The sequence below is a fragment of the Ambystoma mexicanum genome, chromosome 6q, assembly GCF_040938575.1.
Source record: "Ambystoma mexicanum isolate Mex_15411 chromosome 6q, UKY_AmexF1_1, whole genome shotgun sequence".
In the NCBI taxonomy this organism is placed as follows: Eukaryota; Metazoa; Chordata; class Amphibia; order Caudata; family Ambystomatidae; genus Ambystoma; species Ambystoma mexicanum.
This window is the reverse complement of record NC_090937.1, coordinates 347,183,743-348,033,545: the sequence shown is the minus strand read 5'-3', so window position 1 is coordinate 348,033,545 and position 849,803 is coordinate 347,183,743. Positions and strand designations below refer to the sequence as shown.

The window sequence follows — 849,803 nt, the reverse complement described above, 5'->3', positions numbered from 1 at the left end:
CGTGGCGACCTGTTTACTAACTCAGGCGCCTGTGCCAACCACGGTGGGAGGGTCGAGTTCATTCGGCTTCCGTGGTTCGGGGGAGAGTGTCGATCTCTCTTCCTTCCAGTTAGTCTGATTGTGACATGCCTGGAGTACTGTCCACTTTAGTGGGGCTTTTCAGCTGCGGTAGACAGTCCTTGGAATATGGCCAAAGTGCACCACCTGGGGGAACGCCGGCTTATGATATGTATGCGAAATATGGTGTGGGTGCGATAATATTTTGTGAAATTTGGCATAGGCAAACTAGAAAGCAACCCGAACATCAGTGGCCGATTAATGGTAGTTTTGAGATGGGGAGGATAGATAACCTAGAGAGGGTGCTGATTAGAAAGAAAGCGCGACCTGCAGCTTTTTAGACCGTCAAAGATTGGAGGAGGGAAGCGATGCTCCGACTAAGGAGTAGAGAGAAGCATGTGCGTAGGCATAAAACGAAGCTTGAGATAGCAGAAGAGAAGGAAGAGGAGGAGTGGACTGAGAGTCTAAGACGGGAAGGGAGACGGAACCAGATGAACATAGACAGAATATACCCGCAGCGGGAACTACACATAGCAGATGAATTAATGGAACATTTGTTAACTAACACGGGTCGAGGCCCAAAACCAGAATCGAAACCAAACACGCCAGCAGTGACTACGCGGGCCCAACCAGTCGCTCTCATACCACCTCCCGCAGCCTGAGCACTTCCACTCACGCAAGCGTTAACCCAAGCCCCGCCCACAGCACGAGCACTCCCACAAGCGCAGACCGCGGACACACAGTTTCCCAGCACCCAGCAAGGCCCTTCACAGATGCCACCTGTGTCACTTGTCCCATCCGCACCTCCCGCTCTAGAGACAGATTCAGCACCATCCGCCCCTCCCGAAGTCGAGATTGAGACTGGGGAGGCGAGAGGCGGGGCTGAAGGAACAGGATTTGGATGGGTAACTCGAAGCGCAATCAGAAAAGAGAAAGATTGAATTACGATAAGAGGCAGAAATGTACATAGAAGGAAATGATGAGACGGCAGCATTGGCCTCATTGTATGGGTACCGAAGAAGAGACGAGAGACAGGTAGTGTTGGAATGCATGGGGAAATTTTTGGTGGGAGAATGGAAAAAGTTGCTTGACAAATTACCACCACAACGATTGTTAGATTTGAACCAACTAGCATGTTGTAGAATAAAAGATGAAGAAGTGAAGGAACATGTGGATAGATTTCTTGATCTTAAAAATGAGTTGGATAATGAGTATGCCGAAATGTTTGCTGCGCCTGAGTACAGGGGTTGGGATATTAGAAGAGAGGGGAGAGGGACGGTAGGATCATACATAGAGCGGAGACATTCAACGTCATCTGTACAGAGGGCGAGAAATTGAAAGTATGTATACGAGAAGCGGTAAAATGGGTATCAAATCCTAGTATTCCAACAATGGTTATATATGATATATTTGATGAATATTCCATACCAATGAAAAGAAAGGCACTGCAATTGATGGCTGAACATTTGATGGAGAAGGGTATAAAATATAAGGCCAGCCCACCTGAGATACTAGCGGTATACAGGAGAGCATTCGAGCGAAGTACAGGAGAAACGGGCCTATCACTGGATTTAGGAGTACTATTGAACCTAAGAGAAGGGGGAGGGATCGTGAGTGGGGCATTTCCAATGAGAGAGGTCCCGCCCACGTTTGTACCAAAAGTAGAGATCCCTGCGACGGGAACAGTAGGAGCGCAGGTAACACCAGCCCATTTCACCGCCCAGTATGTGCATGTCCCCTTTTCCAGGCAAGAGGTGAATACTATAAAACAGACAATTCCCGATATAAGAAAGAATCCAGCAGGGTTCTATAAGGAAGTGGAGTCAACCATGAGATCAGCAGTGCTTACTATGAGCGATATAGATTTGATTTTCCAAGCCATTTTGCCGGCAGATATATGGAAACAGATGAGGACGGTAGATGACGCGGGGGTTTTTGGCGACACATGGGCGGAGTTACTACTGGAGAATAAAAATAGAAAAGTAGGGGAAAATCCGGGAACCCGCATGGCAGATCTACCAGAACGGATAATGCGGAGATTGAGGGAAATAATTCCAGAAAAAAGGATTCAGTTGGACAAATTAACTACATGTGTACAGGGCAAGGCTGGACTGCCCCAGGGCAGGACAAAGACTGATATGTTTAGGATATTTCTTCTCTGTGAAAGATAGTGAGCTAAAGACTCTGGGTAAGTCTCTCGCAACCAGGACTAATGCCTGGCAGAGGGACTCCCAGGACCCCCCTTGTTAATTTGCAGGGCAAGCATGAGCCAGTAACAGATTATTTCAATAGATTTGAAGGAGTATTCACAGACTTCAGTGGGCAGGATGTGAGCACAGAGTCGGGGAAAAGGCTATTTGTTGATAAATATGTGAGGGGACTAATATCGCCAATTCAAGATATGTTAATGACGTCGGAAAGTTTCTGGGCAGCAAAACGGGTGAGTGAGATATTACACATAGCCCAATATTACGAGAACAGGGTAAATGTGGCGAAAGAAAGAGAGGTGAAGGATAGAATACATTTAAAAACAAGGGTGTTACTGCAGCAGGTCATTGGATACAATAGAGGTAGAGGTAATGCACAAGGCCGGGGAAATTTGAATAATATGCATGGGGTGTCATTGGGATTAAACCAATGTGTGTACTGTAAGGAGGAAGGACACTGGCGAGCGCAATGCCCGCACCTACAGAATAGAGGTGGGTTTGGTCAGAGAAGGCCTCATAGAGGACATCAGGGGTCGAACGGCCCAAGCAGAAGTAACATGCAGGAGCAGCAGGGATATACCAATGGAGGTACTCAAACCCAATCATATGGCCAAAACCAAGCACAACAGAACCAGACATTGAACCAAAGTGTTTCGAACCAAAATAAGGGCGGGCAATGCCAACAGAGAAATGATCAGAGTGGAGGACATCGAGGGGGAAATGGGAATACTTTTGGTACACAACCAAACACGTATTATAGCAGTAGCTGTGACTACACATCGGACGATGTGTTATTTTCGCGATAGGACAGCCCACGACAGGGGTCGGAACCAGTGTCTATTCCCGTGAATCAGAGAGGACCCTACGTAGAAATGAGAGTCGGGAATAAGGAGCACCGTTTCCTTGTAGATACAGGGGCACAGAAGTGTTCGATAGACCACCACTTGGTTCCGGAGATACCACTGTCGGGGCAGAAGAATGTTTCTGTAGGGTTCGCAGGTACACCAGTAATTAACCCCATGCCCGAAGCTGTCCCAATTACAATAGGACCATTTATGGAGCAGTGTCCATTTCTTTTGACAGAGAATTCTGGAGAGAACTTGCTAGGATTACATTTGTTGAGAAAATTGGGGGCAGTCATACATTGTACGGCAGACGGGGTGTTCCTCACGATGTGGCCTCACGATGCACCGGTGATGGAATTCATGTCAAAAGAGTTGCCAGAAGAGTTAAGTGGAGTACCAACCTGTCTGTGGGCAATGCATGATAATGATGTAGGATGCTTGAAAATAGAGCCAGCAAAAATAACTTTGAAAGAAGGTGTAACACTACCACGAATTCCCCAGTATATAATTTATGTTGAAGGTGAGAAGGGATTGAAAAGCATTGTTACTGACCTGGTGAGATTGGGGTTGGTTGAGGAAATTGCAGGGAGCACGTGCAACAGCCCGATTCTTCCAGTTTACAAGAAAGGAGGCAATGAAGTACCCTACCGTTTCATAATTGATCTCCGCACATTAAACAAAGTGGTAGACCCACAATTCCCTTTGGTCCCAGATGTCACAACAATACTGACAATGATACCGGCCACTGCAGAATACTTTAGTGTAGTTGATTTGAAGAACGCATTCTTTAGCATCTCAGTGGATAAAAGAAGTAGATATCTGTTCGCGTTCACTCTAGGAGGTCGATCATTCACATTCACACGCATTCCACAAGGATATACAGAAAGCCCGAGCATTTACAGCAGAGTGCTAAAAGAGCAGCTAGACATGCTAGAACTACCCGAGGGTTGCGTACTCTTGCAGTACATAGATGACTTGTTATTAGCTGCTGACACGAAGGAGATCTGCAAAGAAAGTACTGCATTACTCTTGACACATTTAGCGACCCATGGTCATAAGGCAAGTTTGAAGAAATGTCTTATTTGGGATACCTACTTTCGAAAGAAGGGAGAAGATTAACACCAGAACGCATAAAAAATATTTCTAGTATGCCTATTCCAAAAACTCAAAAAGGAGTGAGAGCTGTAATAGGCATGGCCTCTTATTGTGGCAGTGGATCAGTAATTTTGCGTTGATTGTGAAGCCGATGATAAAGTTGACTAAAAAGGATGCAGAGATGCCTTTACAGAGGGATGAGGAATGTCAGAAAGCGTCTGAGCAATTGAAAGTTGTATTGTGTGCTGCGCCAGTTTTAGGCACTCCCAAATATAAACAGATCTTCAGACTATTTGTGAGTGTGAGTGAAGGATGTGCATTGGCGGTTTTGACACAGGAACAAGGTGGAAGAAATAGGCCGTGCGGCTATTTTTCTTGCGCGTTGGACCCTGTAGCGCGCGCACTACCACGATATTTGCGATCCGTTGCAGCGGCTGCTGCGTCAGTGAAACAAACGGAAGGAATGGTATTGGGGCACACTTTAATTCTGATGGTGCCACATGCTATAGACGTTCTATTAAATAGGACGCAGACGCAACACCTCACCTCAGCTAGACTGACAAGATATGAGCTCATCTTGTTTGCACCCCACATCCAAATTAGGAGGTGTAGCGCATTGAATCCTGCAGAATTAATGCCACTGCCCATAGCAGAAATTGGTGACAACGAATCACCACCCCATGATTGTTTAATTATCACTGAAGAAGAAACAAAGGGAAGGATTGATTTGAGCGATATCCCACAAAAAGAGCCAGATGGGGAGTTATTTTGCGATGGCTCTTGTTTTAAATTACCTGATGGCACATCAATGGCTGCATATGCAATTTCTACCCTAAAGAGAGTTGTAGAGAGCAGAAGGATCCCCTACAATTCGGCACAAGCCGCAGAAATAATAGCACTGACCCGAGCCTGTGAACTCTCTGAGAATCTGAACGTAAATATTTATACTGACAGCCAGTACGCCTTTGGCGTGGTTCACAATTTTGGCCGACTTTGGGCTAAGAGGGGTTTCTTGACATCACATGGAGCCAGGATTCAGCATGGCCCTTTGATTGTGCGATTGTTGTCTGCGCTCACGTTTCCAAAGCGCCTAGCTATAGTAAAGTGCGAGGCGCATAAGAAAGTAACATGCAGAGTGGGAGAGGGAAACGCGTTTGCAGACAGGATTGCGAAGCAAACAGCCATAGATTTGGGGAATAAAATGATGACAGTACAGACTGAGGAAGTACCTTGTATGATAGAGAATGGAGTTGCCACAGTCAAAGAAATGCAGGCTGAGGCCACGACCGAAGAGATTCAGGGGTGGGCTAAGGGCTCTGCTGAGTTAGATTTGGAAGGATGTTGGGTGGACAAGGAAACAAAGAACTGGATGTTGCCAAATTGTTACGTAACTGCAATGGTTATAATGGCGCATAGCCCTACCCACATTTGCGCAAAGAAAATGGTACAGCATTTATCCACAGTATGGAAGAATGAGCACATAAAAAAGAATGCAAAAAGGCTAGTGCAGAATTGTATCACGTGCCTGCAACACAATGTAGGAAAGGGAACCGTGACTCCAGCAGGTAGTTTCGGCCCACCCTCTATGCCGTTTGAGATGGTCCATTTTGATTTCATAGAAATGGAAAGGTGCCAGAACTACAAGCACGTGTTAGTGGTAATCTGTGCATTCAGCAAGTGGGTGGAGGCATATCCTTTAAAAGACTGTACTGCCATGTCCACAGCAAAAGTAATGCTGAAGGAGTATTTCTCCCGGTTTGGGTTGCCTCGTGTCCTGTGGTCAGACAACGGCCCCCACTTTGTGGGCGCAGTAGTGCTACAGATCTGTGCAGGTCTGCAAATAGAGAAGCGATTCCACAGTTCCAGGCATCCCAGTTCTGCCGGGCTTGTGGAGAGACACAACGGAATCCTAAAGTCAAAGATAGCGAAAATTTGCGCTGGGAGCAAGTTGAGTTGGGTGGATGCATTACCCCTAGCGCTGTTCTGTATGCGCACGTCCGTGCAGGCTAAGACTGGGCTCTCCCCTTATGAGATTATAATGGGGAGACCAGCAAATGTATGGTGCGCACCGCAGCCCAGAAAATTATGTGAGGTCGAGCATCCTATGTTAAGCACTTACTGTGGACTTTTAATACAAAAGTTGCGTTTGATTCATCAGCAGGTGCAGGAGGCGTTGCTGATGCGATATACAGGACCGGGGCACTCACTGGAGCTTGGGAGCTGGGTGCTAATCAGAAACTTTGAACGGAAGACAGCATTAGCACCCAGGTGGAGCGGCCCCTATCAAGTACTTTTGGCAACACAGACGGCCATCCGAGTGGACGGACGCAAGGCATGGATCCATGCTACCCATGCCAAAAGGTTCCTAGCGTCACTGAAAACTTTGCCTGATCCAGACGACGAGAAAAAGACAACTGTCTCGGAAACGAAAGAAACTGTTGCCAGTCCAGTGCCACAGCATCAGCCTGAGCGAGAAGTGAAAGTTGAAACAAAGCGCAAACGAGAAGTGAAACTCGAAACAGAGCCTGAGGAGGCTGCCAGTAAGGGGGAAGGGCGAAAAGTGCCCCAACGTTGCTCAGCGGAAACAACATCACTGCCGAACGACACAAACCCTGCATTGCAAACACGAGCAGAAACAACGCGTCACCCCTTTGGCGCCCACCAGTTCTTGCGAATGCACCAAAGCCAGAGAAAGAAACCACATCATTGCCACGACGCCCATTGCTGCCCATCATTGTGCCACAGGCTGACACTGAGCCTGATACTGGAAATGCAAGGGCACTATTCACGGATCATACAATAGCAGGAGTGAATCGATATAATCTGCGGCCTCGACAGGCAAAGAGATCCACAGATCTTTGGTTCTACTCACGGACGGAGTAGGAACCAGGGGCGTAGAGGAGAGAAGTGTGAGAATTGTGCAAGTCGGACAATTCAAAACTCACGGCTCCTCGGTGCGCTTATAAAGTACATGTGTCAGGAGCCAGAGCAGGACAAGCTGGACGCACATAAGTACTAAGGCTGATAGAGTACATGTGTCCTAAGCCAGAGCGGGACAAGCTGGATGCACATGGTACTCTATCAATAAAGAACTGTTCAGAAATCGTCTGAGCAGTGGGAGAAAGAACTAATCTTGCTCGGGAGTGGATAAATGATCCAGGCTGTGAAAAGGCTGGGAGAATTGAACTGTGACATTTTTCGTTGAACTTTTCTGACATCAAGAACGAGAGACATTCACAACGAACTTCGCCAGCAAGAAGGACGATGAAGAACAAGTCAAGACCGGTTTCAGCCTCCTCCTGCACCCCTGCTAAAAAATAATAACTTTAGAGACTGTAAATTTAGGGAAAAAGCATGGTAAAAGGAATAAGGTACTGATTTGGACATTGGTCCTATGTTTCTTAAGTATGATAGTACCAACAATAACAGCTATTACACTATGGTTCCTGGAGTACGTACACCCATTAGAAACACTTTTGCCAAAAACAGCTACTGAAAGCCCGGTTCATGTAATCACTGGTACTTTGCCCCCAATGGAAGAAAGACATAGAGAAGGTTACGGCAACAATACATTGTTGCTCATCATGAACATGACCCATGCGGTGTTAATGAAAAAATATTGCTGGGTTTGGCCCATTTACCACAGCACGGTGGGAAAGGGATAGACTGGTATGCACAACCATTGCCATTGATTTATTCCTGTGAAGTAACGTTACGTGCAATGTTCTTTGGGAAATGGAACAAGAGTAATACGGGTCAGCTAGATGAGACCAATATGAATGAATTTGAGGAAGTAATCATGAGACCTGTGGGTTGTTCCATATTCCAAAAAGCTTGCGTATTTCCACTACAACCTGAAGAGGGAAAATCGAGACCAAATCCATGCCCCCGCACCCAAGCGCATACATAAAAGAACAACAGGAAGAACAAGGAGCGCACTTATCATTTGAACCAGGCCCCAGCGCACCCATGGGTGACAAATATGCTGAAACACACCCACTTCACCAACAGTGCAACTTCCATGCTACATTAGAATCAATGCTGCAATATCAGAATCTACAAACACAAAAATCCCTGTTTAAAGGCTTGCAAATGCCTATATGAATTAACGTGGTCTAAATGCACAGTGTAAAGCTATGTTTCAGGAAAATTACAGCTAAGTTCATTTCACTCACTGAACACTGGCTGCGGGAGCCTTATCAACATTCCTCGCAAAACAAGTCCGACCTGCCAAGGCCGCAAGTTCAAGATAAAATTGCTTTCTGCAGACAGACATTTTTTAATTATCCACAAATGCGAATAAATCACGGCAACCCAGTGTGCTTTTTTTCTTTCTGGGAAAGAAAGACATTTTCTCAAGGACACGCACAACATTGAAACATAACTTGTAACAAGCCAGAGCCCAGGTGCGAACTGCTTGTTCAGCTAAAAGTAATGGGAACAAAGTCACATTGCAACAAGATTAGAATTAGGTAATGGGGGCTGGCACAGCTAAATCAGCCCACTGACGCAGGAGGTTAATATCCAATTATCAGGCTCTCTATAAGGGCTACATATGTAACCCACCACTTTGCAGCCAATAACAGGAGGAGATAGGTTTCTGGGAGCTGATCCAATTCTGTGAGGTCAGCCTGCAGTGTGATTATAAAACTTACTTGCAAGACAGCTCCGGGGGAGACGGCGCCTGAACTCGCGATGCAAGATGGTCTGTGCTTTTCTTTGGCTTTTTTTCTTTTTTCTTTGCCTAGAAATAAATGCAATTTGAAAACATGTTGCTGCCTGCTTGGAACTCTGTTGCATTTCTGGGGGCCATATGGGAGGTGTTGGGGCCTCCCATAGCTGGTGAGGGTATGGCTGCTGGCCCCCCACTGCCCTGGGGGGGGGTCCAGCTTCTCCCCGACAAGTTGGTGCCCTCTGTGAGGCTCATTGCTCATTGTAACATGAGTGAATGAGCTCTGCCTGTGCAAGCCCTGCGGTGGACTGAGCTCCCTGCCGCCGACTCAAGGAAGCTGTGAGACCCTCACCTGCACCTGAAGACCACCGGAAAACGCGTAACCGGCTAAAGGCTTCGGGGGCCACTTGGAAATACCCCGCTTGAGGGCGGGTGAGAGCCCTGCAGGAGAAGGGGTCCGGTGAAGCGCATTGAGGGGGTGTCCAGCAGCGGTGCAACTGCCAGTGCAGCATAGGAAAATGTAAGTAAACCAGCAACATGGGCTCTGAGGGGGGGAAATGTTTAAAGTAGAAATGTTAGTGTTTTTTTTTTTTTTTTTTTTTTTTTTTGGGTAGAAACTGAGGGAGGGATTGTAAATTGGGTGGTGGGTGATTGTACATTGTCACAAAATTCAGCGCATTGGTAGTGATCGGCACGTGAATTGTAGTTGGGACTGGGGTGGTGGCAGTGGTCCCTTCTTGTGTTTTTGAGCATATTGGGTGGGGTAGTGACTCCCTACACATAGAACAGGAGTGCCGCGCTGATTGGTCTAGAACAGGAGTGCCGCGCTGATTGGTCTGGATGGTGATTTCATGTACGGGGTCTGGATTTCCTATGAATTGACGTTATAGATCAATGAGTAGATGAGGTTCCCTGCTAATTGAGCGTTTAGTTCAGTGAGTGGAAGATAGTTGGCTGGTTAAGGTCCCCTGGTGAGGAGCGTATCACGCAGTAGGCGACGCAGTGTGTGCAGTCCAATTATAAGAGTTTATTGTGGTTTACCTTGTTCCAGTTGAGACAGGAAGACAGCTGTGGGGATTGTGGGGTTTTATTTTGGGATTTTTGTGGGGTTGGGAGAAATGGGTTATTGTTCTGTGTATGCACATTTGTCTGTTCATTTGCATTGTGTTTTTAGTTTGGTGACGTCACCTTCAGATTGATGCATAAGGACACAAAGTTTTGATGGTGAGGAGATAGTGGTGTGGTTTTGGATTTGGAGAATAGGTGACCCAGAGGCGGTGTGTGGAAGACACATGCGCAAGATTGTGGGGGTGTGCCGGAGAAGGCAATGGTTTGGTGAAGATGGGTTGCACGTGGAGTGCACTGGCTAAGGTGCGGAGCCAAGAAGGCTCACAGAAGTTGAAAAAATGTTCAATTATCTTCTAACTTTTGCTCCCTGAACAGCGGACTATCGAAATTTTCGAATTGAATAGAGGTAAAATGTATCACACAATACAGAAAGGACTCCCCTTCACTTGTTGTGTAGCACACAGCTTCCATGCTGAGATAAGTCAGTAAAACATAGTGTGCAAAGATTCAAAAGTACTGAAGGTAAATTAAAAAGACCATGGCTGCTCATAGGCGGCTTCTCCAGAAGCGTGCAGCAATCGCTAAGGACACACATACACAGCACTTACACGGGAATAGCTTTAAAAGCACATGGCTACAGTTGAACTGTGTGCACGAAGGAAAGGGAAAATGCGAGGGGTCAGCTGATGCTGAACCAGCGCGAGCATAGGGAAGAGGGGACTCACCCTTCTGAACCTCCGGGAGTGTAATATTTGATGACACAGGGGCAGAGAAAGGCAGATGAGGACAAGTAGGCACAAAATAAATCATTCAAGCATGCGATGGGAGGGGCAGTTAAAAACAGCTTCAACACACACGCACGAGAATCACAATAGCAGTGTCAACAATCACCACAATATGCACCGCCCATGTGGGGAGGATACATGGGGCAGGATGGGATCATTTCAGCAGACACCACAAGCACCAATGCAGGTACTGTCACCACTACATGTACAGACACAACAAATGATAGCACCACTACCCCAGGACTGACTAGAATGACAACACAGGGGCACTGCACAGCAGCCAGCACCCATACAGAACACTGACACAATAGCAATGGTACCGGTTACATGACTGGGTGGGGTCTTGCTGATGGGGAACAAATCTTTCAAAGGACATAGATTGACATTATACCGCTAATAGAACAGCCCAAGACAAACTTGATTTGACTCACTCTGCCACACGCACTAATGCTCCACCTCCCCGACAGAGCGGGCGAGACGCGCGCCGACACACACACACTCACGCACACTCAATAATGCAGAGGACAATTGCATAGGGGTGGTGATAGGTATCAAAACATTTTCTTTTCTGGGTGACAGTGGGGCGACTAGGCCATGCATTAGGGAAAAGAGATTTGTGACATCATGAGCGATGTGGATATGACCACCTTATTAACAGAGAAATGCATAACTTGTTAAACACCAGGCATACACATGTTGAAAGTAAGGAAGATTGTTTAAGAATAATGGGGGTGCACGGTACAGAGGGGGGTGCATAATGATAGCGCATCACAAGAGAGTACATTTAGCTACATTTTCAGCACACATCTTTCAGTGAGGAGACTGGGCTCATGAATACACGATTAACACAGAACAATTAAATTAGACACACAAGGTGGAAGAAGGTGCACTTGAGGGGGGAGGCCTACATTTCATTGACAGTTCACCACAGGAGGAGAGAAATAGGGGTAAAGGGTGGATGATCCATGTTCCCAACAGAATTAATTTGGCGACAAAATAACAGTGCAAGTGGTACTGCCACTAGCGCTTTTGAAAATAACACTGGCACAAATGCATTAGCCAACACACATAGGGAAAGAGGTCATTGCTGCACGAACTGGAGCATAATGGTTGTATTAAAATTTGAGAGCAGATATTGGGGGAGAAATATATATTGTTTAAATGTAACAGTAATTAGAAATATATATTGTTTAAATGTAACAGTAATTACAGTAGTGGAGTAATAAAATACTAGACTAAATGAGTAATTAACAGAGTAGGTAAGCTTTAAAAAGTGGACATGGGGTGGGATAGAGAGAATGAGAGTAAATTGGTAGCGGATTTCATTAGTACCAGCTTAAAGTGCCTGCAGTTCACGGCGAGGCACGCCCTGAGAAGTGAGAGAGGAGCCATAGAAAAAAAAAAAAAAAAAAAAAAGATTTTAAAACCCTGCGATTATCTTAACTAAGTAACATGGTGCACTTAATTTAGAAACACAGCCACCCTATATGACAAATTTACCACCCTGATGTTTCCCTATTTAGCTTGTCAGTGCCTGATGCCCCACGGGACAAAGGCAGGCACTATAAATAGCTTGCAACAAAAGCACAGTAAATATAAAGATCCAAAGGCCCATTTGTACACTAGCACCCAAATTGCATATATATGATCCAAGTGTGTAATGAGTATCTTCACAAAAATTAAGTGCCTACCCATTTCCTGGGTACATTCCGAATTGTGTAATAATTTACAGTCAGACCGCCATTGAACGCCACCAGGTGGTGACAGGATGGTGCATAGGTGTACCATTGGCTCCTCCCACTAGGACACTGAATAGTGTGAGAGTAGTGCAGAGAGGTTAGGTCAAGAAAATGAAGAATATGTAAATTCTCAGGTCTCAAGCGCTTCCATTTCATTTCTCGCCAGATACAAAGGACCCAGGGCAGGCCTGAAGACAACGGACAACCAACACCCAATGGCTATGGACTACAGTGGGACATTTTCCCCTCCTGACAGACTTTGTTAGAAGTGTAAGGCGTCAAGCCCTACAAAGCGGTGGCCACCCTGGCAGCGAGGGAGCAACGATCAACAGGGCCAACGCAAGAGATTTTCATGAACTGCAAAATAGCACGAACACTCCAGAGTTAGGGAAACATGGCCATCCCATGGTCCAACGCACACTAGCAACTAGAATAGGGACTGACACACGCATTTCCAAAGTTTAATTGAGTTTCATATTACATTTTTTGCACCTACAGCTGTAACACTGTTTTGTTTCTTCTCTTTTCCCCGCACATGCAGGTTGTTGCGTATGTATGCTGTTAGAAATGTGTAGGAAATTTCCTTAATGTTATCTTCCATCAGAAACTGTGAGGCCTACTGATTAAAACATTGTGTAGCATTCCCCACTCAATTGCCCACCCTATCAAGAACCTCAGACCCCTTAGAGCATGTTTCCCTGAAGTATATTTCCTTGCTTCCATTGAATAAACAGCCCAAGATTTTCCCTACCCATATTGAGAAATTTTGAAAACACGAAATGTCCAGGGGGAGGTTTGATTTTGCCTTTAGTGATTGTTTAGTTCGCGGAGCTTGAGGTTACTAACAAGTACTAACGTATTAACGCTTTTCTTGCGACTTTCAGGCGGGCAACTTTATCATCTCATCAGCTGCAAGGACCCAGCAGCGTAAGTGGTTATGGGCACGCAAATAAGGACTTTTACCTTCACGATGGGACTATTAATGATGAACGAAATAATGGGGGTGGTACTTTGAAAATTATATGTAATAGTGAGCATTACCGCTGTATCCCCTGCTAACATTCCCTTACCTAAGCAGGAAGAGTTACGGCGTCAGTGGGTGAGGAAAAGCTGCTGCTAAAGTAAGGAGAGTTAAAGGCAGACACAAGGGGAGTAAAACATACACATAACACACATATCAGAAGTGACCAACAATATGCACACATGTACAAAATTGGTAGGGACACCACTGGAGAGAGCTGTCCTGACTGTTCTTTAACATATGCCGGAAGAGAATTGATTACAACAGAAATTACTACAGCAGAGCACGACGCCCATGTATGACAAGGTGCGAAGAAGATTGCAAGGGAAGACAGCAACATTGAGATTGAAAAAAAAAAAATAAAAAAATAAATAAATAAATAAATAAATAATAAAAGAAGAAAGAAAAACAAAAAGAGAGAAGAAAAAATAAAATGAAAAAGACAAAAATATGATAAGTGCCTAACAGTGTGAGAGAAAAGAGCAAAGATGGTCACTGAAGAAGGACGTATACTGTTAAGGTACCAACGTTATGTTACCAGCACAACAGTGACAAGAAGTGGACAATCATGCTGGATGCAAGAAGGTTGAGAGAAGTTGCGAGATGAGAGCAGGAACATCACTGCTTATGGACTACTATTGAGCACATGCATCCAAAGATCAAGAGAAACTACCACTGAATTGGGGAGGAGAGTGTTGATTGGTGCGCATCAGCACGCCCTTGTTGGTGATGACCAAGGAAGATGTGAAGAGTGACACATTAACAAAGATGGAAAACAACGGAAGAAGAGAAACAGACAGAGAAGTAAAAAGAGGGGGGAATTACTTCTCGAGCGAGACAGAAGGATGAGTGGGTGCAGTACCAGCATACCAAAGAATGATCAGCAAAAAATGCATCTGAAAAAAGAAAGCAAAGAACTAGCTAGTGCTTGCATGGTAATGGATGACATCATGACTGCCTGGTTGCTTGAAGGTGATAACGGAAGAACGAGTACCGAGCACAGCACCATGTGCAAGATAGAGATACATTGCAAGAGAACAACAGAAGGAGACATCGGAATGCAAATAAGAGACATGCTGAAAGGAAGAGCCGGACTAAGATAGTGGTGCGCAACATGGTTCCAGCAGTAATAAAGGTGGCCACTCCCTGTGATCAGAGGAAGTACGAAGGGAAGTGAGTGTGGTGGAACACAGAAGGGGAACACTCCTATATGTACTGTTCATCAACAACAATGCAGAAAATTATGGACACTTCAAGGAATTGACAAAGATATGCAGACCGGAAGGAGGTGAATGTTGCTTGGTGGTGTGGTCGACAAAGTCGACCAGAGGGGGGACTGAAGAGGGAAAATCGAGACCAAATCCATGCCCCCGCACCCAAGCGCATACATAAAAGAACAACAGGAAGAACAAGGAGCGCACTTATCATTTGAACCAGGCCCCAGCGCACCCATGGGTGACAAATATGCTGAAACACACCCACTTCACCAACAGTGCAACTTCCATGCTACATTAGAATCAATGCTGCAATATCAGAATCTACAAACACAAAAATCCCTGTTTAAAGGCTTGCAAATGCCTATATGAATTAACATGGTCTAAATGCACAGTGTAAAGCTATGTTTCAGGAAAATTACAGCTAAGTTCATTTCACTCACTGAACACTGGCTGCGGGAGCCTTATCAACATTCCTCGCAAAACAAGTCCGACCTGCCAAGGCCGCAAGTTCAAGATAAAATTGCTTTCTGCAGACAGACATTTTTTAATTATCCACAAATGCGAATAAATCACGGCAACCCAGTGTGCTTTTTTTCTTTCTGGGAAAGAAAGACATTTTCTCAAGGACACGCACGACATTGAAACATAACTTGTAACAAGCCAGAGCCCAGGTGCGAACTGCTTGTTCAGCTAAAAGTTATGGGAACAAAGTCACATTGCAACAAGATTAGAATTAGGTAATGGGGGCTGGCACAGCTAAATCAGCCCACTGACGCAGGAGGTTAATATCCAATTATCAGGCTCTCTATAAGGGCTACATATGTAACCCACCACTTTGCAGCCAATAACAGGAGGAGATAGGTTTCTGGGAGCTGATCCAATTCTGTGAGGTCAGCCTGCAGTGTGATTATAAAACTTACTTGCAAGACAGCTCCGGGCGAGACGGCACCTGAACTCGCGATGCAAGATGCTCTGTGCTTTTCTTTGGCTTTTTTTCTTTTTTCTTTGCCTAGAAATAAATGCAATTTGAAAACATGTTGCTGCCTGCTTGGAACTCTGTTGCATTTCTGGGGGCCATATGGGAGGTGTTGGGGCCTCCCATAGCTGGTGAGGGTATGGCTGCTGGCCCCCCACTGCCCTGGGGGGGGGGGTCCAGCTTCTCCCCGACAAACCCGTGAGAAAGAATACATGAAAAATAACAAGACTAGATAGATTACATAGGCAGAATAGACCAACCCCGCCAGCAGAAAGAACATCAGTAATGACATTTCGGATGAGGGATGAATGGAACAAAGATGCCTATGCAGTGGATCACAGCCCCAAAACTGCTCCCCTATGTCTACAGAAAAAGGGTTCCTATAAAGTAGGAACGTTTAGCAACTGCCTGAACATAGTGGTTTTAAAACATGAAATAGAACCCGTGTACGTGGGAGACCCTGTTTATTTTATATGTGGAGAAAAAGCATATCCATGGTTACCTAGGAACTGGGGAGGTACATGCTACCTAGGTCTACTGTTTCCAGGAGTGTTCCTCTTGGAGACAGCAGAAGTAGCCAGACGAACAAAAGGTAGAACTCAAAGGAATAGTGAGGATGGAATGATAGCAATGGATATAGCCAAATCATTTATACCGTTCTTGTCCCAAATAGAAAACTCTTACAATATAAGAAAACTGTCTGGAATATTACAAAAAACAATAGATTCCACAACGGATATTTTATTGAATATGACGTTAGAAGAAAAAGGAATAAGACTGATGGCACTTCAAAACAGGATGGCTCTCGATATAATATTAGTTGATCGTGGGGGAGTTTGCAAGCTCGTAAAAACTGCATGCTGTGTGTATATAGATGACTACTCCCCTACGATATTTAAAGCGATCCGGAAATTACATGTCATAAGTTCCACACTCTCTACTGAAGCAGGGGGTTGGGGGATAGAATCCTGGTTATGGGGATTATTGCGGTCTTGGGGATGGAAGTTAATTTCGACCTGGTATGTTGAACTGCCATAAAAAGCCTGGGAGAGGCCAAGGGAAGAGTCATTCCCTTGGTGTTTTGTTCTGCCTCAAAGAATCCCACAAGAGGATCATTGGGAAGATTGTTTTTGTGAACATTTATAAGTTTTTTTTTTTTTAAATATATTTATTGATTTTTCAAAAAAAACTTATACAAACAGCATCATCCACATAGCAATCAGTTATATATCCACAATAACTTCCCATTTCCTCCTCCCCCCATGCGAACCCGGACCGGGGTTGCGCGGTCTGCCATTGGTGTTAGGGTGAGCCCGGGCTGTCCGGGTCCTCACCTGAGGTACTGACTTCTTTAGGACGGAACAGGGCTGTCGTGAGGGCTATCCATTGCAAGAGGTCTTCCGAGTCACCTGTCTTCTGCTGTCGCTGTGCCAGCTCCCAGGCCCCGGTTTCAGCCATAGACCACCTACGGAGGTCTTCCCACCATGTCACAAGTCTAGGGGCCCTGGGGCACTTCCAGGCCATTGCGATGCGCCTTTTTGCGAGGATGTACATCAAGTCCTTGAGCCTATTGAGGGGTTTGTTTTTTTTGCCTCGCGGGGATGAGCCCAATAGACATGCCTTAGGGGATTGCACGTCTAGCGTTATGTCCTCCTCCGCCAACCTGGTCTGAATTTGCGACCAGAAGGTTTGTATATCCGGGCAGGCCCAAAACATGTGGGTCAGTGAAGCCGCGGGTTCTTGGCACTTGGGGCACGGAACTACGCCGGCACCATTGAATCTCGAGATGACAGCAGGGGTAAGGTAGGCCCTGTGGATGATGTAAAATTGGATAAGCTGGAATCGGGCATTCCTGGAGACTTTTTTATGGTAATGTGTTATTGTTTCCCACTCCGTGTCTCCGAATAGCGTGTTTAGCTCGGCTTCCCATTTACCCCTGCATGTGAGTTCGTTATGTGTGGTGTTGTCAATTAGGATCTCATAAAGCCTAGAGGTTTCATGTCCCCCCTCTGCAACGCCCACCAAATTCTCAATGGACTCGTGTCCGGCGCATTGGGATTCCGCTTCCGGCCATCGCTTCCTAAGCCTGTCCATCACCGCCCCATGCAAAAGGAACTGACCCAGTGGAACCCCAGTCGACTCGTGCAGTTCGGAAAATGTGTGAGTGCCCTGGTCGTCCATCAGATCGCCCAGGGTGGCAACACCGGAGGGTTCCCACATATTCCGGATCGCCTTCCGGTCCTCCGGTCTAGTGGACATGATGGCGGCTATAGGGATTTGTGGGGAGTAGGGGTCGGTCAACCCGACCGATTTGCAGGCCCGACTCCAGATCCGAGTGCCTAGGCGGATGAGGTATGCATCCGGCGTTTTAGGTATTGGTCTGATCCAGAGGAGGTCCCTAAGCAACCAAGGTGCGTCTGGGGGCTGCAATAGGCGTGTGTCCGTCGTGGCGTCATCGGCCATCCACTGGATCACGTGCTTAAGCTGGGCCGCTATGTAGTAGAGCTCAAAGTTAGGGGTCTTCAGGCCTCCCCTCTCGTACGGTCTTTGAGTTACGTCTAGGGCAACTCTGTGCCTCCCCTCCCGCCATAGGAGTTTCCTACATAGTTTGCTCAGGTCTTTGAAGAAACGTTGGGGGATGTTGTAGGGGACGTTAGTGAAGAAATGTAGAAGACGCGGGAGAGCAACCATTTTGAGGAGTCCCGCCCTGCCAGCCATTGAGAGGGGCAATTTACACCATAGGTCAATTGATTTAGCCAGTCCCTCCCTAGCCCTGCCCGTGTTTAATGCGTGTTCGGCCTCGGGGTCCCGGTGGATCGCGACGCCCAGATATTTGAACGTGGTGGGTTCCCACTTCAGGGCCAGAGGGGGGAGGTGTTCTTTCTCGGTTCCACTAAGTGCAGCCAGGGGGAATAGGCAAGACTTGCCGTGGTTAATCTGGATCCCGGTGCATCTGTGGAACCCATCTAGGGTTTCGAGAATGTAGGGGAGAAGAAATTCGGGATCCCTTAGGTAGAGGAGCATGTCATCCGCATACATGGAGACAAGGTGGTTCACTCCATTTACCACTATCCCCCCGTCTCCATACTCCTGCCTGAGGTATGCCACCACTGGTTCAATCGCCAGGATGTAGAGGAAAGGGGATAGGGGGCACCCTTGCCGGGTGCCCCTGGCCAGACTCCATTTTTCCGAATAGGTGTTGTTGGTTCGCACTCTGGCTGTGGGATTAGTGTAAATGAGTTTGACCCAATTCAAGAAAGCCGTTCCGACCCCCATCTTGTCAAGGGTGGCATAGAGCCATGTCCATCGGACCGAATCAAAGGCCTTAGAGGCGTCTAGGGACACAACTGCATATTTACCGGGCATGCCGTTAGTGCTGTGTATCACATGATGCAGCCTTTGCAGGTTCTCAGACATGGAGCGGCCCTGCATGTAGCCTGTCTGATCTTGGTGTATAAGGTACGGGACGGCTGTACGCAGCCTTCTGGCCAGTAGTGCGGTAAGGATCTTATTGTCTACATTCAGCATGGATAAGGGGCGATATGAGCCGCAGTCAGAGCTTTCCTTGCCGGGCTTAAGTAAGGGGATGATGGTAGCTTCGGTCATGGAGTCGGGGAGGTGACCTGTTTCATACGCCTCGTTATATACTTTGGCCAGTAGGGGGGCCAGTATGTCCTCATAGGTCTTATAAAATTCGCCCGGGAGACCGTCCGGTCCCGGCGTTTTACCGGAGGGCAGTGCCCTAATGGTGGCTGCGACCTCTTCTGGGGTGACGGGGCCTCCGAGGGAATCTGCCAAATGGTCCTCCAGGCGAGGGAGCCTGATGGCGTCCAGGGCATCTTCGATCGCGTGGTCTGGGGGCTGGGCTGGATCAGAGTAAAGGGTTTGGTAATATTGCTTAAACTCTGCGTTAATACCCACTTGCGTGTGAAGGGTCAAGCCGTCTGTATTACAGATGGAGCATATGGGGTGTCTGGGGGTTTCTCGTTTATAAAGCCATGCAAGGAGTTTCCCGGGTTTGTCGCCCAGGGCGTGGTTCCTTTCCGTGAATTTGGCATAGCTGAGCCTCCCCAGCGTCTCCCAGTGTGTTAGGCATGTTTGTTTAAGTTCAATCATTTTCTGCAGGTGGGCGGGATCAGGGGACGGGGTGGCTTCGAGGTCTTGGAGTTCGGTCTCAGCGTGCTCTAGCAGGGTCGTGACGGATTTCAAGGCCCCTCCGGCCGCGGCTATCATTTCCCCTCTAGTTACCACCTTGTAGGCTTCCCATGCTGTGCCCAAGTATCTGACGCTATCAATGTTGGTTTGCCAGTAGTGTATGGAGCCCTCCCTGATTTGTTCATTGAAGGCTTTATCTAATAGCGCTTCGCTTCTTAATTTCCACGTCGGGATGGGGGGCCGGGGGGCTGTGGTCACCCAAGAGGTCATCAGTGGGGAGTGGTCTGAAAGCACCCTGGCCAGATACTGCGTATCTTCAAACCCGGCCACGTGCTCTTCGCTAATGAACAGGCAGTCTATCCTGGTGTGGACCTTATGTGGGGGAGAGTAGAAGGAGTAGCCTCTGATTTCGGGGTTTTGCGCTCTCCACAGGTCTTTCAGGGCATATTGCTGTGTGAGGGCGTTCAGTATCTTGGCGGGTGGGGAGGGGTCGCCATGCTTGTCATCCGATCTATCTATGCGAGGGTTTAAGGTACAGTTGTTGTCGCCTCCCCATATCGTTATACATTTGTTACTCGGGGACAGCCGGGCGTACAACGAACGAAAGAAAACAGTGGCATCATGATTCGGGGCATAAGTGCAAATCAGGCGAACGTCACGCCCCTCTATGGTGCCCTGAATTAGGGCCCTCCCTCCTTCATTGTCCGTCTTGGTGTGGATCAGCTTGACTGGGACAGAGAGGGCAATCCATATCAAGACTCCTCTGGAGTAGGTGGAGTAGGAGGAACCCACTAGGGTACCTCGCCAAACCTTAGCTAGCGCTGCAAGCTTAGGGCCACATAAGTGGGTCTCCTGAAGAAGAGCGATTCCGACTCTGTGGCGCTTCATGTAGGCGTAAACGCGGCGCTGTTTGATGTAGCTGTTTAGTCCCCTGACGTTCCAGGACATGACTCTGATCCTCTCAGCCATAGTCTAGGTGTGGTCGTGTTGCTGTGGGAAGCCTGAGGTTGAGGTGTTCGGTGAACTTGGTCGTCCTGGTAGCAATTCCGCTGCGCTTGGTCCCGGTCCGGTTTATGTCCGATTCAAACTGTGATCCCAACTTGGGGTTCAAACCCCCATGAAAAACAACGTCTAACTTAACTACAAACACAACACGTCTAGCGAGGTTGCCCTTGCTCTGACATCCCCGTTTCTGCCCCATCGGACCGAGGTCTTCCGGTGCCCTACGGGCGGGTGAGCTCACCCAAATTATCCTGGGGATAGGAGAGGGGCTACCTCCGAGGGTGTTATCAGGAGGTGCGCCACGACCAGCGCGGCTCCGGTACCATCAGTGTCGCCACTCTTACTGGCATATTAATGTACAATCGGCTACTGCAGCCAGTAAGTGGTGAGAAGAAGTCCCTTTGTTACAGGCGGCTAGGGCCCGCGCTGCCTCCGTTCAATGTCTGGGATCTGTTCACTGTCCATCCATTCGCAGGCCTCTGCAGGAGTGTCAAATAAACGTGCCTTATTGTTGTGCAGGACCTTGAGTCTGGCCGGGTAGAGGAGTAGGTAGCGCAGGCCTGCCTCCTTGAGTCTTGCCTTGGTGTGGTGGAACTGGGCTCTGCTCCTTTGAACCTGCAAGGTGTAGTCGGGGTAAATTGCAATCTTCGCGGCGTCCCTCTGTATGGAACCGCCCATCCTAGTAAAGGCCAAAATGGCCTCCCTGTCCCTGTAGTTGAGGACTTTGGCTATTATGGGTCTGGATGGGCTCCCCGGTGGCGGCCTCCTGGCTAGGGAGCGATGGGCTCTTTCTATGGTGAAGCCCTGCGACAGTTTCCCAGCCCCAATTTCCTGTATGAGCAGGTTCTCGATATAGTTGGTGGGGTCGCTGCCCTCGATACCCTCGGGCAGGCCGATGATTCTGATGTTATTCCTGCGGGCCCTTCCTTCAGCTTCCTCGGCCCTGTCTTCCAGATTTTTCACTCTTTGCGCCAGAATGTCCACATCCTTTAAGAGTTGAGTTTTGGCGTCTGTGTTGTCCCGGACTTGGATCTCAAGAGCGTCCGTTCTGCCGGTAATGGAGCGCACATCCTGCCTCAATAAGTTCAGGTCGATGGCGACCGCGTCTATTTTGTCCTCCATGGTTTTCTGGAGTGTCTTGATGGCCTCTAGCAGTTGGGAGTTGGCCGGCTCGGGCCTCTCGGAGCCCGACGCCTCCCCAGGGGCTGGAGCCTCCCTGGGTTCGGTCGCTCCAGCGGCCGCGAAGGACTCCATGGTGGTTTGGCGGTGTTTGCTACAGGCGCCCTTAGTGGACATGTCCTGTCCGCGGGATCCGCCAGGGCACTATACGGTTCACTGGCGCCGGCGTGATATGCTTCGTGAGGGGGGGGTTGTGTGTTGTCCGGGCAGTATCAATGGGCCGCTCGGCAGGGCGGTCGGGCCCAATCCTGCCGCAAGGCTCTTCGCTCCGGGCCCAGCAGGGGTGCAGTTAAGGCCGCTCCAGGTGCCCCCCCCCCTCCGACTCCTTACCGCGCTTCTTCGGGACGCTGGAGCGTGAATCTCAGCTTAGGCCACCGCCGCCGCTTCAGTCCGAGTTCCACTAAGGCAGATCCCTGGTGAGCTCCTCTGGGGTCGATCACAGGGCTCCGCTACAGCGCTGGGCCAGGGATCATCATGGCCGCCATTTCCTGCCCTCGCATGGCGTTCTGTTTCTTTTCGCTGGTGCGGGCCAACAGAGGGACGTGAGGTTCCCAAACTTCGACAGCAGGCGGGTCACACCTTCACACGACCTGTGTTCGTTTTTCGGATGACTGCAGTCAAGTTAAGCGATGGTTGGCGGCGGATCCATAATCGTATCGAGCGGAGCTGCGCCGAACACGTCTCTCCTACATGGCGGTTAGCCATGCCCCCCGAACATTTATAAGTTGACCAAAAAAGGAACATTGATACAAGCAAGACCAAGCCAAAGTCCTGGAATTTTGACCTCCCGTCCAGAAGAAGGGAGTCATCCTTCTGGACCAAGACGATCACCACTTTCCTCAGTTTAGCTGAGAAGTTTAAGGCACGGAAATGGGTTTTGACACAAGACGGTGGACTACTGAAATCACTCGGACATCCAGACAGAACCCTTAGTGTCTAGTTGAGGCAGTGAAACCCCTCTTAGAGGTGGGAACAGGTAGGTTTTCCTCCTCATTTCATAACAATAAAAGTTTATAGAATCAATCATTCCACCCGTGTGTGTCTCGTATTTCTGCATCCTTACACTTGATTTTACAATTGCAATATTCACTAGCCTGATAGTCTATTCTAGCCTTGGCATAAAATGTTCCATCTCTTTCAGAGGCCTGTGTACCTCACTGATGACGCCCAACAAGGCTGAAACATGTCTGGGGATGCTTGTGGTCTCGTGCAGAAGGGATGTGACCTAGCAGTTCGGGCTGGACTGCCCCTTTTGGGGTAGGACCAAGCCTGATTTGCATAGGGTTTTTCCCCTTTTGTAATGGCTTGGCAGGCTGAAAAACGATGGTCTGGATGGTTGCCCAGAGCTTTGCCTGTGGTTATGATTAATTCAAAACCTTCCAGCCATCACCTTTCTGTTTTTCTAAGGTCACCCCGGGTGGGACGGGTATGCCCAGACGTGGGTCCCGAGTCTGCCGGGCCTAGAGACCCAAGCTACTCCTCACTGATGACACCCAACAAGGCTGAAACATGTCTGGGGGTGCTTGTGGTCTCATGCAGAAGGGATGTGACCTAGCAGTTCGGGCTGGACTGCCCCTTTTGGGGTAGGACTAAGCCTGATTTGCATATGGTTTTTCCCCTTCTGTAATGGCTTGGCAGGCTGAAAATCTATGGTCTGGAGGGTTGCCCAGAGCTTTGCCTGTGGTTATGGTTAATTCAAAACCTTCCAGCCATCACCTTTCTGTTCTGCTGCTGTATTTGTTGCTGCCTCTCTCTCAAACTTAGGACCAACCAAGTCTCTCTATTCATTCCATCTAGAAACTTAAAGACCGGTGGACATCCAGAGATGAAGAGAGCATCCGGAATGCAGGCTCGCTGAGCTGCGCAGAGGAGGAGCCAGGTCCGAGGCAGACGCTGCGATGGCTGGAACCAGGAGACGGCACAGAGAATGCTGCAGCTTGGACTACGGCGGAACCTTGAGCTATGGAGGGGGCGCTGAGACAGGAAGCGCCACGACCACCACAGCTGAAAGGTACTGACGTCCTGGAACAATGCTCAGGAGAGCATTGCCCGCTTAGTGCACCACCACAAAAATGGCCAGAGAAGCCTGTAGCCCACAAGAGGACGCAAGTGGGGAGGAAAGTGGTCTCTTGTGCTCTCCCCCAGTGTTTGAACTGTTTCAACTGTTTGCTGGTGAGGAGGAGATCGCTACCTGCCTGACTGTGCTCTCTGTAGAGAAGGCATGGTTTCACAAGTATTGACACTGAAACAATGGATACAATTTGCAAAACATGTATTAATAGTTGAAACTCCTATTCTACCCTATAATTAAGATGGCAGTAGTCTCGTCCATCAAAGGATAAACGAAACTGTCCTAGTGGAGTCTGTCAAACCAAAATGGCCTATACTAACAAAACCTAATGCCTGCCCCATCTGTTGTACAAAAAGTGTAAAAAGGAGGAAATGTATGCAAAAGGAACAGTCAGTGTTGAAATGATAATGTGGCTGAACCAGCTCTCCTCCCCACGTTTGTCCTCACGAGGTAAGGCAATCCTTGTAGGCCGGATGACACACTCTGGCTCAACTTTCAACATAGTACACCACCTGGCCTTCCACTGTAAGGAACTTATGGTGTCAACAGTAAAGACCGACATAAGTGATCACAGGTCAAGGGTGTTCATTAAACTGTATATGCGGGTTGGAAAAATGCCTATTCTAAGCCTAAATGTAAGATGGGAGCAAGCTACGACCATCAAATAATAATAAGGCAGTCCTAGTGGCGTTTTGTCAAATAAAAGGGCCTATACTAAGAAAAGCCTATTGCCAATCCTTAAGCTAAATACAAACAGAGTATGGGATAGGATTCACAGGAAAGAAAGAAGTGTTCACAAATAATAAGTCAAGATGTGGTAGTCTGGTCTCCCTTCCCCATGATTTGAGCACGGTACAAGGTAGGACTCTGGAGCACAGCACACGCTTCAGCGTTCCCACCACAAGCTACTAGTTCCACTCTTAGCTTATCAGGCCTTCGGTGGTTGTCTATTTTCTACACAAATGTCTCTTGCATCCAAGGACCTGATGTGTTCAGCAAAATAATAAACAAAAGTTCCTTTCTGCTTACATGTTGGGTGATACCTTTCCGCCCCTTGGTCCCCCTCTTCCGGGCACAGACTCCTCTCGATTGTTAGCCTCCCTCCACCAGGTTCACTATGGCTTTCAACACAATCTTCTTTGTGACATCAATTTGATCCACAAACCTTAATGTCTTTTTGAACAGTTCACTGTGGACATCCCGCTGCGGGTTCACTCTTGTCAACACTATTCATTGGGACTTCAGACTTTGCCCCCTTTTCTCAGCCTCCCTTGGTTGGGTTTACTCTTGCCAATTTTACAATGTCAACTCGCTTCCTTTAGCTTCACAATCCTCTATCGGTCAAAGGCTTTCGACTGTACAGAGGATTTTACTAGACCCCTGTATGACCACTTTGAACCCCTTATCGCCTTTCTCCCAAGGCCTTCTGGTTACGGTAGTTCAGCAACAGGGTAATCGCCCAGAGTTTCCCCGAGTAAACACCCACGTGGTGGTTGACTCTTCTAAGCATGCACCAACATGTGTTTATACCCTCTGTCCCCACAGGCCATCCCCACCCTCTCTGGTCCCCCGTGTTGTTCCTTTGTGCCTCCACCCTCTCCCCTCACACAGGAGTCTGTCCTGATACATTCTGGTTTCACCATCACCGTCTTGTGGCCAATGCTGGATTTTACTTTTATGGACTTCATTGATTCATGGTGAGTCACCCTTTCTCAACTCTCATGCTGGACTTCCTTTGCATCTTGTACTCATGATGGCCCTGAATCATGCTGTTGCCATCTTCATCTTGTATCCTGGCTTGCAACATTATGTGTTACTACTGACTTCTGCAATTGTATTCACTCTCCCCTCTTGCTTCTCTACTCTTTTTGACTGCTTACTCTCTGTTCTCTACTCCCCTCCCCTCTCCCATTTCCTATCTCCTCCGCTCCTCCCCTTACTTTCCTCTATGCACTTAATCTATCAGAATTGTCCCTGGACCTAGTATGATAGCAACCTCGTCTGTTGATCCCCCATCCCCTTACTGGTCCCCCCCCCATCACTATCTGAAACATTGTCAGGCCTAGTACGATAGTCGCTTGTTTTGTTCCTCCCCTCCCTTTCTGCACCTCTTTCCCTCACCTTTTGTTTTTCTCCGGCTCTACCAGAAATGTTGTCAGGCCAAGTACGGTAGTCACCTGTCTGTTTCCATTTCCTTCCCAGTCCCCCCCCGCCCTTCCTTATCTATGTCTTAGCTCTTGCACTATCTGAAATGTCGTCAGGCCGAGTACGATAGTTAATTTCACATCCTTACTGTTCATGGCCTGTAAGAATGTCATTGTATTTTCCCTTGTTCCCTCCCTTGCCTTGGAGCGCTTTGAAACACATTGTGTATAGGCACTATATAAATAAACTATCATATCATATCATATGCTAGCTTCCCCTTGCATATAAACAGTTCTTTTTTACTTTCTTTAATCAGCTGCTGGCTACTTTCATTCAACAAAGTTTGGTTTCTTATCGGCTCCCCCCTCGACTTACCAGCTGGGATGAACCTCTTGGCTTTTCTTGTCTCCGGAGGCAAGGCCGGTACCATGGGGCCAAGTGTCTCTCCCAGGATTGGTTGTCAGAAGAGGGGACCCTGTGTACCGTTTACATCTGCTGCAACACACGCTGCAGAGGTTTCACAGGCGTTGGTCGGAAAGGGCAAGGTAACCTCTCTCCTTGGCACCCTCTCGCTATGCGCCGTCTTTCTTCTCCTCTTGAATTGCTGTGCTGAGTTGGCTTTCTCGTTGTGCGGTCTGCCTTGCTTGCATTGTGCTCTCATGCTCCACCTTTTATTCCCGTGGGGAAGGGAAAGGGCCGTTGGGTGTGTGAGATTCTTGTCAATTTCCTGACTTTGCCTGACCCTGGCACTGGGATATTTCGGGTAAATTATTTTGGTGTTTGTCCGTCGTCTTTAGTGATGTGTGGAAGTGTTTGTGTCGGAAAAGGTGGGGGGGTGGGGGTGTTCGAGTATCCTAAAGGGGTAGGATGGGGAGAAGATGATTTCAGAAAGGTAATTTTGGTATGGTTTGTGAAATGAATAGGGGGGATTATGGGAACAGTAATGTTTTGTCCATGCTGACTGTGGGTTCGGAAAATAACCAAAGGGACATGGTAAAGAATGACCAGGAGTACTCGGGTAGGACACAGGAAAACAGGGACTCTGGGAGAGATATTTTCTGGGTGCAACAGGGTTTGGGATCCCAGGGAATTGGTTATATACAGAGGGGTTGTTGGATCTGGCTGGCCAGGAGAGATTCAATGGGAGGAAGGATGGCAGATGTCGTACAGCCTACAAAGGCCTCAGGGATCTTGTCCTCCTCTCCTTCTTCCTCGGTATAACACTGCGTCTCACCTGGGTATTTATCTGAGCATAACCTATCCAGGTGATCCTCTCTCTCGTCCTCTCGTTGGGTTGGGGTCGGAGAGCATCGAACCTTCTCAGGCCACCTGAATAAGGGATTCTCGAGGTTTGCTTGGGAAAATCCCCTTAGGTTTCTCACACCACACTCAGTTCCTTTTCTCTACTTTTCAAAATGTTTCAACCAAAACAATCACAAGGTCCCCCTCTGGACGTCTGCTTGCTTTCACAGTAATTTGGTAATATGGGTTTATAAACACTGATATTAACGATACATATGGTGATCCATTCTTGTATGAAAGTTAGATCACATTTGTGATATCGTAACCATATTTTTCATTGTGTACTTAGGAACAATGCTATGTGATGCCACTTCCGGTTTTGTCAAGGGGTGAAAGGTCATGTTCCATCGCTTCCTATGATATCTGTTCGGGGGTGGGGTCAAATGACATAACTTCATGTGATGCCACCAGAGGTCACGGGTCATGTGACATCACTTCCGCTACCCCTGCCATTTCGGTTAAATGACGTCCCTGCTCTCATCAACCCACCCTGAATGAATATTTGAAACAGATGGCAGGGAAAATTGAGGAACGAATTCTGAACACCGAAAGGGCAATTGAAGTAGCTTCCGCCCACACATGTGGGTTGTAGGATATATTAACTGTTTCATCACGTTCTAACCGTAGCACTCATGGGGGGCACCCTTGCATAAACCTGTGTGGCCCTTCACTTGGGGCTGGCGTAGACCTTCTGTTAAATCAAGTACTGTTGGATCTTGCCCTAAACAGCGATGGCCCTATAGAGAGGGGTAATGAGAGCAGAGGTTTGCTACATTCATCGCGCCTATAGGGGAATGACAGCATGGTCTCAGTATCCAGTGACTTTAAGATTCTGGACGAAGTCTTGGACAAAAAACTAGACCAGTATTGGATGGCATTTCATTATTAAAAAAATTCCCTTAACATCTACCTGACCATCTCAGATCTCATTAGAGGGATAAAGAACGACCACCTGGATCTTGAACACGTGTTCTCCAGTAGTAGCACGGCCATGGGCAGGGGTTTGGCCTTGGGATCGGTCATTAAGGCACAGGTTAAACCCCAGGGAAGTGCAAAGTCCACAAAGCTAGCATACATTGTGTATATTCCCCCAAGAGTGTTGGAACGCTCGTGAATGGGACAATAGTGTCTAAAGAACCAAAGCAATATAACCTCTCTAAATCAGCATCACACTTAGGCACAGCCACATTGCGGGCGAACCAGGTAATTATTGACCTTCTGCCTGAAGCTGCCCCATTAGTGGGAGTTTTCATTGGCGTTCCTATTTTGGCAGAAGGGGTGGAGGAGACAACAATCTCACTAATAAACAAAACAACTCATTGGATTAACACTCACTTATCTGACATGAAAATCAATCAACAGGGCATCTTGATGGCCAGAAAAGTCTTGTGGGTGGGCAACACGGTTAAACAGGGAGAGGCTGATTGCGTGATTGTCACAGAGGTAACACCAGCTATGCTGGATTATTTGGTCTTACTGATCATCGCAATTTTCTTTTTTGAAATCTGCAAAGGCCTTGACTCTGTGTGAACTGCGTTGGTCATTGATTTTCTCTGAATTTGATTTCATCATCACTTTCAAACCTGGAAGACAAAACGGAAAAGATGACGCGCTCTCAACAATTTCCTGGGAGTTTGAAGTTGGAGGAAGATAAATCGGCTTCTTTGATTGGTGAACGCTGTTACTGTTCAGTCTGAGAAAATTGATTTTGGTTCGAGGGTGAGGCAATTTATGGCAGATGAACGAATGAAGGAGTGGGTTTGAGGAGATCTGACCAGGCATATTCAGGATGATTTTCCAAGAGTGGACGCTTGACTTTATTTGCCTACAGGGGAAGATTCAAGAAGAAGTACTCGGTGTCATGAATCGTGTTTGGCAGGGCATCCCGGCTATCGGAAGACCTTGGAGTTAATTAGGAGAAACATTTGGTGGGAAGGTATGAGGACTGACGTGCTAAAATATGTAAAGACTTGTGAGGTCTACACTAGAGCTAAGGAGGAGCATTGCAAACCAGCAGGATTGTTGGCACCTCTACCCATTCCTGTGTGGCCTTGGCACACCATTTCATTAGATTTTATTGTAGATCTACCCAAGGACCAAAGGTGTACCTCAATTTTTGTTGTTGTTGATCACTTGTCCAAGGCTGGAGATTTCAAATGAAAGGAGCAGTGACAGCAGCTACTTTGGACAAATGCTTTTTTACAAGAGACTGTGAGAATACTTGGTTGCCGACTCAGATCATCTCAGACAGGGGTTCTCAGTTTATATAAAAGTTTTGGAGAGCCTTTTTTAAGATATTGGGAAATGGAAGTCAGGTTGTTCTCTGATTATGTAAGGAAGGCATGGCATCAAAGTAAGACAAACGGTTACCAGTCATTTGGTCGGAAAAAAAAGGTCAACAGGACAAATGGTCGACACCATTTGGTCGAAAGACAAATGGTCGAATTTTTTTTTTTTTGTATTTTCACTTTTTTTTTTTTTTTTGGGGGGGGGGTCCCCCACCCCCTTTTTTTCTAAAAAAAAACCTTTATTTCCCTAAACCTAAAAAATATATATAGAAATTAAAAAAAAATTCGACCATTTGGCTTTCGACCAAATTCCGTCGACCATTTGTCTTTCGATCAAATGTCTTTCGACCAAATGACTGGACAGCAGACAAACACAAGTGACCACAGTTCAAAGGTTTTTATTGAACATTATCAAGGGTGTGATAATTGTCTATCTAAACCTAAATCTAAGATGGGAGCAAGCTACGACCATCAAAATAATAATAATGCAGTCCTAGTGAAGTCTCATCAAAATAAAAGGGCCTATATTAAAAAAACTATTGCCAATCCTTACCGCTATGTTACAAATAGTGTGGGGTAATGTTCATGAAAAGGAAAAATGTTCATAAAATGATAAGTCAGGATGTTCAGGTCATTGGCCTCCCTTCCCCATGTTTTCAGCAGGAGCCAAAGGCGGCTCACTCGAGCATAGCACACTCTTGCGTTTCTTCGGCACATTGACAAAGTTCCTTTTTCCAACATAGGGGCCTTCTATGCCCAACTCTCTTATGTTCACAGTCTCTTGATTCAGAGGGCCTGGTGTACCAAAAACAATAAAAAGTTCCTTTCCAAATATTGAATTAGGGTGATTCACTCTTCACCCTGGATCCCCCTCAGCTGGGCTCAGATCCCTTTTCTTACCACAATCTTTTGCTTGGCTCCCCCTCTTCTTGGCACAGATCCTTTTTTATAAATGTAGCCTCCCTGCGCTGGGTTCAGACCAATCTCAGTTCTTTTTAGCTATCGAAGACTTTCAAAAGTGCATGGGATTTAGCTTGACCCGTTGCAGGACCACTTAGATTTCTCTGTTCAATAATTCCCGCAGGCTCAGTTGATACCAAACAGACCTTTGAATGAGCACCCATCTTTCTACATACAATGTTTCCGCTTGCAACATTGTTCGTAACACAGTCCGATTTGCTATCAGTCTCTCTGACTCACCGGCTGTGTTCACTGGCGCTACTTTGTTGTTGGAGCCAAGGACAGTACCACAGCAAAAACCGCTTCTCCCTGCCTTGGCTATGAATGCAGGAGGGCTCTGTGTACCCCTGACACAAACTGCAACATTGTAAAGCTGTAATTACCGGTATTATGCTTCTTTTCCTCGAGGCCTCTTGAAAGTCGCGGTTCTTCTGCGAAAAGGTCAAGAGTAGTTCCCTCCTTGCAGCCTTCTTTGGTCTCGCCACCTTTCTCCTTGGTTTAAACTGCCATCTCGGAATTGCTTCTTCCTTGTGCGTTTTGTCTTGCTCAGAGTGTGCTTTCATGCTCTGCATTTTATCTGTATGGGGAAGTGTGATGGAAGTCAGGTGTGTGTAATTATCAGTAATTGCCTGACTCTGCCTGACCCTTGTGTTGGGACATGTCAGGTATACGGCTCGGGTGTTAGTCCATTTTCTCTCACAGTGAGCTGTCCGTGAAACAATGTTCGTGTCTGGAAAATGTTGGGTTGAGTTCCTAGGTGTCCTACCTGGTAAGGGTGTTACAAGGAAGGGGATACCGTGTCTCACCGTCCGGTGTTCCACTTCCACTCCCCGAGGACTCCTCATCCAGGTGATCCTCCCGCACTGGTCCACCCCCAGGAACTGGTTCCAATAGATTTGGCCGTGTCCTGGCCACCTGGATGACAGATCCCCGGGGACTAACGGGTGAGACACCTTCAGGTTTCTCACACTTACCACCCCCAGACTAATGGTTTGATTGAAAGAGTGAATCAGGAATTGGACAACTGTTTGAGATGTTTCCCAAAGTCAGAATGTTGTCGGCGTATTTAGTCTGGCTCGCTAAGTTTTGCTATAATAATGCAAGGAATTATACCATTAAGATTTTACCTTTTTTTGTTGCAATTATGGTTTTCATCCTCGCTGCTTGAGATTGGAACCTTTGCTAGTAGCTTTGTGTCCAGAATTGAGTGACCGGATGGGTGAAATGAAGAGGACCTTAGAAAGGGCTTGGTTGGCATTGCAAGGAAGTAAGGAAAGTATGAAAAGATGTGCAGATTTGCACATGCAACAAAATCCCATATATCAAGTTGGAGACACGGTTCAGCTTTCCACCAAGAATATCAGACTTAACAGCAAGAATAAGTTCAGTCCCATATTTATTAGCCCTTTTGAAATTGTTCAAGTAATTCATCCTGTGGCAGTAAAAATCAAGTTGCACTGGGATCTTAAGATACACAAATCATGTCATGTTAGTTTGTTAAATCCAGTGAACATGGGGACACATTTATTCACACCTTCTGCTCCTATTGTCACTGAGTCTGAGGCAGAAGAATTTGAAGTTAAAACAATTCATGATTCTCATAAGAGTGGTGGCAAGTTACAATATTTAATTGATTCAAAAGGATTTGGTCCTGAAGAGAGGTCCTGGAAAGCAGCTGAGGATGTTCATGCCCCACATTTAGTGGCACAATTTCTTGAAACCAGAGGGGAGGTACTGGCGGGAAGCATGCAAAATGTCAGGTTTATGGGTACAGCTGGTCTGTTTGGCGACTTCAGGATCCAATAATAGTAACAGTCAGGGGCGTTGCTAGGTTTGTAAAAGATCCGGGGCTAGAGCCCATGACAAGATTTGGGTGGAGTTGCAGCCTCCAGATTCTGGATAGCAGCACACAACGCCCACACGCTGTCCAGGGTGGCCAGCCAGATCGTGCGATGTATGCTGTTGCATATGTTTAGAACTGAAAAATAGGCAGTCGTTTTGGCCTCGATCCGTTTGGTGGCGAAGGCGTTCAGAAGGCGACTGCTGGTAGCACATGCTCTTACACAGGGGTGACCCTAGGCAACAATTTCAGGGGTTCGGGGAGGCCTAACACTTAAAATGTTGGGAGTGGCACTAACTTCAGAGACTGTGAGGGAGGGGCAAAGGTACTTGTTTGGACGCACCTAACTTCTTTACGCCTTCTAATAAGACCGGTCTAGTGCAGCTCCAATGTTACAAGCAGTTAACTCTCTCCTTCATGTTTGAAGCCACACACTTAAAGACTGCTGTGAGAATGAGCAGTCCCACCTACCCTTCCAATCACTCCCCTGGCATGCAAATACTAACCCCACATCACGATTTCAATTGCCCTAAAATGTATGCAGATGAATGCAAGTGCTACAGTGACGTAGTAATTGCAGGGCTTTTGTTAACAGCGAAACACGGCACCGTTTAAACTCTGTGTCCCGTTCTTCCCGAGTCAACATAGCCCAACGGTGGAGGGGAGGAGGGGACTAGAACCTGATCTGTCCAATGGTGTCACGCCACTGTCCTCACATGTTAGCAGCACCTTTCATGTATGCATGCCATGCAGTGTGCATTCATTCACGAAACACGGATTTACCAATTACGAAGCACCAAGCACTAAACTGTAAAGAAAAGGGCAGATGATTCAACAACTAAAATTCTCCCGAGACTGGCCAGAGACTGAGAGGCATGAAATGCTCTGCGTCATCCCACGCACAGGGCCCCCAGTGAGTCACAGCAAGCAGCGTCCTCCCTTGGCCACCTCGGGACGGGCTATCACAGGGTATTTAAGCTTTGCAGAGGTTGCACAACACTGGGTTACATGGGACACTGAGATCACGTCTGGGGTTTATATCCCGACATTGGCAACACGCAGTCTGAGAAAGTGTGAAGGGGGTGCAGGGAGAGGCGTGGCGGGCAAACCTAATCTGGCGTCTTCGTAATATCAGAGCCCAGGGTCTTCTACATCAACTCTCTTGACTAGTATGCACCACAGATGGACCCTTTTGTCTCTTGGTAAAACACCAAAACGTGACACCCGACTGATTTGTGGCATAATGCATATTCCCACAGATTCAGCCAGCATTTCAGCAGATGGTGAAAGGAGCATTTGTAAGCAGGGAATTAACCAGAGGTTGGTCTAAAAGTGGCTACATTGTTGAATGTGGAGCCAGAAACGTTGTTAGGTTTCTAATCCCAGCACTTCCCCTGCGTCTTGATAGTGTGATCATGAGCACATTCCTGCATTTTCTTGTACTTTCCCTTTAAATTGTTGGGGCCCTAAATATTTTCTTGGGAGCAGGATGCAAGTGGCCTCCGTATGGCGCAGGGGCACACGGAACATGCCAATACCCCAAAACAATATGCATGCGCGTGTATACATTGAACGGCCACTTCTCCACGAGTTTATGGAATATAGGGCAAAGCTATGTACATAAAAAAATGCTTTCACGACTTTTTACATAGTTGTAGCCATTATTCTGTCATGCACTGTGCTTCCTAAATGAAGCCTTTTTCTTAGCAGCATGAGTGACGGCCATGGCATAAGGAGAGGGCCTACACCCGCATGCACATTATGGACTGGCAGACACTGTCTTCACGTTCTTAAAGCTATTAAATTAATTAAGAATATATATATATATATATATATATATATATATATTTTAATTGATTTAGCTGTTATAAACAACTTTTCAATATACAAATTCATAGATTTTAAATTTAAAACAAAAATAAACAATTCATTTTGCAATGTACAGACTCAAGCAGCCAAAATATTATTTCCATTTGACAACAACAGAATCATATATATATATATATAAATATACATAATACAATGTGTACGTGATACAGATTGTCAAGATAATACAGATAACAAGAAGTAAACTAACATTACATTCAATTCATTCATAAAACCAGATTTTCTTTTTTTGGGTAGATAGCCGAACAATTAATTATCACTGTTTTAACGCTGCTTGAGACTTTAACTTTTATATTTTTTATAGTGTTATCCAAATTCAAGGACAGTAAATAATTAGTTAATGCTATATGTGCAAGATAGTTATTAGAGCACAATAAAAAGGACCAACGCATATCTTGGTCAACAGTTTCTAAAATTGAAATCACTTTTGAAAAGTGGATTGATCTTTGGGCAGTTAGTTGGGCGCAGTTACAGACTAGATTTTCAAGAGATTCAATCGTATTAGAGTCCATACAGAATCTACAAGACATCAGTTCTTGAGGTCTCAAGTTGCGTCTTGCTTGGACTTGATAGGTAGGCCATAAATCAAGTCGTGCCCTCAAAAGACCTGCTCTTAATTTTGCCGGTGGGAATTTTAAAAGATAAGCCTCGGGGCTTTTTACTGCTTTAGGTCAGAACCGAAACTTACATGGTTGGCGATACTTTTGACATTTTTCTAAGGTAATGATCTAGTCTAGTTGATATGATTTTTTTTTACTTCTCTGGCTTAGTTATTAGCATATGGATTGATATGTTTGCAGTTGCTAGAGATTCCAAACAGAAATCAATCCATAGTTTTACAAAAGTCTTGAAGGATGATAACATATAGTCGGCAATTATCGATAGCATGTTTGCTTTTTGATTTGCCATTAGGCATTTGCAGAAAAGCATACAGCAACGCCAAGTGTCAACTGCGTGCATGGAAATGAGACCTAATTCATAGCGCAGCCAGGAGCCGGATACACACTGAGGCAAATTGAGCACCGCCCGCCAATATTTTGCTTCAAATCTATCAAAGTATGGATTTTTACAATTCAAGTGTTTCCGCTCCATATAAGATTGAAGGGATTACTTTCATGGTCCAAAAGATTATCGCTGGTTTAATCGTAAATTTCCCAAATTTGTTTAATATGATTTTAGTCTGTGAGGTGGCCGTAGTCAACTTTGCCTCCATGCGCTCGACCTGACTACATGGCTTAAAAGAACCTTCAAAGCCCAAGTAGGTATATGTTGTCACAATTTCTAATGGTGTATTATTTATTGACCACTTGAGCTTGTACTTATGAAGACGATTTGCATGATAGACTACGATCTAGGTTTTTTTGGTGTTAACTACCAATTGGTTCTCAGATAAATATAAGTGGAACGCATCAATAAGGTTCTGTAGGCCCTTCGGCGTTTTTGAAATAAGGACTATGTCGTCCGCATAATTCAGATTAGTGATTTTTTGTCCTTTAAGGGCTGGTGCATCGGATTGAATCTGCAGAAAGACCGTGCTTAGGTCGTGTATGAAATAATTAAAAATTGCTGCAGCTAGTAAACAGCCTTGCTTTAGACCTCCTGCTGTCTTAATTGGAACGGACAGCAAACCCTCCAGAGTAAGTCTTACACGAATCAATGTTGCAGCATGGAACGCATGGATTATGTCGTGGAGATCTGTAGGGCAGCTGTCTCTTGTTAGTTTCGCCATTAGTAAGGCACGGGATACAGAGTCAAATGCGGCATGTAAGTCAATAAATGCAAAGTAAACTGATTGTTTATAGGATTGACTAAGGGCTTTTATTGCATTGAGGGTTAGAAGATTAACACAGGTGCCTAGGCCCGCGACAAAACCTGTTTGATGCCAATCTCGCTTACCACTAGATTCAGTCCATTGATTAAATTCTGCCAATACTAATTTTGCACATTTTTTTCCTGGAGCGTCCAGCAGAGCAATCGGACGATAATTTCGAGGGTTAGAGCGGTCACCCTTCTTGTAAATTGGAACTATTACAGAGCATAGCCATGATGCTGGCAATTTGCGATGGGCCATCACTCGTAAGAAGAATGCATTAAGATTTTTGGCCCAGAGCCTTGGATTTTCTTTCAGAATAGCATTATGGAGACCATCAGGGCCAGCAGCACGTGATGAGCTTAACTTTTGGATCAACTCTTCAAGTAAGGAGGGTGAGCAGTGGATGTTCCAAGAGATGGTAGATTGAATCTTATAGTCTTTAGGCTTAAAGAATGGATCTCTGTATAAATTAGAGAAGTGTGATATCCAGGCGTCCTCTGTTACCGCTCCAGTTTGCACATGGGCTTGGGACAAATTTGAATTATAGTTAAGAAGACGCCATATTTCAGCCGAATTTTTTGACCAAATCGAGGAAAGCATGGCTTCACCATCTTGCTGGAAAATCCAAGCTCGACGCCCACGAATCCTGTTCGAATATTTGCATTTAGCTGTTTTCAATGCGCTATTGATGTTAGCATTATTTGTCGCAAGGATTTGTCTCTTTTCCCTACGGTATTCGGCCTTGTGTGTTTTAATTGCAAGGTCAAATGAATGCTTATGAATTTTTACATTTGAATTTGGTACAATAGTATTCCGAAATGGTTCTAAAAAATCAGTATATTCAATCAATTTATATTAATTGTCTAACTTATGTATTACATGTGAGAACTTCATTAGGTTTCCATGTGACCATTTTAGGCGGTTTTTTGTATTATTAACCATTAGATGTTGAGTGAGCCATTGATTGGTAAGAGGAACAGATGACCAGTTAAACTGTAGTGAGAGAAGGTGATGATCACTTAGTGACTGCGGAATTATCTCAAACAAAACCACTCTACTAAACATAGATTGTTCAACATACATATAGTCGATGATACTTTGACTAATATCACGCTGCCACGTGGGATTCTGAGGTATGTCTCGTTCCACTGAGCCATTTACCACTCGCATATTTCGATCAGTCATTAAACAGGACCAGGTGGAGGAGGCCGTCATCTTGTTTTTGTTAGGAGTGGATAAACAATCCATGTTTAAGTCGCCCACTATGATGGTTTCAGTGATACCAGTTGTTACTGATATTAGATCTAGCAACCCCGTTAACCCCTCAAAAAAGGCCACGTCAGATAGCCCTACTGGGTTACGGTAGATGTTAATAAGTGCTATTATGTGGTCGATACAAGTAATTTTCACTAGTTGCATGAAGAAGTTAACATGCATTCACGCTTCAATTTTAAATCCAAGTTTCTTGTTAGCAGCCGCCATTAAACCTGACGAAGGCCGACCACGAGATCCCATCCTTGCAGGTAATAGTATAACATCAAAATTGTCCCAGGTGGGAGGTTCCAGATACCAAGTCTCTTGAAGGGCAATTATAGAATATTCGGCTAAAGGTTTCAAAGAAATATGCAAGTGGGCATGACCACGAGTATTCCAAGAGGCTATCTTGATAACATGAGGCTGTGATGTGGATAGTGGTTAATTCCTAGGAGCCTGCATGTCATCACGGGAGCTAAAATAAATTTGGGATTGGTGATCAAGGGGGGCAACCTCACGTTTTGCTATGCGATCTGGGTCTTGGGCCAGTAAAAATCCCATATCGAATAAGGTCATCTTGGCCAACCATATTGTGTTTAAAACTATGCCTGAGGGGATCCATAATCTCACAATCGCTGTGGAGGCATCAGTGAGGTATTCAACTTGAGTGATGTCATGTGATGTTAAATCCTCTAATTCAAAGACATCGCTAAATATGTTCAATACACTTTGTCTGTTTAAGTTGAAAGTGGGATAAGGGCCCTCACAGCATTTTAGGATTAGTGTGTGACGGGCTGAGGCAGGAGGAATGGAATGACGAGACTGATTGATGTTAGGATTTTTTCAGCCCATTATTACTGGAAGGGATGGTGTTTCTTTCCAGATTGTATTTTGGGTTTGGTGGCATCTCACAGGGTGCTCATTTAGATACATCCAGGGTTCCATTATTTGTTGGATTCAATGGAATTGCTTGTTGGACCACCGGAGAGGTCCAGGATACTGATTTCGGTTGAGTTTCGGAGGCTGATTTCTTTAATTGTTCATTCTAGTACAGACCACGATCATCCATGTAAGAGTCTAATGCCTTACGCATTTCCCTCAGGATAATGGATCTTTACGATTCATTTTCATTGTTATTAGGCATTGGTAACAGTTTATCTGTAGATGTGACCAAAGCCTTAGTTGGAATCGGGTCATGATTGTTGTCATTGCAGCCAGATTCAAGCACCTCGACCAAGTTGTCCAACGGATCATGGACCGCAGGACCAACAAGAGGGACCTGTCCAACAGCACTCGGTAATACATTAACTGGAATGGTTGGAGCAGGCTTTAGGGCATCCGAAGCCACAGAAAAGGTCGTAGTGATTTTTTTAAAGAAAGCATTCAAGGAAGCTTTTGTCACTTGTGCAGCAGGCATATTCTTAGTTTTTTTTTAGTTGGTGCTCTTGTGATCTTCTTGACCTTTGGAGGAATTGCAGGAGCATTACCAGATGTAGAAGCAGTGACATTCAAGATGGATAATACATTATCCATCATAGGATCGGGTACTTTGAATCCTGCACACTCAACCACAAAGGTATTTGTTGTAGTTGGTTGTGAAAGAGGCAATCTTGTAGGACTTGATGTCATTATATGGGAGATAATGGGCACCACAGGATGCGGGGCATCAGTCAATAGAGCTGGATCCATTGCCATCGGGTTGCCAGTTGGATCACTGCATAGCTTACCATTACATGGATGGAAAGCGGCTTGAGGAGCCAGTTTCACTTTTTGAGTCCATAACAGTAAGTCGTCCAACTTAGCTTCCTGTTTTGTTATTTTTGTATCCAACGCTTCAAAGAGTTTAAACAAGGATAGTAAGGTACTGTTAATTGCTGTCAGGGTGGTTTGTAACAGCAACGGCTGAGTTTCAGCAGGGTCAGCTTGTGGTCGCGCCATAGGGCGACAGGGTGTTGGATGCACATATGATATTGCAGACAAGGAGTGAACTGATAATGGAGGCTCAGGATACACATTTTGGAGAGAGTTTTGAGAATTTCGAATCGAAATTGGAGACTCACACTGACTCGCATAAAGGGAAACCTCTGGATTGTCGGGGGCTTCTGGAGTGTAATTGGTAGACATGGTGGACTGAATAGTGCGTTCAACCACTTGAGGAGGGATATGACAGGGCGAGTTTAACATTGTATTATCAGAGAGTTCTCGCTGTGCCGTTAAGCCCGCCACAGTTCTAGTGAGAGGCCGGTGTATTGGTAAACCAGGGTTATTTGGCTTAAGTGGCTGAAGAGCTTGTACTTCCAGCTGGGCACCTTGTTTAGGGGTTGACAAACACATAGGGTTAAATACTGCTGCACTGGGGCCGCTTGGTGTATTAGGGCATGGTGTCAGCACAATAGACTTGTGAGAAGACTTTTTTTTTTTACAAGTTATTTTGGTTACCATCAAAACTGTTGCAAACGTTTACCGTTGGAGGCATGTCGGTTTTCAATGAGTAAAGCCGACCACGTTTGGACATATCAAAAAATCTAAAAAGTATTTCGCTAAATAGTGCAGCAGTTTTTGCAGGACATACTTTAACTACAGCCTTGTTAGGCACTTTCTTATGAGTAAAGGTATGGAAATGGGCCAGCTTCACTGTCAGCGCAGCAAAGCGGGTAAGCGGTACTCTGACCGGTACTCGCCCGTGTGCGCGCGCGCGCTGTGCGCATGCGCGTACAATTTGTAATGAGGCAGTTCCCAACACAGCCAATCTCCGTGAGAAATGGGCGGTGCTGAAGAGGGTCAGCCAAAAAAAAAAGCACTTCCGGTGCCACAAACGCCAAAGCAAGCAGGGCTGACAGGGCTGACAGGGCTGACACTGACAAACAAACAAAACACAGTGTCACTTTCACTGGGCTAGCAAGTTGTTTCAATAAAGTTTCAGTTGACACAGTTCAGTTCAGTTAGTCACCTTCACAGGGAAAACGTACAAAAACCAAAGTCCAGCGTTCGTGCAGGAGCAGCAGGCAGTGCGGGTAAGCGGTACTCTGACCGGTACTTGCACGTGTGCGCGTACAATTTGTAAGGAGGCAGATCCCAACACAGCCAATCGCCGTGAGAAATGGGCGGTGCAGAAGAGGGTCAGCCAAAAAAAAAAAGCACTTCCGGCGCCACAAACGCCAAAGCAAGCAGGGCTGACAGTGCTGACACTGGCACTTCACAGGGAAAACGTCCAAAAAACCAAAGTCCAGCGTTCGTGCAGGAGCAGCAGGGAGTGCAGGTAAGCGGTACTCTGACCGGTACTCGCCCGTAGAATATATCTAACCTAATCAACACTTGCACACGTGAGGTTTCTAACCTTTTGCAGAAATGCCCTATTCCTCCCTAAGAAAGCACTTCTTGCTTAGCCCCGACTTCCTCGACACACAATGGGAGTTCACTCGTTCTCCAGTGTCGCCTCAGCAACGTGCACCTCACTTATTTCTGTGTTCATTGTTTTCACTCTGGGGGAAATTTCAGGACCTTGTCGTGTTCCCCCAAGCTTCTCACTGACATTGAACCAGGTGTTTGACTTCCCCTGGGCCAGTTTCTTATGAACTGTAGCCCAGACCTCTGTGAGTTATGTTCAATATTAACTCCTATCACCTTTTCCTGCATCTGGGAAAGGTAATTTACCTCATATGAGAGAGGCTGACAGGCAGCATTATGAATTAAACATTTGCCTGCAGGCACGTTTAATAAGAAACATTACATCTCAACATAAGGAAGATAAAGGTGTCTGGGAAACAAGTAGTCATAGTTGCACTTTATCTGTGCGCTAGTTCTGACTTTAGCTTGCATTTGCTCAGGTAAACTGCATTCCAGGTTTGTGTTTAATAATAACTTCTGTTATCGAAATAAAAATATAGCATTCGCGAGGAAGAGGGAGAGCCAGCATTTGCACCTAAAATGGCAGCGCAAGCGTGATAATCGCAGCGCAAGCGTGCCAAAGCCACGTACATCGATTCATGGAAGTCAGTGCGCGTGTAAATCCTGGGATGTGCGCTAAAATCGTGGGTGGCGCACGCAGGCGCACACGTCATTAAACGGCATGCGCTACGCGCTGAGCGAAAGCGCACAAAGCGTAGCGCACACAACAAAAGTGGGCGGAACACAGGGCGTAAAACGCGGAATGGGGAACAACGCGTGAAAATGTGGGCGTTACGGGGGAAGTACAGGAGGTAAATGCTCGCAACACCCACACGCACGCCTACAACAAGTATTCATGGAATCAAACAGGGGAAACGCGTGCGCCAAAAAAGACGCGCTAATCCGGAAACACGTACACCAGCAGGAAGCAGGCGTACGCGGCTCCGCACAGCATAAAAGTTCACGCAAACAACAAACAAGCTCAGACGCCACGATGAATATACCGTTCCTCGCAGCAGTGGTCGTAGGACACCGCAGGAGGAGGATAGCCAGGCCCCGCATTTTTTCACCCAGGACCAGCCTTTTTGGGATGCCGGATGACCAGGTCTATGGGAGGTACAGGTTTCCACCACACATAATACTCGACCTGGTGAGTGAGTGGGAGGATGACCTCACATCACCCACCTTGTGCTCCCAAGCACTGAGGCCCTTGGAAAAGGTGCTCAATGTACTGCACTTCTTGGCTACTGGTTCATTTCTGCGGACAAGTGCCATAGTGGGAGGGTGTCACAGGCCACGCAGTCACACTGACTACACCAGGTGTTGGCCATCATGACTGCACGCTCCTCAGTCCGCAGGCACATATACATGGCCAGAACACCTGCAGAAAGGCAGGCTGCCGTCCAGGACTTTTACGGGGTGGCACACTTCCCCAAAGTGCTAGGTGCCATTGATTGTGCCCATGTGGCTCTACGTCCTCCCAGGGCAACTGAGCACATCTATAGAAACCGCAAGCACTGGCATTCCATCAAAGTGCAGGTAGTATGTGATGCCAAGGGAATCATCACCTCAGTATATACCAAACTATCCAGGGTCCACTCATGATAGTTTCATTTTCAGAATGTCACCCCTAAACCGGGACCTAGAAGCTGGGCGGCATGGCGATACATGGCTGATTGGTGAGTATAAATGCCTCTGCACATGCATGCATGTCAGATACTGAGTAATGTGACAACCCCACTAATGATACCCATCATCACCTCCCCAGGGGACAATGCCTACCCTCTGAGCACCCACATGATGACACCAATTTGGAACCCCACCACACCACCTGAGGTAAGATACAACATAGCCCATATTGCAACCCGGGGCATAGTGGAGCACACATTTGGAGTGCTCAAGTCACGCTTTAGCTCCCTTGACCGCTCTGGTGGGCAGCTGCTATACGCGCCCCCAGTAGTGTGCAGGATCATAGTGGCAGCATGTGTCCTGCACAACGTTGCAACCCGCCGGGGCCTGCGGGTGGACATGGTGGTGCCCCCACATCCCCAACCACATGCACGGCCACTGCGCATGGGAGGTGAAAGGGCATGTGGTGAGGCACCCCGTACCCAGCTGGTGGCTAATTACTTCACCTAAAATCCTACCCCTGTGGAGTGCACACAGCCCTGGCACATACCAGCTAACATTCAATGATGATGACATAAGGGACAGTCAACTGTCACCACCATACCAGCCTGAGATTGGTCAACTGGGAAGTGTTACGTTGTGTGCATCCCTACCTACTTAAAGACAACCAATGCTGTGTCACAAAAAGACACACATTCATGCAGCATGAATGACTACCCCCTTGCAAAATACAACATGAATATAGTGCCATGTCACCCAACTCCTCCCCATCTCAGCTACCCAACACACCATGGCATGTCGTGCAATGTGAAAGCAACCAAATGAATGCACAACACATGACACAAGTGTCACAAAGTGCACTGTCCCAAATGTAAACAGGCCACAGACAATATGCTCCCAGTAATCAATAAGAAACAGCACACATGAACACAAAACAGCAACACAGGATGAAACAGTGGCAAAATATGACAGTACAAAATCAAAGTAGTGCAAGTCTCACAACCTGACTAAGCCAGCACATCCACCCCTTCCAACTGCAGAGTGTTGCTGTCGGGAAAATGTGTCCGTGTACTGCATACACCATGAACTGCACCTGCAAAGGAGACTGCCTTGTGAAGACATGAAGAAGGTACATGTGAATAAGGAGAAAGACATGGATGCACAAGCACATATCAATACACCATGCAGTGTTCAATCCAACAACAATCCCCACTAGGGATGTACACACAGTTTTGACTACAGACTGCCCACACAGCTCATGGGAGCCCAATGTCACTGTGTAAGGTACTGTCACTTTGTCACATCCTTTGCAAGCCCATGGAAAGGGGAAGCAGGAGGGGTGTGTGTGTCAGGAACCCAAGCATCTAACCCAAAGACAGGACAAGCCTGCATGTGCCCAGCTGGAATACACAGTGGATGCCCACGGGTGCCACACAAGGCAATGCACTGTTAAAAAAAAAAAATACAAAAATTAAAAATGGCCATGTGTGGACCGGGGGGGCAGGCCAACCAGGAGGTTCGAGGACAGGGTGCACCCCAACACCCACCTGCGTGGATGTTGAGAAGAAAAAAAATACCTCCATGGGCTCATGGCCTGCACGGCTATGCTACTGTGGGAGAACTGCTGTCGCTCTCTTCACCCTCCGCTGCTACATCAGGAGGTGGCCGTGCTATGGGAGGCAGCCCACGCAAAGCCCTGGTATGGTCCTCCATGACCGCAAGCATGAGGGTGTGGAAGGTTTCGTTCTGGAGGATGATGGTACAGAGATCCCCATGCAGCACCTCACGGGTAGCCTGTATTTCTACCTGCATGGCCTCGCGTGATGCCCGGATCTCCGCACGGGTTGCCTGGAGCTCTGCTGAGAGTGAACATGTGAGCTGCTCCAGCTGCTGTTCTGACCTAAAATTTCAGGAAGCCTCAAGTTCACCCAGAGTCTCCCTGAGGAACTTGTGTTCTAACCTCAGGGCTTCCCTGTGGCCCTGTGACTCTACAGATATGGCTTGGCGCAGAGTCTCCAGTGCCGCCCGTCGGTCCCTGTTGGACGCCAACATGTCCTCCCTGTATGATTGGCAAATGGAGTCTGTTGCCTGCTGTTGGAGCTCCATCTTCCTTTCATGGGGGAATATGGAAGTGGCCACCCTATCCATTGCCTGAGCCATCATTTCACACAATGCTCCCTGTTGTGCTGCTATACAGTACATGGAGTTTTTCCATACAGTATTGCCTGGTGGCACACGGCCACCACGTCGGCGGGGACCACACCTGTTTGGGGCAAGGCGATCTGCACCTTGCTGTGCTGGCACTGCCTGAGGCTGTAGGACTGCATTCCCCCTTTGATCTGCTGGCCCAGGAACAGGAGCTAATGTTGTGGAGTGTGACCCTGCATCCGTAACCGCCAAAGGCGGAGTTACCAAAACTGACATCCCCATAGAGGGGTCTATCCCCGGTGCAGGTGGGTTGGACAGAACAGCATCCCTGCCAGAAACACTCACCTGCGAGGGCACATATGTCTCGCTGTCCGATTCAGCCCCTGAATCATAGAGATCTGGGGAGGTGCACCCAGAGACACCCGTGGACAGTATGGTCTGCAAGAGGATTGTGATTTCACCCACCACCACCCCACGTCCTCCACTGGTGCCCGGTTGTGGCTGAGATTCCTCCTGGGTCTGCACCATCTCCTCCACCTCAACAGCATCAAGTGTGTCGTCACCTGCAAAAACATGAAAGACAACAAATGGAAACGGGCATGAGCACCATAGCACACACATGGGCCTGACAAGCCAGAGATCCAGTACATGAATTACACATGTCCCACAAGCCAATAACCCTGGCATGCATGCACTGTCAATGAGTTGGAAGGGAAGGCAAAAAGCAGACACTGAGGACTCCAAGATGGAAAAGCAACAGATTTGCTGCATGCTGGATAGCACTGGTATCACACATTAGCCTGTGAGTGGCATGTACAATACACATACATGACACATGCCAGCACACAGATGGCACGTAGCATTGCCATGGTACATTTGACAAGTACAGCCATATGTTAGTGAATGAGTACTGTCACCCATCCATGTGAGATGGACATGATGAGATGAAAAATGCTAAATAGTGTGACAAAATACGCATGTGCCACACACTGCAACACATCCAGTGTTCAATTATACAGTGATGGCAGGCAGATTGGTCACTTCAACGTGACAGGAGACAACAGTCATGTTTCACATTCAAACAGGGCCCAAAAATGAATGTGAGCAGGCCCTTACTCAATCAGCCTGAATGGTCAAATCATTCCCGTAACAAGGTAATAAATATGGGCCATTGTGGGGTGTAATCTATGACAGAAGCATGTCACATATGTGGCAGAAAAATGCTTTGTAAAAATGGGAGGATTGAAACAATCAGGCTGAATGAATACTGAAAATGTTGAACAATGTTGTTGCAAGATGACAGTTCAAGGGCAACTGCAGTAATGTGGTGCTAATTGACTACTGTGGTCAGAAGGGATACTGTCATACCCAAATCCAAGGCCAGTGAATGGTTTAGAGGAAGCACATGGGTGACCCATACCACTCATGAGTACACACCCTCACCTGGCACTCAATCAGAACACATCACCCAAGCAACATACACATGGATTACACACACATGCATGGGCACTCACCGGACAATGCTTCATAATCTGGTAGGTCTTCCACGCCTTGGATCTGTTCCTCTGTGACGAAGGTTCCAGCAACAGACTCGTGTTCAGTGAGTTGGTCGTCCTATGGTGGAGACCCACCGCCAGTCACCAGAGTAGAGGCATGATTGGAAGCCAGCTTGTTCTTTGCTCTACGTTTCAGGTCATTCCACCGCTTGTAGCAATCAGCTGTGTGCCTCACAAATCCAAGGGCACTAATGTGGTCCGCGATGGTCTGCCAGTGGGCCCTACGTTGGGCAGGCGTAGTCTTACAGCCTGCAGTCACTACCATTTTGCGGCTATGTGCCAACACATAGGCCACAAGTGCATCAAGTTCGGCATCATTGAAGCTAGGCTTCCTTGAAGTGCCGGAGTGTGTAGCCGTGTCTGGGGTTCCAGCCTGTAGTGCAAGAGCACCCTTCTTCTTGGAAGGTGGTGCGGATCCTGAGTGGCTTACGCCGCTCTGGTCAGTAGGGGCAGAAGCGCAGGTGGACTGGGTACTTGAAGTCCGTAAAGGCACAATGACCAAAGGTCTTGGTGCAGGCATTGGCTGCAGGGTGATGTTGGCAGTGCCAACGTCGGTGTGATGGACCTGGACCGACACTGTCCCGGCTATGAGACTCAGAGCTGGGGTGGATTGAGCTGCAGCTGCCCCTGCAGCCTGCTTACCCTTGCTACTTGGGGCAGCAGATGACATTGCTGCCCCAGATCCACGTGGCCTGGTGACAGGAACTTTCACCGCCACATGTGGCTTAGACTTGGTGACCTGGAAGTCAGTCTGAGAGTCATCCTGTGCCGGTTCAGTTGACAAAATGGGCTGGTTCAACAATGGCTGAGCTGGGATTTTGTCAGCTACATTTCCCAAAACCATTGGGGGTGGGGGCATAGGTGGCCCCGATTGGTCCCCCACACACTGGGCTATAGGGGCACCCTGCAAATCCTGCCCACGTCTCCTACCGCGCCCACCACGCCAACCTCTTTGAGTTCGGCCACCTTTGCCTCCCTTACTGCTTGGTCGCCTCCCAACCATGGCACTGATGTTGTTGTGCGTATGGGAGTTGCAGTGAACAATTGCCCTGGGCAATTGGGGTGAAAGGGGTAGGGTACTAGATGGAATTCATACCCTAGTGCTCTAGCAAGGCTGTCTGTGACCCCTGGGGGAAGATGACGGGTCACGCAACGCACAGGCACCCCAAAAACAAAAGTACACGTGCACGTAACCCCTGGTAGACCATGTGCGTGGAAAAATTAACCTGCACTACGTGGCACCCAGAAACACAAAAATAAGCGTACGCGTGTTACACGCAGCCTACAATGACCACTGAAGGGGTACGCGACACACGGGGGCAACCACAGTTGGAAAATACGTGCGTAACTCACCATCTGCCTTGAAAAAGAACGTGAAAAAGACGCACGTGTGCGTGTTGGAAACACCCCCGCCAAAAGAAGAAAAGAACGCAGTCTGAGGAAACGGAGTACAAACTGGAAACGTTGTGAAGTAATCGCGTGTGAATCGACAAGAAGTACAAGAATCACCCGCTCACTCTCCACAAAAAGCACGTACAAGAAAATGGCGTCATACTCGTACCTTTTAAGCCAGCCCACACGTGCAACGTCACTTACGCGCTAAGGCCCTTTCCTCCAATAGCACGGTGACGTGCAGTTTTCTCACTTGCTGATTCACTATGCACCCGTGTTGTGGGGAACGCCCGCGCGCGTAACGTCGCTTACGCGCTAAGGGCCTTTCCTCCAATTTCACTCTGACGTGCACTCTTTTCATGTGCAAAATCATTCCATATCAAGCTGGCCACGCAACAACACACGGAAGACCATGCTCCTGCCCAGAAGGCCATATTCCTGCCGCCCCGAGCACGCTCCCACCTGCCATCTGCTGCTTCCTGCTTGCCTGCTGCCCACGTGCCCTGCTATTTGGTGCCTGCACGTCAGCCAGGGGTGCAGTTGCTGTGACCACTCCTGCTGGAACTGAAGACTCCCGACTGGGATACCATCGCTCCACAGCCCAGCCCCAGGACCCAGTTGCCCACCCACACCTGCTTCTGGGGTTGCCATGTCGGACACTACACCATCTGGAACCACTGGCAACCCCCAGGCAGAGAGGCAGAGGGCCACCAGCTTCAGTGCCAGGGAAGTTGGTGTCCTGGTGGAGCAAGTCCTGGGGCAGTATGATGCCCTCTTTGGAAGTTCGCACGCCGACAATGAAGGACGGAAGAGGATCTGGATGGACATCGTGACTGCCATCAATGAGGAGGGGGTGGCAGTCCGCGAGATCAAACATGTCCGGAAGCGCTGGGAGGACTTCAGGTCCAGGACCCTCAACAAGGCCCGGTGCCATTTGAAGGGAGTGGATGCCAAGGGGTGCTGGGTCCACCTGACCGACAACCAGATGAGGGTATTGGAACGCATACGCCCAGCGCTCCATGTCCAGGTCCTTGAGGGGCAGACCCGTCTGGAGTCGAGCGGTAAGTGTACATGCATACTGATCAGACGCTGTGCGTGTTGTGGTGTGCCAGGAGTGTGCAGGTTGCACATATGTCTTTGTAGGGACATGTATGGCTGCGTATGTACAGGGATGTGAACCTGCCATATGTGATTCCTATCAAGTGTGAGACACATCGATGGTGTATGTGTAGGTAAGCATGCTGTGCAAATGTATGTGCGGGTGCACACATGTAATGACATATGAGTATGTACTGTGGCATGGTTGTGGTGTCACACATGGATGCTGGTTCATGCTGCATGTATCTGCACTATGTGCATGTGGGTGTATTTGACAAGTGTGCAACTGTGATGCAACATGGATGCATGTGACACTGACATATAGAAGGCTGAATGCGAGATGTGACATGGATGTGTTGGGTGTCCTGACCCACGTTTGAGCTATCATGCTGCAACATTTGGTGCTGTGGGCTTAGAAAATCCAAGATGGCCAAAAAGCCCACATGTGCGCCCGAATCCAGGAGAACCACGCAGTTTGCGCACACCAAAATGGTTGCCTAACTTGCCACCCACCAGTGCGAGCAGGATGGGCCGGGGTGCCATGAGTGAAATGTGTGCCAAAGGAAAAACCGCACTTTAAAATCACCTTTTGTTTCCCTGAATGCCAGCTCAAAATGCCTATTTCAAACATTGCAACATATCCAAAAATCTCACTGAACACCAGCAGACATCTGGCAGAATGAAGTATGTGTGCATACAAAATCTGGGAAGTTGAACAGCCCCAAAACAATGTTCATAACAAGACTGGCTGAGCTCTGCAGGTCTGCAGCAGCCTAACTGAAACTGGATTTAAAACTACCAAAAATCGAAAATGTTTAAATTAACTGAGTGACCTACTTTTGAGTGTCACATAGTTTGTCACTGTTGAAATGTCATAGTTTAGAACTTAGAATCAGTGTTTTAGCTGCATGTGTAAAAATTGTATGTTTGATTTAAACTGGGGGACGAAAAGTGACATTTAGCTGAAACCTGGTTTAACGAAACTGGATTCTGCCTGACAACTTCCCCCCAATTGGAGTGAAACTGGATCCACAGCAGTTCTCAGGCCTGGCTGCATTCTGAGGGGAGGTTACCCCTCTCTGATTGTTTAGTCTCTAGCAGTCCCTTGTTAATTCAAAGGACCCAGGCAGAGGGTTTATTGGGGGGAGGTCATAAATGGCTTCCTCTTGAACAATGGGCCTTCCAGGGCCCAGGCAGATGGTTTATTGGGGGGGCCGTAAAAAAGCTTCCTCTTGGCAGAAGCTGGGAGGGGCAGGGTCTCTGAGCTTGGCAGAAACTGGATAAACTGGTTTCTACACCATGTGACCTGGGAAGACACACCCCTGTTGGCCAGAATATGATTTTAAGAAAGATGTATAACTCATGGTGCGGACTTGTCAAAATTATCTAAATGATACCATAATTCTTGTGATTTTTCTGCCCACATTTTAAGAGGTTTTAGGACCTGGTGGCATGATCTGGGGGGTTGCTAGCGGAAAATAGGGTTTCACTCCAAATGTATGCATGTTAAAAATCTGACACTTCCTTATATGAATGCATACATGCCTTGCGCACATTTGTATAAATTTTAATGACAAACCAATGTTGCATAGCCCACTAAAATCGAAAATATGTTGCCATTTTTGAATGCAAGCCTCCAGGAAGAGCAGAGTTTGAACAGAGTATACCTCATGTGATATGTGATGGGTGCATGTAATTTTAAACAACTGTGTATCTGTGCAATATGTATTTGAATCAAAAATAGATTTGTGGGCAAACTGAACAGGGGAGGATCCTCTGACCCATAAAACCTACAGCATCACTCTGACTCACATTTCCTTCCCCCAATCAAAGCAGTGCGGAAAGCTTGACCAATGGGCAATTGACAGAGGGGCTGGCTAGTGATGCTGCACGCACACCCACTTTCAAAAGACATAAAAAGAGCCACTGGAAGCTAGAGAGGGGATTCAAATCCATTTGCTGCAACACGCTCTGCCAGACCACACAACACCCTGGAGATACCAGATCCAACACTTAGACTTTAAAACTCCAAAGAACTTGATTCAGAACTCAAATCAGAGGCCTAAACCCACAAATTGAGGACTCTTTTCAGCAGGCCTCAGCATCCAGCAAACCTAACAGCGGTAGCAGCATCCAGGAGCTGTGCAGATCAGCGCTGTGTCCAGAGAAAGCTGTGCAGAAAGATCCAGGAGCTGTGCAGAGACGCTGTACCCAGAGACCAGACTGTGCCAGAACCGGTGCCGGACAGAACCAGAGACCAGATCGCTGTGAAGTGCTGTGCGCAGAGACCGTCCGGGGCGAAACCAGAACCAAAGCCATCTTGACCCGATCCGTGAGACCTAGACCTTCCAAATACATTGTGAGTACAGCTAGGACGGTGTGAAACCAAATCTCTTAGTTTCCAGTGATATAATTCAATCTATTTAATCTAAGTAGAACTGCCTCCTAACTGTCACTTGTCAATTCTGCAGCCGCATAGCTGTCACCTGTCATTTTTAAAAGCTGTCACCTGTCAATTTGAGTTACTTTAAATCCGAAAAACTACCTTTATTTAATCGTCCGTATCTCTGGAACCTAGAAACTTGGTTTAACTTTCCTCTGAAAGCTTAGAATCTTAGCTTTTCAATGAACCTAGAACCGACTTGCTACTCCTTATACTTTTGCGAATTTTGCCGCAATTTGCGATTTGGTTAAAAATCCAGCCACGTGTAACCATCAGCAGTCATTTCTTTCCTTGCTAAAAATTTGTTTGCCTCTTAATCACCATCTCTGAATCATTGCTAAAGTGAGCCTGCACTCATCCCAAGTATCTCTCACCCTCCCTGAACCTCCTAAAGGGAATTAAAAGCATTTTCAGCATATTTCTCACTTCATTGTCACCATATTCAAAGCATTTTGCCTGTGTTTCAAAACTCCTATCTGTTGTATAAGCTGCTGAGGGGGAATTGAACTGAATTCTATTTGATTGCATTCCTAAGAACTGTGTGCTCTCCTCTTCATCTCCTTACATTGCATAAAGGGGGGGGGGTGAATTGTCCAAGAAAGTGATTACATTGTCTTTTGCTGAAATCCTATCAAGTTATTTTCTGTACTGCATTTTCATTCCACATTGCATCTATTTGAAACCATAAAAGTATTGTTGCTATCTTATCCATCCTATACCCACTCATCATTGATTATAAAGAAGTGTGCTAGTGCCAGACTATCCATTATTGATTACTGCTCAGATTAAGTGTGATATTCAATTATTTATTCATTATAAAAGTGTGATATATATATATATATATACTGTTTAATTTTTTTTCAAATAAACCTTTTAAACTTGCAAAACAGAACTACTTCTTGGCTCAGTTAGGTTGGGGGGATTCCAAGAGAGGGGTGTTATATAGGGGTAGTCATCCAGAACTCATGAACTGGACATAAAGAGATATCAATAAGGGTTTCCATTCAGTATCCCAGATTAGGCATTGACTTAGCTGTAGTGTTGAATTGAATCCTCTTACAAATTGGGGGCTCGAGCCGGACGTCTGGGTTAGATCTATCACTTGTGCAGATTAATACAGTGTGCCAGCTGACCAGATACACATATCCGGTCGGATCACCACGCTGTGTTACGCTGTAAAGCACTCCTCAAAGGAACGCTCTAAGGAAAAGGTCTGTTTTGCAAAAATAAAATACAAACTTCTGTAAGTCAGGAAGGAACTCAAATTCCAGAATGACGACCTTGGTAGATATGAAAATAGCCAGAGAGCACTTCTTACATAAGCTATTTGTGAGAGGTGAGTGGACTCATCAGGACCAGACGGTCTGGTTGCAGGCAATCGCACCCCAGATCACTGAAACAGGGTCAAATATATGGAGAGACCAGGGTCCCTTACATGTGGCCCTGAGTGAACTATATATGTCCCCTAAGGCCAAGGATGAGCACAACAAGATTGCCAGGGTAGCGGCATATTTATATTTACATATGGGAGCCATGCAGGACAAATGTGCTGAAGGCCAAGATCTGGCGAGTAGGCATTACAGAAGGCCCAATCTGATCTGGACTCTTCTGAGCAGAGGCTGCAGAGGAGCCAGGAGTCAGAAAATGATAGTAGGCAGTATATCATTAAAATAAAAGAGGACATGGATATACTGCAACAGGAAAAGACAGACCAGGATACCAGAATTCTGGCCTTGCAGAATGAACGCCAAGACAGTTTGGACTCCCTACTGCAGAGCCAGAAAAAGCTGGAGCAACAGATCAATTTCAACAGGGCATGCACAGAGCAGGTAGCCACCCTGCAAATCCAACTAGACAGAGAGAAAGAGGAGAGCAATAAACTGATCCTGAAAGACCTGGATACCCAGGCAGAGTTTGATAAGGAGCGCCAGAAAGCTGGTGCCTTCCAAAGGCAAAGGGACGACCTGACGGCACAGATGCAGACTCTTAGTCAGGAAAGGGACACCTTAGGCCAGGAAGTCTGCCACTTAAAAAGAAAAATGGAAGAAAATCACCTGGCCCACCAGGGACTGGGTGACCTACAAAAAGAACACCAGGACTTGCTAGAGCACACCAGGAGGGTGGAGGAGGCTCTGGCAAGACAGGAGCAGGCCAGTAGGGATGGGACTCAGGAGGTAACCCTCCTGCAGCAAAGACTGGCCCAGTGCTCCAGGACCAATCAGGAAACGCAGAGAGAGAATGAGGCTCTCTGCCAGCACAATGATAGGCGCCAACAACAGGTAGCGATGCAGGAGAGACTGATAGTCTAGTAAGGCCTTAACTGAGGAACTGAAGGAGCAGGCTCTTGCATTGCAAGAGGGAGCAGGGGCGGATAGAGACCAGGTTCGCTGGGAAAGGGAAACTCCTGAGCATAACCTCAGGAGCCCTAGTACCAGAGGCCTTTATCTCTCTCAGTCCCTGGACTCTGCCACCCCCATGTCCCCTGGCGCACATGAGCACCGGGCCACAGGGATGGCAGATTACTATCCAGCCAGAAGAATGGGGCTCATAGGCCAGTACCTCCCAGGAATGGATGGGTGGTTATCTGGGTATGGGCACCCAAGCACAGTGCAATTTAGTGGGGAACCCCAGGAGAATAGGCCCATTAAGGGCATCCTGAAAACTTCTGCCCAGTTAGGTCAGTGGGGGGGTACCCATCAAATCCTGGCAGCAAGGAGGAATCTGAAGACTCCTCTGAACGGCGCAGGACACAGGAGACCAGGTCCCCACATTCTGCCAGCCATTCCCAGGCTCGCAGAATCCGGGAAAACCTGGAAGATCAGACAGGAACCTCTGGGAGCAGTGCCTCTGAGTCAGAGGATGAATGGACCAGGGTTACCCGAACCAAAAAGGCCAATAAGGCAAAAAGGGCCTTGCTTAAGGACCCATTGAAGCAAATAAAGGCAATAAGGAGTGTCATCACGCCTTATCACAAGAACGCCAAGTATTCTGTTTGGGAACACTTGGAGCAATACGAGCAAATAATGGAGACTTTCCATTTGAAGGACAGCCAAAGCTGTATTCAATATGTAAAGTGGACCTTCTCACCAGAATACTCCAGTTTCTTTGCGGGGCTGGAGGACCAAAATCATTTAAGATGGTCCACCTATAAGGCGGCCATCTTGAAACATTTTTCTGTTCACAGAAATCCTCAAGAGGCTCGCAAGGCAGCCTACAATTTGCAATGTGGGGAGGATCAGGCCCCACAAGAGTTTGTGCAAGAATGAAAACGTGCTTTTGCGCAGACCACCAGAAGGGTGCGCACAGATAGCAGAGAATTTATCAATACGTTTTTCCATGCCTTACCCAAATACATAATGACCCAGCTCGTGAGAGATTTTCATGAGAAAAGATCTTTAGACTGGGTCATTGAACAGGCTACCCGGATCTATGAGGTGCAGAAGCCCATAGAAAATTAAAATAATGCGCCGAAAACCCCCAAAACCAACAGCACTCCTGCTGCTGCCAAGGTGGCAGAGGTAAAGGTTACCCCCGTTTTAGATTTGGAGATGGGGGGGCCTAAAAACCTGCCTGCACCAAATAATTCACAGCCCAGAAGGCCCTCGGGCCAGTCACAGACAGGGAGTCGAGGAGGTAGTCCCACAAATGGGGTCCCCCGCTCCCCTGACTATGTAAGTCCCCGCTACAAGGGAAACAGACCAATCCTGGGTTATGTGTGGACTCCTCCAGCCCAAGGGGGGGATCCAGCCAAGCACCTGACCCGGGGAACTTCCCTCCTAACTTCCCCCAGGAGGGCAGAAATTCTCCAAATCCTGGGCAGAACTTTTTCCCCAGGTATCCACCCAATTTCCAGCCCCAAAATCATCCATCCTTCTTTCCCCAATTCCCTGAGCCCAGACAACCTAATCCGGGAGAGGGGAGGCCAAGGGTGGAGGGGTACCAAAATCTTCCCAACCAGGGTTACTACCAGAGAAGGGATAGCTACCCTTCCCGGGATCAGCCCAGGGGAGAAAATAGAGCCCCGTATCAGCTTGAGCGGGTTTCACAACTTGAGCGCCAGGTCCAAAATATGGCACGAGATCTGGGTCACATACTGAGGGCTCAACAGAACCCTCAGATGAGCATGCCACCGCAGAATGCCCCAAACTCGGGACCTGGTGCTCCAGAACAATGACGGGGGCAGCACCCCGATAACCCACCGGTTCCCAGGGAGGAGGCACAAGGGGAAGGGGGGTGTAAAGCCTTGGAGGAAGCTTCCTTCCCAACTTGTAAACAGCCCCTGGAAAACCAGGAACCGGAAATAAAATCTCCTACCCCTGAAAGTCTGCCACCCAAGGAGCAGAGAGGAGGTAGGAGAAACAAAGGACCCAAACAGACCCACTTTGTGGAGGAGGTTCAGGTCTTCGAATTTGAGGGAGAGGGATCCTCAGAAGATCCTGGGAAAAGGATCTTCTCCTTCTGAGATGGGGGAACTCCTCCCGAAGAAAAATGGGTCCCAAGCGATTCCAATCCAGACTGGGGAGATATGGAGACTGAGCTACCGCCGCCCATCATCTCATCCCAGAACCCACAATACCGAAATCCCCTGGTTCAAACCCATCCTGGTGACTGCTTCCAAAAAGGGGGGGCGGCCCGGAACCAGGGGAACCCACCATGGCTCTGATCTCCAGTTGCCAACTTTTTCTTTCAGATTCCCAAGACTCTCCACAGAATTCTGCCCAAATCTCTTCGCTAGCAATGTCCAAAACCAGAAAGTTAGCCCACCAGTTGTCTAAAAATGTGCATTATCTGTGCCCCCTTGAGGAGAAGGAGGGAAGATACTATGCCCCGGTACAAGTACAGGGGCAGGGTACAATTTTGGCACTGGTGGACAATGGATCCCAAGCTACCCTCCTGTCCAAAAGGGCCTTTGATGAACTAAATGCAGGAAGGGGGGAGAATTACTGTATTCCTCTCACCTCTCTTCCTGGACAACTGCAGAACTTTGACTGGAAGGAAATTCCCGTTGAGGGGACTGCAGACTTGGACATTAAAATTGGGTGACACAAGGTGAAACACCCGGTCATAGTAGTGACTCCAGAGGGCACCTCTTGTTTACTAGGGAATGACCTCCTGAGAAGATTGTCACCCCTAATAGATTGTGTAAACAAGGTCCTCTGGACCCAGACTAGCCGACCAATAAAACTAAAACAGAGTGTTACCATGTTAGTTTAAACGGCACCTGCCACATGGTTGAACAAAAATCTGACCAAGTAGAATTTCACTTCCGGAACAACCAAACTCCAGACGTGACAGTAATAGCAGTAGGACAACAGACTGGTGATGGGGGGGGTCCTCTCTATTTCTGAAAATCAACCTTCCTTCCAGTTTAAGGTGGTATTCCACACTGGAAGGAAACACCCTGAAATTCTTTACTAATCCACAATCAGAAACTCCCACTCCTATAGTCCAGAAAGATGTGAAATCAGCTCAGAGCCTGGCTGATATTCAGCAAATTGGAGAGCAGTTGTTCATCCCTGTCCGGTTAAATGATGGGAAGGACTCTGTTCTCACTCGAGTGTGTGTGAACAACGGTAAGAGCTTCATCAGCGAAGCCATGTTCCGCCAACTCCCAAAAGATCCAGCCATTCCCACATTCAAACTGATAGACAAATGGGAAATGGACCTGGAAGCACCTCATTCCAAACAGCTCCTGCCAAGCAGGTGTATGCGCAAAATCTCCATTGGCAACAAGAGCATAGTCCATAATTGTTGGGTCGTGCGAGACGTCACTGCTGCCTTTTACTTAGGCAGTGACGTTCTCAATCGCTTTGCCATTAGTTTGGTCCTAATAAACTTCAAAGCTTGGTCCCGATTAGCGGATAATCCCATGGGCTTTGATGATCCAGAAAAAGCATTTAGGTCAGCTCAATTGCTACCTTATGCAGTTGAAATTCAGATTAAAGAGGAAGTCACCATCCCAGAAAGGACCCGACAATTCTCCCTGGAAGTGAAAGTTAAAAGAGGACAACATTTGAAAAACCCTGATGCTTACATACATCTAAATGCTTCTCTCCAACAGCAAGGGTTAGGGGTAAACCCAACACCATTAGTTAACATAGAACATGACACCATTCCAATAGAGGTGGATAACAGCGACTTAAAGAGTATTACTGTAGCCGCAGGCGCGATTATTGGAATGGCGGTTGATGCCCGACATTTTTCCATTGATCTAGGAAACAAACTGTTAGGACCAATCCCCAAGGACTGTTTTGACAGTGAGGACAATACAACACCAGACAGGATTTTTACCCGGCATGGGGGGGAACTTCCTGGTGTACACTTCCTGCCCCTATGGTAAGGAAGATGTGACTTGTGACTTCAGGAGGGATGAGGTGATTTTCCAGGTCCATGAGGGTTGCCTTTCCCACCTGAGGCCTCCAGTCCAAATCAGCACTCTGACCAGGGACTTCTCCACCCAGCTGGAGGAGGCCGCTGAGATAGCCAAACCAGAAGTCTTTCCAGGTTTCAGGCAGATGGTGGAAGAGAGAGTCAACCTAGCTGATGCCTGTGTGACTCTGGAACAGAAGCAAAAGTTGAAACAAGTTTTCTTGGATTTCCAAGATCTCTTTGCGGTAGACTCATATGACTGTGGTCGCACCGACATCCACACCACAACAATCCCCACGGACCCTGGAATGACTCCAGTGTTTGTGAAGCAATATCGCTTGCCTCTCGCATCAATGGAGTCCCTTACTGAAATAATTAAGAACCTGGAGTCCCGGGGAATAATCCGTCCAGTTCACAGCACCTTCAATAACCCGGTGCTGGGAATATTGAAGCCAAACGGCCAGTGGAGACTCTGCGCCGACCTGAGGGAGCTCAACAAACGGGTCCATACTTCCCGATGGCCTCTGCCCTACATTGACCAAGGGCTGGCCCAGATTCAGGGGTCACAGGTATTCACAGCAATAGACCTGACCAATGGATACTGGACCGTGCCTGTCAGTAGGGAGGACCAATACAAACTGGCTTTTACCTTTGGGGGCCAGCAGTACACATGGACCCGGACTCCCTTCGGATACCTCAACTCCGGCAATGAATTCAACATTTTCCTACATAAGGCCATGCCCAACCTGGGTGCGAGGGGTAACCTGGCTTATGTAGATGATGTCCTCATCAAAAGTTCATCTGTGGAGGAACACTTAGCGGAGATCCGTTATGTTCTGACACAGTTGAGGGCCGCCAGAGCAAAACTTTCCTTTCAGAAAGCACAGTGGTGTAGAACCCGTGTTTATTTCTTGGGGCATGAGATTACTCCTCAGGGTCTCTGTCCCCAAGAAAAGAAAGTGGAAGCACTCCAGAAACTGAAAGACCCCACAACTCTGCGGGAACTAAGGAGCCTCCTTGGACTGACTAATTACAGCAGAAAGTTCATTGAGGGCTACGCAGAGATCACTAGACCCCTGATTCATCTCCTGAAAGGGGGGGTCAAGTGGGAATGGGGTCCAGAACAATCCGAGGCAGTAAGACAACTCAAAAGAAGCCTCTCACAAGCGCCCTGCCTAGCTTACCCTGTCAGAAACAAGGAGTTCTTCCTGGAGACAGGGTTCTCTAATACGTGCTTGACGGCAGTATTATACCAAAAGCATGACGAGGTCAATAAAGTATTCTCCTATGCGAGCAAAACTTTATCCTCTGTGGAGGAAAAATTCAACGATTGTGAGAAGGCACTCCTGGCAACGGTGTGGGCATTGAAGAATTACCGCCCGTTCATCCATGGGGAACACATCATAGTGGAGACTCCACACCAGCCTCTGCAATATCTCCAAAGTGACAGAATCCGGGCCGGAAATGTGAGTAATTCCTGAATAACTTCCTGGATTCTGTCAATGCAAGGCTTTCCTGTGGAGGTCAGATATGGCCAAAACAAGAAGAGTCCCCTCGCGCAAGGTCTGGCTGACTTGCATGATTGTGCCAGAGAAAACTGTCTCGAGGACGAAAGTCTAAAAATCAAGGACAACATGGAGGCATACCTTAATTCCCCACACAAAGTCTTTGAAGAGGACAAGTGTGAGGGAATGCCCACTGTCTATGTGGATGGATGCTCTTACCATGTTGACAACGACGGGGAGAAAGAACTGGTGGCCGGCGTAGGGAATGCATGGGTGAATGAGTCCCCAGAACCCTCCGCTGGATACAAAATTGGTCCCCGAAGTAGTCAAGTGGCAGAATTGATGGCTGTGTATCAGGCCATCCTCACTGCTGTCCAACATCAACTCCACAAACTGGTCATAATCACAGATTCTGATTATGTACGGAACGGGTTCGTGGAGCACCTGGTTAATTAGAAAACCAGAGGCATGTTATGTGCTTACAAACCCTTGAAACATGGGAAGTTGATCCAAAACATTGATGATCTGGTCACCTCGAATGAGATGACCATCTATTGGAAAAAGATCAAGGGTCATTCCAAAGTAGAGGGACCAGACAAAACTGGAAATGACTTAGCTGATCAGCTGGCCAAAACCGGGGCCATCCAAGGGGATCTAATTGAGATTGAGTCCCTGTTGGGGGAAATCCAGGTCACTGCTATCACTAGGTCCCAGACAAATGCTCACAATGATCTTTCAATTGCACAATGGAGTAAGGAGACCCCTGATGCTGATTTGATTACCGCTCAGAAGGGGGATCCAATAATTGGTAAATTTTACCAACACGTTGAGGACCCTGAGAACTTTCCCCTGACGGATACCGATTACAACGGGAAAGAGGACCTTAGAGTGTTGATGAAATGTCCAAAAATGTTCCGGATCCAAGACGGTTTGTTGGTAAGGAAATCCCAAGCTGGCCATGATCAGTGGGTGGTTCCTACATCCTTCCGAAGCCTGATGTTAAGTCACGCCCATGATGCGGCTACCGCCGGTCATAGGGGTTTCATACAACACTTGAGATCTTAAGAGAGGTTGCCTACTGGCCACACATGGGCCAGGACCTCAACCAATATTTGAAGGGTTGTCTTGTGTGTGCACAATTTCAGCCAACATCCCTCACACACCGGGCGCCTCTCCAAAAGAAGGGAATGACACTCCCATGGTCAGATTTACAAATCGACTTTGTAGGCCCCGTGATTCGCTCCACTAGGGGGATTAAGTACATGTTGACTGTGACATGCTTGTTTACCAAGTGGGTGGAATGTCTCCCAGCCCCAAACTGCAAGGCAGAAACAGCAGCTGCCTTGATGATTAACCACATCTTTTCCCGTTTTGGTCTACCTCAAAGGATTGAGTCAGACAGAGGTAGCCACTTCACCAGTGAAGTGATGACAAAGATGTGGGAGATGCTGGGGGTCAAGAGAAAGCTACACATTGCTTACAGGCCAGCTTCTTCTGGAGCAGTGGAACGCTACAACCGGACAATTGTGAGCATCTTAAAAAAGTTTGTGGCAGATTCTCGGCCAAGTTGGGATATCCGATTACCTCTGGTCCTAATGGCCATCAGATCTACCCCTTCATCTGCAACCAAAATGTCACCATTTGAGTTGATGACTGGACGCAAGATGGTGCTTCCTCAGCATTTGCTCTACAGAACCCAAGAGCAAACGTTGATAAATGCCTCCACAACTCATGAGTATGTGGAGAATTTAAGGAAACACCTTTAGCATGCTTTTGCCTATGGTCAGCGGAATCTAGAAAGATCAGCCGAGAGCATGAAGACCCACTATGATTTAAAAACTACCCGAAAGGAATATAAGGTGGGTGATCGGGCCTATCTATACAATTTCCAAAGGAACCAGGCCAAACAGCGAAAATTCTTGCCTACATGGAAGGGACCCTTTGAGATTATAGACAAGATCTCCCCTGTGGCCTACAAGATCTGCATCCCCAAAGGCGGTTTGGCAGAGGGGGAAGACAAGTGGGTCCACATAAACCAGTTGAAGTGTTGCCATCCCAGGCACACTTTGCAGCACCTGGAGGAGTCCTCGGTAATCCCAGAGGGTACCGCTCCAGAGTAATTCAATTCCAACCCTAAAAGATCCTACATATAGCCTATCGAATTCTGTGTTTCTCAAGTTTGTGTTCCTGTCTCTTAATTTAAAAAAATGTGCATGTTCATATCTGTTGAGTTCTAAAATATATATGCCACCCCACTATATCAATGGTGGGGGAGAAATGTCCATGAATAGGTATTGCCGCTCCTCCTTTGTCGTCCTAGGAGAAAGAAAACCTGGAGACTGGCCAAGGAGGACGATCCGGAGACCGGGAGCAGAGACCCGAGGGGCCCGGGGTACCGCCCAATCCTCCCATCAGGACCAGCAAGGAGAACTGTATGATCGACTGGAGGGAGGAAAAGATGCTGAACTGTGCCATTGCAGAATTGGAAGAAGATTATGCTGACATACCAGTGCGTGGGTCAAAACCATTGTGCACCCGACTCCCCATCGAATCAAATTCAAAGTGCAGTCGCGTGGGGGGGCTTTGTTGGGTGTCCTGACCCACGTTTGAGCTATCATGCTGCAACATTTGGTGCTGTGGGCTTAGAAAATCCAAGATGGCCAAAAAGCCCACATGTGCGCCCGAATCCAGGAGAACCACGCAGTTTGCGCACACCAAAATGGTTGCCTAACTTGCCACCCACCAGTGCGAGCAGGATGGGCCGGGGTGCCATGAGTGAAATGTGTGCCAAAGGAAAAACCGCACTTTAAAATCACCTTTTGTTTCCCTGAATGCCAGCTCAAAATGCCTATTTCAAACATTGCAACATATCCAAAAATCTCACTGAACACCAGCAGACATCTGGCAGAATGAAGTATGTGTGCATACAAAATCTGGGAAGTTGAACAGCCCCAAAACAATGTTCATAACAAGACTGGCTGAGCTCTGCAGGTCTGCAGCAGCCTAACTGAAACTGGATTTAAAACTACCAAAAATCGAAAATGTTTAAATTAACTGAGTGACCTACTTTTGAGTGTCACATAGTTTGTCACTGTTGAAATGTCATAGTTTAGAACTTAGAATCAGTGTTTTAGCTGCATGTGTAAAAATTGTATGTTTGATTTAAACTGGGGGACGAAAAGTGACATTTAGCTGAAACCTGGTTTAACGAAACTGGATTCTGCCTGACAACTTCCCCCCAATTGGAGTGAAACTGGATCCCCAGCAGTTCTAAGGCCTGGCTGCATTCTGAGGGGAGGTTACCCCTCTCTGATTGAATTACCAAGGGACTGCTAGAGACTAAACAAAGGACCCAGGCAGAGGGTTTATTGGGGGGAGGTCATAAATGGCTTCCACTTGAACAATGGGCCTTCCAGGGCCCAGGCAGATGGTTTATTGGGGGGGCGTAAAATAGCTTCCTCTTGGCAGAAGCTGGGAGGGGCAAGGTCTCTGAGCTTGGCAGAAACTGGATAAACTGGTTTCTACACCGTGTGACCTGGGAAGACACACCCCTGTTGGTCAGAATATGATTTTAAGAAAGATGTATAACTCATGGTGCGGACTTGTCAAAATTATCTAAATGATGCCATAATTCTTGTGATTTTTCTGCCCACATTTTAAGAGGTTTTAGGACCTGGTGGCATGATCTGGGGGGGTTGCTAGCGGAAAATAGGGTTTCACTCCAAATGTATGCATGTTAGAAATCTGACACTTCCTTATATAAATGCATACATGCCTTGCGCACATTTGTATAAATTTTAATGACAAACCAATGTTGCATAGCCCACTAAAATCGAAAATATGTTGCCATTTTTGAATGCAAGCCTCCAGGAAGAGCAGAGTTTGAACAGAGTATACCTCATGTGATATGTGATGGGTGCATGTACTTTTAAACAACTGTGTATCTGTGCAATATGTATTTGAATCAAATATAGATTTGTGGGCAAACTGACCAGGGGAGGATCCTCTGACCCATAAAACCTACAGCATCACTCTGACTCACATTTCCTTCCCTCAATCAAAGCAGTGCGGAAAGCTTGACCAATGGGCAATTGAGAGAAGGGCTGGCTAGTGATGCTGCACACACACCCACTTTCAAAAGACATAAAAAGAGCCACTGGAAGCTAGAGAGGGGATTCAAATCCATTTGCTGTAACACGCTCTGCCGGACCACACAACATCCAGAAGATACCAGATCCAACACTTAGACTTTAAAACTCCAAAGAACTTGATTCAGAACTCAAATCAGAGGCCTAAACCCACAAACTGAGGACTCTTTTCAGCAGGCCTCAGCATCCAGCAAACCTAACAGCGGTAGCAGCATCCAGGAGCCGTGCAGATCAGCGCTGTGTCCAGAGAAAGCTGTGCAGAAAGATCCAGGAGCTGTGCAGAGACGCTGTACCCAGAGACCAGACTGTGCCAGAACTGGTGCCGGACAGAACCAGAGACCAGATCGCTGTGAAGTGCTGTGCGCAGAGACCGTCCGGGGCGAAACCAGAACCAAATTCATCTTGACCCGATCCGTGAGACCTAGACCTTCCAAATACATTGTGAGTACAGCTAGGACGGTGTGAAACCAAATCTCTTAGTTTCCAGTGATATAATTCAATCTATTTAATCTAAGTAGAACTGCCTCCTAACTGTCACTTGTCAATTCTGCAGCCGCATAGCCGTCACCTGTCATTTTTAAAAGCTGTCACCTGTCAATTTGAGTTACTTTAAATTCGAAAAACTACCTTTATTTAATCGTCCGTATCTCTGGAACCGTTTGGGCTAGAAACTTGTTTAACTTTCCTCTGAAAGCTTAGAATCTTAGCTTTTCAACGAACCTAGAACCGACTTGCTACGCCTTATACTTTTGCCGTAATCGCGATTCACGCATTCGCGAATTTTGCCGCGATTTGGTTAAAAATCCAGCCACGTGTAACCATCAGCAGTCATTTCTTTCCTTGCTAAAAATTCGTTTGCCTCTTAATCACCATCTCTGAATCATTGCTAAAGTGAGCCTGCACTCATCCCTAGTATCTCTCACCCACCCTGAACCTCCTAAAGGGAATTAAAAGCATTTTCAGCATATTTCTCACTTCATTGTCACCATATTCAAAGCATTTTGCCTGTGTTTCAAAACTCCTATCTGTTGTATAAGCTGCTGAGGGGGAATTGAACTGAATTCTATTTGATTGCATTCCTAAGAACTGTGTGCTCTCCTCTTCATCTCCTTACATTGCATAAAGGGGGGGGGGGAATTGTCCAAGAAAGTGATTACATTGTCTTTTGCTGAAATCCTATCAAGTTATTTTCTGTACTGCATTTTCATTCCACATTGCATCTATTTGAAACCATAAAAGTATTGTTGCTATCTCATCCATCCTATACCCACTCATCATTGATTATAAAGAAGTGTGCTAGTGCCAGACTATCCATTATTGATTACTGCTCAGATTAAGTGTGATATTCAATTATTAATTCATTATAAAAGTGTGATATATATATATATACATATATATACTGTTTAATTTTTTTTCAAATAAACCTTTTAAACTTGCAAAACAGAACTACTTCTTGGCTCAGTGGGGTCAGGGGAATTCCAAGAGAGGGGTGTTATATAGGGGTAGTCATCCAGAACTCATGAACTGGACATAAAGATATATCAATAAGGGTTTCCATTCAGTATCCCAGACTAGGCATTGACTTAGCTGTAGTGTTGAATTGAATCCTCTTACAGATGGGGATCTCATCACTGCGACAGTTGGTGGAGATGTACACCTGCATGTAAGTCTGGTGGCGTGGGTGCATGTGTTGTGCACTCCCCATGTTTCATGTGACGTCAGGCTCACCTGCGGCTGCTCGTGCTGTTGTTTGTGTATGGATGGTGCTGCCTGGTGCAATATTCCTGTTGATTTGCTCATGTGTGTGATTTGAAATGACATGTGTGTTGGGGAGTGTGATGCCATGTCTGTAGTTTTACACTGCCACTCATGTGCAACTGTCATGTGTGTATCAATGCATTGTACAGTGCCCTGATGCCTGTGTTCTATCTCTCCCTGTCTGCAGCGTCAACTGATGAAGAGGGCGGAGAGAGTGCTGTGGAGCAAAGCGGCAAGGATCGCACCACCAGCTGGAGACGCAAAGCCCAGCTCCCCTCCCACGTTGTCATCTCGTCGGGGAGTGAGGAGTCTGGTGCCGCGTCCCAGACCGCAGCTGCCGAGGGTATGTCCAAGAGGGGGAGGTCGGAGGTGGACTCCTCAGCAGCAGAAGGGGCAGCTGAGACCCCACAGGGTCCGACGGAGGAAGATGGCATGGAGTCATCCAGGTTGGTGGGGGGTTTGGTGGAGGAGGAGGCCGTGGAAGGGACACACATGGGGTCTGGAGGTGGGGATTCCACTGGTGCTAGTGGTGCAGTGCAGGGGCAGGGACAGGAGGCAGCAGAGGCCGCCGCGGAGGTGCCTGTGTGTAATGCTGTCCCCGATCCTGTGACTGCATCATCCTGCACCAGCAGGGATGCCTACGTCCAGACCTGTTTTTAGGGAGGGGATGAGCACACAACAACTGGCCTTCCTCTCACTGCGGACGTGGCAATCCGGGACCGGGTTGAGTCTGTCCTGTATGGGATGGCGTTGCGTCAACGGGGCATGCGAGGTGACCTGCAGTGTTTTCGTGAAGACACTGCACGTCATCTCGTGTGCCTCATTGACCTACTGGGACGGGTCACCAGGGCTGGATTCCTCCGTATGCTGGACCTTATTCGGACCCCCTCCTCACCTGAACCCCCTATGCGCCAGTCGTCGTCCATGCCATCTTCCCACCCATGTATCACCTGGGTACCCTGTGGAGCTGCCTCTGACCCAGCGGCCAGGCTGGTGGAGGACACATCCCTGCCACAGTTGGGAGTCGGACATCCAGCAGGGGTGGCCACCACGACAACTGCACCCCAGCCGGAGGAGTATGTGTAGGCAGCAAGAGCCAGGGCACAGGCACAGCAGCAGCAAGTTGGGAGCGATGATGGCTCAGGGCCATCAACATCGGAGGGGCAGGCATCGGCCAGAGGGCAGGAGGACCCAGGATTGGAAGTGTCTTCCGTGTGGCAGCGGTTGGGCCAGGCCATAGGTGCATAGCAGCGGCAGGCGGAAGAGGCACAGCTCACAATGGTCAGGGCTGAGAACTCCATGCAGAGGGCACTGAGGCGGGCTGAGTGCCTCGAGGCTATTCGCAGGGAGTTGGAGTCCAACATGGCATCGTCCCTGCAAACCCTCGGGGCCATGGAAGAGGAATGGCTCCAGGACATTGAGCAGGAGTTCGATGATGCCCTGGCCCGGGACATCGGAAAGTGAGCCGTCGGACTAGCCCGCCGCCATTGTAAATAGTTTTTAGTGTTAGGTTTCATTTTAGTTTTGCTTTATTTTGGGGTGATTGGACTATGTCCCACACTTTTGTATATAGTTATTTCTTAGGTAGTTTCTTTGATAGGTTTCAGTTCTTTTGTTGGGCTCATGGACCCTTTGAAAATTGCTTGTACATAGTTGGACATTGGATTAATGTGTACATTTTCTTTGGATTTCACCATGGAGCAATGGAATTTGATTTTTACGTTTCCTTTGGATTTGTTTTGGTGGACAGAGTTTGGACCATTTTTCTTTAGGATTTCTTTGGTTTGGATCTACATTTCCTTTTTCATATTTTTGGACATGCATTTAATTTCATGTTTGTATTATTTGTTTGGCTTTCATTTCATTACATTGATTTTGTTCATAATACATTTTGATATTTTAATTTCATGTGTGGGATTCGCTCATTCAGTTCATGCATGTCAATATGTGGGTTTACACGATCTATGGCAAACAGTCTGTGTGACGGACATGTGTTGATGTACATGGTTGACTTTTGATTTGTGTCCTGACATAGGCATGTCGGTGTGGGGTGGATTGGTGAAATTATTGCATGTCAAGACTGGGGTGGCATGCTGTGGTATTTTGGTGCACATGAGGCCCATGATTGTGCAGCTTCCTGTCGTGATGCAGGGGGACATGAGTCGGGGCCTGACCCTCACTGCTGGGTGGATGGGGGTGCTGGGGGATATGAGTCAGGGCCTGCTGGCAGGTGCCCCTCACTGCTGGGGGGATGGGAGTGCTGGGGGACATGAGTCGGTGCCTGCTGGCAGGTGCCCCTCACAGCTGGGTGGACCGGGGTGCTGGGGGACATCAGTCAGTGCTCACTTGTGCCTGGTGACATGTGGGCTGGCTGGGGGGCTTCGCCAGGGTGGATCGGCTGCCTGTGGGGCATGGCCAGGGTTGCAGTGTGTACCCCTGTGTTGGGGTCTGCCTGCAGGCCCTGGGGAGGGGGGAGAGGGCACACCTGGGAGGACACACGCTGCCAATTCGTTGGGGCACACCCCAGAAATACACGTACCCCTCTCGTACAAGGCCAATCGCGTGTGGAAGTTCCTGCGCACCCCAGAAATACATGTACCCCACTCGCACAAGGCCAATCGCGTGTGGAAATTCCCACGCACCCCCGAAATACACGTACCCCGCTCGCACAGGGTCAATCGCGTGTGAAACTTCCCGCGCACCCCCGAAATACACGTACCCCGCTCGCACAGGGCCAATCGCATGTGAAACTTCCCGCGCACCCCTGAAATACACGTGCCCCGCTCGCACAAGGCCAATCGCGTGTGGAAGTTCCCGCGCACCCCAGAAATACACGTACCCCGCACGCAAAGGGCCAATCGCATGTGTAACTTCCCGCGCACCCCAGAAATACACGTACCCTGCTCGCACAGGGCCAATCGCGTGTGAAACTTCCCGCGCACCCCCGAAATACACGTACCCCGCTCGCACAAGGCCAATCGTGTGTGTAACTTCCCGCGCACCCCAGAACTACACGTACCCCGCTAGCACAAGGCCAATCGCGTGTGGAAGTTCCCACGCACCCCAGAAATACATGTACCCCGCTCGCACAAGGCCAATCGCGTGTTAAACTTCCCGCGCAGCGGGGTACGTGTATTCGGAGCGGTGCGTGGGGAGTTTGACAGACATTTTTTTTTCGTGGTTGGGGGGCTGTATGCTGGTCCACTGGCCTGTGCGCCATGTACGGGATTTGTGCGCTGTTCATGGCGCACAGGGAGGGGTTGGGGGCATAACTGGCGCTGCTGCAGGGTCGCTGCGCTACTCTGTGCCACGGCTGGTTATGGATGTTGAAATCCATGAATACGCTGTGCGCGGAAATGGATTTTGGTGCACGTGGCTGGGCCAGACTGCCGCACGCGCACACTGTGCGCCAGCCGCGTGCGCCACTTGTGCGCTGAATTCAATGAATTACCCCCTTAGTTGAGGCGTTCACGTGCCCTCACTTAGTTTGGTCTATGCAAGGAAAATTCCTGATTGGTCCCTTTAACGTTTTGAGAGCAGAACTGAAGAGCCAATCGAACTCCATTTGAGAATGCCAGATGCATAACGAAGACCTCTAATTCACTTTGGGTTCCTATTCAACAATACATTGATTAATAATTGATTTATAAGGCAATCACTGTAAACACACTTTGTGGCGCCATGATTACAAGAGCTCAAAGGCCTGATTTACAAATCGTTTTTCAATGGGAGTGCAACATTGTAATACGTTTTTGGAAATCAGGCCCCACGTGCCTTTCTGAAAGACTGTCAAGGTTTTCCCAACTAGGATGGTGCTATTTATTGCCTGCACGTTTAGTAAAAATACTCGCAAGGGTGCAATATTCTGTTAAAAACAAAAACATGATAAATTAAAAGAAGCATTGGTTGGTCAGAACTAGTTAAATTTCGGAAGCATGTAAAAGAAACTTGAATCTGTCTGGATTGCAGATTTATATTCAGACTGAACGCAATCATTGCAAGTCATGTCGTATGCCGTGGACCACTGCCATTACCTACCTTAGCGCCTGGTGCCAGTGCCAGCATGGGGCACTGCAGCTTCACAGGGGTGGGGGGGCCGGTAAGTGACACAGCTGGGGGGGGTCACACAGTAGATGGTGGCGACTGGCGTCGTCGGGCTCGTGGCACCTTGTGTTCATCTCAGCAGGGACTGGGAGCATGCATCAATGTCTGCAAGCACGGGGCTGGGCGTGACCTGCTACTGGCTTGATCTGCGCAAGTGTGTATGCAGGGAAAGACCCAGGGCACATGCATTTGTGCCTGGGCGGTTGCCGTCTGTCTGCTGCGTAAGTGCAGACTGTCATGAGGCAGCAGCACGAGTAGCAGCCCAGGGCCAGGCGGCAGCTGTGTTCGTGTCACTCACATTTTTAATTGAAATCACAAATGTTGCTACCTCCTGGCCTGCCTGCATGCTGCGTATACCTTTGCTGCCCAGCCTCCTTTCCAGCACTGCAGGCCAGGCGGCAGCAAAAATAATGTTCGGATGTTCGGGCCCGGGGCTAGCCTTTGCTTGTAGCCCTGTGATCTTCATCCGAGGCTACAAGCAAAGGATCCGGGGCTATAACCCCTCTAGCCCCCCCTGGATACTCCCCTGGTAACAGTACTGTTATTCCACATAAGTGGAGTGTGTTAAAACAGAAGGGGAGTAGGAGACCCCTGATTCCCCTGAAATTAATGGTTAGCTAAGGTCACAGTTCACTGGATTGACGGTAAACCACTGGAAACCTGTCATGAACTATGAAAAACACAAAAATAAAGATCCAAGATTATGTGCCCAGTTGAATCAATACATGTTTTTTTGAGTTTCCCTTTCGATAACACGTGTTTCGGCCTTCCTTGGTCTTTCTCAAATCAGGGCTAATGTATTTATATAATTCTCTATATTCAACAATTGGTAAAATTAACATCATTAAACCAAAATATTAGTCCAACTGTACGCACCCAACCCAAACCACAACAAAAACAGGAAAAGCATCCATTGAGAATCATTATAACATCACAGAAAAGAAAATTACATAAAGAATGTACCCATGACAATGTGTTTAAAACACCACAGACAGAGAGATAGGGGTTGGCCTTGGGAATGGATGCATGGGGTGAAAAAATCAACAATTACATATACGATACATCATTGTACGGTCAATGAACAAATGTAAAATAAATAAAATACATGTGGCCGGGGGAGAGGTCCGAGAACAGGACGGAGACAAAAGAAACAAAAAAAAGAGAAAAAGAGGTAAGTATACTGTCTTAAATTCCCCTTTCAAATAAAGTATTCAGAGTTATGTCGCAATGTTACAATGAACTTACCCCGTTTCGGGTTGATTTTGTAATTGTTAGCCTTTTGCTCATGCTCTTGAATTACTGGTGCAATCCCATACTCAAAATTCTGGTGAGGTATTGTATTAATGAAAAGGCCATTAGATCCTATTTTAAAGTTATTAATGATCATATGTTCAGTGTCATAAGCCGTAATGTCTAATTAAGGAACACCAAATAAAAGTCAATACGAAAATATAATAAAGAAAGTATGTCCAAATATGCCATTAACGTTATTGATGATCATGTGTTTAGTTTCATAAGCCGAAATGCTAATCGGATCCTAATTAAGGAACATCAAATAAAAGTCAATACAAAAAAATAATAGAGAAAATATGTCCAAAAGTACCATTACATCTGGTCCATTTGTGCTGGCATTATGTAAACAAAGTACCCTAAATGCTCATCAGGGTCGTATATGCCAGCAGGAAGAGTTGCTAGTAAGTGTAAGTATCTTTGCCCCGTATTACACAGCATGTGTACTGCTAGTCTACGAGTTGTTCATGCAACTTACTCGTGTTAACGTTATATAGTCAGAAGAACTTCCAATACTAGTTGGATTCATTATAAGCAAACAAGGCAAATTGCTGATACGTGAAAGCACCTTTGTTTACACAGCATGTTAACTTACTTATGCTCCGGTCATCCGCGTTGGCTGCCTTCTGTAAGTTCACAGCGTCCGCCGCCATTTTGGGGCTATTTATACGTTGTCATGGCAATACAATGCCACAGCCTCCATTGACACAAAAAGGGGGACTAACGTTTTCCCAGATATTTGTATCCATCTCTAGAGAGGTAACATAAGATGTATATAGAATAGAATACATCTGTGACAACGCTGTCTCCTGTACTATTAGGTTGTTCGAACGTGTGCGGTTGGCATAGCAATGAAGTGAAAACGCCTCATTAAAGACGTAGTTCCGGCCATTCACATTTGGTCTATGTATCCCTTGAATTATGCAATTCTAACTAGAAGTATAGTAGCATTAGTGTTTTCCAAATGTAATTCGGTTTCGTCTTTTTAATTTGGATTACCCCTGACGTGAATAGTAGGAACAATGCATTATGGGAACCGTAGTTTAACGGACCTGAGGTGCAGTCTCTGTAAATCATATACTTACAGTTTTTAAGACGGATATAATACACACAACCCTTGTTACCGGTGTACCTGTAACCGTTCCAAGAATTGGATGCAACAATCTGTATCCGATGGTGTAAGTAAGCCCATATAAAGGCGTACTTGAGATTCTCCTCACATTGGGGTATTCATACTCCCATTAGCTATTTTATTACTCATCTATATTCATTATGAAAAATCATGTGTTGGTAATGGCAAAGATACAGAAATTGTACTTGGCAATCCATAGTTGCCACCTACTAGGTACCAAATAAGAGATATCGCACTCAATCTGTCAAGAGACATATAACAAAATGACATAATTCCTGCATTCTTAAGCAGATATTAAACATTCAAATATGTTGATTAGTGACAATACATTCAGTCTTCCATCCAGGACTGTTATACATAATGTAGTGCTAAAGGAACGACACCATTTCCATATCAAAATTGAAGCCTAATACTGTTGTGTTGAATAAGCAAATCAATCTGGCTTCAGCTTGGTTTAGTGCTTTCACTCTATCACCTCCTCTTTTAGATAATGTTACTTGCTTTAAGCCCACAAATCTAATGAGGCTCTTGTCATCCAATTGGTGTTTCTTTTGCCAATGCATGGCTAACGGTAAAGTCGAATCTTGGCTTCCAATCTTCATCAGGTGCTCCCGAATCCTAATTCTGAGCTCCCTTTTAGTACTGCCTATGTACATTTTTTTGCAGGTACACATTATTACATAAACCACACACTTAGTTCTGCAATTAATCATTTGTTGTATTGTAATGATTTTTCCGTTTCGACCTACTAGTTTCTTTGTTTTGTCATTTGCAAATTTACACATTGTGCAAAATCCGCATTTTCTGAAGCCTGGTTGTTTAGTATTCCACCATGTGTGTTGTTTCCCCTTTTAAGTCTGGTAATAATGATGGGCAAATAATTGATTTCAGAGTACTTGCTTTCTTGAAAGTAGTAGTAGGTCTATCATCAATATAATGGTGTAAATGTTCAAACAGATGGAGTAGGTACCAATGTTTATGTAGGATATTCCTAATTTTTTGATGGTCCTTGTTGTATTGGGTTATAAACACTGTTGTCATTTGTTGTCCTTCTGATTTACTTTTTGGAGTTAACGTGTCCTGTTGACTGAGGTATTTAGTTTTCTCGAAAGCCTTCTGTAAACATTTATTTGGATATCCTTTTTTTAAACGATTTCTGAGGAGATTACATTCCTGATGAAATTTCAGGTCATCTTTGCAATTGGGTCTCGCTCTAATATATTCCTCAAGAGGAATGTTACGAATGGTTGTGTGTTGATGACAGCTGTTAGCATGCAAAATAGAGTTCACTTCGGTTGACTTCCTAAAAGTGTAAGTTTCCAAATGGTCATCTTTGACATGTATGGTGAGATCCAAAAAATTAATTAGATGAGCATTATTCTCTCCGGTGAAGGTTATATCAAATGTATTCTGATTGAGTCTGTCAGTGAATTGCTGAAGTAGTGAGTCTGGTCCATCCCAAATCAAAAAAATATCATCAATATCTTATCCACAGTTTAACTCTCTCCTGAAAGCATGGATCTTGATATACTGTGATTCCTCTAGCATGCCCATGAAGAGGTTAGCTAGTGCAGGGGCATATTTCGTCCCCATTGCTACTCCTTTGAGTTGTTGGTACAAGCAATTGTTAAAGGTGAACAAATTAGAGTCAAGTGTTATTTGTAACATCTCTTTGAGCATGTCAGTTTGTAAATAGTATGAAGCAGAGTCGCTCCTGAAAGCAAAATCGATGGAGGCAAGTGCCCATTTATGCTGAATAGATGTATATAGTGCTTTGACATCCAGAGTAGCCAGTCGAAAGGAATCTTGCCAGGCAAATGATTGGAGTATATTCCCCCTTTTTGTGTCAATGGAGGCTGTGACATTGTATTTCCATGACAACGTATAAATAGCCCCAAAATGGTGGCAGACGCTGTGAACTAACAGCAGGCAGCCAACGCGGATGACCTGAGCATAAGTAAGTTAACATGCTCTCTAAACAAAGATGCTTTCACGTATCAGCAATTTGCCTTGTTTGCTTATAATGAATCTAACTACTATTGGAAGTTCTTCTGACTATATAACGTTAACACAAGTAAGTTGCATGAACAACTCGCAGACTAGCAGTACACATGTTGTGTAATACGGGGCAAAGATACTTACACGTAATAGCAACTCTTTCTGCTGGCATTGACGATCCTGATGAGCATTTAGGGTACTATGTTTACATAATGCCAGCACAAATAGGACCAGATGTAATGGTACTTTTGGACATATTATCTCTATTATATTTTTGTATTGACTTTTATTTGATGTTCCTTAATTAGGATCTGATTAGCATTACGGCTTATGAAACTAAACACACGATCATCAATAACTTTAATGGCATATTTGGACATAATTTCTTTATTATATTTTCGTTTTGACTTTTATTTGGTGTTCCTTAATTAGACATTACGGCTTATGACACTGAACATATGATCATTAATAACTTTAAAATAAGATCTAATGGCCTTTTCATTAATACAATACCTCACCAGAATTTTGAGTATGGGATTGCACCAGTAATTCAAGAGCATGTGCAAAAGGCTAACAATTACAAAATCAACCCAAAACGGGGTAAATTCATTGTAACATTGCAACATAACTCGGAATTTAAGACCGTATACTTACCTCTTTTTCTCTTTCTCTCTTTTTTTGTTTCTTTTGTCTCCGTCCTGTTCTCGGACCTCTCCCTCTGCCACATGTATTTTATTTATTTTACATTTGTTCATTGACCGGTCATTGATGTATCGTATATGTGATTGTTGATTTTTTCAACCCGTGCATCCATTCCCAACGGCAACCCCTATCTCTCTGTCTGTGGTGATTTAAACACATTGTCATGGGTAAATTCTTTATGTAATTATCTTTTCTGTTATGTTATAATGATTCTCAATGGATGCTTTTCCTGTTTTTGTTGTTGTTTGGGTTGGGTGCGTACTGTTGGAATAATATTTTGGTTTAATTATGTTAATTTTACCAATTGTTGAATATACAGAATTATATAAATACATTAGCCCTGATTTGAGGAAGGCCAAGGAAGGCCGAAACACGTTTTATCGAAAGGGCAACTCAATAAAACACGTATTGATTCAACTCGGCGCAGAATCTTGGATCTTTATTTTTGTGTTTTTCATAGTTCATGACGGGTTTCCAGTGTCTTACCGTCAATCCAGTGAACTGTGACCTTAACTAACTATTAATTTCAGGGGAATCAGGGGTCTCCTACTCCCCTTCAACTGTTTGAACACACTCCACTTATGTGGAACAACAGTTCTGTTACTATTATTGGATCCTGGAGTCGACAAACAGACCAGCTGTACTCATAAACCTGACATTTTGCATACTTTATGTAACATTACAGCTTGGCAACTAGGCAGACTGGTGAACGTACCTCATAACAATGGCAGCATATTTAAGGAATCGAGAAGAAGAAACTAAGAATCTATTCACGAAAAAAAGGTGACATGACACATGCATTTTCGAACTTAAGCAAAAGACAAGAAGATCTTTGTTCTAAATTCATACGTCTAGAAAGATTGTCTAAAAAAGAAATATTGGGAGAAAGTCTCCCTGGAGAATTATGTTAAGAATGACCCAGTTCCACGAGGCTTAAGAATACTTATATTTCCCAACTTTAATAATAGTGATGAGAATGATTTGGCAAAAGCATGGTAAGCTAATCTATGCAACAGCTCAATGAAGATGATGGACATACTAATCGAACATGCTACAAGAGAGCATAAAAGAGCAATAGAAGGGATAGAAACCATTAAAAAGGAAATAACGGAGATGAAATCAAGTGAAGAAACCAAACTCAAAAACTGACAAAATCTGATATTTTACAAATATATCAGGATGAAGTGAAAATCAGAAAACTAAGAAAAAGCTATCGTGATGACCGTGATTATAGAGAGGATAGGGTATACACCTTTCAAACAAAATATGACAGTAGTATAAAAACATCATCCAGAAGTTCTACACCGAACACATTTTCTGCCAGTTCGGAAGCTGACTCTGAACCGAATACTGTGGAAGTAGATACCTCACAAGGCAAACAGGACAAAGGTTATATGAACCAGATCAAACGCTACAAGAAAGGGAACAGAAATTTGACACAGAAGACAGTCCGTTTTCAGTTACCACCAATAGTGAATATCCCCAATGTGCCCCCAGGAGGAGAGGAAGGAGGGGGGACGCAGGAAGCGGAGGACAAGAAATCACAGCGGAAAACAAAAGACAGACGAGGGCCAGTTCGAAGGAAATCAGCAAGAACAAATAAATCAAGACTTGGTTATGAGTCTCGCTAAAAGATCCATTACAATAGATGAGAGAAAACTATTGAACAAAGGATTGTCGTTCGCACCAGCAAAAAGCTTACAGGATATTGATAATGTCACAGGTTTACCCCCTTCTCACCTGTCTTTGTTGTTTGTGGGAGTTCTTTGATGGAGTTTTCTTTCGTAGAGTTCGGGTCTTGTATAACCCTGAGTGCCGGTCCTCGGGTTCCAGCGTGCGTTCAGCGTTCCGAGTCCTGGGAACGTTCAGATGTCCGGGAAGTCCGAGGAAATCCAGGAAAACAGTAAAGAGTGCACACGGGAGACGAGTGCACGGAGATCCAGGATGCAAGGAGGACAAAATGAGGGGGAATGAAGGAGGAGGAAATTAGGGGAATCGGGAACCAGGAATCAAAGGAGAAACACAAGCGAACTACGGCAGCACACGTCTAGCCACAGCAAGCAGTAGCGTTGAGACGCACAGGGCCGCGGGGGAGTGTCCGCTTTATAGAACGTAATGCGTACGGCGCGGAAACTGGTAAACAGTATTCCGCGTTCGGTGGCCATGTTGGGAGTACTGTTGAGTGCAAGCCCCTATGAGTCAGGGACCAGGAAGTCCAGAAAGGACACGTCCGATGGTTCATGACAGCATGCCTCCTCCGAAGGCCTGTTCCTCTGGGTTTGCCCGGGTGTATAAGTTGGTACCTTTTGAAGTAGCCTGGGGGCGTTTAGGTTTGAGACCGGTTCCCAGGTGCGTTCACTGGGTGGATAGCCTTTCCACTCCACCAGATACTGTAGCCGACCACGTCTGTACCTGGAGTCACATATTCGGGATACTTCGTATTCTAGCTGGTCGTCGACAACCACAGGGGTAGATCTTGGAGCAGACCGGGAGGTCTGGACGTATGGTTTCATTAGAGATGTGTGAAATACTGGGTGGATCCTCTTCCAGGAGTCTGGTAATTTGAGTCGGAAGGCCACAGGGTTAATGATTTCCTTTATGGAAAAAGTGCCATAGTACCGAGGAGCCAACTTATTAGGTCGTAAGTGTTGAGGCAGTATTTTCGACGATAGCCAGACCTTATCACCCACTGCATAGGAAGGTCCTGGTCTTCTTTTGGAGTCCGCATAGTGCTTGGTGATAGCTCGGGCCCTTTCGAGGTGTTCTTTGGCTTCTTTGTGTACATTGATGAGGGTTTCAATCCAGGAGTCGACTGTAGGAACCGGTGTAGTATGTGGGAGAAGGGATGGTAGAACCGAAGGGTGGAATCCTTGGCTGCAGAAGAAGGGGCTGGTCTTGACAGCCGAGTGATCTGAATTGTTGTAGGCAAATTCAGCCACAGGTATTAAAAGAGACCAATCGTCCTGAACCTCGGTAGTGAAACAACGAAGATACTGCTCCAGGGTTTGGTTCACACGTTCTGTAGCTCCGTTGGTCTGTGGATGATAACCTGAGGAGAGGGCACGTTGGATTCCTAGTATACGGCATAAGTGTTTCCAGAAGTGAGATACGTATTATGGACCTCTGTCTGATATGATCTTGGAAGGGAGTCCATGAAGTCGGAATATGTGTTCCAGGAAGATTCCAGCGAGTTCTGAGGGAGATGGTAATTTATAGAAGGGTGTAAAATGAGCCATGTGAGTGAATAAATCAATGGTAACCATGATAGCTGTATAGCCCCTGGAAGGTGGTAGTTCAACAATAAAGTCCGTAGCAATAAATTCCCAGGGCCTTGTTGGTAGCGTTGGTTGGAGTAGAAGACCCGCCGGCCTCTTGTTATCATGCTTGTTTCGATTGCAGACTGCACAGGCTTGGATGTACTGCTGGACGTCAACTTTCATTTTTGGCCACCAAAATTCTTTGTATTAAACGGAGAGTGTTGGTAATGCCACGATGTCCTGAATGAAGGGTATCATGACAGAGGCTTGTAATCCTTTGTCGCAGTCTCTGTGTGGGAATGACCAGGCCATTGTCCTTGAACAAATACCTGTCCTTGGTTTTAAGATTCCATCGATTCTTCCCAGTAAATTCCTTCCAGATCTCCGAGGACTGGGTTTGAATCCGAATGTCTTCCAGGAGAGTGATTGCTTGAGCTACGAAAATTGTATGGGGAAACATCTTTGGGAAGGATCGATCTTCCAGAGTTTCGTAGTTGGGACGTCGGGATAAGACGTCAGCAATTATGTTGTGTGTTCCAGGTACATGATGGATCTGGAACTGGTACTGGGCAAAGAAGGCTCAAGGGGCTTGACGACTATTCCTACATTCCATGGATTGTAGGACTTGGAGATTCTGATGATCCGTACGGACCTGAACAGGATGTTTAGCTCCCAGGAGTAGATGACGCCACTCTGTGAAGGCTTGACGGATGGCCAACAATTCCTTTTTCAGAAAAGAATAATGGGTCTCACTAGGAGTTAGGGTTCGCGAGAGATAAGCGATGGGGTGTTCCAACTTGTCCTCGAATTCCTGCTTTAAGACTGCTCCGATGGCATAGTTAGAGCCATCAGTCTCCACTAGGAAAGGTCGATCAATGTCAGGTTGAACCATTATGGGGCTTCTGTAAATTCCGACTTCAAACGTTGGAACGCTTCATCTTGGGCTGCGGTCCAGAGGAAGGGAGTATCCTTCTTCAACAATGTAATGATCGGTTGAACTATCTCCGAAAAGGAAGGTATACATTTCTGGTAGTAGTTGGCAAGCCCCAGGAAGGATTGAATCTGTTTCACAGTAGTTGGAACAGGCCAGGATCGTATGGAATTTACTTTTTAGTGCTCCATTCCAATTCCTTCTGGACTAAGAACAAATCTGAGATAGTGAACAGTAGAGACATGAAAAAGGCATTTCTCGGGTTTAGCCAAGAGTTTATGTTCATGTAGCCGTTGTAAGACTGCCTTGACATGTTCTTTATGCTTGAGATGGTCCTTGGAGTATATCAGTATGTCGTCCAGGTAAACTATGACAAAGAGGAACAGCATATAGGAGAACACCCGGTCCATAAAATGTTGGAAGACCGCTAGGGCATTGGCGAGTCCGAAAGGCATGACCAGGTATTCAAAGTGACCAAAGGGTGTTCTAAAGGCTGTTTTCCATTCGTCGCCTTCCTTCATACGGATCAGATGGTAGGCACCTCTGAGATCCAAATTGTTCTGTCGGGTCTATGTTGGTACAACCTCTTCTGTTGTCGACCTAGGTTCAATTGTTTTAGGCTTTTCAGCTGTGTCGCATCTTGTGTGGCACTTGTTGGAGGAACCAATCCCCTACCTCCTTGGTTAGACTCAAAAAAGAGATGGTCTGCCACTCAAAAATTGTGCCACACTTAAGTTGTTTCAAAAACGCAAAAAGCCCTTTATTCCTTGTTTACACGTGTTTCGGCTACTCAAGAGCCTTTTTCAAAACAAATAGGGCATTAACAAAAGAACAATCATATTCTGTGTACAATATTGTTTAAGGATATTAATATGTTAAACCCAACAGAAGAACAAGGAAAACGGAGGGTTATGTAAAATTGTTTCACATAATTATGAAAAATAAACATTACAATTATATTTCACCAAAATACATAAAAGGTGGCATTAGTCAGTCATTAGGGAAGACTGGGTTTGCTCTCACACTGCGCACACAATATCAATTAGAAAGCACAATTTGCTAATTATTTTGAGTGATTTTAATCAACAACGTTGCAGCCTGACACGTGTTTCGCGCGTCATGCTCTTCAACTGAGGCTGCTTCGACATAATTTTGGTGAAAATAATTATTACACAATTTCAAAATCAATAGTAAAAATAGAACAAAAACACCTAGACCCAAAACACATGGAACAGGTAGGGTGTACCAACCAAATTAAAGTCAAAACAACCACAATGCCATAGTAATTGAATAGAAAGTTAGCAATAAGTACATTTGAATTAAACATAAGGTAAAAAACATATTACCAATGGAGTGCGGCATTGTTTGTCAAAGGATATCAGGTTGATAAAGAGAAATAAGAAAATAAATAAAGAACATTAATTGAGGGAAAAGGGTTGCAATGGTGATCAGCCAGAAAGTACATGGGTAAAGCCCAAATTGTATAGGGGTACCTTAATCTTGGTCAATCTGCAAATCTCGTGCTAATGGAAATAATTGCGCAATGAATTGAATTGAAATGAAAATGAGTCAAGGGATAACAAACATTTTTTATTAGTCAAGCGTAAAAAGGGCTTACCAGGTATTGAACCTTAAATAGAATCAAAAAGTAATACGTGGGCTCCCTATAAAACAAGAAAAATTAAAGAAGTTTTTTTTATAAAAAAAAAGATAATTTTGAATGCCTATTAACAGAGATAACGAGCAAAAATATCAGATAATTGAAATTGAAAAATGAAGGCAACATACCAATAACTTGCAGTTGCACGGAGAACGTATTTAGTCAATCAGAGCAATGCTGAAATGTGGCCAAAAATCGAAGTGGTGAACATCCCGTAAAGAGAAAGAAGAGCAAAAGAGAGGCATCAATTAGCAAATTGGATGTTGCCTCCGGTGGTCATCTAGACTAACACAGAATTAATTTAGGTCCCTGTATAGGTTAGGGTTCATCTACAAACTAACTGAGCGATAACTTACCAGCGCGTCCGCTGCTAAATGAAATGAATGGAGCCGCTCGCGTGAGGTTCTGTGTCCATAGTTGAATGGAACAGAAAGGGGCGGCAACAGCGAAGAAGGCCGACACAAACAGTATGGCAAAAGGGCCGACATGTTAAACTAGTGTTGAGCTCTGCAATTGTGCAAAAGAGAAGCAATGGAAAAGATAGTAGGTGAGAAAGTGGCAAAAGCCACTGGTAATTTTTAGAAGTATAATCAACCAGCCAATGGAGCAATCCATTTGAATGGATGAAAAATTAGAAGCATCGTATGCGTATAGAAATTGTAATTTGAGGGCTGAATGTAGCCAGGCCCATGAAATGCACATATTAAAGTGGCAGCTAGGACATCTGGACCAAGGGACCACCGTATTACTTTTCGATTCTATTTAAGGTTCAATAACTGGTAAGCCCTTTTTACGCTTGACTAATAAAAAAAATTTGTTATCCCTTGATTCATTTTCATTTCAATTCAATTCATTGCGCAATTATTTCCATTAGCACGAGATTTGCAGATTGACCAAGATTAAGGTACCCCTATACAATTTGGGCTTTACCCATGTACTTTCTGGCTGATCACCATTGCAACCCTTTTCCCTCAATTAATGTTCTTTATTTATGTTCTTATTTCTCTTTATCAACCTGATATCCTTTGACAAACAATGCTGCACTCCATTGGTAATATGTTTTTTACCTTATGTTTAATTCAAATGTACTTATTGCTAACTTTCTATTCAATTACTATGGCATTGTGGTTGTTTTGACTTTAATTTGGTTGGTACACCCTACCTGTTCCATATGTTTTGGGTCTGGGTGTTTTTGTTCTATTTTTACTATTGATTTTGAAATTGTGTAATAATTATTTTCACCAAAATGATGTCTAAGCAGCCTCAGTAGAAGAGCATGAAGCTCGAAACACGTGTCAGGCTGCAACGTTGTTGATTAAAATCGCTCAATATAATTAGCAAATTGTGCTTTCTAATTGATATTGTGTGCGCAGTGTGAGAGCAAACCCAGTCTTCCCTTATCTTTTACTCTGTGGGTAATTTGGCAGGTTCCCACTATCGCTCTCATCCACAGCCCACCAGCAAGCACCCAAACTCGCCATCCATGCGCTGCACCCTTTAGGGTCCTTTCTCTGCCAATTTTCTTGTTTTTAGTCAGTCATTACAAACAACCATAACACAATACAAAGAGAAAAGAAAAATAATAAAGTGAAAGAAAAATAAAATAAAAATAACAAACAGAGAAACAAAGAAAAGATGTTTTAGCATATTTATACTTAAATGTTCCCCATTTACATTATTTATGTTCTAGTTCAAAAACCTCTTTTATCGTCATTCTCCTTAGTCCTTTTTTATGTCTTGTATTGTAATAAACATTACATTATTTAGTGTGGATTAAAAGCATCTTCCATTTGACACTGTCCATTTTGTGCACTGATATGAGCAAATAAGTAAAGAAAATCAAACAAGATCTCTTACCCGTCTTTTTTCCATAAGTCCCGGGTAAATCCCGATAGTCAAAATAATGCAAAATAGATTTGCAATCCAATTGTATAGTCATCATTCGACCATTTATACACACTTTTTTAACATCTTGCATCATGTGCTCATAGTACTCCCCTCCTTTAGGTTTTTGCCAGTACATCGTGAAAGCAAAAAAGTGGTCCTGTTTAATATTACATAGACACAGTTTTAAATAAGGTGAGTAACCTAAACTGCGCCTCGTTTTTATGCGTTTCTAGGGTCATATTTTTAAATATATCTGTTTCGTGCATCTCTCCGCGTTAGTTTAGTGCAATCCCGTGTTCTGTGCTCCGCATTAAATACTCCTCGTTATTAAGTATGGTTATTTAGTGCATCCCTCCACGTTAGTTTCGGGAATTCCCGCGTTGTGTGCTTAATAGGTGTCTGACAGATAATCCGTGTGTCCACTTACACATACTCTGATGCCCGAATGCGAGCATAGAAAAACGTCTCCTCTCCCCCGTTCAGGCAAAAACCTAAAGGAGGGGAGTACTATGAGCACATGATGCAAGATGTTAAAGTGTGTATAAATGGTCCAATGATGACTATACAATTGGATTGCAAATCTATTTTGCATTATTTTGACTATCGGGATTTACCCGGGACTTATGGAAAAAGACGGGTAAGAGATCTTGTTTGATTTTCTTTACTTATTCGCTCATATCAGTGCACAAAATGGACAGTGTCAAATGGAAGATGCTTTTAATCCACACTAAATAATGTAATGTTTATTACAATACAAGACATAAAAAAGGACTAAGGAGAATTACGACAAGAGGTTTTTGAACTAGAACATAAATAATGTAAATGGGGAACATTTAAGTATAAATATGCTAAAACATCTTTTCTTTGTTTCTCTGCTATTTTTATTTATTTTATTTTTCTTTCACTTTATTATTTTTCTTTTCTCTTTGTATTGCGTTATGGTTGTTTGTAATGACGACTAATGCCACCTTTTATGTATTTTGGTGAAATATAATTGTAATGTTTATTTTTCATAATTATGTGAAACAATTTTACATAACCCTCCGTTTTCATTGTTCTTCTGATGGGTTTAACATATGAATATCCTTAGACAATATTGTACACAGAATATGATTGGTCTTTTGTTAATGCCCTATTTGTTTTGAAAAAGGCTCTTGAGTAGCCGAAACATGTGTAAACAAGGAATAAAGGGCTTTTTGTGTTTTTGAAACAACTTCAGTGTGGCGCAATTTTTGAGTGGCAGACCATCTCACCTCTGAGATCCAATTTCGTGAAGATTACGGCTCCTCTCACCGCTTCCAGGATATCCGAGATTAAGGGCAATGGGTAGCGGTCCTTGAGGGTGCATTGATTAAGACCACGATAATCAAGACAAGGCCTAAGCTCCTTAGTATCTTTCTTGGGAACGAAAAACAACAAAGCTCCCGCGGGGGCTTTGGATGGTTGGATGGTGCCATTTTCTAGGTTGGTATCCAAGTATTCTCAGAGGGCCCTTTTTCAGGTTCTGATAGGATGAACATCCTTCCAAAGGGAATCACTGCCGAGGGTTCAGTATCGATAGCACAGTCTTCAGGTCTGTGAGGGGGTAGGGCTTGAACTATGGCAGTTGAAAACACAGCAGTATAGTCACGATAGGCTCTGGGGACCTGGATAATATTTGAGACTGTGAGTTTGCTGGTCTGTCAGCGTAGCTTTAGAGGATCTTGACGAGGAATCCAAGGATAGGCAGTGAGACATGCAATGTTCGGAGCCAAGAAACAAGGATCCTGCTGCCCAGTTGATGTATGGGTTGTGCTTCTGTAACCAGGGCATACCCAGTACCATTGGATAATGGGCAGACTTTATGATGTCAAACTTGATCATCTCTTGATGATGGTTTATCGAGAGCTGGATCTCTTTGGTTTGCAGGGTGATTGGTCCTGAAGAGAGAGGTTGTCCATCGATGGCCTCTACTGGTTGCATGATGTCTCGAGTTTCATATAGAATGTGGTGGGTAGTGACCCAATCCTGACCTATGAAAACCCCCATGGCTCCACAATCCACTAATGCCAGAATGGGGTAAGTTTCTTTCTTGGATGGCGATAAAGGCCTGCAAGTTCACAAGGTTGTTTTGTCCAGGAGAGTTAAAGGATGGAATAGATGTGGAGCAAACATCTCTCTCCCGAAGCTGTGCTCCGTCTAGGATCGGGAGCTGGCGTTTCCCGAACGCCGTGGAGGGGCCAAAGGACATTCTCTCACAAGATGGTTATCTGAGGCACAGTACATACACAACCCGGTGTGAATCCGTCGCAATCTTTCTTGCAGGGATATGGGTCCACCGAAGGCCCCCAGTTGCATGGGTTCATGGTCTGTGGTTGGAGCAGGAGTGGGCTCGCTTTTAGAGGGAGATTCTGTAGAGGTCTTTTGGTAAGGCATCTTTGTTTTCTTCTTTTCCGCCTTCCTTTCCTGGATTCGAAAGTCTATTTGTAAGGAGAGGTCCATAAGGGCCTGGAAGGAACCTGGGCGAGCTACCCATGCTAGCTCGTCCTTTATTTCTTTGTTTAGTCCTCTCCGGAATAGGGTGAAACAGGCCTCCGGGGACCAATCTGCTTCCTTGGCCAGTTGCTTAAAGCGTGTTACATAGGTAAGCATATCCTGGGACCCTTGTTGGAAATCCAATAGATGTTCTTGGGCACTGTAAACCTGTTCTGGGCGGTCAAACATGATCTTTAGGGCCCGTACGAACACATCATAATCATCCAGGAGGGCATCTCCAGAATTAACTAAGGGCGTAGCCTAGGTTAATGCATATCTGAAGAGATGCAAAATCATAAAGCTCACCTTTGCCCTGGGAGTGGAAAAGTAGTAGGGCTTAAAGGTAAAGTGCACTAAACATGAATCAAGGAAGCCACAAAGGTTCTTTGAGGAGCCATCATATTTATCAACTACTCCACCCAGCAATACACTTTCCTTGGTCGTAGAATCACGTGACAGGACTAGTTGTTTTAATGCGGCATTCTCAGCTTTCAGATTCTGAACTTCTGTGGTTAACTCTTGCATGCCGCGCATGAGGTCTTGAACTGCAGCCTCCATGTCCGTATCCGTATCAGTTTGTCGGCGTCTCAATCTGTCACAGGTTTCCCCCCTTCTCACCTGTTTTTGTTGTTTGTGAGAGTTCTTTGATGGAGTTTTCTTTCGTAGGGTTCGGGTCTTGTATAACCCTGAGTGCAGGTCCTCGGGTTCCAGCGTGCGTTCAGCGTTCCGAGTCCTGGGAACATTCAGATGTCTGGGAAGTCCGAGGAAATCCAGGAAAACAGTAAAGAGTGCACACGGAAGATGAGTGCACGGAGATCCAGGATGCAAGGAGGGGGAATGAAGGTGGAGGAAATTAGGGGAATCGGGAACCAGGAATCAAAGGAGAAACACAAGCGAACTACGGCAGCACACGTCTAGCCACGGCAAGCAGTAGCGTTGAGACGCGCAGGGCCGCGGGGGCGTGTCCACTTTATAGAATGTAATGCGTACAGCGCGGAAACTGGTAAACAGTATTCCGTGTTCGGCGGCCATGTTGGGAGTACTGTTGAGTGCAAGCCCCTGTGGGTCAGGGACCAGGAAGTCCAGAAAGGACGCGTCCGATGGTTCATGACAGCTATCCATATTGACCTGTTCAAATTTATACGTAAACTCAAAAAGAAATTTTTCGCCACAGAGGCTCCAGGTGATTACCGGGCCAAAGAAGTACCTACACCAATCAGTGACTTAACTATACAAGACATCGAAGACACTTTTGTATTACGATATCATTGACAGAAGATGAGAACTTTGAGATACGGAACTTACTACATGAATTACGAATCAAACCAGATCTCTTGACCACTAAGGAGTTGAAAACAAAATCTAAATTCATTCCTCAGTTATCGAATGATAATATTATCGATACATTTTACAGAGCAGTTACACAAGATCTATATAACCTTTCTCAGCACATTACACACGACACAAGATGCCCCACTTTGGAACAGGTCAACCTGACAAAAGGAGAACGGAAAGCTCCCAAGAACCTTTCAGAGGATACCTCCATAGTAATCAAGGAGGCAGATAAAGGGGGCAATATTGTTATTATGGACAGAGAGGATTACCTAACGATGGCTGCTAATCATCTATCAACACCAGGATGTTACAGGCTAATTAACTTTGCAGTGCATCAAGCAATACTAACCAACATTGAGGAATCGATAATGAGCTGGCATAGAAAAGGTTTAATTACTGATGAAGAAAGATCCTACCTTATAACTAAAATTCCAGTAACTCCAACCATGTATTTTCTACCGAAAATTCATAAAGACTACGAAAACATCTCTGAGGGTCGCCCGATTCTTAGTGATCTTGGATGGGTGACTGAAAATGTATCTGAATACTTGGATGGTATTCTGAAACCAAGAGCAAGCCAAGTAAACTCTTACTTACAGGACTCGTCCAGTGTTATCAATATACTTCAATCATTTGCTTGGCAAGATTCCTTTAGACTGGCTACTCCGGATGTCAAAGCACTATTTACATCTATTCAGCATAAATGGGCACTTGCCTCCATCGATTTTGCTTTCAGGAACGACTCTGCTTCGTAATATTTACAAACTGACATGCTCAAAGAGATGTTACAAATAACGCTTGACTCTAATTTGTTCACCTTTAACAATTGCTTGTACCAACAACTCAAAGGAGTAGCAATGGGGACGAAATATGCCCCCGCACTAGCTAACATCTTCATGGGCATGCTAGAGGAACTCACAGTACATCAAGATCCATGCTTTCAGGAGAGAGTTAAACTGTGGATAATAGATATTGATGATATTTTTTTGATTTGGGATGGACCAGACTCACTACTTCAGCAATTCACTGACAGACTCAATCAGAATCGATTTGATATAACCTTCACCGGAGAGAATAATGCTCATCTAATTAATTTTTTGGATCTCACTATTCATGTCAAAGATGACCATTTGGAAACTTACACTTTTAGGAAGCCAACCGAAGTAAACTCTATTTTGCATGCTAACAGCTGTCATCAACGCACAACCATTCGTAACATTCCTCTTGGGGAATATATTAGAGCGAGACGTAATTACAAAGATGACCTGAAATTTCATCAGGAATGTAATATCCTCAGAAATATTTTTTTTTTAAAAAGAGGATATCTGAATAAATCTTTACAGAAGGCTTTCGAGAAAACTAAAAACTAAAAACCTCAGTCAACAGGACACGTTATCTCCAAAAAGTAAATCAGAAGGACAACAAATGACAACAGTGTTTATAACCCAATACAACAATGACCATCAAAATATTTGGAAGATCCTACATAAACATTGGTACCTACTCTATCTGGATGAACATTTACACCATTATATTGATGATAGACCTACTATTACTTTCAAGAAAGCAAGTACTCTGAAATCAATTATTTGCCCATCATTACCAGACTTAAAAGGGGAAACACAACACACATGGCTGAACACTAAACAACCAGGCTTCAGAAAATGAAGTTTTTGCACAATGTGTAAATTTGCAAACGACAAAACAAAGGAACTAGTAGGTCCAAACGGAAAAATCATTACAATACAACAAATGATTAATTGCAGAACTAAGTGTGTGGTTTATGTAAGAATTTGTACCTGCAAAATAATGTACATAGGCATTACTAAAAGGGAGCTCAGAATTAGGATTCGGGAGCACCTGATGAAGATTGGAAGCCAAGATTCGACTTTACCGTTAGCCATGCATTGGAAAAAGAAACACCAATTGGATGACAAGAGCCTCACTAGATTTGTGGGCTTAAAGCAAGTAACATTATCTAAAAGAGGAGGTGATAGAGTGAAAGCACTACGCCAAGCTGAAGCCAGATTGATTTGCTTATTCAACACAACAGTATTAGGCTTACATTTTGATACGGAAATGGTGTTGTTCCTTTAGCACTACATTATGTATAACAGCCCCGGATGGAAGACTGAATGTATTGTCACTAATCAACCTATTTTAATGTTTAATATCTGCTTAAGAATGCAGGAATGATGTCGTTTTGTTATGTCTCTTGACAGATTGAGTGTGATATCTCTTATTTTGTACCTAGTAGGTGGCAACTATGGTTTGCCAAGTACAATGTCTGTATCTTTGCCATCACCAACACATGATTTTTATAATGAATATAGATGAGTAATCAAATAGCTAATGAGATTATGAATACCTCAATGTAAGGAGAATCTCAAGTACGCCTTTATATGGGCTTACTTACACCATCGAATACAGATTGTTGCAGCCAATGCTTGGTAAGGTTACAGGTACACCGGTAACAAGGTTTGCGTGTATTATATCCGTCTTAAAAACTGTAAGTATAGGATTTACGGAGACTGCACCTCAGGTCTGTCAAACTACGGTTCCCATAATGCATTGCTCCTACTATTCACGTCAGGGGTAATCCAAATAAAAAAGACGAAACCTAATTACATTTGGAAAACACTAATGCTAATATACTTCTAGTTAGAATTGCATAATTCAAGGGATACATAGACCAAATGTGAATGGCCGTAACTACGTCTTTAAGGAGGTATTTTCACTTCATTGCTATGCCAACCGCACGAGTTCGAACAAGCTAATAGTACAGGAGACAGCGTTGTCACAGATGTATTCTATCCTATATACATGTTATGTTACCTCTCTAGAGATGGATACAAATATCTGGGAAAACATTATTCCCCCTTTTTGTGTCAATGGAGGCTGTGGCATTGTATTGCCATGACAACGTATAAATAGCCCCAAAAAAGCGGCGGACGCTGTGAACGAACAGCAGGCAGCCAACGCGGATGACCGGAGCATAAGTAAGTTAACATGCTGTCTAAACAAAGATGCTTTCACGTATCCGCAATTTGCCTTGTTTGCTTATAATGAATCTAACTAGTATTGGAAGTTCTTCTGACTATGTAACGTTAACACAAGTAAGTTGCATGAACAACTCGTAGACTAGCAGTACACATGTTGTGTAATACGGTGCAAAGATACTTACACGTACTAGGAACTCGTTCTGCTGGCATATACGATCCTGACAAGAATTTAGGGTACTTTGTTTACATAATGCCAGCACAAATAGGACCAGATGTAATGGTACTTTTGGACATATTTTCTCTATTATATTTTTGTACTGACTTTTATTTGATGTTCCTTGATCAGGATCCGATTAGCATTACGGCTTATGAAACTAAACACATGATCATCAATAACTTTAATGGCATATTTGGACATACTTTCTTTATTTTATTTTCATATTCACTTTTATTTGGTGTTACTTAATTAGACATTACGGCTTATGACACTGAAAATATGATCATTAATACCTTTAAAATAGGATCTAATGGCCTTTTCATTAATACAATACCGCACCAGAATTTTGAGTATGGGATTGCACCAGAGCATGAGCAAAAGGCTAACCATTACAAAATCAACCCGACACAGGGTAAGTTCATTGTAACAATGCGACATAACTCTGAATACTTTATTTGAAATGGGAATTTAAGACAGTATACTTACCTCTTTTTCTCTTTTTTTGTTTCTTTTGTCTCCGTCCTGTTCTCGGACCTCTCCCCCTGCCACATATATTTCATTTATTTTACATTTGTTCATTGACCGTACATTGATGTATCGTATATGTGATTGTTGATTTTTTCACCCCATGCATCCATTCCCAAGGCCAACCCCTATCTCTCTGTCTGTGGTGATTTAAACACATTGTCATGGGTACATTCTTTATGTAATTTTCTTTTCTGTGATGTTATAATGATTCTCAATGGATGCTTTTCCTGTTTTTGTTGTTGTTTGGGTTGGGTGCATACTGTTGGACTAATATTTTGGTTCAAGGAAGTTAATTTTTACCAATAGTTGAATATAGAGAATTATATAGATACATTAGCCCTGATTTCAGAAAGGCCAAGGAAGGCCGAAACACGTGTTATCAAAAGGGCAACTCAATAAAACACGTATTGATTCAACTTGGCGCAGAATCTTGGATCTTTATTTTTGTGTTTTTCAGAGGTACTGGCGGGGGCAAGGCAAGGTTGAAGGCTGTAAATCAGGAGGGGTAGGAGGTTAATAAAGTTGTGGGTTTAGTTTGAATAAAATGAAAAGAATTTAGTGGGGAGATTCCTTAATAGATATTTTTTCAGAGATCTGGGTTACGTTATCTACAAGATGGAGGCTTGGGTTCTGACCCTGGCCAAGATGGAGGTGTGAATCAATAAGAATCTAAATTAGAATGTTGAGGGCTGGTTTGGACTGCTGACCTTTCCTAACTGCCTTTCTGTCACGCTGTTACGGCACTGGTCTCTTTGGCAGCGCTGCCGTGTGTGCAGAGTAATACGATCCAACCTGTCCAAGATGGACGCGGATGTCCGTACCGTAGCTACAGACAACGGTATAGACTCTGCACGCTCCCTAGAGACGCAGATGGCTGCTCACGTGATCCCATTTAGTGAAGGAAGTACGGCTACCCGCTGCGTCGCTACTGCTGATTTCGGCGCTCTGTAAGTTTCACTGCTAGGTTATCCTTTGCTGATTTATGTGAATTTTTGCTCTACTTGACCTCTGCCTACTTACGCTCCTTTCTATTTAGACTCTCCTCTCTCGTCTCAGTTTCATATTGGGCCTCGTTTTTCCCTAGCAAGTCATCCGCTCCCAACATCCATTCAGACTGCCCGCACTCTCGACATTCCCATCCAAAGTAAGTTAGCATCCTTCCAAACACTCGTTCTCCGCATTTCCTTTCCCTATTTGCTTTGGCAGAACGATAATCTCTTTTTCTCTAAGGGTGGGCTAATATTACTTTTTCTGGACCTCAATATTGGAAACCGGTGTTCCTGATCACCTTATAATCCTCAGTATATTCGGAAACTTCCTCCCGTAAGTGCCAGCCTTCTAGTCCTCCTGAATTATTCCGACCTTTTCTTCACTATTGGATTCTTACCTGTCTTGTCTCCACCTATAGAGACTCCATCTCCAATATGAGTTGTCTGTTACACCAAAGACCTCTACTTACCTCAAGACCTCTTCCAGACTATCTGTGAGCGACATTGTCCAGGGTTTTCTTCCCCAGAGGATTTCCCTGGAGGTTTTGCTCCTTCCCACACTGGCATATTATCATTTCCGGTGAGGGGAGAGTAGAGCTTTCTGGGGGGACTTTCATTTCAGCATTTGCATCCTTCATGGGAAGTCGCTGTCAGATCAGGTTAGTGATACTTTTGAGATTTAATGTTGTTCTAAAGGTAACCAGATAGTTACCAGAGTTAACAGAATCTAACACTTTCATCAGAAGCATTCATGAAGTCGGGACGTGTTTTCAGCATCAGGAGGCCTTCCATCAGAATTTGAACTTCACTTTGGTTAAAAACCTTCAGCAACCTTCACATGAATCAACTTACTGGTGGAAGCGCAGCGTTTGTAAAGCTCGGTTCTGAGCAAGTTCAGTTATTGCACAGCGAATTGGTAAAATAGACTACAAGCCACTGTGTGAAACCTGAGGGTTTCTCACTTACTAGTGCATGGGGATCTGTTATCCACGTGGCCAGGACACGGCCATCGCTATTGGATCCAGTTCCTGGGGTTTGACCAGTGAGAGAGGATCACCTGGATGGGGGGGTCCTCAGGGAGTGGAAGCAGGACACTGATGGGTGAGATGCGGTATCCCCCTTCTTATAACACCTCTTGCCCAGCCTACCACGTAAGATACTCAGACACTCTATTCCCCGCCTTTTTCTGACACAAACACTTTCTGACACCACGAAAGACAACGGACTAACACTGAGCCGTTTACCTGTCATGTCCCAACACAAGGGTCAGGCAAATCAGGTAACTGACCAGAATCGCACACATACCTGATGGCCCTTTCCCTTACCCACAGTGATAAAAGGTGGAGCACGAGAGCACAATACGAGCAAGGCAGAACCGCACGATGAGAGCGCTATCCAAGCAACAGCACTTCAAGAGGAGAAAAAAGGTGGTGAGAACCGTAGGGGTGACAAGGAGAGAAGCGACCTTGCCCTTTCCCAACCAAACCTGCGAAGCCTCTGTGGACGGAAACATAAGACCGCGAACAATAGCCAGCGTGTGTTGCAGTAGATGTTAATGGTACAAGAAGCCCTCTTGCACTGATAAGCAGGACAGGGACAGACGCTTGCTACGATGGTACCGTCCTTGACTCGAGAAGCAAGAAAAGCCAAGCGGTTCATCACAGCCGGTGAGTCGAGGGAAGAAACCGAACTGTGTTGAACAAAAGCGGCAAATGATAAAATTAGAGAAGTTCAAAGAACCGTTAAGTTTTTTTTACGGGAAGACCAGCTGCAGAGGGGTCTGGCACCACGTGGATGCTCACTCGAGAGACTCTGGTCGATTCCCCTACTGTTAAAACTACCAATACCAGAAGGCCTTAGGAGAGCCGGAAGGAAAAGGTCCAAGTGGTCATACAGGGGTCTAGCAAAATCCCCTGTACAGTCGAACGTCTTTGACCGACAAGTAAGTAGAAGACGAAGGGAGTGAATCCTGCATAGAGTGAAAGTAGAAGGAACTGTGATTGGCAATAGTTGGCAAGAGTGAACCCGACGGAGGGATGCCGAAGAAACGGGGCTAAGCTTGAAATCAAAATGAAAAGTGTGTTGACAAGAGTGAATCCGACAGAAGGATGTCCACAGTGAACTGTTTAAAAAGACATTAAGATATGTGAAAGCCACAGGAGAAAGTGTTCTGAGGAGAAGCCGTAGTGAACCCAACAGAGGGAGGCTGCCATTCAAGAAGGGTCCGAGCCCGGAAGAGGGGGATCCAAGGGTGAGAAGCCATCACCCCAACCGACACGTGAATGTAACAGACGCTTCTTTTGAATACAAGCCAGGGTGAACCCAAAGGAGGGAGGCTGATATTCGAGAGGGGTCTGAGCCCAGAGGAGAGGGACCCAGGGGTGAAGAATTATCAACCCAAGTACAATCAGAAAGGAACTTTTGTTTATAATTTTGAACCTATCATGCCCTCGGAAGCAACTACCGAAGGTCCTGATATCACTAGGAACTTTTTGTGTATCTGAGCTCGGAAAAGGGGAATCCAAGGGTGAAGGGTCATCACCCAACCTGCTTACTGAAAGGAACTTTCTGTTTGTTATTTTGGCACACCAGGTCTTCGGAGGCAAAAGACTTTTTGTAGAAAAAGAGAATTAATCGATGTTGGCCCTGATGGCTGAGAACGGAACTGTCGGCTCATGCTAGGAAAGCTTGAGCGTGTGCTGTCACACCTTGTCCCATGCTCAAAACGTGGGGAAGGGAGATCCCCGGCTACCACATCCTGACTTATCATTTGTGAACATTTCTTTCTTTCTTGTGAACCCCGTCCCACACTCTTTTTTTGTAATTAGTTGTAAGGATTGGCAATAGGTTTTTCTTAGTATAGGCCCTTTTGTTTGACAAGACGCCACTAGGACTGCCTTCTTATTATTTGATGGTCGTAGCTTGCTCCGATCTTAGATTTAGGTTTAAATTAGGCGTTTTTCCAACCTAGCTATACAGTTTAATAAACACCCTTGAACTGTGATCACGTGTGTCTGTCTTTACTGTTGCCACCATGAGTTCCTTACACCACCTAGAGACTTAAAACTTTATTTTACACAAAGAAAAGTTAATGCAGCAAGAGCTGTGCTTTGAAATACATTTTTGTACTTGAACTGAATATAGTTAATTTTGAAAATACTCACGAACATGTGCAGCGCTTTCAAATATGAAAATTGTTAGTGAGTGCCATAGATTCATTCAGGGGCAAGTCACACAATTATCTCAGTTTCCGCCGGAGTGACACCGTATTATTTCTTTTTTCACTGCAATGTTCTCCAGGCTAGTTGTCGGCAGCGCTGATCGGTGTGTGGTGTAGTTTACATTTGTATCGCTGCCGTCCGCCATTTTGTTTTTCTCCTTTTCTTTCTGATCGCTCCCTGAGGCGCGTAAATGCACAGCAACCATCTCTAAAGGAAAAAAAGAGATAGAAATGACTTTAAGAAAGTGTTAAATCAGCAGTTGGTAGAAGTAAAGGTGCAAGGGAGAAAAATACTGAATTTCAACTTGAGAATTCACAGTGAAGAGATTAAAGGAGAACATGAGTAGCGCCTGCCTTTTAAGCTGAATGTTCATGTGGACAATAGAAAGAAAACTGAAGAACACAAATTGTTGTGGATCCAGTGTAAATAGTAGTTTATTAAATGGAAAATGTAAGCAAATAGGAAGATTTTCAATTGCAGAGGATACACAGGTATTTGGTGAAAATGGGTGAAATATTTTCAGTGTGTGCTAGATTATTTTAATACAATTTTAACTCAACCTTTGATTCCTGTACAAGTAGCAGCCTTGAAGTCGGAAGTGCTCCTGTGTCATTTTTTATTTTATCCCATTCCCTCTAACTTGACCTGTAAACCGCATTTTTCATTTAGTGGTGCACAGAGAAGTTAGATGGGAATTGTGGGGTTCAGCAGCTCCTATGGAGAACGAGAAGCAGGGACCCAGTAGTGATTCCGGACCTTCAGTGCCTTGAAATTGCACAGCTCTCGACTCTGCACTGTCTTGCTTCACGTAATGGATGGTGCTATAGGGAATCCCACCTTTGTCGCCATTATCATATTTTGATGCTTCAAATGTTTAAACATACACTGCTGGGTGAACATAGAGGATTCAGTGTGGTTTCATCTGATTTAGCAGCGTTGCAGGAAAGAATGCACAGAGCCACGGTAGCTGGTAACCCTCTTTATTCACTGTGACAGCGATCTGCCGAGTGCAGGCGAAGATCACCACGCATGCATGAGTGTTGCGTGATCCATATTGGCTGTGCATCCTAGTGAGGAATGGAGCTCTGCTCCATTAACTGTCTCCTCAGGACACGACAGATGTGAGCTGCCTCAGCATAGCCTGGTCAAGCCATCACCAATTCAGTATAAATTAAGCACAAGGAGAGAAGACACAGCTCTTCTTGGGTGCACGCTAGCATAGCTCTCAACCATTTGTGTTGCAAAGGCGGGTGAAATCACCCGATTTTGTTTTTGGCGGGTGAGACGCCCATTAGAATGAATGGGCGTGCAGGAGGCTTGGCGGGTGAGTCAGCCCTTTACAGGGCGGGTGACACCCGCCAAAAGCGGGTGAGTTGAGAGCTATGCGCTAGACTTGTGTGCTTCAGGAGAGTAGTGCAGCCATTGGTGTATGTTCATATGCTGTGCACAGGGAGCACCATCTGTGTTATGGGGTCTGGCTTTATAAAAAATCACGGGAATGTCTGTTGCACCTGGCCCCAGCCAGCAGCACAACATGCCCTATGCTGCTCTTGTTCAAATGGTAGCAAAACATACAATGTGTTATTCACACAGGCCTTCTCCTGCCCATATGTAAAATAGATATGAGGTCAGTTCATGTGTGCAACACGTTTCACGTGTTGCCCTGCGAACCGCCTGCCAAAATGTTGTGGTTTTTTACTTTCTTCCACCTAAAATAGCAGAACATCCCTCCCAGGTGCTGCAAAATGTTGGCATGTGAGTGCCACACAGTCCTAAAAATGCAGCAAATTAAACCTTGTATACGGCAAATCTATGGTATGCAACCCTCTTGTCAACTTCAAGGAAGCGCATTCCCCAACTCCTGCCTTCCCGCTCCCAAGCTATCACGAGGTATTGAAGTGTAAGCTGAGCTGCATAGAACGTAACACGAAAGTCATGTGATGCAGCGGCGTTACAGAGTACTTTCCTCTAATGCAAGCTAACTCATAACACTTCGCCGGTTCCAGGCAAGAAGCTCATAGAGCCAGCTCGTCCAATAGGAACCGGTGGAGGATCAATGACCAATAGGGTACCTGCATCGCACACTCACTGGGATCAAATGTTGCACCGCTATAAGCAATAATCGCCAGGAACCAGTTGCTTGTGCAGAAACAGTAAGATGCTTCGCTGCTTTTCTGGTGCACCCAGTTCGTTTTTCTCTCCTCTGCTTAGCTATAACTATATGTTGACGTTTTTTGTTGTTGTAAATGACAGGTTGTGCTGACAACTTTGTAAGGACCTTAATATCTCCCCTAACAACTCTAATATCACGTCTTTTCGAATTAGCTATGCTTACCTCCCGATTGCGGTCTCCCTAAAAATTGATAGTATCTTATACGTTAAAAGTTGTAAATGTGTTTATTTAGGTGTATGCAGCGCCGGCCGTTCTATTTGCATAGTCTCCAGGCGCTCTGTCGCATCTGAAAAAGAGAGGGCTGTGTTAGGTTAGTGGAGACAGTGGGGCACATGTACGATAACTTTGTTTTGATGCGTGCAGACCGTAAGTACCCCGACTATTGCTTGGAAGTCTGTTTCAGGGTGTCCTGTGTATAACACACAGAGGCCTTTTGAGTCCCGTGAGTGTCTGGGTTGTACGGATACATTGGTTTGGTACTGTGATCTGTAGGCTGATTGCAGCAGTGTGTTCTGTTTGCAAACCTCCTAGGAGGGTTTTTAAGTGTTGTCTGTGTGGGGTTTTCCCCTTTAAGGATGTGGGTCATGACACTGGGCCTCATTACATGTATACCGGTGCGGAAATAGCTGTGCCGTTAGCACTGTACCAGAGTTGCGATGCCGATAACACCGTCACTGCAAGTGACCTACCGTATCTGGCAACCCTGTGACGGGAAACTGCAGCAAGATGCGCCGGCCGTGCCTTAGATACATGCTTGGCATTAGTACGTGCACATTCCGAGCTCCACACACACAGCTCCGTGAATTCTGCGCCAAAACACTGGCATCGCTGACCAGGCACTAACTAGAGTCAGGTGTGCAGAACCCAGCCCACAGGTGCCCAAAATCAGCCCAGGTGGCCTCAATGAGCACTGCAAAAGCACAAAAGGACCACTCTCGCACCCCTTCCCACACTACAAAGCTAGCAGTAGCAGTACTAGAGCTCCAGCATGCAAGCCTACTACTTGAGGAGGCAGTGGGGTAGAGGATGCGGCAGAGGCGCTCGAGGAGAAGGATGGCCATCATGGTCGTGTAAAATAACAATGGCCAGCAGGTTGCAGCCCTCAGACAGCCACCAATACCACACATAAGGGCCACACCCATCAACCTGAGCCATAGCCAGATCCACACCATGTATTGGCTAGACAGGGAGACCATTGCATCCATAGTGGGCCTGATCCATACCCGCCCCTTGCTCAAGGTAGTGTCGTGCTACATTTCCTAGTCATGGGCACCTACCAACACACAGTGGGTGAACTGCATGGGCTATCGCAGCCCTGTTTCTCACATGTTCTGTTGCAGGTCATCAATGCACTCCTGCGTCACGTTGGGGATCACATTGGCTCACCCAGAACAGTTGACCAGGTCAATGCCACTAAAATCACTTTTCATGCCCTTGCAGGAATGCCCAATGTGATGGGTGCATTGGACTGCACACATGTGGAGCTGGTGGCCAGGCATGCCGTTGAGGGGTGGCCAGGCATGCCGTTGAGGCAGTGTACCGGAACAGAAAACTCTACCACTCACTCAATGTGCAGATGGTGTGATGCCCGCCACCTCATCACCCACTTCCATGTCTGATTCCTCGGTTCAACCCATGACTCCATGGTGCTGTGCAGCTGCACGTTGCCAGAGTACATGGCACGTCACAGCAGAGAGCGTACCTGGCTGTTGTGTATCTACCAGAGCATGTGCAATGTTCAATGGTGGTATATGCAACACCTATCAGCAGTGGATGTGTGCAATGCAATGTGCAACACAGTAATAGCATGCCTGAGTACAAGGCCTTGACTGGCGTGTCTCAATTAACCAAACAGATCATGTGCATCCATAACAACATCAAATACGTACATCAACATCAAAAGCACCGCATGTCCCAAAATCCAGCACAAACACAATCAGCACAACCAACAACACCTGATGCACAGACTGATAATACTTATGCATCAGAACACCCCAACTCCATACCACTAGTAGCCAGGTCCCCTGTCTGTTTGAAGTGCACATACACATTTGCACGTTACCTGAATTTCGATTTTTCACCCACACTGATCTATGAATGTGTGACATGCCCATCATAGGGCTATTGAACTTGAACACACACCAGTCTAATTTGTGTGTTTTGTAGAGAAAGGGTCAGAGGTCAATGGTGGGTGTGAATGGGCCATGCCAAAGCGACAACACACCACACACCCACCATGTATATTGACAAGGCGTATTGGCTTAATGGCAATCATTAGGCTGTCATTGCCATCTCCATCCATCCAATTCTTCATATGGTATTTCTCTTTGACTACGTCCACAACCATCATTTTTGCCTATCAGTGATGCTGCTCAAACACTCCCATGCAAAACGTCATGTACCTCAGAATGCAAGTACACCTTCAGGCATGTACAGAGTAAAAAAAAAAAAAAAAAAATTTAAATCTCATTTCAACGCAGATGAACTTCCTTACCAATGTCAGCCATGCCTACTAGGTCGGTGACCCCTGGCAGGGTCTGCCGTGTTGGGCACACCGCTGTGTCGGGCCGAAGACTATTTTCGAGGCCGGTAAACATTGCCACTTACTGATGGCACTCGCACACTTACACCTGGACAAGCCACAATTGCATTTAGCACTTGTCATTACATTGACGACTGCAGATATATATCCCTAAGATCACCCTGATCCTGCGCAAAATGGTCCATACTATGCATGGACATCCAGTCACTCTGACAATGCGCATTTCAACTAGCTAAAAGATGACATATGCTATGTAACCAGTAATTAGCATGTGTAATTTTGCATTGTTTAGTGAACACTATACAGACTGTACCAACATGATACAGGCACAAATATGACATTCTACACTTTCTGTTGCCCCCGTGCTAGTGATGCTGGATATCTTCTGATGACCCCCCATGAGGCAACCACACAACCAGCACGAGCAGGGATACAACTTGCCCATATCCGTACTCATTGTACTATAAAGCAGACATTTGGCCTGTTAAAGGCAAGGTTCCGCTGCCTGAGCAGATTGGGGGCACACTTATGTACAGCCCTGTGAAGGTGGGAAAGATAGTCCTGGCCTGTGCCATGTTGCACAAAATGTGCATCAAGCGCAACATCCCACTGCGCCCCAACATGGACATGCACACACCAGAGGCCGAGGAGGAGGAGAGTGATGATGAACTGCCATTTGCACATTGCCGTGATGGCATGGATGGCCGCGTTGCACGCAGAGAATTGTCTCGGCTATAGATGACATTACACTGTTTCCCCTCCCGTGCCCTCCTGGACATCTGTACTATTGCTTGTGTACAACGGCCAAGTGCACAGGCATTACAACGCCCACTAGCCTGGATGCTCTCAATCATAGCTGTGCCTTCTGGAGGTGCTGCTGGCTGTCTAGGCATCCTGGCATTGTTCCATGCGGCTGAGTCTGCCATCAATTTCCCTCACACTGGGGAAGGGTGGGCCTGTGGGCTAATTGAGTCCATGTGGCTGAATAGCAAAGGCTCATCAGTGCTGTGGTCACCCTGTGTCCACTCCACCACTGTCTGCTATGTCCTCTACAACGCACGCATGTGCACGTGCTTGTGGCTGTGGTGGTGGTGGTACTGCTGCAGCTGTGGTTGCCTGGTTGGGTGCAGCTTGTGGGACCGGTGGTGGCTCAATGGGTTGAGCCTGTGGGACCAGTGGTGGCACAATGGGTTAAGCTTGTGGGACCGGTGGTGGCTCGACAGGGTGTCATGACCTACAGAACGTGCCCCTTTTGGACTTACTGGTCCTTGTCTCAGCGGGGCTTACACTCCCTGGTACTCCCAACATGGCCGTCCAGCGTAAAACACCTTCCTCGCTCCACACGTTGGACGTAGCGTGCTCTATTAATAGACCATGCCCCCCGCGGCTCCGCGCGTCTCAATGCTATTGCGAAGTAGCGACCAGACGTGTGCTCCGTAGCTCGCGGTATTGTTTTCCCTGATTCTGTCTCTTCTAAACTCCATTCCTAGTCCCTCTCCTTTCCTTCTTACTTCCTGGACTCGTGTGCTGTGTAGTGCACCCTCTTACTTTCCCGGATTCCTGGATCGTTGCATCCCGGAACTTTGAACGCACGCTGGAGTCGGAAGAGACTCGTACAGCCTTATTCAAGACCCGATCCGTCCGCAAGAAGGCATCGACCAAGAAATCCAGCAAAGATCGGACTCAGGTGAGAAGGGGGGAACTCCTTGACACAGGGGCAGCTAGGGTGGCAGTGACAGTTGTGCCTGCTGAGGCTGTGGAGTCCTGGGTGGTGGTGTTGGTGGTCCTTTGTGTCTGGCGGCATTGACGGCTGTTGCCCCTTGAGGTGCTTGGATGCGCCTCTTCATTGTCAGATGATGTGCCTGAGGGAGTCAGAAAGGCAGGTTGTCGGTGAACAGTGTGGATTGATGAGGCAGAGATTATGGTATTATCTTGTTTGTGCCTGTGCTGTGTCGGGGACGTGACATGTTGCACACATGCTTGTGTCATGCATACTGTGCGGGTGGATGTGTGATGTCCGTACATGGTAGGGTGGTGTGCTGGAGATTCTGTTGGGATGTACTGACAATTGCTGGGTACAGTGTTGGGGGTGTGGCCTTCACGCTGTGTGTGATATGTTGGGTTGGGGAGGGGTGTGCCATAGATGGGGTCGGCATGCGCCTGCTCTTTGTTGCACACAGGGATAGATGGCCATTTCTGCTCATGTTTCGGGCTGGCTGGGACAAGGGAGTCCCATGTTTCCTTTGTTTGTGACGCTCGTCATTTATGGGTGTAGAAGGAGCTTAGCACTGATGTGACTTTGAGCTAGGGAAGCACGGCGGGCACATGCAAATGATGCAGTGGCAGGGGGATGTGTGTCTGAGTGGCAGCAGAAGCATGTTCTGTTGCTGTGTTTTAGGTGTATTATTGATGTTTTGGTGGAGGGTGTATGTCGCTGTGTACACCCAGGTTGCTGGTCTCTTGGGAGGAGGGGCATGCAGGGCTTTATTGGCGTGGACGATAGTGTTGTGGACGATGCACTGGACATTCATGTCATATGTTTCTACAGTAGTGGGTGCAGGGTGCACAGGGAGGTTGGCATTACATTTGGGTTACGTGTACTCCCAAGCATCTTCAGGTGTTCTGGCTCCGGCCTCTGCACCACTGACCCCCTTTGATGGCCTCGAGGTGCAGCACACTGTTGCACGTCTCCTCTTAGTGCAACAGGCGAATTGGGGATGCACTCCCGCCACCTATGGCCATGCCCCGTCTGTGCTGGGCCAAGAGGAGGTTGTGCACCCTCAAGCGCTGGTCATCCCACCTCTTGTGGCAGTCTCGCACTGTGCAGGGGGTTATGCGGACTGCTGAGACTTTCTGGGCAACCTCTTCGCAGATGCTCTTTTTGCGCAGGTGTGCCTGCGTGCGCTGGTCCTTTGAAAAGATCTCTACAACATGCTATGGTGTCCGATAACATGTTGAGCTCTGCTTCACTGAAGCGTGGCTTGCGCCTCCTGGTCTTAGACTCTTGATGCCATAATACGGGTTGAGTTTTTGTAGTCAGAAGTAGTGGAAGTCGCCTGTGCTTTCAGAATTGTAATGGAATGTGTTTTAGTAAGGGCCGCCAGATGATTTCCTGTTCCGGCGATCACTGTATTTCCGGTCACAGTATTTGCAGTACCGCTGTTACCGGTGGCTCTGGGACTGTGTTGCCAGATTCGGAGTCACCGGCACTGAGAACGACAGTGTTGTCATTTTGGAGGGTTTTGATGGTGTTTCCGGCATGCCGGCACCCCCCGTTTCCAGTATGTCGGAATGGGCGTGCACGCCAACACAGAATCTGCCGGGGATTCCGGCATCATGGGTAGCCCGACACAGTGGTACCGGCATGCCAGAAAATCAGATTTACCAATGACATATTTGTAATGAGGCCCACTGTCATGATTGTAATGAGGCCGCATGGCCTCATGTAGCGGTATGCCCCTTACCCCCCAATTGACAGACACTGACTCGGGTATTCTGTGCGGGCTCTGCCTGATCTCTGGTGCGCATGGGCAGGGATGCCCCTTTTATTCCTGCGATGGAGTTGCATCACTACGTTGCGGCCGTAACGTGACTACGTCACCACACACCTCCTTTTTCATAACAAGTAACATAACATGCAAACCAGAACTGTCAATACTTTAAACACACATTAGCAACACTGTTGAGATCAATAAATGCACCACACCAGTCTCTGGTTTCTATCAGTGCAACACTGGCAGCATGTTAATCATCAAACACATAGTCCTTCAAACGGGACAGACGGCACCTGGATTCTCGTTGGGGGTGCCTCCTACCTGTACTCCCCTGGGGCTTTTCTTCCGGACCTGGGTCAGGATATGTTGGCTCTTGCGGCCTCCACCCGTGATCATTAGTTTAGTCAGCCTTGCCCCTCACTGGGCTCAGATCCACTTAGCTTCTTGAAAAACATAGAATTCCGGGTCACCGCCGTCCTCCCATCGGATGCAGTCACCATTGACCCCTTCACTCCTACCACATCCAATGGCGTTGGGTGATATGGTAGCAAGATCTTACCTCGTGGGTGCCGGTTCCTGACTTGCGCCTTGTCTCCCGTGGATATGTCTGGTGGTCGCAAATTTCCTCCTGATATTCTCCCTCTCATTTCGCATCCTTCGTTCTCCGGCCACCTGCTCTTCATCAATCACCTCTGGGGCCCCATCTTCACTGCCCTGCCAAAACCCACGTGGACACCTTCTGAACAGGGCTTCTGTGGGGACAACTCATGTGGAGCAGTGCGGAGTGGCCCTGTATTCCCTCAGGAACCGAGAGAGCGCTTGATGCAAGGATTGCCCTTGTCCTAAATGCCTTGTTCAGGGTCTGCATGAAGCGCTCTGCCTCCCCATTTGCTCTGTGCCACAATGGAGATATCTCCCTGTGCTTGACGCCACATTCTTTAAAGAAGCCTGCAAAACTCTCTCTGTGAAACGATGGGCCATTATCGGTGCACACCTCTTCCGGGAATCCATGAGATGCAAAGACCTTCTCCACCATCGTTGCAATGTTCTCAAACGATTTCGATTCGACGAACTCCACCTCTGGATACCTGTTCCATTTGTCAATTACCACTAGGAAGTGCACGTCTCTTCCCTACCAATCCAAAATCCATGTGCACCACCTCCCACGGTCCAGTGCCCCTGGGCATCGACTCAATATGGGGTTCTCTCCACACACAATTCTTCACATACTCATCCACCAGCTGTTCCAAGTTGGGGAACCATACCATCATCCTTAAGTGTGACCTGGTATTGGCTGACCCCTGAGGCCCCTGATGATCAAGCGTGATTGCTTTGGTGACCAACGCAGATGACACAACCATCCTCTGGCCTTTCAACAGCTGTCACGAATGGCAACCGTTTAGCACCTCTTCCGGTGGCTCCCTCTTCTCCGAGGACACGCTCTGAATTTAGAACATTTAAACTGTTGAATTCTGGGTGGAGACTTTTTGACAGATTGCCAGGAAAACAGTGTTTGCATTGTGTACGCCGGTAAGGTCACGTGATTAGCATTCGCACGTGAGTTCAAACGCTACGCTTATTAGCTGCGTTGTGAATTCGCTTGCTGCTCTGATCATGTTTCTACTGGGATCTATGTCGGAAGCTGCCCTGCGTTCCTCGCAACCTTTGCTTCCAGCCTTCCTGCGTTCCTCGCAACCTTTGCCTTCAGCCTTCGTGCATCCTCAGCTAGCAGTGAACTTTTGAGCTCCGTGTTAACAGTTCTCTCACCGTTAGCTACTCCTTTGTGCTCCACTCTCGCTGCGTTAATTCAGGACATCAGGCAGCGGGAGCATTACTCCTTTGTGCTCAGTTCTCGCCGCTTTCATTCTTGACACCAGGCAGCGGGAGCATTAACACTGTTTGTTCCTCCGTTCATGCGGCATCTTTCTGAATTTCTACTGGCTGCTAATTGCTTTTTCAGCTACCAGTTTTTCGGCAGTAAAACTGGGAGGTCTGCTGCCACAGGTGTTTCTTGTAAACCATACCGAAGCGTGTTTGCCTCTTTGAAACGTGTTTTCCACCTCCCGTGTGACCAGGAAGAACCCATTGCGGCAACTTACTGGATTCTGCTTACCAAGTGTCCAGTGTTTCCATCTGCAACAGTTCCTTAGGGTTTCTGACTACCGCTGCAATCAAAGACTATCTGAAACCCACGTAAGCTTTAATTATTGTTACTTATTTTTTCCTTATTGATATACCAACCTGCAAGGGCAACAATTGTTCTTTCAATAAGTATGGATATTTAAATTTGCTTTCTAAAGAAGGATTAGTGCACAGACTTTGGACACTACCCTGTGGTGCACCAACCCGCTATCTAGCGTCACCCTCGTGCCGTTCGGGATAAGTCTCCCTTACTAACCTTCCTTCCTTTTCGTTGGTTCTTATTTGGATTATTTCCTTGGTGTTTTGTTGGAACAGTTCAATCCTCTTCAACATCCACAGGTTAGCGGTGGCCTTTATACTTAGAGGAAGAGTAGTTACCCTAACACATATATTCATGATCCATTGTTCTCTCACAGGTTGGTGTTAACTGTTGCTCCACGCCCTTTCCAGTGATTCATCTCTCTGGCTGTGAGTTCAGTCATTTGGAAGGTCTATATTGACTTCTCTACCTTCAAGTTGTGTCCAGATTTCAAGGGATCCAGAAGTTCCTTTCATCACCTGTATCCTTTTATTGGTCATAACCTGTATCCTTTGCAAATCAGTAATAGATACAGTGTTTGATACATGAGAACAGTAGCCCAGATTCCACACTGGACAGTTTGTTCCTCACTTTCCACAGCTGCTCCTGTGTGTGCTTGTCTACCCCAATCGCAGCCCACGTCCCGCCGCCTTTGGCAGAAACATTTTTCTCCTGCAGAGCTATCCGCCAGTTCTTACATGGACATAGAGTTCGGAGTGCTGGACTCCACCACCAGCCTGACAAATTCTTCAACATCCATCTCGCCATTTCCAGACTCCACTTCAGACTTCCCTGGATGTCTGAACAGGTAATCGGTAGCATTGTTCACCCCTGTCCGGTACACCAAATAGACATCATACTCCAATAAGGCCAGCATCCAAAGCTCAATCCGAGCCGTTGGCCTCGATGACGATCCAGCAATGATTGGTAGCAATGGCTTATGGTCTGTCACAACCATCACTGGTCTCCCAACACATAAAGCCTGAAATGCGTGCACCCCCAGGGCACTGCCTGTGCCTCACGCTCAATCTGGGAATACTGCTGCTCTGTTTCTGTCAGTGCTCTGTTCACAAATGCCACAGGTTGCACCTCACCTGTCGAGTTGTGCTGGGTCAGCACAGCACCAAGTCCAAAAGGGCTTGCATCCATCGCGATATCCAACGCTACGGCTTGGTTGAAGAATGCCATAGTGCTGTCGACCGTGAGGGCCGTCTCGATATCCCCGAATGCCCTCTGTTCCAATGGACCCCATTGCCATCCGGTATCTTTCTGTGTCTGAACCACTGCGAAATCTGACGCTGACGCCAGATTCCTGATGAACCGTTCATAGTATGTTACCATACTGAGGAAACTTCTCACCTCTGTGACTGACTCCGGGGACTTCGCCTGTTTAATGTCTTTCACCTTTCTGGGGTCTGACGACACGCCTCCCTTTCCGAAACATGAATCTGAAAAACTAAATGTATTCCTTGAAGAATTCACATTTCTCCTTGTCTACGGTGAGTCTTAGCGACTTGATCCTCAAGTGTCTTTTCTAGCCTCTCCCTGTGTTCAGTGTCTCTGATACTAAAGACCCCGGCCAGGTCAGACTCACTCGACGGCTAATGTTCTGGAAGACCTCAGCGCCCGATGATAAGCCAAAACTGAGCCGCTTATACCTGTATAAGCCCTTGTGAGTTGTGAAGGTTGTAATGTACCGAGACTCTGGGTACAGCACCACCTGATGATAGCCCGCCCTCCGGTCCAGTTTGGAGAAGAATCTTGCTCCTTGTAATTCTGCAATGATGTCATCCAGGGTGGGCGTGATATGCCTTTCCTGCTTGATGGCCTTGTTGGGCAGGCGCATATCCACACAAATCCGAACCGACTCTGGTTGTTTCTGCTTCCGTGCCACAACTATGGGGGATACCTATGTGGTCGGCCCCTCTACTGTCTCAATGATGTCCATCTCCACAAGGCGATCTCCACAAGGTATTCTATCTCCTTGTCCACCTGATCCCTAAAATGAAACGGCACCCTCCTGTGCTTAAGGGCCACCAGGTGGATGGATTCATCAATAGGCAGTTCCACCGGCTCGCCCACCAGTTTTCCTACACCCACAAACGCACTTTAGAACTTCCGCAGCACCTCGTGAATGTCTTCCACGCAGATCCCATAGGCAAAGCTGACCATTTTGAGGGCCTCTGCTGCAGCACAGCTCAGCAGAGTATCCTTACTGACGTTGGTGACAAAACAAATCGCAGCATGATGGTGTTCGCACCATGACCCACTTTCGAGACAATTCCCCCTTTGAGCGGCAGCAGTTGTGTAACTTCATAGGTGAAAATTCTCACTTTTGCCCGGGGTCAAGACTGGCGGGCCGGGCAACGCCTCATAGTGATCCATGGCCATCACATGCACGGATGCCCCTGTATCCAGGATTTAACATCCGTAGACGTACACAGCACATGTCGGCTGCCTCTTCTTCTTGCCCTTTAGGTCACTGAGACTAGTGATTAAGAACACGTCCTCCTCCTCGTCCTCTAGGTCAGGTCCATGGTCCGGCTGGTCCTCCTCTTGATCCACATGGGCTATCCTCGGAAAACGTCTCGGAGTAGACCTGCAACCCTTGGCAATGCCTCTTGGTGTGACCACTGGCCCTGGGGCCTTGCACATGCACGCAAAATGATCGACTGCTCCACATCTCCCACACACTCGCCCTTTTTCAGGACATTAGACCGCGAGCAGGAGGTCATATCCACACAGAGTACAATGAGTTGCCATTTCAGGCCCACTGTCTTCTAGGGCCCATCCCACGCTGTACACCCCTGGCACCCTATCGCGCTGACGTCCTCGAGCTTCACCATTTTCATGGCTCTGTCCATCTTGGAAGCCCTTGTGTCTGCCAGTTCATAGGCTCGCCCCAGTTCTAGAATCCACACCAGGGTGAGCCCTGGTTCCCTGGGGACCTGCTGCAACATCTTTCCAGAGGCACACCCTTGAATTAACTGATTGCGCACCTTCTCCTCTTCATTGTTCCAAGCACATGTGGCCACCAGCTGCCTCAGCCTGCCGTGGAAAGAGTCCAGGGACTCGTCGTCCTGCTTAGCTGCGCACGTTAAGAACCTTTCCTAATCCACGTTCCCAGTGGAATGAAATGGGCCTTCAGAGAGTCCTTTTCAAGCACCGTAGGACTCATCCACCGGCTGCAACGTCTCAAAAATTTTAAATGCTGCTGGTCCTGCAGCGTACAAAAAGGGTCGACTTCGCCTGATCATTCACCTCCCCAACTGCTGTGAAGTACATTTCCAGGTGCTTCAAACACAAGTTCTACCTGGGGTTCTACCTGGGGCCCAGGGCTGCGGGCTCCCCAGATGCATCAGATTCTGGCATTGGAGCCAGTGAACCCTGCTGATGATGCATTTGGACCACTGCCGGAGCACCTGCGGCCGGCGCATGGCCGTCCTGCATGTTGGCGCAACACTCCGCTCAGCAAGTCCACACCGAGCGCACAGGCACCCCCAGTGTATAGAGGGTCTCGCCTTCCCCTCGTGTGCCGACGCTGCTACAGAGCAGATCAGCTCATTCAGCACATGGGTAAGAATGAGCGACCTCCTCATCGCCCTTGTAATGAGGCCTACCACTGACAGACACTGGCTCTGATTTTTCTGTCGGGGCTTCGCCTGCGCTCCGGTGCACATGGCAGGGATGCCCCTTTTATTCCTGCAACAGAGATTCATCACTCCGTCGTGGCCGTAAGGTGTCTACGTCACCACATGATGTGGCTCCCCAATAAAAGGAACCTCAGCAGGTGTCTGTGTCGTTTATTGTGTGGCTGCCGTGTGATCACGGCTATCTGTACCGCTGGCCCGTCCGCCCATGGAGCTAGAGACTGGTTTTGGTGATCCCAGCATATGCCCCTGGCTGTGTGATCTTGGACCTGAGGGCCGTAGCAAGGAGCCCCCTGCATTTGGTGTGGCCGCGTGACCAAGGCATTGGCTTCCCTTGCTGGGTGCCCCCAGCAACTTTGTGGCTGGCCCATGTGCCCACAAGCCAGCCACAACATTGGCAACAAAGGAGAGGGGACTCCCGGCTGTAAAGCGGTGAATACTGAACTGCTCCGTGATCGGAGCTTGAAGAGTCAAGTGCGCAAAGGAGGGTTCTTGCTTTGTGAGTGGCGCCAACGGCAGTGCAGTGGCCTGGTTGCTTCCGGGCTGCAGGTGGTGAATTTCATCCGCTCTGTGATTGGAGGTTGACAGAATAATAAATGTGGAGGAAATTAGGTGCTCGTTAATATATGCCGGCGGCAGTGCATGCTTGCGCATTATAAAGGGGAGAATCAGTGCTCTATGGATCAGAGCTATCATAGGGGAAGGGGAAGCGGAAGAGTTTTTAAATTTTATTTTTGTATTTGTATTTGGTTACAGAAAAAAACCTTTACAAAAACACACAATCTAAAACTAGATGTGCATATACCATAAGCTCAGAGAAATACAATTTTAGGCATTATATCAATACTCGACCTATAAAACGTGTTCCACATTCGATTCTCTTTTTTAACATGTTTTGATTACTTATTAAAACTCAGATGTTCTTACACCCCTCTGGATAGGAATATCCCATTTCCTATTTATTTTTTATTTTTATTTTTTTAAATTTTTTTATTAATTTTCAAACCAAACAACAATACAAACCAAACTCGCAGTGCATTTTACAACAATTCAATGATTAATTACTTGATCATGGTCACTGCTCCCCCGCCCCCCACCTCCCTCATGAGCCTATTTACACCTTGCACTCTGTATTAGCTACCCGTGGCGGGGTCTCATTTCCCGTGGATTCTGTCAGATCTTGCATTGTTCCAAATAATTCTGCTACTAGTGACCTCCATGCCATCAAGGGTCCCGCTTCTTCCTCCCCCCCCTGCGTTACTCGCCTCCTGCCATACCATTGTTTCAGCCTCCGCCCATTTCTGCAACTCCTTCCACCACACCTCTACCCGCGGCTTGTGACACGTTTTCCAACCCATGGCAATCCTTCTTTTAGCAAGCACATATGCTAAATCTTTCAGTTTCCCAACATGTGTGATCTGGGGAACCCTCCCAGCAACCAGGCCCAGGCTGTGTCTATAATGATCGTGACCCCCTTTTCCGCTAGTTTCTGTGCCACTTCACCCCAGAAACATCCAATTACTGGGCATGACCAAAACATGTGTGTCATGCCAGCATTTTCCTCATCGTATTTGGGACATGCCTGTCTTCCAGTATTTGCAAACCTGGATATCCGCAAAGGTGTCATGTATGCTCTGTGTGTTACATACAGTTGTATTTGTTTTAATCTCGCATTCCTAGACGCCTTCTTGTGGTATCCTAGGGCACGTTCCCACATCCCATCTTCTATCGGGGCTCCCACTTCCTCTTCCCAGTCTAATCTCAATTGTGTCAGCTCCTTCCCGACCTTAGTCATCACCATCTCATACAGCCTAGAAATCTCAAGCCCCCCTTCCGATATATCGTATATTGACCCCATGATAGCATCAGGTTCTTCTTCCAATACCGTTTCAGGCCACATTTTCCGAATTCTTTGTACCATTCTATGATATGTGATATATTGGCCTGTATGTAGCCCCGCTTCATCCCCAAGCACCTCGAAACCCTTAATGGTTCCCTCTTGCCACATGTCTCCTAGCATTACCAGCCCCATCGATTCCCAGTGAGCCCTGATAGTCACCCTCAGCTGCGCATCCAACCCCGCCAATGCAACCAGCGGTATTTGCGGGGAGCATGGGAATGGGTCTTCCATCATATGGCATGCCCTACGCCACATCTTCCACCCAAGCATCATCATTTTAGGACGCTCTCTCATTTCAGACTCAGGCAGCCAGATTACTCTTTCAAGTGAAATGGAGCACAATCCTGCCCGAACAACCGTAGTTCAGGGGTCATTTAATCTGAGAGCCATTTGGCCACATATTGCAGCTGGCTCGCCACATAGTAAACTTCGAAATTGGGCAGTTTAATCCCCCCTTTTTCATAAAAGTTCTGTAGCTTCCATAGCGCCACTCTGTTTCGGGTACCGTGCCACAGGAAGTCCCTACACATACTGTTTAATTTAGCAAAGAACTTTTTAGGTATCATGTATGGAATATTACAAAAATAATGCAGGAGCCTAGGTAGGACCACCATCTTCAGCATTGCACCTCGTCCCATCATTGCCAAGGGCAATTTCACCCACAAATTCATACATTTCTCGCTTTTCACAATAGCTACCTCAGTGTTATGCTTATGGACTTCTTCTACCGTGTGGTACACGTCTATCCTGAGATATCGAAAAGAGCTAACCGCCCATGGTATTTGTAGCACCGGTAACCGTCCCACAGGGGTTCCCTTATAGCTGCCCAACGGAAAAAGGCTAGATTTTTGAGGATTAACCGCTATCCCGGACAGCCCCGCATACCTCTCCACCTCCAGAATATACTGGAGATTCTCTTCCGGGTACCTCAAGTATAGTAGCAAATCATCCACATATAAGGATATCAGGTGTCGTTCCCCCCCCTATATTAATACCTATCGTATCATATTGTTGCCTGAGGTATATTGCAAGGGGCTCCAGGGCTAGAATATAAAGAATCGGGGACCAAGGGCTTCCCTGCCTGGTGCCTCTGCTGAGTTGCCATCTTTCGGATATTACTGATCCTGTTCGAACTCTGGCTAGCGGCTCGCTATATAGCATCTTCGCCCATCTAATGTAGCCGGGACCTATCCCATACCCCTCCGAGTCGAAAGCCTTTACCGCGTCTGAAGACACAATCGCCGATTCGCCTTCGGTCTCACTACCCCATTCGATCACCCGACGGAGTCGCCTGTGATTCTGGGTTATGTTCCTATTCGGGACATAGCCCGTCTGGTCAGGGTGCACTAATTTGTTAATTACTCTGCGCAATCTATTAGCTAGGACAGCCGTCAATATTTTGCTGTCCTGGTTCAGCATCGACAAAGGTCGGTAAGAGCCACAGCTATCCGCTGGTTTGTTAGGTTTGGGAAGCGGTATTAGGGCCGCCTCTCTGAGTGATTCCGGCAGCTGTCCCACCTCAAACGCTTCATTAAGCATTTCAAGCATTGGGGGGGAGCACTTCCTCTCGATATACCTTATAAAATTCACTCGGGAACCCATCCGCCCCCGGGGTCTTACTGGTAGGCAACTGTCTCACCACTTCTTCCAACTCCTCCAAAGTGATCGGTGCGTCTAGCTCCTCTCTTTCCTCCCCACTTATCTTGGGCAGTCCTATATCTTCCAGTGTTTCCGTTATCTCTTCATGGCTGTGGCCCTCCTCATCCTCATATAGCCTCTTATAATAGTCCGCAAACTCTTTGTTAACTCCTTCTTGGGTATCTACTACCCCACCATCCTCCCTGGTTATAATTCTGATTGGGGGCCTAGGAGTTTCACTCTTATATAGCCATGCTAAGAGCCGTCCCGTTTTATCCCCTCCCGCATGCTGTTTCTCTATATACTTTTTATAGCTTAGATTGCAGAGCCTCTCCCAATGCTCCGCACATTCCTGCTGCAGCTTAAGAGCCCGTTCCATGTCTACAAGCTCGTCCTGTAAAGGTCTTTCCAGTTCCCTTTCCGTTCTTTGCAGGGCAGCCAGGACCCCGCCTTGCGGGCCCTTTGATTTTGCTATGGCAACCCCCCGCATCACTACCTTGAAGGCTTCCCATAATGTACTTGTCAACGCTACCCGTATTCACCTCAAAGTAATTGGCGATCTCTTCCCATATGTCTTCCCTAAAAACTGGGTCCTTGAGTGTCTCTGCTCGGAGACGCCACGTCGGAATCCGTGCTCTAGGGGGGGGCAATATTGCCACCCAAGAACCAATGGCGAGTGATCTGAGAGGACCCTCGCCTTATATTCTATCTGAGTCATTTCTGTAATGACATCCGACGTGGTGAAGACATAGTCCAGCCGCATATGTAACTGCTGCGGGCGGAGTAATGCGAATATTGCCTTCCATGAGGGAATTGTGTCCTCCACACATCTGCCAGACCAAAGTCATCTAACAGTGTCTGCAGCGCTTTAGCCGCTGGGGCGGGTCTATCAATCTTGCCATCCGACCTATCCACCTTGGGGTTCATTACACAGTTAAAGTCCCCGCCCCAGATCACCGCACTACCCACACACATACTAAGGTTGGTGCAGAGAGTTCTAAAGTATGCTGCCATGTTTTGGTTGGGGGCATATGCATTTACAATACTCATCTCCTTATTCTCCACCAGCCCCCTCAATATGACCATTCGTCCATCTGTCTCCGCCACTTTCTGTAATAGGTGGAACGGGACGTGCGCTGCCACCCAAGTAAGTACTCCTCTAGCATAGGCAGAGTACGACGAGCCCACCACAATCCCTTTCCATTTCTTCACTAGCATCTCCATCTTTTCCCGTGTCAAGTGTGTCTCCTGCAACAGTGCAATATCTATATTCTGCCTTCGCAGATACAGCATGACCTTGTTCCTTTTCAAATAACTATTCAGACCCCTGACATTCCTCGTGATTATTTTAAGATCGCCCATGGCTCGTTAAACATCCTCCTTCTCCCCTACAGCCAATCCCTCCCGCCCGCGCAATACAAATCCAGCCATCCGGCTCTTCTATATAGGCTCATGTTCAAACTTAAACTCCCAACAACTACATACACACCAAGCTCCCCTATACCCTCCCCTCCCCCCACCCTACCCTTCTCCAACAACACCCTCCCCAACTGTTGCCCAGCTCCATCCCTGGATCTTAGGCACCCCCACATTTAGCCCTGTCTTGCACAAGCCTGTGCTCAGGGCTCAGTAGGGTAAAGTCGCCCTAGTGGCCACTCAACTACTAATTCTCAGGGGTAGGTTGCTTCCTTCACGTTGCTCCTAATGTCAATTTTATTACGGTTCAAGTTAACACTATGCAGCTCCAATATGCATTTTATCCACTATATACAGTCCGTGTGGGGCACAAGGCCCGAAGACAACACAATGTCCATCCGGCCTCACTTTTCCCCCCATAACAGAGCCCCCCTCCCACTTACCCCCTCAATGTCTATGAAACCGGCTCCTCAGGCGTCGCTCTCCCGGCAATCTCGATCAGCATCTTGTTCTGGGCAAACCTACAGGTCCAGCCATGATCCCGCCTCCTCCGGTGTATCAGAGAAAAGCGCTCTGCTCTTATGCAGCACCTTCAGTTTCGCCGGGTACAGGAGCGTATACTTAATGCCAGCCGCACGCAGTCTCCTCTTGACGGCCACGTAGCTGTACCTCTGCACCAGCATTGTGTAGTCCGGGTATGCTGTGATGTTGGCGCCTTCTCTATTGTCCCGCCCTTACGGGAATATTCCAGGATCTTCTCTTTGTCTTTATAGTTCAAGATCCTCGCAATTATTGGTCTCGGCGGGGCTCCGGGTCGTTGTTTCCTCATCGGGGCCCAATGCGCACGTTCCACCGTGAACCCCTGTGAGAGCTTGTCTGCTCCAATCTCCTGGAGGATCATGTTCTCCACATAGTTAGTGGGGTCCTGGCCTTCTTCCCCCTCCGGCAGGCCAACCACCCGAATGTTATTTCTCCTCGCCCTTCCTTCCGCCTCCTCCACCCGATTCTCGAGATTGGCAACCTGCTGTTTTAGCACGTGGACCTCTTTTGCGTTATTTGTGCTGACCTCTGTATTGGTCTTCACTGCGCTTTCCAGACCACTCGTTCTCTCCGCCAGCGCCCTAACGTCTTGTCGTAGCAGGGTGAGTTCAGTTCCTACCGCATCTATTTTGTTCTCTAGGGCTGTCTGCAGGTCCGCCATTGCTGAGCCCCATTTGGTGCTCATCTCCGCTATGGCTGCCAGGATCTGATGTTTGTCCCCTTCTGGGGCTTCCTCCGCAGGAGTCGCGACGGTGCCCTGCGCCAATGTGGTAGGGGTCCTCTGCGCCTTCGCTAAGACCTCCATCGTCGGCTGTTTGGTCTTGATTCTCAACCCTTTAGCCGACATAGCGCCACCCTATTTACGTATCCGGATCTAGTTATGCGCTGTTGTGGAGGCACCGCCAGGTTCTCATGTTGTTGGGGTTGTAATCTCCCAACTTGCGCTAATGCTACGGTGCGTGCGATAGCTTCCAGGTGGATTGTGTCCTCCCACGTGTATTCACATATACAATACTTGTTGGCGCATACAGTGCAGGCAGTGTTTGGGTGCACCTTGAGGGTACGTTAGGCCCGTTCACTAATTAGTCACTAGTCCATCCTTTTGTAGCCTCCCAGTGCCTTATTGAAGGATACTGGTCATTTGCAGCCTGCTCGTTCGTTTCTTGCAATTAGTCAACTGTATCCAAGTAGAACTGCCATTAAGCACAATCTGCTGTCACACGCACTGTGCCCCCTCCAACTTGCTCATACCTGAATGAGCGATTGCGGGCCTGTCCGTTATCTGCCCTGCAGAGCTGCAGAGCTTACAAGAACAGCTGATCGCGGCAGGCAACGCTCGCCGCGGGCTTCTCCGATCCGCACCGCGGGTCGCAGTGTATGCGCGGCTCTCCGAGTTGCAGGGCCCAGTTACTCTTCCCACCTCCGGCACAGCCCGATGCTCGCACAATCTGTTCGCATCCGCCACTATTTGTTCCGTGCCCACGAGCACCGTGTTGTCAGTATGTTGCGATCCATCCGCAGAGCATCCTGGCAGACACACACTTTCAATGTGCCCCCAGTAGACAACCGGAGCCCCAGCTGCACATGCGGAACCAGCTCGTTCCCGCAGTTGTGTCCCAGCAGATCAGCCGGCAACTGTAGCCATCCGCTGGGGCAGCCGCTCCATAACGGGGATGCGCTCCTCGGGATCCCTTTGTTCTCGACCGCCGCCGCCATCTTAGCATTCATCCCACGGCTGGCTTCAGGAAACAGTGTCTAATCGGCCACTCCAGAGCTTCGGGCGCACCGTCGGCTGGCACAGGTTCTGTCCAGTGCCTTCACACGCCTCCTCCAATGTTTAAAGCTGCATTCAGATGTAAAAGTTGTGCATTTCTACGTCGGATAAGTTCGCCGGATCACAGAGCTCACAGCCTATTCCATGGATGCCTAGCCACGCCCCCCCATTTCCTGTTATTACCCGTTTCAGTTTTAGCATGTCATATGTAGTTCCATACATTCAATTTCCCCCATTGATACCTTCAGATGAATATATTACAACCTTTCAAAACTTGCACGAAGATGTTTCATAGCCAGATATCATTCTGTTCCAAAAGAATTCTGAGATCAAACCCTCCTCCCGAACATATCTTCTAAGTAGGGCCAGTCTCACAGACCAAGTTCCCTCGCAATCCATTAAGATGTGTCTTAATGACTGATTGCTTGGAATGCCGCATATTTTACAAAGCTTCAGAACTTCGTCCCCTTGATTTCGCTTCATCAGAACTTCCCCAGTGTATTTTGTTTAATCTTATCCTTAGGAAATTGTTTCTCACTTGTCCATGAGGGAACTTTAGAAGGAATTGCGAAAGACAGGCCAATCCTTTTTCAACTATCAAGAATTGGTTTGGAGGATCTGAGGATCTCAATCTCGCAATGGTGTTAGTCCAATCCGTCAGTTCCAACATCCTCTTCACTTTCTGGGGGTTTGTAATGAATGTTTCTAAGTTTAAGTCAATCCTTAACAAAGCATCTTTTACTCTCAATTCTATGTTGCCAAATATCTTGGATGTTGAATTTTCTAAATGTAGTTTAATGTCCCCATAGAGTGTAGTTTTGGGCAGTAAGGATCTCCCGGTAAAGCACGATCAACTTCCATTCCGCCAGGCATCCCAGAGATCTTAGGCCTAACTCAAACCTCAAGCTCCAAATAGGAGTGCACCTTGGAAGTCTGAGAACTTTCTTCCACAAAGATCCTTCCAATTTATTCCAGTTTGAGTTCCAGTTTAAAGGTCTAGCTTCTCGGCCATATACGGTCACTGGGACTGCCTCTGACATATAGAATTTAATCAAGGGGAGGATAGAAAATGTGCTATTTTTTGCATTGTTTCCTCATCTGAGGGATGATCTGTGACATTTTTCCCACTCCTGACTCCACTTTGTGAATAGCTGGGGAGGCATAGATCTTATATCCCAAATAAATCAGTTCATCCACTTGTGGGATGACTTGGCCATCCAAGACCCAACTTGCATACTGGATATTTTTCTGAGGGTGCCTAAAGACTTTAGTGGGTTGATAGACAACCCATTTGCTTTAGCATAGTCGCCCAGTTTGATTAAAAGGCACTGTAGTTCTACTGCTGTCTTGTCAAGCAAGATGATGTCGTCCGCATAGGCCAGCCAATGAATCCTTCTCCCGTTTAACATTGGAATGGCCAATACGGATGACTCCAAGAAGACACCCATGCGCGCTAAAAACAAGTTAAAGAAGAGGGGAGCCCCCAGACACCGTTGTCCCACTCCTCTCTCCACTCCTAATTAATTCAGACAAATGTCCCTGAGAGTCGAGCCGCACTCTCAAAGAGGGTTCTTTATGCAATTCAATCAACATTGCTAACAGTGTTTCTGGGATCCCCCCAGCTTTGTAGCTTTCTCCAGAGCAATAATTTATTGACTTGGTCAAAGGCTTTAGATAGATCGACCCATGCTCCATATAGCGGGGCCTCGCCTTTGTCCATTGTGTGTTCACTTACCAGGTTTAAACCAGGCCATTTAGGCTGGTAGAGAGTCCTTGTCTAAAGCCTGTTTGGTAACGGGACAAAATCTGCGCTCTGTCTACCCGGTGGGAAAGTTCGTTTAGTAGAAGTTTCATGAAGACTTTGCTGTCTATGTCAAGGAGGGCGATCAGTCTATATTTCACTGGACTTAACCAATCGCCCCTCTTGAAGAATGGTATGACAAGCGCCGTCTTCCACGAAGATGGAAATGATTGTCTTTTTGAGATTTCTATGAAAAAGAAATTTAACAACTTAAACCAAAGCCTCGGATCGTTCTTTAAAACCTAATATGTTCGGCCGTTCAGTGCCGCAGCTCTAGAGGATGATGATTTGGCTATTATATCAATGATATATTGCTCGTCAAAGGACAAGTGCCATGGGACATCAAGATGAACACTATATTGGTCCACACTAGTATTTTATAAGGTTTCTGTAAGATATTCCACCCATTTTGGTTCTGAGGCTAGGTTGCATATCACACTATTGGAACAAGATTCTATCTGAGCAACCACTAACCAGAAATGTCTGGAGTTATTTTCCTTTAGTAACCGTAACATCAATTCTCCCTCCTGCTGTGGATGTAGAATCCTGTGATTTCCTGACCAGTGCTTGTACTTATGTAGTTCATAAATCTCAAAATCAGTATGGGTTTTTTAAAGTTTGCGTAAACATTGACTAAATTCCCTTTTTTTTCCTCCAGGTTTCTTTATCAAAGCTGTGGATATGCTTTTGTTTAGTTCCCACTGCTGATTCACTGGGGAGTGAGATAGACCAGATGAATTTTATAAATGTATTGACATTCTTCCTTCCAGATACAGTTTGAGATTTTTCCCAACATATTGTTAAATCTTTTCCCATCCTGTTTATATTTGTTGGCTCGTTTTTTTCCCATTTCTGCCCACCAGGTCTTGCTCATATGTGTCAGGTGGATTATGCGAGCTCCAGTCTTGAATGATCGCTCCCCCATCATGTTTGATTTCCAACATCGATTTCCGAGAAAGGAGACCTGATGAAACAAATATATAATCTATGACCGAGGAGGACTTACCACGGTGCCAGGTGGTAATAGGGCTGTCCTTCCCTCCAGCTCTCCCCATCAGCATTTTTAGACCCCACATATCTAAAAAGTCCATTCAAATGTGCCCTTTTTTGGGAGTTTTCCTCACCGCTGGAGTATCTTTTCCTTGTGTTCGCTCGACACATTCTGCATTTAAATCTCCAGCTAAGATTATATTCAAGTTTCCATGCTCTACCTTTATCGTTATCAATGTCAACAGGGAAGATAATGTTGTTAAGAAAACTTGGAGTTCCGTACAGGCGGGGTTCCAGTAGATATTAATGATGACCAGATCAGGATCTGGCATATCGTACTTTAGTTGAACTTTGCAGGCCTGGATTCCTATGATGTTGTTGAAAATGGGAGTTATGGCTTTTATGGTATAGTTTTTAAAAGCTCTCCTGAGGGTCCTCCTTTTGCTTTCTGTAAGGGTGAAAGGCAATGAAATGAGTAGCCCTCAATCTCTATAGTATTAACTAACCAGGTTTCCTGGAAAAGTATGATGTCAAATAGCTCAAATATCCGTTCTCATCATTTTGGACTTAAATTTGCTGGAACCCCGCGTATTCCAACTGACCAAGTTAACTATCTTGCCTAAAGATGCTGAGTTCCTACTCCCAGTTTTTTGGAGTACTTGGGCTAAAATCTCAGGGAGGATGGACAATGCTTTATCATTAGTATTGATCCCAGAAGCAGGCATTCTTTCATCACTGTGAACCTCTTCTAGTTCCCCACCCCTCCTTCAGCTATCCATCTTTTGATTGACCCTGACCTGAGCATTTCCCTTTGTCGTTTCGATCGGGAGTACAGAGAACACTTTGAATCCTCTGTTCTAAGTCATCTGCATTGTTCATGATCGCCTTCTGTGTTTTTTTTGACGTGAGGCCTATTTCCGTAAGGTAGGAGTCTTTTCTAACGGGAAATCTTACATACTCTGTCCTCTGATGATAACAGAAAAAGTTTTAAATTTTTTTTTTTTTAAATGGGTTAGAATCACAGTTCTACTTAACGATTTATTATGTTGTGTTTGGCAATAGTCTTATCCATAATTTCGCAATCGCAAAATCGTTAATTTCGACCTCATTTTTTGATGTTTTAGATAGAGAGCTATCCTGTATATGTTCATCTACATGAATCGTCTCTGGGGTTTCTTCAATCTCCATCGACTTCCTCAAGCCATTCCATATGCCTGGCAGGATGTTGGACTTTTCTTGGTTCTTTGCCACTGCCTCCTCACCCCCCCCCTCCCCTCACCCTCACCCAAGGCCTGGTTCCAGTTGCAGGAAGATAGGTTCCAGTTCTGTTACTGTCCCCAGCGAGTTGCATTGCAATGTATCAACAACTGGAATCTGCTTAATAGCAGGTAACCTATTCTGTAGGAATATAGGTGCCCAGTTGATGCCTGATGTCAATGGACCCAAGACATTGTCTGTTTTTGTTTTCCCTTGTACTGAGTTATTCATTACTTCAGTTTTCTTTGAGGCAGTTCTCCCTGCATTTTTTGTTGTCTCCTTTGATGGAGTGTCTTGTGATTCTGTTTGCAGACCCACACTTACTTTTAAGATCTTGATGACTTCTGGTGACTCTTCGTTTTCACCTTTCTGTAGCTTCTTAGAGTGCTTCCCCGGTTTATGGCGAACACCCATACTGGGGTTTAATCCTTGAGTCGTTTGAGTCACTTCAGTGGAGCTAACTATGTTCTATATCCACCTTTTCACCGCTCAGGAAGAGCGTGATATTTTTCAAAAGGAGATTTACTCCTGTGTTCTTTACACTCAGATATTTCTGGTTTTTAGATTTTTTTGTTCTTTCTTGGATTGGGGTGGGAGTGTTTTCCATCTCTTTTCTTTTTTAATTCTTCTTCTATAATTTTGGCTAGTTGCGGAGGTCCAAGCTGGCTCTGAGTCTTTTTCCACTGCTATCTACTCACCATGTGAGGGACGATCAGATGAGTTTTTAAGAGCTGAGATAGTTCTTTTTATTAACTCTTGGGAAACTTCATATTATATATTTTTTTCAAGTTTAGGAGGGTTTGTATTGAAGAGATATCCAGGCCTTGTTTGGCCCCTTCAATCCTAATCTCTTTCATAGTCGGAGAAATAATGGAATTAACAGTGCTGAGCCCCACCATTGCAGATTCACATTTTGCCATTTCATTGGTAAATTCCAAGATTATCCCAGCTTGCGACTGCACTTCCATTTTAAGAAGCTAGAAAACTGAGACTTGAATTCAGCACAAACTTCAGTGCCGACAGTGTGCTTTCATTAGTATTTGTTTTTCCAATTTTTCCGTTCCCTGGTATAGGTGTCTGTTTTGAATATGTATTTTCTGTTCTTCTTTCTTGATCTGGGGGAGGCACTTGAAGGATGGCCGAACTTGCATCTCTGCATGTTAGTTCTTCCATAACCCCTCTTTCACTGGGGGTAGTAAAAGGAGCCTCTGCCCCCTCTACGGAAGCTTGCGTAATTTGTGCTGGGGGCCAGGTATGGCCAGAGTCGTCCTCCGCATCATTCAAGCTTTTATTTCTTTTTTTTTACCAAAATGGTCTTTAATTTTCCTTTGCTTTGGATTTTTGTTGTTGTTACTGTGTATTATAATCCACGTTTCCAGCTTTGTGCCAGAGAAGTGTGGACTTCTTTTTCAGACGCCCCTATGTCACCTTGCGAGGAATGATCATGGACGTAAACTTGAGCCTCAGTTATTAGCTTGGAGTTACGTAAAGCAGGGGGCGTATTGGTGGTTGCTAATGGGGGTCCCAGAACCTGTTGGTTGTTCTAGATATGACCCGTCCCAATCAGGTGTATTTATTGGGTCTGGGAGTGATGTACTACAGAGTTTCATTGTGTTGGATCTGCATATGTAGCCTCACAGAAGCAAGGTAGCTTATTTTCCTGGCACGAGCACCGCTTTTTTTATTTAAAGCCCCTCTTCTTATTGCACTTAAAGGTGAGGGGTGCACAGATCCGGCACTGCAGGATGAAGGTGTATATAGCTTAGTTCGTCAGAGCTCGCTCAATGATCGCCCCCAATCTGCCTTTTGTGGTTGTTAAAAACGTCTCCACTAGCAAGTTCTCATTTGGGATGGAGCGCCTCAGGATCGCGGCCAACATGCCCCCAGCCGTCCACCTAGTGAAAACGGCAAGCAGACCAAATAGATTCACAATAAGCTGGGGGCAGAGCAGCGAGGCAAGTGCTGCAGCGTCGGAAGAAACCAAAGTTTGTCTCTGGCACTTTGTACTTAGGTGAGCGAACGAAGGAGTGATGGTCTGATTGCTCACCAGATTGAGGATCGCACATTCAGTTATTCTAGTGCGGTTCCCCACTCCCCCTTCTTAACATGTTTATCAAGGGACACCGGGAGTTCTCTGTTTTTTAAACGTACTTCTGTTCCCTTTTTCCCCTCGCTTACCATTGTTGCTTTTCTTGTCTCAAGCAGCGACACCCATAAACGAGTAACAGTATAGCGGCGTCGGGAAATAATTGAAGAGTTCAAAGACCATCCGACACGCCTAGCACGCAGACAAGACACTGCAACCGACTCCGCGGCCGCTCCGCGGCCTGGGTCGGTATATGAAGTCTAGTGTTGATGAAGATAGAAAGTGGACTACAGTCCCACGCTGTCTCCCAGGAGCAGGCAGTAAGCAAATGAACAGGAAACAGAGTTCTGTATTCGCAAGAAGACTCTGCAACCGACTCCGCCAGGAAGAGAGTCGATTGGGCTCCATGCAAGTAGCAGTGCTGATGGACAGTGTCTGGGCCTCCAGGGCACCGTGTAAGGGTTTACAGAAAGAACACAAAAAAAGTAGTTTTGTTTTCAGCTCCGTGATTGGAGCTCTTCTCATATAAAAAAATAAGGGGGAAAAAGCAGGGTTTGTCCGTATTTGGGGGCTCAGCAGAAAGGACAGGAGGATTATCTGTCAAGGTGTGTTCCCGGGCAAGTTCCCTGCTGTGTGCTCTGGTTCGTAGCTTCAAGAAAGTGCACAATAGACAGTTTTAAGGCATCCAGCACCACGCTCTGGACTCGGTGCGGATGGGTGGTGATTGATTGGGTTGGTGGCCCCATTGTTGGCAGAGCAAGCAAATGCCTAGTGCAGGAAAACATAGGGGTTGCGGCTCCTCATGAGCACTTGTACGCCCCTTTTGACCAGCATCTGCGCGGAAGGCAAGAGGTAGGACCCTGGAGACTGCCTCAAATCAGTCTCCAGCATCTGTGGAAGTGAGTGGGGTGACGGGCAAATTAAACCGCCCACGGAAACACTGTGGCACGCCACTATTGTACATGCACAGGCCATAGGAGCATCGGTTAAGACGCCATGGGAGACAATGTAGATGGAGCACAGGCAACTGGTGGTGCGCATAGTCAGCAAAGACAGCTGGCACCACTTAGTGGGAGTCCCCGCCAGCCTTGGGCCTCATTTGATTGCATGGGTCGTAAGGGGTGAGCTCTATTTCGAGGCAGTTGAGATCAGTGAGCAGGGGTGAAACGGCTGACCTTGCTATATTCGGTGGGTCCCGCAGTCCAAAAATGGTTTAAGACACTGCGACCTAGGGATTTATCGTATGATGCCACCATTGAGGTCCTGAATGATTATTTTATGCACATGATCAACCGTGACTATGAACAGTTCAAGCTAAGGGCAGGAAGACGGAGAAAGCCTGGACACGTTCCATGGAAGGCTGCGGCACATTGCACTATGCTGTGCTTTGGGTAACCACGAGGACAATGAGATTAGGCAACAAATCTTCTTTGTCTGCAGCTCAGTGAAATTGAGGAAGCCGGTCCTCAGAGAGCCTGGTATAACACTGGCCACGATCCTAGGCATGGGCTGGTCCCTTGAACTGGCAGAGTAATAGCGCCCGCCGTGGACATGTCCATGCAGATGGTGAAGCTGGAGGACGTATGTGCTGTAGGAAAATGGCATGGAAGCAAGACCTTCTCCGACCCCGATCACCGGCCGTCTAAGTCGCCACTTTACCAGCCACCTCCTCAAAGGAGGATACCTGACGAGCAACAGGAAGGAGACCGCCCAGAACGTCTGGCTCAGCTGGCATCACCAGAAGGCAGAGGACCCAGATTGGAGGAGAATGAGGATGGGTTATTCCTTTTTTGTGCCCAGGGCGATGATCAGGAGCGTCACCAGCAAGCGTGAATGGACTGAAGTAAGATTCCATAGAGTGAGGAGTTTGATCTAGGATCACCAGGTGACGAGAGGACTGTTTGCCTGCTAAAACGGAATGGGTGCCGGACTGGAATGCATCCAAGGTTGTAATGTTAGTACACATGTTTTGATGTTTACAGTTGTTGTTTTGCTTTATGAAAAAAGAGGGGTGTGGTGTTGTCCTCTTTAAGGATGTGGGTTATGACTCTGTCATGATGTGGCTCCCCAATAAAAGGAACCTCAGCCGGCACGTGCGTCTGTGCAGCAGCAGAATCCCTGCGTGGCAACTGGTATCCATGTCCTTTATTGTTGGCTGCCGTGCGATCACTGCCTGTCTGCACCCCTGGCTTTTGTGCCAATGGAACCAGTGACTGCGGTCAGGGTGATCTAGCAGATGTCACCGGCCATGTGATCAGACCTAAGGGTCGCAGCAGGGTGCCCCCTGCATTTGGTGTGGCCGCCTGACTGCAGCATTGGCTGTCTTTGCTGGGTGCCCCCAGCAAATATGCAGCTGTCCCGTGTGCCCACAGGTTAGCCACAAAAGTATGCATATTGCTTAGGGAAACAGTAACAAAAGCTCAATTACCCCTCTTTTCGTCCGCCTTGCAAGGGAACAGGGACAGAGGGATTTTTTAATAGATTTATTTCTTATCTATCTAGAAGTTGCATAGAAGCATTTCATTATTCAGAGAGCAGTCAAAGTAAAAACACAAATTTTCATAGTTTAAGTTATACACTTTTGTGCTTTCCACAAGGCACCTCCAGACTTAGAAAGAAATACATGAAATTAAAAAGTCCAGCAAAAACATACACATATTCTGCTCGTGGTGTCTAGGGTTAGTAAAGTGACAATTCTGATAAGACACTTTGCCAATTTAATTGTTAAATTTCTTGTTCAGTTTGGGGAAACCAAGACATTAAATGTACAGCATAGAGATTTTAATGCTGCAAAAAACACAATTGTTTTAGTGTCAGGATGTCTACATATGTTTCGGCACACAGTTTGCATCAACACCATCCCTGGTGTTCTGCTGTTTTAATTGTGGCCCTCTTCAGGACGAGATGTTGTTTTTCAAAATGACAAAAGTTCAGAAAACCCCAGGAATTCACGCTATTTTCCAGTGCTGTAAGGAATGGAAATATGGAATTTGTGTTAGTGTTTCGTCTAGAACTCGACTCACATTAAAAGCTCTTCTGGTAAAAGTTTGTGCGACATGGATACAAACTTCTCCACATTCCCACTTGCCACTAACCTTTATATGCTTTTGTAGTCGGACTCAAGATATTTAATTTTATTTGTAGCGACCGGTGGATTCACTGTCATTCCCTGTATGTCATCATACAGTGGATTGCTTTTATCTTGTTTGGGCTTAGTAGTTAGTCCTTTCGTCGAAATAGTTCAGACTTCAAACCTACGGACACAATTTATGTATTGAAATGTTGACGAATCATTATTGCGTTTGTACATATTGATGTTTCCAAGCACAAAAGTCATCTTCATTATTTACTGACCTGATGGTTTTATCGAAGTCATGTATTCCGGTTTGGCACTGGTTGTTTTCACAATTACACGTTTCCCCTGTATGTAATTTCTTAGGGGTACCTTCTTTTTCTATTCCAAAGACCTGTAGGGACAGATGGAATAGAACCTACGTTAGGAGAAATAATCTCAAATTAGCTGTAATATGCTATCCTCCGCTCGTTTGTTAGCGTAATTTCGTTGTTGTTTTTAAGTTTCGAATCTTCGGCGTTTTAGTTTTGTTTACCTTCTGAATGATTCAGTAGGACGATCTTTTCTCATCGCAGTGCAGCTCCTCTCAGTTTCGGCGTGGGAAAGCCAACTCGTTTGAATTTGGTGCCGCAAGAGAGGGGATTGTATTACTTCCGTGTTTGCATGTCATATGACTGCCACGTTCGTGTTTCAAAAAACGCCTATTTCTTTCTTGGTGGCGCATGCGGCCATCTTGGAGGATGTGAGCAAGATAGTGGATGCTCCTTATTTTGGAAGTCTCGATGGTATGTGATTATGTTTTATTCGTTGGAGTGGAATGAAATGATACATGAACACACATATTAAAAGTGTTTTCATAAGGTACAGCCCGTGTGTTTGTTGTAGTTGAAAAAATATATCTGAAAAAAGGCCATACAGACTCAAGACGTTCTCCTCAGAAAAAAATTCCCCACTCAACTGATGAATTGAGACCATTTTTCACTGTATCCAAGTCAAAAATCCACTTCTGTTCACATTTGCGCAGAGCCAAGTCACGGTCTCCACCTCTGTTCGAAATTTGAACTGTTTGAATGATAAACCAGAATATTTCACATGGTTTATGTTTTAGGAGGAGATAGTGGGCAACAAGGGGTTTATTAGGTGTTTGGTTCCTGATGTTAGTCCGATGTTCCCCTATGCGTATTTTAATGTGTCTTTTTGTTTTCCCAATATACAGAAGTTGGCATGGGCATTGGATCGCATATACTACCCATTGTGAATTGCAGTTTGTGAATGATCTAAATTGCCAGATTCTTTCTTTCAATTTTACACTTTTCATATTTTTCGTGAGTGAACAAACCGAACACATACCACATTTAAAATGTCCTGTTACCGGTGGGAAGTCCCAGAGAGTATTCTGTGAATCTGCTTTTTTTACTTGAGGGTATGTATGGACCAAGTTGTCCTTCAGGTACTTCTGTCTTTTGAACGCAAATCTTGGGGGTACTGGATTAAAATCCTCAGTTTTTATAACATGCCAGTTCTTTAGGACTAGTTTGCGTAACTTGTGGCTAATCGGAGTGAAGGTTGTGATACATGTCATTTTTTCCACAGTAGTTTTATTTGGCGGATTTAGACACGTTTCTCGATTTTTATTTTTCGCACTTTTGTATGCCACGTTTATTTGTTTGTAGGTCTTTCAATGCCTGTCTTTCCATCGGGCACAAGTTGTCTTTGGAGAAATTATTAGTGCATAATAGTTTTTTGGTTCCTTCAATTATTTTATTTTCAAAAGCAGCGATGGCTGGACTTATCATGTTGTTCGTGGGGAAAAAGGTCGACGGTGGTTTTAGGCCCGTTTGCCCCAGATATTGCCAACTTATATATGGACTCTGTAGAGACAGAGTCCATTTATCACACTGATAACCCTTTCAAAACTAACATCATTGCATGGTACGGGTACATTGATGATTGTTTTTTAGTATGGAGAGGTCCAAACTCACTCCTGCTGGAATTCCAAGGATGGTTAAATCAATGTAATATAAACATCAAGTTTACCATGTGCCACAATTCAAAGACCATTCCTTTTATGGATTTAGAAATCAGAACAGAGACAGATGGCTTTTCTAACCACCAGCCTATATCGGAAAAAAACGGATAAAAATACACTTCTTGAATTTAAGAGCTACCATCCAGCAAGCCTAAAGGCCAACCTTCCGATAGGCCAATTCCTAAGAGTACATCGCAACTGCACGAATCAAGAGGACTACAGGACACATGGCAAACAACTCAAAAAACGTCTGGAACAAAGAGGATATCCGAAAAAGTATGTAAACGTGGCATACAAAAGTGCGAAAAATAAAAATCGAGAAACATGTCTAAATCCGCCAAATAAAACTACTGTGGAAAAAATTACATGCATCACAACCTTCACTCCGATTAGCCACAAGTTACGCAAACTAGTCCTTAAGCACTGGCATGTTATAAAAACTGAGGACTTTAATCCAGTACCCCCAAGATTTGCGTTCAAAAGACAGAAGAACCTGAAGGACAACTTGGTCCATACATACCTCAAGTAAAAAAAAGCAGATTCACAGAATACTCTCTGGGACCTCCCACCGGTAACAGGACATTTTAAATGTGGTATGTGTTCGGTTTGTTCACTCACGAAAAATATGAAAAGTGTAAAATTGAAAGAAAGAATCTGGCAATTTAGATCATTCACAAACTGCAATTCACAATGGGTAGTATATGCGATCCAATGCCCATGCCAACTTCTGTATATTGGGAAAACAAAAAGACACATTAAAATACGCATAGGGGAACATCGGACTAACATCAGGAACCAAACACCTAATAAACCCCTTGTTGCCCACTATCTCCTCCTAAAACATAAACCATGTGAAATATTCTGGTTCATCATTCAAACAGTTCAAATTTCGAACAGAGGTGGAGACCGTGACTTGGCTCTGCGCAAATGTGAACAGAAGTGGATTTTTGACTTGGATACAGTGAAAAATGGTCTCAATTCATCAGTTGAGTGGGGAATTTTTTTCTGAGAACGTCTTGAGTCTGTATGGCCTTTTTTCAGATATATTTTTTCAACTACAACAAACGCACGGGCTGTACCTTATGAAAACACTTTCAATATGTGTGTTCATGTATCATTTAATTTCACTCCAACGAATAAAACATAATCACATACCATCGAGACCTCCAAAATAAGGAGCATCTACCATCTTGCTCACACCCTCCAAGATGGCCGCATGCGCCACCAAGAAAGAAATAGGCGTTTTTTGAAACACGTACATGGCAGTCATATGACATGCAAACACGGAAGTAAACAATCCCCTCTCTTGCGGCACCAAATTCAAACGAGTTGGCTTTCCCGCGCCGAAACTGAGAGGAGCTGCACTGCGATGAGAAAAGATCGTCCTACTGAATCATTCAGAAGGTAAACAAAACTAAAACGCAGAAGAATCGAAACTTAAAAACAACAACGAAATGACGCTAACAAACAAGCGGAGGATAGCATATTACAGCTAATGTGGAGATTATTTCTCCTAACGTAGGTTCTATTCCATCTGTCCCTACAGGTCTTTGGAATAGAAAAAGAAGGTACCCCTAGGAAATTACATACAGGGGAAACGTGTAATTGTGAAAACAACCAGTGCCAAACTGGATTACATGACTTCGATAAAACCATCAGGTCAGTAAATAATGAAGATGACTTTTGTGCTTGGAAACATCAATATGTACAAACGCAATAATGATTCGTCAACATTTCAATACATAAATTGTGTCCGTAGGTTTGAAGTCTGAACTATTTCGACGAAAGGACTAACTACTAAGCCCAAACAAGATAAAAGCAATCCACTGTATGACGACATACAGGGAATGGCAGTGAATCCACCGGTCGCTACAAATAAAATTAAATATCTTGAGTCCGACTACAAAAGCATATAAAGGTTAGTGGCAAGTGGGAATGTGGAGAAGTTTGTATCCATGTCGCACAAACTTTTACCAGAAGAGCTTTTAATGTGAGTCGAGTTCTAGACGAAACACTAACACAAATTCCATATTTCCATTCCTTACAGCACTGGAAAATAGCGTGAATTCCTGGGGTTTTCTGAACTTTTGTCATTTTGAAAAACATCTCGTCCTGAAGAGGGCCACAATTAAAACGGCAGAATACCAGGGATGGTGTTGATGCAAACTGTGTGCCGAAACATATGTAGACATCCTGACACTAAAACAATTGTGTTTTTGCAGCGTTAAAATCTCTATGCTGTACATTTAATGTCTTGGTTTCCCCAAACTGAAGAAGAAATTTAACAATTAAATTGGCAAAGTGTCTTATCAGAATTGTCACTTTACTAACCCTAGACACCACGAGCAGAATATGTGTGTTTTTTTGCTGGACCTTTTAATTTCATGTATTTCTTTCTAAGTCTGGAGGTGCCTTGTGGAAAGCACCGACTACTTACAAAAGTGTATAACTTAAACTATGAAAATTTGTGTTTTTACTTTGACTGCTCTCTGAATAATGAAATGCTTCTATGCGACTTCTAGATAGATAAGAAATATATCTATTAAAAAATCCCTCTGTCCCTGTTCCCTTGCAAGGCGGACGAAAAGAGGGGTAATTGAGCTTTTGTTACTTTGTTTCCCTCCAGAACCAAGTCCCGTTTTTAGCTCAATCCCCCTTTAACAAAAAATTGGGACTTACCCTCCTTTATACACTGCATATTGCGTAGTTGGTATATGTGTGGCATGCTTGGGCGTAAAGGTCAAAAACGTTAAGTGGAGAGGGTAGTGGCGGACTTGGGGGGCAACTTGGAGCAAAATCCACCAGGCTTATGGCCATGGTGATGTCTCGTTGACTAGATGTGCTTTGGCACCTCGGAGTGGGCTATCATCTCTGGCAGTTAACACAGTGTGCAGCATCTGGTTTGTTATAAGCATTGAGTAACACAGAGAGGAGCGGAAAAGATGGAGAGCATTCAGCAGTGGGCACTGAGTAAAAAGTCGGCAAGACTAGTTCCTGGGGGCAGTGCAGAGTAGGGATTACAGAGAAGGCAGAACTCAAGTTAAGTTTCATGTGGCCATGTGTTGAGAAGGCCCTCCAGTCCTGTCCCCCCCCAGACCCCCTTTGGATTCTGGGACTTGTAGTCTTTTCTCTCCAATTAGAAATTTAGTAAAACTACAATTCCCAGAATTTCTAGCAAAATGAGTCTGGATGGCTTTCCCATGCGCGGCCATGGTAAACTTCAGAGCTTTGTCTAACGATTCAGCATGCTACGAGGTCAAGGTTCAATCATTTCTAGCAGCCAGTCATGTGTAATCACATTGAGGATTGGAGAGCAAGCCACAGTATGGTACAAATTGCATTGAGGGAAAGGCAACAAAATCACAATAGTATGCCGGGAGCAAAACATCAAAGGGGGCACAATTATGGTGTTGTACGCAAGAAGAAAGGTACAGTGGGGCATATGGGAGGAAGCGCAGTAGTAGCATTGGAGTGTGGAACCTAGGAGCAGTATAGTACAAGGTAGAAAGTCTGATTGTGAACAGGTTAGGAAGGGACAGCATTCTAACCACATAGACCAAGGCATAACATGGCCTAGCATGGCATGATAAGGATATGACAAGGCATAACAAAAGGCGCACAACACATGTTTTTCTGTGTTCTGTTATTAATCGGGAAGAAAGGCTGCTTGAAAGATGTAGACCCTAGGCACTGTGAGGAACCTGAAGGCGTCCTCCCCTCTTTTTCTCCAGGAACCTCCTCTCAGGTGGCCAGGGAAAGGCCCTGGCTTTTGGATCCTGACCCTGGGGTGGATATGCAAGGGAGGATCACCTGGGTGGAGGGATCTTGGGGAGAGGACGTCCTTAGGTGAGACATGGTTTCCCCCCCCTTTCCCTTTTCAAAATGAGCCCTCTATCCCCCAAAGCCTTTGTAGGGTATTGTGAACCCTTTCCCTTTTCCTTCTTCCAAACTGCCCCCCTCCCGCGAAACAACACCTTAGTACTGGGACGAGGAAGAGACCAACTAGGAGGACACATCCTTATTTTACTGATACACACACATAGCAGAGACAAAACAGTTATAAAATCCTCCTTTTTATTAAATCAAACCGTTCCAAACATCACTCTGGTACTGATGGAAGAAGAGGGCTAAGGAGGCATACCAGTGGAACAACCAGACAAGTCTGCCTAATGTAGTTCTCCATAGTCAGGCAGCGGAACGCAATGACCCACACCTAGAGCCACTTAACATACCTGATGGATATAAAAATGTGAGAGAAGCGTAACGGAGAGGAAGCTGGAGAACAAAGTGCAGGGAGTGGTGTTGTGCAGGAGAAGGAGACTATAGGCCGTGGGTGGCTGTGCGAGGATCTGGCAGTCCTGTTACCCTCCGGAGCGGGTCTGTGGAACTCCCATTGACCCCAACCGCCGACGCGGTAAGCCTGGAAAGCGAGCAGTGCTCTGTGGAGGATGCGAGGGAGAGGCAGAGTCTGCGGAAGCTGGGAAGCTGAAGAAGCCTGGAGAAGCTCATCGTGAAGGACGCAGGACTGAAGGACGCAGCCATGTGCGACCGGTGAGTGTAAAGCAGATACACGCTCCTACTGGGATGCTCCGGTAACGCATAACAAAGTCCTTTGCGAATGCCAAACGAACAGAAAGTAACTAAAAGTACTTTTGAATGCCGGAGAAAGTACTGTTCAGATAATTATTGAAAGCACTTTTGAATGCCGCACAGAGTACAAAGCAAATTGAATACTCATGAATGGAGTGAAAGCAAAGTATTCCATGAGACAGGAATCAAGGAAGGCATTGCATGAAACAAGTATTGGCAAAGTCAAGAAAATACCAAGAAGGGTATGCAAGTGAGAAACCAAGTATTGGCCAAATCTAGGAGGGAGGCCTCCAAAACAAATATTGGCCAAGTCAAGAGAATACCAAGAAGGGTATAACAAGGAAAACTCAAGTATTGACCCAAAGTTAAAGGGGGGCCCAGGAATGTCAGGCTAAGAGGAAACCTGTGTTGGCAAAAGCCAGAGGACTACAATTTTAACCAATGGCGTATTGGCTAAGCAAGTCACGGTACAATGTCTGAAGAGTGTGACACTGGGGAACCAACTAAACATCACTGTCTGATGGAACAGTGGCCAATTGTTGATGGAAACAGTAAGGTGGTGTATTGGTTGTGTGACCTGTAATGGGCAGACCGCGTTTTCCGACAACTACGTCTAGACAGAGTGCCCTACATGGAAGAAGCTAAGAAACCGAACTGTTTAAGCAAACTTATCCAAGGTATCGCTATGAAAGGGGCTGGGAAGTATCCCCAAAGAACTATTATTTTTGAAAGCTGGAAGATTTGAACTCTTGTGGAAGGAAACCCCAATATTTTGTGAACTACTTTAAACTTTGGGAAGGGGAAGCTGATCCTAAGCCAAGAGCTGTAATGAGCTCTGAACTTTCTTTTGAACACTAATCTTTTTGATGCTAAAATCCCTACACATTGTATACAGTGAGTTGTGAGGGCAAGTATAGGTTTTGGATTTAGACATTTAATTTGGACTTCCTAACTCAGGCTATCCTTAGTTTTCTTTAGGTGGGTAAATCCCACCTTAGCATAGGACAAGTTAGGCCTTACTCCATCCTACATTTTATTTTTTTTATTTTAAATAATTTTTATTGATTTTAACAACATAAACAACCAAAAGACATCAAACAATAAACAGTCATAGGTGCAACAAAAATGTGATACGTCCCTCGCTTCCCTGTTACGCCCACCTCCCTCCCGAGCTTACTCCCCTTCACCATTTTCTATCATATCCTCTAAGGGTGTACTCACTTCTGCTAGGAGTCATCATCTCCAGAGTCGGTCTGGCCCGACTCAAACAGTGTTGCCACTAAGTGTCTCCAAGCCGTCATTGACTCTCCTAGACCATCCCCTCCTCTGTTAACTGCTTCACCCCATACCGCTGTCTCCGCTTCCATCCATTTCTGAAGGTCGCACAACCACACCTCCACCCTCAGTCTATTATTAGTTTTCCAGCCCATGGCAATTTTGCGCTTGGCCAGTATATAGGCCAAGTCCTTAAGTTTTCTCACATGTTTCATCTTGTGTGGCCTGGGAAACCCTCCCACCATGCACGCCCACAGAGATTCCACTTCCAGTTTAACTCCTTTCTTAGTCAAGCGGTGGGCCAACTCCCCCCAAAATCTCCCATTTCAGGACATGCCCAGAACATGTGTACCATTCCCGCATTTACCTCTCCACATTTAGGTCTTGTCTGTATCCCTGCATTCTTGAATTGTGCAATCCTCTGAGGAGTCATGGCCGCCCTGTGGGTAATATACAACTGGATTTGCTGCAATCTCACATTTCTAGACACTTTTTTGTGATACCTCTGGGCTCTCACCCACAGCCCGTTCCCAATAGGTTCCCCGGCTTCCTCTTCCCAGTCCCGTCTCAACTGGATCACCTCTTTACCCACCCTGGACATGAGCAGTATATTCGGGAGACCTCATGGCCCCCATCTGATACATCATAGATCATTTTTATGGCCGCGTCGGGCTGACCTTCCAGTACTGCATCTGCCCATATATATTTTACCATCCAAACCAGCCTGGTGTAAGTGATATATTGTCCTGGTACAGACCTGTGTTTTCAACTAGCGTGTCGAATTCCACCGCTTTCCCGTCCTACCATATATCTCCTAACGTCGCAATGCCATTTGGTTCCCAATGTCTCTGGATTATCTTCTGCAGTTGCTCATCCACCCCAGTTAAAGCAACTAACGGTAACTGTGGGGAACACGGGGCAGGGTTCTCCATAGCCTGGCAAGGCCTCTGCCATAACCTCCCTCCCAATTCCAACCTTCTCTCACACTCCCTTTGTCTTGATTTTGGCAACCAAATCCATTCTTTCAGAAAGAACTGGGCACATTCTGCCTTCAGTAATCTAGACTCCGGTGTCGAGTCATCTGATAACCACCTGACCACATACTGTAAATGGCTAGCTAGGAAATACATCTCAAAGTTTGGTAATTTAATGCCCCCTCTATCATATGTGTTTTGCAATTTCCACAGTGCTATCCTATTCCTAGTGTTGCGCCATATAAATCCCCTGCACAAGCTATGGAGCTTGACAAAGAATCGCTTCATGTAAGGTGTGCTCCTGAAGAAGTGCAACAACCTAGGTAACACCACCATCTTTAGCAATGACACTCTCCCCATCATGGTCAGGGGGAGCTTGGCCCAGAACTTCATGCTGCGTTCAATATTAATCACCGACTTCTCTGTGTTATGTTTATATTCAACCTCGGCTATTTATTTATTTGTATAGCGCTAAAGCCCGCAGGCATCAGAGCGCTTACCAATGAGACAGGACATGAGACAGACAGGATACGGGACAACAAATCACAGTTATAATTCAGTTCTGTGGGGTACTAGAGTTTATGAACTGGTCGGGTAATTATTTGAATAGCAGGGTCTTTAGTTTCTTTCTGAATTGTATGTAGTTAGATTCCAATTTCAGTGCCGCAGGTATTTATTTATTTATTTATTTGCATTTATAAAGCGCACAGAACTGCCCTGGGGCATCGTGGCGCTGTTACAGCAGACTTAGTCATGAACACAAGCATAGGAATGTGTTTACAGATGTAACCGAGTTACATAGTACATTTCACATTGGTAATAAACATTGAGCTTAAAGGTTATGCTATGCTGTGGATACAATGCAAGCATGAGAGTGAATGTGGCAGACTTTAGCGGAATAGGAGGGTTTTGAGGTTTTTACGGAAGGTATGGTATGATTTTTCGTTCCTTAGTGAGGTAGGTAGGGAGTTCCAGTTTTTTGGTGCGAGGTGTTGGAAGCTGGTTCCTCCCGCCCTGGATCTTTGAAACGTGGGGACATCAATCATGTTGGTGCGGTGAGCTCTGGTGGGTCTGATGGAGGCTTTCGGTGTGATTCTTTCTGCGAGATAGGGTGGGGCATCCAGGGATAGGCATCTGTGTGTGATGGTCATGGCTTTGAACAGTATGCGTTCCTTCACAGGTAGCCAGTGGGCATCTCTCCTTGCTTGCGAGATGTGTTCTCTTTTTGGAATGGACAGTGCTGCCCGGAGCGCATTGTTTTGCGTGATTTGGAGTTTTTTTAGGTTGTGGGCGGAGGTGCCTAGGAACAGTGCATTGCAGTAGTCTAGTTTTGTACCTATAGTGGCTCTGGCGATGGACAGGCAGTTTTTGGCGGAGAGAAACGGCTTGACAGCATTTATCATCTTGGTGGTAAGTGCTGAGGAAGAGGCAATGGCGTTGACTTGGCGAGACATAGATAGTGAGGCATCTAGGTGAACGCCTAAGGTTTTAACAGACTTGGAGACTGAGATGGTGGAGTTGTCAATGTTGAAGGATTTGTATTGGGGGGGGAGTTTGTTGAGAATTTCATTGGTCCCTACTATGAGGATTTCGGTTTTGTCCCCGTTTAGGCAGAGGCCGTTGGCCGCCATCCAGGTTTGGATGGCTGTGTAGATTTTGGTTAATGCAGTAGCATCTTCTTCGTAGGTCCCAGTTAGAGGGAGTAGTACCTGCGTATCGTCTGCGTAGTTGGTGTACGCTATGTTACGACAGTCGAGGTCCTTGAAGAGAGGAAGGGTGAATATATTGTAGAGAGTGGGGGCGGTGCAGGAGCCTTGTGGGACGCCGCAGTGGATGGTGGTAGGGGTTGCCGAGGCAGTGTCTGAGAAGACTTTCATGAGTCTGCCATTTAGGAATGAGGCAACCCATGCAATGGCTTCCGGGGAGAAGTGTGCTTCATTTTTTAGGTGCATGCCTAGGATATCGTGGTTGACAAGGTCAAAGGCGGCAGATAGATCCAGTAGGAGAAGGAGTGCCGGTTTGCCTTTATCCATAGTGTCTGCAAGCTGTATTTTCAGATCAAGTAGGGCTGACTCTGTTCCGTGACCTGGTCGGAAGCCTGACTGTCTTTTTCCTAGGATATGGTTGGTTTCGAGATAATCCTGGATTTGTGTGTAGGCCATTTTATCCAGAATCTTGAGCAGGAAAGGCACAGTGGTGATGGGCCTGTAGTTGGTAGCTACTTCAGGGTCGAGGGTGGTTTTTTTTAGAAGCGGGCGCACCCAGGCTTCTTTTAGACTGTCAGGGACAGTGTTGGCTTTGAAAGAGGCATTGATGAATGATTTAAGGAAAGGGGCGAGTGTTTCAGTGCAGTCTTTGATCAGGCTGGCGGGGCAGGGGTCTCCTTTACAATTGGATGGTTTGATCTTGTTCATTATCTCAATAACTTCGTGTTCTGTGACTTCCCTGAATTTGAACGGGGTAGTGGGGGCTTTGGTGGATGTGGTTCCCGAGCTAGGGGTGGGCATGTGGCTCGTGGTGGTGTGAGATTTGAGGTGCAGTGATAGGTTTTTGTGGTGCTCCTTAATTTTTGTTTGTAGGAGTTCAATTTTATTTAACAAGGCAGATTGTATGGAATTGCACCAGATTTGGTCTTTAACAATGTCTTGTGATTTGGTGGCCGGTGTGGTGAGTTCGTTGAAAATGGCGAAGAGTTCTTTGGATTCGGAGCTTGCATTAGCAATTCTATCATTATAAGAGACTGATTTAGCTGTGATTATGGCTTTTTTGTATTGGGCAGTGATTTTTTTGTAGGAGGATAGGGTGGCTGGGGAAGGCGATTTCTGCCAGGAGTTTAGAGCTTTTCTTTTCTGTGAGCGGAGTTCTTTGAGTTCAGTGGAGAACCAGGTGTTTGAGTGTTTGATAGCTTTGGCTTTTTTGGTCTGCAAGGGGGCAATGGCGTCAATGGCGGTGCTTATGGTGCTCTTGTAGATATCTGCTAATTCTGACGGGTCAGATGACTTGAGGTCTGTGGAGAGGATGTGAAGGTGGGGAGTAATTTTATCTTTAGTGAGATTTTTTACACATCTTGCCAGTGCTGGGGGAATGGGGTTAGGTTTGTTTGTGTTAGATACAGCGGGAATAAAGAAGTGAATGAGGTGGTGATCTGACCAAGGAGTCGGGGTGATGGAGCTAATGTCGACGTGACAGTTGTGGTCAGCTATCCAGTCCAGGATACGGCCTTTGTTGTGTGTGGGTGAGGTTATTTTTTGGTCGAAGCCTAGATCTTTTAGGGCTAGTGCAAGAGATTTAGCAGGCTTGTCCTTTTTGTCGTTATACCCCAGGTTAAGGTCACCTAGAAAGATGCTTTTGGAGGTGGGTTTTAGGTTTTCTGTTAGGCGGTGTACAAGGTTCTCATGGAACTCTGTTAGTGGGCCGGGCGGGCGGTAGACTAGGTTGAAAGTGATGGTGGAGTTAGGGGAGAGGGCAATTTTTATAGCTAGAGAGTCTATGTTGTCACCTAGATTGGAGGTGATTTGTCTGGCCTCGAGGTGATCTTTCAGGATGAATGCTACCCCACCACCTACTGAGGAGAGGCGGTCTTGCCGGATAATGGCGTACCCCTGTGGGATAGTAAGGTTGAGGGCTGGCCCTGCAGCGCTGTGCAGCCATGTCTCGGTGATGGCTAGGATGTCGAGGTCCAAGCTAGTTAGGAGTTCGTGAATTTCAATGGCATGGGCAGGGATGGATCTGGCGTTTATGAGGGCACACTGTAGGTTGTGTGTGCGTTGGGCCGAGGTAGGGGTGGTGTTGAGTGGTGTTGCCGGGATGGGGTGCGGCATGGTGGGTTTAGGTAAGGGTGTTTTGACTGTAGGGGGTGGCGTGTTAGTCGTGTTAAGAGTGGTGGGAGGTGCTTGGTGGGTGAGTCTAGGGTATCTAGAACGGAGACCTAGGAGTTGGTTCCTGGTGTGGATGGGTCTAGTGTAGGAAGTTATGCTGGGTGGAGGATGACGTGCTGTGGGGATGCTTTCAGTGAAGAATGATGGTAGGAAGTAGGTGGGAGGAATGTTGGAGAGGAATGCCAGTGGGGCAGCTGGTGAGCTGGTGGATTGTTGAGGCATGGCGATGGTATCGTTCAACATGGCACAACTAGAATCAGAATGCAATGTGGGCAGCAAAATTAGGGCACAGTATGCGACCATAGGGCACAACACAATAGTGTGGTCTAGATACGACCATAAGGCACAACACAATAGCGTGGTCACTATGCGACCATAAGGCACAACACAATAGCGTGGTCACTATGCGACCATAAGGCACAACACAGTAGTGTGGTCACTATGCGACCATAAGGCACAACACAATAGCGTGGTCACTATGCGACCATAAGGCACAACACAATAGTGTGGTCTAGATACGACCATAAGGCACAACACAATAGCGTGGTCACTATGCGACCATAAGGCACAACACAATAGCGTGGTCACTATGCGACCATAAGGCACAACACAGTAGTGTGGTCACTATGCGACCATAAGGCACAACACAATAGCGTGGTCACTATGCGACCATAAGGCACAACACAATAGTGTGGTCTAGATACGACCATAAGGCACAACACAATAGCGTGGTCACTATGCGACCATAAGGCACAACACAGTAGTGTGGTCACTATGCGACCATAAGGCACAACACAATAGCGTGGTCACTATGCGACCATAAGGCACAACACAGTATCACAGTGGCCGCTGGGCGACCGTGGTAACGGTACTATTGTCATATGGCAGCATATTACAGAGTAAGGCAAGAGCATGGTTGGTTGGCTATGGATTGTGCATTAAATATTTTGTTGCAGTTCAGAAGCACAACGGTGCATGTGGGACCTTGGGCGTAGCAATGTTAGAAGGTGCTAGGTCAGGGCTCTAGCTCGAGGGTCGGGAGTGGATAGTGGAGGAGGGGGCAGTATGCTTACCCTGTAGGTGGATTGCAAGGGGTCCTGGCTCTAGGCTCGATGGTGCACTCCACCTGGAGCAGCACGGGCAGAGTTTGTGGCCCCTGGCTCCTGATGCTCTCAACAGGCTCTCAACAGGCCTTAGAGTGGCCTTGTAGCTGGCCGCCGGCGTGATCCGCCTGCCGGCGGATACAGCTGATTTCAACGAGGCTCAGCCTCGGTTTCATCCCGCGCTGCGCCCGGCATACGTGGGTCAGGCGGCGTGTGGGGACAGGGTCAGGCAGGCCCTGTCCGTGTTGATCCTCGTGGTCTCGCTCGTGGTTCCTCTGCTGGGGTGCTGGGGGGGCTCCTGCCCTCGCCCCACGGTGAAGAAAAGTGAATGGGGGTGAACAGGCTCTCAACAGGCCTTAGAGTGGCCTTGTAGCTGGCCGCCGGCGTGATCCGCCTGCCGGCGGATACAGCTGATTTCAACGAGGCTCAGCCTCGGTTTCATCCCGCGCTGCGCCCGGCATACGTGGGTCAGGCGGCGTGTGGGGACAGGGTCAGGCAGGCCCTGTCCGTGTTGATCCTCGTGGTCTCGCTCGTGGTTCCTCTGCTGGGGTGCTGGGGGGGCTCCTGCCCTCGCCCCACGGTGAAGAAAAGTGAATGGGGGTGAACAGGCTCTCAACAGGCCTTAGAGTGGCCTTGTAGCTGGCCGCCGGCGTGATCCGCCTGCCGGCGGATACAGCTGATTTCAACGAGGCTCAGCCTCGGTTTCATCCCGCGCTGCGCCCGGCATACGTGGGTCAGGCGGCGTGTGGGGACAGGGTCAGGCAGGCCCTGTCCGTGTTGATCCTCGTGGTCTCGCTCGTGGTTCCTCTGCTGGGGTGCTGGGGGGGCTCCTACATTACATTTAAGGATACTTCTGCCCAGGAAGGCCTTGCCGAGACCATTCCGCTTTTTTGCTGGAATGGTTTGGAGGAGGCCTTTGTTAGATGATCTTAGTTTTTTGGTTGGTTCATGCCAATTGAATTGTTTTTTTAGATATGCTGGGGCTTTGCCACAGAGGCATCGGTGGACCATAGTGAGGGACTTGAATGTCATTCTCTCCTCAATGGCCAGCCAGTGTAGATCTTTTCTGTCGCTCGTAATGTGCTCCCTTCTTGATTTGCCCGTGATTGCCCTGATGGCGTTGTTTTGTATCACCTGACATTATTTCAGGCATTTGCTACTTGCCCCTAGGAGCAGGGAATTGCCATAGTCAAGCCTGGAGAGTATTGTAGCTCTGGCTATGGTGGTACTTTTTTTTTGATTAAGTAGGGGTCTGATCTTTTTAAGTCATTTTTGGTAGTACTGGCAGTTTCTTTTCAAGTAGGTTATATGGGCCTCAGCTCCAAGGGAGGCCTGCAAGTAGACTCCAAGTGTCTTCACTTTTTCTGATATTGGTATTTGGGCATTTTTAATACAGAAGGACGAGTGTAATGGATTGTTTTTTTCTGGCATGTGCTGATCCAAAGATCATTCGTTTTTTGGTACCATTGAGGCACATCCAGTTGTCCTTCATCCAGCCTCCGGTTGTATGATATACATCAATCCCCAGGTATCTAAAGGTCACAGTCTCCCATTGTATCTGGAGTGTTGGCAGCTACTCAGCTGGTATCCCTTTATACCTACCCAGGGGAAATATATATGACTTCTTGGGATTCACTGTTATTCCAGAAAATGCAGCATATCTATCCATCACTTCCAATATATTTTCTAGATTCTCCTCTGGGTATCTTAAGTATAACAGCATATCATCAGCATACATTGATATCGGATGTAGCCCTCCCTTCGCAGGAAGTCCCACTTCTTCTGTAATGTTGCCTCAAATATATTGCCTTGGGCTCTAGAGCCAGAATAAACAACATCGGGGACCACGGGCATCCATGTCTAGTGCCTCTACCAAGTTGCCACTGATCAGAGATGATTGCACCTGTCTTAACTGGAGCCAATGGCGCACTATATAGCAGGTGCACCCACCTCAAATACACTGGCCCCATGCCTTCTCCTTTTAAGACCGCCATCAACCAAGGCTACTTGACAGAATCGAAGGCCTTCACTGCATCTAATGATAAAATTGCTACCTCTTGTGAGTCCTTTTCCGTTTGTTCCTTGATATGATGGAGCCTCCTAAGGTTATCGAATATGTTCCTATGCGGGACATACCCAGTCTGATCGGGATGTACGAGTCTATTGCTGACTGGTCTCAACCTGTTCGCCAATACTGCAGTAAGTATCTTACTGTCTTGGTTAAGCATGGATAGCAGTCTATACGACCCGCAATCCATGCTTGGCTTGTCAGGTTTGAGGAGCGGGATGATAATCGCCTCCCTCAAGGATTCCTTTAATACCCCATTTTGCAATGCTTCATTTAGCATCGCCCGCAGCGGGGGGAGCAGTTCCACCCTGTATGCTTTATAGAACTCACTAGGTAGTCCGTCCGCCCCCGGTGTCTTATTGGTAGGTAGGAGCTTGATCACCGCCTCCAGTTCCTCTAAGGTAATTGGGGCCTTTAAGAGTCTCCTTTTCTGATGCCTCCAGTTTGGGAAGGCCAATGTCTTCCAATGTGTCTATTATGTCTGTTTCCGTCTCTCCGCTGATAAAACTCTGCAAAACCTTAGTTCACTTCGCTTTGAGTATCAAGTGTTTGCCCATTCTTGTCCCATATTGCTCTAATTTCTTGCCTGGGCGTTTTACATTTGTGCCCTTATCCCCTCCCGCATGCTGTCTTTCTACATATTTTTTGTAGTTTAGGTTGCACAGTCTCCCCCAGTGTTTCTCACAATCCTGTTGCAACTGTCTTAACAGTCCCAATCTTCTCAGGGGAGTGCTTGGCCTTGTGCATGACCTCCTCTAATTTCTTCTCTGCTTCATGTAACTCTCTAGTGATCTCTCCCTGCAGCCCCTTGGATTTAGATATTGCTGCTCCTCTCACTACCACTTTAAATGCCTCCCATAATGTGGCAGCTGACTTCACACTTCCTGTATTTTGTTCAAAATATTCTACGATCTTCTTTTTCAGGTCCTCTCTAAACATTGCATCTTTCAAGGCCTCCGCTCGCAGTCGCCATGTCGGGATCCGTGCTCTGGATGGAGAATACTGCCACTCCACGATCAATGGCGAGTGGTCCGATAGGATTCTATCTTTATATTCCGAACGCACTAGTTCTCCTGTCAGCTCCGATGTGGTAAATATATAGTCCAGCCGTGTATGTAAGTCTTGTGGTGCTGCATAATGGGAATATTGCCTATCCTGTGAGTGATGCATCCTCCATATGTCTACTGGATGAAATTCTCCCAATAGGGTTTCGGAGGGCCTTAGCCGCTGGGGCGGGCTTCACCGCCTTCCTATCTGATCTATCTACCTTGGGATCCAACGTGCAATTGAAGTCCCCCTCAAACCCCCCATATAACTTCCCCTCCCATGTATGGGCTGATTTTGCTATATAAGGTCTTGAAGTAGCCCACTGTGTCCTGTTCGGGGGAATACGTGTTGATGATACTCAGTTCTCTATTTTCCACTAGGCCCTTGATCAGTACCATCCTCCCATCCGAATCTAGGGTGGACTGTAACAGCTAAAAAGGGACCATGTGGTGCTATCCACGTAATAACTCCTCTAGCGTACGCTGAGTATGTCGCTCCTATGGTGGTGCCTCTCCATTTCCTTTCCACTATTTCCTGCTTCTCTTTCGTTAGGTGAGTTTCCTGCAATAGAGCGATATCAATTCTTTGCCTTTTCAAATACATCATGACCTTATTTCTCTTCAAATAACTATTGAGCCCCCTGACATACTATTGAGCCCCCTGACATTCCAGGTAGCTATCTTAAGGTCTCCCATCTTATCCATATCCCGTCCCACAATTTTCCTCCCTTCCCATCCGCTCCATATGCAGTGGCATGTAGGTGTAAACTCGTTCCCTGACTATTGTTACCACACCACCCCCAACTCCCCCACCCCCAACCCAACTCAACTCAAACCCCCATCTACCACCCCCCATTCCACCCTTCCCAACCCCAACCGATGCCAAGCTCCATCCCTGGATCTCGGGATACCCCGCATCTAGCCCTTTTACTGTCAGTACTCGGGACACGGCAGGGGGATACCCCCCTACTGGTGATTCAACTAATCTAACTACTGGGGGTAAATTTGTGCTCCTACATCTCCTGAATTAATGCTATAGTGTGCCATGCACGCCCGACCCATGTCCGACATTGCTCATATGTATATTCCTGTCCAACAAGTCCGCATGATGAGTGTGCAAAATGGTCTGTATCAATCTCTTGCTTACATGCCCAGTGTACCCCTCCAGATTTTTACCGCTACATTAACATCTATCTAACCAGTCAGTAGTGACGCAGATTCACTTATCCTGTCTGCCCCGATCTGGGCTATCCGCATCCAATGGGCAGCCCTGGCCATCCAACCAGCTCACAGCCTCCTCTGGTGTCTCAAAAAAGACCGCCTTGCCCCTGTGTAGGACTTTGAGTTTCGCAGGATACAAAAGCATGTATTTAAAGCCAGATGCTCTGTCGTCTTTTCACAGCCACATAGTTGAAACGTTGTCTATGTACTAGCATGATGTAATCTGGGTACACAGTGATCGTTGCCGATGCTCGATTTATCGTTCTGCCCTTGCAAAAATATTCCAGGATCTTTTCCTTATCCCGGTAGTTTAATATTTTGGCAATAACTGCTCGGGGAGGAGCTCCTGGCTAAGGCTTCCTGGTCTGTGGCCTATGCGCTCTTTCAGCTGCAAATGCTTGGGTGAGCACGCCGGCACCTATTTCTTGTATCGGCATGTTCTCCACGTAATTCATCGGGTCCGAGCCCTCTTCCCCTTCAGATAGCCCAACCACGCGGATGTTGTTGCGTCTTGATCGCCCTTCCGCTTCTTCTGCTTGGTGTTCCAGATGGTGCACCTGTTGTTGCAATATGTGAAAATCCTTGGCGTTGGCAGTGCTGACATCTGTATTGGTTTTTACTGCACTTTCTAAGCCACTTATGCGTTCCGCCAGCGCTCTCACTTCCTGTCGTAAGAGGTTGACGTCCACACCAACCGCGTCGATTTTGAATTCCAGCGCCGCTTTCAGTTCCGCTATGGCTGTATGAATCTTGGTCCACCATGAGGATTTCAGCTCTGTTATGGCATCCATGATCAGGTGATCGTTCCGCTGCAAGGTTGTCGTCTCCTGTGTGTCCTCTTTAGCCTGTGTGGGCATGTTCTGGGATTGCGTTGGTTTGGTGAAGATGTCCATCGTAGGCTATTTTCCTTTACCTTTGCCACTTTTGAGCGCCATTACTCTCGCCGTCCGCTGGCCCGGACTGCCTACTTCTCAAGGTCACATGGCACTAATGCAGCATCAGTTCGTAGGCTGGACACCAACCCCCTCTCAACATTTATCTGGGGCCCTCAGATGGGGCAGCCTCATTCGTTCTTCTTCCCTTCAGTGGACAAGTCCGTCATGGGTGGTGTACCCACGTCACCTGCCCTCAGACTTACTTGACCTTGTGCGTCCACCTATTCCTTAGTGGGGCTCCTCAGTCATTCATTCACCCTATTTCTGTACTTTGTATTATCGCCAATGGGGCGTTCCGCCTGTCGGCTTCCTTATGTATAGTTGTTCACTTCAGCTGTGTTATGTTCTCGATGTGGCCCTTTACATTCATTGATTAGCATCATTCGTGCTTGTAGCGGTACCCCTGCACTCTCCATTGTTTCCCACAGCTCTTTGTCTGTTCAGTGGCGCAATCTTGTTCACTCTGTACATACCTCATGTGGCCACTTATGTAAATAATTGTTTGGTACTGTTATGGTTTTATCCAGTGTTACTGTTTCTATGTGCTCTTCTCCTTTTCAATCTAGGACAAGCTCTCCCTTGCAGCCCCTGCCCTTGTCCTTGAATTCCGATTACAAGTGCATCACCATAAGTCCCACGTTTTGCCCGGTGTGGTGCTTGAAACGAGTGCCCTGCTAGACATCAACCTCCCTTCTCGTGCGTTCGTCAGCTGCAGTACCTTCAGGGGCCTCTACCCATGCTACTTTGTATTCAAGCATTAGCTTCCTCTTATGCACCCGGGAAAGCGAATGTTCCAATCTTGTTTAGGGCGTGGGTTTCTCTCAGTTCAATGTAGACGTTGTTACTCTGTAGACCTTCGGTTTTACTGCCTCTCATGTAGTGGCCGCATCCAGCACAGATTCTTACTGCAAGGGCAGACTTTTCAATACTGGGCGCCCCCAAGCTATGTTCTATAGCCGGTGCGCTTCTGACACGGCATATATTAGGAATGTTTCCATTGTCGTGTAAACACTTATCCCTACGGCCTTCGCTGCACCGCCTTACATCACACCATTTGTCTTCTATCACTGCTTCTCATATTCAGGTGGGACCGGGCGCCACAGCTGGGTTCACCTCCAGGCAGCCACAGGCTGCAGCTGGACAATGCGCTCCTCAATACGGGACTTCGCTCCGGTTCCGTGCGCGCACCCCCCCAGAGGTGCAACCTTCCTGTATTCCAACAGTTGCAACTTCCGCGGATCAATAGAAGTATGCCTTCCTCACGTTATCTCTCTTCTGCAGTTTCATGGGCCAGCCGCAGGCACCGTGCAACAGCCTCTTCAGTTTCGGCTCCTGCTCTTGAAGCACTCCCTTTGTTCCACTGCGGACGCCATCTTGCTTATGCGTTCGTAATGTTACGCAGCCCTTCTTTTCACCGGTATCTCTGCATCCACTCCGAAGTTCTTCTTGTCAGTACCTTCTTCATGATCAGCATACGTTCCAACAACAGTTATGTCATTTTTGTCCAAAATGCATCAGATTCTGCATATGTGCAGGGAAGGATCATGTAGGATCTGCAGGAGCCCTAGTGGATCATGACTTATTCCATGGCTGTTCGGCAACACTCCCCACGCCCCCCACACCCCTCACTCCATCCTACATTTTAAGTTAAATAAAACTTTTTTAAACCAAATTTAAATCTGTTGTCTATGTGTACTCCATGATGCCTTCACAGCGCACACTTCATTTTCCTTATTGTGTTGGTTCACAGACTGAGAGCTGTGTCAAACCTCTCTCTAACTTCCTCAAGTGCTGTGTACAGTGGGCCCTGCTGGGACAATGGCCATTGGGGGAATATAGAGAGTTTGTCAGGGGGTTGGGCTAGGGGCTAGAATCCCTTGTGGGACCACTTCCAGTGCAAGCGTGCTTTGTGATGGGCCTCGCAGCTTTTTTCTTTAGAAGTTGCAAGTAGCTCATTAGATGCTTTGGCAAGCCGAAGTACAGACTTGCAAAAGTCAATTCTTGACAGTACTATAACCTTAGTTACTTCCTTCATATTGTACATTTTAAAGAGATACCACCTAATGTAAGTGGAAATGACCGGTTTTTGAAAGCTTCCTTATCGGTCAGCTGAAGGTGATCTTGTCAAACACGTTGCCCATGTTTTTTACCTAGAAAATGTGTGGTGGTGGGGATCTATAGTAGTTGGTCAGTCACAGGGGAGAATGCAGGGAATGCTGTGACCCAAAAAGACAATTTTGGTTCTAGGTGTATTCAGGAATAGGTGATTGTCATTGATGGACCATACAAGAGCAATTTCTTTTTCTTTTTAAAAAAAACATTTTATTGGCATTTATAGGTTGTAAAGTACAATCTGTTATTCAATCAGTCACGTTCAACATCCTGTTGCCATTGTATAGCAGATATTCCAACAGAAATAGAGCAACAAACAGTAACCGTCTTCCAATATCATATCAGATCTTTCCATTTGTGTTAACGTGTGGGTGCGGGTCCAGTCTATCTTTTAATAAGCACCAGGGTGGCAGTTCAGTCTGGCTGGCAACTCATCTATGTTTTTACATTATTCAATATGTGTGCATTCACCTCAAATCATTTAGGGGGGCATGTCATCGGACGGGAGGAACATGTCTCTTATCAGGGCTTTCCATGCTTCAAATGTGACCCTGATTTCCCCATCATTTCCAGTTGTCCCTGGTCCCCAGGTCTCTGTCTCAGCTGCTGCCCATCTTCACATCTCCCTCCTCCACCTGACGAATTGTGGGCCCGCCTTTGATTTCCATGACATTGCTATCTCCCTCTTTGCGAGTATACACACCATACACATGATTTTCACTATGTGTTTAATTTTACTTAGCTTGGGGTAAGTGCCTACTAGACATTCCTTCGGGGACCATTCGTACCTAGAGACTCCAGCATTCATACAAATCTGCTTAATTTTGGTCCAAAAGCTTTGTACTTTCGTACATGTGCATTAAGTCTGCCTCTTCGCTGTCACACCATGGGCAAGCTGATCTCGTTTGTTTGTTGAAGCTCGCCACTCTTAGGGGATATATATGTTCTATATAGAACATTCATCCGTATCAATCCAAATCTAACATTCCTAGATACTTCCTTGGGATGCATTAGTGCTATTTCCCATTTTCTTTCTGTGATATCTACTCCTAGATCCTTTTCCCACTTATCTTTCAGCGTGTCGGTGCGGGATTGGGCCTGTCATTTAGCCGAGCTTATATTCGTGACACTGGTCTCCACCCATCACTCAAATTGTAAAATTCAGCCATTAGGGGCTTTGCTTCCGGCTCCTCTGGCCATTCAACCCAGTTAGTTTTAGCTGCATGTTTTAGCTTTTGGTACCATAGAAATTGCCCTCTTGGTAATCCTTCTGATTCATACAGTGATTCCAGTTCTCTGAACGAACCTTCCTCATACATGTCTCCCCAGGTGTATAAGCCCAGCCTTTCCCAGTATCTTATGATGTATAAGTCTGTGCCCACTGTTCCCGCATCTGCCAGTAGTGGCATCTCAGGCGAGTAAGGGTGCTCCAGGTGTAAGACTGATTTAACCCTATTCCATATACTCCTGCCCTGTATTACCAGCATAGGATCTCTTCTCATGGGGTTTTGCGGGGACCATAATATTTCTTTCAAATACATTGGGGTGATCAAATTTCTCAGTAGCCCCGTTTCTGTGGTTACATCATCCGATAGCCATTTAGTTATGTGACTGAGTTGCGCTGCCAGGTAGTACTTTTCAAAATCCGGGAGCTGTATACCGCCTTCTTTTCAGGGTAGGGTCAGCGTGGTTAGTGCTATTCTGTAGCGCTTATTTCCCCAAAGAAAATCCCTGACCAATACCTCCAGGGTGCGGAAGAAGGAGGGTCTAATGTAGTGGTATATGTTCTGAAGCAATATAAGAATCGTGGAAGGATTATCATTTTGGCTATCGACGCCCTCCCCATCATTGATAGCGACAGTTTGGACCAGAACTTCATTGAGTTACGTAGGCTTTGTGTCACAGCCACTGTGTTGTGTTTCGTGTGCGAGTTCCGGCGTTGGCCAAATCTGTGCCCCCAAGTACCTGAACTTACAGGATTTTTGCTTACTGAAGTGTATTCCTGAATAGCCTGCGAAATTACCTAGTACTTCCAGTATTGTAGGAGCATTATGTTGTGGGTCACTCGGGTAGAGCAGAAAATTGTCTGCATATAATGATATTATGTGGTATTTCCCACCTATCTTTATTTCTGCATCAAAGAAATGTTTTCTAATGAATATCGCAATGGGTTCTATCTCAAGGATGTAGAGCATGGGTGACAGCGGACATCCTTGTCTAGTGCCCCTCTGAATGTTCCAGGCCTTAGATACCATCTTCCCCGTCTTTACTCTTGCCATTGGATCCTTATACAACACCTGTATCCATCTCACAAAGCTTTCCCCAAACCCAAATGCCCTCAGGAACTCTATTAGCCATTCCCAGTATAGGGAGTCAAATGCCTTAATGGCGTCTAATGACATTACTGCTAAATGCTCCTCTACTTTTTGTGTTTGCGCCATAATGTGTTGTAGCCTGCGTAAATTAGCCGTCGTGTTGCGACCGGTATAAAGCCGTTTTGGTCTTCATGTATCAGACCCCCTATGTCTCTGGACAGACGCTTAGCCAGTATAGTGGTCAAAATTTTGCCATCCTAGTTTAACATAGCCAACGGGCGATTCGAGTTGCAATCTTCCGTTGGTTTATTTGGCTTGGGTATCGGGACTATTAAGGTTCCTCTCATACTTTTTGGCACTGTTCCTACTTCAAATGCTTCCTGGAGCACCTTGTGAAGTATAGGGGCTAGTGTTGGTTCATTTGCCTTATAGAATTCAGGATGGAGTCCTTTGCTACCCGGGGTCTTGCAAGTGGACGGTGATCTAATAGTGTCTGTCACATCATCCAGAGTGATTAGCTCATCTAAAGCCTCCCGTTGTGACTGATCCAGTTTGGGGAATTCTATCTCCTCTAGCTTGCCTAGTATGTCAGCCAATGGCACTGCTTCGTCGTGGGAATATAACTGAGCAAAGAATGCTGCAAAAGTGTAATTAATTGCTTGTTGTGTAGTGTCCCATTTTCTGTTCTAAGCATTGTCGTAGCTCTTCTGGGGTGTTCTCGCCTACGCAGCCATGCCAATAGCCTGCTGGGTTTATCCCCTTCTCTGTGTGTTCTGGTGGTGCATGTTATGTAGTGAAACTTAGATAATCTTCCCCCATGCCTCTTGACATTCAATCCTGGCCTCTGCTAGCTTCACCTCCTCCTCCCTGGTGCCCCAGCTGGTAGACTCTAATTACTTTATCCCGTCCCCTCGTTTCTCCAGCTCCTCTTTCAGTAGTCTCCTGACGCCCCCACACTTGCAGTGACCTCTCCCCTGATTACCACCTTCAGGGTTTCCCATACCGTGCTCCAGTGGTCCACGCTGCCTCGATTAATTGTGATGCATTCTTCCAGTTTATCACCCAGTTCCCCCCTAAAGGCCCTGTCAGCAAGTGTCTCTGTGGGCATTCGCCACATTGGTATGGGGGGCAGGGGGCCTGCCATTGCCCAGTGCATGAGTATAGGGGAGTGGTCAGAAATTGACCGACCCATGTATTGTATCGATTCCACTTGTGGGAGATAAAAAGATAGTCTATTCTTGTGTACAAACCGTGTGGTGAAGAATAGTGTGAGTAGGCCATATCTGTAGTGTGGCATTCCCTCCAAGCATCTGCCAGGTCTAGCTGTTCTAGCATAGTATTCAGCGCCTGTGAAGCCGCATCTGTTCGTGTTCATGGCGGCTCAGATCTATCCATATTGATATCTTTAACACAATTAAAATCCTGACCCCAGATGTACAATCCCATTCTGTGTTGGAGTATCTTAGTGTGAAGCCTGTTCAGGTGTGCAGGTATGCCATGGTTGGGGAAGTATGAGTTTACAATGCAGATCTCAGTTTGCTCAATAGCTTCCCACAGTACCAGGTATCTACCTTCTACGTCCGTCTCAGTCCCTAGCAGTTTGAAAGGCACCCCCTGGATTAACCCAAGTGAACACCCCTCTTGCGTATTTAGAGTAGGTGGCCCTGTGTCCCTGGCCTCCCCAGCAGTCCTTCAGTCTGACCATGGCCTCTGCCGTAAGATGTGTTTCCTGGAGTAGTGCTATATCCACCCTTTTTCTATGCAAGTAGGATTTGATACTGTTACTACGCAAATAGGTGCCCTTCCCGCGCACATTCCACGTCAAAATTTTAAGTTGCACTGCCATATTCAGACTTCAGTACCCCCTTGTTTTGCATCCTTGCCCTCCTTGCCTGCCCCCAGCAACCGTGGCAGAGATCTCCTCTCCCCCACCTCTTCCTGCCCCTACCTCGGCATGTGTCACAAGTTTGGACTCTTCTCACCCACCGTTTCTTATCGTGAAGACATTGGTACAAAGTAAAAAAATAACAGTTAACAAAAAACGAACTGTGCCCAGCAACTGCATTACAACTGCTGTCCTCGGGTGCCCCCGCTCTGTCCCGCCTCGTAAAGGGCGTCCAGAGCGAGTGTTCAAGTTCCGACTAAAGGTCCGCACTGGTCATTCCATGGGGTGAGCCTAACGGGCTGGCACTAGTCCCACATCGTGCCATGTCTTCCCACCCTGACCAGATAGTGCAGTTAGGTCTCCCGTCATTCAACAAGATCATTGGCTTAGCCTCCCTCCCTTTGTGCGCCCTCCTGCATCCAATCAGATGTTTCTTTGTCTAGTTTCTGCGCGAGTCATGCCGTTTCTTCTTCTTCGCCTGCCATGTTATTGTGCTCAAGCCACATATTAGCCGCTGCTGGTGTTTCTAAGAAAATTGCTCTATCTTTGTATATCACTTTAAGTCTAGACGGATACATCAACATGTACTTAAGGTTTAGCTGCAGCAATCTGGTTTTGACTGGGATGAAAGAGTTACTTGCTCGTTGGACTGCTGGGGTGTAGTCTGGGGGTATGGTGATCCTAGCATTGGCTCTATTTATTTCACCTCCCTCGCGTGAGTAACGTAATATAATTTCTCTGTCTTTTCTGGAGTGCCCTGTGCGCTCTCTCGACCGCAAATCCTTGCGAGAGTCGGCCCGCACCAATTTCTTGTTGCAGTAGGGTTTCCACAAAGTTTGTGGGGTTGGTTCCCTCCATTTCCTCTGGGATTCCGAGTAGGCGAATGTTGTTGCGCCTGGATCTCCCTTCCGCATCTTCTGCCCTCTCCTCAAGTGTCTTGTTGCGCCGCTCCAGTTCCAAAACCCTATTTTGTATGTCTTTCAGTGTTGCAGTCGTTTCACGTTGCTCTGACTCTGTGATCGTGACCCACTCCGTGAGGTTGCGTATGTCTTGGCGCATAAGTTGCATGTCTGAATTCACCCCTTCTATTATGATGTTGATGAAGGAGCGCGGCCCAGCTATGGCTTCTAGTATTTGCTTGTCTTTGGCGTTATTGCCTGTAGTCTGCTGAAGCGGTCTACCCCTTTAGTCTCTTGTCGCTGTTCCTTCGATTTAGCTGTGGCAAAGGACTCCATAATGTTGGTTTTGCCCCTTCCCTAGGAGGGTGACATATCCATACACCATGGACTGGTGTAACTGTGGTTCGCCACTCCCAACAGTCTGGGGCTCTGTGTACGCGATTGTTTCTGCTATCTCCCTTTTACAGTCCCTTGATATTTGGCCGTAGTTGTTTTCTGCTTGCAGGTGTGAGTTGTTGGGGGTTTACCCCTCTGTTGGGCCCAGTCGTTTTGTGCCGCTACTGCTGCCCGATGCACTATCTGGTTGCGTGCCTTGCAGGGGCTGTACCGATCCTCTGCCTTGTTTTGCGCCCTCTATGTTCACCACCTTTCTGTTACTCCTCCTTACCCAGCTCAGAGTACAGTGTCGCCAGGGGTAGTGAGCCCCCTGCCTGTGTTTGGATCCTGCGTGCCTGAATTGTGATGTAAGCTGGTGGAGCTGGTTAGTTCTCTGGTCGAGCAGAACCAGAGCTCTGTATTGCTACAGAGCAAGCCCAAATGCACTCTTCAGGGAAGAAAATCCCTCTATTAAGGTAAGTAACTCTAATAGTTTTAGCACGGTATAGGCGAATTGCAGGGTACTGAAGTACCTGGTTGCATTCAAACACTTAATATTAAAAGATAAATAGAATACCCTTTAGTCAACAAACATGACATTAAGAAACTGCAGTAGAAAATGTACATATAAATCAGAGCCTGAATTATAGAGCTAACTCTTGAATTTTTAATTTGTCAAATCCAACGAGTTATTAGAAGTTATAGGATCAAATTTACACAGTGTCCTCTATTAAAGCCATAGGGAGCACATTAGTTCATGTAGCATACAATGTACAGAACTTTTATCAAACATAGGAAATGCCTTACAATGACTGGCATTATGTAAATCAGTCACAAGAATGTATACAGAAAAGTGTCACTTCATACGTTCAGAATCAATAGTTTAAAACAGCATAAACTTCCAGTGGAAAAGTCTTCTTTTTTTTGGGATGTTAGAAAAAGGGAGATGACCGACACGTTTCGGTTCAAAGAACCATCTTCAGGATATAAACGTTCACCGTTCCTATTTCACATCAATATTCATAACAATATGTCGCACACCCAGCTTCAGATTTCTGTGTTTGAGCTCAGTCCGACTTGCTGCAGCGACTGCACTCCCGTGTCAGTGCCTCCCCTTACCCTGTGGATGGCTGTGTAGGCTTAGTTTTCGGCCTCAATGTCCCTTGGAGACACCTTCTCGGGAGGAGTGCCAGTGCGTTCGATGGAACCTTACATCCATGTTCACTAGTGGCAGTGACTGCCCGGGCATCTGTGAGTAAATCCGACGTGGTGCCCAGTTGTGCTCCCTCAGATGAAATGTGCTCCGGTCGGAGCAGCTGCCCTCCTAGCCTCCCCTTTCGTTCTACATGTCAGTAGCTTAATGTCCTGTGTGCTAAGGAGCAATATTTGTGTTCTGGCGTTGGTAAACCAATACCAGCCGGTGTCACGGCTGCGGCCTGCCCTTGATTGAGTGGGAATGATCTGGGCAGTGCCAGGGGGCCACTGGCCAAAGTCCTTGTCGGTTCTCCCCAGCGTCTCTTGCCGGCGCCACCTCTCTGTGAATCTCCAAGAGCTGTCCTGTCTCAAGGCAGTAGACAATCGCCCCAATCTCGCGGCCCCTCTGCAGCCCTCTCACCAGCCGCCCCCGAGATGTCTGCGCTGCAGTTCGGGTGCTGGTTACCTCACCTTGTGTTTTGCACGTCTACGATCCTGCTGCGGGTCTTGATGGTTTGCGCTGTCGTTCAGTAACCGTCTCCACTCTGGCTCGTCTGCCCCCAGTGCATTGCTGCAGCCAGCCGTACCAGCGACCTCGGCTCCTCTCAGATGTGTCCGCAGCAGGCCCAGCTCCACTCTGGTCGCTGCCGGGTGACAGTCTTTAATCTGCGTGCTTCTGGTTCTCACTGATCGTCCCAGCCAGTCTCTGGAACGTTGAGGTGGACCGATCATATCCTCTGGTGGGTCCGCTTCAGACACCCTTCGCTTCGCACCCTTTCTTGTGCTTCACTCATTGTGCACAGCCTTTCCCTTCCTGTTAGCCTCAGGCCGCAGCGCCGCCCGCCATCTTGGCCATCTCAGGGGCTCCGCTTCGGCAGCTTCGCAAGATGGCTTATCAGCTCCGATTTTCTTTGCGATATGTCAGGCGAGGTTCAGAATCGCTTTCCCAATGTGGATGTTCGTTTTTCCCCTCAGTATGCAGCTTTGCCAAGATTTAAAAGGATCGTTAACAGGATCGGGACGGGAGCTCTAACTCAACACGTCCTCACACCATGAGCTCAGGCCACGCCCCCCATACAAGAGGACATTTTATGTGACATTATGGGAAGGTTCCGCAGTTTATTGGCAATTTGCCTGTCATCCAAAGACATTTGGAAAGGTGGTGTGTCTCTAAAGTATCTTTCAGGTGGATCATATAGCGTAAAAGCCATGGTGAAGAAGACTGAGCCTTGAGGTACTCCATCCATGGCAGTGAGGGGCTTGGTGTGAAAGTTACCCAATCTTCCTGTTGGCACTCTGTCCTGTAAGAAGGATGTGATCTATTTAGGAGACATGCCCTGGATGCCCAAAGCAATTTAAAGCCCTGCAACAGGCTTGGATGATTAATCGTGTTGAATGCTGCTGACAAGCTGCAACAAATGCAGCAATTCTTTAGTTGGCACTGTTCAATCTACTGATGAATAAGGAGGCCAATATGAGTTTAGTGGAAGTGGTAAAACATCCAGTAATTACCACTACTGGATGTTTTATCATACCACATGCAGACTTAGTTGATGTACAGCATCCAAAGTCAACGCTATCCGTATCAGCTCACCTCTGCATGCAACAAATACTCGATGCGGAAAATGCAGCATGATCGCATAAGATAACACATGTGAAAGGCCTGGTTAATTACTGGCAGCCAAAAGCAGGCTTAAATGAGTACCAGCTGAAGGAAATCAGTCACTTGGGTGAGCAGTATCGCCACTAACTAACCCCACTAAAAAACTCATCCCTCTGCTTACACTTCTCAAACTCTAAACACAAACATAACTCTACAGCACAACAAACTGCGTGCACTTTACTACATCGTAATAACAAAACAAACCACACATAGCCTGGCACAGCGGCACAGGCCGTCACACCTACGCTCAACGAACTGTGTAAACTGAACTGAAGCTGCTATTGTAGCTCTATTGCACCTTTTTCCTGCTCAGTCCTACTAACTTACCCCACACCTTACCCTCTTACTTTTCTGATTAGCCATACAAATGCTCTCTCTATATAGTGTGATTTAACAGCAAAACCAGGGATATAGTAAAGCAGCCACGAGTATCCTTGTGTAAGCCACTGCTTCCCAGACTACCCCCTGTTTTTGTTTGTTTACCCTTTTGAAGAGGCTCATTCTACGCCTTGTAACACCCTGCCTTCAGGCATGTTGTGATATTTTAAATGTATCATCATCCTTTATCATTGGAGATGCTTTCTTATTCGTTTGTAGAATCCACATGTCAAGGAAGATGGAAAGATGAGTTGACACCAGCTTTCAGTCGCACACCACTCAACCTTGAAGACTAATGCTTAGAATCAACCAGAATGTGGTTTTGGCCCTGCTTACCGTGGCAAGCTCACTATTTCTTCTGTTTCAGTTGTACTACTACAAGTTGTATTTATCACCAAAGGTAAGCATGCTCTTTCTTTTTTACTTTTCTTTCTCCACAACAGTTGTTAAATACACAGATGACTTTGCTCTTTCTCAAGGCCACATGTTTTTAGAATTGGGACAGGCTCAATAGCAGTCAAGGACAGATTGCTTGCCGGCCCCTGCTATAATAGGCTTGTTCAAAGAGCAATAGAGTCGCACAGAAATGGCCATTACAGAAAGCCTTGAAAAGCGCAAAGCATTGCCGGACACCTTTCTGCCTAGCACACCCTCTTTACGCTTACTGTGAAATCTGTTTGAATTCTCTTTACATTGTGTTTAATAAAGTACCAGTTTCTACTGAATAAATACACCTCGGTTCTTAACATAAGTCTGATATAGCCTGTTTAATTAGCAACTTAAAAACCGTAATGTGGAGGTCCATAGATACCAAGTTACAATTACTGCACCCCCCTATGCCCATTGTACAGCTGCGATATCCATGCCTTAGCAGGCAGCCTTCACTCATGGTGCAGCGGTAGCCTGCATCTCACTAAGAGTGCAGATTCTGCCCACTTGACACAAACTCTTAAACTCAAATACAGATTACTTTACTGTGTTTATGTGCTGTCTTGCTTGCTAGTTGCAGATGTTTAATCTATGGTTGCAGGCTTCTCTTTGCAGTCCTTGATCAAGCCTATAGTAACCGTGCCCACATAGTGAAATAAGGTGATTATTATCTATATGGATGATGTCACAGAATGTGGGTGCTACTCGGGTCTCATGATCAATGCGACCAAATGGGTTGTTTTCCCGTTAACGGAAAGTGTGGCATAATATGCGGACAAATGGGGATTCCAATGGCACGTGACACAGACCTGATTCCTGGGGGTTATGATTGCCCAAGACGTGCCCACACTATTCGAAACGAACTACCGCAAAGTACTTGACCTGGCGAGGGAGGCGATCACTAGGTGGAAATGTCTACCTTTTGAACTTATACGGCAGGGTATCTCTGATCAAAATGGTGCTACTCCCTCGTTTCCTATGTGTTTCTCAATGTCCCCATGTAGGTCTCAACTGACTATTTCCCGGGAGGCAAAGACCGTAATCACCCAATTTATCTGGGCTGGTAAGCAACCGAGAGTGGTATGGGATAAACTAACGGCACCTGTACACAGGGGAGGACTGGCGCTGCCAGATCTGGAAACCTACTACTTAGTGGCGCAGGCTGGGTATGCCCTATATTGATTTGGGGGTCAGGGGCAACAGAGACACGTGGAGGTGGAGAGGGCACTGGCTGCTCCCTATTTGTTGCGATCCATTATTTTCACTGCCCCAAGCCGGGGACATAAGGCAACAAACATGGTTGATCTCACCTCTAAAGCCTGGACACATATAGAACAGAGTTCAAGGATGGAAGTCCTCTACTCCCCGGGCTGAAAGCAAGAGGGGCCCTTAATCCACTGGAGGTTTTTCTGTATTACAGATTAAGGACAACATTTTCCCAACCTTCCCTGAAGAACCACTGATAGCCCCAATACTTGATAGGATGATCTCAGAGGGGGTGGGGGGTGAGGGGGGCAACACATGAGTGGTGTCGACCATGTACACCATGTGCCAAGAAGCCAAACTGCAGGAGATGTCACCTAGGGGAAGATGGGAGCGCTCATTGGGACACGAGATCTCTGATGAGGAGTGGAAATATTGTTGTGTGGGCACTAAAAAATCTGCAATAAATGCTAGATATAAATTGATACACTGGAAGTTCTTACATCAATTCTACTACACCCCTAGCCAGATTCACAGCTTTTTCCCAGGGACGCCAACTAACTGTATTAGATGTAATACACTGGTGGCTAATTTCATACACATGAAGTGGCAGTGCCCCAGGGTATACGTATACTGGACAGCTGTACTTGAAATCATTGGCGATGTTATAGGGGTGGGACTTGATATGAACCCCATGATGGTTCTCCTGGGATACACCAAGACTATCTCCCCGAGCAGGCGGTGCTTAGCTGGGCTGCTTTTGTTATTGGCTAAAAGGGTCGCTATGCATTGGAAAGGCCCAGCGTACTCCAAGGTAGAGGACTGGCACGCCGATGTATTGAAATGTAATGATATTGAAGCGGGTTTCCGGGGCTTAACATTGTATCGCGCTGCCCCTTCTAGTATGTGGGACCCATTCATTCACTATCTGCTGCGACAAGCAGGCGAGGATGGCCAAGAACCACAAAGTGCAAGAAGCCCAGTCAACTTGTAACTTGTAATCAGTTTGGACCCCAATTAGCGGGGAAATGGACAACCTATTCCAAATATTCGAATTAGAGAAAGAAAGGGTTTGCTCTCAAACTGCGCACACACATAGAATAATAAGCAATTGCAAATTAAATGAGTGGTTTTAATCAGAATTGGTGCAGCCTGACACGTGTTTCGAGCTTCCCGCTCTTCTACTGAGGCTTAATCTTGGCTAGTGTGTATTTTGAATACAAAGGTAGAAGTTGAGTAATCTGACAAAGTTAGGCGTGGGCTCCCATTATTTTGCAGTTGCACGAATGAATTTTCAGTAAATTATTATCTTGCAGTACTTTCACTGGAGCTCCAGTTCCCCACATAGCAGTGAAAGTACTGCAAGATAATAATTTACTGAAAATTCATTTGTGCAACTGCAAAATAATGGGAGCCCACGCCTAACTTTGTCAGATTACTCAACTTCTACCTTTGTATTCAAAATACACACTAGCCAAGATTAAGCCTCAGTAGAAGAGCGGGAAGCTCGAAACACGTGTCAGGCTGCACCAATTCTGATTAAAACCACTCATTTAATTTGCAATTGCTTATTATTCTATGTGTGTGCGCAGTTTGAGAGCAAACCCTTTCTTTCTCTAATTCCAATTTCCAGTGGGAATTTGGCAGGCTCCTACTCAAGCTCTCAGCCGCAGCCCTATCACAGCCACATAAGTTACCGTTCTATGCGCTGTATCCTGCTGGCCTTTTCTGCCACTTTTTCTTTCTATTCCAAATATTCAACCAGGAATCTGGATGCCCAAACGTTCATCATGTATTGAGGGAGAAGCAAACTGATCATAGACCCCCAAGCTGTCCCACTAGGGGAAGGAGGATGTGGGAACTTGCTATGGGAAAGGACCTGCCCAGACTCACTGCATTGGAACGAGAACTATACTAACTGTGCTTGACATGGGATGCTTCCTACAGTCCACTTATTGAGAACTCGTACTTCTCTTAAATGTATTAATGCAATGTAGTCTGTTGTGTGTTTATGTTTACGAAATGTTAATAAACAAATTATTTAAAAAATATAAGTATCATGACTGGGCCGAAGAAGAGGCTGAGGGATGCTTTTCTTCAGGAGAAAGGGAAACTGCCTCATTAAGGAAAAGTAACCAATCCACTAAGACGAGTGTATTGAAAGGAGAGCACTCATTATGTATAGGAGGAGAACGAGGATGAAAAGAGCAGAGAGTGCAGTGTCTCCAGCAGGGCAGCTTCCCTGCTGATGTGAGCTTGGGAAGAGGCAGAGCCAATCGTAGGACGTGGAACCCTAAAATTCCAAACTTGCTGGGAAGCAAGAGAATGAACACTGAAGGGTCAGCGTACCCAAGAGCCTGAGTGGAGAAGAAATGGTGGTGGCATGACCCTGAGAGAATCTGGGTGGTCAGCTGGCCTGCGCAACAATGCAGAGACCATCTGAGGAAAGCCGCTACAAGTGATGCGGCTCCCTGGTGAGATATCAAGGCAGCCAGAAGAATTGCGAGGACTGCGGGCAAGGGACGCAGAGGGAGCCGGTTCGCAAGTGCAGTGAAGAAATCGGACTGACGCCAAACCCGTAAGAGTCCCACGTCCGTTTTCCAAGAAGAAAGAAGGTAAAGGGGGACCGGGGAGACATGGGAAGAATAACAAAGTATAATATAGAACAAATAACTAGTCAGCATAAATAAGAAAGAAGAGTTACTATATTGGAACTGTGATGAAACCAGCTCGAAACCTCATTGAAGGATATTAGAATATAAAATAATTATCATTATTAAATGTGAACTTTGACAGTTTAGGGGAGAAGAACAAGACTGTTTCCTGGAGGAGATGAAAGTAGAAATATAATGCATTTACTAAAAGTGAACTCTGCTAATGCAAGGAAAGAAAGAATAACATTCCCAAAAAGGGAGGTGAATCAAAGTGAGAGAAACCCAAGGGTAATCTTAATGATTGGAATACCTTGAGTAAAATAGAGATGCAGAAATCCTCAAAAGAGGGGATAGACAAGGTAATTCATTTCTATCCTGGAACGAAAGGAAAACATGGGAAACGCCCAGAATAAGAGTGTGAGATAAGAAAGGGTGAATATTAGGAGTTAAAGGCCCACATAACCTATACAACAAAACAAGTTAAACAAAGTGAAGACTTGTCTAAAGGAGAATGCAAAATTGTCTAATATGAGAAAGGAGTGATCTGAAGTGATGGAGAGTTGCCAAAGAAGAGAATCTATACTAGTGCTGGAAGCACAGAGCAGCAGAAGGAAATCCTTCTCCTGCCTTTATTTTGTTACGCTATTGATGGAGTCAGATGGTAAGGGGTTTGGACGGTGGACTGATTCTTTTTGGACATTGTGAAGACGACTGATGAGCACCTTAGTTATTCTTTAAGTAGGGAACACTCCATAGGGATAGCTTGGCCTTTCTGATAATGTACTTAGAGTCAGCGTCCTTCTTCTGGGCCGTCACACACACACCAATTCTGGGCTACATAGATACTTTTTTTTGTGCCAACAACTTACTGGTCTCAGTGACAACTCATCTGTTCTTAAAGAAAGCGGAAGTATGTTGACCCACTGGCAGGCAGACTCTTGTTTCTCAGTACATCACCTTGGAGCTGCTCCAGAGCTCTGCACCCCAACCCACCTTCACCAACCGGTTTAAATGGCAGACTGCCATTGATGGACTTCCAGGTATATGGGATTAACCTGGCACACTGTTGACATCTAAAGGGCAGCTGTGAACAATGCAATTAATACGTATAGCATTTCAGAATGGTTACTCCACTATGACAATTTTATTCGACCCGCTTTAAAAGTACTAGACTATGCTAGTGGTCGAGTGGATTTCTAGGAGCTTCTAATATCCAGACCTACCTGCTGAAGATGGGAAATGGAAAATCCAGGTTCATGGGGAGAAAACCTTCCAGCAACAGACGGAGTGTGAGCTGCAGGCAGCATGTGTGAGGCAGGACAGACTAATGAAAACCAAGATAGACATGCTTCAGTCTACCTAAACCCAACCCCCATAGTGTCACCATAAGGGAGTGGCTAGAGCCAACCACAGTAGAACCCTCCCCACCATTCACAACTGCAACCTATTGCTTTGGAGACCAACCCATGTGGCGAGCAGGACTCTTTATAAAGAGTTGTTATAAAAGAGGACAGACAGCTTGACGAGAGAAAGGAGTCGAGGACAGTGGAAAAGCATTGTCTGGCGGAGAGCTGGTAATGTATTGGGGAGGAGAATGATGTGGAAAGGGAGCTGTGGAAAGTTGGAGGAAGGATATTATTGGAGGAAATTACCATCTGAACAGGAGGAGGAAGGTGGAGGAGAATGGCTGGAGGAATTTGGGAGAGTTGAGGAGGGGTTGGGAAAGTTACCTGAGGTGCTTGAGAAATTTTAACGGAGATGTGGGATAGCTGTTGAAGATTTTGAGGTTGCGGAAGTATTGTTGGAAGGGTGTTGGCAGAGTCAAGGAGAATATTAAGAGGGTGTTGGAGGAGGTTGGCAAGCTGAAGGAGGAGGTTGGAGCATTTAAATACGAGGTGGGAAGATTGACAAGTTGGTTGGGGTACAGCATAATAGAGGCGTGTAACCTCTTCAACTGCCAGAAGTTGGAGAAGGACAAATCTGGTGACTTGACATTAGGGTAGTGGAAGGCAGGAGATTTGGTGAAGTGAGACATCTATTGAAAGAACAGCTGGGGAAGGCAAAATTCTTTAGGAGGTGGGGGGGAGAAACATCACCAAAAGGCAAACCCAGATGGTGGACTGGCTTAGCGGTGAAAACCCATTCTAAAGGGGAGGAGCCCATGGTGGGAGGATGTAAAAGCACATGGTATGGCTCAGAGGAGAGCAGGACAAGCTGATGGGTCAGGGAGATAAGTGAGGCTGAGAAGGGACCTTAGGGTGGGCATGACAGCCAGGCATACATACAGCTGAACCAAAGACGCCACTCCCAGCAATCCGCAGGGGAGTGTGATGTATCCTGTAGAGTCCTCACAAAGACCCTAACTAAAGTCTCCTCTCAGGTGGCCAGGGGAAAGCAGCCGCTACCAAATCCTAATCCTGGGGTTGGAATTAGCCGGGAGGATCACCTGGCAGTTGAAGGGCCCCAAGGGATTAGGAGTACTCTGTTGGGAGAGACTTTGTATTTGTCTTCCTCAGAGGGAAAGATATTTGTAATACCAGAATATGTAATGGCTTGTTGTTGGAGTGAGGTTTCCGTTCCCAAAGCTGTCCATCGTGTTGGTCCAAAGCTATCCATCTTGTTGGTCGTTAAGACTGTCATACTCAACATATGAAACTGAACATTAATATTCTGGCTTCTTATGAATCTGATTCTCCCTTCAATCTGTATCAATCATTTGTTAAGAGCCAAACTTCCCTTCACAATGTTGCCCACATTTATAGTAGTGAAAACACTTGTAATCAAACGGAAGAAATATGTATGTGGATATGAGAACATTAATATCTCAATTTCTGATGACGCTAAATCTCCTTTAAATTCGATCCAATTATGGAGCCCTTTTAAAACTCCTTTTGACGGTGTAATTAATGATTAAAAGGAAGTGACTCAAGTTGAAGACCATATTCAAAATAAAAGAATTTGAACATTGCCCAAAATACCGGGAAGAGGGATTCAGAGGCACTAGACTGAAAGGCACAATCTACTGGTTCTAATGACCCACACCTGAGCGGGACATTTATATGTAAGATCTCCTCAGGTGTAGGCCATCAGAGGTAGGCGGTGGAGTAATTGCAGAGACCTCACTTTGCAGTGGCAGCAGAAGAAGGGAAGCAGAGACGCCGGAACCTCCCCTATCTTTAGATCGGATGACGGTCCCGAGAGGGTCTCTAACGTTGATGGCCGGGTATGCAGAGGCTGCGCAGTGGGAAGCATTGCTGTGAAAAGCTTTCCCCCTAGAGAGAGAGACTCTTCGTATTGTACATTGTGCTCCAGTGGCAGACGAGCACCAGAGTGCTTCTGGACCAAGGAACGCTGCTTTCCTGACCAACGCGGGCCATGGGAAGTGAACCGAAGCAGTTTGCCGTGCAGGAAGAGGCGGGAGGAAGCAGAAGCACTGTGGCAGCGGAGCGAGCAGAGGCGTACGCCGCAACCAGTGAGTTCACCATTATTGGGTAACCCTGGTTCGCTCCGTAATCACACGCTGGCCACTGATAATTGTTTTGAATACTGAACTGATAAGTTGAAGCAGCATGACAAGCACTTGGTAAACAAAACCAGAGAGGAAAGGTTACAATTGTTACTTTAAAGGCCAACATTATTGCCAAAGTCAAGAGAGGGCAATACTAAAGCAAGTTAACAATAACCATAATTGCCAAAGCCAAGAAAGGGTAATTTTGAAGCAAGATAGTAATACACTTTATTGCCTGAGTGAGGAAGAGGCAATAGTTGGAAAAGACATTAACAAGCATGGTCTAAGCCAAAGAAGAGCAAGTGTGAGGGAGAGAGAGACATTATCAGCATTTGTTTGTTGCAAGAGTGGGAAAACAAGAGTGGCAGGAAAGAAGCCCTCCTGATAGGAAGCATTCAGGAGGGGAGGAGCATAACCGGCATTGCATGTGGAAATCAGAAGAGTGGAACAAACAGCACCAATGTGTATCATGTCTTCCCAGAAGAAGTCGTAGATTTTGATGTTGTTAAAAGTTAAAGACTTTACTAAACTGTTTGTAGTAAACTACCATAGAAGTACTTCCAGTATTTTTAGGAACTGTTAGTCCTGGCAGGCAGGTATACCAGGGCATGGACCTTTTTAGTGTTAGTCCTGGAAGGTTAGTGGACCAGGAAGAAGTCATTGAAGTACTGTGTTGTGGTTAAAGACTGTGATGAAAAAGTGGCAAGACCAAGAAAGTATTTTGTGAACAGTAGGGGAATCATCCTGACAAAACAGTGTTGGTGATACCAATGAAGTGTGGATGTGTTTTTGTTTCCCAAGAAGAAGGTATGTTGAACTCTGTGCTAAAGGTGGAGAGATAAAGACTTGTCGATTAGTTGAACTGTTGGTCAAAGTCCAAGTGAAAGACTTTTGGAGCAAGAAAAACTTTATGATCAGAACCTGGTTACAAAACAGAACTTTTCTATGTTGAACGTTTGTTTTGAAAATCCTGCTTTGAATCTGGGTAAGAGGAACTAACCCAGGTTACAAGGATATATAGTTATTGGGTGTATTTTGGTAAATGTTATTTCTGTTATCTTTGAATTGGCATACATTCCCTTTGAGTTTGATGTATGTGTAAGTAGGATAAGGCAGGGGCAACGCATTTGTCTTGGTAGCAGGACAACGCAGCGCAGCACAGGCTCGAAATCCCGACCCCATGCTTCGAAACCACACGCTGGTATCAAGTGCGTTATAAAATAACAATTATAAGTATGAAGGACAGAATCCTTATGCTAGAGTGATTCCTGATAGGCAGGGACATTCTCTTAAGGGTAGGGATAGTGAGGCGTTTGTCAAACCCTTTTGAGTTAACAAAATGGCATCTTATGAACAACCTTTACCAAGTTGTCCACTCACATGTCTGACCCCTCACAAGAGGCAACAATCTATGAAGATTCTTAGCTGTGACTAGCCAAAGATTTTGATATCCTAGGTCCTACTCCTGAATCAGGTAGTTGGTTTCCAGACCTTGGGGGTCATCACAAGTCTGGCGGTCTGGAAATAAAGTGCTGATAATTCCGATTACTGGTACTTTTTCCGGACGCAGTACTACGAGAGGCAATGCCGGTAACACTGCCTACTGGTAACATTGCATACTGTGCCACCATTGCTGCTAGCACAATCAACAGATAAAACGGGACCTACCGTAAGATGTGCTGGAAATGCCAGCAAGACGGAAATAAGGATAGCGTTTTTTCCAGAAACACTGGCACTGTGGAGCAGGCGGTAAACAGGCCCAGGTGGGGAAGAACAGGCCACAGGTGCACCCAATGAGCTGTGAGAAACCAGAGGGTGTCTCACCCGCTAGTCCCCGGGGATCTCTCGCTCTCAGGTGGCCAGGGCACGGCCATCGCCTTTGGATCCAGACCCCGGTGGTTGCACCAGGGCGGGAGGATCACCTGGATGGGGGGTCTTCAGGGAGTGGGGGTAAGGCAGCCGATGGTGAGATGCGATTACCCCCTTTTTTGTTCGGTATCCAGTCATTGCATCGAATACAAAGCATTGTTTGACAAAAGCATTGAAAAAAAGCATTGAATGCATTTTTTTCAAAGGTAAATGTTTTATTTTAATTATAATGGGTTTTAAGGGGTAAAAAACAGGGGAAGCGGGGGCCATCCATATTTCAAAGAAAAAAAATGTATTCTTTTTTTCGTTGCTTTTATTTTTATACACTAAGGCATTCAATGCTTTGGCATTCGATGCAATCACTATAAACCTTTTTGTTCAACTAACCCATCCTATTTGTTAGGATTCTCTGAGGTCCCAACTCTCGCCCTAACCCCTGTTTTTACACAAACACTGACACTGGGCTGAGGAAGAAGGTGGCTGGGAGTAACAAGACTAACTCTCATACATCGTACTGGACATATCCCCCTAATCGGGTCAGGCACTTGCCTTCAAGTGCATACACCCGATACCAGTGTATACACCTAATACCAATTAGCTCTCATCACACGCATAAAAGGCAGAACTTAGAGAGACACTTTGAGCAAGGCGGAACACGAGTACGAGCATAACTTCCGGGACAAAGGCAAACGTACTGGGGCAGAACGACGGACCAAGGAACAAGAGCAGCTGGTCGAAAATCCCAAGAGTTCCCTACTGGAGGTCGTTGCCTCTGACAGGCCGCAGAAGACACGTGGAGAAGGCCAGATAGCACATCCGGGGGCTGCATTGTGTTCCAAGGACGCCAGCGACCTGGCTGGGTGAACGGCAGAGTTGGGGAGGTGAGCCCAAGCCTGTGGTACTAACCTTGACTCGTGAATGGGAATCGTAAAACCAAGAAAGAAATGCACACAGCTGGTGAGTTGGCAAACAACCTGTAAGACCTGTGTGTGTGTTAAAAAAAGTTTGAAGTGGCAACACTATATATCGCAAGTGACAGCTGCACGCCTGTGGATGAGACGCGAAGAAAGGCAGATCTGTGAATGAACTTTCAATTAAGGAGCGCTGTGAATTCAGCGATACTGAGTAACGGAGTGGTCTGGAGAAAGGAAGTAGCCCACTCGAAAGTCTCTGTGAAAGGTACATTGTTTGTAACGATAAAGTGAATAAACTGCCAAAGCGAAATAAGCAGAACTCCTAGAGAAAGTTAAACTTTGAACTTTTAGTCGAAGTGGTTCTGGGAAGGTCTGTAAAGAAAGCCACGCACAGTCGAAAGCCTTCGATATCCAAAAGCGATCCGAGCCCGACTGATGAAGACCCGAAGTGTAATAAGCTTGGGGAAGGGAGCCCCCTTGCAAAAAGTTTTTAACTTTGTTCTGAAGAGGTCTGAGCCCGAAAGAGGGGGACCCAAGTGAACTGTGTTTTGAAGAGGTCTGAGCCTGACAGGGGGACCTACGTGAACCTTTGTTGAAACATTATTTGGAAGTAGAAAGAGAGACTTTAACGTGGCAGGCCAGGCGGGCCTCAATCCACATTTTGGAACTGTTTGTGTAGAAACCCTGAGCCAGAGTGTCATCCTGCCTACAAGGACCACCTTACTCCATGTGGTCTAACGTGGGGGAGGAGAGCGGATTCAGCCACATTTATTATTTTGAACACTGATTTTTCCTTTGCATACATTTCGGAAGAGGAGCAGGAGGAGGAGGCTTTTGTGTCACTAATATTTGTGAATGTTTTAGATTGTGTTTTTAGAATTTATATTTTGTGTGACAATGGATGGTTCTGTTTAAGTTTTGAGATATTTGTATTTGTTTTGAATAAATTGATACTGTGTTTAAAGAAGTGTTTATGATCCTATGTGCACTCCTTACGTGACTGTTGATAGTTTCTAACTACCTTTTTGTTTAGTTGAGTACTGTTTTCCCAAAATAAGGTAGAGTTTCCACTACGGTGGTCTATTTGGGCTTCCCCCTTTTGTATTGTGCACGACTAACATCAACCACACAAGACAACATTTGGATACGCCGTTCCAATTTGAGCACAGATGGACAGGAACATGCGATGCACTACAGGTACCAGAATGCATCACCGGCATGTAACAATACCCAGCCTATATCTGCACAGTCCCACCTATGCCCATGTAACACATGCCCTGATGAGGCAACAAGCATGCATGCACGCACCACAACTGCATGTGATCCCCAGTCCCATCCAATACCACGGCGTGCACCATTACCCACACACCTTCAGATGTGAAAGTGAACGCCAATGCACAACCTTCATTGCGCAGTGTACACTGTCGCAGACCCATTGTGCCGTGGTAGCACTGCAATGTGGGTAGCACAGGGGTAGGATCCCAGTGGGGACTGATGGGATAGGGGCAAGCTGTCCACGCCATTCCATGAATATCCACATTGGGACCAAAGTGGGGCTTTGCATCTCATGCATTCTGTGCATGCAAGTCCATCACAGTGAGTGCAATGCACTGTGTGCAGTCTCAGCCGTGGCAGGGGCAGCTCAAAATCCAACTCGGACATTGTCGATGCGCAGGCATATGGGCAACTCACAGTATGGCCAGTCAGTGGCTAGTCTGGTCCTAACTCCACCAACCCATCCCTGGTTGACGAACCCTGCACACACAGCATGTCCAGCATTGGCTGTCACAGGGTGCAGCAGGGCGAAAGAGAGCCCCCCAATTCACAATCCCAGGTGCATGTGTCGCACACATGCATCCAAATATGTAAGCACTGTTCATTCACTGGCATGTAATGGCTCGCATTGTGTCCCATTCCTTGCAGGGGATTTAGTTTATCCATTACTGCCGTGGATGATGACCCCTGTGAGAGACCCCCAGACTCGGCAGGAATTTGCCTACATTCGTGCACACATGCAAACCCGGACAACCATTGATCAGACCTTTGGACTGTTGAAGGCACATTTTCGGTGCCCACATCGGTCAGGGGGGCACTCATGTACAGACCAGTTATGGTAGGGAAGATGGTCCTGGCCTGTGCAATGTTGCACAATATGTGTGCATCAGACGCAACGTACCCCTGCCCCTGGATATGGACATGCCTCCAGCAGATGCTTAAGACGATGGAGATGGGAATGCAGCTAAAGACATGCAACGACACCTACACATGGATGTCACAGATGGCCGTAGAGCCCGACAGGAAATTTAGAACTTCTTTTGACCACCCTTCCACTGCACACAACCCATGTCCCTCACTGCATGTGACATGCAGCACCAATAAAGTAGACCACACCAAAAATGAATGTCCAGACATTGCATTCATGTGCGTAATTTTATGTATTGTGAGAAACCTTACTGTATTCTCCCAATAACTCCCTCAGAATCTTCCATTCAGGTTCCAGGGAAGGGGCATCGCTTTTGGATCCCGACCCTGGGGGTGGGCAAGCAAGGGATCATCACCTGAGTGGATCGTCATGAGGGATTCAGAGGAAAATACCCAAGGGTGAGAAATGGTATTCTCCCATTCCCAATAATACCCCAACCCACTGTCCCCCAACCTTCATGGGGTATTTTCAATCATACCCCACCTCCCCCTCCCAACAAGCACTGAGACGAGGAAGATGCAACTAAGATCAATGAAGATTTCCCATAGGAACAACAACTGGCTATAGAAAAAACGACTAATTATCACTCACACCTGACTACACTTGACTATTTTGAGGTGTGGTCTTTTTCCAAAGAATGGGCAATCTGGGGATGTTGTCTGGACCAGTGGCGCCAAGGAGCAGAGAGCAGCAGGACCAGAAGCCTGGAGGAGAACAGCCTCAATGGCTATTGGCTGCGCAACAGGGGTATGCTGCTGGTCCACAAGACCCTTGGGCTGCGTTGCTGAGGCTGATGTTGTCTGGGCTGTGGTGGCGCGGGGTGTGGTCCCCTACCTCTGCGTGGGTGGCTGTGATGTTGAGGATCCACCATGCTCACTGTCAGTGGGTGAGATGGGTATGCAGTTCATCACTTCTGGGTCATCCAACAGACTTGCAGTATACAGTTACGTCATTGTGTGACATTCTGCCTGTACATGGTGTCTGGATGTCAGAACAGCTTTGATGCATGTGTGTGTGGTATGGGGGCACATTGATCGTAGTGCAGGAATGCCTCCTTGGTCAGGTGTGTGCTTCGTGTATGTGCAACTTCTCATGTTGTCTTTGTGCACATGACCAGTATTCATGTCACCATATATGTTAACATGTTTTGGGTGCAATGCTTGGGTTCCTTGCAGCCCTGTACTATGGCCCATTTCATGTAGTGGTTGTGTTTTGGTGTCATGCAATTGGTTCTGGCTCCCGTTTGTGTGTTGTGCATTTCACCGTCAACTCAGTTTTATTGTTTCGATGTGGCATGTTGTACTCCCCAACCTCTGCTTGAGTTCTTGCACCAGCCTCTGCCGCTCCAACTTCCTTGATGCCTTCGAGATGCAGCACTGTGCAGCATTTCTCTCCACAGGACATTCATTTGATTGGGGAGGCTGTCCAACGTCCGGTTGCCAGGCATTCCCTCCTGTGGGCTGTGAGAGCAGGTTGCACACTCTGAGGCAGAGGTTGTCCCACCGCTTGTGACAACCTTTAAGGGTGCGGGGGACAGGGCCCACAGCCGACACTTTCTGTGCCACCTCCTCCCATATTGCTGACTTTCTCCTTTGGCTTGTCCACCTGTGGTCTGTGGCAAAGAGTTTGTTAGCATTTGCCACAATTGTGTCTGTTAGCACTGTAAATTCTGGCACTGTAAAGCGTGATTTCCTCTGACGGACCTCTGGGACGTGTGCCTTGGATGTTCCAGACATGCCAGTGTTTCAGTGACCAGATGGCTACAGGATGTGGGCGTTTTTTATATGGATTGTGTTTTTCAAAAAGGCTGCTGGTGAGCTTCCAGTTCCTGTGATGATGTTTCCTGTACCGGTGTTTCTGTTGCCAGTGTTTCGGTCATTGGTCGCTCCATCACCGGTTTTTCCGTTAATTGCATGGCGGAAACAGTGTTTAAGGCAGGTTTTTTCACGGAAACACCAGCAATAGTTAGAAATGCTGGTGTTTCCGACATGGCAGTTTGCACGCTCCCGCAGAGTTGTAGTGTGCCAGTGATTCCTTCATTGCGGTTGCCAGAAATGATGCTACCAAAATTACAGAATCACCAGCACATTAGCGTCTAACCCGTTATGAGGGCCATTGTGTACACCTTAGGGAAGGATGGTGTAGGAATACTGGACCTCCCCAAGCAAGCCTGCACCTGGACCTTTCTTGTGGAGAAAGACTGTGGAGATCACAACCTTGGGCCCTTCGACCCATACCCCACAAGTTAACTTTGGTATCCTGCACATGAGTTGTGATTTATGCTTTTCCTGTGATGCCAAATGCATTTTATTTGAAATTGAAACTTAAAACCCTATTATAATAAACACATCTTTTTAATATTGTAACAATTGACATTCCTTTAGTGACAGTATCCCTCTCTTCACTGGTGACCAAAATTCTCTACAAGTTCTGTAGCGTAACATAGAATACATTTGGGAATTTGTGAGCGTGGTAGCTCACACATGTGGATGCTATCCCTCTTGCACTGCTTCCACATTTGTTCTGTGCCCTGCATCTCCCAAAGTGATGACCCAGTTTTAATGGGAGTAGGCTGCTCTTTCCTGCTCAATGATTCTAATTTTTGATTTGCGGAATACAGGTCCATGGTCGGATAGTATGACAGGATCTTCTCAGAATTTCAGGCTACCTTAAAGGGACAAGATTAAGGGTTTTCTCTGTGTAACAAGCCCCTACCATGTGACTGGGGTGTGGTGGGGCGAGCCAGGCGACCCTATTCTGCCCCTGTGCACAGTATCACTTAGTGTCTGTTGGGACCAAGCCCCCATGGCCACTGCAGCTGTCGCCCAAGAGCGAAGCAGGAGCCTTTGTGACGCCACTCACCACAGTATAGAGGGTTTTTTGGAGAATTGGTGTGGGTGCCCTTTGGGGGATTTCACCTCAGCTGACAAATTGCTTAGCTTTTGAGGCTCTGTAGCTTCACTTTTGCCAACTGCAGGACTTTTAAAGAAAATACATGCTTTGTAAAGATTTGCCTAAAGTTTATTTTATTGAGCGTCCGTGCCATCTTGTAAATTACCGTATTAGTAAAGAGGGCTGCTAAGTGTGTTCGTTTTATAAAGTTATTATGTTAAATCTTTTGAAAACCACTGAAAAGAATGTTAGCAATTATCCAGAAGGCACCAACTTACTGTATGCCAAATGCAACCTACATCAACATTTGTTGAAAAGAGTTCATGGGCGGCAAGAGAAGGAAGGACTGGGCAGGTGCCAAAGGGGCAATGGAAGATTGTGTGCACAGGCAGGGGCTAAAGATGGGTGCAGATAGAAGAGAGGCCTTTCATATGCAGATGTGCAAATGCCTGGGTATCTGCAAGACTCCAGGTTCAAGCGCTCATATTCCAGCTGTCAAATGAAACTTGTTAGTACTGGATCACTGAGGGAGATACCTTCACTGCTTTTGCGGCTGTACTGTTTAGGGCTATGCTGCTTCCATTTTAGAGGAAGCAAGAGCGTCAGAGGAAACAACTTGGACATTTCAGCTTGAGAAAAATCCTTCTGTTGTCATTGTTCCCGACTGCACTCAGGGAATGAGTGGAAACTACGCAGAGGACAGCGACTCGGTCACATCCGTGTACAACCTCATCGAATCATGGATGGACCACAACTGGCTATGCCTTCACAGCAAGAAAACTGAGCTAATGATCTTTGGCTCCCATCAAGCGCGAGCCAAATTAACCCCTCAATACGAGTCATTCCATATGAAGGAACTCCCACTACAGGAAAGGTTAAGACGCTGGGTACGATCATGAAGGCATCTTTGAGTGCCGATGCTGAGGCCGCGTATGTGACTAAAAACTGCTTGTATCATCTTAGGCTATTAAGAGGTATAAAACCTTATCTTAGTGAAGAGAACTGCACGACAATAGCCAGAGCAATTAGACTATCACGGCTGGACTATGGAAACTCACTAATGCTTGGTGCAAATAAACAGTGCACCATAAAACTCCAGCACATACAAAATAATACCATCAAAATCATCAAGCAGAAATCCAAGTCTGATCACATTAGTAATGCCAGAAGGGAGCTTCATTGGCTGAAAGTGGAAGACAGGGTCCTGTTCAAGGCCATGATGCTTGTCCATAAATGCCTTAATGGGAAAGCACTGGCATAGCTCAAATCAAATGTTTCCAGATATGTTCCAGGCCTCTCATTAAGATCTGCACACAGTGGCCAAATCACAGGAGCCACTCACAAGAGATCCAACGGAATGGGAAAGGCCTTCCCCATACCCGCAGCTGTCAAATGGAATCGTCTGCCTGTAGATCTAAGACTAGAAACCAACCTTCAGGAAAAAGCTGAAAACCTTCTTTTCTATACTGTCCCGTCTCCATGTTAGTCTCTTTGTGTCTGTTGAGTCTTCATGTTTGCGCCCTGATGCCTGCGGGCGACCGGCGCGATACAAATAAATTAAATAAAAGAAAATGAAAGGTTCCTGTTTTCATGAGTATATTCTACAGTTGACTATATGCAATGTTCTTCCTTGCATTTGCAACTGCTTTTCACTCTAACATTTATTGATAGAATAACTGCATGTTTCTATTCACAAGGCCACATTGCTTTAAGTTGAATGAGCGGAATGTTTTGAAAGGCTGGTTAGATTCAGTCTCCTGCTATGAATTGGATACAGCAAATGTTTATTTAATTGTGGTTCAGTCCCCTAGTATCCTGTTGTGAAGTAAGCTTTCCAGTGTTCAGCAAAGTTTGTATGCAGTACCATTTGGGTGCACTACACACAACTCTGACCACAGGTATAGGAAAACCAACCTTCGCTATAAGCTTGTACTACACAGTTTTGGTAGTGTGTTGAGCAGCCAGACTTATCTCAAGAGGGGTCAATGTTAGCTGTAGGGGAGTTACACAGAGATTCACAGTGACTAGTATTGAAATAAACTCGAACACACAAGGTTTCTTGAATACAATATTTTAAATGTATTTATCAGTCAGTTAGAAAAAGCCTTTTTCAGAAGGGAGCAATATAACAGTAACAAGCAAATACACGTCAAAAACACACATTCTGAGTTTCTAAATCAGTAAAGACCCTTTGGGGTGGCCCACAGACACAACCTACACCCTCAGGTGACTTCAATAGCTAGGGTGCTGGGGACATTAATATCTTACTGTTGGCATTTAGAATACTGTTAGAAGTTGTAAAAGGAAAAGGTTATTAGAACAACAAGAGACCACAAATATTCTTAAGCAGGCAAATACTTTTGGATCCCCTAAGCAGAGTCATTCAGTATAACAGGCCAGGCCATAGTCAATGGGCAAAAGTCTTATATAGGATAAAGCACTTCTGGTAGGTAAGTAGAAAAGTCTTTGCACATTGTTTTAGGAGTCTTTGAAGAAAAGAATTATCAAATGTAGGGCCACAAGCTGATTAGACTTGTGAGCAGTAGAAGCTGCAAGCAACTCTACAATCAGAGGTACGTTCTCTCAGACATTACAGTACCTTTGTATTGAAGAAAAAGTGCAGCAGGTGACTTCTGTTCCTGTGCAGCTCTGCAGGTCTCACTGTTCCTGGGCCTTAGTCGTGAGGACAAGAGGGAGGACTTCTGGGGACTCCTGCACTACAATGGGACGGTCACCACTCGCAACAGGCAATCTTTCAAACAAGTAGCACTTCGGTGTTTCAGCTCCTTGGGACTACCGCAAATAGCAACACCGCGGTTCCTGGCTGTTGAGATGGACTTTCCTTGCTTCTGGGGTCCCGCACTCAGTTGAGGGGGCTCAGGCTTGGTCAGTGCTGCTTCCTGGGAGTCCGGAGGATCTTCCTGGAGCTCTTTGCCAACTTAAAAGCAACGCACACAATCTGGTGTTCCTCTCCCTGGCTATTCGGTTTCCAGCAGCAACTCTGTGGAAATTCAACCAGCTCCAAGAAGGTTGTCCAGGTGGCTTACTTTAGAGTTGATTGGTCCCACCAACTCTAGGGGAGAAGTCGTCCTTACAGGGGCTTATGCCGATACGAATTTGGCGTTTGAGCACAGCAGCAGGGCTTCACCAGGCAAAACAAAGGTCCAGGAGTTGCAGCAGGCGTCCTCTGCAAGTTCTACTTCGGTTCCTTCATCCAGTGGTCGACTCTGCCTTCCAAGCCAAAAGCCTTGCCTTTATTCAGTTCTCTCCTATTCATTCCAGCCCAGCTGTCAGTCCCCCAGCAGGGTGGCTGTACTTTCCGGACAGTCAGCCAGCCAATCACTACAGAGTGCATTTGGGTCTCCTAGGAGACTAAGCACTGGGAGTTTCGGGCACCTCCCTCACTTCCTGCCCACCCAAGACACCCTTGAGGCAGAGGGCAGCCTTCACTTGTGAATCCCGCCAAAGGCAAAGCGAACAATGGGACCAAACTTGGTTTGGCACACAGAGTAAATCTCAAGAAGGACCTTTCAACAAGGAAATGGTGAAAACAGAAGACCTGGCCATTTTGACAAAAATGGCACCCTTGGGTGCTTTACTGCACCTGCGAACGCAGCCTGCGGTAAATGCACACCACACGAAACCACTGCTACCAGCCATCCAGTGAGGAAAGGGTAACATAAAAATGTTACATAAGAAGCTAGACAAAGTGGATACTAGGTAACCCCTCCACCACTCTATTGTAAAATAGTGTGTGCTGGGTCTAGAAAGTTACAAATGTAAGTAAAGTCAATTTCACTTTACTGCTCTTGGAAACAGTAGTTTATCCAAGAGAAGTTATTTAATCCTTTGGGAAATCTGAAAGACTTCCCTGTGCCACTGCACTGAAGGTGCAGTGTGACACAATGTAAAAGATGATGCCTATGGAGTCTGTCAGACTCCACAACCAAAAGAAACGCAGAGTACAAAATCACATTAAAATACATGAGAGAGTGGGGAAAAGGGTCTCACTCTCTCCAGGTTAAAAAAATCAAGTCCTCAAAATCCAGCAAAGTTGCTGGGGGTCTCTAAGGTGGAGGGAATTAGCACATTTCTGAGAATTCTCCCTAACACTCAGACTAGTTACCATGGTAAGTAGATTTATTCTTTAGTTTCTTCAGTTACATTGTAAGTCAATGAATGAAAAGAAAGACCCACGCTGCCCACCGCCCTGGCCAAATACTTTGAGCATGATGGGTGGAACACCTGGGTCATAAGAATCCACACATTACTGGCACTATACATTCAGCTGTATGACTGCAGACTTCATACACATTCCCATTCAAACACCTATACAATGCATCTTCCTTCTTTACCAAACACATTCACACTCCAAACAGATGCAACCCATCCCTTGCCTGACTTTTTTTAGGCCTGTCCACCATGACTGCAATGCTTCTTAGGCACCTATCTGGTTCTATTACATGGTCAGGGTCATGGCCCTACCAGAAGGGGAGGAGGAGAGGGCCTCTCCCAGAAGTGTGGTGAGTGATTTTCAGACCAGGGGCTCAGTCTCTGTTACTCCCTCAAATGCCATGCATGCTGCCAATGGTACCACCCTCTGTCACACAATGCCTCCCAGTACTCTTTCTTGCCAGTGCTCTCTTCTCTTGTATATCTTCAACTCACAGAATGCACCTGGAAGAATGAGGAAAACCTGGACCGGAACAACACAAGCAAGAACCCCCGAAATGTGACAATTGACAAGGACTTAAAACTGCTGTCACACACAGAGCAACGATTGGTTCAGAAAGGCAGACGACTTAACATGGCAAAGGAAAAACAAAATTCCATGCACATATTGGCCCACAGTGTCGGGTGAGCGCTGGAACCAATGGGTGAAGTTTAGAAGAAGAAGGCGCAGAGTATAAAAGAGAATCAAGTGAAGGGCAGAGTGTTGGTTGCAGCAGTGAGGTCAAATTGGTGGCAGAATTGGAGCATCATGCAAGGGAGATAATTCACACAGCGAGTGGAACCAGTTGTATATAGTGGAGGGTGAGAAAAGGGAGGGGTGTAAAAGGTGGTTAAGAGAGAGGGAAAAAATGTATGGGGATTAGAGAGATTGAAAGCGAGAGAAAATGTGTGTGGTAGGAGGGTGCAGAGAGTGCAAGGCGGTAGTGGTGAGGGTGGAGTTGAAGTAGGAGGGGTGAAGGTAGTTGTAAGAGATAGGTGGAGAGAGTGTTATAAGGTTGGGGCACAGGTGTAGATGGGAGTGTGTGTGCTGGAGGGAAGTGAGAGCGAGTGAGGTTAGGCGAGAAGGGTGAGCAGGATTTATAGTGAATAAGTCGAATTCAAAAAACTTGAATGCAAAAATGTCGAAAAAAAATGATGTCGAATGTGTTTTTTAAAAAAAAACATTTTGATGGGGGGGGGGTCCCCCCCACACCCCCCCGTTTATTTTTACTAGCTAAAGCCCAAAAAACATGCACATTAAAAAAAACACATTTGAATGTTTTTTTTACATTTTTTTTTCAACATTTTTGGATTCAACTTTTTGCATTCGACATTATGACTGGCTACCGGTGAGCAGGATTCCATATCGCTGGAGGGGTTGAGTAGGATACCATATCCCTGACTAGCAGAGTCTCGAGGGATTAGAATAGTATAGTAAGAAAGGATGGAGAGGAGCTAGGAGGAGAGTGAGTGAGAGTGCAGAATATCTGAAGCACAGGAAACGGACAGGCGGTGAGAAATGGAGGGCATTGGAGTAGAGTGGGAGAGGGAGGGAGCAGGTAGTAGTAAGACACAATACATGCAATATCATGGTTACACTAAAAAATCCAGCTACATGCAATACAGTGGCTACATTCAAAACACAGCTAAATGCAACACAGTGGGTACACTGCATTCAGTTAAATGCAACACAGTGGCAACACTCAATATTCAGCTAAATGCAGTACAGTGGCAACACTCAATATTCAGCTAAATGCAATACAGTGGCTACACTCAGAATTCAGCTAAATACAATACAATGGCTACACTCTCTTGTGGGTGGGTAGGGGGTGAGATATGTTGTACCTTTTAATCAAATCCATTGAACTATCTTTAAGACTTTTTCTTTTCTTGAGGCCATTTGTAACAGTTCCCACACGTCTACAAGGATGATTCATTGAACATTCCTGCTTATGCCTCAGGGAGCACGGAAATGGATAACCCAGTGTTGGAAAAGATTTCTCTTTTGGTAACTTTCCTGCCATGGTTTCTATGGACGTCTTTCTTTTTGCTCTGTTTTTGAACCTGTTCTGACTTTTTGAAGGGAAGTAAAGCCTTTAGCTTCACTTCCCTTATCTTTTGCTCATCGTGTTGTGAGGAAACTGATAGTCCTTCCGACTATCAGTACTGGCAAACTGTTTCCCTTTTGTATTCTTGTACTTTTACACATTGCACACAGCACTTTACAGTGCTGTGCAATGGGGGTCATTTTTCATCACCCTAGATTTTTACATTTAGGACATTTGGTTCTTTTTATATGTGCCTAAAGACAAGCTGGTGGCTGCAGATACATTATTACAATGTGTTATTTCCAGTGTGCACAGTAGCGTTTACTGTGTATGGCTACTAAACGTGTCTAATGCCGAAAATGGCCATGCCACGAGATTTCTGCTCGTTCTTTGGCCATGTTATAGCTTGAACGTCTTCCTGCTTTGCCAGGTCATGCACTTGCCCAGGAAAACTGCTGCTTTCGTAGGCTAGTGACGCCTTTGTGTGTGGCCCAGGAAGGTGGTGGGAATGTCTGGTTCCACTCCACATCCATGGTCCCAGAGCTTAGGTGTGGGGCATCAGTGAAACCAGTAGTTGTCCCTGATTGGACAACTGCTGCCTGTTTGAATGGTGCAGATCCTTGTACTTGGACTTGCTCCCAGCCTGAGTTTTTGTTAAGAAGAGGACTCCTACAGCCATATTTTCAGATCAGCGTTGGAGCCAGGAATCCCTCTTAGAAGAACAGCCGACTGTAGATGTAAAGAAGACTCCTGAAGCCCTTCCAGCATCTTGCCCGGAGAAGCCCTGTTGGACTACATGATCTTTGAAAATCCTAGCGATGCTTCAACCCTTGCACTGGTGGGACCAAACGGTCTCGACTCCTTCTCTGGGATCTAGCCGCCCTGAGCCTTTGGAGGGGTCCCTGGACCATCCTGTGGACTCACCAGCTCTCTTGTGGGCTCCCTCAGTAGAACCATCAGCAGGATGCGGTTGCACCCAGAACTTTGGTAGTCTCCAGCTTGTGGTACAAGTCGCCTTCCCTCTGAATTTGTGTACCAGCATTAAAGGCGTCCTGTCCTAGAGGAGCTTCTGTGACAGTGACTGGAAGGACGCCTGTCATCAACTGTGTGTGGAGTTTGTTGCTTGAACTCCCATTTTCCCCATCCTGAGAAGTGTCCTGAAGAGGCCTTCATCAGTGAATCTTGCCTTTCTTCCTTGCCAAATCGTGCATCTTCCATCTGGACCCAACTGGAAAATCGGAGTCAGGGGGCGGAGGGATAAGTAAACGCAAAGCATTTGTCCCCCAGGCACCCGCATCCTCCATAGGATAACATTGGGAATAAGTACCTTTGTTTCGTAAACCTTCCATTCCACTGCTTTTTGGGCGTCAAACCTGGGTTGTAACTCCTGAAATACAAAAGAACACGTTTCTTACCTAGTAGAATTGTCAAAGTATTTTGATCCATAACTAACACAAGTAAATTAAAACGTCCATATAAACTCCTTTCTCGTCAGAAACATTGTGGCTCCTGTGATTTTTGGGCACAAGGTCCCGTTCTTCTTGGGGATTGGACCGCTGAAGTTGGGGTGAATTCACTTGTGATTTGGTTCCATCATTACTGATTTTTATATACTTGCATGTTGAATGATTGACTTTTGATGCATGTATGAGCCTATTTAAATTGAATTAGTGTGTGCTGTACTGTGTCGACGCATTGAGGGCCCCTGACCCCACTCGCACTCTCCTGAGAATAACCGTGACTGCTCTCCACGTTTACTTTGATTGGGTTTTGGCTAACCTCTCAGAGCTCCTTGTTCACTATAACTAGGTTGGCCTCCTGAAATCTGTCCACCAGGCCAGATTCTATAAATCCATCTTATCACCTGGCACTAAGCTGGAAGGAACAATCTCAGAAATTCTCTAAAGCTCCTGAAGAGCACAAAGAGTGTTAGAGAGGTTCCATTGCACAGGCATATATGAGAAGGCAAGACCCAACATACCTCAGAGAGAAGTGGGTAGTGCCGGGAAACTACGTGACTCTATCACCCACATACCAATGAGGGATGCTAGTCCAAGGTGCTGCTGAAGTTCCATGGGATCCACCATGAAGATCATGGCAGGCATAAGACAATCCAGTACGAAAGTAGCTGTCAGAAAATAATAGCATCAGTCTCAAAAGAAAACCAAGAAGAAATTCACATGGTGTGGTATAGGTTTGGCTGGCTATTATGTGCAATAGAGGATAGTGTCACTAGTTAGTGCAGACAGTGCCCAGGGCGAGCAGCCAATCACAAGACTGATAACCAGGAATAAAAGTCATAGGTTTAAAGCCCTAACAGCACCAGGCAATAGGCAAGGTGAGGACAGGCTGAGAATTGGTACACAGGCAGACAACAAGGAAAAAGTAAATATCAAAGTGCCCTCAACACAGGAACTCTTGTGGTTGAGCGTGGGCTGGACCATTTCTGTTTTGATCCCAAAGATCATCGTCTTGGCGGGTGATGCCAGACGTCTTGGCATGTAGTGCGGGTCACAAGTATACACTGGAAAACAAAAGGCCATCTGTGTACCTGGCTAGTATCGTTTCACAGGGTTACAGAATTATGTGGACTAGAGTGAGCCCGAGAGGGCCAGCCTAAGCCTCTGCCATTTTAGAATTCAGATGTGTACTGTTGTTGGGGACACGGCTGTTGGATTGTGGTTTGGTAATGAGGATCATGGATGTTTTTTGTTGCACATAGTTCACCATGTTCCTGCATATTTGCAGGCTGGTGGTCTTTGTCTGCAAGTCCATGCAGGCAGACAGGCACACAAACCACACAGGACTCCCGAATGGTAAGATCACTGGATCCTAGTTTCGGCAAGGTGTGCCTCGTACTCCAATTCCTGATGACTGAGGATGGTGTTGTCAGGGGTTCTGTTTTGGAAAGGGGCCTGGTAAGGGGTTATCTTATTGCCACTGTGGACTTTTACCAGGGTTCTCTTTTGTCAGGTGTTGGTTTACTTATGTGGGGGATGGGTTATAGTATCCCTACTTTGACTGACCTTGTCAGGGGTTCTGTTCGGAAGAAGGGGCCTGTTATTGATTGGACTATTTTGGAGCTGTATTATGGTATGGCTGTTGTGACTGACCTCAGGGTTTCTGTACAGAGGGAGAGACTTTGTAATATTTGGGCTATGTTGTTGGGGGGAGATTTTGATATTGGTGCTGTGAATTATCTTCTCAGAGGTTCTTCTAAAAAAGGAAGGTCCTGTTATTGGTTGGGGTATGTTGGGGAGGCGTTATGGTATCGCTACTGTGACTAACCTAAGAGGCTTTGTTCGGGAGGGAGGGGAGAGCTAGTATTGCTTGTCCTATATTTGGAAAGGTTTATCGCATCACTACTGTTACTGATCCCTGCCAAGTGACCCAGACATTTGGAGAGTACACCAGTATCCTCTGTGTTCCTCCCAAAAGCCCTTTATCCAGTGGCTTGGGTTGCCCGACCCCCAAGGCCACTCTAGCAACTGTCCACAGGCCCAGGCAGGGACTTTGTCCTAGCCCCCTTCTCAGTTGTCAAGGACCAAATAAGATCACCAGCCCTGGAATTATTGATCTGATAGGGCAATGCTGGGACAACTGATTTAAATATGGTATAATGCAAGAATTTTCTTTTCTTCTTTAAACTGGGTAACAATGTAAAACTAACTTCTGAATGCCATTTTTAAAAAGACGAATGCACTGCTTTATGTAATTATAATAATATGGGTTAGAGACTACAAAATGTGTACTTTTTCCCTCCAACGTTTCTGACCCCTCTTCTCTCAACCTGCTGCAAGCACCTACCATCTACTTTGCCCCCAACCTTTCAATAGGGGAGTCTACATACTGTAGACTGTAGGCCACTTCTTTACCCCATTCTAAATTCATCTTCAGTGCATATTTAGCTTTATCCTTTTCTACCTATTGGGAACTCATTACGTTTTCAGTCAATAGTTCCACTGAATGTTCAGTGAATTGTTCACCTTGTAGTGCTGTGTGCCTTCATTGCTAAAGGTGCATTGAATTTTTTCTTGTTTATTGAATCATGTAGCTGATGGCACCTTTTGAGGTTCAGTCATTAACCATCCCTGAATGGTTCTTGTTGTTTTGTTTCATCTCAGAATGGATCTGCTTTCTCCAAGTTCAAAGGATCTTTCTTGGCACATGAGAGTCCCCGATGGGTAAGCTTGCCGTACCTTTTTTTTTTTTAAAAAACATTTTTTTACACAGTTCAATACGGTCATCAGTCAGTATTTCATTAATAGGGATGACACTATTTGAGAAAAATGACTGAGGTGGCAGTGCCCCTTTCATTGTGACGCAGAATGGCAATGGAGTAATTGCCCACGGTACAGTGAAAAAAATATTTTTGATATGGTGTATGCCAGTTAGATGACTTGTGTAATTTTTCCTCTGCAGAGGAGAAATGATGTATTTTAATGCTACAACAGATGTTGACTATAAATGATCTTTGTCCTGGTGTTTAAAAAAGCCTTTTTGAGTGATCAAAGTAAGTTTTTGTTTTCCTGTTCTGGTGTGAACTCCGAGATTTTATGTTTGTCAAATGCTAATTGGGTAATCTTGGTTCTCCAGCATGGGGTCTGGCATGGATTCACATGCTCATGAATATTCCCCGTCAGGCTGGGAATCCTCGGTAAAGAAAAAATCAGTATCAGTTTAGTTTCTGATCTGTCTTTCGTAGTAGTAACCAATCACTGATCTCTGCGTCATACTGACCACAGCCAATGACTGCCCTCTACCTAAGCCCCGCCTCTGGCAGCCATCTTCCGATTTTTACCGCATGTTCAAGTGTTGGGACTCCTCGTGCTTAGCTCTCGAGCTTTTACTGCGTGTTTCGCGCTTTTTCAGGTGATTTTTCAAATTTTTCGGTTAATCGAGCCTCAAGCTCCACCGTTTCTACTCCCGTTAACGGCTACCCGTTGCGGGAGTTTCCTACGCCCCTCAAGGGTGAAGATTTCGTCGAATCAACTTCTTGGAGGATTCCCGAAGATTCGCGGCCTACTTCGAGATGGCCCAGGATGCGAGTTCGTTGCCCGGACCCAAGCTGTTTCGCAGCTGCCCTGGATGTGGGCTGCAGAATGTGTTTAAGGAAGACGAACATTCGCGATGCCTCTGTCTTCATGGGGACAAGACTCATGTAGAGAAGGACTGCCAGTTCTGCAAGAACTTGTCGGAGCGGACCATGAGGGACCGTCAATCCCGTCTCGCAAGCTGGTTGGAGAAGGGCTCGACGGGTGAGAAGAAGAAGAAAGGGCCCGAGCGGGCTTCTAAGTCCTGTGCGGGCACCGCGGCGACGGGGGCCCAACACCAGGCCAAGCGCCGCGAGTCCGCTGGCTCCGGGAGCGCCGAAAGGTCGGGCTCTTCGGTCGCCAGGCAGGGTGCACCTTCCCCGGCACTGTCAACCACGAGCCAACGCTCCGGTTCGGGGAAGAGAAAGTCCGAGACCCCGGGTAAGCTTCGGGAGAAGCCCCGTCTGATCTCGGAAGATGGGGAGCGAGGCGTCGCCCCTTCCCCGAAGGAGAAGGCCCGGGACGCACCTAAGGTGGCGAAGGCCTCTATCGAGGCTATCGCTGCGACTCTGGCCAAGCCGGCAGAGACACCGCCAGCGGAGACTGCCTCTGGGACTAGAGTTTCCCTGCCGCCAAGGAGGGAATCCTCTTTTCAGCCCATCGTCGTGGCCGCCATGATGGAAGAAGCGAGGGGGGGCACGGTGCCCTCCTCGAGCTCGGAGTCAGCCTCGGAGGAGGAACTGACCGAGGCCGTGAGGAACCTCGAAGTCCAATTCGAGAAGGTTCGATCCCGTCAGGAAGATCCTCGGGAGATAACCGAGGAAGACGACGATGGTGAGGAAGAGCGGCCTTCCCTTCTGGCGCGGCCGGATACTAGGCCTCAGGATGGCTCGGCGGCCATTTTGTCTGCCATTCAGTCCTTATGCTCTGAGATAAGGACGAGATTCCCACGGCCCAGGCCGGAGGACCCGCAACCTGGCCCGTCGGGAAGTCCTCAGAACAAACGACAGAGAACCCAACCCTCTCCTCCGCTTGCCCCCGTGAGGCCTACAGTTCCCTCCTCATCCTCCCACGAGTCGGGAGATGACGGTGCGTTGGGCTTGACGACGGGTTCTGAGGGCGACGACGACGGAACGGGTCTCCCGTCGCACGGGCCTCGCCGCCCGACGAGATTGGCTCATTCCACGCCATGATCGCCAGGGCGTCGGAATTGTTCCAGCTCTGCCCGGAGGAGCAGAAAAAGGAAGGTTTCCTCTATTAGCGCTGGGAGGCGAAGAGGAAGACGGTCATCGCGGTGCCCCTAGTCGATGACATCTGGGAGGAGGGCCTGTCGGTTCTCAAAAACCCCTCCACGGCACCAGCCAAACGGGACCGGTACGAGAAGAAGTACCGGGTCCCCGAAACCGCTCCCCTGTGCCTCAGGGCCCAGCCAACGCCAGACTCGGTCGTCTCGGCGGCGGCTAAGAAGAAAGCGGCGGGGTCAGGAGCCTCGATGTCGAATTCCCCGCCGGACGGCGAGGGAAAGAAGTTGGACGCCATGGGGCGGCGGGTCATATCGTCGGCGGCGACGACAATCAAAGCAGCCAACGCCCTGGCGATCGTGGCCCGTTACGACAGGGAGCTCTGGTATAAGCTGGCCCCCATATTGGACTTCCTGCCGGACGACAAGAGTTCCGAGGCCCTGGAAATACTGCAAGAGGGCGAGGTGGCGTCGGACCACGCCATAACGGTGGCAACCGATATTGCCGATACCGGGTTCCGCCAGCTGGGCAACAGTGTTTGCCTACGACGACGGGGTTGGCTTCGGGCGACTGACTTCCGTCAGGACGTCCAGACCAGGGTGTTGGACATGCTGTTCGACGGCAGCAACTTGTTCGGGAAGGCGGTGGACGAATCCCTCCAAGCCATAAAAACGGACACGGAGACGGCCCGCGCCCTAGGAGCCCTTCAGCAACGACGGCCCTTTCGGAGCTCCGGAGGCAGACAGGGTGCCTCCAAGGGATCCAGCGGTGGCTCGTCGTCCTACCGCCAGGCGGCACGCTCCTCGTCTCAGGAGCCCTACAGGGGTCGCGGCAAGCAGGGAGCGCCTCGCCGCCGTCGGCAAGGTGGCCAGGGCGGCAAGGCCACCACCTCCAAGCAGGACTGAACCGGCCGTGGTCTCGGGCCCCCACCGAAGCACCCTGGTGGGAGGCCGGCTGGCGAATTTCGTCGGCGTGTGGAAGTCCATCTCCACCGACAGTTGGGTGCTGGATACCCTGGCAAGAGGACACTCTATCGAATTCCTGAAGAAGTGCCCTCACGTTCCACCTGTGGCCAGGAAGGAAAATCACGTCCCACAACTGCTGTTGGAAGTACGGGCGATGCTCAGGAAAGGCGCCATCGAGCTTGTCCCGAAGAGGCTCCGGGGCTCCGGGGTGTACTCAAGGTACTTCCTCGTCAGGAAGAAGACGGGCGGCTGGCGCCCCATCCTGGACCTTCGTCGTTTGAACAAATACATCAGATCACAAAAGTTCAGGATGGTCACCCTCCAGCACGTACTGGGACAGCTGGAGGAAGGCTACTTTCTATCGTCGTTGGACCTGGAGGATGCATACTTCCACGTTCCCATCCTCAAAAGTCACCGAAAGTTCCTCAGGTTCGTCGTCCAGGGACGCCACTACCAATTCAGAGCACTGCCGTTCGGATTGAAGTCGGCCCCCAGGGTCTTTACCAAGTGCCTAGCAACAGTGGCGGCGCGGCTGCGCCTGCTGGGGATTCACGTCTACCCCTACCTGGACGACTGGCTCATCCGCTCAAGGACGAGGGAGCTCGCCGTCGAACACACTGCGAGGACCGTCCAGCTACTCACAGACCTGGGATTCGCCATAAACTACCCAAAGTCCCACCTGGTCCCGTCGCAGGTGGCCCTGTTTCTGGGAGCGAAGCTCGATACAGTGAGGCGGCCCCGTCGGAAGAACGGACGAAGACCATTCTAGGCAAAGCGCAGCGCCTGCTAGCGACGGACGTGGCCAGGGTGAGGTCCATCAAGTCCCTCCTGGGGATGATGTCCTCTTGCATCTACCTGGTGCGCCTCTGCAGACTACGGATGCGCCCTCTTCAAGAATTTCTCGACGCCCGTTGGATGCAGGCGACGGGCACCTTCGAAGACAGGGTCCCCCTCAACGAGGTGTTCAGGCGGGCGATCCAGTGGTGGGGCGTTCGAGCGCACCTCACGGCAGGCAAGGACTTTCAGACGCCGGCGTACCAGGAGACGGTGACGACGGATGCCTCCCTGGAAGGTTGGGCCGCCCACACCGGAGATCTCCACGCAAGAGGCCTCTGGCTCCCGGAGGAGAGGCTCCTGCACATCAACGTCCTGGAACTCCGAGCCGTGTTCTGGGCTCTCAAATCGTTCCTCCCGTCGCTCAAGGGCAAGGTGGTGCGGATCTTCATGGACAACACCACGACAATGTTTTACATACGGAAGCAGGGAGGCACCAGATCCCCAGCCCTATCGAAGGAGGCACAGGATCTGTGGCACTGGGCGGTCGCCCAGGGGATGTTCCTGGTTCCCCTCCACCTGGCAGGAGAAAGCAACACCATCGCCGACTTGCTCAGCAGGGAGCTGCGCGCGTGTCACGAGTGGGAACTGCGCCAGGATCAGGTGGATCAACTCTTCTGACGATGGGGCAAACCCCAAATCGACCTGTTTGCAACAGCGACGAACTCGGAAGTGCAAGAGTTTCGCCAGCAGGTTTCCCCAGCCGAGAAGCATGGGCGATGCGTTCTCGTTCCCCTGGGGCGGCCTATACCTGTATGCGTTCCCTCCGTTGCTGTTGCTGCTTCGACTCATCAGCCAGCTCAAGAGGTCCCGGTGCAGGATGATCCTCATCGCACCGACGTGGCCGAGGCAGATCTGGTTCCCGGACCTTCTGGACTTGTCAATGTCCCCTCCCATCAAGCTGTCGGCAGACGCGGACCTTCTCTCCAGAGAAGGAGGCGCCATCTTCCACCACGACCTGGCGTCGCTGAACCTGCAGGCTTGTCTCCTGCAGCGCTAGAGTTTGGAGGCTACGATATACCGGCCGAATGCAGAGAGGTTCTTGCAAAGGCCAGGGCGTCCTCGACTCTCAAATGCTACGGTCATAAGTGGAAGAGGTTCTCTATCTGGTGCCGAGCACAGAAGATCAACCCCCTTCGGATTACGGCCCCTCAAGTGCTGCCGTACCTGCTTTCGCTGGCAAAGTCTGGGCTAGCCCATGCCTCCATTAAGATTCATCTGGCGGCGATCACCAGATTTCTGATGTTTGTTAATCTGCTTAGAATCACATGCTGTGCATAGGTCCGACATCCAGTGGTCACTGCGGAGTATTGCATTTTGTTTTTCGTAGTCGAAAAGGGGACGTCGACAAGGCGTGTCTGAAACACTATCCCTATAGTGACGTGCGTTGTACCCACAATCCCTCACGCGTCGAGGTCCCTCAGATTGTTTTTTTCCGCCCAGCTTCTGGTCGCCTTCACGCGGAGCTCCTCGAGAGACATTGCAACTCGTCGACCTTTGGTCGTTTTTTCTCATAATATTAATAATCCCTCCCTCGACGCAGTTGTAACCTGTTCTCCGCCGAAAAGAATCTTCGACGGAGGGTCGACCGGAGGAAATCCTTCGGCGCTGCCGAACACGTGGCCTGGCCTCGCAGGCCATATACAGTAGGGAGAGTGGGGTCGTGGGACATCTCTGGGTCTTTTCTGAGAATGCCTTTCCCTTTCCCCTTCCTTTCCCTTGGGGTGCTTATCGCGATTTATTGCCTCGGCTATGGAGAGGACACCCTTTAGGTTTTGCCCGCTTTGCAAAGGCAAATTTACTTGGAGGACAAGCATTCACGGTGTAACCGCTGCTTGCCCCTCGATCACAAGGAGGAAGGTTGCGCGGCTTGTCGGCTTCTTAAGCCTAATACTCTAAAAGACCGTAGGGTTAAAAGGTGGGCGGCCTACGCGATATCGAAGGCCGAAGGTTCACCCGCCGCTGCTACCACCGACAGTGACGAGGAACGCGATAACACGACCTCCGCTACGGAAGTCGAAACCCCCTCTAAGGAGCGCTTGTGCGCTTCGTCGTCTGTCCCCGGCCCCGACGGGCTCGGCTCACGCCCTGCTTATGGGGATGAACACCCCGGCGACACTGACGCACACAAAGACTCACATAAGCACACAACCCACGGCTCTTCTTCGTCTAAGACGAAAAGAGCTTTGGTGCCCAAGGAGACGCAGGTTCCACCGGCGGCCTCCTCGGACCGTTCGGGTTCGAAGCCCCTCTCGCAACCGCAGCCGCGACCAGCGACTGGGCTTTCGGCAAATAAGGGCGCCGCCCCCAAACCATCGGCCGGCGCGCATCAACAGAAGGCGCATACCGCCGTAGAGCGTTTGACACCCATAGCGTCAAACGCAAGCTTCCGCCGACAAACGAGTCGCCGACAAACGAGTCGCCGAAAGCTTGGCGAGGATCGCTGTAGCCGACGCCCAGAAGCGTACGCCGAAGAACACGTCGAGCGCTACGCATAAGTCGAAAGACACGCCGAAAAAGCCCGAAGAAAGGCAAGGACTACCCCCTTCAGTCGGGGGGTCACCCAGCACACCTGAAGGTTTTTCGGAGGGCGACGGGACACTTTCCTCGACACTTTCCTCGACGCTTTGGGAGAGGTCGAGCCGTTTCCAGTTAGATGACACTATTTTTCCCCCGCCAGACCGCTCTGGGGTACCCCATGAAACCATGGAAAGACTCCACCTCTGTATGGAGAGGATGGAAAGGTTTATGAATACCCAGACCCCTCAAACTCCCAAGAGGACTAGAGAAGGGCCTCAGGAGGAACCCCAGGGCCAAAAATCCGAGGCTAGTCGATCCCCAGGTGGACACAGCCTCAGACTTCCATAACGTATACGACCTCACTGGGGAGGAAGAATACTTGGAGGAGGAGGATGATTTCATGGACGATCAAGAAGGACAGAACCAGGAGGAATGTCTGGAAGACAGGCCAGACATTATAGAAGAAGGCTTCCGAGAAGACACTGAAGAAGGACCTTCGCACCCCTGGCAATCCCCATCAGTGTATTCCGACACTGATGTCCTAAACCTAAATCCTCCTGACAATTCACCGGTTAGGAACACGTCTCCAATTGACGATCAGCCCACTTTCAATGCACTGTTGAGCAGAGCAGCAGCACATTTCGAACTTGACACTGGGGAGCTCTCTCCAGAATTAGACTTTGTGGAAAAAGTAATTAAAGAGAAACCCCCGGTCAGCCAGACCATTCCCCTCCTAGCTTCAGTGAAGAGAAGAATCATCCCTTCGCTGGCCACTCCCGCATTGATCAGAGGGGTCAATCCGAGAATTGAAAAACTTTTCACTCCTTCTCCCTCAGACCCGCTCTACATTAGGGGACATTCCATTCCAGATTCCCTAGTAGTATCTAATACTAGAAAGAGGGCAGGGGTACCACTTTCCACCAGTGAGGCACCCCCTGACAAGGAGGGCAAAAGGCTATATGCCCTTGCAAAAAGAGTAACTTCTTCGGCTGCCTTCTCAGCAAGAATTGCGAACAACAATTCTTTGCTTGCTAGCTATGCAGACGCGCAGTGGGCCAAACTGCGCAAGGACGCCGAGGAAGCACCGGAGCCTTTACGTACACGCCTACTTTCAACTATTGGCGAAGGAACCCAGGTGAACCAGAGCATTGTAAAAAACTCTCTGGACGCGGCAGAAACAGCGGGACGTTCCCTGGTGCAGGGAATACTCCTAAAACGCCATGTATGGCTGCGCAACTCAGGGTTTAAACCGGAGACACAGGCGTCTTTAATAAATAAACCTGTGGAGGACTCTAACCTCTTCGGAAAAGCGGTGGATGAAGCTCTAGAGATGGCGAAAAAAGAGTTCGATACTATCAAGACTCTTGACCAAATCTCTAAGCCCACTACCAGACGCGGCTATGGCAACAAACGCTTTTTTCGTGGCCAACGCCAACAACAACAACAAAGTCAGCATCAACAATACCCTGCCACCAATTACCAGACCAATAGTGGGCAGTACAGCCAAAGAGGCCAACGCCGGGGTAAAGGGAGAGGTCGGGGATCCACCCCCAGAGGCTCCCAAGCCCCCAACAACTCCAAGTGACGCGAAGATTCGCGTCCCCTCCCATGCAACACCGGTCGAGGGCCGGATAACATCCTTTCTTCCTGCATGGGAGGAGATAACATCAGACCGTTGGGTACTTTCCACCGTAGCCCACGGATACTGTATCGAATTCAACAGTTCCCCATCCTACAGACCCCCGAGGGGACGTCGCATGACACCGGAACATCTTGCCATCCTTCTCCAAGAAGTACAACAACTGCTGGAAAAAGGAGCCATAGAGGTCGTGCCTCTATCTCAGGTAACGGAAGGTATTTATTCAGTGTACTTCCTTGTACCCAAAAAGGATCTAACCATGCGCCCTGTATTAGATCTGCGCCCAGCGAACAAGTTTATCAAACCCCAAAGGTTTCGTATGGTAACCTTACAGGAAGTGATCCCACTGCTTTCTCAGGGAGATTACATGACAACATTGGACATGAAAGATGCATACTTTCATATTTTAATGTTGCCAGCGCACAGAAAATACCTCAGGTTCATGATAGAGGGCAAACACTACCAGTTCAAAGTGCTACCCTTCGGCATAGCATCAGCACCAAGGGTATTCACGAAGGTGCTGGCAGTGGCAGCGGCCCACCTGCGCAGGTTGTCCATCCCAGTTTACCCTTACCTCGACGACTGGCTCATAACAGGGGATTCTTACGAAACATGCTTCTCCAATACCCAAAAGACGGTAGACCTTTTATTCCAGTTGGGCTTCTCCATCAACGAAAAGAAGTCCAGTTTAGACCCCAGTCAAATCAAGCAATTCCTAGGGGCTCTAATTCAAACAAAGGACGGCCTCGTCTTCCCCTCCAAAGAGAGGGTCCAAAACATGCTGTTTCAAATCCCTCAATATGTGACCGGTCGAGAGGTGACGGTACGCAAAGCAATGCGCTTGCTAGGAATGATGGCGTTGTGTATTTATTTGGTACCTCACGCGCGCCTGCGCATGCGCCCAAGGCAAGAGTGGCTCAACAGCCAGTGGTGTCAGGCCAGCGGACTATGGGAGGATCTAGTTGTGGTCTCGCAAGCCTTGGTTCTCTCGCTACGGTGATGGACAAAGGAAAACATGGAAAAAGGGAAACCCTTTGCCACACCCGCGGCGGAAGCCACTCTAACCACAGACGCATCCCTGTCATGATCTCTGCTTCCAAAAGGTCAGGGTTTTCCCAACTCCCTTGGAAGCAGATCCATAACCCAGGTTCCGAGTGCCAACCAGTCCCAATTGGGACCTTTTGGACCCAGTCCTGGCGCCAGTGGCACCAGGCTCATAAATATGCCCAGTCCCAGCGCTGGAAGCGCCGGGCTCATAATGCTTGGGTGGACTTACCTGCAGCAGACCATGCTGCTTACTTTCCTGCCAGTTGAGCCTCTGATCCTCTTCTGTTTGGAACTACTTTTCCTGTTGGGTGGGGCAGGAGCCACTCCCTAGATTCAGAACACTGGAACTCTTCTGGAAAGCAGGAACTCTTTTCTTACCTAGGCGTGGCTGTGGAAGGAGACACCTAAGTACTACAGGAGGCTATTTAAACCACACCCGATGGATGAATCTTGCTTTGGGTTATTCTGCATCCTCTGCAGCAGAACGCTCATCGTGTCTTCTGCATCTGATCCTGGGCCTAAGGAAAAAGGCTTACCATCCTGAATCCAGTCTTCAGCAACACCTATAAAGACAAGAAAGAACAGGTTAGCATTACGGTCTTCAGTGACAGCTCTTCACTTACCTGGTCCATCGGCTGTCACCAACGCCTCGCGCTGCATTCCGGCATCTGAAAGACAAAGGCTTACCTACTCTTCGTGCGCTCCAGAGGTCTTCACACTGCATTCCGGCATCTGAAAGACAAAAGCTTACCAACTCTTCGCACGCTCCGGAGGCCTTCGGCGCTGCATCCCGCATCTGAAAGACAAAACAAGGTGCGTTTAAAGACATTGGGGAACTTTAATACTCACGTGCCATTACTCCTTTCCACATCTAACCCAGTGGGTATTCCGGCACCCTGCAGCCGCTCCGAACTTGTACCTGCAAAATAAAAAGACAGTTAGAGCGCATCGTGAAGCAGGCAACAAGCGCTTACTTACGTGCTTCCAGGCGCTTCTATTCATCACACGGGCTCCATCTTCAACTCACTTCAGCCCGTCATCCGCCATCGCCGGAACCCTGCAAAACAAGAGACATCATTACTAAAGACTTTAAAGACATTAGAATTACTCGAAACTTACAGTTCGTGCAGTAAACCACGGACAGCAGTCCTCTGAAGTCAAGAGGCCTGCTCCCCTTATCCAGTGAAGAAACTGGTTACAGCACCCTGCCCCGAGGCAGATGGAGAGCACAGCGTTCACTTACCTAAGGTGAGAGCGTTAACCTTTGGGGTTCTACAGGAGAAGAGAAAGGGAAGAAGAGAGAGACATTCAATAACCCAGTTCCTTAATCCCATATTTTCTATCTGCAGACATCTTACCCTTCGAGTCAGACATACAGTGCACAGAGGTCCAGCCCAAAGAGCCAGCCGTGTGTTACACATCACCTTTGAAGATACGGTATACGCCCAGTCAAGACCGGCGCCTCTACGGGAATCAGGTGAGCGTTACAATCCCTCACAGGATGGGGGCGCACCTATCCCATCAGACTGCTCACGGAGTGTGGACTCCGAACGTAGCATCCAAACACATAAATCTACTGGAGCTACTAGCTGTGTTCAAGGCGCTAAGAGCCTTCCAGGAACACCTACAAGGCAAAACAGTAATGGTCCTTACAGACAGCACTACAGCCATGTACTACATCAACAAGCAAGGGGCCACCCACACTCCAGGCCTGTCCAAACTGGCCCAGAATATATGGAAGTGGGCTCTCAAACAGGACATGTTCCTACTATCACTACATGTACCCGGGGAACTCAATCTGCTGGCAGACAGTCTCAGCAGAGATTTCCCCCTGCCCGAAGAGTACGAATGGCGCCTGCACGAAGACATCGTCTTCGACGTCTTCACACAATGGGGATTCCCAGAAATAGACCTGTTCGCAACCCTGGAAAACACACAATGCCTAAGTTACGCCTCCAGGTACCCCCAGAACCAATCCAAGGGGAACGGTCTGTCGATGCAATGGTCAGGGAAATTTGTTTACGCTTTTCCCCCGACTCCCCTTCTCAACAAAGTGGTGCACAAGATGCACCAGGAACAAGTGACCATGATACTAGTGGCCCCAATGTGGGCACGACAACCATGGTTCGCTCACTTGATGGAGATGTCTCTATCCCCCCCAGTAAAACTCCCCTGCCCGTACAACATGCTGTCTCAGGACAAGGGCAGGACTCTGCATCCATGCCCCCAGAACATGAACTTGGCAGCTTGGCTCCTGAGATCATAGAGTTCGGACATCTACAACTCCCGCAAAGATGCATGGACATACTCAGGGAAGCCAGAAAACCAAACACTCGCCACTGCTATTCTAGCAAATGGAAAAGATTTGTCATCTGGTGCAGGAGTAAAAGCATCAACCCTATTGACTGCTCTCCCACACATGTGGTCCTATACCTGACCCACCTATTGGATTCAGGTCTAGTGTTTAACTCCATTAAAGTCCACCTAGCTGCACTTTCTGCATACACCACTTCCCAACTCAAAGTGTCGTGGTGGAGGATCCCTGTTATAAAGGCCTTCATGGAGGGAGTAAAGAGAATACACCCCCCGATAGCTGACCCAGCTCCCGGATGGGACCTTAATGTGGTACTTACCAGACTCATGGGCTCTCCATTCGAACCCATGCACAAAGCATCTCTTAAACACCTCACGCTTAAGACTGCTTTTTTAATAGCTATCACCTCCATCAGGAGAGTAAGTGAACTTCAGGCTCTTTCTATTCTAGACCCCTTTGTTACAGTTCACAAAGATAAAGTGGTTCTACGCACTCACCCTAGGTTTGCTCCGAAATTTATTTCTAAATTCCACGTAAACCAATCTATAGAACTACCAACGTTCTACCCATTTGGGAGAAAGGACTCTGCACACACTAGATGTACGCAGAGCGGTCATGTTCTACATGGAAAGAACCAGACCACTGAGGAAGACTAATCAGTTCTTCGTCTCGGTGGCAGCAGGAAGAGAAGGAGATGCGGTTTCAAAATCCACTATTTCTAGATGGATTGTTCAATGCATCACTCTCTGCTATACTCTTGCTAAGAGAGAACTGCCCTTTAGGCCAAGAGCACACTCTACTCGAGGCACGGGGGCATCCATAGCATTCATTGCAAATGTTCCCCTTGAGTCCATCTGCAAAGCGGCTACCTGGAGTTCTGTGCACACCTTTACAAAACACTACTGTCTAGATACACACTCTAGATCTGACTCCCAGGTGGGACAGGCAGTATTACGACACCTTTTCTCTACTGTTCCTTCTCATAACCCACCGCCAACTCCGGGTACTGCTCGCTAGTCTATGCACAGCATGTGATTCTAAGCAGATTAACAAACATCAGAAGAGAATGCATTACTTACCGTAAAAGCATTTCTGATGGTTGTATCTGCTTAGATTCACATGCGCCCACCCTTCCTCCCCGCTCGGATGGAAGGAACATAGACTTCCTTTATATATCTCTCTCTTTTCTGTACTCACTCACGTCTAGAAGGCTCCCTCAGGGCAGAAAAATACAAACAGAGGGACCTCGACGCGTGAGGGATTGTGGGTACAACGCACGTCACTATAGGGATAGTGTTTCAGACACGCCTTGTCGACGTCCCCTTTTCGACTACGAAAAACAAAATGCAATACTCCGCAGTGACCACTGGATGTCGGACCTATGCACAGCATGTGAATCTAAGCAGATACAACCATCAGAAATGCTTTTACGGTAAGTAATGCATTCTCATACCAGAACCACAGGACGGACGTCCCTGTGGTCCCATCGACTGGTAAAAGAGTTTATGAAAGGACTGTTCCGGTCGTTCCCGCCGGTGAAGGCCCCGGCGTGGGAACTTAACGTGGTGCTGACCAGGCTCATGGGGCCCCCATTCGAACAGATGCACTCCGCACCGATGAAGTTTGTGTCGTGGAAGACTGCATTCCTGGTGGCCATTACCTCTGCACGACGAGTGGGAGAGATCCAGGCCCTATCCTGCAAAGCACCGTACTTGACTTTCCATGCCTCGAGGGTGGTGCTTAGGACGCACCCCTCCTTTATGCCCAAGGTGCCGTCGGACTTCCATCTTAACAAGCCCTTGGTGTTACTTGTTTTCTTCCCGTCTCCTTCGTCGCCGGCCGAGAGGACTTTGCACTCGCTGGATGTGGCTAGAGCGCTGAAGTTCTACGTGGACCGCACAAAGAGTTTCCGGAGGACATCACAGCTGTTCGTGAACTTTGGACCTGTGAATCAAGGGAAGGCTCTCTCGAAGTCTTCTATTTCCAGATGGCTCTCCAGCTGCATCATGCACTGCCACCGGTTGGCTAACCGACCGCTGCCAGGCCGTCCGAGAGCCCATTCGACCAGAGCGATCGCTGCTACTACGGCGTTCTTATCTGGTGTGCCCCTGCTGGACATCTGCAGGTCTGCTACGTGGAGGTCGGCGCACACCTTCACGAGATTCTACTGCGTCGATCGGGATTCCAGAGAGGAGTCCAGGGTCGGCCAAGCAGTGCTGCGCAACCTGTTCGCCTAAGGTGAGCCTGGTGAGGAGTTAAGAGATGCTTAATGTTGAGTTTTTTGTATTGCTTAATGTTGAGCCTTTTGCCACCTCCCGTGGTTGTGCATGTGTGTACTGCTATTTATTCTTATATTCATGAGCATGTGAATCCATGCCAACAGACCCCATGCTGGAGAAGGAACAAGTTACTTACCTGTAACTGTTGTTCTCCAGCATGGGTCTGGCATGGATTCACATGCGAACCCTCCCGCCTACACCTCTGCGGCTCTTCACTTGGTCATACTGCCTCTTCACGTGCTACCAAATCTGAAGATGGTTGCCAGAGGCGGGGCTTAGGTAGAGGGCAGTCATTGGCTGTGGTCAGTATGACGCAGAGATCAGTGATTGGTTACTACTACGAAAGACAGATCAGAAACGAAACTGATACTGATTTTTTCTTTACCAAGGATTCCCAGCCTGACGACGGGGAACATTCATGAGCATGTGAATCCATGACAGACCCATGCTGGAGAACAACAGTCACAGGTAAGTAACTTGTTCCTTATCTTTTTTTAAAGGTAAGATTTTATTAGTTTTAGATGTTTTCAGCAATATCTGGAACATTCCGTATTCAACAAGGAAACTTAACAGACATCAGTCAACATTGTCTCCCAGCCACTGCTGTCAGCCACCCGCCCAACCCACTCCATGGGTGCATTCGGGCAAAAGATTAAGTTCCAACAGATCAGGGACGTCGTTTAGGGGTCACCAGAGTCTCCCTTTCGACCTCTAAAAAAAATTTTTTTTTATTCTTTTTTGTTTTTTTTTCTTTGTAATGCAACCTCCTGGCCTGTGCCCAGCACCATGTGGCTCTTTACTTCTGGAGTGGCTGGCTTTCTTTTTCAGGCCCCTTTAAAAAAAAAAGAAGAAAAACAAGTCTAACACTTTGAGCACTGACCCTAAATAAGAAAGAATCGGAATACCAAATAATGTGTCTTTCTGGAATTCTATACAATAATTGCTAGACTCATTAAAGGTTTATTAAAGGTTTATTTCAGGCACACTTCAGGGAGTGAGTCACTGATTTAGTCTGTTCTTAAACGCCTCAACTCAGCCTTTCATCCTTCTGAGGTCGATAAATGTGTACCAATACAGGTTGGGTGATATTGGGTGTATATTTTTTCTATATAAAGCGCTTAAGCGGAACTGCTATATTATAACACATCATTATCATTTGGTCATGGACTTGCATTCACCGTAATTTGGTAATATGGGCCTATACACACTGATCTTAACGATACATATGGTGATCCATTCTTGTATGAAATGTACATCACATTATAGTGATATCGTAACCATATTTTTCATAATGTACAATGCTATGTGATGCCACTTCCTGTTTTGTCAATGGGTGAAAGGTCGTGTTCCATCGCTTGCTGCAATATCACTTTGGGGTGCGGTCAAATGACATCACTTCCTGTGTCATCAGGGGTCAAGGGTCATGTGATGTCACTTCCGCTACCCCTGGCATTTTGGTGAAATGACGTCCCTGCACAGATTATCAAGGAAACACATTGACAGGAAATTGATAGGAAACAGTTTCTAGGACATCTCAACCAGATTGAGGGCTCTTACTCGTACTGGGCGGGACAGAGAGTCAAACGGCGTTCAGACTGACATGAAAGTTAGAAGAGAGTTCCTCATATTGGCAGTGAGCTTTTCCCTGGCAAAAATGTTCCATGCTTTGTCCAACCATAGGGCTATAAACTGTGGTTCAGATCTCCGCCAGCGATGAAGGATTGACCGTTTGGCTGTCAGTATTAGATGTGTTAGTAGTTAACTGTCATACAGCTCTTTCTTTGGGGGCCGTTGTGGCCTAGAATACAGAACAGGGGGTCTTGCAGAATCTCTAAACCATCTCCTCCAGCTTGGATCTGACCTCCAGCCAGAAGTTCTGTAGCCCGGACATCCCCATAAAATATGCAGCAACGTGCCCTCTGCCCCACATCCCCTCCAGCACATTTTTGAATTGATAGGATAGGAGTAGTGTTAACAGGAAGGTGTTTTATACCATCTCGTCAATATTTTGGCCTTTGTCCGGTGCGGGCACATTATGGTGAGAGCCTCCCTGTATATCTTTTCCCAGTCTTCCTGGGTATCGCCCTTCTCAAATCTTTCCCAGCCATCTGGAACTGAAAGTGAATTAATGGCTTTATATAGCTTAGATATCAGACGTTTAGCACTTGCTGGATCTTGGAAGACCAGTTCTAGGGGGTCAACTTCCTGGTGGCCTTCCCCACGTTGGTGGGATGTAGGGCCCAATGTTGAGCCTGCAGATATCTATAGCAATCCTTCTCTGTGAGCCCCAATGCTCTCATGCATTCTTCGAAAGAACTTATTTCCCTTATTCGTAAAGAGTTCTCCCACCTTGCACAACCCCATGTCCAGCCACTGCATGAAACCCCTATTTTACCCGGGAAGAAGTCGTCATTATGGATTAATGTGGTGGAAATGAGCAGGACCCCGCCGACTTACTCAGATTATCCCAAACCTCCAGAGAGACCCTAGTGATTGGGTTGATGTAGAGCCCATGTGCCCTCCCCCATCTTGGCTGCCACGGATGGGTCCATAAGTGGCGCCCCGGCACTGCTTGCTCCATGACCACCTAGAGTCTCTCTGTACCCAGTCAATTACTTGCCTGACCTGCTCTGCTTGGTAATAATTAAAAAGCTTAGGGAAAGATAGGCACCCCCAGGCCTTTTGGGGCATGCAGAGTGTATTTTTTATTTTTTTAAAAAAACATATATTTTTTTTGCTTGCTTCACATTACAAACTGAATGTTTGGCTATACCAGCACTTGTGATTACGTAGATATTTGAGGAAAGCAACAAAAAAGGAAAGGACAAAGGCCTTACAATTAAAGCTAAACAATGCAACTGATACTCGTAACTTACCCTCCTCCCTCCCTCACAAGCCCAACTGCGTTTGCCTATGCTTCCTAGTCTGTGAAGCTGTGTGTGTTAATCGTGTGGTGCTTGCGAACTGCGATTTATGAAGGTGCCAGTGTCTGTGGGCTTGCTGGTGCAGAGTCTGAGATCTCGGGAGCAAATAAAGTCTGCGTCATTGTATTCCAGGACACTATATCCTCAGTGGTCTCGGCTTGTTCTGTATGTGCTGCCCGTTGCCATACTGCTGATTCGGATAGGGCCCATTCGTGTATGACCCGCCACCAGTCGTCTATTCTAGTGCTTGTTGGTGATTTCCAAGACATGGCGATTCTGCGTTTGGCCAAAATGTATGCTAAGTCTTTAATCTTGTGCATATAGCGTGCGTTTTTTGGCCGTGAAAAATGTCCCAATAATCCTGCCGCAGGGGATAGGATATCCAATGTCAACCCATCTCTATTCATTTTAGTTGGAATTTTCTCCCAGTAACCCCTTATGCTCGGGCAAGACCGAAACATGTGCAACATTCCCGCTTCTCTACCGTCGCATCTGGGGCAGCCTTGTACCTAAACTCCAGTAAATCCTGAAATTCTTAGGGGTGTCATCTATGCTCTGTGTGCTATAAACAGTTGGATGAGTTGTAACTTAGTTTCTAGACACCCTCTTGTGATAACTGAGTATTTTTGATCATCCAGAGTCGTGAAAGGGGTGCCCAGTTCTGTCTCCCATTTATCTCTAATTGCCAGTCCGGAAGAAAGCCCTGCAGTAAGGAGTAATGCATATGTTCTAGACAGTACATGCCCGTTATCTGCCACATCATACATAAAGTCTATTGTCAAGATTGTGTTTACTTCGCTATAGGTAGGCCTTATGTGCCATAGCACACTTGATCATGTGATATGTTCGGTACTGGCCTTGGTGCAAGCCTGTATTGCCTCTAAGCTCCTGGAAGGGTATAAAGGAGTTATGATGTATCAGATCACCTATCGTGATTCTAGAATGGCTGGCGGTGGAGTAGCAGCTTAACTTAACTGCTCTGGACCTCTCCCTGTAGCTATTTATATTGAAATTATAATGAGCTCCAAGAAAAAGATTGGGGAAGCAGAAAACCCAGCCTCCAAGAAATCTAAACAAATTCCTGAGATGGAAGAAACCCCTAGCCTTGGAGATGTCTACAAAACCATTCTTCAGGTGGCCCAGGATGTCAGTGATATTAAACTGACAATGGCTGAACTCAATCTGAAAACCGGTCAGCTGGATGGCAGAGTCACAGAACTGGAAAAATCCTCTTCAACTATGAGCACCGAGATTGCTGGCAGCTTCCAAGCATACAAGAACCTACAATCTGACTTGAAGACTGAAAGGGAACAACGCTTGGATTTGGAGATGAGAATCAGAGCAAGAAACATCAGACTGGTTGGTGTAGAGGAATCTGAAGGAGATGAGGAGGGCCTGCCATCCCTAGTCTTACAGATTTTTAAAAACAGTTTCCAGTGCTCTGCAATCAGGAATGAAGACATAGATAATATCTTTCGGATTGGTAAACATCTGGGGAACAGAGCTCGGCATATTATGGTCACTTTTTTACATATAAGATCAAAGGAATGTTTGATGAAAGCTGCCAGACAGGCTGGGAAAGCCTTATTCAAAGGTAGATCTGTTTATGTCTATCCTGATTATCCTAAAGAGATCCTACTTAGAAGAAGATCTTTCCGGAGTGCAAAAGAATTGGCTAATCAACTAACTTTAAAAGCCTTTCTTAGTAGAAATAACGTTCTTACTGTTGTGTTTCCTGATGGGGACAGAAACACATCTGATCCGGCTTTGGCTTTAGATTGGTTGGAAACATACAAGAGGGGCCTTCCAGCGCCTCCCATGAACAGTGAGTGACATTGTTGGTGTCCCCCCGCCCCACCATGTTTGTATATTTTTATTTTTATTTTATTTTCAACAATGTTCTTTTAATATTCGCCTTTTAAAATGGCGCCGCCGGATTTCGGCAGTTCGTATTATTTGAAATTATCGTGGAACCCCCACTGTACCATTCGATGGAATTGCATGTCTATCCCGGCTCGCAGTGACTTTAGATGTAAGGAAAGGACCATTCAATTTGGCGTGAGACGTGTGTGTGTGTGTGTACGTCATCACGGCCATTGAATGCGGAAATGCGGAACCAGCCACAGACGTCAAGAGTGGATGTGTGCGCGGCCGGGCTCCGACAGTGCCCTTCTTGCCTCGATTTCTCGCGGTGGGTGCTGGAAAGATTCTCCCGATTCCCTTGGATGGCCGTGTCTGGACTTTCCAGTGGCGCTTGCGCCCGGGCGTGGCCGAGAACACGGAGAGCAGCATCTTTGCCTTCAGCTCAAGGTATGTGTGCTGTCCAGTGGGGTTCAGTGTTGTCGGGACTGTCTCCTTCATGTCGGAAGCTATGGATGTCCTGGGAGCACTCTGGGCTGCACAGGTTCCCTTGCGGCTCGGTGCCGCGGGGGCACATGGTATTACAAGCCATCGATGGCAAACTGGCCCATTTCGGAAGGGGGGGACTGTTTGACTGCTACATTGCCGATCGGCCTTCCTTCAGTACAGTCATCTTACAAGCATACCGACATCCACTCCTCAATTGGTATGTGTTGAGATATTGTATTTCATGGCTGAGACTACGGCGGCGCCCGGGATGCAGTTCTCCTTTTACTCCGCTGCGGTCACTTTGGCACGCCTTCACTGATTACGAAGTTGGAAAAGTTAAAATGTTAGTTTTATTTCAATTTCGGCAATCTTCACTCCATCGCGAGCCTTGTGGCCACAAAGGATCTGGTCTCCCAGGGGAACTATGGGACAGACTTATGGTCGAGATTAGCTGATTTTAGTACAGGTGCTCAATTACTTTGGCTAGATTAACCATCAGAAGGCACTCTCTTTTCTGTGCTATCCTTCACGTAGTGTATGTGATATCCAAATGTTCCTTTACCCTTTTCCTTTTAACTTCTATTAAGAAGTTGCAATTTAATCGAGGTTTTGGACCATAGTGATGGAGTAGCCTGATGTACGGATATTGATGTTGCATGTTACTGTTTAGATATTCATGAATGGTATGATCTCAGTGCTCTTACATAGTATATATATTTATACATTTGCAGTTACCTTTTCTGACCTTACTGGTTTTTGCACGGTTCTTTCGATGTTAGTGGATAGGTGCAATTTGGTGTGGGGTGGGGTCTGACAGTATGTTTTTTAAGTAGTGTTTGTTTGCTATAACTTTTTGTGTTTTTCAATGTGACTCTTGATGGTGGGGTTTCTTCTTGGGGGGATGACTGGGGTTCGGGTTGTTCATTCATTACCAAATATTGTTTTTCTTTATTGCCAGGGTTTTCTGACCACATAGTTATCTTTTATCGCATCATAGGGAGGGGTCCTGGGGATGGTTCTCAATGTTTTTCAATTTTCTTTTTGGGCTGAATAGACTTCATTGCCTTGTCAGTTCTTTTTGTTTTCTGCTTATTGTTTGTCATTTTTTTTGTGTTCCTTTTCATTTTGATTTTTTTGATATCTGTAGTGTAATGATGACTTCCCACTCAGGTGGGACTTCGGATGACCTACGTATTATCTCCTGGAATGTGAATGGGATCAATAACCTGCTCAAGAAAAAGAAAGTGTTTCAAATGATGCAGGACATGCATGCTGACATCTGTTTTTTACAGGAGACTCATATATTGGGGGATGAAATATCTGGGTTGGAGAGGGAATGGGTTGGTTTAGCTGTTGGCTCTTCCTTTACTTCCAGATCAAGGGGGGTGGTCATTTTGTTTCGAAAGAAATTACCTATAAAAGTTATACGCAAAATTGCAGATCAAGAAGGTCGAATGATTGCGTTGTTGATCGAGATCCAGGGGGAATTATTAACTCTCTGCAATGTGTATGCTCCTACTGTGGATGATGGATCCTTTTTCAGAATGGTGGCACAGACTATTTTAGAGTTGAATAATACTAATGTTCTGCTTGGTGGTGATTTTAATACTGTGATTGATCCAAAAATGGATAAGAGTCAGAGCGGCCGTGTTCTTCGTTGTGATTATCATCACCGGGGACTTAGGTTGCTTTTAGAGTAACATAGTTTGAAAGACATATGGCGTCTTGAGCATCTGGACAAGAGGCAATACAGTTTTTATTCCTGTGCACATGCGGTGTTTTCTAGACTGGACATGTTTTTCACTGGTGGGACAGTTTCAGACAGTTGGGTCTCTTCTGATATTGGTAACATTGTACTGAGTGATCATGCCCCTGTTGTGTTGCAATTGAGACTTAAATTTCAGTGTAAAAGAAGCTTCTTATGGAAAATGAATACCTCTATTCTATTAGATGATGATATTTTAGATCGGATAGTTACTGAAGCTGATTATTTTGTTAAGGAGAATCGCTCAGAAGAGATCAGTGTGGCAAATACATGGGAAGCCTTTAAATGCTGTATGCGTGGTGTGTGTTTGGGGCTGTCTAGTGGTAAACGGAAGAGAGAAGAAGGTAAGAGGCGTGAGCTTGACTTACGTATTGGTGAAATTTCTCGGGATCTGATGTTCGATCCAACAGATTCATTGAAACTTGCTGAATTGAAAAAGCTCAAAAAAGAAATGGAAGATTTTTTGACAATGAGGTCCGAGCGTAGTTTGTTCTACTCTAGGTGTACATATTTTGAGAAAGGGGAGCGTTGTGACAGATGGCTGGCATACCGGCTGCGAAAAAGGATCTCAGAGTCGGCTATTGCTTCCATGATTGACAAGGAGGGTAGGATCACTTTTGATCCAATTAGAATTAACTCAATCTTCCGCGATTTTTATGAGAATCTGTATGGCGATGAGGCTGGTATTACAGGTAGGGGTGAGAGCTTTTTTGGTAATTTGAATTTGCCCAGGATCCAGAATGCTGAGCGTGATAGGCTTGGTGAAATGATAACTATTGAGGAGATTAAAGGCGCAATTTCCGGGCTGAATGTAGGTAAATCTCCGGGGCCGGATGGCCTTCCATGTGAATTTTATAGGGTCCTTCCGAACTCGGCTTTGGAACTCCTGAGAGATATGTTTGTGTCAAGTAGAATTGTTGGGTTGTTACCTAAGAGTACCAATCATGCGTCGATTTCGGTCTTTTTAAAAAAGGATAAGGATTGCAATCAACCAGCAAGTTATCGTCCTATCAGCCTTATCAATACAGATAACAAGATCTTGGCCAAGGTTCTTGCTATTCGCTTAGGACAGTTCATGCCGGTCTTGATAGGGGAAGAACAATCTGGTTTCATGAAGAGTCGGCGTACGTCCAGCAATATCAGGAAATTGTTATTAACCATGGAAATGGCGGACAGACTGGTAGGTGATGCAGTCATCCTGTCCTTAGATGCTGAAAAAGCTTTTGACAGAGTTAATTGGAATTATTTATACTCGGTATTGAGGGAAATGAATCTGGGGGAGGATTTTATTTCCTGGGTAGCTCTTTTATATGCCAGTCCAACGGCTGACGTTAAGACTAATGGAGTGGTGTCGGAATCGTTTTGTTTGAAGCGGGGCACGAGGCAGGGTTGCCCTTTTTCTCCTCTGTTATTTATTTTGGCGATTGAACCCCTAGCTATTTAAATAAAGAATGAACCGATTTTACAGGGCATTGAATGTTGGGGTATGGTGCAAAAGGCATGGCTTTATGCTGATGACCTCTTGTTGGTGTTGCAGAGTTTGGACATATCCCTGCCATGTCTGATGAGGATTTTGTCGAATTTTCATGATTGTTCTGGATACAAGGTTAACCGCCAGAAGTCAGAAGTGTTGCCTCTGTCCAATAGATGTGATAAATCCCTGGTTGAGGGTCTGGGGTTAACTTGGTGTGATAGGCGCTTACGCTACCTAGGGGTATGGTTGACAGTTCCAGTCTCCCGTATGGTTGATGAAAACATGAGTGTGGTAGTACGAGATTGCAAATTGATTTTGGAAAGGTGGTCTTTACTTAAACTTTCACTATGGGGTAAAGTCAATGCCTTGAAAATGAATTTGGCTCCCAAGATTAACTTTATAACCAGCATGCTTCCACTGAGAATAAAGTGTAGTTATTGGAAAGATCTAGACCGCCTTATGCAAGAATTTTTATGGGACAGGAAGCCGCCCAGACTTAGTCTGTGGAAATTGCAGCGTCCAATTTATTTGGGTGGTCTAGGAGTTCCGAACTTTAAGGCCTACCATTTAGCATTTTCTGCTCATTCTTTTGTTCCGTTTTTAGATGGTAAACTGGACGGATGGGCGGTGGCGGAGTCGAATGCATATGGGCCATTGGGCCCGGAAGCACTGTTGACCACTAACACAAAGATCACGGGGGGAAGTCTGTTAACCACGTCCTTTTTGCGCAACTCTTGGATTGAGGTCTTGACTTTGATAGGGAGGGACGCTTTTAAGTGTAAGAATGCCTCTATATGGCTGAATCCTAGGATTAGAGATAACTCCAGGACAATTTTTTGGCCCGATTGGTTCCTAATGAATGTTAAAAAGGTCTCCGACTTGGGGAACGATGATCGGTGGCTGACTGCAGCTGAGCTGAGATAGAGATGGAGTTTTGAGGACTTGTCGGACTCGGCTTATAGATGACTCAAGAGGTCTATCAGTGAGGTGGACTGGTCTGACTCCTTTGACTTGACTATTTTTCTGACGGATTCTAATGGACAGGGAGGTGGTTTAGCCAGTAGGTTATACAAACTTTTCATGTCGTATTTTCGGAACAATGACAATTTACGGGATGTCTGGAGTGAGAGGATTGGGTCTGATATTGATCTTGAGGCCTGGCAGAATATATGCGGAAATGTCTCATTATGTTCACTGAATCTGGGCGAAAGGTCTAGACAAATTAAGATCCTGAACCGTGTGTATTGGTGTCCGGAAACGTTACATAAAAGGGGCATGACTGACGATGCTGATTGTTGGGGTTGTGCTCAGGAAGTGGGAACATTGGAACACATGCTGTGGGCCTGCGAGAGGGTCAAGGCTTTCTGGATAGACATTTGTGATGTGTGTGTCAGAATTTTGGGTGTAGGGTGTGTCCTGGACTTTAAGACAATGATCCTAGGGGAGGATTCCGAGCTGGCTGAAGTCAACTCTTCCCTTAAGAAATGGCTTTTCAGAGCAACCATTGTTGCTAAAAGGTTGATCCTTCGAGGATGGAAAGGTCAGGTCCGTCCGTCATTTGAGGAGTGGGTTCAAGAAATGCATAGCCTGTCTAGTACAGAAAAAATGATCTACAGATTGAAATGTAAATTGTCCACATATGAAAAGATTTGGAACATGTTCAATGATTTTATTTGATCCGTTTTTTCTATATTCCTTGTTGTTCCTCTGTACTTTGGTATTATTTTTGTATATACTTGTAAATAAATAAAAAAAAAAAAAAAAAGATCACCTATCGTAGCGACACTGCATGTTTCCAGTATGTACGTATATTCAGTCTGGTCTGGAGTCTGCCGGGGCTACCGTCACCAGGGGAATTTGAGTGGTAATAACTAACTTGCACGTTCTTTCCAAAGCTGTATGCCCAATGTCGCTAAGTATGGGTAAGGGCTACTTTGAGGTAATTTGATCCACAATATTTCTTTTCGGGTACTAATGCAGTATCATCGGTTGGAGCAATGAGGTATCCAAAGTGGGCTCGTCTGTTTACCAGCCTGCCACAAACTGTAGTTGCCAAGCTAGGAAATATAATTCGTATTGCGGTACTCTAATTCCACCTTCTACATGTTGTCTCTGCAGGGTCGTCAATGCTGTTCTATACCTTTTTGTTCTGCCATAGGAAACCTCTGCACAGGGTATCTAATGTTTTGAAGAAAGCTTTTGAAATATTGTACGGGATATTTATAAAATAATTGAGTAACCTTGGGAGGACCACCATTTTTTTATTTTTTTTTATTTGTTTTTGTTAGAGTTTGTTGCATAAAAGATAACAGCATTACACAGAAAATGTAACTGACATTTGTATTTGTATCGTCGGAAAGGACATTCTATGATAATCCAATCGCACATTTTCAACATTAACCTTACGAACTTTCGGCACAAAAGTAACCCCACTGTGATATAGCAGTATTTTCCAACAATTCTTTCATCTTTTAATAGCGCTGCTCTCCCCATCATTGAGAGAAGTATATTTTTCAAAGCTTTAAGTGTGTTGGCTTCATATTCCGCCCTATGATCGTGGTATATATCATTCCCTAGGTACTTGAACGTATTAGTTTCCACTGTAGTGCCAGTACCGGCAGCCTATCTTGCTGTCTTTTGGCCAGTTTTGCTTGCGTGAACAGGCAGGATTTCTCTACACTGACTACAATTCCCGATAGTGTTGCAAACTGCGATAGGACATCTAATATGGGTTGGAGGTTGTCTTTGGGGTTTTGTACATACAGTAATGTGTCGTCCGCGTATATAGATATTAGATGACGTGTCCCACCTATGTTTAAGCCAGCGTCAATCTATTCGTGCCTCAAGTACACCACATCGGTTTTACGGCCAGAATATAAAGTAACGGTAATAGCGGGCAGCCTTTACTTGTGCCCTTAGCTAATTGCATGGGCTCTGAGAAGTAGCTACTAGTTTTGACTCGGGCGACAAGCTTTGCATATATTAATTGTGCCAACTTGATATATATCTGTCCAATGCCATATCTCTTTAGCGTAGCATAAAGCCATTCCCATCTTATGGAGTTGAATGCTTTTATGGCGTCTAGGACAGCTATCGCACAGTGTGAGTCTGAGGTGTTGGTACTGTCTATAACGTGATGTAAACGTCGTAGATTCCAGGCTATATTCCTACCCGGAACATAGCATGTCTGGTCAAGGTGTATTGGTGTGTTAATTACTTTTTTGAGCCTATTAGCTAATGGGGCTGTAAGAATGTTACTTTCTTGATTTTACATAGATAATGATCTGTAATACCCACAGTCTTGTGGTTTATTCTGTTTAAGAAGGGGTATTATTATTGATTCTCTTGATGCCAAACAACCTACGGAGATTCAGAGCCGTGGACCTGGTAGGAATAAACCCGCACTGGTCCGGATGCACCAGCTGGGGCATATGGGGTAGGAGTCTCGTAACAAAGATCTTAGCAAACATTTTAGCGTCGCAATTTATGAGGGATAGGGGCCTGTATGAGGACATCTCGTTTGACGGGCGTCTGGGTTTAAGGAGCACCGTTATTATAGCCTCTCTCATGGACGATGGGAGCATCCCTGATTCCAGGGCCGCCTCCCACACGGACAGGAGCACCGGGGCCAACTCTTCACTAAGTTTTCGTATAGTTCAGCCCCCAGGCCGTCTGAGCCGGGTGCCTTCCCATTAGCTAGTGATTTTATCGCTTCCTTTATTTCATCGACCGTTATGGCCTGATCAAGCAACAGTTTATGTTCTGTTGACAATCTCGGGAGCGTGATATTATCCAAGTATTCTCCAACCTCCAGTGGTGTTTTCAGATTGTGGTTGGCATACAGATCTGTATAGAATTGGGTGAATTCTTTATTTATACCTTCCTCATTTGTTGTTACTGTGCCATCCACCGCCATTATATTAGAAATTCTGGCATGGTATCTTTCGGCCTTCAACAAGTTGGCTAGAGTATGACCTGCTCTGTTCCCTTCGCCATATCTGCGCGCCCTAACTGGGGTTGCCATGTACAGCAGCTCTCTAGTGGCCAGTCTGTTGAATTCCTGTAAATTATTGTTAATGTCTGCCAGGACATTATCTTTATGTGCGGTCGTATATTGCATTTCCAGTTCGCCCAGCCGTCGTTCTATTTCCGCCAATTCCACCCTAACCGCCCACAGTAGCCCCGTGGACTTGGAGATCAATATCCCCCTCATCCAAACCTTAAATGCCTCCCATAGGGTTGCGCTTCTACTCACTGATTGCTTGTTTGTTTCAAGGAAGAGCTCTACGTGTATCGCTTCTGCCACTGTGGGATCCCTCAGAATATCGGGTGGCGTACGCAATCTCCTGGCCGGGGGCTTTATATTTTCCAGTGTTATGTCTAGAAGGATAGGGGAGTGGTCCGATAGAGTACGGGGGAGCATCTCACTGCTGTGCATCTGGCCCATAAGGGACGCAGATATCGGCCAGTAATCTATGCGGGACTCTGTATCATGGACTGAGGAATAGAAGGAGTATTGTCTTTTATGGGGGTGAAGAGTTCTCCAAGCGTCCACTAGTGTGAGTTGCGATAGGATTTGGTGCAGGACAATAGTGGTTTTGGTGGGGTTTCTGTGTCTGGAGGTGGAGCAGTCCAGTGTGCCATTTAGAATGGCGTTAAAGTCCCCCCCATACCACACGTTCGCCACCAGTGAAGCCCATCTCTTGTATGACACTCGTGTAGAAGTCTGGATCATCAATGTTTGGGCCATATGTGTTCACCAATACTAATTCCTCCCCTGCTATGTTTCCACACATTATCACATATCGACCCAGTGGTTCTATCTTACTTTTTTCATGTTGAAACCCAACTGAGGGGTTGACCAGGGTGATCACTCCTCTCACCTGTGAAGAGTATTCAGTATAGTATCTTTGTAGGCCCCATCCTTTCAAAAGCTCAGTGTTAACTTTCTGCAGCGCATGAGTTTCTTGTAGCATTACTATCTGGGGGTGATGTCGACTGACATAGGTCCCCACCTTTTTTAACTTGGTCTCATTGTTCAGGCCACGTACGTTCCATGTAAGGAGCTTTAGCATCGTCCCTCGGGCCGTCACATTAGGATTAGCCATGTCTGTATACCCACATCACTCTCCATATCTCACTGTTTCTCATAAAAGTTTCCTGTACTGCACTGTCACCACAGTTTTTGAATACTTGTAGGACTCTTCCAACTGAGTCCCAACATTCCAACTCTCCCCAGTCATTCCCACATCGCTCAACGGAGCTAAACATCCTGCAATATTTTAATCCCCTACCCACATCATCAACCCGAACTTGACAATGCTGCCCCGCAAAAAACATTCCCTTAAACAGGTGGAACTTTCCTGAGGGTCACTAGTTGCAGCCATCTGGCCTGCTCTAGACTGAGGCTCATAGCCCGGAAAACAACAGCCTTTGTTCAGTTCGTCTCCGTTGCATAACTTCCAATTTTTTGTCGGGTGGTAGGCGGTCGAGTCTTAACCCCACTCTTCACTCTGTTGGGTCTCGTCTCTCACCCCTCGGTTATGAACTCGCATTTTGGTTCACCACTCGGTCTCCTGGGGGTAATGGGATGGAGGTCTCTAAATATGACATGGCATCTGTGGGGTTCTCGAAGAAGTGGGCCCGTCCCCCATGTTGGATTCTCATTTTCGCCAGGAAGATGAGGGCATAGGGCACATTTCGCATGCGTAGCTGTCTATTCACCCCTTCATAGGATCTCCTTTGCATTTGCACGTTGGTCAAGAAGTCTGGGTATATGTGAATTTTGTTCTCTTCGTGATATAAAGTTCCTTTTTCTCTCGACAGCCGGAGTATAGTGTCTCTGTCCCTGTAATTAAGGAGGCGTGCAATTATAGTTCGAGGGGGAGCTCCTGGTTTCGGGTGCGGTGCTAAGGTGCGGTGGGCTCTTTCAATCAGAAAGTGATCCGAGAAGGAGTCGGCACCTAGGTTGTCTTTCAACAGGGACTCCACTTGTCTCTCCATTGGACCCTTGCCAAAATTTTCCGATACCCCAACAATCCGGATGTTGTTTCTCCGGGATCTCGATTCAAGGTCCTCGCACTTGTTTTGAGTTTTGTGTAATTCTATTCGGAGGTGAGCTATATCTCGACTGTGTTGTGATATCGTGTCCTCGCTTGCACTTATCCTGTTTTCCGCCTCCGTAATACGCGCGCTTTCTTTTTCCACACGTGCCACTATGTCATCCAGTTTTACGTTCACAGCCATGAATCCGTTCTGTACCAGCGTTGCTAGGCGTTCCATTGGGTCAGTCTCCTGCCCATCAGATATCGGTGGTTCCCCCCCCAGCCGCCCTTTGCGGTTGTGAGCTGGTGAAGGTGTCCATTGGGCCAATCTTTTTCCCACCTGCCCCCTTCCTCTCGGTGCGGCCCATGTGTTGCGGCTTCCAAGAAAGGATGGACTGTGTTCTCCCATGTATTGTTGCCCAGAGCCCCGCTATGTGGCACAGGTGTGGAGAGGGGGTATTTCTTTATGTATCCGTCCTTACCATCTGGTGCACTACCAATGTACAGGAATTAATTTCGCAATCCTGCGCTGGTGGGAGCCCCCCCAACCACCACTCTGGATCCTATGTTGAAGGGCTTCGTCGGGGGTTCAGCTGCGCTCAGGAGTAACATGGAAGTTCCGCTGCGCCCGCGCAGTCTAGGGCCTGTGGTCACGGTTGATTATTGCACACTTAAGGATATATGTCTCTTCACCTGGGTGTGTTTTGATGGGCCTCTACGATGCGCTGATATAACCCAGGGTGCTGAAGGGCGATGATCTGATATAACCCAAGGTGCTGTAGAGCTGCGGCCGCCATCCCCCTTTCAAGGTTTATTGCCCCCGTGTCCGTGCGGGCGAAGTTTAGTGGGCCCAGTCCGCAGTTGTGGCGCACAATGCAGGGCCCCTCTTTGTTGCGGCTACATCAATCCGCTTCCCTATCCTTTAGCGCGGAGCTCTCCCCACAGCCCGCAGTCACTTACTTGATGGATGTGGGGGGGGGGTGGGCTCCGGCCCCACTCGCTCCCGGAGACGGCCTGCGTTCACTGGCGAAGGCCGCGGCCAGCTGCAAGCTCTGCTGCGAGGAGCCGCGGGTCGGGAGCTGGGTCAAGCAGCAGCTGCAGCCCCCTCGGCAGGGGAGCAGCACACGGCCCCCACGGAGCCGCGGATAGTACAGCGAAGGGCTGCAGGGCGGGCGCGGGGCTGAGCAGCTGCCACGTCTCCGCAACCGAGAGGCAGTCCACAGCCTCCGAGCCCCTCCTCCCGCTCCCGTCTCCTTTCACGGGACTCGAGGAGCGGTCGCGGGCAAGGCCGCAGTCGTCTCCGGGCAGGCAGTCACTCGGCTTCCTTCTTCTTCGTGGCCAGGATGTTGTGAGTTGCACGGCGCTCCTCCCCCACCTCGGTTCGCCGTCGGGCGTCCACGGAGCCCACAGGCGGCCCGCAGGCCTCCACCAGTCGCTGAAACTGCAGAACAGGATATCTCTGCACCTTGGTCCCGGTTTTTTACAGTATTTCCCCAGTATGTGCGCTGGAACCTCTGCCACCCGAATGTAGCTTCCAGTAGAGCCTAGGACGGTCCTGACAGGATTTTTTTGTAGAAAGGATTGCGTCCGAGCCTGAGCTCTTGCAGTAGGTGGCCATCTCTGATGTGCGCAACAGTGCCCCCCCCGGGAAATTGACTCTTTTAATGACAGATGTGGAAATCCCTTTCAGATTGGCAATCTCTGAGAGCAAACGTAAGACATTAGAGCGATTTAAGCTAATAGCCATATTTTTCAGGATGACACTTTCAAATAAAATACATGTGCCCTTATTCACATCAGACAATGGTCTAATCCTTTGCAATCCATTATCTCTGTGGTGGCTAGGTAAACTAACACCAGTCGGCGCTCGGTCAGCCCCCCTCCACCCATTACTCCTCCCACTTTCATTCACATGCGCAGATTGTAGCATACTTCCCAGCCAAAAACACCCTCCTAGGGGGGCCCTCGTGCCCTGGGGAGTTACAGGCTTAGCTGGCCAAGCCCGCTGCTGAATGGCAACTTTAATTGATTCCCCCACACTAGGTGGAAGTTCACTAGAAAACCAGGGGAGCAGAAGCATGTACATCATCAGGCGGTGGAATCGGATCTAAATGGACACCTTTCAACGGCTCAAATTCCTTGCCTGGGTGAACAGTGACTGCAAGAAAAATCGAGAAGCTTGAGAGTTCAGATTTACAGCTGATCGCCTTTTAGATTTCCTCTTTGAAGCCCCTCTCCTTTTCCATACTTTCCTTCCAGAGAGTTTAGGCATGTCTTTATTTTTAGTTCTATGGCCCAAGGGGGTATCTGATGGCACAGTAATAACTTTTTCCTGGAGTGAGGTCGGTTTCCTTTTGGGAATCGACAAGCAGTTCTGCCTCGATGGGCTACGAATTCCCTTTGTCTTATCGCAATTTTGTAGTCTTGTTAGTAGAAATGTTTTCAGGATCACATAATATGAAACTGTCCATTCATTTTGGCTCAATATGTGACTGGATCAGCTTCTGGTTTGTCGTCCCGCTGCCCCTCCCCTCCCATGGAAATCAATTAATTCCTCTTACGTTTGGTCCATTTATTACTCTCTGATTCTGCTTCTCGATCACACTCTCTGGACCTTTAAGATGTTTGTGTCAGTCAAGCCACGAGTAAACAATAACTCCTTAGCTATGGCATGCAGTTTTATATTATCAAATTTGAAGAGGAGTGATTCCAAAAGTACTGCATTCGATTTTGTTTTTAGTTTCAAACTCTCATATAGAGACCAGTAGGTTATGGGTTAAAGGGTCGAATACAAAGGATCGAAATGCAATACATTCGAGTCAAAAGGACCGAAAAAAAAGGACCCATTTTTTAAAATATTTTCTTTAAGGCCCCCCCATCTCTCCCAAACCCACGTTTTTAGGCCAAAAACCATTCATTTTACCTATACCAAAGCCCCCCAAAAAATACATTAAAAAAAGGCATTCAGTCTTTTTTTTTTCTCGGTCCTTTTGACTCTAATGTATTGCATTCGATCCTTTTGTTTGATTCTTCAAACATTCCCATATGGGTTGTCTGTTCATCCTTCAATCTTTCTACTTTGTACTTGCTTCACGGAAGTGATATCTGTGTAGTTTGTGGATGCAGTGCTCCACCAGAGCTTGTTTGTGGTCATGCCACCATGTACTCTTCTCTCAGGGTCAGAATGCCTTGCATTAAGTTAGTTTCTCTGCGTCTCTCCTCTCTGACGCTGCACATATTGAATTTCATTTGGGTTTCCCTTCTGCATCGGACGCTGCATGTCCAGAGTTTCTGCAGCGTTCCTCAGCAAACTGTTTTGAAACTCGCAAGGTTTCTCTGTCTCAATGTCTCCGCCACCCATTTTTATTATGCTGCATTGTTACTTTCCCAGTGCAGCATCAAAGTCCTTCCTTTCTTTCTGCTGCATACTCTGTAAGTTTCCCATGAGTTTCTTCGTCTCAGTACAATACAAGTTCTTCATTACAGGCACAATTAAAGGATTTGACAATAAGAAATCCTAGTTCTTCATATTTTCTTCCAGTAAAGGTAGTTGTGGGTGAGATATTATGTGGTTTAGAGAGTTCCTCATAAGAAGGGGAGTCCTTGTCCCCACAGTGGGAGTCTCTTTCAGTGAGGTTGTGCTTGCCTCTATCCCTAGGGAGGGCATTGCGGAGCAGGCTCACCTCCCTAGCCTCCCAAGAAAAGGCTCCCCTGGGGAGAAGTGACAGAATCCCGTGATTCGCCACATACCTTTTCCCTCCTTTGATTGGCTTCCCCTTCATTGATGGGAAGTCGACTAACGAAGTCTACATTTTCCTGTGCTTGTCCTTTTTGATGCTGAGATGCAGAAAGGCTTCAGGTTTAAGGACCATCTCATGATTCAGGCGTTGGTATAATTTCTTAAATTCATCCATGTTAGGGGAGAATGATCAGTGACCAATCTGAACTTTCTGCCAGTCCATTAATATTTGAGGTGTGTTACAGCCCACTTGATTTGCTAATGCTTCCAGCACAATTGTTTCATAATTGTGTTCCCTTGGATATAGTCTTCTACTGGTGTATAACACTGGGTGTTCTATACCATCATATACTTGGGATAACGCTACTCCGAGTCCTGTTTTGGAGGCATATGTTAGAAGGATGAACTCGCGATTGAAATTCCGGTACCTTCAATACAGTTTTGCTACACAGAATGTTCTTTAGCCCATTGAAACTTCTTGATCTTCACCATTCCAAATAAATTTTTGGGGTTGTGGATTTTTTAGCTTGTCTGTGAGGTTGGTGGCTATGCTGGAATAGTTTTGGATAAATAGTCGATAATAGTCGGTTAGTCCCAGAAAAGCTCAAAGCTCCCTCTTAGTTTTGGGCATTGGAGTGAGTCGGACAGCTTTAACCTTTTTCGATATGTCGTTCTACCAAACCATTGTCTATAAAACATAAAGCCCAAATGTTTATCTGCTGATTGTGCTAAATGGCATTTCTGGGGATTGGTAGTCAATCCATACTTTCGTAGGTCCCTGATGAATTCATAGAGATGAAGAACATGGTCTGTCCAACTCTCGCTATGTATGATATCGTCAAGGTAAGCGCCACCGAAGTGTGTAAATGTGCCAGGCACCTGATAAAGGCCTTATAGAAGAACCTTAAATTGAAATAACCCCTGAGGAGCCGAGAAAGCCGTTTTCTCTCGCTTTATGGGATTAAGAGGGACCTGCCAATAGGTCAGTCGTGGAGATATATTTTGCACACCCTAGTTTGTTTGAGATTATTTATCTGAAGCATTGGATAATTGTCAAATAGGGAGCTTGATTTACGTTTTCTCTACTCAATACAAAATCTCAACGATTTATTTGGTTTTTGCTGCTAACACGATGGGGGAAGACCAAGGCTTTTATCATATCCTCCAACTCTTTTTCTACTATTTTTCTTCTGGTTTCGGGGATCCTGTTAGGTTTTAAATTTACAATTTTTCCCGGGGGAGTTGTGATGAATGAAATGAGACGTTTTTTACTCTTCCCTGATTGATATGCGAACAATTCAGGAAACTGAGCTATTCAGTCCCCAATGTCTGCCTGTTGAGATGGTAACTGGTCTGGGGAAACGATCTTGCCCAGGATCAGTGAGAAGAGTAGCTATCGTTGGAATCCTCACTGCAATCTACTCTTCACACCCTAAGGTATATGACATGGTATTTTTGCGTTGTTAGTCGCCTATCAGTTTGGGGAAACAAGGTAATCAAAGAGGCCCCGTTTTTTCAAGGTGCTTTTATGAGCCAAACCATCTTAACACCATTTTCTTTGCAGATGTTGGTAGTAAAACTAAGACTGATTGTCCTACAGAGCAGGTATGGGGGATGACCTTTCTATCACAATTTTCCCTTTGGTGTTCTTAGGCCTGTTTTAAATGTTTCAGACAATTTCTCTCACCATTGTCATATGTTGACGTAGGTTCTGTGCGGTTTGAGAAATGGGTAGAATGGCCTCCCCTCTTTCTTCCCATGTCTCTCTGAGCATATCCAACACATCAGGTGACTCTCTCCCATAAATTAATTCAAATGGTGAATACCCTAAAGAGGTTTGAGGTGTTTTTCTTAATGCAAACAGGGCCCACAGGATCATGGTATCTCAGTTTTTCACATCCGCCTCCACCAGTTTGCACAGAATCCTTTTTAGCTTTACATTAAAACGCTCCACTAGGCCATCAGTCTGAAGGTGGTGTACTGAAGTCCTTAGTGTTTTTATATGTAGGATTTCCTTTTACTTTGGACATGAGGCGAGACCTACAAGTGGTGCCGTATCAGTTAGTATCTCTTCAGGGAATCCTACCCGGGAAAGAAATGGTATTAAATGCTTTAGGATTTGTTGAGTAGTATTGTATCTCAACGGGAAAGCCTCAGCATATTGTATGGCATTATTGACAATGACTAGAATAAATCGATTACCCAACGTAGATGTTTCTAAGAGTCCATCTATATCCATTGCTATCCTATAAAAGGGAATGTGTCATTAATGTATATAAGAATGCCACTATCATGGCCCAGGGCTCCCAGCCCAACCTCCTCTTTCTTGACAGGCATCTCCCCTCACGCATTAACTTCCTCCCTCCTCCTGCAGCCTCCCTTTCTGTCACCCCCCCGGCCTTTTCACCCCACTGCGACAGAGGTACCCTGCCCCTGTAACCCGCCTCGGAAGACCTTTAAAGGTGGCAACATTCTTCACCTCGCTATGCTCAATTCTCGCTCTGCTGTCAAACACTCCTCTGACATCTTTCACCTCCTTGAAGACTTTGACTTCGACGTCCTTGCTCTCACTGAGACGTGGTACTATGCCAGCTCTGTCGCTGCTTTTAACACTCTCCTACCCGAGGACAACAAGATACTCTCCAAACCCAGACCCCATCGGTCTGGAGGTGGTGTGGCTCTTATCTTTACTGAATGGGCCCCTGCCTCTGTCATACCCGCTCAATCCTACACCTTTGAATGTTTTTTCTGTATGCTCTGTGTCTCCTCTTTCCTCACTGCTATCTTTTTTATTTATTTTTATTTGGTTTCACATGGTTATACATTAGAGAAAACCCTTTAGCCATTCTTCCTTTTAACATAAAATTCTTTGATTGCAGTTCCAGTCCTATTCCTCGTAATACTCAGTTTACCCGGACAAGAGCATTCTTTTGTTGCTGGCTTCAACCCTGTCGAAGATTGATATTAACAGTTTTATCAGTGCAAGAGTGATCGGGATTCTATCTCCTGCCAAGAGTAGTCTCCACCAGTCTCCACAGACCTCGATCTGTATTTGCTGATCTATTTGCCCATGCACTTCATTCTGAAGTGCATTGTAGCAGGACAGAGTAGTACAAGATGTTTCAGTGACTCTTTTGATTCTTCTCCTTGGCAGAGTCTGCACGAGACGTCTCCACTGTTGCCAGTTCTTGGCCTCAATATTTCACTGGTAAGAAATAAGTTCAGCCTAAATCTCATGAATTAGTCTCTGTAGTACCAGTTTGGAAAAAGTTGAAGATATTTAGGTAGTGAGTTTAGTCTTATTGCTTCCTGCAGAGGTTTCCCATATAGTTTGTAAGCTTGTCTTTCGTCCTGTGTTGTTATCCAGTCTTGTAAATATAGTTTTTTAATTTTTTTTTTACCTTGTCCGGGTTCTCTAACAAGGTTTTTTCAGATTCTCCCAGATCTATTATGATAGATTGTCGCATGGTTTTCCACTCCAAAAGTGTGGTTTCAGTGTTTTTTTCCAAAGAGGTCTTCAATACCACAAAGCCTCCCTTCAGGGATTCTTCAATACACTTTCTGTGAAGGGAGAGAGATTTCCATGAGACTATGACCTTCAGCGATGTTAAACCCAATTCCATGCAAATTGCCTAAATTGGTGTTCTTTTAGGGATTCGTAGTACTTTCTTCCAAAAGATTCCCTCAATCTTTGGCCAGTTCTCTGCCCCCAGAGAGAAGGAGATTTACGTTCTGTCAGTTAAAATCGGCAGGACCTTCATACGATGGAAGGAAACCAGCAGCCTTATCGAGAACCCACAAAAGCTCTTGAGCAGTAATCTTCCCTGACCCGCCAAGCTTTTTGCTTTCCTTCTTAACAAGTCCAATCTTTGGGCGTCATTTTTGCTTGTGTTTAATCAGACTCCAAGATAGGTACATAAATTTACCACTGGCATTTTTTCTCCCAATAAGTATCATGCCTTGGGTCTTTTCTGACCTCGGCCAGTGGTTTCTCCAAAGATCATGATCCATGATTTTTTTGGCTTTATTAGGAGACCGTTTTGTCTCTACGTACTTTTGTAGAGCATCTAGTTGTCTTTGTAAGCCCACTGGCGTCTGGTCCACAAGCACGACATCACCGTATTGCAATCGACCCACTACAGTATCAGCAATTTTCTGAGGAAAGCATTGGATGTCTATGAAGGCATGGTTTAGGTCTGATATGAATACGTTGAATAGTTCTGGTGCCAAAGGGCAACTTTGTTTCAGCCCTTTGTTAGCTGGAATTTCACTTGACTGCAAACCTGAACCATTCATCCTCACTTTGATAGTAGTGCCTGAATAAAGATCTTTGATTGCTTTCAGGACATCATTAGGGCAGCCCGACTGTTCAAGTTTGTTCCATAAGTTTGGCCATTTTACGGTATCGAAGGCCTGTGTGAGGTCTATAAATGCTATATACATCTTCAGCTCTTTCATCCTCTCTTCTCAGGCCTTAAGGATGTTAATAATGAAGATGTTGAGAGATGTTCCTACTCCCTTTACGGACCACGTTTGGCATTCGGCCCGATGGCCAGACGTAGAGCTCCACTTCACAAGAATCTTCAGGATCAACTAGGCAAATACCTTACCCGCCACGTCTAACAACTCAATTGGTTGGTAGTTGCTCGGATCACACCTGGCCCCTTTCTTATAAATCGGGATAATCACTGATGACTTCCATGTTGCTGTTTTTTTTGTGATTTCGTAATATGTCCAAATAGATTGAACAAAAATAGGGACCATTGTGTCGTGTCCTGCTTTAACATGTCTGGTCCTGGGGCTCTTGAATTGGTGGATCTTTTGATCTCCTGTATAGAAGTTGTGTCGATGCCTAGATGATCCCAAGCTGTGTTCTTTCTTCTCAAGCGTGACTCCTCCAGATGTTCGGTCGAAAAATTTATCGAAATGTGTTTCCCATGCCGTTGCTGATATAGGGTTCAACAATAAAGCGTCCTGTGGGGTGTCTAACCCATTTATTATGGTCCACATTTCAGCCGTTTTATTGGTACTGATCTTCTGCAGCATTACTTCCGGGTCCCTCTGTAAGAAGCTTTTCTTGTATAGTTTGTACCAGTTACGATAATGCTGCTTTAGTTTATGTATTGTCCAAGTCGCCTGTTTGTGTAACCCACGAATGTGATGATTAAGGATCATCTTTTTCTCAACAACCACCGGATCATAGACGTGGCGATAAGTAATATTTGGTCTGTTCCCGCTCCCCTTCTTTGTTTCAAAAGCTTTGAATAAACGTGAGTAGTCGATAGCCTGGTCTCCCCTTTAGTATTTAGATGGAGTATTGTCAGTTTGAGCTTTTCCGTGAGCCCAGAAATGTAATTTACCTTGATCTTCAATCTATTCCTTCCAGGGTTAATGCCCAAATCCTCGTTGTAGGTTTCTCCTTTTAGCTGGTTTAATGGAGCCCATGTCAGACTTGGCAGATTATGGTAGCTTGAGGGCATATCCTTAACTTTCAGAGATCGAACTGCCCTAATCATATTTCGTGAAGTACAGATGTAATCAAGAGTGTGGCCACCAGACTTCCCTTTTCTTGTTATTTTTCCCAGTATATCGCCCCGATGGCTACAAGTATGTCTCTCGGGCAGAGGGTCTTTCTCCATACTTGTCCTCTTTTTTTCTGCTTCCGTTGTTACTAATGAATTAGCCTCGATTTCCAGTCCGTTTTTGTCAAGGCATATGCAATTTAAATCGCCACTCGGGATGAACCAGGGTTCTTTCCATTTTTCTCTCAAACTATCAATTCAATCTGCCACCTGGTCTGGGAAGTTACTAATATCCCCTCCTGCCGGGTTCCGATATAGGTTCACGAGGATCAACATCTTATCAGACTTTTTTGCTCCTTCGTAAACCTTTCCCACCAACAATTGGATATATGGGTTAGGGGTTTGCTCTTCTAAGAGGTTAAATTGAAGTTGATCTTTGATGGCAATCAAGAGGCCTGACATTAGCCTTCCTCTAACTTCTTTTACGGCTGAATTGAAATAGACTCTATAGCCGTCTAAGATGGGTAGCTCTCTCAGCCATGTCTCTTGCAGACAAATTGCATCGTAATTTTAAATGTTCATGTATTCTTGTGAAAACCGATGGGAAATCCCATAGTATTCCAGCTTGCTAATGTCAGGGGTTTATCATCCAGTTTCACTTGGCATTATGATGCTTACATTTTGTCTGCCAATAAGCCCGCCAACCACTTCCAGTTCTCCTTGGTTCCCTCCTTTTCTTTCAGTCTCTTGCACCCGTCCTGTATGATCATCTTGAGTTCCGTCTCAATTTTTGATCCAATTTCTCTGCGTTTGTTGGAACCTGTTTCCTTCTCATTCTCCTATTCGAACCTCATGGGCCGTGATTCTTTGTGCTTCCTTCTTGATCATGTATCTTCCATTTTCAGGGGTTCTGGCTCTATAAGATCGAAGCCCAAAGGTCTCAGACGACGAGCCTCGTCCTTTAGGATTTGTTTTATCAAGGGCGTGGACGAGTAGAGGAGCACTTATTCGTCCTCTCTTCTTCCAGAAATTCAATTATAACCAGGTCGTCTGATGTCAGCAGCTTTTAGCTTGGAACATGGTGAAATAGCTGAATCACGTTGGCAATTTTCAAAATTAGGCCATCATCTGCAGGTATCATTCTTTCCATTACTAAACCTTCTAATGGATTGTGTCCTCCAACGTATTCCTCATCTTTGACATGTTAATGTCCAGCTTCAGCTGCCTCGGATTTTCTTTTCCGGCATAGGGCGCCCTGCCTTGATGCCGTTGAGTCGATATCCCTCGAAGCCCTCCGTTGAGGGTGACATCATCGGAGAACACATATAGCACACACTCCGCCCGTTGGCCCCAGTTCAGTTTTTCCACTACAGTATTTGCTTCGTCTAACGAGAATCAGCGCGCCTCATTGACTCGTTTTCAAGAAATTCTTTGAAAATCCTTCGATATGTCTTCATGTTCGACACCATCAACACCGAAGACCGGTTTTAAAAAATGCTCGGACTCCGGGTCCAAGATGTCCCTTACCGACCTGCACCCTGTCTGCTGGTGGTGCCTCGGGGAGGACCACGACACGGCCAGTTGTTCAAAGTGTCAGTCCATAACAGGAAAGGCGTAGAGGAAGCGCAAGAGGAAACTCCAGGTAGGAAGAACACCCAAATCCCCTAACTCCCGACCTGCTAAGCCATCGACCGACGAATGGAGAGGAGACTCTCCTCGGAGAAAGAAGGCAAAGTGCTCTGGGTCTCGGAGTGGCTCCCACCACTCTTTGTCATCGGCGAAAAAAAGAGGAGGCGGCACCGGAGGTCGCCTTCGTCAAGTCTTCCGATGACTCACCCAAAAGTGTTGCATGTCCCACAAAAAAAATCTACCCCAGCCGAATAGGAAGCTTTCTGAAAGGAAATGTTACAAATATTTGAAAAACAAGCTCATGCTCCTACCGAGCCTTCAAAGCTCGGTAGGAGCATGACCTTGGATAGCTCTCGCTCGAAATCCTGCGTGCCCTCGAGCCCGGGAAAACGGCCTGACAAACATTGGGAGCCTTTGAGGCTGCCTTCCAATGAAAAGCACAAAGAGAGGTAGAGGTCCTCGATACCATTGAGACCTTCGACGTCATCAAAACCGTCAATGCCAGCCGTGTCCTCGACATCTGCCATGCCTTCGACGACGGTGTCTTCGACACTTTCAGGGTCTCGAAATCGACAGCGATAACTTTGAAAACAGCTACGCCACATACAATGGCTGTTCCATTGAGGCCAAGCGCCCATCCTCAATCAACGCCAATAAAGCCTTCGATGCCATTGAAGCCTACACTAACTTTATCTGAAAAAGTTTATACTCCTTTACCCAGAAAGGAGTTTTTCAAATCACTGTCTTCAATCAATGAAGATGAGGACTGCTCTGATGGGGAAGATGATCCTTTTGGGTTGTAATATGGGACACCCAATGCTCGAGAGTGTCTGATATCAGAGGAGTCCAGGATTAAAGATCTATATGACAATTTACAGTCTGTGAGTGGAGTTGATGCTTCACCCGAACTGGAGTTTGATAGGCCTGAGCCTGGCATCCATGCCGACGCTCCATACAGACAACTCATGTCCAGAGTTGTAGAGTACTTAGTATGGAGCAGACCACCACTCCCTTATGAACAGGAAGATCTAACCAATATTTTGGATAAAGGTCCTCAGACAGACCCTATTTTGCCCTTTCTAATGGCATTACAAAAGAGGGTGGCTTAAAATTAGGAAACTCCGGAGACCAATCTGGCAGTTAATAAGAATCTAACAAAAAAAATTGCCCCTCCAGTAGTGACCCCGACTACCCGTCGAAACACCCCACTCCAGAGAGTTTGGTGGTTCAGGCGGCTACAGCAACTTCAAAACAGGCAGCGTACCCTAACATCTCTCCTGATGGGGATGACAAGCATGTAGATGGATGGGCGAGAAAGGTATTTTCAGCAGGGAGCATCGCACTGAAATCGGCCAACTCCACCTGTGCCCTGGCAACATTTTCGTATATAATCTGTGGGATTGCATATCTATGGTGGCAGAGCATATTCCCGAGGGGGACGAAAGGGATGGCTTCTTGGCTATTGTTAAGGACGGCAAAGAAGCTAATTGTGAAGCCCTTCAGTCAGGATTGTATACTGCGGATAGTGTAAGCAGATCCATGGCTACCAACACTGTGATGCGCAGATATGCGTGGTTGAGGAAGTCTGGTTTTGCACCAGATGTGCATCCTAGGCTTCTCAACATGCTTTTTGGGTCACATCTTTTTGGCAGCAAGGCTGAAGAGTGCCTTGAGAAGTTGCAGACCTTGAAGGCTGCAGCCAAGACTTTAGGCGCAGCTGCTGGGCAACCTCAGCCTTTTCATCCTAGGGACCAACCTTGGACGGATAGATATTTTCGCCACTACTCCTCAGTTCGAAGGGCGAGAGGAATGGCCAGTCAAAGGAGCCAAAGAAGGTTTCCTTGTGGTGGACGAGGTAGAGGTGCCAAGCCAGCTCAAGCAACAGCCTCCTTACCATCGGCTTCTGCAGCAGCCACCACAAAACCACTCTGAGGTCTTCAGTAACAGTACACCAGTTGGGGGGCAGGCTGTCTCAGCATCTGCAAGAATGGCGAGACATTACTTCAGATGCTTGGGCTCTGGAAACGGTAGCCATGGTTACTGCCTTCCTTTCATAAGATATCAGAAAAATCCACCGGGGAGCCGTTCTTTGATGGTTCCGGATCTGCTGCTTATGCAGGAAGTTTTAAACCTGCTGGAGAAAGGTGCCATAGAACCGGTAACTGAGAGGAACAAGGGATGGTATTCCCCATATTTTCTGATCCCCAAAAAGGACAGAGGACTGAGACCCATCTTGGACTTGAGATACTTGAACAAGTTCCTCAGGAAGGACAAGTTCAAGATGGTCACACTTTCTCATATCTTTCAGGCCCTCCAACTTCAGGATTGTTGGCTGTTATTGGACCTCCAGGATGCTTATTTTCATGTGCCTATCCATCTCAAGCACAGAAAATACCTGATGTTCGTAGTTGGCAGTTCTCACTATCAGTTTTGGGTTCTGCCTTTCGGGCTGACCTCCGCCCCAAGGGTTTTCACCAAACTGATGGCGGTGGTGGCAGTGAATCTCAATAGAGGGGGTGGGGAGATTCACGTCTACCCCTACCTGGACGATTGGTTGATCTGGGGGTGTTCTCTCGAACAAGCCCTGATCTGAAAGTCACCTGCCACTCTCTCCACAGATTGGGCTTCTCCCTCAATTACAAGACGTCCCATATGACACCTTCTCAACAGCTTCAGTACATCAGGGCTGTTTTGGACACATCCTTGGGAAAGTGCTCGCCACCCGAGGTGAGGGCTCAAGACATTCCTCAGATGGTTACCAAATTTCAGAATGGCCAGGATCTTCCGGCCTTCGATTTCTTTAGGTTGCTCGGCCTCATGGCATCCTGCATTTTTCTGGTGCCAGAAGCCCGATTGAGAATGAGATCCCTTCAGTGGGCACTAAGAACACAATGGTCCCAATTTTCAGGAAAAATTTCGGACCAACTTCAGATTCCAGACAAGGTCTCACAGGATCTTCTGTGGTGGGCCTGCAGGAAGAATATTCTGAAGGGGGAAGCCTTTTGGCAAACATGGGCAGAGATTACAGTAGTGTCGGACACCTGACTCACGGGGTGGAGAGCCCATGCCAACGATCTGAACAGTCAGCGGTCATTGGTCTCCATCAGAGTCCAAACTACACATCAATCTTTTGAAGCTGAGGGCAATCAGACTTGCGCTGAAGGCCTTCCTGCCCTCAGTCACTGTATTGTCCGTCATTATCAGGACATTCTTTCCCTGGACAGTCATGATCACAGCCAGAGGCCATGGTCTTAATTCAAGTGGTCAGGCCAGGTGGGATACATTGAATAGATCAGTGGGTCAGACGTGGGCGTTAGCTTGGCACATATGGCATTTACACCACTCACAGCATTGAAATACCAAAGACTCCCATAGATTATCAAAGCGGTTCAATACTCATTAGAGGGCCGCCTAGAAGGTCATGAATAAACTGCAGCATCGACCCAGTCATTTGTCATAGAGAGCTACTTAAGCTCCGCCCCTGCTGGAACGCGCGCTTCGCGTTTTACCCACTGACAGCAGTGCAATGCTACTGGTGCTGCAGCTCACAGAATCTGAGGAAATAAAAGAAAAGAAATATTAATTCTATAAATGCTCACAGACTATCCACAGATAAGACTTACCTGACAGAAAATTCCTTCACTGCAGCCTTTCAGTTGAAGAATATTCTTTCGTCACAGAATCTCCTCAGACCGCAGTCCTCTCTCTCAGCCGCAGCACCTTCCAAAGGTTTTTCTCAGCATTCCCGACGACCTGCAGAAAAAACAAGGTGTTTGGTTAAAACGAACATTACAGAGTTTTAAGTGAAGATAATTTCTAGGTGCCTACGTACCTGAAAGTTTTTCCTCTCGGTAGTTAGCCGCGCTTCTCAGCAGAAGGGTGCAGCCTTTTCAGATAAGACGAACTTACGCTGTTCAACGTATTCTCTTCCTGATTACCCGCGCAACCATTCCGCAACCAAAGATCCTTCCTGGATAACGAAATCTCGTATTTAGATAAGTGCTTCAGCAGTAACACCTGCGCCAACTTCCCATAAGAAGCAAGGTGTCCATACTTGTCTCCTTACACCTTGAACTTTCAGCAATCTCTTTTTCCTCCAAGAACCTATAAAGAGAAAAGACAAACTAAATAGTTTTGAATGAGAGATCTCTCCATCTTAGAAAACTTTTAAAATCACAAATACAATAGTTATCCTCATTTGTTTTTTCTGTCAAAAGACTTAATACTTTAAAGACACTTGCCTTCAAAGTCTTCCAGAGTTCTACAGCACTCCTATCTTCAGAACCACAATTTCAACGCGCCCCTGTTAGACAGCAGGATGGAGAGCTCCATAAATATAAAACACAGATGAGGGTGTGTGGTCCCAGATACAGAAGGGAGTTAATTTCTGGGTGAAGTTAGTCAAAAACTCTCATTAGTTATCACCCCACTTTACACTTACAGTACCACTATTCTATTTATCTATATGTCTTAACAGGAAAAGAATCTAAAGGCTTCAGTGTAGCAGGTCAACAGGTCCAAGATCAGTACGCTCCCGGGGAGTCAAGGTAAGTGTTACAGTGGCCATGTATTACCTCAACAAGAAAGGAGGTGTAGGGTCACTACCACTGTGCAGAGAGGCAATGCAGCTCTGGTACTGGGCAATTCAAGAAGGAATCTCTCCATCAGAAGTTCACCTGGCCGTAGAGGAGAACACTGCAGCGGACACTCTGAGCAGGCAGAGCACAGTCTCCCACGAGTGGTAACTAGCTCAGGAAGTCCTTCAAGAGATCTTCACCCTTTGGGGAACCCCTCAAGTAGATCTGTTTGCGACCGAGGTGAACCGGAAGTGCAAATGATATTGCTCAAGGGAATTTCCCCCAAGAGGAGCTCTGGGAGGTGCGTTCATACTGGATTGGGAGTTTCCACGACTGTACGTGTTTCCTCCGGTCCCCGTCATTGCTCACGTGATCAGGAGGTTGAGAAGTTCAGGAAGTACATGATCCTAATTGCCCCGAATTGGGCCAGGAGGATGTGGTACCCGAACCTTCTAGACATATCTATCTGCCCTCCGATACGTCTTCCACAGAGAGAGGATCTTCTCTCGCTAGAAGAGGGTCAGGTTCTCCATCCAGAGGTCAACATTCTCAACCTTCACGCTTGGTTTCTGAAAGGTTGAGATATAAGGATTTGGACCTCCCAGATGACGTTATGGAGGTGTTGCTTTCGGCTGGAAGACCATCAACAAAATCCTTGTACCGTTGGAACAACCAACAACTTTGTCAACAAAGTTGGATAACCACCAGGGGGTGCAGAAGCTCGGCTGCCTGACCCGGCGTCTCCACACCTCAGGCTGTCCAAACCTTAAAAAAAGCAGTTTTTACAGCAATTCCTCTTACTCCACTTGGTGTTCCTGCATTCCTTCCTCCGGTCCAAGTTCCACCAGGAATCGGATCTTCTCTCCAGCTCTGTAACGCCGGCCGCTTCCTCTGCGACCAGGCCTCTTCCCGCCTTCATCCCACGCGGACGCCCAAGACCTCTGCCTGCTGCACCGGTCCAGACGTCTCTGGGAATTGGACCTCCCCTCCAGCTGTGGACTCCAGTCACTTCAGCGGTGGCCAGGCCTCTTCCCGCATCCATCATACACGGGTGCGCAGAGCCTCTGCCTGCAGCTCCGAACCAAACTCAGAACAATCTCGTGCCATACCTGGGCAGCCAGGCCCCTACCCACTTCCATCACACGCGGGCGTGTGCCTGCTGCTCCGGACCTGACCCGCTCTCTCCTCTATCAACGAGACGCTGCAGCCTTCCTGCTTCAATCCTGTCACGCACGTCTTGTGCGTAGTGCCTCTGCTGGCAGCTCCGGACTTACTCAGACCAACCCGTACCAATCCCGAGCGGCCAGGCCCCTTCCCACTTCCATCACACGCGGCTGCTCAGGACCGGATCCGCTCTCTCTGTCAGCGGGATGCTGCAGCCTTCCTGCTGCTGCCCTGCCGTGCACACCTGTGCTATGTTCATTGCCCTGTCCTCTGTGGGCCTGCGACTCCATCGGGTCCTCCACTGCCGTGCTGAACACTCCTCCTCCCGCCCTTCACTTGTGGAGAGTGCTGCACCTCCGCCGGCAGCCTTTGTCTCTTCTCCACTACCTCTCTGCGGGCAGCCGTCTTGACCTTCTCCTACTGTTCGGCACCGGCCCTCTGTGTTTGTGTGGCTTCTCATGCGGGCTGAAGGAGCTGCTCTCCATCTGAGGGTCGCTTCTGCCGTGCACTTCCTGCTCCTGCTGCACCCTTCGCGCAGTCGCTGGCTGCTGTGCCTCATTGGGAGGACTGTTCCTCCATCTGCTTCACGCCTTCTGGCGACTTGACCCAGGACAGCTCTGCTTTTTCCTGAACCCCCCTCACTGTTCAGCCCCTCTGCACTCTTGGGTTGTTTCGGCTGTGCCTTCTCCAGCTCCTGCTCCTTGCCTCGTTGCCACAGGTTGCTGTGTCTGCTGCCCTTTCGCCGTGACTGGCCTCTCTCCTCCACTGAGTCCTCCCCTGCCAGTACCTGTCTCCTCGTCACCAGCCTCATGGAGATATTGCTGCTGGTTCCTCTCATCGCTTTCCCCTGACGAGTGGCGGTTGGCCGCGGACCCCTGCTGCCTCGGGGCTCTTTGTATTTCGGCCCATCTGCTTCCTGTTGATCCCTCCCCAACTACTTACCCTCCTCCAGGGCCCTTACTCACCACGTACTGCCCACCACTACTGAGCCCCTTGGGTCAGTAGGATAACTGCCTTCCCCTGGACCCTTCCAGTTTGTTAACCCCTACTGCCTCCTAGCTTCTTCATATACCTCAGACTGCCCTTTACCACTAGAGACTCTTTGAACGGTGGTCCTCCTGCTTCCAATGCTTCCACTTATACCCGGTCCCTCGGCCCTGTGGCCAGTCTGTCATCACCTGCTCCCGTCCTGACTGCCGGCTACCCGCTACCCCCAAGGCTCCTCATCTACCACATACTGCCTGCTATCATCTGCTACTTTCAGAACCGTGATCCACCTGCAACCACCCGTGGACTCCTACCTACAAGGTTCTTCATCCACCACGGACTCCCTGCTACCATCTGACCTTCTGATCCGTGGACCTCCTGCTTGTACCTAAGCCCATTCTACTTCTATGGTCCGCCTGTCACCACCTGGCCCTCCCTATCTGTTGGCCTCCCAGCCACCTACCGGATTCCTCATCTCCCATGGACCGCCTGCTACCACCTGGGACTTTCTGAACCGTGGACCTCCTGCTACTACCTAATTCTGTGGCTCGCCGGTCATCACCTGGCCCCTCTTATCTGCGGACTTCCCAGCCACCTTCAGGATTCTTCATCCCCCATTGGCCATTTGTTACCATTGAACCTTTCTGAACAGCGATCTGCTCGCTTCTACCTGGGCTCTCCTGACTCCTAACGCACCACTTCTAGTTCACTTATTTACCCACGACCCCCCCTCCCCCGCTCCTGACCCCTATGATCTGAGGTTCACTTACCCTGGCCCTGATCGATTTATCTCCCCATTGACACATTCCTTCTCTCTTCCACTCTTTCTTCTTATACACCTTCCCCCTTCTTCCTCTTTGTTGGGACAGTTTTTCTGAAGTGCTACCAACTTCTTCAAACCCATTCAACTGAGGCAGTACAAGACTCCACTCTTAGTATAATACTGTACCACCTGAGTACATGGCAGCGTAGGCCGAGCAGCCAGGCTTATCTTAGGAGGGAGAGAGGGCAGTAGACACAGTACAAGTGAAATTGTAATACAAATGATCCAAAGAAACACTGAAACACTATGTATTGTAAAAATAAAGGATTTATTTAAAGACGGGTAGGCCCAGATAAATCTAGGGGTAAGTACTAAAACATTATAAGAAATCACAGTATAAAAACACCTAACGGTAGTTCTAGGGAAGTCGAAACCTTGTTATACACATTTAGTATAGGTCAAGCCTATTCTTTGGGAGTAAAAGACCAATGGTTACTTTCAGATTACATTCAGTAATACAAAGGCAGTAGGCCCTTCCAGTTGTACAGTGACTCTTGGAACAAATCACGTCAACTGGACAATATACTTTTGGTGAATAGTGAAACACTTATCCTAGGTGCAGTAAAAACCTATTACTACTTTTGTCATAACACACAGTTATACCAGGTGAGTAAAACCGAGCAGCGAAGGGGTGTACCGGCAGCAAATGAAGACCAATGAAGACCTGAGTGGGTCGTGACATGCTAAACGGGTGCAGAGTAGAGGAGGGCCCACTTCGGGCGAGGAGAGATGGCGGTCAGCAGAGCTCCCTCCACTCCCTCCCGCCCTCAAGGGGGCTGCCGGGGACTTCTCAGCTGCGGTCACGGCAAGCCCGTCGGCTGTCGAATATTCATGAGCACATTGCGGTCCTCCACTGAACAACTCCAGCCATACAGCATCCAGGGACGTCATTTCACCAAAATGCCTGGGGTAGCGGAAGTGACATCACACAACCCTTGACCCCCTGATGACATCACAGGAAGTGATGTCATTTGACCCACCCCAAAGTGATATCGCGGGAAGCTGTGGAACACGACCTTTCACCCGTTGACAAAACAGGGAGTGGCATCACAAACCATTGTACACTACGAAAAATATGGTTACGATATCACAATAATGTGATGTACATTTGTATTGCTCTCCCCAAAGTGCACGGAACAAACGTAAATCACCAATGCAATTACAGAGCAAATACTTTGAACGTAGACAGATGCAATAACTCACAGCCACGCATTCTTAGAAGATAATCAGCTCTTATACGGCTATTTATTCAAAGCTTAGAAGTACATAGAAATAACTCACAAACATAATATGGACATAAATCACAGAAGAAGTAAAGAATTCAAAAGAAAATACATCACTGCAAGCGTAACAGAATTCCTCATCTCGCCCAGAAGCGGCTGGAAGACCCCAGGAACAGCCAGGTCGAGAGCACCACAGCTCACAGGAGGGCCGGACGTAAGCGTCCTTCTCTGGCTGAAGTCTCACCTGACCACTTCCGGGCTTCCGCATATATACACACTCCACAAAGGGGAGTCAATTCTCGAACCGTCTGGAAATTGCACTTGCGCAGTTGAGGAACAGCCGTCGGTTGCCAGCTGGGTCAATCGAGAGCTCCCCCCAAGAAGCGTAGTGCCTCCCTTCTCTAAAAACACGCTCCACGGAGAACAGTAGCAAACCATAACAAAGTTAGCTTTCCCAGCAGAAATGTCCTTGACTGCATACCAGGTTTGGAAAGCATGTTTTTCTCAGCACCGTGAATCTAACACTCAGCAAAATGTGTGCAGCTTTTCACTGCAGCATGAAGTAAATATCCATCATGGCTCCGAGCGCTCCCAGAATGCATTGCGCACCAGCGCCATTTTAGTTAAAGCATAACAACATTTCATACAGGAATGGAGTGCCATATGTATCATTAAGATCAGTGTATATAGGCCCATATTGCCAAATTACTGTGAATGCAAGCAGACGTCCATGACCAGATGATAATGATATGTTATTATATAGCACTTAGGCTTAAGCCTGCATAGAAAAAATATACATCCAATTTCACCCAACCTGTGTTGGTACTCCTTTATCAACCTCAGAAGGATGAAAGGCTGAGTTGAGGCGTTTAAGAACAGACTAAATCAGTGACTCGTGCCTGAAATAAACCTTAAATGAGTCTAGCAATTATTGTATAGAATTCCACAAAGACACATTATTTTGTATTCTTATTCTTTCTTATTTAGGGCCAGTGCTGAAAATGTTAGACTTGTGACACTCCTGTTCTTATTTTTTTGTAATTTTGTTAAGGGTCTGAAAAAGAAAGCCAGCCACTCCAGAAGTAAAGAGCCACATGGTGCTGGCCACAGCCCAAGTGGCTGCATTACAAAGAAAAAGAACGTTTTTTACATTTTTTTCTTTTTGACAGAGGTCGCAAGGGAGACCACAGAGGTCGCAGTTGCGACCTCTGACGACCCCTAAATGACGTCCCTGACAGCATCATCATGTGGATTTCGGCAGTCTAGGCAGGGTGTAGCAGTAAATAAAAAGCTGCCTGCACCGGAGCTCTGCCACCCTGCAGTCATCAGGCTCGAGCTCTCGAGTGCCCCCCAACCCCTATATAAAACACTTTGATATAAGTGTGGCTACCACAGTGCTTCCTGAATTCCTGGCAAACAGACCCCATGCAGGGCAGTGCTAATATGCCCAGCTAGTGTAAAATGGGGTGAGCAACTGCTCTAATAGAATTTCCAGGTCAGTGTAAATCTGCCTTCTGTTTCTAAGGTATTGGCACTTTGCAAAGTTAATCACAATTCTAATATTATTGTTGTTCTTTTGTGTTTTGAGGACATTAATCGTATTATAAGCCTTATTGTTCACATTTGTTTACTGTGGTCATGTAGTATTTTTGTATTTCTGTTACTGATGTTTGGAAAATCACTGAACTGAGGCAAGTACAAATTTAGGCACGACACATTTCAAAATCTTTGTACTTTTTATGGCCAGGTTCAGGGGACCCTTTGGTGGATAAGAAAGAGGAACCAACAGCTGGATTGATACTGTTTTGTCTGTTGCTTTATCCATTGCTTTAGTCTACTTTTATAGCATTGCCTTTTAGTATGCATGGGATTTTGATGGTGTTTAAGCCTCATCCGTTTAATGAGGTTTCAGTGATTGACACAAAATCACATTGGCTATTTGTTAAGGATTCCAATTGGGCGTCACACACGGGACCAGGACACTTAGCCTGGTATTTGGTGCTCAATAGGGATGCTTTTTCTTTCATCAAATTTAGCCGGTACCTGATTCTTCTCACACCACCTTTTACAAATACCCCAGGTCACAATGGATCATGAACCAGGCCGGTTGGCGAAAATACAATATTTATTTAGTTTTAAAATTCACAAAAATCACACACATTTTAATATTGGGCAGCAATCACCAATGGGGTGATACTGACAATGGAAATTGAAGCAATGCACTTGGTTAACATACTTGTAGAACATATCCAAAGCACAAATGAATAGGAACACTTTTTGAATTAGGATAGATAGCACCAAAGGTAAGGTTTTCCCCTGCAGTTTTCCCTGAACCCACAAATAATCAAATTCTGAGTGAATAGAAGAAAGCAGCAGGTAGTCAGGAATAAGAGGCAGCAGAATCAGAATCCAACCTTCCCTCAAAGAATAAGAGGCAAAGGCCTAAAATGACACTCGGATTTTGTAAATAATTATATGTGTGCTGAAATAATGAAATAATGGGATGCATATGTTTATCGCAGTATTAGAGATGTTATCTCACTATCAACCATAAACTAAGGTATCACAAAAGCATACAGTTCACAAAACAGATTGAAATTGAAAACCCAGTGCAGCTGAATTCTCACAGAATCATAATGCGTTTTTTTGGCAGGGGAAGAGATGCACAGCACAGTGAGAATGTAGAGGTGAAAAGAGGGGTATAGCTGGTGAATTGAGAGATTTGGAAGGTATAATGAGGTTCGTTTTTAGGAAAATAAAGCAGTTAAAAATGAGAAAATCGGTTTTGAAAGAAAGGCACATTTTACTTAAACTAAATTATTTAGACTATATTGTTAAAGAGTGACAAAGTAAGATCCAAGGTTGATTCGCGACGTGAACCTTGTCACCCCAGCATACAACTTTATATGGAAATTAATTAAATTACTCAAAATATGACTAAGGAGTTACTCGAGCAGATGAATGAAAGAATTGCGCTAACACTAGAAAATAAGAACAGGGTGCACAAAGAATTAGAACAGTCTATGCAGGTTATCAGGGTATGGATAGGGTCACTTGGATAGTGGAACAAAGACAAAAGTTAAGATGGGGTAGATATGTGCTTGGAAAGATGGTGCAGCCATCTTTTTGTAGTTGCAAAACGCAGTTTTTGGTGTGAGGCAGTGGTGCTCAAAGGAGCCAGCGCAGCCATTCTGCAGTTTCTGCTCAAATGTAGCTTTTGTTATGGATGGGAGTACTACTGAGTGGATAAATATATCCCACACTATTGCCTCCCCTATCCTGACAGAACTACTGTGAGCGTATCTTCTAGTTTTACTGTGTCATATTGTGTTGGCATACATTGATTGCTAGCTTTGGATTCCTAGAAGTGCATTGACTGTTAGGAGCATATTGAAATATATTATTGCTTATCTTGGGAATTGCTTATCATTCGGCTATGCTTGTTTTAATGCTCATAAATTGGCTCTAAAAGAGAATACATATATGTAAATGTTAGACAGATGTGTGAGATCATTCTTAATTTGTTCTATTTTTTGGGGATAAATAGGCACTGTATTGCAAGTGTAAGCACTTGTTTTAGTGATAACATGATACAACTGTGTAGGAAGGTTGGATCCCATTTAATGCAAAGCACGTACACAAGAATAGTAAGGAATGGTTCCTAGAATTCAGCAGGTAGGCCGTCACCAGTTCTGCTGATAATAGTGAACCTGTCATGTGCACTGGGGTAGTGGGTTCTCTAGCCAGAAATCCACACATCTATCTCGGGAGCCTTGTCTTGGGTATAGCACTATTCTCTGCTTCAAAACCTGCCACAGCCCCACTAGGGTTTTCTGGTTGCCTCTGTTGGGGGAGGTCAAGCTCTGGCAAACGTGCTATGATGAAAGTCATGTCATTATTGCACACATGCAAATATATGGAAAATAACGAGCACAGTTTTCAACCCTGCTGCCTGATCCTCTGTTCACTTATAGGGTCTGTCAGCACCCCAGGATCCCACAGAGCCAAAACATGTTGCATTCACCTCCCCTTTACTGACAATACGTCCTCAGGTGGCATTCCTGCAGGAGAAACACTCTGATAAATATATGCCACGTAATACCAGGCCTGCAGTTAGGGGGTGTTGAGGCGCCTTGGTCGCTGTTGCTCTTATTCTACTTTTGTCCATAAAAACACAACACCTCCCCCACCGATCCTTCAAGATATCTGTTTTTACTTTGGTCAAGCAACAGTTTGGGTCGCTCCAGCAGCCGTGCACCTGACAATGTGACTCTTGCTCCTTGAGAGAGAGGCAGAATCATAGAGTGGGACAGAGAGGGAAAGAGATCTGAGACAGAGCTAGATTTGTATTCATTGTGCTTATATAGCGCTTTAATCCAAAGCGCTTTACATAACAAGATACATAGAAACTTATAACAGTAGAAGCAATTTACAAGACATGAATCAAACCAATAAAACAGTAGTTAGGGCAATAAACCTGTGAGGGCAAGTAAGGGAAGGAGGAGGGGGTGGGGAAGAGAAGGAGGAGAGGGTGTTAGGATGAAGAGGTAAGGATGGAGAGGTAAGGTAGAGGGGGGGAAAGGAGCGGGTAGAGAGAGGTAAATAGGGGAAGAAGTGAGGGAAGAGAGAGATGAGGGGCGTAAGGGTATGGAATGGAGAAGGAAAGATTTCAAGGAAGAACGGAAGGAGGAAAAGGTGGGGATGGAGAGAGGTAGGGATTTCCAGTGTAGAGGGGCTACGAGCTGAAAGCAGCAGAAACGACAGGAGGCACATGGGGAAGGGAGGACAGTGAGAAGGAAGGGGTGTAGAAGGAGATGAGAGAGGAGAGATAAGGGGGTGCAAGATCATGGAGAGATTTAAAGACAAGACAGAGAAAATGAAATTTAAGTTGGGAGTGGAAGGGAAGCCAACCAAGGTAAGAAAGCGAAGAGGAAATGGAGTCGTGAGGAGCAAGGAGACAGGGGGGTGCGGATGGCTGAGTGGTAGAGGGATTTGAGGGGGGCGAGATGAGATGCAGGGAGTCCAAAGAGGATAGAGGAACAATAGAAGAGGCGAGACAAGATGAGCGAGGATATTAAAAGATTAGTGGCATGGAAGGTGAGAGAGGAGCAGACTTTGTGAATGTTGAAAAGGTGGTAGCGGCAGGCGCGAGATATAAGAGAAATTTGGTGGGAAAAAGAAAGGGAGGTGTCAAAGTGAATGCCTAGATTGCAAGCGTGGGCTGAGATTGAGATTTCTATATGATATGCCAAGTAAATTTTAAATATCTCATAGTGGAAAAGGAGAGTTTAGGTTACTGCCTATAAAAAGGGGAAGTTGGGAATGGCACACTATTCCCAACAGTCACTTTAACTATAGCATGAATTTAAACTACTTACAATTTAAAGTGATTGTTGTGAAGTAGTAGTTTCATTTGTAGTGTGTTGACTTGTTTATATTAGGCCAATATTTTATTGTCTGCTTTCAACGTTTCCATTCCCACTCTTTTTTTAGAATGTTTTTTTCCCACTGATTGGACTTTTCTTTTTATAATCATGTTTGCGTTTTCCCGAAATGTAAAAACATACTACCATTAGGTGTGAATGCAACAGTGGTGTGTTTCGTGTATGCTGTGCACGTGTGTTTTTATATGTTCACTGTATTCCACATGTGGTGCTTGTTCCATATGTTTGAGTTCACGGACATCTCATGAATGTCATGGATCGTTTGTAGGTATGTAATATATGTGTGGTTATCTGTGCGTTTATGCTTGTCGTGATGGTGTCACACAGTGTGAATGAAGTCATATTGAAGGGTTTTTACTTTTGAGTGTGCAGTACGATTTACAATGTGGAATATATTTTTGTTCTGTTGTTTTCTTTGCATATTTCGATTGTGTGTGTGAGGATTATTTAGTTGTATTTGGGGTATGAGTTGTAATACCATGTGTGGCATGTGTTTTTCTTCTGGGCGTCTAGAACCAATGCCTCTGTGCAGTCAGCACAGATGCAGATGGTTGAAGGAGCTAGAAGATGGAAGTATGTCATGGCCAGAAGCTGACTACAGAGATGCTAAGTCAGTTATGACGTACACAAATGGGCCCGGCTATACTGATGCATACAGATTCCTCTCACAAAGCTTCCACATTTCCCCAGTAAGATCACAACCCATTACCACTGAGGGCCATAAAAAGGGAGTGGAAAAAACACATGGTATGCAAAAGCTAATTTTGCAGATGTAAGAATGTGCTGAGCGCACAAGGCTAAAAGATACCAAAATGGTCTTGACACTGAAATGGACATTGCTGCCACAGGCCTCAAAAACCCACCAAATGAAACCGCTAATCGCCCATAAACCAGGCCAGTGAAAGGCATGGCCCCAAGATTGTAATTCCAAGGTAGCATGCAGCGTTTGACGAAGGAGAAAATGGCTCCAAAAGTAGTACCACTAAGAGAAATGGTGTGTTATAGTGGTCTGAAAGATATGGAGCTAGAAGGCTGCATGGTGCTCAAAGGCAACAAGATGTGCAGGCAGTTCAAGCATTAAGACGAACAGAGTACACCGTACAGGTGCAGGAGGGAGCCAGGTCCTAGCGCTGTGGAGCTCAGGCAGCTTAGCAAGGACACCCAACTCGGTTCGAAATGGGCCCGATGCTACGAGAGGAAAGAGACTCTGAGTATCCTAGACTCAGACACTGAAGCATATTGGTATATCTACTAAAAGGAATCCACTTCAGAGACACTCGCACTTCAGGGAGCATGAAGGATATGAGTTGAATAATAGGAGAAGCTAGCTTAGGGGAAAAGAAAAGGGCAGACGATGAGAAATGTACTACTTACTACAAAATCCCTTGGGTAGAGGTTATCTACAGGCCTGTGTTACAGGTGAGGCAGAATGTGTCTGGAATGTCATCATGGATTTGTCAGACTACACAGGCCGCCACTGATGGTAACCAAATGACAATCGGACCAAATATGTCACGGTAATGAAGCAGTCAGCAACACGATTTACCATTAAAACACAATACGACGAAGATTAATGTTTTCTCGTTGAAACATTTGACGATTCAAAACCTATATTCCTTTCCAATCATGAAACAAGTGAACAATGCAAGCATAGTATGGAAGCACCCACTCTTGCAAGGAGTTCTGAATTGCAAGAGATATAGTTCCACACCAGATGATCCCCTTTTTTGTCCCCCTTATTTTAAATCCTAACCCGTCCCAGAGCTGATTCCATGATCCCTGCCACAAACCGACAGTGTGTGTCCTCCTGTGTCCACACCATCACAGAGGCGTATAGATACTAGAGGAGATAGCTTGCGCTTAAGCCCAGGCCCTACTATTGGAGGGTGATATTGCGGCCATCACTATCATGAAAAGCAGGCTGGATGCAGAAGGGAGAAAGGCAGCCATAGGGCTGGTTGTCAAAAGTTCATTTTGGCTCTCAGAAGTAGGTTTTCACACTGAAAAATAAGCTAACATTATTTTGCCATTCGATGACGAAAACGGATTTACCAAAACAAGTGTATGATGATTTGGCAAAATCTAAAAAGGAACATGAGGATGCAAAGTCTTTGGGAGCAATTTTCAGTAGCCCATTCTGGATCAGATATTCCTGCTGCTAGGAGAGCATATAAAGACCATTAATCGCCATGCTTCACAGGTTTCAAAAATCAGATTGAAGGAGTGGGAGCTAAAACCAGCTCCTGTGTGTCGGGCATCACCCATTAGGCAGGAGATACTGTAAGGAACCAGGAGCACGTACACAGTGCACTGCAAATCTAGCTTCTACATGAGATGCACACTTTTGTTTTTTTTTTGTTTATTAACCCAATTTGGGTTTTTTACAAAATCGATGTGCCATGGCGAACTGTATTTCGTCTTATCGAGGCTACTCAGGACACCACTCAAAGGTCCGCAGGTCCGGTTTAACATTCAGGTTCGGGCGTCAGCTTTGTCAAAATGGAAGAAGCGGGACCAAGAGCACTTGCTTTCGCAAGGGCTAGTTCGAGAACTTTGGCTGCCGCTCTAGACCATCTCGTAGAATCGCCCGAAATCAGTCGAAACCATATTGTTTCTTCATCAAGTGTCGTAGGGCAGGTGACGAGTGGTGCCAGGTGAGCCTGCCTTTCTGCCGCGAGTCCTGCACAGGGGGTGAGGAGATGTCGGACTGACTCTATTTGGTCAGCTAGGCCACAAACCCGGCAGTTTGATGTTTCTGCAAGGGCTCTGGTGGCCAGGATTTCTCTAGTGTGAAGTAGGTTTAAACTGGCCCGCATAAGTAATTTTCTCAGCTTGTTCTCGGAATTTTTCACAGTATCTCAGCGGGACCTTTGGCCGGTTGTGAGTTGGTGGCAGATCTTTTAGAGATGTATACTGGAGTATTTTTTCGTTGGTATGTATCCAGTCTTGTTGTGAAAGTTTTAACTTAACTCGTCCAGGGTTTGAGATGAGGAGGTCTTCACTGCAGAGGACTTCATCTAGTTTTTCCTCAATTATTTTTGCCCAATTCATTAGAGGTAAGCAAGTTCCTTTGTTCAATTCAGCTCCTAGTATTCGAAAGATCAGGAGGGTGTCAGAAGTCAGTATTTTTCTGTAGAGTAGAATTGCACTTTGGAGTACTACCGAGGCTAGTGATTGGAGACCAAGGTCGCGACGAATGGCTGGCATGGGGGCTGAAGCTGGAAGACCGAAGACCGAAAACCGATTTCAAAAGATAGCCTTCAAGTCTGGACCAGAATTCCTCAGGTAGGTTTAGATTGGCTGCCATGCCGTATGTTATTGCCGGGACTACCTTGGTTTTGTAGAATTGTAGTACAGGTGTCCATGAGAACTTGCCGAATTTTCTGTCTACTGCTCGCGATTGGGCTGTTAGGTTTCTCATCTTTGCCCATAGTGAGGCTTGAAGTGAGTTTTCATTCAGAGAGTTGTCTAATTGCATACCCAGATATTTAAATTCATCGACCACTTCGAGTTTTGTTTCCTCAAGGAACCAGCTAGGACTTATCTTGGCTTTTTTTGCGTTTTTTGAGAAGGACAAGATTTTCGTTTTGTTTTTGTTAATTTGGAGGTTGTTTTCTTCCATGTATTTGGACAGATTTGTTAGTTGTCTTTGGAGGCGAATCGCAGTCTGGTCCATCAAGATCAGGTCATCTGCGTACCAGAGTCTTGAGACTTTCGATGTGCCCACTTGAGGGGGAAACGATCTTAGTGTTTTTTCCGAGTCTTGGAAGTCCCCGATGAAGGCAATAAACAGGGCTGGGGCTAGGGGGCAGCCCTGTTTTACACCGCGTTCTGTGAAGATCTGATCCGAAAGTACTCCTTGCTGGTTTAGGCAGACTCTGAGCGAAGTGGTTGCGTGAAGTGCCATTATCGGTGCAAGAATCGGAGCCGGACATTTCCAGGTAGATAGCTTTTTCCACAGTTTTTCCCGATCTACTATGTCAAAGGCCTGGGAAAGGTCCACCATTGCCATGTGGACCTTCGGTGCTCCTCTCTTTGCTTTTGCTTTGATTATGTTCAAAATTAGCAGATTGATCGCCGTCCCAGCTCCCTTCTGGAAGCCTGTTTGGAAGATGTCGACTGCCGGGGAGGAGCTTGCCCAGTCCTTAAAGCGGCGTAGTAGCAGCGACGCATAAATCTTCCCTATGATATCAAGTAAGACTATGGGTCTGTAGTTGGCCGGGGTACTTCTGTCGCCTTTTTTGTAGATGGGCACCAGTACTGCCTCTGTCCAGGTTTTGGGAATTTGTTTGATTTTTTGAGCTTGATTGAATATTTCACCAATAGCTCGTGTCCACGCCAGTGGATGTTTCTTCAGGTCGGTATTCGTAAGGCCGTCTGGCCCCGGGGCCCTCGAAGATTTGAGATTCATGATCACTTCCCTAATGTCATCGGTAGATAAGGGGATCCATGGAGAATCGGGGAGAGCTGCTTGCGACAGAGATGAGGTCGAGGGACTGCAGTATAGCTCCGTGAAATGCTGGATCCACTTTTGCTCAGGGACGCAGCTAGAGAGTGAATTTGCCCTTTGTCCATTTATTGATTTTAAAAGCGACCAAAAGTCACGAGTGTTTCTTATAGCCCTAGTGTGTGGCATTGCATCGGCATCGTTCTGGTACATTTGCAGTCGCTGTTGTTTTAGCCACGATTTGTAGAGCCTATATTCTGATATATATATATGCGGTCCAGGTTTCTGGGGAGTCTGTTTTTAGAGCCATTTTTTTTAGTTTGTTTACTCTCTGCCTTTTTGTCGCCACTTCTTTATTGAATGAGTGCGTGGGCTGACCGGCATTTTTCCCCGCAAAGTTCACTTTGTGGGGGGCCAGGAGGGAGACGTACTCCTGTCTTTTGTCGCATTTCTCATCCCTTACTTGAGCAAATTTCATGGAAATATTGGACGCAAAGGATCTTACATTGTCGGATGTTAGGCGAAATCTGTTTTGTCGCAGGTTTGACTCAATGGCTGCTGGGTAAAGAGATCTTGTTACAGCTGTCCCGTTCCACGACAGTTTGAGAAGATTGTGATCACTTTCCTTTGTTTTTATAACTGTGAAGTCGCTGAAATAAGGTATCAGCCCTTCTGTGATAAAAATATAATCCAGAGTGGCGGCCGAACTCAATCTTTCCAACGTTGGAATTCGGGACCCTTGGTCTCGAAGAGATGACACGTTATGGAACTTTCTCATTTTCATTAGGAGGCACCATGCCCGTTCTTTCATCCATCGTTGATTTGGGACTTTGTTCGTCTTTCATTTTTCCTTCGCATTTGGCGTTCAGGTCGCCACAGATTATGATATTTGGAACTTTTCGCTCCACCGTCAGGTCATCAATTTGGTTGGCAACCATGGTACAGAACTCAGTAGTACTAGTTTTGGCCGGGTTCCAGTACAAATTTATTATGCCTAGTTCCAAGTTTATCCAAACGTCTCTGGTTTGATCTTGGTGGAACCATGAAGTCAGCGTAGTTAGCATTCCGTAGGCCTCTGCTATTTTTCCCTTGGGTGTGATCCCGGAGCCTAGACGGATTGCTGTTAGTACGCCTCCAGAGGGGCGGCCTAGGATAGACTTGGATGCTGCAGAGGCTTCTATTACATAGCCGTCCATGGAGGGCTTATGAACCAGCCATGTTTCTTGTAAGCATATCAGCTCGAAAGTGCTCAGGTTTACATCACTTGGCGTGGTTAGGTGCCGGTACCCTCTCGTATTCCAGAATGCCATGTGTAGGGTGCTCTTTGTTCGAAGATTTGAGGGACCGGTATTGAGCTTCTTTGTAGAATTCGGTCCCTGTGTTTGTTGCTATCTCTTTTGGTTTCGAGAGAAGGTGTCCATGATCCATCTCCATGGTTTGGGTGCAGATGGTGCACTCAGTTCTTTTCTGGATATAATCTCTCTTGTATTTTCAGTCCTAGACTCTCTTTGATCTCTTTTCTCCTGATTTTCTTGGGTTTTTAATGTAACATGGTTTTTGCCTGGACTGGTAATGGGTGGAGTAGTTGAGTTATATCGCCATCGCCGTTCGGTGCCATATGTCAGGTTTTCACTCCTCGGGGTCTTCTGTGCGTATCTTTCTCTCCGTCGTTCCATGCCCTGGTTTGAGCATTCCCTTTTGTCTCTCGTTCTGTCAGGATTGTCCTTTGGTAGCTTCTGGAGGAGATGTAGTTTGAGGCCCAGTTTGTGAAGGTCTTTTTGGACTTCCGTTGTGAGCTCCATCGCTACTTTACTTCTTACGTGGAGGTAAGCTTTCGCTCTATGTTCGCGATGGTAAGGTTCGACCAATATTAAGTCGTCCGATCTTAGGTGGCAGAGCTTGTCTATTTTTCCCAGTCTATTTAAGACTGTTCTGCGATTTAGAACCAGGTAGCTGTCCTTGGCCGAAATTTGTTCCAGCTTGAAGAGTAGTGCCCCTTCGAGTTTTCTGTCTTTATTTGCGACAGCCTCCTGGAAACGTCTCGGCTCCTTCCTAGAATGAAGTCGCGGTCTAACTGCGTGATGTGATCTGTTGTATTTTTGATCTTGATCTTTTCGTGACTCGTTTTTAAAATTTTCATTTGTATTCTTTAGATTTCTTAAAGCTTCTGGTGCAGTAGACTGGGAGTTTGAGCGTAATCGTTGGTCAGTGTAGTCGTTAGACACCTTGTGATGCTATATTTTCCCCCCTATTCCTGGGTACGGTCAAGATCTTGTGAGTGGATTTCTTGAGACTGTTTCGGTGGGTCACCTCGCTTCGTCAGAGATGGTGAATCTAGTTCCCTAGCATTTGAATACTGTGATATGTTTTGCAGGTCTGAGGATGAGTTTGAGTCCACACTTATTCTAGGTGTGTCTGCCATATCCGTCTGCTCCAAGTTTATAGACGTTGAATTTTTAGCAGCTTCCCCTTGGTTTAGTGACATCTCCGTTCCCCTGATAGAGCTCCGTGTAGGCGAAGTTTCTGTCAGTGATTCCTCCACACATAGGAGCACGGACGCTTTAGTGCAGTTTTTTCTCTTTTCTTTCGCCTTCCCCCTGGGTAAAAACTTTGGCGGGGACAGTAGCAGTGGTGTGACCGAATGCAGTTTGGTCTTTGGGGGCATTTTTGCGAAGATAGGGGCTACTTCTATGTTCCTCTCAGTCTGGGTGGTCGGTGTGGCTTTCGTCAAGAGTTCTATGCTTTTGTTTGAAAGACCACCTCTCTTCTGCAGTTCTGTGGTCAGATTGTCAATTTTTTCCTTTAATTTTGCATATATGTAGTTTGAATTTCTTTCAGTGGCTGTTAGATAGCCTTCAACAAAAATCAGCTTGTCCTTTAGTTCGCTGATCATTGACGTATTGTCTTTCAAGGCCTCATGTATCGATTCATACAGCTTTCCAAAGGGATTTAAGGCGATTGAGAATGCCGACATCACCGATAGGTCTTTTTTCTTTTTCGAGGGAGAGTCACTTTCCGACGTGAGGTCTTTTTTCTTTTTCGAGGGAGAGTCACTTTCCGACGTGATTGATGCAATAGTAGGGCATCTGTTTTTAAGCAGGGTATTTGATTCTTTGGAACCCTGGAGTACTATGAATCTTTCCGAGAGCCTTCTTTCTGAAGTTAATGTATTGGGATGTATTGCCTGCAGCAGATTTTCTAACACTTGATTCGGGTTTCCTTGAATATGTGGCCGGGTTCACGCGAAGTTATCTGTCTGCTGGTTGAAGCAGAATTTTTGGGTCAACTTAGGTAAGCTTGGGGTGGTCGAAAGGTTTGGAAGAGTTGCATTTGATGTCTTTGACGGACTTGGGGGGTCTTCGACTAACTTATTGGCAAGATCTGCTTCCTTTTCAGGCGAGTCCTGTTGGCTTATTTCTTGATGCAAGACTTTTGATGGTGTTGGTCTCATTGAATCTAAGCCCCGCGATGGTGCAGTGCCGAGTTTTTCGCGTGGTGGTGCCGTCTGTATTCGACCTTGGAGAGTTGAGTCGGTTTTTCTGGCTTTGTTCGATGGTGAGTTATCCTGGATAGCCTCCAAGATTTCCGCATCTGACAGTTCAGGTTCTTGGCCTAATTTTCTTTTATGCTGCTTCAGAAAATATTCCTTGAGAGTTTTCAGGTTCATCGAACTCAAACTGCCTTTGTGCTCCCCTTGGGATTTAGCGGTGAATTTTTTCTGTTTCTTTGACCTAGTATTCCCCATTGTTTGGTTCTGATTTGAGCTCCCATTATTGAACAGAGTCTTTGGGACCTGAAGTGATTTCTTAGGGGCTTGTCCCCGCTGCTCAATGTCACTCAGCTGTGCTTCAATCACAACTGGAGGCGTGCCTACAGCCGGGTTTGGTGTACGAGTTCTCGTAACTGAGTCCCGATCCTGGACTGGAGGTTCACGCGCCACTTTTGACCTTGTGGTCTCGGTGTTGACTTGGGGGGTCTTTGGCCGACTCTCGGTCCGTGGTGCTAGCCGCTTTTGGTTCGGCATCCACCTCTGACACCTCTGACACCTCCGACACATCCGGCTGTGTGTTAGGCGCAAAGACCTCGTCCTCCGATTCCGTGTCCCACGAGTCAATCGGACTAATTTTCCGGGTGGTAGGTTTCGGCCTGTAATGATGCGACCCCCTTGAGAGGCCTGTGTGATGTACTTGGATCTGAACTGTAGTAGCTATGGGACGGGTGTCCGTTTGGCCAGTCTCGGCTGTTGCTGGTACGCTGGCCAACGGGTCCTTTAGATTTCTCTCGGTCTTCTGGTCTGGGCTGTTTGGCTGGCGCGGTGAAGCGTACGAGCCCGCCGAAGGGTCGAGATGATCGGGGTGATTGTTCTTGTCAAGACTTTTGTGCGGCTGATTTGGAGTCGTCGAGCCCGGCCGATCAGATCCCAGCCACGACCGTCCTCCGACGGCCTCCGGCAAGGAATCACTCGTCGAGACGGTGATTGGACCGGGCATAGAGGACCTTCTTGCAACCGGGCTAGATGGGCTTTTCGTACTAGCCACCGATGGTAAGGAGTTGTTGGATCAAACGGCATCTTCCGGCGCCCCTGCCCGCCCAGTTTTCTTCGTCCGACGCGATCCACATGTGAGTTCCGGCGAGGGAGCGGGAGAGGGGAGCGCGCCCGAGGCAATTTTGTGCTGGGCTCTTTCCCTACTGGCGGGGATAGCTGCTGTTGAAAGCCCTTTCTCGCATTTCCGGGCCCTATCAGGCACTTTTGTAAGGTCTTGATAGTCTGGATGTAGATCTTGGCCTGTTTTGCTACTGCGTAGACGTCGGCTGATGTCGTCCTCCGTGGGTGATAGTGGAGCCATCTATGATGGGCGAGTGGCAGCGGGGTTGAGGGAGGTGGACCGGGTCGTATCTTACCTCCAATCCAACCCAACTCCCGACACCAGACACAAGACACACTGCTCCGCACACCGCGCCGCGCTCCGTGCCTGCGCGGTGTTTTTGTAGCACGTAGCACGTAGAATCACTGGTAAGCGAAGGCGGACAGGAAAGAAAATCAGAGTGTGACCAGCAGAGTCCTGTCCTCACTCCTCACAAGAAACACTGCTCCGCACACCGCGCCTGCGCGGTGCTTTTGTAGCACGTAGCACGTAGAATCACTGGTAAGCGAAGGCGGACAGGAAAGAAAATCAGAGTGTGACCAGCAGAGTCCTGTCCTCACTCCTCACAAGACACACTGCTCCGCACACTTTAACTTTTTGCCCTTTTTGTTTGATCTGTTGTGTTTAAATGTGTCCTAGATGTGTTATAATTCTTCTTTATTTACATTCTCAAACTCTCAAAGTTATTATCACATGTAGATGTGTGTAAGGTACCAGTTGGCATAGTAGCCAAATGTAGCTCCTGGTAACTGTTAGTTTTAAGCTAACCAGGCTCTCCTAGGACAGAAACAGGAGAGAAATCGCTCCCAGCAATTCCGAACCCTGATTTATCAACATCTCTTAATGGCCCTAGCACCATCATGACTGCAATTCCCACAGCTGATCGCTGTAAGGAAGGCATGGTATCAAAGTAAGACAGACACAAGTGATCACAGTTCAAGGGTGTTTATTAAACTATAAAATGGGTGAGATAAACGCCTAAGCTAAACCTAACTTTCAGATGAGAGCAAGCTACGACCATCAAATAATAATAAGGTCCTAGTGGAGTCTAGTCAAATAAAAATGTGTTTTTTGTATTTTATTTATTTATATAGCACACCAGGCCCAAGGGCATCCGGGCGCGTTACTAAGGTTATATAGCAGCTTGACACATGCAGACATAATGTACAGGTTAAATGGCAGATTGACAGAGCATAAAATACTAGGTAAAATACAGTAAGGAAAAAGAAGCATCATTTACAATCATAGAAGTGTGATAGGCGAGACCAAGCACAAGTTTGTGCAGGTAAAGATGTAGGCAAAATGTTTACAGGATATATACACAAGCAGCTTTATACAGTAAAGCAGAAAGCACAGGTGGTAGCTAAAGGCATGCTAATGCTGAGCACGGTCTTGGGCAAACAGCCATGCTTTGGCCTTGCGTTTGAAGGCAAGGAATGAAGGTTCAGCTCTGAGAAGGTTAGGGAGTGAGTTCCAGAGTTTCGCAGCGAGGACTGGGAAGCTAATCCCACCTGATCTTTGTAGCTTGAAACGAGGTATGGAGAAGCAATTGGCTTGGGCAGACCTGAGGGGTCTGTTGGACCAATGGTGAGCAAATCTGCAGACCTGGTAGGTAGGCGGTTGGTTGGCGAGGCATGTATGCGTCTGGGCGAGTGTTTTGAGTGATACTCTGTGATACAGGAAGCCAATGAAGGCTCCGCCTGGTGTCAGAGATGTGATGGTTCCTGGGGATGTTTAACGCAGCTCTGATAGCATTATTTTGGATAATCTGTAATTTGTTGAGATTGCATTGGTTTGTGCCTAGGTAGAGGGCGTTGCAGTAATCGATTTTGGACATAACCAGGGTCCTGGCAAGTGTAGTGCAGTTGACTGGTGTGAGAAAGGGTCAGCCGGCAGTGATGAGCTTGCAGGTGTAGGCTGCGGCCGAGGAAACTGTGTTAGTTTGTCTAGAGAGGGATAATGTGGAATCAAGATATATACCAAATGTTTTGGTGTCGTTCAAGACTTCAATGATGTTGCCATCAATGACTAATGATTTGAAGGGGGGGGGTCTAATTTGTTAAGTCTCTGATGGGAGCCCAGGATGAGAAGCTCTGTTTTTTCGTCATCGAGACAGAGTTCATATTGAGCCATCCAGGCTTGGATGACTAGGTAGATTGTGTTTACGGCTAGAGTGTCAGCTGTATGATTGCCGGTGATGGGGAGAAGTATCTGGTGTCATCCGCATAATTAGTGTAGGTGACACCCAGATAATCCAAGATATCGAACAGTGGTTTCGTAAACACATTGTAGAGTGTAGATGAAACACACGACCCTTGTGGTGCCCGACAGGGGACTGGTGATGGATTGGCAGCTGTGGTGGGGGAGAAGACCCTCATGGATCTATTATTCAGGAATTAACTGATCCAACCCGTGGCTTTGTCTGAGAATTGTGCAGCTAATTTGAGGTGACGACAGAGGATTTGATGGTTTACCAGGTTGAAAGCTGCTAATAGATCAAGAAAGAGTAGAAGAGCCAGCTTGCCTTTGTCTTTTAGGTCTTCAATCTGGGTTTTGAGGTCAATAAGAGCTGTTTCCGTACCGTGACAGGGACGGAAGCCAGATTGTCTAAGGCCCAAAAGTTTGTTGTTTTCCAGGTATTCTTGGATTTGCAGGTAGGCTGCCCGATCCAAGATTTTTAATAGGAATGGCACAGTGGTGATAGGCCTGTAATTAGTCGGTATGATAGCATCTAATGTAGGTTTTTTAAGAAGTGGGATGACCCACTCATCCTTCAGATTGTCTGGGACAATACCTGTGCTAAACAAGGAATTTATAAATGCAGTGTTGAATGGGGCTAATTTATGTGAAGCCTCCTTGATAATAGGGGCTGGACATAGATCACCCTGGCAGTTGGAGGGTTTGAGATTGTTGATAATATTTTCAACTTGCGTGATAGAGAGGGTTGAAAAACTGAATGGTTTATGAGTGTGAGTGCTAGGGTTAGACATCTCATGCTGGGACTTGTCTTGCGAGTCAATCTGGAGGGAGATTTTGTTTTGTTGTTGAATTTGGCTTAAAGTGTAGCTATTTTACAATGGAGCGCCTTCTGAATATTGAAACACCAGGTACTGTCTTTAGTACACGTATCTGGTGGGGTGACCGGGGATTCCAATTCTTTTAAGATCTTAAACAACACTTTGGTGTTAGATTTGGCTTGTGAGATGTGCTTGTTATAGGTGTCTTTTTTGGCCTGGATGATAGCCTCTTTGTAGTTCAGGGTGGCTAAGGGGAGAATAGCTTTGTTCAATTCAGAGGGATTGCTTTTCCAGTGGGCTTCTAGGTTGCGGTTTTCTTTACAAAGAACCCTCAACTGCGCTGTGAACCAGGAGTTGAGGTGAGCGCGTGGTTTAGGTTTCCTAGATTTAATGGGTGCAATAAATTCAACAGCTTTTAGCATGGTCTGATTGAATGCGTCTACCAGGATAGTAGGATCAATGCAAGAGGAAGAGTATTTGTTGAGAGTAGGGAGGAGAAGTGGGAGCAATTTTTCACATGTTATATTTATCTTATTTCTTGTGCACATTGCGAGTGCGATGTCCGGCGTAGTGTGAGAACTTGAGATAGCGTTTTCTGCTGGCATGCTAAAGGTAATTAGGTGGTGGTCAGTCCACGCACAGGGTTGGTTAGACTCAATATTGATTTTGCAGTTTTTGTCTGCAAGCCAATCAAGGGTTCTGCCCTTAATGTGTGTTGGTTCACAGATATGTTGTGTAAAACCTAAGTTAGTGTATTAGCAATATCAAGTGCTGTGGCTTCATCAGGATCTTGGAAACCAAGGTTGAAGTCTCCTAATATAATTTGCGATTTAGGTTTAGTGTTGTCAGCAAGGCTGTAGGATATATCTTCTGCAAATGTAGATATAGGACCGGGAGGCCTATAAACAAGGTGAAGTGTGATGGTTTGGTTAGGTGATATGGCTAGTTTCACAGAAAGTAGCTCGGCTGAGGGAGTCTGTTGAATGGGGGATATACAGAGGCTAATCAAGTTTTTGTGAATGAAGGCAGTGCCACCTCCTTTAGTTTGGCTGGTGTTGCGACCATTTCTGATAATGGTATATCCTATGGGGATGGCTAGAGTTAGAATTGGTCCTGAGGCGGCATGGAGCCAGGTTTCTGTAATGGCGATGAAGTCAAGGTCATGTGTTGTGATCAGGTCGGCTATGTCCAGTGCGTGGGCAGTAAGGGACCTGGCATTAATCATTGCCCCCTTGATTGCACTCTTCTGTGGGGATGGGATACTAGCATTGAGTTTGGTGTTCATAGGTGTGGTGGGTAATGGAGTGGTGAGAGCTCTAGCAGGATGTACTGAAGGGTTAGAATGCTAGGTAGTGCCAGTGTGGCGGTGAGAGGCATTTAAGAATCTGGAGCCTAATCTAAGGTTGCGTATAAGTAGTGAGCATGGTTGGTTGGGAGTGGGTTTGGTAGCTAAGTGTTTGAGCCAAAGGGCTGGTGAATTAAGGTAGGGGTTGGCAATGGGCGGTGAGGAGGCCTCTGCTGAGCTGAGCTATGGTGGTTCTACATGATAAAAGGCATGGCAGAAGTGTGCAATTGTCCATGTAGGTTGGAAGGCCTTGTGTACCCAGGGTGTGTAATGTAAGAGAGCATTGGGAAGGTGTGTGTTGTGGTATATAATGGTTCAGATGGTAGGGTACTAGGGTTTATGGTAAGTGACCACGTTAAGGATAATAACTTGAGAATGAATGAAGGTGTGAGATAGTTTGTATTATATATAATCTGTGTGATGCCAAAGCACAGTGGCGTGTTCTGACGTGAAAGTGTAGTGGTATTCAAATATTGGATAATACTATATAGTAGTTCTAGCAATGCTGCACGGGTGCAGTAAGTCCTAAACAGTGCACCAATCTCAAAGCACGGTGAGTTGAATCAGAATGGCTAAAATTAGAGAGGATCTGGGGTAGGATCACAAGGCATAGTCGCCGAGTAGGGGGAATATGTAATAGGTGCAGGTTTGGATGCGGTGGGCTAGCTCAGTTTAGTACCTTGGGCGTGTACATAGTGTAGATGCGTTGGTCAATTAGCTTAGCGTCATAGAGTATGTACAGTATGCACAGGATTGGAACAGAAAAGGACCTACACTAAGGCCAATCCTTACTGCTACGCTACAGGAGAGTTGGGATAATGTTCGCAAGAAAAGAAAGAAACGTTCACCAAATGATAGGTCAGGATGTTAATGACCGGGGTCACCCTACTCCACGTTTTTATCACTGGACAGTGCTGGGCTCTCAAGCGCAGCACATTCCTGGGGTTCTCCAGCACAAGCTTACAGTTCCTTTTCTCTATGCCAGGGCCTTCTGTGTCCAAGTCTCTTTTCATGCAAAGTGTCTTGCTTTCGAGGGCCTGATATGCAAAACAACAAAACAAAAGTTCCTTCTGTTAACCTTTAGGTCGGGTGATTACCCTTCACCCTTGGATCCCCCTCAGCCGGGCTCCGATCCTTCTCTGTGGTCAGCCTCCCTCAGTCAGGCTCAGACAAACCAGAGCACTTTCCGATTCAAACAGAGACTTCCGAAGGGTGATCTCGTCTCGCGGGGGCAAGCGCAGACTTCATACCATCACATTTTGCACAGCGTTCCCCTCAGGCGGGCCCAAACTCCTGTTTTACAATAGCAAAACATCTGCCATGTGTCAAGGACTTTCGATTGTACAAGAGATTTGGCTCGACCTTTGTATGACCACCTTAACACGTTAAGACCTTATACCAGCCTTCCCTGTGGCCTCTTGGTACTTGCAGTTTCTTTACTGACAATGTTCAACACAGTCTCTTTGTTCAGGAGAGGGGTACCAGCCAGAGACCTTCGACTGAGCGCCAACATGGCGCCGGACCACTCTATCTCTGGTACCAAGTTTGTTCATAAAAGACCTCTCGTCTATTTATCTTCTTAACGTTCCCCCTGCAACCTTGAGCCTAACACAGTCTGGTCGACTATCGGGTTCTTCCGACTCACCGGCTGTGTTGAACTCGTTGGTGGTTCCTTTGCCGCTGGAGTCAAGGACGGTACCTGATGGCAACCTTGTCTCCCCGCCCTGGCTATCGGTGCATCAGGGTGCCTTGTACCGCTGACATCCATCACACCTCCCAGTTCTATGTTTCTTTCATCGGAGGCTTTGTGGGTCTGGGTTGAAAAGACAAGGGCAAGTCCCTCCGTGACGTCTATTCCGGTCTCGCCGCCTTTCTCCTCTGTTTGAACTACTGTTCTAGAATGGCTGCTTCCTCGTCCGTTCAGCCTTGGTCGGTGTGTGCTCTTGTGCTCCGCCTTTTATCCCTATAGGGAAGGGAAAGGAAAGGGTAGTCAGGTGTGTGTAGTTGTCGGCAATCGCCTAACTCTGGCTGAGTGTTGGAACATGTCAGGTAACAGGCTTGTGTATTAGTCCATTGTCGTTCACTCTTTGAGGAAGTGTTTGTGTTGGAAAAAGGGGGTTGGGGATAGAGTCTCTAAGTATCGTACTGAGCAGGATGGGTAAAAGGTGTCATAAGGAAGGGGATACCGCGTCTCACCCTTCGGTGTCCCAGCACCACTCCCCGAGGACTCCCATCCAGGTTGTCTCCTGCACTGATCGACCCCCAGGAACTGCATCCAGTAGCGATGGCCGTGTCCTAGTCACCTGGATGACAGATCCCCGGGGACTAGCTGGTGAGACACCTTCATGTTTCTCACATCACACAAGGACAGTACTGGTGAAATAGGCATATAGGTTGAGGAAGTGGGTTGGGAGGGACCTCTAAGTGAACACCATTCCCAAATCAATGACTGCCAATTGATGATGCTCTCCCGCACTACTCCCTTGCGTGGTACAATTGCATTTTATGCCCAAAGGTGCGAGGGAATCACCACTGCCAACTGGGTGATGAATACTTTAAGACAACGCTACTGCATTGAGTGCCACAGGAAAACATGCAATTTAGACTAGGCCCTCTCCCTCTACTTATAGCAAAGATCAAAGCCCCATTTTAAAAGGAGCCACGGAGGAGGTACTAGAGGAATAGAGGAAAGGAACACTGTACATTTTCCACATATTTCCTTATTTCAAAGAAAGATGGGACATTAAGGCCAATATTTCACCAGTCGACAGATTTGTGAGGTCTGTGATGAATCCAGGGAATTTGTCACTTCTCCCCATGGGTGAGCCACCCCCTTTGGGACTAGGGAGGCGAGCCAGCTAAGCTTAACACCCCCTAGGGTATAGGGCAAGGGGATCCAACTGGTGGTACTCCCCGTTAGTGGACAATGAATCCCCAGAAAGGGATTTAAATGATCCTCCCTCATGTAAAAGGTGCCATGAGTTTGTTGGCTGGAAACGGATTGACCAGTATAATTGTACTTATGTGTCTTTAGAAATGGCTGGCGTGGTTTCTAACCCTTTTATCAGACCCTTGTTATGAGAAACACAGAATCAAGGGATCATCCAATCTCATGTCAACTTGAGCCATAAAGACGCTGCAGGAGCAACACCAGAGAAGAAGGATATGGAAGGGGAATTCCTGTGGAGCGAGTTGCAAGAAGACATCCTCCTGGAGGATGGAGTCACACAGCAGCTCGACGCAGAAGGCGTTAGGCCTGAAGGAGCCCGCGGAACGATGTTCTCTTCAAACCGGTCTGCCGTCAGTCTGGCTCGACTGAGCAAATAGTGGAGCACTGCCCAGACCACAAGCAGTTGACCGGTACCTGCAGTCCATGGCACTGACGAACCAGTGAGCCCACGGCTTCAGAGTAGACCAACATAACAAACCAACGTGGGGAACACTGGAAGAGGCCGAACCATGATTCTGTAACAGCCGAAGAGACGCCTCCTCTGAGGATCGCTCCCACGACAGAGAAGGTAGGCAGCTGTTTCTGTTAGCAGGGATGAGATACCAGAGAACCCTATGCAGAGTGAAAGCAAAACGACTCCAAGAAGGGGTAAGAGAGAGAATGCCCCACGGCACAGTGAGAAACCAGGAGACCCCTAGGTGGGGGTTAAAGCCAAACGGCCCCATGAAGGGGTAATGAACACAATAATCCTCAACAGGGCAAAAAAGTCCAGCCCTCAAAAGAGGGTGGAAAAAACAAAACCCCAAAAAGGGGTGAAAGAACCAAGACAGGAAGTTGGTGACAGAGAGGTACGATCCCAGGGTTGATTAAAAGAAACCATACTCCAGATTGAAGAAATCGTACAAGCAAACGAGGAAGACTTGAAACACATTCATATTGGAACTCTGAATGATCTAGCCATGCACAAGACCTGGAAACTTGAGAGACATTTGCTTGGGAATTGGAAGCCAACCACCATTTCCGCTATTTAGAAAGAAACCCTTTAGAGACCTGTTCTGGTCAACATTTAGTTAGTCCTTTTTATTAGTGGTATGGTGAGTTATCAGTGGTAGAGTTAGAGTGGTAGAGTTAGATTTGGCTTTTGGGACAGAGGACTGTTAGGTCTGTGAAACGTACTGATGAGCACCAGTTAGTCTTCTTGTATTTCTTATTTAGACGGGGCCAAGATACACTTCAGAGATGGGTGAAAATTAGGCATTCTTCTTAATTTAAATAAAATCTTGACCTCTTGTCTGCTTTCTGAGTCTGACGTACCACAGGTGATACACTCCAGAAAGTACTTCCCTTATTATAGCAGTTACACTATCTGATAACATTCGACCAGAAAGATGCTTAGTTTGGTATTTCAGCACATCACATGCACCTTACATTCAGTTCAAAGTGCAACTTTTTGAAATAACAAAGGCACCAGGAGTGTTCACAAAGGTGTTTTTTGGAGGTGACAGCATATTTATGTAGATGAGAAGTACATGTGTATCTGTTCTACAACAATTCACAGTGCACATTCTACAACCTTAAAATTCTCGTTAAATGTAGGAATATAAATTCTTAACCTATCATAAAGCAAAAATATCTTGAGAGCAATGCTAAAGTCCCAAGTTGTAGTTTCCTACTATGCTGTATGAGGTTAGAGTGCTGAAAACAAGACGTATTTCTTTAAAGTATATTTATTTGTATACACTTCTATTTAATGGCCCCACCAGCCTTAGGATGCTCCACGCCTGCCGTCTCCAAATGTACTTCTCCCGCTTCCCCCCACGCTCTTGACTCTCACCACATTCTCTCACTCATGTTCTCATTTCACCCTCTGAAAACAGAGTGATTATACATATCACAGTGTTGTTAGTTTTATAAGGTCTTACATAAAAGAGAGGGACAAATTCTGCCAGACGGTGGCAACAGTTTCATATTCTTGTGAACCATTTAAAGCCGAGCACTGTTCATGTGTTTGGGCATGATTCCAGTCACTTCATTTTGTATTGGTCTGTGGCACTGTACCCTAGTACATCTAGAACTGGTACATTACTTTTTATTTGCCGCTAATAACAGCATGTGATATAATGCTTTGGTATTTCCTGCTAATGCAGGACTTGAATATGATTCCACAGTGATGTCTGTTGATGGTTTGCGGCACTGTATGGATCTTGATGCATCCAATACTTGTATCTGTAGTTCCATGTCTTTTCCGCGTGGGATGTTTTTCCGCTGGGTTTTTGACTGCGATTTATTTATGAAAAAACCCATCAATTTTTTTAAAAATTAATTTGGGGGGCCTCTCCCCCAATCCCCCCATTTTCATTAGTTTGTATTTATTCCCAAACACCCACACCCCATATATATAATTTACTAACCCCCCTAAAAAATGTGATCTTTTTAAAAAAAAAAAATATTTGCGGCAAAAAATCCTGCGATGAAAGGACGTTGTACCACCCGTAGTACCTATACCTATTTTGTTGAAGCCCGCTGAGGCAGTGTGGCACAGTGATCAAAAGAGAGAGCTCTATTAGAAAACACTGCTTCAAACTGAAACTTCTTTACAAATGACTGGGGGAGGGATTTGAGCGCATCTGTCCTCACCAACAATTATATATCTTGAAACATTAACAGTCTGCATCGGAACGTTGATCATTTGCATATAGTGTAGCAGCCTGTAATACTAGAATTAGGTATCTGTTTAATGCGTAGATGTTCATGCACAAGTGTTAAAACAAACGGTTGCTTTAGTAGGTGACTACCGGTATTGTAGGTCAGGCGTACATTTGTATCGCACATTCCTGCCGGAGATGAGCTACGTTCTTCTCCTTGTGGTATAATGGAAATGTGTTGCTGTAGAGTTGATGATCTTTACGTTAAGAAAACAAATCATTGATCATTGTTCTTTTCCTCATTCCTGAACAGCGTGCAGTTAGGAAATTTATCGGTTTAGTATCGAGCCATAACGTCCCTGTGTTTCTCATTGATCCCCTGGTCCTGGGACTGATTGGCAGGGACCTGGAACAGATCAAGAGTTCTCCTGGCAGCATTCACCCTGAATGCAAGTATTTATGTTCTCCGCGGGAATTCACTACTTTTGCATTGTTGGACAAATTGTGGAAACATGAGGTAAGTGTTCATTATTTCCCATCAAAGTGTTTATGCTTTAAAAATCTGTGGTGCCATTATTTCAGTGTGTGCTCTAAAAATGGATAAAGAAATCCCTCTTGACTTGCACTTTTACGTACAACTTGATTCAAAACTTTCATATTTTGTGCCAATAGAAATGTGGATATGTAATTGATGTAATTTGGCCTAGTGCTTGTGTAAATGGTTCCCTGTAAGTAGTTGTTGTATCTCCACTAATACGATCTATCTTTCTGGCAAGGTTAAAGGGGGAAAAAGGGAACTTTTATTTGCTGCTGTGTTCTTGTCATTTTCAATTTGGGCTTGTGTGTATGTATGTATAAAGTTTATGACTTTATGCATGGATGTGCTCTATACAAATTGTATTTTAATAAACATTGGAGGTAGTCCTCTGTCCTTTGTTGAATCCCTTATCAGCTTCTGTTTAATGCCATGATCCTCCTTTGCCATCCGCCCTTCTTGATCACTTCCTTTATGCCTCTGCTCCTCCATCTGCTATATGCATCCATTAATTTGTTCTCCCTTTGCCCACCAACCCCGCTGTATACATCATCCATACAAACCTCTGGTGGGCTACTTGTTCACCTATCTCCCCTCTCCTTTGTTTTTTGCGCTTTTTAGCCTTCTGCATACCCTCCTCTCATTAGCTTATTTTCTTCTTATTGGGTGGTTTCGTTTTGAGTCGTCTGGTTCTAATTACATCATGTACTCCTCCTTTTCAATTTCATCTTGTTGCATTTTTTGCTGCATGCTCATGTTGCTTCTAAGACTTGGATGTGCTTCTGTTTCTATGTCACTTCTTCACGCGTTTCTGTTCCATTAAACCTTCTTTTTTCTGGTCCTCTGTATAATATTTATGATGAATCCAAATTAAGTCGGATGGCACCTGAGAACAAAACCAAGAAAATCCTTGGGTAGTGTTCATAAACAAGAATCTTCACCTTGCTGAAGCTCGCTGTCCTCTACAGCACTAAATTTACGGAAAGTTAGACTAGAGAAGCGTGACGAATCCAGGGAATTCGTTTAATCTCCCCAAAGTGGAGCCACCCCTTTGGGACTATGGGGGTAAACCCAGTACATTTAACACTCCCTAAGGGACACCGGGCAAGCGGGCTCTCACTGGGGGTGGCTCCCCCTCTCTTAGGGGATAAGGAATCTCCAATTAAAGCTATTACCAATCCTCCCTTTAGCTCAGAGTTCCAAGTCTTTGTTGGATTTATGAGGGTTAAGAAGTACTATAATGTGCAGGGCCCTTTAAAGGTGACTAGCTTGGTTTCTGACCTGGTTCTGTTAACATCCATCTTTGAAGAACAGCACCAATGTTGTCTCCTCTCTCGTTCCAAGAAGGAACAAAAGATATCTGAGACCCATGCAGCAGCCTGCTTTGACTGCCTGGTCTTCAGGCGGTCTGTCTCTGTCTCTTTCTTTCTTTCTTTCTTTCTTTCTTTCTTTCTTTCTTTCTTTCTTTCTTTCTTTCTTTCTTTCTTTCTTTCTTTCTTTCTTTCTTTCTTTCTTTCTTTCTTTCTTTCTTTCTTTCTTTCTCCCCCCCCTCCTGGGGGATCTTAACATCCATCTTGACTCTCCTGACTCTTCAGGACCTTTCTGCAACCTATGTGACTCTCTTTCCATTCTGCCCTCTAGTCCAACACACACTGCTGGTCACAACTTGGATGCTCTCAACTCCAGACATTCCTCGCACTACCTCACTCTCCTGGACTTATCATTCTCTTCTCCTTTAGCAATGGCACACCCTACACCACCTCCTGTCTTCAAAGTCATCTGAACCATGAAAAGAGTGTCCGCAGCCACCTTTGCCTCCACTTACTCTCCCCCTTCTACACCTGCTGCTGATCCCCACCCTGATACAGCCCTCTCTAACTTTCACTGTTCCATCTCCCATTCTTGCCCCTGTCATGAGGGTCTGACTGATGCCTGCTAAAAAGTGCAACTCTTGGTACGACTCTGATCTGGCTGCCCTTAAACGCAAGTGCAGAGCAGAGGAACAGAAATGGGGATCTTCAAATGCACCCTGTGACAAACTGGCCTGCCGGCTTCTTCAAAGGCATTATAGACTCTGCATCTGCTCCAAGAAACGAGTCTGCATTCAAGCCTGCATCTCCGTTGCATGCCCTTTGCTCAGCCCTGGCGGCACACTTCACCGTCAAAATACAGGACATCCTATCCTCTCTCTCTTCTGCTCCTTCCCCCCTCTTTTCTCCTCCCTCTCCCCTGTCACACCTGATGAGGTCTCTAGACAAGTCCGATCTATGAAAGCCTCTTCCAAACAGGTGGATCCCTGCCCCTCCAATACCATCAAGGACCTCTGTAATCTCTCTTTCGCCACTAGAGTTTTTCCCTTTCCTCGCAAGCACTCTCCTGTGCACCCTCTGCTCAAAAAACCCTCTACCAACCCATCAATTCCGACAAACTATTGCGCGATCTCCATCACCCCTTTACTCGGGGAAACTCCTGGAGAAGCTGGCTATCACTCAACTTAGCCTCCATACTGAATCTGTTGGTTGTCTCCATGACCATCAGTCTGGCTTTAGAGCATCTAAAGGCAGGAAAATTGCTCTTCTGAACACAGTGAAGTCCTGCTATCAAATCTTCAATCCAACTCTTCCTCTGTCCTCATTCTTTTCAACCTCTCTTCTGCTTTCGATACGGTAAACCACAACATCCTGATCACCCGTCTCTGTGATTTCTCCCTGACCAGCCCTCCCAGGTGGAAGTCGGGCCCTTTCTCTTCTCTACCACTCTCTCTACTTGTGGTGTCCCGCAGGGATCTAACCTTTCCCCCTGATTCTTCAATATCTACATGGCCCCTTGGCCCACAGGATCTCTACCTTTACCTTTAACTTTCAGTGTTATGCGGATGACACACAGCTCTCTTTCAGGCTACCCTCGGCCTCCTCTTCCTCCTCGCTCATCTCCGACTGTCTATCCTCAATTCAGGTTTGGTGTGCTGCGAACGACCTATGCCTGAATGCCAGTAAGACAGAGATTGTTGGATGGAACATAAAGTGTGTGGATGAAACGGGTGAAGTGGGTGGAATAGATGAAGTAGGTGGACGAACGCATAACGTATGTGGATGAACGGATGTCATATGTGGATGCAACGAGTGAAACAGGGTGTATGGAACGGGTCAAGTATGTGGATTGATGATGCATGGAGAACGGATGACATCGGTAGAACGAATGAAATGAGCAGACCGAGTGATGAAGGGGTAACATGCATAGATCGAATCAGAAGGAATACATAGAACTGATCGAACTGATAGTGTGCATAGAACTGAGCGAGTACATGCAACGGATGGAATGCACAAAACAGATAGGGAGCATGATATGACACAGTACAAAATGACTATACTATATGGAACGATCTGGAGTGAATAAAACGATTGAAGTGCATAGAATAGCTTGAGTGCATAAAATGGTTGTTGTGCATAAAATTGTTGTATGCATGGAACGGTTTGGAGTCCTTGAAACGGTCGGAACGCATGGAACGGTCGGAGTGCATGGAACTATTAGAGTGTGCTTGATCCCAAGCACATAAGGTAAACCACCATATCACATCTCCACGCTTACTCTCTTCTTTACACCATCACTCAACTAGGACACAGCGATACTATGACACCATTCGGTATAGCTGTTCTCATACCATCACTTGCCTCATACTCCCCATCATCCTAACTAAACACAGCTGGTCACACACCCTCCGGCCTAGGCATTCTCCTCCGGCCTAACGCAGTCAGAATCGGTCTGGATAATTACCTCCAAGAACGAACACATACTCTTGACCTCCCAGCTATCACACAAATGCCACAACTGCTGCACACATATCCGGTGCTAACACGCACCTTATGACCCTCTCCTCTCTCTAATGACTTGAACTTCGGTTCCCGAGAGCGTTCAACCTCCCAGCGACTTGAGATCATACCAATGGTACATAAGGCGCTATATAAATGCAAAGTAACATAACTGCTCCCGCTTTCCCAATTTCTCACTGGCCCTGCCTCCCTTGGCCCTGTGCCCTCACCTACTGAGGAGGCAAAAATTCTTGGTTTTCTTCGACTCCACTCTTTCCTTCTCTTCTCACATCTTAGATATCTCTAGTCCAGCTATCAACTGCACCTCCTCAGAGGTATCCTACCTTGTCTCACTTGCCCCAGAGGCTCAGAACCTCGAGAGCCCTGGTTCTATCTAGGCTGGACTATTGCAACAGCCTCTTTCTCAATCTTCCTACTTCTACTCTCTGTCCTCTAAAACTCATCCAAAACAGAACAGCAAGACTTATCCTTGGCCTCAAGCCCTGGTACCGCATCTCTCCGGTGCTGAAATCCCTCCACTGGCTCCCCGTGGCTGCAAGGATCAAGTTCAAGACCCCCTGCATAATCCACAAGGCTTTCTGGGGCCGGGGCCCGCACTATCTACAACGCTCTCTTCTTAAATACTCTCCCTCTAGAGGCCTCTGATCGTCCTCCAATTCTCTGCGGGTGAGCCGCTTCGACAGAGATTTGGGGGTATAGATCTTTATCCTCTGCAGGTGCTTCCCTCTGGAACAGCCTCCCTGCCTCTCTCTGTCTTGAGCCGCAGCACCTTAAGTTTTGGAAATGCCTCAAGACCTTCCTTTATTCTTCCTCCTTCTCTCTCCCTCTATCCTGCTAACCTCCTTTCTTTTCTCTCCACCCTCCTTCTCCTCCTTAACTCTGTTCAGTTTTTGCTGACTAGTTGCCTGTTTCACTTCCAGAGCCTACAGGTCCCAAGCTCCCTGCCAGTCTTTTGCACTTGGCGTCTGGGCCGCTGCACTTTTATCAACATTACTGCACTTTCAGTTTACGCTCCTTGAGTGGGGCAAGCTCTCTACACTTAACCCAGGGCTGTGCTGGACCAAACTCTTTGTTATCCCGCCACCCTCCCCCCAACTCCCATCTCTTCACCTCCGTCTGTACGTATGCATGACCTTAATGTACTAGGACCAGTTAGTTCATCTGTCCGTTCCTCCCTACCCCCCAACACCGTTTTCCACCCCCCCATCCCGAGCTTGGTCTCAACTGTACCACTTCATGCACTTGCACTAGGAGAAATGTTGTCAGGCCTAGTATGCTAGTTTTTCTGTTTAGATCATTTGGAATCTTCAAGCACTAAGAATGATTACTGTATTCCCTTGTTCCCTTCCCGCCTTGAAGCGATTTGAAGCACTTCACCTGTGTATAAGCGCTATATAAATAAACAATCAATAAATAAGCAGAGTGAGCCAGCCTGAGGGGGCGAAACACAGAAGCCTGCGCTGGAGTACAGGGGGAAAGTCGCCCTTCCAGGAGGAGCCTGGATACAGGACCACGCAGAGAACGTGTTAGGTAGAGGAAACCCAGAGCTGTCAAGAATGCTGACAAGTGCAGGAAGGCAGAGAGCCTGAGAAACGCGGAGCTGCCTTACTGGGGGAGAAGCAAGACGCCGCCAGTGGCATACCGGCGTCCAACCACCCCAACCCTGAAGTCCTGTTGTTCGTAGGCAGGAGGAACCGAAAGAGGAGATCCGACCATGAAGACGTAGGAGTCCCGGTTCCACAATGAACGGAGAAGCTGCCTTTCCCAATGAGCACTGCCGTAGGAGAACAGGTACGTGCCCTGCCCGAAAAAACAGGAGGAGGGTGGTGAGGCACTGAAACCGCACACTAGGGGCTGAGCCAGGGAATACCCATGAGGGGGTGAAAGCAACCAGAGAATCAAACGACCTGAGAGGTGGGATAGCCCACGAGGGGCTGAGCCACAGAATACCTTGTGAGGAGGTGAACGCCATACTGTATCCAGACAGCCTCAAGGGCCTGGTAGTCCACGCTTTGCTAAATGATGTGAAAAGCCAGAGGAGGATAAAAGACCCAATAGGGGTGAACGGACAATTGGGACTCATCAATACTGTTCTTGCCAACAAGGAACCGGTTTGGCGAACCAGTTTCTCCAATGTGGATATTCACTTTTTGAACTGATAAAATCGGTCGAATATCAGTCCCAAGCAACCTTCTCTATGAAGAGAGGGAAACTTGAAGAACGCAACTTTTAACTTTAAGAGCAGGCCAGAGTCTGAGAGGGAGAGAACCAAAGGCACAATTGGGTTGGGGACAGAAACCAGCCACCTTGGAGCAAACCCAGAAAGGCAAAGAATTTGCAGTTTAGTTTTAGTGGTAGGGATAGAGCATAGGCTAGAATAGGTTGGGACAGAGGATGGAATTTTTGTTAGTCATCCGGCGAGCACCAGTTTGTTGTTGTTTTTTTAAAGTTGGGGAAACCCATCATCATAGATAGAGATATAGTTGAGGCCTTTTTTTCTTTAAAAAACTTGTTGAACCATGTGTTCTTGTCCCTCTCCTATGTCTGACTTACGACAGAAGTAATTTCACCTTTCTAGAGGGCACTAGCGAGGCCTTGTTTAGACTAGTATGAACAGTTCTTGTCCCCCCCACAGTATAAATGATGTTGGTGAAGTGACACTAATATGTTAAATGTATAAAGATGTGAGCTCTATTCAGAGGTGCACCCAGCTGTCGACATTACTTCCATTCAAAAAATAGAGAAGGTGCTTGACTGGTCTGTCCAGGTACAGAAATTGGTCACATCAAGAGTTAGCGTGGAACTGGATTGAAATAAAAAGTTTAGGGTTCTCAAAGGCTACATCACATTAGTGAATCAGACTTGTATTTTATTAGGGTATTTATTGAGCAGCGACCTAGTTTCGGGAAGCAATGGAGTGCCTTACAATCATAGGGTGAAGGACCCATTTAGGGAACCAGAGAAAACACGGAGTGGGTAGCAAACAGGGGAGGGTGTGCATGGGCTGTTTGGTAGCAGGGGATCGACAAGCAATTGTACATTATGGACTGTGCAACAATGAAATGGGCTTCATTCATATGTGAAACTTGCTAACTCTGTCAAATATTTTGTAGCCAGGTGTCATTTTTAGGTACTGCGTTTTTACCAGAAACTTTAGGGAGTGCTGACACAAGTTTGTTCTTGCCAAGCTATTTAAATTGAAGTATTTTATTATTTTTCAAAATAATTTGCTATGGTTGCTTAGGGGTGTCACGGTATTGGTTTCATGGCGCTATGATAACCTTCTTGCCAAATAACGGTATATCATGGTTATCGCGGTATAGCAGGTGGAGTTAACTAATCTTAACAAATATTTTCTTAAAGGTCATAAATTGTCAGCATTTTGAAACTTGTCTCTGAACATTTTTAGGTGATCCTCCAGGAATCGAAGGCGGCTGCAGATTTGGTCTTTTATGGCGCTCACTCATTGATCACCTTGAATGAAAGAGTGACTAGTGGAAGTGTTAAAATGCCCATTTTGAGCAATGAGCTTGCTGCTCAGTGACAGGTCATCGCTTAGAAAATCGGCCTCGACCTGCATTATTTTGGAACCACATGGCATGGGCATCATGACCCCTTGCTGTGATCAGTCATAAAAGTTTATGTTGATAACGCTTTTTCCCATTAAAGGGAGAAAATTCACTTGTGAGGTCTGAAAGCCCATGTCATTGTGTTTCTTTTGTCAAAATGTCATAGCCAACACACACTCGCTGAAAGGTTGCATATTGATCAAATCACTATAGCTTGTTTACCATCTGCCTGGTGTATTTTAAAGGTCTGATATTGGAGTCACCACTGACCATGAAATCCTAACAGGACAGCGTTCAGTGGGCGCTGTTGATTTCTTTCATTACATGTTCATTTACCGTCTTAAAGATAGTGGCACAAAAACATTTTGAAAATGACAAAGTTAAAATACATATCGGCACAAATATGGCCTAGACCACCACCTCACCACAGCCCTATCATTACCATTTTCCCCAGGTCTGCGCGCATTAGGACCCTTGTCATGCGAGTTGAGACGGAGGAATGCTTTCATGGGTGGTGTCACAAATCGAGGATAGACCCGAGAAATATCTCACCTCCATTGCTCTGGATTTAATGTAGAATCTGTCCTGCCTGCTTGAGTCCAGTGCCATATGCCGAAGGCAGGTAAAGGATCAAGCGAAGCAACAACTCTAGTGCCAATGTACTTATCTACAGGGAGGACAGTGGGGGAGGGGGTGGTTTATAAACTAGCACAAAGCACTGATAGGCCCAGTGTTCATACAGTCTACAGAGCTAACGTTTTTTGTGGACATGCATTAGAAGGGCATCCAGTTCATTCCCCCCTTTTGAATTCTGTGATGTGTAGTTCCCCATCTTTCAAATTGGTGCCAAAACTACAAATCGGCTGATCTTTAACACGACTACTGATCACAGAGAAAGAGCGGTCACAGAATCAAAGCTGCATTTACTAATGTGGCCTCACTTTCCCTATGCTCTTGTCTGCCAAACAAGCCCCCCTTGGCAGACGCCACATCCCACAGTGCAAGATCTCTGTAATGAAGTGAATGATCTGACCATTGGGAGCTCTGGAGTGGCCCAGCATCACAGCAAGCAGAGGAGAATAGGATGATTTCACCAGGGTCACCAGGGAGTGAATGAGTTGATTGACAGTGATTCGGAGCCAATAGGTCGAGGGGAAGAAAGAAAGGTGTCTTTCTCTAATTCTGGCGTTGATGTTGGTTGTTTTTGAACAGGGACCGAATCCAGAGGAAGAGGAACCGTCATATGAATGGGCGTACTGAAAGGCCCTAAGTAAATCCCGTTGAAAAGGAGTTGATCTGGCACCTATTGTGCCGTTATTGATGAGGAGGAAGCCCGTTGGCCGAAATCCGCAAGTTGAGAAGACACGGGTCGTGTCCTGTTATAAGAAGTGTGAGCGTGTGAGACGAAACGCCTCACCGTGTAAAGGCGAAGAGGGAGACTCGCAGCTCGTCTCGGCCCCCTCCGTTGTGTGGGAGGAGTTCGGAGGCGAAATCCTGATGACGAGCGGTTGGCCGGGGAAACCCCGAGAAGACGCGACGCTATGCGTAAGAAAACAGCTGATGTGCTGCTGATCAAGAGAGTGAATGACAGAGGAGCCGGAGAGTCGTTCCACGGCGTTGCAGCGGCTGATCGAGGGGAGAGGTGTAATCCGGAAGGGAATTACCGTAGCTGCCGAGGATCTCGTACGAAGGAAAGTGCAGCGGAATGACAGACGGTGAGCCGCTCAGTGTATGGGGAGAGGCCCTGTAACGAAATTCCTTAGACTATCCGTTCCCGTACACAGTGGCCAAAAGGGGGAACTGCAGCCATACTAAAGTATAAACTGGGGACAGCTGGGGAACTAGGATCCCGTGTGAGACGTCCAGCATACCCTGCAATATACTATAAGGGAGAGCATCTTCTTCCCCATCTCTGCAAAGACACTCAATATTAAGAAGGGGGAAATGAACAGAGATAAGTGGGGAATGAGCAAAGAACATATCTGAGGGCAGAGACTGTAAAGATCGTTTTTTAACACAAAGTGGAGAAAGATTGGCAAAAGAGGATAGATCTCCTTCCTAAAAGAAAATCCTTAAGCTAGGGTATCCAAGAAAACCTTTCAACAGGATAACTCGCCACCTACCACAGATTCCTACGCAGAATCCTTACTTCTGATGAGACTTTTATTCACTTCATGTTAGGAGTTTTCTGAATAAAAAAAACCTGTTTAATTAACCAAACGGCCTCATGAGTGTTTATCCCTCCCGCTAAGTTGTGACAGTGGACATGCATTAGAAGGGCATCCAGTTCATTCCCCCCTTTTGAATTCTGGGATGTGTAGTTTACCATCTTTCAAATTGGTGCCAAAACTACAAATCGGCTGATCTTTAACACGACTCTACTGATCACAGAGAAAGAGCGGTCACAGAATCAAAGCTGCATTTACTAATGTGGCCTCACTTTCCCTATGCTCTTGTCTGCCAAACAAGCCCCCCTTGGCAGACGCCACATCCCACAGTGCAAGATCCAGACTGTGCAGCACTTGCTTACTGCAGCCTTTCCAAATCAGATTGAAAAGCTCACTTAATAGCTACAGGCCCTAAAACGGTATACCGGTATAAATAACGTGACAGTTATTATAGTTCAATTAAGCTGTTCACAGTATCTATAACGGTATACCGTTATACCATTACACCCATAGTTGCAATAGAGTACTCTTGGGTGTAATGAGTCACAAGATCTGCAAACAAAAGTATTGTGTATACTTAAATCTCAAATTGCTATCCTGTTAGCTTGTGCCATCTTTATTCTCTAATGTGTTTATATAATTTGGTGGTAAATCCTGAATTTGCGTTTTTTGCACTAGGTTAGCCTATTCCAGACTGCTGAGAAAATGGGTTTCCAGTGGCTGGAGATCCGGGGGAAAGACCCACGCCTGGAAGGGATGGATGACCTTTCGGGGACTGAAATCCCCTTGCACTACATCTTCAAGCTGACTGCTCACACCATCCATGTGGTTGTCTTTTACGAGCGGAGTGGTAACTACCTGTGGCATGGCCCATTGCGTCTCAAACAGCATATGGACAGAAAGTTTGTACATTTCCGCAAGCTGCAGTATGGCCGCTATCCTGGAGCCTTTGACAAGTAAGATTTAGATACAACAATGTATGGTCGTGCGTCCCAGAAGTCACTTTCTGGCAATTGGAGATTACATTTACCGATGTTTTCTGTTCTATCCTTACATTCATATTCAATGTTCTAAGGTGCCCTCCTCACACAAGGAAAATTTTAAACCACACTAAAGTTAACGAGTAAGGCATCTCAAACACCTGCTACAAAGGATCTCCAGTTTCAGCATCTAATCTAACACACTTCAAAAGTTGGCTGAACTTATGCATTTTCTTTGGTACCTTACTGTGGAATGTGTAAGGAAGGCATAGAATCAAACAGTAATACAGACACAAGTGATCACAGTTCAAGGGTGTTTATTGAACTTCAATTGGGTTTGAAAAACACTTATTTAGTTCTAAATCTAAAGATGGGAGTGAGCTACGACCATCAAATAATAACTCAGTCCTAGTCTGTCAAAGTAAAGGGCCTATACTAATAAACATATTGCCTATACTTCCTTCTAATAACAAATAGTGTGGGAAACCATGTTGTGCAAAAGAAACGTGTTCACAAAACGATATGTCTGGATATTCAAGCCGTTGGCTTCCCTTGCCCACGTTTTCAGCAGGGGATAAGGCAGCAAACTCGAGTTTAGCACACACTCTGGCTTCTCGAGGGTGCAGTTCAAGACTTCAACATCAGGGACTTCTGTGCTAAAGCCTCTGCCATTCAAAGTCTCTTATTTCAGAGGGCCTGATGCAAAACAACAAAACATTAAAGTTCCTTTCTTCACAATATTTTCACTTATACAACTTCTCGGGTGATTTACTGTTGACCCCGGGTTCCCCTCTGCTGGGCCAAGACCCACTTTAACACAAACTCTTCAACTGGTCTCCGTCTGCCGGGTTCGTCCCCGGGTATCTCTGACACACAATACAGGATTCTTCAGCCTGGTTTTCTGGTCTTACGCTTTCTATTCTCTAGATCTCTGGAAAGTAATGGTTCCTTGTCAAAAAGGTCAAGGGAATTTCCCTCCTTGCAATCCCCTTCGGTTTTGCCCTCTTTCCTCCTGTTCAGCCAACGTCTCGAAACTGCTGTTTCCTCGTGTGCTTTGCCCCGCTCAGAGTGTGCTCTAGTGCTCCGCCTTTTGTCCGTGTGGGGAAGTGTAATGGAAGTAAGGTGTGTGTGATGGTCAGTAATTGTCTGACCTCGCCTGACCATTGTATTGGGACACGTCAGGTATACTGCTTGGGTGTTTTCTCTCATAGCGGGCATAGTGCAAAATTGTTTGTGTTGTAAAAGGGGTGCGGGGGGTTGATTTCCTAAATATCCTAACTGGTAGGATGAGGTAAAGGTTTTACAAGGAAGGGGTGATACCGCGCCTCGACATCCACTGTCCCACTCCCCGAAGACCCCCCCCGCCCCCCAACCCAAGTGATCCTCCCGCACTGGTCCACCCCCAGGAACTGGATGCAAACGTGATGGCTGTGTCCTGGCCACCTGGATGACAGATCCCAAGGGACTAGTGGGTGAGAAACCTGGTTTCTCACAAATGACAAAAACACGTATTAATAACAGCCTGTAGTACAAGACTTTATTTTTCTGATGTTGAGTGGAATATCATGTTTTACACTATCGATTTCCAAAGTAATTGTGGTGTTGTCAAAAGTTCTTATTGTTTGAATAGCCAACAAATGCTCACACATGCAATTGCTGATTCACGTTCAAAGCCTCATATATAAAAAGTAAAAGATAACCAGATAATATATTCCTGTAAGGGATCCTATGGTGCCACAGCCTAATTGTAGTATTTAATTGTTAGGTAGAATCCTGTGCAGTTCCCTTGGGGAACACTGCAAAAACATTAAGACTACAGGAGTAAGGAGTAAACCCAATTGGTAGCAGTCTGCACCACCCAGATTTACCTGGTAGCTGTGGCTGAGCAGTCAAGACTTCTCTCAAGAAGAGTAGGGCAGTATGCAGAGTATACACAATATGGCCAAAACACAGTAGAGCAAACAAACACTGACCAGAGCTTTGTATAAAAAGTATATAATTATTTATTTAAAACACACTTTATGGCATATACTAGCACTCTCAATCAAAAGCAAATTAAAACACAGTCAGGTAAAGTATGCACACCTCCCTTAATAGTTATCAGACAAGTCAGGGTTAAAACACTACTATTTGTTAGAACAGATGTGGGCGCTCAACCAAGATGGCACTCTGATAATGTAGTTAAAGGGAGAGAAAAAGGCAGAGCATAAGAATAAAACAGTGCCCAACACTTTTAGGAATTCAGAGCAGGGGGAGAAAGGCAGGTTATACTGTAGAGCCAGAGTTCATAGGCCAGGCCCACTTTAAATGGAGCAAAGCGAAATGTGCCCAGGATCACACAGTTTAAGGTGCACTGAAAGTCTTTGCGGTGTGTTCAAAAGAGGTTGGGAAGATTCAAAAGATATAGTTAGAGGGCCAGGAGCCAACCCAGTTTAGAAGCCAAGGATTTAAGGGTCACCTTTAGCAATCTGTAGAAGGGGAGGCCAGGCAGGACAGAGTACCTTAAAGAGAAAGGAAGCTCCAGCGGGGGCAGTTGTTCCTGGCAGTGGTTGAAGTTCATGGTTCCGACCAAGGCAAGAGAAGATCTCGCCGAGGAGGGAACGTGGAGTCGTTGCACTGCACAGGGATGAAACCAGCCGCAGAGTTCCCGTTTAAAAGGTGCAGTCCTTTTATTCATGGTCAAAAGTGGTGAGCTTGGCTATCTGGCCGCCGGGGTGCTTGGCACAGGCGATTCGACCAAGAGACGTCTTTGGAAGGCGAAAAGGGCGAACTGGTTGATCCCACAAGCTCAGGGGAAGAAGACTCGTCCAGTAGAAGATCTTCTCTTGTCGTCGATAAAGTGGTGAGGTAGTTGCAGCAGGGCTTCACCGGTGTCGTCGTCGTTGCAGATGGCTCAACTTCTTCTCTCTTCGGATTCTTTGGTCCTGTGGTGACTTCTGAAGTTCCAGTCCCAAAGGCCCTGCTTTTATGCAGAAAAACCCCCATTCATCAGCCTAGCTGTCAATCACACATGCTAAGTGGTGAGCCGGGCGGCTCACCACTGGGCCAATCAGAGTAGAGTGCGACTTGGGTTGCTAAGGCAACGGAGTCCAGGGTGCCAATTCCCCCCTCCACCCTTCCTGTGGAACCCAGACAGAGTGGCACCATTTGGAGGGCTTCTGTGGAGAAGCCCGCCAAAATAGTGGATCAAAGGGCTCGACCATGGTCAGAGTTACAGAGACGGACACAAACGCCATTTTAGAATCGAGTTCTGGCAAAAAGAACCAACCGGTGATTTAATATTAAATAAATAAACTGGCGGTATCTTTAACATTGCACCAAAAAGTGGTGCGTTTAAAATCAATGGGAAAATCCCATAGAGAATATTCCGGTGGAATATTTTGCGTGGTAACCACTGCCACCAGCCAGAAACTCGGGGGACGGGATAGTGCCCCCTCGAAAACAGGCCGAGGGGCAATCAAATTACCCCTTACCAGCACTTCCACAATATGATGGTTTGTACAGGTTCTGTTCACAATTTTGGACTAGTAAAGCCAATGGTGACTTTACATGCCCTTGGAGACAGTAGTCAGTCCCAGGGTGTGGCGTCTGTTTGGGGGTCACTGTGACACTGTACTGATGGTGCTGTCTACTACACATACAGAAAAACAGATGATACCCTCTGGAGTAAAAAGAAACCCCATAGCCCATAAGCACATAACAAGTCAAAGACTTACCTCAAATCATGCCTAAGAGTGGGAGTAAAAGAGTCTCACTCTTAGCAGGAGAAAAAAACAAACCCCAAAAATTCCGCAAAGCTGCTGGGGGACTCACTAGGTTTGGGAAATTAGCCTTATAAGAGAATTCTCCCTAACATTAATGTATTTGGTTCGACATTTGCTCTTCTAAAACCTTTTCAAGACTTCTTCTTAGAATTTGCTTTTTTGCTCCAAGGTTATTTATTCAATGCATATTTACCTGTTGCTACAGTTATGCATGCTAAAACAAAATGTCGAAGTGAGCGACTGAGGTCGAGGCTAGCAGAATTGGGGGTGAGAGGTATGGGGAGTGCAGGGGACCAAGGCAAGGGAAGCAGAGAAACATAGGTAAGGCGTGCTGCAAGGAAAGTGGTGGTAGAGGTGTGTAGTATAGTGGGGGGGGGTCCTCCCATTAAGGATTTGGCAGAGGCAGTGAGCAGTATTGTTGGAATGGCTGAATGCCAAAAAGGCAGCTAGCGTAATGATTTGGGCACCAATGTGCAAATTTGATGTTTGGAATGGAGCGATGAATGGAGCGATGACAAAGCATGCATCAATCGTTTATTTGTCATGGGAGAAAGTCCGGCTTTTAACCAGGTGTGAGGAAAACATGTAGAACCGTTTGACACCATAAAATAGAAGACACGTAGGGGCTTATTGCCAGACGGGCATGATACCGAACACTTTATTTCTCTACATGGCCTAGGGCACATATAAATAAAAAATAAATTGAACCTCACTAGTGATGTGTGTTCTAAAGACAGTACATCTTTTGCAGATGTATAACTAGAAATGAAAGGGAAGCACAAGGGAAGAGGAAATGTCAATAGGAACAGGCATCAGGAACGAACAGGTGTCGGTAGTGCCAAGGTGCCTTGACTCCAACCTACTAGCCCATGTAACACAGGAAGATGTGGATTATTTCCCACCGGAAGAATTTAAGATAAGGTTGAAGGTGCCTGGGAAGACTACCCCATGGATTCCACAGCGGATTAGAAACAACCCTTATTTCCCCCGCAACATAGGGCCCGTGTAATTACAAGCAGTAATGAGGTGGATGTCCACAAAGCTCACAAACAACCGTCAACGAGCAGCAGCTCCCAAAGTAAGTGTGGCACGGGTGGGGAGTAGAGCAATTATTCTACTCCGGAAAACCCTGGCACTCAACATTTCCTTGCCTCCCAAATGTGAACATTAGCCTGCGTCGCATCTAGATAGGATTGTGAATGTTAGCAATGCCGCACGGACATTAGCCTGTGCCAGACCCAAACAGGATTGTGAATGTTAAGCTGTCCATCTTTTAGAGAGAAATGTGAACATTAGCCTGCGCCGCGTCTAGATAGGAATGTAAACGTTAACAATGCCGCACTTGGTTTCAGTTGTGAACATTAGCCTGCGCCAGACCTAGTCAGCAATGTGAATGTTAAGCTGGCCATCATTTTATTAGCCTATGCCAGGCTAGAACGCAGCTAGCCGAGCACATTCCGGCCTATTTGCTCGCATATGAGTCCTTTTAGGCCTAACGCAGCCAGAGCCCAGTCTGGGTGTCCACCCATCAGACTGCATACATCCAACTGATATGTTCAGCACCACACCTAACACTAGGATGCAACTACCATCCGGCAATTCCATCAGCTGCACAGGTATCTGTTGCACCCACGCACCCTACAACACTGTCTCTCTCTCTCTCTCTCTCTCTACTGACTAGAACTACGGGTCCCGAGGGCGTTCAACCTACCATCGTTTTGAGGTCATACCAATGATATATAGAGCGCTATATAAATGCCAAGTAACATAACATAACAAACAAGGAGGACAAGGAACACGTTTTTTTTAGTTATGAGTAGAGTATACAGCTATCTCACATTGTATCCCTGTAATGTAGTATCTGAGCAAGCAAGCAGCAGGTGATGTAGCACATCCACTTCAGAATCTGAGGTGCCTACAGATGGAGAGCAGGTGCAAACATGCTATGGGGAAGAAGATGGTTAGTATCACAGCACACATTATACACATTACAACGCCATTTCGTTACTACGGTGTATGATGGAGTGAAATGGGAGGGTATGCAACAGTTAAAAAAAAAAATGCTGCATGAGATCGTCAAGGCAGGTGCACAGGCAATATTGTGTAAAGGACAACTTGCCTCAAGTACGGCAATCAAAAGCAGCATTGGCGCACTGGACTAAAGGCACGCAAACTACAACAACTGTTATGAAGAGGTACGGCTAGCTGTGGTAACGGGCTTTCACCCAGAGACTGAAGCCACTGTGATCAACATGCCCTTTGGAGGTTAGAACCTCTTTGACAAAGAAGTTGGCGAGGCGTTGGAGAAATCAAAATAGAATGAAGTGATGCACTCACTAGGGGCATTCCACCAGACTTTTTTGGAGAAGGGAAGTGCCCTTGGCTAGAAGACGGTATAGGAATCCGCTGACTCCAAGCAACCAGCAGTTTTGTCAGACCATCATAGCCTGCAATGCACATGGCCGCACAGCCAACAAGCTGGCCAAGGCAATGTTTTTTTTAAACATTATTTTGTATTTTTTAAAAGGGGGTTTTTTTCGGTTCGTGTTTTTCAAACCTTTTGCCTTTAGCATTACATTCGTAGTAAAAAAGCACACAAAGTACAAGAGCTTATTTCAATTAGTGACAATGAAACAAACATTATTACAAATGTGACCAAAGTGGATAGACTCAAAAAAATAAATAAAAATAAAAACAAGCAAAACAGAATCGTTTGTACTTCAATTCACACAATATCTCCAAAATCATCATTTCACAGAATTGTCGATATTAGAGGCATTGATTTTCTTAAAAATTGCTAACAAAAGTTTCACCAGAGCCAGTGTTAATCGGAGTCGTTGTCCTCTTAACCGTTCAAGCCACCATTCGTCAATTGTTTGATACGGAAATTTACAGGTAATCTCCACCATTAGTTGCGTTCTTGTTGTGTCAATTTCTGGTCAGAATAAAACCAGATGTTTCAGTGATTCTGTTGTGTCATCTTGTTGACATAATCTGCATTTTTGAAGATGTTTAAATTTTGCATTGATTATTTCTCTGGTAGGAAACAAGTTCAACCTGAACCTCAGGTATTGATCCCCATACAGCGTGTTTGGAAAGATTTCCAAGTATTTTGGTAAGGTGTTCAGTTTTCTTCCTTCAATGAACGATTTCCTGTATAATTTCAGGTTATATCTTTCTGTTTGTGTTTTGATCCAGTCCTGAATATAGAGTTTCTTCTTGATTTTATCAGGGTTTTTCCATTAGGGTCTGCCTAGATTCGCCTATGTCTGCAAGAATAGCGAGACATAGTGTTTTCCATTCAGACAATGTTTGATTATGGCCCTTGTTGAGTTCATTACATAGTGGTTGAAAGTCGCTGTTTCGGGGTGGATCGACACATTTGCGGAATAGTGCCAACGATTTCCAAGTTATTAATTGGCTGAAGTGCAAGGAGAAGTGTTTCTACGGTGTTCCTCGGTGGACGCGGTGGAGAGGCTTAACTACCTACTGAGGAACTAGCGGGTAGCAACGGACCCGGCGGGGATAAAGACATCAAGTAAGAGAGGGGGTTATGAAAAGTGGGGGAGGTGTGCACGTGATACAGCGCTCACAGAAAATGAAGAAGTAAAGGTAAACTATAGAAAAAGCAGCTGGACGGACAAGCGGCTATTATTCACTCTGCACTTACATTTACTTGCCTTCCTAGTGAACGGATAGGTGAACAAACATACACAGGGCACACTGAATCAGTTCACAGCGGACCCTGTTCAGACGCCGGAGGAATAAGGGTCGAGGACAACAGCACGCCAACTGACCGCTTGGAACGTAGTGAGTGTGCTGTGAGTGTAAGGGAAGCTTCTTGCTAGCTTCTCGATAGGGTCTTCGTTTGTTTTCTTTTAGTCCTCTGAGTGAACACTGTAGCTGAAAAAACATGGAGGGGCTATAATAGGCTAATACCCCCGAGACAAAGTTTACTGGGTTAAAAAAGAAGAGAAGCAGCAGGATTTAGCACAGCAGAGACTGGACCCTTTGATCTGCTGGGCAATTGAATTTAGCCTTATCGAAGTATGGATGGATGACTGCATTTTGGAAGCAATGACGGGAGGAGTTGGGAACAAGTACGACAATGGGCATTACGAAAGCTACAGACAAAAGGGACAATAGGGAGGACGAGGAGGAGATTAAAATCTGTTCCGAAATTGACTTCTCCTTAGACAATATGATCCCGGTCCAGTCCAAGGCCCCTCTAGTAGTTAAAGGCTTTCCACTGACCCCTACAGTTGAAATATTTAATAGAACTGCTTCACACTAGAATATTCTCCAGAAAGACCTGGTTTCTGAAGATCAGGTCTTGGCAGATGGTTCAGTAGCCATAAATAGCAGGACAGATACCACAGTGGAAAAGAGAAAAACACTCAGTGTTAACTCTGAGTGTACTATGGGATCCACTGATGATGCTCCATTGGGGGCTGCACCTCCAACAAACTCAAAGTCCTCTACTTACAAAACTTCACCCCACAATCACATGTACACCTTTGGACTTAAGGCAAGAAAAGCCTTGTGTAATCTCCACGCCCAGGCTCCTTCAATAAGTGCATGGAAACCCTGGCGAATAACCCCTGCGGTGCTGGAAGGGAACCAATGCTTCCACTACAACAGGAAGGATTTACCACACGGGCGGGAAGATCAAACACTAAAGGATGGGTTGACTGAGTGGAAACAACCAGAGGGCTCTCGAGCTATTGCCTCCCGTGAAGCCTCCATATTGGAAGACAACAGCACACGCCCAAGGGAGATAGCTGCCACTGGAAGACTGGGACAGATTGGTATTCCTGGTGATTTGTCAACAGGAGTGGCTCTTAGGGAAACTTTATCAGTACAAACTGCCCTATCAGTAAATAATGGGGAAAATGAGCAGCACCAAACTGACCTTGCTCCACCAAAGAGGAAGACACACTCCATTAAGCGTCAACCGACTTTTACAGAAGAAGTTCCATCTTACTCACTAGATGAGGATCTGTTAATGGACTTAATAGCTTCCCAAGTGGAAAAACGCAAGGACGAATTGAACAACTCAAACTCAATTGACCCAAAATTGATTACAGCCTTTACCGTAACATTGGCTCCCTTTATGAAGCTGATGGAGTCCCAAATGAACAAGTTAGAGACCAAACCACAGTCATTGCAATGTTGCATAGTAAGATTTACGTGGCAGGATTCATTACTGCGATCAAAACCACTTTAGACACAAATAAAGATCAAGCCACTAACATAAAATGTATATTGGAGCCTATTATCCTGGATAAAGAAAGGTGATCTGAACGATTCTTTTTGAATTCACACTTACAAAATCCCCTAGTTTGTGAGAATAAAAACCAGGGCTCTGCCATGCTGCGGAGGCCATTGATGGGCGACAATATAGGGCACAAGAAGTCCCAGGAAGTGAACAGCATTGCTTCCAACCTCGACAAACAGGATGATATAAAAGTAGTGGTCATGGATGAAATTGGGGAGGAGAGCACCAAAATACTCCCCAATGTGTCGATGCTGGCATAAAAACAAGAGACTGACAGACCCTTGACTGAAGTGGACAAGAGTGAAGATAATTTGCCTACTCCCCAGGCGTCGCCAAAGAAATTTCACATTTTTAGTAAACTAGGAGAGGGGGACAAAGACACAACTAAGATCTTGGATTCCCTGCAGACTAAGAGACTGGCATTTAGGAAGAAATTGGGACAGAAAAAAAAGAGGTGCCAAAGAAATACAACAACAAACAACCTTGACAAAAAGTAGGGCAAAGGCAGTCCCGGGTAAGCAGGATTTAAAAAAAGAAATCTAGGCCCATAGTTTGCAACATTACTACACCGGAAGAACTGGAGATCTTTGATAGAACATCAAATAAGATAACGGAAAGTAATAGGGCCATAGATGCCCAGACTGGGGCTGAACAGCTCATTACTAAACCTCAAACTCAAGATCACGGAACGACACAAGAGGACAATATTGACGAAGTGCTACTCAACGTACTCTGATGAAATAAAAGTAGTTGGTTCAAATACTCCCGAGTTACATCATCGGAACAGAGATTTTGAAAGAAGACACCAGAACGAGGAAATAGAGGGGCAGTCCTCGGAAATTGAAGAGGAGCTCGGGCCGGTAAACCTAAATTCCGTTATCACTAAAAAAAAAGTCAGTAAGATTTACAGGCAATGAAAGGTCCGTGTCATCAAAAGACTATTTAAAAGAACGTGACCTGAATGTCCCCTCTTCTACAAGATCTTCTCCTGTAAGGGGTATGGATAACCTGGATCTGGAATGACTGGCAATTGAAGAATATAAAAATTGGGACCAGAAAAGAAAAGGCACCAGGACAAGGAACGAAGTCATCCAAACACCTGGATGGAGGCAAGTAACAAAGGTGAACAACAACATTAAAATCACACGGACGATTGAGAAATGTGATAATACACTTGCCTCTCGTTTTCTTCTAGAAAGGGTTCTAAAAATCAACGACCATTTAATCTTGAATCGAACCAACGTCGTGAGACTTTTGGGTACAGTGGATGAACTTGGGTACATCCAATCAAGAGACTTACTTTGGATAGAATTTCCCGAGGAAACGCATCTAGACAAACTTTGTGGGGGACGACAAATGGATGGACAAGCCCCCCCTTGAGGTGGCGCTCGCAAGTCGACTTGGAAGTAAGACAAAAAACTCAAACAAACGAGCTGGGCTAGCAATGATACACAAAGGGAAGACTGAAGCTGGCTTGCAAGGACTCTAGCCACTAAATCATAATGTTCACAGAGTGCAGATGCCTTCCTGTTTGAAAAATTGACTATTTGTTCTTGCAACACTAGGGGTTTTATGCACCTCTTTGGACAAAGGGATTTAGAATTCGAGAAATATGATCTGCTGTGTTTCCAGGAAACCTGGTTTACTGCTGATCCAACCTTGGAGGGGTACAACATTTTCTTGAATCCAGCCACAAAAGAGATGAAGGGGAGACCAATGGCGGGTCTTGTCATCGCCAATAAAAGAGTCAATGGATGGCCAAAGTGTTATCTTCAGAACCCGTCACCATTAGTCCAATTTGTGGTGTTGGAAAAGAAAATCTAATTTCACAAGTGGCACCTTTTTAATTTGCAACCTCTATTGGAATCCCGCCTCTCCGTTGGCAGCAAATCTACTTGACACTGTTACGAGTTGTATAGATGAGATCAGAGTGAATTACAACAATGTAGACATCTTGGTGTGTGGGGAGCTAAACATGGAATGTTTTAATTCCAGGAAGGAGCTGATAATACTCCAAACAAACATTAATTCTAAGATCTTAAAGAGGTCCTTTGTCTGAGAGAAGCTTTGGAAAAAAGAAATATTAACGTAATGAATGGCAGCACAAAGGGTGACATTCCACCAAAAGCGAAGTGGAAGAGAGGACACCAGTCCAAAATACTTAATGATTGTTTGCTTCAGAGACACTCCCAGGGCAAATGGGTCGCTTTTAAGTTGTTACCTCTGTAAACGGTGACCATAACTTGCTGGAGATGTTTGGGACGGAAGTGAGGGGACGATCAGGGGAAGCTGCACAAACGACCTACACACCATGTATTGAGGTGACGGCAGGCCTTAACCGGCTAGGAATCCCACCTGACGCCATTAGGTGACCGACTTGGTTGTTCGCATCGGACAACAGCAAAGTGGACCATGGTATTGAGACATTGCTGCTTCAGTTTCCCTTGGCACTTAAAGCATACCAGGTCAAGAAAGTTACAGGCCTGAAACAGGTCTGTACCAGACAACACATATATAACCAGGAGATTGCAGACCGGAAAAAGGCTCTGAAAAGACTCCGTCGGCTGCAGAAAAAAGGAAGCACACCGGATCTAAGCGAGGTTATAAGATATGAAAAACAATCTTTTAAGAACTGGCTCAAATTTTACTGGTACCGTCTCCTTCAATCGGATGGGGAGAAAATGCTGTACCTGTTAACCAACAAAAACACAGTGGAGATCTGGAAGCTATTGAACAAGTTTACTGCTCCACAGGATGCTATCCTTGAGAACTCGGTTTCATCCTCTACTTAGGAGAATCACTTTGCGGGCCTATTTTCCAGCTCAATAATTGAAGGTCACTGCATGGTAACACCTTCAAACTCAGACTGGAGTTTTGAATTTGACAATGAAGAGATCCTGTCACTAATAAAAAAAGCAAGTTCCTCTAGGGCGGCCGGCCCTGATGGCCTGACAAATGCCATATTAAAGGAGAACCCAGAGGGTTTATAGTCATAAAATCAAAAACCAAAATGTCGAAAGTCAAAAAATCGAAAACATAATGTTGAAAAAAAAGTCACATTTCTTTTTTTATTATGTTTTTTATTCAAAATGGGGGGGGGGTTCCCCCCCTCCCAAACCCGTTTATTTTATTTTTTTGCTTTTACCTTTTTTTTTTTTTTTTTTTACATGCGGGACCCAAATAATAAATATAAATAAAAAAATAAATCATTCGACTTTTTTGTTTTCGACATTATTTTTTTCGATTTCTGTGTAATATGACTTTTTTTTTTTTTTTTGATGTTATGACTGCACACCAACAATGGTCCGAGTTCATGGTCCTATTATTCTAAGAAATTAAATAGACCAAAAAAATTCTGAATTCTTTGCCTAAGTCAATAGTAATGCCAGTCTACAAAAAGGGCGATAGGTCAGATCCGACTAACTAAAGACCTATCGCCCTTTTGGATGTAGTGGGCAAACTGTTTTCAGCAATTCTCTTAAAACATCTTGATAAATGGTCGTCTACAAATAACCATCAAGATCAATGGCAGTCGGGTTTCAAAAAGGGGACGGGAACAGCACTGAATTTGTTCCTCATAAATTTGTTCAAATCCCGGGCAAAAGCGACTGGACATAATAAGATCTACATCGCTTCAATAGATCTGGCACACGCATTTGACTCTATGGATAGAAACCTGCTGCGGAAGAAGCTGAGAACTTGGGGTTGTCCGACTGACCTGAGAGAGGTTCTGGAGCAGTTACACTCAGGCACAACGATAAGAGTTTGGCTGGATAGGGCTGGAACATTGGCAAAAGAAATCCGGACCACTAAGGGGATTATACAAGGATGTCGTTTGGCTCCTGCAATTTTCAATGTATATACAACCGACGTAGAGGAGGCATTTGAGGATGTAAGATGCTTCCCACCAAACATTGCTGGAACACCAGTGGGAAGACTCCTCTATACGGATGACCTCTTGCTCCTTGACCAAACCGAGATAGGATTACAGCGACAACTGAATGCTTTGTCAACATACGTGGGAAGAAACGCATTGTCTATAAATCCCAAAAAATCCCAAATTCTGGATGTTGGTGATGCAAGGGGCTCTAGAGGTTTAAAGAGGAGTTGGAGCCTGCAAGGGGAGAAAATCCCAGAGGTACTGTCAATTCAGTACCTAGGTCTAACATTAAATACCAGCCTGGTCGACTCCCATGGAGAAGCCAATGTGACATTAATATAAAAAACCTGGCCACTCAGGCGAGAATAATCAACCGTAAATACAGTAAACTCTGCTTACTTTCGGTAATCAACTTTTACAAGTTAAAGGTGACGCCTATCCTTACTAATGGCTCGGAAGCCCAACTGCAATTTTCAGGGTCAGTTTGGTCTCAAGTGGAGGGATGTTTTTGGCTACGAGTTTTGAACATGCCCAAATCACTTCCAATAGAGCTGATAAGAAGAGAGATGGCACAGTCTCACTCTACACCATTATGGTGTGGAAATCACTGTCTTTTCTGAGAAAGTGTTTGATTCCCCCAGGAAAAGGGGGCTTTGAGGTACTGAATAAGGCCCTGTCTACCAACTGTGAAAAGTCTCTCAATGAATGGAGGAACATGTGTGGTGAAATCCTAAAAAGCATTGTGCTAAATGAGGAGCTGTTGATCGCAAACCTGGACCTTGTACCTTGTAAAGAGAAAATTGTTTGATCTGGATTGGATATCTACAGGGGAAAGAATTCACACTAAGAAAAGTGGCTAAGGGATAACCCGAGATAATAGGAAATGATATGAAATTCCCAGATATTTAACTAAATCCCCCTCACCAGTTTTGAGGCAAGAATTGGAGACTACGCTTTAACCTATATCCGACCAGGGAAGTGATGGAGAGACGGAAACCAGCACTGGTGCGCAACTACACTTGTCGGCTCTGTCAGGGGCCTCGGGAAACTCTTGCACACCTGGTAACAGAATGCAGAGAACTGACCGACTTGAGAACGAGGCACTTGAGCCCACTTTTTCTGCACTCAACGACATTTATTCCCAACGAACTTTGGGTTTATCTGAATCAGGGGAGGAGAACTACTGAAATGTTAGCATTATTATCTTTTGTTACAATTTTTTTTTTAATATAGTTAAGGAGGCTGCCTTAGTGCAATGAACTGATATACTGAGAATACTCTTTTCTTGGTCCTTTAATTGCGTTTCTTTTTTTTTTGCTGGAAAAATTGAAGTTATAATGGTGGGTTTTCTTTCTTTTTTCTTTTTATTTCTCCTTTTTTTTCTTTTTTCTTCTTTATCTAGTTTTATTTTTATTTTGGATTGATTAAAGCTAATATGCTTAAATAAATACAAAACATGATTGTGTTAATTGAAGTTAGGCCTAATTCCATGCGCAAGGCTTGGATTGGCATACTTCGCGGAAATCGCAGCACTCTTTTCCAGAATAAGCCTTCAATTATATCCAACTCTGGGAACTAAATGTGAACACAGTTTCTGCACCGTAGGTTAAGATGTGGATGACTTTGATCTGGTAGAAAGATATCAAAGGTCTCAGGGAGAATTCACAATAGCGTTTCAGTAGGATTCTGCCTTGGCTGGCAAAATGTGTTGCTTTGGCTCTTAATTGGTCCAGTCTAGGTTTGTCGCTCTTGCTGTTGTTAATGCACAATCCTATGTAAGTCGCAACTGAGAAATCACAGAACTGTGAGTTGCTGAAGTTATTTGCTGCTCAAGAGCAATATTCTTACAATCAATGATGTTATTATCAATCTGCTTCGGCTGCGTGCTCTTATGATTTTTGATCATTTGGACTGGTGTTGGTTCGTCCAGAGTAATTGTCATTAGCTTTATTTGCGGCTCGCCTTCCAATTCATTTACCACTATACTAGGTCTTTTGGTTAAACACGCAGTTACAGTATGTGAATTAATCTTTGCTTCGTCAATGCAAATTGTAGGTTTCAGTTGCTGTTCAGAGCCGATGTGGAGCAGCCCTACTGGTTTCTTGGTCCACATTGGTTTGTAGGTTTCATCATCAACTCGCTCCGAGTCTGACGAGTCAGGTTCGCACGTAGAGTCTTCAATGTGCGAGTCTTCTGAGTCAGACTTCCCTGATGTCGTGATGGATTAGGTGGACAAGTCCATTAAATTGGTGTCAACAATGTCAACAGATTGTATGGGCTCACTCGTCGTCGTGCTTGTTACCTGAGGTTTGTAAATTGTATCCATCCGAGTTGCCAGGGATATCCTGTGATTAGAACGAGGCAGTGTGATATTTTTAATGAATGTTTTGCTTCCATTCGATTTTTGCCTTGTTGCGGCTGGCAGGTTCTTGGCTTTCTTCCTTTGTATAATTACTTCAGAGGTTTTGGCTCTTTTCTGTGTACGTTTTTCCGCCTTTGTCACTTTGGAGGTTATTGTTATTCAGTTTGGTCTATTCGTAGCTGATTGATTAAATATTGGACACATAATCGGCCCTCCAGCTGCTTGTCTCATCTTTGCAAGCTCTTCATCATTTTGTTTTGGATTTTGAGTAAGATCTATTGGGTTAATGTTATTATGCAGATCGTTCAAATGTGCTACTATCCGTGTATCAGCTTGTAAATTCTTTAATGAATGAGAAAGCTTAGATTGTGATACTTGTGAATTAATTGTGGATGGAAGAGGCTTTAGTTGTGATACTTGTTCTAAGAGTGTGGCACTCGGTTGATTCATAGTGGGATTAATTATGGAGGGTTTTAGAGAGATAAACGGGTGATGATTTCAAGCTCAAATAGTAGATCTGTTTGTACTGCAATGGATGTCCCTTTCTTTTGTACCATAGAAGGAAGGGGCAATGTCTCTGTGAGTTATGGTGGACGTAACAATCGTTGTGCTTGTTTTTCCTTTATGATGGCGGTCTAAGATGGTATGTAGTAAAGTTGTGACTTTAGCTTTGCTTATGTCAATACTCTGTTGGACCCCACTTTCAAATCCTTCCACATGTATCATTTTTGAATGATGCATGGCTAAGACGGTTGTGTGGTCCTTTATCTGCTCGCCAATTTGTTCATACAGTTTCATAAATGGTGCTAGAATAGCTGTTAATGTCGAGATCAATATAAATTCACTATTGGCTGGTGGGTAATCTAGATTTGTTCCTTCCGTGAACATTTTTTCTTCTGTTTGGGTTGTTTTAGGGCAGTTGAGTTTGCCTTGCTTAGTCAGCGCCTTTTTAAGCTCCTGAATTGGAGGTTGGTTCAATGCCTTCGAACTACTTATCTTTGCCCTGTCAGGTTGATTAAGATCTGGAGGCGATCTGCATTGTGGGGCCGACTGTTAGGGAGAATTCTCTCTTTAGGCTGAATTTCCCAACCAAGTGAGTCCCCCAGCAGCTTTGTTGAATATCTGGAGTTTGTTTCTTTCTCCTGCCAAGAGTGAGACTTTTTCTTCCACTCTTGGACATGATTTATGGTGTTCCTTTGACTGTTAATGTGTTTTATGGGCTATGGGGTCCTTTACTCCATAGGGTCTCAGGTGTTTTTACTATGTGTGTTACACAGCACCCTCCGTGCCGTAACACGGGTGTCATAGTGACACCCCACCATAGACTTCATACCCTGGGACTGACTACTGTCTCCCAGGGCATGTAAAGTCACCATTGGCTTTACTAGTCCCAAATTATTAACAGAAACCAGTACAAACCATCATATTGTGGACGTACTGGTCGGGGCAATTCGATTGCCCCGGGGTCTGTTAGTCGAGGAGGCACGTCTCCGTCCCCCCTGATCGAGTTTTGGCTGGTGGCAGTGGAAACTACTTTTATATTCGACCGCGAATATTTCCCTATGGGATTTTCTCATTGTTCGAGGCTACCAACTTTAATTATTTAATTCTCATAGCCTCGAACATACCGCCGGTTTATTTATTTAATATTAATTTACCGGTTGGTATTTTTTTGCCAAGACTCGATTCTAAAGTGGCGTTTGTTTTCTCTTCTGTGACTCCAACCCAAGTCGAGCCCTTTGTTCCACTTTTTGGCGGGCTTCTCCACAGAAGCCTCCAAAAGTGGTCCCGCTCTGTCTGGGTACCACAGGGGGTGTGGGAGGGGGTTTAGGCACCCTGGACTGAGTTACCTTGGTAACTCAAGTCGCACTCTTGTGTGATTGGCCCAAGTGCTCACCACTTAGCATGTTTGATTGACAGCTAGGATGAGTGAATGGGGGTATGCTGCATAAAAGCAGGGCTTTGGGGACTGGAACTTCAGAAGTCGCCACAGGACCTGAGAATCCGACGAGGGAGAAGCTGAGCCGACCTACCACGACGACACCACCGGTGGAGCCCTGTGGAACCGACTCACCACTTCCCGACGAGAGAGAAGAACTCCCGGCTGGAGAGGCTTCTTCCCCTGACTGGTGGGCACAACCAGTTTACCTTCTTTCTTCGCACCCCAGACCGGTTTGTGGTCGAACTGCCTGTGCCAAGCACCCCGGCAGCCGGATAGCCACTCACCACTGAACCACAAATCAACAGACCGCTCCTTGTACCTGAGAAACTCCACGGCTGGTTTCTTCCCTGGCAGTGCAACGGACTCCTATCTTCCTCCCCGACGAGATCCTCTCTTCCCCCGGACGAAGCACCGACTTGCATCCGCTGCCAGGAACAACTGCCCCCGCACTGCCCCCGCTGGAGTGTCCTCATCACTTCAAGGTACCGTGTCCACCAGGCCTCCCTTTCTAAAGATTGCTACAAGGTAATAATAACTCCTTAACCTTCTGGACTAGGCTGGCCGCCTTGACCCTCTAACTGGTCCCTTTCTTTGATCCAACTCCTTTTTGGAACCGGTACAAGACTTTTGTGCACTGCAACCGTGTGACCTTGGACACATTTCGTTTGGATCCTCTTAAGCGGGTCCGGCCTACTGACTCTGAATTCCTAGTGTTACCTTGCCTTCCTCCCTTGTTGTGTTCGTGAAAAAGTGTTGGGATCTGTTTCAATGTATTCTCTGCTTTTCTCTCCCTTTTAAAACAAATTATTAGAGTGCTATCTGCGTTAAGCGCTCACCGCTGTCTGAAAATAAGTGGGGCTTTACTTAAGACTTGTCTAATATTCTTTGAAGGGAGTGTATATCTTTTAGTGGTCACTGAATAGTGTTTTTGAATTGCTTACTATTGGTGCCTGTGTGTTTTTCTAGATGTGGTTTTAAATAAATAATTATATCTCTTTTACACCAAGCCCTGGTCAGTGTTTACTTGTTCTATTGTGTTCTCTTGACCTATTGCAAATACTCTGTATACTGCCTAACTCTTCTTGAGGGAAGTCTGACTGCTCAGCCACAGCTACCAAGTGAATCTGTGTGGTACAGACTGCTACCAATTGGGTTTACTGCCAAACACCTGTAGTCCTAAATCTTTTGCAGTGGTCCCAGAGGGAACTGCACAGGTTTCTGCCTAACACCGACGAGGACCACCTTTCAAGGTGTGGTTTTGTTTTTGCAGGCCCCTGCTGGTGGGCCTCAATTTTTTGACGATTAGTGAATTCATCTCTGGACTCCATGCTAAATGATGATTCTAGGAGTAGTTGATCAGACATTTCTGAATAGCCATTATTAAAGTTGTTAGCGCTGTTGATTTTGTTAGAGGCGCCAACTTGCTCCATAGATATGGTCTGTTGAACCAGGACAGTGTTTTGTGGTACTGGTTGGGACTGCTTCCATTCAGCATTTTTATAATGGAAAATGTTTTCTGATACTGAATCTAATTGAGGTTTTAGACATTGGTTTCCACGAGTTGGAAATGTTAGGGCGTTTTGCAAAATATTTAGCTGCACGTTGTTCGTGGAATGAAATGTTGTGCTTTCTTTTAAGATCAAGTTTACTCGTTTGTTTAGCCTTTGAAATTGACCCTTCGGAAGTGGTGTTTGACACCGGTAAGGGCTCAGAACACAAACTAATTAGGCATTGATCTTGTGGTTGGCGGTCATTGCTGCCGGAGCAGGGAGTCTCAGAAAAAATTGCCTCTGTAGTGCACTGCACACCGGCAGCTTTGGTGTCCACTTCAACAGATGAGGCTGCAGCGACTGTGCCCCAGGCCCCGTGCTGCACGAAGTGCGGCACGATGGACGGCCTGGGGAGTTAGGCGCAGGGTGGGGGGAGCACAACAGGCAGGAAAACAAAAGGGAGGGGCAGCCGGAGCGGCGCCCCCACCCGCGGAGTACCTCAAAGACACACAAATAGGTGGAGGCAAGGTGGGAAAGTAACGGGGGGGGGGGGGGACAGGAAGAAGCACCGGCCCGCAATCAGCACAACAAAAGGCAGAAGGGGTATAAATACCCCAGAGAAGCAGGACCAAGTCACAACCAGGTTAGGAGCTCACCTCACTCGGGTAAGCTCCCAGGGCCTGGAGAAGGCGGTAAAGGATTCGTTTTCCACCCAACCCGCCCTACAAGAAAGGAAGGAAGGAGGAAAGCCGGAACAGGAACGCCGAGTACTTTTTTCACGGTACACGGTATAAGAAAAGTCGTAGGCGGCGGCACGTGTCCAGGAAAGGATGCCACAGGACAACGAAATGGAGGCTAAAGGAAGGGGGGCATCCCAACCCCTGGACACGAGGTGCCCAAAAAGTGTTAGCTACTGTACAGTTGTCATATCCAGTGTATAGCGTCATTTGTTGTATATAATAAACAGGCCTACGGCCACAATTTTTTCCACGCAAACAAACTGCACGCATTATCATTTCTGGGTCAGGGCATAGAACACCAGGACCAAGAGCAGGGGGGGAACCCACACTACTCAGCCTATGACAGCCGGGCCATCGTGGGTGCAGCTGCCGACACCCATTTTGCAGTGGGGGTCTGACGCCCCGGCAACGCAGCCACCATACAGATCATGGGCGCCCACAGCTTCCCGCGGACGCCCAGCTGCGGCCGCGGCCGTCCTGCTCTCCCGGGTCCAAGCATCTCTCTCCATCGGTGAGTTTAGTGTTGTGGTTGTTTTTTTTGGTGTGAAGTTTGAAGTTTTGTCCGCCAAATTCCAATCATTTCTGATTTCATCAGTGTTGATGAATGTCTCTGCGTGCGTACGCAAATGAAGTTGCTCATTGAAGTTAATTAGAGGTTGTAAGGTGTTAAAGTGTGAACAAGTTGATGCAATGATATCGACTTCAACAGTGAAAGGTGGTGGATTATTGCCAGGAATTTTAAATGTGGAGACCGCAGATAGTGAGTCTGTTGTGGGTGGCTTTTCCACGTTTTCCTCCACTGTATTTGAAGCGGATGGTCTATTATGTAAACAGGCGCCTGATGTGTCGCACTGTGCCACACACTGTACTTCGCACTGTTCATTACATACTGGTGTGACTCTTGGTATTTGTTCATCAGGAATGTTACATGGTCGTTTGTCCTCCGTTAAGGCTGGCTCAGCAGTGGGGGGTGGGGATTTGCTGCACTTGCCTCTAAATCAGCTGGCATCTTAGAGTGTGGGGTCAGGGGAGTCGGAGGTACGAGGATTTAATCAGTCAAACTCGTAAGGGAATTAGGTGGGACTCACCGCTCTGAGGTCTGCAAGACTGCTCAGCTCCGTCTGAGAACGCTTCGCATTATGGTAGCTTGTTTTAAACACCTCCTCTATGGTCAGCAGAAGCAAGAGTAGAAAGACTCAAATTCACAGTCACTAGTCTCTCCACTGCAAGACTGCCCACCTCTGTCCAGCTCTGTTCGCGGAAACGTAATTGCAAGTTAGGGATGAGGTAAGGTCCCTGCCTCTCCTCACAGGCTCCTTGGGTGTATATCCCCAAAGCCTCTGGTCAACCTAGAATGGTTGTTGAAGATGATATCCTTTTCCTTTGGCATTATCAACCTAATCCCTCTGTTTCAATTCTGTGGTCACTAGGTAATGTGTCTTTCCTCCAGGTTAAAAATCCACAAATAGTGGTTCCAAAATTGTTTTTATATCGCAGGCACGATCTCGATTGTGAGTATCTGCTTGCTAGGAAATCGGTTATAAGACGCAGAACATCTATCTTCAGAGTTTATTTTCCATTCAAAGTCTATTTGACTTCTATTTTAAATTTCCAGGTGGTTCTACAAAATAACACGAAATGTCTTTTTATTTTTTATTTGTTTGGTTTACAAAAAACCTTTAACAAAAAGATAAATGAACAACAAAGATGATTACACAATACATAACATTATAAAAACGGAATAATTGGTACATATTCACTTTAAAAAGATGAAATACAATTCATAAGCATATAAGATGAAATACAATTCATAAACATATAATTCATTCAAAACTTCCACCAGATTAGCAGCATCACATTTTCCCACCAAAATTGCTAAGGTAAATTACCTAAAATAGATTCAAATTACATAAATTCAGTCATAAAACCTGATTCTCCATACACAACCATGTCATAAAATTGCAGACAAACATGGCAGCATAATTTTAACCCAAATTCAAAGACTTCAGAAATGATGCAACTGCAATTCCATCTGAAATATTATGCATACCAATACATTGTCGCCATAGGGACACTGTTTCAAACCAGTCAATGGAGTACAATAACTTCCCCAACAGGACTGCCCCCTGTTCCTTTAAAGTGTCATACTTCAATAATAGGTACTTACTAGTTTCTAAAGTATCTTTCTCACCACAAAGGTGACATGCAACATCCGTTGGGGAAATAATTCTTCTTTTCAACATAGTTCAAAAGTAAGCTTAGCAGCAATGTTCGGTAAAATCGATTTGGAACTTGGTTTAAAATCATAGCGATTGTGCCTTGCTTTTTATGTTCATGTGAGAGATGGCATAGCAAAGGATACAGGTGAAATCGATCAAATCTCACAGACCAATGTTAATGCGTATAAGGTGTTCTTAAATTTGTCTGGGTTTAATGTTAAATGTGAACGATTCATTGAGAGCTCACTCGGAATGTTATCACAAATTGTTGCAATAGATTCAGCCACATTAATCGGTTTACAAATAGCAGTCTCCACCTGACACAAACACCAAGTGAAAGCCAACCCAACTCAAATTTAATAGCAGAGACTGTAATGCAACTTTTTTTTTTTTTTAATTCAATTTTATTGGTTTTTCATGGCAACAGAGCGTTAATACAAAATATGACATTGGGGCACTGGCCCGTGCCAACTCCCATTAGAGAACCATAATACTCTGCTGTATACACCCTCCCTCCCTCCCCCCTCCCGCACAAGACCCCCAATGATAGGGCACACGATCCACATCACCATGATTATCCTTTTCGGGCAGTTCCAACCGGGCATACAAGGAACAAACATTAGTGAACTTTACTTGGGAAAAGTACAATAAGTCTTATGCCACGACCAGTTTCGGGCCTGGTGGAGTGCTCCTGTTAAACCCCTGCCTCGTCCTCTACGTTAGAGAACGCCTCCATGAATTGTAGCCAGTCGGTCTCAACCTTCGTGCTGGAGCCATGTATTGCTGCTGTTAATCTCTCCATAAAATAAATGTCCTTGGCCACTATCACCCATTCCCTCCTCGAGGGGAGAGATGCCCTCTTCCAGGTCCTGGCCCGTGCAGCTCTGGCTGCCAACAGCAGGAAGTGAGTCAGGTCCGGGAGTTTCTCCCAGTGGTCGTCCCTGTGTCGGAGTCCAAATATTAGTGGAAATGGCTCTAATGGGTAAACCCCCTCTCCCGCCTCCTTAAGCCAGCTGAGCACTTCTGACCAGTAGACTTGCACTTTCTTGCAGGACCACCACATATGCCAGTAGTCGGCTCTTTCGCCACATCTGTGCCAACACAGCGGGACGGTGTCTGGGAACATCCTAGAGAGGGAGATCGGGTCATACTGCCACCTATGGAGAAGCTTGATGGCGTGGGACTTGTACTGGCATGAGATAGATGTCTTAAATGCCCTGCTACATAATTTCCCCCCAGAGCCCATCTCCAATGGCACAACCCAGGTCCCTTTCCCATTTCCCTCTGAGGCTTTTAGTCGTTCACTCGCGGGAGGTTAGCAGTGCTCTGTACAAGAGGGAGATGAGACCTTTCATTTCTGTGTGGGAGTGTAGAATTTTCTCAACCGGGATAAGCCCTCTTTGTATGCAAGTTTTTAGTTTCAGCTTCATTAGGATGCCCTTGAGGCGAAGGTATAGAAGCGGGGAGAGCCTGCCTTCATATAGTCACCGTAATTGCGATCATGTGGGGGTCACAGCTTGCCTAGTTACTTCTATCCTCAGATAATGTATGTACGAGGAGAACATGTAAAGCCTTGTAGATCTGGTGGTTGAGTCGTTTTGTGAGTCAAGGGGAAGATCTCCGATTTACTGCAGTTTACTTGTTATCCCGACAGTGCACCGAACTTGATGACATCTTGCATAATCGGAGCTAGATCATTCTGCGGGTTTCTGACATACAGGATGGTGTCATATGCATATAGGGATATTATCACTGGGGCGCCTGCTCGCCTGATCCCCCCCCCCCCGTCCCCCGCGCCCTCTTATGTGAATGCTTATACCTAATGAGATCTGCCATGGGCTCTATAGCTATAGCAAACCCGGAGAGGAGACAAGGGGCACCCTTGCCAAGTGCCTTTCTATTGCAATCCTTTCTATATTCGACATTGTATTGTTGGTACAGACCCTGGCAGTAGGTGCCATATAGAGCAACTGGACGCAGCCCTACAGATAAGGGTGTATCGGCCACTTTTACTCCCAACAAATAGGCAAATACGTAAGAAAATAAAGACTGTGAGTGAAAATACTCCCAACATAAATGGAAAAAGCCACATAGGAGCCTGTTGTCTGCTTTCATCGACACAGCTCCATGAATATGTTTGGACCAATAGAAAACGTAGTGCCACAAGAAGAAACTTCTGTTATAACTGCCTGATCTGAAGAGGTAAAACTATCTTCTTAATGTGGAGGAATTCCTTTGTGCAAAGAATTATTAATTTCAAAACATTTCTATTTTACAGTTGGAACCTATTTTTACTTTTTTTTTATAAACAATTGTTATTCATTTCAACAAACAAACAAAAGGAACCAGACAGTGAACAACAATATACATTCCATGTGTCATGCGGTTTCAAGATATGTCCACCGCCTCCCCATTGCCCCCTCCCCTATTTCGAGCTTACCCCAAATCACTGCCTTCTACCACTCTATCTGAGGACACCCCTTCCTCTGCTTCCCCTGAGGAGCCATCGTCTTTTAGGCCAATCTGGGCAGGCCCAGTCAGTGTAGCTACTAAGTGCCTCCACGCAATCAATGTCTCCACTTATTCATCTCCCCCTCTATTAACTGCTTCATTCCACACCACCGTTTCCGCATCCGCCCATTTCTGAAGGTCGTGCCACCAGACTTCTACTTTTGGTCTATTACTTGCTTTCCAGCTCATGGCAATTCTCCGCTTCGCAAGTATATAAGCCAGGTCTTTGAGTTTACGCACATGTTTCAATTTACGAGGCCTGGGGATCCCCCCACCATGCATGCCCACAAAGATTCCACCTCCAGCCTAATCTCCTTTTCGGCCAAACGGTGGGCCACCTCCCTCCAGAATCTCCTTATTTCCAGGCACGCCCAGAACATTTTTTTTTTTTAAATATATTTTATTTTATATATATAAACCACACAACATTACAACTTGAACATAAATAAACACGTTTAACAGCAAACAACACTGCAATCCCCATCCCTCCCCCCTATGAGCCTGTATGGTGTTCGCCATTGGTATCCGCTGTGGGCGAGGGGGCGTCAGCACTCTCAGAGTCAATTGAAGCTGACCCCGTTCCAAACAGTTCAGCTATCAACAGTTTCCATGCCGCAAGAGAGCACATTTCCTCGTCCTCCCCTGCGATACTGGCATCTCGCCACACAGCCGTCTCGGCCTCCGCCCATTTTTGGAGATCCCTCCACCAGACCTCCGTTCGTGGTTTATGACACTCCTTCCAACCCATGGCAATCCTACGTTTAGCAAGCACATAAGCCAGATCTTTCAATTTATCGACATGTCTAAGTTTACGCGCTCTGGGATATCCCCCCAGTAAGCAGGCCCAAGCTGAATCCACTTTGAGTGTAACACCCTTTCCTGCCAGCTTCTGCGCCACTTCGCCCCAATAGCTTGCAATTACTGGGCACGCCCAAAACATGTGCATCATGTCTGCATTCTCCTCGTCGCACTTGGGGCACGCCTGGCGTCCAACACCCCGAAATTTGGATATTCTCAAAGGGGTCAGGTATGCTCTGTGCGTTATATAAAGCTGTATTTGCTTGAACCTGGCATTTCTCGATACTTTTTTATGATACCCAAGGGCTCGCTCCCACAACCCATCTGTCATCGGGGCCCCCATCTCCGTTTCCCATTCCAGTCTCAAGTGCCCTAAATCGCTCCCAGCCTTCATCATCAACATCTCATACAACCTAGAGACCTCGTGCCCGCCCTCCGATGTGTCATATAGTATCTCCACCGGGGCATCCGGTTCATCGGCCAGGGTAGTTTCGGGCCACCTATTCCGGATCTCCTGCACTATCCTGTGATATGTCATATATTGACCCCTGTGCAGTCCCGACCCTGCCTCTAATTCTTCGAACTCCAAGATGGTCCCATCCTGCCAAATATCTCCCATGGTGACCAACCCCACTGACTCCCAGTATATCCGAATGGTTGCCCTGAGCTGCCCATCTCCCCTCGCCAGTGCGACCAATGGGAACTGCAATACACACGGCAAAGGGTTGCCCATCATCCGGCAGGCCCGTTTCCACATGTTCCGTCCCAAAGCTAGCATACTAGGCCGCTCCCTCATGCATGCATTAGCCACCCAGATCACCTCTCGCAAGTAAAAAAGGGAGCAATCCCTCCCAAACAGCCTGTGTTCAGGGGTCTCTTCATCAGAGAGCCACCTGGACACATATTGTAGCTGCGCTGCTACATAATATGCCTCAAAGTTCGGCAGCTTGATTCCGCCCTTCTCATAGAAGTTCTGCAGCTTCCACAGTGCGACTCTGTTGCGCATGCCGTGCCACAGGAATTCTCTGCAAACACTGTGTAGCCTCACAAAAAACTTCTTAGGAATCATGTAGGGGATGTTGTTAAAATAATGCAGAAGCCTGGGCAGCACCACCATTTTAAGCATGGCTCCTCGGCCCATCATCGCTAGTGGCAATCTTTCCCAGAACCTCATACATTTCTCGATCTTCCCCACAGCAAGTTCAGTGTTATGCTTGTGCTCTTCCACGGTCGTATGATACACATCAATCCCCAAGTATCTAAAGGATCTCGTCGCCCACGGGATCTGCAACACTGGCAACCTCTCCACTGGAGTCCCCACATAGCCCCCCAGCGGAAATAGAGTGGATTTCTGAGGGTTTACCGCTATACCGGACAACCAGGCGTACCTCCCCATCACCTCTAAGACATACTGCAAATTTTCTTCTGGGTATCTTAGGTATAACAGCATATCATCCGCATACAGGGATATAAGGTGACACTCTCCTCCCACCTCGATGCCGACCGGGTCATATTGCTGCCGGAGGTAAATCGCCAAGGGTTCTAGGGCCAGGATGTACAACATAGGGGACCAAGGACACCCCTGCCTAGTGCCTCTGCCCAACTGCCATCTCTCTGACACCACTGCGCCCGTACGGACCCTGGCCAGTGGTGCACTGTATAACATCTCGGCCCACCTAACATAACCTGGTCCCATCCCGTACCCTTTCAGAGCCGCTAGCAGCCAAGGCCATCGAACAGAGTCGAACGCCTTAACCGCGTCCAATGCTACTATCGCCATTTCGCCGTCCTCACCACCACCCCACTCGACCACCCTGTGGAGGCGCCTGTGGTTGTGAGTGATGTTCCTATTAGGGACATAGCCCGTCTGGTCAGGGTGGATCAACTTGCCGATCACTCTACGCATTCTAGTAGCCAGGACAGCTGTCAGGATCTTACTATCTTGGTTCAACATCGACAGGGGCCTCTAGGAGCCACAATCATGTCCCGGTTTATTTGGCTTGGGGAGCGGTATTATAATCGCCTCCCTAAGTGACTCCGGCAACCATCCCATCTCGTACGCTTCGTTGAGCATTTCCAACATGGGCGGGAGCACTTCCTCTGCATAAACTTTATAAAATTCACTGGGGAACCCATCTGCCCCTGGGGTCTTACTAGTGGGCAACTGTCTCACAATCTCCTTCAGCTCTTCCAGGGTGATCGGAGCATCCAGCTCCTCTCGCTCCTCATCGCTGACCTTGGGCAAGCCTACATCTTCCAGCACTTCGTCTATCTCCTCCTGGCTGCCCCCCTCGCAATCTTCGTATAGGACCTTATAGTATTCCACGAATGCCCTGTTCACGCCTTCTTGGGTGTCTACCTCCTCCCCCTTTTCATTGGTTACCATTCTGATCGGGGATCGTGGGGTCTCACTCTTGTACAGCCAAGCTAAGAGTCGGCCCGTTTTATCTCCCCCCGCATGCAGTCTCTCAGTATACTTTCTATAATTCAAATTACAGAGCCTGTCCCAATGTTCCGCACACTCTTGTTGCAATTTAGAGACCGCCTCCGCATCTGTCCCACCACCTTTCAACTCCTCCTCCAGCGCAGTCTCAGCTCTATGCAAATCCGCCAGGACTCCCCCCATCAATCCCTTAGACTTCGCAATGGCGATCCCCCGCATTACGACCTTAAAGGCCTCCCATAAGGTGCCAGCCGACTTAACGCTCCCTTTATTCACCTCAAAATAAGCAATTATCTCTTCCCTAATATCCTCTCTGAAGGCGGGGTCTTTGAGCGCCTCCGCCCTTAGGCGCCATGTTGGTATACGCGCTCGTGGGGGATACAGTTGCCATCGCATGACCAGGGGTGAGTGGTCAGAGAGGACCCTCGCCCTGTATTCTATATGGTCGCACTCCGCGACTATGTCTGGCGTGGTGAAAAAGTAGTCAAGCCTCGTGTGCAGTAGATGCGGAGCCGAATAGTGCGAGTATTGTCTCGCGCTCGGGTGTTTCGCTCTCCACACATCAACTAGGCCAAAATCCGCCAGCAGCGTCTGCAATACCCTAGCCGCCGGACCGGGCCCAGCCATCTTGTCATCCGACCTATCCTCCTTGGGGTTCAACACGCAATTAAAGTCACCACCCCATATCACCGTGCCCCCCATCCCAACACTGAGCTTGGTGCACAGCGTCCTAAAATATGTCGCTGTTTCCTGGTTAGGCGCGTATGTATTTACAATGCACACTACTTTGTTCTCTACCAGCCCCCTCACCATAACCAACCTCCCATCCTCCTCCACAACCTCCTCAATTAGCTTGAATGGGACGTGTGGCGCCACCCACACCAGCACTCCTCTGGCATAGGCGGAGTACGTTGATCCTACCACTGTTCCCTTCCACTTCCTCCCTACCAGCTCCAGTTTCTCTCGCTTTAGATGTGTCTCCTGTAGCAGGGCTACGTCTATCTTCTGCCTCTTGAGATACAACATGACTTTATTTCGCTTGAGGTAACTGTTAAGCCCCCTAACGTTCCACGTTAGTATCCTAAGGTCTCCCATGGCCTATCAGTAGTTTCCTCTCCCCATCCAAGGCAATCCCTCCCCACTTTGCGAACGCCCACTCCCGGTTTCACCCTCAGGCTCATACAAAAACTAAAACTCCCCCCCAAACCCCTACCCCCAACCACTGCCCAGCTCCATCCCTGGATCTCAGGCATCCCTGTGTTCGGTCCTCCTTGGAAACCCAAATAGAGAACCCGACAGGGTGTCACCCCACTAACAGTGACTAAACTAAACACAAAAAGGGGGTGTGAAGGGTGGCTTCAGGCGGCTCCACAACTTCGCAACCATGTCCGCGCAAGGACCACGTTTCATAACCCCTGACGCGCGCATGTTCTCAAGCGAGTTCAGTGACTATAATCTAGTCCCAATGTTCATGACCCGACCGGGCCTACAGCGTTACTTATCTCGTCCTTTATTTTCCACCGGCCGTCTGAACATCTGACTCCTGAGGGCAGTTGTGTGCATCCAACCACTCCATAGCATCCTCCGGGGTGACAAAGAACAGTAGCTTGCTCTGAAAGAAAACCTTCAGTTTGGCCGGATAGAGCAACATGTATTTAAGCCCCGCTTCCCGCAATCTCCTCTTCACCGTTCCGAAGTTCATACGACTGCGCTGTACCTGCAGGGTGTAGTCGGGATAGGCCGTTATATTCGCCGCTCCTCGTTGTATTGTGCCTCCCTTGCGGAAGTGTTCAAGGATCCTTTCTCGGTCCCGGTAATTAAGGATCTTAGCTATCACTGGCCTGGGCGGGTTTCCCGGTGGTAGCTTCCTAGTTAAGGCCCTGTGCGCTCTCTCAACCGCAAAACCCTGCGACAGGGTGCCTCCCGTGATCTCCTGCAGTAGCATGTTTTCAATAAATTCCGTTGGATTGTGGCCCTCAGTTCCCTCCGGCAGGCCTACGATGCGAATGTTGTTCCTCCGGGCGCGCCCTTCTGCCTCCTCCGCCCTACTCTCCAAGTTGCCCACGCGTTGCACCAGGGCATGGAGTTCACGCTTATGCACAGCGCAGTCCGCCGCGGTAGGGCCCAATTCTTTCTCCAAAGTCTCTGTACGCTCTGCCAGGGTACGCACGTCCTGCCTTAGGAGGTTCACGTCCTCCTGCACTGCCCCGACCTGGAGTTCCATTGCGGTCTTCAGTTCAGCCACAGCGAGCTGGAGCTTGGTCTCCCAGGTCGCTTTCAGGTCTGCGATCGCAGCGAGGACCTCGTGGTTCGCACCCCCGGCGGCCATTTCCTTGGCTTGCGTTTTGTCCTTGCTTTTGGCTCCGTCTGGGCCGGGAGGCGTTTTAGCGTATTCGTCGAGCGTGTGCTGTTTGGTCTTCGCTCTCAGGGGCTTGTTAGACATGTCTCACGTCCTTCAATCCCCGCTCGGATCTGGGGCAGGGTTTCACAGTACGCTCTGCGGGTGCCCCATTGTTATCACCACTTCTCTGACACTAAGTTCCTCTGTCCTCCGGCACCCCCGGCCATCTTGTCTGTTACCTAGCTAGGCCAGGTCGCGTCTCACCCTCTGAGGTCCACTTTAGGCCACAAAGGGCCCGGGGCACAGTTCCCGGTCACACCGCACGATCCGGGTATAAAGTATCTTCGATCAGGCCCTGCTCCCTTCCCAGGTCCACGCCGTCGGCCTCGCAGGACTGGGTGTCCTTAATGACCTCGATGCACCCGCGTCATGCACCTACACCATCACCATGCTCCAGTGCGACCGACAGGCGCCCAGATCAAGCACCCCTTTGTTCCTTCGTTCGGCGGCGGCGGCGGCCATTTTCTCGTTCAACGCACTCTCGCCTCCAGATCTTCTTTTAGCTTTTTGTTGCGCTCTCACGGTGCAGGCCCGTGTCGAAACATAACCTCACGTTCACCTGAGATTCATGCGCGCAGTCATTTCGGTCTCAGCCAAATTGCATCGGTCCTTGCACTGTTTTCAGTCGGATAATGTGCGGATCTTCGGGAGCCCCCGTACAGACACGTCCTTTCACATGGCTTCCTAGCCACGCCCTCCAGGCACGCCCAGAACATGTGCACCAGTCCTGCATTCTCCTCCCCGCATTTAGGACATATTTGTGTTCCTGCATTCTTAAACCTTGCAATCTTCTGAGGGGTCATCTACTCTCTATGGGTAACATATAACTGGATTTGTTGCAACCTTGCGTTCCTGGACACTTTTTTGTGGTATCCTTGTACCCTCATCCACAACCCATCACTCATAGATTCCCCAGCTTCTTCCTCCCAATTCCGTCTCAGCCGAGTTAACTCCTTTCCCACCTTTGACATCAGCAGTTCGTAGATTCGGGAGATCTCTTGGCCTCCGTCTGACATATCATAAAATGTTTCTATGGCCTTGTCGGGCTGACTCTCCAGCACTATTTCTGATCAAGTGTCTTCTATCTTCGGCACCTACCTAGTATAAGTGATCTACTGTCCCTGGTATAGTCTGGTGTCTTCCACCAGTGTATCAAACTCCACCGCCTTCCCCTCCTGCCACACATCTCCCAGCGTTGCTATACCAATTGTTTCCCAATTATGCCGGACTATCCTTCTCAATTGCTCATCCACTCTATTCAGCGCCGCTAGTGGCGCCTGTGGGGAACACGGGTACAGGTTCTCCATGGCCCGGCAAGCCCGTTGCCATTTCTTCCTTCCCAAGTCTAACATTCTTGTCCCTCCGCCTAGCTGTGATTTTGACAACCATATCCATTCTTTCAGGAAAAACGGGACACATTCAGCCCTTAACAACCTGGACTCCAATGTGGAGTCTTCCGATAACCACCTCGCCACATATTGTATTTGGCTGGCCAGAAAGTACATCTCGAAATTGGGCAATGTAATGCCCCCTTGGTCATACGTGTTTTGTAGTTTCCATAACGCTATTCGGTTCCTAGTGTTGTGCCATATGAACCCCCTACATATACCCTGGATTGTAGCAAAGAATCGCTTCGGTCTCATATATGGTATATTCACAAAGTAGTGTAGCAGCCTAGGCAGCACCACCATCTTTAACAGTGCCACTCTCCCCATCATGGTCAAAGGGAGCTTGGCCCAGAACCTCAGGCTGTTTTCAATGTTAGCCGCTGCCTTCCCTGTGTTTTGTTTGTATTCAACCTCTACACTGTAATGTACGTCAATCTCCGGGTATCTAAAGGTCCTGGTCTCCCATTGTATTTGTAATACTGTCAGTTCCTCTCGTGGTATCCCTTTGTATCTACCCAGGGTAAATATACATGATTTTTTGGGGTTCACTGTGATGCCGGACAGCACCGCGTATCACCCCTTTACTTCCAGAATATATTGTAGGTTCTCTTCAGGATATCTCAAATACAACAGCATGTCATCAGCATACATTGATATCAAATGTTCCCCTCCCTTCGTCCTGATCCCCACCTCTCCGTATTGTTGCCTCAAATATGTTGCTTGGGGTTCTAGCACTAAAATAAACATTATCAGGGACCACAGACATCCCTGTCTAGTACCCCTACTGAGTTGCCATTGATCTGAGATGGTCGCTCCCGTCCTGAGTCGAGCCAGTGGTTTGCTGTACAGCAATTGGACCCATCTGAAGTACGTGGGCCCAACCGTGTATTCCTTCAGGGCCCCCATCAACCAAGGCCATTAGACAGAGTCGAAGGCCTTCACTGCATCTAATGAAATTATTGCAACCTCCTGGGGGTCCCTTTCCGTTTGTTCTATAACAAGCCTTCTGAGATAGTCGGCTATGCTTCTGTGCGGAACATACCAGGTCTGGTCAGGATGTATGAGTTTATTGATAACCGGTCTCAGCTTATTTGCCAGCACTGCCGTAAGTATCTTGCTATCTTGGTTAAGCATAGATAGCGGTCTATATGATCGCAGTCCATGCCTGATTTGTTAGGCTTCAGAAGCAAGTTGATAATTTCCTCCCTCAGAGACTCCGGCAGCACTCCCCTCTCTAACACCTCGTTTAACATTGCTAGTAGCGGGGGGAGCAACACCGCCTTGTACGTTTTGTAAAACTCGCTAGGGAGTCCGTCCGCCCCCGGAGCTTTACTAGTAGGTAAGAGCTTGATCACTGCTTCCAGTTCCTCTAACGTAATTGGGACTTCTAAATTCTCCCTCTCTGCTGACCCCAGTTTGGGAAGGCCAATGTCCTTCAGTGTTTCCATCACATCAATCTCTTCCCCCTCATCAACATCCATATACAGTTGCTGGTAGAACTCTAAAAAGCTTTTATTCACCCTTTCTTGGATATCTAGCATTTGTCCATCCATCCCCCGTACAGCTCGGGTTTCTCATTCTTATACAACCAGGCTAACAACCTGCCCCATTTATCTGCCTCTGCGTGCTGTCTTTCAACATATCTTTTATAGTTCAGGTTGCATAATCTCTCCCACTACTGCCTGCAATCCTGTTGCAGTTGTTGTATGGTCACAGCCTCCTCTGGGGAATGCCCTCCCTTGCGCATTATTGTCTCCAATTTCTTTTCTGCTCCGTGTAGCTCATGCATTATTCCACCTAGTAGGCCTTTGAATTTAGATATTGCCGCCCACCTCACCACCACCTTAAATGCCTCCCATAGTGTGCCAGCCGATTCTATGCTCCCGGTATTGTTTTCGAAGTATTCCACTATTTCTTCCCTTACGTCCTCTCTAAACCCAGTATCTTTCAAGGCATCGGCCCTAAATCTCCATGTCGTGATCCGGGCCTTGGGCGGTGCGTACTGCCATACCACAATCAATAGTGAGTGGTCTGAGAGGACTGTCGCTTTGTATTCTGACTGCACCAGTTACCCCGTCAGCCCCGGTGTCGCAAATATGTAGTCTAACCGCGTGTGCAGGTTTTGTGGGGCCGAGTAATGAGAATGTCTATCTTGTGGGTGGTGCATCCTCCATACGTCAGTTAGTCAAAAGTCACTTAGTAGGGACTTCAGAGCTTTTGCTACTGGGGTGGGCTTCTCCATCTTCTTATCTGATCTGTCAACCCTGGGATCTAGCGTGCATTTAAAGTCCCCTCCCCAAATAACTGCCCCCCCCCCCCCGATATATTGGCTGATCTTGCAGTATAGGGTTTTAAAGTAGCTAGTAGCATCTTGGTTCGGGGCATACGTGTTGATAATGCTCAGCTCTGTTTTCCACTATTCCTTTTATTAGCACCATCTTCCCATCTGGCTCTATGGTGGACTGTAACAGCTTAAAGGGGACATGCGGTGCTATCGGCATATGCCGAATATGTTGCTTCTATGGTGGTCCCTCTCCATTTCCTCCCCACCACTTCCTGTTTTTCTTTTGTCAAGTGAGTTTCCTGTAATAAATCAATATCGATTCTCTCTGTCTTCAAATACATCATAACCTTATTCCTCTTAAAATTACTATTGAGCCCCCCTGACGATCCAGGTCTCTATCTTGAGGTCCCCCATCTTATCCATACCCCGTTCCGCCCCTGTCCTCCCTTGTCTTCCGTTCCATGTGCAGTGATTTATAGGGGTATGCTTGCTTCCTCCCTTTCCTTACACCCCCTTACCCCCCCCAAATACCCCAACACACAACTGTTGCCCAACACCCTTAAACCCCAACACTACCCAACTGTTGCCCAGCTCCATCCCTGGATCTCGGGCTACCCCCTTTCCCAGCACTCGCTGGTACACAGGTCGCAGCAGGAGGATACTATAATTCTAATATCCTAACTGAACTACCTACTGGGGAGAGATTGTGTTCCTCAGTACTGCTCTAATACAATATCGGTGCATCCCGCTGTCCAAATGTCCTCAAGTGACTGGGGTATCTAAGCCCCTTCATTGAGCTCTTTATACTATTTTGGCTTCTTTTGGATAATGTCCCAGTCCCAAAGTCATTATCTCTAGACAAACTACTACTCAACATCAACCAATTAATCCCACCGCAAACCATGGAAGAGACACTAATTCACTTATCCGTTCTATCTGCCGTATGGCCGTCTGCTCCCTCAGGCTAGTTCATATAGTACGATGTGGGAACACTACAGTCCCAAAGTCAGTTTCTCTCATCACCATACAACTCTATAAACAGTAGGTTCACTTATCCATTCTGCCCTCCGTCCGGTCATCTGCTCCTGCTGGACAGTTCTGTGCGTCCAGCCACTCTGTTGCGTCCTCCGGGGTCTCAAAAAAGAGGGCCTTGTTCTTAATGCAACACCTTCAGTTTTGCTGGGTACATCAGCATGTATCTAGACCTGCTTCGCGCAGTCTCCTTTTAATGGCTCTGTATTGCATTCGCTGTCTTGTACTAAGAAGCTGTAATCTGGGTATGCCGTGACGGCAGCAGACGCTCTGTGTATTGTTCCTCCCTTTCGAAAATGCTCCAAAATGTTCTCCCTGTCTCTGTAGTTCATTATTTTGGCTATGATCGGTCTTAGGGTGCGGGGGGCTCCTGGTGGTGGTTTCCGAACCAGCGCCCTATGCGCTCTCTCCACTGCAAACCCTTGAGTGATCGCTCCTCCTTTGATTTCCTGTAGTAACATGGTCTCGACATAATTGGGCGTGTCTGGTCCTTCTTCTCCCTGCGGGAGCCCTATAATTTGTATATTGTTTCTACGTGCCCTTCCTTCCGCTCGTGCCTCCAGGTTGTGCACTTGCTGTCGCAGTGTATGTATTTCAGTGGCATTCGTCGTGCAGCTGGTGGTAGTAGCCTTCAACTCTTTCTCCAGTACACTTGTACGTTCCGCCAACCCCTTCACGTCCTGCCTCAGCAAGTTGAGGTCCACTTTCACCGCGTCAATCTTGAATTCCAGTGCGGTCTAAAGTTCAGCCAGTGCGGCATCTTACTTAGCCTCTCCTGGTTCCTTCAGGTCTGCAATTGCTTCCAGAATCTGCTGGTCATCCTGTTGCTGGGTCACTTCGCCTTGCTTATGCTGCCCCTTCTTCTTCTCGGCATCCGTTATTTGTGGAGATTTGGCAAAGTCCTCCATCGTCGACTGCTTTCCTTTTCCTTTGACCAGCCTGGCGGCCATTCTTCACCTGGGATTGTCTATCTGCTTTGGGCTGGCGTCTGTGCCTCGTCACAGTGTTCTACGGCGCCTGAGCACACCTCGCTACCTTACCTTCCAGAAGGCGACCGCCCGCTTGGTGCGCCGTATGGGAGTACCACCATTGTCAGCCGACTGCTGTCTCGTGCCTCTGTGTGCCTGTAGTTTCTAGGTCCCAGTCTTTTATGGGCTCATTACTCATGTCCCATTGTCTAGGGTCCAGTCCCTCTTCACCTCCCGCCAGTCTGTTTGTATCCGTCCACTCTGTGCCCTTGCTTATGTGGTAGGTGTTGCTGCGCCCCTCCTCAGGGGGCCGTCGCTACGTGCAAGGGTCAGTAGTCCCCTCACCCCCAACTGTTGCACTGCTCCGTATCACCCTCATGGTCCTGAGTTGGAGACTCTGTCACGTTGCCCTCAGGGTTTCAGCAGTTGTCCTCCACGTTCCTGCCTTCTTCCTCCTTGGTTCTCCTGGGCCCTACCTTCGCCTCCTCCTTCGTCTAGTGGTTGCTTGTCCGCTTTGGGTGTTGCCCATATTCCCCTAGCTTCCCAGTGGCCGTCCCTGCTGGCGCCCCTCAGCGAGCCTCCAGTATCACCTCTGCTTCTCTAGTTTTCATTCCTGCGGTGAACCAGCTGCGTTACATAGTAGCTCCTCTTTTACAATATGCGGGCATTTCTACTGATACACGTGTCAGTTTCACCCTTCAAAAGAGCACTGTAACTGCAACTGTAACTATTGGCGCCACTTCTGTTGCAATCCTCGTTCCTCAGCTGACCAGGCTTTCCTGCGGGGAGACAAGTTTTCACTGAATAGAGGCTAACCCAAACAGATGTTTCGCGCATGACAGAATGTCCGGGTCTACGTCTGTGCCATATGATCTCAGTGTGTGGGCCGTACCTTCAATTCTGCAGTTTTGTTTCCTCTCTTGGGCCCCATGAGGTTGCGAGCCTCCCCAGTCACCGCTCAGCTTCGTTCCTCTTAATGTGAAGGCCATCCGGTGCACTTAGAATTTCCTGGGGTCTCCAGCACGCACAACACTGCTCATCCGCGTTCAGCCGGTCCTCTGCACCGTGTCAGCGGGGGTTCTCGTGCCTGATAGCCTCATAGACAGGCACTGTTTTTTTCTGCTATGCCTGATCTCTCATCATGCGCCGGTCCAGATCTGCCTCGTTATCTACAGTGCAGCTCTCGTTCCCGCAGCGCAGCTGTTCCACAGCTTGTTCCTTTGTTCTCCGACATCCGCCATTTTGGTTATTCTACTTCACAGATTCCGTAAACTTCTCCAGAGTATATTTCACTAACTGTTCTGCGATTTTCACCGGATTTACGGTCCCATTCTGCCCCGTGCATTCATGCCTCAGTAGTGTCAATTCAGCAACTCGCAGGTTCCGCGGAACGCACCTAAGCTGAGGATCATTAAAGGATAAGCAGGAGCACCTCAAAGTCATGTCTTCTCCCATGGCCATTTACCAATGCCCCTCCCCCCCCCCAACCTATTTTTACTTACTTAGAAAATACTCCCTTTGGGAAAGAGACTTACATTTGTACTCTGTAAAAAATCGTTTTACTCCCACTTTTAAAAAATAGGGAGTTAAATACCCCCCTTCAAAATCTTATCTGGAGCAGTGACTGGACATATGACAGAAAACTCTGGCTGAACCCACATTTTACAAGGAGTATCGCCATGTTATCGAATCAAAATGCCTTTTGAATGTCTAGTGTAGCTGCAATTGCGTGTTCTTTGGTGCATATATGCTCCATTATTTTAAATAGCCGCCACCGATTAAGAGTGGTAGAGCACCCGGGAATAAATCCTAATTGATGCAGGTGTATCGTGTGATGTCAGTCTGTTCGCCAGGATCTTTGCAAATATTTTGACATCCGTGTTTATTAGGGAGAGCGGTCTATAGGAGCTACAATATTCCACTGGCTTATTTGGCTTAAACAAAACTGTTATAACCACCTCTCGCATGGTAGTTGGCAAGACTGGGACTCCAAGGCTTCTTCCCACACTTTAGGCAAATAAGGACTTAATGATAGTTTTGCTTTGGTTATAAAACTCAGCTGTCAGGCCATCAAAAACTGATACCTTGTGCGGAGGTTATCAATGGCTTAGACAATCTCTTCAAGGGTGACCAGAAGATCTAACTGGGAGCTTGCTTCTCGTGACAGCTCTATAAGTGGAAGATTCTCTGGGAACCTTTCGTTGTCCATTTCTAGGAGTGTCATTGCATTTGTATAATTTAGAATAGAAGGGATGAAACACTGCATTAATATCTGCACTATGGTCCACTAGAGCGTCAGCCTTGTTTCTAATAAGCGGTATGCAGTTACTCCCTCCAACCTGATGTATTGCCCAAGCTAACAGCCTCCCGGGTCTCTCCCCCTTCACATATCTTCTTGCTGGTGTGGTATAGGAAATTTCAATTCCCTCTCTTCATTTTTCCTAAACTCATCCACTGCATCCTTGACCGGCGCAAGCGTTGCTCTAGGGGGATTTGAGGTGTGGCCTAGCTGCAGCCAGCACAGGTCTTCCTCACAATTCTTAATGTGATGCCTAATCACTTGAGCACCCCAAATTCCGTGGCCATGGTGATGCCTCGCTTGTATACTTTCAAGGATTTTCCAAAGTGTACTCAGACCTCATTTGTGTAAAAAAAAATAACTTAATATAATCCTGTATATTGGATTCCAAGACTATCTTGCAATGCCTCCGGCATGAAGCTCCATCTATATATTTGATCAGAGAGACCAGCTAGTTTCAGGGTGATGAGGATAGGCGAGTGGTCTGAGTAGGTTCTGTCAAGAATCTGGCCGGTGGATGTCCCATTCATGAGCACGGCCGAGACTAACCACATACCTGTTCTAGACAAGGAGTCGTGGACAGAAGAATAGAACTTGTATGCAAGCTGGGCGATTACCCGATTAGAATGTTTCAATACTTCAGAATGAGGACGCTGGCCTGTCGCTGGTGACCCTTGTTGCCTCAGGAACCGAATTCTTGTGAACCTATAGACATGATAGCGAGTGGCATAGACCCCAGGAGACTTGTCTGTAGACTGGATAAAGCATGTCAGGCCAACCAGGTACCTGTCAATGGGGCCAAAGCGAAATGGGAGAAAGATTTAAAGATTGTAATATAGGGCGAACAATGGCTACACTGGTGTCGCTTAACAAGAGGTCTCCCTTAACTTAAAGTTCAGATGAATACAATTTAAAATACTCCAACTACATTATACCCCCGCACGCATTTCACAATTTTGACCAAATACCAGTAATGAATGTATGAAATGTGGTATGGCTGCTGCTGTCAATTTTCTTCCTGCCCTGACCCACTGTGTTCCACCTACTCCTCACCTGAATCACTGGTTTCTGGACTCAAGTGCCGGCTTGAAGTCCTTCTCCTTTTTGTGAAGGTAGGATCTACCTCGAGAGGAAGCCACAGTGGCTGCCTGTGGACAGCAACCCTGTGGCCCCTCTCCCGAGGAAGGCCAAACCCGTTGAAAAAGCCCGATAGGCACAAAAAACCCCGGTGTAGGAGATGACTTGTGGCAGTGAGATGTCTTGGAAAGTTCGAGGTCCACCTGCTAAACAGCGCAGTTCACCAAAAGATAAGTCCACAGCAGTGTAGAAGGACAAAATGGGCATACTGCGAGTGAGGGCTGTTGCAGTACGGAGAGGTCCGCAAAGGTGCAAAGATAGCAGCACCGAGGAAATCCAAGGAGGGTTGGCTCAGGTCAGAGAGCAATGGAGGAGAGAGCTGACCGTACGAGGGCAAAAGAAACCTCTAAGCGGTCGGAGAGAACGGTAAGTGCTTGTCTCCAAGAGAGACAGAACAGAAAGAGAGAGACCAGAAAATGGGAAACAGCGAAGCCCAGAGAGATGGGTGAGCGTGGAGACTCAAAGCTTAATAAGAGAAAGGGGGATAAGGAGAGAGCGAGAGGAAAAGGAAAAGAAATGAGGAAAGACTGAAGGGGAGAGCCCCTGAGTAAAGGTGAAAGGGAGAGAGAGTGGTACTGCGGGGCTATACCCGTCAACAAAGAAGCCGGCAAGGGAGACCGGCAGAAGCCAGGAGATGCTGCGAAAAAAGGATAGGACGTTCCATGAATAGGAACAAAGAGGAAAACTCACAGCGTATCACTGCAACAAAGGGCAAGGGAACGTAGTGGTTGCAACGCGCCAGCTGCTGGGAGTTCGTGGGCTAAGAACCTCCCGGCAGTGGCCATATTGGAAAAAGACTAGACCGTAACGAGGGGACCATGGAAAGCGTAATGGAACAATCAATGGCGGGCCAATCTCCATTTGTGCCATATGCGCCAAAGCCCTGGGCGCATGACAGCTGCAGACTCACTTCATAGGTACTGAAACTGCCCACCGATTACTCAATTCTGGCGGGGTTGGCAGAGGTCCTAGCTAATAATAAATTATCCCCTATGCTCCCCCCAACCCTAAATACCTACTGGGAGATATTGGGAAGGCCACTGTGAAAATTCACAGGTTTTTTAACCCGTGTTGAATGATTGCTATAAAAAACTATTCTGAAATACTGGAAATCCAGAACAGCCCCTAGTGTAACTGAATGGCTCAGAGAACTACCCTATGTTAACGAGAGGGAGGAAGGATACATTGTGTCGACTGTGCCCAGATGTAGACCAAAGGACATTTGGGGTCCGTTTCGGGACTACCTATTGCAAATGAACGATGCAGAAGGGTGGGCTGGAACGACACGTTAGCTCTTATGAGTGTGCAACAATATACAACAACCAACACTATATCATATAACAAGCTGATAAATAGTAATAATTGAATGTCTGCATTATTTTATGTTGCAATTTCTCCGTCCATATGGTTTGTCATTAAAGTAACGTGTCTGCTACTATGTTAAATAAAAGTTTATGAAAAAGAAAGGTATTGTGGGAGATAAAATGTTTTTTCCTCTTTGCTTGTTCTTTTTTAGACCTGAGCTGTTCTTGGTTTCTCTTGATGGCCTAAAAGTTAAAATCCCCCAAAATCTCTCACGATTTCAAGAAGAGATTGCTACAGCGCAGGTTCTTGAATGTAGGTACCGAGAAGCACGAGCTTTCTTTCAGGTTAGTGGTTGTCACAGTAATTTTCTGCTTATCTGAATTCAGAAGCAACAGAAATTGGCCTTGAAACTTCATGTAAAAATAGTGATATTCTTTAGTCCTCATCATTCACACTTGCTCATTTCTCCTTAAATGAACTTTTTAATATAGTTGAAATGACATTAGTCTGTTTCCCCCTGAATGCTTGCTGGCCTGTGTGTTATGCTGGTCTTTTACACAGTTTGTCTCTTTCTCTCCTTGATGCACATACAATCTGACCAAATTGGAGCCATTGCCTTTTCAATGACCTGTTTTTCTGCTTGTGATCTGCAAGGTGTACCTGGTCCCGTTTGCTTGGGGAAAAAGAATGTTCATAAAAATCGACCCAATACTGCTGCAATTGTTTTTGTAATGTGGTTGTTTCCTGGAGCATAATTTCTACATTTTGACTAGGAAAAGCCAAACGTTATGGAAGATGTCCTGGTAATCTGTGGGGAAAAGGACTGTAGGGTACTGTAGCATTTGAAGCAATTTGTAGTTTCTCATTAAGTGCAGGGCCCAACCTTGACATTTTTCTGTAGTTCTCTGTAGGGCAAACATTTCACTTGTCCATTTCTGTTTTCACTATCTTGCCAGAGAAAGGATACAAGTTACTCTTTACTAAATCAGGACTTCCTGACACAGTGCCGGGCACATTCTTTAGCAAATATGTCCAGAAGGGGGCCATCCATGTCCTTAGCGTTCCATAGCCAATGTGAAAGAAGTGAACCTTAATGCAGTTAATTATTATGTTTGATTATGAGTATTAGCCATTCTCTAGCATTGGATATTTCATAGATTAGTTTGCTTTGAAGATTGCAAGAATCCTAAGCAGCATGAATATTTGAATTGTTTGGCGAAACCCAGAATAATGTTCACCTTGGTGAACTTGTGGGTTCTGGCTTCATACAAGAGAAGACGAGTGATGCTTTATGCCGCATAAAGAAAGGGTGGATGTGCAGCTGAACCCGCTCAATGGACCAGCCACCCAAGACCCTCACCTGCTTCTCCTAGGTTTGCCTCTTTTCTGTGACTGAGAAGAACTAACAGCCTAACACACAAATGCGCACGCACACTCATACGCACCCCGGTGCATCCTTGTTTGCACATTTTTTTCAGACTGCTCAGTGCCTTCTTGCTGCTGGCATTTTCTCCTGCCTGTGTCCTTTTATCACGACTGAATTTCCAAGAACCATATTTTTATTAAAGGAAGTTGTACAGGATGGGTCAATGTCATGCTATGGAAAGGGTTATTATGGCTTACCAACCCAAGACGTCGGTTCCTTCTACTGTGCAAAGTGTCCTCAAACGTACTCTCACCGACTCTCACTCTTCTCTCTCTTCCCCTCTCTCATTTCCTGCACCCTTTTCCCTTCTCCAATTCTTACAGTTCAGATTCTAGTTCCTTAATTTGTTCACAGTTATTCTTGAGGGCTCCTGGCTGTCGCCTTTAAACTCTGTGCACATGGAGGAGCTCCCCAGAAGCATTGGGTAGAGCTGAGCTATATGCCTTAGAATAGGTTCCTTCTTCTAACAAACATTTTAAATTAAGTGCTCGTCGGGTTGTCGTACAAAACTCAACTTTGTCCTCTGTCCAAACCTAAGCTATCCTTCTAACTGACCCTCCCACTAGCAAAGGAAAATAAACTTAGCCCAGAGGAATCTTCTTACGCCCTCTCGCTTGGCATATGCTGGCTGGTACATGACTCTCTCCCATCCATGTCTCTGGAAATGTTCCTTTAGAACCCCCCCGGTTTCACATACAGTTTAAGCAAATAACAAGTCTCTTGGATTCCAACACAAATATAACTGGTGTACTCCTGTGCCCTAGCAGCAAGTCTTGGGTCTTGCCTTTTTACACATTCAATAAAAAGAAATCTCTTAGATTTGTAGATCTTTCAATTGGTCCATTGCTGTCTCCCAGTCAACCTTCGAGGACATCTCAGGTTTATGCCAATAGTAAGGTCTTATGGTTCAATGGGGACCGTCTGTTTCTACTTGAGGATGGGTTTGCAAGGTTGTAAGTTTCCACCCCGTGGGAGTGGTTGGGATTTGTGGCCTGCACTAGACTCTGGGCTCTCTCTGCCAGGTTTTCCCCCCGTTTGGTTCATTTGCTTCTGTTAGGTAAGATTGTATGCTGTACCCTTTAGGTGCACTGCAATAACCCTGACCTCTTGGCAATAGTGGCCCAGCCTTTGATATAAGTCTGAACTACACAGGTTGGTAGTGTGGCTGAGCAGCCAGGCTTATCATAAGAGGTGTCAATGTGAGCAGTAATGTTGTGACACAGAATTTCACAGTACAGTTATTCAAATAAACACTTACACTCAAGGTTTCTTGATACAACAATTATTAATATATATGTAACACTTATAATACACTTCAAAACACACTCTGTTTCTCTAAATCAGATGATACCCATTCGGGATGGCACACAGACGCTTTCTACACCCTCAGCTGACTTAAATAGTTAGGACACTGTGGATATTTATTTATCACTGGTACATTTAGAGCAATACTGAGTTTGGTGTAAAAGCTCGAAGAGAGGAATAAAACAAAGGTTAACAAGTAATTCACAAACAGGTAAGTACTTTTTGTAACCTTGGTTTTACCCTTTCCTGGGGAAAAGATAAAGCACAGAGTCAAAGGTAAGACGAGTTACTCAGGGAGCAAGGGCAGCCAATGTTAATTGCACAATGTCAAGGGGAGCTGAAGATCTTCTTTGGAGGTAGGTAAAAAGTCTTGCACAATGTTTTTAGAAATGTTTGTAAAATTAGAACACTTGAAGGGCCACAAGCTGGGAGGCTTGTGAAGGGAAAAAGCTTTAGCAACTCTGCAAGGTAACCAAGACAGGTGTCAACTGAGACCAAGTAAGTCTACACAACGAGAGGTAAGTTCTCTCAGACTTTACAGTACCGTTGGTTAGAAGAAATGGTTCCATCTGGCTTCTGTTCCTGTAGAGCTCTGCAGATCCTGTTGTTCCTGAGCCTCAGTCGTGGGGACAAGAGGGAGGAAGTCTAGGGACTCCTGATCTGCAATGGGAAGGTCAGCGGCAGCAAAGGGCAAACTTTAATTCAGCGGTCCTTCTGCGTTTCAGCTCCTCGCGTCTGACAACAAATAGCAACACTGCGGTTCTCGGATACCACTTCAGACTTTCCTTGCTTCTGGGGTCCAGCACTCTGTTGAGGTGGCTCACGCTTGGTCAGTCCTGCATCAGGAAAGTCCAGAGGATCTTCCTGGCGCTTGGGTCCGACTTAAATGCAACACACACGATCTGGTGTTCCTCTCCCTGGATCTTCAGTTCCAGCAGCAGCAGCAGCAGTGGAAATGTAACCAGCTTTGAGAGGATGTCCAGACGGTCTTACTTTGGAGTTGACTGGTCCCACCACCTCAAAGGGAGAACTCATCCCTGCAGGGCTTCTCTAGTCGAGGGGAATTCGGAGCTTCAGCACAGCAGCAGGGCTTCTTCGGGCAAAACAATGGCCCAGGAGTTGCAGCAGGCGCTTCTTCCAAGTTCTTCTTTGGATTCCTTCGTCCAGTGATCGACTCTGCCTTCCAAGCCAAAAAGCCTTGCCTTTTATGCAAGTTTCTCCCATTCATTCCAGCATAGCTTCCAATCACACAGCAGGGGGGCTGTCCTTGCGGGACAGCCTGCCGGCCAATCACCTTTGGGTGCATTCCTGTAACCAAGGGGATTAAGCACAGGGAGTTTCGGGCACTCGTGAAGCCCACCTAAGACAAAACGAACAAAGAGACCAAACCTGGTTTGGCGCGCAGAGTTAATCTCAAGAAAGACCTTTACAACAGAAAATGGTGAAAAAAGAAGACCGGGGCCATTTTGATGAAATGGGCACCAATGGGTGCATTACCGTGGCGAACGCAGCCGAGGTAAAAACACACAATGGTAGTGAAAAGTAAACCACCGCCACCAGCCATTAATTGTAGAAAGGGTAACATAAAAATGTTACCTGAGAAACTAGACAAAGGGGATGCTAAGTAACCCCTCCACCACCCTATTGTAAAATAGTGTGTGCTGGGTCTAGAAAGCTACAAAATGTAAGTTAAGGCAATTTCACTTCACTGCTCTTGGAAACAGAAGTTTCACCAAGAGAAAGTATTTAAACCTTGGGTAATTCTAAGAGACTTCCTTGTGCAACTGCACTGAAGGGGCTGTGTGACACCATGTAAAGATGATACCTATGAAGTTTGTCAGACTCCAAAGTCAAAGGAAACAGAGAATAAATCACATTACAATTACATGAGAGAGAAAAAGTCCTAAAGTCCAGCAAAAGAGATGGGGGTCTCTAAGGTAGAAGGGAATTAGAACATTTCTTAGAATTCTCCCCAATAGCTTCTCTGAACCCTTCTCTGGTATTTCTCTTAAGCTCTTGTTTCTGTGAATCCCTTGCCTGGTCTGTCTTCCACGTTCACACTCTTTTGGAGTTTTGTTTGCTTTCTGGCTTCTACTAGACCCCCTTGCAGGTTATGGCTATCTGGTTTACATCCTTTTGGTATTGGTCTTGCGTTATGGCTTCTCTTAACCCCTTGTGGGTTTTAACTTCACCTGCTTTGGGTATTTTGCTCCCTTTCTGGTTTCTAATAACCCCTCACGGGTTCTGGCTCTTAGGTTCCCTGTAACGGCTCCATACGTTACGCAATGACCAGGGAAATCATTGGCAGATGCATTTGCAAGGATCACTATGGCAACGATGGAAACAAGCTTACCTATCCAAGATGGCCACCGGCCGTAACTACGCATACTACACATTGCATTGGATCCCTAGCAACAATTACCCGAAAGCTGTGGTAAGCTACCCGTTGCAATCATCTCCGTGTTGCCTAAACGCTGTTAAGTTTGTGCTTTCTTGTGCTTCTTCTCCCGTATTCCGTTCCTCTCTTCTCCTGGCTCTCCCCTGGTTTTCGCTATGTGGTTCCACGGAACTCGCTCTCCCCTGGTTGCCGCTGCGTGGTTCCTCTGAACTTGCTCTCCCCTTTACTTTCACCCTCTGCCTGGTCCCTCTGCTTCGGCCATTCTTTCTGGATCCAAGCTTTGTTCCGAATACATTTTCGCTGATTTCAACATCTTTCCCATGCTGACTGCCCGCGGTCCTTACCTGCTACAGTTATCATCTATAGGGCACGGCAAGAAGGGTTTTTCCTTTTGAGACCCAGCTCTCCGGGTGGCCCCCATGCCTCCAGGTCTCACTCTGGGTTGGCACGGTGGCGACCCGGAGTGATAGGCCTTATCTATTCTCTACAAAAGACGGGAAGAACTGGAAAGAAGATTCCGACTCCGACTCCAAGTCAAAGATGGTGAGACAAAAACCTGACATTCACCCACTTTTTCTTAATCTTTGAGGTTTTAGAGGCCCATCTTAGGCACTTGGTTCGCTTTCACATTGTTTCGGCTCTTTGTCGGAGCGACTCAGAGCTCAACCGCCCTCCTCCCTCTCCTTTCCAAGAATCAAATACCTGTGACTCTGTGGTGGCGTTCTTGGGGCAGGCAGTGGCTTCCTTTCGATGTGGAACCAGGCTTCTCGAGTTGTCTGTTCCCTGTTTCTTCCTCCAGGTGCCGCAGTTCAGGCACACTTGTCTTCCACCTCACTCATGGCTCGGTCTCGCTCCTCACGAGACCTTTGTGCTTGCGGCCTTCTGTGCTCCTTGGCTTGGCAGTGTTCCGCCCACCATGTATGAATCCTGGTCCTGCCTCCAGGATGTGTCAGTGGCTTCCGTTCTGCACGGTCTCTCTGATTGGCTTGCTCCCCACGGTCAACTGCTCCTGTCATCTAGGTGAGTGTCAGTTCCCAGGCAATCAGGGTCTGCAGCAGACGCTGAACCGCACAGACGAAACCAGCTACAACCAGAGTATTGCAAAGGGAAAGTGGATAAAATAAAAAAAACAACACAGCCTCTTCTCCACCAGTCTTGCAGTTTGCATATGGGAAAGGGAGTTGGGCATGAGACATAGAGAAACTTGTAAAAGTGTAAATTAGCATTTCATCTCTTTCAGAGAAATCACCCCAATAGCTTTCCCTGTGTAACTAGTGCTCTCCAAATTACCTGTGTTCCCCTCTGTGGTGACAAAGAATGAAGAGACTGACCGAGTGGTGCCATAGTGGTTGCTGTAGACTTTTAATACATCAAACCTACCTTTCCCCAACACTACAGGGATTTCCTTACCTAAACTAGAAAACTCTGGTGCTCATCACAAAGTCTTTGTGAGTCGAAACAAAAAGGAACTGTCCCAGTCACAAATGTTCCTACTCTATCCCTGTCACTACAACAAAACCCCATAATGTCCAGCTAATGTTTGTAATCCAGGAGAATGACTCCTTTCTCCTGAATACATAGCGTAAAAATGCCTCTCAGGTTGTTCAAAGCAAAAGTTCCATAAAAGTGTGGGTTCTCCGTAAACCAACAGAAAATCATATAGTTAAAGTTCTTGTGGGGCAAGGAGAATGACTCCCTTCTCCTAGTTGGTTCCTCAATGTCTGTCACAGTTCTTAACAAGGTTTGTAGTTCCCATATGACGGTTTTCACAATCTCTTGGTTTTGCACCTTTCTTGCTCTGCTCCCACTGGGATGATGAAGCCGTTCCTGGAGCCCCTCTTGACTTTTCAATATCACCCTTTTGTGGAATTGACCTGGGAACTGTATCACAAAATGGTTTACGTTTTTCTCTATTTCTTTATGGGTTACAGTCTCGTAACTTCCCACTCCCCTCCCGGACTTGTACGTGTTCCCATTACCTTCTACCCGGGAACTCTTAACTGGTTTCGCCAGGGGTCGCGGGTTTGCTCTTCCTACTTGAACTTCTTCCTTCAGTAGTCCTCATCTGTATCTCGCCTCTCTCACATCAAGTTGTTGTGGGCTGCCTCGGTGTCGCTGTCAGATCCCTTGGTCCTGCCATGGTAGGTTGCGCGTCCTCCACGGTCTCCCTCCTTCTACTGATAATCACCTACATGGTTCTCTGAAGGCTATGGTCGGCAGTCTCTGCACCATTGTCGACCGCCCAGTCCACCCCCTACAGGTCTTGCCACCACCTCTCATTCTGACAGGTTTATCACGCCAGTTCACAACCGACTCGCAAAACACTTCTCTGGCATCCCGCTATTCCTCTTCTCAGCCTTGGAGACAAGCTTTGTTGCAGTCTCCCGAAGGCCTACGTCCGCTTTCCAGGTTTTGTTGTAACCTACTTGGTCGCCTGGTTATCCTTCTGATCGTATCATAGCTTCCAGTTTGCCAGAACAGCACGGCCCATTGACGGACAGGTCAGAGGATCACTAGGAACAGCGTAACATCCATCCTATTGACAGCAGCTGTTCTAGCCTTTGTCCTGCTTGAATTTAGTGTTTTTGAGCACTTCTTTGTCTCAGTACCTATGTCAACAGGAGGGTTCGATGTTTTACAATTACGCATGATTAAGATTTGGTCGTTTTCGTAAGCCTACCTGTTGGAGATTTACAGGGACTTTGCCTCCCAATTACGCCCTTATCCTCACGAGAGAAGGCCCTCTCCATGAGATCCTCCTGCATGTTACCACCCCTAGGGGGACTATTGGTTAGCGGCCTCACCTCCCTAGCCTCATGGAAAGCGCATCTCCCCTGGGGAGGAGTGACACCATCTGAAGGATCGTCGCACCTCCGAAGGGGTAATTAGAAGAGTCTCTGAGATTGCTCAGGTTAGTTCTGAGATAAGTTTCACTTTTCTACCAGTAAGTTTTTCCTCACAAATGTAACTATTTACAGAAGTTGCTAAAGCTAAATAAAGAATTTGTAATGGGCAAGTTCCTACTGTAGAATATTTTCACAAGAGTTCAAAAACTTCAGCATCTTATTGTTTCAAGCCTTAAAAACTCATGTTGAGTTTACTCCACTGAGTGTATGATAAATAGTGTGGCTCATTTAAGAAACCTGAGCTGCCGGCATCAAAACAAACATGGTAATTTCTGATGTAAAACGCACCTGGACACTGCACATTTTTCGCACGCTCTCAGGTACTCCTGTTGTGTTTTTCTGCCAAGAAGTTGTGTGTTCCTGTGGGCCTCATCTGCTACAATATGCATCCGAGGGAACGCGGCTGAACAACGCTAAATAACATACGCACAAGTCTGATGCCGTGTAATTGTGGAAGCGCGATAAGCATGCAGACTGCTAAGCAAGTTAACTGCACAATGGCAGTGCTGAAAAGATTAAGTTTCTTCATTCAGCACAATTCACAAAGTATTAATTCCGGACTGTCCAGCACGGAAAGATCCAACATAAATCTACGCTGTGCTCCCAGCGTGAGGTTTATATTGTCCCTCGCTGCCTGGAACATGATTCTTCAGTCGGGAGTCTTTCTTCCAATGTTTTTTGCTGTTTCCACAAAGATTCTATTCTACTGAGGTCAACTCTCAGTCACTGTAAACGTTTTTATTGTTTCATGAATAATATTGTAAACTTCAAACTGGGCATTAAAGGAGTGTTTCTAAAACATGACCTACAGGATCTAAAGCGAAGGATGAGAGGCATTTTAGAATGCCTTACAAATTCCAAGCTAGCCTTGCCCAATCATTGCCTGCATTTATTTTCTCCATCTTGGGTTGGGGAAAGGTAACCTTCCTATATAAAGGAAACAGTCAAGGAAGATTACACTAAACATCTTATAACCCCAGGCCCCAAATCTTTCCCCCACATTTCTAGCATAACCACCTGCTGTTGGTACACCGTCCGCCGCACCTGTGCACCCTGCTGGGATGCCTGCAAGACCTGACAGTACCCCCAACCCCTGCAAGGCCGTGTCACCAAGGATATTTAACATGAAACCTTGCCATCAAACGGGGGGCGTGAATTTCAGAGGCTGCTTCCCAAGACCTCTGACATACTACAATACTCCTTGCACCCTTTGTTGAGATGGATTTCTAGAATCTGGCCTGGTGGACAGATTTTAGGAGGCCACCCTAGTTACAGTGAACAGGGCTAACCTCTGAGAGGTTAGCCAAAACCCAGTCAAGGAAGTAGTGGCGAGCAGGCAAGCTATTCTCAGGAGAATGTCAGAGGGGTCAGCGGTCCACAATCGGTACACACAATAATTCAATAATGTAGGCCGGTAAGAACAAACATAGTATATTTATTCTAGGCCCAAAACACACACTAGAAAATTATTGAACAAGCAGGTGATATTGCACAACAATTATATACATTATAAACATATATACAGTCACCATAGGTTCTTAGAAATGCATTCAATAACTTAATCAACAAAAGAAGGTAAGTGTTGCAGTAAGATGTAACCAAGTCACAAGAATTATACCCTAACTTCAGAAGTTCAGTTCCTATGAAGAGTGGGGCCTTGTGCCTAACGATCACAATGCTTTTCTGATGTAGGTAAAGTTCTTTTGTTGGTGAAAAGTTCCAGAGAAAATATTCAACAAAGGTTACTGGTAGGTAAAAATGTGTGTTTATCTTTCAGATACAACTGCTTTAGACACGACTGATCAAAAAGCAGTGTAATGGAATACCTCCATTTTATTTTAAGGTATGTTCGAAGGAGAACTTGGTGGAACAAATGCGATGCGTTTACCTACCTCCTGAATCCGATTTTCCCAGAGCACTCGACTGGGAGTCGCTGGATGTAGGTTATCCTGCTGTTGGTTCCACTGAGAGGTGCCCAGGAGCTGTGGGTGCAAGGATTCTTCCGGTCGGTTCCAAGAGCAGAGTGCAACCCTTGGCGATGAAGAAATGCAGAAGGCACCAATGCATACCTCTTCAGGACACTTCATCAGACGGGGGGAAAGTGAGTTCCAGCGACGGCCAATGCAAACGGGCAGTAGCAGGCATCCTTTCAATCATGGTTGAAGACCTTCCAGAGCAGGATCCCTGGAACATGGGAGGCTGAAATTCACCAGAGAAGCGACTTACACCTCAAGCTGGTGACCACTGTAGGTCTGGCGACGAATGCAGAACAGCGATGCTTCTAGCAAGGTAGCTCACTGAAGAGCTGGTCAGTCCACCAGGTGCTCCAGGGACACTTGCAAAAGCTCAGGAGGGCTGGATTCTCGAAAGCGTACAGACTGGTTGGTCCCAGCAGTCCAATTGTTGAAGCACTGCTGGTGGCCTTTGCAAATTAGGTAGTCCAGCAGGGCTTCACCAGGCTAAACGCAGGAAGGCATGCTGGGCTTGTTCTGGAGTTGTCCACGGATCTTCCCTTGGCTGCTCTTCTACACAGGATACTTGGCTCCAACGCTGATCGGAAGAAATTACTGCAGGAGTCCTCTTCTTAGCCTAGATTCTGGCTGGAAGAAAGTCCAAGCCCACCAATAGTAACAATCTGCACCATTTAAACAGCTAGCAGGTGTCCAATCAGGGACAACTGTGTGGTTCACTCATGCCACACGCCTGTACTCTCAGGCACCACAGATATGGAATGGTTCCAGGCAGTCCCACCCCCTTCCTAGACCACACACAAAGGCATCACTAGCCCACGAAAGCAGCAACTTTCCTGGGCAAGTGCTTGATCTTATATGGGATTTCCTGACCTGGCAAGGCAGGAAGGCTGAACAACAATATAGCTGAAGAATATGCGAAAAATCTTGTCATGGCCTTTTTAGGGCCCTATTGACGTTCAGTAGCCATCCGCGGTAATCGTGAATATGCACACTAGAAATAACACAAATTGTAAAAATATAATTGCTGCCACCAGCTTGTCTTTAGGTACTTATATAAGTAAACAAAAATCCCAAGCTTAAAAGACTAGCGTGATACATAAGTAGGATCTACGTGATGATTGACCGCCGCAGAAAAATGGCAAGCTGACATTTTTGCATAACGAACAATATGAATGCCCTTATCCCCTCTACCGACCACCCCTTTACCCATTTAAAATTATACCCAAATACCCACACTTGCCTGCTTTCGGCTCCCTGTGTCTGGCTTCTCCCTGCGACGTCCGTTCCATCACCCAATTATGGGTGGGAACTCATGCCGCTGGATCTGTTCTAGTTTTTTTCTTTATTGTCCCCTGCAACTCCTGAAGCCATAATGTTGAACAGGGAGAGCCGAGAACCCCCCCTGCAATCCCTGCTCCCCTTGTTCGATATTTTTGAAATTCGTAATTTTTTACCAAGCAGAATGCGCATAAAAAGCGCATTCAGCTTTTTTCTCTTGAGATTTTCGGGAGTAACGACATAAGTATCCCCACTGCATTGTAAGATGCTGGGGGCACTGTTAAAATGTTACCTAAAAGGTAAAAGGTCAAAAGGGAAACAGTTTCCCCGTACTGATAGTATGAGAGGCTGATCTGTTTCCCCATAACAATATGAGCAGGAGGCCCGGGGAGTGAAACTGAAGACTTCACTTCCCTGTAAAAAGTCAGGACAGGTTAAAAAGAAAAAGCAACAAGTTTGGGAGTCCATAGAACTATGGAGGGAAAATTGCGAAAAGGGAAATCTTTCCTAACACCCATCTAGAATCCAGAATGTCTGCAACCTCATATTCCTCAGAGTTAGCAGCAGAAATTATTGGGGGTGGTCTGTTAGCTATTGTTGTCCCTTCCTGAAAAGGTTTCATCAAACTGACATAGAATGAGGGATGACTCTTTAGGCCCTTAGACAACTAAGTCTAATTGTCACCATATTGATTACTCATTCAATTTCAGAGTGACCAATAAACTTAGGACTGGACTTATTTCTTCCTCAACCTCAGATTCTTAGTTTACAACAGAACATTTTCCCATGCTGCATGATTTGGGCTTGCATGTCTTCTACAATCAACAAATAACTTAAACTTCCTTTTACTGTCTTGCGAAGCAGTGATAGCTGTTAGCAGATTCTCTTGCATCATCGCAAATCTCTTTTCTGCACCACGGTAAGAACACTCCCTGAAAAATCTTGGATAATATCCATGATTTAAAAAGAACAGGGATAAAGTGATCAAATCTGTAACTAATTTGTTGTAACAAAACTGAGCCAGCCAAACCAAGTCCCCCAACTTTTCGGTAAAGGAAGATAATGCCTTAAATACTTTTCTAATTCTTGGTTGACTCTTTCAGTCTGCTGATTAGTGTGAAGGTGGCATCCAGAAGAGGTACAGATTGTCCTGTTCAACATGCACTCCTCATTACATAATGATAGTAAAATATTAAAATTGCAAGAATTGCGAGGATAACTTTTAGTGATGAATAGGAGATAGTCAATGTCATATCTATTGGTTTTTATTGCATGAAGGGTGTAGTGAAATTATAGCCAACTGTTACGCTCACCTGGTATCCACGGGGGCGCCACACGATACTGGATGGAGGTCAAAGCGCTATCCCGGACCCCTCTGCTTGGTTATGTGCCAGACATTGGGTAGCGCCTATAGCAGGAGAATGGAGGGTTAAGATACTAGTTCTGTGATGGGTGGGCTCCGACCTTCCTCTGGTCCAAATCCCCTCCCTTGGGGTTATTGTTCACCTTAGGTTTTTGTGCTTTGAACTCTCCGTCCTGCGTCTCTGTGCAGGGGCGCGTGGTTGGTGCGGGCGTTCCGTGGACCTAGTTGCTTCACTGGTCTGTGTGCCCTTATGTCGGGTCCGGACTGGCTGTGACTCTGACTCCGCTTACTGTCTTCCAGGTGAGTTATAATGTCTTTTCCGTCCTTATTCTGTCTCTTTCTTCCCCTCTGTTTTCTCTGTCTTCTCTACGTCTTGCTCCACTACGCTGTTCCCTAACACTGTCCCTTTTTGTTTTCACAGGGATGGTTGCGGTCTCGGAGTTGCTGCGCCGATGGCGAAGACCACAGTGAGTTATTGATACGTGGAGCGCTGCACTGTTTATTGGTGTTAATGTTAATGTTAATGTTAATGTTAAAGGTCATTTGTACCGCGCACTATCACCACCGGAGTGGTCCCCTGGCGCTCTGGCGGCTCTGAAAGAGGGAGGGAGGGGTGGGTTAGTGGGTGGAGGCTGGAAAAGTGCAAGATTGCAGTGATGTGCTGTTGGCAGCCTCAGCCCGGTGGTTCCGTCGGCTGGGCCTGGGGTGTATGCGGCCGGTAGTCGTCGTGTGCTGATGTGCGAGTCTATGTGTGTTTTTGTTTTGTTGTTGCAGTCTAGTGAAGTTCGTGCGGTTTGCTGTGCTGGAGGTTTGTGGTTGTTTGGTTTGGAGTTTGAGAGGTGTATGCAGAGAAGGAAGTTGTTAGTGGTATTGGTTAGTTGGCATCTCTATCCTGGATTGAGCCGGTTGGGCTTGTGTAATCTTACACGACGGGATGCTTGTACACCCTGTGCTTCAGGAGGTACGTGCTCGTTTTTTTTTTTTTTTTCTCCATTCGAGGCCGTTTGAGGATTTAGCTGTCTCCTCCGCCCGCTCCCTTAATAACTTTGCATGCTCCTCACCCCCCCACATGACTAGCGCAGCTGCTAGTGTCCATACTTCCGTTTGTGTGGTGATTAGTTGTGTCTTGTCCGTTCCACAGCTCGTGGTACCTAGTTGTGGCTGTACGGGTGATGGGGGATGGTGAGGGTTGGCTGGAGTCGTTGCCTCCGTCTCCCTGGGTCTCGCAGGTGGACCCCTGTGTCAAGGTCCTTTTTGTTGAGTCATTTGTCTTATTGTTGTTTCGGTTTTAGTCTCTGGTTTTGAAGAGCCAGGTTTTTAGTAATTTTCTGAATTTGAGGTGATCTTTGGTGCTTTGCTAACCTGTGTTCTCTTCTCTTCTTTGTACAGGTTGCAGTGATGTTCCGGAGTGATGAGCGATTGCAGCGCTGCTTGCCCCGGTAAGTGCTTTGTTAATGCTGACCTTGTTCCTTCTCCCTTGCAGGTTGTGGTGAAACCCGGAGATGGGCGAGGTAAGAGAAGCGCAGGGTGCTGCCAGGACTCGCTGCTTGCCCAGGTAAGAATTGTTATTAATGCTGTCCTTGTTTCTTTACCTTTGCAGGTTGCAGCGAACTCCGAAGATGGGCGAGGTCAGCGAAGCACAGGATGGATTCAAGGCCGGTTTCTTCACAGGTAAATGTTCTTGCTTGCTAATGCTGTTCTTCCAGGTTATTAATGGAATCCGAATCTAGGGCTTCAGGATCGGGCCGCCGGAGAAGCAGATGAGCAGGAGCTGGACAAGGTGAGCGTTACGCTGCAGGACTGCAGAATAACTCGAAGCATGTTCTGCTGTTTGGGTGTGGTTTAAATAGCCCAGTTAAAGTAGTTCCAGGCCCAGCCACACCCAAAACACTAGACCGCATGGCTTGGTTCTAAAGAACTGAGCTGTGTAATAGGCCTCCATGTTGGCTTAAGGTCCAAAACTACTGGTATTGCTTTATTCCTGATAATGAGCCTGGTGCCAAAGGCACCAGGGCTGATTCCATTTATGTTTCTGATGGAGTTTTAAGGCCCTTGGGGCCAGTCTGAAGGGCTTTAGCCCCATTGCTGCCAGGGGGCTGTTATACCTGAGGGGGTCAGGGCATGGATTGTGACACCAACATGTGTTTCAACCTATTCCCAGTTCTTTTTCAAGGCTGTTAAATATATACAATGACACTTAGAATGACATCATAATGGTAATCCTCGAACCAGACAAATGAGTGTTGAAACCACGCAATATAAAAAATATTGAATGATTGCAAATTCAAACCGAGGAGCAGAGGAGGAGGTAAGGAAAGGAGAGAGAAAAGAATGAATAACATGAATGAAAGAACTGGTATTGTCTGTACAATTAGACCATTACTAATACCACAACGGTGGTGAAAATAGTGTGAATTCCTTATACTACTGCTTCTCTGACACTGAAAGATCTGCACTGACTGCCAATTGAAGCCAGGATCTTGTTCCGGCTCCTGACGATCACGCATAAATGCCTGTTTGGCACAAATCATGAATACTTTTCTGAAAGTCTCTCAGGGCCTCCTAGACCTTGAGATCTAATGATTCTAATCTCTTATTTGTCCCAAGGACTAAATTGTCTCTGGTGAGTAGAGGGGCATTGTTTACATCAGCACCAAAATTGTGGAACACATTGCCTCTGGATTTGAGGAACATGGTCTGCCTGGAAACCTTTAAACGAAGGCTGAAAACGTATATTTTTTCCTAGATCAGATTGAAATAACACTGGACTTCTGCTTCTTACTCGTCTTATTTTGAGATATTGTTTGTACGAATTGTCTGTCTTTGGTGTTAGAGCCCTTATGCCTACGGGCCTGGTTGCGTTGGCACTATATAAATAAAATTAAAATAAATGTTGCTTCCATCACCGCGTAACCTCAGGCAATCTAATCTACTTCCATGGTATTGTGAATGGATAATCTTTTGTGATCGAATGACTGATCTAATGAGACTAGACTGTGCTTGTATAGCCGATATTAACATTCACTCGACTGTATATTTGGTGTCGGATCCAGCTTGGTAATTCCTGCAGGAGTGATGATAACCCACCAGACCCCCACCTCCCCCCCACTAAGCCTCTGGCCCAACAATCTTTCAGTTAAAACTATCAAGCTGGCAAACCCAAGGGGAAAGGGGAAGTGGAAAAATAAAATGCAGGTTTCCTCTATTACTCACTTGTCTATACCTCTCTATAGTTCTCCTTGTTACTATCCAACCCAACCTCCCTACAATACCTGCTGCCTATGCTTCTTTGCTGATAGGCTTGATAAAATTCAATTGCTGCCAATTTCTGCTGCTGTGCTTTAACCTTTTCTTTTCCAATAGTCTTACTGAAGAATGCTACTTGAAATTGTCCTGGCTTCTTCTTAAAGTCCCTTCCCAAAACCTGACTTCATTTTAAGTAAATAAAAAAATTCAGATTGGAACAACAGTTTCTTTCCTCAGCAAAGCATTACACTATGACTCTCCAAAGTCCTGCCAATCGAGCAATTCCGCGCTGCTAAATAAATGTCTTTTGCTTCTAACATGAAACACTAACTCAATTCGCTGCTGCAGGCCTGAGAAGTGAAATCCGTTGATTCCGTCGAATCTGCGCAATGTCCATAGAGATTAACTGAATCTCTCCCTCAGATGGCTTTCCGGACGAGTAATGAGGCACGCTTGCCTACGTCCTTTCCTCTATCGCCGATGGCAATCTCCTTGCGCGCTGCTCCAAACAAAGAGGTAACGAAAATTATATTAAAGAAACTGTTAAGCAGATATCTTTAACTGGCTATGTGTTAAAACAAAGCTACGGTGACACTCAACCGCTCCCCTCTGTTAGTAGTTTAGTACATGTACAGACCGGCTGCCACTTAACGCTCCGGCTTCAAACTTCCCACACTCCAAACGTTGATGCATTTAGGAAACAGCCTTCTTTTCAAATGAAAGTTAATGCAAGTCTTTACATTGAAATGAGTTTACAAACACGTAACTAATGTTTCATCCTTTCTTCATGAAACAAATCACAACAAACATCAGAAAATTACAGTGCACTTAGCTTTCTTCTTCTGTTACTGCTTGCTTGACATCCCTTCCTCCTAGGCGATGCTTTTGAAGATTTCTGTAACTTGCTTCTTCTCTATTGTCATACTCAAATGCTAATTCACTGTTATCTTCCTTAAATATTTTACAAATTACTCTATGAAGGGTTTTAATAGCTCTGGATTACTGAAATTTAAGAAACTGTGACCTGCTCAGATGGTTACTTGAATGAAAGGCAGTTTAGAATTCTGAAAATAATTCCAAACTATCTCACTTCCAGCCTTAGCCAATCAATGCTGCTGAACTTAGCCTCCATCTTGCCCTGGGGATACAACAGCTTCCTGAAAGATACATTAAGGAATAACCACAGTCACAGATACCCATGCCATCTCACCCAGAAAACAGAACTCACCCTTGGTTACCAGCCGTAAGCTTAGACATCCACCTCTCCAGATAGAATGTCTAAAGCGTGAATAGTAATGGACCCTGACAATTGGAATTTGATGTAACAATAATCTGGCTGCTCTTTCTGTATATGACCATGAATTGCTTTCTCTATTTTCCCTCTCTAACATGTTCCTTGTCTTGTCATTTTATTATACTTCTTTAACTTGACTAATATTTGTCTTTTGGTGATTTGTTCCCATCTTTGAGATGTACTTCATTGTTTTTTTTTTTTTTTTTTTTAAATATTTTATTGATTTTATATTTTAGAAAAACAAACACACAACACAATACAACTGTTAATTATTTACAGAAACCACAACAGAAAATACGAGAAAGGAAAAAGAAAAAAAGAGAAAACTCCCCCCGCACCCCATCAAGCCAGAGCCGGCTCCCTTGTATCCTCAGTCGGGGCACCGTCGGGAGAAACATTGTCCGTAGGCACATCTTCAGAATTCTCAGTCGTCCAAGCCCTGTTGTGGGTTGGTCATAGAGGCCACCAATTGTCGCCAGGCCAGCAAGGGCCCCATCTCCTCCTCGCCCCCTCTAGTGACCGCTTCAAACCAGACCACGGATTCAGCCTCCGCCCACCTCATAATGTCCGCCCACCACAGTTCCACTCTCGGCCTGCTAGCCGATTTCCAGTTCATGGCAATCCTGCGTTTGGCCAGAACATATGCCAGATCCCTCAGCTTGCTCAGGTGCCTAAAGTGTCTGGGCCTGGGGAAGATCCCAAGCATACATTACCAGGCAGATCCCACGTCCAACACCACTCCCCCACTTGCGAGCTTCATCTTGACCGCCTCCCAAAATCTATACACTTCCGGGCAGGCCCAAAACATATGTAGCAACCCAGCTTCCACCTCCCCACACCTGGGGCATTTTTGAGTAGTCGAGCCTCCAAACCGTGCGATCCTCTGGGGAGTCAGGTAGGCCCTGTGAGTAATGTAGAACTGGAGTTGTTGGAGCCGTGCATTTCTGGACACCTTTTTATGATATCCCAGGACCCCCTTCCACTGACCCTCCGTCATGAGTTCACCCATCTCCTCTTCCCATTCATGCCTCACTTGGGGCAACTCTTTCCCAGCCTTCGTTCTGAGGAGTTCGTATATTCGTGATATTTCATGCCCACCCACTGAGACATCATACATAGTTTCAAGGGTGGCATCAGGATCATCTGCCAGTGCCGTCTCCGGCCATCTCTTTCTTACACGTTTTACTAGCCTAGCATGGGTGATGTACTGGCCTCTGTGCACCCCCGTCTCGTCCTGCAACTTTTGAAAGTCCAGCGCCTCCCCCTCTCTCCATATGTCCCCAAGCGTGGCCAGGCCCGCCGGCTCCCAATGCCTGCGGACAGAGTGAAACAGTTGGGTGTCATTTTCGCACAGGGCCACCAGTGGGACCTGCCACGATAGTGGTTCTGACTCCCCCATCAGTTTCCATGTTCTGTGCCAGACCTCCCATCCCAACCTTAATAGCCACCCTCTTCCCGTCAGTTTATTCCTTTGTAGCCACACCACCTCTCTCAGGAAATATGGGGCCGCATCCTCACGCAGCAACCTAGATTCCGCCGAATCTTCATCAGACAACCACCTGGCCACATACAACAGTTGTCCCGCCAGATAATATAGTTCGAAGTTAGGCAATCCTATACCCCCCTTCTCGTACGGGTTCTGAAGCTTCCACAGGGCCACCCTATTCCTGGAGTTACCCCACACGAAGCCCCTACACATACTATGAAGTCGTACAAATAGGCTTTTAGGGATCAAATACGGGACGTTCACGAAGAAGTGCAGGAGTCTGGGAAGGACCACCATTTTCAGCAAAGCCGCCCTCCCCATCATGGACAGGGGCAATCTGGACCAGAATGTCATGCTGTTCTTGACCCCCTCTATGGCTTTCTCTGTGTTATGCTTGTGCACCGCCTCAGTCCGGTGGTAAATATTTACCCCCAGGTACCTAAACGTGTCGGTCCGCCATGGTATTGGCAACACAGGCAGCCTCTCCAACGGGACGTCCCTGTACCCGCCCAAAGGGAACAGGCTGGACTTCCTGGGGTTCACTGATATGCCCGAGAGGACAGCGTAATGATCCAGTACTTCCAGTACGTACTGCAGGTTCTCCTCCGGGTAGCGGAGGTACAACAGCATATCGTCCGCATAGAGAGATGTTAAGTGACTGCCGCTGGCAGTGTTAATGCCCACCTCACCGTATTGTTGCCGCAGGCATATCGCCAGCGGTTCCAGCGCAAGTATGTATAACATGGGTGACCAAGGGCATCCCTGCCTGGTCCCCCTGCTAAGCTGCCAGGCATCCGAGACTGTGGCCCCAGTCTTGACCCTATCCACCGGGCTGCTATATAACAACTGGACCCATCTGATATAACCAGCGCCCACGCCGTATCCCTGCAGGGCCGCTTTCAGCCAAGGCCATCTCACTGAATCGAAGGCCTTGACCGCATCCAGCGACACTACCGCCATCTCGCCCGTGTCATCCTTAGTATGGTCGATAACATGGTGCAGCCTCCTATGGTTATCACTGATATTCCTGCCTGGGACATATCCCGTTTGATCCGGGTGGATAAGCTTGCCAATCACTTTCTTCAACCTGTTGGCCAGCACCGCCGTGAGTACTTTGCTGTCCTGGTTTAGCAAGGACAGAGGTCTATAAGATCCACACTCAACAGCCGGCTTGCCTGGTTTCAGTAATGGAACAATCATGGCCTCACGGAGGGACAACGGGAGTTCTCCCTGTTCGTATGCCTCGCTAAACAAGGCCAGCAGAGGCTGCAGCAGCTCCTGCACGTACACCTTGTAAAACTCACCAGGCAGGCCATCCGCCCCAGGTGCCTTGCACGTGGGGAGGCCCCGGATCACCACCTCCAGCTCATCAGAAGTGATAGGGGCGTCCAGTTCCTCCCGCTCCAGGTCGTCTAGGGTGGGCAGACCAATGTCTTCCAGTGTGTTCAGGATGTCCTGGCTCCTGTCCTCCCCAGTGTCCTCATACAAATGTTTGTAGAACCTGAGGAATTCCTCGTTCACCCCATCCTGAGTGTTGCGAAGGCCACCGTCCTCATCACGGATCTCATGGATAACCACTCGGGGGGACTCACTCTTGTACAGCCAGGCCAACAGTCTGCCTGGCTTATCGCCCCCCGCGTGCAGCCTCTCAGTGTATTTCCTATGGTTCAGTCTACATAGTCGGTCCCAAAGAGCGCTGCACGCCACCTGAAGGTCTCTCATCCTAGTCTTGTCTGCCTGAGTGGCATTCTCAAGACGAGCCAGGCTCTCCAGTTCCCTTTCGGTGTCCTGAAGCTCCCTCTCAATACCCCCTTGAAGTCCCTTGGATTTAGAGATCGCCACTCCGCGCACCACTACCTTAAAGGCCTCCCACAGAGTTCCCGCGGAACGCACACTACCCGTGTTTATCTCGAAATATTCCCCGATGGCAACCCTCAGGGCCTCCCGGAAACCTTCATCCTGCAGTGCTTCCGCCCGGAGTCTCCATGTGGGGACCCGAGGCCTAGGGGGTTGGTGTCGCCACTCTACCACCAGGGGCAAATGATCCGACAATACTCGAGCTTTGTATTCCGCCTCCACTATTTCGCCCGCTATCTCAGCAGTTCCAAACACATAATCCAATCTCGTATATGAGTCGTATGGCGCCGCATAATGCGAATAATGCCTCTCCGTGGGGTGGAGTCTCCTCCACACATCCACCAGTCTCAAGTCTCCTAGCAATGTCCCAAGCGCCTTGGCCGCCGGCGACATTTTCCCTTTGGTGTCTGCGGACCGGTCAATTTTGGGATCTAAGACACAATTGAAGTCCCCACCCCACACCATCGCGCCCCCTACCAAGGGGCTAAGTTTGCAATAGAGGGATCTAAAGTAGGCTGCAGTATCATGATTGGGGGCATACAGGTTGAGGATGTGTACTTCCCTGTTCTCCAGGAGTCCTGTTATCGCCACCATTCTACCCTCCGGGTCCACTATCGAGTCGAGCACCCGGAACGGCACATGCGGCGCCACCCAGGTGATGACCCCTCTAGCATACGCCGAGTATGTGGCACCCACTACCTTGCCCTTCCACTTCCTCGTAACCACCTCCAATTTCTCCCTGGTGAGGTGGGTCTCTTGTAGCAGGGCTATGTCTATCCGCATCCTCTTCAGGTATAGCATGACTTTGTTTCGCTTGAGGTAACTATTGAGGCCTCGGACATTCCAGGTAACTATGCGAAGACTATCCGATGCCATCTGTTTGGTCTGTATTCAGCCCCGCCCTCCCCACAATACCCCCTTGGTCTAACACTCCGCCGGCTCTTCCGCCCTTGATCTCCATCCCCCCTCCCTGTTTCCCAACTACACACCATAGCAAACAACCCCTCCCATCCCAACAAAAGCCCAGCTCCATCCCTGGATCTCAGGCCCACCCGCGTCTGGTCTTATCCCGTTTACAAGGAATAGGACCCCGCGGGGCGTTGCCGATCTAACAGCGACCTAACTAACTAGATATATTACTATTGGGGACAAAGGAAGCCTCTTGGAGCTCCCAATAAAGTGACCACGGGTAGGCACGCCCCACGGGCCAGCCAGTCAGTACCACATCATACGCATCACATATCGTACAAATGACTATATTCAAGTCCCAATGTCTCGGCCTCGTTGCCCCAGGCGGCCCAGCCACAAGCTACTTATCTTCCGTAGTCTCTGCCTGGATGCCTGATTCTTGAGGACTGCCCAGCGCGTCTAGCCAGTCCATCGCCTCAGTTGGTGTTTCGAAAAACAGGGATCTGCTTCTGTAGAACACTTTCAATTTGGCCGGGTAGAGTAGCATATAGCGATGGCCAGCTTCACGAAGTCTCCTTTTCACCGCTCCGAAGTGCATCCAACTCCGCTGTACTTGTAGCGTGTAGTCAGGGTAGGCCGTAATCTTAGCCGATCCTCTGTCAATCGTTCCCCCTTTTCGAAAGAATTCAAGAATCTTTTCGCGATCACGATAGTTCAAAATTTTCGCGATCACCGGCCGCGGGGGGGGGGGGGCCCCGGGAGGCGGCCTCCTGGTTAGGGCCCTATGAGCTCTCTCAACTGCAAACCCCTGGGTCAGTACCCCGCCGGTAATCTCCTGCAAAAGCATGGATTCCACAAATTCCGTAGGGTCTGGCCCTTCAGTTCCTTCAGGTAGGCCCACGATTCGGATATTGTTGCGTCTGGCACGTCCCTCCGCCTGCTCCGCTCTGTCCTCCAGGTTGCCCACCCGTTGCACAAGGGCGTGTAGCTCCTTTTTATGAGCAGCGCAATCTGCCGTATTCGTGGCCGTCTCCTTCTCGATGGCCCCCGCGCGTTCCGAGACCGCCCTCACATCCAGCCTAAGTAGATTCACCTCCTCCTGGACGGCACCGATCTTGAGGTTTAAGCCTTCTTGTAGCTCTTTCATGGCGAGGCCCAGCTTGGTCTCCCATGACACTTTTAAGTCCGCAATCGCCGCCAGCACCTCCTGTATCGTGCCAGGTGACTCCGCGGTCGTCACGGGGGTCTCTTTGATCTTGCCTCCTTCCGCCCCTGGGGGGGACTTGGCGTAAGCCTCCATCGTGGGCTGTTTGGCCTTAGGTTTCACACCTCTCGTGGTCATAATGTTGTATGAGTCGGGCGAGGGCCCGTCCCGCCAGTCACCAAGGGGGAGTCACGCCACCCAACGTCCGAAGCCTGACCCACCACACCTTGGGGCATCCAACACGCCCGGAGCACTCCGACCACCAGGCCCACGGTCCTGTCGTTATAGCCACATCCGTTCGGCACTCCCGCTCGCTGGGCCCCCGTGCGTCCTAGGCGGCGCTCATGTGTTTTAGTCTCCGAGCAAAGGGACGCAAAGGTCCAGCACTCGTGATCGCGACACTGACTTCATGATCCTCGGTGTTCGCAACGTGTCGCCGCCATTTTGTCTTGTCCGCCTGCTCAGGGCTCGTCCCAGTCAATCACAATTATTTCGGTTTCTAAGCCTTCTGGATGTCCCAAACTTTCACAGGATGTAGTGGTGGCATTCACACACCTGGACATCGATTTCCAACGTCGGCCGGCCCCTGTGGACGTACCCCTCCATCAGGATCAAAACAGGATCAGCGGAGCTCCTCCAGAGTGCAACCTCTTACATGGCCGTCCAAGCCACGCCCCCCATGTACTTCATTGTTCACACTTTTTCAATGCTTTTCTCAATCAGTTTCCTGTTGTTGTTCTACGGTGGTTTTTGAGTATCCTTTCAGTGCAATACAATCAAAGAACTTTGTTTATGTACATATTGGGAGGAATCCCAGGGTATCGTCGCTGCTTCCATGGCGGGAGATATTTCCCATGAGACCATGAAGGTGAGGCTGCTACCCGATAGTCCCCCTGGGTCTGGTACTCAGCGGATGGATCTCATGGGGAGGGAAGCCCCCAATGCGACCAGTGTCGATAGCATTGGGAGAAGGCGTTATTCTCCAGCATGGGGTCTGGCATGGATTCACATGCTCATGAATATTCCCCGCCGTCAGGCTGGGAATCCTCGGTAAAGAAAAAATCAGTATCAGTATCAGTTTCGTTTCTGATCTGTCTTTCTTAGTAGTAACCAATCGCTGATCTCTGGGTCATACTGCCCCCAGCCAATGACTGCCCTCTCCCTAAGCCCCGCCTCTGGCAGCCATCCTCAGATTTTTACCGCACGCTCAAGTGTTGGGAGTCCTCGTGCTTTAGCTCTCGAGTTTTTGCTGTGTTTTCACGCTTTTTCAGGAGATTTTCAAATTTTTTCGGTTTAATCGAGCCTCAAGCTCCACCGTTTCTACTTCCGATAACGGGGACCCATTTCGGAATTCTTCTGCGCTCCTCAAGGGTGAAGTTTTCGTCGAGTTTACGCTTCTTGGAGGATTCCGGAAGATCTGCGGCCTACCTCAACGGACATGGCCCAGGACAAGGGAAGCTCGACGCCTGGATCCAAGCTGTTCAGGTGCTGCCCTGGATGCGGATTACAAAACGTTTTCAAGGAGGACGAGCATTCGCAATGTCTCTACTGCCTTCATGAGGACAAGACGCACGTGGAGAAGGACTGTGCGTTCTGCAAGAACCTTTCAGAACGGACCAAACAAGATAGTCGTTCCCGCCTCGCCGCCTGGCTGGAGAAGGGCACAGCAGGTGAGAAGGCGAAGAAAAAGTCTGAGCGGGCTTCTAAGTCCTGTGAGGGCACCCCGGCGACGGGGGCCCAACAGAAGGCCAAGCACAGTCGGGCTCTTCGGCTGCCAGGCAGGGCGCGACTTCCGCGACACGTTCAACCACGAGCCAGCGCTCTGGTTTGGGGAAGAGGAAGTCAGAGAACCCGGGTAAGCTGCTGGAGTGGCCCCGGTCGATCTGGAAGGGGGAGCGAGGCTCTGACCCTCCCCCCCAAGGTGAAGGCCCAGGACGCACCTAAGGTGGTGAGGGCTTTGATCCAGCCGGCGAAGGCCTCTATCGAAGTGGTCGCTGCAACCCTGGCGAAGCCGGCTGAGACTACGCCAGTGGAAACGGCCTCCTGGCCCATGGTATCCCTGCCACCGCGGAGGGAATCCTCTTTCCAGCCCATCGTTAAGACCCCCGTGAAGTCCCCGGCGGAAAAAGAGGGGGGGGGCGGTGGCCATTACAGACTCCGAATCAGCCTCTGAGGAGGATCTGGTGGAAACCGGGAAGGGCCTCAACGAGAGGTTCATAGGCCTCAACTAGAAGTTCGAGAAGGTTCGATCCCAGGGGACGGTCCCCGCTGATGTGATCGAAGATAGCGACGATGGCAACGAAGAGGGCCCAGTGGAGCGGCCATCCCGTCCATCGCAGCCATTACCCGATCCCCAGGATAGCTTGGCGGCCATTTTCTTGGTGATCCAATCCTTATGTACTGAGATAAGGACGAGATTACCACGGACCCCGACGGAGGATCCAGAACCAGGCCCGTCGGGAAGCCCTCCGAACAAGCGGAGGAGAGTCCACCCCTCTCCTCCCTTCGTGCCCGCGAGGCCTGTGGACCTCTCATCCCCCTCGCCGGACCCTAGAGAGGATATCACCCCCCCTCGGGCTTCTCCAGCCGACGAAATTGGCTACTTTCACGCCATGATAACCAGGGCATCCGAGCTCTTCCAGCTCTGCCCTGAAGAACAAAAAAAGGAAGGGTTTCTTTATCAACGACGAGAGGCCAAGAGGAAGACGGTCCTCACGGTGCAGTTGCTCGATGACATCTGAGACGAGGGGCTTGCTATCCTCAAGAACCCTTCCACGGCACCCGCCAAGAGGGACAGGTACGAGAAGAAGTACCAAGTCCCCGATGCCGCCCCCTTGTGCCTCAGGGCCCAGCCCACGGCGGACTCTTTAGTCTCGGCAGCGGCCAAGAAGAAAGCAGCGGGTGCGGCGGTTTCAACTTCCACTTCCCCGCCGCGATGACGATTAAGGCGGCCAATGCCTTAGCGAACGTGGCCCGCTACGACATGGAGCTTTGGTTCACGATAGCTCCCCTTCTAGACTTCCTACCGGACGGCAAGAGGGCGGAGGCCCTACAAATTCTGCAGGAAGGCGAGGTGGCGTCGGATCACGCCATAGCGGTGGCAACGGACATTGCCGATACCGGATTTCGCCAACTGGGCAACAGAGTTTTCCTCCGACGACGAGAATGGCTCAAAGCGACAGACTTTCGCCAGGACGTCCAGACCAGAGTGTTGGATATGCCGTTCGATGGCAACAACCTTTTTGGTAAGGCTGTGGGGACGAGTCGCTCCAGGCCATCAAGACCGACTCGGAGACGGCCCGGGCCCTAGGGGTACTTCAACAACGACGGCCCTTTCGGAGCTCCGGAGGAAGACAGGGTGCCTCCAAGGGATCCAGCGGTGGCTCTTCTACATACCGCCAGGGAGCTTGCTCCTCTTCCCAGGAGGCCTACAGAGGTCGCGGCAAGCAAGGGGGACCCCGCCGTCGTTGTCAAGGAGGCCAAGGCGGCAAGGCCTCCTCCAAGCAAGACTGGCCCGGCCGTGTTGTCGGGCCCCCACCGAAACACCCCGGTGGGAGGCCGGCTGACGAAGTTCGTCAGCGTGTAGGAGTCCATCTCCACCGACCGTTGGGTGCTGGACACCCTGGCCAACGGCCACTCGCTGGAATTCCAAAAGAAGTGCCCTCGCATTCCTCCCGTGGCCAGGAAGGAGAATCACGTCCCTCAACTGCTGTTGGAGGTAAGGGCGATGCTCAAGAAAGGTGCCATCGAGCTCGTCCCCTGGAGGCTCCGGAGTGTACTCAAGGTACTTCCTCGTCAGAAAGAAGACAGACGGTTGGCGCCCCATCTTGGATCTGCGTCGGTTAAACAAATACATCAAGGCGCAGAAACTCAGGATGGTCACCCTCAGCACGTGCTGGGACAGCTGAAGGAGGGCGACTTCCTATCGTCGTTGGACCTGGAGGATGCTTACTTCCACATCCCCATTCTAAAAGGACACAGAAAGTTTCTCAGGTTCGTGGTTCAGGGACGACACTACCAATTCAGAGCCCTGCCGTTAGGATTAAAGTCGGAACCCAGAGTATTCACCAAGTGCCTGGCACCAGAGCGGCGCGGCTGTGCCTGCAGGGGATCCACGTCTACCCTTACCTGGACGACTGGCTAATCCGGGCAAGGACAAGAGAACTCGCCGTCGAACACACAGCGAGGACCGTCCGGCTGCTCACGGAACTGGGATTCGCCATCAACTACCCCAAATCCCGCCTGGTTCCGTCGCAAGTAGCACTGTTTCTGGGAGCAAAGCTCGATACAGTGGGGCAATTGGCCTCCCCGTCGGAGGAGAGGACGAAAGCCATTCTGGGCAAGGTGCGGCGCCTGCTAGCCACAGACGTGGCCAGGGTGAGGTCCATCATGTCCCTCCTCGAGATGATGTCCTCATGCATCTATCTTGTACCCCTTTGCAAACTTCGGATGCGTCCGCTACAGGAGTTCCTCGACGCCTGCTGGTTTCAGGCGACGGGCTGTTTCGAAGACGGGATCCGTCTCGACGAGGAGTTCCGTCGGGCGATCCTATGGTGGGGTACCAGTGCGCACCTCACTACAGGCACAGACTTTCAGACCACGGCGTTTCAGGAGACGGTGACGACGGATGCCTCTCTGGAGGGTTTGGGGTCCCACACCGGAGATCTCCACGCAAGAGGCCTTTGGCTCCCGGAGGAGAGGTCTCTCCACATCAACATTCTGGAGCTCCGAGTAGTGTTCTGGACGCTCAAGTCGTTCATTCCGTCCCTCAAGGACAAGGTGGTGAGGATCTTCACCGACAACACCACCACGATGTTCTACATACGGAAGCAGGGAGGCACCAGATCCCCAGCCCTATCCAAGGAGGCCCAGGATCTGTGGCACTGGGCCGTCGCCCAGGGGATGTTTCTGGTTCCCTTCCACTTGGCAGGAATAAAAAACACCATCGCCGACTCACTCAGCAGGGAGCTGCGCTTGTGCCACGAGTGGGAACTACGTCAGGACCAGGTGGATCGGCTCTTTCGACGATGGGGCAAACCCTGGATCGACCTCTTCACGACGGCGACGAACTCCAAGTGCCAGAGGTTCGCCAGTAGGTTCCCGCAGCCGAGGAGCATGGGCGATACTTTCTCGTTTCCTTGGGACGGCCTGGTTCTATATGCGTCCCCTCCGTTGCCGTTGCTGCTCCGCCTCATCAACCAGCTCAAGAAGTCCAGGTGCAGAATGATCCTCGTCGCACCGGCGTGGCCGAGGCAGATCTGGTTCCCGGACCTTCTGGACTTGTCCACGTCCCCACCAGTCAAGCTGCCGGCAGACGCGGACCTTCTCTCCAAAGGAGGCGGCGCCATTCTTCATCACGACCCAGAGTCGCTGAACTTGCAGGCCTGGCTCCTGCAGCACTAGAGTTTGGAAGGTACGATATCCCAGGTGACTGCAGAGAGGTTCTTGCAAAAGCCAGGGTGTCCTCAACTCTCAAGTGTTACGGTCATAAGTGGAAGAGGTTCTCTGTCTGGTGTCGTGCACAGAAGATTAACCCTCTGCGGATTACGGCCCTCAAGTACTGCCGTACCTACTGCAGCTGGCCAAAGCTGGACTGGCTCACGCCTCCATCAAAATACATCTCGCTGCCATCTCCCAATATACCAGGACTACGGGACGGGCGTCTTGTGGTCTCATCGCCTGGTGAAGGAATTTATGAAGGGACTATTCTGATCGTTCCCGCCGGTGAAGGCTCCTGCCCCGCCGTGGGAGCTTAATGTGGTGCTGACCAGGCTCATGGGGGCCCCATTCGAGCCTATACATTCATCGCCTTTGAAGTTCCTGTCATGGAAGACAACGTTCCTAGTGGCCATCACCTCCGCACGACGAGTGGGAGAGATCCAGGCCCTATCTTGCAAGCCTCCATACTTGACGTTTCATGACACGAGGGTGGTGCTGAGGACGCACCCCTCTTTCATGCCCAAGGTGCCGTCAGACTTCCACCTCAACGAGCCCTTGGTGTTACCAGTTTTCTTCCCGTCGCCTTCGACGCCGGCCGAGAGGACTTTGCACTCGCTGGATGTAGCTAGAGCGCTGAAGTTCTACGTGGACCGCACAAAGAATTTTCGGAAGACATCACAGCTGTTTGTGAACTTTGGGTCTGTGAATCAAGGGAAGGCTCTCTCGAAGACTTCCATTTCCAGATGGCTCTCCGGCTGCATCATGCACTGTCACCGGTTGGCAAACCGACCGCTGTCCGGCTGTCCGAGAGCCCATTCGACCAGAGCGATCGCTGCTACCACGGCGTTCCTGTCTGGTGTGCCCCTGCTGGACATCTGCAGGGCTGCTACGTGGAGGTCGACGCACACCTTCACAAGATTCTACTGCGTCGATCGGGACTCCAGGGAGGAGTCCAGGGTCGGCCAAGCAGTGCTGCGCAACCTGTTCGCTTAAAGTGAACCTGGTGAGGAGGTAAGAATTGCTTAATGTTGAGTTTTGGATGTAATGCTTAATGTTGAGCCTTTGCCACCTCCCGTGGTTGTGCATGTGTATACTGCTATGTATTCTTTTATTCCTGAGCATGTGAATCCATGCCAGACCCCATGCTGGAGAAGGAACAAGTTACTTACCTGTAACTGTTGTTCTCCAGCATGGGTCTGGCATGGATTCACATGCAAACCCTCCCGCTGTTACGCTCACCTGGCTCCCACAGGGGCGTCGGTCGGACCCGGACGGCTGCGGTCTCCACCAACGTGATGCGTAGTGCAGTGATGACTGACTGGACAGGCCCTCCTAATCTTGTCTGCTTGACCCGTAGAAATATTCTCCTGCAAGTGGAGAGATGGACTTAGCCACCCGTGGATTCAAGTGATGGCAACCCCCACAGTCCTCCCCACTAATCTCCTCCGAAGTGCCCTCTCAGCAATCTCCCCTTATACTCTTGAAAGATGAGCTCTCCATCCTGCATTGATTGCAGGGGCGCGTTGATGCCAGTTACTTCACTGGTTTGAAGGCGTGGGAGAGTTCCGGAGAGTATTGACTCTGAGGTTCCTGGCGAGGACCAGTAAGTATCAAGTTCATAGAGTTCAATATGTCCGATGTTCACTCTTGTTCCCCCATTCCTTCCTTGTCTTGCAGCTGAGTTCGTGAGAAGATGCTCTCGTGGTAGCTGGTGGCGCTTAGGTAAGAGTCTGTATTACCCGACGCTGTCCGGTAAATGTTGCACGTGTTTAACGCATTGTTTTCTCTCTCTTTGCAGGTGCGGCACATGAAGATGTGGAGAGTTATAGAATAATGTCTCCGGTGGTAAATCAGGTAAGTCTATGGTGATAAGAGTTATATTTGTTGGTTTTCTCGGCTCGCCTTGTTGTTTTCTTTTGTCCCCCGGGTGCCGGAGTTCGGCGAAGAAATGATGGAGGCAGTGCCGAATCGAAAGATACTGCGAGGACTGGTGAGTATGGCGCGGCGTGGCGCTGCAGCTGGAGATGCGACGCGTACTGAAATGATGTTCTTTCCAGGTCCGGAGGAGAGATGGATCCGGAATCAGGTGAGGAATTCGAAAATAGTTTTCTAACCTTGTCCTTTTCTTTCCTCTTTTTTAGGAGCTCTAGTTTCGAGGCGGGCGTGGCAGAAGACTGGGTGCTGACTGCAGGCACGGTGAGCGTTACACTGCTGGATGCAGAATAACGCGAAGCTTGTGCTGCTGTTCGGGCGTGGTTTAAATAGCCTCTAAAGTAGTTCCAGGTAAGAAGTTCCCCAGAACCACGCCCGAGTAAAAAATAGCCCCTGTAATAAAATAGTCCCATCCAGGCCTCACGTTGGCTTGCACTCACTTGCAGCATGGTCTGCATCAGATAAGTAAAGTCTATGAGCCGGCGCCTATGGCGCCAGGACTGATTTCTATGATGAGCCTGGCACCTAATGCGCCAGGTCTGAACCCAAACAGCCCCCAGGCGGGGCTGTTGGGGTTTTAATAAGAATCTGGATGCCTGCTCCCGGAGCTGATGGGCTTGGTCCTGATGCCCGGGGTTAAGCATCATGACACCCGTGTGCCCCCCTGAGGCTCTTCTCTTGGCCCTACTGCCACTTTACGTGCTACCAAATTTGAAGATGGCTGCCTGAGGAGGCGCTTAGGTAGAGGGCAGTCATTGGCTGGGGTCAGTATGAGCCAGAGCTAAGTGATTGGTTTATAGGAAAAAGACAGTTTAGAAACTAAACTAAAACGGTTTCCTCTTTTACCAAGGATACTCAGCCTGACGACGGGGAATATTCATGAGCATGTGAATCCATGTAAGACCCATGCTGGAGAACAACAGTTACAGGCAAGTAACTTGTTCCATATCCCTCCCATAGTATTGCCAGACTATCAACTGATTGCAAAGTATTCCTCTGTTTGGGCTACTAAACCCTCAACAAATTCAGGGAATCCGAGTTAGCTGTTCAAACGCCAGTGTCTCACTGATCTAGGCACGCCACCCCTTATCCCTATCAGAAGCAGTAAGTGGTCTGAGATGCCTCTTGGTAAGAATCTAGTCGCGGCTAATCTGTGTGCCTTGTTATGCGGAACAAGGAAATAGTCGAGCCGTGACATGAATGCATGCACCCCGGAATGAAAGGAAAACCCTCTGGTCTGGTTGTGGAGAGATGGATTTCCACACAACACCCAAGCCCATTGCTGAAGCAAAGGTATATAATTTAGTGTGAGCATCTGGATTTCTGCCTCAGAGGTATGTACTGTCTAAGGAGCTGTTCATCACATCATTAAAATCCCCCCAATTATTCACATGTCAGTTGGGTTCTGCACTAACATGATCTGGTTCTCCTGTAGTAGCTCCATGGTCAGTGGAGTGTACATGTTCAGAGTGCCAATCATCTTCCCCAAACCTCTCCCATCAGCAAGACAATCCACCCCTAATATCTTGCATAGCCTTTGATAGGCTTAAACGGTCATCGCTTGTGTATCATGGTGAACACTCCCCTTGAGCACCGCAAGAAACATGCATGTATCGCATTCCTGTAATTAGTCCTTCTGAAACAGTACACTCCGTCCCTGCTAAGTGTATCCCCTGCAGTAGGACCACATCTGGCATGTGCATATTAATGTGTTGCAGGACCCTCACTCTTTTGATCCAGTCATATAAGCCGGTCACAATCCACGTGAGGAATGATAATGATGATGTGTTATTTATATAGCGCCTTAATCCAAAGCGCTTTACAAAGCACCTATTTACATACAATATCACCCAATCGAAATTGGTACTTATTTATCGACCTCTGAAGGATGAAAGGCTGAGTTGGCCTTGCTGGGATTTGAACCTGCGACCTGCAGATCACGCTCAGATCGCAGCAGCGAGCGCTCAACCCGCTGAGCTATCTTACCGGCTTACAGGAATGTCATTGCTCTTCCCATTTTCAACCATCTACGTTACACACGACCGTTGCACAAAGTGGGTGTGTGGAGACCGGGCGTACTAATAATTTAGTCGGCGATCTATTGTTACCTTTGGTCGCAACCCTAGCTCTTATCAAAAACAATGAAACCCAATTTCCCCCACCCAATACTTTCTCACAACTCAGAGTATCCTTAGCCCAAACATATAAACTGCTAGCTAGTCTGGCTTAACTAAATCAACAAGCTTCAGCTATGAGAGGGGTTATACAGCCATCCATACCACTGGATCCAGATCGGGCACAGAATTGAACTGTGTATTGTCCCAATGCAAAATGTCTACAGATGGTTCACCCCTAGGGGGAGGACCTTCAGGCATTATTTCACGAGGCGTAGGCATGTCCATCCATTGGTTTCTCAGAATCTTGCGTCAGAAGGGCTGGTAATAAAGGAAGTCTGTTGGTATAACTATGCAGATTTCTGCTTGGTCTCTGTTTAGCCTGGTCCCCTTCATCTAGGTGCGTCTTTATCCGCGAACATGTCTTCCGAGGATCTGTGAAGAAATGTGTCTTGCAATTCAGGTAAATCTTCAGTTGAGCTGCGAAGAAGAGGGCATACTTCACCTCCAGTGGTTGTAATTTCTTTTTAACTGAGTCGAACGATTGGTATGCCCATTGAACAGTTCTAGTGTAATCTGGAAAAAAAGGTAAAAAAAGGCAATCCTAGCACCGTTTTACGTTGGGGGGGGGGGGGGGGGAGGCTTGCGAGACAATAGAGGATCGCATCACAGTCTCAGTAGTTCAGTAGCTTCACCACCACTGTTCTTGTTGATGCCTCAGGAGTTGATGGACCAGTCGCTGTTCAGTGAGCCCATTCTATGGAGAAGAAATTCGAGAGTCCTCTTGGTTTCATGAGTTCCCCAGCCATTTCCCAATATTCTGATATTACTTCTGCAGGCTCTACCTTCCGCTTCCTCAATCCTGTCGTCCATTATTTTCACTTGTTTGGACACGTCAGACATCTGACTTTCGAGTATGCAGACGGTGTCTTTGATATCCGTAATGCATTTCTTGGCTTCTCCCATCCTAGAAGACATCTTCCGAAGATCATGGCGTAGTAAATTCACATCAGAACTGGTGGTGTCAATGTTCATCTCCATGGACAATCTGGAGTCATTAACGGCTCTTATGACATCCGCCAGAGAGAGAGAGTGACGGGGGAGGGTTGGTCGCCATCTGCAGTGGCCATGGTTCTTGAAGTTTGAGAATGGAGAGGGTGCTACGCTATGTATTGGTCCATCGTGTTCTGTGTGACCTGTTTTTTTTACCTTGTCCTTGGCCATGTTTGGATGTCTTGGCAGGTAATAGTTAGCACACAGGTTTGAAATGTAGGATAGCCTTGACCCGCAACACAGGAGTCACAGATGATAAAACCCCTAAAGAAGCAGAAGTGTGCACAGTACCGCCTACTGTCACCAGAATTAGCCTAGATATGCAAAATGCAGCCTGTTTCCACCTCTTTCTTTTCAGGGCAACGGCACCATTCTATTCAGTGTTGCTGTATTATTTGAGCACTCCTCCATCCACTGAGTGCTCGGCACATATGTCCAGTGTTACGCGTCTCAGGATCACACACCGGGGGATTGGGGTCCTGGTTGACAGGGCTCGAGCCTAAGCAATAGCCGCTTGGTGCCGTGCAGGTGGTTTAACAGTGCCTGTGGCCTGTAGTACACTACACCCAGGTCGTCCAGGGTTGACTCGCCAGCGTCGGGCCCACCCTTTCCGGACTCCTCGCCTTTATCTGCTGTCCCCTCGCTGCAGGAAGCCTGCGCCACCACTTGGGAGGATCACCGCACTCGACTCTCCAGTTCCAGTGCTCGGTGCACCGAGAGGGGTGGGTGGGGATCACAGGGAGAGCAACCCACAGCTGACAGTCCCTCTGTCGGCATGCTCATTGCAGGCGGCAGTTTGATTGTCTACTCCGATTGTGCCGAACAAGATGGCGCCCTCCTCCAGTAGTTGTGGAGACCACAGTCTAATTCCCACTAGAGAGGCCTTCTCCCCGGTGGAGACCAGGTGAATCACATCTCCAACCCCTCCTCAGCCCAATCTGACGGATGTTTCTTATATTTGTATTCACTAAGCAGAATATTCGGGGAGGATATCTCCGGGCCAGCACAGAGCCTCAGGAGCTCACATCTGCATGGTCACGATGCGCAGCAGCACCCCTGAAAGAACCATCTTGAAAACATCTTGAAGAAGACTTCACTGGAACCTTGTTGATGTAAAGGCTGCCTGAAGTTCCCATCCATTAGTTAAAACAAGTTTTTCCAACGAGGGTCACTAACCACTTCAAGGGAAATTTGAAGTGACCTGCTGGAGAAAAGTCTCACCGCAGCTTGATGCTGGTACACAGGATTCTGATTGCTGAAGTGGCAAGCACTGCAAGTATCTCTGGCGACCTGCCTAGCTAGGAAGGCCAGAATACTGGCCCACCTTTCCTCAGGGGCCCGGTGAAGGGTCCCACAGCTCCCAAATGACCAAAAGAAGCTGCCTTTGGCCGTTTCCTTTTTTCGAGCTGCTGCGAGCATTTCAAGCAACTCAAAGCTGCTGCAAAGACCCAACAGAGCTGCCTTTGACACTCTTAACTTTGAGCCACTTCGAGCATGCAACCCTAAAATCACTGTCTGTTCCAAGTGTCTACAAGCCGTTGCTGCTTGTTGAACTGCATTGTGCTGAGCAACCCACCTCACAGCAGAAGCTGAATTTCCTTGCATCGAGACCCCATCGAGCCTTCAAGCTGCGCCTACTCGAACATTGCCTGCCTGTCTCAAGTTTCTTTGAGCCAGGAGCTGTTGCTGCTTGTTGAATCACTCTGCATTGTTGCATCCCGTCATGCCATCTCACAGCAATTGGAAAGTGTCCAGAATGATGGCTTGACACTGTTGAGACCGTGAAAGAATATAAAGTGTCTGTGCCCGTCCCGGCCTTGTTCTGTGGACCTAGTGACATTTAAGACCCACTTATAGAAATATTCTTGAACTTGTATGACTTTCTCATTACAGGGGTGGGCTGTTAGTGTTTTAATAGTTTGTCCTTTTAGTTTGAATTTGAAGTTTTGTTTTGATAGAACCTTCATTTGACATTTTATTTTGGTACTAGCCGTACTATTGTTTTGGAAACTTTGATGCCGAGTCACACCCTCTTGAAGAGTATAGCCTTTCTTCGGCCCATGGTACCTTAAAGAGGCGGAGGAGATATACATTCATGTTGTGCCTGTTTCACCATTAGGATTGAGACAAATGATATTCTAGTAGTAGTGTGTGGCTGAATAGGCGTTTAGGACCCACTACTCCTCCCTGCATTCCTTTTGTTACACAGTTGTACTTGGCAATTCCTACAGTCATGCAGTTGCTGAACGCCACCCTTTTGAAACATTTTGTTCCGTCTTTAGACTTGAACTTGATTTTAATGTTTCTTATGGGGTTGGCATTTTTCAAGACTATGCATTCTTATAACCGAAGGTATTCATGATTAAAATTATCTTACTATCTGCTGTTACTTCAGAATACTGTGTGAGTGAGTTGTGGGCTGTTAGTTTGGACCCTTCTTTCCTATTTCTTACAAAAAAGGTGAGTGACAGAGGCCACTGTCTCTCCACAAAAAAACACCTGCAATGTTATCTCCTCCGCAACATCATTAGCAGACTGAAAAGGTTCCATCATCTTGATCCACAGATACACTCAACTTCTACAGGTCTTATTCCAAGGAGTAGTGGGACCAGATTGATTACTAGCTGGTAGTAGTTCTTGTTTGCTAAAAAAAAAGTCAGGCCATTACCAAACATCTGTACGTTGATTGATTAATTGCCATATGTATCAAGACTTGATATGACCTAATGACTGCGGATGTTACTAAACCCATCATGCCCATTTGAGGAGGGGGTGTGGGGAGAGGTTGGTGTCTACTTCCACCTTGCAGAAGGGTGTTCCCCTGCTTGACATCTTTGAAGCTGCTTCTTTGTTGTATCGGCTTACTTTTTGCAGGTTAACTGCCTGAGAAATGGAATACTACTAAATATGTCCTGAGCTGGCATTAAGTCGTTAGAAGAATGCATTAGTTAGTTGTTTCATTTCTTTCATATCTCTTACTGTAATTATTTTTGCTACAGGAAAATATCGAATCTGCCAATCTCTTCAGAGGATATAAATGTCTCTTTTGATTTCAAGATCTTTCGGAATCACTTTGACAAATCTAGTTTAGCCATAATGATACAGCTACCCCATGCCAATAAAATACAATCTGCACCCAATCACACAACATTGTAACTGCTCATCCTGCTGTTTCCAAACTATGCATCTTAATACTTTCGTTAATGGATAATGCAGATCTCCTCATTCCCCACAGCTGTACCCAGATGATGTTTCCCAGGATGGAGTGGCGTTCAGGAAGAAAGCAAAATCGTTGCTGCACCTTGCAGTGGTGACGCTAAACAGTTTAGGTGTACTATTCTGGCTGAGTAGTGGCACATGCCTTGGTGAGTAACCTTGCTTAACTGGACTTCCCCTTACTGAGTAGAATGACTGGCCAGCATGAAGATTTTGGAGTTAGTCTGACACCTTCATCGAGATATGGGTTTTTTATGCGCAAGAGGCCTTTTATGGTCTAGTTATTTCTTTCTTTATCTTCCTTTATTGCAGGTTTAATACTTTCATAACAATATGGCTGTTAGGGGGATATGTTGGCACACTTTTGTTGAGGGGTGTGAAGAGATCTATCCTACTAAGAGGGAAACACGGTGTCCACCAAGTTACATCAACACTCTAAATGGGTAACAGAGCAGAGCATTTAGGCTTTATTCTTAGGCGGTAATGGGTTGGAAACTATGTTCAGCATTGGACCAACATGTTACATAAGAGAAGACGCTATACAGGAACACTGAACAATAAACACACACTTCTTTTAAGCCTTACACATAATAGTAGTATACCAATAAGTACTAGGCAGTGTACTAGAAGAAAAGTAAAGGGCCTTATTCAAAAACCTTCACATCTCTAAAGCCTGTATCAGGAAAACTACCTGGTGTTGTAATCTCCTGCACCTTATAATGCTAAAGGAGGGGAAGAAAAAGGAATACCTATTCATAGTCAAACAAGGGCTGAACACTGTTCCTTACTGCCTCGAATACATTGTGGGATACATAATCCTTACGCAGGACAGAGATGTTTTTATGGGATTGCAAAAGGGGCACTTGCCCATGGCCCCCACCTTGTAGGGGGCCCCACAGGGCTGCCTGATCTGAAGAAGTACGATTCCCTTGTTCACCAGTCTTAAATAGCACATTTCAGGATATTTTATGGGGTGCTGCTGAGGCTCTAAACCCATTGCCTTTCTGTTTTGACAAGTACATTCTGCCTTGATCAATTCATCATGTATTGCTTTCTGTGTTCACTGTGGTATACATAGTTTGTGTGTCTTTACGGCACAACTCTGTAGCATTCTTTCCTTCCTGTGGGAATTATATTGATCATGTGCAATAGGGAAATGCATATTGATAAATTGAGTGCCACAATGGTTCAGAAGTTAGCTCAGTGTGTGAAGCACCCATTGCAGAGATATGTGTTCATTTCCAAAATTAGAATATCACATTCCAGCAAGGCTGGCTGAGCCTTTCTACATCTGAAGTTTTTAACCTGACTGCATATGTACTTGGTTTTGCAAAACATCTGCTTTTATCAGCAATGTACCTGCACCAGAATAGGGTTTGCTATAAAAAGTAACATGTCATCCGTATGGTGAATGTCTAGAAATGGGTTTGTTCAGATGGGGTGTTGTAAAACCTAGGCAATCGCCTCCAACGATGGCATAAACTGTTATATAAATTCAAGACTATGGAACCAAAGCGTTCATGCTTGTATCCTGGATTTGCCAGCAGACGATACAGTGATCCTGGTCAAATCATCTAATATATCTTACATTACTGTGCTGTACGCTGCTGATATCGTTTAGCCCATTACTTGATCGTTCTTCTTATGTAGGCCATTTGAGTGAAAGAGCTGGTAGACAGAAGAGAGCGGACCAGATCTTGCAGGCCTCAGGCAAGCATATCGTAAGGTCTGCTTTTTTGACAAAAGAAACGGTTTGCTTTTTGGTAAAAGTCAAAGGTTTTTATGCACATTTATAAATGAAAATGTCACAAGCCATTGCTTTGGAAGTATTTAAAGCTTTAAAATACAAAAGACAAACCCATATTCAATTTATTAAATCACAACGATTGGTATGCTGATACCTATATACGTCCCTTGATGATGGAGACAATGAAGCTAGAATCATTCCCATTTTGCATAACACCCTTCTATAATATTTTGTTTGAAAATGGTCATGTTTGGTAATGCTAATGCTAATTGTTTATCATTCTGATTAGAGAAAGAATGAAGAGGGTAAGGCGACTTAAAGGGAGTAAAAGTGCTTTTTATGCTGCGAGACAGCATATCAACCTATAGGTTGTGAGCGCGACGGGTGGTGGGCAGGGGGCGTGACCAGTATTCTTTATCCCTTAATTCCTTTGGTTTGGTGGAGATGGGCCCCAGAGATGTCCATCCCAGGGCCCCAAAAGTGCTTAAGATGGCCCTGACGCAGGAGGAAGCTTTAAAATACTTGGACAGACCTTAAACAGTGACTCTAAAATAGTAGATGAATTTAGACCACCCCTTCCTGCCAATACAGCTCCCATGACACTCAAAACCCCACAGGAAATAATTTAAACACAGTAGCAACCAACCATACATCCAGAATACCCAATGTTATCCCTTGGAAGAGTGAGTTGCAGTGATTTATTTGAAAATAGACAATAAATTGCTAGGGCCTCCTAAAGTTACCGAATTGCTCATAAAACTTGAGAACTCCAGGGAAAAGGTTCATGTTTATATGAATACATGTTGGTCACTTCTGCGGTGTTTTAGAAGTTAACAAAAGTTTCATCACAAAGAACAAATCCGATAGACGTAATGTGGTTTGGGGTAAAGGGTATGTAAGTTCTTCATTTACCCGACAAGAGCAGCAGAAGGGGCGCTAGCCGAAGGAGACACCAGAGGTGGCCCCCAAGAAGAGTAACAGCCTGGGTTCGAGAACCCACCAGGCCATTAAAAGGTGGTTGACTAGCAAGCTCAAGCCCACTCCAGACAATGGAAAAAAGCATGGTAGGGGGCCTCGAAACACCACTACTCCCAGACCCCTGATGAGGAATCTGAAGAATATGTCCAAGCTCCAGGGCCACTGGATGAGGAAGATTCGGCCCAGGAATGGTGGGAGAACTTGAACACAGCAAGCCACCTGACTTCCATGGCAGGGAGACTCTTCACCTAAATACGCGTGGTCCATGAGGATGTTCCAGAGAGGCAGCTCACTTAAGGCAAGAAACAGGCTGTTGTGAGCAACCTTGGGGTATTTTCTCAAGTAGACCAGGTGAATCCTCTATTCATGTGGCAAAAGGTGGGCCATCGCTTTCGGATCCCAACCCTGGTGGTGGACAAGCGAAGGAGGATCACCTTGGGTTGGGGAGACCGGGGTTGCCCTCCGGAGAGAATGCCAGAGGAGAGACGTGGTATTCCAATGGGACGATAGGTGAATAGATCCCTGAAGCCTTTATGGGTTATGCAGGTCCCATTATCCCTAACCCCAGAGAGAGACAAACCAATTATCCCAGAGCAACCATTGGGAAAGGGGAAAGCAAGGTAAGAAAAAGACATAGAGGACGCCAGAGACCCAACTAAGATGGCCACTCCCTTGTGAGCTCCTGTAAGGCTCTTAATAAATCCTGTCTAAACATAGCTGAATCGGTGGGAAGATTACACAATACCGCACTCAATAGCACATAAAAGGGTACGGACGCACAGCATCCCCAGAACTACAGAAAACTGAGTCTCAGGAGCAGGAGGCGAACCACGGCGCTGCTGGGAAGGCCCCTTGCAGGACGGCGGACAAGATCCGAGGTGGGAGCCAAAAGTGCTGCTGGTGGACGAGTCGGAGGCAACACCATGCGGCGGACACGCCGAACCCCATGGGTGGCCCTCCGACCGCGCCCCAACCTAGAGAGAGTGCCGTCGCACGCCCTCAGTCTGTACTGGGAGAGCTGCACGCCGGAGTGGTCTGCCCGCCCAAGAGCCCCGAAGAGACCAACCGCTGAGGCAGTCCAGGCGGGGCCTCTGCTACTAAAGAGCAGGCCTGAGAGAGCCACAACCCAGCACTGGAGTCGCAGCTCCTACATGCGCCCGCCTGGACCACAGACGCCGGCCCTCATGCCATACGAGAGGTACCGGCACGCACTTGACTAGCAAGTCGGCCTACCAGAGAACCTGGTTTACAGAGACACTGTGACAAACTCATCCCCCACTGTTCATGTCTGGTCCCAGAGAAATGAGTCCGTAGCGGAACTACGCCGCCAACGCTCCGGTGACTGGGACCGACGAGCCGTGGGCTACAAGGAAGGGAGCCCTCCTTCCCAACGCTCCGTACTTGTAAAGGCGCAAAGGCCGCGGCCCACCACTCCAGTGTTTTTGAAGCACTTGCCCCAATCAACATGTAGGTCTGCGACCTGTAATCCTGCAGTAGACCCGCGTGGAGAGCGTGTGCGACAGAGAGCAACACACATTACAGACAACCAGGAGACGGGCATCGACACAAAAGGTGCGACACCCACCGTGTGGATGGGCTCAGGGACAATCTATACTGGGTGGAACGCTGTGATCCCCGTGTTCTTACGCACACCGCTCTGTCATAACGATTGCTCCGGAGCATCTAATAAGTGGAGTCCACCACTAACCATCACGTCGCAAGACGCCCACCATCGCGAACGCGAGCATAGGAAAAGCTCAACGAAGCAATAAGCAGACGGAGCAACCACCCCGATCGACACACAGGCCTCTAATCCTGCAGTAGACCCACGTAGAGAGCGGGCGCGACAGTGGCAGATATTGCAGACAACAAAGAGCCGGCCATCAATAAAAAAAGGTATGGCACCACATGCACAAGTGCTTATTGACAATCTATCCTGGGTGGAGTGTTAAGATCCCCGCTTTGTTGCACAAACAGCTCCATCATACCAAATGCTCCGGGAGCATATAACAAGTAGAGCTCATCACTAACCACTACTCCACAAGACGCCCATCCTCGCGGACACGAGCGTGGCAGAGAGCAACAAGGCATCAATCAGACAGGGGGAAACCGAATACTCTGCCCCTTTTGTAACGAATCTGAAGCTAATCAACTGAAGGAGAATAAACTAAGAGCATAATACTGCGATCCGATCGACTGAAGCCTCCACAGTAACCCAGAACCGCAGGGTAAACCACGAAAAGTCCTCCACGTCCGTTAACAACAAGAACGACCTGGAGCGACATATACAGAATTAGCCCAGCTTCATATAAAAATTGCACATTTTCCAGAGACCTTCCATCCTTAATTGTATTCTAGTTGCGCAGGTAGCGGGTCATCAGTCCCCAGACCGAGCCAGAACAGGCATGTCCTGCCAGCCCAACAACTCCTTTACACTCAGGCGAACAAGTTCCAGGGGACCTTGTATGACCCGCCTTGCTTCAACTGCTCAAAACAACATCTCGCTGCCACCGCTGCTTCTTTATCACCTCCTGGCCCGCCCATACCTACCATGGGGAAGACTGATAAGTCACAACGCAAGCTGAACTTTGAGACCGGTACCACGTCCAAAACACCGCGACCCAATAGTGGAACAGAGTCTCCGACGCATGATGCGCTCCAGAGAAATTCTCCTTGAACTGAAAGCTGGGATTGGAAATCTCGATAGCAAAATAAATGGTCTCTCCTCCAAGTTAGATCAACTGCAACATCGACTTGACAATCACGCTGAACGTCTGGACACAGTAGAACAGCGAGTGTCCGTTTTAGACGACGGCACGGCAACTCTGACAGCCAGAGTGTCAACATTGGAAGCTCAAATGAAAACGACAAATGCAAGGAGTGAAGACCTGGAGGGACGCTCCAGGAGAAATAACGTGAGGATAGTCGAAGTCAGAGAACAGCAGCTACAGTTGAGAATGGAGGATCATGTTGAAGCAATATGTACAGAACTTTTCGGGTCAGAAGCGTTATCACGTCTGTTCGTCGTTGAGAGCGCTCACAGGATCCCATCAATGAGACCGATTCCAGGAGCCCCACCTCGCCCAATCATTGCAAAATTACTTAACTACAAAGATCGGGACACAATCCTGAGACTCGCAAGAGAGATCGGCGAACTACAGTATGATGGCGATACCATCTACTTTTACCCAGACTTCTCACCGGCCGTTCAAGCGCAAAGGAGATCCTTTACAAGCATTAAACACAGACTGTGTGACAACCAGATACCTTACTCGATGCTCTTTCCCGCCAGGCTTCGAGAACAATACGACGGGAAGGCCCACTTCTTCCAGTCACCTCAGGAAGCCAGCTCCTATCTGGACCTGGTAGGATGTAGATCACCTAACAACAACCTGGGCCTCCCACAGAGACAAAGAGCATGGAGAAACCCGACGTAATCAGCTATCAGAAACGGAGCTAAAGCACAAATACAGCAACAATCCCACCGGAGAACAGTAAATGAGTAAACATTACAGAGCCGCACGACTTGGGAGGCCCCTAGCGCCCCTTGCGCAGCACTGTTAAAGTCCACCAGTTGGATGTTAATGGGGAGGGGAAACATAACGAGCAGGTTGGGGGTTGCTCGTGAGATGGGGGGAGACAGTAGGCAAGTTGGGGTTTGCCAAGTTAAGTGAATTTCATTATTTTACACATGCATCAGTCGTGTCCAGGACACCCCACGGCCGGCCCACTTCAGCTCATCACGCTACTACCCGCCTCCCCGAGAGTTGGCCACCAGCCGACAGACACATGAGAACAACTGCTCAGAACCCGTAGGCACGGCAGCTTCCAAATACTCAGTTGAAAAAGTCAGAGGACAACCCACGCTTTCAACCTAGCTACATGGAACAATAAAGGCGGCAACCAGCCAACCAAAATGAGGAAAATAACGCAGTACCTACGCCGGCACAGAATCGACGTAGCCTTCATTCAGGAGACGCACTTGCGCCCCACCTCCGAAAATCTCTGGGCCAGAGATTGGGGTTGCCATAGGTACTTTGCTTCCTATTCCTCCCATGCCAGGGGGGTGGCCATCCTCATCAACAAAACAACCAACTTTAAGGTAATACTAACTCAAAAAGATACGGAGGGTAGATCACTGCTAGTGCACAGAACTTATTGACGGAGAGGAAATCATTCTTGTAAACTCCTACGGCCCGAACACAGAAAATCCAATAACTTTGATTGGGTGATGGCACACTTTGAACCGAACAGGAAAGCCACGGTCATCTGGGGATGTGACCTCAATACCCCACTTAACCCCAGCAAAGATAAGTCTCACAACACAGCCACTCCCGCCTCCAAGGCGATTCTGCAAATTACTCAAATATGCAAAGCCTATTATCGCAGAGATGTCTGGAGGTACAAGCACTGGGATGCCCAAGAGTACACTTTAATTATTCCTGGGTCCACAAAACCATCTCAAGACTCGATTACCTCCTTGTATCTTCACACAGCCAATTTCAATGGGGTTAATGCCAAATCCTTCCTAGATCCCTATCAGACCACTCAGCAGTAACCCTTGAATGCATCACGTCCCGAGACGGCAACAGTAGACCTCACTGGAGGTTCAAACCTGGAGCTCTCCAGGACCAGGCTTTCGCAGATGAACTACAATCTGAAATAGTATCCTTCATTGAGGTCAACCAAGGCTCTGTGTCCTCAGCAGGTACACTTTGGGAAACTCTAAAGTGCTTTGTCAGAGGGGTCTGTTTAGCAAAAGAAAACGGGATCCTCAGGTTGGTGAGGAGAGAGCTGGCTTCGAGCGAGAATTGCCTTAAGGAACTCAAACATGTACTTTCATCCGCAAACAACCCACAAAATCTGGCAGTGCTTAAAGAACTAGAAACTTTCAGAACCGCAGCAGAAAGAGAAATTACATTTCTGACTAGTAATCACAAGATTCGCCACTATGGCGAAGGGCAGAAACCCGGAGCACTCCTGGCAAGGCTTGTGGTGGCTGAGAAGAAACCCATGATGGTCGAATCAGTCCTCGACCACGCCGGCAATCCCGTCTACTCCGATGAAGACATTGTTGAAACTTTCCGTAAATTCTATCAAAGTTTATGCAACTTTCATTATACCGCAGATCCTACTGAACTGGAACAATACTTGGACGCAGTTGAACTGTACTGGACGAGCGCCGAACTCCGAGAACCGCGTAATGAACCCATCACTACAGGCGAAATTCTCGAAGTAATTAGGGAACTACCAAACACAAAGGCACCCAGACGGCCTAATGGGCAAATTTTATAAATCCTTTGCGAATCTCCTGGCTCCACTCTTGTTACAGGTCTATGACTAAGCCTTGGCCAGCGGCCAATTACCACCAACACTCTACATGGCTAACCTAATTCTCCTCCACAAACCCGGCAAACCAAAAGACGACTGTGCCTCATATAGACCTACATCACTAAAAAACCTGGATAATAGAATTTTCGCAAAGATCCTTTCTAAACGATTGCTGCCACTGATACCCGCCATGGTATTGGCTGATCAAGTGTGCTTCATCCTGGGTACAAACACATCATTCGGCATAAGAAGAATGTTCGGAGTTATGGGAGCCCTGGACTCGGAAAGCCAAGCAGTGGCAGTACTAATAGATGCGGAAAAGGCCTTTGATTCGGTCGAATGGCCCTTCCTCTATGCAGTCCTAGAACGTATGGGCCTCGGCAAGCGTTTCATACAATGAATCTCCCTCCTGTACCCACGACCAACTTCTAATATCACACTCTGAACGCTCAGCCGATATATACCTACGTAGAGGAACGAGACAGGGCTGCCAACTGCACTGCTATTTGCCCTAGCGATTAGTACAAATTATGCACAGGAGAGAGGGGGGCATCTCCCCCCTTTAGCATACGTGGGATTTATCCAGTGCGTGAATGTTAAGGGGGGCGTAAAAGACCAACTCTCCCCCAACAGTGGTTAGAGCGCGAAAGGGAAGAAACAGCAAGACATGTAAAGCGGCACTAAGCGGAAAGCAAGGAGGACAGTTTTAAGAAACAAAGTAAGAAAGAAGGAAAAATTGCACTAGTGGCACAGAAGGAAGGAAAAAGGGATATTAGTGGCGCAGAAGTAAAACGTTCAGAGTAAAAGAAAAGGGTGTGAGCGACCCGGAAAGAAGGAAGCAAGTGCAGGTGTGCACAGAAAAAGTGAAGTGTGCAAGAGGCACGATAGGAAAAAGACAGTGCAAGTGTGCCCGACAGAAGTAGGGGAGCATGCAAGAGCCACAATAGAGTGAAAGAAAATAGACAGTACAAGTGTGCACTGCAGAAGGAGGGGAGCGTGCAAGAGGCACAAAAGAGAGAAAGAAAAGGACAGTGCAAGTGTGCACGACAAAGGGATAGGAATACCTAAAAGTGACACAGGAAGCACCTGAATATGAAAAGTACAAAGGAAAGTGCAAGTAAGAAATAAAGGCAGGGGCAAAGGATCAGAGTGGTCGCGCTTAGGAAAAGCAAAGAGCCTGGTGTTTTCGAAAAAGCTGCTGATTCTGCCCCATGAGAGAAATGTATGTAAGAAAAATTGTATATAAGGAAAAGGCACATCCTGACCAGTGGAAATTGTGTGTGGAACTAGAGATGCCTAGGTTTGGGGACCCTGAGAGAGGCCTATCTTAGACAGCAGAGTGCATCCTGATAAAACTCACGTTGTGTGTTTCAAAGCTGGAAGGGGGCTAAGCTTTGGGAAGGGAATCCTGAGAGGCCCAATCAAGTTGGAGACTTATTGGTTTTCTTTGTAGTGTTGGATTGAAGCATGGGGAAGGGAACCACGAGAAGCTTCAAAAGTAACTGTGGTATATTTATTTTGTGTGTTTGAAACTTGAACAAGTTGAAGCTTGGGGAAGATAAACCCAAGGGACTGAAAGACACTGAGAATATTTGAAATCACTGCAAAGGCTCTGTGATTGAATTCGTTTTTGTGACATTGACCAAACTGTATCTGGTAAGAAGGCCACCTGAAACCAACTTTGGTTTTCCCACTTTTTGTTGAACCACTATTTTTCCTTTTTAAAAAGACTTCCTATTACATTTTTGTAAAGAGTGAGTGCAAGCATAGGTTTAGACACAGAGAGACTTTTATTTTGGACTATTAGACAGCGTTGGCCATTAGAAACATCAGTTAAGGGAACCACCCCTTTAGAGTTAGAGCCAGTCAGGTATTACACCAACCCATGAAACTTAGTAAATAAAGGTTTTAAAAACGAACACTTTTGAATCAGTCTCTCTCTTGATACCATGCCTGTCACACACTGTCCAATCAGCAGGACTGGGGCAAAGGAAAGGATTCTGGCAGCTTTGAAGAAAATCGGCAGCAGGCAAAGAGGAGCCAGGGTCCAGCCAGTATGACAACGCCATGTTCTCTGTTGCCGCATTAACCCATCTCTGGCAGCAGTTTTCCAACGGAACAGCTCTCTCGGAAGAATGCACTGGGTCTCACCTAATAAAACATTAACTCAAGGACTGTCCTAAACCAGCGTTCTAAACACATCACTGCATGACACAGACGTTTTTCCAATCAGACTGGCCCTATAATGTAACTGCTACACAAACTGGCCTGCCCACGCAGGATGAGAATTCTAGTGGACGTTAAACCAGTCTACACCAATTTAAACTTGTACCGAGTTTCCCTTTGTGGGCTTGGGGTGAGCCTATGCCAGCAAAAGAGCAATTGTGGCTGTTCCTAGTGGTCCACATAGATAAAGGCATGACCCAAAACAAAATGGCTGCGATCAGGGCTTAAAAACATCCCCTATTGCCCCAATGGAGGGAAAATTGACAATACCCCTGGTGAAGCCAAAACTAAATTATAGCCTCCACCAGCCTACTCCACATGAACAGATGTTAGATTCACCCTTGTTCTGATATCCATATGGCCTACTAAGGGCAGCACATCATAGCAAGGGTTGCAGCCACATGGGGGCTTCAGAATAAGTCCAAATGACCACAAAGTAAGGTGAAAAAAAAACCTAGGGGACCCAGAAAGTTAGTAGCCAGAACCCCAAAAATATAATTCTGCCTCAGAAATATCACTTACTGAAACCAAACAGCCTCCAACAATGCAGGCCAAGCCAATACAGCAGTTTGAGCACATATTGTTATTTCTGGGTTCTTGTGAATCTGTTTAGATTCACATTCTATGCCTAGCCTGCCACCTAGTGGTTGGTTCTATTACAAGTTGTTTTCTGCAAAGTAAAAGTATCAAAAGGAACGAGTCTGGCGTTATACCCAGCGCACCAGATAAGATTATGAAGTGGGAGTATTTTACTACATATTTTTTAAAGTTGGGAGAACAGTGTTTGTTAGGGAGTAAAATCATAAATTTCATCCCCATTAGAAGTATTTTTTAGGTAAGGCATAATTGACTCTAAAACATCTTGGAATTCATATCTATGCACTTAGTGATTCCTTTCAAGTAACATTTTCATTTCTTTCTTAGTATTGTTTTAAAATCTGGCCTTACCCAAAGTAGTAGAGTTCCTTTGTCTGTCACTGCTCTGCTGGTACAACAGTTTGTAGCATAGCCATGTAGCTGTATCGCTAGAAACAGAGGCCAGGATCCTATGTCCTTATGGGAAAAGGACACGCACATAACACTACTTAGTTAAAAACATTTTTTTAAACTTTATTAGTTTTTTCCAGCAAATATATTGATAGCAGTACAGTTTTATACCTGGGTTGACAGTTCAAACTCCTATCTGAAGTAAAGACCTTCCGAGTTCATCTACAGCATCTATACACAAGAGAGAACCTATTAAATCATTGCAATCCATAGTCAAATCTTAACCTTCTTTCTCATTGCCACAAGCACAAATTCCATTAGGCATTTTTCAGATCTTCATCTATATCTGGCACTGTCATGGCACGATAGGTCTCCAATCTCTTCTCTTTTTAGGTAAAAGCTTTCCATTAACCCTCCATTTCCTATCGCTCACCTCCCACTTAATCTATATTTTTCATAAATTACTGGTTTAGGGCAGCACGAGTCAGGAATACAAAAAGGTTGACACAAGCTTGTAGTTCTCAAGAAAGGATTCTTCAGTACCGAATCGCGAGCAAAGAAAATGTCTGTTACAGAGTTCCTGGTTTCACTCACCCTGACGTGACTCAACTGTCCAAGGGATTACCCTGGTCTTTCCCGAACGCACATCTGTAGGGTCCATGGTAAGGGTCCGCGGAGTATACCATGTCAAGTATTTAGCAGTGTGTTAAGCTCTCTTTCAGCAGTTGGAGGTAGAGGTGGATCAATTCTGAACTCTGGTCCACTAGTATTTCAGGGATTGGCTGGGGAGTTCCCTCTTGCTGTACAAGAGTTCTGGACACTGGGGCATTCCCCTTCTTTCTACCACTATCATAGCCTCCCTGTCCTATTGTGAGCTTGCATACCCCCTTCTGCCTCTGAAGTTTGCTCTGGACCCAACATGTCTGCCGAAACCTCCCTGTTGTGCCTGGCTGTTACCGTTGCCTGCTCTACTTCCACCTCCTCAGGTCTTCAAATCCATTGCCCCTTCTAGATTGCACCAGTCCTACTTCCCCTGATGGTATTGGCCCTCTCTTTCACCAACCTCGTTGACTCTTTGCTCCAACTGTCTCACCCCACTAATCTCCTCAGTAACTCACACTCCATATGATACCAATTTGTTTCCCGCCTCAGATACTCTTCCTCCAACCTCCCCATCAACACACTCTCTAGATGGTAACATTTCTCTGCCAGTGTCACCTCCTCGCTCAGACACCTCGGCACTCCCCTCTCTGCTCTCGTTCAATCTCCTCCAAACGGCTTGATCCTGCCCTTATTTGAAAACCCTACACTCTTAGGCTGAGCAGATTGGCTTTTTAGTCTCCTCCCTTTGAGTAGTGCTTAAGGGTTTGGCTTGCACCTGTGTAGTGTGGGCTGGGATGTTCTATGACTGGGCCATTTCCTCTGGTCAGGTGGGCTAACAGGTGGTAGGAGGCTGACATATATTTAGTCCTGCTGTGATCTTTGATTTTAACTATTACCAGGAATGAGACACGGTCACAGAGGACTGTGATGAATCTAGTGAGATCCCTAAAACCCTGGTTGGGGCCTGTTCTCATGTGGCCAGGAGAGGGCAGCCCCTACCTTATCCTTACCCTGGGGGTCGTATTATGAGGTAGGATCACCTGGGAGGGGACTCCTATCAAGGAGAATCCTTTAGCTCATGATTTCCCCATTCTCTCTGAATCATTGATGGCATATTGTAAAGTAGAGCAAACCAAGGTAACTGCTATGCATGTGAAATCTCCTAACTTTAATTACATTCAGTTCAACAATCAAACAGAAGTGAGTAGATCCAAAAGACTTAAATCCATTATGGACTACAAGATCCATAATGCCTGTGGTACCGGGACGAGGATGAAGAGCCAGGAGTTAATGAAGATCTAAAGTGCCACTGAAGAGAATTGGCGGTCTGGTTGTTTTAAGGCTAGGCACCTGAGCAGGACATTTAAATCTGAAAGTGAACCACAGCTGTGGAGTAGAGGTGGAAGGAAATGAGCAGCAGAAGCAGTGTGGGAAGGCACCAAAGAGATTGAATCTGCAGGTGAAACAAGCACTCTCCCAAGCGGCGGTCAGATCCCGTGAAAAGCAGCAGGTGAACAGAGAAGCGACGAAGCGGATGAGGCGGTGCCTTCGGGGAAGACGAGAGACCAGGAGTGCCGTGGTTGCTGAATGTAGAGCAGCAGAGGCTCCTAGTGCGAGAGACCCCAGAGAGTGAGAGAACCAAAGACGTCCCTAAGATGCTGAAAAGGAGAATTGCAATGCCGTGCAGCACCTGGGTAGGACGCCAAAGCTGCCAACAGTAACCAGTAACCAAATTAAGTCATGGGGAGCCAGGGAGCAAAGTGAAAGAAGGAGGGGGAGGCAAGGACAATTAACTGAATGCCTGAGAAAATCTCTTGATTGGCGAAATATAAAAGGGTGAAATTGCCCATTTCTGAGATGGCAACTTGGGGAAACCTGTAACCGTATTGCCAATAGCCAGGTTACCCAGAAAAAGTAGGAATGCCAAAAGGGCGTAATTCTCCATTTATAAGATCTCAACTCAGGGAAACCTGTTACCGACCTTTCTAGTAGTACAGAGATTATAACTGAGGGCAACAAGGGTGCAATTCTCTTTTCCTGAGACACCAGTTTGGGGAAGTCTGTAACCCATATTGCCACTTAGAAGAGATCCACTATAGCAGTAGAAATTTTCTTCCAGGAAGGCGAGTGAACCAGAAAAAAGACAGTTGCTTTCAAGAGAAGTTGTGATAAAAAAGATTTTTGTGGAAAGACATTAGTAACCTTATCATGCTGGCAAACTGTTGCATTAACAAAGGTAGTTGCTGTGTTATCCTGACCAAAGGATTCCATTGAAAGAATAGTTGTGATAAAGACATTGTGTGGAGAAAAACAATTGCCTTGGTTTATGAACTAGTGTTTTCTGGAAGAGATATTTACTTTGCCAAGTGGAATGACGAAGTGAATGGAGACAACCTTTTGCATTGAACTAAACAGAACTTTGTTGAATCTGAACTGTTCCAAAGGTATTCCTGAATTGATCCTAGGGGAAGGGAGCCCAACCCTGGTCACAAGGAGTACTTTCAAAACCTTATAAGTTTGAACCTTTGCCATTTGTGTTGAACTGAAAACAGCCAAATGTTCCTTGTATATTTTTATTATATTTATTACTGTCCAGGTCAGATGCTTTTTGGATGTGAAGGCAAGCGTCCCCAACCAGCACGATCCTCCCCGCAATGAGAGACAATGAAGGACTCTCCCAGGATGGGAATAAGGCCAAGGCAAAGTGCGGGTGAGCGTAAATGGGAGTTTATCAATCAGAATAGGGCATGCAAAGAACTCTGCAAACTCCGAGAGCGCTCTGTCCGACAATAGCAAAGACAGGCGTATATATTTACAAAAAACTTAATCAGAACCTACATTCTATAGTGGGCACAAGTTCAATGGGATTGGGTGGCGACAACTAGCTATAGGTGCTGCTGCGATGTGGTTGGCCTTGGCTGGAGGACGTCACTGGTCAGCCTCGTGGGTTGGGCTGGGCCTGGCAGGTCTGCTGGGTTCATCCGGGCGGTGTCGTCGTGCCACTGTGGCCAGTGTCAGAGATGAATGTCTTTTCCTGACTTATTTGCCCTAGGCCATGCACACCGCAGTCATTCAGTTATTGCAATATTATCTTCTTTAGTAAATCTTTCAATAGGTTATTCTACAGGTTAATGCAACACAGGAGGAATGCACCTTGAGAGGGGTTTGATGGCGATTCATCAGTACATGGTTACCAGTGTCCTGTTGACCGGGTATCATAGGTCGTGGGGCTAAGTCTCAGGGCATGGGACAGGCGGTACATGTCTTTCTGTCTTGTTAGAAGTCGTTATGAATGTGCTGCTGCATGTTGCCATAGTATTGGGTATCCTAATTTTACAGGGGCCATAAACCTAAGGTGATCCGGTGGGTTGTGGGGTTTAAGAGAGGGCGCCTTGGATTTGTGTATTCAGGCGGAGGTTTACTACTGGGCTGTAAATAATGCAGGTGGCGGGCCGTGGCCTTGGGTGCTGCAGAGGGGTCTACAAATCTTTGAAGCGGCTCCAGCCTAGTTGGGGGAGGTGGAGCAGCACGGCGCAGGCCTCTGCCTTCTCGTCTGGCAGGTTCCACTGGGTGGGAGGGGGAATGGCCTTGCATAAGCTCACAAAGGCATCTTCCTCGTGTGTTGCCGATTTGAAGTGAAAGCATCATAATCATTCAAATAACATACAATACTAATTGAGTAATTTCAAAGCTCACATCTTAACACTGCTAATGCCTCTCGAATATAGCCAGTACGAGCACATTATTTGTACACTATGTTTTGCCTACTATAGCATTGTGTTATATGCATATACATTTGCAGTAAGTGAGGTAGTAGTGAGGTTGGTGGAGCACATAGAAAGTGACTTGCCACCGTACATGACGGTAGCGGCACATAAGGGGCTTGGACTTACACACATGGAGGGTGCATTCTTACGTGTCCTTCACATGAGCCCTCAGTATGGTTGCATTTGTCTTTCTTTGCACTCTAGCAGCATTAGTTCGGTTGTGGTGCGGGACCGTGGGGTGTAAGCTTTTCAATGAGGCACCTAACAAATAACCCCCCTGGGACACTTTTATTATTTGCACACAACTGCAGTGGTGGGGGTGCTTCATTGCTTATGCCATGTGGACATGTATTCTGCCATATCTGTACGTTTTACAAATTTTCTAATCAAAGGGGTTTGTGGAGAAAATGCACGTATTGCAAGTAGTGTTGGCATTAGTATTTGGGAACTTTTGCTTTTATTAAAGGACCATTTTTCAGTTCTCTTTCCACCCAGGCTCTGCTGGCCGGGTCATGCTGTCATGCTGGGAGCAGCAATACACTGCGGAAGGTGAAATGTTACAGTGTTGGTATCTTACACTAGCTAATGTCCGTCTCGTTCGTGGGAACGGGCTCACAGCGGATCTGCCAGGGAGCTGCGGCCACAGGGATAATTGAAACTCTCCAAAGGTGGGGGCCGCGCCACAGTGTGCCGAGCTCACACCATCTTCATTAGACAAAATGGTTTCTGGGCCTAGCTAAATTCAATACGTTTGGGCAATGTCTTCAGCAGGTGAGCCATCCACCACCTGGGCCCTGGTGGTAAGGAGGGGACGCCCGATGAGTCATGGCCCTCACCTGGGGGGGGATGTAGGCAAGGGGGGTCTTTTGGGCCAATCCTCCCCTACATTTCCCCCCTTTCGTTACTTAAGTAACAAATTCTTTAACTCTTCCAATCTCCTGCACTCCTCTTCGTCAATTATTGCGTCATCCCATGCAGGTGTGCCTTTTATGGGCATCCACGCTCTGCACACCCCCCTTAAGCTCTCACCTCTCCTAGCATACTCATCTGGGGTACAGGTCAGGTATATACATCCGCTCTCTCCTTCCAAATCTACCCATACCTCCTCGTACCATTCTAGTATACGAGGCTCTCTAATGGTAGCATGCCACAAGTTGTCCACTATATCCTTGTCGTGATACCTAGGCACTAGCTGATATCTTGGTGTATCATCTGTTCCTGTTTGTACCTGCACTTCCTGCATAGTTTGTATTGTACTACGGGTGTTGCCCATTGTCACCATCATCATTGCACCATTCGGTACTGCGTTAGCACAACATCGAAGACCCACCTGGCACAGGCAAAAAATAAAGAGGAGGAACACCACAGCCGGCATCAAGAATTTCACAGTCATTCCCAGCCATGATGGAACCCAGGAGAAGATATGGTCGAACCACGTGCTTTCTTCTGCTCCACCTTCCATTTTCATTCTTTCTCGTAGGTTGTGTACTGCTTCGATCACATGGGACAGGGAGCCGTTGTCTGCGTCTTCAGAAGGTACGAAAGTGCAGCAGGCGCTTCCGATTTTTCGGCAAACACCTCCATCCATCGCTGTCAACAGGTCCAAGACATACCTGTTTTGCATGGTCATCAGCCGTAATGCTCTTAGTTCCACTTTTATTACGTTGAACCCCTTTTCAGTGTCATTTGCCAGCTGGATCAGCTTCCAACGTGTTATCTGGAGCCATTTTGCGTTTACTCTTGCCTGGACACTTGGGATCAGTGAGGCAAAGAATGTTTCTGCCGAGTTGAATAATCTGTATCTTTCTGGGATCTGTGCCAGCAACTCTGATGATGCATTTGATATGTAGTTTGATGCTCGTCTGTTTCGGGACAGCACCTCTTCCTTGTTCTCGGATGACAGGACATAGATTTGTGACTCTGCAGTGGGCTGGGCTGCGCTTTGTTGGGTGTTTTCTCGCATCTTTTTGCTCCCATCAATGTGGCTTTCTGGTATTACCATTAGTGCTGAGTGTAGAGTGGCCATTGAGCAGCTGCCACTCCATGATTGTGGGAGGTGCAGGTATGCCTGGTTGCCACATACCCAATACGTGTCCATCAGGGCCGCTGTCCCTTTTCTTAAATCTGGGATGGTGAGGGTCTTGTTACAGTTCTTGTTTGTCCCCATGGAGGCTTTCCCCTCGCCTTTAAAACACAGCTCATAGTCTATTTCCTTCTGCAGCTTGAAGAGTTTTTCAATGGCTGTTACCCAAGTTAGTTTTGAAATGTGTTCCTTCCATATTGGTGTGCACGTTTCTTCTATCCACTGCAATTTCTCTGGTGCCACACCCCTCAGCGCTGCAGCTTTACACATTACTTCTTCGTCCTTCCACTTGTTGTCTGAAAAAAGTGTCCCTTGTATCACAAAAAATGGTTCTTCCAGACATATCACTCCTACTGTCTTTGGGTAGCAAGTTTTCTCGTTCTGCAGCATTCTAAAAGTAACTTCATGTGCCTGGAAGGTGTTCTTAATCCTGCACAACGTGAGATGAAGGAGACATTGGGCATCTACAATAGGCAACTCTTTGGTAACAATACCTTGGGCGTGCCTGAAGCATGGGGGATGAGGGAGCAGACATAACAGCTTTCATTTGTTGTTTGTTTAGCTGTTGCACTCATGTCCGCATACCATTTATTTGTCTGGTGGGGGTGTCGTGGGTCTTCCATTTTATCTAGTCCTAACCCATAGTACTCATCATACTTCCTCCTCCCCGCTTCCCTTTTTCGTCTGTTATTTTTGTTCCTTATGTACTTTCCAGCTTCATGAGCGATGGACAAAGTGGGCCTCCCTTTCTCCTTCCAGCCCCTCTTTACCCAATCATCATATAATATTTCATGTGTTGCTGTCATTCTTTATTTTCTTCCTTTCTGTTATCTGACAATGTTTTCTTGGCTACGGGGGCAGGCTGGCTGGTGGGGGTGTTATACAACCAGGATATGGCGGAGGGGTTTCAGTCATTTAAACTGCGGGCATTGTAATTAGATATTTTCGGCAGAGACACTGTGTTATTTCGCATTTCACCCTGTAGCCATTCATTTTTTGAGATGACAGCATTGGATGGTGTGGTATAATATCCCCATACAAGTTTAGTTCCGTCCCATACCAAAAAATCACCTTTTTTAGTATTTGTACTTGCTGTTGCATTGGTCACATTAGTGCTGTTAATCCCTCCCCCCTCGTTCATCTCGATAGAGATGAACGCTATGAACCAATATGTAACCAGGCCAAACATGATTGTAAAAAACAATGTAATGCACACAGATAATCCACACTCATACGAATATCTGCATCTCTCAGTTAACAACTCTCTATATCTAATAAATCTATCCGTTGCAGGCTGCCCGTTAGATGCCATGGTAGCTCCTGTTTGAGATATAAAAGTGCATTAAGTGCATGAATGTAAACATTTTCTTGGCGCTACCAGTGCCAGTATATATTGAAAGGGAATGGAAGCGGGTAGGGTTGTAGGGGTGGGGATACACAGACAAGGGAGTAAACACTGCATAATTTCAGCGCATCATTAATTACATATAAATACACAAAAGAAAAATGTTTTTTTTTTGTAATACCCTTAAAATGCAAGTATACCTGTCAGCCACTTTCTCACTCAGGTGCATCTCTGCCACACACAAGTTCATAATCCTACATTCTCCTCATTTGCATTATTTGCTGTTGTCTGTGCCTCCTCATCCACCTCTTCCTGCACATTATTATATGCCTTTCGTACATCTGTCAAATGTATCCAATACTTCAGGCCCTTCACTTTTACAGCTGTGGGCATGGAAAACACTACTTCGTATGGGCCATGAAACCGTGGTGCGTTCCACCGGCGCACAAAACTCCTGACATAAATGAATTCACCCGGCATCAGCTGTAGCTGTGTTTCAGGCTCCGTAATTGACCCTGTTGTGTTTCCCTCCTCTCTCGTGAAAGGTGGAGAGAGCTGCTTTGATATTGCGCGTGCTGCCCTTGTTAATTTTTTCAAGTAGTCTGTGAACTCGTCTCCCAATATCGCAGCGCTTCTGTGTGAATCTGAGTGTTCGCGCAGTGGCGAGTGTGCTGTGTGCGTTCGTCTCCCAGTCACTATTTTGTGCGGGGACAAATGGTGGTCCTTGCTTGGCTGATTTCTCAGCTCAAACAGCGCAAGGGGTAAACAGTAAATCCAGTTCTTTTTTAATGAAAAGCATAGTTTCGATAACCTTCCTTTTAACAGGCCATTCATCTTCTCCACTATGCCATTACTTTGAGGATGATAAATCGAGCACAATTTATGCTTTATTCCCAACAGTGTTGTTACTTCCTTGAAGAGCTCATTTACAAAGTGAGTGCCGTTGTCTGAGCGAATCACGTCACAAATTCCCCAGCGCGGAAAGACTTCCCTCACTAGGAACTTCGCAGCACTTTTAGCATCAGGTCGTGCACATGGGCCTGCTTCTACCCACTTTCAAAATGGGCATACAACCACAATCATGTAACGTGCCCCATTACACCTTTCTCCCATGTCCGCATAATCGATATGTAACTCTCTGAATGGCCCAATCGGTTTTGGAATTGTTCCCCTGAGCGTACGTAATGTCATTCCTGAATTGTATATCTGACATGTTGTGCACTCCAGTGTCAATCGAGATAAGTGCTCCTGAAGACAGGGCACGAACCACTCCTCCTGTATCTCTGCTGCAATGTGCTGTTTCGTGTTGTGTGCTGGGAAGTGTAGTTGTTGGAATGCTATTTCTAATAACTTTACTGGCATTACCACTTTTCCTGAGTTATTTTGTCGCCACAGTAAGTCTGTTGCTGATTGGCTGCACCCTCGCTTCACCCACATCACCTTTTCATCTGCACTTGCTCCTTCCTGTAACTTTAGTATTTGTGATATCGGCATTGCATTATACCCTTCTGGAAACTCCTCGTTTGTCTTGTGCTGTAGCATGTACTCACCTGCTTCATATTTTTGAAAGTAAGAGGCTTCTTTGGCCGCTGCGTCCGCTGCCGCGTTTCCTAAAGACACAACGTCTGTGTTTGACATATGGGCTTGGCATTTCACTATTGCTACCACTGTGGGGGTCTCGTAGGGCTTCAATTAACTCTTTCAGTAAGTCTGCATGTTGCACGGGAGTCCCATCTGCTCGTCGAAACCCCCTCCACCCCCATCTGGCTAGACCTCCATGTACTGTTGTCGTCATATAAGCTAAATCTGTGTAAATTGTCACCGCGCACCCTTTAGCTGCATGTAGTGCTTCTATTAGGGCAATCAGTTCTGCTGCTTGTGCTGAGTAATGTGATGGAAGGCGGTACTGCACTAGTGTCTCATACTCACCGTCTTCTAATCTCACCACTGCCATACCCACATGTTTCTCTCCCATGTCCACGTCAATTGATGCTGACCCATCAACAAAGTACACTTCCCCCTCGCTCAGAGCATTCTCGCAAACCACTGTGTCCTCCCCTCTTTCTCCTGTGTAGGTTGCACAATCGTGTTGCTGCATGTCCTCTAGTGTGCACGCTTCCGTAATGAATGTTGCTGGATTCACTGTCCTGCATCGCACCACATGGATGTTTGGCGCTGGACAATATTATTTCATAGGCGGTTGCTCGCTGTGTTGTCAGTGTGCTTTTTGACCTTTCCAGTATTGCAAATAATGAATGCTCCACAAACAACGTCACAGGGCATCCCATTACTATTGTGGCACTTTTCTCAATTGCGAACGCGGCCGCTGCGAGCGATGGCTCGCACGCGAAATGTCCTTGCATCACAGCATCCAACGTGCCACTATAGTAAGCCAAAGGTTTGTGTCCTAGGGACGTCTTTTGTGTCAGTACAGCTGTCATGAGTGTCCCCTTGCAGTGTGAGAACAGGTAAAACTCACGCCCATAATCAGGATTTGCGAGCACTGGAGCGCTTGAAATCAACTCTTTTAATGATTTGAAGGAGGCGCTCATTTCTTCTGACCATTCTATTTTCTTCTTCTCCTGTTGGGCCTCCTTGAGTGCTTGCAGTAAGGGTCTGGTGTATGCTGCATAATCTAATATCCATGCTCGGCAATAGTTGCACATTCCAAGGAATTTCTGCATTTCCTTCACTGTTGTGGGTTCTCCTACTGATCTTATTGCTTCTACCCAGTCGGGGATTATTCTTTTTCCATCTTTTGATATAAGCTGTCCCAAGTATAGAACTTCTGTCAGACAATATTGTAGCTTTTCCTTGTCTACTTTGTACCCCTTATTGGCCAACAGGGTCAGCAGTGTTATTGAATCTTTTCGGCATGCTTCTTCATCCTGTGCACAGACGAGTAAATAGTCTACGTACTGAATAATTGTGCTCTCAACTGATAAGTTTCCTAAGTCTTCATGTAGTATGCGGTTGAATATACTTGGGCTCTCACAGTATCCCTGTGGTAATCTACAATGTTCATATCTCTTCCCCCCTAGGGTAAATGCTGTCAGGTACCTGCTCTCTTCAGCCAGGGGGATGGAGAAAAATGCGTTTTTCAAATCCACCACCGTGAAATGTGATGCCGTTTTTGGGACGCTGCATAATATTGATGCAGGTTTCGGGACCAAAGGGAACTCTTTCTGTATTACATCATTTAGGGGGCGTAAATCCTGTATCATCCTCCAAGACCCTCCTTTTGCTTTTTTAATTGGGTAAATGCATGTGTTACATGGGGAGTTTGAAGGCACTACTATCCCTTATGCCAGTAGCGCATTTATTGTCTCTTTTATCCCTTCTTCAGCTTCACGGGACAATGGATATTGCTTTACTCGGGGTAGAATTGCTCCTTGTTTGAGCTTTATTATCACTGGCTGTACTCCATGCAACAACCCTACGTCATGGGGGCCTGTTGTCCACAAATTATTTGGTACGAGCCTCATGTCATCATCGAAGAATGACGGTGGTGCTCCCACCACTGCCATCAGCTGGACAGGGATTTCTCTAGCTTGAATCAAGATGTCACAGGGCATTGCTATTTCCATTACTATTTCACCATCCCCTTCCGAATCTGAAAAGAGATCCTCATCAGTCAAGTCTCTTAGGGCAATATTGGCATTGGTACACAGTACTGTACGCCACTCACATCCTTCTATATCTATTCCAATCACAGAGATCCTTTTCGCAGATACCTGTACAGCGTGCAAGTCTAATGATACCACTGATCCTGGTGCTGTGTCAGGGTACACTATTGGGCGGAAGAGGAACTCTGCTGGAATCCTCCAATCCATTCTTCTTAACTCAGGAATTATGAGGGCCAGTGTCTTTAGTCCTTCAATAAACATTTCCTCGTCCACTGGCAAGCCACGTATTTCTGGTGTGGTTGTGTGAGCCTGTACTACCAGCATTACACGTAATGGGCATATACCTGGTGTTGAACACACTATACCTCTTTCAGTAAATTATATCGTCATGTTGAGTTTGCTAAGAAGATCCCTCCCTAGTAAATTTATTGGCGCATGTTCATAATACAGTAAGGGTGTTTTTACAGTTTTACCCCCCACCGTTACGTCCACTGCTTCTGTGTAAGGAACTTCAATTACAGCCCCAGAGAACCCCTGCGTCTCTAACTTCCGGTTAGATAACGGGAACCGGCCCTCTCTAATACATGATTTCTCCGCTCCCGAATCCACCATGAATATGAACTGCTTGTCTCCTATCTGCGCCCCTACCAATGGTTCCTCTGCTGCATTGTAGGTGGTAGATAGAACTGGACACGCAAGTGTTCTCTGTGGGCTGTCCTATGCGGGGTGTCTCATTGCCCCCCCCCCCCTTGGTTGAACACACTCCCTGAAACCACTGACACGCCACTATAGGGGGCTGGTGCTGGTGCTCCATTTGATGTCGTTGCGAAAGGGTTGCCTGGCGTGTAGTGCATATTGTCATTGTTTTGTGGGTGATTCTGTGTTCTGTATTGGTGTCCCTGTTGTTGCTCATTGTACCCCTGGCCGGCGTTTCTTTGTTGTTGTCCCATTGGGAGACCATATGGGCTCCCCGGATGGGGATGACCATAATGTTGTGCCTCTGGAAATCCGTTGCTTGGTCTACTTCTGCACTCCCTAGAGTAATGTCCCCACCTCCCGCAGTTCCAACAACTCCCTTGCGCACCTCTGGGACCCTGCCATCCATTTCCTCCCATTCCCCCGTACCCCGGTCCACCTCCTCTTCGGCCCCTGTACCCACCTCGTCCCCCTCGAGGGGCCCACTCTTGCCACTGCGGACCTCCGCCCTGCTCCTGCTCGTTCCACTGCCGCTGTCCTGCTCCTGCCCAATTAGTTGCCATCCTTCCCTGTATTGCTACCAGCCCCTCCTCTTCCTCATCTCCCTCCCTGCTGTGTGGGAGCGCTGCTACTGCTGCTGCGACCTTCACCAACTTGGTCTGCACTAGTTTCGCTTCGTCTGCCAATCTTTTCTGCGCCACCTCCTTTTCTCTTTCTTTTATTCTCTTACAGTGGTGAACTATTATGCTCTGACTTTCAGGCCATCCTTTCGCTTCAATACCTGCTATCTTGTCGAGTGCCTTTTGCACCTCTTTTGGGAGCCCCCTCTTTATAATGAAGTAAAATAACGAAGTCGATTGGTACCAGGGCGTGCCTGTTTCTGCTCTCCACATCTCTTGGACCCGAAAAATGTAATCCATAGCATCTTCCCCGTCATTCATTGTACACTGCATGACTGACTGTAAGTCTGGTGTATCTGGAAAAGTTTCCCTCAAGGCATCCCACACCCTTGCACGCACTGTGTTAAAGGAGGCACCATCATGGCGATCGCAGTCTAACGTTACTCCCAGGAAACCAGCTTTGACCCATACTCTGTCAGCCTGATCCCCTACTGCTGATACTAGCAAGCTTTTCACGTCCCCTATTGCTAGAGGTACCCCGGCTGTGTGTTTCTCAAAGGCATATATCCATTTGCTCGCCCCTCCTGACAACGGGGGCAATAACTTTAGTAAGTTAGCCTTATCCATCTGAGCCCAGGGTATGTAATTCGGCCTCCCTCCTCCCCTATGTATCAGTGGGAGCTGCAACTTGCCCTTTGTCGTCGTATCTGTACTCCCCTTCATTCCCGATTTTCCTAGTGATGCCATTTTCCCCACTCGGTTCCTTAATCGCCCTGTCCACTCCTCATCCAGTGTTCTCATTGAGCATGCACCATCCAATCCTTCGCTTCCCCCTCCCATTGCCATACTTAATCTTTCGCTTTCTTCCAAATCATCCCTTATATCACATAGTAGCTCCTCCCTGTCCCCTATAGGCCTCTTCATTGTCAGTACATCCCTCTCTTTCCTCTAGTTCAATAATTTGAGTGGGTTCTTCCTGTATTCTGAACAGTATCTCACCTTTTTTCCACCCTTCTTCAAAAGTTCTACTCCCACTTTGTGCTCTAGACGCACGCTCTGAACCGGCCTCATTAAGTGTGGTCCGCTCACATATGCTTTTTATCCTCGAGAGCTCATCTTTGGCTATAGAGAGCCTTGATTCTAGATCGTCTGTTAGTTTTTCTATGTCCACCCTTGGTGTGCTCACCTGTGCTCGTTCCCTAGTACTCTCGTATGGCGGGGGTGCCGTTGGCCTTTGGGTTGTAGTAGTTGTCGGGGGAGGCACATAAGTGGGGTCACTGTACCCCTCTGCGGGCACTGGCTTGTTTAGTATTGGGTACAAACTTATTACCTCTATTGGTGGCTCTTCGTCTGGCAATGCTTTATCATCTTTGTGTATCATTAGAGGATTGTCAGTGGTAGATGGTAGATCAGGATTTAATTCTCTTGCCTTAGGTGGCGGTATCTCTTCAAACAGCCTCCAGAGATCTAATATTTCTCTCCTATTATGCAACTGCTTCCCCTTGTATTTCAAACAAATACATGTGGCTACCATATCTAGGACACTCTTGTCAAATGATCCCCCTTCGGGCCATATTTGGGGCAATCCCTCTCCCTTCAACTCTGTGATCCATTGGTCATGATATTTCTTAATCCGCTCCGCGTACCCAGGTAGGTTCTTGCAAATATGTAATAAGGGTGTTTCTGCCCCCATACTTTGTGCCCTCCTAGTACTTGTGTGTCTCTATGTATCTCAATATCTCGATATAAACGTATCACCATGTGAGTCCTCGTATTTTTCTGAATCGTGGGGGCCTTCGTATTCCCCCCCGCCCCCCGCCTGCACACCATAAGAATAGCTGCACACAGCCTCTGTTCTATTCTCTTTGGGGGGGGGCACGTACAAGAGCAAACCAAATTGTAATCTCAACAATGTTAACCCAGAAATCAGAAAGGTACACACTCACTTCACCTTATTACTCTTGTCTTTATAATGTTTTGTCTGGCCACACTTAATGACCACTCAAGGGCTATACATTTATGACCATTTTTACACACCCATCACACCAAAGTATCTCCTGACACATACGATGTGCGCACACCCCTCTGTAACACTCCGTTCACAGTTCAATTTGCCCTCCCTTTCCTCCCTGGCCGGCTGTCCCTGTCCATCTTATTCAGATATATGTATATATGTATATAGGTTTGATCTTCAATTTTACAGTAAAACTCTGTCTCTTACTTTTATCTCTTTGGTTTTGTACTAACCCACTTTTATTTTTCCCGTAACCCTAAAGAAAAGAATAGAAAGAATAGCAGTCACTAATATATTCTCCGTGTCTCCCTTTGCCAGACACTTTTATCTTATTTTCCACTTCTTCATATATTCCCAGTACTAGTCAAGATAGCACTATGCGGCGCCGCCTTCCACCCACTCTCGGAGCTAGGTTCCCGTCACTCTTATCTCTTATTCACCTCTTAATCCTAATGGCCATATGCAAAGAAAAAGCAAAGAAAGTTTAAGATGGTCCTTAGTAGACCCACGTGCCCCTTTTTACCCCGCCTCGTTCCCTGTCCTAAATTTCCTCCTCTACTCCCTTTATGATCGCTCGCACTCAATACTCACGGTCAGCCCCGGCTCCGGCGAGCGGTACTCAAAGGGGATTTTTCAACCGGGATCCCGTATCCTCTTTCTGTTGAGTGCGCACTTCTGAGCGTACCGGTCGCCGTTGGCGGGTAGCCTCCCGGAGCCGGTGCACCGTGCGTATCCCTTTTCGACCGGAGATTTTCGTGCCAAAGGGGACGGTAGTGATATGTTGGGAGAAAAATAATAATCACGCTTTCGGGGTCACCACTGAAGGCAAGCGTCCCCAACCAGCACGATCCTCCCCGCAATGAGACACAATGAAGGACTCTCCCAGGATGGGAATAAGGCCAAGGCAAAGTGCGGGTGAGCGTAAATGGGAGTTTATCAATCAGAATAGGGCATGCAAAGAACTCTGCAAACTCCGAGAGCGCTCTGTCCGACAATAGCAAAGACAGGCGTATATATTTACAAAAAACGTCATCAGAACCTACATTCTATAGGGGGCACAAGTTCAATGGGATTGGGTGGCGACAACTAGCTATAGGTGCTGCTGCGATGTGGTTGGCCTTGGCTGGAGGACGTCACTGGTCAGCCTCGTGGGTTGGGCTGGGCCTGGCAGGTCTGCTGGGTTCATCCGGGCGGTGTAGTTGTGCCACTGTGGCCAGTGTCAGAGATGAATGTCTTTTCCTGACTTATTTGCCCTAGGCCATGCACACCGCAGTCATTCAGTTATTGCAATATTATCTTCTTTAGTAAATCTTTCAATAGGTTATTCTACAGGTTAATGCAACACAGGAGGAATGCACCTTGAGAGGGGTTTGATGGCGATTCATCAGTACATGGTTACCAGTGTCCTGTTGACCGGGTATCATAGGTCGTGGGGCTAAGTCTCAGGGCATGGGACAGGCGGTACATGTCTTTCTGTCTTGTTAGAAGTCGTTATAAATGTGCTGCTGCATGTTGCCATAGTATTGGGTATCCTAATTTTACAGGGGCCATAAACCTAAGGTGATCCGGTGGGTTGTGGGGTTTAAGAGAGGGCGCCTTGGATTTGTGTATTCAGGCGGAGGTTTACTACTGGGCTGTAAATAGTGCAGGTGGCGGGCCGTGGCCTTGCGTGCTGCAGAGGGGACTACAAATCTTTGAAGCGGCTCCAGCCTAGTTGGGGGAGGTGGAGCAGCGCGGCGCGGGCCTCTGCCCTCTCGTCTGGCAGGTTCCACTGGGTGGGAGGGGGAATGGCCTTGCATAAGCTCACAAAGGCATCTTCCTCGTGTGTTGCCGATTTGAGGTGAAAGCATCATAATCATTCAAATAACATACAATACTAATTGAGTCATTTCAAAGCTCACATCTTAACATTGCTAATGCCTCTCGAATATAGCCAGTCCGAGCACATTATTTGTACACTATGTTTTGCCTACTATAGCATTGTGTTATATGCATATACATTTGCAGTAAGTGAGGTTGGTGGAGCACAGAGAAAGTGACTTGCCACCGTACATGACGGTAGCGGCACATAAGGGGCTTGGACTTAAACACATGGCGGGTGCATTGTCGCGTGTCCTTCACATGAGCCCTCAGTATGGTTGCATTTGTCTTTCTTTGCACTCTAGCAGCATTAGTTCGGTTGTGGTGCGGGACCGTGGGGTGTAAGCTTTTCAATGAGGCACATAACAAATAACCCCCCTGGGACACTTTTATTATTTGCACACAACTGCAGTGGTGGGGGTGCTTCATTGCTTATGCCATGTGGACATGTATTCTGCCATATCTGTACGTTTTACACATTTTTTAATCAAAGGGGTTTGTGGAGAAAATGCACGTATTGCAAGTAGTGTTGGCATTAGTATTTGGGAACTTTTGCTTTTATTAAAGGACTATTTTTCAGTTCTCTTTCCACCCAGGCTCTGCTGGCCGGGTTATGCTGTCATGCTGGGAGCAGCGATACACTGCGGAAGGTGAAATGTTAGTGTTGGTATCTTACACTAGCTCATGTCCGTCTCGTTCGTGGGAACGGGCTCACAGCGGATCTGCGGCCACAGGGATAATTGAAACTCTCCAAAGGTGGGGGCCGCGCCACAGTGCGCCGAGCTCACACCATCTTTATTAAACAAAATGGTTTCTGGGCCTAGCTAAATTCAATACGTTTGGGCAATGTCTTCAGCAGGTGAGCCATCCACCACCTGGGCCCTGGTGGTAAGGAGGGGACGCCCGATGAGTCATGGCCCTCACCTGGGGTGGGGTGTAGGCAAGGGGGGTCTTTTGGACCAATCCTCCCCTACAGATGCTAGGTCATCTTGTTTTAGTTTGCTAGGTAGGGCCATTCTCGTAGGGATAGGGAAAGTTAGGCGCTTATCTCACCCCTTTTTATTTTAATAAATGGCAAACATTGAGAAAACGATGCCTTTCTGTCCGTCTCATTTCTGACCCCTCTCGGGACTCATAGTGGTTGCTGGACACTTATATTTTAAATAATACAGGGGTTGGGAAAAGCCTCACTGTGCCTACCTCAACAAATAATAAGGGCCTGTTCTTTGTCAAGATGTCCAAAGCAAAAATGTCCTGTTTTGGAAATCCTATTGTTAGGTAGAAACCTGTGCAGTTCCCTTTGGGAACACTGCAAAAGATTTAGGACTACAGGTGTTAGCAGTAAACCCACTTGGTAGCAGTCTGTACCACCCAGATTTACCTGGTAGCTGTGGCTGAGCCGTCAGACTTCCCTCAAGAAGAGTTAGGCAGTATGCAAAGTATACACAATAGGCACTCAGACACAATAATACAAGCAAACACTGACCAGAGCTTTGGTATCAAAGTATATAATTATTTATTTAAAAACACACTGTTTGAAACACTCCAGCACTCTTATTGTAAAACACTCTAAACACAGTTACTATTATAATATATACAACCCTTATTCCTTATCAGATAAGTCTTAGTTAACACCACTTATTTCCATACAGAGGTGAGCGTTTAACTATAGATGACACTCCAATAGGGAAAAAGACAGAATATGGAAAGGTACACCACTCTAAGATTTAGGAACACTATTAGCAAGGCAGAAGAGCAAAAGTCACTTGTGAGCCAAAGTCCATAGGCTGGGCCCACTCTTGGAGAGAGCAGAGCACAAATGCGCCCAAGATCAGACAGTTACACTAGGCTTAGAAAGTCTTGCAGAGAGTTCTAAAAGAGTTTAGAGAGGCTCAGAAAAGTTTAGCCAGGGTGTCCCAGGTTAACCCAGGTTCGGAAGCCAGGGGCTAAATCTACCCCGTACAGTCGGTAGCAAGGGAAGCCAGGCGGGACACGGTACCTTAAGTGGGAAGGATCCTCCAGCAGTGGCAGTTGTTCCTGGCAGCGGGTGCAAGTCTCGTCGTCGTCCAGGGGAAGAGAAGATCTCGACTTGGAGGAAAGGTGAAGGTCATTGCACTGCCATGGAAGAAACCAGCCGCAGAGTTTTCCGGTTAAAGGTATTACCTTTTATTTCGCGGTCGTGGTAAAACGTGGTATTCCGGTTGCCGTGGTGCTTGGCACAGGCAAGGCAGCCACGAGATGCGTCGGGAAGGCGAAAAGACGGTGAAACTGGTTATCCCCACCAGTCAAAGGAAGAAGACTCTCCGGCGGGAGATCTCCTCTGTCGTTGGGAAAAGTGGTGAGACGGTCCAGCAGGGCTCCACCGGTGGTGTCGTCGTGGCAGGTCGGCTCAGCTTCTCCCTCTTCGGATTCTTAGGTCCTGTGGCGACTTCTGAAGTTCCAGTCCCCAAAGCCCTGCTTTTATGCAGAAAACCCCCATTCACTCAGCCTAGCTGTCACTCAAACATGCTAAGTGGTGAGCCAGCCGGCTCACCACTTGGGCCAATCAGGACGGAGTGCGACTTGAGTTGCCTAGGCAACTCAGTCCAGGGTGCCTAAATCCCCCTCCACCCCTCCCAAGTACCCCAGACAGAGTGACACCACTTTGGAGGGCTTCTGTGGAGAAGCCCGCCAAAAAGTCTAACAAAGGGCTCGACTTGGGTTGGAGTCACAGAAGAGAACACAAATGCCATTTTAGAACCGAGTTCTGGCAAAAAATACCAACCGGAGAATTAATAATAATTAAATAAACCGGCGGTATGTTCGAGGCTATCGTAATTAAATAAATAACGATAGTAGCCTCGAACAATGGGAAAATCCCATAGAGAAATATTTGCGGTTGAATATAAAAAGTAGTATCCACTGCCACCAGCCAAAACTCGATCAGGGGGGACGGAGACGTGCCCCCTCGACTAACAGACCCCGGGGCAATCGAATTGCCCCAGCCAGTACGTCCACAATATGATGGTTTGTACTGGTTCTGTTCAGAATTCAAGACTAGTAAAGTCAATGGTGACTTTACATGCCCTGGGAGACAGTAGTCAGTCCCAGGGTATGGAGTCTATACTGGGGGGTCATTATGACACCCCTGTGTTACTGCACTAAGGGTGCTGTGTTACACACATCACAAAAACACATGAAGCCCTATGGAGTAAAAGACCCCATAGCCCATTAAACACACCTAGAGGCAAAGAAACACACTCAAATCATGCCCAAGAGTGAGGGTAAAAGAGTCTCACTCTGAATAAACCCCAAAAATCCAGCAAAGCTGCTGGGGGACTCACTAGGTTAGGAAATTCAGCCTAAACAGAGAATTAACACTCACCCCCCCTCCCCCCGACTAAGGAACAGGAGGATTTAATCCACTCCTGGATGAACCTCATACCTCTAGTCGATGACATACATCCTAGAGAGTCCATCAGCATTTTGATGGTGACACCCTGACCTGTGCTCAATGGTGAAATCAAACCCTTGCAGGCAGATTGACCATCTCAATAGTTTTGGATTTTCTCCCTTCATTTGCATTAACCATCTCAATGGTTGGTGGTCAGTCTGAATGACAAAAGTAGAACCATACAAGTATGGCCTAAACTTCTTAAGTGCCCACACAATAGCAAAGCGTTCTTTCGATTGTTGCCCACCTTGTCTCAGGATCCTTCAGCTTACGGCTGATGAAGCAAATGGGGTGCTCCCTACCCTTCTCATCCAGTTGGCTTAGAACTGCACCTATACCTACATTGGAAGCATCAGTTTGTACAATGAAAGTTTGGTGGTAGTCAGGAGCTCTCAGTACTGGAGCTTGGCAAAGAGCTTTCTTCAGTTTTTCAAAGGTCTGATTGCACTCCTCATTCCATTTGACCTTTTTAGGGAATTTTGGAGAGGAGATTACATTCAGTGGAGAAGCTATGGTCCCATAGTTCTCAATGAAATTCCTGTAATACCCAGTGAGGCCTAGGAAGGCTCTCACCTGGGTTTGAGTAGTAGGTGTTGTCCAATTTTGCACAGCTTCAATTTTGCTGAGCAAAGGCCTTATTTCTCCACCTCCTACCTCATGCCCAAGGTAGACCACTTTACTTTGACCTATCTGGCATTTACTTGCCTTGATAGTCAAATTGGCCTGCTCAAGAGCCTGCAAAACATGCCCTAGGTGGTTCACATGTTCCTCCAAGGAGTGGCTGAAGACTGCAATGTCATCCAAGTATGCCATGCAGAAGTCCTCCATCCCAGCTAGAACTTGATTCACCATCCTTTGGAATGTAGCAGGTGCATTTTTTAATCCAAAAGGCATGACCTTAAACTGGTACAATCCAACTGGGGTTGAAAATGCAGTTTTCTCCTTGGCATGGTCTGTCAAGGCTATTTGCCAATAGCCTGATGTAAGGTCAAATGTGCTGAGGTACTTGGCGGCACCAAGTTTATCCACCAACTCATCTGTCCTTGGCAAAGGGTGGGCATCAGTCTTCGTGACTGCATTAAGAGCTCTATAGTCCACACAGAATCTCAAGTCTTTGGATCCTGCCTTTGGTACTAACACAACTGGGCTAGACCATGGACTAGTAGAGGTCTCTATTACCCCGAGATAAAGCATCTTCTTGACCTCCCCTTTGATATGGGTTCTCACATTTTCTGACATTCTGTATCCTCTGCTTTTGACTGGCAGACAGTCACCAGTGAGTATCTCATGGTGTCTCCAAGGGGTCAAGCCTGGTGAGAGTGCGAACAGGGAGGCAAACTGATTTAACATAGATTTGCACTCCTCTTGTTGCTCAGGTGTCAGATCTGAAGAGAGATTGAGTCCTTCAATTTTCTCATCTAACGGTACACCTCTGAGGAGATCAGGGAGAGATTACTCTCTTCTTCCTCGGCTGCTGAAGCTAGAAGCAAGGCTCCTACTTCAGGTCTGGAGACGTACGCTTTCAATCGGTTGGTGTGGAAGACTCTAGGAGCTTCCCTGGGTCTGCCCAGATCCACCAGATAGTTGACCCCCCCAAGTATTCCCACACATTTGAAGGGTCCCATCCATTTGTCTTGCAAGGCCCTCTCCCTATTTGGGAGCATAACGAGAACTAGCTGGTCTTGAGTGAACTCAACCATGTTAGCCTTTTGATCATGCCAATGCTTGACCAAAGCTTGTCCAGCTTTCAGGTTATCACTAGCTTCTGCCATCATGTGTGACATTCTCCTTCGGAGACCTATCACATAGTCACTCTGACTGGCTTGAGGGGAGGAGCACCTTCCAATCCCTCCTTAATCAGGGCCAACGGACCTCTGACTGGATGGTCATAGAGAAGTTCAAAGGGAGAATAACCTACTCCCTCCTGAGGGACTTCTCTATAAGCAAAGAGAAGGCATGGCAGTAGAAGGTCCTTGTTTCTTTTCAGAGGTTCCTCTAAAGCACCTATCATGCTCTTCATGGTTCTGTTAAACCTTTCTACCAATCCATTTGTCTGGGGGTGGTATGCGGTTGAGAACTTGTAAGTAACTCCACAGGTTTTCCACATGGCTTTCATGTAGTGGGACATAAAGTTTGACCCCCTGTCGGATATTACTTCCTTAGGAAACCCAACCCTGGTAAAAATACCAAGGAGGGCCTTGGCCACAGCCGGAGTTGTAACAGTCCTCATAGGAATTGCCTCAGGGTACCTAGTAGCATGGTCTACTACAACAAGGATAAACCTGTTGCCTGAGGAGGTTGGGGGATCAAGGGGACCAACAATGTCAATCCCTACCCTCTCAAATGGGACTCCCACAACTGGGAGAGGCACTAAAGGTGCCACATTCTTGGAGCCAACCTTATCAGAAGTTTGGCAGGTATGGCAGCTCTTGCAAAACGTATCTACTTCCGCCCCCATTTTTGGCCAACCGAAGTAGAGTGAAAGCCTTTCCTTGGTCTTCTTGAAACTCAAGTGACCAGTCAAAGGAATCTCGTGGGCTAAGTGCAAGAACTGTTGTCTGTTTTCTTGAGGTACTACAAGGCACTTGTAGTCTCCAGGTTCAGACTCAGTTGGTTCACTGTAGAAGAGGCCATCTTCCCAGTGCAACCTATACTTCCCAGGCTCTTGCCCATCAGCCTGAGCAGCTGCCTGGTGGCGGAGACCCTCCAGAGTTGGACATTCTCTTTGTCCCTTAAGAAAAGCTGCCCTGCTGGGCCCACCTTCTGCGAGTAAAGACTGCAGCTCAGGATGGTCCTCAGGGTCCAGATCTCCAATAAGTTATTGGCCTCCTACTAGCTCTTCTTCAGAGTCTAGTTCAACCACACACGGTTGTACCTCCCTCTCAGCCTCAGCTGGAGGTGGAGTTACAGGTGTAACTGTGGACAACCGAGGGGAAGTCCTTGCTGGAAGCACTGGAGTGCTTGCTGCTGGCTTTTTCCTAGGAGTCTTGGGTTGCCCCTTTGCTCCTGATCTGGTACTTACTGCAGTGAGTTGCTCCAGTGGTAAAGGAGTGATCTCTGTCATCATCTCCTTAGATAACCCTCGCAGGGCTTTCTCTCATGCAGGTTTTGTGAGCTCCTGTAACCTTTTACTAGGAGGTCTGGGGGAATGGGACGCAACTCCAAGAGCTTTCAGGTCATTACCCAACAGAACCCTACCTGGTACTTCACATTGTATACTGACAGGTATTTTTACAGCTATATCATGACACTGGATGATAACTGGTAACTGGGGACACATCTGCACAGGCCCTCCAGCTAACTTGGTGAGGCATTTGGGTGCCTTAGCAAAATCCTCTGCCTTGAAAAATGATTCATCCATCACAGTTATGCTGGCCCCAGTGTCTCTGATGGCAGGAGTCTCCTGACCATTCACCTGGACACTGTCTTTATAATACTCTTTAGTATTATCTGGGATAGAATTATACACATCTAAATTCTGTTGTTCCCACAACCCCAGAGAGACTAAAGAAACACTGGCTGAGACACCAATGGGTTCATCAGCCAGCAGTAGAAAGTTTCCACTTGCCATTGGGACTTCCTCTTCTGGAGCGAAGGCTAAGGAGGCAAGTTGGATCCTTGAAGGTTTACCCTTGCATCTGGGATCTCCTTTCACATGGTCAGTAGAGCCACAAACAAAGCATTTACCGAATGCCTTCTGGAATGGTGGCTTGTTCTGGCCTCCCTCTGGTTTGGCACCAGAGGGTACACTATTCTGCTGTGGTTTCCCTTGTGGCTTACCCTTATGGTTTTGTTTGGGGCCCTCTTTGGAATTTGCAGTATTAGAATTCTCTTTGGAGTCCTTTTTAGGCTGTTTCCCCTCATCCTTTTTCTGAGTTACCCCAGAATCCTTGTGAATGGCCCTGTTGGCAACCCAGAAGTCAGCAACCTTAGCTAGCTTTCGGGAATCTAATTCCTTTGAATCAGCCAAGTGCTGTCTGAGCTCAGGAGAGCAGGCATCATAAATTGACTCCAACATAAAAAGATTCTTCATACCTTCATAAGTGTTCACCTTGTAACCCTTAATCCATCCCTCTAAATTTTTCAACCCTTCACTCACCCAGGTAGCCCAAGGGGTACCATCATGCTTTTTGAGGGTTCTAAACCTCTTAAGATACTGGGAAGGGGTCTTCCCAAATCTAGCTATCAGAGCTAGTTTCACACATTCATACTCTTTCCTATCCTCCTCCCCCAACTCCATTACCACATCAGTTGCAACAGGGGGAAGCCTAGAGAACAACCAGGTGAGTAAGTCATTTCCTGTGATGTTCTGGAGCCCATGATTATATTCAAACAGAGACAACCAATCCAACACATCCAACTTAGGCTCATACATACCAACCAATTCTTTAGGCATCCGGGGTCTTTTAGGACTGGAACTTCTAGAGGAGCCAGAGAGAGAAGCATTTTCAACAGACAATTTCTTCATTTGAGCTCCATTTCCCTTAGCCTTAGTTCTTGATTCAGTTCCTGGTGTCTTTGTTCAGCCTGAGTATTCAGTCTCTTGAACTCTAGTTCAAGTTTCATTTTCTCTAGCTCAAGATATTGAGGACTAAGTGTGGGACCTGCAAAGGTCCAGTAGGTACAGCTGGCAGAGCAGACAGAGGCCTAGGGGGGACAGTCACAGCAGCCTCACCCTCCTCTTCTGACTCTTCCTCCAGATTATCAACATTTTGATCAACATCAATCTCTGTACTCTTATCTACAGTTTCTGGCATGGTAGGTTCCTCTGAACCATCATCCAGACTTTGGTTAGCTAATAACCTTTCTATCAATTCCATTTTCTTGCCTTTAGTCAGGAGATTCTTATGCTTACAGAGAACTTGTAAACAATCAGCAGTTTTTGTAGCAAGGGACTCTTGACTATAAGTTTCCATAGTTGACACGTTAGAAAGATTACTTTTTCAGTGCTAAGCTTTGTGGTTAGTTGCACTAAGGTCTCTTAAAGCACTCTAAAATGTATACTCAATACAAATCCCACCGCTGTACACCAGTGTTAGGCAGAAACCTGTGCAGTTCCCTTTGGGAACACTGCAAAAGATTTAGGACTACAGGCGTTAGCAGTAAACCCACTTGGTAGCAGTCTGTACTACCCAGATTTACCTAGTAGCTGTGGCTGAGCAGTCCGACTTCCCTCAAGAAGAGTTAGGCAGTATGCAAAGTATACACAATAGGCACTCAGACACAATAATACAAGCAAACACTGACCAGAGCTTTGGTATCAAAGTATATAATTATTTATTTAAAAGCACACTGTTTGAAACACTCCAGCACTCTTATTGTAAAACACTCTAAACACAGTTACTATTATAATATATACAACCCTTATTCCTTATCAGATAAGTCTTAGTTAACACCACTTATTTCCATACAGAGGTGAGCGCTTAACTATAGATGGCACTCCAATAAGTTTATGAAAAAGAGAGGGAAAAAGACAGAATATGGAAAGCTACACCACTCTAAGATTTAGGAACACTATTAGCAAGGCAGAAGAGCAAAAGTCACTTGTGAGCCAAAGTCCATAGGCTGGGCCCACTCTTAGAGAGAGCAGAGCACAAATGCGCCCAAGATCACACAGTTACACTAGGCTTAGAAAGTCTTGCAGAGAGTTCTAAAAGAGTTTAGAGAGGCTCAGAAAAGTTTAGCCATGGTGTCCCAGGCTAACCCAGGTTCGGAAGCCGGGGGCTAAATCTACCCCGTACAGTCGGTGGCAAGGGAAGCCAGGCGGGACACTATACCTTAAGTGGGAAGGATCCTCCAGCGGTGGCAGTTGTTCCTGGCAGTGGGTGCAAGTCTCGTCATCGTCTAGGGGAAGAGAAGATCTCGACTTGGAGGAAAGGTCAAGGTCGTTGCACTGCCAGGGAAGAAACCAGCCGCAGAGTTTTCCGGTTAAAGGTATTACCTTTTATTTCGCGGTCGTGGTAAAACATGTTATTCCGGTTGCCGGGGTGCTTGGCACAGGCAAGGCAGCCACGAGATGCGTCGGGAAGGCGAAAAGACGGTGAAACTGGTTATCCCCACCAGTCAAAGGAAGAAGACTCTCCGGCGGGAGATCTCCTCTGTCGTTGGGAAAAGTGGTGAGACGGTCCAGCAGGGCTCCACCGGTGGTGTCGTCGTGGCAGGTCGGCTCAGCTTCTCCCTCGTCTTCTGAAGTTCCAGTCCCCAAAGCCCTGCTTTTATGCAGAAAACCCCCATTCACTCAGCCTAGCTGTCACTCAAACATGCTAAGTGGTGAGCCGGCCGGCTCACCACTTGGGCCAATCAGGACAGAGTGCGACTTGAGTTGCCTAGGCAACTCAGTCCAGGGTGCCTAAATCCCCCTCCAACCCTCCTAAGTACCCCAGACAGAGTGGCACGACTTTGGAGGGCTTCTGTGGAGAAGCACGCCAAAAAGTGGAACAAAGGGCTCGACTTGGGTTGGAGTCACAGAAGAGAACACAAACGCCATTTTAGAACCGAGTTCTGGCAAAAAATACCAACCGGAGAATTAATAATAATTAAATAAACCGGCGGTATGTTCGAGGCTATCGTAATTAAATAAAGATAGTAGGCTCGAACAATGGGAAAATCCCATAGAGAAATATTTGCGGTTGAATATAAAAAGTAGTATCCACTGCCACCAGCCAAAACCCGATCAGGGGGGACGGAGTTGTGCCCCCTCGACTAACAGACCCCAGGGCAATCGAATTGCCCCAGCCAGTGCATCCACAATATGATGGTTTGTACTGGTTCTGTTCAGAATTCAAGACTAGTAAAGTCAATGGTGACTTTACATGCCCTGGGAGACAGTAGTCAGTCCCAGGGTATGGAGTCTATACTGGGGGGTCACTATGACACCCCTGTGTTACTGCACTAAGGGTGCTGTGTAACACACATCACAAAAACACATGAAGCCCTATGGAGTAAAAGACCCCATAGCCCATTAAACACATCTAGAGTCAAAGAAACACACTCAAATCATGCCCAAGAGTGAGGGTAAAAGAGTCTCACTCTTGGCAGGAGAAATAAAATAAACCCCAAAAATCCAGCAAAGCTGCTGGGGGACTCACTAGGTTAGGAAATTCAGCCTAAACAGAGAATTCTCCCTATCCTAGCCCTTGGATTATAGAAACAAACTCAAAGGGATGAAAGATATGTCTTTGATCTTGAAGGTGCACAAAATGTTCAAGTTCAACAAAAAGGTATAACTCAAACCAAAGTAGATAATGTTCCCAGTTCTAGGGAATGACTCCCTTGCCCAGGTTCCTTCACCGCAAAACAAAAGTTCAAAGAAACAACTTCTTAGTAGCCCAAAAGGATAACTTCCTCCTCTTGGTGTCGCTATTCGCACCAGGAGCAATGACTCCCTTCCCCAGGCTCTTATGATATTCAGTATTACTCAAATCCTAAAGGCATGGATTTTCCTTGGGATTCTCCTTTCAAAAACACACCTTGCGTGTGGGTTCCAGACAAACAAGACACCTGGTATTCTCTCCTGCCAGGTTCTTTTCCTTATTCAATGCAGTTTGAATATCTTAAGGGCATGGGTCTTCCTTAGGTTTCTCCTTTTATAATATGCAGTTCTCTTCACATACTTCACTTTGCTTGGTATACTCTCCTGCCAGGACTTTCTTATGCATTTCACTTTAGGTGTGGGTCCAAGACTTGCACGGCCCACGTGTTGGGTTCACAAGCCTCTGTTGCTTAGTTCGTGATATACTCTCCACTTGTGAAAAGTGTCTTACCCTCTCAATCCACTCCTTTATGGCTTCTGGAAGGATGACATGTTATCAAGAATAGACAGACACAAGTGATCGCAGTTCAAGGGTGTTTGTTAAACTGTATAGGTAGGGTGGAAAAACGCCTAATCTAAACCTAAATCTAAGATGGGAGCAAGCTACGACCATCAAATGAAAAATAAGGTAGTCCTAGTGGCATCTTGTCGAATAAAAAGGGCCTATACTAAGAAATAAGCGATTGGCAATCCTTACTACCAATATAAAAGGGTGTGGGATAAGATTTACAAGAAAGAAAGAAGTGCTCACAAATGATAAATCGGGATGTGGTAGCCAGGGGTCTCCCTTCTGCACGTTATGAGCATGGGACAGGCGGGACTCTTGAGCATAGCACACGCTCAAGCTTTCCAAGCACGAGACAACAGTTCCAGCTTCAGCTATCAGGACATTTTGTGGTTCTGTGTCTTTTCTACAAAAATCTCATGCCTTTGAAGACCTGATGGGCTCCAAGAATAACAAACAAACATTCCTTTCAAAGGTACGTTGGGTGATGGCTTTTCACCCTTGGATCCCTAAACAATTCCTTTCTATATCAAGGCCTGATAAGTTCAAATATTACAAACAAAAAGTTCCTTTTGGATTAAACTTCAGGTGAGGATTCTTCACCGGGCGCAGACCCCTCTCAAATATCAGCCTCCCTCCCAAATATCAGCCTCCCTCCCGTCTGGTTCACTCTGAATTATATTCACAATAATTTCTCGATTGTATTCAAATGTTGTTGGGCTGTCGGCTTCTCACCCTTGGATCCCCCTCTTCCGGGCTCAGACCCCTTCAAACATTTGCCTCCCTCGTTGGGTTCACTACAGTCTTTTGCAAAGATATTTTCGCCTTGACGTTCACAAATCTTAATGTCCTTTTACACAGTTCTCCATGGACATCTCTGCCGGGTTCACTTTTGTCAACACACTGTTCGTTGGGATTTTAGACTTTGCCCCTCTTTATTGTTATCCGTCCATGAGGTTCACTCTTGCCATTTCACAATTCCTTTTGCCTTCTCTTGCTGTGGGATTCACTTCTCTTGCGTTTCTCAATGGTTTTTCGATTAAAGACTTTCGTCTGAACAGGGATTTTATTAGACCCCTGAATGACCACTTTGACCTTTCTTGGTGGCTCTCCTACGGCCTTCTGGTATCAGTAGTTTACTTCAAACACAGGATCGACCAGAGTTTCTCGAGTGAGCACCCATGTGGTGCAAGACCCCTCTGCAGCTGCTCTTCCCTAAACAATTTATAGTTTTTTGAACTTTCCTCAATGTACCACTTTACTACTTTCATTAAACGCAGTTCGGTTTCTTTATTGGTTCTCCCCTCGACTCACCGGCTGTGACGAACCGCTTGGCTTTCTTACAACGGTAGCTGGAGTCTCCCTCCGTCCTGCTTATCTGCATAGGCACACTCTGTGTACCGTTGACATCTGCTGCAACACACTTGAGCTATTGTTTGCGGTCTTACGATTCATTCCTTCTGTGGAGTTTTCACAGGACTGGCTTGGAAAGGGCAAGGTCGATTCTCTCCTTGTCACCCTCTCGGTTTGCGTCGTCTTTCTCCTCCTCTTGAACTGTCGTGCCGAGTTAGCTCTCTCGTTGTGCAATCCGCCTGGCTGCTCTCGTGCTCCACCTTTTGTCCCTGTGGGGAAAGAAAAGGGCTGTCAGGTGTATGAGGTTCTGGTCAGCTGCCTGACTTTGCCTGACCTTTGGGTTGGGACATGTCAGGTAAACAGTTTTATTAGTCTGTTGTCTTTCATGTTGGGAGAAAATGTTTGTGTTAGAAAAGGGGTGGGGGGTGACATGAGGAATGATATTCTTCATATTAGGGGGTTTGGAATATTCGGAAGGGTGAGATTGGTAGGGTTTGTGAAACAAACAGGAATGACTGGGTTTATTGTCATAAAATGACAGAGGGGAATTATAGGAATGGTAGTGTTTAATCCAAGTAGACAGAGTGTTCGGGAAAAAATAACCAGAGGGATGTGGAAAAGAATGTCCGGGAGTGCTCGGGTAGGACGCAGGAAACCCGGGATTCTGGGATAGATAATCTTTGGGTGCAACCGGGTTTGAGATTTTAGGGGATTGGTTCTGTAAGGAGGGGTTATTTGATCTGGGCAGGAGAGATTTAATGGGAGGAAGCGAGGCAGATGTATAATAGCCTACAAAGGCCTCTGCGATATCATAGTCGTCTCCTTCTTCCTCAGCATAGTACTGCATCTCACCTGGGGCATTCCCCTGAGTATAATGCTGGTTTCCCTTACCCAGGTGATCCTCCCCTGTTCGTCTACCCCTAAGGTTGAGAGCGGTTCCTCATTGGCCACCTGAATAAGGGATTCCCGAGATCTACTTGTGCAAATACCCTCAGGTTTCTCAAACTTCCCAGGCTGCACGGTATCTGCCTTTAAGTGACCCGGCGTCCCACCTCCTCCCATTGAACTCACTGGTTTGCTGGGGTCACTTCGGCGTCCTTTGCGCTGCTCTGCTATTGCTGCTGCTTGCCGATGGACTGCCTCGCTCCTGCTTTGCCGCTTGCCAGATTGATGTCCTCCGACAGCCTCACGCTGTCTCTGGCTTCATGTTGCCTGACCTCCGGTTCTCTGGTGTACCAGGAACATTGGTTCCCGCAGTCCTTGTTGGTCGGGTAGCACTTCTCTGGCTTCCCATTCACCGTTCGGTTTCGCCTGCAGCTGAACTCTTCCTGGGCATTCTCGCCATCCGACGAGAGCCGCTTGCCCCTGCCTGCTTCTCTCTCCCTTCCTTCAGCTGTTGGGGTTTTAAATGTACCGGCAATGTGTGCTTCTTTCACACAAATAGAGTGCTGCGTTGGCTTCCGTGCTTTAGTGATCCTTATTACTCCATTCCTCTTCTTCGTCCCAGTATTTTCAAAGGCTTCCTATACATGGGTTTGAAAATCAGTTCTCGTCATTCTTTTGATTACAGGATTTTAAAATATGCCACCAGCAAGTCTTGTGGGTGGTTGAAGGGAATTATTACAATAGGTCATCAATATATGTAGAACGGAGGGGACACCCCTAGAAGGGAAAGGGGAATACCATGTCTCACCTGGTGTCTGCCTGGATACACAGCATTTTCTTTCCGTTATTTTGGGGCAATACCGTTTGCCCCCATCACCAAGGGTCACCTCCCGGCATGTGATTTTCCCCCATATAGCCACCCCCAGGGTCAGGATCAAGTAGCGACTCCCGTCCCCTGGCCACATGAGGAGAAGCTACCTCTGGGAAAGGAGTGATGACATCATCAGATTCATTGCAATGTGCGCTGGGACATTTGTGAGATCTCCTCCCCTCCTTCTTTGAGTCCTGCGGGCATTGCCTGCTTGGAACTGTGTCCCTCTTTTCCTCCAGCATGTAAGTAAGTCTGAAAAGTCTTTGGTAAGAAAGGAAAGCCGTTTGATGATCAAAGATTTTTTAGAGGGCTTGGAGAAATTGTACTGTCCCATTAGGAAACCTCCTTCCCCAATGGTAATTGAACAATGCCCTTTCATGATGTATGTGCTCTCCAGTCGAACCTGTACAAAATCTGACCTTCAACATTTGACTTGGAAAGTAGTCTTCATAATTGCATTCAGCTCGGCTAGAAGGGTCTGTGAAATCTAAGACCTATGTGCAAAAGAACCACATGCTGTATTTCATAATCAGAAGAATGAGCTTAGTACACATCCTTGATTCCTTCCGAAGGTAATGTTCGATTTCCATATTAATCAACCATTTTTTATCAACCTTTTATCCCAAGTCTCTCCTTTGCAGTTAAAAGATTCCTATACACTTTTGATGCGAAGAAAGCCCTTTGCTATTATCTTGACCGTACAAAGTATTTCAGAGGAACTGGAAAGCTCTTTATTGTATTATGGCAAAATCAACAAGATTCATCCTTCTTAAAGGTCCACAGTGAGATGGATATTATCTTGTATTTTGTTGTGCTACCAACATGGTCATAAACATTTGCCAAGTAGGTCAAGAGCCCACTAAAAAAGAGGGACAACAGCACACTGCTCGCCTAAAGAATATTGCTTTGACAGACCTGCAAAGCAGCAACATGGAGATTGTTTCATACTTGTATCAAGCATTACTGTCTAGACCCTAGGCTCCCTTAAAGACTCTATAGCATCTCAGTGCTGGTTTCCTCTACTCTGGTGTCCCCACCACCCTCTCCTGGGATGGGCTTGGTATTCTGTTCAGATGACTGGTGTGGGATCGATCTATTGATTGCGCGCTAGTTACCACTCACAAATTGTGTATGCACAGTCCAGTTTTCCAAAGGAAAATAGAGATGTTGTGGGTGGCAGCGAGTATCTACTTCCCACAGACTTCCCACAAGGTTTGTAATAAGTAAACAAATGAATTGGATATGGGAAGGCTGTTCATGCTCAAAACACCACTAGAATTGTAAGAGTTCAATAGTGTAAGGCATATATCACTACATTAGATCAGATAGTTCAAGAATTTAGTTTTTATTCCTCAAGTTTTAGACAGCCGACACGTGTTTCGACCCCCGGGTTGTTATCAAGGATGTTATGAATGAATAAATAACAAATATTCACCTGAAGATTGGTATTGTACATTAATCAAATCATATACAGTAAATTGATACCAAATGATCGAGAAAATTGTTGTTGACCATTAGTTACATGGAATTACATTTTAAGACACATTGTTGCAATTTAATTATTTAACCAAAATCAAACCAATTATTACAAAATCAAATAAAAACCATACCATATTGTTTCACAGGTCAGTTCATAGATGGAGGAATGCAGTCAGGTGGATGCAAGTTGATTTGATAGAAAATGCACGAGATGAGAGAGTGGGTGTCATGGCCATTGGACAAGGGTCCAGGCCTTCCTCACCGCCAAGGTCCAAATGGACCCAGTCCTGGCGCCAGGCTCATGGAAAAATGTGCTTTCCACACTCTGTGCCTATCATCAGGGTCGGGCGTGGCCATTGAACATCATTGGAAGGCACATGCAAGAGTCCCTGGGAGAGACAAGGTGGAGACACAAGGCGGGGCCAAAGGGAGGGGCCAGGGCCAGCACCAGCCTATTGAAGGCCAACTCACCACATGCCTCTGTTTCGCGTAATTCTGCTTTCAGCAGCGTAACGCTTACCGCTGTCCTTACCTGTTCTTCATCTCGTGCATCCACTTGATTCCAGCTGCTTCATCGCTGAAGACCATTTTACCTGGATTGCGCTACTCCATTGCTGAAGGCGCATCTTACCTGATTCCAGCTACTCCATCGCTGAAGGCGCACCTTACCTGATTCCAGCCACTCCATCGCTCTGCGCGCCTCTTACCTGCATCCCATCGCTATCGGAGTCGGAACCTTTCCTCATCTGATCCGGGCGTCCAGCAGCACGGGAGCTCTACTTCTTTTCTTCATCTTCGCATTACCTTCATCCTGCAGCCGCGGAGCTGCTCCCGAGCATCCAGACTCCGCTCTACGCCGCCAGTCTTCTCCTGCAGGGGAAAAAGAACACAACAGGTTAGAAGCCATATAAATAACGAATGCTTGGCCGTGCCATACCTGAGTCTAGAATCCCATTATAAAGGCCAATTTACCAGCTAATTCCGGTGCGCCATCATCCTCAGGGAATCCGCGGACTCGCTCTACGACTCTGATCTACCATCTTCACACCTATTGGGAAGAGATAAGACATTGCAAGAATTACTATTAATAATTGTAAGGGAGAATTCTCTGTAAAGGCTAATTTCCCAAACCTAGCGAGTCCCCCAGCGGATTTGCTGGATTTTTGGGGTTTCTTTTTTTCTCCTGCTAAGAGTTGGACTCTTTTACTCCCACTCTTAGACATGATTTGAGGTGTTCCTTTGTCTTTCCATGTGTTTTATGGGCTATGGGGTCTTTTGCTCCATAAGGTCTCATGTGTTTTTGATGCGGGTTACACAGCGTCCTCCGAGCCGTAACCCACGGGTGTCGTAGCGACCCACCAACATAGACTCCATACCCTGGGACTGACTACTGTCACCCAGGGCATGTAAAGTCACCATTGGCTTTACTAGTCCCAAATTATGAATTGAAACCAGTACAAACCATCATATTGTGGGCGTACAGGTCGGGGCAATTCGATTGCCACAGGGTATGTTGTTCGAGGGGACACGTCTCCGTCGCCCCTGATCGAGTTTTGGCTGGTGGCAGTGGATACTACTTTTTATATTCGACCACGAATATATCTCTATGGGATTTTCCCATTGTCCGAGGCTACCAACTTTAATTATTTAATTCCTATAGCTTCGAACATACCGCCTGTTTATTTATTTAATATTAATTCACTGGTTGGTATTTTTTGCCAGAACTCGATTCTAAAATGGCGTTTGCGTTCTCTTCTGTGACTCCAACCCAAGTCAAGCCCTTTATTCCACTTTTTGGCGGGCTTCTCTACAGAAGCCTCCAAAAGTGGTGCCACTCTGTCTGGGTACCACAGGGAGTATGGGAGGGGGTTTAGGCACCCTGGACTAAGTTGCCTTGGCAACTCAAGTCGCATTCTTCAAGGAACCAAGCTATGCCGTCTAGTGTTTTGGGTGTGGTAGCCTAGGGACTAATTTACCTGGACTATTTTGTTGGGGCTATTTAAACCACACCCGAGTAAGACAACACGCTTCGCGTTACTTTGCAGCTTGCAACGTGACGCTCACCGTGTCCAGCTATTCCCTCGAACCTCGGAGAAGCAGAACCTGCAAGGAGACAAAAGGCACATCATTAGCATCATCATCTTACCTGCAGTCTTCATCTTTAGCCATTCGCAGCTACTGAGAACAGCTTCCTCGAATCTGCACGCCTCCCGGACAGAATGACCTGAAAGAGGAAGATGGAGGCAACATTAAAGAAAGCAGTAGAGACATTTGCAAGTTACGAACTGCTCAAAAGGCTTACCTGGCTGGTCGCCCCTCAGCTGGCACCACTCCGGACATTCCACTCGCGCTGAAGAACACTGCGACCTACAAGGAAGGAAAACACAGGTTCTCCAGCATGGGGTCTGGCATGGATTCACATGCTCATGAATATTCCCCGTTGTCAGGCCGGGAATCCTCGGTAAAGAAAAAATCAGTATCAGTTTCGTTTCTGATCTGTCTGTCTCAGTAGTAACCAATCACTGGTCTCTGGGTCATACTGCCCCCAGCCAATGACTGCCCTCTCCCTAAGCCCCGCCTCTGGCAGCCATCCTCAGATTTTTACCGCACACTCAAGTGTTGGGAGTCCTCGTGTTTAGCTCTCGAGCTTTTGCTGCGTTTTCGCGCTTTTTTCAAAGAGAATTTCTAATTTTTCGGTCAAATAGAGCCTCAAGCTCCACCGTCTCTACATCCGATTAACGGGGATCCGTGTCGGATTTTTCTACGCCCCTCAAGGGTGAAGATTTCGTCGAGTTACGCTTCTTGGAGGAGTCCAGGAGTTTTTGCGGCCTTCCCGAACATGGCCCAGGAGAAGGGAAGCTCGACGCCCGGAAAGCTGTTCAGGGTTTGCCCTGGATGCGAGCTGCAGAATGTGTTCAAGGAGGGCGAGCACTTGAAATGTCTCTACTGCCTTCATGAGGACAAAATGCACGTGGAGAAGGACTGTGCGTTTTGCAGGAACATGTCGGAACGGACCATTAAGGACCGACACCTTAGTCTCTCCAACAGGCTGGAAGGAAAGAGCCCGTCAGGTGAGAAGAAGAAGTAGTCAGAGTGGTCTTCTAAGTCCTGTGAGGGCGTCCCAGCGACGGGGGCCCAACAGAAGGCAAAGCACCGCGGGCACTGGGAGCCCCGAATTATCGGGCTCCTCGGCTGCCAGGCAGGGCGCATCCTCTCCAGCGCCATCAACCACGAGCCAACGCTCTGGCTCAGGGAAGAGGACGGCCGAGAACCCGGCGAAGCTTCTGGGGAGGCCCCGGTCGAGCTCGAAGGCTGCAGCCGAGAGGGAGCGAGGCGGTGACCCTCCCCCCCAAGGTGAAGGCCACAGGCCCACAGAAGGTGGTAAAGGGCTTGATTCACCCGGCCAAGGCCTCTATGGAGGAAGTCGCGGCGGCCCTGGCGCAGCCTGTGGAGGCTACACCAGTGGAGGCGCCTCAGGCCCAGAGTCTCTCTGCCTCCACGGAGGGAAGCCACTTTCAGACCCATCGAAAAGACCCCTGTGAAGACCCCGCTGGAAAAAGAGGGGGGGCGGTGTCCATTGTGGACACGGACACAGCATCCGAGGAGGAGCTGGTAGAAGTCTTAGAGGGCCTCGACAAGGGCGTCTGAGGCCCGTTCGCACGGGAGGGAACCCGACAAAGGGGACAACGAGAGCGACGGCGGCACCAGCGAGAATCCTAGTCACCCGTCGCTTCCAGAGCCGCAGGACAACTCGGCAGCCATTTTGTTGGCAATACAATCCTTATGTTCGGAGATAAGGACGAGATTGCCCTTACCACCACCAACGGAGGAACCGGAACCAGGCTCGACGGAGGAGCCAGAGCCAGGCCCAGTGGGAAGCCCCCCAAACAAGAGAAGACGGATCCACCCAGCCCCGCCTTTTCAGCCCTCGTGGCCTACTCAACCTTTGCCCAGGTCCCCCGTTCCTGGGGATGACACGGGAACGGACACGGCCACGGCCACGACGGGTACTGATGACGACGGAACGGAGCTCCCATCGCCCCCAGCCCGGGCCTCCCCGCCCGACGAGATTGGATCTTTCCATGCAATGATCACCAAGGCATCCAAGCTTTTCCAGCTCTGCCCCGAAGAGAAGAAGGAAGGTTTCCTTTACCAACGGCGCAAGGCCAAGAGGAAAACAGTCCTCGCCGTGCCTCTGCTGGATGACATCTGGGACGAGGGTCTCACCCTTCTCAAGAACCAGTCTACGACACCTGCCAAGAGGGATCGGTACAAGAAAAAGTACCAGGTCCCCGACGGGGCCCCTTTGTGCCTTAGGGCACAACCGACCCCTGACTCGGTCGTCTCAGCGGCGGCCAAGAAGAAAGCGGGGGGGATCAGCCTCAGCGTTAACTTCCCCGCCGGACGGCGAAGGAAAGAAGCTGGACGCAATGGGATGACAAGTTATCTCGTCGGGGGCAACAACGATTAAGGCGGCCAACGCCCTCGCGATCGTGGCCGCTACGACAGGGAATTATGGTACAAGATCGCACCTATGTTGGACTTCCTAACGGACGACAAGAGGGCCAAGCGCCTGGAGTTCTTGCAAGAAGGCGAGGTGGCATCGGACCACGCCATAACGGTGGCAACGGACATTGCCGACACCGTTTTCCGCCAGCTAGGCAACAGCGTTTGCCTTGGACGACGAGGGTGGCTCAAGGCGACGGATTTCCGCAAGGACGTACAAGCCAAGGTTTTGGACATGCTGTTCGACGGGAACAATCTGTTTGGGAAAACAGTGGATGAGTCCCTCCAAGCCATCAAGGCGGACATGGAGACAGCTAAGGCCCTAGGTGTTCTCCGGCAACGAAGGCCATCCTTTCGGAGCACCGGAGGCAAGCAGGGTGCCTCCAAGGGATTCGGCGGTGGCTCCTCTACGTACCGCCAAGCGGCCCGCTCCTCGTCGCAGGAAGCCTATAGAGGACGAGGCAAGTCGGGTGGACACCGCCGTCGTCGCCAGGGAGGCCAAGGCGGCAAGGCGTCCTCCAAGCAAGATTGAACGGACCGTGGTGTCGGGCCCCCACCGAAGCACCCCGGTGTGAGGCCGGCTGGCAAAATTCGTCAGCGTATTGAAGTCCATCTCCATCGACCGTTGGGTGCTGGACGCCCTGGCCCAGGGGCACACCCTCGAATTCCTAAAAAAGTGCCCCCCCATTCCACCCGTGGTCAGGAAGGAAAATCACGTCCCTCAACTGCTATTGGAGGTAAGGGCGATGCTCAAAAAAGGTGCCATTGAGCTCTTCCCAAAAAGGCTCCGGGGCTCCGGAGTATACTCAAGGTACTTCTTCGTGAGAAAGAAGACAGGAGGATGGCGACCCATCCTGGACCTGCGACGACTGAACAAGTACATCAAGGCACAGAAGTTCCCAGATGGTCACCCTCCAGCACGTGCTGATACAGCTGGAGGAGGGCGATTTCCTGTCGTCGTTGGATTTGAAGGATGCATACTTTCACATCCCCATTTTAAAAGGACACCGAAAGCTCCTCCGGTTCGTGGTCCAAGGGCGGCACTACCAGTTCAAGGCCCTCCCGTTCGGACTGAAATCGGCACCCAGGGTTTTCACCAAGTGCCTCACTCCAGTGGCGGCGGCGCCTACAGGGGATCCACGCCTACCCCTACCTGGACGATTGGCTCCGTGCAAGGACAAGGGAGCTCACTGTGGAACACACAGCAAAGACCGTCCAGCTACTGTTGGACCTGGGGTTCTCCATCAACTTCCCCAAGTCTCACCTGGTGCCTTCGCAAGTCGCACTGTTTCTGGGAGCCAAGCTCGACACAGTGGCGCGTCTGGCCTCACCGTCGGAGGAAAGGACAAAGGCCATCCTAGGCAAGGTGCAGCGTCTGCTGGCCATGGATGTGGCCAAGGTGAGGTCCATCAAGTCCCTCCTCGAGATGAGGTCCTCTTGCATGTATCTCGTGCGCCTGTGCAGGCTTCGGATGCGCCCTCTACAGGAGTTCCTTAACACCCGCTGGATACAAGCAACGGGCAGCTTCGAAGACAGGATCCCCCTCAACGAGACCTTCCATCGAGCAATCCGGTGGTGGGGCACCCGTGATCATCTGGCAGCAGGAACAGATTTTCAGACCCCCGCCCACCAGGTGACGGTGACGACGGATGCCTCCCTGGAGGGGTGGGGAGCGCACACCGGAGATCTCCACGCGAGAGGCCTTTGGCTCCCGGAGGAGAAGCCGCTCCACATCAACATCCTGGAGCTCCGGCAGTGTTCTGGGCCCTCAGGTCCTTTCTCCCATCCCTCAAGGGCAAGTTAGTGAGGATCTTCACCGACAACACCACCACAATGTTTTACATCCGGAAGCAGGACGGAAACAGGTCCCCAGCCCTATCCAAGGAAGCCCAGGATCTGTGGCATTGGCCCGTTGCTCAAGGGATGTTTCTGGCGCCGTTTCATCTGGCAGGGATAAAAAACACCATCGCCGACTCACTCAGCAGAGAGCTGCGCAAGTGCCACGAGTGGGAACTACGCCAGGACCAAGAGGACCGACTCTTTCAGCGATGGGGCAAACCCCACATCGACCTGTTCGTGGCAGCGACGAACTCCAAGTGCCAGAGGTTCGCCAGCAGGTTTCCCCAACCGAGGAGCATGGGCGATGCTTTCTCATTCCCCTGGAACGGCCTGTTCCTATATGCGTTCCCTCTGTTGCCGTTGCTGCTCCGACTCATCAACCAGCTCAAGAAGTCTCGATGTTGAATGATCCTCGTCGCACCGGCGTGGCTGAGACAGATCTGGTTCCCGGACCTCCTGGACTTGTCAGCGTCCCCACCAGCCAAGCTGTCGACGGATGCAGATCTTCTCTCCAGAGAAGGAGGCGCCATTCTTCATCACAACCCAGAGTCGCTGAACTTGCAGCCCTGGCTCCTGCAGCACTAGAGTTCGGAGGGCACGATATCCCGGCTGACTGCAGAGAGGTTCTTGCAAAGGCCAGGGCATCCTCAACTCTCAAGTGCTACGGACATAAGTGGAAGAGGTTCTCTATCTGGTGCCGAGCACAGAAGATTAACCCTCTGCGGATTACGGCCCCTCAAGTGTTGCCGTACCTACTGTCACTAGCCAAAGCTGGACTATCTCACGCTTTAATCAAGATACTCCTGGCAGCGATTTCCCGATACACCAGGACTACAGGGCGGTCATCCCTGTGGTCTCATCGCTGGTTAAGGAATTTATGAAGGGACTGTTACAATCATTCCCGCCGGTGAAGGCTCCAGCCCCGGCGTGGGAGCTCAATGTGGTGCTGACCAGGCTCATGGGTCTGCCATTCGAGCCATTGCATTCGGCCCTGTTGAAGTTTCTGTCGTGGAAAACAGCGTTCCTGGTGGCCATCACCTCTGCACAACGCGTGAGAGAGATCCAGGCGCTATCCTGCAAGCCTCCATACCTGACCTTAAACAATACAAGGGTAGTGCTGAGGACGCACCCCTCCTTCATGCCCAAGGTGCTGTCGGACTTCCATCTCAACGAGCCCTTGGTGTTAACAGTCTTTTTCCCGTCGCCTTCGTCACCGGCCGAGAGGACTTTGCACTCGCTGGATGTAGCTAGAACGCTGAAGTTCTACATGGACCGAACAAAGAGTTTTTGGAGGACATCACAGCTGTTTGTGAACTTTGGACCTGTGAACCAAGGGAAGGCTCTCTCGAAGGCTTCCATTTCTAGATGGCTCTCCGGCTGCATCATGCACTGTCATCGGTTGGCAAACCGACCGTTGCTTGGCCGTCCGAGAGCCCATTCGACCAGAGCTATCGCTGCTACCACGGCGTTCTTGTCAGGTGTGCCCCTGCTGGACATCTGCAGGGCTGCTACGTGGAGGTTGACACACACGTTCACGAGATTCTACTGCATCGACCGGGATTCCAGGGGGGAGTCCAGGGTCGGCCAAGCAGTGCTGCGCAACCTGTTCGCTTAAGGTGAGCCTGGTGAGGAGGTAAGAAATGCTTAATGTTGAGTTTTGATGTAATGCTTAATGTTGAGCCTTTGCCAACTCCCGTGGTTGTACATGTGTGTACTGCTATGTATTCCTATATTCATGAGCATGTGAATCAGTTACTTACCTGTGACTGTTGCTCTCTAGCATGGGTCTGGCATGGATTCACATGCGAACCCTCCCTCCTACCCCTCTGCGGCTCTTCACTTGGTCATACTGCCACTTTACGTGCTACCAAATCTGAGGATGGCTGCCAGAGGCGGGGCTTAGGGAGAGGGCAGTCTTTGGCTGGGGCAGTATGACCCAGAGACCAGTCATTGGTTACTACTGAGAAAGACAGATCAGAAACGAAACTGATACTGATTTTTTATTTATTGAGGATTCCCGGCCTGCCGACGGGGAATATTCATGAGCATGTGAATCCATGCCAGACCCATGCTGGAGAACAACAGTTACAGGTAAGTAACTTGTTCGTTAGCAAAGGCAAGACTTTGCAGCGCTGCGCGTAGCGCTTACTTACCGCATCATAGCGCTCTTAATACGCCAACATTTATCAGCGGGGCTCAACCAAGCCAGTTCGCCGCGCTGAAGCTCCGCATACCTAAGGGAGAAAAAAGAGACATTTAAACAAAGAAAGGCATACAGGATAGCAACAAAACTAAAGAACAGCAATAAGACCTACCTGAACAATATCAAACAGACCGGCGTCAGTGAAGTAACTGGACCGCACACGCCATGAAAGAGAATGCGCCCCTACAAAGAAGGCAGGACGAAGAGCACGCCTAACTCTACCACAAGTTGAGGAGAGGGGCCAGAGGGGCTGAAATCATACGGGGGGGTGGAGGGAGGATACTTACCCCGGTCGGTCAGCCTTCAACAGAGTCCTCCTGTATTTTCAGGCAGAACCTTCCCCGCAGACCACATCTGGGCAAAGCTGAGAAGCATACCAGCGAGTAACCCGGCTGGGTGACGTCCCTGTGGATACCAGGTGAGTGTAACAGAACGCGAAGCCTACCATAACACATCCACCTGGGTGCCAAGGAGACATCAGAAATGGACCAGTTGGCCCAATTGTCATGATGCCTACACCCGGGGACCCAGACCAGGTCCAGCAACCCCGGAAGCAGGCATCAAGTTATTTTGGGCAAGCCCAAAAACCCCTTCTAGGGGCTGTTTGGGTGTGGTCCTGGCGCCTATGGCACCAGGCTCATATGGAGAGTTAGTCCTGGCGCCATAGGCGCCAGGCTCATAGAGTAGAAGTTACCTGATGCAGACCATGCTGCAAGCTTATCTGATGCAGACCATGCTGCAAGAGCTCCAAGCCAAATGAGGCTTGGAAGGGACTATTTTACCTAGGGACTATTTTTTTACTCGGGCGGGGCTGGGGAGGAATACTTACCTGTGACTACTTTGGGGGGTATTTAAACCACACCCGAAGAGCAGCACACGCTTTGTGTTATTCTGCATCCAGCAGCGTAACGCTCACTGTGCCTGCAAGTCTGCATCCAGTCTTCTCCCACGCCCGCCTTGAGTTTGGAGCTCCTAGAAAAAGGGAGAAAGAAGGAGAAAAGGTTAGAACAAGAACAATACCTTTGATCCTTACCTGAATTCCCGATCCATCGCGCCTTCGAGCTGGAAGAAAGAAGTTATTTTATGCGCGTTGCCTCGCCTGCTGCAGTGCCGCGCTGAACTCACCGGCTTTCGCAGCATCTTCACATTCCACCGCATCCTCCTGCATGTTCACGGCGCATTCCGGCACCTAAGGAGTAGACAAGAACAGCAAGGTGAGCCAAGGGAATACACAGAGGATTATTAGTAACCCCCCCATAGACTTACCTGATTTTACCACCGGGGGTACTATTCCTCTTCACGGGTCGGCGCAGCTTCCACTGCATCTTCGCCAAACACAGGCCCCTAAGGGGAAACAAAAGGACAGCAAGGTGAAACAAAGGGACTATCAAGGGGAACCCTCCTCACCACATTAGACTTATCTGATTTTACCGCCGGAGGTATTATTCCCCGAGACTCCATACTTTCTCTCAGGGAGAAAGCAACAGGTTACAAATATGACATTATTTATTGAACTGTGTTGGAAATACAAATCCTTACCAGAATATTACTGGTTGCCACGAGGAACTCTTCACTAGGGTCAAGCTGCAATCTGCAAGGAATCGGACAAGAGTGAAAGTCAGGCATTTGAACTCTTACGAACTACATACTTTTCGGAGTCAATATTCTTCTGGAACTCAGCAATTCCTTCGAGCGAGTGAAGCAACTGGTTATCAACGCGCCCTTTCGCTCAATGCAGGATGGAGAGCTAATCTTTTCAAACCATCAGGTGAGACTATAAGAGGGGACATCAAAGGTGATCCGTGGGGAGAACAGCGGGGGTGAGGGTATTTACACTCAACTCCACGGGTGGTTAATTCCCTTTCTCCATTTGCAGAAGAATATTCCTACGGGCCAAGCAAACAAAGCTAGGTGGGCCAGTCCAGTCCGTCATCTCGGCCCTACGCGTCACATTGGTGGAGACCGCAGCTGTCCAGTTCAGATCGATGCCTCTGTGGGAGCCAGGTGAGCGTAACAGAACACGAAGCCTACCCACAAATTCCCACCCGGGCGTTATGGATACCTCAGAGACTGACCAATTGGCCCAATTACTAGGGGAATTGAGGGCTGAAGTGCATTCCGCCCGTCAAGAAACAAATGCTCTTAGGAGAGAACTGAATTTGTCAAAGGAGCGAACTGATGACCTTGCTAGGCAACTATTGCAAAGCCAGGCTGGACAAGCACCCCTACCTGGTTCCGGGGGAAATCCAGCTCCTGTGTTATCGGGTAACCCTGTGCTAATAAACCTACCAGGAAATATTCCATTAGCTCCACCAAACGCTTTGCCGGAGATCCCAAAAGGTTCGCCGTGTTTATGAACCAATGCCGCTTGCACTTTTTATGCAGACCTGGAGCCTTCCCAAAACGATCAAGCCAAGGTAGCCTTTGTATTGTCATATCTCAGCGGCAGTGCAGCTGATTGGTCAATTCCACTAGTTACTCAGGATGATCCAATTCTTCGGGATTTTCGGGGCTTTCAAACGAGCATGGAAAGACTATTTGCCCGGCACTCCCAAGGACAGGCCCTGGATAACGAACATTTGTCCCTACGACAGGGTAACCAGGACCTTCTATCCTACATCGCAACCTTTAGTAAATTGATAGTGGAAACTAGATGGCCGGAGGTAAAACAAATCACGTTATTTCTTCGAGGAGAACTCAAGGATGTCTTGGCTCAAGTCGTGAACCCACCTCAAGACTGCGCTGAATATATTGACTTAGTGGTCCAGTTAGATCACAGACTTCAGAACCGAAAGGCTGATCGAGCCAAGTTTGAGAATTGGGTGTTGGTCAAAACCCACGCTAACCCCAAAGGAGCAGATACTTCAGAACCCATGCAAATCGGAGGGGTTAAAGGACCCTTAACCCAGAAGGAAAGAGAAAGGAGACGTCAAATGCAATTGTGTCTATATTGTGGAACTTCTGGGCATTTTCTACGGGATTGCCCTGTAAAACCACCCAAGAAGGTGGGAGGAGCTGCTGATAAAAGCTATATGGAGTCAGACTCGGGAAACGACCACGCTTGACAAGCGTAGAGGTCCACTTGCCGAGCTTGAAGAAGTATACTCAGACCTCGCATTTCACCATACCAATGGTCCTCGTAGATCCAGGGCAGCCATAAGGGCATACACTGATAGCGGGGCCATAGGAAACTATGTTGACTATGAATTGGCTTCCAGGATGAATCTACCTCTCTGCCTGAAAACCACCTCAGATGTCATCACCACAGTCGATGGAACTGAAATTGCCTCTGGGCCTGTAACTCATTCCACCGCAGAGATGACACTATTGGGTCAGGATGGGCATCGAGAGACTATTGTGTTTGATCTAATCAAAGCCCCACAGTTCCAAATAATACTGGGGATACCTTGTTTGGAAACACATACTCCTTGTTTTGATTGGCGAGAGAAAAGAATAACCTTCCCGGATTGTGCACAAACCTGTTACCCAAAGAAAAATCAGAACGCAGGCCTGGCCACAGTAACCACAGCAGTCATGCAACTACCTCCAGAATACCAAGAATTCCAGGATGTCTTCCAAAAAGAACAGGCAAACACCTTACCTCCTCACAGATCGTACGATTGTCAAATTGATCTCATACCCGGTGCACAACCCCCTTGTAGCAGGATTTATGCCCTTACGGAACATGAGAACCTTCACCTACGACAATACTTAGACCAGTACCTTGCCAATGGCTTTATTCGCCCATCCAAGTCCCCTGCATCTTCAGCTTTGTTCTTCGTTCCCAAAAAGGAAGGTGACCTCAGAACGTGCATAGACTACCGCGCATTGAACCAGATAACTGTTAAGAACCGATAGCCATTGCCTCTGATCCCTGAACTACTAGACCAAGTGAAGGACACTTGTATATACACTAAATTAGATCTCCGGGGGGCATACCATCTGGTACGTGTAAAAGAGGGCGACGAATGGAAGACTGCTTTTTGCACTAAGTATGGGTTTTTCGAATACCAGGTGATGCCTTTCGGGTTGTGCAATGCACCAGCAGCCTTCCAATACTTCATGAACGATGTCCTTTGTGAACTCATTGACGTTTGTGTTGTCGTATATATCGATGATATTCTAGTATACTCCTCTTCAGAATCTGACCATGTGAAGGACGTCCGAGCAGTCTTTGAGAAATTGCGCCAGCACAAACTATATGCAATCTAGAAAAATGCGTTTTTCATGCCACAGAAGTTGAATTCCTTGGGTTTATCCTGACCCCAAAGGGAGTCCGAATGGACTCACGAAAGGTGGACGCAATTCTTAAGTGGCCATCACCAAGTTCAGTTAAAGGAGTACAAAGCATGCTTGGCTTTGCCAATTTCTACCGCAGATTCATCCCAGATTTTTCACATGTCGTACATCCCATCACAGCACTCTTGCGAAAAAATAAACGCTTTATGTGGACTGAAGAAGCTGAAAATGCCTTCCAAGAGCTGAAAGCGAAATTCACGTCTGCACCTGTATTAAAGCACCCGCTCCCTGACCTTCCATACATAGTGGAAACTGATGCTTACAGTCTAGCCATGGGAGCTGTCCTGTCTCAAAAGGACCCTGAAACTGGCCAGCTTCACCCAGTAGCATTTTGGTCCAGAAAGTTCTCGGCACCCGAGTTAAACTATGCGGTTACCGACAAGGAGTTATTAGCCATTAAATCCACCTTCAAGGCTTGGCGGCACTATCTTCTCGGTGCCAGGCATACCAGTACTGTGATCACCGGAACGTACAGTATTTAAAAACAGCCAAGGCCCAATCGTCACGTCAACTCCGATGAGCATTGTTCTTTGCCGAGTTCGATTTCGTGATAACCTATCGACCAGGTTGTAAGAATGGTAAAGCAGACGCCTTATCCCGAATAGGGATGGGAGAGGCAGAAATGAACCCAGAACCAGTACCTATAATTTCCGAACAAAGGATTCTTGGCATGACTACTCTACATACACTAGAGGACATTCAGGTAAAGATCCAGCAACTCTTTGATCCTACAGCCCTGCAGGACTGGGTAAAGAAAGGCCCGGACTACTCTGTCACCAATGATCTGCCTTATTACCAATGGCGGCTATTTCTGCCACACAAGGAACTACAAGAGCTAGTCATTTCCCGTTATCATGATACCCTAATGGAGGGGCACCCGGGTATTGCAAAAACTGAAGCTAAAATTAAAAGACAATTCTGGTGGCCGACCTGGCGAAAGGATATTAAATCATTCGTGATGTCTTGTGGCATTTGCGCCCAAAACAAAAGTCAAAAGAAAAAACCAGCTGGACTCTTACAACCTTTAGACATTCCGCCTACACCATGGCACACCTTATCGTTAGACTTTATTACTGATCTACCTCCTTGTAATGGATTTAACACCATTCTAGTTATTGTGGATCTTTTTTCCAAGATGGCCCACTTTATTCCTTTAAAAGGATTACCTTCAGCCTCAATCCTGGCCAAAGAATTCCTCGAAAACATTGTTCACATACATGGATTTCCGTCTGTGTTGGTCTCTGACCGGGGCAGTCATTTCATTTCACATTTTTGGAAGAAATGTTGTCAATTGGCGCAAATCGACGTGAGATTATTGACCAGTCACCACCCCCAGACCGATGGTCAAGCGGAGAGGACCAACCAGACTCTTGAACAATACCTGCGGTGTATGTTACATCAAACTGAGAGTAATTGAAGGACATTCTTTGGATCGCAGAATATGCCTACAATAATTCAGTACATTCTGGAACTGGACAAAGCCCCTTTTATACCCTATATGGGCACCATCCTTGAACCTCAGACCTTGACTCACCCCAACACTTAGAAATGCCCGCAGTGGACCATCTACATGCTACGATTACACAAGCCTTTAAGGAGGCAACTGCACATTTAAAACAAGCGAAGGAGAAATATAAGAAAGATGCTGATCGGCATAGAAGTGATGCTCCACAGTACCAGATAGGGGATCAAGTATGGTTGGCCACAAAACACATATCTCTCAAGGGAACGCGGACCTTTAACCCTAGATATTTGGGACCTTACTCTATTAAGGCCATTATCAACCCGGTGGCCGTCAAGTTGGACTTAACTGCTAATATGCGAATTCACCCCGTCTTTCATGTGTCACTTTTGAAGCCAGTGCAACCAGGGACAAGACTAACCAAGCCATCAGACCCCATCCTTATAGACGGGGAACCCGAATTTGAGGTTAAAAACATCCTGGACTCCAAGATGGTGAAGTCAAAACTTTTTTATTTAATCGACTGGAAAGGTTACGGACCACAGAAAAGGTCTTGGGAACCTAGTGACCACGTGCATGCACCTCGATTGGTGAAAAGATTCCACCGAAATTTCCCAGACAAACCAAAACCACTGGGAAGAACGACTTTAGGAGGGGCCTTGGGGGGGGGGGGGGGGGTGCTGTCATGATGTCTACCACCGGGGACCCAGACCAGGTCCAGCAACCCCGGAGCAGGCATCAAGTTATTTTGGGCGCAAGCCCAAAAACCCCTGCTAGGGGCTGTTTAGGTGCAGTCCTGGCGCCTATGGCGCCAGGCTCATATGAAGAGTCAGTCCTGGCGCCAGGCTCATAGAGTAGAACTTACCTGATGCAGACCATGCTGCAAGCTTACCTGATGCAGACCATGCTGCAAGAGCTCCAAGCCAAATGAGGCTTGGAAGGGACTATTTTACCTAGCGACTATTTTTTTACTCGGGCGGGCTGGGGAGGAATACTTACCTGGGACTACTTTGGATGGCTCTTTAAACCACACCCGAAGAGCAGCACATGCTTCATGTTATTCTGCATCCAGCAGCGTAACGCTCACCGTGCCTGCAAGTCTACATCCAGTCTTCTGCCACACCCGCCTCAAGTTTGGAGCTCCTAGAAAAAGGGAGAAAGAAGGAGAAAAGGTTAGAACTAGAGCAATACCTTTGATCCTTACCTGAATTCCCGATCCATCGTGCCTTCGAGCTGGAAGAAAGAAGTTATTTTATGCGCGTCGCCTCGCCTGCTGCAGCGCCGCGCTGAACTCACCGGCCTTCGCAGCATCTTCACATTCCACCGCATCCTCCGGCATGTTCCCGCCACAGTCCGGCACCTAAGGAGTAGACAAGAACAGCAAGGTGAGCCAAGGGAATACACAGAGGAAAATTAGTAACCCCCCTATAGACTTAACTGATTTTACCACCGGGGGTACTATTCCTCTTCACGGGTCGGCGCAGCTTTCACTGCATCTTCGCCGAACCCAGGCCCCTAAGGGGAAACAAAAGGACAGCAAGGTGAAACAAAGGGACTATCAAGGGGAACCCTCCTCACCACATTAGACTTACCTGATTTTACCGCCGGAGGTATTATTCCCCGAGACTTCATACTTTCTCTCAGTGCCTGAATAAGGTAGAAAGCGACATATTGACATTATTTATCAAACTGTGTTGGAAATACAAATCCTTACCAGAATATTACCGGTTGCCACGAGGAACTCTTCACTAGGGTCAAGCTGCAATCTGCAAGGAATCGGACAAGAGTGAAAGTCAGGCATTTGAACTCTTACGAACTACATACTTTTCGGAGTCAATATTGTTCTGGAACTCACCAATTCCTTCGAGCCAGTGAAGCAACTGGTTATCAACGCGCCCCTGCGCTCAATGCAGGATGGAGAGCTCATCTTTTCAAACCATCAGGTGAGAGTATAAGAGGGGACATCAAAGGTGATCCGTGGGGAGAACAGCGGGGGTGGGGGGAATTTACACTCAACTCGACGGGTGGTTAATTCCCTTTCTCCATTTGCAGAAGAATATTCCTACGGGCCAAGCAAACAAAGCTAGGTGGGCCAGTCCAGTCCGTCATCTCGGCCCTACGCGTCACATTGGTGGAGACCGCAGCTGTCCAGTTCAGATCGACAGAAAGACCTAATAATGACCAGAGAACGCACTGAAGAGATTAGCAGGCAATACTTGCAATCACAGGCAAGACAGACGCCTCTACCTGGAAGCAATCCAACGATGCAAAACCCCGCCATACCACCCACTCCGGTACAGATCACGTTAACGGGAACAGTTCCCCTGGCACCACCAGAACGGTTCTCAGGCGACCAACGGAAGTATGCGGCATTCATCAATCAGTGTTGCCTTCATTTTCTTTGTAGGCCTGGAGCATTTCCAAACGACCAAGCTCGGGTAGCTTTTGTCTTATCATACCTGAGTGGTAGTGAAGCATATTGGTCGGTGCCGTTGGTAACCCATGACAATCCTCTATTACATGACTTTGGGGGGGTTCCAGAGAAAAATGGAAAAACCTTTTGCTCGCCATACCCAGGAACAAGCAGTAGACAAGGAACTCTTGTCCCTCCGACAGGGGAATCGGGACTTGTTAACGTACATTGCTACCTTCAACAGACTGGTTGCCAAAGCTAGGTGGCCAGAAAACAAAAGAACCACGTTATTCCATCGAGGCTTACGAGGTGAATTAAAGGACGTCTTAGCCCAGGTGGTTGATCCACCCAGAGACTGTGCAGAATTCATAAATCTGGTTGTGCAGCTAGACCACCACCGGTTGCAGGACCGAAAGTAGACCGGTCTAGGACGGACCCTCGGTCCGTGTATGTTCGACCAAGGGAAAACACACCCCGTGGACCTGAAAATGCTGTAGAACCCATGCAGATTGGAGGGATACGGCCTCCATTAACAAAACAAGAGCGGGACAAAAGAAGACAACAGCTTTGTTTGTATTGTGGGAAACCAGGACATTTCCTGAAGGACTGTCCAGTAAAACCCCCAAGAAGAACAGTCGAGCCACAGAGAAGGATGAAGCTAAGGAATCGGAAAACTACCAAGCTCGACAAACGTAGAGGTCAGTTTGTCGAGTGAGAAGAAAGAGTTGCTGACCTCGCACTTTGCAATACCAGTGATCTTAATTAACCACCAAGAGTCGTCAAGAATGCATGCCGTTGAAGCATACATCAATAGCGGAGCAGTTGGAAATTATATTGATCAAGAACTGGCAGCAGAAATGGGGCTTCCTTTGTGTTCTAAGCCAACTATGGACAAGGTAACCACCGTGGATGGGACAGAAATCGCTTCCGGACCAGTAACGCAGTGAACAGCCAGGGTCCCTTGCTGTGCCAGGACGGACATCGGGATTCTATTTCATTTGATCTCATCAAGGCACCTCAGTTCAGGCTAATAGTAGGGATGCCATGGTTGGTCCCCACAACCCTTTGATAGACTGGCGCGCACGAAAATTAACCTTCCCCGGTGACTGCTCCCCTGCCTGCTATTACCAAGAGGAGAAACCAGACGTCTGTATCCCCATGACTCCCGGAGCGACAGTATCAACCCTGGGAGCAACTAATACCTTGCCCAGTGAATACCATTATTTCCAGGATGTTTTCCGAAAGGACCAAGCCAATACATTGCCACCGCACAGACCCTATGACTGTCAGATCGACCTTGTTCCTGGTGCACAAATCCCTTGCGGCCGGATCTACGCTCTCACAGAACCAGAAAACCTTCATTTGAAATCCTATTTAGACCAGTACCTTGCAAACCGATTTATCGTCCTTCGAAGTCCCCCGCAGCCAGTCCTTTGTTCTTCGTACCGAAAAAGGAAGGAGACTTGAGAACCTGTATTGACTACCGCGCATTGAACCAGATCACCGTGAAGAACCGCTACCCCTTGCCACTTATCCCTGAGATGCTAGACCAAGTTAAAGATGCCCAGATTTATACCAAATTGGACCTTCGAGTAGCGTACCACCTGCTCCGAGTCAGAAAAGGAGATGAATGGAAAACCGGCTTCCGTACTAAGTACGGCTTGTTTGAATATCAAGTCATGCCCTTCGGGTTATGCAACACTCCTGCGGCATTCCAATATTTCATGAATGACGTCTTAAGGGAGTTAATTGATGTGTGCGCCTTAGTGTACATAGACGACATCTTAGTATACTCAGCCTCGAAAAAGATCATGTAAGGCACGTTCGTTCAGTCCTCACCAAGCTCCGTCAACATCGCTTGTTTGCAAAGCTTGAAAAATGCTTTTTTCACGTCACCGAAGTAGAGTTTCTTGGTTTTATCCCTACTCCAGGAGGCATCAGAATGGACGTGCACAAGGTAGATGCCATTCTGAAATGGCCTTCACCGACGTCTCTGAAAGGGGTACAAAGCATGTTGGGCTTTGAACTTCTACCACCGGTTCATCCCAGACTTCTCTCAGGTTGTGCACCCAATCACAGTACTATTAGGAAAAAACAATAAAAGTTTACTTGGACAGAAGAAGCCTTTCAGGAACTTAAACAAAGATTTACCACCGCTCCAATCCTGCGACATCCTTGTCCAGACCTCCCTTATGTCGTCGAAACTGATGCGTCCAGTCTCGCAATGGAGGCTGTCCTTTCACAGAGAGACCCGGAAACCGGCCAGCTACATCCTGTGGCCTTCTGGTCGAAAAAGTTCTCACCTCCAGAGATTAATTATGCCATCACGGACAAGGAACTCCTGGCTATCAAATCCACCTTTAAATCCTGGAGGCACTACCTTCTGGGGGCCAGACATACCATTACAGTCCTCACAGACCACCGAAAACTGCAATATCTCAAAACAGCCAAGGCCCAGTCCTCGCGCCAATTACGATGGGCCCTTTTCTTCGCTGAATATGATTATGTAATCACATTTCGACCAGAAGTCAGAAACGGAAAGGCGGATGCCTTATCTCGCATGGGCATAGATGAAATCGTATATACAACTCCAGACCCAGTAGCTATTATACCTGAAGACAAACTCTTGGGTATCACAACAGCCTTAACACAAGCAGAACTACGGAAAGAAATCCAACGGACAATGAGTCCTGATGCCTTCCTCGCATGGCAAACTCAAGGAGAACAATATACCATCAAGGACCATCTACTCTTTTTTTAGGGATCGCCTATATGTACCCAAGAAGGAATTACAACAGCATATTATTTCAAACTATCACGATTCACTGATCGAAGGGCATCCTGGGATCGCCAAAACCCTAGCTAAGGTGAAAGAGAACTTTTGATGGCCTACCTGGTGTAAAAACATCATTCAGTATATTCAGTCCTGCGGTGTCTGCGCACAAAATAAATCTCAGAAACAAAAACCATCTGGTCCCCCACAACCATTGGACATTCCTCCAGTTCCATGGCACACTCTTTCCCTTGAATTCATCACTGATCTACCTCCAAGCCAAGGGTTCAACACCATCCTTGTAGTTGTGGATTTATTCTCGAAGATGGCCCATTTTATTCCTCTCAAAGGCCTCCCAGATGCAGCCACTTTAGCAAAAGTGTTCCTGGAGGGCGTGGTTAAGCTACATGGCTTCCCTTCGGTTCTGGTCTCCGATCGAGGCAGCCAGTTGGTTTCAAACTTCTGGAAAAAATGTTGTGCAATGGCGCAGATCGACATTTGGCTATCTACTAGTGACCATCCCCAAACGGACGGCCAAACCGAGAGAACCAATCAGACACTCGAGCAATATTTACGGTGCATTCTGCACCACGAACAAAGGAATTGGAAAGACCTACTATGGATAGCCAAATATGCATTTAACAATTCTTTGCATTCAAGCGCGGGACAAACGCCCTTCTATACCCTTTATGGCAGACATCCACGTACCTCTGAACTAGACCTTCCAGCCAGCTTGGAAATGCCAGCGGTAAAGACTCTACACACAACCATTACTCAGGCTTTCAAAAGGGCAAAGGAACACCTTATTCATGCCAAAGAAAAACAAAAGAGATTCGCTGACCAACACCGGAAAAAGGCCCCCGATTATCAAGTAGGAGTTTGGTTAGCCGCTAAATTCGTACCCATCAAGGGAACCCAGACCTTTCATCCCAGATTCTTAGGACCCTATACCATTAAGGCAATTTTCAACCCAGTAGCCGTGAAACTGGATTTACCGCCTAATCTACAAATCCAGCCGGTATTTCATGTGTCCCTCCTGAAACCAATGCAACCCGGCACACGGATTGGGACACCACCTCAGCCCATACTTGTTGACGGAGAACCAGAATTCGAAGTCAAAGATATCTTGGACTCTAAATACTCTAGGACCAAGCTATATTATCTCGTCGATTGGAAAGGATTTGGACCACATGATAGATCCTGGGAGCCCAGTCAGAATATTCATGCACCACGTCTAATCGGAAAATTCCATCGGAACTTCCCAACCAAACCTGTGCCAGACAGAAGGAACACCATGGGAGGGGCCTTAGTGGGGAGTGCTGTCATGACCCTCGCCCAAACCCCCCTCTGGCAAACCCATTGGCCAGGTGGAGGCAGGACTCGGCCTCTAGAACCTGGCATAGTTTCCAAAACCCTCTTGGGGCCACTCGTGGCGCCTATTGCGCCAGGCTCATACACCATGAAAAACATGTGCTTGGGAACTACTTAATGTGTTATCAGCCAACATGGAGGCTTCCACATAGCTTGGTTCCAAGGAACCAAGCTATACGGTCTAGTATTTTGGGTGTGGTAGCCTAGGGACTACTTTACCTGGACTATTTTGTTGGGGCTATTTAAACCACCCCTGAGCAAGACAGCACGCTTCACGTTACTTTGCAGCTTGCAACGTGACGCTCACTGTGTCAAGCTATTCCCTCGAACCTCGGAGAAGCAGAACCTGCAAGGAGACAAAAGGAACCTCATTAGCAGCAGTATCTTACCTGCAGTCTTCATCTTTAGCCATTCGCAGCTACTGAGAACAGCTCCTTCGAATCTGCACGCCTCCCGGACAGAACCACCTGAAAGAGGAAGATAGAGGTAACATTAAAGAAAGCAGTAGACACATTTGCAAGGTACGAACTGCTCAAAAGGCTTACCTGGCTGGTCGCCCCTCGGCTGGCAACACTCCGGACATTCCACTTGTGCTGAAGAACACTGCGACCTACAAGGAAGGAAAACACAGTATAGCAAAGGCAACACTTTGCAGCGCTGCGCATAGCGCTTACTTACCGCATCATAGCGCTCTTAATACGCCAACATTTACCAGCGGGGCTCAACCAAGCCAGTTCGCTGCGCTGAAGCTCTGCATACCTAAGGGAGAAAAAAATAAACATTTAAACAAAGAAAGGCATGCAGGATAGCAACAAAACTAAAGAACGTCAATAAGACCTACCTGAACAATATCAAAACGGCCGGCGTCAGTGAAGTAACTGGACCGCACACGCCCATGAAAGACAACGCGCCCCTGCAAAGAAGACAGGACTGAGTGCACGCCTAACCACAAGGTGAGGAGAGGGCCCAGAGGGGCTGAAATCATAAGGGGGTGGAGGGAGGATACTTAACCCGGTCGGTCAGCCTTGAACACAGTCCTCCTGTATTTTCAGGCAGAACCTTCCCCGCAGACCACATCTGGGCAAAGCTGAGAAGCATACCAGCGAGTAACCCGGCTGGGTGGCGTCCCTGTGGATACCAGGTGAGCGTAACATGCCATGGCTTGAAACCCATAACCCAAGGATTGACTGGCGCACAAGAAAGCTGACCTTTCCTCAAGAATGTGCAAAGAGCTACTACCATAGGGACGTGAGGAATCTACAACTCAAGGGGAAACCCATCCTAGGTATTTCTGGTTCATTACCTTCCGAATGTCAAGATTTCTGGACGTGTTGCAGAAGGAACAAGCGAACACCCTGCCTCCACGCAGAATTTACGACTGCCAAATCGATCTGGTCCCCGGGGCACAAATTCCCTGCAGCAGAATCTACGCTCTGACTGAGCAAGAAAATCAGCACCTAAGAACATATTTAGATCAGTACCTAGCTAATGGGTTCATCTGCCCGTCCAATTCCCCAGCCTCCTCAGCTCTGATCTTCGTGGCAAAGAAGGAAGGGGACCTCAGAATTTATATAGATTATAGGGCGTTAAGCCAGATTACTGTGAAGAATAGATACCGTCTGCCACTCATTCCCAAACTACTTGACCAAGTAATGAATCCTCAAATCTATACAAAATTGGACCTACGAGGAGCTTACCATTTGGTAAGAGTGAAAAAAGGCGACAAATGGAAGACAGCATTCTGAACCAAATACTGACTTTTCGAGTACCAGGTCATGCTCTTTGGGTTATGCAACGCACCAGCAGCATTCCAGTTCTTTATGAATGATGTACTCCATGAACTGCTGGACGTCTGTGTCCTTGTCTACATCGATGACATCCTCAACTATTCAGCATCCAAGGAAGATCACGTGGGCCATCTAAGGGCCGTTTTGGAAAAACTCTGTAAGCATCGGCTGTTTGCCAAATTGTAAAAATGTTTTTTCCATGTCACGGAAGTCGGGTTCTTGGGCTTCGTGCTTACACCACGAGTAGTGGACATGGACACTCGTAAGGTGGAAGCTATTCTTCAGTGGCCATCCCCGACATCGACCAAGGGAGTGCAGAGCGTACTCGGGTTTGCCAATTTCTACCGGCGATTCTTCCTGGGATTTTCTCAAATCGTTCCTCCTATTACTTCTTTACTAAGAAAAAATAAAAGGTTTTCTTGGACTCCAGACGCTGAAAAGGCCTTCCAGGACTTGAAGTTGGCTTTCACTTCAGCACCCGTTCTTCGGCATCCTCGACCCGGTCTGCCCTATGTAGTTGAGACCGATGTCTCCAGTGTGGCCATGGGGGCGGTGTTATCACAAAGGGACCCGGACACGGAGCAGTTACATCTCATAGCATTTTGGTCCCGTAAGTTTACAGCACCAGAAATGAAATATGCCATAACCGACAAAAAATTATTGGCGATCAAAGGAGCCCTTAAAACCTGGATACACTACTTCCTGGTGGCTATACATACTGTCACCGTTATCACGGATCACCGTAATTTGCAATATTTAAAAACTGGCAAGGCCCAATCTTCTTGTCAGCTTCGCTGCGCTCTTTTCTTCACAGAGTACGATTTTGTGATCACATACCGACCAGGAGTGCGTAACGGACAAGCAGACGTTCGGTTGCGAATGGGAGAAGACAAAGACGCGTTTACACCATCAGAACCAGTACCCATCCTTCCGAAAGAGAAAATTGGAAATCAGACCGCAGTAACCATCTGCTGGGAAGATTTGAAGGTCGACCCCCAGTCTCAAATGGACCAAACCGCCCAACAAGAATGGTTAAACAAGGGAGACCAGTTCTCCATCAGGCATAATTTACCTATTTCTAGGGGAGGCTATACATTAAAGACAAAGAAGCTCAAAATAGGATTATAGCAAATTACCACAAGTCATTAGTGGAGGGACATCCCGGGATTACCAAGACACAAGCCAAAATCAGGAAGAATTATTGGTGGCCAACCTGGAGAAAGGATGTGGCCCAATTTATTACAACCTGCAGAGTTGTGCACAACAGAAATCCTAAAAGTCAAGTCCCGCAGGATTATTGCTTCCACTGGCTATACCACCGGTCCCTTGGCAAACGTTATCCATGGACTTCATTTCAGATTTACCTCCCTGCGACGGCTTCAACACAATTTTAGTGGTGGTAGATTTATTCTCCAAGATGGCACACTTTATTCCACTAAAGGGACTTCCTACTGCCGGAACTCTGGCTACTGTATTCGTGGACCAAGTAATCAAACTACATGGTTTCCCTTCGGTATTGATTTCTGATCGAGGAACGCAATTTGTCTCAGCCTTCTGGAGGAGTTGTTGCAAGATAGCGCGGATCAATCTTCGCCTGTCCACCAGTCACCATCCCCAAACCGATGGTCAAACTGAGAGGTCTAATCAGACGTTAGAGCAATACCTGAGATGCATGCTGCAGCAGACAGAAGGCTCCTGGAAGGACGTTCTTTGGTTAACTGAATTTGCATACAATAACTCTATCCACACCAGTATTGGACAAACCCCATTCTATATCATGAATGGTCGGCATCCCCGGATGTCCTCCTTTAACCCGCTTGACGAGCTAGAAATGCCAGCAATCACCTCTCTACATGACACTATTACTCAAACTCTTAAGGAAGCAACCAAGAATTTAACTAAAGCCAAGGAACAACAAAAGAAGTTTGCTGCCAGGCATAGAAGGGAAGCTCCAAATGACCAAATTGGAGATAAAGTATAGTTGGCTGCCAGAAATATACCATTAAAAGGACCTCAGGTCTTCCGTCCCAGATATCTTGGACCTTATCCCATCAAGGCCATCATCAACCCGGCTGCAGTAAAACTAGATCAGCCCGCCAATATGCAAATTCATCCAGTGTTTCACATTTCCCTCTTGAAGCCTGAGACTAGGATCAAAAAACCACCGGAGCCTGAAGTTATCGAAGGAGAACCTGAGTACGAGGTTAAAAACATCCTGGATTTTAAAATAGTGTGATCAAAACTGTACTACTTAATAGATTGGGAGGGTTATGGACCTCAAGATCGCACTTGGGAACCTGTGGAATTTGTCCATGCACCTTGACTAATCGGGCGGTTTCACCATAACAACCCCGCCAAACATGGACCGGGGAGAGGAACACCCGTGAGAGGGGACTTGCGGGGGAGTGCTGTCATGGCCATTGAACAAGGGTCCAGGTCTTCTTCACCCCCAAGGTCCAAATGGACTCGGTCCTGGCGCCTCTGGCGTCAGGCTCATGGAAAAATATGTTGTGCACACTCTGTGCCTATGGCACGTGCATCAGGGCCAGGCATGGCCATAGAACATCATTGGAAGGCATGTGCAGGAGTCCCTGGGAGGGACAAGGTAGAGCCACAAGGTGGGGCCAAAGGGAGGGGCAAGGGCCAGCCTATTTAAGGCCATCCCACCCACATGACTCCACTTCGCGTTATTCTGCTTTCAGCAGCGTAACGCTTACCGCTGTCCTTACCTGTTCTTCATCTCGTCGTGCATCCACTTGATTCCAGCTGCTTCATCGCTGAAGACCATTTTACCTGGATCCCGCTACTTCATCGCGGAAGGCGCATCTTACCAGATTCCAGCTACTCCATCGCTGAAGGCACCTCTTACCTGAATCCAGCTACTCCATCGCTGAAGGCGCACCTTACCTGATTCCAGCTGCTCCATCGCTGTGCGCGCATCTTACCTGCATCCCATCGCTATCGGAGTCGGAGCCTTTTCTCACCTGATCCGGGGCGTCTTGCAACGCGGGAGATCCACTTCTTTTCTACATCTTCGCGGTACCTTCATCCTGCAGCCGCAGAGCTACTCCTGAACATCCAGACTCCGCTCTACGCCGCCAGTCTTCTCCTGCAAGGGAAAAAGAACACAACAGACTAGAAGCCATATAAATAACGAACACTTGGCCGTGCCATACCCGAGTCTAGAGTCCCATTATAAAGGCCAATTTACCAGCTATTTCGGGAGCTCCATCATCCGCAGGGAATCCGTGGACTCGCTTTACGACTCTGATCTACCATCTTCACACCTATTGGCAAGAGATAAGACATTGCAAGAATTAGTATTAATAATTAAGGCAAAAGACATTATAATATAACGAACATTAATCATAACCAAAAGACTTGCCTTCTAAGTGGATTGGTCGCCGCCGGTCTGCATCACCACTTCCACGGACAAGTGAAGCAACTAGGTCCACTCTACGCACCTCTGCTACAAGAAGCAGGACGGAGAGCTCAACGTTGCAAAACCACAGGTGAGCTTGCATGGGAAAACGCTTGCACACTTCATTTTGGCACGAGAGGTTCGAGGGAATTCACGACACCACCACGCCACTCTCATTGCCTCTCAGATAGCGGCCATTGCAACCTTATGAGGAGATTTATCCCATGAAATTGATGAGCGCCTTATCAGGTAATTATAAGGCGAGTCATTTTAGCTACCAGCACTTATTGCCAAAGTAATTGTTTGGGGAAAGGGGGATTTAAGTCTACACAGTCTGTGCTGCAGACATACTTTTCGGAACTGATCAGAGGACAGCATTTTAAATTGTATATCTCTAACTATAGTATCTCAAGTAAGAGTGGCCTCAAAGAAGAACATTATGGCCATTTGGATTTAATCTAGACTGACAAAAATCAACTATATTGGTTACTAATGGTGTATTGCTACACATTTTCAGGTTCTGCTATATGGAAGCTGAATATTGATCTTGGACTTATGCCATAATTCAACTATGACTCATACAGACAACGGAATACCAATACTGAAATATTACTCTGTATAGCTGAGACCTATCTCCATTATTCCAATCATGGTGTTCGTATCATGAAATTATTTATTTTAGCGAGACAATTAATGAGGACTTCATTCAATTTGATCATACTCTAGGGATTTGAAAACAATCTCTTACCACTATTGCACAAACCTTTGAGACTTCAAGGTAACGTCAAAATAAACAGAAACGAATCCCAACTTTACTGGATAGGAACCTTTGACACCTGTGTTGGGTGAGCGCGACATGATACTCTCTGTTGTTTCAGCTCACCAATTTCTCTCTCACTTGATTTATGTGGTGAGCACTTACTAAATACTAATCCCTTGTGTGCGACTGCCGAAATGGAACTCATTGCATTAATGCATTAACTCTCATTTCCGGCATAACAAACCAAGGATATTGCGGTAATTGACCGGATATCGTCACAATGGGCCAGGCAGAATGGTTTCACAAGTTTTCTCGCTTTTAAATGATGCATGGACTGTGGCATGCACAATGTACTTACTGCATTTCGAGTTTGACATACAATTTATAGTGGTTTCACTACTTTGATTATTAGCAAACATTCCAGTAACTTGTGGTTTCCACCCACTATCACATCTCGTGCATTTTCTAACAAACCAAGTTGCTTCCACCTGACTCCATTCCTGCATCTATGAACTGACCCGTGACACAATATGGTATGGTTTTTATTTGATTTTGTAATAATTGGTTTGATTTTGTTTAAATAATTAAACTGCAACAATGTGTCTTAACATGTAATTCCATGTAACTAAAGGACAAAAATAATTGTTTTGATCATTTGGTATCAATTTACAGTATATGATTTGATTAATGTACAAACCAATCTTCTGTTGAATATTTGTTATTTATTCATTCATAACAGCCTTGATAACGACCAGGGGGTCAAAACACGTGCCGGCTGTCTACAACTTGAGGAATGAAAACTCATTTCTTGAACTATCTGATCTACTGCAGTGATATATGCCTTACACTAGTGAATTCTTACAATTCTAGTTGTGTTTTGAGCGCCTGCAGCCTTCCCGTATCCAATTAAATTGGTATTCTGTTCAGTTTACGAATATCAATGAAGATCCCATAATGGAGAAGGGAAAGTTACATGCCTATAATCCATGTTCTCCATCATGGGTATCTTTGTAAATGTTATAAGCAAACTGCCCTCCTCCACGGAGACATCAGAGGAAAGGGTCTACATGGAGAGAACTCTGGTTATCGTTATATTCATGCAGGACATAAAATAACTAGCTGTAACTACCTCTTGATGCATGATGGGAGTCCGGGACTCTTCAGCCTTAATTTAGTTTACTTTTCTAAAGTTAGTGATGCAGGAAATCACCCTACGTGTGCTTTGAGTAGGGGGGGAAATGGGAAGTCACATCTGGCCAGATAGGTTTTTCATTTCATGAGGCATCAATGATTAACAAATTGTGGTAATTATAACTAAGCCCACCATGTAATTGTAACCAGGCAAGTTTATTGGTAAATGGCTACTCGCCCCCTGGAGTTATTTTTGGTCTTTGCTGCATTTTAAATAGTGTGATCTTTTATTTTCCTTTTAGGCACCAGGCTTATATCCCGGAGCGTGGCAAGTGACTGGGCGCAGCACTACCCGCACTCATTGATTTAAAATATTTGATTTCCATTTTATTAAATATTTATTTCACGTTTTTTGGTCCTTGTACTTCTTCTTGAGAGTGCCTGGCCTCATCACAAGCACACACAGGCACACGCTCGGTGTGTTTAATTTTCATTTCTTACCGCACTCACTCGACTGCAGTCTGTCTTGCCACACTGTCAGTGGACAGCCACACTGGATTGGCTACGTTTATACTATGCGCCGTAATCAGCACCTTAAGCCACAGCAGCGCAGCGGAAACTAGCTTGTCATGCCAAATTTAAGCCTGTCTGGGCCCGTCCAGACTACAGACGGGCCTGATGTGGCTATGGGCTTACGCGAAAGGTACTATTGGATCTGGCCCCCCCTGACACACTGTTTCCCACTAATTGGAAACCTACCAAATCATGTCAGTTGGCTTGTGAGGAAGACATGGGTTCTCTTTTTAAAGTCATTCTATCTAATGTGCATTCCTTAGTAGCCCATGCAGCATTTGCTCATGATGTATTATGCAACCATTCTCCTGACTTTGTGTCTAATCGAGACATGGCTCACGGAGGCTTCCGCACCCGTGCTGATACAGGTGCTTCCAGATGACTATAAAATAATTCAGCTGGACCAGGTATATCCCTTGACCCGAGAGGTGTAGCCAAGATAATTTTTATATCTAGATTTAAATTATCACGTTTCCCGTTATCGCATGATGTTGAAATGGAAGCACTACTTATCTGCTTTGCTGTATCAGCTACCGTTTATTTGCACTTCCTGATTGTAATAGGCCACATGGTCCCCATGTGGGGTTTTTAAACCCTTTTGTAGATTTGGTGGCACACCTCCAAGTGAAATACTCACACCTGGTGGTTTTGACAATTTTAACATTGTTTAATCTTCCCATGTGCCCCAATTCTGACACATTTATTTGAGGCACTATTTGATGTGGGTCTGCATCAATTACTCTCTGAACGCATGTGTTAGGTAATGTTCTTGACTTGGTATTTTCAGATGAATCGTCAATTGAGGATCTTCCTGTGGAACCAGTGTTTTGGTCAGATCATTATTTAGTGCTGTTTATGTTGAGGATGCCCCTGCACAATCCCCTTTTCTAAAGCTATGCAGCGGAATTGGCGGTCGGTGGACCGAAATATCTTATTGTCTATTATTGAAAAGGAGTGCAGCTCTGATATTGTTAGATCTGTCAGCGGCATTCAACACTGTTGACCACCACATCCTGCTGTCCCGCCTGGCCCAGACAGGTCTCTCTGGGCCGGTCTTAGCCTGGTTACCTCCTTCCTGGCAGATAGGGGCCAATCACTGTCCCTTCCTCCTTTCTCTTCTCCGTCGCAGGGCTTCGCTTTGTCTCCTGTGCTTTTTAACATCTACATTTAGCCTCTTCGTTGTCTTGTCCTCTCCCTCTGCCGCTATTCATATGCTGATGACACCCAAATCCTGATTCCCTTAGATTAAGATCTAGGTGTGTCAGTGTCTGACACCCGTGGGCGGGGAGGAGGTGGATGAACAGCAACTGGCTTAAGCTAAATGGGGACAAGACGGAGGTCTTTTTGGCCTGCTGCACTTGGAGATTTTCCTATGCCAGTGACGGTCGTTAAAAACGTAGGGCTTGTTCTGTCGTCTACTCTCTCGATGGCCTCTCGAGTCGGTGCGGTCTGTATGGCTGGCCACTTCCATCTCTGGATACTGCACAGGGTTTTTACCCTTCCTGCCCAGTCACCTGCAACCTTTGGTAGGGGCCTCATTAGTTTTAAGAAGAATAGATTACTGCAATGCTGTTTCTGGCTCAACTGGCAGGCATTATCTAGCGGCTGTGTGGCTACCAACTCACCCTATGGAGCCCATGTTATGCCTGTACTGCATTCTCTCCACTGGCTTCCAATGGCCACACGAGTGGAGTTTAAAGCTCTCTGCCTAGTTCATCAGGCATTCTATTATCAGGGTGCAGACTATCTCCGGGATAAGTTCACTCCTTAACTCCCAGGTCGAGCCCTCCGTTCCGGTAATGCTTGTTTGGTCCTGGTTCCTAGGTTTCTCCTTTCCAGGGTGGGGGGTGGAGGGGGTGAGCATTTTCAATTGCGACTGGCAGGCTGTGGAATGCCCTCCCCGTCAGATGTACCCCCTAATAATTTAGACTCTGCTCTTCTAGGCCTGGATTGGGGATGGCCGTTCTGTGTGTTTCCTAGCGCCAAGATGCCCTCCGGTGAATGAGCACTTTACAAAATCAGTTAACATAACATAAGGACCCCAGCATGGATCTGCCAAGAGCGCCATGTCCACAGAAAATAACTGTCATCGAACTGCACGTGATAACGTCCCAAATAGGAACTTTGGAATATCATCACATACACACTAAGTAGATACAACATATGCCACTTTTCTTACACAGCAGTTACCATTGATAATAGTACAAAATAATACAAAGGTAATACCAATGAAATCAGTAATAAGGAATAATAATACCTACCCATACACTTCATAATTATCAAGTTTGACAGGTCTTCTCACTCGGCTAGTTAATCCATCCCTGTCTCTACTCCACTTCCACCATTCTCACTTACTCTAGTATCTGCAATCTCGTTACTAGACTCTCACAAATCTTCTGCTTCTGTACATTGAAGAGCATTATTTTCATGGCCCTCATGGTTTCCCTGGCGCATACATTCATCATGAACTATTTTTTAATGTATTTTATTTTATTGGATATTTGTACGGTGTTTCAACAAATATACAACAAATGGTGTTTCAAGGTGCCACAAGACAAAAAAGTGCAAGGGGGGGGGGGACACGGGAGAAAGCCAACAATAACGGTCCTACTAGGCATTGTGACATTCAGATCGTGCAAGTGCAGTAACAAGAAGTGCGAGTGAGTGCCGGTATGTGCAAATTGTGAAGTGCTAGAATGAGAAGGGAAGTGCACCGTAAGGAGGAGAGAGTGCACGTGAAAGGGGTTGGGTGGGAGGGCCTCAGGGGCTAGGTAAGTGCTAAGGGGAGGCCATGGGGGCAAGTGCAAGGGAACGCATTGGGGTGCAGAGTGTGAGGTTCCACATGTTAAGTGCATGGAGGCGAGTGGACTGTGCAGGGCGTGCGGGTGGCTGGTGCCCTGTAGAACTCCAAGGAAACCAGGCAGCCAGTCACTGCCGCAGGCAGGGTTGTTAGCAGGGGAGGGGGAGAGGGAAGGTAGAAGAGAAAAGGAGGGTTTTGAGCAGCTTCCGGAACATAAGAAGATCCGACTCTAGCCTGAGAGGGGCAGGGAGACCATTCCAGAGGGAGACTCCTGCGGAGGAGAGTGATCTACCCCACACTCTCTGCTTAGAGAAGCCATCTGATCTGCAGAGTGTTATATCTAGAAGACCTAAGGGCTCTAGCAGGTAGAAATCTAGGCAGAGATAGTTGGATTTAGCAGGGTCCCAGGCCTCAGAAAGCCTTCTGGATGATGCAGAGGGTCTTGAACTTGATCCTAGCAGCAACTGGGAGCCAGTGGAGAGATTTTAGGGCTGGGCCCCAGGGCTTGAGGCCAAGGATAAGTGTTGCAGTCCTACTCTGGATTAGTTGAAGGGGGCAAAGGGAGGATAAAGGAAGATTGTGGAAGAGGCTGTTGCAGTAGTTCAGCCTAGAGAGGACCAGAGCTCTGGAGACATTGAGTTTCTGGGGGGAGGTGAGAAAAGGGAGGATGCCTCTGAGGAGATGCAGCTGGTAGTGGGCCTTTTTGGAAAGGTCTGTGATATGAGGAGAGAGGGAGAGAAAAGAGTTAAAGATGACGCCAAGGTTTTTTGCCTCACAAGAGGGTAGCCACGGGGCAGCAGGGAAGGAGGGAACTGGGGTCCCAATGAGAAGGATCTCAGTCTTACTGGCATTAAGGCAGATATCATTGGCAGCACACCATGCTTGAATAGCAGTCAGTCGGGGATGAGAGAGCTGCGTGTCATCTGCATAACGTTGGAAGTGAGGAGAGAAGGAGATCAGGTGGGCCAGAGGGGCAAGGTAGATGTTGAAGAGCCACGGCAAGAGGATAGAGCCTTGAGGGACACTGCAGGTGGAGAGTGTGATGGGGAAGAGGAAAGGGACCAGTTGAACCTGGGCAGGTTCGTCGAAGAGGAATGAGGTCAACCAGTCCAGTGCCAGGCCTGTGATGCCATGTGTGTCACAGAGCTGATATGTCAGGGTGGCAAGTTTGACCATGTCGAAGGCAGAGGAAAGATCCCAAAGGATGAGAACGGATGGAGAGTTGGAATCGAGATTTGAGACCAAGTCTTCAAAGGTGTTCTGTAGATCATTTTCCGTGCCTCTGGCTGCTCCAAAGCCAGACTGGTGGTCGTGGAGACAACCAACAGATTCAGTGTGTTGGATCAGTTTGGAGATGCCCAGCTTCTCCAGGAGTTTGCTCAGGAAGGGGGATATGGAGATAGGGCAGTTGTTAGCCTGGCAGGAGGGGTCGGCAGAGGGCTTCTTGAGGAGAGGGTGCATAAGGGAGTGCTTGAGGGGTAGCAGGAAGGAGCTAGTGGTGAAGTAGTGGTTGCAAGGCTGGTGCAAGGGAGGCAATGTTGATAGTTCTGGGGTTGCAGGGGAGACCCTGTATGGAGGAGACTTTCATTGAGAGTACAAGTCTAGAGACCTCATTTGGAGCTTTGGGCGAGAAAGAGGAGAGGTGGAGGGAAGGGGAGTAGAGGTAAGTGAGGACAGATACATTCCTGATATCTTCCTTGTACCACTCCATATCTACATCCCCCATCATATCACTGTTTACCTCTTCCACAGGATGATTCCTTCCAACAGGATGCCTCACAGTGGCCACTCGGTCCATACGCCATATCCTTCTGTCACTTGTCACCACGTGTCTCGTGACCACTCTCACTACATCAATGGGAGCAAAATACCATGAGAACCCCTTGGGCACACCGAACGGTGTTTCTTTTCTCTCTTATAATATCCCCCACCTTAACTGGACCCTCATTGCTCTCGCTTATCACCTTTTCTTCCCTTCAACTTCCGACAACCAAGGCAGATACATACTGGACTTCATTCTTCTTCCCCTCATTTTTTCAAACCGTGACACTCCAGTCATCACGTGGTGTATTCCTGCATGCCATCATCATGTCTCGCACACATTCTGCCCACTCCTTTCCATTTGAAATGCTAATTGAATAGTCTCTGTAATTCTCCAGCATGGGGTCTGGCATGGATTCACATGCTCATGAATTTTCCCTGTTGTCAGGTAAATCCTCTGTAAAAAGAAAAACAGTATGCCTTTCACTTACAAACTGTATTTCTCCTCTAAACCAATCACTGTCCTTTGAGTCATACTGCCCCCATATAATGACAGTCCTCTACCTAGCCCCCTCCTCTGGCAGCCATCTTCAGATTTGGTAGCATGTAAAGGGGCAGTATGACCAATAAGATCCGCACTGGGGGCAGAGGGAGGGTTCCCATGTGGATCCATGCCAGATCCATGCTCATGAATAACAAATACACAGCAATACAACATTACACAACCACGGGAGGTGGAAAGGCTCAACAGAAGTGATCAGCTCTTACCTCTGGTACAGACTCACCTCAAGGGAACAGGATGCGTAGTACTGCTTGGCCAACTCTGGACTCCTCCCTGGAATCCATGTCGGCGCACTAGAACCTTGTGAAGGTGTGCGTGGACCTCCATGTAGCAGCCCATCAGATGTCCAGCAGGGGCCCACTAGCTAGGAACACCGTCGTTGCAGCGATCGCTCTGGTGGAGTGGTCTCTCGGACATCCGGGGAGCGGTCGGTTCGCCAACCAATGATAGGGCATGATGTAGCCCGAGAGCCACCTTGAGATGGAAGCCTTGGCTGAGGTGTTTCCATGGTTCACAGGACCAAAGTTCACGAACCGCTGTGAAGTCTTTCTGAAAACCTTGGTGTGTGTCACATAGAACTTCAGGGCACGAGCAACGTCCAGCGAGTGCAAAGCCCTTTCAGCCGGTGACAAAGGTTTCGGGAAAGAAACGGGCAACATCAAAGGTTTGTTGAGGTGGAATCCCGACTGAACCTTCAGCATGAAAGAGGGGTGCGTCCGCAGCACCACCCTCGATTCGTTGAAAGTCAGGTATGGCTGCTTGCAGGATAGGGCCTGTATCTCACCTACCCTCCTGGCGGAGGTGATGGCCACTAGGAAAGCCGTTTTTCACAAGAGGAACTTGAGAGGGCCTTGATGCATAGGCTCGAAGGGGGCTATTTCCTTTCGCTGGACTACTCTGCTACTCTGGATCACTGGCTTCAGTTATCTGTAGCCTAGAAGTACCCTCCTAGTTTTTTTCGTGGCTCATCAACTTTCGCGCAACCTTCACTTGCCATACACTGTTGCAGCCTCAATCTTTCCTTGATACAAACCGGCCTTTTATGTCTTTCGCTAACTTACCGGTTGTATGCATTCCTTTCTTGTCTCTGCGGCTTTGATTCACAAGTCCAGGTTGATACCACAGGATTGCCCTTGTCTGCCCAACTCGTTCACCCGGGAGGGTCCCTGGCATTATTGAAACACAATGCAGGTTTCATCTTGTCTGGGATTTGACACATGGGGGCAGGAATTGCATGCTAAGAGGAAATCTGTTTTGGCAAGAGGATTACAGAAAAGTATAACAAAGTGCATATTGGCTAAGCAAGTCACGGTACAGTGTCTGAAGAGTGTGACACTAGGAAATTTCCGCCCCCCTCTCCATGCCACCTGAATAAAGCATCCCCGCAGTCTATAGCTGAGAACACCCCCAGGTTTCTCACAATGCTGGAGCAAGTACTTTTACGGTACTGAGTGAACTGAATCTGATTGAAAGCACTTTTGAATGCCACACAGAATACAAAGCAAATTGAATACTCCTAAATGGAGTGAAAGCAAGTATTACATGAGACAGACATCAAGGAATGTATTGGATGAAACAGGAATTTACAAAGTCAAGCGAATGCCAAGAAGGGTATAAAAGTGAGCAACCAAGCATTGGACCAAAGTTAAGAGGGGCCCATGAAACAAGTATTGACATGGTTAACAGAACACCAAGAAGGGTGTGAAAATGAAAGTCCAAGAATTGGCCCAAATCTAGGAGGGGCCCCCAAAACAAATAATGGCAAAGTCAAGAGAATACCAAGAAGGGTATAAAAAGGAGAATTTAAGTATTATCCCAAAGAACAGGAGAGTGTGGGGGCAGGAATTGCAGGCTAAGAGGAAATCTGTGTTTGCAAGAGGACTACAGAAAAGTATAACAAAGTGCATATTGGCTAAGCATTTCACTGTACAGTGTCTGAAGTGTGTGACACTAGGAAATCAACTAAACATCACTGTCAGGTGAAATCAGTGGCCAATTGTTGATGGAAACAGCAAAACAGGTTATTGGTTGCATGACCTGTAATGGGTGGAGCTTGTGGTCTGACAACTGCGCCTAGACCGAGTGCCCTACATGGAAGGAGCCAATGAAAATATGTCTAAAGAAGCGTACGGTTTGCAGCAGCCTTGCAATGGAAATTGCAGTTTAGAAACAGAACTGTAGAAGCAAACTGGTACAAGGTATTGATCTTAAAGGAACTGGGAAGTGTCTCAAGAAACTATTCTTTTGAAAGCTGGAAGATTTGAACTCTTGGGCAAGGGAACACAATATTTACTGATCTAACTTTTGTTAACACTATGGGCCTCATTACGAGTCAGGCGTTAAGGGGTTAACGGCGCCGTAAACGGCGCCGATCCTTAACGCCTGATTACAAGGTCCCTTAGCGCATGGTGATTTTAACGCCTGCTTTTTACAGGCGTTAAAATCCATGGCGCTAAGGGACCATGGTGCTAATTACGCCACCGTAATTTACGGTGGCGTAATTAGCGCCTTCCCCACTCCCATTATGCCCTAAGGGGCAAAAATGGGAATGGGGAAGGGTAAAATGTCAAATGGGGATTTACCGCCCCACTCACCTTGGAATGGGGCGGTAAATCCGCCATCCACCATGGTGTAAACATAGTTTACACCATGGTGGTAAGGGTACGACCCAGGCGGTAACTTACCGCCTGGGTCGTAATGAGGCCCTATTTATTTTGCTGACATCCCTACACTTAGTAAACCGTTAGCTGTGAGGTCAAGTGTAGGTTTTGGACACACAGACATTTGATTTGGATATCCTGACACAGACTTAGATTTCTTTAGGTAGTTAAATCCTACATTAGCATAGTTAGGCCTTACCCTATCCTACATTTTAAGTTAAATAAAACTTTTGAAACCGAATTTGAATCTGGTGTCTGTGTCTACTCAATTATGCCTTCACTGGGCCCATCTCATAAGTTTGATAAGCAATGCAGCAGGCGGTATCAACCTCTCTCCCCTCACCAATTCCAATTCAGAACTGCTCAATTCACCTCTCACCTTGTCTTCACCCCCCTTCAACCACGTTCAATAATAGCAACTGCCTCCCTAATTTCTCGATCATTCTTCACTCCCGCCATCCAAACTGACTTTATGAAAACATAGTTCACAGTTTCCTCCATGTGTGCAATCCATTCATTACATGTGTCATTCTCTTGAACTTTTACCTCCATGGGAGCCCTTGATAAACAATCAGCAGCAGAGTTGCACCGTCCTGGAACATATTCCACCATAAAATGATATCCTTGTAATGCAGCTAACCACCTTGCAGTTCTCTGCGTTGCCAAACCTGACACTCTGGTTGAAAACAAAAGCATCAATGGTTTATGGTCACTCCTAATTTTATATGGAATGTATCAGACATACATACTAAAATATCTTGATGCCCAGTAACATGCCAAACTCTCCCGCTAAATTGTGGAATACCTCGCTTCAGATGCCATCAACAGCCCTAGATGTGAAAGCGATTGGTAGCCACACTGCCCTCCTAAATTTACGGAGGACCGTTCCCAGTACTCTTGTACACGCATCCACTGTTATGTCCGTCTCCACTGCTGGGTCAAATCTGTACATTGTAGGCGTAGTAGCCACCTCCTTTTTCATATTTTTGAATGCCCTCCCTTCTTCATTTCCCAAAACAAAATCTTGTTTTCACTTTCAATAGAGCCCTCAGAACCGCACTCTTCAATGCAAAACTTTCTACAAACTTTGCATAGGATTCAATTATACCTAAGAATGGATTCTTATTGTGCTCCAAACATTTTCATTACTGTTAAGGTAATAAAGCAAATCCACTATCGGTGGCTAAATTGAAGAAAATAAAATAACAAAATCATCCTTCACGCAGGAAGCTAGCTTTATCAAAGGCTGGGAGCAAAAGGAGAAATTATATACAATTATTTTAAAACGTTGATGAGTGAAATCCTGCTGAGCTTGGAAAGCAAAAACATCTCCCTGGCTAATGTGGTTTACTCAAGATTCACCCTAAGAATAGAGAATTTTAGAAATGGTTGATTTATCCAGAAAGAAATCGGGGCAGCAATCAATTAATTGCTAGATAGTAGAACTTTTGGCCCGGCCAGTTTCCTTTTACAAAATATTCAAAAAATGACACTGGTGCTACAGTTAGTAAAAAATCTCAACGTTTCTTATTAAATAGCTGGAGACACTATCATTGTTTTATTCAGACAAGTTACAGACTTAACAGGCTGGGCTCCATTTCGTCTGAGTACACTACTTAACAAAGATGTTAAAATATTCATAAAGGTCCTGGTGATGAGGGTGAGTCCATCTGTGAACGCTCAAAATCTGTTTGGCTTCATTACATCTCCTAATTGTGTATTTTTTTCAAACTGTTTTTACTGAGATTTTAAAACATGAGTAAAATGCAACATAACATACTACACAACTGACGACCATAACCGTCCCACCACCAACCGTTTGCTGAGGACACAATTACACCATGGGATGACAGGCAAAGGGAACATAACATAGCAGTCACATCCTATTTAAGTTTCATTAGCTGATTGATGATTGGACCCCTCAGAGTTATCTTTGACTGTGACAGTAGATATGCAACATATGGGCCCCAGATGTCTTTCGGTTTAAGGGCCGGATGGGCCATAGTCCCATAGTCTTTCTCCAGTTTATGACAATGTATGATGTCGGACCTGCATTGGTCATACACTGGAGGGCGGTCCCTCCCCCACACCATGGCCACTCTCCTTTTGGCCAACAGCAACAACAAAACCGCCAGCCTCCTCACATGCTCAGGTAGTTCCAAAGTGTAACTCAGCAAAGCTAACACAGGGGTTAACGCCACCTCTTCTCCTGCAATGCCCCCAATCATCTCAAACACTTGCACCCAAAAAGTCAGGCTCGGGGGCAGGACCACGCCAGATGCTGAAAAGTAGCAGGGGAAATCCTGCTTTTCAGACAGGAATTTGGTGCCTCTGGAAAGAACCTGTGTATGTCTGCTGGGGTCAGATAGAACTGATGCAAGTATTTGAACTGAATCAGCTTGTAGTTACTATTAATTGCCACCCGTCGTTTTTACGTACAGCAATATCTCCACACCTCATCTGTGAGAGGGACACCCAATGTCTCCTCCCACTTAACCCGCGTTTCCTCCGCCCATCCTGTCCCCCAGTAAATTATAACTGCATAGAGCTGAAATACCAATCTGGTTCTAATTTCCGAGCTAATTAACCCATGCAGGACTGGTGCCACCGAGGGCTCCAGGGAGAAGCTTGCAAGGCAACACAAAGCCTGAAGTACAGGAAGACATGTAGTGCGGTTACCACCACCCTAGCCTTAAATTCTTCCAATGTTAGAAATGGCCCACCCGTAAAAAGATCTCGCCAGCATACAAGGCCCAACCTGTCCATGCATTGTATGACATTTTTTCGCCTGTGAATGGAATCCCCGGCACATTTTTAATTGTCCTCTACCCTCTTCCACGCGCTGCAGGTTAGCTCGACCATATTGCACGCCCTGGGAATTTGCTGCAGTGAAGTGAGGATTATTGCCCTCAGGAGAGACGGGGGGACCATCGTCCTCTCAATTTGCACGTGCGCCCTGGCAGGTTTTAAGTCATACCAGTGCAGCAAGAGCAGCCAACCATACGCATCAGGGTCCGGAAATGCAAGTCCTACCTTTTCGAAGGGCGCCACCAATTTATCCCAGGGCAACCAAGCCTGCTTTCCCCGCCAAATAAATTAGTTATGACAGATTTCAATGATTTGAATTTTTTTGCCAGGGCCAATATGGGCATGTTGATAAATGTATACACAAATCTGGGTAATATTACCATTTTAATAAGCGATACGCGACCGAGGAGGGACGAAGGCAAATATATCACTGCCCCAGCTGTGCCTAGGTGCACGCTAACTTAACCCCATAGTTCTCCTGATAGAGTTCCGCATGGGACCTGGCTATAGTCACCCCCAGGTATAAAGTGTGGTCTAGGTGCCACTGAAAGTTAGTCATCCTGAAACTGCATAGTGCGACTGGTAAGGGGGAACAGAACCAACTCTGGGGGATTAATATTGAGCCCTGAAAAGGGTTTGGGGTTGAAAGACCTAATCAGAAATGTTCGAGGGAGAAAAGACCGAAGATTATTTTCTCGAAATAATCTTTGGTCTTTTCTCCCCTGAACATTACTGACTTGCCCCCTACCCATGCCCCCAACATGCCCCTACCTACACCCCCACTACTTACCTTACATTCCGTCTCTCTGTGTCCCTGCAACGCCTGTTCCCTTTCACTTCCATGATCGGGACACCCCAGCAGCCTTTTTTTTATTTTTGGGATGGCTGTGGGAGACACCCCTGCAACCCATGCTCACAATATAGTGAGCAATGGTGCGGGGGACACCTCAGCAGCCCTGAACACCGAATGTGTGATTTGGTTGAACTTTTCTGCCATCAGATTTTTCGAACTGCCGAAATTCGGCCAAATGACGCATTCAGTATGTTTTATTAGGTCATTTTGGACGAAACCCTGAATAGCTGCCAAATGCCAGGATATCTCTCATTACTGGCGTGAGTTTGTATCTGGGTCCCTAATTAATTAAATAAAATCATACGCATATACTGAGATCGCCAATTTATGCGTGTAGAGTTTCACCCCTCTTTCTATGTGCTTTGAACAAAACTAGCTCAGGGAGTGGCTGTCAAGCCCTGGAGATCCCTCCCGTACTTCCTCCTCACCTGGATCTTCCACAAAGCTGTCCTGGGCTTCAGATTCCTTCTTTCGGCGTGGCCTCCTGAGTTCTTTTGGCTTCTTTTCCTTCTTCTGATGAAGGTAGGGACAAGCTCCCTCAGAGGCCACTTTGACCTGCTAGTAAACCAAGTTCCGGGGGAACCCTGAGGAACAAGCCCCCTGGCTCAGGGAAATAAGCCTTATTTTCTTTTGGCACAAAAAACCCTGACAGACCTAGTCCAAGTTGATGGTACTGCCTTGAAGGTGAAGTTCTGTGGCTGGACCTTGATATTCAAAGAGCAGAAGTTTGATAGAGTCTGAGTTCACTAAGAGTGACTGTTGCTTTCAGGCAAGGGTAAGATACTTCCATACAGAGCCTCCTGGAAGCACCTTGAAGCTGCTGGAGGGCGGTGATACTGGAATGGAGGACAACAGTTTGGAGAAGTCTTCCAGTATGTGTCCAGAACGAGGCTATAGTAATTGCAGGCGTGGCTGAGCGTAGGATTCCCCCAACTGCTTGAATGCAGAAAGGAAGAAAAGGAGTGAGGCAAGAAGAAGGCTGACAGAAAAGAGCAGCTACGGAGAGCCCCAGGCAGGAAGTACAGACGGTCTCAGATCGGCAAATATACCGACGCAGAGACAAAGGATCAAAGAGGCGAGAATGCCGACACACAGACATAAAGGGTGAGGCGCCGTACAGAACTCGGCTAGAAGAGAGAGAGAGCTCGAGTCCTGAGTCCTTTGGGAAGGTTCGGGCAAAGATCATAGGAGAGTCAGAAACCGCTACAACATAGGATGCGGAGGAAAGCAAAGGACGCAGGGAAAGGTAAACAAAGCCTTATGGGAAATGAGAAATGACCGCAGAGACGCGGACAAGGGTTGACAGGACACAGAAAGGAGAGAAATAAGCAGAAGTAGATTAGGGAAGGACTGGCAGAGTGCCAGCCCAAGAGGGTAATACAAATAGGAAAAATAACGCTAGAACTCCAGGAAAAAGAGCACCAGCAAGGCGAATCCCAAGTAACGGATACATTTCACGGAAGCTGCAGTTCGTCTTTGTCAACCCGCATCCTGAAAATTTGGGCCCGATCCGGACATTGGAAGCTTACCTCTGGTGCCTGCGCAGGTGGCTGGCCGAGTCCGCACGTTGGCCTTGGCGTGCGCCTGGCTCCTGTCCTCTCTCGCTGGGTAACCCGCTGCCACGGCTGACGGTGCGGCTGTGTGCAGGGCACCTGGATATTCCAGCTTCCGGGGCTCTCGGCGGGTGAGTGGAGACCCGGCGTAGCTGCGGGAGGCCGGCCCTGTCCGGCGTCGTGGTGGCCCCTCGCGTGACGCGTCACTGTGTGAGTGGGGCCGCGGCTGGGGCCTGCGCTGGAGCACACCTCGCGCCTCCCTCCCCCCGCTTCCAGAGCCGGAGCTCTTCATCTGGCAGACGGCGTAAAGCTGCTGGGCCAGCTACCATCCCAGTACAGTGGGCTGTGCGCCGCCGCCCCCAACGGACCAGGTGAGGAGAGGGGGAGGTGCACTCACTACTGCTTGTGGCTGCGACCCGCGGCCGTATATTAACTTGCCCGCCTAATCAGCCACAGTGACACTAACAGGATCCTCTTCAGCACCGCTGCAGTGTCTGCCCTGAACTTTGCTATTTGAGGCCCGCCCACCCAACCTGGAACGGGGGCCCATGCACGCTCGACCTGCCTATATTGGACGCCCTACTACCCTCGCCACTGGGCCCCAATCTGCACTGCGGCTCCTTCATCCTAGCGCAGCTACAGCATCAAGTGGCCCCCACATATAGCGACCATGTAGCTCCCACCCCCCCTCTCGCTGCGGCTGAGTACTGGAGGGAGCGGGCCCTGCCCGCCTCAACGGGGGCAACATTTCCTAATCCTGCACGGGTGTGAAACACTGCGCTACAGCCACTATAGCCTCGCCAACTCAACATTCACCCCTGACAAATGACAATTGCCTCCAGCTGGCCTCTGGGCAGCCCAGCCCCTCATACCCAGCTGCGGCCTCCACATCTCAATTGTTGCCATCGCCCAGCCGCCTGGCTTGCACTGGGTTATTGCTTGGTGACCATTTAACTGTTCGGAGCCCTCACCATCCACACCCCACTGGCTCCACCTGCGGGCCATTGCCAAATCCAAACCGATACTAGCAATGTCAAACGGATCCAGAGGAGCTGCTAAGGGGGGAGCTATGGACAAGTTTGCTAAGGCTGTCCCAAGGGCCGAGGCGGGCCAAGCGTCATCCTTACAGGAGGAACTCGAGGCTGATCCTCATCCCGGTACATTGGTGCCTGATCGTACTACGCTAATGGGATCAATGGCTAAAAACTTCACCTCCTTCCACGAGATATTGGATGACATCAATGCCAATGTCGCCTCGCTCAGAACATGAGTGGACCAAGCAGAGACCAGGATCACAGATGCTGAAAATAGGATCCCTGCAAATGAAGACGAAATACATGGACTGCAGAACACGGTTGCATCTCTGTCACGTGACGAGTGTGAAGGCAAAGTGTGACGACTTGGAGTCGTGCTCCCGCAGGAACAACCTGCGCATCATTGGGTTTCCTGAGAACGCCCTCAAAGGGCGCATGGAGAATGCTGTTCTTCTGGGAAATCCGGCCCTGTCGCCATACTTCACGGTCGAACGAGCTCACTGCGCTTTGTCACCACGCCCCAAGCATGGTGACATCCCGAGGCCCATCATCGCCAGAATTCTCAATTACCAGGACAGGGACCTCATCCTTCGCCGAGAAGGGTGACTTACGCTTGGAGGCCCACACCATTTGGATTTTCTCTGATTTCTCAGTGGGGGTGTAACAGGAGAGGTGCCAATTCCTCGGCGTCAAGAAACTGCTCAGGGAGCGCAATGTCCCTTATGCCATCTTGTTCCCGGCGCAACTCAAAATCACCCACAATGGTAAACTGTACTTCTTTACCGTCCCAGACGAGGCGGTGAAGTTTGAGTCCCAAATACCACTTCATAATCCAGAAGGGGACCGCGCCAAAAACGACTAGTCACAAACTACTTCGCTCGCCGATGCCCATTTTATCTGGTGATCCTTGTCTCATAATGTGATGATGGCAATGTTGTATTGTTCACTCAGCAAATATGGCTCCCTGTTATAAGCGGTCTGGCTACTGGTTCTGCTTCTGAACTAGTAACACTAACCACCCTTCCTCCCCAGTTCCTGGAGCCGGCCGCGAGCCCCAACTACTCCTTCAGTCTCATTCTACTTTGATTTATATACTGGTTCCTGGGACCAGCCATAGAATCCGTTCACCGCAGAAACCTGTTCTGGACAGCATTTTCTGTCCTACTCCATGCTTAAGATGTCGACCACACGGCAACAGCATACCTCACTACAGTTGCAATGATCATTTCCATTTGGTTGCTGCTGCTTATTGGCCCCTGTTGGGCCTCAAATGGGGCATATCCACGTTGAGTATTGCCCTCCGACCTCTGCTTCCGAGGGAGCGTCGGTTCATCTAGTGGCACCTGTATTCGGGGTGGGGATTCTGCACTGCAAGTTGGGGGTGGGCAGTGAGGGTGGGGGGAGGTAAAGTTGTGGGTTGGTTTAATGGAAGGCACGAGAGCGGGGGACATGGTTACAACACAGCGCGGTCGACTAAAGCTGTGCACATAGTACTGAATGGCAACAAATATCGCTGCCGGGATGGTCCATAATTGTCATGACCCTTGCCCCTGGCCCTCACTGGCAAGTCAGCCTTCCAGTTAGGGCCAGGACAAAGGCCTTAAAACCTCATCCAAGACTCTCTTGGAGTCAGTCCTGGTGCCTTTGGCGCCAGGCTCATAACCATCATGAAGAGCAACATTAGAATGGGACTATTTACTTGGGACTATTTAACTTGGGGGTTGGGGGGTGTCAGCCAACATGGAGGCACACACATAGCTCAGTTACAAGGAACTGAGCTATGCGGTCTAGTCTTTTGAGTTTGGCAGGCCTGGGACTATTTTACCTGGACTACTTTACCTGAGACTATTTAAACCACACCCATACAGCAGAACATGCTTTGCGTTATTCTGCTGTGGGCAGCGTAACGCTCACCATGTCCAGTTCTTTGATGCCAGCTTACCTGAAACCAAGGACCTGTAGAGAGAGAGAGAGAACACTATGAAACTTACCTGGAACAGTATCCTGTCTTCAATCCATCGCTGACTTCAGTTCCACTCATCTGAAGGTACGAACTCCATCATCCGGCACTGCATGCATCCTGGAATAGCATAACCTGGAAAGAGGAAAAAGAAAGACGGCATTAGTAAGCGTTTACTCACGTTTCCTCCTGAATGAAGAAAGCCCCACAATTCTTACCTGGGTAGTCCTCTCCTGGTCAGTATCATTGTTGGAACATTACGGCGCTCATGGAGGAACATTGCAACCTGCAAGGAGAGAAAAGACACAGGTTAGCAATATAAAAGGCGAAACAGCGCCGCGCATCACTCAACGGACAGCATCGTGCACACCGCACTTTCGCCTACCAGCCCATGCTCATCTTCAAACTGCATGACAACACCAAAATACCTTTCCATACTTAGAAGGAAAGAAGCAAGACATTATTCGAACTAAGAGGAACATAAGAACTGCATATAAAGACTGTAAAGCAGCAAACCTACGGAGTCGCAGCAGGCCTGGATTCCCAAAGGGAGGCTTGCACCAGTGAAGTAACTTGGTCGCTGCTCGCCCCCCACATCTACGCGCCCCTGCCATGAGGAGCAGGATGGAGAATCCACCTCTTACAATATTAAGGTGAGGAGAAAGCCCAAGGGGGAGGAAGGAGTTCAGGCCAAGGGAGGTGGGAAAACATAAAGTCAATCTGGTATTGAATCCAGCTCTCTTATATTGCAGACCCATCTTTAACCAGAGGCCTTACCAAGGGACCGGGAGAGGGTTTGAGGGTACAAATCATCCAACCAGGGCTGGGTGGCGTCCCCGTGGATACCATGTGAGTGTAACAATAATACGTCACTATGTCACTTAATCTTATGACATGGAATGTCTGGGGGTTAAGTAACTTTACCAAAGCCCGCAGGATAACCGCCTATGCCCAGAGGCACGGAATTAAGTACTCCTCCTCCAAGAGACACACACCCTGGGGTGCCTAGCAACGTATCTGGCTCCGGCCTGGGGCGCTAACAGATACTACACAAAATATTCAACCCAATCCAGGGGAGTGCTCACCCTAGTCCGCAAGTCAGTTCAATTCTCGCTGCGCACTAGCCACATAGACCCGGAGGGCAGATACGTAATTCTTCATTGCCTACTAGCCAATGTGGAATGTCTCCTCGTGAACACATACGCCCTGAATTTCGACGCCCCAGATTTCTTCGAGGAATTCACCACCATACTCACGAAATATATCGGTGTCCCTATCATATGGGGGGGATCTCTCCCCCCCATATGATAGGGACACCGATATAAGATAAGAACCTTATCTTAGACAGCGAGCTGGACAGATCTGGCACCGCCCGCAGAGCTGCATCACGTGTGGCCAGTAGATTACGTGCACACATTGACATGCTGGGCATCAAAGATGTGTGGAGAGTTCTCCATCCACACGCAAGAGAGTATACTTTTACTCGTCTGTACATGATAGCCTGTCAAGAATAGACCTGTTTCTCACATCGAGCGGAATTGTGGGGAAGGCCACAGACACACAGATACTCCCACGCACACTTTCAGATCACTCCCCAGTGACACTGCGAATCAAACTTGGACATGACCTGCCTCTCTGCTCTGCCTGGCGCTTCAAGTCGGAGGTGCTGAGAGATATAGTTTTTAAATCTGAAATCCTGGCTGACATCAACACATTCTCTGACTGCAATAAAAGACATGATACATCCGAGGGGGTCCGGTGGGAGGCTTTCTAGGTCTTCATAAGAGGATGTGCATCTCTAGGGAGGCCGGGGCCCTCAAGAACATTAAAAATAGCTTGCAGCGATCTGAAGCAAAGCTTAAAGAACTTGAGAGGGACTATACTTCTGCCCCGTCCCCGACCATACTGGCACAGATAAGGTCTGAGCTGGAGGCCGTTGAGGCCCACGCCCAGAGAGAGATACAATCCCACGCTCGCCCCCTGGTAACGCGGAAGTACAGCGAGGGAGACAGACCGGGGAGAACACTATCCAGACTGGTGCGCGCGGAGGGGGGTAGAACCCGTATAGACTGCATCAGAGATGCAAATGGCATCCTGCATTGGTCCGACCAACACATTCTTGAGACATTCACTGCATTTTACACAACCCTATATGCTCCCCAGCAGGAACACAGCTTACAGGATACAAACCTCCTTCTAGACCAAATCCCCATGACCCTTCTCTCCCGCACCACCAGGGATCAGCTGGATACCCCATTCACCCTTGACAAGATTACCAAGGCCATTTTGAGCCTCTCGAAGGGCAAGACACCCGGCCCAGATGGACTCACCTCTGAGTTTTACCAAGAGCACGTCGCCATCCTCGCACCCAGACTCCTCGAGGACTGGAATGAATAGCCTGTCCATCTTGCCGCAGTTCATGCGCGAGGCCATCATAACCATGCTCCCAAGCCGGGGAAGCCGCTGGATGAATCCGTGTCTTACAGACCCATATCCCTAATTAACACTGATACGAACATTTTTGCCAAGATTATTGCAAGCAGATTCCTCCCCATAATGGCCCACTTAGTTCATCCAGACCAGAGTGGCTTTTTCCAGGTCGCTCAACGGCCCTCTACATCCGCCGGCTGTTCAGTGTTATGTCTAGAATTGATCCCAATGCCAGTGCCGTTGCGGTCACCCTTGATGCCCACAAGGCATTCGACATGGTATCTTGACAATACATGTGGGCCGTACTGCACAAAATGGGAATTGGCCCCCGTATGTTGTCATATGTTAAACTGCTGTATACAAACCCAGTGGCCAGAGTCCTTATTAATTCCCAGGTCTCGTCTCCCTTCACGTTCAATAGGGGCACTCGCCAGGGCTGCCCGTTCTCCCCAATACTGTTCGCTCTCGCTATCGAACCCATGGCTGACAATGTCAGAGACAGGCATACTCGAAAAGGTATTTGCCTTCGAGACACTCCGGAGATAATCTCACTGTACGCCGATGACGTACTTCTCTATGTGAGAGACCCGGCTGCCCATCTAGACCCGATTATTCGGGACATAACTAAAATTGGCACATTCTCGGGCTTTGCCATAAACTACACTAAATATGAAATATTCCCGCTCACTGTGGCAACCTCCCAACCAACATGCAAATTCCCTCTCTGGTGGTCTCCAGGTGGAATCAGATATCTCGGGGTCCAAGTATCCCTCTCTAAACCCTCGCTATTGGCTGACAACTATACGGCCACGGTGCAGCTTGTGGCGGCCCGAATGTCGAAATGGCGCAACCTCCCGCTCTCCTTATCGGGCAGGCTGTCCCTAATTAAAATAATTGTCCCTAAACTGCTCTACATCTTCGTAAATGTCCCTATCTGGCCTGGGAAACTATACTTCAGGAACCTACACACTGCATGCGCCCAATTTCTATGGCACTCGGTGCGGTGCGCAAAAAGTGGCAGCACATGGTTCTTCCATATGAGAAAGGAGGCTTCACGGCCCCCGACCTCGCTAGATACTGGATTGCCGCACAGGCTCAACATGCCACACACTGGTATGCACACACGGACCATCCACCACATGTTAAGCTTGAGAAACTAGCAAGTGAAGAGGTCAACATTCTATCTCTCATTCTTCACCACACATTTCACGCTGATGCCCCGGCAGACCCCATGGCAGCAACAACCATGGCGTGGAGACAACTATTGCAGTCACACCCAGGCCATCATCCATATTACAAGTGGCTGCCGATCTGGCAGTTCCCGGGCCTCAGCCCCACTCATGACAAACTCCTCATGCGACACTGGCACGACCTGAGCTACCGGGCACTGTCTGACCTATATCCCGATGGGAAATTCATCACCCCACAGATATGGCGGCCTGGGCACTCTGGCACGGTGCTAGAACTACTACAATATTTCAGGCTGAGGACAGCGTTCCGTGCAATGTGGCCCACCTATCCCGATGAACCCCCAGACTCAACTGAAATCCACTTCATAACCAATTCGGCTGGGGCTAGGGGCATAACATCCTCTCTATACAAAATGCTGCTGGAAAGACTGGAGGACACACCGCAGGCGCCATGTGACATGTGGGGTGACGAACTGGGCCTGACTCTCACTGATGCAATGTGGAGTAGGATGTGCATACATACACGCAAGGACTCCCTAAATGCCAGATTTAGGTGTATGCAATATAAGCTCCTAAACCGCCTATATTACACGCCGCACAGGGTGGGGAGATTTGCACACAGCCAGGCTCACACCTGCCGAGACGTAGATCCATAGATGCAGACCACATTCATATGTAACATCATGGAAGCCCTCGCTGAGATAACCTCGATTCATATTTCACCTGACCCACTGGCCGCCTTGTTCGGACTGTGGGATAGGCCCGAGGTGAGGAAGGTGTCCAAGTTTTTGAACGTCGTAACTATGGTGGTCAAAAAATGCATATTGCAGTGCTGGAAGCGGCGCTCCCTCCCCTCATTCGAAATGTGGCTGAAGGCCCTTGCCTGGACTCAAATGTGTGAAGACGACTACATCAACTCCCTCCCAATGACCTCTCGTCCCAAAAATGTATGGTCAGATTGTTGTAGCTATTTGAACAGTAATGATGATATTGAACTACTCTCCTCCTGCCCACCCCGCCCCCCCCCCGGACGCATAAACGTTGCTATCCCTGAAACACACTGAACTGCGAGGCCTATGGCCTACCCTGTTCCGGTAACCCCTTGTATTTAATGCCATTCATGTGTCTGGAATACTATCTGTTTTATGCACTGTGTTGTGTGCCTGTTCATGCCTCATGCCAATAAAGAAAAGTTTAAGTAGGAGCGGTGGCCATATTGGGTGAGGACTATTCTGCTCAGTGTGGAAGGAGCTGATGCTTCCTCCTCCTAATGAATCTTCCACCGCTGCCAGCACTTCCACGGGCGCCCACGGCCAGGGCAAACAATGGAGAAAGTGGGCACCCCTCACCATTACGGTAGGTGGTGCAAGCCTACCATTCACTCGGAGCTGTGCCACTGGACCCTTATATAGCAGGGAAACCATCTGCATGAACTCCTGTCCCATCCCCATGCGCTTCAGGACAGCAAAAACAAAAGGCTGTTCGATCGAGTCAAACACCTTCTATGTGACGAGAAGGGCAGCTACCACAGAAGACTGTTGGTCCAGGGCCGACAGGAGACCAAATACTCTACGAAGACCTTAAGACGTGGACCTCCCAGGGAATAAACCCTGCCTGGTCGGCCAGCACACACCTGGGTATTCTCAGGGCATGTCTGCTAGCCAGCACCCTGGCGAGAATTTTACCGTCCATATTTATCAAGGAGATCAGGCGGTAGGACGCGCAGTCTTCCAGTCTTTTCCCGGGCTCCGGGAGAAGAGCGACCACGGCTTCTCGCATGGACTAAGTCAGCGCGCCATCAAGCAGCGCCTGCTGGTACATATGAAGCATATGGGGGATAGCGCAGCGGCGTATGCCTTACAGAAATTGTCTGAGAGCCCGTCTAGGCATGCCACTCTCCCAGCAGGGATTGCTTTTATAGCCCATGAATCGCTTGCTCGGATAACGGTTTACCCATCCAATCCCTATATTCCTGCGGGAGCCAGTACAACCCAATTTGGTCTAAATAGTTGTCAAGTGCGCTTTGGTCCACAGTAGTTCGTGAGGAATACAACGCCCTGTAGAAATCTACGAGTGCCCCATCTCTTCATCTGTTTGCTATAACCCCCTCATCTGACCTGCTATCGCGGCAATGTGAGACTTGGATGTGAGCTTGTCTGGTCCTGACCAGACGGGCCAGCAGGGCTCCCGTCTTAGCTTTGTTCCTATTAAGGAACTTGACCTCCAGGTCTGCTGCGTCCCCGAAGAGCCTTAATTCCTCTAGCAAACTAGCTTGCATCTCATAGTTTGAGAGAAACCCCAGCTCTGATTCCATTTCCCTCAATCAAGCCTCTCGAACATCCTGCTCCGCCCTTATAGTCTTGAGGACCCTTGCTTCCCTTGCAATGCATAATCCCCCTAATCACGCATTTGAAGTCTTCCCAGAGGGTGGAATGCGACCTTTTGTTTTATTGAAAAAAGCAGGTGGCCCCCTCCGTAATTTCATAACGAAACACTGTGTCGCACAAACTCATTTTTGAAGTATCAACTTCTGCCCCGCTGCCACTTCCCAGGGATAAGGGTTGTGTTCCCAAGGGCATGGTCAGACGGGGTGTGTGCCAAAATCTCAGATGAGAACCATCCAGAATATAGTTCAGCCTAGAGGCCGAACCATGTACCAAGAATCTAAACGTGTACCCCCTTTCTTTGCCAAACATCCGAAGACGTGATGGAGGTGTTGCTTTCGGCCAGGAGACCCGCAACGAAATCCCTGTACCATTGCCATTGGAGGAAGTTCTGCGACTGGTGCAGGGTACAGAATGTGGATCCATTCCAATGTTCCATTCCTTTGGTTTTATCTTTTTTGCTTTCTTTAGCCCTCAAGGGCCTGCAAGTAGGTACCATTAAGGGGTACCTGGCGACGCTGTCCATATTTAAGCGCTCGTCTGAGGAATGTTCTTATTTTAAGATCCCTTTGATTTCTCAGTTTCTAAAAGGGTTAACTAATGTGTTTCCACCTTCGCCTTTCCAGGTGCCGGGATGGGATTTTAATTTGGTTTTAAAGTTCCTAATGGGAGCTCCGTTTGATCCCTTACATTCTTGCCCGCTGAGACTGTTGTCCTTTAAGACTGTATTTTTAGTTGCGCTTAATTCCGCATGCAGAGTGAGTTGCAGGCACTTTCCGCCAAGCCACCTTTCACGGTGTTCCATAAGGACAGGGTTGTCCTTAGGGTTCATCCTTCTTTTCTTCCTAAGGTTGTGTCGGAATTTCATTTAAGCCAGAAGGTAATTCTTCCGGCGGTTTATCCTCCTCTGCATCCTGGTAAGGAAGAGGAGAGGCTCCATAGGTTGGATCCTAGGAGAGCTTTGAGTTTCTATCTCTCACGGATGTCCCGGGTCAGAGTGGACAATCAGCTCTTTGTTGGTTACGCTGCAAGGCGTTTAGGTCAGGCTGTTTCCAAGCAGACCTTTTCCAGATGAATCATTTTGACGATCTCCCAGTGTTACTGTTTGGCAGGTAAGGACCCTCCAGTAGGCTTCCGGGCCCACTCTACTAGGGGCGTGGCTGCTTCCACGGCTCTACAGATTGGCGTTCCGATTCGCAGTATTTGCGAAGCAGCCACATGGGCTTATGTCCATACCCTTGTGAGACACTATTCCCTGGACTCCATCCATGGGCAGGATTTGGCCTTTGGTAAGGCAGCATATATTCAGCGATTTGATTGGGCATTCTAAAATTCTAAATTTGTAAATTCTTTTCCCACCTCCATATGTTGGTACTGCTTTGGGAGTCTGTCATATATGTGTAATACGTAGGAGGACACAATCCCCTCGAAGAACAAGTTACTTATCTTACCTGGTAACGTTCTTTCGATGGGATGTTCCTCCGACGTATTCCACATCGAATCCTCCCAGCCTGCCCCTCTACAGAATTTCTTATGCGGTTGCAGCTTACGTTTCCGCAAGGCTTTCTGCAGTCATACTGGCAGGAGATTGGTGCCACACGTTCTGGGAAAAAACTACAACTGAGGCTAAGGGCGCTGTGTGTCCTATATATAACATCCGGTGACGTCGACCCTCGACGGAGGCCTTCGAGGGACAGCGTATCGACATCGACTCATGGCGCCTACGCCAAAAACAATTCCGAAGCAGTACATCTGTGGTCATTACTGTCATAGATGTGGAATATGTCGGAGGAACATCCCATCGAAAGAACGTTACCAGGTAAGATAAGTAACTTGTTCTTCTCCTCTCCTCTCATCTCTCTCTCTCTAACCCTCATGCCAAGCCAACCCCCACACTGCCACCCACTTTCTCGGTCATTCGACCTATGAAGCGTGTGTCAGTTGAGGCTTTTGCAGCCTCTTTCCCTCCCCGCCTGCACCTCTGACTGACTCACACCCTGACAAAGCCCTTTCCATGCTCCACTCTGCTATCTCTGACACTCTTGATGTACTTGTCCCCGTCATGAGGATCCGCATGAAGCCTAAAGCCAAGCGCAACTCCTGGTATGACTCAGACCTCATCACCCTTAAACGCAAGTGTAGGATGGCTGAGAGGATATGGTTGGCATCTTGTACATTCTCAGACAAACTGGCCTGCCGCCTGCTCCAAAGGCAATACCGACTCTGTCCTCACTAAGAAGAGAGCTCACATCCAAGCCTGCGTCTTTGCGTCATCTAACAACTCGGCCAAACTCTTTAAAATCTGCAAGGAGCTGGCCAATCCTGCCACAGTCTCTACCTCGCCTGTCCCCTACCAGGCCCTCTGTATGGCTCTGGCTTCTCATTTCATCTCGAAAACCCAGGTCATCCTGTCCACCCTCTCACCCTCTCCTGATTCTTCCTACGCCCTCTCCTCTTCCTCCGGCCCCTCTGCAGCCACGCCTCCTCCCTTCTCTGCCTTTCCTCTCTTCTCCCCTGACAAGGTTTCTAGACAAGTCTGATCTATGAAAGCTTTGTCACAACAGGTTCTTCCCTGTTCTTCCAAAACCATTAAGGACCACATTGACACCCTTGCTCCAGCTTTGGCCGACTTCTGCAGCCACTCTTTTGCCACTGGAACCTTCCCTCCCCCCACTTTGGCACTCACTTGTGCACCCTCTTCTCAAGAAACCTTCAGCTGACCCCTCCTGTTCGGCTAACTATCACCTGATCTCCATCACTCCTTTCCTGGGAAAACTGCTGGAAAAGCAGGCCATCTCCCAGCTTAATCTTCACACTGAATCTGTTGGTTGTCTCCAGGACCATCAGTCTGGCTTCACAGCATCCAGATGCATGGAAACCGTTCTCCTGAACATTCGTGAAGACCTGCTCTCTAACCCTGATGCTAATCTTCCCTCTGTCCTCCACTTACTTGATCTCTCTTCTGCCTTTGACATGGTCAACCATTCCATCCTGCTCAACCGGATCTGTGATAACCTGGGTATCACTGATCAGGCTCTGGCCTGGCTGACTTCTTTTCTCTCTGACCGCCCCTCCCAGGTCCCTTCTCCTTGGTTGTTCAACCAATACCTGGCATCTCGCGCTCACCGCATTGCTGCTCTGTGGTCCAACTTTCAGTGCTATGCGGACAACGCTCAGCTCGCTTTCAGGCTCCCCTCTGCAGCCTTGTCTCATTCTCTTATCCCGGATTGTCTGTTTGCCATCCAGGAGTGGTGTGCTGCCAGTGATCTCTGCCAGAATGCCAGTAAGATGGAGATCCTCCTCATCGGCACACTTGCACCTTCTTTTCCTGGCACTTTCTGGCCGGCCTCCCTTGGCCCTCTTCCTGCTCCCACCTGTGAGGCTAAGAACCTCAGGGTCATCTTTCGACTCCAGAGCTCTGGTTCTCTCTAGGCTTAACTACTGCAACAGCCTCTTTGTAAATCTGCCTGCCTCTACTGTCCGTCCTCTACAACTTATCCAGAAGAGGAATGCAAGACTTTTTTTGGCATCAAGCCCATGGATTGTATCTCTCCAGCGCTGACTTCTCTCCATTGGCTCCCAGTGGCTGCAAGGATCAAATTCAAGACCCTTTGCATTGTCCACAAGGCCTTCTGGGGCCTGCGACCGCAATACCTCCAACTCTCTCTTCTGAAATACCTTCCTACTCAAGCTCTGTGCTCCTCCAACTCCTTGAGGGTCAGGTGCTTCTCCAAGCAACGAGTCGGGAACAGATCTCTCTCTCTTCGGCTGGTGACTCCCTCTGGAACAGCCTCCCTGCCTCTCTGAAACTTGAGCAGAACCATCTCTGGTTCCGGTAGCATCTCAAGATTTTTCTCTTTGCTTCTTCCTTCTCTCTTCCTCTTCCCTGCTGATCTCCTGTCTGATACTGCACTGGTCTCCTGGCTACCCTCTGAACTTCGGGCCCAGGCCCCCGCCCGCCCAGTTGCATGCTTGCACTGCCTCCTGGCAACCCTTGCACTTAGGTCTGCATCTGCAACCCTACAGTCCCCTTACCTGCACTTTATCAGACACTTGTTGCCTGTACTTAACCCTTGCAGTGCCACCTGCTGGACACACTACTTGTTTTTGATCCTGTGTCCTGCAATTGCCCTTCCTCCCCTTCCCCTGGCACTTTTCCCCTCCCCTCTCCTTTCCCCTGCACTTGCGTGATCTCAATGTCACTAGGCCTAGTAAGATCATTGTCTTTGTCCTCCCTTTGTTTCCCCTCCCTTGCCTTGTCTCACCTTGAAACACTTTTGTATAGGTAGGTTATAAATGTCATATATCATTCCTTTTGCAATAGGTAATACTTCCTGCAACATAGGGTTCATTGCCTATCATAAACGTTCCTGTATTTTCCGATTTGAGGTGTGCATCATTAGTTGGTCACAAATGTATTCATCTTCCTTCCCCGTAAGCTCACACTATGCCAACAGACCCCTCAAATCTGCTACAAATGCATTCGCAGATTCACCCACATTGTTTCCTTGAAAACACTGTTTCTGATGCTTGTTAATCTGCTTAGAATCACATGCTGTGCACATGGTCCGACATCCAGTGGTAACCGCAGAGTATTGCATCTTGTCTTTCGGGGACCGAAAGGGGACGTCGGCATAGACGTGTCTATAATACTATCCCTGTCGTGACGTGTAGTGTACCCAAAATCCCTCATGCGCCGAGGTCCCTCAGATTGCTTTTTTCCACCCAGATTACTGGTCGCCCTATTGCAGAACTCTTTCATAAGAGACATTATCGCCTTGTTTGTAACAACTTTGTTGATTATTCCCTTAGTCATTTTGACGGTGCTTGCTGTACTACGCTGAAACTGCGTTGGACGTTCGATGCCTGCGATCTGGCGGCAGAGCTGTCCACGTGGCCGGGCCCTCTGGCCGTCCTACACAGTAGGGAGAGTGGGGTCGCGTGGCCATATCCTTTCAGCTATGTCTCTCCTCTTTCCCCCTCTTTGCCCTCTAGGTCTGGTCATCGCCTTTATTGCCTTTCGCTATGGAAAGAACACCATTCAGGTTTTGCCCCTCTTGCAGGGCCAGATACCGTTGGAAGGACAAGCACTCTAAGTGCAACAATTGTCTACCCCTTGACCACGACGAAGCGCAGTGCGCGGCCTGAAAATTCATGCACCCTAAGATGCTTAAGGAGCGCTGCGTTAAGCGGTGGGTGGCCTATGGCATGTTGCAGGCTGGATCTTCAACCCAGACCGCCACACCCACCGAAAGTGAAGGGAGTACTAGTGATGACCAGGCATCCGTGTCGGATGACATCGACCTCACGACGGATACTCCTAGGTCCGCCACGCCCATCCCCGACCCCGCTAGGCCTGAAGCGAATCGCGTTATGGGGAAAACATCAGGCGACAAGGGGTGTACAAGATCGCTACACTAAACACACACACTCAGCCCCGGTTTCGACGGTACCATCAAAGCGGGCGAAAGCGCCAACGGAACCGCCGAAAATTTCGACATGATCCTCTGATCCACAAGATCAACAGCCTTCCCTGCATCTGCAGCAGCGTCTTGCGACTGGACCTTCTAAACCAAAGGGCGCCACCTCCAAAACACATCTGGCTGTCGAATCGTGCTTAGCTGACGCTCCGACGCCCCCTAAGGCCCCGGTAGGAGAAAAATCTACTGCTAGTCCTCTTAGTCAACTGGCACATCGCCCAGCTTCACCGGACATCTCCTACAGCATTGCTGGGATTGCTGAAGGAGAGGTCTAAAGAGACAGCAAAGCGCAAAGAGCGGCCTGCGAACACGCCAAAAGACGTGCCACAACGCCCCGATGCTCGCGAGGACTATGTAGAGAGTCCTGTGCCTTTGTCTAGCTCTATTGGAGGCAAATCTCAGCGCCACAGGGAGGAAGATGAGCATTTTTGACCCTTCTGGTTTGTCTAGATGGACCAGAGAAAAATTCAAAGCGTGTATGGATAGGTTGGAGACGTTTGTCTCGCTTTCAGAGCACCTTACCACCAAGGGACCTCGGGAGGACCCTCCCTCTGTGCCTGCTTCTAAATTTCGAAGAACTTTAGGACCTTCTCAGGAAGATTACACTTCCATCCTCCCTGAAGACGAGATCCACATGGACATGTATCAGGACATTTATGATCAGGAGGAGGATACTTACTACCATCCGTCAAGACTACACTGTGGATGACCACGTGGATCCCACAGGAGACTGGGAGGACAGTTGCCAGGTTGAGGCGGGACTATAGGCGCTCCATACTTAATGACCAGGATGTCCTATGTTTGGATTCCCCTCCCTCCACTACGCCCGCAAGACTTCCCCAGTGGACAACCAGATGGGGTTAAAAACACCATCTTGAGAAAGGAGGCTGAACATTTTCAAATTGCCACCTAGGAGGCTTTGTCTGAACAGGACTTTGTGGAGGATATCCTCATAGAAAAGCTCCCTTCCAGCCAAGCCATCCCTCTTCTGAATTCCATTAAGAGGATATTGGCTCCTTCCTTGATCACACCAGCCCAGACTAGGGCAGTAAATCCGAGGGTGGAAACATTATTTTGCTCATCACCTACTGACCCTACATACATTAAGTGCCATGCCACCCCCAATTCCCTAGTGGTTACCACCACCCAGAAACAGGTGGGGGTATCCCTTGCTGCGGGAGAGGCACCTCCCGATAAGGAGTCGAAAAGGCTGTACGCCTTGGGAAACCGAATCACCACGGCAGTTGCCTTTTCCACGCATATAGCAAACACTACGTTGCTTGCCAGTTATGCCGATGAGCAGTGGAACCTAATACAGGAAGGTCTTCAGGAGGTGCCTGAACCCGCTAGAATCAAATTACTCGCCATTGTGGCCGTGGGCAGGCAAGTAAACCAGAATGTACTGAAAAACACTCTGGATGCTGCAGAGACGGCGGGAAGATCCCTAGCTCAAGGCGCCCTGCTCAAACGGCACGCTTGGCTCAGGATCTCGAGTTTCAAGACAGAAACCCAAGCAGCTCTTATTACTAAGTCTGTCGAAGAGACAAATCTCTTTGGTAAGGCAGTCGACGATGCACTCGAGACTGCCAAGAAGGAGCATGAGACTCTTAAGTCCCTTCAGCAAATCACCCAAAAGCTCTCCCCCCAGGGGGTGTGGGTGGCGGTTCCCGCCAGTCCTTTCGGGGCCAATCCCTTTCCACACAAAACCAGTATAATATGGGAAATACTTATTGTCAGGCGCTCCAAACCGACCGGGGTGACATGGGAGGGGACCAGGATCCGTAGGTCATTTCTGACCAGAGGCTGTGGCTCGCCTGGAGTTGAGGTCTCTGCCTCAGCCTTTCCCGCGCTGCTGGCCCCTGGGTGGATAGTTGGCGGGGGTGCTGGATGCCTGTCCTGAGTTCCGGGTATTTCCTGTATTAGAAGAATGGCAGCCTTTCTGTGGGAAAAACAGGCGAGTAACTGGATGATAATATGTTGTTCATAAGATTCACCTTGATTGTGTTGGTGCTGCATCAGGAGGTAGATTAAATTATACAGCGGTTGAGGCATAATCTATTCAAATTGTTTGAAAATATAAAATAAAATAACATAATTGTTTACCTGCAGTAACTGTTAGAACACTCAAACTTTCGCTGAGTTTAATATTGATTTTCTTTTTCTTGTTCACAATTTTTATTTTATTTAGTAAACTGTATAATTTAATCTACCCCCTGATGAACCACCTGATGTAAGGTGGGAAAATACGTATTGAGGAAATTGCACGCAACTTTCACGAACATTAAAATGTAATGGATCTGTGGAAATTAACAGACACTATAATTGAAGACATAAATAAATAACTATTTGGAGCGCCTGAAATAAAGTGTCTGCATCTTTTCATTGAAGCGTTTTTGAAAGTTCTGTACAGCCTTCAGAGTAGTCATACACAAATGTAGGCAGCACCAACAACATCAAGGTGAATCTTAGGAATAATATATTATCATCCAGTTACTCGCCTGTTTTTCCCACACAAAGGCTGCCATTCTTATAATACGGGAAATACCCGGAACTCAGGACAGGCATCCAGCACTCCTGCCAACTATCCACCCAGGGGTAGCAGCGCGGAAAAGGCTGAGGCAGAGACCTCAAATCCAGGCGAGCCACAGCCTCTGGTCAGAAATGACCTACGGATCCTGGTCCCCTCCCATCTCACCCCGGTCGGGGGGCGCTTAGCAGCTTTCCTTTCGGCATGGGAGGGGATAACGTCAGACCAGTGGGTTCTCAAGACGGTCGCCCACGGGTACTGCGTGAAATTCGCCCGACCACCACAATTCAGACCACCCAAAGCACAATGCCTGACGCCAGACCATCTGCGAATCCTGATACAAGAGATGAAAGCACTTCTGGAAAAGGACGCCATAGAAGCCGTCCCTATTCTCCCGGTAAACAAGGGTATTTATTCAGTGTACTTCCTTGTACCCAAAAAGGACCTCACCATGCGCCCTGTACTAGACTTGCACCGAGCGAACACATTTGTCAAACCTCAAATGTTTCCTATGGTAACTCTGCAGAATGTAATCCCACTGTTGAAACAGGGGAATTACATGACGACACTAGACATGAAAGATGCATACTTTCATATTTCAATGTTACCAGCGCACAGGAAATATCTAAGGTTCATGATAGAGGACAGGCACTATCAATTCAAAGTACTCCCCTTCGGCATTGCCTCAGTGCCAAGGGTGTTTACAAAGGTTCTGGCAGTTGCGGCAGCACACCTGCGCAGACTATCCGTCCCGGTTTACCCTGACCTCGACGACTGGCTCATAACAGGACTCTTACAAAGTCTATTGAACACTCAGAAGACAGTAGACCTCTTGTTCAGTCTGGGATTTTCCATCAACGAGAAGAAATTCCAGCTTAGACCCCAATCAGGTCAAACAGTTTCTGGGAGCTCTAATTCGGACCAAAGACTGCCTCGTCTTCCCCTCCAACGAGAGGGTTCAGAACATGCTTTTTCAGATCCCTGAATATGTAGCCAGTCGGAAAGTGACAGTACGCAAGGCCATGCGACTGCTAGGAATGATGGCGTCATGCATTTATTTAGTTCCTACGGGGCGGCTGCGCATGCGTCCCATGCAAGAGTGGCTCAACAGCCAGTGGTGTCAGGACAGCGGACAATGGGAAGATCTGGTAGTTGTCTCCCCAGCCCTCGTTCTCTCTCTGCAGTGGTGGTCGAGGTAAAACCTCTTGAAGGGGAAGTCCTTCATCACCCGTGCAGTAGAAGCCACTCTCAGGACAGACGCATCTCTCACGGGGTGGGCGGTTCATCTGCTCCAGCAGACAGCGCATGAAGTGTGGTCCCCACAAGTAGCGTCCAACCACATAAACCTATTAGAGCTATTAGAAGTATTCACAGCACTGAAGGCCTTTCAGACACAGCTACAGGGGAAGACTGTTCTGATCTTGACAGATAGCACCACAGCCATGTGTCATGACCCTTGCCCCTGGCCGTCACTGGCAAGTCAGCATTCCAGTTAAGGCCAGGTCAAAGGCCTTAAAACCTCATCCAAGACTCTCTTGGAGTCATATGTGGCGCCTTTGGCGCCAGGCTCATAACCATCATGAACACCAACATTAGAATGGGACTATTTACTTGGGACTATTTGACTTGGGGGGGGGGGGGGGGGGGGGGGGTTCAGCCAACACGAAGGCACACACACAGTTCAGTTACAAGGAACTGAGCTATGCGGTCTAGTCTTTTGGGTGTGGCAGGCCTGGGACTACTTTACTTGGACTACTTTACCTGAGACTATTTAAACCACACCCAAACAGCAGAACATGCTTTGCGTTATTCTGCTGTGGGCAGCGTAACGCTCACCATGTCCAGTTCTTTGACGCCAGCTTACCTGAAACCAAGGACCTGCAGAGAGAGAAAGAACACTATGAAACTTACCTGGAACAGTATCCTGTCTTCAATCCATCGCCGACTTCAGTTCCACTCACCTGAAGGTATGAACTCCATCATCCGGCACCGCATGAATCCTGGAATACCATAACCTGGAAAGAGGCGAAAGAAAGAGAGCATTAGTAAGCGTTTACTCACGTTTCCTTCCGAATGAAGAAAGCCACACAATTCTTACCTGGGTAGTCATCTCCGGGTCAGTATCATTGCTGGAACATTACGGCGCTCGGCGAGAAACATCGCAACCTGCAAGGAGAGAAAAGACACAGGTTAGCAATATAAAAGGCGAAACAGCGCCGCGCATCACTCACCGGACAGCATCGTGCACACTGCACTTTCGCCTACCAGCCCATGCTCATCTTCAAACTGCATGACAACTCCAAAATACCTTTCCATACCTAAAAGGAAAGAAGCAAGACATTATTTTTTGAACTAAGAGGAACATAAGAACTGCATATAAAGACTGTAAAGCAGCAAGCCTACGGAGTCGCAGCAGGCCTGAATTCCCACAGGGGGGCTTGCACCAGTGAAGTAACTTGGTCTCTGCTTGCCCCCCACATCTACGCGCCCCTGCCACAAGGAACAGGATGGAGAATCCACCTTCTACAATATTAAGGTGAGGAGAGGGCCCAAAGGGGAGGAAGGAGTTGAGGCCAAGGGAGGTGAGAAAACATAAAGACAATCTGGTATTGAATCCAGCTCTCCTATATTGCAGCCCCATCTTTAACCAGAGGTCTTACCAAGGGACCGGGAGAGGGTTCGAGAGTGCAAATCATCCAACCAGGGCTGGGTGGCGTCCCGTGGATACGAGGTGAGTGTAACACATGTATTACGTAAACAAACAGAGGGGTACACACTCTCCAGGGCTATCCAAGCTGTCCCAGAACATTTGGATGTGGGTTGTCAAACACAAGATGTTCCTGCTGTCCCAACACGTTCCCGGCGAACTCAACCTTCTAGCGGACGTGCTCAGCAGAGATTTCCCACTACCCATAGTGTACGAATGACGTCTACACGAAGACATCGTCTCCAACATCTTTGCAGAATGGGGCTTCCCAGAGATCGACTTGTTCGCCACTCAGGAGAACGCCCAATGCCAAGACTACGCCTCCAGGTATCCCCAAAACCGTGTCAAGCGGAACGGGCTCTGAATAACATGGTCAGGGAAATTTGTTTACGCTTTCCCCCCCCCGACTTCCCTACTCAACAAGGTTGTGCACAAGATGCACCAGGAACTAGTCACCATGATATTGGTGGCCCCATGTGGGTCCGCCAACCCTGGTTCTCTCATCTGATGGAGATGTCTCTCTCCCCTCCTATGAAGTTGCCCTGCCCGTACAACATGTTGTCTCAGGACAGAGGGGAAACACTACACCTATGCCCACAAACTCTGAATTTAGCGGCCTGGCTCCTGAGGTCATAGAGTTCGGACACCTTTAACTCCCTCAGAGATGCATGGACATACTTCGGGAAGCTAGGAAACCTAACACCCGGTAATGCTATTCCACTAAGTGGAAACACTTTGTCCTCTGGTGCAGTTCCAAGGGCATCAATCCGATTGACTGCTCTCCTACCCACATTGTGTTGTACTTGACCCACTTGTTATACTCAGGACTTATTTTTAATTCCCTATAGGTTCACCTAGCTGCTCTCTCAGCCTACACTACGTCACAACAGAAGGTGTTGTGGTGGAAAATACCTGTTATTAAGGCCGTTATGGAAGGGTTTAAGAGAATTCATCCCCCCTGTTTCTAACCCAGCTCCCGGATGGGATCTAAATGTGGTATTGACCAGACTCATGGGGTCCCCCTTTGAACCAATGCATAAAGCAAGTCTAAAAGACCTTACTTATAAGACGACCTTCCTAGAGGCTATCACTTCTATTAGAAGTGTTAGTGAACTACAGGCCCTTTCAGTTGTACACCCTTTTGTTACAGTCCACAGGGATAAGGTGGTTCTGGGCACTCATCCCCGATTTGCGACTAAATTCATTTTGAAGTTCCATGTGAACCAATCAATTGAACTACCCACTTTCTTCCAGAATCCCACTAGCATGGCCGAAAGAAGCCTACACACACTAGATGTGCGCAGGGCAGTCATGTTTTACCTGGAAAGAACAAAACCACTGAGGAAGACAAACCAGTTTTTTGTTTCAGTGGAAGCTGGTAGAAAAGGGGATCCTGTTTCTAAATCTGCTATCTCAAGGTGGGTTGTCAAATGTATCACGCTGTTATACTCTTTCTAAGAGAGAACTGCCCTTCAAGCCTAGAGCACACTCTACTCGGGGCACTGGGGCTTCCATAGCATTGTTCTCCTTGAGTCCATTTGAAAGTGGCAACCTGGAGTTCTGTACACACCTTTACAAAACACTATTGCCTAGACACTCATTCTAGATCTGATTCTCAGGTGGGACAAGCAGTATTGAGACAGCTTTTCACTACTGTTCCTTCTCACAACCCACCTCCAACTCTGGGTACTGCTCGCTAGTCTATGCACAGCATGTGATTCTAAGCAGATTAACAAGCATCAGTAGACATGCATTACTTACCATAATAGCATTTCTGATGATTGTATCTGCTTAGATTCACATGCGCCCACCATGCCTCCCCACTCGGGTGGAAGGAACATAGACGTCTTACTACTTTCTCTCTTTATGTAATCACTCACATTAGCCTTGGGCTCCCTCATGGCAGAAAAAATACACGGGATGCTAGGTGCAGGCAAACCTATGTTAAACTGTGTACAGTAAGTGCCGCCAGTTCTTGCTTTCAAAAGCTTGTCGCTTTAAACTGCAATTGACAATACAAACGTTGTTCCTTAGCACACCACTGATTTTACCAAAACTATTTCTACTACTCTCCATACAAACTGGCTCACGCAGCGTAAGAAAGTGCTCCCCAATGCCCATGCTGAACGCGAGATTACCACGCACTACCATGTTGTTCTTCGCCTACTCCACTCTGACTATGCCTCACTCTGCACAACAGCCTATTGTCTAAAAGCATAAACGTACATAACCTGGGCCCTGACTAGCAGTAACGAGCCCCACTACGACTCATTGTACACCTGAACAAATGCTCCAGGGTCTATAACGCTATTAAGGCACCCAACTAACTTGGTTCTCACTACTAATAGCTTCACAAAGCGACACGTGGTATATAGCCAAAGTAATTGTATGATGCCTTATTCAAATGTATATGTTCATTCACGATAGAAACAGATAGCCACAATTAGCTGCATTTTGCCTGTCTCATGTTAATTTTGCCCTAGTAATTTTGACGCTTCTATACACCAGAAATTCAAACTGTGTTAGCCTCTCATAGCCTATGTAGAGTATCCATTCGCTATGCTAAGCCTGATGACCATCCTCATGTTCCCCTTCTGCATCACCCATGACAGTGTGCCCTGCCTAGGGGGCTACTAAGTAGGTCATAAAAATGGACTCTCCAAAGTGGCCTGCGACCGGCACCACCCCATCCCTTGCCCCATACCATTCTTGCCAGCTCTTCCTCCCTTCCCACCCCTCACCAACCAGTCTATCACCATTAGCCCTAATTTAGCCACATTTGATACCAAAACCTTCACCCAGGCACTTGAGAGCACATCACCAATCACAGCAACTTGGGAGACAATCTTTCCCGTCCGATCACAGGTAGGACCAGACGTTTGAGTCTTTGATCACGTACATTATTCTGCACCTATGCGGTCAAACCACACCCCACATCCACGGAGCAGACGCCACTTGCAGTGACCCATCGCCCACGTAAGCCCAAACCCACATCTAAAACGATCTCACTACTATATGTCCTGAGACCTCTACGGTAACAGTCACACCCCTGCTGAAACCGAGTACTAACCTTCAAGGTGCCCGCTCTCTAGGAGCTCACGCCATTGAAATCCACAACCTCATCTCAGAACCACAACTATATCTATTAGTAGTCACTGAGTCCTGGCTCCACCAAGCCTCAGGACCCCTCCTCTCACTTGCTATACCACCAGACTACACCATCCTCAGAACCGATAGAACTCACCCGCAGGGAGGCGGACTAGCCATTATACCCAAAACCAAACTCCAACTGAGATCCAGCCCCATTGAAAACATAGTAGGCTATGAACTTCATCTAGCTAAACTAGCCATCGATGCAAAAACAACTATTAACCTCATAGTGATTTACAGAGCACCCAACCCCAATAACCACCCTGAAATAGACATATCTCTAGTGCTAACCCCACTCATCAAACCCAATACCAAATGTATCATCCTCGGTGATGTCAACCTAGGATTTAACGACAGCCTAGACACCAAAGCTGAAGCCCTACACTCTGCCCTTAAGGACATGAGCTTCGTACAGCTAGTGAACACCCCCACCCACATTAAGGGAAGAACCCTACATTGGATCCTCACTCTCAATGCTATCGTCACCATGGACTCCATCTGTCCATTGGACTGGACAGATCACCACAACGTCCAGTTCACCATCCTCTCTGATGCACCCATACACACTAAACTCAATTCTACAAATACATACGAAGCAGAGCAGACATCTTTGCAAGCTCATCCCTGAACATCTCAACCCAATGATTAGCAAAACATTAGACACACTGTCTATTTCCAGTGACAACCCGTGCCTTCTAGCAGACACATACCAAAAATGTCTCTCCTCCACCGTTAATGCTGTAGCCCCTCTTACCACCAAAACCAAACGCTCGGAGAAACGGTCATGCTTCTGGTTTAACGTCAATCTAGTTGCACTCAGGAGAAAGAAACGCGCCCTCGAACATGCACATAGAAAACACCCTACCATAGAGACTGAACGCACCTTCCAATTAGCAAATAAAAATTATAAAACCGCTATCATCAGCTGCAAAGCTAACGCCTGGATCAGTAATGCTGCCTCTGACTCCAAAGAGCTCTTCTCAATCTTGAGAGAACTGGAAAACCCTACTCCGACCACAATCGCCATTAACTCCAGTAAATAATGGTGCACCACGATTCAAGATGCCCTAGCCGCCAAAATTAATCTCCTACAAACCAAAATATCGACAAAAAAACAACTACTAGCCACCGAACCACCTAATGACAACCTCATCCTGAATCCCATTGTGAATACCAGCCCCATCTTCTCGTTCACTCCAGTCTCCCAAGACCAAGTCCTGGACATCCTCTCCAAACTGAAAGCCTCTAACTGCAAAGGAGATACCGCCCCGGCTCAAATAGTCAAATCATGTGCCCACACTCTCACACCCATTATTACTAATTTTGTTAATGCCTCCTTCAATACCAATCGGGTCCCAGCTAACAGCTTGGGTCACTCCCCTACTAAAAAAACCCTCTCTAGATCCCACAGTACCCACCAATTACCGACCAATAACAACAGTCCCGTTCCTTCTGAAAATCATCGATTAAATAGCATACAATCAAGTCCAAACACACTTGGAACAAAATCAACTCCTAGGGTCTAGACAATCCGGTTTCAGGCCTAACCAGCACTGAAACCGCCCTACTGGACCTTAAAATTCAGATGGACTCTTATCAGGGATTCAGGTCCACTCTGCATACTCCTATTGGACCTTTCTGCAGCGTTCGACCTTGTTGACCACAACAACCTCTGCTCCACCCTAGCTAAAGACTCCACCGACGCCACCATGTGAATCAAATTGTTCCTATATGAACGAACCTCTAGAGTCTCTATAGGCAAGGAAGCTGCTGACCCCATTCCAGTCCCTATTGGAGTACCTCAAGGCTCTTGCCTATCTCATACCCTCTATAACGCTTACACAAAACTTCTATTCTCAAGCCTAGATGATATGGGTGTCATCTACACAAATTTTGCAGATGACACCCAGATCCTCATTTCACTCACAGGGAACTACCCCCAAGGCACAGAAACGATTAACACGATCTATGCCATCATCCAAAACTGGATGGCACTAAATAGTCTATGCCTCAACGATGAGAAGACGGAGATTCTCATTGTGGGGTCAAAGTCTAAAATAGGAGCCCTACCTCCTGACTATGCATCCATTAACATTGACGGTTCCATGATACCAATACTGAGGCAAGTAAACACCTTAGGAGTCTACCTGGATGCAAATCTTATGATGACTAAACACATCAGTAACCTCTCCTCATCCACCGCTTACACAGCTAAACTAATCACCCTTAGCAGGCTATTCCTCTCCCCCACAAACTGCATCACATTGGCCAGAGCCCTGATCCTTTCTAGACTCGACTATTGCAATGTCCTTCTGCTAGGCACTGTTGGGCAACTGATACAAAATAAAGCCTTACGGGCTGCCCTAGGAATTAGAAAATCAGACCACATCTCCAAAACCAGAAGAGATCACCATTGGTTGCCCATAGCAGCCAGAATCATTTCCAAAACACTATGCATTACATTTAAATGTCACCAAAACAAAGGTCCATCCTACCTCAACAAAGCTCTAGCAAAAAAAGAAGTCACCATATCTCTAAAATCCAACAACCGACTACTTCTTGCTACACCTCGCTTCAGAAAATCTAGAGCGGGTGGCACTAGCTTCCAATACCTAGCTCCCAAACACTGGAACTCCCTCCCATTCAGCATTAAAAAAGAGGAATCCCTCATGGGTTTCAATAAGTCACTCAAAACTTGGCTATTCAACCAATACGAATAATGCCACTACCTCAGCACCTGTAAATATACTGTGCCGTTTTTATTATTCATTGTATGTAAATACTATTTTATGACTGTCTGACTAACTTCTGTGCAAATGTTTTCCACTGAATTATATACTAACAAGCTGTCTGTAACCTTGCCGTGATACTCAAGGGTCTGAGCGTGTAACAAATGTAATAAATAAGAGACCGTACAACTGACAGTCACGTGGCGTGGTGCTGCCAGAGCTGGAGCCCAGACGAGACACCAGAGGTGAGCCAGTGGTTGCCCGCCCCCGCTCAAGTCATCCGCTGGTGCGAATAACCAGCCCCCCGAGATGGCGTTATCCGCCGTGGGGTGACAGGAGCGGCGGCGCACTGAAGTTGGGATAACAGGCCTGCCTCCGTCACCCTCTGTGGCGGAGACCAGAGCTGCAGCCACAGGATCAGCCGCCAGGACTGCCACCAAGGAGACTCAAGGCAACACTCGTGATCTCCACTCCCCACAACGAGGAGGACACCTCATGAGCCGAGTTCTCCTTGCGGACCCTGGTGCATACGCTGGACTTTGACAGCAGAGCCGTAGCGGTTGCCGCTCTCCAGACCCGTCTCCGGCAGCAGTTTCTCTGACTCCCCGCAGACATGTTAAATGTTAAAGGTTTTGGTTCTGCGCACCGTCACCAATGGAGTTGGTCCCCAGGCGCTCTGGCGGATCTGCAAACGAGAAGGTGAGATGGGTTAGTAGGTGAAGCGGGAGTAGGATAGTGAGAGGAGTGGTGTTCTGTTGGCAGCTTCAACTCGGTATACACCGGGTGCTGAGCTTTGGTGCGAGTATCGGATCGTTGTCAGTCCTCGTGTGCTGTTGGTGCGGCTTATGTGTTGTTGCGGGGTTGTGAAGTGCGTGCGGGTTGTTTTGCGAGAGATGGTTGTGTGAGATTTTTGAGTGGGATAAGTCTGAGTTTTTTTTGTTAGTGGGTTATATGAAGTTTAACATGCTAACATTCAGAACATTCAGAACTTTGTCCGAGTGAGGCACTCGCTAATCCTCCCAATCCCATCAGGATGGGCAAAGGGGTTACGCCTGGCAGGGGTTTAGGTTTGTGTGACGCGCTCCCTGTGCTTATCTAACGCGCTCTGTAAGTGTTCTAATTCTTATGGAGTAAGTGTTGTGGGGTTGGGTTTTAGGTTGGTGCGACGCGCTCGCCATTCTATTCTAACGAGCACTGTAAGTGCTCTAATTGTGATGGAGCAAGTAATGTGGGTTGGATGTCTATTCTCCTCCTTGGGTGTTGGAGCAGGTGTTATGGTCCCCTCTTACAAACTTACTATCTTAATGTGTCTGCTGGGAGTTTTGGATATGGTACGGCCGGGAGGCAGTGGATGACTCATTTAAGTGCTTTCGTCTCGGTCTAAGTATGTGATCAGTCTATAGTGTCCTCCTTTTGTGGCTATTTCTCATAATGTCTTATGGTTTCTCATGGGGTCCGTTCTTTGGGTTCTGTGTATGTCCATTTTTGGGAGTGACCGAGGTCGGTATCTTTATTCATCGTTGTTCAGCGGGTCATTGATCCCCGACGGAGGATCAGCACCAGCATGGTATGAAACGCATGTAAGGAAAGGGAGGCAGCTTTCATAGTGCTCATTGCTGATAGCAAAAGGAATACCCCAAAGGCGTAACAACTTGAAGCTTTCCCTTGGCACGTCAGTTCTTTGGACAAGTGGACTCCGGCCCCCAAATAATAACACTGAAAGCTGAGCTCGCTCCATTTAGCAGCTTGAGCCCTGTACAGTACCGTGGGCACTGGAGAGCACTTCAGTTAACATTTTCAGCACTGGGGTACAGCGAGGACCTATCAGACAGTACGACAACGCTGAAATCCGGTGCTGCAAATGCCCACGAAAATCCAGGAGCATCACTCAGCTGCATGTGGCCTGGGTCAGAGGAGGCCAGTGACAAGACTGGTGCAGCGCAATAGTGCCTCCTCAAAGAACAGTAGCCTAAGGACCTCATCCTCCCTTGCACTCAGGTGCAGTCTAGGCTGCCCCTGCCCAGCAAGCCGTCAACCAAACTATAGCATATACTGTGGTACTCCAGACGCTCCCCCAGGAAACAGGCAGGCGCCTCAGAAGCTCCACCTCGCACTCTGACCCCGCCTCTGCCGTGACACATCTTTGAACCCGACCCACGCGCATCCCTGCACAGGGAGGGGTGATCACCCCACACTCCTGAAACAATATAATACCAGTCCCTCAAAATTACGGGCGAAGCTTGGAGGCAACGGTGCGTGGTGCCTAATGCACATGCTAACACGCACATTAGTGCAGCGAGCTCCCACTAGAGCGGATAAGTGCACTCAACACCCGTCCATGGGCAGGAGAGCTGGAAACTTGATAAGGAGTCCAAAGACGGCCGTAGGTGTAGACCGAGAAGATCACGCCTGAAGCGCTGGGGGAGACCTTGGACAGTGGTCCAAGGGACGAAGTGCTCACACTTTATAAAGAATAGAAGCACAACCCTGCTCAAAGGAAGCCAGCGAAATCCAAAAGGGTGACACCGGACACAGTGCGAGTTGATACAAGACCCCGGAGGGACGAAGGGTTGGGCCCCCACTCTTGGGGCATGTGCCCTCATTCAAGTCTCTGGGGACAAGCTCTAATTGAAACAGCCCCAATCATGGCCTGAGAAGCAACAAGGAAGTGCATCACCTACAGGTACTTGCCTCCACGAAGGAAGGTTGCCCTCTGAGCTCAGAGGGCCTCCATCACCAAGAACGGGCCCTTTCCAATACTTCAAGCAGTACGTGCCGACTAACAATCTGATTGATAACGGTGACCCTGGTCAAAGTGAGGGTTGGGTCCCCAGCCCTGCGGCGTGTGCCCTCCTCATGATCCTAGGCCAGATGAAAGGAAACGTAACCGGGGTTACATCTTAGAAAGTGAGAACTGTGTGATCCACTTCCGACAGTATCCGTTGGAAAGAATGGCTCATAGAAAAGTGGCTGCCAGTCATAGATTGAGCACTCAAGGGAAATAAAAGCCTAGTAGGGTGGAGAATTGCCTCCTCCCTCCCTTCCTCTAATAACTCCCCGGTTAAACTGGTGATGGACCTATGTGGAGAGAGCAGGGGGCAAAGCACATACGGCGTACTCGGGGTGAATGGAAATAAGACAGAAGTTGGTGACAAATAGATATACCCCACTTCGCCCCGATCCTGTAACCTCTCATAGACTCAACATGGCAGCCTTCGGATCCGAGTCGGCGGCAACCAAGGGAAATGTGGCAGCCTTGTTAGAAGAAATCAAGAACATGAGAGCGGACATTGGTGGAAAGGTCAATAGAATCACCCAGCGGATCGATAAGATGGGGGAGGGACTCAAAGGAGTGGAAACCAATCAGACCTCGCTCAACACTCTTGAGACGCATATGGACCAGAGGATAACAGAACTGGAGACCCGGGAGGAGGAATTCCGTCTGAAGATGAACGATTTGGAAAATCGTGAAAGGCGGAATAATCTAAGATTTTTCGGCATTCCGGACAGAGAAGGAGAGTCTGACCAAGATTTAAAAAGGACGCTGCATGCTATCATGAAGCTCTTGTTTGAAGATGACTCTATTGATTCTATTGATGAGGCAAAGATCGACAGGATCCACAGAGCAGGGGGAGCCGCCGGTGGCCGGCGGACCGTCCTGGTTCGGTTTCACAACTACAGTGACAGGGCCAGAATCCTGGAGAAAGCAAAGCACAGTGGACCAATCACTCTAGATGCAGCCAGAGTGACGATCTTCCAAGACCTGTCGTCCCTGACTCTGGCTTTGGAACGGATGTGCATGCCCCTCACAAAATGGTTGAAGGACCAAGGAGTTTCCTAGAGTTGGGGCTACCCTTTCTCCCTCACGTTTGAACTGGAGGGACGGAAGGAGAGGCTCAGAACTGAAGGAGAGATAAAAAACTGCATGGCTGAACTCCTGGGCACCCAGGACAATGAGCAGAACCAAGATGGGAGGCGAGTCGACGACAGACAATGGAACTTTCAAGGGCCGAGGCGGAGACACATACTGGGCTCCAGAAAATACAGGAAGATGAATGCCTCCCTTGGGGTGGACACCTAGAAGACGTTTGTGGTTCAAGAACACCAACTAAGGGTATGATGGTGCCCTCTGAGAAGTGGGAAGGCACGAACTGGAGAAACGCAATGAATAGGTCAGGTCCAGCGGCCACGGTAAAATGGGCAGGAACGGGTCCTCTTTTGGGCAGACTACGAGTGGTTGCACGTGTGATGACTTCTGGGATTGGTCGCCGGGGTATGACAATGGCTTAATAGGTGTGGTAGGGAGGGAATGTCGATAGACCAAGGTTTCCAAAGGAATAGCCTCCTGGAGGTGGGAACATTAAACGTCAAGGGACTGAATTCACCCATGAAAAGGTCACTAGCGGCCAGGGAGTTCCGAAGAGCGAGATTAGATGTGTTGTTCCTGCAGGAAACCAAATATGCACGTGGGGAGGAACAGAGGATCCCGAGTTTTAGGGTTGTGGTGGAACATTGGGGCTCTGGCCCCCTGAGAAGGGTAGGAGTGGGGATTCTTGTGATGAGAGAACTGAATCTGGAAGTGAACAAGGTGTTGGCAGACATGGAGGGGAGGGCTCTCATGATTGTGGGCACCACACAAAAAGTTGCGTTCACACTGGCAACTGTGTACTCCCCCAATACGTGTCAATCCCGATTTCTACATAGGACACTCCCAAAAGTTATGCTAGAGGCCTCCGGGCATGTAATCTTGGGGGGAGACTTCAACCTCTGGGCGGACATTACATTGGATAGACAGATGGCTAATCCAGGAATACAAGATCCACTAGGTGGGGGTCGGCCTAGGGGCATGGAAATGCTGGATACTTATGGGCTGAGGGATATATGGAGGAGCCTCCAACCCAACGAGAAGGGATACACCTTTTACTTGACATCCCATGGTACCTTCACCAGGATTGATTACATGTACATCAAAAAGGGTGTGTGGGATGCAGCGGTGGGCTCAGATATCTCCCCGATCACATGGTCTGATCATGACATGGTCACAGTTCATTTAGACTGGGCAGGTCTTCCGCACAAGGGATCAAAGTGGAAATGTAATGAATCACTGTGGAAGGACCCGATCTTTCGAACTGAGATGGAGGGGGAAATAAGGGAATACTTAAACGAATAAGACAGGAGAGGTGCCAAGGACAAAGGTCTGGGAGGTGGGAAAGACAACATGGCGGGGATCCTGATCAGGGAAGGGGCTACTAAAAAGAGGCAGAGGACACTAATAGAAGGCAGGCTGAGGGAGGAGATAGCCCAGCTGGACAGGACGGCACAGAACGCCACGGAAGAGAAAGAGAACAAGATCCAGGAAGCCAAGCGTAAAAGAGAGGAACTCCGAATCTTAAGAGGAAGGTCTGATAATTCGGAAACTACATCTTCTTAAACATAGGTTTTACGAGAAAGGCGACAAGGCGTATGCACTGTTGGCGGCCAGACTGCGAGTTCAGTGAGCCGAGAGATAGAGGGGAAGGATGGTGCTCAGAGCTTAGAAACGGAAGGAATCCCGTAAGCGTTTGCAACATTTTATGAGACCCTTTATAAATCTGAAACTGACCGTGTACAGGCGGAAATAGACGAGAACATAGAGAACGTGCAGATGCTGAAACTTTCTCGCACGGAGGCTGACGAACTCGATGCCCCGATAACTGCAGAAGAGATAAAAAGGGCCGTGAACAGATTGCCACTAGGAAAGGCCCCGGGGAACAACGGTATAACACAACAAGATAATGCTGCAAAACAAAAAACAGAGCACTCAGCACCTTGCCTAGTGTGCTGAATTGGTGGAGTGCCTTTCAGTAATTGTTTTTTTTTTCCTTGTATCAAATCCCACCCCTAATTACAACCATATTCATGCATGGTGAAATATATGGAAAAACAAGATGACCACATGTACCACAACATTTCCAGTGTATAATTTATACTGTTTTAATGCTGTAAAAAGTTGCAAACAAAGATTACCATGTGTTGAATAACAGAATTAAAAAAAACACAACAATTATACATCGAATCGTAAACATGGAGAGGGGAGATGAAATAATTATTTACATCATTCATCAAACATATGGTTACACATAACCAAGGTTAAAGAATAAAGGAACGGATGCTGATAAGTGCAAGTGTGAACAAACGAAAAACCCAGTGCTCAGAATAAGGGGAAAGAGCAAGAGAGGAAAAGCTCCTCTGATTTAAAAAAGAGAAAGGAAAGGATAAATGAAACAGTTTCATAGTGACAGTTTCATTATGAGCAACAGTGTATACAAATCAAATAGAGGTTGGAAATCCCTCAAATGTCTAGTATTAGTATACAATTTATTTCAAAATGAGTCTAAAGGTTTTTTTGTAGAAAAAGTTTTCAGAGATCTTCTCATAAGACTCATATAAGGGAAACCCTCACTGGGTTTGCCAACGCATATAGGGGAGACAACGGTTACATGGTGGGTTTTTATAAATCCTTTCTCTGTCCTCTTGTCCCCTTCATGGTCGAACTGTTCAATGACCCCCGTGGCCCCCGACTCTTTCTCCCGAGCACTCATCACAGTGATCCCTAAAGAGGGCAGGGACCCCAAAAAGTGTGGTTCATACAACACCCTATCTTTACTAAACATTGACGCCAAGACCTATACAAGGGTTCTTGCAGCGAGGTTGGAAACGTACATGCCCCGCCTAATACACTCGGACCAGGTCGGGTTTATAAAGAGACGACAGGGCGCCGATGCAATGCGGAAGACACTACATTTGATACATGAGTCGCAGAACATGGCGGGGGACCCGGTCCTCCTCTCTGTGGACGCGGAAAAGGCATTTGATAGAGTGGAATGGGGTTTCCTGGAGGCGATTTTGGACAAAGTGGGACTGGGTCCTAGGTTTAGAAAGGGAATGAAGGCAGTGTACACTGCCCCCAAAGTGTCTGTAGCGGTCAATGGCGATTACACTTGCTGGTTTGACCATGCTAGGGGAACGCGGCAGGGTTGCCCCCTTTCAGCAATACTCTTTGCTCTCTCCCTCGAACCCCTGGCTCAGAAACTCAGAGGAGACCTGCAGGGGGAAGGATTTAGAGTGGGCATGAGAGAATACAAAGTAGCCCTATATGCAGACGACCTGCTGTTGCATGTACAGAATCCTCTAACTTCCATACCTAGGGCGATCATCTTGATTGAACAGTACGGGACACTGGCAGGTTTCAAGATCAATTAAACCAAGTCCATTCTATTCCCATTCCAGAGGTCGGACCAAAGGGAGATTGACAGATTTGCCTCACTGGGTCTCATGATAGGAGGTGACTCTCTCCGCTATTTGGGGATAAATTTAACAAGGGAATTAGACACCCTATACAAGGCCAACTTTCCTTCTCTCCTCTCTAGCTTCCTGGTGGACTTAGTAAAATTGGGAAAACTTACCATATCATGGCGTGGGAGACTCAACGCCGTGAAAATGGTGTCTGCCCAGATTCTTATACCCATTCCAAATGTCGTCTCCCGAGATCCTTCTTTGGTGAGATAAAGAGGTCAATCCTAAAGTTTCTATGGCAGGGGAAAAAGACAAGGGTGGCATACGAGGTCCTGACGTTGCCCAAAGACATGGGTGGGGTGTGCTTACCAGTCCTACGGAAGTATTATGAGGCAACGCAGCTAAGCGTTCTTATTCCCCATCTCGGGGGCAGCAGTGACTCCAAGGGATAGACTTAGACAACTCCAACCTGGCTCCAGCCACGGTTGCAGAATGGCTAAGGGTCCCGAGAAGCAAGCTCATACGCAGAATAAGGGACCATCCTATACTGGGGACCATATGGGAAATCTGGCGGGAGGCGGTTATCATGCAGGGCATCACTTCGTGGCCGTCTCCGTTGAGTCACATTTGGGCACCCGGAGTCAGGGAAGACATCCCTAATCATGACCGCTTTCAATCTGGGTTTGAAGTGGGTTTGGAGAGTGTGGGTCAACTCTGGCAGGTGTGCGCCTTTATCACAATCTCTGACTTGGAAGACGCATTGGGAGTAGGTCCTCGGCCGGTCTTCCCTTCCACCAGCTCAAAGGGATCCTTACAAGAGACATATTGATGGACAAGGTCCGGAGGGACCTTACCCCTTTTGAAGAGATCCTAGACAAAAAGTCAGACTCTGGGGTCTGATTTCTGTCATGTACAGAGACCTGATACTTGCAGTGAAGGGGTCCACGGAAACCTTGCGGCTCAGATGAGAAAAAGGTCTTGGTTCAGAGATCGACCCTGACCTGTGGGGGAAAATATGCAAAGGGACCTCACAAATGTCGATATCATGCCAGTACAAACTGCAAGCCATTAAACCCCTGCACAGATGGAAATACAACCCGCATAGGCTATCCAAGATGTTCCAGTCAACCAGTCCCCTGTGCTGGCATCAATGCGGTGGAAGGGCAGACTACTGGCATATGTGGTGGGGATGCCCCCTTACCCAGGTTTACTGGGACGAAGTACTGGGTTGGATTAGGGAACTAGACGGGATCCAACTTACTACTGGACCTCTCCTCATACTTTTCGGGTTGGAGGAGTCTGAAGAGGAGCTTATAAGTATAGAGGAGGTGGCAGCACAGGCCTGCCTGGTGATTCAATGGAAGGGGGCTCAGGTACCAGGAAAGAAGGAATGGATTAATGTTGCCACCAATCTCTGTACGTTGGAGAAAATAACCACAGCTCTCCACAGGAAATCTGTACAATATGAACTGCTATGGGGGGAATTTGTGTTCAATTATATATGTAACCCTTCAGGGTTCCCGGTATATAATGGAAGTGGACACAGCCTTGGATGGCTGGTTGATTATGATCGGGGAATCTTAACTTTCACTTGAGAATAGCCCCACCCGAGGAGGCTCACAGAACACATAAGAACTGGCTAGACCCTGGGTCGGCAGTGCACAAACTGTTTAGGACTGTGAACACAGGCAAGGGGGCCGATGGTAGGGAGACGCAGGGTTGGGGGTCAGAAGCCAGCAGCCTTCCCTTTCACTAGCCCGAAAGAACGGCTTGGTTATTTTGTTTTTGTTTTGAATAGTAGGGAGAGAAACTAGGTTAGACTAGGCTTCTGGAAGTAGCACTTCATTTATGTTTAGCCATCTATTTGTTGCTGGTCTGCGGGGTAAGCAATTAAGTCTAGAGGGGTCGTCCTCTTGGATGTACTCTCTCCTGGTTTCAACACATACTGCAGTTTGCTCCCATTAGCTCTGTAGTCGCAGGACTTTGGAATCCCTGCTCCACACGCAGGACCCCTGTGATGTGAAAGCGTGAGTAAGAGCTTGTCCTCGCTCAGTTTCTTTCTACCGGATGTGTGATGGAAGCCCCGGAGGGGGATGTAGGGCAGGTTCTCCAGCATGGGGTCTGTCATGGATTCACATGCTCATGAATATTCCCCGTCGTCAGGATGGGAATCCTCGGTAAAGAAAAAATCAGTTTCAGAGTCGTTTCTGAACTGTCTTTCTTAGTAGTAACCAATCACTGGTCTCTGGGTCATACTGCCCCCAGCCAATGACTGCCCTCTCCCTAAGCCCCTCCCCTGGCAGTCATCCTCAGAATTTTACCGCACCTTCAAGTGTTGGGAGTCCTCGTGCTATAGCTCTCGAGCTTTTACTGGGTTTCGCGATTTTTCAAAGAGTTTAATCTCATTGTTTCGGTCAGTCGAGCCTCAAGCTCCACCGTTTCTACTTCCGATCAACGGGGACCCGTTTCAGAATTTTCTATGCCCCTCAAGGGCGAAGCTTTCGTCGAGTTACGCTTCTTGGAGTATTCCAGAAGACCTTGAGTCCTACCCCCGTGGACATGGCCCAGGACAAAGGAAGCTCGATGCCCGGATCCAAGCTGTTCAGGAACTGCCCTGGATGCGGATTGCAGAATGTCTTCAAGGAGGACAAGCATTCTAGATGCCTCTACTGCCTTCACAAAGACAAAACGCAGTGTGCGTTTTGCAAGAACATGTCGGAACGGACCATGAAGGATCGGCGTATCCGCCTCACCAACTGGCTGGAAGGGAAGAGCCCAGCAGTAGGTGAGAAGAAGAAGAAGAGGTCCGAGCGGTCTTCTAAGTCCTTTGAGGGTGCTCCGGCGACAGGGGCCCAACAAAAGGCTAAGCACCGTGAGGCCGCGGGCACCGGGAGCGCTGAACGGTCGGGCTCCTCGGCTGCCAGGCAGGGCACGCTTTCACCGACGCCATCAACCACGAGCCAACGCTCTGGTTCGGGGAAGAGGAAATCGGAGAACCTGGGTAAGCTTCGGGAGAAGCTCCGGTCGATCCCGATGAAACAGCCGAGGGGGAGCAAGGCGGTGACCCCCCCCCCCCAAGGTGAAGGCCGCAAGCGCACCTAAAGTCATGAAGGCCTTGATTCACCTGACTAAGGCCTCTATCGAGGGAGTCGTTGCGGCCCTGGCGAAGCCTGTGGAGGCTACCCCAGTGGAGGCGATCTCGGGGCCCAGAGTTTCCCTGACACCGCGGAGGGAATCCTCTTTTCAGCCCATCGATAAAACCCCTGTAAGAACCCCGGTGGAAAAAGAGGGGGGGGCGCGTTGGCCATCACGGACACGGATTCAGCCTCTGAAGAGGAGCTGGCTGGAGTCGTGAAGATCCTCAGCAAGAAGTTCGAGGAGGTCCGGTCGCACGATCCAGACGAGGCGGACGAAAAGAGCGCCGGTGGTGCCGACGAGGTTCCCGTGGAGGCGGAGGATTCCACTCCCCAACCGTCGCAGCCGGTACCCGAGCCTCAGGACAACTCGGGAGCCATCTTGATGGCGGTCCAGGCCTTATGTACGGAGATAAGGACGAGCTTGCCCTTACCCCCAACGGACGATCCAGCGGAACCTGGCCCGTCGGGGAGCCCTCCAAGCAAGCGGAGGAGACTTCATCCACCCCCGCCCTTCCAGCCTTCGCGGCCTTTGCAGCCTTCATCTTCTTCCCCTGATCCTAGGGATGACACAGGAACAGAGACGGCAACGACGGGGACAGATGACGACGGTGGTGACGATGGGATGGGCCTTTCATCACCACCTCCTCGGGCCTCCCCGCCCGACGAAATTGGCTCCTTTCACGCCATGATTGCCAGGGCATCCGAGCTCTTCGAGCTCTGCCCCGAAGAAAAGAAGGAAAGTTTCCTCTATCAACGGCGTGAGGCCAAAAGGAAGACGGTCCTCTCAGTCCCGTTACTTGATGACATCTGGGACGAGGGGCTGTTGCTCCTGAAGAACCCGTCCTCAATCCCTGCCAAGAGAGACCGGTACAAGAAGAAGTACCGGGTCCCGGATTCCGCCTCTCTGTGCCTTAGGGCGCAGACGACCCCGGATTAGGTCGTCTCGGCGACAGCCAAGAAGAAGGCGGCAGGGGCTACGGCTTCGACTTCAACCTCTCCCCCGGATGGCGAGGGGAAGAAACTGGACGCCATGGGGCGACGGGTCATCTCGTCGGCAGCGACGACGATTAAGGCGGGCAACGCCCTAGGGATTGTGGCCCGCTACAACAGGGAGCTTTGGTATAAGATAGCTCCTCTGCTGGACTTCCTCCCAGACGACAAGAGGGCGGAGGCCCTGGAGATCCTGCAGGAAGGCGAAGGTGTCGTCAGACCACGCCATAACGGTGGCCACGGACATTGCTGACACCCGTTTCCACCAGTTGGGCAACAGTGTTTGTCTGCGACGGCATGGTTGGCTCAAGGCGACCGATTTCCGCCAGGATGTGCAAACAAGAGTTTTGGACATGCCCTTCGACGGGAACAACCTATTTGGCAAGACAGTCGATGAGTCGCTGCAGGCCATCAAGGCCGACACAGAGAAAGCCCGGGCCTTGGGGGCTTTGCAGCAACGACGGCTGCCCTTTCGGATCTCTGGAGGCAAGCAAGATGCCTCCAAAGGATTTGGCGGCGGCTCCTCGACATACCGCCAGGCGGCCCACTCCTCGTCGCAGGAGGCCTACAGAGGATGCGGCAAGTCGGGAGGATCTCGGCGGCAAGGCCGCTGCCAAGCAGGACTGAACCGGCCGTAGCTTTGTGCCCCCACCTGAGCACCCCGGTGGGTGGCCGGCTGGCGAAGTTCGTCAGCGTGTGGGAGTCCATCTCCATCGACAGATGGGTGCTGGATGCCCTGGCCCACGGGCACACTCTTGAGGTTCTAAAGAAGTGCCCCCGCATTCCACCCGTGGCCAGGAAGTAAAACCACAGCCCTCAACTGCTGCTGGAAGTAAGGGCGATGCTCAAGAAAGGAGCCATCGAGCTCGTCCCAAAGAAGCTCCAGGGCTCCGGAGTGTACTCACGGTACTTCCTCGTAAGAAAGAAGACCGGCGGTTGGCGACCCATCCTGGACCTTCGTCATTTAAACAAGTACATCAAGGCCCAGAAGTTCTGGATGGTCACCCTCCAGCATGTGCTGGGGCAGCTGGAGGAGGGCGACTTTCTATCGTTGCTGGATGCCTACTTTCACATCCCCATTCTAAAAGGACATCGAAAGTGTCTCAGATTCGTAGGACGGCACTACCAATTCAAGGCCCTTTCCTTCGGATTGAAGTCGGCGCCCAGGGTATTCACCAAGTGCCTGGCACCAGTGGCTGCGTGGCTGCACCTGTAGGGGATCCACGTCTATCCCTACCTGGACGATTGGCTCATCCGAGCAAAGACAAGAGAACTCACCGTCGGGCACACAGCGAAGACCGTCCAACTGCTCACGGATCTGGGTTTCTCCATTAACTTCACCAAATCCCACCTGGTTCTGTCGCAGGTCGCTCTGTTTCTGGGAGCCAAGCACGATACAGTAGCGCGACCGGCCTCCCCGTCGGAGGAAAGGACGAAGGCCATCATGGGCAAGGTGCAGCGGCTGCTGGCTATGGATGTGGCCAGGGTGAGGTCCATCAAGGCCCTCCTCGGCATGATGTGCTCGTGCATCTACCTAGTGCGCCTGTGCAGACTGCGGATGCGGCCACTGCAAAAGTTCCTCGACGCCCGGTGGATGCAAGCTGCGGGCAGCTTCGAAGACAGGATGTCGCTCAACGAGACCTTCCGCCAAGCGATCCGGTGGTGGGGCGCCCGCGCGCATCTGGCAGCGGGTGCGGACTTCCAGACCCCGGCGCATCAGGAGACGGTGACGACGGATGCCTCCCTGGAGGGGTGGGGAGCGCACACCAGAGATCTCCACGCAAGAGGCCTTTGGCTCCCGGAGGAGAGGTCACTACATATAAACATCCTGGAGCTCCGAGCCGTGTTCTGGGCCCTCAGGTCGTTCCTCCCGTCCTTCAAGGGCAAGGTGGTAAGGATCTTCACCGACAACACCACCACAATGTTCTACATCCGGAAGCAGGGAGGCACCAGATCCCTAGCCCTATCCCAGGAGGCCCAGAATCTGTGGCGCTGGGCCGTCGCCCAGGGGATGTTTCTGGTGCCCTTCCACCTGGCAGGAATAAAGAACACCATCGCAGACTCGCTGAGCAGGGAGCTGCGCTCGTGCCACGAGTGGGAGCTACGGCAGGATCAAGTGGATCGGCTGTCCCAACGATGGGGCAGTCCCCAGATCAACCTATTTGCGACGGCGGCAAACACCAAGTGCCGGAGGTTTGCCAGCAGGTTTCCCCAGCCTGTGAGCATGGGTGATGCCTTCTCATTCCCCTTGGACGGCCTGTTCCTGTACGTGTTCCCGCTGTTGCTGTTGCTGCTGCGACTCATCAACCAACTCGAGAGGTCCCGGTGTAGGACGATCCTCGCCGCACCGGCGTGGCCGGAACAGATCTGGTTCCCGGATCTTCTGGACCTGTCAGCGTCCCCCCCAGTCAAGCTGCCGACGGACGCGGATATCTTCGCCAGAGAAGGAGGCACCATCCTCCATCACGACGCAGGGTCACTGAACTTGCAGGCCTGGCTCTTGCAGCACTAGAGTTTGGAGGGTATGATATCCCGGCGGACTGCAAGGAGGTGCTTGCAAAGGCCAGGGCGTCCTCACCTCTCAAGTGCTATGGACATAAGTGGAGGTGGTTTTCTGTCTGGTGTGGCGCACAAAAGATTAACCCTCTGCGGATTGCGGCCCCTCAAGTGCTGCCGTACTTATTGTCGTTGGCCAAGGCGGGGCTTGCCCATGCCTCCATCAAAATCCATCTGGCGGCTATCTCCCGCTACACCATAACTCCAGGGCGCTCATCCCTGTGGTCCCATCGCCTGGTGAAGGAGTTTATGAAGGGACTGTTCTGATCATTCCCGCGGTGAAGGCTCCGGCCCGGCGTGGGAGCTCAACGTGGTGCTGACCAGGCTCATGGGGCCGCCATTCGAGCCTCTGCATTCTGTGCCGTTGAAGTTCCTGTCGTGGAAAACAGCATTTCTTGTGGCCATCATCTCTGCACGACGAGTGGGAGAGATGCAGGCCCTCTCCTGCAAACCTCCATAGCTGACTTAACACGAGACGAGGGTGGTGCTGAGAACAAACCCCTCCTTCATGCCCAAGGTGCTGTCGGACTTCCATCTCAACGAGCCCTTGGTGTTACCTATTTTCTTCCCGTCGCCTTCGTCGCCGGCCGAGAGTACTTTGCACTCGCTGGATGTAGCTAGAGCGCTGAAGTTCTACGTGGACCGCACAAAGAGTTTTCGGAAGACATCACAGCTGTTTGTGAACTTTGGACCTGTGAACCAAGGGAAGGCCCTCTCGAAGGTTTCCATTTCCAGATGGCTCTCTGGCTGCATCATGCACTGTCACCGGTTGGCGAACCGACCGTTGCCTGGCCGTCCGAGAGCCCATTCGACCAGAGCGATCACTGCTACCACGGCGTTCCTATCTGGTGTGCCCCTGCTGGACATCTGCAGGGCTGCTACGTGGAGGTCGACACACACCTTCACAAGATTCTACTGCGGGGACTGGGATTCCAGCGCGGAGTCCAGAGTCGGCCAAGCAGTGCTGCGCAACCTGTTCGCCTGAAGGTGGGCCTGGTGAGGAGGTAAGAGTTGCTTAATGTTGAGTTGATGAAATGCTTAATGTTGAGCCTTGCCACCTCCCGTGGTTGTGCATGTGTGTACTGCTATGTATTCTTGTACTCATGAGCATGTGAATCCATGCCAGACCCCATGCTGGATAAGGAACAAGTAACTTACCTGTAACTGTTGTTATCCAGCATGGGTCTGGCATGGTTTCACATGCGAACCCTCCCTCCTACCCCTCTGCGGCTCTTCACTTGGTCCTACTGCCATTTTACGTGCTACCAAATCTGAGGATGGCTGCCAGGGGAGGGGCTTAGGGAGAGGGCAGTCATTGGCTGGGGACAGTATGACCCAGAGGTCTAGTGATTGGTTACTACTAAGAAAGACATTTCAGAAACGAAACTGAAACTGATTTTTTCTTTACCGAGGATTCCCAGCCTGGCGACGAGGAATATTCATGAGCATGTGAATCCATGCCAGACCCATGCTGGAGAACAACAGTTACAGGTAAGTAACTTGTTCCTTCCCCAGTTCATCACCAGCCTTCTATGTGTAGCAAACCTTACTGTGCCAACACCAAATTGGTGGTCTGTAAATAAGTCTCCTTTATTAGAGAAACAAGTGAATTTAGGAGAAGATGCCGGTAGTTTGAGAAACTGTCATTCACTGCAGGCATCCTTAAACCACTATAAACAAACAGAATCCTGGTTTAGCAAAAGAGGTAGGTTTGCAACTGCTGCCTGCACTGTGAACTGTGGCCTCCTTTCAGTCAGGGTCTTTTAAACGTTACCAATGTAGAACGGATGAGACACAGACAAACAAAGGGAACTGCCATCCAGCGCAGAATGAACTCAAGATGATGGATGGTGGAAATATAATGCCAGCTAGTGCAGCTGTGGGGTGTACTGCTGCCACATTTCAAACACCTGGAGACTCGGTATCCCTCAGGACTAGCTCCCATTCACCAGGCATGCTCCTACAACACACTCACATCTGAGCAGTTGCATATCCCAATTGGGAATAAAATGGGAGCAGGGCTAAATGGAGGTGTGTAGTCTGGAGTATGTAACACTGGAGAGTGCGGTGCAGGACGATCATGGCAATGCAGCGAGGAGGAAATTAGCAATAGTCTAGTGGAGGTTGGAAGAGGGAGAAAGGAGTTTGAGGTAAGTAAGACAAGTGCAGAGCTTGTGGGGAATACAGGAGGGGGAGAGAGAAAAGAGGGGAGGTGTAGAAGGGAGGAACGAGTAAATGTAGAAGTGAAAGAAAGAGAAGACGAGAGGAATAGGATAAGAGGTGAAGTGGAGGATTTGAAGATAGGGAGAATGAAGGTGGAGTAGAGAGTGAAGTGAACAATGCAGAGGCAGGGGAAAAGCAAGAGCGGATTGCAGGAGGCAGCTGGAACAGAAAAGGGCAGTGGAGGATGTGGAGAGATGAAAGGGAAACCAGACAAGAGAAGATGGCAAGAGTGAGAACGCAAAACACAGGGAAAATGGAGAAAGAGTAACAGGGAGGTGGTGGCAAATAGTGAGAGTGAAGTAGAGGGGGAGAAGACAGAGAAAGGAGGGGGAGAAAGAAAAAAGCCTGGAAAGAGCACAAGGAGGTGCTAGTGCCGAATCAGCAAGGATGCTTGCAGGAGTAGAAAAAGAGAGGAGGATGAATGTGGGAAAGATCCGATGTGTGGCACAAAGAAATGAGAATTGGAGGAAAGGTTTAGACCGAGCAGAAGAGGAGAAAAGCATAGAGAAAGCAGGGGGAAATTGAGGTCTCTCGAGCCACAGCGTCAACTCTGATAGCTTGAAGATGGTTGCAGGACCTCTTGGGAGCCTCGGAAGCACTAACCTCCAAACCTGAAAGGAAATATCTCACTGGTTGGGTTTTACAACTCGGCGTGACTGATCTCCCTAAGGTGGGAGTGCTACAGGGGACACACCCTCAGAAGAAGATGAAATAACTTGCTGGATCTGTAGCAAGGCATGAAGTAAGAATGGATTAGGAGGAGTCAAAATGAGGCTTCGAATAGGGCGTCAGGGAAGATAGTCTTACCTTTTTAAAAGTACAAGCCCCTGGCTATGGAGGATCTTTTCTAGAAGTCCACTAATGGAGTCCGGATTGGAAGGCATTTAGCGGAATTAGCATAACGGGAGGTGGCAAGAGAAAAATAAAGGTAAATATTGCATTCTAATTCCCTAACGGATACAAAAAAGGGCTGACCTGACGTGGAGTTGCTGGAAACGAGAACGTCTTTCCATAGTTTCGCTTCTGCTTCTAGTGCGGGATGGAGGAGGAAACGCCCATAGCAGCAATGCAGTACACGCTCGGTGGATTAGAGAAATTCACCTCTCCGCGTGGTCGCATCCTACGTGCCGGAGGAAAGGACCTATACCATGGCTCCAGGTTCGGACTGGATTACTTGTTCTCCCTCAGTGCAACAGAGAGCGAACAGAACAGTCTCAAGGGGCTGCGGTAAGTTATAAGAAAAGACCATGATAACAGGGCTTGCCTGCATGGGTCTGGGATGGGGAGCCTAACCCACAGCCTCGAAAAGAATCAGACATTGGAGCAATATCGTGTTATACTTGGAGGACTGGAAGAACAACAGTTTGATGCTAACCACGACTCAAAAACGGAGGAAGAAGCTGTTAGTGCTGGGTTCCCACGCCTTTGAAAGACTCAGACACTTGAATCCTGTCCAGACCACCTCAGTAGCCGGGTGTGCAGTGGGGAGGTTGCACTAGTCACATGGCCTTGATCCTCGGCCATGGCAGGGGAAAGTTGCAGAACCACCATGCAGGTTAATAACAAGACAGCCCCTCTCCAACTGAGGAAGCTCTAAGTAGACCCAAAGCTAAATCACAGGAACATATGCGTTTCCCTTTAAGGGGAAATCATTTCCTTTCACTCAACAATGGTATGGTGTGTTCAGGTACAACTTCCTATTAAACATCAAAAAAGTTATTCACAGAGTTTGCGGGACCAGCGGAAAACTCTGGAGCCCGACAGTGTTGCAAATACACTGCTTCCCAAACACAGAATATGTTGCGGGAAGCAATGTAACAGAAGGATTGATCCCAGGCTAGTGATACTCACACCGGGAACACAATATTTCAGTTTCGACTCATGCACAGCACACTGTTTACCCGCTGTGTTTCTAACATCCTAGTCACAAGTTGGAAGCACAAGAGACCTCAGCTCAGCCTGCACTGCTACAGGGAAGTTCCGAGGGGAAAACAAACTTTCAAAATGGCAGAGGCCAGTTATGTGTTTAGTCCAGCCCCCTAAACCAACCCCAGGTGCCCTCGGGGAAAACAACCAGTTCCAGCCCTCATCCTTTTTTACCAGATTCTCATTGAACATTCCTCTCAGCGGAGGGGGGGGGGGGACAACGTGGTATAAATGCTCACAGCCCTAATTGGTCAGTATTGGGTTTTGGAGAAGGTTTTGGCAGGCAAACAGAGAGTATTGGAGTGTGTTACGAGGAGCAATAAGCACTTGCTCGGGGCAAAAGCTGGAGTAGACGGTGAAGGAGGTAGTCTGACGAGGACACTGTGTAACAGGATGTGGTGGTATTAGGGGGAGGTGGAGATAACGCAGAAGGAGAAGTTAGCAGAGGAGGAGCAGGTGATAACAGGTGAGGGGTGGCAACAAAAGAAATAGGGGTAATAGTGGAGAAGGAGTACCAACTGAGGATGAGGTGGTAACCGGCGTACCCAGTCTTTTTACTGTGTATTTTCCACCATTATAATTGTTTACCACTGCTTCTTTTTGCCTATTTTGGTATAAAAAAAATTGCTGCAAAATAAGAAGAAGGGGGGATCTTTTACTTGAGTCAGTATGGGTTGGGGAGGGACACGTGGGGGTGTGGTGGGTCCCCCATTCCTTTTGCGCCCCAAAAAAAGGTAAACAAATTGGCGATAATACAATCTGGAAAAAAACACGTAAAACTGTAACAGGAGGTGGTAGTAGCAGAGGAGGAAGCAGTGAGAATAACAAAGGAAGTGCTAACAATAGAGAATGACCTGGTGATTGCAGTAGAGGAGGTGGTAACGGGAGGAGTAGGTGGAGATGGTGGAAGAACCTACATATGAGAATTAGGAGCGTGTACCTCAAGCCAGAAAGTACTGGAAGGCACGGGTTGGCTGGGTTGGCCCAAGGTGGAGGTGTGTAGAGGAACGTACATGGGCCACTTAGAACAGAGTATTGGTCGGGGTAATGGTGACAAAGCCCAGCTATTTGTGGGATGAAGGACCCCAAATTAGAGGAATGTCGAAGTTTCCACGGTAAACGGTCGTGCCGTCTAGACTCTCCTTACCCAGATGGGGGATACTGAGGTCATACCAGAAAGTGTTTCAAGAGACCCTCCACCTGACTGGCAGATTTCTTTGCACCTGAGGAACGAGGTCAGAGGAGGGTCCGGGACCAAGCTTGTGTCAGAGGTGGAGAGGTTCAAAGATTAGTGCCAGCACACGTTTGAGACTGTAAAATACTCGCTCTTGCCTGTGAACTGTCCTGGAAAATCCCCTCCTAACATTCTCCTCAAGCCGAGAAGTCTGTTTCCCATCTGGGTGCTGCAGATGGCCCCCACTCCAATACTAACCCACCCAAAGAATACACTGCTGCTCAGATGCACTTCAGGCTCACTAATGCCTGCAGATGACGGAGTGCTCAGTAGATGGATAGGTAGCTGGATGGATGGTGCTCTTGGTTCAACCGCATCCAACTCCCTCAGGGTCCGTTGCTTCTCCAAGCAACACAATGGTGGTAGATCTCTTTCTTCGGCTGGGGCCTCCCTCTGGAACAGCCTCCCGGCCTCCCTGAAACTTGAGGAGAACCATCTCCGGTTCTGGATGCACCTCAAGACCTTCCTCTTTGCTTCTGCTTTCTCTCCTCCTCTCCCCTGCTGAACTCCTGACTGAATCTGCACTGGTCATCTGGCTTCCCTCTGATCTCGGGCCCAGGTCCCCTCTCCTGCCAGCTGCACACCGGCACTGCCTCCCAGGCAACCCCTGCACTTGGGGGCTCTTTCTGTATCCCTACAGTCCCCCCCAGCTCTTGACACTTGATGTCTGCACTTACCCCTGCACTTGCCACAAGCTGGCCGCACTTTGACCCATTGTTTTTATTTATTCTTTACTGTTGGTCCTATGAATTGCACTGCCCCCTCCCCCTTGCTCCCCACTCTTTCCCTCCCCCGATCCCCTGCACTTGCGCAATCTCAATGTCACCTGGCCTAGTAAGATCGTTGTCTTTGTCTTCCCTCTGTTCCCCCTCCCTTGCTTCTTCGCACCTTCAAACACTTGTGTATAGGCGCGTTATAAATACAATTTCTGATGCTTGTTAATCAGCTTAGAATCACATGCTGTGCATATGGTCTGACATCCAGTGGTATCCGCAAAGTATTGCATCTTGTCTTTCGGGGACCGAAAGGGGATGTCGGCATAGGTGTGTCTGTAACACTATCCCTATTGTGACGTGTAGTGTACCCAAAACCCCTCACGCGTCGAGGTCCCTCAGATTGTTTTTTGTCCCGGTCCATACCCCCAAACATCAGGTACAGACCACCCTGCCCAAGGCGTTGGGTCCCATGGGGGCCTTGAAGGCCCCAAGGAATCTTGCAGGGGCTTCCTGGACTCGGTCCTGGCGCCATTGGCACCAGGCTCATACTCCCATCACCAACATGGCACGTTTCAGACCCGGAGAGGCACATGCAAACCAATATGAGCCAGGGTGAAGGGATTATTTGCTGTGGGACTATTTGCTTGGGTGTGGTTGCTGGAACTACTTTACCTGAGAACTACTTTCAGAAGACTATATAAGCCACACCCTCCATACAGAACACGCTTCGCGTTATTCTGCACTCCTGTAGCGTAACGCTCACCGTGTCTGCAGCTCCAGGCAAGCCATCAGCCACGCCCGTCCAGTTGTCTCGAGTTACCTGCAAAGAAGAGTGAGAAAGAAGAGCAAAACAAGATACTTACCAGTCTCTTCATCACGGCCGCTCGGGAGTCCACGCTTCTTCCGAACTGAAAAGGAAAGAACATCAGATTAGCCTTGCAGACGACACGCTCTTCATCACAGTTCAGCGCTTCACTAATACTTACCAGCGAACCATCGGAATGTTGTCACTCGATCTCCGCTTCATCTTCCGATCGCCGCTCCGGGACTGCCGCATCTGTAAAACAGGAAGAAGACATCAGGTTAGCAGAGCAGTGGGGAAGGCCTCATTCTGACTTATAATCTTGCATGAGGCAGCTCTCACCTGAAGGCAGCAATCCTCACAGGCTCACAATTCTTCATCACGCAGCCTTTGTTCAGGAGATTCCGCACCTGCAGAATATAAAAGCAGCAGGTTAGTTGTGCAGAAAAAACGGTATCGGGTGGAAAGACTTGTGCATAGCACAGGCGCAAATCTTACCTTGGGAAGCCAGCTATCAAGAACCTCGCTCCATCTTATGCATGAAGAGGGAATCTGTAAAGAAAGGTACAGAGTGAACTTTTGCAACTTGAACTCTTAGCTATCCATATCTTTGGAATAAGACTTACCGTAGAGTCACAGTTGTCTGGAACTTTCAATAGGATCAGTGAAGTAACTAGATCCTAGAACTACGACGCACCCCTGCGAACAGTGGGAGGACGGCGAGCCCGCTATTCGTAACTCAAAGGTGAGATATAGCGGGGGTTGCAAGAGGACGCCACGGGAGGCGGGAGTCACCCTCATCCACATGTTTGGGTAACCTGTGATATACCTTTCTAGGCAAGCCTGCTTTCGTATCGAAGGGGAGTACAAGACACCACTCACCACCAGATCATCCAGCTCCGTTCGGCGCCCCTGTGGAGTTCAGGTGAGCGTAACATTTTTTTCTGCCCAGATTACTGGTCACCCTATTGCGGAGCTCTTTCGTAAGAGACTGTTATCACTTTGTCTATCGACTTTGTCGATTATCCCATTAAGTCATCTCGACGGTGGTTCCTGCACTACGCTGAAGACTGCGGTGGTCATTTGACGCCTAAGATCCGGCGGCTGAGCCGTCCACGTGGCCGGGAGCTCTGGCCGGCCTACACAGTAGGGATAGTGGGGTCGGGTGACCATATCCTTTCAGCTATGTCTCTCCTCTTTCCCCCTCTTTGCCCTCTAGGTCTGGTCATCGCCTTTATTGCCTTTCGCTACGGAAAGGACACCATTTAGGTTTTGCCCCTCTTGCAGGGCTAGATATCCTTGGAAGGACGAGCACTCCAAGTGCAATAATTGTCTACCCCTTGACCACGACAAAGTGTGGTGCGCGGCCTGTAAACTCCTACGCCCTAAAACGCATTAGGAGCGCCATGCTAAGCAATGGGCTGCCTACGGCATGTCGCAGGCTGGATCATCCTCCCCTACCGCCGCACCCGCCGAACGTGACGTGGGTACTAGTGAGGACCAGGCATCCGTGTCAGATGCCATCAACCTCATAACGGACACTCCTAGGTCCGCTACACCTGTCCCCGACCCTGCTAGGCCTGACGCGAGTCACGCTATGGGGATAACACCCGGCGACATGGGCGTACACGATAGAAGCCACACTAAACACACAACTCCGACCCCAGTTTCGACGGTAATGTCGAAACAGGCGAAAGCGGCAACAGGAGCGATGAAAATTTTGGGAAAAATCTACCGCTAACCCTCCTAGTCAACCGGCACATCGCCGAACATCTCCAAAAGCATCGCTAGGATTGCTTCGGCAGTGGGGCTGAAGGAGAGGTCTAAAAAGACAACAAAGCGCAAGGAGCGGGCTGCGGACACGTTGAAAGACGCGTAACAGCACCCTGATGCTCCAGAGGACTACATAGAGTCCTGTGCCTTTGTCTAGCTCTATTGGAGACACATTTCGGCACCATAGGGAGGAAAATGAAAATGTTCCCTCCTTCTGGTTCATCTAGATGGACCAGAGAAAGATTCGAAGGGTGTATGGACAGATTGGGGAAGTTTGTCTCACTTTCAGAGCAACCTACCCCCAAGAGACCTCGGGAGGACCCTCCCTCTGTGCCTGCTTCTAATCTTCTAAGAAATTTAGGACCTTCTCAGGAGGACGACACTTCCATCCACCCCGAAGACGAGATCCAGATGGACAAGTATCTGGACATTTATGATGAAGAGGAGAATTCTAACTTCCTACAGAACTACACTGTGGATGACCAGGCGTATCCCACGGGAGACTGGGAGGATAGTCGCCAGGTTGAGGCAGAACCATGGGCGCTCCCTACTCATGACCAGGACCCTGATATCCTATGTTTGGATTCCCCTCACTCCACTCCGGCCCGCTTGGCTTCCCCAGTGGACGATCAAATGGCGTTCAAAGCCATCTTAAGAAAGGCGGCTGAGTACTTTCAAATAGCCACCCAGGAGGCTTTGCCTGAACAGGGCTTTGTGGAGGATATCCTCATAGAAAAGCCCCCCTCTAGCCAAGCCATCCCTCTTCTGAGTTCCATTAAGAGGAGATTGGCTCCTTCCTTGATCACACCAGCCCAGATTAGGGCAGTAAATCTGAGGGTGGAAAAATGATTTCACTCATCGCCTACTGACCCTACATACATTAAGGGCCATGCCACCCCCGATTCATTAGTGGTTACCACCACCCGTAAACGGGCAGGGGTACCCCTTGCTACAGGAGAGGCACCTCCCGATAAGGAGTCTAAAAGGCTGAGACGAATCTCTTTGGTAAAGCAGTCGACGAAGCCCTCGAGACTACGAAAAAGGAGCATGAGTCCCTTCAGCAAATCACTCAAAAGCCCTCCTCCCCCATAGGGGAAGCGGTTCCCGCAGGTCCTTTCGGGGCCAATCCTGTTCCACACAAAATCTGTACAATACGGGAAATACCTGGAACGCAGGACACGCATCCAGCACCCTGCCAATTATCCACCCAGGGGACAGCCGTGCGGGAAAGGCAGGGGCAGAGGCCCCAACTCCAGGGGAGCCACAGAGCCTGGTCAGAAATGACCTACGGATCCAGGTCCCCTCCCATGTCACCCCGGTCGGGGGCGCTTAACATCTTTCCTTTCTGCATGGGAGGGGATAACATCAGACCAGTGGGTTCTCAAGATGGTCGCCCACGGGTACTGTGTGGAATTCGCCCGACCACCACAATTCAGACCGCCCAAATCACAACGCGTGACGCCAGACCATATGCGAATCCTGATAAAAGAGGTGGAAGCGCTTCTGGAAAAGGATGCCATAGAAGCTGTTCCTATTCTTCAGGTAAACAAGGGTATTTATTCAGTGTACTTCCTTGTACCCAAAAAGGATCTCACCATGCGCCCTGTGCTAGACTTGCGCCTTGTGGACAAATTTGTCAAGCCTCAAATGTTTTGTATGTTAACTCTGCAGGAAGTTATCCCACTGTTGAAACAGGGGGATTACATGGCGACACTGGACATGAAAGATGCATACTTTCATATTTCAATGTTGCCAGCGCACAGAAAATACCTAAGGTTCATGATAGGGGACAGGCACTATCAATTCAAAGTACTCCCCTTCGGCATTGCCTCGGCGCCAAGGGTGTTTACAGAGGTTCTGGCAGTAGCGGCAGCACACCTGCGTAGACTATCCGTCCCGGTTTACCCTTACCTCAACGACTGGCTCATAACCGGGGACTCTTACGAAACATGCCTATTGAACACTCAAGACAATAGACCTCTTGTTCAGTCTGAGATTCTATATCAATGAGAAGAAATCCAGCTTAGACCCCAGTCAAACAGTTTCTGGGGGCCCTTAATTTGGACCAAAGACACTTGTCTTCCCCTCCAACGAGAGGGCTCAGAACATGCTGTTTCATATCCCTCAATATGTAGCCAGTTGGGAAGTGATGGTACGCAAGGCCATGCGACTGCTGGGATTGATGGCGTCATGCATTTATTTAGTTCTTACAGCGTGGCTGCGCATGCGTCCCATGCAAGAGTGGCTCAACAGACAGCGGACAATGGGAAGATCTGGTAGTTGTCTCGCCAGCCCTCGTTCTTTCTCTGCAGTGGTGGTCGAGGGAAAACCTCTTGAAGGGGAAGACCTTCACCACTCCTGCAGTAGAAGCCACTCTCACGACAGACGCATCTCTCATGGGCTGGGGGGCTCATCTGCTATAGCAGACAGCGCATGGAGTGTGGTCCTCACAAGTAGCGTCCAACCACATAAACTTGTTAAAGATATTAGCAGTATTCAAAGCACTGAAGGCCTTTCAGACACAGCTACAGGGGAAGACGGTTCTGATCTTGACTGACAGCACCACAGCCATGTATTACCTAAATGAACAGGGGGCACACACTCTCCAGGGCTGTCAAAGCTGTCCCAGAACATTTGGATGTGGGCTCTCAAACACAAGATGTTCCTGCTGTCCCAACTTGTTCCCGGCGAACTCAACCTCCTAGTGGACATGCTCAGCAGAGATTTCCCACTACCCATAGAGTACGAATGGCATCTACACGAAGACATCATCTCCAACGTCTTCACAGAATGGGGCTTTCCAGAGATCGACTTGTTTGCTACTCAGGAGAACGCCCAATGTCAAGACTACACCTCCAGGTACCCCCAGAACCTCTTCAAGAGTAACGGACTCTGGATAACACGGTCTGGGAAATTTGTTTGCTTTTTCCCCAACTCTCCTACTCAGCAAGATTGTGCACAAGATGCACCAGGATCCAGTCACCATGATATTGGTGGCCCCGGGGGGCGTGGCCTGAGCGTGAGATGTGAGGACGTGCAGAGTTGGAGCTCCTGTCCAGATCCTGCAGTCGATCCTTCAAATAAAGGCAAAACTGAACTAAATAAGCCCTAAAACGAACGTTTGTGGAGAAGAACCGATCCTACTCACTGAGTGACAAACGCGAGTGAAATCGGAGCCAGAGAACCCCTGCACACGAGGTCTGAATTCGAGCGCCTGCGACAGCCAAGATGGTGGCTGTCACGGAGGCTTGAAATCAAACGCGTGCGGAGTACTACCTGGTGCAAGGAGCCCTGGAATTGGGGCGAGACGCCTCAACGAAGCTGATCACGGCGGAAAAGAGCTGGAGCCGTGGCCACCCGGACCTCCTAACAACTGGAGCGGGGACCGGAGTAGACGCTGAGAGACTGGAGGAGGAGCCATAACACCCAGCGGTGTCAGCGAGAAGGGACATCAAGGGGCCGCGAGGGCCCGAAGGACCAGACACCGAGCCCGATCCGAAGCAGTGCTAAATAGAAGGTGAGTCCCTAGATTGGGGCGAAGGGACACACGCCACCGGAGACAACACCCTCCACAGGCGAGGCGACAAGTGTGGGTGGTGGACGTGGGAAGGAGGGGCGCGAGAGTGAAACCCGCTGGGGCCAAACTCGAACAGCAGCCCCACCTATCCAAGTGGGGGCCATCATTAACTTAAAGCAATGCTTGGGACCCCCTCTTCCCCCCCAGCGACACGGACCAACAAGCTGGGCGCACAATAAGGGCAGCGGTAGACAACGTACACGAAGAGGCCTTCCTGAGAGCCATAACTTTGCTCAGGCCCACACACTGCCCTAGTGAGTGCAACGGGGGCAACAAGTGAGGCCCACTCACGGATATAGCAGACAGCCTCTGAGATGCTTCAACGCAGTTTCCCACAGGCTCAAGAGAACCATAGCTGATGGTGCAGACCAGGCTATACAACAAAATATGGACCCTGCAATGGGCGACGCCCGCAGTAGAAACTAGCCCTGCCAAGCCCTGCAACAATCCACCCGCACGGATAAGTCATCGTGGTGTGGGAGGCGCACCACGCCTCCCAAGCAATCAGCCCACGCAGAACCACTAAAGCAGACTGAGGTGGGAGCGCCTCGAGGGCCAGTCAGAACGTTTGCCTGGCTATACCTGCCCCGAAGTACACTCCCTGACAGAGTAGAAAGCTCAAACAAAGGGTCACAGACCCCGCTACGAGGCCAAGCAACTCCTAAAAGTCAGCAAGCTTCACACGGCAAGGCCTAATACCCAAGAAATATCAGAGGGAGATCACAGAAGCACACATACGTGCCGAAACCCAAAAAACAGGCACTACAGTCCAGCTTGAAGGCCTACAGCTACTCAAGCCCAAAACACAAGGAGATGCCCTCCTCTAAAGGGAAAAACAAGTCTAATATCATGGACTTCTTTGCTGCAGTTAGGCCTAAAGAACAGAAAATGGAATCCAGAGAGCCTCCCCCGATTCAACGACCTCCCGAGGAGCAAAGTAAAGACAAACAGATACTGGAGGCCATATCAGGGCTACGCACATTCATAGACAACAAAATTGAGGAAGTGAAGTCGGACATGATGCTAATGAGACAAGACATATGTAACCTCACGGAACGAGTGTCGACAACAGAAACCGAACAATGAGAAATGTCCACAACACTGAAAGGTGTGCAATACAGAGTGACAGAGCTAGAAATGCGCAACAAGATCCTGGAAGAGAGGGCTAAAGATGCGGAAGGACGGTCCAGACGCAATAACGTTCGCCTGCTCGGCAATCCGGAGGGACTGGAAGGCACCAATCCTACAACCTACATAGAAACTCTACTGCAACAAGAAGTGGGAGCAGGTGGGCTCTCACAGGGATTTGCGGTTTAAAGAGCACTTGGAGCCCTCCAGAAGAAACCACCGCCCGGCTCATATCCGCGGCTGATCATAGCAAAGATCCTAAACTTCCAAGACTGGAAGGTCATACTAAGACACTTGTAAAATCAGCATTTACCCGTACTACACGTCGACAGTCCAGAGAGCCAGAAATTAATTTGTCCCAATTAAAGCGAGGCTGCGCCATCTGAATCTTAAGTACATGCTGATGTACCGGTCCAGACTAAAGGTGATACACAAAGGGCGTGCGAACATGTGGCTTGAGCACAACAACATGGCAGGAGACGAGGAACCGGCTGTCGGGCTGAGAGTATTCCTGCGTCCACGGAAGATGCTGAATCCCCGACAATCTCCCTGAAGTGTAATTCTCAGAACTAGATAAAACTCAGCTCTGCTTACTACACCCCAAAGGGAAAGGGGGAAGAGGATAACATAAAAAACACCAGGTTGGCGACATCAAGACTAGCTGATGCTGAACCTGCAGTGAATACATAAACAAACACAAATCCTCATATTACTTACTTAATATCGAGGTTTAAAGACTTTTAATCCTTAACTAAAGTGTAAAGAATCATATCTGGTTCTTCTCCTAAAATATCTCTGAGAAGACTGAAGAAATTGCAAAAAATCTTTCTACCTCTTTCTTGAGTCTCTTGAAATTAACAGCAATTCCTTTTTCTTAAGCAATCCTTATGAGCCGTGACCTTTGCCATTAAAACTGTACATAGTTCCAGTAAATGATAGGCTTTAATGAATGCTGTTGTTCATTCTTTACACTTGAGTTCAAAACACGCACACGCAATGATTGAGTACGTTGTTTCTTGAAGATCGCGCACACCCACGCTGAAGAAAATACGTGGATTTTGTAGAACACGTGCACACTTAACTAAATACACGTAGCAATGTTTATCGCGAACACGCGCTGAAGATAAAACGTGTGCAACCGCGATAGGAAACACACAGCAAACAGTTCCGCACACGCGCGCTGAGGAAAGTACGTGGATTTGTAGAACGCGCGCACACTTGACAAAAACACATAGCAACGTTTATCGCGCACACGCGCTGAAGAACACACGTAGCAATATTTGATGCACACATGCGCTGAAGAATACACATAGCAATATTTGACGCCCAAACGTGCTGAAGAACACACGTAGCAATATTTGACGCGCACACACGCTAGAGAACACACGTAGCAATATCTGATGCGCACACGCGCTGAAGAATGCACATAGCAATTTTTTGCCGCGCACCAGTGCTAAAGAGAACACGGAACAGTAAATCCACACGCACCAGTAGAAGAGTTCTTGCACGCGCAGAAGTCCAATCGTACGCAAGGAGGAAAACCCGCCACACGTGCTAAGTACTTAGCGCAAACAAATCAAACCTTGCGCGTACTATCAAATGAAAACCCAAATTCACACGCTCTTTAAAACAGTGCAAACTAATCGTTCAAAGCTCAAATTTACTTTTTTTTACATGACTCAAAGAAATTCTGGGCACAGATTTAAATATCCAAAGGAAAGTCACTTATCTTAAGTATGGTTTTCACAAGAACTTTACGATTTCCAATCTTTAGAGAATTCTCCTGACCATCTGGATACTTCTCCTGAAACCCCAAAAGAGTACCAGCTCGACTGCCAAGGACCTGAAAGTTCAAATCCACAAGGCCCAAGACTTCAGCAGGAGCAGCTACAAAACACATCCTCTCAGCTGGGGCTATGACGATGAAAGGCAGAGAGTGACAGTTTAGAATGTTCATTGTAGTCCTGCTGTCCTCTCTAGCCAATCAGAGCTTCTATTGAGAAACTCCATTTTGCCTTGGGCCAGAACCAGGATTCTGTATTAAGAAGTTAAGGCCAAACCAACCAAAGTAGAAAACTTCCAACTCAAACAAAACTAATCTACAGTCCTAAAATAAAGGGGAATTAATAAAGGAAACCTGACACCGGCTAAATGAACCACACAACGTAAGATGAAAAATGATTGTTAAGAACAGTTAGTAACCTAAAATAGAGAAGGACCAAGCCACTTTAACCTTTGCTAGAACACGGGAGACCCACCACAACGTCGCACACGAGCAGGATGGCTCGACCCCACGAAAAGTCTGGTGCCAGCTTGTTGCTACCGCACCATAACCTCCCTGAGATGTCCTGGATAGGCCAAATCCTGGCAGGGGCACCTGAGCATTACCCGTACGGAGCAACTGCTGGGTGCAGTTGGCTGAGTTTAATAAGTTAATGGTTGAATTGTGTTTTAGTCTTCACTGTAAAGGGTATAAGAGCACAGAGAGCACCGGAACAGACGACGAGGACACTGCGGCTCAGAAATGGCGGCTGACATTAAGGTACTGACATGGAATGTTCGGTGGATGGGCTCTTACATGCACAGAAATAGAATCAGATCCTACCTAAAGAGAAAGCACATCTCCATTGCACTCCTGCAAGAAACGCACCGCAAAGCTGAAAGCTCTATCAAGGTGACAGAATGGTGGGGGGGGCAGGGCTTTGGCGCCTTGTATTCTAAATATGCCTGAGGGGTTTACACATGGATTGATGGGGCCATTCCACTTAAGCTACTGTCCAAGGAGGAAGACACAGAAGGGAGGTATTTGATACTGCGGGGCAGCATTGAACAATTAGATGTTTGCATTGTCAACTAATATCTCCACAATCATGGAACTTCAGCATATCTGACAAAACTGGGATCCAAACTAGCATCATACCGAGACTGCTTCTTCATATGGGGGGGCGACTTCAATTGTATACGTGACCACACGCTGGACAGATCGAACCCCCCAACACTGACATCCAATCCTACTCCCTCCTCACTAAACAAGATGTTAGAGAACCTGTATCTGGTGGAGGTGTGGAGGGAGCTGAACCCGACAGATAGAGAATACTCGTACTTCTCATCCCTCCACGCACTCTACACTAGAATTGACTACCTTCTAATAGATAAACAACACCTACCCCAGGTAGAGTCAGCGTCCCATTTGGGATGATCAATACGGATTGTACGGTTGTACGGATACATTGGTTTGGTACTGTGATCTGTAGGCTGCTATCTGACCACTTCCCGCTCCTTATGGAATGGAAAAACAAGGTCCTAGGCCACCCATCCCAATGTGGCGAATGCCAACTGAGGCTCTAACTGACTGCGCATTCAAAGAAGATCTCAGAGACAAAATAAGCGAATACCTAGACATCAACCTGGGGAGCGTTAAGGGATGGGATACGATCTGGGAGGCACTGAAAGTAGTGGTCAGGGGGGGAAATGATTGCCAGTGCGGTTGGGATTAGAAGAGCATTGAGGAGCGAACTAGAGGACGAAGGAAAGGCGGATCACACAGATAGAAGCCACAGCTTTGAGAACAAGAGAGGCAGAGAAAGAGTTGTCCACAAATAGAGAAGGGTGCCAGGACGCGTGGGCCAGATTAGCAAAATTTGACTGTGACCAAAACCACCAGGGCACATGCGGAGGGCGACAAACCAGGCAGGCTCTTGTCGTGGTTGTGCAGGAGGGAACACCCGAAGCACCCAATTACCGAAATTAAGGACTCTGTTGACAAGGTCCACACATCCCATTCAGACATTAATGATGCCTTTAAGCAGTTTTACTCCCACCTGTACAGCCATACAGAGCCTGTGCTGCAAGCAGACATCCTAAATATGCTGGATGAGATAGGCCTTCCGACACTGAATACATCCCAGCGAGCCACACTAAACGGAGACTTGACTGCCGAAGACATAACTGAAGCAATCAAGTCACTGTCCACGAGCAAAACCCCAGGCAGCGACGGTCTACCCCCCCGAATTTTATAAAACATACGATGCAGAATTGGCCCCTGCCCTCCTAGAAGTGTTCAAAGAATCAGACGAGAAAGGGATACTGCCTAGAAGTATGAGCGAAACACTGGTAGTGCCAATACCCAAACCTGGGAAACCAAGAGATGACTGTGGCTCATACAGACCACTGGCCATGCTCAATTACGACATTAAAATCCCAATAGATTGGCTGGGGTAATAGGAACGCTAGTACATGAAGACCAGAACGGGTTCATACCAGGCCGAAATACATCGGTAAACCTGCGTAGATTACAGCACATAATCACACAAGCAAAGGACTCTCACGAATCATATGCAGTGGTCTCCCTAGACGCCATAAAGGCATTCGACTCCATATACTGGGAGTGGTTGCTGGAGGTTCTAAGGCAATTTGGGTTGGGGGAATGCTTCATCCGATGGATAAAAATCCTATACGAGTCACCGGTGGCCAGAGTTAAAATTGGGAGGGTGGTTTGTGGACTATGGGAAATACAGAGAGGTACCAGGCAGGGGTGCCCACTATCCCCAATGCTTTACATTCTAGGCCTGGAACCACTGGCAATATACATGAGGAGACAGTTCTTCGACGCAGGCATCAGGGTGGTAGGAGAATACCACATAATCTCGCTGTACGCGGATGATGTATTATTATATCTGAGAGACCCCCACCTTAACATACTAACAATATTAGAGGTCCTAGAAAACTTTGCTCGGGTGTCGGGAATTGCCTTTAGCAAAGAAAAGTTGAGTGTGTTCCCACTAACAAGACTAGCCGGGTGTATGAAGGCAGAACTCCCAGAAGTGGGAATTCAATGGAAAACGAACAGGTTCAGGTACCTGGGGGTTAACATCTGGCACACACCTGAGCAGATGCATGGAGGTAACACCCTAGTCGCGGTACAGGGGCTGAGTAAATCAACAAAGTTCTGGTCCAAGCTGCCACGATCTGTAATGGGGAGGGCTGCAATAATCAAAATGATAGTGCTGCCGAGGTTCCTATATTTCTTCCAAAACATACACTACCTCATCCCGACATCCTTTTTCCGACTTCTCGAAAAACGACTGAGAGGTCTGTTATGGGGCAACACTAAACACAAAATAGCCCTTAACACACGGACACTACCGTATAAAGCAGGTGGCATACAGCTACCAGACCTGGAGGGATATTATCTGGCAGCCCAACTGAGCAACTAAGTGGCTTGCAGACGAGACTACCCCGGAAATTGGTAGCACCAGCGAACCTGAATGAAATCCTGTGGGCACCGCCGAAATGCATAGGGGAAACCCTGATGATAGTGTCCCTGGGAAGGAACATTTTTAACAGGACCCTGAAAATGACCGGAGGGATACACTCGTATTCCCCAGATGTCCCAATTGTGACCATGGTGTGCAACACCAGGGCAGACCTGGCTCAGATGCGAAAATGGGAAGAGTATGGCATCTACACCTGGAGAGACATGTATGAAGAGGGGATTTTTAGAGAATTTGATTCAATAACTGAAAAAGGCGGCCTCCCTGAAGGATAATTACTGTGGTATGGTAGGGTCAGGAAATGGGCCAAAGTAAAAAGGAAAGAGTTGCCGGAAGAGCCAGAGCCGGACCTGCTGCTGACACTACTGTATAACTTGGGGGACGGGTGGAAACCAATATCCAGGCTGTACGTGCATTTGGCGGACAGGCTCATCCCAAAAAGTGCCACGCTGAAGCAGAGGTGGGAGGTAGACTTAGAGGACAATATAACCGAATAGGAATGGGAGAGAATCCATGCATACCCTCGAGAGGTGTCCAGCAATGCCCGAATCAGACTAACCCAACTCCAGGTCCTACACAGAACGTATATGACACCGGGCAGGATAGCTAAATTTAACAAAAACACACACCCCCTATGCCCCTGGTGCAGTACAGAAGGAGCTGATATGATGCACATGTTCTAGGGGTGCCCGAAAAAACAGTCTTTCTGGTCCAAAATAGGACAAACCTGCAGAAGAGCGGGGATAGCGAGTGAAACTCATGGACATGGCATGCGTGCTAGCCAAAAGAGCCATAGCTATGGCATGGAAATCCACGAGGGCCCCAGAGTTCGATAAATGGCACAAGGAGATGGAGTACTGGACAGAGTCGGAGACCAGGATTTGGGGGCAGGGGGTAGCCAAAGCGGGGGGGAGAGCCTAGCCCGACATATGAGGACTGGAAAGCCCTGATCTGGGACATGTTTCACCCATCGGACGACGCCCCCATGAACCCCTCCTAGAATACTGTGGAACACTGGCTAACAAACAAACTTGCACCCCGACGGCTGAGCAACCTCACCTAGCAGTGCTGATTAACAAATCATCCAGAAACCCGGATCCAAATCGCTAACGGGGGGGCGGGGGGGGCGGTACCCCGTCATAGGTGCCCAGTTAGTGAAGACAAGTTATTGTTTCTTCTTTTTTTTCTCTTTGTTGTTTATTCATGTTATTGTTAACCCAACTTATGTACAAATGGATAAAGATTGTTACATGACTGCAAGAATAATGTACATCATAAATGTCAATAAAAACAGTTTAAAATAAATTGGTGGCCCCCACGTGGGCCTGCCAACCCTGGTTCTCTCATCTGATGGAGATGTCCCTCTCCCCTCCTGTGAAGTTGCCCTGCCCATACAACATGCTGTCTCAGGACAGAGGGGAAACATTACACCCATGCCCACAAACTCTGAATTTAGCGGCCTGGCTCCTGAGGTCATAGAGTTTGGACACCTTCAACTCCCTCAGACATGCATGGACATACTTAGGGAAGCTAGGAAACCTAACACCCGGTATTGCTATTCCAGCAAGTGGAAACCCTTTGTCATCTGGTGCAGTGCCAAGGGCATCAACCCGATTGACTGCTCTCCTACTCACATTGTGTTGTACCTGACCCACTTGGTAGATTCATGACTGATGTTTAATTCCTTAAAGGTTCACCTAGCTGCTATCTCAGCCTACACTACGTCACAACTGAAGGTGTTGTCGTGGAAGATACCTGTTATTAAGGCTTTTATGGAAGGGGTTAAGAGAATTCATCCCCCCGTTTCTAACCCAACTCCAGGATGGGATCTAAATGTGGTATTGGCCGAAAGAAGCCTACACACACTAGATGTGCGCAGGGCAGTCATGTTTTACCTGGAAAGAACGAAACCACTGAGAAAGACAAACCAGTTTTTCGTTTTAGTAGCAGCTGGTAGAGAAGGGGATCCTGTCTCTAAATCAGCTATCTCAAGGTGGATTGTCAAATGCATCAGTTTTTGTTATACTCTTGCTAAGAGAGAATTGCCCTTCAAGCTTAGAACACACTGTACTCGGGGTACTGGGGCTTCCATAGCATTCATTGAAAATGTTCCCCTTGAGTCCATTTGCAAAGCAGCAACCATAAACACTATTGCCTAGACACTCATTCTAGATCTGATTCTCAGGTGGGACAAGCAGTACTAAGACATCTTTTCACTACTGTTCCTTCTCATAACCCAACTCCGGGTACTGCTCGCTAGTCTATGCACAGCATGTGATTCTAAGCAGATTAACAAGCATCAGAAGACATGTATTACTCACCGTAATAGCATTTCTGATGATTGTATCTGCTTAGATTCACATGCGCCCACCCTACCTCCCCGCTCGGATGGAAGGAACATAGTCGTCTTACTGCTTTCTCTCTTTATGTACTCACTCACAATAGCCTTGGGCTCCCTCATGGCAGAAAAAATGCAATCGGGGGGACCTCTGCGCGTGAGGGATTTTGGGTACACTACACGTCGCGATAGGGATAGTGTTACAGAAACGCCTATGCCGATGTCCCCTTTCGGTCCCCGAAAGACAAGATGCAATACTCTGCGGCTACCACTGGATGTCGGACCATATGCACAGCATGTGAATCTAAGCAGATACAATCATCAGAAATGCTATTACGGTGAGTAATCTATGTCATTATATCATATATCATATCATGGAGCAATCTCATTCTGGTGAAGCACACAATGCTTTACTTGTTCCTGCTGTCTGCACTCTCCCAGCAGAAGCCAGCATTTCATGGAAGCTGGGGCAACAGAAGCATATTGATCACCTTGACGTTGCATGGTGCTTCAGTTGTCAGCTGTGCACTCTCCATGAAGATCAGGCTCTCAGCTTGGTTGCCGCTCACTAGTACTTACCCCTACAATCCCACCACTCATTTATCTTGGAGCATGCTCATATGAATCAATGTAGAATGTTTGGCCATCTGGTGGGCATTCCTTAGTAGTAGAACATAAAATGGTTCATACTTTGGATTGTTGTGTAAAGTAGTAACCATTTTGGTTCTTTGTGTTTTGCCAAAAACATTTTTTTTATGTATGATACTTGTGGAGTGCAAGCTAAGGCCCGACGGCATGTAGGCATTGAGAGGCAGAGAGCAGGTAAGGCAGCAAAAAAGATAGCTGGACCAGATGCGTTTTCAGAGCCCTACGAAACCGGGCATTATTAGTAATGTCATGCAACATTGGAGGCAGGGCGTTCCACAAAGTGGGGGCCAAAACTAAGAAGGAACAACCACTTAAGCGCACACTATGATGATGGGCATTTTTCAGAAATGAGATCCGCCAAAGGGCAGACATTTAAGGTTAAAGAGAAGTGGAGAAAGAGAGGAACCCTGGGGGAAACCACACAAAAGAGCAGTTGGGGTTGAATTATAGGACCGTAAGGAGACAGTTTGCAAAAGATCTGCTAGAAAAGAGGATAGCCATGCAAGTGGAATTCCCGAAATGCCGGCCTGCTCCAGTCGTTGCAAGAGAATCGCATGATCAACTTTATCAAAGGCCACGGATAGTTCAAGGAGCATCAGCACCCTGATCTCTCCGCAGTCCAGAAGCAACATGAAGTCGTCTAACAGCAAGACCATGAGCGATTCCATACCCATACATAGTCTGAAACGCAACAGCAACAGAGTGACAAGTGCATGTTTCAGGGAACATGGAGTAGAACCAGATCTGAAGTAATGCTGGAGAGCCGCAGTGAACAAAGGTATGATTTTTTGAGGAAGAAACTGAAAAATGTCAAGGGGAATTGGGTCCATGGGGGAAGCTGACTTAAGTTTAAGTGCAGTGACCACTGTCCCGTCAGTGACTGATTCAAATTGAAAGGGTTCCACAGAGCTGGTGAATATAGATGAGGTAGTCCTGCATTTCTCCAGCATGGGGTCTGCCATTGATACACATGCTCATGAATATTCCCCGTCGTCAGGCTGGGAATCCTCGGTAAAGAAAAAATCAGTTTCAGTTTCGTTTCTGAACTGTCTTTCTCCTAATAACCAATCACTGGTCTCTGGGTCATACTGCCCCCAGCCAATGACTGCCCTCTCCCTAAGCCCCTCCCCTGGCAGTCATCCTCAGAATTTTACCGCACCTTCAAGTGTTGGGAGTCCTCGTGCTATAGCTCTCGAGCTTTTACTGGGTTTCGCGATTTTTCAAAGAGTTTAATCTCATTGTTTCGGTCAGTCGAGCCTCAAGCTCCACCGTTTCTACTTCCGATCAACAGGGACCCGTTTCAGAATTTTCTGTGCCCCTCAAGGGCGAAGCTTTCGTCGAGTTACGCTTCTTGGAGTATTCCAGAAGACCTTGAGTCCTACCCCCGTGGACATGGCCCAGGACAAAGGAAGCTCGATGCCCGGATCCAAGCTGTTCAGGAACTGCCCTGGATGCGGATTGCAGAATGTCTCCAAGGAGGACGAGCATTCTAGATGCCTCTACTGCCTTCACAAAGACAAAACGCAGTGTGCGTTTTGCAAGAACATGTCGGAACGGACCATGAAGGATCGCCGTATCCGCCTCACCAACTGGCTGGAAGGGAAGAGCCCAGCAGTAGGTAAGAAGAGGTCCGAGCGGTCTTCTAAGTCCTTTGAGGGTGCTCCGGCGACAGGGGCCCAACAAAAGGCTAAGCACCGTGAGGCCGCGGGCACCGGGAGCGCTGAACGGTCGGGCTCTTCGGCTGCCAGGCAGGGCACGCTTTCACCGACGCCATCAACCACGAGCCAACGCTCTGGTTCGGGGAAGAGGAAATCGGAGAACCTGGGTAAGCTTCGGGAGAAGCTCCGGTCGATCCCGATGAAACAGCCGAGGGGGAGCGAGGTGGTGACCCTCCCCCCCCAAGGTGAAGGCCGCAAGCGCGCCTAAAGTCATGAAGGCCTTGATTCACCTGACTAAGGCCTCTATCGAGGGAGTCGTTGCGGCCCTGGCGAAGCCTGTGGAGGCTACCCCAGTGGAGGCGATCTCGGGGCCCAGAGTTTCCCTGACACCGCGGAGGGAATCCTCTTTTCAGCCCATCGATAAAACCCCTGTGAGAACCCCGGTGGAAAAAGAGGGGGGGGGGCGCGTTGGCCATCACGGACATGGATTCAGCCTCTGAAGAGGAGCTGGCTGGAGTCGTGAAGATCCTCAGCAAGAAGTTCGAGGAGGTCCAGTCGCACGATCCAGACGAGGCGGACGAAAAGAGCGACGGTGGTGCCGACGAGGTTCCCGTGGAGGCGGAGGATTCCACTCCCCAACCGTCGCAGTTTGAGTCGTTTCTGAACTGTCTTTCTTAGTAGTAACCAATCACTGGTCTCTGGGTCATACTGCCCCCAGCCAATGACTGCCCTCTCCCTAAGCCCCTCCTCTGGCAGCCATCTTCAGATTTTTACCGCACGTTCAAGTGTTGGGAATCCTCGTGCTATAGCTCTCGAGCTTTTACTGCGTTTTGCGATTTTTCAAAGAGTTTAATCTCATTTTTTCATTCAGTCGAGTCTCAAGCTCCACCGTTTCTACTTCCGATCAACAGGGACCTGTTTCAGAATTTTCTATGCCCCTCAAGGGCAAAGTTTCATCTAGTTTTGCTTCTTGGAGCATTCCAGAAGATCTTTGAGGACTACCCCGCTTGGAGATGGCCCAGGACAAAGGAAACGCGACACCCGGATCCAAGCTGTTCAGGAGCTGCCCTGGATGCGGATTGCAGAATGTCTTCAACGAGGATGAGCATTCCAGATGACTCTACTGCCTTCATGAAGACAAAACGCACGTGGAGGAGGACTGTGCGTTTTGCAAGAACATGTCGGAACGGACCATGAGGGACCGGCGTGTCCGGCTCACCAACTGGCTGGAAGGGAAGAGCCCAGCGGTAGGTGAGAAGAAGAAGAGGTCCGAGCGGTCTTTTAAGACCTTTGAGGGTGCTCTGGCAATGGGGGCCCAACATAAGGCAAAGCACTGCGAGTCCGCGGGCACCGGGAGCGCCGATCGGTCGGGTTCCTCGGCTGCCAGGCAGGGTGCACTTTCACCGACCCCATCAACCACGAGACATTGCTCTGGCTCGGGGAAGAGGAAATCGGAGAACCCGGGTAAGCTTCGGGAGAAGCCCAGGTTCATCCCGACGGAGACAGCTGAGGGGGAGCGAGGCAGTGACCCTCCCCCAAGGTGAAGGCCTCAAGCGCGCCCAAAGTCGTGAAGGCCCTGATTCACCCGGCTAAGGCCTCTATCAAGGGAGTTGCGGCAGCACTGGCGAAGCCTGTGGGGGCTACCCCAGTGGAGGCGACCTCTGGGCCCAGAGTTTCCCTGCCACCGCAGAGGGAATCCTCTTTTCAGCCCATCAATAAGACCCCTGTGAAAGCCCCAGTGGAAAAAGAGGGGGGAGCGGTGGCCATTACGGACACTGATACAGCCTCTGAGGATGAGCTGGCTGGAGTCGTGAAGATCCTGAATAAGAAGATCGAGGAAGTCCGGTCCCACGGGAGGGATCCCGACGAGGCGTACGAGGAAAGCGACGGTGGTGCCGACGAGGAGCCTGTGGAGGCGGAGGATTCCACTCCCCGGCCGTCGCTCCCTTCGCAGCCGGTACCTGGGCCACAAGATAACTCAGGAGCGATCTTGATGGCGATCGAGGCCTTGTGCACGGAGATAAGGACAAGGTTGTCCTTACCACCAATGGACGATCCAGCGGAGCCTGGACCATCGGGAAGCCCTCCAAGTAAGCGGAGGAGAGTTCATCCCCCCGTCCAGCCAGCCTTCACGACCTTCTCAACCTTCATCGCCCTCTCCTAATCCGAGGGATGAAACGGGAACGGAGATGGCCACGACGGGGACGGATGACGACGGTGGTGACGACGGGATGGGCCTTCCATCCCCACCTCCTCGGGACTCCCCGCCTGACGAAATTGGCTCCTTCCACGCCATGATCGCCAGGGCATCCAAGCTCTTCCAGCTCTGCCCCGAGGAACAGAAGAAGGAAGGTTTCCACTATCAACGGCGTGAGGCCTAGAGGAAGACGGTCCTCTCGATTCCCTTACTCAAGGGAGTAGGGGCTGTCGCTCCTGAAGAACCCGTCCACGACCCCCGCCAGGAGAGACCAGAACGAGAAGAAGTACCGGGTCCCGGATTCCGCCCCCATGTGCCTTAGGGCGCAGCTGACCCTGGATTCGGTCGTCTCTGCGGCGGCCAAGAAGAAAGGGGCAGATGCGACGGCTTCAACTTCGACCTTCCCGCCGGACGGCGAGGGGAAGAAACTGGACGCCATGGGACGACGGGTCATCTCGTCAGCGGCGACGCCGATTAAAGTGGCCAACACCCTCGCGATTGTGGCTCGCTACGACAGAGAGCTGTGGTTTAAGATCGCTCCTCTGCTGGACTTCCTCCCGGACGACAAGAGGGCTGAGGTCCTGGAGATAAGGCGAGGTGGCATCGGACCACGCCATGACAGTGGCCACTGACATTGCTGACACCGGTTTTCACCAGATGGGCAACAGCGTTTGCCTTCGCTGGCGTGGTTGGCTCAAGGCAACCAATTTCCGCCAGGATGTGCAGACCAGGGTTCTGGACATGCCCTTCGACAGGAACAATCTGTTTGGCAAGACTGTGGACAAGTCTCTGCAGGCCATCAAGGCCGACACGGAGACGGCTCGGGCCTTGGGGGTTCTGCAACGACGACGGCCACCCTTTCGGAATTCCAGAAGCAAGCAAGGTTCCTCCAAAGGATTCGGTGGCGGCTCCTCGACGTACCTCCAGGCGGCCCGCTCCTCATTGCAGGAGGCCTACAGAGGATGTGGCAAGTCAGGAGGATCTTGTCGCCAAAGAGGCCAAGGCGGCAAGGCCGCTGTTACGCTCACCTGACTCCCATGGAGGCGCTGGCCTGGTTTGCGCTGCTGTGACCTCTTCTAAGGTGATGCGCAGGGTTCGGAAGACGGACTGGACCGGGCCCCCAAATCTGGCTTGTCTGGCTCGCAGAAGTATCCTTCTGTAGGCGAAAATAGGGGATTAACTGTCTGCGGGGTAATGCAATCGGCCTCCCACTTTCCCCTCTCACCCTCCTTGAAACCCTTCTGTGATTTCTCGTAGCGTCTCACCTTAGGGTCTGGAAGGACGAGCTCTCCATCCTGCTTCTGATGCAGGGGCGCATTGGTATCCAGTTACTTCACTGGATTTTCGGATTGGTGGGAACCAAACTTGCTTGGCTTCCAGGTAAGTTTTTTGATAACTGGTTCCCCTTGTGTCCATGCATTAATGTACTAATGCTAGTGTCTTTTTCCCCATAGGAGCCGGGGTACGGTATGTCGGGGAACAGGCACCGACCCGAGATGAGAGGTGAAATCCTTGTAGAAATCAGGTAAGTCTTTAATGAGCGTTTTTTGGTAATGTCTTTTCATTCGCTCATTAACGCTGATGTCTCTTTTTCCCCTTAGGGGCCGGGGTCCGGAAATGCCAGGATGCGGCGCGGACCCCAAATGAAGAGGGAATGAATCAACAGGTAAGTCTTAACATGGAGATTTAGCTTTCCTTATTCCCTTCTCTCTCTCACCTTTTGTTCTGGTGTTTTTCTCCCTAGGCGCTGGGGCGTGACTGCGAATCCGGATGATCACTGCTGAACATGGAGGCGCCCTGTGAAGGTGAGTGGAATGCGGCGCTGCAGCGATCGACGCAATGAGCTTTTAAATTAGTCTTCCTTTTCAGGATTGTCGGCGAGATGTCTCCGGGATGCGGATTTAGCAGGTAAGGACTTTTCCTTCTTCTATTCTCTTCTTCTCTTCCTTTGCAGGTGATCCAGGATGCTGGCAGGCGTGGCAGGAGTCAGGATGCAGGAGCAGACACGGTGAGCGTCCAGCTGCTAGATGCAGAACAACGCAAAGCACGTGTGGCTGTTCGGGTGGGGTTTAAATAGCCTTGGAAGAAGTTCCAGGTATGTATCCTTCCCCGACCACGCCCGGATGGTAAATTAGTCCCACAGGTAAAGTAGTTCCTTTCAGGCCTCAAGGAGGCCGGGATCCTGCAGCATGGTCTGCATCAGGTAAGTGCACCCAAGCATTCCCATAATGAGCTTGGCGCCTATGGCACCAGGACTGATGTCTTTTATGAGCCTTGCGCCATAGGCGCCAGGACACTGTCCAAAGGGCCCCTATATGGGGTTGCTGGGTCCTTCCTTGGGGACTGGATGTCCGCTTTCAGGGACGCCGGGCTTGAACCAGCTCCCCGGGAGCGGGCATCATGACAGCCGCTGCCAAGCAGGACTGAACCGGCCATAGCTTTGGGCCCCCACCTGAGCACCCCGGTGGGAGGCCGGCTGGCGAACTTCGTCAGCGTGTGGGAGTCCATCTCCACCGACCGATGGGTGCTGGATGCCCTGGCCCGCGGACACACACTCAAGTTTCTAAAGAAGTGCCCCTGAGTTCCACCCGTGGCCAGGAAGGAAAACCACGTCCCTCAACTGCTGCTGGAAGTAAGGGCGATGCTGAAGAAAGGAGCCATCAAGCTCATCCCAAAGAGGCTCCGGGGCTCTGGAGTGTACTCACAATACTTCCTCGTAAGAAAGAAGACCGGCAGCTGGTGACCCATCCTGGACCTTCGTCGTCTAAACAAGTACATCAAGTCCCAGAAGTTCAGCATGGTCACCACCCAGCACGTGCTGGGGCAGCTGGAGGAAGGCGACTTCCTATCGTCGCTGGACTTGGAGGATGCCTACTTTCACATCCCAATTCTAAAAGGACATCGAAAGTTCCTGAGATTCGTAGTCCAGGGGCGACATTATCAGTTCAAGGCCCTTCCCTTCCGATTGAAGTCGGCGGCCAGGGTATTCACCAAGTGCCTAGCACCAGTGGTGGCGCGGCTGCGCCTTCAGGGGATACACGTCTACCCCTACCTGGACGATTGGCTCATCCGAGCAAAGACAAGAGAACTGGCCGTCGGGCACACTGCAAAGACCGTCCAACTGCTCACGGAGCTGGGATTCTCGATCAACTTCGTGAAATCCCACTTAGTGCCGTCGCAACTGGCCCTGTTCCCGGGAGCCAGGCTCAACACAGTGGCGCGATTGGCCTCTCCGTCGGAGGAAAGGACGAAGGCCATCCTGGGCAAGGTGCAACGGGTGTCGACCATGGACGTGGCCAGGGTGAGGTCCATCAAGTCCCTGCTCTGCATGATGTCCTTGTGCATCTACCTCGTGCGCCTGTGCAGGTTGCGGATGCGTCCACTACAAGAGTTCCTCGACGCCCGTTGGATGCAGGCGACGGGCAGCTTCGAAGACAGGATGTCGCTCAACGAGATCTTCCGCCAAGCGATCCGGTGGTGGGGCACCCGGGCGCATCTGGCGGCGGGTATGGACTTCCAGACCCCGGCACATCAGGAGACGGTGACGACGGATGCCTCACTGGAGGGATGGGGGGCGCACACCGGAGATCTCCACGCAAGAGGCCTTTGGCTCCCGCAGGAGAGGTCACTACACATCAATGTCCTGGAGCTACGAGCCGTGTTCTGGGCCCTCAGGTCGTTCCTCCCATCCCTCAAGGGCAAGGTGGTAAGGATCTTCACCGACAACACCACCACGATGTTCTACATCCGGAAGCAGGGAGGCACCAGATCCCCAGCCCTACCCAAGGAAGCCCTGGATCTGTGGCACTGGGCCGTCGCCCAAGGGATGTTTCTGGTACCCTTCCATCTGGCAGGAATAAAGAACACCATTGCTGACTCACTCAGCAGGGAGCTGTGCTCGTGCCACGAGTGGGAACTGCGTCAGGATCAAGTGGATCTACTTTTCCAACGATGGGGCAATCCCCAGATTGACCTATTCGCGATGGCACAGAACACCAAGTGCCGGAGGTTCGCCAGCAGGTTTCCCCAGCCGGGGAGCATGGGCGATGCCTTCTCATTCCCCTGGGACAGCCTGTTCCTGTATGCGTTCGCACCGTTACTGCTGCAACTCATCAACCAACTCAGACTGTCCCGGTGCAGGAGGATCCTCGTTGCACCGGCGTGGCCGAGGCAGATCTGGTTCTCGGACCTTCTGGACATGTCGACGTCCCCCCAGTCAAACTGCTGACGGACGCGGACCTCCTCGCCAGAGAAGGAGGCGCCATCCTCCACCACAACCCGGGGTCGCTGAACTTGCAGGCCTGGCTCCTGCAGCACTAGAGTTTGGAGGCTAGGATATCCCGGCAGACTGCAAGGAGGTGCTTGCAAAGGCCAGGGCGTCCTCAACTCTCAAGTGCTATGGACACAAATGGAAGAGGTTCTCCGTCTGGTGCCGTGCACAGAAGATTAACCCTCTGCGGATTACGGCCCCTCAAGTGCTGCCGTACCTGCTGTCGCTGGCCAAGGGGGGGCTAGCTCATGCCTCCATCAAGATACACCTGGCGGCGATTTCCCGCTATACCAGGACGCTGGGGCGATCAACTCTGTGGTCTCATCGCCCTGTGAAGGAGTTTATGAAGGGATAAGCAAGTGTTGTGAGCACAAGGGTTTCCTCAATTTTTTAAGGGGGCTGTGGTATGTGAGGAGAGATACAGAAGAAATAAAAAAACGTACATATACCACTAGCTACCCACCTCTAACACACCGAAAGGTGGCTACTTGTCAGAAATTTACCTCACAGTAGGAATTTCATAGGATTATATCTCCCACCATAGACAAAGAAATGTGTTTAGCATATTTTAATTATTATATCAAACAACATGGTAAAACAACATAAAAAACCTATTTCCAGCGTTCGTTATTTGTAGAAACACAAATGGGCGGAAGAAGCAGACACCAAAACATTTGCAATGTACAATTTGCGTGATGTTAGTAATGGTGTGTTTTGATCGCATTTTCAATTGTACAACAACATGGTGTAATAGCGTCAACATTTGAATATGTTTCTAGGGAGAAAGACAACACTGTTGCAGTTTAAAGCTCATCAGTAAAGTCCAACGCCCCGTCTTCAGGACGCGATAGGTTAAAGAAACACGTTACACTGGCAACATGGCACCTATGTGTCAGTGTAGTGACCTAAAAAGATAAATGAAAATTGTTTTACTCAAACATGATAAAAACGGTGATGGTGGTGTTTGTGTGCATACAAAACAAGTAGCCAGGTTGCTAACCTTAAAAGTGATTTCTTTTGGTGTGATGGGCAAAGCGATTGCATGAATCAATTTAATTGAGGCAGCAGACCAGTCCGTCTTAAGAATTCAAGCTGTAAGTCAATACGTAAATTTATTTGGATTTTTGTTGAAACAAGTAACATATTGAACCAACAATAGTTACATTTTGATATATGAATCAATCATATTTACCACTTTATGTGTAAGGCAGGGATTTTTGTTTCAAGTCCTGCAGAGAAATTTCAGTGGTGTACCAAGTTTCTATGGTAGTCCGGATACTACATGTCCCATAATGCATCATGGAATCTAAAAGAAATGTGAAAAGCCTTTCAATTTCACAGGTTTCACCTGATTTACGTTTCTTTCAAGCATTTAAGTGGCAGGGAATAACACTTACTTGGCCATAGTGATCCCAAAGGCTGTCTTGCATTGTTATATATTGGGTTAGATATTTTAAACTGCTCGCGTGTCAGTGAATGGCTCTGTGTGGGAGACAAAGGCACCAGAGAGTACAATTAGACTCTCTGTACGTTTTTTGAGCAACAATCAAGTGTGGCATGGATTTCAAAGCAGGCTTACCTGTCGTGTGTGCATTCGCCTTCACAGAATCGCTTTACCCCGTGGCTTTTTCCTTGGTTGAATCTGGTGTAAGCCAAATGTCATTCATTGACATCGAAAAAGGACTGCCAAGTCCAGTCCATTCGTGTGTGTACTAGAGGAAGGACTTTCCTCAGTATTAGAAAGGGGTCGGCCATTTTTTAATTTATATAGATCCTATGAAGGTATACTTAACACTTCAGTAAATAATGATCTGCTTGCTAGTTCTCAGTAAGGGGGTGTGTATAGTGTGTCAAATACATTTATTTCTTATAGAGCAAATTTGTGCACACAATAGTTATGCATTATATGACAATTTTAGACAAGGCATCACCCTCCAGCAGACATGATAGACATAAATGGCAATGAGATCATATTTCATTAACCCCCCACTGGTTGTCTGAGCTATTAGTGGATAAACAGACTCCACTCTACGGCAATATTTAGACCGGACTGGACTGTATTGAGATTATAAATCCATTTTTGCTCCATTTTTTTAAGGAACAGATCCCTATTCCCTCCCCGTGGGTGAGCTTTAGATGTCTCAATAACAAACCAAAACATATCTCCGCATGTGTGTTTCGCTTGTAAATAATGGGCCACCAATGGTTTATCCGGAGAGCTATTCCGTATGGCTGAGCGATGTTCGCCAATTTGTAATTTCACTGACCCGATCGTTTTGCCTACACAAATTAACCCACAAGGGCATTTTATCCCATAGATCACCCATTTAGTCAGGCAATTTGAGAAGGATTGGTATTTCCATAGCCTTTCATACAGATCAATCTGTTTCAAATTCTTGGTCAAATGGCAGACTGAACAATGTCCGCATGCATAATGACCACTGACTGGTGGCAGTCCCCATAATGTAGATTGAATGGGTGTCTCAATGTTGTTAATAGGGTAAGTGTGTACTAATTTATCCCGCAGATTTGGCATCCGCTTGAAGGCAAATCTAGGACAATTGGGTTGAAAATCATCGGTATGAATGATTTTCCAATTTTTTAGTATCACCCTTCTTAGGTCATTACTCAGGGGCGAAAAAGATGAGACACATGTAATTCTATCATCTTGTGGTTTTGTGTGTTTCTGAAGGATCACTTTGCGATTTGCGTTACGTGCTCTCTTCATAGATCTCTTGATTATTTTCCGAGGATATTGTCTCTGTTTTAGTTTTTCGCTCAAGAACTGGCTATTGATTTTAAAGTCAGCCAATTCACTACAGTTCCGTCGGATTCTAAGGAATTGTCCGTAGGGTAGATTTTCCCGTAGACTAGATGGATGGAAGCTACTGAACAATAAAAGCGTATTCTTGTCTGTGGGTTTTTTGAATAATGTAGTACCCAGTTGGTTTTCCTTTTTGAAGATTTTCAGATTAAGAAAGGCTATATTGTCAGTGCTTGATGACATGGTGAATTTGATGATTAGAGTTTGGCTTTTGAGCCATATTAAAAAGAGATCTAGTTGGTCCTGGCTTCCGTGCCAAAGCATGAAGACATCGTCTATGTAACGATGCCATGAACTAATGTGTTCATGGAAGGGATTAGTCGCTGTGTAGATGAAATTAGATTCGTAGTGATCCATGTATAAATTTGCTAAGTCTGGTGCAAATGTAGCACCCATTGAGGTCCCTTGCCTTTGTTGGTAAAAGGTTTGATTACACAAGAAAAAGTTTTTTGTCAGTGCCAGCCTCGCGCATTCGATGATAAAATTGGATGGCACTGTACGGTCAGCTCTTGTCTCTAGATATTGATGTAACCATTGGTGGCCCATTATTTACAAGCAAAACACACATGCGAAGAAATGTTTTGGTTTGTTATTGAGACATCTAAAGCTCACCCACGGGGAGGGAATAGGGATCTGTTCCTTAAAAAAATGGAGCAAAAATGGATTTATAATCTCAATACAGTCCAGTCCGGTCTAAATATTGCCGTAGAGTAGAGTCTGTTTATCCACTAATAGCTCAGACAACCAGTGGGGGGTTAATGAAATATGATCTCATTGACATTTATGTCTATCATGTCTGCTGGAGGGTGATGCCTTGTCTAAAATTGTCATATAATGCATAACCATTGTGTGCACAAATTTGCTCTATAAGAAAAAAATGGATTTGACACACTATAACGCACCCCCTTACTGAGAACTAGCAAGCAAATCATTATTTACTGAAGTGTTAAGTATACCTTCATAGGATCTATATACACTCAAAAATGGCCGACCCCTTTCTAATACTGAGGAAAGTCCTTCCTCTATTACACACACCAATGGACTGGACTTGGCAGTCCTTTTTCGATGTCAATGAATGACATTTGGCTTACACCAGTATTCAACCAAGGAAAAAGCCACGGGGTAAAGCGATTCTGTGAGGGCGAATGCACACACGACAGGTAAGCCTGCTTTGAAATCCATGCCACACTTGATTGTTGCTCAAAAAACGTACAGAGAGTCTAAGTGTACTCTCTGGTGCCTTTGTCTTCCACACAGAGCCATTCACTGACACGCGAGCGGTTTAAAATATCTAACCCAATATATAACAATGCAAGACAGTGGGATCACTATGGCCAAGTTAGTGTGTTACTCCAGGCCACTTAAATGCTTGAAAGAAACGTAAATCAGGTAAAACCTGTGAAATTGAAAGGCTTTTCTCATTTCTTTTAGATTCCATGATGCATTATGGGACATGTAGTATCCGGAATACCATAGAAACTCGGTACACCACTGAAATTTCTCTGCAGGACTTGAAACAAAAATCCCTGCCTTACACATAAAGTGGTAAATATGATTGATTCATATATCAAAATGTAACTATTGTTGGTTCAATATGTTACTTGTTTCAACAAAAATCCAAATAAATTTACCTATTGATTTACAGCTTGAATTCTTAAGACGGACTGGTCTGCCGCCTTAATTAAATTGATTCATGCAATCGCTTTGCCCATCACACCAAAAGAAATCACTTTTAAGGTTAGCAACCTGGCTACTTGTTTTGTATGCACACAAACACCACCATCACCGTTTTTATCATGTTTGAGTAAAACAATTTTCATTTATCTTTTTAGGTCACTACATTGACACATAGGCGCCATGTTGCCAGTGTAACGTGTTTCTTTAACCTATCGCGTCCTAAAGACGGGGCGTTGGACTTTACTGATGAGCTTTAAACTGCAACAGTGTTGCCTTCTCCCTAAAAACATATTCAAATGTTGACGCTATTATACCATGTTGTTGTATAATTGAAAATGCGATCAAAACACACCATTAGTAACATCACGCAAATTGTACATTGCAAATGTTTTGGTGTCTGCTTCTTCCGCCCATTTGTGTTTCTACAAATAACGAACACTGGAAATAGGTTTTTTATGTTGTTTTACCATGTTGTTTGATATAATAATTAAAATATGCTAAACACATTTCTTTGTCTATGGTGGGAGATATAATCCTATGAAATTCCTACTGTGAGGTAAATTTCTGACAAGTAGCCACCTTTCGGTGTGTTAGAGGTGGGTAGCTAGGAGTTTATGAAGGGACTGTTCCGATCATTCCCGCTGGTGAAGGCTCCGGCCCCGGCTTGGGAGCTCAACGTGGTGCTGGGCAGGCTCATGGGGCCGCCATTCGAGCCTCTGCATTCGGCACCGCTGAAGTTCCTATCGTGGAAGACAGCATTTCTTGTGGCCATCACCTCCGCACTACGAGTGGGAGAGATCCAGGCCCTCTCCTGCAGACCTCCCTACTGACATTCCACGAGACGAGGGTGGTGCTGAGGACGCACCCCTCCTTCATGCCCAAGGTTCCGTAGGACTTCCATCTCAACGAGCCCTTGGTGTTACCCGTTTTCTTCCCGTCCCCTTCGTCGCCGGCCGAGAGGACTTTGCACTCGCTGGATGTGGCTAGAGCGCTGGATGTGGCTAGAGCGCTGAAGTTCTACGTGGACCGCACAAGGGTTTTCGGAAGACATCACAGTTGTTTGTGAACTTTGGGACTCTGAACCAAGGGAAGGCCCGCTGGAAGGCTTGCATTTCCAGATGGCTCTCCGGCTGCATCATGCATCATGCACTGTCACCGGTTGGCAAACCGACCGTTGCCGGCCGTCCGAGAGCCCATTCGACCAGAGCGATCGCTGCTACCACGGCGTTCTTGTCTGGTCTGCTACGTGGAGGTCGACGCACACCTTCACGAGATTCTACTGCGTCGACCGGGATTCCAGGGAGGATTCCAGAGTCGGTCAGGCAGTGCTGCCAACCTGTTCGCCTGAAGGTGGGCCTGGTGAGGCGGTAAGAGATGCTTAATGTTGAGTTGTATGTAAATGCTTAATGTTGAGCCTTGCCACCTCCCGTGGTTGTGCATGTGTGTACTGCTATGTATTCTTGTATTCATGAGCATGTGAATCCATGGCAGACCCCATGCTGGAGAAGGAATAGGTTACTTACCTGTAACTGTTGTTTTCCAGCACGGGTCTAGCATGGATTCACATGCGAACCCTCCCTCCTACCCCTCTGCGGCTCTTCTCTTGGTCCTACTGCCACTTTACGTGCTACCAAATCTGAAGATGGCTGCCAGAGGAGGGGCTTAGGTAGAGGACAGTCATTGGCTGGGGGCAGTATGACCCAGAGACCAGTGATTTGGTTATTAGGAGAAAGACAGTTCAGAAACGAAACTGAAACTGATTTTTTCTTTACCGAGGATTCCCAGCCTGACGACGGGGAATATTCATGAGCATGTGAATCCATGCCAGACCCATGCTGGAGAACAACAGTTACAGGTAAGTAACTTGTTCCTTGGACTCAGTGCAGTTCTGCATGTCAGTAGCAGTGGCTTGCCTTATTTTACCATTTTTTTTGTGAAAAAAAGGCACTGATTGCCTCACATTTAGTTTGCGAGCTAGAGGAGTGACTTCTGGCGGAAGGGAGGCAGTGAAGATCTTGTTTGCCTAGAGAGCTCTCGAACAACATCTTGCCATCTTTCCTGTGTAACAGGTGGTGAATGCAGTAAATACTGATGTGAATGATAAAGTGGAACATATAGAAGTGAAAAGTAGGGGGACTGGACACTGTTTTAAATGTTAATTTTAACTTAGTCTTCTTTCTTTTTCTTTCTCAGGCTGGTTCAGGCAGTGCAATATTATTCCATACAGTAAAGATGTTGACCTGGGGATATTTATTGGGGACTACAGGCCTGAAATCATTCCAGCATTCCAAAAGGCAGGACTTCCACTAAAACACAAGTTTGGCAAGGTTAGTGATGTTATGCTTTCTACTGTATGTTGCTGTTGAGGACTGAGATTTTGTTACCTTGGCAAAAATATCTCTTTATTAAGCAGATAATGGGTAACAACTTATTTGTAGCTAGATGTATACATTTGGGCATGTTAGAGGAATCATACAAAAATGTCGACTCGAGTACTGCGCCCCTGCAGTTACTGCACCTTTAGATGCGCACAAAATCCTGACTCCGATTACTGAGTCCAAGAAGAGCGGGGGTTGCGTAGTTGTCCCCCACTCCTCTTGGGTGCAGTAATTAGAGTCAGGGGTTCAGGGGTGTCCCCCGCTTGCCGTAATAATAAGCAGGGGATAAGTTCAAAAAAAGTCTCCTGCAGTATCAGTATTGACCCACGTGGGAGGAACTGACGCCGCAGGGTCGGAAGAGAGACGGTGATGCACCTCATTGTGTGCTGCCGTAAAGGTAATTGGATAGGGGGGAGGCGGGAATTGGGAGGCAGGGCACAGTGATCTATGTGATCACAGTGCTGCAGCAATTTAATAGTCGGCATTATGGGTGGCGCAGTGATCACATAGATTCATGTTAGATATGTGAAAATTGAAATTTGTTTTGGTTTCAATATTATTTATTTCACTTGTTTGCTCAACAATATACCAAAAATGGGGGGAAAAAGAGTACTTTGTGAAGATTAATGTGGAGCCACACATTCATTGTTGTATTAATCAATCCTTTTTTTTATGCCTCGTTTTGCACACTTCTGTTGTCTAGAAATTAGCAATGAATGTGATTTAAAGATCAGTGAAGTCATGTTAAGTGTTGGGGAAGAAATGTTAAGCCCCAACGCGGGAAAGAGATTTACATGGAGTCAAGGGCATTAAGCCCCAGTGCGGTGGAGTTGAAAGGCGATTAGCTACTAAAAACTAAAACATGTAATTCAATGTAGTTAGAAGATTGGAATGTTACTTTGTATTCACAGATTACAGTTACAGTTTGTTTGTTTATTTTATTTATATCGCGTACTGGCCCGGAGGTAATTGGGCGCTTGAGGGTGGAAGTGGTTACATGGTATAGTATAGGCAGTTGAAAGGCATTAATACAGTTTGTAAAATTACAGTGGTACATATATACATAAACATTATAGATATTAAACATATTATACATTGGGTCATAGCAGTAGTATAGGATGGGTGACACGTATACTAGTTGAGCAGATCATCTAGCTATTAATGGTATCAAGAGCTACTGTTTTGTTAAGAATCCAAGTGATAACATGGCTTCTGAAATTGTTGAAGGTTTGAATGGTTTGGATATTCTGTGGGAGAGAGTTCCAAAGCTGGGCGGCTAATACCGGGAAGCTAGAACCTCCTGCTCTTTTTAGGTTGTATCTAGGCACCACCAGAGATGGCGTGTTAGATGATCTGGTGAATCTATTGGATACCTTCCAAGTGAACTTGTCTGTGAGATAGGGGGGGGGCTTGGAAGTTAATCGCTTTGTGTGTGAGGCAGATAGTTTTTAGGGCAATTTTGTCATGTATAGAGAGCTGCCTGTGTTGCTTTCTAATTTCTGAGATGTGCCCTCTTTTAGGAATATTCAACGTTGCTCTAAGCGCCTTGTTTTGCATAATCTGTAGTTTATTTAAACTGGACTTGTTTGCTCCTAGATAAAGGCTGTTGCAATAATCCAGTTTGGATTGTATGAGCGCTCTCGCCAGAGTAAGGCAACTGTTGGGGGATAGTACAGGTCTACAGGCTCTGATCAACTTGCCAGTGTAGGCTGTGAACAAAGAGGTCATGTTGATCTGCTTGGTTAGGTTCGCCTGGGCATCGAGGTAGTAACCTAAAGTTTTTACATGTTTGGCTATGGGTATACTGTTCCCATCGATAACGATATTTGTGTAGTGAGGACTTAGTTTGAGAAGGTTATTAGATGATCCGACTAGGAGTAGTTCTGTCTTATCATTCAGGCAGATGGGAAAAAGGATCCCAGCAAAAGGAAGTTAACGTGAGGAGACACAGTAATTCTGAACATTGTACATGGGAGGGTTTGACAAAGGCTTAAAATGTAAAAAACATTATAGTATATGAAGACCTTGTGGAACGTGCAAGGGTTTTTCACTCAGTTTTAAAAATCCATGTAGGTTCCAGGATGTGTTGGTTTGCAGGGAAGCGGATTTACGGCTGGCCTACACAGCGGCATGACCGAGGTTGCGATAGGGGGATGGAAGCGAGCTGCATATGGCCGGCTGGGATAATATCGCAGAGGATGCAAAGCCATTTTTGCAAAGTTTTTATGGTCGGATTGAATTGTAGATAGAAGAAGCAATTTACTTGGGCATATGTAGGTTCTTGCATGGCACAGTGAAGGAAGGGTTAGTTAATAAACCACATGCTGGCCTGGGGTTTTTATGGGCTCTAAAGGAGATGAGCAGGTTGTGGGTTATAAATGATATGGTCTGAGATGGCAGTCACAAGTAAGGCTATGTGAGTTAATGATGGAAAAATAAGACGGCACCAGGTTTGAATGTTATTGTTGTTCCAAAGGAATAAAAGCCCTGTTCAATCACCATCTGAGTTAATGGGTTTCAGACACATGGCATTTATAATAATAAACCTGGTTATTTATGAACAATATATGTATCCTGTGGTAATGCGTCATGTCTGACGATGGAAGAAGATCACATGTCAAAAGGGGTGTACTTTATGAAAGTATCCAATGGGAATTTTAGACTTGTCGGTGGGGAGGGGTTAAGTTACTTGGTATTAGTGCTAGCCAATGAGGGGCTAAGAGATGATTTTGTAACAGAATATTTGTAATAATGTCAATTTATTTTTTTTCAAAATCAAACTCTTTATTAACATTTTAGTTAAAACAACACAGTTGCGCAGTAAAGCAATCTCCTTTCACCAGAACAATTATATCACCCCCCATACTCCCCCACTACATGCATCAAAGTTGAGTTGTCTCCACAAGGTTAAAACAAAGAGTTGCACCTCAAATTCACCCGGGTGTTTCATGGGAACGCTTGTACTCGAACCACGGAAACCCCCTGCCCCTCCAAGTCCAAAGCATTCCACAATTTGTTAGAGGGGTGGTCTGGCCTCATCAATCTCCCCTTGCGGAGGGTAATCCACTACCCTGCATCCTTCCACTTTCACCCCTCAGTTTCACTGCCCGTATTTCTCAAAGAAAGGAAGCCACAGGCCTGCAATGTCAGACCTAGACTCATCCAAGAGGTGGGTGAGGTACTCCATATCGTATATAGCACACATTTTTAAAACCCATTCCCTTTCCCCTGGCATCCTTGTGTTTTTCCACAGTTGGGCTAGGCAGCATCTTGCTATAATCATCATGATCTTAAGCATGTGCCCTTGCTCCTGTTGCAGCCCCTCTTCTTCGCCCACCCCAAAGAGGAGGAGCCAGGGCGAGAGCTCCCTTTTAACCCTGTCGACCCGTTTTAACCAGGACAGTGCCTCCCTCCATTATGCCTGCACCACTGAGCAACCCCACCACATGTGAATATAGTCCCCTTCTTCCTGGCGGCACTTCCAACAGTGCTGGTCACATCCTTCCCTCATTCGGGCAATCACCGTTGGGGGGGGGGGGGGCGGGTGTGTAGTGCCATCTGTGTAATAGCTTCAGGGCCTGATGTCTATATTGGAGCGAGACTGTCAGGGTCGGACTGGGACAAGAAATAGGCCCGGTCACCCAAAAAAACGTGGCCCACCCCTCGCCTCCAAAAAGTGGCCCACCCCTTGTCTCACAACGCTTGACCTCTGATGACATCACTGGAAATTATGTCATTTGACCCCACCCCAAAGTGACATCCCGGGAAGCGATGAAACCTTTCACCCCTTGACCAAACGGGAAGGGGCATCAAATAGCATTGTTCCTAAGTACAATAAATCACTGTGAATCCAAGCAGACATCCAAGGCCAAACGATAATATGTTATTGTATAGCACATACGCTTAAGCTCTTTTTTAAAGAACAAATATGCATACAATATCACCCAACCTGTGGTGGTACTCATTTATCGATCTAGGAAGGATGAAAGGCTTTTTGAAAAGGAAAAAAAATAGAAAAAATATATATTTTTTTTTTCATTTTTTTTCTTCTTCCAAACCGGCCCAGGCATGGCCAGAAACTGGCCCCCACACCCCAGGGATGATTTCGACCCAGTCACGGGCCGAAAGGCTGAGGGACCAATCCGACCCTGGAGACTGTGGGCTGTGCACATCTGAGCACATAGAGCATCATCAATATCCCTACCCAGATCTCGTTCCTATTTGATTCTCGCTGGGGGCGGAGGGCTCCTTCAGGATCACCAGGAGGATCCTCCTATACAATCCCGCTATCAACCCTCTGGATCCCCTCTGCGTGAGCAAGTATTCTTCCGAGCTCGTCAGCTCCCTCCTTACGTTTTACCCCCATTGACCCTCAGACAAAGCCCCTTTCAATTGCAAGAAGTAAAAGGTTGACAATTTGCGAAGACGCAGAGCTTCCTCCAGTCTGTTCATAGAGATATAGGTGCCCCTCTCCCACATTTGACCCTCCCTACTTAGTCCGGCCTCATACAATAGCTGGAATGCCGGTGGCTCTCCGCTCCCGTCCCTGAGTGGGGGAGCTCAGATGCAACTCAAGGGTGACGGCCATGTGGTGAGCCACCTGTTATCCCATCCCTCCCTCCATATGGACCACGGGACCTCCAAGATCGCATGACGCAACACTCTCTTCGGGATACAGGCTCTAGGGACCCATAGCCACTCGTCTAGCGAGACCAGGGCCAATAACGCATTATACATTGCCACCCATGGTTTCCCAGAAAGCTGATCAAAGTGGTCCACTAGGACTTGGAGTTGGGTTGCCTTACAGTACGTCACTATGTCGGGGAATCCCACTCCTCCCTCCTCCTTTGGCAGGATCAGTGTCCCATAGGCGACCCTATGTCTAGTCCCCTCCCAGAGAAACTGCAGCAGCGCCACCTTCACCTCGGAGAGAAACGAATCTGCTATTATTACAGGCAACATCTGAAAAAGAAACAAACTTTTGGGGAGAACCATCATCTTTATGCAATTTAAACAAGCCATCCAAGACATCCCTAAGCCAGCCCCTCTCTCCATGTCTCATTTTATGACAGACCAGAGGGGGAGAACATTTCTGGGAAACAGATCTTGAAAGCGCTGTCTCACCAGGATCCCAAAGTATCGGTAGCCGTAATTTTGCACCTTAAACGGGAGCCCCTTAATGTATTCCCTATTCCCTATCCCCATCCGGCACTCCCACCACATATGCCACTGACTTCCCCAGATTAATTTTGAACCCGAAAGCCTCCCATAATGTTCCAACCTTTCCAGCAAAAGGGGGACCGATTGAGACAGTTTGGCCACGTAGAGCAGGGCATCATCTGCAAAGAGACTGATCTTGCAGTCAACCCCCGCACCACAACACCCCCCACCACGACACCCCTGATCTCTGTGTTGTTTGATCGACCCTGCCCATGGTTCCATTACCAATGTATATATCAGCGGGGAGTGTCGGCATCCCTGGCGCGTGCCTCGTTGCCGTGGGAAAGTCTGTGATTCAATCCCATTGACCACCACTCTAGTAGTTGGCATTGAGTATAGGGCCGACATCCATCCCATCCATCTGCGGCCCATCCCTAGGAACGCGAAGACCTCTCCCATGAAAGCCCAACTCACCCGGTTGAACGCCTTCTCAGCGTCAAAGGCCAACAAGGGTGCCCCCTCCTCCTTTATCACCGGCACATTTAAGATGTGGAGCGTCTTTTTCATGTTATCCTCCCCCTGCCTGTGTAGCACAAAGCTTGCCTGGTCAGGGTGGATCAGTCAAGGAAGTTAAGATGCCAAACGCGACACCAGGATTCTAGCAAAAATCTTAGCATCCATGTTAAGGAGGGAGATTAGCCTATATGAGGCATAGTTGGCTTGATCCTTCCCTGGTTTTGGGATGACTGCTATTAAAGTTTGGAGAAACGTTGGTGGTATTGTGTCTCTCCCCACTATTGAGTTAAACAGTTTGGTCAGTCTCTGAATGGCCTCTACCACTTCTTCCCACGTTATCTAATCCTCTAGAGCCATGCTCTCCGCCTCTGTAAGCTTGGGGAGATTACGCTCGGCCAGGTACAGCCGGATCTCCTTCACAGCCTGGTCCCTCGGTCTGGCATACAGGTCCCTGTAAAAGTCTGCGAAGCAAGTCGCAATGTCCTTCCCCTCCTTCACCAGCCATCCCCCCGTATCTCAGACTCCCTCTATCCTTCTTTCTGCCCTATAGCCCCTTGCCCTATTCGCCAGGAGAGTCCCCACCTTGTTCCCCCTTTCATAATACCTCTGTCTGGTGAATCTCATCTTCTTCACAACTTCAAAAGTGTGTGGAGTTCCTGCCTTTTATCCCTCAATTCATCCAAGAGCCCCGCACTGTCTGTGCCCCGTTAGGTCAACTGGGATCTCATCGTTTAGTTCCTCTCGAAGCTTACCTTCAATTAGCCCCCTCTCCCTCGTCCTACGAGACCCCTCCGCAATAAGCAGTCCCCTGAAGGTGGCCTTGGCCGCCCCCCAGACCGTCGCATACTTGTCTCTCCATTGTCATTAGTTTTAAAGTATGCCCATATCTCCCCCCAAAAATCTCCTTAAAGACCTGATCCCTCAACAAGGTGTCGTTGCATCTCCACCGAAAACCCAGGGGGAGCTCAGGGAGCCTCCAGTTCACCAGCACCAACTCATGGTCTGACCATGTGATCACCTGCACCATGGGCACCCCAACCTCGCTTTCCCACTCTCTTGGGACCAGGAGAAGATCAATCCTTGTGTAAGTCTGATGTGGGGGAGAGAGGAACGTGTAGCCCCCCGGACCTGGCCAGTGCTTTCGCCAAACATCTTCCCAGAAGTGGTCCAGCAAGGCCAGGTTATCTTTAGTCATATCTTTTGATACCAGCCCCTTTAGCCGACCACCAATCTAACTTAGGGTCCGCTACCAGGTTGAAATCTCCCCCCAGAATCAATGCACCCTCGGCCCAACCATCCATCATCCAAAACACCTGACGCAGGAACCCCGCCTCCCCCACATTAGGTGCATACAGGGTAGCCAGGGTGATCCGCGCTCACTCGTGCATGTCTTTTATACCGATGAATCAGCCTGCATGCCCCCTCTTGACCTGAACCTCTGTCAAACAGAAGTACTTACCGAGTAATATACCCACCCTCTCCTTCTTGGAGTGCCTATGGGAGGCCCAGAAGTTCCTACCAATATCTTTACCTTTTATTGGCAGTTCCGCCCCCTGACGGTAGTGGCTCTCTTTAAGAAAGAGGACTGGCAGTTTCTGTTTGCGGAACATATTGCTAGTCGGGGACCTCTTGTTTGGGGAGTTCAATCCCTTCACGTTCAGTGTACCTACCACCACCTCAACCATTTCCTGTCCTCACCCTTCGCTGATTGTCCCTAATGTATCCTGTGAGGCTCAAAACCTTTGTCCCATATGAGTTCCGTTGCATGGATTTCCCTTCCCTACCACCCCCATCCAACCCCTTCCCACGTCCCCATCTTGCTGGGCACGTTTGTCGAACCACCAGGGATTCGTCCCCTGCCTTGGACATCCTATGAAGCAGCCCTACCCCCTTTTTATCCCCAAACCCTTTGGGGGAGGAGGCCCCCCCATCCCCAACTCTGAATGAAAGCAAAAATCAGCAATCAACTCACCCAACTCCCGGATCACCCCCCTCTTTATAAGTAAGTGCCAACTACCTGCACCTCCCTTCAGGCAACATAACCAATTCCCTGTGACCGGAACAGCAAAGCGCAGTTCCCGCTGCCATAAGTCACTTCCCCTCCAACCTTTTCTGCTCCAATAAGACCCCGTAGGGGTCACCCAGGCAGCCCCAGGCAACCTTTAGGTCCAATGTGAGAAGATCATCCTCCTCTCAAGTGTCATTGTTCCGCCATGGCAGGGGTGTTGAGTTTCTGATAATTCCAGACTCCCTTTGCCCTGCGTTTCCCACGTGCCGATTCCGGGCCTCTAGGGCCCCGATTAGGGTCCGGTCCCTGTATACTGTGCTCCGAACTGGACCCCTCTGGACAGCCTACCAGGTCCTCCGTAACACGCTGTATCTTCTCCTCTGCTACCAGATGGTATTGTTTTCCTTCCCATTCAAACACAAGGGCAAGGGGGTCGCCCAGCAGTACTTCAACCCCGTCTCTTGCAGCCATCTCGTGAGGGCCCGCACTTCTTTCGCCTCAGTAGCGTATGGGCCGAGAGGTCTTGGAAGATCACCACCCTGGAGTCACCATAGTCCAACTCCTTCATGTGTTTTGCTTTTTCGAGGATCTTCATCTTGTCCCATGCATGCGTGCCAAGACTGAGCGTGGACCTTGGGTTCTCCCTCTGGCTTGGTGCACCCTGTCTATGGTGACCGTTTCATCCTTCCTGGAGCCTAGGACTAATCTTATTATGTCTTGTATCTTTTGTTCCAGGCCCGATGGCGATTCACCCTCCACCTCCCGCGACCCAAAGAACCTGAGATTGTTCCGTCTCTCCCGGTTCTCAATGTCGTCCACCTTGAGGTGTTGCCCTTCCTTGCACCTCTCCATTTTCATGAAGCGTGCATCTCTAGGAGGCTGATGGATGTTAGGTTGGCTTCAACTCTGTCCATCCTGTCCTCAAGGGTAACCACCTTAGCCGAAAGCTCTGCCAGTTTCGCACCCATGTCCATCCTCATCCCTCTGATCTCCTCCAGGATAGTCTGTATGTTGCACTTGATAGAACCCAGTTCACCTGGAGCCGTGGCGAGGTCCCTATCTCCTCCTGCTTCTGCCATAGTGTCCTCCCCTTGGTACTGAAATCGTGCTAGGGCTCCCTTCCAACTCATAGGGTCTCCAAGTCGTTGTCTCTGGTGCACCAGGGGGGCATCAGGGGCTCTGCGGGCCTGGCCTCTGCTGTGGCCGCCCGAGTTCATGGGGGTCTCTTCTGATGTCAAGCTACCCAGGCGAACTGAACCTCCTCATAGAACTTTCATCTCCTCCTCCGGCACCATGTGCCAACCTGACCAGGGTGGTCCCGCTTAGATGGGGTGGCGTTGTTCCAGCCGCTCAATTATGGTGCCTTGGGAGCCCCGCTGGGGACCCCCCCCCATTATGAGAGTCGCAAGAGGGATGTCCTTTCCGCGCGCTAACCTCAGCCGTGCTGCTGCCAGTTTTACACAAGTGAAGTCTGGGATCCTAGCTCACTGGGAGACACAGCTGATCCTGAAGGTGGAGTAGGGCTTTGGTTTGGCGACTGACTCTGCAAGCGTTTATATTGGGTAGGTTTTTGGCAGGAGAGTTTCTCTCACAGAGTTCCCCTCTTAGTCTCGGGTGGCGTCCTACTCACTTTAGTGCTTAGACAGTGCTGAGCTAAAGGTGGAGCTGGCTCACGAAGACTGCTGAAGACTCCAAAAGTCCTGGGACATGTACCTCCATCTGGTTACACAAAAGGAAGCAGTAGGGCCGCTTCATAGCTCTACAGATCCAGTTGTTACCTCTTGCAGTAGGGCCACAGGTGACTGCGGGCTTGTTACCACCAAAAGCCTCTTTGAAGAGGCCCTCCCAGATGTGCTGTCATGCTAAAGCCTCCTCCCTGTTCTTCTGATGGTCCTCACTGCTGCCAGTCGAGAGGGGACAGCGCCACCCACCCGGGAGCCGCTTGGGGTACTTCCTCTGGTAAGCAAGACAGAGATGTATGTGCCCCCCCCCCCGCAACGCGCCCGTGTGCCAGGTGGTCTTCCCAACCGCCGAGGAGCTCCACGGCAGTCTCTCTGTCCTCCGGGGTCTCTCCCTCACGCGACTCCGGTGTTGTGTTGGCACACGTGGGTGTCCCCTCCCGGACCAGACACGCACCGTCCGTCCCTCCTTAAGTGCCCTCCGTGACCGGCACGGCCGTCCCACAGCAGGGGTCCGATCCAACCAAGGTTCATAAAGTCCTCAGTCTGCCATCTGCTATTTCAAGGCAAAATTGGACCACTCCCTCAGTCCCGCTGCTAATGTAAAGTCCCCCCGGGACTCAGCCGTCCCACGTCGCAGTCCTGTTCCGGGGCCTGCTCTGTGAGGCCCCGTCCTCTTATTGCGGCGACGGGAGCCGGTGTGCCTCAGTTGTGTGCGCCGCAGCTGGCAGGGAGACGGTCTGGGGTGCGCAGGTCCTTTACTCTAATCGGACTCACCTACTGATATGGGGGTCCGGCCTGACCACAGCTCCGGTCCGGGCTCTCAATACGACACTGCTTCATTTCCAAGTCGTTAGGGCAGCTTGTGCGGTGCTGCACAGGGCCGGTAGGGTCCACTCCTGTATGGAGGTGCCCTGGTGAACAGGTTGTGGGCAAGCTCCGTTCACCCATCTAGGCGCCCCTGGGTGAGCGCAGCCTCCCCCATTCGAAGAGGCGGTTCTGCCGGGGCTCAGGTGCTGCTAAGCTAAATATCTCCCATCCTGGCTGGGAACGGAGCACAACGCTCAGGCAGCCACTATGCCTGCGCCCCCTGGTGGCCTCTGTAAGTTGTTTAAACTGTAAATAAACTGCTATTTCTGCATTGCACGGAGAACTGGGTTCGTTTTACAGCTCTAAGCAACTGACTATGCCTCCCGATTGTAAGCATGCAATGTACCTGTTTTCTGCATTTGTCTCTTCATGGTAGCCGTACATCTGCATTTTAATCTTTCAGGCACATCCCAACATAAATAAGGTAACTGTTCCCCATGTGTAACATTTAATTAGCTACTTGTTTATTTTTTTTGTTCATCTCAACTGTAGAGTTCTCTTCCTTCTCATGCCATGGCATTGATGTTTTGTATTGACTTATTCAAGTGAAGCCACTATATGTCTGCAAAGAAAGTTGATGTATTTCATTTCTGTGGAACATTTTCTTACTGAAAATCCACTCCGGTTTTTGTTTTCATACTTGGCATCTCGGCACTTATAGCATGTCCTCCCGACTTCTTTACAATTGGTTCAATTAATTCGCCTTGCGTGGTAGGGAAAGAGGATTTTTCGTCTTGGGTGAGAGTTCAGGATATTACTTTTTTATTGGAAAACCTTTGGGCCTTCTGGTTTCCTGCATGCTGGTGGTCTTCCACACGAGGTTTCACATGAGACTCAGTTGCACCCTGCAGCCTCCTGGTCTCCAATCCCAGTGTGATAAATTGAGGCCATTCGTCCCTTGTCCCCAAGGAGGAGTCCCCAAGCCTCCCCTCTGTGAAGCTAGGGAGGTGAGCCTGCTCTGCAACACTCTCCCTAGGGGTCGAGGCAAGTGGGACCTCACCGGGAGAGACTACCCCTTTGGGACAAGGACTCCTGTTCCCTTGAGGAACTCCCTGGTGGCATCCAAGTGATGGCTTATATGAACTTGTATAATACACCCGAATATTATCAGTTTCCTGAAGATAAAGGACTTCATTGCGAGTGAGCCGTTCCGGAATTAAGGTGCTGCTAACAACATTACCAGCACCTTTTCCGGATTGGCTCAGTCCGTATTTGCTGGTAGGGGCTGTGAAAAACCGGCAGGCCAGACCTGCCGGTAGTTCAGGCTCCTACCGGCAGATACATCACTGAAGCCCTGTCACCATTAACAACAATGCCGGTGCTTCAGTGTTCCCAATCCCTTGGAATGTATTGCAGGGATATTGGGCGGCGGAAGCGGCAAGCCGAGGCTGCCGGTAGGCCATCTCTTGAATCATTCCACACCACACCTACATTTTCGCTATTGCAGAGTACCTTAATGCAGGAGAGGGTGCTGTGTTTTGCTTGCTAACCACCTATTTCTCAAGAGACACTATAATGGATTGCTGTAGTTGCATGCACCTAGTCTTTCTCTGCATCTTTCTAGGGATCTCAACATAGTGCTCTCTTCCCTTGTATACAGTCCTTTCCATCCAATGGTTTGGCAGATATTCCGCTGCATTTCTGATCAAAATTAACACACCTACAGGAATCCGCAGAGTTCAGATGTTCTGCTAATGTGAACCATACCTGATTTTTCACATACAGGTTGTGTCTCCTGACCTCTCGCTCCTTCGTTTCCAAGGTTGGCCCTTTTTTCACCTCAAACGGGAGATTTATCTTCTAGTGTTTTCCCAGATCCTCCACTTTAAGGCAAGCACACTCTGCACTTTTATCTTATTTGGGAATCCACCCCTGGATTAATGCAGCTAAACAGACTGTTGCTTAGTTGCTTGCATACTGGAATGCTACAAGCTTAGGAAGCTTTCTCCTCCTAATAGTGTTTATGCCCACATAGTCCTTGCTAAGGCAGCTTCCATTGCCTTGCTGAGACCTGTTCTCTTAGAAGACATTTTCAAGGCAGCTACTTGGGTTACACAGCATACATTTTACAAACACTTCGTATTAATTTACTTTATTTTTAAGTTTGACAATTCACTAACTCGTGGGGCTTGCTGCTTCAAAGTGCCTCGGAGAAACCAAAAAGGACATCAAGTACAATACAGAAGGTTGACCTATATGCAAGGAATAGGAAGCTTGGAATGAGTGTACGCACCCAATGAATCTTCTTAGTTACAGTCACTATCCAAGATTCAAGCTGACAGTCAGGTTACATAGTGTGGGTGACGCTTTTGCTTAGGCATCATGAGTTAGACATTCTGGTGCTTTCAGGTTATCTATATTGATCCATGTGATTGTTTTTTAGGAAAAATACTGAAGCTGAAAATACAGAATTTTCTTTTTTTCTTTTTGCACATTTCTAAGCAGTTATATGCAGCTCTCTCATACGTTATTTATTACCCTAACCCAAAATTCTGCATTTTTTGCTGAAAAATTATGGGGCAATACCATCTATATAAGAGCAAACCTACATGTGGACGCAAGTACAAGCCAGGCAAGCGTTTGCAGGGCCAAGATTAGGAGGTAATGGCTAATTACAGCCACAGGACAGAAGCCTTAGTCGTAAGATTTAAGTGTGGCAGAGTCAAGTATAGGAAACATGAGGGAGAAGGGAAGTAAATTGGGTAAATAGGGTTCCATCCCCCACTACAATTTGGTGGTTTACAATCTCATGGGAGTTGTGAGGAAGCTGGAAAGGACATAGATGTCAGTAAAAGTTACACACCATAGTGACTAATTGTAATCCTATTCCATAGTCCCCTTTGTGCCATAAGCACCTCCCGCCTACCCTACTAATAAGCTGTTCGTCTTCACTGATGTCTCAAAAGACTGAAGGATGGGGGAGTGTGTGCCTAGGAGGCAGCGGGCAATGGGTGCGTTCTCGAAATGTGACCCCAGATTTTATTTTTCAATCTAAATGCTGCTCTGCAACATGTTCATCTTGTCCCCATTCTGGAGAGCATCCCAGTAGCATAGAGAAAAGGGGACTATTCACTAAGTCACTATGCTGAGTAACATCTATGCTTTTTGTTGTACTTGCATAGGTGGACTAGGTAATGCGTGCAACATTGTTTACTTCTTTCAAGAAAAACAGCATTCTGGTAATTATAGGGTTGGTACACTTCAAAGGGACTAACACACCTGAGGCCAGTGATTTGTAAAATAAGCATGCAAGACTGGAAATGTGGTGCCCCTGTGACGCTGAGCATTCTGGTGACTTTATTCCTGAAGCACGTGCCCTCCCTCTCACTCTCCTGCCATCATTCTCTCTATCACCTTAGCTCTTTCAAGCATTGCTCTTTCTCGCTCCCGCTTACATTTGTCTTCCCTCTGCTTGTTACTCCTTTTTTCCACTCTAACAACATCCTGCCCTCTCTCATGACCTCATTCTCACCATTAAACATGAATAAACACTGAAAAACACATACAGTAATAGTTTTTTTTTTTTTAAAACACTGGGAAAACACCAACGAAATTCACAAAACATAAACTCTGAAAACAGAAAAACATAAATAATTGGCTACCATTAAGGGGGAGTTCCATTCAAATAGCTCCTTGCACGTGCACCAAGCAAACTGTGACACGCTTGGCAATTTGCAACCTTTGCTGGTTCATCAAAATTGAAGCACTTGTCAATGCCCTTGTTAGAACTGCATGTTGCCTTCCAGAGTGGTCTACATGAGTCTTGCATCAGCTGAACCTTTCCACACATCACATGATATAGCCACTAGAGGCAGGTGACTTGGGTAGACATAAGGGCAGAATGGCTACAACCATCCAGCTTCCACTGGGTCACACAGGACAACATCTTGGTAATTTAATGTTAGGAAACATTTTGTTCCCATTATCGAAGAGCATCTTAAAAGCATACAGTGTGTTGTTTGAGAGAAGAACCCCTGACAAGCACACAACACAGATTCACAAGGCCACCCTGAGTAATCCATAAGGCCCCACCAAAATATTGTATGCTCTTGTGCAATCCAACAGTTGCCAGGTTTTCAGGACATCAGAATCAGTCTAGGCAGGTCGCACTTTTTTCAAGTCCCCACCTACTATCCGATCTTCTGCCGAAACGGACATTGCCAGCGTCTTCGTGCACTGGGTAAGCACCCACTCTGCTACGGTTGGTTGCCACTTTACCCATCGCCCATTCACCCCTCCAGAATCATGGAAACACAGAGCCTGTAAACCCTCACTGCAGCTACTACGTTAGCCTCTGCTTCACATGTGTGTACTCCATTGCCATCCTACCCACTTGGCAGCCTCAAGTCCTGTTGACCCCCACATACTTTCTGCGTGTCACTGCGAACCTGCATCTATCTGCCATTAACTTGCCTTACCTTCTCTTGATAGTACCCGACCTCAAGTTGCACTGCACATAACTTCCACCTCTCCACCTAGGTGCCTCTGCAACAGCCTTCCTTCTGCAATCTTTGACTTCCTTACCTTTCCTGATCTATTTATCGCCTGATAGCGAAGGCTCGGGACGCAGCATGTGCCGGAGTACCTCGTTTTTATTTGCTCACTTTCTGCTTTTTCTTGTGTTCCGGTGGAAAGTCAAATCTAGAGCCTCTGTTAACTGTGCCTGAATTGTTACCTAATTGCATTCTGGTTCTTTGGTGGCTGTTGGTCTGCCCTAATCTATTTTAACCTCTTTACTGTAACTCCTGCACCTCGTGTAATGCCTACCTACTGTACTTCATCCATTCATTAACTGCTTTTCTGCTGCATTTTAGGGTCAGTGTGCTTCAAACCTATGCACTCACCATTTTGTGCTGATTTCTGGTACTTGCTTCTTACACAATTTTCGGTGTGCTCTTAAATCTATGCATCCTCCATTTTTTGCTGCATTTAGTACCTTTTTGGAAATTCAAATGTAGCTTTGCTTTTTATTCTGTGCATGCTCTATTTTGTGCTGCATGCAGTACTTTGGGGACATTTGAATTTAGCAGTGCTTTTTAATCTGTGCATCCTCCATTTTGTGCGGCATTTAGTACTTTGGGGAAATTTGAATTTAACTTCCCCTTCTTGGAATAATTATGATATCCTCTTAAATCCAGCCGTTAAAGGTACTGCGCGGCGACCAGTATCTGGGTTGTTATCCGCTATCAAGCAGAGTACATCTTTAAAGTCAGAAGATTGGTATTTGCCAATTCCCTTTGTGCAAATGTTCAAACTCACTAGAGATAACAGCTATTATGCACTTATCAATGTGTACTGGAATCCTTTGGACATAACAGTTGATGGGTTCCTGGACTCTATGACCAATATTGGGGAAACCCACCAAAAGCACAAATAAGTTGCCATTTCTGAACTAAAGCTTTTAGGAAGATCAGAGTTGGACAAGAATGTACCTTAATCAATCTGTGATGTGTATATGTATTATGAACAAGTTGTGCTCCTGGAAATATGTTTGTTATGAAAAAGAGATTTTCTATGTAAAAGCAGAGGAGAGGGATGTCAGCTAAGCCATAAACACAGCATCATGATGACACCTCATGACACGCTGATCCTTTCTCCAGTCAGAACCCAGAAAATTCTCTGACCTATCAAATCCTTAGAGGGTTGGGCATGTAGAATCAGCCTCCACACCCACTTTGAAAACATATAAATAGAGCCTGCTTAGGACAGGTAAAAAAACACACATTTTTTCCACTACTCACTGATTCCTGCAAAGCACTCTGCCGGACCAGATCCAGACCATATCCAGATAGAGACTTCACATCTAGATACAGAGACCAGAACTTAGAATCCAGACTCTAGAACTAAGCTCTAGAACCCTGAAGCAAAGGCCTAATTCACAAGCTGAATCCTTCTCAGCAGGCCTTCAGAATCTTTTGCAACCTGATTCTAACCTCTAAACTTCCACGGGGCCTAACCAAACCATTCAACAGCCGGGCTGTGCTGTTTGCTTCTAGCTAAGAACCCTGTGCTAGAACCCAGATCCGGACCCAGAAAGCAGTGCTGTAATTCAAGACCCGTCGGATCCAGTTCAAGAGACCCAGACCACCGTGCAGTGCTGAACGCAGAACCCAGAGGGCCTGGACCTGTCCGGTGGCAAGAGTGAAGCCAAACCCCTTGACCAGATCTTTGACGAGGCCCATTCCATTCCAAAGCCTAGGAGTGAGTATCTAGTCTAGAACTGTCCATAACCAATCTCTTAAGTTCAAGTAATACTCTGCCATCCATTTAACCTGTCCAGAACTGCATTATAGAATCTTGTGTCCATCCTGTTGTTGGTAAATCTCTAAAGCGCATCTATCATTTCTGAAATCTTGACTTTATTTCTGCAAAATCTACCTCCACAAAAACATCTGTAACTTTTGAACCGCACGTGCTAGAAGCGAAATTTAACTGTCATTGTAAAGCTAAGATCCTAAGCTTAAGCTATCCAACAAACGACATTCGAATTCATTATAGTTCTTCCGTAATCGCGATTTACGCATGAGGAAAAATTGCCGCGAATTGCAATTTGGCTCAATTTCATTTTCTGTCAAAATAGCTGCTCCTTGTTCTCAATTGCTGAAATTCGTTTTCAATTTGAAAATCATTCATGGATCACTGCTAGTGTTGACCTGAACCAATCTCAAGTAACTATCACTCATCCGGAATCTCTTTTAGTGAATTAAAATCAATTTAGCATATTTTCACTTTCACTGCAATCACATTCAAAAGTATTTTTGCCTGTTTTAAAATAATACCTGTTTCTCTAAGCTTGCTGGGGGAACTGGGATTGAACTGCATTCTTGATTGTCTTCCTGAAACCTGTGTGCCCTCATTTCCATCTCTTCATATTGCATAGGGGGGAGCGAGTAGTCACCGGGGAAAAAGTGACCATATTGTCTTTTGTTGAAATCATATCAAGTTATTTCTGGGTTGCATTCTTTCCCATTATTGCATTTCCTTGAATCATATAAGGTATTCTCTGCTACAGTATCCTTCATATTCATACTCCTAAGTGATTAAAGAGATTGTCAATTTTGTAATATTATCCATTGTCGATTACCGTCCATATTCATTAGTGTGCTATTCAAATATTATTTGTTCATAAAAGTGTGATAGATATATTGTTTAATTATTCAAATAAACCTTTTAATTTGCAAAACAAACCTACTTCTTGGCTGTGAGGTCAGGGAGATCCAAAGAGAGGGGCGTTATATAAGGGTTCATCATCCAGATTCAAAGAACTTTTGACATAAAAATATATAAATAAGGGCTTCCATTGGGCATCCCCTACTAAACATTGACTTAGTTGGAGTGCTAAATTGAAGTTACTTACAGATTGGGGGCTCGGTAGCCGGGGATTCTGGATTAGATCTACCACTTCTGCAGCTTAATACAGTGTGCTAACTGACAGGATACATAATTCCTGTTGGGCTACTACACTGTGTTACACTGTAAAAGCACCCCTCAAAAGGGAACACTCTAAGCAAACGGTCTGTTTTGCAAAATAAAATAATAAACGTCTGTAAGTCAGGAAGGAAATCAGTTTCCAGAATGGCGACATTGGTAGATATCAAGATAGCTAGAGAGCACCTCTTACATAAGATATTTGTGAGAGGTGAGTGGATTGAGCAGGACCAGAATGTGTGGTTGCAGGCAATCACACAACAGATCACCGCAACTGGGTTAGCTATCTGGAAAGATCAGGGTCCCTTACATGTGGCCCTGAGTAAACTATATATGGCCCCGAAGGCCAAGGATGAGCACAGCAAGATTGCAAGGGTAGCGGCATATTTATATTTATCTATGAGAGCCATACAGTACAAATCTGCTGAAGGCCAAGATCTGGCAAGTAAGCAACTACTGGCATTAGAGAAGGCCCAATCTGATCTGGACTGTTCTGAGCACAGGCTGCAGAGGTGCCAGGAGTCAGAAAACGAAAGTAGGCAGTATCTAATTAAAATAAGAGGACATGGGTATCCTGCAACAGAAAAGGGCAGACCAGGATACCAGAATTCTGGCCTTGGAGAAGGAGTATCAAGAAGGTTTGGACTCCCTACTGCAGAGCCAGAAAAAGCTGAAGCAACAGATAGATTTCAACAGGGCATGCACAAAGCAGGTAGCCACCCTGCAAAGCCAATTGGATAAAGAAAGAGGAGAGCAATACATTGATTTTGAAAGACCTGGATACCCAGGCAGAGTTGATGAAGAGCGCCAGAAAGCTGGTGCCCTTCAAAGGCAGAGGGACGACTTAGTGGCACAGAGGCAGGCTCTTGCTCAGGAAAGGGACACCTTAGGCCAGGAAGTCTGCCACTTAAAAGGGAAGCTGGAAGAAAATCACATGGCCCTCCAGGGACTGGGTGATCTCCAAAAAGAGAATCAAAACTTGTTGGAGCACACCAGGAGGGTGGAAGATGCTCTGGCAAGAAAGGAGCAGGCCAGTAGGGACGGGACTCAGGAGGTAACCCTCCTGCAGCAAAGACTGACCCAGTACGCCAGGACGAACAAGGAACACAGAGAGAGTGAGGCTCTCTGCCAGCACAATGATAGGCTCCAGCAACCGGTAGCCATGCAGGAGAGACGGATGGAGTCTAGTAAGGCCTTGATTGAGGAACTGAAAGCACAGGCTCTGGCAGGGCAACAGGGAGCAGGGGTTGATAGAGATGAGGTTCGTTGGGAAAGGGAAACACCTGAGCATAACATCAGTAGCCCTAGTACCAGAGGCCTTCATCTCTCCCAGTACCTGGACTCTGCCACCCCCATGTCCCCTGGCACACATGAGCCCAGGGCCACGGGGATAGCAGATTACTATCCAGGTAGAAGTATGGTGCTCATAGGTCAGTACCTCCCAGGAATGGATGGGCAGACATCCGGGTATGGGCACCCAAGTACAGTGCAATTTAGTGGGGAACCCCGGGAGAGTAGGCCCACAAAGGGCATCCTGAAAACCTCTGCCCAGTTAGGTCAGTGGGGGGGGGGGGTACCCATCAAATCCGGGCAGCAAGGAGGAATCTGAAGACTCCTCTGAGCGTCCCAGGACACAAGAGACTAGGCCCCCACATTCGGCCAGCCATTCCCAGGCTCGCAGAATCCGGGGAAACCTGGAAGATCAGACGGGCACCTCTGGGAGCAGTGCTTCTGAGTCAGAGGATGAATGTACCAGGGTTACCCGAACCAAGAAGACCAATAAGGCAAAAAGGGCCTTGCTTAAGGACCCCTTAAAATAGATTAAGGCAATAAGGAGTGTCATCACCCCTTATCACAAGAACGCCAAGTATTCTGTGTGGGAACACTTGGAGCTCTTTGAGCAAATGATGGAGACTTTCCATTTGAAAGACAGTAGCTGCATTCAGTACGTAAAATGGACATTCTCCCCAGAGTACTCCAGTTTCTTTGCGGGGCTGGAGGACCAAAACCATTCAAGATGGTCCACATATAGGGCGGCCATCTTAAAGCACTTTTCTGTTTATAGAAATCCCCAAGAGGCTCGTAAGGCAGCCTACAATTTGCAATGTGGGGAGGATCAGGCCCCACAAGAATTTGTGCAGGACTTGAAGCATGCCTTTGCGCAGACTACCAAAAGGGACAGTAAAGAATGTGTAAATAAGTTTTTCCATGCCTTACCCAAATACATCATGACCCAGCAATTGAGAGATTTTCATGAGAAAAGGTCACTAGACTGGGTCATTGAACAGGCCACCCGAATCTATGAGGTGCAGAAGCCCATAGAAAATAAAAATAATGCTCAGAAAAACCTCAAACAGACCCGCACCCCTGCTGCTGCCAAGGTGGCAGAGGTACAGGTTGCCCCCATTTTGGATTTGGAGATGGGGGGGCCTAAAAACTTGCCTATACAGAATAATTCTAAGCCCAGAAGGCCCTCGGGCTAGTCACAGACAGGGAGTCAAGTAGGCAGTCCCACAAATGGGGTCTCTCACTCCCCTGACTAGGTAAGTCCCCGTTACAAGGGAAACCGACCCATCCTGGGTTATGTGTGGACTCCTCCAGCCCAAGGGGGGGGAATCCAACCAAGCCCCTAACCCAGGGAACTTCCCCCGGGAGGGCAGAAATTCACCAAATCCTGGGCAGAACTTTTTTCCCAGGTATCCCCAAAATTTCCGACCCCAAAATCATCCATCCTTCTTTCCCCACTTGCCTGAGCTCAGACCACCTAATCAGGGAGAGGGGAGTCCAAGGGTGGAGGGGTACCCAAATCTTCCCAACCCGGGGTACTACCAGAGAAGGGATAGCTACCCTTCCTGGGATCAGCCCAGGAGAGAAAATAGAACCCTGTATCAGCCTGAGCGGGTTTCACAGCTCGAGCGCCAGGTCCAAAACATGGCACAGGATCTGGGTCGCATGCTGAGGGCTCAACAGAACTTCAGACGAGCATGCCGGCGCAGAATACCCCAAACTCTGGACCTGGTGCTCCAGAACAATGACGGGGGCAGCACCCCGACAACCCACCGGTTCCCAGGGAGGAGGCACAAGGGGAAGGGGGGTGTAAAGCCTTGGAGGAAGCTTCCTTCCCCACTTGTAAACAGCCCCTGGAAACTCAGGAACCGGAAACAAAATCTCCTGCCCCTGAAAGTCTGCCACCCAAGGAGCAGAGAAGGGGGTAGGAGAAACCCAGAGGATCCTGGGAAAAGGATCTTCTCCTTCAGAGATGGGCGAACTCCTCCCAAAGAAAAATGGGTCCCAAGGGATGCAAATCCAGACTGGGTAGATGTGGGGACTGAGCTAGCGCGGCCCATCATCCCATCCCAGAACCAACAACATCAAAATCCCCTGGTTCAAACCCATCCTGGTGACTGCCTCCAAAAAGGGGGGGCGGCCAAGAACCGGAACAAGGGGAACCCAAAACTTCTATCTCCAGTTGCCAACTTTCTCTTTCTCTTTCAGATTCCCAAGAGTCTCCACAGAATTCTGCCCAAATCTCATCTCTCTCCATGTCCAAAACCAGAAAATTAGCCCACCAGTTGTCCAAAAATGTGCATTATCTGTGCCCCCTTGCAGAGAAGGAGGGAAGATACTATGCCCCGGTACAAGTACAGGGGCAGGGTACAATTTTGGCACTGGTGCACACTGGATCCCAAGCTACCCTTCTGTCCAGAAAGGCCTTTGATGAACTAAATTCAGGAAGGGGGGAGAAATACCAAATTCCTCTCACCTCTCTTCCTGGACAACTTCAGAACTTTGACGGGAAGGAAATTCCCAGCGAGGGGACTGTGGATTTGGACATTAAAATTGGACGACACAAGGTGAAACACCCGGTCATAGTAGTGACTCCAGAGGGCACCCCTTGTTTACTAGGGAATGACCTCCTGAGAAAGCTGTCACCCCTAATAGATTGCGTAAACAAGGTCCTCTGGACCCAGACTAGCCGACCCATAAAATTGAAACAGAGTGTCGACCATGTTAGTCTAAACGGCACATGCCACATGGTTGAACAAAAATCTGACCAAGTAGAATTTCACTTCCAGAACAACCAAATTCCAGACGCGACAGTAATAGCAGTAGGACAACAGACTGGTGATGGGGGTCCTCTCTATTTCTGAAAATCAACCTTCCTTCTAGTTTAAAGTGGTATTCCACACTTGAAGGAAACACTCTGAAATTCTTTACCTATCCACAATCAGACAATCCCACTCTAATAGTCCAAAAAGATGTGAAATCAGCTCAGAGCCTGCCTGATATTCAGCAAATTGGAGAGCAGTTGTTCATCCCTGTTCAGTTAAATGAAGAGAAGGACTCTGTTCTCGCCCGAGTGTGTGTGAATAACGGTAAGAGCTTCATCAGCGAAGCCATGTTCCGCCAACTCCCAAAAGATCCAGCCATTCCCACATTCAAACTGATAGACAAATGGGAAATGGACCTGGAAGCACCCAATTCCAAACATCTGCCTAGCAGGTGTATGCTCAAAATCTCCGTTGGCAATAAGAGCATAGTCCATAATTGTTGGGCCGTGCGAGATGTCACTGCCGCCTTTTACTTAGGCAGTGACATTCTCAATCGCTTTGCCATTAGTTTGGACCAAATAAACTTCAAGGCATGGTCCCGATTAGCGGATAATCCCATGGGCTTTGATGATCCAGAGAAAGCATTTAGGTCAGCTCAACTGCTGCCTTATGCAATTGAAATTCAGATTGGAGAGCAAGTCACCATTCCAAAAAGGACCCGACAATTCTCCCTGGAAGTGAAAGTTAAAAGAGGACAGAAATTGAAAAACCCTGATGCTTATATTCATCTAAATGCTTCTCTCCAACAGCAAGGGTTGGGGGTAAACCCAACACCATTGGTCAATATAGAACATGACACCATTCCAATAGAGGTGGATAACAGCGACTTAAAGAGTATCACTCTAGCCACAGGCACCATTATTGGAATGACGGTTGATGACAGACATTTTTCCATTGATTTAGGCAATGAACTGTTAGGACCAATCCCCAAGGACTGTATTAACAGTGACAGTGATGACAACACAACACCAGACAGGATCTTTACCCGGCATGGGAGGAACTTCCTGGTGTACACTTCCTGCCCTTATGGTAAGGAAGATGTGACTTGTGACTTCAGGAGGGATGAGGTGATTTTCCAGGTCCATGAGGGCTTCCTTTCCCACCTGAAGCCACCAGTCCAAATCAGCACTCTGACCAGGGACTTTTCCACCCAGCTGGAGGAGGCCGCTGAGATAGCGAAACCAGAAGTCTTTCCCGGCTTCAGGCAGATGGTTGAAGAGAGAGTCAACCTAGCTGATGCCTGTGTGACTCTGGAGCAGAAGCAAAGGCTGAAACAAGTCTTCTTGGATTTTCAAGATCTCTTTGCGGTGGACTCATATGACTGTGGTCGCACCAACATCCACACAATTCCCACGGACACTGGCAAGACTCCAGTGTTTGTGAAGCAGTATTGCTTGCCTCTCGCATCCATGGAGTCCCTTAATGAAATAATTAAGAACCTTGAGTCCCATGGGATAATCCGTCCAGTCCACAGCACCTTCAATAATCCGGTGCTGGGGATTTTGAAGCCAAACGGCCAGTGGAGACTCTGCGCCGACCTTAGGGAGCTCAACAAACGGGTCCATACTTCCCGATGGCCTCTTCCCTACATTGACCAAGGACTGGCCCAGATCCAGGGGTCACACGTATTCACTGCAATAGACCTGACCAATGGATACTGGACTGTGTCTGTCAGTAGAGAGGACCAATACAAGCTTGCTTTTACCTTTGGGGGCCAGCAGTACACATGGACCCGGACTCCCTTTGGATACCTCAACTCCGGCAATGAGTTCAACATTTTTCTGCATAAGGCCACGCCCGACCTGGGTGAGAGGGATAACCTGGCTTATGTAGATGATGTCCTCATTAAAAGCTCAACTGTGGAGGAACATATAGCAGAGATCCGTTATGTTCTGACCCAGTTGAGGGCCGCCGGAGCAAAACTTTCCTTTCAGAAAGCACAGTGGTGTAAAACCCGTGTTAATTTCTTGGGGCATGAGATTATTCCCCAGGGTCTCTGTCCCCAGGAAAAGAAAGTGGAAGCACTTCAGAAACTGAAAGCCTCCTGGGACTGACTAATTACAGCAGAAAGTTCATTGAGGGCAACGCAGAGATCACCAGACCCCTGATTCATCTCTTGAAAGGGGGGTCAAGTGGGAATGGGGTCCAGAACAATCGGAGGCAGTAAGGCAGCTCAAAAGAAGCCTCTCACAAGCGCCTTGCCTAGCTTACCCTGTCAGAAACAAGGAGTTTGTCTTGGAGACAGGGTTCTCTAATACATGCTTGAGTGCAGTATTATACCAAAAGCATGACAAGGTCAATAAAGTAATCTCCTATGCGAGTAAAACTTTATCTTCTGTGGAGGAAAAATTCAACGACTGTGAGAAGGCACTCCTGGCAACGGTGTGGGCATTGGAAGAATTACAGCCCGTTCATCTAGGGGGAACACATCATAGTGGAGACCCCACACCAGCCTCTGCAATATCTCCAAAGTGACAGAATCAGGGCCGGAAATGTGAGTAATTCCTGAATTACTTCCTGGATTCTGTCAATGCAAGGCTTTCCTGTGGAGGTCAGATATGGCCAAAACAAGAAGATTTCCTTTGCGCAAGATCTGGCTGACTTGCCTGATTGTGCCAGAGAAAACTGTCTCGAGGACGAAAGTCTAAAAATCAAGGACAACATGGATGCTCTTACCATGTTGACAACAACCCGGAAAAAGAACTTGTGGCCGGCGTAGGGAATGCATGGGTGAATGAGTCCCCAGAACCCTCCACTGGGTACAAGATTGGTCCCCGAAGTAGTCAGGTGGCAGAGTTGATGGCTGTGCATCAAGCCATCCTCACTGCTGTCCAACATTAACTCCACGATCTGGTCATAATCACAGATTCAGATTATGTACGGAACGGGTTCGTGGAGCACCTGGTTAATTGGAAAACCAGAGGAGGCATGTTATGTGCTAATAACAAACCCTTGAAACATGGGAAGTTAATTCAAAATATTGATGATCTCGTCACCTCAAATGGGATGACCATCTATTGGAAAAAGATAAAGGGTCATTCCAAAGTAGAGGGACCAGACAAAACTGGAACCATCCAAGGGGGGATCTAATTGAGATTGAGTCCCTGTTGGGGGAAATCCAGGTCACTGCTATCACTAGGTACCAAACAAATGCTCACAATGATCTCTCAACTGCACAATGGAGTAAGGAGACCCCAGATGCTGATTTGATTACGGCTCAAAAAGGGGATCCAATAATTGGTAAGTTTTACCAACACATTGAGGACCCTGAGAACTTTCCCCTGACGGATACCGATTACATAGGGAGAGAGGACCTCAGAGTGTTGATGAAATGTCCAAAAATGTTCCGAATCCAAGACGGTTTGTTGGTAAGGAAATCCCTAGCTGGCCATGATCAGTGGGTGGTTCCTACCTCATTCCGAAGCCTTCTGTTAAGTCACGCCCATGATGGGGCCACAGCCGGTCATAGGGGGTTTCATACAACGCTTGAGATCTTAAGAGAGGTTGCATACTGGCCACACATGGGGCAGGACCTCGACCAATACTTGAAGGGGTGTCTTGTGTGTGCACAATTTCAGCCAACATTCCTCACACACCGTGCGCCTCTCCAAAAGAGGGGGGTGACACTGCCATGGTCAGATTTACAAGTCGACTTTATAGGGCCCGTGATTCGCTCCTCTAGGGGAAATAAGTATATGTTGACCGTGACATGCTTATTTACTAAATGGGTGGAATGTCTCCCGGCCCCAAACTGCAAGGCAGAAACAGCAGCTGCACTAATGATCAACCACATCATTACGCGTTTTGGACTACCCCAAAGGATTGAGTCAGACAGAGGTAGCCATTTCACCAGCGAAGTAATGACTAAGATGTGGGAGATACTTGGGGTAAAAGGAAGCTACATATTGCTTACCGGCCAGCCTCTAGTTGGGCAGTAGAACGTTACAACAAAACCATTGTGAGCATCTTAAAAAAGTTTGTGGCAGATTCTGGGCCAAGTTGGGATATCCAATTACCTCTTGTCCTAATGGCCATCAGATCTACCCCTTCATCTGCAACTAAAATGTCACTGTTTGAGTTGATGACTGGACGCAGGATGGTGCTTCCCCAACATCTGCTTTACCGAACCCAACAGCAGACATTGATAAATGCCTCCACAACTCATGAGTATGTTGAACATTTAAGAAAACACCTTCAACATGCTTTTGCCTATGCTCAGCGAAATCTAGAAAGATCAGCCAATAGCATGAAGACCCACTATGACATGAAGACTACCAGGAAAGAATACAATGTAGGAGACCGGGTCTATCCATACAATTTCCAAAGGAACCAGGCCAAACAGCGAAAATTTCTGCCTACCTGGAAGGGACCTTTTGAAATTGTAGACACGATCTCACCAGTCGCCTACAAGATCTGCATCCCCAAAGGCAGTTTGGCAGAGGCGGAAAATAAGTGGGTCCATATTAATGAGCTAAAGTGTTGCCATCCCAGGCGCACTCTGCAGCAACTGGAGGAGTCCTCTGGAACCCCAGAGGGGGCTACTCCAGATCCATAACATTCCAACCCTAAAATATTCCACATATAGTCTATAAAATACAATAATAAGAATGCAAATGTCTCCTGATTTACAAAATGTATATGCCCGCCCCACTACATTAATAGTAGAGGGGAAATGTCTACGAATATGTTGTTGCCTTTTTGCTTTGTCATCCTAGGAGAGAGAAACCATGGAGACTGATCAAGGAGGATGACCCGGGGACCGGCAGCAAAGATCCGAGGGGCCCGGGGTATCGTTCAATACTCCCATTAGGATTGGCAAGGAGAACCGATCAATCCACCCCTGATGGAGGAAAAGATGCTGAACTTTGCCATTTGTGGAATCCGGAGAGATGATGCGGACATCCCAGTCTTGCGAAGTTCCATTGATGAAAGATCAACAGCCATCTCAAGAGGGGGGCTTGTGGATGTCACCAGAAAATGCGCAGTGAAAACCTGAAAAATAGGCGGCCATCCACTTTTGCCTATATTAGTGAGCACGGGAGATCAATGCCTAAAACCACCATTGGGCTACCTACAAAGCAGCCTGAAACCACTTGGAAATAGCATGCTGATTGCAAAAGAAACAGAGCTAGCTTCCAAAAAAATCTTTTCTTGATTGTCAAAAATTGCAAAATCATGCCTCACAAAATCACCTAAAAGATCCAACCTCTTTGTTGGGTGTTCCACATTACTCTGCTGCAAGAATCCACATCAATACAATGTCAGCAAGAATCATATGCTATGAAGCAAAATCCTATTTTAAAGATACTGATGAAAAGACAGCTGTCAAAAATGGGTGCAATACCGGTACTCGCCACTACCAGAAGCCGGCGTTTTAAACCATTTCTTTGTAAAAGTTGAACAGGGAACCCCAAACTATGCCAAAGAAAGACTTGCTGAGGGGTGGAGACAATGTAAAACTACATTCTGAAATGACTTGAAGGAAGCAATTGTTTAATGCATGTATTAAAAATATGGGTTATATTGTAAGAGGAGACAATTTGTAGACATTGGTTGCAGAGTTAAAAAGTGTTCCCACACTGGGATCAAACAGATGCCACACCTTTTCCCTGGACAAAAGAAGCTTCTTTCTGCCTTGGTCAAGAGATTGACAAACTGGTGTGAACAGGAACTAGCCAAGGCACCCTGGCATGTTGCTCTCAGTCAAGACAATGGATTATTTGGGATGAAAAGAATATGCTGATTTTGGTGTGACTTGTCAACAACTGCTCTGGGAGAAACAGGACATGTGACCTCTGAGTCAAGCCAGCTCTAGGGGCGGACCAGACTGAGATGTGAATTGAATTGACAGCAAATATATGTTTTATAAAATTGAGTATAACAAATTTTACCAAGCTGGCAAAAATATGAAACTTTGGGATTCTTAAAATGACAAAATCACTCACAGTTCAAGATTAAGCTGGACGCTGTGTGATGTTCTGAGACCAAATCCCGGAATTTATTAATATCGCAGCTGCAGTTTTTTTGCTATGAACATAAGAACTTACAGTAATATGCCCAGAGAGGATCTGCATGCATGTATCAAATTTGGTGCAGAACCAATATTGGGAAACCCACCAAAAGCGCGAATAAGTTGTCATTTCTGAATTAAAGCTCTTAGGAAGATCAGAGTTGGACAAGAATGTACCTTAATCAATCTGTGATGTGTGTATGTATTATGAACAAGTTGTGCACCTTGGAAATATGTTTATGAAAAAGTGATTTTCTATGTAAAAGCAGAGGGGAGGGATGTCATCTAAGCCATAAACACAGCATCATGATGACGCCTCATGACACGCTGATCCTTTCTCCAGTCAGAACCCAGAACATTCTCTGACCTATCAAATCCTTAGAGGGTTGGGCATGTAGAATCAGCCTCCACACCCACTTTGAAAACATATAAATAGAGCCTGCTTAGGACAGATAAAAAAAACACTCATTTTTCCCACTACTCACTGATTCCTGCGAAGCACTCTGCCGGACCATATCCAGACCATATCCAGATAGAGACTCCAGCTCTAGATACAGAGACCAGAATTTAGAATCCATACTCTAGAACCAAGCTCTAGAACCCTGAAGCAAAGGCCTAATTCACAAGCTGAATCCTTCTCAGCAGGCCTTCAGAATCTTTTGCAACCTGATTCTAACCCCTAAACTTCCACGGGGCCTAACAAAAGCATTGAACAGCCGGGCCGTGCTGTTACTTCCAGCTAAGAACCCTGTGCTACAACCGGACCCAGAAAGCACTGCTTTAATCCAAGCCCCATCAGATCCAGTTCAAGAGACCCAGACCGCCGTTTTGTGCTGAACTCAGAACCCAGAGGGCCTGGACCTGTCCAGTGGCGAGAGTGAAGCCAAACCCCTTGATAAGATCTTTGACGAGGCCCATTCCATTCCAAAGCCTAGGAGTGAGTATCTAGTCTAGAACTGTCCATAACCAATCTCGTAGTTTAAAGTAATCCTCTTCTATCCATTTTAACCTGTCCAGAACTGCATTATAGAATCTTGTGTCCATCCTGTTGTTGGTAAATCTCTAAAGCGCATCTGTCATTTCTGAAATCTTGACTTTATTTCTGCATAATCTACCTTCACTAAAACATCTGTAACTTTTGAACCACACGTCCTAGAAGCGAAATTTAACTGTCATTTTAAAGCTAAGATCCTAAACTCTCCAACAAACGACATTCCAATTCATTCAATAGTTTTTCCGTAATCGCGATTTATGCACATGGAAAAATTGCAGCAAATTGTAATTTGGCTCTATTTCATTTTCTGTCAAAATAGCTGCTCCTTGTTCTCAATTGCTGAAATTCGTTTTCAATTTGAAAATCATTCATGAATTATTGCTAGTGTTGACCTGAACCAATCTCAAGTAACTATCACTCATCTGGAATCTCTTTTAGTGAATTAAAATCAATTTGGCATATTTTCACTTTCACTGCAATCACATTCAAAAGTATTTTTGCCTGTTTTAGAATCATGCCTGTTTCTCTAAGCTTGCTGTGGGAACTGGGATTGAACTGCAGTCTTGATTGTCTTCCTGAAACCTGTGTGCCCTCATTTCCATCTCTTCATATTGCATAGGGGGGGAAGCGAGTAGTCACCGGGGAAAAAGTGACCATATTGTCTTTTGTTGAAATCATATCAAGTTATTTCTGGGTTGCATTCTTTCCCATTATTGCATTTCCTTGAATCATATAAGGTATTCTCTGCTACAGTATCCTTCATATTCATACTCCTAAGTGATTAAAGAGATTGTCAATTTTATAATATTATCCATTGTTGATTACCGTCCATATTCATTAGTGTGCTATTCAAATATTGTTTGTTCATAAATGTGTGATAGATATATTGTTTAATTATTCAAATAAACCTTTTAATTTGCAAAACAAACCTACTTCTTGGCTCAGTGAGGTCGGGGAGATCCAAAGAGAGGGGCGCTATATAAGGGTTCATCATCCAGATTCAAAGAACTTTTGACATAAAAATATATAAATAAGGGCTTCCATTGTGCATCCCCTACTAAACATTGATTTAGTTGGAGTGCTGAATTGAAGTTACTTACAAAAAGCTACCTAGCGACAAACAAGCCCTAGCTTTGAGGCATATTGAAACCAAATATAGGAACTGGTTGAGGGGAATGAAGGCTAGAAGTTATACCAAAATGATGGTAGTAATATGTTAAAACTATTGTCCAGTAGAAACTCTGCAGACTCCTGGAAAAATATCAATCAAGTGACTGCAGGACATCAGGTAGGAGTCCAAACCAACGAGATGAATGAGGACACATGGGTTCAGTACTATACAAATCTTTATTTGGCCCCAAACGCTGAAATGAGCCCCTCTGGGCCCATGCGACATGCTAATTTCCATCTAAAGTTTGATAAAGCGGATATCCTATACTTTATCAATAAAGCGAGTCGCTCAAGGGCGCCTGGCCCAGGCGAGTTGTCAAATATGTTAATGAAACAATTCCCGGTTATATAGACCGATATTCTATTCATCATGTTTAAGAACATACTTCTGTCACAAAAAATCCCTATGTATTGGAAGCACTCCATCATTATTCCTATTTACAAGAAAGCAGATTGAGCTAACCCGGCAAGTTATAGACCCATCTCTTTGTTGGATGCCCCCGGGAAGATTTTTTGCCGTATAATATTACGAGAACTGAATGATTGGTCCAGCACTCATCATAAGAGAGATCCTTTTCAATCTGGATTTGTTACCGGGCTTGGTACTGTACCCAACATGATTGCCATAAACATGCTCAAATCTAAGCAAGCTGTCCAGAAACAATCTTTGTATTTTGCATTCATTGATTTTCGGACAGCTTTTGAGTCAATATATCGTGGTCTATTATTTCATAAACTAAAATTATTTGGCTGTCCTGCCTCGCTAGTAGAATTGATAATCCAGTTGCACTCAGACACTACTATGCAGATACGTCTGTCCTTGGAGGGTCTTTTGTCTTCATCATTCAGCACTTATTTAGGCCTTAAACAAGGCTGTATTATGGCTTCTATTTTGTTTAAGTTTTTCATTTTGGATATGGGCAAATCCTTTCTTCAAGTTGTCTCTGATGCCCCTGAACTGGGTTTCAGCGGATATCATGCTTGCTGTACGCTGACGATCTGGTTCTGATATCACAAACTCCAAGGGGACTACTAAATGTATTGTCTGCTTTGGCCACATATGTAGAAGTGAACCGTTTGGTAATAAACTTAGAAAAATCTCAAATATTAGTTTGCAAAAATTCAGGTAAAAATAAAATCGACAATTACATCTGGTATCTTCAAAATGATCCCTTGAAAACAGTATCTGAATACAAATACCTAGGGCTCACAGTACAGAACACTGTTATTGACCATATATTTCTGACTCATATTCAGTCTAAATTAACAAGTTTGATTTCACAAGCGAGAATATTGTTATATAAATTTGGAAAGTTTACCTTGAAACATCTACTTCTTTTTTATGAATAAAAGGTAATCCCCATTTTGCTCTATGGAATTGAAACCAAATTATATAGCAATGATAAAATGTGGAATAAATTGGAAGCTGGCTTTTGGAAAAGGGTATTACATCTCCCGAACTGCACTCCTATGCCAATTTTGCGATTTGAACTCGGCCTGTGCTCTCTGGCTAGTAGAGTAAAGTGGCGCTTGTGTTCCTTTTTTCAAAAGTGTCTGCTGGGTTTGGAAAACAATAACATCTTAAGCACTGTGGCTCACTATCTGTCCTGGTCAAATCATAATTTTCCCCTAACATGGCATAAATGTGTATTGAATACTCTGGTTGAAGCGGACATAACGGTAATGCTCCTAATCGAAAACCCTACGCGAGCCAAGACCAAGTTCTATAAATGGGATTGGATAAAGAACAGAGAAATCTGCTTAAAATACAAAGACTTTACTAATAGCAATTTTGGTGATAAAAAACTAGGTCAAATACCAGGCTATTTACTGAAATGTCCTTCTCCGACCATACGAAACACATTTTTACACCTTAGGTTGAATTTATGGATGACCAGAGAAGTTCTTGTAAGGAAAAATGTTATACCATCTAACATGAACTATTGTCGTTATTGTAAGATTGTTACTGAAAAGGAGACGCTTCAACATCTTGTGATATCTTGTGGCAAATTGAATGAACGACGTGTCAGATTCTTTTCAAAATTGCTAAATCTGAATAATGAACTAGATGAAACACAGATTTGGAGTTTATTATTCTCGAATACAACATTTTCTGGGATAAAAGCGCTAGTGCAATTCGTGGAATTTATTCTACCAATCGAAATTAAATTGTAAGTGTACGACAGAATCTAACCAGGAAATGCAGAAGCATAACGCAGGAAACGAGAAATTTTATTGTGTAAAATGTTTTTTTCTGTTCTTTTCTGTTTTAACTTTGCATAATTTGTGGAAACTCAAATTTGTAATATTTGTGTTCACTGTATGGTATATCAATGTAGAAATAGAAACGTGTAATTGTTTTGACTTTTTTTTGAAAAGTTGATTTAATTAGCTATATCAAAATAAAAAAATAAATAAAAAATGTTTTGCTTCTTTGCATCCTCCATTTTGTGCTGCATTTATGACCTTTGGGGAAATTCAAATTTAGCTGCGCTTTTAAATCTGTGCATCCTCCATTTTGCGCTGCATTTTGTACTTGTTGGGTTATTTGAATTTAGCTGTGCTTCTTCTGTGCACCAATTATCTTCCATTTCATACCGCCTCCTCCTGTGCTGCATCTGTGCATCCTCCTGCATCCCTTGGCTAAGCCAAGCCTCCTGGTAAGTTTGCCTGTGCATTGTGCAGCCTCTCCATCTGTCCCTCTTTTCTCCCACCTGAATGGCACTCTCCATCTCCGCCATTTATTCTAACTGTTACTCTATCATCTATCCCTCCTCTCTCACGAAGTCTGGAAGAAAAAGTTAACAAAATATCTCTTAGCCTATAATCCTGGACTACCTATTGTTGACACCTAAGTTAGTGCTACTTCCAGACAGACTATCACTGATATCCTCTTCTCTGTCCTCTCCCCTAACATTTGGACCTCCCATCTGATCTCTCCCCGACCCCCCTTTTTCATCTTCACCCATTAATGGCAGCACTAGATGGGAAGTACTCTTGGTGCACTTCTCATCCTCTAGGTGCATCATTAACGGTTATCACAAAAGCACTGTCGTGGCCCAAAATCCTCAACCCAATCTTTATCTCTTCGACCGGTGCCTGCCGACCCTCATCAACTTCCTATCTTCTGCTATTTCTTCCTCTCTCTCTGCACCTCCTTTGCCACCTCTGATGGGTGTTCCCCCTCCCTGTACCCCTCCTCAGAAAACCTTCAAAGGTGGTGACCGGCTGCACTTAGCCACTCTGAACGCTCGATCTGCTGTCAAACTTTCTTCTGACATATGCCTCCTTCTTGAAGACTGATCTTGACGTCACCGAGACATGGTTCAATGCCAGCTCAGTCACTGCTTTTGTCTCCCTTACTGCTACAAGATCCTCTCCAAGTCTCGGCCCAACCAACCTGGTGGTGGTGAAGTCCTTTTCTTCCCTGAGTGGGTCCCTACCTTTTTCATACCCACCCAGTCCTACTTCTCCTTTGAAAGTCTTGTCTGCAAGCTTGGTGTCTCTCCGACTCTCTCACCATTGCCACTATCTACAGGACCCCTTGCCCTGTGTCTGTCTTCCTTTCGGAAAGTGCTGACTTCACCTCCTCTTTTCTGACCTCTACCTCTAATCTCCTCCTCCTTGGAGATTTCAACATCTTCCTTGACTCCACTGTTCCTGCCTCTTCACTCTTCCATGATCTCTGTATCTCTCTCCCCCTCACTATTCTCCCATCCGGCACTACCCATTCTGTTGGACATACTCTTGATGCCTTCATCCCCGCTGATCTCCTGCTCTCCAACCCTCACTCTTCTCAATTGGGACCTTCCTGCCCCCTGGCCGAGCCTCCACCAGCACTGCCAGCCTCCTTCACGGTCATCCTACTGATGAAAAGAGTGTCACCTGCTGCGCTTGCCTCCACCTTCATCCCTCCTCTTGACTCTCCACCGACTCTGTCCTTGCCAACCTTCATCTTGCAATCACTAATACTCTTGACATTCTTGCCCCCATCATGAGGATCCACCTGAAACCTGCCTCCAAGCGTAAAAGCTGGTACGACGCTGAGCTAGCTGCTCTGAAACGCAAGTGCAGAGTTGCTGAACGGAAGTGGCAGACCTCAGGCTCCTACTCCAAAGGCAATGCTGTCTCTCTATCCACTCCAAGAAGAGGGCCCACATCCAGGCCCATATCTCTGGGGCCTCTGACAACACAGCTGAACTCTTCAAAATCTCCAAGGAACTATCCAATGCATCTGCAGACTCCACCTCGCTGCCTCCTTCTCAGGCCCTCTGTCCTGGACTGGCCACCCATTTCACCTCTAAAACTCAGGACATTATGACCTCTCTCTTCCCCCCTGCTCCCCTCCATTCCTCCCCTGCCTCCCTCGGCCCCTCTTCCACCCCCACCCACTCTCTCCTCCTCATCTATCACAATGGATGAGATCTCCAGTGTAGTCCACTCTATGAAGGTCTCATCCAAACAGGTGTCTCCCTGTTCTTCCAGAACCATTAAGGACAACATTTCCTCCCTCGCTCCAGCTCTTGCTGACTTCTGCAACCACTCATTAGCATCTGGCTCTTTTCCTTCCTCTCTCAAGCATTCCCTTGTGCACCCCCTTCTAACAAAGCCTTCAGCCGACACCTCGTATCTGGCCAACTACTGCCCTATCTCTACTACACGCGTCCTTGGAAAAACTCAAGAAGTTGGTCTTCCCCCAACACACTGAGCTCGGTTGTTTACATGACCATCATCTGGATTCCGAGCATCCAGAGGCATGGAAACTGCTCTCCTGAACACCTGTGCAGAACTGCTTGCAAATCTTGACTCTAACTCTCCTGCTGTTCTCATTGACTTCTCGTCCGCCTTTGACACGGTCAGCCAGTCTATCCTCATAAAGCGCTCCAAGATACTCTTGGTCTCTCAGACTGGGCACGGCTGACATACATACCCACTGACTGCCCTGCCCAGGTGCTCCTGGGCCCCTTCTCCTCTTCCACCACTCTCTCTACATGTGGTGTTCCCCATAGCTCTATTCTCTCGCCTTGGCTTTTCAACATCTACTGTGTACCTCTTGCTCACCTGATCTCTGCCTTCTCTCCTCATTTCCAGTATTACGCAGATGACACAGAATTCTTCTTCAAGCTCCCCTATTCCCCCTCTATCATCCCTGACTGCCTCTCCGCTATTCGGACTTGGTGCACCTCCAATAATTTCGGTCTTAATGCCAGTAAGACTGAGATCCTTCCTATCGGGACACCTGCTCCCTGCTTCCCTCCTGCACTCTGGCTGCCCTCTATGGGCTCACCTCCCTCTTCCACTGAGGCCAGAAACCTTGGGATCATCTTCGACTCTGCTCTCTCCTTTACTCCTCACATCCTGGACCTTGCCAAGAAGGCCCACTTTCAACTTCACCTCCTCTGAGGAATTCTTCCATTCTCCTTTATCTCACCATACCCCAGAAGCTCAATGCCTCTGGAGCTCTGGTCCTCTCGAGGCTAGATAACTAATAGCCTCTTTCTTTGCTCTGTCCTCTTCAAACTAATCCAGAAAAGGGCTGCAAGACTTATCCTTGGCCTCAAGCTCTGGGACTGTAGCTCTCCAGCTCTAAAATCTCTCCTCTGGCTCCCTGTTGTTGCAAGGATCAAATTGAAGACCCTTTGCATCATCCATAAGGCTGTCTGGGGCCTGATGTATTATGGTGGACTTACAAAGTAGGAATCGGACTACTGTAAATGAAAAAAAAAATCACTCAATTAGATGCTGAGAAAATAAATGGTTGTGCTGTGTGTTTGTATTTATATGTATGTGAGAGATGTTTTTTCAAAAATATAATTGTTGAAAATGAATTGGTGTTTTGCTCATTATATGTAGAAAGAACCTGTATGTTTAGAAATGATGTATCTACATGTTTTATGAAATTTGAGTAGAATAAAATTATATTTTTAACAAGAACACAGTCTTTGGTCCTCAGCATGCACTTTCTGAAATAGATTCATTGAGGTTTCAGGACATAGGGCATCATACCTGTTTTGTGTGTATGTCTGGGACCTGAGACCACGCTACCTGCATCTCTCTCTATCACTAAATACTCTCCTTCCAGGTCCCTTTGATCTTCTTGCTCCAACTCTCTGCGGATCAAACGCTTCTCCAAGCGGAGAGCCGGGGGCAGATCTCTCTCCTCAGCTGTCTCCCTCCTATGGAACAGTCTCCCACTCCTTCTTGATCCGGACCACCTCAAGTTCCACAAACAACTCAAGACCTTTCTCTTCTCCTCCTCCTTCCCTCTCCCCTTCCATGCTAACCACCCCCTCTGTCGCTGAGATTGGCAGTCAGGTCCCTCGAGAGTCCAATGGGGTCCTGGCCTTCAACCCAATCGTCCCCAGCACCCCATCTGCCTGCACTGCCCCCTGGGCCACACCTGCCTATCGGGTGGTTTGCCTCTGCCCTGCACTTACCTGTTGGGCAGTGTTTCCTCCCAGACGGGCACCTCTGGTACTTTCTCCCCCTAGGGGACCCTAATAGCACTTCCCATTCCCTCCTTTTTTCTTTTAGTTTTCACTGAACTTGCACGCTCAGAATGTCACAAGGCCTAGTTGGACCGCTGTTCTTTTTCTATGTATTCATTGTCATTCCCATTGTTTCTTTGCTCCCTTGTTCCCCTCCCCTGTGGCGCTTTGAAATATTGTATTGTTGTATAAGCGCCTCATAAATATCCAATAAATAACTACAAATATCCAAATCCTCAAAGGGACTGCTTTAGGCACAAATCCACAGGTGACAAGAATGCTAACAACTGGAAGGCTGGCAATTGTACCTCATCTTACTGAAGTGAAAGAAGGATTCAACATGGCCCGCTTTTTAGGTCATCACGTGGGACTCCTGTCTCCCCCTTGTTCATGGAGAGGATCATCTGAATCCCATCTGTTTTTGGCAGAACTGAAACAGGAGTTGAATTTTAATGGGCGCTCTAGGAAGAGTCAGTTTCAAGGATTATTCTGAGCCTTGATTCATGGTTTTCTACAGTCAAGTTACAAAAGCATGGGGCTCTACATTACTCGCTCCCTCTTTCCAGTTTAAACCTTTTCTTACTTGACAAGATGTCAAAGCTTACTTCCACAGGTTAAATTAGCAGGGGACTACTAGCCTTCTGCGGTGGTCTTGATGGATGCCTACCTACATTCTTTGATGTGACCATCTCTGGAAACACCTACTATTTGAGCTAATGACTATCCACTAGCAGTAGTGGGTGCTCCTATTTGGCCTACATTAATATCCCAGAGGATTCACCCATGAGAGTAATTGTGGTAGTCAAAGCATTCCTGATGTGAAGTGGGTACCACATCTATCTGTACATGAATGATTTATTTTATGGGCAATTTCCCATTATTCATGTATACCAAGCCGGTTGGTGGCAGTGGGACCTTATTTTTCATACTTTTTGTGTTCACCCCTCTGCACCTTTACCTTTTTACGTTGAGGTTACCATTTGACACTTATGTGGCCAAAATAGCTCCCCTTGTTGTGGCTTTTTTTTGACTGTCTTCCTCCTGCGCAGGCATAGTATGTGGCAATATATGGTCATGCTCTTCGCAGGTTCTGAACAGAGCCTAGAAGCAGCCTTGGTGTGCTTGAAACTGGATTAGATTGGGCAGGGAGTCCTTGAAACCATAATCCACATCTAAACCAGAGTGGGGGTCATGACAGTGGCATAGATGGCTGTCCATGAGTGCATACCCACTTTGAGTTTGAAAGAGTCAGGCCTTCTGATAGGTGGGCTGGGGTCTCACCCCCCACCAAGGTTTCTGTATATGAGGACGGAATCTGGAGTAGTTTTGCAGGTAAACCATTGTAACTGAAGATCTGAAGCACTAGAAGCCATAGAGAAACTAATGATAGCTGTTGCTGTGACAAGTGCTGCCAAAGCAAACTTGAAGTCTGTAAAGCTGTGTGGTCTATCGACCAGGGGAGGCCAGCATGGTGTCTCCCTCGAGCGAGTGGGAACAACTGCTTCATTGCCATGCACCTTGTTAGACATCTCCTGGAAGCCATAGCGCTGTTTCTGAGCTGCAACCTCTAGTGTGGGAACTAGTCTGTGGCTGGATTTCCTGTATCTAACTTTGCTGAAAACCTTACTGAGCAAGCTCGCCTAAGGACCCAGATTTCACTGATCTGCTGCTCTCCATCGGGTACAGGAGCTCTTCTATTGCTGAAATCCTCCATCAACCTTCATTTCGGACTGACAAAATACTGCTTTCTTCGCCTGCAGCATTGTGCAGGCCCACCTCCATTGTAGCTTCTGGTAGAGAAGAGCCTTTGTCTTCGGAAGCCTGAAATCCAGCCAGAGGGTTTCAAGATCTGTAACATTGTGATTGGAGACCACAAGCATGGGAACCAGCTGTTAAAAGGTGCCTGCTCTGCACTCTCAACCCCCTGGCCTCCCAATTTGGCAAGGAACGGTGATAACAGTTGTGCCCCTATAGGCCGACTTCCCTGTGGTCTTTGATCTTCTTGGTCAGGGTTCGAGATGCCAGGCTGCATACCCTTTTCTCCAGCATGGGGTCTGGCATGGATTCACATGCTCATGAATATTCCCCGTCGTCAGGCTGGGAATCCTCAGTAGATGGAAAAAAGTTTCACTTTCACTTAAAAACTGTATTTCTGCTTTAAACCAATCACTGTCCTCTGGGTCATACTGCCCCCATCCAATGACCGTCCTCTCCCTAAGCCCCTCCTCTGGCCGCCATCTTCAGTTTTTTACAGCACGCTTCAATGTTGGGAGTCCTCGAGTTTGCTCTCCGAGCTATTTGTACGTTTTTGTTCGTGTTTTCGGCGGAAAAAATGTAAATGTTTCAAAGTAGCCTGTGTGCTCTTTTCTTCATCTACCGAGATCCATTGTCGGTGAAGTTCCCTGCCCTTCAAAGGCAAAGATCCGTCAAAGATTCTACAAGGCCATCTTGGGCCTACTTCGCGCCCTCCGACCATGATGGAGAAGAGGAGGGAAGGTCCCTTTTCAGACCCTGCGCCAAATGCGGGCCACAGAATGTATTTTTGGATGAAGATTACCCCTCTGAGGGTCATGGCTTCACAGATCCTTCCATTATTGCTATCCTTGGCAAAGGCTGGTCTGGCACACGCCTCCATCAAAGTGCATCTGGCGGCTATCTCCCTCTACACCAGATCCCCAGGAAAATCCTTGCTGTGGTCCCACAGACTCGTCAAGGAGTCTCTCAAAGGACTTTTCCAATCTTTCCCGCCGCTGAAGGCTTCTGCCCCAGCGTGGAAACTCGACGTGGTTCTGGCGAGGCTTATGGGGTCCCCCTTCAAGCCTATGCATCAGGACCCACTCAAGTTTCTCTTGTCGAAGGCGGCGTTCCTTGTGGCCATCACCTCAGCCAGACATGTAGGTGAGATCCAGGCCCTATCCCGCAAGCAACCGTATCTGGCTTTCCACAAATCAAAGGTTCTGCGTACCTACCCCTCTTTTATGATGCTGAAGGTTCTGTCAGAAAGCCACCTCAACGAGCCTTTGGTGTTACCTGTTTTCTTCCTGAAACCTTTGTTGCTGCCGGAAAGGGCTTTGCACTTGCTGGACGTTACTCGTGCCCTAAAGTTCTATGAGTTTTCGGAAGACTTCACAGTTGTTCGTGAACTTTAGTTCTGTGAACCATGAGAAGTCTTTGTCCAAGGCTTCCATTTCAAGGTGGCTCTCCGGCTGCATCATGCACTGTCATCGGTTGCCAAACTGACTGCTGCCGGCCATCCAAGAGCCCACCACACCAGAGCGATTTGCTGCGATGATGGCATTCTGCCTGGTGTGCCCCTGCTGGACATCTGCAGGGCGGCTGCGTGGAGGTCCACACACACCTTCACAAAGTTCTACTGCGTTGACAGAGATTCCAGGGAGGAGTCAAGAGTCAGCAAAGCAGTGCTATGCAACCTGCTCCCTTGAGGTGAGTCTTTTCCAGAGGTAAGAGTTAATTGCTTCTGTTGAGCCTTGCCACCTCCCATGGTTGTGTGATGTTGTACTGCTATGTATTCATTATTCATGAGCATGCAAATCCATTCCAGACCCCATGCTGGAGAACGTTTGTTACTTACCTGTAACTATTGTTCTCCATCATGGGTCTAGCATGGATTCACATGTAAACCCTCCCTCCGGCCCCTCTGTGGCTTTTCTTGGTCATACTGCCACTTTATGTGCTTACCAAATCTGAAGATGGCTGCCAGAGGAGGGACCTAGGGAGAAGACTGTCATTGGATGGGGGCAGTATGACGCAGAGGAAAGTGATTGGTTTAAAGGAGAAATATGGTTTCTTTTTTTTTTTTTTTTACTTGAATTGACAGCTTGCCAGAAAACAGAGAGAGCCACACGGCGCCAGCATTAAAACATAAGCAATGTACATATTAGGCAATACATATTGAGCAGACTGAAAACCATGGAAAACAGACAATACTCTAAGTACTAACAGCTGTACCAAAGGAGTGTGCATCTACGGGGAACCCCCCAGAGAGGAGGGCGAAGAATTTGATGGTGAAGCCATGGCGGTCATATATTGCCGGAATCTACACCAAATATCCCTCGGCCTAGAATGCGGGTGTTGCATTGCGACTGCTCGGTGTCGTGAGCCCATGTGACTGATCTGAGCCAATGTGTATAGGTAGGCGCCCTAAGGCGGAGCCAACATAGTAATATGCAGCGAACTGCCAACAGCATGCAGAGGCCTGCTAGTTTCTTAGAGTCGCGGGGCAATTGAGGGAAGTCATGGAACAAGCAGTGTAGCGGGGTGGGCACAATAGTGTGTTCCAGAATGTCAGACAGTGTGGAGCAGTTATCCTGCCAGTATTGGGTTAGGCGGGGACAGTACCATAGCATATGGATATAGGAAGCTTGATCCATGCCACACCTGGGGCAAGTGGGAGGGACGGTACGGAACATGCAATTAAGTCTCATTGGTGTATGGTGGAACCTGTGCAGAACCTTGAATTGAATAAGTTTAAATTTGGTGTTATAGGACACTTCATGGGTTCGAGCACACGTTCGAGACCATCTCTCGTCAGTAATTTCAACCCCAAAATCCTCCTCCCACCTGCGCCTCAGCTTGGTGAAGTGGAGGGTTGCTCTAGTCTGCAGTAAGGAATAGAGTCTCGACACCTTACCCCTAAAGGAGAGATAAGAACAAAGCTCAGCAACTATAGGTTTGTCGGGGGGCAAGGCAGGGAAATCGGGATACCTGGATTTGAGACTCCCGGAGTGAAGAGTATTGCAGCCACACCGAGGGCCGGCGTTTGAGTGAAAGAGGGAGATCAGGCCACTCGATAAAGTTTCCTTGTTCATATGCATCGAGGAGCATCAGATAGCCGGTGTCCGGCCAGTGAGTCACCACTGATCGCGTAATGAGTGGGATATCGGGGAGGAAGCTCCATAATGGCAAATCCTTGTGAAATGGTTGAGGAGTGTCGACCATTGCCCAAAGTTTGGTTAATGTCAAGGATGTGCTAGCCGACAGGGCCTGCCGAGTTTGAGTCCGGGGGGGATCGGCTTGAGGATCAGAGATCCAATCACTCGGTCACTGACCGTCAGCTTCTCCAGGCGAACATGTGCGGGGTCGGTGGTGTTGAACCAATGTGCAGCGAATTGAGATTGGGCCACCACCCAGTACCTGATAAAGTCCGGCGCGTTGAATCCGCCCAGCATCTTGGGGGTGGTCAGCGTGGACAGTTTGAGGCAGGCCGTGGCCGAGTGCCAGAGGAAGGTGTTTGTGATGGAGCGCAGTGTTTGGAAAAAAGCATCACCTGGCCACACAGGCAGATTGGTAAATCGGTAAAGCAATTGGGGTAATACAACCATTTTAAGTATTCCAATTCTGCCTGCTAGCGAGATGGGGAGCCTAGTCCAGTAAGAGGTTTTTGTCGCCAGGTTAGTAAGGTAACTCTGGTAGTTGTCGCGAAGCTGCGCCGTGTGTCAGGAGACCACCACCCCCAGGTAAGTGAAACCAGACGAGGTAAGTGAAACCAGACGGAGACCAGTTGAACCCATGTAGGTTCAGGGGGTTGCATTGTGTCTGTGAGTGGGAACAAGGTAGACTTCGAGCAGTTTACTTTCAAACCAGATATGTCTCCAAAGCGGGCTACATCAGCCAGTATGGGGGCAAGGTTGGTTGCAGGGGAGCGGATGTAAAGGAGAGCATCATCAGCGTAGAGGGAAACTATATTGGATTGGCCGGCAGTGTGCAATCCCCTGTGAGAGTGTGATTTTCGAACCATGTCAGCAAAGGGCTCCATGGCTATGGCAAAGATGAGTGGGGGAAAGGGGCATCGTTGGCGTGTGCCTCTGGGTATCAGGAAGGAGACGGAACATCTGTCTTCCGTGCGGACTCTGGCCGACGGAGCGGTGTAGAGCAGCTTAATCCAGGATCGGAAGATGGGGCCGAACTTGCATTTCTCGAGGACTCGCCATAGATATTTCCACGAGACCGAGTCAAATGCCTTCTGCATGTCCAGTGTGGCCGCAACCGCCTGTGTAGACTGGCTGATCCTGCCGATCACATTGAAGAGCCTTCGCAGATTCAGGGAAGTGGACCTACCAGGGACAAATCCCGACTGGTCGGGGTGGATGATGTGGGGCATGTACGGGGCTAAGTGGTTGCCTACCAGTTTCGCATATATTTTAACATCACTGTTAATCAGCGAGAGTGGTCGGTATGAACCGCACTGAGTAGGGGGCTTGCCAGGTTTGAGGAGCACTGTAATCAGTGCCTCACGGAGAGACGGAGGAAGTATTCCTCTGTCGCATGATTCCTCCCACAGGGCCAGTAGGTGTGGTGCTAGGTGAGATTTGTATTGTTTGTAGAAGTCTATAGGGAGCCCATCCGGGCCAGGGGCCTTCCCAGATGTCAGCGAGGGGTCTCTCAAGGAAGCTGCTTGCGTCGGCTTAGAGGACTGATAGGGGAAGATTGTCTAAGTAAGAGTCGATTTCGGGGATCTGGGGGCCGTCGGCCTCAGAGTATAAGGATGTGTAGAACGATAGGAACTCTGAATTGATGTCCTGTGGGGAGGTGGCGAGTGAGCCATCCGGTCTAGTTATGGCCGGAATATTGGGGGCACCAAGTTCACGACGCAATAGTCTAGCCGGCATTTGGCCAGGTCGCTCTCCTTCACCGTATTTCCTCGCCGATTGAGGGGAATCCAGGAACTTAACCTCGCTTTCAGCAAGGGCACGGAACCTGTCCAACTCAGTTCCCAGCGCCGCTAGGATAGCCGGGGAGTGATCTTCAGCATATTGGGATTTGTGCAATATCGGCGCGGATGCCCTTCAGGATTCCACAACTTTTGGAGATGGCGATCCCCCTCGTGTGCTTTGAAGGATTCCCAGAGCACAGCCAGTGTTGTATTGGTCTCGAAGTATTCCGAAGTATTCCTCAATGGAGGATTCCAGTTCGGATGTGAAAACCTGGTCGATAAGCGAATGAGCCATCCATCCATCTATTCTAGAATGGGAATCATGCACTGAGGAGTAAAAGGAGTATGTACGAGAATCCGGGTACATCAGACGCCAGGCATCCACCAGTGCCAGACGGGGAAGTGTGGTAAGGACAGCATATGCTGCTTTAGACAGTTGGCGAGGTCTGGAGCCCGATCTATCTTGGGTAACATCTAGTATTGTGTTAAAATCCCCACCCCATAAAATAGGAGTCAGGGGGTAGCAGGGTGGCCTGGTGTAGGTAGAAATCAGGGTCGTCAACATTGGGACCATATATATTCAGGATGACCACCTCCTGATGTTGTAGTATGCCAGTGATCAATACATACCTACCAAGTGGATCTATGTGGGAGTGATGACACATACATTTCAGGCTCTTGTGTATTAAGGTGACGGTGCCACGGCTTTGAGTGGAATAGCTGGTATAGTACCTCTGGGGTCCCCATTATCTAGCGAATCGCTCACATTGCTCAGAGCGAGCGTGGGTTTCCTGTAGACACAGGATTTTAACTCCGTGGCGCTCAGCATAGAGCTGAATCTGCCATATCTTTTTGTGGTTGCCTAACCCCGGATTTTCCAGCTCATAAAGGTCAAGTCGGTGCTATCCATAACTCAGGGGGTAATGTTTGAATCGCTGTGTGGGAGTTATTGGTAAGTGGAAAAAAGCGCATTCGAGGGGATTGGGTCCTCCGACGTATTCCATATCTATGACAGGTAATGTCCACAGCTGTGCTGCTTCGGAAAATCGTCTGCGTCGATGAGGTCGATGCGCCGTCCCCGAGGACCTCCTCCGACGGCCGACGTCACCCGATGTGATAAGTAGGACGCACGACGCCCATAGCCTCAGTTCCGTTTTTTCGGCGAACGTGTTCACTTCGTGAATCTCGGTACGCCTCGACTCTTTGGAGTTTGCTGTTTTCTTCTCGGTTCGTTGAACCTGTTTGGTTTTTTGTGAAGACCTGTTCGTGGCGATGTCTACTTCGTCTTCAACCCCGCGTCTGGGCTTCAAGAAATGCGGGGACAGTGGGTCCACGATGTCGGTCACGGACTCGCACGACGCCTGCCTCTGGTGCCTCAGGGAGGCCCGCGATATGGACGACTGTGTCGACTGCCAGTCGCTCACGGCACAGGCCTTGCGGGAATGCAAGAAGAAGCTGTCGGTAGGTCGGGTGTCTAAGCCCCGGAAGTCGAGGTCTGCAGGGCTTTCGACGGATGACTCGAGAGGCGACTCTCTGCGTCATCGTCGGAAGTCCAGTGGGTCTCCTTCCAGGAGTCGGTCTCGCCACTCCTCCGCCTCTTCGAGGCATTCCCGGAAGCGCCGGCATCGGTCGCCTTCCCCGTCCTCTTCTGAGGACTCCGCCCGTCGGCGGGTCGCTTATCCCACCATGCAAGCGACACCGGAGGAATGGGCTTCCTTCGGGAAGCAGATGCTAGCGATTCTTGAATCGCAGGGCACCGGTCCGTCCGCGCCTCCGAGTGGGGTCGGTCGGCACCGGTCGAGGGACACTGCTCGTACGCCTTCGGGCTCGGGTGGTCGGCACAGTTCGCGGGGGAGGTCCCGCTCGGACAAGGGTAGCCGTTCTCGCCATGCCCGTTCCAGGTCCCGGTCCTCGACGCGCTCAAGACCGCGTGATCCTGTGCCGTCTTCGAAGAAGACGTCGATGCCTGTGGCGCTGAGGTCGTCGACGATTTCTCTCGAGGCTCCGCCTCCAAGGGGGTCATCTACGCTGTCGGCGCCTTGGTTGTCAAGAGACACGCCCGGAGCTCCGGCTTCGAGGCCTGTGTCGACGCCATCGATGCTGGCGGCGCTGCAGCTGACGTCGACGCCGATTCATTCGACGCCGATTCTCTCGACACCGGCGCCGACTCGTTCGGCGCCCTCGACGCCTTTCAAGGTGGTGGTGTCAGAGGGGCCCCGTGCCACGGGGTTAGCCCCTAGAAAGACTCTGGCTAAGGTCAGGCACAGCTTTGGTCCCCAGATGTCTTCCTCTCACCGCCTGGAGTACATTTCAGAGGGTGATGAAGGCTCTGATGAAGGCTTGGTTCCGGTTACGGTACTAGATGAGCTTATCTCGGGCCATAGCCAGTTTGATGACGTGAGGCAGTCACTGCATGATGCCAGTGGACTGGACACCTCTCCCGAGGTGGTTTTTTTTAGACCGGAGCCTGGCACTCATGCCGATTCTTCATATCGGAGCCTTATGTCTCGGGTCACCGAGTACTTGGGTTGGTCGGCTCCCCCAGGGGAGTTCGTTCAGGATGATCTCACGGACATCCTTGATCTTGGTCCGCCCACTGACCCGGTATTGCCGTTTCATATGGCTCTGCAGAGAAGGGTGGCGGTGGCTTGGACTGCTCCGGAGAGTCTCCCGGCAGTGGGCAAGTCTTTGTTGCGAAAATACCGTCCAGCCAGTAGTGACCCCTGCTACTTGTCCAGGCACCCCACTCCGGAGAGTTTGGTGGTGCAGGCGGCTACGGCCCCGGCAAAGCAGGCGTCGTATCCTACCATCCCTCCGGATAGGGACGACAAACGTTTTGACGGCTGGGCGAAGAAAGTGTTTTCTTCAGGGGGTATGGCGAGTCAGGCGGCCAACTCCATATGTGCCTTGTCTCGTTTCACACACACTCTGTGGAACTGTGTTGCATTAGCGGCTGAACATATTCCCGAATGGGACGAACGGGATGGTTTCCTTGCTATGGTTCAGGATGGCAAGGATGCCATGTGTGAGGCCGTTCAGTCGGGTTTGGACATGGCAGATTGTGTCAGCCGGTCCATGGCAGCGAGCACCGTAATACGCAGGTTTGCGTGGTTGCGGAAGTCTGGGTTCGCTCCTGATGTGCAGTCCCGGCTCCTCAACATGCCCTTTGACGGTGAACATCTTTTTGGCAGCAAGACTGACGAGAGCCTTGAGAGGTTGCAGACCTCCAAAGCTGCAGCGAAGTCGTTGGGCGCTGCAGTTCGACAACCTCCGCCTTTTCGTCCTAGGGAACAGCAGTGGAGGGGAGGTTCCTTTCGCTATTACTCATCCTTCAGTAAAGCGAGAGGAGCTAGCAGTCAAAGAGGCCACCGTAAGAGTACCAGAGGTGGAAACAAGGGTACTCGAGGTGCCAAGGCCGCTCGGGCAGTTGCCTCTTTGCCCTCAGGCAACACCGCAGCTGCTACCACTCAGTCATGAGGCCAGGTCCCATGGTTCGCCGGTTGGGGGAAGGCTGGTGCAGCATCTTGTAGAGTGGCGAGCCATTACTTCAGATGTGTGGGTTCTGGAGATCATAACCCACGGCTATTGTCTTCCCTTTCGGCAGAGGCCTCATGACAATCCACCTGGGAACCTCTCTTTGAAGAGTCTGGATCCGCTCCTTGCGCAGGAAATTCAAGCCCTGCTGGAGAAAGGTGCCATAGAACTGGTGCCTGTAGCGGAGAGGAACAAGGGATGGTATTCCCCTTATTTTTTTATTTCGAAGAAAGACGGGGTATTGAGACCCATCATGGACTTGCACGGTTTGAACAAACTCCTCAGGAAGGACAAGTTCAAGATGGTTACTCTCTCTCAAGTCCTCCAGGCCCTTCAACTTCAGGACTGGTTGGTGTCTCTCGACCTCAAGGATGCTTACTTCCATGTGCCGATCCATCCCAAGCACAAGAAGTACCTGAGGTTCGCGGTTGGCAATTCGCACTTTCAGTTTCGGGTCCTGCCATTCGGATTGACCTCCGCCCCAAGGGTTTTCACCAAGTTCATGGTGGTGGTGGCAGCGCATCTCAGGAAAGGGGGGATTCACGTCTACCCCTACCTGGACGATTGGTTGATCAGGGGGAGCTCTCCCGAGCAAGTCCTGGATCATCTGTCCGTCACCTACCACTCCCTTCACAAGCTGGACTTCTCCCTCAATTTAAAGAAGTCCCATTTGACACCAACACAGCGGCTCCAGTACATCGGAACAGTGCTCGACACATCCCTGGGGCAGTGTTTTCCTCCCCAGGTGAGGGCTCTTCACATTCAGCAGATGGTGCACAAGTTTCAACTTGTCCAGAATTTCCCAGCGTCCGAGTTCTTGAGACTGCTCGGCCTCATGGCATCCTGCATTCTTCTGATGCCAGAGGCTCGTCTGCGGATGAGATCTTTGCAGTGGGCACTCAAGCTCCAGTGGTCTCAGTCCTCCGGCAGGCTGTCGGACCCTGTTCAGGTGCCGCCCTCTGTTGCCCAGGACCTTCTGTGGTGGGCCGTTGAAGGCAATCTGATGAAGGGGGCCCCATTTTGGCTGCCCTGGCCGGAGGTGACGATTGTGACGGACTCGTCCCTCACGGGATGGGGAGCTCATGCCAACGAGTTGACAGTCAGCGGTTGTTGGTCTCCGTCGGAGTCCAGACTCCATATCAATCTGTTGGAGCTGAGGGCCGTCAGGCTTGCCCTGAAGGCTTTTCTGCCGACAGTGCTAGGAAAGAGTGTCCTGATTCTAACGGACAACACGGTGGCCATGCACTACCTCAACAAAAAGGGGGGGCAGGGTCACTTCCTCTGTGCAGGGAGGCGATGCAGCTCGAGTCTGGGCCATCCAGCAGGAAGTTTCGATCTCGGCTGTTCATCTGGCCGGAGACGACAACGAGACGGCGGATGCTCTGAGCAGGCAGAGCACGATCTCTCACGAGTGGGAGCTGGCTCAGGAGATTTTCCTGGAGATCTTCGCCCTTTGAAGGACCCTTCAAGTGGATCTCTTCGCCTCCAGTGTCAACCGGAAGTGCGAAAGTTTCTGCTTGCAGGAATTTCCTCCAAAAGGAGCCTTGGGAGACGCGTTCGTGGTGGAGTGGTCATTCCCACTGCTGTATGCGTTTCCTCCAGTCCCCGTCATCCCGCAAGTAATGCGGAGGTTACGGAGGTTCGGTTCCTGGATGATCCTCATTGCTCCGGCGTGGGCCCGGAGGACGTGGTACCCGGACCTTCTCGAATTGTCCATCTGCCCTCCACGTCGTCTTCCCTACCGAGACGATCTGCTCTCACAGGAGTGGGGGTCAGGTTCTCCATCCAGAGGTCAGATCCCTCAACCTTCACGCTTGGCTTCTGAAAGGTTGAGGTATAAGGATTGGGACCTCCCTGAAGACGTAATGGAGGTGTTGTTCTCGGCCAGGCGGCCGGCAACAAAGTCTCTGTACCGTTGCCGTTGGAGAAAGTTCTGCGACTGGTGCAGAGTTAAGAATGTGGATCCTTTTGAATGTGACATTCCCATGGTTCTGTCTTTTTTGCTTTCTTTGGCCCACAGGGGCTTGCAAGTGGGGACCATTAAAGGTTACCTGGCGGCGGTGTCCATATTTAAGCGCTCGTCTGAAGAGTGTTCCTATTTTAAGATTCCTTTAATTTCTCAGCTTTTGAAAGGGCTCACTAATGTGTTCCCTCCGTCACCTTTTCTGGTGCCCGGTTGGGATTTGAACCTTGTTCTTAAGTTTCTTATGGGTGCTCCGTTTGAGCCTTTGCATTCTTTCCCTTTGAGATTGTTAACTCTGAAAACTGTGTTTTTGGTTGCGGTTACTTCCGCTCGCAGAGTGAGTGAGTTGCAGGCACTTTCAGTTAAGCCACCCTTCACTGTGTTTCAACAGGGCAGGGTTGTCCTTAGAGTTCGTCCTTCTTTTCTTCCGAAGGTGGTTTCGGACTTTCATTTGAGCCAGAAGATTGTTCTTCTGGCGTTCTATCCTCCTCCACATCCTGGTAAGGAAGAGGGGAGGCTCCATAGGCTTGATCCTAGGAGAGCGTTGAGCTTTTATATTTCGCGCATGTCCCGGGTCAGAGTGGACGATCAACTTTTCATTGGTTACGCTGGAAAGCTTTTGGGACAAGCTGTGACGAAACAGACTTTGTCTCGTTGGATTATTTTAGCTATCTCCGAGTGTTACCGCTTGGCGGGTAAGGACCCTCCGGCTAGCTTGCGGGCCCATTCTACCAGGGGAGTGGCTGCGTCTACTGCCCTGCAGAGGGGTGTTCCTATTCGTCACATCTGTGATGTAGCCACCTGGGCTTCAGTACATACTTTTGTATGGCACTACTCCCCGATTCCATCCGAGGGCAGGATCTGGCCTTTGGCAAGGCAATCCTTTATTCCGCAATTTGATTGGGCATGCTAAATTTGTGTTCTAAATTATTTTCCCACCTCCTTGCTTGGTACTGCTTTGGGAGTCTGTCATAGATATGGAATTTGTCGGAGGACCCAATCCCCTCGAAGAACAAGTTACTTTCTTACCTGGTAACGTTCTTAAGATGGGATGGTCCGACGACGTATTCCATATCGCTCCCTCCCTACCTTCCCCGCTGCAGAATTTCTTTTGCGATTGCAGCTTGCGTTCCGCAAGGCCTTCTGTGTCTGACTGGCAGAAAACTGGTGGCAAACGTTCTGGGGAAAAAAACTACAACTGAGGCTATGGGCGTTGTGCGTCCTACTTATCACATCGGGTGACATCGGCCGTCGTAGGAGGTCCTCGGGGATGGCGCATCAACGTCATCGACACAGGACGCAGACGCCGAAGATTTTCCGAAGCAGCACAGCTGTGGACATTACCTGTCATTGATATGGAATACGTCGTCGGACCATCCCATCGAAAGAACGTTACCAGGTAAGAAAGTAACTTGTTCATCTGGATGTATGTGGCCTCATGTCTGCAAATGTAAGGTGTTACGCTGTGGCGCGTGTGGCACCTCCGGTGGCTGTAAAGACTTTTTTTTTAACCAAAACGTCCCCTCCCCTTTCCCCACCCCCTCCCACATCCCTCCCACAATCAGAGGAATGACGATCCCAAAACCCTTTAACCAAAACCAATCCAACGCCTGGGGGCCTGTGAACCGGACTGGTGGCGCTGCTCCGGGCCAAGGCAGATCCGAATAAAGCGAAGTGCCAACAATGAGGTTTCACACGTAACTTGAGAGGAGTTTTTGCACATGTTAATGTGGCACATATTAGTGGAGATAAAAAAGGCTAAACAAATTTAGGCGTAGTATACCAGTTTAGCCCCGGTGCAGGAGGATGGCAAGAGCCAGAGCCCCCCATATCGGGACAGGTAGATAGCTGCAGAAACATGGCTAGAGGGAAGGGTCAACCTGGAAAATCTTCATCAACGAATTTGGAGGCCTCTTCCGGGATAGTGAAAAAGAACACCTGGTTAGTGTGCTCTACGCGTAGTTTGGCGGGAAACAGCATAGAGTATTTAATGGCATGGTCCCGCAACCTTCTCTTCACTGCTAGGAAAGTCTTGCGCTCTGGCTGGACGGCCACCGAGAAATCAGGGTAGACGTGTATCCTAGAGCCACCCATTAGGAGCTCTCCCTTAAGTCTCGCAGCCCTGAGGAATGGCATCACGGTCTCGAAAATTCAGCACACGGGCTATGATGGGCCGGGGAGGAGCACCGGGCTTGGGTCTAGCTGTCAGGGCCCGATGTGCACGCTCTATAGCGAATTGCGGAGAGAGTTTTGGTGAGTCGAGGAGCGACAGTAACGTGTGTTCAACAAAGTCCTCCATTGATTCATTAATATCATTCTCGGGGACACCGATAATACGGAGGTTGTTGCGCCTTGATCGGGATTCCAAGTCCTCATTCTTCTTCTCCAACTCGAGAACTCGGTTAGAAAGAGCGGCGACCTCAGAACGTAGGGCACCCAGGCCATCCTCAGCAGAGCTCACCCTTGCCTCGACCTCCAAAACGCGACTGTCTGTCTTCTCGATATGGGCCTTAATGGAGGATATGGTGCTGTTCATGTCATCTAATTTTGAGTGGAGTGCGGTGAAGCCCTAGCGGATATAATCCATCATGTTCTAGGATTCCGTAGCCGCAAGGGATGATGAAGCTATTGGGGTCTGCTCGGGAGCCTCCTCTGGTGATCTGACCGGAGTCTTCGCAAACATATTGATGGAGCTCTGTTTCTTTCCGGCCCCCTTGGTCATTCTGACGACGTTGGGATTGAAGTGGAGTGGGGGGGGGCGGCGACGCACCAGTAGCTTGGAAGGAGAAACAAGCCACCCACCCACGCCCGGGTGGACCCTCGGGATGGTAATAGACCACTGTGCTCGAGCTTGGGAAAGGAAGTGAGGCCTTCAGACTATGAAAATGGGTAACATGGTATGTGAGAAGTGGTTCAGGTAGATGCTAAGGGGGTACGGTGTCCACGGTCCCGACTACCAACGCGGCCTGCAGGGACGCAGCCCACACTGGGTTGTAAGAAGATTCAATTCAACACTACAGCTAAGTCAATGCCTAGTCTGGGATACTGAATGGAAACCCTTATTGATATATCTTTATGTCCAGTTCATGAGTTCTGGATGACTACCCCTATATAACACCCCTCTTAGAATCCCCCTGACCCCACTGAGCCAAGAAGTAGTTCTGTTATGCAAGTTTAAAAGGTTTATTTGAAAAAAAATTAACAGTATATATATATCACACTTTTATAAGGAATTAATAATTAATATTACACTTAAAACATGAGCAGTGATCAACAGTGAATAATGTCCTACTAGTAATCTGATTTGGTTACCCAGGAGTAGTATAAGGATGAGGTAGCACACTTGTGAATAGGAACAGAAGAATAAGGTGGTAGAGAATGCTTTATATAAGTTCAGATGGATGCAATGTTGAATGAAAATGCAGTACAGAAAATACTCAATATGATTTCAACAAAACAATGTAATCACTTTTCTCTGGCAATCCACTCCCCCCCCCCTTATGCAATGTAAGGAAATGAAGAGTACCACACAGTTCTCAGACATGCAATCAAATGTAATTCAGTTCACCCCAGCAAGCTTAGACTACGGATAGAAGTTGAAACACAGGCCCAAAATGCTTTTATATGTGCTGGCAATGAAGTGAGGAATATGCTGAAAATGGTTTTAATTCCCTTTAAGTGAAAGATACTTGGGATGAGCTCAGGCTCCCTTTAACAATGCGCTTGGAGTAACTAGCAGGTTAAACACATTTTTGGCAAAGGAAAGCAAGGAAGCTGCTGTTTTCACACGTGACTGGATTTTTAACCAAATCGCGAATCGCGGCAAAATTTGCGAATGCGTGAATCATGATTACGGCAAAAGTATAAGGAGTAGCAAGTCGCTTCTAGGTTCGTTGAAAAGCTAAGATTCTAAGCTTTCAGGGGGAAGTTAAACCAAGTTTCTAGCGCAAACGGTTCCAAAGATATGAACGATTTTGTAAAGGTCGTTTTTCGAATTTAAAGTAACTCAAATTGACAGGTGACAGCTTTTAAAAATGACAGGTGACATCTATGCGGCTGCAGAATTGACAAGTGACAGTTAGGAGGCAGTTCTACTTAGATTAAATAGATTGAATTATATCGCTGGAAACTAAGAGATTTGGTTTCACACCATCCTAGCTGTATTCACAATGTATTTGGAAGGTCTAGGTCTCACGGATCGGGTCAAGATGGCTTCGGTTCTGGTTTCGCCCCGGACGGTCTCTGCGCACAGTGTCTGGTCTCTGCTCTGCTGGTCTGGTCTGACACTGCTCCTGGCCCGGCTCCTGGATCTCTGGGTACAGCTTCTGTGCACAGCTCCTGGATCTTTCTGCACAGCTTTCTCTGGACACAGCGCTGATCTGCACGGCTCCTGGATGCTGCTACCGCTGTTAGGTTTGCTGGATGCTGAGGCCTGCTGAGAAGAGTTCTCAGTTTGTGGGTTTAGGCCCTTGCTTTGAGTTCTGAATCAAGTTCTTTGGAGTTTTAAAGTATAAGTGTTGGATCTGGTATCTTCTGGATGTTGTGTGGTCCGGCAGAGCGCGTTGCAGCAACTGGATTTGAATCCCTCTACCTGTCCCAGCAGTCTCTTTTTATGTGTTTTGATAATGGGTGTGTGCCTGGGCCTAGCTAAGCCTGCCCCTCTCTACTTGTCATTGGCCCAATTCTCCCCTCTCCCATGATTGGGGGAAGGAAATGTGAGTCAGAGTGATGCTGTAGGTTTTATGGGTCAGAGGATCCTCCCCTGGTCAGTTTGCCCACAAATCTAGATTTGATTCAAATACATATTGCACAGATACACAGTTGTTTAAAATTACATGCACCCATCACATATCACATGAGGTACCATGAGTTATACATCTTTCTTAAAATCATATTCTGGCCAACAGGGGTGTGTCTTCCCAGGTCACATGGTGGAGAAACCAGTCTATCCACTTTCTTTAAACTCAGCCTGTCCTCAGAGGGGCTGCCCCTCCCCGTTTCTGCCAAGAGGAAGCCACTTTTACGACGCCCCCAATATAACTTCTGCCTGAGTCAAGGAAGGGCTTTGTTCAAAAGGAAGCCATTTACGATCCCCCCAATAAACCATCTGCCTGGGCCCAGGACAGGCCTTTGTTCAACTCCCTGTAGCTGCTCCACCCCTAATCTAATCAGAGAGGTGACAACTCCTTTTGGCAAGGGGAAGAGTGGCTGAGCAGGTTTTAACTCCTGTGGGGGTAGATGTCAGGCAGAATTCAGTTTCATTAAGCCAGGTTTCAGCTAAATGTCACTTTTTGTCCCCCAGTTTAAGTCTATTACGATTTTTATATACACATTAAATAATTACTTCCTTCAAGTCATTTCAGAGTATAGTTTTACATTGTATCCACCTCTTAGCAAGTCTTTCCTTGGTCTGGTTTTGTTTCATTTGTTCAGTTTTACACAAAAGTCTGGTGGTTTTAAAACGCCGGCTTTCTGATAGTGGTGAGTACTGGTAATGCAACCAGTACTGCAAAAATCCATTTTTGGTATTTAAGAAAATGAATTCCCCACAGTTCTAGGTTGCTTTTGGCAATCAGCATTGCCATTCCCAATGGTTTCAGGCTACTGTGTGGGTAGCCCAATGGTGGTTTTAGGCAGTGCCCCCCTGTGCTCACAACGTAGGCAAAAATGGGTGGCAGCCTATTCTTCATGCATTTCCCTGTGCATTTTCTGGGAAGTTCTGGCCATCATGATGTTTTCCATGCCAGTACTGCACAGTTTTCCTATTCTGGCGTACATGTGGGCTTTTTGGCCATCTTGGATTTTCTAAGCCCACAGCACCAAATGTTGCAGCATGATAGCTCAAAAGTGGGTCAGGACACCCAACAGGGTGAGGTGGGGGCGTGGATCCCTTCTGCCAGTGCACAATCCCAAAGGTTCCTAACGTACGACACCAAATGGTTGGGTGTGACGATACCTTATAATCTCCATGAAATTTAGGAGCTCAAGCACAGTTGTCCAAATAAGTTTGTAGGAGGGGCAGGGATAGACCTCGCCCAGTTCAGGAGTGTTTGCAGGTGGGGTGGACAGGCTGTGGCCTCCAGAGTGAGTGATGGAATTCACAGTAGGCTCCAGTTCATAAGCTGGTCATGCAGGGGAAGTGATTGTGGGTCCGCAGCAATGTGATCAGGGGTTAGGGGCCCCTCTGAGTATAGTTGTGGGTGACCACCGTGGCTCAGAGCACTCCAGGCAGAGTGAGAGGATGTAGGCAGGACCATGGTGCAGGGGGTCACTGGAAGGGGTGAAGTGGATCCAGAGCGAGGTCTAAGCCTCAGTTTGCAGCCAGAGCAAGCGCGTGGCCCCAGTGTGTTCAATTCGGGGAGGCACAATGCAACAGTAATTACGTGTCCCGAGGTTGGGTACCGCCGGTGGATAAATCGCAGGGAAACGCAATGGGGGGAGCGAGGCAGCGCCATTCCCAGGGGGCGAATGGGCCTCTTCCCTTTCACATACCTCGTGGATGCCAGGATTCTGTGGCGCAGCGTGCACCAACGGGGGAGCGCAGCACCTGGCGTCCGATGGTGCGCTGCAGCTCCACCCCGGGTACCGGAGCTTCACAGGGGTCCGGGACGGGCCAGGCAGCACCGGCGCTGAGGGCGACCACCTCCCAAGGCGGCGCCGGATCGAGACGTCCAGGCCGCTCAAGGCCAGCAGCCACAATCACACAAGCTGGCGATGCGTAGCCAAGGGGCGGGAACAGGTCGTCCACAAGGCTGCCCCTATCCGGAGCACCGGAGGAGCGCTGGATCTCGCTGGGTCTCCGCAGGAGTAGACAGAGGGCGCCGGGTCGCCGGGCAGAGCAGTATGCCCCGCTGCCGGAGCTGGCTATTGGCGCAAAGAAGCGCCGCCATTGGGGATGGTCACGGTGGTGTATGGATCTCGAGATCCCCGGCTCCGTTTCTTGCCGGGATTTGGACCACAGGTTCCCAGCGACAGCAGCCACAAAGTCGTGCCCGCTAGGGCCGAGTATTAAGACGTAGAAGTGCCCAAAACAGGGTCTCATGATCTGCCTGCCACGGAGCACAAACTTCAGGCGGCCATCTTGTTCGGCGCTCAACAGCGCCCCCAGAAATAGTTTTTAAGTGAAAGTGAAACTGTTTTTTCTTTTACAGAGGGTCCTAGCCTGACGACGGGGAATACTTATGAGCATGTGAGTCCATGCCAGACCCGTGCTGGAGAACAATAGTGACAGGTAATTAACTTAAACCTTATCTCCATTCCCACTGTTCCCCCTTGAATCCAATAGGGCACAAAGATCTTCCTTGAAGCTACTTTTTCCTTTACTTTGGTGGTGCAACCTAGTTGTAGGAATCGTGTCTACAGCCTCCCTAGACACTTAGGTTTGATAACATCCCCTTGCTAGGACTTTCAACCCAAGCCCGGAAGCAAAAGCAACATTGAGGATGACTCCAGAAAAGGCCGGAGAAGCCGGAAAGTGCAGCCAAAATGCTAGCTATCCCCAAGTTCTGCAGTTCCGACATTAGCTTAGCCCCTGATCTTTTCCAGGCCTAGCAACACCCCTACCATCTGCCAATCACCCATGAAAGGAATCTGTGATGACATAACCCGGCGTGACATGAGAAGAGTGTTATCAGGTGGGAGGAATCCAGGGGAAGTGGTCAAGGAAGACGCATTGTGCTCCAAGAGGCGGAAGTGTAATAGCTGAACAAAGTGGGACATCCTGATCAAGGTCTAGCATCTGTGGTGCTTTATCTTAACTTTGATTAATGTACCTCAGATATCAAATTCAAGTTGTAGATCACTTTGTTTCTTGCCTGTATAGGATTTCCTCCAGCAGGGCTATGAAGTATTTTAAAAAGAAAATCACACCAGATAAGAGAGATGGCTGGCCAGGGCAAATAATGGACAAACAAAGGGAGAAGAAAGCACAAAGTAAGTCAGTACGAGATTTGAATAAAAGAAAGCAAGAAAATCATCATGCATCATGCTCCACCTGCTACTCGACCCACACTAAGTACAAAAGCCATACTGTCGCCTCAAAGCTTTAAAGTATACATGGAACCTTCAAGGCTGCAAGAAACAGGAGAAATGATTAAAGCAGAAGTGCTGATACATTTGTTAGGCATAGTAGGCCATATTATTTTTCAAGCACTGCCAATATAGGGAATATGATTGGTCGGAGGTCACACGTCCCTATAAAGAAGCTCTCAGGAGGTAGACTGAAACATTTGGAGTAAAGGGAAATGAATTACTACACAGGTGGCACTTCTAAAGTAGAAAGCAAGGTTCGAGAGTGTCTGTAGTGACTGCTTACAAGCTTTAAGAGAATTAGCAGTGCCAGTTTGTAAAATCTTTGGACACCTTGTTACGAGATCCGTTGGTAATAGGGTGACAGAGGGCCAGTGTGGAGGAGCAGATGCTGCACAGCAAGAATCAAATTCTATAAGAGGTATTGAGTATAACACAGGGTGTGGAAGAAGCAGCATTCCACTGAAACAGTGAACAAACACACAATAGAAAGAGAAACCATCAATGTGAGTAAAGTAAAATAGAAACCAACTGAAAGGGACAAAAGTAAGAATATAGAAATCAGAAGAAAACAGAACCAGCTGTTGACAATTTACAAGATTAAGGCAACATACAGCAAAGACCATCAGATGCTTGGGGGGAGGTGTGCTAAATGCAACAAATTGGGGTGCCATAGGAGTGTGTTTCAGAGCAACACAGTCAAATATATTGGAACAACAGTGACGGTTCAGATGACAGATCCCTCGCCTACACAGAGTTCTAAGCAAGCAAGTTAACAAAATAAAGATGAAAAGAACAAAGTCATACAGTGAAATAAGGGCAAAAGTATAGATGATGGCGGATTAACATTGATATCAAATAAAACATACAAAGATCTATGGGGATGAAAAAGAGCACGGAAGAAGACGAGGGCAGACAAATTGGATGGAAGGCATATGTGGCAAATATAGAATATTTCAAATTGGAATGGCCACACCAAGGCAAATTGGAAACTAAACTAGATTCCAACACCCAAGGGCAGCTAAAGGCTATAACAAGAAACCTGTTGGGAGAAATTCTAGAGAAACACAGACACGCCACGTGTTTTAACCCTCCCTAGAAGCTCAAGATCAAGCTTAGAAAGAAAGCAGTACTTGCAGTCGTGGTTCATGAAGACTTACAAGGACAACTGAGTAGTTGAGGCCATTGGTGGTAATAAAGAAAAAAAATGACAACAGCAAATTGACAAAATTGAAGAGGATGCATGTAAAGCATCAACAGAACACAAACTCCTAGAGGAGGCTGGGTCAAATCAAAACTGCCACACAAAGCCAGGTGCACGTTGTCTAGGTACAGTGCCCCACAGCTGGTATACAAAGTACGAGACATTACATATAGACATTGGATGGGTTGACATGGACTGTAGATAGAGTAGAGCAGTGCTAAAAAAAAAGACGAGCAATACCTCTGCAAGACATTGCTACAACAGCAGTGGAGTCAGAAGAAGCTAAGCGAATGGACGTTGAAACCAGAGAGGAACCATCAAGTCTAATAAATAGACATGACAAAGTGCCACAAAAACAAATGAAGAAACAGAAAGAGTACCTGATGCTAGATCTGAAGAAACATTCAGCAGGAAGAATCAGCAGGTGCCCAGATGACCGATGGCAGAAACGCCCCTAAAGAAGTCATATACCAAGAAAACTACCAGCATGGCACCGAGACTTTATATAATGTTGTAAGCTATTGTTCTCCTTTAGCAAACTGGAATAGTGTTCTGACGTAACACTGGTCGACGAGGTCAGAGTGATGTCATGCAGAATGAATCTTGAAGGGAGGAGGATTCTGGAAGGCATAGTGAAGAGACTGAATGGCAAAGAACTGAATGGATCAGATCATTCGCTCCTGCATGTCTTTGTATTGTCCGTTACTTGTATACATAAAACTCACAAGTCAAACTTAAGGTATGGATCCACTTGTTTCTTGCATGTATATTTTCTTCACCACAGTATTTTGTTCTCCCTAACATCTGTTCCAATTATGGAATCCATGTGTCTGATATCTGCCAAATTGGATTTAACCCACCTTTTTCATGATTGTCAGCCCTCCAAACTTGTATCTACTACAAACAGCATTTTCAAAAAGTGTGCACAGTGCTCAAAACAACTCTGTGATTCATGACGTGTAGAATATTTGCCTCCTCGATTTCCTTTACATTGCCAATCCTTCACAGTGGTTTCAGACTGCATCATCCTCAATGATCTGATGGCAGCACGCTTGAAAATCTTATTCAAGAATCACACTTTGGTGAGAGATGGTCTTACCTTCAATGCAAAATGTAATGCTCAATAATTCCATTTGTAGAATCATTACTGCAATGCTCTCAGTTGCCCTTTATACCACAGTATTTTCTGTTCCTTTATTAAACCTTCCTCCTCTGACTGTTAAGTTTGTTGATTGACTAGCAGATGCAATGTCTGCCCTGATAATTTGATGACCTTCATTGATAGTTTTGGGCTGATGTCTGGTGCAAAGATAATTCTACTTCGGCATCCAGGGTCCTTACACAAAATCCGGAAAACCTGAACCTTATGCAATAGGGTTTCAACAAACATTTGTGAGCAGGCAGCGGCCTTGATAACTCCCCTTGCTTCCTTCCGTGAGCACCACATCTGGGAGAAGGAAGCCTTCCCTCTTGTCTGCTCTGACCAGCAGATGGCCCATTTTCGATCATCCTGCACTCATTTGCTGGACGCAAACACCCTGCATCTTTTATGCTTTATAAATTACCCTAAGAAGACATGATGTCCCCTCGTATGCAGCCCAACTATGCACCTGTTCATGGTTCCAGATTCTTGGCATGTGTCTTGTATTGGCACCCTTCACAATTTTACTATTTGTTGACACTGTTACTGTATTCAGCCTATGAAAAGAAATTCGTACAACAACAAAAAAACACATAAATCACCCTGGTTAACTCCTTCTGTGGACCTATTCGATGAAGGAAGGTGCAGGCTGTAACGTAAGCAACATATGGTTTGCAAATTGGAAGAGATGAAATAATTACAAATAGATTTTCAACACTCCTAGATACAAATCTTAAAGTCCAAAAAGAGCTATACACCTGTTCTAGTATGAGCTTTGGTAAAACAGCTGGATGACATTCTGTAGAACAATAATGAAAGGGACTGCTTTTAGGCTTGTTAATGCCTTGCGGGTGGCTCAAATTAATTTTGATTGCTGTTTTGAACAACCTTGTGTTAACTGGTGATAGAGAGGCTAAGAATACGTGGTTTCAGCCATGGACACCATTGCTCAGACTAGCCTTGTTTCTAGGCTTGAGGAGATTGAGTGCCAGGTACTAACCTGTATGAAAACGTTTTTATCCCATCCAATGAGTTTCAGTCCCATCGTTCTCCTCAGACTCATCTGTATTGAGCTGTGGTCTCCTGCAGTGCTTAGCATGTGCATATGATCTGTTGCATGCATGACTTCCGATCTTGTAGCCTTAAGATTTTTAATTAGGCTTAATGATATGCTGATTAAAATAATCTGGATATCTCTTGCAGCTGTAACCCCTATCAGAATGTGTTCCTCTTAGTGGGTGCCCTTAATAAAAACACTGACTCTGTGTGCTAGTAGGTTGGATCTCATGTTTTATTCCTACTGCTTTAGAATATCTGAGTCATTTTCAACAAGGACGTGAAACTGGTCATCCAGATTGCTTAGTTGGTTAAAACCGGATTGTCTCATCTCACTGCCTGAAAGCAGTTTATCTTTCTGCCACCCGTTCATCAAACACTTGCCCTGCTTGCTCTAGTCTTCCCATACATCAGGTATGTGAATACAATTTACCTTGAGCTGTCTAGATTTTTTATTTTGAATCTTGGCTGCAAAATTCTAAAGACTGCTGGTTGACCAGGCCTACTACACACAGACATATTGCATCTGTGCTGCAAGAGCTTCACTGGTTCCCACTGGAGAACCACATTGTTTTAAGTTATGCTTGATAAGATGCCTGTTCTTAAGAAATATGCCAATTTTGGATATCATCGCTCATCTGATTCAGTGCTATTGGTGGTGACTTGATTACATCGCTCTTGGCGTCAGAAGCAGGTGGGATTGTGCCATCCATGGCCCTTTAATAGGAAACCAGCTACATTTTCTGCTTCCAGGTTCGCTCTCTGGTTAAAACTGACCAATAAGCCTTCCTTATATAATAAACCAAATGGAGAAAATCTCAGTCCCCTGAAATATGGTTGCTTTAGAAGCCTCGCTTACGAAAAATACTTGAGAGAGGAAAAAGGAATTCTCCATGATAGGATTATGTTACCGAAGTGCTGGTTGAGCATTTTAAAGAAACTCTGAAAAAACATCCCCCTGAAGATTCTCAAAGAAGAAATATGAAATTGGGATAAGCTGTAGTCCTGTCTTTTGTTTTCTGCCAGGACAACACAATAAGCCTCGACCAGATATCCACCCTTTGAACATATTGTGATGAATCCCAGGATGTTGTCACTGCTTCGGGAGGGAGAGGCCCTTCCCATGAGGCCAGGGAGGTGAGGCTGCTACCTGATAGTCCCCCTGGGGGTGGTACTCAGCAGGTGCACTCATGGGAGGGGAAACCCCCTGTGGGAACAGTGAAAACTATTGTTGGAGAACGTGGTATCCGCCTAACGCCTATAGCTCTCCTTCACCCCCCCACTCTCCATCCCTACCCTCCTATCGCATGCAAAGTACTGAGACGAGGAAGAACAGAGTTAGCTATCATGAAGATCCAAGTAAAGGAACTGATGAAGAAGAGGTGCTGATCCGCAGGGATCAATCAAATGAACCTGCACGAACGGTCTAGTCTCCAGACCTTACTGGATACCGACATAAAAACTGGCAATGGGGCCTGTCAAAAATCAAGGGGGAATGTGAAGAAAGCTGAGAATAATTCATGTGGACGCAGTACTTGGGAGGGGTGTGCATATGAGATGAAGAGACTGTGAAGAGAACTGTGAGAGTAATACATATGAGCACAGAGCTTGGCAGGCGAGTAAACCAAGTCTGTATTTGAAACTAAGACATCTGGGAGCGAAGCGAACCAGGTCAGTCAACCTGGATCAGGGACCCACCACAGTTTGCAGGAGCATCCAAACACCTCTTCTTCATTGCAGTGCCTGGTAGAGAAGGGAACCCGGTCTGCCAACCAGAGTCCGGGACCCACCACAATTTGGAGGAGCATCAAAACCATTCTTCTTCATTGCAGCGCTTGGTTGAGAGGTGAACCAGGCCTGCCAGCCGTGGTCTGGTACCCATATACACGGACAAGGAAAGAGTGACATTTTCCTCATTAGTTGGCACTGAACTTTGAGAACTTTTGAAGGCCAGAACTACCTTTCGCCCAAGGGAAAATAATCATTTCTCTGGACTAGCAAGATACACCTTTGATTTACTTGGACATAGAGGGTGAGGGGCAGAGTTGGGATTCTGACGTAGCACTGTGGACTTTTGCTTTTGGACATCCTGATGTAAGCAGTATTTTGGTTGAGGCGGGTATACCCCTCCTACAGTTAGGGCAAGATAGTTTTATTTTCTTTTTTCACATCAATAAAAATCTTTAATAACCACAAAAAGAGTTAAGTTTGCAGTGGAGACCTAGTGATAGTCTACCGCCCAACTTTCACAAACAAGTTGACAGCCAAGTGGCATGTTCCTTATAAAGTGAGCCAAGTGCTCGACGATCATAACTATTGCATTTTGCAGAACGATTGACAGGTGACCAGCCAGGTCTTTCATGTTAATTGGCTGAAAGCCTAGGGGAAGCCAGAGACCCTGGCACTAATGGTTCACTTAGTGGCAGATGAACAACAACAACTAGGTTAGGCCATAAAAGTCTAATCCCTGACAACCTGAGCTAATAATCAGGTAATCCCAACAAACCAGAGCACTGCAAGATTATTTTAACAGTCCACTGATGTTTTTGTCAAAACACCAAGGCGATCAGAAGGATTCATACATAGAATTGAGATGCCCTCAGGGAAGGGTCGACTAACAGTATTTAAATGGAAGGTCGTATAGACCATACTCAAAAAGATGCTCAACTTGGGTGTAATGGTTCCCTCGTGGAATCACTGGATCTGTCCAATAATTCTACTGCCCAAACCTGATAGGACATTGAGGTACTGTATTGCTATTTGTACGGCGAAGGAAATCTCCTGCTTTAATGCTCACTGAGTACCATTAATCGACAAACGGCAAGAGCGGGCCTAGGGCCAGCCAGTTCATGTCCACGATTGACCTAACAAAGGGGTATTGTCCAATCCCATTAACACCCGAAAGATGAGGTGAAGAACTTCCTTCATGACCCCAGCAGGTCCATTTGATTTTGCAGTATTTCCCTTTGGATTTCATGGAGCACCAGCCAAACGGTAATGGATACGATTCTGCAGCCCCACCAAGGGTTTGCTGCTGTATACCTGGATGACCGTCAACCACTGTGGGCATTAGGAAGAGCACATGAGTTACTTGTATAAAGTTGTCACAACCCTCGGAATACAGGGTGCATTGAAAACCCAGGTAAATGTCACCTGTCATTACCTTCAGTCTTCTACCTGGATTTCCAAGAATGAAGCAGGGATGGTGCTTATGCAAATATATGACGTCCACAATACACAGAATATCCCTGTTACTAAGCCAGAAAAGGAGCTAAACTAATTTCTGGGCTTTGTCGGATACCATCACTTGTTTATTCCAGAATACTATAACTTTGCTGGACCTCACACTGAACAGTTAAAAGGATCCAAACACACAAGATCCGGTGGACCAATAGCATGGAGTAGGCCTTTGGGGAATTAGAGTTCACTATTCCAGCCGCGCACTGATCCTCATAATGCCAGACTTTAACCAACTTTTCTTGTTGCTGAAAGACCGCTTTAGAATAGGTTTGAGGGCTGTACTCTTGGAAAACTGGAATGAGGTGGAGCAACTTATCCTATTCATTAGTAGTACATTGCACAATTGTAGAATCGCAATGCCTTGCAGTCTTGTGGGCCATAGATTGCTACCTGACAGGACTAAAATGTTCCCTGGTGAATGATCTTGGTCCCCTCATCTGGATCTCCTGGTCCACAGACAGCAGTGCCAGTGTTTTTCAATGGTTCAGAGACTTGCAGTCCTATACATTGTCAGTGGATTACGGGCCAGCAGGAAAATGGGTAAATGCAGACTCCCTGAGTCTTTACTGCCTTGTGCCTCCAAGGGAGGACTCAAGGAAGGAAGGGATGTATGTGGCAAAGTCCCCTGCCTAACCTTTGGGGACCAACAGTAGAGTGTTCAAAGGGGTGCGGACCAACCCCAAATTAGTGGATTCTTGGACTGGAGGAGGTAACATGCCCATGGCTTCCCTGAAATTCAAGATGGCAGCAGTTATCAATGGTAACCTCACGCCAGCCCCTTCCCATACCACATGAGCACCAACGCATGGCCCAAACCCAGAGCATCACAAACCACAATGCATTGGTGTTATCCAAAGGGAGGACCATACTATACAAAGCAGCTGGTTCTGTAGGGCAGTGTGGGGAGTTCGAGGAAGGAATTCGGTGGAGATTGGTGAGAGGAAGGAGTACTGAGAGGAGAGTGGCTGAATGGAAGAGAACCATCAGTAGCAAAGGAGGGGGGAAGGAGAGTAAAGTCATCAGCATTATCAGAAAAGGAGCAAGAAAAGCTAGAGGGGAGATACAGCTGCTACACCTGAGGAGTTGGAAGGAGAACAGATGACCCTAAAAGAAAGAGAAGGGGTTCCGGCGGACCAGGCTGTTTCAGGGCAAAACCTAGAGTTTGCAACAGGAGGCACCAGATGGTGCCATTCCGGTCATAGCCAGCAAGATTACAATTGGGGGTGGGGATCAGAAACAAATTGCCCTGGTGACCAGGACTCAAGAGCAAGGAGATGGTCATCTGACAGAGCACCTTGAGCCCAATCATGAGAGAGTTAATCAGTGTTGAAGAGATTGCACTGGTGCCTTGATCTCTTGGAGGAGACCCAGAGTGTGGTGGCTTGGAACTTGGCCTACGCTGAAAACCTGCAATCCGAAGACCGACCGGGGTCATTGATTGGACATTTAAGTCAGGCTGGACTAGTTAGTCCACGACCTAGAATTCGTAAAATGCGTTTTCCTTTGATCCAATCTGCAAGCTGAGAAGCATCCTACTATTTATTTTTTGGGAAAATAATAGCCTAGTTAGTTAAAACCATGTTCGTGTGGCGGCCTATATCTGCCTCCCACCCAGCCACCCGCTTATAAATGCTATAGCAGTCAGATTATAGAGGATGATGATGAGGGCCACACAGTAGATATCTACGTTAATTAGCGACACATCAAGCAATGCGTTAATTTGTTTGATAAGAGATTACATTAATACCGATCGTATTCCAAGTTATGTATGATCTGTGTACAGAGCGGCAATGGAGTTTGATGGTTCGTATTGTTTATTGATGTTCCTTCAATATAAAATATTGCTAGTACCATAAACTCACTGACACACATGTAAGAGTTTTGAACTTGTGGCTGGCTTGAAATATAGGTTTGTGTTTGAATTTGCTTTATATGTAGTTGGGAGAGGTTTTTTTGGTTTGTCAACCCTTATGTATTTCATCCGTAGTTTGTGTTAAATTATTTCTTGTGACCAGTCTAACAGCTTCCATATTTATAGGTTCAATTTGAGCTTGAGTCTGAACCTGTTTCTCCCTGGCACCGCTGGATGCCATAATAGTATCAGCAAGGGAGGATTGCGTTACCCCCAGCCAGTGAGCTTGCTTACGCTGCTGAGTTTTGCAGTGGCTTAGTTTAGGTATTGTTTATAGTGCACTTGGCGCCACCCTCTAGGGTTTGAATCATGGTACCCTTTTAGAACGTATAATGCATTAAGATTTGTCTTTGTTTATTGTGTATGTGTTTTTGTTAGGGTTTACATTCCAAGGGAATTATGCCTTCGCACAATTTGCTTCTGTCCAAAATCTCTAGTACTCGTTTTCATTTTTAGTTTTGCTCCTGTGTTGCTGAAAGAGCCACCCAGAGGGAGGCACAACTATTGCTAGTGGAAGAAACTGCGGTGTGTTGCATTGCAATGCGATAGGGCTGTAGTTAATATCTGTTCATGCCATAATGAAAAGAGAAGATAGCAGCAACTCTTTCCCACTGCAGGGCTGAACTGCTGGGCAGTGGAAGAAAGAGGAGCTCTACTTTGCCTCCCCTCCATCACCGCTGCCATGGGTAACCAGTATGAGGAGGCGGGCCGTAGTAATGGAAGCACCAGAATGGCAGGATTCAGCATTGCTACACTCGCCGTGCCATACCATCATCTAAGCCTGAGCTATTCTAGCGGGACCAAGGCAGCAGGTGACTCCCAGAAAGCACAGCAATATTGTACTCTTCCATTGCAGTCAGCTCTTCTTCAATGGGTAGTGTTCAAGGAAAGGGCAGAGCATCAGTGCGCGGCTGAACCTGGATAGTAAACAATCCTTTGCAATGAGGCAAGTAACTATGAAATTGACGGCAATGGTGCAGGTGCCTGGGCTTTCATGGGGATCCATGGCAATGGGGTCTACACACCTGGGCAGATGTTGAAAATAGCATTGGGACTGATTCGGTTCATTTGATGTCAATACTTGGCAATGGGGCACGTACTTATGTATTTAATGTCAATTATTGTCACTGGTACTCTTTCCTGGGCCTTTGATGCCAATGGAAATGGGTTGAATTCCCTGACATTTGATACGCCTTTCACAAATCGTTTGCCCTCCTTGGGCCACGCGCGCTGTGCCACCAGTCCCTCTGCCAGGTACTCAGGAGGCAGCTTCCGTGATTAAAAAACCCAAACCCTAGGCCTTTTCAGTGCTAGTTATATAACGATTTCTAATGCATTTTTGCTGTTTTAGAGCACTGTAAACAACAGATGTTAGCAATAAGGAGACTCAAATGATCAACTTCAATGGGATGAAGTAGGGACAGGGTTTGATAATCTGATTTGTAGGTTACTCGCACGTGTCGGCAGCATGTGCTTAACTCACTGAGCTATTTGACTTGCTGTTACTACAATGCTTTTATATTTCCTTTTATGAATAATGAGATGTTTTGCCTGCAGGTAGAAGACAGCTTGGAACTCTCCTTTCAGGGAGCAGATGTCAAACTTGACATTTTTTTCTTCTATGAAGAGGATGATCATGTATGGAATGGAGGCACCCAGGCCAAAAGTGGCAAAAAGTTTAAGTAGGTATAGCATTTACTGTATATATTGAGAGACATATAAGTTATCCTATATGCTTTTTTGATACACCAACTCATGTATGTAGGATGCAACCTACGCATTTTATAGGAAATTACATAATGTTTCTGATGATGAAAAGCTAATGTGACTTTACAAAAGTTAGAAAAGAACCCTGGAGTTTGCCATGTTTTTAACTTCTTTCTTGCTTTCAGCTTGCGTGTTATTGACAGGTGACAGATGGTAGATTAGGAGGGATTAATATATACAACAATGGACGCGTTAAACTCCATAACAGGTTAAGCACTCAACTTTATAATAGTTCACCTTTTCTGGACAGTTTAATGCTCTTGTTGATCAGTTTCATCCTCTGTTGAACTTTGAAACTTCCCATATTTAATTCAAATAGTTTCATGTCTCAATCAGAGTTTGAAGGAAATTCGGCCATCACGATGCCTAGCTTTCCTAATTGGTAGTTTAAGAACAGTTTGTATCAGAAACGTTTTCCCAACTGCGGTCTGAATCGGATTATTTTGAATATCTATGTGTAGCCATGTACTTGGATCATTCTGTTGTAATCTTGAAAATTGTACACTGACAAAAAGTAGCATTCCATATCGCAGGTTTACAAAAAATGTGTTCATGTTGGCTATATTGTTGTGTGTAAGAATAGAAATAATATAGACGTATTTTGTATTCACATATCAATTAATGTAATTTTCAGTGGTAATCTACCGAAATTGAACTCTGTCATAGGTTGTATGACATCCAGAAATATCAAAATATAAAATGATGAACCATCAAAATGTTAATAAAATAAATGTAGTACTAAAAAATGTAATCACACATTGAAAAATGTGATTCCACGGTATGACGCAATACCCAATGCATTTGATATTAGACAATTGAATTACTAGTTTTCAGAAAAGACATGGGGCCTCATTATGAGTTGGGCGGTGTTCCAGTGGTAAATCCAACGAAATACTGCCCAACAGAATTACTGTTACCACCGCTTGATCTGGTGGATTTACCACTGGATTGCAAGTGGTTGTGGCGGTGTTAATCACCATTAATTTGAAGTCCATAGGACTCAATTTGGGATTTCACGGGAATTGCCGCTGTGATAATTCCACCAGTGGTAATCTCACCGATTTTGCAGATTTGTTGACGGAAAGTGTGAGGGTTTCCCTCCAGCAAGATGCTGCAGGTAAATTTCCCATTTCAGGGCCAAACTCGTAGTATGGCGGACTGGTAAAAGTGGCAGTAATTTCGGTACCGGCACTTTTTTCCTGCGCCGCCATACTCTTAATGAGCCCTACAGTGTTCTAAATATCAATTAAACATAAGTCGGACCATTTGAAGTGAAAATTATAAACTTGCCCTACAAATCCAACTGTACAATGAAAGAGCTACTAGAAAAATATAACAACCTCGGACGTTTCTGGTTGTTAAGAATGGCTCAACGTTTCTTGCACGTTTCTGTGCTTGATTATTACCACGACTTGTGAGAATTTCTTTTTTGTAGCTCTTCATTTGGATTGATAGAGTATGTTTATTATTTTCACTTGATGTTGTCTGAATTATATTTGTTATTTTGACTACTACTGTGTCCTTTCTGAAAAGTAGTCATTTTTTTGCCTATTATGAAAGACATTGGGTATTGTCATAGTGTGTGCTTACATTTTTGTATGCATGGTTTGATTTTTTTTTTAGTAACATATATTTTTAGATTGTTCATAATTTAATATTTTGATATTTCTCAATGTAGTTCAATCTATAACAGAGTTTTTTCCAGTTACATTTTCATTGAAAATTACACTTAATTGCTATGATGAATTGAAAATAGGTTTCTGATGATTGTGAATCTGCTTAGGATCACATGATGTGCATATAGTCCGACCTCTAGTGGTAATCGCGGAGTATTGCATCTTTCTTTCGACAATCGGAAAGGGACGTTGACATGGGTGTGCCTGTAACACTATCCCTAACGTGACGTGTAATGTACAGAAAATCCTTCACACGTCGAGGTCCCACCAGATCGTTTTTTCTGCCTATCTTGTCGGTCACTTAATTCTGAGCTTGTTACCGAGTTTATATTGCTTTATATTTGATGAGTGGTTTTTCGCCAAGCTTCCTCGTCAGCTATATTGCTGACAACTCGACATACTCTCGACGGCTTATCTTGCCTCCCTGACTCTACACCTCCGGCGGCTCAATGGCTGATTTCTTCTCGGGCTTGGCCCTCAGGCATGCCCTCACAGTAGGGAGAGTGGGTACTTACTCTTGAGAATGCCTCTTCTTTCCCCCCTCCTCTTAAATTTTGCCTGTCTTGTAACAGCAAATTCCCCTGTGACCATAACGAGCAACGTTTTAAGGCCTGTAAACTTTTTCAGCTTTAAACCCTAAAATACAGGCGCACCAAGCAGTGGACAGCCTATGACATGCTGGCCAAGAATCACTCTCCCGCGGGCGCCTCGGACGAGGAATCTGTTGGCAGCAACACCTCCGATGCTGTAGACGCACCTGTGCAGTGAGTTGACTCCTGCGTGTCTGTCCCCGCCTTGATAAGCATGCCACAGGCAGTGCGATGAGGACTCCACACCCCGGCAACAAGAACACATACCACATCCCTACGAAACCTAAACACACAACCCCTAGGCCTCCCTCAACAGACTCGTCGGGGAAGCCATAGGCCCATCGTAGATTTTGATGAAACGTACCAAACCTTGTCGTTCAGTGCCCGCTGCGCTCCTGCCATGGCAGCCTGTGCAGGCCTTAAGAATTGTACTTTATCGGGGACGCTCCACATAAATCCTCAGCCCTCTGTGCGGTAGCGTCGAAAGACGTGCCAAAGGTGCCCGCTATCTAAAACACTTCCCAAGCTTGGGTAAACACTTTCTAAGGCCCATTCCCATGGTTCTGAGCCTAAAAGGCCTCCTCTTTGCCAGAAGGCTATCCTGCAGTGTCTCCCCCTCTTTCTCAGGCCCTGCAACAGGATTCTGCCCCAACTGCTTCATGCCACCCCATACCTCCACCTGATGACTATTCTTCCTTTGTGTGGACTAGGGAGCAATTTGAGGCCTGTATGGAGAGGATGTCTGAGTTCATTGCATTGTCAGACAGATTTGATGATTTGGTTAAAAGCAATAAGTCTATAGACACTTGCTCCCCAAGGCTCCTTTCTCCAGGTACACAGTTTGCATCCCCGTCTGAAAAACACCCACTCGAACCTCCTGTGGATGTGTTCCATGAGGCCCAGAATTACCCTGATGATGACCTCTACTATGTTCCCGATCCGGATCAGGCCTCACAGGACCAGACCCAGACTGGGTTCCTACAGAGGACCAGGGTACTTGGCACACTATCCCGGCCCATGACCTTAACCCAGACAATCTTTTCTTGGACACTCCTCCCGTAGTTCAGCCCCGGGACTCGTCGCCCATTGACGATCAGATGCTATTTAACAACATCCTCAAGAATGCTGCTGACCACTTCAAAATCATCACCCAGGAGGACGTCCCTGGCACAGATTTCACGGTAGATATCCTTAAGGGGAAGGTTCCAGTGAGTCAGGCAATTCTTCTCCTGAACTCATTAAAGAAACACCTTGCTCCCTCCTTGCTTACACCATCGCACATGTGGGCTGCCAACCCTAGACTCGAGAAGATGTTCCGTCCAGCGCCCTCAGATACTTAGTATATCAGAGGCAATGCTGTTCCGGACTCGCTGGTTGTAACAACCACCAGAAAAAGTCTGGGGTACCACTATCCTCGTCAGATTCTCCTCCGGACAAGGAATGTGAAAAGCTTTATGCACTGGGCAAACAGATCACTACCTCTGCTGCATTCTGTACTCAGATTCCCAATAACACCACACTTCTGGCAAACTATAGCAATGCCCAATGGGGACTTGTGCAGGAAGGCCTTTGAAATATCCCAGAACCTACTCGCACACAACTGTTAACAGTGGTGGCTGAAGGGCGTCAGATGACACAGAACATCAAAAAAGAATACTCTCGATTCATCTGAGAAGGCGGGACGTATTCTAATATAAGGGACCCTGTTAAAGCGCCATGCATGCCTCAAAATCCTGTGATTTAAGGCAGAGACTCAGGCTTCTTATAAACAAGCCTGTAGAAGACTCTGCTCTCTTCGGTAAGGCAGTCAAAGAGGCCCCTGAATCTGCATACAAAGAGCAAAATACGCTTAGTCGTTGAGCAAGATCTCGGTCAAGCCCTTTCGCCAACGGGGTGCCTTTCTTTAACACCCTCCGGTGCTTTCGCGGGCAATCCTTTTCCCGCTCCTGCCAAGAGAACTACGGAACAGGACAGGCTCCTTGGTTTTCCAGACAGGTACTTCCAGCAGCTTTCAGCCCCCTCAACAATGGGGATTTCGGCACAGGACGGGTAGGAGGAGAAACTCTGCAGCCAGAGGCTCCCCAGCCACAGCCAACAAATGACTCAGCAGTGCAGATTGTAAGGAAGTCATGGTATCAAACAATAAGACAAACACAAGTGATCACAGTTCAAGGGTGTTTATTGAAATTCATTTGGGTTTGAAAAACAGCCATCTAATCCTAAATCTAACGATGGGAGCAAGCTACAACCATTAAATAATAATACCACTGTCGTAGTAGAGTCTTGTCAAAATAAAAGGGCCTATGCTAATACATCTATTGCCAATCTTTACTTCTAAATACAAATAGTGTGGGAAACAATGTTATGCAAAAGAAGAGTGTTCAAGAAATAATGTGTCAGGATATTCAAGCCGTTGGCTTCTCTTCCACATGTTTTCAGCACGGGACAAGGTGGCATACTCGAGATTAGCAGACCCTCTGGCATCTCTAGCACGAGGATGCAGTTCAAGGCCTCAACATCAGGGCCTTCTATGCCAAAGTCTTTTTGCCATTCAAAGTCTCTTATTTCAGAGGGCCCAATGCAACACGACAAACATTAAAGTTCCTTTGTTCTTAGGATTGCACATGTACAACTTCTCGGGTGATTTTCTGTTTGCCCGGGTTCCCCCTCCTCTGGGTTCAGACCCGCCTTGACACAAAACCTTCAATTGATCTCCCTCCGCCATGCTCAGACCAACTTTCTCTACTTCTCCAAACTTTCTTTACTTCAACGAAATCGAAGACTTTCGACTGCGTGTGGGATTCTGCTGGACCCGTCGCAGGACCACTTCGATTCTCAGTTACTCGTTCTCTTCTTGATATAACCTTTTTCTCACTTTCACTTTGCCACTTCTTAGCTACATACCTTACAGAGACCTTCGATTGAGCACCCACACGGTGCCGGACCACTCTGTCAAAGGTATTGTATCTTGCTTTTAAAGTTAAATCACACATCTGCAGTTCATCTTTACTTGCGTCTGTTCTCACACGCTGTTAAAACGGATTTCTGAACTCTGACCTGGTGGGCAGAGGTTCAGAAGGCCAGCCTAGTTTCTTGGAACAGGGTAACCTTCTGGAGAAGCCAGACCAATCGAGGTATCTTGGTAGGGATCAAGACTAGGTCTCAGGAGGGGTGAGGGTGACTGAAAGACCTCAATGAGCACACAGAGTAAAGGACACTTACAAATCACTCCCAGTCAGTTGTGTATATATATATCAAAAATACAGATACATTTATTCCAAGACCTTTGCAATTCAACACACAGTAAGAAAATCACAGCAATACTATTAAACCAATGCAATCCTATCTATACACAAATATTCAAGACCAATGGGGTCTAAAGGATGAATGCACCAAATGGGTCCACAACCTAAACAGGGAAGGAAGCAAGTAACGCAAATAGTCTTTAGGCCCTTCTGCATCAAACACAGTCCTAACTGAAAGGCAGTCTAATCCCTAAGATGAGGGGAGCCTAATGCTCAAATCTACTTGCGAAGCTGGCGCATGCGGTAGTTCAAATGGGCAAACCAGGGTCTTTTGTAGGGGCTGTAGCAACTCAGGAAGGTAGGTGAGGTGATGCAGAATAGGTTCCCACTATTCGAGGAGGGCCTCTACTTGAGGGCAGAGTCGATTACATGAGTTTGGAATAGTTTTCTATAGTTCGCACAAGCAGTGGAAAGGAGAGGGGCCATCAGGGGCCACTCATGCGTAAAAATGGATGGATGCGCTATGGGCCACCGGTTAGGGTTGCAATTACTCACAGACCCCTGCACTCCGGACCAAACTTTGGCAGTCGAGTCCATTTCGGTTGCAGGTTCAAAAGCGCCAATATCGCAGCTCTATGGCTTTCAGCGACGAAGATACAGCATTGATACCCAAACGGGACAGTGGCGATTTCTCTGCTTCTGGTGGATGGATCAGGCCAGTTCCCCTGTAGCAGGCTTCTGGGCACAGAGGACCACAGCTGCAATGAACTTGCAAAGTTCGTCACCACAGCTGGGCGACACGGTAAGCGTGTATTCTCCGGTTCGGGCATATTCACTTCACTACAGACCTGGGAACGCCAAGTGTACGAAGGCCGGTGTGAGAGTGCCGTGAACACAGAGCTTGCGATGTACCAAGTTTCAAGGGCCTCCTCGACATGGCACACTCCAGGCATGCAGAAGTTAGCACAAGCTTTGCGCTTGGCAGGAAAATGCATGCCCAAATAAGGACTGACCCGGGTAGGCTCGACCTGGGAAAGGTGAAGTGGCAAGATGGCCAAAGGACAGGACAAAGTACCTTGTGGCATGGCCATTTTGGATCGAGGCCACCTAACCGTGCCAAACGCGGTAATCACAGTTTACCTGACAAGGAAGGGTTAAAAATATACACAAAGATACGCTGCCACCAGCCCTGTCCAAGGCACATCTCCTAAAAAATCCTTTGAGAGTAACTAGGGCCTTTAGAAATGACAGGAAGACCCAGGGGCACCGTAATGTAAGGTACTCTGTGCACTTGTAACATGTTGCAGAAAAGTTGCAACATTGACAAGGACTAAGGGAAACAAAGTCTCCCAGTATTGACTGTCTTTAAGGGCATGTTAGTTTCCCCATAAATAGTGAGCGAAAAGCCCAGAGGAGTGCAGCAGAAGGCTAGGTTCCTCTGGCAAAGTCAGACTATGGTGTTTAAACAAAGCAAAAAGTTGGGGGGTACACAACTGGAGGGAAAATTACACATGGAATGGGAATCCTTTCTAACACACGCGTTTAAACAATGTTCGTTCCAGTGCTCGCCATACAATGTTGCTTCTCGCAACTTTGGCTTCAACACAGACCGGTCTTGTATCGCTCTCCTCAACTCACCGACTGTGTTGATTTCACTGACACTGCTTTGTTCTCAGAGCCAAGGACGATACCACAACGGCTGCTGCTTCTCCCCGCCTTGACACGGGAGGACCTCCGGTATCTCCGACACACTATACAGGATTCTTCAGCCTAGTTTCCTGGTCTTAGGCTTTCTATTCTTGAGGTTTCTGGAAAGTAACAGTTCTTTGTCGAAAAGGTCAAGGGAATTTCCCCTCCTTGCTATCCCCTTCTGTGTTGCTGTCTTTCTTCTCTCGTTCAGCTGCCGTCTCGAAACTGCTATTCCCTCCTGTGCTTTGTCTCGCTCAGAGTGTGCTCTTATGCTCCGCCTTTTATCCGTGTGGGGAAGTTTAATGCAAGTCAGGTGTGTGTGATGGTCAGTAATTGCCTCACCTCACCTGACTATTGCTCAGAGAGGCACAGCTTCACCACACAAAATGAGGCCCAACAAGGCTGAAACACGTGTATGGGGTTGCTGTTGGTACTCTTGTTCAGAGAGGAATTGCCATAGCATTTTGGTGCTGGACTGCCCATGTGGGCGGGACAAAGACTGATATGCAAATAGATCCAAAAACTATGGCCATTTCCTGGCCACCTGGATGACAGATCCCTGGGGACTAGTGGGGTGAGACACCTTCTGGTTTCTCACAGGGTCCCCTCCCATGTCTCCCCGTTAGGGGGGCAATTGACATCTTCAAACCATGCATCAAAGGGATCACTTCGGATTAGTGGCGGCGGTTACTGCATAGAATTCCTGCAACCACCCTGCTACCATCCTCCCAAAAGCAGGCGGCTGTCACCAGAACATCAACAAATCCTGCCTAATGAGATCCATATTCTACTGCAGAAAGGGGCGATCAAGGTCATCCCTCATCTGGTTATTCATTCAATGTACTTCCTTGTAATCAAAAAGGATCTAACCATGCGCCCTGCTTTAGATCTACGTCTGCAAACGAGTATGTCAAACCTCAAAAGTTCAGGATGACGACTGTACAGGAGGTAATCCCACTTCTGCAACAGTGGGATTACATTACCTGGATATGAAAGATGCATACTTTCATATTTCAATGTTGCCAGTGCACAGAAAGTACCTTGGGTTCAAGATAGAGAATACTCGCTATCAGTTCAACTTACTCTCCTTCGGCATTGTCTCCGCTCCAAGGGTATTTACAAAGGTATTGGCAGTAGCGGCAGCTCACCTGCGCAGGCAGTCCATTCCAGTGTACCATTATCTCGAGGACTAGCTCATAACTGGAGACTCATATGGAACGTGTCTGTAGAACACTCAGAAGACAGTAGATCTCCTTTTCCATTGGGGATTCTCAATCAAAGAAAAAAAGTGAAGACTTGTCCCGGCTCAAGTCAAACAGTTTCTAGGGGCACTAATTTGGACAGAATACAGCCTAGTCTTCCCTTCCAACGAGAGGGTTCAAAACATGTTACAGACCCATCAGTATGTAGCCAGTTGCTGGATAACCGTATGGAAAGCCATGCGGCTACTGAGGATAGTGGCATCCTGCATCTTCCTGGTTCCACAAGCCCATCTGCGCATTCGCTGCATGCAGGAGGGGCTCTCGAGCCAATAATGTCAGGCAAACGGTCAATGGGACAATCTAATGGTTGTCTCGACAGCCCTCATTCAGTGTCGGCAGTGGTGGTCAAAGGAAAACCTTCTAAAGGGGAAATCCTTCATCACCCCCTCAGTAGAAGCGATGTACGCATCTCTGTTAGGGTGGTGAGCACACCCTCTACAACAGACAGCGCACGGCATGTGGTCTCCATCAGTAGCATCCAAACATATAAATCTGTTGGAACTACTGTGGTGTTCAAAGCACTGAAAGCCTTCCAAACACACTTCTTGTCCTCAAAGACAGCACCACGGGCATGTACTATCTGAACAAACAGGGGGGCACTCACTCTCCAGGGCTATCCAAACTGTCACAGAAAATTTAGAAGTGGCCACTGAAACAATACATGTTCCAGGGGAACACAATCTTTTGGCAGATGTGCTTAGCAGAAACATGCACCTACCCGTAGAACACAAGTGGCACTTGCAGGAACATGTTCTACCCAACGTCTCTGCAGAATGCTGTCATTCAGACATCGATTTGTTCTCAATTCTGGAGAACGCCCAATGCCCAGATTATGCCTCCAGGTGCCCTCAGAAACAGTCCAAAGGGAACAGTCTCTAGGTAACATGGTCTGGGAGATTTGCCTACGCTTTCCCCCCCAATTCCCCTTCTCAACAGGGTAGTGCACAAGATGTATTAGGAACAAGTCACAATGATCCTGGTGGCACTAAAGGGCTTGACAGCTATGATTCTCTCATCTCATTAGAATGCCAGTCTCCCCTCCCAGGAATCTGCCCTGCCCATACAACATGCTGTCACAAGACCTAGGGAAAACACAGCACCCATGCCCCCAAACACTCACCTTAGCAGCTTGGCTCCTGAAGTCATAGAGTTTGGGCACCTCCAACTACCTCGCAGATGTATGGACATACTTAGAGGCACAGAAACCTAACACCAGGTACTGTTACTTCAATAAGTGTAAACTCTAAAGGTCAACTACGCAGAGTCTGCTGCAGAGTCTTTTTGTCTTCAAGAGAGGAGGGTCTGTTGCTTGTTGCTGCTGACTGACTTCATTTTTTTTTTTGGGCTAGTCCGCTTTCTATTGCTACCACCTTCTAGCCTAAACACCCCAGAACACCGCGGAGCGGGCGCGGAGTCTGCTGCAGAGTCTTTTTGTGTTCAAGAGAGGAGGTTCTCTTGCTTGTTGCTGCTGACTGACATCATTTTTTTTTTTTTTGGGCTAGTCCGCTTTCTATTGCTACCACCTTCTAGCCTAAAAACCCCAGAACACGCGGAGCGGCTGCAGAGTCTGCTGCAGAGTCTGCTGCAGAGTCTTTTTGTCTTTGGGTCTGCGGGCTCCGCGGCACCGCCCGCGGTTTACCCACGTGGATATCATCGTACAGCTATTGCTCGCCCAAAACTACACAATGAGCTTGAACTGCCAGCAGCCAGAAACCAGTAACCAGTACCTTGCCTGCTCTCCCCTTCCCCTCCCCTCCCTCATCGGGGCACTAGCGCCCTCACCCCCTTTGCAGCACCCCAGCACTTCTGGAACTTCTGGCAACCAGAGAAGACCGCAGAGAAGACCGCAGCGTGCAAGCCGCTCCATCGCCGTCAGCTGTGCTGCCGTGGCATGGTCCGTCTACCAGACACGGATAGACCTTACCCAGTGCCTCCACACTTCACAGAAGACGCCAACTGACATCACAGTTACCGGCACGGGCACCCTCTCTCCTCACCAATTAGCCACTGCTGACTGACACTTGACACTTATCTCCTGCGCTTCTCTCTCCGGCTAGCAGTGGACGGGTTCGGAGCCCTCCACGCCTGCGACTGTGATCCTGACGCGGGGGCTCTGTGACTGGACGTGATGAGCTCCGCTCCTCCTTCGCTCGCCCGTGTTGTTTGCAGGCCCTCTGGAGGCGGAGCCAGCACGCGGCTGAGGCGGTTCGAGCGCTGCCTCGCTGTGTGAAGCATACCCCAGGCCACCGTGGCACTTTCCACCTCCACAAATCTCACCACCCATTGCGGTGAACAAGGTCAGAGGGTGCCGCGACGGGCCCTTGCCCTCCCCTGCCTTTCTGTAGCGTCCGGCAGTCTTTCAGAGGCAGAGCCTCCCAACTAAACCTTCACAACGTGAGCACTTCCCTGGCGAGCTCCAGTGCTCCCTTGCTTTCCTCCAACGTTCGGCAGTCACTTGGAGGCGGAGCCTCCCAACTCACCTACAACGACGCGACCATTCCCCTGTGTAGAGCCACAGTACAACCAATTCCACTGTGCTTCCCGTCATCACTTCAAAGTCACTTCTCCTGTTTACGGGTCATAAAGAACTTTACCCCCGCAATAGCACTGTTACTGCAAACTCTTCACTCACGAGCCCATCCTTCACATGAGTTGGCAATATTGTGACTACTCACGATTTGGTTTGAATTGGCACGAGCAGGACCTGATCTTCAACCATCAGCAAGGAATCAACGGCCCTGTCCCCCTACACCTATCTTAATATATCAAGAATTACCACTTATACAAGAACCCTACTCCTCTACCTTGTCTCTTTAAATCCCATCCAGAACTATTGCTAATTCCTCTATAAGAGACCCTGGACCCCATAGCTCAAGGAAACAGTAAACTACCAACTATTTGCGCTAGCAGATCGAATCAGCCTTATAGAAGATCTTGGATCCTGTAGCACAAAGAACCACTAACGCACCGACCACGTCTGTTATGAGAACGAAAGGGCTCGTCCCTTCGATCCTAACAGAGCTACTTTAAGACCTTCTGCTCAGGACCCCGAAAAAGGCTTGCCCCTTGGAGTCTGTACACTAAAGTGATACTACCACACCCCAACCCCTGTTAGGAGACCGAAAGGGTTCGACCCTTGGATCCTAACACAGACGCAATACTTCTCCTCCCAGAACCAGCGTCACACCTATACTAAGGAGACCGAAAGGGTAAAACCCTTGGATCCTGTACTATAGAAACAACAGCGCTATTTTACCTGGGCAACAGGTCAAAAGGACAAGGTACAACAACTTCAAAAGACTAATTGACACATTTCTATCCAGGAGCCAGAAAGGGCATGACCCTTGGATCCTGAACCTACAGAAACTTTTCACCACTTCAGATTTAAACGGTCCGCACCTCGGAACAACAATCTCATAAGACTAATTGACACACTTCTACCCAGGAGACCGAAAGGGCACGACCCTTGGATCCTGAACCTACAGAAACTTGTCACCACTGCAAAAAGATTCAAACGGTCCGCACCTCGGATCCCAACATAGACGCTACAACAATCAAAGAAGAAATGTCTTCAACTCGACCCAAACAACAACCCGTTGTGCGCCCTAAAACCAGACTAAGAACAAAACTCAATACTGCTGCCATGTCGGCTTTAGATTCCTCGCAACTAACTTCGGAACAATCACTTTCAAGAGCCCATGCCGCAAAAACCGACATGAATCATCCACAGTAACACGAGGATCTGGACAACGAGCATCTTACTAGAATAGACGATCCCCTCATAATAAAGTCCAACCAACCGAAATTCAGAAACCAATCGCCAACCGAACAATCAGGAAGACCTCTGGAATCAGTTCAACATACAAGCGCAAATTCACAGCATTGGCAGCACGACTGAACACTACGAAACCCAATCCACTTCTATCCACAAGCACGCCGAAACAGCATCCCTTCAACCAACAACCCCTACTACTCAGTCTTCCAACGATGTACAACCGACAGAGCTAACCTACGAAGCTACATCGAACAGGAAGAAACAACAGAACGGACACCCTGCAATCGACAAATACCCCAGCAGCAAACCCACCCTCCGACTCTGGACAAGAAAAAAACGGAACTGACCAACAATGACACCTTGAACACCACTATTACGAAATCAAACTCTAACAGCAAGGCATCAACTTCGCATGATCAATCTCGAAGTCTGCAAGGAGCAACATCAGGCCCAATTTCTGCTCCTGCACTACAAGATGAAACAATTAACTTATTCGCAAACTCTCCTGCGGGCTCACAATCAAAAGCATTCGCTCCATCGCCCGATCTGCATGAACACAAGACTGCAAATGATATTACCAAGAACCAAACAAAGGAGCAATACATCCAAACTCCCATGCTCCAGCCTGTCATTGATGAAGACTCAACTTCGACCCCATACGTCACACAGGGAATTGGTCAAAGACCCATCAAAAGAGAAACTGAAACACACACATCAGGAAACCAAAAACTTCCAACCCATTTCAATTACGACACAGATGAATCCTACTACACGCCCGATCTTACGACCAAGAACCAACACCCTATTCCTCAACTGAGCGCACCAGAAATTAAAACCACTAACACAACATCCAAAAGCCACGACCTCGATGAATGTACCAACCCCAGGATCCCGACTACCATGTTGGACTTACAAAATATGCTTATTGCAGTGCTGTCTCCATCTATGATCCCCTTTTTGAAATTACACGAAACCATGAGCGACAACATCAAAGACCAAGCAACTCTTCTAGCACTTATACACTCCAAACAGATTTACATAGAGGATTTTATAACCACAATCGAATCCCGGTTGAACTTGGAAGCGGAACAATCTAATCGATGGCAACGACTGCCAGAAATAGCAAGAAATGACCACCAAGAAAAAAACACCCTAAACACAGAAGTACTAGCTTTGCTTAAAGCACACCATCAACATCAACCAGCGCCTCAATCGAACACAATGATCGATCAAACAACACCAGCTCCCTCTGCCAAAAACATACCTCAACAAGCAAGTTTAGGAGTCCCAACCATTGAGGAGTGTCCTCTACACCAAAGGACCGTATCTACTGCAACCCCGCAAATGGAGATTCAGGAACCCAATCATCCAACGAAGAATACTACAGAGCAATATCAGATTTTCTCCAAGGAAAAACAAGCACATGTCACGAAACCAGCACAGCCTAAACCTATTAAAAAACGACAAACAGGTTCAAGAGCATTTCTAAGAACAGTGAAAATGACGGATAACATTTTGATATTACCAACAGAGAAGACATGCCACTCCCTCACACCGAACAACAACAATTCCAATCAGCAGTGGCATCCTGTAGCGTCACGGACCTGTGATCAGACGGAGCCAACATCTGACCAATTCATTCACGATGAGGACCTCCTCAACCTTTCAACCCATGGAGAACAGATAACTGATGACACACCACCACCTCCACAAGCATTTGCGCCCTCAAGCTTCATCATAATAGACGAGTACACTACGGAACCACAACTACCGGACATGTATGTATGAAGACCTTTCTGAAGAGTCGTTACAAGAAACCTCATTCACATCTTCCAACAACGACACGATAGACCAATCAACAGCAGAATCGTATGAACAAATCTCAGACGAGTCTTTCAGATCACAAGCATCAGAGTACACTGATTGTACACTCCCATCATTCGTCAATCCCTTACAACAAAATCAAATCTATGAAATTCACATCGAAAACGACATCAACAGACTCGAACCACTAATACTCAATAGAACCAACACCCTTCGCCTCTTTGGAGCGATACCGCAATTACAAAAAATAACAGAAAAGATTGATCTAATAACATTCAAAGACGACAAGCACTTAGACAAGATCATTGCTGAACTTTCTGATATAAACGACCAAGAACTGATTCTATCAAAACGTGCCCAGCTCCTTACACTGGGTTTTAGATGCTGGACCTCAACAACAACAAGAAAATACCAACCAAGGACGCAGATGAGCAATTACATCCACGAGCGCACAGGAAATGCTGCAACCCAGACCCATGCTCAACAACCAGAACAATGGACCAGAACAGAACGGCCAATCAAAAGAATTTGACTGCGAAACATCAATTACAGAAACTTCATCTTCAAGAATTTCATTTAACTCCCAATCATAACAATCACTGAAACCAGAACTCACATGGTCACTTTGCTCATGGAATACTAGAGGAAACTTACATTTGTTCACCCACCCTTCAACTGACCTAGAAAACTACCAAATCATATGCCTGCAAGAGACCTGGATTAGCGAAACACCAGCATGCAATGGTTTCCTAACAATCCTAAACCCTGCAATAGTCAAAAAACAAGGAAGACCAGCATCAGGCCTTCTCACCTTAATCAAAATAAACCCCCAATGGACAGTACTGACCAGTAAAAACATCAATCCTTGGACCCAACTAACAATAATAAGGACGACGGAGAACTACCATATTCAAAAAAACAATGAAATAAGAATTGCAATGCTAAACCTCTACTGGAACTCTGCAGCAATAACAACTGAAGCATTCATTGACAGAGTTTTCATAACACTCCACAAACAATTTGGAACTCACTACCAACTAGAAATAATACTCTGTGGGGATCTCAACATCAATTTATTCACACAGAACGGCATTCTCCGAACCCAAGCTCAACTTTCACCAAAAGCAACCAGATGGATGAACGAAATTACTACTCGTGATCTCACGCTCATAAACCATGCAAGGAACAATCCCACTTCGTACATGCCAACATGGTCCAGAGGATCCTCAACTGCAATCATCGATTACATTTTCCTCTCACAAACCCTGTACGAATCTGTGAAGTCAGCCAAAACGATAGTTTCTGACTAAAGCGATCGCAACCAACTTTCAGTGCACTCACAGGTCACTACTAAACAAGATTCAATTTCGACACCATGCACAATAGAACTTGATGGAACCTCATCAAGACTCTGCATTCCACAAGCAGCGATAACCCACCTACCAATGAAACTTCTCGCTTCTTCCAGGACAGACATCGAAAAATTGAACTACGATTGGATTCTTCTACCATTTAGACAAACAGTCAAAAACCGATCACAAAAATGCCATCTTCACACATACAACCAGGAAATAGCCGACAAGAAAAAATGCTTGGCGAGATCGTTACGAAAACTGAAGAAAACAAAAACGGAAAAAAACAGCGCACAGATTACACAACTGAAACAATCATACAACAATTGGAAAAAATCTCAACAAAAAATTCTCCTACAAACAGATGCAGAAACTATAATGAAAACATACAACTCAAACAACACAAGAGAACTCTGGAATCTCCTGAACGATAACGTCCAAAAGCAGCATAAGCTAACTGCTAACGTACCTCAACAAACGTGGGTCACACATTTTTCAAACATCTATGCAGCTCGATCATCTCAATCCAAAGAAGAAATAAACAACAACAAACGGAAATGGTCAATACACGTCGAATACGATGACCTGATCCGCATGATCAAAAATCTAAATACATCAAGAGCACCCGGTCCTGACGGACTCTCAAATGCCGTACTTAAGCAAGATCCCCCAGCATGGGCAAACTTCATGTGCCAGATTATAACCATCATAAAGACACTTAACCAAATCCCAACTTCATGGAGATCACCTACAATTGTTCCCATCCACAAACAAGGACCCCGGGATCAACCACAGAACTTCCGTCCAATCGCTCTACTGGACCCACTTAGAAAACTCTTTGCAACAACACTACTGAGGCAATTAACTATTTGGGCCACATCGAACGGCCGGATCTCAACACAGCAAACGGGATTCACTGCCAATGTTGTAACCAATATCAACTTGATACTTCTTCATTTGATCAAATACGAAGCCATCAAGAACAATACGACCATAGACGCTGCATTCATCGACTTGAAGATGGCCTTTGACGCAATACCACGGCAGAGGTTGTGGGCAAAACTCAGATCATGGAACTATCCACCAAACATTCTGGAACCAATCATTCTACTTTATTCAAAAACATCAATAAAAGTGAGACTAACAAAACAAGGCACAACTACCAAATCGATTGCCACATCAAATGGCTTAAAGCAAGGATGCCCCTTAGCAGCAACTCTGTACAATTTGTTCACATCAGATATCGAACAACATCTGATCAGCAATCAAACCAATCTGCCGAAACTAAATTCAACACCTGTCCCTGTTATGGCATACGCCGATGATATCATCCTCCTCGACAAAACATCCTCTGGACTACAAGTCGCCTTGACATCACTGAGCACCTACATGAACTACACGAGCTAACAATCAACATTTCAAAAACTAAGCCAATGACTTTAACCAAACCATCATCAAAATCTACACCAACCAACCAGTATTTAACATTAGTGGAACCTGATTAGAAAATGTGACAACATTTAAATATCTTGGCATTCTAATCAATCAATCCAAGACTGAAGAACAATGGCTGGACAAACTAGAACAAAAATCGCAAACACTGGCACATCAAGGATGCATTCTTCACAGGAAATACGGAAAATTCTCCTTCAGACCGATCATCGCCTATTACAGACTAAAATACATCCCTACAATAACTTATGGCACAGAAGCAATGATGAATTCCTGAAAAAATAAACTGGATGAAATTTGAGGCAACCTTTTGGTGTAAAATTCTTCATCTTCCACAGTCATACCCAATGCCAAGAATAAGGTTTAAGCTCGTAACCCAATCCATTGCATCTATTGTCTGCTGGAAAAGACTAGACATTTACCGTAAAATCCTTTCTGACGACAAAACTCCTGCGATCCAAATTTTGAAAACTCAACCAAACACATTTAACAATATGGTGCTACAAAATTGGAAGAAATCTATCCTCAAAGAAATGGAAAATGAAGAGATATCTGAGGAACTTCTAACCATGCGCCCACAATATGCCAAAACTAAACTTCTACAAAATGATTGGATAAACACCATCGCATGGAAAAATACCTACAAACAGACCCTTCAATGTAACACAGACAACAGAAAAATATACGAACCACCACCGTATCTTGTATTATTTCCAGACCAAACCATCAGGTAAATATTTTTAAGAATTCGCTTGAACATTCTACCTACAAACTCTCATCTTGCAACAACAAGACAGATTGAAAGCTCACAAAACTACTGCCGATTCCGCAAAGTTGAAACAACAAACCATATTCCACTTGGTTATGGAATGTCAGTCACTAGCAGCCCAGCGCAACAATTTGGTACCTTGTTTGAACTTTCATCCCAACAAATGAATACAGAAGAAAGATGGGCCGCCATTCTCAGTGGAAAAAACAACAAATACATATACACAATTTCTCTGTTCCTCTCTACCATACTGGAATTTAACAGAAGTGCCTGATTTAAATCTCAAGAGACTTTTTTTTTCTTTTTCTTTTCTCTCTTCCAAATGTTCTTTTCACAACACATCCCAAAGACAGAGATGAAAAAGTTTGAAACCAAACTAAAACATCAAAAATCATTTTTTTTTTTTTAAAAAAAGGTCAGCTTTGCTACCCTCTCTGCATACACCACATCTCTGAGCAAGATTTCATGGTGGAAAAATCCTGTAATGAAGGCATTCATGGAAGGGGTAAAGAGACTTAGCCATCCTATTTCTAACCCAACTACCAGATGGGACTTGAATGTTGTTCTCAAAAGACTAATGGCACCTCCTTTTGAGCCAATGTTATAAGGCCAGTCTAAAGGCTCTCACCTATAAGACTGCCTTCCCTAGTTGACATTACATCCATAAGGCGTGATAGAGAACTGCAGGCTCGCTGAGTTCAAGACCCATTTGTGACCATTCATAAAGACCAAGGTAGTACTGCGCACACACACCCGCTTTGTGCCTAAATTCATTTCTAAGTTCCATGTGAATCAATCCATCAAACTTCCAACTTTCTTTCAGAATCCCACCAACTCGGCTGAAAGAAGCTTCCATACACTAGATGTTGGGAGAGCAGTGGTATACCTTGAAGAAATGAAACCACTAAGAAAGCCAAGCCAATTGTTTATCTCTTTTGCCGCTGGTAGAGAAGGAGACCCTGTCTCTAAATCACATCACACTGTGTTACTCTCTTACCAAGAGAGATTTACCCTTTATGCCTACAGCTCACTTTACTCTAGGCACAGGAGCTACTGTAGCCTTTATTGCAAATGTTCCTCTTGATTCCATTTACAAAGCAGCTACCTGCAGTTCTGTTCACACTTTCACTCAACGTTATTGCTTAGACACACGCTCGAAGTCTGATTCTCAGGTGAGACAGGCGGTGCCAAGATTTCTTTGCTCCTGTTCCTTCACACATCCCACCACCATCTCCTGCTACTGCTCGCTAGTCTATGCACAGTATGTGATTCTAAGCAGATTCACAAGCATCAGAAGACCTATATAGCTCATCATAATCATATTTCTGATGATTGTATCTACTTAAATTCACATTCACCCACCCTTCCTCCATTCTTGGAGTAGAAGGAACATATCCATCTTACACCTTCTTTTTTTCTGTACTCCCTCACGGATTCTGTAAGGCTCCCTCACGGCAGAACAAAAACAACCGCTGGGATCTCGAAATGTGAAAGATTTTGGCTACACTACACGTCACGTTAGGGATAGTGTTACAGTCACGCCCATGTCGACGTCCCCTTTCGATCTTCGGAAGAAAAATGCAATACTCTGCAATTACCACTAGATATCGGACTATATGCATAGCATGTGATTCTAAGCAGATACAATCATTAGAAATATGATTATGGTGAGCAATGTATGTCTTATATTATTTCTGTCAATTGTTACAAACCATCTAGCCAACAGGAACACATTCTTTTTCAGGGTCATTTAAAAGAAAAATGCAAATTTCATGCAGGGGACCACCATTTGCACTTATGTGCTGTGGGGTCCCCTACAGAAAGTTCTCAACTTTTCCAAGGCAGCGTGTAAAAGCAAGGAGTAAAACAAGTCGTATTTGCCTTTAATCTTTGACTCTCAGCTTTGCAAAATATAAACACTGCCTCCAAGTTACACTTTTCAGGTGGTATTTACAAATGGATTCTGTCACAGATCGCCTTAATAATCCACAGGAGCTTGAAGATTGTTCAAGTATTTTTAGCAGAACAGTCATTCTGGTTCTTGGTTTTCTGCTTAGGGTGCAGGGGGTCTGTCTATTGGACCTCTCTCTCTTGTCTCCTTGGGTTCCTCCCACCCTAGCCCAGCCTTCCCTAATCCCCAGAATGATGTTCCCTAGAGATCGATAACCCCTACTATAAACATATCTTGCTTGTCAATGGTGAGGGCCAAAAGGCCAAAGCCCTATCTATCTTACTCGCCTGGGACTTCTTAAATGTTCCGTAGAATGATACCGTTCCACAGATTGTTCAACAAGAATGATGGTTTGATTTTATCAGTAATAGTCACCCTGTTCTGTTCACTCACTCTTTCACTGCTCTCCCATGTCTTATTATGCCTCTCACCTTTTGCTCCTCTCTCCTGTCCCTTCGATGTACCACACTCTCACCCTCTTTTCTGCTCGCTCCTCTCACCCCCCTCCTCGCTTCACTACTCTCACAACCAATACCTCACCTACACTCTGCATGCTCTCCGCCACCAACTCTACAATACTGTGTTCCACCTTACATCCTGCGTCTGGTCTCTTGGTCCACTTCGCTCCTTCAGACCTCACTCCAACAACCCCACACTTTGTCTTCCATTTACTCCCCTTATATACTGAGCGTTTCCTGATTAGACCTTTTTCCTGCCCCCTTCCATTGTTTCCAGTGCTCACCTGACTGTGAACAAATCTGCGCCTGTCTTTTTCCCGGGGCCTGTGCTACACAGGTGAAAAGCTTTAAGAAAGAAACCTCTTAGCCTCTACTCCCTTTTCAGCACGGTTCTGTTTGCAGTTTTTGTTTCTCTGCTAGCTGTGGGCCTACAAGTTTGTTTTTCTTTTGTCGAGGTAAGCTGTTGGTGAGCTGGAAACTATTTTCTGGTGATGGTGTTTAGGCGTGTCATGCACATTTTTCTCTCCCTGGTGTTCTAGCTTGTTTGCCATCGCTGGGGATTCTGGTCTGTGTACTTTAAGAAAACCAAGAAAGAGCTCTGAACGTCATTGGGTGACAGATGGTGGTACCAGAAATAGCATTTAATTCACACACCTGTGTTTTAGGTATTTCCTTCCCTTTCTGACAGGGTTAAGCCCCCTGACCCTGTCACAATTTCTATGGAAACCGCCTGCTCATTAGCAGGAGTAAATGTGAGGTGGATTCCATAGGAACCCACTCATTTTACGCCTGCTTGAAAATCTCATGCAGGCATTAAACTAAGTGTTCACACAAGATAGAGGTGGAAAGCACGGCAGAGATGTTCATTCCGCTCTGTGTCCCTCTTTTATCTTGTGTCAGCTGGAAAATGGGGTTGAGCATAAAATAAAGCATTAAAAGCATTAAGTCTTGCTTTTATGCTTCAACCCATTATAAAATGACCCCCTTATTAGTTTGAGCTATTAGGTGGTGCATATGCACCACTTATAAGCCAAAACAAATGCAGTGGAGTGTAGGTAGGAGGTAGATGGCATAAGAGGAGTTACACACAGATTATGGGTGGTGTTTGGTTATTTACCCACTGTGATGAATTGAGGGTATTTGTCCCTTCTCCCCAAGGAGGAGCCTCCCTTGTGAGGCTAGGGAGGGGAGTCTGCTCCGCAAGACCGTCTGTAGGGGTCTGGACAAGAGGGACCTCACTGGCAGAGACTCCCTCTTCACCAGGACTCCAGGCGCAGAACCCCAAACTACCCGGCACTCTCTATGCTATCAATACAGGGCACATTATATACCGAACAAATCAGCACTTTTATTCCAAACTGGAGTGACGAGATTTCTCATTTCCTCGCTTCACAAACAAAACCTAAACTGGTCACATTTTCCGAGGTTCAGTGCCTGAGTTCACGTGGTTCTTACCACCCTTTTCGCACAGGGAAAAAACCTGTCTCTTTAAGGAGAGACGCACTTTTAACTGTGATGAATAGACTGGAGAAGGAGAGTGAGGATCATAAGCAGGGGAAGCCCACGGACATCACACCTTTGGAGAGGCCGAGCAAAGGTGAGCCGCAGAGACCACAACCTTCAGAGAAGTCCTGAAAGCAAGTGGTAAGCGCTGGAGACCTGGCATTTACAATGACAGAGAAAAAGCACAGAAGGGAATCAGAACCCCGGTGGTGGCGTGACCATGAAGACTTCATGGTGGGCTGTGCACCCGTCAAACTATGCCGAAATCATCCAGGTGGGGAGTGGACGAGACCACCTGGTGCCTATAACGCTAAGGAAGAGAACCCAACCTGAGCAAGGACCGAGCCCAACAGCATTCCCCTGGAGACACAGAGGGAACAGGGGGAATCAGGAGGCCACAGGGGCATCGTTATGAAGCGGGAACAACTTGTCCCAGTGAACTTGACAAGATACTAGATATAAAACAATTTAAATGGAACTTTGATATAGCGATAAAGAGAATAATGAATAAGCCTAAAAGAGGAGTCATTAAGGACCGGGCACCAATGCTCAGGGAAGAGGAGAAAGTACACCTTGGTTTAAGAATTAAAGAGTGGAACAAACCAGAGAGCAAATCTTATAAGTATGAATGTGAAGTGAAGTCAAGTGTACCAGATAAGAGGAGAGAAAACCAAAATGAGAAACCCCAGGAAAGGGAGAAGGTCAAATTACAACAAGGTACACCCAAACTAAGAAAGTCTGAGATACAAGAGTCAGAAAGACACGCAAGTCTGGAACAGACTCTAAGAAAGGGCATCAAGGAGGACTGTCCAAAGTCATGCTCTGAAGTGGAGAAAATACCCAAGAGTATTATGAAAGAGTTGCAAGAACTTATCCAGAAGGTGGCAAAAGACTATCTAAAGATATATTAAAGAGACGTTTTGAGTAAAGAAGAGACGCAGGTTCGAATCTCGGTAAGGCCATCTCAGCCTTTCATCCTTCCGAGGTCGATAAATGAGTACCAATTTCGACTGGGTAATAATAGTAATGTATGTAAACATTCAAAGGACTATATAAAAAACAAAATTATTATTATTACATTTAAATGGGAGACACCCAGGAGAAGGGTGACATTCTCCTGATCTATAATAAGTTAGTTAAAATAGTGGTAGGGTCATTTAGAACCAGTTTGGACCATGGACATGTTCATTTGGAACTTCCTGATGACTGACGAGCACCGTAAATTTATTTACCTAGGGAGGAATACCCCTCTAGTAATAGGGAAAGATAGGCCTTAAACACCTTATTTTAATAAACATGAGTAAAAATGTCCCTCAAGTGTCCGACTCCTTCTAACCTGCCACACCCCCTATTGACTGCCCATTGCCATGCTAATCCTTATGGCCATTCCCACCCATAGGACACCCTCCTGGAATCTCTTTGAGCTGGTTCTATCAAGCAGCAGCATCAAACGTTAGCACTCCAGTGTGCTTTCTAAACAGTCTGCTGAGAGGTAATGGCTTCATTGCAGCTATAAAACGGTACTGATGTAACTAAAATGCATTACACAAGTGTACCTTCAGTTACCTGATTCCTATCTCTTCTTTGCACTGAAGTCCTTTTAAAAACAAGCCACCACAAAGCTAGCCGTTTGGGCTTGAGGTATTCGATAGGCATTAGCCAGGTACTGCCTTCATATTCTCAGTTACTCACTCCATTGTTAGCTGTTGCAATCTTATGGCCAGATAGTACCATCATACAAGTGCCTAGCAAATGCCGATCCCATACCAAAACCCAACCCCAGACTGTTGGCTTTGCCAATGGTTTTAGGCTATTGCTTTATTCCGAGTTGATATGCATGCCACCCTCTTTTTTTGTGTACATAATCCAGTATTGAAAAAGGAATCTTTTACATGCCTCAGAGTCAAACAGGTTCCTTCAGTCAGTTTGTACCAGCAAAACAGAGTGCACAAGGGTGTGGACCACATTTCCTGCCCAGGGTTCTTTCACTGTTGTTTCTTATAAAACATTTAACATTTCTGTGTATTTTATTTGAATGCCACTTACTTCTTTTATCCTCAGCTGATTTTCAGTTGAGCTCTGCAATATTCAATATATTTTATCTTTTGTTGGACTATTTGCACTTATTTATTTATTTTATTTATTTATTTCATTTAAAAAGCATGTAATCAACCCAGAGGCATCGAGGTGCTGTTGCAACCAGTTACTTGCAATCAACAAGAGAAAAAACAATTGGCAGGAGAATCAAATACAGGATGTAATTTGAGAAGTAGAGGTCTAGTCGAAAAGCCAGGGACCGTGTTGGGAAGCACTTATGGGTATTGGAGAGGGTTTTGAAGATGATACGTTGCTGGATAGGGAGCCAGTGTACTGCTCTTCTAGCTGCAGTGATGTGTTCCCTCTTGGGGATGTTGAGGGCTGCACAGAGGGCATTATTTTGTTTAACTTGCAGCTTCTGGATGTTTTTTGCAAAGTTGCTCAGGAAGAGGGCATAGTAGTCAAGCCTTGAACTAACTACTGCTCTTGCGATGGCCAGGCAACTGTCTTTGGATAGATGGGGCCTAGAGGCATGTATCAAGTTTGTTACATAGGCTTCAGAGGAGGCATTTGCGCTGACTTGTCGGGACATTGAGACAATGTCGGGAGATTAGTTAAATTCCACTTGCTCTTTCTCCTCACTACTATTTGTTCTCTCTTTGAAACCATCCATGGAGAATTTACAGAAATACCAAAAGCATTGGTTATGGGTTGCAAGAAAAAGCCTGCTGCCTAAGCATGATAGACTACTCTTCATTTTTTATCCTCTTTCCTAATAACTCACCATTTTAGAAGTTGTTCATATATGTTCAATAATTGCTCACAGGTTTGGTCAGCAGCATAACTACAACCTACCTACATTAAGACTGTAGTTTTCAGAGAGGATTCCCATTGATTAGGAAGAAATAAACAGTACTCCAATGGAATTACTTTCCACATTTTTTCACTAAATCCCTAGAGAAGTCAGTAAAGTTGAATACTGATCAGGTTATGCGAAGATGTAATATTCAGTTGGACAATTGATATCCTTTTCATATTGATTTTTCTGTATATATATTTCTGAGGCTTCTGGGTCTGCTTAGATTACATGCTATGCATGGGCTGACATCTAGTGGTAGCTGCAAAGTATAAAAAATGTTGTTTTCGAAACTTGAAAAAGGATGTCGACAGGGCATGCCAGTAATACTATCCCTAGTGTGACGTCCACTGTACCCAGGGTCCATCAAGCGTCAAAGTCCCTCAGATTGTTTTTTTCCATCATCATAGACGGACGCAAGTTGCAGAGTTCCTTCTTCTGGCTGACGCCATTACTTATGCATAATTTTAAAGTTAGGGTTTCTTTCTGTCCTTTCGACAAACATACACCGCTTTTGAGGACAAGACTATACGACAATGACTCAGTCTCGACAAATTTTGTCTGCGGCCTACCTAGGCCCAGGCCCTGTACAGTAGGGAGGGGGTCATAATTCATCTTGTTTAAAGAATACCTATTCCCCTTTACGTCCTTTTATTGCGCCAGGCTGCCATCTTTCCATACTATGGAAAGGACACCATTTAAATTCTGTCCTTCCGATAACAGGAAGTTTCCCTGGAAGGATTCACACAGGATTCACACACAGTGTGTAACCTTTACCTCCCTAGGGATCCTTCGAAAAACAGTGCAAGGTCTGCAGACTGTTTCGGCCAAAAACTTTAACCGACCGCAAATCTAAAAGCTGAGCCTACCACACCATGCAGGCCGATACCGCCATAGACGTCGAGGGAGCCTCCAGCATTGGCAGCATTAGCATTCTAAGTGATGCAGAGGGCTATCAGGACCCGATGGATTCCTGCGTGTGAGCCCCCGACTCCCAACAGGCAGGCCAAGGGTTCTGCTATGGAGACAACACCCGGCTGACACTAAACACCCCCCCCCCCATGGCTGACAGTCGACCAGATCGTCGAGCGATAAGCCACACGCAATGTCGAAGGGAAGGCATGAGAAATCCCTGTAAACTGGGCCATCGCTTTCTCCGCATGACAGGCCCCCGAAATAGACCCTGAAGTCCATTTCCGACACCGCGTGCTAATCGGGAAAGTCCTCGGGTTCCGGCAAACATGTGTCGAAAGACGCGTCAACGGCCCCTGCTAAAAATTTGAAAAATGAGTGAGCTCTCCTCAAAGCAAAGACGTTGAAAAAAACTCAAAATCTTCAACTCCACTATCCTCAAAATAAATCATAGGTTTCAAAGTATAAGGAATACTCTGCCCATAGGGACACCCTTTCAGGGGCAATGCACCGCAAACAGCCCTCTCCATAGACTTTGCCTGCACCTGCTCCCACAGTGTTACCAAGCTTCTCACAATGGACGCCGGAACAGTTTGATAGGGTTATGAGGAGAATGTCTAGTTTTGTTGATTTTGTTGGATTAACACCCAGATCAACTTGCCAACCTCCAGGGGCCTACTCACTGTGAAGCAGCTAACAAGCAGCCCTATGCCAAAAGAGCCAGCCTAGACCTAACACAACCTAGTACATTACCTATCAGGACGTGTCTGATTACCTATACTATTATGACACTCAAGGTTCCCAAAACCCTGGCTCATTAGCAGACCACAGAGACCAAGGGGACATGGAGGATACAGATCAATACTATGACGATGTTCATGTATACATCATCCAATCCCCAGACCATATTGACCAACCAGTAGCTGATTCCCCTGTGGACAACCAGCTCCAATATAATCTTCTTTTAAAAGTTGCAGGACACTTTAAAATCGATACCCAGGAGGTACAAGTCGATAAAGACTTTGTAGAGGACATCCTCTGGGATAGGAGATCTGCAGCACAGTTCTTTCCACTGCTCCAATCTGTCCAAAGGCGCATTCAGCCTGCTCTACTTACCCCCAATATGACAATGGCAGTCAGCCCTCACATTGCGACGATATTTAGACCGGCCCCGTCAGACCCATTGTACATCAAGGGACAGATAAAAGCCTGACTCACCTTTAGCCTCTGCCGAAGCCCCTCCTGACAAGGAGAGCAAAAAGATGTACACCCTGGGCAGGAAAGTAGCTTCCTCGGCTGCTTAACAAGTGAGGATAGCTAACAACGCTACGCTACTGGCAAGTTATAGCCACAAGTGGGACAACATATCACAACAGATACTCGGTCCCAGAGTCTCTAAAGACCCAGCTTTTACAAATAGTAGATGAAGGTGAGCAGGTAGCAAGCTGCATCCCGAAAAACAATATGGATGCAGCAGATAATGCAGGCCGCATAATAGGTGAGGGTACCTTCATCAAACGCTACGCATGGCTACACCAATCGGGTTTCAAGCTGGAAACCCAAGCCACCCTTTTAAATATGCCAATTGAGCCTAACGCCTTATTTGGTAAAGTGGTCGAGGACGCACTGAAGAGTGCTAAAGAGGGGTATGACACTCTAAAATCCCTGGGATAACTCACAAACAAACCCTTTGTGCAAAAGAGGCGGGTTTAATACACTGCATTTTAGAGGACACAACTCCCAGCGGTCCTCCAACTATAACCAAGGCAGGCAAAATTCATCTTAGGGTTCTTCACAGGGGCAGTCCTCCAAAGAGCATTTTCAAAGGGGGCACAGCAGGTCCAAAAAAACAGGCAGATCCTCCTCCTCCTCCCCCCCCCCCAGAGGAGGCGCCACCCCACCAAAGCAATGATCACCCACTACAGGTCCTCTCTCATGCCTCTCCAGTAGGAAGTTGCATTTCTCAGTTTGCCCACGCATGGGAGGGGATCACGTCAGACAAGTGGGTACTTTCCACCTTGGTGCCACCCAACCACCCGCCAAGACAAAGACAGACCGTGCAAGAGGAACAGCACATTCTGCTGGAAGAGGTCAAAGCACTGCTGCTGAAGGACACGATAGAAATCGTCCAGGTAAACAAGGGTATCTATTCAATGTACTTACTTGTGCCAAAGAAAGACCAAACAATGTGCCCTGTACAAGACCTGCGCCCTGCGAACACTTATGTCATGCTTCAGAAATTATGCATGACAACGCTACAAGAAGTAATCCCACTGCTAAAACGTGGACTACATGGCAACCGTGGACATGAAAGATGCTTACTTTCATATTTCAATGTTCCCAGCGCACAGAAAACTCCTACGCTTTAAAATAGCGAATCAACGCTACCAGTTCAAGGTGCTACCCTTCGGCATAGCCTCCGCTCCAAGGGTATGCACCAAGGTACTAGCAGTAGTGGCGGCGCACCTACGCAGCAAATCAATCCCAGTGTACCCTTATCTGGATGAGTGGCTGATAACAGGGGTATCCCCTTAAATTTGCTTGCAAAAAACCCAAAGAACAATCAATCTTCTGCTCCAACTGGGATTCTCAATCAATGAGAAAAAATAAAGTCTAATTCCAAGCAAAACCAAACAGTTCTTAGGAGATATCATAAAGCCGGGAGAGGGGCTAGTCTTCCCGTCAAACGAAAGAGTGCAAAACATACTGCTGCAAATAGCTCCGTATCTACCTGGTCGCCAAATAACCGTACACCAAGCAATGCGCTTGCTCAGGATGATGACTTAATGCATTTACCTGGTTCCGCACGCATGGTTGCGCATGAGTGGTTAGCAAAAAAGTGGTCTCAGGCTAGCGGTCGGTGGGATGATTTAGTGGTTGTTTCGCTAACCCTAGTTCAAGCGCTGATGGACAAAGGAAAATCTGTTTAAGGGAAAACCATTTCACAAGCCTTCAGTGCAAGTGATTGTTACAACAGACGCATCACTCTCTGGATGGGGAGCCCATTACCTTCACCACGCACCGCATGGCCTGTGGACAGATCACTGCCCAGAATCACATAAGCATTTTGGAGCTGCTAGCAGTCCTCAAAGCCCTACAAACCTTTCAAGTACATCTAACAGATCAAACAGTATGAGTCATCACAGACAGCACCACTTTCATGGTTTACATAAACAAGCCGAGAAGCACACACTCTCCAAATCTGTCCAGGCTAGCCGAAAAAATGTGAAAGCGGGCACTGAAGCGGAACATGTTCCTAGTGTCTCAACAGGTTCCAGGAGAACCCAATTCTCTGGTAGACTCGCTAAGCAGAGATCCCCTACCCAATAAGCACGAGTAGCAGCGAGGCAGAGACATTTTAGACCATATCTTTTCCCTCTGGGGCTATCCTCCTTTTGACTTGTTCGCCATAAGCCTAAACACACAATGCCCAGACTTCGCATCAAGGTTTCCCCAACCCAGATCCAAGGGGATCGTCCTGTGGATGAGCTCTTCAGGGAAATTTGCTTACACTTTTCCCCCCAACACTGCTCCTGAGCAGGATAGTGCACAACATGCACCATGAATAAGTAACTCTTATGCTGGTTGCTCCTATGTGGGTGAGACAACCTTGGTTTCCGCATCTGTGCAAACTGGCGATGTCTGATCCATTCAAGCTCCCGTGCCATTTTAACATGCTCATCCAACACTGGGGGGACAAAGTTACACCAATGTCCTCTATCTGTGAACTTGACAGTTTGGCTCCTGAAGTCATAGTTTGATCATTTAAAACTACCTCAAAGGTGAATGGAAATCCTCAAAGAGGCATGTAAACCAAACTCCATACAATGTTACTTTATTTATTTATTTATTTAATGTGTTACAGTTTAGCTAATAAACTTTACACATAAATAACAACAAAATACAATAATGGAATTAAGATTACACAACTAAATTTAACAATACTAATAAAATAGCAATAAATAAATAAATCTATCTATCTATCTATCTAGCCTAGACACAATCAATCATTCTAATACCTAATACCTAAAACCTAAAACAACCTAATGTTACTTTAACAAATGGAAAAGATTTGTAATATGCTGCCAGAAGAGATGTAAACCCTATCACACATTCTTCATTACATGCTCCACTTACGAGAGTCTGGCCTAGTATTCAAATCCATCAAAGTTCACCTAGCAGCTCTATCTGCTGTGAGAAACCTGAGGGCATTCTCTCAAGTAGACCTCAGGAATCCCTTATTCAGGTGGCTAGAAAAGGGCTGGTGCTCTCAGATTCCAACCCTGGGGGTGGACGAGCGAGGGAGGATCACCTGGGTATGGGAGCCTGGGGTTATGCTCAGGGGAATGCCCCAGGCGAGACACAGTACTATACCGGAGAAAGGGACAAGGAAGACAAGGTCCTGAAGGCTTTTGTGGGCTGTATCTACTCAACCTCCCTTCCACCCAATTAATCTGCTTTCCTTGAATGGACTTCGAAACAGAAACCGCATTCCCTAGAATCCCTGTTTCCTACCTGAACACTCCCAGTCATTCTTCTTCACGTCCCCTTGATTATTCTTTCCAGAACCCCCAATCTACCTTGACAAAACCCTCCCAATCCTGTCCCTCTGATTATCATTTCCTGCATTCACAACCTGCTCAGACAAAACACTATCATTCCCACACCCCCTCCTGTTTATTTTCCGGCAATAATCCTGGTCATTCCCGTCTGTTCCACGCACCCTACAAATCTCACCCTTCTGAACTAACCCAAAACCCTAGCAAGAGAACTATAATCCCATACAACACCTCTTCCTCTCTATACCCCGTAGGATATTCAAACACTCTAACTTCCCCCTTTCCGACACAAACAGCTTTGCACAACACGAAAGACAACGGACTAAACTAATTCTAGAACTGTTAACCTCAAATGTCCCAAGGGTCAGGCAACCCTGACGGCCCTTTCATTTCCCCACAGGGATAAAAGGTGGAGCACGAAAGCACACAGAGAGCAAGGCAGACTGCACAATGTAAGAGCTAATTCAACACAGCAGTTCAAGAGGAGGAGAAAGACGGCGCTGACCAAGAGGGAGACGAGAGAGTCGACCTTGCCCTTTCCGACCAAGCCCATGGAACCTCTTCAGAGGGAACGAAAACTCTGCAAACAATAGCCAACGTGTATTGCAACAGATGTGCCCGGTACGCGAGACCCTCCTCCGCTGATTACCATGGCGGGGAGATATGCTGGTCTCAGTGGTACAAACCTTGACTCCAATAAATCAGAAAGCCAAGCAGTTAATCACAATCAGTGAGTTGAGGGGAATGTCGATATGAAACCTAACTGTGTTGAACGAAAAGTAGCCAAAGGATATATTGAACTTTGAAAAGCAAAAGGATACTATTGAGAAAGAGGTGGAAAACCAGATCAAGAGGAGTCCGGCACCACATGGGTGTTCACGCAGGAAACTCTGAGCGATTACCTTACTGTAAAAAGACTACCGTAACCAAAAGGCCGCGGGGAGAGGCAAACAATGGTCAAAGTGGTCCTACAGGGGTCTCGCAAAATTGTCTGTACCATCGAAAGTCTTTGACCGACAGAACTGTGAAAGCTAAGGGAAGTGAATCCTGCATGTTGAAAGTAGACATGAACTGTGTATCGTGGAATTTAGCGAGAGTGAACACGGGCGACGGAAGCTAATGAAAACGGATTAATTCTAAAAGTCCCATGAGGGATTGTTGGTAAAAGTCGACGAGAGTGAACCCGGCAGTGAGAAACTGACAACCATGGGCCAAGGCCGAAAACTTGCTTAAAAAGACATTTAGATTCATGAAAGCGTGAATATTGCAGGACAAGGGAAAACCAAGTGTCATCCTTGTCTTCTGGTGTCCGAGCCCAGCCGAGGGAGATCGAGGGGTGGAAAGTTACCACCCAAAGTTCGCTAAAAAAAGGAACGGTCTTCTTAATTTATTGAATAAGTTCAATGGGTCCGCGCCAAGAGAAAAGGGAGATCCAGGAATGAAGCCACCAAGTGTTCTGAAGGGTCAGCGCCCAGAAGAGGGGCACCCGGGGGTGAAGCCATCACCCAAAGTGTTTGTAGAACAGAACTAGGTGTTTGTTGAGAGTATCAGGCCTCGAAGGCAAGAGACTTTTCATTATAAAGAGACTTAACCATCAAAGAACCTGATGGCTGATACAGAACTGTTAGCTCGTGCTGGTAACGCTCGAGCGTGTGCTGTGCTCCAAAGTCCCACCTTGTCCCATGCTAAAAACATGGGGAAGGGAGACCTCGAGGCAATCACATCCTGACTTATTATTTGCGAAAACTTTCTTCTTTATTTTTGATAATATCTCACACTCTTTTTGTAATTAGTTGTAAGTAAATGGCAATAGGTTTTTTTCTTCGTATAGGCCCTTTTATTTTTGACACAACGCCACTAGGACTGTCTTATCTTTCATTTGATGGTCGACGCTTGCTCCCATCTTGGATTTAAGTTTAGTATAGGCGTTTTTCCACCCTGCATTTATAGTTCAATAAACACCCTTGAACTGTGATCACTTGTGTCTGTCTTTACTGTTGTCACCATGAGGTCCTTACACTATGTACACCACTTCTCAAAACAAGGTGTTCCGGTGGAAAGTCCCTGTTAAGGCGTTCATGGAGGGAGTAAAAAGCCTCCCCGCCCATTTTAAACTTCAAACACGCCTCCAGGGTGGGATCTCAATGTGATACTCGCAAAGCATGTAGGTCCTCCCTTTGAGCCTATGCACAAATCCAGCCTTACACCTAACATACAAAACAGCTTTTCTGGAGGCCATTACCTCCATAATAAGAGTCAGTGAACAACACGCTTTGTCAGTGCAAGACCATTTCTTTGTTATCCACAAAGACAAGTTGGTACTAAGAACACACCCTAGGTTTTCATATCCAGGTTCCATGTTAACCAGTCCATTGAACTACCCGCTTTCGTTCAAAACCCTTCAAACTGAGCTGAGAAAAACCTCCATACACTAGATGTAAGTAGGGCAGTTCTTTCATATGTACACAAGACAAAACTGCTAAGAAAAACAGACCCAACTGTTTGTCTCCATAGCACCTGACAGGCAAGGTGATTACGTTTTGAAAAACACCATCTCCAGATGGATAGTGAAATGCATACAACTCTTCTACTCCCTCTAAAAACAAAACTCTGCCTTTCACACCAAGAGGTCACTCTACCAGGGGTACAGGGGCTACCTTGGACTTTACTGCAAACGTCCCGTTGGAAGCCATTTGTAAAGCAGCTACATGGAGTTCCATACATACTTTTACTCGGCATTACTGCATTGACACACATTCTAAAGCAGATACACAGGTGGGACGAGCAGTGCTAAAACATCTATTTGCTGTGTGCCTTCTCACAACCCACCACGTTCTCCAGACACTGCTCGCTAATCTATTCATAGCATGTGATCTAAGCAGATACAGGCATCAGAAATATGGTGACGGTGACTAATGTATCCCATATATATTGTATTGGTTTTCATGTAAAATAGAATCAATTGGAAAGGAAGTCAAAGCACCTCTAAAGCATCCAACAAGCTGACGTTGCAGAAAAACATATAAGCAACATCAAAACATTTGAACAAGTGTCACTCCAGGTCATACAATACTCACTGTGAATGCAATGAGAAGAAACCCAAAATATAGCGTTTCATTAGCCCTATCAAATAATTGTAACACAAGTGTCTTGACTTGTTTGATCATTGTTTGTCTAATATAGACATAATCCGGCTTGCCCCTGCTTAGGGAGGAGAGGAATATGCGACAATGTCACATGCTGGAGGCTCGAGAATGGGACAGGCTTAACCCTCGAGACCGGGGACTGCTACCTGCACTGTGATTCAGACTTCAGAAGAGGTGTGTGGTGAATTCTCCAAGTTCATACCCCACTCTTGACCTTGTGTGCAGGGCCAGTCCTATGAACATGGGATCATTATGGCTATCTGGAAAGCATAGCTGTAATGGTGAAATTGGAGTAAGAAGCAAGCCACTGGTATGCTCCGCCCTGTGGCTTTCTCAGAGCCAGACATATGGGGCATGCTTGCAGAAGTTAGAAATTACGCCTTTCAGAGAATTAGGATGGACACAGTGGCAGTCTCCAGGGAGAGTTCCAGATGCGTGGACCACTGGCAGAACGATTCCATGATGGGGAACATTGTGAGGGCGTAGAAGGAGATTGACCAGGAGGGGTCATCTTGTTGGCTACACACTTTTTTATTAAATCAATCTCAAACCTGGAAAACTTTGGTGCATTGTCAGAATGTCGTCAAAATGAAATGTTGTCTGTCCTCTGTCAGAAACCAACTAATCGAACCCAAACACTATAAACATAAGTCTTTAACTAAGGTGAAGTTCATGTTTCCTTCACCAGGAGAATGTCTCCCTTCTCCTGGAGTCTTGCTTAAGTCTTATAGTAGAAGTAATTCTGTTAATGTTCCATCATAAAGGACCAGGGGAATGACTCCCTTGTTCTGGCCCTTCTATCAAAGTTCTCCACAGTGGTCTTTAAACACTCTTGCAGAAAACTTGTATTAGTCTCTTTAACTTCTTCCAGCAAGTAGAAAACCGCATAGCTTTACGTGGCTTCCATTTACCAGTCTGATGAGGGAGACTGTTCTCGTTACACTCTACTTGGGCAGCAGTATTGGGTAGACCACTGCAGTGAGGGAAATGACTCCCGATACATTCTGCTTGAGCAGTGGTGTTTGGCTGACCACTGCAGCGAGGGAGATGATTCCCGATACACTTTGCTTGAGCAGTGGTATTTGGCTGACCACTGCGTCGAAGGAGATGATTCCCGATACACTTTGCTTGAGCAGTGGTGTTTGGCTGACCATTGCGACAAGGTAGATAACTCCTGATGCGCTCTGGCTCTTTGATTTGGCTTCCTGGACCCTTCCCAGTCTTCCCGCCGTGACCTTGTTCTCTGTTGGGACACATCTCTGGTTCTTCCCAGGGCTACAGGTGCTTCCTCTGCGATTCCTGACACTTATGCGGCTCTGCAGCTGGCTCCAGCTGATGGTCTCGGCACTGTTTCAGGACCTCCCGGTCCACATTTCACACCACCACCTTGATTGCTTCTTCCTTCTGGCGAGTCGGCTCCCAGCCAGCTCCTGTGAAGTTGTAGCAGCGTCCCGTTCTTTGTGGCCTCTTCCTGGAGGAACAGCTTCTCTGTGTCTCTGATCCTTCTGGTTTGAATCTCCCAAGCAGAACTTGCATGCTGCTGGCTTCTGCGATGAGAGATCTCTAGTCTGTTCTTGTTTTCTTCTTTATATTGTTGACCAAGCCCTCGCTTAACATCAGCACCATCTTGGAAAGTCTCTTTGCCATTCTTCATACCTCCAGTGAGCCACTTTGTTGTAGTACTTGGCTGATTTTGCATATGACTTCTCATGTTCTTCGTCCCAGTATGATCTACATTTGTCACAGTCATGGCTTTACAGTAACGCATGGTTCCACTATCAATGGTTGGAGAGGGTGACCATGAGGGTAGGGGGTTCTGGGACAGGGTTGTACAGAGGCTTTTCCCCAGGTAGACGTCCTTATCCCCAGGAGTGGCGTCTCCTTCTATGAGGTCCTCCCGCATATTACCAAACCAAGGAGGACTACTGGGTAGCTGCCTCACCTCCCTAGCCTCATTGGAAAGGGCTCCCATCAGGGGAGAAGTTACGAGACCTGGTGAATCTTCACAACAGGTATTTTGTAACTTCCGCTAACCGAGCTCCTGGACAATCTGTTAACCAACACACATCAGCTGGGAAATCAGTAGGCAGACATTTATATCACCGGTCTCCAAACCTGCTGACATATATGAAGAGAAAGTAGCAGAGAGGTGTGGTGGATGTTAGGTGTTTGTGTATGGAGTTAGAGGTGCAGAGTAGAGCATGGGGGAATGGCACATTTAGAAAAAGCTGAGGTAATGAAGGAAAGGAGTTGGGGGAGAGAGAGAAGGCAAACCGAAGGAAAGCGTGTGGCAGAGAGGAAAAGAGTGAGCTGAGTTGAAGGGGAGGAAGAGCGATTGGAAGAGATGAGGAAAAGAGCGGAACGGAGGTGAAGAAAAGAGCGAAAATGGTGGAGAGGAGGAGAGAAGGATAGTGGAGGAGAGAAGTGATTTGTAAGAGGTAAAATGAGAGGAGGTAATGGAGTGAAATAGAGATCACGGGGAAGAGGCACATACTCTTACGTCCTGTCCCCTTTCCTCCATACTGCATGGGTGTCCCTTCAAAGGGTCGGAAGACGGAACCTTTTTCACCAGAAAAAACCTTCTTCCACTTTAAATTTAGAGGCGCGTGGGGGTGCGGCCCTGGAAGCATGCACTGCCCTGACTCCGCCCTCCGGCAGCAAACCTCATTCCCCTTTTCCGCGTCGACGGGAAAGGGTCGAATTCACCAGCGCTTCTTATTTGGCTTCGGCCATGTAATTCCACGCGCGGATACTTCTTTTCTGTCTTTTTGTCGTTTTATCATTCAGGTACTCTGTCCTCCGGTGTCATGCTCCTCCCCGGCGCATGCCGACTTCTACAGGGTTCAGCAGGTGTCCATCCTGCGACGGGCTCTTTCCAACTAAGGACCCCACACCCTCTTCCTATTTCGTCTTAGCCCAGACCACGGCTGGCAACTGGCAAGCAAGTACCGCGTGCAACGCGCTCTCCTTGAGGTCTCTGAAGAACAGACTAGCCAGGTGGATGGAGCTCTTCCAGAGATCGCCTACAGAGGACCTAAACTACTTTGTCTATCATCGATCCAAGCCCAAGATAGGGCCGCTCTTTTTCAGCGCACCCCGCAAGGACTCGCCCGCGTGGGAGGGACCGCTCAGGTCCTCATACCAGCACAAGTCCCGAGGCTATATCAACTACCGGCCGGCAGGCCGAGGGGTCAGTTGACAGTGTCGAGGGGCCACACCCTAATACCGGCAACATGTCAGAGGGGGCACCTTTACGCAGATACCAGCAGATCCGCTGAGAGCAAAACACCTACCAGGCCTCAGCCTGAGGAACAGGGTAGGCCCCATGATCCACACTCAAGAGTCCTGGACGGGGCGCAGCCCAATGAGCCGAGCAGGCATGTGGAAGGCAATGCGACAAAATGGCAGCAGTGCCAGACATTCCAGACATCCGCCCGACACCACACCAAGGCAGGGAGCAAGTGGAGGAACGGGTGTCTAGGTGGCACTGGTGTCAACCAGGTATGTGGCCTACTGTTAAGTAAGATTTTCACAGAACTGGTAAATCTTCCTGACCTGGGTAAATCTTCCTGATCTGGGTCAACCCCAGAACTTTTGCTTTACTAGTGGGAGATTTTTCCTTAATACCTCAGTGAGTGGGAACCTCTTTCCACACTCACAGAATCTTTAACTCTTTTTATGGGTGTCATTTTTAAGACTTTCCATAGTGTCTTTTTAACGTTATCCTCTTTAACAACCTATTGGAAATATGTGCCTGTTGTTGCTGGGTTACCCTAGGGGCTCCCCTTTTAACTTTCTTTTGCTAACCTTGAGAGAACTACAGTTCTCAAGGGTAGAAAGGATCTTTGGATCCCTTTTTACATTTTGTTAAGTGAAACCGGCACACCCCACCTTTATGCTGCGTGCTGGGAAGATACAATGTATCCCCTTTCACACTAAAATTGTAACAATTCTGTTATAGGGAGAAGCTTACCTTCAATGGCTGGTGGCAGTGATACCTTGTAGTAATTTGGTGCACCTTTACTGTGGGGTGTGTTCACAGCTGCAGTAAAGGCACCTAAGGGTGCACATTTTACCAACATAGCCTGTCTTCTTTTTTCGCTATTGAAGTGTTTTTTGTCGTCTCTTGTTCCTTCCCCTGACATCCAGGGCAGGAAATTCCTGTGTGTGATTTTTATGTTCGGCGGGAGTCCCCTGGACTCCCTGCCCAAGCTCCAGTCTGTCTGTGAGGGAGGAGTCCTTTGTCTTACGCCTTGCTTGAATGGGGACAAATCCCAGTGGGGGCTGGCTGTCCTGATTGGACAAGCAGACCACCCCTTCTTTAAAATGCGGGGAGAGAATGCAGAGGTTGGGCTGTAGTTCCTGATAAATACTGCGAACATGGAAGCTGAAGAAATGTCGGCCACTGGAACCGAAACCGAAGAGGAAGATGAAGGAAACACTGCTGAAATGATTTCCAGCGACCGGAGAGCCTGTTGTGTAGCCAGAGCCTGCTGTAGCCCTTCCTTCTAATCAACGTGGGGACTCCGAAAACAACGACCCAGAGCCTGGTGTGAGACACTGGACACAAGAAGACCTTCTTTTTGAGCCATCCTACGTGTTGCTGCGACCTTGCGCTGTTGCAATACCCCAATACCTTGGGACCTTAAGCCATCATGCGGTGCACAGTCTTCCGAATTCCGAATCTCGCTGAAACTCCGTGGGCATCCTGGTGGATCTCCAGAGACACAAATCAAGTCCAAAAAGTCCCCTCAACAGAGTGCTGGACCTTTGTAACAATGAGAATTCAACCGCGATTTTCTGTCTTCTTCTGTGCTTCTTCTTGAAAAGGCGCAAAATCCGCAGAACCGCATTCAGCCGCGAGGGAAACTTTGCCCACAGTCTTCTTCATGGATCCCTGCTGCAGAGTTCCTTCCACGGTCTTGTTTTCAGTCACCACAACAAGGAATCCACTGACTGGGAATTTGGCTGCAGACTCTGAAATCGTCCTGCTGCAAAATCTTCTTCAATGCTGAGGTACTGTGTTGGCTTGGATATGTATTTGCCTTAAGTCGGTTAGGATTTCTGTGTAGCTGTGGGTCATCTTCTGTGATGGGGAGCCCTCTCATCCAGTGCACCCAGTCCCACTGCTAGAATCCTGCTAGGGTGTCTTCTGCGAAGCCCCTGGACCCTCTTTTAACTCTAAAGTAGAGTACTCACCTGTTTTCCCAGTTTTCATAAATAACTGTGACTTTTGCTACTAAAGAACCTATCCTGATACTGCCTGTTGGTCACTAGTCCTAGTGACCCCCCTTCTGCCACTGAGAACACTCGTGCTCCAAGAATAAGGCAAATACCTTTACGGATTTGACCTTTTGCCTAGAAAAGAAAATAAGTGTGTAAAAGTGACTCACTTTTAAAGAGTTGGTTGGTAACTGTAATTCTAAGAGGGAACAGCTACAAAATTTCTTACTTACCTTGGATGTGTGATGCACTATTCTTAAAAGTATGGTTAACATCTTTTCTTCCTTAGCAACTGTTTTGCCAGTCTAATAGAAAGTAGATGTGAAGGTATTTTACTCTCCTGTGATTAGGTTGTGCCTCTTCCCAAAAGTAAAGTGTTGGTTTCACCAGACTATTCCTGCAGGGTAATTGTATGAGTGTCCTCCAACTGTTGGTACCACCAGATTAGTCCTGTTAGGATAATTGTATGAGTGTCCCCCAACTGGGTCTTGCTTCCCCTGACTTGCTGCTAGCCTGTCCAAAATAAGTCTGTATGAGGTTGTTGCCTATCTAGAATAACTTTGAGTCGTTCAGTAAAGTATGTGGGTTTTACTATAAGTTACAAGGGTTACTGCTTATCTGTATCTGTATTTCACTGATTTCAAAAGCACCTGTAATTGAATATTACATCCTTAGGTTTTACTCACCTAGTATAACTTTGTGTTATTACAAAAGTACTTCTAGGTTTTTGCTGCACCTAGAATATGTGTTCCACTATTCACAAAAAGTATATTGTCCAGTTTATTGATTAAGTGACTTGTACTAGGTGTCAGTGCATAACTGGTAGGGTCTACTGCTCTTGCATTACTGAATGTAATTGTAAAGTAACCATTGGTTGTTCCTCCCCAAGAATAGGTGTAGCCTATATTGAACGTGTATGAAAAGGTTTTGACTTTCGTAGAACTACTGTTCGGTATTTCAAATAAGGTCTATACTTGGGTCTGTGTGCCTGCAAGTATCGTGTTGTGTTTTTCTATTGTGATGTCATATAATGTGTTAGTGCTTACATAGTGTTTCAATGTTTCTTTGGACCATTTTTATTACAATTTCATGTATACTGATTCTACAGCCCTCTCTCCCTCCTAAAATAAGCATGGCTGTTCTGTCTGCGCTACCATGTACTCAGGTGGTAGAGCCTTCTACTAAGAGTGGAGTCTGTACTGCCTCAGTTGAATGATTTTACTAAGCCCTTAATTGGACTTCATAAAAACTGTCGTAACATCTACAGCCTACCCTTCATATGCGCAAGGCAGGTTCCCGCTGCATCCCTATGGGCAGGGCATGCAACGGCTCCAGCAGCCGAATGCTACCCCGTCAATATCGCCTACCACTCCGGCATGCGAGGACAGTTTTTTTTAAAGGTTCCTCGGTCTCATGAAATCTCCTCGGATGGGGGACATCCTCAGGGACGTGCTCCCAGTACTGACGCCCCTGGCCCTGGTGCAGCCTCAGCCGCTTGTGAGGCTTCCCAACCGATCGTGCAGGCGGTTCCTTAACAGCCTCTGGCTCCGGTATCCACTCCCCAGCCTTCGGCCCCCAGTACCCCTCCACTGGTGCCGGACCTACCGGGGCTTACTTAGGGGCACACAGATGAGGAGGAGGAGGACCCCGACACACCGTCGTCAGCCAAGGCTGCCAGAGTACTTGGGCCTTCTTCATCCTGAGGTGGAGCAATCAGCAGAGGGGGGTCCTCGCAGAAGTCCTCATGCTGCGTCCCACAGCAAGAACAGGGATCCCGATGCAGAAGGACGTAGTCGCCTTGGCCAAAAAGGGTTGGCTCAAGCCCCATTCGGTCCAGCTGGTAAATCAATGTCTGGACGCCAATTACATGCAGATGGAGGGGGATACACTCTTGCTATCGTCCCACCATCAGCCACACTCTTTGGTGATCTCTGCGGCATCACTATACTCCAAGCCGCAATCGTCCTCGGCCTCTTCCCCCACGGCGCTGTTAGGCAAGGAGGAGAAGATCTTGGAGGCGTACGGTAAGAAGCTGTATTCTAACACGTCCCTACATCTTTGTCAAGCCAACGCAGATGCCATGCTGGCTGCCGTTAACCAGAGGCTTTGGCGAGAAATTGCAGACTTCCTCCCAGAGCTTCCGGAGCAGAGCCAATCACGTTTCAAGGCAGGACTGTCGATGGCCAAGATAATGGCTCAAGACCTCATGGAGTCCACGGTGGCCCACATCGACACCTCTGGTCGGGCCATCTGCATTGCCACAGACATGAGAAGAACAGCCTGGCTCTGTGCGACTAAATTCAACGTAGGCGTCCAGGAATGCGTGTTAGACCTTCTGTTCGAAGGGGGTGACCTTTTTCACTCCACCACGGACGAGGATTTGGACAAAAAGAAAAGCAGCTCACAAACGGCCAAGTCTTTATCCATCCTTACAAAGACCACTCCCAAAACTTACACCCAGTCACAGCAGCGCTCTGACAAGGGATGTACATACGAAGGGTTCCGCAGCTTCCAAGAGCAGAGGGCCAGGCAGCCTGACCATTTGCCGACACAGCATCAGCGCAAACAACAAAAAGGGGGAGTGGGAGTAAGGGCTTTTTCCAGTTCCCCTCCTCTGCAACAACCTCAGAGGGTAAGAAGGCATGGCACGCCCCTCCCGGTCCACATGTCTCAGTGGGGGGGCAGGCTCGCTTTCCATGCACATTTTTGGTGCCCGAATTTTGCGGACCCCTCGAACCTCTCTGTAGGATCCACGGGGTACCGCCTCCCTATCCCAGCCTCTCCTCCCTCTTCCCCTCCATGCCCACAGGTTGGGACAGCAACTCTTTTAGCAGAGATCCGGGCGTTTGTCGAGAGCCATGCAGTGGAGGAAGTCCCAGCGAGGCTTGGGCTTTTACTCCAGGTTTTCGCCATTCAGAAAAAGAACCAGGCGGGCCTGAGAGTTGTGCTGGACCTTTCAACCCTCAACCTCTCCCTACCTGTACAAAAATGCAAGATGGTTACGCCAGCTTTGATAGCAGAGTCATTGTGCAAGGGAGACTGGATGTGCTCTCTGAATCTGAAGGATGCGTACTTGCACGTCCCGATCTGGCAGCCTCATTGTTCTTTTCTATGATTCAGGATCATGGGCTACCATTTCCAATACAAGGTGCTTCCTTTCAGCCTCAACTCGGCCCCCAGGGTCTTTACCAGGCTAACGAATACCGTGGAGGCCCTCCTCAGGTCGTAGGGCCACCACATCTACCCGTACCTCGACTGGCTCGTCAGAGCGACATCTCCTAAAGCGGTGCACCACACTTCCCACGCTCTCATGAACACACTGCACAAGCTGGGTTTTTCACTAAACCTCAAAAAATCGCAGCTGCAGCCTACGCAGAGACTGACCTTGGGCCTCATACGGGACACGTGCTGCGAAAAGGTTTTTCCTTCGGAGGACAAGATCACGGCCATCAAGAGGGCCACGGCGCACTTCCTCAGCAGAGAAGTGACCTCGGCCTGTTGCAGGTCACCATCACCACTGACTCCTCTCTTGAGGGCTTGGAGGCCACCCTGGACAACCACTGCGTCCATGGCACCTGGTCCCGGCAGGAGCAGGAGTTCCACATCAATTGGCTATAACTGAAGGCCATCTGGCTGGCGCTCAGAGCATTCCTTCCGGTTATCGAGGCCATGGTCGTCCGCATTTAGACTGACAACTCGACCAGGATGTTCTATGTCAACAAGCAGGGAGGTACCAAATCACCCCCACTGTGTAGACAGGCAGTCAGCATGTGGGCCTTGGAGAACAACATCTACCTCATGGCTGTCCACCTGCCTGGGGGATCCAACCTGGAGGCAGAAAGGCTCAGCAGACGGTATCACATAATATTATCCCCACCAAAAATATCGCCGTATATATGGTCGTCGGGAATGCCATAGGCGATATTTTTTGGGGGGGGAACATTTGTGGGAGCGGGGGTTGCAGGGGTGTCCCTCGCACATTTAAAAATAATGCAGGGGTTTCGGGGGTGTCCCCAGCAGGGTCCATGCCTCAATATCGCTGCAAAAATGTTGCGATATTTTTGCATCGCGCAATTTTTGTGAGGATATTAACACATGGAACCCAGCAGACAACGACGAGTGGCAGTTGAACGACCTAGTACTGCAGGAGATCTTCTACGAATGGGGACACCCCCAGGTGGACCTCTTTGCCTCCTGGGACTACAGGAAGTGCCAACTGTTCGCCTCCTGGCAGGGTCAGGGCCCAGGCTCCCTGGGCGATGCATTCCAGATTCGGTGGGACGGAATGACAGCATATCCCGTCCCGCCCACACCTCTGATACACAGGGTGATATGCAAGATCAAGGAGTCTCGCCACCTCAACATCATTCTAATAGCACCGTGGTGGCCAGCCAGGCCATGGTTCTCAGAGCTGCTCAGCCTCTCAGAGAGGCCTCCCATTTGCCTTCCGATCAGCCCAGCACATCTTCTGGCACAGCAGGGGGGCAGGGCTATCCACTCCGCTCCACAGAAACTAGCCCTCACAGCGTAGTTCCTGAACAGGTCACGCTAGATCACCTCATCCTTTCCCAGTCTAATCTAGAGATCATTCAGGGCACCAGGAGCAAGGCTACCAGGGCCCAGTATAAGAGCAAGTGGACCAGGTTCTGCCAGTGTGCAGACTCTAAGGGTATGAGCCCCCTGGCTTGTACCCTAGATGACTTGCTCTCCTTCTCGGCTCACCTCTCCCATTCAGGCGTGCAGGTGGACACTTGCTGCACCTACGTGGCATCCAGGGAGGCTTACAGAAATTCGGAGAAGGAGACCTTTTCGTCTTCGAACCCGATCATCGAGAAACATCTGACGGGACTTTCCAGGCTCTACTCACCCATTAAGAGGACATCAGGCTGGTCCCCATTAAGACGGCCTTGTTAGTCGGCCTCACCTCGGCTCGCAGAATCAGTGAAATCCAGGCGCTGGACGCCTCAGAGCCATGCACTACCTTTCACAAGGATAGGGTAGTCCTTCGGCCACACCCAACATTCCTACCGAAAGTGCCCTCCCCATTCCGTCGGAACGAAGAAATAGTGCTGCCTACGTTTTTTGCTGAGCCCAAGGACAAGGCACAAAGAGTCCTGCACTGCCTGGAAGTCAGGCGTGCCCTGAAATTCTACTTGGACAGGACCAAGGGATTCCGCAAGTCGGACGCACTTTTTGTCACCTTCGACGGATCAAGACCGGTGTATCAGGCCTCCAACGGCCATCCCCCTGGCAGGTCATATGCAGGGCGGCCACATGGCCCACCCTTTCTGCTTTCTGCAAGCACTACTGTTGGGACGCCGGGTCTAGATCAGACGCGGCATTCGGACATGCGGTTCTTAGAAACCTATTTGCTTAAGGAGGGTCTCCTCTCCACCCTGGGGCTACACTCAGTTGTAATTGCCCATGCAGTATGGAAGAAAGGGGATGGGACGTAATAGTAATTATAAGTTACTCACCATAGTGACTAACTTACTCTTTCCTCCATACCTCCCACCATCCTCCCCCTAATATAGCTGTCATTAGGCAATGTTAATCCATTGTCGACACATCTATGGTGACTGAGGTGTGGCGCCGGACGGCAGAGTCAGGGCAGCGCATTCTCCCAGGGACGCACCCCTTCGCGCCTCTAGATTTAAAGGGAAAGAAGGTTTTTTCTGGTGAAAATGGTTCAGTTTCCCGTCCCTTGGAAGGGATGCCCATGCAGTATGGCGGAAAGGGCGCTAAGGATAATTTCTCTCGTTTCTTGTCCAAATAGTGGAGGTGGAAAGAAGTGGGAAAGGACAAAGAGAGGTAGATGAAGGAAAGAGAAGTGAGGGAGAAACAGTCCCCAGAACTTTGGTCCTCAGAAAATCATACATTCGTGGCGAGGTTTTCCGCTAAAATGACCGAATAAAAAATACTGAATGCGTGATTTGGACGAATGTAGGCCGTTCGAAAAATCTGACGGCTGATAAGTTCGACCAAATCACGCATTCAGTGCTGAGGAGTGCGGGGGTGTCCTCTGCACCTTTGCTCACTATAGTGTGAGCGGGAGTTGAGGGATTGTCCCCTGCAGCCCCCCCAAACAAAGGCTGTGGGGGTGTCCCCCGCATCCCCTATATAGTGAGCAGGGGCTGCGCGAGACACCTCTGCAGCTGACCCAAAAAAGGAAAAAAAAGGAAATGACCCTGCAGTGCTGGTTCCCGATCACGGAAGTGAAAGGGAACAGGCATTGCAGGGACAGAGCGAGACGGAATGCAAGGTAAGTAGGGAGGGTTGGGGTGTGGGGTAGCGGTGTGGGTAGGGGTTTGGGTAACTCAGTAATGCTCAGGGGAGAAAAGACCGAAGATTATTTCGAGGAAAAAATAAAAACTTCTGTCTTTTCTCCCCCGAAAATGTTCGCTTCGGTAAATCAACCCCAAATCGGTGGAGAGACATAAAGTTACAACCACATACAACCACAGATCTTGAAAGCTTGCCAGGTGAGGTTCTTGGTGCCCCCAGAAGGGGAAGTCTGATGACCCATGTAGTCTAAGCATTTTCCCAAAGTGGAACCCCTTTCCCCATCACAAGACCTAAGGATACTTGGAGGATGTTCTTGGTAGGGGAGATGCTGACAACCTCAGCGGCAACCATGGAAGGCAAAGCAAATACCAAGAAACAAGTGAGGATGCTGTAAGTCCCAGAAACTTTTTAAGTGACTCCAAGCAAGAAGGCAGACCTTGTTCACGCGAGAGAGATTGAGGACCACCGTTCTAAAGCCAGACGGATTTGTGAAAAATCGAACGCAACTTGACGAGCATAGGCAGACCAACATGTGCCCTTCCCCTTTAAGCATGTGTATGTTGAGCCCGGCTACACGCAATCAGCACAGCCATGCCAAAGCTTCTGCCTCCATGCTCCCTCTGCTAAATTCCTTTCTCTGTGTCTGATGCAGCTTCTTTTTTTGGTTCACTGCTTCCACGCTCATTTTTTTAATGATTTTTTTTTCTCTCACCTCTTCTCTTTTCTGTGTATGCCGGATAAAGCAGGTTTTTCTGTGTGAAGTGTTGCAGGTCCTTTTCGGTGGCAGACCCAAACACTTGTGTTTCAGGCCTCTTCACAGAAGTAGCTGAAGTACTAGCTGGTGCAGTACAATAAGATATTCAAGTCGGGCCCTCCCGATCACCTCAGCAGATAATTCCAAGAAGGCGAGTTGGCCTTTCTTTGTTCTGGCATCCTCAACCAGGCAAATCTTTTCTGGGGATCAACTAGGTTGGGACGGTCCACTTTGAATCTTACATGGCTTTCCACTGTACTACATTAACCTCTTGGAGTCCTCTCCAGGGGCCATCAGTGGACCTCGGTCCAAGTGGATTTCAATTTCTGTTAGGGCTTTTACCGAGGATACTGTTACCAAGGGCATACTATCTCGTACCAGGATCTGTTTCGAGGCCCATCCCGTACAAAGTACCAGGTCTTCGCCTGAAGGCATTTAGGGGCCTTTGGTAGCAAAAGGTTCTAGCACCAATCTCCTTCAAGATGCGCTGCAGCCTTCACAGTCTCCATCCTTTCTCCCCAGCCGTGAACCATGGTGGTAACAGTATCTATCTCGGGCCTGTCACCAGGAGAGGTTTCTGCATAGGCTTCTGAGAAATGGGAACGTGAGATTCCAGCAAGTTGTTACTTATGGCTCCCTCTGGGTCTCTGATGCATCCCCCTTTTTCACCTCGAGTGGAGTGGTCTACTCTGTCGCTCATGGTGCCCCACAATACTTGTGTGCCCAAATGCGCTATTGGGTCCTCAGGAGTTTATCCCCACGACCATTCTTCGAGGGAAGATCGCTTTGTTGAGACATTCCCCGATCTAGAGCACTGGAACCTCATGAGGCAATATTTTAAAGGCCTAATGCGGGAAGTGTTGTCGCCAGATGAAGTTGCGATCATCAGGCAACGTTCTATGAGAAACCTGAAGGTGTCTCACCCTCTAGTCCCCGGGATCTGCCATCAAGGTGGCCAGAACATGGCCATCGCAATTGGATCTAGTTCCTGGTGGTGGACCAGTGCAGGAGGGTCACCTGGATGAGGGGTCCTCAAGGAGTGGAAGTGGGACACCGGAGGGTGAGACGCGGTATTCCCCTTTTTGTAACACCTTTTTCCCGACCTACCCTGTAGGATACTCTACACTGTGCCCCCACACCCCCTTACCGACACAAACACTTACGAACACCAAGTAAGACAACAGGCCAGCACCAAAGCAGATTACCAGACATGGCCCAACACCAGGGTCAGGCAAAGTCAGGCAATTGACCATGATCACACACACCTGACAGGCCTTTCCCTTCCCCACAGGGATAAAAGGTGGAGAACACAAGCAGTATACGAGCAGGGCAGACCCCACAACGAGATAGCTCTCCAGGCACGGCAGTTCAAGAGGAGGAGAAAGGTGGTGAATATCGAAAGGCTGACTAGGAGAGAAGCAACCTTGCCCTTTTCTACCCAGACTCGCGAGACCTAAGCAGAAGGAATCGTAAGACCACGGACAATAGCTCAATTGTTGCAGCAGATTTCAATGGTACATGGAGCGTGTCTACGCTGATAAGCAGGACGAGGGAGACGCCTGCTTTCGTGGTACCTTTCTTGACTCCAGATACAAGGAAAGCCAAGTGGTTCATCCCAGCCCATTGAGTCGAGGGGTGTTAGGGAGAATTCTCTTATAAGGTTAATTTCCCAAACCCAGTGACTCCTTTTGAGGTTTGTTTTTTTCTCCTGCTAAGAGTGAGACTCTTTTACTCCCACTCTTAGGCATGATTTGAGGTATGCCTCTGACTTGTTTTGTACTTATGGGCTATGGGGTTTTCTTTTTACTCCATAGGGTATCATCTATTTTTTGTGAATGTGTTACACAGCACCCTCAGTGCAGTAACACAGGGGTGTCATAGTGACCCCCAAACATAGACTCCATACCCTGGGACTGACTACTGTCTCCCAGGGCATCTAAAGTCACCATTGACTTTACTATTCCTAAATTATGAACAGAACTAGTACACACCATCATATTGTGGAAGTACTGGAAGTGGTTAATTATATTGCCCCTGGGTCTGTTTTCAAGAGGGCACTGTCCAGTCCCCCCTTGTCGAGTTTCTGGCTGGTGGCAGTGGTTACCACGCAAAATATTCCACCAGAATATTTCCTATGGGATTTTCCCATTGATTTTAAACGCACCACTTTTTGGTGCAATGTTAAAGATGCCGCTGGTTTATTTATTTAATATTAAATTCACGGTTGGGTCTTTTTGCCAGAACTCTTTTCTAAAATGGCGTTCGTGTCCGTCTCTGTAACTCTGACCAAGGTCGAGCCCTTTGTTCCACTTTTTGGCGGGCTTCTCCACAGAAGCCCTCCAAATGGTGCCACTCTGTCTGGGTTCCGCAGGATGTGTGGGGAGTGGAATTGGCACCCTGGACTGCGTTGCCTTAGCAACTCAAGTCGCACTCTATTCTGATTGGTACAGTGGTGAGCCGCCCGGCTCACCACTTAGCATGTGTGAGTGACAGCTAGGCTGTTGAATGGGGGTTTTTCTGCATAAAAGCAGGGCTTTTGGGACTGGAACTTCAGAAATCGCCACAGGACCTAAGAAATCCGAAGAGGGAAGAAGCTGAGCCATCTGCAACAACGACACCACCGGTGGAGCCCTGCTGCAACGACCTCACCACTTTCCCGACGACAAGAGGAGATCTTCTGCTGGAAGAGTCTTCTCCCTCTGAGCTGGTGGGATCAACCAGTTCGCCACTTTGCCTTCCAAAGACGTCTCTTGGTCGACTCGCCCGTGCCAAGCACCCCAGCGACCGGATAGCCAAGCTTCACCACTTTGACCGCGAATAAAATGAACGCACCTTTTACCAATGAGCTCCGCGGCTGGTCTCTTCCCTGGGCAGTGCAACGACTACAAGGTTCCTCCTCGACGAGATCTTCTCTTCCCCTGGTCGAATCCACGACTTGCATCCACTGCCAGGAACAACTGCCGCCGCTGGAGCTTCCTCACTCTTTAAGGTACTGTGTTCCACCTGGCCTCCCTTTCTTCGGATTGCTAAAGGTGACCCTTAACTCCTTGGCTTTCCAACTGGGTTGGCTCCAGACCTTCTAACTTTACTTCTTGAATCACCCCATCCTCTTTTGAACACTCTGCAAAGACTGTTAGTGCATTTTAAACCGTGTGATCCTGGGCACATTTCGCTTTGCTCCATTTAAAGTGGGCCTGGCCTATGAACTTTGGCTCTACAGTGTATACTGCCTTCACTGACTTGCTTTGGACTTGTTGGGAACTGTTTTATTTTCATGCTCTGCCTTTTTCTCCCCTTTAACCTAATTATTGGAGTGCCATCTAAGTTACGCGCTCACCTCTGTTTTGACAAAAAGTGGTGTTTTAACTTAGACTTGTCTAGTAATTGCTAGGGGGGGTGTAAATACTTTTCTGATTGTGTTTTGAACTTGCTTTGACTTATAGTGCTAGTGTATTTTCTAAAGTGTGTGTTAAATAATTATATACTTTTGATACAAAGCTCTGGTCAGTGTTTGCTTGTTCCACTGTGTTTTTAGCCCTATTGTGTATACTCTATATACTGCCTTACTCTTCTTGAGAGAAGACTTGACTGCTCAGCCACACCTACCAGGTAAATCTGGGTGGTGCAGACTGCTACCAAATGGGTTTACTGCTTACTCCTGTAGTCCTAAATCTTTTGCAGTGTTCCCCAAGGGAACTGCACAGGATTCTGCCTAACAAGGGGAGGACCAATAGGAAACCAAAACTGTGTTAAATGAAAGTCGCAAAGTGGCACATTGAGAAAAGTTCAAAGAACTGTACATTGTTAAGGGAAGACCAGCTGCAGAGGGAATCGGCGCTACGTGGGTGCTCACTCGAGACACTCTGGTTAATCCCATGTTGAGTGAATTACTGACACCACAAGGCCGTAGATGAACTGCCAGAAAGGTCAAAGTGGTCATACAGGGATCAAGCAAAATCCCTGTACAGTCAAAAGTCTTTGACCGACAAACTGTTGAGAAAGCTAGGGAAGTAAATCCAGCATCAAAAGAAACAAAAGGAAAGAGTGATCCGGAATGAGGGTTGCCTATAAAGAGGGGCAAAGTCTAAAGTCCGAAGAAACAGTGTGTTGACAAAAGTGAACCCGGCAGAGGGAGGTCCACGAGAAACTGTTTTAAAAGACATTTGCTAAAGCCAGAGTGAATCCAACAGGAGGGAGGCAAAAGTTTGAAAAGGATCGAAGCCCAGAAGAGGGAGATCCAGAGGTGAGAAGCCATCACCCCAACGACACGTAAAAGCAGTTGAGAAGTTACTTTTGAATATATGCTGGAGTGAATCCGACGGGAGGGAGGCTGATATTCGGGGAGGAGTCTGAGCCCAGAAGAGGGGGACCCAAGAGTGAAGATTCATTCCCTCAAGTGTAAAAGGAAAATAACTTTTTGCTTTATTATTTTTGGAACTTATCAGGCCCTCGGAAGCACGAGAATTAAGCCCTGAAGGTGCTGATATTCATAGGAACTGTTTTGGGATCTAAGCCTGGGAAAGGGGGAGTCCAAGGGTGAAGAGTCATCACACACCGAACATTTGAACTGAACTTTTTGTATGTTATTTGGGAGCCTATCAGGTCCTCGAAGGCAAGAGACTTCACCACTGACAGCCCTGATACCTGAAGCGGAACTGTCCTCTCGTGCTGGGAAAGCTTGAGCGTGTTCTGTGTTCAGAAGTCCCATCTTGTCCTGTGCTCAAAACGTGGGGAAGGGAGACCCCCCAGCTACCGCATCTTGACTTTATTTGTGAACACTTCTTTCTTTTTTTGTGACTCCTATCCCATGATATTATATATGATATCATATGATATGATATGGCATTAATAACGCGCCTATCCACAAGTGTTTCAAGGCACGACGAGGCAAGTGAGGGGAACAAGGGGAGGACGGGCAGCGATCCTACTAGGCCAGGTGTCATTCAGATCGCGCAAGTGCATGGGAAGGGGGCTGGGACAGTGCAGTACATGGGAAGATGATAACAATAAGTAAACGGCCAGCATGTGACAAGTGCATGTGTAAGTGCGGGCATCCGGTGTCAAGGGCTGGTAAGGGGACTCTAGGGATACAGAACAGTCCTCAAGTGCGGGGGTTGCCAGGTGGGCAGTGCAGGCGTGTGACGCTGGCGGCGGAAGGACCTGGGCCCAAGATCAGAGGGTGTCCAGGGAGCCAGTGCACTTCCGGTTACAGCCAGGAGGTAGCCAGTGCACTTCCGGTTACAGCCAGGAGGTCAGCAGAGAGGAGGAGGAGAAAAAGCAGAAGCAAAGAGAAAGGTTTCGAGGTGCTTCCGGAACCAGAGATGGTTCTCCTCAAGTTTAAGGGAGGCAGGGAGGCTGTTCCAGATGGAGGCCCTAGCCGAAGAAAGAGATCTACCACCAACTTGTTGCTTGGAGAAGCGACTGACCCTGGGGGAGTTGGAGGCGGATGAGCGAAGAGCTCGAGAAGGAAGATATTTAGGAAGAGAGAGTTGAAGGTATTGAGGCCCCAGAAGACCTTGTGAACGATGCAGAGGGTTTTTAACTTAATCCTCGCAGCCACTGGGAGCTAGTGCAGAGATTTCAGTCCTGGAGAGATACAATCCCTGGGCTTGAGGCCAAGGACAAGTCTTGCAGTCCTGTTCTGGATAAGATGCAGAGGGCGGAGAGTAGCAGGAGGCAGATTTAGAAAGAGGCTGTTACAATAGTCCAGTCTAGTGAGAACCAGAACTCTGGAGACAGTGAGCTTCTGGGGGAAGGAGAGGAAAGGAAGAATACCTCTGAGGAGGTGCAGCTGGTAGTGTGACTTCTTAGAGACGTCAGAGATGTGAGGAGAGAAGGAGAGTTTGAAGTTGAAGATGACCCGAGGTGTTTAGCTTCACAGGTGGGAGCAGGAAGAGGGCCAAGAGAGGCCGACCAGAAAGCTACAGACATTTGGTATCTAGTTGTAAGGATTGGCAATAGGTTTCTCCAGCATGGGGTCTGGCATGGATTCACATGCTCATGAATATTCCCCGTCAACAGGCCGGGAATCCTCAGTATAGAAAAAATCAGTATCGGTTTCGTTTCTGATCTGTCTTTCTTAGTAGTAACCAATCACTGGTCTCTGGGTCATACTGCCCCCAGCCAATGACTGCCCTCTCCCTAAGACCCGCCCCTGGCAGCCATCCTCAGATTTTTACCGCACGTTCAAGTGTTGGGAGTCCTCGTGCTGTAGCTCTCGAGCTTTTGCTGCGTTTTCACGCTTTTTTCAGGAGATTTTCTCTTTTTCGGTTAAATAGAGCCTCAAGCTCCACCGTGTCTACATCCGATCAACGGGGATCCGTTTCGGAGTTTCTACGCCCCTCAAGGGTGAAGATTTCGTCGAGTTACGCTTTTGGAGGATTCCAGAAGTTCCGAGGCCTACCCCGGTCATGGCCCAGGAGAAAGGAAGCTCGACGCCCGGGAAGCTGTTCAGGACCTGCCCTGGATGCCAGCTTCAGAACGTTTTCAAGGAGGACGAGCATTCGTTATGCCTCCACTGTCTCCATGAGGACAAGACGTTTTGTGGAAACATGTCAGAGCGGACCATGAAGGATCGCCACCTCCGTCTCGCCAACTGGCTGGAAGGTAAGAGCCCGCCAGGCGAGAAGAAGAAAAAGAAGTCTGAGCGGTCTTCTAAATCCTGTGAGGGTGCCCCGGCGACGGGGGCCCAACAAAAGGCTAAGCACCGCGAGTCCGCGGGCACCGGGAGCGCCGAACGGTCGGGCTCCTTGGCTGCCAGGCAGGGTGCATCCTCCCCGGCGCCATCGACCACGAGCCAACGCTCTGGCTCGGGTAAGAGGAAGTCCAAGAACCTGGCGAAGCTTCTGGAGAGGCCCCGGTCGATCTCGAAGATTCCGGCAGAGGGGGAGCGAGGCTCAGACCCTCCCCCCAAGGTGAAGGCCCCAGGGGTACAGGAGGTGACGCTGGCCTTAATTCACCCTGCTAAGACCTCGATTGAGGATGTCGTCGCGGCCCTGGCTCAGCCTGTGGAGGCTACACCAGTGGAGGCGCCCTCAGGAACCAGAGTCACCCTGCCACCGCAGAGGGTGTCGTCTTTCAGGCCCATCGAGAAGACCCCCACGAAGTCCTCGTTGGAAAGGGTGGGGGAGGGGCTGGTGGCCATCGTGGATACGGACACGACCTCTGAAGAGGAGCTCATCCAAGTCGTGGAAGAGGCCTAGCCCATCGGGAGGGATCCCGACGAGGGCGACGACGATAGCGACGGTGTCGCAGACAAGGCTCCTCAAGAGCCCTCGCTCCCGTCGTTTCCGGCGCCACAGGACACCTCGGCAGCCATTTTGTCAGCCATTCGGTCCTTATGCTCGGAGATAAGGACTAGGTTGCCCCTTCCCCTGACGGAGGTACCTGAGCCAGACCCGATGGGGGAACCGGAGCCAGGACCTTCGGAGAGTCCACCGCTTAAGAGGAGGAGGATGCATCCTAGGCCACCTCTCCCGCCTCTGCGGCCTTCTCTGCCTTCCCCCCGGTCTACTACCCACAGGGATGATACAGGCATGGACACGACTTCGACAGGTACGGATGACGACGGAGGCGACGACGGGATGTGTCCCCCGTCACCCCCTGCCCGGGCGTCCCCGCCCGACGAGATTGGATCCTTCCATGCCATGATTTCCAGGGCATCCGAGCTCTTCCAGCTCTGCCCCGAAGAAAAGAAGGAAGGGTTCCTTTACCAACGGCACGAGGCTAAAAGGAAGACGGTCCTCGCCATACCGCTTCTTTATGACATCGGGGATGAAGGGCTCGCCCTCCTCAAGAACCCTGCCACGGCGCCTGCAAAGAGGGACCGGTATGAGAAGAAGTACCGGGTCCCCGACGCTGCCCCCTTGTGCCTTAGGGTGCAACCTACCCCGGATTTGGTTGTTTCGGCGGCGGCCAAAAAGAAAGCGGGGGGGCATCGGCCTCGACTTCAACCTCCCCGCCGGACGGCGAGGGTAGGAAGCTGGATGCGATGGGACGACGGGTCATCTCATCTGCAGCGACGACCATCAAGGCGGCCAATGCCCTGGCCATCGTAGCCCGCTACGACAGGGAGTTGTGGTTCAAGATCGCCCCTCTGTTGGACTTCCTTCCGGACGCCAAGAGGGCTGAGGCCCTGGAAATCTTACAGGAAGGTGAGATTGCTTCGGACCACACCATTACGGTGGCTATGGACATCGCCGACACCGGTTTCCGTCAGTTGGGCAACAGCGTTTGCCTGAGAAGATGAGGATGGCTCAAGGCGACGGATTTCCGCCAGGACGTACAGACCAAGGTTTTGGACATGCCCTTCGATGGGAACAACCTGTTTGGCAAGGCGGTTGATGAGTCCCTTCAGGCGATTAAGACGGACACGGATACGGCCCGTGCACTGGGTGTGCTCCAACAGCGACGGCCGTCCTTTCGGAGCTCCGGAGGCAGACAGGGTGCCTCCCAGGGAGCCAGCAGTAGCTCCTCTACGTAGCATCAAGCGGCAAGATCTTCGTCGCAGGAGGCCTACAGGGGACGCGGCAAGTCAGGTGGATCCCGCCGTCGTCGCCAAGGTGGTCAAGGAGGCAAGGCGGCCTCCAAGCAAGATTGAACCGACCGTCGGGTCGGGCCCCTGCCGAAGCACCCCGGTGGGAGGCCAGCTGACGAAGTTCTTCGGCGTGTGGGAGTCCATCTCCACCGACCGTTGGGTGCTTGGCGCCCTGGCCCTGGGGCACGCCCTCGATTTCCAGAAGAAGTGCCCCCGCATTCCTTCCCGTGGCCAGGAAGGAAAATCACGTCCCTAAACTGCTGTTGGAAGTAAGGTGCTCAGAAAAGGTGCCATCGAGCTCGTTCCAAAGAGGCTTCGGGGCTCCGGAGTTTACTCAAGGTACTTCCTCGTAAAGAAGAAGACAGGAGGATGGCGTCCCATCCTGCACCTGCGACGACTGAACAGGCACATCAAGGCACAGAAGTTCCGGATGGTTACCCTCCAGCACGTGCTGGGACAGCTGGAGGAGGGCGATTTCCTGTCGTCGTTGGGCTTTGAGGATGCGTACTTTCACATCCCTATTCTAAAGAGACACCGAAAGTTCCTCGAGTTCGTGGTCCAAGGGCCGCACTACCAGTTCAAGGCCCTCCCGTGCCTAACACCTGTGGCGGCGCGGCTGCGCCTACAGGGGATCCACGTCTACCCCTACCTGGACGAATGGCTCATACGAGCAAGGACAAGGGAGCTCGCCATAGAACATACTGCGAAGACCATCCAGCTGCTCACGGACCTGGGATTCTCCATCAACTTTCCAAAATCCAACCTGGTCCCGTCGCAAGTCGCCCTGTTTCTGGGAGCACAGCTCGACACAGTGGCGCGACTGGCCTCTCCGTGGGAGGAAAGGATCAGGACCATCCTGGGAAAGGTCCAACGTCTGCTGGCCACGGACATGGCAGAGTGAGTTCAATCAAGTCCCTCCTCGGAATGATGTCCTCCTGCATTTATCTCGTGCGACACTGCAGACTTCGGATGCGGCCCTTGCAAGAATTCCTCGACGCCCACTGGATCCAGTCGACGGGCAGCTTCGAGGACAGGATCCCGCTCGACGAAGCATTCCGTCAGGCGATACGATGGTGGGGTTCCCACTCTCATCTGACGGCGGGAACAGGTTTCCTAGCCCCGGCCCACCAGGTGACGGTGACGATGGATGCCTCCCTGGAAGGTTGGGGAGCGCACACCGGGGATCTCCACGCGAGAGGCCTTTGGCTCCCGGAGGAGAAGACACTCCACATCAAAATCTTGGAGCTCCGTGCAGTGTTCCGGGCCCTCAGCTCTTTCCTCCCGTCCCTCAAGGGCAAGGTGGTGAGGATCTTCACCGACAACACCACCACAATGTTTTACATTCGGAAGCAGGGCGGAACCGGATCCCCTGCCCTATCCAAGGAAGCCCAGGATCTGTGGCATTGGGCCATCGCCCAAGGGATGTTTCTGGTACCCTTTCATCTGGCAGGGATAAAAACACCATTGCCGACTCACTCAGCAGAGAGCTGCGCTCGTGCCACGAGTGGGAACTGCGCCAGGATCAAGTGGATCGACTCTTCCGACGATGGGGCGAACCCCAGATCGATCTCTTCGCGACGGCGGCGAACTCCAAGTGCCGGAGGTTCGCCAGCAGGTTTCCCCAGCCGAGGAGCATGGGCGATGCTTTCTCGTTCCCCTGGGACGGCCTATTCCTTTATGCATTCCCGCCGTTGCCGTTGCTACTCCGGCTCGTCAACCAGCTCAAGAGGTCCCGGTGCAGGATGATCCTCGTCGCACCGGCGTGGCCGAGACAGATCTGGTTCCCGGACCTTCTGGACTTGTCAGCGTCCACACCAGTCAAGCTGCCGACAGACGCGGATCTTCTCTCCAGAGAAGGAGGCGCCATTCTTCATCACAAACCAGGGTCGCTGAACTTGCAGGCCTGGCTCCTGCAGCACTAGAGTTTGGAGGATACGACATCCCGGCGAGCTGCAGAGAGGTTCTTGCAAAGGCCAGGGCATCCTCAACTCTCAAGTGCTATGGACATAAATGGAAGAGGTTCTCTGTCTGGTGCCGTGCACAGAAGATTATCCCTCTGCGGATTACGGCCCCTCAAGTATTGCCGTACCTGCTGTCCTTGGCCAAGGCTGGCCTATCTCACGCTTCCATCAAGTTGCCTCTGGCTGCCGTTTCACGTTACACCAGAACTACAGGACGGGCGACCTTGTGGTCTCATCGGCTGGTGAAGGAATTTATGAAAGGACTGTTCCGATCGTGGGAGCTCAACGTGGTGCTGACTAGGCTCATGGGGGCCCCATTCGAGCCTATGCATTCAGTGCCGTTGAAGTTTCTGTCGTGGAAGACAGCATTCCTCGTGGCCATCCCCTCTGCACGACGAGTGGGAGAGATCCAGGCCCTATCTTGCAAGCCTCCATACTTGACTTTTCACGACACAAGGGTGGTGCCGAGGACGCACCCCTCCTTCATGCCCAAGGTGCTGTCGGACTTCCACCTCAACGAGCCCTTGGTGTTGCCAGTTTTCTTCCCGTCGCCTTTGTCGCCGGCTGAGAGGACTCTGCACTCGCTAGATGTAGCTAGAGTGCTGAAGTTCTACGTGGACCGCACGATGAGTTTTCGGAAGACATCACAGCTGTTTGTGAACTTTGGACCTGTGAATCAAGGGAAGGCTCTCTCGAAGACTTGCATTTCCAGATGGCTCTCCGGCTGCATCATGCACTGTCACCGGTTGGCAAACCGACCGTTGCCAGGCTGTCCGATAGCCCATTCGACCAGAGCGATCGCTGCTACCACAGCGTTCCTGTCTGGTGTGCCCCTGCTCGACATCTGCAGGGCTGCTACGTGGAGGTCGACGCACACCTTCACGCGATTCTACTGTGTCAACCGGGATTCCAGGGAGGAGTCCAGAGTCGGCCAGGCAGTGCTGCGCAACCTGTTTGCCTAAGGTGAGCCAGGTGAAGAGGTAAGAGTTGCTTAATGTTGAGTTGTTGTATTGCTTGATATTGAGCCTTTTGCCACCTCCCGTGGTTGTGCATGTGTATACTGCTATGTATTCTTATATTCATGAGCATGTGAATCCATGCCAGACCCCATGCTGGAGAAGGAACAAGTTACTTACCTGTAACTGTTGTTCTCCAGCATGGGTCTGGCATGGATTCACATGCGAACCCTCCCGCCTACCCCTCTGCGGCTCTTCACTTGGTCATACTGCCACTTTACGTGCTACCAAATCTGAGGATGGCTGCCAGGGGCGGGGCTTAGGGAGAGGGCAGCCATTGGCTGGGGGCAGTATGACCCAGAGACCAGTGATTGGTTACTACTAAGAAAGACAAATCAGAAACGAAACTGATACTGATTTTTTCTATACCGAGGATTCCCGGCCTGACGACAGGGAATATTCATGAGCATGTGAATCCATGCCAGACCCATGCTGGAGAACAACAGTTACAGGTAAGTAACTTGTTCCTTTTTAGTATAGGCCCTTTTATTTTGACACCACTAGGACTGCTTTATTGTGCTTTGATGGTTGTAGCTTGCTCCCATCTTAGATTAGGCGTTTTTCCACCCTACCTATACAGTTTAATAAACACCCTTGAACTGTGATCACTTGTCTGTCTATTCTTACCATGCCTTCCTTACCTTACATCTGTCAACAAAGTTATGTTTTTGGAAGTTGATGGGTCCTAATGCCCTGCATTGTCCTTTGTGGAGTCTGGGTCTCTGGGACACTATTTGTCACTTTTTATCAGTGACTTTACACGTCGCCTCCTTGGACACTTTTGCCCTCAGGCACCTGGAATGTGCAATTTCAGAATTAGACTTGGTTGTGCTTGGTTGTCCCATTGGGACAACTCTAGTAGGCATCAACCCTCCTACTTGGGTTGTTCTGGGTAGACTGTTCTCACCAATCCACCTCTGAACTAACTATATGGTGTTGGGGTAGTGCTGATGGCCTGCTCACAGCCACCATAGTCTGAGCCCCACTCCATCTTCGTGGTACTGGTAACGAAAGGAGTACAGCATTCCAACTCTCTTCACCAACCTTCCTAGTACTCTGACTAGCCCGCCCCCCCTAGCCCCCCAGCAGCAGTCCCCTGGTCTTTTACGGGATGCCTGACCTATCAGTACCCCTGTAATACCCTGGAGTTGGCCCCTGGCTCAGCACTCGAGTGACCCTCCTGAGTTTGCCTCCAGCTCTAGTCCTCCTCCTGTTCTCTCTCCACCACATCCTGCTTCCCTCTGTCCCTTCTCCTCTAGCCACTCTCTCCTCTTCCTTCTATACTCCTCCTCCAACCTCTCTCCATCTCCTTCTCTCTTTCAGTAACACCAGCTTTCAGGAATGCATTTCTTTCCCCAACCCAGCTAGTGGAGACCGGTTGGCTTTTATACTGTGGGTTATAGGGTGATTGTGGCAGTGGGTGCTCTGTTGGGCTACCCCGACCTCTCCTGGGTTTCCCTCAACCTGATTGGCCATGAATCCATATGCCCATATCCTTCCCTTGTTGGTAGTGCCTTCCTCACCTTAAGGAGAAGGGTGTTCTACTGGTTTAGTTCATTTCCACCATGTTATGATAATGCAGAAGGATTCTGGTTGCTTCCTAAACCAGTGATCTGCCTGCCAAGTTTGCAAGCAACTGTATCTTTTTTTAACTGAGTACCTAAATCCTTTCTCGGCCATATGTTTTGGTTTAGCATCTGGTCCGTGATCCACCTTGGACTTTGACCGTTGTGCGTTTGCTGCGCTATGACTGCCATTCCATGCATGGACACGCATAACTTAAGTGGCATGTATTTCTGATTCTCGTTAGGTGTGTGTTTTTGCGTTATCTAACCTGGCTCTGGATCCCCCTGCCACCCAACTATCTGTGGCGCTTTGAAACACTATTCTAGCTGCATAACGCCTTATAAATACCAAATATATAACTAACTAAATATGTATGATGCACGTGTTCTCTAGATAGCTTAGAGATCTGGGGATCCCGCATTTCCCACTCCAAGAAGTTGAATCATGGAGTGAGCGTCTCCATCTGGCCCCGAGACCGCTCCAGTTCCACGTTTTTAGTGGTACCCTAGTGACATGAAGTACTCTTGTATTTGTTGAACTTACAAAATCGGCCCTTCAAAATTCTTTGCTAGGAGCTCATGTAGTGGCCGTTTCAAGGAATACAATAACACAGGACAGAAAGCCCTGTTCTTCACGATTTTCTAAAAGGACTTATGTGAAAATACACTTGTCAGAAAACTAGCTCCTGCTTGACGTGGTTCTGTCTAAGCCCGTTCATGTACAAAGTTGAAATGCAAAGTTCTTATTGTGGAAAGTGACTTCTCGTTTGGCAGTCCCATTAGCTAGACAATTAGTTCAGTTCCCAGCCTTACTAGTTAATGAACTTTACATTATACATGTATAGGGGCAAAGTTGATCTGACAACCAATCCTAAATTCACTCCTAAAACTTTTTCCTGGGTGCAGTTAGGTAGATACTACTTTCTGTTGTGAATGCTAAGCATGTGATACTGTGAAATAGATTCCATTTTGGTGAAGAAATAATTACAAACCTTTAAGGGAAATTCTCCAACATGGATGTAGTTCAAAGATTCACATGCGTCCTATCCTCCCACATCTGGGTTTTCAGTCGCGATTGTGCATTAAATAAGTCCTTCACCTATGTGCTATTGTAATCTGATTTAAGTTAACTTTATTCCCTGGGGTGCTTGCTTCCCCTCAATGTCTTTGGGAGGAATATGGACCTACACAATGACATTGATGGGCAGGAAAGGTTTTTGCAAAACGAATCATTTGACTTCCTAGTTATTGAGGCCTCCAAAGCTTGACGACAGAAAATGCTGAACGAGTTAATCTGTGAAATATATTGATGTTCGAGAACTACCCTTACAAGTAAGCAACTACTTCTTATTTTACGCTGGTATGTAGAAGGATAGGTGTGTTGTCTGCTTGGCTGATCATGCCTCAAGTCTTTCTGATCAGCCTTGCTGGAAAGGACCTATGGCTGGACAATCTTCAGGAGGCATCTCATCCATGGCAAGACCTAAGGTTTTAGTGGCCGTGTTAACAGCTGAGAACTGCTGCTGCATCTCTGATAACCCCCAGCAGTACAAGACACCTTTGTATTCGAACCAGGATGGAATTGGTTTAATGTGGCATTGTATTTTGGCCCAGAGCCTTGAACATGTACTTTGAGATCCCAAAGAACTGATGTCTTCACAGAGTTGTGCCGATAAGGCTTTCAACATTCTTGTGGGCTTTCTTAGAGGAAACTGAGATGCTTTTGATTCAGAGATGAATTCATTAATATGGTAATGTCCTTATATAAACAATCAAATGCATGTTGTTTGTCAACAATTCATTCTCTATGTTTCCTCTGTGACAAGCTGGCGCTCTGTGTACCCTTCAACTGTGCTGCTGCACGCTGGCCTACTTTTCCAGTCCCTGTGGGCACAAGTGCTTAGTATGGTTAGTTGCCCACATAAGACTGTCTTGGTTACCTGGATGGAGCGTTTTGTAGGACAGAATCTCTGTGGCTTCTCAACTGCTATGTCTGTAACACATGCTCGGCAACGTAGTGTTTGTGCCATTGCTTTGCCATGCTATTTGCTACTCAGTACCTGGCACAACAGCATGCTCTTGCGATGTCTTCTGTGGCACGTGTCGTCATACTTCCACATTGTCTGTTGACCATGCTGAGGAAATTAAAGGACGGGTTCGCTTCTTGAAAAAAACTTTCTGAAATGTGAATGTTAAAGTGAATTGAACAGCTATTTTTCAGTCAAGTAATTGAATCAATTGATTTTTTGTATCTTACTCTGTGCAACACCCATAGATCAAATTGTGTATTTGCCTGGGTCTGGTTTCACTCTACCATTGATGAGAGAAAGAAGTTCAATTATCTTCCAACTGTTTTTTTATCTTTTAGAAAGTGTCAAATGCAGTTTGATTAAATTAGGAAGTGACCTTTCACCTTCTAGCGCTGACTTTGCAAATGAAAGTTGATGTTGGGAGGTTGCAACTTATTTGGTATGTTGTCATATGCAGTATTCTTTTTTAAGGACTGGCTTCTCATGTCCCATATTTTTATTTTGTCTTAGATATCTGTTTCCTAAATTCACCCTGTGTTGGACTGAATTTCTAGAACTCAAGGTACGAGTGCCCTGTGAAACACTTGGGTACATAGAAGCCAACTACGGAAAGAACTGGGACGTGCCTGTGAAGGAGTGGGACTGGAAAAGCTCTCCACCAAATGTGCGCCCCAACGGAATGTGGCCTGTGGATGAATGGGATGAGGTCATTCAGCTGTATTGAACATGGAAAGACTGTGGAAAATGGCACAAGTCCAACAACGCTCAAGAGTCTGAACAATCTCCCTTCTTATTCATTCATTTCTGTACCTCTCCCAGTCTATGTGCCCTGAAAAGATGCACAGTCGCCGTTTATGACGTTGAATACACAACTAAAAACACTAGCGCATACAAGTGTGCATAGAAAAGCAGATTCTTTTTGTTATAAGGAATGTGAAAACAAAATTGATATCATGCAGGTGAATAATATGCTTATTTATATGTGCTGCCGCCACAGTTACATTTCAGTGTTGGTAAAAATACACCTCGTATGATTCAGTGGCAGCCTGGAGCAATCGGAGGAAATTGTTTCGCAAAAAATGTATCACATGTTATAGAAAGAGGGCAACTTGGACCTTTTTATTTGTATTGGGAGATCTGAGTCCTATGTTCCATTTCTCTATTGTGTAATACATCATTGCTAACTTGCAAAATCGTTTTCTTGGCTCCAATATAACTTACAGGAAGAGGGATTAAGATTGGATATTAGGATAGTATTTACTTTACAAAATCCGTATTATACTTCACATTACTGCGGGCTGCAATAACTGATAAAGGTGCTAACATATTTGGCTTTAAGAGCCGTTATGTAGAAAATCAGGATGGCAGGAAGTCCTCTAATCTCCTACCCGCAGCAAAAGTCTTACAAGCAATAGCATCCCATGCTGACGCTATCCATCGAACACATCTTGCTAAAGTAGGGAAACCAGACAGAGAAAAGGGTTTTCAAAGAGGAGTTAATGTCTAGGGTTTGGGAGAATCTGCAAGGTTCTCATTCCACGTCTCAAGAGTTGATACAAGTTCAGAAAAAAGCAGTATTTAAAACAAGTTATCTTGGTTCTTCTAATTCAGAGGAAGTTGCAATTCTTTGCTCGGCCTATGGTATCCTTCATGATTCCCAAACGTCCCCAGAATGCGTTGTGGAGCAGCATTCATTTTTATCAAAAAGCCCCACATCAAACTTGACTCACACATGCCCATCCCAACTGTCGCTCATTTTCTTTGCTCAGACAGGATTGGTGCTTAGTGTGGCAGATGTGCTTACCATGCCCACTTTGTTTCCCCCCGTGCTTTTCTTCAGAGTTTAATCATTGCTCTTCTTGTGTAGACAGTGCTTTTCTGCCTATAATCTGCATTCCATGTGTTTCGAATACTTGAGGCCATAGCATAGCAATCTGTTTTCACTTGCTTTGTTTGTTGCCGGTTTGACTTTAGAAGTGGGAGAATATTTTTAATTGACTACCAGAGCCTTAATTGAGTAACTCTGCACAAGGAGGAAGGCGAGTATTTTCCCTGGCCATGTGGCTTATTTAACTCAGGTCAGCCTGCTGGGTGGGGCCCAGTGAGCCTCTCCCCTTCGTGGTCAGGCGAATGCAGCTAAGTCAGTTCTAACGTACCCTGAGACTGTTGTAGGGATCGATAATCCCTACAACACCTAGTCCCTGAACGGAAAGGCTCCCTGTAGACTATGTAAAACCTTGGTCAGTCTCTACATGCATCATATAGGTTTCTCAAACCTCCTTTCGGTACAGGGATCTTGCCAGTGATAATTGTTTCCAAATGGCATTCACTACACTCCAGACAAATGCAGTGGAATATGAGAAAAGGTGGCCTCATGGACTGTTGAAGAGGAAGGCCCTTTCAGAGCCTTCTGTAAGTGAGGGTATGCTCTATATGATGTGGCATTTATAACGCGCCTGTACACCAGTGTTTCTAGGTGCGACAAGACAAGGAGAGGGAAACAAGGGAGGACAAAATAACTATCTTACTGGGCCTTGTGTTATTCAGATTGCGCAAGTGCAGGGAAGAGGGACGGGGAGGCGTGCCAGGGGGGAGGGGAAAGGGGAAGTGCAGTTAACTCAAGTGCAGCCAGCTTGTGGCTTACAAGTGCAGGGAGAATAAAGATTTTCCATAATGTCTTACTAGAAAGTCTTAATTCTATTAAAGACACGGAGGCGAGCATTATGCTTCTCTTTCTTTTATTAAATTATTAAAGGAAGCTCAGCAGCAAGAAATATTTCTTCAGAATGCTGAAAAATATATATATGTAACAAGTAAACAATCCAGGAAAACACTCTAAAGTTTGAGAGTTGTAAGAACACAAGAAAACTCCATTTCCCAGGAGGACAGTGAAAAGTTCAACATAAGGTCACCAACATGTGACTTGAAACGTCCAATGACAAGGTAAGTCTCTGAATAAACAGTCCTGAAAATGATGCTACTTCCTCTTTCGAAGCTGCGAACGTGTCCAAGATAGCTCTAAGCCAAGGTCATCATGTGGTGTAATACTGGTGTCCCGTATCAGGCTGATTTGTCTGTTGACCCTGTCAGAAAGATAGAACGAAACACAGTCAGTTCATGTATATTACAACCCTAGTTCCCGTATAGGGGTGGGAGAGAAATACATTGTTACTCAATCGACAGTACTGTTTAAAATAAACCATCATTTGCAATATATTCATATATACAACAATCCGTAAGCATATTGAATTTCTCGCTGGGTGGGATAATGCTCGCCTCCGTGTCTTTAATAGAATTAAGACTTTCTAGTAAGACATTATGGAAAATCTTTATTCTATGTCAAGACCGGAGGCTCCCATTATGCTAGTTTAAAGCTTACCTACCACAATAGCCGCCGGCTGCTCTACTGGTTTCAGATAAAATTCCTTGAATACTGATTCACTTGCCCAGTCTGCCATCCTCATGATGTCATCTAGGCGAATCCCAACTTGAAAGGCCTTGGAGGCCATGGCTCCTCTGACGGAGTGCGCTCCAAAATGCAAGGTATCAATCCCTGCTTGGGTTAGGGTCCATCGCACCCAGCGCGCTAAAGTTGGCGAGGAAACTGCTTTATGTGGTTTACGTAAGGCTATCAACAGTTGCCCGTCTGGCGAGTTCCTGAGAGGTGCCGTAACCTCCTCGTAAGTCTTTAGACATCTGACTAAGCAGAGCTTCGGTTGATCTGTGAAGGCAGGATAAGAGATAACTCTAGAGTTGCATTTGGTCCTTCTATGTATGTGGAATACAATGCCATCTGGAGAGAAGGTTCTGCCTGCTATGTCTAGAGCCTTAACATCGGAAACTCTCCTGCAGGAGACGAGACAGAGCAGCGTAACTAGTTTGCCGGACAGAGCAGTGCGGGATAATTCCTTGTTATCTGGCCAGGAAAGAAACAGGTTGAGCACTATGTTAACGTCCCAAAGCTTGTTGTAGCGGGACGGAGGAGGTATTGTAAGTCTGATGCCTTTGAGCAGTCTGCAAACTAGATGATGTTCCCCTGCTGGAACTCCTTCTATAGGGTCGTGACCTGCTGAAATTGCAGAACGGTATGCATTAACTGATCTATATGCTAAACCTCTTTCCACTAAGGATGCGAGGAAATTGAGGATCTCCTCTACAGGTGCCGAAACTGGATGTAAGCCTTTCTGTTGGCACCAGTTTCTCCAGGCGTTCCAAGAGTTGGAATATCTTTTGAGAGTGGCAGGGGCCCAACTCTCTTCGATGAGGCTAACTGCTTTGAAGGACATGCCTGGTACTCTCCACCTTGCCCTGAAATCCTCCAGGCTGCTAATGATAGAGAGCCGTGGAGGAGTAGGGGGTGGCGACTGCCCGCCGGATCTAGTAGAAGATCTGGAAATCGGGGTAGAAGGATTGGAAAATCCGAAGAAAGTTCCAGAAGAACTGGATACCAGGTCTGAGAGGTCCAGACCGGAGTTATCAGAACCAATTCTGATTGCTCCTGACGTGCCTTCGCCAGGGTCCTCGCAATCATGTTGAAGGGGGGGAAGGCATAGTGAACCCCTTCTGACCAAGATTGGAGGAATGCATCTGTCGCTGTCGCTGCTGGATCGGGGTTCCAGCTGAAGAACACGAAGTTGAGCGTTCAGGCGCGAGGCAAACAGGTCCTTGGACATGGGACCCCAAATTCGTTGAATTCTGAGGAAGACTTCTCTGTCGAGTCTCCAATCGCTGTAATCGATCGTGTTCCGGGAGTACCAGTCTGCTACTACATTCGTGAGACCTGGTAGGTATTCCGCTGTGACTGAAATCTGGTGTTGCAGACAGAAATGCCAAAAATCTTTGGCTAATTCCGCTAGGGGTCGAGATCTGGTGCCTCCCAGATGATTGATGTATCTCACTGCCGAGACGTTGTCCATTTTTAATAAGATACAACAACTCACTCTGTCTTTGGCGAATGAGCGTACTGCGAAGGAACCCGCTAAGAGCTCTAGGCAGTTTATGTGCATCTCGAGTTCCGAAGGAGACCACGTTCCTCCTGTGGCTACTGAACCGCATCTCGCTCCCCAGCCGGAACGGCTGGCATCTGACTCTATCACGAGGTCTGGTGCGGAACCAAATATTGCTCGGCCGTTCCAGGCTTCCATGTGAGTAAGCCACCAGTTGAGCTCTGTCCTTGCTTCCGGTGACAGAGTTAGCCGCTGTGAGTAGGAGAGACTGCGTCTTAGGTGTTGCCCCTTGAGTCTCTGTAACTCCCGGTAATGTAAGGGTCCGGGAAAGATCGCTTGAATGGAGGAGGAGAGAAGTCCTATCACTCTCGCTAAGTCCCGAAGAGAGAATTCCTCCCTCTGAAGGAGCCTGCGGATCTCTCGTTTGGTAGAATGAATTTTGACTGTGGGAAGACGAAGTTGAGTTAACTCGGTGTCTACGACGAACCCTAGAAATTCTAAGTTTCTGGAAGGGAGAAGGATTGATTTCTCCCAATTTATGAGAAAACCGAGACTGTGGAGTAGGTCTATGGCTAATTTGGTCTGTTGCTCCGCTAGAGCTTGAGACTGAGCCAAGAAGATCATATCGTCCAAGTATATAATTAGGCAAACCCCCTGTTCCCTGAGATGTGCCACTACTGGCCGGAGGAGTTTGGAGAAAACCCAAGGCGCGGAAGAGAGGCCGAAGGGCAAGCTCGTGAACTCCCAGCTGTGAAGATTCCAAGAGAATCTGAGGTAACTCGTGTGGTCCTGGTGTATGGGAACCGCTAGGTACGCGTCTTTCAGATCTAGGCGCGTTAGCCAGTCGTTGGGCCTCAGAAGATCTCTTAGCATGTGAATACCCTCCATTTTGAAATGGCGGTAGACGATGAAATCGTTGAGGGCCTTCAGGTTTATTACTGGACGCACTTTCTCTCTTCTGCGTACCAGAAATATAGGACTGAAAAACCCGCCTTGGCTCGTGCAGGGGCGAATCGCTTTCTTCATTGCTAAGCTGTGAATTTCTTTGTCCAAAGCGACATGGTCTTCCTTGGACATTGGAATGAGAGCGGGACGATTTGTTTGAAAAGGATGCGCGAAGAATTCTAGGCGCATGCCTAGTACTGTATCTCTGACCCATGCGTCCCCGGATAAGCAATCCCAAGCATGTGCAAAATGAGCTAGCCTCCCCCCTATAGGCATATGTGGCGCAGGTGCTGTGGAGGGTAGACTGACCTGTGGTTTGTTGTTGTTGGGCTGGGTAACGGGCGGCTCTCCTCCAGCCGCGACCTCTGCCTCTCCCTCTCGAAGGGAAGAAGGTGTCTGAGCGCTCTTGCCAGGCGTGATGTTCTCTAGATTGTTGAGGTCTTCTATCGAAGGAATATCGGCCGGAAGAGCGACCTCTGCCTCGTCCGGCCCTGGCAAAAATTCTTGAAGAAAACACTCTTTTAATGGATGCTTGTGCTTTGTCCAGCGCAGTAAAGGTGCCTACGAATTTGGACATTTCCTTCATGAAGGAGTCTCCAAAAAGTAGGCCTTGGGCAGTTGCTCCAAATTCCGTGTCTGCTAATTCGCATAGTTGAGCGTCTATTTTGTGCAAGATACCTTTGCGGCGCTCCGCTGAAATGGTACAGTTGGCATTGCCCAGTAAACAAATGGCTCTTTGAGCCCAACTTGAAAGTATCACAGGATCGATGGGTTCTCCTGTGCTAATAGCCGCTTTGGCTAGATCCATTATCTTGGCTAGAGGGCCTGTAATGTCCAGCACCCGGTCTTGACACGACCTCCAGGCACGATCTATACCTTTTCGTGGATCTTTAATATTTTTCCCTAGGAAAGTAATCATTCTGGAGTCTAACTCCGGTGTCAGGGCTACTTTATCTGGGATTTCGGGGCGTGGACATTCCGCCCTAAGCTTTGCTCGGACCTCTTTATCCAAAGGCTCACGAAGCCTGTTCTTGATATAATCTGTTGTCCTAGAAGACGACTCCCAATGCGAAGATCTGGGGTGTATCAGATCCTCCGGCACAAACATTCCTTTAGAGGAAAGGGAATCTGTGCTTAACTTCTTAGGGATGGGGGCTGCCACAATCCCTGAGGTAGAGGGTCGCGACCCAATTGAGTGCGCATCTTCTTCAGAGGAAGCTGGAGACTGACTGTGAAAGTCGAGCTCCTCTTGATCCAGGCCCTGTTGATATTCTTCTGGGCTTAAATATGTGATATCTCTGAATTCTTCCTCCGGATAGGAGGGTTCATCTGTGGAAGGGAGCCCCTTCCTGTCCAAGAAGGCTTTCTTAAGCCTGGAGAAGGCGTCTGATAAGGCAGCAGTGGCTGGTTCTGTCTGGCTCGGGGGGGTCGTAGAGTTCTTACTCAGGCGAGCCGGTGTACATCCCCCTTCTGAAAGGTGCTTTCTTTTTTGGGTCTTTTTCTTTGGTAGGGATTTGTCTTGCAAATGCTCTTCCATGTCATCCAGGCGCTGCTGAATAGGCATAAGCATTTGTGTCACCGCTTTTTTTATGCTGGTCTCCACAGTGGAACCCAGTACCTTCTTTAGGCTTGAAGCCATAGCCACTTCATCAATATCATAAACCTCTTCCTCCTGACCAGACCAATCCTGGCCCTCCTGAGGGAAGTATTGTGCTGCCATATTATAAGCACCTTTCTATTTACCCTACCTTTTTTTTTTTTTTTTTTTTTTAAAAATATAAGTGTGTGGACAGACCGCCTTCTCTCAATGCCCACTATTCAAATGAGGAAAGTTGTGAGAGCCCTAACCAGAAGGGCGCGAAACAGCGATCCGCTGTATCTGTAAGTTCCTCTTTCCTTTTGTTTATTTGAATAAAGTCAAGAAAAATGCTAAGGGGAGCTCCCGGCACTCGCGATCGCTAATCCGCCATGAAATAATAACGGAAAGCGATCGCGAGCGCCAGAAAACTGAGGAGCGGACCTGCGACGGCAGGCGCTCCCTCTGGTGGCCGCTCGAGTCACCGCGGTCACTCGGAGGACTTTGCGGTTCCTACCGAGTCCAGAGGACCCAGGCCGCTTCAGAAGCGGAACTGAGCCGCGGGAGTTACGCCCGCAATAATCATAAATCAGGATGAATAAACAGCCTAACGAAGGCTGAGAAAGTGAAGTACTCTCTGGCGCCGGCCGATAGCGGTTGGCGTCGGAGAGAAAACACACAGACACACGCGAAGTGTGCTCGGCAACGAAGTCGAGAAATCACTTCATATTATAGCGCGCGACGAACGTTGCGCCGGTCATAAAACAATTATAAAGAAAATAACACATCACTTCATGTAAATACTAAATATTATAAACAGATCTAGAAAATGATGTACTTATCTCTTGCTGTGAGCAGCAAAGAAAGAGGAAGTAGCATCATTTTCAGGACTGTTTATTCAGAGACTTACCTTGTCATTGGACGTTTCAAGTCACATGTTGGTGACCTTATGTTGAACTTTTCACTGTCCTCCTGGGAAATGGAGTTTTCTTGTGTTCTTACAACTCTCAAACTTTAGAGTGTTTTCCTGGATTGTTTACTTGTTACATATTTTTCAGCATTCTGAAGAAATATTTCTTGCTGCTGAGCTTCCTTTAATAATTTAATAAAAGAAAGAGAAGCATAATGGGAGCCTCCGGTCTTGACATAGAATTGACTGTAGGGTTGCAGATACAGACCCTTAAGTGCTGTGGAGCCCAGAGGCAGTGCAATGGCAACTGGACATGCAGGAGCCTAGGCCCGAGTTCAGAGGGTGACCAGTGCGCGGAGAAGTCAAGTGCATCAGCAGGAAGGGAGAAAGCGGAAGCGAAAAGGAAGGTCTTTAGTTGCTTCCGGAACCAGAGGTGGTTCTGCTCAACTTTGAGAAAGGCAGGGAGGCTGTTCCAGAGGGAGGCCCCAGCCGAGGAGATACATTTGCCCCTCTGTTCCTCAAAGATTTGGAGGTGGATGAGCGGTCCCAGGCCCCAGAAAGCCTTGTGGACAATGCAGAGGGTCTTGAAGTTGATCCTATCACTGAGACAATGTCTGGGAGCCTGCGTGGCACTTGAGGGTGTCTCTGCAATTGAGAATACACTTGTTCATGGCATAACCAAAGAAGAGAAACCCTTTTAAGAACATCATGAAAGAGGTCATGCTCGATCAGCCTCAAATGCTGCTTCGCCTTACCTCTCTGCTTCCTCCATTGGTGCCCACTCCTCCTCCTTTGTCATCGACACCCTCTGCTCCCCACGCACAACAAATTGTCTATGAAGATGATTAATACTCTTGCTGTTAAATTGCTCCTTGCCCTCACCAAACCAGGCCAGAAGCCCTGATCCTTAGCAACCAAGAAGGTGACGAATCCTGGGCCTTGCTTGCAAGCCTATTTTCGGGGCACAGAGAGATTGGATTCCTCCACATCAGACATCCGAGCTTGTCTTTCATGATGCATCCTTCTGCATATACAGGAGAATTGACCCTTCCAGGCCAGCTGCATGCAACTACAGTAGGGGAAGCTTGGTTTCTTGATTGCTAAGGACTTGATCTTTGGCAGCATGGCTCTGTCTGAGGAAAATCTCAAAGTGGCCAGGAAGCATTCTTTCAGATTTTAGTACACAACTGAAACGGCACTGGTTACCTGGCTACCCTCTGTTCTCGGGCCCAGGTCCCCTCCCCTCCTGTTGCACACCTACCAGCACTTGACACCTGATGTCTGCACTTACCCTTGCACCTGCCACCAGCTGGCCGCACTTCTTATTTATTATCTATTGTTTTATTTATTTACTATTTTTCCTATGTACTGCACTTCCCCCTCTCACTTTTCCCCTTCACGCCTCCTCTGCACTTGCACGATCTCAATGTCACCTGGCCTAGTAAGATTGTTGTCTCTGTCTTCCCTCTGTTCCCCTCCCTTGCCCCGTCGCGCCTTGAAACACTTGTGTATAGGCGCGTTATAAATGCCATATCATATCATATAATATCAAGCAAATGGGGATGAATTTGACATTGGTGTGTATGCCATTGCTATAAAGCATTGAAAATGTGCATGGACAATGTTTTATTCTTTGCTTCAGCTGCAAGGTCTGAAATCAAGTTACTCATTCTGAACTTATTGTCTTCTATCTATTTGAAAGTGTGTTCTTGAAGATTTTTTACTGACTAAACGAGTAGCATTTGAATGGCTCTTGTCTCTCTTTCCACCAGTCCTTCGTCCTCATTCTTCATGAGATCTGAATGTGGTTCTGATGCATACACTATTGAACCTATAGGGCCTGTTCACAGGCAAAAATGTCTTATAAATGTAATTACTTCTGTTTGCAGTTTGCGTGAAATGCAAGTTTTTTTCCTCTAAAGAAAACTTCTTGACTCCGTAGGGATTGAATAGTGTTGAGGACCAACACCACTTTTTTGCCTAAAGTCATCTTGGACTTTGATCTGAATTGGGAACTCTCATAACCAGCCTCTTTTGCCAAACCCTCAGTCTGATCCAGCGAGAACTCTCCGTAATCTTGATGTGAGCAGGGCTCTCAAGTTTGCTAAAGATCTTTGCTCTTTGATTTAACCTCTTTGTAACCTACACTGTGTCCTCTCAGCTATGCAAAAGCATTGAGGAAAGGAGACTGGGCATTACAGTCAGTGATAAATCACAGGGTCTACTGTACATATGTCCATCGACCTCATTCATTTAGACAGTCCTCCTTCCACGCTCTCTAATAAGTCTTGTTTTTAAACGCTGATAGAGGGAGTTGCCCTTATGGGTGGAAAAAGTGTGTCGCAGGTCCTGTGTCAGGGGCATGGCCATTCCCTATGCTGTTTTTAAAATGAAAATGATTGCTTCTGCATATCCAGTTCCTAGCCGTTCGTTGGGAAAAGTATGCAGAAAAACAGACTATGGGCTAGGACTACACAAGTGCCTACAATGATGAACTTTCGCGTTTTTTAAAACTGCAATCTGGTCTTTTCTTTGGGCATTTTATATTATGAAATTGTTTCCCATATTACTATGAAGATTTGATAATGATGTCCTATCCTTTTAGCATAAATCTTTTCTCTAGCTATCCCTCTCACTTCCTCCATATTGCAGTCCATTCGTAAGCAGTCTGCGATAGATGATTCCTTTTTTAGGCTAATATATATTTTGGTTTTCACGTTTCAGGTCAAGCTGTGTACATGCATATGAGGCAGACTGACATTTTTTAAAAGAGAGAAGTCTAACTAAATGAATTACATTTTACACTTTGTAAATTGTTTATCATATTTACAAAGTGAATTTACATTGCATATAAAACTTCTTTCCCTCATAAAAGGAGTATAGGCATCAGCTTTATGTGAACTGCTGGAAGTAGGCACGTCTCTTGCACTGAATGCTTGTTAGCCTAAAATAAGTTTTCAAGACATTTATTTATTCAAAGCACTTTAAATCTGGCTAGCATAATACCTCCCCCAATTTGACTTCAACTTTATTTAATAATGTATAACGAGCAGAAAACCTAGCATGAAGGCAGCGGGGTGGTATGGTGTTTGTTTGTTTGTTTGGTATGGTATTGTTTATTTATATAGTGCCTATACACAGGCAAGTGTTTCAAAGCGCTCAAGGAGGTTGGGAACACAGAGACAAAACAGTCGCTCAGAGGACTTGAAAATCTGAGAAGATAATAGTCTGCACAGGCAGCTATAAAATGAAACCAAGAAAATGGTACATGTACTTTAAGAATAATAAATCATAAACAAATAGACAAATACATTTATAATAAAAAATATACATCAAGGAAATAAAAATAGCTAGTGAATAGTGTCCTAAACAGTAAAAGTACATAGATATGTTTAAATGAACAAAGTAAAAGAACCTAAAATTTAACAGGTCTATCTCTCAAAGAGGGGGCAGATGACAGATTGATGGGGGAAGGTCATTCCAGGTTTGGGGAGCAGCAGATGAAACTGCTTGGGCTAAATAAACACAAAGTTTGAAAAGTGGCATTTCCAAATGCAGAGTATCAACTTTTAGTCTTATTCAGACCGCCGGAAATGTGCAACTTATATGCCAAATAGGGAGGCTGACCCAACACCCTTACCTTGTAGACAATGAAGCAAATCTTGAAAAGTGCACAATCGTGAACAGGAAGCTAGTGAAGAGAAATCAAAATTGGAGTAATATGTACGAACTTGCACACGTCAGTAATTAATCTACATCACAGTGTAAACCGGGAAATCCAGGAAAACAGCATTTCTGCTGTCGAGGGTAAGGGAGAACCAGAACATGCACGGCCATGCAGAACTCCGAAGGAGATGAACAAAAGTGTGTCCCTGAAAAGCAGAGACAACTGAAAAAACATGATTGTGGAGTTATGACACCTCTTCTGTAAGGGTTAGACTAAAATTCAAAGCAAAGCCAAGAGATTTAACAGAGGTCACCAGGGTAGTGGTGAAAACTAAAAAAGAAGGCAGTAAGCCACTCCTTAAGTTTCAATGTTTTCTGTAAACCAGTACTTTTCTTCTTTGCGACAATCGGGTCCTACTTCGCCCAGTAAGCATGCACAGTTGCAGCTGCCAGAAAATCCTATGATTTTAAATTGCTTTTTATAGGAGAACCTTTTGTACTTTTACTTTATCTGTGATTGAATTATATTTTATGTTGCTTTCTCAGCGTCTGCCCATAAGCTATAAAAATCGAAAGTAAAAGGAGCAAAACTCCATAAAAACTGAAACATTAATTTCAGTGACAAAAGTGATGTATTGAATTGTCTGAAGACATCATGACTGCTTGTTTACCCAGATTATAATCTGTAGAAAGACCAATTTTCTGAAATGCTTCCACCATATAAATATGTATGTAGTAGGACGTTAACTGGTAAAAATGTGATTGTAAGTGGTGGAGTAATGCTGTTGGGCAGTTTCTATACAATAGTACCAGAGGCGTAGCCAGGATTGTCTAACAAGTGGGGCCTGAAGCTAATGTAGTTGGGTCCACATCAATGACATTAACACCTATAAATGCCCACACAGCGCTGCTGAGTGGGCATTTACAGATTTGGGCGGGCCTTGCCCGCTCAGGCCCTACCCTGTCTACTACGCCTCTGAATAGGACACATGCCTATGGGACAACCAAAAGCTGCCCTCTAACATAGAGCTGCATAATAGCTGACAGAGGATAGTGGACTCTGCAAACCACAAGTGCTTTCATATGGAGAACATAAATTAGTAACATGTTTGTGCTATATAGTGTGAGAAGTAAATCTTTTAGCATGACATTTCAAATAATTTGACTGTGGCCTGGTAAACAAACAGTATAGCAAAGATGGCTTTTCTTGCACGGTCCATTTTATAACACGTAGATACATCCATTGGTTAATCTAGTGCTTTGTTCTGATTGGCTCAGGTTCCATTTGAATTATAGAAGTTGTACTATTCCTGCCACATTAACTTTGCTTCTGTGGATAGTGTAAACAATAAGGCCTCTACCTTGACATCAATGAATTGTAACTATTTCTACACCTTAGGAACAACCACTATTTTGCAAACTCTGATATCTGACAAATTGTTCATGAATGTTTAGTTATTTACAATGCAGATAAACCGTCCACCAATCTCCTCCTTTATTTATTGTGTGAGCAATTTTGTCTGGTTGCCCATTTTCTTGACAATCACACTCAATACTTTTATTTATTTACGAATACTGCTTTGGTTAAAGGAACATTCCTTACCCCTGGCAATTTTCTTTCTGATGGATTCTTCTCTCAAAGATTTCGCATCTTAGATATATACTCTGCAGCATCCCCTTCCTTCAGAAACTCTTTCAGCAGCGCAGTATAGTACAGCTAGAGTTCCATTTACTCTGATAGTCCACCACTATGGTCTCCTTGACCCTATTTCTCCTCATTCCCTCACCCTGCTCACCAGCTAACTATGGAGAATTTAAATGTGAACGTTGAAGCTCTCAATTTGAGGGGACAGAGTTTAGGGCAATGAGGAATCTGTGGGAAGAGAATCTATCAGAAATAACATTACTTGTGTAGGTAATTTTTTCCTTCCAGTGAATTGCATCCTTCCACAGGTTCCTCACAATGGATCACATTCTCCCACAGCAGTACAGACTTGCATTGGAGAGGGAAGAGAGCAAACGGTACAATTTCAATCTAGAAGGGTCTGAAGAACAGTTCTCCCAAATCAGGCTTCCTGTCCAGATTGTGAGTTCCAATGTAATGCTTGAAGAATGTTTGCATGGAAAGCCAGGTGGCTGACTGGTAAATGCCTACCAGTGGTAACCCACCCTATAATGTCAAAGTCACAGCCACTTCTTGCCTGCTCTAGCGTAGAATTCAGAAATACAAATTATTATCCATCGGGAAATGGTCTGCTTGATCACAGCCTTCCCCAGTCGAGCTTCAGAGAAGGAGATAACTGGTCGTCTTGACTGAAACCTCTCCTGGCAATGTAGAAACTGAGAGGCCTCTTAGAATCAACCCAATGAAGTCCTTCCTCCTTGGAGAGGAAATGGGGGAGGATAAAAAGGCGGAGGTGGTATTTTCTAATTCAAATGGACGTTAATAACCACTTTAGGAATTAAATTAGGCCGGGCCGCTGCTGTGTACGATCCAGCATGGCCTATCTTTTGTGGAGTTCCAGGCACCGGAGCCTGTGGCGGCTGATAATTGCTCCTGATTGTTGATGCTTTGATGCCCATGGAGCAGTTCTGGTGTTTTAAGGTGGGCGCTTCCATTTGCGGTGTCTCCCGCTCTGCAAGGCTCTCTCCTCGCTTTGAGCGCCTGAGGTTCGGGAGGAACGCAGGGCGCAGTATGGCGGCTGCCGGATAGCTGCTGCTTCAGCACCCGCCCTGGTACCCACTGCTGCTACTACACCGCTGCTGGGAGGCGGCCGGCTTGACGACGGCCGAGGGATGTGCTGCCGCTGTGCCTCGCAGCGACCCTTGAGTCTGGGTCACTTACTACTGTTGGAAGCCCTGCCATGCTAACGTGACCCTGCTGGCGAACCCCTGAGGCACGAGCCACCTGCTACATGCGAGACCCGGTGAGGAGGTGCTGGACCTGGCCTGCTCACAACACGCTGCACTCGGGCCAACATGCATTGCCCGGCAACCATGATGGGAGCCAGTCCTGGCTTCTGCATTCACTTTTTGCTGTGGGATCCGTTACTTTAAAGTCATGACATCTTTGCAATTCAAGCTGGCCCAGCAACGGACAGAAGATCAAGCAAACTGGATTGAAAAGTAAGAGTCTGCTGCTGCAGCAGCTTTGAAATTGCTCTGCCCCTAACTTGCTGCACTTACATGATATTGATGTGTGGCGCCACAGGCCCTCGGGTACTCCTACATGATCAGCAATCATGCCTCCTACACTCCTTTTACTGGCTACACCTCTGCCTTACCTGTTTGCACATTAGCGCACAGTGCAACCAAAGGTGACGTGCCCATTATCCTTTCGCCCCTCCAGCACTGATCCTCTAGGTGCTCCATCTTGGATGCTGGACAGGGGATCACAGTTGAGGTTACATCCAGGATGCTGTAGACGCTGGCTTTCTCCAGCGGAGGCTACAGGAAATCTTAGTTGATACTGACCACTGCGGGCCCCAAGTACACTGGCCTCCTACTGGCAATTAATCACCTCTGTTCACATGTGCACTGGGTCATTGCATTGCGGGGGCACCCGCAGTGTCCCCCTGCCGTCCCTGGTGTATTGTTATCCATGAGTGAGGTGGTGCTCAGCTGCCGTGAGAACTGGAGATACAACTGGAGATACACCCCCTGCTACTAGTGCTTGGCTGAGGTTTCGTGCTGCCAGCCATTGAGCTGATATCTTGCTACCTGCCCCTGGGATAGGAGTCAATTCAACTTTGTGCGCGCATCAGTGATGAACTCTCGCATACATAACCGCGCAATGACGAAGGGTGCAGGGGAAAAAATTGTGTTCTATGGATATGTACACCAAAACCACTCCTTGTAGGTACTGGGCCACCAGTTGCAGGAGCGGGCCCTTCGAGCTCACGGACACACAGCGCATGATGGCCTCTATGCAGGAATGTTTTTCTGCTATTGAAGGAGTAGTATGCTCAAAAATATTATTGTCCCGAGCGTTCGGGCATGTGTTTTTAAGCATACGTTGATCGATCGTAAAAACATTTCCTATGCACCTTACCGTGGTTTTCCTCACTTTTACACATGCGAAATCAGGCAGCACGGCACAGCCATCTTGTGCTAATCTTACTGTTGCTGCATCGCCCTAAGCAAGTGCCCTATCGGCACTAAATCCTATCCTCCGCCCCTGAAGCTGACCTCAGCATTCCTAGCGATATTCTCTGCCTATCTCTGTGACGCTGCTGTGCAGCATAGCCAAACACACCCAGTCATCACCTATGTCCTGACATCAGTTGAAGCAGAACCCGAAATATCAGCACACATCCTCTCACAGCACAGTGCGTCCCAATTCTGAATACAAAACACTATTTTTAAAGGAAACCGCAATACTCTGCAATTTATAATTTATAATGCGCTTTTATTTCACAATAAACACACTAAGAACATCCGCCGATTTTCCATATTCAACCAAATTTTTTGTTTCTTTCTTTGTTCTCGATACACAGATGTTTATTTGTGGGTCACACGGTGTTCCTTTGGGTATAAGCGCATTGGACGCACCGTGATTTGCAAGGCTTCGGCATCAGCTTGTTGCTAGACCACCGTAAACAAAGTCAAGTTACTCCTTATTGCCGGTACTGCAAAAGGGCATATGGGCCTGGGGTGATCGTCCCAAAACAGCGTTATAGAAATCCAGCCATTGAGGTGTATCTGCAACTGCCGGCGGAAGAAGCCATCAATTGATATCTGGAAATGATGGCATTCGCAGAAAGGCAGGATGTTTCTGTGTAGAAAACATAACAGAAATGTGTCTCAGTAGCCAGCCATACCGGTCATAAAATGAAACCTTGACTCGTTTGTCTATAAACTTGTCTACAGTAAAACGTACATAATATTCGGCATTTCGATTCTCTCAGCGTCCGTTCAAATCAACGAATTTTGATAAAATGAAATTACATGTTCCTTTATCCAGTTTTGGAATTGTGAACCTTATCATATTTGACAGTATTACAGACCTCCCCTCCTTCCAGGGACGAAAAACTATCGAACCTTCTTACAAGTGCCTATGCTGAGCTTGCTTTTGGTGAATGAAAGGCACAAATCTTTAAATAAACTCTGTAGGATGCGTGGGTGTGCACAGCTCACAAGCAAAAATTCAAGGCAGTGACCTTCAGTCCCACGGGAGCGATTGCCCTGTGCAGACCAATGTGGCATTTGAAATATTTTCGAAAAATAAACAAATTGGTTGCTGGCATACACCAATGCCGCGCCAAATATTGAGAGATTTACTCGTTTTATGAAAACACCTGAAAGTCATAAACCACCTGTAAGCTGAGCCCGTCTGCTGTTATCCAGACAATGCAGCTATTTATTTTGCAAGTAGCTATTCCCGAGCCCCGACAAAATGTGCTCGTACGAGAATGTCAGACCAATCCCTGCTCGGACCTTAGTGCACAATCCTTCTCTGCTTACTGACTCATGCCATCTGCAACCCCCTCCTACCAGGCCGCGGTCCCCAGAACCCATGAACCCTGTTCCCTTTGAGCGCATCTGGTCCCCAGGCCCTACACCCGCACCACCTCCAATTCACCTCCCATATACCTAATCAGGAGTGCTTATATATTTTGCTAAAACTAACACCTATCACCAATGTGTTTGAAATCGTAAGACTCCAAAGGCCGCAATTCAAAGATCGGCCCTTCTGATAAGGCATCCGATAATAACGACCCCTAACACATGGCCCCATAAATTGGTCAGAATGCACATATTTCACACCAATAACCCCCTTTCATGCGTTGTTATGCTTACAGTCAGTAGTTCTTGCATGCCAACTTTATCTATCCTAGGTTTCATTCCTTAGTGGGACACATATTTATTCAGCTATTTGGGCACGTGCTTGCTAAGGCAACTGCAGACCCTGCAGTTGCTTTCATGCTGATATCCATCTGACCCTCCCCCGATCAGTGAAGGACCCACAAGAGCTCCAAAAAAGCGGGAAGTGTGAAAGCACAAACTTACACAGCATGGCATCTTCAAACAGGCACTTCTTGCAAAAGAAATTGACAAACAGGATACATTTGAAAAGACAATTTTTGTACGCTTTATTTGGACAATTTATACTTTTAATAGCTTAGAAATTCAAGTTACATATGTTTTCCATTGGTCATGTACAATGTATAACAATTGTTGAACATATAAATACCTGCTAATCATTTGAAGCGGGAAGTGAACTATTCCACGAGGTCCGCTTTCGGTGGACAGGGCATGTTTGCAATGTTTTGTGGCAATGTATGTGTCCTAGGAACAAAACCATGAACAATTCCATTAGTATGCATGTCCAACACAGTCAAAAGTGAGATCCTTCACAAAATTGAATTCCATTTCCTGGTATATTGGCTTGACCACCTGTTAGGGAGAATTCTCTCTTTGTGTTGAATGTCCTAACCTAGCGAGTCCCCCAGCAGCTTTGCTGGATTTCTGGAGTTTGTTTTTTTCTCCTGCCAAGAGTGAGACTCTTTTTCTCCCACTCCTGGACATGATTTATGGTGTTCCTTTGACTGTTAATGTGTTTTATGGGCTATGAGGTCCTTTACTTCATAGGGTCTCATGTGTTTTTACTATGTGTGTTACACAGCACCCTCCGTGCAATAACACAGGGGTGTCATAGTGACCCCCCCCCCATCATAGACTCCATACCCTGGGACTGACTACTGTCTCCCAGGGCATGTAAAGTCACCATTGGCTTTACTAGTCCCAAATTATTAACAGAAACCAGTACAAACCATCATATTGTGGACGTACTGGTCGGGGCAATTCGATTGCTCCGGGGTCTATTAGTCGAGGGGGCACGTCTCCATCCCCCCTGATCGAGTTTTGGCTGGTGGCAGTAGATACTACTTTTTATATTCAACCGCGAATATTTCCCTATGGAATTTTCCCATTGTTCGAGGCTACCAACTTTAATTATTTAATTCTCATAGCATCGAACATACCGCCGGTTTATTTAATTAATATTAATTCGCCGGTTGGTATTTTTTGCCAGGACTCGATTCTAAAATGGCGTTTGTGTTCTCTTCTGTGACTCCAACCCAAGTCGAGCCCTTTGTTCCACTTTTTGGCGGGCTTCTCCACAGAAGCCTCCAAATGTGGTGCCACTCTGTCTGGGTACAACAGGGGGCGTGGGAGGGGGGTTTAGGCACCCTGGACTGAGTTACCTTGGTAACTCAAGTCGCACTCTTGTGTGATTGGCCCAAGTGGTGAGCCGGCCGGCTCACCACTTAGCATGTTTGATTGACAGCTAGGCTGAGTGAATGGGGGTATGCTGCATAAAGGCAGGGCTTTGGGGACTGGAACTTCAGAAGTCGCCACAGGACCTGAGAATCCGACGAGGGAGAAGCTGAGCCGACCTACCACAACGACACCACCGTTGGAGCCCTGCGGAACCGACTCACCACTTCCCGACGACAGAGAAGATCTCCCGGCTGGAGAGGCTTCTTCCCCTGACTGGTGGGCACGACCAGTTTACCTCCTTCTCTTCGCAACCCAGACCGGTCTGTGGTCGAATTGCCTGTGCCAAGCACCCCGGCAGCCGGATAGCCACTTACCACAGGACCGCGACCCAACGGGACCGCTTCTTGTACCTGGGAAACTCTGCGGCTGGTTTCTTCCCTGGCAGTGCAATGGACTCCTGTCTTCCTCCCCGACGAGATCCTCTCTTCCCCCGGACGAAGCACCGACTTGCATCCGCTGCCAGGAACAACTGCCCCCGCTGGAGTATTCTCACCACTTTAAGGTACCGTGTCCGCCAGGCCTCCCTTTCTAAAGATTGCTACAAGGTAATAATAACCCCATAACCTTCTGGACTCGGCTGGCCGCCTTGACCCTCTAACTGGTCCCTTTCTTTGGTCCAACTCCTTTTTAAACCGTTACAAGACTTTTGTGCACTGCAACCGTGTGACCTTGGACACATTTCGTTTTGATCCTCTTAAAGCGGGTCCGGCCTACTGACTCTGAATTCACGGTGTTACTTTCCCTTCCTCTCTTGTTGTGTTCGTGAAAAAGTGTTGGGATGTGTTTCATTTGATTCTCTGCTTTTCTCTCCCTTTTTAAAACGAATTAGAGTGCCATCTACGTTAAGCGCTCACAGCTGTCTGAAAATAAGTGGGGCTTCACTTAAGACTTGTCTATTATTCTTTTAAGGGAGTGTATATCTTTTAGTGACCGTGTTTTTGAATTGCTTACTATTAGTGCCTGTGTGTTTTTCTAGATGTGGTTTTAAATAATTAATTATATCTCTTTTACATCAAGCTCTGGTCAGTGTTTACTTGTTCTACTGTGTTCTTTTGACCTATTGTGAATACTCTGTATACTGACTAACTCTTCTTGAGGGAAGTCTGACTGCTCAGCCACAGCTACCAAGTGAATCTGTGTGGGACAGACTGCTACCAAGTGGGTTTACTGCCAAACACCTGTAGTCCTAAATCTTTTGCAGTGGTCCCAGAGGGAACTGCACAGGTTTCTGCCTAACACCACCCACGTTTTGCTCCTTTTTGCAAAGGCCATTGTGTAACGAAGCATCCCAAAGTTTACGACAGTTCTCGATTGCTGTCTGCCTATGTTTTCGTAATGCACTTATACCGCTAGTAGTGTTTGAAATTGCATACCGTGTATCCCAAAATGCAATCTCTTGGGCCGGTACTTTAGGCACATATTGTGTAACACCTCCAAATCGCCTGTGTGACAGAATTCTTTGAGTCCCTTCAGATCTCTTGATAGAGAGTTTTATCAAACACGATCTTCTCAAGAGGTTTGTGTGCAGGTGAAGATGGAACCAAGCACTTCTTCTTGCGTTCCTGCGAACAGTGGTGGATCAATGAGTGCCATTTTTCGAGTAGAATTTCCACAGACTCATCACAAGTTTTGGAGCTCCACCAAAGATAGTTGCTGAATGACTGGGACCGCTGTAAAATATTTTCAGAACCCTTTTTTTTTTACAAGCAGCTGTTATTTTTTTGATGGATTGATTTAGCTACGTGCCATACATCAAATTGATGGTGAATGTTGGGGAAACTGCTCTCGCATGACCTTGGCAATTGAAACATGTCTGTCGGTGGCTATGAGGTCCATTTGCATTCCCCTCGATTGGAGATCTTGCAGGGATTTTATAAAACCATGGCCACTGAGGATTTACATTCAGCCACCTGCACGACCACAATACTCACTATTTCTATTAGTGTCCATGTCCTGAAAGTGGTATGTGCAGTACTTAGCTGAAAATCTGGGGCTGTCACACTGTCCATCGCCAGCTAGCCTGAACCGTTTGTCAGAGAATGTCCTTTCAATGTACATTTGTTCAATCTTCCAGGCTTCACTGATAGCGGGGAATAAAAATTCTCGTTGATATTTGTAATACTGCGTTTTAGCGAGGAACTGAAGTCCCACAAATGTACAGAAACTGGACAACTTACTAAAGGTCGAACCACTGAAAAGCAAAGCTGCTGCACACAGTAGATTTCCAGCTGGCACTTTGCCCAGCATAAGTTGAGCAGACCATGAAAATGTAGCATGGAGCAGGGCACAGGTGGCTTGGATTTTCAGGTTTGTGCCTTGTGATCCATGAGTAACATTCACCAATGGCTTCCCACATTATTCCCCCCTCACTGGATGGACACATTTCAGCATCAGTATAATCTCTACCAGACAGCTGACGAAAAAATGTACTTGTGCTCCTTTATTAGACTATCGTCCTGCATGAATGTGGTTTCTGACTCAACTGTGGTGGACATATCCGGCAAACTGCCCACACTGAAGTCGAGATCCTTATCAAGTTCCTCAGTCAATTCCGTTGAGGCTTCAGTCTCTGTTATTTCAGCTTGTGTTAATTGCTCATGAATTGGAGAAACCATCAATGTCGATTGTTTATTGGGTGGCCCTTTTTTGCAGGTGTAGATTGAGTGAAGGGGTCAGTGAGTAATTCAAAAGCATCTTGCTTATATTTAGTTTCATTTTCATCTTGTCCAGTTCTCGCATTTGCTTGCTTGCCGGTCACATTCAATTCATTTTATGACCATTGGGCATAACCATCTCGAGTCTGCTTATTGACTGGACCATGCTGCGCCTCAAATAATAGTTGCTATATGGTGAAATCGGTTTGGCAAGCAGCATCTTTGGTTTCATTTGTTGTCTGTTTCTTCATACTTCTTTTCCTTCTGGGCCTCTATGAGATGGGTTGTAAAAACATGTTCATTGTAAATCTAACATACAGTATATATCAAAAAATACATGTTATGAAGACAACACCAGCACAAAACACTTTTCGCAAACAAAATCGTTTGTAAGTTCCCCTTGTTTTCTTGATTTTCTGTGCAACAGTCTTCTTCAGTGTGACGACCACACCAGCAAGCTGGTCCACCACCTCTGATCCATGTGCCTCCTCTTCTAATTCCCCACCGTGTATACATCCCTTGAATCAAATATTTAAAAAAGTCAATCGTATTTGAAATCCAATTCTTTCATCGCACACTTCGCTTACATACACACAGTTGTAAACAGTGTACATCATTTAGTCAAAATAGACATTTCAAATTTCACCTGATTGATGGCAAGTGTACTCGATCAGAGATCACCATGCAAAACAAACTGATTCTAATGTTGCACTCAAGCATTTTTATTGCATTCTGCATTAGGGTAGAAATTCTAACGTTACAACTATAATGATAAAAGTTTGAAGCAATGCACGTTTGTATGAATGTCATGGTCTAACAGTATCCGATGTAGGATTTACTTTCTTTCATTCAATGGAACTGTCAGTACGCATACCTCATACTCTGGAACAGCTCCATAAGATGATGTAATTGTAGTCGAGGTACCATCATCACCCTGTAACACAGTACTTGTTTTAGTATGGATGAAAACAGTGAAATTGAACAGAGACTATCGGATGCAGACAATGGTACATAAAAATAAAAACGCTTAAATTAAACATTATGTAAACAAACGGCCAGGTACGTAAACTATTTCATATTATTTAGAATTCATGCATAATACATTTGTGTAATCGAAAAGCGAAATAAAACTACCTGATAAGCGCTCGAATTTGCTGTGGACTCCGGAAAAGAAAAGGATGCAGAATCTTGCTCCTTCATTTTCAGTGCATTGCCACGAAGTGGTAAAGGGAAAATTAGATTTGCATTAAATATGTGGGAAGATCCAACTCTCAATAATATGAACTTCTACAAGTCTATATGGCTCACCATTGGTATAATGGACGTGTCTGTGATGTGGCCAGTACCGAGGGTCTGTGCTCAGTCAATATGCTCACCGAAAAGAATTGAAATGTGAAGCAACCGATTACGAAAATACTATGCTTATTTCTACTGGCACTATGGCATAGTTTTCTATGGTCATAATTACTCTCTATGATGCTCATAAAAACAGGGACAGATGTCTAGTAAAATGTGGTATAGTTATAAAGTAATACAATCTGGTAAATATGCAAAGTTTAGTAAGAAACATTTACACCGAAAGGAGCAATCCGTTCATAGTACCCCAAGGCCTACAGCTAATTCATCATCTGGAACTCACCTCGTCCCGCGTGTGCATTCATAGAGTTGAAATTGCATTGTGAAGCAATTTATGAGAGGTTCTGAGTCAATGCTTTTTTGTGTACTGCGAGTGGTCGTAGATATCCGGGGTAAAGTGCAGGCTGCATATGCGGAATCGATCGCCCGCCAAGACATACAGGGCTCTAGTTTCAAGCTTGCATGGCACAAATCCACAATATCTGACCCATTCTCTTATTCGATCTATATTCCTTGGGAATTTATGCATTGTTGTGCCCTTAGGTTTGTCATGGGGCTTAGAACAGCAACCGTACACCATACAAGCAGGCATTCTTGAAAAATCTATTAAAAAAAGGACACATAGTTACAGAAATGTTTTACATAAATGCGTGATAAATATGGAATTATATCATAATGTTTTTAGGCAATGTTTGTTTTGGTCACAGAAGCAAAACCTGTGCAACGTAGTGGATTATACACTAGGATACATTTCATACAGAATTGGTTGAGGTGACGCAAATTGTAACGTGTTAGTCGTCCGTGTAATGTACTTTCATGCATCAAAAGGAAACATGCTTATAGAATTGGTCTGCAAAGGATGCAATTCTATCCCAATTGACACTGGTGACATTTGCTATATACCGAGAACAGAACCAATTAAATAGAAGACAATGGTAAAGGCAATGCGATGAATGAAAATTACACTATTGGGTACATTCGTTCGAAATGGATAGAATTTTACAGAGATCAAAAAGACGATTTTGTGACCTGCCCTTACCTTGACTAACAAACAGTTAGATTCAGCAAGTAGGGTAGTTAGTAGCAGTAGAACAGGTAGCGCGATAACAAGTTGACTTCCAGTGCTCACAGATGTTCTCAGGATAAATATCAAGGAGTTTATAAATAATTAGAAAAGCGGGTGTGAATGTGAATGAGTGACGTGTTTATGGCGTGGTCTTGTATGGATTGTAGGGGCGCGGTCTGCATCAAGGGAACATGCCTGCAGACACTGGGTCTGGGGAGGCCCTGTGTACAATGGCCGCTTTGCGGAAGATACCTTTCAAGTGTACAGGGTGTTTGGCACCTTGTCCGTTCCCATCCTGTCAGCCCCCTCAGGAGGGCAGGGTGCGAACTGCCATTGATACTGGAGGGGGGATGGATGGCCAAGAGGCATGCAGAAAATGGCCGGAACACTGCTGAATGGAGACGACACACTTATGTGGATTGCAGGGGTGCGGTTGCATCAGAGGAGCATGCCTGCCGACACTGGGTCTGTGGAGGCCCTGTGTACAATGGCCGCTTTGCAGAAGATACCTTTGAAGTGTACATGGTATTTGGCACCTTGGCTGTTGCCATACTGCCAGTGTAAGGAAGGAGGGGTTGTTTTGCCACCCCACCCCTCAATACATTCAACACAGAAGGGATCACCTGCTCCTGCAATAGTGGGGGGGGGGGCGCCTTCCCTCATCACTGGTGCCAGAAGAGAAATCCTGGCCATAATATAAGAAGGCCTACTGCAGGACCCGGTCGGAATACATTTTGTATAAACCTCGGACTCCATTTTGGAGTAGGCCGCGTTCCGATTAATGTGAATCCTCCTCTCCCCTTTTGCAGCGCTGCTCACAGCGAACACAGGCGGCCTCCACCTTTTGCTCCCCCTGCGCCTGTGTCAGACAAACTCATTTCTCACAGATGTTCCAGTGCAAAATTTTGCTAGCAAACAGTGTATTCTTTTATCCTTCCTCTGCGCTCATTTGCCTTGTGTGTGACCGGGCCAAATGCTGCCCTGCAACCCATCCGTCTCCACAAACCTGTTCTTGCTCATTTCACCCCCTCCTATGGAAGTTATCGCATCATTGCCCCCTATTCCCCTCCATTCTCACTTTGATGTAGCAGAAGCGTGACCCTTATCCACTGACCACCCTGGAGTGCCCCCAATATAACCTATCCACAAGTCCTCATATATTTTGCTAAGACCAACACGTGTCACTTTACTCATTCTTGCCGGATGGCACCAGGACAAATAAATCTTGAATGTAATACTGTAATCACACACCTGGAGAGTAAGACCATTGCACCCCTTACGTACAACCACAAAGGCGTCGAACTGAAACGTGTTTATATGTAGTTACAATTTATAGGTATCCCACATTCTAGCGGTTTTATATGACTTGCATTATTCATTGTGTGTCAGAAAATGTTATGTAGTTTGGAAAGTCAGAAGTGACCCCCACCCGCGGAATTGACCTGACCTTCACATCGGCCAGAAGAGCACCGCCGACTCACGTGCCACGCGAAGCATCAGATCTGTGACTAGACAAAATGTTGATATAATGTATTTGTGCTCCCTAACGATCCCGATGTGATTCTGTGCCCCTATAGGGAAACGTCAACAGTGACATGTCCAAAATATATAATGCACAACCATTTTAATGTTTGGCAGAGCACTCTCAGGCAGCAGAGTTCTCTGTATGCTGACTTTATATAAAGCCTTTATACTTCTCTTAACCACTCTCCTGGTCTCATTCCCTTCTGGATGTGTCCATTTACTAATGCTTATATTTGTAGTTTGGGGACTCTGCACCGTCACCAGCCCTGCCAGGACAAGTGAGCGTGTCCTTGATTCACTGAAAAATTTAAACAACTATTCATAAAAGTTCAATTGTATTTTATTTTGTTGCTGATGTCACAAATGTACTACACATTGTATACTTCGGGTTGCAGCACAGTGTGGGAAAATCCCCTGTACTGTCCGCTGTCGCTGGGGAATTCGGTGTGAATGGCACCAACGACACAGGCGCGTAGTACTCGTCGAACGCGGTGTCCAAGCCTCCCATGAAGCCACCATGTAAACGCACGTTAGGCCACCAGCCGGTACCACCTGTTGAAGAGAAAGATACAAACTGTATTTAAATGAACAAGATAAGTGTATCAAACCTTAATTGAAAATACAATCTTGTATCCTAATGCATTGTTGACAGTACAAATGTTACTTCACGGATCAATAAACTTGGGATTTGAAGTGTAGACACATTACAAAAGTGAAGACCTATGCATTCCATAACATTTGGGACACTGTGAAATATTGTTTATTGGCTGTAAATTAAAGAGACATAAGATGACCACTATGATTTCCCCAAATCGCGAGTGATGTATAGAATTGCAAGACTATGTTCATTTGGCAGTGATAGATCAAAGTTACGACAATATAGCAGACAAACATGAAATGTTAGTAGCCTAAGTGACATCACATCTAGAGCCCACTTACTCGTTACTTGGATTGCGAGGGCGAACTGTTGCGTGAAGTTCGTTCATAAGCACCATCATAATCCTCAACACGGACCTTGTGAGGCAGGCTGCCCTGAAGTCATGCAGCTCGGTAACCCCATCATTTCCGCATCTTTCTCTTTACACTAATTATATGACAAAATTAAAATTGATAGTAATGCTTGTACTAGTATCTGTTTGCACGGGCTACGAGCAACGAGGATAGCTGAACAGGGTAGAAACGAGTCACAGTATATTCGAAAAAAGACAGTGAAACGACTGAAAAACCAACTCTGATGTTGTCTGCTGAGAAGCGCTCTGTGTATACTTATTGAGGAAAGAGGCGTCCTGCCATTTCCATGGAGACACGCCATTAGCAGAGAACGATAACACGAGACGTGCATTCGCATTGTGAAATGGGTCGTACGCGTCGAGTGATGTCAGCTTCGTGGGCGGGAGATATGATTTAGCACTTGAGCTTAGGGCGATGCGGCAACGGATAAGATTAGCACAAGATGGCCACGTCGTGCTCCCTGTTTTCGCATGTGTAAAAGTGAGGAAAACCACGGTAAGGTGCATAGAAAATGTTTTTACGATCAATGAACGTATGCTTAAAAACACATGCCCGAACGCTCGGGACAATAATATTTTTGAGCACACTATTCCTTTAACAACAAACTGGACAACATGATCGGTACATTCAGTTCCATAGAGTCTGGACTGGAAAAGGCAGATCTATTATTGACGAAGGCAGAGACTAGGGTATGAGCAGTGACTGACAATGTTGCCACGCTAAAATCTGATGTTGCTTTGCTAATTAAGCAAATACATTTTTTTTGGAGCACACCATTCTAACTCTACTTGACCATCCTAAACTGTTGCTGTGTCAGGGTATTATTTTCTCTACCCCCTGCCCCCAACCCGGGCTGACCTGAATCTTGCTGGAAACTAGATCAGTAAGGTGCAGAGCAGTCAGAGAGGGACTCAGCAGCTTCCACGGAGGACAAACAATACATAACCCAACAGAATGAAAGGCCCAAGTTGATCTTTCCCATCTGAGCTGCCATGAACCCCACAGGTTTCTCTCTCAGTGCGTTGTGTGACGTTCTTTTATAGTTACGTCAGAAACTGAGGGCAGTCAAAAGTGAAAATCTATCTTTGAGTCAGAAGGTAGACAGTTTGGGTGACAAGGTGAATGTGATTCAGGCTACTCCATTACCTTTGGACATGTTTGAAGTTCTTGATCCTCCGGATTTAACTCAGGAAGAGGGGCAAGAAGGCACACATAATAATAAGATATTTAGGAGCAGGGATACAATATTTCTGTTGCTATCCCATTCCTTTAGCTGTTCCAGAACATTATGGAAGAGATTCAAGAAAGTTCTCAATTTTTATTACTCTGTGTGAGTTACATTTTCTGTGTTGGCCTGAAGTATTTCCAACAGGAGCTTTCATCCTCTCCTATTTAGTACGAGATGCTGTTGCTTGGGAGGTGTTGCTGGTCAACCAGAAGAGTACACTCATATGATTTAACAGAATTTTTTGAAAGAATTTGTAAAGATGTTTGACAGACGTCGGTATCTCAGGAGGTAGACTGTGAGTTGTTGGAGCTAAGACAGGGGGGTAAGGAGTTAATTACTTGCATCACTCAATTTAAATCTCTGGTGTTGGAGATTAAATGGCCGGAGGAAAAATGGGCAAACTTATTCTATAGAAGCTCGAGAGAAGAGGTGAAAGATGCTCTATCTTCAGCAGTGGACAGGCCTTATTCTTGTAATGCAACTGGTTTCTCGGCTCAGTGAACGAAAAGGTGCGCATAGAAGAACTAATCCTGAAGTTAGGCAGAATTTCAGAATTGAAAGAGCAAAGGGGGTTGTAGGAAGTCGGGAGTTTAGACCCTCAATTGAGAACAAAGAAGTGTCATAGAAGCCTAGGGGGCCCTTGTCGAAGGAAGACATGAAAATAGAGTTAGAGAAGGACTATGTATGTATTGTGGCAGTGCATTTGTTGAAAGATTGTTCAAAGGTAAAACGTAGGAATCCCATGTCAGTTCCTAACTCCCCGTTTCTGGTGAATCCTTTACAATCAGCAGTCCTCACCTTGAATGTCTCCTTATACCTGGCTGGAAAAATAAAGGGCAGGGGCCCAGTTATGTTGAATTTGCAGGCCACAGGGAATTTTATGGATTGAGACTTGGCTAAATCATTGAAAATCCCTGTGGTGCCAAAATCTAATCCAGAACAAGTACAGGCTGTTGATAGCTTGCAACTCTCTTCAGGACCAATCAGTCATGAGACTGTTCCCCTATGGATGGAGAGAGAGAGAGATAGAGAGAGGTCACAAGGAGGAGTTAGTGTAGGAGTTAATAGATGCATCACAGTTGCTTTTGATCTTAGGAATGCCCTGAACTCACACTACACAATCAATTGGTAGATTGGGAGAAGCGAGGAGTACGTTTCGGATCAAATTTCTGTTCCATGCACTGTTTGGGTGGCAAGTTCGACATGAGCAGTTGACTATTGAAGGGAGCGAGGGAAATGAGGTGCTTTGGTTTACGGAAGGAGGGACTTCGGGAGTAACTATCGTGCCGTGATGGGGGAGTTGCCCAGTTGTTATGATAAATTTGGAGTGTGTTCGATGAGAAGGAAGCTGGGGAATTGCCCCCTCATAGGCCTTATGATTGTAAAATAGATCTCGGAATTGGAGCCCCTGTACCTTGCACCGGAATCTATGCCCTTACAGAGAAGAAAAATGAGCACTTAAAAGGTTATTTGGAAGAAAATGTAGCTAAAGGCTTCATCTGTCCATCTCAGTCTCCTGCAGCGTCCCCTCTGTTCTTCGTTCCAAAAAAAGATCAAACTTGCATAGACTACTGCGCCCTCAACCGAATTACCATCAAAAATCGCTATCCCCTTCTATTAATCTCTGTGATGTTGGATCAAATCCAGGGCTAAACATTTTTCACCAAGTAGAATCTGCGTGGAGCGCAGGAGTGGAAGTAAACTTATTGTCTGCTTATCATCCTCAGACCAGTGGTCTCGCTGAAAGAGTGAATCAAGAGCTAGAAACATTTCTGAGGTGTTTCCTTCAGTCAGATGGTGGTTGGGTGGATCTCATTTGGTTGGCTGAGTTTTACTACTATTTTGTTACTAAAGATTCCACGAAAATGTCTCCCTTCTTTTGCAATCAGGATTTTCATCCCAGATTTTTACAACATGAACCCATCAGTGAAGTCTCATGCCCAGAGGTAGACGAAAGATTGCTCCTTATGAAGGAAAATTTAACGGGCCAAGCTAGCCTTACAGATAGCAAGGAAAGTATGAAACGATTTGTATATAGTCTTCGGCAGGCTAGTCCTGAGTATAAAATTGGAGACAAGGTTTGGTTATCAACTAAGAATTAGAAACTAAAAGCTAGGAATGAGTTCAATCTTAGGTTCATCAGCCTGTTTCAGATTGAAAGTGTTAAATCACATTTCTGTAGAACTCAAATTGCCAGGGTGTCTGAGAATACATAACACATTTCATGTAAGCTTAATTAAACCAGTAGGGGAAGGTACTCATTTGTCAGAGCGACCGACTCCTGTGATCATTGTATTCTGAGGGGGAGGAATTTGAAGTCCAAAATATATCTGCGCCACTGCATAGGAAAGTTGCAATATGTGATTGATTGGAAAGGGTTTGGTCCTGAAGAGAGAGCCTGGGAATCTGCCGACGATGTCCATGCCCCACTTCTAGTAACTAGATTTAATCAAAGGTATCCTCTGGGACAGGTCCTTGTTGGGGGAGGGGCGGGTGGTACTGTCAAGGTTCTGGTAAATCGGGGAGCAAGAGCTAGACAGGATACTAGAACATACAGGTGCAATAGAGTTCAATTTGTGGCAGGGTGTGTCACGCTCACCTGATTCCCACGGAGGCGCAGGTCTGGCTTCGAGTGCTGATGCTTCTTCTATGGTGAAGCGCAGGACTCTGAGGATGGACAGGAAGGGCCCCTCTACTCTGGCTTTTCTGGCTCGCAGGAATATTCCCCTGTGCGTGAAAGGGAGTATTACCTACTGACGGAATAATGCTCAAGCCTCCCACTCCCTTCCAATCCTCCACGATACCCTTCCACGATTCCCTGTGAAGTCTCACCTTAGGGTCTGGAAGGATGAGTTCTCCATCCTGCTTCTGGTGCAGGGGCGCGTTGAAACCCAGTTACTTCACTGGATTGAGGTTTGATGGGAGTTCAAAATAAGCTTGACTATTCAGGTGAGGCGCTGTAAGAGTTCTGTTGCAAGTTCAAAAGTTCAAGCTTAATAATAATGTTCATGGTCTTATTGCAGCAGGGGTTAATGCTTATGTCTTTTTCCCCTTAGGGGCCGAGGTTCGGAATGCCGGAGATATGGCGCCGACCCGAAGTGAAACGTGCAGTTCCAGTAAATGACAGGTAAGTTCTGGATGAGCGTTCAGGTAATGTCTTTGCATTCGCTCATTCAATGTCTTTGTCTTTTTTCCCCATAGGGGCCGGGGTCCGGAATGCCAGGAAGCGGCAGGACCCGAAATGAAATGGGAATGACCCAACAGGTAAGTCTTAGAAGGAAACTGAGCCTTTCCTATTCCCTTCCTTCTCTCACCTTGTCTTCTTGTCTTTTTCTCTCTAGGCTCTGAGAAGTGGGTGCGGATCCGGATGATCGCTGCTGAAGATGGAGGCGCCCAGGAAAGGTGAGTGAAATGCAGCGCTGCAGCGATCGAAGCGAAATGCTTTTAAAATGATGTCTTCCCTTTCAGGATCGTCGGTGTGATGTCTCCGTGATGCAGCTTTAGCTGGTAAGGTCTTCTTTCTCTCCAATTCTCTCTTATCTCCCTTTGCAGGCGACCCAGGATGCTGACAGGCGTGGCTGAAGTCCAGATGCAGGAGCTGACACAGTGAGCGTCCAGCTGCGAGGAGCAGAACAACGCGAAGCGTGAGTTGCTGATCGGGCGTGGTTTAAATAGCTTTGGAAGAAGTTCCAGGCATGTATCCTTCCACCGATCAGGTATGTATCCTTCCCTGACCACACCCAGGTGGAAAGTAGTCCCACAGGTAAAGTAGTTCCATTCAGGCCTCAAGAGGGCCTGGATGTAGCAGCATGGTTTGCATCAGGTAAGTGCACATTAAAACACTTGAACACATGTCTAGCTTTATGAGCCTGGCGCCTAAGGCGCCAGGACTGTGTCCAAAGGGCCCCAGCTTGGGCCCGCTGGCACTTCCCTGGGGGAGAATGCTGCCTGCCTCTGGGGTTGCTGGGTCGGACCTGGCTCCTTGGAGGTAGGCATCATGACAGGGTGCTGGGAACAAAGGAAAATGCTTCCTATATTCCTTAATTATCCTTTTCAGAGATCAGCAGGTGTCAGCTCACAAGGTGGAGGATTGGGCTTAAACCGAGGGCAAGATTTTGTGGAGCACACTATTCTAACTCAGCTTGACCATCCTAAACTGTTGCTGCAGTTCACTGTGGAGCAGGCCCACAGATCCCTGGTCCCGAACGAATCCTAAGCCAGGGGCGCCACGTGCCCGATAATCGCTTGGATATTAATCTACCGAGATAGGGACGCGATCCTGCCTGCTGCCTGCAAAAAAGGTAAACTTCTCTTAGGCCCCAGCAGACTCTACATCTATCTGAAATTCTCTGTGGCAGTGCAGCAAGAGAGGAAAACATTGATGGAAGTGAAGCATAGACTCTGAGACTTGGGCATGAATTATGACATGCTATACCTAGCCAAGCTGCGCATGGAATGCAGGGGCAAGACATGTTTCTTCACACTCCCCGAGGAATCCATTAAATTCCTGAACGAGTATAATGCTGGACTGTGATACTTCGCCCTCTCCCATACAGTTTTGCTTGGACCGGCTGGGCGCTGTCATGCATTGACACACACACACCATAGTTGGGACTAGGTACTCAAGGAAAGGTAAGGGCTGGACTGCATTATGGCCAGCATGGCGCTCTTTAAATCCTTGAGGCTGAAGCTACATCTTGGACTTCAGTCTTGTATGGACCCTCCAAGATGGCTGCTCTGGAAGGCCATCTTGAGTTCCCCCAAGATGGCCAACGACCTGGCCAGTGAATCCTGTTGCAAGCTGCAGCCTAGTGTGCATGGGTGGGTTTCTATTTAAACCACACCCATGCGTGTAACCCTCGGTTCACGTTATCCTGCTCTCGCAGCGTAATGCTCACTGACGGTTCTCCTTTCTGCTCCTAGAAAGGAAGACAATAGATCAAAGTGGATCATCTAAAGAAGCAGGAAATTACATCAGAATACTTGCCCAGCGTTCCGGTCCTTCCCGCTCACTTCCAGCGCAACACAGGTCCTCCGGTGCTGCCAGCTCCTCCTCGCTCCACACCGGCGGTCTCTATCACTCTGCAGCCCGCATCTCAGCACACCCCTGAGCTGGTACCTGAAAGGGAAAAGAGGAAGTTAACGCCTCTGAAGGAAAAAGGCTAAGTTAAGTCACGCAGCAACAGGCAGCAGCACTCCATCTACTGGCAGAGTCAAGCACACAGCACACCTTGCTCAGACACGCACTCTCCTCGCCTGACAACCAAAATGCTTGCCATATCCTGGAGCATGTAAGAGACATTTAGCCACAGCAGGTCTGGGCACAACATAGGCAGTGAAGTAACTGGCAGATACTCAATTACAAAGCCAGAACGGCCAAGAAAGCAAAGCAAACTCAAGTTGTGAAGAAGTTACAAGCAAGAGACATTAAAAGTAGAAAATACACCTGAACAATGTGCCCCTGCAAGAGATGGCAGGAAGGAGAGCACCATAAAGCAAACCAGCAGATTAGTTCAGTTGTTTCACAAGGGATGCAGAGGGAGTGGGTTTGGGGGTGCAAGCACATACCAGGTTACATTCCTTGACGCACGTGTTCTCACTTTAGGAAGGAATCCTGCAGCAGATTACACCCAGCAACTCGAACCATACCCTAGATGCCAGAGGATCTTATTGCTTCTGCAAAGTCAAGGGAACCGTTACAGGTGTTCCTCTGCAGCATCATCTGACGAAGACTTGCTCACTTACAGATGTTTGCACCATGCTGAGGGGTCACCGGCATGGTCATAATGACACTCTCATCTCACTCCAATGCTACCACCTACTTCAGGAGCTGTATTGATGATTATACTCTATACTTCAATGGTCGATCACAAGGCCCGGGTCGCCTCCTGTGCCAGCCTCCCCATGCAATGTTGCAATGTTTGTTGGGTTGTTTGGTTTTGGGGACCCCTTTTACAATTGGGGTGTGAAGGTGGAATAGATACATTTAGGGGGTTCAAAGTGGGGTTCAAAATGCACTTGGTCATGCTGTAGCAGTTCTTTTAATTTACAGGCAGTGTTTGTGGAATAACTGGAGACATTCTAACTTGCATGTAGGTTGCAGGCGAGGGGGGGGTATGTTCCACACTTGGATAATGGGTGAGCTTACGTGCCTGAGTTGGAACGTTCAGGTTATCGGGAATCGGGTCAAGAGATGGAAACTCTTGTTCCAAATCGAGCGTTGCAAGGAAAGCTTTTGTTCTTGCAGGAACTCATGCTGTGGGTGCAGGATGCAAGGGGTTTGCCAGAAGTTGGGGCAATAACATGTTTTATACCAGATATTTATTGCAATCCAGAGTGGTGATGAATCTGCTCCATACCTCTACCTGCTCAGTCATCGGAAGCTTCACACAGACCAGCTGGGACAATCAGTTATGCTCTATGGGATGCTTGCAGGGAGGGAATTAATCCTGTTGAATGTATACAGTCCTAATATAGATGATCCCACGTTTTACGCCAAGATTGCAAGCAAGCTGTTTCTTTATCCGCTAATAACTATACTGCGGCGTGGGGACTTTAACACCATTCTACATGTAGACCTAGATAGATCTGGCCGGAGCCCGAGGACACTCATAAGAGCTGCCAAGAGGATACGGAACAGAATGACTGAGCTCTGTATGGTGGATGCATGGAGAGCCCTTCACCCGTGTGAACATGTGTATTCATTTTAATCTTCAGTGCGTGATTCCTTCTCTTGTATTGATCTATGGCTCTGCACTGATGTCCTTCTTAGTGGTGTCACTAATGCGAACATGATGTGCAGTTCTAACTAAAACTTTATTAAGGATCAGGATGGTGTAACGCCTATCTTGCCCTATACTAGGATTTTCCCTACCTAAAGAAACTAAGAAAAGTCTGTGTCTTCAAGTCCAAATTAAAAGCCTGTCTATGTCAACACCTATGCTTGTCCTCACTAAAACTAAACACGGTGTGGGAATTTTCTCAGCAAAAGTATAAGTTTTCAAAAGTAAAGGTTAAGCTACTTTTAGCTTGAGTTCTTTGTGGGTTGCCTATCACAAGTTCAATAAAGTTCCAGTAGAGGTTCACTTCAATAGTATTTTGTCAAGTTCTGAAATTACCTCCTCCAAGTTCGATTGCACAACAACTCACACAAAGAGGAGATCTTGGGAATCTCTTCCCCAAGACAGCGTTCTCTGGTTGTTTGACTCTCAGGTTTCCCTTCCCCAAGACTTTAACGTAGCACTCACGTTGGTTTCAGCTGCTCAAAGTTGAAAAGAAAACACTTGGTCCATTTAACCCACCTTGTGGTTTGCTTCACCAATTGTTTCACAGTTCTTTACAGCTTGTTCAGCATTTCCTGGTCTAGGCGCAGTTGTCAGGCCACACGGTCCACCCATCACAGGTCACGCAACCAGTAACCCTATACTTTTCTTTGGCTTGATTCTTGATGTTTGTAACTTTCACAGTAGGATACTTTCTGGTCTAGGCACAGTTGCCAGACCGCACGGTCCACCCATGACAGGTCATGCAATCATATGTCTCCCCAAAGCTGTTGGCCCCTCAAAGACTCTTCTGCCTTGGGCTTTCACTTTCCACACTTGTATTCCTTGTAACACTCTTTTATACCAGTTCTTGGCTTGTCATATACTTGTGACTCTCTCACGTTTGCAGTTATAATTGACAGCCTTTCTTCTCTTTTGCACTTGTAATACTCAAAACAACTATTCAATCCTTCACATGCCTTTAGTTCTGTTCACACTTCATTTTACTGGCAGTGTGGCGTTTGATATGTTTATTTGACTTAGAATGTTCATTCACCATTGAGCACATCATAGTTTACTCAATAGAAGCTTTCTTTCAGGTCGGTAATCAATATATGTAGCATTTACTTGTGCTCACTCAAATAGCAGCTTTCTTTCAGGTCGGTATTCAATAGATGTAGCATTTACTTGTGGACTGTTACTTATATACACTTACCTGTTCTTCGCAGCTCCTCCCGGCGGCTTTCACTGTTCTCACTGGTCTTCTCCCCGAGCGGGAAAACAGACCACCAGTTCGCCAGACATGTCTCCACCCACTCAGACTGGCTTCTCTGCTCCACACGCGGTCCGCGGCCCCTCTGGTCCCAACGGCTTGGGCGCGGATGGCTTTTCTCGTTCCTCTGCTGTACGGCAGCGCCTGCTGCCCGCCTTCCAATATGAGGGTTCCCGGTCCTGCAAGTCCCTTTTGCAAGTCTTCTGGGATTGTTGCTGGCGTTTCGACTTACTGGTCTTGTCCCAACACGGCAGATTCTCACTCTCTCTCTTCTCTCTCTTTCTCTTCTCCCCTCTCCCTCTCTCTCTCTCCTATGTTGGGCTCCACCTTTTATACTCTACATTATCAACCAGCTGCAGGTGAAGTGGGTTGCACTCAATTACCTGACCATGTATAAACCTTTTGTTGTGGCATGCCTGATCGTCATTACTGGATGCCTCCAGGCCCCTCTTCTTCATCGCAGTACTAGAGTGGTGTTTGCAATAGTGAGTGTGCACTACTCTTCGCTGCCTATTCTCAGTATTTGGTGGGAACTACAGGGAAAAATGGGATATGATTGGCAATTTCCCATGAAGACTGAGGGAGGGTAAGGTAGGTCAGTGTTATTGAAGGGGGGATACCATGTCTTGCCTTCAGGCACCCTCTCCCCAATCCCCCTCCACCCAGGTGATCCTCCCTTGCTTGTCCACCCCTAGGCTTGCGATCCAACGGCGATGGCCTTTCCCTGCCCACCTGGGCAGAGGATCCAAGGGGAGCAAATGTGAGGACGCCCTCAGGTTTCTCACAGTGGGCTCCCCAAGTCCCAGGAGCTTCTGGATGTTGTCTTTGAAACCAATCTCTGAGATAATATCCAATTATAATTCCAGACATATGAGGGGTCTGTTTCCTCAGTGGGTACACTTTGGAAGGCTTTCAAGGCCTATATTTGTGGTATTGGATTGTAATGTCAACTGAGTTTGGGGTCCTCAGGACTATCCAGCGGGACATCAAAGACAGCAAAGATACCCTTCACCACCTGGAACAACAGCACTCTGCCCAGCCCCCCTCGGCCACGCTCTCACAGGTCAGCAAAGCATTAGATACATTTAGGGTCCACGCTGAGAGGGAATTGACATTCTTGGACACCATGGCGACGGCTAGACGCTATGGAGAGGGTGAACCACCGAGTAGGCTACTTAGTCGTGCAGCCCGCCAGGCGAGTGATAGTGGTTGCATTCCACTCATTAAAAACAGCACAGGTGACCTAGTACCTCTACCTAGTCAGTAGAGTTTTGTGTCCTTTTGTATTGAGTTATATGCCAACAATTATATTTTCTCACCAGTGGATGTCTCTGCCTTCCTAGACAACCTCCCTATCACACACCTGTCCCTCGAGGCACCGACTGAACTGGATCTCCCAGGAGAAAATTGCTCATGCAATTGAGGCATTACCTGCCAGGAAATCACCCAGCCCTGACAGCCTTTCTGTCAAATTCTACAAAAACTTCGAGGCCCTTCTGGTCCCCCACATCCACAGGGTATTGGTTGAGGCTCTTGAACTGCATATGCTCCCCACAACCATAAGAGAGGCGGTCATTAATGTTCTTCTGAAGCCCAACAAGCCGGCAGAGGACTCGGGGTCGTACCGCCCTCTTTCATTTATACATTCTGATGTCAAGATCGTCGCTAAGATATTGGCCATGCACTTGATGCTACTCATACACTACATAATTCACCCGACCAGTCGGGTTTCATACCTTGACGGTCGACAGCGCTCAACGTACACCGGCTCTTTAATCGTATTGCACAGATAAACCCAGAGGCTCAGACAGTGGCGGCCACACTTGACATACAAAAGGCCTTTGATTCGGTCTCTTGGCAATTCATGTTTGCCACTCTGGAAAAATGCAAATTTGCCCCACATTTTATGTCATGGGTGTGGCTATTGTATACGTCCCCGTTTGCGAGAGTTAGCTCAAATGGAACACTGTCAACCCCACTGCATATCGCCAAGGGGTACATGCCAGGGGTGCCCTCTATGCCCCCTGCTATTTGTCATAACCATAGAACCTCTCGCGGACCTCATCAGATATAAACATAAACACAGAGGCGTTCGGATGACAGGTGAATGAGAAATCGTTCACCTATCTATGCAGACAATGCAATAATTTGTGTGAGGGACCCACTTTTTCCCCTTTCCCTGATAATGTGCAATGTCCTCAGGTCCGGGGAAATATCGGGTCTTCGGGTAAACTGTGCCAAGTTCCAAATATTCCCCCTTTCTGAGGCTGTGACCAGACCACATGATCTACTGGCTTCTCCTGGGCCCCAACCGAGATGAGATACCTGGGGAATGTAGTAACAAGACACAGCACCACCTTACTAACTCGCAACTATACAGAATTTAGGCTTCGAGCATGGGCGCGACTACCACGGTCTATTGCGGGTAAAATAGCTTTGGTCAAGATGGTAGTACTTCCTAAACTCTTTTACTTCTTTCAAAATATACTGTTATGGCCGCGGGCAGATTTCGTCAAGGAGCAAAAAGTTAGTATTAATGCATTGGTATGGCACTCCGGGGCAGTGCGCCTTAAGTGGGATACTTTTACCTTATCCCTATGCACAAGGAGGGTTTGCGGCCCCTGACTTTCGTCTGTACTGGCTAGCGGTGCAGGCGCAGTTTGCGGTCTACGGATTCATTCAAAATGCATCCCTCCCACTTGTTAAACTTGAGAAATACTATATGCGAGGTTGGGATATTAGGTCTCTGGTGCTCCCTCCTTGGGTTGCAGACCCATGCCCATTTGACCCGACGATTGTGAGACTGCCCTGACCTGGCGAAAACGTTTGAATCTCCTGGGGGAGGCCCATCACTACCACTATGCCTTCCCCTTATGGAACTGCATGCCGGCCCTCCCCATGGTGGATACAGCTACGGAGAAGTGGTCGGCACAGGGTGGCTTTGGCTGGCTTGCTTGCATGCACCAGGATGGGAACTTTATGGCTGCAGATGATATCCCAGTTATTGTGCAACACAGATCTTCGTAGTGGCTGTGATATATTAGCCTAGAACTTTCAAAGCACTTTGGGTGGAATTCCCTTTTGAACCAGACAGTGACCCCTTGGATAGGGTATGTTATGAATCTACATGGTACTCGGCGGGGGGGGGGATTGTCTACACTTTATACAGGATGGCTCAGAGCCAGATCCCGAAGTCCCTAACAGCGCTCCGATCCAAATGGGAGAGGGACATGGATCTCGAAGTATCAGAGGAAACCATGGGGGATATGTGTGCGCAAACCCGCAAGATTTCTTATAACTTCTGATTGCACCTAATACAACGTAACGTTCTGCATAGATACCACTAAACTCTGGCCCGACTACAACTTTTCTCTCAGACACACAGGCTGCTACCCCAGATGCAGGGATAATAATACTGGTTACTTTCATATGCCGCGGAGCTGACCATGGCTGTGGGGGTATTGGGAGGAGGTTTATACCATACTGGCTGATATGATTTGCGGCATGTTCAAGGCCACCCCCATGCGTTGCCTGTTCCATGTTTTTGATGATTTCACGGGCCCCAAGCGTAAACTGGTTAGTATATATTTGCTATTGGTGGTCAGGTGCCTGCTGCTACACTGGCTTAAGCCCAGGGTCCCGTCATCTAAGCAGTGGCTGCGGGCTACACCTGGGTCAGTGATACTGAGGACCAATGGGCATCTGTACAGCCAGCAGGAACTCACCCGAGAGACATATGGCAGCCCTTCTGATCCTTTCTACTATGAATTCAGGAGGATTTCTAAGCAACCAACTTAAAAGTCTGTTGGCTGGTCCTTTATAACATCGCTTGTACCCCAGATGGGCCCCGATTGGCTTGTGCCAATACCCTCCCTGTTCATTATTTTTCTTTTTTCCTCACTCTTTGAGGCTTTTTTAAGATACTGTTGACTTTGTATTTCTTCCACTGCCTAGGTACATTTATGCTTGTACTGTTATCAACTGTTACTGTGATATGTATAGTATATGTATCTTATACAAGTGCTTTAATAAAGAAAGTTTTAAAAAAACACAAAATTAAAGTTGGCCTAAATCTCATAATGCAACCTCCTCTTTAGAAAAAGCAAGATAAGGTGGCTTAGACAAAAGTGATTGCAGCTCACGCACCCTCCTGGCAGATGTTATAGCTACTAGGAAAACTACTTTACATGATAGAAGTCTTAAGGAATATGAATGAAGAGTTACAAAAGGAGAACCAATCAGAAAAGTCAAAACCAAGTTAAGGTCCCAAACCAGAACCACAAACTGTCTCTGAGAAAAACTGTTTGGCAGACCTTTTAAAAACTAAATAATATTATTGAGAAAGACTTGTCTGGCTAAACATAACAAAAACTGCTGAGCTAGAACAAGAAAATGGGCTCAGATCCCTCTCTCTGCATCACCTACCAAACCTTCTTCCCCTGCAAGCATTGATGACTTTAGGATAACATCTGGCAAATTCCAGTTACTGTACCTTAGCCTCTCAATAGCCTTGCATGAAGGCTGAGCGAATGGCGGTTTGAATGAATCACTCTCCTCCCTAACTGGGACACCAGGTCCGTCTTCAGAGAGAGGAGGCAAGGTGAGCAGATGGTCATCTTCACAATATAAAAGTATCAATTCTCCAAGCCTTATCCGTTGGAGTCAGAATCATTGCGGACCTGAATCTCCTCAACCTCCTGAGAACTAGTGTTTTGACAGGAACCAGTAAGAATGTGTAAAGGAGACTGACATTCCACTCCACTAGAAACACTTCCCCACCAATGACAGGTCTGTTTGACGAGTTCCCCAAAGGCCAGACATCTTCACAAAGATTTACTGCAAAGTTTCCACTCGTGGGAGACCGAGCCATGCCTGCTTGGAACATCTGCCTCCATATTCTCAGTCCTGGCTAGATTGGCTGCCAAAATCTAGACGTTGTTCTCTCGAGCCCAGAACCACAGCTGCATTTCTTCCTTGCACAAGCAGAGTTACCCAACCCCATCTGCTTTTTTGTCAAATAAGGTAATCCCGTCAAATGACATTTCGAGAAACTTTGCTTGTAAGTCCAAGTGAGGTATTTGGTTCTCATCCATGACAATTGCCTTATGACTGAATCTGATTATGTGGACTTGCCAAAACAGTTGCTGCAGTCACTAACATCCTGCCTTCTTGCTATCAGCGTCAATGTATGAGAAGCCTTCCCGTACCTTACCTTCTGGGAGGTGGTCTGTGGCTTCGATATTAGAGCATACCCCATGCATATATTTTGCTAATGTGCAGAAACATATTAATGGCCTTGCAGGGCCATACTTCCTGACACAAACACCTTTTTTACTTATTGCATCAATCTTCTTACTGTTCATTTCACAAGGCAAGGTTGGGAAAGTGGTTGCAAGCCGTCTTTGTATTAGCATTTCTGGCCTGCACCACCAGACCCTCTGGGGTCAGGTGTCGATGTAAAAGAAAGGGGTCTGTCTGTGCCACTTTATATTACTTAGCAAGATCTTTGTCAAACACAGGAGAGGAGAAGAGATGTTGCCATATCGATTACATGAATGTTAAGTGATTTGGCCGTGGTAGAAACTACTGCGGCCGAAACGTTCGCATTAGAAAGGTGCGAACTACCAAAAGTTTGCACCTTTCTCATGCGAACACACATACATACTCACACCCACACACACAACACACCCATAACACTTCCCCACCCACACCCGCAGCACACCCCCACCCAGATCCCCAACATAAACAAACCCCACTTACCTTCATCTTCGCTGGGTTCCTGCAGCGCCAGTTCCCTTTCACTTCCGTGATCGGGAACCGGCGCCACAGGGTCCTTTTTTATTTTTTTAAACAGAAGGCTGCAGGGGTATCCCCCGCTCACTATACCATAAAGTATAGTGAGTGGGGCGATGCAGGGAACAACCCCGCAGCCCTCGATTCTTTTATTATTATTTTTTTATTTGATTTATTTTTTTTAAACAGAAGGCTGCAAGGGTGTCCCCTACACCCTCTGCTCACTATACCATGAAGTGTAGTGAGCGGGGCGATGCGGATGACACCACCACAGCCCCCGTTTTTTTTTTTTTTTTTTACAATGCTACCACCAAAGGTTCAAACTTTTGGTGTTCGAACCTTGGGTGTTAGCATTTTTAGACCTTTTGGTCATTGCAACAATTTTTTGTTGGTGAAATCGGCCTATACCGATTACATTGGGTCTTTGAGGAACCTGAGGGTGTCCTCACTTCTTTTCCCCATGTAACCTCCTCTCAGGTGGCCAGGGAAATGCCATTGCTTTTGGATCCCGACCCTGGGGAGTGGATATGCGAGGGAGGATCACCTGGGTGGAGGAGACTTGGGCAGTGGGGAGAGAACATCTCTAGGTGAGACATGGTATCCCCCCCCATTTCCTTTTCATATGGAACTTATTGCCAGCCCTTTCCCTTTTCTTCTCTTGAAACCCTTCCCCAAGAATCACCAATTTAGTACTGGGATGAGGAAGAGACCAACCAAAGAGATGTATTCTCATTTCATTAACACACTGTGAGAAACCTGAGGGTATTTTCCCAGCGAGACCTCAGGAAACCCTTATTCAGGTGGCCTGGGGAGGGCTGGTGCTCTCTGATCCCAACCCTGGGGGTGGACGAGCGAGGGAGGGATCACCTGGGTAAGGGAACCCAGGGTTATGCTCAGGGGAATGCCACAGGTGAGACGCAGTACTATACTGGATAAAGGGACAAGGAGGACGAGGTCCCTGAGGCTTTTATGGGCTGTAGTAAATCGACCTCCCACCCGATAAACTTCCCTTTTGAGAATTCACCATCCCCTCTGCCTCTACTGAATCTATTACACCCCCTGTTGTATTCAGAAACCATCTTTCTTAGAGTCCTTGCTTTCCTGTTCCCTATCCAAATTCTCCCAATCATTCTTCTTCACGTCCTTCTAATTATTATGTCCCGAAACCCCAGTATACTGCATTGACAGAACACTGCGATTCCCACAATCCCCTCCGTTCATTCCACAATCCCCTATGTTCTGTTCTCCATCCCGATCATTTTCGTCCATTTAACAAGCCCTAAAAAACCTACCCTTCCGAGATCCCCTAAACCCAAATGTGAAGGATATGACTCCATATAACACCTCTTTCCCTTCTGCCCCTGTAGGATATCTGGAAATTCTACCACCCACTTTTTCCGACACTCCAACCCCTTCCTTTTCTAACACAAACACTTTCTCCCGAGACACAAGACAACAGATTTGCAAAAAAAAAGTTTACTCGAAATGTCCCAACCCCACCGTCAGGCAATTAACCTGAACCACACACACCTGACGTTCCTTTCCCCACAGGGATAAAAGGTGGAGCAAAAGAGCACAGGGTGAGCACGGCAGACAACACAGACAGTGGCAAGTTTGAACCATGTTCAACGAACTTTGAAAGAACTGTAAAAAGTGTGAAGGGGAGACCAGCTAAAGGGGGAAATCGGCACCACATGGGTGCTAACTCAAGAGACTCTGGTCGATCCCCATCTGTGCAAAACTACAATTAGCAAAAGGCTATAGGAGGGCCAGTGAACTAGTTCAAAGTGGTCATACAGAGGGTCAATCAAAATCCCTGTACAATTGAAAGACTTTGATCTACAAGCGCTGTGAAAGAAAGGGAGGTGAATCCTGCAAACATTGAATTGCATAAAAGAGAACATTGAAAGTAAAGAGGGGTCCACGCCCAGAAGAGGGAGACCCAGGGTTGAGCCCACTATCACCCTTATCGAGAGCCACAGTAAACCTGGTGAGGGGAGGCTAAGTATTGAGAGGGGTCTGAGCCCAGCAGAGGGGGATCCAAGGGTGAAACGTTGTCACCCCAAGATTGAGAAAAGTGAAAGCAACAGTTAAGAGACGGCAAGAGTGAACCTGAAGGATGGATATCAAAGTAGAAGGGTCCGGGCCCTGCAGAGGGAGATCCAGCGGTGAAGTCATCACCCAAGTACCGCCAGTCAAGCGGGTTCCGAGCCGGACCCAGCAAGAACCAGGGGTGAAGCTATCATCCAAACTTCGAATAAGAAAATAACTGACATAAGTGAATGGTCAGCACCCAGATGTTGGGGACCCAGGGGTGAATCATAATCACCCTAACAAACTTTTATTTGATAACATTTTTTTGCATATTGAGCATGTCAGGCCCCCGAAGGCAAGAGACTTTCAAAGGAAAGGAGACTTGGCCATCGACGGTCCTGAGAATTGCCATCGGAACTGTCGTCTTGTGCTGGAGAAGACCAAGACTGTACTGTACTCCAAACTTCCATCTTACCCTGTGCTCAAAATGTGGGGAAGGGAGGCCCAGGCTCCTGATCCTGACATATTGAGAACGCTTCTTTTTTCTATGCGTGTGTTGGGAAGGAAATAGTCCTATCCCACCCACATAGACACGGGAAATGTAGGCAAACCAAAAGAAGCGAAACTCCCCCCATCTGACACGTGCGCAGAGCCTTATACCATAACAAATTAGAAAACTAACCTTGCCTTTCCTCTTCATACTGACACTCTATTTGCTATTGCACTCTACTGCATTATAGTAGGACTAGATGCCATCTTTTACTAGGACCAAAAAACCCACATCGCAGGCCTTTCTCGCAGAGGGACCAAAGCATGACATAGCAGGCCAGCACTGCACAAGCTTTGTTCCCACGGAAGTTCACCCATTCCATGTCCTCTGAATGTTGCAATAATTTAGTATAATTTCTCGAAGAATGCACTCGGCACAAAGCATGAGTCAGGAACCAGCCCCAGCACAAAGGCCCATCCATCTGCACTAAACGGCCCTGTCCCTTTGACCCCCACCATGCCAGAGGCCACCTGACCTCTCTGTCCCCACCCCCCCAACGCCTTTCATATCGATAACCATCTAACCCCTTTGCTTTGACCAGTCCAGAACACCCACCAGAAACCTAATCCTGGGCAGCAATATATCCCCTCCATAGTAACACATGTCTGTTTATATCATGAGGCATCTGGGACAGTAGGCAGTAGATCAAGCCACAAAATGAGACCCGCGGGTCAAAGAACTGAGGTGAAGCCCCGAATGTGGGGTCGGCATGTCTATATATTATTCCCTATCTCCCCAGAACCCCCTTTCATGTGATGATCAGGTATCTGCCATTTGGTCATAATTTGTCAGGAACTGTTATGTAGCTTAGACAGCCAGGAATGTAGCACTCAACAAACTGACCTTTACTGCAGGGATGAGCCCAGCTGACGCATAGTGCACCAAGATCGACTGAGAAGCAGCAACCAATCAGGGCCTGGCATCACCTATAGAGCAGGCCATGTCTCGTGTCCACTACAATTGATATTGTGATTTCTGACCCTATGTGGTGATGTCATGCCTGACGTGTGTGTACCTTATAATGTGCTGCCCGTGTATTTTTTGGCAGAGCGCTCTCGGGCAGCAGAGCTATTTGCTGGCATTTTTTATTATATACACTTTGTCATCCTTGCAACTCATCTCTTGGTTTCATTCCCTGACAGGGGGTGCCATCCTATTTTTGCATTTCTATTGGGACACCCACACCTGGAGGGACACCGTATTCCTGGCCACGCCCCCCTTACCTACATCCGCCGCGGACCCCAGCCCGAAAGGGTGAAGCCCGCGGGGAAAGGGCGCGGGGTGTTGGCAGCCTGCTGCTGCTTCCACTGTCCCTGGAGGGACACCGTATTCCTGGCAACGTCCCCCTTACCTACATCCGCCACAGACCCCAGCCCGAACGGGTAAAGCCTGCGGGGAAAGGGCGCGGGGTGTTGGCGGCCCGCTGCTGCTTCCAATGTCCCTGGAGGGACACCATATTCCTGGCCACGCCCCCCTTACCTACATCCGCCGCGGACCCCAGCCCGAACGGGTGAAGCGCGCGGGGTGTTGGCGGCCATCTGGGGGTGTTAGCATCTCCGCTGGGGACCTGACCCACTGGACTGGCCTGGATTGGATTGGACTTGACTTTGTGGTGAGTCTGCTGTTGGGGTGAGCCTCAGGTGAGCCTCAGTGTTGGGGGAGCTGCACAACAACGAAACAATCTTTGAGTGCCCCTGAACTCTTGGAGCCTTTCTGTTCTTCTCGGAGTGGTCGCACAGAGCTTTCCACTATCCAATCCACATGATGGTTGGCCCTCCCAGGGACCCCACCCTAGGAGCCTCGGATGAAGGAGACATCTCTTCCCCTTTCTCCCCCCCACCATCTGCTGCAATCCACCCTTCTTTCGAAACTTCAAGGAACTCCGGTCCCTCAGGCAGATCGCAAACCTATCGTGGGAAGAAGAATGAAAAGGGGCTTGCTGTGCACGGCTCCGGGGGCTGCGCAGGGAAACTGAACGTGTAACGGGAGCCTCTGTGGGAGTGGAGCACCTTTGGCCACTGCCTGTGGGATAAAGAATGTCTTAGAAGGAGCCTCTGGGGAGCCTATACCTTTACATGCCCCTATCTATAGCCCGTTGGCAGGCCCTTTATCTCAGCCCCCCCGGGTCTTGTGGCACCATGCTGCCCCCTCCCTCAACCATCAGCTCGGCATGTCCCGCCTGGGAGGGATCTGCTTTTCCCATAAACCTGCTTACTCCCGGTGGGGGCTTTGTCTGTGTGGCCTCTGCTGATCTTCTGAATAACCTGGCTAATGGCTGTGAGAGAAGCTCAATGGGAATATTGAAGCTGACCAGTGGTCCTGCTGGTGGTCCTGCCCCTGTGCCGCAGAATCTGCTGGTCCCACCCTTGGCCTCATGCAGCACCCCCTTTCTGGAACTGGCCCCCCTTCATCCAACTTCTGGGCCAGGTCCTGATACCCAAGTTCTGCACCCGACACTGGTTCTACTCGAGGAATACTCATGTCCGCCTCTCCTGTCTATGACTCTGGATGTCGGAGGTGTGGGTGTTGATGGTTTGGGGCCGGGCGTGGAGGTGAAGTCCAGCTTTCCATCCAGCCTTGGGAGCCAGCATATGCCTGGGCTAGCTCTATGTTTTGTCTTAGCCCTCTTCGGTCTTCCAAACCCCCCAATAAAGGAGAACACTCCTCTTCAGTTCCACCTTCCATCGACTCCACCAAGCCGCTAAGCTGTCCCTGTCACCTCCTGCTCCCTGAGCTGGCTGAAGTCAAAAACCTTCTTGTCCTGATTAAGGGATTGTTGGGGGACAAAAGGGAAGGAGGTGTGGGAAGGGAAAGAATGGGTTCTTCAGAGGTCGGCCCAGGGCGAACGACTCTTGGCTTTGTAAAAGGAGCACACTCCTCATACCCTGGACTGCCCCATGCCTATGTGGCTAGGCCTCCCCTTCTTTCAGGGGCCGACTAGAGGCGGCCCTCCCCCCAACATCCCCTGAACGAAGGGAGACCAGCGAGTGCACCGGATGTACAGACTTGGGGGCCGAGCCCTCACCATTGCGGAAACCCGTTAGGAGAGCCCAGGGCCCTTCACGCCCAGTGGGGAGTGAGGCCGGTGCCCCAATCCCTGGCCTATTTAAGCTTCAGTCTGGGCACCATTTACGTAAAGGTTTCAGTAGCTATAGGGTGTTCCTCCATGGTGTCCCAAAACTATCCATCGATTCAAGAGAACCAAGGGATGCCCTTTGGAACAAATGTCTTCATTGGATGCAGACAGTGGGGGAATGTGGGTTTGTGTCCGGGGGCTCTTTGTTGGAGTGTATCAGACTGCCCAACTCCTCAGGAAAGTTGGATACTGTTAAATTAGTCTTTGGGGACAGCCAAATGGCAAGGGCCATCTTGGAAAAGTGTAATGGCCACGGGCAGTCATGGAAAAGTGGCATCACAGCCGGTTCATCTCCCATTCACGCCCACGTGTGGCACACCGTGGACACCACTGGCAACAAACCCCTCTCAGGGGGCAAACCTGACCACCTTGGGTCTGAGGCGGTCTAGGAACTACCAGGGGTTAGGGGTGGGCGTGGGCGGGACCTGACCACTGGTTTACTAATCCGTTTGGGGGCCATCATTAGGGGGGCAGTCTTTTACAATGCTCAGTTGTCCCCTCTTTGATGTGTTTTTGTTATTATGTAGTAGTGTCTATTTTTAGTTCGTCAGTAATTTGTTCCATTTCCTGCACTGTGTACGGTGACAGAACAGTACTCTCTGCTGCGAATTTCAGTGGCGGCTGTTGAATTTTTTAACTGGAGGGGCGTAAATATTTGTCCCAGATATGCCAGAGCAACCAAGCATAGCGAGGGAGCCCACACCACTCGGAGGGTGTTCAGTGGGTTCTCCCCCGCTGATTTTGTTAAAATAATGGGTGAAACTGGTGCATTATAGAGCACACTTTTTTGAAAAATTGGGTAAAAAGCCAAACAATTTGCAATTAGGTTTTGTAGGGTAACTCATGAAAGAATCCAATAGATTCTAGTCACCAACAGTGCACAGTAGCAATTCCCAAAGCATTTTCATGATGCCTTTTCCGACAATATGTGTCAGTGTAGACCATTTTCACACTGGCTGTGCCCATACATTTCCATGCTGACTGCACCATTGTATCATATTATTCCCATATAAGAACATACTCATTTTTGCTTTGTGCATAATGCCATTAATGATACTAAAAGAAAACATGTTCATGTTGGTTCTGCCGATATATGGCAGTATCCACAGGTAAGAACATAGTGCAGTTGAATTTACCATTAAAAATGCATGCCAAAGTATTATAACATGTCCAAATTGGCTGCTCTAAAATGGCAGTCGAGCTACATAATAAAACGTATCATTCTTGCCATATCAAAGATGCCCAATACAAAATGTCATACCACAATAAACAATGACTAGACTGGCTGCATTGAAATGCAAGCCTAGCTACATAATAACACTTATGCTTGTTTTTACCAAAGATGCCTAATACAAAATGTCATGCCACAGTAAGAATAATACCACTGATCCTGCTTGCTTAAAAAATGCCCAATACAAGATGTGCCACAGTAAGAACTGACTAGACTGGCTGCATCGGAATGCCAGTCTAGCTACACAATTACACTTATGCTTGTTTTACCAAAGATACCTAATACAAAATGTCATGCCTCAGTAAGAAATGGCTAGACTAGTTGCATACAAATTTCCAGTCTTGCTTCGTAATAACACTTATCATGCTTGCTTTATTAAAGATGCCCAATACAAATGTTATGTCACAGAATGTATAATATACTGATCATGCTTGCATTATTAAAGTTGCCAAATATAAAATGTCATAGCACAATAAAAAATGGGTAGACTGGCTGCAGTCTAGCTACACAATAACACTTATCATGCTTGCTTTATCAACCATTTGCAGTAAAAACAAATGCCATGCCTTCTCCATGCCTTGCCAGCGCCTTGCAGTCAGACATAATCACATTAATGATGAATGTGATTTTGTGTGATTGAGAGGAGCTGGGGGATCTAGTAGGCAGATGCATGTAAGGAGCTTGGGTTCCAGGGTACAGTCATGGCATTTTGTATTGGGAATAAATGCCAAGGAAAAACTGAAAATGCCCACCCCCTGAGGCCTGATCACCTCACAGGTACACATTAAGTGTACATCCGAGGTGCTGAGGGCCCAGTCATGGTATTTTTCACTGGCCATCTATCAGATGCCATTAATAAATCACATTCCTTCCCTCATTGCCCTCCAGCGCCTCACATGCACAGATAATCAATTGTGTGTACATGTGAGGTGCTGGGGGGGCTTAGGGGCCAGGCTTGAAATTGCATGTGAGACACTAGGAATCCCTGCAGACTGGGCTGGCATTCTTTACTGGGCATACCTGGTAAAAAAATGCCATGCCTGCCCTCTGGGCCCCAGTGCCTCACACGCACACGATGAATGTGATTGTGTGTATGCGAGGCGCTGGGGGGCACTGGAGTAACGCCCCACAGCACCAAACACACATAATGAAAGTGATTATGCATGTATGGAAGGCGCTGGGGGACAGGTATGGTATTGTTTACTAGACATCTATCATAGATGTCCAGTAAAAAAAATACCATCCCTGTCCCCTCGGCCCACAGCACCTGAGACGGAGAGCTGGAGGGAGTTGTGCTACAAAGGCATTTTTAAAATGCCTTTGTTGTACAAACCTCCTACCTTCACTTGCTAAAATCATCTTGGACCAGCGCAAACACACACACACACACACACACACACTTACACAACATACACGCAGCAAGCACTAAATGTCTCATTCACAGTCACGAGCACCTATCATGCACTCACTCACAACACAAGCATACATGCATTCATACACATATTTAATTATTAAATAAATGAACATACAAACGCACACATTTAGACAACAAACACACTGCAAGCACTCTGTCTCATGCACAAGAGCACCCATCATGCACTCACTCATAATACATGCATCCATACACATATTTAAATAAATAAACATACAAAAACACATTTACACAACAGGTACAAAGCAAGCACTCTGTTTCATTCACACGACCATCCTTCATACACTCACTCATAACACAAGCATACACGTATTCATAAACATATTTAAATAAATAAATGAACATAGAAACACACACATTTACACAACATGCACACAGCAATCACACTCTCATGCACACCAGCATCCATCATCATACATTCATTCACCTAACAACACAAGCATGCACGCATCCATACACATAATTGCAATAAAAAAACAGAACATAAACAAACTTACCTTCTGCCACAGGTATTTCCTGTCCAGCGCTCAGGCCGCTGCTAGCATGAACAGGAATCAGGAAGCTTCCTGGTTTCTGCTCATACGTAGTGGGGCCTGAGCATGCTTGAAGAGACGTCCCACTCCAGCCTGCTCTGTCTGTATGTGTGAGGAGGTGCAGGAGTGCCCCCTTGTACATTGTGAGAAACCTCAAGGTGTCTCCCTATCTAGTCCCTGGGGATCTGTCATCCAGGTGGCCAGCACATGGCCACAGCTATTGGATCCAGTGCCTGGGGGTGGATCAGTGGGGGAGGATCACCTGGATGGGGTATCCTCTGGGAGTGGGACACTGACGAGTGAGATGCAGTATCCCCCTTCTTTCAACACCTTTTCCCCATCCAACCATGTAGGACATTAAAACCACTGCCCCCCCCCCCTTTCCAACATGAACACTTTTGCACGATACACTAGAGAACGGACTAACACCACTAACACCAGAGCCATTTACCTGACATGTCCCAATACAGGGGTCCTGCAAAGTCTTGCAATTGCTTAGAATCACACACACCTGACAGCCCTTTACTTCTCCACAGGGATAAAAGGTGAAGCAAGAGAGCACAGTACGAGCAAGGCAGACCGAACGACGAGACCGCTACCCAGGGCCGGCAGTTCAAGAGGAGAAAGGAGGCGAATATCGAGAGGCTGACAAGGAGAGATACAACTTTGCTCTTTTAGACACAGACCTGAGAAACTTCTGCAGAAGGAATCAGAAGACCAAAGACAGTAGCCCAAGTATGCTAGCCCAACAGATGTTAATGGTACACAGAGTGTGTCGACACTGATAAGTGGGAGTGAGGGAAACTCCTGTTACCGTTGTACTGGCCTTGACTCCAGTTACGAGGACAGCCAAGTGGTTCATCACAGCCGGTGACTCAAGGGGAGAGCCGATAATATCCAGGCTGTGGTGAATGAAAGACATTTGGCAAATTGAATTAAGTTCAAGGAACTGTAAAAAGTCTTGAGGGGAGACCAGCTGCAGAGGGAACCGGCACCGCATGGGTACTTACTCGAGAGACTCTGGTCAATCCCCATCTGAGTGAAAGTACAGATACCCGAAGGCCATAGGAGAGTCAGCAACTTAGGTCAAAGTGGTCATATAGGAGGTCAAGCAAAATCCCCATACAGTCAAAAGCCTTTGACCTAAGAACTGTAGAGAAAGTAAGGGAAGTGAATCCTGCCTCGTGAGAAAGCAAGAGAAATAAATCCGGCAAATGATGCAAAGCAAAGTGAATGTGAAATTGGCAAGAGTAAACCCAGAAGAGGGCTGTTGACGAGAAGGGGGGAAAGTCTAAAGTCCCAAGCAGCAGTGTGTTGACAAAGGTGAACCTGACTGAGGGATGTCCACTTGAACTGTTTAGAAAGACATTGGAATTAGAGAAGGGTCTGAACCTTATCGAGGGTGATCCAGGGGTGAAACTATTGCCCAAAAGTTGATTGAAGCCACAGTGAACCCGGTGGAGGGAGGCCAAAACTAAAGAGGGGTCAGCGCCCGGGAGAGGGGGACTCAGAGGTGAAGCCATCACCCAATGTGAACTGTGCAAACGAACTTTCATTTTGTTAAAGGAACTTTTGTTTTGTTATTTGTCTACGTCAGGCCCTCGAAGGCAAGAGACTTTCAGGAGATATGAGACTAAAACATCAATGTTCTGATAGCTACAAGTGGAACTGTCATCTTGTGCTGGCGAAGCTCAAGACTGTGCTGTGCTCCAAGATCCCACCTTGCCCCGTGCTCAAAACGTGGGGAAGGTAGAACCAAGCTACCACATCCTGACATTATTTGTAAACACTTCTTTCTTTTCTAGAAAACCAACCCGCACCCCTTTTTGTATTAGTTGTGAGATTTGGAAATTGGTTTCTTATTATAGGCCATTTTTGTTGACTCAACGCCACTAGGACTGCCTTATTTTTTCATTTTGATGGTCAACACATGCTCCCATCTTAGATTTAGGTTTAGATTAGACGTTTTTCTAACCTGCCTGCAGTTTAATAAACACCCTTGTACTGTGATCACTTGTGTCTGTTTTACTTGTTGCCACCATGAGTTCCTCACAACATACAGACATGCAGTTCTCAAGCCAGCATTTCCAATGAGCCATGCAAGGCTGGGGAAGCAAACACCCCCATCCTTGTATGGCTCATTTTGAGCTTGCATGGCTAGAAAACTTTAACTCTTAAAGGGAAACACAGTTTCCCTTTGACAGTTAAGAGCACTCCCTCACCTGAAAAAAAACTGCTAAGGGAGTGCTCGTATTTCACTGTGCTGGCTCCTCCATAACGGGTGAGAGGGACAAGACCTGGTGGGTCGACGCTCCCTCACCCATTATGGATGAGCCGCCCTTAGTTATTTTGGGAAGTAACCCTCTTTCAATGTGCTAGGAAAGTAGATTATGCCATTTGAGCAAAGTCATACACAGCACAGCAACACCCAGCAGCCATCGTAGGAAGGTCACCTTCAGTTTATTGGCAGTTGGGAAATGAATTGTGGTTAATGAAATTATCTCAAATTCCAAGCCTTTGCCCCAGGTAAATGCCTTTGTCTGTAGGGCAGTACTATTTTAACCATAGCATTTTGCAACCCAAGACAGACAGTTCTCAAGGCATCAGACAACTACATAGCAGTTCCACCCTTATTAGGCACCATCAGTGCAGTATAGTCTAACAGCCTTGAGGTTGGAGCACTGGGTTTGTTTAGAAAACACTAGCAAAGTAATGATGGGTTTAAAAAGGCCTGAAAGAATGCTTCTTTTACCTGAAATGTGAAAGTAGTTTAAGCCATTTCAGCAGAGTCACGCACAGTGGAGTAAAGCCACTGAGGCCTGTAATTGCCTATGCTATAGAGGTCTAGCTTGCTCATTGTTTTCACAGAGGAGGCTAGTTGCTGTAACAAAAATGTTTGTGTTTCTTCACTGCCACAGGACTCGCTGTTCTTTGTGCCATTTGCTTGCCCCTTTCCTGGCTTGTTTCTGGATTACTAGCTGTTGTCTTACTTGTAGGGACTAGGAAAAACACCTCAAGATTGATTACCCCTCTCTTTTTTTAAAATACATTTTTATTGGCAGATTTTCATAGAAACAAGTATGACTTAGAAAACAACAAACCTTCCCCTAAACCCCCAGCCCCCTCTCCCTTCCCTCCCCCACCACCCTGTCCCCCCTGCAGATCCAATGGGTTCAGAGACACTCGAGTTCAACAAATGAAATAAAAACAATATCATCAGCAAAGGAGAGTTCACAGGTCTGATTCGCAGTTTGCGGTCAGCCTTGGCGGGCAGGGTTGTGAAGACCGCACTCAGGCCCAGCAAGTCCCGACCTCTACTGCCGGTCTGCTGGAGCCCCAACACCTGGGCAATCGCCCGCTGTACTAGCGTCCAAAATAGATCAAGTTTCGGACACTCCCACCAAATGTGAGCCCAGGTGCCCACAGCACCGCATTCCCTCCAACATTTCTCTGAAGTCGTGGGGTACATTTTATTTAACCTGAACGGGGTGCAGTGCCATCTCAATAGGAGCTTCAACCATATCTCACGGATTTGAATAGACCTTGCCAGTTTCGGGATTTGGGACCACAGCCTGAGCCATTCCTGTTCCTCTATGCCCGACCCAAGATCTTGCGCCCATCTGCTCATGTAAGACTTGGAGTGTATAGATTCTTCCCTTTTAATGAGTTTGTAAATAGATGAGATCACCCCGCTGTCACCCGACTCAGTGTCTAGATATTTTTTGAAATGAGTAAGGGAGCGAGACGCCGCCTGCTTTACTGATGGATGTGAAATCCAATGCCTGATCAGGAGGTACGAAAATCTCTGCTCTCCCCCACTCCAAAATCCTTCTTACACTGCTTGAACTGCTTGACCTCTCCCCACTCTGGCATATCTCTCAACATCCTGCAACCTTCCACAAACCATGGATCGAAGCACGAGTCATACGAGGCCGCTGGGGAAAATTGTGGATTGCCATGCAGGGGCGAATACGGTGAGGGGAAGGAGGTGATCCGGGCTCTCTCTATGGCTTGGTCCCAGGCATCCCCTGTCGATGAAGTTATTGCACTACAATACATTCTGGATGGCCTATCTTGTTTTGAAACCCACAGGACCCCCTCCAAGTCCTTCCCCACCACCGCTCTGTCCATCGACCCCACACCTTGCCCCTGTCATCCCTTTGCCAGTCCCTAATGACCCTCAACTGTGCTGCCAAATAGTACACACGGAAGTCTGGTTCCCCCAACACCACCTCTGTCCGGCAAGGCTTTCATCGTGGAAGCCGCCACTCTTGGGGTCTTTCGGTTCAATACGAACCTACTAGTTATTTTTTGCAGGGCTCTGAAGAAAGATGTAGGACATGGACCGGTATTGCCGCGAAGTGATGCAGGAGCAGTGGGAGAATTGCCATCTTTAAGGTGTTGATCCTACCCAACCAGGATATCTCCAGGGGACCCCAATCTACCAGCTTGGATTTCACCTTCTGAAGGAGCGGGGGGTAATTTGCTATATATAATTGCTCCACGGTCGTGGTCAGCTGGATCCCAAAATACTTCAGCGAGGTGTGCACCCATCTATAGTTATAAACCTTTTTGAGGTCTTGGGTAGCGGATGGTGACAAGGTAAGGGGAAGCGCTTCGGACTTGTGAACATTAATTTTTAGGCTTGCTACCTGCCCGAATCTGTTTAGCTCTCTTCCCACCGCCTGCAATGAGATGATCGGGTGAATCAATGACAAGATCATATCATCGGCAAAGGCTGCAATCTTATTGATCTTCCCCCCAAATGGGATTCCCTTAATATCATCCGCCTCTCTCACCGTCTCCAAAAACGGCTCCAGGTGGAGGGCATAAAGGAGCGGCGATATCGGGCAGCCCTGCTTGGTCCCTCTTCCCACCCATATCGGGGCGGAGACTTGTCCATTTATTGCCAATCGTATAACTGGGTTTTGATAGTTTGCACTTACTCGAGTCGTAAAACCCGGGCCAAATCCCATTTGACCCAAGACTGCAAACAAGAAGCCCCACTCAACCCGATCAAAAGCCTTCTCGGCGTCAATCGCCAGGAGAAGGGCCGGGATATTCTTTTTCTGAGACTTTTCAATCAGGTGTGCCAGACGTCTAACATTATCTGAGGTTTGTCTGCCTTTTATAAACCCCGACTGGTCGCGATGAATTAGCGTGGGGAGGATGGATTCCAGGCGGTTAGCCAGGATTTTTGCATGAATTTTGGCATCCACGTTTATTAAGGCAATTGGACGGTAGGACGCGCAGTCCGTCGGATCTTTGCCCTGTTTATGTATCAAGATTACCTTGGCCTCATTCATAGAATTAGGGAGAGTTTCCGTCGCCCCGATGCAGGTAAACAATTTAGTGAGAATTGGATTCAGGACTGCTTTTTGAGTCTTGTTAAATTCTGAGACATACCCATCAGGGCCTGGGGCTTTGCCAGACGGAAGGTTGTTAATAACTCTCCTCACTTCATCCGCAGAAATCTCGACTTCCAGCACGTCTCTATCGTCCTGCGACAACCGTCGGACTCCAATATCCCGCAAATATGCTTCCTGGTCTGTGGACTCAGGGGAGCTTGAACTATAGAGGGCAGCGTAAAATTTAGTAAATTGAGCCTCAATGTCGGAGTTTGACGTGAGCAAGACTCCACCCTCACCTCTGACTTTTAGTATAGTCTTATCGCCAGCTTCCTTACGCAGCCTTCCAGCAAGCAAGCAATCAGCTTTGTTGCCTTTGCCATAATACCTTTGACGCTGTCCGAGAAGGCTACGTTCGGCCGCCCTTGTTTGTATAAGGTTCAGCTGACCTTGCACTGCCCTGAATTCCTTTTTGGTGGCAGACGACAATCCAGTACCCATGTGAGCCATAACCTCTTGAAGTCTTGCTTCCAGACGTAATTCCTCCAACCTCAGTTCCTTTTCCCTTCTAGCTTTGATTGCAATGATCCTTCCCCTAATTGTAGCCTTAAGGGGGTTCCACCAAATCTGAGGAGTAGTATCGTCCCACTTATTGTGGTTAGAATATTCCCCTAGTTCCTTCTCTATCTCCCCAACCAGGACCGGATCCCTAAACAACAGGATTGGGTACCTCCATTCCCAGACGGCCGGAGGGCCACTGGATACTGCCATCACCAGGGTGAGCGGAGCGTGATCTCCCAATGTGATCGCTCCTATCTCCAGAGCTATCACCCTTCCCAACAGTGGTTTCGAAATCCAGACATAATCTATCCGCGAGTGCGACCTCTGTGCGTGCGAATAGAAGGTGTACCCCTGCTCCTGCCCGTAAATTTCCCGCTAAGTGTCCACCAGGGCCAAATTCCGCATTTTCCTCACCAGATCCCCTGATGGACCCACCTGACTCTCCCATGAAGTGGAGCTCCTATATATGGAGGGGTCCCATGCCAGGTTGAAGTCCCCCATTACGTAAATGTTCCCCTCAGCAAACTTCCCTAATCGTGTGAGGGATTTTTGTAAAAAGACATCCTGTGCCTGATTGGGCGCATACATAATAGCCACCGTGAAGACCTCACCCTTCCCCTCTAGTATCACGGCAAGAAAACGTCCCTGACTATCCTTCTGCATGTCTCTAATGGAAAGACCTGATCCGTCGCGTATCGCAATTAAGACCCCCGCTTTCTTGCATGCTTGTGTGGCCTGTACCATTCTAGAATAGCCCCAAAATCTAATTCTGCGTGAATCCTTTGTGTGCAAATGTGTCTCTTCTAGGGCCACCAGCTGGGGCTGTTCCCTCTTGAGAAACCTCTCCACCTTTCTCCTCTTAACCTGGGAATTGAGACCATTCACATTTAGGGAAAGAAACTTTACAACTTGATGGCTAGCCATTTGCCTGATTCATGAGGGGCATTTCAAGCCTAAAGAACCCCCCGAGCCGTTCCTCATTTGTTGTTCGCAACTTGCACTCCTATCCAGGGTTCTATGCCGAGGCGCCCCGCCCTGAACCCTGGATCTAAAACCTCTCCCACCCCTCTGCCCCCCCTCCCACATCCCCTCTATGCGGGAACGACTGGCCCTCAGCCCCCCTCGTGAGTTTTCCACGAGAGCCGATCCCATTATCACACCCAGAGACTTCCAACGCAGGAAAACCCTTTCCCATTCCAAGACTCCCCTCAACTCCCACCTCCCCACCCGCAACCATTGCAACTCAATAGAACATCCCATCAACCCTTATTGTACAGGTGGCGGTAGCGCCCTCCCCGGGCTTTAATTGCAAAATGAGCTCAGCCAAGGAATGTCTCATGAGACTGAAGGAGGACTACCCTGGCCCGTCGAGCGGACCCAGGTTCCGTCAGTGATGGGCTTCCCGTGGACCGAGTAAGTTGCTCTCTTGCGACCTCTCCTACGCTTGGCTGTAGACCATTCCCACGGCTTACGTGTTGCTGGTGGCACCTCTGGCGGCCCTACTCGCTTTCTCCATAACCTTCTCCTTCATTGCATAACTATGAAAGGCCACCAGCACATCACACGGTCTGGCTCCTGGTTCTGCCGTACGCAGACCCACCCTGTGGACTCTGTCAAACTGCATTTCAGGGTCTGAATTAGCTTCTAGCAGGTCAACAAATATTGCCTTCAGGACTGGGCCCAACTCTTGATCCTGGACGTCTTCCGGCAGAGATTTCACTGTAATGTTTGCTCTTCTTGACCTATTCTCTAAATCTTCTGCTTGCAGCTCCAGGTTTTGCGTAGCTACCACCAGGGTCTCTAGCAAGTTGTCCACTTGTCTTGCGTCCTCTGACAGTTCCTGTATGGCCCGCTCATTAATGTCCACTCTCTCCTCGACTTTATTAACATCTGTTTTAAGTTTCCTTAGGCTTTCGACCAGGTCCTCACGCAGCTTGTCCATTTGCTGTTGCCCCGTGGCCGTGATCTTCTCAACCAGTTCCCCCATAAACTGCGAAAGCATCGCTTGAGTTAATGGCTTGTCTTGACCTTCACTAGACAGCCTGGGGGCGCTCTCAGGCGATTCTTGGACCGCCTCTGGGGCCTCGGGCGTCACCGCTTTAGACCAGAATTTCGTGAGGGGGCCTTCTGAAGCCTTTTTGGGGGTCCTCCCCTGGGATGGCAGTCTTTACCCTTAAATCTTGACATGACTGCTCAGAGTGCCTGCGTCCCCCTAACACCAGAGAGCAGGGAGCCGATTTGATGTCACAGGGAAACCTTCCAGGCTGAGGTGATTCGGGTTGGGGGTGGTAGGGCCGGCCGTTCCCCAGCCAAGTCACGGCCCAAGCTACCGCACACTGTCCAAACCAGTCCAGGATGCCACCCCCGTAGTCCAAATAAACAGTTTCTTACTTGTGATGCGCAAATGTTGTAATGGGGGGACCCCCACACCAAAGCGGAATCAGTGGCCTCAACCGCTTACCAGGGTAGCGGTTACCGGATAGTGTCCTCCGCTCCAAGGGGCGGCCCGGCCCCTCTGTGCTACAAAAATGGGGGAGTGCCTCCCCTCTGTGTCCTCCGGAGCCTCCGCACCCCCCGCTGTGCAGGGAGCCCAACGGGAGCCTCCTGCCTTGAATTCAGCCAGAGGTGCCCCACAGCCCCCCGGCTCCCCTGCACACCTTCAAAGCTGGTCCAGGCGATCCTCAGGCAGCCCCTCCACCTTCAGCACTGGCCTGCAGAGACAAGCCAGCCAGGCAGTGTTCCAGGAGTCCAGGGGGGAGGGACCTCTACCACTCGTCAGCCGCCAGCCGATGTTCTCCAAGCACTGCAATCTGGGGCTCAAGGGAAGGAGAGGACAGAGTGGAAATGACCACAAGATCATTTGGGTTAGACTTGAACTCGTGATTTAAAGCAATTTGTCCTGAAGATGGCCTCAACAAACAACATAACAACAGCACTAGAGATAGTGCAGTATGGACAATGAAGGCCGAAACATATGTCGACTTTTGAAGAAGCATTAACACCAAGCTTCATCTATTTATGTTAGAATACCCCATTAGAGGTCTTCAAACAATGACATGTGACATATATTAAGTTAAGATTGCCAACTGATATATAAGGAAGACAGTTAATAATTTGTTTTCTATTTTTGTCTCTAATAGTACACAATATGCATGGACTACAATGGTGGAGACAAACTAATGTCACCTACTAGCCCCATTTTGTCACACTTATGGTCATCTGTTTTATCATGTGTTTGATATTTTGTTTCTAGATATTATTGTCACAAATCAATAAAATTGAAAAGAGTTTGAGAATTTAACATTCACAGAGATCATGTCTTGCTACTTGATGAAAGGAAAGTAGTAACAGGTGCCTTTGGTCCTGTTGAACTCCAGGGGATTAAGAGAAGGGTAATCAATCTTGAGGTGTTTTTCCTTGTGTTTAAATGTTCTCCCTATTTTTCAAGATTGATCCCCCTAAAGCAAAAAATCAGGGAGTACCCAATTTTCTTTAACTTACTTGTAGGGCTGGACCGAATATCATACCAAATAGTTTGTCAACTATTCAGCCGAAGCTGAATAGTTATTTTATTTAAGAAATCATGTTCTATGCTTTTAAATAATTTAAAGCTCTGTTATAAATATGTTCCTCTGTTTGATTTGTTTCTGTTTATTTTAATCAACATCTCATCCTTATTTAATTCACAAAAGCTAGAAAATAACATAAAAAAAAGCAGGGACTAAATATGTGTTGAATATACAAAACAAACGCGAATCAAACTGGAAAGCGTCACAATTGCAAATTGGTAAGTTGCAACAAATGAAGTGGATAGCGCTGTTTACAACGGCCATTGCAAATCGCACACATTGCAATCTTGTGCGAGTTACAGCGTAGTTTTGGTGGAGTGAATTTCAAACGTTCCTTCCAGCTCACACAGGAACACTTACATGTTTTCTGTCTGCTCTGGACATGTGAGGGAAGTGTACTCTATCTAAGATAGGACACCCTCATGCACCAAACCTTGGAGAGAATGCTCCGCGAGAGGCCAATAGGGTTGGAGCAGGGGTAATCCCACATAGGAAAGTTTGATCACCCGCTAATCCTCAGCAGCAGTCATCTCTTTGCTATCTGTTTTGATAACTTCAGCCTTGATTGCTATCGTGTTCAGTATAGCTTCATGACTTGCTACAGTTGGGAATAGAGGCTGGCGGACCCTGAGATTTACATAGGCTATGAGCTACTGTGTTTTTAGGAGAAATTTAAGGGCAATTTAAGTGGCACCCTCATTACTGCACATCTCACACTTTACACCCTTTACGCTGCATGGGCATGCTGTCAAATTGGGTTGGCTTAGGCAGGTATGAAAGTATAGATAGAACAAGCAATGGCAATGCCAACAGTTTTGGAATTTGCGTAGGCACAGGAAAGTCATTTGTCAGGCACTGGTATAGTGGTATTAACTAGCCATTGCTGGTAGCAGATGAAAAATGGTGCAAATACTTGGGCATATAGTAGCAGTGCCTGGCAAATGCCTAATAAATGCACATACATCAAAACTGTTCACTTTGTCAATGCTTGTTTTTAACAGGACTTCAGTGAAAGACACGCATAGTGCTTCTAAATCGAGTGGCTGAAGGCAGACCTAGTTAAGACATTTTAACTACACCAGTAGTGCATTTGCAACTAAAATTAAGTTATTAACTCTCAGAAAACTGCTTTGAAAAAGCACTCGCAGGCTCTTCGAGTGCAATGTTTGATGGCAAGACTTGATTAAAGCGAGCTCAAAAAGTTCCCATGCGGAGGTATTTTGGGCAGGGAAAGCCAGGAACTGGGTGCGAATGGCCATGCGGATTTGCACAGCCACGGGAAGTCAATGGTTGGGCAAGTACCTGAACAACACCTAAAATCTTTGTGTCCTCCCCACATGCCATTTATCCGTGTCTGTACACTAGTGCTATAGTTTCGGCTTTTAGGAAATAATAGCACAAATGAAAAAATCAGGACTGCCGCAGAGGCAGAATGGAAGATGGATGAAAGGCTAAATGCCACCATTTAGCCAACTTACTTTTAAGCTCCTTGAAATTATAGAGACCTTCCGATTTAATGAGATGGACCTCTGATATGCGATTCAATGTGCATCGTAGAAACTGGAATGCGAGCAGTGGGGAAAAGGAACGTGATTGTGTGGTAGGTGATGTTTATGACATGACTAATTACTTGCTGATTCGCCCGAAGCATATTGCTTTACGAATTGAGCACATGAGAACACAGCTCCTACGATATGGGCACGAACAAGAGGTGGAGTGAAATGGTGAATTCCAGGATATTGCGCTAAACTATGCAGTGTATTTTTAAGTAGGCGATGCCCTACATGTGAGGCTACTTGGAGTAAGTTCAGAATTTAGCTAACGCTGATTTGAACGGAATGATGTAGACATTTTACTTGCTATATGTAATGTGCTTTTAGAATGGATTTTTGTGGTTAGTGGAGGTCTTGAGTTTTTGCAATTCGAGTAATTAAAGGGGAAGTTCTCGCAGGTGTTGTTTTGGCCCAATCGATCGGGCATGTTTATTTTAGCATGTTTTTTTTAGTGTACATCGATCGATCCGAGAAAAAAAAATCCAATGCATCTTACCTTTGGTTTTCTCGCATTTACGCATGAGAAACCCACTGGTTGGAAACCGCCATCTTGTGCTTATCTGTTGATCAATCACCCCAAGTTCAAGTGCCCTTGCGGCAGTGAATTAGATCACCCACCCCCCCAAGTAGACGGTGACATGTCAAAAAGATATGCTCCACCTCTTCTCATGATGTTTGTGGACAGCGTAGCCAAACGTACCCTGTCATCACCTATGCCATTTAAGTTACCTAACGTAAATCCAGGAAGATCATCACAGTGTAAAAGTTTACTTTCTTTTCACAAAAAGAATAAAATAACCTATACAAAATACTATTAGTCAGGAATGTAACAAGTGTTTATATTTTTTTACTTGAAGCTCAAAATAGAAGATTACATCCACTGAAACATTGAAAACCTTTGCATTGCAAGAAAAAGTTGTTTACTGCATGCCATATTTCACAATGTTTTCTTAAACTGTCAGTGTCCATCAAATCTTAAGGATTGCCTTCATCGATCTAGTATTCGCTGTGATTGCATTGTGAAGTCAAAGTTCAGTGTGGTTAAATCTAATGCACTTATGTTCCATTTCCGATGTTTGATTGACGCACATGGCGTTCCGTTTGTTTGAACAAAGGACTCCATTCACATCCAAATGCACCACTTTGCAATCCGCACATGTTCATGCCATAAAGGCTGGCATGTTGCTTTGTATCACTGCCAGCGCAAATGGACAACCTGGTGCCTGATGATCACCCCAGAATATGAATATTACAGATCTGTTATTGATGGTTATTGTCCAGTGTTGGTTAACGAACCCGTCCACGGGAAGATCGTATCCATGACAAGCGCACATCCCAAAGATGTAGCTATGTAAATTTGGGAAGGCAAAATATATTTCAGTACCCAATTTCAAAAATAATATATACAGTAAATAAACATGTTAAATAACAAATTTCTCTAAAATGTACATTTCCGATATCTAGTCTTTGCATCAACATGAACATCAATACGACACATTGTTAATCATCAAGCATACATGCCAACATCAGTCACATAAATATTATGTAAAAGTTTCCTTACATTATTTGCTGATTTACCATTCTCTCTATGTAAAGTTGAAGAACTGGCTCGATCGACAGCTCTTATGAATAGAAACTTCACTTTCTCATGTTAGGTTTCATTATAGTGAATGTTATAATTTCTTTGTGGGTATTCGCCACATTGTGATATGATAGCTTATTTAGAACACGCTTAATACCCAGAGGTTTCTAAGCACAGACCCGGGGATCAAACCTGTGTTGCTCCGTGTCGTCTTGCTTCCAAGGCGAGCATGTTGCCCCTCAGCTATCCCCCCGTCCTTTGTGTCCTTCAAAGTGTTAATACGAGGGATTCAAGGACAAATAACAAAAAGACCCTGTATTTTGTGTTCACATTGCCTAAGGAAAGTTTCGTTTTTGGGAACAAATACCACACAAATGAACAATATTCCTGTTCCAATTGCAAGCTGTGCAGGGAAAATAAGGAAATATTTCAACTCTTTCAAAGAAGAAAATATTTACTTTGTTCTTTACAATAAACATACCCATTCTCAATGTAACCGTTTTTAATTATTTTAATAATTTTAATGTCCAAGAATACATGCAGAAAGGAGTGTTCATCTGGTCATGTATTTATTCAATGCATATGCATAACTTGTCTTTGAAATCAAATTTACTTTGGTGCAGTAAATAACGATGAACTTAATTTAAACCAATTCTAAAATTGTCCTCCAGGGAGAACGCCAATTATATGTATGGTTTAATGTGAAATTCAGCAGGAGCAGACCACAAACAAGTGTCCATGTTATGTTATGGTGATTTATATTGCACATTGCTTCCATTTTAATGGTCTCAAGGTGCCCTGTCCCACTCTGCTTTGGGCTACTGCAGCAGCTACAGCCTGGAGAGCTGTTGGACATGGATAGCAAACAGTGCTGTGTGCTCAGTGCCACCACCAGGCATGTGCATGTTGTGCGTTTATGACAAGTGCCCCTTGGCCATTGGGGACGCACAAGCACCTACTGCAAGTTGCCTGTCTGCCTGTTAACTGTGGCATACATTTTCTTTTGGGCATGTATGATAAGGTTTGTTATAGATGCCTGGAAGGGAGGCCATCCTGCAGGCAGCGAGGGGGGGGGGTGGATGCTGATCTGCCTGCCCCTACAGTTCCGGTCTGGCTAGGTGGTGACGCGTACCATGCTTGCTTTTAAGGCAAGCATGGTGTGCATTGTCGCTTGGCTGGAGTGCTGTTTCTGGATTGCTGTTCATCACTTTCTTGCAGTATCCTGATGTCTTCCCTTTTTGCCATCCTCTCTGGGACAGCAGTGCTGCCATGGGTTCTTGCTCGGCCCGGCAGCCTGTACTATGGTGGACTGGAGCAGGATATGGACAGCAGTGTGGCTGTATGCTCCTGCTCTGCACCCCACATGCATAATGGGTGGCACACCAGGAGCACTAATTGTGTCACACTTTGGAACGTCAACAACCCTGCATGCCCAATAAGGTGCAGCGAGAGATGCAGTTCATGAGCATACAGCTCCAAGTCCCACAATTGTGTGTTAGTTGATCACAAATTGTCCAAGGTGCATTAAGTGTGAAAAGTATGAATCATATTTTTGTGGCATGCACCACCAATCTTGAAACATTGGATACTACCTGTTAGTAACTGTTCATAATATACCACCATCATCCACATCCAATTGCCATGTATGTTCATGTGTTTCAGTACTTGCATCCTCCCTATGGAGACAGCCAGCATCGAACATTAGGGAAAACAACTTACGTTCTTACACTTAGGCACCAATAGGTGCCCAACACTGTGTTTCTGCTCTGGCTTTTGTTGGCGGGTCTCAGGGCTCCAAGGGTTGCTTTTCGCAGTCTTGGTGATTTGTTTGAAAAATGCAAGGTGACACTCTGCTTTCCTTCAGGCTCCCCTCAGCCTCTTCTCTCTCGCTCATTCCTGACTGTCTATCCGCGATTCAGGTTTGGTGCGCCTGCAACGATCTCTGCCTTAATGGCAGTAAGACAAAGATCCTTCTCATTGGGACTCCTGTCCCTGCTTTTCCTCTCTCACTCTGGCTGCCCGCACGCCTTGGGCCCTCTTCCTTCACCTTCTTGCGAGGCAAAAAACATTGGTGTCATCTTCAACTCCACTTTCTGTTTCTCTCCTCACATCTCAGACGTCTCCAAGAAGTCCCACTACCAGCTGCACCTCAAAGGGACTCTTCACTTTCTTGCCTTCCCCCAAAAGCTCACTGTCTCCAGAGCCCTGGTTCTCTCTAGGCTGGACTACTGCAACAGCTTCTTTCTTAATCTGCCTTCCTTTACTCTCCGCCCTTTGCAACAAATCCAGAACAGGACTTCGAGACTTATCCTTGGCCTCAAGCACAGGGACCATATCTCTCCAGCCCTGAAATCTATCCACTGCCTCCCGGTGGCTGCAAGGATCAAGCTCAAGACCCTTTGCATTGTCCAGAAGGCTTTCTGGGGCCGGGTCCCACACTACATCCAACGCTCTCTTCCAAAATACCTTCCTTGTCAAGCCCTTTGCTCAGCTTCCTCCAACTCTCTAAGGGTTAGACGCTTCTCTAGGCAGGGAGTGGGGGATAGATCTTGCTCAACTGCAGGTGCCTCCCTGTGGATGGCCTCCCTGCCCCTCTCAAACTTGAGCCGGACCACCTGAAGATCCAGAAGCATCTCAAAACTTTCCTCTTCTCCTCTGCTTTCTCTCTCTCCCTTCTATTTTGAGCTATCTGACCCAACTGTCTGCTGTACCGACTGGTTGCTTGGCTACCCTCAGGGTCCCACTGAGCAGCAGGCTCTTTCTTGATCAGTCACCCTTGCACTGCCTCCAGGCCTACCACGCACTTAGGGGCTTTAACGTAACCGTACAGTCACTTGTTCTCCTTGCACTACCCAGAGCTGTGCTGCCCTGGATGCACTTACTAAGAGCATTGCTGCCCTATTTTCCTCTTCCCCTCTCCCTTGCACTTCCCCCTCTCCCCTTGCACTTCTCGTTCTCGCAGTTGCACAATCTGAATGACACAAGGCCTAGTAAGATCATTTGTCTTGTCCTCCCTCTGTCTTCCCTCCCTGGTTTTGTCAAATCTAGAAACACTTGTGTACAGGCACGTTATAAATGACTTCTATCATATCATATCAAGGTATAGGGCTTGTGATCTGTGTGTTGGGGAGGCTGGATGTGAGCTCTGGTCTTTCTGCTCTGGGTGTTGACAGTGTTTTTCTTTGTTTTCTTTTTACTTTTGGGGATATACACTACTTACTGTGAATCTATTGATCATATAATGGCATTACTGTCAAAGGACTTTTTACAACCAGGTTCCAGTCTTTCTTCAATGTGAAGTTGAGCACGCTATCACAACAAAACATAACTTCATTACAAAATTACAAACACTTGTAGGAGCCCCTCTACTGAGAACGAACATGGGTCAAATACCCTGTTCTATGGAATTTCTTCCACTCAGGAGGGTCTACAACCACATTTTAGCTCACTGCACCCCTCACAGAGGAGAAATATGCATTTGCATATCAGTCTTTGTCCCACCCACATGGGCAGTGCAGCACCAATTCTCCTGTGAACAAAGTACCATCAGCAACCCCAGACACGTGTTTCGGCCTAGTCAGACCTCATCAGTGAGGTGAAGCTGGGCCTCTCTAAGCACAGTGAGTAAGGGGTCCACGTCTGGATTACTGTATCATGCCTGGACACAGCCAACCCATCCCCCCACTTTTCAATAAACAGAATTCGATTACACACAATGAAAACAGGCATTGCCACCTCAACCCAATACAACTTAGACAGACGCGGAATTCGGTCCATCAATTACATAATTTCACTGATGTGACTCTTCCACCTCCTGCAAAATTAGTCAATGCACCTATTACCTCACCTGATAAGTGTGTGTTGCTGTTAGCTACCTAGCCAGCCCCTACCCACCTTCTGTGCTGAGTACCGACACACAAACTCATTTTATAAATCCTCTCTTCACGCCTCCAGTTAAGATGATTTCTGAACTCTGTCTCTAAAATAGTGTTTGGTATTATCAGGAATCCTAGCATAATCCTCTGAGACTTTAGGTTCCCAGGAACCCAGGGAAACTAAAACTACCTCAGAATCTATCCCACTGGGGAAGGAGTCCGAGGAGAAGGATGCCCCTGTAATCTCTTCTTCCTCATAGGAGGAGAAAGCCAGATTAGCAGAGGGGACCCCCAAGGTTTTGACCTTACATCTGGGGTCCCCCTTCACATGGTCACTTGCTCCACAAGCCACACAAGATCCACTGGGTCTTGGGACATAGGGAGGCTTACTGTAACCAGAGCACTGTTTAGGAGGATAACAACCACTAAATTTGGGTACCCTCTTGTGACTTACTCTTATATTTATTTTTCTGGATCTTTTGGGAGGAAGTTTTATCAGCACCCACACCCTCTTTACTTTTGGACTTTTTTCCCTCCTCCTGCTTACAGGATGAGTCTTGTCCTTATGGTACACTCTATGTGACACCCACAAATCTGCTGCTATGGTCAGCTTCTTAGGATCTAGCTCCTTTGAATCTGCCAAATGCTGCTTAATCTGAGGGGAAGAGGATGCAAAGATATGTTCAAGCATGACAAAACATATCATACCCTCAAAGGTGGAGACCTTGTAACCTTCAACCCAACCAGTCAAGTTCTTCAAAGAGTCCGTCACATATGATACCCAAGTACTACCTTCTTTGTGTTTGTACTCTCTAAACCTTTTTATGTATTGTGTAGAAGTCTTCCCAAACTTCACAATTAGAGTCTGCTTCAACATTGCAAAATCTATTCTTTCAGTTTATGACATCTCCATAATAGCGCTGCAGCCAGAATGGGGTAGTCTGCTGAGCAACCATGCAATTTTATCAGCATTCACAACCTCTTTAACTTCACATGCATACTCAAATGCATTCAGCCAGTCCATAATGTCATTCTTCTCACCATACACACTGAGCAGATCTTTAGGAAACCTTGGATGAGAGGAGGACCCAGACCCATGTCCAGATCCCTTGAACCCATTTGAAACTTGAAGCTTGGCCAGTTCCAGCTGGTGCTCCCTGTCCTTTTGTTTTTCAGTTTAGCCATGTGAAATTCAAGCTCCTTTTGCTTAAACAGCAGCTCTTGCTTCTTGATTTCCAACATGGCTTCAGCATCAGCGCTGGCAGAGGAAACTTGGGACAGCACATCATCTACATCTTCCTGGGCCCCATGGATCAGGGCAATGACAGCCCTGTCAGTGGGAGCTGTCCCACCTCTTTCTGCATTCTCATCTGTGGTGATGGCATCAAGTTGCAACTCTTGCCAATCTATAATCCTCTGGATCATTTCACCCTTTGTGCCTTGAGCAGATAAGCTTCTCTCAGCACAATTCTAGCTTAGAAGCATTTAAGGTTATAAAGGTACTTGTTTCCATTATATTAGATAGGTCTATGACCTTTACAGATATCAGTACTGGATCACTATGTGTCCTGGTTAGGTGTAATCTGAAAAACCTTCCCTAGGGTGCAACACTGGATACCTTCAGTCCTATCCCACCGCTGTACACCAATTTGTTAAGATAGATTTCTGAACTGTGACCTGGTGGGCAGAGGTTCAGAAGGCCAGCCTAGTTTCTTGGAACAGGGTCCACTTCTGGACAAGCCAGACCAATCAAGGATGCATTGGCAGCGGTCAAGACTAGGTCTCAGGAGGGGTGAGGGCGACTGAAAGACCTCAATGAGCACACAGAGTAAAGGGCACTTACATATCTCTTCAAGTCAGGTGTATCTATATTAAAAACACCAATACATTTATTCAATGCCTTTGAAGTTCAACAGACAGTAATATTCACAGTAACACTAATAAACCAACACAATCCTATCAGAATACATATATACAAAACGAATGGGCCTAAAGGGTTAAATGCACGAAATGTGCCCACAACCTAAAAAGGGAAGGAAGCAGGTAGTGCCAAGTCTCCTTAGGCAATTCTGCAGTGATCACAATCCTAACTGAAAGGCAGTCCAATCCCTATGATGAGAGGAGCCTATTGCTCAAATGTACTTGCAATGCTGGTGCACGTGGTAGTGCAGATGGGCAAAAACGGGGTCTCTTGTAGGGTTTGCAGCAGCACAGGAAGGCAGGTGAGGTGATGCAGAATAAGTTCCCGCTATTCGAGGAGGGTCCAAGAGTTGGCAATAGTTTGGTGGCTCAGGCTATCTGCGGAAAGGAGAAGGGCCCTCAGGGGCCACTCATGCGTAAAAATGGATGGATGCGCTAGGGGCCACCAGCAAGGGTTGTTAGTACTCACTGACCCCCAGCGCACTCCGGACCAAACTTCGGCAGTCGAGTCCAATTCGGTTGCCGGTTCAACTGCAGCAATTCTGCAGCTCTGCGACTTTCGGTGACAAAGTCACAGTGTAGATTCCCAAACGGGACAGTGATGATTTCTCCACTCCTGGTGGATGGATCAGGGAAGCTTCACTGTAGCAGGCTTCAGGGGCAACAGGGGCACAGCAGCAGCGCACCTGCAAAGTTGATCACCACTGCTGGGCGACACGGTAACCGTGTGTACTCCGGTTCAGGCTCGCTCTCTTTACTCCAGACCTGGGAATGCCAAGTGTATGGAATTGGGTGTGAGAGTGCCTTGGACACAGAGCTGGCGGTGTACCAAGTTTCGAGGCTCTGTTCGAAACGACAGCAGTGTTAGAGCAAAGGTCCTGCGCAAGCTCATACGTCCACTGGTTGGCCCAGGGACACTTCCGAGAAGGCTTACTTGCAGGGATTGATGATAGTGCCGAGAATAATTAGTTCCACTATTCCAATGGGTCGAAGCGTCTTTGCAGACCACCTTCTAGTTCGATCGGATTCAGAGGGGTCCAGCGGGACAACAGCGGGCTCAGGGTGCCAAACCTTCCAGCGGGTCACCAGCAGTTCATCGACTCGGCTTCTTAGTTTCAGGATACTTGGATCCTACCCTTTTTTCAGTGAGAAATCAAGAGATCGACCTGGTATGGGTGTTTGGAGCCTTCTCTTATCCAGAATCTCCTTCGCGCCAAAATAAAGAGGACCCAATTGGCGATCTGCTCACATACAGGCACACCAGACGTGGACCAATCATGGACCACGGTGGTCCCAGGCATTCAAAGCACACCAGACTCTCTGGAACCTAGGATGTGGATTGGAACTAGACAGCTCAGCCTACATCCTGAGGGCACCCACACAAGACATGCAGAAACCCACGAAAGCTTGGCGCTTCGCGGGAAAATGCATGCCCAAATAAGGACTGACCCGGGTCGACTCGACCTGGGGAAGGTGAAGGAGCAAGATGGCCAAAGGACAGGACAAAGAACCTTGTGGCATGGTCATTTTGGAGCTAGGCCACCTTTCTGTGCCAAAGGTTAACAAATACATGAAAAGATAAGATGCCACCAGCCCAGTCCAAGGTACATCTGCACCCCTCTCAAAAATCCCTTTCAGAGTGTCTATGGCCCTTGAAATTGACTAGAGGACCCAAAGTGCACTGTACTGTAAGGTACATTGTGCACTTGTAACATGTTGCAGAAAGGTTTGCAACATTGACAAGGACTAAGGGAAAGGTCTCCCAGTACTGACTGTCTTTAAGGGCTTGTCAGTTTCCCATAACAAAGTGGGTGAAAAGCCCAGTGGAGTGCAGCAGAAGGCTGTGCTTCACTGGTAAAGTCAGACTATGGTGTTTAAACAAAAGCAAAAAGTTGAGGGGTTACACAACTTGAGGGAAAACCTCACATAAATGGGAATCATTCCTAACACTCGCCCCTCCCAGACCAAGGACAGGGGGAATTAATACACCCCTGGATGAGTCTCATGTTCAGGTCGGTTAAACATTCTGGAAAACCCATCAGCATTGCTATGTTGGACACTTGTCCTATGCTCAATAGTGAAGTCAAAGCCTTGAAGGCTTATGGACCACCTGAGCAACTTTGGATTCTCTCCCTTCATGTTCATTAGCCACTTTAAGGGCTTATGGACAGTTTGCACAGTGAAGTGGGTCCCATAGAGGTAGGGCCTCAGCTTCCTTAGGGCCCACACAACAGAGAAACATTCTTTCTCTACTGTGGACCTCCTGAGCTCTCGGACCTTAAATTGGCGACTAATGAAGCCAATAGCGCCTTCCTTACCCTTCTCATCTACTTGTGATAGTACAGCTCCTATCCCAGTGTCAGAGGCATCTCTCTGCACAATAAAAGGTATTTGGTAATCAGGGGCCCTGAGAACAGGGGCCTGCCACAAGGAGTCTTTTAAGCCATTGAATGCCTTCCCACACTCTTCAGATCAAGTTACCTTCTTGGGTTTCTCAGGAGTTGTGAGAGCAGTCAGAGGGGCAGCTATGGTGCCATAGTCTGCCATGAAATTCCTGTAGTAGCGCTTAGAAACCTCTGGGTCGTAAGCGCATTATAAATAACCTATCATATCATATCATAGTACCCATTGAGTCCTAAAAAGGCTCTCACTTGAGTTTGTGTATTGGGGGTAGGCCAGTCTTTTACTGGGTAGAGGCTCTATCCTCCCTCCACCTACTTCATGCCCAAGGTAGACCACTGAACCTTGTCCAATCTGGAACATATTGGCCTTTATGGTCAAGTGGGCCTTGTGAAGAGCCTGCAAAACTATCATAAGGTGTTTCACGTTATCCTCCCAGGTGGCACTGAAAACTGCTATATCATCCAGATATGAGGGACTGAATTCATCCAACCCATTAAGGACATGATTCACAAGTGTCTGGAAAGTGGCAGGTGCATTCTTCAACCCAAAAGGCATTACCCTGAACTGGTAAAGACCCTCTGGTGTTGAGAAATCTTGCCAATAGCCTGCAGTGAGGTCAAATGTGCCGAGGTACTTGGAGGCACCCAAGGTATCCACCAGCTCATCTGTTCTAGGCAAGGGGTGTGCATCTGTCTTGCTGACAGCATTCAGAGCCCTGTAATCCACACAGAACCTCAACTCAGAGGTACTTGCTTTGGAACCAGAACCACTGGGCTGGACCAAGGACTACTAGAAGGTTAAATCGCCCCAAGATCCAACATTTTGTTGACCTCAGTCTTGATCTAAGGCCTTATTTTGTCTGACATTCTGTATCCCCTACTTTTAATAGGTACACCATCTCCTGTGTTAATGTCATGTTTGCACCAAGGTGTCAAACCAGGAGCTTGCGAAAACAACAGGGAAAACTGCCTCAGCAAACTTTTCACCTCAGCATGTTGATCAGAAGTCAGGTGAGGGGCAAATTTGACTCCCTCAATAGAGCTGTCTGAAGGACTGCCCTGTAACAGGTCAGGTAGAGGTTTCCGACTCCTCTTCCCCAACATCTGAAGCCAGCAGCAGCGCAGCTATTTCAACTCTTGGGATGAAAGCCTTCAGTCTATTCACATGTGGAGCTTGTCCAGCCCTTCCAAGGTCCACTAAATAGTTGGCCTCACCAAGTGACTCCACCACTGTGTAAGGGCCTGACCATATGTCCTGTAAAGCTCTAGGCCTTATGGGATTCATGATCAGGACTTGCTGACCTAGTCTGAAATTGTTGAGGGGAGCCTTCTGGTCATACCAATGTTTCACCAGGGCTTGCCTTGCCTTTAATTTCTCACTAGCCAGACCCATCAGGAGTACCATCCTCTTTCTGAGTCCTAGCACATAGTCTACCACATTGGTAGTGACAGGGGGAGTGGACATCTCCCATCCCTCCTTGACTATTGCTAAGGGTCCCCTCACAGGGTGACCAAACAGAAGCTCGAAGTGGCTTAAGCCAACACCCTCTTGAGAGACTTCTCTGTAGGCAAACAGCAAGAATGGTAGTAGAAGATCCCATTTTCTTCTTTGGGGTTATTCCAGAGCCCCAATCATGCTTTTTAAGGTTCTATTAAACCTTTCCATGAGACCATTGGTTTGTGGGTGGTACACATAGCCTGCATATACTTTGACATACATTTGCTGTCCCTATCAGACACAACTTCTTTAGGGAAGCCAACCCTAGTAAATATGCCAAGTAAATCTTTTGCAACTGACTTGGCAGTCACATTCTTCAATGGGATGGCCTCAGGATACCTGGTGGCAGGGTCCACCAGCACCAGAATAAACCTGTTGCCTGAGGGTGTTTTGGGTTGAAGGCGGCCAACAATGTCAATCCCTACCCTCGCAAACGGTAGCCCCCAATTGGGAGTGGTACCAATGGAGCTTGGATTGTTGTGCCACTTTTTCCAGATGACTGGCATGTGGCACAACTCCTGCAGTGACTTTCTACTTGCACCCCCATCTTGGGCCAGTAGATATGCATGGATAACCTTTGCTTGGTTCTCTTGATGCCAAGATGACCAACAAGGGGAACTTCATGCGCCAACTGCAAGAGGAGGGGTCTTACAGCAAGAGGAACCACCAAGGTCCTGTGGTCTCCTTCTGTAGACTCTATGGGCTCACTGTAGAGGAGCCCACCTTCCCAATAAATCCTGTGCTTCCCAGGAGGTTCACCCTTCAACTGGGAGCAGGCCTGTCTCATTAGGCCTTCCGGAGATGGGCACTCACATTGGCCCTTACTGAACTCAACCCTGTCAGGACCACCTTCCACTAGCAAACTTTGCAGTTCAGGATGGTCATGGGGATTGAGAATTTCAGGTAACACCTCTTCCTCGTCATGTTCAGGTGTTTGACCAACTACCTCCACCTTAGTGGCAGTTGAGTTAGGGGGAATAGTTTGTTTCTTTCCCTGTCTTGTCTTTCTTTATTCCTCTAGCCTTGGGTTTCCCCTTTGGCTTGGGCTTTGCATTGGACTTGCAGCCCTTGTTTGTGACCTTGTGCAGGATATCTCTGCTGTGTCTCCCGCAAGCCCCAAAGCATTGAGATCGTTCCCCAGCAAGACCTTTCCAGGGACATCTCGCTGAATGCTCACTGGAATCCTGACCACTGTACCGTTTATAGTAAGATTTACAGGCATAACGGGGAACTTGAGAGGTGGGCCATCAGCTAACTTATTGGGTAACAGAGGAGCTCTGGCGACTTCCTCTGGGTCTACCAAGGTAGAATCCACTACAGTTCTGCTGCACTCACTATCCCCAATGGCAGGAGTATCTACTCCGTTAATCAGCACACTGTCTCTAAAATAGTGTTTGGTATTATCAGGAATCCTAGCATAATCCTCTGAGACTTTAGGTTCCCAGGAACCCAGGGAAACTAAAACTACCTCAGAATCTATCCCACTGGGGAAGGAGTCCGAGGAGAAGGATGCCCCTGTAATCTCTTCTTCCTCATAGGAGGAGAAAGCCAGATTAGCAGAGGGGACCCCCAAGGTTTTGACCTTACATCTGGGGTCCCCCTTCACATGGTCACTTGCTCCACAAGCCACACAAGATCCACTGGGTCTTGGGACATAGGGAGGCTTACTGTAACCAGAGCACTGTTTAGGAGGATAACAACCACTAAATTTGGGTACCCTCTTGTGACTTACTCTTATATTTATTTTTCTGGATCTTTTGGGAGGAAGTTTTATCAGCACCCACACCCTCTTTACTTTTGGACTTTTTTCCCTCCTCCTGCTTACAGGATGAGTCTTGTCCTTATGGTACACTCTATGTGACACCCACAAATCTGCTGCTATGGTCAGCTTCTTAGGATCTAGCTCCTTTGAATCTGCCAAATGCTGCTTAATCTGAGGGGAAGAGGATGCAAAGATATGTTCAAGCATGACAAAACATATCATACCCTCAAAGGTGGAGACCTTGTAACCTTCAACCCAACCAGTCAAGTTCTTCAAAGAGTCCGTCACATATGATACCCAGGTACTACCTTCTTTGTGTTTGTACTCTCTAAACCTTTTTATGTATTGGGTAGAAGTCTTCCCAAACTTCACAATTAGAGTCTGCTTCAACATTGCAAAATCTATTCTTTCAGTTTATGACATCTCCATAATAGCGCTGCAGCCAGAATGGGGTAGTCTGCTGAGCAACCATGCAATTTTATCAGCATTCACAACCTCTTTAACTTCACATGCATACTCAAATGCATTCAGCCAGTCCATAATGTCATTCTTCTCACCATACACACTGAGCAGATCTTTAGGAAACCTTGGATGAGAGGAGGACCCAGACCCATGTCCAGATCCCTTGAACCCATTTGAAACTTGAAGCTTGGCCAGTTCCAGCTGGTGCTCCCTGTCCTTTTGTTTTTCAGTTAAGCCATGTGAAATTCAAGCTCCTTTTGCTTAAACAGCAGCTCTTGCTTCTTGATTTCCAACATGGCTTCAGCATCAGCGCTGGCAGAGGAAACTTGGGACAGCACATCATCTACATCTTCCTGGGCCCCATGGATCAGGGCAATGACAGCCCTGTCAGTGGGAGCTGTCCCACCTCTTTCTGCATTCTCATCTGTGGTGATGGCATCAAGTTGCAACTCTTGCCAATCTATAATCCTCTGGATCATTTCACCCTTTGTGCCTTGAGCAGATAAGCTTCTCTCAGCACAATTCTAGCTTAGAAGCATTTAAGGTTATAAAGGTACTTGTTTCCATTATATTAGATAGGTCTATGACCTTTACAGATATCAGTACTAGATCACTATGTGTCCTGGTTAGGTGTAATCTGAAAAACCTTCCCTAGGGTGCAACACTGGATACCTTCAGTCCTATCCCACCGCTGTACACCAATTTGTTAAGATAGATTTCTGAACTGTGACCTGGTGGGCAGAGGTTCAGAAGGCCAGCCTAGTTTCTTGGAACAGGGTAACCTTCTGGACAAGCCAGACCAAGCAAGGTAGCATTGGCAGTGGTCAAGACTAGGTCTCAGGAGGGGTGAGAGTAACTGAAAGACCTCAATGAGCACACAGAGTAAAGGACACTTACAAATCTCTCCCAGTCAGGTGTATCTATATTAAAAATACCAATACATATATTCAAGGCCTTTGAAGTTCAACACAAAGTGATATTCACTGAAACACTAATAAACCAACACAATCCTATCAAAATACATATATACAAGACCAATGGACTTAAAGGGTTAAATGCACAAAATGGGTCCACAACCTAAAAAGGGAAGGAAGCAGGTAGTGCAAAGAGTCTTTAGGCAATTCTGCAGTGATCACAATCCTAACTGAAAGGCAGTCCAATCCCTAAGATGAGAGGACCCTATTGCACAAATGTACTTGCAATGCTGGCACACGCGGTAGTGCAGATGGGCAAAAACGGGGTCTCTTGTAGGGTCTGTAGCAGCTCAGGAAGGCAGGTGAGGTGATGCAAAATAAGTTCCCACTATACGAGGAGGGTCTCGCCAACAGGGCAGAGCAGGTTTCAAGAGTTGGGAATAGGTTTATAGCTCAGGCTATCTGCGGAAAGGAGAGTGGACCTGAGGGGCCACTCATGTGTAAAAATGGATGGATGCGCTAGGGGCAACCATCAGAGTTGTTAGTACTGACTGATCCCCGGCGCACTCCGGACCAAACTTTGACCGTCGAGTCCAATTCGGTTGCAAGTTCAACAGCTGAAATTCTGTGGCTTTCAGCGACGAAGTTACAGTGTTGATTCCCAAACGGGACAGTGGCGATTTCTCCGCTCCTGGTTAATAGATCAGGCCAGTTGCACTGTAGCAGGCTTCAGGTGTAAGAGGGGCACAGCAGCAGTGCACCTGCAAAGTCACCACATGTACTCCGGTTCAGACTCTCTCTCTTTACTCCAGACCTGGGAATGCCAAGTGTACGAAATTCGGTGTGAGAGTGCCTTGAACAGAGAGCTTGCGATGTACCACGGTTTGAATGCCTCCTCGAAACGGCAGCAGTGTTAGAGCAAAGGTCCTGCGCAAGCTAGTCAGCCCGCTGGTTGGCCCATGGACACTCCCGAGAAGGCTTACTTGCAGGGATTGATGAAGGTGCCAAGAATAGTAAGTCCCACTATTCCAACGGGTCGAAGCGTCTTTGTAGACCTTCTAGTTCGATCAGATGCAGAGGGGTCCAGCGGGCTCAGGGTGCCAAACCTTCCAACGGCTCACCAGCGGTCCCTCAACTCAGAGTCATAGTTTCGGGATACTTGGATCCTATCCTTCATTCAGTGAGAACTCAAGAGATTGACCTGGTATGGGTGTTTGGAGCCTTCTCTTATCCAGAATCTCCTTCTTGCCAAAACAAAGAGGACCCAATTGGAGATCTGCTCACATACAGGCACACCAGATGTGGACCAATCATGGACCACGGTGGTCCCAGGCATTCAAAGCACACCAGACTCTCTGGCACCCAAGATGTGGATTGGAACTAGACCTCTCAGTCCACATCCTGCGGGCACACACACAAGACATGCAGAAGCCTGTGAAATCTTGGCGCTTTGTGGGAAGATGCATGCCCAAATAAGGACTGACCCGGGTCAACTCGACCTGTGGTAGGTGAAGGAGCAAGATGGCCAAAGGCCATTTTGGAGCCAGGCCACCTTTCTGTGCCAAACGCTGTTTGCATGGCAAGAAACGGTAAAAAAAAATACATGAAAAGATAAGCTGCCACCAGCCCTGTCCAGGGCACATCCACACATCTCCGAAAAAACCCTTTGAGAATGTCTATGGCCCTTGAAATTGACTAGAGGACCCAAGCGCACTGTACTGTAAGGTACATTGTGCACTTCTAACATGTTGCAGAAAGGTTTGCAACATTGACAAGGACTAAGGGAAACAAAGTCAACCAGTACCGACTGTTGTTAAGGGCATGTCAGTTTCCCCATAACAAAGTGGTTGAAAAGCCCAGTGGAGTGCAGCAGAAAGCTGTGATTCACTGGTAAACTCCGACTATTGTGTTTAAACAAAAGCAAAAAATGTTGAGGGGGTTACACAACTGGTGGGAAAACTTCACGTAAATGGGAATCTTTACTAACATATCCCATGAAGGAATATGGTCTTCAAATGGCTGTTCTGTTCAACTACAGAGCACTTCTTGGACACATCAATGGGATTTTAGATCATGCAACACATTCCATTTGGTTGAAAAACACAATACTACACACATAAAGAGAAACTTACATATACATAGTGGTAGTCAGATACTTGTTTCGATTGGAGAATCCTCTATCAAGCTACAGACTTGGATACAAATGTGGGTAGATCACCAGACAAATGTTTACAGATATAGATGGTTGCATAGAGAGTGATACATACGTAAAGATGCAGATGATCACGTACACTTTGAGTTCGATGTATACAGACCAATCAGGCATACATAACAAAGCATACATGGAAAAGAATACATGTAGATGGATAGAGATCGATCAACGTATACATTGATATATGTACACAAAAAAACCCAAAGAAAAACATTAATAATAATAATTTATTTATTGTGTTATAGTTTAAATTTTTATAAACTTTACACAAGAAAGAAAATAAAATTAACAATAAATAGCGTATGAACAGAATAATAAAATACATATATACTTTTTTGCATGCACCTCTAAAGGGTTAAGCCCAATCTTATTTCCACTTGTAGCCAAATAGTATATAGGGCTGTCAATACACGTAAGCTATTCGAATTAAGGCAATGATGCCAGAACAAGGCGTCCCCAATATGCATTATTTCATGTACATGGCTACCAAGGAGGGGTGAATATATGCTGGCCATCATCGAGCATTCCGTCAACACATGTTTTGCCGTCTCCAACTGCTTTTGTTTTTTACATAGACGGCAGCTGCGGTCCTCTACGGCAATACTGTCTTTTCTCCCCGTAATGCTAAGAGTGGGGAGTTGTTCAAGCCTAAGTAGCAATATGAACCGTCTGAGTCTTACAGATGGACACAAATTTAGGTATCTCTGGGGTTTCCTAAAATCAAATAATCTATATTGCACGAATTGGAAGCTGCTCAGACTTGTAAGATGTTTAAAGTTCTCCAGCCAGTCCCAGAGGTCGACACGTTTACACAGTGCTCTATTTACCTTCTCCGAGTATTTGCCATCTCTGGGACGCCAGCCTATTTCGGAGAACAAGTCATTCATCTGGTCAGTGATTGAACATGTCAGCCCTTCCTTCTCAATTTCTTGATTAACCGCTGTTAATAGTCCATTAGTTGTATCTCGGGTCATTCTGAGATATAGCGAGGCCCTTTTCTTGAGCACTGAAGCCTTTAAGGAGGTTAGTCCCAGTTCTAATCTGATAATGGCCATAGGAACCGAGGGAGACAGTCCAAGCACACGTCGCCAAAATTTGCCCTCTAGTATCTGCAGCCATTTTAGATCAGACTCTAATAGAGCTTCCAGGCCGTATATTATCACCGGAGCAAAGACCTGAATATAGAGTTGTCGTGTCCCCCATAGTGAGAATCCGCCTTGTCTGACCGTAAATCTGTGGAACAGCGCGGTCAACTGTGCAGCTTTAATACGACGTGTTTGTTTACATGTCATGTAATCCCCATTATTTTCAAAGTCTATTCCTAAGTAACAATAATGAGGGACATATACTATATTTACAGCCCCTACTGTTAGTTGGACTCGCGTGACCTTTTTTTTTGTATATCTCATGATCTTGGTTTTGCCTAAATTAATGCTCAGACCGTTCTTTTCAGCATATTCCCATATTGCAACCGAAGATCTTCTCATCCCGCTAATGGTGTGATCAAATATCACTAGGTCGTCTGCGTATGCTAATACTGGACAGCTTACTTTCCCCATCTTTGGCGGGCAATTGCTAACCTTATTCAATGCATCTGGGATGTCGTACACATATAAATTATATATTAAAGGTGCAGTTACGCATCCTTGCTTAACCCCTCTATTTTGTATGACACTTTGCGTTGTATGGCCTTCTTGGTCTAATTTCAATTTGACTGTGTTATTTAAATGCAGAAGTTTTAGATAATAAATAAGGCCATATGGACAACCCATAGAATGCAATTTATTCCACAATCGACTACGAGGTATCGAATCAAATGCCGCCGTGAAATCTATATATAATGCATAGAGCGGAGCCGATCCACTTCTCAGCGCTCTGGTTCGTAACATATCCATTATCAAGATATTATGGGCCGTGGAGTATCCTTGTCTGAACCCACTTTGGAATCGAGACAATATTCCCCTATTTTCTGCCCATGATTGCAGCTCATTGAGCAGAAGCGATGCAAATATCTTCATTTGCGGGTACAGATGGATAGAGCCATCGAGACATGCCTTTGGATCAAAGTATATAGACAGACGTTAATGGATAAGTACATTGATATACATGGATAAAGAGAACAATTCTGTAAAATATACATAGAGATATGGATGTACAACGATAAATGCATAGATGGGAATGTATCCCTCTAAATAAATAGATAGTTAGCATTATACACAGACAACTAAGTAAACATGAGTTAATCGCTGCCCATCCTTTAGATAGCCATACAGAATATTTAGAGGAAAAAGATACAAATGTGAAGAGATGTCGGTAAACACAGAGAAACTAAAAGATAGATGAATATATATATGAGTATGTCCTTTAGTACAAATGTACTTTGGTACACTGATATAAACATAAGTATATTTACGATGCAAAGGCACAGATGGATATATTTACATGTATGGATTTGTATACATCTGTAAACATCGATAGCAATGTACATAGATTATATCGATGGAGTGCAATGTATCTGTTCATATAGAGACATGCCAACACAGATCTACAAGGACAGACCTAGAGAGAAGGCTAAAGTGCAATATATAGATTCCTGGATATTGATGGAGAAAAAGAGGTGGATGAATATATAGAGACGGACACACTTGCACTGAGAACACCACATTTAAAAAGGAAACTTTTTTTTAGCCATAGAGGTATTAAGGATATGTGGGTCAGTCAGTCTGTACAAATTGAATGCCTTCATGTCTTTGCAACACAGCTGTGAAGTAATCGTCATCAAACTTTACAATTAAAATGCATCTTTGTTAGCCCACTTGCTCTGCATTGTGCAAAGCTAGACCATAATGCACAATTACCATCAACCACACAACAAATGTATCTTTTCCGGTCACTCAATGTTTGGTCTGCAAGATAAATCGTAATGTGATCATGACACATGCTATAGTATTGCTGTAATAATCCAATAGTTGTATGCTATGTGTTAACATCAATATTAAATATCAGTCTCAATGACAAGAAATGAATCTTTAGTATGGACTCACCAACAGAGAAGAATCCTGGAATGAGTCTATACTCGTGGGTCAGGGAAGGTGATGCTAATAGAAATTCCCCGATACTTTCCTCCCCCTCTGTGGTATTAAAAACCCTAGACGGAGTGAAAGACCCCGAAAAAACACTCGGGGGCTGGGGGGGAAGAAAACCCTGCGTAGTTCATCAAATAGTCAGCTTTGGATGTCTTCCTGAACAGCTATACTCCGAGGTATGTCACAGTAAGGTCTTCTGTTCTGCCGGAAGTTTATAATTCGAGACTCTGAGAATTCAGATGTTCAGAATAATTCCTGTCGTGAGGAACGGAACAGCTTCTGAACTGTGGCTCCGTTAAGTTATCAGAGGTTAGCAGGGAGCTGCAGAGACGTAAGGTTGGCTCGGGCGGATCCGAGGGACGAAATAGTTTGAAGTGTGGGAGTAACCAGGAAGAGTTGTCAGAGAGCGAGAAAGTTCATTCCGTTGGAACGAGCACTGTGCTTTCAGGTCTGCTACTGGAAAGCATGGTAAGGTAGCGTTGATTCAAAGGAGTAGCAACGTGTCTGCTTGTTGCCGGAGGAGACGGATATGCTGTGTCTGGTCGAGGGGGAGGAGTCGAGGTGCAGCAAGGATGCAGAGCAGCTAGACTGCAGCAGGTAGTTGTAGCCACCATCTTGGATGCAAAAATGGGCGCCGCATACCTCCAAACCCAACGGTGCTGGATGGACCAGCGCTTCCTAAGGGGCGTGACAGTATGCCCCCTCCGAAGGGTCAGGGCTCCCGGTTTACCGGGGTGAACCCGATAGAAACACCAAATCACATCCGGGGCATGCACCGCAGTAGCAGGCTCCCAAGAACGATCTGCGGGAGAGTAACCTCGCCAATCTACGAGGTACTGTAGACGACCCCAATAAAAACGGGAGTCACAAATGCCGGCCACTTCATATTCAGGCCCCAACGGAGTAGAGACAGGAGGAGGGCGAGAACCCCGGTGTCTAGCAAAATGGTCCACCACATCCTTCTTAAATTGGGAGACATGAAACACAGGATGAATTCGGGACCACGAGGAAGGGAGCCGAAGACGGAAGGCAGCAGAACCCACGCGTTGGAGAACCGAGAAAGGACCGAAGAACCTTGGAGACAATTTGGACGGCACCAAATGACGGGGAAAAAAGCAGGGTGCCAACCAAACACGATCCCCCGGTGCCAATAGTGGAGCAGGGATCCGATGTTGGTTGGCAAAATACTTCGCACGTTCCTGCGCAGCAAGTAGAAAGGTTAAAGCAGCCTGCTGACACTCCCGGATCTGCAAGAGCAAGCTATCCACATCAGGAAACTTAGACGGAGAAGATAGGCCCACAGGAAAACAGGTAGGATGAAACCCGTAAGAACATCAAAAAGGGCTGGTCTTCAGAGCAGAATGTCTTAAATTATTGTAGGCAAACTCCGCCAAAGGCAACAATTCGCACCAATTATGCTGTGAGGCTGAAATGTAACAGCGTAGATAACCTTCAAGAGTCTGATTAAGACGTTCAGTCTGGCTGTTGGTCTGTGGATGGAATCCAGAGCTCAGGACTCTATTTATCTTCAGACACTTACAGATCTGACGCCAGTACTGAGACGTGTACTGTGGCCCACTGTCCGAGACAATGGTTTCCGGAAGACCATGAAGCGAGAAGATCCGGGCGATAAATATTCTTGCCATCTGAGCGGCCGTGGGAACCTGAGGAAGAGGAATGAAATGGGCCATTTTTGTAAAATAGTCCACAACCACCATAATCGTCATACAGCCTTCAGAAACAGGTCGGTCAACCACGAAATCAGTAGAAATAAATTGCCAGGGACAGATTGGAACAGGCATGTTAGAAAGGAGGCCATGGGGAGCTGTGTGCTGAGTCTTGGTTTGTAAGCAAACCGAACAAGCTGAGACATAGTCCTGGATATCCCGAGTCCATTTGGGCCACCAGAAATGCTGTTGAACCAGTTCAGTAGTGTTGGCAACTCCTCGATGCCCAGCTATCCGTGAATCATGGCATAACTGTAAAACCGTCCTTCTCAGGTTTTCCGAAGGCAAAAACAGTCTTTTCTCCCGATAGGCACAACCCCGGGACATTACCAATTTCAATTCTTTAATACAGTAGGATTAGCTCTGAGGAACCGAGTTGTATCTTCAGAGACAGACTGTAGAAAAGTAGTAACTACCTGCAGAAATGGAGCCCTGGGAAACATCGGCTCTGATCGAAAAGGATTAGAAAAGGAGAAATCATTCCTTGACAAGGCGTCAGCCTTGAGATTGAGTCTGCCAGGTATAAACATAAAAATTATATCGTAAGGGGAAAAAAAATTTGCCCAGCGGGCTTGTCTACTGTTTCTAGTCTTGGAATATTGTAATGCCCGGAGATTACTGTGGTCGGTTCGAACTTCAATTGCATGACAAGCTCCTAGTAAAAGATGTCGCCATTCCTCAAAGGCACGTTTGATTGCCAGTAGTTCCTTCTCGAGGACGGTGTAGTTCCTCTCAGAGGGCAAGAGTGTCTTAGACATGTAAGCCACCTGACACTCTACCCCTTGAGATCGTTCTCCTGTAAAAGAACGGCCCCTAATGCATGGTGAGATGCGTCCGATTCCACAATAAATCTCTTAGTTTGATCCGGAGTCAAAAGGATCGGTCCGGAGACAAAGCGCGTCTTAAGTCTATCAGAGGCCAACTGAGCCTCATCCGACCAAAGATAATTCACTCCCTTCTTGAGAAGAGCGGTCATTGGTAGGATCTCTTCTGAGTAGTTAGGGATGAAGCGCCGGTAAAAATTGGCGAACCCGAGGAATCTCTGAAGTTCCTTCACACACCCAGGAGTAGCCCACTCAGTAATTGCAGAGACCTTTCATGGATCCATAGAGATTCCTCGAGTGGATAAAATGTACTCTAGATATGTCACCCTGTCCTTGTGAACCTCACACTTCTCCAATTTACAGTAAAGATGATTATCGGACAACCTTTGGAGTACTTCCATGACATGTTGTATGTGTTGAGAAGGGGATGAAGAAAAAAACAAAATATCATCCAAATAAACGATCACAGAGTGAAGAAGGAGATCAGAGAAGATATGGTCCATGAAACGCTGGAAGATGGCAGGGGCATTCGAGAGACCGAAGGGCATGACGCGATACTCAAAATGCCCAAAAGGTGTTCGGAAGGGTGTCTTCCATTCGTCGCCAGCCCGCATACGGATAAGGTGGTAAGCTCCGCGGAGATCCAACTTTGTAAAGATGTTAGCCCCTCGTACGGCTTCAAGGATGTCAGGGATCAAAGGCATAGGATACCTATCAGCGATCGTGATCTTATTCAATCCGCGATAGTCTATGCATGGTCTAAGTTCTGTTGTATCTTTTTTAGGAACAAAAAATAAGGTGGCTCCTGCTGGGGATGTTCACTCTGCGATAAAACCATGACGCAGGTTCTTTTGTAGGTATTCCTTCAGTACTTCCTTCTCTTGTGAAGATAAGACATACATGTGGCCGAATGGAATAGGAGCATCGGGCATGAGTTCAATTGCACAATCAGCCCTCCGGTGAGGTGGGAGTTCAGCAAATTCAGTTTCTGAGAACACAGTATGAAAAGGTTGATAGACGTTCGGAATGCCTTCAACGTGATTAAGTATAGTGGAGTTTGACTTAGATTCTTTGAAAAAAGACCAGGATGAAAACCTACGGCTCCACTCGAAAGACGGTGTCTAATACAATGTTCAGAACCCATAAAAAGGGTTCCTGCTGTCCAGTTTATATATGGATTATGGACTCTGAGCCAAGGTAATCCAAGTATTATTGGATAATGAGCGGTCTGAATTATGTCTAGAGGGATGGTTTCGCTATGGGAAGCAATCTTCATAAGAAGAGCTTGAGTTTGTTTAGTGATAGGCCCAGATACCAACGGACTTCTGTCAACCGATTCAACTGGAATCGTTAGCGTCTTCAAGGAGCAAGGTAAGCCCATTCGTTGAGCCCACTGATGGTCAACAAAATTGTCGGTGGCCCCGCTGTCAATCAAAGCAGGCACCTCCACTGGTAAACCAGAATACCATTGGAGATATATGTGCAGAGCAACCATGGGAAGATCAGGGATCTCAGTGACTTGAGAAGGCACATGTACTGGTGAGGAACCGTATCTCAGTTCCCTATCTGTGGTTCCCCTGACGGTAGGGAGCGAGCGTTTCCCAATCTTCTAACTGGAGTTACCGGACAGTTCTGTACAGCGTGATCCTTAGCCCCACAGTACATACAAAGATTCTGTTGGCGGCGTCTATTACGTTCGTCCGGAGTCAAGCGGCCTCGAGTCGCTCCAATCTGCATAGGCTCATCTGCATAAACCCGCATAGGAATGGAGGGGAAATCTGAGTTAAGTCTTGGATTCCTGGGCTTGCGACGCTCTCTATGTCTCTCCTGTAATCGATATTACCATAGAGATCAATTCCGCGAGATTAGGGGGACGAGGAACACGAGATACCTCATCCTTTAACTCCTCACTTAGACCTCGTCTAAAAAGAGTAATAAGAGCATCGTCTGCCCAGGAAGTGCTGGAAGCCAATTGCATAAACCTGGTTACATAGGATAGTATGTCCTGCGAACCTTGCTTAAAGTACAAAAGCTGTTGTTGTGCCGAGACAGTGATTTCTTGTCTTCCAAACATAGTCCTAAGGCTATTTAGAAAAGCCGGGTACGAATCCAGTAAAGGATTGTTAGAGGTAACTAATGGGGTGGCCCAGGCTAGGACTGCACCGGTTAGGTTAGAAATCATATGACCAACCTTATCCCGATCATTGTGAAAAAATGCAACCTTAAAGGAGAATTGAACAGTGCAAGCTTCAATGAAAGCCTTCAGTTTGTGGGGGTCACCATCATACAAACCTCCAGGTATAGGACCAGGGGGTAATTCAGAGCAACTGGGAGCTCTTCCCATGTGTTGACGTAAAATAGCATTTTCCTGTTTTAAAGCTTGAACCTCTGCTGTCAGTGACTGAACGGCTTTCAGCAATTGTTGCTGTTGGGCCGGATCCATTTTGAGGATTACCCCCAAGTTGGAGTACAAAACCAAATTCTCAATCCTTGTCCTTGATAACTATAGAAAATGTTTCTTTTAATATTTTTTGGGCGTTGCTAACTGTAATAATCTAATAGTTGTATACTATGTGTTAACATCAATATTAAATATCAGTCTCAATGACAACTAATGAATCTTTAGTATGGACTCACCAACAGAGAAGAATCCTGGAATCAGTCTATACTGGTGGGTCAGGGAAGGTGATGCTAATAGAAATTCCCCCGAGACCTTCCTCCCCCTACGTGGTGTTGAAAACCCCAGACGGAGTGAAAGACCCCAGGGAAACCCTTGCGGGGAAGGAAACCCTGCGTAGTTCATCAAATAGTCAGCTTCTGATGTCTTCCTGAACAGCTATACTCCAAGGTATGTCACAGTAAGGTCTTATGTGCTGCCGGAAGTTTATAATTTGAGAATTCAGATGTTCAGAATAATTCCTGTCGTGAGGAACGGAACAGCTTCTGAACTGTGGCTCTGTTAAGTTATCAGAGGTTAGCAGGGAGCTGCAGAGGTTGGCTCGGGCGGATCCCAGGGACGAAATAGTTTGAAGTGTGGGAGTAACCCTGAAGAATTCTCAGAGAGCGAGAAAGTTTGTTCCGTTCGAACAAGCACTGTGCTTTCAAGTCTGCGACTGGGAAGCAGGGTAAGGTAGCGTTGATTCAAAGGAGTAGCAACACGTCCGCTTGTTGCCGGAGGAGACGGATATGCTGCTGTCTGGTCGAGGGGGAGGAGTCGAGGTGCAGCAAGGATGCAGAGCAGCTAGACTGCAGCAGGTAGTTGTAGCCGCCATCTTGGATGCAAAAATGGGCGCTGCATGTCTTCAAACCCAACGGTGCCGGATGGACCAGTGCTTCCTAAGGGGCATGACAATTGCCTACATTTGCTATAGAGGTTTGTAATGTAGGATTTTACATCTTATTCCATTGCAGAATCTCCATCTCCTACAGAATTGTAGTAGCCCCCATTTTAAACCAATATCAGTTATCACCTGGGTATGTGGTATTAATAGTGACATATTTATGGGTATGTAATAAAATGAGAGTTACTGATACTTATTCTGTTGTTGTAAGCACTATTTTGAAATTCCTGAACACAAATTTAATATCACAACTGGCACCTGTGTGACTTTAAAGATTCAATTTTGTCAATGCAGTCCTTTCCATCAATATGCCTTTTCTTGTAATAAACATTTTAATGTGACCTTTTACAATTTTGAAAAAAATGAATACACATATGTATATTGAATTTTAATAATCAAAAACACTTTAGCATGATTTTGCAAACATGTCACAGACTTAAAATATTTAAATTGTCATTTATTGTTATAATATCAATCAATGTTATTGAGGCAAAAAAATAAAGACAAGGTCATATAAAACACATGTATTAGTACATATCAACTAAGATTACATCACAAACAGAAATTAAATAAAAAGAAATTCTGAAACATTTATATTTCAAGTATTTTACAATTACATTATTTGTTTTATCCATACAGTTTCCAAACATTATAGAACTGATTGAAACTTGCTTTGGATAAAATTGTAAAGACTACAACACATCATTTGAATCTTGAAGACAACCTTTCAACACGTTCAATTATTGGAGTACAAACCACATTAGCAATGTTCTATGGTATAGGCTTGGCTCTGGGAACATAATCTGGTGCCAGTCCATGCGTTTGCACGGCCAGCATAGTCATTATCCGACCTTTCACAAACTCAAATTCCATCTGCTGTTATATTGGCTTTACCACCTATTGTTTGTTTCTTTTTGTAAACTCCATGGTGTATCAAAGCATCCTGAAAGTGCCTGCAGTCTTAGCTTGTTCCCTACCAAAGTTCTCATTGTGTGCAAGTACAGTCGGTCTTGTTCTAGCCTTCATACTGTCTATGCTGAAATGCAACCTTTTAGGCCTGTACTTTAGGCACATATTATGGAACACCTCCAAATCTCCTGTGTGGCAGAATTCTGTGTGGCCCTTCATTTCTCTGGTAAGCGTTTTGATGCACACAATCTTCTGAAGGGTTGTGTGAGGAGGGGTGCCTGGCACCAACCACTTTTTGTTACGTTCCTGCTCCTTACTCAAAGGTCTATGTACACACTCATGAAAATGCCCGTTTTCTTCCCAAGAGTGCATGTTTGAGCAGTGGTGCAGAATTAAACGCCACTTTTCAACAAGAATATCCACAGAACCCTAACAGGTTTTTGAGGTACACGAAGGATGGTTGCTGATAGACTGTGACCATTTCAACATTTCTTCTGAACCTTTTTTTTTACCAGCAGCTGTTATTTTTTTTATATTGATTTTGCAATGTGCGATACATCAAATTGATGCTTTTTGTATTGGAACTGCTCTTGCATTACCTTTGCTACTCCTACATGCTGCCAGTGGCTATCAATTCTATTTGCATTCGCCATGATTGCAGAAGATCAGTGGATTTAATGAAAACACATTTCTCCATTTCAACTGGAGATTGTACATTCAGACTCTTTCACCATAACAGAACTCACTATTTTTGGGGTTTTCATGCCCTGGAAGTGGTAAGTGCTGTATTTTGCAGAAAAAACAGGACTGTCACACTGTCCATCGCCAGCAAGCCTGAGCCTTTTGCCTGAAGAGAACATTGTTGTAACGCTCACCTGATTCCCGTAGAGGCGCCGGTCTTGACTGGGCGTATACCGTATCTTCAAAGGTGATGTGTAACACACGGCTGGCTGTTTGGGCTGGACCTCTGTGCACTGTATGTCTGACTCGAAGGGTAAGATGTCTGCAGATAGAAAATATGGGATTAATGAACTGGGTTATTGAATGTCTCTCTCTTCTTCCCTTTCTCTTCTCCTGTAGAACCCCAAAGGATAACGCTCTCACCTTAGGTAAGTGAACGCCGTGCTCTCCATCTGCCTCGGGGCAGGGTGCTGTAACCAGTTTCTTCACTGGATAAGGGGAGCAGGCCTCTTGACTTGAGAGGACTGCTGTCCGTCGTTTACTGCACGAACGGTAAGTTTCGAGTAATTCTAATGTCTTTAAAAGTCTTTAGTAATGATGTCTCTTGTTTTGCAGGGTTCCGGCGATGGCGGATGACGGGCTGAAGTGAGTTGAAGATGGAGCCCGTGTGATGAATTAGAAGCGCCTGGAAGCACATAAGTAAGCGCTTGTTGCCTGCTTCACGATGCGCTCTAACTGTCTTTTTATTTTGCAGGTACAAGTTCGGAGCGGCTGCAGGGTGCCGGAATACCCACTGGGTTAGATGTGGAAAGGAGTAATGGCACGTGAGTATTAAAGTTCCCCAATGTCTTTAAACGCACCTTGTTTTGTCTTTCAGATGCGGGATGCAGCGCCGAAGGCCTCCGGAGCGTGCGAAGAGTTGGTAAGCTTTTGTCTTTCAGATGCCGGAATGCAGTGCGAAGACCTCCGGAGCGCACGAAGAGTAGGTAAGCCTTTGTCTTTCAGATGCCGGAATGCAGCGCGAGGCGTTGGTGACAGCCGATGGACCAGGTAAGTGAAGCGCTGTCACTGAAGACCGTAATGCTAACCTGTTCTTTCTTGTCTTTATAGGTGTTGCTGAAGACTGGATTCAGGATGGTAAGCCTTTTTCCTTAGGCCCAGGATCAGATGCAGAAGACACGATGAGCGTTCTGCTGCAGAGGATGCAGAATAGCGCAAAGCAAGATTCATCCATCGGGTGTGGTTTAAATAGCCTCCTGTAGTGCTTAGGTGTCTCCTTCCACAGCCACGCCTAGGTAAGAAAAGAGTTCCTGCTTTCCAGAAGAGTTCCAGTGTTCTGAACCTAGGGAGTGGCTCCTGTCCCACCCAACAGGAAAAGTAGTTCCAAACAGAAGAGGATCAGAGGCTCAACTGGCAGGCAAGTAAGCAGCATGGTCTGCTGCAGGTAAGTCCACCCAAGCATTATGAGCCCGGCGCTTCCAGCGCTGGGACTGGGCATATTTATGAGCCTGGTGCCACTGGCGCCAGGACTGGGTCCAAAAGGTCCCAATTGGGACTGGTTGGCACTCGGAACCTGGGTTATGGATCTGCTTCCAAGGGAGTTGGGAAAACCCTGACCTTTTGGAAGCAGAGATCATGACAGTACCCCCCCTCAAGGCCCCTCCCAAACCGGGCTTCTCCGGGGGTTTTGGCTTGTCAGGAAATGTTCGGTGAAATCTTTTGATTAGGCGTGGAGCGTGGACATATTCAGCAGGTTCCCAGGATCTCTCTTGGGGGCCGTAGCCTTTCCAGTCAATTAGGTAAAATAGTTTAGATTTGGAGATCTTGGAGTCCAGAATGCTTTTGACTTCAAACTCGAGTTCTCCATCAACTAGGATGGGTTTTGGAGATTTAGTTAGTCAGGTTTGAGGTTGCACGGGTTTTAATAGAGAGACGTGGAAGACCGGATGTATCTTCATGTGCGGGGGCAAGTCCAACTTGACCGCTACTGGGTTTACTATGGTAGTGATGGAATAGGGACCAAGGTATCTTGGGTTGAATGTGCGTGGCCCTTTTAGAGGTAGATATTTGGTGGATAACCAGACTTGATCCCCTACTTGATATTGAGGGGCTTCCTTCCGATGTTGATCTGCTCCTTTCTTGTATTGTTCTTTAGCCCTTTGAAGGTGAGAAACAGCTTCCTTAAAGGCTTGGGTGATTGTAGAATGCAGGTAGTCTACTGCTGGTGTTTCAAGATCTTGGAGGGGATCCAACTCAGAGGTTCGAGGGTGACTGCCGTATAAAAGAAAAAACGGGGTTTTCCCAGTTCCCGAATGGACAGAGTTATTGTAGGCATATTCGGCTATCCAAAGGATGTCTTTCCAAGTTTTTTCAGTTTGTTGCAGCATGCAGCGTAAATACTGTTCCAGAGTTTGATTGGTCCTCTCGGTTTGTCCGTCGGTCTGAGGGTGGTGACTGGTCGATAGTCTCACATCAATTTGAGCCGACCGACAGCAACTTCGCCAAAAATGAGAAATAAATTGACTACCTCGATCCGAAATTAGAACCGAAGGAAAACCGTGCAGTCGGACGATGTTTTCGAGAAATTCTCGGGCCAGAGTTGCTGCTGTTGGCAAGCCTTTGAGCGGAATGAAATGCGCCATCTTGGAGAATAAGTCCACGATTACTAGAATCGTATTGTATCCGGAGCATGGAGGTAGATCGGTGATGAAGTCCATAGAAAGCGTATGCCAAGGGCGAGGTGGGATGTCAATAGGGCGTAAGAGGCCTGCTGGTCTTTCCTTTTGACTCTTGTTTTGGGCGCATACTCCACAGGACATTATAAAGTCTCTGATATCTTTTTTCCAAGACGGCCACCAGAAGTAGCGCTTGATCTTTTCTGAGGTCTTGGCCATACCGGGATGTCCTTCCATTAAAGAATCGTGATAACAAGAGATTACTTTTTTCTGTAAATCTGTGCTGGGCAGGTATAATCGTTCTTGGAAATACAATAAGTTGTCCTTTACTGCAAAGTCCTTTCCCTGCAGATGCCAATTCTGTATGTCTGCTGGAGTTACAAGTTGCCTGGCTTTATCCTTAACTTCCTCTATGGATTGTGGGGCGATTACACCCAGAATTCTTTGTTCGGGAATGATTGGTACAGGTTTAGGGTTGATCAAGTGTTCTTCCACTCCCATCCGAGAAAGGGCATCAGCTTTACCGTTTTTTGTACCAGGTCGATAGGTAATTATGAAGTCAAACTCGGCAAAGAATAATGCCCAACGGAGTTGTCTAGAGGATTGGGCTTTTGCGGTTTTCAAATATTGCAGGTTTCGGTGATCCGTAATCACAGTAACGGTGTGTCGGGCCCCCAGCAGATAATGCCGCCAAGCCTTAAAGGCAGACTTGATAGCCAGAAGTTCCTTGTCAGTAATCGTGTAATTGATTTCAGGAGGCGAGAATTTGCGGGACCAAAATGCCACGGGATGCAACTGATTGGTTACCAGGTCCTTTTGTGATAGAACTGCCCCCATGGCAAGGCTTGAAGCATCAGTTTCCACGATGTAGGGGAGTTCGGGGCGAGGGTGTTTTAAGATTGGTGCAGAGATAAATTTAGTCTTCAAATCCTGGAAAGCTTGTTCCGCCTCGGTAGACCATTCAAAACGTTTGTTTTTCTTTAACAAGGCAGTGATGGGCTGGACTATTCGAGAAAATTCGGGGATAAACCTGCGGTAAAAGTTAGCGAAGCCTAACATGCTTTGCACACCTTTTACGGAGGATGGTGATGGCCATTTGAGAACTGCATCGACCTTCTTTGAATCCATACGCACTCCGCTAGGTGATAATATGAATCCCAAGAATTCAACTTCAGTCACGTTGAAAACACATTTTTCCAACTTAGCGAAAAGTTTGTGTTGACACAATCTTTCGAGGACCATTTTCACGTGTTTCCGATGTTCAGATTCCGATGAAGAATAAACGAGGATGTCGTCAATGTAAACAACAACACACACATCTATGAGCTCTCTGAGGACATCGTTCATAAAATATTGAAAGGCGGCCGGGGCATTGCAAAGTCCGAAGGGCATGACCTGATATTCAAATAGCCCATATTTGGTGCGCAAGGCCGTCTTCCATTCATCGCCCTCTTTTACTCGTACCAAGTGGTAGGCTCCTCTAAGATCCAGCTTTGTATATATGCATGCTTTTCTGACTTGGTCCAGGAGTTCAGGGATCAAAGGTAACGGATATCTATTCTTGACGGTGATCTGGTTCAGGGAGCGATAATCTATACAAGTTCTAAGGTCTCCTTCCTTTTTTGGAACGAAGAACAAAGCTGAAGAAGCAGGGGACTTGGAAGGACGAATAAACCCATTTGCCAGGTATTGATCCAGGTATTGTCGAAGGTGAAGGTTCTCAGGCTCGGTGAGGGCATAAATTCTACTACAAGGAGGAGTAGATCCAGGTATCAGGTCTATCTGGCAGTCATAAGACCTATGAGGAGGTAGAGAGTTAGCCTGATCCTTCCGGAAAACATCTTGGTATTCTAGGTATTCGGGAGGTAACTGGGGAGTCTCTGAAGAAATTGCTGCCAGTGCAACACCAGGTGGAGGGTGACAAGTAGAGACACATTCTGGAAACTGGACCGTTCTTGCTCGCCAATCGATCAGAGGATTGTGTTTCTCTAACCAAGGTATTCCTAGAATAATCTGAAACTGAGGAGCCTTGATCACATCGAACACGATCTTCTCATGGTGTCCATCTTGACTTACTAGCGTCACTTCTTGAGTGGTATGCGTTACTGGTCCGGAGGCTATCTCCGTTCCATCCACCGTAGTAATGACGTCCTTTACAGCCTTGGGACAAAGAGTTAGATTCATCCTCAAAACCATTTCATGATCCACATAATTGCCGATGGCACCGCTGTCGACGTAAGCTTCAATTGCATGTAATCGATCCGGATTATCAGGGCTAATGAGGACCATAGGTATCACGAAATGCGAGGTCACAGAACTGGTTTTCACGCTCGGCAAGAGGACCTCTATTCTTGTCGGGCGAGGTCGTTTCCCTGCTCAGAGTTTGTAACTTTGGTAACTGCAGCTCCTACTGCCTTCTTGGCAGGTTTCACCGGACAGTCTCGAAGAAAGTGCCCTGAGTTTCCGCAATAGAGGCATAATTGCAACTGTTTTCTCCTTTCCCGCTCCTTTTGTGTTAGAGGACCTTTCAGGCCCCCTATTTGCATGGGTTCCCCGGAGTCTACTCCTTTGGAAGGAGTTGGCGGTTTGGAAAATACTCGAGCATCAAACTTGGAACGATCGGCCTTCCTGTTCTGCAGTCTGTGATCTATTTGAACGACTAAGTCTATATAGTCCGAACAATCTTGTGGGGGATTCACTACTTGGGCTAACACATCTTTGAGCTCTCCACGTAGACCTCTATAAAACAGCGTAATCCTTTTGTCCTCAGGCCATTGAGTTTCCACTATCAGTCTGTTGAAAGACGCAATATAAGCCAAAAGGTCTTGATTACCTTGTCGCAACGAAAGAAGCTCATTGTCCAAGGCCTGCCCCTGTGAATGTCTTGCGAACAGTTTTTCCATACTGAGCTGAAAAGCTTGAAAATCATGGAGGACCGGATCATCTTGATTTACTAGAGGGATCGACCAGTCTGCCGCATTGCCACTAAGGTACGAAAGCACGAAAGCTACTTTAGCTTGATCAGTTGGAAAGGCTGCTGGCCGGCATAAGAAATGCAACCGGCACTGATTGATAAATACTGCAAACCTCTTTGGGTCACCAGAAAACCGTTCGGGCGGAGCCAGAGGTACATTCCCAGGTAGGTTGATCTGCACTGGATTCATAGAGGATGTAGAAGGAAGATTTCCCCCAGATGCGGGTAACGGGGTCTGTCCGGCTTGTGACTGTAGCAATTGTCTAGCGAGATCATCTGTTCGCTCCTTGGAAATAATCAGTTCCCTTTTTAGAGCGTTCGTTTCCTGACGGGCTGCATGCACTTCTGCCCTTAGTTCCCCAAGTAACTGGGCTAGCTGGTCGGTATCCGAGGTTTCCATAGCGCCTGGACGGGAGTTTTGCGGTAGGCTTTGCGTTCTGTAACGCTCACCTGATTCCCATAGAGGCGCCGGTCTTGACTGGGCGTATACCGTATCTTCAAAGGTGATGTGTAACACACGGCTGGCTCTTTGGGCTGGACCTCTGTGCACTGTATGTCTGACTCGAAGGGTAAGATGTCTGCAGATAGAAAATATGGGATTAATGAACTGGGTTATTGAATGTCTCTCTCTTCTTCCCTTTCTCTTCTCCTGTAGAACCCCAAAGGTTAACGCTCTCACCTTAGGTAAGTGAACGCCATGCTCTCCATCTGCCTCGGGGCAGGGTGCTGTAACCAGTTTCTTCACTGGATAAGGGGAGCAGGCCTCTTGACTTCAGAGGACTGCTGTCCGTCGTTTACTGCACGAACGGTACGTTTCGAGTAATTCTAATGTCTTTAAAAGTCTTTAGTAATGATGTCTCTTGTTTTGCAGGGTTCCGGCGATGGCGGATGACGGGCTGAAGTGAGTTGAAGATGGAGCCCGTGTGATGAATAGAAGCGCCTGGAAGCATGTAAGTAAGCGCTTGTTGCCTGCTTCACGATGCGCTCTAACTGTCTTTTTATTTTGCAGGTACAAGTTCGGAGCGGCTGCAGGGTGCCGGAATACCCACTGGGTTAGATGTGGAAAGGAGTAATGGCACGTGAGTATTAAAGTTCCCCAATGTCTTTAAACGCACCTTGTTTTGTCTTTCAGATGCGGGATGCAGCGCCGAAGGCCTCCGGAGCGTGCGAAGAGTTGGTAAGCTTTTGTCTTTCAGATGCCGGAATGCAGTGCGAAGACCTCCGGAGCGCACGAAGAGTAGGTAAGCCTTTGTCTTTCAGATGCCGGAATGCAGCGCGAGGCGTTGGTGACAGCCGATGGACCAGGTAAGTGAAGCGCTGTCACTGAAGACCGTAATGCTAACCTGTTCTTTCTTGTCTTTATAGGTGTTGCTGAAGACTGGATTCAGGATGGTAAGCCTTTTTCCTTAGGCCCAGGATCAGATGCAGAAGACACGATGAGCGTTCTGCTGCAGAGGATGCAGAATAACGCAAAGCAAGATTCATCCATCGGGTGTGGTTTAAATAGCCTCCTGTAGTGCTTAGGTGTCTCCTTCCACAGCCACGCCTAGGTAAGAAAAGAGTTCCTGCTTTCCAGAAGAGTTCCAGTGTTCTGAACCTAGGGAGTGGCTCCTGCCCCACCCAACAGGAAAAGTAGTTCCAAACAGAAGAGGATCAGAGGCTCAACTGGCAGGCAAGTAAGCAGCATGGTCTGCTGCAGGTAAGTCCACCCAAGCATTATGAGCCCGGCGCTTCCAGCGCTGGGACTGGGCATATTTATGAGCCTGGTGCCACTGGCGCCAGGACTGGGTCCAAAAGGTCCCAATTGGGACTGGTTGGCACTCGGAACCTGGGTTATGGATCTGCTTCCAAGGGAGTTGGGAAAACCCTGACCTTTTGGAAGCAGAGATCATGACAATTGTCTATGGATATCTGTTCGAGATTCCAGTCCCAACTAGTAGCGGGGAACAAGAAATGTCTCTGGTATTTGTAGTACATGGTTTTAGCAAGAGACTCAATTCCTACAAATTTACAGAAACTTGAAATCTTGCTGATCCACTAAACAATGTAGCAGAAGAACAAAGTACATGTCCAGCTGGCACTTAACCAAGGATGGGTTGCATAGGCCATGAAAATGTGTTGTGTTTTTGCACATATCTACCCTTGATCTTTACAATGGTACCTTTGTCTACAAGAGTAAACTTCACCAATGGCTCCCACAATTCCTCCTACGGAATTTACGATTGCATTTAATCCTTTAGATGATCTGTAGCAGGCAGCAGTCCAATACAAGGTATTTTGTTTCCCTTAATAGCCAATTGTCCTGCAGTTCAGTTTTTTTTATTCTATGGTGGTGGATAAGTCCTCCACACTAGGACAAGTGAAGTCATGTTCATGAACATAGTCGCCCATCAATTCCGAAGATGCTTCAGTGATTTCAATCTGTGATATTTCAGGATTTTCAGAATGTATTGGGGAAACAAGGAACATTATATCTTTCTTTGATTGAAATTCTTTAGACGGTGCGGATTGTGTGAGCCGGTCTACATGTAATGAAGAAACATCTTCTGTGTTGTCTGTCACTTCTGGAGACGTTGTGTGCTGTAACAATGATCCATCGTTACTTTGCAAGGTTCACTGGCGATATTCAGTTCAAATTCCGGCCACTGGACATCGGCATCCCGACTCTGAAATTTGAGACGAGCATGCTGAACCTCAAACATTAGTGGTGTGGTCTGAGTCTTTCTGCTCTTATTCTTCCTAGACTTCCAATATATTAAATAAAACATGCATCATTTATTTCACACTTAGTGAACATATGAATTTCAACCTCAAACTCTATCAATTAACCAATTTCGAAACAACCCCTTTGTATTTACCCTTGTTTTCCGAGTGTGCTTTGATAGAGTCAATCTTGATTTGCCGACTTCATCACCCAACTGAAAAGCAGCATTTAGACAATGTTGGAGTCAACCATTTTACTCTTCCATTTCAAGAAACATATGTGCAATTACAAATGGAACAATATTTCCATATGAAAAACGTTTCTCACACAATGTAAATTACATGAAAAGACAAATAGCTGATAAATGATCTTTTTCAATATTATCTGTATACCTGTGGTCCTTGTGTCTTTTCAATCCCCACTGCTTCAGTATTACACTGCTTGTGCATAACACATTGAATAAAAACAGGATAATAGTTAAACAATTTAAGGCCGATTCATGGAATAATTGTGCGTCGAAATCTGTGGCGCAAGCGTGAAAAAGCCAGCGCACGCGTGCGAATCGCATGCAAGCGATTCATGTAAGGCCTTGCGCGTGGTTTACCGGGGAGTTGCGCCTAATCCGTGCTTACCTTACACGTCACTGCGACAACCCGATTGCCGTGCGTGAAACGCACAGCAAAAGCGCACAACGTGTAGCGCACACACACCAAAAAGGGGTCGGAACACGAAGAATGGGCAACAACGTATGAAAATGAGGGCGTAACGGGGGAAGTACTGTTGGAAAATACACGGCTCACAAACAACACGTATTCATGGAATCGAATAGGGAAAATAGGGAAAACCTGCGCACACCAAATGACACGCACAGGCGTAAGCACGTCCGCCACACAAAAGCAGGTGCAAGCGCCCCCGCGCAGTACAAAAGTGTGCGCAAAAAATAAACAAGTATATACAGCTACGATGAATGTCCTATTTCCCGCAGCAGTGATCATGGGACATCGAGGAGGAGAATAGCCAGGCCCTGAATTTTTTTTGCCCAGGACCAGCCTTTTTGGGATGCCTGATGACCAGGTCTATGTTTTTTTAATATTTTTTTACCATGAGGAAATGGTTTTTTCAATTTTTTTTACATTATGGATATTTGTTTACATTCATGGACAACGGACCCTTTTTTGGATTTTGATTTTCATGTGTTTTTCATTGTGTTTCTTATTTGGATTTTATTGTTGTTATTTTTTTAATACATTTGCATTTTGTACGGTGTTGGTGTGGTCTGCTATGATTTCATTGGTGCATGTGTCAGTCGGCATTGGCTCAATCATGTGTCACTGCTGTGTGTCTATGTTGTACGTGTCTGGGAGTGCATGCATGTGTGCTTCTGTGACTGTCATGACATGAAGAATGTACTGGGGAGTGGGGACGATGGATGGCTGTGGTTGTGCACTGTGGGGGGTTTGCATGGGGTGACATTTGGGTGGGCAGCCAATGCTTGGGGTATGTGTTGACATGAGTGAGGTAGGTGAGAGGTGCGGGGGGACATGAGTCGGGGCCTGCTGGCAGGTTTCCAAAACTGGGGGGGGGCATGAGTTGGGGCCTGCTGGCAGGTTGCCGTCACTGGTGGGGGGACATGAGTCGGGGCCTGCTGGCAGGTTGCCGTCACTGGGGTGGAGGACATGAGTCAGGGCCTGCTGGCAGGTTGCCGTCACTGGTGGGGGGACATGAGTCGGGGCCTGCTGGAAGGTTGCCGTCACTGGTGGGGGGACATGAGTCGGGGCCTGCTGGCAGGTTGCCGTCACTGGGTGGGGCATGAGTCGGGGCCTGCTGGCAGGTTGCCATCACTGGAGGGGGGACATGAGTCGGGGCATGCGTGCTGGCATGTGCACGGGTGTTGGGGGTGTCCATTGTGTTGTGGGCTGCCTGCTGGCATGTGCACTGGTGTTGGGCACCGGGAATACAATGTGTGGATTGCCACTTTTGCGAGCCATACGACACGGTATTCCCTTGTACGCCAGTGCGTCCTGCGCATGCCGGTACTCTGTTCCCAGCGAGGGGAGTGGCAGCCACTTGGCCAATGAGGAGGCTCGAAACGGGGCAATCCCTGCTCCAAGCCTCTCCACGGCTGGAGGCTTCCATCGTCCCCCGCCGGAGACCGCAGTACTTTTTTTTCCCTTTCCCCTCCCTTCCGCCCTCCCAACCCCACTTGCCTTCTTTTTTCTTCTTGTCTTGGGAGTGAACGCGCTGGAAACATTTCTGTTCCCAGCGTGTCCGCTCCCAATGGCCGTCACGGAAAGGGAAAACGGACTATGTTTTCCCTTTCCCGAAGGCCATTTCTTTTCATGTTTTTTTTTCTGTTTCGAAATGCGGCAGCGTTTCTAAACAGAAAAAAATGCCATTAGTACCCTGGTCTAACAGGCCGTGGTACTAATGGCTATAAGACCCTCGGCGGCGGGCCAATACCGCCCACGGTAATGCCCCCAGGGCTTTGTTAACTACAGCCCCGTGGACATTACCTGGGGCGGTATTGGCCCGCCGCCTCGGGTGTTATTGCTACATAAAAAACTTTTTCAAAAACACAGAAATACACGGATGTTACTTTCATGACAACCAGGCTTTATGGAGAAATATACAGAAACATGGACTACAGCAAACATACAGTTCAGACAATGAATTTCAGTTCTATAATAACAAAACTATGCACACTAATGTTTATCAGCTCCATGAAACACAACTGGAAAGTTTCTTAAATTACTTTGAGGAGACATGGATAGGGACACAAACTAGATTCAGAAGGAAACAATCTAAAGTGAGAATAGACTACTGGAATTGCTATACAGCCGTTTTAGAAGAAACTCCAAAAACTAACAACAAACTGAAGGGCTGGCACCATGAGCTTAATGTGGCGATGGGAAATAGCAAACCAAGCCTTTGGAAATGTATAACAACAATACAGAAAGATCAAGGTTGCAGGAAAACAGCATAATTCAGAAAATAAGTTGCAACAATCTGCATAAAAGAAGATCAAAAAGTATGCAAAACATTAACAAATTAAGAGAAAGAGCAGAAAAATTTGGAACAGTAACATTAAGTGACTACATAACAGGTATGGCATTCAACATAAACTTTGTAGTCTTCTAAAGTGCATAACAAGAACCATAATGCTAAACAATCAGGAAAAAACGACTATATTTATTTACGAAGCATGGCATCCCTAGAAATGGCAGCAAAATCCAAGGGAAACGGAATAAAAATCCAGAAAACAAGTAGATTCCAATTCTGTGCAAAAATAAAATCCATCTAAAACTAAAAATCCATCCAAGAACCAGGATCCAAATCCGAGAAAAAAATCCCAAAATCCACGGTGAAATGTAGAAAAGGACTCTTGCAACACGCAGACAGGACTTCCAAATCCATCAAAAAAGAAATATCCATCCAAGAACGAGGATCCAAAGCCAAGAAAAACAGAAACAAATCCCCAAAATCCACAGCAAAATGTAGGACCGGATGATTGAACCATGCAAACATGACTGCTATTAAAAAAGAGGGCAGCGCCAGTAAATCGGAAACACGAAAATGTCATTGAGCAGAGTGGGATTAGTATATTTGCAATAGCGAAATACAAAACAAATGCCATGTAGTGGACAAACATTGAAATTGCAATTACATGCATTATTATGCACCAGCTATCCTAAAGTTAATTATAAATAAACATTGAATTATCAATACAAGTATTGGAATATAATACACATCTTTAATTGCAGCTAAATATAAAGGAACAGAAGATTCTAGGTGAAGAAATACAGAAAAGCAGGTAAGACTTTTTTAAATATAATTCGGGATTTTGTATCAAAAGAACTTTTAGTGCTACCTAGAAAAAACAATTGGGTTATTAGGTCTTTTTTTCTGTCTTTTGGATTGATTCCAGACATGATTGACTCTACTGTCATCTCAGATACTGGAAATCCACATTTCAACAACCATGCTCTTATCAACGTCATATCCTTTGGGAAAATATGAATTACTGTAGGTTTTTACATGGCTGATATTGGGGCACCCCAAAACAATAAATGAAGGCATTGTTTGATTGTCTCGAAGATAATTAGTCAAACATCATTGGTCTATCACAAGTTGAAACGCATTACTCGTACATTGATCATCCTTTGAGCAACCATAAAGAAAACCTGGATTAAGAAACATTAAACTTTCAAACAATACACTATCATGTTATGTGGTAATTCCAGAGATAAAAATACATAAAAATGTTAATAATGGTGAAGTCATTGAGATACATGAACATAAAAATAGGATGAAAATTGAGTAAAAAGCACTAGAAAAGTACACCGCTGAAAATGATGCACTCACTTACCTGTACTGGGAAAAATAGATGAGCCGATTCAGCACCCAAGGCAAGAAGTGGCACATGACGATATCCATTTTAGACTGCAGAGATGTTTCTTGGTAAGTTTGAAGGAGTTTATAAACGCTTAGAAAAGTGGGTTTGTATGTGAATGTGTGACGTGTGCGTTCCCATACACCCAGCCCCCTTGCAAGCTCATGGTCACAGCTGTGAAGTGCCATTGATGCTGGAGGGGGGATAGATGGGTATGAGGTGCGCGCAATAGTCCTGGAACCAAGTCAACGGGCACAGAGATTGTTGTTTGCAGTGGCAGGGTCTTCAAAGGGGAGTATGGAGAAACTGCGTCTGGTGTGTCCAAGTGGCCAATGGTCCGCATGTTAAAGACACCTTTGCGGTGTATATTGTATTTGGTACCTTGTGTGTTCCCATCCACCCAGCCCCCTTGGAAGCTCATGGTCAGAGGTGCGAAGTGCCATTGATACTGGAAGGAGTATCGATGTGGATGAGGTGAGCGCAATAGGCCCGGAACTTGGTCAAAGAACACAGATATGTTGTTTGCAGGGACAGGGTCTTCAAAGGGGAGTCTGGAGACACTGTGTCTGGTGTGCCCATGTGGACAATGGTCTCCATGCGAAAGATCCCTTTGAGGTGTACATTGTATTTGCACTTGTGCATTCCCATCCACCCACACCCCTTGCGAGCTTACGGTCACAAGTGTGAAGTGCATTGATACTGGAGGGGGGATGGATGTGGATGAGGTGAGCGAAATAGGACTGGAACTTAGTCAAAGGTTACAGAGATATGTTGTTTGCAGTGACTGGTTCCTCAAAGGGGAGTATGGAGACACTGTGGGCCTCATCACGACTTTGGCGGTAACCCTTAAATCTGGCGGTAGCGCTATTACCGCTGGATTTAAGGGTCCACCAAATCAGGACTTCGGCGAATTTCGCCCCAGCTCTTAGCTGGGGGGAAATCCGCCGAAAATTCACGCTCATACCGCCGGCGGGAAATCCGCCGGCGTTATTAGCGCAAAATTTCCCCATTGAGCCCAATGGGGAATGGGGCATTCCCGAGTGGGCTCAATGGGGAATGGGGATTAACAAGCCTGTACCATCTGTTTAAGAGAAACAGAAATAGTTTAGTTGAATGAATCCAATAATTGCATTTATCTTGTTTGGACGGTCTTCTAAAATACAAGGCATTGGTATGCTTAAAAAAGTACTTTTGCTAGCAAAGTACTGACAGTACTATTTTTTTCAAGTAGGGATGATATAAAAATGTGAACGCCCTTTCGAGCAATACAAGTTTGGAACATAGGAAAATATTTAGTTTTGATTTAAAGTAAAAGAAAATGTGTTATTAAGTTGTCAAATAGAATGTTGAATATCTTGACTTGAGGTAAGAACTAGAAATGTTTTCAAATATAAGAAAAATTCTATTGTCAGTTAACCATCGAAGTTACAATGTAGTAAGAGAACAACATAACATGTTAATGTTCTCGGTTGTCAAAAATACAACATATAAACTGTAGGGTAAACTTTCAACAACCAGACAGTAAATGACACTTCTCTAAGGAAGAAGGCTTGCTGCCCCCTTTCCTGAGAAGAACAAGAGCTTTATTTGTATGCAAAAAAGAAATGGCAACACAGTATAAGTCCACTGCCGCAGAGCTCTCTCTCGTCTTCAAAGCAAACAGCACATTATAACTACAAAAATCATCATCTGTGACGCACACGACATACAGTGTTCATCCCCCACCCTCATTGGCTACCGCCTATATACATACTACTCATATATGGACCCCCAGTTCATTGTCCACATCCTCTTTGCCTCCAACTTCTCCACACCTGGGTTTCAATCTCTTCAACTTGGAATGATGTTAGGTGATTGGTTAGGTTACTCAAAGCACTGCCCTAAGGCCTAATCACGTGATGTGCACCTGGCTGTCAACATGAGCTCAGTGGATAACTTTGAGGTCAGTCTGGTCCTTGTGAATAAAGCAACTCTTTTCTCATCCCAGAGATAAAGGTGCCCCCACTATGCCTTCCCATCGCAATCTTATAAGAGTTGGCACATTTTGGTACAAATCACAGGCCTCATTGTCCTCTGTTCCCACTTATCAGCTGCTCTTCCTGAGGGCCAGGTGTGGGTTTACTTCAGGTCCCACTAATCAGTCTAATTTGTGAAAGATTTAGGAGTTTTGCTCACAGGAATCTGGTAGTTCAAATTGAATGGCCATTATCCTGGGAAGCACTAGTGTCCTAAATCTCAACTTGTGTTTTGACAACTCAAGACCTCTGCCCTGGCTCCCATGGGTTTGTCTTTCACGACCGGCCGAAGCCCTACTCATATTAAGCCATTCACATTCCTTTGTAAATTCGCAAAGCTCTAACAGGATACATTTGTGTGTGTGTACGTGTTCCCTACCTCGCCTCGGTTGGGGGTGAATTAATCAATCACAAGGCCTCATTGTTCTGTGTTTCCAACACAGTCTGTGAGGATTCAGGCCTACCATTGGATATGGTGTCACTTATATATTTCTGGTCATTGAACAGGGATTCGTGCCTTGTGTGGTGTGCACATACCATGTATCTGCTGTAGGGGAGGCATGGTATCACATGTATGATACTGAAACAAAAGATACAATTTGTAAATCCTTTATTAAGTTTGTGGGGTTTGGAAAAACTCCTATTTTGCCCTATAATTAGGATGGGAGTCATCTCGACCATCAAATAATAAAGAAAACAGTCTTAGTAATTTCTGTCAAATCGAAATGGCCTATGCTAACAAAACCTAATGCTGACCTATCTCTTGTACAAAAGAATGTATTTAGGAGGTATGTATGTAAAAGGAAAATCAGTGTTCGACAAAGAATAAATGTGCCTGAATCAGCTCTCCTCTGCGTGTTTAGACAGCACGGAATAAGGCAGTCTCTATATACAGGATGATACACTCTGGCTCTGGCTTTAACACTGAAACAGTTCTGAACGTGGATCAAGGCCCGCCTGGCCTTCCATGTTAAAGGCTCCTGTTCGAGTTTTACCCAAATAACGAAACAAACAGTTCACACTGGTCCCCCTCTGTTGAGCTCAGACCTCTTCAAAGAAAACAAAAGTTCAATGTTGGTCCCCCTCTGCCAGGCTCAGACCTTGCACAGTTCAACGTTGGTCCGCCTCTCCCGAGCTCAGACCTTTCACAGTTCAACAATACTTGCAGGTGCTCCCTTCCCCAAGCTTGTGTATACTTCAGGTCTACCTCAATCAGGCTCAGATCACTTTTCAGATGTCGAAGACTTTCGAATGTGCTAGGCTTCTTTTACAGACCACTGCAGGACCACTTCGACTCAGAATTCAATGATCAGCTTTTCCTCTCCCCTTCTCTCTGGGATAAGTTTGTTCACTTTCGCTTTTACAGTTTATTTACTTTTATCGTCTCAAACAATGCACTTTTCACAGAGACTTTCGAGTGGGCTGCTCCTTTTCGCCAGACCACTACGTTTCTCAGAATCGCTGATTCTACAGCTGTTCTTGCTTTAAAGTTAATTCACAGATCTGCCTTTCCTCACGTCTCATCCACAGGCGTGCAGCCTTCACTTGTGATATTTTGTTGCAAACTTCAATATTTCTTAGCACACACCAGTCTCTCAGGTCGCTTGCCAACTCTCTGACTGTGTGCGGTTCTTTCTTGCTTTTTTCAATTTCCACTTCACGAGTCAAGGTTAGTACCACAGGCTTGACCTCGCCTCCGCAACTCTGCCGATCACCGGGAGGGTTGCTGGTGTCCTTGAAACACGATGCAGTTTTCGATATTGGGATCTGGCCTTCTCTATGTGTCTTTCGTGGCCTTGTAGAGACAACAACCTCCTGTAGTGGTTTTCGGTCTGCTGCTCTCATCCCTTGGTCCGTCGCTCTGCTCTACTAGGTTCACCTTTGGCCCGGAAGTTCTGCTCGCACTCATGCTTCACCTTGGTCAGAGTGTGTCTTTAGGTTCCGCCTTTCATCCGTGTGAGGAGAGCTAATTGGAATCAGGTGTATGTACTTGAAGTAAAGTGCCTGACTTTGCCTGACCCGATTAGCGGGACAAGTCCAGTACGATGTATAAGAGTTAGTCTTGTTATACTCAGTCACCCTCTTCCCGACCTAGTGTTTGTGCAGAAGTGGGTGAAGGGAGTTGTGACATCGGATCCTAAGAAATAGGAGGGGTTCAATATACAAAAATGGGGGGAATACCACATCTCACCATCGGCTGTCCCACCCGCACTCCCCGAAGACCCCTCACCCAGGTTATACTCCTGCACTAGTCCACCCCTAGGAACTGGATCTAAAAGTGATGGCTGTGTTCTGGCCTCTTGGATGACAAGTCCCTTAGGACGAGCAGGCGAGACAACTTTTGGTTTCCCTCATTACAAACACTCTATAAAGCTTGTTATTAGTTTACCTCAAATCTATTTAAGTTTCTACAATGAACACACCCTGTACTATTCACCTATACCCACAGTACTCCTATGCGTATTGGCATATTTTCTGCAGTCTAAATCATTTAGGAGCATCTGGAAACTGAATGTGCATTCCAACATTCCCCCCTTTAGTTAATCCTCCATTAACAAATCCCTCCTTCTCTCTCCTCCTATCCGCTTCATCCTTAGGGATCCACACCCTACATACATGGAGCAAGCTTTCCCCATCTCAGGCATACATCTCAGGGGTACATGTGAGGGAAATACAACCTCTGTCACCCGCTAAATCAACCCAATGCTCTTGTAATTCTTGGGTCTGGTGGGGGGCCAGGTGAGGGGCCCCAAGGTCAATAGGCCTTTAAATTCTGACCATACGTGGCTTATTTCGGTCTGCTGTCTGGACCTGCCTATTCTTTTTAGCTGAGAGAGCCATTCCTGCCCTATTGTAACCATCACCATTGCACTGTTCGGGATAGTCTTGGCACAGCTTCGAAGTATCATTTGGCATGTGCAGAACATCACGAACAGGAGCACCATGATAGGGACCAATATCTTCACCACTGCTCAGAGCCATGTCGGCGCCCCCAAGAACAGTTTGTCAAACCAATCTTCAGCCTGCACCCCTGCTTCACTTTCCATGTCTGTCTTCAACTTGTGCAGGGCCCCTATAATGTGTGTCAGGGACCTATTTTCTGCATCATTTGAGGGAACTTATGTACAGCAAGACAGTCCGATCTTTTTACACATGCCCCTTCCATCGCCGTCAGAAGGTCCAGAATGTACCGGTTCTGGCGGGTCATCAACCGGATCGCCTGCAATTCACTGTTGATTGCATTCAGGCCTTGTTCAGTTTCATTTGCCAGCTGGATCATCTCCCACCTCATGATCTCCAACCACCTGGCATTCGCTGTGGCTTGAACCCCTGGTAACAGGACTGAGGCGAAAAAACACTTCCATTTTGGTATACAGATGGTATGTTTGGGATGGCCTTGAGCAACTTGGATGAGTCTTCAGACAAATAATTCGATATCTTTGTTTGTATCTTCAACGAGCGCTTCTTTCTTTTCACCTGCGGGGGTTGGATTGGTACATGGTTCTGTTGCCCTATGTTAAGATGGATTTCTAAACTCTGACCCGGTGGGCAGAAGTTCAGGAGGCCACCCTAGTTTAGTGGAACAATGGAACCTTCTGGACAAACAAGACCAATCTAGGGTACGATATGATAGGGCATTTATAACACGCCTATACACAAGTGTTGCAAGGCGCGATAGGCGGTCAAGACTAAGTCTCAGGAGGGGTGAGAGGGATCAGAAGCCCACAATCAGCACACACAGTAAAATTCCACAGAATACTTAGACAAGTGTATATCAAAAATACATTTTTTATAGGCTTTTTAACTAAACACGAATAAAACACAGTAATAATAAACAGTTATCACACATGCCTTACACTATTTACCATATATACAAATGTGTTTCACCTAAAGTGGAAAGGGGGGAGAACACAACCTGTAACAGAAGAGCTAAGTTAACACAAATATCACATTAGGCTGTTCTTCAGAGTCAATCCCTAACTTATGCAGTTAAAGCTCTAGGAAGTGGGAAGCCTTAGGCTCAAAAGTACAGCAGTGTGTTAATGCGCGGTTGTGCATAAAAGCAAAAGCGGGTCCTCTTCAGGGAGCAGTAGCAGTTCAGGAAGGGGCTTGAGGTGATGAAGAATAATTCCCGTTAATTTGAGGAGGGTCTACCCTTGCAGGTAGAGTAACTTTCGAGTTTCAGGAATAGCTATGGAGCACAGGCTAACCCAGCTAAGGTGAGTATCTTTTCAGGGATTCTTGTGCGTAAAGAACAATGCCTGTGCCAGAGGGGCACCGGTAAGTGATGCAAGTACTCACTGACCATCGACACAGTCTGGGTCAAACTTTGCAAGTCTAGTCCAGGTCACTTGTAGGCTTAACCCCTGCAGTTACATGTCGCTCCGGCTCTCAGCAGCTGCGGGATGGGACGATTGGCTGTGGTGGGAAAGTAGCCTTTTTCTCAGCCCTCAATGAAGAAAGGAAGACAGTTCCAGTGCAGCACGTCTCAGGGCACAGGGGGGCAGGTATGCAAGTCTCTTACAATGACCGTCACCACAGCAAGGCGATGCAGGGACCGCAAATGCTCGTGCCGTGACACACTCATAAATCATGAGCCAGAGGGGCTAGGACAATGAGTTTTTGTGGGAGAGGGCCCAGGACCACAAGTTAGCAATTTACAATGGAGTGTCGATTTCCGAAAGGTTTGGGCTGGTCACTTTGCTGGATGGCCCAGGAACACTTCTGAAGAGGCTCTTTTCGAGGGTAGAGTAGTTGGCCCGACTACTCCAAAGGTTCAAAGTGTCCTTGCAGACCTTCTGTGATCGATACAAAAGCAGGGGTCTGAAGGGACAACAGCGGGGTCAGAGTGCCAAACCTTCCAGCACATCTCCGGCGGTTCCACAGGTCTGCTCTTTTGTTTCAGAATACTTGGCTCCTTCTGTAGTTCGGTGTGAACTACATTTGATCGACCTGGAATGGATGCAGAGCCCCTTCTCTTATCCAAGAATCGTTTCACGCTCAAATCTGGGATAGCTAATTGATGATCTGCTCTCTTGCATTCACGCCAGGCGTGTGCCAATCATGGCCCACAGTGGTTCCAGTCATTCAGGCATACCAGACATGCTGGCACCAGTAGTGTGGATTGGGACCAGACAGTCTCAGTCCTCTTCCTGGGCACTTGCACACGTGACATGCAGGAGCCCGCGAAAGATGCTGTTTTCGCGGTAGGCTGCATGCCCAAATAAGGAATTCCCGGGTCTACTCAACATGGGGGAAGGCAAAGGGACAAAATGGCCAAAGGACTAAGCAAAAGACTTTGTGGCACGGCCATACTTGTCACTGGCCACAGTCTTGAGCCAAATGTGGTAAATGTGATATGGTTCATCAAAGAGAAGTAAAAATACTTCAAAAGTAAGTAGAGGATGGCTTGGGCCATAAAGCAAAAGGACCCCTTTGTGTAGTACTGTAAGGTGCTTGGCAACATATTCAAAGACTAAGGGAAACATAGTTTCCCAGTACTGACAGCCTGAAGGACGTGTCGGTTTCCCCATAACAGATGGACAAAAGCCCAGAGGAGTGCAGCTGAAGGCTGTACTCCACTGGAAAAAGTCATGTTAGGATAAAAAATAAAAGCTAAATGTTTGGGGTCCATTAAAATGGAAGGAAAGGTGAAGTAAAGAGCAATCTTTCCTGACATCCTATAACAGACTTAGGTGCGAGTATTAGATGTGCTTCAGGCACCCCGAGCATAGCTGAGTGCAATGCTGTCAACACACAGGTGCCTCGCCAGGATGGTAGTAGATGCAGGTATGCTTGCTGACCGCATCCACAATAGAGATCCATAGGAGCCGCTGTTCCTTTAGCAAGGTCTAGGATGAACAATGTTTTATTGCATTTGATGTTATTCCCAACGGGAACTGTCCCATGTCCTCAAAAGCAAAACTCATATTCTTCAGCTGCTTGGACTTTCACTGGAACTTCTCATGTCTCAATCCATGTTAGTTTTGACACATGCGTGGCCCAGATTGTGAAACAGTTCCTATTGATATTCCACATCCCTTCTTCTCCAATTAATTGAGCAATGTCCTTCCACAGCTCCACCCTGATCCACTTGATCATCAATTGATCACAAATATGTTCATCATGGAAGTGGCCAAAATGACACTTTATTGCAAGCCTACACAGTGCTGTGACAAAATCCTCAATTGTCTCTCCATTCTTTGGTTTTCTGGTCCCGAAATGGTACCTGGCTAAAATGTTGTTCTCCTTGATCTCGTAATGCTTGTCAAGCTTGGGAATGCTTATGTCAAAGCTATTCCATGAGCTGGTATCAGCTGGTTGCACTGGTTCGGGGAGCCTTTTGAAGACATCCTGCCCTGTGCTACCTAGACGATGGTAGAGGAGAGAATACTCTCCCTCAACAGAGTAATTTGGGACATAAAATGCTAAAACTAACTTCAAGAAGTCTTCCCTTCGCTTTTTCTACTTGATGAGTGGTTCACCAGGTTGTATGAGAAAAAAGACTGGTGCTGGTATGCTGGCCATGGTAACTCAGGGAAGTCAGAAAAATACAATTGCACATTTCTGCAAGATTTGCACACAATTTGTCTTTATCTAATAAATATCACTGCAAACAGGAGAGCACGCATATATATATATAGTCATTAATAAAATGACAGGTAAATTCAAACAAGCAAAGGAGCAGAAAGAACTTCACATGGGCAAATGTCCCTGTTTGCCCTGCAGATGAACAGATTAGAGTGAGACACGCTGGGTTGCTATGGCGATCCGAAAGCAACACAAAGAAGTCCAGCGCATGCAATGCGTAATGTTCAGGGTCCTTTCTCTAGCGGGCCCTCCGATGTGAGTCGAGCCGGGGCATCTGCAGCTTTCTACACCGACCATAGCACAGACCGCAACAAGCCGGGGCTCCGCTGACTCCCATCACAGCTTGAAGGGTGGGGGGGTTTGCAGCTCGCAGTGCAGCGTGGCTCACATTGTGCGGTGCCTTTTCTTCCTGAATCTGTGACGCCACTCCTTCCTGGCACCTTCGAGAATGCTTTCTCGGCAGACAGGGTTCTCCTTCTCCTTCCACGCGGCACGCTCCCAAGACTCTGCTGGGGGCTTCTTATCCGCCCATCAACCAAGCTGTGTCACCTGGGGAATTTGCTGGATGCTCTCTGCAGTTGACTCCCGAAGTAACATGCAGGTCACTACTGTCCTCCCCACGCTGCTGCAGCGACGGAGGACAGTCCTCGTCACCAGTGAAATGACTGACACTGCAGAAGTTGGATCTTCAGCATGAAGATATTTATTGAGGTAGGTGGTGTAAGGAATGGCTACAGCCACCTCCATCAAGGCATCTGCAAAAACTGTCACTGAAACATTGTACAAACCAATACATAACAAATATGGAATGTTGTCAGGTTCCAAACTCCTGACAGAACAAAGCAAAGAAGAAGGAGGGAGAAAGGAGTTGTGGGACACAGAACAGGCAGAATAAGGGAAGAGTAGGAAAGTACATCATAACACGCATCACCTCACATCGACGGCAGGTACGCCATGTTGAAACATCTTCCATGCAACTAGGATCAGGATCCAGTGATTGATCATCACCACTTTCATTAGATTTCCCATAATTTCTGTTGCTTTCTCTCTCTCAGCCATTTCCTTTTCTGTATACTCTGGCTCATACAGGTAGGGTTGAATTGTTGCCATAATTCTTGAGTATTGGAGAAGTATAAAATCAACTTTGTCAGAAAAATAAACAAATGTAATGTAAAAGAAAATTAAGAGAAGAAACAGACATGTTACAAAAACCCATACTGTAAAGACAAGAGCAATAGGCCCAAAGTTCGAAATTTCGCATTGGCACATGTAAAAAAGAATTCATGTAAATATGAACTTTTAATATGGTGTCTTAAAGACATTTGTAAAGTATATCAAGATGTTTCCATATATAAAGTGCTAATTCATTAGAGGTAGAGTAGAGAAAGTACCTGTTCTCTCTACGTCGTTCTTGGTAGATAGCTGAACAGAGCAAAAAGAACTTGTGGAGGCTCGGAATGAAATCCACTGACACCAAAGAAGAAGAAATTCCAATGTTGTCTGATCAGAAAGGGTTTGTTGATAGTTATCAAAGAAAGAGGTGTCTTAACATTTCCATGGAGACAAGTCAATAGATTGCACAAAGAGGATGTTGACATGAGACGTGCATTAGCATTGTGACAAGGGGTGTAAACGTCTAGTGATGTCAGCTTGAGGGGCAGGTGATCTGATTTACTGCCACAAGGGCACTTGAAATTAGGGTGATCGATCAACGGATATGATTAGCACAAGAAGGTGGTTTCTGACTCATAAATGTGAGAAAACCGAAAGTAAGAAGCATTGGAATATTTTTGGGGATTGATCGATGCATGCTCAAAAATACATGCCCGATCGATTGGGCCAATAAAATTCCTAAGACAACTTCCCCTTTAACTATATATTGATGAGATTAATTTATTGTGTTTTGTAATTTATTTGACATACAATTGTGAAACACAAATACAATTTGTTGTAGAGTGACATCATAAATGATGATAGAGAAGATCGAGAATTATGATTTTCGTTCTTCACTCAAATGGCATCATAGCAGTGTAACATCGCAATTATAAGGCTGTGGTTTTTATATAATGTCTTCTAACTGAGACCGTACACAGCAGTGCTACTAGGCTCCTTAGCTCAAGCAATATATAGCTCTCTCTGATGTCTGTTGGCATACAATTATGAGATTGGAGATTGCCAGAAAATCACAGTGGACTTTGTCAACCTGTTGGAAGAAATATTATTTGTGTTATTTTATCATTTGGGCCAAATCACAAATGCCACAGCATCGCCCATTAACCATCACTGGAAGTTCACCTCCAGTTCAGAGCCACATGAGCAAGGCATTGTGGGTATGTAAATTCTCCACAAATGCAAGCCTTTTGCTCCAGAAAATAGCCTTTGTCTTAAAGTGTATTGCTATTTTAAACTCGGCTTAATCAACCAAGGACCCAATGTGTTTGTCTTCGAAGCAAAACAAAGCAGAGCAGCACAGGTTCAAATCCCTGTCCCATGCTTAAAGACTGGTCTCCAGTATTACACATGTCATTTAAAAAAATAAACAAGACCAACTTTTCTCAACACAGCAGACAACTACATCTGGTTTCACCCATATTAAGGCTCATCAGTACAGTATACTCTGACATCTTTGTGGTTGGAGCATTGGGGCATGTTTAGCAAACACCAGCAAAGTTATGATGGGTTTAAAAAAGACCTTTCATCTGAAATGTAAAAGTAGTAGAACCCATTTGTAGAAGGTCAAACATGCCCCAGTGCCATCTAGTAACCATTGCTGGAAGTTTACCTCCATTTCAGAGCCACATGAGCAAGGCATTAGGGGTATTCAAATTAGCCCAAATGCAAGCCTTTTGCTTCAGAAAATTGTCTTTGTCTTACAGGCAGTGCTCCTTCAAACATAGCTTAATCAACCCAAGACAGACATTTCCCCGGTCTGCAGACAACTGCATACTTGGTTTCACCTTTATTGGGGATCATGAGTGCAGGGTAGTCTGACATTATTTTATCAAAAATTAAACGCTAAATGGAATTTTTTTTACCAAAGAAAGCCATCTGGATTGGATGACTCCTTGTAGTAATTTGCACACCCAGTGTGCGAATAAAGGGTGGTTTAAGTGCAACCCCATCACTTACACGACTTGGCCCTTATTTGAATAGGCCCTTGACATGCGCCAAATATGGAGATACAATAACATCGTTAAACATGCCGCAGACGCATGAACAATGCAACCCTTTTTATGAGCCTTGGGCAAAGCTGCCCCTTTTGGCGGGCAGTGAAGTGGGCCGTGATTCATGCAGCCGGTGATTGAATCCAGGGCCAGGCCAGGCTGCCAGGGATGCAGAGAAGCATCCAGTTCGCCACCGGCCGCTGCTTTTCAGTGCAGCGCCCTATTGTTTAACGCTGGGCAGCACCACCCCCTGACTACACATATCCCTGCGGCAGGAATCCCATGGGTGTGTGTACCTAGGGATGGCCGTTTCTTATTTGTGAACAGGGAGGGGGTTTGGGTGGTGGGGGGAGGTGGGGTGGGGTTCTGATACACTTAATAATATTTTTAACTAAAATTGCCTCTGCTTGGCCTGCAAAAGCTGATGCTAAGAATATTAAAATCCAGCCATGTTTTCAAGTAGCCAAAAATACAGAGATCTCAGTTAAAACTGAATTCATTATATGTACCTAACAAACAAAAGAAGAACATTATTACATCCAATTCAAAGACCACCAAATATCAACTTAATTTCCTTGAACAAATTCTCAGTATATACTAAAGTTCCCATTTTGTCCAGAAACAGTTCATCGGATGCTGCATTGGTAGGCCTTTCTAAGTCCACTCTCTTCCTCGAGCATATGATGGGGGGTCCATCCCATCCCTACTATTCTTTCCGCATTAACAGGGACAGTGCCATGGTAGCCTGCAAAGGGTATCCAGTGAGGTTACCGCATAAAAATACCGAATTAACTTATACCAAAAGAAATACAGAACAATAAATATATAGGGGTGGGTGTAAGGGGCTAAAAGGTGTGGGGTGGTTATAAGTGTAGGTAAACAGGTGGTTTGTGGGGGGAACCCCCCAAACATAATTCCCATTAAAATTTTGTTTGGTTTGGTGTAGTAAAATCACATGGAACCCCTGCAGAGGGCACATGGAGTCAGCCATGCCCAAGTACCACGAGACTAGGAGCACTCTCGGGAGACTTGGAGAGTAGCAGATGAAGCGGGAACTTTGATGGAGCAAGAACAAACCATTGCAGAGGATAATTCAAGACACTTAGCATGACCAGACATGCAAAGGAAAGTAACATACAGCATATGAGGGTTCTGAGTCCCAGAGCTTGAACTGCCTGGCCCCCATAAAGAGGGTGTCACAATTCCCCACTGCCACAACCCTGAGATAATGCAAGTGGGGCCATGTACCAGCATATTCCGCTGCATACAGGTGCAATATGCTACATGGGCTTTGGTGCAAAAGAGGGTGCACATAAAAGGCTCTGATTGCACACTAGTCACCCAGCCAGCTTGTCACCTCAGCATGCCCACTCCCAATGTCCCCAACACCATGCCCTGCGTTATGCAGCATGAATGTTGTTCTGCCCTGTTGGCCATCTATGAATGCTGATAGAATGTCAGTGCATGATGTGACTGACAGCTCAGGAGAATGTTGATGAGTGCTTGCGGGTACATGTTCTGAGTGGGTCAGTTGGGGGCCTGAGCTGGAGTGAAGGAGGATGGTTGGTCTCATAATGTAAATACTGAAGTGTAGCACGAACAATACAGCAACTGTATATATGTATAATAAAGCATACCTTCTCTTTATAATTAAGGCTCGCAGCTGGTCTGTGTCTGGACTACCATCAATGCCCACCAGGACACACCACGCTGCCAGCCTGTTGGTAGCAGCGGGCATGCATAGTGATTTGGGGTTATGGGGCAGAGCTTCATGTTCTGTGTCCTTAGAAGAGCCTGATGCTCCTTATCTACCCACAGACACAATCCATCAGCTCTGCAAAAGACCAGTGAGGAAAGGTGCACTTGGAAGCTCTTGATCACTGAATCCAGAACCTGTCTTACAAAGAGACGCCATAAATGGACTTGCTGAAATAGAAATGCTCTCTGGCAAGGGACCCTGTTCTTACCCCATTGTGCCAGTGCCACATTGCAACAGCATTAAGATGGTGGATGCTGACTGGATTTAGCAGCTAGAGACTTAACCAACTTTTGCAACTGGCCCTGCATTAACAAAAGACAAACCCAGCAGAACATATTCCATGTCCTCACATGATCCAGAACCAAGTTTAGAGACTATTAATGGGAGAGGCTCAGCAGCAGGCTGCGATCAATCAGCTCTCTGATATCACTTCTTAAATTACATCCCAACATTACTGTGTTAGCCTTATAATGATAAGTTGTTCGTGAAGAAATTATTTTTACTACAACACATTTTCGAGAGATTGCCAAGAAATGCTGTCTGGCCAGATCAACGTTGGGCTCATTAGAAAGACCCGTTGTACTATCAAGCAGCTAACATCTCTGGCTTTACCCTTATTTGAGAAAATAAAGAAGGCAATCTTTAAAATGCTACATTACGACAAAGAAACCTACCACTGGAGATCAATGGGAGAAAGACTACAAATCAACAAACCCCTGTCAGGAATTGCCATCTGGCAAGGCTGTAGAAGCAATGGATATTTTCATTTGTATTAATTATTAAAATATGGTAATTCCATCTCAAAAAGGGTGGACTGCTAACCAGACCCACCCTTTCATAAAGCTTTATACCAAAAGCATAGTGCCCTGTTGCATCAGCCTCCCAATCCTCAGGAGTTGCTGTCCAGTGGCACGGAGTAGGTTCAGAGATATTGGGTGCCCTTCTGGCAGCTGCTGTGACAGCCAATTCACTCTAGTACATATAAAGCTGCACCTCTGTCCCACAACCACATAATTACGAGATTTGCTAACCTGGTGGCAGTTGTAAAATTTAAATATAAGCCATAGCAACGTTTAGGGTATGGTGGCTAGTATTCCTCATAATTATTAATGCCACATCTGATTGGTATGATGCATATGTCAACACTGTCAGCCAGGTCAGCTGTGGAAAGGCTGTGTATTTCACCCACAGAAGTGCTTTGCCTGTTTACAGCCAGACTGGAGCCCAGGGCGCTGCCTCCCTTTGATCCTTTGTGAGGTTGGGTAACACCTCTTTCCATCAAGACAGCCCCACAGCAGGAGCTGTCCTGGGAAAAAGAAATCAAGGGCACATACACCGTTCACAAAAAGATTATCCTCACACCAGAGTGCTGCATACTAAAAAGCCTTTGATGCTCTGGGCAAAGGAAGCATCCGGGGTGAATGTAGACAGAGGAAGCTATGAATAGTTGGAGGAGGGTTCAACCATCTTGTTTCTCTCTTTCCCTCTCTTTCCTTCATGTATCGCCACTTCCCTTAGTACAAAGCAACTATGGGTATCATGTAGAAGACAGAGTCCAATTGACTCCAAAGAAAGGATTGGACCCCTTCTAGCAGGGTTGCTATTGTCCAATCACCTGTGGACTTTTGCCTATAAAAGAGGGTGTCTCACACTCTTTCTCAGATTCATCTCTGGACTTTAACTCTTCAAGAAGAATTCATTGGGTACTGCTGGGAGAGCAGTCTTTTCCAAAGTCCTTTGTTTGTGAGGTGATCCAAGGCAGAGGCAAGCTCTGCTCTTTAGACATCACCAGGGCACAATGCTGGAACAAGACCTGTCTCTCTGCAGCTACTTCACTACCCAGGAGCTCAATGGAGGTGAAGGATTCTGCAAGTGTTTGCCAGCCTCCCCCGTTGTTTGACAGAATGGGAACAATGACCTATCCTGTCCCGGTGCCCCTGGATTGGCACTAAGGGCAACCTGAGAGCAAGATCATACAGGAATGTGGGTGTTTTTGCCATCAAACTGCTTTGATTCATGTTTCAGATCCTTTTTACACATTCAGACCACCAGGACCCACTGATACTGCTTTTGGCATTCTCTTGATCTTAAAATACCTCACACAGTTCCAGGATGCCTGGTTCGGTGCTTTCGAATTGTCAAGGACAGCAAACAGCTTTTATTGACCCCTAACTGCCCCCTGGTCCATCTTTGGACCTTAGGGCCTGGTTAGGTACTTTTAATCATCACTTTTCTGCGCAAGAGCACATACTTCAATGAACATTGTGGTTATTGATTGCCTTTCACCACTGCTTCATTACCTAGAGTGCAACATCTTTCTATAACTTGCATATTCTGTGCTCCTTCCACAGGGGTGGGAGTTTTTTAGTGTATTCTAGTTACGTGTATTCTAGTGTATTTTATATTACAGGGGCTGCTGTAGCGGCCCTGTAGTTATGGTTAAGTTGCTCAACTCACAGAAAGAGCACTTTTTGGGTGACTTATAACTTTGGCGCCATTCAATGAATCCTCACCAAACTTTGCAAGATAAGTATATGGCCACCTTGGAATGGTTTTGAGAAGTATGGTGTGGTTCCGTCCAGGGGGGCAAAGTTAGAAGGTCGTCCCAACAGTTTTGAAATCCTCATAGACACAATGGAAACAATGTTTTGCTCGCCCTATAGCCCAAACCGCTGGACGGATTTGGACCAAACTTGCACGAGGAGCGTCAGCCTGGTTCTGAAAGCGTGCTTTTGCAAATTTGGTGTAAATCCATTCAGTATTTTTTTGAAAATGGCCAAAAAGTTGGGAAAACAATTAGTGATATCTGGGTCTGTTCCGCAGACTCATTTCCTGATTCGGGGTCCGCAGACATCCCTGGACCAATCAGTGAGCAGCTTGACGTTCGCATACATCATATGCATCTGCTGATTGGTCAATTAAAAACATGAGGTGCATCAAAACCTCTGAAACAGACGCCATGTTGGATTTGTGAACAGGGCCCATAGTCCGCAGACACCGCGCAAAAAACATATTAAAAATCACAACATTGCACTTGTCAAAAAATGAGACTATCTCTGGGGAGGTGAGTGGTGATGAGGATGGGATGGGATATGGCCATAAAAAGTAAAAAAATCCAGTGTTTTGCTTCTACGAAGTCCGCGAAAATGCTCAGGGACCTTCCTGTGATATTCGCAAACATCTCAAATATTCAGGGTCATCCATGCATATTTCTGCATTACGTTGTCGGTGAAAAGCAGTTTTTGGATGGCTTATAGCTTAGTCATTTACTAATTACTAGAAATCCCCTGCAACTCAGACAGTTTCAGGGGTTTCCACTGACTCCCGCAACTGTCAGAGTTTTTTGGATCAATGTCTGGCATTGAGGTCTTCTTACAACAGAGCTTTACAGGCTTCCTTTGTTCTTTGCAGGAAAGGCTTAACACCTTCCCAGAGGAACAGGATCTTTTCCTAGGGTTCTGGGTGAGAACCACTGCCTCAAAGACAGCTCTGCCCAAATGATAGAGATGTCAAACATGGAGATAATGATTGGAGACTCTTTGATGGTAGACAAGAAGAGGAGAAGGTACAGAATGGAACAGGAGTATATGCATCCAGGAGAGAGTAACTACCATCTTGGATTCACTAAGGCTTCTGACCCTCCCTCCAACATCCTACAGACCAGAGACACTGTGTATGACAACAGAAGGCAAAGACTCTTGTTACAGCAGCCTGGATTGGACCCTTACAGAAGAGAACCAATCCACGGTTGCAAAATGACTATACAAGGGGGTAGGTCCTTCCCCTTAATCATCTTTGAACATCAGAAGTAGAGGGGTACACTTGATTCTAACTGGAGTACCAGTCTATGCAAAGCAACCAGCCATGGAGGCGACTATAAGGACCACCAAGGAAAGGGTAAGACCTCATCCATCCCAGAGGGCCATTGGTGTGGCCTGCTGCTTGGACAATGCCTGTCTGCTGCTGGGACTATTGCTAACCAGGACTCTGTTCATTGGAGGTTGTAGCCCCTGCAAGTGGTTTCTGGCAACTTTCCTGTATTGAAGGAGCAGAGGAAGGACTTTCATTAACCTTGTAAACCCTACTCTGCGTCCCCTGGCATGCAACAACCGAAGAACTGTTCTGGGCTCTGTTTATTGCCTCATACTGCATATGAGCTATGCTGGCTCAGACATCACCTGCCTGTGGCAAGCCTCTTTGTGCCAAGTGCTGTTGATGCTTGTTGAACAGTATCGTTTGTTGGACTTAGTTGCCCACCTCACCAACGCAACTATGAATCTCCACCTCAAAAGATTCCCAGACTCCCTGATCGCCATCCTGAAACCACTAGAGTTTGGATAGGGAAGTAATGTTACCTTGCTGGGGCCTGGAGCCTGGCAGGTGCTGGGTTTCTTGAGAGCTGGAAAAATGTCTATGGTGGACTCAGACCTAGGAGGGCTTGTTGGCTAGCTACAACTACAGTCTTAAAAGCACCTTGGCGGGGATGGGGGATTCCTTCCAGTACACATTCAAAAGCATAAACTGGAACAAAAGGGTGGGGGGTGGGTGGAGTATGGTAGGAGTATGATGTGACCATCGCTACAGATGCCTACAGGAGGGCGATGCACTATCTAGAGGAACAGTCAATGCCTGAATGAAGCATGTTGGGTTGGTTTAAATATCCAGAGACTCTGAGTGAACTGAACACCCTTCCAGGCAGCAAAAACCGGAGGTGTTGTTGGCCAAAATAGCAAACTTGGCTGGACTCTTAGAATGGACCCTTGCACTTCGTTTAGTTACTCCTCCAGCCTGGCACTGTTAATCATAGTTGTCCTTTGCATTTTTAATTTGTACACAAGTAGATCTTGCAGTGGTTTATCTCACCCTAGTCCCGATCTTCAGTCCTCCGGGGTGAAGCATCCCAGGAGATAATATTTAGGAATCTGGCCACGAAAGGCCTGTCCAAGTTCAGAGAGACTTCCAGGATGGAACTGCTCATATTCTTATTGTTGTTATCCTCGGATCCATGAAGGCCATGTGTCGTTTACTGTGCACCCCCTTGTATATCAATTCTCAACCTTGTTTCAAAGAAGAATGAAGAGATAGCACTCTAACTGACCCCAATATTTTCACTTTTAGTTAAACAAATGTGCAGGTCGTTCTCACCAAGGTGGATGGAATCTTTGGGGATGTTTGTTAGCATTTGCAGGTTTCACAATTTACAATGTATTTTAAATACATTGCACTTCGAATGTAAGGTGTGTCGGGGCAATTATATCAAACTCCGTCACGGATCTGTGGCTTCCCAGGTTGTGGTGTTCCATGTAAGTGCTGTAGGACTCCTGCTTGTGCTCGCTGTGCTGCGCTGTCATTTGTCTCTGTTTTATTATGTTTTCTTGTCCTGATCCTGCAGAAGAATGAATCTCCTCACCGTCCATTGCTTGGCCCTTCAGGACCTGTGTTTGCTACGACTTCTAGCCAAGCTTCCATCCCTTCATGCCTGGACTTCATTCGGCAGAGAATCAACCACCTCCTCCTTTGCACCCTCTCAATCTCAGAGAACCTGAGAGGTGAGCGGGCTCCAGAAAGCCTCTGTATTTGATGTTCTATGTCTCCTCCCTCAGCCTCACTTGTTTCCACTCTGCAGACACTCTTGATCTCCATGCAACGCCAGGTGCATGCTCGAGGGAAGATGCGTGCTCCTACTCTGGCCTGAAGGAAATCCTTGCTTAATCAATTCAGCCGAACTTTGAATCACCCGAATTCCCACTGTATTCGTGTGACTCGGGTTCAGCTGCATTTTGAAGACATTCAGGTGACAGATCTGGTTTAAGCTCGGGACCATTTCATGCTGATGAAATCTTGCTGTAAACAGCGGGTTGAAGAGGTGAGACCCTACCCGGCCAGTACATGTTCAAAGCAAACAAAGTATACAGTTCATGGAAAAGGTTAGAACCTTTCTTTCCAGGGACATCGAAACAAACAGAGGGCGCCATTCTTAAAGATTTGCACTGGAGCATAACATAAAGGCTCATGAGCATCTCTGGTATCAACCTGATGCCTTATTCCTGATTCACAAAGGTCAAAACTGGAGGAAATCTGTGAATGCCTGGTGCATCTCTATTGTACGACAGTGCAAATGATGTACTGGCCAGCCACATTGCATTCATTAGTGTCTGGAGTGTGATCCGAACACTAACATATGACAGGCTCCTCACACCCACATGGGTCCTCAGAGCTCATTTCACGATTATGGGCTCTTAATAGGACTATCATTTAGAAATGTGTAAAAAAGAAAAACATATTTCTATCCTTGCGTGAGGAAACCTGCAAACCTACCCGGATCTCACTAAGCGATTCATGGGAGCCCACAGATCCCTTTTGAGAAGGTTCACAGAGGCTTTCAGGATGTTCTCAGCACATTTGCCTTTCAGGTGTGTCTGGTTATCTCCTGGAGAATGTTGGATAGGTCATGGGGTCAGTGCCGGCTGCAATCAGTTCCTTCGGTGAGTTGAAAACTGACATTGCGAAGCGTCTCTCTCCACCAGAAATGATGGATCTTTTCGCTGTGTTACAACAGTAAATAGCTTGGTTAGCCAAGTTCAAGCAGCCCTTGCAGCTGGATGCTCTGTAAACGTTATGACCGACTCGGTTAAAGCTTTTGAAAGATAGGAGTTTGGGAAGGGGGCAAAGCTGGTTCCTTGTCCGCCACTATGCCAGGGACAAACCCTGCAACCCTAGATGCTGCCTTCCATCTACCAATGCCAGCACGCTTCTTTGGTGACCCTAATAAATATGAACTGTATCAACGGCAGTACCTATTCCATTTCCATAAATCATTCCATTTTCTGAATGATCAGTCCAAGGTCATATTCATCATTTAGTTCATGAGAGGGACACACCACTACTAGGTTCAGATGATCCCACCCTCAGGAAATAGACAGGATTCGATGCAGACTCTGAAACAGGATGTTGCCAAAATGGAACCCTTCCAGAAACGAGTGTAAGAACTACATTGGTCTGAGGAGTCGCAGATTCTAGTCTTTCAAGACTGGCTTGGGATGATTTCTAGAAAAACCCAATTTCACATACATCGTGCCCCGACCACCATAAAGGATCTGATTGCAGAGGCGCTTTAAAACGATTAGCACATCCTGGAGCAAAGGTCAGAATGAAAGAAAACCAAATGCATGGTACCACTTCATCAACTTCATTTCAGCCCAACTTCCTCCACAACGCACATAACTATTTAAGAGCCTGAGCCCTCAACCATGGAAATTGTTCCTCTCACCCTTTAGAAAAGGAACAAGAGATGTCTTGAGAGTCTATGCATGCCCTGTGGAAATAAAGGTACTTGTTACGTGACTGTCCATGATCAAGATCAGGAAATGCCACAGCTCAGAGGTGGAGGGGATCTCTCCTTTGGGTTTAGTGAGTGGTGTCATGTGTTTCCCTTCTGACAACTCTACGTGGACAGTACTCCCTTATGTATATGTACATGTTGAGTTTTAAGAATATCACCACACGTGAACATCTCTGCTTTCGTTGATCCTGGATCCTCTGGCAACTACAGTTCATGAGGAACCGTTCCACCACCATGTTCATAGATCTTGTCCAGAGCCATAAATGGATCCTCACTACAGTAGCGTAACACAAAATGCCCCAACCCCCTTGCGAGCCATGCTGAGGTTCCCCCTGAGCTTGGCAACAAAGAACAGCTGTGCCATACTCCAGGCCGGCCTGAACCCCCATGCGTGCACAATGCACATGATCACCATATTGCCACAGGGGCACGCTGTGCACTGTACTAGGTGAAAGATGTAAGTATGTGTTTTTATAAAACCTTAAATCTTTCACCTGGCATAGAAACAAGGGGGAAGGGCTTGGCTGCTGAGTCCGGACACCCAAATGTGCCAGCCAACTCTGTGCATGGCCAGTAATATTATGCACAGTAATGATACCATAGAAAACATGTTCATGCCGGCTTTGCCAGTATATGCAGGTATCCCCATATATGAACATTCTCTTGTTGGTGTTGCCCTTAATGCCAGTAAAAATATAGTTCCACAGGAAGAAATCGTGTTATTGCTGCTGCACAAATGCTCTACATATTGACTTTGCCCTCAATGCCAGTAAAACATGTAATGCTACAGTAGAGAATCATTCCCTTGTTTGGCTGCACAAATGCCTCCACCCAGGACCCACCATGTAAACATACTCATTATGTTGACATTACCCTTATTACCAGTAACACATGCAATGCCTCCGTTTGAAAACATGCACTTGCTTATTGTACAAGTGTCCCCATTCCCCCATGTAAGAACACACATAATATTGGACTTGCCCCTTATATGAGTAAAATAATGCCATTGTACAGAAAGCAAATGTCCAGTCTGCCTGCCCCATTGTACTATAAACCCCCCACCCAAAACCCTCTTCCATGTAATAACATTCCTCAAGTTGACTTTGCCCAATAATACCAGTAAAACATGTAAGAAAACGTTCATGCTCCAATGCCTCTCTGGGCCTCACCCTTGCACGCACACATTTATACCTCTTAACCCACCAGCCACTCACCCAGTGGTGGTGCTGAAGTGTTTAATTGGAGAGGTGTAAACATTTCCCACAAATATGCCAGAGAGACCGTGCGTAGCGAGGGAGCCCGAACCAACCAAAGCGGGTTTCGGGAGGAGAGGGGGAATCCCCCCTGATAAAATGTTTTGAATAATAGGTCAAAATGTTGCATAATACCTACAATAGTGCACAGGAACATTTCCCAATGCATGTTCATGATGCCTTTGCTCACAATATATGCCAGTATAAAAACATTGTCAAGCTGGCTATGCCCATACACATCCATGATATCTTCACAAATATATGCTGGTATTCACATACAAGAACATACTCATGTTTGCTTTGTGCATAATGCCAGTAACAATACTATAAGAAAACATGTCCAGGCTGGCTCTGCCAGTATATGGCAGTTTCCCCACAAAAGGACATGCTCCTATTGGCTTTCCCTAACCACAATAGGAAAACATGTCCAAACTGCGTGCACCAAAATGCTAGTCTAGCCACGTATTAACACTTTTTTTTATTAAACAATTTTATTAGTTTCTGGAAACAAACAATACAAACCAAACATGCAGTGCATATATCAACAGTCCAATTGTACATTGCTTAATTATGTTCACTGCTTCCCTTATCCCACCCCCCATTCCGAGCCTATTAGTTTCCACATTCTGTTCCTGCATCTTACGGTAGGGTCTCCCTTTCCATGGGTTCTGTCGGGTCTTGTAATGACCCAAACAGCTCCGCTATTAATAATTTCCAGGCCATCAGGGTCTCTGTCTCCCCCCGACCCCGCACTGTTCACTTCCTGCCACACCATGGTTTCTGCATCCGCCCATTTCTGCAAGTCTTTCTACCACACCTCTACTCGCGGTCTGTGGCATGTCTCCCACCCCATAGCAATTCTCCTCTTTGCAAGCACATATACCAGATCTTTCAATTTGCTCACATGCTTAAGTTTCTGTGATCTAGGTAAGCCCCCCCCCCAACAAACAGGCCCACACGGTATCCACCACAATCTTGATCCCCTTCTCTGCCAGTTTTTGTGCCACCTCACTCCAGAAGCGCTCAATAACCGGGCATGACCAAAACATATGCACAATACCCGCCTTCTCCTCATCACATTTAGGGCATGCTTGCCGTCCTGCATTTTCAAACCTAGATATCCTCTGGGGTGTCATATACGCCCTGTGCGTAATATACAGTTGTATTTGCTTTAATCTCGCATTCCTCAACACCTTCTTATGGTACCCCTGGGCTCGTTTTCACATCCCGTCCTCCATCGGGGCTCCTACTTCCGCTTTCCAGTCTAGTCTCAATTGTGTTACCTCCTTCCCAACCTTAGACATCATCATCTCGTGTATTCTAGATATCTCATGTCCCCCCTCCGTTATATCGTATATCATATCTATGGTAGCATCTGGTTTTTCTTCCAGTACCACTTCAGGCCATGTTCTCTTCATTCTCTGCACCATTCTATGATACGTAATGTACTGGCCCGTGTGTTACCCGGTTTCCTCACCCAGCACCTCAAAATCTATGATAGACCCTTCTCGCCAAATTTCCCCCATTGTTGCTAACCCAACCGGTTCCCAGTGGTTTCTGATTATCATCCTTAGCTGCTTTTCTCTCCATGTCAGTGCAACTAGTGGTACCTGCGGGGAACATGGGGATGGGTTCTCCATCATCTGGCATGCCCTGCACCACATCTTTCACCCAAGTATCATCATCTTGGGACGCCCTTCCATTTCTATCTTGGGCAACCACATCTCTTTCAAGTAGAATGGGGCACAATCTTGTCCAAACAACCTCGATTCGGAGGTCACTTCATCTGAAAGCCATTTGGCAACATACTGCAGTTGGCTCGCTACGTAATAGAACTCATAATTAGGCAGTTTTATCCCCCCTTTCACATAAAAGTTCTGTAGCTTCCATAGTGCCACCCTGTTTCGTGTGCCGTGCCATAGGAAATCCCTGCACATACTGTTCAGTTTAATGAAGAACTTCTTGGGTATCAGGTGTGGTATATTCCCAAACTAGTGCAGGAGCCTAGGTAGGACCACCATCTTTAGCATTGCCCCACATCCCATCATTGCTAAGGGCAGTTTGACCCAGAATCTCATGCAATTTTCAATTTTCTTAATGGCTACCTCAGTGTTGTGCCTATGCTCCTCTTCCACTGTGTGGTATACATCGATCCCTAAATAGCGAAATGTGCTAACCGCCCATGGTATCTGTAACACCGGTAACTGTTCCATTAGAATCCCCTTATATCCACCTAATGGGAACATACTAGATTTCTGAGGGTTCACCGCTATACCAGACAACCCCGCATATCTCTCCATCACTTCTAAAATGTATTGGAGATTTTCTTCCGGGTGCCGCAAGTACAGCAGCATGTCATCCGCATATAGGGAGATCAGATGTCGTTCCCCTCCCACAGCAATGCCTATGATGTCATATGGTTGTCTCAGGTATATTGCTAGGGGTTCCAGGGCCAATATATAGAGCATTGGAGACCACGGACATCCTTGTCTGGTACCTCCGCGAAGCTGCCATCTTTCCGATATCACTGCTCCCGTTTTAACTCTGGCTAGCGGTTCACTATATAGCATTTTCGCCCACTGTATATATCCAGGCCCATCCCATAGCCCGCCAGGGCCGCCAGCAGCCATGGCCACTTGACCGAGTCGAAGGCCTTTATTGCGACCAAAGACACAATTGCCATTTCCCCCTGGTCTCGCTCCCAAACTCTAACTCGTTGGAGTCGTCTATGATTATTGGATATATTCCTGTTCGAGAAATAACCCGTCTGATCGGGGTGTATTAGTTTACCAATAACCCTCCTCAGTCTGTTTGCCAAAACAGCCTTCAATATCTTGCTGTCTTGATTCAACATTTACAGGGGTCTATGGGAGCCACAGCTATGCCCGGGCTGGTTAGGTTTGGGAAGCAGTATTATAATCGCTTCTCTAAGTAACTCTGCCAATCTTCCCAATTCAAACGCTTCATTCAACATTTCCAACAGTGGGGGGATCACCTCTTCTTTATACACTTTATAGAATTCACTTCAGAGTCCATCAGCCCCCGGAGTCTTACTAGTGGGCAACTGTCTCACTACCTCTTCTAGCTCCTCCAAAGTAATCGGTGCATCCAATTCCTCTCTTTCCTCCGCACTTATCTTTGGCAGTCCTATGTCCTCCAGTGTTTCGGTTATGGCCTTGCGACCACTCTCCCCTTCATCTCCATACAATAGCCTATAATAGTCTGCAAACTCCTGGGTAACTCCCACTTGGGTATCAGCTACACTACCGTCTTCCCTCGTTATTGTTCTAATCGTGGGTCTGGGGGTTTCACTCTTATATAACCATGCCAAGAGCCTTCCCGGTTTATCCCCTCCCGCATGCTGTCTCTCTATATATTTTTTGTAGTTGAGGTTACACAGTCTTTCCCAGTGACTCGCGCATTTCTGCTGCAGCCTGAGTACCAATTCCACGTCCTCCTTAGTGTTACTTTCTCCCCTCAATGCCTTTTCCAGTTCCCTTTCGGTCTCCCGTAGGTCCGCCAGTATCCCCCCCTGCAGACCTTTAGATTTTGCTATGGCTACCCCTCTCATCACAACCTTAGAGGCTTCCCACAGTATGCCCGCCGAGTCTACACTGCGGGTATTCGTCTCGAAATAGTTTATAATCTCCTCCCTCATATCCTCCCTAAAAAAGCAGTCTTTCAGTGCCTTCGCCCGTAGGCGCCATGTCCGAATGCTTGCTCTCGGGGGGCGGTATTGCCATCCGAGAATCAGGGGCGAGTGGTCTGAAAGGACCCTTGCTTTATATTCTACTTGTGTAACCTCTGTTATTACCACTGGTGTAGCAAAAACATAGTCCAGCCTCGTATGTAACTGCTGCGGGGTGGAATAATGCGAGTATTGCCTTTCCTGGGGGTATCTCATCCTCCACACATCTCCCAAACCAAAGTCATCCAGCAATATCTGCAGCGCTTTAGCATCTGGGGTGGGTCTATCCATCTTCCCATCCGATCTATCCACCCTAGGGTTTAGTACACAGTTAAAGTCCCCTCCCCAGATCACCGCGCTCCCCATACACATGCTAAGATTAGTACGCAGCGTTCTGAAATATGCCGCTGTATTCTGATTCGGGGCGTACGTATTTACGATGCTTATCTCCCTATTTTGCACCAAACCCCTCAGTATAACCATCCTCCCGTCCATCTCAGCTATCTCCTGCAACAGCTGAAATGGGACATGCGGCGCCACCCAAATAAGCACTCCCCTAGCATAGGCAGAATATGATGAGCCCACCACAACTCCCTTCCATTTCTTAGCAATCATCTCCATCTTATCTTGTGTCAGGTGAGTCTCCTGCAGCAGTGCAATGTCTATCTTTTGCCTACGTAGGTACATCATGACCTTATTCCTCTTTAAATAGCTATTAAGCCCCCTAACATTCCAAGTAATTATTTTAAGATCCCCCATGGCCTGTTAGCGTTCCCTCTCGCCCCCCACCGGTGCAGTCCAGATCTAAGTTCCGTCTCAGTCTATATAGGCTTGTTTCCAAACTTGAACTCCCCTTAACTAAAAACACACCACACACCCCAATCTCCCTCCCTCCCACCTCCCTTCCCATCCCATCCCCAACATACTCAACACCCCTCTCCCCAACTGTTGCCCAGCTCCATCCCTGGATCTCAGGCCCCCCTGCATCTAGCCCTTTCTGGCACTAACCCGTACTCGCAGCCCAGCAAGGTAAAAAAAGCCCTAGTGGCTGTCTTACTACTAGTTCTTGGGGGTAGGTTGCTTCTGTTCTGCCGCTCCTGATTACTTTAGGCACACTACGCCTACCGCAATTCACTTAACTTGGGCACTTAATTCTCTATATTCTAGTCCAACAGGATCAGGAAGTCCAAAAATTACCATAGTGTGATTCAATTGTCCCTCAATCTTTTACTAGGACTCCCCCCTCTTATCCCCTCAGCATTCAGAGCACCTCCACCTCACCTGTCACGTTCCGCATGATCTTGCTCCTCATTGCGCTCCGGGCAACCTTGCAAATCCTGCCACCCCGCCGCTTCCTCTGGGGTGTCAAAGAAGAACACTCTGCTTTTATGGAAGACCTTTAGCTTCGCAGGGTACAAAAGCATGTACTTGATCCCTGCTGTACGCAGTCTCCTCTTGACTGCCACATAACTGTATCGCTGTCTCTGTACCAGCATGGTGTAGTCAGGATACGCCGTGATGTTGGTAGAAGCCCTTTCTATTGTTCCACCTTTACAGAAGTACTCCAAGATCTTTTCTCTGTCTTTGTAATTTAAAATCTTCGCGATGATTACTCTGGGAGGGGCCCGGGCCGCGGTTTCCTCATCAAGGCCCGATGTGCTCGTTCAACCGTAAACCCTTGCGAGAGCTTGTCTGCTCCTATCTCTTGCAGGATCATGTTCTCCACATAGTCTGTGGGGTCCTGGCCTTCCTCCCCGTCCGGCAGACCGACCACACAGATGTTGTTCTTTCTTGCCCTTCCTTCCGCCTCCTCTGCTCGGTTTTCAAGATTAGCCACCTGTTGCTTTAGTATGTGGACCTCCTTCGCATTATCTGTGCTGGTGTCTGTGTTGGTCTTCACAGCACTCTCCAAGTTGCTTGTTCTGTCCGCCAGCACCCTGACATCTTGTCGCAGCAGGGTGACTTCTATTCCAACCGCGTCAATCTTATTCTCCAAGGCCGTTCGTAGGTCCGCCATCGTTGTCGCCCATGAGGTTCTCAGCTCTGTTATTGCTGCCAGGACCGAGGTGTTTTCTCCTTCAGAGGTACCGTCTGTTGAGACTGCCGTTGCACTTTGTGCCGGAGCAGTGGGGGTCCATTGTGTCTTAGCAAAGACCTCCATTGTGGATTTTTTACTTCTGGCCTTGGGTTCTTTTACTGACATCGTGCGGGCTTGGCCCTGTCTCCAGGTCCAGTCTCACCGTGCCGTGCCGGCACGTATCTCAGTGTTTTCGTGGCACCACCAGGTCTGTTCGGGCCCAAACACTTCATGCTCAGTGGGTTGCCGCCTATGGTGGCGCGCACTATGTTATCTTCCGAGTGGCTCGTGTCCTCCCACGTACCTTCTTTGGCTTTTGTGGTCAGCACCCCGTTTACTCGTTTCTTGAGGCCGCCAGGTGCTCCTCCCTCTCCACCACAAGTGCAACTCGGGCTATGGTGCCATGATCTCTGTCGCCCGCCGGGCGGTTTATTGTTCCACAGGGCCTTGTGTCCTTGTAGTCGTGCCACTCCACCAATGGGCTACAGGCCACTCTCGCCAGTGTTGAAAGCTTCCAGTGGTCATATTCCGTGTTACATGTTACGTAGCCCTTTTAGCGAGGGAGGGGTCCTTCTGTGTGCAATGGCTACTTCTCCTGCCCACTGGGCCACTGACCCGTGCCATCTCACAGGGGGCCCCAACAGGGGTTTCCACTGATTTCGGGTCGGCGTCTTCAGGTTATGGCAATGTCTATCGGATGTCTCACCCGGGTGTTCCGGTGCCCTCTCAGGGCGCCAAAGCAGTGTTGATTCTGTAGGGATTGTCGCCCCTTGAGGCTTCTTGGGTGCTCTGGCGCCTGCTCATCAGTCTGGCATCCACCTGTCTAATGCCAGAGACACCAACCCAGTTCCTCCTCTATCGGCCATGGCTTCCCAGGATGAAATCGTGCCTATTAACACTTATTATGCTTACTTTATCCAATATAAAATGCCATGCCACTAGCGCTTTATTAATACATTTAGCATAACATAACACTTTACCAGACCAAGGAAACCTACCCAACACTACTGTCGACCATACGTCACGGCAGGATTACGCAAAACAGCCTCAGTTGCAGTCAGCGAGGATAGTTGACAGAGAACGACACACATCAGGACACAACCTTGTTCGAGGACAGGTTGGATTTAACGCCCAGCCCACAACCCCCTTTCAACACTCAATACAGGCATCAAACACAATCTCAACCTTGTATTACACAACCAGCAAATGCCTAATACATGGGATAACACTTGTTCATCCCCAATCATTTCAACGGAGAAAGCATTTGGGGAGGAAATTAAGGTATATGCTTGTCATATGTGAAGAAAAGGGGGCTATCAAGGGGTACGTAGGGAAAGTTAGGCATTATAGGGATGTATTGATGGCCATTTGCACAGTATCAATGGATTTTAAGGGGCACCTTTAGTTGCCATGAGCAACAGAAAGTAAATACCTTTTTTCGTTGGACTTTCGGACGTCTAGTCTGCAGTAAAATCATTTTTTTGAGTTACAGAATTATACCGCAAATTACTCTTAACCTAACATAACATAGCGTAGTAACAAAATGTAACATAAGGAAACAATTATACAGAATTAATGAGAATAAAAAGGCTCGGACTACTGACTAGTACTACAGAGCATAGCATTCCCTCCGAGTTTCACGTGACCAGTATGAGTTTTTGAAATGGCAAGAAACAACAGCGTTAAAGACGTTGAAAGGGCAATGTTAACCGATTGCGTTTGTGTTCCTCCTTTGGTAAAGACTGTTCCATGGAGGAGGGGAGATTTTCTCGGCGTCGCTGCTCCTCAGTCGCGCTGCCAAAGGACAATGTGCTGACCTTTAAGCCACAAGTCAGGCCACTAAATCGCCGGGACCTGCTTGACGCCTGCATAAAAGAAAGGCAGGTGCTTTTTTGGTCGTATATTTGTATTAAACAGTGTCAGTAAAAGAAAACACAATAGCAGGGCGCGCGTTTACTGCTCTGACCTTTGGTCAGGCTAGCACGCGACGTCGGAGGGCGGCGCCGTAGCCCCTTTCTATTTCTCCCCTTCTGCATGCGAGCATCTCTGTTACTGGGATTTTGTTGCTAGGTCTGGAAAAGATCAGGGGCTAAGCTAATGTCCGGACTGGCGGGACTCGGGGATAGCTATATGCTTTTGGTTGTAGCCTTTGAGCTTCTATCTGGGGCTACAACCAAAAGACCCAGGGCTATAGAACCCCCCTTACCCCATCTTAGCAACGCCTCCGCCAGGCAATCCTTTGTGGAAGAGGCAGACATTCTGACGTGGTTGTAATTTCGCATTGTGTTGCCAACCTACAAAACAAAATAATCACATGGCACTTTTTTCTAAGAAGACTTTCATAATGTCTCAAAAGAAACTCTTTACTTACTCCGGACATATTTCTAGTCCCATGCATGTCTGCTATGTACCACACAACAATGTGTACTAAATTGGGGAAACATACGCAGAAGTGTGCCACAGAAGATACGTGGGGCCACTGGTTCCTTCTTCAAGTGCTCTTCCAGTTGCTGCAATTGTTCAAAAGATTTACCATTGGAATAATGTTTGCCTGCTACTTATCGCAAGGATTGTTCATGTGAGCACAGCAGTTTCTAGCCAACTTGGTGCCCAGGGCGAAACATTAGAATGCGCCCCCCTGCCCCGACTGGCACACATCACTCTCAAACTACACCTCTGTGTCGTGCAACAAAACCCCTCAATATCAATACATAATTGCTATATAAATGAAGCTGGTTTCATTACATTGTAATTCAAGTACTTTACAGAAGAAATCTAATGTGAAAACACAGCTGTTGGTGCCCAAGTAAATGGTTCTTCTGTAGCCTGCTTTTAGGGAAGGCCTTGTCTGAATACAGTTTAAAACTGTTCGTACTGGCATCCTGCGGTGTGACCAGCCTGCCGGGGCCTGAGGGCCCACTGACCACTGGCTCTGTGTTGCAGGTGTTCTGTTCATACCACCTCACTTGTATTTCACAAGGGGCAGTACTAGACTAACCATATGAATTTGTTTCTGATAGAAGGTTATCATTCCAATATGGACAGTCTGGTGCACTCTTATAACACGCTTTCAAAATACCTCTATGAGAGTGGGAAAGGGGTCAAATAGCACCAAAGAGGGCTCCTGTATGTTTTGCATTACATCACAGAGCATTTTAGGAATATAACAGTGATCAGAGATCTCTATATTTGATAAACAAGCCTGTGATAAAAGGATTGTAGGTGTGAATCTCTAAATTCATAACAGATGCATGGCTTGGTGCTCACATAACGGTTCACAACACTCACCCTAACATTAAAATGTTTGTAACCACAAACCATACATACTTATTCAAATAGCTTAAGTTTTTGCATGTGAGTATAACATTGCTGAAACATCAGCCACTCAAATGGGGTACAAAGGCTCTTTTGCTACTTGTTTCTGGAGAATTTTAGATGAAGAAAGGCTAGGTCTCTGTGAGCATGCCCAATCCCCAACACAGAAACATCTTTAGGGAATTATATCTATAGACAGGAAAGGATACCCTACAAGAGTCACCCAATAAACAAAGCACAGAAAGGATACACAGAAAGGATTGTACCTCTTACAATTTTAGCCTGACCAGTAATAAGCGGATTAGTGTTTTAAATTAAACTGGCTTCTAATGCATGTTAAAGGGTTCACAGTTCTGCGACCACTACCTGCTCACCATTACGCAGGCCTAAGGGGTTATTTCTGCAAAAAAGAGCAGGCCTATGCTTTATGTAACAGAGCTCTCTTATTGGTGCTGGCCTGCAGCTAGTGAAAGTCATGGTGTGGCAGTGTAGAAAGAGTGTTTGTCCTAGTGGATGTACAATGTGAGGGATGTACAATTAAGAAGGCAGGAGGTTGATCGCTTTCCTCAGCTGGCTCCCTTCTTTGGAACAGCCTCCCCCTTCCTCTCTGTCTTGAGAAGGACTTTCTTAAATGCCAGAAGATTCTCAAGACCTTCCTCTTTACCTCCTCCCCCCCTCTCTGCTCTGCTAATCTCACAGTTGCTTGTTTGGTGTCCAGGACCCTTATGCATCCTCGGGGCCCTGACCTCCCACACCAAATTGCCCCATCTTCTGTCTACCCTCAGCACTTGCCTCAGCTCACCCTCCACCGCTAGAGGACCACACTTAGCTTACATTGCAATTCACTTGTTGGTCACCCTTGAGCACCACAGCAGCTATCCCATTCCCTCTTGCTTCTGCACGTGTACGTTCTGAATACTCACAAGGCATAGTAGGTTTGTCTTTCCCCTCTCCTACTGTATTTCATTTGTTATTTATTTTAATTATTTCTCATCCCTTATCCCCTCCCTGTTTCCCTGTGGGTGCTTTGAAACAGTATTTACTTCCTGTATAAGCGCCTAACAAACAAACAATAAAATAAAATAACTTCTTTGATTGCTTTATGTGTTTAAGTGTGGGCACCAAATGGCATACCTGTCAAAGCCACATATACAAAACGTTCCAGGCATATGTGCTGTTACATACAGGAGAGTCACATAGATGCTATGAACCAACATGTTGGTGGCTTGTGCAGCACACTAATCTTGCTGCACACATCACTGCATTGATTTGCCATGGACTATTTTCTACATGGTGACACACAATGAACCCTGCTTTCCTAATTATGGTTCCAAGTCACATTGAGGTGCCATCTGGTGTGTGATAGGCAGTGGTTGGCTTGTTTAAAAAATGAAAAGACCTTTGATGCTGAGCGGATGCATTTAGTCCATGTCCCAAAGCAGCCACTAGACTATTTAAGCAACAACATGACAGTTAACCTTCCCAGGGATGTGCCATATGCGTCAAACAGAGACATGAAAATAAAGAAAATAGTTTAAAACTGTTTCTGTGTGGCACGTTAATTCTCTTTGCAGAATGCATTGGTTTGGTCAGCTAACATACTTGTTCGCGCCTTCTGAATAAAAATGCCCCATGTTCAGTTCTTAACACTGAAATGTTAAGCGCATACTGTGTAAAAACAATGGCATGTTAAATGAGCCATCACTTATAAATTGCCCCACTTGGAAGGCTGTCAGCACAGAGAATGAGGGGCACAGGGTGTGCGACTTCAGAGCATCTCACACGCTGAATTTGGAATATGTATTCCTTTGTTTGCATATTCCAAACGTATCAGAGTCATCTACAAGTCAACAGAGAGCCCCTTCCTTCACCCTCCTCCTGACCTATTTACCTCTGTGCCCGGGCCAAGAAATGGGAGTGCATGTGAGTCAGTACATTCAACCAGTTGTTGGAATTCTCTATGCACTCCCATGGTGGACTTGAGAGGCCCACCTTAAATTGAGAAATCTGATCTTGGAAAGACTTCACAACGTGATCCTGGAATGGATCAAGGCATTACATTATGTCTTCTGATGCGAGATTGACTGCCATGCCAGCAGAGCAGCACTGAAGATTACCGGACACCCGGCTAGATTTGGCAGCCGTACTTTTACCCCGGCAGTGATGCAGCTCACTTGTGTGAGTTTTTGATGTTTCGCAGAGCCCACAAATTAGGGTGACCAGATTTTTAAAATAAAAAATGTGACGGGCCACTGACTTAGAAGTAGGACTGCGGTTTAGGCACATAGGACCCCAATGAAACTGTAGTCCTGCTTCTATGTCAGCGGCCTTTTCCGACAAAGTACGTGCAAGTATGAGTTCATTGAAAGCTCAAAGCTCTTATTGGAGGAGAGAAGTCATGGAGGAAGGGGGAGCGCGTTTCATGCACTCCCCCTGCCCAATTTCGGCGGCATTTGTTGAAGGGTCACTGGCCAAAATCGGGACAATAGCCAGCCATCCCCAAATCCCGGGATGGAGTTTCAAAACTCAAAAAAGTCTTAGGACGCTGGGACCAAGGGCAAAATTCCGGGACGGTCCCAGAAAAAACTGGGATGTCTGGTCTCCCTACCACAAAGGCAATCGGTTGCTGAGGGATAGATAGTCGTGTATCAACTCACTTCGCTCAACCCTTTAGCCGAGTGTCCACATAAAAGCTGATAGTCACATGACTTGAATTCGAATCTCATGTCAGCAATCATGAATTCAATGATATAGTGGAACTCACATTACTCCCCAACCAACACTTAACAACTGATAGCAATAGCTTTACAGTACTAGTCTTCTGTGACAAAGTAGTGTGCGGTTTATCAGGTCATTTGCCTCATGTAATGTATGTTAAGTTACTATAATGGTGACAGTGCTCCCGACCGTGCGTGACTGGGGGAGAGAGGCAAGACCGCAATGCGCGTGGGCCGCAGCACAATGAGGGATACGTCAGACCTGTGGCTAGGTTCACCCGTGACTGCCTTCTTACATCCGGAAGGGCGTTGCCGCGTTTATTTATACATCACCATGTAATCGTGGTGACGTGGACATAACATTTCTCTTCTTCCCCCTTGAAACAACAAATTACATTATGCCATGGTATCATGCAATTCTCTACTCGCGCACATACTTAGCTTCTCTGGTGGCTTCATGGCTGTTCTCAGGTGGTATCTGCCATGCTGCCATCTGGTCAGGATCAGAGGAGAGCTGGTTGGCTGTTGATTCGCCGAGGAATGTCCAGGGCTGCCACTAGGGGTCAAGATCAATGTTCACAGGGTACCTCCCTCTTCATCGGGATGCTCTCTGTCACGAGGGCTGCCAGTCTGGTGCCAACTGTCTACGGGGACTGGTCTTCCTGTCATAGCTTCTGCATCCTCTTCTTCATTGTCCCTTCGCTGGTCACTGCTTTCTTTCCACAGTGTCTTGGGTACTGGCTTGAACCAGAACGCATTTCGGGTCAGCAGCTTCCCACTCCTGCTTGCTATGACCATAGTTCCTTTCCGCTGCAGCACTGTCCAAGGCTCAGTTTCGAACGTACTTGCTAGTTTGGACCTGGAGGGGTTCTGTAGAACTAGCACCTGGTCTCCAGCTTTGGTGTGTGATTTCCTGGCTGGTCTCTTGTGGCTCATGTGTTCATTCTTTCTCCTCCTCTTTTCATGCGTTTCCCTCTTGTCTGGCTTGGCCTTGTTTCGGCTGTGGTGCGGTATGGAGGAACGTAACATTAAACCGAAACATGACATCGGCTGGTGGTGTTTTTGTAGATTCGTGGGGTGTTGAGCGAGAGTTTCAGAGGAATCTGAACAGTTTGAGTTCCCATGGGGCTGATTGGGTTTTTGCAATCTTTAGGACTTTGTTCAGTGTCCTCATGAAACGCTCGATGTCCCCGTTTGCTCTGGGCCATCTTGGCATGATGAGGTAGTGTGTAATCTGGAGGTCTTCCATGTACTTGGCAAACTCAAACCCTTTGAATGGTGGTTCGTTGTCGCTTCTCAGCTGCTTTGGTAGTCCATGGGTTGCAAACATTTTTTCTAGTGCCGGGATGAAGACGTCTACTGTGGTGGAGCGAACAATCTCAACTTCTGGATATCGAGAGTGCTCGTCAATGACGACCAGGAGGTATGTTCCCTCTTCTACAGTACAAAAGTCTGCGCACATTGACTCACATCATGATGTGCTCCTTGGTGAGTTCAGAATTGGTTCATGCTTAGGCGGTGCTCCTGTGGACAAACATGGGAGGCACTTCATGACCACGTTTTCCACTTTGGAGTCGATATGGGGAAACCATACCCGATCCTTATTCTGGCTTTTGTGCGCCCCATCCCTTGGTGTCCTTTGTGTGCCAGTGCAATTATCCTCCCTTGCAGGGATAAAGGGCTCACAATGCGAACTCATGGCAGACGGTGAAAATGCCTGTGAGGAATTCTCTTGCTTCTGTAGTTCGGTTGTGGTCGAGGAGTGTGTTCCATGCTCCTCTCAGGATGGCGTTATTCGTCAGAGTGCAGCGTGAGTATTCGTTTATGGCCTCGATGAGCTCTGGTATGCCCACTGCTTTAGGTTTTGCCGTGTCCACAATGGAGCATATATGTTCCTCAGTCTCCTGCGATTCTGCAATTTCGGCTTCTGTGGTGGCATGCGGGTGTCTCGATAAAAGTCTACGGGGTTGTCCGCTCCCGGTTTGTAAATGATGACAAAGTCATATTGTTGCAGCTGGAGCAACCACTTGCTCACACGTGCTCAGGGGTGTTGTGCTGATCATGTGAATATAGAATCTTGTGGCTTGTGATCTGTAAAAGCTCTGAACTTCTGCCTGTACAGATAGAGGTTAAAGTGTCTGCACCCCCCACAGAATGGCAATGGCCTCCTTCTCGATGTGTGACTAGCGTTGTTCTGTGGGGGTAAGGGACCTGGACGCGTATGCCATGGGTTGTGTGTCTCCCTCTGGAGAGGTTTGTACTAGTACAGCCCCCAATCCGACTGGGCTGGCATCGACCTGCAGTTCCGTTTGCAGTTTGATGTTGCGTAGTATGCCATGGTGGGACGGGTTGACAGTGCTTTCTTGATGTTGTTGAAGTCATCCTGGCATCTTGCATCCCAGACCCACTTTGCGCCTGCTTTGGTTAGTGCTCGTAGTGGTTCAGACAAGGTGGCCAGGTTGTTTAGGAACCTCCCACAGTAGGTTGCCATTCCTAGGAAGCTGCAGATTTCCGTCGGTGTGGTGGGTGGTGATGCTTCTTTGATGTCGGCCACCTTCAATGGATCAGCTCATACGCCCCGGCTGTTGAAAATGTAACCAAAGAATGTGAGCTCTTCTTTGGGGAACTCGCATTTGTCCCTGTGTATGGTGAGGCCTGCCGTCTCCAATCTCTCGAGGACTGCCGCCAGTCGCACCATGTGTTCCTCCTTGTCTTTTGCGTGCATGTGAATCTCGTCACTGACATTCAGGACACCTCAGAGGTCTTTAGGACGGTGTGGATTGTCTGTTGGAAGACTGCGGTGGCTGACGCAATTCCAAAGTTTAGGCGTTTGTACCGCCTCAGCCCAATGTGCGTTGAAAACGTGGTAATGTACCTTGAATCCTTGTGCATTTTGAGTTGGTGCTAGCTTGCCTTTAGGTCGATCTTTGAGAATGTTTTGGAACCTGTGAGGTCTGCAATGATTTCATCAAGGGTCGGCATGTTGTGTCTCTCCAGCACTATGCTGTGTTCAGGAGGTGCATGTTGATGCAGATCCTAATCTTGCTGGGTTGCTTCGGTTTCTTTGTGACGACCATCGGGGAGACCCATGGTGTTGGACCGGTCACCTCCTCGATGATCCCTTCTTTCTCTAGGTCTTGTAGCTACTTTGCGACCAGGTGCCTCATGTAGAATGGGGTCCATCGATGACGTACTGCCTGTGGATCTATTGTTAGGTCAATTTGCAGCTTTATCACTATGTTTTTGAGGCAACCGATCCTCTTGAACTGTTTGGGGTGTTGTGCTAGGCAATTATGGACTTCATCGTCACTCGACATGTTGCAGATGAACTTGATGACACCCAGGTCTTCTGTGAAGTCGCAGCTGAGCAAACACTTCCCGGCATCTACCATGTATATTTTTGAGTGCATTAGCGGCCCCGCTGACCTGCTGAGTGTGGTGCAGAATCGTCCAACTACAGGTTGCGGCTTCCCGCCCCCATATGCGTATATATCTGAGTCCTTGTGGGCTTCAAAATGGGACAGGTTTAGCTTGTGTAGTGTTTTGAGGGGCATTAAGTTCACTGAGGCCCAGGTATCAATCGTCATCGCAACTTCTTGTTCCCCCACTTCTTCCTCCTGTTCCTCTGGTCTCCTTGCACTAGCGCTGAGATTAGGTGCACTTGCCTCTTCTTTTTCGTGGCTTGGCCTGACGCATTGATTGCTGTTGTTTGGTTTCCCTCCCTTTCTGATTCAGCCGACGAGGAACAGTCTTCCACCTCGACCTGGCATGCTTTGGCTTGCTTCATGTCCCTGTGGGTCATTCTCTGTTGGCAGGGCTGCGCTGATTGATAGAGTTGTTTGAAGACTGGCAGATTTTGGCGTAGTGATCTAAACAGCCGCATGCACTGCACATGGTTCCTCATGCCAGCAGTTTCGTTTCCTGTGTCGTTGTCCACCACACCACCCGCAGTCATTAGGTCCAGGTGTGCAGTGTCGGCTGCCTGTCATGCAGGCAGGGTCTTGGTTCTCTCCTCGCGGCTGTGGCCTATCAGTGATGGTAGCTACTGTAGAGGCGGGAGGTGTTTGCAGCCTCTGGAGCGTGGTGCCTATGAGTGTTGCTTTGGCGTGTGAAAGTTCTCTCGAACGCCCATATTTTAGAATTCGGGGGTAGGTGTAAAGACTGGAGGGGGTGGTCTGTACTTCTGCTCTCTATATGGTAGAGGAGAGGCACAGAGGACCCCAGCCAAGATTCTCTATTATTGGTACGTGGTCGAGCAATCAAGGCCTAGCTTCTCAGGAGGTGATGCAGGATGGTTTTTAAGTACAGTGTAGTCCCCAAGCCCCCACAAAGGAATGTCCACACACTGTATTGGTTAAAACATAGTCTTTATATAATTAATATTCAAGGTTATGTACACTATCACAATAACTCACTTTGGTAAATATATACAACTCTAAAGTGGTACCACAACTATTATCAGATCTCATTAAAATGCATACTGTCAGAATGTCACACAGATCAAATAAAGAGGACACCAGCAGTAGAGAGAGGAAGGAAAGCAAGATGGTTGAACAATTGGCAGAATACTGGTCACTACTGTTAAACACAGTTCTGTGTGGAGATCCCCCCCACTGGGCAACCTGTAGAAATAAAGATACAAGCCCAGTCCATATATTGTTCTAAACAGCCTTCCCAATAGTTCTGCAACCCCAAAGTACCTGGCGTTGTAGCGTTCGTCGTCGGGGAATCGACGGACCTTCTTGAGTGCCCTCCCTTTAAGGCAGGAGTCACGGGTCATCGAACGTCCAACGGAGAACAGGGTGAGTTACGACTGTAAAGTGGCAGCTTCTTTCATAGCGGTGCTCGCCGACGGGGAAGCGTAAACGTCCTGCATGGAAGAGGCATGCGGGGCACCTCGGTGTCGATAGTTCTGGGCCGCAAAGAGTTTGAAGAACTGTGGCCCAGCAAGGGCGTCAAGTCGTCGGCGTCTCTGTGGTCTTTGGGTGGCGGGAAACCCATCGGTGGATGCTCCTCGACGCGTCGACGATCAGGCCTTCTCCAGCAGGATACAGCGGCAAAGATGCAGACGAGAGCGTCCTTGGATTTGAAAGTTCTTAGGCAAAACGGGAGCACGGCGGCTCCGGTCGGCGACAGCGGTCGTCAACAGTGGCGGACAACAGTCTGGCGCTTCTCCTTGGAGTTCCGCAGCAATCCCCGTCTCGGGTCGGCAGCCTGTCGAAGGTCTGTCTACAGGGAGCTTTGGCAAAGATCAGCTGGTGCACGATGGTCCCTCGTAGCTTGGGAAGAGGGCGCCTTACTAGGTCCTCTCTGGGTCAGTCCTTGGAGGCACAGCAGCTTTCAGACTGTGAAGGAGAGCAACCGCAATTCTTCTCGTCCAGCAGGGCTTCAAGGTCAAGCTTCAGTTACTCCAGTTACCCGTCGTAGTGGACTTCAGCTTTTGACCACTATTCCTAGCAGTGACAGGTCCCCAGATATACTGTTGATCTCCCATTCATTCCGCTGGGTCACACTCAAGCATCCAATCACAACCAAGGGCATTCATGCAGGCAGGCACCAATCAGGCACACAGTGCATTCAGGCCATTCACTTCTCTCCAGACACTCACAACAAGTTATGTGTATTGGGACAAGTACCCACCCATTCAACACTCCACACTGCATTCATACTGGTTTCGGGTAGGGCTGTCTCAGTCATTGTGTCAAAACACCAGATACTAGACACCCACAACATAGAATGCGTATTCGTCACACACTCCATTCACCCAGGTCCCACCCACCGGCGTACCCACAACATACGGTCGTTGAGAAGGCTCCAGCCAGTCTGGTCGGCACTTCCCCACACTACCATATATGGAACTTCCAACCAACAGCCAGTCGGGGGGAAGGGACAGAGGCACGGCTTCCCGGGACTTCTGACGCGCATAAAGACGGCTTCTTCCTGGCCTCGCTTACCTACAAAGCAGCCATTATAGAGGCGAAAAAAGAATCCCTTAATAATCGCATTCTGCATGCTGACTCCAACTCCAAGGAACTATTTAAGATTCTAAAAGAGCTCGAAACCCCTGTTACCCCCCCCCCCCGACACCTGCATTAAAGACAGCAAATGGAGCGCCAATATTCAGGCAGCGTTACTGAATAAAATCACCATGCTTCAATCTAAAATCACAGCCAAACAAATTAGCCTGAAACTGGACAATCTCCCTCCCACCTCCGCAGGGACCGTCTCCCCTGACGTCCCAAACTGCAAAAGATTTGCCTTCTCACCGCTCACCATTGCGGAGGTAGAAAACATTATCCTGAGGATCAACACGTCCAACTGCCAGGGCGACCCCTGCCCTGCCCCAATTATCAAGGAATCCGCCCACAATCTGGCCCCGTTTATCACATCCTTCATCAACGCAACCTTTAAAACGGGAACCGTCCCCGACAACCTTAAGGATGCTTGGGTGATCCCCTTGCTTAAAAAACCTTCCCTCGACCCTAGCATACCTACCAACTACTGACCAAGCACTATGGTCCCATTGCTGTTAAAAATTCTAGACCGTGCAGCATACCTGCAAATCCAAGAGCACTTGGAAGCCAATAATCTCCTAGGCCTTAGACAATCTGGCTTCCGCCCCAGACACGGAACAGAGACAGCTCTACTAGACTTAAAAACCCAGATCGAAGTGTTAAAGGACAACGGCAAACTTGCCTTGTTACTTCTACTTGACCTCTCTGCGGCCTTCGATTTGCTCAATCACCAAATCCTATGCAAGCATCTTCACTCGGCCGCCCATTTCTCACCATCAGCTACGGCCTGGATCAAATCATTCTTGAGTAATAGATCTATGCGTGTCTTCTCTCAATCTGCAGCTGCAGATCCTTCCTCGATTCACTGCGGCATCCCCAAGGGCTCTTGTGTGTCGCCAACGCTCTATAACGTTTTTACAAAATCACTCTTTGATGTACTTGACTATCTGGGTGTCTCCTATATGAACTGCGCTGACGACACCCAGATACTCATTCCCATCACTGGTGACTACGTGGCTGACACTAAGGCCCTGAATGAGGTCTACCTGGTCATCCAAGCCTGGATGGCACAACACCAGTTATGCCTTAAGGATGACAAGACTGAGCTCCTCATCTTGGGCACTACGCAACGTCTTAGTAAACTTGAGCCATCCTACCGATCATTTATCATCGATGGCAACACCATCCAAGTTTCGAAAGACACCAAAACCCTAGGCGTCTATCTTGACGCCACTCTATCACTATCCCGACAAACAAGTGCAGTCAGATCATCCTCAGCATACACCTGCAAACTCATTACAGCTTGCAGGCCATTTCTGACCACCCCCAACACGGTCACTTTGGCCAGAACTCTCATCATGGCCAGAATTGACTATGGGAGCGCCCTCTACCTTGGAACGAGCCAAGAGAACTTGAACAAACTGCAAATTACCCAAAATAACGCTATCAGAGCAGCCCTAAACATCCCACGAAACCACCACATCTCGGAATCCAGATCCAACCTACACGGGCTACCGGTCAAACAGAGAATTTCACTGAAAGTCTTAGGCCTCACCCACAAATGCCTAGCTAACCAAGCCCCACCATACCTCTGTAGCCGGCTATCCCGTCACACACCTACCCGTCCACAAAGAACGGCTCAGACCCACTGCCTAACCATTCCTAGGTTCAAACTACAAAAGGCGGGTGGATCTAGCTTCCCCGTCCTAGCCTCCAAGCTTTGGAATGCCCTCCCCCTCACCATTCGATCTGAAGAATGCTTTAGCACCTTCAAATCTAAAACCAAATCCTGGCTCTTCAACCAGCCATGATGCCCGGACCAACCCCGGGAAACGCCTGCCCTAATCTTCGGTCTGTAAATATGTATATTGCTGTTGCCTCGAATACTTTGTACTGTTAATGTGTTGAATATATATTATTGCATGCTTATGTAACCATGTCAAAAGTTGCGCCCTAATGCCTCCGGGCCTGATGGTGCACTTTACCAATAAAACAAAATACAAAAAAAAAAAAAAGGTAACAGGTGATGGAAGGCAAGAGGCCATGGGGGCCAATTTGGCTCCATCAGGAATCTACCGATTCCAATGACAGGGCCTGGGCATCCCAAAATGGAGGACGCTCAGAGCACCAGTCATTTCAGCACAGAGCTGCCACCAGCCCGTACCCTGCTCTGTGGGTCACACACAGGTGCCCAAAAACATACACTAGGGGCACAGGGTTGCACCCCTACCCATGGGTGCCATAAGGGTATCCCATGGGTCTGTTCACCAAACCAAAAGAGAGAACTGCACTGCCAGGAGTCCCACATGAAATCCTGCACAGAAAACACGACCGAACACACGATAAAAAGCAGTAAAGGACAAGGATACGGAGCCCCTGTCCCTCCGATGAATTTCCAGCATCACAGTAGGGAGATTCCTTTTTCACTCATTATGATCCTCCTCCACTTTTCAGAGCATATCCCGTTTATGATTTGCCGTCAGATCTCCTTGTCTATGTTGTCAAATTTGTAGAAAAGGATGAGGTGCCGTATGCGAGTGTGGTATGAGTCCAGTGTCTCTCCCTCCCCTTTTACTGTCATGCAGAAGTTGAAAATGTCATAGTCAGGGTTGAGCTGGGGCATGAAATGCTGTGTCAGAGCATCCTTCGCCGATCTGAAGACGTCATCTGTGTCAAGGGGCCTGTGTTAGCAAATTTATGATGTGGAGTGTGTCATCACCCACACTCAAGAGGAGGTGCGAGCACATTTTTCCTAGTGTGGCGATGTCCTTACAATCCATCGCCATCCCGACCTTCTGTAATCACAGGGCCCACCTGGGTCCCACTGACAATGATTCTAGGTATGGGTTAAATAGGGGCAGTGGAACCCCTCCATGACCTCCATGTGCTTGAGTGCATTGCGCGGAGCTGGGCTGAAGTTTGTGGCCAGCCTGGCAGGGGTTATTGGATTCTGATTCATCTGATATGGTGTGTTGTCCTTTTTTGTCCTATATATCCCCCTTTTGGTGATACTGTGGTTATTTCCTACATCTCTCATTCCCCTGTTGCATTTGATGATGCCTGCAGTGTTCTTTCCCCACTCACCGCCTGTTTGCTTATTAGGTTGCTCAACCTTTCTGCTGTGTTTGATCTGGTCGATCATATCTTGTTGCTAGAAAGACTGCTTAAACTTATCAGTTGTTCTGAGTCAAACATCGACTGATTTGCCTCATTTCTTGGTCCTAGATCAGCGAGAGTAATGGGTGGATTCCAGACCCATCCAGAGATATTATCCTGTGGCGTACCTCAGGGTGCCTGCCTCTCACCTCTATTGTTCAATATATACATGGGTCCACTTTTTGACCAGCTGGACAGGGTCGGCATCAAATATACCAACTATGCTACGACATCACGCTGCTCTTTGCTCTCCCAGGTTACTTTGACATGGATTCCATTCTCATTAATGATGCATACAATGTGATCAAGGAATGGATGTCAGCAAATTCCTTGGCATTGTACACAGACAAAATGGAGGTGATGATTGTTGGTTCTAGTCAGAGAATAAAAAAGTTTGACCCAAGGTATAGCCACTTCATTATATCCGATTGTGTTATCACAGTAAGTCCCTTTGTCAAAACACTGGGTGTCATCTTAGACTATGGGCTAACAATGAAGCAACATGTTAGCTATGTCAAGACATCCTTTGCCTATGTTAATATGCTGCTTAGACAAATTAAACCATACTTTTCTTATGATCATCTCTCCTCTTTGGCTACAGCACTTGTTAACTCCCGGCTTGACTATTGTAATTGTCTCTTTGCCGGCACATCCAAACATAATCTGAAAAGCATCCAAACTGCCCAGACGGGGCAGTAAGAGCTGTTTGCAATCTGGGTCCACTGGACCACGTCTCAGACCCAAGGAAAGCTCTGCATTGGCTCCATGTTAGCCAATGCATCACTCATAAAATACTCACCCTGACATACAGATGCATGGCTGACAAGGCTCTCCGGTACCTCAAGAACCGCCTGTCCAAGGCAATTATGGGGCGTTCCCAGAAGAGCAGTAAACTTTTTGTACATACACACAATCTGAAACATTTTGGTGGCACCTGTTTTCAAGTGTATGCTCCAACTTTATGGAACTCTTCCCCCTTAAATTGGGAATCTTCCTTGTGTCTCTAGCTCCAAGAGAGCGTTATAAACACCTCTTTAATTCCAACAATTCGTTTTTCTTCCCTTGTCCGCCTGTTCCCTCGTTCGATCTCCCTTCTTCTTGTTTGACCAGACATCTGTCTTCCAGTACACTGAGCCCATTGGGCGTGCTGCGCAATATACAAATGAAATAATGATAATATTACTAATAATAATAATAATAATAATAATAATAATAATAATAATAATAATTGCGCTGTGTGTCAGGGGTGGCTTCAGATGTGGAGCAGCCCCACATCCATAGTGGGGTTTGTGAATCAAACAGTGAGTTCGGGCAAAATTAGGGGACAGTTTTAGCAGTGCCAAGGGCACTGTGGTTTGCGTCTTGAATAAATGTCTTTCCTGGTTCTATCAAAGGCACTGTGGAGCATTAGGAGATAGAGGCGGACCTGAGGCATAGCCATCTTGTGCAGTCTGCCAGTCCTGCTTTATCCTTGAGTTGCCCTTGACCTCCCGATTCTCTTATTTTGCTCTTGTTTCTAAACATCAACCCTGCCTGGCAGATGGCATGCACTTCCTGTCTGGTCTCCATGGGAGAGATATAGGTTGCACTTGGCCGTACAAGGAGATTCGCGTGCCTACTCCTCTCCCATCAGGCTGCTGTCATGGAGGGCAGGATGAGCAGATGTGAGATGCCAATTCCACCCATGCCACCATTGCTCAACTTTAACAGCAGTCAGGAGAGTAGGGCACGGGGGCGAGGATGATGGTATCAAAAAGCCTCAATCCGTGTGTGTGAGGCCGTCTTCTAAGGAGTACTAGGGTTTGGGCAAAATCACTGGTCGCAGTGGCACTGGTAACCATTACCAGTGCTCGTTCTGATCTTTCCCACCATCATTTTGAGTCTGCATTTGGGTCACCATTCTCTCTCATCCTATTCCCCGTTGGTAGCTTATTTTCAAGGTATCTTTCATGTGCGACTCTGCACTTAGCACACCCTTTGTTATTAGATGGCCTTTCCCTCTTAAGCACCCCTAAAGTCTCCTATTGCATCTTTATTAACCTTGCAAGAGAATGATGGATAAACATCAAACCATTACACAAAAGAGATTATAGTTGTTTTAAGATCACTTACCTCCATCAATTACTGAAATGCCAATGTATGATAATCTCGTCACGCTGATGCTGAGGCGTAGGGCTTAGATCATAGGGAAACCGTGGAGTGTATAATTACTCTTGTCCTTCCAATTGTGTTCAGGTGTTCTTGCTGCACATAAACACAGCTACAAGGCCTTTGTGTTGATGTTGTGGGGCCTGTCCTGAGATGTGAGATCTTGTTCTCTTTCCAGTCCCAGTTATGGACTCGTTAGACAGACATTCCTAGAAAGAAACCATGAAGGAGTCAAGGCTTTACCAGTCCTGCAGAGGAGAAGGAAAAGAGTCAAACATCACAATGTCAGCAGTTGCATTCAACGCATTGTGACCTGCCCTTGGCTGTGGTACCATCATTAAAACACATCAACCCGGGGGTCATTACATCCAATGAATATCTTGAAAGTACAGGAGGTGTTATCCCTTGGAGGATCAACAATTATGTCACTGTTAGCCCATTCAGGAGACAGAACCAAGACCTTGTTGGCCAATGGGGTCCCACCAGTATCACTTCCATCCCCTCCCTGATCATCATCAGGATCACCTTGGAAATGAGATGCGGAAAGACATAGGGCAGGCCCTTGAGTCATGTCAGCTGAAGAGCATCGCAATACCAAGCCACAGGGTCCAGAAACCGGGAATGGAATATCGCTACCATGCTGTTTTCCCAAGTTGCAGACAGGTCGAGCAGAGGAACTCTGAATTGGCTGCAGATCTATGAGACAGAACTGGCTGCCCTCTCAATAAGGGGCTCGGTAAGAGCATGCAGGTGCAGTTCTGTCCATTGGAATATCTTGTTTGCCAGTAACATCAATGCCTTTCAGTGAGCATACCTTCTTGATTGTTTAAATAGGCCTTTGAGACAATATTGTCTTTACAAAGTTGGACAGCCCCCCCTGCAGAGATGGAGCAAAGTGGATCAGTGCCCACAGCACAACCGCCAACTCCCCCCAGTTGGAGGACCACGCCTCATCGGCTGCTCACCATCTAAGTGAGCCTACTGTTCCTGCAATCTTGCCCCGTCCTGACCAATTCAGATGAATTGCATCTGCCAGATCAGAAGAGAGACATGGTCCAAGGGACCCCACCTTGCCCGGTGCATGGCGTACAATCACCACTGAAAATATTTTCTTATCACTGGTCTGGATTCCTCGTTACTGGCCTCACGTGGAGACCAATGATCTAGTAGACCGTTTATCATGTGCTTCAAATGGTGCCTGGCCCACAAGACGAGAAAGATGGCAGTTGCCATGTATCCTTGCACCTTCATCAAGAGCCTCACTGGTGCTTTTTGCTGAGACAGGAGCAATGCCATGTGTTCCCTGAGTTTGCATGACCTTTTATCTGGGAGGAAGACTCTTCCTAGTGCAGGTTAATAGGTTAATTTGAGCTCTGATCAAGGCAAATTCTTGAACTGGGGTCAGATGGGATTTCTGATTTATGATGAGGAACCCCATTTTCAATAGGTGGTGTACCTTCTGGCTGTTGTTCACCTCCTCCTTGGTTCGCTCCACAATGAGCCAATTATCCAGCTAATGGTGTTTATGGACCCCATCATTGTGCAGGCAGCCCATTACTGCAGCCAGCGGCTTAGTCAAGAGCTGTGGTGCCTTTCTATCCCAAATGGTAAGAGGTGATCTGAAGATGTCTCCAGAACACAACAAATTGGAGCCACTTCTTGCAAGCTGAGGCTAGCGTTGTGTGGTGGTAGGCATCCTGAAGATCCATGGTTGTCATGCACAACTGTTAGCTCACCAGTGGCAAGATTTTCGGAATCACCTCCAGGGTAATGAGGGTGCAGGGGATCCCGTTATTCAAGGCTTTCAGACTGAGGACCAACCTGAAATCCCCGGCACTCTTTCTGTTGAGAAACACTTGAGAGCATAATCCCTGCCCTGGCTCTCCACCATGCACGGGAACCACTGCTTCCTTTAGCAAAGGGAACCTGGATGCTTTGCATGAGATAGTCTCTGCAAAGGAGCTCTTTTGGTTTTTGTGTCTACACTTCAGAGTTTGAGAGGGAGTCTCTGCCAATTTTATTGTGTATCCATCTGCCACATATTTCTTGCACAAGCGTCTTCAATGGGTGCTCACTTTGGGACAGAGGCTTGAGTGCGATCCTTCAACGGAAGGTCTTTCTGATAGTCCGAAACGAGTATCCTTGTACTGCGAATCTGGCTAGGAAGGTTTGGGTTTCTGCTCTGTGAAACCTTTCCACACTCTGATAACGCCCCTGGACCTCTTAGAGGACTACAATTGAGAATTATAGGAAGATTGTTTTTGTTCCATTGAGATTCCCAGGAGAGGCTGAGAGTAAGTGCGATCTTTGTATGACTTCCCCAGCACATCCAAACGGTATTAAACCCAGGAAGGGTTTCAGTCTCTAATATAGAGATGATGATTGCTCGCTGTGGTTACACACCCTGATAATTTGGAAGCTAAAATAGTGTACATGGCTGTGTCAGACATCTACTGGGCTAATTACTCTAGCTATAGCAATATTTCTCTACAGTCCTCCTTTTCCATCACCTTGTACATAAATTGGGTGTCTCTGAGCGAGGCCTGAGCTGAGTACGCCATAAAAATGCTGGGCCTATGAGATATTGGCACAAGCATAGCCTTTTCTGTCTGTGGTGTCACAGGGGGCTATAATCTCTGCTGCCATTGAAGGTTTCCCAGTCAGATTGGCTACCAGAGTGTCCACATTGATGTGTTTTTACTTTTGGCAAGACCAGCTTGCTTTCCTTTACTTATTAATACTTAGGGGGCGATTCATGGAACAAACGTGCGCCGAAAATCCCAGCGCATGCAGGCGCAAGGTGGCGCAAGCATGAGAAAGCAAGCGCACGCGCATGCGTGCGATTCAAGGAAGGCGCTGCGCTTGTTTCCCACTGGTTGTGCGCCAAATCGGTGCATGTCACGTCATCAAACAGCGTGCGCTACGCGCACAGCAAAAGCGCACATAGCGCAGCGCACACAACAAAAGTAGGCGGAACAGTGGGCGTAACACGCAGAATGGGGAATAACGCGTGAAAAAGAAGGCGTAACTGGGGAAGTACTGCAGGGAACTACACGGAACGCTTACACGCACGCGAACAACCCGTATTCATGGATACGAATATGGGAAACCCGCGCACGGCAAAAGACGCACACAGGCGTGAATGCGTCCACCACACAAAGGCAGGCGGAAGCGTCCCCGTGCACAGTATAAAACTGCGCGCAAACAACAAACAAGTATATACAGCTACAATGAATGCCCCATTTGTCGCAGCACTGATCGTGGGATACCGCAGGAGGAGGAGAATAGCCAGGGCACGCATTTTTTCACCACGGACAAGCCTTTTTGGGATGCCCGACGACCAGGTCTACGGCAGGTATAGGTTTCCACCCCATATCATCCTAGACCTGGTCAGGGAGTGGGAAGATGACCTTACATCCCCCACCCTTTGCTCCCAAGCATTGAGCCCCTTGGAGAAGGTGCTCAATGTCCTGCATTTTTTGGCCACTGGGTCATTTCAGCAGACTACTGCCATAGTGGGGGGGTCTCACAGGCCACGCAGTCACGCTGCCTACACCAGGTGTTGGCAATCATGACTGCACGCCTCTCAGTCCGCAGGCACATATACATGCCCAGAACACCCGCAGAAAGGCAGGCCGTTGTCCAGGACTTTTACAGGGTGGCATAATTCCCCAAAGTGCTTGGTGCCATAGATTGCACCCATGGGGCCCTACGTCCACCTAGGGCCACTGAGCACATCTACCAAAACCGCAAGCACTGGCATTCCATCAATGTACAGGTGGTATGCGATGCAAAGGGAATCATCACCTCTGTCTATGCAAACTACCCTGGCTCCACCCATGACAGTTTCATATACAGAATGTCTGCCCTGAGCCGGGCCCTGGAAGCTGGGCAGCATGGCGACACATGGCTCCTAGGTGAGTACAAATGCCCTTGCACATGCATGCATGTCACACACACACACACAAATACACAAACCCCAATAATAACAACCATTATCACCTCTCCAGGGGACAGTGCCTACCCTCTGAGCAACCACATGATGACGCCAATCCGGAACCCCACCACACCACCCCAGGTAAGATGCAATGCGGCCCATATTGCAACCAGGGCCATAGTGGAGCGCACATTTGGAGTGCTCAAGTCACGCTTCCACTCCCTTCACCGCTCTGGTGGGCAGCTACTCTATGCATCCCCAGGAGTGTGCAGGGGCATTGTGGCAGCATGTGTCCTGCACAATGTTGCAACACGGCAGGGCGTACCGGTGGACATGGTGGTGCCCCCACATCCCCAACCACAGGCACAGGCGCTGCCCATGGGTGGGGATAGGGCATGTGGCGAGGATGCCCGGACCCAGCTTGTGGACACATTTGTCACCTAAACTCCCACCCCTGCGGAGTGCACACAGGCCTGGCACATACCAGGTGACAATCGATGATGACAAAGAAACAGTCAACTGTCACAACCTTACCACCCTGAGATTGTTGCCATGGAAGTGCCACATTGTGTGCATCCCTAGCTACTTAAACACAAGCAATCCTGTGTGACCAAAAGGCACACATCCAAGGTGTGAATCACAAACACCTGCAAAACAGGCCATGACTATCACTGGTATGTCACTCAAACCCTCCCCAAGCACAACATGACATGGCAAACAATAGCCATACACCAACACAGTACCAATAAGGTACACATTGCCATGTGAAAAATGTAAATTGGCATCAGACAATGATGCCTGACATGGAATCAGATGAAATGACTGACCAACAACCTCCCACCCAAAAGAAGTCATACCCAAATGCATTCCAAAAGTCGAAGTTGTAACATAACAATGAATGCCTGTCTACAAGCACATTGTGCATTGAAAAATCAACACTGCAGCTTCTGTGTGCAATGTCCACCTGCTACAACACACTGCTCAGTGCACAGCACAGTGAACAGCCATTGCGTGTGATGCACACCCTGAGCATCACATCTAAGCGACAAACCACATCAAAAAGCAAATTAGACATGTACAGGATCCCCAATTGGTCATAGGACATGTGCTGCAGGGACACAGTGGGCACCAGAAGGAAAACAGAGTGTACACGTGGACATGGAAGGGTGGTTGTACATGTAGTGCATTATAGTGCGAGTGTGTGGGTCAGTAGGGACATGTACTCAACATATGCATGTGCAATCAAGTGACCATCAGTGTCCTCTGCACATCACATGTGACATTCAGCATGTGTACACCCCAGCATGTCAAACCACAACTATCCCCTCACACCTGAAAGGTAAACACAACACATGAACAGGCATTGATCAACAGAACACATCATGTACACAGGATACCACAATTACCATGTCAGGGCGCCTATCACACTGCAGTGCAAGGCAACTATCACCAACCAAGCACCACCCCTCCCTCACAAATCACCATGACCCACTGAACAACTGCACCGGGGTTATGGAGCCTACATCCTTGAATTTCACCTGGCCACAGGATCACCCTTCCCCTTTGTCACCATCTCCCACCTTGTGTGTAAAAAGTTGCCTGCACCCTCAGAGTCCACCTTGATTTGCAAAAACACTACATCCAAGAGAACTCAAAGCAGGCCAACACAGAAGCCAAGCAAAAAGCTTGCAGGCAGAAAAACTAACCAGAACAGCCTCCAGTAGATGACTTGAAGTAGCAGTACCTCACAAAGGCCAAGTACTACCACAATGACGTAACAACCAGCACAGTAAAACAATGTCACAACAGGATGTGTACCATGTGTGGTACATAACATAGAATGAGGCACCACAAACAGATGTGTACTGTCACTGCTCCTGTGTACAGGTGCAGGAGTGGCACGAACCAACCACCCCCACCGTGGTCTGGGTGGCTGCAAGGTCAAACTCACACAGGCCTCTGAGACCCTGGTGGGGAAGGAGGGTCAGGTATATGGAGTCGGGACAGGCGTTGGCATACTGGATAACTGGAATGAGGGTCAGGAGAGGGGAGTAGGATTGACACAGGAAAGTAGGGAATGGCCAAGAATGTAGTACTCACACTAACACATTCACAATCATACCAAACTTGTTCATCATAAACATAGCAGCAATTCACTGAAATGGAAGTCAAAGAGAAACTTATCTCTGGGGTGAGTGCTGGCCTCCTGCCTGCGCACTCTCAGGTCCGGTAACAGGAGCACCTCCATGCTGCAAAGAGAGCCACAGTTAAAAATCTGTGCATGCCCATAACACACAAACACACCACCAAATATGCCCCAAAGTAACAAACTACTCTACAGACAGACAATGTGGTGTGGATGTTTCGTACCCATACGTAACATTACCCCTGTGATGGTTCATACACAGTCAATGCAGTAAGTCAGGCGCTGGTGGGTGCGTGGCAAATGGAACACCAATGTGTCACAAATCACACAACATGCAATGTTCCCTGGGTAAGCAGACAGACGCATATAGCAAGGTATGACTTCCAAACAAGTCGTGTTCCACCACGACCCAAATAAAGTAGGCAGTGCATGTTTCAAATTTTACATGGAAATGAAATGCACTGCACCCGAGTCTGTCCCTTGCTGTCTGTCCCTGTCAGCTGCTTCTTTACATGTCTCGGAACGCTACTTGGGTGATACAAGTGCCTCAATGGACCATGGTGGACCGGAGGGAATGTGCCACTGCCCCTGCAGGTGCCCCAGAAAACCTTACAATCAACTAGCCATGAGTCCACAACACATCTGAGCTGTATTGTGCTTTTCAACACCAATATTCGTCCAAGCTCACCCTCAGTGCTGCTACTAAGCATGCATGTGCAAGTGGCCTGGTGGAAGGTTTGCTGTGTTGTGGTCCCCCTGTGCTGCTCACCTTGCCTGGAGTCCCTTGAAACACGTCAGCAGTTTTCAGATGTATGATTGCAATCCCTGTGCCTCTGCTTGCGCACACATGTGCATGTGGGCACCACCAAACGTGTCCAGATTCCAGACGTCCAATGGCCCATGTCTGCTGGCAAAGGTGGTCTGGAGGCTCATCCCCCTGCAGAAAGGGCATGCAACACATGATTAATGCATTAGATTCATCTGTGTGTGTCTCTTCAGGCATCACATCACTGGACCATGTCAGAGATGTACATCAGAAATCACACCACAGTCCATCTTTCACAGCCAAAGTGTGGAACACACTATCTACGGCATGAATTGCAACAAGCACATGTACAGTAAAGATAAGAAACATACTACACAATGCATGGCAATGAATGTACACATGAATCATGAAACACCCCATCTAGCAAAAGCAGAACAGTGGTCAAATACACCCCAATCATCCCCACTAGGGGTGTTAACACAAGTTCCACAGCATCAGACATGCCACAGATATGACAGTCCAAAGCCCTTGTGTAATAGGCTGTTACACCGAACCATCCTTGCAAGCCCATGGATAAGGGAAGCAGGAGTGGCATATGTGAGTCAAGGACCCCAAGCAGCAAACACATACACAAGACAAGCCTGAAGGGCCCATCTGGAACAGACAGTGGATGCTTTCAAAAGCCACAAAGCACCACACTGTCACATGAAAGCACAATAGACAAGCAATTTTAAACTATATTAACTAATTACACTAACTACAAAAAACCTACTTTAACTAATTAAACTAACTATCAAACAGAAACTTAACTAACTAAACTAAAAGAAAAATCAAAAATGGCCACATATGACCCCGGGGGGGGGGGGATCAGGAGGGGGGAGGTACAGGGTGCTGCTCAACACCCACATGCGATGATGCTGAGCCAAAAAAAAAACCTCCATGGGCTCAACGCCTGCACAGCCCGACCTATGTGGGAGATAGATGGTCGTCCGAGTCTGGCTCATCCTGGAAAGAAGGACGTGGCACAGTAGCCTGGCCACGCCTAGCCGCAGCTTGCCCCTCGTCGGCAGCAGGTCTGCCGGACGGGTGAGCCTGGTTCTGTGTGGCGATGACACGTAGGTCTGCATGTAGAACCTCCCGTGATACACGTGCTTCCTCTTGCAAGGTAGCACGTGTAACACGGAGTTCCTCCTGCAAGGCCTGGCTTGACAACCGCTGCACCTCCCGGCAAGCCTGTAGCTCAGTCGAGATGGTACGCTCAAGCTGTGCAAACCTCTCCTCTGACCTCTCCCTCTGGGACATCAGAAGGACACCCAGAGTGGATCTGAGGGAAGCACACTCCCTCGGGGCCTCCATGTGTGCCTCTGCGCGAGCAGCAATTGCTTGACGCAGAGATGACATTTCGCCTGGCGCGCCCTGTCTGAGGCCGCCATGCCCAGCCTGAGCGAGCGAGCGGGCCGTGGACCGTGCCGCCTGCTGCTGGAGAAGCACCTGCCTAGCAGGGGGGAGCACGGATCGGGCCACACGCTCCATTCTCTCAGCGATGTTCTCCATTGCTGCCCCCTGCCATTCTGAATTGACAGTCATGTCTTGCTCCCACTCAGTATACAGCGGTTGCGCGCGGCGATCGCGTTGCTGGGTTTGACCCCTGCGGGACCCAAGGACCGGTTGTCCTCGTCGTGTTGGCACCGCCCGCGGCTGCACGACTACATGCCCCCGTCGACGTGATGTCCCAGGCACATCAGTGACTGGTGTGGAGGGTGACCCTGCGTCCCGATCCACCACGGGCGGAGGTTCAAAGACAGTCTGACCCCTCAGTACAGGTGTCGTGGACAGAGGAGTGTCCACATCAGAATCACTCACCCCTGACACATGGACCTGATACACATCCAACTCGACATGGACGTCAAGAGTCGTCATCAGGGCTGGACTCATAGGCAGCCAGAGACAAGATGGCCTGTAGCACTTGGGGGTTTTCGTGGCCTGCCACCCCACGACCCCCACTTGTGCCGGGTTGATGTAGTGATACCAACCCTGTGCCTGGCATGACAACACCATCCTCCGGCTCCATTGCGTCATCATCTGAAAAATAGAGAAAAAAAAGGTCACTACACATGTCAGAAGCACACAACACACACACACACACCGACAACATCAGGCAGACATGTGACACACAAAATAGAACCTGGCATGCATGCTGGGTCAACTTGGAATTGCTTCTATGATCAGACCTGTTAAAAGGTGGCAGTCTGCATTGAAGTGGGTCTAAACAGTGCAGCAAATATGTTTGTTACTCACTACCTACATGTACAAGGACTCCATGGTGTGTGTCAGAAAATGTGAAGGCAGTGCAAGGTCAACTTCAGGCATCACGTGCAATGTGCATTTAATGGGTAGCATATCTACAAGCAAAGCACCCCTCCACCCAAGTGCAAAAGCAGGGATGCCTAGCATGGTATCAAAAGGCTGACCATAGACCTGTGTATTGACAGACAGTGTTGACTAGCATCAACAGCTTCATGTGAGTCAAGTGACAACACTGCAAATGATGATGGGACAGTAAGCATGACACATGATGAAACGTCTGGAGGCCACCGACGTGTGAAGAGGACACTACACCAGTTGGACAGAGTCATTGGCCATTAAACAGGCTGAGGCCTGTGACCCACCCAAATTGTCAGACCCTGAACATGTGTGCAACGCTGTACTGAGCCACAGTAGACATGGGAAGGCTGATGAAATGCCATGCAATGTATGTCACCCAGGACTTGTATTACAGTGATCATCCAGTCAAGGACACATAGGGGCATGCGTGCAATGCACATGGAGCATGAATGGGCACTCATGTCCCTGCGGGGCATCTGACCTCTGCACAGTACAAGTGAGATACCCTGCATCAAGAACTAAGGCTGTACCACACAGCATATGTCTGGCAGATTGGTTGCGGGAAGTTAGCATGTACACAGGAAGCATTAACAGGGAAGTACCCAACGGCAATATTGAAGCAGACCAGTGCAAAGGTGGAATTGGGGTGCAGAGCGGGGGGTGGAGGGGCAATGGAGCATGCCTACATGAAGTACCCGCATGCAGGCAGAGGACACATGCACATCAGTCATGCTATGACATCGTGCCTGGGCTGAGAGGAAGGTCACCCCACGCTACATGCAGAAGGGCCAGTGAGCTGGGACATGGACCGGAGGGGCATCCTGGTAACCAGCATGTGAGTAGGATGCAATAGTGTTGATGCCGACAGTCCCCGTCTGCTCCACATGTTCACCATCCAGCAGAGCAGACGTGCATCACGGAAGCATTGCATTACTTGCACATCCGAACCAAGTACACCTCACATGTAGTGGCAATCATGCACAACACATCCCACAAGTAAAACACACACATCCTCAACAAACACGCATCAACACTCACTGGACTGGGTATCAAAGTCTGGCATCTCTCCCACTCCTTCGACCGATTCAGATGGTATGAACTCTGCAACAAGTGACTCATGCGGAGTGAGGACTTCCTCCTCTGGTGCAGGCCCACCGCCAGTCACCAGAGTCAAGTTGTAATCAGAGGCACGCTTAGCCTTAGCGCTGCGTTTGATGTCATTCCAACGCTTTTTGCACTCTTGCGCCGTGCGCACCTCATGGCCGAATGCAATGACATTTTCCGCAACATGTTTCCAGTGGGTATCACGTTGGGCAGCCGTAGTCTGACTATTGGCACCCACTAGCATGTCACGGCTATGGCCCTGCACGTAGCCCACGAGGAAGTCCAGTTCCTGGTTGCAGAAAGGCTTCTTCCTCGACGTGCAGGTGGTCGTGGCTGTGTGTGAGGTCCCAGCCTGTGCTGCAGGTGCAACCTTCCTCCTCTTGGAATGTGGCTCAGACCCTGGCAGGCTAATGCCACCCTGACCAGTATGGCCAGTGGGTTCGGTGGATTGAGCCAAGGGAGTGGCAGGTGGAGGGATGACCAAAGGCCTGACTTCTGTCAGTGGCAGCTAGGTGCCCTCTAATGGACCCTGCGCAGCAACATCCGCTGTGGCAGGGTCATTGACCGTAACTGTCCTGGTTGGCAGACTCACAACCGGGGTGTTGTTGGGTGCATCTGCCCCTGCACTTGCCAACACCCGGCTGTTTGGGGCAGCAGATGACATAACTGCCCCAGGGACACGTGTCTTGGTCAGGGCAGCCCTGCGTGCCCCTACGGTTTCCCTCCTGGCCTGTTGGAAATCTTCCAAGGGCTCCTCCAGTGCCAACGGAGGCTGCGCTGGCAGACCCTGAGCCTGGGTGGCGGTGTCCACAGCTGCACCTGCAGCTACCACTACCCTTGGGCCCATGGCAGTCGATGGAACGGACTGCCGGGTCACACGGGTGCCAGTGCCAGATGCAGAAGCTGCATCTCCCGGAACCACAGGGGGTGGCGGCATGACTGCCCCGACACATGGCACGACATCGTCCTCAAGTGGCGCACCCCTGCCTCTTCCCCCTCTGCGGCTGCCCTGGGCACCCTGGAGTCCCCCTACTCCCTGGTCACCCCGGCCACGTCCCTGACCACGCCCACCACGAGGAGTACGCCCAGCTGAGGCGCCCCTCACCTTTGGTGGCCTCCCAACCATGGCACAGATGGAGTTGTGCCAATGGGAGGTGTACACCACAATTGACCTGGGCAATTGGGGTGAAGGGGGTGGGAAGCAAGATGTTAACAGCCCCCCCTGCACCTGCAAGGCAGTATGTGACCTCGGTGATGTAGTGACGGGTCACGCAATGCTCAGGCACCCCAAAACTGCTGGAAAACCGTGCACGCAACCCTGCAGCCTACGTGCGTGGAATCAACCTCCCGCAGTACGCGGTGGCACCCAGTAACACGAAAATCGCATACGCGTGGGACACGCAGGCTACTAGGACATCAAAAACGGTGCAATACACAAGGGCACCCGCAGTGGGAAAAATAGCGTGCGCGACTCACCGTCTGACTAGCGCGATGCAGAAAAACACGCGTAGCCAATCCCCCCGCCAAAAGAAGAGATACGTCCTTGATAGCTGTGAAGTTGTGATGGCGCGCGAAACAACAGGAAGCAGCAACACACGTCGGTCTCCACGAAAAGGCACGTACAGCGAACTGCTGGCCCCGCTCACCTTTAACCCATGCTGAGGGAAACGCCCTCGCGTGTCACATCACTTACGCGTGTAGGCCCTTTCCTCGGATTACACGCATTCACACGGGGACGTGCATTTTTTTCACGCACGTGCTAATCCACTATGCCCACGTCACGGGGGAAACGCCCGCGCACGCCCCCGCGCCTCACGTCACATAAGTGCTTACACGCGAAGGGCCTTTGGTCCAATGAAATCGCTGACGTGCTCACACGCTAAGGGTCTTTCCTCGAATTACACGCTGACGTGCAAGATTTTCATGTGCCAAATCACTCCGTATCAAGCTGGCCACGCGTTCACACACGGAAGACCACGCTCCTGCCCAGAAGGCCGAATTACTGCCCCCCAGAGCCCCGAGCATGCTCCCACCTGCCATCTGCTGCTGCCTGATTGCCTGCTGCCCACGTGCCCTGCCATTTGCTGCCTGCACGTCAGCCAGGGGTGCTGTTGCTGTGACCACCCCTGCTGGAACCGAAGACTCCCGACTTGCTATTCCATCGCTCCACAGCCCAGCCCCAGGACCCAGTTGCCCACCCACACCTGCCTCTGGGGTTGCCATGTCGAGCACTACACCATCTGGCACCACTGGCAACCCCCAGCCAGAGAGGCAGAGGGGCACCAGCTTCACTGCCACCAAAGTTGGTGTCCTGGTGGAGCAAGTCCTGGGGCAGTATGATGCCCTCTTCGGAAGTTTGCGCGCCGACAAGGAAGGATGGACTCGGATCTGGACGGACATCGTGACTGCCATCAACGCGGAGGGGGTGGCAGTCCGCGACTTCCAACATGTCAAGAAGCACTGGGAGGACTTCAGGTCCAGGACCCTCAACAAGGCCCGGCGCCTCTTGAAGGCAGCGGATGCTAAGGGGCGCCGGGGCCACCTGTCGGAACATCAGATGAGGGTCCTGGAATGCATATGCCCAGCGCTCCACGTCCAGGTCCTTGAGAGGCAGACCCGTCTGGAGTCGAGCGGTAAGTGTACATGCATACTGATTGGAAGCTGTGCGTGTGGTGGTGTGCCAGTAGTGTGTAGGATGTACATGTGGTTTTGTAGGGCCATGTATGGATGTGTATGTACAGGGCTGTGAGGCTGACACATGCAAGTCCTTTCATGTGTGAGACACATGGAGGGTGTATGTGTGGGTAAGCATGCAGGCCAAATGCAGATGTGTGAGCACACATGTTTGGATTACTGTGTATGTAAATTGGCCTGGTTGTGGTGTCACACATGGATTTTGGTTCCAGCTGCATGTATCTGCACCGTGTACATGTGCATGTGTGTGTATTTGACAAGGGTGCAACAGTGATGCAACATGGATGCATGTGAGACTGATATGTAGAAGACTGATTGTCAGATGTGACATGGATGCCAATCTCTTTACTGTGACAGTTGGCGGAGGTGTACACATGCATGTAAGTGTGGTGGCGTGTGTGCATGTCTAGTGCACTCCCTGTGTTTCATATGATGTCTGGCTTACCTTTGGCTGCTCATGCTGTTGTATGTGTATGGATGGTGCTGGCTGTTGCGATATGGCTGTGGAATAGCTCATGTGTGTGAGTTGCAATGACATGTGTGTTGGGGATTGTGATGCCATGTCTGAAGTTTGACAATGCCACTCATGTACAACTGTCATGTGTGTATGAGTCCATTGTACAGTGCCCTGATGCCTGTCTCCTATCTCTCCCTGTCTGCAGCGTCAACTGATGAAGAGGGCGGAGAAGGTGCTGTGGAGCACAGCGGCAGGGATCGCACCGCCAGCCGGAGACGCAAGGCCCGGCTCCCCTCCCAGGTTGTCATCTCGTCGGGGAGTGAGGAGTCCGGTGCCGCGTCCCAGGTCGCAGCTGCCGAAGGGAGGTCCAAGAGGCGGAGGTTGGAGTTGGACTCCTCGGCAGCCGAAGGGGCAGCTGAGACCCCACAGGGCCCGACGGAGGAAGATGGCACGGAGTCATCCAGGTTGGTGGGGGGTTTGGTGGAGGAGGAGGCAGTGCAAGGGACAGAGACGGGGTCTGGAGGTGGGGATTCCACTGGTGCTAGTGGTGCAGTGCAGGGGCAGGGACAGGAGGCAGCACAGGCCGCCGCAGAGGTGCCTGTGTGTAATCCTGTCCCCGATCCTGTGACTGCATCATTTTGCACCAGCAGGGATACCTACGTCCAGACCCGTTCTCAGGGAGGGGATTGGCTTACACCAACTGGCCTTCCTCTATTGCGGATGTGGCTATCCGGCACCGGGTTGAGCCTGTCATGGGTGGGGTGGCGTTGCGTCAACGTGCCATGCGAGCTGACCTGCAGTCTTTTCATGAGGAGACTGCACGTCTTCTCGCATGGCTCGTTGACCGCGTTGACCCACTGGGACAGCTCACCAGGGCCGGATTCCTCCGTTTTCTGGACCTTGCTCCGACCCCCTCCTCAACTGAACCCCCTATGCGCCAGTCGTCCTCCGTGCCATCTTCCCACCCATGTGTCACCTCGGTGCCCTGTGGAGCTGCCTCTGACCCTGCGGCCAGGCTGGTGGAGGACACACCCTGCCACAGTCGGGAGTCGGACGTCCAGCAGGGGTGGTCACCTCAACAACTGCACCCCAGCTGGAGGAGGATGTGCAGGCAGCAGGAGCCAGGGCACAGGCAGCGGCACAGCAGCAGCAGCAACAAGGTGGGAGCCATGATGGCTCTGGGCCTTCATCATCGGAGGGGCAGGCATTGGCCGGAGGGCAGGAGGACCCTGGACGGGAAGTGTCTTCCGTGTGGCAGCGGTTGGGCCATGCGATAGATGCGGAGCGGCAGCGGGCGGAAGAGGCACTGCTCACGATGGTCAGTGCAGAGAGCTCCATGCGTAGGGCCCTGAGGCGGGCCGAGTGCCTCGAGGCCATTGGCAGGGACCTGGAGATCCAGATGTCATTGTCCCTGCGAACCCTCGGGGCCATGGAAGAGGACCGCCTCCGGGACATCGAGCAGGAGTTCGATGATGCCCTGGCCCGGGACATCAACAAGTGAGCCGTTGGACTTGCCCGCTGCCCTTGTAAATAGTTAGTTAGTTAGTATTAGGTTTCCTTTCGTTTTTTCTTTATTTTCGACCGCTTGGACAATGCACCACATTTTTTGTACATAGTTTTTTTATTAGGTAGTAGTTTTTGGTAGGTTTCATTTCTTAAGTTGGGCTCATGGACCCTGGATTCTTCAATTGTACATAGTTCTACATTGGATTCATCTTTTTAAAAAAAATGTTGTGTTCACCATGGAGCAATGGTTTTTACTTTTTATTTTCCCTTGGATTTGATTTTTTGAACTGTGACTTTGGACAACATTTCTTTTTGGATTTCTTTTGCTTATGTTTTCTGGATTTTCATTATTTATCGGACATGGACCATTTCTTTTGTTATTCCCATTGTTGTGTGTTTAATTTGATTTACGTTCATGTTATCTTTAATATATTTTTTTATACTTCCATTTGTGGTATCATCTCATTGGTTTCATGCATGTCATGATATGGGTTTTGACATTCACTTGCACCCATTGTGTGTGTGACGGACATGTGTTCATTTACATACTTGTCATTGGGGTTGTATCATGTAATTGGCATTTCTATGTGGGTGGATGCAATACTTGGGTGGGTCTTTGGCATGTGGAGGCTGGCCATAAGGGCCAGGGATCTAGATTGTGATGACGTGTTGGCTGGGGGACATGAGTGGGGGCCTGCTGGCAGGTGCCCCGCACTGCTGGGGGGTGGATGTGCAAGGGGACATGAGTGGGGGCATGCTGGCAGGTGCCCTGCACTGCTGGGGGGTGGGGGTGCAAGGGGACATGAGTGGGGGCCTGCTGGCAGGTGCCCCGCACTGCTGGGGAGTGGGGGTGCAAGGGACATGTGTGGGGGCCTGCTGGCAGGTGCCCCTGACTGCTGGGGGTGCAGGGGGACATGAGTGGGACCGCACTGCTGGGGGGTGGGTGTGCAAGGGGACATGAGTGGGGGCCTGCTGGCAGGTGCCCCGCACTGCTGGGGGGTGGGGGTGCAAGGGGACATGAGTGGGGGCCTGCTGGCAGGTGCCCCGCACTGCTGGGGGGTGGGGGTGCAAGGGGACATGAGTGGGACATGAGTGGGGGCCTGCTGGCAGGTGCCCCGCACTGCTGGGGGGTGGGGGTGCAAGGGGACATGAGTGGGGGCCTGCTGGCAGGTGCCCTGCACTGCTGGGGGGTGGGTGTGCAAGGGGACATGAGTGGGGACCTGCTGGCAGGTGCCCCACACTGCTGGGGGGTGGGTGTGCAAGGGGAAATGAGTTGGGGCCTGCTGGCAGGTGCCCCGCACTGCTGGGGGGTGGGTGTACAAGGGGAAATGAGTGGGGGCCTGCTGGCAGGTGCCCCGCACTGCTGGGGGTGCAAGGGGACATGAGTGGGGGCCTGCTGGCAGGTGCCCCACACTGCTGGGGGTGCAAGGGGACATGAGTGGGACATGAGTGGGTGCCTGCTGGCAGGTGCCCCGCACTGCTGGGGGGTGGGGGTGCAAGGGGACATGAGTGGGGGCCTGCAGGCAGGTGCCCTACACTGCTGGGGGGTGGGTGTGCAGGGGACATGAGTGGGGGCCTGCTGGCAGGTGCCCTGCACTGCTGGGGGGTGGGGGTGCAAGGGGACATCAGTGGGGGCCTGCTGGCAGGTGCTCCGCACTGCTGGGGGGTGGGGGTGCAAGGGACATGTGTGGGGGCCTGCTGGCAGGTGCCCCTGACTGCTGGGGGTACAGGGGGACATGAGTGGGACCGCACTGCTGGGGGGTGGGTGTGCAAGGGGACATGAGTGGGGGCCTGCTGGCAGGTGCCCCGCACTGCTGGGGGGTGGGGGTGCAAGGGGACATGAGTGGGGGCCTGCTGGCAGGTGCCCCGCACTGCTGGGGGGTGGGGGTGCAAGGGGACATGAGTGGGACATGAGTGGGGCCTGCTGGCAGGTGCCCCGCACTGCTGGGGGGTGGGGGTGCAAGGGGACATGAGTGGGGGCCTGCTGGCAGGTGCCCTGCACTGCTGGGGGGTGGGTGTGCAAGGGGACATGAGTGGGGACCTGCTGGCAGGTGCCCCACACTGCTGGGGGGTGGGTGTGCAAGGGGACATGAGTGGGGGCCTGCTGGCAGGTGCCCCGCACTGCTGGGGGGTGGGTGTGCAAGGGGAAATGAGTGGGGGCCTGCTGGCAGGTGCCCCGCACTGCTGGGGGTGCAAGGGGACATGAGTGGGGGCCTGCTGGCAGGTGCCCCACACTGCTGGGGGTGCAAGGGGACATGAGTGGGACATGAGTGGGGGCCTGCTGGCAGGTGCCCCGCACTGCTGGGGGGTGGGGGTGCAAGGGGACATGAGTGGGGGCCTGCAGGCAGGTGCCCTACACTGCTGGGGGGTGGGTGTGCAGGGGACATGAGTGGGGGCCTGCTGGCAGGTGCCCTGCACTGCTGGGGTGTGGGGGTGCAAGGGGACATCAGTGGGGGCCTGCTGGCAGGTGCCCTGCACTGCTGGGGGATGGGGGTGCAAGGGGACATGAGTTGGTGATCAGTAGTGCAAGGAGACATGTGGCTTTGCTTGGGGGCATGCCCATGTTGGGTGGGCTGCCTGCGGGACATGACCAGGGGTGCAGGGTAGTCCCCTGTGGTGTGGGCTGCCTGCAGGGGCCGTGGAGGGTGTACAGGGAACACCTGAGAGGACCCACACTGCCAAATCACGTGTAGGACTCCCCGGCACCCCCGAAATACACGTACCCTGTTGAAATCGTGTGTGAAACTTCCCGCGAACACCGTAATACACGTACCATGCTCCAATCGCATGTGAAACTTCAAGCAAACCCCAGTTATACACATACCCTGCTGAGATTGCGGGTAAAACTTCCTGCGAACCCCAGTTATACACGTACCCCCCTCGCACAGGGCCTATCGTGTGTGAAACTTCCCGCGCACCCCTGAAATACACGTACCCTGCTGAAATCACGTGTAACACTTCACGCGCACCCCTGAAATACACGTACCCAGGCCAATCGCGTGTTTAACTTCCCACGGACCCCTGAAATACACGTTCCCTGCTGGAATTGCATGTAACACTTCACGCGCACACCTGAAATACACGTACCCAGGCCAATCGCGTGTAAAACTTCCCGCGCACCCCAGAAATACACGTACCCTGCTGAAATCGCGTGTGAAACTTCCCGCGCACCCCTGAAATACACATACCCTGCTGAAATTGCGTGTGAAACTTCCCGCGCACCCCTGAAATACACGTACCCTGCTGAAATCGCATGTGAAACTTCCCGCGCACCCCTGTAATACACGTACCCTGCTGAAATTGCGTGTGTAACTTCCTGCGCACCCCTGAGATGCACGTACCCTGCTCGCACAGGGCCAATCGCGTGTGAAACTTCCTGCAAACCCCAGTAATACACGTACCCCGCTTGCCGTGCTGGTACAGGGTTAGCGCAGCCCTTTGCGCTGGATTGGGGATTTTGATGGCTTTTCCCTGCGCGAGGGGCGTTCTTGGGGGCGTAACTGGCGCTGCTGCAGGGTCGCTGCGCCACTGTGCGCCACGGCTGGTTTTGGTAGCTGAAATCCATGAATATGCTGTGCGCGGAAATGGATTTTAGCGCACACGGCTGGCGCAGAGATTCGCACGCGCGCACTGTGCGCCACCCGCGTGTGCCACTTGTGCGCTAAATTCTATGAATTACCCCCTATGTTATAAACTTGGACAGTACAATTTCTTCAGGATTTGATCATTCCTGTGTGGCAGATTTATTGATAGTCTCGGTCATGGTGCTCACAGAGCTACTGATAGCATCATAGCGGTCCAAGAAGTCCCCTTTCTCGTCTTGCTCCACACCAGCACCAGTGAACTCAAGGGCATTTTAATAATGTTGGTCTTGTCTCTTTTGGGATGTACTGACCCTTTGCATTAGGTTCCAAATCCTTTATCTCCTCAGACTTTGGCAGACTTGCTTTTTCTTTATCAAGGGCATCTGTGACAGCTTTATACATAAGAGGTTACAATGTGGCTTTTGATTTAGGCAGATTTGAAGATGCCATCATTAATCTCTTCTCCCTCTGCCTTCCTCTGGAGGGCCTAACCACCTCCTCACTGTGACTGGTTTGGTGCCTAGGGGCGATACCATAGAGTTTACTGAATACAATTTTACCTCAGGAGAGGAGACCAAATTTATTTGACCGAAAATTGTAGGTAATGTGGTATATGTGTAGTGCATAATAGGTGGGGTATGGAGTAAGAGGGGCTGCAGGGGGTTTCCCCTGTATAATAAAAAAAGGTAAAATGTTAATTTCTATTTTCGGTAAAAATAGATTTGGTCACTTCTCCATTAGATAAGATATTTTCGATCAAATCATGGACATCCAGCAAGGGGATGTAGTGAAGTATACTGCAGAGGAACATCAAGAGGTGGTGCGACTTCATGATCTCCCCACAATGTGCTTAATTTTGAAGGAAACTTTCCCCATCTTAGTAACCCACTGGCAGCACAGATCAGTACATCAGAAGACTAGATCACAGGAACACACCTCTTTCCTCCATGGTCTTGTTTCCATGGTGGTGACACTGTTACTGTTCCCCTTCAACTGCATCATCCAACGGCATTTGGAAATATTGGTTCATCAATACCTCAGCCCCACCAGGACATTGTGCTTCCCTTTGCTTTTGGTCATCCGCCAATAATCCAGGGTCACATGCAAATCTGCCATGGTCATCAGCTCTCCCGACTCAGACCAGCAAGGTGACCAAGACAGGATTCCCTGAAGATTGTGCCTGTTCCTTCGAAAGCATTGCTAGGGCCCTGCCGACAGAGTGTTCTTCCATCCAAGAAAGAAGAAAATGTGAAGTGATGTGGATCTCTGGTTCCTCAGGAAAGGAGGGGCCATAAGGGTCCAGGCGAGGCCCGGTGGGAGGAACATTCTTGTGCAAAGTCTCTGTCATAGGGTAAGGAGATTCTTTGAGGAGATGACGAGGGAGGCCAGTTGCTGCGAATGGGCAGGCAGCAACAATGGTGCACATGGAAAGAGGGTCACTTAATGACTCTAATCAGAAGGACAGTAAAATGTACTCCAAAGGATTCCCTCTGACATAATAACTGTAGCATGTGATATGAAAGCTTAACCTAGTGGAGGATGTGAGTCATAACAAGACAGAGCTGCACTCTGGCGAAAGTTTTCTTTCCAGAGTTCTGCTCTGTGGAGCCCTGAGGAACAAACCTCCCACATTGTGTGAGGAGATAAGAGAGGGACTCACTCTGGCATCCCTAAGCAGTCCAAGCAATGCCTCCTGTGGGAATTTCCTTAGATGTCCTCTCATCAAGTAGAACAGCCCTAGCCTCACATTCGTAATCATACACTGTTCAAATTAGTATATGTGGCTTCCGGTTTAACGATAAGGTGAGTGTTATGACAAACCAAATGAGCAGAGACTCCAGTTTGCATTATTTGCCCAGAAGTGTTTCATGCTTGAATCACTATCCTAGACATATTTCAAATAAAAATGACTGTGGTCATTCTCATCTTCCCACAATCCTCTTTCCTTTTATACAAATTGCCCGGAAGCCTCTTGGGTGGAATTTGTCCCCCTACTCTTTTTTGATAAGTGATACATTTCAAAAATGAGAGTGATTTATTCACCAATTTCATTGTTTATATGGTGAATGAGAGAGTGATTCATTTACAAACACCAGAGAAATTAATTTTCCATTTGCAGACTTGATACAAACAATACCATATGAGACCATGCTGAGTGCCCCTCACTGTGCTCGGTTTGAATCCATGATTCATTCCCTTCTGCAGGTGGCCCCCAGCTGCACTTGATTTGGTTCTTTGAGTAGATGGGGGACTGCTCGATCTGGACTTGGGCGCTGTCCCTCAGCCGCGCATACATCACTCTGACCACTCCTCCCCACACGAAGGTGATAAGGAAGTTACCAGAATAGGCTTTGTTAATTTCTAGTATCAGTAAAAAATAAGCCTTTCAGCGCACATTGGGGGCTTGTGTAAAAAAAATGGTAATTGCATGCAGTGGACCACCAACGATAGCACTTATGTGCTATTGGGTCACCTCCATGCAATTTCCCCAAGTTACAAAATGGAGTGGAAAATTCAGGAGTGAAAACAGGAGAAATCGCCTTTATGTTTCCATTTTACGGCCCACAAATTGTGCTTTGCAGATAGCATTTACAATGGATTACAGTGGAGGTGCAGATGTTAAATGTTAAATGCAGGTGGATTTCATTGGAATCTCCTAGTTTTACTCGAGCAAGAAAGTGTAATTGCAGCATAAAACAGAGTTTTTGCAGGCAGAGTGGGCAGTATTAGAGAGAAACTTATTTTCCCTCTGGTTCTCCCACTTGCTGCAAAACCTTTTGAAAATTTAACAGAGCAGGATATCAAGGCGTAAACTACTTTAAACCTCGTTCCTAAGCATTGATGTGTCTCTCTGACACCTTACTCGTCTTATTATATGCATGCAATGTCAAGTGGATGGCCCTGGTATCTTGACTGGATTGTGAGTCATATCATATGCATCAGGATACAGCAGTCTGCTTTGGCACACGAAGTAATGAAATTGGCAGGTCAGAAGTAGTAGTGATATGTGATGCCGCCACTTCCTAGAAGACATTAGAACGTTGCCATTATTAAGCCCGCCACCATACAAAGCTGAGATACACAAGGTAAATAAGGTTTTTGATGACATGGTGTAGCCCGGTATTATATTTGAGAGAACTTTCTGGAATCTGTCTGTTACTTGCACACCTTTAAATATATATATCATAGTGCAGCGGTCGCTTGAGTATCGAGATACATAGGAAACCCAAAGAACGAATTGCTAATAACTTTTGATTAATGACGGATTTGGCTGAAATTTTCCAAACAAAATGTTTGTGCACATTTTGCTCCTTCATACAACCAAAACCCCTGAATGGAATTGGACCAGGTAAGAAACAACTTGGGCACGAAGCTTTGACTCAATGTTTTTTTTTTATATTTGACGGAGAAGTGGGTGCCCCCTGCTCTCAAAATTATAGCTTGTCTCCCATGGTGCTTTGCAGCAAAGTGACTTTACAGAAACAAACAAAAAGACGGCAGTTTTTTTATTCGAAGCGCGAAATGGAATATCCGAAAATGAAAAGTGGAAAACATGCCTTTTGGAAGAGGAAAATTGATTAAATGCATCATGCTACAGGTGGGGAGGGGTGAAAGAGGACACCATGTGAAATGGGGGATCTGGGGACCAAATTCAGAGCTCGAACGTTTTTGCTAATTCTGGATTCTTTTTCCAAATTCAGGGTTATTTTTTATGGGAGTGTGTGTCACATGTATAGTAATCACAGATATTTTCAAATGTAGTCCATTGCTATGTAACCGCGGTTATAGGATTTTTCTTTTCAAAGAGAGAGTTAAAAAATGGAATTAACACAAAAAAGTGGCATTTTACAGATACAGTGAGGTGTGGGGTAACCTTTTGGGGCAACATGTCAAAGGGTGCAAAATGGCCCCGGGTAGTGGGTCCGAAAGAAATATATAGTGGCCATGGCAAAAGGCCATGGCCACCTAGTAGGTCAAAAAGAAACATATTGGGGGAACATGTACAGTGGACACGGTCAAAGGACACAGCTAGTGGCCAGGTACTGTTTTTTTATGTTTAATACATTTTTATTCAGTAAATTGCAAGTACACTGTAAATGTAGTATGAAGATTCATAACTTATATCGCTTATACAGATATAGAAGAATGAATCTTAAGTTAATAATTACTAATATAAAAGAAAATAAATCAGGATAATTAAGAAGTCATGTATCAATATGTAAGTTGGACGAACAGGGGTGACAAGCTGGATGGACAAAATAGGATAGATGAAGGAGGGGTACATGATAGCAAAAAAGTTATAGTCATAGTAATATTATTCAACATTGTTGAGGTAAGCAATACAAGGATTACATTTTTTGTTAATCAAACTTGTGTAAGGTCCCAGAGGAAAAGGCAGGACATTTTTCAATACAGCAAATAGAGCACATGAAATTCCACCAAGCAGAAAACGGCAGTTTGGAAGAGACCTTGCAATTCAACGAAATAATGTGAAATACAATACAAACAAATAGGTTAAATAAGCAGGGTGAGTCAATTATTGTAAGATATGGGTTAACAATTGGTCCAATTATGATATTACAAAGTGATAGCAACTCTTTTAAATGAAAAGTCTTTTGCATGCATATCCATATCGTTGTTCAGAATGATTGTGCACATTTGCAATTATAAATCAAATGAATGAAATCTGCATTGGAGTTATGACATGACCAGCAATTACTGGATGAATTAATATCATTTTTTTTAAATTCTTGCAGGAGTGAGAAATGCACGGTGTAAAATAAAGAAATATGTTTGGGTTAGATTGGCAGCTATAGATGTGGAACAGAACATTTTCCAAATTTCAGGCCACAGATCTGGGGATGGTTGGAAATTCCATTCTAATTCCCATTGTCTAATAATATTGGAGTTCACTAGGTTATTGCATTGGTTGTCATTTAGGTAAATGTACCAATTGGCCGCCTCGATGGAAGGCTTGCACATTAAGGAGATTAAAAGTGGGGAGGGTGATTTTTGAGTTAACATATACAGTCTGTTCACTGGCCAGGGCCAAAGGCCATTGCTAGAGACCTGGCAGTGTTTTAAAATGTACAGTGGCAGCGGTGCGTTCCCATTGCAAAGTCCATGAGCGCATACATATTATAAGAGAAGGGATTCACAATGACAAACAAAATGGCACTATGGGTACATAGCATTATGGGGGACCTCAATGGGAGCACGCCAAGTGAAGCTGGTCAGAACTTCCCACATCTGCTGAATTTCAAGTGTTTTGTTGCATTCAATCTGTGCAATTTAACTCCACCAAAACTAAGTTTTTTTCAGTGGGTATAATATATATATATATATATATATATATATATATATATATATATATATATATATATATATATATATATATATGAGTCAAAAGGCGTTTTTCAATGGAACATCCCATTGAAAAACGCTTTGGGAATCAGGTCCATTTATATATATTTATTTTAAAACAGTCTAGAAATCTTTCCACCAGGAAATGTTCCATTTCAAAGCAGCCGCCTCGAAGCAGAATAAATAATGCAGCATAACATAGGTGCAGCATAGTCAATATAGTAAAAACAACATAAATGCAGCAAAAACAAACATGGAATGAGCCGAGCAATTCTGAAAGAAATCAGGAAGTCTTTCTTTGCCAGTCATGCTTCGGGACTCCCAATATACATTATTATTTTCTGATGTGCTACTCGTTTAGACCAACATTTACCATCACCTGGCTCTGGGTGTGAGGCAGTAAGCATTATTCACAGCAGGGTCTAGCTGGAAGGGGCGATAGGGGGAGAAGGGTAGGATGCAATTGAGCGATAGCATTAACTCCTTTTCAACTGCATTCCGTTTTCCAGCAGTGCTTAACACATAATCTATCCGGGGTGCCAACCTTTTCTTATCAGGCTGACGCAGATTGCCTGCAAGTCTTATCTCGCGAAACCAGTTAGCTGGAGTGATCGCCTTTTCACAATGAATAGGGGGATCCGACGCTTGGCACACTGCTCACAAGACCCCCTCCGCCCCGCTCCGTCACTCCGTGCCCGCACCCCCTCCTCTCAACCCTTCATCTCCTCAGCCCACCAGACAGGAACACTGCAGCTTAGCAGCAATTAGCCCACTGGCTCTGGCTGCCACGCGGCCAGGCATCACAGGATTGCAGGCAGCATAAAATGGCCTCCGCGGCCGTCAACAATGATGGTCGTCAAGTCAGCCGCGTGAACTCAGGTACAGCAGGTGCTCTTGAGGTGGGGAGCAGAGGGGGACAAAAGGCCCTGCTCCCTCACAAAAAGGAGATAGCCAGACACCAATTTCTTGGTTTAATCCACGCCAAGCCATTTATAAACCTGAAAATGTCAACATTTGCTTCCCTGTCACCATTCTTCCCTCAATTCGAAAATTGGCTACAAGAGCTGCTAGCAACCATCAGCCCTGCTCTGCGGATTGAAGATTTATTATGAGAAAAATACCTGCTGCTCAAGGCAAGCTTTTGACTCGTTCCCCCTCGATTCGGTCTCTTTATTTTTGGACAGGGAGCTTTGTTTACTCTGGCACAGAATGAAGAGGACTATATATAAGTTTTCAGCAAGCCACAAAGATCGAGATGAGTGATGGTGGCGGAGACAGTGTTTTTATTGTGGTAGTACAAAAATCTGAATAGACAGCTAGAGTGTCTGTTTGAGGGAAGAGGCTAGGAGAATAAGGCAAAGGGTTTTATTTTAAAATATGGGCCTGCAAGGCGAGCTACTTACAACCACATCGCACAAATATACCCAGCCCACACGCCTTGCTTCTTTTGGGATGGGAGGACTGGCTGTCACTAACTTGTACATTGGACAAAGTGAAAAATACAAGTTAACAAAAGTAAGAAGGAGGCTTAGTTGAACAGCCTAAACTTAAGGACTTGCAGGCAGATTACAGGGCTGCTGTGTGGCAAGAATCACAGAGGGTCCTCCATGGGTGGGTGTGTCACAGAGGCAAGGTTTGGGGTGAGGGTAGTTAATGGCTGTCATATGTGCGACACTGGGGAACTTTATGGACAAAATGTTTAATGTTTTTTAAGCTTTTTTACTGTTTGATTTGTATGTCACTGGCTCTGATTCTGGGTGCAAACAGCTCGTTCTACTTACCAGGTTTTACTGACGATAGTGTCATGTGTGACTGGTAATGTTGGGACCATGACGCCTTAAACGAATGTTAGAAATATATAGATGTCATGGTAAAAGGGAATAAAGAACATTATTTACAAGTTGGCAGGATCACATTTCTAATTTCTAGAAAAATGACGTAGCCTGCTCTGATCCAACGTTTGCACTAATCACATTTGAGCCAGTGTTTCGCAGAAATATAGTCCCCTACAACTCTTCACAAACCTCTTACCCACATTGACTAGTCCCTGACCAGCTATTCAGTGACGTCATTTCACCAAAATGCCTGGGGTAGCGGAAGCGACATCACACCACCCTTGATCTCTGATAACATCACAGGAAGTTATGTCATTTGACCCTACCCTGAAGTGACATCACGGGAAGTGATGGAATATGACCTTTCACCCCTTAACAAAACAGCAAGTGGCCTCACATAGCATTTTTTCTTAAGTACACTACGAAAAATATGGCTATCATATCACTGTAACGTGATATAAGTTTCATACAAGAAGGGATCACCATATGTATCGTTAATAAAGATTACCCCTGCTATCTGAACAGGGAGTATTCATTCTATTAAAGACTAGGAGGCAAGCATTATGCTTCAACTTCTTTCATTACCACTCTCAGCAGTTTCAACAACTATACCAAAAACAACAACTTCTGAAATGTCCCAAGTGACTTTCCTCTTTTTGAACTACAAGTCCCATAGTCTCTGTAGTCTCTTAACTCCTCAGCTCAGCTATGACCACATCCTGTCCCTGAGCTCCTCCTCTCTTATACATGCTCTGATTGTCACTTAAATTCCAACTTTGTCCCACCAACTGTGCAAAACTTTATCCACTGCAACTGGCTGCCGCTAGTCTCCGGCTGCTTGCTCCTAACTCGAGTGATAGAACATCTCCCTCAACTATTTTTCTGTTCCTCTCCTAGGAAAGAATACAAAACAGAACATAAGGATGGTGTCCATTTATTGCTATCATCTCATTATCCATTATAAACATCAATACATATCATCAACAATGCACATTATCCACAATATCGTTCAGGGAGGGGAAACTAATGCTCGCCTCCTAGTCTTCAATAGAATTAATACTCCCTGCGCAGATAGCAGGGGTAATCTTTATTCTATGGCAAGACTGGAGGCGAGCATTATGCTTTTTCAAAGCTTCCCCAATACTGCCGCAGCTATATTCTCAGATGGCTTAAAGTAACATTCTTTAAAGGTACAATCATTAGCCCAGTCTGCTGCTAACATAATTTCTTGTAAAGGTGCCCCCGTCAAATACACTTTGGATGCCATAGCCCCTCTCAAAGAGTGTGCTCCATACTTTCGTAAATCAATCCCTGCTGCTTGCATCACTTCCCTGACCCATCTTGCAATGGTTGCTGTTTTTACTGCGTGGGAAGGCCTCCTGCGCGCAATTAACAATTGGGTAGTACTCGCTGCCCTGTTCTCCGCTGTCCTAGCTTCGTATTCCTTAATACAGCTCGCAACGCACCACTTGATATTACTTGGAAAGTACGGGTAGTGAACTGAAGAAGTTCCTGTCTTAGTTCTCTGCACTATCGTGAAAGTTACTCCCTAAGGCCCAAATGTCCTCCTATTGATCTCCAAAGCTCTGACCTCCGACACTCTTTTACAGGATATGAGGCAAAGTAACATTGCTAGCTTCCCTGACAGCTGCTTATGCGATAGGTACCTGTCTGTAGTACTTGGGTTCTGGTGGTAGCTTAAACTTAGCTACCTTGATGGGTCTAACTATGGCTGGATGTTCTCCTGCCGGCGCTCCTTCTATCGGCAGGAGTCCTGCTGAGATCGCAGATATGTACACTCCTATTGTGCAAAATGCTTTACTGTCTTGCAGGGGCTGTGCAAGGAAGTTCAGTATAGGCTCAGGGCCTATGTGCACTGTGTTACTCCTATCTTACGCCTATGCAACATACACCTATCTTACTCCTATGGACACAAAACACAAGACACAAAGAAAACACAAGAATCAATTCAATTATAACAATAGAATACATGTATTTATGCACAGCAAAGCATGATGCAAATAATACTAAAACTATACAAATATCTAATTTACACCTTTTATGCTTCTGGTGCAAAACTACCATGCAATGTGATAACTATAAGCCTTACAGGCTTCTAATGCAAGCCTGTGAGTAGCTGGATCTATCAGTGTCTAATGCAATATACATATGGCAAGTGCCAGCATTCAGCATTCCTCTCCATTTCACACCATGCTTCACACTCACTCTCTTAGACAATCCCTGTCTGATTTCCTCCTACGATCTCTGTGTGAGTGTCTGTTCTAATCAATCAGTTTAGGCCATAAACCATACTTCCCACTGGCATGTGCATCTCTCCCCTCTCCCTCCCTCCCCTCTCCTCTCCAGCTCTGTCTTTGTCAAGTCTCTCCTCTATGCACAACTCTGCAACCAGCCAGTCAGTGTCTGCCTCTCAAGATCTGGTCACTCGAACTGCCTCAAGCCTTTGCCAAGCTCTCGATCTCTCCCAAGCTGGTCTGCCAAGGCTGCATTACTGCCACCCCAAAACGCCTCTCTCTCATCGAACTCCATCAACATCTAAAAACTCCCCATTCTTCACGTCTGTTTATACTATTCCATGACGTATACAAATCCCTATGGTTACTTTGTTCTCTACTAAGAATGTCTTTTTCTCTGTCAGCATTTCTATAGCCATGCCTCAAAGTCTGTGTTTCAATGTACTTTCCTTGCAATCACTCCGTGTTCTGGTCGTGTTCTTTGTCAATGTGACATTTCAAAGCATATCTCTGTCATGGCATTCTGTCTGCGGTGCCTGCAATACACCATTTTACCATCTTCATATTTCTCCATTCACAAACCATGAAATCTCTCCTTCTCGTCCATGCAAAGCTCTGCAAAAGTGCCTCTAGTATTCTCCATGCAAAAGCGCTCCTTCCATGTGCCCTGCCCTTTTCTGTCTCCGCGAACACTAAGCCCAAGGCTGATTAGGCCTCCTTCGCTCTCCACTCGGACAAGGGTCGTGTTATCTCTGTTTGCATTCCAATCTTTCACACTAATTCATAACAACTTCGCAGAGAGCCCAGTGGCGCTTCTGTGTGTCTTCATTCAGTGGAATGGCTTTATAATGCCAGCTAAATGCTTTCTAGCATTTACGACTTCTCTCGCAAACCTAAGCACTACATAATGCAAACATAGTCTAAGCGCACACTCAGTGCGTGTCTCTACACATGCATACATAATACATAACAGTCTCTACATGTATAACGTGTCTCTAAATGGCTCTACATGGCTCCTCAAATATACCAGGCCTCATTCATTCTCTATAGTGCCTAGCTATCTAAATGGCATAATACATAATTCTAAAAGCATCTCTTTCGACATATATGGCAATAACATAACTAAGCACACCTTTCATATAACAGGGCCTATTTCTCTCTTCAATTGCATGGTAATAATGCGAATAGTATAATGTTACTATTTCATGTACTCCTAATCAGTACTAATTAGATGATGGATAATTAAACAGGATGCAATGATTCCTAAATGGGTAATGGTTCTGTAACAAAGAGTAATGATTCTCTAACAATAGGTAATGATGGGTAATGGCCGTGTAATGATTCTGTACTGATAACAAACCAGTCCTCTATATCATCAGGTTCTACAAGTGCTCCGGGCAGGTATTCCGCTGTCACTGAAGTCCCCATTTGTAGGCAAAAATGCCACAGATCTTTCGCTAGCTCCGCTAACATCTTGGATCTCGTTCCACCCACATGGTTTATGTAACACACTGCTGAGATATTGTCCATCTTCAGCAGTACACATGACTTCACTTTGTCCCTTGTAAATGCTTTGATCACGAAGGAACCTGCCAGGAGCTCTAGGCAGTTTATGTGAAGACTCAGCTCATCTTCGCTCCACCTGCCTCCTGTCTGCAACTCTCCACACCTTGCTCCCCAGCCAAGGCAGTTGGCATCCGACTCTATGATCAGGTCCGGTCGGTCTCTGAGAATGGCACGCCCATTCCAGGCTTCCATATTCGGCAACCACCATTCCAGTTCCGAGACGGACTCCGGGTCCAGTGGTACCCATTGGTGATACTTAAACCTTTGTTGCAGGTGTCATATTTTCAATGTTTGTAAAGCTCAATAATGTAAGGGACCTGGAAATATGGCCTGAATGGAAGCTGCTAACAGCCCTACAACTCTTGCAAGAACTCTCAATGAAATATCTCGCTTCCTCAGACATAGCCTGATCTCTCTTTTGATATCTCGTATTTTCCTTGCCGGAAGTTCCAGCATGGCTTACCTTGTGTCTAACACAAACCCCAGAAAGTCCAATCTCTGTGCTGGTTTGGTATCTGACTTCTCTGTGTTCACTAGGAACCCTAGAGATTGGATCAGGTCGAGCACCCAACTCGTCTGATATACTAGGGTCTCTCGATCCTCTGCTAGCAGCAGTAGGTCGTCTAGATATAAGATTAGCCTTATACCTTTCTCTCGGATCGCTGCTGCCACTGGTTTCATCAGCTTGGTGAAAGCCCAGGGCACGGACGCAAGCCCAAAGTGCATCGTCTTGAATTGCCAGAGCTGCTTTCTCCAGCGAAAAGCTAGAAATGTCCTGTATTTCACCTGCACTGGGACTGTGAGGTAAGCATCCTTCAGATCTAACCTTGTCAACCAGTATCCTTCTCTCAGACAATCTCTGAGCTGATGGTTGCCTTCCATCTTGAAATGGTGGTACAATATCCATCCATTCAGCTCCTTCAAATGTATTACTGGACGTACCTTCTCCTTCCTGTGAATGAGAAACATGTTGCTTAGGAAGCTGGGGGTTTCTGTGCACCTCTCTATCGCTTCCTTCTGTACTAATAGCGATAGTTCGCAGTGTAGGCATTCTTGTTCTACTGTTGCTAGGCGTTGCTGATGGGAGGGGCGAGCCTGTACAGGTGGTAGAATAAATTCAATCTGCATACGTCTCAAGGTTTGCAAGATCCAGGCATCGCTGGAAAGTGCGCACCAGTTTCCCCAAAATATGCTTGTTCTCCCTCCCACTGGGGGGGAAATCCTTGCCCTCGGCTGAAACCTCTGCGTCCCCTGTGGTTACGGCCGCTGACTGGGAAGAAAGTGTCCTGCTGTCTGTCTTCCCAGTATTGCACCCTTTGGTTGGGAGGCCTTCTTCCTCCTTGCTGGCGACCGGCCGAACTGCCCCTGAAACGGCCGGTCCTGGCAAAAACTCTACTCGGGAAGATTTTTCGGATGGAGGCCTGAGCTTTCTCTAAGGATGTCTACGTTCCTACGAAGCAGCCCATCTCTTTCCCAAAAGTCTCTCCGAACAGCAAACCTTGTGCTGACTCCCCTGCTTCGTAAGACACTAGGTCGCTGAGCTTTGGGTCGATCTTGAGCAGGAGCCCTCTCCTTCTTTCCGAGGCGATGGCGCAGTTAGCATTTTCCAGAAGGCATACTGCTCTTTGCGCCCATCCTGCCAAGGCCTCTGGGTTCACTTCTTCTCCTGTGTCTCTCGCTCTTTCTGCAAGATCCATCATTTTAGCGAGAGGACCTGCTAAGTCCAGCACTTTCTCTTGGCAACTCTGCCAAGATCTATCTATGCCCTTCCGGGGGTCCTTGCTGGCCTTGGATACAAAGGTGAGCATCTTAGGATCCAGCACAGGTGCCTCTGCTACTTTGCCGGGAAGGTCCGGGCGAGGGCATTCCACTCGAAGGCGCTGCCTCACCTCTTCGTCTAGTGCTTTCCTTAGTCTCACCGTCATATATTGAGCTACTCTGGGTGACGGCTGCCAGTCAGATGATCTCGGGTTCCGGATGCTGTCCGGATCGAACATGTCATCCTGCTCCTCCTTGAGGTATTTTTTCTTGCGGGCTCGTTTACCTCTGCTGGGATTTACCCATTCTTCCTCGACTGGCCCTTCTGTATCTGGGGTAGAGGGGTCTCCCTCTGCTCGCTCCTCTTCCGAGCCTGGGTCTAAATCTCCATCATTGTCATCCCCATGAGTTGGGGTCGTGAGGGCTGGCACTGTCTGACGCTGCAAGTATGCTTCTTTGAGCTTGGCAAAGGCGTCAGCGACCTCCAGGGCCTTGTTATTTGCCCCATCCGATGGACCCTGGGGGTCGTCAGAGGATTTCCTCTTTAGGGCCTTAGTACTCCCCGTTGACCCTGAGGGTCCAGTTGGTGTGCAGTCCGTCCTTGTGGTGCTCTCCTTTGGCTTAATAAGCATTGCTTCTAAGCTTTCAAGTCTTTCTTGTAGGTGTCTCACCCCTTGAGCCACAGCATCTACTAGCGAACTTCCCAGCACCTCCTTGAAGCTGGCAGGTAGATCTAGTGACTGCTCCTCTTCGCTCCATTCGAAATCTGACATTTTTAGAAGCGTGCTGTGTGCCTGGATACCTGAATAGGGTGTCCAGACATTTGGTCGACCTAAAACTGGTCGAATGACATTTGGTCGACGCAATTTGGTCGAAAACGAAATGGTCGAATTTTTTTTTTTAATTATATATTTATTTTTCGGGTTTTCGTTTTTTACAAAAATGGTTTTTTAGAAAAAAAAGGGGGTTGGGGGGGACCCCCCCAAAAAAAAAAAAAAGGGGTAAAAAAAAAAAAAAAAAGTTCGACCATTTGGTTTTCGACCAAATTGGTTCGACCATTTGTCTGGTCGACCAATTTTTTTCGACCAAATGTCTGGTAACCCCTGAATAGGTGTCTTTGAATGCGACCCAGAAGCTGAGCGTCTCCCACTGTAGCCACGCCTCCGCAAAGGAGGGGGCTCGAGCGTAGACACTCCGTGCTCTCTTCCGAGGGCCTCGCTGATGCTCCTATGAGGCTCCGCCACCTCCGCAAAGGAGTGGGCCGGAGCACTCCTCAATCCTGCCCTAGCCTGAGGACTGGCTCCAAAAGTGAACCGAAGACCCCTGGCGTGCCGGTCTTATGGCACAGATTCGTAGGTCTCTTGGACACTCACTATTTATGGATATCCTGCGAGTCAAAAAATCGCCACTCTGACATGTAAGGATCTCTGAAAATGACGCTACGCGCGTTCACTGAAAAGTGCTAAAATATTGCCAAACATCGCTACGCGCACCTTGCTTGATGCCTGTCTTTCTCTGTTAAAAGCGTACTCGCTTCCTATGCTATGCTTATATATGACAAATCACTTCTAATGCATTAATAATAGGAGGGGAAAGAAAACGTTACTTATCTGCTTGAGAGCAGTAAAACAAGAGGAGGAGTCAGGGACAGGATGTGGTCATAGCTGAGCTGAGGAGTTAAGAGACTACAGAGACTATGGGACTTGTAGTTCAAAAAGAGGAAAGTCACTTGGGACATTTCAGAAGTTGTTGTTTTTAGTATAGTTGTTGAAACGGCTGAGAGTGGTAATAAAAGAAGTTGAAGCATAATGCTCGTCTCCAGTCTTGCCATAGAAAATCAGTGTGTATAGGCCAATATTACCAAATTACTGTGAATGCAATCAGACGACCAAGGCCAAATGATAATGATGTGTTGTTATGCAGCACTTACGCTTAAGCGCTTTATATATAGAACAAATAGACATACAATATCACCCAACCTGTGTTGGTACTCATTTATCAACCTCAGAAGGATGAACGGCTGAGTTGGTCTTGCCGGGATTGGAACCTGAAACCTGCAGATCACACAAACATCACAGCAGCGAGTGTTCATCTTACTGAGCTATCTTACCAGCTATAGCTATCTTATAGGCTATAGTAAAATGAGCAATTACATGTCTGAATGTTCTCAAAGTCAGAAAGCAAATAACACTCTGTAGTGGATACTATTAAACTGGTAACTGAGATTTAACAGCATTCATCTGCAGGTCTGGTGCAAAGTCGGCCACATGTCAAGCCTGCGTGGATCTACTTTTCAGGCTTCAGAGGTTGGCAAAATACATACCATTGTGAGGGTTCATAACTGTGTATTAAAGAATTTAGAGTAGCGCAGGGAAAGCAGCACACTTACACAGCGTTCCATACTCTGGGCACTTGTTACCTCATACATGCAAACAAACATCCTGAACAGCATGCCATGGGCGTAGGAAAGATAGACACATTACAACAAAGCATTAATTGTGGTAGAAGGATTGGAAAGTTGTGGATTCGATATAAGTATGCTGTGCGCTCTTGACCACTCTTCTATTATGTGAACAGAGTATGATTAGATCCTATCTAACTGGCAGCGTTCTCTCTCAACCCTCCAGCTCATCCACAAGAGCTGGAAAAACCAAACAAACAGGATTGTCTATGGTGGGTAGGGACCACGCGCTCACGTTTACACAATTAGTTATTCAGTGACCAAATATTATGTTGTCTTGATTTGGAAATTTCCACAAATGCGCATGTTCTTGAAGTAACTGAATTTATTCAAGGATTGGAAAGCCGACACGTGTTTCGACCTATGGGTCGTCTTCAAGGTAAGACAAGACGGCTTATTCCAGTGCGAATACTTGCTGAAAGCGTATTGCCAAAGATTGGCAAGTATGCTGGTTGTTAGAACATCCTGTATCCGTTAGTAGTCTCAGTGCTCTAGAAAGCTGTCAAGTATGGAAGTGTCCTCACCAATATACACCAGCACTGTTAGGTGTAGCCAAAGGAAATTGTAACTCCTGTCCAAATTATACATGCAGGCTTTGCCACTGTAAAACATGTTCATGTTTTATGTGCAAAAAACCCCATCCCGAGGCTATATGCAAGCACAGGCCCTCTTGTCAGTTAGGTGTGCTCAAAGAAAATTCTGAGTTCTAGCCAAAAAAATATATGCTAGCACTGCCACTGTAAAACATGTTCATGCAGCTATAGCCCAATACCATCCTGAGTTTTGCTCCAACAATATATGCCATTGTAAAACATTGTCATGATCCGTATACCCAAAGACTATCATGAGTCTTCCCTGAACAATATACACCATTGTTAATCATGTTTATGCTGCTTGTGCCCAGAGATCGTCATAATACTTGCCTGACTAATGTATGCCACTGTATGGCACTGTTACATTTTCATATTGCAGAGTGTTAGATTCAAAGAGAAGGAAGAGTGAAGACACTATATTGGGAGAAAAAGATCGGGACATGGTCCTAACACTTTGTAACAAGTTTAGTATCACTAAATCTGCACACTGGGGTCACCCCAGAGGCCTCACCAGCACCACCTGCTGCGATGACGCAATTTACAGAGGAGGATATCGAATTACAGCAGGAATTGCACCCGCAACCACTGCTCAAGACCTTTGATATATTCAGTAAAATAGTAGGGGGTGAAATTATCAGTACTGGAGTCAAGGGCTCCCCAAACACAAAAAGACTGGCCTTAAGGGAAAAACTGAAGTTGGACAAAAACAATGTAGAGAAAAACATACAGGAGGAAAAAAACCTTTGGATGGGGGGCAAACCAAAACTGCCAAGAAGGATTTAAACAATAAAGCCACCATTATTGTCCAAAACATAAAGAACCCAGCGATTCCAGCGGTATTCGCAAGGCCCCTCAAGATTCGTCTTCTGAACATCTTGAATGATAAGAACCCAAACACTGTACCTGAACAAGAGGATCAGGTGGACCTGACTCAGGTCGAGGTCACAGAAGACCAAGACCAGGATGAAGACAAGACAGATGCCCTCTTAAATCTTTCGACATACTCTAACGAGGTGGAGGCTATAAACCTTGAGATGACAGAAGTTCCATATAACGGGGACAAGACTCGGATGAGCAGTACTATGATGAAGACCAAAGTTCTCCAAATGAAGGGGAAGAGTCCGTGCCAACAGAAGATCAAGAGCCAAAATTAAAAACCTTACCTAAGGTCAGATTTTTGGACGCAGATCGGGTTGTAGAGAGAGGACCATCAAGAAAAGGATGGAAATCTAGGGTACACCTACTGCCTGAGAGGGTAGTCATGAACCTAGTAAATGACCCAAAGGATCCAGATCAACAACTAAGAGACGAATATAAGACACTGGAACACAAAAGGAAAGGCCACACAGGGAGGGATTAAGGGGCTCTGACCCCAGGATTTAGAACAGTCTCTAAGGAGAATGAGAACCTTAAAATTATGAGAAGGATGGATCACTATGAAAAAAACAACACCTACAGATTCAATCTTGAGAGGGTGTTGATGGTCAACGACAAGCTGACTCTTAACAGTGCGAACGTAATGCGGCTTATCCATAGCTTCCCGGAACTCAAAGCAAGCCAATCGAAGGACTTGCATCTGATCGAGTTCCCAGATGAACACCGGCTTGATCGAGTTGTGATTTACTTCTCAGAATCCAAAGTCAAAGATCTTCTCGACAAAGAAGGTACGAGACTGCTAACCATGGGGTTTTGTCAGAAAGAACTGGACGACTATGAAGTGACTCTGAGAAAGTTGCATGAGGGACATACCAGTAGGTTTACGAAACAGGAGGGAGAACATATAAGTCCGCCCAAGAACCTCTCTGATAAAAGCTACACTAAAGAGGAAGTAACTGGCAGGGAGGCGAGGGGATGGAAAACACAACCCTCTAAGCGGATTACGCAAGAAAGGCTCAGCGGTAGTCAGCATCACTTACTCCCTACGACAACTGGATCCTGGAACACCAGGGGATTTTCACACCTCTTTGGGAAGGGAGATCTTGCTTTCGAACAATATGATATCCTATGCCTCCAGGAGACCTGGTTGAGAGTGGCACCAATTTTGGAGGGATTTGAGATTTATCTGAAATAAAATTTACCTATGGCCAGGATGATTATTGCCATTAACAGATCTTGTGGCATGACGGTGTGCTCCACGAGAAACCCAACCTTTTTAATACAAATACTGACAAATACATTTTACAGTGAGCAATAGCCCCAGGGTACTCCTGGTTTGTAACCTGTATTGGAATCCAGACTCCACTATGGCGACAACCATTTCTGAAATGGTTATGAACTCTATTGACGAGGAAAGGGTTGCTCACAGTAAAATACTGATATGTGGGGACTTAAACATTGAATGTTTTGATGACGCACAAAAATTAATAATCGACCTGCACAAAAATTCGACATCAAAGGTAATAATTAATGGACACCTAAAGGGTGACATCCCCCCAAAGACAACTTGGAAAAGAGGACACCAGGCCAAGATTTTGGACTATGTATTCGTCAGTGAGAACTTTCAGGGAAAGCTGGGATCTATGAAGGTAATCACCACCAAACATAGCGACCACAACCTTATTCAGATAAAAGGAAGTCAAAGGCTCGAAGGTCAGCTCTCTTTTAAACAGCTACAGTCCAGCACTAACACGAAATAACTCCTGGTCAAAATCGCTTAAGAATCAATAGCAAATCGCTAGAGGGTCTTACAGAGTCGCTACTAACTGACTCTATTACAAATAAAGTAGGAAACGCAATATCATTTCTACAATACCAAATGGCACTAAAAGCTTTTGAAGTTAAAAAAGGGCAAGGACAAATAAGAGAGTATCTAACAAAACATGTATTTAATCAGGAAGTGGGAGACAGAAAGAAAGCGTTAAATAAATTATGCAGGGCCCACAGAAAAGTTTCAACAGCTGGAACTGGAGAGGCAGTTAGAAAGGGTAATCAGTCCTTCAAAAACTGGTCTTCACAGGTATGGAAGAATCATTATGGAAGATTGTTCAATGGCAAGGGTCTCTCTGTTCCAAGGCCTGTTGCAAACAGAAACACTTTATGGACTTTTAAGATCGATAAGGAAGAAATAGTAACCATGATAAAAAAAAATCAAGTGCCTCAAGGGCTGCAGGGTCAGACGGCCTTACAAACGCCATCTTACAAAAAGACTCAGAGCTTTGGGCCGACTTCATGGTGAACTTATTTGAAAAAGGTAAGATCTCAAAGCGGATTCCTCACTCTTGGACAAAATCAATTGTGTCGATTTACAAGAAGGGCGATATGTCTGACCCTACGAACTATAAGCTTATCACCCTTCTTGACGTAGTGGGCAAACTATTCACAGCAATTCTCCTGAAAGAACTAAATATTTGGAGTGCAGCCACAAAACATCAGGATCCCTGGCAGTCGGGATTAAAAAAGGGCAGAGGCACAGCCCTTAATCTATTTTTGATCAACCTCCTCAAATGCAGTGTAAAAACTACTACAAACAAAAACATGTATATTGCATCAATAGATTTGGCACATGCATTTGATTCAATAAATAGAAGGAAATTGTGGTTAAAACTCCAAAGATGGGGATGTCCAATTGACTTAAGAGAGGCCTTGGAATTACTCCACACTTCAACCACAATTAGAGTCAGACATGACAAAAACGCACCATATTCAGAGAAATACAAACTTCAAAGGGGCTAAAGCAAGGATGCCAACTGGCACCGGCAATATTCAACCTATACATCTCAGACATCGAAGAGGTGTTTACTAGCTTGAGATCTTTTCTGCCGCGTATTTTAGGAATCCCGGTGCGTAGACTCCTCTATGCCGATGACCTCTTGTTATTGGATCAAACAGATAGGGCTGCAGTGGCAATTAGATGCACTGGCGACCTATGTTAATTCTAACATGCTACAAATAAATCCACAAAAAATCGAAGATCTTGACGCTAGGCAATGCCAGAGGGACACAACACACTAAACGAGCCTGGCACTTGGAAAGAGAGCAAGTCCCAGAAGTTGCAGCAATGACATACCTTGGATCTTCACTGAATAACAGTACCATTGATTCTTTTCGTATATTGGCAGTGAAATCTAAAGCAAAGAATTTGGCCATGCAGGCCAGATTTATCAAGCAAAGGAACTGCAAGTTCACACTATCTCCGTTAATTGAGTTCTATAAACTCAAGGTCACACCGATACTTACCTACCGTGCTGAAGCACAACTCCTGCTCACAGGGACAGTTTGGGAACAAGTAGAGGGCATCTTCTGGCAAAGAGTTCCTAACATGCCTAACTCGTTACCCGTTGAGGTGATAACGAGAGAGCTGGGTTTAACATCATTGTACGCAGTCATGGAGTGTAAACCGTTATCGCTACTACGGGAATGTCTGATCCGTGGTTTTGAAGTGCTGAAAAAGGCCCTGAAGGACGAATATGAAAAAACATTGTCAGAGTGGAGAAGCACATGTATAGCAATACTACGAAACCTGGCACTTTCGGAAAAGATATGCTACTAGCAAATCCAGGACATGTGAAAAAGAAATTATTCAACCAAGATTGGATAAATGCAGAAGAACAGAGCCTCTCTTTCAAAACTCGAGGAGTAAAATCCGCTAACTACAGAAGACGAGGAGTGACTCCTAACTATATACAGAAATCACCATCTCCTGTCTTGAGACGCGAATTTATGAGACTCTGATTTAATCTACCTCACGAAGGCGGTAACAGAAAGACGTAAGCCAGGAAGCAAGCGTAATTTTGCTTGCAGATTCTGCTGTGAACCACTGGAAACTTGATTTCATCTTACGACTCAATGTTCAGTTCTGGAAGACTTACGAAAGAAATATCTGGGAAAATGTTTAAATCTCTACCACAAGGACACTGAAAGAAGAATGGGACTCCTTGATGCAAGGGAAGAGAATAACTGTGATAATAGCACCTGTTGGTTTTTCTAAAGGCCATTCATGAAGAGCCTGGGACTAAACAAAAGAGTCAAACGTCTATTGGCAGCTTGTACACTTATTCCTTCCTTTTGGGACTTCTCTAGTACATAAAGGACATTTCTTTTGCTATCTCCCTATTCTTCAGGAATTATAAGAGAGAGGGAAAGGGGGGGGGGAGGTACGGGCGAAAAGAGGAAGAGAAAACTGCCCTGCCATCTTTTTCCCCTCCCTCTCTACCTTTTCAAGTTTACTGTTGCTGAATTTTAAATGTTCTTTGGCATAAAAAGTTTAAATTGTAAACTAAAATTATGCTTAAAAAAAGAAAAGAGTGACAAAGAGATGCATCGGGTGAGTGAGTGGTGGACGGGTTGCACATACCACATTTGCTACAGCTGGGGAACTACCAATGCTTCTTTAACATGGAGCTCTTTACCAAGAACTGAGCTGTCATGAATATAAGACTCTATTGAGTGAATTTGTTTATTTACACCACATTCATGTCAGGAGTAATATCATTTACTAAGGCTGGTACTAAGGTCTAATACCACCAACAAACGTTCTATGTATTTTTAGTTTGTGAGGCGCCTGGTATGACAGAGTGCTGGCACTTCAGTTAACTGTTTTAGGTGTGCCAGGGAGACAAGCCATTGCTGTCTCCGGTGCGACTCACAGGTTCTTGAAAACGTCCCCATTTGCAGTACAGTTGACTGAGACACTCCTGATTCGTTGACTCAACATTGAGCTCTTACCTAACATTTGTAAAGCCCAATCCCTTCCCCTTGCATTCCTTTAGGCATTTTCTTCATGTTTTTGAGGTTCCTTATGAAGATATATATACATTAAAAGAGGTGCATAGCTGTCAAGTTGCCCCATATCATACATGCCACTTTCAAAGAGTCCTATGCTGGGACTTGTATTATTGAAGGATGGTTACTTAAACACAGGAGACTCTGGGAGATTTTGCTTTATGATAGTTAACAAACCATGGTTATCAGTGATTCCTCTGTGGTTAGCCACACATGGCCAGAGCTTGTGTGTGATATATACCACCCTTTTGTGGAAACATCATAATGAAAAAGAAAACACATAGATTGAGAATATCAGTATTAGGGTGATATAATTGAGAAACAATGACCCTCCTTTTTACTCATCAAATAATTTGGTGAACTAAAGTGTCGTGAAAAAGCAAAAGAAAGGAGAATGAAAGAACATTAAAGAGGACATGGAGAAAGTATGCCTTCCAAGGTTCTAATGCTACTCTTAATTTTAATTCAGGGCCATTTTTTTCAGGGGTGGAGCACATTATTTGCATACTGGGTGTTTCTCTACCACTGCCCATGTTTAGGGTCAGAAAACCAGCATAGAGACATTCCCCTGTGAGTGCATTAATTCTTCTCCCAGTCGTAACCTAGAGAAGAGTGCTGCTATTCTACAGTGGTGGAGGTAGGTGAGGCAGGTTTTGGTGCCAAGTGGAATGAGGTTAATAAGATGGCACCTCAGTGGAAGCTGTAGATGTTTTCACTGATGCTGCATTAATAGTTCCCCTGAGTTTGCATGAGTGACCGAGCATAGAAAGGGAACCTGAACTAGTGCCGCAGGGTTTGAGGTCAGTTTCTTCCCTGAGGAATTTATTTAAATAGTGGGTTAAGATGGTGCACTTAACGGCGCAATGTTTGATAGAAAACATGGTAAATAGCCACACAATTACTATTTGTTTCATGAAAAATCCCATTGATACATGCCAGGTCACAAAGTGTATACAGGAGCATTGCACAATAATTATGGCAGCATTGCCACTCTAAGGCATCCTTTTATGGGGTCTATATCTATGGTGCATACTAGCGTTGCCGCGTAAAACACTTTTCCACACTACCTGTGACCGGATATATGCCAGTATTGCCACTGTGGGACACTTTCATGATGGTACCCAACATATATGACAGCACTGCCACTGTGAAGCACATGCCCGTGGTGCCAATGTCCATGAACTATGCCAGCATTGCTTTTAAAACATGTTCTATGTTGCCTGTGATGAAACACATTTCAGTATTGTCACTGTGAAATTCTTTCATGATGGTGTCCTGTTCTCTGTAAATCCCACTCAAGAGCCAGGTTCTCAGATTCATGTTGTGGGTGTCACACACCCTAACATTCAGTCACACACACTCTTTCAAACTCTTGTGTGCATTCACACATACACACATACTTTTCATTAAAAAACATACCTTTTCAATGTGGTGCTGCCTAACTCCTGACACCCTCCAGTCCAAGGATCATGTCAGTCCAATCCGGAAATGCAGGTGGTGGAGGCTACGACGTTCGGCCGATGGGAGGGGGTTAACAAAATAAAAGGCACACACTATAGATGTCCTGACCGATTGGGAGCGGGGGCTCCAGGGAGGAATGCTAGCAGGCATTTATAAAAAAAAAAGTAAATGGATAAAGACAAATGTAGCACTTCAGAGCCGACATGCCACCGCCAGCCACTGCTCTCCTCGCAGCTCCAGTCTGAATCAAAGTACAAGGCCTGGGGATTTGGAAAGGCTCCAGTGACCTTGTTGCCATGCTTGGGTTGCATACACTGTAGTTGCAAAACATGTGGGACCTTCCCGGTCGTAACTGCAAACTACAATGCTAATGCAAGTCATGGGCTAAGCAAGCTGTGAGGGGTTACAGTGGGACACATGGAGGAGACCTAGGGGATCCACATCTGCACTTTATACCCCTTTCTCCAACAGGCCTTACATATCCCTTTTAAGAAGAAAAAACACACCTCCCGTAAAGGTTGACAATGCCTAAAGACTTCCTGTTGCTAGTACATGGTGCAGGTCAAGATGAGTTGCACCATAATTCCATGTAAACATGGTGCTATGGTTGGGTTGTCTTTGAGGTCTCAGTGGGCCATCTGAAAGATGATCCTGGGAACCAGACTACACATTATTGGCCCTGAATTTGTGCCCTGGCATAGCATAACTTAACATAACATTGTATAATATAGCAGACCAATGTATGCAAGATGTAGAAAGAATGATTTATATGGACATAAACAACTAAAAGCAACCTTTGATTTTTCCAGTTAAATTATTTTTCGGTAGTTATTGGGTGGACTGCTGGGTAACGTATGGCAAAAATAATCACCTATACATCATCCTTTCTCCCTAACCGACAACACATCTTTCCACATTACTCGAACACAGAAACAACACGTTATGTTAAATGTATTACATGCCACTGCAATCAGTGCTGCAAGCGTCTTACGCCACTGAACTTGCCTGATAAATAAGGGCCGAGTGACCCTGGCAGATATACTTAGGCCATGGTCTAGAGGGAGTAAGAGTAGTCAGGTGAAGCAAAGCAACAGGGACAGAAATAATGGGGTGTAGATGTACATTGGGGCACAAAAGAATGAGCACGGTGGGGATGTGGGAGAAGTGGTGTCATTATGTGTACATAAATATGTATTGTGCAATGTTGGAAACATTGACATGGTGAAAGAAAAGGAAAATGTGATTCTTCATGAAAACTAGCATTTTCCCAAGAAGGCAGTTTTCCAAAACTTTAGAGAGAAGTGTTTGGGGAATTAGTGAAGCATGGATGTGTGATGGACCAATGTAGTGCTTGAATCATCCCTACAATGGAATGTACACAACCCCAAGATGCATGTATCTACACTCAATTTCCTCAAGTACCACACCAACCCACCACAGATACACCAACATGACCTTCCACAATCTGCTGACGCACCCCTGTTCCAGGCACCACCCCCCCCCCCCACACACACGCACACACTTCACATTATTAACCTGAAGCACACATTAACCACTGCTCCAGATAACCTTTTTAAAAATGCCTAAAAACGTACACACCACACAGTCCTACCTTTTCGGATCTGCACACATTAATGCTGAAATAAAGCTGCCACGTTTCATCTACTTCTACATTAGGTGCCCATTAGGTGCCCTACCACACCTCTTGCACTTGCAGATACTGAATTGCCAAATTACCATGAAATGGCTTGAAGTGTGCTATACAAGACCCAATAATAACATAACTATATAGCAAAGAGTGTATCACTCTACTGTGGGATAGGACTCTGCCCTGTCCAAGCTACTCTAGTGACTGGCAGTAGCATGGGTGTAAATGAATGTTGGTTATGCTGCAGTCAGTCCACTGTAGTAGAATTTCTCGTGCACTGGCTGACCTTGAGACTATATATCCCTTTCCCAAATCAAGCGACATGGGACTGATATGGGACTGAGACAGGTTCAGTGTTAAAATAACATAATTCTAGGTGAATGCCCGTGAGACTACTAGCAGAGGAGCACATTGTAAGGAAGGCTTTTTATGAAACAATTCTAGTTACTCTCAATGTTTGCAGATAAGACACAGAACGGGCATCATTACGAGCCCAGCGGTAGCCATGCTGGAAAAACCGGCAGGCTGCCGCCGGACTCGTACTGAATTACTGCCTCAGTGATTGCTGGAATCACCAGGGCATTACAACCCCAGTGATCCGGTAATTCCGGAGGCAGAATTACGTTAATCCCCATTCCCATGGAGTTCCGAAGGACTCCATGGGAATGGGGACAGTGGAAACACTGGCACCGTAATTAATTGTGTCAGTGTTTCCATTTCCGTCTGCAGGCGGGTGGCGTTACTCCCGCCAGGTCCGACCCGGTTGGAGTAACCCCACCTGCCTGCAGAACTCGGAGTTAGCCTGTCTGGAAACAACAGTGGCGGTGGGTTTACCGCCACCGTTGTATCCAGACCGGCTACCTCATAATGAGGCCCATTGACATTAAGTAATTTGCCCAGGGTCAACACATGCATTTCAATGGAAGGGGAGGTCCAGACAGGGTAAAGAATCATACTGAAACAATGTTGCAAACAAGGGACAAAGCCCCCTTATCCATATCAGATGTGTTCTTACATGTAGGACAGTGTTATCAAGGAGGACAGAACAATGTGATACATTTAGTTGTACTGAATATACTCCTCAAAGGTTCACACACAATCCGTCTACTAAAGCCGCTTTTCCTAAGAGAGCGGGAGCCTAAACTATGCTTACATAAGTCAAAAGGGAAAAACGTCGGAAGCCAAGAGATGTAATGGCAAGCAAGACTACACACTAGGGGAAGAGATTTCATCGCAAAGACATTCACGGTAAAGCCTAGAGCCTCAACACAAGCAAGAAACAGTATTTAAAAATGGCAGTTTGCAGTGCCCACTCAATATTATGATGCAGCAGTATACTAGGGGAGTACATAACATTTGCAATGCCAAACTTTCCCCCAAAGTACACATATTTAGACTTTGACTTTCAATACCTTCAATAATTCTGTCTTATGGGGAATGCTTGCACAATACACAAATCATATAGCAAAGCAACATAAAAATATATTATTTCTTATATACCTACGTTATGCAAAAAGAGGATGCCTGTAGTTTTATTTTTTTTTATCCTGAATGAATGAGTAAGAGGGTTATGTTCATTCTGATGCAAATCAGGAAAGAAAGTCATTAAAAGGGTTACTGTAATTTTTTTCCCCATCCACTTCATTTTGCTACATTTGTATGGGGCTGCTGGAGAGCGGAAAGGACATAACAAGTCCTTTGCCATAGAAATTGGGGTGCATTAACGCAGGCATGGGTTTTCATGTTGGCCTTAATGTAATGGATTCCTATGCAATCCGGCTGAAATGACACCTGGTAAAAAGGTGGTGGATCATGCATAAGAATCCATTGTAAATGCGGTCTGCAAAGCATACTTTGCAGACCGCATTTACAGAGTAAAGGCGATTTTACCTATGTTTTATACCTCTTAGTGGAAAGGAGTGAAGAGGGAGTTCCGGGGGTCCCGAGGCCACCCCTCCACCCTCCGAAGTTCATAACGGGACAAAAGGCCAGAAATGCTTGCAGCCACCCATCTTATTTTAGACAGATCCCAAGTGCACCAATGATTGACAAGTACACTGAAAGGTATCCTCTCAGCCAGCCATATAGACTGAATACAATGCAAATCTTTCCAGGTGTGGGAGAAGAGCCTGTGATCGTGGACAGAGACGCCTATATGGACAGCCTCGACTAAACACCAAGAAGCCATGGTACTGATGTCATTAGTGACACCACGATGTAGCAGAGTTAGATATGAAGCACGCTCGCAGTCCTGCACTGCACCACATGAACACACACTTGTATACATGAAGAACATAAGTTCTATAGCTATAGGACATATACATACTGTCATTGCTTTTATCAATTTTACACTAGCTAAATGCAGTAATGCAGAACCACAAGGCACAATAGATCCTGAACAAGCTTGCTGATGTTTGAAGCAAATTTTCTCATGGATATACACAAGTATTTATGAAACCTGATCGAACCACGTACAACTAACCTATAGAGAACTTAGCATAACATGGACAATGTAGAAACTGCATTATAAGGTTTAGGAAAATTACAGCAGGCCTTAAGCCACTGAACATGAGACGAGCCGAGTTGACTCAGGCTGCACAGAGCGCAAGACGTGCAAGACGGGCCCATCGCCCAGGTCAGAAATACGGGAACACATTCCAAGCTCCAGACGACAAAGGGACCAGCTGCAGAGAAACAGAATAAATCCTCATAATTTTGAGCTGCAAAGCTCAATGTTGTGGTCTTTAAACACATGATGTAGTCAGACGAGACAATGGACAGTCATCCACGGTAAGAAAGGGGAGCCGATCCCAGCAAGACAGATGCAGACTGCAACAAGTGTTGTGACATAAGGAGCGCGTTCTCATAGGCAAAGGTGGTACACATAAGTTACAATACAGACACATAACCGTTCACATCACCTTGAAGAGGTGCACAGTGAACTGACAACTCGATCAAGTCCCAGACCTGAGGGCATCAGCTCTAACCAATCACAGCTTAGAATCCCACGGGTGTATGGTAAAGGGCAAGAACCAATGGTAAGTCCATTACTCTGTAACAATGTAATAGATAGTTTCTTGGGGATGGAACAGGCCAGCCACCTGACAGTAGAATATCATCTATAGGCGACCGTATAGGTTATTGAATCCTCAATACTCAATCCCTCACACTGATAGGTTTTTTGGAGAAGGGCCTCGGTGATGACGCCAGATTCATACAAAACCAGCCTGCATGCCGTGGAGCATTTAGATGTACCAGAATCTTCCTGTGTTCTTGGATTTGATCCCTGTTGGTTTTATTTGCAATACACCACAGTTTTACTTGCCGTCTGACTGAGTCCTCTTTTTATTCTGGTGAGAGTGTTGGGCCCTCCGAGTCCGCTGACCCCCAGCCTCGCTCTGGAATACCTGGAAGTCCCACCCAACGGGAGGAACATTTAAAAAAGGAGACGTTTTACACAAAAGTGCAAATGGAGCCAGTCCTGTCTATCAATTAGCAGGTGAATGAAAACTACCTGTAAAAATGTCAAGAATGCAAAGTATTGTAAGTGTGAAAAGTCTCCTTTGTTTTAAATCACTATACGTGTGCATATATTTTTTTATTGTATTCATTTATAAAGCGCACAACAGCCCGTGGGCATCAAGGTGCTGTTACAGAGTTCAAGTACATGCTTTACATAGTTACATGGGTACAAAACGGTGGTGTGGAGTGCAATAGAGGGGCTAGCGTGTACATAGCGTTAGGCGAACAGCCATGTTTTAAGGGCTTTTTGGAATGACGAATGAGAGGGTTCTGCTGTGAGTGTGAATGGCAGAGAGTTCCATTGTTTGGCTGCAATGAAAGGGAAGCTGTCCCTACCTGCTTTGGCGCATTTGACTTTGGGTGTATGAGACGATGGGAGTAGGGTGTCCTGGTAGGTCTGGATGAGCCTGCCATAGTTACCTTATTGGTGGGGATGTGTTGGCAATACACTTGTAAGTGATGGCTAGTGTTTTGAATAGGACACATTCTCTGATGGGAAGCCAGTGGGCTTCCCGCCTTGCTGAAGTTACATGGCCTCTTTTAGAAATGCTTTAGGTGGCTCTAAGTGCATTGTTTTAGATAATTTGTAGTTTCAATAAGTCTTTTGATGAGGTGCCAGTGAAGAGGACATTGCAGTAGTCCAGTTTTGGCCCTATGATCGCTCTGGCAATGGCCAGGCAATTTTCAGTGGACAGGAAGGGTTTGACTGCGTTGATTAATTTGGTTGAGTTGGCTGCAGAGAATGCAATGGCGCTAACTTGTGGGGACATCGCGAGGGTGGCGTCTAGGTGGAATCCTAGAGTTTTGACTGACCACGATACAGGAATATGTATGTTGTCTATGGTGAATGCGGTGTATTGGCTGTTGGAGTTTATTTTAGGGTTTCCTGTGGTCCTACCATAAGGATTTCCAGTTTGTCTCAATTGAGGCATCCAGGCCTGAATGGTGGAGTAGGCTACATTAAGGACCTTGGTATCATCATCATAGTTGTGGGTGAGGGGCAGGAGGACTTGTGTGTCATCAGTATAATTGGTGTAGGCTATACCGATGATGTCCAAGATGTTAAACAGTGGTCTCATGAAGATGTTCTAGAATGTGGGAGAGATGCACAAGCCCTGTGGGACTCTGCAGTCGATAGCAGGGGCAGCGCAAGCCTGTTCTCAAAAACTCTCATTGCTCTTCATTCTAGGAAACAGGCGATCCATGCTGTGGCTTTGGGTGAGAAGTAGGCCAAAGTGGTGAGGTGGTGACAGAGCGTTTTGTGGTCCACTAAGTCAAAAGCAGCTGATAGGTCAAGGAGGAGGAGCAGGGCTGGCTTGCCTTTGTCCCTGATCTCGTCCAGCTGTTTTTTTTTAAATCAAGCATTGCTGATTCTGTGCCATGGCTTGGCCGAAAGCCGGATTGCCGTAATTCTAGGATGCGGTTAGTCTCGAGGAAGTGTTTGACCTGTAGAAATGCTGCCTTGTTTAGAATTTTTAGTAGGAAGGGGACAGTTGTGATAGGTCTGTAATTGTTGGGTGCCATGGGGTCAAAAGATGTTTTTTAAGGTGTGGTCTTACCCATGCTTTCTTAAGTCGAGAGGGGGGCGAGTCCTGAGGCAAATTATGCATTTATAAAGGCGGTGAAGAAGGGAGCAAGGGTGGCTGCACAGTCCTTGATAGTGGTGGCTGGGCAGGCATCTCTTTGCACTTTGAAGCTTTAAGGTTTAGGGTTTAAGGTTTGAAGGTTTAATGGAATTGCTTATAGCAATTGTTTACCACAAACATCCAGCTTGCTGTTTTTCATAGTACGAAGAAAATATGAATATTCTCAGAGCTCTCGAGTTTTCTGTGGCCGTGAGTCAGAAGGCCATCCAGTCTTTCGATTCTGGGACTACGTTTTTTCTTTTCCATTTCAAAATGAGGAAAACTACAAGAACTTAAACACTAACGGATTGGATGGCCTTCTCACAGAAGGCCATGGGAAACCTGACAGTACTGTATTCTGAAAAAAAGTACCTTTGTTGTAGGTAAAAATAGCAGACATCATGCATATACACTAAGCTTTACAAAGGGCATTTTTCTTTTTGACTCACTTTTTCTTTAAAGAAGGCACTTTTGCCACGTTACTGGAGCTCTCCTGCAGCCTTTCAGATGGAAATGCCCCATTACTGTTTCACTCAGGTCTTAACTAGGTAATTGCCAGGCCCTTATTAAGTGCTTCAGAGAGTGTCCTGGATATTGTGAAACTTCTGCGTGCATTAGAAAGCTCTGAATGCAGAGAGTTCTGATGGCCTGAGGAGAGAACGGGGTGAAAAAGGACTCTAAAACACAATGGTGTTGCTGTCCAAACAGAAATAACACTCAAATAAAAGGTGCAACGCATGCTGCAGATGTTGCATCTAGAGAGCCACTAGTGAACAGCACAATGAGCAGCCACAGCACAGGCAATCCACCACTATACATGTCAGCCAGTTCCGGATAAAATTGACTGCTTACTGGTTTGTTTTCTTGACTCTGGCCTTGACTTAAAACCTCACAAAGGTCAAGACCCCAGTCAGGCCAGGGCTGTGAAAGGTATCAGATACAGTGTACAGCCCCATCTCCACCTCAGCTTCAGAACGCTCCAACAATGCTTCCCTAAATACTGTGACTGCTGAAGGACGTGGGACCCTGCATCTTGTGAAAGTGGTGATTAAAGTAGGACAGGAGCTCAGCAGGGTGCCCAGTTGGCTTTTGCCAATCTGAAAACTATCTAAATTCCCCTCTGCTAGTGAATGGAAAGAAATTGCCACTGGCAGTTGGCATCACTTCAGGAATGGGATTCATATCCGATGGGCTCCTGTCCAGTCTCTTGTGAATACTGTGTGGGGTTCAGCCGGGAAACATCCCTTGTGCTCACAGTGCTTCCCATCCAGCTGCCATTGATACTTAAGCTCCCAAAGCATAACCTATTTCTTGCCTTTGTTCTCAAATTGCACCAACTTGGCAGCTCTCTGCTTCAAAATATAAGTAAAGGGCTCCAGCTCACTGACACATCTGTCCACTAGATGGAGGGCGCTCAAGGTTTCTGAGTGGGGGACAGTGGAGTATTCAAAGAGCACAACCAGTAAACACCAGTTTATGAGGGTAAATGATAAATGTAGCCATGGGCTGAAACCTTATGGTTTCCGGATGTGCAAGGCAGTGATCAGCACAGCTCCAAAATAGAGCCTCAGGCGTCCTATTTTCTCTGTGCAAAGTTGCATCACACTAATTATGAAAGTATAGCCTGGACGGTCAATGTTCCTACTTATGCCGGACAGAAGGAAGGATTATTACGTGCTAAAACTTTTTGACATCTTTTTGATATCATACTTAAGCAATATGACCCGAGCGGCGGGGGCATTACCGACTCAGGTAATGCCCCTGGGTGCATAGTTATAGGCCCGAGCAAATACAAAGACTGACGAAAACGTACACCATCTGCTGTGCTAAGCATGTTTCAAGGGCAGGAGACAAACGTCAAACCGTTACCACCAGTTTAAACTCTTCCCTGGCCACCTATCCTGCACCCAGAACCTGGAAATTGGCTTTTTCATAGCACTCTATCGCTTGTCACAGGCTGGGGTCCACTCACTAACTCCACGCCAATCCTGGTGCACAAGCAGCAGGGACAGGAGTCACCCAGTTCTGGGGGATTTCTCTTCCTGTGAATAGACTTTTTTAGTTCAAGGATAAGCCATGGTTGTCCATACTTTTACCTTGGACAACTCTGGACAGAGTCCATATACGGCCAGGGTTTGTATAGGATTTTGACCATGGTTTACCACTGACGACCACGGATACTAAATGGCTCAGGGACAGAACACACACAAGCAAGGCCTGTCGACATACATGGTATCATGTACATACATGGTTGTCCGTGATACTTCAGATATTAGATAACCATGGACGACCAGAGACAACCAAGGATGGGCCTTGGATTACCATGGTCGTATGAGGTCCATGTTACCAAAAACATACACAGTCGTCCCTGATTTGACCATGGAAATGAACATTTGAATGCTCTGTCACATTTGATTACCCCTTGTTCATGTTACCTGTGGACTTTCAATAATATGTGGTTCTGTAATTAAAAACAAGTATAGATTTAGGTGTTTGTGGTTAGTAACAGTCACCGCAGAAGACCACAGATCAAGGATGTTTTGACGGCAGAAACAGACACCCCCCTATGACATGTATCTATCTATAACGCCAGAGTATTCCATCCAGAAAAACTATCATTCAGAAAGCAGCTACAATGCTAAAACATGAATCATCTTTTATGACAGATCAGGATTTCTGTTGAATTACAAATGATGCAGGTGCACACCTTCAAAGGACCCTATGAAAATTAGGGTAGCTTTTTGAGTTGTGTAGTTATCAAGATTCTAACAGTGTTATATGGAAATAAACTTTATAGACACATTATATGTGAACTATCTTAGACATGTATTTATTCATGTGGGAATTAAAACATACTCCCTGTACTTGCTTAAATAATTGTGGGTATGCAAATAGGATCAGCACTCAGGAACAGAACATGCACACTCAGGAACAGAACATGCAGTTCTCTATTCTGGTAGCAGAGGTCCATAGTCTGCCCATTGCACATGATTCATGCAAACTGCTAAATTTTCACACTGATCACGCTAATAAAAGGATTTAGATTAACCAGATTTGTAGAGGGTGCAGAGAAATGGGAATCATTGGTGCTGTTCTGAAATTTATTTGAATTTTAGCACTGTGGAGTTTCAGAGTTGGGGATCCTTTGTGGGTTTGCTGAAAAACACTAGCAAGCATTTTATTGTTAAAAGAAATGCACAATTTCCTACCAAACATGAATACTCTCTAAGGCTTAATAATTATCCACAAAGTAAAGAGAGGGACAAAAGTCAAATATACATCTCCATTACATTGGACATATGAAGGCTGACCCTGTACAATAATGGACAGCTCTTGTGGCTTGTCCATTTATACTCCTGTTACATGGACAGAGAAAATGGATGAAACTAACCTAATTGATGAAGAGACCCTATACAAAAATAACTGGGACAGATGGAAGAATGATGATCATGTTTATACATGGACAACTTTGTGTATCCATGATTTAATGCACAACCAAATGTTGCCTGTCCCTGTATACACTTCTTACAGATAGACACCATTGACAAATTGACAGTGATTCATTGACCAACCAAAATGCCATCAACAAAAATCAGTGATAGGACAGTGTTGATTTATATACATGGAAACCTCTATCTATGATACCGCAGACAACCAATGGTCTCCTAGTCCTACGTTGGCAACACAGAACTGCATGATCCTACTACGCCCCTGCCTGTGCACAGGATTGATGAGGGCCCATGGATAGGGAGGGACAGGAGACTGATGAAGAGCACCAGAAATAACTCTTCTCTTGTATGTTTGTGTATGTCTGTATCTATGCAGAATGTGTCTTTCATTTGCAGGTGTATTTGTGTGTGCAAGTAATTGTGTGTACCCTTGTACAGGGAACATTATGTGGAATGCATGTAAAAGTGGCGAATGCCAATTGTCTGGGGACATTGTAAAGGCCACATTGAGAAATTGCCAGAAGACCTTGTAAGATGGTATTATTCTTGGGCAGTGTTAAAGTGCCACGGAGCAGGTCCCCGGAGCATTGTGAAGGTTCCAAGGAACTTTTTGCCTGTGGGAATTGTGATATTGGAATGGGGCAATTGCTTTGGGGCATGGAAAATGCTCTGGGACCTGGAAAAATTGTCTGTGGACAATATCAAAGTAGCATGGGGTAATTATCTGGGATACCACTGATCTAGGGGGCAACTAGAATGGCCCTGTTGAAACCGACAGGGCAATATGTGATCATAAGACAGAACCCAAATGCTGATGGTAAATGGAGAAACTACACACCACAGAGCGGGCCTGGGAGTCATTACATAATTATAATTGTATAATTGGTTATTTATTACGTGCTCAATAACCGGAGGTTTCTAAGCGCGGACCCAGGGATCGGACCTGTCTTCTTCTGCATCGTCTTGCTTCCAACGCGGGCGACTTGCCCCTGAGCATTGAATGGTACAATTGCAATTATGGATCAAGGTGGCGAGAATGACCATAGTATAACTACCCTTGTGAGTCCCTTGCATCTTTTTGTCCCATAAATTGAAATGATGTGCCATAGTGCAGTCCTTCAATTCATCCATACAACCCCCCCTTTTTCTTCCTGCACTTTTCAGACCTACCCTGTCTGCTGCCTTAAACCTAGCACTTGCAAAGTAATGGCTGCACTACATTTGGGTTCTTGGAGTTTTTCTGTTGCTGCTGCTTCCATCTGCGGTTTTAGAGTTTACGCTGCCTCCTGTTTGTGTTTGTCTCTGCTCTGCCTGTCAGCGGTTCCCTGGCTGAGCCTAACTCCAAAATGAGCCGGCTCACGCATGTTTGTTAAGGACAGTTGTAGCAAATTCTAGAACTTTTGCAGATCTTATTCTCCATGGTTTAAAAGGCAATTAATTCCTTCGTGTTTTCTTCCTTTCTTCTAGTTCTTTCTTTGGCTTCCTTTGAACTGTCCTTATTATGGCATTTTTCATAATTTCTTCTCTTATGTACAGACTTCATTAATTTTGTACAGCGCTTAGGCATAAGCACTAGAGAAGCTCCATAAATTAAATAAATTCAGGTTTGTATTGGGATGTGAATGCACAGGTACAAACATAGCGCACAATTCAATGTGCAAAAAACCTCTCATTGAGTTACTTAAAGACAGTGCTTTAGATTAAATTGCTATCTTAATGAAACGTTTGCGAGCACGTGCAATCAGTCTTTACCCTGAACCATGTAAAGGGAACTTTCACCAATTATTTTAGCTGCTGCCTAAACTACACACGTTTCTATCAAAGCACTTAGGTCCTGATTCACGGAATTTATTGGACAGTAAATAGGGACTTTGCGCGCCAAACCGTGCGCAAAATCCCATTTGGCAATTCATGGAATCGACTGCGCGGTACTTTTTCGTACTTTGCGGGGACTTTGCGCTGGCTGAGCACATCTCTGCGAGCGGCCGAGTGCCTTGCGTGAGACACCATGCAGAGCGTGGGCGTGGCCTGCACAGAGGGCAGAGTAGGGGGCGGAACTCGGAAAATGAGGAAGAATAAGGGAAAATGTGGCTGGTACGAGGGACGTCCACAGGCAGTCCATCGCACGCCCAGAAATGCGCAGAATGAGACATATTCATGGACCCGACTGTGCAACCTCTAGTCCGGGAAATGGACATGCAAAGCCCTCATTCACAGAGCCTTAGGTGCTTGTTAGAATTGCTGCTTTTCTACCAACGGTCTGCACCCAGTGCCTCTAGACAAACCTTGAAATTCATGCCCCATTGTCTCTGCGGGATTGTTGGTAGCTTGTGGGTGGGACCGAAGACAAGGGGCTGTGTCACACTTTGTGCCTTGTTTGCAACTGTTTGCCACACACTCTGTCTTTGGTTAAAGCTTCCTTGTTCTTCAGCCATTGACTCTGCTCCCTTCATACTTGCCATGATCGCACCCTAACCTCCAATGTGGGGGAGTGTTCTTCACTCGTGTGCAGGAAGGAGAACATCAAGGCCAGATTGTATGCAATAATTAAATCAATCTATTTTCTACAGGTAGATTCTGTAGGAAATGATTGGTGCTCTTGCTCGATTCTTGCAGCAGGGCTTCCAGACTCTTTTGACTGGGGTGGTCCAACTGGGGCACTGAATTGTTCAGGGGTGGCATGAAGTACGAGCGTACACAGACATAATGATCATAGTTTAGGATAATGGGGAGGCAGCTGTGGTGACCAATCATATTCCAGTGTTAGGACGTGCCGCCCCAGGCCCCTCCCTGGACAGGCCACTGGCTTTTTGGGCTCTCTTCAGTGTCATTGGTATGCCACTCGCCCCCTTTTATTTGCTTTTCCACGCTCATGTGGCTGCAAGTCTCCTGCACAGCAGAGGCAGAGAGAGGTGTGTCACTAGACCTACTAATTTTATACCCACTGAAAACTAAAAATACCACAACCACAAGCCCATCCCCTCCTCACATGGCTCCTTTTAAATGTTCAAATGTTGGCTCTGCATAGAAGAGGTGCTCCTGTCATCATTTTTGTAATGCCACGTTTGGCAGGTACAACTCACAGCCCATGCATTTGTCTTTGATGCCTAACCTGGCAAAATGTGCATGTTATTATTGATATTTCATGTGTAATTGACACAGCAGAATATCACCTCCCTAATATCCCCAGTGCTGTTCGCGGGGGCAGCAGCCCTTCAGGAGGCTTTTTACGACCTTCTGATCGGAGAGACTCACCAGAAGAACCTTTAGTTGGCTGTACTGGGAAATCATTTCCAGTATGTGGTCCTACCACTGGGCTGGATAACTGCTCCAACTGCTCCAAAAGCACAAGTGGTAATGCCAGGGAGGGGGAGGTGCGAAAAGGGGGGTGACTTTTCTGCACTCGTCTGCACCCGCACGATTGACTAATCTTGGCCCCATTCACAGCAACAGAGTAGATGAAGAGAGCATGTGGGTTTCCAACTGGGGTTCTTACGAAATATCAAGTGATTTCACTCACACATTGCAATTTAGCATACTTTACCATGGGCAGGGGCCTGGTATTGCTTCCAAAGATTAGGTCTCTGACTCTTCAGAAACATCTACAAGTTCTTCTACCTCGGTAGTAATTGGTCTTGTGGGTTTTATAAAATGTTAACATTATTAATCTGAGTGTTTATGCTCTAGGTTTTAAATTTAAAGGGACCTCCTTTGTGTATTGCGTTTAAGATGTGTTAAAAGTCAAAATGTGATTTTACTTTGTTTGGCTAAAACACAATAAATAAATAAATAAATACATAAATAGATGTTTCAACTTGGATAATGAACTGTCAAGTTGGTTGGATGTAACCTCATGGTTGTATGCATCTAACACTGATTGGTAATTTATTGTATTTATGTATGATTATTATTTTGTATTTTACCTTTTTTTTACTTCCTTTTCTTTTTTCTTTTTCAACCTGTCTGGAATTTGATATGTTTTGCAAAAAGCTGAAATCATTAAGCCAAATGCATTTTTTTTTTAAAATAAAAAAACAAACAAGTTCTTCTATGCTGTCATCAAGGGCCAGACAGGGAAGTGATAAGGCTGATACACCAGTGCCAGTCTTTCTGCTTTGGTGGTCCTGGTGGCTCTTGAGACCTTTGGTGAGTTCCATTGAGCACATCTTTGTGAATCGCATTTGCATGTGAGCATCTCACAGATTCTCCATGCATCTGAAGATTTAGCTTCCATGTTTAGCTTTGGTGAAACATGTATGAGCTAGCAGGAGCACATCAAAGATGCTCACGGGCATCTCCGATTGGCTCCAGGGCAAATCTTGGAGAGTCGGGTCCATGCTCTTGCACCTATAGCAATGAGTCCCGGAAGGTAGCTTCAATAGGGCACTGTATCCGGGAAGGCGAGTGATGTATGTGATGTATAGGGAAATAGCTCGACAATGAGATGACAATTTGTAAGACTTAGATTTACAGCCACTTAGGAAAATGTATTGGTGCAAACTCCACCTCATTAAAATGGAATTATAAGTACTATCAGGCCAACAGCAAAGAAATCGTTTTTTCCCCGCTGCTGAGCCAGCTGGAAAAGCTAATTTCTTGACGCAGACTCATTTGTCAGCAAAGATGCTGCAATCAATGAAACAAGCCGTTCCAATTAATTTCTTAAAGGCATTGCTCCTAATGCGCGCGGCAGGTTCCCGTATTTGCGTGCTCGTGTTTCTTGGGCAATCCAGGCCACATGCACCAGGCCCCCCATTTCACAATTGTGCAGTGGGGTTGAAAAGAACACACGCAATTCTGCAGAGTACAACCTTACATCGAACCGCAAGAGTCCATCCTGCATCCAGCTCCTGCGACCTCGTTGGGGGTCTAACTGTGCCACTGCCAAGGCTTCTGAGCCTGGACTCCAGCTGCAAAATGGTGGTAGCTGGGAGTTGCGGCAGCATGCCAACAGATCTGCCCACAAGGGACCCCTGAACCTCTAAAGGGGTAGAAAGACTTTGAGCAGCAGTCGCCAATTCCCTACGTTCTTTGCGAAACTCTGGATCGTAAAGGAATAGGCAAGACTCTCTAAACAATAGATGAGCATGTATGACTCCTGCTGTGACCACTGACTGCCACTGGAACCCCCACTGCCGTGTGCCTACCAACTGCTGAGGCTGGCACCGGGGTATCAGGTAATATTATCCCCATAAATAATATCAGCATATATATATGCAGGGGCGTTGCTGGGGGGGCTAAGGGGGCTATAGCCCCTGATCTTTTGGTTGTAGCCCCGGATAGAATCTCTGGAGCTACAGCCAAAAAGCTAGCTAGCCCCCAGGCCCAACAGTTCCGACATCAGCGTAGCCCCGGGTCTTTTCCAGACCTAGCAACTCCCCTGTATATATGCAGGGCTTTAAGTGGGGTAAGAAATCGAGGGGGGCCTTCATTTGGGGGCGTGGCTTGTGGGAGGGGCGTGGCCTAAAAAGTACGCAAATCGTAGGGTATACACACAAATATATATAATTGTTATATATTTGTGTGCGTACCTTACTATGGTTTGTGTACTATGCAAGCCATCTTTTATAAACATAGAAATATGTAACATATTTCTATGTTTATAAAAGATGGCTTGCAAAGTACACAAACCATAGTAAGGTACGCACATAAATATATAACATTTATATATATTTGTGTGCATACCCTACGGTTTGCCTAGTTTTCAGGCCATCTTTTTTAAACATTTCAGGTTTATAAAAGAAGACGTTGAAAGTACACAATTCAAGCTATCTTTTATAAAGCTTTGACTACGGAGAAAATTGTCTGTCGGCAAAGCTTTATAAAAGATGGCTTGAAATGTGTACTTTCAAAGCCATCTTTTATAAACCTCGAAATATGTGGAGGAATCCCCAGGTTCGCCGAGGGTTAAAGACGCCTCGGCGACCTGGGGAAACAAAGGGACAGTAACTGCCTCTGGTAACCTCTCGTGCGAGGGGTCACCAAACGCAGTTACTATGACTGACGGAAGTGGCAGCCAGTCACAGCGTCACTGTGGCTGGCTGCCACTTCTGTCAGCTTGCCTGACTTCATTGCAGGCGCATCTCCCGTCACGGCTGCGGCCGCGACGGGATAATGCATTACGCCAATGTTGCGGTAGGACGGGGGCCCCGGCAGGGCCCCGGCTCAGTCCCACTTTTTGGAGACTGCCGGGGTCCGGCCCCGGCAGTCCCCAGCCCACTTTAAGCACTGTACATATGGTTGTGGGGAAAAGCCATAGGCAATATCATTTATGGGGATAATTTAAGGGGTAAATGGGAGCGGGGGATGCAGGGGTGTCCACCACACCTTTTAATAAAAAATATGGGGGTTGTGGGGTCTCCCCCGCAGGTTTCATGGCTTAATATTGGCGCAGTAAAATTGCGCCATTCTTAAATGGGGATATTTTTGCCGGGATATTAACACATGGAACTGGCACCAGAGTGTAAGACAAAACTGGAGGCGGTACAGAGGGTTGCCCTGCCGTTCCAAGTCGTCTTTCTGCAGATTCTTAGAAGGGGCACTTTTTTCATTTGCGCTCATTACATAAATGCGCAGGTGACCCCCGCATTTCAGGTTTGGGCTGAACAGTAGACCAAAGATGGCTGGCCCCGCTAATCTATGCAATGTATGCACGTATGTAATGTATGACTGCTGTGAACACATTCTGTGAAAAACCAGACAAAAAACTGCATTTCAATCCCTGTTTGGTGACAGCAGCGGTTTATTCCACGACTGTCACACTTAAAGAAAAATGCATGACAGGGTCAGAAATTGCCCTGTCATGATTTGCGTATCACTGTGCGCCTGTTCCAAAAGACACAGAGGAATGTGCCTCATTTCTGTGCATTCAAAAGCACCTCCCGTTTGTGAATTCGGGATGCACTTTTAAATGCACAGAAATGCCTCCTGATTACCGCAAATGCACAGAAGGTGAAAAAGGCCTTCTGATTGGTCATATCTAGGATGCGCTCATTCAGAGTGGGCTGCTCCTTTTTTTGGCCCAAGTGAAGAGATGCTGACACATCTAGAAATTTGTGTCCAAAAGGTTCTTGAGAATCTGACCCTGTTTGATGAAGCCACCAGAAGAATTTGTTGTGGGATTCGGAAGAACTCTGAATCCAACTGGAATGCCCTGGATCCTCACTGAACATCCAAGTGTTTACCCATTGAAGAGCCCTGTAATGCAGGGGTCTGGAAATATAGCCTGAATTGATGCTGACAGCAGACCAATAATCCCGGCCAGTTGGCGTGTCAACAAAAGGCGGGCCCACAAGGCCCTCACACTCTCCTGTTATGTATTGTGAATTCTCACCTGGGATACGGGATAGTCAAGGCAGTACAGTCTATAATAAACCCCAGGAATTGGAGAAGCTCGGAGGCGGGTCCAGAAATATATTGCTGACAAAGTTGAAAGGGCTGCCTTACTTCTTTTGCCTTTCTCCGAAGCATGAGCTTGATCTCCTGCTGGGCTGCATTTTCCTGTAAAATATGTAACCTCAATGGGGCAGGGAGAATGTTCTGGTGAGGCATCTCTAGAAAATCTATATGACAAACCCCTGACTGTATCCAAAATATAGGGAACCCTGGAAACATTCACCCACTTCTTGAAGAAATACTGCACCTGACATCCCACCAGAGTATGGGGAAGGGGAACAGAAAACGTGCATCCCAACGAGAACTGTTCCACGTTTCGTTTGCATCCTCTGCTATGCTGACCTCTTTGGAAGAATGTGTTCCTGGATCCTGGCTGGTGCTGAACATTCTGAAGACTCAGGGAATTCTGTGCACGGCTGGCAGACTGACCCATATATCGGCAGGCTCAATCAGAAACAATTTCCCCAAGGACATCTTTGAGTTCTATCTAAGGTGGAGAAGATGGCAACGAGCTTCACATTTTCTTTCAATAAGCTGTCCCCGAATAAGATATCGTGCGAGTCGCCCTCCCATTGGGCATCTTCCAGGTGCACAAGTTTAGGATTCATCTTCAGTCAAATTCTCTTATTGCGCATCTGAATTATAGAGACGTTAGCATCCCAGACTGCGCATAATGCCCTCTGGCCTAAGCCCGAAATTACTTCTGGATATAATGCCTCTTCTGCCACCGTGGCCCCTCCAGCTAAATCCAGACTTTTTAAAATTGGGACCACCGAGTTTAGGGCTCAATCGCCCAAGACCTATTTACTCCCTTTGGAAATCCTTTCCATTTGAATCCCATAGCAGGAAAAGAAAATAGCCAATTTTGGATCCACGTTAGGGACTATATGTTGTTTACTGGACATTGAGGGTCTAGGACATTCTGTGTTTATTTTCCTCTTCAAATTGCCGTCACAATTTTTGCTAAGGAAGTACTCGGCAAACCTTTCGACATGTGGCAGCACATACCACTCTGTGGAGTTCGGGTACGTCAGGCCTAACGGATTAAACATGCTCTCCTCCAAGAAGTGCAAGGGCCATCGCCTGTCAGATCTACCAGGTTTCCTCCTGGACGATTGTGCTCTAAGGGTGTAAAATCTGTATCCTCAAAAGTAGCAAAAGTAGGGTGCTGCCAGTCCCCACCTGACCACGAGCCCAGAGCAGATAGTTGAGCCCTCTTTTGCAAATATTGGTCTTCCCCTCCACCAGGGAGCCCAAGATTTGTACTTAAGTCACCCATCAAAGATGTTCCCGATGATGCCACAGTCCTGGGGATGCTGGACTAGAGTTCTACACCAAAGTCAGACCCCTGATTAATCTGTACATGGTGCTGTTTCTGGGCCACCTTATATGGAGCTGAGGAAATTCCAAAGTCATCAAATCTATGAAGCATTCTTCTGGGTTATCAGAAAGGCTGTGCTTAACAGCCGGCGCCACTGATTCTCTAGAGCATACATCCATGGCAGCTATAGATTCCTTAATGGCCGTAACCACATTTGCACTTATGGTATGTTCATACGCCTTAGATACTGTACTACGAATACATGTAGCCAAATTAGATTGCCACTCTTCAGAGCCAACAGCAGTCTCAGAAATTAGAGGAGGGGGCTTTTCGGCTTTCTTGTCCTTCTCTCCAGACATTTTCTTGCCTCAAATCCCCAAACAACCCAGAGCAGCGTGAAGCAAAAGTAAAATAAAACAAAATCATCTTTGTTTACATGCCTGTATCAGCGAAAGTCTAAGTCCTTTACTCTAAACTGGGAGCAAATCCTGGGATAGAATAGCATACGATACAGAGCGTTGGCCAACAGCAGGGGCGAAAAATGCAGGATGTTTAACCCTGAACCCAGAAACCCAGCCTGGAGTATCATAGCATTCAGCACGTGCTGTGAGAGACTGCCAGATGTTCGCGGAGGCCAAATAAACTCGGAGTCAGTGTACCCCCTTATCTTCTACTCAATCCGTGTCGTAGGGCGATCACAACATAGTAGGGTACTATATCCCCCTCCCAGCCGTGTGTCTGTTGTCTCTGTAAAGGTGACCTACGGCTCTTAGAAACCGCTTACTCAGAAGACATGTACCGGCCTGCTGCTCTATAAAACGCAATACAACAGTCAACAATATTTATTCCCTGGCCTCATATAAGATAAGGCCAGCAAAAGACATCTGGGTGACATGGGTAGAAAGAAAAGAAGATGACAGCATGGTTGCAAGAGGACATTGTAGAGCACATTGGACAGAGATTGGAGGACAGAGGGGAAGCAAAAGAGCATGAGCCATGGATTATGGGAGCAGAGGTTTCTACAAGTATTTCATTTTTTCTTGCAGCAATTTAATAAACAAGAAAAGAGAGGTGCATAATAGGGGCTTCCAGTCCATGCCTTAGAGTTTTGTGGAAGCTGCTATGAAGAGCAAGTTTTGCAGTGTGCATGAAGGTGTTGACCTGTAGCTTGGCCATTAAAAACTAACACTGGGCAAATCAATAGGCATAAAAACATGTATACCCATGCAGGAACCCACGCAAAAGGGAAAGTGTGTAAGGTCTGCTGACTGTGTTATATTAAGTTATTTTTCTTTTATACCGTGTTTAACACCGCCGTAGTGGTCTTAAAGTACAGAGCCTTGTCTGTTTAGACACACATTTGCAACACCTTCCTTTGTCTGTGAAGTGCAAAGCAAACATGGGCATGATGAGCGGGAAAGAGGAGATGGGGGGGGACAAAAACATAAAGACTTAACTCTCACCATGCAGGGATAAGGGTGAGTGATAGTGATCATTGGGATAATTGTATAGTTTTCAGTCTTTTCATCAGAAGAAAATGTAATCAAAAGAAGGGAGGAGAGCTTCCCTTGTTGGCTGGCAGAACTATTTCCCTCCCCATGGTGCGCTCCATCTCCCCCATTTCTTCTAACTGCTTCTCTGTCTCCTATCCTCCTCTCTCTCAAAGCCTGGAAAAAAGTTTAAGAAGGCTCTCCTGATTTCTAACCCTCGTCGGCCCATCGCCAGCACTTATGTCAATGCTTTTTCCAGGCAGACTATCAATGACATCCTCTTTGCCATCCCCGCTCCTGACCTATGGACCCACCATACGGTTTCTGTCCTCTCCCCTTTCTCTTCCTCACACATTAATGGTGGAACCAGATGGGGAGTGTCCTTGGCACACTTATCATCCAGGTGCATCATCAATGTCTACTTCAATGGCACTATCATGGCCCAGTGCTCTCAGCCTAACCTCCTCGTTCTTGATAGGCATCTTTCGTCTCTAACTTTCCCCCTCCCCCTGCCACTCCTCTGTCCTCCCTCACCCCCTGGTGGTGGTACCCAGCCCCTGTATCCCCTTCGGAAAACCTTTAAAGGGGGCAACCAGCTTCACTTAGATATCCTCAATTCGCTACATGATCCTCTTCCAACTCCAGGCCTAAACGGCCAGGAGGAGGTGTTGCCCTTGACTTTCCTGAATGGATCCCTGCTTCTGTCATACCCATTCAATCCTACTCCTCCTTTGAATGTCTTGTCTGCAAGTTTGGCATCTCTCCTACCCTATCGATCAGCTGCCATCATCAGGACTCATGGGCCGGTCTGCCTCTTCCTATTGGAGTGGGCCGACCTCACCTCTTCTGTCCTGACCTCTACTTCTAAGCTTCTTCTCCTCAGAGACTTTAATAGCCACCTGGATTCTCCTGATGCATCACTCCCCTTCCGCAATCTCTGTTACTCTTTATCTTTCCCCATACTTCCCTCTGCTCCGACCCACTCAGCCAGGCACACTCTTGATACGCTCATCTCAGCAGACCTGTCTCTCTCTAACCCTCTCAGCACACCTGTCTCTTGTTCTGATCATTTTCTCCTCTCCTCTCCTCTCCTCCTGGAGCTGTTGGGTCCCACGGCTAAGCCTCCAGCTGCACTGCCATCCGGCCCATGAAGTGAGTATCAGTAGTCTCCTTTGCTGCCTCTTCTATCCCTCCCCTTACTCCTGCTCTCGACTCTGAGTCAGCTCTTACTAAATTTCAGCCTTCCTTCTCCAACAAAGGGCCATCTTAAGCACTTTTGGGGCCTGGGACACAGGTGTCTTTGGGGCCCCCTCCACCAAACCAAATGGATTTAGGGATCCAGAATATCTGGTTTTCACCCCCTCGCCGTGATCACAACCAATAGCTTGATATGCTACCTTGCAGTGAGCAAAATATGCATGGGTACTCCCTTTCGGTACCCGTACACTCTTAATTTTTGCTTTAATCAGAATGATAAACAAGTACAATTTCAAGGGCAACATTGGCAGTCCATAACAAGGGTACCTGTGTTCTAGTACAGGGACAGGACACTACATCAATAGCAGCCAAGATGAACACACACCGGCCGTAGATAAATGGAGGACACAGATTGTATGAAAAAGGTGCACACAATCCAGAATAGACAGACAACTCTGATTAGCTGTCTTACAGAATGCAAAAGTGCTCACACATGGATGCACAAGACGAATTGGAAGCAAGGAGAAAGCTACACATTCCATAGCATAGCGAGTGGATTACGTTTAGAAGCTACCAGGAAGATGTCTGTATGCACCTGCCACGTGCCATCACCTTTCACTTGAGCATCCAGATGACTCTCTACATGCACTTGGGGTTTTTACTGATATAAACCACATAGTTCACCGATAACGCGCGACGCACACTTGCAACCAAGAGCTTTAATGGTAAGTGCCCTTCTCTGCTGCACACCCTGCTGATGAGTGTGACTGGCCCAGTTCTAGACCCCCGATGGCACCACTCTTGGGCGTGGATGTCTATTCTCCTGTGTTCTGGGTGCTCTCCACTGGCATGGCACGCCACTCTGCCCGGTTGCAGATCAGAGTTGCTGTGTAACTCGTTGCAACGGCGGCCCTGCTTCACACCCTAGTGCAGGGAGTTAGACACACATTGGGGGACACGGTTGAGATTTCACTAGACCCCATTTCCAGTTGATATCCTGCCTTTGCCAACCGGGGGCGGCGGAACCCCTATCCCAGTGTCACACTGGAGAGGCTACGCCACCATTGGTGAGAGTGAGACACTCCCAGTATCATATCCTGAGTGCAACACATGAATACGGGCATCTCCCAGTACTGGCTCCAAGACACCAGTCTGCAGCTGGGACCGAGAAGGGCAGTCACGGGTTATCATCAAAGCAGACAGACGCTTTTGTCCAATTTCCCCCAGTCTCGGATGGTTTTAGAGTGGGGAGAGACCATGCTGAGCAGGGATTGCATTATTATGGTTAAACATTTCAATCTCATTCATTTTGAGTTTTGGATGCCGTGCTATAGGCATCCCTTTCCGAAAATAGCAACAATTACATCCTGAGAGGAGCCTTCCTACAATTCCCAATTAGAAACATTTCAATTTTTGGAAACAAGTTGTCAGGCAACCTTTGGTGCTTTGCTCTGCAATATTAAAGAGAACATGTGGATTACAGCTTGTTGCTCATCGGGCAAGTTTCTAACTTTACAGCTGCTAAAATATGATGTGGCATTTATGTAGCCGGTCAAGGGGCCAAACTCAGCCTTTCATCCTTCCGAGGTCGATAAATGAGCACCACACACCGTGGGTAATAATAAGTAGTGCTCAGATACCTGAGGGTTTGTAGCGCTATATAAGTGCCAAATTATTATTATTATTATAACGCGCCTGTACACGAGTGTTTCAACGGCACAACAGACTGTTTCGGAAGGTTTCCAGGGGAGAGAGGGTTTCCGTCTCACTCCGCGTGGCGAACGCAGCGCCAGTTATGCCTCCACGCTGCACGTATGAAGCACGTAATAGGGGGCTTGCTGGCGGCGATTCCGTGCGTGCCAGATGTGACATCAGGCGCTGTGACATCAGACATGTCATGTGACAAGGAAACGTTTTTTGACTGTGCAAATAAATTCCAAAATGGGCCCATCAAAGAATAAACAATACTGAATTCAATGTGCAGCAACACTTAACACACATTATGCTGCCTAATTTGAAATCTGCTTCTCTAGGCCCCGGCCTAGTCGGCCTTATTGTAAGTACATCGATGCTTATACTGTAACACACCTCTACGTTATGCTTTATAGTGCCATCTTCTCACTCTCTGTTGAGATCTCTGGTGGGCAGTGTGGCGCTGGCCCTTTAAGGGCGCGCACGCGACAGTGACGTTCACGCTGTCACGTGCGGTTATAAATAAACAGGCTGTTCCTGGCGGCCTCAGAGCCACCGGGGAGCCCGAGCTACTAACACGTAGTCTGTGTGTCTTGTGTTTGGGTAGCGGGGGGCTCACGGTGCGGCGGTCCTGGAAGACTGCCAACAGTGGCGACGAGCGTCGGAGCCTAACCCGGGAGAGGCGGTGATCTTCAAAAGGTGCTCGAATGATCGTATGTGAGGCGCACCTTGTGAAATATGCCGTTGAGAGGGGGATGATACACGTGGTCGGTGGCCATTTTGTACAATAGGCCTTGGGATGTCACGGCTTCATACGAAGCGTCTGTGAGCCATCCAGGCTTAATTTGTGGACATTCCAGTGGCAGATAGCCACTAGAAGCAGGACCTGCTATTTTCATGGTGATTCCTTCAGTTTCACTGTTTTTCACTGAGTGATTGTGTCATGATGCCTACTCCCGGGCATCCGGATCGTGTCCATCAGCCCCAGGAGCAGGCATCCAGATACTCATTAAAACCCCAACAGCCCCGGCTGGGGGCTGTTTGGAACCAGTCCTGGCACCTTAGGCGCCAGGCTCATCATAGAAAAAAGTCATAAACTTTACTTACCTTATGCAGACCATGCTGCAAATGAGTCCAAGCCAACGTGAGGCCTGGATGGGACTATTTTATTACAGGGACTATTTTTCACTTGGGTTTGGTTCTGGGGAACTTCTTACCTGGGACTACTTTGCAGGCTATTTAAACCATGCCCGAACAGCAGCCCATGCTTCGCGTTATTCTGCATCCAGCACGTGACGCTCACCGTGTCTGCAAGTCAGCATCCAGTCTTCTGCCACGCCCACCTCGAATCCGGAGTTCCTAGACAAAAGGAAAAGAAAGGAGAAGAGGTTAGATCACGGACATTATTTGATTCCTTACCTGATTCCGGACCAAGCACATCTCCGACCCTGGAAAGGACATTATTTCAGCACGCGTCGCTTTGCCAGTACCAGTGCCGCGTTATACTCACCAGTCCACCGCAACTTTCGACTCGGCGCTGCCTCCATCATTTTCTTCGTCGAAATCCAGCACCTGGGGGGAAAACAAAAGGAATAACAAGGTGAGCCGAGAAAACCGACAAAGACAAACTCTTTGCCACCATAGGCTTACCTGCTTTACCACCGGAGGTATTATTCTTTAATTTGCCGCATCTTCCTATGCCGCACCAAAAAAGGGAGAGAAAACAGCAAGTTAAACTCATGCAACTTTTACCGGACAGTGTTTGGTAATACAGACTCTTACCTGAATGCCATCAGCTGCCTCCAGGCAATATTCTTTTGGACCCAGCTGCAACCTAACGAGGGAATGGAACAAGAGTGAACATCGGACATATTGAACTCTTTGAACTTTATAGACACTGGAGTTCATATTCCTCGGGAACTCCTCCAGTACCTTCAACCCAGTGAAGTAACTGGTATCTACGCGCCCCTGCATGCCATGCAGGATGGAGAGCTCATCATTTAAAAACATAAGGTGAGATTACCAAAAGGGGATATTGGAGGTGATTAGTGGGGAGAACGAGAACTGTTGAGGGGCCATCACTAAAGTCCACGGGTGGCTAAATCCCTTTCTCCACTTGCAGGAGAATACTTCTACGATTCCAGCAGGCAAGATTAGGCGGGCCAGTCTAGACTATCATCTCTTCACTACGCATCACGTTGGTGGAGACCGCAGCTGTCCGGGTCCGATCGACGCCCCTGTGGGAACCAGGTGAGCGTAACAGAACACGAAGCCTATCTACAAATCCCGACCCGGGCGTAATGGAGACCTCAGAAACCGACCAACTAGCCCAATTGTTAGGAGAACTTAGGGCAGAAGTGCACTCCGCGCGCCAAGAAACTAATGCCCTCAGGAGAGAACTGATTGTGTCGAAGGAGAGCACTGATGATCTTGCCAGACAACTGCTTGCTCCAAAACCAAGCCGGGCAAACACCACTACCTGGACTTGGGGGGAATTCAACCCCCGTTTCATCGAGCAGCCCTTTGCAAGTGGTTCTACCAGGGAGCATTCCTTTAGGTCCACTGAACGCTTTGCTGGGGACCCGAAAAGGTTCGCCGTGTTCATGAAACAATGCCGCTTGCACTTTTTATGCAGACCAGGAGCTTTTCCAAACGACCAAGCCAAAGTAGCCTTTGTACTGTCATACCTTAGAGGCAGCGCAGCGGATTGGTCAATTCCATTAGTCAACCAGGATGACCCTCTTCTTCGGGATTTTCAGGGTTTTCAATTGAGCATGGAAAGATTATTCGCCAGACATTCACAGGGACAGGCCCTGGATAACGAACTTCTATCCCTACGACAAGGAAACCAGGACCTGCTAACTTATATCGCAACCTTCCATAGGTTGGTGGTGGAAACCGGATGGCCAGAGGTAAAGCGAATTACATTATTTCATCGTGGACTTCGGGGTGAACTCAAAGATGTTTTGTCCCAAGTTGTGAACGCACCTCAGGATTGCGCAGAATATATAGACTTAGTGGTCCAGCTAGACCACCGACTTTAGAATAGGAAAGCTGATCGAGCTAAGTTCGAGAATCGGGTATTGGTTAAACCCAATGTTACTCCCAAAGGAACAGATGCATCAGAACCAATGCAGATCGGGGGGGTTAAGGGACCCTTACCTCAAAAAGAAAGAGAAAGAAGACGACAGATGCAGTTGTGTCTGTACTGTGGGGCCTCAGGACATTTTCTACGGGATTGCCCTATAAAACCATCCAAGAAAGTAGTCGGAGTTGCTGATAGAAATCAAACAGAGCCTGATTTGGGAAACGACCACGCCCGATAAGCGTAGAGGTCCGCTTGCCGAGCTTAAAGAAGGACACTCAGACCTCACACCTAATCATACCAATGGTCCTTATTGATCCAAGGCAGCCATCACGGGTGCACGCAGTTGGGGCATACATTGATAGCGGGGCCGTAGGAAACTATGTGGACCACAAATTGGCTTCTAGGATGAATCTACCTCTCTGCAAAAAGACCACTTCAGATGTTATCACCACAGTCGATGGAACTGAAATTGCCTCTGGGCCTGTAACTCATTCCACCACAGAGATGACACTGTTGGGTCAAGATGGGCATCGAGAGACTATTGTGTTTGACTTAATCAAAGCACCGCAGTTTCAAATAATACTGGGGATACCTTGGTTGGAAACACATAATCCTTGTATTGATTGGCGAGAGAAGAGAGTAACCTTCCCGGAGTGTGCACACACCTGTTACCCGGAAAAAACCTTGAACAAAAGCCTGGCCACCGTCACTAATCCAGTCATGCAGTTACCTAAGGAATATCAAGAATACCAGGATGTTTTCCAAAAAGAACAGGCAAACACCTTACCACCTCATAGATCATACGATTGTCAAAACGACCTCATACCCGGTGCACAACCTCCATGCAGTAGAATCTACGCCCTTACGGAACCCGAAAACCGTCACCTACGACAATCCTTGGACCAATACCTTGCTGATGGCTTCATTCGTCCATCTAAGTCCCCTGCATCTTCAGCTTTATTCTTCGTGCCCAAAAAGGAAGGTGACCTCAGAACGTGCATAGACTACCGCGCATTAAACCAGATCACGGTGAAGAACCGATATCCATTGCCTCTGATCCCCGAACTACTAGACCAAGTAAAGCATGCTTGCATCTACACTAAATTAGATCTCCGAGGGGCATATCATCTGGTACGTGTAAAGAAGGGCGACGAATGGAAGACCGCTTTTCGCACCAAGTACGGATTATTCGAATATCAGGTGATGCCCTTCGGGTTGTGCAATGCACCAGCAGCCTTCCAGAATTTTATGAACGATGTCCTTCGTGAACTCATTGACGTCTGTGTTGTCGTATACATAGACGATATTCTAGTGTACTCCTCCTCAGAATCAGACCATGTTAAGCACGTTGGTGCAGTCCTTGAGAAACTACGCCAGTACAAGTTATATGCAAAATTGGAAAAATGTGTTTTTCATGCTACAGAAGTTGAATTCCTTGGATTTATCCTGACTCCAAAAGGAGTCTGAATGGACTCTCGAAAGGTGGACACAATTCTCAAGTGGCCATCACCCAGTTCAGTTAAAGGGGTGCAAAGCATGCTTGGGTTTGCTAATTTCTACCGCAGATTCATTCCTGACTTCTCATATGTTGTACACCCCATCAAAGCACTTTTGCGAAAAAACAAACGCTTCTTGTGAACCGAAGAGGCTGAAAAAGCATTCCAAGAACTGAAATTGAAATTCACGTCGGCACCTGTCTTAAAGCATCCACGCCCCGAGCTCCCATACATAGTTGAAACCGATGCATCCAGTTTAGCCATGGGGGCTGTCCTGTCCCAGAAGGATCCAGAAACAGGTCAACTTCATCCAGTAGCATTTTGGTCCAGAAAATTCTCAGCCCCCGAATTAAACTATGCGGTTACCGATAAAGAGTTGTTAGCCATCAAATCCGCCTTCAAGGCTTAGTGGCATTATCTTCTCGGTGCCAGGCATACCATTACTGTAATCACCGATCACACGAACTTGCAGTATTTAAAAACAGCCAAGGCCCAATCATCGCGTCAACTTCGATGGGCCTTATTCCTTGCCGAATTCAATTTCGTGATCACTTATCGACCAGGTTATAAGAATGGTAAGGCAGACGCTTTGTCCCGAATCGGGATGGGAGAAGCATATTCGAACTCGGAACCAGTGCCTATAATTCCTGAACAAAGAATCCTTGGGATAACTACTCTACAGACCTTAGAAGATATTCATTTAAAGATCCAACAACTTTTCGATTCAGCAGCCCTGCAGGACTGGGTTAAAAAGGGCCAAGATTATTCAGTTGTCAATGACCTACCTTACTATCAAGGGCGTCTATTTCTACCACACAAGGAACTACAAGAACAAGTCATCTCCAATTACCATGAAGCTCTGATGGAAGGGCACACAGGTATTGCAAAAACTGAAGCTAAAATTAAAAGACAATTCTGGTGGCCCACCTGGCGAAAAGATGTAAAGTCATTTGTACTGTCTTGTGGCATCTGCGCCCAGAACAAAAGTCAAAAGAAGAAACCAGCTGGTCTTTTACAACCTTTAGATATTCCACCCGCACCATGGCACACTTTGTCTTTAGACATTATTACAGATCTACCGCCATGTAATGGATTCAACACCATTTGAGTTATTGTGGATCTTTTTTCCAAGATGGACCACTTCATTCCTTTAAAAGGATTACCTTCTGCTTCAATCTTGGCCAAGGAATTTCTCGAAAATATTGTTCGAATACATGGATTTCCTTCCATATTGATCTCTGACCGAGGTAGTCAGTTTATTTCGCAATTTTGGCAGAAGTGTTGTCAATTGGCACAAATCGACGTAAGGTTATCAACCAGTCACCATCCCCAAACCGATGGTCAGATGGAGAGAACCAACCAGACTCTTGAACAATACCTACGTCGTATGCTCCACCAAACCGAAAGTAATTGGAAAGACATTTTATGGATTTCTGAATACGCATACAGCAACTCTGTACATCCAGGAACCGGACAAAGCCCCTTTTATACCATATATGGACATCATCCTCGAACCTCAGAACTCGATTCGCCCCAGCATTTAGAAATGCTGGCAGTAACTCATCTGCATTCTACTATTACACAAGCCTTTAAAGAGGCAACAAAACATTTGAAACAAGCAAAAGAGAAATACAAGAAAAATGCTGATCAAACTGAAGTGAGACCCCACCATATCGAATCGGAGACCAAGTTTGGCTGGCTACAAGACATGTACCTCTGAAAGGAACTCAGACTTTTAATCCTAGATATTTGGGACCTTACACCATTAACGCCATTATCAACCCGGTGGCCGTCAAATTAGAACTACCCTCTAATATGCAGATTCATCCTGTCTTTCATGTTTCACTTCTAAAACCAGTTCACCCTGGGACAAGATTAACCAAACCACCTGACCCCATCCTAATAGATGGAGAACCTGAATTTGAGGTAAAAAACATCCTGGACTCTAAAATGGTTAAATCAAGACTTTTTTATTTAATCGACTGGAAGGGTTACGGACCACAAGAAAGGTCATGGGAACCTAGTGACCACGTTCATGCTCCTCGATTGGTGAAAAAATTCCATCGGGACTTCCCAGACAAGCCAGGGCCAAGGGGAAGAACAACTTTAGGAGGGGCCTTGGAGGGGAGTGCTGTGATGATGCCTACCCCCAGGCATCAGGATCGTGTCCATCAGCCCCAGGAGCAGGCATCCAGATACTCATTAAAACCCCAAAACCCCCGGCTGGGGGCTGTTTGGATTCAGTCCTGGTGCTTTAGGTGCCAGGCTCATCAAAGAAAAAAGTCCTGGCGCCATAAGCACCAAGCTCATAAACTTTACTTACCTTATGCAGACCATGCTGCAAATGAGTCCAAGCCAACGTGAGGCCTGGATGGGACTATTTTATTACAGGGACTATTTTTCACTTGGGTGTGGTTCTGGGGAACTTCTTACCTGGGACTACTTTGCAGGCTATTTAAACCAGGCCCGAACAGCAGCCCCTGCTTCGCGTAATTCTGCATCCAGCAGCGTGACGCTCACTGTGTCTGCAAGTCAGCATCCAGTCTTCTGCCACGCCAACCTCGAATCCGGAGCTCCTAGACAAAAGGAAAATAAAGGAGAAGAGGTTAGATCACAGACATTATTTGATTCCTTACCTGATTCTGGATCCAGCACATCTCCGAGCTTGGAAAGGACATTATTTCAGCACGCGTTGCTTTGCCAGCAGCAGCGCCGCGTTATACTCACCAGTCCACCGCAACTTTCGACTCGGCGCTGCCTCCATCATTTTCTTTGTCGAAATCCAGCACCTGGGGGGAAAACAAAAGGAATAACAAGGTGAGCCGAGAAAACCGACAAAGACAATCTCTTTGCCACCATAGGCTTACCTGCTTTACCACCGGAGGTATTATTCTTTAATTTGCCGCATCTTCCTATGCCGCACCAAAAAAGGGAGAGAAAACAGCAAGTTAAACTCATGCAACTTTTACCGGACAGTGTTTGGTAATACAGACTCTTACCTGAACGCCATCAGCTGCCTCCAGGCAATATTCTTTTGGACCCAGCTGCAACCTAACGAGGGAATGGAACAAGAGTGAACATCGGACATATTGAACTCTTTGAACTTTATAGACACTGGAGTTAATATTCCTCCAGAACTCCTCCAGTACCTTCAACCCAGTGAAGTAACTGGTATCTACGTGCCCCTGCATGCCATGCAGGATGGAGAGCTCATCATTTAAAAACATAAGGTGAGATTATCAAAAGGGGATATCAGAGGTGATTAGTGGGGAGAACGAGAACTGTTGGGGGGCCATCACTAAAGTCCACGGGTGGCTAAATCCCTTTCTCCACTTGCAGGAGAATACTTCTACGAGTCCAGCAGACAAGATTAGGTGGGCCAGTCCAGACTATCATCTCTTCACTACGCATCATGTTGGTGGAGACCGAAGCTGTCCGGGTCCGATCGACGCCCCTGTGGGAACCAGGTGAGCGTAACAGATTGGGTGTGGAACCAAGGAAGGCCTGCTGTGTGTACACACCTTGGGCCCACCCTGCTCAATTTTTGGAACCTCTACACTGCCTGGCTTCTGATCTGCGAAGTCGTGTATTTGCTCATGCTTTGCTGAACTTGAGGAACATTTGTGTCTGTGGGATTGCCAGTGGCCACATCCGGGGCCCGTCTACTGCAGAGGACTACCTACTGGTGTGGTGGTGAGTTGCGGTCCCATTTTCTTCTACATCCCTGGGGTCTGAGCCTGTGCGCTTGCCACCATGAGCCTAGGACAAGCTGTGGCGGCTGCCCAACAGCAGGCCGCCCCTGTAGTGGCCCAACAGCAGCCACCCATCCTGCCA

At 47.2% G+C, this 849,803-nt stretch overlaps 1 protein-coding gene across 3 annotated transcripts; it reads left to right on the top strand.

Moving 5' to 3' along the window:
* The first annotated feature begins 95,763 nt into the window (after positions 1–95,763).
* On the top strand, positions 95,764–630,532 carry FKTN (fukutin). Of its 3 annotated transcripts, XM_069630831.1 has the most exons (11): positions 95,770–95,931; positions 141,175–141,340; positions 154,493–154,673; positions 180,330–180,389; positions 253,105–253,308; positions 263,572–263,849; positions 304,326–304,458; positions 340,533–340,662; positions 501,776–501,909; positions 568,704–568,828; positions 629,850–630,532. In XM_069630831.1, the coding sequence occupies exons 3-11, from the start codon at positions 154,569–154,571 to the stop codon at positions 630,061–630,063; spliced, it is 1,383 nt and encodes a 460-aa protein (XP_069486932.1). In that variant the 5' UTR covers positions 95,770–95,931; positions 141,175–141,340; positions 154,493–154,568; the 3' UTR covers positions 630,064–630,532. The 3 variants fall into 3 exon arrangements, with proteins under 3 accessions (XP_069486931.1, XP_069486932.1, XP_069486933.1); XM_069630830.1 differs by lacking the exon at positions 141,175–141,340 and having other exon boundaries at positions 95,764–95,931; XM_069630832.1 differs by lacking the exon at positions 141,175–141,340 and having other exon boundaries at positions 568,704–568,832; positions 629,850–629,952.
* The last annotated feature ends 219,271 nt before the right edge of the window (positions 630,533–849,803 follow it).

Excerpts from the sequence above, each read along its gene's own strand:
- FKTN (XM_069630830.1), top strand. The coding sequence starts at position 154,569 with ATGCTTAGAATCAACCAGAATGTGGTTTTGGCCCTGCTTACCGTGGCA. Across the intron at positions 154,674-180,329 it reads AGTTGTATTTATCACCAAAG|AATGGATCTGCTTTCTCCAA; the intron begins GTAAGCATGCTC and ends GTTTCATCTCAG. Across the intron at positions 253,309-263,571 it reads ACAAATTGTGGAAACATGAG|GTTAGCCTATTCCAGACTGC; the intron begins GTAAGTGTTCAT and ends TTTTTGCACTAG.